The 1,153,433-nt window shown below is 38.5% G+C and overlaps 2 protein-coding genes and 1 long non-coding RNA gene across 16 annotated transcripts; 2 read left to right on the plus strand and 1 right to left on the minus strand.

Moving 5' to 3' along the window:
* The first annotated feature begins 31,024 nt into the window (after window positions 1-31,024).
* LOC120537069 (activating transcription factor 7 interacting protein) lies at window positions 31,025-209,131 on the plus strand. 14 transcript variants are annotated; one of them, XM_039765701.1, is made up of 15 exons: window positions 183,089-183,869; window positions 184,057-184,483; window positions 184,590-184,643; window positions 184,787-184,965; window positions 186,972-187,109; window positions 189,205-189,279; window positions 189,374-189,426; window positions 192,779-192,852; window positions 193,436-194,047; window positions 195,162-195,217; window positions 201,607-201,670; window positions 202,625-202,834; window positions 203,561-203,761; window positions 206,251-206,333; window positions 207,661-209,131. In XM_039765701.1, exons 1-15 carry the CDS (start codon window positions 183,096-183,098, stop codon window positions 208,075-208,077), a joined length of 3,417 nt encoding a protein of 1,138 aa, XP_039621635.1. In that variant the 5' UTR covers window positions 183,089-183,095; the 3' UTR covers window positions 208,078-209,131. The 14 variants fall into 14 exon arrangements, with proteins under 14 accessions (XP_039621633.1, XP_039621631.1, XP_039621632.1 ...); XM_039765703.1 differs by having other exon boundaries at window positions 192,782-192,852; XM_039765699.1 differs by lacking the exons at window positions 192,779-192,852; window positions 193,436-194,047; window positions 195,162-195,217; ... (3 more) ...; window positions 206,251-206,333; window positions 207,661-209,131 and adding exons at window positions 31,025-31,216; window positions 31,361-31,410; window positions 190,148-192,738.
* A 74,659-nt stretch (window positions 209,132-283,790) lies between these two features.
* Window positions 283,791-285,034, minus strand: LOC120536366. Its single transcript, XR_005635107.1, has 2 exons — window positions 284,828-285,034; window positions 283,791-283,998 (listed from the first exon to the last, which is right to left on the minus strand). It is a non-coding gene; the product is annotated as an uncharacterized LOC120536366 (long non-coding RNA).
* Window positions 285,035-404,319: 119,285 nt separating this feature from the next.
* Window positions 404,320-949,122, plus strand: LOC120537070 (glutamate receptor ionotropic, NMDA 2B-like). The gene is made up of 13 exons (XM_039765704.1): window positions 404,320-404,386; window positions 460,170-460,706; window positions 641,065-641,663; window positions 780,358-780,472; window positions 845,779-845,984; window positions 847,884-848,055; window positions 852,503-852,656; window positions 854,227-854,352; window positions 857,977-858,206; window positions 868,261-868,421; window positions 872,758-872,945; window positions 874,541-874,779; window positions 946,297-949,122. The coding sequence occupies exons 1-13, from the start codon at window positions 404,372-404,374 to the stop codon at window positions 948,490-948,492; spliced, it is 4,938 nt and encodes a 1,645-aa protein (XP_039621638.1). The 5' UTR covers window positions 404,320-404,371; the 3' UTR covers window positions 948,493-949,122.
* Window positions 949,123-1,153,433: the final 204,311 nt, after the last annotated feature.

Raw genomic sequence — 1,153,433 nt, forward strand, 5'->3', positions numbered from 1 at the left:
AATACTTTTAATTGAATAAAAAATATAATATGTATAAAAATTATATACATTTCCAATGTGTAATTTATGTATGTGTATAAAAATGATACAGATAAATATGATTTCAAATTGAAAGGAGTATTTACAAGTTACATACAACTTCAGGTCAAAAAAGATTAAGTTAATGTGAAGTATCAATCTGCTCACTGGCGACACAGTTCTGCTTCTTGGTTCTCCCTGTTCCAGGATGAAGGTTCTTGAACACTGACAACTTTGTCGTAAACAGAAGCTTTCCACTCTTTCCAATATTAATATTAGTAAGCACTAAAATGAAACGTTAGATACGTTTATTTTGTTATTAATAATTCACATTCATCTTTGTTCCTGATTGTACATTGTTCTGCATTTGTCCGACAAATTCTACAACTGTTTATAAAAATGATAGCACACTAAAAACATTTATCAAAGCCAAAAACACTTTAATGTTGGTGGATTGGACCTGAGTGAGAGACACATACAGTGTGCAAACGTCTTGTTCAGGAGTGGAGGGGGTGAGAAGGAGAGCACTTGCCTGTTAAGGTGCTCCTTTTCACGCACATTCCTCAGTTATGACCTATGGTTTCCGGGCTTTACCTCTTTATTCTAGCATGGATCAACTCAAAGAGTTGGGGTCACTGGACAGAGAAGAGGATAAGGAGTTGGGGTGGGCAAGATGGAAGTGATATTTTGCAGCAAGAACACTGTGAGAAAGAGGGGAGCGGTGAAATTGAAGCAAAACTGAGCACAGACACATTGTTTCAGCCATTATCTTTTTTTAAGGGCAACTTTTTTCCTTTTTTTTGTTAGTATTCCCTTGCACATCACCTGAGAGCTGCTAACGTATTGTACAGCTTTTGAACCTTCAGCTCCACTCAATAAGTACATTGACACAGGGGTACTTTAAAGTAACAATTGAAGAACATTTTGAGTTATACTTACGACAAACTACATGAGATCATTTCAAGACCGTCTTTAAAATATGGCTCAAAACCCCCTGCTCCAACTTATCAAGAGCAGATGGGATCAGTACTTTTCATGAGTGGTTCGGTAGTAGTCAGCACTAAAAATGGGTTTCTCCTGTGCAGGAGAAAAAGGGAGCCTTTAGAAAATAATAAAAAATAGTCCTGCGCAACATTCTAGAATAAGGTTGCTAAGATGGGTCACAAGCCTATAGCAGGGCACACATGCACAGGGTCATTTTACGGATGGCAACTAAATTAACCTGCTTATGTTTGGAATTGGTGAGGAAGATTCATACAGACGCAAAAACAAACTGCTCATAGATGATTGACTCTGCCAACCAGTCATTCCCTATTGTTAAGGCTTCAGTCTTTTTTGTATATAGTGCCTTGAATAGCATATTTCAAGTTAAAATAACATAATGCAACATTCAATTGACAAATTCACCAAACAAAGTTAAAATAAGCCTGTGGTTCAAACAGATGTGGGAATTTATTAATGACAAACACCAAGCAAAGCTTAGAAAGTCCTTGACATCATCATCATGTGCTTTGTCCTTGGAGAGTTCTCGCCTTCACTTTCTCTTTCCTCAGTTACACTATTTAAATGCCCCATGTTGTTTTGGGTAAATAACGGTTAACATTGTTATACTTTTCTTTCTTCCTCATCTTTTACCATATGATGTTCTCTTGATCATTTCCTTCATCAGACTATACGTGACATTGAGAACTGATAATGATACCCTGTAGAAATGAAATAATTTGAAGCAGTAGACATGACAGGACATGTAATATTACATTTCAGAGCATTAATTCCACAAGAACTATTTGAAAAAACGTCATAATTGGGATATTCAGCTGTCTTGTTTCAAATGTTACAAATGATGGAGAAAAACTACTTTTGTCAGAGCTGCTAAATAAGTAGCTGCGCTGCATCTATATCAGGGTGCTGGCATCGTCAGCTCTGTCAGTCAACACCACAGTTATGTACGGTAGATGATTCTGTTCCAGAGAGACGGTCTGTGCAGTTGTGCCTCCTGATAAAGGACATTGATGACTGTATTCTCATTATCACTATTAATGCCTTTTTCGTTCAGTTACTTAAAACAAGTACAGAATTATTACAATTTAAGTATTATTGTAAAATTCCTCTATTCTTTCCATAAACTATTATTTTTTGCTAAAAGTAATACTTGCCAAATTTACAATTTTTTTGCAAAAAAGTGTATTGTACTTGCAAAAGGTTCACAATAGAAAACAAGGGAATAATTTGAACAAAATGCTATAATTTGATGTTTTAAAAAGATTAAGGTTGTTAATGAAAATAAGTACCTCATTTAAGATATCTAAACTGTTAGCAATTTGCAAAATACTGTATATGGCAAATACCCAATGGCATTTCCTGGAGTTTTATTTTTGCAAAATGAGTAATGCCATTTCTTACATTAATTAATTAATTAGGCAGTTTTTTGTGATTTCACTGTTTAAGATGTGTTTGTGGCATATTGCTAATTTCATGAAGAAAATGATTTTTCAAGTCAAACAATGCAAGAATTGCATTACATCTTGCCTAAAGAAGAAGGGGCCTGAGTTGCCTCGAAAGCTTGCATATTGTAATCTTTTTAGTTAGCCAATAAAAGGTGTCATTTTGCTTGGCTTTTCTCTATTAGCATCTAAGAATAAATGCACCTTTAACAGCAGAAAGTGTCAGCACTTCAGGTTCCTTGAAAGTTCAACAGTGAGCCAAAGAGTAGAAAATATAGTGTAATGCAGTCACACTTAAATGTCTCAGTCGTGTTTAAAAGGAGTCACTTTTTCCACTGTAACCAAAGAGGGAAGTGGGGTGCAGTAACTGGCAGGATTTGAATGTGGGTCTCATCGCTTCTTTAAGTTCTCAGCACATTACATTTTTGGGAAAAGTACATGGTTATTTTTATTAAGTAAATTACTGAATAGTTGACATCTATACAATGAAATCAAAATCATATTAATGCAGACATTACAGTGGAGCAGTGGTTAGAACTGTCAATTCACAGATACAGCGATCTGTGTTTGATTCCTGGACTTGTCAGTGTCTGCATGAAGTTAGCTGGCTGGTTTCAGTATATTTCCTTCTGTAACTCTGGTCACTATAAATTGATTGGTTAAGAAAGAGTGTGGATGTATACGTCAATGAGGGTTGATCATTTTGAGGGTTGGTTTCCTCTTTTAGGAAGGGTCTAGCTCCCAATGACTCTAATGAACAAAGCACAGATTACTATATACTGTGTTGAATAAAATGTTCAAATGAAGTTAAAATTCCACACCCTTGCTTCGGTAAAGAAGAAAAAAATGCATATATACAGTACATTGTATATCTTATATAAATATTAATCTTACATAAATCCTGTAAATCTTTTCTTTAGCTGATTCTCTGTAATTACTTCATGAAAGATGTATACAATGAATCTCTAGTACACTACGTAGTTACTTAAAAGTGGTTTTATTAAATAACCATTTCAAGTGACTGTGCTAATTTATTCATTTGCTCACTATCAAAGCCACTTAATTCAGTTAAGGTTTCCAGCCTACTGAATACAAAACAGGAACCAGCACCAGACAGGGTGCCAGTCTCTTTCACAAGGTGCAGCAATGCACAAGCCCACACTCATTGCTCAGAGCCAGTTTAGATTTACCAATTGACCTTATACAGATGTCTTAGGGAGAGGAGAGGAAACCCCAGCCAGGTTTTCCTTAGAAGATCCATGCAGACATGTATGGTTTTAAACCAGCCCAGGTTTCTGGAGCTGTTAGTGTGCGGTACTAATCACTGTGCCATCTTTGTTATAATAAACACAAACCTAAATAGACAAGATGCTGACAACAGCATGTAATAAAACAGAAGAATATATTCAGCTGATGTCCTTAGAATTTACATGACAATTTCCCTGGGATGGGGACTTTTTATAGCCACTGACTGTAATATGCAATTTTTAAACTTTAGGTTATACTTCAGGTAAACTATAAAATAAATAACACAAAGATAAGTCTAATTTACAATCTCTTAATATGATTACCATTTTTTCCCTTGAGATTAATCAAATAGAGTTCCAGTAAATATGTTTATTAACTTCACAAGATATCAAGCAATTTGGTTAAACAGATAAGCCCATGTTCCTCCAAACTCGCCTGATTTGTCTTTACTTAAATTGCAGAAAATGTTACGGATGTAGTTGGTAAAGAAATTGCAAATCAACCCCAATTTACTATTCTAGGTTCAGTTGCTATTTTATTCTTTAATTATTTTGTTATATTGGCTGTTCCTAATACGTGCCTGCTGTAGACAGGATTAACTGTGTCTAGCATGTCACTACAAATAAGACTGAGCAGATAAGGAAAAACAAATTGATTTGCGTGCCATTTTGCTAATGCTAGTGTACCACAGTGTCAGCCCATGTTTTCCTTTGTTATTCTCTGATTTACAAAGTAGAATGTCATTTTAGTTTCTAGACATCTCAATATGTTTTTTTGAGGTAATTCTAAAGAAAGCTTTGTTATACACAATACTCAGAAATATGCCACCCACATGTATTTGCTTTTTGATAGCAGCAACTGCAATTACAAATTGCCTTTGTGATAATGAAAGGAAGAAATAGCCATGCTACATTACAAAAATTTGACCCAAATCTGTTTTTTTTTAATTTTATAGCAGCCTGAGCCTGATATTTAAAATACATCAACCATATTTTGAACACTGCACTATATTTCTGGATAAAGATTCAGTGGGCTGGCGCCCTGCCCAGGGTTTGTTTCCTGCCTTGCATCCTGTGTTGGCTGGGATTGGCTCCAGCAGACCTCCATGACCCTGTAGTTAGGATATAGCGGGTTGGATGGATAGATGGATTCATACAGCGCATTGAGGTGCACCAGAGTTCTGTCAATGATGTAAATGAAAATGAATTTATAAATGGTTCTTCACATGGAGATAAACAAAATTACATAATTTAAAAAAAAAAGAAAAGCAAGGGTAGTGTCAGGTGAGTTTTTTGTGTAGAGCACATTCCACTGGAGCAAACTGTCTCTGACAAACTGAAAACAATCATTGCATAGTTTCATCTATTGTTACAGTATCTACTCTCAAGGGTAGAAAGAATTACAGATTTGTATGGCTGATTTTGTGACAGCCATGTGATGAAAAAAGAAAAAAAAAAAAAAACAAAACAGGAAAATAATTTTATAAAAATAAAATCAATTAAAATACAATTCTACATTTTTGGAATAAACTGTGGATTACTCAATCATTTTTGCTATGTTTATTATGATCACAGAATACCAAACATGTTAATTAGTAAATATGAGGTTGTGATATTTTTTTCCACTTATTAATGAATATCAAGCTTCTATTGGGTCATGATTTTACTATTATAAGATGAAGTACCTCTTGTAAGCTGGAAGTGAAAATGCACATAGAATGAAATTGTTCTTCCAACGTGTTGTAGAAAAAAATAATTTCTTCTCCACGTGAAGTATAGCTTATCCATAAAGATTGAGACCCATTCTTCTCAATTCATTAGTACCACTTTCATTGGTGTCTTCTTTGGCTTCCTGTTTGACTCATCCCTCTCAATTATGAAATATTTTTAGCACTATATTTGCATACTAAGGAAGTTTTAAATGATTTTATGAAAAAAGGATAACTGTAAAATATCTAACTGTACAAACCAGTCAAATGAGGATATCATTTAAATCTAGTATCTCGTAAAGGCGGCTTGACCAGGAAAATTACATCGAAAGTGTTGACTTTTTTTTGCATAAAGGATATTACAACTAACAGTTAGGCCAACTGCAGTGGTGCAATTCAAATAATACTGTAAACGATAATACAGTGACTTGCTAATTAGTAAGATTGTGTTTCATTTATGATGGATTAAGTATATTTAAATTCTAGGTGGTTACGTATATTCCCAATTCCAAAAAGGTTGAGATGCTTGTAAAATGTAATATGTTTCCTATGTTCTATTGTGAATAAAATATCAGTTTATGAGATTTGCAAATCATTGCTTTCTGTTTTTATTTACATTTTACGCAGTGTCACAACTTTGGAAACAATGGCAATTGTTAAGAAGACTTTCATATTCTTAACCAAAAAAAAAATCTTCAGTATTATTTATTAAAATATTAATAATTAGTATTTTGTGCTTTTTAAGAATAAATTATTGAAAAATGTTGTGTAATGATAAAAACATGAATATGCAAATTGCAGTTAAAATGAACCTAAACTGAAAACCTGTGCAAAATTTACATTATAGTCTTTGAATCTATATATATAAAATGCTAATGTTCTGGATATTTAAAAAAATAAAATTAAGTAGGTGTAACCTTGGCAAAGTGGCCTGTCATCATGTATTTATGACAAAAGTGATTACAATACCAATGCTAACCACCATAATGGCTTAGAGAAAAAGAAGAGCTGCAACATCAAGTCAAGCAAACAGCAGAAGCTGATTACTTAGAATAAGAATAAGAACCCAGGATGGTGGAGCACACAGAGAAGCAAGAAGTAATCTTGAATATAGCTGGATATGTTCTGGAAATTCAAAAAAAATTAGATAGAGGAAACCTGGTGGCCACTTTACTAGTGGCCAGAAAAGTTTATTGTAATTACTCACAATAATGTAATATTCAATCATTTTCCTTAATAAATAAATGACCAAGTATAATATTTTTGTCTCTATTGCTTAACTGGTTTCTCTTTATCTACTTTTAGGACTTGACAGAAAATCTGATGATGTTTTAGGTCATATTTATGCAGAAATATAGAAAATTCTAAAGGGTTCACAAACATTCAAGCACAACTGTATTTTATTACTAGTGGTGATTCATATAGAGCACATTTCTATTTTGGCAACACATTCTTACACTTTTTATCACATTAAAAATAAAAGCTGACATTAATGACATTGCTGGTGTAACTTTGCTAAGTAGTGGTCTTTAAAGAAACATTAATTTGAGATTGCAAAAGCAATGCTTTCATTTGGTTAGAGGTTTTGACTATTTGACAATCTTCTGGATTGTCACTGAGCATTTCTGTCTTTTTTTTCTTGCATTCTGTATCCTGTGATTTGTCTTAGAAGCCTATGAGCCATCATACTTGTCTGCTACTCAATGCTTGGTATTCAAGGTTACTTCTTGCTTGACTGTGTCAACACTCTTTTGATTGTAACAGGATGCATGTACACTGTGTGCACAATTATTAGGCAAGTGAGTATTTTGACCATATCATCATTTTTATGCGTATATTCCAACTCCAAGCTGTATTAACTTGAATGCTTATTGGATTTAAGCACGTCAGGTGATGTGTATTTGTGTAATGAGGGAGAGTGTGGCCTAAGGAGATCAACACTCTATATCAAGGTGTGCAGAATTATTAGGCAGCTAGTTTTCCTCAGGCAAAATGGGCCAAAAAAGAGATTTAACTGACTCTGAAAAGTCAAAAATTGTAAAAAGTCTTTCAGAGGGATGCAGCACTTTTGGAATTGCTAAGATATTGGTGTGTGATCACAGAACCATCAAACATTTTGTTGCAAATAGTCAACAGGGTCGCAAGAAACGTGTTGAGAACAAAAGATACAAATTAGCTGCAAAAGATTTGAGAAGAATCAAACGTGAAGCTACCAGGAACCCATTATCCTCCAGTACTTTCATATTCCAGAGCTGCAACCTACCTGGAGTGCCCAGAAGTACAAGGTGTTCAGTGCTCAAAGACATGGCCAAGGTAAGGAGGGCTGAAACCCAACCACCACTGAACAAGAAACATAAGTTGAAACGTCAAAACTGGGCCAAGAAATATCTGAAGACAGATTTTTTTCAAAGGTTTTATGGACCGATGAGATGAGAGTGACTCTTGATGGACCAGATGGATGGACCTGTGGATCAGTAATGGCACAGAGCTCCACTCCAACGTGGAGGTGGGGTACTGGTATGAGCTGGTATTTTTAAAGATGAGCTAGTTGGACCTTTTGCATTGAAGATGAACTCAAAATCAACTCCCAAACCTACTGCCAGTTTTTCAAGACACTTTCTTCAAACAGTGATACAGGAAAAAGACCATGATTTTTATGCAGGCCAATGCTCCATCACTTGCATCGAAGTTCTCCACTGCGTGGCCAGCCAGTAAAGGCCTTAAAGATGAAGGAATAATGACATGGCCCCCCTTCCTCATCTGACCTAAACCCTATCGAGAACTTGTGGGCACTTCTTAAACGCTAGATTTATGGGGGAGAAAAACAATACACCTCTCTGAAGAGTGTCTGGGAGGCTGTAGTCACTGCTCCACAAAAAGCTGATCGTCAACAGATCAAGAAACTGACAGACTACATGAATGGAAAGGCTTATGACTGTTATTGGAAAGAAGGGTGGCTATATTGGTCATTGATTGATTGATTTATTTTTTTTGAAATGTCAGAGATGTTTATTTGTAAATTTTGAGGTGTTTGTTTATTATTCTCACTATAACAGATGAAAATAAACAAGTGAGATGGGAAAATTTTCATTTTTCCTTTAGTTGCATAATAAATCTGCACACTAATAGTTGCCTAATAATTGTGCGCACATATGTATTCCCCTGATGATGTTCACACTCACATTTCCGTTGTGAAACATTCAGGTTTCAGGTTTATTAACATTTTGGATTGACTGATAGCACTGTGTTTGTTCCATATTAAAATTAATCCTCAAAAATACAACTTGCCTAATAATTGTGCACACAGTGTATAGTTATGACTTACTATAAATGTTCTATGTTTATTTGTGAAATGATTTAATAAACTACATTGTGTATTGCATATGGAATGTCTGGGGATGCCATAAACATGATTTTATTAGATAAAATTTATGAAATCACTAGTGAAACATGCAGACCTAAAATAAATCATAAAAGTAAATCATAAATATACATGCATCCTGTTACAATCAATGGAGTGTTGACTAAATTTTTGTGTTGTTTCAACCAATTTATAAACATTTTTTGCTTTGTTTTATTAATATTTTGCCATTAATTATGTCATCTGAGATTGGCTTTGGTATGCTGTCCCATAGGCATCATTAGAAATACATGTGCAAGTTCACAAGTAATGTCATGGCCAGCATTTAAAAAATGTTGGTAGCAAGCAGCATTTTTGCCATTTTTTTATTTGATGAGGGCAGGAGAAAATGCAGCTCCTGCAAATATATATATTTGTTTTTGTTTCAAAAAAGTTTTAAGGAGTTTTGTTTGTTGGTTCACTTCCATCTTTTGTTTTTTATTTTGGGTTTCCATGTGGGGACCAAGGAATCAGAACTGAACATGATAATAAAAAATGTTAGTGCTGGTAACTTACGGTTTTTAAAGTTCATTTTGCCTCTTTTAACACTGGATTTCTTATCCGATTAAATCCACAATCTCATGCCAGTCAATTAATGTGGTTTGCTGCTGTTAAACTGACAGTCCACCATGGTGGCAGCTGTTTTTATTTTTGTTTGATTGCTCCTTAAATAAGGCTGTGACCTTCTTGTATGTTTTTCTAGCAAGTCAGTCCCAGACGGGTGTGCTTTTGTTTTTTCAGTTCAGCTACAGTAGCTGCCTTGTGTCTGTTTTGTCTCTACGTCTGCCTGCCCCCAACATGATCAACAGCTTCCTTATTTCAGTTTTTCTGTGCAGCTTCCTGTCCCACTGTTCATCAGAGATTGTCTTGCGTCTGACCCATCAATTCAGCTTGCAGATTTATTTAGCTGAACTGTAGCACCCCTTTTTGTTTGTTATTTGTTCTTGTCTGCCTGTTAACCCTCATGGGCAGCAACTTGTTTCATCTGTACAGCCTGCAACCTGATGTAAAAAACTTCAACAAAATAGTTGTGAATGTTTGATTTTGACCATTGTTTTTCTCACCTGAACTCTGAAATTCCCCAGTAAGATGCCCTTACTTTTAGTTTGCACCTCTAGTTTGTTTTAGGAATTCACTAGAAAATGTATTGTTTTATTTGCTTTATTGAATAGTATTGTTACTTTTGCTGTTAACACTTTCTATCATTATTTTGGTGATATCATCATGTTGCCGTTTTGTACTGTTATTTTTTCATGGCTGTTGCCATTTTGTGTGTCTGTTTGCTATGATGCTGCATGGTTACTAGGCATGTGACACCTTTATAGTTATTCCAAGGTATCTTGGAATATCTTTTTTGTGCAGTTATTAATATACACTTTTTTATTGCTATAAATTTTATTATGTTTCCGCAACTGCAATGTCATTTTTTTAGTGTGGGTGCCTTTGTTATGTTGTCATGGGCAATACCATATTGTTTACCTTTGCTATGCACAGTTCCTGACCAAGAAATTCTTGTCATGGGACCTCTGGTATCAAAAAAGTTGTCACTATAAAACATTATGGCTTGCTACATAAAGTCTCTAAAAATGACAATGTTTACTTTACAATCAGATTAGATTAGATACACTTTATTTGTCCACATGGGAAAATGTATAAAATTTACAGAAGCTCATGAAAAAAATAGACTTATACATACAAAATATACAGTAAATACACACACACACATATATATATATGTTTATTTACTGACTCCATATTTACAAAAGTGCCACACAACCCCCAAAGTCCCCCAAATTTCAGGCCTTACGATGCCTCTTTCACTCTTCAGGCCGCCTCCACTCCTCTCCACGAAGACCTTGTCCTCTGCACTCCCGACTCCAGTTATCAAATGGAGGGAGGCGGCCCATTTTATACACACCTGGATGTGCTCTGTGTGCCTCCCGACTATTTTCTGCCGGCACTCCCCAGTGTGGTGGAAGTACCGGCTGCGCACCCGGAAGCACTCCGGGTGTCCCTGGTCTTCTTCCCCCAACACTTCTGGGTGTTGCGGAAGTGCTGAGAGCCAGGGCTCCAAAGGCATTGGGGCACCCCCTGGCGGTGACCATGGGCCCCTATAGGGTTGAGCTTCTAAGCTCTGTTCCCGTGGTCCCCAAAGGCACCAGGGCAGTCGCCCACACGTGGTCTGGGGGAAGCGTAAGCCCTCCTCTGGTCTTTTGGGGCATCCTGGCTGGGCACCACCACCAGCCACCTGTGACAGGTGCTCAACAACCCTCCAACAGTGCCGTGTGCTGAAACTCTGTTAAAACATGCAGGAGTGGTTTTCCACTGCCTATTTAACTGAAAGATCTCAGACATACTGCGTAACGTGTTTGTTGCCTGATGGTTGATGCAGGAAACATTTAAAACCAGCTGCTGACCTGGCCATGTGCTCACTTTCTGTCTTTTCTTTTATGTAGGAAGACTATCTGTTCTTTTAATCTAAGAAGGGAGCTAATGCAGGATGGCTGTCACCACCACTGCTTGTGTGCTTAAGTGATAGCTATCGTTTGAATAAATGTTTCTGTCTTCACAACAACAAAGCTGGTTTTCATGGAAACCTGGACTGACCTCTTTCTCTGTTGTGTAAGTCTGTGACCTACACCTCATAATATATGTATAAATATAAATAATTAAACATATTTATATATACTGTATATACTGTATATTTATATATATATAACAGTAATGGTGCACTGCAGTGAATACTCTTGACTTGAGCATTCATAGTTTTCATCCTCTTTCTCTGTACATTTACCATTCGTTTTCTCAGAGGTTGATGTGTTTGCTGCTTCCTGAGAAGCTCTTCTTTTCCCCACCCTAGCGGCCTGCTTCTTCTCTTCTTCTGTCAGCATCTTTTCACGTTAAAACTGACTGTCAGTGTTTGTGTTGAAATTACTTAGTACGTTTTCCTTAACTTTTCACTTAAGCTGGCACATAAGTCTTCAATCTGCCTCAAGAATGATTTAAGATATGAAGAGGAAGGGAAAGCGATGGCAAATGTGGTAGGGATGAGAACGGCACCCATACACATGCGCCACACGGCTGCCCTGCTGGCTTCTGCCGAGAGCCAATTCTACAATAAAATAAAAAGTGGAATAACCTTGGAGGTCAATCATCACCCCGAAAGCGGACAGTAGACGTCACGTAGTGTATATGTACCAAATTTTAGCTCAATAGTTCAAACAGTTTGTGAGCTACAGGTTATTTAAAATCCTAGACAGACAAACAAACAGCCACGGAAGCGTATTATATAAGAAAATATATACACATATATATTGTGATGTGTGAGTTCCTGTCTTGCACCCCAAAACATGAGGCTGAGTCTCAGTACTTTAGCAAAACCTGCTGTATTCAGCTTGAACAGCACGTTATTTATTGTAACAGGATCTACCACTCTCCTAAACACAGACACAGCAATCAGGCAGGATCGTGGCCAGGTTAGAGGCCAAGTAATCCTGTTCCCTGCATTCATAATGTTCCATGCATTACCCGTTGACGGCAGGTGCTTATAGCACGACTGCGATCTTTTCCGATTTGCTTTCGCGTCGAGCTGCTACGGCACTGAAAGCCAGTGGTTGCCCCGGCAACTGATAGGCTGTTTTCCACAGACATGGCTTTGGGACGCTCTTCGTCATGTCATCCTGTTGGGGGGAGTCCCAACAGGGTTTAGAAAACTTACAACATATATATACAGTGATCCCTCGCTATATCACGCTTCGACTTTCGCGGCTTCACTCTATCACGATTTTTTTCTCATACATGCTTACATCACTACGCATGCGCTTACTGAGAACTTTTATCTAAGCCCTACGGTGGCTCCTAAACGTGCTGCTTTTTCTAAGCCTTCTGACAATAAAACTAAGTGCCGGAGGAAGATGCTTACTATCCAGGAGAAGGTGAAACTCTTGAATATGATTAAAGATGGCAATACCCTACAAAAGCCTCCTGCGCCAGCAACTGCCTATCAAGATGTTCTTCAGCCGCACACCCAGACACCCACTGCCTACTCCTAGTACTTTTTCACTGAAGACAACAACGCACCTGCTGAAGATACTGCACCACCTCTGAAGACTCTCCTACTGAGGTCGTGCCTTAATAGGTTAGTGGTTGTGTGCAATTAAATGTACAGTACAATAATCTACTATATAAAAGCGTTTGAGATTGTCCTTCTGTCCCGAGAGTGCAAAGCGTAGCGGTATTCCGCTTATCACAGACTTACTACTTGCGGCTTGAGGTACGAAGCGACGCGATGTGAGCAGAGTTCTGGTGCTCTCATCGTTCCCTTGCTTTTGTGCGCGATGCGCTGAAAAAATAGACAAAATTATGTCTCTGGAAATAATTAATGTTGATGGAGTACAAATGCCTCACCGCGTAGTAAATATCAGGGGAGATGGTGCTTGCTTATTCTCATCTATAGCTTATTTAGTGCATGAAACTCCATCTTTAGCGGTACAGATTCAGGCTGACATTGTACGACTTTGGACAGGCACTTGAGGGGATAAAAAAAAACTTAGGTTTTCGGGAGATGTTATGAATGGGCACTTTGATGTTCTTATTCCCTACACTTACATGCCTGATGTACACATGGAGCGCACAAAAATTGAGGATAAAAGTCGGTCGCCTTAAAAGGCGAGTGCGCGTAGTAATATGATATTTGTAACATCTAATATGCCTTATTTTCTCTTATTTTGTCTAATATATTGGGTAATACGAGTGTAATGGTGACTAAAGGGTGTTATTTCATGTCTAGAGGGCTCTAATAACGTTAAAAAACGTATTTAGAAGGTCGTAAACAGGTTTTCTATACTCTAACTGCGAAAATATTCGATTTATAAATAAAGAATCCTACTTCACGAAAATTCATTTATCACGGTAGAGTCTGGAACGGATTAACCGTGATAAACGAGGGTTCACTGTACAGTAGGACTTCGGTTCACGACCATATTCGTTCCAAAACTCTGGTCATAAAACCGATTTGGTCGTGAACCGAAGCAACTTCCCCCATAGGACTGTATGTAAATACAATTAATCCGTTCCAGACCATACAAACTGTATGTAAATATATATATTTTTTAAGTTTTTAAGCACAAATATAGTTAATTAAACCATAGAATGCACAGCATAATAGTAAACTAAATGTAAAACATTGAATAACACTGAGAAAACTTTGAACAACAGAGAACTAACACTGCAATAGTTTGCGCTATAGCGCTACTAACCACCGGCTAAAAGCACTTTTTAAATGAGTTTTAAGCACAGGGAAAAAAATTAAAATTAAAAAAAATCTGTAATTTAATAAACCACCAAGACAAATAACACTGCAACAATGCACACTACGAACAGATCGCTGGAAACAGAAGTGAAAACAAAATCAATCCCAGTGCATTCTTTAACTGCCTTTCTACCGCGTCCAGCTCTCTCTCGCACTGCCTGTGTGTCTGCATCTCAGGCTGCCTCTGTGTGTGTGTGTCGCAATCTCTTGCACGCTGCTCTCTCTGGCGCTGCCTCTGTGTGTGTGTGCGTCTCTCTCACACTGCCTGTGTGTGTGCGCGTGCCTCTCTGCGCTGCCTGTGTGTGCTCGTGCTTCTCTCTCGCTGCCTGTGTGTGCCTCTCTCGTGCTGCCTGTGTGTGTGCGTGCTGCCTGTGTGTGTGTGTCGCGCTCTCTCTCGCTGCACAGGAAATGCACAGGGAGAGACTGAACATATACAAACGGAAAGGGAAACTGGCTTGTTTGTATACCGAGTGTGTGGTCGTGAACCGAGGCAAAAGTTTGGTGAACTTTTTGGTCTTAAACCGAGTTGTATGTGTACCGGGACGTTCATGAACTGAGGTTCCACTATATATATATATATATATATATATATATATATATATGGCCCGCCGGGCTGGAGCCCGGCCGGGCGCAGGAGGGCGTGAGGAGGGCTTGTGCCTCCTCCAGACCGCGAGGCGTCCGTCCTGGTTCTGTTGGGGCCACGGGTTGAGGGCATGGAAGCCCTTCCTGTAGGGGCCCGTGGTCACCGCCAGGCGGCGCCCCGATGCCGGTTTATCCCGTGCAGTTGCCGGTCGGGGCAGGAGCCCGGCCGGGGCTCCCTGGAGGACCGGAGGGGGGCGAGTGCCTCCTCCAGACGGAGTGGGGCGTCCGTCCTGGTTAGGCAGGGGCCTCGGTACAGGGCTTTGAAGCCCAGCCCTGTAGGGACCGTGGCCACCGCCAGGCGGCGCCCGGTGCCTAATATCCGGGAGCCCGGCACTTCCGCCACACCAGGAAGTGCGGGGAAGACTTTGTGTGGCACCGGAGAGCTGCCAGGAAGACAGCCGACACTTCCGCCACGCTTGGCGTGGCTAGGCGGAAGCACCTGGGGCTCATCCGGGGCATTATTTAAGGGGGCCGCCTCCCTCCAGTGATTGGTGGAAGTCGGGAGGAAGAAGGACTGAGCTGGAGAGTGAGGACAGGAGGCGGCCAGGAAGGCACAAGAGACTGTGGGCCCTGGACTTTGGGGGAATCGGTGCAAGAAGGCACTGGGGTTGCGTGAGTGCACTGAACTGTAAATAATATTAGTGTAAATAAAAGTGTGTGGAGCAAAGTATGCTGTCCGTCTGTCTGTGCCGGGGCCAGCCTTCACAATATATATATATATATATATACACATACAGTGGTACCTCGGTATACGTCTGTTTTGGAATAAGTCCAACTTGGTATACGTCCTGTTTAGAGGCGAAATATTTTGCTTGGTATACGACCTTTGTTTGGAATACGACTCGTGTGCTAGAACAACACGTGTGGTATACCGGGCGCGCGCCTTCAAAAAAAAAGGGCCAAGTTTTAACCTGTACAGTAATCCCTCGCCATATCGCGCTTCGACTTTCGCAGCTTCACTCTATCGTGGATTTTATATGAAAGCATAACTATAGCATATATAACGCGGATTTTTCGCTGCTTCGCGGGTTCTGTGGACAATGTGTCTTTTTACTTCCTGTACATGCTTCCTCAGTTGGTTTGCCCAGCTGATTTCATACAAAGGACGCTATTGGCGGATGACTGAGAAGCTAACCAATCAGAGCACGCACTTAAGTTCTCCTGACTGAGAAGCTAACCAATCAGAGCATGCAGTTAAGTTCCTGCATGCTGAATGCAGTGTTAACCAGGAAGTCTTGTCTCGCTCATTCAGCATCAACGTGTTTCGCTGTGTAAAGAGTTAACTTTTGTGCTCTTTTGTGTTTATCTTTGTGCATAGTCAAGCCCTTCATTATGGCTCCAACACGATCTGCTACTGCTTCAGGGGCCGTCCCCAAGTGCAAACGGAAGATGTTAATGATGGCCGAAAAGGTAAACGTTTTGGATTTGTTGAAGGCTACGATTCTTTTTATTTAAAAAGTAGGAAAGGAATATAAGATCTACGGCTGCAGTGTCCTTTTAACCAGGGTGCAAAACGAGTTGTAAGTGGATGTAATAAGGAAGTAGTCTGGATGGAATCTGCTTTAGGGATTTGGATTGAAGACTGCCAGAAGAAGAACGGCAGTGCTTCACAATCGCCTGAAGAGGCTCCTTTGGAAGAGCTGTAACGCTCTCCTTTGTTGTGCAGTAAAAAATAAACTCATTGTTATCGGACAAGTCATTTTCATTTATTTCATCTAATTGCTTTTGTATTTATGTATTTTAGTATTAAGCAGTGTTTAAATTATTTTATACAACCCCATCAATGTATAATATGCCAATAACAATAGGATTTTTTTCATGGGAACGAATTAATCATTTTCCCATTATTTCTTATGGGAAAAATTTGTTTGGTATAAGTCCTGTTTGGTATAAGTCCAAGGATCGGGAACGGATTAAGGACGTATACCAAGGTACCACTGTATATATATATATATTATATATATATATATATCTGTCTATACTAATAAAAGGCAAAGCCCTCACTCACTCACTCACTCATCACTAATTCTCCAACTTCCCGTGTAGGTAGAAGGCTGAAATTTGGCAAGCTTATTCCTTACAGCTTACTTAGAAAAGTTAAGCAGGTTTCATTTTGAAATTCTACATGTAACGGTCGACAACGTCCGCCATGTTGAACTTTCTTATTTATGCCCCCATCTTCACGAAATTTGGTAGGTGGCTTCCCTGCGCTAACCAAAACTGATGTACGTACTTATTTCGGTGGTATGACGCCACTGTCGGCCGCCATATTGAACTTTCCAACGTCACTAATTCTCCAACTTCCCGTGTAGGTAGAAGGCTGAAATTTGGCAGGCTCATTCCTTACAGCTTACTTACAAAAGTTAAGCAGGTTTCATTTCAAAATTCTAGGCGTAACGGTCATAACGGTCAACAACTTCCGCCATGTTGAACTTTCTTATTCATGGCCCCATCTTCACGAAATTTAGTAGACGGCTTCCCTGCGCTAACTGAAACCAATGTACATACTTATTTCGTGGTATGACGCCACTGTCAGCCGCCATATTGAACTTTCCAACGTCACTAATTCTCCAACTTCCCGTGTAGGTAGAAGGCTGAAATTTGGTAGGCTCATTTCTTACAGCTTACTTACAAAAGTTAAGCAGGTTTCATTTCTAAATTCTATGCGTAACGGTCATAACTGTTGACAACGTTCAGCCATGTTGAACTTTCTTTTTTATGGCCCCATCTTCACGAAATTTGGTAGGTGGCTTCCCTGCGCTAACCAAAACCGATGTACGTACTTATTTCAGTGGTATGATGCCACTATCAGCCATATTGAACTTTCCAACGTCACTAATTCTCCAACTTCCCGTGTAGGTAGAAGGCTGAAATTTGGCAGGCTCATTCCTTACAGCTTACTTACAAAAGTTAAGCAGGTTTCATTTCGAAATTCTAGGCGTAACGGTCATAACGGTCAACAACTTCCGCCATGTTGAACTTTCTTATTCATGGCCCCATCTTCACGAAATTTAGTAGACGGCTTCCCTGCGCTAACTGAAACCAATGTACATACTTATTTCGGTGGTATGACGCCACTGTCAGCCGCCATATTGAACTTTCCAACGTCACTAATTCTCCAACTTCCCGTGTAGGTAGAAGGCTGAAATTTGGTAGGCTCATTTCTTACAGCTTACTTACAAAAGTTAAGCAGGTTTCATTTCTAAATTCTATGCGTAACGGTCATAACTGTTGACAACGTTCGCCATGTTGAACTTTCTTTTTTATGGCCCCATCTTCACGAAATTTGGTAGGTGGCTTCCCTGCGCTAACCAAAACCGATGTACGTACTTATTTCAGTGGTATGATGCCACTATCAGCCGCCATATTGAAGTTTCCAATGTCACTAATTTTCCAACTTCCCATGTAGGTAGAAGGCTGACCCCATTTTCACGAAATTTGGTAGGTGGCTTCCCTGCGCTAACCAAAACTGATGTACGTACTTATTTCGGTGGTATGACGCCACTGTCGGCCGCCATATTGAACTTTCCAACGTCACTAATTCTCCAACTTCCCGTGTAGGTAGAAGGCTGAAATTTGGCAGGCTCATTCCTTACAGCTTACTTACAAAAGTTAAGCAGGTTTCATTTCGAAATTCTAGGCGTAACGGTCATAACGGTCAACAACTTCCGCCATGTTGAACTTTCTTATTCATGGCCCCATCTTCACGAAATTTAGTAGACGGCTTCCCTGCGCTAACTGAAACCAATGTACATACTTATTTCGGTGGTATGACGCCACTGTCAGCCGCCATATTGAACTTTCCAACGTCACTAATTCTCCAACTTCCCGTGTAGGTAGAAGGCTGAAATTTGGTAGGCTCATTTCTTACAGCTTACTTACAAAAGTTAAGCAGGTTTCATTTCTAAATTCTATGCGTAACGGTCATAACTGTTGACAACGTTCGCCATGTTGAACTTTCTTTTTATGGCCCCATCTTCACGAAATTTGGTAGGCGGCTTCCCTGCGCTAACTGAAACCAATCTATGTACTTATTTCGGTGGTATGATGCCACTGTCAGCCGCCATATTGAACTTTTCAACGGTCTTTGTTACTTATGGGCCCATTTTCAAGAAATTTTGTATGCGGGTTCCCAACGCTAACTGAATCCTACTTACGTACATATATACGTCCATAGCCTACAGCTCGGTCACCATGTGAGGCAGCATTGGGTCCCCCATCCCAATGCCTCCCACGTTGTTGGCTGCCTGCCTATATAAGGCCGTTCATTGCTCCAGTCTCTACATTCCCTTCCTTGCTTGCTTCATCATGGGATTTACGTCTCCCTGCTGATAACTACAGCCTTTTTATTTAATTCTCCGCTGTTTTATTGTTCATTTATTACGATTATAGTTATTGTGTAGGTATTTTAGACTTACTTTACATTGTTCAGGTACCCATTTCCTTTATCATTCCAACTGTACCCCCATTAACATGTCTATCGAGGTGATCACCATCGATCAAAGAACTGTCACTTACCGAGTGGTTTCCATGCCCGGAGATGGCACCTACCTTTCCCGTTCTCTTTGTTACATATTGCACGCCCATATCAGGCTCACTCTTGATATCCGGAGGAACATTGTGTCTTATGTATTGAATGACTGGGACAGGTTCAAGGTGTGGACTGATGACGGTACAGGAGATAATTATACTACACAGGAGCAATATAAGAGTGAAATGCTTAAGCCCTTCACCTATGCATCTGCATGTGAGTTGATGGCTGCCGCTGAATTGTTCGGTTGTTGCTTTCAAGTGTACCGAAATGGCCAAATATTTTACATCTTTCGACAACTGCCAATGCCTCTTAAACATCTTAGATTGACAGGTGACGATTTCAGTAGTGGACACTTTGATGTTTATGAATGTTTAAACTCTGAAAAGCTTGATGTGAAGTTATCGATGAAACCGGTTGTATACTTACAACGCTTGACAGATGCCGAATGTCTCTTCAACACAAGTCCTACAAATACTGTCGTAATTGAAACAAACTATGAAACTCAAACCCATTATGACAGCAGCAATTCAAGTTGTGAGATTTGAAACAAGATTACTGTTCACATGGCCAACTGTACGTTGCATGCTCAAGAGTAAGCTCAGCGCACAGCTTGGTCATATTACAACCGGAGGGCCGAACTCACAATGTGGTATACAAAGAGATCCTTAAGAAATAATTATTGGTATATTTTCCCACTTTATAGGGTCAGATCGAATCACTCATTAGAGTATTAGTACAAAGTGAATCATTTCTGTTCCAGAGTTTTTAAACATTAATGAAGATGATGTAAATTATCTCCTAGGCAATAACATGGACAAATTCATACATTTCAATAACAGGATAATATATTTTAATTGTAATGTGCTCATTTTTTCACCATTGCTCATTTCCAGTTCCCCTCCTGCCTTTTCCACTCACGATTGTCTGATTGCATCTGATGAAAACAATCCAGCATTAAAACAGCATTGAAATTATATGTTTAAGGTGCCACAATACCATGACATGTAAAAGTTCACTCAACTTATTTAAAAGTAATTGAACATTCTATATTCATGGAGATAGGTCAGTTCTGAGTACTTTCCATTTCACTTTTACCCTTGTTCTGTATTCTTTTCTTCTTTGGACATAATTATCCTGTGGTAAGGTGCAACAGGCAGTGGTGATCACAGTACAGTACTACTAACTGAGTACAGGAACATTTAACCTATTCCACTTAACATTCTCAGAGTCTTTTACATTGTCAGATATAGACGTAGAAAGCCATCACATTTATACAATCTTCTTCACTTACACTATCACAACTTTCAAATTCCCTTCTTGTCAAAAAGGCAGTTGGGACGAGTCGACTACTTAGGTCTGTATCTGCAATGACAGCACCATATTTAAATATTCATTTAAGATTTATAGTAACAACCTAAAACCCAAATATTAACATTAATAATAATGAAATTAATTGGTTAATAATCATAAGAAAAGAAAGTTGCCGCAAAAATGGGACTGTGGGAATTTGGGAGGAAAATCGGAATAGCCAGTGGAAGATACACACAGACACATTGAAAACATAAAGAACTCCACACAGACACCTGCGGAGTACAGGATTTAAACCCAAAACAGCACATCTGAGCTAGTCACTGCACCACTATGCCACCGTAAGCCAAAACAATAACAGATAAGAAACACTAAACCCTAATCACTTGTGAAATCTAACAGCTACAGCTTTGGTATCCCAGACAGCAATATTCTTGGACACTGCCCAGAATTTTGTACTGTGATATATTTAGTAATGTCAGCTGACAGTTATATCCAGAGTTCAGAAATGGATTGCAATATTCTGTGAACATGTACTGCAATTAACTGGTTTCTACCTTGTTGATGATGAGACAGACAGGCTCTGGCACCTCCCTTGATCTTAAATTGGATTACCTCTTGAAAATGTTATGTTATGTTTATCTTCTAACTTTAAATAGAACAGCGATGTAATAAGTAATTTACTGAGTCAGAAAAGAACATCTGTCTAATTCCACATTGCAACATTTTCAGACTTAGTCACAAATATTTATTATAATTGATTCCTTAAGTCAAAATAAAATATCCAGCTGGCATTACCAAACATGTCAGAAAAGTCATCAAGTGTTAATCATGAGGTATTCATGCACGAAAGTTCATCTTTAAACCTAATATTAAAGTGTGAGGATCTGGCATGACTAATGTAGTCCATGAGTGCTGGAAAAATGGGGTTTTAGACATATTGCTAGAATAGCTCTTAAAACAATACTCTGCCCAAAAGAAGGTAGTTCAGGAGGTCCTTTTAATGATTCATCTGAGCAAAGACTGGAACGAACATGACAGTAAATTTGCTGCTTTGTTATTTTATATCATAATGTATTGTACGTAAATAAATAAGCCTAAGATATAAACATAAAACATGCATCAGACATAACAAAAACAATAAGGTTGTAAAACCAAATCATTATGACAAACTTATTTGTAGTGTGAATGCTTACATAAGAAGTAGATGACTATATGTGAGTTAACAGTTTAATGGTATGAGGTTAGATGGTGGTTGAGTGTTATGGTGGTATGGCACTGAATGCTATGATATCTCTGTTGGCAGAGAGATTGATAGTTTATGTGTACAATAAATTGGTTATCACAAAGTTAAATATGCAACTTTTAACAAGCTCAATAATGTCTCTCCTTCTCCATCCAAATACTTTTGGTAAGAACACAAAGAAGGCAAACTAGTGTTTTCTCAACTCTGTATTGATTCTGCAAAATAACAGCTCCCATCACTGAGGCAGATGTACCACACTTGAACAAGGTTAGAGTGAAACATAGCAGAACAGGGATATCAGCACGAATCTTGAGTCTGCAGAATGCCTTTTGACATTCTCATGATGGAAGCCCATATGCCTTAGTTTTAGAAGCTGATAACTGGAAGTTATTAGATTAAAAAGCACATTTTGTTTATGTTAATGGTCTAATATTGGAGATTAGATTAGAGATCTTTATTTATACTAGGACTGTGGTGAAATTCTTGTGCCAGGATTGTGGTGAGGAGGGTGGGGGCAGGGAAATATCAACAGGCTATAATATAAAGTAAAATAACAAGATGATGATGTAAAAATACGTCCGTTAAATAAAGTAGCACAAGAGATAAATAAATAAAAGTAAAATTAAATTAAAGACAGTATATTGCCAAACACATTTAATGTACTGTACAATTCCTTATAAACCAGCTGGGTACAGTATAGGGCATGTAAGAAGAGGTTACTGACATTAATATTACAGTAATATACAAGTAATGTAACACAAAATGATTCAACTTACTGTACAGTGATAATGCTCTATACATGTGTGTTGTCTGAGTGATAATTTGGTAATTATGGAGTGTTCTCTTGTCTGTGATATTTGTTTTTCCATTTAAAAGGAATATACTCTTTGAGAATACAATACCACATAGTCAAACATTTTTACAAAGATTTGACTGTATTTCTTGAATTAGCTAGAAAAAAGAAACTGGCAAATTGGCACACTGGCATATTTTAAATATACTGATATGAAAAAAACTGCCCTACATATGGTATCTGAAATCGAACCCTATGTTGATTGTAAATAAGCTGTACCACTATATATCCTAAAAATTAAAACATACCTAACATGATCAACACATTATTCTTTGTCCTCTTCATCTTTTCCCACTTCTTTGTGGGGTCGATGTTTTATAGGTTTCTGCATGATTTTTACAGCCAGATGCCATTCCTGTTGCCAGTCCTCCTCATTTAGGCTATGAAAGTAGAAAGAAAATCAAGCAATTACATTTCAGCAATGTAGCCCAATGACTAATGTTAATGCCTCATATCTCTATGGACCTTGGTTCAGTTCTCAGGCAGCCATGTGGATTTTGTATATCCATTCTTCATGTGTCTATGTAGGTTTTTTATGGGCACTTCATAATTTTCCCCAGATAACAAAGGTGTGGAAGTTTTGCTATTAAATTATATGGTACTGTCATGCACTGAGAAGGTTTACGGAATGGTTTTATTGGATGGAATGGATTTATGGATAACATGGATATGGCTGGATCAGATGCATAAGACATTTTTTTGACTTTACACAATACTAGGACCACAGTGAAGTAGGAAATAGCAGTTGCAGTTCTTCATGAATACTTTGTCCTGTGGGTCAATGCAACACTTGTGTGTCAGCTGGTTCACAAACTTTCACATAAAAAAAGAGCTACAATAAGGAAACTTGATTCAGAAAGGCTTCTAGAGACTTTTGAGGAAGACAGTGAAAACTAAATTAGTGATACAACTATAAGCAAAGTGCATTGCAGGCATCCTGACGAAAGCCACAGGATTATACTCACGTGCATCTTGGAAGTGACATTTACAAGCAAATGGCAGCAATACCTACTGAAGAAGGAAGAAATACAAATTGTTATTCATGTGTGGTACAAAGATGAAGTACAAAAGACAAACCCAGTCCTGCTAAAAATATAGCAGATATGCAGTGCTATAGATGTGAAAATACAGGTCACTTTGACTGAGTGTTTGGCTGCATGGTGGCTCTGAGGCTAGGGATCTGCACTGGCAATCGGAAGGTTGCCGATTCAAATCCCGTAAATGCCAAAAGGGACTCTGCTCTGTTAGGCCCTTGAGCAAGGCCCTTAACCTGCAATTGCTGAGCGCTTTGAGTAGTGAGAAAATCGCTACATAAATGCAAAGAATTATTATTATTAGAGACTAAATGTTTAGCACAAGGTCAGGTATGTCTCAAGTGGAGTGTGAATGATCATTTCTCAGAAAAGGACCAAAATATCCAGCTAGCAGACAAGAAGGAACTCTTACCTATGAGACCAAAGTAGGAGAACCGTACTGAATATTCTGGATTTAGAACTACTCTTATGCAAAGAGGTATCTGTGGAGCTTGGTTAGCTAAAAATAGGCACATACATCACAGGTGTAACAGGCTGCAGACTGTAACTCCAGCCACAGTACCCAGAAGCACTTCTGGATGGGGTAAACTGAAACCCAAGAAGATTAGTTTCTGTATTAATCATAAGGTTAAATACATAGCAAAACTTCTCAAGCAACTACTGTTTCATTTGGGAGAAACCATGGAGGAAACAAAATTAAAGAATTGGTAAATTTGGACATTACTCAACAAGTTACAGTACTAATCCATAGGTTAGACCAGGGGTACCCAACATTGGTCCTGGGGGCCCACTGTGGCTGCAGGTTTTTTGTTCCAACCAGCTTCTATTTTTAACTAGCAAAATACCTAAAATTCGCAGCAGAGAAGAAGTGTGTTAAAGAAGTTATGAAAAAGAAAAGGAAACATTTTAAAAATAACGTAACATTTGCTTTCTATTCGTTTGCATAAGCACAGTCCTTCACCAACAATTATTTAATGTTAGCTCAGATCCGGCACTTAAAAGTTTCTGTCACACTTTTGCTGAGTTTGTGCCAAACACTATTCTATCCCTGACCATCTCATTTTCGTTTGCATAAGCACAGTCCTTCACCAGCAATTTTAACTTATTTACAAAGTGATCAAAAGTCTCGTTTATATCCCGCGTCATCCAAAGTCTCGTTTATACCTCGTGTCTTCTCATTAAACTTGTATCTCGCGAATATCATATTCATCGTAGGCATGACAAACGTCAGCGGCAGCGTGTCTATAAACTTAATTTAAACTTAGGGTTTACACCGTGCTTTGTTTCCGCAGTAGCTGCACTTATGAATATGCTTGTATGCGTCACTCGCGTCATATTCTTTTGCTGCCTTCTCAATTGTGTAATGCGTTTTTTGTTCAGTGCTCTTTGGAGCTCTTCCTTGTTCTCTACGTATTGCATTCACAATCAGTTCACGTGAGCCGCTCTCTTGTGTGATCTTGTGATGTCCACCGCTTTATTTAATGTTAGCTAAGACCCAGCACTTAAAAGGCGTGATGATGCGGGACACAACTCCGCCTCACACGGCAACCGAGCTGCAAGCTATGGCCATATATATGGTCGAAAGTAGGTTCCAGTTATGATCATTAAGCATAGAATTTCGAAATGAAACCTGCCCAACTTTTGTAAGTAAGCTGTAAGGAATGAGCCTGCCAAATTTCAGCCTTCCACCTACACGGGAAGTTGAAGAATTAGTGATGAGTCAGTCAGTCAGTCAGTCAGTCAGTCAGACAGTGAGGGCTTTGCCTTTTATTAGTATAGATTGGACTCCTGGGCTGATTAAGTGAACTGCTATTTGCCATATGTATATATATCTACTCTGTATATATAAAATCCTAAGCCTAAAAGTACAACGATTTTGTGCAACGATTTTATGTCACATTTTTGTCACACTTTAACTCTGGCTTATTTTAAAACCTACATACAGTATATATGCTTGGCATCATTCTTTTCAGAATTTATTAAACTTTAATGTGATGTTGGCAGATTTTTTAGATTCTTATTCCGTTTTTAAATTATAAACTAAAAAACATCAAGAACTCACGTCCTGCAAGATGAGACTTTGTGCCAAAAGATTTAACCACGCCTGGGGCCAGAAATAAAAAGACAAAGAGTAGGACAGCTGCTGTACAAGCTTGTAAATGTTCAAAGTTCCGCACAAGATGCAGATCACACGCCTCGGCAGCAGCAGCAAGCCAGCAGCTAATCGATCAAAGAGGAGGTTAAAAAAAAACACTATTTGTTTCCCATTGTATCACCATTTAAGAGGGGGTTTTGGGGTGTATTCAGCCCCCCACTTCACAACGCGAGCGGAAGAGATGCAAAGTGGTTGGCACGTAGCACAGGCCGAGAGGGTTGAAGAAGTGAAGTGAGCAGGGGTGAACCCCCTAGTATATATGAAGTATATATATATACTGTGTGTATATATATATATATATATATATATATATATATATATATATATATATATACTGTATATTAAAATGTACCAAGCAGTTATATGGGAATAATTTTTTTTTTCTTTTTAACAATATTTTCATCTTGATTTTCATTCTATTTTTTGCCGGGTGTTCAAATTTGTTTCTGATTTTTTTCATTATTTTTTGATTAGTGGGTCTAACGCAAAAATAGCTGCAGCCTTTCATTATTCAGTGTTGTTTACCTGGTTGTCTGCTCTACTGGTTGTCATTATTAAGATACAATGAAGGGAGCAAACTGCACAGAGAAAAGGCAAAATATAATAAAATCAATAAAAGAGGGTTAATCATTTAAATTTCTAGGAAAAATGGAAATATTCCTGTCTTATAAATGTAAACATCATGCTGTGGTGATTTCTTAATGTAGAATAAGAGAAGAGAAAAAAATACCAGCTAATTAATTGAGATCAGTGTTATCAGATGATGTCACCGATTATGAATCTGGTGGGAAGAAAAATCTGAAGCCACTGTAGGCCCCCAGGACCGACTTTGAGAACCCCATGGTTAGACCAATCATTACAGTAAAGAAAAGCTACTTAAAATTCAAACTGGCAGTAGATGACCTCTTACAAAGTACTAATGGACATATAATGTTGAAAAAATTAGATCTGAAATGGAGCTATCACCAATTTGGTATTGAATAACATCAAATCACAAATTTTTCTGTTCATAATGGAGAATACAGATACAAAAGACAATTTGTGACATCGTCAGAACCATTGAGATACCTAAACACAAAAGACAAATTACATTACTTTATACAAATTACAGACAAAAAATCAATGCCCTGAAAGAAGCACTAGCCAAAGCTATTCTCACATGGATGCTCCAACTCTGATAGCTCATACAAACCATTTTAGTCCATGTCAGTCGTTGCTTATCAGATTGCAAAAAGACTTCACTCAAATGTGCATGACTAACAGTATGATTTCCATACACACTGAAAAAATATTCTTGACCATGAAAATGGATCTTCTCAAAAACACTTTCCAAAGTAAATATATCTGAAAATACCAGGTCTCGTGTAGCAGTGTGGGTAGTGAAAACAGGTTTTCAAAAATGCTGATATATTATTGTCATTCAATGAGGAACTGACTTCAGTTTATTTTCTCTCTGGTCTTATCTTTGCTGTGGAGACCATCAGCTGATGGGTCCTGTACCATGAAACGCACAAATGTTTCACTGTATATTTTTGGGAAGACTATATTTTCAAAGGCTTTGGCTGCCTTATACTTGTTTGTAACCTTTAAAAACAATTGTAGTTTGTTATTTATCCAGACAAAGTAAGCAGATTTGGTGTTATCTTAAGGTGCTCTTCATTTTTTCCTTGTTCTTTCTGCATTTTTATTTACTTTAGGTTTGCTGCCTGGCCAGATGTTGTGGTTGTAGTTGACATATTTGGGTCAGACTATTGTCCAAATGCTTATTTTTAGCAGTGATAGATTATTACAGCAGATAATATGAGCACTTAGATCTAAAACTACAGAAAATATAATCAACACCTTGTAGTCAATATTCAGAAAACATAACAAGGACTTCCAGTTATTGTAAAACATGACAATGGTAGGACAAAAGCTAATGGAAACAATTGCACATCAAAAGGAAGGATTTGTATTGTCTTCACTGGACAATTGAACTAAGAAAATATGATATCATTCCTGTGTTAGGATATAGCAGGTTGGATAATGGATGGATGGATGGATATCATTTATAAAAGTATTATCTATGCAAGAACAGGAAACAGCCCTACTGAATTTTATCTAGAAAATTGGAGGCATGTTGCCTGAATTTGCATCTTCACAGAAATATGGAAGCATGTGATTGAACTGCAGATTAGAAAGGAAGATTTAAAATATACTGTACATTGCTGATTGTTAGGGAAATAAATAATTCAACAATGCTATCAGAGATCACATTCTTGTGAGACAGGAGACTGTAGACAAATTCACTACACCGTTCAATGCAACACCACATTGAGTAGTGAACAAGACTCGGAACAAACTGGTAGTAGAATGACCAACATAACTGCAGAACAGTTGCAAAACAACCACTATTGACATAACTAATCGGTTTCAAGCAGAGGCAGGGGTTGATGAATACTTTAAACAGGGCACAAAAAAGTGAGAAGAGCTGAGCTGAACTTAGAAGATTCCAGCGCTAAGTCTCAACATCAAAGAAAGAACAGACTGAAGAAGTATTTGACCAATTTGTAAGAAAATCGAACAGAAGTGTTCAGTTAGCTTTGTTATACATTTTTTATGCATGGTAAATGTTGAAACAGAGATACAGAATTAGATGAAGTTTTGATCTAAAAAGAATACATGTCTGTGAATAATAGAAGTAGGAAAAGAAGAAGATGTAGAAGAAGAATAATTAGTAACAAGTTGGTGTAAAATAAATATGTTGATTGTTCACAGTTTGTAACTGAGGTAAGGGGGGATATCACTTAAACTAGTACACCTATTCAACTATTGTGAGAATCCAGTTTTGGGATGTGGAAGAGAGAATATAAAAAAGGTTTGTGCTGTAATGATCTGAGAGACCGTGTGTGTGTCACTTTAGAATATCTAATTTGTGTATCAATGTAATATGAAGGCATGAATGTCTGTGGATTTAAGTGCTTGCGGTGATGAAAAGGTGTCTTCCACGGTTTCTTCCTACCTCATGTTCCATGCTGCGGAGACACTTACAACTTTATAATATAATAAGATTGCTCAGAAAAGGCTTGGATGGATTTCACACAGTTGTGCTTTTTTATTAAAAAAAGAATATGAGAAACGTTACCCAGGTTTGTAAACAGAAAAAATTAATATGAGAAACGTTACCCAGGTTTGTAAACAGAAAAAATTAATCTGACCATCTGCTATACAATTATGATTACTGGTATGCAAGCCCTATGTATCCTGCAATCAGACCTTTGTCTCCCTCTCTTTATAAAGTTGCAAATTAAAGTCATCAACAGTGTGTGTGTCTAAATCAGGAAAAGATGTTTGCTGAAATGTATAATTTAATAATTACAGGATGTGCCTAGATAAATACTGTATTAAATAAATAGTCATATTTAAAAAAAAAGTGCTGCATGCAGTTATATGCAAGGATAAAAAGCACTCAGCTTATAAAGATTATTACTCATCTTATTGTTGAAGTAACGTTGACCTCATGCGCCTAGAGGTCAGTTTAGTTGTGCAATGAGACTGCTACTTGCAGTGCCTACTGAAAGCATTCGGACCTTTTTGCTTTCTTTTTACATTTCGTTAAGATGCAGTCTTCTGCAGGATGCAGGATCTGAATAGTTGTGTCAATGAGATATTTCAGTCAGTCAGTCATGTTCCATCCTGCTATATACTAACACAGGGTAACGGGGGTCTTCTGGAGCCAATCCCAGCTAGCACAGGGCGCAAGGTAGGAACAAATCCCTGGGCAGGGTGCCAGCCCATCGCAGATGAGATATTTCAAATTTTTTTATTTTTAATAAATTTGCAAAAATTTGTAAAACCCTGTCTTGTTTTTTTTTTCATTCTGAGATATAGAGTGTTGCTTGATGTATAAAAAATGAATGAAAATGATTTTAGCATAATGTTGCAAAAAAAAAAGTCAACGTGTAAAAAAAGTTAATCAATAACATAAATTGGTCACTGAGGAAAGAAAGTGTCAGGAAGGAAAACCTGCAGCCACGGTAGACCACCCAGGCCTGGAGATGGACACCCTGATATATGTACTGTATATGGCATCGAAGAGTGGTGTTTCAAGCATGCAGTGTAGATACACCAGTTGGGATGGGGGAATTAGAGTGTGAGGCGTCCATACAGATTTGACGAAGCATTTGAGAAACACCACAAAAATGCACTCTGCCAAATCGATGTTTTTACCTGCAGAATGGTTTTAAAACTAACCCAGCTTGGTGGAGCATCGGCACATCTGGCAACCCTGCCTGCACACACTTGTGTCTGTGTTTCATGTATGTGGCTTAATGACAGAAAAAGGTGAGAACAAAGATGATGCAACCGAAGGGAATAATGTCAGGTGATCTCTTTTGAACATATAATGGTGTGTTCAAGCACACAGGCAAGTAAACATCATGCTAACTCAAATTCAGGTCAACTCAAAAGACACCCTCACTGTTCACATCTGACATCTACTCAGCTCTTGCCGAGGCAGATGAGGACGAAAGCAACATTATATAATGGGAGAGTTGGCCAAAAATGGAAAGAAGGAAAGAACAGTGTTAAACGATCTCTAAAATGTAAAAAAAAAAAAACAAAACAAAAAAAACCGGAAATCTTTCATGCATATATTGTTTTTTTTTCTATAAACGTCTTTGTTTTTTTCTAGTGGGAGCAGCCGAAAGAAGAAGTTGCTTTTCACAGTTTTTATACAGTAGTATGGTAAAAGGAAAATATGCAATTTATTGGGCTGGTTTATAGCAGCTTTTGAGTTGGATTTAGGAGGGGGATTTTTGTATATCCTGACAAACTTGCATAAAATCCTTCTTACCTTTGAGGAGAAACATTTGACGCTTTTACGTACTACAGAAGGTACGTGATCAAAAGTTATGGAACACGGTAAACAGAAATGTCACGGAGTGTGGTTTACTTTTAGATATCAGTTACAGAGAAGTTTAGGTACGTACTCTTAATGGGAGGCAAGGCACCTTCTCTTTTCCTTTTGTCGTATTTCCATCACTGTTGTTAATCTGACAGTCACGTGTCCAATATGGCGCACGCGCGCCTAGTTTAGCGCATGCGTATTTTCGTTATTTGAACGCCCGTTTGAATTTTGGTTGTATGGTACGGTTAGACGCAATTGGAACAAGCTGACAAAATTCGTAGAAAATATTCACCACCGATACAGTTAATCTTTTTACGTTTCTGCTGGCTGGCGTCTGCGTGATTCTGAAGTCACGAAGTCGTCGTTTTAGATGGTCGAGTAGGAATCCGCCGACTGCCCAGGAACGGTGAGCAGAGCCCGAGGGAAGGTAAAATTGGCAAGTTAGCAGTTAACCCGCTTCTTGCAAGCGAATTGCAGTTAGCGTAGCGTTTTTTCCTCCCCACTGCGACAATAGTATTTTTCTAGGCATGCATAAAGAGTTTACATTGTCGATTTGTTTTCTTAATTACAGACAAAACGAAACGCAAATATTTTGTTTAAGAAGGAAGAAGCGGATTCCACGTAAGTGTAGATTACGTATATTATTTGATATTTGGGTTTAACAGGCCAAGATGGCAATTACAGTATACTGTATCTCCAAGTTGCTTTGATTCTCGTACAAATTAAAAAGGCACTTATGTAGTTATGTTAAAAAGTTGTCTTTGGCATATCTGGACACCTGTTTTGTTTCCGTACATATTTTCCTGCTTTATAAAGAATGATAGTGTTTGGGGCTGTCAAACTGTTCACAGACCATTTCGCCGTGAATCTTTTTCACAACTTACCCGTTGTTTTTGTCTTTGGGGTGGTTTTTGATAGAACCATAGCATTTTAATGTTGTTATACGAGATCAGTTCTTATTCTAATCCCTGATACGGGTTGGGTCTGACCATCTGGTTTCCCCATAATCGGTGTGGCGTTTGCACTTTTTCTACGTCTACGTGTGGGGTTTCTTCGCAACGCAATGCTTTTCTTAGCGAAATTCAAGTTAGGTTAGCAGGCCCAGCGAAGTTCTGTTTAATATGCATTTGCAATGGAGATGGGTAAGTTAGAGATGAAGTATTGGCATCAAACATTACAGAATATAATAATTCAATGCATTTTAAGTGTCTAAATTGTAATATCTTAAACCATTAGTTTAACTGTGTCATAAAATACAAGACGTGGCTTCTGTTGGTTGTTTACTTTCGTAAATATGCTAAATTTAAATACATGGTTGTGCCATAACCCACTTTGGCTGAGCAGGTTTTTACTTGATAGTGACATTCATCAAAGTGTTACTAAACTCAAATATGATGTGAAGTGATAACGGTGACAAGGTTTGTAAATTGACTTTTTAAATATTTAGAAGCAATTTTGAGAAAATAGGTGTTCCTGTAAAATTTGGCTTTTACAAAGGTCATTTTACAAATGAATATCCAGTATATTATTTTTCAGTTGAAATCTATAGCTGCAGCTGAGGAATTTCATTTTTTGTTGGAGAAGAAAAATATTAAAATGGCGGAGATAACAAAATAGGTAAACTGTTCTTCTTCTAGCTTTTACTGCCCAGAACCTTAGTAAATGTACTGTGGTGTATTGAATGACTGAGGGAATAATTTTGATACCCAGTGTCATTTTAGAAATAATACGCTTGGGCCACACAATGATGTACGTTTGAGCGTTATTTGCTTTAGGATAGATTTTTGTGATGAATTCAGGATTAATTGAGAGATGTCGTTTGGTTAACTTGTAACAAGTATTTCTCATTATGACAATGGTGAGGCAACTTTAGAGAAGAGTCTTCCGTGGTGGTGCTGTGACAGCTGTCTTGCCCTTAATGTAACCAAAACCATGGAGGTTGTCATAGACCCAATGAGGCAGGAGGTAGATCATACTCCTTTTTACATCAGATTGAATGCCGTGGACAGGGTCAGAAGTTTGCATCTTTATACAGCACCTGCTCATCTCAGGGCCACAAAACACTGTAGAAGGTTGCAGGGTGGGCTTGGAATGTCACTGGTGTACAGCTTCCTTCTGTTCTGGACATACGCAATACATGTTTTCTTAGAAGAGTAACAGGCTTCTGAAAGATGTCTGCCTTTGTGCAGTTGCTTTCCTCACTCCTGTATTCTGGAAAATGAGATAGTGCCATTAACGTTTTTATCTAAAGGTTTTAAGATTACTCAGCCTCCACATACATGGACAAATTGTATGCATTCTTATGCATTGTTGTTTGCATGTTCAGATACCATCTAATGTTGCTTTTAATGTATTATGCTATATTTAGTCTTTTGTGTTCTTAGTATTGTGGTCTCATTAGTCTCTTGGAGACGTGAGTAAGAACTTGTACATATAGCGGTACATTTTGATCTTGAACTTGTTAGAAGGGCATGCTTGTCAGTTCTATTTAAGGAGAAAGTTAAGTAGACTTTTCACCTGATGCATCTGCAGTCCTTCACAAATGTTTTTAAACATCTGTATTTGATATTTTTAACCAGGAGTATTGTTTATGTATCAGACATTAGACAAAATTATAACCCAAAGACTCTCCATTGTGTGTTGATGTCCATGTGAGGAGTTAAAACATTCACTTTAGTGAAACTTAATGAAGTGTCACAGTATGCTTTTTCCCTTTTTGTTAATACATATGCAATTTACAATATCTAAATTGCAACATAAATGTAATAAGTTTATTGTATTTTGAAAACAGTATGTTAACAGTATAATAAGCATTAGATAGGAATGTACATAGGCCATAGCATTTTTAATGAAATGGTACTAGGGCTATCAAATTATTTCAAAATTTGTGTTTGAATACTTGTATTAAAAATATGTAACTATTCAAATATATTCAAACATAGGTTAAAAGTTGTAAAAGCTACTGCCTGTACATTATTATTTAACTTTCCTTTGTTGTTTTCATTTTTGCTTGGTTTACATCACATGGAGCACTTACAACTTGTGAACTGACGCTTCATCACAAAAAAGCATGGTGCACTTATGACTCGTGAAGTGATGCTTCCCCCCAAAAAAAGTTTTTTTGTGCATGGAAAGTGACATGATCAATGAGAAAAGTAGAACCTAGACACTTCACATTCCCGTAGTGTGTTTTGAAACCCATTCAAAATTACTCATGATTATTTAAACTTGTTAAATGCATGCAGTTCTCTAGTCCCCACACCCCACCCCTCCTCCTGATCTTTGCTCTGCTTTTTGCCTTTCCACTGTTGCAAAAAGTGTGAAGTCAGTGTCCATCTGTATTTTATGTACGTTGTGGCATAGTGAGTATTCATGTTTCACAAAAGGAGCTACTGAAAGTACTAAATGTTGCATTGTAAAGATCTTAAAGTATCCATTATTTTTTATTTGGCATGCACTTTAACAGCAAATTAACATTGTGGCAGTGTAAAAAATGCAACGCAAAAATGTAAAACAAATTGTAAGATATATGTGTGAACTTGTTGAAGATAAATCAAGAGTGTGGAGCAGACCAATTTGATAAGTTTGCAGATGGGTACTGGTAGTCAAAGAGTTACATACAGGATTAAAATAAGTAGAATTATTTTCTCCTTTTGCAGATTCAGCAAAGTATAACATGTAACCTTCTTTCATTTTTCATTTCATGTTTGTTTTCAGAATATGTGTTAAGCCTGCTGCCTTGAAAAGTGTCATTTTCCGACAGTCAAAATGTTGTTTAAAATGAAGATTTTAAAGCTGTTAAAATAATAATAATAAAAGGCAATCAGAAAAATGGCCATTTTTTCCATTGTGTATAATAAAAAAGGAAGCCAGCTTTTGTTTGCTACAGTGTATGATGACAGCAGTAAATCATGGATCTCATGTTCAACAGGGTCAATGAAGAAAACAATACTTAAATGGTGCTGGAGAAGGCTTTAGAATTTGTGTTAGTATACCTGTTCACCAAAAAGAAATGTGGTGTGGTAGAAAAACCTGTTTTGGTTTTTTTTTTTTTTTTATAATGATGATACAAAGGAACAATTAACATTTGTAAAAATACTATGAAAGTGATGTGCAAAATACTCCAGACATGCTATGCTGCAATACTTTTGTATCAAAATGCAAAAATTAGTGGTAGGTTTAAGAAAGAAAAAAGGACTGTTCTTTTAAAATCAAATGTCAACATTTGCCTTTGAATAAGATTTTTTTTAATGTAGATTTGAATTATATTAAAATAGTGAATGATTGTTCTGACAGCCCTAAAAAGTACATATTTTAGGTACAGTATACAGTGTTCTAATCTTGGTTTCTAACTGAATGATCTGCTTCATACATTCATTCCTTCCATAAGGCTTCACTGAGCCCAGTGAAATACTTAATGCTATTCCATGCATGTCCTTTGGCATGTACCTCTTGTAAATCTGGAGGATTCCACCAGTTGGTAGTGCGTGATATCATCATGGCAAGAAAACACTGTCCTGTTTCACCGTGTTGTGAGTTGTGGAAGAACGATGTTAAAGGTACAAATTCTTTGCATTCTGATGCTGTTGTGAAGGTGCAAAAATTAAACAAAAAAGACAGCAACAGCGACACAGTAGATGGTATGCGAGACCTTTAAGTGTATCACTTCATTGCGACGGAGAATATGCAACGCCTGTATTGCCTGTGCAAGAAATGGATGAAGAAAAGCACCATGAATGTTTACGCATGTCAGAATTTAAGATTGATGGTTGGGTTCACTGCATCGAACTATTCATCAAACATCGAAGCATGCACATTGATCCTGTTGGAGCTACAATTCAACTTGGTATCACACTGCATTATCTTGCAATGGCCGAATCCCCCACTTCTTTTCTAGGACATTTTCCACTGTGCATGGATGTGTGTGTCTCAGATTTGCTTCCATTTCATCTTGCACATCTCTTTATTATATAAAAAAATCATGGGACGGGATGAGACTTTTTAACCTGAGGTAAGATGTGACTTTTCCAAAGAGATGCTTTCAAGTCCCATGAGATGAGACTCTGTGCTAAGAGATTTAACCACGACCGGGGCCGGAAATAAAAGACAAAGAGTAGATAACATAATAGAATGTCATAAAGAGGTTCAAAAACGTTGGCGCGATAAAACATGCAGAGCAGGTTAGAAATTATGAAAGTACTAAAATTCCAAAGTCTCCAAAAAATTATAGTAAAGATCGCATTAGCGCAAACAAATGGAAATTATTACATGGTGAAATAATGGAAAAGCAAAAAGAAATCGATTTATATTGTTTGGATTTAAACTTTGTCAGAGACTTGTAGATCGACTAATTTGTTTTGCCATCAGGGAAAAGTGGTGTTTCTTCCCAATGAAGAGGCATATCTGTGAGAATTAAAAAATTTGTTGTTTGGTGAAAGTGAAATCCATATATGTGAACAGCAGAGATGTGAAATGGCTGGCGTATAGTGTAGGCCGGGGTGTTGGCAAGCAAAGTGAGCAGGGGGCGAAGCCCCCTAGTTATCCATATAAACTTTCAAAACTCTGGTGATTTGATGCCAGCTGTTCTGTCAGGCATGTCTGTCACTATGGAGATGTTCATAGTAACAGACACGTACCAAGTTGAACACACTGCGCCCCCAAAATTTTTTGCTGGTACTGCAACTCGCATACATGTCCCGTTAATTTCTGAAGACGTGCTCAGAGGACGCGTCAACAGCATGCTGGGAATGCATGGCAGCCATGGTGTGTGTGCAAAAGCCTTTTGAACGTCAAGTGTAAACCTGGCTTAAGAGCTAAATTTAGATAATTTACCAAGTATTTCCAGTCTTACTGTGTAGACTGTTTAAATTCTTGAAATGTGTTTACTGTTAGAAAAAATGTATGTGGAATTAATGAATTGAAGGGGTTTATAATGATTTGATTTAAATTAAATTTTGTACATTGTAGAGATGTTTGAATCATTATTTGATATTGTAATCATTGTCCCTTTTTGTCTGGTATTATATTACTGTTATGAAGACATGCAACTGAGAATTTTACTGTTATATGTAAATGTGACAAATGTGAATAAGAAGGTAAGTTTATTAGTGTAACTGACAAATAGTATTTAAATTAGCTCCTGAATTTAATTTCTTGATGAAGTGGTACCCTCCTATGTAACAAGAATTATATTGTCTTCTATAGACTTGGGGGACAATGTCAGAATTTGATTTAGAGATAATGATATTTGATCATATTAACTAATGGGCTTTGCCCTCTGCTCGCTACGCTCGGCAAGATTACCCCCGTGTTGCGCTATACGCTGTTGTGAAGAGGGTGGCTGTCCTTTTGTCTCCCTGCCTTGTCTCTCTTCTGCCCCAGACCTCCTCAAACATCATTTGATTTTTTTTCGCTGTTCCGTTATTTCACCGAGTAATATTTTCCGTTTGTTTGCAGTAATGCAATCCTTACTATCATTTTTTGAGACTTTTGAATTTTCTTACTTCCATTCTCTCTAACCTGCTCTACACATGTATCACACCAACGTTTTTGAATTCTTTGATGTTCTACTTTGGCATCTCCTCTTTGTCTTTGTCCGGCCCCGGGTGTGGTTAAATCTCTTGGCATAAAGTCTAGTCTCACGGGACATGAAAGTGTCTTTCTGAGAAATTCACGTCCCATGTCTCTGAACAGGTCTCATCCCAAGTTTTTTTATATAATAGAGGGATTTGTCATTATTTTTAACTGAAAAGTAATACTCAGTTATTTGTATCAAAATTGCAATCCTTATGGAGTATTAATGGTGCTCAAACTAGTAAAAATGGATTATTTTTAGGGTACTTCCATTTACAGCCCTGTAAATTTTGTATTTGTACAGAAGACCATTCAAATCAAATTTGTCGATTAAACACTTAAGTTAAGTGACATACGCTGTTAAGACGATTTTTATTTTTATCTGTATGTTCAGGAATAAATGAGCTGATAAATAACAGTTAATGAAAAGTAATGTCTGGATTTCTGTCTTTTTTTTTCTTTTTTTCCTGTTTTCACAGTACATTTTGATATGTGTATATATGTATGTATATATGTGTATGTGTGTGTGTGTATAATATATAGATAATATAGAGATAATATAGAGATATAGATAGATATATCTCTCCTCGCGAGAGGGCGTCTGTCCTGGTTATGCTGGAGGCCTCGGGTAAAGGGCTTGGAAGCCCAGCCCTGTAGGGACCCGTGGCCATCGGCAGGCGACGCCCCAGTGCCTGATTATCCTGGGAGCCCGGCACTTCCGCCACACCGGGAAGATGACAGGGGACACCCGGATGGCTTCCAGGTGCGCAGCGGCACTTCCGCCACGGGGTGTGTCCGTGGGAGATTGCCGGGAAGCAGCTGGAGCCCATCCGGGTTCCTATAAAAGGGGCCGCCTCCCTCCAGTCATGGGTGGATGTCGGGTGGAAGTGGACAGAGCTGAAGAGAGGACGGGAGGCGGTCAAATAAAAGGCACAGAGACTGTAAGGCCTGGACTGTGGGGAATCTGTGCAAGAGGCACTGGGGTTTTGTACACCTGACTTTTGTTTGTATGTATTGTAAATAAACGGTGTGTTGGGGGAAACAAAGATGTCCATCTGCCTGTGTCCGGGCCAGCGTTTACACTCTCTCTCTCTCTCTCTCATTTATATATATATATATATATATATATATATATATATATATATATATACACACAGACAGTCAGTCCAGGCCAAATGTTTGGACACACCTCTTCATTCAATGTGTTTTCTTTATTGTCATGACCATTTAGATTGGTAGATTCTCACTGAAGGCATCAAAACTATGAATGAACACACGTGGAGTTATGTACTTAACAAAAAAAGGTGAAATAACTGAAAACATGTTTTATATTCTAGTTTCTTCAAAATAGCCACCCTTTGCTCTGATTACTGCTTTGCACACTCTTGGCATTCTCTCGGTGAGCTTCAACAGGTAGTCACCTGAAATGGTTTTCACTTCACAGGTGTGCCTTATCAGGGTTATTTAGTGGAATTTCTTGGTTTATCAATGGGGTTGGGACCAGCAGTTGTGTTGTGCAGAAGTCAGGTTAGTTGGACGATCATTTATTTTTCAACAGGACAATGACCCCAAACACACCTCCAGGCTGTGTAAGGGCTATTTGACCAAGAAGGAGTATGATGGAGTGCTGTAAATGGTCATGAAAATAAAGAAAACACATGCAATGAGGAGGTGTGTCCAAACCTTTGGCCTGTACTGTGTATAGATATATAGATATAGATAAATATAGATATATATTATATATATAGATAGATATATAGAGATCTCTCTCTTTCTCTCTCTCTCTCTCTCTCTCTCTCTCTCTCTCTCTCTCTCTCTCTCTGTGTCTCTCTCTCTCTTTCTCTGTGTATATAGATAGATATATATAGATAGAAAGATATCTAGATAGAGAGAGAGATATATTTAGATATAGATATATATAATAGAGAGAGATTATATACATACACACACACACGTTTGGTGATAGGGATACATCAATGCCATTTTTGTCAGACAGAGTACAGCTACTTATTTTTTAGTACAGTATTCTCCGATATCAGTACCATTGTTATGAGACTAAAGACTGGAATGTAGTATTTATTATTTCTTGTTAGTTTCACTGTTAACATCCGATATAAGATTCGCAACTTGGCATAAAATCATTCAAATTTGTAGGGTACATTCCATAGACCAGTCTTTGCTGTGCCAGAACAAACTCTGCCACTGCCAGCTAGGAGTGTATAGGCAACACAGGAAGGGCTTGGGACTCCAGCGTCATCAGTGTCCTTTATTTATTATTATGTCCTTTATTTCATTTTTGGCATTGTCACAAACCAGAACATGCACGCAGTGTTTCATGTTGGCCCAAGTGCCAAAATATTTTCTGAAATGCATTTACTGTGTCTTGACCTGTATGGGAGCATCGAAACTGCTTTGCATGCAGCGTAACTCTCTGGTGAGTGAATTTCTCATCTATCCACTGTACAGTTAAGCTGAGGATAGACACTGGAGAAACACTTCTGCTCCAAACGTCAGTGGTAAAGCTGAAGCTGTTATGTAATGCATTAAAATGCTGACATGTTTCTTAACAAACTTGTGTATCCTTGGTAAGAGAAACTCTGTGATGTGAGTAAAACTTAGAATATTGTATTTTGGTTTCAGCATATTCAGGAGGTATTGACATACTTCATTATCAACAACCGAGAGTGGTTGGTTATGAAGAGTAATATGTTGGGCAGAGGTTTTTCACTGACTTTGTTTAATTGTTTGACATTTTTAATGTCATTGCTTGAGGCTGCTGCAGTGTTGGTGGTTGTTTCTGCTAGAGACAAGTTTGTCAAGCTTATTCTTATGTTTCCTTTTGAGATGTGTAATTAGGTTACATGTGGTGTTTTCATACCTCCTCTTAAGGCTTCGGTTTTCATCGTTCATATGAAAGAACTTAGCACAGAAATTTTATGTTCAGTTTTTTACTCCCTAATGCTCATACAATCACTTTAATCATGCTAACGGTATCAGTTCTAGGTGTTTTTTACAAATACATAAGATCTGACCCAAACCTGATGCTAGTATTGTTACATCCCAGATTGATGAACCATAAGAAGACAATCAAGCTTATTTACTAATTGCTAAATGAAGTTTTCTCCATATCTCATGCTGACACACATTACATTGTGAAAGCTAAGAGAATGGCTTAGTCTATTGCTTAAGACTAAAAATTAATTCCCTGAGACTTTAAGAGTAGGGCATCCACTTTAGCATTGTAGTCCTAGGTTGCACCTGGTTGATGAGAATCTTGCAAAGTAAACCTTTCCATTATTTTGCTTCCAGTAACACAGTATCCCCATCTTGAATTTTTTAATTTAATATTTATTTTGCTTACAAGTAGCACTTTTCTACCTTAAACCATGTCTTTAAAGATTTTTTGTTTCACAACTTTTTTCTATCCTTCTGATGTTAGTACTATAATGATCCAAGCTCAGACTGCTGTAAAAACTGTGCTGTAAATTAAGATGGAAACACTTTCTCAGTTTTGCTTGCTATAACCTTTTCCAAAGTTCAGCAAGGTCACATTCTGATGCTCTCTGTTGGGAAACATTGAAAGAATAGTTGGTGCAATATTTTAGGTAGAGATTTCTGTAAAGAACTTGGCCTTTTATCTGCATGTGTACTCTTAATCACCCTATACATTTTTTTTAAACAACTGGTGAATATCTTGCTGTGCACTCACCGACCACTTTATTAGGCACACCTTGCAAGTACCGGGTTGGATCCCCCTTTGCCTTCGGAACTGCCGTAATTCTTCGTGGCACAGATTCAGCAAGGTGCTGGAAACATTCCTCAGGGATTTTGGTTCATATTGACATGATAGCATCATGCAGTTGCTGCAGATTTGTTAGCTGCATATCCATGATGCCAATCCCCCGTTCCACCACATCCCAAATGTGCTCAATTGGATTGAGATCTGACAACTGTGGAGGCCATTTGAGTCCAGTGAACTCCTTGTCATGTTCAAGAAACTAATCTAAGATGATTTGAGCTTTGTGACATGGTGCGTTATCCTCCTGGAAGTTGCCATCAGAAGATAGGTTCACTGTGGCCATAAAAGGATGGATATGGTCAGCAACAATACTCGGGTAGGCTATGGCAATTAAACGATGCTCGATTGGTACTAAGGTGCCCAAAGTGTGCCAAAAAAATATCCCCACACAATTACACCACCTACCTGAGCTGTTCATACAAAGCAGGTTGGATTCATGCTTTCATGTTGTTGACACCAAATTATGACCCTGCCATTCAAATGTTAAAGCAGAAATCAAACCAGGAGATGATTTTGTCAAATTTTGGGGAGCCTTTGTGAATTGTAGCCTCAGTTGCCTGTTCTTAGCTGACCGGTATGGCACCCGGTCTGGTCTCCTGCTGTTGTACCCCATCTGCTACAAGATGTGATGTGTTGTACATTCAGAGATGCTCTTCTGCATACCTTGGTTTTAACAAGTGGTTATTTCAGTTATTGATCCCTTTCTATGAGCTTGAACCATTCTGACTATTCTCCTCCGGCATCAATAAGGCATTTTTGTCCATAGATCTGCTGCTCACTGGATATGTTATCTTTTTCGGACCATTCTCTGTGAACCCTAGAGATGGTTGGGCGTGAAAATCCCAGTTGATCGGCAGGTTCTGAAATACTCAGACCAGCCCAACTGACATCCACAACCATGCCACATTCAAAGTCACTTAAATCACCTTTCCATCCCATTTTTATGCTCGGTCTGAACTTCAGCAGGTCATCTTGACATTGTCTGCATGCCTAAATACATTGAGTTGCTCCCATGTGATTGAGTTATTAGATAAAAAATTTATTTATGTAGTGCTTTTTCAAGGCACTTAGGTGTTTGCATTAACAAGCAGTTGAACAGGTATACCTAATAAAGTTGCCGGTGAGTGTATATCTTCAGTAGGACTCTCTGCTCTTTAAATTCCTGTGTTGTGAGTACTTTATAGTCCCACAGTATATTTTTAAGTAGTAAAAAGCTGACCTTAATATATTTATCAGCCTGTAATTCTGAAAGGAATAATTTTTAGATTAGTTTAAACTAAGAAATATTCAAAGCTGACTTGTAAAAACTTGTTAATGTGTTATAGAAAAAAATAAAGTCGCATTCTTAAATGCTATAATAGTATCTATCTGTATTTCATGTGGCACACATTTCCTCCATTTATTATATATATTTTGCCTTCCTCCAAAAGTATAGTTAACTATTGTTTTTTTTTTGTCTTTGGCTGAAAGTTAAGGTTTATTTTTTAGTCATTGTCCAAACTAGCTGTGGTGAAAATGTAACATTAAGTCAGTATTAGAAATTAACATTTTATTTCCAGTTATTTAATTTGTCTATATACTATTGAGCCCCTGAAATAAAGGGATTGTGTTAAAAAAATGCTTTAGTTGCCTCACATTTTTATGTAATCTTTTTGTTCAACCCACTGAATTAAAGCTGAATGTCTGCACTTCAACTGCATCTGAGTTGTTTAAAATGAATTGTGGTAATGTACAGAACCAAAATTAGAAAAATGTTTCTGTCCAAATATTTATGGACCTAACTGTATGTATGCATTAATCCCCTTTTTAATAGTATACAACCTTTTAGTGGTTCTAAAAATACACTTTGCAGGCAGTGATTAATTGGTAATTAATTTATAATGCTGTGTACATAAATGACAGACAGGGCATGTTCTCATAACACAGGGAAACTGTGAAAGACAAGGCAGTAAAGTCTTTTTCTTAGGAGACTGAGTTCCTTGAATGCTGGTAGTGGCAACTAGTGATGCTCTGATCAGATTTTTTTTTTTTAAGGCCGATACTCCACCGATTTTTGTTACCTGATTGGCCGATTCTGATTTTTGTGTGTTTGGTATATATATATATATATATATATATATATATATATATATATATATATATATATATAGATATACATCCCTTTAAAAAAACGTTTACACCAATCCCCTGCATGACCAGACAGAGGTTTTATGTCCTATAATAGTGTATTTTTATAATTAAAATATGGACCACTTGTTATCTTTTTGTTAATAGGGTGCAATTCTGTAGGCTTATTGTAAAGTGCTCATAAAATACTAAAATTAATAAAATCTGTACAGAAATCTTTATCCATATTACATGTGACATAAAAAAAATGCTAAAATTAGTATGAACTGAAGAGAAAAACAAACCATTCTGATTTTACCATTCATTCTATTTTGTTTTAGTTAGTTAAAAATTAATTAAAAAAAGACAATTCCAAACTATCATTTTTATTTCTTTTTCAATTAAAAATATTTTCTCTACTAGTTTTGGCTTTAGTCTTCGTTTTCTTGAATCCTAAAAACCCTGTATGTTTCACTGATCACTAACTGGTATTCAACATCATTTTAAGGAATTGTGGTTTTGATGTACACTTCAGATGTGTAGTGATATCTCGGCCCTTAAAAACCAAAGACCGCATTTTCTGGACATGTTCATTATATTATAAGATTGTTTTAGTAAAAAATTGACCAATTTTAAAATATAGACTTTATTTGCTATTCAGTTTGTAATCTAATCACTCATAAAATGGTCATTTTTCATTTTGAGGATAGCGTAGTATTAAGCAAAATTTAGAACTGGAAAAGACCTTTAAAACAATGTGAGAACCATTTCTGTGCAAGTTCTCTTTATGGAGATCTAGCCAGTGAAACTTGTAATCCCCCCTCCCCCAATAAGTTCAAAATTTGTTAGCTTAAATCACCATTAATATTGATCCAAGACACATGCAATTTCAGCTCCATTGCCTACTCGTATGACCAATCAAAATGCCAAGTTTTGTTAAAATCTATGATGAGTGGGTCCAAAAGTGTGGTGATTTGTCTTGTAATTACCTAGAACTTGCTGTATGACACTCAACCACAAATAATAAACACAGTACAAAACTTTAAAGAAAAGGCTATTGTTTACTAAGCAGCAATTTCGAATTCATCTTTCTTTTCTTTTCCCGATTAAAACTAGAAGCTGTAGCATTTTAAGCAAGCATGTCCATACTCCAGCAGTGTCTGTTTTAATTTATTATACTCAATAAAGGTCTGAATTCCTTAAAGAAGCTTTCCTTGCTGTTTATCTAGTTGCACAGGATGACTTTTCAGAGTTCTTTTTTTACAGTTTATTATGCCACTTTCCTTAATGTAAAGGGTAATTATACCAATCACCTCTTGTTCACTGATTCAATAAGCTTCCACTCACTGCTCTTTGTTTACACTGCAAGACGTTTGCTGGAAAAGAATAAAGATGCTGACACAGCTGCCTTAATACCTTGCATAAAGGAGTACTGCAAGTAATTACTACAAAGCTTAGAGAGCGGGGCTGAAAATATTGTTTTTTGTGATCAAACGATTACTGATTGAGTCTTTGTTTTTAGTGAAAATGAGCTGGTTTTGATTGGAGCATTCCTAGTGACATCCTTAACATATTCTACAACTCTGTGTTGACTATTGTGTTTCTGCGCTATGGTATGCTGGGCCAGTAACATCACACTTTTAAGGGTGACCCACTGAATTAGCAAGCTAACAATAAGGGCATGCTCAGTTACTGTATGTGATGCACTTTTTGGACTCCCTGGAGTTAGTAGCGAAAGAGAGAAGGAAAACAACCTGGTCACTACTAACAATACTACACTTTATCTCCTTGACACACTAATATTAAGTAGTTATAACCAATACATTATTTAGCAGAAATATGTCAAGAAACACTGCTGGGGTTCCTTTATACCAATCGCATTAAGCCAGCATAATGCCTCACTGTAACTGTGTTTGTCAAGTTGGACGTTTTCTTTCTTTTTGTTTTCAGGCCAAATTGTGTGTGTGTGTATGTGTGTGTCTCTGTATATATTATTTATTTATTTTATTGAGCATCCGTAAAAGGACAGATTTCCCTGTGAGAGCAATTAAGATCTATCTTGCTAGCATCTCAGTGAAAGTATGAAGATACAACCTTAGGCTGTATTTTCTCCATGCCATCTGTAGGTCTTTCTTGATTGTGCCAGGGAAGTAAATAGGGAAATAGCATAGTTAAACATGATTTTAGTGCTGCACACATTTTATCTGTGTAGATTTTGTCTTAAAAATGGTTTTTTCTAAACAAAAAAATTTTTTTTCTGTGTATTTTTTAGCAAGGCTTCTGTCCTAACTCTTGTATAAAACTAAACCTATGAATTGCATGCTTACATTAAATATACATACATATTCATCATCAGGTGAGGATGCGATTCTAGTTTAAGTAATAAAAGTGACAACAATTCAAATTGCCCTCGTGGAGAAAGATTTAACTTTTTTTTCTAGCAATTTTTTATTAAACAAAATAGTAGGAAACACCACCAAAATACCTACCTACGTTTGAGAAATGGTAAATGGTGAAAGAAATCAAAAACGGAAGGGGACAGAAGTCAAAGTTAGCCAGAAAATAGAGTCTGAATAAAATTAAAAAGAGTCGTACCATTTCCTGATTAAACAGCATAGTAAAGGACTACTCTTTTGATCTGACATTGTGGGATAAGAAATTGGGAGTCAGACTTTACATTTATCATTTCCATGTCATTATGTTTGTGTCAGTCAGTTATTTTTAGACACGCGTTATGTCATTACTTGCCACTGAGAATCTGATTTCTGAACAACATTGGTCATTCGGGTAGGTATCTCCTATGATATCTACTCTTGTTTGCTTATTGCCCACATGCACATCTGCAAACAAAATGATTGGGATTGGTGGTTCCAAGCAAAGATTTTATTTTATACTACCTGTGGGAGTGGGACAGCTGCATCTTGATAACTTTTACTTTAATATCAACATGTTGTTTTAACTTAAGCAGGCCCTATTATTGTTCCTTAGAAGGTAGTTTGTTTATTTCTGTAAGGAATTTATTAGTGACTGAGAAGGATTTTAAATTGAGATACCACCCATTTTTCATCACCCATGTTTGTGAACATTCCAGAGACTTTCACCATGAGACTTTTCACCAGGTTAAGATCATCATCTTCAGAATAACATGTAGGAAGTTAGGAATTCCTAACTTCAGTGCTGTTATTGTTTAAATAAATTCATGGTTTCAAAAGATTGTAGTTAAAGACTAAATCTAGTCTCGTTGAGCTTTCCAGTTTTTCATGGAGAAGTTATGTAGTATGTGAGGCATTTTTCACAGGAGGACATCTGTGTTTATTATACTGGCCTTTATTGTTGATCTTTTTCCTTTTTTTTACCTTTTTTAATACAGTTGGAGATTTTTGTCCGCTTGTATGTTTATAGAAAAAATAATTCCTAACCTTTTTCCAGACTATATAGAAAGGGGAATAAAATAGATTTTTGAAGAATGCATTTTATGAAATGTTTTTTAAACTCCTAGCTATAAGTGTTTTTAGCTGCATACAAGATATTTACAAAGTATTTCCCTGTTAATGTAATAACATTAGTGTTACGAGTAAATCTTCCACATGTTTATTGTGAACAATTTGATTTTTAAATAAAGTTATGTAGAAGTTCTGTACCTTAAATAATTCTTACAATACTGCTTTATGTGATGTTTTGAGATAATATACTTAATGTGGAAGCAAATTCTCTAATCTTGTAAGACAGAAAATGTTAACACTATTAAATTATTATTTAAATCTATTTTCTTGCACATGGCTGCTTTCAAGGATGTGAGAATTTCAAGAAGATTTTTGAAATAACCAGGTCTTTAACTAAACAAGCATGTGACCACAAAAATTATCCTAATTCATCCTCTGGTTTACCTCTTTACGTTTAATCTGTCTACTGGAGTGTGGGAAGGTGAAATGTAGGCAGCTTTTTTAATAAAACCAAAAGGGAAGTAAGCTTCCAGATTTGTCTGTGCTATTAAAATCAGAATGCAGTCTAATTCTTAGGTCGTGGTTTAGATCGGTTTATGGTTTAGTAAGGTATTGTAATCAACAAAAATTGTCTGGATAACCTTGAAAGAGCATAGCAGAGGTGATACACTTTTTTTATACTTTTAATTGAATTCTTGGTGCTGCTGGATTCTTAAGGGAAAGGTTTGGCTGTGAATCAAAACAGATTTATATTCTGTTCCCCATGTCACTTTGCTCTGTGCTTTTCATAATCTCTGGTGTGGACTTTTATAATTTGTGGAATTGATGTGGAAACTGCTGTTGGATCAGAGTGGTCATACTAGACATGTGCAGCTATCGGTTTGCAAGTGTACAAGAGATTGTAAAATTGACAACAGTATTCCCATATTCCTAAGGTTAAGGAAACAGTGGTATTTATGGCTCACCGGTGATACTTCATTTCCTCTGTATAACACAGATTTGCAGCTTTAGTGTTTGTTTATTTTTTATCTTAGTTAAGAAATTATGCACAGCTCATCTGAGGAGAGATTCTCTAATTTTCTTATTATAAACTGAAGATTTTTATTTACGTTACTCAGTACTGAAAGAATACTAATGCAATGTAAGACTGATTTGGTTTAAATAACTACTTACTTGGCCTTATGAAAGGCTTTTTGTGTGTTTGCTTATTATTGTGCCATGTATTGGTCTGGCATTCCATCTACGGTTGGTTCCTTTGTTGTGCCTATTAGTTTTGGGGTTGGCTTCCATTCCTCACGGCCCTTTGGTAAAATAGCAAGGTTCAAAAAATGGATGGATAGCCATCTTAAAGTAAGCACTTCTTTTGATTTTTTGAAAATGTTCATGGGGAGTGTTAGAAGTATTGCATTTGACTAGTCATCAGTGCAAAAAAGAAAAAAATACTTGATATGAACAGTCATGGTTAATGATTACGCTGAATACAGAAGTAGTTTCTAACTTGATTGTGACTGATTACATTTTTGTCATGTATTTTTTTTTTTTCTTCAGAAAATTGGGAAAGCATGCGAGTATCTGCTTCTTTCAGCAAGAAAAAATAATTACTTTAGTACACTCTGTTTTAGCTTTGCTAACCTGATCTGTTTGCTGGAGTGGCCAGAACAAGAAAAGGAGAGGATGGAGCAGTAACTTATTTAGCAGTAAACATTATGCTATCAATTTGCAAATTTGAATTATTTTAGAAATGTATATTTTAAGTTTAAATTCTATTTAAAAGTATTGGATGAGGAAAAGCAAAAAAGTATTAGATGAGGAAAAGAAAAGCGGGGATCTTTATCATTTATCTGGGAAAAATGATATTTAATGTTATTTTACTTGAATATATATTTTGATGGGAGTATTAAGGGCAGGCAACCTATAATTGCCTGTACTAGCTTAGTGATGTGTCTGGTGTAGCAGAATTGCTCCACTGTTAAGTGAGTGGATGGGAGGAGCTTGCTTCAGTGCTAACAACACTCACATGCTCCCTCATAATATCACAGTGCTCAGTTTTGGAGATACAGCCTACTTGCTTCATTTCATTCAGCAGCAGCCATATTCTGTTTATCTCTGTGTTACTTCCTTTTGAAGAATTTTGTGGACAGGCTGTGCAAAATGGCTGCCTGAATTCCCACAGGCAACATTAACCCTTTGCTCACTTATCAGAGTATAAGGTAAGGTAGTATGAATGGGCCTTCCTGTGCAGTATTTATAACAGAGAAATTTTTTGAGCATTATCAAATATTGAGTTTCCTGCTCTTCAAACTGTATCGGTTTTAGACAAAATCCTGATTAATGAGCATGTATATTTTTTTTTAATCTTCAAGGTCTTAAGATTAATTTTGTGTTTTTGCTTTTGTTTGTTTAAGTTAAAATATAGTACAAGTGACTCTTCATCCAAGTTGTCCAGGTGGCGCTATGGTGCATGCTCATATTAATGAGTGTGAGGTATGAATAAGAGGGGAAAAAACGCTTCATTGCTATGGGGCCCCTCAGTTTTTTATAATTTTTATAGAATTTATTTGGTCATGGAAGGTAAGCAGTTTTTTTTGTGATTCTTTAAATCCTTATATGGGACAGCATAATATTACAGAATTGTAAAAGAAAAGAATACAAGTGTAAGTACTCTAAGGTCTTGTAGTAGTTGTGCTTACCTTTTGAGTATATCATGATTTATCAGTTTGCATGTTGCCAAAAAGCAGAAATTGGTCAGTTGTTACTAGTTGTGATTAGCCAAATGAAAACTAGTTCAAGTTACTACATCAATGAAAAATTTATATTGTTCAGTATTTGAGTTGATCACATTAAAACATTTTTATTTCTAATCTGCTCATTATTTAATTATTGAGAATACTGGGCCATGTTTATAAGTATGTTTTAAATCTTTAATATACAAGTGTAGTCCTCAAGATGGCTGCCTTCAATGGCTACCTGGAAATGTGATTTTAAGGTTTGTGCAGTACTTGAAGAAACAGTAAAAGAGATGTAAATGATTTAAATCGTCTTTCATATTAGCACACCAACATGAGTTGTAATCCACACTTAAGTCTGGATTGTATAGTGTAAAATACCCTATATTGAAAATACACAGTGGTGCGGTTTAACCCAGGTAGGTAACGCTAGATGCAATTTTTACAGTTTTAGCACACTCAAATTGTAACTTTTATTTTACAATTTATTAATAACAATTTTTATGGCACCTACTGTATAATGCAAGTATACTGTATTTAGCATGAAGTACCTGACTTTTCATAGGAGTATCTAATTTTGTTTTTGGAAAAACATCTGTCTATTTTACATATAGTGTAGCAATGACACACATGTCCTTCTGAGGATAGATGACAGATTTTACTACCTTTCTAAGCCAGCACAGTAGCTATGTATTTTGTAGTTTTGTGAAATTTCTATGCAATTTTAGCTTTTCTTAAGCTGGGTTTATAAATAGCTATGAGACTTTGTTCATGTATTTTCAAATGTTTCATATTCATAGGGCAATGACTATAACATCATTTCATTACATTAACATCTCATTTATGGAACATATTGTTTGATCATGGGAGTAGAGATCTATGCTCCTGCACAAATTGTTTGCAGCAACTTTAATGATGCAGATAATCGCGGAACAAAATGTGTGAGTAAAATAATGTCATTAAAACTTTTTCCCCAGTTCCTGCCTTAATGTGATTAATTGTTTTTAAGCTTCATTTTTCTGTTTTAGGCAGTATGTGTAGCATCACAAAAGCCAACAAGGATGTAGACCATGGGATAATTTATTGTGAAACTACATGATCATGGAGGCTGATGGCATAGATTACCTTTCTGTACAAGCAATTAATTTCCTAAATAAGGCACACAAGCAATATAATCCCTGCCCTTGTATAATACTCTTATCTTTTTCTCTACCTCAATAGTCAAGCATTATAAAAGTTCAAGCCCTTGTTAGACACCATGTTATACGGTTGAATTTTCTGACAAATAAAATTCACATTTTATTTTTAGGCTTAATGCAGTGCTTGTGTTTGTAGTGAATGTCAGTTTGTTCTTTTTACATTAGTGCATGAAACCTGTTACAAATTGCCAGAGTTACTGTTGTTGCGTGCTAAATCATTTTAAACATTAATTTCCTTTCTCAACAGCATCAATGGAAAAGTACAATTGTGCTTGAAAGTATGTGAACCCTTTAGAATTTTCTATATTTCTGCATAAGTATGATCTAAAACATCATCTGATTTTCACTCGAGTCCTAAAAGTAGATAGAGAAACCAGGTAAACAAATGAGGAAAAAATATTATACTTGGTCATTTATTTATTAAGGAAAATGATTGAATATTACATATTTGTGAGTGGCAAAAGTATGTGAACCTTTGCTTTCAGTATCTGGCGTGACCCCCCTTTGCAGCAATAACTGCAACTAAGCGTTTCTGGTAACTTTTGATCATTCCTGTACACTGGCTTGGAGGAATTTTAGCCCATTCCTCCGTACAGGACAGCTTCAACTCTGGGATGTTGCTAGGTTTCCTCACATTAACTGCTCGCTTCAGGTCCTTCCACAACATTTCAATTGGATTAAGGTCAGGACTTTGACTTGGCCATTCCAAAACATTAACTTTATTCTTCTTTAACCATTTTTTGGTAGAACGACTTGTGTGCTTAGGGTCGTTGTCTTGCTGCATGGCCCACCTTCTCTTGAGATTGAGTTCATGGACAGATGTCCTGACATTTTTCGTTAGAATTCTCTGATATAATTCAGCATTCATTGTTCCATCAGTGAAAGCAAGCCATCCTGGCCCAGATGCAGCAAAACATGCCCAAACCATGATACTACCACCACCATGTTTCACAAATGCGATAGGGTTTCTTATGCTGGAATGCAGTGTTTTCCTTTTGTCCAAACATAACACTTTCATTTAAACCAAAAAGTTCTATTTTGGTCTCCTCCATCCTCAAAACATTCTTCCAATAGCCTTCCACGTGGTTTGTCCACGTGATCTTTACCAAACTGCAGACGGGCAGCAAATTTTTTTTGGAGAGCAGTGGTTTTCTCCTTGCAACCCTGCCATGCACACCATTGTTGTTCAGTGTTCTCCTGATGGTGGACTCATGAACATGAACATTAGCCAATGTGAGAGAGGCCTTCAGTTGCTTAGAAGTTACTCTGGGGTCCTTTTTCACCTCGCTGACTATTACACGCCTTGCTCTTGGAGTGATCTTTGTTGGTCGACTGCTCCTGGGGACAGTAACAGTGGTCTTGAATTTCCTCCATTTGTACACAATCTGTCTGTCTGTGGATTGGTGAAACTCTTTAGAGATGGTTTTGTAACCTTTTCCAGCCTGATGAACATCAACAGCTCTTTTTCTGAGGTCCTCAGAAATCTCCTTTCTTCGTGCCATGATACACTTCCACAAACATGTTGTGAAGAGCAGACTTTGATAGATCCCTGTTCTTTAAATAACACAGGGTGCCCACTCACATCTGATTGTCATCCCATTGATTGAAAACACCTGACTCTAATTTCACCTTCAGACTAACTGCTAATCCTAAAGGTTCACATACTTTTGCCACTCACAAATATATGTAATATTCGATCATTTTCCTCAATAAATAAATGACCAAGTATAATATTTTTGTCTCCTTTGTTTAACTGGTTTGTCTTTATCTACTTTTAGGACTTGAGTGAAAATCTGATGATGTTTTAGGTCATATTTATGCAGAAATATAGAAAATTCTAAAGGGTTCACAAACTTTAAAGCACAACTGTAACTCCTAAATCTGACTTTTATTATTATGCTAATTGTTTAAAATCCTCATTTAAACATAAATAGCAAATATGTGACCACTTTAGTCTAAAAATGTATTATGTAATCTAGATATGCAACAGTATGTTCAAAGATGTCTTTATGAACATTAGAGCAACAGCTAAATCATGAACAGGGCAAGTGTCTTGTGTGTTTTGTAGTCTGTCTGTCTGTTGTGTCAAAGTCACTAGCTGTTTAGTTGGACTTTAGTGGCACACTTTATTGGTTTATTTTGTGATTATCAAATTGTATGCAATTTGTGCAAAATTCTGTAGAAAGGGCTTCCTTATTTATATACAAAGATAGACATTAGTTATCGTGTAATATTAAGTGTTGCTTGGTGTAAAAGTTTTCTCCTATGTGTGTTCTGTTCGCCTCCTATGTCTTAAACAGAACATTTTTTAGTAAAAGATGTTCCAAGTGCATTTGTGTGTTGCATTCAACCTTCTGCACAATTTTTTATTAAATGCATAGTTATGTGGTAACCTACGGTCGCTCTGAAGGGCATAACACAAACAAAAAAAAAATTGCAAAATAAACATTAAAAATGGAGAGTCTGAAATTAACAATAAAAAGTGAGAACTTGAAATTAACTAAGTCACAGCATGAAATCAATATTACAGAGAGAGCGTGAAATCAGCATTATAAAGTGAGAGCGTAAAATCAACTAAAACTCAAAATGGAAATAAACTTTTTATATTGGAAATGGCATTTTGAAAACGGAAATGACGTACACCCTTTGGCTGCATTTTCCACAGCATGGTCTCCTCGGAATTTACCCATGAACTGCCCTTTCGAATATAAGTAAAAAAAGACGCATTCATGGATACAAAGAAAATCAATTTATCAGTGTGTTCATACTGTATCATCCCCATATGGGTCCAGGAGTGCCCGTTTCGCAGCTGTTGTTTTCTCCTCGCTTATAAAGGGAAGCAAGCGTTGGAGAGGACAGTCATGTAGGGCTGCTGGAATAGCTACTGCCTCACACACAGGTCCAGACTGCCTGGTTGAAATCCCAGCCCAGGATTTGCCTATACAAAGCTTGTTGAAATAAACACATTTATTGTGTTTTGTCGTCATTCTTTTTTGATCTATTAATTATGTTTAAGAAGTACAATAACGCACGATGTATTGGCCATCTTGCATCTCATGCCGACAGTGTGAATTCCAGCAGCAGTTTTGTCTTGGTGGGTTTGCCAAGTTCTTTCCACTATGGTGGAGGCAGTGTCTTACTGTAAGGATGTTCTTTAGTGACAGGGACTGAAAGAATAGAAGGGCTAGCACAAACCATTACAAATAAGCTATTAACTACTTTGTCGATTTTAATCTAACAGCTAATTTTGACCAAATGATTCAAGTGGACATATGAATGCGTGTTGTGTTTAAGTATTGAATATTTATATAGAATTTGAAAACATTGGGATATTAAATTAACTCCTACAAGGTGATGAACAAGGCAGCTCTGTTAACCATAAAATATTTAAGTCAAATAAAGTAAAATTATATTTTTGATCATTAATGGATTTAATAGTGTAACTAGATATCAGCAGTACAACTTGAAACAAGACCTGATAATTAGGCTTTTGGGTGGTTTTAGTCTTCAGTGGCACAATGTGTCCAGTCTAATACTACTATTTCACATGTATTTAAAAAAAAAAAAAAAATCCTTAGATTGAGAGAGATGCTATCCATAGACCTCATCAATATAGCTGCTAGGCATATTTGCCTTAAAGCAGCTTAATTTTTGTAAAGTATAAATCATACAAACTGAAATCCCGTTGCTGGAAACGGGCAATTCCGATCTCTTGAGAAGGTGTTTTTGCATTGTGATTTTTGGTACAGCTTCACACTTTGGTCTGAAAGTGAAATGTCTGTTTTTATTGCTATATGTTGCTTTTTTTGCCATCATTACGTTTAAACATTTATTTAAAAAATGTTGACAATTACTCTTTGTAATTGCTGCAGACATAGGAGGCAAAGTAAAGGGAGAAAAAACCTGTACACCAAAGAGCACTTCATAGGTGACATTCGGTATAACTTTTCAAGGTACTCCTTTCTGATGAGATGAGGGCAGTGTGGATGGTCATCAGGCTGTGCACCAATTCAAGAGAGGGTGTGGGATGAGCCCAGAACTATTTTTTGTATACCCCTTTTAAAATCAAAACCAGGCCTTTGTGAGATGCACGGCCTGCACATTTGGCAATTTAAGTTGCAGTGAAAATTGTTGGTTTCTTTCCTAAAAAATCCAACTTCCTAGCAGCAGTTACACTGTGGGCAGACCTCTAATTACGTGTTGCTATTTCACAAACTCTTCATTTGGATTAACTGATCTCTTATGAATGTGATTTATTTAAAATTGAATTATTGGAGAATACCCAAAAATTCTTTATAAAAATGACTTATGTTTATTTAGAATGTTGTTTCTGCTCGATTATTTCAATAGTTTTCCAGTTGCATATCCTCAATGTGACACTTTAAGAGTTACAAGTTGCCAGCCAAAGAAACTACTTCACAAACCAGTCTATCATCTTTAACTAGAATATATAATGAAACATTGTCTTAGTGCACTTGTGAGTAATAATGGCGATAAATGGCAAGTTGATTTAACAGTTTTTGCAGTTTTTGTCTGACCAAAGAAATACCATGGCTCTACTTTTCATCCCAGTGCTAGTCACTAGCATGAATTTCTCAAGTTAACCAGCTTCATAACACTAAAAGAACTATTGTTGAACAGAGAAGTTAAGTGCAAAAGGGTTACTTATGGCAGTGTTGGCTTGTCCTGCCCTATACTTCAAGTGTGCTGCCTCTTCAGGTGTATGTACTTGATGCTGTTGTGGACCACCATCTGTTTTGTTGCACAATGAGCAATCATTTTCCCAGATTTTCGGGTACAGATACCACACAAAATTCTTTTCCAAGTTCTGAGCATACTCAGAAACCATACATAGAGACTCCACATGCCAGTGCGAGATGTGGGGGAATGGCAGGGACAACTAGTCGATGAAGAGAATAATAATTTGATTCATATTTTTAATTGGTTAGTTGATTACATTGATTATTCTTCATAGACCTACAGACTAGTTAGAGTGGAAGGAAAGTTGAATGAAGCAAAATAAAGTACCTTAATGCAAACCACTTCCAGAGTGCTCAAGGGCAGGGGTTCTTAAACCTTTTTTTTGTGTTACCCAATTTAGCCTTTAGCATGTCTTTGCGACCCGCAGTCTCTGTGGAGCGTCATTCAGGGGATCTGTACTACTTGTGGAATTGCCTCACTTGCCCTGGATGGGTATGTGACAGATGTGTTTTCCCCTTTGGAGAATCGCTGCCGATTGTCATCTGGCTTCCCCCTTAGAGAGTTGCTGGAGATCATTGTGCAGATGTATTATTTTCCCCTTGCAGTCTGTGACTCATCACTAGGCGATCTGTTATCATTCAGTACTATTGTAGTTTTTGTCTTGGTGTGACCCAAGACCAGACATCATGTAACCCATAGTTTAAGAAAAACTACTTCGGGTCAACTTGGTGAATGTGCTTGAGTGTTCCAGCCAAAGCCCATACTTGAACCCAATGGAATATCTCTGGAAAGACCTGAAAATAGTTGTCCACCAACAGTCTAAATCCAGCCTGACTGAGCCTCAGAAGATCTTGACAGAAGAATGCCAGAAAAGGGACTTCACCTAAGTACTGTGTAAAGTGTCTGAATACTTGTGTAAGTGTGACATTTCAGTTTTCATGGGTGGACAAATTGTAAATGCATATGGTAGTCTGCTGGGCTTACCAGCTTTGCAAACTTGGTAATGCAAGTATGTGTTCTGATAGTCCAGCAGCTTATGCAGAGGGTGGAGGGATACCTGCAACTTTGTACATTAATGTTTATTTGTAAAATTTTACAGTACACAAGTGCATAGACCTCTTCTACTACAATATAAGCACAATTAGCATCTTGAAAGAGAATGTTTTAGCAAATGGATGTTTTTTAAAGGATTATGTCATGTTAGTGTGTTCTTTTACCAATGTACAAAAAATTGCATCATGAATTAACTCAATACTGTTGTATTCTTAAATTTTGGTTTTTGGTCATAATTAGGCTCCACCAATTAATTTCTCTTGTTGGAAACATCAGTTTTTTATTCTTAATGTTATTCTGAGGTGCAGTATGCCCGTTAAAGTGCCATATAACTTTAGTTAACCCTGCAAGTGATTAACAAAGTGCTTTTCAAAGATTTCTTTTGAGATGAACAAAAAATGAGAAGCTGCATTATTTTATTTTGAAAGAAAAATTAACAATCCTGGAAAAAGTTCATTCCACAATGATGTGTAAAAGCATTCGGAATCGCGCCTTCATCTTCATCTAACATCTCATTTTCATTCTGTATTCATACCTGTATTTCTATTGTGAGGTTTCTGAACTCTTTTGGGAACAACCCAAATGGGATAACATGCCAAAGCATGATTGCTGTTTTGTGGAGGGCTGCTTTTCCTTCACCGAGGAAACCGCAGGTTCACAGCGCCGTGGAAACTATGAGCTGATCGATATTGTGCTATAAGCACCTATCTCCAATGGGTGATGCAAGGAAAATTATAAATGCAGGAAACAGTACAACGTGGCCACTAAGCTTGCCTTGACCCTGCCCATTTGCTGTGTCTGTGTATAGGAGAGTTGTAGATCCCACTACAATAAACGTGCGGTTCCTGTTTCAAGTTGAGTAAAGCTGGTTTTGCGAAAGTGCTGAAACTCCACCTCTCTTTTGGGGTGTAAGACAACAACTCGCGCGTCACATGGTTCCTGGAGTGTCATGTTGCACCAGTGGAACCCCAAGAGGCGTATAATGTCCCCAATACCAGCGAAGCAAAATGAGGCTCCTGCGGGCGCTCTGGTCTTGGCTCTCCCTATGGATGTGCTGGTGAAGATGGCTCCTCGGATGAACCAGAAATTTTTCATTTTCTGCTTCGAGCACATGGCAGCATTGATGCGCTGGGACAGGGGAGCCTGGCCGGATATTGTGGCCCCGTTTTTAACTGGGGAGCCCCTGTAAGTCGTGCGAAACCTGTCTTCCGAAAGGCTCGATGGTTATGGCTTCCTGAAGCAACACACACTCCTCTGCACGGCTGTGCACTTGGTGGCCAAGAGTGCCAGTTTCGTCTGTGGCATATTGATCCCAACTGCCCTAACAAGGACAGATCCAGGTCTTAGTGGATCTGATTCAAAGCTTGGTCTGCTGAGACAATATCGAGCACATTGTGGAGAACCTCTCTATTTATGTATTATTTTCAGTGATAGACGAGAGCCTTTGTGATGAACTGCTATGGAATGATGTCCACTTGCTGCTAGACCTGACCCACAGACTGGAGCACGCACAAGCCACATGGAAGCAATGGGGCTATCCGGGCTTAACCCCGATTTTGATTCATCCGGCACAGACTTCAAGGGTCGCCAATGCCACAGGTGGAAGATGCCATCATAGGAACACCATAGTGCGAACTGAACACAAATGCTTTTGCTATGATCAGCCAGGATATCTGGCTCAACAGTGTCTCCTCCCACCTATGCAAATAATGGCCATCGGTCTGGCCCAGGTATGCAGCTTGCAAGCTCCCCCCAAGATGTTAAAAGGACGAGAGTTATAAGGGTTCTATTATGTTGGCTAGGTAGGAAGTCTCTGGTACCGACCTCTGTGTAGTCTGCCGTGGGTTGCTCCGGCAGACCCCTTATGAGACCACAGACGAAGTGAGCATCCTTGTTAGTCAATTATGCCACAAGATACCCAGAAGTAGCTGTGCTGCTGCGGGCGGAAGCTCTCTCAGATGTTCACGCATATTGGTATCCCTCGTGAGAATTTGACTGATTAAGGCACACCCTTTTTATCTTGCATAATTAGGCAACTATGCGAAAGTTTTGCAATTAAGCAGTTACACTCCATGGTTTATCATTTGCAAACGAATGACCTGACTGAAGTATTTAATAAAACCCTAAAACAGATGATTTGGCAGGTGTCCCATGACAACCTGACCTCCTGGGATACAGTAGTGCCTATCCTCCTGTTTGCTGTCTGAGAGCAAAGCTTTCACAAAGTTGAGTCCTTTTTGAACTATTGGGGTATTTTGAATTTTTTTGGGAAGAATGAATAGGGATTCTCGATACACAACGTGGGGGGTGATTTGTTGACAGAGTCGTTTCACTGCAAGAACAGATTGCCAAACTGTCCTCTATTGCGTTGGAGCATCGGCAGCGTGAGGCAGGAGGCACAAAAACGTAATTATGACAAAACGAGTAAACTTCAAGTTTAAAAAGGGGGATTGGGTGCTGGCGTTGATTCTGTTGGATTAGGTCCGGCAGTCATAGAAGAGCGTATATCCCCCGTGAATTATAAAGTTGGGATTGTAGGGTGGCGGAAGCCCCATACATGTTTTGCATATTAACCAGCAGAAGGTGTGGCATGAACCATGCAAGGTCATGGTCACGTCTGTAGTGGTCCCTCGCACGAAAGTCGCTATAGGCAAGGATTTAACTGACACTCGGAAAGCGGAATTGCTATCAGTGATTGAGAGGAACTCCAGATTAGGAGGAACTCCAACATCTTTTCGGCAGCGCCCGGCTGGACAGCAATTGCAGAGCACAAGAATGTATTCCTGCCCTTGCAGGTGCCCACATATCACCTGCCAGAGGCGACAAGGAAGGTGATACGTGAAGTACAGCAGATGCTCCAGTTAGGTGTGATTTGTCCGAGCAAAAGCGAGTGGCAGAGCCCAATTGTACTTGTCTTCAAGCCCGACGTTTTGGTTCTGTATTGATTTTAGGTGTTTGAATAAGATTCCCAATTTTGATGGATATCCGATGTTGCATGTGGACAAGTTGTTGGAGAAGCTTGGGCAGACCTTGTATATTTCCACCCTAAACCTCACAAAGGGATGTTACAAAGTACTGTTGGAGGAGTTCAATCGCGAGAAGACTGTTTGCCATTCTGGATGGGCTGTTTAAATTTATGGCGCTCCATTTTGGTCTTCGTTGTGCACCGTTGACCTTTCAGTGGATGATGGCCCAAATCCTGCATCCCCATTCTGTGTACGTGAGTGCCTAGCTTGATGATGTTGTCCTTTTCCGTAATGACTGTGAATCCCATCTCGTCCACATTTGGATGTTGCTTGACAGTTTCCGACTAGGTGGGTTGATGTCTAACCCTAAGAAGTGCAGGCTGGGTATGTCGTAATCCTATTATCTGGGATATTCCATGGGGAAGGGCTTGCTCAAGCCACAATGGACAAGGTGGGGGAGGTGCTTGCATATCCCCATCCTGAAACACAGAGGCAGGTTTGTGCCTTCCTTGGGCTTGCAGGGTATTACAGACAGTTCATTCCCAATTTTGCAGATTGGGCCACATACTAACTTCACAAAGGGCAGAACGAATCGTAGTGTTGTCTGGACCGATGCCTGTGACGGAGCTTCTGTGACCTAAAAGCCTCTTTATCATAACTGGTTCTGCGTAATCCTGACTTTTCAAAAGAATTTATTCTGCCCTTTCCACTTATGAGCAGTTCTCTTGCAGTGTTTTGAGTGTGAAGAGTACCTTAGCACGTTTCTCAGCAGAAAGCTGCTACCCATGGAGTGTAATTATTCAACTATGGAAAAAGAGTGCTTTGGTGTTTAAGTGGGCAGTGGAGGCCCTCTGTTACTACCTTTGGGGACGACGGTTTACCCTGGTGACTGACTGCAACCTGCTGCAATGGCTGTACAAACAGAAGAATATGAACGACCAGCTCACTCGGTGGTCTATTAGCTTGCAAGCTTTTGCTTTTGATGTTTGCCACTGTCTCTGAGACTGCACACAACAATGCGGATGTTCTCTTCCGCCTAGCCGAGCCCGGCTTGGATGGTCGCTTTGCCCACACAAGGTTTCTAAACTCTTTTGGGACTCTCCCAACGGGACAACACGCCGAAGAGCATCACAAAGCATGATCACCATGTCTGTGGAAGACAGCCTATCAGTTGCCGGGGCAACCGCAGGCTCCCAACGCTGGAGCCACTTGCCTGCAAAAGCAAATCTGAAAAGATTGCAGGTTCACAGCACTGCAGAAACAACTATGAGCCGATCGGGATCGTGCTTTAAGTGTCTGCCGTTGATGGGTGATGCAAAGAACATTATAAATGCAGGGAACAGTATTAATTGGCCACTAACCTGGCCACAAACCTGCTTGATTGATGTCTGTGTATAGGAGAGTGGTAGATCCCACTACAATAAATAACCGTGCTGTTCCTGTTTCAAGCTGAATAAAAGCTGGTTTTGCTAAAGTACTGAGGCTCAGCTTCATGTTTTGGGGTGCAAGACGGACTTGCACATCACAATATATGTATCTATACGTGTGTGGGTGTATGTGATGTGTGTGTGTGTGTGTGTGTATATTAGTTATAGTAAACTATTTTTAAAACTACTTTTTATCATGTTGTACTAAGACCAGATTTTTACACACTTCACAACACCTTAAGTTTTGTTCTGATTTTTTTCTGGGTTACTCTTGGACCTTGATTTAATACTGTTTTTTGCTGGAACCATTAAACATCCACAGTAGCAAGCAACAGTTGGTTTCCTTTCCTGTTCGTGTAACTGAAAATTGCTGCCATTCTGATTTTCCTTTTATGATTCTAATGCAAAGTCTGAATTTCATTTGTGGAGATGTAGATTTTGCATTATTAGAGACATATGCCGCCACCTTCACAGTATTATGAGTAATCACATGAATGTTTGGCCAATGTATATTAACTTTTAAACACTACATGTTTTTCTTTGGAATGAAAATGCGGAGCACCTAATTTTGTCACCTTCGTGGACTGTACAGATAAGACAGCTAGAAAATGAAAGAATAGTTGAACAGACAGCTGTACACATTTTCCACTACATTCACATAGCTGATTCATTTTTATTAAGATTAATTTTTAATCCTTTTTTTAAGGGTTGTCATTTTCTAACTCCATTATTCAAATATGAGACACTGCAAGTTGAAATGACTGCAACACATACCTGATTGGTCATGACATGTTCTCAAAAGCAAGCACATTGTTTTTTCATGTAGTTTTATTTCTGAAGTAAGAGGTTTAACAATGTTTGTTGTAAAATTGTGCTGTGTATTTGTTATTTGTTAACTTGTAAGTCTCTTGGTAAACGTTCACTTATTTTTACTGAATTTTCTAAACTACTGTAAATGTTGTACTTAAATAATTATAATTTTGAAGTACTTAAAGATCAATTGAACAGTTAACATTTTCAGAGACTTTCAGTGCCTCAATTTATGTGTTACTATTGCATTTTAAATTTATTATTGTTGTGTACATAGTACAATAAACGTTCTACTTGCATTTCTCCTCCATAGAGTTAACAAGAATACAATACAAATGATTAAGTGGCACCAAGTGCGCCTCGCACATTAGGGAAGTTAATAAGTGAATACCCTGGACTTGCAACCCCTCCCAAATATGCAGAAAGATGTTTCTTCCTGGAAAAATATAGTAACCATAATCTTTTGAATTATATACACTGCGTGCAAAGAAAGCCAGTAGTTCGTCATGGTATCCGAGCTCATGAACAGCCTGGGTTTTGCTTTCAGTGTGTATTACTTAGTGCCAACAAAACTGTGATACATAGGCCCCCTAACTAATTCTGCCCACCACAAAGCTTGAACACACAAAGTATTAGACACATTTATATGTGAAAACATACTTAACTCAGAATCCCAGATTAGGACCCGAGTGCAGCCAAGTTATTTAAAAAAATCACAGATATGGTCTTATTTTGAATCAAAAATGAGAAAAAACTAGCCATTGTCTTGGGCTCTAGGTCAGTGGTTCCCAAACATTGTTTTGCTATGGACTGGGTAGTGCAAGTATGCACAAAACTCTAAAGGGAAACTGGTTGATTAACAACTTGTTATATTTGAACAGCATTGTGACATGAAACAAGAAGCAGACAAAAACAGAGCACCCGCATTGATTTGTTTACACTTCGGGCACTGCATGGTTAGTATTTGTGAAAGTGTTTGTTGTCCCCTACCTAACAAATCCCAATGCCCTGATTCTAACTCTAATGTTAATAAGCTAATGCAGACATTAAAGAAATGAGAATGGACCTTATACACAGGTATACAGTGCATCCGGAAAGTATTCACAGCGTATTACTTTTTCCACATTTTGTTATGTTACAGCCTTATTCCAAAATGGATTAAATTCCTTTTTTTCCTCGGAATTCTACACACAACACCCCGTAATGATAACATGAAAAGAGTTTACTTGAGGTTTTTGCAAATTTATTAAAAATAAAAAAACTGAGAAAGCACATGTACATAAGTATTCACAGCCTTTAATCAATACTTTGTTGATGCACCTTTGGCAGCAATTAGAGCCTCAAGTCTTTTTGAATATGATGACACAAGCTTGGCACACCTATCCTTGGCCGGTTTTGCCCATTCCTCTTTGCAGCACCTCTCAAGCTCCATCAGGTTGGATGGGAAGCGTCGATGTATATATAAATATATATTTATTTTTTTAATAAATAAGCACATAATTCTACGCAAGTGACCTAAAAACGCCAGCCGAGTGAGTGGATAAGTCTCTCAGCCAAGCTAAAGAGAGACGGCAATTCCCAATGTTCCCTCACATTGTACATACATCATGGCTGCACTTGCTTCAGTTCAAAATGCTACACACTACTTCATCATCAGAAAGCAAATGTTAAAAGCTATTTTGACTACTTTCCTTTGCTGTTTGTATTTTCTTTTGAAATTTTGACACCCCTTTTTCAACTTGTCAAAAGAGACAAAGATATACTGACAGAGACTTCAAACAAGAAACTAGGAAGAGCCATAACTTTGCAGTTAAAGTATGAAATTATAAGATAACACCAAGCCTGGAATACCATTAAAAACATCTGTGATTGATATTTAGAGCTTTTTAACTGTCTCTACAATTTTGAAAGAGAAATATTTCACTGGAGTTTAGAATGCACACTCCATGCAATCTACGTGGCTATGAACAAAAGAAAATAGTATAATTCCCCAAATGTAAAAGCTATTGTATTAACAGCATGGGTTAGTGATCAGATACGAAGATTAAACATGCTTTGATTTGTGCAAAAGCATTGTCCATTTCTATGTTGCTCAATGACCAACAAAAAAAGACTCCAAAAAGATTTTGCTGCAGGTATTGGATGATTTGAGCAGAATTAGAAGAGAGCAGGATGGCATAATGTTAAGGTACATTAAGGTACAGCAGATAATGAAGCAGCAAAATATTTTCCACAAAAATTAGAACAGATTATCAAATAAGAAAATTTCATGCCCTTTCAAATCTTTAATGTGGATGAGACGGCATTATTTTGGAAAAAAATTCCATCAAGGAGCTATATTGCAAGAGCAGAATCTGCAATGTCTGGATTTAAAGCGGTAGTACTAGGCTGTTGTGCCGTATTAGCCATTATGGATGTAGGGAGAAGTCAATTGAAATGACACCTTTTACTGGCTAACTAAAAAGATTACAATATGCAAGCTTTCAAGGAAACTCTGGCACCTTCTTCAGGCAAGATGTAAAGATTTAAAGCCGCAAAAGATCACTTAACTTTAATACTTGGTGGCAATGCAAGTGGAGAGTGCAAACTCAAGCCACTGCTTGTTTATAGGTCAGAGAACCCAAGAACACTTAAAAGAAAAAACCTTCTTAAATGTAATCTTTCAGTCATATGGAAATCCAATAAAAAGGCTTGGGTCACTGCCTCACTTTTTTTAACAATTGTTTTTCTCATCATTTCATCCCCGAGGTGAAACAATATTGCGAGAACAAAAAGTTTCCCTTCCATGTTCTTTTAATTTTGAATAATGCACTGTCCACCCACCTCTTCTGCATAGCCACTATCCAAATGTTAAAATTATTTTTTTACCCCCAATACAACTTCACTCCTTCAGCCTTTGGACTAAAGTATTGCAACCTTTAAGGCATATTATTTGCGCAAAACATTTGAAACTCTCTTTAAAGCCAGGGATGCAGAAGGAGGTCCTACTCTTAAAGAATCTTGGGAAAACTTCAATTTTTTAGATGCAATCAACATAATGAAGCATGCTTGGAATAGAATTGTGGGGAAAATTATGGGCGGTGTTTGGCAAAAGCTTTTCTCCAGCTTAATTGCTGATTTTGAAGAATTTGAAGATCCTGAGGATATCATACAGCATGAAACTGAAGAAATTGTCCAAATTGCGGAAGAGTTGATTTTTGAAACTTAAACATGTGACATAACAGATCTGATTGAAACGCACAATGTCCAGCTTACGAATGAAGAGTTACTCAAAATGGTAGCTTATGAAAACGTCAAGCAAGAGGAAGAAAAAGAAATTTCCACACCAGTCTTTGTGCTCAGAGGACTCGAAGAGGCTTTTGAACGCATTGAAAAAGGCATTAAAATTTTTGCTTCACAAGATCCAAATGATGAGCGGAATAGAAAAGTAAAGGGAGATTTGATAAATTCCTTTGCTTGTTATCAGAAAACTTAGGAAGAAAAGAAAAGGCAGTGTCTCACACAGACAACTCTGATTTCCTGCAAATGGAGTGTTTTTGTTTTTTTTTTTTTTTCTTCAGTAAGGCTTTCAAAGTGAACAAAATTGAATGTTATAATTTTAGCAAAGAACTGTTTGTTTTTTTTCTAGGATTTTTTTTGTTTAAATGTGAGTTTAGTTTTAATTAAAAGCTAATTCTAGTAATAAGTTTGTATTCCCTTTGTTTATTTTTGGCTGAAATCAAATTCGTCATTTTTATAGCATTTCTATGAGAAAATACCTCTAGCTTTATGAGTTCTCAATTAATGAGTAATAATTTGGAATGAATTGGCTTGTAAAGTCGAATACTATCTGTATTGTTTTTTTGTTTTTTTATAAACATATTAGCGAATTTTAAAATTTCTGTTAATGAAAGTTTTGAGTTTAAAATATAGTGAGGAGGACTTTAGGACAATTTCAATGCAACATTTAGTCCATTCAGTGATTCCACTTGTGAAATGTGAATTGACCCAACGTGTCTCCGTTTACTTAAAATGTAGATGGGATCTGACTTCATGTCTTTTGCTCCCCGGGAACAAAAAGGCACATAAGGAAATGGAAGAGTTAGGCAGCATGTGTGGGAGAGACTAAAGTGATAAGTGCGGTTAACATGTTTGTAATCGTGAGCTGTTTTTCTGTAGGTTTAAAATATGTGATGTCCTGGTTTCACTTTTCTCTTTGGTCATGGTGCTTTCCATGCACTGAAAATCCCGTTATGACCAAAGAGAAAAGTGGAACCAGGACATCTCACATTTTTTAAACCTACACAAAAACAGCTCATGATTACTTAAACATATGACAAGTACACTGGTTTTCGTTTGGAAAATGTGTCCCTTTTTTTGTGAACACTTTTCACGATAAAAGTTCTCAGACTTTGTCCTTCTCTTTACTTTAGATTGCTAAAAAAATAAATAAATTAAAATATATATATATAATATAATATACTATAAAAGAAGGAGAAGAGGGGGGGAGATGTGTCCGGAGGCAGGAGGAGAGGAGGAAAGTAAAGAGAGTGGACCTGAGGGTAGGAACTTTAAATGTTGGCAGTATGAATGGTAAGGGGAGAGAGTTGGCAGATGTGATGAAAAGAAGGAAGGTTGATATATTGTGCATGCAAGAGACTAAATGGAAGGGGAGTAAGGCCAGGTGGATTGGAGGTGTATTCAAATTGTTCTGTCATGGTGTGGATGGGAGGAGAAATCGGTTAGGAGTTATTCTGAAGGAACAGTATGTCAAGAGTGTTTTGGAGGTGAAAAGAGTGTGATGATGAATGTTGTTAGTGCATATGCACCGCAAGTTGGGTGTGCAATGGGTGAGGGTGGATGAAGTGATGAACAGTGTACCCAAGGGACAGAAAGGTGGTGGTTGGAGCAGATTTCATTGGGCATGTTGGTGAAGGGAACAGTGGAGATGAGGAGTTGATGGGTAGGTATGGTATCAAGGAGAGGAATGAAGGAGGTCAGGAGAACCAAAAGAATGGACATGGCTGTGGTGAATACGTATTTTAAGAAGAGGGAGGAACATAGGGTTACGTACAAGAGTGGAGGAAGATGCACACAGGTAGATTACATCCTATGCAGAAGAGTTGATCTGAAGGAGATTGAAGACTGCAAAGTGGCAGGGGAAAGTGTAGTTAAGCAGCATAGGATGGTGGTCTGTAGGATGACGTTGGAGATCAAGAAGAGGAAGAGAGTGAGGGCAGAGCCAAGGATCAAATGGTGGAAGTTGAAAAAGACTGCAAGGTTGAGTTTAGGGAGGAGGTGAGAAAGGCACTGGATGGCAGTGAAGAGTTATCAGACAGCTGGGAAACTACAGCAGATGTAGTAAGGGTGACAGCAAGAAGGGTGCTTGGCGTGACATCTGGAAAGAGGAAAGAGGAAAAGGAAACCTGGTGGTGGAATGAGGAAATACAGGAAAGTATACAGAGGAAGAGGATGGCAAAGAAGAAGTGGGATGGTCGTAGAGATGCAGAAAGTAGACAAGAGTACAAGGAGATAAGGCAAAAGGTTGAAAGAGAGGCGGCGAAGGCTAAAGAAAAGGCTTATGAAGAGTTATTTGAGAGGTTGGACACTAAGGAGAGAGAAAAGGACCTGTACCGATTGGCTAGACAAAGGGACCAAGCTGGGAGAGATGTGCAGCAGGTGAGGGTGTTAAAGGATAAAGATGGAAACTTACTCGCAAGCGATGAGGGTGTGTTGAGCAGATGGAAAGAGAGGCTGATGAATGAAGGAAACGAGAGAGAGAAGAGGTTGGACGATGTGTAGATAGTGAATCGGGAAGTGCAACTGATTATGAAGGAGGAAGGACAGCTATGAAGAGGATGAAAAATGGAAAGGCCGTTGTTCCAAATAACATGACTATGGAAACATGGAGGTGTTTATGAGAGATGGCAGTGGAGTTTTTAACCAGAATGTTTAATGAAACCTTGGAAAGCGAGAGGATGCCTGAGGAGTTGAGAAGAGGTGTACTGGTGCTGATATTTAAGAACAAGGGGTTTGTACAGGACTGCAGTAACTATAGGGGAATAAAATTGATGAGCCACAGTATGAAGTTATGGGAAAGAGTAGTGGAAGCTAGGTTAAGAAGTGAGGTGATGATTAGTGAGCAGTAGTATGGTTTCATGCCAAGAAAGAGCACCACAGATGCAATGTTGCTCTGAGGTTGTTGATGAAGAAGTTTAGAGAAGGCCAGAAGGAGTTGCATTGCGTCTTTGTGGACCTGGAGAAAGCATATGACAGGCTGCCTCGAGAGTATCTGCGGTATTTGCAATTTGCAGAGGGGACTGGGCAGTCTAATGATCTGGAATCCCTACAGATTTTATTTTTTTTCTCCAGCCGTCTTGGTTTTTTTTTTCTGTCCACCCTGGCCATTGGACCTTACTCTTATTCTATTATTATTTTCTTATTGTGTCTCTTATTTTTCTATTCTTTATTATGTAAAGCACTTTGAGCTACTGTTTGTATGAAAATGTGCTATATAAATAAATGTTGTTGTATTGTATGAGGAAGTCGGGAGTGGCAGAGAAGTACGTAAGAATTGTACAGGATATGTACAAGGGAAGTATGACTGTGGTGAGGTCTGCAGTAGGAGTGACAGATGCATTCAAGTTGGAGGTCGGATTACATCAGGGATCGGCTCTGAACCCTTTATTTGCAGTGGTGATGGACAGGTTGACAGACGAAATTAAACAGGAGTCCCAGTAGACTATGGTATTTGCTGATGACGTTGTGATCTGTAGCGATAGTAGGGAGCAGGTTGAGGAGACCCTGGAGAGGTGGAGATATGCTATAGAGAGGAGAGGAATGAAAGTCAGTAGGAACAAGACAGAATACATGTGTGTAAATGAGAGAGAGGTCAGTGGAATGGTGAAGATGAACGGAGTAGAGTTGGCGAAGGTGGATGAGTTTAAATACTTGGGATCAACAGTACAGAGTAATAAGGATTGTGGAAGAGAGGTGAAAAAGAGAGTGCAGGCAGGGTGGAATGGGTGGAGAAAAGTGTCAGGAGTAATTTGTGACAGGCGGGTATCGGCAAGAATGAAAGGGAAGTTCTACAGGACGGTAGTGAGACCAGCTGTTATATGGGTTGAGGTGTTGGGTGTAACAGAACAGGATGCAGAGGACAAAAAGATACACAAGAAGATGATCCGCTGTGGCAACCCCTACCAGGAGCAGTCGAAAGAAGAAGAATAAAACTATGTCAATGATATGACATATTGCTGTAGTGGAGGACTGACAGTCAATACTCTTTTTAGTAGAAATTCTAAGAAGCCAGTAGATATACAAGTGGCACACTGTCATGGATTTCTGTTGTCAAAAATCTCATTGTTTTAGAATTTTTGAACATAATTTTGTTTGTTTTGAAGTGCTTTCACTCTACTGGTTATGAAAAGTAGATTGTCCAGCCTCTCTTTCTCATAGTGTGTGTGTGTGCGTTTGTTTTTATTTTGGATTATTTGTTTTATTTAGTGTGAGTTCTTCCCATCTATGTTGCAGAGGTTCCCCCAGATATGTTGCACATGTTTGAAAGCAAAGCAACCTACATTTGTCCAGCTTTTATGGAGTTTAAAACTGAACACTGTTGGAGTTTGTCTGTGATTTAAAGCCTACATTCTTGTTCTTTTCTTTTAAGATAATCATTAAAATAGTTTGGAGTTATGCTATGTATATTTACAGTGGCTTGCAAAAGTATTAGGCTTTTCCACATTTTGCCATATTACAGCCACAAACATCAAGGCTTTGGAAATCTTTTTGTAGCCTAAGCCTGCTTTAAATTTCTCAGTAACTTTATCCCTGACCTGCCTGGTGTGTTCTTTGGACTTCATGGTGTTGTTGTTCCCAATATTCTCTTAGACAACCTCTGAGGCCGTCACCGAGCAGCTGAGATTACACACAGGTGCACTCTATTTGGTGATTAGCACTTATCAGGCAATGTCTATGGGGAACTGACTGCACTCAGACCAAAGGGGGCTGAATAATTACGCACACCCCACTTTGCAGTTATTTATTTGTAAAAAATGTTTTGGAATCATGTGTGATTTTCATTCCACTTCTCAAGTGTACACCACTTTGTATTGGTCTTTCAAAGTCCAGATCTAAATCCAGTCGAGAATCAGTGGCAAGATCTGAAAACTGCTGTTCACAAACGCTGTCCATCTAATCTGACTGAGCTGGAGCTGTTTTGCAAAGAAGAATGGGCAAGGATTTCAGTCTCTAGATGCGCAAAGCTGGTAGAGACAGCTGTAATTGCAGCAAAAGGTGGTTCTACAAAGTATTGACTCAGGGGGCTGAATAATTACGCACACCCCACTTTTCAGTTATTTATTTGTTAAAATTGTTTGGAATCATGTATGATTTTCGTTCCACTTCTCACGTGTACACCACTTTGTATTGGTCTTTAACTTGGAATTCTAATAAAATTGATTCATGTTTGTGGCTGTAATGTGACAAAATGTGGAAAAGTTCAAGGGGGCCGAATACTTTTGCAAGCCACTGTATCTTGCTGTAGAATTAACCCCTGACAAACAAGGTGCAGACCAGAGGGCATTGCAAATACTGTGAGAGGTAGGCCTTTTGACTCATAATGCCAGGCACTCTGTGCATGCTGCCATTTCTGGATCCAGTAAAAAAGCCCCAGGCCATACTCTACAGTTGGTGTCACACACTGAGGATCTCCCCTTTTGATTATTCAATGACATAGAAAAATACCTTTCTGGTGATCCAAAGGTTTAAAGTTTTGATTAATCTTGGGCTGCAACAGCTAATCATCATAACTGATAGCCATCGATTATTAGAAATGTTGTTAATGATATCTTTCATCGATTAGTTGATTACATTTTTAGACTGAGAACGTTGTGCTGTGCACGTGGCTTATTTCATTGTGTTTTACATGCTGCTGCATTACACAATTGCAAACACATACAGTATAGCGTTAGCTGGTGTGCGTGTGTTTACACAGTGGTTGTGAAGAAATGTAAATCTCTGTCTAAGCAGATTGATTTTTTTTTCCCCCCCCTTCAGTCTTGAATGCAAAGGAAATCAAAAACTCCAAGAGTGCAACAGTGATTCACACAGCACATCATCCATTACTGAAAGGTGTATCGCTCATTCCAAGTCAAAAGATAGGAGCGTGGTGGAAAAGCAAAAGTTGCTGGTTATTGGACTTCAACTGGCTTTCTATTTAGAAGGTCCCAAATTAATTTGATTTCTGATCCAATTCATTATCAATTTTGTTGGAGGTATTTCATTTACAATTCCCATTTGGCTTGAATGGGAAATGATTCTCAGAGAACTAATTGTAAATTGTACAAGTAGCACTATAATCTGGTACATTTGTTAAAAATATTAACGTATGTTTTAAGAATTGACCCCAATGCTGCTGCATTAATGGAATGGGATACATACTAAATAAATAATACAGTGGAATGACAAAGATACAAACAACCATATATTAAAATGTAAACATCCATCAAAAACTGAAAACAATTTCACCTTTGAAAATAGTGCAAGATAAAATGTCTTGTAAAGCCTACGAAGTGGACACTGTATACTGTCAAGTCATGATGCTAAGCCCCATCATAGCTACTGTCTCACTTCTCTGAGTATGTAAGCTTTTTCTGCAAGGAAAGGCGCTGATTTACATGCTGTGGTGTGAAGCAGCTCCTTTGTGCATTAACAATATCACCAGCATTTCAGAAAATCGTCTCAAAATGACACTGGTTCCTGGGATACAAAAATACCGCTTTGCTTGACAAGCCAAAAGGGGATATTTACCTGCTCGCAACCCCCACCCCGGTCAGTGGTTTTTTAGAGAGTGAAACAGGTTGTACTTTCATGTATCTGTTCTGGAGTCAAGCGATGGAGTTTTCTGTGATATTGTAGCTTTTTGGTGTGTAAGATGGCCCAAAGAGAACCATCAATGCAGATGCTGAAGATTGTTTTTGACCTCTTTGAAGGAGTAGGGGCATTATACACTTCAAAAAGTCGAAGAGAATTTTCTTCCTTCTTATATATTCAGTTTCCTCTACTCCATCACAATCAGATTCTTGCTGCTGAAGATATTCAGGAATAAACTTATTTGGAAAATCAATTGGGATCTCAGTAAGGAATACAGTGGTTTAATATTGTTAACACAAAGGAAAAAAAATACTGTTAGAATTTATATTCAAATACTGTAATGTAAAGAAACCGTTATTTCTATTCTTATATTAGATGCCTCTAGATCAACACTTCAATCATCAGTCTAGAGAATATCTCATCACAGGCTTCATCGGACAAGAAAGGAAGGGTCTTGAAGCGAGGATATGATGCTGACACTACATATAGCTTGTCCTTCAGTGCCACATATTATCGATTTCACATACACATTTAAATCCCTTTAACTTATAAAACTATTATACTTTATTATACTATTATTACATAGCTTATAAAAAAAAATATACTATTATTCTATACAGGCTACAAATTCAAAGTTTGTGAAATCCATACTTTCTCTGCAAAGAATTATTTGTTTTGTTAAGTCCTTGAAATGATTTTGTGATCATGGCACTGATTTGTGGTTAAAATAGATCTTTTCGGCCGCCTTAAGGCACAGGCTGCTCGATTTCTTTCAACCCGTACTGCATTTGCGGCTGCTTGAGCTTAATCAGTCGCTTGTGCATGGCTGGCACAAAGTCTGTCAGCGTTAGTAGCATTCTGTAGCGCATGTTCTTCATCTGTCCTTTGTGATTTGCATGATTTCTTTCACCGTTAGTAGCATTTGTAGATGTACGCTGCTCATCAGTTTGTTGTGCTCATTGTGTACGTGTGGTCACATTAGCAAGTCCACGTTCCATGTCAGTCATGTGATTTTGTTTCCTACGCATCCTTCCCGCGGCCACTGCTCTTGTGGCTGCTCGAGGTATTGCTTCGGACACTATACGTACGGATAGTATTAAATTATATATAAGGATTATACTGTTATTACATATCTAAAAACTGTTATACTGTATTATACTATTAAAAAAAAACAAAAAAAAAAAAACAGCTGTATACACAATTAAATGCACACACACTCAACTTAAGTAAGCCTACCTTGAATTTAAGATGTTATATACATCAGTCTTGAAGTCCTTAATCACTGTGGAAGTGTGGGGGGACACTGATGATCTCCTCCAGCAGCTGTGCTTTCAGAGGTACAGTGATGGATAGAGTTGGGAACTTCTCTTCATACATTACCAGTGTAGTAGCCTTTAGTGGCTTAAGAGCTTTCACCACATCTTCTGCGACCTTTATGTCAGCCTGTGTCATAGTGCAGAGATCGCTTTCGTTCCTGCTGCACACTACACGGGACAGCAGAACTGCTGGTTGCTGCTCTAGGAAGATTTCTAGCATCTCCAGCGTGTTGTTCCATCGAGTCACTAAGTCAATTACCAGCTTATTTGCAAGTAGCTGCAGTATTCTCTGCTTCTCTTTCAGCTTGTTGCTTGCCATAGTGCTAATGATGAAAAAATAATGTAATGCGTTTCACTCAGCCAGGCAAGTGTGTAACGGCTGGTATTTTGAGAGCTGATTGTGAGACTAAATAGAGTGAGTGTGTGTGTGAGACTAAATAGAGTGAGTGTGTGTGTGAGACTAAATAGAGTGAGTGTGTGTGTGAAACATACAGTATGCAACCTCTCCATCAGTTCCACAGCATGGACCATATTCCCAGTGTTTTCCATTACAATGGCTGGGTCTTTGTTTGTTGCCTCCCATTCTTGTATTGCCTCAGACAACATGTCAGACAGATTACACACCGTGTGGCTGGTTTCAGCTAAACCTAGTCTATACATAGTGCTCTTCTTTTATCCAGCTCCTCACTATCTTTATTTTTTTGAAATCCAAAATGCACCCAGACATCAGCCTTTAGCCTTAAGGGCAAATTCAGTTTAGAAGCTTCCGCTATATTTTTTGACTGCCAGATCTCATTGTGCAAGTCTGGTTTTGCAGGACTAATGGGGTCAAAGCCTCACACATCTATGGGAAAAGGCAATACACTATAAATGGCATATATTTAAAAAAATCAATATCTAGATTTTAGGAATTGATATTGGATTATGCAAATGAAGATCAATTTGAATCAGAAAATTGATGGCCATCGGCTCCAGACTTTAGACAGTCATTGATTGTAAAGGATTTTCAACCAAGTATAGACATTATTATTGATTGTTAGTTTGTCCAAATACTTTTGAGCCCCTGTTAATGAGGGGAACCATGTATAAAAATGGCTATCTTTTTGTAAATGACTCAATGAGGTAGAAGTGTACACTTGCAGTTTTAATTTATGGAGTTTAACAAATACATCTTGACAGCTTCATTTCAAATCTATTGTAGTGGTGCAATGTTATGAAAATTGAATCACTGTCCAAATACTTAAGGACCTATTTGCATACATAATGTTTGATCTAAACTGACCATAAACTTAAAACATATTTTGATGTATTTAAGTGATTGACATGTTACTTTTGAATCAAAGGTTACCTGCTGAAATGCCAGAATTGGTGTCAGATTTCACATAAATACTTTCTGTTGACAGTACTAGATGCATTTTCAGTCTTCCTTTCTTGTATCTAAGAAATCTGAGCAAATGAATAACTTCTTTTTTTAAACTACATCCACATTATTTGAATGAAAAAAAGTATGATGAAAATCAATTCATTTTAAAAGGCTGAATTCCTCTTATCTTAATCAAGTATTTTTATATATATATATAATTCATAACTATGTTTTTTGCACAGATCGAATAAGCTACATAGTGAGCAAAAAAAGTACAGGTAATAATAACATTGCAATACTGTAGATTTAATTGGAAAATATTCTGATAGTTATCAGATATGATGTGTTACGCATATTGCATTTCAGTATTTTAACATTTTGTGAATGATTCACATGTTAGAGATGTGAGTAGTGGGCTTGTTTTTTTGAGAGGAAATTTTACTGCTTTCGTATGGTTTTACTGTTTGGAAAGTGTATGTAAAGTTGATGGATTTTGAAATGGTAGAGCTACTTTTCAACCAGGCCAAGGAAAATGCTTTACAGCATGGATTCTAACAGTTCCAGCAAAACAGTTGATCTTTGGAGAATAGTGCACATGTCTAGAGTAGCTAAAGGTTTCTGCAGATTTTTGAAATATTAAACATACTGTTCCATACCTTGTTTGAATCCTTTGATTCATATGTTTCTCATTTTCCCATCCACGGTGTTGTCTGTGCCTTGAATATTATTATAATTGAAATATGTCAATGGGACAAATACATCACGATTGCTGCTCAACAATGTAAACATCTGATACTTCAGAACTACTCAGTGACTATAATCAGGTGGATTAAATTAATTAAAAGCCCTAATAGAATTATTTATATAATATAGAGATGAGGTTCTAGTCGGCGAGCAAACAAACTCGAAAGAAGGCTTGCAACTGGAGTATGTAGTATGCAGTATGCACAAACTAACAAAATGAGTGTCAGAACATTGATGAATTCAGGACACAGCACTGTGAGTATAATAAACAATGTTTATGACCATGTATAGCAACTGTTGATACCAACTAGCTATTACTGCTTTATCAGTTATAACCATTGATTTGTGTGTGTTGCAGCCGAGTTGCTTTCTGTGCTTAGAGGTAGGTTTGTGTGTGCGCAGAACAGTTGATCTTCATTTTACTGCTTTTAAAATTAGATAGATAGATACTTAATCCCAAGGGGTAATTCACATACTCCAGCAGCTGATAAAAATAAACAATATTAAATTAAAGAGGGATAAAAATGCAGGTAAAACAGACAATAACTTTGTATAATGTTAACATTTACCCAACCCCCGGGTTAAATTATACTGAGAATTTTTAAATTTTGTGCCAAAAATAGGGCTGCAGCAATCAATTATTGAAGTAATTGAGTATTCTACCAATCATTCCATCGAGTAATTGGGTAAGAAATACTTTTGCTTTAAATAGCAATAGTAAATATACAAAAGAGAAAAAAGATGTCTCTTAAAATTAACAGCTAATTGATTTCCTTTTTAGGAAAATCAAAATTTTTATTGTCTAAATTGCATACAATAAAATTATTTTTCAAAACTAAACCCATTTAGTGCATTTAAGTGCCATATTACATTCTGAGTTTTAAAGAAAACATTGTCTGAAGCACAAAAACAAATAAATACACAAATGTATCAATTACAAATATTTTTATTAAAGTTAATACAGCCTAAAACTAAGGCATAAATCAGTAATAATAATAACACAACATAGCTTTTAGAACTACAAGTTTCATCCTAACTGCAGCTCTGGCATAACATGAGCCTGTACTTTCTTCTTGGAAGGCTTTCTGGCATTTGTAGGAAAGAGGAAAGAGTTCTGGCAGTGTTGTATCCCCTGGATGAGGATATGGTTTGTGTTTGTATTTATGTATGTGTGTGTGTAAGCCTTTAGTGGAGTATGTGGTGGATACACTGATGAAATGTGAACATATTAACGTGCTTAGAACTGAAGCTTGCTCTTTGCGTTGTGCGATACTAATAATCATTTGTATGAAATGCTGAGCTCGCTGTGGTGTAGTTGTTTGGTTTTTGGTCATTGTTGTTCTTGTTTACATCCCTCCTCGGGCGGACGTGGACATAGCGTGTGACGTCATCCACGCTGCTGTTACTAAACTACAAACATGGCACCCTGAGGTGCTTGTACTAATCCCTGGAGACTTTAGCCCTGTGACGCTGGACAAAACATTACCTGCCTTCTGCTAGTATGTGGATTGTAACCCCAAGGCAAATAGGACTATTGACCTACTGTATGCAAATGTTAAAGACGTATACAGTGCCACCCTGCTGCCTGCACTTGGGAAAGCAGATCATAATCTGGTTCTTCTTCGGCTTCATTACAAACCAAGAGTGAGGGAGCTACTTACAACCACACGTTCATTCAGGAAGTGGTTCCTTGAGGCAGAGCAGGCTTCTGCTGATACCAACATAGGAGAGAGTTTCCCCGCACCCACGATTACAGCAGCCCAGGTAAGCAGAGAGCTGAGGAAACTTCATGCCAGCAAAGCAGTGGGTCCAGATGGAGTATCTCCATGACTGCTGAAGGCCTGTGTGTTGGAGCTGGGGAGTCCTCTACCGTGCATCTTCAACCTGAGCCTGGAACAGGGGAGTGTCCCGAGGCTTTGGAAAACATCATGCACCACCCCAATCCCAATGGTATTGCGTCCTGCTGAGCTGAGTGACTTCCGGCCTGTCGCTCTGACGTCACATGTGATGAAGACCATGGAGCGGCTGCTGCTTCACCACCTGAAGCCACAGGTCAGCCATGCCCTTGACCCACTGCAGTTCACATACCAGGAGAAGGTGAGAGCGGATGATGCTATCATCTATATGCTACACCGATCCTTCTCCCACTTGGACAGAGGCAGTGGTGCTGTAAGAATTATGTTTCTGGACTACTCTAGCACCTTCAACACCATCCAACCTTGGCTCCTTGGGGACAAGCTGACAGAGATGGGAGTAGATTCATACGTCGTGGCCTGGATCGTGGACAGTCTTAGAGACAGACCCCAGTATGTGCATCTCGGGAACTGCAGGTCTGACATTGTGGTCAGCAGCACAGGAGTGCCGCAAGGGACTGTGCTTTCCCCGGTCCTGTTCAGCCTATATATATCGGACCTCCAATACAACTTGGAGTCCTGCCACGTGGAAAAGTTCTCTGACGACACTGCTATCGTAGGCTGCATCAGGAGGAAGTGTGTAGGAATCTAATCAAGGACTTTGTTAAATGCTGCGACTCAAACCACCTCCACCTGAATACCAGCAAAATAAAGGAGCTGGTGGTGGATTTTAAGAGGCTCAGGCCCCTCTGATGCAATTATCAGAGGTGACTGTGTGCAGAGTGTACAGACCTATAAATACCTGGGAGTGCAGCTGGATGATTAATTGCACTGGACTGCCATTACTGATGCTCTGTGCAAGAGAGGACAGAGCCGACTATTCTTCCTTAGAGGCTGGCGTCCTTCAACATCTGCAATAAGATGCTGCAGATGTTCTACCAGACGGCTGTGGTGAGCGCCCTCTTCTACATGGTGGTGTACTGGGGAGGCAGCATAAAGAAGAGAGACACCTCACATCTGGACAAACTGGTGAGGAAGGCAGGCTCTATTGTAGGCACGGAGCTGGACAGTTTGACATCTGTGGCAGAGCGATGGGTGCTGAGCAGGCTCCTGTTAATCATGGAGAATCCACTGAACAGTGTCCTCTCCAGACAGAGGAGCAGCTTCAGTGACAGACTGCTGTCACTGTCCTGCTCCACTGAAAGACTGAGGAGATCATTCCTCCTCCACACTATGCAATTGTTCAATCCTACCCGGGGGTGATAAACGTTAACACTGTACAAGATTATAAACTGTTATACCTGCCTAGCACTCTCCACCTTGCATTTTTTAACTTGCAGTGCGCTTTTATTGCTCTTTTAATTAATATTGTTTTTATCAGTATGCTGCTGCTTGGAGTATGTGAATTTCCCCTTGTGGATTAATAAAGTATCTATGCATCCATCCATCTATCTATGCATCTGTGCCTTTCATGTATGTCTGTCTGTCTGTCTGCCTAAATGAAGGTTCAATGATTTCTGGTAATAGAACTACTATGCTTCAGCCCTGTGTTAAAAACAAAGCATTTGTGGTGCTTTCTTTTACTTTTTTCCTGGTGGAGTTTGAAAAGAGCTCATGAATAATTTTCTATTGAGTGTTATTATTTAAATTCTTTTATCTTATAAAGTAACAAGATTGGAGAGGTTTTGCATGAAGCCCCATTAAACATTGATTTTTTAATATAATAAAATGGTCACTGGTGTTTTGTTTTGGATAGCATTTTAAGAAAAGTACATTAAGAGACATATTTGCATTAGTGTTATTATCTTGTGTTTTGGTGAATGGTTCCCCTTACTTATGGTTCACTAGTTTTGTGTACAGTATTTACTACTTTATGCAATTATGTGTTTTTGTGTAAATATTAAGCAAATTTTCCATTTGAGGGCTTTGTGTTTTTACTGCCTGTGGATTAGCCTTAGTGTAATAATTTGTAAGTGTCGCCTTCTGTTATACAGGTCTTTCACTACTTACCATTTGCTGTAATTAGAGATGAGTGAACATTTGTAAATTAAAAACTGAAGTACTCTATGTTGAATAAATACATCTTATCTAGATTAATAAAGATTACCACAAGACAGCCTTTCCATTTCCTTTTTACTTTTCTCTTTTTTTAAACAATTGAAATGAGGCTGAAGAGCTTGAAAATGAATAGAAAGTGACAGAATCCATAACAGAATCACAAGCTGTCCCATCATGTTTTCTGTGCTGCTGCCTTTTGGCATAGCGTGAGCATGAAAGAGAAAATGAAAATAAAGGAATCCTAATATCAAACATTTTTTAAGCACGGTGGACTGCTATTCATACTGGTTTTAGGACACTTCAGCCTTATTTCTTGAATTGCGTATTTAATATATGTATATCATGCCAATTTTATCTAATTGTTAATGGTTTATATTCCTCTGCCTAATATCTGTAGTAAACTGCCAGTTTTTTTTATTTGAGATAATTTATTAAAAATTAGGGGATTGGGCAGTACAGGGGGCATTTACAGCTTTAACTAACCTTACATGCAAAATTGCTAGTGCTGGCCCTGGAGGGGATGTGTTTTTTCCCTCCCTACACTTTATACTGATTTTTCAGATCAATGGCTGCTGGCATTTTTCTTAACCTGCTGCATTGTCCAAGAAAAGAAATGCTGATAAAAAGAGAAAAATGTTTCAAGACAGATGTAAGGCATAACATATAATTGAGACAAGCAGATAGGTATCTCTGTATCGTTTGCAAAGAAAATTTGGCAGAAGTTGTTTGTTTCATATATTCCAACCCAGGTTGGGTATTGTACATTGTTCTTTTTGTCATTCATTAAAATTTGAGTTTGACACCCTTGATCTAGAAGGAGAGCTTTGTGAACCAAACCTTTTCTAATATTTTGAAATTGATAGAACTAGATAGCAACACATTTTTGGAAAACAGAAATTCTTGTTACTTTTTATTATGCAAGTACTTATCTGTATTTATATTAGTGCTCTATTGTGTTGTTTTTTTTTGCAAGCAAATGAACATTTGCTGTGCAGTTAACTATTTTTTCAATAGTTTTCTTGGGTCACCTAAGACTTCTGCATAACATACTTGTGGCTTAAAATAGTACAACAGTACATCAGCAGTTCCTGGGCATCGTATGATGATTGTGTCATTCTTGAAAACTGAATTTCTGTACTTGAATACCTGACCTTGCATTTTGTGATTGGCCGAGTCAGGAACAATAGTGTACATTGCTCAGTGAATGTTCCTGTAGTTCCTGGGACTTTTCAGTCTTTATTGCCAGTGGTGCCTTAATACTCCTTGCAGAAAGCTTACTCCTTATCAATAGTACTAGGGTGTTGTACCGTGTTAGCCATTATGAATGTAGAGAAAAGCCAAATAAAGTGACACCTTTTATTGGCGGACTAAAAAGATTACAATATGCAAGCTTTCAAGGCAACTCGGGCCCCTTCTTTTTGGGGCCTGAGTTGCCTCGAAAGCTTGCATATTGTAATCTTTTTAGTCCGCCAATAAAAGGTGTCTTTTGCTTGGCTTTTCTCTTCTTACCAATAGAACAGCCACACATTTTCTTCAGTACTATACAAACCAAGGTTTTGCCAAGTGGCATCTGAATTCTTCTGTTCTTGCCAAGCTTTAAATCCTGATCGTGTATCTCTATTTCCCTATCCACCTCATGCCACAGATAGCCTTGGATGAACATAAAAAATAACTTCTTGGCACATATTTTCACTTCTAATGTTAGTACGTGTTCTAAGTTATTAAAAAAAAATACTTTCAAACTTTAAAGTCATACTCGTGTATATTTCTGTGGATATGTAAATATTTGTGAATGACAAGTGCCATGTAGGCTTATGACAGTCTGTTTCAGGTGTTAGCGCATATTCTTGGCATTTTTATGGTAACACTACAGTTTTTTTTTTGCTTTATTGCGTCTGCATTTTTTTACACTCTGTACTGATTTTTCTGCCTCTTCCAAGAGGGACACACAGGAAGGCTATAACATTAGAGGCTTCCAAATTTGCATCAGTATTTAATTGTGAAAAACAAAACATTTTTAAATTGTCTGGAGAAGAAATTAAAGAAATAAAAATGAACATTTTTCTTTAATAAAAATATAACATTTATAGTCTTGCTTAAATGTTTCATGGAATAGGTTGGTAAATGACAAGTGACATGATGAACTGATTATAAAACTGTCCACATCACCTAACATTAAACTATTGAAGTCTTGTGAGGAGCTACAACATTGAAAAACTGGGCAATTTGCTAACTTTTGCTTTTTTGCATGTCCTCACTTGGCTCTGCCACTTCTGTTTTTTCCTTGGCCATCTCTTGTGTTAACTTTTCACTGGGGGGTGGTAGCAACCATTTCATTTTGATTCCTACTCTGCATGAGCAGGCTTCTCTTTTAGGCTAGTATCTTATTTTCCATTGAAGGTGATGTAAGAACATTGTTACCAGTTGTATTTCTTCCATTGCCTATGGCAAGGCTCAGTGAGTTACATTTCCACTGTCGCAGATAGATTTTCTCTTGTATTAGAGTATACAATACTCCATCTCCAAATAGGGAAGACAGTAAAGAGAAAGTAATAAAAAGAAAGATACAGGTATGTGCTGCATGGATCGGAAAAAATAATCGGATTTAAAAAGCAATATGGGAAGAACAATAAGAAGCATTTATCATCATTTACATCAGTTCTTTATGCCTGTGAGTCAGCTGCAGCTTTATCCATTATAAGCATTGATGGTTCTACTCACAGCTGGGCTGGTTATTCTGAAATCAGTGTTGCCCAATATAGTGTGTATGGGGGTGACTTTCCCAGCAATGTCAAATGAAGGATTGGACACATCCCTTGACAGAGTGTTAGTGTGTTGTCTAGCATTCTCACACTGAACTAGTCTGACTCCCCAGTCAATCTAACCTGTATGTCTTTTGGATGTGATTAGCTCTTCCACCTCATTTCTTGAGATCCTTGGGTTCTTGACTCGCTTATGCATTCTCTGCGTACATAGTTTATATGTTCTCCCTTTGAATTTTCAGACCGAATCTGCCCACACTACCTCCACTAAGTAGTCTGAGCAGTTTGTTTGCATAGTTGTCGGCGCATTCATTCTTGCTGTTGCCCGATCATTACGGTATTTGTTGTATGGTAAGGCTTTTAAATATAATTTTATAACAAACACTTTGTTTGAACATACAGTAGTTGCATATCATTTAATATCTATTACATTTGTGTAGTTGGCTGTTATGGGAGATTATGAATGCAGGGCATGAAACAATTCTGAACAGCAAGAGCCCTTTATTTAAGGAGACCTGAAAACAATTACACATGTAATAACCACCTATTTGTGCATGTATGAAATTTTCCAGTGAACCTTTTAAAGGAAAGAAGGGATATTTAACTGTGGTCCCAATTCTCGTCTTGACTCAGATGCTAGATTGCAGGTACTTTCAGAAGTTAGCAGAATACAGAATAGAGCAGGGAAAAAAGCACCAGGCAGATTGCAATGCTTATGCAAGTTCAATAAACTTGCCCAGAGAGGAGATACCACCCTTGCCCCCCCCAACCTGACCACCCCCACCATGGGTGGGACGGTGTGGGACCATAACAAAATACTGAGGGAAATTCTTGATGAACAGATTAAAGGACAGGGTAAAGACGGTGTTCAGGCTATAATCTATCCCGGACTGACACATTTCAAAGAAACTGTTCTAACCATGTCATATTGGATGTTTTTCAAATCAAACTAGAATATAAAAAAAAACCATTCATACAGTCATCCCCACATTACTTTAATCTTCAAATGAAACAAATAAACCCTTATTAAGAAAATGTGTTTTTGAGCTCACACTGTCCCAGCTGTGGAGAAAGTTGGGAGGAGTACTGTACATACATACAGTACATCCAAACACACCAACTCAAATTTATTTATACAGATTTTATTTGTACACTGCATTAAATTTTAATTGTATACTAAATTACATTGCATTTTTTAGAACTCCCCAGTAATTTCTGTAGCATCTGACATAATACAAAGTACTGTAATCACTAACACACTGTTGCAAGTCAGGAATCCTCTTTGAAATGGCGTTAGTCTGGCAAAATATGAAAGCACTTTTTAACCTTATTTTTGTGACAGTACCTTGAATAGCAATAGCTCATTCTGCCTTAAATACATAGGTTTTTCTTTTCTTTTTTTTTCTGTAAACTTCTGCACTTTATAAACTGCTCTGACTTTCCCATTTTCATCCTTCTGGCCTTTGTTTGGGCTTAGTGTCCTCCACCTGTCTGTGATCTCCATTTTTTTTTTCTTTTTAAATAAATTAATAATTTAAAGGGCTTTTTACTTTCTCCCATGTCTACTGATTTAGGTGGGGGATGGGGACAATGTTTAAAAAGTAAACTAAGACCCAGTCCCACACTAACATATTTGGAAAAAAAATAATGTTTATTTTGTGTTTCGGACCACCAAAAACATACTGTTTTGAAATTTTTTTGCAAAGTTTGTAATTTGAAAACACGTCTGATGCATAAGTGTGGATAAGGAAGAGGAAGCTTGGTGATCTCATAATTGACAAGCTTGCACTCATTTATCATTTCTAAAAGCAGCTGTACTTTATCTTCTGTCAAGATAAATAATTTTTAGAAAATAATCTGAAAAAATATAACTATGTTAGCATAAACTTGTGTGATTTGCTAAGGGTCCATTAACTGTATGACCCCAGTTATTCCAATATAGCGTGTGTGTCTGTGTAATACTGAATGAAGGATAGTATCCAAGTCCAGTATCTAGCACACACTAATTTTATATCAATTTAGCGCTGCTAATCAACCTAACCTTCACGTCTTTAGTATGTGGTTAGCTTGCCTCTCCAGATTCCCAAGTTGTAATTTCTACTCACACATGTAGCCTGTGTTCAGCTTGTTCCCCAACCCGAGATATGTCGGCTAACCTGACTGCTGACTTTAAACTGGCTCCTTGTAAATATGTTAATGTGTTACTACACATCACAGTAAATTGGACAATGTGGACTAATTTAACACAGTATACTTCATGCTGATTTACTGAACAAAGGGCAGACAAGATGACTTTGCATGAAGTTAGAACTCAAACTGTGTATGTAACTACTGTATAACAAGGGCTCAACTTGTCTTTAACATTATAGGGGCAAAAATGATAGGCTACAACATAGATAATAAGCACTAATAATAACAGCAATATTAACAAAAATAGTAGCAATAATTCCCAAGCTTGCATAGTGTAGGAAACAGATATGGCAAAATGAAATGATTTACACTGCAACACTGGGCTTTCTCTCAAACAAACTTCTGTTAAAACTTGGGTGAAAACTATAGAAATATTGTCGTCCAATATTGCATTCTTTGCATGTATTAAACAAGCATACAGTAAACAGATCATGGGTAAATATTCAGAGATAATAATTACTTTGCTTTCATTGAATGTTGTGACTATAGTAGTTTAGTTTAGAATCGGGTTTAACCACAACAGTCCACTGCAAACATTTTAAAGAAATAATGATTATTAGTGTCTGTTAATTATAAAAATTCAGCCAAGAATTGGCTGGTCAGTTTGGCAAATAAGAATAAAACTGAGTACAAATTCATTTAGCAAGCCAAGTCAATTACCTGAATTTTGGTATTCATTTGCGCATAAAAGTATACTTCAGCCTGTTTTTAGCCTTTAGCAAAATTTAATCAAAGTGCAGTTTACATATGGTATTGTTCACTGGCCTCATCTTTGACTCATGCTTCACACTTGTGTTGGCTCCATTGACCAGATGATCTTCAAATTATGCAGCTGCATATTCCAGTTAAGGGCAACTTAACGCTATGCATGCAAGCTTAATTATTTGAAAATTAGGTTAAATTATAAAATAGTAATTTAATAAAGATGTTGAATACTAGGGAAACAGGTGGAACCACATTTGTACATTTAAATGTGGTTTTTATAGAGCAAGCTGACATTTTCCAGTTTGGTAACACATTCTTCCGTTTTCACCATTAAAAAATACACATTAGTGATGTAACTTTCCAAGGTATTGCTTGTTAATCAGGCATGCAGTTCTTTCTTCTTCTTGCATTATGTATCCTGAATTTTGTCCTGCATGCTTGTCAGTCTTCGTGTCTGCCTGCTGCTCAGTTGCGCTATCTTAAGTGATTTCTGTGATGTGCTTGACACTCGGCTGATGGTGCTGCTATAATTCTTCTGCCTTTTAAGGTGTTCTTATTTGCTTGATGCACAGCAGATGTCACTGCTCTTCTTTTTCTTTCTGCCATGTCACTTTCTCAATCTTTTCACCATAGGAAACACACATCCCATGGGCACTTTGCTGAGGTTGCCATTACCTGAAAGTTTTTGAAATTCCAGAATGTATTTGGTGATGAGCTTTCAATCAAGACCAAGATGAAGGTTCTAGCTCTAGTAGGTCATGAATAATTGTGTGGCAAATTGGCAGACCTTGGCCTAATATTTATTTATTTACTGACTAAATCTGCTCAGGATATCCGTAATTTCATCCCTGGGTGGTTTCACAACCACATATATTACCCTTTAATTTGGGAATCTATAAAAGTGTCAACAGAAAAAATGTTTGACAGGCACACAAGGTAACTGATTTTGCTGAAAAAAATCCCTAAAACTTGCATATGTACAGGTAATTAGACTTAACTGTACTACCATTTCTAGATTTATTTATTTTTTATAAATATACAAAGGAATTAAAAAACCATAGCCCTATAGTACGGTGAAATTGATAGGTTTGTTTTTGTGGAAGCATGTATACCTGCATATGTACTGTAATCCCTCTCACTTTTATCAGGTAGGATAAAATCACAGACACCTGTCGTTCGTTTCTGGTTCATGTTCACAGAAATGTTTAAAACTGATTATGCAGTAAATATGCTTTATTATCATATTTTTGCCCAGAATGTTCAAGAGATAAAGCTCCAAAGTTTGTAATGTTTCTTCAGTTACATCATTAGGTAACTGTTTTAGTGAGTAAAACGGCAAAAAAGTAATAATTACAGTATTTGTCTTTGTAATCTTGTAATGAGTCCATATTCTTAAGGAAGAGAGGCAATAATTGTACATTGCTAACTTGAAGACTAAATTTCTTAGGCTCAGTGTGCTTATATTTTTCAACAGTATATTTGTTGGTTTAAGCTTTAAATTGGTATGTTTTGCATCCTTCTTTTTCATGCTAGAAATAGGAACTTAAGACTGTTAATTTGTAGAATTGCGAAAAAGTAATTAAGTCATTTGTTTCAAACAGAATTGAATATAATATATAATATTTTTAAACATGGCAGCATGTTTTATATTAATTAATAAAATATAATGAATGATTCAACTCCAGCTCTTAAATGACTACATATGTATGCTGTTAGCTTTGCATCTGATTAAGTTCTTTTTTTAAAAAAGTGCTGTAAAATCGAGAGCTTTGTAATGCCTCAGAGTGATAGCAAGATGCAAGCTTGCTTAATTGTTAAGTATCTTTACAAGATACAAGAAGTTATTTTTATGTTTTTTTACCACAGGAGATTGTATAAAACATTTTAAATAAGGCATATTACTTTTCGAGACACAAATGAAATTGGAAATAATACATTTTAGCACAAAGTCTTGACTTTGACTGTCATGGGTGGAGTTTTCATGTTATTAAGGAAGTAAAAATAGCATGAAATCACATACATTTTTAAAATTGTTGTCTGTTGTCACAACATTGCCTTTTTACTCCTTCATAGTTAAACAAAATCCAGGTGTAAAATGACAGATTATTTGTCTAAATCCTGAGAAAAATGTTATCTTAATTATTCAATTGACTTTCAAATTAACAATAGGACTGTTGTACTTATGAAACAGGCTACAGGAAATCATTCCCTTGATGTTAAAGATTGTACTTGATCATTATTGGCTTGAAAATTAACAATAGCTTTTTGTGGCAAATTAATACATGCAATGATTTGTTAAAAAAAAAACCAAAGAACTGAAATTTAAAGTTTTGGAATTTTCAAGTTATCTACAATTTTAGGGGTTTTCTAGTGATCAGCTTTAACATATTATTGGTGTAATCACATTGACTTTTTTTTCTTAAGTATAGTTTAAAATATTTGTACTACTTGTTCTACTTGACAGTTGTGAGATTTCTCCCATCATCTTTTAATACTTGGCATCTTGTGGAGGCATGTGATGTGCCATGGAGTGTCTGTCAGTGATGTACTGGATGTAAAATACAAAAAAATCTGACAAACTGTGAGATACCTAAAAGTACAATGGTAAATGACTGAAATCTCACATGAAGGATGGAAAGTGTATGTAGTAATGAATGAACAAAAGAACTGTTTTTTCCTAGAGAAGCAAGGATCCTGGCAAAACAATTCCTGTTAAATACATTGCTTTTATGTACTGGACATATTTCCTTATGTGTATGATCTTTCGTCCAGGGTTATTCCAGGTAAATAGTTTATTTCCTATAAAATCATATGAATGAATTTTTACCCTTATTAAACAACATTCACTACCCTAGAATTACAAAGTGAAGATTTTAGAATTTTTTGCCTATTTAATATCAATGCAAAAACTGAAATATCACATGACATAAGTAGTTAAATTTGCCTTGGTGCATCCCATTCAATTTATCAAATTTGTACACCTTGTTTGGTGTTCACCTGTGTTACATTCAACTTATTGGGCATAATTTCGAAAAACAAACCATCTTTTTATAAATGGCCCCACAGTTGGCAATGTGTATATCAAAGAAAAAATCCAGCCATAAGGTTAAAGAAATTATCTAAATTAGAAGTTCAAAACATCTCATCCACATTTCGTCTGAGAGATGGCTGCGTCATCAAATTGAGTTTTCTGAGGAGAAGGGCTATGGTAAGAGAGGTGACAAAAAAAGCCGATGGTTACTCTGGTTGAGTACCAGAGAACCTGTGTGAAAATGGGAGAAACATCCATAAGGACAATCATCACTGTTGCAATCCACAAATCTGAGCTTTTATAGCAGAATTTTCTCTGTAGAAGAATCATGAAAACTCACTTGGAGTTTGCAAATAGGCAACCTTAAAAACTCTCTGACTGTGAGAAAAAGGATTTTGTGGTCTGGTGAAACCTTGTTTGAACTGTTTGGCCTCAGTTCCAAGCATCATAAAGAATCCAGGCATGTCTCATCATCTGTGTACTGCCATTCCAACAGTGGAGCACACTGGTGGCAAGCATTTTGTGTGGCTATTTTTTTAGTGGGATGGATTGGAAGACTAGTCAGGATTAAAGTAATGCTGCAAAGAACTAAGTATAGCGATATCCTTAATAAAAACCTGCACTAAAGTGTTTTAATCCAAAGGTTCACTTTCCAATATGATGTGTAAGTGGCTAAGGAACAACTTTGTGAATGTCTTTGAGTGCCCAATCCAGAGCCCAGACTTGAACTCAATCAACCTTCGCTGGAGAGACCTGAGAATTTCAGTCCATTGACGCTTTCTGTCCAACCTGATAGAGCTTTAGAGGATCTGCAGAAAAGAATGGCAAAAAATACCCAAATCCTAAACTTGTTTTGTCATAATAAAGAACACTCCATGCTAAAATCCCTACCAAAGATGCTTCAGCTAAATAAAAAAATATGAAAATGAGTAAAAAGTATTAATTCTAGTGAGGATATAGTGAGGATTCATCTGCCATTGGCAGTTGAGATCTTCTTTGACCTACTAGTCCCTTTGTGATTGCAAAGCTCTCTAGTGTATTCTTTCTTCAGTGATATTCCAGAGAGTTGATTTAGATAATCCTAAATTTTACTGCTGTCTCTTATGGTTTTACTCTTGTTTCTCAGCCTCACAATGGCTTGTTTCACTTTTATTGGCATAGCTTTTGTCCTCATGTTGAACAATGGCAACTACAGGTGATCTGTAAGCAAGCCTAGGTATGTTATGCCTGAAATAATAAAGCAATGTAAAACACACCTGAGGAATCAAACGCATGTGACACCAATTGTCTCAAGCATTATGGTGCCTTGAAATGGCCACATAGAAAAAGTGTTGTAATTTCTACATAGTGTGACTGAAATGTATGCAAAATCTGCAGTGTGCACTTTAATCGGGTCAGAATTATTTGATTTGTAATTTTAAACTGTGGAGTAGAGGGGAAAGTCAAGGAAAAATGTAAAGATTTGTAATACTGGAAAAAAACACAAATAGTTCAAATGTGCATATCTTTTGTTGGCACTGTATTACCGTCAATATTTTGAGGAGACGTGAAAGCAGGAATTTCATTCTGCTACATGCATATGATAATGAACTTGAACATGAAGTGCAGACATAACTGTCTGAACCTGATCTCTCAAGATCAGAAAGTAGTGCTTTCTGCTCCTGGGCAAGCAACACAGTCTGTTTCTTTTCCTTGGCTATTTTAGCATGAAAAATCTTGTCAGCACTATGTACCACTGTGGCTGTTTAGTGCACTTTCTATGAGTTATAGAGAAGAGAAGACTGATCTATGATAAAGCTGTTAGGCTGCATTGTTATAATTTAAAATAGCAACTGAAAAAAATATTATTGGCCGATCGTTAACATAAGCATAACTCTTGTAAATTTTCTTAACTTTACTGTTATTGAAAGTAGTCATTTTGCTTTCTTTAACAAAAAAACACACATTTTCCACATTATGGCTTATTAAATAAAATTTTATTGTTGTCATATTTGTTTTTAAAAATGCATCATCATTCTTTTTAATTCACTAGGGGGCTTCACCCCCGGCTCGCTTCGCTTGCCAACCCCTGTGTTTGGTTAATCAGATATACAATTTTTTTTTTCTTCTTTAGAATTGTCTCAATTTCATTATTTGCACTTTTACTTTAAAGCTTCATTAAAAACTATTTTTGGAGACACATTGTGACAATGCAGCGTATAACTGCCTGTGAGTGAATATTGTTTCTGTTTCTCTAATAAATAATCCGACTTTTTCTAATGTTTGTCTCTGTGATTTATTGATTGTCATGGCAAAAGCTATTCTCACTGTAAACATTTTAATACAAATGGCATATCACGATCTCCTTTGGTGTGTAATGTTATTCGCAGAATATATGCATTACCTTTCTTTTATCCTGTTAAAATTTGCATCACTTCTCCATGATCATAAATATACACCTGACCAAATTATGTATTCTTTGAAATTCAACTTGTCATTGCTTTAACTGTTGCGGGACCACAGATTCTCATAGCGTATGGTCTATTATTGTGTAAATCCACATTTTGTGCATAAGAATGATGCGAATGCGAGCAGACTCTACTGTTTGCCTTTTATTTCTGACCTTGATTTGTCCTGCTCTTTTTTCAATTACATCTAGTTCTGATGATTAATCCTTTTGTTTTGCGGTAATGCGATCTTTTCTATCTTTTCTTTGATACTGTAATGACTGATATGATAAAGTGTCACAAAAGTTTCACTTGAACAATTGCTGACTTCGTAACCCCAAACACAACTTTCTAGCACCCTCTCCAATCCCTCATCCCCTGTACCTTGCCCCCCCTTACCACATCAATCAATACCCCGCTATCAGTCTTCCATGCTGTACTCCACCGTCCCTCAATTGGACCAAACAGTCATCCATCCATCCATTTTCTAACCTGCTGAATCCGAACACAGGGTCACGGGGGGTCCGCTGGAGCCAATCCCAGCCAACACAAGGCAGGAACCAATCCCGGTGCAGGGTGCCAACCCACCGCAGGACACACACAAATATTCCCACACACCAAGCACACACTAGGGCCAATTTAGAATCGCCAATCCACCTAACCTGCATGTCTTTGGACTGTGGAAGGAAGCCGGAGCGCCCGGAGGAAACCCATACAGACACGGGGAGAACATGCAAACTCCACGCAGGGAGAACCTGGGAAGCGAACCCAGGTCTCCTAACTGTGAGGCAGCAGCGCTACCATTGCACCACCGTGCTGCCCACTGAACAGTCACTTAAAGCCAAAATGTCCGCAACCTGGCTGGGATGCTGCAATACTTTCAAATTTTACTGATTTCATAATCTCTTATCTGCTTTTTTTTCTCTCCAACGTCTTTGGGTGTCTATTCTCCGTATTGTCCTTATACGCTTTATATGTGTTGAACACAGGATCTGTGTTTTTTGATGGATGTGCTAATATATGATATCTTTTGTAAGTAAGGCGTGTCTTGCAAGAATCTAATGTTCCACGTCCCCGTGAGACGGCCCTGGGACAGTCTCTCAGCACCAGGTCTCATGTTTACGGTCCCCGCAAGACGCTCCGTGGCAAGTCTCTTTTGTCTCACGGGTCTTTTAAATGTCTTTCGAGAACTTCAGAGAAGATCACATATTGTCGCCTTGCTTTTGTTTTCCAGGATTTTTTTTTATAATAGAGAGAAGTACTCTGTATCATCCAACAGTAGATTAAGTACTTCGTCATCCTTTTTTGGCCTTTGTTTTCCATTGTCATAGTTGTACTGCTTACTTAATATCTGATTTTGAATTAAATGTAGGGCCATCTCCAGGTTCATTTGTTTCAGTTGTAGTAGTTTGGTAAAGGTGATTGATTGCTGTTAGCATTGGGTAGTTAGCATTCAAATAGTATGCAAGTGTTTCTTCGGATAAAAAGGAAACAATTACCAAATACTCCAAAAAGATGCAACTACTACACTTTTTATTATGTTTAAAAAGATAGTCAGCAGAAGACTGAAAAATATAGTTCTCAAGCCCATTACCTGCAACAGATGTTATATGTACTGTAGGGATGGGCGGTATCCAAATTTTGATACCGTCAAACCTCCTCCCTATTTTACCTCGGTATACGGTATTACCGTGAATAATAAAAAAAATTGTGACGTAAGGCTCAGACAGCATCACCAAACTGTTGGCTTGTGCCTAAACCGTTCAGAAACTGAATATCAAACACTAATACTGAAACAATAAAATAACATGCAGAACAATATTAACAACTTTTATTAGCAACAAATAGCAGTTTATAAAAAAGTGCAAATACAACAAACAGAATTAAATTAACATAAACATCCAGAACAGTTTTCCCGCGGAGACGCGCACACAAATCAATTAAATTAAATCACACCGCCTGAACAACTTTTAATAACAAATATGAGCAGCTTATAAAAAAGTGCAACTAGACCCACAACAGTCAACCAGAGTTGAATTAACATAAACATCATCCATATTATAAAAAGTATTGCCAAGCAATAGTCCTAAACAAAAACGTCTTCTTTCCAATATCGTTTTTAACGTAAACCAAATAAAAATACCTGAATCAATTAAATAAAAATAAACACAGTGCGAAAAGGAACGAATGGCAAGTGGCATCAATCTATTCAAGATTTCTCGCTAGAAAAACCAGCATGTTTACTTTGTCCGGCTTTAACAGGGCACGTTGGACCGACAACTTTACCTGCGGTGCTGAAAACCCGCTCCGATGGTGTGCTTGTGGCACAGACGCACAGGTACTTTCGTGCCACTCGCGACATTTGGGGAAAACGCCCGCAGCATTTTTCCACCAGATAAGTGGGTCCTCGGCTCCTTGAGTAACTGGCTCCAAACAGTAGGCTGTTATTTCAGCTCCGACTCGGTCCTCTACGGTGCCGACGGACCTGCCATTGCATCAGATTTTTTTTCAGCATACTCCCCAAAGTCATCTTTTTTCGTGAGGGTGCAGGTTGCTCCTCTCCCTCTTCCACTCTGATGGCCACTGGACCTGCTGCCTCTAAGCTCACGATCTCAGCCTGTAATTCAGCCTTGGTCTCAGCCAATGCGTTGTCATCCGTCTCATATCCTCCACGGTAACGAGGATCGAGGAAAGTGCATTTTCGCAATATTTTGCGCACTGAATTGGATTCATACTTGGCCTCCAGCTTTGTTAGAATTCCAGTTTTGATTGACTTTGTTAGCTGGGGGTCATTTTCGGACGCAGCCAACACATTGTCCCTGCAGAGCTGTAGTATGGGGAGGATACAGGAACTGGTCACATAATTTTCTCCTGACAAAATATCAGTGAAGTCACCGACTGGTTTCAGTGCTTCGTGAACAGCTTTCAAGACGTCCATGTCCTGCCAGGTCAGGGACAGGCTGCTCCTTCTGTCATCAGACAGGACGTGTCTGATCGCTTGGGCCTGCTCGAGGATTCGCTCCACCATTGCCAGTTTGGAGCCCCAGCGAGTTGCGCAGTCCTGCCGACGGATGGATGGATGAATTAATTAATGAATGATGAATAAATGATTAAATAGAGATACTTTATCTATCTATCTATCTATCTATCTATCTATCTATCTATCTATCTATCTATACGAATGAATGAATAAATAGAATGAATTTCGTTTATTTAGGCCAATTCATTCGTTAATAAACGAATGAATGAATAAATAGGCCTAAATAAACGAATGAATGCATAAATAAATATGTCCATTAACGTATATTATTCCACTTGGTGAAATTTGCATGCACATTTATTTCAGGCTAAATAAGTCCCTTATGCGCATCAAGCCTGCATTTACTTGATAAAAAAATACAGGAAAAAAATTACAATTTAAAAAATGGTTTTCCATTTTAATATAGCCTACTTTTCAATATAATTTATGTGATGCAAAGCATATATATATATATATATATATATATATATATATATATATATATATATATATATCCCTTTTTATATTTGAGCCCCTGCCCCTGAGGAAAACTCTGCACGTTTTATGCTTACCGTTATGAGACTATGTTTTGGGAGTCCCAAGTCCACTTGCTTCTTGTGGAGTTCATGCTTACGTTGCCAGCTGTGTGAAAAGGCCCCGACAATATTACGACATAGTCCGAGGGCGCGCTCGGTTTTTTGCCTCTGGTCATGCAATCCATTTGTGACAGCCAAGTTTAGATTGTGACCGAAGCAGCATAGCCACGGCCAATGCAGGGACCTGATTGCGGCATGAATGTTAGCAGCGTTGTCAGTGGTTATGGCTAAAAGTTTTTTCTCGTCAAGTTGCCATTCCTGAAGTGCAGCTCTGAGCGCAGCAGCAAGATTGTCTGCTGTATGACTCTCAGGAAAATACGTAGTTTGGAGGCATTTGGATTCAAGTTTCCAGTCAGGTGTAATAGTATGGACAGTCAGAGTCATATATGGTGTCATGTTAACTGACGATCACATGTCAGTTGTTAAGGAATAACTGTGTGACGCTGACAGCAGCACTTGAACATTGTCTCTAACTTTACTATATAAATGTGGGACGGCTGTTTGTGAGAAATATTTCCGTCCAGGCAGCTCGTACTGGGCATCTAGGACCTTTACCATGTCCGTAAAGGACTTTTTCCACTGTGTGAAAAGAGACCATTTCCTTCGCCAAGTATTTTGTCACTGCATCAGTACAGGTTTTCCAACGGACACTGTCCCTTTTGTACTTTGTTGCTTTCCCGAAGGCCCCATTATCGTCGGCTGCGTACTGGCGGTGGACCTAAATGTTGTTGGTCCTGCATCGGGAGGCGTTGAAACTGTTGCGCTGAGTGATCCCGGGTCCATCCTCGCAGCAGTGAGTGGATGGTGGTTTCGGTATATGCGACCTTAGGTTCGATGTATTTCCATCTCTCGCAGTCACCTTTTTGTTGCACAATTTGCAAATTGCCTCGTCCGTATTTACCGCCTCTCCCTTCTCGTTCGGCCGAAACCCGAAATACTGCCAAACTGCAGAAGTTGTGTTCTTTTTCGAGACCAGGTCACTTGGTGCGCGACTCGCCATCTTTCCCCACCTCTCTCTTTCTCCTCCACGCTGTCACGTGATGACAACCACGCATCGCATACGCATTTTTAGGCATTAAATAAATTATATTTAATATTTAATCCTTGTCTCCTATATAAGTGCATTGTTTTTATGACGGTATAACGGTATTGAAACTGACACCGTTGCTATTTTTAGATCCCGCGGGATACCATATTACCGTTTTACCGCCCAAGCCTAATGTACTGTTACCAAAGATTCAACTGAGTTGGACTACACATACAAAATAGTCATTTTAAGAAACCACTGCAGTGAGTGACATTGAAAACTTCATGTGACTAAAGACCTAGCCAGATTAATCAGCTGCCAATCAAAATCAGGCGATTTTCACTTAAATAAAAAAGAGACTATTGGTGATCAGTAAAAAGGGTGATCAAAAAAAACAATGTTTTCAGCGCATGCTTTTCTAAGATTTACAGTAATTTAGTTGCAGTGCTCCTTTATGCCAGGCATTGTGGTAGCTGAACCAGTGTGTCTTTTTTTCCTTTTGCAGACTTCCTAAAATGTAAACAAAGAGCAGCAAGTGAAAGATTGATTTATTAGTGAACGAGACGCAATTGGTATAATAGCCTTTACATTAAAGAAAGTGGAGTAAAATCATAAGTTGTCTTGTGCAACTTGACAAACAGCAAGAAAACCTATTTTAAGGAATTCAGATCTTTATTTTGTCATTTAAATTAAAAAATAGACACTGCTTGAGTTTGGACAGTGTGCTTGTTTAAAATTCAGCAACTTTCACTTTTAAATGGGAAAAGATAAAGATGAATTTGAAATTGCTGCTTAGTAAGCAATAGGCGTTTCTTTAAAGATTTGTGCTGTGTTTATTATTTGCTGCTATGTGTCATACAGTGTAAGTTATTGGATTGAATCATATGAGTGCTTGTATATTTATGTTTAAGCAGTGGTTAACTGCCAGCATCAATTGATTATGTGAGTATATTATATATAAATGGTAAAAACTTAGTTTTTTCTGTAATGTAATTTAAAAAAAAAAAAAAAAAAAGTAACAGCTTGTAATTATGAGAAGCATATTTTCTTATAATATATGTATTATGGATAAATATTTTTGTACTTGTTTTATTTGTTAAATTATCTCTTTTGGAGACATTTTATTTATTTTAGTATGTTATGGTCACTGAACAATAAGAATACAGAATTTCCTTCTGTTAATAAAAATGAACAGTAACACTTGTGGTCTATAGTTTAATGATAAAAATACACTTTAATATACGATATAAGACTTCTATTTGTCTGGTTATACAGGTAATGGAATTGGTTGAACAAGTAACATGAAATCGGTGATCAGTATCGGCCTTTATATATAAAAAAAAAAAACTTTGGTGCATCCCAAATGAAGACTATTTGGAGGTCAAATTTAGGCTTAGGTAGTCGAAGGAAAAAAAGGCAAGCATAATCCTAAAAGCAAAAAAAAAAAGTCAACTTTTTGCTTTGCTGCAAAAACTTGCAGACACCACACACTTTCCTAAATTATATAGAGGCAGAATCTTCATTCTTGGAGATTTTAATTTTTCCATCACAGCCATCCCCATATGCAGCAGAGACTGAGCAACATCAAACTTCTCACAAAAGAAAGTTTACCACTTAATTTAAACAATAGAGCAGCCGCTGGTTAAGCATGGGTGCAAACCCTCTGGTTGTAGTTTACGATCTAAAAAGTACCATTGAAAATACAAGTGCATATGCCTTAAAGGTAAAATCAGATCGAGCATACTCTGTTTAAATTCTGCACATGACTGTGTGGAGTTTGCATGTTCTCCCTGTGTCATTTTTTTTCCTGACTGTTCCAGTTTTCCTCCCTGTTTCTGAAAGCCTTGTACGGTTTGGATGAATATTCCCAGTGTGAGTGTGTCCATGATTGATGGATGGGGTATCTTATCCTGGCCCTTTTCCTTTATTGCGCCCAGTACTGCCAGAATAGGCTCTCACTTCCTGCTCCTGTTAATCAAAGTAAGCGTATTTGAAAATAGCTATGATTTTTATTAGTTTGCCAGTGAACATATTTGCTTTGTGATTACCATGATGAACTGTTGATAAAAGTACATTTCAAAGTACATTTCTAAAAGACCGTAACAGAATGTAAAAGTGAATTGTGGTATCACAAGAAAAGGCATCCTAGGAAGTCCGCATTTTTCTGATGGATTAATCTTCTTTTCAGAGTTAGAGGTTGACAGCCTTAGACGTGAAGTCAGGTCATCAGTTATATATTAAAAAAAAAAAACAAAAAACTGAATGTGAATTCAATTAACAATTCAAGTCAATTTCCAGAATGTTGGTATTGATTTTATCACAAGACTATATTTCAGCCTGTTTTTAGCATTTAAAGAAAGTTAAGTCAAATTTCTTAAGTGCATTTTAAGCAAAAAGGGCACTGCACAACCCTGTCTTATCTCCTGCTATGCACCTGTGCCGGTCCACAGAACAGGTGATTGGGAAACTCTGCAGGTCCATGCTGCAGTCAAGAGCAACTGCATCATGTAGTGTTATCCAAAGCATGCAAGCTTAAAAAAACATATGCAGTGAAGGAAAAAAGTAATTCTTAAGAAATAAATTAGCCACAATTGTAAAATAGTGATTGGAATGAAAAACGTTGAGTATTCTTGCAACAAGAACGTGACTGCTTACCAAATAAATATGTGCATGAAATTAACGCATTCAAATCTATATTTACAGGAATTACTATATTTGTTTGCAATACTTGCAGTCGAATGCTGAATTTCAACACCTGTAATGTTATTTAAAATGTACAACACCTTATCCAATCTGATCATTCTATTCCAATGTACAGTACACATCTAAAAATTTCGGGGGTTATGTTTCTAGAGCACCTGCGAATTGTGAAAACCACGAATTTTGGATGTGGTTTAAAAAATAAAAACCCTATTTTTATAGTTTAAACCTTAAATATGACCCCAAAACATTTTTTAATTAAATTTCAAACTCCGCTTAATACATTACCTAAAAAAAAGAATGTAAAGGTAAACCTGTATACTGTACTGCTATGTCTCCTGCAGTGCTAGAATGTAAAATACCGATGTTACCACTATATGTACTGTAATTCATGCAAGCGCATTTTCATTGCCAGAAGCCTTAGAAGGTGCAGAGCGTTTCGGAGGCATCTTAGGACTTTAACTCTTAAACTGCCACATACTTGGGGATTAATGCATCCCTTGACGCCAAATACTTTTTTGCTGCACTTTAAGTAAACGTCACAGTTCACAAAGAAAAAGTGAAATTTTAATGGAACACTTTTTTTTTTTTTTTATGCAAAGAGCATCTCAATTACCACAACAATTATCATTTTGCTCACTGCTAATGAACTGTAAAAACTACTTAAAAAACTACTGGAACAATATGTACAAGGTGCAACTGATGCCATGGATGAAATACAGTAAATCACTGAGCCAACTGTGCTTGAGTTGGCTGCATGCAAGCACACAGAGTTAAGCACTGATGCTTGCAGGCTAGTCTAGTGCAGCGGCTCAATCCCAGAGACAGTGAGGCTGCAGGGTGTCACGCTTGGGTCACAGAATTGCACAGAAACACAGGAGATTGTAGAGACAGAAACTTTATTCAAACACTTCAAACAAACTTGTCTCTTTCAGAAGTAAAACGGGCTCAGTATGCAGTTAGTTCTCAATTTAAAGAACAGACAAACATCATAGGGGAGCACAACCGGAGCGGGACCTCCAACAGGAGCAGAGGATGTCTGGGGGAGGAGAGAGAAACAAAGCAATCAGCCAAAAAGGACAGGTGCTGTTCAGACTTTTAAGTAAGCATAGCATTGTGTGAGAAGCATATCACGCGACGGAGCAGCTGTAAGTAAGGGAGCAATGTGAAGATAGCCTATCAGTGTTTTTTAAGAGGGTTTTTTTGAGGAGCATCCGTGTCTTCTAGAGGTGCGTTCAGCCCCCCCTGCTCACAAGGGCCTGGCAGTGGTCATGAGCTGGCTGCTCAACAAATGTACGGCACTGACTGATCAGCTACTGCATGCTCCCAAATGGCACTGGGAAATGACTATAGTCGTTTGTGGCAGTTTAAGGGTTAAGAGGAACAAAATGGAAAACGCAAGAACACTCAGCTGGAGATGCATTACAGTCAATCAGCAGCAAGGAGAAATGAATAACGCTGTAGCGGTCCGATGTCGCTAAGATTCACACCTTTGAGAAGATGGTGATTTATTTATTTTTATGGTGGAGATTCTAGGGATGCACCCAGCCTTGGCCCGACCCGCATGCACTCACAAACTGAGACAAAAACAAAGCAAACCGGTAATCAAACAGCAAATGAAGAATGTAATGAAAGAAATTAAAATGATACCACGCCTGTTACAGCGATTAGTGCGATTGCACATTAAATACAACAAAGCACAAACAAAACACACAGTAAATCATGAAAAACGGCAACAGATGAAATGTAATGATGAAAATAGATAGTCCAGAGATCCGCACATTGAATGGGAATGTAAAGGTAGTCCTACCGGTAGTTCCTGAAATGGTGAAGATGGATGGATGGGTTCAGGAGCGCTCCTTTCTTTGCAAGATAGCCATGAATCCACTTACAGTCCTCATGTATACATGTGGCCATCTTGCACAGGCAGACTGCAGACAATCCAGACCCCAGCCACAAAACGATCCATGACAAAACAAATAAGTACAGGTAACCCAACAGAAGGCAGACATACAGGAACTTGAAACACAAATTACAAAAACCTTTTTTTTTTATTTGCTTTTGGTCACCGGCCTCCTTTTTAAAAGCTGCGCTGACATCCTTTGACCCCAACAGCCCCAGCACCCTCAGCAGAAGACCAATCCGAGCCACTGCAGGGATTGCTGGGAGTTGCAGTTTCAAATTCTATTGGCTATTTTCACCATTCCAAGCCGCATTTTCCTCCACAGTTGCTTCCTGTTCTCTCTACATTACAGTATTGCCACGAAAAAAGCCATAAAAATTGTAAAAATTGTGGAGGATATTTGCGGGTTCCGCTAACAATTATTAGAGAGATTCTAAGGAAAAATCTGCAAATGACTGAGGCTGCTAACTCTGAACCGCGGGGGTCTACTGTATAGTAGGACTTTGGTTCACGATCATAATTCGTTCCAAAACTCTGATCGTAAACCGATTTGGTCGTGAACCGAAGCAACTTCCCCCATAGGACTGTATGTAAATACAATTAATCCGTTCCAGTCCATACGAACTGTATGTAAATATATATATTTTTTAAGTTTTTAAGCACAAATATAGTTAAACCATAGAATGCACAGCATAATAGTAAACTAAATGTAAAAACATTAAATAACACTGAGAAAACCTTGAATAACAGAGAAAACTATAACTGCAAGTTTGCGCTATAGCGCTTCCAACCTCCGGCTAAAAGCACTTTTTAAATGAGTTTTAAGCACAGGGAAAAAAAATGAAAATTTGAAAAAATCCGTAATTTAATAAACCACAAAGAAAAATAACATTGCAATAATGCACGCTACGAAGTTTCAGAAGATGAAAAGAGGTGACAATACGGTTTTCATGCGGGCAGAAAACTTGGTGGCAGTGGACTGGCACGATGGCTTAAGGGTGACTTGTCTCTCTACAGTACACACTAACAATATATGTGAGAAAGTGCAGCAACAGACAATTGAAAAGTTGGCACTAAAGCAACACGTATTGTAAGCAGTGCAATGTGGCAATGACTGAAATTGGCTGCTTTGAGCGAGATCAGACTTTGCAGGACTTTGCTGTGTAAAATGTATGTGATATGTATGTGAAATCATAGAGTATGCAGGCTCATACAACATGCAAGACAGTAACATTTGTCAAAAGTAAATATTTTTTGTTAATTTATGTTAAACAATTGCTTTGTGTTCTTTTTTTAAAAAATGTTAGTTTTTGGAAAACTATTCAGCCCTGGGAGATAAGAAACAAAAAAAAAATTAGCCCTAAAAGAGTTAAATAACAATTTTCACAGAGGAGAAAATTATTCACTTCATTGGCATTAACTCTGAGCGTGACTTGGGCTCTTAATTCTTTGCATATACGGTTAAACCCGAGTTGGCCGAGGGTGACAGGTACTCGTTACAGTTTTAGGCGTGAATAACTCTTGGGAGAGTATTCTACTGCCATCTAGTGGATAATGCTATCATGCTGCAAAAAAAAAATATCCCCCTAATTATTTGTGTGCTTTCTGACACTTCATGGTAAGTCTAACATGGCATTTTTAGAATGAACAGAAACTGAGCCATTGCTGGAATCGAGCAATAACAATGACAATGTGAATTGGTCTTCAACTGTTAACACGGAAAGTGAAACAGAGGAATAATATGGCACTGTTATGTCAAACTACTGTAGTAGTCTAGTGGATTTGGTCTTGGTTTGTCTATGTGTGTTATAAAAAGAAAAAAGCATTTCCTGGTATTTACATATTTGTTCACATTACTGTATAGCAAAGAGGTGTAGGTTCATAAAAAGACAATTTTTCTAAACCAATTCTGGAATAATAAACAAAAGCAGAGTACTTGACATAACATACTTAAACTCTCAAACAGCTTTTGATACTGTTCCATACCAAAGAGTAATCTTTAAACTAACATTGTTGTAGTGATTTTAAATTAATTAAAAGTGATTAGTATCTACCTGGAAATTTGTATCCTTGCTTTTTTATACTTAGGTTTGACAAACTCAAGAGATAAAGAAAACCTGCTACTACACAAAAGACAAAGATTTTATATATAAATAGCTAAATCCATATACAGTAGATGCTTAGAAGTTGAATGACAAATTGTTCACAGTTAAGATACTTACATTAGTTACAATTAAGACCCTCATAACCTTAAATGACTGGGGATATTAATTGCATATTAACTTCAATCCTCAGCAGCTATAACTATAACGTCTAAAACCACGATTGTAGTTAACTTTATTCATGATCAAAAGCCATCTCTAACTATTGGAATTTTTTTAAGCTTGAGAAAAAAACATTTCTTTTCACCAGTACACTAAAGTTACTCAAGAACTGTGTAAACTATATACAGTGCATCTGGAAAGTATTCACAGCACATCACTTTTTCCACATTTTGTTATGTTACAGCCTTATTCCGAAATGGATTAAATTCATTTTTTTCCTCAGAATTCTACACACAACACCCCATAATGACAGCATGAAAAAAATTTACTTGAGGTTTTTGCAAATTTATTTAAAATAAAAAAAACTGAGAAATCACATGTACATAAGTATTCACAGCCTTTGCTCAATACTTTGTCGATGCACCTTTGGCAGCAATTACAGCCTCAAGTCTTTTTGAATATGATGCCACAAGCTTGGCACACCTATCCTTGGCCAGTTTCACCCATTCCTCTTTTCAGCACCTCCCAAGCTCCATCAGGTTGGATGGGAAGCGTCGGTGCACAGCCATTTTAAGATCTCTCCAGAGATGTTCAATCGGATTCAAGTCTGGTCACTGGTGGGCCACTCAAGGACATTCACAAAGTTTTCCTGAACCCACTCCTTTGATATCTTGGCTGTGTGCTTAGGGTCGTTGTCCTGCTGAAAGATGAACCGTCGCCCCTGTCTGAGGTCAAGATCGCTCTGGAGCAGGTTTTCATCCAGGATGTCTCTGTACATTGCTGCAGTCATCTTTCCCTTTATCCTGACTAGTCTCCCAGTTCCTGCCATTGAAAAACATCCCCATAGCATGATGCTGCCTTCACCATGCTTCACTGTAGGGATGGTATTGGCCTGGTGATGAGCGGTGGCTGGTTTCCTCGAAACGCGACGCCTGGCATTCACACCAAAGAGTTCAATCTTTGTCTCATCAGACCAGATAATTTTGTTTCTCATGGTCTGAGAGTCCTTCAGGTGCCTTTTGGCAAACTGCAGGTAGGCTGCCATGTGCCTTTTACTAAGGGATGGCTTCCGTCTGGCCACTCTACCATACAGGCCTGATTGGTGGATTGCTGCAGAAATGGTTTTCCTTCTGGAAGGTTCTCCTCTCTCCACAGAGGATTTCTGGCGCTCTGACAGAGTGACAATCGGGTTCTTGGTGACCTCCCTGACTAAGGCCCTTCTCCCCCGATCGCTCAGTTTAGATGGCCGGCCAGCTCTGGGAAGAGTCCTGGTGGTTTCAAACTTCTTCTACTTACGGATGATGGAGGTCACTGTGCTCATTGGGACCTTTTTCTGTAATCTTCCCCAGATTTGTGCCATGAGACAATCCTGTCTTGGAGGTCTACAGACCATTCCTTTGACTTCATGCTTGGTTTGTGCTCTGACATGAACTGTTAACTGTGAGACCTTATATAGACAGGTGCGTGCCTTTCCAAATCATGTCCAATCAACTGAATTTACCACAGGTGGACTTCAATTAAGCTGCAGAAACATCTCAAGGATGATCAGGGGAAACAGGATGCACCTCAGCTCAATTTTGAGCTTCATGGCAAAGGCTGTGAATACTTACAGTATGTACATGTGCTTTCTCAATTTTTTTGCTTTTTAATAAATTTGCAAAAATCTCAAACTTTTTTCACATTGTCATTATGGGGTGTTGTGTGTAGAATTCTGAGTAAAAAAATTAATTTAATCCATTTTGGAATAAGGCTGTAACATAACAATGTGGAAAAAGTGATGCGCTGTGAATACTTTCCGGATGCACTGTACATCTTATAAGTGTGAGCTCTTTTTATATCTGACCATGCCTCTCCAATTTTGGAGGTGGTTATGCCCTATAAAACGATTTCTAACTGATGATTAAATCACTAATGCTACCTAATAAGGGCTTTATAAAATTAATTTCCATTTAATTTGATATTTTCTTAGAGGAAAACACTGTAGATAGTATTAAGGGAATACATTACCTTGTATATTTAATTTTTAAACAATTGCAGACAAAATGGGCACCCCAGCTGATTACTGAGATTTCAAGAAATGAACAAGAAATTTAGATCACTAAATGAGGCACACTGGTTGCTTCTGCAATTGAAACTTAAACTTTTGACTACAAAAGAAACAGAGCAGCTAATATTTAAGTCAAAACACTATCCTTATTAACATGCGGAAAAGGTGCAATAAAATTTTAGCACAATACAGGGTGGTCCAGATCTAATTAGGCAGAACCAAATCATCTGGATAAGTTTCATTTATGCAGGGACGATTCCAGTTTGGCGCGAAGACCATTCATCTTGTCATCAGTTTGCACACTTCTCGATGGTCTGGGATTTTTTGTGTGATATTTTTTTTTTTCGATGTAAAAAACGTAAGTTATAGCATAATGAAAATTGCATAATTAGACCTGGACCACCCTATAGATGCAAAAACAGGACGTTTGTAATGCAGTGACAATGACGAAAAATGCAACTGGAAAAAATAGAGCAGAAAGAAATGGCTAATGCATTTAAGAGATATAAGATTTTTGCAATGTAGCCAATCTGAAGTTTAGGCCAATGACTTAATTTGATAAAATACTCAGTTTGATTCTCTTCCTGCATAACAGCTTGATAAACCTCTGAGGTTCTTTGAAATTCATGATGTCAAACTTATCCAAAGGATTTTAAAATTTTTTTGCATGTCACCTACGGGGCTCCGTAGAATGTATTAAATTAGTGTTGAAATTATCATTAAAACATAATCTATAATGTCAATAGTAAATTTGTTGTCTGATATTTTTATTCATATTAACTTTCAAATAAATCTCCAACTAAAGGTTTGTGTGGAACTTGGCATATTTTTAAGCCTGTACTTTCCCACCTTTTTAAGGAGTAGTTGAAATGACAGTAAAAGTCGGTTGGGGTGTGTAAGTGATGAAGTGTGCAGTGTGGCGACAGGTTGTTTGGTACACTAAAATCGGCCGTATTACATGCTGTACATATTTAACATCAATAATGATTCTCAGAAGTTGATGTTACTCATTATTTTTATGAATAAGTCGGTAAGATACTGAATGCAAACTCTGTAGTATTTAGTGTTTTGAGTGCACAAGTCCACAATTAAAGATGAAGAATAAGAAAGCAGTGCCAGGTTTTTACTATTCTGTGCCATTCATTCCATCTTGTCCTCAGATTAACAGTATTCTGTGAACAGAACAACATTATTTAGTGTCATTAGTCAAGTGCTTTTTTTTTTCTTTCTCACATGAAGAATGTGTAAAGGAGAGAGAGAGAAAGATACTGATAGGAATTAAATTTCTGAAGTCATTATGTTTTAATAAATAGTGAGCTGTGACCAATTTTTCTTTTTTCAGAATTGTAACGGGACATTGAATGCAGTCAATATGAAGTAACCCATGCACACACAAATCATGTGCATATGTAACAGAAGTCCATCAATCTGCCATCTGCCAGGAGGGGCCAATACTGGGTGAAAAATGTAATGCTTCATAATACTTATTGAACACAAAGCAGGAAATAAACCCAGTGGGTTTAACAGTTTATTGCAGAACAGTTGGACACACATATAAGCACTCGCTTAGGCTGCAGACTCACAAATCAGAAATAGCCTTCTGATTTACAGGCTAACGTTATGTACAACCTTGATAAATGGAAATTAAGTAGGTGAGTTCAGTAAAGGATAGGTTTTTTGAGTAAAACGCAAGAAAAAAATCACTGCAAAGTTGCACATTTTCTTCTAGTTCACCACAAGAGTTAGGTTTTAACCTAGCCTACCATTATTTAAACACCATCTTCCAAAATAATGTATATGCCTTGCAAATTGTACTGTATGTGTTAACCCGAATCTTTAGGATTGTTGTCAAAAAACAGCTAAGAAACTTTACAAATGAGAAACAACTATGCAGTTCCTTCCATTATAGACAAGTGCTCTTAGTTGATTAAACACTTTTTGTAATATATAGATAAACTAGCAAAATACCCGCGCTTCGCAGCAGAGAAGTAGTGTGTTAAAGAAGCAATGAAAAGAAAAGGAAACATTTTGAAAATAACGTAACCTGATTGTCAATGTAATTGTTTTGTCACTGTTGTGAGTGATGAGTGTTGTTGTGTTATATATATATATATATATATATATATATATATATATATATATATATATATATATATATATATATATATATATATATATATATATATATATATATATATATACTGTTCTTCAAAGTCACCAAAGCGCCGTGCAAACTCAGTGCTAATAACTCTAGCCGCAATAACTTGCAGCATCATAAGGTAGACTTGATTAACGCGTAAGCGCTGCATTATGGGATCTGTAGTTTATTGTGTTACCAGCTTCATATACCCGGGCATTAATAACAATAATACATTATATAAAATGATCTCGGGCGGATATAATTACACGCCGGGCGGATGTGGCCCGCCCTTGAGTTTGACACATATGGACTAAATAGAACTTGAAAAGATATTTCAATTGTGATCGCACAATTCAGATAGAGTTGACGCAAGACTACAGCCTGCATGCCTCAATGAGTCATCCTCCCTCGCTCTTATTTTTTACCGTTCATCTAATGAATACACTGAGTATGGCTTTACCAAAACAATCATTGATGGCGAATAAAGTATCCATTATTCGAGTATGTAGAGCGGATATATATATATATATATATATATATATATATATATATATATACATATATATATATATATACATATATATATACATATATATACCAGCGTATCACATGAGAAGTAGTGTGTTAAAAAGGTAGAAAAGAAAAGGGAACATTTTAAAAATAACGTAACATGACTGTCAATATACAGTATTTGTTTTGTGAGTGTTACTGAGTGTTGCTGTCATCAAGGATTTGATTATCATTATTTCTTTCAATCAGGTTCGTATTTGTAGGATGTGTTGTGTTCAAGTTACATTCCGTGTTTGTCAATCGTTGTAAAGATGACAGGTTTCATTCATCGATTAGTTTCTTACTGCATCAATAAACAGCTCGTCTTCTTCTTTATCTGAGACCTGACACACTGCATGCACGGGTTTTTTACACTGTCTTCCTTTAGCGGGACATTGACTTTTTCCACCGTGTGCTTTGTTTCCACAGTCGCTGCATTTATGAATATGCTTATCAGGCGCTTCATATTTTTGCTGCCTTTTAATTGTGTAATTCGGTTTTGTTCAGCTCTTTGGAACTGTTGCTTTTATCTGTGCACTCGTCAGTTCACGTGAGCCACTCGGTGTACTTGCATCGAAGGTTCCCAGCTGTGCTGGTGCCATCTCGTGCTATGTCCATAGCTTTATTTAATGTTACCTTAGTCCTGGCACTTAAAACTTTCTCTCGCAGTTTCGCTGAGTTTGTGTCAAACACCACCCTGACCATCTCATCTTCCTCTCCATAAGCACAGTCCTTCACCCGTGAATATTTACCCGTGGCAGTTTGCTATTGGATTGCCGCTGACGGACGGCCTTATATGGGCAGGCACTAAATTACAAATGCCAGCGCAGCCTGTCTATGAACTTAATTTAAAGTGTAGGTTTACATCGTGCTTTGTTTCCGAAGTAGCAGAACTCATGAATATGGTTGTATATGTCACTCGCTCGCTTCTTATTGTTTCGCTGCCTTCTCAATTATATAATGCATGTTTTCTTGAGCGCTTTTTTGAGGTCTTCCTGGTTTTCTATGTACTGCGTGATTACGTGGGAGGCATGATGATGTCACACGAAACTCCGCCCCCACGGCGTTGAAGCTCATCTCCATTACAGTAAATGGAGAAAAACTGCTTCCAGTTATGACCATTACGCGTAGAATTTCGATATAAAACCTGCCCAACTTTTGTAAGGAAGCTGTAAGGAATGAACCTGCCAAATTTCAGCCTTCCACCCACACGGGAAGTTGGAGAATTAGTGAGTGAGTGAGTGAGGGAAGGCTTTGCCTTTTATTAGTATAGATTACAATGTTTATAACAAAAATCCATTATCCTCATGAATATCTGCTTTCCACACTTTCTCATTAAATTAAGCACTATCATTTAACACCAGTCTTAAACCATAAGTTAATTATTTATAATCATCTTTATAACACTGATGATTACAAATTTTGGTGGCAGTGCAAACTAGTGCTATTAGTACAACCTTACACAATCTACGTATGTTATAGGCAGAGCTCCTAGCATAATTTATAAGGTATGATTTCGGCTAAGCCGTCTAATCATTCCAATAATCGAATACTAAATTACTCTTTTGTTGTAGCCCTGATTAATTTATACTACCTCTGAAGCATTAGTCTATATTAATTATGTAACCTCAGATTATTTCAAACTAAAATGAAGAATCAGATAGCTATGTCTATTATCGCCAGTAATTTTTTGATTGTATCAGACTGTTAGCTTTCTCCCTCCTGGAACAGTCAAGGATGAAAGAAATCATAAGGGAAGGGCTTCAGCAGAAAATATGTGCGCATGGAGGATATAGTGCTTTATGCATCGGACCCACATTCATCTATGCCATTGGTTAGAATTTTTCTAGTTATTTGAGTAAAATTTGTTTTTTCTAGTGAATTCTTTTAGACACTAGAACAAGATAGATCAGTTTTCATTGATTTTACCAGAGCAACTTAAATGATTAATGAGTAGTTATTACAAGGAAACCAACATCTTTTTTTAAGGGAATACTCAGCCCATAAATATTTTTTTTATACATGTGTTAGCCATGTAGGTTGTACTGATGACTGAGAGAACAAAAGTCATGTTTTCATTCAAACTGGACGGAACAAAAATTGATATAATAGAAACCAATAGTGACCAATGTTGTACAACAGCAAATGTTGTGAAAATCCATTGTCCATTGAGAAAAGAAAAAAATTCTTACTTTATTCGTGATGCATAATCCATATGTTAGTTATCCACTCATAAGCTCAAAATGAGTGCGAGACTGCATGTTAACCACTGTGCAACTGTGCTTCAAAAAACAAGACGCAAACAGAATGATAACCATAGACTCATTCACAGACTGTGTCATTGTGCTAATATACTTACCAACTTGGAGGACACATTGAAGTGTTCCATTGTTTGAATTCCCATCACCAGGTGCCTCGTGTATAAAGGGTGCGTACGCACAAAAATGTTGCGTAAGAACTTTTCCACATTCAAATCGCAATGTATTAAACCTAAACTTGGCGTAAAGCTGCATTTCTCAACCTTTAAGTATTTGCGACCCGAGTTTTCATAAGTTTAAATCGCGCCCCCTTAACATTTTTTTGAAATGTAGATGCATATTTTATTATACCTACTTAACTTTTAACGACATTTATCTAACTCTATAATTATTGTTCTAATATCAGAATGTAGTTTAATTTGTTTTGGTTTCAACAGATTTTTTTTCATATTTTTGATTCTTGTTTTCTTTTTTTTCACATCTTCGCGCCCCTCTTTTTGTTACTTCACACCCCCCTAGGGGGGGGGCCCACAGGTTGAGAACCACTGGTGTAAAGCCATGCACATTTCCACGGTAGCTCATACCCTGATGTACACAAATTCTCTACTCGGTTTTGCAGAGTGGCGGCACCCAGCATCAAAGCAGTGCTACTGTTCCTGTGTGCTTATCCATTCTTTTTTAGATCCACATCCCTGACGCGGGTTTATAAATACACTGAAATTAACCGCATATTGTTTATTAGTTTAATGCATCTGATTGTAATTAACCTGTAACAATATAATGGTCCACAGAATGGTCAAACTATTCCAAATACCATAACTGCTTTAGCATTGTTACTCTCACTGCACCTCAGATCGAACATCGGATCATCTTTTTCCATATTACTCTCACTGCACCACTCAGAGTATTTATATCACTGTATCTGAGTGTGAATCACAGCTGTACAACAGCTGATCGGAAAAGAGAATTATCGGTATACAGCATCAAGCACATGCTGTCTCAGCCATGCTGTCTATTGAACTGCTGTCATATGACAAATGCTTCAGAGCCTTTACTGTACTGACCTCGCAGTTCAGAGACAGTTTCATCCCAAGAACTCTAAATGCAATCAGTCCATCGAAGTGCTCCATGTAGAACTGTTTGTACTTATTAGTACAATCACCTCAGTCTAAACTTGCACTACAGTTATAATATTGCACAACCTGAGCCACTTTATAAAGCGTGTATTTACATATGATGACGTTATCATTTTTAAGATGAAATGCAGCAAAATAAGTTTATTATACAGATAAAACTTTACACGGTGCCGCTGTGCTAGCGAGCCGCTCTCGATCCGTTCCCGGATTGTTCCTGCCTCGTGCTGTATTCTTGATGATGCTGATGCAACACTGGAAGGATAGATGGATAGAATAATTAAACACATACTATGAAGATATTTCGATGTTCCTTAAAAGTTTTGAAGAATCAGCGTTCTAAAGTTACAATGGCTTAACGTCTATTACAGATCTGATTGTGTGGCGATTGGGTATTTTGAGAAAGAAAAGTAAGGACAGGAATTGAAGGTTAGTACGTTTGAAAGAGACAGTACTGCTACAATAAAATATTTCAACAAAGGTAGCACATGGCGCAGCAAGCATCTTGTGTGAGACATGAACAATCACTGTGCCACCGTGTTCCCATTTTTAATAACGTGCTTTAACTCCTGTCATCATGAAAATGATATCACGTATAAATCTCAGTATTTTAATTATTCAGAGAGCTGTAATATCACGAATGTAATGGATTCTGTGTCCTGTCGGAGGAAGAGAAAGCCCGAAAGCACATAGTGATTCACACACACAGAGCACATAGAAGATCAAATACAAAACAAAGTATTTAATGTGCTACTTTAGTTACGATGGGATTGATAAACTAGTAAATTTAACGATTTTAAGGTTAAGTTTACAATGTTCTACTTTAGTATTAATTCTTAATGACAAAGTAAACTACGTGATTAAAGTGGAAATTTAGAGATTAAAGTTTCATGCTTTCCCCCCCCCCACTGTGTGCCTTTTTTTTTTTTCTCTGTACCCTAATGAGCTTTCATATGACACTCAGTAGTTGGGCTACGACTCTCCTTTTCACGGCAACTTTGATATGTGACAACTTCTTTTTTTTATTTTGGGTACTGTGTGACTTTGTGAAAATGAGCTTTCCAGTTTGTCTGACACGCTATGTCACTCAATCAACTTCGTTTTGTTGTTTATACCACTGTTTAAACCAACAAATAGTACATTTTTCTTTGCCTCCACTTGGTACTCGCTGAAATTCTTCTATTTTCCCTCTTGCTTTTGCCTTTTCACAAATGCTGAGCTTAAGGGCTATTTATATTGATTTTCATATTCAAAGAGGCATAATTCTGGGAGGAGTTGGGGCGGGACAGCAGGCACTTGCACGTGCGTTACTTTTCATGCCGCCTGGAATTTATGTAGCAGAAGAATGTGGAAGTTGGCATACGCACAGATTTATGCATCTGGATTTTTTTGTGCGTAAGCACATTTACACTTTAGTCTGTATGCCATGCTATAGTGTGACTTCTATGCACGGTAGTATACATGAGGCCACAGATGTTGCAAAATTGTATTTTGTTTTGTTCCATGAAGAAGATAGAAATACTTCGTAAACAACAGTAATTTTTTCTTTATTATTTCACAAATTAGCATGTGTTTTTCTTCTTGGGTAGGGGGAGGGCTCCTTTTAAGGTTTGTTTTGAGATCCTAGCTGGGCAACATGGCTAATTATGCATGTAAATTAGCCATATATCTGGGTGTAAGCCAAAGGGATCTGTGTCGTAAGTCTTTTGGCAGTATTAATAATGTTCTCATTATAGCCAGCTAATGTGCCCCCTAATGAAAATAATACAAGGTTTTCATTTTTGGAAGGCTGAAGTACTGATAGGGTGTTGACTTCACTAATGCTTAAAGTAGCTCAGCAGTGATCTTAAAAGTATAGATGCATGAAAGTTCTAAGCATTGCTGCTACAGTTATGTAATATATACCCAAATAGATTTATAGATTGCTAAAAGTTTGTCTATCCGTCACACAAAAAGGCAAACAACTGGTACTTAACCCCGACCTTAGTTTTAATTGACAGCTATTGATGTGACACACATAATGCGACCCCAGAAATGGAAGTGCAGGCTTCCTTGCCACATAATTGGACTTTGGATCCTTCTCATGGCACATGGAAGCACAGGCATGCACACTGCCTGACAGGAATGCATCCTTTGTGCTTGCACAAGGTGCTGACAGTCAAGCACATTGCATGGCCGACTTACTGGTTTCAGCATAAACACAGGTCCCCTGCAGGATACACAAAGCAGGTATGATTCCAATCGGGAAAACAACTGCTGCCTTTACATGATGCTGAAAGTGAAGAACAAGGAAGTGAAGAACAGGCTGAATGATAACCAAAAGGCATACACTCCAATTGCAAAACCAAGTGCACATACCAAAGTGAGTGGTCAACCCCACGACACAAGCATCGTAAACACAAAAACAAACAGTCCTACACAGCCTAAGAACTAGTGGTCTAAGTTTCCTCTGCAATGTTATTCCCAGGAAAGACTGGCCACGAAAGCAGCTGACATTTTAATTAAACAAAAAAAATGCAGCAACAACATGGCATGACCTAGGGTTCTGTTTTCCATGAGAGGTGCTGCTCTCTCTGTACCAGCTTGAACACAATTCATGTAACATTTATTTTTACAATTTTCTACATTTTAGAATAATAGTGTAAATAAAACTACAGCTCCCTCCACAATTATTGGCACCCTCGGTAAAGACAAGTAAAAACAATGAATTACCTTAATCTTGCACTGAAAAAAATGAGTTAATTTAACCTTAAGTTGAAGTAAATTCATTCTTTGTGGGAAATCCCCCTTTCCCCTTCAAGAAATATTTTTTAACTAAACCAAATCTTATAACGTTGGTGATCATATAGCAGGTAATTGAAGTACCCTGACGCAAAACCCCATTGAAAACCTGAGCTGAAGAGGAGAATGCACAAGAGAGATGATCTGCAGAGATTCTGTAAAGAGGAATGGTCTCGGATTGCCTGCTGTATCCTTATTATTCAGCCTTAAGATGTTATAGGAGAAGGCTCTACTGTTTTATTGGAATATGCAGGTGGTTTTAGATGCATTTATGCCAGTATTCATGGCACATTTGGTTAAAATAATTATTTCTTGATGAATTATTTTTCCTCAGAATAAATGTACTTCAGTTAAAAGTTGGATTTCTCATTTTTTTCAGTGTAAGATTATGGTATTTTTTTTTATAACCAGTTAATTATTAATCTTTACCAGGAGTACAAATAATTGTGAAGAGGGTTATGTAATTTTTTCCTTATGTACCCTTTATATTATAATCTGAGTATTTTTTCAGATTAATGGTCAATACTGTACTTGTCAAAAGTTTCACCCACAATAGTACTATACCTCACCGCTCCATACTCTTAACCAGTTCAGCAGCAGTCATGATTGATTGGCTAAACAATATATTATTAATTATGTAATAGTAATGAGACAGAAGAAATGACAATATATTTCCATTACGTTATAGGATGTGCAGGTATGGGCTTTTAGCCTGTGGCAAGATTGTAATAAACAAAGCTGGATCAGAAAATGGATTAATGGAAGTAATTTCAGCTTGGTTTAAATTAGCTATTATTTTATATGATATTTACTGTACCCCAACGTGAACAAGTGCTTCAATAGTTAAACCAACACAAACATACAGGTATTTGTAGTGTGTGCCTTGCATATCTGGCTCAGACAGGCTTCTGCTCTGATTTGAAGCCACTGTCAATTGCAAGAAATAAAATGTAGTCTTATTAAACCAAGAAAAAGATTTTTTTTATCCTTTTTAAAGGCTGTTTAACATATGCGTAGACAAAGCCATAACATTGTACAAAGTGAACTCATTGACATTACCATAATATGTAGGTTGAATACAGCCTGTGAATACTTTTTCTTTCATCTAGTAAAGGAGACTTCTGCCAAGGTAACCTGCCTTAAACCTATAATATTTCATAATTTTATTACTGCAAAATTAAAGGTATATAAAAAAAGTCTGTATTTAAACATCCAGAATGAATCTGCTTAAATGTATTATTATCATTATTCAAATACGTTTATAAGTAAGCAATTTATTTAATGTTTCATTTTTGTTTTAGTCCTAAAATATTTTTAATGGTGAGTATTCACATTTAATTAACATATGCACCCAAAACCATAAATGTACTGTGTGTAGTTGTTAGCCAATTAATGCTTCAAGTCAAATAAGGAGATAAAGCAACTCTATCAGGGTCAAGAAGAGTGATATAAACGAATGTAGCAGTTTTATGGTTTATTATCTCTTGTGATTGCCACCAGGCTACATTGTTAAATGTTTAAATAACGTTTAATGAATGAATAATATATTTGACGCATTGTATTTAAAAAAAACACTCACAGGCCTTGTTAATCCATCTCAGGATCGCAATGGAATTGGAGCTTTTCCCAGCCGCTTTGGCTACAATGTTGGAGAAAGTATTTAAATTGGAGACATTTCATTTATATGTTTGGTATGTTTTTAACATTGTCATAAAATTCTCTGTATATATAAGCGAATGCTATCTTTTTTGAGGAAATTAATTACAAAGGATAATATAGTGTTTATGGAACAAATTTTTATTCTTTATGTAGTAGAAGTTATCTGTCCATGAAGTGTTTACATTTTGGTCTAAGAAGCAACTTCTATAAAATAAATAGTAATTGGGTTAAATCAGAATGTTTTTTTGTTTTTTTTAACAATGGATATTTAAGCCTTCCTTTCACATTGATTGCTCAATATCCTGCTTCCAGGTAGTTGATGTCATTGCTTTCTATCTGTCCATTAGTCACTACGCCAGGCATTTTGTAGTCTTCAATGCAATAAATAATTTTGTGGCAGATTTATAGCACACATAAATAAAATGTAAGTAATTTTAAGACTACAAGTCAGATACATAGCGGATGGTGTACAATTGCTGCTTCCCTTTGCTCCTCCGATTACACTTTGTACAGATCAGTGCATTAGCATAGTTAAGTACTTTTAACTAGCTAAGTCAAATCAGTGTTCACACGGGTTTGCCAGCTCTGTTTTGCAAGGGTTCTCATTTCCATTCCTTATGGAACTTCTGTCTCATGAGCTCCCTCCCCCAACTGCTGTCTAAAATACATTGTCACATTCAAAACCTAGCAGGCTTTAGGCTCTGAGTGAAAGATAATCTCTGGCATGGATTTAATTCTGACTCCAGAGCAACCTGCTGTTCTTCTTAAATGTCTTTCTTTGTACTGTAACAATTTAACGCAATCTTCTTTCTGATGAGTTGACATTTGATTTTTTTTCTGCACATTTCAGAAATAGAAAAATGCATATGTGCAGTTGTTTTGCTGATGACCACCTTTCAGTTTCTTTAAGCATCATTAAAACTAAGGCCATTTAATTTAAGAATATGTCTTTTTCTCTTGATGAATTCGAGGCATGAGGTTATGCCTCTTTGTAGATATTTTAGTAGTCTTGGTACAAAATGTACTTTTGCATTTCTAAATTTTAACATTTTATTTCTTCTAACAGAAGTATCTAAACAAAATTAAAAGGGTAATCAGACATTGTAGACATTGATTGTTCTTCAGTCATTAAATAAAATGTGTGCTTATTTTAGCAAATTTTTAAAATTACTTCAACAAGAATGATTCAGAGGGATATTAGCAATGAGCCATTGCTTGACAGCATTTAGATTCAGCATGAAATTTTTAGATTTCTGCTTTTTCTTTGTAGGAAACAGTGTTTTGTCTTTTTGTGTTCTCTCTTCACACTCTGCTCTCCCTCTTTCTTGCTCTCTTTTTCTTTGTCTCAGTCTCTCTTTCTATGTTACACACAAAGCAGGCACACACACCCTTCCTGAGACAATCATTTTAAGGCACACCACGTGGCATTGGTTTGCTAGCTAAATGATTGTTGTACTGGCTGCCAAACGGCTGTGTCAGGCTGTAGTTAAGACTGACTACAGTGTCTGTGGGGTGGAGCTTGTGCACAAAGCCTTCCACTGCTGCTAAACCAAGCAGATGAAGCCTGCTGCTTATGTGCACATTGCTGTCGACATACACAAGAGTAACAGGCTAGGCCTGTGCTAACCAGCTAACCAGACTAAGTAAGTGAAGATCCACATTGTGTGAGTAATAGCGCTTGATTTCCTTTTTCTTTTTTGTTTTTCTTTTGTAAAAGCAATCCTCAAGTATATATTTTTTTTTCTGTTTAAAGCATTTTGTGAGTTGTGCGTGTTTGCTTTTTTATTTCTTTTTTTAGTGCTTTTTCTTTTTTTTTTTTTGGCTGTTTCTCTCTTAGATTTGTTTTTGAGGCCTGCTGCAAAGCAGAGTCCTCCCTTAAAGGTGGGTATAATTTTAAGTGGTAAGGCTAGGAAAAAGGTAACAACAATTGAAGTTTTTATTTTTCATATTGGTCTATTCTGTTGACTTGGAGAACATAAACATACCCTTTTTTGGATATCAAATAATGTATGAATTAAAATGGCTGCACAAAATGTAGTCTTACTGTCTGTACACAAAATGTCTGCCACTGTAAGATGTTGAGGTGTTACTTCCTCTTTGGGGTGGTAATGGTGTATTTGTGTGTTTCATGGTAGGTAGTAATACAAATTGTGATTACAACAGTACAAAGCAGTTTAATTCGATCAGTTTGCTTTAACAGTAAAATTAAGAGCCTGCTTTATAATGACTTCAAAACAACAGTTTATCAACTTAAGATTGTATGCACTTTACTCCTGTTCTGTACTATTAATGCTACAGTCCACAAATAAATTTTAATTTTTTTCTTTTACCTGCTTTTAAACTGACACCAGAAAGCTGTGGAAACAGAACGAAAAAAAAAACAAACTTTAACACAGTTTGGACAACATGGACTGGATAATGTGATTTCTTCTGCGGCTGTTGAATGACTGAAGCAAAGTGACTGCTTCACGGTTTTATCTGCTGGGATCTTCAAATAAATTATTTACACTGTGTATGCTTTAAAGTAGATGGCTTTATGGAGATAATACTTAATTCTCTTTTTTATTATTAAAGTATGTTTTTAAGCAACCATGATAAGAACCCATATAAGGAACAAATACAAATTGGTGCAGTCATGGTGTGAGTGTAGAAAGTGAGGGTGCTTTACTGCTCAGTCTTCTGTGACTACAAGAAAGTGTTCTGAAAATGGATTGAAATGAACCTATTGCAACATCTGTCATTTATAGAAGAAATCTCTCATGTCATAACAGCCTAAAGCATTGCAATATAAAATGAGTATTGCATTCCAAATCAAACTTTTTTTTTTGAGGGGGGACCATAAAAAATATCCACAGAAGCATTCTTATACTGTAGAATTTTGTACAGTTTAGATTTTTACTATTGTTATAACTGGTAGAAGACAACCTGTTTCTTCCAAGATAGAACAGAAGAGTTTATTACTATAAAGAGAGATAGAGAGATGCAAGTCTATTATATTTCTGATGTTGCATCTGGAGTCTAATTGTGAAGAAATGTCAGCTATCATTTTAACCCAAGTTAACTTGCTATTAAATACAGTTGAAAACAAACTTCCACTCTCCACCTAAAGACAAGAATTTTGACTTTGAATGAGTTGGATAACACAGTCTCTGTGTTCTTTACTAAATACAGCATTAGAAATATGTTTTTTGTGAAACATTCTGTTAGATTAATAAATGTGCACAAATTGAGTTTACATGCTGTTCCAGAAACCATGCCTGAACAAATGTTTGGCCATCAGCTGAAGCCTTTTAAAGCAGGAGTCCATTGAGAATCTTGTCTTCCTGCCCCGTCTGATTCACTGAGTGTACCAGTATTTCAAAAAATTGTGCAGACACTCCTTTAAAGTAGGTAGCTCAAAGTATTGTAAACACATTACTATAATCTTTGCCGTCTGCATAGGTCTCAATGTCATGGGTTCCTAAAAATAGACAATTTCCTCCTGCATTCAAATTCCAGAGCAAAATATGAGAAAATACCTTTTCATACCTGTGATGGTATTTTTCATCAGGTTTAAGAAGTTTATGCTCAACAGTTCTACTCTTATCCAAATAAACACAGATTTTGCTCATGAGTGGGGTTTGCTAGATTTCACTGTACAATGTAATAGTTCCTAATATACGTAACCTTACACAGTTATAAATACTACCTTAAGTGCTACAAGATTAGAAAAGATATGTTTACGCTGTAATCATACCCAAGTCCTTATATTTAGTTGTTTATTACCTCATTTGAAAAGAGCATGTGGTCAAAAAATAAAGCTGACCCAATCCAGCCTGTCTAAAATGACATCAGTTCTGGCCTTTGACTGCATCTGATAGTTTATAACAGGGTTGGAAGTAGAAGTGACATGATGTTATAGGTACAGTCCTTTTAGGTTCTTGATACAATACAATTTTAGTGCACAATTGGCTGCCATTTTTATAATTGTTGAGACTGTAGTGTTCCCAAATACAGTGGAACCTCGGTTCACGACCGTAATTCATTCCAAAACTCTGGTCGCAGCCCGATTTGGTCGTGACCTGAAGTAATTTCCTCAATGGGATTGTATGTAAATACAATTAATCCGTTCTGGACCATACGTGCTCTATGTAAATGCATTTTTTTTTAAAGATTTTTAATCACAAAAATAGTTACTTATACCATAGACACAGGGTAATAGTAAACTAAATGTAAAAACATTAAATAACACTGAGAAAACCTTGTACAGAGAAAACTAACATTGCAAGAGTTCCCTCTATAGACTTACGAACCGATTGGTATAAACACTTTTTTTTTTTTTTTTTATTTTAATGAGTTTTAAGCACAGGGAGAAAAATGAACATTTGAAAAATCCATCATTTATACAAAACTAACCATAAACAACCAAGAAAACTAACCTTGCATGAGTCGAGTTCTGGCATGAAGGAAGTGATGAGGAACTGGGTGGATAGGAGATTACAGTTTTGAGGTAAAGTCTGTGAAGATATGGGTTCACTGTATGCTCCCATCTCGCTTACAGGAGCCCTCAAACCCGTCACTGTTGGTAATGTTACCGATGAGCACGACAGTGAGGCACTACAATGGAGTAATCGGATGGCGCAAAAAGTGCCAAGTGCTTTTCTTAAAATCAACAAAACAACAATCAAAAACAAAGTCCAAATTAAAGTGGAGTGCTTTCAGAATCCTTCAATAAATGATCCCATAAAAACAGAAGTGAAGTGGAGGTTAAAATCCAATAGTAAAAAGTCTTCATTAAATACGAGATTAAAACAATGCTCAAAGCATCTCTTTAAAAACAAGCCAGGTGCAGTCTTTAACTGCCTTCTTGGCCTTACTGCCTTCTTTAACTGCGCGCTCTCTCTCTCACGCGCTTGCTTGCTTGCTCACTGCACAGGGAGAGACTGAACACGTGCGGAAATCATCGTCGTCTACAAACCGGAAGGGAAACTGGCTTGTTCGTCACCCAAGTGTGTGGTCGTGAACAGATGCAAAAGTTTGACAAACTTTTTGGTCATAACCTGATTTGTACGTGGCCCGAGACGTTCGTGACCCGAGGTTCCACTGTAGAATGATTTAGGTGTATTATATTGGGCTTAATCTCACCCCTTTTAATTTCTATAGCTACAGTATTCTAGCTTGTGCTGACTGCACTTTGCTAGAAAACGTTAAGACCACTTGTCATGTGAAGAAATATCCTCAGGTGTGTAAGGTGACCCTGAGCAGATTGTGACAAATAATTGTATAAAGAAAAGGCAAATACAAATGAAAAATGAAAAAAAAAACTGGATATTGGAGGGAATTTTCATTCACTTGTGAGTAGGTTTGTTAATGGTAATTGTATGCAGAGGTTAAACAAGCCAATTAGTCTTTATGCATTATGTGGCCTATGTAGTCAGTCACTTTTTAAATTTTTATTATAAATATCACAATGCTATCAACACAAAAAGCATTGATTCTATTGAAGACTATCCCTTTCAAAATTGTAGGGAATCCAACTTGTAAAATACACTGAAATACAATGAATATTCATGTTGCGCATTTTATAGCAAAATTTTTTTTAATATCTTGAAATTAAGAAATTAAATGATTATTTTTTCAATGTGTGTCATGCTTTGGAGCAGGTTGCATTTCTTTCCTTGACCATTTGTTAAATCTTAATATAGCATCAGAAGGTTGGGCATGGGGTGTCAATACAGGTAATAGATGTTCCAATACAAACATACTGTATTCTTAATTATTGTTAATAGATCTAAAATAAAAAAAAAAAATCTTGTAATGAGCACAAAGGCTGAAGAGACACAGACATGCACAGAATGAGTCATTTGAACCCTTATTCTAAGAAGTATGTTATTTTACACAAAATGGGCAAACCTGGGGGACCTCCTCATTCTGGCTCTCCTCCTCCTCATCTGCTGCTGGAAATGTTAGACCACCTGGCAATTGCAGCACTTCTGTTAAAATTACTTATTATGTGAGGTGTCCATCCTCAGGACAGTGATCTATAGATAGCTGTGTAATATAAGGAATACTTGTAGGGATTTTTTTTTCATTCAGGTGGGTGACTATACTTGTAAGTGTTTAAGTACTCAATAGTAAACGCTGCACATTGCTGGCTCCATGGCATCAATAAGTACTTGCCTCAGCTGGCTGTGCCAATATTCTTTCCTTTTACTGTACTAAATTATTTGCAAAAACTCCAGCTCTTCAAGACTTCAGACTCTACCACTAAATAAACCAGTGGTGGAGCTGCCACTAAAGAGTGATCTCATTAGCCTACTGGTACTCCAGAACATCAACAGCATATATAAGTAAGCCGTCAATGCCATTGTTGGATAATGGCCAGTATTTTTTCAGCAATGACATTTGTCAAATGTGCAGTAAAGCGCAGATGCAGAAGAAGATAGAGGTAATGATGCAATATGTGGCCTGTACTAAAGGATGAGAATAAATAAACATTTGAGGAACCCAAGCTTAGTGAAAAACGTAATTCTAATAAACCTGTGCCTATCTTAATTATTTTGATAATTAAAACTGATAACTATCCATAGAATTCAAAAGGAGTGATAATTAACAACAGATGGCAAGAGTAAATTGTTTTTAATGAAACCAGAATTATTACTGCTTTGTGAAATCACATTCCCTGTTGAGCATGTTTCGTAGTCGCGATCATGCCAGAATATACTTGTGATTGAAACCCCTTCTTGCCCTCACCTCTTAACGCCTTAATTGGCCATTTGATTTCATTTAGTTTTTGTACAGTTAATGTGTGGTGTTAATACATTAAATATGTTTCCTTTGCTTTTACTTGAGGGCAAATTCTGCACAGTTGAATTGGCATGAGTTAAAATACAATATGCCTTTGCATTGCATTTCAAATTGATTCCATTATTGCACAACATATTGAAAAGCAATGAAACATTTGATTTATTTCTTTTTAATTTTGAAAACAAAAAGGCTTACCAAAATTAAGATAATTTACACATTGGATCTTCCATTGAGTTCTAGCTACAATTGTAACTGAAATGTATAACTATTGGAAGCAATGCATATGTTGACATGGTAGCCTGTGGCTCATTATGGCTATTCACTGCCACTGAAGTATCAAATCGCATTAATTTGTTAATATTTTTTTTACATGTGTATGTTTTCTTTTTTTGGGGGGGAATGGGAGCAGCCAGAAAAGGCAGAACCTCTTTGACTTTTCTGCTGCTTGCACTTTGAGACTAGTTGCAAAAATAAACTAAAAGCATGCATTAAATAGGTATGTATATTACCTAATAAAAAAGTTAACTTTGTGACAAGTCCAGGTAATGTCCAGTTATTAAAAAATATTATATCATCACTTGACACAGTAATTTATCCCACAGCAGTTTGTGAGAAACTCTCCCGCAGGGAGGATCTATGCTGAGGCTCTCAGTTTTCAGGTCATACTGGGACATGACTTGCCAGAGTTTATTACATCATCTCGGAAAGATAAAATGTTACTGAATATTGTTAATGTCTTAAAAAAATGTTATACCCAAGGTTTACATACAGAGGTCAACTGATGAGTCTCCCTTTCCCAAGTAAATAGGAAGTAAAAGCTCCTTTATTTGCATTTATCTCCATTCAGAGAGCCTGCCCATATTAAACTGGATTGAAGCATCATGTGAAGCAGGACCTGATTAAATTCCCAGATCAAAGTGTAATGTTACGCCTGGGATTTTCGTTGGTCTGTTTATGTAGACAGTGCTGTAATATTGCAGGTTTAAACATACAAAATTGTATGCTTTGATGTTAATGCAGGTCAACCAGTTTATGAAAGGGTCAATAAGAGTGTTTTTGTTATGTTGCTCATGAAAATTGAGTAATTTCTACAGAATCTTGTATGTGCTTTGATACTGTATGATAGTTGGTTTCTTTAGTGCAATTTAATAATAAAAAAAAAAAAAAAACTTTCCACAGAAAACAATTAGGTCAGTGAAATGAATGATGCACATATAAAGTGGACTTTTTTGAAAATGTCTGAAAACTGGCTCAGTGTCTCAACTATTTTAAGTCATGTTTTCATATTAAAGTTTGTTGAAAGCTGTTTTGCAGATGAAAGGATAGCATCTGTTAAAGGATGTTTGGTGTTTTCAGTTCAGACTTTTTACAATAATGGTAACAACAACAACATTTATTTATATAGCACATTTTCATACAAAAAGTAGCTCAAAGTGCTTTACATAATGAAGAAAATAAAAATAAAAGCCAAAATAAGAAATTAAAATAAGACCATTAGTTAACATAGAAAATGAGGAAGGTCTGATGGCCAGGGTGGACAGAAAAAACAGGTGGCTGGAGAAAAAAAAAAAATTTGCAGGGGTTCCAGGCCACGGGACCGCCAAGATCCCCCTGGGCATTCTACCTAACATAAATGAAATAGTCCTCTTTGTAGTTACGGTTCTCACGGAGTCGCTTGATGTTGATGGTCATACAGACTTCTGGCTTTTAGTCCATCCATCATTGTTGGAACATCACGGTGCTTTAAGTAGATGGTGGTGGCACAAGCCACCAAGAGGATACCAGAAAAGGAAACGGAAGAGAGAGTAGAGGTTAGTACGGATTTTAGGGCCACCATGAATAGTTATTATAATGCGTTGGATATACAGAGTATCAGGATTTTGATTACAGTGAAGTTATGAGAAGGCCATGTTAAAATAATGTATTTTTAGCAGTTTTTTAAAGTATGTAGTAATTTGCTATGGGAAATTGTGTTAAGTGAAACATTTTAAATAAATTAACAAAAACCAGCAACTCTATTCTTGAGATTTGAAATGGTGTTAATTGTTGTTAACCAGTCATAGCTTGAAATCAGAAGCCTTAAAACTTACCAAATGTATACATTTTCAAGCAAAGACAGTTCAAGTATTTGTCCTTGTCTTGAGATTGCAAACATACGTAAAACGGCATTTTCATGGGGATAAAGTGTTTTTGTGGGGTTCTGCCATTTTAAAAGAAGTTGTACTGTGCTGTCCACCTCACTGTCTCCCTTATTTGCAAACCTTTCACCTCTTTGGACAGTAGTGGCTTCTGTAGGTTGTGTAGTGAATGTTGCAGTTGCTGCAGTTCTGAGTGAGCGATTGAAGTACTTGGGGAATGGTCGGCACCATATTTTCTCAACACAGATTATTTTACTGTTGGGCATAAAGCAGTTTTCTGGGGAGCAATTCACTGCAATTTTGATTACATGAATGCTGTAGATGTTGTTCCACAGTATTGTCCAGTTCAGCTCTTTTAACGATGAGATCTAAAGTTAAATATCTGCCTTGGTAATGATATTATTCATCAGCCTTGGTTCAGTTTTACTTTACCTGTGGCAAAGTGTTTTGCTAGTTAAAAATTAAAATGTAAAATGTACCCATTTCTACCCAGAAGCCCCACAAAGACCCAGTAATCACCCAGCACCTCCCAGCTAAATTTGTTCTAGAATCATTCCTTGCTTAAATAAATAAGCTGCCGTTTTACACACACGGACACCCTCCCACCAAATACCTATACCTATATGGATGTCTTTGGGAGAAAGCCCCACACTTGCTTGAAGAAAGTGTACACACTCCACCTAGACAATTACCAGACACAAGATTTAAACTTTTAACAGTAGATCCGCAAAGCAGCATGGTTAATCAGTGTTACCATCCATCTAGTATTCTGTTTCCTAGTAATTGACATTTTTATTTATAATAAGGTGGTGTGGTGGCTCAAAGGCTAAAGATCTGTGTTGGTATATGGAAGGCTGCCAGTTTAAATCCCATTACTGCCAGAAGGGATCCTACCCTGATGGGCCCTTGAGCAAGGCCCTTAACCTGAATGCTTCAGGGATGCTGTTGAATGGCTGCCCCTGTGCTCAGACTTCAAAAGGTCATGTGAAAAGACAATTTCCCATTGGGGATTAATAAAGTATATCAAATCAAATACTGTATGGCTTGGTTTTTTACACTCTTACAGTAGGCTTCCGATTCAGCTGGTCTATTGCAGCAAAAATTACAACTAACAGAGCAATTTTTGTTTTACAAATGCATTAAGGATTTTAAACCTGCTGCTAACTTGTATGCAGACTTGCATGTTTTCCTGTAAACTGGCAACTGATCTAACCAACCAGTTCACATATTTTTATAATATAAATGTGTATACAGTAATCCCTCGCTATATCGCGCTTAGACTTTCGCTGCTTCACTCTATCGCGGATTTTATATGTAAGCATATCTAAATATATAATGCAGATTTTTTGCTGCTTCGCAGGTTCTGCGGACAATGGGTCTTTTTACTTCCTGTACATGCTTCCTTAGTTGTTTTGCCCAGTTGATTTCATACAAGGGACGCTATTGGTGGATGGCTGAGAAGCTAACCAATCAGAGCACGTAGTTAAGTTCCTGTGTGCTGAATGGCTCAGCGACGGAGTGCTGAATTTGATTCCGCGGCGTTAACCAGGAAGTCTCGTCTCGCTCATTCAGCATCAACGTGTTTCGCTGTGTAAAGAGTTAACTTTTGTGCTCATTTGTGTTTATCTTTGTGCATAGTCAAGCCCTTCATAATGGCTCCAAAACGATCTGCTCCTGTTACTTCTTCAGGGGCCATGCCCAATCGCCAACGGAAGATGTTAATGATTGCCAAAAAGGTAAACGTTTTGGATGTGTTGAAGGAAGGGAAAAGCTACACCGCTGTAGGACGCCATTACGGCATCAATGAGGCTACGATTCTTTTTATTTAAAAGTAGGAAAGGAATATAAGATCTACGGCCGCAGTGTCCTTTTAACCAGGGTGCAAAATGAATTGCAATTCATTAAATAATACGTACAATAATACGTACAATGCAAGAAAAATTGTATACAGTAAATGTGTGTACAGTGACACTAAACATACATACATGTACTAAGTACTGTAAGTAGAAAATGTATTATAGTTACTCACCAACAATGACACGACGACTTGTCCAATAACAATGAGTTTAGTTTTACTGCACAGCAAAGGAGAGCGTTACAGCTCTTCTAAAAGAGCCTCTTCAGGCAACTGTATATCATCGCCGTTGTTCTTCTTCTGGCAGACATCAATCCAAATCCCTAAAGCAGATTCCATCCAGACTACTGCCTTATTACATCCACTTACAACTCATTTTGCACCCTGGTTAAAAGGACACTGCGGCGTAGATCTTTTATTCCTTTCCTACTTTTAAATAAAAAGAATCATAGCCTCATTGAAGTAGTAACAGGAGCAGATCGTTTTGAAGCCATAATGAAGGGCTTGACTATGCACAAAAGTTAACTCTTTACACAGCGAAACATGTTGATGCTGAATGAGCGTGACGAGACTTCCTGGTTAACACTGCATTCAGCACACAGGAACTTGACTTGGTTAGCTTCTTAGTTATCCGCCAATAGCGTCCCTTGTATGAAATCAACTGGGCAAACCAACTGAGGAAGCATGTACAGGAAGCAGCGAAAAATCCGCATTATATATTTAATGATGCTTACATATAAAATCTGTGATAGAGTGAAGCCGCAAAAGTTGAAGCGCGATATAGCGAGGGATTACTGTACTGTTTACTTGCTAGACAGTCCTACTAATACTTTTAGGTTTGAAAAAAGCTGAACATATGAGTGGTGTAAGATAATCAACTGCATGTTAAATTTAATTTTCATAAAATACCTTTAACTTAAGAAGTATGTAAGTGTATTTAAATTCTGGAAGACTTAAGCCCATGTCACATTAAATGACTTTTGCAGCGATTTTCATTCATAGCCTTCGTTCACATAATCTTAGCTGGTTGGAGGCAGTCGGTGGCATACTCTTGTGAAGCCTGTTGACTAATGTGACATTCCTAATGCCTGAGAACAACTGGTCTGCGACTGGCTAGGATAAAATCAAACATGTTTGATTTTCTCATTAGTCAGGGGTTGGGCTGTGTATGCAGGAGGACAGACAATTAAATGAGTCCATAAATACTCCTTGTGTGTTAAACCTCACAAACAGAAGATATGTTCATCTTTTGATATCTCTTCTTTTATATACCACAAAAGAAATGAAAAAAGAATTAAAGGACAGAAACTGCTGCAGAACTTACTGCAGTTGTTAACTTTTCATAGAGCACCACTCTGTCAGGCAACACGTTATTGGCTGTCAGCAAAAGGTGAAAGTATGTCTGCACTTGATCAGCGCTTAAGTTGGTTAATATGACATGACTTTGTTTCACTAGGGTATAACCATTTTTACTAGTCTTCACCAGAAGTGCCAGTAATTATGGAGTGGATTGATTGTGTTTGACGTTTCAGCAATTGAAGATATTGACAAAATAATATGTCTTTATTTTATGGTGTTGTAGCCATTAATGTTACATGGTCTGTGTTCTAAAAAAAATCTACCCCAACCTTTATATCTATTAAAAAAAGAAAATCTTGTGTTTCCACTGCATGCTTTGTCTCTTTCTTGTTTTCCAGATCATAGAATGGATAGATGCATGTCTTATACAGTGGGATGCAAAAGTTTGGGCAACCTTGTTAATAGTCATTATTTTCCTGTATAAATCGTTGGTTGTTACGATAAAAAATGTTAGTTAAATATATCATATAGGAGACACACACAGTGATATTTGAGAAGTGAAATGAAGTTTATTGGATTTACAGAAAGTGTGCAATAATTGTTCAAACAAAATCAGGCAGGTGCATAAATTTGGGCACCGTTGTCATTTTATTGATTCCAAAACTTTTAGAACTAATTATTGGAACTCAAATTGGCTTGGTAAGCTCAGTGACCCCTGACCTACATACACAGGTGAATCCTATAATGAGAAAGAGTATTTAAGGGGGTCAATTGTAAGTTTCCCTCCTCCTTTAATTTTCTCTGAAGAGTAGCAACATGGGGGTCACAAAACAACTCTCAAATGACCTGAAGACAAAGATTGTTCACCATCATGGTTTAGGGGAAGGATACAGAAAGCTGTCCCAGCGATTTAAGTTGTCTGTTTCCACAGTTAGGAACATATTGAGGAAATGAAAGACCACAGGCTCAGTTCAAGTTAAGGCTCGAAGTGGCAGACCAAGAAAGATTTCGGATAGACAGAAGCGACGAATGGTGAGAACAGTCAGAGTCAACCCACAGACCAGCACCAAAGACCTACAACATCATCTTGCAGCAGATGGAGTCACTGTGCATCGTTCAACCATTCGGCGCACTTTACACAAGGAGATGCTGTATGCGAGAGTGATGCAGAGGAAGCCTTTTCTCCCATAGCACAACAGAGCTGCTTGAGGTATGCTCAAGCACATTTGGACAAGCCAGCTTCATTTTGGAATAAGGTGCTGTGGACTGATGAAACTAAAATTGAGTTATTTGGGCATAACAAGGGGTTATGCATGGAGGAAAAAGAACACAGCATTCCAAGAAAAACACCTGCTACCTACAGTAAAATATGGTGGTGGTTCCATCATGCTGTGGGACTGTGTGGCCAGTGCAGGGACTGGGAATCTTGTCAAAGTTGAGGGACGCATGGATTCCACTCAGTATCCGCAAGACCAATGTCCAGGAATCAGTGACAAAGCTGAAGCTGCGCGGGGCTGGATCTTTCAACAAGACAACGACCTGAAACACTGCTCAAAATCCACTAAGGCATTCATGCAGAGGAACAACTACAGCATTCTGGAATGGCCATCTCAGTCCCCAGACCTGAATATAATTGAAAATCTGTGGTGTGAGTTAAAGAGAGCTGTCCATGCTCGGAAGCCATCAAACCTGAATGAACTAGAGATGTTTTGTAAAGAGGAATGGTCCAAAATACCTTCAACCACAATCCAGACTCTCATTGGAACCTACAGGAAGCATTTAGAGGCTGTAATTTCTGCAAAATGCGGATCTACTAAATATTGATTTCATTTCTTTTTTGTGGTGCCCAAATTTATGCACCTGCCCGATTTTGTTTGAACAATTATTGTACACTTTCTGTAAATCCAATAAAATACATTTCACTTCTCAAATATCACTGTGTGTGTCTCTCCTATATGATATATTTAACTGACATTTTTTATTGTAACAACCAACGATTTATACAGGAAAATAATGACTATTAACAAGGTTGCCCAAACTTTTGCATCCCACCGTATGTAGTGGGAATATACTCCAAAACACTCACATTTACTTCATAATGTTTCAGGATGTGGATTGCAACCTCCAAGCACTATTGCTTGTGCAGATCAGTAAGCTGTTTGGGTAATGAACTTTGTGGTACCCCAAGTCATCAAGCAGTATGGTATATTCAGTATATACTTTAAGTATAAAAGTGAAAAAGGCAAAAAAGTATTGTCAGCCACCAATTGTGCAAGTTCTCCCACTTAAAAAGATGAGAGGTCTGCAATTTTCATCATAGGTATACCTCAACTATGAGAGACAAAATGAGAAAAAAAAATTACAGAAAATCACATTGTCTGATTTTTGAAGAATTTATTTGCAAATTATGGTGGAAAATAAGTATTTGGTCAATAACAAAAGTTCATCTCAGTACTTTTGTTATATACCCGTTGTTGGCACTGACATAGGTCATTGTCACGTTTTCTGTAAGTCTTCACAAGGTTTTCCCACACTGTTGCTGGTATTTTGGCCCATTCCTCCATGCAGATCTCCTCTAGAGCAGTGATGTTTTGGGGCTGTCGCTGGGCAACACAGACTTTCAACTCCCTCCAAAGATTTTCTACGGGGTTGAGATTTGGAGACTGGCTAGGCCACTCCAGGACCTTGAAATGCTTTTTACGAAGCCACTCCTTTGTTACCCGGGCGGTGTGTTTTGGATCATTGTCATGCTGAAAGACCCAGCCACGTTTCATCTTCAATGCCCTTGCTGATGGAAGGAGGTTTTTACTCAAAATCTGACGATACATGGCCCCATTCATTCTTTCTTTTACACGGATCAGTTGTCCTGGTCCCTTTGCAGGAAAAACAGCCCCAAAGCATGATGTTTCCACCCCCATGCTTTACAGTAGGTATGGTGTTCTTTGGATGCAACTCAGCATTCTTTCTCTTCCAAACACGACGAGTAGAGTTTTTACCAAAAAGTTCTATTTTGGTTTCATCTGACCATATGACATTCTCCCAATCCTCTTCTGGATCATCCAAATGCTCTCTTACAAACTTCAGACGGACCTGCACATGTACTGGCTTAAGCAGGGGGACACGTCCGGCACTGCAGGATTTGAGTCCCTGGCGGCATAGTGTGTTACTGATGGTAGCCTTTGTTACTTTCGTCCCAGCTCTCATTCACTAAGTCCCCCCGTGTGGTTCTGGGATTTTTACTCACTGTTCTTGTGATCATTTTGAGCCCATGGGGTGAGATCTTGCGTGGAGTCCAAGATCGAGGGAGATTTTCAGTGGTCTTGTATGTCTTCCATTTTCTAATAATTGCTCCCACAGTTGATTTCTTCACACCAAGCTGCTTACCTATTGCAGATTCAGTCTTTCCAGCCTGGTGCAGGTCTACAATTTTGTTTCTGGTATCCTTTGGACGGCTCTATGGTCTTGGCCATAGTGGAGTTTGGAGTGTGACTGTTTTGAGGTTGTGGACAGGTGTCTTTTATATTGATAACGAGTTCAAACAGGTGCCATTAATACAGGTAATGAGTGGAGGACAGAGGAGCCTCTTACAGAAGTTACAGGTCTGTGAGAGCCAGAAATCTTGCTTGTTTGTAGGAGATCAAATACTTATTTTCCACCATAATTTGCAAATAAATTCTTTAAAAAGCAGACAATGTGATTTTCTGGATTTTTTTTTTCTCATTTTGTCTCTCATAGTTGAGGTATACCTATGATGAAAATTACAGGCGTCTCTCATCTTTTTAAGTGGGAGAACTTGCAGAATTGGTGGCTGACTAAATACTTTTTTGCCCCACTGTATATACAACAACAGTGGACAACTTAATCCTGCTGTCTTCTCTGATGAAGGTGTCGAAGTGGGCAAGTGTGTGTGATGTTGAAGGTTGACCAGATTGAGTTTCGCCAGTTATACTTGTTCTTCCTGCTTTAAACCTTTTCTAACTATTCATAAACTTTTTCTTGAATCATGTTGTTTTCACTTCCATACTGAGCCATCATCCTTTGGTGAATTTCAACAGGTTTCATTCTGTCTGCCCAAAGAAATCTCACTGCAGTGCATTGTTCAACAATGGTGCAGTAACACATTGGAGCGTCCATGTTCATTTTACTCTGACTTCAACTAGACTAATGGGAGACTGCTATGCTGTGGACGTTTGAACTACCCATAAACCCCCACAAATGTTCTGAATTGCGTCCGCTTCATTGCGGTTACCACATAATTTTTTAAATTGCCTTTATTTTTTGATTTAACCTTGTATATTTTTATATATAAATTAAACTTATCATGAAAGGGATATGCCATATATAATTATAATGTGTTGGAAGGCAGTGTAATAACTTACTATTTTGGGTATTACTCAGTTGTTTTCAGGCTCTAGTTTCTTGTAGACGTTTATCGCCACTTCAGAACTGTTTGGACGCAGATTAGTTTAATATACTAATACGTTTTCATTGGATTCTTGTCTAAAGTGTTATATAATTCAACCTCAGGGGATTCTTTACATAATAGTATTTTAAAACTGAAAAAGATTATATTAGGAATTTTCTTTGTGATCCACAAAGTTCTGTGCACCATAATTTCAAAAACTTATAAATAACACAGATTTAAACAGAAATGTTCAGATCAAAAAACATTTGCACTCTCTTGTAAGTACAAACTCCATTATTGCTCAGATGCAGTATTACATCACCAAGTCAGAAATCTTGTAGACAAGGAAAATGAGGGTAAAAAACATAAGCATCAGATATCACTAGAAGCTCAGGGAAGTCCCTTGTTCAGAACTAAAAAACATACATAACTATGGACATAACATCTAAACTTGTTAGACTAACTTCTCGAAGAAAGAGTTTTACAAAGTTTTGAGCCAGAGGGATCACATACTGTTAACTGATTATTTGGATTTCTTTGGTGAATATTGTAGTTAGAACTTAGCTTCTCAATTATGATGACAAGATTATGGTTTGAAGTTACCATTATAGTGCAGTATTTGACTGATAGTTTATTTCTTCACAGTTTACAAGGCCATGTTATATAGTACAATTAAACAGTTTTTCTCTATTGGAAACACCGGCAGAATAATTCAATTGCTTCATGTCAGATGATGAGGTAGAAGTGGGGATTGAGCCAGAAAACTTGTGGTTTAATGTGTAGTGCCTTAGCAATTAGACCATAGGGTCTGCTACTACAATACAACTTATCAGAGTATTCACATTTGTAAACCTGAGGGAAAGAAATTCAGGGGGAAAATGTTTGTTATTGGTTTCACTGAAATAATGAATTCATAGGGTTATTATGGATTTTTCTTGAACAATTTTGTGTGCCAACAAACTCTGAAATTACAAATATATGCACGCGTACATGCATAGAAACAGTGGTGTTCAAAAGTATTAAATCCTCTTGAAAGTCTTCATATTGTTCTGCATGGCAAAAGATTTGTACACTTATCCATTCAGTATTCTTAATGTGAACTCTTATTCTGTAAAAGTATGTTATCAAAGTCAAAATAGACCATTTTCTGCAGATATTTAACTGAAGAAGAAAAACACAAAAGTTAGTGTTTATGCAAGTATTTAAACCTCTGTGCTTTGGAAGCTCCAGCTTTACACAAATATTAAATTAATCACAAACACAACAGTAATTCGACTCTAATTATACACAATTAGGTACAACTCGTGAGTCTTATATGTTTCTAGATATTAAAGGCTCCTTTTGCAAGGGCCATTGTCTTTGGTGGACAATCACCACAAATATGAAGACAAAGGAGCATTTTGAGTATTTCAGAAATGCACCATGCAGGATATAGCTACAAAAAATATTGAAGTGTTTGAATGTCCTGTTTTTAAGAACTGTTGAATCCATCATCAGAAAGTGAAATGTTCGTCACAGCACCTAGACCCTACAACAGGCCGTTCCTCAAAACTAAATATCGGCGCAAGGTGTCAACTGGTGAGAAAGTTTACTAAAAGTCCAACTGTCACTCTCCGAAGTCTGCCGTGCTCTTTGGCTGAAACTGGAATAAAGGTTCATGTGTCCACAATTTCAAGAGCTCTCCATATAAAAAGGCCTCTACGGGAGGATAGCAAGAAAGGCGCCATTCCTTAACATCCACATTAAAGCACGTACAGCATTTTCTACAAAGCACAAGAAAGACCCAGTCAAGATTTTGGATAAGGTTTAATGGTCAGATCAGACCAAAATACACTCACCTAAAGGATTATTAGGAGCACCTGTTCAATTTCTCATTAATGCAATTATCTAATCAACCAATCACATGGCAGTTGCTTCAATGCATTTAGGGATGTGGTCCTGGTCAAGACAATCTCCTGAACTCCAAACTGAATGTTAGAATGGGAAAGAGAAGTGATTTAAGCAATTTTGAGCGTGGCATGGTTGTTGGTGCCAGACTGGCCGGTCTGAGTATTTCACAATCTGCTCAGTTGCTGGGATTTTCATGCACAACCATTTCTAGGGTTTACAAAGAATGGTGTGAAAAGGGAAAAACATCCAGTATGCGGCAGTCCTGTGGGCGAAAATGCCTTGTTGATGCTAGAGGTTAGAGGAGAATGGGCCGACTGATATAAGCTGATAGAAGAGCAACTTTGACTGAAATAACCACTCGTTACAACCGAGGTATGCAGCAAAGCATTTGTGAAGCCACAACACGCACAACCTTGAGGCGGATGGGCTACAACAGCAGAAGACCCCACCGGGTACCACTCATCTCCACTACAAATAGGAAAAAGAGGCTACAATTTGCACGAGCTCACCAATATTGGACAGTTGAAGACTGGAAAAATGTTGCCTGGTCTGATGAGTCTCGATTTCTGTTGAGACATTCAAATGGTAGAGTCAGAATTTGGCGTAAACAGAATAAGAACATGGATCCATCATGCCTTGTTACCACTGTGCAGGCTGGTGGTGGTGGTGTAATGGTGTGGGGATGTTTTCTTGGCACACTTTAGGCCCCTTAGTGCCAATTGGGCATCGTTTAAATGCCACGGGCTACCTGAGCATTGTTTCTGACCATGTCCATCCCTTCATGACCACCATGTACCCATCCTCTGATGGCTACTTCCAGCAGGATAATACACCATGTCACAAAGCTTGAATCATTTCAAATTGGTTTCTTGAACATGACAATGAGTTCACTGTACTAAAATGGCCCCCACAGTCACCAGATCTCAACCCAATAGAGCATCTTTGGGATGTGGTGGAACGGGAGCTTCGTGCCCTGGATGTGCCTCCCACAAATTTCCATCAACTGCAAGATGCTATCCTATCAATATGGGCCAACATTTCTAAAGAATGCTTTCAGCACCTTGTTGAATCAATGCCACGTAGAATTAAGGCAGTTCTGAAGGCGAAAGGGGGTCAAACACTGTATTAGTATGGTATTCCTAATAATCCTTTAGGTGAATGTATTTAAAATATATCTATATATATCTATATATATCTATATATATCTATATCTATATCTATATCTATATCTATATATATCTATATATCTATCTCTATATCTATATCTATATATATATATATCTCTATCTATCTATATCTATATATATATATCTATATCTATATCTCTCTCTCTCTATATATATATATATATATATATATATATATATATCATGCACTTATGAACAAAAATACTATTTCCTGTTGATCTGGCAAGATAGCTCATTTTGGTCAGTAGGTCTCTGCTAAGAAAGAACATTTTGCTATATCAATTCTTTGAGGTAACCCCCTCGAAGGTGGTCATGCAAATAGCACCACTAACCATTTGATTGACAACTGACCCTAGGCCGTGTCCTGGGCAGGAAAAAAGAGACATGAACATGCTGTGAATTGGAAAGAGAAAGGTCAATGAAACTCAAAGATATATGGGTCAATAGTTAACAAGTTTTTTTTGCTGTTGACAACTGTCACTCATTAATGCGTACTGTCTCATCTTGGTTACCTGTTCTGCTGCATCAACCTCCAGCCCTCTGTTGCAGGAGTAAAAACTGACCTCTGTCCCACCCCTGCTCTTCAATCACTCCACTTAAAATATTAAGGGAGAACCCCACCCTTGGTTTGTCCAAGGGATAAGTGTTGATCTTAGATAGTGGCACTTGAATATGTAATGGGAAAATAATGTTTCTTGCTCTTCAAATTAATACATCAGTGTAACACATAGGGTACCAGTTCTTATATATATCCACTTAAAACACTGCTTTGCATATACATTCACATATGTGGACTTAAATCAGAAATACACATAACTGAAAGGAAATACTGTACATGAGTAAACATTGTAAACAAATAAAAATCATAAGCATCTAATAATGATGATATATACACAAATTTAACATTATTTCTCTTGATTACCTGTCTCCATTCAAAAGAATGCAGTTTTTTGTTTGCTTTTGTTGTTGGTCATTGCAAAACACAATTTAAGTCATTAGGAAAAGCAGGGATTGATTTAATGCATGAAGCTTAACAGTAAAACTGCTCCTGTTACCTCATTTCAGATACAGTTGTTTCATCTCTTGTTTTTCCAGTTGCAGTTAAAGCAGGTGAAGTGATTTGCTCATGCTCACACAGTGTAAGATTTATGATTTGAACCCAGAATTTCCCACAACTTCAGGGTTTGAAGTCCGAGATGCAAGGCCTTAAACATAACACCACACTTACAGAACGTAATATTAGCCTTTGATAAAAACCCTACCAATACTGTATACAGAAATGATTTAGTTAAATAGTATTTCTGATTCATCCAATTAACTGACAGCACTATAAGTGAAGCCCATTGTAAAATTTAACACAGCTAGTATTTTCATATATGATAAATTTTGCAATGACATAATGCACCTCACTAAGATATCAAAAATGTACAGAATGTGAGTTGTTTTGATTCCTCTTACTTTCTAATACATATCTTTCTGGATAATACAGGTATAAAGAAAGTACAGTAGGATGATGCTTTGCAATTCACTACTAATGTTTCTTAAAAATTAGTAAGTCCAGTCAGGATGACACCGTAGGAATTATGATTATAGGATAAGAGCAATAAAATTTACTTTAAAAGTAGTGGAAATGGAAAGATTATTGAGAAATTAATCGGTTATCTCGGTCATTTCATTTACTTGCATGATACTCAGTAACTATTGTTTGTTTTTTTATTTTAAGTGTTGTTGCTCTCTAATGCAGTAGTAGTAGTAGGAGGAGGTGGAGGATGAATGTAGTAGGTAGTATTAAACCCCAGTATAGTTACTGTATAAAGGACATGAATGTAGTAGGTAGTATTAAACCCCAGTATAGTTACTGTATAAAGGACAAAGATATCCTTCAGGATCAGATTTCTGAGTTTTGTAAACACTTTGCTGACAAGTGTGTCCATATCAGTATTTATTATCTTTTGCTTAGTATACTGCCTTTTGTACAGCATTTGCGGCATCTGCTTATGTGCAGTTCTGCTAGATTTTCATGCTGCATTACTATTACAAGAACTACTTGGCTCTCTTTATCTTTAGCCTTCCATCTGAATTAATATCATAGTCAGTTTAGATAAATGTATTCCCACTTTTGTTTTTCAAAGTACATTACTTTACTCTTAGACATCATTAGTGTTTTTTTCTTCCCTTTTTTCTTAAGTTCACATCACACAGCCTTGATTTTTTTAGTAGGCAATCAATAAAATGGCTGTATGCTTAAGAAACATTTATTCACTTGAGTACAAAAAATGTTCAATAAAAATGGTAGGCCTTTAATACAGAGTCAGACTTAACAATAGTTTAGAGTAGTTAAAATAGAGTAGCACCATTGCTTTGCCACAAAATTAATTCATTATAAAATTCAGTCTGCTTAGATTGGGTAGAATTTTCCTTTCTGTTTTTAATAAGCGCACAATTAAGTTTGTCGCAATAAATTTGTAAACATGGTCCTAAAGATACCACAATTAGGTTTCCTCCATGTATATGAGATTAATCGAACAAACTATGTAGCCAGATTCTCTCCTCTTCCCCACATTTTTCTTTACAGATTCTTTTTATTTAAATACAATATCTTATAAAACGTCCTAGTTTCTGCTGAATCACACTATGTTGTCCTTGGCCTAACTGGAGTGTTTGTTTTTTGTTTCCCCTAGCCACACCCTCCAATAGGTCATCTGACTTTATCTTACTCTTTGTTACATACTGTATATTATTATTGCCTAATCTTGTTTGTTTATGCTTTAAATATTCCTTTTTATTTCATCTTGTAAAGCACTTTGAACAACATTGTTTGTATGAAAATGTGCTTTATAAATAAATGTTATTGTTGTTATTGAACCAAGCCTTATGCAAATTCAATCCATTATTGCTCATTATTCTTCAAGCTTCACATCTGATGATCATGGCTCTTGTGATAGTTATTGTGTTGTAGCTGGCTTTCATTTAAATACCCATAATTTTATAGAGCTATTACTAATGGAATGTTCCACTTTAAGTAACATTTGCCTCTATAGTTAATTGTAATGCTAAATATTTGTGTTATCATGTAATTTGCAATGATTAGAAAATAAAAAAAAGTAAAGTGTTAATATTAATACTTGCAGGAGCATTTTGTTCTGAATTTTGTTTGTTTATTTTTTGTATTTTTGGAAGGTACCTTTCATGAGCTCACTTTTAACAAGTCAATACAATACAAGCAATTCTTTGGAATTAGAAAATTGTCCTGTTTAGAATCCAGACCCATTTAAAAGTGTTATTTGTAATTGCTAATGAATGCTGTCTTGTTAGATTATTTTGTAATTTATCTCGACATTGTCATAAAGTTGAAGGACACTACCATCTTTTACCATAGTGAAATAATGCAGGCTACTTTTAAGTGTGCCACTTTCTCTTTTCAGTCTATCAGAAACATAACATTTATAGCATAACTGCATTGAAGAACTAAAATGTAGAAGAATGTGTAAATTCTTTTTGTTCAGATAACATGGCCAGTACATTTTCATTGGTAAATCCAGTTGCAGTGCAGCTCAGAAAATACATGCCAAGAGAGAAAAACAGTGTGAAAGTGTTTTACTTAAATAAACTGGACTGCTACATGTATTTGTCACGTTTGAACATGTACATTGTGCTCAATTGAGAATGGAATCTAATCATTAAAACACTGCAGTTTTAATTGTTAACAATGATTTCAGTATAATTTATAAAACTATCTAGGTTCCACAACCTTTTTGGATTATTTTTTTCTTGGGCCTTTGGTTTCAGGAAGAAACTGGCAAGCTTGTAACTTGAACCAACCACATATGCACCATAGTATAACATAAAACAGATATTGTGTTACTTTTGAAGAGCCATTATTTTTAAAGGTAAAGCTTATAATCCATAAGTCATAGTTGATTTTTTTGTTGTTGTTTTTCCTTTTTTAGCAATATGTTTGTTTTGTGACATTGCAAATGATTGTTACATGTTTCTTTTGACTGATATAACTATTTAAAATGTTAAAGGTATATTTTGTTCAAGAATAGCATTTGTTTATCCATGCTTACTTAATGCCTAGCTAAATGTAGTTTGAACTATGTGCCATCTGTAGACTGTTCTTAAATTGAGGTTTTCAGTGACAAATGTGGTCTTTTTTACTAAGACATTGTATCTTTCATTAAGGGCTTCTGTCTGGATTGTCTAGAGGGTACTGATTCATGTGGTTCGTTGTATCATTTTTCCAGCTATAACAATTTTTCTATGGGCTTTATTAGAGAATTCTCCGATGACCTATCTTGCCTTCTGCATTTGGAATATATGCATGCAACAGGGGTATGTTTATGTGTTAACATTTAAAAATAAATCTGAATTCATAGAACAGTTTTCTGGTTGTACAATGAGGAGTGACTGATTTTTCTATACCTGGTGATTTAATGAAATCCTAATATTCCTAAAACACGATTAAGCCCCCAAAATTGTCTTTGATCATGTCTAGCATTTCAGAGTGTTAACATCTATTGTACAAAGGTTTGTCCTCTGCTTTCTCATCTGTAATTGAGGTTTAGTTTTACTGAACCCTTTTAAATGATTCATAAAAAGGCATTTCCTGTTTATGATTAATGTGTATTCCTCACAGACTTCTTTTTTTCATAATTGCATGCCACTGCAGTGCATAAGCAGAGAGACAGATTGATGTGAATCCATGACAACAAGGTTTTTCCCTTGTTGTCAAGACACATTTTTGGAAAAGACGAAAGCACTGCAGCATGAGATGCATCCATACTTTTGCTGAAACTATGAATCTTTACATGCCCGTATTATGTATTATTATGACTTATAGTATTGAATGCTGCAACCTGAACCCTGTATGGAGAAAAATCTGCAATCGCATTTAATAAAAATTGTTATATTTAATTACCGGTAGGCTGCTTCTAGTTTTAAAATGTTTTCCCATAAATCAAAACTACCATCTCCAAACAACAATGCCTGGTGAATGAGCGTATTATTCAAGCAATATGATGTTTCACAACAGATCTTTTGATCGACCTGATGCTAAAACCAGATTAACAAAAATACATTGTTTGAAACTTGCAGTAGTTAATGACTTATATATTTTTGCTTATTCGTATTATTTTTTTTTTCTCTCTCTTTTGATGTACCTTCATTTTTCCCTTTTGTACCTGTAATTTTACTTATATTTTTAAAAACTTTAATAATGAACTTTAAAAATGTCCTTATTATGAAATTAACATAGGTATGATTGTTTTATCAATAACACGTTGTCTAGATCACAAGAACCTTTAAGAGTTAAACTATTGTTGATCTCAAATATGTGTAAACGTTATGTTGCCTATTTTAAATTTTTGCTGCTCATATGCAGGGTCATTTTAACTGTAATTGTTATGTGTGTGTATATATATATATATATATATATATATATATATATATATATATATATATATATATATATATATATATATATATATATATATATATATATACATTTCTTTTCTGCCAATAGAAAACTCAAGAATTTTAAAGTTGAATAGTGAACGAAAAAAATGAGTTTACCCATTTTATCCACAATGACACGTCAAATATTTAGGGTAAGAGTTAAACTTTTCAACTTTTGATGCACTCATGGTCTTCCAAGGATTTGGAAGAGGGGATTAAACTGGCAGCTTCATAGTTTACATGCAATTGTGTATATGTACTTATTTGTGTGTGTGTGTGTGTATGATTGTTTAAGTATATTATAAGAATACATTTACTGTACTGTTGTGATCATTATTTTAATTAAAAAGCAGCTGTTTTTAAAGGTATTTCTAATACAACCAGTTTTCAAGCTATCCTCTTAAATCTATATATAATGATCTCATCCAGAGGCTGCAGAAATGCGTATTTAATTTTGGTCGTGTATTCATATTGACTGACCTATATTTTTCTAACAATTACAAAAATAAAACTAAGTTTTACAATAATTCTGTATTTGCATGATAAATTTGGTATAGGAAAGTTTTAAAACAGATTTTAAAGTCATCTTATTTAAAATAATTTTGTTGGCAGAGTTTTCTGTAAGCACGACTTGTGTGGCATTAAGAAAAACAGTAGTTGCTGTTTACGAAAGCAAGGGCTTAAATTGTTCACGTACACTTTGTTTGATAATATCCCTTTTAAATGAGAGAGAAAAAAATTGGTATTGCTTAAAAACAACCTTAATACATACAGTACTAACATTTCTGAGTATTTTATTAGGTTCTCGGTATTCAAAGCTGGCTTTCACCCAGAGGACTGCTGTGAGGCCCACAGGGTTTTGTTTCAAAGGGTGTAATCAGCATTTCAGTGCACATTTATTTCACTGTAGTAAATATAGCAGTTTTCTGTCTTTGACCATATTTTTAGTTTCTTTTCATTAGGGGAAGGATGTTCATGGAAGGATATGGATTTTATTTTTGGCACCAGGATTGAGTGGCTGAGTGAGGGTCTTGCAGTCTTTACGTATATAGAAATAAAATGGAAGTTTAATGTTTAGTAGGAGTAAAACATTGTGCAAGGTCTGCTACCGTATAGTTGGATTTTTCTGATAGTAAAATAAGCACTTGGCAGGATTGTGTGAATCAGCATGGGATCTTGTTACCATGGTGCTGTGGCCATTTTGAAGAACACTTGTGTTATAATCCTGAGTAAAGCTTTATAGCTAGTTTCAAAATGGCTGAAAGAGGTTTTAGGTGCTTCACATTTTCAGTTACTCACATTGAAGTTACATGTGATTTGATCTGTGATTTTATTTTTGATAGATCTGGGTTTATGTTGTATTTTGTTTTGCTCTTTGTGTTCTTTTTGGTTGCATTTGTTTGAGAAATATTATAAAATAAAGAAACCTTTGACATTTTTAACAGGAGAAATGTCAGTTTAATGTTTAAAGCAAGTCAGTAATATTCAAATAAAAAGATAGAATTGTAGTTTTAGCTTTGCAACGTATTTTTTATAAGCAGTGCTACACTTTATTCGTCATCATGTACCCATTAAAAATATTTACTTTTTTTTTCCTCTATTGCTATAAAAAACTATGCATTAAGCACCTAAACTACCACTTTCACCTCTCAGTGGTTTAATTTGAGTTCACAAAGTTAAGTGAGGCAGTTATTTCTAACAAAGTGCCATATTGTTCTTAAAACAATAATATTAATAATTAGACAAACTGAAATAAAGGCCTTTCAAATGTATTTAGATAGTGATATGCCTTAGGCATATTTAAGTATTATGAGCAGTTACACTTAATTTTAACAGTGTTCTTAACAGTGTATAGTGTTAAATTCATTATAATACATCAAAGTAAAGTATCAAAACCAAAACAAAACAGTGGTCTCTTAATAGTAAGTCTGGGCCAAGCTGCAGCAAGCAGCATAGTCAGTAATGCCTCAAGGCTCAAGCTATTCTCTGTGTTTCTCTTTTCAGCCTTAGTCTGACTAGTTTTCTTAAAAGCCAGTATTGCTGCACTCTCTAGCTGTTAAACCAGGTCAAAATAGAAACACGACCCGAACAAGCCCAGCCAGAGCAAGTCGTTATGGAGAGGTAGGGCCTTCACTGGCACTGGGGTTTATCTCAGTGAAACAAAGATCTCATTATATCACATGCCCACGTGAGTTTGCCAGTTTCCACCCTCCCCCCCTTTCAGGAGCACCATCCCCCCATACAGTAGCCATAGCTACACATCCTGACTGCAGTTTCTGAGCCAAGGCAGCCGTGAAGTTATGGCACAGATTACTAGAGGATCAGACGATCCAGACTAGTTGCTACTTGTTTATATGTATGGCTAAATTAAGTTTTTCCCCTGATCTATGCACTTCCCTAGGATTATTTGTCATTTTTGTAGATAGTCATTCATACATATCTGAAAATAGCATGTTGTTTATACATATAAATGTTTGAAAAGAAAAGAGTTCTCTTTGTCTTCTTTGTCTTCCTTTTGTGTTAAGGCTAAAAAGAAGTTCACACTCTAGACTGCTATAATCATAACCTTTCTGTGTATGAAATTGGTGTAATTTTGTTTAAGCAGATTCCTGTTTGAAGTTTCAGTTCTGTGAAACATGCTATTTTTAAATCTTGGCCAGAGCTCACTTTAGTCACCTACAAGTATGATTTGTAGTGAGATTCTTTAAACTGATACATTTGTCACTTAAAACAGTCTGTCTTGTGATATTGTGCACATGTACACACCATTGAAATGTCACGATTGTTTGTGTGGTTGCAGTACCGTGTGCACAGCCGCAAAGTGGAAGGCGTGGGCAGATTGCAAAGGAGAGGGAGGGAGCATTTCAGTTGTGAAAAGGGGAGGTGCTTATGAAAACAGTGGCCTTCTGCATTCCTGCTCTGCTCAGTAAAGAACTGGCTGCTTAGAAAGAGGCCTGAAATTTCTCTATGCTTTCTCTGCATTAAATCCTTTAAAAAGCAAGCCTGCAGCGATTGGAGGTAAGTTTCAAGTTGTGGTCCTATATAAGGGTAATGTGCTGAATAATTTGTGTGTGTGCGCATATGGGTAAAGTTTCTAAACAGTTTCCGCCACCTTCTTCTACCTTTTTATCATTTTATTATTTTTGTAAATAGATGCTGCCTTTGTTTTTATTTCTAAAAGCATAATTTTAAGTTAGGTCAACTTGCCTTCTGATTTGCTTTGTGGCTGACCATCAGTTTTTCAAATTCAGAAATACAATAGCGCCCTCCTGTTGGTGACTTTGCGTTTTGACACTGCCCTTGTTGAAATGTTAAACAGGTCCCGGAAGTAGTGTGGTTGTTAGTGGGTGGATATGAGCAATCTCAAAGCAGGTATAAAATATCTTGGCTTCTCACAGTTCTTTTAAAGGAACATGCTTCACTGTTTGGTCATTAGCAGGGATCACATTTTTCTAAGGTAGCTAACTTGCGTTTAAATAATAGAATATCTTCAGATTTGAACACGCATACTTGTTTTTAACGATATCCTTAATAAAGCATGATGACTTTTGCAGACAGACATTTTTACTTGATGTAATATGAAGACGGTTTTAGTTGTTGTGGTGGCTCAGTGGAAGATGCACACATGATACACATTCAAGCATCATTTAAGGAAGGTCTTATTTATGAAGTATGGCACCTCCTACCTTTCTGGTTTTATCTTGCTGTGGGAGGAGCTACTTAAAGCTCTGATTGGCTTAAGTGGTTTCTACTAATCTGTATGTACTTTGCAGTTTGTTTTACTTTTTATATTGAATACTCTTTACTTTTTTACTGTAAAAAGATTAATTTTACTTTTGTTATTTTTTTGTTAGCTTACCATTCAGGATGGCTTAACACTTTTCCTTCATTAAAGCCAAAGGAAATATCAAAACAGCCACAGCACTTACGTGTGGTGATAGGTGGGAGGGTATATGAATGATTACAAAGCATTTTTGGCAGCTACAGAATATTTTTCTTTTCACATTTGTCATCAAAGTATATGCTCAATAAAAATTTCTTACTATTTTTTTTTTTTTTTATTTAACATTTGTCTTTGAAAAATGTAAGATCTATACAAATTTAAATACATTGAAAGTGTCTTTTGAATACCAGTAACCTTTTTAAGGTGACTTTTATTTATTTTTTTATTTCCTGCTTTATTTCAGTTTAAAGACTTTCTTACTGGGTGCTAGTGGCTCAGTGAAAGGCATGAATAAAGTGCATATCACAGCTGTAGATTTGAATTGCCCATTTAAGGAAGTTCATACTCATGCATTCTGACACCTCCTTCCTGTATTTCTTTTTATGTTGTTGTGGGAGGGGCAATTGAAAGTCAATGTTTTATGTAAGTAATATTTCTACCTTTAAATGTTAACTGTTTATTTGTTTTTTAAGAATGCTTTAATATTTTAACAATATTATACCAAGTTAAAGGAACTGCAAGAGACCTTCTGGATGGTACATATTTAACAAAGCTGAGAAAGGAGTACCACAGATAACCAAGCAAAGGTCAAAATAGTCTTAGTAATTTGGATGGAGAGAAATCATTTGGAATGGGCATATTGTTATAATGAACAAGAAATGACAGCATCATCTGGCAATTTATCACTATTGGTCTGTAATATTTTTTTCTAGTTTGCAAAGTGGTCTAACTCTAAAGGAGTATTTAATTATTTGGATGTTTTTGGTACTACCTACGGTGTATGCATACATACAAGTATTTACACATATATACATTTTTACCAGCACAAGTCTTTTTATTAAAAAAAACAAACTAAATGTTAAATTCATAAATGCTCAAGCTGTTCATAAATAAGGCCCATCTATCAATTTTTACCCAAATGTTACCGTTTGAAATTATAAAGGGAACACAAACTCCTTTATTTAAAATATTTTACAAGTACAAATCAAGACTAAATTGCAGTGGTGGTAATGTTGTAGAATTTTGTAAAAGCAAAGAAGGCTAATTCTTAGATCATTAAATTGATTCCATAACTTGTGACATGTACAGAAGTTACCAGCTTTTAAACTTGGTTTGTAGTCCTTAATCACTTTCCCATTAAATAAATATTTGAAAAAATACAAATGTGACAAAAGCTATAATCATTCTACTAAACCTTAGAATTAGCAGCATAACAGAACATTTTAATAACTATACAATACAATTTTTATTTTTGTATAGCCCAAAATCACACAAAAAGTGCCACAATGGGCTTTAACAGGCCCTGCCTCTTTATACAGCCCCCCAGCCTTGACTCTCTAAGAAGACCAGGAAAAACTCCCAAAAAACCCTTGTAGGGAAAAAATGGAAGAAACCTTGGGAAAGGCAGTTCAAAGAGAGACCCCTTTCCAGGTAGGTTGGGCGTGCAGTGGGTGTCAAAAAGAAAGGGTTCGATACAATATAATACACAGAACAGAACAAATCCTCAATATAGTATAAAAATACAAATTTTACAAATACGGAGCATAATTTAACAGTAGATCATATTACATAATATGATTTGGATTTGTTTATAGTCCTGGAGACCTTGGCCATCAAGCTGCCTCCCCCGTTTGACCATTCCAAAGCTGAACCAGCACTGGGCCAGCCAATCCGATGAAAGGACCCCCTCTACTCCATGATTCCTGCTATCCTACCATTACTAGCCATCCATTTTCTAAATTGATCATCTTGTTGGTTGATTTCCAACCTCAATCCCAAGATGGTGACCGTTCCAGCATGTGTGAAATGAAACTTCACTAAACATTAAGGAGACAGGATGGTATTAAATTTAAATTTTCTGCTTTACCTCAAGCAGAACGAAGTACTACGTTGTTGTGGCTGCATGGATCTAACCTCGGTGGTGTTCACACGTCTGTAATTTCCTTGCCACAAACAGTATATCATCCTCAAGTGAGGATGCTGCTGAAGTACATTTGATAAAATAAATTGTTTTAATTTTATCAAAATCTTGCACATCAAAATACTGTCTCAAAGTTCGCATAGAGCAGGATAAATAGTAAATTGCCATTTTGTGCATATTTTCATCTTTTGACATTAAATGTTTTTGTCATGACCAGATGCTGGTGGCTGTTTTTTTTTTTTTTTTTTGTTTTTGACCACATTTACAAAATTTGCTGTGGCAGAATGAGGGACTTTCCTAAGGTGGCTTTTTTTTTTTTTTTTTAAATGTACAACTGCATACAATAAAGTATCCCCTTGGATTGAATGAAAATGTTTTTTTTTTTTGCTTTCATATCAGGCTTTTCAAACCAAACATGTCCCTTTTACTTTTAATAAACATCATGGGCTTCAGTAGTCTTATTTCATTTCTTGGTTTTCCTTTTGTTTTGGGTACATTTTGGTGTTGTTTCATGTACGTTTTTGTATCAATGCCCACTATATTAGAAAACAAAATTGTGTTTGCTATGTACAGAATGGGATTTGCTGATCTGTTATAAGATTTTTAATGTGAACAGCAAACATTTTTATGTAAATACCTTTTTTTTTTTTTTCTTTTCTTTTGAAAGATTTGTTACGTAGGGTTCAGTAGAATTTATGATTCACAAAGAAAGTACAGCTGTTCCTCAGATTACCTTTCTTTTATTGCCTTTAACAGAACAGACAGAGCACTGATTACGTTGACCTTAAAGAGTGTTTAGCTCAGCAGAACTAGATGTGTTGCACTGTGATATTAAAGAAAAGGAATAATGGTGAGAACTTATTTTCATGTTTTGGATTTTATCCTAAAATATAACAAATATAATACAGCTAGAAAGAGTCTGTGGTCCGTTTCACACTTGAAAATAGATTTAACTCATGTTTCCTTGATCACTTTCTGATTGTTAAAAAGAAAAGAAAAAAAGAGCGTCATGGCTCTAATTAGTTTTGGTCACCATTATCATCATATTTCAAAATACAAGGTATTTTAAAGTTACCTGCTATATTTGAAACCATCTGCATTTCTGTATATTTAGCAGAAAAGAAATGTATCTATATTATAAAATGCTAACCTGGTTGGTTAGTTGGAATTTGATGTGATTTAGTCAGTTTGGCTTTTGTGATGCAATTGAAAGAGGTAGTTGAGAGTATATGATGCATGAGGAGGAGTTAAAGGTGTTGGTGGCACGCTGAGAGTCCTCTTCAAACACTGGGAGTATAAAAGTGGACAGGAGACGAGTAAGGTGCCTTGAAGTGACCAGAGTTTGACAAGCAGGCTTTACACAGGAACATTTTCAAGAGAGGTTCAGACACTCTGGAATTTATTTTTAGAGAAATAGTCATCAAAGTGTTTTCTGAGTTTGTCAATCCACCATAATCTCTTAGCAAGTGGGCCATGATAAAGCAGAATGATATTTTAGGGGATTGGAAACAAGTTCTAGTCAATAAAACATGATCTTGAGTGATAGTGTCATGCAAATGTTTGGGCGTTCTTGCTTAAAATGTCTGTTACTGTGAATAGTTAAGTGAGCAGAAGATGAAATGATCACCAAAAGGCGTGAACTTAAAGATGACACTTTTTTCTCTATTATAAAAGAAAATCTTAGAATGAGACAAGACATTTTCTCTGAGACACTCTTTCACATCCCATGAGACTTGGTGCCAGGAGATTTAATCACGCCTGGGACAGGAAATAAAAGACAAAGAGTAGATGACAAAGTAGAAAATCGTAAAGAATTCAAAAACGTTGGCGCGGTACACATGTAGAGCAGGTTAGAGATAATGGAAATACGAAAATTCGAAAGTCTCAAAGGATAGTAAAGATCGCGTTCGCACAAACAAATGGAAATTATTACTTGGTGAAATAACGGAACAGCGAAAAGAGATTGAATATATTGTTCAGACTTTAAGTCGGAGATTTGAAGATCATCTAATTCATGTTGCCAATAGGGAAAAAAAGTAGTGTTTCCAATGAAGAGGTGTATCTGCAAGAATTAAAAGATTTGTTGTTTGGTGAAAGTGTAATCCTACGAGAGAAAATTTCAAGCCCCACGAGAGAAGACTTTATGCAAAGGGATTTGGAAAAGTCCTGCCCACATAACCACACACATGGTTCACTCATTTCTCATTTGTATGAATGCTTTTGTCAGACACATTTCTTGTAGATGTTGTCACAATGTAATTCCAAACACGGAATCAAAATTCAGTGTGATATTGATGAAAAGGTAAAAGCAAAAAGAAATCAAATACATGGACATGGGTGATATGACAGAAGTATGTAGATATTGTTTGGCTTTAAACGTTTAAGTCGGAGACTTGTAGATCATCTGATTCATGTGGCCATCAGGGAGCCTATCCACGAGAATTCAAAGTTTTGTTGTTTGGTGAAAGTAAAATCCACATATGTCAGTAACAGAGACACGAAGTTGCTGGCGCGTAGTGCAGGCGAGGGGGGTTGGAGAATGAAGCGAGCAGAGGACAAAGCCCCCTAGTCTTTAATATTTTAAACAAGATTACATTTTTATTTCCATCATTCACAGATACAAACTACCAAAAATATGAAAAGAGTCTGAAGCAAAAGTTTGGGCATCCGACATGCTCATTAGTTAGTAACACCCTCTTTGGCAAGTATCATAGCTTATAATCGCTTTTTCTAGCCAGCTAAGTGTCTTTCAGTTCTATTTTGGGATGTTTTTGCTCATTTGTCCTTGGTCAAAGGTTTCTAATTCTGAAAGATTCCTTGGCATCTTGTATGCACTGCTCTCTTGTGATCTATCCACAGATTTTCAATGATGTTTAGGTTGGAGGACTGTGAGGGTCATGGCAAAACCGTCAGCTTGCACCTCTTGAGTTGTTCCATTGTAGATTTTGATGTGTGTTTCAGATCATTATCTTTTTGTGGGACCCATCGTCTTTATAACTTCACCTTTTGTTTTTTTTGTTTTTTTTTACAGATGGTCTGATGTTTGCTTCGAAAATGTGCTGGTATTTATGTAAATCCATTCTTCTCTCTACCAGTGACATATTGTTCCCTGTGCCACTGGCTGCAGCACAAGCCCAAAGCATGATTGGTTCACCCCATGCTTAATAGTTGGAGAGGTGTTCTTTTCCTGGAATTAGGCACCCTTTTTCCCCCAAACATGCCTTTGCACATTGTGGCTAAAAAGTTCTATTTGGACTTCATCAGTCCACAGGACTCTTTTCTAGAATGCATCAGGCTTGTTTAGATGTTAATTTGCAAACTTCAGATGCTGAATTTTGTGGCTTAGATGTAAAAATGGTTTTCTTCTGCTGACGCTACCATGAAGGTCATATTTTTTTTAGGTGTTGCTGCAGTGTAGAACAGTGGACCACCTCTCCAGCGTCTGCTAAATCTTCATGAAGGTCTTTTGCAGTCAAAAAGGGAGTTTTATTTGCCATTCTAGCAATCCAAAGAGCACTTCTTTCGGAAAGTTTTCTTGGTCTTCCAGACTTCAACTTGACCTTCACTGTTCCAGTTAATTGCCATTTCTTAGTAACATTACGAACTGGGGAAACGGCCACCTGAAAACACTTTTCTATCTTGTAGCCTTCCGCTGCTTTGTGCTCACCAATTATTATTATTATTATTATTTATTTTTTAGAGTGTGAGGCAGCTGCTTAGAGGAGCCCATGGCTGCTGATTGCTGGGGGAAAAAGTTTGAGGAGTCTGAGAATTTTATACAGCTATTTGCATCACCTGTGGTTTCCTAATGGAGACTGTGAACAAGCCAAAGCCCTAAAGAGCTAATAAAGGTCTGAGACTTTGGGAAAAGTTATCAGAGCCCTCAAACATCTTGGGATGCTCAAACTTTTGCTTGTTGCTCCTTTCATTATTTCACTGTACAATTTTACAAAGCAGAAACAATACCCTAATCTTGCATAAAATGGTGAAAAGAAATGTCATCTTTAACTTTATGCCTTTTGGTGATCAGTTCATCTCTTGCTTACTTAACTCTTCACAGTAACAAGTATTTTAAGCAAGGGGGCCCAAAATGTGCATGCCACAGTATACCATGAGAAAGTCAGCTTTTAAAGTGTTTTAAGTTTTTGTCAGAGAAAGGTTAGGTTTAATGGAAGATGTTTGTGCTTGTGCTATACCAACTAATAATAATTTGAAGCACCTCTACTGACCATAAGTATTTTTTTTTCTTCCATACAATATCACCCATCATAAAATTAAATAACTGTCTGTGGGTCAGAGTAAACTACTGCTCAAGGGACTCTATTCTGATGAGTAGAGTTGCATGACTTTTGCAAAACAAAAAAAAAATTACCTGACACCTTCAATGAAAATATCATCCTTACGTATGCTTTCAGGTATCTTACAGCTGTGTTGTACTGATAAACAGTAACCTAAGCATTGTTGAAATCTGGCACTGTGTTAAACTCTCCAGTTCTTCCCTTATGGTAATCTACTATCTAAATTTCTTTGAAAGCTTAGCTAACAGTTATTCTTATTGTCTTTGTTCATCAACTTCCAGACATTTTCATGAGAGGGAGGCAAAGCAATTTCTAACAGAAGTGTACCTTTATTAGGGAAAAAGTAATTTGCAACACCCTGGCAAATTGTTGCATGAATAAACTTTCAGATTCCCCAACCACCTGAAGACACAGTGTAAACTACCACAAAGAGTAATTTTTTCACATTCTTTTAATTTTTATCTAAACAAAATTCAGAAAATGTATGTTGCAAAACCATTGTCAATAGACCAATAAAAAAAAGTAATTTTCAAAATATTTAAAAAAGCCTGAGTACATTATTAGACCCTAGTTGGTTAAATCAGTTTGTTCCCATCAATGCTTTAAGATGACAATTACTGAAAAACCTCATAACTAGTGATTTGCATATTTCATGTATGAAACAATGGTAAAATAAAGTTCTAATTAATCCAGCTGTTGGAAATGGTTATATAGTAAGGATAAAATTCTAGCCCTCCTCTTGAAATATTTCCTAGACATGAACAAACCTAAGCTGCAACAGCTAGAAGATGAAAGAGAAAATACTTTTTGAAGAAGTTACTTCTCAGCACTTAGTTACTTCATTGAAGCACTGCCTGTTTAAGAGTTTTATAAACAATACTGAAATACTCCCTGGTGCTTATGGTGGCATTTTGTTTTATAAAATTCATATAACACAGCTTTATGAATTGCTTTGTAAATGTTTTGCATGGGTAAACAGCTTTTGCATTTAGCACACAGTGCTTCATTGCTTAGCCCTGGCACATCTCTGAGGAAAAATTGTTTTAATTTAGAAGACTTATAGTTGTAGACTTTTGAGATTCTATTCAGGATGGTTTTTTTCATTACTATTTTAGAATGACTAATCATATACAAGTGGACATCGGTAAATATCAAGCTTTCAAAAGCATTAATAAAAATATTTGTCTAATTTCTGTGTCAGTTCTCAACATTTGTAGACTTTACTCTGAAACATTGAATATGAGTTCAATTAACTGGTCATGCAGCTTTGCAAGAATCCATTTCTTAAAGAAAAGTATGTACAGTACAACTTAATTGTATCTAGTAATTAAAATCACTGACAGTATCAACAGGCATGTAAACCAACACTCCTCCTACCCTATGATTTACAGTGAGATTAACACCTAAAGATGATATTCCTTTATCTTTTCAGCAATTTGAATCAAAAATCTCAGATTTGTCCTTTTGGTCTGTATCCCAATTTTTCTTTGGTTTGATGTTCACTCCCTGTGTTTCTTGGCTGAAATACATCTGTTGTTTGTCTAATTCAGTATTGGTTTCTTGGCAGCATTTTTATGAAGGCCTCCTCCTCACGTAGTCTCCTCTGAACAATTGATGTTTAGATGCGCATGTTGCTTAAACTCTGAAGTATTTATTTGGACTGTAATCGGAGTTGCTGTTAATTTGTGATTCTTGAAACTGGAGACTCTAACAAACATACCGTCCACAGCAGAAATAACACTTAACATCAACAAGTTTTTAAGATTATAAAAAACATGCATTTAATCTGGAGTGTCCATGCTTTTGCCTAGTACTATAGCAAGTGCTAAAAGATGTAGAATTTTAGCTGCCTTTTTCAGTGTCCTTTAAGTTTTGTGGTATTTAAGTAGGGGGAAAATTCTGCATTACAAATATAAACTTGAAAGATGACAGGACTGGTTGCTTTTTGTTCTTAACCAAACTGGTTTTTCCTTGGATTATACACACAAGTCACTCAACCATTCCTTTTCATCTGACTTTCTGATGAACCAGCTGATTTATTAGATTGATCATGCTTTTGTACAGTTTTTTTTAATCCTACCCTTTAACAGTGCCCATCTTAGCCAGGTTACATTCCATAAACCATAAAATCTGTTTCTTAGAAAATTAATAATAAGTTCATGGTAATTTCAAATCACAAGAGCAACTTTTGCAATTGCCCATACCCCTGCCACACGTTTCTTAAATTTATATTTTTCTATTTTCTCCTTATAATTATTTGTCTGTTGGGGACTCAATAACTGTAAGCACTTTGTTCAAGTGTGAAGTGTTCACAATGTACAATACAGCCTTTTTCACAAAAAATATTATCAAATAATCAACATCTTGAAGCTTCCCTTCCTTTTAAGACTAAAAAAATGTCTGTATAGTAGCGCAATCATTTGTGTTTGGCAAAGTGTTCATTCAACTGATGTCATCAAAAGTACATGTGAGGATTTTTTTTAATCCATACCAGTTAAGTCTAAGACCTGTATGTTATATAGTTGATCAAAATAGTTTTCTTAGGATTAACTGAACTTCTTTGGTGTCCACTGATGCCCAGGATTTGTTTTGATTTGTTTCTTCTCAGGTAATTCCCAAGTACCAAAATACTTACTTTACTTGTTACATTTCACTTGTTTGTACAGTGCAGTATCCCTGTTACTCTGCAAGTATGGGGAGGTGCCTTCTTTTTTTCTAATGTTTTTTGATCCTTGGTTAGTTATCACACTTGCACTTAAAGCAGTCCTTAATGCTAACACAACTATTCAGACTCGGTTGCAAGTACAGTAAAACATATGATGTATATTAGTAATAGGGTAATTCCACTGAAGATCAAGGAAGCCATATTGCAAGTAAAGATTTGGGCAATAAATACCTCTCTTATTTCATTGGCTACCTTTGCTAATGTTCACAAATTACTGAATATTATCAAGTTATCACCTGATTTTAACTTGGGATCAGCATTACCTATAATGGATTCTAGAAATGGTCTTGATGGCTGACACTCCAATCTCTAGAACATTCCTGTAGTTTTTCTTTTTCTAATAACAAGGCTTGGGAGGGTGCATTGTGTGTGTTTTTTTTTTTGTTTTTTTTTTAATCTGACAATTAGTCACTTGTGGTTTTGGTTCTCTGAGTAAAAAAGTCAAAGTATTCACTGAAAGCAGTTCTAAAAAGTGACAGAATAAAAGGCAAGGCAGCATTCAGAAAAAAATTTGCAGGCACACTGTGTCCCTAGTGTGTGGTTGTGTGTGCATCCTGCGGTGGGCTGGCGCCCTGCCCAGGATTGGTTCCTGCCTTGCGCCCTGTGTTGGCTGGGATTGGCTCCAGCAGACCCCCATGACCCCGTAGTTAGGATATAGCAGGTTGGACACTGACTGACTGTTCATTTATGCCTAGGCAACATTCTGTACTACTGGTAGAAAATGTATGACTGCAGAAGTGACATTTGCATCAGTGTCTATAGACATAATGAATAGCATGTATTGATGCAAAAAAGTAATGCCTTCACATGAGGTTGAGATACAGTGGTGTGAAAAACTATTTGTCCCCTTCCTGATTTCTTATTCTTTTGCATGTTTGTCACACAAAATGTTTCTGATCATCAAACACATTTAACCATTAGTCAAATATAACACAAGTAAACACAAAATGCAGTTTTTAAATGATGGTTTTATTATTTAGGGAGAAAAAATCCAAACCTACATGGCCCTGTGTGAAAAAGTAATTGCCCCTGAACCTAATAACTGGTTGGGCCACCCTTAGCAGCAATAACTGCAATCAAGCGTTTGCGATAACTTGCAATGAGTCTCTTACAGCTCTGGAGGAATTTTGGCCCACTCATCTTTGCAGAATTGTTGTAATTCAGCTTTATTTGAGGGTTTTCTAGCATGAACCGCCTTTTTAAGGTCATACCATAGCATCTCAATTGGATTCAGGTCAGGACTTTGACTAGGCCACTCCAAAGTCTTCATTTTGTTTTTCTTCAGCCATTCAGAGGTGGATTTGCTGGTGTGTTTTGGGTCATTGTCCTGTTGCAGCACCCAAGATCGCTTCAGCTTGAGTTGACGAACAGATGGCGGACATTCTCCTTCAGGATTTTTTGGTAGACAGTAGAATTCATGGTTCCATCTATCACAGCAAGCCTTCCAGGTCCTGAAGCAGCAAAACAACCCCAGACCATCACACTACCACCACCATATTTTACTGTTGGTATGATGTTCTTTTTCTGAAATGCTGTGTTCCTTTAACGCCAGATGTAACGGGACATTTGCCTTCCAAAAAGTTCAACTTTTGTCTCATCAGTCCACAAGGTATTTTCCCAAAAGTCTTGGCAATCACTGAGATGTTTCTTAGCAAAATTGAGACGAGCCCTAATGTTCTTTTGCTTAACAGTGGTTTGCCTTGGAAATCTGCCATGCAGGCCGTTTTTGCCCAGTCTCTTTCTTATGGTGGAGTCGTGAACACTGACCTTAATTGAGGCAAGTGAGGCCTGCAGTTCTTTAGACGTTGTCCTGGGGTCTTTTGTGACCTCTCGGATGAGTCGTCTCTGCGCTCTTGGGGTAATTTTGGTCGGCCGGCCACTCCTGGGAAGGTTCACCACTGTTCCATGTTTTTGCCATTTGTGGATAATGGCTCTCACTGTGGTTCGCTGGAGTCCCAAAGCTTTAGAAATGGCTTTATAACCTTTACCAGACTGATAGATCTCAATGACTTCTGTTCTCATTTGTTCTTGAATTTCTTTGGATCTTGGCATGATGTCTAGCTTTTGAGGTGCTTTTGGTCTACTTCTCTGTGTCAGGCGGCTCCTATTGAAGTGATTTCTTGACTGAAACAGGTGTGGCAGTAATCAGGCCTGGGGGTGGCTACGGAAATTGAACTCAGGTGTGATACACCACAGTTAGGTGATTTTTTAACAAGGGGGCAATTACTTTTTCACACAAGGCCATGTCGGTTTGGATTTTTTTTCTCCCTAAATAATAAAAAACATCATTTAAAAACTGCATTTTGTGTTTACTTGTGTTATATTTGACTAATGGTTAAATGTGTTTGATGATCAGAAACATTTTGTGTGACAAACATGCAAAAGAATAAGAAATCAGGAAGGGGGCAAATAGTTTTTCACACCACTGTATATTCAAAATTGTGATTGGATGTAAACCTCCTCCAGAAAGAAAATTGATTTAAATATCCAGGAAACGTCTCTTAAAAACTACAGTTTCATATGTAAAAGGAATGCATAAGCCAATGCTGAAACTAGGAAAGGTAAAACACTAGTTTTTAAATAATTGGGATGCAATATAGCCAATGCTCTTCCTTTATACAAATAAATTTGTGCGAAATCCGGCAAAGCTAGGTTCAGCAGTGTTGATCTAAATACCAGTCAAACACATTTCGCTTTATATATTGGATTTAAAGAGCATAAAACTCTTTGCACTTGCTGCATACCAAGCCAATAAAATTCAGAATGCAATATTGAGTTCACTACAAAGGAAAACCATTCTCACATAAATGGAAAATAAGTCCAAATGCAGTTATGGCAATATTATAGTAATCGGGTGCACCATGAATAGATCAGATATCAGAGAGAGTCGAAAATGTCTCTCTTTGGCCAAAATATACCACACACTTCATGCATTCTTACTAATATTTTTGATTCATTTTGTGTTGCACAGTGAAGTGCATGGACATTATTACAATAGTGTCAATCTGGCCAGAATTATTCTGGTACCCAAATGCTAGAGGCAAAAGACATGCATTATACAAGAAACCTGCTTCCCTGAAACTGACATCATAGTAGCTAAATGCTGACATATGTTAGTTAACATACAAATTGACATCCAACTTTTTAAATATATTTTTGGCCTCTTTAAACTTTCCAGATGTATGCTACAAAAAGAAAAAGCAAAGTTGTAAAAGCTACAGCTTTTCAAATCAACTGTAAACACAGCCTTATTGACACATTTGAAGTATTTGTTTAGTTTTGGTAGGCTTTGTTAGTTTTCTTTATTTTGTAATATCCCTTCTCTTATAAAATGGAATAGGGGTTGAATGGGCACATATCTGATGCTGGAAAATCCAAAAATATGCCCGATGCTTGCTGAAACATTCCTGATATTTAGAACATAAGGGAGAAGTATATGAATTGCAGATGTATAATAATAGATCTATCAGACACCACAGTTCCTCAAGAATAAGTGTTTACTAGAGGTACAAACATTTATTCATCTTAATATAATGCCATATGAAACAGTAAACAATTAGATAGTTAAGGATACTTTTTGTTGACAACAGCTTTTTAGGGTGACTTTTCTACCAAGGTTTTTCAGATCAAGCTTGTCATGCCCCTTTCTTGGGTATTTAACACTTGTGCTATAACATTTGGACATTCAGGAAGCTTTAGTAAATTCTTACTGTTACTTATTTATGTGGACTCGGCCAGAATTTACAGTAAAAATGGATTGGTCTTAAGTGCAGTAATAGTCCTTTATCTTACGGTTAGACTGTGTCTCAGTCTTTTCCCCTATTAGTCAAACATGTACCATCAGTGCTTTTGTGCTTTTTTAATTGCTATATTTGTCAAAGTTCTGTTGTCTTCAAAACCCAGTGAGTTACACAAAGTAAGCAACCCTAATAACTGCAAATTGAGACTCGAGCACTACTAACCATTTGATACTATTTATCATTAGACTTAAATGCGTGGTACTTCAGTTTCAATTCAGAATCATAAAATTGTGTAGTGTAGGCCAGTATGCAAGAGTAATAGTTACTTTGTCTTTCTTGGAAGATGGATGGGTACCGGCATAATGGTTTTGGTTTGATATTTGTGCCACTATAACTAAGGAGATAAGATAAAGTATGTACCGTTGTTTTTCTCTGCCATGGAATCTACATAATAGACTTGCCCACATACTTCACTTTCCAAATTAAGTAAATGAAAGTTGAAAGTGATTGGATTCAAACTGTACACTGTACAACACTAGTAAAAATGCAGAAATAAATGTTTTATTTTTAAATGTTCAATATTGAATTTAAAGTAAAAACATAGAATAAAAAAATCAGATACTATTGTAAATCACTAAAAGTATTTGTTTGAGCTTGAAGTGAAAGATATTCAGAAACGAGAACAGTTATCGGTATTTATGAAAACATCATGCGTGTAATATAGTCCTTTGTTCTGGCTACATTTTCAAAGGAAAACTGACACCTTGTTCAATATGTTATTCACAACCAGTTTATTTGTAGCTTCTAGGCTTTGGGTTGCTGATGTTGTAAAGGTTTTGAGATCTTTTAGCAATTGTGGAGTACACATTGTGACTTTGGTCTTTTTGAAAAAAATGAGAAGGCATGGTATGGCTTACAGAGTTAGTACAGATGTAAAGATCACTGCATATTTTGTTCTTCATTATGTGGGCTTAAATAAATATACTGGTTTGCTTCTTAACCTGATAGTCCTTGCTTATTCATTAACTATCTTTTAAATCAGGAGCTTGCTCTTGTGATTTGTCTAGGTAAACACATGAAGAATTTATTTCAAGTATTAATATCCTGTTCCTAATAAAGAAGCCCTAGAAAAGCACTTTGATCTGAAGGGTATTAGAAGGCTTTGAAGGATATTTGACCTACCTTTCGTAATATACCTGCGTTTTCCTTTTTATACAAAAATAACTCTTCCAAACATCATAAACATATAATGCATTACATTTGTTTATTGAATATATTTGGAATAGTATGAAGATAATAGAACGTTTTACTTCTGAAATTAAAAAGCATGCTGATTTAATGCATCGATCCTTGTGTGCCATAAACTACAAGTGTGTAGTGTAGCTGGAACATGTAATAATGGATATTTATGTTGATTTCAACAGTACTTTCCTATGCTTGGGGGCTGCTCGTCTGTCTAGTGCTCTTGATTTTCTGCCAGCATTTCAGCCTGAATAATCATTGTCTCTTCTTGTTGCATGGCAACTCCCCATCTGCTGCCTAGAACTGGGTGTAATATTAAACCTGTTGACTGCTGATGTGCAAGGCACAGATTGATAAGAATGATTGAACAACTGGTTTTCAGTACTTAATGTAGTAGCCTAGACGCTAGATAACACATTCACGATATTGTGGGAGTTTTATTCTATTTCTTGGGTTAAAAATGCTTATGTTGCTAAACATTTTATGTAATTTCTGCAAGAATGCATAATCCTGAAAAATGACGGGTTGTGGAGTTTTGAAATGATATGCTGTGTCCAGCTGTCATCCTGTATCTTTAGTTCTATACATTGTGTATGATTGTGTAACATTTACAAGTAGAGTGCGAACACTATGTGAATGTTTTAATAGTAGAAGAACAAACATTTGGTTGCTGATAACTATCTATTTAACTAGGTAGTTAAAATACATTCTTACAGTGCAGCTTGAAAAGGCGTACGTGCTCAGATAAATTGTATGTGGTCTATGTGTATTATACATTTATTTATAGTAAAAACTACAAAACAAAAATAAACTTGCAACTGGTTTTTTTAACCTGATCTTTGAATTAAAGGTTAGCTGTATGACATTTAACTCAAGGCGGAATGAAGCACAAAAAATGATGATACTGATGGTGAATGTTTAATAGAAGGCAAGCTGACAGATGAAGCATTATGTGTGTGCACAGTGCAGAAGAAGCAGCCCAGTAACATGTCCCTGTAATTAACAAATTACTCAATAAGGGGACTAGTCATATTGATGCATAAATACTTCAACCTGGATTAGCTTCCTGTAAATATTCCACTTAACTCTTGATAACTACTGAAGAATGTAGATCAACTTTTCCATCAGCATGGCAGGCAACATCCTCTCTAGGGATAGTTCCCTCCTTGCAGAATTGTAAGTTTTCTCTATTCCCATGAAAACAATGGTAACTCGGAATTTTTCACACTTAAATTTAAAGTAAAACTTTACATTCATGGGAGATCTAGTGTAAACACATTCCATGGTGTCATCAGTGTTAATAGGAGTAATATATCAAAATGGTAGCTTAACTGGCTATTTTGCAGTATAGGTGGTGGTTTTGTTGTCACATTAACGCATTTTTATTAGGTGTTTGCTAAGTATGTGTGGTAGTCCTCAGTCTGATGTCTTGCATAAATAGAAATGAAAACCCTACTAGATTATGACAACCCATCTCTGTTTATCCATAAAATGTACTTGTGAAGTTCATTCGATTTATATTAATATTACATTCATTTTAATATGTTTTTTAAAGGAGGACTAAACTGTTTTTTTATATAAAGTATGTTGAAAGTTATTTATGATGCTTAGGTTGATATAAGTTGATATAAGTTGCCAACTTATTTGTTGTTGACCTTCAGCAATATTTCTTCTATGGAAATTCAGTTTGAGGTGAAATGTCCAGAGTCCCAGCATATTTCATAATTGCCATTATATGTAAATGCTGCCATTTATAATGGATATCATTTGAAGTGGCTGCTATTAAAATAAACAATAATCTGGTATTTTTGTATCAAGTGGTTGTCTGATTTGGCAACAAAGCTTGTTTCTTTAGGCATTCATATTTAAATTATTTTTTCAGAATTCCCTGTTTACTTTTCGGGAGAAATTTTAATTACTTTTCTATTGCTAGTACTTATTTTGTGTTACAATTCTTTCAATCGGGGTGATAAAATATTTTATTTAAATTTGTATGGAGTAATTTGCATATAAAATGTAAAAAAGCAGCAACAGTAGTTGGAATGACAAGCAGAGTGCTAATGTTACAAGACACAAGGAAACACTGAATTACAAATTAGATTAGATCTGATAAACTTTATAAATTCCATGGGGAAATTTGGAATGACGTATACGTTGATCTAAACAAAGCAAGTTAAAAAATGGATGGGTTTTTATAAATTTTTTTTTTTTGGAGAGGTAAATATATCCTTAAGGAGGAATGTTGCAGAAATATAACATAAAATGAAAGTTTAGTAATGTAATGGTTTATTTGCGTAACCACTTTTTCTGATTAGTACTTTCTTTAAACACAACCAAGGAGCAGTTGTTAAATTAAAAACCTACGTTTTCCCTTGCAGTTGAAATGCTGCAGTTTTAATAATGTGCCTACAAGAAATATTAACAGGTTTCAACAGTTTCAATATGCGGCTCCCAGAGTACAACCGAACCAACCATATTGCTTGTCTACATTAGTTTATGAAGTTTTCTTCAAATATTCAAAATAATTTGCTCACACTATATAAACATTTAATTTTCTGATGTTCACACTATATAATAAACGTTTGGTTTTTCTGATGCAGTCCACCTTGTTGGTCCAAAAGCTTCATGCGCAACTGTTAACAAGTACTGCTTGACTCTACTAAGTAGAACTCTACCCATATCAATCTGTAATGTTCAAATCAAGACTGAACACCCACCTTCTCTCACTAGTTTTTAGCCTTGACTTTTACTAATAATTTTAATGTTCCTTTTAATTTCAGCAAGTTAATAAGTCCAGTACATTACTGTACACTTGAAGGCTCTCCCTAATGTGTTCTGTAACACGCTTTGATGGTATTGTTAAAATGTATAGGGAACCCTCTCAAGCTATTCCTGGTTTAAGCCAACGCTGCAGTTTTGCTTTTTTTGTTTTTTTTAATATATATGTTCTGTTTTAATTTTTATTGCTCTGATCAGTTTTTAAATTTGTTTCTAAATTTTAATAGTATTTGTTCTGTAAAGAACTTTATGCCAGTTAACACAAAAAATATTGGTAAAGATTGAATTAGCCAAATTTTTTGCTTTTTTTTTTTTTTTAGAGGTTGATTTAGTTTTTCATTGTATAACAATCACATTACAGTACTTTGCTTAATGCTGTATGTAGTTGCAAACTACCTGACTACTCTTGTGAGTTTAATTAGCCTAGCTGTTCCATTTAATTATTTTTTCTAAACTTTTTCCCTTCCTCTCCGTAGCATAGTTCATAATTGAGATGAGTGTAATTTTTGTATGTTAACATTCTCAGACCCAGTTAATTGATTTAAGAGTCACAGGGGCAGACCCCGAATTGACAAAACTTGGGCAAAGCATGAAGCAGTCCTGAAAGAAGACCACTCCATTAGAAAGCCCACTCAAACACACACCCTCAAAAAGTCAATTTGGCATTCATAATTAAAATAAGTCTCATGTTTCCGGGGTTGTGGAAGGAAAACAATAATACCTGGAAGAAAGAAACTTGTGTGGACACATGAGAATATACAGACTCCAAACCAACAGTGTCTGGAAAAAGTTTCCATTTCCCATTGTCCCAATATTTTAATCTGTAAATCTAGTGTTGTGCCATCTGAAATGTTTGTTCAATGTAAAAAAAAAAAAAAATGAACAGGGTTTTAGAGAATTTGTCATTGCAATTTTAACAGCACAGAAAAAATACTGATATTACAGCTGCCTGCTGCTATTCATTTCTGCAGTCTTCCAAACAATAGGTGTGGCAGACATTTCTTTCTACAAGTATGATTTCCTGATTTATTTTTAATATTATATTCCAGACTACTTAATATACACTCCTGTGTGCTTAATATTCACATAGCTGTATGAAGTGTTCTGCTGCTAAATTAAGAATTTACAAGACAAGGTTTAACTCCTCATCAGTATCCCTAACTGCAGGTAACCTTTCTTTTAGAAGTTATTTGAAGATAATAAAGGAATAAGCAATTTCTTTTTTGGTGACCCTCAAGTTTTCCATACATACCACAAGTATACCTTCTGAATTGTTATTTAGGACTGTATGTTCACTTGACTAAAGAACTTTCTAAAGTTGCATGAAGCTAAAATACCAGTATTCTTTGCCATAAATGCATATATTGAAAATTATAATAAATGGTGTTTTAGTGCTGCCATTATGTTTGTTTTCCTAGCATGGATGTTGATCTAATCTGGTTTTAGTAAATTTGTGTTTGAATTTTTAGCTGTATACTTTACCGTGCTTGAGATTTTTTCCACTGACCTCGCACAAACTAGATTTATCTTTTTAAAATGTTGTTGTTTTCTACATAACTATAGAACAAACCTTTTATCATCTAATCTGACTGATTGTCACAGAGATAGTATGTTCTATGTGATCACCTTGATGTCCCACCAAAGTTAGTTATTTTTATATGTTTTAAAGATTGTAAGACTATGGATAATACGATCTGTTTTGTTTCAAAAACTATGCTGTCATCTTATTCTACTTAGAAATAAAGTGCCGTATCAATAAGTATTATTTTGATACCTGTTTAAAATAACTTGGATAGTACACTTAGTTCACTGTTGTAACACTATTGTGATGCAGAGAAAGAATAAATGGTGAAGGATGAGTAGATGTACAGAGAGTCATGGGAATTACTTAATTGAGTTGTCTGTTGCACCATTTTCAGGTCAGTGTATGCAAAACCAAGGAGATTATGGTACTCTCCATCCAGGTTACAAATGTTGAGATGGACTTGGTATTTTAGTACCTGGGGTTATACTTGGATAGGAATCTGGAATGTGCGGGAAATAGTGAGACATGTTAAAATCTTTGGCATCAACAGAACATTTTTGTCACACAGAGGTTACGAGTGTTGTCATGTGCACAATATTGTTACAAAAAAAGTAACATGAAAACAGTCCTTAGCAAATTTATATGTTTGGCTGATGGAGTATCCTGGATTCCAGGGCAGTCAAAGAGAGAAAGATGTTGGATAAGCTGGTGGTTTTTATGAACAATGTCTAGTGGATCGATGAACTTGCAGAGCACTTTCAGTATAGAACTTCAATTCAACCTTGCTCTTAAGTTTACTTTTGGAATTTTTTTTTCACTAAGTGCAGTAATACTTATATCTGTATATATAATATATATATATCTATATATATAGATATATATATATGTCATATCGTCTGCTTTGACTGATTTTTGCCATATTAACATATTACTGTTTGTCAAAATATTTCAGAGATGAGATGTATCCTTTTCTGTCCCCCTTTAAACACAAGTGAGTTGTTTAAAGACTGTAAAAAAAAGTCATCTGTATTTGAAAGGTTATTTTCATTAGGAAATATGTTTCTGAAGTAAGTGACATTGTTTCACAGGTAAATCAGTGGTTAAGAAAGGAATGGAACGGAAAATGGTGTGCTTTCAAGCTGTACTCTGCAGTTGTCTTTAGACAGTTTGCTCTTATTGATCTTGAAATATAAAAGCAGGGCCAGCACATAGAAGGTATAGGTAGAAAGCATGAGTATTCGTAAATATTTGTGAAATTGAGTAGTACTTGGAACAGTGTTTAGAGATTCTCACAGCACTGTTGTATTTTTAACCGTAACAATTATAATGACCTTTTCAGTTGTTTATTAAAAGTGAATGAACATCACTCATTCTGTTTACAGCTGACATCTTTTAACTTTAATTTTATTTTTTTAATTTGGCGGGATGTAATTTTCCCTTATACCCATTTTTCTTTTTCTATTGTCTTATTTTTTTTAATAAAATAAGGTTTGTCAAATACCTACCTTGTGTATATGGTGTATGTCTATGTTTTCCTTAATGTTTTCACTCTTTTAATAGTTTAAATTTCATAATGTTTGTATTCAACAATTCTCCTGTCTGAGCAGTAGAACACAATTCACGTACTCAGTCTAGAAAAGGAAATCAACCAAAATAAACCAGACCTGACAATGTGGTTAACAGACTATTTATGGACTGATTGCTTCAACTTTGCCCACTCTGGTTTTTCAGCCTGATGAAGGTCTGGATGTCTTTGAATTCATTCCTTATTAGTTAAGGCGCGAGTTATGCAGGGAACCCTTGCGGTGTATTGGTGAAGGGGGAGGGAGCATGTTTTGCAATTTCAAGACAGCTTCTTTCTAGATAGAATATACCAAATTGTGTGTAGATATTTTCTTGTTTAGTTTAATACTAATTTCAAAAAAACAAATTAACCTCTTCTGGAGTTGAAACAGGACACACAAATAAATATATGTACTATGTTTTTAGCCTGAAATTTAGAATGCTTGCTGTACAAATGGTAGTGTTTGTGCTCCCCTCTTGTTCACAAGCAGTAGTACAGTCTGGAATGAACTTGCATGCTGTATTTTTCCATTCCTCCTCGAAAGAAATTTGATCCTACAGATCTCTGCTTTTGTCTGCTAACAGGAGAAACACGTGAGACTGTTTCATAGGGTCTAGTAATTACTTGTGCCTCCTATAACAGGAGAAACACGTGAGACTGTTTCATAGGGTCTAGTAATTACTTGTGCCTCCTATTATTTTGGGCTGTTAGTCCGAAGCACATAACTTGTTTCAATAATAGGGTGTTTGTTTCTTTTGGGAGAAAGCCATTTCTAGATACAGCATATCTGTCCACAAGTTACACAAAATTGAGACACTGTTGGCAGTCTTTTTCCTTTTATTAAAATACTCTACAAATTTCTCATTTGGTATGCAAGTATCCTAAAGACCACATATAGAAATAGCTGTTCTATTAGCAACTAAGGGACAAATAAAGTTCTATCTATAAAACACATCTGGTAAATAAATTAAGCTATAAAATGGCCATTTGTAAATGTGTCTAGGCAAAAGTATAAATGGTGAACTAGACAGAATGATAAAGTAAATTCAGGATATATGGATTATGAAAAAGATCCTTAATAGAAGGTTCTGGTTTTTGAATGAAGAAAAAGTATTTTTGATATGTAGATACAGTAAAGTTTTATATTCTTTATGAAAGTGTTGAGACCATGCCAGAGGAGGTTCAAGTGAAGTTTTGACATTAAATGACAAGTGAAACTGCAGATCTCTGGAGAAGTGAAGAAAACAACATTTCAGTGCTTCCACCAAATAAATGGACAGATCTTAAACATCCATTTACAGGGAAACTAATGTATTTAAGAAATGAGCTGTTTACAACTGGATTTATTTAGACAGTATATTAGAATGCTTAGTCATGATTTGTACAGACTAAGATTCACTGTATTCAAAATGTCTCATATTCTGCCTAGGTTTTATTTTTACAATAATACTATTGTAATACTGCGGTGGGCTGGCACCCTGCCCAAGATTTGCTCCTGCCTTGCACCCTGTGCTGTCTGGGATTGGCTCCAGCAGACCCCCGTGACCCTGTTTTAGGATATAGCGAGTTGGACACTGACAGACTATTTTTATAGTCTACAGTATAACAAATCCTACAGTATGTACATTGAAATATTTGTAAATATAATCTGTTGATATTGTTAAGATTGTTAAAGCACCTAAAATGAAACATTACAATACTATGTAAAATATGAAACTGGGAACAACTGGAAATTTACACAAAATTTACAGAAAATAAACCTGTGAAGCCCACAGTTAATAAATGGAAAGCAGAACAAAATCTCTTTGGCCTCGGGGACCATGCAGACTGAAGTTATAGTTCTTTTTCTGATGTTTAATCTTTTTGTCTTTTTTTGCGACTCTTGTGTTAACGTGTTTTAGGAATTAAAGGTTATTAAAAGAAAACTATGCAACTTTTACAGTCTAAAATCTATTGAGAATATAGTAGTAATACTTCAAAAATATGTCCTGCGTGTGTTCCTTTCATAGGTTGTTTTAATTCCTTTGTCTCAGTCCACTTTGACCAACTGTGTGCATACAGTTACACTGTGTAGATTTATACAAATACAAAATAACATTCAGCAATATACATTTGTAAATATTATAAATGCCTGCATTTCACCCACGAATAGTTTTTACTTTTGTTTCAGTGATGCAAAGTAGAGGTTGGAAGCATTTCTTTAGGCAAGAGCCATGGCTATTGGTATCTTTTAAATTCTACACAATCCCACCAGCCCTTAAATAAGCTGCACTATCTGGTGCAGTAGCTGTGGCCAGATGGAAAAATATAATATGAAATTGTAAACGGAAACAAAAACGTTAACAAAAAATATATATGAAATTTATTGGTTTAAAATTGGTTCATGACATTATAATATAGGAGGATTAATTTTATTACAGGTAGTTTTTTTTATAGTTTTGCTACTTGAATAATCTATTGGTATAGTTTCCTAAAATAAACCATTGTTTCCCCTACCTAAATTGCCCCCTGGATTCTGTGGTGCACCATTGGTTAGCACTGCTGCCTCGCGAATTCAGAATTTTTAAGTGACTGGCCACAAGTGCACTCTGTGATGGATTGGCTTACAATTTTGGCTTAAATCTTGCCATGCCCCAATCTTGATTTAATAAGCTGCAGTTAAAAGTCCTGATGGTTCTACAGAATTATAAGTCAGGTGAGTTGAGTCTTTGGCAAGAAAATATTAGGCTTCTGAAGTATATAATACCTAGGAGTGGTGACAGATTCTTTTTGTATATTGTTTTTTGTACAGTCACTTTCCACGATTATTACTTCTTGCCACACCCTATGAACTTTAAAGCAAAAAATCAGGATTCAGCATAGCGTGCAAAACATGGAGCTGTTATCATCAGTTATTTGCCTTTATTGGCTTTAATCAAGAGGTGATGACTGTTTTTTGTTTCTTGTAAACATAGCTATCCTCTAAGACCCTGGACACTGCAATATAGTTAGGTGGTCTTCTGAATGAAATGGACTGAATAGTCATGTAAGAATACAGGAGGTGGCTTGAATTTGTGGTAAACAGATGCTCCAATGGATGTTAAAATTGTCCTACTTTCGACAGTCAGACCATCGCTCAGCTCAGTACTCCTGCTTCCAGTATGCAAACAGAAATTTGAGTAGATGTAGTGGGTCATGAAAGTAGTTAAATGGCAAACTGGAGATCCAGGTTTAAAACTGAGGATTGTTTTCATTCAAGACTGGGACATGTTTAGAGATTCCTCATGAAATTTGGATGAGTAAGCAACTGTCAAAACTAGATTCATCAAAAAATGTGTGGATGAGTCATGTCCAAGGAAGCAATCTACATATTTTATATTAAATTATAGATAACTCTTGACATCCAAATTTACTGTCACCTCACAGCAATTCAAGTCCATGAAGTGGAATGTCCAAGAATGAGCGTACAAGTTCAAGAAAGTAATTAAAGTTGCTTAACATTTGTACAGGGATAAGCTGTACAATAAGTATAGCAATAATCATGATTCCAATCTTGGCAGTATTTGCACATTTTTAAACATTTTAAACATTACAACATACCTACACATAAAAACACAAGGGCAGGGGTGCAGAAAAATGGCAGCAGGTGCTAGACTGAAAAGTCAAAATTTTAAATTTTTGGATGTAACAAGGCAGTTTGACTACCAAAAAACTAAAGATTTGTACATGGGTGAATATATCTGCAGGCAAAAGTGAAACACAGTGCAGGTTACCCTGCAGATTTGGAGCTGCATTTCCACAAAGAGAGTTGGTTAATATGATCAAACTTGATAGCCCCCTTATTACTTTCTCATATACAAAGTATAGGGAAAGTATTGTAATTGTCCACAAATCTGACCTCGAGATTTTGATTAATCTCAATGTTTTAGACCTCCCTAAGTCTGAAAATACCATTTTTGGAATTTTGTCTGTGTGTGAATTTAAACATGATAACTTCAGTACACTTTCAATTAGGTCAACCAAATTTTGCATGAAATGATTACATACAAAACATAGATTTCTATCAGCTTTTGAAGTATTTCTGCTAACCAGAAGTGGTACTTTTTTATTCATGCAGCTGCAGTGTCTGATTTATTCAACTTTAAAGTGAACGTGTAAAGAGAAAGTGTAGGGGAGACCATTCCCAATTTGTTTTTTTTTTTGGTTTTTTTTGAAGGGTCCAGCAGAAATTCTATAGCACATTGTGGTTTATATATACCCTTCTGTTGTTCAGCAGAATGCACAAAAAACACTGAAAATTACATTTCAATTTTGAGCTGCTGTAATTTGATTTTGGGTTTAGAATCCTATGGAAAATGCTTCTAATTCTTTTTTCGAAAACGTTTACCAAATCTGTTAGATTTTAACATTGATAATACATGGTATATGTATGATACATGTATGAATTTTGTGTGTAATGTATTCATTTTTAGTTTGTTTTAGTGTCTTAAGGGGAAGCTTGACTGTAAATGTGCAGTCCAGCTGTCCGTGACAAATGATTACCAGTTTGTAATGAAATTGTTCAGCTAATGATTTTCAACTGGAATAACTAATTGAAAGTTATTTAAACTTTCACAACAGTTACAAAAGGAGGTTATGCTTATGTTTGGTGTCTGATACTCTTTGAAACCCTGCTAACTTCTAAGAAGAATGTGCTCCAAAATGGTCCAATTTAAAAAAAAAAAAATAAATAAAAAATTAATCTAGGTTATGAAATTGACTATTTGAGCTGCCTTATTTGGGCTACACATTATTATGCCAAATCCCTGCCAATAAAGCTGTGAAGGATTAAATATTGCTGTCCATACACTGGTTCATATCGTGTGCTGCTGTTCTAGTTTTATACTTGCTGGTTTTTGTTTGGCCAGTTTTATAAAGGGAAGCAGGATGTTTTTGTTTGGCCATGTTATAGTGCCATGGGACTGATGCATTTCGGTACTTTAGGAATAGTTTATTGGTGCAGACTATCATTTTAATTTGATAAATGATTTTAACGTAATTTTAAAATAATATGTATAATTAATTAACATATTTTAGTGTGTCTGTCATGCTTTCTGATCTTATAAAACAACGATTGTAGTTGGTATAAGCCTTTGAACTTGAGAGACAGTCAAGGCTACAGCAAGCTTTACTCAGTTCTAAAATGGCTACTGTCTGGTAAGCACTGCAACACTTAACCCTTGAGCAATTTTAAAACCTCATATGAATTAGTTTCCATATAGAATAATAAGACCAGATTTTTTTTTTATCTGGTCCTCTATAAAAGGAAAAAGCTAAATGACAGAATTTTGGGTTGTGTGAATTTTGTGCTGATGGTCATAATTCTGAGTTTCTACTTGGAATATAAACGTACAATGGTATATCATTAGAAGACATATTTTTCAAAAATCTAACATTGTCGCATTTAAGGTATATATGTTCTTTTTAGCTTCAGTAGTGCTTGCACACTTGCAGACTATATAGCATTATGGTCAGTTACATATTTGCATTACACTGTATTTCATAAAACACATTTTCTGGGTAACACTGTTTGTGTGTGTGTGTGTGTTTATTTATGTATAGATATATAAAATGTTACTGTGTTCTATAAACTCCCTCCTGTTACTACTGCATTTATGTGTTATTACTATAAAATGTCAGTAGAAATGTGCTAATTAATATTTTGCAGTGTCTGTTCAAAGTACTAGGCAGTGTTTTTGAAAAGTTTGATTTAACATTTCACACTTAAACTTTAAATGCTTCAATAAATGTAGTATAAAATTTAAACAAGAAGCACTAAATTTATGTATTTTATAGAAGTTGGTTTATTTAGTGCCAATTATGATTATCAAAAAACTTGAATTTTCTAGAAAGGTTGAGGATTCTTAGCAAATTACTATTAAAGAAAAAATCCCTCTTAAGTTAAATGAATATTATCATAATTTGAGACATAATCTATTTTAAAAACCTTGATAACACACATACAGTTAGTATAGAACTGCGGTGGGCTGGCACCCTTCCCGGGGTTTGTTCCATTCCTGTTTATTTTTAGTAAATGCTGATAGGATTTTTGTATTTATTTTTTCTTGACTTGAAATTAATTGTGGCACATCAAAGTACCATTTATAACCTTGCAAAAAGAGATTACACTTAAATTTGTTGTACTTTTTTCTGTAAAATAGAAAATCTGAGTATCTTAAGTGGGAAAAATATTTCAGGTGTACATTCAAACTGACAGATGTTGGACAAATTACACTAAAAGTATACAGGTTACATGTTCAGTCAATTTTAAGGTAAGAGAAATATAGGGATGATGTTGGTAACTCTTTGCAAGAATTATAAGAACAAATACCTCTGACTAGGATTCTGTCAGAAAAGAAAAGAAAAAATGTAATTAATACAAATTATACTAATAAAAGGCCAAGCCCTCCCTCCCTCACTCCCTCACTCACTCACTCACTAATTCTCCAATTTCCCGTGTAGGTAGAAGGCTGAAATTTGGCAGGCTCATTCCTTACAGCCTACTTACAAAAGTTGAGCAGGTTTCATTTCGAAATTCTATGTGTAATGGTCATAACTGGAATGTATTTTCGTCCATATACTGTAATAGACTGCAGCTTGATAGCCATGGGAGGCGGAGTTTCGTATTAAAGCATTTAACCAATCACAATTTAGCCATCATTTGTTGCCAGGCAGAGAGGCTTTCACAATCTTTTGTGGAGGCACTCTAACACAGAATAAATGTCGATTAGCCTGTTGCTTCAACAAATCAGATTTTGAGTTGGTGTCAGTAGGGCCCTCTAGCAGGCGTACGGCAACGTCACCGTATTCAGACCCATTGATTGGATAGAAGCTGATATGAGGAACTCTACAAGGCCACTGAACGCACCGCAAACAATCCGAGCGAAAGATCGTTGCGTGCACTACGGCCAACTTCATGGCAGGATTCTGGACAATATTATTTGCCAGACACAGACCAGATTTCAAGACCATGAAAACCTGATGTTTGCCACGTTCCTCGAGCCCCAGAAGTTTCGGGAATACAAGAAAAATTTCACGCATGCAACCTTCTCCAGTTTAACACAAGAGCCACGGAGCGCTTTTTGATCTGTCTCGGCTAAAAACAAAACTAACTGTAATGTATGCCATGGATGATTTTGCAGGAGAATCTCCCACTGATCTCCTTGACTTCCTGCATCAGAAAAATCTGAATGAGAGCATGGGGCAGCTGTTCACATTGGTATATTTGGCGGTGAGCATTCCTGTGTACACTGCTTCTGTCGAGTGGACATTTTCAGCCCTAAAGCGAATTGAAACTTATGCCAGAAATACCATAGGGCGGGTTCGCCTTTCAGCATTAGCTTCGATGGCGATAGAAAGTGAGGTTTTGATGGAACTGAAGCGCACGGATAATCCGTACGACAGAGTAATTGAACTGTTTTTGAGGAAAGAGAGGACGATGGATTTTGTTTACAAATAATCCGAATTTTTGGTGAGTAAAATTTTGCGATTTTCCTAAATAATATTGCAGGTGACCTCCAAAAGTTATACAAAAAAACAATTTCACCTCGGGGATTAATATAGAATACCAAATATCAAAATTGTGCACCTGCCAGTGCAGTGTTCTTAAAAGCAAAATGTTAAGTTTAGAAATCAGCTTTACTATTTTGAGAGATGTATATATTCAAGTATTCTAAGATGCAGGATTTCTAAACACTTACTTTAATTTTTGACCAGATTCATTCTTTTTAACACATAATAGATACATTTAATTATTTCACTTTATATTTAAAAAAAAAAAAATCTAATTTAAAAAAAAAAATTAAATTATTGCATACTGACCAGTTGATTTTATATATATAAGACAAAGAAATGAAAAGTCTCAGAACAGTATCATTTCAATGGTAGGTTTATTTCAACAGTGGCAGATTGCACATCAAAAGGAAAATCGAAAAAATAACTTTAAATAAAAGATAGAAATTGATTTGCATTTCATTGAGGGAAATAAGTTTTTGAACCCTCTAACAAAAAAAGACTTAATACTTAGTGGAAAACCCTTGTTTGCAAGCACAGAGGTCAAACGTTTCTTGTAATTGATGACCAAGTTTGCGCACATTTTAGGAGGAATGTTGGTCCACTCTTCTTTGCAGATCATCTCTAAATCCCTAAGGTTTCGAGGCTGTCTCTGTGCTACTCTGAGCTTGAGCTCCCTCCATAGGTTTTCTATTGGATTAAGGTTCGGAGACTGACTAGGCCACTCCATGACCTTAATGTGCTTCTTCTTGAGCCACTCCTTTGTTGCCTTTGCTGTATGTTTTGGGTCATTGTCGTGCTGGAACACCCATCCACGACCCATTTTCAGTTTCCTGGCAGAGGGAAGGAGATTGTCGCTCAGGATTTCACGATACATGGCTCCATCCATTTTCCCGTTAATGCGATTAAGTTGTCCTGTGCCCTTAGCAGAAAAACACCCCCAAAGCAAAATGTTTCCACCCCCATGCTTGACGGTGTTTTGGGGGTCATAGGCAGCATTTTTCTTCCTCCAAACACAGCGAGTTGAGTTAATGCCAAAGAGCTCTATTTTGGTCTCATCAGACCACAGCACCTTCTCCCAGTCACTCTCTGAATCATTCAGGTGTTCATTGGCAAACTTCAGACGGCCTGCACATGTGCCTTCTTGAGCAGGGGACCTTGCGAGCCCTGCAGGATTTTAATCCATTGGGTGTAATGTGTTTCCAATGGTTTTCTTGGTGACTGTGGTCCCTGCTAATTTGAGGTCATTAACTAACTCCTCCCATGTAGTTCTAGGATTCTTTTTCACCTTTCTCAGAACCATTGACACCCCACGAGGTGAGATCTTGCGTGGAGCCCCAGAGCGAGGTCGATTGATGGTCATTTTGTGCTCCTTCCATTTTCGAACAATCGCACCAACAGTTGTCACCTTCTCTCCCAGCTTCTTGCTAATGGTTTTGTAGCCCATTCCAGCCTTGTGCAGGTCTACAATTTTGTCTCTGACATCCTTGGACAGCTCTTTGGTCTTTCCCATGTTGTAGAGTGTGGAGTCTGCTTGATTGATTGATTCTGTGGACAGGTGTCTTTTATACAGGTGACTAGTTAAGACAGGTGTCCTTAATGAGGGTGACTAATTGAGTAGAAGTGTCTAACCACTCTGTGGGAGCCAGAACTCTTAATGGTTGGTAGGGATTCAAAAACTTATTTCCCTCAATGAAATGCAAATCAATTTCTATCTTTTACTTAAAGTTATTTTTTCAATTTTCCTTTTGATGTGCAATCTGCCACTGTTGAAATAAACCTACCATTGAAATGATACTGTTTTGAGACTTTTCATTTCTTTGTCATTGGACAAACTTACAAAATCAGTGAGGGGTCAAATAATTATTTCCTCCACTGTATGTGATTTGTTCAGCAGCTTTAAAGGATGCACTTTAAATTTTAATTTGTTGTGTATCACTGTATTTCTTCATTTTTGTGATTACAGATTTGCAATTTTGAGTTGTGCAGCAAATACGTAATTTATGCAGTAGCCTGACTCACAGAATACCTGGGCTGCACTCTATTCCTGCATGAATGGCTAAGCATTACTGATTTTATGATGTTCAATGTATCATTATTTAGTGTGGTTTATTAATAACTGCGTTATACTGTATTAGAGGCAGACTTTCAGCACTGTACACTCTAATTCTCCACACCACTTTATGCCAAATGCAAGATGTTCAAATTTGGTAAATTAGCTTTCAAGATCTTGTCAGTTTCTGTGTCTTTGTGTCATTTCTGACTTGACTTGTTTTTTTGCTTTGTCTTTTTTATGATGTTTCTGTATTTGGATATCACTGACATTTTCCCACACCCCACAATGACAAAAGTATACAGAAAAAAGTTGTTTTCTCTGACTTAATTGATAGAAGTCTGGAAGCCGTATCATCTTCTGTTGCAAATCATTTTAAATAATCCTTGAAAATTTTTCAAAGCTTCATATTTCTGTTAGAGATGCTGATATGTGTCATTCTTATAAAATAACATCTGTTGTTTTTTTCATTACAAACAAAGACTATGAAAGTAGATATGTTTGCAGTATTTACATTATATGTAGGCAATAGATACTTGTATATACATGTAGACATAGACGTAGAGCCTGAATGTTTTTCTTCTTTTTTATCCAACAAGCCTCTGGAAACATTTTGAAAGTCAAGCTGTGAGAGCATAGTTGTTTAAATATGTTTGCATGTTTAACACATTTTACAGTTACTTTCCATTTTCATACTGCATAAAACGAAAAAAAAAAATGAATGACTTAACCAAAATTTAAATGCAGAGATCAATTTTTATTACTAGGGGGCTTCGCCCCATGCTGCGAACGTCAACCTCTGTGTTTGGTTTTCCAGATACACACTTTTAAGATTTTTTTTCTTTGAATTGTTGCTATTTCATTAGTTTCACTTTTATTTCAGATCTTCTGTAAAAACAGTATTCAGAATCTTTCGAGTCCCAATATGCTGAATCTTATAAATGAGGTCAGTGAGACATGTGCTTAATGACTTTGTACCATAATTCAGGATAGGTTTCTCTGTTTGGAATTTCAGCACAGACAAAGCGATCTTCATCATCAGCAGTTAATAATTTTTTTTTTTTGCGAAGTAACCAATAAATGCATGTGAGGTAAGCTCCATTTTTGAAATTCTCTGACTTAGACTTCAAAACCTTGCAATATTTACATACTTCTGACATATCACCTGTGTCCATATATTCAATCTCTATTTGCCTTTTTGTTATTTCTCCGAGTAATAATTTCTAATTTTCCTACTTCCATATTCTTTAACTTTCTTCACATGTGTATCATGCCATTTTTTTTTCTTTTGTTGAGGCTTTCGAATTCCACTGCTTTCATAATCTCTAACCTTCTCTGCATGTATATAGCGTTTGTGAACGTCTTTATGAAGTTCTACTTTGTCTTTTAATTCTGAGCCCAATTGGACGTGCTTTGTTTCAATTCCACTTGTTCCGGGCTGATAATTACTTTCCTTATTTTCTAAATTTGCACCTAGATTATTCTTTTTCTTTTTTGCTCTTTTTTCTCTCCTAACGCTTTTGAGTCTCTTTTCTCCACGCTTTCTTCTTTGCTAATTCATCTACGTTTCATTTATAACGTATTGTCCTTATATGCGCTGAGTCCCCAGATCTGTGTGTGCCCAAAGCCTTAGTTTACACGACTGAGTGTTTTGCTGCCTGTCTTATTTGATATTGATTGTAAGTAGGGCTGTCTTGCAAGAATCTCATGTTCTACGTCATCGTGAGACGGTCCTGGGTCAGTGTCTTGGCACAATGTCTCATGTTTAAGGTCCCTGCCATTCTCTTTCGTCTCGTGGGTCTTTTAAGTGTCTTCCGTGATCTTAACGTGAAGATCACGTCTCGTATCCCTAGTGTTTCTCCCCAGGATTTTTTTTATAATAGAGAGATATCTCTCCAACTACATTCAAACTGCGACTAAAACCAACTCAATTCAGTTTCGAGTTTTGGCTCGTGTAAGATAGAGATATCCGTCTTGGATGTGGCCCATGTCCGCAAATGAGTAAAATCAATATATCAAACAAATATGACCTAATAGCCTACAGTGAATTCCACCAACAGGGTTGCCGCACTAATTGGTACAATTGTTTTCCATGGAGACCATCTGCAAATTTGTCAGCTCATGATAGCAAGGGAGAGAAATCAAAAATTAGAGATTGTAGTTGTTGCATAAGTTATCAATGTCATCTCTTTTTGTAAAGACCTTTTACTTGAGAAATGAATCCCAGATTGGTGGGATGATGAAGTAGAGAGTTTTGACGTATTTAACTATTTAAGAATGTCAAGGTAAATGCTCAATGTCTGCATGAGTCTCTTTGTAAAACAGTCCTTGAGGCAAACCATCAAAAACTGTGAAGCAATTGATAGCCTTAAGGGAGTAATCTCATGGATGTCATATTGTACAATTGGTATTAACTTGAGTCATCTTCCTCTCAATATTATATCAATTGTTTTAATTTGGTAGGGAGGCTTTTTGTACTTGGCCACTGTTGAGCTCAATTTCTGCTAAAGACTGAGTTCTTAGTTAGGCCCTGTGTCTAGAATGTTCCTGCATTTTAGCTCCATATGCGCAAAGCATTCAACTATAATATATAATTATTCACTTAAAATCTTTTATTGAGCATATCTATCTCTCTATATATAAAAAAAAATCCTGGAAAGGAAATTTCCAGGGCGATGATACGTGATCTTCTCGGAAGTTCTAAGAAGACATTTAAAAGACACACAAGATAAAAAAGACTGGCCACGAAGCGTCTCGTGGGGACCGTAAACATGAGTCTTGGTGCCAAGAGATTGTCCCAGGGACTTCTCGTGGGGATGTAGAATATGAGCTTCTTGAAAGACATGCTCTTCTTATCAAATAAGAGCACAGCCAGCGGTACCACACACAGATCCTGTGCTCTCAGCAAAGAAGAAAGAGCAGCGTGCAGAAAAGAGACCTTTGGGAGAGAAAAAAGGCAGATAAAACAGTATGAAAGCAGTGGAATTATAAAGGCTCAAACAAACAATGGCGGGATAAACATGCAGAGAAAGGTACAGAATATGAAAGCAGTGAAATTCGAAAGTATTGTAACGTCCCAGCCAAGCTGAAGCCTTTATTTGTTTTAAGTCACTGTTAGGTCCAATTGATGGAGGGTGGAATACAGCACAGAAGACTGATAGTAGGGTACTGATTGATGCGGTGGGGGGCGGGTGCTAGATAGTTGTGTTTGTGGTTACGAAGACGGCGATTGTTCAAGTAGAACATTTGTGACACTTTATTATGTCAGTCGCTGCGGTATCAAAAAAACATAGTAGAGATCTCATCAGCTCAAAGGTAATTAATCATCAGAACCAGGTGTTATGGAAAAAATAGGAGGACAAATCAAGGTCAGAAATAAAAGGAAAAGAGTGGAAAGCAAAGTCTTTTCGCCTTTGCATCATTCAATGCATAAAACATGGATTTACACAATAATGGATCATATGCTATGAGAATATGTGCTCCCACACCAGTCAAAGCAACAACATGTTTCATTACAAAGAATACACAATTCGGTCAGGTGTATATTTATGATCACGGAGAAGCGATGTAAATTTTAACAGGTGACAAGAAAGGTAATGAATATATTCCACAAATAACAATATACACCAAGGGAGATCGTGATATGACATTCATATTAAAATGTTTACAGTTTACCATGAGAATAGCTTTTGCTATGACAATTAACAAATCACAGGAACAAACATTAGATAAAGTCAAGATTATTTATTAGAGAAACAGAAACAATATTCACTCACGGGCAGTTATACGTTGCGTTGTCACAATGTGTCTCCAAAGACGGAATCAAAATTCAATGCAATATGGAAGAAAAGGTAATTCCAAAGTATTGTTTTTAATGAAGCTTTAAAGTAAAAGCAGTAAAATTCGAAAGTATTATAGTGTCCCAGCCAAGTTCAAGCCTTATTTTGTTTTAAGTGACTGTTACGTCTGATTGAGGGAGGGCAGAGTACAGCACCGAAGACTGATAATGGGATATTGATTTATGTGGTAAGGGGGTGCAAGACCCGAGGGAGTTGGCGTTGAAGAGGGTGCTAGAAAGTTGTGTTTGGGGTTACAAAGTCGGCAATTGTTCACGTGGAACTTTTGTGACACTTTATTACGTCAGTCGCTACAGTATCAAAATAAAAGATAGTAAATATCGCATTAGCACAGACAAAAGGTAATTAATCATCAGAACCAGGTGTAATTGAAAAAATAGCAGGACAAAGCGACGTCAGAAATAAAAGGCAAAGAGCACAATACAAAGTCTTTTCGCCTTCGCATCATTCAGTGCACAAAACCTAGATTTACACAATTATGGACCATATGCTATGAGATTCTGCGGTCCCGCAACAGTTAAAGCAATGATTCCAAAGAAGGAAAAAAAAAAAAAAAAAAGCTTTTAAAATTGTATATCCGATTAAACAAACACAGGGCTTGGCGAGTGAAGCAAGCAGGGGGCGGAGCCCCCCTAGTCTTGTTTAAAATTGTCCAAAATGTTTCCAGGGCAAGATCCAACCTGCGAACATTGCAATCGAGCTCCAGCCTCACTAGGCCACATGGTTTGTGCGTGTACCAAATTAACATCATTCTGGACAAAACTTTTTAACTGCCATTCAGACAGCCATAGTTGCACAATCACTCCTAATCCATTAATAGCTATGTTTGGTGTACTCCTAGATAGTCTTGAAGTGGAGAAAGACGTACTGTAATTGCCTTTACTTCACTATTAGCACGTAGACGTACCTTGCTCAAGTAGAAGAATCCTAGCACACCCCTTTTAAGTCAGTGGGTAACTACTGTTGTATTTTGTTTGAAATAGGAAAAAATCAGATTCTCACTTAGAGGATCTGTTCAAAGCCTATCAGGATCTAATCAGTAACATTTTAGAATAAGTATTTATATTGAGGCAAATGACTCCTTTCCCTCTTTACTACTTGCAGAGTTTTACTTGGGCTGTTGGCCTTCCTCTCTTTCTCTTGGGTTGGGTTTTGAATTGAATTTTTTATTAAATTTGACTTGATTGTTTGGAATGTTACATGCTTCTAATAAATTCAGTTAAAGATTAAAAAAAATGTTTCTGTCAGTATTATGTAGGTTGGGAGCATGCACTGATTACAGCACATTGCTGCACCTACCTCATGACGAACCCCCTGGATTGGGATCTAAGGGCAGCAGGTGACACCTCAGCCTCACATTATGTTACTGATCCCTTTTTACTTGGTCACCATTAGAGAATGTAGTTAGAACCAACTTGTAGGAAGATGTAGGATTGTTTTTACAGAATTACTCTATTCTGTTTTTTGTTCACACCAGTCAAAGGATTATCAGTATGTTTAAAATTCTTTTTGTTTATTTGTAAGGTATACTATTTACTGTTTAAGAAAAATTTAAATTGTATAAATTTCTGCATGGCATGTGCTGTATGGTCTCTATTGATGAGAGACACACTGAGTAACTGTGATATCCATGTATTTTATTTATTCTGCTCTCTCTTGATTAAAATGTGTTGTTTTCTGTTTCTGGTTTACCTTTTCCCAGTTACTATATTAATTAAACAAGTTAACCAAACTTCTTCATTGTGGTATAAAGGGAATTAATTTAATTTCCCCTTCAAATTATACATAGGGTATGTCCAGTTTTTTTAATATTCACAAAAGATGTAAAATCATTTGGGACGTGTTGATTACCAGATTATTTCAGTGCAAGCTTTCAGATGTAGGTCACACACAAGTCACTACATCTGTATGAGATTTAGTACCACATATAAAGTGGTCTAAATCCAATCTGAAAAATTTTGGTTACATGTAGGGAGTGTTTTTTGTTATTCAGGCTTGAGTGTAGACATGAAATTGGAGACACTTTTAGCTGCTGTGTGCATGCTCACTATGAAGGAGATTCTTCTTGCTTCATTATTTTCGATGTGTAGTGCATCTACCTGAAGTTGTCTATGGACATTTATAAGCAAAGTGGTGTTCAGACTGTGGATTAAAAATATCTTTATCCTTTGATTGTATTTCCAACAATGATTTCATAATTATTAGCATTGTAAATTTGCTATAAATTTTTAATGATTAAGCATTTTAATTAGTTGTTTTTGTTGATCACCAGTAAATCTGAGTGAGATTTTGAGGTGCCTTATTTTTTAAGTCTTGTAATCAATTCTTTATAAATGAAAGACAAGGTTACTTTTAGCTGGCTCCCTTAAAATACTTCCTTTTTTGATTATGCACCTTGAATTTTTTGTATTTTAATTTTTATGTTTTTAATATGTAGATTGCGATGTAAAATTTGTTTTTTTTTTTCTGTTTTTTTTTTTTTACCTAAATAAAATTAAATAAAGGCGGTGGCTTTTCAAGAAGAATGTTCTCTAGTTTTGCACCTTATACTGTGCAATTTTTTTAAAATGGAGGGGTGTGTGTTGTGATTGTCTTAGTACCTCTTATTATGACAAGTTACACCAGCACTGCATCTAACTGTAAGTGAACCCACACTTTTGCTTAGTGTTATTTTGTCCCTCTGATATATGCATAAAGCATGCAAACTCCATCTGCTAGTGTTCATTTCAGAATACTACTTTAGATGTACCTCTCCCTCTTCTATCCCTTTCTGCCACACACTCTCTCACACACACACTCATATAGCACCCCCCACCCTCTTCTATACCCGCCTCCTCCTCATGCTTCACTGAATGCCTGTTGCCAGGGCAGCCCGTCAAACTAGTGCTTATATTGGCTGATTTTTAGAGCTGCTCAACTCTAGCTTCACATGACCCATCAAGTATTACCCAATGAAGAGAGTCTATGCAAATTTTTCCTACTTGAGTTAACAGCATGCATGTGGGCTTATTCTGTTTGCTATAAGAAAGAGCAGACAGGATGAGAGCATGGCTAAGAGGGACTCCATTTTAGGTATGTATACACTTTGGTGTCCCATCCGAATCATTTCAGTTCAAATCTGTTTGCTGCTTTTGTTTCCTGCTCTTCCCCTTCTGAATCATCTTCATTGGTAAAGATCCCAAAACAAAAAAGTTTGACATTTTAATATGGAGATAATTCAGCAGTTTAAATATGGGGATAATTTGCAGAACATTGCAGTACTGCACATTTTAAACTGAGTTGTGTGGCAGTAAAGCATTTGTGCTAACTCACTTCTGTCATCTTGCACCAAAGTGGACAAGCTACTGGTTGCGCCAATGTGTCTAACCTGGGCAACAGTTTTAGGCCCCTTGCGAGGCCCTGTATGACATTGCCAGAGAGTGTTTAACGAAAAAAAAAATTGGCATTGCATATTGTTTTAAAATTATCCAGGCTAAATAACAAAAAAAAAAAAAAAAATCTTATTTGATATAGTATATGTTGTAATTGTGCTGGTGCTTTACTCTAATTATTACTCTAATAAGTACAGCCTTTGCTTTTAACCTTTTGTTTAATATTTTGAAATTTTCACCATTTTCTTTCCAGCATTACTGAATGTGATTATGCCATACCTACATCACTGAGCAGAATGGCTTTCTACTGCAGTTTGCTAACCAGCTGGGAAGAGTGAGGACAGGATGTTACGGATGGGGAGCAGGAGCATGGGAGCGAGCTGACACATTGTTTTCTCCCATGCTCTTTTTGAAACTTAAAAAAAAAAAAGTCCAGTGTATATGTTTGTCTCAGGCTATTGCTCTGTAGTGCAACATTTGAGTGGTTATTTTATTTGGACGGGCCTAGGAAAAAAGGCATCAGAAATGTGATTTCACTTGTATCTTTCCCAAGTGTAATGCTCCCATATCTGCTCTTTTCTCATTCAAGGTTGTTTCTAAAGTAATTTAAAATCCCTTACAAAATTGTCCTAAAGAAACTGAGTAGAATGTTTTAAGGAAAAGTTAAGACTTAATTCATAGCTTTTATTGAAAGTAAAGACAGTTTGTGGTGCCCTCTTATGTTTGATTTTCTTTTCTGGGAACCATCTTGAACAACTACTGCAGCTTTAGCTGCTGAGAAATTGGAAGAAAGTTACGCTTTTAGAAAAGCAGAGAATGCCAGGTTTTTACATTTACTCATTTCACTAACATGCTTCTTGCATAATAGAGAAGGCTATAGACAGATTTTAATTATTTAATAAGTCATTTAATATAAGGGGGAAGAGTTAGATTTTCTGTGATATGCCACTTTAGAACTTATTGGAAGAAAGTTACTCTTTTAGAAAAGCAGAGAATGCCAGGTTTTTACATTTACTCATTTCACTAACATGCTTCTTGCATAATAGAGGAGGCTATAGACAGATTTTAATTATTTAATAAGTCATTTAAAATAAGGGGGAAGAGTTAGATTTTCTGTAATATGCCACTTTAGAACTTGTATTGTAAATTACAAAGTTTTAAAATATACATATAGATAGATATAGTATATATGTATGTGTGTACTTAAGGTACTTCTGTCATCTTATTAGTTTAATATACTGACATTTTTCCAGTTTCCCTTAAGAATTCTACTGATGCATCATTTATTATAAAAACACAATGTTAAAATGTGTATACATTTCGATACTAAAATATTTCGATTTTTTAAAAATTTGTTCTTATTTTGTGTATGAACATAGAATTTCATATTTCACTAATCATAATTATGTAAAGAAGTATTTGTAAATGTATGAAAAATATAGGAGAATAATCTGAAAGCAGGTATTGTTTGTTCCGGAACCTGTTCTAAGTAACTCTGCTTCCCAACATAGTTTCATGTAAAATTCGATTAAAAGGCATCTTGCTAGATATTACTGCTTGCCTTTCTCTGTAATAAACGTATTTTCTTTTCGTTATTTCCTTAATTTTACCAGTTCATTTTTCATTTAGTCAGTACTACACGTTCAAAAGGACTGAAGTAGTTAACTAAAAGAGTACACTATGTGTGTGATGTGATGATGATCCAAGAAAGTAAAAATTTTTGATTTGTTGAACTTAATCAATCTGTGAATTTGGATATTTGGTATGAGCCTTTCATTAAACGAATGAAAAAATGAAGAAAAAAACCAACTTTGTACTATTACACACCACTTCTTATAAAGTGCTTGTTCAGTACATCACAAATGCTTTGACCATATCAAAAGATATTCTGCATCATCACCAAACTGATAGAGTAAGCATTCACTTATCGTTACCGCCAGAGTTAAGAACGTCTTTCAAAAAATCTAATATTCAGTATAATCATTTGAGATTTGAAGAGTGTGACTCCATGTTCCTTATCATTAAGTTGTGTGATTCACAAATTGTTTAAATATTCTTTATAGGTGCCATTTTGAACAGGATCCTTAGCTACTGCTTGTGGCATTTTATGTCAGTACCTAGTCGCTGTAGAAAAGCGTCTCATGCTTATAACCTTGATGATTAGGCAACAGTATTACAAGCTGTTGTGCTATACTAATAATGTGTTTTACACTGTTTCTCTTTATTAAACAGATCACTAGATATATGTTGTAAATTAAAAAATAAATTGTTTAAGAATTGTATGGTGAATGACCGGTTTTATTTTAGTGCAGGTTGTTCCAAGGATGGATAGATTTAATTTTAAATTAAGGTATACTGAAGTTATTGTTTCCATAATGTTTATGCATGTATGTAAGCCACAATATATATGCACATTTAACAATGTTATTTTAGTAGTAATATACATTGTGAGCACCCCTTTCCTGTGACAAAAACCCTGTTACTTTTAAATTGATACATTCACAAAGATTGAAATTAAATAATTAATAAATGACACCTGTGTGTTCCATATTTTTATGATTCATTTCTTGTAAAAGGGAATAATGATATCTGACAACAAGATTTGTCATGGTCTACGTTTTTGTAATGATTACCCCAACAGTTAAGAAGGTGTCAGTACTAGTATATTTTAGTTATATGTAGTAAGTGAAGGTGACCATTATATCACTTTTTTCAGAGTTAAATATCTTTATTCTTTTCAAGTGATGCAATTAAATTTACAGCAGTGATAACATGGATATATATTTTAAGAAATAAAAAAGAGTAAATTATATGCAGTTGTCTTGTTTTGCTATTTTTAGAAGGATTTGGTGCCTCCTTGCTTTTATTTCATCAAAATAATGTATTCCCCCTTTAAGTTTGTTGCATATATATCAATAGACAGACAAACCTTTTTTTTTTTTTTAATAAAATCAACTACTAATGTGACACACAAATTGTTGGGGGAAAAAAAAAAAACATAACAGTTTATGACATGGACTAGATGTGATTATCTAATTCCTTGCATGCTCAACCTAGCTGTTATTATAGGGAACTTATTATTTGCTGCACCTTGACTAGCTTATATTTCTCTGCAAATCATATAGTGCTTGTTTAGTACTCTCTGTCCCGAGAACTCATCTTAGACACTGTTTTTTTTTATGAAACAGGGATACTGTATTCCTAAAAATAGCATTTATTATGCCATGTCAGCTTTGACTAAACTATCAACTGCTTGTGAATAGGTAGATTGAAAATTCATATTTGTATGTCCAGACTTCCAAAATATTGTTAAATTTAATTGGTTGTAAATGTTTTCAAACAGCAGTTATTTTAAAACATACTTTTTACTAAAGTATAGCAGGCTGATACTTTTAATGTTCTCTATTCTTGTCTAAATCTAGTTTGCTCAGACTTTTTGCAAAAATTGCAGGTGTTTAAAACACCACATTTTTAGGGATTAAAGTTCAAAATTATAATTTTTTTTTTTTTAACTCATTGTTTTTTTTTTTTTCTTGACATCCTTCCTTTACATTAGGTGAAAGATGGAAACAGTTGAAGAGCCCCAAAAGAAAATTTTCAAGGCTAGAAAAACTATGAGAACAAGTGATCGACAACAGCTGGAAGTTGTGCACAAGGCTAAGGAAGAATTTCTTCAAAAACAGGGACAGGGAGTGGTGGAGGAATCTGGTACTACAGGGGCTCCATCTCCTGCCCCCACACCACCCCCAACCCCTTCTACCCCACTTGTTAATGGCAAGCATAACTCAAATGAAAATGGAGACCTAGAGCAGCCAGACTCTCCTGTTGCCGATAAAGCCACCTCCTCCCCAAAATCACTTTCTGAAGATATCCAAGAGTCTGAAGAAATGGAGGAGTTAGAGCCAACATCCAGTGGTAACGTCAATCAAAAAGAGACAGTTGAATCTGAACTATATGAAGACATCTCTGAGCCAAGTCCTTATTCTGAAAGCCCACAAGATGCACGCGTTTCCCAGAGTCTTCCTGCCAAAGTGGTACAGGAGCAGCCTGAGGAGGAAAAGACTACAGAAAATGTGAGAGAGGTGGAGGATACAAATTCTACAACTATAAAGACCATAGAGGATAAAGGGAATGCTGGGAAGCTGGCAGATGATGGTTCACCTGCAGAGAACAAAGAGGCTTCTCTTGAATCAAAGGTTCCTGAGGTCAAGTCTGTCTCTCCTACCCCAGCTCCTTCACCCATTGTCCTTCTAATGCCTTTAGAAGTAGAGCACAGAGATAAGAGTCCTACGCAATTAGAAGATATTGGAGACCTTGCAATTTCAAGCAGCGTGGAAGTAAGAATTGGGGATATTGGGGAAGCTGGTTTGTTTAAAATATGGTATTGTTTTGTTTTACATGTTTAACATTTATTTATAATTTGTGAAGGAATCTGTTTGATTCTGTAAGTCACTGAAGAACATGTGGTAGTTAGCCACTTTGTGAGTCATAGTTTTTATTACTTTTTTCCCCTTTCACTCTCAGGGTAACGCAGAGGATATCTCTGATTCTCTAGTAAAGAATAAGCTGAATGAAAGGAATGTTGATGGTGAAACTGAAGAAAAGGCCTCTTCTGTTGAGAGATTAGAAGCTGGGAGCCCTGGCCCTTCTGTATCCACTACAGCAATGGAAACAGAAACTGGTGACAGTGAAGAAATTATTCCAATTCTAGAAAAGCTGGCCCCTTCTTCATCAGCCCCTTTGTCTCCATCGAGTCCCCCAAGTGAAGATGTACTGTCTCCTGCTCAATCTCCGTCACGACAAGATAGTAGTGACCTTGTACCTCGTGAAGGATTTCTTGTACTGAGTGATGAAGATGAGGGTGAAAAAGACAGAATGGATTGTGAAGAAGTACAAAAGGATACTGTACAGTCAACAGCCACACTTCCAGAAGAAACAGGCAGTGCTAATGGTCGGTGGCCTGTGTTCTTAAAGGTTTTTTCTTCTGCATTTGCTAACTTGTAAATTATGCAGAATGTCTTGGATGGCAACCCTTACGCTGTATTTTCCTTTTTTAGTTGCTGAGGTTGAGACTGTGGAAGAACCCAAAACCTCAAGTAACCTTGAACTTGGTAAATACACCCATTTAACCCCCACCCCCCCAATAAATTTTAATGTAATTTATTTAATTCATTATTGTACTTGTTTACTAGATTTTGTGTGCTATAAGACACTGTTACTTGGATTTAAAAGATACTTTTTCAACTCTCTCCAGAGGCAGAGCCAGAAACAGAAGTCCTAGAAATGTCGACACAAAGGAAACGCTCTTGTTCCGATGATGTTGAAGTAGTGTCTGAACCTAAACGTCGTCGTTTTCTAGAAGGAAATTATGAGGCTGAGCTGGAGCTGAAGATTACAGCTGCACGGGCTGATGTTCACCAAAAACTGGAGAAGGTCAGCACTTTTCAGCATCATTGTATTATATAAACTGTTAAGTGCTTAGTCAATTTGCTAATCTGCATGCACAGAATGCAAATTTTACTTATGTTTCTGGTGAACATTTCATATTAAAAGCAATTTTCAAAACCAGGTTTAAAAATTTTAACTTGTCAAGCTACCTTTGCTCACCATTGGTTTTAAATGAGAAAGACCTTGTCTGGATTTGTAGTATTATTTTCTGCTTGTTATGCATATCCTGTTTTCTCATTTTCTGATTAAGACAAATTTCACATGTACCTTTATATTTGGTTGTATTTTTAAAAGCCTTCTCTAATAGCATTATTCCATCGAGAAGTAAAGCGTAAGGACTTGTCAAAAGCAATTCTCAAGATAAAAATATCATATACATTCCAAATTGACTCCTTTACATACATATAATATATATATATATATATAGATATATAGATATGGAGATATAGATATAGATATAATATATATATATATATATATATATATATATATATATAAGCAAGCTTGCAGGACACACTTAAATATTACGCTCCTTTTTATCTTTGCTTATGGACATTTTCTTTACTGTTAATTATATCATATCAATTTTGATAGATTTAACTTAATTAGTCTAATTGAGAAAATGGTTTTTACATGCTTTGATCTTTGTATAAATGAGAAGTGGTTTCTAGATCAGAGAAGTGCTCTGGCATGATACACAAACTGCACAAAATTTGAATTATGTAGTTCCCCCTATTTTAATGAACTAAAAGTAATTGGACAATTAGCTGCTTAGCACCCCATGGCCTAGGGTGTTATTTCATCTTTTAAGACATGCTCAGTTAATCTGATAAAAGGCTTTCTAGGTAAATTGTAGTTGTGGAATGTGTTGCTGTAGTCACTCAACATGAGGCACAAAGAGATGCCAGTAATGCAGACTGAAAATCGGGGACCCGAGACCCGAGACCTGAGACCCAGCAAAAACCTTAGGTTTGCAAAAATCAATTGGTACTTTATTTTAAACAAATAATGATGTACTGGGTAGATGTGGAATAAAACCGCCTGGTAGACCATGGATTCCAACTTCAATAGATAACAGAAAAATACTTTCACTTGCAAAGAAAACAAAAAACCTTTTTAGATTTGGCCACATCTACATGGTTTCACAATCACACATTCTAAGGATTCGCCTCAAGGTGAAAATATTTGGTAAGTCTTAAGATCAGAAATTCCAGGTTAGAGTTTGCTAAGAACTGCACCAAAAATGATGTCTTCTGGACCGATGAGATGAGGATCACATATGCCAGTGATAGAATAAGAAAGGTGAAGAGAAAGAAAAGGACCACTCATGATTCTAGGAATCCAATCTCATATGTGAAAGGTTTTGTGGAAATTGTGTTTTGTTCTAGGCATGTATGGTTTCCACTGGAATCTGGTTCCCTTCCATTACTGATTAGGTTACTGCTGGTAAATTCAACAGGATGAGTTATGAAATGTATAGAGACATATCTGCTTATATTCAACATAATTCGTGAGAAGGCACTTTATACTGCAGCAAGAAAGTGTTCCAAAGCATGCCCCTAAAGCAACAAATGAGATTTTCAAGGATAAAAAAAAAAAAAAAAATGTTCTTGAATGGCTGAGACAGTCACCTGATCTAAGTGTGATTAAGTATGAATTTCACTTGCTGAAGACAAGCTCCAAAGTAAGTGTAAACCAAGGATGGCTGCTGTACAGCAGTTTTATTTAAGGTAATACTAATTTGTCCGGTTACTTTTGTTTTTTTAAAATGGGGAGAAACACTCATATGAGAAGTATTGCAATTCCTGTAAATGTGACTGTATGTAAATGCCCTCAATTTAATGCAGAAAGTCTACACTTAAAAGCTCATATTCTGTGTCTCATTTCAAAACTGGTATTCTTGCAGTGGACTGCACTATGTACTTTTTTTAACTCACATATAGATAAATATTTAATATAATTTTGAAACTCCTCTGGTTGTTTATTATCAGATTGTACAGAGAATTCTTGAAGAGAAAATCCGTGCTTTACAGTGGAGTGTATTTGACAAAACACTAGAGGAACTGAAAAGTCGTGTAGAAAAGATTGACTGTAGCAAAAGACATGAGGCAGTGCTCACTGGACTTCAGGTGAGGTTTTGGAAATTTAATGTGTATCATATAATGTACTACATAAAATATTCAAGCAAATTAATCCAGTTTTGGTTTAAAAGGTAATCATACAGACCAATTTCAATTTTTACTTTTAAAAGCATTTTAAGTGCATGTTGATCAGTTTTACTACATGCTGATGAATAAAATGTGTTACTTGGAACACTTGAGGCAGAAAAGAGTGAGATTTTGTTATCACTTTAAGAACATGCAAAATGCTTGATTCTGTCTCCATACCCTTAACTCATCTACTTCCTTTATCCATTTACATTATATATATATATATATATATATATATATATATATATATATATATATATATATATATATATATATATATATATATATATATATATATATATATATATATACACTCAACACACACACAGGGAAAGTTCTGTTACAACGAACTCCCAGGGACCTAAAAATATTTTGTTGTAATGAAATTCTGCATTTGTTACTATAGTGCTTTTTTAACTTGTGTCCAGGAATTTGCAATCATTTCAATAGCTTCTTTCGCATTAATTTTAATCTCCTCCTGCCTACAAGTGACGCTGATGAGAATTTTTCTCAGTATTTATTTGCCATAATACACTTTTAGGGTGTGAATGATGCCCACATCCAATGGCTGAAGCACTGCTGTGCAATTGGGTGGGAGAAATTCAACGCAACCATTACCTAAATATGGAAGCATGTTGTGTGGAGCACTGTTGTCAATCAGAAACCGAATCATCCTTTTTTTCTTCATTTTTTGGGATCCTCCCCACCCAACAGGAATGACACGCTGAAGTGCGTCCCGAAGTGCGATTGCAGCGTCTGTGGAAGATTGTTTGTCCGTTGCTGGGGCAGGGGAATAGCAGGCTCACAGCGGTGCAGTGAAGCACCACAGAAGCAAATCATAAAAGATCGGGTTTGCACTATAAGTCCCTGTCTTGTACCCCAAAACACGAGGCTTAGTCTCAGTACTATAGCAAAACCAATTTTATTTAGCTTGAAACAGGAACGGCACAGTTATTTATTGTAGCGTGATCTGCCAATCTGCTATACACAGACTCCGCAGTCAGGCAGGGTCGTGGCCAGGTCATTGACCAAGTAATCCTGTTATCTGCATTTACAATGCATCGCCCATCGAGCTCTTTTCTGTTTACTTTGGCAGAGAGACGCAGCATAGATGTGACCCTGCTGTTACTCTGTACAGACGCAGAGATCGCACTTCGGGACGCTCTTCGGCGTGCTGTCTAGTTGTTGGGGGAGGTCCCAAGAGAGTTTACAAACCTCACATTTTCTTGAATGAGTGCCACATTAATAGGAATGTTTCCTGATCGAGCATCACTGAACCACATAAAAACTGCTTTTTCGACATCTTCAAATACAGCAGTTCACATATGTTTCCAACCCAAGATTTTTCTTCTTTTTTTGCTCTGTCTTTCAAGAAAGTTGACGGTGTTGATGGCGAAATTCCAACAACATCTTTTTTCTTTTTGCCGCAATCGAGAGCTGCAAAAATTAAAGGGTTTTTTTTTTCTATTGACTGTTATCATTTTTTCGTATCTGCCGTTTCTATAGGAGGGTGACAATGAGTTAAATACTAATGAATGTTTTTCAAATGTTGACAAGCAATAAGCAAAAGATATCACTGAGAACCGCAGGAAACAAAAAAGGCAAAAAAAAAAAAAAAAACGGTTCAAAGAAAGAAAAACAAAATTACAGTGTTTGTTTGGGGATCGTTGTGCACAACTGAGCTGCAGCCACAGAACTAAATGCTCTGCGTATGATTCATTCAGGCATTTCAAGGTCTTTTGTGCACTTCGTTGTAATGAAAGTATCTGCTGAATGTACTTCATAGTAACAGATTTCTATAGACTCATGTCATATGGGGAAGCTGTCGGGACCATAAAAATACTTTGTTGTAATGAAAATTTTGTTGTAAAGATATTCGTTGTAATGGAATTTCACCTGTATATATATATTTTTTGCTCATTTTCATGTTTAAGTGTGGTTGGGTAAATTCAATTAAACTGCTTCTTTTAAAAGACATTTAAAATTTTTGATTAATATGTATCTATCTTTGTAGGCTAAAATATCTAGACTTTCCAAAAAATTTGGAGCTGCTAACCAAGCTCAGGATGAGGCAAGGAAACAGCAGGAGGTATTCTTTGACATTATATTAGTATTTATATATTGAATGCCTACTAGTCCATAATAAATTATAATTTGCCTGATATTTACTCTTTTCTTTACAGATCTCTGCTAGTCAGGCAGATTTATCTTCAGGTGCTGCTACCACAACATATCGGTAAGTACCATAAAGGAACACCACCAGACAGACTTTACTTTTATTCTGTTAAATTTGAAATTCATGTTTTTTGTCACATAGTTGTTGGTTCTTTATGCTGCTTATTGAGATATTATTATAGAATAATGTGCCACTTGGTGGTGGAAAATGGTCATTGCATGCTGGCTACGTTCAGTATACTTTTTCCCCAGTGTTCTCTCATTTGGTTTTCTAAATATGCATTGTACTCTGACACGTTTTCAGTCCATTCAAATACCTTAAAGTTGTAATCAAAATGAAAAACTTTAATTCTAACATTTTTTTGGAAAAGTGGCTTTACTTGACAAAACAAAATCAAAAATGCTCCTAAAATTATTAATAAAAAGTAAGAATGACATTGCTGATTGTGAAAGAGGTTGAAATGAAAAGTTGCAGTCATGGGGGTTATCCAGGACTGAACTTTGTGATATTGGTGTGTAATCTTTGCAGTGCTATTATGTAAAATAGTTGGAAAAGTTTTTATTTAGATTTCTAGAGCAGCATTCTATTACATCAGAATGTTTTGGACTCTTTCAACACCTTTGTCAACAAAACTAACATGAAGGGGTGGAAAGATGAAACAGTTGTTAAATGTCAACAGAAGTCACCTAAAGGGGATAGTTTGGTTTTATATGCTAGATGACAGCAAAGAATGTGAGATGAACCAAGTCTCTCACATTTTAAGCATCCGTTCTCCTTACAGAATGGCACCAAATAACAGCTGTCACTATCGTCAAAAGAAATACTTTGCTGAAGATGTTTTGCACATTATTGATGATGCGGGCTCTGCGCTGTCAGATGAGGATTTTGAGATGTCAGAAGGTACAGAAGAAAGCGACGATGACAATGCAGTTAGAATGTCCCCAAGATTGAGTGATAGCAATAGCAACATACACCAAGTTCCAGCAACTGTCATCTGGGAAGACTATCCTGAGTTTGATTCCTGGAAGCCCTCTTGGTTGCCAGATTTCAAGAAAACACATGGAGTTCTGGTGGACACTACTAACTATGAGCCAGTTGATTACTTTAAATTGTTTTTCCCAGAGAGTGTTTTCGAATTGATGAGTATGGAGACAAACAGGTATGCTGAACGTTTTTTTAATTCTCCTTGCAAGTTATCACCACATTCACGCTTCTCAAAATGGAAGCCCACAACAAAGGAAGAGATGAAGGGTTATGTGGCACTGCAAATTGAGATGGGACTTGACTGGCGTTATAACTACAGAGAACACTGGTCTACACGTAATGTTTCTCCAGGTGGATTTGGAAAGGTGATGCCACGAGATAGATATGTATTGTTGAACAGTTTTCTACATTTTTGTGACAATAAAAAGCAGCCCCAGAAGGGTGAACCAGGATATTACCCAATATGCAAGATCCAGCCTCTACTTGACCTGACAATGCCAACTTACATGCAAGTGTACCAACCTGATCGTGACCTATCAGTGGATGAGTCGATGGTAAAATATAAAGGCCGTCTCTTTTTTCGTCAGTGCATGCCAGATAAACCAACTAAGTATGGCATCAAAAATTTTGTACTGGCAGAGGCAAACACCGGGTACTGTCTTAAAATAATCACTTACATTGGCAAATATTCATTCCCAAGAAAAGACTGCTCCCTCACAACACAGATTGTTTTGGATTTGCTACAAGGTTGTGACAATAAGGGACACATTGCCTATATGGACAATTTCTACACATCGCCTGATTTATTTCTTGAGCTGCAGCGTAAAGGAATTGGTGCCTGTGGTACAGCAAAGGCTTCTAGAAAATATATGCCGCCAAAGCTGAAACCAAGCAACCTGAAACTAACAAGAATTGATAAGCCAATTTTTGTACGTGCAAATAATTTGGTGGCTCTTGTATGGCAGGATGTAAAAAGAGTAATATGTCTCACAACAGTTCACACAAACAATACATGTAAGAAAGTAATCCATCAAAAGGGAAAGCCAGAAAGAAGAGTGGTGAATAAACCTATAGCAATTGAAGAATACAGCGTAAAAGTATCTGGTGTTGATCGGCTGGATCAGATGTTAGGGGCATATGCTTTTGCCCACAAGTGCATGAAATGGTACCACGCAGTCTATCACCAAGTGCGTGAGGTTGCTCTGACAAATGGTTACATAATTTACAAGCAAGAGAAAAAGAGTGACTGTCTGAATGCTGCCAATTTCCGCAAAAAAGTTGTGGATGGTTTACTCTCTGAGTATGTGGCAGTTGAAACTGTGAGGCAAGGCAGGCCATCCCACAAATCTTTGCCAAATAGGCTAACCGAATGTCATTTTGCAGCCACCTATGAAAACAAGAAGTACAAACCAGATTGTATAGTTTGCAGCAACAGGCAGAAAAAACAGCGTCACCAGTGCAATACATATTGTAAACAGTGTGATTTACCAATGCATGCAATCGGTTGCTTTGAGCGGTACCATACAATTCAAAATTATTATATATAGAGTATTCATGCATTTTTCAGACATTTGTTAGTTTCTTGTTTTGCACAGTTACAAAAATATAAAGTAGCTTAGACATTTTTGTAAACACTGTTTTCTTAAAAAATGCAGAGTCCGGCTGTGATCTTAAAAAAAAAAAAAAAAAAAGTTTTGTTTGTCTATTGTCATTTAATTATTCGTAACATTGTGGGGCTGATATACTTCTTATTAAGCTAATGTAATAATGGCTCATCTAGCACAATAGAAAACATAAGCCATGTCCAAAGAGTAATGTATGTTTCTGTTGGAATACCTGCCAATGATTTCCAATTGTATATTATTACTTTTGTTAATTTTTTAGTCTGGGGAAGAAAAGGGGTGCCAGCTTCTATAGCTGGCAATTCTTGTTATTTTGTTGTATTTTATTTGATTATAAATAACCATCAACATTTGGCACATTTCTGGATCAGTATTGTTAAATAAAGAGTTATTGTTACTTTGGTGTCTATATGTTAATTGTTAATTGAAGTAATTGGTTATGGTTACCTTAATATATGTCACCAATGTATAATGTAGTCTAAGCAGCCTATTTCATACTCAAATAGCATTTACTAAGACAAAGATAAATATTGTATACTGTATTGTACTTTAGATCAGATGTTACCCAAATAAACTTTTCTCAGCACAAGGATGGATTTACATTTTCTTTTTCTTGAATGAAGTGCTGTTCTAATTTAATAGGGTAAATGGAGCAATATGGTTGCTGATTACAGAGTTGTTCTTGTCAAAACTTTTGTCAATATGCTGGTAACTTGTATTTATGAGGTTAAGGAATATGTTACCCAAAAAATTCTGTTACTGAAGGTTAACTGAAGAACAAGTTTGAGATTGCATTGCTTTTTTAGCAGAAACGTTCACACTGTGAGGAAGATGCTGGAAACAAAACGCAATGATACACCTGTGCAACAACCTGCTACAGGTTAGTTTCTTGTCTTTTGAGTTTTCTTCTCAATCACACTGAAATTCCTATGTTTATCACTCATGTAAACAAGAAATCTGTCATTACTTTTATCCAGATTGACCTTATTCATGTAAAGTGCTTTTGTGGTCGATTGTGATAACCTGATTCTTCTCTTGGTATTTGCACAAAAGAAGAGACATTATAGTTATACATTTTAAAATGACTATTTACATGTAAAGTTTATTTCAATATTACTAAGCATTTTCCAAACCAATTAAGATTACTGGCTCTTTCCAGTGTAATAAATAAAGATCCACTAGAGCGCAACTACCTCTTGGTTAGGCTAAGAATAATTAACAAAAGATTGTATTAGTTGAATATTATTTGGCATGTGAAGAATTACATTCTGCCCTATGTTTGAATACAGCAAATAAATTCTGTATATCTTTTGAAGGAAATTTAAATACATTTTATTGTCCGTTTACAATCTTAACAATTTACTTTGAGTGCAGTCATTTTGGCATGCAACAAACTATAAATTAAAGTTATGGAACCCAGGATGGTACTTGAGGCTAATGTTTTAGTTTTCTTTCTCTTCCAGTTATATCTGCAAGCCAAGGCGGTTCTCAGACAACAAATGTGCAGATTAAAGCAGTAGCTCCCAGCACTGTGGCAGTTACTGGAACAGCCTCTATTGTTGGCACAAGCCAACCAATAGTTGCCACTGCAGGCACAGCATCTAATGGTGGAGTTTCTACTACTGTTACCCAGAGTGGTGGGCAAGCCATTCCTTTGCAGTCGATGCCAGTTATATTTCATGTTCCTGTGGCAGTTACTTCGCAACCACAAATTGTACAAGCACCACAGGGGACCATTATGACCACCCAGGCCCAAGGAATGGAACTGGTGCCAGTCTCCTCATCAGCTACTTCCATATCCCTGCCAGGAGGATCAACTGCAAATAAATCTATGCTTTCTACACCACCAAGGGTCATGCAGACAGTGCCTGCATCATCTAACCCAACCGTGTCTTCTCCTGGAAGTCAAACTGTGTCCCAGGTTTCAGTTACTCGGACTCCTCTGTCAACTTCAGTTACTTATGGGACCACCACAACAACTAGGACTTTAGTTCAGCCAAAGTCACAGGCAAGCACAGCACCTGCAAGTCAGAGTTCCACTGAAACTGCAGCAGTAGGAGTTGCTTCTAAAACAGGTATGAACATTTTGAAGATGACTTGTTATTCAGAAGTAATCTGTTCTATTTGTCAAATTTGTTTTCATTTAGAAAATTGTCTAACCACTTTACCAGAATACTTACTAATATTTAGGTTTATCTACATATTGTACGGGACATCCAGTCTTTTTGAGTGACTTGGAAAAAGTTTAGCACAGTGCTTAGGTTTTGTACTTTATTAAATACTAAGAAATTTATAGTATTTAACCCCAATGGTGGAACATTATTTTTGAAGCAGTTAAACTAATGACATTTCTTTATGATTTTGAGTCACAAGACTCCATATTAAGTAATAAAGTAATTTAACCTAGTGAAATTTGTGAGCTTTGTTGTTAACACTAAAAACGTTTTCTATATGGTATTTAAAGACAACAAAGCATTACAAATAGAGTATCTGTATTTCCTTGTGTGCATGTCTACATTTTTAGTATCTCTTCACTTGTGTTAGTGTAAAGTCACATTTCTCTAAATGAACCTGTCAGGGTTGCTTATTCTTGGATCATGGGTGTGGCATCCTGTCTTCGCATGTGCTGTGCATTTTGGGATTAGGCATTATAATATATAGTGGTGTGTACTGTGGGAGTGAAAGCAATTTTGCTCAAGAGGATTTTGAATTAACTTCTCTTCATTCTCTGTATTTAATAAATTGCTATTAATTAGTGCCAGATTTGTGTGAATTATTTTTATGAAACATACTACAGAGGAGGTTTTATAAATGGATAGATATGTAGATAGGTAAAACATGTTTATTCTTTATTTTTATCAGCATTTTGTTCTACGAATAGAAATGGGCAGTATGCCCTAAGTAGTAGTGCCTTTTATGACCTTTTAAGGCTGAAAAGTGCTTGATTCATTTTTTTCTTCTTAATTTTTTTACCATTGTGATGTTAAAGCTAACTTAAAGCAAAAACAATTAAATGCAAATATAAACAGCGTTTACTACATTTGCTACACAGTTTAAGGCTACTCTTATCTGGCATAATCAACAGTGGTTACAGCATGTAGTCTGATTTAAATTCACCCTGATTATACTAAGAGTGTGATATATTGCCTTTTTAAGAGACATAACCCTTTTTTTTTTTTTTTGGGGAAGATAACCAAACTGCAAACCGATCAGCAGAGTCATCATCTGGCAAGAGTACAGCCCAGGTAGGCTTGACATGTTTCAGTTCTTTTACTGGTATTTATTGCAGTTTATAATACTTAGCAAAGGGTGCCAGAGTTTCTTAATTCATTTTACATCAATATAGGGTGCATTACATTATACAAATGTGTTTATCATTTTTCTTGCATTTTAAATTACAATAAACAAAGAAATTAAAAAATTAAAGACAAACAGACAACATGCAATTAGTATGGTTTAAGGATTAATATGATTGGTGATAAGAATTCAAGTAAATTTCTTGTCTTGCCAAAATGTCTTTGTTCTTCAATGTTATAAAAACAATCCTGTCACAGACTTTTTTACAAGCCAGGTGTTTTTAAAAAGGAGCCTAAATTTTAGACGTTTTCTTTAATTGTTATGGTTACTCCAAAGGTCATGCGAAAAGACAGTTTCCCCTCTGGGAATAATACAGTGTACCAAATATTGAAATTGTTTTGATCGTGATAGAACTACAGCTTATCCTAGATGCATTGTTGTTGAATTAAAACCCTTTATACAATTTATTTATAAATTGCTCTTATTTAAAGGTTAATCTTTGATTCAAAGATTAATATACTTGCAGAAAAAAATCATTGCTAGTTGATCTTTTATATTGGTCACATATCTCGTTTTTAGATTCTGTTAATGCAATTAGATGATGTTAAAGAATTGGTAAATCCTACCACAAAAAGCACTTTTAAATGCCTGTGCTTTTGTCTTCTATCAAATTATATTTCAAGTCATTTTAACTTATTATTTGTACATTTATATTTTGGATCTCTTGTCCTTTTTTTTCAGCCTTGGTTTGTTTTTCTTTTTAAGATCCTTCAGTTGTTCCCATAGTTTTAAAATTAAATTTAGAAAGAGGTGTTTTTTTTATATATAAGTATAAAAAGTACTTGATGTAAGGTTTTATAAAAGCATAAGAATTTTGCAGTCAGTTTTGTCATATATTAATATCTTTGCTTCTAATGACAGTAACATTTTAAGCCATTATTTCCACAAATTTAGTGGAGAAACCTAATCTATTATTTTCCTGCGGACCATAATACTAGATTTGCTGGGTGTTATGACGATTTCGTGTAAAGTGCTTTGCTCCTTAAGCTGCCTCCATGCAACCTGTCTCAACAGTTTCTGGCCAAGTGCATTCTGTATCAAATGTATTGACTGCAGTTACTGAATCTCGATACTAGTGTCAAACTATACAACTAGTAATCACAGGGGGTGTTTACGTGATTATTTCCTTACTTTTTATTATGGTTCCAGATTTCCTAATGTGTCATAAAAGTATCACAAGATCGCATTTTTTGTTAGCCAATCAACAATTTGCAGAATGCATCTCAGCTGTAATTTTGGCTCATCTTTTTTTATCTTTTTAAATTTGAGACATATTCACCGTTTCTTTTAGCCTCTCTTTCATTTACTCAGTCCATAACACCCACTTTCCTTCTTTTCTTCATCCACATTTCTACTTAATCATTTGTGGGACTTAAATGCATTGCACTTGCAGTTGAGTTGGCTTATTCATACACACGCAAACTCTGTGACTGATGACGTGCCTAAGATAAAAGTCCAACCAGTTTGATTGTAGTCAAAGAGGACTATGACAATGTCTCTGGGGGTGTTGCACTATGTGACGGATGGTCACTGGTGCACACAGATTATCCAAACTTGCTGTGTTTTTCTTAAAACTAAATGAAGGCTGTTAAAGCTAGTAATGTATTCTTCCTGTAAATAACCAAACATTTTGAACAGTGTTCCTGTTTAGGTCCCGTTTTATTTTCTATGTGAAAAAAAATATATTGTAGTGTCAAAGTTAAACTTAAAAGTTAAATGGTGGTTATATTCATGTATATGCTGATGACGTTGTGTTGTATTTCAGTGGATCCTGTTCAGCTGGCTATTCAGAGACTTGAGAATGTTTTACATAGTGTTCATAGGACAGCTTACCTTAATGTTAATCCATGTGTATATTTTCCATGTTTTTTTTTTTGTTTGTTTTTCTGCTTTAATATATTTTAAATACAAGGTGTATTTTTTGTTTTACCAAAAGCAGGTGGTTTATTATATTTATACAGTTTATTATTAAACTACAGTATTAATGATTGTGTTTTAATCAGCCATTTCAGTTTTGACTGTTCTTTTGGTTTAAACATGGTATATTATGCAGTAGCTTGCATAACATTATCAAGAAGTTTTTAGATATAATGCAGTCAAATGTATTTAATTTTAGACCATTAGATTTTATGGTTGAACATGTTCTAAATCAGAAACAGTGCTTGTTATTTGTTGACTACTGTTATGTAGTGTATTGTCCATGCCTTCAAGATTTCTTAAGATATTATTTACTGTTTCCAAACTAAGAGGAATAAAATGCTGTCATCATATTCTGTAGGGACTCTTTTTGCTGCTCACTATAGTTCTCATGTTACATATTAGTCTTAAAACAGATTTCTAAAGATCATACTTACACTTGCAGCTTACAGATTTACAGTTTACAGATTAGATGTGCCTGCAGTCATTTGCTTAATAAGATTTTTTTTTTTATCTGATTGCTTGCTTTATTATGGAATGTTATGATGTTGAGCTAAACTAAAGCCAGCTTTTATTAGATATTTACAGGTGTCTTCTCCCCAAATATTGGGAAAGATGAGTAAAAAGGGTTTTTAACCTTTTGGTGAATTACCTTAATCTCACACTAAAAAAATGAGAGAAATGCAGCCTTTGAATTAAGTAAATTCTGAGAAAATAAATTCTATTTAAACAATTAAGTTATTTTTGACAAAATCGCACATGCCACAATTATTGCCACCTCCTGCAATTAGTACCTTGTACAACCTCCCTTTGCCCATAAAACGGCTCTGTCTTCTATAATATCTTAGAACGTTGGAGAACATAGAACAGGCAATCTGACACTATTCCTTATTACACAATATCCAGATTATCCAGGGTCTTAGGCCCAGTCTTGTGCTCAATGGGATTTATGTCCAGGAATTTACATTTATAGTTACTTATTTGGCTGACATGTTTATCCAAGGCGACTTAACAACATTTTTGATCCAATTTGTTACATTTCTTTAGGTTTTTAGGTTTTCCACTTGGAGCACAAGCAGGTCAAGTGGGTCAGTAGCAGGTTCAAAGCCTTAACTAATACGGTCATGACAGAGGCTTGAGTGTGTGCTCCTTTAACCACTTTTGTTTTATTCGAGACATACATTTTGGATCATTGTCCTGTTGAAAGTTCAATAGCTTCCCAGTTTTTAGTTTCTTGCCGGAGGCAGCCAGATTTAAATTTAAACCTCGTGGTATTTCATGGAAACCGTGATGCCATGTTACATTAACAAGTAAGGCCTTTGGAGGATAAATGATCCCACAACATCATAGTACCTACCTTGCAATATGTGCTACTGGTGATTAGGTTCTTTTCAGTAAAGCCATTCTTGCTTTTACCTCAAACCCATCTTGAGTGCTTCATGAGAAAAAGCTCAATTTTCACTGACCATAAAAAATGTTTGCAGTCAAATTTCCAGCAGACTTGTAGGCATTACGTTTGTGGTTAAATGACAGGAAAGACTTTTTTTCTGGCATGCCATCCAAAAAATCTTGTCTGCATGGAGGCGGAATCCGATAGTAAAGACCTATTGACCCAAGATGTTACTTTCTTCTGTATATCTCCAGTAGTGATCCTTAGTCAGGAGGATGGCAAGCAGAAGTTTAAAAAAATACCTGTGTGTTCGGGCAAAATAAACTTGGATCCTCTTCAAGGCAAATTGGTAACGATTCCAGTTGATTTGAATTTTTAAATTTTTGCTGTAAATGTAGACATAGGCATTTCCAAGCGAGAATTTATTTTTTAAAGGAATTTCCTGACTTTTGAAGGCCAGTGTATTTTTCACAAATTTGTACTGCATATTATTTTATATTTCCCATGTTTAATGGATGAGTGAGGGAATCTGGCTTCTGTGCCACCTCATATTTGTACCACAGTTAAACAGAAAGTTATTGATTACTGCTTGAAAGTTCCTACACACTCTGATTAACTTTTAAAAAAAAGTTAGAAATGGAAAAATATTTCAGTTAGACTTCATGAGAATTTCTATGGATGAAAATAATTGTGGTACATTTGATTTTGTTAAAATTGTTCCATTGTGAGGGATTATTTTTTCTCAGAATAAATTTATTCTCTAAAAGGCTTGGGTTAAAATATCGATTTTCCGATTAATTGTTATTTTTCATTTAAGCAATTCAGTATCAATTATTAAAGTCACAAGATCAATCTTGTGAATCTCTGTCTTGCTCAATTATTATTTTTAGATTTTTGCTTATCTTTTGTTTTGGTGTCCAATCCAGTAGATGGTGCTACTGCACCTGTAAAGGCTTTTTACAGTAAAAACACTTTACTATCTTTCATAAAGTGGTGTGTTCTCCTTAACTGAAATCAGCGTCTTCGACACCTAATTCAGATGTGAGTGTAGCTGACCATTCAAGAAAGCAGATTCCTATGCAACATTCACACATTAAAAATGACTAGGCACCTGTGGTGGATTTGTTGCAGGCAAGCACACTGCATACCACTCACAATGGCAGCAAAGAGCTGCACCTTTCTGTCATTTCCAATGTAGTGTCCAATCGTGTGACCGCATCAATCACATCTTTGTGTGATGGCAAGTCCAATGAGCGTTGCTTCTCTTTAAGCATATGGCTAGCTAGCTGTACTGCTATGATTGAAAAAGTCTGCAACACTCCTCACCTGCCAAAGCAAGTGGACAGTTGTTGGAATTTTCAGAGTAGCATGCAATACAAAGTAAGTGAGTGCGCAAAGCAGGCCGACTTGAAGTAGCTCCATAATAGGAACATTATCAGTCACAATGGCCGGTCCTTTTTCTTTTATGTTCCATTCATTCAGTGCCGCTGTCAACAAGCATCAGCTCTAAATCTTCATTTTAAAATGTTTGCTTTTTGTTTGAGGACTATGAGGACACATTTTCGAGACTAATTAACATGACTGCTACAAGTAAGCAGCTGAAGAATTATAGAAAGACATGAGTCTTCCCACTTTATCTTCGGCTATTTCAAGATTATTGTAAATGTTCAATAGGGGAATAAATTCGGCTAACAGTTTAGTTGTAGTGTGACTGCATGGTGATTCATGACACACAAATAGGTTATTGAATAACAATATTTAAGAATCAATTGTTTGATTATTTTTTAATATTATTCGCAAAATGATATTGATGTTTTCTAAAGTAGATGCCATCACATTGTATATAAAACGAGGAGCTGCCCCATAATGTGTGAACTCTGATGTGGTACTACTTATAGTATGTTAGTTAAATTATGGTGAATTTTGAATGAGTGCAGTGCTGTGATTTTTTTTTTTTCTTTCACAAAGCAATGAAATTTAGTTTCACATCTTCCAAATACTGATGTTACTTGTTCATTACTAAGTATTTCTTTTTAAATCTTATGAAGTCACTATGTAGACACCCTTTAAATAAAGTATTACTGAAATTGTCACATTATATTAATGTTCTCTATGCATGATTAAGTAATTTCTAAAAAAGCCACCACTTCAAATATATCAGTGCACGCTATTTCAATCGATATGAAATCAAATCAGTGCTTATATCCAGCCCTAGTCTGTGATATTAAGGTAATTCACCAAATAGTGATTTTATTTTTAGTTAACTTTCCCAAAGGTGCCCATAATTGAGGAGGGAACTTTATATTAAATACCATTGTGCTGGTATTGTATTTTAAAATCTTGAGTTTTTTGCTTTTTACTGCTTTCTTTTCATGTAGTATTTGATCTGCAGTGCACAAGTAATATTCCTGTAATTATTTGTTTTCAATTGTGCATATAGTTTTACAAGTGTTAATTCAATGTATAAAACCTCATAGCTTCACTAGCCTTTAAGATGTTTTACTAAACCTCTTTAAAGAATTAACCATTTGTCACTGCGTGTATCTGCCTTCCATTGCCATCTGCTGGCTATTTTAATGATCACATTTTTCTGAAAAGTTTACTGTTCCTTTCAAAGTAAACATTTACCTTAATTTTATTGACCTTATTTTGTTCAAATAGCAACAGTGCTGATTGTTACTACTTCTCTAATATAGATATATACCCCCTTTTTTTGAGCAAGCTTAAATAATTCAAACACAAGATAACAAAAATCTATAGAAAATAAACATTTTAACTGATGTTAACAAAGATGCATTTAAATTGCTTTTTGCACTGCATTTAAATCCATGCAGTTTCAACTAAACCTGGCCCTGCACATCATTGTGTTCTTGAAGAAGCATACTGGTGTTATTTCTACACAAAGATGATGATGTTCCTAGCATTGGTAGAAAGTGACTTTAGTCAACAAATCTAATGTTTTTGTTTCAGGGTACAAGGGTTGTAGGCAATGGTCCAGTTATTGACTTAACAGAAGATGATGATGATGTTCAAGGTAAGACTATTTTTAATTTTGTAGTTTTTTTATATGGATTTCACATTATACTTAATAGTTTAATTCTGTAGATTTTTGTTTAGTTGTATTAGTTTTCCAGTTCCAAACACTAAATCAAAAATTACACTTTCATATGCTTCAGTTGATGACAAGAAAGAAATATTACAGTTTTGATAGGTTTGATTTTGATTTCTTTCAAGTAATTGCTTTAAAATCATCATTTAGTTGTAACATAACCTCAGCCTTTTTAGCTTACATGATATTGATTTAACCTTAAAATTTGCAATTGGCTGGTTTGATTTGTAAGAAAAATTAGCCACACATTTGAGACATTTGCCTAAACTGCTTTACCCCACTTTTTTCACAACAATTATACTTTTTTTTTTTTTTTTTGCAAAGGTGTTATGAACTAACAAAGTAGTCAATATGACACCTTCAGAATGAAAACTAAGAAAAGCACTCAGGTTCAGACTTACTAACGGTTTAATGGAGAGCATTGTTCAATGTATTGAATTACTGAATTTAAATAGGCATTGTGAGGTCTTTGTTGTGTTAATTTTTGCATAGCAGTTTGTGTTTTAACTGTATTTTATTTTTCCACAACATCTGTGAATAGGTGTGAACTTTGTGCTGTTTGGCTCACTGTTAGAATGGCTTTACAAATGTTGGTACCTAATGCTAAACTATGTGAAGAGTTTCTTTGTTTTATGGATGTCTGATTCATAGCTGTTATTATTCATATTTATTTATTATAAGACTCTGTCTGCCATTATGTAACATATCAATTGCGCAAAAGAGACTTGAATCCATAATGCACTTTTATTAACCTGTGTGATAAAAACTCCTAGTAATTAACTGAATAGATTTGTGTGCCCGTTCACTTTTTTAGTTTGACTTAGTATTTATTTTAATGTATGAATTACTATATGAATTAACTTGCTTTTTCTATAACAGTTACAGGTGTGAAGAGAGCTCCTGTGCAAGTCACACAACCAGCCCAGTCTAACGTTCACACTCCATCGGCTCGATCTGTCCAGTCTACTCAACTGCCTAATCCATCCCCCTCAACGCCAACAGTGGCTACCACTCCTACTACTGCACCTGCAGTTACAACACCACCTACTCCTGTGTTACAGACTACAACAATGCACGTGCTCCCCACAAGTAAGATCAATACAAAAATTTTTCACAATTCTGCAAGCTCCTGGTACTATCCAAAGTCAGGTGCTTAGATCCACACAACAAACAGCAAGTTCACTTTATTATCTAGCTATAGGAACAAACTTTACTGACTCATATTCCAAGTACATCTTTGAGAGTATATCGATAAGCACTTCTATTACAGTACTGGGCTTTTGGATAACAAGTCCATTTTAAAACCTAATAAATGCCTTAGCTTGGTTTTAATGCTGCTGTCCAGAAAGATAAATACTGTGTAACGAAAAGATAAGTACCCTAAAACAGTGTTAAAATGTGTGAGTGATGGTGCCATTTACAATACGTTACCTTTGGGTTTTATGAGTTAAAGCCAAGTTTGTTAAAATATTTAAATACTCTCTGGTGATTGTTCTGTTTATTAATTATAAATGACACCATATATCTTAAAAATGAGATAACTTTTAAACTTTGCATGAAAATACAATTTTTTCCATTTAATATTTTATGTGCATATAATCGTACTTAATTGCTAAGCAAACAGTATGAAACCATTTAATCTTAACTAATCAAGGACATTTCAAACTGGCTCCAAACAATATAAACTCCTTTTTATCCCAACAAAACATTATTTAGAATTGTATCAAGATATTTTTTATTTGTCTAATTGTGTATGTCTATTTACATTTTTTTAATTTGCATATAATCATTAATAAAGTATTTCTCAATTTGTAGCTCAGACTACAGTGAATGTCATGCAGCGTACCACACCTCAACAAGCTGTTGCTGTGACTACCAGGACTCCTACTCAAAGCCAGGTCCAAAGAACACCTGTAAGCTCACAAGTGGTGTATACCACTGCTCCAGGATCAAGCCGGGTTGTTGCCTCTCAACAGACATCAGCTGTTGCACGGCAGGGCAGCCCTCAGACTTCAGGTTAGACCTATATTTGAAAGAAATAACATATGCTGAAGGAAACTTTTAATAAACTACCATATGAATCTTGGATAGATTTAATTAGTAAAGCTAATATTTGATAGATTTAATTACTTTAGCAAAGTCTTCAAAGATTACATAGAGACTTTTCATGTAACATTCTCATTTTTTTTTTTAAACAATAAAGGCCATCCTGTGTAAAATTTTGCCAAATCAATATGCGGACAACAATTTTTTTAGATGATCCGCTGTGGCAACCCCTAACGGGAGCAGCCGAAAGAAGAATTTATTTCCAACCTCATTTTTTATGTCACAGTTCCTGCCCCTGAAAAGCAACCCCACAGCATGATGCTGCTTATACCATGCTGGTTTCCTCCTGACATGAAGCTTACTATTAAGTCCAACCAGTTTAGTCTTGGTTTTATTAGACCGGAGAATCAGAAAATCCTTCAAGTGCAATTTTGCAGAGTCCAGGCAGGCTATCAAATGTTTTCTGACCACTCTTGCTATAAAGCCTAGATTAGTGGAGTATTGTAGTGGTGGTTGCTCACCTGGACATTTCTCCCATCTCCACACAGGTTCTCTAAAGCTCAGCCAGCGTGACTCTTTTGGTTTAGATCACCTCCTTTACCAAATCCCTTCTCTCCTGATTGCCCATTTTAGCCAGACAGCCAGCCCTTTCATCCTTACCCGTTTAAGACTTATGGAGGACCACTGTGCTCTTGCAACCTCCAATGCTTCTGCATTTTTTGTAGCCTTCCCCAGATATGTGTTTTAAAACAATCCTGTTTCTTAGATCCTCATGAGATTCCTTTAACCTCATTGCTTGGTTTGTCTTCTGAAATACATTGTCAACTGTGGGACCTTGTATAGACAGGCATGTGAATTAAATTGACCACATGTGGATTCCAAACAAGGTATATAAACATTTCAATGAGGGACAACAGAATAGGACACTCCTGAGCCATATTTCATGAGCAATATTTCAAGTGTCCTAGCAGAGGTTGTGAATACTTGATATTTAAATTTTTTATTTTTAATAAATTTGCAGAAATTCATAATGTACTATTTTTCCTTTGTCATTCTGGGATATTGAGTTTTGTTTGATTGAGGGGGGTAATTTAAATACAAAATATTTTTAAAAATAATGGTTTTAGCTGCAGCCTAATAAAATGTGTAAAAAGTGGATCTGATGGCACTATATAAACATAAACTCCATTAACTTGTGCTCCACATATCGTGATATATAACTTAACATCCTATTAGTCTTTTTGATCGCTTCTGTACACTGTCCTGATGTAGATAATGATGAGTCGCATAAGGGGTACTTAGACGTTTCAGACTTCCTATTGTTTGTTTATTAAAAAGAGCAGTGCCCCAGTACTGAGACCTGAGAGACATCACTTCTAACATGACCTAATTCTGAAAAAGTTCCCCTTGACTTAACATTTTAATTCTTCTGTTGTTGGCAACTTAAACCCCATTTGCACACAACTCCTTAAATCCTCGCTTGTTTTTGTATGATCACCAACCTTTCATGTGGTTCCTTACTAAAATTATTCTGAAAATCAAGATAAATAATAACAAATGCACCTCTCTGATCATATACCTTTTTGATTATTCTTAGAATTCCAGCATATTAGTAAAACATTACCATCCTCATCTGACCCCATGTAGTCTATATGCTAATTATAGTTGTTTGTGACATGTGCTACTCATTCATTTCTTTTTAATTGCTCCCATTAATTTCCCTGTGATGCACATTAAACTTACTGGCTTATAGACTCTTGGATCAGCCCAGTCACCCTGTTTTATGCAGTGCAAGAATACTTGCTAACATTCAATCTTTAGGAATTTTCCTAGTTTGCAAATACATTTGAAAAATGCGTCAAGTGTTTATACATGTACCTGGTCATGATGATTTTATTAGAGTTTAGCCTATTTTTAAACAGCACCTTTCCCTCTACAATTTCCAAATCACTATGTACTTTTAGTAGTCCCTGATACTTTTGGGAAGTTAGTGACTTATTTGCATGTATAAATTTCAGTAATATGCAAGCTCAAATCATTTCCTATTTCATTATCTGTATTTTGTAGCTCACCTTTACCATTCCTAATTCTTTTTACCTCCTTTACTACTGACATTTGGAAAAAAAAAAAACAATATCATACTTAAGCATCTAGAAATTATTTCCTTAGAGCAATAGACACCAACTTTATTAAACATGACAGAAAGGGGGTTATGGACTACATTTGTGCCAGAGGAGGTTTCAGAAGTAAAAGACATACAAATATTCTTTAACAAAACATACTTACTCTGGTTTTCTTTTTTTTTTTTTAACTGCTAAAACAGAAACATGATCATGTATTTGTATTCCTCATTTTTAAGAAAATTAGAAACGTAAAGAAAACTATCAAATTAGTTTTACATTATTATAATATATATAATAATTTTCCGGTTAACCTTTTTTTTTCTTTTTGAATAACAGCAAATGCAACAAGATCCAATGCCCAGATGACCACATACACTGCAAATGGACCACAATTAACCATACACCACAGAGCTGGACAGGTAAACTTTTTTCTTTCATCTTTAAGAATGTTTTTTATTTAAAAAAATTTTACTTTCATTTTATTTTTTTTATCATTCATTCTGACAGTAAATGAAAAGTATGAAGTTACTACAGTTTGAAATAAGTACAAAATGTGGAAGAAGAATATAACCTGTTCTCATTATGTAAACTTTTTTTTAACTTTACTTTTAGTCACTTTGTGCATTCTGTGTACTTCTGTCTGCTCCAGAATTTCAAAAGACATGCAGATAATGTTGACTGTAAATGGGGCCAGTATTAGTCTGTACCAGGTTGTCTTTGAATGTGTTCTGTGATTTTACTGGTATCTCATCCAGTGTATGTTGCTGCCAAACAACCAGAAACACTGGTTGTTCTTTTGCTCACTCATAATCCTTTAGTAGAACGAGTAAATTAAAGAAGTTGGGGGAACATAAATAAAGACCACTGAATGAATAATCATTATCAAGATTAATCAGGTTTGGCCAATTGGGCCCATTTCCCTTCTTTCCAAAGTATGTTTCTCCAAATTCAGCTTTCATTCTGTGCATCTTCAGTAAAAATGCAAATGCTCTTAATTAAACTTTTCCATTCAATAAAATTCCAAATACATTCATCATATAATCCATGTTGTGGCACTTGAATATTTTTCAAGAAAATATTAACCATATTGGAGTTTGAACAAACTTTACAACAGTTTCTGCCAAGCATCTTTGTACAGTTTCCACAAATAATTGCTTTTGTTGCATGCAGAACCCTCACAACAGGACATCATTCATGTAAAGAAGATCCCCTGCTTCAGTCAGGCCATGAAAGAGTTCTTGCCAAAATCTATTTTCTACTTCTACTGCACAATAATAATCTAGTAAATGTCTCCTTCTCTTACATATCTCAATTTGATCATCTTCAGGCCATTTTCTAAAACCACTTATTTCTAACTTTCAATTCAAATGTAGTGTCTGCTTATATGAATCTTCCATGTTTTCCTTCAAGAATGCCAGCTGTTCTCTTGTGGTATAAAGGCCTTCATTTTAAGTAAATTTGAAACTGCAAGTTGGCCTAATAATGGAATGGTGTCCTTTCCAGGGATGATTCTTGACTTGTACCCAGTACTTTTTGGATGGGCTCTGGCTCCCCAGGAACTTTGAAATTGATTCAGTGGGGTTGAGAAAGTTAAAATGTTCCTTCTCCTGTATACTCTTCCAGTTGTACAAAAAGTACACATCCATTAGTTTAAAAAGCTTTGCCCCACTATTCCTTTATTTAGTTGGTGTTCAGTGGTTGAAACCTAAAATTCACAACTTTATTTCTCTCTTTTTTACTTTGCAGGAGACTTCACGCCCTGTTCATCCTGCACCACTGCCAGAAGCTCCTGTACCCCCTAGACTACCACCTGAAGCTGCCAGTACTTCTGCCCCTCAGAAACCCCAGCTGAAACTGGCACGAGTACAGAGCCAGAATGGAATTGTGCTGTCTTGGTGTGTTGCAGAAGTTGATCGTACATGTGCAGCTGTTGACAGTTACCATCTGTATGCTTATCATGAAGACCCCAATGCCAGCTCAGCCTCTCAATGGAAGAAGATAGGTGAAGTGAAAGCCCTACCTCTTCCAATGGCCTGCACTCTAACTCAGTTTGTTTCTGGAAGCAAGTACTACTTTGCTGTAAGAGCAAAGGATATTTATGGAAGATTTGGACCATTCTGTGACCCCCAGTCCACAGATGTCATTGCAACACAGAACAGCTAGAACTTGATAACTAAATATCTTTCAAGATACTTTTGTAGCCTTCTTGATTGAACGAATTAATAGCTAGAATATAGTCAAAAAGGTATCAAAAGGACAGTTGGATTTTACAGTTCACTATGGGATTCATTAGTTTACCTCTCATGCCAATATTCTAACGCCTTCAAAAAAGACATTTCCTTAAAGGGATACATTTTAATCTGTGTTTTGTTCCTTTGGCGTCAAGGGCCTTTACTTATGTCAAGGGAGTTAAATTCTTCATGCCAAGAAGCCTTGTGTCTCAAAAATTTATGTACATTTTCCCCTGCAGCCAGAGCCACCGGGAAAAAAAATCATCTGTGTTAACAGGTTGTGATTTGTGATTTATTTGGACTGTCAATTTTGACAAAGCTGAAAAACTCAAATAAAGCGTAGATCTGCATTTCCCTTAATATTTCATTTTTTGTTGGCAATCAAACATTTTTGGGTGAAAAAATAATGTAGGTATCTACTCATCCCTGCTACTTATATTACTTAATCACTTGAGCCTCTTGTGTCAGTATTCGACTTAGTTCTTATTCAAACATTTGGTTTTTGTTTTTTTTTTAATTCCAATTGCTGAATCTGGTTGTGGTGATTCCAGGTTTGGCACTTTCGTCTATACTGTACAAAGGGGGCTTTGGCTGTATTGTCATTCTGGATATGTAAGTAGTAAAGAGCTTAATATTTTTATTGAAAGAAGTAAGTTAAGTTTTCTGAGAAAAGCCTCTTTACCTGCATGGTGTTTGCTTTGTTTACCAAGCAAAAAATGAAAAAAAAAGGCTAACTTTAATCCTCTCTTGTTGTGGTTTTCCCTTGATGGAGTTCTAAACAATATTGATGTGAATCTGGTGTACACTACGTTGTTTATTTAAGAAAAAATAAGTTTCTTCACACATGTCTGGTAACCAGACAACTTGGAAGTTGTTAAATGCTTACAGCAGAGGAATACATGTTCATGGACCTTAGTTAGGAATCCTCTCCTTTTTTATTTTTTAAATTTTCTTCATTTCTTTCAATAAACAAGCTAAAAATTGTTTTTCCCTTTTTCCTGTGTATCTTTTACAGTTTGCAGTTTTCCTTTTTTTTTTTTTTTTTTACAGACAGGCTACATAATTTCTTAAAACTGCTTATTGCTGAAATTTCACGCATTATCACAGCTCATATTCACCTTTGACTTCTTTGTAACAACAGGAAATAGAAAATCCTAGCACTTCAGGTATGTTAACACTGTATTCTGCTCATTGTCACAGTATGTTCATGTTTCATGTTGACCTTTTAGGGTTGTCAAAGGATGCAGCATTAGTGTCCCCATCAGTCTAAAAGAGCATTTTAAGAAGAGTTTGCTATAGCACTACTAAACATTGAAGAAATAAACACAAATTAATCATTTTTGTTTTTGTTGCAAAGTTAAGTAATAGTGAAGACTGGATAAAGGGTGATTTGTCATGGAGTACTCAATAGTTGGGCAGTTGTCCTTTTATTTTTGCTGGTCAAAATTAGTAATATAATGTAGACTTAGTACCCCTAATCTAGTTATTATAGCTACTCATAGATGTTCAAGAGGTTAAATTTCAAGTTTAAAACAAAAAGTATTGTTTAGCTTTGTTCAGTCAGAGGTAGTGTTTTTGGAAGTTCTTCATAGTCCCTGTCTATTGTTTAAGATATCTTTTTTTGTAAAATTGTGCATCCATTTTCCCAAGGCAGGGCTTCAGTCTGTTACAGCTTATAAAAGAATGATGCTTTATATCTGTAAACAATGCTATATAATCATAAACCGATCCTAAGGAATGCTGTTTTTATTTTTTTTTAATTATTTTGCCTCACCAGGTATTTTTGTCAGCCATCTATGTTCTGTTTAACCTTCAAGACAATTGTCCAATTGTGATCCTACTGACCGTAAACTTGACATGATGCTTTAATTTCTGTTTTGGGCACTTAAAGGATTTTTGTGAGGATGACATGAGAGAACAGACTGAGCAAAATGAGACTGGAGAAACACCAGACTTGGAATCAACCCAACACCCCTGGATTTTTTGAAACAAATTAGTTACAAATAAGAAAACTGCTGGTTTTTCATTAACTTGCGTTGCTGCCGATGGCAGACAGATCATCATCTTTCAGAGGCGAAAACGAGGAAAATACACAAGTCGGTATAACCACACTCAAGGCAAAAAACTGAAACAGTTTGTGGTAAAGTGAGGTCCATGGACGATTGTCACCTTTTAAATAAATAATCATCTTCAGGTGGGGACGTGATAGCGAGGCAAGAGCAGTTCCAGTCCTGTACTTGACACTACCCTAATTGACACAGGGAGCTGCTGATTGCTGCATTGGTGCCACGTCCCATTATAAATAGGGAAGCATGAATGTGGGAGAATCAAAAAGAAGAGAATGGAGGAAAGGAAAAGACGGTGTGAAGGCAGGATGTGGAAGGAACCTGTTTGGGAAGCAGGTGTGCCCAGAAGCGTGAACGGCTCACTGCAGAAGACCTGCAGTGGTGGTCGAGGAGGCTTGGGAAGAGAGCACTAATGTGAGCACCATGGTTGTTGGGGACCTAAGCCTAGGTCCGGAGAAGGAGTCTTACTGTAGCCATAGGACAGCAGAGACCCGGACCTGGGGAAGTTCAGCTGTGCCTGTTGTGGTGACTCCTGTGCTGCAGGGCCCATGTGGGATAAGCAGAGGAGCCGCTGATTAAAAGAACAATGCACTGGGATTTTAGGAAGGACACTTTCCTGCCAGCTGGGTTTTAATCTCGTTTTTAATGGATTGTTTGAATGATTTTAACCTCCACCTCACCTTTGTTTTCCATTGGATTATTTATTTACTGAACTTCCTTGAAGCACTGCACTTTTTTTTTTTTTTGGACACTTTTTTTTTTTTTAATATAAATAAAAGCACTGAGCACTTTGGCAATTCACCTTGTTTCGTGTGGTGTCCTCATTTGCTTAGCTCATCCCTCAGAAATGTTATCAGTGGTGGCGACGGGCTCAAGATGCTCCTGGTGGCACCCAGTAGAGTGGAGCCAACACGCACCGTTGCACAATTAACTTGGAGCTGAAGTCGCACAGAATGTTTATTGACAAATTTTTGTAAAGATTGAGTGTGCCACATTTCACTAAACTTAAAACAGCTTGGGAGGCCAAGTTGTTTCATGCGGACAAATGGAGATGGCAACAAATGCTTCTCGTTGTATGCAAATGCTCCTAAAAAAGGCTTTCAAGTCCAGCATTCTAAACTCTGTGCCATATTAGCCAGGCGGAGGAAAATTAGATACAGTGTAAATTTTACATTCCAAAGTAGTTCTATACATAAAGATATTCTTGAATGTTCTTTGTTGCTTGAATCTTGCTCATGTCTTTTTTTTTAAAACCATATTACTGATGTCAGAAACCTTGTGTTCATAATATTGCTTGGTTTGAAAGAAGTCAAGATGTAATCAGCAAACTTTATATCTGCTGCATGTTTTTTGAAGGTTACAATTTTCATTTTTTTTTTTTATTTGGCACCAGTGAATGAATGAATCATCGACATGCAGCAAACAACACAAATCTGAAAATTATTTCAAGCAAAGAGCTCTTTTCAGATATTAGGACCACTATACTAATAGTGGGTAGGGTCTACTTTTGCCCTCAAAACAGCCTCAGTTCTTTGCAGTATGGATTCTAAAAGATGCTGGAAACATTCCTTAGGGGTTCTGGTCCATATCTAGTCTGAAGTTCAGAGAGATACTGTGCCATCTGATGACTGCATCACGGCACATAGAAGCCAAAAACTGAGATATTGTGTATGTCATGCTAGTGACCGTTAATATTATGGGTGTGCTGTCACAACTGATATTTGGACTGAAAACTTTGAGAAAACCTCTTTAATATCTGCTGCCATCCATTTTATTAATCAGAGCTACTGTCTGGTATCAAGGGTGATTTTTGTGACCCCAAGGTAGGCTTACAAGGTCACTTAAACAGGTCTGTGGAGACAAGATGGAACCCTAATTTCAATATTTTGGATTCAGTTTTACGGCAATTGGCCACATCAGCAAAGAGAAACAACTGTGGTCTCGTGTCTAAAACCGTTCAAAGATGTGACGACTGATTTAGAATTGGGTATTACGACGTCTCTAAAGAACATGTCAACAAACTGTTCTGCACCAACTCCTATTCACATGCTCTAGAATGTAGCAACGTTTCTCAGCTCAAAGCTTCTATTTCTGTATCTTTTTTATTTAAGAGGATCGCAAAGACGCAGGAACAAGAAGAGGTTCAGAATGATTTGTAATAATCACGTCATAATTCAATTGCACCAAATCAAAGACTGCAGTGTTCACTGGTCAGCTGTCGGAGCAGACGAAGAGATGTTACAGTGTGATGTACTGATCAGCAAAAAGTACTGTGAGCTGAAAAGGGGGAAAACAAAAACTCCAATACTTTTAGAAAGTAACACGCAGACCTGAAAAGCTTATAAGCCAAACTAACATACAGTGGAACCTCGGGTCACGAACGTCTCGAGAACACGTACAAATTGGGTTACGACCAAAACGTTCGTCAAACTTTTGCATCTGTTCACGACCACACACTCGGGTGACAAACAAGCCAGCTTCCCTTCCAGTTCGTATGCGCCGATGATTTCTGCACGTGTTCAGTCTCTCCTTGTGCAGCGAGAGAGAGACAGAGAAGGCAGTTAAAGAATGCACCGGGCTTGTTTTTAAAGAGACTGATTTGAACATTGTATTTACTGAAGAACCTCCACTTCACTTCTATTTACAGCAATCGGTTAGTAGCATGTTTTGTTGCAATGTTTCTTTTCTTGGTTGTTTATTAAATTACGGATTTTTCAAATGTTTATTTTTTTCCCCTGTGCTTAAAACTCATTAAAAAAAAAAAAAAAGTGTTTACAGCGAGCGGTTCGTAAGGCTATAGCGTGAATTCTTGCAATGCTAGTTTTCTCTGTTCAAGGTTTTCTCAGTGTTATTCAGTGTTTTTACATTTAGTTTACTATTACATTGTGCATTCTATGGTGTAATTAACTATTTTTGTGCTTAAAAGTCTTTAAAGAAAATATATTCACATACAGTTCGTATGGTCTGGAATGGATTAATTGTATTTACATACAATCCCATGAGGGAAATTACTTTGGGTTATGACCAGAGTTTTGGAACAAGTTACTGTCGTGACCCCAGGTTCCAAGCTTTAACAAGACACGTTGCTTACACTGCTGTTTTTGGTTCCTTTCTCAGATAAAGACATGCAGGCTTGTGCTGAGAAATAATTATTTAAGTCTCATCATAAAATGTGCATTAAATAGTGATGAAGCAGAATTGTCACAAAAAGTGAAGATGACAACTGAGTCAAAGAAGAGAAAGCTTCAGCCACCTTGTACAAAGACCATGTTAAACAGGCTGCTCAACATGACTTTTTTCCCTTAATGGTTATGGAAGTAATGTGTTTCTGCAGACAGGAGTGGAGCAAAACCATTAGGGTGCAGGACAAATGAGGCCAAGTTTATGTGGGAATGGACAGGTGGGGGTTTAATAATATTAGCCCCGCGCGGTCCTCTACTGTGCATCCTTCCTCAAATGAAGAGCCTCGGTGGAGAGGGGGCAAAACCATTAATGTTGCAATTCAAGGCTTTTGTTTTCAATGTAGTTAAAAAGCTTGTCAATGCTGAATGTTTACCTGACATAGTCATGAGCCTGTTCTAAAATAACAATCAAAGCTGAACAGGAAGATCCTTAGCTGGCTAATTATTGACTGTTTGAAGTTCTAATTTATCTTGGCACAGTGAAACTGTTTATGATACCAAGCCTATAAGGATGATGTACAATGGAGGTGTGTGTCGTTGCTCCAGGATCGAGGGAGAACTCTGCCTCTGTTGGAGTGTGTGCTTTTGTCTTTGCCATGTGCTCCTTTGCTGGAGGCACATGGCTGTCTTAATGTATGGGCACAATGGCCCCTGGCTGGGCGACCACAATGTTCCTGATGCCTGTGTATGTTTCTCTTTTGCACTATAAAAAGTTCCCAGTGTTCTATTTTAACGCTGGTAAGATGGCCCGGCGGAGGTCTGGTGTCCCCTTCCTCAGCTTGTGGTTCAGCTTGACAAAGAAGCACTCCTCTTTTATGCCCAACATTTTGGGCTCTGAAGTTCTCATCTTGAAGTGAGGCTTCTTCCCAAACTGGACTCGGTCACTGGCATATAACTTGGATTGGAAGATTGGATCTTAGTCCCCATGAAAGTTTGTGAATGTTTCTCTTCATAGAGAGTGGGGGGCATTCCTTATCCAAAGAGACAGAAGAGATGCGCCCACCTAGTTTGAAATGAAGCTGTAATGTTAGTGTCCTCCATAATGTTTAGAACAAAGACACATTTCTCTTCAATTTACACTTCTGCTCCACAGTTTAAGATTACAAATTGAACAATTCAGACCTGATGAAAGTGCACATTGTTGGCTTTCACTTAATGGTATTTACACACATGTTGGTCACACCACGTAGAAGTGACAACACTTTATCTACATGGTCCTCCCATTGCAGGGCACCATAATGTTTGGGACACAGCAATGTCAGGTCTGTTAAAGCCGTTATATTTAGGACTTTGTCACATATCTCTTATATGCAATACCTGCTTGAAGTCTGTGATTCATGGACATCACTGGTGATTCTCTGCCAAGCCTCTCATTCAGCCATCTTCAACTCCTGCTTGTTTGTCCCTATGTTTTCTCTTCAGCATATGGAAAGCCTGCTCAATTGAATTGAAATTGGGTGACCAGTTTGGCCATTCAAGAATTTTCCTTTTTTTTTTTTTTTTTTTACTTTGTGCCCTCCTCCACCATAACCTATCATCTTTGGGGGAGGAGTGAAAGCTTTTGATTCATCAAAAATTTCGATCTCCAGTTTTCAATGGATCTCGACGTTTTAGGGTCATCTTGATGATGGTTGTGTGTCTGTGTGTCACGTTTCTTGAGGATGGTCTAGAGCTAAAACTGCTGGACAGAAAAAATACCAAACTCAAAACTTAAGCCTGTCATGAGATGACGATGTGCTAATTTGTTTATGAGCCAAATCGTGCAAGAAAAAGAGACATTTTAGAGCAAGAGTTCCCAAAGTGGTCGATAGTTTCAATAAAAAAATCGACGACAGCAAAAATAGAGGCCCTTACTGCTGCAATTTGTTTGTTACTTCAAAATATCTATGATTCCAATAGGTACCTAATTAAGAAGTAAAATAATTCAAAAAAACACTTTTTTGATAAAAACACATTACATACCAAAGGTAAAATGTGTCATTAAAAGAGTCACACGTAAGAATGCATGAAAATACATGTAGCAAAAACATGTCTGTGCGTTGTCTTATCGAACGTATCAAAGCAAATGCAGACATGAAAAACCGTTGCATGTCCGCACTTGCTCGCGGTGGGACGAGATGACGGATATTCGATATTAGCAGAATCTATCAGTCTTGTACGGTCATGCTTTCATAAAACACTATAAATTGGTTTGTTTGATGTGACATGTACTTATTTATGATTTGAACTTTGAGAATAATTATTTATTGAGGAGCAGTACTACGAAAAAGAAAATCGAAGGACACAGTTTATTTATTCGAGTTTGAACAAAAATCTTCTGTTTCAATTAAGCACGTACTTTTTTTTTTTTTTTTATCACAGAGGCTGTCGAACTTGTTGTTAAAAGTTTTTATTTCTTCAAATAATAATATGACTGAACCAAAAAAGAAATGCAGACAGTACAGCTTGAACTATTTGTATTTATTTTGAATTTACATATTTATTTCATAAATGTCAAAAATGGGGAAAAAAAAACTCGACTCATATTTTTTGCTTTAATTTTCGTTAGTGCAGGTTTCGATATTAAATGTTGCACAAGATAATGCTATACTCCTTTTTATCTTTTTTAATCATTAATTACAAGTGGTTAAAATGAAAAGTTTGATATCTAGTGAAATATTTAATATCGAGTACTGTACAAATGTATTAATTTGAGTAAGTAAAGTAAATGACTAGGGGGTCAACGGTTTTAAAAGTTTTTGGTAAAGGGGTCTGCGGCTGAAAAAAGTTTGGGAACTCTTGCTCTAGAGGAACCCTCAAATACTGTAATTATGCAATTACAGGTGCCGGTCATAAAATTAGAATATCATGACAAAGTTGATTTATTTCAGTAATTCCATTCAAAAAGTGAAACTTGTATATTAGATTCATTCATGACACACAGACTGATGTATTTCAAATGTTTATCTCTTTTAATTTTGATTAAACTGACAACTAATGAAAGTCCCAAATTCAGTATCTCAGAAAATTAGAATATTGTGAAAAGGTTCAATATTGAAGACACCTGGTGCCACACTCTAATCAGCTAATTAACTCAAAACACTTATAAAGCCTTTAAATGGTCTCTCAGTCGAGTTCTGTAGGCTACACAATCATGGGGAAGACTGCTGACTTGACAGTTGTCCAAAAGACGACCATTGACACCTTGCACAAGGAGGGCAAGACACCAAAGGTCATTGCTAAAGAGGCTGGCTGTTCACAGAGCTCTGTGTCCAAGCACATTAATAGAGAGGCGAAGGGAAGGACAAGATGTGGTAGAAAAAAGTGTACAAGTAATAGGGATAACCGGACCCTGGAGAGGATTGTGAAACAAAACCCATTGAAAACTGTGGGGGAGATGCACAAAGAGTGGACTGCAGCAGGAGTCAGTGCTTCAAGAACCACCACACACAGACTTATGCAAGACATGGGTTTCAGCTGTCGTATTCCTTGTGTCAAGCCACTCTTGAACAAGAGACAGCGTCAGAAGTGTCTCGCCTGGGCTAAAGACAAAAAGGACTGGACTGCTGCTGAGTGGTCCAAAGTTCTGTTCTCTGATGAAAGTAAATTTTGTATTTCGTTTGGAAATCAAGGTCCCAGAGTCTGGAGGAAGAGAGGAGAGGCACAGAATCCACGTTACTTGAGGTCCAGTGTAAAGTTTCCACAGTCAGTGATGGTTTGGGGTGCCATGTCATCTGCTGGTGTTGGTCCATTGTGTTTTCTGAGGTCCAAGGTCAACGCAGCCATCTACCAGGAACTTTTAGAGCACTTCATGCTTCCTGCTGCTGACGAGAGATGCAGATTTAATTTTCCAACAGGACCTGCCATCTGCACACAGTGCCAAAGCTACCAGTACCTGGTTTAAGGACCATGGTATCCCTGTTCTTGATTGGCCAGCAAACTCGCCTGACCTTAACCGTATTGTGAAGAGGAAGATGCAATACTCCAGACCCCACAATTCAGAAGAGCTGAAGGCCACTATCAGAGCAACATGGGCTCTTATAACACCTGAGCAGTGCCACAGACTGATCGACTCCATGCCACGCCACATTGCTGCAGTAATCCTGGCCAAAGGAGCCCCAACTAAATATCGAGTGCTGTACATGCTCATACTTTTCATGTTCATACCTTTCAGTTGGCCAACATTTCTAAAACTCCTTTTTTTGCATTGGTCTTAATTGATATTCTAATTTTCTGAGATACTGAATTTGGGACTTTCATTAGTTGTCAGTTAGAATCATCAAAATTAAAAGAAACAAACATTTGAAATACATCAGTCTGTGTGTAATGAATGAATCGAATATACAAGTTTCAGTTTTTGAACGAAATTACTGAAATAAATCAACTTTGTCATGATATTCTAATTTTATGACTGGCACCTGTACTTATGAATTCTTCTTGTCAACTGCTACCATAATGACCTGTTTTATGATCAGAAAGATTAGCATCAGAGCAGTAAGTAATTACTGAAGTGCTATATAATAGTTTGGGTAACTTGGTCCCTACAGTCCAAAGCCCACTGACGCTCATGTCCAAATTTTCTAGCTTTGACAAACTCCTGTGTTGCCTGAGCAGGATGTTTGAATCAGTCTCAACATTGAGCAGTGAGTTTGCTGGAATGGGTACCCCCATCTAATTCACCCAAGGATCCAAATATACAGAGGCCTCAAATGAGCTCAGAAGATGCATTTAGGGATCTAAAGGGCTCTCTCAGTTAACATCCTTAACCTTAAGGTTCATGAGTCGACCATCACAAGATGGCTGAACAAATGCAGTTTCCATACAAAGGTAGCACCTTCTCTCAACAAGTGGTGACAGCACAACTTGTATCTGATTCTAAATAAATCAAAACAATCGGCCACAGTACTCTGTACAAACGAGATCAGAGTGGCGTTCCAGTTATTATCCATTCTGTCATGTCTGGAAAAAAATGGAGAAAGCGTCGGAACAACACTTAACATTTAGACAAGTGGCACATATAATCTAGCTGCAGACTTCATTTACGCAGTCGCAGTTCAATCCTCTGATCCCCAGTCATCTAATTTGACATCCCCAGCGCCGTCGTCAGACCGGTCTGTGACTCACTTTGATTTTTTTTTTCTTAAGTCATAAGGGTGGGCTCGTGTGAGTGTGTGAGCTCACAACCAACCAGTGCTCACCCTGAAAAGGATTGATTCAGACTCAAACGGAGGAGGACGGGTGCTTTGGACCATGCAAACAGAAGAGGCGGTCTGATGTCTTGTGTTTGTCATAACACCGCAGATTTGTAAAATTAACGCTAAAGGGCCTCGATATTGGATGGACTCGCCATACCTGGCAAACCTTTGTGCAAAATCTCACGATATTTTAGAAATGTGAAAGTGTGCTGAAAAGTCTGCATGGACTTGTGTATTTTGTCATCCCCTGCACCTGCTAGTCGTTGAGTCTGTCATCCTCAAGACAAGAAGATCCAGCAACTGCTATTGTTAAGTCTGATATGCCCACCAGACCAGAAGTCTTCTTCTGTGGCTTAACAAGCTAATAAGCACAACAGCAAATTTACAACTGAATGGCTGAGAAAGAAGAACTGACGACGTGGAAAGTCTTGGTAGCACAATGTGATGCTGGGGCAGGAGTTTCATGGAAGACTCTGCTTAAATGAATGTTCACGAACATCAACATCTGCTTCATCGTCCAAGTTGGAGGAAGTTCTGCAGATAATGAGGCACGAATAAGGACAAATTATAACATGAACTGTTGTTTTATCACAGTATATGTGGTTTAGGACTTGGTGAGGAGAGAATTGGTGTTAGTTATGTATAAACATCGAGCGGACAGATGGCGGAGATTGTAACAGCACTCTATAGTACCTTGCAGTCCCTTTATCAGCTTTCATGTGATGCTGGCTTACAAATCTCTCACATTGGTTTGATATGCTGTATTGCGTTATAATGCAGGAATCAGTAACCCGTCAATACTGTAAGAATTATTTCAAAACAGTTCCTCGTATCATGGCTTTGATATTTATATTTAAAAAGAACAGGACATCCTTCCCCATCTGTGTAGGTTGGTTAGGAGTCATCCATTTGAACAGTACAAGGTGATATGCTAGCTGGGAAAATTCATGTAATCGATTGATCATTTAGCCCCCCAAAATGCCCCTATTTTCCCCAAATAACTCCAAAGTGTTAACTTTTCTCAAGAATCGTTTCTTAGCTGCAGCAACCCATTTCTTTTAAGACTTTCTGCAGGACTCTGACAGATTCTAGCCAGCACTTCAGGGCTGGATGAAGACCTTTAGAGACCCTAAGCACTTAAAGGATTCTGGTGCCTCCATATACAGGTGCTGGTCATAAAATTAGAATATCATGACAAAGTTGATTTATTTCAGTAATTCCATTCAAAAAGTGAAACTTGTATATTAGATTAATTCATTACACACAGACTGATGTATTTCAGATGTTTATTTCTTTTAATTTTGATGATTATAACTGACAACTAATGAAAGTCCCAAATTCAGTATCTCGGAAAATTAGAATATCAATTAAGACCAATGCAAAGAAAGGATTTTTAGAAATGTTGGCCAACTGAAAGGTTAAAACATGAAAAGTATGAGCATGTACAGCACTCGATATTTAGTTGGGGCTCCTTTGGCCAGGATTACTGCAGCAATGCGGCGTGGCATGGAGTCGATCGGTCTGTGGCACTGCTCAGGTGTTATGAGAGCCCATGTTGCTCTGATAGTGGCCTTCAGCTCTTCTGATACCATGGTCCTTAAACCAGGTACTGGTAGCTTTGCCACTGTGTGCAGGTGCCAGGTCCTGTTGGAAAATGAAATCTGCATCTCCATAAAGTTCGTCAGCAGCAGGAAGCATGAAGTGCTCTAAAAGTTCCTGGTAGACGGCTGCGTTGACCTTGGACCTCAGAAAACACAATGGACCAACACCAGCAGATGACATGGCACCCCAAACCATCACTGACTGTGGAAACTTTACACTGGACCTCAAGCAGCGTGGATTCTGTGCCTCTCCTCTCTTCCTCCAGACTCTGGGACCTTGATTTCCAAACGAAATACAAAATTTACTTTCATCAGAGAACATAACTTTGGACTTTTGGTTCTTGAAGCACTGACTCTAGCTGCAGTCCACTCTTTGTGAATCTCCCCCACAGTTTTGAATGAGTTTTGTTTCACAATCCTCTCCAGGGTGCGGTTATCCCTATTGCTTGTACACTTTTTTCTACCACATCTTGTCCTTCCCTTCGCCTCTCTATTAATGTGCTTGGACACAGAGCTCTGTGAACAGCCAGCCTCTTTAGCAATGACCTTTGGTGTCTTGCCCTCCTTGTGCAAGGTGTCAATGGTCGTGTTTTGGACAACTGTCAAGTCAACAGTCTTCCCCATGATTGTGTAGCCTACAGAACTCGACTGAGAGACCATTTAAAGGCTTTATAGGTGTTTTGAGTTAATTAGCTGATTAGAGTGTGGCACCAGAGGGCTTTTCCACGAAGCGAGCTAACCTCAAAATCCAGGTTTATTTCGATAATCCCGGCTTAATTTCTCGAAATTCGGTTCCACGAACGAGGCTAACCTGAAGCTCCGCTTAATTACTATGTCAACATATGCTCTTGGACAAGCCTGCTCCGTGGCAGGTTAGTTGTGAAGCTTAGTTTAGCTTGATGAATATGATTGGACAAGCCATGTGATGTCACAGCACGACATTCTGCGGGGCTGGGATTATTCTGCTGCTGTTCTCTCCCTCTTTCACACACATCGACCCTCCAATATAAAATTATTACAGATTACATGCAAGCGATTCTAATTACTTAGAAAGTATAAAATGACAAGGAGTGCATTGAAGGCTTTTACATGAATAACCATGGCGTGCCCATTTATTCATAATCCAGTTGATGAGGGAGCGAGACTCATTCGTAGAGCTTTAAGGCAACAGGTTTCGCAATTACTTCGGCCCAGGATAGATCCGTTGCATTTTGCGGATGATTATTTATCTGAGCGCTATAGATTTAGTAGACACAGTATTGCATATTTGTGTCAGTTATTGGAACCTTACATTTCTAAAACACACGTCGCTCTAAAGCCCTTACGGTTGCACAGTCTTTGTGTATCGCTTTGCGTTATTTTGCCAGTGGTTCATTTCTGTACAGTGTGGGGGATGCTGAACATTTAAGCAAAGCTACAGTGTGCCGTGAAATCAGGAAGGTTTGCGTTGCATTAAAGTCCTTTTTAAATATATTCATTACCTTTCCTGGCCATCGAGGAATTCTTGCCATTAAGGAAACTTTCTTTGGAATTAATGGTGCTTAATCTTGAAACATCTACTCATTTACAGCACATAAATCATTACCTGATAAGTAACTGAATTTAATTTGTCAGGCTTTCCTAACGTCATTGGAGCCATTGACTGTACACACGTGAGGATAAAGGCTCCAGCAGGTCCAACAGAGCCTGATTACATAAACCGCAAATCATATCACAGTATTAATGTACAGGTAAGTACTGATAATATCTCACATTTATATACAAGAGGTGAAAGTGTAGTCGTCCAACATTAGCAATATATGTCATTACCATTTCCTAAAATGTTTCAGATGGTATGCACTGCTGAACATCTAATTTCAAACATTGTGGCAAAATGGCCAGGATCAGTACATCAGTACATGATGCCAGAATTTTTCGCGAGTCTTCACTGGCTCAAAGCCTCAGACAAGGCAAGTCAACTAAAATTCACAAATATACTATAGTTTATTATACTACAGTCTAATGTGTCTACTTTCCATTATAGGAATTTTTCCTGGTGTGCTGCTTGGTGACAGAGGATACCCATGTCTACCGTTTCTTCTCACACCATATACAGATCCTGCAACACAAGCAGAAAGACATTTCAACCATGCCCATTGTAAGACAAGGGCACGCATTGAAATGACATTTGGACAGTTAAAATCCAGGTTTAACTGCCTGCGGCATCTCCGAGTTACACCAGACAGAGCGTGTGACATTGTAGTAGCCTGTGCAGTTTTGCATAATGTGGCAATACTGCAGCAGGAGCGTATGCCAATAATGACGCATTCTTCACTTGCTGCCAGGACCTTTTCGTTCCACACATGTTGCTCCTGAAGCCAAGCATTATTAATAATTATATTAATAATTACAATTATATATCACTTTTTATCCAAGATGAACCCATATAATTAACATGCTGTCCTGTTTATCAATGTGCTTAAATAACCTTAAAGTACCTTACAACTGGTAACAAAATGCATATGTAAAAGGAAATTTTAATGACTATACATTTTGAAGGCTTGAAACTGTTCTCATTTAGTTGTTTGACATCCTTAACACAAAAGTTACTAAAATCATGTTCTTACGCATTTAACTTGTCAGCTATTTTCTGCCATGCAGCCACACGAGCTTTGATAATACAGCTCGTGTTCCCCTTTCTAGTTATTATGGCTTTGTAGTCCTCATAGGCTTGTAATAATAATTCTTGCTCCGCCTGCGGAAAAAAAATGCAGCTCTTTCCTTAGTTTCCATTCTTACTTATCCAGCATCAATTAACAAGGCTGCCTTTTATATCGCGTGGACGCCCACGAGCCTCGCTTATCAATCCTCGATTTTATAAGCTCGCTTCGTGGAACAGCCCTCAGGTGTCTTCAGTATTGAACCTTTTCACAATATTCTAATTTTCCCAGATATTGAATTTGGGACTTTCATTAGTTGTCAGTTAGAATCATCAAAATTAAAAGAAATAAACATTTGAAATACATCAGTCTGTGTGTAATGAATGAATCTAATATACAAGATTCACTTTTTGAATGGAATTACTGAAATAAGTCAACTTTGTCATGATATTCTAATTTTATGACCAGCACCTGTATATCTAATTCAGAATATAAACAATAATAAACTACGAGGGGGGACCCAAAAATAAGCGGAATTTTGCTGTTGTTAGGTTGGTACTTGTAGTACGTGATTGGACCGCTAGGGTGATCAAGTTACACTCCTCACAAGTCAGTCTGCCAAGTGCCATCAGTCTGGAAGGTTGTGCTTGTGTTCAGTGAATTTTGTAAAAGTAGTTTTGTGCAAGCGTCGTTTTTTTTATGATGGCCGATTATCGTGAGCAACGTGCAGCAGTGAAATTTTGTTTTCTTCTTGAGAAAAGTGTTGCAGAAACTATTGTTATTGAAACGGTATGACAACCCTGAACCACCCAGCCTACTCACCGGATTTAGCTCCGTGTGATTTCTTTTTGTTCCCTCGGATGAAAAAAAGACTTGAAAGGAAGGCGTTTTGCTGACGTCGAAAGGGTAAAACAAGAAACGACCAGAGCATTAATAGGCATTACTTCAGACAAATTTAAAAAATGTTTCGAACAATGGAACAAACGGTTAGATAAGTGTATTTCCGCCAATGGAGAGTACTTTGAAGGATACTAATTGTAGTTTGTACAGAAAATTAAACTAAACACGTTTTAAAAATATTTACGGTTATTTTTGGGTCCCCCCTCGTATATAATAAAATTGTATTTTTTGAAATGAAATTGTTTATACGCAACTCTATCCATCGATAGTATTGATAGCACCGCATGCGTCTACAGTAATAAGGGGAATCTATGTGTGTAAATTCAAAACACAAGGCATTAAAATATGTATTTTGTTTTCAGGTAACATTAACGTACAAAATTAACATGTTTTTCAAATTATCATTCAAAATGGTATGCTCTGTATTATCACATGTCTGTCACTGCTGCGCTGCACTCACTCCCAGTGGACGACCAGGACACGAATGATCGCGTGAGCCTCGTGTGGACCGTGTGCCACTTACCAGATTCTCGTTTTGTTGTATTCCTAAAGTTAATTTCTGACCTTAACCTTTATTATTACTATTTGTAAGAACCATTTGCTAGTTATTTAAGTTATATTAAATGTTTGCCTGCGGTGGGTTGGCACCCTGCCCAGGATTGGTTCTTGCCTTGTGCCCTGTGTTGGCTGGGATTGGCTCCAGCAGACTCCCGTGACCTGTATTCGGATTCAGCGGGTTACAGGATGGATAAATGTTTGCCTATATATTAGTGCATAGTCTATGGGAGGTTCTTGTAACCCTCACAAGCTGAATTGAATTGTTATTTTCTAACTGTTTCTCATCCCTCTGACCACTCATTAGTCTCAGTTAGTGACCTGTCTTGCCATAAGTAAGACATGGGGGGCACACGGATTCAAACCGAGCCTTAATGTGCCTAATAGTATGTAACACAGCGTGCTCTAGTGAATGTGCAGCGCCGTATGTTAAGGCGAAGTAAAACATCTTTAAGTAAAGAAAACAACTGAAGTTTAACAAGAACAGCTACGTTTAGAGAAGAGACAGTTTTTCCAATTTTTTGCCTTTTATTTTACATGTGTAACAACCTTTTTTTCTTTATTCTTGTGTGGACTGTTTTCTTTGAATTTTTCACTAAACCTTTTAAAATGAACTTTTGGACTGAAAGATTTCTTTTGGCATGCGTTTGACCCGTGCTTGATCGTGTCTTACTTACCTACCAGCAGCTACACTATTGTATGATTATTTTTATTATTGTATATGTGTATTGTCACACATGTGAGTAGACCAGAAGAAGGTAATTCCACGCCAGGCCAGGAGGTGGCGGGGTGCGCTAAACTTTCCTCTGTTCTCTCTCTGCAGACCAGATACGGGAAAACCCATAGACATATATAGGTAGACACCGCATTCACTGTGTCGCCCAGTCGACACGATACGTCAGCACGTCCGCCATATTGCGAGTGGCAAAAGTGCCATTTAAACTAATACAGGTAGACGTGGAAACCGAGTTTTCTGATGAAAAAACAATAACATTTAAAACAGTATCGTTTACATACAACAGATTTTGGCGAATCGTTTAAATGTAATTATTTATATCCATTTATACACTAATAATGGCAATTATTAAATAATGATAATAATAATTATTATTATATTTAAATAATTCCTCCCATATAAGTAACATTTCTCGGACTGCCTTCTTCCATCTCCGAAACATTTCTAGACTTCGTCCTGTTCTTACGCAACACAGTACTGAAGTATTGGTTAATGCCCGAGTCACCTCACGTATAGATTACTGTAATGCTATTCTACGTGGCATCCCACAAAAACGTATCCACCGCTTACAACTTCTTCAAAATTCTGCTGCCAGGATAATAACCTGCTGTTCTAAATCCACTGAACATATTCCACCGATTCTCTCTCAGCTTCACTGGCTCCCTGTTAACTACAGAATACAATAATTACTAAATACCGCTCTTAACATTTAAAGCTCTCCACAACCTCACTGATCTCCTACAGACTGACACTCCTCTCGCTCACTCACATCCTGTAATTTGAGAGCATTGAGTCTGACAATAAGGTGCAGCCTTAGTTTGTGGAAGACAGACACAACTAAAGACATGAGCATAAAATGGTGGTTGTCAGTTTCAAACTGTGTTTCCTCAATGTGCTCCTTGAGAAAAAACACATCATCTGAGCCAATCTCAGCCCGAACAAACTGATTGATCAAAGATACCCTGACAGCTTGCCGTAATGTCGGCTGTCGGATAACACGCTCAGCTACTTTGACCATCTTGACTGGACCCACAGAAGGAATCATCAAACCTCCTTTGTTTTTTAATGTGAGCAAGTGGTAGCTTTGATCATATGATGCAGGTACAGCAACTGTTACCAAACTAGCACGGCAGCCATCACAGGACAGCTTTCTCAAAATCCTGTCTAAGGGCTACCTGACCTCCCACTACTTCCTGAGGTGGATTTCTTTGGGAAACCTTCAAAGTTTGAGAAATGTTAACAGCTAACAAGAATCTACATAGTTAGTGAATAAATACGTTTAGCCAAAACGTTGTTTGGAGGCTCACTTGAGCACATGAATGCATAGCTTTGCTAGCTTAGCCTGGCACAACTAAAGTTAAGATTATAAAACAGGATTTTCTAATGGCCAAATATTACCAAAACAACTGTTCAGCTTTGTCTATGAAATGTAATACCCCAGGATCTGGTTTGGAGAGTACAGCGGTTTGTACAATCCCAGAACATGCATGAGACATCTGTATCCACTACTTCACTCCACAGCAGTGCCACTCGCAATATGGCGGCGACGTTGACGTACGATGCTGCTGGTCACGCGGCGTCTAGTAATTCTATGTCTATTGGAAAACCTTCCTGATTTCTCTTCAAGGACGTCACTTCCAGTTCTGGTGCCATCTTGAAACATCGCTTCCGGTCCCGGCATTCAAGATGACATCACTTCCAGCATCTGATCTATAAAGATGTCATTTTGTTTTAAAAAATTGGTTCAACTTGAGGACACGGCCTGTGCACTTCAGTGCTAATTTACAGTGGTGTGAAAAACTATTTGCCCCCTTCCTGATTTCTTATTCTTTTGCATGTTTGTCACACAAAATGTTTCTGATCATCAAACACATTTAACCATTAGTCAAATATAACACAAGTAAACACAAAATACAGTTTTAAATGATGGTTTTATTATTTAGGGAGAAAAAATCCAAACCTACATGGCCCTGTGTGAAAAAGTAATTGCCCCCTGAACCTAATAACTGGTTGGACCACCCTTAGCAGCAATAACTGCAATCAACCGTTTGTGATAACTTGCAATGAGTCTTTACAGCTCTGGAGGAATTTTGTCCCACTCATCTTTGCAGAATTGTTGTAATTCAGCTTTATTTGAGGGTTTTCTAGCATGAACCGCCTTTTTAAGGTCATGCCATAGCATCTCAACTGGATTCAGGTCAGGACTTTGACTAGGCCACTCCAAAGTCTTCACTTTGTTTTTCTTCAGCCATTCAGAGGTGGATTTGCTGGTGTGTTTTGGGTCATTGTTCTGTTGCAGCACCCAAGATCGCTTCAGCTTGAGTTGACGAACAGATGGCCGGACATTCTCCTTCAGGATTTTTTGGTAGACAGTAGAATTCATGGTTCCATCTATCACAGCAAGCCTTCCAGGTCCTGAAGCAGCAAAACAACCCCAGACCATCACACTACCACCACCATATTTTACTGTTGGTATGATGTTCTTTTTCTGAAATGCTGTGTTCCTTTTATGCCAGATGTAACGGGACATTTGCCTTCTAAAAAGTTCAACTTTTGTCTCATCAGTCCACAAGGTATTTTCCCAAAAGTCTTGGCAATCATTGAGATGTTTCTTAGTAAAATTGAGACGAGCCCTAATGTTCTTTTGCTTAACAGTGGTTTGCGTCTTGGAAATCTGCCATGCAGGCCATTTTTGCCCAGTCTCTTTCTTATGGTGGAGTCGTGAACACTGACCTTAATTTAGGCAAGTGAGGCCTGCAGTTCTTTAGACGTTGTCCTGGGGTCTTTTGTGACCTCTCAGATGAGTCGTCTCTGCGCCTTGGGGTAATTTTGGTCGGCCGGCCACTCCTGGGAAAGTTCAACACTGTTCCATGTTTTTGCCATTTGTGGGTAATGGCTCTCACTGTGGTTCGCTGGAGTCCCAAAGCTTTAGAAATGGCTTTATAACCTTTACCAGACTGATAGATCTCAATTACTTCTGTTCTCATTTGTTTCTGAATTTCTTTGGATCTTGGCATGATGTTTAGCTTTTGAGGTGCTTTTGGTCTACTTCTCTGTGTCAGGCAGCTCCTATTTAAGTGATTTCTTGATTGAAACAGGTGTGGCAGTAATCAGGCCTGGGGGTGGCTACAGAAAACTGAACTCAGGTGTGATACACCACAGTTAGGTTATTTTTTAACAAGGGGGCAATTACTTTTTCACACAGGGCCATGTAGATTTGGATTTTTTTTTCTCCCTAAATAATAAAAACCATCATTTAAAAACTGCATTTTGTGTTTACTTGTGTTATATTTGACTAATGGTTAATTGTGTTTGATGATCAGAAACATTTTGTGTGACAAACATGCAAAAGAATAAGAAATCAGGAAGGGGGCAAATAGTTTTTCATACCACTGTAAGCCTTTGCCAGCCAGGTATAATATATGGGTGGTTGGCCCAAAACGTTTTGTGTGTCTGAGGCTGAAAGTCTGTTTGCTGTGGTGTTGCTCACACGTGTTCGATCTGTCAAAGTGTGTTAGCTTAGCTGTTCCCAGCCACTCCTTGCGGCTCCCCCATGTTTGTGCTTGCTGCCTAACGCCCTCAAACTGCACAACAACAACAACAACATTTATTTATATAGCACATTTTCATACAAACAGTAGCTCAAAGTGCTTTACATATTAAAGAATAGAAAAATAAAAGACACAATAAGAAAACAAAATAAATCAACATTAATTAACATCGAATAAGAGTAAGGTTCAATGGCCAGGGGACAGAAAAAACAAAAACTCCAGACGGCTGGAGAAAAAAATAAAATCTGTATGGATTCCAGACCATGAGACCGCCCAGTCCCCTCTGGGCATTCTACCTAACATAAATGAAACAGTCCTCTTTGGATTTAGGGTTCTCACGGAAGGACTTGATGAAGATGGTCACGTAGACTTCTGCCTTTTAATCCATCCATCATTGTTGGAGCATCATGAAGCTTTGAGTAGGTGGAGGTGGCGCAGGCCACCACCACAAAGAAACCGGAAAAAGAAACAGAAAAGAGAGTAGGGATAAGTACGGATTTTAGAGCCACCCTGACTAGTTATTATGATGAATTGAACATACAGAGTATCAGGATTAAGTTAAATTGAAGTTATAGAAAGGCCATGTTAAAGTAGTGTGCACCTCTAGCACACCCCGGTCGGCTCTTCTCAATCTCATTATTAGAATTTCAATGTATTCTTGGTGGAATCCAAAGTCAAAAGGATACTAGTGAGACGTTTAAGAAGTCCAGTGGGCTCCTTTTGATGTCTTCAGCGCAGTTCAGGGGACAATTCCAGACTTCAAGTGCCATTTTCCTGTTTCTCTCCCTTCCGGCCAGGCCCACTCCGAGCTCTGCCCTGTAGCTGAGATCAGACCTGATTCTTACTGGTTAGGAAGATTGTGCCCTCTTGTGGTCAATAAGAGACATAAGGATAGCTTTGGGTTGGCACTGGGTTTCATTCCAAGTTTTCGATCTCGCTCGATTAACGTTCATTAATGGAAAAATTAGAACAATAATAAATAAAGCTTTGTTACTTATTTTGCAGAAAAATGTTTCTAATAATGTAACAGTGAAGCAATGCCACTGTACTGTTCTTTAAATCACTTAAACTAAAATGCTCCTCAAGTATTGTATGTCCAGCATTCCAGGGTTATGCTTAAACATCCTCCAGTTAAGCAAAATGATGGCATGACGAGCCACCACCGTCATAGCTGAGGGATCGTTTAGAGCAGGGGTGTCCAACTCCGGTCCTGGTGGGCCGCAGTGGCTGCAGGTTTTCATTCTAACCATCTTCTTAACTCTTTCAGGGCTGATGTTGACTTTTGTCGAAATTCAGGGGTAGAGGATGGCAATCGGCTGTAAACTGTAACAAAACTTGCCCTTATGTTTTAGTTAGACTCTCTTTGCTTGAAGGAAAGTTAAGTAGCTTTGCTGATTTGACCTCGATTCCTTGCGTGTGCATGAGTATTGAAGAGCAAACAGCCTCTAAAATGGCATCGACATCTGGTGAGACTAAAGCAAAATATGCAAAGCAAAATACGACATGGACGTTTTACGTATTATTTCTGAATCAGACTTTAACTTTTCAGACTCTGAGTTTGATGCAAGTGATCTGGAGATGGAAAACGAAAATGAGGTACCTGCATCAGCCTATTGGTCCCCAGCTAATTATGGTGCTGAACACATTTGTGTAGCGGATACGCCTACAGCAGTGTTCGCCTCGGAGGACCACCACTTATGATGACAAGACCTACAAACCGTATTGCATCACACTGCGACTGCTGTGCGAAGACAGACAGAGAGGTAGCCAGCCTGCCGTGCATTCCTGCTGGCCATTGAGCCGCCCCTGCACACCCACTGCTGCCAGAGATGCCAAACAGGTGCCAACAGCAACCACAGCCCGTAGCAACAGACATTTTATGTTGATTTCTGTGTGAAACCAGTGCTTTTCAGCGTTTTTTGGAAAAAATATTCAGCCCTCGAAGAGTTAATCAGTGAGCCGTTTCTGCTGCTGATGAACTCGTTTGGTCTTCATTTTAATTGACGTCACTCAGACACCTTAGTTGTTTCTTTTTCTTTAATGAGCTGCCAAAAAATAATGAGACACAAAACAAGTCGTCACATGACCATCCTGAAAATAAAGAAAGTTGAAGGTCTGGTCATGTTGGTCTGCTCAGGTCACCAGAACATCGTGATGGTGGTCTTAGAAAAAACAGAAAGTCTGCTGTGGAAGAATGAGAGCAACAACAAATCATGATATTCAAAAATGGCTTTAATAACAGCAAGAACTGGCTTCTCATTAACTGGTTGGAGTGAAATTGGCTGAAGTTTGACGTTCCAGTTTAGCTGGTCATCTGTCGGCTTGTTTCACGTCTCATTTCTGTTTGGCTACCATTTAATAAAGAAACGAATCATTTCAGAGGACTTAATTCTTAAAAACTGGGCTAATAAAATGAAGGGAATAGGAGTTAATTAGCAGTGAAAACTGGGCACTGATTAGGAAAAGGGTTATAATGAAAACCAGCAGCCATTGCGGCCCACCAGGACCAGAGCTGGACACCCCTGGTTTAGAGTGTCATCTACCTTCTCATCAGAGGCACACGCTTTGGGACCCTGGGATTTTCAAGCAGCCCTTTGTAGCACTCGGCTAAACTGCCAACTTCTGTCCCAACTGCTTAGCCGTCACTGAGCTCACTGCCCGGCTGGTTATATTCACTGACGCAGAACGACTGAAAATGGTGGCAAAGTTCATTCTGTGCAATGCAGTGACAGGAGCTACGTATTCAAACTGGACCTCGCTAGATGAATGTTGTGGTCGTGTGAGGTATGACACTGGATCCCAATAAGTGCTGGGGCTCCAACCGGCTTGCCGTGTTTAATTTAATGAAAACCGCACACAATGGCGGATGTGAACCACAATAAAGAGCCACTGTCACTATATTACAGCCTTTAGGGTCTCGTTTGGAACTCTGACTCTGTCCAGAATGAGACGCCACCTCCTTCTCAAGAACAACGCCATGTATGTGTGTGAGCGGATTGGTTTAAATGTAAATGATCTGAATACGTTCTATAAATGACCCTTCTGTATTTGAGACCTTTGTTGTGTTATTTTAGGCAGAAGACCACTGGCACAAGCTTGTTGTAATAAACGTGGCCATCTTTGGATGCATTTGTAGTGGACACACGACTCACGACTCTTCACTGCCTTTGTATCCCTGATGTGCGGTCATTTTCTATTGGCCACTTATTCTGTCCACTTGCTTTCCTGCCAACTCAACTGAACTTCTACTTTCCGTTGCAGCTATCCTATTCACAGTGTGTATTTATTTATTTAGTTAGTTAATTAAGTCACACACACCTTGATCGACTCTTTAACGACACAATTCTTTTTGTTAAATGTGTCAGAATGCATCTAATGGTTATCATCACATCATGTGATGCCTGTACTTGGACATATCATCAGTGATAGAACTTGGCGTTTTCCGGGCCTTTCGGACTGTCATGCGCCCTCTGCCAGGCGACCCAACTGAGGCGGATCAGACCACAGCCGGTGTCCGAGTGGCTCACTACAGCCCCAGGGTTGTCCTCTCTTCAGCCAGAGCCATCGGCAGGCTTTCTCTGCAACCTCCATGTTATTCCTGATGGCTCTTCTGCTTGCCCTGATGATGCCAAGGGTCTTCTAGGCCTTCCCTGCAAACCCCCTGAACTCCACCTCTACAGACAAGCACCTTCTTCTTCACCCCAAACAGCTCCTGATGTTTTGCCTTCTTCCTCTTTCGGGCCTCCACTGCTTTGGTGGGCACGCAGACACTTCTACTTGTGTCTGTCCCCTTGCTGATCTCTCCTGCCACTGACCTGAGCACTTGATCGTGTCGCCACCGATATCGGCCTGCCCCAGAGCCTTAGGGTAGCCGTTTAATATATGCTCAAAACGTTCGCTGCCCTGGCTTACCCCAAATGTATCATTTTGATTTGAATGATCTTGTTAACGGTTATCGTTTTCACGTTGAACCTTTGTGGCCAGTGAGACAGATGGCTGGTATTTCATCGGGTTAGAAAGGAAATGTATGTCTATGTAATGATGTTGTCATACAAAACTGGCAAAAAAAACACCAGAGAAAAACGGAAGCCGGACTGGCACCTCGTCTTCTCCTGTCCAGCATTAGCATCACCACTGGCAGCCTGGACCTCAACTCAAGCCCAAAGAGGATCTCGGGCTTTGAAGTTTCAAAAGTCCAATGGAGAGATGGGGAAAATAAAAACTCTACATCCTTTGTAAATTTGAAAATAAGATTCCTTAAATATCTGGAAAGGTTATTAATAAGAATTCAAAAAGGAGCAGCACTCTCAATGCAGGAACAAGAGAAGCAAAAAGGCAGAAAAACCCAATAGAATCCAAACTTGGCACCTTTAATGATGCAAAGGTCAAAAAGCATTGGAACTGAAGAATAAAACCCAAGAATCCAAATCCAACCCAAGTGAGAGCAGCAGCTTCTCTGTTTATAGTGCTGTGCAGGTGCGAGCGGGTGGTCCCACCTCCTCGGGCTCCACATACAGGAGGCAGGGCAGGAGAAAATGACAACGCCACTAATCCATACAATGTTAACATTCAACGATGATAAATAAGCACAAGATTAAACAAATAAAACAGAGAAAGGACAAGACCAAAAACCTAGTTAACAATTAATATGATATGGAAAACGACAACAGAAAAATGCTAAAACAAGCAAGACATACGCTTGAGCCAAGGCTGTGCCCTTAAAGCCAGAAGTGTTTGTTGCTCCGTTTATTTTGTAGCCTTTCCTGCCATCTGGTGGATAAAACTACACAATGCGCTTCAAAACTGTTGCAGCAGGTTACGCCTTAACACTGTCGACTTTTGTCGGCTTTGTTCTTTAAAGAGTTAAACAGACGGGATTGTGACTTAAAAACCAGCAGGCCACACCAGGCAAACGGTTGAAGGTTCATAATCTGTTCTTACAAAATCGGGGAGCTCGGGACTGTAAGTAGAAACAATGGAGTCGGAGGAGGTGTTCTTAAACAGGACTGTTTTTTGTTTTGGCCTTCTGATCAGTTAGCTTCATCTGGATTGGCACTGTATGTTCAACAATTAGGGTGGCACTGCCACTGTCTGCTTCTTTATGGCCCAGTTATACACACAAGGGGAAGGAAACCTGAAGCAACAGCCAGAGGAGCCAAGCTGGTCTTCGACGCTCACCCTACAGTTACTGTACAATACAATTTATTTTGGTATAGTAGCCCAAACTCACCCAAGAAGTGCCACAATGGGCTTTAACAGGCCCTGCCTCTTGACAGCCCCCCAGACTTGACTCTCTAAGAAGGCAAGAAAAAACTCCCAAAAAAACGGAAGAAACCTCGGGAAAGACAGTTCAAAGAGAGACCCTTTCCAGGTTGGTCGGGTGTGCAGTGGATATCAAAGAGAAGGGAGTCAACACAATATGATACAATACACAGAACAAAACACAAGTAATCCTCAATCAGTACAAAAATAAGAATTTTACAAGTACAGAGCAGAATTTAACAGATGATATCACATAATATGATTTTGATTTGTGTACAGTCCTGGAGACCTCAGCCATCCAGCTGCCTCCCTTATAGGCCCTTACACACCTCAGACAGCACTGGGCCAGCCAATCCGATGAAAGGACCCCTCTACCTGATGATTCCTGCGATCCTCCATCAGGGATGACTTTACCTTAGGCAGGCAAAGCCACTTGGCGGGTTGGCAGTGACACCAAATGCCACATTTGAGTACCGAGAAGAGAAACAGAATAGGTGAGGGTTAGTATCCAGTTATAACTATCCTGTTACTTATGTTTTAGTGCTAATGACTGACAACAGAGATGCAGTCTGTACAGTTAATCAGCAGCTCTAGTCGGGGTGTGCTAAACTGAAGTAGTGAGTCTTCAGCCGGGATCTGAACGCATTTGGACTCCCTGACCCACCACCGCCTGCTCAATGCCTGCTTGCCATCTTTCAAAATGTTGGGAGAGGGGTCAGAGGCGTGTCAGCTGATGAGATGGCCCTTACAGTTATTAACACTTCGGACGTGAGGTACAAGTTAAGTCGTATCTCATTGAGGCAGCCCCACCACCAGAAAATCTTGGGCCCCTGACAATTATGTTCTCAGCGCACCTGGGTCCCCCGGCTCCGTACTCTGATAATTTGGCCTCCCCAAGCAGTGACGTGCCTATGTTACACTCAAGCTTAACGTCAATCCCATTTAAATTTTGTGCAACTGTAATTCAATTTCTATAATATCGTATCGCATGCCATGTCTCATGATGCGTCCAGGGTCTGGAGGCTCTGAATTCAAATTACTAACAGAGTCAACGTATCTTTTTGCAGCGTTTTTATTTCTGTATGTGTAGCTCATGATACGAAATCAACAATCAGAGTGCCCACCTTAACATTTGTGTTACACACGTTCTTGATGTGAATCACTTCATCTTTCAAATGATGCAACATATCCTTTGAATACTTTGCATCTAAATTTGCACAAAAGGCTGAGATCTCCTCTGTGCTCACGCTCCTAAAATTTAAAATTGGACAAAAAAGGCGACATATGTTGTTTCAAAATTCTCGGACAATTTTGAATTTGAGGAATCCATCATAACATGACACGTGCCTCTTCTGAATTTTTACTTTTGGATCTTGGAATTCCTGATTATTTGCTTTTGCAATAGATCCATCAGACTCAATAAAACTTCTTGGTCTTTTGCGACCCCAACCTGCAGGAATTTCCATTTCATTTGCCGCAGCTTTAGCCTTGTGCGAGAGAGCCTCCCACTGCTTGGGACCCCTGACAGGTGTCATGGTTGCCCCCCCCTGACGGCGGCTCTGATTGAGGCTGTTTAGACGCGACAAATGCTGAAACTCTTATGTGAGTATGCAGCCGATAGAGACGGAGCTTTGCTACCGCGTCTCAGCCATCTATCTATCTATCTATCTGTCTATCTATCTATCTATCTATCTATCTATCTATCTATCTTATAGTCCCTTTCACATCCAGTTGGCTGAAATCTTCAGTGACATCTTTTATTATTTCACTGAGAAGCTCTGTAGTCACTGCCTGCTTCAAAAGGACATCAGTAAGTGACTGAGTGACGACAGGCCATCAGAACTCACTCCAGATGTGATGAAGTGCTTTGAGACCCCGGTGCTGGCACATATTAAACAGAATATTCCCGATAGTCGGAACCACCTGCAGTTTGCATATCAACACAACTGGTCCCCAGAGGATGCCTTATCCCTTGCATTTCATGCCATCCTGGGACATCCTGATCATATAAACTGCTCTGCCAATATTTAACAAAGCTGACCACCAAGCACTTCTATTTCGGACTCCGCTTCACCCTCTGCCACTGAAGTAGGCACTGAAGGACTTCCTAACCAACAGACCCCAGCATGAGCGGGCTGGCAGCATCTAGTCCTCCACAGTGGCACTCCACAGGGTATTGTACCGAGCCCCTTCCCTTCTCCTTGTCCATCTCTGACTGGGGGTCCAGACACAACTCTGCTGATGACAACAACAACGACGAGGCGGCTTACAAGAAAGAGTTTTACCACCAGTGCCAGAGCATTAGTATCACTCTTAATGTTTGCAAATCCAAGGAGCCAATCACAGACATCATTAAGCAGAAGGCAGACCGCTCTGGCATTTGTGGAGAGGGTGAGCAGCTTGAAATTTCCTGGAATGGACATAACATACTTCAGCTTTTGTTAAGAAAGCCTACCAATGCCTCTGCATTCTTAGACATCTGAGGGCATCTCGCATTTCCCCATCGGTTTCCAGGAACTTCTACAGGTGCACAGTAAGGTCCTTCAAGGACATAAAGCACTGCAGAGGGTGGTGAAGGTGGCGCATAACTGCCTTCTGATCAGGATGTGTATGCCACTCGCTGTCTTAGGAGGACACATAGGATAATTAAAGAGCTCTGCATCCCTGCAGAGCCGCGTGTCTCGCTCCAGGACAGGACCCTTACCGATAAGATAAGATCAATGAACAGTCAGTCTTACGAATTCAAATACATAACAAATGGCGTGTATAAATAAGTCATCTTGAACTGAATTATATATTTATATTGTCATACATGTGTGCCAGGGAGCCTTCTCAACTCGTCGTGGGATGGCGCTGCCTCCTGGCGGCCCTCCTCTCCTTCCCTCTACAGATCCACAGGCTCACAGGCTGAGCACACATGACGTCACGACCAGATATGGGGCACCTGAACCTTAACCCATTCCACCTCATCGACTTCACAGCCATCTTTCCCAAGTCTGGTCAGAGACTCCTGTTTGCAAAGACGTATTTTTACAATCATTTGTAATATTTTTTGCGCAATATATGAGAATCAACTTTTGGTGCCCCAGCCCTTCATCTTTGTTTCTGTTTTTTGCATTTCAATAGGTTTTGATGCTATGTATGTTTTTTATTTACAGTGGGGCCTCGGTTTGCGTATAATTCGTTCTGGAAACGTGCTTGTAATCCAAAGCACTCGTATATCAATGCGAATTTCCCCATAAGAAGTAATGGAAACTTGGATGATTTGTTCTACAACCCAAAAATATTCATATAAGATGATTAATACATCAGACAAATTACCCTGCACTTTACCTTTGAAAAGAATCGTGGCTGGTGTGAGGGAGGCGAGAGAGAGGAAGGTTATTGTGTAGGACGACCTTCGCTCTAACTAACGGAATCCCTGCTGTCTGTTGGCTCACTGGAATCGTTTTCTTTTTTTTGCGACTTTAACAAGGAAACCATCCAGTGACAGCTGCTTTTAACTGAAGAGTCACTACACTTGGACACAAAATAAAACAAAATACTTCACGCACCTTAAGGTTTCTAAATTTTTTTGGGGCCAACCACAATGGGACGACACACAGAAGAGCGTCCCGAAGCAACCACAGGCTCCCAGCGCTGTAGCAGTTCTCTGCAAAAGCGAATCTGAAATGATCACAGTCATGCTAAAAGCGCCTACCGTCGATGGGTGATGTAAGGAATACTAGAAATGCAAGGGCACAGAATTACTTGGCCATCAACCTGCCCCGTTCCTACCTGACTGCTGTGTCTCTGTATAGTTAATGGCAGATCCCGCTACAATAAATAACCGTGCTGTTCCAGTTTCACGCTGACTGTAAGCTGGTTTTGCGACTCTGCCTCGTGTTTTGGGGTGCAAGACAGGGACTCGCACATCACAGCACACACACACGTGGTCACCATGCTATAGTACACAATATACAGTAATCCCTCCTCGATCGCGGGGGTTGCGTTCCAGAACCCCCCGTGATAGGTGAAAATCGGTGAAGTAGAAACCATATGTTTGTATGGTTATTTTTATATATTTTAAGCCCTTATAAACTCTCCCACACTGTTAACATTATTAGAGCCCTCTAGACATGAAATAACACCCTTTAGTCAAAAGTTTAAACTGTGCTCCATGACAAGACAGAGATGACAGTTCTTTCTCACAATTAAAAGAATGCAAACATATCTTCTCTTCAAAGGAGCGCCGTCAGGAGCAGAGAATGTCAGAGAGAGAGCATGACAGAAAAGCAAACCATCAAAAAATCTATACGTGCTTTTAAGTATGCCGAAGCACCGCGATAAAGCGGCATTTTGTAGAGAAGCGTCCGTGTCCTCTGTGCAAACAGCCCCTCTGCTCACACCCCCTCCGTCAGGCAGAGAGATAGAGAGAGACAGAGAAAAGCAAACAATCAAGCACCGCGCGGGAAGCATGTCGTATATCATTGAGGAGTTTTAGTTAATATGTAATACATGCTCTGATTGGGTAGCTTCTAAGCCATCCACCAATAGTGTCCCTTGTATGAAATCAACTGGGCAAACAAACTCAGGAAGCATGTAGCATAAATTAAAAGACCCATTGTCTGCAGAAATCCGCGAACCAGCGAAAAATCTGTGATATATATTTAGATATGCTTACATTTAAAATCCGCGATAGAGTGAATTCGCGAAAGTCAAAGCGCGATATTGCGAGGGATTACTGTATGCTCGTACGAATGTTGACTATATGAGTGAGGCACGCCGACTGAGACCAAGCATGGGGGATGATTACCCACAATCCCCACAGAAAGAGAAGATCCATCGGCTCAGTTGTGATCACGTGACGCTCATATTGCAAGACCTCGCTCGTTTATCAAGTTAAAATTTACTAAAAAGTTTAGCTCGTCTTGCAAAACACTTGCAGACCAAATTACTTACAATCCAAGGGCTTACTGTATTTATTGACATGTTTTGATTGCATTTTTGTTAACTGTTTTCGAGGAAACGTGCAAATAGGAATTTCATTGGGCTGTGCATATGACAATAAAACCAAATTGGACCAGGCTTGTTCCGTTTTTATTTACACGCAATAAATCACATTAGCCTCATGGAGATAACATCTAAAGCATACTTCAGATTAATCGATATTAGATCAGATTATCTGATGGATGCAAAATACTGGAAAATTCTTGAAGAAACCAGCAGCCCTCAGCCAGGAAGTTAAAAATGAGAGGATAGTCAGGCCTTCAACGTGATAATGACACAGAAACATTGTGTGCTGCCATACTCCTGGGGCACCAGCCAGTGCGCATCACTGATAATTTCATAACGAAAATGAGAACTAGAACTAAAAATATTGTTTTTCATTTTACAACCACGAGAACTGAAATTAAGGCAAACAGAGAAACGAAAACTAAATAAAAATAAAAAATTTGTGTTATGTGAACGAACTAAAACGAGAACGAAAATCGAATACAAATGAAAAAAACCAGCAACAGAATTTTCGATCAATTCGGTCCAGTCGTGCAGAGGAGTTGTTTGTTGGTCGCCCTGAGCCTTCAGTTACGTTACGCTGTTTACTATGCGGTGATCTTGTGACTTGGGCTTACTAGTCACGTGGCGTAACTTCCATAAAGGACCGTTTGTCTGTTTGTTGAGCACATTTGGCTCGTCGGGTTGAAGCACTAAGCATGTGTGGCTGATGATGGCGAGTTTTGCACAAGTGTTTATGGGTAGAAAGCGAGAAAGTAATGTGTGGAAATACTTTAATTACAGCGCAGATGATAATAAAAGCAAATGTAGCGTACGTGATGAAGAAAAAGAGTGCAGGTTTTTAGTTAGTAGCAAGAATACTACGAATCCGAGGGCTCATTTAGCTTGACATCATCCAACGATTTTAAGTGAATTAGACGAGGAAGACAAGACTAAAGATGGGAGGAGAAACAGAGAAGGTAAGCATAGGTCTCGGAGTTTCAGTGCAGGACTAGTTGGATCAGAAGTTACTTAGTGGAAGTCCAGCACTTCTCTGGCACCAGGCCTGCACTTCAGTACTGGCAGCAGAAATCGTCAACCTACAGTCTGCTGGCGTCAGTGGTTGAGGACCTCGTCTGTGTACCTGCATTACAGGCGTACATCGAGCGAATGTTTTCACTGTGTGGCGATTTGTGCAATGGACGTCGTTGCAACAAGAACAGATCTCTCGAAATGCGTGCTTGTTTAAAGCTTAACAGCAACGTGTTTCCACTGACTGGTTTCTTGGGTTGAAACATTTGATCTTGCCGACTACACTCAATTAGGCCACTTAATCTATTCGATCATTGATAGTCATAGTGGCAGTAAGAACTGGGAGTGGGTTTTGTTGACAGAAACATAACTTGCATTGAAATATGTGAAGGCCAACATTTGTGGATAAAAAGAACTAAAATTGTACTAATATTTTGTACAAAAGACAGAACGGTAAAATTTGAAACGCAGAACTAAATAATAAGAATGGTTGACTCCACTGAAAACTAGAACGAAATAAAAATAAAAATCCATTTTATAAAATAAAATAAAAAGTAAAACTACAATTAATATCAGAACTGAAATTTCACTGGTGCCCATTGTGCCCATATGTTAAGACTGCCTTGCCCTCCCCAAAACACGCAGCCAGAGCCACCAGAGATGAAGATATGTGGCTAAATCATAAGGCCGGTCCTGTTGAAAATCCTTGGATTGGGTTGCCAGACGTCCCTTATATACGGGACATGTCCTATATTTGATAATTGTGCCCCCTGTCCCGTACTGACCTTTCAGGGACACCCAAATGTCCCTATTCAGTTCATTTTCAAATTTCGTAATAAAAATATATTTTTACTAACTTCTTACGGTACTTAGTTGTAACTTTATAAGTAATTATACTTTCTTTTCTCAGATTCTCTTGATGAAAATAACCAAATGTAACGAGGAAAGGACTGTTTGCAACTTGTTCAGTTGCTCTGGTTGGCAGAGGACGGCGACACTCTCACCGTTTTACTCTCCAGCTGCGCTGCTGTGCACTTCTGTATCAGCAACATACAGTGACTGTCAACAAAGGGTGTTGTTACTACTTGACACGGCCCACTTCTTTGTCCAACTGCCTGTATTAAATAATAATAATAATATTGCTCTGTTGTCTGTATTATATATATATATATATATATATATATATATATATATATATATATAACTGCTCAAAAAATTAAAGGAACACTTTGAAAACACATCAGATCTCAATGGGAAAAAGAAATCCTCCTGGATATCTATACTGATATAGACTGGGTAATGTGTTAGGAACGAAAGGATGCCACATTGTTTGATGGAAATGAAAATGATCAACCTACAGAGCCCTGAATTCAAAGACGCCCAAAAATCAGAGTGAAAAATTATGTGGCAGGCTAGTCCATTTTGCCAAAATTTAATTTCAGCAACTCAAAATTGTACGCAGCACTTTGTATGGCCCCTGTGTTCTTGTATACATGCCTGACAACATCGGTGAATGCTTCTAATGAGATGACAGATGGTGTTGTGGGGGATCTCCTCCCAGATCTGGACCAGAGCATCACTGAGCTCCTGGACAGTCTGAGGTGCAACCTGGTGGCATTGGATGGACCAAAACATAATGTCCCAGAGGTGTTCTATTGGATTTAGGTCAGGAAAGTGTGGTGGCCAGTCAATGGTATCAATTCCTTCATCCTCCAGGAACTGCCTGCATACTCTCACCACATGAGGCCAGGAATTGTCGTGCACCAGGAGCCACTGTACCAGCATAGGGTCTGACAATGGGTCCAAGGATTTCATCCTGATACCTAATGGCAGCCAAGGTGCCTTTGTCAAGCCTGTAGCGGTCTGTGTGACCCTCCATGGATATGCCTCCCCAGACAATCATTAACCCACCACCAAACTGCTCATGCTGAATGATGTTACAGGCAGCATAATGTTCTCCATGGCTTCTCCAGACCCTTTCACTTCTGTCACGTGCTCAGGGTGAACCTGCTCTCATCTGTAAAAAGCACAGGACACCAGTGGTGCATCTGCCAATTCTGGTATTCTATGGCGAATGCCAATTGAGCTGCATGCTGCTGGGCAGTGAGTTCAGGGCCCATTAGAGGACATGGGGCCCTTGGGTCACCCTCATGAAGTCTTTCTGGTTGTTTGGTCAGAGACATTCACACCAGTGGCCTGCTGGAGGTCATTTTGTAGGGCTCTGGCAGTGCTCATCCTGTTCCTCCTTGCCCAAAGGAGCAGATACTGGTCCTGCTGATGGGTTATGGACCTTCTATGGCCCTCTCCAGCTCTCCTAGAGTAACTGCTTGTCTCCTAGAATCTCCTCCATGCCCTTGAGACTGTGCAGGGAGACACAGCAAACCTTCTGGCAATGACACGTATTGATGTGCCATCCTGGAGAAGTTGGACTACCTGTGCAACCTCTGTAGGGTCCAGGTATCGCCTCATGCTACCAGTAGTGACACTGACTGTAGCCAAATGCAAAACTAGTGAAGAAACAGTCAGAAAAGATGAGGAGAGAAAAATGTCAGTGGCCTCCACCTGTTAAACCATTCCTGTTTTGGGGGACATCTCATTGTTGCCCCTCTAGTGCATCTGTTGTTAATTTCATTAACACCACAGCAGCTGAAACTGATTAACAACCCCCTCTGCTACTTAACTGACCAGATTAATATCCCATAAGTTTCACTGACTTTATGCTATACTCTGATTAAAAAGTGTTCCTTTAATTCTTTTGAGCAGTGTATATATATATATATAGTAATAAAGAGAGAGATTTTAAGAGTGTCCTGTATTTCTAATTTTCTAATCTGCAACCCTATCCTTGGAATGACTGGAGGAGTGTGGCCCACTGACGGTCACCACAATGTCTGACTGAGCTTGAACAAATCTGGAAGGAGGACTGGAGCTTCCACCAAGTGTTAACGCAGAGAGCTGCTCTTTTATCCATTTTTTTTTATTTATTTTGAGACATTTTGCTTTGTGTTTATTAATTGGATGCTGTAAGGAGCAATTTGTAAATATAATTACTGAAAAAGACTCATTTTATTTTCATTTGGACTTCAGGACAACAAAGGGTTGGTGGCTTTCTCTGCCCACATATAAAAAGTGCAATGTTTGTACCACAAGGGGGCAGCCAACACCCACTTTTGAATGAGAAACCCTTTAGAGAATGATGGTGCAGTTCCTATTCCTGAGCACAAGATGGAGACATAACACCAGCTCAAGCCCGGCTGACTCTCTGGTGTTTCTCATCCCCGCTTTATTAAATGGCTTACAGCAGTGGTTCTCAACCTGTGGGGTGCGCCCCCAAAGTAACAAAAAGGGGGGTACAAAGATGTGAAAAAAAGAAAACAAGAATCAAAAATATGAAAAAAACATCTGTTGAAACCAAAACAAATTAACTTAAACTACATACTACGGCTCATACAGGGCAGCAGTAGCTCAGTGGGTAGAGCGGGTGGTCCAGCAATCGGAGGGTCGCAGGTTCGATCCTGGCTCCTGTTGTGTCCTTGGGCAAGACACTTAACCTACCTTGCCTGCTGGTGGTGGTCGGAAGGATTGGTGGCGCCAGTGTTCGGCAGCCTCACTTCTGTCAGTGTGCCCCAGGGCAGCTGTGGCTACATAGTAGCTTATCATCACCAGCATCACCAGCGTATGAATGTGTGTGTGAATGGGTGAATGACTGTTGTGTTGTAAAGCGCCTAGGGGGGTTCTTGAACTCTAGTTAGGCGCTATATCAAATACAGGCCATTTACCATTTACATTCTGATACTAGAACAGTAAATATAGAGTTAGATAAATGTCGATAAAAATTAAGTAGGTATAATAAAATATACATCTACATTTCACAAACTATTATTAAAACTATTATGAAAACTCGGGTCACAAATACCTAAAGGTTGAGAAATGCAGATCTACAGTGCTGAGGAGGAGCAGCCGGGCTGAAACTTTTCTTTGACATTTGGTGCAGAAATGAATCCGTTTTTCTTGAACTCGTCTGAACAGTCCAAGGCCTTGCAGCAGCTTCACAGTGTTAATAATCTGGACCAGCGTGAGATGCACTTTGGCAGCTCATTTCATGAGTTTTAAGATTTTAAATGTACACATGCCGACAATCGGAGGCCCTGTTCATTATTTAATGCGTGTTAATTTCTTGCCTTCTGATAACCTGTGACTAACAGGACGCATGGTAAGTTTCTGCTGAGTCCTAATTATGCATTCTGCTCACCATTGTTCACCGCAGTTAGATCAGAAATTCAAAGCCAGTCAGTGCAGGAAGCTCCATCTCCCTTCCTCTCTCATTTTCAATCCAATTCACACATAAAAGTTAAAGGTGATTTTCATGCTGAAATTGGAGAAAAGGCAAGAGATGCAAGATTTCAGTGACACACCTGATGAAGGCTGCACATCTGAAACGTTGTGTTTCATACCTTTAACTTTTTTCTTTTGCACATACACACTGATGCAGTCCTTCACTGACTGTCTGTTAAGTTCTTTGGCTCTTGTAGTCATTTTTTTCCCCAAAAGTTTAACATTTTTTATTTTATAAACTTCACTCTGTAGATTGTGCTCACTATAAGACCTTAATCCTTTAGTGTGACTGCCTAGCCCCGCCTCCTCATTCAAATTAGGCACCAGCCATCCAATCTGAGGAGTGATTTTGCTGCTTGATTGTGATTCAGGTGATAATTCACTGGCTCGAAATGGACCATCCAATACCGGGCGGGACTGTGACTGTGATTGGGCTGTGACGTGTCGGTCAAAGGTGGCACACTCCACGGAGGAAAGGACAGGCCTGTCTGCTGAGAGCTCTCTCTTGGACCAACAAACAAGGTGGGGATTCATTGTAAATTAGCAAAGGGAAATTAACGTATCTGACCACATGTGCTCTAATCTGTGTAGATGGATGGACAAAAATGGCAAATATATCTATTTTGAAATTCAGTCTACAACATGATAAAATATGTAGGAAGTGAGGGGGTCTGACTACTTTGTGAATCCACTGTATGCCACAGCAGCCTTGATTAATGGTGTAGGGCCAAAGTGCCCACAGGTACGGACAAAGGGGGGCCTGACTGACAGTGAACTCTCCAGAAGCAGAGTGATGTCCAGGAGCCCCATGAGAGTCTGGAGGTTGGTACAAAGAGACTGTCCAGGTACGTGATGAGAGCCCTGGTGGAAGAGCCAAAATCTTCTGTGCAGCGCAGCAGAAAAGCAGCCGGGAGCCTTCATGATTCATGTGTGGGCCACAAGTCAGCAGATGCCTGGCGATCATCACGAATGTTCTTGCAGAATAGATGAGATGAGGTGAGGTGGGACTTGTCCTGATGTTTAGTGCTGCATTATTTTGGTGATGTGCCCCGTGGCCAGTAACAGCGAGTACGTTTATATAGGCATGCAATGTTGTGATATTAAACAATAAATACGCCTTCCTGTCTGAGATCTCAGAACTGCACATCCTGCATGGAGTAATGGGCGCTTCAATTTACTTTACTGGTCGAATTCTTTCAAGCTACCAATTTAGCCTCCTTCCTGGTTAATGATTCAGTTGGCAAATCAAATAAATGAAAATCATGTGACTTGTTCTTGGGCAGTGATTTGGTTCATGAATCAGATTAATGACGATTGTGCACCTTGTCCTTGAGTAATCAAGTTAACGAGAATCAGGCGACACGGTCTTTAGTAATCAATGACAATTGTGCATCTCTTTCCTGAGTAATGACTCAGTCCACAGATCACGTGAATGACAGTCATGTGACTCATTCTTTGGTAATGACTCAATTTAACTAGTTGTTGGGTAAAGATATGGCTCATAAATCAGATTAAAAAGAATTGTACACCTTGTTCTTGGGTAATGACTCAGTCCACAGAATACGTGAATAACAGTCATGTGACTCGTTCTTTGGTAATGACTCAGATTAACGAGAATCATGCAACTCGTTGTTGGGTAAAGATACGGCTCATAAATCAGATTAAAAAGAATTGTGCACCTTTTTCTTGGGTAACGACTCGGTCCAGAGATTACGTGAATGAGAATCATGCGACTCATTCTTGGGTAATGATTTGGTTTGTGAATTACGTTAACAAGAATTGTGCACGTCATTCCTGATTAAACGATTTAGTTGGCAAATCAAGAGAATGAAAGTCACGAGACTCGTTCTTGGGTAAGGACTCAGCTCCTAAATCAAATTAGTGAGAATCATGCGACTTGTTCTATGCCTTGTTCTTGTGAATGAGAATTACGTGACTCATTTGCAGGTAATGATTCTGTTTGAACGTGAAAGAATGAGTGACTGATATATGTCGGAGCAGTTAATGAGCCGTAGAAAAATGTACATTAAAGCTGAAACTAAATAATTGTTAGAAAAGTCAATATTTTTGATGTTCAATTTGTGTGACTAATTTGTTGAATGTGCAAAGGGACATAAGCATATTAGTTTAATATTATGTTTATATATTCTGTTTTAAACAATTACGTTATACTGTAAATGTGTTTTTACCGCATTCTGCTTGGATGATTAACAAGAGATTCGTCAGTGGCAGAGTTCTTCTTCGCTGCTAATGAGTCAGTGGAGTGAATGAGAATCGTACATCAGAGGGGCACTACTTACAGTGCAGCGCCCCTGTGCTTTAAACATCCGCCTGTGAAATGAAAGACGCTGACGTTCCAGTATAAAACCGATCATCACGTGACTTTTGAAGTTGTTTCCAGAATATTACACCCTAGGGGTTATTTGGCAACTGCAACCTCTGTTTCCTTTAGCTGCTGCCTCCCATGATTCCTTGCGTGAGGCTCCACGTGCTGTGTCCACCTTGTGCACTGGCTCTGCTTGTGTTGGGAGAGAGGTAGGTCCCATCTGCCTTCACTCTGCCTACCTCCTCTCTCCACACGAAGGTGTTTTCATTTAAAAACGCATACACCGGTTTCCGCATTCACTTTTTGCTCCACATTACTCTGTCATTTTCAACCTTTGAAAACTCTGCAGTGGTTTAGACCCTGTCCACACATACCCGGGTATCTTTGAAAGTCTAGCCTTTTGTATGTGTTTTGGCCCTTTGTCCACATGCGAACTACGTTTTAGGTCCCTGAAAACGGACCTTCCAGGGTGAAGATGTTTAGAAATTCCGTCTTCCCTGTTTACGAGTAGAAAGGGAAAACTACGTTTTTTGCTTGTAACGTCAGAGTGTGCGCCGGTATCTTCTTTGATTGACGTCAGTGTGTACGCCATCTTCCTTTTTGTTTACATGAAGCAATTTTATGCAAATGCAGTAGTGCTGGTGTTCACCTTGTTAATGGGACTTTTTACAGGTTTGCATTTAATCACTTTATCACTGTATTGAGCAACAGAGGCGTCAGAATGGGCTATCCGAACACCCCGGTGACACAGACCTCTAGTTAGTGGGGTAACTTTGAGAACCAAGTTGTTGTTGCTGATGAGAATTTTTGATTGTCAAAGACATCGCTGTTGTCTTTGCGTGAGGTTCTTTGCCTGCACATCGAAGGAAAGACAACTTTAATGAGATCAACCTGTCAGTGTTGTCAAAAAAACTGTCTGCACACTCCACTATTTAGTAGGCGAGAGTATGCAAGAGGGCACTCATCTTTGGGTGGTCACGACAGGTGGTTTCTAAAAGATGAAGGCAAGTGTGTGTGAAGCAACTACAGTCCACTTGGGCCCTGCGTACAGTAATCCCTCTCTAAATCTTGCTTCGACTTTCGCGGCTTCACTCTATCGTGGATTTTATACATAAGCATATCTAAATATATAACGTGGATTTTTCGCAGGTTCTGTGGACAATGGGTCTTTTTACTTCCTGCACATGCTTCCTCAGTTGGTTTTCCCAGTTGATTTCATACAAGGGACACTATTGGCAGATGGCTGAGAAGCTAACCAATCAGAGCACGCAGTTAAGTTCCTGTGTGCTAATTGGCTCAGCGACGGAACGCCGAATTCTATTCCGCGGCGTTAACCAGGAAGTCTTGTCTCGCTCATTCAGCATCAACGTGTTTCGCTGTGTAAAGAGTTAACTTTTGTGCTCTTTTGTGTTTATCTTTGTGCATAGTCAAGCCCTTCATTAAGGCTCCAAAACGAACTGCTCCTGCTACTGCTTCAGGGGCCGTGCCCAAGCGCCAATGGAAGATGTTAACGATTGCCGAAAAGGTAAACGTTTTGGATATGTTGAAGGAAGGGAAAAGCTACACCGCTGTAGGACGCCATTATGGCATCAATGAGTCCACGATTCTTATTTAAAAAGGAGGAAAAGAATATAAGATCTATGGCCGCAGTGTCCTTCGACCAGGGCGCAAAACGAGATGTAAGTGGACGTAATAAGGCAGTAGTCTGGATGGAATCTGCTTTAGGGATTTGGATTGAAAACTGCCGGTTAGAAGAACAACGGCGGTGCTGCACAGTCGACTGAAGTGGCTTGTTTAGAAGAGCTGTAACGCTCTCCTTTGTTGTGCAGTAAAATTAAACTCATCGTTATCGGACAAGTCGTCGTGTCATTGTTGGTGAGTAACCATAATTCATTTTCTACTTACAGTACTTAGTACATGTACGTACGTTTAGTGTCACTGTACACACATTTACTATAAACTATTTTTCTTGCATTGTACGTATTTATTGCTGGTGGCCTGTCTATCGTAATGGCTGTAACATATGTGATATCAGAGACGCTCGATATCTTTAAAATAATATTTAGGTTTTACTGTATATAAACAGTGTGTTTATATACATAATTTCAATGAATCTTACCTAATATCTAAGAGAATACAAAGGGATTATGCTATATAACTGTATTTTTAAACATTGTGGGAGAGTTTATAAGGGCTTAAAATATATAAAAATAACCATACAAACATATGGTTTCCACTTCGCAGATTTTCACCTATCGCGGGGGGGTCTGGAACGCAACCCCCGTGATCGAGGAGGGATTACTGTATATAACAGTGTTTATCAACCTTTAAGTATTTGCGACCCGAGTTTTCATAACAGTTTTAATCGTGCCCCCCCTAACGTTTTTTGTAAGGAGCCCCTAATTTGTTCTTTTTAAATTAATGATATATCATAGATGCATATTTTATTACACCCACTTAACTTTTATTGACATTTATCTAACTCTATATTTATTTTTCTAGTATCAGAATGTAGTTTAAGTTAATTTGTTTTGGTTTCAATGGATGTATTTTTCATATTTTTGATTCGTTTTCTTTTTTTCACATCTTCGCACCCCCCTTTTTGTTACTTAGCGCCCCCCTAGGGGGGTCCGCCCCATAGATTGAGAACCACTGGTATATACAATTAAGTCACTGAGTCGAAAGTACAGGAATTATAACAGGGTGTCACCGGGACTCGTGTAGAAATAAAGCAGCCATCCACAAATTCCATGGATTACTTGAAGAACGAGGGGAGGTTTCCTCTTAAACTACAAGCCACCTGTGATTGTGTTCATGTGTTCATTTCTTGATGTCATAGTGAAATGGCCCAGTAGCATTCATGACGGCCATATATTCGTAAATTTCATGTTGAACACACATTTGAAAAAATAAAGGGAGATGAACATTAGTCTAAGTGGCTTTCTCTTTGTTATCTATGCCTGTTTTGTGCTCTTGATGGTGGATTTTTGCATTTTCATGTGGATGGGATTTTTTCTAACAACAAAGGAGTAAAACTCCTGATTTAAAACATACCCGGGTATGTGTGGACGACGTGTTAGGATGGATGGGCACAAACAACACTTGGATTGTGCTCTGATTGGTTTGTGCTGATTTTGATGCTCTTCCCTGATTGGATCCTGCTTATTACAATGGCTAATTCCACAAAAGAAAGGAAAAAAAAAACAGTTTCCAAACATAGCAGGCATAAAAGAGTTGCTTTCCATGTTGCTTGTCCATCCATCCATTATCCAACCCGCTATATCCTTACTACAGGGTCACAAAGGTCTGCTGAAGCCAATTCCAGCAAGGCAGGAACAAACCCCGGGCAGGTTGCCAGCCCACCGCAGGGCACACATACCAAGCACACACCAGGGACAATTTAGAATCGCCAATGCACCTAACCTGCATGTCTGTGGACTGTGGGAGGAAACCGGAGTACCAGGAGGAAATCCACGCAGACACGGGGAGAACATGCAAACTCCACACAGGGAGGACCCGGTCTCCTAACTGTGAGGCAGCAGCGCTACCTACTGTGCCACCGTGCCGCCCCTGCTTATTTGTATGCATCTGAATTGTATTTTGTAAAGTCTTAATGCGGCATACGTTCAAACTGTAAAAAGCAAATTACTTACTGGTCATTAGAATTCTGCAATAAATCCGGCCTGATAGACCTTGTAACAAAATGACCATAAGACATTGCAAAGGTTTGGGGCAGCCACCCATATAATTTTTCCCAGCTGCAAAACTGATTAAAAATGACAGACATGTTCACACGATTGAATCCAGAACAGAACTGCCTTAGTATCAACAAGATGGTGGCTTTAAAGGCCATTCGGGGAAGTGATGTCATCGGGACCGGAACTGGAAGTGACGTCATTGGCTGCTCCAGAGCTGGGCGGGACTTCCCTAGAATGGTCTGCAAGAGATTGACAGAGAGAATTAGCACACTTTGCCTCCTCCTGGTCCGGTGTGGAATTACCTGTACTCAGGCCCTTTAGTTGCCTCCTAAACACGCGTGTGTGTGACAACCTAAAATCTGTTAAGACGACCTGCTTATACTCAAAAATCCTCAGTAATCGTCGAGTTGGAGCTTTCAGATGGGAATTGGGAGACATCACAAAGGTCGAAACAGTGAAGAACATGAAGGACATGAAGCAAAGATCAAAGTTGGGAATCAGTGCAGGATTTTTGGGGCCTAAAGGTGACACCCAATCAGAACAAATCGGGCAGACATTAAACAAAGACAAGGAACAAAAGAAACATTTGCAACCAGAATAAACTAAAAGTTTAACTGAATAAGAATGTAAAATCTCAGACGATCAGAGGATGCAAGTGCTGATCTTTATGGGGTCTCATTGCTGACGTCACGTGTCACACACTCCCACTCAGCCTGCCTGGTAACTGCATAGCAACCATCAATTCAAATGATGGCGATTATACAAATATAACATGGCACTGTGGGGGAATGTAATCTAATTTTAATAAAAAATTAGATATCACCAATGGATTGCTCTTCAAAACCCTGAAAATGATATTCAAAAAAATGTTAAAAACCAAAGAAGAGAAAAAAAAATAAAATAAAAGACATCATTCAATTGATGAAAGTACTGACAACTATGATCGTCACAAAATGTTAAATAATAAAATTCACCCGGCTTGAGTAATGGCTTTGAGAAATCCACAGATTACTTATTAAAACAAGTCGTATTTTATGATGTCAGCTTTTTTCTCAGTTGGCTGCCTCCCTGCTTAACAGGTCTTTGTACTCTACTGATGATGAAGTGTTAAGAGCTGCCAAGCTTCATTTCAATTTATTTCAGTTCATTTTCAGTTAATTTTAGTTCAATTTATTCTTATAAATAATTTTATTCAATTATTGTGTGAATTCACATAATCTGCTTCGGCCAACTCCACAGGCAGGCTTCAGGCCTGCCCAGGCCTCAGAAATGTGGAATGGAATTATAAAGCACAAATACATTTTAAGTTTCCCAAAATATATCAAAATACCTTTTAAGGAAGAGGAAAAGTATAAAAAAAAAACTTTAGCTTGAGAATTAAATCTACAAAGGATTTTTATAAAATGTGAATTTATTCTCTCTTTTAAATAAAAAAGTCCCGCCCTCCTCTTAGCCACGCCCACAGTCCTCTCACTTCTCATTCGTGTGAATTCTTTTGTCAGACACACTTCCTGCACTCTCAGCTCTTATAAATTTGAATGTTTTCCTCACTTTAAGTTCACAATTAAAGAAGGGTTATCAGCAGTAAAAATGAGTACACGGGCAATCCTAGCACCGAGAAATGATGAAGTCAAATGAAATAACGGCAAAAATGTCGATCAGTTGGTTAAATACGTATCAATAGACTCTGCTGAAACAGTTGGTGGTGATTGTGTGGAAGATGAAAACATCAACTTACCATATCACGAGGAATATCTACAAGCGTTAATAACGTCTGGTCTTCCACCGGCCGAATTACTGTTGAAGGAAGGATGTATCCAAGAAAGGTAATGTAGTACATCTTCTGTGGATAACATTAGACACCAAAGGAGATCTTGATATGCCATTCGTATTAAAATGTTTATAAAGTTTCCTGTTTTTGCAAAGACAATTAACAAATCTCAGAGCCAAACATTCGAAAAAGTCATTTTATTTAATAGAGAGAAAAACAAAATTCAATCACGGGCAGTTATACGTGGCATCGTCATGATGAAAGTCCAAACACGGAATTAAAATTCAATGCGATATTGACAAAATTTTAAATAAAAAAATTGTTTTTACTAAAGTTTTACAGTAAAAGTGTAAGTTTAAAAAGTTTTTGAGTGTTAATTTCAAAGCCAAAGAGAACCGTAATTGTATTACGCTACATGAAACATACCGTATATGCTCCAATTAACGGCGAGTCTCTAATAAGCGCCAGGCTTCACAGGGGACGTGGCCAAATAGTAGCCGGTCTCTAAGTAGCTGGGTCTTTGATATTTGCCTACTAGCGTACATTGTAGGTGTCTGTATCTTTGCGTGTGTAATACATGTGCATGTCAGCACGTTGCATATATAAGAAATACGGTTATACCGGTTTCTAAAACTGCTTCATTTTCGTGCCGGTTTGACCAAAATACGGACAAACCTGGAAGAAGAGGAAGACGATAGTGAACTGGACAACAACGAAGCCGTCATTGCGGATTCAGACGACGGATAGCAGCGAAAGGTACACAAAGACATTGCCATTTATCTTTAACAGTCTAATGCAGCTTGTGAAATTCAAATAAAGTTGCTGTTTGTAATATTAGCCAATATTTTTGTGTACCTACATGTACCGACACATTCTGAAGGGTTTTGTTTTTTTAATAATGGCCGGTCTCTATTAAGCGCTGGGAGCAGAGGCTAGTTTTGCAAATAAATGCTGGGAGCCACTATTAGAGCATATACGGTAATTTACTTTCAAATGATTATGTTTTGCTATTTTTTAATCCATCCATCCATTATCCAACCCACTATATCCTAACTACAGGGTCACGTTGGTCTACTGGAGGCAATCCCAGCCAACACAGGGCGCAAGGCAGGAAACAAACCCCGGGCAGGGTGCCAGCCCACCGCAGCTATTTTTTAATATGGTTAATTACTTGCTGTAATGTAAAATAGTTAGTAAATTGTACATCCGCATCCCCATACACGAGTGGCAGAACCTCAAAGAGGCTAGAGCGTAGCGCAGGTATGGGGGTTGGCGAGTGAAGCAAGCAGGGGGCAAAGACCCCCAGTAAACAAAAATGGGCAAAAAAGGCAGAAGGATTTACCTAAAAGACAATCAAAGGCAAATGAGTTCAATTCTGTTAAACCAGAACAGAAAAATCAGCACTCACAGTAAATGACGTCCACTCCAGGCGACATTGGACCAGTGGGCGACCTGCTCTCAGCTGAGGGCATAGAAAGAACAATATTAACACAAAATACATACAATAAACCTATGAAAAAATAACCATTTAAATTAAATAACAAGTGTACAAAAAAAAAGAAAAACCAACATAAGCCAAGGAACAAACCCAGCTTGACCATAACAAGCTGCAGGCATTTTGTGCAGTTTGAATATGTTATGTACGACGACTCCTAATGCAAGTAAGTCCCAGAAATGCCCACTAGAGGGGGATATACCGCCAAACCCTGGCTAGATAAAAGAACAAACACAAAATCTTTATAAAAATAAAAAGGTTAATTTTTCACAAAATGCTGTCACACAGTGAAGCTCAAGAAACCACAAAAGACATACAGGATTTGCCGTAAACACAAACACAGGCAATCTAAACGAACACGTCCTAAAATGAAATACCAAGTAAAGTCGAAATCCTGGGAGTGATAGGTCGGAAAATCCAAAAGACAAAGCAAAAAACAGAGAAATTCACTAAACATTCCCCAGTGCATTTAAAATAGACAGCCAGGAACTATGGGAGGCCATCTCCATTTTGAACCCGACACCGTTGGTAATGTCACCAGATGAGCTGGACAGTGAAGACACAATGAAGGAAGGGGATGGTGCAAAAAGGTGCAAGTGCTTTTGTTAAAAATAACAAAACCAAAAACCGTGTTCAAAACGTTATTGAATAAATAATTATCCATTAAAGCCAGACCTTTAAAAACAAGGCTGAAACGAGATTCAAATCCTGCAGATGACACTGGGGTCACACCAGCCAAGCCCAGCTCCTTCCCAGTCTCCCCAGCTCTTTCAAATTATGCTCAGCGGGTGAGACTTCAGCCACTGTGGTCCTCATACTACTGACCCCCATCTTGGCTGCCTGACTGCCCGGGGTCGGTTGGCCTCCCGTCTTCCTTCTCGCACTCAAAGTCGTCCCTCGGATCCCTAGGGTGGACTCTTCCCTGATCTTACCCACTCTTCTAAAAACCTCAGTGGGAGCGATCCTGTCCCATGAGCGCCGATCACTCGCTCTATCCGATACCCCTGACCGCACTGACCTTTCTCTTTCACAGCTGGCTCTTTCCCCCCCCAATGCTGCTCCCTCGCTCTCCAAGCCTCGTTTTTTTTTCTCATCTTCCATCGTATTTTTCCTTCCATCTCGTGCTTCTCCTATTTATCATGGGGACGTGGCTCAGGTGTGGCGATTAGCAGTTCCCGGCTTCAATTACGGATGCGGCCAATTCCTTACTTGTACACATAAGCGAGGAAACGCCCGCCGCACGTCACGTCCGAGAACCGCTCCGGCCACACTACCACACCCCCTCTATAAGCCGCAAGTGTGGTGATTATTTATTTAAAAACTGGGCTTTTATTCTGAGCCGTGGACCCGCTATATCCCAAGACCATCCACAAAACACATACATACAACATAACCCAGGCAAATAACATACTTAGGCCCAATCCGGAAGAAAGAATAATGCAAATAATCCAAAAAGCAAACATTAACATAAATAAAGGAGCCAAAAATGAACAAAACAGACAAGAATTTGAACAACAGCCAGAGTGGAGCCCATCCTGAAGCACCCCAGAATGCCACAGACAACCTGCACGCATTCACAAAAGGCAAACACTTCACCAGTCGCTACAGTTTTATGATAAATGTCAAGGATTTTTCCACCTGATGCGCGCATTCGCAGTGGAGGTGAACGTCTACGCCATATGCGTTCTTGGACGGAGATACTGTCATAAACTATGAAACTGCTGGAGTGGACGGAGATCATGTTCATTTTAAAACTGCAGAACACGGAATGGCCTTTTGGCTCAGCATGAAAACAAAACAGCTAGAAACAGAACTGAGATAACTACAAAGTCACACAATGACAAAAACAACCATTAGATGAGATAAGTTAACAAAAACAACAAGAAGGAATATTACAAAATAATTGATTAAAAAAGCTGAACCAGAAATAAATACCTGGAATGGAAACTTGGTAAGCCCGTGACACTGTCCTCCTCTCTGTGGGAGAATACTAAGTGGGGACAAAGTATGGTGACCCCTTTGCTCTGTCACGCGGACCCTGTTTTGGAGTCACTGGTCAAGCTGACGGGCAGAGCACTGTAGCGGGCACAGAGACTCTATGATTCACACTGACACAGGGTCGGTGATTTATTTATTTTTTTCAGGGGGAACCCTAGGAACGCACCCAGCCTTGGCCTGATTCGCGTCATTCACACACATGGACACAGTAAAAAAATGCTTAAATAATAATTAAACTGAATATATTAGACAAAAAATCTAACTAAACAATTAAAAAAAAAACAATCCCTCCCCAGCTCCTGATTGACGATCACAAAAATAAATCAAGACGAAGACAACAACAAGTGAGATCAACACAAAGTCCAATACGCTGTCCAAACGAATGGCAACTGATGATGAGGAATGAAGGGAGCAGCTCGCTGTATAAACTGTCCTCCCGGTATTCCTGATGGGTGAGAGGGGTGATGAGATTTGGGTAGCCGCCCACCGGTGAAGCACGATGACCAAATCTGACTCACTACTCACACGACAGGACGAGAAAACGAGAATCCAAAGACGGTGATGCTGAAGGCAAGACTGACAGATTAGCACAGATTAACACAGCCAGGGCCCAATACCAGACACCCCCCCACACAACAACTAGCCGGCTCCCCTTTAAAAGGCCTGCCAGCCAATCTTCTCCTCCAGCAGCCCCTGAACCCTGCACAGATGTCCAATTAGGGCCACCAGAGGGACCACCACAAGTTGTAGTTCTGAATTTATGCAGCACCGCTACAGCATTAGGAGAGTGAAAACCCACAAAAACATTTACAGCGAGAATGACCAAGGTCCAGACAGTGATCTCATCTTGAACTCGTATTGAAGGCAACACTTCTAAGTGTGGTGCTACCATAAGCACTAAGCCTTCTGTGCAGTGCCTCAAATTAAATTGGTTTACAGTGGAACAGAAATGAATAATCTGAAGCCATAGCCATTACTTGTACCATCCTTTATGTGTGATACAGTGGACCAGACCATACTGTGAAGACACAAATAGCCAACTAGGGCAGCTCAGTCCAACAAGAGCCTTCATTTATAGAAAGGCAGCCAGACCTAAATCAGTCGACTTCCAAGGACTGGTACCAGCAAGTCACAAGCAGTGCAACTCCGTCCCTCCCCAGGCGAGCCTCACCAGCATTATGCTCCAACTCGGGCTCCTCAGGGGGAGGCGATTGGCTCCTCTTTAAGCCACACCCAGAAAGCACTCCAGCTGGTTCATTAAGGAGGTCTGGTTACATGGCCTTCTCATAACTTCACTAACTCTGTATATCCAGTTCATTATAATAACTATTCATGGTGGCTCTAAAATCTGTACTAACCCCTACTCTGTCTTCTGTTTCTTTTTCCGGTGTCCTTTTGGTGGTGGCTTGTGCCACCACCATCTACTCAAAGCACTGTGATGTTCCAACAGTGATGGATTAAAAGCCAGAAGTCTGCATGACCATCATCATCAAGTTCGTCTGTGAGAAACATAAATACAAAGAGGACTGTTTCATTTATGTTAGGTAGAATGCCCAGAGTGGACTGGGTGGTCTCGTGGCCTGGAACCCCTGCAGATTTTATTTTTTTCTCCAGCCGTCTGGAGTTTTGTTTTTGTTTTTTCTGTCCTCCCTGGCCATCGGACCTTACTCTTTTTCTATGTTAACTAATCTTGTCTTATTTTAATTTCTTATTTTGTCTTTTATTTTTCTTCATTATGTAAAGCACTTTGAGCTACTTTTTTGTATGAAAATGTGATACATAAATAAATGTTGTTGTTGTTGTTGTTGAATGGCTCCCAGGTGCAGCTGAGGCACAAAGTAGGGCTCTGCAGTTCCTACAGCTCCCTACGGATCAAAACAGGGCTATGCTGGCAAATTGTAATTGCAGGAATCTGAGGCTGCATTGCAACCCATGGGGGATCTGCCAGATAAGAGTTCGTCACCCGGAAGTCCTCTCCGTCTCGGAGAATAATGGCGCCGGCTGCCATCTCTCACAATACATCCATTCTCAGTCCTTCTCAATCCAGTTCAAGGTCTTTGGGGTGCCAGAGCCAATCAGGTGGCAAGACCCCAGTCCATGGGAGGGCACACACACAAGGCGTCCAATTTTGAGCCTCCAGTCCACCTAACTTCTATGGGAACACGAGAAGAAGGGAGAATACGCAAACTCCACGCAGATAACAATCAGGCTTGGATTTTGAACCAAGGCAACTGAAGCCATTTGATGTCAGAGTTTTGAAGGAAGCAGTCATACTAGAGTAGTTTTTGATGTATTTACTCTTTTTATTGTACTGATTAATTGTTATATCACTAAGTGTTTGGCTAAAGTTTTAGAGCTGGATGCCCTCCTGACATCAGTCCTCTCTCTTTAGCTGGGCTTGGGTTGGTTTGTGTGGAGCTGAGACACGGGGAGCAAAGGCAGAAGGTAGATGTGGCAGAAATGAGAATGTTGAGATAGATGTGTGGAGTAACAAAAAGAGACAATGAATAGGTGGGCAGAAGAGTGACGGGAATGGAAGTTCAGGGGAAGAGAAAGGGAGGAAGGCCAAAGTGGAGGTGGACGGATAAAGTAAGAGAAGTTCTGAAGGAAAAAGGGCTTGACTGGAGAGGAGGTGCAGGACCGAGCTGTTTGGAGAAAGCTGATCAAGCACATATAGAAGAGGAGGAAGAAGAAGATTAAATGTTACACTGGTTAGAGCCCCGTAAACCAGCGTGATGGCATATGGTGTTAAATGCACTGCATGCAATACAGATTCAAAGATGAAAATAATTCATACTAAAATCAGCTCACAACATTACACAAATATACGTACAGATTTACAAATTGTGACCAATATGGGTGTAGCAGCGCCCCAAACCCCCAAACACAACAAAACAACACAGTCCTGGGTTCAAACAGAAAATATTTTGTTGTGTTTTTTTATTTTATTTTAAAGTACCTACTTTCATTAAAGGCGGCACAGTGGCGCAGTAGTAGCACTGCTGCCTCACAGTTAGGAGGCTCGGGTTCGCTTTCCGGGTTCTCCCTGCGTGAAGTTTGCATGTTCTCCCCGTGTCTGCGTGGGTTTCCTCCCACAGTACAAAGACATGCAGGTTAGGTGGATTGGCGATCCTAAATTGTCCCTAGAGTGTGCTTGGTGTGTGTGTGCCCTGTGGTGGGCTGGGATTGGCTCCAGCAGACCCCCCTGACCCTGTGTTAGGATATAGCGGGTTGGGCAATGACTGACTGACTGACTGACTGACTGCTTCCACTAATATTAAATCTTCTTGCCTCCTTTCCACACTCTGACTACTCATACAAGAAGCCCTCCTTCTGTTGTGCCGGACCCGGGGGTACTTCTAGTGCCACCACATCGCACTTCCTGGTCAGGCAGAAGTTCTTCAAAGTGAAGACGGTCCGTTCCTGCTGCTCTCCCTGGTGGCACCCATAGACCACACCAGGGTTGTCTCACGGGACTTCAATTCCCAGCCTGCCCTGCGGGTAGCCAATGCAGGCACCATAGTCCAGGAAGACTGCCACCTAGTGTATTGGAGGAGCAAATAGCCCATTTGATTAGTCTCATCCTATACTCCTGCCACCCCATCCTTGGTGCCCATGACAAAATGCATTAAAAATCAAAAACTGAAATCCCTCATTCATAAATGTTCAGGCTGAGTCAAAATGATGTTAACACTAATGGCACTGCTGTGTACATACAGTACTTATACACAATTTTTGTGGACAATTTATGTGCCACATATGATGGCAAACAGGTTGAGACATTCCTGTAAATCATCTTTCACATATGAAGTATGTTTTGTGAATACATTGTTTCTGCCATTCAAATGTTAACATAATTTGGACTCACCTTGTATTCAAGGCCTTTGTTGTGGCACTCCAAATTGTGGTCAGGTGGTCCTTTCTCCTTTAATTCCACTTGAGATGTTTCTAGACCTTGATTGGAGTCACCCGTGGCAAACTGAGCTGATTGGATGTCGTTCAGAAAGGGACACCCCCTGTGTGCATAAGGACCCACAATTCACGTTGCATTTCAGGACAAAAACCAAACCATGAAGTCCAAGGAACTCTCTGTAGACCTCTAAGATCAAAGTGTGGCAGGGCACAGATCAAGACAAGGGGACAACACCATTTATAAAGCTTTGAGAAGCTCAATAACTGTGAAATGGAAGATGTTTGGATCTCCAAGCACTGTGTCTGGGGGAGACCTGCTCATTACCTGCCTAATACACCACTACAGTGAATCATGGTGGGGGCTTCATCATGCATTGAGGACAGGGACAGTGCTCAGAATTGAGGGAAGGGTGAAGGCAGTCAAATACAGAGAGGCCCTTGAAGAAAACCTGCACACCAGAGTGCACACGACCTCAGACTGGGGCGATGGTTCACCTTTCAGCACCACAATGACCTGAAGAAGACAGCTAAGACAATGCTCGAGTGGCTTCAGGATGCGCCTCGGACTGTCCTTGAGTGGCCCAACAATCTGTGGAGAGACCTGAAGATGGCAGTCTGCAGACACTTCTCATCCAATCTAATGGACCTTGAGCAGATCTGTCAGAAAGAATGGGATAAGGTGGCCAAATCCAGGTGTGCAAAGCTTGTAGAAACTTAACAAAGAAGATTTGAAGCTGTAATTACTGCAAAGTACTGAATTAACGGTCTGAATATCTAACTGAAGGAGAGATTTCAGTTTCCATCCACTATCCAACCCGCTATATCCTAACTACAGGGTCACAGGGGTCTGCAAGAGCCAATCCCAGCCAACACAGGGAGCAAGGCAGGAACAAATCCCGGGCAGAGCGCCAGCCCACCGCAGGGCACACACATACCCACACACCAAGCACACACCAAGGACAATTTAGAATTGCCAATGCACCCAACCTGTATGTCTTTGGACTGTGGGAGGAAACCCGCGCAGACACGGGGAGAACATGCAAACTCCACGCAGGGAGGACCCGGGAAGCGAACCTGAGTCTCCTAACTGCGAGACAGCAGCGCTATCGCTACCCCACCGTGAGATTTTAGTTTCTGATTTTGAAAACATTTTGTAACCTTTCTGAGAACATGACATCACTTTGACACAAATAACACAATTATCCATTTAAAATGAAATCTACAACACTGTAAAGTGTGCAGAAAGAGAAGGCTTTTGAAGGCTCTAGGCTTTTCAAATGGTCTTACTCATTCATTCGATCACATCTGTCGACATGCATGATTATATTTATTTCGCCATTCGTAATCAGCTCATGACGAGGCGCACTAACTTTACTCAAAGATATGTCTATTGTACACACCCCACCCACATCTGAAGGCCTACCAAATCAATGGCTAGATGTGTGCCTGACTGTTCTCAAAGCATAGGATAAAAAACTGAGCTTTACACCATTACCGAGTTTATAGAAATGCAAAGGGTTAATGAACGAGGGGGTGGCAAGGCAGAGCTGGCGGGTGAGCTGCGGGTGCCAAGCTCTGAAGGCTCCTGAGAGACAATCTCAGCCTAATAGCTGATCACCAATTTCCTTTTTTTCCCTTAACCTCCACCTTCAGCAATTCAACTATTGTCATTTTCTTGGTGATTTAATGTATTTAAAATAATGTTACACTACTTGTCAACTGTACCCTTGAAACCCACCTTGAATAATGGCACCAGCAAAAATAAATAAATAAAAACATAACAACAGATAAATGAGCTTGATTATCATACAAACTGTGAACCTGACAAAGTCACCTGGGACGGGCAACCGTTTAGAAGCATGTGACACCGAGACGCTCGCTCTCAGCATACAAAGCAGGTGCAGCGAGACCATCTTCAGAATTAAAAGGCACGGCACACAGCGCTCAGAAATCCAGGAGGGGAACGAGCAGGGGAAGGTGGGAGAAGGGAGGAGAGACAAATGGCAGGGGTGACGGCACTTCAAGCCCGGGCTCGACAATTGACTTGTTTACCACCACTTGGCACTTGGATTTTCACTGCTGTTTAACATTGATGTCCAGCACAGTGACTACATTTACGTGGAGCCCATCGCACTAGCATAATGGAGGCTGAGAAAGTTACAGACGGCCTTTTGAACACATAAGCCCTTTTTTACCTCAATACATGCATATTATTTAAATTTAGATTGGAAAATGCACTGAATTTCCAGTAAAAGACAAACCAGACCACCATTCCCAATGGCACATTGACTAGACAGCATGGAGCCTCACCTGTAATCACCGATTTGCGAATAAACTGGTCTAAAAGCTATGGTTTGTTGTATTGCACACAAGCGAGATGTTGTACAAAAGTTAACATTTCATGCTTTGTTGTAACGCAGGCTAAAAAAAAAACACCCGAAACACAAATCCCTGACTGCACTGGCTTCTTGCTTTGTGGCGCTGCCAGCAGTAAAGTCCTCATAACATCCACCGATTGTTTAAGAAGAAAGTCAAGTGGCTCTGGGAGCTCCTCAGACTGAAAATACTGCAAAGACAGACACCGTCATGAGGGGCTGACAGTAGGGGGTCGGCACAGATATGGGCTAAGACAAATTCAGCAGTGGAAACCCAGAAATGATTATGAATTGGTGGGGGCGAGAGTCCTGGTTAATCGATAATAGACATAGGGATGGCAACATCACCAGCACTGAACGATTGGGGAGTCAATACTACTGGCCTGAGCTGTCTGAGGAAATCCAGTGTTCTCTCTCGTTTGACAATTTCAAGACATACTTCTTTGTAGACTACGGAAAATGGGTGCATGTAGCATAGAGAATGAAAATGATGAGGATTTGTTAAATGGTGCAACTCAAACCACTTACACCTTAACACCAGCAAGACCAAGGAGCTAGTGGTGGATTTTAGGAGGCCCAGGCCCCTCATGGGCCCTGTGATCATCAGAGGTGACTGTGCAGAGGGTGCAGACCTTTAAATATCTGGGAGTGCAGCTGGATGACAAATTGGACTGGACTGCCAATACTGATGCTCTATGTAAGAAAGGTCAGAGCAGACTATACTTTCTGAGAAGGTTGGCATCCTTCAACATCTGCAGTAAGATGCTGCAGATGTTCTACCAGACGGTTGTGGCGAGTGCCCTCTTCTACGTGGTGGTGTGCTGGGGTGGCAGCATAAAGATGAAAGACGCCTCACGCCTGGACAAACTTGTTAAGAAGGCAGGCTCTATTGTAGGATTAAAGTTGGACAGTTTAACATCTGTGGCAGAGCGACGGGCATTAAGCAAACTCCTGTCAATCATGAAGAATCTACTGCATCCACTGAACAGGATCATCTCCAGGCAGAGGAGTAGCTTCAGTGACAGACTTAGGAGATTGTTCCTCCCCCACACTATGCGACTCTTCAATTCCACCCGGGGGAGTAAATGCTAACATTAATTTTATTTTAATTTTTTTCATTTTATTACTATTTAATTTAATATTGTTTCTTTGTATCAGTATACTGCTGCTGGATTATGTGAATTTCCCCTTGGGATTAATAAAGTATCTATCTATCTATCTATCTATCTATCTATCTATCTATCTATCTATCTATCTATCTATCTATCTATCTATTTATCTATCTATCTATCTATCTATCTATCTATCTATCTATCTATCTATCTATCTATCTATCTATCTATCTATCTATCTATCTATCTATCTATCTATCTAGGAAGGAGGAAGAAACAGAATAAATAGGAAGGAGAAAGATACAGAATGCTCCCGGCTTCACTCCACAGTGAAAAAAGGTTGTAGCCCAAGATGGAATACCAGAAGCAGAGATAAAATCCATAGGGTGCCGGGTGGATGGAAGAACTGGAAGAAGCTACCAAGGGTGTTGTATGATCGGAAAATAGGGTGAAGGTTCCTAAGATGGTGGTAAGACCAGCAATGATGTATGGAGGTGAGACACGGGCAGTAAAAGGAGCGCAGAAGAACTAAGATGTGGCAGAAATGAGAAGGCTGAGATGAACGTGTGGTTTTACAGAAAAGAGACAGAATAAGAAATGAGACAATCAGAGGTACAACAAAAACTGGGAGAGATTTCTAAGGAAGTACAGGAAAGGAGGTTGAAGTGGTATGGACGTGTGATGAGGACAGAAAATAAATAGGTGGGCAGAAGAGTGATGGGAATGGAAGTGCAGGGGAAGAGAAAGTGATGGAGGACAAAGCGGAGGTGGATGGATAAACTAAAAGAAGATCTGAAGGAAAAGGGCTTGACTGGGGAAGAGGTGCAGGACCGAGCTGTGTGTGATCAAGCACATCAACACAATCAATCAATCAATCAATCAATCAATCAATCACATGGACCCCACACACACAAGTGGGAAAAGATGAAGAAGAAGAGTGCCACAGTTTAAATACAGGGTGGTCCAGATCTAATTATGCAGATCCAGATCGTCTGGATGACTTTGATTTATGCGGGGACGATTCCAGTTCGGTGCGAAGACGATTCTTCATGTCGTCAGTTCACACACTACTCGATGGTCTGGGATTTTTCGGGTGATTTTCTATGTAATAAACATTAAGTTATAGCGTAATGAAAATTGCATAATTAGATCTGGACCACCCTATACAGAAATTTGTTCCTGACACCAATGTATAATCAAAATGTTACTTTAAGAAAAGAATTAAATGTATTTTGTTAATGAACAAAACTCACAATAAAAATGCATATCTTCAAACTAAAACTACTTGGGCTACTTCATAGTTGGTGCACAGTGTCATGCACGTCCGAGCAGGAGAACCTTGTGTGGACCAAGTGAAAGTAATTCCACGCCAGGCCAGTGGGTGGCAGGGTGCACTAAACCTTCTCCTGTTATTCTCTAACAGACCAGCCACGGGAAAACCTGTCTGATTCAGAGCAGATGACGTCACTTCTGGTTCTGGCGCCTCAGATGACGTCACTTCCGGTCCCCGTGCTTAGGAGGACATCACGCCTGGTTCCGGGGCATAAGATGACGTCACTTCCAGTTCTGGCTCCTCGACTGACATCAGAAGAAGGCCACTTCCAGTTCTCCTACTTCACTTCCGGCCTGACTACTTAAAACCGCCATCTTTACAAACTCCAAACAAGACACTTCTTGTACAAAATGAACCCATTGCAGCCAGGGATAATATACGGGTGGCTGCCCCAAACCTTTTTAATTGTGTCGAGTCTGATCTTTTCACAATGGAAAAGAAAATTCTTTGTTTACGGCCGAGTCTAACAAATTCGATAATGCGCAATCCACCGCAATCGAGTTTCGCTGTTTCCATTCAAACTGCTGCCACGTTGAGATTGTAATCACTGAGAGATACTCAGATGCTTGGGATTCTACATACTGTATGGACATGATTTTTGTGAAAAATAAATGTTATTCAACATATGTCTAATAAAAACAAATGACTGAAAGTGACATATTCTGTTCTGTGACACCACACTGATTTTTTATTCCTATTTCTTTGCATGTCTTACCCATGAATGTGCCTGCATCCCCAGAGATGGTTTACAAGATAACTCGTAGGTGGCGTCAGCCTGTAGATCTCCTACTCTCAGTTTTCAGCAGTCAATGCAGTCACCTTGAGTAGAAGAGCTTTTCTAGCAACAAAAATGGAAACAAACCTTTATGTTAAAATGCTGATTTCTGTGTGTCCAGCTGCAGTTCATGGCAATTTGCCTATAGTTGAAATCAATTTGGAAGTCAATCGTAATTAGATGTAAACACTAGACCAATAAATCCAGAGTTTATTATGGACCAGGCCATCTGGTATTTTAATAGATAAATGGAAATAATGTCACACGGTCTAAACATTGAGCAAGTGTTTTCTGATGACATGAGAGATGGCTAATATTTATTAACATTTATTAAATTTTCAATCTAATGGCACATTTGGAACATCATGATATAAACACATATACATTTCATATAGAACAATGGCTGTGCCAAGATTTCAGAACATCCATCCATCCATTATAGCCTAACTACAGGGTCACGGGGGTCTGCTGGAGCCAATCCCAGCCAACACAGGGCACAAGGCAGGAAACAAACCCCAGGCAGGGTGCCAGCCCACTGCAGGGCACACACACCCACACACCAAGCACACACTAGGGACAATTTAGAATTGCCAATGCACCTAACCTGCAAATCATAGAACAGAAACTTCACTATTTAAAGTAGTAAATGATTTGCGCGCCTGATTTTGTTCCCTTAGACTTGAGTGCAGCATTTGACACAATAGACCACGCTATTCTTATAAATCACCTTAGACAATAGGCGGGCCCCTTTGACAGTGTCTTATATTGTTTTCAGTCTTTCTTAACAGGTACAAAATTCTTTGTTAGTTGTGGTGATTGTACTTCGGATTGTACTTCTATCCTAGGTCTGCTGCTCTTTTCGATATCCAAGCTTCCATGAGGTCAGATTATCTCAAGGCATAACGTGAGCTACCACAGCTATGCTGATGACACACAACTGTACTTATCGATAGCGCCTGATGACCCTGATGCTCTTGGCTGTCTGATCCAATGTCTTAACAGTATTTCCAATTGGATGAGTACAAACTTTATTAAACTAAATAAGGAAAAAACAGAAATCTTAGTGATCGGCAAACATGGAAAGAGTGAGGGTATTAGAAATAAACTTAATCACTTAGGTGGAGGTAAAGAATTTAGTGGTAATCATTGACTGAATTATACACTCTTTGCATTCATGTCCACATGTTGCACATCGCTTTCTGGATGTCGCTTAGCTTTGTTATTCGCTGCTTGGGGAAATACGAACAAGACACAAACTTGTGAAATCCAAAGTGTCATCCAGGAGCCCTATGAAGATATAAGGATTGCCATTTCATTTGTGGATTGTAGGCTTGGGTGCTACATCAGGCAGCCTTTTGTCTCACCTTTCACGTACATTTTAGCAGGTCTCTGTGTATTCTTGGGTGTGCTGTTTACATTTCAATCCTCGGTTATTTTTCACCATTATAGTAGATGCCGATGGTGCTACACGCTCTACCTACTCATTCTCACCATTGTTAATTACGTTTTATTGATTTTAAAGATGCTATACACAAGCAATTCAATTGCACTGGCAAAGAGCACATGCTGTCACTATCAAGAGCACTAACAATTATTTCTTAAGTGAATTGACCTCATAATTTACAATAGCATTACGGCTGCAAGACTGTCCCCATGACCTGAAACTGGATAAGTGAGTTAGAAAACTGAAGAATAGATGGTTATAATCAATATACTGTTTAATACAAAATATGTGCAATGTGAAATAAAAGGGTATTACATTCATTTCACAGAATCACTTGACTTCCCTTGGCTGGCAACACAGAAAATGTCTGTCGTTTCTGAAGCACCTGATGACTGAAAGAGCAGTCAGAAAATGAAATGAGAATTTGGGAAGATGAGAGCGTCCAGCCTCAATTCATTTGTGAGTTACTGTTCCAGCGCTTTCTCCATGTCTAGTGTGTTACAGGTTTTCACCCATTTATTGTCTGGAATAGGAAATTCAGATGCAAAACTACAAGAGGTGTGCTCTGAAAAGAATAAAATATGCACATATGGTGGATATTTGAATACATCCTTTTTGAGAAAAAGCATCTCATCTCTTGGTGGGATGGTGGCCCTTGTAGCAGGACAGCAGTTTCACTGTCCACACTAATTTTTCAAAGTAATCCCCCACCACAACTAACATTCAGGCTTTCAACGACAAAGAAGATGAGATGCTAAGCTAATTTTTCGACTTGGATCACACATTTCCTCAGCAATAAATGGCTGACTAACCTTTTAATCTCTTTCACCATCTGGTCTTTTCCTTCACTTTGGTTTTGTCTTTCCCTCTTTCCTCTGCTTTATATGTTAACATGTTCTATTTTATTTCTTTTTAGTCGCAACACTGTCACTGTCACGATTCCTAAATGACACTTTGAGGGGTTGTATTGTTCCTCATAGAACCTTTGCTTGACAAAGAACCATTTCATTCTGGGAAGGGGTCTTACATAATAAGTTGGTTCTTTGGGTTTTGAGAGATATGTGGGCAAAACTGGAATCTTTAATGTTATAGTAGGTGACTGAGCAGGATACAACAGATTAAGAAAACCCGATCTGAGCCTGTGTGAGTGTAGGCCGTGAAAGACCATTGTTAAATTTCATCAAATCTGTTATCATCTATTCATGGTAATTTATGGGGCCTGTTACTGATCTAAATAAACAAAGGGCTCCTTCTAGAACCTTCATGTGGATGGCTCTTTTGGGTGGTTCCCATATGGCAATGCTCTGAAGAACCTCACTGATACCTTTATTTTTAAGAGTGTAGCCTTTCTTTTTTTTTCATTGTGGGACTAAACTTAATCTAATTTGTAGATTAATGTTGTAGATCTAATGTTAACTTACTTTGCACCCTGGTGTAAAGTATATAAGAATACCATCTGTGTTGTATTCTCTTTTGTCTACTTACACGTAAGTGTATTTTCTGGAAATGAGGCTGCTAAGTTAACCAACTGTGCCGGCTATTTAGAGTTCGGGTTTGACATATTCAGGCAGAGCATGCGATTTGGACCAGCGATGTGTGGGAAATGGTGAGGGTCCGGGATCACAGAGCTTGAGTGCCACCACTCTGAGTGTGAGGTTAGTGTCTAAAATTAATAACTTTGTTCTAAAATGTTACAAGTCCTTTGATAGGAGCATCTGTCTAAGAAGCCTACAGTAGTTACTTACTAAGTGTTATGATTAGCATTTTTCTTTATTTTTTTATTTTATTTCATTTTTTTTTGTATTCCTTGAGGTATTTTTTTGGAATTATGCAGTATGTGTTTTTTCCCCCCAAGGAATTTGAATGTAATATTTGTTTTTTCCTCTAGCTGTGGTTTTAAAGAAGTTATGGGTGCCGTCATTTTAGAACAATTGCGTCAGCTGTTCCTAAGGAGAGCTTACCCAGAATCATGAAGTTCTGCATCACGTAAGTTTAAGGACAACTACAACTAACTGGCAGGAGGAAGAACACCAATATAGACAAACTATGCCAAGCTTTTAAAATGACGGACGGGTACCCTGATTACCAAATATTAATAACATACCAGAAAAATGTCCAAATAGATTAAATATATTCAGCAACAAATATACATATACACATATAATGTATCTTCTTATATATAAATGTCTTTGTGTGGAAGTGTGTGTGTCTGTCTGTCCATCTGAAGTGAGAGGTGGAGTCGGGGGTTAGGGCTTCACCTCCGAGGATGCACAAGCGAGGCCAGCATGTTGGCAAAATGAAACCTCCGAAGAGAGAGATGCCCAGAATAGTTCCTTTCAATTACAATTCTCTAAAAGACTCTGTCTATCTATCTGTTATATAGTGTCTTTCATATCTGTCTATCTATTTCAATAGTCTTATATAATATGCTACCGTGGATGTCCATTTGTCTGCCCAGGATTTTAAATCACCTGTAGCTGACAAACCATTTGAACTATTGACCTGAAATTTGGTACACATATACTATGTGACGCCTATTATCCACTTTCGGGGTGATGATTGACCTCCAAGGTCAAAGGTCAACCCAGGAAGGTCATGGTCAAAAATCAAATAACCTGTAGACTGAAATTTATATATAACTTTATACATAAATATATATATACAGTTAGGTCTATAAATATTTGGACAGAGACAACTTTTGTTTAATTTTGGTTCTGTACATTACCACAATGAATTTTAAATGAAACAACTCAGATGCAGTTGAAGTGCAGACTTTCAGCTTTAATTCAGTGGGTTGAACAAAAAGATTGCTTAAAAATATGAGGGAACTAAAGCATTTTCTAACACAATCGCTTCATTTCAGGTGCTCAAAAGTAATTGGACATTTGACTCAACGGCTATTTCATGGGCAGGTGTGTTGAAGTCCGTCGTTATGTCTTATCAATTAAGCAGATAAAAGGCCTGCCGTTGATTTGAGGTGTGGTGCTTGCATGTGGAAGATTTTGCTGTGAACAGACAACATGCGGTCAAAGGAGCTCTCCATGCAGGTGAAAGAAGCCGTCCTTAAGTGCAAAAACAGAAAAAACCCATCAGAGAAATTGCTACAATATTACGAGTGACAAAGTCTACAGTTTGGTACATCCTGAGAAAGAAAACAAGCAGCACTGGTGAACTCAGTAACGCAAAAAGACCTGGATGTCCACGGAAGACAACAGTGGTGGATGATCGCAGAATCATTTCCATGGTGAAGAGAAACCCCTTCACAACAGCCAACCAAGTGAACAACACTCTCCAGGGGGTCGACCTATCGATATCCAAGTCTGCCATAAAGAGAAGACTGCATGAAAGGAAATACAGAGGGTGCACTGCAAGGTTCAAGCCACTCATAAGCCTCAAGAATAGAAAGGCTAGATTGGACTTTGCTAAAGAACATCTAAAAAAGCCAGCACAGTTCTGGAGAAACATTCTTTGGAGAGATGAAACCAAGATCAAACTCTACCAGAATGATGACAAGAAAAAAGTATGGAGAAGGTGTGGAACAGCTCATTATCCAAAGCATAGCACATCATCTGTAAAACACGGTGGAGTCAGGCAGTGTGATGGCTTGGGCGTGCATGGCTGCCAGTGGCACTGGGACACTAGTGTTTATTGATGATGTGACACAGGACAGAAGCAGCTGAATGAATTCTGAGGTGTTCAGAGACATACTGTCTGCTCAAATCCAGCTAAATGACGTCAAATTGATTGGGCGGCGTTTCATGATACAGATGGACAATGACTCAGAATATACAGCCAAAGCAACCCAGGAGTTAATTAAAGCAAAGAAGTGGAAAATTCTTGAATGGCCAAGTCAGACACCTGATCTTCACCCAATTGAGCAGGCATTTCACTTGTTGAAGACGAAACTTCGGACAGAAAGGCCCACAAACAAACAGCAACTGAAAGCCGCTGCAGTAAAGGCCTGGCAGAGCATTAAAAAGGAGGAAACCCAGCATCTGGTGATGTCCATGAGTTCAAGACTTCAGGCTGTCATTGCCAGCAAAGGGTTTTCAACCAAGTATTAGAAATGCACATTTTATTTCCAGTTATTTAATTTGTCCAATTACTTTTGAGACCCTGAAATGAAGGGAATGTGTTAAAAATGCTTTAATTGCCACACATTTTTATGAAATCTTTTTGTTCAACTCACTGAATTAAAGCTGAAAGTCTGCACTTCAACTGCATCGGAGTTGTTTCATTTAAAATTCATTGTGGTAATGTACAGAACCAAAATTAGAAAAAGTTGTCTCTGTCCAAATATTTATGGACCTAACTGTGTATATATATATATATAGAGAGAGGTGCGCCTCTTCACAAAGAGCATCAATGGACTGGATTTGGTAAAAAGTAACCCACCGCCGTCTCAAAATCTGGAGGCTGTGTACAATCCTTCTCTGCCCCGAACGTCCAGTTGATAAAGGGGTTTAAGTGCTGTTGAACATTAAGTCAGTAGAAAAATGAACAAATCAAAAAGTCCTGCCACATACTTCTCTTCCAGTTTTATGCATACAGTGCCTACAAAGCCCAAACTACAAAACGCACAAGCCCTTCCACAACCATGCAAACCTGTTTAAGACACACACACAACATTTACAAACAGGAATCTGGGCGACCAATGTTGCTATTATCATTTAACAATCACCAAATAGGACATACCTATAAACAAATGAATCCGCTACAAGTCCTTAAAATGGAGTGAAAGTCAAACCTCACATGCTAACCCAAATTTATTGTCTAACTACAACAACAACAACAACAACATTTATTTATATAGCACATTTTCATACAAAAAAATGTAGCACAAAGTGCTTTACATAATGAAGAATAGAAAAATAAGAGACACAGTAAGAAAATAAAATAAGTCAACATTAATTAACATAGAATAAGAGTAAGGTCCAATGGCCAGGGGGGACAGAAAAAACAAAAAATAAAAAACTCCAGACTGCCGGAGAAAAAAAATAAAAAAAATAAAATAAATATAAACTATAAACTAGAGAACAGCAAGAAGTCAGAACCGAATACACATCTAGAATTCTCACTACCTTGTCGTGTTTATATTCACGATCTTGAATGCATAAGACATGTGACTCTAGCATTTTAAAGTGTCACACTGATGATGTCACAACGTAACAACCGTGCAGAGCGTTGTAGCAATGGTTGCATAAAATGGTGTGACCCAAAGAAAAAACGAAATGGTGTGGCGGTAATACAAAAATATAATAATACAAATGTACACGTAATTCCAGAAGTTTAATAGGAATGCTATAATCAAATTCACGCAATCTACAATGAACATCCAAAGCAGGAAAAAAATGACAAAGTACTACAAATCACAACATTGGGTGTTAGGAACTTAGATTTGGATGGTGCTGATGATAGACTGGTTTGACGTTTTTCAGTAGTCTTGCAGTCTCAGAGTTACTGCACTAAGGACTTGTTTGCAGATGCTGAGTGAAATTTTAGTAAAGAAAACAGCTAAGAAGATGATTGTTTGAAACATAAGTAATGGCAGACATGCCAAATCCTTTTCTCGGCCTGGTAAATCTGAGATGTTGTCAGTGCTTTGTTGAATTTGGAGACATTTTGCCTTACTTGTACAGATCCAAAGGTTTGCTTAGAGAAAGTTAGACGTTAGAATTTCCTTACTGGTGCACCCGTCTTATGTGTGAATGTAAATCCTGAATGACGCTTGCTGAAGCTGATGGTAAGAGCAGGAGCTGGTTTACGTACGACAACTGAACACGTTGGTTAGCTGATTTAAAGGCCCATTCGCATGAGCTGTTGAAGATACACAGGGCAGCATCTATAAGTAAATAGAAAGTGTGTTGCTTGTTTCAGTGGGGGATTCCATATATCTGCTGCGTAGGAGAGACGTTCATTCATGGGAATCCTGTTAGCATTTGTCTCTGGTGGTGACCCTGCCAACCAGGCAAAGCCGTAGCAACTTGTGTCACCTGTACGAGGAAACTACTGACATTTATTTCAAGTTAGACTAAAAACTGTTCTGAAGTAATTATTGCCTTACTAAATTAATCCATCCATCCATCTATTATCCAACCTGCTATATCCTAACGACACGGGGGTCTGCTGGAGCCATTTCGAGCCAACATAGGGCGCAAGGCTGGAAAGAAACCCCGGGTGGGGCGCCAGCCCACCGCAGTACTAAATTAATATTAGTGGTAATTTCTTGGAGTCAAGATTGGACATTTTTATATTTATCAGCTCCTTACTATTTTGTAGGAAGGTAAGGGGATTGGCAGGCTAAATTGGCAATGCCGTCATTTGATTCTTGGGGTTTGACTTCTTCCACCAGCAGCACAGTACTAGCCTAGTGACATGGAAGACTTGGAAGATGGCACCAACTGGTGTGGCTGGCCATCTTGCTACTCTATGTTTTATCTTTGTTTTTATGCATTAGTTTATCTCAATGAGCACTGTCCTACGATTGTGATTCTTTACTTAACATCTTTTCTTGCTTGCTTTCCTCTCAATTTTCATCTTCTGATGGGATATTATGTGAACCTCCACATTTGTTTTATTCATCTGCTGACTTCTTCACCTGGTCACTGGTGTTCACCTGTATCAGTGAGCTGAATGCCTCTCGGAGACACAAACACACCTGCCGCCGGTATTGCTGTTAAACAATGCCGACTGAAGTCCCAGAGCTTGGCTTCCCAATGCTTGTGAGTCGTCTATGACCCATCTCCTCCTGTAGAGGACTCCATGCCTGGTTCATGGGCGCTGGACACCGGATTTAATTTCTCCATTTCAAGGCGGCATCACTCTTCCTCCTCTGTGTTCTCTCGGGGAGTAAACGCTGCTAATCTTCGCACACTCACCCGTGCTCATCCCGCAGCGAGCACTTCTACTTCTATCAAGGCTGCTCTCTTGAACGTGAGATCAGTGTCTGATAAAACTTTTATTCTGCAGGACTTAATTATCTCAAATTAATTTCATCACTGAAACCTGGATTGTAAATGGTGACTCTTCATGTTTTACTGACTTGGTACCATCAGGTTATTCATTTTGAAACTCTCCTCGTCTGACTCGTCGTGGTGGGGGCATTGTCACTGTTTTTAAAAGTATGTTCTTGTGTTGGAGCCTTACAAAGGGTCCGTTTAGTACCTTCGAACTGCAGCTTTTTGAAGTGTGTAGCTCCCCTTCTTTGTTGTTTGCTGTGGTTTATAGACCTCCTGTAATTAATGATACTTTAATTTCTGAATTCTCTGATCTCCTGGCTGATATCACCCTCTCCCATGACAAAGTATTTATTGTTGGCGATTTTAACATTCGCATTTGCTGTCAATCGAAACCTTTGGTTAATGACTTTTTATCACTATTAGACTTATTTGATTTTATCCAGCATATTAATATGCCAACTCACTCTCTCGGTCACACCCTTGATCTCGTTCTTACTCGTGATATTTCAGTTAATAATATTGATTTATGCGATGTTTCTTTTACTGAACACTTTTCTATAATGATGGATTTGAATATTACTGTAGATGTCCCTACAGCTAATTGTGCTCCACACTGCTCTCGCTTTTGAAATTCTTCTATTATATCCGATTTTAAAACCATATTCTCTAGTCCTGATGTACATGTCCAATATGATGGTATCGATGATTCTGTCTTAGAAATTAATTCTTCTTATAAAACGGTTTTAGACTCAATTGCTCCGCTCAAGATACACTGTAATAAGGGAAGACCTGCTCCCTGGCTAAATGAAACGACGAGATCGATGTGACCGCGCATGTCGAACTGCAGAACGGCATTGGAAAAAAGATGGGACTGATTGTTTCTAAACAGATTTTTAGGACTTCTCTATTCAACTTCCAGGTTACAGTTAAGAAAGCTAAACATGATTTCTTTGCTGATTTAGTATCCCGTCATTCTAAGAATCCTAGGATGTTATTTAATTCAATTAATGCAGCCATTCACCCTCATTCTGTGATGGGATTAAATAGCACTGTTCATTCATGTGAGCAGTTTCTATCATTCTTTGTCAGTAAAATTGATAAAATTCACTGTGGTATTGTTCCAACTGGATATGAACTTCCTACTGTTAATCATGGTATTGTCTTGGAATCTTTTGATCTTGTCTCACTTTCACAGTTCAAAAGAACTATTGACACCCTTAAACCCTCTCAGTCCTCTTGATATTGTACCACCACGCCTCGTAGTGGAAGCCTTTGATGTTTTGGGTCCATCTTTACTAGCCATTATCAATGGTTCTATGAGGGAGGGAGTTGTGCCCTCATTTTTTTTTTAAACATGCTGCGGTACGTCCCTGTCTAAAAAAGGCTGAATTAGATCCTAGAGTTTTAGCCAATTTTCGCCCGATTTCCCAATTGACATTTCTGGCTAAAATATTAAAAAGAATTATTTATAATCAATCGGTTGATCACCTTAACTCCAATAATTTATTTGAGATCTACCAATCTGGCTTTAGGCATTATCATGGTGTTGAGATGACCCTCCATAAAGTATTCAATGACATCTCTATTATTACTGACTCATGTGGTGCTGCAGTCCTTGTCCTCCTTGACATGTCTGCTGCCTTTGACACTATTTACCATGGGCTATTGCTGATGTGGCTTGAACATCTTGTTGGGCTTAAAGGGGGTGTTCTTAACTGGTTCAAGTCATATCTAACTGGTAGACACTTTTCAGTGACTTTAAATTCCTCTTTTTCGTCTACTGCTCCTCTTAAATGTGGTGTTCCTCAGGGATCCATTTTGGGTCCTATCTTATTCTCTATATACCTTCACCCTATTGGAGCTATTTTTAGAAAATGTAACATTTCTTTTCACTGCTTATGCCGATGATACTCAGGTTTACATTCCCGTCTGCAATTCTGCAGTAAATCAACTCCACAACTGTCTTTCTGAACTAAGATCCTGGATGGCTAATAATTTTCTTAATCTGAATCAAAATAAAACTGAGGTACTTATAGTGGGTCCATCAGCTAAAGCCCAAATTGGTCTTGGACTTCTCGGCTCTTTCTCTGTCTTTTGCAAACCTCAAGTCCGCAATCACCTTATCGTGGTGGAGGGGTTTGCGTGTCCCAATGATCCTAGGAGCTATGTTGTCTGGGGCTTTATGCCCCTGGTAGAGCCACCCAAGGCAAACTGGTCCTATAGTAAGGGGTATGACAAAGAGCGGTTCAACAAACCTCCGATGATGAACAAAAACTTTGGATGACGTTTTCCCTTGCCCGGACGCTGGTCACTTGGGCCACCCTCTGGAGCCAGGCCTGGAGGTGGGGCTCATGGCGAGCCCTGGTGGCCGGGCCTGCACCCATGGGCTCGCCGGGCACAGCCCAAGAGGTAACGTGGGTTCTCCTTCCCATGGGCTCGCCACCTATGGGAGGGGCCAAGGAGGTTGTGTGCAGTGTGAGTTGGGTGGTGGCCGGGCGGGACCTTGGCGGTCTGATCCTCGCTACAGAAACTGGCTCTTGGGACGTGGAATGTCACCTCTGAAGGGAAGGAGCCTGAGCTAGTGCGCGAGGTTGAGAGGTTCCGGCTAGATATAGTCGGACTCACCTCGATGCACAGCTTGGACTCTGGAACCAATCTCCTTGAGAGGGGCTGGACTCTCTACCACTCTGGAGTTGCCCCTGGTGAGAGGCACCGAGCAGGTGTGGGCATACTTATTGCCCCCCGACTTGGAGCCTGTGCATTGGGGTTTACCCCGGTGGACGAGAGGGTGCCCTCCCTCCGCCTTGGGTGGGGAAGGGTCCTGACTGTTGTTTGTGCGTATGCCAACAGCAGTTTGGAGTATCCACCCTTTTGGAGTCTCTGAGGGGTGCTAGAGGGCATACCTTCTGGGATTCCCTCGCTTTGCTGGGAGACTTCAATGCTCACGGGCAATGACAGTGAGACCTGGAAGGGCGTGATTGGGAGGAATGGCCCCGATCTGAACCCGAGGTGTTTTGTTATTGGACTTCTGTGCTCATCACGGATTGTCCATAACGAACACCTTGTTCAAGCATAAGGGTGTTCATATGTGCACTTGGCACCAGGACACCCTAGGCCTCAGGTCGATGATCGACTTTGTGGTCGTGTCGCCGGACTTGCGCCATATGTCTTGGACACTCGGGTGAAGAGAGGGGCGGAGCTGTCAACTGATCACCACCTGGTGGTGAGTTGGCTTCGATGGTGGGGAAGATGCCGTCAGACCTGGTAGGCCCAAACGTGTTGTGAGGGTCTGCTGGGAACGGCTGGCAGAGTCCCCTGTCAGAAGTAGCTTCAACTCCCACCTCCGCAGAACTTCAACCACTCCCCGAGGGAGGTGGGGGACATTGAGTCCGAATGGGCCATGTTCCGTGCCTTTATTGTTGAGGCGGCTGACCGCAAGGTGGTCGGTGCCTGTCGTGGCGGCACTGGACACTGGCGGTGAGGGATGCCGCCAAGCTGAAGAAGGAGTCCTATAGGACTTTTTGTCCTGTGGGTCTCTGGAGGCAGCAGGCCAAGCGAACGCGCTTCGGGTTGTTGCTGAGGCAAAACTCGGGCATGGGAGGAGTTTGGAGAGGCCATGGAGAACACTTTCGACGGCTTCGAGGAGATTCTGGTCCACCGTCCGCGCCTCAGGAGGGGAAGCAGTGCAGTGTCAACACCGTATATGGTGGGATGGTGCGCTGCTGACCTCACTCGACGTTGGGTCGGTGGGAGGAGTACTTCAAGACCTCCTCAATCCCACTAACATGCCTTCCACGAGGAAGCAGAGCCTGGGGACTCTGAGGTGGGCTCTCCCATCTCTGGGACTGAAGTCACCGAGGTGGTCAAAAACTCCTTGGTGGCAGGGCCCCGGGTGGATGAGATACCGAGTTCCTTAAGGCTCTGGATGTTGTAGGACTGTCTTGGTTGACACGCCTCTGCAACATCGCATGGACATCGGGACAGTGCCTCTGGATTGGCAGACCGGGGTGGTGGTCCCCCTCTTTAAAAAGGGGACCGGAGGGTGTGTTCCAACTATAGAGGGATCACACTCCTCAGCCTCCCTGGAAAAGTCTATTCGGGGTTCTGGAGAGGAGGGTCCGCCGGATAGTCAACCTCGGATTCAGGAGGAACAGTGTGGTTTTGCCCTGGTCGCGAACAGTGGACCAGCTCTTCACCCTTAGCAGAGTCCTGAGGGTGCATGGGAGTTTGCCCAACCAGTCTACATGTGTTTTGTGGACTTGGAAAAGGCATTGACCGTGTCCCTCGGGAATCCTGTGGGGGTGCTCCGGGAGTATGGGGTACCGGACCCCTGATAAGAGCTGTTCGGTCTCTGTACAACCGTGTCAGAGCTTGGTCCGCATTGCCGCAGTAAGTCGAGCCCGCTTCCAGTGAGAGTTGGACTCGCCAGGGCTGCCCTTTGTCACCATTCTGTTCATAACTTTTATGGACAGAATTTCTAGGCGCAGCCAGGGTGTTGAAGGGGTCCGGTTTGGTGGACTCAGGATTGGGTCACTGCTTTTGCAGATGATGTTGTCCTGTTTGCTTCATCAGGCCGTGATCTTCAGCTCTCTGGATCGGTTCGCAGCTGAGTGTGAAGTGGCTGGGATGAGAATCAGCACCTCCAAATCCGAGAGCATGGTCCTCAGCCGAAAAGGGTGGAGTGCCCTCTCAGGGTTGGGGAGAGATCCTGCCCCAAGTGGAGGAGTTCAAGTATCTCGGGTCTTGTTCACGAGTGAGGGAAGAATGGAGTGTGAGATCGACAGGCGGATCGGTGCAGCATCCACAGTGATGCAGACTCTGCATCGGTCTGTCGTGGTTAAAAAGGAGCTGAGTCGTAAGGCAAAGCTCTCAATTTACCAGTCGATCTACGCCCTACCCTCACCTATGGTCATGAGCTATGGGTAGTGACCGAAAGAACGAGATCGCTAATACAAGCGCTGAAATGAGTTTCCTCCGCAGGGTGTCTGGGCTTTCCCTTAAAGATAGGGTGAGAAACTCAGTCATCTGGGAGGGGCTCAGAGTAGAGCCGCTGCTCCTCCGCATCGAGAGGAGTCAGATGGTCACTGGTGAGGTGTTCCGGGCATGTCCAACCGGGAGGAGGCCCCGGGGAAGACCCAGGACACGCTGGAGGGACTATGTCTCCCGGCTGGCCTGGGAACGCCTTTGGGATTCTCCGGAAGAGCTGGAAGAAGTGGCCGGGGAGAGGGAAGTCTGGGCCTCTCTGCTTAAGCTGCTACTCCCGCGACCCGACCCCGGATAAGCGGAAGAGGATGGATGGATGGATGGAAGTCCGCAATCTTGGTGTTATCTTTGACAGTAACCTCTCTTTTGAGAAACAAGTAAATTCTGTAGTCAAGAGTTGCTTTTTCCAGCTTCGTCTATTAGGTAAGATCAAGCCTTTTTATCTTCTAGAGATCTTGAGAAAGTTACTCATGCTTTTACCTTTTCTCACCTTGATTATTGCAACAGACTGTATTCTGGGATTAGCAAATCCCTGATACACACCTTACAGTCGGTCCAGAATGCTGTCGCTCGCTTTCTGGTTGGGGCAAGAAAGTCTGATTCTGTTTCTCCAATATTAGCTTCTTTACACTGGCTCTCTGTCAGTTTTTGAATTGATTTTAAAATCTTGTTACTAGTTTTTAAATCTTTACATGGGCTTGCTCCTGCCTATTTATCCGAACTGTGTGTTTTACACCAGCCATCCAGAGTGCTTAGATCTTCTGGTCAGTTGTCTCTTGTTGTCCCTCGTACCAAATGTAAAGGCTTTTACAGCTGCTGCTCCTCGCTTCTGAAACTCTTTACCTCATCACATCAAGGAGTCGTCTACAATTGAACTATTCAAACAAGATTAAAGACTCATTTCTATTTACTTGCATTCCGTGACCTTCAGTGAATCTTGATGGTTTCCTCATTGTGATTATGTAACATTACTTCTATTTATTATCTATTTTATCTATGTTAATTTATTTTATTTCTATTTATGTTATTCATGTTAATTGTATTTTTTTCTTTTATTCTATTATTATAAAGCACTTTGGCCACAGCATTCCTATGTTGTTTTAAATGTGCTATATAAATAAATTTCAACACTCCAATTTCTTCTGGTGATTTTTAGGAAAATGGCTTCCTTATTTCATATCATTTTCAAAACTCCAACATGTGTTTTCCCCTCTAAAGGTTGCCCACATTGAGGAGAGTCCAAGATCTGTGGAGAGAAGGTCAAAGACAGAGAAGCCTGTTGTAGTTTTGGGAGATGGAAAACCAGGCGTAATATCCCAGAAACTTCAGAAACTTCAGGCTATCAAGTGGGGGAGCAGAACTTTATTCACATTTGTTTTTTAGTCTACTGCTTTGTGCTCTCCATTTAGTTATCCCTTCTTTTTGTGTTGGTTTCATGAAGCCATTTTTTTTCATGCTTTGGACATTTCTTGGTCTTCTTGGGCAAGTGTATATAACCGATTGGAATCTGTCTTACTCTAAGTCGTGTCGGAAAGAAGTCTCCTCGGAGGCATGTAGAGGTGAAACAGATGTTTTTTTTTCTTTCCCTTTCCAGAAACAAACAAACAAAAAAATTAAAACCAAAAGAACAGGGCGTCATAAGAACAGCTTCTCCCCAAAGCTCCTACGGCATCCCCCATGCATCTCCCTTTTTTAATCTACTCTCTATATATAAAATCCTAAGCCTAGAAGTGCAACGATTTTATGTGGTCTTTTTATGTCACATTTTTTTTTTTCGGGCTTATTTTAAAACCTACATATATATGTTAGGTATCATTCTTTATAGAATTTGTCGAATTTTAATGTGATGTTGGTAGATTTTCAGATTTTTAATCCATTTTTAAATTATAAACTAAAATCAAGAACTCACGTCCTGTGAGAAGAGACTTTGTGCCAACAGAATGTAGCGGTGCCACATAGTTAGTGTTTAAATGTCAGTTCTGTGTGTGTCTCGTTTCATTGTCCCATTGACTGCGTGTATGTGTATCAGTTAATGTTGTCCCCGTAAAGGAGGACGGATGATGGGAGGAGTTCACAACCACTAATCTGGAAAACACCTGTGTGTCAAATCAATCAATTACTGCCGTCATGGATTATTTAAGAAAAAAGAAGGAGACGAAAAGAGAACTAGCACGAGAGAGAGAGAGAGAAAGAGGAGAACCAATATCGCATTCACAACTACAACCTGCCTGCCGATTCATTTCATTGCGCTTTGATCCAGTTTGTTTTTCATTCATCCGGACTGCCTTTCAACCTGCTTGGTGCTGAAGACCACGGGGTCGAATCATCATTCGCCACACGCCGAGGAATCACGGTGAGGTTGTTCCAACGCTGGGAAATACAAACATTACAATTGCCGCTAATCAGTATCCGTGATTCAGGACATTTATTCACGTTCGGACTCAAGTTCACGATCATTCTGTTTGCTAGTCATTTGTCGTTTGTGTGGTGTGTGTTATATGTAAGGGAGGGGATTTGTATATATATATTTTCAGTTTTGCTTTGGGATTGTTGAGGTGGAGGAATATTTGGGTGTGCCTTTGTCTTGTGGCGTGTCTTATCTCATTTAATACATTTATTCCTGTTTAATTTTACATTCTGCCTACTGTGTCTTTGCATTTCAAACCGTCGATTGTGGAGAAAGTTTATCTGTGTAGGAGTACGGCTTGACAGGAAAGGTTTCTCAGTAAATTATCCAGGCCACAGGTCTTGGAGGTGTAGCTGCCGACTGGGAATAAGGGGTCGGCCGTTACAAGATTTAACCACGCCCGGGACCGGAAATAAAAGACAAAGAGTAGATGACAAAGACAGCTGCTGTACAGGCTTTTAAATGTTCGAAGCGCCACATGAGATGGATGATCATGTGGCACAACAGCAGCAACAGCTGACTGAGCAAAGAGAAAGTAAAAAATAACTGTATTTGTTTCCCATTGTATTACCGTTTAAGAGGGGGTTTTGGAGGAGCAACCGCATCTCCTTAGCGTGCGTTCAGCCCCCCGCTTCACAACCTGAGAGGCAGAGACGCGAAGTGGCTGGCATGGAGCGCAGGTTGGGGGGGTTGGCGAGCTAAGTGAGCAGGGGGTAAGGCCCTTAGTAATATACTAAAAGTATTATGTATAGAACTATTTACATTATATCATTCACATTTCACCAGGGAAAACTACAATTTACATAGCCTTGCGCAATAAAAATATTCCAACTTCATACTCTTATATTCTTCACAAATAATAAAGTAGCATATCTTTCTAGAAACAAAAAAAAAAAGAAGAGAACAAGGCGTCTCACACACACAGCTTCTTCCCAATGCCTATTAAATAATCGATCAAACTGATTACTAATTACTACAAACAAAATAAATATAAGAATTAAAATATAAAAAATGAAGCCCAAATTGGCACCAGTGTGTGCTTGGGTGTTTGTGTGTGTCCTGCGGTGGGTTGGCACCCTGCCCAGGATTGGTTCCTGCCTTGTGCCCTGTGTTGGCTGGGATTGGCTACAGCGGACCCCCGTGACCCTGTGTTCGGATTCAGCGGGTTGGAAAATGGATGGATGAAAATGAAGCCTAAAATATACACATGACCATGTTGTACGCCACACTGAATTACAATTAATGCCGTGGCACCTCGCTAAGAGAATCAATGCTAACTTTTTCATTTTTAAAAATGAAACCTACAAAACTACATGTAAGAATTTGTTGGAGAAAAAATTATTACAAACGGGAGTGTTTCCAAATAATATACATGTCAAATAAAATAAATCAAAATTAGAAAATCCTTGGGAAGAGCTGAAAATACGACTCACCCCTACAGCATATCAGAGAAGCCTGGTGCAGGCGGTCTGCGGAGTGTCACATTAATTGGCGCCCATAACTATAACATATGATCGATATGCTACTAACTATTTACACAAACAACCAATAACTAAAAACTACACAGAGTGACAAAAGGCAGGTTACACTTTGCTACATATACAGATGCCAAAATGGAATTCAGCTCTGCAAAGCACTTCATGGCATTACTCCCATAAAAGACACTTCACCACTTGTGAATATTTTTGCTGATTTCATTAATACTTGGGACACAATATTTAGCTTTTGGCTGAGAGGCACCCCTTGCATATTATGCACGCACAATTATATGTAACTTTAAAAGGTGCTATAAAAATATAAAGCATGGCTGATGTACATTTTTCCACATTCCACATTTGAAGCACTGATAATAAATAATGAATGAGCCGCAGAGCCTTAAAACAAGCCATGGCATAAGCAGAGCTCTAGTGCTACACAGCCTACTGTTGAAATGACAAAGTGAGCCATCTTCTGGCATCTATTATCTCTGGAGCTGTCAATGCAGCACAAATGTTGATGGGGTGGGCAATGACAAGCGGGACTCTATTAGTAAGTGGTGATGAATGCTCTAAACAACTTATCTAGTAGGCTGAATTTTATTTAAGAGAGAGTGGCTCAGAGTGGCAAATGGTTCGGAGCCGGGGTCAGGTATCAGGTAGGCGCTTGCATATAGAACTTTCAGCTAGTGCTGTGTCTTCTTTGATAGAGTTTGCATTCAGAAGCGTGCCATTGTGTTAGCAGAATAGCAAGCAGCTTGATTTTGAAAGGTTTCCTTGGCCTGTAGAGATAACGAAATAAATTACAATAGAAGTTTTAAGTAAATCTCTGATTCAGGGGGGAATCCTCCATCTCCCAGCTTTAGGTGGGCAGTAGTCAGCCAGAAGGCAGTATTATGGTGACCATTTTTTTTTTTTTACAGTCAGAACAAAGTGTCGTCATTTTGCTCTTTACAGGGGCAAATTTAATCAGATGCTGAGATATGAACTTCAGAATTTGGAGACAACTGTGCTTCTCCGAGGCTAAAACCTTTGTGCAGGTTTCCATCACTGTTTGAGGGGGATATATCTAATGGGCTGGCAGCATGTTCAGACAAATGTGGTCATTTATTAACAAAGTGAAGCTTTTACCTCTCATTTTCTATATCTAGCAGTCGATGCTTCATTAAAAACTGAGACAGGGGCCACACATCTTTTTCATTATGAGATCAGAAAATGTTGGCTGGCTACCGCGAGGCACTGATGCTTGACTGGTTTGAGGCCAAGTTGGTTATAAATACTATGTCAGGTATTGAGGAGGCAGCCGAGGAGCACAGGCTCAGTGGGAAGCTGTCTACCATGCCCATGACAAAGCGGTGTCCTCTTCACGCAAGCCTGAGCTGCCAAGCCAGTAAATATCAGCTTTATTACTTGCCGAGGATCCATTGCTCAGCTGACATGCTTCTGTTCTGGCTGAGCAGTCCTCATTTTGGACAGCAAATCTTTTGCTCCCTCCTTCCTCAAAGAGCACATAGTGGTCTGGGTGATCCTCAAAACTGCTTTGAAAAAGTGTAAAAGATGAAAAGGACAATGTCAAAGATTTGGGGCACCTTTGTGGCCAACCCTGTGTAGCTGTATTAAAAGCAAAAGAAAGGCGTGTAAATGCACACAATGAGTCGTCCTCTGACTTTTGCCTTAAGATGGCGGCTCTTCTGAATTTCTGGCATTCTGGGAGGAAGAGGCAGGTACAGGTGAATGGACCCTGGAGGTTATGTCACAGGTGGAAAGGTGTCAGTCTTCTTTTCTGCAGAGGGAGAAGAAGAGAAATTGTTATTATACAGTGCCATCTCCTGTCTTGGTGGAGAATTAACATCACCCAAGCCTTTAAGTTGTTTCCTATGCACTCTTGTGACAAAAGATATGGTGACAGTGCTACCATGGGGTCACCAAGGCACTGGAATGCTAATAACATCTAAAATAAGTAAAACATATATGTTGTACTGTCGGATGGAGGATATCTGTGACAAAAGCTGAATCAAGAATTTCAGTAAACTTGATCCAATAGTTTCCATGCGTGGACCTAACAGGAATGTTCCATGTCTGTGTACGCGCAGAGAAAGAAAGAAAACTGGCCAGTTAATCTCACATGATGTCATCATGACCACATGTGTGATGGGCCTACATTGATGCCTGTGAACTAATCCTAGAAGACCTCTTCAATAATTACAGTGCTTGTAAAAAGTGTTACCTTTTATTGTTAAGCAACATCGAATCAATGTCACTTATATGTTGATGATGTGCTGAAGACAAACAGGGCAGCATCTATAAGTCAAAAGCATTACAAAAGGAAGTGCGTTGCTTGTTTCAGTGGGGGATTCCCTATATCTACTGCTTAGGAGAGACGTTCATTCATGGAAATCCTGTTAGCATTTGTCTCTGGTTGTGACCCTGCCAACCAGGCAACACCGTAGCAACTTGTGTCACCTGTACGAGGAAACCACCGACATTTGCTTCAATTTTAGACTAAAAAACTGTTCTGAAGTAAGTATTGACTTACTAAATAAATATTTTTGGTAATTTCCTTTATAAGCTGGAGTCAGGATTGAACAGTTTTGTATTTATCAGCTACTTACTGTTGTGTAGTTGACGGAAGTTAAGGGGATTGGCTGGCTAAACCGGCAATGCCGTCATTTGATTCCTGGGGTTTGACTTCTTCCACCAGCAGCACAGTACTAGACCAGTGACATCACCGGTCCAATTTCTTCTGGTGATTTTTACGGAAACAGCTGCCTTATTTCACATCGTTCTCAAAGCTCTAACATGAGTTTTCCTCTCTAAAGGTTGCCCACAACTGAAAAAAAAACAACAAGAGGTATAAATGATAAGAGGTGATTTGGGAAATGGCTCCCTTGGGTATGAAGGAGAGTCCAGGATCTATGGAGAGAAGGTTAAAGACAGAGAAGCCTGTTGTTGTTCTGGGAGATGGAAAACCATTGATGATCAATTGTACTTTCTGTATTGGCATGACCATAGCAGTTACATCTACAGACAGACAACTACAGGTGCCATTTAATGGGAGAAGGTCAAAGGGAAAGGCAGTGTTAAAAACAGTTAATTCATCTCTTCAGACACAAATCAACAGGACAAGACTCTTAAATAACTTTTAAATATAACATTTTTGATCACTGAGTGTTTCCCCGCTCTAATCAGACACCCCTAAATCATCACTGCTGCAGCCAGTCCTATAATTATTTCAATGGAGGTCATCTGTCTGAGGTTTCAGTTAATTGAGGTTTAAATGACCTTATCTGGAAGGGTCAACATGTAGTGAGTCAGTATGGTGGTCTAACCTTCATAGTAAAGACAAAGGAACAGTCCTAGAAACTCTCTGAAAAGGTGATTGAAAAATACAAGTCAGGAGACGGAGACAAGAAATTATCCAAGTCAAAAATATCCAGTTAAATCAGTTGGAAATCTGTAAATCTGATTAGAGCAGACCATCTGCAAAAATTGAGTGACCACGAAAAAAGAAGAAGACAAGTGATGGATGCCAACAAGAACCTATGAGAACTCTGAAGGAGATAAGAAGCCACGGAGGCTGAGATTGGGGAGACTGTGCAGACTGTGCCCATGTGTTTCACCAGTCACAGCTTTATGGGAGAGTGGCAAATAGAAAGCCACTGGTAAAAAAACACACATGTGATATCACAGAAGGAAAATGGCAGCCAGAAGAAGGTTCTAAGATTCTGTAAGGTTTTGGCCATCAGACTAAACACCATGCTTAGAGTAAGACAAAGACACACCATCCCCACCAGTAAGGTTGGTGGTGGTAGCATCTATGCTGTGCATAGATCCACAGAGCACAGGACATCCTTTTCAACCTACCAAGACCTGACAACAGGATGCAATTAGTTGTGCAGAAATACAGATGAAGTGATTTTCTAATATATTGAACTTACTAGGGGGCACTGCCCCCTGCTCACTTTGCTCACCAACCCTCGTGTGGGCCATCACTATAGTCATTTCCAGGATCTGCTGCTTGCGACAAATTGTGCTGTGCTTTTGGATAAAAGACTCTGTCTTTGATATCTCTGTCTTTCGAAACTGTTATCTCTGACAATTCGTCACAAGTTGGTTTATTATGTATGCGAGAGTGACCTTTCAGATTCATATAGAAATCCAAGAAAACTTCTTTGTCCTTGTGTAGTAAATTTCGTTTAAAGTGCGATACTTTTGGACGTATGGATTTGTACCCATTATTGGCTGTAGAATTTCTATTATGTCCGATCGTTTAACTCTTTTGATTCTATGATGCAGTGCTTCTCCGTGATCATAAATATAAACCTGACTGGACTGTGGTTTCTTTGAAATTAAACTTGTAGTAACTTTAATTGTTGCAGGACCACAAATTCTGGTAGCGTATGGTCCTGAATCATGTAAATCTACGTTTTGAGCATTGAATGATGCGAACGCAAACAGATTATAGTAGATTCTGATATTTTGCATGTAGTTTTTGTGGATTTCACTTTCACCAAATAACAAATCTTTTATTACTCCCGGATAAGCCTATTCATTGGGAAGAAACACTACTTTTGCCCTGATGGCAGCACAAATTAGATGATCTACAAGACTCCGACTTAAACTTTAAAGCTGAATAATATCTATGTACTTCTGCCATATCACCTATGTCCATATATTCGATCTCTTTCGCTGTTCCATTATTTCACCGAGTAGTAATTTCCGTTTGTTTGAGCTAGCTAATGCGATCTTTACTCTCAGTTTTTTAGACTTTCAAATTTTAGTACTTTCATAATCTCTAACCTGCTCTGCATGTGTATTGCACCAACAGTTTTAAACCTCTTTACGACGTTCTACTTTGTCTTCTACTCTTGTCTTTTATTTCCACCCCCGCTTGGCCCTGTTAGGTTTTCAATTCCACTTGGTCCAGGCTGATTATTCATTTTTTTATTTTCCGAATTTGCACTTAGATTATTATTGTTCTTTTTTGAATTCTTTTCTCTCCAATGCTTTTAGGCCTGTTTTCGACGAGCTCCTCTTTCTTCGTCACTTAGTAGTTATCTAGAACGTATCAAATTTTTGTCCATAAAAGGACTACATCGAAGGAAATAAATAGATTGTATGTCTTTTATTAAAATGAGGAACACGTAAAAATTTATAAGAGCTGAGAGCACAGGAACTGTGTCTGACAATAGCATTCACACGAATGAGAGGTGAGTGGACCGTGGGCATGATTAAATCTCTTGGCACAAAGTGTCGGCTCACGGGACTTGAAGTTATCTCTCTGGAAAAGTTATATCTCGTCCCAGGATTTTTTTTATATAATAGAGAGACACGGTTCCAACATCCAGAAACAGATGTTGGAACTGAAGTCTGCTTTTAGCCAGTAACACCCAACTCATCTTCACAGTCCACACTTCCGGCTCTCAGTCATAATTACGATAGCTAGAACAAAGAAAATGTCAGTGGGAGCATGAAGATCCCAAATCTGGGAATGTAATGGAACATACTCACATTTGCAAACCTTAGAGTCAACCTCACTGCCTCCAACCAAAACGGGTTCATTTTGCAAACATTTATCAATGAATTAGTTATTATATAGAATATAGTATTAGTTACTATATCCAGTTTTGCGAAGATGAGTATGTTCATTTAGATGTGTCTCATCCTTATTTGGTTTGCTTTCAGAATCTGATGATTACATTTATGGAAATTTGTAAATAATATGTCTCTTTGTGTCACTGTAGTACTAATGGATATTATCAGGGCTTTCCAAACTTCTTCCATGGTGATCAACCAAGTGCTTTCAAAATTTATAAATAAAATGCCTGTGCATTTACATACAATGTACAAGACAAACGTACATTTTAGAAGGGGAATATTAATAAAATAACAATTTTGTTCCATTTATATAGCTCTTTTGTCACTACAACCACCACTAATGTGTACCATCCACTTGGTCGATGAGACAGAAGCCATTTTTGCACCAGTATGCTCACCATACATTAGCTTTTAGGTGGTGAAGTGATGAGAGAGATACACAATTAGAGATGTGATTAGAGGACCAGAATGACAAGGCCGTGGTGGGCAATTTAGCCTGGACATTGGGACATACACTACTCTCTACGAAGGATGCCCAGGTATCTTTTATGACCACACAGTTAGGACCCCAGTTCTACGTCTCATCTGAATGATGGCACCATTTTCACAGTACATTGTCCCCGTCACTGTACTGGAGCATTGGGATCCACATTCACACAACAAAGTAAGCAGCCCCATTGGCCTCTCCAACACCTCTTCCAGCAGCAACCAAAGCTTTTTCTAGATGGCCTCCCATCCAAGTACTGGCTGGGCCCAAACATGCTTACCTTCTGGTGGAAAAAAATCCATGGTTACATTTACAAATGCATTTTTTGTGCTTAGTGAATTACATGTGAGTGGTGAGCTTTATAAATGTCCCTGATGTCAGGTCAAATGTGAAATAAGTTAACTCACTTTTCCTCATCAGGAATCTCTAAATGTCTATATTTTATTGTTTTCCTGTTTCACATAAAGGAAAAAAATTACACAGTTTTTTTCTCCACACATTAAACACAAAAGCATAGATCTGTCGTCAACATCACACCACATGCATTAAATTCCATTTTCAATACTGTATGACCATACTTGACCTGTCGTAAGCTTTCCAGTCCAAAGACAGTAAAAACTCCATGGTGTCTGACGTATGTATCGATTTGGCAATTGCTGTTGAATCACCTGCATAATGTTTTTCAGTGACATCGATATTCCTCTTTCTCACAACACTTTTATCCATAAGTGTGTTTGTTTAATTGTCACTTTGATACACCACTGATATTTAGTAAACAAAAAGTGTACAGAAACACACAACTAATAGTTAACAATTACAGTGAAAACAGCTGCTGCCATGTGCACTTACTAAGTAGCAGAGCGGCACCATGGCTGTCATAACCAACAAATTTAACTTAATTCATATGGTCACCTTTTACAGCAGTTTAAGGCTGAGGAAGTGACTGTGTTTGATGTGTTTGAACAGTAATGAACAATTTTGTCTGTGTTCTTTTATTGACATCACAGCAGGAACTCTGCCTCATTTCATGTTTACTTTGATCACATCACTTCAAGTGCATAGATAGAATCCCATTTTTATGAAGGGCTGTGTTTTCAAGTGTCACTTTCATTTGAAGTCCCTGGTCTCTGTTTTCTTTTATAAGTTGATTTTCTGATTTGTTTTGGATTTTTTGCTCTTGTTAAAGGTTTTGCCTTTGAATTTGGTTATTTTTCTAGGTTGCATCATGTTGACACAATCTTCTGCATTTTGATTTTTTTTTACTCCGGTACAAATAAACTTTATTTATATTAAGAAACTTTGTTTTTGTTTATTGGTTCCTTAGGTTTTGCGGTTCCTGTCTTAATTTGTAAGCTAAGCCTTCTTTAAGTGTTCAGGCCAAAGCCTGCTTAGGAGTTTCAGGGCAAGACCTACTATATATTTCTAGACTTTATAAGAATTGTAAAAAAACAGACTTCATAACAGAAGTGTATGTTCTTCCTGTGATTTTTTTAAGCAATTGTGCATGAATCATGAGTACGTCATGCTTTTTAATAATAATATGAAGAAAAAAAATGTTAAAAATGCATGATACATGTTGTAAAATGAATAGCCTTGACACACACAAAAAGGTTTGGGGCAGCCAACCATATATTGTTCCTGGCTGCAAAAGTTTTTTTTTTTTTACAACACTTCTGTGCATTATTGCAAGTTCTCCAATGAACTGACTAGTGGGGAAAAGATGGCAGCTTTATAAGCCGAAAGGCGGAAGTGATGTCATCTGGCTGGAACTGGAAGTGACTTCACTCTAGGGGTCGGAACCGGAAGTGATTTCAGTCTAGGGGCCGGAACCGGAAGTGTCGTTGCATCAGGCAGGTTTTCCCATTTTTGGCCTGTAAAGATAACAGAGGTAGGTTTAGTGCACCCTGCCACCCACTGGTCTGGCGGGTAATTACCTCCACTTGGTCCACTCAGCTCACTCCTAGTCAAATGTGTGTGACAAAGTGTATTTAAGCTTTGTTGGATTATATTCATCTACTGTAAATACTTATTTGAAATTTGAGTATCCAAATCTTATTTTTTGTCTAATTTGACAGTTCTTGCCTACTGGGGAAGCTGGTCCCAAGCCTAGACAAAAGAGGAGGGTTGGTTTCAATGGGCTAGAAACCCAGCAAACTATAAAAACAACAAATTGCTAAGAAAAAGAGAGATGTAAAGTGAAAAGGAGAGGGACAAAGTCTTAATGTACAAAGTGGTAAAAAGCAGATAAAACATGATAGTGAAAGCTTGCAAGAAAAGCCATCATGCCGGGAGAGCATTGTGTCTTGGGGTTTAGAGGTTCAGTGGTGCCTTCTACTGATCACAATGACTCTACTGAACAATGAATAGAGGCAGATAGAGTATTTACCCTGCTTTAGGGAATCAATTTGAGGCTTTAGGGGAAGAGGTGTGTGATACCAAGGATGAGTGAAATAAAGTAAAATGTTCATTTTATGAAAAAGTGCTCAAACACACTCATTGACATGCATTAGAGCACTAAACCAAAAACTGTAAGAGCTGAAATACTCCAAGGTTTATGCAAAGGATATGTTTAGAGGCAAAGAAGATAGAAACATACAATGGTAAGAGGACTTTGATCTGATTCAAAAGGTGAAAAGTGAGCCATCTGATGTTTATAATATGATGGTGGTGGTGCTGTCATAATGAGAATGAGGATGAAAACAGAAATGGCAGGGGCTCAAAAGAGATTAAAGAACCATAAGGTAGCTGTAGTTGACAACATCCAAATATCTTTGTGCCGGTCCAAAGCCCGGATAAATGGGGAGGGTTACGTCAGGAAGAGCATCCGGTGTAAAATTTTGCTAAATCAATATGCGGATGACAATACAAATTTCCATACCGGATTGGTCAAGCCCCGGGTTACCAGTATTGTTAGCCAACAGGGTGCTGGAGGAAATTGGGCTACTGTTGGCCGAAGAAGGAGAAGAACAGGTGGGAGACGTGTCCAGAGGAAGGTAAAAAGAGTGGAACTGAGGGTAGGAACTTTGAATGTTGGCTGATATGACTGAGAGAAGGAAGGTTGATATATTGTACGTGCAAGAGACTAAATGGAAGGGGAGTAAGGCCAGGTGGATTGGAGGTGGATTCAAATTGTGGATAGGAGGAGAAATGGGGTAGGGGGTATTCTGAAGGAACAGTATGTCAAGAGTGTTTTGGGCGTGAAAAGAGTATCAAACAGAGTAATGATTATAAAGCTGGAAAATGGAGGTGTAATGATGAATGTTGTTAGTGCATATGCCCTGCAAGATGGGTGTGCAATGGATGAGAAAGAAGATTTCTGGAGTGAGTTAGATGAAGTGATGGACAGTTTACCCAAGGGACAGAAAGTGGTGATTGGAGCTTTTCAATGAATATGTTGGTGAAGGGAACATAAGAGATTAGGAGGTGATGGGTAGGTATGGTGTCAAGGAGAGGAATGAAGAAGGCCAGATGATACTGGATTTTGCCAAAAGGATGAACATGGCTGTGGTGAATATGTATTTTAAGAAGAGGGAGGAACATAGAGTGACATACAAGAGTGGAGGAAGATGCGTACAGGTAGAGTATATCCTATGCAGAAGAGTCAATCTGAAGGAGATTAAAAACTGCAAAGTAGTGGCAGGGGAATGTGTAGTTAAGTAGCATAGGATGGTGGTCTGTAGGATGACGTTGGAGATCAAGAAGAGGCAGAGAGTGAGGGCAGAGCCAAGGATCAAATGGTGGAAGTTGAAAAAGGAAGACCGCAAGGCTGAGTTTAGGGAGAAGATGAGACAGGCACAGGGTGGTAGTGAAGAGTTACCAGACAGCTGGGCAACTACAGCAGAAGTAGTAAGATGTGACAACAAGAAGAGTGCTTGGGATGACATCTGGACAGAAGAAGGAGGAAAAGGAAACCTGGGGGTGGAATGCGGAAGTACAGGAGAGTATACAGAGGAAGAGGATGGCGAAGAAGTGGGATAGTCAGAGAGATGCAGAAAGCAGACAAGAGTACAAGGAGATAAGGCGCAGGGTGAAGAGAGAGGTGGTGAAGGCTAAAAAAAAGGCATATGATGATTTGTATGAGAGGTTTAACACTAAGGAGGGAGAAAAGCACCTGTACCGATTGGCTAGATAGTGGGACCAAGCTGGAAAACACGTGCAGCAGGTTAGGGTGATAAAGGATAAAGATGGAAACGTACTCACAAGTGAGGAGAGTGTGTTGAGCAGATGGAAATAGTACTTTGAGAGGCTGATGAATGAAGAGAACAAGAGAGAGAGAAGGTTGGATGATGTGGAGATTGTGAGTCAGGAAGTGCAAAGGATTAGCAAGGAGGAAGTAAGGACAGCTATGAAGAGGATGAAGAATGGAAAGGCCATTGGTCTAGATGACATACCTGTGAAAGCATGGAGGTGTTTAGGAGAGATGGCAGTGGAGTTTTTCACCAGATTATTTAATGGAATCTTGGGAAGTGAGAGGATGCCTGAGGCATGGAGATGAAGTGTACTGGCGCTGATTTTTAAGAAAAAATGGGATGTGCAGGACTGTAGTAACTACAGGGGAATAAAATTGATGAGCCACAGCATGAAGTTATGGGAAAGAGTAGTGGAAGTTAGGTTAAGAAGTGAGGTGATGATTAGCAAGCAGCAGTATGGTTTCATGCTAAGAAAGAGCACCACAGATACGATGTTTGCTCTGAGGGTGTTGATGGAGAAGTATAGAGAAGGCCAGGAGGAGTTGCATTGTGTCTTTGTGGACCTAGAGAAAGCACATGACAGGGTGCCTCGAGAGGAGCTGTGGTATTGTATGAGGAAGTCGGGAGTGGCAGAGAAGTACGTAAGAGTTGTACAGGATATGTAAGAGGGAAGTGTGACAGTGATGAGGTCTGTGGTAGGAGTGACGGATGCATTCAACTTGGAGGTGGGATTACATCAGGGATCGGCTCTGAGTCCTTTCTTTTTTTGCAATGGTGATGGACAGGTTGACAGATGAGAGTCAAAGAGGCAAAGGTGGATGAGTTTAAATACTTGGGATCAACAGTACAGAGTAACAGGGATTGTGGAAGAGAGGTGAAAAAGAGAGTGCAGGCACGATGGAATGGGTGGAAAAGAGTGTCAGGAGTAATTTGTGACAGACGGGTATCAGCAAGAGTGAAAGGGAAGGTCTACAGGACGGTAGTGAGACCAGCTATGTTATATGGGTTGGAGACGGTGGCACTGACAAGAAAGCAGGAGACAGAGCTGCAGGTGGCAGAGTTAAAGATGCTAAGATTGCATTGGGTGTGACGAGGATGGACAGGATTAGAAATGAGGACATTAGAGGGTCAGCTCAGGTTGGACGGTTGGGAGACAAAGTCAGAGGTGAGATTGCGTTGGTTCGGGCATGTGCAGAAGAGGGATGCTGGGTATATTGGGAGAAGGATGCTAAGGATAGAGCTGCCTGGCAAGAAGAAAAGAGGAAGGCCTGAGGAGGTTTATGGATGTGGTGAGAGAAGACATGAAGGTGATGAGTGTAACAGAACAACATGCAGAGGACAGAAAGATATGGAAAACAGATGATCCACTGTGGCATCCCCTAATGGGAGCAGCCAAAAGAAGAAGAGTATATATATTTGTTTTTCTTCCAACTGCTGTTGTCTTGCTCAGACAATACAGGGATATACAAAGGGCCTTGATGCAAAAAGAAAGCCACAGTAGAATTGCCCTCCAGTGCAATAAGCCAAACCACTTAATACTGGCAACACCCACGCACGCCTAAGTCTTCGAGCAATTACCACACAACACACAATTATTTACACAACATGGACACAAGTCAAGAACAGATGTTAGAACAGATGTTCAATTCCCAACTGGGATGCCCTTCTTTGGTAGTTTGCATGTCCTTGCGGGTTTTCTTCCATAAGTCAAAACAATACAGTTACAATTTTAAGGGCCCTGAACCATTTGCTGTGAACTTCATCTCCAAGACATCATCTCCAATAAAATATGTCTTTGAGAATAGATGGATAAATAATCTGGCCACGCCACTTGGGTAATAGGTGTCATAAAGCAGAGCAAAAGTAGGTTGATATAAACAGTAAATCATTGAAAATATGAAGTAAATTGCTTAAGTAACCCAGCAATATAGAAATGAATGGGCCTAGTAGCATACATGTAAACATGTCATTTTACAAGTTCACTTAACAATACACCAAACAACATTATAGGAAAAAAAATTTAAAAATAAGAATTACTGAAAATAAGGGAATTAACTTCATATCATGTTACACGGGAAACATCAGTATTTAAGGTTCAGCTTAACTTGTCTCTGAACATGTAAGAAAGCATCATGACTAAATAAATGAAAATCGGAATTCATGAAAGATTAATTTTTTAAATGGCAATACCAAGCTAATTTATATATAAACTGACAGATTCTAAGAGTCTAATACTGGTGTCAACTATTATTTGTGTGGATTTGTTTTTTCCTTCTATTTTTCCTATCCGTATACCTCGGTCAATCAAATAATGAACTTTGTGAATGAATGCATACTTATGGTTGCCACAGCATGCCAAAGACCTGTGACAAGTGGAATAACATCGGTTACAGTTACAACTTTATCAGCCTGGCATTGATCTGTTGCTTCGTCAAAAGGCTGTAGTGTATCCCAGAGGTCTTTGGTTAGCTTGATCTCATTTACTGTGAACTGAACAGGGGCTTGTGGCTCTGACAATACAAGTGAAGGTATCAGAAGGATCTTCTACTTCCGGACATTTCAGATGGTTTATCCATTTCCGGTTTATTAGGGATTTCAAGTCTTTATATAAATATTTCAGTCTACAGTTCATACACAAATCAGGTCTTGAAAACAGTCCATGGTCCTACATAAAAAGCAGTTTGATTCTATCAAATGAACACACACTAAATCACCAGTATCCCTTTTTCAACACAGTCTTAATTTAACTTCCTTTAAACTTAGATCATCAAATTTTAAAATCAAATTTAAAAATAGTAGGATTCTGGAAAGCTATTGTGAGGTGTGAATAATGCAAGTAAGACATCCACAATGTAGAAATGAGAATAAGTTAAAAACTGGATAACAATCTTGGATAGCAGGTAATACATACATTATGCTTGAATATATTTGATGTGTTTGTATTTTATAGGATTTATAACATTTGATTGATAATATTTAACAAATGAAGACAAATGATCTCAGAAGTAAAATTTTCTGGAATTTATCGGAATGATATTCTTTTTCCTTTTATTCCAATTCAATTCTAATTTGTTTCCCCTTGAGCTGGGAGCAGTTCCAATTCCCATTCCAGGAAGTGAACTGAAATTGACCACGTGTTCCCTATTTCCCCAAGTCTGGGGATCCTTCTGGAAGTTAAAAAAGCAAATCAACCTACCAACTCAACTCAATATCCGGATATTTGATGCCTCTTGTCTGAGCATTCTTCTGTATGGTAGCGAAACTTGGACTCTGAGCGAACAAATCAAGAAAACCTTAGATGGTTATGTAAAGAATTGCTACAGAATCATACTGAAAATAAAGCATACTGATCACATCTCAAACACTGAAATTTACAATCATCTAAACCTAAAATTGGTATCAGAAATCGTGATCAAAAGGCAACTCATATAGATAGGACACATGTTCTGATGAATCCCTGAGGAACCCATAAGAAAGTACATCCTATGCGACCCAATAACAACATATGTGCAGAACATTGCCAATATCATCAATCACAAAATTAAACCATCACTAAATGAAACAAGAAGCTCGGGGGTCACGGATGAAACTTGTTCTCACCTACATGAACTCTAACAGCCAAGTGATGATGATAATGATGATGATTCCCCATTCATTCTATGAATCATCCCAAGTTTGGTGGGGTTATAGTTAAATTCTGAATCAACTCAGGCCTGGAGGGGCGGGGAGGTGGGAGTCTTTGTTTTCCTGCCATTTCTTCTTCACACTCCAGGACAGTAAGTGGCAGTAATGCATCCAGTAGCAGAGTCAAGCTATGCAAAGAAAACAGAAATACAACAATATTAAGGATGAGTAAAAAAGCATACATGTAAAGACTTTCTTTCACCAAAGGTTTCTAAATAGAGCTTAAACAATTTTGCCTGTAAAAAAAAAAACAAAAAAAAAAACTTGAATAATGTATGATCCAGATGTTTAATATAAAGAGATGCTGTAAATTTCGTAATGTGAATGTGAAGAATGTTTTGAGAAGAGCGGACCATTTAGGTGAGTACAGTTGAATTCCCTGTGATCTAGTGCTCCCGAAATTACAGTGAAATGAAATCTGAAGGTTAGTGGGTGCTACTTGTATGTACATTGCTAGGCAACCGGTTCAGTTTATCTGTTTTCTAACAATCAAGTGATGTTTATTGTTAACCAGCTTCTGATTCCATTTGCTGCAACAAAATGCATTTAACTGTCTCTGTCTTTAGTCTTATTTCATATAATTCAAGACTAGATGAAATTTAGTAGCTTCGCTCTACAGATGTTATGCCATTCTTGTAACAGAGGAGCTGAAACTGTGCACTGAGTTTCAGATATGAGGCTAGAATTGCATTATCCATTTTAAATATAACCTCTCATAGCTTGAACTTCAGACAATGCTCGGAAAAATGCAAACTCAAACCCTCGAAGCTGCTCTCCACATCCTGTCTGGCATATTGGACACGATGACTTTGAAACATTGTCATGTTGAGCGACTTTTACCTACCTCAATATACAGTGTACATATATTAAAATTTTCTCCTACCTACATGAAAACTTTACATTATTAAAATAAACATGTAGATTGCAATGTACAGTATGTAAGGAGTACAGGATTATGAGTCTTGTATTCTACCATTTATGTAGGATCAATTACTCTTTTGAGGTAAACCGCACTGTTGATTTATTCAGTGTGTATTTTTATACAGCACAGTGCAGGCTGAGTACAGGCTTCTGTACACTGCAACAAGATAACAGGTAAAATGCAAATTTTGTAATTCATGCACAGAAATATGTACATTATGATAAAAAAGGAAAAGAGGATTGATTACCATTAATGGAACCAAAAAGTATATTTCCATGAATATTACAGTGGTTTCCATGAATATTACAGTGGTTGCAGTGGTAGCATCTTGCAACGAGGAGGCAGTATACAGTATATGTGTGTGTGTGTGTGTCTGTATACTCACCCGGTGATGGGCTAGCACCCTGTCCAGAGATTGTTCCTGCCTATTGTACCATACTTGCTAAGATTGGCTGCAGCTTCCCCCGACCCAACTCAGGACAGAAGCATGGATGGATTGTTCTTGGTATATGGAATGGAAATACAAAAACTCCTATCAGCAACATCCATGAAGAAAATAAATCTCTGGAGGACCCACAGTCAGTTATAACAGACAAAATGGGACAAAGTCACAGTCCTGGAGACCTAAGCCAACTGGCCATTCACTCCCTCCTAGGCATTCTATAGTATTATATAAAGTTTTGTTGGACAGTCTGATAAGATGACAAAATCCTTTCGTTCCTGAGTACATCCCTGTGATTCATGGAATGGCAAGCTGAAGCTTAGCAGTAGAGCAGTTGGACTAAGTGTCACAGAAGGAGACTGAGAAGGAAGACAGACAAGAGGAGGACAATCACAATTCATAAATATTAATAATGTGTAGTATTTAGTATTAAAATAAGTCATACAAAAATATGGGTATTGCACTATTTACAAAAAAACAAAATATATTTGTCCATCTGACAATGCCTTCCAGGAGCAGCATTGGGTGCAAAGTAGGATCCAGACCTAGATGAAGTGTCAGTCCATCAACCAGAAACATAGAACTTAGTCACTCACACAAGCCCAGTTCTGAGTTTTCACTCAACACAACCTTCTCATCATTGGGCTTTGAGAAGAATCCACGTCGAGAAGTGCAAAATAATCCGAACTGTACATGGACAGGGACTGGGTGGGGAATTGAATTCAAATTCCTGAAGCTATGTGGCATGGCCATGATGTAGTGCACCTCAGTGCAGTGTCTAAATTAATCCCTTCTGATACATCATTTATAACTTGATTTAACGTTGTAATGCAAATTATGCATGTTGTATGTAAGGGTTATATACCGAACTGTGAAAACATCTTGGGCACTTTAGATATTTCACTAAATATTTGTCTCAGTTCTTTTATGTCTCCTTGATTAGTATATCAATAAAAAATGACAGGAGGTTGGAGTTGCAAACATTCCTTTTACAAAATGTGAAGCGAAACAATATGATATTTGAATGTTCTGAAAGAAAGAAGGAAATTAACATAGTGATATACCACTTTTTAGTAAAAAACAAATTTGAGATCTTTGTTGGCATACAGGTCAGCTGTTGTTTAAGCAAACCTAGGAAATACTGTAAGTGCTGTGGCGGACGGCTGGAGCCCTTACCTGGCTGGGACACCCACAGTATGAAAAGACCAGGGAAGAATGTATTTTTAAGACAGTTTCTCCCCAGGACCAACAGAAGGCAGCCCCCTTGGTTTCCAGCGGAGTCATGGGTTGTGAGCATGGACTTTTAGAGGGCTCTGTTTGGCAACACTTCGGCCAAAGTGCTGCCAGAAGAAGCTCGTTGGGCACCTGGAGTCCTTCAGTGTGCCATATAAAAGGAGACAGTTACCAACACTTAATGGCCAGAGTCAGGAGGAAGAGGCCAAAGCCTGAAGAGTGGTGGATTGCAGAAGGACTGACAGCAAAGAAGGGACTGTGATGGGCTGTGGTGATTTGTGCACTGTGCTGTCTCTTAATAAACTGTGTATTGTGTGCTAAACCTGTCTCCTTCCTGTTTGTCTCGAGGTTACGGCGGCCGTACACGCCCTGGGCTTCACAGTGCTAATGATCAAGGACATGATGTGCAGGTTCAACCAAAGTGAATAACTGAAACGGACTCAGCTGCATAGTGGGAATAAAACTGGGCAAAGGACAATCAGTCTTAAAAAGTGAGGTGGTGGTAGATTTGATAGTTTACCCTGGAAACTTTACAGCAGGGCAAAAATGAGCATAACTGACAAGCCACATCCTGTATCATCAAGGTCTCTCCCAAGCAGAAATTTCACAAGAGACAGGTGTTCCCAGATGTGCTGTCCAAGCTCTTCTGCAGAAGCAGAAACACACAGGCAAGGCTGAATTCCAGAGGCACAGTGGTCGGCCACAGAGACTGAGTGCAGCAACCGAGGAATACATCGGCTCAGAACTGACAATGCAATGCCTCCTGCAACTTAATTACAGTCCAGAGAAGTCAGAAGTGGTCTTCATGGAAGAGTTGTGACCAAAAAGCCATTTCTCTGAGATGAGAAATAAAGCCAAATGACTCGAAAACACACTTAAACACAATGACTGAGCTGTAGAAAAATGGCAGGTGCCCTGGACTGATGAGTCCAAATTTGAAATATTGATCTCTGACAGAAGCTAGTTTGTCTGCTGAAAAACTGGTGAATGTCTGCATGCAACTGTGAAGCATGCCGTTGGTTCCCTGCAGGTTAGGAGCTGCATTTCCACAGATTGAATTGGTGATTTGATCAAAACTGTTGGCTCTCCTCAATGCTGTGAAGTACAGGCAGATTTTTATCCATTAAGCAATATCATCATGGAGGTGTCTGATCTGTCCCAACTTCATTCTACAGCATGTCAATAAAGAGCTACCTGCAGCAAAAAGAACAATGGGGAATTCTGCAGTAGATGGTATGGTCACCACAGAGCCCTGATCTCAGCATCATCCAGCTAGTTTGGTATTGCAAGCAAGACAGTCACAGTCTGCAGTGGAACTGGGACTGTTACTAACTTTCCACTATTCTGTTTCTCTTCTTGGTATCTCGATGTGGCACTTGGTGCCACTGTTCTACTGCTAATCTGTTCTCATGTTCATGGAAAAATCCTCTCAGATACTGGGAGCTTTGGAATCATCGGATGGAAATCTTCTGTCATCAGATTCTATTCTAATATAAAATGCTCAGGAGGGTGTGAGGCAGCCAGTTGGCCGATGTCTCCAGGACTCTCACTGTATCTGACTTCCTCAGCTATAACTAATGGTTGGAATCAGACATTTATTTTCTCCAGTGACGTTGCTGACTGAAGTTTTTATTTTCCTCTCCTCTGTTGTTAACTAGCTAGAGTTCAACAATTAATTAATGAGACATTATTGCTAGCCATGTGAGGATCTTTGGACATTGCATGGCAGTGGACCTAAGAGAAGGAAAAGGGTGCTCACATCAAATGTTCATTTCACTTTTTCTGTTTGCTGCACTTGCTAGGAAGCTTATTGATTATTATAAACTATTTTATGGCATTATATCTGAATGCATTCCCACTTTACAGCATCTTTCAAAGGCCCTAAGACTTTTGTACAGTATCTGATATAACCTCTGTGCTTAATGAGCATGACACTAAGAACACACAAATCCTTCCCTCAAGTTTTGAACCTTCAAACATGTAACAAACAAAACAGATCTCTGCCAAAGAGCTTGTGTGTGCACTGAGTGTGTGAAAAACCATAAAGCTGCTGTTCTGCCTGGGTGGTGTTCACATGGGCTTTGTGTTACTTTTTGGACAGTGTGAGCTGACTGACAAGTCTAAGTTGTCCTAGCATGATTGTGTGGGTATTGATTGGTTTAATTGGTATGGGTCAGTTTGTACCTTGTGGGACTGGCTGTATTTTTTTTCCCTTTGCTGTGCACTGGATTAACACATTTTGAAGATGAATATATGGATAGGTGCGGTGGGCTGGCGCCCTGCCCAAGGTTTGTTTCCTGCCCTGCGCCCTGTGTTGGCTGGGATTGGCTCCAGTAGACCCCCGTGACCTTGTAGTTAGGATATAACGGGTTGGATAATGGATGGATACGTGGATAGGTGGACATTCTCAGTCATTAAACAGATGAACTATGTCACTATGCCATTAGGATGACCACGAGATGAACCAATTTATTTAATCCAATACACTGTAAAAAGTTTAACAGCTTGTCTCTTTCGGTCTGGAGCGTTAGTGGAGTAATGACTAAATGCAGTTGCGGTTGCAAGTCCAGAATTACGGCGCCATATCCCCGACAAAGCATTTCCCCGTCTTGGTCGCCAGGTGGCAGCATTAGAACGCTGTTTCTTCCGCCAGTCAGCTCAGCTCAAGTCTGACACCGACGCGCGGCTCTGTCGGCATGGTAGATGTGAAGTGATGCTGTGTTAAAGAGGCCTACCTCTTCCGTAGGCAGATCGGCTGAGAGGGAGGGAAGAGGGAGGTGTTGGAGATATTCAGTGCATCTCACTTCCTTCGCTGTGCGCCCACTTTAGTTTCACTAAGAACATTTAGTAAGAAGGCATCTCAGCTGCTGCAGCACCCTGGGAAAATAGGGCACGGTTTTTACGCTTCTTTTCTGGTCTTCCCTCCATTTTTTCACATTTTCTTAATTTCTGTTTTCTTCAGTTATCATGTATATTTTTAAATAACACATATTCAGGCGGGGATTCTTTCATATGAATTCGTCTTCTTGGACTATGGGATTATACTTTCGTTGGCGGCTGTTTCCACCTGCCAGTCCGCAAGAGTCTGTGGGTGTTCATTTTTAACTAAATTTTCATCGTCTTAAAATCATTTATCATTTTATATCCTCCTCAATAAAAAAAAATACTCCAATTGCCTCTCTCTCTCACTCACTCACTCTCTCTCCCGCTTTCCCTCTCTCTTTTTACACCCCCGTGGACTTTTCTTACTGGTTCAGCCTCCACCTCCATTTCTTTTCCTTGATTTCTTTTTTCTTCCACAGTCAAGTCGGATCGTTGGATTTTAAGCCGAGAAGAACATTTTTAATACTGGAATAGAATCGCCAAAGCATCCGTCGCCAAAAACAAGGAAAAGAGTCGCAGCGAAAAGAAAGGACTGCGCCCGAGTGCGAGTCAAAGGAGAAGGGGAATCGCATGGAAGAGAGCGCACCGAACCGTCTATCCACTTGTCCAGCCGGCTCCACTGGTTTCTCACCTGTATGTATGTGGTGTAGCGTTTATGACAGCAGCGCAGCGCAGCGCTCTCCGTGCTCACCACTGGATTAGTGATTTTCACATCGGGCTCTCCTTTCGCTTTATTTCTTAATACGAGCACCCCCGCCCCTTATTTCTCTTCTGGGGATAGAAATTCCTCCAAGTGTGGCAATTGTGGATTGTAAAGTAACAAACTATGCCAATGTGATTCTGTTCGTCCATTGAACCAAATCCGGAGCAAAAAAGGAAAAGAGAACGTGACAGGGAAAGATAGAGAACATCGCCACCAACACCATCTCAGGTACGTGTGCTTCCCGATGTCTCTTTCTTTTTTTTTTTGCAAGGTGTAAGTCAAATGTCGTTTCTCTGAGCTATATATAGAAAAATCGTAGTTTTATGTGTAAAGACGACACTCAGCAGCGATCATTTACAGACCAACGACTTGCACACCTCTGTCCAGATGCGCGCCTGCCTCCATCCATCTATTGTAGTTTCATTCCTGTTGAGCAATGAATTTGAAGAGAACAAAACAATTATCACTGACCATGCTCAAATCTATCTATCTATCTATCTATCTATCTATCTATCTATCTATCTATCTATCTATCTATCTATCTATCTATCTATCTATCGCAGTTTAAGTCCTCTCAATGCACAGCCCCGCCAGCTCTATCCAAATGAGCTTATTTATAGAATACACATATATACGCACATCACTACGAATGTTGCGCTTGTTGTCAGCTGCTGTGCCTCGTTCTCTCGTCTTATTGTAATAAACAAGTTTCATTAATCTACAATACTGTATAAAAATATCGATCGATCCATCCGTCCGTCAGTCCGTATATCCTTTCAGTTCGCAGCACATTATAGTTATCACGCACAGCTCGTACATACATAAGATTGCTAAGCGTGGTGAATATACACTTTGAACACGACCAGTCAAATCACTCATTTTGTACCTGTTTGGCCACAAATGGCCCTATTTCTGTATTTATGATGTGCATTTGCTTTTGAAAGAACTGCTCCCATCTTGCATGCCTGTGCGTCTTTTCACGCAGGGTGGAGTATTGATCTTTTATTCGACAATAAATTAATTGGAAAAAAGGCTCTCTAAATGGTGAGGGGTCTCGTCAGTAAGAGAGCTATTGTGTTGCATTTTTGGGGTCGGAGCGACGGTGTCGAAAGTGTAGGAATAATAATAAAATAATAACAACAGACTGAAAAATCAGTACGTTGTCGAGTGTGGTTTCTATTTTAAACCTTGCCATTAATAATTTATAAATCTGTTGGTGTGATTAAAAATTCCTCGCGCATTCCTACGTCTTCTTCGGCACGGGAAACCTGTACATCCGACCAAGACAACTGAGTCTCACACCCTAGCATCAGAAACACTATATTTCAAAAAAATGTGTCTAAATTTGCCTTTAATGTCAGAAATTGTTGAGTCTGTTCTAAAGTATGTATTTTTCTAAGTATTTATTTTTATTTCTTTTTTTATCTGCCAGGAGATGAAGCTATGGGATATGGAAAGCAAGATTTGATAAAAAACTTATAATTCCATCATTCTTCTGAAAGCTGCAGAGTGCATGCCACTACTACATTTTGCATCAATATTATTTATTCCATTCAAATATTTCTTCAATATTCAGTTGGTGTTTTTATTTTTATTGACATTGTTGTCTCTCCATATTATATATTTTAGTAGATACATATCTGAAAGGGAGCAGAAGCAAAGGTGAAATCGATCAGTCAGCCAATCCAAAATCAGTTCATAAAAAGACCAAATAAAATGAACTATTTAAACTCAGCGCCAGAAAGACCAATAGATGCAAGAACAATCTGAACCGCCAATATAGTGAAGTTTTTACGTTTGAAAGTTAATTGATTGCAAGGTTGTTGTTCCCTTTTTCATAATCACTATCATTAAAGCCTAAACCATTATCATCCTTTTTAGCCAGGCTGAGCCTAGCCATCCGTTTTCCCGAGTTAAATCGAGGCGACTCCACGAACTTGCTAGTGATGTGTCCTGTTTTTGCTTTCGCTCCCTCGGGTGTTTCTTATTTGTAGAAACCCAAAGACCTGAAAAGCACTCGGGAGCTCTAGTTAAAAGGAAGGGAGAGAAATAATAATAATAAAAAAAGTTTTCCATTGTGTTGCTCATCTTCATTTTTAATTCCTTCATTCGCATCCTTCCACTCCCGTGACCACCCTTTCATTATTTTGTACATATTATATTAGTGTTGCTTTACTTCTCATCATTGTATGTGGCTATGCAAGCAAGGCAAGATCTGAAGCGGATTCAAACATGCTCTCACCTTTAACCTGGTCTGGACAGCCCACTCGTACAACTCAAGGTAAGAAAACAGGGCGGCATGGTTACTCCTGGACACACGCACGCACTCACGCACGCACGCGTACGCTGGCATGTGTGCGCGCGTGTGTGTGCGTTTAATGACGTAGCTGCTTGGTGCTGCTGTGGCAGATCGGTCCAAACCCAATGCAAAGAGATGACTCGCTTACTTATTCTGCACCTGTTCGCGCTGTTTTTTTTGCACGTACTTGTTATTATTTTATTAATAGCCACACGGCCTACCCACTCTGAGTGACAGATTTTGCGATGTGTTGGTTTTTCTAGGCCACTTTAAAACAATTCAAAATTAACGAGGAAGCAGCGAGGAGTTTTCACGCGGTTCTGTTCTCAGCCACCGCGCTCACTCCCGAATGTATCTGTGTACGGCGAAGTACTGAATTCAGTTTATTGTAAATGGTACAATTCTTGGCGACTTTTTTCAGACATAAGTCAAGCCCTCGATTACTTTGTAATATTTGAATTTGTATGTTCATTTCATTCACTGTTAAGATGTCATAGCGTTCGGCCCTGCGCAGGTTTAACGCGTTGCGCACGGTGTCGGCAGGTAAGACCCGAAAGCTGTTGGGCACATTTAGTCACGCGAGCAAAGGGAGGAATTGAAACTGAACATCAAGTGAAGCTTCCTTAATAAACAGAACCCGTTTTTAGGCACGATAGCACATAATTTATCGCTGATGATTATGGAGGTGCGGGGACCTGCTTTTGATTTATAGCCTCATCATTATCTAAATGCCGTTGGCATGTTCCCCCTGTGTTCATGTGGATTTTCAATAACGCTCATTATGAACGATCGTGCGAGTTTGGCCACTAATGGACTGGTACCTCTGCTGGTCCTTTAATTGGAAATAAGCGGGCTCTTGGGCGGCATTTCTCAAACACTTGCGGAGGCACGGAGCTTATACTGGGAGCACTGGGTACAGGGTAGAAAACGACAACGGAGTTTTAAAGTGCTAATCGAAAAACGGTCAATTCCAGCGATGTAACAGGTACACGTAACTGTACCGGCATCAGTTAATGCAATTCATATAAAATGGGTTTGAAGTGATATATTACGGAATCCTCAAAGGCAGTTTGCTACACTGCTAGGCTGAAATATTTCCACCCGTCCATCAAAACCGCTCAATCCATTTCAACGATTCAGAAACATTTCCGTCGGCATCGGGTGAAATTATGTCACGAAGCCACTGACGGGCAGACAGCCGGGTGGTGCAGCGGTTAGAGTCGCGGTCACTCAGCTCTTCACCCTTCTGGATTCTGTGTGGAGGAAGCAAGTTCTCCATGTGGCTACGATGATTTCCACCTCCTTAACAATGCAAAACACCAAATTGGAACTGGAACACCGATGCTGTTGCCGTGATCTTGGTGTAAAAACAAGTTTTGCGAAGCGCAATAGGTAATTATAGAAGGTAATGCAAACGAGTAAATTAATCTAAAAATAATACAATAACATGCACTATTTTATGTATACACCATGTGTTTGAGAAAATAAAACCAAATGTGGTATATATACCAATCGTACTATCTAAAAAATGAAAACTATTTTGAATCATACAACATACACGTGTAAATGCCTCATAATATTATTTTATTTTCATATTTCAAATACTACGATCAGTGTTACAAATTTTATTGCACCACTTTAAAAGAGACAAACAAATAAAAATATCCTATTGTGTAATTTTTAGGTCCAAAAAGTTTACTCAAATATCACGGTGGTATTTTTCTATATTTCATTATTTATAGTGACTGTAGCTTAAAATACAATGATATTTATATAGACATCGATAAACGTGCATAAAAATAAACACACCGGCGAGTATTATCTTTTAACGATAGTTATTCATTGATAAAAACTACACATAATGACATTGGACTTTTTTATACAAGGTGTCAAAACCAAAATTTTGGCAGGAATAAAGTTTCGAGGCGATCGTTTGCAGCAGAAACATCAGCGGCAATTGAACTCTGTCCGTGCCAAAGCAGCCCTCAAATGTGTCAACATTAAAAGAATGCTGATTTATATTTGCAGTTTTGCTGAACTACCGATGTACCTAACTTTCTGGAGTTAGCGAAACGTAATACGTAAATCTGTACAACGATTCTGCAAAAGAAAACGTAGAATTGGACGCTCTTTCATATCCGTTTAGAAAAATCTCTTTGTGTTTTCGCTTTGAAAAAACACGGTGATCATTATGTTTCTCAAAACAGAGAGACATAGAGCAGGTGCCATGTATAACAAGGCATGATTTTAAAATAAATCTCAGGGGAAAAAGGCACTTGTTTGATACATGTCAGCAAGCCGTACGCTCACCCGATGCAAAGAGTGCAGTGACATTTAAAGGAAAGTCCACAGAATGACATTTGCCTGGGTATTTTTAGCTACTGCAGTGCCATGACGAAAAAAAAAAAAAAACGAAGATCGGTAGATTTTCAGGCTATGATTAAAAACTTCTTGTCTTACTAAACACCGCCTCGAAATATCGGCAAGCTGTTGTAGTCGTGTTTGTGTCTGGGAAGTTAAAGGTAAAGCAGCCCGACGTCTGATTATCGAATTTTCATTAACGCTCTTGGACTGTCGGTGCTGCGCTCTCGTTTCGCGATCCCCGTTAGGTTCTTTTTTCCCCACAGTTTTAATCAACAGGCAGCAAGCCAAGTTGCTGCTAAGTTGCACAGCCCGGTGCAGCTCAGTTTTCCATGACTTTTTTCATCCGTGAGCGCCGTCAGGATTGGCTGCGGGGCTCGGCTACAGTGGATTCGTTTACGCGTCTTTGAGGATGTCAGGTTATCCAAGATGAAGGTACTGCAACAGAGACAATAACGAGGGCTCATGTGCAGAAATGTTTGTGCAGTTTAAAACTGTGCATAGAACTCCACTGCTTTTCCTAAACAGCTCTGAAAAGGGGGCAAAAAAAAACAAAAAAAAAAAAAAAAAAAAAATGAAGGACAGTTCCAGGTTAGTGCCGCGCTTGTTTTGCGTCAGCATGTCGATCCTGCTTTTTGTGAATGAAAACGTCATAACAATTTAACTACACACAAGAACCAGCATAATGGCAGGATGTAGTAAACGCATCAATGTAAAGACTCGGGCTGCTCCAGAGGAGAGTGCAGTAAAGTTCAGTAAAGTATAGAAGAGTGAAGCAGAAAACACACAGTGCAGTACAGTTTAACAGTGCGGGGGAGTGGTGGACATTAGTAGTGCAGTGGAGTGCGATAAAGCAGGATAGAATGGACAACGTGAATTAGTGCAGGAATGCTCAAAAGTGGACAAGATTATACCGTACATATTCAACAGTACAGGATAGGAGTGGGCACATTCAACTGTGCAGTGCAATATAATAGAGCTGGATAGTAGCAGACAACCTTATATTGTGCACTTATCTTCAAAAGTGTAGGGTAGTAGTGGACAACCTTATACAGTGCAGTACAATATGATAATAGCAGGATAGTGGTGGAGAAACTTATATAGTGCAGTACAGTTCAAAAGTGTGCGGTATTAGTGGACAACATATATAGTGCAGTTCAGTATATCAGAGATGGATAGTAGTGGACAACATTATATAGTGTGGTGCAGTATAATAATAACAGGATAGTAGTGGACATTATATAGTGCTGTACAGTATAATAATAGCAGCTGTACAGTATAACAGAGATAGATAGTAGCAGACAACATTATATAGTGCTGTACAGTATAATAATAGCTGGATAGTAGTTGACAACATTATATAGTGCTGTACAGTATAACAGCAGGATAGTAGCAGACAACATTATATAGTGCGGTGCAGTATAATAATAGCTGGATAGTAGTGGACAACATTATATAGTGCCGTACAGTATAATCCTACATTGACTGATTGAAGGCCAGAGGTCCACATGAACATCATCTTCAAATTCTTCCACGTGAAGCCTGAAAACCATGAGGACTGATTTAGATCATTTATGTAAGGTAGAATGGCGGCTGGGTGGTCTTGTGGCCTCAGAACCCGTGCAGATTTTCTTTTTTTTTCTCTTACCCTTTGGATTTTTTTGTTTTTTCCATCCTCTGAGCCATTGGACCATAGTTTATTCTTTGTTATTTAGTATTGCCTAATCTTATTTTTATATATTTATTTTTTTTATAAACTTTTCTTCCTTCATCCTGTGAAGCATTTTGAGGTACATCATTTGTATGAAAATGTGCAATATAAATAAATGTTGCTGTTGTTGACAGTGGCGGACAACATTGTATAGTGTAGTACAGTATAAAAGAGCAGGATAGCTTTGGACAACATAAACAGCTGTACAGTATAATAGAGCTGGATACTAATGGACAACATACTGTAAACAGTGCAGTATAGTATGACAGAGCTGGATGGTGGCAGACAGCCTTATAAAGTGCAGTACAATATAGAAGAGCAGTACTGTAGTGTGAAACATATAGGATAGTAGTAGACAACATTATATAGTGCACTAAAGTTAACAACTGTAAGGTATTAGTGGACAACATTACATATTACAGTACAGTTCAAAAGTGTAGCATAGTAGTGGACAAGCATATATAGTGCCATACAGTACAGTAGAGCAGGGGGGTGCTGTACTATAAAACTTTGCACAATACAGCAGATTAGAGTATGTAGGCATGTAGTGTGTGTTATGTGTGTTGCGTACAGAGACACACATTACATAATTTGATATGTCAGTGTGGCACAGTAGATAATATTCTGTCAACACCACGGACACTTGCTCCTTACATTTTAGTACATCATGATATTTCCAGTGAAAGGCTGGGCAGACAGATGGCTTTGCTGTCATGTAAAATGTAATTTGAAATGTGTACTTTATATATATATATATATAGGTAGCACATTCCTAATATTGCACCCTGTTTTATAGTATGGAGTGTTACAAAGCAGCTCACTACAGAGCAGTCGAGCGCTGCAATGCCTGTTACGTTTCAGCGCAGTGTGTATGCAGGTTACTGTTTAGCCTCTTCATGGCCACGGTCCACTGATTAAAGCTGTCTTGAAGGGGACAGTCCAGGGATTTGTTGCCAAGTACACCTCTGCCTGTTTAGCTGCTCCGGGAACAAGTGTAGCTTTGGCTGAATGGCAGGGATTGCAGGGGGTGTGTTAGAGACCCCGGAGAGTAGAAATGAATGGGGTGTTCGCACAGGACTGTTTCCATTTCTGATAATGTGTTTCCACCTTTTGGGGGTGTCCAATGCTGTTCCGTGTCTTTTACTTGTGTCAGTTCTGTCAGCGTCTCTCTCTCTCACCGATCATTAAGGTTACATTTTTCATCTTTCAAATGATTAGCTGCCTACCGTATTTCTTTTTTTTTTGTCTTTATCACAGCCAAGCAGTATAATGCTGGCACTTCTACAAGTGTGTCTGTGTTCTCTTGGTGCACTGACAGTTTTACTTAAAAGTGAACAGGACGGAGAGGAGTCCAGTAGACTTGTTTGCAGTGTGTTTCACTATGAGGCTGTAATAAATATTTTCTGTTATGTTTAAATCAGGCAGTTGCAATTCTAATAGATCAGAGAGCTTGAAGTGGGTCAAGATGGTGCAGACATGAAGGCTGTCAGAGTCCTCTCATCTCAGGAGGCTCAAACCTGTTCAATTAGACAATGACAAATTCCAAATGATTTAAAAACAAGGGGTTTTAAACATGTTCCCACCTTATTCCCCTTTAAAAGGAAACCTTGCTATCAACGAATAAGAGTTTTTTATATGATGCATGCTGTTTTTCCAGCTTGTTAATTTAAAAACTCTCTTAAAGAATGGATAAGAGGAAGGGAGGGAGGGAGCAAGCATGTCAGAAAATTAATAAACAACTTCTAGGGGTGCCAGTCGGAGAAAGCAGCTTGCTAATCAATTATACATTGCCATGGCTCAGATCATGAACCATATTCCTAATTCTGTTCCATCCCCCGGCCTGAGCTGAGTGCTGCCACCACCCCAGAAAATCCGGCTTTTCAATGTAATTTTCATGGGCCACCTGGCTTGCCTTTCGGCATTATTGGCTCCCAAAAACGTCCACCCAGTGAAAAGGGGATCCAGATTCCTTCCTTTCCCCTTGTTTTCAAGACACACATCTCAAACTCTCAGGATGCTGCACGGTTAAGAATCACCGAGCCACTGAGCGTCTATGATAGCAGCTTGTTTGCAGATACGTGGATTTCTTCTGTCGTCTTCATAGGTCTTCTTTCAAAATGCTTTGATTTCATGCAATAGGTAGATGCCACAGGATATTTACCCATTTGGCAAGAAAATGTTGAAAAATGAGTTCAACAAATGAAAGTCTGCTTAAAAGCAGGCCCATCTACATTAACGTAGACACATTTCTTGGTTTTGGGAACAGTCAGATGTCAGTTAGTCATTTTCCAACCCGCTAGATCCTAACATAGGGTCACGGGGGTCTGCTGGAGCCAATCCCAGCCAGCACAGGGTGCAAGGTGGGAACAAAAACTGGGCAGGGCGCCAGCCCACCACAGGACACACACACATACACACACCCCCACACCAAGCACACACTAGGGACAATTAGGATCGCCAATGCACCTAACCTGCATGTCTTTGGACTGTGGGAGGAAACTGGAGCAGCTGGAGGAAATCCACGCAGACACGGGGAGAACATGAAAACTCCACGCTGGGAGGACCCGGGAAGCAAACCCAGGTCTCCTAACTGCGAGGCAGCAGCCCTACCACTGTGGTAAAGACTTGGAAATGAGAATAGATAGATAGATAGACGGAAAAGGCACTATATAATAGATAGATAGATAGATAGATAGATAGATAGATAGATAGATAGATAGATAGATAGATAGAGAGATAGATAGAAAGAACTGGCTTTTTACAGAAGCTATTTAAATAAATACATAAATAGGTAGATAAGCAAGTAAATAAATACAATATACACACACACTTCAGTCTAAACAGACACTGGAATGACTATAAAGCAAGAACACATAAAAGAAAGAAAAAATTGGACTTGACTGTCACAGTCACAGAATGCCAACCAATTCAAAGATGAAGGTCAAAATGAAGAGTACGAGAAGTTCATAAATCTGTAACATTTGTCCCTAGAAAGAATCCCACAAAATGATTACAAGAAACCAAGACCAAAGTCAAAACACTAATTAGGCTAAAGTATCCAAATTTAAATGAATTTGAATAGGAAGTGAGTGAAGGTGAAAGGGGACAAAGGCAACACTGAGAAAAGATGAAGAGCTGAAACCACAGCAGAGGAAACAGAATGTGAAAGTGAAGAAAACCTCTGATTTTAGATTGTTTATCACTAAGAAGGAGATGGGACCAAAGTAGGAAGGCATGGAAAAGAGGTCCAAAGGATTAATTTAGTTTGCTTTGCTGTCTGTATGTTATACAGGCAGGGTGCAAATGAACCTATGATAATCGGCGGTCCCGTTAGCGCACCAGTGTTGGCTGAGCACTGAAATCTTACTTTGGTCGTATGAAACATACAATTAGATATGCAGAAGCCATTACCTAGGATATGCATATCCAATATAGACAAATCACACCAGACACATGTAATCCATCTGCAAATCAATGTCATGCCACTTTGTACTCCCCAAACACCCAATACACACAGGCTTGGACACAAGTGCTGCAAGCAAAGGTTTTTACTCAGTGTAAACCACTTCTCAGGAAGAGTTTCCCACACCACCAACACAGTACAATAAGCACACAACAATTCTTTGTGTTTTCTTTTTCTTTCTCCTCTGCTTCTCCCAGCAAGCTTCATTCTTCTCCTCCTGGAGTTGTGGCAAGCAGCTCCTTTTATGTTATCCCTGGACGTACTCTCGGCGTCCCAAAGGTTTGGCCTGGGAGCATTTCCGGGTGAGACAGGAGTTCCACAAAATAAGACTCACTAACCCCTGAAGCAACCCCTGGCAGCACCTACAGAACCCAACAGGGCTGAGCCAAAGAACTCCAGTTCCCATGATTCCTTGTGGGAATCCAGGGCACAGCTGCAACCCAGTGGGGCTGCCATCTAATCTTCCGGGGAAGACAATGCCCTGTGCCTGCTGTCCTCCCACACTGAGGGTGTCTCCGGCTGTCCCTCACAACTTGTAACCAGCATCATGCAAAGTAGAGCTGCTTTTCATGAAACATGTGCACGTTTGGGTGGGACAGTAGAAGCCACAATCTAACTTATCATAGCAATGCTTACGCAAGCTTTAACAGAAGTGAAAAAAATGTCTTGTTTGTGGACGCTTTCATTGATCTGTTTTGTTTAGAAGTAAATCCAGAGTTTAGGTTCAGAGAACTTTGTTTTCTTTGCTTTGTTTTGGAGCAGAGTTAGTAAAAATGCAACGTCAATGGCTAAAATGGTTATTTCATCATGGGGATGATGGTAATTGGTATGGCACAAGTTAATTTGCTACAACACCCCACCTGCCACGGATCAGCACCGCAAATGTAGGTAGTTTGGAGCATGGAAGGTAAAAGCAGGTAATTTTGATGGAAAAGCAGGATTAAATAATAGGAATTCCTGCTAACAACGCCCTGCTAAGATTCATATTTGAACGTATTTACTAGCAAACCCAGTAATAGACACTACAATTTTTAAAATGTATATTTAGGCAACCCTCACCATTTTGATTTTGAGGCTTTAAGAGGTCCAAAGGATTAATTGGGGCACCCTAGACCCCCGGGACCTTGCTTATGTTTTTTCATTGTAAGTATGCAGTGATCCCCATTTAGCAGACTAGCATCTAATTTACTGGGGGTTTCCACTTTGTGCTCACTGCTGCTCTGCTGTTAAAATTCAGGTTTCAAAAAAAAAAAAAACTGAACGTCACACTAATAACTTGTTAAACCTATTAGTGGAAACTCTTCCAATAAAGGGAACAGAAATGATAAAGGGTTAGGGACCTCCTGGGGTATCCTGTTAGAACTGAAAATGAAAGTAAAAGGGGCAAAGGAATGGACCTCTTGTGTCCTATGTGGTTTCTGTCTGCATTTGCTGAGTGAGTGTGGTCCAAGAGGTCACTGACTTCTGGTGCCTTCTCTGGGCCATACGGGAAGGGGCATCATGCCCCACCATGGGACTCGTCCTCTAATCTGTGAGAAGAGAGAAGAGGTTGTTAGTGATTACTTTCATCCAGACACTGCCGATGGTTTTCTTACCTTATTAGAGCCGTCCAGACTCTCTTCAAATGCACTTGTGTGCCAAAACCTATACACTGACTCCTTGTATTAGACAAATGCTTTGTTAAATGCATGGTTTGTCAGCGGATGAGTTGTCTAAGCAGGAAAGTCCTTTATGGAGGCATAGCACAAGATACAGGGCTGTATTTGAGAATGTGCCACAATATAATGATGGAATATGAATTGCCCACAATTCAATTTTTTGAACAATAGCCCCACCATACCCAGATTTTAAGGTTTAATGAAGTCTGTAATGGATGAAGTATGCTGCTAAGTTGGTTCTGCACCTTGTATACTTCAAGTTTAAGTTTCTTGTCATGTGGGCAATATGCAATGAATTTCTTACTTGCATGTCTCCCACAGACTAGTGACCAACACGTAAAACAAAGACCAGATCACAAATACAACAGCAGCTGATAGATACAAGAACACACGTCGCACATGCCAATGGAAATGTTAATGCGATTGACTGTTGAGTGTCCTCATAACTTGATGATACAAACTGTCCCCGAGTCCTGCACTGTGTACCAGAATGGAGTAGAGAGGAACGTGACTGTGCATGATGACTGAAGTCTTCAATAACACAGTTTGTGGTAATTAAGGCAGCATATGCTATATACTGTATGTACTGAGTGGAAGGGAGCTATGTGCCAATACATTTTGGTGCCAACGTGAGTTCTTTGTGGTCATGAACTGAACATTTTCTCTGCCAGGATACAGTACATCCATTGAAAATGGACTCCACTGTGCACATAGAAAATTGAAAAGCCTCCTTGATGATTAGCTGAGATGTTTTGTGCCCATGTTAGGTCAACAATGATGGTATCTCTATTAAATGTAAAGCTGATGACCCTCACCACAGTGTCCTTGTAGATGTACATAATGGTGGTAGCAGGGCGGGCATTCTCTTGCTTAGCATCTTAGCATTAAAAGGATCAAATGCCAGGTGTTTTAAGATATTTTAAGGGTCACACTTAGTCTTCTATATTGAAGGGTGCAATACAAAAGATCATATTGGTCCTGAAGGTATCTTTGTGGATATGCAGTATATGGGAATTCTTGGAGGCCGGTCTCTTTATGTGTAGTGCGCTCAGGTTTAATTATCAGATAGAGTGTCTTCTGTGTGAATAAACCAGTGATCAAATGGAATTGGCTCTGATTCTCTGATTCTCTTCTCAAGTTTGGTGATGGTAACTGATATGAATGAGTGTGGGTGGACGTGTGCACTGAGAGGAAGGCTGGGATTTCATGCTGTGTTCCATCTGAAGTGGCAAGTCGGAATTTCGGAGTTCCTAGTTGGACTTTTCAACTGGAAAATTGACAGGATTTCCAACTCAGGGTGGTCTGTCAAGTCCAAGTTTCACATCATGACGTCAGTCCAAAATGGCGATGTACACGGCAAGTGAAAGTTGTACTGTTGTACTGTTTATTAGCACTTCTCTCTATTTGTGTCTCATTAAAACAGTCGTGTTTGGATACACAAAATACAGCGTAGTGCATTGTTATCACCTGCTATTTATTCCAATGCAGCAAGCACAACAAAGGTTTTTCTGGACGCGTGATGTCATTCCCACCTCCAACATCCGACTGGAATGCAGCAATAGGCTCTGCACTGACCTAGAGTGAATGAGCTACTGTAGTGAGTGAGTGCGTGAGACCCTTTGATGAACAACTGTTCGATTCAGGGTCTGTGTCTGCCATACGTTCATTGCTATTGAGTTAGACTGCTAGCCACACTACATTGTGCCATCAGAAAATGGAGAGATAAATGGCTGTTGCACTTCTGTCATATTTCCTTTCCTGCATATGCGGGCATGAGCCCGTGCACAATGAAAACAGATCTTCAAATGAAATGTCTCTTATCATGGCAGTCTGTAAGATGGGTTGGTTTCTAGTACATTAGGATAGTTCAATGTGTCAACAGATAATTAAGTTTCTTCACCTCTATACAAATGTTTTTTTCCCTAACCAGTTTCATATATTTCCACATATAGGGGTGATGGTTAACCTCGATTACCATGAGAGTCTTCCTGGCTGAAGTCAAATGGCTTACTGTATCAGTCATACACATTTGTCCAGTTGTCAGGCCTTTTCTGAACACTTCAGAAGCTCTCTTTCTCCACTCTCTTCTTTTAGCTGCTTTTAGACTCTGAGCATAATGTATATTAGATAGAGGATGCTTTCAAGTGAGTCCTTTCGGGTCTTTTTGTCACACAGTGCGCAAAGGATGCACAAAGTAAATCAAGCTCTTATTTTCTGCCTCTTTGATGGTAGCAAATGTTGTGCTCTTGGCTTGGATATCCAGATCACAAACTATCAGCACCCCTTCACCTCAGGGTCAATAATATGAGAAAAGATATTATCTGCAACACTAAAATAAAGAGGAACAAAAATAAAGCTAATTTTTGACTTGCGAGGGGGACACATATATAGTACAGTACGGTGCAGTAGTGTTGACAAACACAGGATGATGGACTTGGAAAATAAAATTCTCCTGTCAGCAATGAAGGCAATCTGCACCTGACACAGCAAGTGACAGCGCTGGAAGTCAGTAAGGACGGCTATATCCATGTGTGCAACTTTAGTATATTGGCGTCTTTTCACCAGGGACTCTGTCTTACCTGAGACGTGCGTCAAGTGTGCTGCTGTTTGCCAAGTGCTTTGTATGTGGAGGGGGGTCTCCGACAGTCTGCTCATTTTTGCTTTTATATTTTTTAGCTTCCTTAAATAAACAAACTTCCCAAGTGTGTCGGACTTGTTAGTTAATCTTGTGATCCTAAGGTGAGCCAACGTGGAATGAATTGACGCTGATTGACTGCTGCTCTCGGTCCATTTTAGCTGATCCGATTAGATGCTGTGGATCGATATGTGTTTGAATTCTTAATATGTGATTATCTGAGCGCTGCTTATGATTCATTCTTCTGATGTTATAGGAGGTGATTGGAAGCGTTAGGAGGATTGAGGGGGAGATGCTATGGCATGCACTGAAGAAGCCAATGGAACTAAATGGAACAGTTGAATCTCTTTCTTTCTTTCTTTCTTTGTTTCTTTCTTTCGAACATATAATTTTTTATGCCCTATTCCTGGTGGACCCACACAAATTAATCATTATAAAATATCCTGGGTGAACAAGTGGGATAATCTCCAGAGAACTGTCTTTTAAAAAATGGAAAGTTGTTATTTTTAGGACCCTGGAGAGGCAATTTTTAATTTTTTTTTCTTTCTTTAGGATCTCTTGCATATTGAGTCTCTCATCTTGTCCATAGTGCATGCAATTATTGTGATTGGTTGTAAGTGGCTCCGGCTCATTCATTTTTCCTCACTGCTGTCGTCGACATGCTATTAGCTTAATTTGCTCTCTTGCATTTGACTGTGATCCAGCTGCCCTTTCAACTGATTAAGATGTTTTGTGAACTGACAGTGTATGATACTCTTACCTTTGGGTAGGTGAAAAAAGCAAAAGGGTGCTGGAGACTACTGGCTTGCTTGTTGTAATCAGAGAAACCTGCATTTTTGTTTGTAATAAACACTTTCCTTTCCAAATAAGTGATATGGTGATGCAGTTCTGCCATGGTCTCTGCTGAGTTCTTTACCTTTTTCCCTGAGTTTCCTTTGGGGAGTGTTTTTTATGCTGGCAGCTCTGGTGGGGTTGGTTTTCCTAGCTGCTCCAGGCTGGTTGAAATGAGCAGCTTCACCCTAAATTAATAACGATCGTCTTGAGCATCACAAACAGAAATCATATAGCTCTACAGAAAAGCACATTTGTAACATGGAGCAAATGAAACTTATGAGTATCCTGCTCAGGTATCACCATAGTGGAATGGTTTGAGCTACTGGTTTGGTGATTTGGTTTCCAATTTTCATGTTCTTCTTGTGTTAGTGTGTTAGTGTGTGTCCTCCAGTTTCCATACCAGATATTTGAATGTTAGGCTAACTAGCTGGCACCATGTGAGCTGGAGTTTGTCTGTCCTTCAATAGACAAGAACAGGTCATTAAGCCCACATCCAAGTTTAGTTCTAGAAGGATGTGCTCTGAATACTATTAGAGAAAAAGCAGTTCACAAATATGGATGTGTTCAGCCTAAAAGCTGTTAACACTTCCCTAGAAAACATTTGACTTGTGCACACAAATAAGATTCATCAGATAGAAGTCATTTCTTTGAGGAAGTGGAAGACCAGTTGACCGAGGTCTCCAGGACTCTGACTATGTCTGACTCTGTCTGTTATAAACTGACTGTGGACCCTCCAGCGGTTATTTTCTCCAGGTTTGCTGCTGATCGAAGTTTTTGTTTTCCTCTCCTTCATCGTCAGCTGGCCACTGCATAACGTTCTGCACTGCACTCTTGAGAGACATGAACTGGAAGGGCATGAGTATGGTTCCTACCCGGCTCGCCAAGATCTGTAGCGGTCGCGGGGATGCTAAGATTTAAACTGTCAGAAGAAGGTGATTTGTTTATTTTATTATGAGGACCCCAAGAATGCACTCATCCTTGACCCACTCACAATGTTAGTCGTCCAATGCATAGATAATTAACAATGAAATATATTAATCAAATAATGCAATACAACCAAAGTCACATACACAAAGGCCCTCCTCAGCTCCCCAATAATGCTAATAAATTACAACACTAACAGCAAACAATAAATGCTAACAACAATGTCCAAAACCGTCCAGCGTTGCAGTCGATGATGGATGTGTGCTTGAAAAACTCTGTCCACAGCTTTTTGAAATCAATGTAAAGTTTTATCCTACCTGGTACCTGAGGCGGTGTGGGGTTTAAACTGACTGGCAGTGCAGGACAGGCAGGCTGAGGATGGCACAAACATCCAGACAGAAACTGTAATCCAAGGTGGTCAAGTCATAATCCAGTTGTATGCTTGAGGCTGGCTGATTGCGATACCGGCATCTTTTAGGTTCCTTTTTAACAGGCCCACCTGATTAATCTTCTTCCCAGCAGCCCCTGCACCTCCCAAAGCTGTCCAATAGCATATACCACTGAGGCCGCTGGGTGATGTAGGAGATTTTAAGTAATACTGCTACGTGTTAATATATATTGTTAGGTTCCATTTACGTTAGTTTTAAACTGCTTTGTTTTATGGTGTATTTTAACAAATCTGTAACGTTACATCACAATGCCTTTTGGCCAGGTGCAGGAGCAAAAGGTATTGAAATAAAAGTTGAGGCACCATCTAGGTTATCCCATTTAATTCAACAAAAAGTTCAACCAAAAATAAACACTTTGTGGCATTTAGGCATCTTGCCCTCAAGCCTCCAAATAAACAAGAAAGGCCCGGCTTTAGCCGTACGTCCAAGATTGGGTTGCCAAGAAGATGCCACCTGCCAGGCAGGTAGGGTTCCTATAGCTGGGGAACTGGAAGGGGTGGGGCTAAGTGCCCTCACTGAGTGGTTTCTAGGTGCTGCGCCCCCTTTCGCCCTCATGGGTTATTACATACCTTGATGGAGCCTGTGAGGAGATCCTCCAACACACATGTGTGACAGTTTATGGATTATGCAATTAGTATTTTGTAAAGTTAACTTGTTACAGCGCTCTGAGTGTTCACTCAGAGAAGAATGCTATACAAAATTAAAGGGAACTGAACTAGAATGAATGAATCTGAAAAAAATTATTTTCTTCAAAGGCTTTATTAAAAATTCTTGTACAAAATATTTTAATTGATATTAAAGAGACTTGGTGTGTGCATTGTAAACTAGGACACAAACTATGACAAAGAGTTGGGGCACCACCTTGGTGACCCCGTATAGTTGCAAGGTGTAAATCAAACAAAAAACAGGCAACAAACGGAACTGACTCAAGATGCCTGATTTCTGTGTAATGAGTTCACAAGGCAGGAACTGGAGGGTCCAGGCAGACTGACATGGAAGTGACATCATAGACTGAGTGGCTGTCAATCGTCTGTTCTGCAGAGGGAGGAGAAGAGAAGGCATCAGTGTAGAGCGCCATCCCCTGGTCTGGAGGGTAATTTCCATCACCAAAGCCCTTAAGCTGTCTCCCAGGTGGACACATGTGGCTGCATGCATGTACTTTGCAGTGGACTGACTGATATCCTGTCTAGTGTTGGCCAGTATAGTGGCCAGCTTCCCCTTATTGCTGTAAATAAAAAAAAATAAAAATAAAAAATATTTAAATTGCTATTGTAGAAGAAAATTCAATGTTGTTCCTCTTTTTCCCCTCATGGGTCTGCATATTTATCATTATGACACTATTGGCAGTGATACTTTGAATTTCCAAACTGCAAGTCTTCTTACATAAGCCTGCTTTTAATTCTTACAACACAATACAGATTTACAAACGTGTACCCTTACCATGACTGTCGATGCGCATCCAACCTTTCGTATCTGTATCAATATTTAATACTAGCAGTGTAAGCCCGTGCTGTAAAAAGCCTGGGGTCCTAGAAACTATTGAAATCGTCAGAAAAAAAATTGAAATGTAGAGATTTCAGGTCATTGAAAGGAACTACTCTGGGCGTCTCTCTCCAAGGAGGTTTCATTTTGCCGATGTGCTCACCTTGCTTGTGTATTAGTGCTGGGAGGAAAAGTAAAAGGGATACTGTTTTGCCGATGTGCTCGCCTCGCTTCTGTATTAGCCGCTAAGCGAATAACTCTTTCTTTAGAGGTTTCGTTTTGCAAATGTTCTCGCCTCGCTTCTGTATTAGCCGCTAAGCGAGTGACTTTTTCTTTGGAAGTTTCGTTTTGCCGATCTGCTCGCCTCACTTCTGTATTAGCCGCTAAGCAAGTGACTCTTCGGAGGTTTCATTTTGCCGATGTGCTCGCCTTGCTTCTGTATTAACTGCTAAGCAAGTGACTCTTTCTTCTGAGGTTTCGTTTTGCAATCGTGTTCGCCTTGCTTCTGTATTAGCCGCTAAGCGAGTGACTCTTCGGAGGTTTTGTTTTGCTGATGTGCTTGTCTCGCTTGCATAAGAGTTTCTCTCTTTTCTCAGTGGTTTTACTTTGGCAACAGAGTCGCTTTCTTCTTCCGACTCGTTAACTTGGGGCCGCCTTGCCGGTTCTCTGAGCTTCATGCTGTTTGCCTCTCACTTCCGGGCTGGACAGACACCCACACTTCTACGTGTAGATGTTTAGTTTTCTGTTTCCTTGGAGGCGGAGCCCTTATCCCAACTCCACCTCTCACTTCCATGCGTAGACGTTTATATATAATATATATGACTTAGAATTGCTGATAATTCTTTAATAAAATGCTTGACGTTTAACAGGAACTAAATATATAGGGTAAAAATGTTAAATAAATGAACTCGTTTTGTGATGCTTTGATTAGGGTAGGCACTCCATTGAAAATGGACGGATGCTTTCAGTCCCAGCGGTGATGGCAGCTTGTGTTTGTGTAATGGCTGCTCTTATTTCAAAGGCACGCACCCTACTAAAAAAGGTACAAATCACCATCTGTCTTTGAATTCTTATAAATGTTGAAGGTAATTAAGCACTTTCAAGACTTACAGAGAGGGAGGCTTTTTATTTTCTTCATGCATATTTCTGATGCATTAATTCAGTTGAAAATGGCTGAATTTGCGTCAATTTCAAAGGAGTGAGTGGAGAGTAATTCTGTTGTGAAAACTGGAAAAGTGAAAAGAGCTTCTTGTATATTTTTATGTTTGCTGATAGTTGTTTCTCACTTGAGGTGAGTATGAATATGACTGGGGTTCCTTTTGTATTGGTATGATCTGCTTGTGTTCATATGAGCCTTCCCCAGGGTGGTCTTCAACGCTAAAGACATGCAGTCAGTTTATATTTTGTACTTCATATTTTTGGAGCTGGTGAGTAAAATAGTGAAGCAGTATTATCCAGCTGTCCGTCTGTCAGTCAAGTGTTTATTTGCTCCATTTTATAGTATCAGATAGAGTCAGAGCATTAAACTGTGCCGGAGATACAAAGATTATATGACACAATCAAGCTTGTTTTAATTAAGAGACTCTAATCAAGCAATCAAATAATCATGTAAAATCATGTTTATTCTTTTATGTATGCTTCCGGTGTGAAGATTATGATTACTTTCATACATATTCCTGCTCTGTGTGCATATCTTTTCTCTGCATACTTTTATAACCAGATGATATTTTGCAGCCTGCCAGCACAGAATCGTTCATCTTAGTTCAGAGTTGTGTATTAAACTGTTATTTAACACCAGACGTTAGTATACTGCAGGGTCATTTGGATGGACAATGGTGGAGTAGCTAGCGATGCTGCCTGAAGAGTCCGGGTCCTGCTTTTTACTGAGCGTGGGTGCTTTCTGAAAAAAAAAAGGTTTGCATGTCCTCCACTGCTCTGCTCTATTCCCATTTTCTAATGAAATGCTCTAAAGAGAAAGTTTTCTATTTATTCATTTTTGTGTTGGGCTTCAAACTGAAATATGGGTGAACAGCATATGCATAACACAAAACAACATTCACAAACCTGCTGAATTCAATTCAGGGTTATGGGGGGACAAAGCCTGCCCCAGTAGTTCTCGGCAGAAGGCAATGACCTACCTGGGTGGGCACTGGTCCACATCAGGGCTTAGTCATGTACCCACTCTCACTTATATGGGGCCAATCAGACTAAACTCTTTGTCTTTGGAAGTGTAGAAGGAAATCTCAGGAAGACACAGGGAGAATGCGCAAATTCTACAAAGATGATAACCAGGCACTGTAATCAAACCTGGGCTGCTTGATCCATGAGGCAGCAGCACTAACCGTTACACCATTATGATGCCTTTGATCGTGCTTGGCAAAATTATTATTTCAAATTAATGACATCCTGCAAACACTCAGTTCAGTCTGATTTATTAAGCTGAATACTGAACTGTGGCACTTAATGGGAATGTGCCGCCGACTGCCTCAGATTCAATAAGATTATGTAAATGAAGGCTGTGTGAGTGAAAAAATGCTGGAAAAGTCATCTAATGTGACATGCCTGCATTATTTAAAAAAGTAAGTGGGAAAAGTTATGTTTCAAGGTTTCATGACTAAACTGGTTAGCTTCTTCCTCCTTTCGGTAGGGTATAAATGGCTGTTGTGAAATTAAAGTTGGAGAAAGGCCTGAAGAGATGAAGGCAACTATTGCCAAAGGAAATTAGAGACAAACCGAGAATGAGAGGAAGACTTTTTGGATATGGAGAAAGCAGGCTGGCTGCCTCATAGGAAGGCAGAAACACAGCATTTGTGTATTTCTGCTGTGTACTTATAGCCTTTGTGTGTTTCTCCCCCCATAATATTAATCGTCTTTAGTTTGTATAATAAGACTCTAATTCTTTAACATGTTATGTTGATGCACTAATCTTTGATTTTTAGTTTTGAGAAGTGCAGTTGGTGACACATTATGGGAATTCTTTAACATTACCAAGATCTTCAAGCATGTTCTTCTCATAGGCAAAGCAAAATCAGTTGAAGAAAGCCAACATTTGCACATTCTTACATTTATTAACAGGCAGCTCCTTCTTTGGTGTCAATGTCCTGTGCAGCAGTAATGTTTGTTCTGATCTGTTAAAGCATTGCACATCTTGTAATGGTGATTAGTTTTTCTCCAAACCTGCACTACTTCCACGATCATCGACTGAACGAGACCATTACCTTTAAAAAGAGTTTTATAATCATTTTCAGACTGAATTGTTTAAACATTGTTTAGGGAATCAACACAGTGGAATCCATATGTTGCTTTAAAATGCAGTATTTTACCTTCAATAAGTATACACCGACATGGATGTAAATTTGTTAAGAGCAGATATCAGACAAACGTTAGAAAGTTTTTCTTCATGCTAAGAATCCTAGACACATGGAAGAAATTTCCAAGTACTGTAGCATGGTGGAGAGAAGGACTTTAGGGACCCTCAATTCTCGACTTGATGTTATTTTAGACAATTAGCTGAATATGATGGATGAGCTTGTTGGGTTGAATGGTCTGTTCTCATCACAATTGTTCTAATGTTCTAAAAAAAATATTTTTATCCAAATAATTAACTGTGGGAAAAATTGGGAAATCGGGAGTGGTCTCCCCTAGACTTTCTCATATACTCAGAATATGGGGATGGATATTTGAGGAGTAAACCGCAAGACAATAATTATATTATGTACATTAAGGAACCATCAACAACAAATCAAATCAAATGAATAATATATTGAACAACTATTATAAAAGTAAAGTTGAATAAATCGGACTCTGCAGCTGCATGAATAAAAGGTAAAGTACCACTTCCGGTTTGCGGAAAGAGCCCAAAAGTTGACAGAAATCTACCTTTCGTGCCTAATACTTGTATGCAAAATTAGGTTGACCTAAGTGAAAGCGTATTCAAGTTATTGTGTTTACACACACACACACACACACACACACACACACACACACACACACACACACACACACAGACACACACAGACATAATTCCAAAAATTCGGACTCAGGGAGTTCTAAAACTTCGAGATTCATCAAAATCTCGACATCAGATTTTTGGACAATTACAATACTTTCCTTATACTTCATATACGAGAAAGTAAAAAAAGGAAAAAGGCAAAAGATTAAATCCTGAGAGATGCTGTAAGTCTACCAAAGGATGAATAAATAAAGTCATCTCCTATCACTTTATTGTTTCTCCATGGGCTCCATTTGATTGTAGTTGTTTACCACCTGCATCAAAACAGTTAAATATATATTGTATAATAAATTACTAAAAACAGAAAAAATGACTGGGGTTGGAAGAGAGATCTCTTGTGACCACTAGGTTTGCCTCGGTGCCCTGACGTCAGACACAACTCACCCACAGACAGTTCAAGTTCTTTTAAATAAAGATTTATTAATGACAATACCTTTTCCAGTCTTCAAATCAAAAATACGGCACACACTAATTTGTTTGTCTTCTTCTGTCCTCCTCTACAAGTGTCGCCTTCAGGAGTGAGACAGCTTCTTTTACGCCGGACCCGGGAGTACTTCTGGTGCTACGGTTGTTGCGTAATGAAAGCACTTCTGGGTCACACAGAAGTCCTCTTAAGGCAAGGAGAGGTACACCTAATAGCGCCACCTGGAGGCACTCAAGGACCCTGACAAGGTTGTCCTTTAAATCGCCACCCTGCAGGTGTCCAGACTGGGGTCAAACCAGAGGAGCACTGCCTCCTTTTGAACTGGGGGATGAGTTTTCCATAATCCCAGGCTTCTTTTGGTCTACCTATTATTTGTTTACCCATACTGGGATAGGAGTCTACAGCCAACCCAGCACTCCAGCATCCAGCATGGCACATACTGGTTTTGGAATAAAATGCCAAGTAGTGTGGTAGAGATGAGTACTTCGGGGGCCTACAAAGCTTGGCTCAGTGTCATTATGGAGTAATTAGGTGGTAGGACTGGCAAGCGTTGTAGGCCTGAATGGTCCACTCTTGTCAAAATTGTTCTAATGTTCTGATGAACATGATAATCTCATGACACAACATGTGCTCTGATGATAGTGCCCACCAAAGTTTGTGTTTATCATTGTACATCCCTGAAATGCACGCTTCACTGTCATGTCATTGACCTTGTGGGCCTGATTAATCCATAACAGAGCTGATTATCCTTTGGCTTCACACACATTTTTCAAGATGCTGAACATTACAGAAGATCAATGCATTCAATGATAAAGGCCAATTTGTTATTTGTTTATCTCTAATGAGCACTTAAGATGAAGATGAGGTTACATTTTCAGCAGGAATGCTCCTGTAACACATTGTGGCAGGGCTCAGTGGTGTTGACACATGGCTCTATGGAACCTGACACAAGGATTGCTTGCTTGGTTCTCACTCATTTTCTCCCATAACTTTGATTTCACTTTATGTTCCAAAAATGTTAATTTTAGGTTAATGAAGACTCTGTATTGGCCCTGTAGCATTGACCGTTAGAGTGCATGTGAATATTTCCTGCCCTAATGCTTCTCCTCATTTCTAGTTTTTTTGTGCCCCTAGGCATTAACCTTTTTGGAGTCCTCACACATTCTCCTCTGTGGGGCTCCATGCATTTGTGAACACTTTTAAAAATAAAGGTGACAAAGTAGTTTTTCAGAGTGATGCCATGAGGGAGCCGTATTTGGTTCTCGAAAGAGCCATTTGAATAAAGGGTCTAGAAAGAACCTTAATTTATTTGGAGGTCACAGGTAAACAGTGATGAATAGATAGTCATAGTTTTGTAAAATAGCAATGGGTTCATGATTTTCTACATGAAATAACACAGGGTATATTCAGGGTTTGTTGCTGATATCCGACTAGCTGTCCTACATTAAACATTTCTGTTTGATACACATTTTGGAAACCTTTTCAAAGATGTCCAAAGATCCCTTCCCAGAATGACACAGTCATTTGTCAAGGATTTACGTTTATTTATTTGCCTGACATTTTTATCCAAAGCGACTGACAACATTTAAGTTACAATTGGTTACATTTCAGCTATCCAATTGGAGTAGAGGCAGGGGAAGTGACTTGCTCAGGGTCACACAGTGTCAGTGCCAGGAGTTGAACCCACAACCTCAGGGTTTGAGGTCCAAAGCCTTAACCACTGTGCCACACTTGTTCTATGAAGAACCACACAACCCAGTAAAGTGCCATTTTTGAACCGTTCTTTTTAAAAGTGTAGCTCACTTATGCCCGGTGACAGCCCAGTCCATCACTGTTTTCTCACTGCTGTGCCTATGTCTTTATTTGTTTGTTGGAATAGCTGCTTTCATTACAGGGATGTGCATATAAATACAGATTGCATTCATTTTGCATAAAATAGCAGAGAACCCAACAAATGCATCTCATTAATTTATAGAGGGATGTTTTGCTGAGCATATCTTATTTACTAAAATGCTTATCGTCAATTGTCTGATTTTACGACAGGACACCCTTTTCAATTACTATTGAACCTTTCCACACCATTACACTCTGCTCAAAAAATTCAATCAGTACTTTGAAAAAATGCATTTTGAAAGGAGATATAAATTACAAACTTAATTAAATCATACTTTGGAAAGTGTAAACTATATCCTGAGAGGCATAATGTAACTATTTCTTCTTAGCACAGGTCTTGGAGCATGGCATCTGCTCCAGTCCTCATTCTCAGGTTCTCGCACGCTTTGTCAACATTTGTCTTTTGTTTTATCACAGCTGCTGCGAAGTGGTACCTGGAGGCCAAGAGCCTGCAGTGGCCCAAAGCCGGATGAAGACTTGCATTAAGAGCCATGTTGGCACCTGCAAAAGTCCTGCACATGCCAGTGTGGAAACAGGGGGGGCAATATGCCAGGCATGGGAGATGGGTACTCTTTATAGAAACAGGTAGGGACACTAGCACAAGGAAAACAGAAGGGTGACCTACATGTCACTTGCCATGTTTTCCCAGGGCACTAAAGGACAGGTGACATCTCTTCTGGCAAGAGCACTCATACCCTCCAAGCCTACAGGTGGCAGCATGTGAACATTGGCTGGGTTACATTTACTTATTGGACTGACATCTTTATCCAAGGCGACTTACGACGTTTCCGATACAATTTGTTATATTTCTTTTGGTTTTCCAATTGGAACATAGGCAGGTTGTGTGACTTGCTGAGGGTCACACAGTGGTGTCAGTAGTGGGATTTAAACCCACAACCTCAGGGTCTGAAGTCCAAAGCCTGAACCACAACACCACACTTCCTGCTTAGCCTGGACAAGATGGCTGTTGGTGGGCTGGCCATTTACTCTAATTTACAGGGGTGCACAGTCCCAAGAGGCAATGTAAGGCACTTTGCTATCCGTCTAAAGGAACGGCCACCAAAACCTGGAGCTTAATTCATCACAGGAAACTCAGACATGCAGGAAGGAGCTGCTAAAGAAAGTTTTGATGTGGCATCCTTGGAGCAAAATTGGGCCATTGAGGAGGTCACTGCTTGATATTTTATGTAAGTGATGACACTTAAGATTAGGGTCTGGGGAGGGGTATCTGACTCAAGTCAAGTAAACCAAGTGACAATAAAATCTGCAATCCAATAGGCCATAGAGCTAAGCTACTGGAGCCGGACCCATCTTCATACTTGAGATTTTAAGTGACCAATGGCCAAAGTGAAGCTGACATTTGTGTCAAAAGGTGACAGCTGTCAGGAGAAAGACAAGGCAGGGCTGATCGAGAGAAGGGGATGTGAGAAGCGGCAGTGGCATAGCTGGCGTTCGTGCCACTCAGGGTGTGGTGGTGCTTCAGTTTGCCGCCATCCAACATATCTGAATTTGTTAACCTATTTAAATAGAAAATTAAAATGACGTGTAGAGACAAATTAAGATACATTTTGCATAGATTTATTCATATATAAAGAAACATCAATTATTTTTTCACATATAGTTATTTAAAAGCTTTAACTAGACAAGATATTTGTATAGACGTACTGATAAGACGTGTTCTAATTATTAGTTTAATATAATTACGATGCGAAAACCCAAACCAGTGTAGTGTACAAGTGATAGGTGGGGATGTTTTCTGCGCAGAGCAAGAACCCATTTGGATTGATAATGAAACAAAATTATAAATTGTAAATTAGTAGTTTATTCATCCATCCATCCAGTATCCAACCAGCTATATCCTAACACAGGGTCTCGGGGGTCTGCTGGAGCCAACCCCAGCCAACACAGGGCGCAAGGCAGGAAACAAACCCTGGGCAGGGCTAGTTGTTTATCTTCCCAGAAATTATTATCGGTGTAATGTTTGTGTTTATTTTTGTTATTGCCTCATACATTTCATCTGCTGTGTCTGATGCCGTCACAGAAGGACAGTCTGAAAATTAGTTTTGAAGCATTTGTGGATAAAAATCAGAGAATTTGACTTTTTTCATTCATGAGTGATATATTTCCGAACCCTGCTGCTTACACACAAATTGTACTGAGCCTTTTGGCCAATAATGCCGCCCCCAAAAATGTGCCGACCGGGGCTGACCACCCCTAGCTATGCCACTGAGAAGTGGAGAGAATTTTGTGTGCTACGTTGTGGGTGGGCAAGTTGGAAACAACACCAGGAGGCTGACAGGGGTCCAAACCCATTTAGTTTGTCTCAAAGTGGAGGTGGAATTTTGCCTCCGTCCTGTTAAATTTATTACTTTGTGTTGTCTTTGTGTTCATCCCTTCTGTGCGATTTCCTTTTAATAAGGGTGTAATGTTTATGGACTTTTCAATGTGAAGGGCTGCCATTAGTATGACAGTGGGCACACTTTGGAACGCAAAATCCAAAGAGGTAGCAGTTGCCTCCTTCCTTTAATTTGAAATTTCCAATTGATAGAACATCTGTAGCCCTTGGCGTCTTCTCTCTCCAGCTGCATTCTGTATTTGCAATCTGTGGATTTCTCTGCACTTTCTAGCTCTCCCCCCTAACTGGGCCATTGAGCAGTGTGCTTAACCTTTTCCACAGATGATGTTTTAGGTGCGCTTCTATTCAATCAGTAATACTCATTTCTACTCCTGTGAATCGCCGCCCTTGTCTTCTGCAGAAAGAAAGCTTGTTCCATTTATTTTGTCTATGCTTTTCAATTCTATTTGCAGAACAAGTTTTCATTCAATTTTAATGCTTAATAGTCATTGTGTCGTGTGGCGCTGTAGCAGTGCGAGTTACTGCTGTGATGTTTTTCAGCGCCCTGGGCTCGCATTGCAGCTCTGCCTGCAATCAACTCTTTTCAGACAGCTCGAGTTTTAAAGAAAGCACCCACGGAGATGAAAATAGAGCAGCTTTCCCTTCTGTTGCTCCCTAACTTTTACAGATCTCTCGTTTTCTTATTTGAGACGTATAATGCACTTTGTGTTAGTTGCGCAGATTAAGGGAGGTGAACAGTGAGCCTCTCTTCAGAGAATGGCAGCTCATTGAGGCATGAGAAGCCCTGTAAATTCTCAGGTGCAGCACTGGTGGTCAAGTGCTTGTCTTTGGGAAGCCTGGCAGGAACGTAAAGGCCTGCGGATAAGCAGACAACTTTGTGATATTCTGTGGTGCTCTCGGCTAAGACAAATCGCTTCTCAGTAGTTTTTACACTAATCAGAAAGCCAGGCTCAAAGTCCCGTAAAGGCATTTTTGTGGCAAAGAGCCTTCAATGGCATTGTTGTGCGCAGCATTTGCATAAGTTCCTAATCCACAAATGCGAGATAATATAGGGCAGATAAAAACAGATTAACAACAAGGGGATAATCAGATCTTTTCATTATTGCTATTACAGTATTTGGCTTTAATATAATCTTTCAGGTTTTTGTCTGTTAAAGATGAGTGCATTTGTTATGGGGCCTTGTATTGTAATTTTATCCACCTTGAAAATTGTCTTCTGTCTGTTATCTCTGAACAGGGTGTCATGGGGGAAAATTGATTTTTTTTGCATTAGTGAGAATGCAATGAGTGAGTGTTTAATTTTGAAGATTTTGGATTAGGTTGCAGAAGTCCTCTTGCTTCCCCAGCTGTCACTCTGAGGACAAAATGACAGTAGAGTGTGATAGAAGAAGGAGTCAAGAGACTTGATGGGTGGATTGGTGAAACAGTGCTTCTCACTGGAAGACTTGTTAGTTGGCCAGACAATAGACTGGAGAGCAACTGCAAAAACTGTACTGAATACCGCTTAGATCTTAAAAGAATGATGAGGGGAGGTATAGTGGTATAGAGCTTAGTATACCTGCCTCTGTTGACAGAAAATTCCAGCATTTCTCACTGTCAATCAGTATTATCGGATGGCTGGCAGGCAGGTAGTGTGGTGTAGTGGCTAAGGCTTTGGATTTCAAACCCTGAGGTGGTTTGTTCAAATACTACTACTGACAATTGTGTGAACATGAGCAAGCCACTTCACCTCCCTGTTCTCAAATTGGAAAAACAAAAGAGCTGTAGCCAATTGTACCTCAAATGTTGTTAGTTGTGTTGGGTATCAGCCAAATAATATAAAATACTAGTGATTGTCACCTTCATTGTCATAACATTTCTGACAGGGCATTTGGCATGATTGTTCCCCTTTTAGAATGGTAATGTATTTGGATGGTTACTAAGGTCAATTGGAACATGCTAATGAAAACTCCATATACGTCACATTTATTTAGCATGGTGGGTGCAAAAGTATACAGCTTTCCTTTCCTAACCCCTCAATAAATTCTCTTCTCTTTCACATTTTTTTAGTCCAAAGTCCATGATGACCAAAAGCAACGAGTCCATCCATCAATACTTGACACAATGACTTATTAGAACTTTTTAGAACATGGCACTCCTCGATTAACTAGTTCTGCTTTGGGTGGCTGACGTCTGTTGTGTTTGCTGGTGAAACAAGCACACTCTGTGGTCAGCCTAAGTAGTCAGTGCTTGGACCAGTTCTTCAGAAGACCAACGTGCTGCCACTGGGAGAGCTGAGGTTTCATTTGCTAGCTGACCTCATGTTCCACATTTATTAGGATGACAACTAGGTTTGGAATAAGGTAAGCTATGAACAGTGATCTGATATTCTGGCCTGGGTGCATGGAAGGAAAGAGCTCTGGGCAGAGTGCTGAATGAGGTGCTGTGAGAGCCGTTCCAGTTCCATTAGGGGAATTTGTTTTTGACAGTTATTTGTTTGTTCATTATGATCATTTTTTATCATGTAGTTTTTTTTTTTTTTTTCATCACCATTTTGTGTTTACCAGCTTTGGTCTCATCTTGTGGCTGCCATGATGCTTGATGCCATCGGGATTCCAATCTATACATATAAAAGGCACTCACTGACTCATCACTAATTCTCCCACTTTCCATATAGGTAAGAAGCTGACATTTTGCATGCTCATTCCTTGCAGTGTACTTACAAAAGTTAGGTATGTTTCCTGTCCTATTGCAACACCCAAGGGGGGGGAAACGAGTGTACCCCCTAAACTGTATATATAGATAGGGTAAACCCGTCCTCACTATTTCTGCGACTTCCAATATACGTAGGAAACCCAAATTTCCCATGCTCATCCTATACACTGTACTTACAAACGTTAAATATGTTTCATTTTGCATCGTGCCCTGTAATGAACTTTTGAAAATAACATCTTTTTTGGTGGTTCTCACCATTATGCCTTAAGGAACTTTCGTAACTGACCTCTCTTTTTGACGGTTTCATTCCTTATTTCCGTTAACAGAGGATTTATTTCATGGCAGAGATGCACAAGGGCCGCCCCCGGTCCCCCTTCCTCTTTCTGCACAGCCGCTGGCTTAGCACCTACCACATGGTTGGCTCCCTGCCTATATACATTAACGACATCCCACGCTCATGTGTCTCCTCACTCGCTTCCTTACTTTCCTCAGCTGTTTGTCATGCTCACTGCTCCCTTCTTCTTTACTCCACCGCTTCAAGCCTGTTATTGTTCGCCTTCGACGTGAACATCTTCCTGCTGGTGACTCCTGCCTTTTCATTATAATCATCAAATTCGCTCTCAATACTAAAATAAGCCTACGACAATCACATTGACAATCATGTTACGTTATTTTTAAAATTTTTCCTTTTCTTTTTCATAACATCTTTAACACACTACTTCTCTGGTGCGAAGAGCGGGTATTTTGCTAGTATTAATACATTATGGCCTGTATCTCTCAGTGGTTATTCTCTGTGTTCAAATCCTCTTAAGGACATTTCAAATTGCAAGACTTTCCCCCGAGATTTTCCATCGCAGACCTTATAGTTTGTAGTTTGACATTCCAAGCTACTTAGTCCAACCAGCCTGTGACTCAACCTGACTACATTAAGTTGTTTTGATTTTTTTCTTCAGTCGTAGGGGTGGGCTTGTGTGTGTGTGTGAGACCTAACAACCAATTAGCACTCACTCAGAACTACAAAGTATATATTGCAGCTACCAAGAATAATAAATACAGGTATTTTGGACCTGGCAAACAGAAGAAAGACTTCTCTGTCTGATGATGTCATGTGTTTTATGAACTATGACAGCATGAAAATAAAGAAAAAAAAAAGGGCAGAGACTGAGTCTGAATTCACCATACTTGCTGAACTATCACATGGACACAGGCAACCGGCTCCAGCAGGCAACACAATTGGCTGTGAGAAAAGTGAAACTATGCTAGGAAATTATTACACGACTTCTAATTTGTTAGGCCTTGTGATTTCTAGGCATACAAGTTGATATCGTCAGGCGTCAAGATCAGCCACTGCAGTCATCACGTTTGTCATCCTCTGAGAGAGGAAGCCGTGTAATGTGACATCGGCTTGAGCGTTAGCTTCTTTTCAAGTAGGTCTAGTTGTAAGGATTCTTTGTTCTTCTCCCCAAACTGTTTTCATGTCTTTGATTTTCACTTTTTGTTCTTTTGATTCAGTTCTCTGAACATCTTCAGCCTCCTGTTTCATCTGCCTGTTGCCACTTTTAGTCACAATAGATAGATAGATAGATAGATACTTTATTAATCCCAAGGGGAAATTCACAAATTCACAATAATTGGGAACCTTCGAGTTCCATAGCATTTGTAGGTCCCACTCGTGCACAAACAGCCTAGGCCAACAACAATGTCCAAAATCTAAATGGGGTCAATACCAAACTGTTGCTAATGGGAGCTCCTATTAAACTGAAAGAAGACTGACACCTTCTGTCAAGATCTCCACCTCAGACAGCCTGTCCCATTGTCCGCTATCGTGTATGCGTTATTTCTCCTTGTTAGCAGGTAGTAGACTAGTGTAGCAATTGGCAGAGGACTACTCCGTAAGTGTCATAATGGCAATTAAACACAGCATATGGAGCATGACTGTTCAGTGGGTTTGCACAGCCAACAAGTAAAATGTTATTTTTGGTTTCATTACAAAAGTTCTCCGCAAGCACAGCTGGAATTCATGTCATGGTAACTTTATGTTGCTCTTTCATGATAAGGACGTCCGGAAAACCTTCATATTTAAAATAATCAAATTACACCACAGGCTGTCACATTACATAAAGAAAGACAGTTTATGCCTAAAGAATTCATCACATTTTGACCTTCACTTTGATTCTTATCATCTGATAATAGAATTTAGATACACAACAGGGTAGAAAGCCATTAATTGTACAGTGCAAAGTAACCAACCAGAGTCTATCCTGGCAGCAACGGGTGTAAGGCCAGGACGCTCCTTGACAGGGGGTTAATATATAAGATATTCAGAAAAGCCAAATTACATTAGAAATGTAATTATTATTAAGCAATGCTGTCCGCTAGGCAAGACGTTGTGTGACTCCATGAATTCTCCTCCACTTGCCTGACTTGTCGCATGTTCCAGCAGCTCTGGTTTATATGCTCTTCACCTGCATTAAGAGTGGATGTGCTAACTCAGGGTGCCATTTTAAAATGCTTGGTACTGAGCTGCTGGTTTCAGGGTTTATTCTGCCTATAGGAGCCTCTTAACCATCAGTTGTTTACCATTTCATTAATAGAATTTTACTTTTGATTTCTGCTATCACCCCGTCCATTCATTGATTCATTCATCCGTCCTTTTTTGGTAGCTGCGTTATCCAGTTTAAAGTTGAAGAGTTGTTATTCTGTTTTTAACTGGCTTCACAAGAGGTGACATCAATGGCGTTGCTACTGCCACACATCTTTTTGGTCCCAATTCAGGGTCTGTTCTGTTTGTGCTGTCTGGGTGAATTTGCTCCGCGGACTTTAACTTTCCCCTGAATCTCCTATTAATCCAGTAAAGCGGGAGATGTCAAAATTGCTCTCAAGTGTCATTATTGTGGAGGTGTCTTCACTTTTATTGTTGTATGCAGAAATGAGAAATTGTTGTTGTTTTTGGGAAAGCTGTCCCTTAAACGTTCTTCCTTGAGTACTTTTGATTCATTTTACACCCTCTTAACTTTTGGTGTGAAGATGTTAACAGCACTTTCCCCAATTGTGAATGCCCATCTTTGCAGAAGTGTGCTCTGCCAGTTTCCTCGCCTATATATGTGCTTTCTTTATCTTGTACTGTGGAGAAATAATTTATTTACCTAAGATTGTCTGAGAGCTCTTGGCAAAAAGTTAGACCAAAACAGTCACAAGCTGTGGTTAAGTGGGAGAAAAGAGGTACAACGTCTGGTATTCCAGCTCCTTCTGCTAAATGGCGGTAGATACAGAGGGGGTTTTAGGCTGGACACCTGGGGATTTCCCCCTCACACTACTTTCCAGGAGACAGTTGCTGACTAACATGTGTGGCATTATAGTACTGAGAGAATGTGAGAAGTGCCTGTCTGGAGTTCTGAAAGAAAAAATGACCATAGGCTGAAGATTAAAAAAATAGAAGTACTGCATACTGGTAAGTACTGGCTGATTTCAAACAATGCCAGTAGTACTCTAAATAGCTGCTATGTCGTAACAGGGAGTACGAGCCCACTACAGTCACTGGTCAAAAGTGAATGAAGTAGCTGGTCTTGATGGGGAACCTGGATCTTAGTGCTCACACTTTAATAGCTGGCTTCATGTCTTTAGTTTTGACAAATGAATACATTAATAAACCATTCTTTATTTTATATAAGGCACACCGTCATAAACAGTGTTATAAACTAAACAAGGCACAGTGTAAAATATAAGGCAAGTTGTTAACACTTTAGAATAGAGAGTGTTTTAGGACTTGCTGTATTGCACTTGCTGCAATGTAATACTAAAAAAGCCTTTCCTAAGATTTCATTGGCTTAGAGGCCAATCACTTCAAATGATAAACTAATAAATTAATTCCTTTTTATTCAATTGATATCTTCTGGAAGAGCCAACATAAGCAATAAGCCACTGGACACAACTCAGAAGAAAATGTATAATCCTCTCTTTGTTTAATGCATGGCCATATACCTTAATATGCAGTCTATACTCATCCTCCATTTTTAAAATGGGGGAGTGTTTCTGTGTAGCAGTGCTCGGTTAAAGCCTCTTCAAAGGGCCTCTTTGAAAGCAATGGCAGCTGGAGGGGCCGCAAGTGACATTCATGATGTTAACGCAAGTCGATTTCTTCGTGATGCCCAGGATGGTACATCTGTGTCGTTATGTCACATCCAGGCATGTTACTAAGCTGTGATCAACCATGACAAAACCATTCTGTTTCTCTCCGAACAGCTGTGGGTCTGCTCCCATGCAGGCTGTCCACAGATATTTGTGTGTGTGGATTCCTATCTATCTATCTATCTATCTATCTATCTATCTATCTATCTATCTATCTATCTATCTATCTATCTATTGTAGCGAGTGGCAGGGGGTGGTACTCAGCCGGGATGCCCAGGAGGACCGGAGGAGGGCTTGTGCCTCCTCCAGACCACGAGGGGGCGACTGCCCTGGTGGCTTTGGGGACCACGGGAACGGTGCTTGGAAGCTCAACCCTATAGGGGCCTGTGGTCACCACCAGGGGGCGCCCCGAATGCCTGAGGAGCCCTGGCCCTCAGCACTTCGGCCACACCCGGAAGTGCTGGGGGGAAGAAGACAAGGGACACCCGGAGTGCTTCTGGGTGCGCAGCCGGTACTTCCCCCATACTGGGGAGTGCTGGCGGAAGATTATTGGGAGGCACCTGGAGCACGTCCGGGTAGGGATAAAAGGGGCCGCCTCCCTCCATTCATTGTCTTGAGTCAGGAGCGGAGAAGTACGGAGCTCGGGAAAAGAGGAAAGGAGGCGGCCTGAAGAGAGTCAAGCATTTTGTTGAGGCCTGGACTTTGGGGGAGTTTAGTTGTGTGTCACTTTATTTGTAAATATGTACAATAAACGTGCGTCGGTGTTTGAACCTTCGGTGTCAAAGTAATTTGATGGACAATCTACTCTCTATATATAAAATCCTAAGCCTAAAAGTGCAATGATTATATGTAACGTTTTTATGTCACTTTTTTGTCACACTTTAAAAAGGGCTTATTTTAAAACCTACATATACAGTATATGTTTGGTATCATCCTTTTCAGAATGTATCAAACTTTAATGTGATGTTTTTAGATTTTGAGATTCTTATTCGGTTTTTAAATTATAAACTAAAAAATATCAAGAACTCACATCCCACGAGATGAGACTTAACAAAGAGTGCCAAGAGATTTAACAATGCCCAGGGCCGGAAATAGAAGACAAAGAGTAATACAGCTGCTGTACAGGCTTTTAAATGTTCAAAGCTCTGCGTGAGATGCAGATCACATGGCAAGGCAGCTGTAGCAGTAATCCAGCAGCTGATCGAGCAAAGAGGAGATAAAAAAAAACCAAAAACCTGTATTTGTTTCCCATTGTATCACCGTTTAAGAGGGGGTTTTGGAGGAGCGACCGCCTCTCCATGGGGTGCGTTCAGCCCCCATCTTCACAATGTGAACGGCAGACTGGCTGCAACTGCGGGTTTGGTGCTGAAGATGCTTTCCCCCCTAGTATTGTATAAAAAGGAATTAAAAAAAAAAATCACAATTTGGTAAGTTTCAGAAGTTCGGTGTGTAGAATTATGCTGTTAATTTCACTGACAACTCCAAATTGACCCAATATGATTAAGAGTGAGCGTGTGTGTAAATGTGTTGTGTGACGGACCAACATTGGTTCCTAGTATGTGGTTGTCAGAAAAATGAGTGGCTGATGGCTCAAATGGGTCAGAGGGCTCAAGATGCTGTAGACAGCCTATATACTGTACATGTGTGTTCTAGAATATAGTCCTAAAATCTGGGCAAGAAGGATTGTGTTAGTAACTCCATGATTAAAGTTAGACCATTGCATAAATGAATGATAATTAATTTGACTACCATTACTAGGGAGCACAGTCATCAGATGTCTATAGAGTAATTAATCCATCCTTTTCTAGCCTGTTCAGTCAAATCTAGAAGGAGAGGCTAAACTGTTATAAACAGGGAGAAGACTGAAACCTGGTTAGGTTGATAAGTACATTGGATTAAGTATACAAAACAGTAGACGCAGACATGAATATACTTAACTCACTTGATCCATCGGAGAATCACAAAGGAGCTGGAGTGTCTCTTAGGGGGCACTGGGCAAAAGGCATGAGTCCGCTCTAGATGGGATGCCTGTCCATTGTAGGCCACACTCACAAATACAACCATACTCACTTCAGAGAGATCATTTCATTTAACTGATAAAGTACAGTATGTCCTTGGGGTGGGTGTAAAATCCCACTCAGACGTGGTGAAAACGTAGGTGTGTTAGGAGTCAAACAGCAGTAAAAAAAAAAGTAACTAACGCCAACAATAACTATTGTACCACTGTGCTGGTTGGGGGGATAATGTGGAAAGGCCAAGAAGGAAAAGATTACAGTCTATACACTGAAAATAAAAGACACAGAAGAGCATCATCAGGTATAATTTGAGTTCTAGGACCTCAGTAGGTTCATAAAATCACCTGCACTCTTAAAAATAAATATACCAAAGTGGTTCTCCAGAGGAAAAAAGACCCATCGGCATGAAGGTTGCAGAATGAATCTTTATTTATTTAGATCCCTATAAAGTCCCATAAATAACCATGAATCGATAATAAGCAATGTGAAATTCCAGTGGGTTCCTTTGGGGTGGGCTGGCACCCCGCCCGGGGTTTGTTTCCTGCCTTGCTCCCTGTGTTGGCTGGGATTGGCTCCAGCAGACCCCCGTGACCCTGTAGTTAGGATATAACAGGTTGGGTAATGGATGGGTGGATAGTGGGTTCCTGAGTATAAAAGGACTCTTGTTGCAGACTAAATTCAGGTGTTGTCGATCTGGTAGTATCCTGCTAGGTAGCTTAGACTATACTTTAAAGATTTTTGATTTTTCTTCATATGCAAAGATCCCTTCCCAAAATGAAGTAGCTCTTTGTCAAGCAAACACGCAACCCAATAAAGAGCCATTCATGAACCGCTTCTTTTAAGAACATAGAAATAGAGTGAGTAGATGTCACAGATCTAAAGAGGCATTGCAATGTTGGAAAAATCTCATTTGTCTCACAAGTACACACGAGGTAAGCTGACTGTTTTGACATCACTCAGATTTTTCAATTAAAGAATGAAAAATCAGTGCGTGCTTACTTGTTCTGACTCCAAATCAAAATGCAACCATACTAATAGGGAAGACTCTGTGATTTAAGCTTGACAGAGGACGTCTTGAAGAACCTACATGGCGTCTATCAGCACACCTATTGGAAGAGCCACAATCAGCCGGCTACCACTCTTCCATCCCAGTGTTGTCATGGTTACGGTAGACTGAATGGCAGCTTTTGTGGCTGTGGTAGCCCACAGCTCGGGTATAATTATCACTGCATATTTCCCGGCACATCTGGGCGCGATTGAAAATGGCATGTCATTACTGAAAATGAGTAAAATAACAATAAAAAACACAAGTAAAAGGAAAAAAAGAAACAAGATGAAATGAAATGAAAGTCACCACTGTGTATCTTCTCGTGCAGCTATTGCCAGCAGAAGCACACACGCATGACTTAAAAAAATTCTGTATTGCATGTAATGAACGTGGAAATGGAACTTTGGCAGTTCCAGTGAAGTTTTTGTGTTCTTTACGTTGTTATGCTTGAACAGCCTCCTCCTCTTAAGTAAACCACTTTGGCAGCAATTGACTCATCCATAATGATGTTAGCAGCAATTGTTTTAACGGGGGCTCAGCGATACAGCGGACGTGGCCATCGAGCTGCGTTTGAACCAGGTGCCCGTGGGTGATGCTGACTAATAACGCACAGACATGCAAGCCAGTGTGCAAATTAAAGTGGTCAGCTTGCTAATGTATGCATTCCAGGTGATCTGAAAGGATGCGTTGGAATGAAATAAAATGTTATGTTTCATTGAAGTATAAAGAGACCCCTTTTTAATTGTTGTCATGGAAACTAGGTAGAGGCTGAGCTGTCAGCTACTTCAGAACAGTTGAGTGGCAGACAGAAGAAGATGGATAATAATTTGCTCGTTTTTTTTAACCATTTTTCTTCTAGTAGTCTGGGGATTTGGGAAACAAAGATGTAGAAGGAGCATCCTGTTTACTTGTCGATGTCATAAAGGAAAATAGTTTCTATTGCTGTTGAGCAAAAATAACAAAACGTGTACTTTTTATGGCTGTTGTTAATCACTTACCAGAAATAAAAAACACGAAAAGTAGCACAAAGCAAAAAAGGGTTTAATTGCTAATTTACAATAAGCATAAACCAGTGGCGCACCCGGTCAAATGCAATCCAGGTAACAGGAGACAGTGCCACTTATTCCTACCATACTTATGGCTCCTGCCACACTTGCACCAAGCGTCAGGCTGGATGAAGATGCACTTTAACTGCTGCAGGTCACATAGCACTGCTCAATGGACTCCACCTGCCAAATGAAAAGTATGAAAGAGTTCCGTTTGTAAGGAGTGGGTGGAACATTTTTTTGGAAATGTTGGTTATTTTAGTTTCCACGAGACAAAAAAACAAGGTTTCAAATCGGTCCCAAATTATGGGCCCTCTTAAATGACCGTAAAATTCCTGCATGCTTTCTGGCACATAGGGATTGTGATAATTATTTTAAATGAGTTCTTTACCACAAAATTAGTCGTTATTTTTTTTTCCTGGCAAAATAAGCTAATATAGTTCTTTTGCTTTTCAACCTTTGCATTCACCAGTTCAGACTAGCCATCCTGGAGCTGAAGCTTCCTTTTAACAATAATAGCAATTTGAGATAGCAAAAAAGTAGAGAAGGAAAGAATGAAGACAAAACTGAGTGCCATTATAAACAATACTGCACATCCTCTCTCAGACGCACTAGTACTGAGGACTTTCAGCCAACACATGAATCAGCAGAAGTGCGTCAAGAAAGGATTTGGGGGCTTCTTTATACCAAGAGCAATACATCTGCCATAGTGCCTCACTGGGGCTGGGACTGCTCTTCTGATGTTTGGTCAATTCAGAAGTGTTCTTTCCTTCTCAGTTTTCTTTTTTAATGATACATTTGAGAGGGGGTTTGTTGTTTGGCATAATATAATAATATTTATATATTTACTGAGTTCATGTAAAAGGCCACATGAGAACAAATTGATGCAGTGAGAAGTTAAGCAATATGACACATTATATTGGCTAACTAAAAAGATCAATCAATCTATCTATCTAATAGTGCCATTCAGATCTATCTATCTATCTATCTATCTATCTATCTATCTATCTATCTATCTATCTATCTATCTATCTATCTATCTATCTATCTATCTATCTATCTATCTACAGCTGTAATTATTGGGTTTATCCATTAAGAAATATATAGTAAATATGGATCTAACTGCAAGTTACTATCTAAACAGGCTGACGTGAAAAAATGTTTGATTATATATTTGAAGACTAACGTTACTTACAGGTGACAGTTTGTCTAGCACTGCTACTTCTTGGATTCAGCTTCCACTGTGCACATTTATTTTTAAGCTCTCTTGGGTTTCTTCATAAACTGATTTCTTTCTTGGTACTGTTACACTCAGGCTCACAGCAAGCACATGCCAATCCTGTCAGTTTGTTCATCTCCATTACATAAGAACAAAATCACACAATGTTTCCTAGAAATGGACTGGCGCCCTGTCTACAGCTGTTCCCTGCCTTGCACCCAGGCCAGTCTCTGGCCCCTGTGACTCTGTTGGGTTATTTGGACTTGAGAATATTATTAGATTTCTAGAACAATTGTGACGAGAACGGGCCATTCAGCCCAACCAGCTCATCCATCCTGTTCATGTGGATCATCCAAAATAACATCAAGTCGAGATCTGAAGGTCCCTAAAGTCCTATGTCTCTACCCAACTACTTGGTAATTTATTCCCTGTGTCTCCAGATAATGCATCAGTAGTGAATTATATAACTTAAGCATACCCTCCCTCAACTTGTACTTCACACAGCATGCTACAATACCCAACTTTCTTTTAACCTTCTTAATTGGATCTTTATACTGCCTGGATGTAGAGAATGATGAGTCCACTATGACTCCTCATTAGGTGTACTTTCCAGTTTCAGACCTCCCATTGTGTATTCACATGTTGTGCTACATTAGCTTTATCTACAACCCTAGGAGACCAGGTCCTGATCCTCACCCTCATACGGTTTGTGTGAACTTTGTACCTTGCCTCTGTATCTACACGTATTCCCCAAAAATGCTTAGCTTTATCTGTGTATGCTAGGCAGAATGTTGATTCTAAATCACACCAGTGTGCATGAGTTTGCCTCGCCACAGTACACAGAGTTGGATCTTGTGTCTTAAAATTGTATCTTGTGTGTGGAAGTGTGCTATAGAAATAACGTTGTTGTGGTTGTTAATATTTTGTGAGGCCTGTGTGGTGGCACTATGTGCTTTGTTGCCAATTACTACACCTCAATTTGATTTTTGGCAGGGATGCTCTCTGTGTAGACTTTTTATGTTCTTCCTTTGCTCACATGGATTAACTTCCTTAACCCAAGCACATGTTGGCATATGAAATCAATGTGAGCTCTGTGATGTCAATAGGCACTGACTAAGGAATGGATTGGTAAACCCGACTCTCATGCAGGTCACTTAAAGTGCTTGTGCTCCAGTTTATTTTAATTAATGTGTAAACACCCTGTAGCTATACATTTGGCGATGACACCTTACAAGTTCAGGAGACCCAGGCCAGTCACTGTCTGTGGAGTCTGCACATTTATAACCCTGACTCACCTCCATGCACAGACCAATACATAAGGACCACCAGGCTCTATCTCCAGTGATGGCTTTTTGTTTTACCTGAAAACCTTCCCACTTCACCTGATTAAACTTGCTCAGACATTAACGGTTCTTAAAATGCAATGTTCTAAAAATATTTAAAAAAATTAAGTACATTCCATATTTACAGTACGTTATACCATACCAGTATTCCGCAGTCTATTTATATTTTTCATCTCACCAGCTTTCATCAAAAAAAAAAAAACAAAAGAAGAAGAAGAAGGCATTAATATACAACACGGAGGAAGTGCAAAGCCTTTTTGCAGCACCTCGTTCGCGTAGAGCAGATGTTCTGAAGTGGAGTCCTGAGGCCCTTACGGATGCACATTCTTGTTCCACTCAGTTTCACAATCAGTGAGTCACTTTTACCTTTAATTGATCTCATTGTTTCATTAGTCATCTGTTTTTCTCCTCTTATTCTGCATTTAGACAAGTGCAGCACTGTGAGATTTACTTTTGTAAGACTAGGGAGCTTTGCCCCCTACTCACTTTGCTTGCCAACCCCCTTACCTGTGCTACACACTATCCTGTTTGCAGTTCTGCCGCTGGGGATGCGTATGTACAATTTAAACAGATTTTTATTTTTATGGGAATTGTTACATATGTATCAACGCAATGTATAACTGCCCATGACTGAATTTCATTTCTTTATCTCTATTAAATAAAATGACTTTTTCTAATGTTTGGCTCTGAGATTTGTAAATTGTCTTTGCAAAAGCTATTATAACCGGAAACTGTTAATGTTTTAATATGAATGGCCTATCAAGATCTTCTTTGTGGTCTAAAGTTATCCGCAAAAGATGTACTACGTTACCTTTCTTGGATACATCCTTCGTTCTACAGTAATTTGTGTGTTTTAAGACCGGACGTTGTTAACGGTTGTAGAGGTTCTTCGGGATATTGTAATGTTGTTTTCATCTTTCACATGATCACCACCAACTGTTTCAGCATAGTCTATTGATACACATTTAACCAAGTTGCTGTGTAACCGATCAACATTTTCGGACACATTTAACCAATTTGATGTGTAACCAATCATCATTTTTGGCATTAATTCATTTGACTTCCTCATTTCTCAGTGCTAGGATTGCATGTGTACTCATTTCTTCTTTTGATAACCCTTTGTGATGAAATTCTTTAATAAGAATTGGACATAGTACGTTTTCTTTAATTAAGAACTTAAAGTGAGGGAAACATTAAAATGTATAAAAGCTGATAGCGCAGGAAGTGTTGTCTGACAAAAGCATTCACACGAATGAGAGTTGATAGGACCGTGGTCTTATTTGAAAATGCTTGAGAGGAGGGCGTGACTTGAAAAAATCTCAAGGTAAAAGTCTCGTCTTGCGGGACTTGAAAAAAATCGTTCTTCCAAAAAGCCTTGTTGCGTCGAAGGATTTTTTTATATAATAGTGAGAAATATTTGTATTTGTTACTATATCTTTTTAAATTTGACTCGGTTTTGTCGTTTTCTTTTTAATTTGTACTTTCTGCAGAGTTGGCTCTCTCTAATTGTATTCGACTACTGACAATCAATGACAAGCAGATGCCAGTGGAAACAATACAGAATGCTAAAGGACAGCTACTTCAGTGTAACCCATTAGTATTCTTATTAGTAAATAACAGCTTAAATAACCTGAACAGAAAAGAAGAACAAAATATTGAAAAGCCAAAAAAAAAATTTCCAGTTCTTGCATCATTTTGTAAAAATTTATCATAAACAGTTTTTAATTTCTGGATAGATGGCAAAAAATATGTAACCTGACAAATAGTAGCATATGAGGTGAGACACAAAAATAACTGGACTGGGCTTGGGGCTTTCCTGGAAAACTGTCTGAAGGTCGGCCGAATGTGAATCATAGAGCTATATCCCCTCCTATAAGTCCTCTCAAACTGCCAACCAGCTAGGTATATCCTGTGAACAGCCCGGTCAGTATTTACACGACAATCGCTACACGAGTTGTCGCTATAATGTCGGGTGAAAAAAAGCGAACAGCAAATTAACATCAAATTTCTCATGAAATTGAAAAAAAAACGCCACAGAAATTTATGAAATGATAATAACAGTGTACAGTGATAACAGTTTGTCTCGCACACAAGTTTTTGAGTGGCACAAACGTTTCAAAGAAGGACAAGAAAATGTGGAAGACGTTCAATGCCCAGGTCACCCACGCTCATCTCGGACGGATGAAAACATCAAAACAGTGAATCAGATTGTTCAAAATGATCGTACTGCTTTTTCCGTAAAACAGTTTTTGACAGACAAAAACATTCCTGTCCTCGGATCATCCTCCCTATTCGCCCGATTTAGCTCCCTGTGATTTTTACTCCTTCCCGAAAATCAAAAGTGACCTGAAGGGAACACATTTTTCTTCAATGGAGACACAGAGGTTTCTAGGATAATCCTATGTACTCATCACCCATTCAAAGGGTGGTTAAGTGTTTGGGCATTACTAAATTCTTGCATGCATTTTCCCAAACCAGGACTAGAACTACCTGTCGGTCTGTCTTCTGCTTGGTATTATCTTCTATTCCAAGGCTTAGAGAGTCATAATTTCTTATGTTGCCCTCAGTCTTGGTAAAAAATTTATAGGCAGGAAGACTCAACAGAAGGATCACAATTATGGCTTTGTAGGAAGGAACAGAACATCCTTTGGCACTCTCTGTGTGGCAGTTACACATTCTAGTGGGTGTGCATTCTGGGGTTTATGGTGGGAGGTGGTGAAGGGGTTGACTGGAGTGTACACATGCATTTTTGTGTGTGTTTTTATCCCTCCTTGAGACACACCCAACACTTTTGTGGTGACAATTATGCCTATATTTGAATCTTATTTGTCTCTTTTACATTTGCTACTGTTATCCATATGGACTGCCACAGATGCCTCATTGTTTTAAATCCACTATTCCTACTTTATCCTGGTTAACACTCACTTGGAGCCAAATCGTATCCCAACCAAATCAGGCTCAAGAGAAGTCCACCTTGGTATCCTTTGTACTTGTTCACTATGGGCCAGTTTAATATCACTATTGAATTTTATTCTGTGCTTTTGGACTGTGGAAGAAAGGGGGATATCCTGACAAAAAGCCCTGCAAAGCCCTTCACCCACAAGTACTAGCTCACTCCAGGATGCAGAGCCCTCCAAATATCAGTGAGGTTATTCCCCTAACACTAAGTCTTCGTCTTGGCATTGCAACACTACATCATTTAAGACTGAAAAGAAGTGGAGTCTCTGTCTACCTACTGTATACCGGGGGCATAAACATTCACGAAGACCCACCTCTTCTCCCCAAATACTGTCTCCATCTTTAATAACCTCCCCTTTATTATCTCACTAGCTGTACGCCGTGGCTTCGCCCACATAGTAATGAACCCTGCAGGACAAACTTTAAAAAGTTTGCACGATATCTGATCGCGTTCAGCTCTGACGGGAAAGCATTCCCCGCGTGGGGAGAAAAGCACATAGCCTTGAAATCTCTGGCAATCAGCAGCTAACCACTAAAACACACGGAGCTCTGATCTCTCTCTCAAAAACGTCAAAGGTTACTCCTTAACAATCTGTAGATGATAATGTCAGTTGAACAAACATGTATCGCTAGCTAAGCAGAGGCAAGGTGCACTTCAACACGTGGTGAGACGTAGACGAACTCGAACAGAGGCTGGCGAGGGAATGAGGAAGGCCCCGCCCCCTGCTCTCGGCCCACAGCCACTCTCTTGGATTTGCATAAATACATCGGTACCGCAAGCGAACTATGGTACTTAGCGCGATGAGAGAAGCCGCAAAATCAACTGGAAAGTTCAAGCAAACTCTAGAAAACAACCAGATCTAAATCCGTTAAGTAATGCTCTCGTGAAAAGCAGACAGACATATAGACAGAACTCGCATGGACCACGACATTTTTAAAACCGTTTCTTAGTGAGCACCTATGGACCAAGTGATAAGTGCGTCAGCGGTATTTGGCTTATATATATATATAGGTTAGCATTAATGAATCAGGAAGAACACTTTTTGAGAAGAGTACGGCTACCCCAGCACTGACGTTTAAGTCGTGACTTATTACAGCCTGCCCTCCCCACTCCCTGTGCCATTTCGGACTGGTTGGTTTCAATGTTCTGTGTTTCTTGCAAAAAAGAAATGTTGATATTTTTCGTTCAAAGGAACTCAAAAATTGAAGCTCTTTTCACGGTGTCTCTCCCCCCATTAATATATAAAGTACCAAAACAATTAAAAGGCATAAAAAAAGAGAAAGGCACCAAGTCGTTTACAGTAAAATTAAATTAAAAAAAAAAACATGGAAAGAAGGATCGGTCCCTCCATAATCATTGCTGTGCTTTAAGGGAGCGTTTCACCTTGCTAATGACATTTTTAGCCGCCCTCTCTCTGTCTTGTTCATACCCAACGCATTCGCATAATTCAGCACAAATGCCGCTGAGCTCAAAAACAGACTTGAGTCGGGAAAATGACCCTCGACATTAATGCCACTTTTGCCTACTAGGAAATCCAAAAACCGGAGAATGCTGTCAGTGCTGTAGCCGCCCCACAAGCGCACGTGAAATGGCAGAGCATCCCTGACCAAGAGATCCGAGTCACTGCCCTCTGCCTCCTCTTCATCACTGAATGCGTCTTTAGTCGCTCGGCTGTCTGTGCTCTGCAGATCAGTAAATGTAGGAGCGGACGTATTTGACTTGTTAATCTTTTTTTGCGACTTCGTTGCCACAGGGTTCACCTTTTCCTTTTCTCGTATTCGGCTACACACAGCCCTGATCGCTATCTTGCACGAACATCACCTCCCGATCACTCTGCTCTGTGGTAGAACTTTCAGCTTTGCACCGCTTGCCGAAGCTCTCAGAGGGCGTAGCCTCCGTCCCCGCTGGGCTCATCTCAGGAGCAGAAGCAGGACGTTTAATCTCAGGAGGCGCAGCCTCAGTAGCTTCTAAGACTGTGCCATTACAAGTCTCAGTCGCCGCCTGCTCCTCTTCATCGCGACTTTTTATTGCCCTATTTCCGTCTGTGCCGTCGGTCACACTTTCAGTTACAGCCGGTGCACGCGACTCTGGGTCAGCACCCTTCACTCGGAGCCCACCTCGGCCGGCATATCTGTTTTATGTCTCAGCGAACTGCGTCTGTCAACTTCAAACTCATCTTCATTTTGATTTGGTCCATCTGTGTTAATGTCTAGTTCTTCATCCATTTCATATTCACTAATCTCAGAATCATTTCTCTCGTTATCTGATGCTCGTTTAAAAGATTCTCTGAACTCGCCAGGCACACCTAACCCACCCGAATCGCCTGCAATCTCAACGCGGTTGCATAATTTTGATTTATGTCCCGTCTGACCACACTTAAAATATTTCATTGATTCTGTAGAAACAAACACCACATAATCACAGCCGTCTGCTTTGAACTTCAGGGCAACATCCAGCTCTGCATTCACGTTATTTAACAGCAGGTGCACATGTTTCAATTCAGGAGATCGGCATCCAAGTGGTATCATCAGAAAGAACTTCACCATACCACCTGAGTTCTTTTAGTAATGTGACATTTTTAAAAAAAGGAAGAACATTCGAGATAATAACACTTTTTGCAGGGGTTGATAACGGCAACACTGATACCAGTGTCCCGTTTAACACCAGCCCCTCCTGTACTAAATTATGAACTAACATTTCATCATTCAAAAAGACAACAGTTTTATTCATCCTGGACGTGGATCGTACATTCTTGCTACCTACTCTTTTTGCTACCTCCAACATGCAAGCTTCTACAGACACCATGGGATCAACGACTACTTTTATTCCACTTTCTTGAAAGATTTTCGAAATGTTGCCGCTTCAAGCTGCCCAACATTTCTCGGGTCACAACCATAATGGCTGCAGTAGTAAACAAACTAACCCAATAGTAATCTCAGTCAGACAATGAATCAATTATCAAAAACAGTAAACATTAGAAAAAGGAATTAAAAAGCAAGATAACCCGAGAGTACTCACAGAAACACCGTCCACACAGCAGGAACAACCCTAGGCATGCCCAAAACAGACCAACGCAATCGAAGTAAGAGCAGCTGCAAGACAGAAAGGATAGATAGATAGATAGATAGATAGATAGATAGATAGATAGATAGATAGATAGATAGATAGATAGATAGATAGATAGATGGATGTGAAAGACACTATGTGATAGACACTATGTAATTTATAGATAGATAGATAGATAGATAGATAGATAGATAGACAGATAGATGGATGTGATAGATGTGAAAGACACACTATGTGATAGATAGATAGATAGATAGATAGATAGATAGATAGATAGATAGATAGATAGATAGATAGATAGATAGATAGATAGATAGATAGATACTTTATTCATCCCCCTCAGGAAAATTCAAGTGCCTAGTAGCTCAAACACACCAGTAAAATCATTAAAAAATATTACGAAAGCAATGAGAACAGACAAAAAAATAAATAAAAAAAAATACAAATTTGTCAAGTGTTACAGTGTTGGAATGTTGAGTGGTGACCAGGTCAATAATCACTCATGTTGACAGCAGCATTATAAAATCTCATGGCATTAGGAATCTTCTAAAGCGTTCTGTTCTACAGCGCCGTGAGAGAAGACGACTGCTGTGTTTACTTCTCTGACCCTCCAGAATGTTGTGGAGAGGGTGACTGCTATTGTCAAGGATGGCCTAAACCTTCTTCCCCATACACCTTCCCACCACAACCCCCTTTGAGTCCACAGTTTGGCCCAGCACCAAGCCAGCTTTTTTCACCAGCTTGTCCAGCCTCTTAGTGTCCTTATCTGTCATACTACCTTTCCAGGAAATGACAGCAAAAAAGAGGACACTGACGACAACTCTCTGATAGAACTCAGACCACATTTTGCTACATACATTGAATGATCTATGTCTTCTGAGGAAAAAGAGCCTGCTGTGGCCCTTCTGACAGAGGACATACTGTATAGGTTTCTAGATCAGACCAGTCCGTCATCAAGGTGGGCACCTAGATATTTATAAGTCTGCACCACCCTGGTGTCCTCCCCTTGGATGTTGACAGGCTGAAGGGGGAGCTTTGACTGCAGAAATCCACATCATCTTCTTGGTCTTTGTTGTTTTCAAAGCCAGGAAGTTCTTATTGTTCCAGTCACTGAAAGCTCCAATCAGATCCCTGTATTCCCCTTCCTGCCCATTCCTTATATATGCCACAATAGCTGTATCATCAGAATACTTCCAAATTGTGGCAAAGGTCTGACTTCTATTTAAAGTCTGCTGTGTTTAAAGTGAACAGGAATGGGCCAGAACAGTCCCAAGTGGGGCTCACTACCATCTCGGAGACACAGCTCCCCAGTTTGACAAACTGCAGTCAGGTAGTTATGAATCCAGCAGGTGAAGGTAGAATTCACCCCCATCCTCTCCAGCTTACCCTTAAGAACATAGAAAATTTTAAAGCAAAAAAATAATAAAAAGTCTTAAAACTATTTCCTAGCAGAAACATCTAGATGGGGATAATAAACTCCACAATTAAAAGGGAGGCTGAAATAAGCAGCCACCGCTACCCGGTGCTGAATAAGTTAAACCTGACAAATAACAAGGGGATGAAAAAGAATGGCTCAGGGAAAAAAATAAAAGCTTTCAAGCTCAGGAATAAGAGATTAGGTTTGAATATCAGAGGAAATTTAAGATACAAGCTGAAAGAATGCACATTTCACATGAGCCCTGAGTGTGCAAGAGAGCAGGAAGAGCATTGGTGCCAGGCATAGCTTTAAAACGCATCTAACATTCAAAAGCTGGTGTTATTAGATTCCTTCTCCACCACCTCACTTTTCTTTTCAATAAAGGTTTGAAGATAATACTGAAACAAACTTTCTGATTACTGCATTTCTACATCGCCCTTCTTCAAACTCCAAAAAGCATGATGTGGCACTGTTTTGATAGCACTATGAATATAAAGTGTAAAAAGAAACCGCAACCTCAGTTTCATATAGCATCTTTGATACAGAAGCACATAAAGAAGCTCACTCAGAATCAGAAATGGGATTTGAACTGCCAATTTACTTACCAATCCATACTTCCCACAAGATGTCTACTTTCTCTGTAAAGTCATTGAGAGCTTTCTGAATAAGTGGATGAGAGGAGCAGACCGAACTAAAACACTCCACTAATGCTCTCTTACTTTATGTTTGGTATTTGGAATGGAGCGATGTGCATATTCTTGAAAGTACAGAAGGCTCATAATTGAGAAGTGATCGCGCGGCCATTTAGTTTATAATCGAGTGCATGCAGAACTCTGAACCGCTCTCTGCTGGCTCTGCAGGTGTTTGCTTTTGGGTCTCAGTAAGGAGATGATTATCAGAATTGTTAATGGTCCTTCATATTCAGCACTATATACTTCATTACTACTGATTGATTAAATGAACTGATTGTGTTAATCTTACAATTAAAATTAAATATGCCTCCTAGCTATAAAAATATTCTCAATTTGATTAACTTAAAGTTTAAATTACTGTATAATACTGATTCAGTGAGTTAAAGTACTTTTTAAAGTATCAGGTTTTTAAACTTTTTAAAACAAAGCATCCTTCCATTAATTTTTTATAATGTGCTTTATTGAATGTGAGGAGCCATCAACAGCTTGCATAGGGCAGGAAAAAGATATGGCAGGACAGCAAAAGAGTTTATGTTCTAGCACATCTCTACAGTGAACACTCACCCCTTGGATGCTTTACATGTACAGAGTTCTATTTATCTATCCATTTTCTAAAACCCATTAAGTCAATTCTAGAAGACAGGAACCACTCCTGGATTGGGCACCAGTCCACTGAAAGGCACAACTACTCACATGCCTACTTTCAAATGGGCAGAGTAGAGAGTTGCCAATTAATGTAATAATACCCCATCAGGGACGTCCAAGCAAAATAGGAGGACACAGTGAAAAAAACAACACTGATAGGGACTGAAAGTGTAACAAGTTTAATAAGACATTAATCTATTCTGTTTTCTTTTATTCTAAATTTTAATTGATGATCTCCTTTAATTTATTTTGGTGTGACTGCAGCATTACTGACTGAATTGATTAGAAAATGTGAAGCGTATCTCAAAGAGGGAACAAAAAAACTCACACAATCCAACAAACTCCTGCACCACGTCCCACCACAGGCCCAGTATGTCTCATAATACACAAACATAATCAAGCAACATCTTTGAGTGAAAAATCCGTCTGACTGCTTAATCTCCGATCAGATGTAGCTGATAGGTATTTAATTGGAAATCAGAACCATATGCAAAAGCAGCCTGTATTTAGTCTCAACAAATTGGATACCATGAGGCTTTGGTGTTTACACCTGTCCAATCTTTGTCAGAAATGTGGAAACATCTGGATTAGATCACATCAGGGTAGTAGTGTGAACATGGCATTTGATTCTCATTTAGTACCTTCTGAAAAATTAAATCTGGGACACTTTTAGTTATTTGTGAGCCTGCCTATCCCAGGAATGTCTTCTTTCCACAATGCTTGTGTGTATCAGATATATCTTATACATAAATGTCTAAGCGTGTCTGTCTGCCCAGCCCGGAAGTGCGAGGATACAGCATGAAGCTTAAAGAGCCGGCAAGTCGCCCCCAAGTTAACGAGTTGGAAAAAGAATGAAGTGCGAAGCTACAGTATGAAGCTGACAGAAAGCGACACCTTCGACAAACTGAAACATCCGAGGAAAGACAAAGTTGCTTAACCGCTGATACACAAGGGGTGCGAGCATGTCCGCAAAACGAAACCGCCAACTCTCCATTTCAGTTTTTTTTCTGATGATTTGAATAGTTTGTACTGTAGGACAGATGTTCTAGAAACTATTGAAATCGTCAGAAAAATAACTGAAATGTAGAGATGTCAGGCAATTGAAAGGAACTACTCTGAGCATCTCTCTCCTAGGAGGATTCATTTTGCTGATGTACTTGCCTCACTTGTGCATTAGCAGTCGGAGGAAAAGTAAAAGGGATACCATTTTACAGATGTTAGAGGCTAAGTGACTTTGTCTTTCTTCTGAGGTTTCGTTTTGCTGTCATGCTGGTCCTGCTTGTGTTATTAGCAGTTAAGCAAGTTTTCTGTTTCTTTGGAGGTGGAGCCCATACCCTGACTCTACCTCTCACTTCCGGGCCAGACAGATACACACACTTCCACACGTATGCGTTTATCTTCTTCTTCTTTCTGCTGCTCCTGTTAAGGGTTGCCACAGCGAATCATCTTCCATATTTGAATTGTTTTCTGCATATTGATTTGTCAAAATTTTACACTGGATGCCCTTCCTGACATAACCCTCCCCATTTATCCGGGCTAGGGACCAGCATGAAGATATATATATATATATATATATATATATATATATCCATCCATATACCTGTATATATATATATATATTTATATAGTATATTATACAGTATAGTATAGTATAGTATATATAATATATATATATATATATAGTAATAACAATAAACAATAAATATATATAGTAATAACAAGGTGGTGGCCCCAAAACACAGACAATATCACCTAACACTACTCCAGGATCTAATTAGAGGATTTGTATTTGTTACCAATGCGTTCCAACCAAGCACCAACCAAAATCAACAGTAGTATGTGACAATCAATTCATGTGACCATCCCCTGCTGACTTCCGATTCTGATTCTCCGAGGTCAGGCTGCAGGCTTCTTTTAAATTGGACCAAGGACTGCTTCTGGGGTAACAGCATAGGTCGCTGGAAGTGCTTCCAGGTTGTGTGGATACCAGTGGAGTCCTCATCCAAGGACCCAGACAGGGCTGGGTGTTTGGATTGGGTTCAGACCTGAGGAACACTGCCACCTGTGGAGGAATGAACTGCTCCTGGCACCCATGTTCACCAAGTCCATCCATTAATCTTCTGTCCCAGTCAGGATGAAGATTGTCAGGCATTACAGCCATCCTTCCTCAATGGCACTTAAAATGTAGATATTGTTGTCAGTCGAGGGTAAGACAGGAGTCAAGATGAAATGGTGGGGTGCCAACCCGTTTACTCCAAATAATAAAATTATTTATAGTACAAACACATCACGACATGGTAATGAAACAAAAGGAAAATATAGTCATTGGCTATATCTTGATGGCTCTGCAGAGCAGTCAGGCTTTATGGTTGTAGCACTGTAGCGTGGATGGCTCATCTCCAGAATGAAATGCCACTTCCTAGAGTGCCTTGCTTTTATAGTCCTGGATCAGAAGGGTGGGGTCAGTTACTCACAATAGACGTGTTCTCTGAGCGGTGGGTGACAAAAGAGTCAGAAGAGTCAGTGAGCGCACGCCCTTGGTGTCCCAGGGATAGTAGTGGGCCTGGATGGTGACCCACTGACACGCATATGTGACTATATATACAGTAGATATATATTCTGTATGTGCACTTGTGACAAACATACTGAGGATGAGCCGTGTCAGATCTTAATTAGCACTGTTGTTTCAGGAAGATAAGAAACTATTCAAAAATATTTACCCCAGTACTTTCTGAACTTGCTTTTAAACCATTGTGTATCTGATCGTTACACCTACATTAAAGTTACAGTTTTTGCTTTGTTATCTGTAGTTCCAGCTACTAAAGCCAACCTGCACTTCTGTCTGATATGTCTGATAGTTAATGTCTATTGTAGATATGGAAGGATGTCACTCTGAATTGCTAATTGCACAACAGACCTGGAGAGAAGATCCTTACACCATTGCTCCTAGCTAGTCACAGTACTGCCATGTCTTTCCTCTACCCTTATTTTTGCCAATATCTTTCTTGTTTCTTCACAGCAAATATCAAGTCATCGTTTTAGCTCCAGGAAAAACAATCTCCTGGTCAGCTTCCTGGACAGATTAATTGTGTTTCTTTGAACTGTCTGTGTGTTGGATGGCAATTTAAAAATAATGAATGCAATAATAAAGGTAACTTTGGAAAGCACAGTGATGTCTGTGTCCTTCCCTCACCACCCCCCTGACTTAAGTTCAATTACGGACAGAGTCATTGCTGGTGTGGTATTTGTATGTTCTACCTTTGTTCTTGTGGATTTTCACATTGTATTCCAGTTTTCTCCCATATTACAATGATAAATTATTTGGTAACTCTAAATTGTTGTTGTTAGCTAGTGAGTGTAAAAACCCCCTTCAATGGGTTAAGGTCCGATCTAGTATAGTTTCCTGAATTGAGGCCAGAATAAACCCTGGTGCCTTGCTACCCCATGGCTAAAAAAGAAAATGAATGGATACATTTTTTATATTGGTCTTTTTTTACATTTATATCTACTTTAATAAAATAAAAAGTATCCATTTGTGTGTCTGTGGATCTCTGTGCCCATCCAGTTACTATTTGGGAGTCATAAAAGCAGCACTAATGTTTCTGATATCTGACATCTGTTGGATTGAAAATTCAATGTTTTCTTTTTAAATAAATATATTACAGGGCGTCACTGTGGCGCAGTGGTAGCGCTGCTGCCTCGCAGTTAGGAGACCCGGATTCGCTTCCCGGGTCCTCCCTGCGTGGAGTTTGCATGTTCTCCCCGTGTCTGCGTGGGTTTCCGCCGGGCGCTCCAGTTTCCTCCCACAATCCAAAGACATGCAGGTTAGGTGGATTGGCGATTCTAAATTGGCCCTAGTGTGTGCTTGGTGTGTTTGTGTGTGTCCTGCGGTGGGTTGGCACCCTGCCCTGGATTGGTTCCTGCCCTGTGTTGGCTGGGATTGGCTCCAGCAGACCCCCGTGACCCTGTGTTTGGATTCAGCGGGTTAGAAAATGGATGGATGGATAAATATATTACAAAATACATTCCGATAGATGCTGTGTGCAAACATTAATGCTGAATATGTCCAGTAGAGAGTAACTGTTGGACAGACAGAAATCAGCTTATTAGCTAGGTAGCACATTTATTTGAGCTACAAAAGTATATTTTAGGATTTCTGATACTGCATGCAGTCTCATTATCTATAAGCATGTTTCACTGAGCACATACAGTATATCATGGTAACACGTTATAATAGGTGCTACCTGTATTAGTCACTTATTGCCATGTAACAAGAATTTAAATCATTATTTTGTTTGGTTCATGTGGCAATAAGAGTAACAGAGGTTTTGCCCATATAATTTTGTTGTGAATATTTGTATACTAAAATAATATTTTAGTAATTTTTAGACTCAAATGAACACATGAAATACATTATTCATAGTCTGAATAAACCCACATGATTTGAAATTAACTTCTCACTTTTTAAACATGGAGTAGACCCAGCATTGTCTTTTTTGTTGTAAAATAACAAGCAAGGACGATGAATTAATTATCCTTACTACCACTGTGTGTGAAGTCATTTAGCATTATTTTGCCCTTATGCAAATCTTTTCAGAAAAGATTTAGATCCAACATTAACAATGTATAACAAAACTCTACCAGGCCAGTTATTTAAAAACTGAACAAAAATAAAAACAGTCCTTTCTCCAACATATGCGATTCAAGCAGACCTGCCCAAAATACAACCTCAAGAGAGAACAACAACAACAACAACATTTATTTCTAAGTGCTTTACATAATGAAGAATCAAAAAATAAAAGTCACAGTAAGAAAATAAAATAAGTCAACATTAATTAACATAGAATAAGAGTAAGGTCCAATGGCCAGGGTGGACAGAAAAAAAAAACTCCAAGGGCTGGAGAAAAAAAATAAAATCTGTAGGGGTTCCAGACCACGAGACCGCCCAGTCCCCTCTGGGCAATCTACCTAACATAAATGAAACAGTCCTCTTGATGATGATGGTCACGTAGACTTCTGGCTTTCAGTCCATCAATGTTGGAGCATCATGATGCTTTGAGTGGGTGGTGGTGGCGCAGGCCGCCACCAATAAGAAACCGGAAAAAGAAACAGAAGAGACAGTTGGGGTCAGTATGGATTTTAGAGCCACTGTGAATAGTTATTATGAAGAATTGAACATACAGAGTATCAGGATTAAGTTAAAGTGAAGTTATAAAAAGGCCATGTTAAAGTAATGTGTTTTCAGTAGTGTTTTAAAGTGCTCTACTGTATTTGCCTGGCGAATTCCTATTGGCAGGCTATTCCAGATTTTAGGTGCATAACAGCAGAAGGCCGCCTCACCACTTCTTTTAAGTTTTGTTCTTGGAATTCTAAGGAGACACTCATTTGAGGATCTGAGGTTACGATTTGGAATATAAGGTGTTAGACATTCCGATATATAAGATGGGGCGAGATTATTTAAGGCTTTATAAACCATAAGCAGAATTTTAAAGTCAATCCTGAATGACACAGGCAACCAGTGTAGTGACATCAAAACTGGAGAGATGTGCTCAGATTTTCTTTTCCTAGTTAGGATTCTAGCAGCTGCATTCTGCACTCATTGCAAACGATTTATGTCTTTTTTGGGTAGTCCTGAGTGGAGTGCGTTACAGTAATCTAGTCGACTGAAAACAAACGCGTGAACTAATTTCTCAGCAAAAATGCTGTCCTAGTGATCTGATTAATATGCGATTTAAAATTCAGATTGCAGTCAACAATTACCCCTAAGCTTTTTACCTCCGTCTTGACTTTTAATCCTAGAACATAGGAGCAGGAGTGAATTCCCAAAATCCAAATGTATGACTGCATTTAAAATAAGGTTGTATAATGTCAAAATCTAAGGGACAATAACTTGTCATATTAAAATGAAATGGAATAATAGGCCCCCTTGACCCAGTAGTTAGGATATGGTGGGTTGGATAATGGATGGATGGATGGATGGATGGAATAATAGACAGCAGAGGTGAAGCGTCTACCTTGCACACTAAAGCCAAGTCCTGAATTAACTGCCAAAATATTGCAGTGCTCACTCACACACATAGCTACTCTGTCTTGTAATCCAAGGCTACAGCTTATGGCTAACCACCCTCCTTTACCTTGCACATACTGGCATCCATCAAACCCCATTCCTTCATTTTGTAATATCTATAATATTTTGTACTATCACAGGGGTGTCCATCTCTGATCCTGTGGGGCCGTAGTGGCTGCAGGTTTTCCTTCCTGCTATTTTCTTAACCACAGACCACTTTCTGCTGTTAGTTAATTTTTTCCCCTTCATGTTTTTTTAGACTGTAATTTAAATTGTGTTTTTTCCTTAAATGGCAGCCAAACAAAAATGAGATGTGAGCCAACTGATGACCAACTCTTTATAAGTCAGGGCCTCGAGCGCCAAGCAGTTTCACTCTAACAGGTTTCTTAATTAGGAGCCAATTCTTATTGTTAGTTGTTGGTGCTCTCATTCACGGAAAGCAGAAATTTCCAAAACGTTTGATTTTCTTAGAAACAACTAAGAGCACCGTCAACGTGTTTTGTGGAGCAGCGCAGATCAAGGTTCCTGAGAGCTTCATCTTCTTTATTGGTTAGCCTCTCGTGTGTATTGGTTTGTTTGGCACGTCATTATTGTTTGGCTACTAATTAAGGAAGTCTTAAGTAGCAAGTCACTTAAAATTAAGGCAAATGTAGCAAAAACTGGGCACTAATTTAGAAAATGGTTAGAAAGAAAACCTGGAGCCACTGCGGCCCTCCAGGATTGGCAGGAACCTTATTGGATGGAAGACTGAAATGTATAGGAATGAAAGAAATTAAATTGGCATCTATCAAATATTTATCATTAGCTATACAGAATATCCTGTATTTTATAATTTTGTAAAGGTAGGCATAATAATAGTACATTATTTATGCTTTCTTAATTTGCATGGCCTTTGGTCAAATAAGCTTGAAACTTTCTCTTTACTGGCTGATGAAATACTATGCTTATTGTGGGCAATGTATGTATGGTGTCTCCATGGCCATGCATATTATGGTGAATAAAGTTCATCTGATGGCAGTATATTATCTGTTCAGTGTCTTCTTTATAGTTTGCCATACGTGCTGTTAGCTTGTCTGATTCATGCTTTGTGCTGGTATGGCAGTTCTTGTATTGCCTCGTGGCAGGGTGGAAGATGTATCCCATACTTCACAGGCAATGCTTACTTATGATATATTTGAGCAAAATGAATTGTTTACTAGTATCTTATACTGTGCTCTTCTTAGTAACTGCAATGCTAAGATGTGTTTTCAGGTTTAGTCCTTAGCCATTATCATTATGTTTAAATAAGGCTCTCTCTGTTTCTTATGCCAGCTTTTTCTTATGTGCGTTTGGGTAGAACTACATGCCATTTCACAGAAGGAGTCAGTCATTTTAAAATGACTGCTCTGTACTTCTTACTTAATATTTCTCGTCTTCCGATAGTGAGTTGAGAGCGGTTTGCTCTGACAGATCAGAAGAAAGTGAAGGCTGAGGATTTAGAAACTTTACAGAAGAATGCAAATGTCTGATAAGCAGAAGCATATGAATTTGCATGAAAGCAGACAAAGACAAATCAAGAATGGCTTTCTGAAAAGCAAATATTTTCTTAAAATAACTTAGATGCTGTATTTTTATCTTAATACATCCACCCAAACTGTGCGGCTTAAGGCTTGTGGATATGGCTCTTGGGAAGGAAATATGAGAGCAGTATCATAGAGAGAAGACATATCCAGGATATTTTATACCATCTTTTAGAGTATTGTATTCTAAACACAAGTGCAGTTCTGTGAGGATTTATCATTGCTGCAGCATTTATTGAATAATTTACATTAGCTACAAAATGATTTTTTCCTTATAGTTCTTCATCATTAAAATCTACAGTTATTGGTTCCCTTATAAAGCCTTACCACAAAGTGTCTTTATAAACGTTCTTCTGGTCTTGTGGACAATCCACGTCACAGGAACTACATCGTAACTTTTTTAAGAGCTTTGTTCTTCTGAATGGTTATAAAGCTTTCCAAACTAACAAATGTACTTATCGCTTAACAACATACCAAACTCAGATTTCAAATATTTTTCTAGACTATGCTAAGTAAAGCAGACTACCTTATGTCAGTGGATTAAAGATAACTTAAATGTTAAGCAATATGTTTGGATACCTCCAAGCAAGAAGAGAACGAAAGGCAGATTTTGCACTTTTCTCATATATTTTCAGGGAAGCATCAACATTGCCTGGTTGGGACTTCTCTTGCACATACTTCTCACTTTAATTGCAGGTATATCTCAAAGAATACACCACCTAAAAATAAGCATTTTGGAAGGAGAGTAGAGGTGGGTCATCATTTCAAAAGTTCATTCTCATATGTGAGAGAGCGTGCCAGCCATTGATGGGACAATTGTCCAGAAGTGGTTTATTTAACAATAGTTAAGCCAAAATACAAGTGCCTGGGATAATATGAGCATACAACTGAATATCTGACATGTGGATTATACAACAACAGTAAAGTGACATTTTTTTGTATGTTTTGCTATTAGTTTGTTTAGCATTTGTCCTTATACATTATAACATTATAACCTCTGCTCTCCATAAAACTGTGAGATTAAGACTTTTTCTTAACCATTATGAAAAACAACATGGGTTAATAGATTAAAAAATGATTATTTTTAGGTGGGGTATTGCTTTAAAGTCACAAACATAATGGCACTCAAAGGATAGCATTACTTGTTACCAACAAAACAACCTGCTTATTAAATTGTTTTCAATCGATAGTAATAAGGTCTAAATTCATTTACAACCACATCAGCGTCTTCAGTTGAAATATGCAGAATTTCTTCTTATTCGGCATATGGAAGCAATCTAAAAAAGCCTAACAGAGCAATATAAAATTTACTAACAATTACATAAAAAGAAGAAAACATTCTCAAGCCCACTCAATGCAATTCACAGTCATGGATTGGCAAAACAAATCCAGATGGCATCAGGTGCAAGGAAGGCCTGGACAAAGGACCAGTCCATTGCAGGAGCCACGCACTCACCCACCCACTCTTATATTCACATTGAGCTGATTCAGAATTGCCATTGACAGATAAAACATATAAGAGTACTGAAGAAAAATCCATGCAGGCATGGAGATACAGTATAATGCCATCTCCAGTCAGACAGCATTTAGACATGTAAATCAGTCCCAGGATGCTGAATCCATGAGGCAGGATGGCTAACAACTGGAACATAATTACAGTAAAAAAAAAAAAAGTAATTATAATATGGAGGCCATGCAGAAGCAGTAATTAGCACTGATATATCATAGCGCTAGAAACCTGCGTTTCATTCCCACCTTGGTCAGGGCCTGACAGCTTCAACTTTCTCCTTAAGTCCAGATGGATTTTTTTCTGAAGACTCTGATTACCTAAGACGTTTGTGTTAGATTAAATGGTAACTACAAATTATTCTAGCGGGAACGTGTGTGAGTGTGTCTTGCAAGAGGCTGGCGTCCCATCCAAAACTAGTTCCTGCCTTGCTTCTAATATTATTAGGAAACACTTCCTCAAGAATGGATGAACTGATAGATTAATATGAATGACAGTGATTAATAGATAGATAGATAGACAGATAGAAGTGTAAGGCACTATATAATAGATAGATAGATAGAAGTGTAAAGCACTATATGATAGATAGATAGATAGATAGATAGATAGATAGATAGATAGATAGATAGATAGATAGATAGATAGATAGATACTTTATTAATCCCAAGGGGAAATTCACATTATCCAGCAGCAGTATACTGATACAAAAAACAATATTAAATTAAAGATTAATAAAAATGCATGTAAAAGCAGACAATAACTTTGAATAATGTTAACATTTACTCCCCTGGGTGGAACTGAAGAGTCGCATAGTGTGGAGGAGGAACAATCTCCTCAGTCTGTCAGTGGAGCAGGACGGTGACAGCAGTCTGTCACTGAAGCTGCTCCTCTGCCTGGAGATGTTCCTGTTCAGTGGATGAAGTGGATTCTCCATGATTGACAGGAGTTTGCTTAGCACCCGTCACTCTGCCACAGATGTCAAACTGTCCAGTTTCATTCATACAATAGAGTCTGCCTTCCTAACAAGTTTGTCCAGGTGTGAGACGTCCTTCTTCTTTATGCTGCCTCCCCAGCACACCACTGAGTAAGAGGGTACTCACCACAACCATCTGGTAGAACATCTGCAACATCTTATTGCAGATATTGAAGGACGCCAACCTTCTAAGGAGTATAGTTGGCTCTGACCTCTCTTACACAGAGCATCAGTATTGGCAGTCCAGTCCAATTTCTCATCCAGCTGCACTCCCAGGTATTTATAGGCCTGCACCCTCTGCACAGTCACCTCTGATGATCATGGGGTCCATGAGGTGCCTGGGCCTCCTAAAATCCACCACCAGTTCCTTGGTCTTGCTGGTGTTCAGGTGTAAGGGGTTTGAGTCACACCATTTAACAAAGTCTTTGATTAGCTTCCTATACTCCTCCAATAGATAGATAGATAGATAGATATTATGGACTAATAGATACTGTAGATAAATGCATGCATTGTATTGGTGATTACAAGAACTTAGATCATTTATTATATCCTCAATGTTTATTTTATGACTTTACTGAACAATAAAAAAGAAGTCAATAATGTTGATGATTTTGTTTGATTTTGCATGTCAGAAGCTCAGTGTAAAATATCCTGATGAAATTGTGCACATTTGTAAAGACATGGTCTTTGCAGTAACTAAAAATATTTCCTTTAGGCTGAAATTTTTTCTCCTTTGCCTTTATGTCAATTACTGTATTTAAAAAAAAAGTTGCTATTTCAAGTTAAAATAGTTACATCCTGCTGAAAACGTTTTTTTCAGTAAATCTACACCTTCAGGAGGAACAGGGTTCTTGGATGTTGACTGTTGTCTCAGTAAGTGTGAGAGCAGTTTTATTTGATGTGCTGGCATGATGTGTTATTCAGACCATTGCATTGAATACATCAATAAGAAAAGCTGAATCGCTAGGTAATTCATAGTAGAGTGTGGGCTGAAGAGACGCATCAAGTTTTACTTATTTTACCTAGTTAAAATGATTTTCTGCTCTTACCAAAAGAAATAAATATATACATGATGCATTTAAAGTGCATGGCTTTCTTTATAAAAGCAGTCTATAGCACAATTCTTCTTAAACAGGCTTTGAATGTGGTGAAGATTTATTAATATAATACACTTAAAATGAAACATTAACCACTATACACAATATAAAAGTCATTGTGTAAATACACACAGTATATACACGGAATTAATAAATCGGTACAATTTTTGCAGCCTTTAAAGTTCTTAAATCCCCTAAAGCTCATAATATAAGTACATTAAAATAAAGTAACATAAAATCTAAATCTGAAATGCTCCTTGAATAATTCTTTGCTGTTTGATTAGGCGCTCCTGCCTAATAGCAACCAGGCCCTCCATTTGTTCTCATAGGAATGTAAATTTTCCAGATCATACAAGTAGCCTAAACAAAGTATTAAGATGTGGCAGAGGGATGCTGACTCATGTTGACTTCAGTTTATCTTTGAAAGTAGATGGTGGTGGACCTCTAGTGCTCTTTCACTGTGGTCCCACAGATAGTGAATTGCGTCGACTTGTGGTGAATGACTCTGGTTTAAGATGAAAGCATTGCCATTTTTGTGTAACTACACTCTGTGCCAGGGTGGTTCTTCAGAGCGATGTAATTGGGAAACCATTTTTGGTTCCCAAAAGACCGATCCACATGAAGGTTCCAGAATGAACCTTCATGTTTAAAGCTCTGTAATAGACTCTACACAGTAAATAATGAACAGGTGGTAACCGATTTGTAAAATACCAATGGCTCATGATTTTAAAAGGACTCTTGCTTACCATGGGATGACTCCAGGTTTTCTTAAATGTTTACTGTCCACCTTGGTAGCATACCATACATTAAAGGTTTGTCTTTCTACATATTTGGATGTTTGTTCAAAGCACAAAGAACCAACTTCATGTGCAGAGAACCCTTCCTAGAATGAAATGGTTCTTTGTCAAGCAATAGTTGTATGAGGAACCACACAACCATTATTTTTTTCAGTCTTGTGGCATGGAGTGATATCCTGTTGGAAAAGTTCCTTTCCATGAATAGCAATTACTGCCACTACATTGGTATAACAAAATGGATCGAAGGACGACGGTTTGTGCTACGTAATCATTTTCACATCAGCATGACTTAGCAATGTTTTTCAGGTCTTCCGCCATTTACTTCTTCTGCACTGCACTCTGGGGCCAAATGTAAATGCAAGGTTTCTATTGGGAAATTTAATTGGAAGACAATTCAAAGCAGTAGACTTACAGTGGGACTATTGGGGAGAAAACAATGTTCCCTGAACTAGCCAATCTGGGGCATAACACAAGCCTCTCAATAATAAAAAATAAAATTTGAAGAACCGGTCTGTCAAAAAATATCCTTTTTTTGGTCATGTATTTGAAGTGATATAGTCAATGCTTAACGTGATTAGTTTGCTTTTAATTTTCATGAAAAAAGATAAGAGCTAATTCGTAATTGCTTTTTGAGTGGACTAAGTGAGACATCAACCCTGACCTTGTGTTTTCATCAACGTGCTTAGTATATGAACACAACGAAGTCGGAGAGAGAAGATGTAGCAAGTGATAACTCTAGAAATACCTGTAGCACATGAACCTAGCAATAATCCACTAAAAACCCACAACTTGTTGCTGACCATGATCTACAGGGTGAGTTAACATTAATGGTACTGCTATGTATATACTTATTTACAATTTTTGTGCACAATTTATGTGCCACATATGGTACACGTGTTGAACATGATGGCCGACAGGTTGAGACATTCCTGTAAATCATCTTGCACATATGATGTATGTTTTGTGAATAAATTGTTCAAATGTTAACATAATTTTGACTCACCCTGTATTTGCTCAGTTGACAATCATGAAATGTTTCATTATTCAGGTACTCCAGTGTTCGCCCTCTCGTCTAAAATGCGCAAGTGTGGTTGACCTTCTGAGAGGCTTAGAAGGAAGATGGGTATAGTTTAGCAGAAGTAATAATTATGCCAACAATTTCCCAGTATTAAATGAAATGAAAAGTACACACATCTAACAGCACTTGCCTTCTTTCCGATGCTGTTCTGACTCCTCATGGATCTATAACGTAATAAACCGATTTAGAAAATATAATAAATCAGGGAACATAAAGCTTAATGAAAGCACATCCACTACGTCAAACTCCATGGTGAATTTCAAATAGACACTCACCAGCCCATACTTAAAAACATTTGGTATGAATTATGCACAGAGGGGAGCCACTCATGAAGATTCTGAAAATCAGCTGTAGCCTTTGATCACTACAGGGCTTCAAACATTATCTAAGGCTTCCGTCTCTCACTTTACAGCAAATTCAGACCTTGCCAGTCATCTTTTCAACATTCAGCAGGTGGAAAGCACTGCTGTGTCTCACCGTTCAGAGACCTCAGTCTGTACGTGACCTTTTCAAAGCGAGAGACGAGCTCTCTCCAAAAGCAGAACGGTTATTTTGTCATTTCACACCATCTCCACCCTCAACACCATAGCCTCTTGGACATTTATTCTATTTCTTCACCAGCTTCCTTTCATTGCAATTGCATTTTCTCTTGAATCCTTAGCGCCCTACATTTTGTAGAAATTTCTGTACAAGAGTGTGCAAATGCTTGTATGTATGCACGCACACCTTCAGATCCTGTTTTGGAGACTCACACCTACACTGTATACATACACATACAATTGTAATGGATAAGTGCTGCATGAGCAATATACTGCATATCAAAAATATTTTTTACTTTATTACTCAATTTTAACCAGCAGAGCTCTCCAAAATACAAAGATAAGAAAGAAATATAATACTGTATTTGACACTTTTATTTAAAACAACATTGTAAATGCTGTATTCCAGGTGTTGCCAACTTTGTGTCAACAGTTTCTCACAAATTTTCTTTACATTTATCGCAAAATGCACCCACATACTATTCCAGCTCACAAAGACACACTTACGCACACTTATACACACACACACACACACTATCAACAATCTCTTTTTCGCTCCTGCACACCCACACACTTACGGCAGGTTCCCATTGTGCTGATTATAAGTCTGAAGAAGAAGCATCAAATAAGGCTGTGAGGGCTGAGATGGAAACAGAGAGGAGAGTGGGAGACTGGGAGCACTTGATATTTAACCGCAATAAATACTCCACAATGGTACTGCATGTAGCCACCTGTCAGAGCCGAGGGGCAGAATACATTAATTAGATAATCCTATATTTTACTTTCATGTTAAGTATTGCTGATGTGACCATTCTATAAGGAAATTTTCAATTTAACTTAAAATGGTGTAATAATTGTGATTCATACACTTTATTAATCCCCAAGGGGAAATTTTCTTTTTGCATGACCCTTTGGCAGTCCAAGCACAGGGTCAGCCATCATAGAGCATCTCTGGATCAATTTTCAAGTTAAGCGACTTGTTCAAGGGCCCAATGGAACAGGTATGGCATTAATGGGATTTGAACCTGCAACCTTCCAGATACCAGTGCAGATTTTTAGCCGCAGAACCACCATTTTATATTACTTTCACACACTAATATGATTTGTATGTACACAAATTCATTCTGTAGTAGACAGGAACTTTGCCACCTGTTGCCACTACAGTAGATTAGGCTCCAGCACCCCATGGCCATTACAAAGATGACTGGGCCTAAAAAAGAAATGGATATGTATATAACATACATAAATATATAAATACACAGTGGCGCAGGGGGTAGTGCTGCTGCCTCGCAGTTAGGAGACCTGGGTTCGCTTCCCGGGTCCTCCCTGCATGGAGTTTGCATGTTCTCCCTGTGTCTGCGTGGGTTTCCTCCCACAGTCCAAAGACATGCAGGTTAGGTGGATTGGCAATCCTAAATTGTCCCTAGTCTGTGCTTGGTGTGTGTGTGTGTGTGCCCTGCCTGGGGTTTGTTTCCTGCCTTGCACCCTGTGTTGGCTGGGATTGGCTCCAGCAGACCCCCCATGACCCTGTAGTTAGGATATAGTGGGTTGGATAATGGATGGATGGATATATAGATAGATAAAAGAGAAGAACACAGAAAAAAGTTTGGGGTAGCCAAACTGAAAAAGGAGAGCAAAAAATCATCAGTTGGTATTTACAGGGTTCAAACAGAACTGATTCATGGCTAAGGATGGAGGAAGTGATGTCATCAGGTCTGGAACTGGAAATGATGTCGACAGGCCCAAGTGGAATTTCCCTCACGTGGTCTGCAGGAGAAAGACTGAAAGTGCTGGTGCACACTGCCACCCCCTGGCCTGGAGTGGGATTACCATCATTCGAATCCTTTAGCTGCCTCCCATGCACACGTGTGACTATAGATAGATAGATAGATAGATAGATAGATAGATAGATAGATAGATAGATAGATAGATAGATTTTAGAGTGTGGAAGATGATAGATAGATAGATAGATAGATAGATAGATAGATAGATAGATAGATAGATTTTAGAGTGTGGAAGATGATAGATAGATAGATAGAAACATTTTAGAGTGTGGAAAATGATAGATAGATAGATAGATAGATAGATAGATAGATAGATTTTAGAGTGTGGAAAATGATAGATAGATAGATAGATAGATAGATAGATAGATAGATAGATAGATAGATAGATAGATACCATATTGACCCAAAGAAGAACCTGAAGTGTTACATAGCCATGTATATTACTGGCAGTTACAAATACATAAAAACTACATGGGATGCACTCAAGGTTAAAACAAAGAAGCAACTCACTAAATAAATAGCAAGACTCGTTCTAAAAAAATAAATCAATAACTGAAATTAGAGTTCATTCTTTTTCCAAAGCAAAACTTCCATACTTCTGAAATAGAGTTAAAAAAAGCTTGCCTAAAGGATAGTGAGGTAAAGATCTCCAGAAAGAACGAAGGCAAAGAAACTATGCAGATGTTTTTCAATTTACTGTGAAAGACAACTTCCAAAAGTACCCTTAACATAAAGGATGAAAAGAAAGAAGAAAGAGAGATAAAGAAATGTAAGAAGAGGTGCAGCAATGGAGAGATGGTATTTAACCAGATTATGATGAGACCATATGGCTCATTGAAATTAGCCGAATAAAAGAAACAAATAACCATCTCCCTCTTACCACAATTAATAAATCCAAAATCTTGCAATTGGTTTGTTTGATGTGCTTTTGCCTAATGTCCTTGAATTGTAAAAGGTCCAGGATATATTGCTTAAAAAGATTCAAAACTCCATGCTTAAAGCTTTTTGTATATATTAGAGTGAGCTGATATTTATTTAAAACTTATCTATTTTGATTTATTTACACTCTGCCTTTTACATCCTAAATCGTTTTACAGGAAAAGAGATTTTTATAAATGTAACAGCTGCAGCTCATATGTCTTGCTTAGGGTCAAAAAAGTGTGCCAAGGTTGCAGTCGCAGTCTGTAAATCTATTAATTGTAAAGAAGTGGAGAGATATGAAAGTCAAACAAAAACAGTCATGTTCGACAATATTGCAATATGTAGGTATGAATACATCTCCATTCTGTGCATATATGCTTAATCTTAATAAGGTTTCTTCTTAAAAAAAAAATCACATTTTTATATTTTAGGTCACAGCCATCACATGCCAGTCCAGTTTGTCAGGTCTTCACACAGTACCTCGGAAACAGCTAACCTACTGGTATAGTGGTTAATGCTGCTGCCTCGGAGATCAGTATCTTGGGTTTGAATCCTATGCCCAGTCATTGAGAGTGAAGAGTTTGCACATTCTCTGTGTCTGTTCCCGTGTCTGGTGAAGCTCCATATGCTTGTCAGTGATGTTTTTATCAAAGGACACAGTACAAAGTAAAATAAAGACTGATCTGAGAGGGTGAAGTCTCTTTTTGAGATGAATCCAGCTGAAGACCTCTGCATCTCTGCCATTCAGCAGCTCTGTTGGATAGCCAATTGGATTGCAGGTTTTTGTTACTTCGTTTATTTGACTTGTGTGAGATAACCCTCCCCCAACCCTAATCTTAACCATAGTGTAACTAGGCATTATAACTGATGTGTAATGTAAAGCGACAACCTCTTCAATGGAGTTTTTAGCACTTTTTAGTACTTACAACTTTTATAACATGACAGTGCAACAATATAGTTTAACCATCTCAGACCTTATTAATGCAATTCATGGTTGCCAAAGGAGAGGTACTGGGAGCAAGATGGCAAATGATCACAAGTACACACAGGTTAATTTGAAATGGCAAATTAACTTTACAGTCCCACTTTGGAGTAAGTGGGAGGTAAACCAGAATATCCACAAATATGACCGATAGATAGATAGATAGATAGATAGATAGATAGATAGATAGATAGATAGATAGATAGATAGATAGTAAACTACTTTATTTGTCCTAATGGATAATTTAGCAGGGCTCTTAACACAGAAAAAGCCAGTGATCTGTAACCAAAGAAAAAAAGCACAGCTACTCTGGTATTGGGGATTGGAAGTGAGTGTGGATGTTAGTATAGTAGGCAGGATAAGATAGATAGATAGATAGATAGATAGATAGATAGATAGATAGATAGATAGATAGATAGATAATAAAAGAGTGTTGGTGGCTGACAGAGAAAGAGAGTGAGAGAGATCATTAGTCAAATGAATCTAAGAGGACTGTGGATTGAGCTGAGTGAAGCAGACTCTGTCTGTGGTTTTTAGCACATCTTCTAATTAATCTATCACTCAAAATGAATGTGAACAATAAGTAAGTTGCACATGTACTGCAATAGGATTACATGCAATATAAAAACTATCCTTCCACATGACTCTAAGGAACTGGGTTGAACTTGGCCTGGTTAAGTTCCCATGTGATACTCCCCTGAAGTACATTTGAAAATGTTATGTTATGTTATTTTAGTTTTTGGTAACATTCGTGAAATGCTCTGGTGCGGTTCAGCTTGGGAGTCACTCAGTGAGAGTGCTAGCTATGGAAACGGCTTAGCTACTCAGGTACCTGGCCAATCAAAAGCTATTATTACAGCAACAGATAACAACTTTGTGGAAACAATGAAGTGAAAATTGTCATCATAGCGATTGAATGGGAAAACACATCATATTGGACCTTTGGGTGAGCAGTTTATTGACCAAAAGAAGTGATATAAGAGGAAAAGCAGTCAGGCCTAAGTTAAGAGGAAGACAGGCACAGCTTTAGTCAGTGAACAGCTGACACACCAACTAGGCCATCAGTTTGGGAGGATGGAGGAGTATGGAGGCAGTGCGCATTTGACAAAGTAATTACTGTGCAGATCATGAATATTGCAGCACCTGACATTTCTCAGTAATTCACAGCATCTGTTAAAATCTCCTGCTACATTAGGGGACACTTTCACTAAGTTATTTTTACATCAGGCTGAAGTGGGGTCTTTTTCCCATTCAAGCAAACCAAGGCATACAGCTGTTGAGATAAAGTACTTGAGTTTGACTGTTGGAGGTTTTTTACTTTTATATTTTTTCATTTCTTTTCACATTTATTTCATGTTGGCTGGTGGCTTTTTATCCTGTTCTTAGTGTTCACCATTTTACTTTTTCAGATTTTTTTTATTTTTTACATGTACTCTTCCACAGCTTATTTAGAAGCCCTCAGGAGAAGAGATTGTTAGTATCTTGCTGTGGCAAAAAAAAAAAAATCAGATATGTTTGAAATCGCCAACTCTTTAGATGTGCCTGACATTGGATACTAGACTTACAAACTCCCTGTGTTCTTATGTATATATTGTGTGATGTTTCTCTGTTACTTTTTAACATTATATTTTCCTCTTTATTTTTGGTGTTGTGTATAACTAGCTCAGTTACCTAGCATGAAATTTTGTTAGCCTCAAACATGTTTAATTTTATATACAGTATTACTATTCCTTGGACTGGAATGCTAATTTGTCTAGAATATTTTATTTTTGGAGGAAAGAAACTTAAATTGCAGTAGGCAACTCCCACCCAAGAGGGCTTGGGCCATGGCAACAATAGTGAGGGAAATGAGTACACAAAAAGATGGGTAAGCCTGACAGTTGTATGTCCAAAAATAATTAAATGTGTAAATTTAAGTACATGTGAACTAATAGAGAGATTGTGCTTTATAGGTGAATAGAATGTGCAACACAAAAATAGCAAAAGGGAGTTCAAGTGACTAAATTCTCAAAAAGGCCACACCAGAAACTAGTCTGCCCCAAAATAGGACTCACCCCAGGCAACCAGGCACCAAACTCTAGCTTTTCGGTCAGTGCAGGCCCAAAATGGGGCACTGGCGTTAAAAGGGTAAAAATATTTTCTCAAATTTACAAAAATGCTCTTTAAGGAATAGCATACTTCTGGCTTGAAAAAGACAAAGGCCAGCAAAATAATTTTATAAACAAAGAATATTTTTATATCAATACAAATAGCACAAAAAAGGCAAAGCAGCAAAAATAAAGCAAATGGGTATGTCAGAAAAAGGAAACTCAAAGCCACCAAGCCCAGCCCATAATCCAGAAATTAGAAACCAGAAACCAAAAAAAAAAGCTGCAATAAACCAGAAAATCAGAAAAGTACTCACGTCGATGATCTACACTCTACGACTCTCTATGATGCCGGAACCATCTCCTCAAACTTAACATAAAGGCAGAGGGCGGTGCCACAGAGTGACATCATTGTGGTCCCACCCACAAAATGTAAGGAATACATTCAGATGTCCTAAACACACAATGCACAAACACTAAAGAATTACTAAACAAACCAATACTAACAAAAATACATAAAAACAAACAAACAAAAAAATAATAAAAAAACAAAAATAACAATAAAATTGAAAATAACCACAAGCAAGTGAACATACACTTGCTACAACATAACGTATAGTGGTTGTCTCATAAGTACACTTAATAAAAATAAGTTGGGCAGAATTGAAACCGTTCTGCATTGCACTTTTGTACAATTGCTAGTTTTTAGCTGTGGATGGTCAATGGATTATTGTAGTTCATATTTCTTCAACATGAACCTCTTGAAAGAAGAGCTGCTGATATGACTGTGTGTTTCCAGCCACCCACATGACTACTGCTAACTACTAACTTATTTTTATGATCTGTTTGAGCCATCTTCAATGGCTATCACATAAGTAAAAAAGAAAATACACAAAATGTAATAACATCTCTTAGGTTAAAACTGAAACAGTAAATAATTCATTTTAAATGAATCTCCATTTAGCTCACTATAAATGTCAAAACCTTTCAAAGATTTACGGTATGAAATTTCAACAAATTTTCAGAGTGGAGTTTTTTCATACTGACAAATAGAGAGATATGATAATGAGAGTAGGTGAAATTCTTTATTATGCATTTAAAACAAATTCAATGATCACCAACGTTTGTGTAATGAAGGGGCATAAAATCAGTTGTTTTATAGCAAATCTCCTTAGGGTCACATAGGTAGCATATGGAGTCTAATGCTTTGTTATCCGGAAACTTCCCATTCCACACATTATAAACCTGGAATGTGTCTTCATCCCGAAGATCAAAGTACATGTACATTTTTGACCTACTTTATTCTTGGTGCAGTTCTGATTATTTTAAGCTCTTTAAGTATATCGGCATTATGTAATAGAGAACTAAAAATGTAAAATTACACAGCCATTTTAAAAATACAATTTCCAATAGAATCATACATGCTTATATTTTGAACTGGAGTTACAAAACACATACAGTAAGTCCCAAAAAGCTCTTCCAATATTGGAAACACCGTCAAAATCCCTGGCTAGATACAAAAAGGCCTTGAAGAATCTTTATAAAATGCACTTCGATATAATATATAAGGAGTTGTTTCAAAACTCTAAGGCAATGCAATGCATGCAAGTCCCGCACCTTTATATTTTCACTGGAAACGTTGAAGGCGGGAGTAGTAATTGGTCACGTCTGAGAGTGTCATGTGACAAGTTCTGTCTGGAAAGCCAGCTGCCCTTGCAGTTTAGTGTAAGAGTTGTCACCCTGTGGTGAAGATGGCTGCAAAACTTATACATTTTACCAAAATGGAACAGCGTTCTGTCATAACGCTGGGAGCACAAATTCATCTCCACATATGTGCTCAGAATGGGGATAAAGTTCTCTCTCTTAGAGTTGCCTATGAGTGCATTGAAATGTTCGAAAATGGTCATACTCGTGTGATGGATGCAGAGTTATCTGGACTTCCAGTCGCAGCCATGACCACGAGAAATGAGCGTCAGTGGCTACGTGCTCAGCCAAAAACATTTTTTGCTGATGGCAATAAAAAGTTGGTACAATGCTAGAAAAATTGCATCGTAAAGGAAGGTGGCTATGTAGAAAAGTGATGACATTTGTTTTTGAAATTCTTAATAGATAGAGTTAAAGTAAACTTTTTGAACATCCCTCATAAAAAACAGCGCAAGAAGGTAAAATCCCAAAAAACACTAAGGCACAGAAAAAGCACAAGAACTCCCCAAAACTCCCAGAGTGCATTTACAGTGAACTGCCAGGAAGTATGTGAGACATTCCAGATTTATAGGGTGGAGGGCAGTTCCTGGTGGTGACTGGCAGGTGGCCCCACCTCTTGGAGGACCTCCCACAAAAGACATGGAACATCACCAAGGCATAGTACACAAAGCACATAATATATGAAAATAACATTAACATAAAACAATGACCCAAAAGTAAACAAAAAAACACAAGAATATGAACTCCAGACAGTGGAGAAACCCTTAATGAAATGTCACAGTTAAATAAAAGATTAAAATTTTGATAATTTTTGTGATGAAGTGTTATTATTATGAAAACTCAGCATATTACTTCAAACATGCCTGAATAATATATTATAAAATATATCATAAAATGTAACCTATTGTATACGTTATATTAAAATAATATGCCTAAATAATGAAATGCATTTTATCAAAATATATGAAAATATGGTCTAGTAATAATGTTAAATTTACATAACAATTCACATTTTGTTGTAACTACTCAATGTCTGAAGTGTAATTACTCACATAATAAAAAGTACAGAAGAGCCACCTAATAACAGAGTCAGTATTCTATGGTGTCACCCATTATTTCATAGCATGGTGGAGCTAACTAAGAAAGACAGCTAATAAAAACAGAGTGAAATATTATATTAATAAGCTCTCTTTCCACTGAATATTTTCTCCTCTTTTCAATATTTATTTTTATCTAGAGATTGCCAAAACTGCACATCTCACAGAATTAATGTGATTTTCTTGTTAATAAGGTGTAGAAGGCTAACTAGTTAAACCTATCTGACATATTTGGCAGTCATCTGTTTCTATGTGTAATCTGACGTATATGTTTTGAATGCTCAATTCACATACTTACATATACATTTATCTGCTCTATAATAAAATGGTAAGGTCTGCATGGCCAAGACAAGGGGGGTACTTTGGGGGATCGTGTGAGTGCTGGGACTGGAAGTGGTGGCATCTGTAGGAGTGTTCTGGAAATCAGAAATTACTTCATTGGTGGGTGGATTTTGGGGTACCAGAAATAACATCATTGACTGGCTGGTTCTTCAGCTGGTTTGCAAAGGGACAAGAGGAGAAAACATCCGATTACAGCACCAACCCCCTGTCTGGCTGTGGCATAACATTATTTGAGCTTGTATATATATATATATATATATATATATATATATATATATATATATATATATATATATATATATATAGTGGAAAATAACGGAAGCCGTGCCACTCCCTGGACCTGGACACAGACAGGTAAACCACACAAGTGAAAACGCAGCACACTTTTTATTCCTCTTCTTGCCCTTTTTAGCACACAGTGCACAAAATCACCAACAAATAAGCTCAGTCCCTTCTCTCTCTTTTCTTCTTCTCCTCTCTTCTCTGCTGCCTCCATTCCTCTCATAGCAAGCGTTGTCCTCCACCTCCCGACTCCGGCTCCTTGAACGGAGAGAGGCGGCCTCTTTTATAGTGCAACCAGAGTTGCTCCATGTGCTCTCTGGTCTTCATCCTGTAGCACTTCCGTGTGCCCATGCAGTGCTTCAGCCACACCCAGAAGTGATACCGGATCCTTTTCTGCCCAGCATTTCAAAGTGCTGCAGTCCAAGGCTCTGGAACTGACCAGACGCCCCAAGGCGATGGGCATGGACCCCAGAGGGCTTGAGCTTCCAAGCTGCAAGCCCGTGGCCCTGATGCAATCAAAAGAGTTTGCCCTCTCGTTAGAAATTCTGACTTTTCTTTGAAACACTGGTTTATAGCCCATTACACTAAGCAACACACAGAAATGTCATTTTCTTTCGAATACTGAAAAAAGAGATTAACATTTTAAAAAATATCATTTTTAAGTGTAGTCTTCCCTTAATACTAATATGGAATAAAAATCATTTCCTGAGCACAGTGACAGAAAAGACTGGAACACAGAGGAAGAGAGACACCGCCCAGGATGTGCAGGTTTTGACCCACAGAGAGCTGATTGTATTTATTGTCTGAACATCACAAAGCAGGACAGCCAGAGTGTTTATTCTTAACATGACTGTGCAAACCTCCTCATTTTTAGGGGCCACAGGATATGCCACCGAAACACAAATATGACACTAAACTCTGGGAGTAGTTGCACCTTACCTCATGTCGTCCCCACTGCACGGGATGACTGCCAGCTAATCTCCTTCGAACTATTGACAACTTATGGCCAACTATTTACAATCCCTTTCCTATAATCACGGCTCCCGACTCCTACCTCCTCAGGTGTGCTGCCTCACATAATACTAGGGCTATTCTAGCCGATTCCTGTCACCCACTTAGGAGGCGTTTCTCACCATCACTTCCTGTCCCTGGAAATTGCCCCTCATCCATCACAACACACCCAGTAAAATAACCTGGAACAACAGGGCGCTCCTGGAGAGTTCCCTGCCAACCAGATGGCTCCCTCTGCAGTAGCATTGCAGGTACTTGGCCCCATATGATTGCTAAGTGTTTTAGTCTGCTACAATACAAATTATAGTAATGTTAAAGTGGTATAATATACAGTACATAGTAATAAATATGCAATTTTATGAAATACCAATGTTGTAAACTGAATGGCGACCATCTCATCAATTAAGCAGAAATCAACTGTTTTAGTATGTTTGTTCCTCATGCGGTGCAGTTAAATATTGTCAGGATTCATGAAAGGTACAAAAACAATCCTTCTAAAACTCCTGGTAATGGCAATGAACTGTGCTTACAAAATAAAGAAAGAAACTGAAAGAAAAATATATGAGTATATTCAGAATCTCCATTAACCAAACCTCAAAATAAGGATGGAAAATAAAAAAAAGAACTAACTGTCTGAAAAGGAAACAACACTGAAACAAAAGTAGGACTGCAAACATCTGAGGTAAAAAAGAAACTAGAACATTAGTATCAAGAGAGCCTCTGCCAGGTGGTATGCTGGGATTTAGAAGACCACTTGTGAAGGACTCATGTAGGTCATCAGATGACAAGACCAAACATTGCTATGAAACAAAAATAATGTTAAGCAAAATATGGCAGATAGTACTGCTGCCCAGTGTGTGGAGTTTGAATCCTATGCCCAGTCACTGACTGTGAAGAGTTTTCTCATTCCCTTTTTGTCTGTTCGGGTGTCTGGTAAAGCTCCAAATACTTTGAAATGGTGTTTTCTTTTTTTTTGGGTGGAATTTGTAAGTTTTATCCGTGTTTTGTCCAGGTATTTTGGTTTTCATTCCACATCCCAAGATCATTTGCGTTGGGTTAATCATCAGTTTGAAATCGGCTCCTTATGGATGTGGGCCCTTTTATGGGCTGACACCCTTTTGGTTTCTGTGTTGCAGCTAATGACATCAGGGTAAACCATGACCTTGAGAAGTTTTGACTGAGTTTGAGGATGTTATAATTATTAATTCACTTTTGTTTAATACATTTATCCAAGAAAACTTACTAAATCAATATACAGTAAATTACAGCATTACTTACTGTACCTTCTTTATGATTAGAGCACAGGAGGCCAGAATCACACACTAAGCCAGAGGCATCAGCTAAACAGGAAAACATGGCAATTGGCGTCCATTGCTTTCACCACCGCACCACACTGCCTGCCATGTTATGCATATGTATTAGGTGTGGAAACCATGGGCACTCCAGTTACCCCGACCCCAATACAACAGGCACAAACCCAAGTGCAGCACAACAACAGAGTTATATTGTTATTCCTCGTGGGAACTGCTCTCCCTTGTTTCCCACCGGTTCTAATGCACAGTCCCATACGCACAACAGTTCTGCCTCCACTTCCCTTCTGGCAAACTTCATCCTCTTCCTCCTGTCTCTGGCTCCTCGAATGGAGTGAAGTGGCTCCTTTTAAGCAGGTGCTGAGAGTGCTCCAGGTGGCTCATCAGCGTTACCAGGAATCCCTCCCAGGTGTGGTGGAAGTCCACTGTAGGGTTCTGCAGCTCCCCCTGGAACCCACCAGGACTGTACCATACTCCAACTCCCAGTGTGCCTTGCGGGAATCCGTGGTGCCACAACCGGCCAGGAGGGCAGCTGTCATGCCCTGTGGATACCCTGTGTAAGCACATCAATAAGCATTTTTATGTGAATGCCAAGAAATGAAACACAGTATTGCAAATTGTATGTTACATGTTATAAAATATACAACTCTCAGTCCATTCGTTTTTGGAACTTGCTACAATCATTATAGGGTCAAAGAGAGTGGAGTTTCTTCTGGCAGCATGGGGCACAAAACCAGATCCAGCACTGACGCTAGTCTATCAGATACATTTGTGTCTATCTGGTGTGTGCGAATGTTCAATTTTATAAAATGAGATTGGACTGAGAAAGACAAATCCTCACATTCACACAAGGACAGCCTAGAATCTCCAATTAGACTGACATGCTTGCCTTTCAAAAGTGGAAGAAAACTGGAGCATCAGCAGAATATGCTTGCTAATGAAAGGAGACCATGTCTACTATAAGCTGACTAGATTCTTGGAGCTGTGACCCAGCCAGGTCATCTACCCGTACGTATAAACAATGATAAAAAATGAATTTGCTGAACCAGTGAAATGTAAGTGAGTTCTGTAGCTTGTCATATCTACCATACCAACCCTTAAGGATTACATTTTTTTAAACGTATAGATAGAATGGGCCATTAACATATATGTGATTGAATGACAGGTAAAGATCACAGCTGAGCCTCTGTCTGTAAAAGTAAGACTCTGTTGGGAAAAAAAGAAGAAAAACAAGATCAGGAAGAGCACAATGATAAAATAAAAATTAAATGATGCTATGAGAATGACAGGATGCTTCAGTCTGAATAATCTTTGAAGGAGGCAGTTATCACAACAGGAAGATTGTTTTTAGTCGTACACCACGTTTAATTTTTAAGTTCTTCCGTTCGCTGTTTCCAAAGTAGAGCACATAGAATCACTTTGTGAATAAAAGAGTTTTGTCAAGTCCTCCGCGGAAATCCACGTCAAATTCAGTTTGTCTTTATTCTGTAGTGTTCTTGGAAAGTTGCAATTCTGTTACCTTTAAACTCAGGAGTTGATTGTGCACAATTGGAGCTGAAAATCATGAGCCTTTCTTTTATTACTTGGTTTTCGGGGGTCACTGACTTGGGAATGAAAAGTCTTATTCCCAGAGATGCCATATTGTTGCTATGAAATCAAGTTTTGTGCCTGTCCTGTAATGTGATCCATAGTCACAGCTTGAGGGAACAGTCTGTCAGCAGTGAATGGTGTGAAACATTGGAAGTGACTGGGGGAGATGCACTGCCTGATGGCTGCAGCTGCCTGGAAGATGAAGCTGGTTTCAAGATTCTGCTTCCTGCAAAAAGTACCTCTCCACTGAAGTAGAGATTCTTGTATTTCTCATTCTTCTGGCCTAGATATTGCATTTCAGATAAGTGCCTGGATTCACCATGTGCCGGCCACACAAGTGGCACACCTGCTTCAAAGCAAGCAAAGCACAGCTAATGATTCTCAGTTAAACTAACAATGGCTTCAGATGGAGGAACTGAGGAATATTAATGGCAACATTCACAAGGAACAAATACATGCATAATTCTTTCTGGATTCATGCACCCAAGTATTTTATATACTTGCCTTATTTCATTTGAGATGCAGGGTAGTAGAACCCATGCTGTGAACAGCAAGTACTCCTTGATCTAAATACAAGAAGCAGGCTTACTGCCTACAATGAACTTAAACTGGATAAAGGCAAAGAAAAACAAAATCACACTACTCTAAAGGGAAAGGAGGCCCATAGAAATCTCTGGTCAAAAAGACAAAAACAGTGTTCCTTCATATATAAAGATTTAATTAGATCTTTAAATAATGTGAGAAAAACAAGAGCAAAATGAAAAAAAAAAACAAAAACAGGTAGGCCTCAATGGCAAACCCAAAAAGAAACAAAGTCACCCCGTGACCCCAAAATCTCAGTTCTTAAACAAGGCCAAAATCCAACATACTAAAAATAAAGATCTTAGAAAATGAAATCGACAAAGCTAAGAAAGTGATGAACAACAGTGACAGCCACTAATGCTAAGACTATCTCAGACTTTTATAGATCTAGGGATGGTCCCACACCTACAGTGTTAGGTGGCCCTTAGGCTCAACATATAAATCACTAGAGGTTTGGAGCCTGTGCTGATACAGCGTGTTGCCGCACCCACCACACGACTAACCACCTGGATTAGAACCCGCACCTGCACCTAAGCAGTATACTGGAACAGGGTAAGTTTTTTTTTTATGGTGGCTAGAGTGCCAATCCTGCCTCCGATTCCCAAGTTTTCCCTCTAAGTTGGAGGGCTTGCTTGCAGAGCTGGATGTGGATTAACGTCATACTCAGGACGAAGCAATTGCAGGTTAAGGATCTTGCTATGTAAAAGACAAACACAATTAACAAAATACAATAAAGCAGTTCTAATTAATTAATAATATGATTCAAATGAAAAGAAAACAAATTCAATAACAACAAAAATGCACTAAAGTCAATAAACTAAAGTTCTCTATTATATAAAATAACTAGCAAAATACCCGCGCTTCGCAGTAGAGAAGTAGTCTGCTAAAGAAGTTATGAAAAAGAAAAGGAAACATTTTAAAAATAACGTAACGTGATAGTCAATGTAATTGTCTTGTGACTGTTATGAATGTTGCTGTCATCAAGGATTTGATTATCATAATTTCTTTCAATCAGGTTCGTATTTGGAGGACGTATTTGTGTTCGTTACATTCCGTGTTTGTCAACCGTTGTAAAGATAACAGGTTTCATTCATCGAAGTGTTCACTACCCAAATCACTACTCGTGAATCTAAGATGTTTAACAGGCATTCCCGGTATTAACTTGTGGATTTGCCTGCGAATATTTAGCGGCAGTGTCTCTGTGAACTTGTGGAATTGCCTGCGAGTATTTAGTGGCAGCGTCTCTATTAACTTGTGGATTTGCCTGCGAGTATTTAGCGACAGCGTCACTATGAGCTTGTGGATTTGCCTGCGAGTATCTATGGACAGCGTGTCTATTAACTTGTGGATTTTTCTGCGAGTATTTGGCGGCAACGTCACAAAGTTGTATCCATCTAGCTGCATCAGAAAATGTACCACGACGTCTGGCACGCCTCCTTATTACTGTTTTCTCATAGCTTGGATTGCTGCTGTCATAATCGGTTTGAGTTTCATGGTTTGTTTCAATGACGTTAGTATTTGCAGGACTTGTTGTGTTGAAGTGACATTTGGCATCTGTTAAGCGTTGTAAGCATACAACGGGTTTCATTGATAACTTCGCATTCAGCTTTTGAGAGTTGAAACATTCATAAACATCAAAGTGTCCACTACTCAAATCGTCACCTGTGAATCTAAGATGTTTAAGAGGCATTGGCGGTTCTCCAAAGGTGTAAAATATTTGGCCATTTCGGTACACTTGAAAGCGACAACCGAACAATTCAGCGGCAGCCATCAACTCACATGCAGAACCATAGGTGAAGGGCTTAAGCATTTCACTCTTTAAGTGCTCCTGTGTAGTATAATTATCTCCTGTACCGTCATCAGTCCACACCTTGAACCTGTCCCAGTCATTCAATACATAAGACACAATGTTCCTTCGGATATCAAGAGTGAGCCTGATATGGCCGTGCAATATGTAACACAGAGAATGGAAAAGGCAGGTAGCATCTCCGGGCATGGAAACCACTCGGTATGTGACAGTTCTTTGATCAATGGTGATCACCTCGATTGACATGTTAATGGGGGTACGTTTGGAATGATAAAGGAAATGGGTACCTGAACAATGTAAAGTAAGTCTAAATATCTACACAATAACTATAATCATAATAAATGAACAATAAAACAGCCGAGAAGCCGTGGATTAAATAAAAAGGCTGCAGTTATCAGCAGGGAGACATGAATACCGTGACGAAGCAAGGAAGGAAATGAAGAGACCGGATCGACGGACGGCCTTATATAGGCAGACAGCCAATTACGTGGGAGGCGTGGGGATGGGGGACGCAATGCCGCCTCACACAGCGACCGAGCTGCAGGCTATGGACGCATATATGTACGTAAGTAGGATTCAGTTATGACCGTTATGCGTAGAATTTCGAAATGAAACCTGCTTAACTTTTGTAAGTAACCTGTAAGGAATGAGCCTGTCAAATTTCAGCCTTCTACCTACATGGGAAGTTGGAGAATTAGTGATTAGTGAGTCAGTGAGGATTTTGCCTTTTATTAGTATAGATCTTGTGATGAGACAAGACTTTTCTGGAAGAGATTTTTTCAAGTCCCGCGAGTTGAGACTTTGGCCATGAGATTTTTTCAAGTCCAAGACACACAGTAATCTCACCTCTCATTCGTGTGAATGCTTTTGACAGACACAGTTTCTGCTCTCTCAGCTCTTATACATTTTTACATTTTACTCACTTTAAGTTCTCAATTAAAGAAAACGTATTATGTCCAAATATTCTTGAAGGATTTCATCGAGAAGGGTTATCAAGAGAAAAAATGAGTACATGGGCAATCCTAGCACAGAGAAACGATGAAGTCAAATGAATTAACAGCAAAAATGACATTGGTTACATGGCAAATTGGTTAAATGCTTATCAATAGACTATGCTGAAACAATTGGTGATGATCATGTGGAAGATGAAAAATATCCTGAAGAATAACTACAACCATTAACACTGTCCGGTGTTCGAACGCACAAATTACTATAGAAAGAAGGATGTATCCAAGAATGGTAATGTAGTACATCTTCCACGGATAACATTAGACAACAAAGGAGATCTTGATATGACATTTGTATTAAAACATTAACAGTTTCCCATTAGAATAGCTTTTGCAAAGACAATCTCAGAGCCAAACATTCGAAAAAAACATTTAATAGAGAAAAAGAAATAAAATTCAATCACAGACAATTATACTTTGCGTTGTTACGATGAAAGTCCAAACAAAGAATCAAAATTCAATGCGATATTGGAGAAAATTTCACTAAATTTTTTTTTTTTACTGAAGTTTTACGGTAAAAGTGTAAGTTTAAAAAGTATTTGCATGTTAGTTTCAAAGTCAAACAGAACAAAATCGTATTATGCTGCGAACAACTCTAACGAAACATGAAACATAATTTACTTTCAAATTGTTACGTTTTTAATATGGTCAATTACTCGCCGTAATGTAAAATAGGTATATTATGCATATGTAACAATTCCCATGAAAATAAAAATCTTTTTAAATTGTACATCCGCATCCCCATACTTGAGTGGAAGAACTGCAAAGAGGCTAGTGCGTAGCACAGGCAGGGGGTTTGGCGAGCAAAGCGAGCAGGGGGAAAAGCCCCCTAGTAAATAAATAAATAAATAAATAAAACACAAACCCTGGATAAATCCCCTTTTTTCTCATAATATGGCATTTACAGTAGATTTGCAATCAAAGATGCAAACACTTAGGATATGCAAATCTGAAGTAGACAGCCAATGAGCCAAGCCAACCTGTGCTACTGACCAGCATCACTCAGAACACTCACTTTCCATGACAGATGCATGCATAAATGCGAAACGCCAAAATGGCTATTTAATCATGCAGATTAAGGTAATTGGGTCTTGTGAACCATTTCACCATTTTGCCACAGACCAGTGCTGCAGCTCTAGTTAGTTAAGAGCACGGAAGGCAGAAGCATGTCATTTTGTAACAAGAATGCTAACTGTATGATGGTATCAGCAATCTCCATCATTTTCTGCTATCAAACACTTCAGCATCACTATGTGATACATAGATAGATAGATAGATAGATAGATAGATAGATAGATAGATAGATAGATAGATAGATAGATACTTTATTAATCCCCAAGGGGAAATCCACATACTCCAGCAGTATACTGATAAAAACAATATTAATTAAAGAGTGATAAAAATGCAGTGCATGTTAAAAAATGCAAGGTGGAGAGTGCGAGGCAGGTATAACAGTTTATAATCTTGTATAGTGTTAATGTTTATCCTCCGGGTGGAACTGAACAGTTAAATAGGGTGGGGGAGGAACAATCTCCTCACTCTGTCAGTGGAGCAGGACGGTGACAGCAGTCTGTCCCTGAAGCTGCTCCTCTGTCTGGAGATGATTTTGTTCAGTGGAAACAGTGGATTCTCCATGATTGACAGGAGCCTGCTCAGCGCCCGTCGCTCTGCCATGGATGTCAAACTGTCCAGCTCCATGCCTACAATAGAGACTGCCTTCCTCACCAGTTTGTCCAGGCATGAGGTGTCCCTCTTCCTTATGCTGCCTCCCCAGCACACCACCGCGTAGAAGAGGGCGCTTGCCACAACCATCTGATAGAACATCTGCAGCACCTTATTGCAGATGTTGAAGGATGCCAGTCTTCTAAGACAGTATAGTTGGCTCTGTCCTCTCTTGCACAGAGCATCAGTATTGGCAGTACAGTCCAGTTTATCATCCAGCTGCACTCCCAGGTATTTATTGGTCTGCACTCTCTGCACACAGTCACCTCTAATGATCACGTGGTCCATGAGGGGCCTGGGCCTCCTAAAATCCACTACCAGCTCTTTGGTTCTTCTGGTGCTCAGTTGTAGGTGGTTTGAGCTGCACCATTTAACAAATTTCTTGATTAGGTTCCTATACTCCTCCTCCTGCCAACTCCTGATGCAGCTCATGATAGCAGTGTCGTTTTGCACGTAGCAGGACTCTGAGTTGTATTGGAAGTCTGATGTATGTTGGCTGAACAGGACCGGAGAAAGCACAGTCCCCTGCGGCGCTCCTGTGCTGCTGACCACAATGTCAGACCTGCAGTTCCCGAGACGCACATACTGATGACATGGAGTCCGAGGATTATTGTGAGAACAGAGGTATTGACCAGTCGATGATTCTTGCGAAATGAAAGATGTAGTAAGAGAGAGAGAAAGAGAGAGAGAGAGGAGGTCAAAAGACAGAAATCGAAGGCAACCCAATTAGGAGGGAAAGGCAGAATCAAAAGTCGCAAGCAGGAAAAGGTTCAATAAACTGAAATGAAAACTAACACTTGGGACTACTTGATTTGAAACAAACTAGCGCTAATAAAACATTCACGTATTTTATCCAGTCAAGAGATAAAGTGCTGCAGGACTGTCGTCATATTTATATTCTCACACCCTTTAATGAAATTGACCAATAGCTGCGATCACGTGAAGCATCCTGTTGTGGTGTGTGAACAAAGAATGAGATGGGAATGAAAAATAATCATTCTTAAAATAATTCAGAACTACCCAAAAACCTTCAAAACCAAGTTTACAAAATAGAAAAGAATATAACTAAAAATAACTGTACTAGATGCCTCAATCATTGCACAATGAAACTAAGGCAAGCAGTAATGGCTGTGTGGGGCACCTTTTTTTCCTTTTTCTCTGAAAATCTAAGCCCTCTTTCTCAAATCCTTTTGAGGCCTGTCAAAGGATGTGCTTTCCATTCATGCCACTCAAGCATCTAACACCAGGACATTTGTGAAGCAACTGCAAAGGGCTACCTTCCTGCCCAGCCTATGAAAAGCTCTCTGCTGGCTGTTATAGGTTATAGGACATACACTGCAATGATTAGTGATTGATTATGGACACAAAAGCAGGTTTTTAAACTTAATTTTCAAGGAATCACTACAATTTAGTTTTTTTCTGGCTTTCAGTGAGTGCAGTGGGTTAATTAAACCCACCTTTAAACCCCTTGTATTTCACACTTTACCTACAGTCAACTAACAATTCGTATTATTAATGGCGCAAACTGAGGATTTAACAGATGTCACTCATTCTGACTGCACGGCTTGAAATTTTAGAGGTGTCTCCCCTGCCGAAGAAGGACCATTTCATTCAGATATCTTCTTCTTCTTGTCTTGCATACAGTGCTGAGCAGTCTGTCATGCCCAATTTTCTTCACTCAGCTGTTTCCAGGTAATAAGCAACTCTTTCTGCGTGTCTTTAGGTACATGCAGCTGGCTTTTGAGCTTTTTGACTGTTTGGCTACCCCTTCAATTGAGACACCTGCTAACCCGTCACCTGTTGAGCATATGAAGTAACCCAGTAAATGGAAATTTAGGAAGGCCGCAGAAGGAAATATAGGAAATGGAGAAATTGTAAGGAATGGAGGAAACCATTTCTAAATGTTATATATTTTTAAACAGTGAACACCACTCAAGTAACCTCTAAAATCGCTCAACATTGAATTTCAAAACTTTAAACCTCAGTGAGAGATTTTTGTTCTACAAGTAGTATTGAAGTAGTAGTGGAAGTGTGTGTGTTTGTCTGAAGTGAGAAGTGGAGTTGAGGTAAGGGTTCCACCTCCGAGGAAACAGAAACTCGCTTAGCCGCTGATAACACAAACGAGGCCAGCATGTCAACACAAAGAAACCTCAGAAGAAAGACAACGTTGTTAAACCGCTAACATTGACAAAATGGTATCCCTTTTCCTTTATTTACTTTTCCTCCCTCCGCTGACGCACAAGTGAGGCAAGCATGTCGGCAAAATGAAACCTAGGAGAGAGATACCCAGAGTAGTTCCTTTAAATTACCTGACATCTCTACATTTCTGTTTTTTTCTGATGATTTCAATAGTTTCCAGAATCCCGGGATTTTTTACAATACGGGTTTATACAGCTAGCTATTATATAATGTTCTGCCAAAATGTTGTCATCTAAACTTTACCTTCTGGTATAACAGAAATTCGTTGCACAAAAGGTTCTGCTGTATCCATTAGGGGTGCTCACTACCTGAAAATGTGCTCTGATTATAATTACTACTGCTAAAAATGACCTCTTCCACCCAACTCCAGGACAGCAAAAAGGAATTAAACACTAGATAAAAAACAATGCACTTAGCCTATTAAGTTAGTGATCAAAAATGCTTAAGGGGGCACAGGAAATCATCTCTTCACTTTTATGAAAAGAAGAAGAGGTTCATCTGTAGCACCGAAGCAGGGAAGTCTTGTTTGCACTGCGATTGTGTGAAGGCTTTTGATTCTTGTCTGCTCCCTAATGGTTCCAGGAAAGGCTCAATGCCTATGACAATCACGTAACAGAGAAATCAATTTTTATAAAACGAAGAGATGAAGGAATATTTAAATAACAAGGAATTTAATAAAAGGAATTTTTTCAGTTCATCAGACTTGTTTGGTTATTAAAGAAGTGGTCTCAATGTCTTATTCAGGAATGCTTTTTAAAGCTGTTCAAGTTATATCTTTCAACTGTAACACTGAGTAATTTGTTCTCTTTAGCATCCATCTTAAATGCACCTCTCCTTAAATTACTTCAGTGACCTTCATTATATACATGAAAAAGTTCTGGTGGATTATTTCAATTGATGCTATTCAGAATTCTTAAGGCCTCACACTGCCTTTTCTGAGACTAAACAGGTTTAATCCTTAATTCCCTCAGACTGTCAGAGTAGGACCTGTCCTTTCATGGCCGACATGCACTTGGTTGCTGTTCTGTGCACAACTTCTCTTGTTTGGATTTGGGTTGTTTATTTTTTATATTTGTTATTTTTTATTATTGTTTGTATTTTTAATCTCACTTTCATTTTGAGGTTAGGATTGTTTTTGTTTTACTTTTCTTTACAGACACTGACTTCTTAATAACTATGGCCATATCATTTATGGTTGCTTGTGTTCCAGTCACAATGTCATTAGAAGTTGTCATGGCATGATGTCATGGGCCATTTCTTATTTAATGTTGTGGTGTGCTGTCAGTGGCACCCAGGTTTCTGAATTGTGTTCAAAAGCTTCAAATGCTAGTAAGAAAAAAAAATATATTATTAAAGAGTTAGGACTTTTGCATGAACTTCGAGTTTAATTTTTGGTTAGAAATTAATTGTTTTAGTATTACTGATTTAATCTTTGCTCATTTATCTGACTTTGTGTACTACCTCATCTCCTGAGGTCTCATTCATAAAACTTTGTGTGGATTCAAGCATGAAAGTATGCTTACATCAAAAATAAAAACAGGAAAATATGTATGTCAAATAAAATTAGACTTATAAAACCTGCTGTAAGCTCATTTCTATGCAATATACCATTATAAATCACAATTATCTTGTAAATGTGCATATATGAATGCTCCACTAAATCTGTCCGGTTGCCACTTTGAAACAACCATACATGGACTATGCTAATGAATCTCATAAATATGCAATCACAATCCTGCAGACCTTTATTGGCTGGTAGAGCCGCCTCCCTCCTGTCACATCATGCGCAACTGAGGATGTCTTGAGCGTGAGCAGCATTGTAATGCCTCTCCTCTGAGCTCTGGATGTCAGAAAGGCGGCAGTCTCTGAGCTGGTATCCATTATCACTTGGCACATGTAATAAAGTAATTGCTGTTACAGTGAACAATATAGGCCATATGAAAATCTAAGGGTTCAGCCCTGGTGGCATGGATCATGAACTATCTTACAGACAGACCTCAGTATGTGAGTCTCGGGAACTGCAGGTCCGACATTGTGGTCAGCAACACAGGAGCACTGCAGGGGACTGTGTTTTCTCCGGTCCTGTTCTGCCTATATACATCGGACTTCCAATACAACTCGGAGTCCTGCCATGTGCAAAAGATTTCTGATGACACTGCTATCGTGGGCTGCATCAGGAGTGGGCAGGAGGAGGAGTATAGGAACTTAATCAAGGACTTTGTTAAATGGTGCGACTCAAACCACTTACACCTTAACACCAACAAAACCAAGGAGCTGGTGGTGGATTTTAGGAGGCCCAGGCCCCTCCTGGACCCCGTGATCATCAGAGGTGACTGTGTGCAGAGGGTGCAGACCTATAAATACCTGGGAGAGCAGCTGAATGATAAATTGGACTGGACTGCCAATACTGACGCTCTGTGCAAGAGAGGACAGAGCTGACTATACTTCCTTAGAAGTATTGTGGCCACCAAGTCACAATGTTTCTCAGCCTCATCTTGGCATCACAAATGACTTGTGTATTAATGGAATGTAACAGCTTATAGTAAACAAAAGCAGCTACGTTCTTGTTAGATACCCTTATCGCTACACGAGAGCAGTAAATTGCTCTGAGTATGTTAGCACAACTGGATGGTTGACAAAAACCTGTTCTGTTTTATGTACTGTATATACACTTACCACAAACGAAAACTGAATGTAGTACCTCGCTGGGTGGTAACGGCTTCTAGCACAGCAGGAATGATGGAGTGAAGCTTGGCTGAAATACTCCTGACCTATCAGCAAGTTCCCTGAAATGTGACAACAGTAATCAAAATAAATTGGTGAAAAAACAGAAAAGTTCTTTAGTGCAAGTACATGGGTTTGGAGCACATAAAACACATTATGTGCTTCATATTCATTGTTTTTGAGGTGTAATATGTTTGTAACATAACACACATTCTAATAATGGCTCATTAATATGGTTTATTGTACATGTGAGTGGTTATTTATCTGGTTTGGCTACATTTCCTACTTTATCAAGAGTGTCATCATTTCTCAGTTTCTCTGAGATGTTGTGTACGAATGGGTCAGAGTTGCCATAAATGTACGCACGCTCTCCCATTAAGTTTTTTTTTTATTAATTCCAGTGTTTGCATGGAAAGCTGTGTACGCACCAGCTAAGTCTCTTTTTTGTGTGTATGTAAGTTTTATAAATCTGACCCCTATTCCTTGTAGTTAAATCTTCACTCTGACTTTTTTAAATTTGTAGAAAAATAACAATGTCTTTATGCAACATATCAGCCAGAACTGCACATGAAGTCTCATTATTTCATAATAAAATTTGAAAGTAATGTCTCTTAATTTGCAATGAAAATGTTTGGGCTGTACCATAATATTTTATTTATATTTTTAGTTACTTTTGGTCACTGCAATATGTACACCATGACAATAAACTTGACTCGACATGGCATTTCCTGGAAACTTAAAATATAATCTTATATATAAATGTCTAGGCGTGGAAGTGTGTGTGTCTGCCTGTCCGGCACCGGAAGTGCGAGGCTACAGCATGATGCTCAAAGAAAGCAACTCTGTCGTCAAAGTGAAACCACCTCTGCTAATACAAAAGCGAGGCGAGCACATCGACAAAACGAAACCTCCGAGGAAAGAGAATCTTGCTTAGCCTGCCAATGAAAAACCTATGCGATTGTATGATTGAAGTGCCAGAATCCATGTTTTCTAGGAGCCCAGGTTTTTTACAGCACAGGCTTACACAGCTAGTGTCAATATAAAACTTTAAATTGTTGTCGTAATACACTCACTGTAGATCAACAACACTCATCATTAATTGATAATATTTTTATTATCATTTATAATCTTTAAATTGTCTATATAATCCAGGTTTTTCAAGTGTGTGCCCACTTTTATATATATCTTTGCCTCCTTGTTGCTTGCTAATTCTCCAGTTCTGGGGAGATGTGTGAATTGCACAACTTTTCTAACTATTCCTAAAACAATGTTATTAATTGAAATAAGAAAGAGACAGACCACCGAGGGACTCCCCTGTTGACCTCAGTCAATGTGGAACATCCTCTTCTTATTTCTGTGCTTAACTCTCTCCACATTTCTACATTTTCATTTAAGTGGTGGTCTCCATCCTCAGTAGAGTTTTCACATTGTTTATGAAAGTATCTCCGTTCGCACTAACACAACCAAAAATGAATATCATACATTTCATGTTTGTCTACACTGGTGGAAAAATCCTTGAAGGCATGATAACACCACAAGCAAGATGATTTACTGGCATATTAAAACTGTAGCATATGGCTTATTATTTGCCTGTGTTTACAATGTTTAACTGTAGAAAACACAATTTAAATGAATACTAGTAAGCAGAACAACAGGTTTCATGGAAAGCCCTCTATCAATGCATCCATTTTCCAAACCTGCTTAATCCTGAGAAAGGTGGCAGAGAAGCTGGAACCTATCCCATCAAGGATTGGATGCATGGCAAGAATAATCCCTGGAGAGGCCCCAGTCCATCACAGCGTGAACACACTGACACCCACACACACACACACACGCTAGGGCCAGTTTAACATCGTCAGTCCACCTAATCTGCATGTCCCAGGACCGTGGGACCCGAGCACCCAGAGGAAACCCACAAAGACAAAATGCAAACAAAAACAAGAAGGACATAGGAGATGAACCCCAGCACCTTTATTGTGTGTCAGCAGTGGTACCACTGAGCCACCATGGAATGAAACCCTTCTGTATTCACCATGTTGGAATATGGTTTTCTTCTGTCAAAGGTGACCAGTCAATAAATGAGATGATGTAATGAGCAGGATTCAATCAGGGAAGTGCTACATAATAAGCATGAACAAATCAGAGCGCAATTAGTGCCTACGATTTCACTCATGCACATCACAGTGCCAAGAGAGCATTTTCAAATTTCTCTTGCAATCTTCTTCTAAGAACACATAAACCTCTGTTGAAATACCAGAGTAACAGGACATGAAAGACTTGGAAATTTGAGGCAACAAAAAGCTCCAGATTTGTAATCATCGTTTACTGTAGATACCTTCATGTGACTTTTAATATTATATTTAAAAAGCCAGCAACTGTCACCAATGAGAAAAATCAACAAAATGCATGGCTTGCCTAAAGCTGTTGTCTTGCAGGAAAACTCTGTTTCACTCTTTGCTAAATGCTTAGTAATACCTTCATCTTATGCAAAAGCAAGCTAGACATCAGAGAGATGTGCAGGTGTTATGCATCATGGGTGGAGTGCCATGAATAGGCCAAGATACTTGCTTAATAGAACCATCGCTGGGAATACATCAGTTGCAATACAGTTGCAGTACCCCGCTGCTATGGTCCAGGCTCCTATGGCAAAAGCACATGGTAAATGTAGCTACTAGCGGAGAACAGCTTGTACCTTAGGTTATGGGTGACTTAGAAACAGGAAAATAGAAAAGGCACTGGTTGTACTCTTGAGTCCCTGTCCTCAGTCAGATGAGATCAGAGGGATGAGATGAGATGGATCAGCTGGTGGAGAGCCCAAGGTATTGGTAAAGAAAAGTTGTGAATTAATACTGTGCTTACAATTTATAAGTGGCTTAGCAACCTGCGGAGTGATAATTAGAGCAAAAAAGTATTAGGAAGGCCCAAAATGGTACAGACTTTTGTTACTTCTCTTGTGTGCTTTTTTCATTACAGCATCCCCTTCTATGTAGATCTTACTGTCATATTTTGAGCTTTATAAAAATGCCAATATAAATACTACTACAGGCTTTCTTGGTATCACCTGGGTATGGACACTACTTACTGGATAGTTTATCCAAGAGGTCACACTAGCTATAAATGCATTAAACCTTCTCATATTTGACTGACACTCAATATAATCTACCAAAGAGTATAAAATGACTTCTCACCTCATCGACCAGACACTGACAAGGACCATTTTCTTAAAAGCTATGCACAGAAAATTATGGCAGCATCACTTTGTGTCCTGCGTTTGTAGTTTATTTTGTTTCTACAAATCCTCTCAGTACTGTATCTGGATAAAGCATGTGTTCTTTTACTTTAATTAGATATCATGCTAGTGTGGAAAGGGAGGTCATTGCTGAAACACATTCAAGACTTGGTCAGTGCCCAGTATCAAGAAGACAAGCCAACTTGGCCCACTAGCAAAAGCACTGATTCAGGTCGAGAATGGGCATGGTGATAATGAAGGCCTAGAAAAACAAAATTAATAGATGAACATCTGGGAGTTCAGCAAAGGTTGAGACATCAAAGAAGCCTTTGCTGTGCCAGATTATTTTTGACAGTTGCCCTGGAAGAAAATGTAAAACAGGATGATATGCCCCTCTTCTGTGGGCTTTGGTTTAAGTAAACTTTTCACCTCACATGTACTGTATCATGACTTACCTCCCTTCTGCGTTATGTCACAGAACATTTAATTAATTCATTTTAGTATAATGAACAACAAAGCAATTAATAGTAACCTTGTGACTTTGTGCTAACTAAAACTATGAGAGAAAAACAAGAAATATAATTTATAAACAATGCAACATATTATATATGTATACAGTGGTGTGAAAAACTATTTGCCCCCTTCCTGATTTCTTATTCTTTTGCATGTTTGTCACACAAAATGTTTCTGATCATCAAACACATTTAACCATTAGTCAAATATAACACAAGTAAACACAAAATGCAGTTTTTAAATGATGGTTTTATTATTTAGGGAGAAAAAAAATCCAAACCTACATGGCCCTGTGTGAAAAAGTAATTGCCCCCTGAACCTAATAACTGGTTGGGCCACCCTTAGCAGCAATAACTGCAATCAAGCGTTTGTGATAACTTGCAATGAGTCTTTTACAGCGCTCTGGAGGAATTTTGGCCCACTCATCTTTGCAGAATTGTTGTAATTCAGCTTTATTTGAGGGTTTTCTAGCATGAACCGCCTTTTTAAAGTCATGCCATAGCATCTCAATTGGATTCAGGTCAGGACTTTGACTAGGCCACTCCAAAGTCTTCATTTTGTTTTTCTTCAGCAATTCAGAGATGGATTTGCTGGTGTGTTTTGGGTCATTGTCCTGTTGTAGCACCCAAGATCGCTTCAGCTTGAGTTGACGAACAGATGGCCGGACATTCTCCTTCTGGATTTTTGGTAGACAGTAGAATTCATGTTTCCATCTGTCACAGCAAGACTTCCAGGTCCTGAAGCAGCAAAACAACCCCAGACCATCACACTACCACCACCATATTTTACTGTTGGTATGATGTTCTTTTTCTGAAATGCTGTGTTCCTTTTACTCCAGATGTAACGGGACATTTGCCTTCAAAAAGTTCAACTTTTGTCTCATCAGTCCACAAGGTATTTTCCCAAAAGTCTTGGCAATCATTGAGATGTTTCTTAGCCAAATTGAGACGAGCCCTAATGTTCTTTTTGCTTAACAGTGGTTTGCGTCTTGGAAATCTGCCATGCAGGCCGTTTTGCCCAGTCTCTTTCTTATGGTGGAGTCGTGAACACTGACCTTAATTGAGGCAAGTGAAGGCCTGCAGTTCTTTAGACGTTGTCCTGGGGTCTTTTGTGACCTCTCGGATGAGTCGTCTCTGCACTCTTGGGGTAATTTTGGTCGGCCGGCCACTCCTGGGAAGGTTCACCACTGTTCCATGTTTTTGCCATTTGTGGATAATGGCTCTCACTGTGGTTCGCTGGAGTCCCAAAGCTTTAGAAATGGCTTTATAACCTTTACCAGACTGATAGATCTCAATGACTTCTGTTCCGATTTGTTCCTGAATTTCTTTGGATCTTGGCATGATGTCTAGCTTTTGAGGTGCTTTTGGTCTACTTCTCTGTGTCAGGCAGCTCCTATTTAAGTGATTTCTTGATTGAAACAGGTGTGGCAGTAATCAGGCCTGGGGTGGCTACGGAAATTGAACTCAGGTGTGATACACCACAGTTAGGTTATTTTTAACAAGGGGCAATTACTTTTCACACAGGGCCATGTAGGCTTGGATTTTATTTTCTCCCTAAATAATAAAAACCATCATTTAAAAACTGCATTTTGTGTTTACTTGTGTTATATTTGACTAATGGTTAAATGTGTTTGATGATCAGAAACATTTTGTGTGACAAACATGCAGAAGAATAAGAAATCAGGAAGGGGGCAAATAGTTTTTCACACCACTATATATGATTTCATTTTATATATTGTAATGGCCAAAGGAAGAAGGGACAACAAAAACTAGAATAGTTTGGGGTGCCAACACAGCACTCCCTGTTTACTAAAAAGTCCAAAAACAAAAACAATGCTCAACAAAACAATAAATAAATGCAAGTGCCATTTAGCCAAGTGGCTTCTAATTGGGTCCTTTAAACTTGGAGCTCCACTCAGGCCCGCTACCAGAAATATTTGGGCCCCAGACAACTGGGTACGTGTGGGCCCCTCTGCCTTCTTCCGGGTCCCCACATGCCAAAACCTTTAAATACGTATACAAAATGTTTGAAAAGTAGTTTATCCGACAGCGAAAATGCTGCATTTATGAATACCATACTTGATGAGTTAAGCCTTCTCGCACATCAAAGTTTGACTGCGAGAAGGAAAGCCAGTGCTAACGGAAGCTCGTAGCGTAATTGAAACAATACATTAATGAGATAGGCCTATGTATTATCTAACACAAGAGTTCCAAAGTGGTCGATATTGACCCCCTGGGGTCGATTAGAACTTTCTAGGCGTCGATAGTTTCAATAAAAAAATTTGGGGGTTGACGACAGCAAAAATAGACCCCCTTACTACTGCTACAGTATGTGTTTGTTACTTCAAAATATCTATGATTCCAAAAGGTACCTAATTAAGAAGTAAAATAATTAAAAAAACACTTTTTTGATAAAAATACATTACATACCAAACTTTCGAACGAAAAGGTAAAATGTGTCATTAGAAGAGTCACACGTAAGAATGTATGAAAATACATGTAGCACAAACATGTCTGTGCATTGTCTTATCGAATGTATCAAAGCAAGTGCGGACATGACAAACCGTTGCATGTCTGCACTTGTTCACGGTGCGACAAGACGACGGATATTCGATATTAGCAGAATCTATCAGTCTTGTACGGTCATGCTTTCATAAAACACTATAAATTGGTTCGTTTGATGTGACATGTACTTATTTGTGATTTGAACTTTGAATATAATTATTTATTGAGGAGCAGTACTACGAAAAAGAAAATCAGAGCACACAATTTATTTATTCGAGTTTGAACAAAAATCTTCTGTTTCAAGTAAGTACATACTTTATTGTTTTTTTTTTTTTATCACGGGGCTGTCAAAATTGTTTGTTATTAACTTTTTATTTCTTCAGATAATAATATGACTGAACCAAAAAAGAAATTCAGACAGTACAGCTTCGAATATTTGTACTTATTTTGAATTTACATATTTATTTCATAAATGTCAAAAATGTAAAAAAAACTTTTGCTTTAATTTTCATTAGTGCAGGTTTCGATATTAAATGTTGCACAAGATAATGTAGTCCTTTTATCTTTTTCAATCATTAATTACAAGGGATGAAAATGAAAATTTTGATATCTAGTGAAATATTTAATATATATCTAGCACTGTACAAATTTATAAATTCGAGTAAGTAAAGTAAATGACTAGGGGGTCGACGGTTTTAAAAGTTTTTGGTAAAGGGATCTGCAGCCGAAAAAAGTTTGGGAACTCTTGCTCTAAGGTGTAACGGTACAATTATACCAATGCAATTAATAGGAGTAACATCTGAATATTTTAATATATACTAACGGTTAGGGTTATCTACATGGTGTACAATCAGTATGGTAACTTGCTGATTCAAACTTCAAAGTTTTTAAAAAATCCGGGTGATCCAGAATCTTTAGTGATACACACAAAACCAACGCACACTCGTCACTGCTTTAAAAGCAACAACAAACACCCAAGCGAATGAATTATCAAACTACGGAAACGGACTTCTGCTACACCATACACGTCAACATCCACGATAGTGCACAACAATATCGCTGTTGTCTGAGACAGAACAGCGCCTGTGTGTGTGAAACAGAAGTATTCAATTACAGAAGCAAAGTCAATCCATTATCCACGTGCCCTGTACAACAAACATACTACTCAACGTCAAGCTCAAGGACGTCGGCGTCAGCTCTCCTTTGTCTTTGAGAAGCGTGCTGCTGCTGGCCCCCTTTGACAAGCGTGCTTCACACGACACGAGCACGATATCTACTTGTGTGGAGCGTGCGGCTATTAAAACACTCACTTGTGTTGTTGTAAGCTTAATGATTTAACTTTTCTATTACATGTAACTTGAATAATTGTCCGAATATATATCTACGCACACAACATCAGCATAAAAAAAATCAAGCGTGAAGGGGCCCCCTTCTGTTAGGGCCCCGGACCAGAGTCCCGTTTGTCCCCCCCGGTGGCGGGCCTGCTCCACTCAATAGGTTGTCTCTACGATTAATGAGCCTGCTTCTAGACGGTCATTTCTTAGAAACACTAAGACCAGAAGGGCCATGGTTAGTTGCCCTCACTGGGCGGTTTTTCAAGACTGTGGATGAAGAAAATGATAAGGCTGTTAGTGGCAGCACCCCCTATCGGCTCAGGGTGGTATTACATACCTGGGAAGAGCTTGGATGGTAATCCTCAGACGTGTATGCATGATGTGATATGAGAAGAAGTACCTACTATAGATGATTGTTAAAGCTGAAACTAAGAAGTTTTACGTCAAGGCTAAATGTGGATAAAACAAATAATAGATTTATTTAGGAATTAAGCATCCAAGTCAGAAGGTTCTTGGATTAACACATTCTTCCTCCTATGAAGACATAAAGGAAGGGCAGAACTGCTTTAAAAGTGCTACACGATTGTAATGTCTGTTTTCTTAATTATTTATTTTTTAACTGTCGTATAGGATGCTATGTATTAGTTATGAATCAAGTTAGCTTATTGAATTGTATATACAGTGTATACCCCCACATTCATATAATCCTATTGCTTTGCACTATGCTGCTTTACTTAACTAAATAAGTTAAAAACTTTTTAAAGACTATTTCTGCTTAGAATCTTAAGTTATCCTGGTCTCAGTGGTTCAGGTGGGTGGACAGAATGTCGATGAAGGGTTAAAGCTAGGTTAGGAATATGAACAACAGGAAGCCCTATTACCAGGTGCTAGGTCCCGAGATCTGGGGCTGCCCTAACTGCCTCTAAAACTCCCAGTTCTGTGCCTGGAAAGTTAGAGGGACAATCGGGATGTCCCCCAGGCCTAGCTCAAAAACATGTTTCAGTTTAACTCCGTCCCAAGAGCACGGCACTAATAAAACTAACACACAGAAAATCAAGTAAGCTGCTGAATAGAACTAAGATCGATAAAACATGAAAAAGATCAAGTGAATAGCTGAATTGAAATGAGATCAATAAAGAGCAGAGAAGATCAATTGAATTGTTGAATAGACCTGAGATGAGTATCAATGGCAATTGTCCATTGTGTCTTTCAATTAATTGTGCACTACAATGATCAAGTTAAGCTTTGTCTGTCTTGTCTTGCCCATAACTATGTACATGTATTGTTTCACCACCAGAGGACATGTGCCGAATGTGTTCAAGTGCCGTATGAACACATTAGAACTAAGTGACTTAATGTCAGCAACAGGTCACTGGCCTCAGGGATGCTTCTAAAAACAAGAATCATAAATAGAAATTGAAACACCACTTTAGATAACTCAGATTCACACAGCACAATGCAATGTTGAGAATAGGAAATATTTATTTAGTTAGAACTGTCATGAGCTTTTGAACATATTTCATGCATTCAAAACTCTTACACGCATAGGCAACCATCTTGACGATTTGGAAAATATTATAAGCAATTTGAAAAACTCCCACTTTCCTGTTCTGCTCAAAACTCTGCCTGGCAGTGTATTTAATTTCTTCTGTTAGTGCAGCAGCGGATGATCTCTGGATGACATCGTTGCAGACATGGATAACTGTCTGTTTGTAATGTTTCTTGAGAGCATACTGTAGGGGTTGTGCTCAAACTCCAGTAAGTGGAGCACTACTGCATGCATGAATGGTTGCCTCTTGTAAGTATGTCATGACAATGCAGCAGTGGCACTATGTGATGAATGGAGCTGAAGGATCCCTGGGTGGGACAGAGATGGGTAATCACTTGGAGCAGAATGTTGGCAGCTGCCAAACAGGACCGTGACTATGGCACACTGAAAGCTGTCTGTTGCTAGTGTGCTCTGATGCCACATAAGTATTAGATAGACAGCTCTATGACGAGCACATTATCTACATTGAATATACTCCTGTAAGTGCTGAACATTATTTCTACTTAAGGTTTTCCAAGCGAGGACATTTTTGACACACTTTAACTGTATAACATACAGTGCTATGTAAAAGTTTGGGCACCCCAGATAAAAATCACTGTCAATTTATAACTTGCTAAGCTACTTCATTTTAACACATTTTATACCTTATGGAAACAGCTACATTTCAGTAGTGAAACCATCAGCAGCCAGATGTTCTTGCAGCTCTCTGGAGGTGGTCAGTGGTTTGCCTGTGACCATTCTATTCAGCCTTTGCCTATGCCTTTCAGATATTTTTCTTGGTCTACCACATCCACTTTCCTTCACAAGGGACTGTTCCTGTGGCCTTCCATCTCCTAACTACATTTCTGACAGTGGAGACAGACAGTCCAAACCTTTGTGATAATTTCTTGTTCTCTTCTCCTAACAATGAATTATCTTAGTTTTTAGGTCAGTAGAGAATTCTTTAGAGGTTTCCATGTTGCCAATCTCTAAGAGAGAACCAAGGACAAGCACAACTAGCAATTGCTTCTGTTAAATAACCTTTTTCATGATTGGTTGTATCTGTCTTTGTAGTTTATGCTCTAATGAGCTAATCAAAGCAATTTTGGGCTGCACCCTGCCAGCATTACATGACTATACGTCTTCAAATTAATGCAATTAAAAGGGTGCCCAAACATTTGCACTCATTTTTTACATTCTATATTATTTCATACTGAGAATTCTGGTTGGATAAACATCCCATTGTCTACATTTCTCTTGTGAAAAAATGGCATATTGCTGTGATCTTTTCTTATGAAGACAGAGCAAATTATCATGCAGCCTCAGTGGGGGGCCCAAACCTTTACACTGCAATGTAATTTAGTCCTTTGGTGTCTACTGACAACAGAAAGTATTATATACCTTAGGGATTTCCCACTCCAAAAACTAGCTTGTGAATATAAATATTGTTAATTTTCTATATTTAAGCAAAATTTACTTTGTAATATGTATAACCAGTATTTCTAATATATCTAACTCAGCTTCTGGACTGAATGATCACAAAAAAAAAATCCACAAAGCACCACAAAACATAACACAGTTCAATCTTGTTAACTGTGTGTGAGAAATAGTAGTTGCCGTGGTCATGGCCATAAAAAATAAAACAACTTCTGCATTTCCAGAGCCCAGTACTGGTTCTTATGTTCATAAATTTAAACATATTTTTCATGATGTCATTTTGCCAGTATATATTGTGTCATTTTTGCGCTGGAACCTATCTCAGCTAGCATAGTGTGCAAGGCAGGAACAGACCCTGAACAAGGTGCCAGTCCATCGCAGGGCAAACAGACACACACACACACACTCACTCCACACACCTAACAGACACACACACAATCACTCCACAGACATAACACATACTAGGTCAGTTTAGTATTGACAATTCACCTAATCTGTATGTCTTTGGACAGTGGGAGGAAACCAGAGCCCCCCGATAAAAGCCATGCAGACACAGGGAGAACATGCAGACTTCACACAGGAGGGACCCGGGACGCAAACCCTGGTCTCCATACTGCAAGGCAGCAGGGCTACCACTGCACCACCACCCCACCTCATGCCTAATATATAATAATAATAATAATAATATATATATAATATTTCTACATATTTGGATGGTTGCTTGTCAAAGCATGCTATCCACTACCAAAATCAATTTTGTGAATTTTTTCCTTAACTAACTAGAATTAAAATTCATGCAATTCTACCATTATTAACATTAACATAGGGTCCTATGGCGACACTGTTCCCTTTTAGATTCTTTATTTTACAGGCCATTACAGAATGCCTCAAATCCCAAACTCTTACCAAACTGTCAGCCTTGCAACAATTCCCCCTTTCCTTTACCTCTGAAGAGGAAGGAGAAAAAGGTACACATATTTATTTATACCTGATAGATAACATGCCCAAAATATAATCAAGTAGTGCGAGTGTTGGCAAAATAATAACAATTTAATCTGGGCAATAATTAGTTCATCTTGGTTAGTTTACCAGATGGCTATCTTCATATGTTGATTGGCCTCTGATTCAATGTGGTCTGATATGGCCCCTTGATTGAGTGGCATAACTAGACAGTATGGCCAGTCTGAATATGGAAACAGAGAGAGACAGAGACAGAGAGATTGAGCTTCTTTTGTTACCATTGTCTTTATGTTAGGCAAGCTTCCTTGAGGTATCTCCTTGGCCAATGGGATATTATAGTGAACAAGGTGACTCCCTGCTTCATTCCAGTCCTGTTTCAGCCTGACGTAACCCCCATTACATCCATAGCCAGCTTGCTCTTTCATCTTAGCCGTCTGTATTCCCCCAGGCTAACTAGCCAGTCAGTTACATCCAGATAGATGCAAAGCCTTAAATCCCAGAATCCAGCTCTTGACAAAGGTCTTACCTGATCTAGTAAATCGTAAATGTCCATGGGGCAAGAACTGGCACATACAGGTTCCCCACATTTTAAAATTAGACATTAACTTTAGTGGCTGTTTAAACATTTTAAAATATTATATTGTTAGACATTAATTAAAAAAGCATTATTAACCTATATGCTCTACATTACACTATCTAACACAGCAATTTCATTTGCCTAGCCAAGATAAAGTACTGCTTGTTTTTATTGCTACCATCATCTCTCCCTAACAGCTTTCAGTAAATACGTTTTGTAGCATAGTACTAAGTCATTAAGTCTATTTTAAAATTCAAGGGTCCTCCTTCTGTTAAGTGTTTTACAGGATTTGAAAAAGTTCCCCCTTGTCTTAGGAAACGCCCTGGTCTAGAATTTACATAAAGCGCTGTCCTCAGTCGGGTTAGTTAATTGGAGTTGACATTTATGTCCCACAGCCTTGTAATTTTCTTACTTGCTGCTGTGGGATTCTATTTGTTTGTTTTCTTTTGTATTGTGCTTTATTTCAAAATAAATTCATTCAGTTTGGATTCATTTTCCTTCTGGCAGCTTTTCTTGTGGTTACTGCAATGCAGATTTTTTCTTGTCGTGTTGTCTGTTTTAACCAGAGACAACACAACTACCAAGCATTTTCCACCACTCCCCGTTTTTCTTGCTTTCATCTATTTTCTTACCTTTAGATTTCCCCTTACTTTTGAAGTTCTAAGAATTATTTTTCTCTCCTTGTGTTAGCCTCACAAAACACTGGTACTCCGGGAATATTCTACATAGATGTTAAATGCGCTTCTGTTGCTCTGCATTCTTAGTTTTTGCCTGTTTGTTTTTTCTGATTTATTTCCTTTTGTTTCTTTCAGTCAATTCTATTCCAGAATTCATAATTAATTGCTGAGTTGCTGTATTTGAGGGTTCCTCTAGAGAGCCTCTTTCTTTTGCACAATTTGGCTCAAAAACTAATCCGCATATCGTAAGTTTCGAGTTTGTTTTTTTTCGGTCCAGCCATTTCAGCTCTGAACTGTACTCAGGAAACTGTGACACACAGACGCACACACATTATTGAGCTATTAATGTATTCGCTATCAGTGAACCCTAAAATGTTGAGATCCGTTGAAAACTGGATATCGAAATTTTTGATAAATCTAAAGCATTCGCTCCTCTCCCATAGACGTTAGGTTATCATAGGGGTAGGGCGCAAAGCAAAAATGGAGAAAATGGTAAGTTGAAAATATGAAAATATTCTTCAGAAGAGGGAGAAACCATGAACAAAAGGCAACTACAAATCTTTAAAAATTAAGAATTTGTTTAAAAAAATTGAAAACCAAAGCTTAATGCTAAAAGAGAAAAAAAGAATTTGTCTGAAATGACCATCAAAGGCAAAGACGTCCCAATATATAATTTGAAAGCAAAGACAGAAGCAAAATAATCACAAACGCCAATACAACCTGAATGGCCCACCTGTGACGTCAGGGTGGACCCATAACCCTGGGGCTCCATTCCCAAGGTACATGAGACAAAAGAAAATTCAAAGGGACAGTAGCTAATCACAAACATAACAGAAATAAAATCACAAAATGGAAAAAAATTGAACAAAAAGACTGAGCAAAAACACCAAGGCAATCCAGTGCCAACATAGTTCCAATACAGTATGTAAAAGTCAAAACAAGGCAAAAAGCTTAAAAAATACAGAAATCTAATGAATAAAGTAAACACAAGTGGACTTTCCAAAAGGAACTGCCAGGAATTGTGGGAGACCCTTTGGGTGGAAGGCAGTTCCTGACAGTGATTGACAGGTGGCCCTGCCAATAGGGGACCACCCACAAAGCCCATGGCACGTAACACAGGTGTTATAAACACTAAATCAATGAAAGTAGCATTAACATAAGCAAAGTGATCAAAAACAGACATAAAACATGAAGTTGAACCCCAGGCCAGGCCGGAGAGGACCTCTGGCTTATAAATGACAGTTTGTAACTTTCAGCTTTTTACTTAGACGTCCTTCACTGGTCACACTCATTTCTGCTGAGATTCCTTTTAATTTTTCTCTAGTATAGGGGATGACTAGGGGGTCAGAATGACTAGGCCATGGTGGGCACGAGACACACTTCTCTTCAAATTGCATGCTTCAGTATAAGACATCCAAATCCTTTGTATTCACAAATAATTTTACCAGCATAGCAAATGCTCTTAACAGGCAACACTACACAGAGATGAATAACCGCTGTACTGAAGGTTTGCAAGTGTTGCTAAAACCACAACAAGCATTTGTTAAGGTCTTATTACATTGCAGTAGAAACCTAAAAGAAAGTGCTACCATTGTCTTTCACACTTGTGCATACTTGGACTTAAACTAAACCTTAATTTTTGTCCATGCCTTTACTCTGAAGGAGGAAGCTAAAATTTGGTGGAAGATAAATGCAAATTCCACGCAGGAAGACAACATCGAAACAGGACTCTAAATGCACGATTGAAATAAGGGATTACAAGTGATCTCAGCAATTTAGCAAAAACAGCCCTGCTCATTTCAATGTACATAGAAGGAAGTGAATCGCTTGTGCCAGGCGTCTATGCACAACCAGCCAAAGGCTTTCATTTTGTCCTTTACATTTCACAGTTTTGTCTACTGCAAGATTTGCAGCCATCAGATACCATACTGGAAATTAATTGAAAGTTAAAATGTGAAGACTTGTGCATGGTGGTTGTTGTCGTTGTTTCGTCACATGTACAGAGCACAGCAAAATTCTCCCTGAGGAACACAGTGTCACACTTCAGTGCTGTTAGGAATGCAATAAAATACAAACGACGTTTTGTCTTACAGAAAAAGTTACACCGACTTACCTGATGTGCTCCTTGGACACGTGCAGTTTTGCTCCCATTACTTGAGTCTGTAAGCACAGAGCCATTAACACTGCAGCTACTGTCTGTCACACTTTTGATTACTCTGAACTTTTTCATTTTTCCATTTCTCTCAACTGCACACAATTAGCATGTGAATATTAATATGCTATATTTATATATATGCTGGGTAGAATTCCACCATGTTCAAATGTTCGCACTCATCATCAATAAGTCATAAAAATAAAGGGAGCATCAATAGGAAAGACTTTTGTTCCCAGCACAATGGACATGCAAAGGTGAATGGGATAAATCAGTAAAAAATGTATAAGGTAGTGATGATAGTTGTGTGTAGTGATGTTAAAGAAAATGTAAAAAGACATTAGTGATATTAATGCAATGCTTCATCTTTATTTTAGAGTAAATGTGAATGATAAGAAAATCAGAATTCCATGATTTCTCTTGCTAGTTTCATTAGACTGTAGGTTCGTATTGTAGAGCATCAAAGTTGTTCCCCTTTATTATTTCATTAACTAGCTGAACTACCCTTCTAAGACAGTTTGAAATCTAAATAATTAATGTAGATCTTAGCGTTAACATTTACAGCGACCCATCTATTGGAATGTATTTTGTAATGCACGAAATAATGAAATGCATCGCATTTCTCTTTCCAACAGATGGCGCATTGCATATATTCACAGTAATAAAATACATTACTAGAAATGTTTCTGATGTGCCATTTGTTGGCATGGCAAAGGCAATGCATTCTTTTACTGCAAATGTTTGTAACGCATCACCTGTTGGAATTACAGATGCAAAGCAAATGTATGGACATAAAGATACACAGACATTTGTCCTCTAATTAATATGGATGTTAAGGAGTAGTAGCTTCTCAGTTGACTAAGACTACATTAGCTTATTGAATTTAGAGTCTATTTAAAGGCCTGAAATATAACCTCCTATATTGTTCAGCTCTTTTGTCTGACCTTTCTTTTATAGTGATGAAAATTTCTCCTGATGAGCTGGAGTTTTTCATAAAAAGGAAGCAGGCCCAGCCTTGATATTTTCGAGAATCTCAGACTTCACATGGTACTTGTGAATTCCCTCGTGTTTTCTCAAGACCAGTTGTTTGGTTTCCTTGTATTTTGTATTTCTTCATATGATTTATAGCTGTTTATGCAGTGCTGTCACCCGCCTCAGCAGGATTTATGAGATGAGTTTTGATACAGATTACATACTCTAAAAGCAGGCCAATTGAATGTTATAGTGCATAAAAAACCCACAATACCTGCGACATTTTGAAACAGCTGAGACCAGGCTGACAATACAACGATTTCTGCAACATCACTCATAATTTCTGTACTCTTAGTATTCTCACTTTCTTGGGGATGCATTGGTTTTTAGTTGCTGTGGCACTAAATGAAGCCAACGGGTAAATGGATCGAAATTGATAGATTTAACTGTAATGCTGTGCTTAATCTCAGTGTTGTTCATTTGTTTCAGATAAGGTGAAAGTTGAAGAAATAATGATGCAAGCATCACATACTGTAGGTCTATCATGCACTAGATATTGCAAATGGAGACTTCCGCTCTACATCAGAATAATGACACACTACACTGTAAGTGCTATAGGTTTATAAATCATACCTTACTGCTAATGCCTCCTTAAGTCTGTTGTGAGATGTTTGCTGTTTCATTATAAATGTGCATTTTTATGTGAGCCCACATAAAGGCATCAGCTGAACAAATAAATAATCTCACAAAACAAGCAATACATTACTGTACATAATTTCCTTCCATCAATGTTGAGAATGCCATTTTCTTGTGCAGGCCTTGTTTAAAAGCTGGACTCTTTCGTCCATGTAAATCTTGTTTGAGTATAATTATTCAGGGCTTCAAACTCTCTTAAGCTGATGCCTCTGCTATCGTAGCAATGGTCAGATACTTGTCCTGGATTGTTCTTAGTGACTATGCCTCCTTGTTCAAAGCCATCAAGCTAAGCCCATATAGCTATTTATTATTATTATTATTATTGTATATTTGGTTGACAACATAATCCAAGGTGGCTTTCAGGAATGGTTTGCAAGTTTCTCTTTACATTTGGAACACAACAGATGAAGAGACCTGCACAAAGTCACAGAGGAACTGACCTGTCAGTCTTGTGCCTTAAGGTGCCGTACATCAGTGCCCTTTTGTTGTGGATTTCAAATTCTATTTTGAAACTTCATTTCCAAACAGTCTTGTGAGGTTCAATAGAAAGACTTTTTAACTCTTCAAGCCTGTAGGATAACAAGACCTGTAGTAGAGCGGAAAGATTGATTTTTGTTGCCACCGTTCCCATGAACTCCAGTTGAATTCCGTCTTTTCATCCATTTCCACTCCCGCTTATCTAGTTCTGTGTCTTGCAAAGCTGGAGCCTGTGTTGGCACCAACAAGAGCAAAGTATAAAGCTGTGGCCTGACAGTTCAATGCAGAACACACACAGGAGCCCATACTCACTTACATCAGGCCATGCTAGAGGTCCCATACAACCTGACGTAACACAGGGCCAAAAAAGGCCTGCAAACTATATTTTCCAATTCAATTTTATCTACTTATGTTTTACTCCTTTGTGTGAAACCCCTGACTTAGTTAGCTAAACACTCAAATACTCTTGTTGCTCCTTTATTTCAACTACCAACTCATGCTAATGCGGTTCCTCTCAGTCTGCAACATTTTGGGTGAACGAGGCCATCACCTCAGGCAGCACTTTGGTCAGAGGCAGCTGTGAAATAAATAAAACGAAGGTTTGGGGCAGCCACTCATATAGCTTCCCTGGCTACAAAAGGGTTTAAGTTTTAGTACAATGTGTACGGATTCCAGTCCAAAGTAGAACTGCTTAAGTAAGGAGGATGAGGGGTTTTTATAGTCAGTTCCCAGGAAGTGACATCCTTCGGGCTGGGACAGGCAGGATTTGGTCTGCAGAAAGAAAAGACAGAGGATTAGTGCAACCTGCCGCCCCCCTGGCCTGGCGTAGAGTTGCCGTTTTCTAGTTCCTTTGGTTGACTCCCAAGCACATGTGTGTGACACAGAATTTCTGTGCAAGATTATTGTTTTTTTTAACATTGCAAGCATCCGAGCATTAAAACAGTGCATGCACATTTCAACTAATATTAAAGTGTATTTCCTTTATTTTTCACATATTTAAAATGACTATATATATTGATTGTCATTTTGTAAAAAGGTGTTAATTTCTAGAATTTTATTAAGGTGTTTGACACAGGACAACGTCTGTTAAATTCTTAAGTTTGCATTCAAGTCTTTTAGTTTGTATGACAGAGTTTGAAGCTCCCAACCGCGCAGGATATGTGAAACAACAGAGTTTCATATTGCATTCAGTTTTATCATTGCAAAGCAATATGGTATTTACAGTATATATATTTGGGTCAAATAGAAGCATTGAAGAATTTATACATTGGTGTTTTTTTAACTGGTCCTTTTGTGTTTTATTGACTTTCAGCTTATCCTTTTCATTTTTATTATCTTGCTTATCATTCCAAGGATGTACTGTACTATTCTACTACTCTACTGGGAGTATTTTCTTATAAACTCTGTATCCCAATATGTACTTTATGTGGATTAAGTGCTTCAACTCATGCCTACTGAAGATATATATGGGCATGGGGAAAGTGGCAAAAAATGTGCCTTGCCTTGACCAGCAATATTTAACACATCGGCCCACTATTGATTTTTCTGTAAAGGTTTGGCATGTATACTGATATACTTCACTTGACTCGGATGACGACTACAGAGTATCAGACACAAAGTAAGACAAAGACTTGGGGCACCTCATTGGTGAACCCTGTATAGTTGGATGGGTCAAAAATCAAAAACAACAAACAGCAATATGTCTGTTCAGACTCGAATCAAGGTAGCGACTGATTCAAAGATGGCAGCATCACCATTTACAGAGTGGCAAGATCAGATGGGTCAGGGCCAGGAGACCATGAAACACAAGTGACTTAATGTGGACTGCCTGTCCTGTAGGAGATTAAGGAGGAGAAACATTAGGCAACATCGCCAACCCTCGACTTGGGGAGGAATTACCGTTAGATAAGCCTTCAAGTTGTCTCCCATGCATACATGTGTGACACTATCTATCTATCTATCTATCTATCTATCTATCTATCTATCTATCTATCTATCTATCTATCTATCTATCTTTCTATCTATCTATCTATCTATCTATCTATCTATCTATCTATCTATCTATCTATCTATCTATCTATCTATCATATAGTGCCTTTTCTATCTATCTATCTATCTATCTATCTATCTATCTATCTATCTATCTATCTATCTATCTATCTATCTATCTATCGACCCTGCTCAGTTCACACAGCAGTTCTTCTCTTAATCCAAATGCACATCAGGAGGGTTTTTGTCTCTTTCTAGCGAACCAGGAGCAGCCTCTCATGTAAAGTTCTGTCCATTAGGGTGAATATTGCTTTTATTTCTTTCTTGAATGAACTCGTTTTGAATTCCCCAAGGTTCACAAGACTAGGAGCTTGAATATGTTTGTGCTTTTACTCATCCATATCAATTTATAAGTATGTTGAATAGCATCGAAATGATTTAAACTAAAAAAACGTAAACCAAAAAGACTGCTACCACTTTCATACAAAAACCTGTGGGTCAAAGAAGACATTTGGTGTTTTGATGCACAATTGAGCATTCACCTTCATGTGAATCCCTCTTTTTAAAAGTGATACGTGAACACATGAATTATAAACTTATTTTGGGACCTCAGTATTCAGTTTTAATATGGAAGAGGAAAAATGTTGGCTATGTAAAGGTCATTTAAAATATAAAGCAGGGCGATTAGTCTTTCAAAGTACATGGGGAAATGTGGGACAAAGTGTTGTAACCTTTTAAAGTCCCATTAATTCTTATTCATGTTCTGTTCTACCTAGAGAGCTGGAGAAGGACATATGACATATTTTCTGTTTAACTTGATTTAGTCTCCCATTTAGAATATGATCTTTTGCTTAAATTATAAACTGCAATAAAATGACAAAACCACTGACAGCCACCTTACACCTCTGTAAGAACAGGGTCTTCTTAAAACTCTACCCGTTAATTACGAAGGACGTTCAAAAAGTTTCCACACTTTTATATTTTCGTTGGAAACAGTGAAGGCAGGAGGAGTAGTAATTTGGGATTAAAAAGTTGGTATGACACTGGGAAAAAAGCATCACAAACGAAGGTGACTGTGTATGTAGAAAAGTGACGTAATTTGTTTTTGAAATTCTTAATAAATAGAGTGAAAAAAAATGCGGAAACCTTTTTGAACGTCCCTCATATGATGTACAGTACTCATGATAGAACTTTATATACACTACAGATGTTTTAACTTTACGTTTTATGTGCAGTTCAGGGATTCTGCAGTTGTCAAAATATACATAAAAAATATATAAAAAAACTCTTGAAGGTGTCATTTGTTTTATTCCACAGGAAATATATTTATAAATTCCCTTTGAATGCTAACAGTTCACCTACTGTGAATCAGCATCACCTACTCCAAACTTCATCCGCACAAGATTCATCCCCTAAGTCCTGAAACAAACAACAATGTTAAAAGAACATACCACCCAAATTTTCAAAGGCACAGTATTACATTTACTGTGAAGCATGGTGAGCAACAGCTGTTGTGCATTATCTGTGGTGTGGAACTACCAAACGAAAGATTGAAGCCTTCCGCTACAAAGGTATGAGAAAGCAAAGTGTGTTACTTACAGCAGTAATCTTTAAATCTGAAAAATGAAAAATACAATTCTTGACTCAAACATATTCTTATCTGCACTCTCTGTACTCTCTGCACTTACTCCTGATTTCAATAAACGTATAAAAATCAGACAAGCCCTGGTCACCAATTAAAAACACAAATGGACACTACATTTGACTCAGCGTTAAAAAACCATATTGAATTATTTTTGGATAAGTAAATAAACTCTCTATTACATGCACTGTATTTAAATGTTGAATATGTGTTTACTGCAATTTGTTAATGTGTGCCATGCAGGGAAAATGCTGGTTAGTTTACTTTAAAGTTACTGCTTATAAAAGGGACATCATTGGACAAAAATAGATAAAACTAGGCCTAAGGCCAAAAAGATTGAGAACTCCTGATCTGCAATATCTCCTGTCCCCAGGCAGTTCCCCTCACCTCCTTCCTCTTATGGTGCACTGACTTCTTGATGGCGCCTCTGTATTGTATACTGTAGGTTCTGATAGAGTTCTGTTGTTTATAGTGTCGCTTCTAGATCATTTTGTCAGTCAGGCAGCCTGTAGAACCATGCAAAACCCTGTAAATAAGAATTTTTTTGTAAAGCACTAGGGGCCTTTGCCCCCTGCTCACTTCGCTTGCCAACCACCCACGATAACATTCCCCACCCCCTGGCCTGCGCTACACGCCAGCCAGTTCACATCTCTGCTGCTTCAATTGTGAAGATGGGGGCTGAATGCACCCCAAGGAGATGCAGTCGCTCCTCCGAAACCCCCTCTTAAATGGTGATACAATGGGAAACAAATAGAGTGTTTTTTTTACCTCCTCTTTGCTCGTGCGGCACTTCAAACATTCAAAAGCCTGTATAGAAGCTGTCCTTTTGTCTCACTGCCCTGTCTCTCTTCTCCCCCAGACTTCCTCTGCTCCTGTTGGGGGGTCTGGCTCCCGAGGTGTGCCCCTATGAAGAAGAAGATTTTCTATTCTTTTAATTGAGAGACAGAACTGTCCCCTCCGACTACACACAGAGCTGGATTCACTCCTGAAAGAGACTTATGTTTGTTTGAAGTGTTTGAATGACGTTTCTGTTTCTAAAATCTCCTGTGTATCTGTGCAACTCTGTGACCCAAGCGTGACAGCATATGTGGATTTTACTTTTGCCAAACAACAAATTCTCGTGGATACGCCTCTTCACTGGGAAGAAACACTACTATTCCTTGATAGCAACACGAATTAGACGATCCACAAGTCTCCGACTTAAAGTTTAAATCCAAACAATATATTCAATCTCTTTTTGCTGTCACGTTATTTCACTGAGAAATAATTTCCGTTTGTTTGCACTACTGCACTAATTTTTATTATCATTTTTTGGCGACTTTTTTGTATCGCACCAACGTTTTTTTAATTCTTCACGATGTTCACTTTGTCATCTACTCTTTGTCTTACGGGACGTGAAAGTGTATCTCTGAAAAAGTCTCGTCTCGATTTTTTAATATAATAGAGAGATATCATAAGCAGTCATCATAATAACAAACTTTTTACATAAAATTCAGACTAAATATTATATTTTATCTAAGGCAAGTTACAAGATTAGGATCCAGCAGAGCTCTTCACAAACATTTTTTATAATTGGAGCACATATGGGTTTGAGTGACTTGCTAAGGGTCACACAGCGCAGCAGGATTAAACTAGAAGCATTGCAATGCCTTAGCCGCTACCTTGTACTATTTTGAATGTAACATATTTGATTCAAATACAGAATGTCCATAAAACAAAAGAAAACACACAATATCAGTTACTGTTGTGATAATAATACGCCAAAGACATCATAAAGGTTTGGGGCAGCCACCCGTATGTTGTTTTCCCCAGCTGCAAAAGTTTGTTTTTGAAGCACAATGTGCATAGAACAGAGTCCACAACAGAACTGGCTATAGTAGCTCAAGATGGAGACTTTAAAGGTCTGGAGAGGAACTGATGTCAGCAAAGGGGCCGGAACCACAAGTGACGTCATCAAAGGGGCCAGCTTCGGAAGTGACGTCATCAAAGGGGTTGGCTTTGGAAGTGATGTCTTCTGAGGCACCGGAACCTTACAGGATTTCCCGGGAAAGGCCTGTAGGGAATTGAGAAAGACAGTCAGCTCACTCCGCCGCCCCCTGGTCAGATGTTTCATTACACTTACTCAGACGTGTGTGACACTGTATACAAAGCATCTGCATGAATTCTTCAAAGAAAGCAGCTATTTCACTCAAAAACATTGGCAAGCTGCATTTGATTTTACTGAGTACAATATGGTATCCTGCAAACATATGCAACATATACTAAGCCCCGTGACCCTGTGTTAGGATATAGCAGGTTGGAAAATGACTGACTGACTAAGCTCAAGAGCATTTCTCTGATACTCACCGGCCAGGGCTGTCACCACGCTTAAACTGAACGTGTCCTACATTTTGAAGTATATAGTGGTCCACAGTCAATGACCCATTTTAATGTTCAAATAAAGTAATGCCAACCTGCTTTAATTGATGGTTATGTGATGAATTCACCACTCTTCTCTTTATGACTGGCATCAGTTGTTAAACTTTATAAATGTACAAAGCACTCTTCTCTCAATATTTACAATGAATTGAAAAAGAAAATAGTATCTGGAAAATAATGCAAGACACAACACCATTTTAAGAAAGTGGCTTTAGGAGTGGAAACCTACAGTGCAGCATATAAAGTAAACTTACTTGTACTGTGCTGTCATGCAGAAGTGTCCTCATTCTGCCACCGTGAGGCCTGGATTCCCAATGATCTCCATAGCATCACCCCATGAGGAAATGCAAACCCCGAAGCTGGTTTTGCATGGCAGCACATATGTTGTTGCCAAGTGAAAGAGTCTGTTCCATGTGTTCACTATTTTTAGTGCCCTGCAGAAAACAAAAAGAGGCAAAACTAAGGTCTGACCCACTGTAGAGTTATCACAGAATGTATCCGTTATTAAAATGTAAATTGTTGACTTTCAAATGCAGTGAGATCTCTTCCAATGTTTCATCAATGCTAATCTCACTTCCATTAATTCTTTGAAGCATTTTCTGAGGACATTCTGTGCAGACGTAAGGCAGAACACAGTTGTCTGTGGCAGTCCTCCATGTAGATGTTACTGCAGTACTCTGTGTACACTTTCAATAACTCATTCCCTCTTTTATAGCACCTCTCACATGGTGAACTCTACCGGACTACTATATGCTAGGAACACATTTGTATTGAATTCTGTGACAGACTTCACATTTTTGCTGCTCTAATGTGTAAAAAAAAGTATTATTGGAAGTGGTGTCTTTCAATTTAAACTTACAAATGCTCAAGATTCTACACACATTTACAAAGTACAAACTCCCAACTAGCCTGCTCTACCGAAAGAGGGCAAAGCTCATAAAACTCAAAAAGGGAGAGGGAAACTGCAAAAACTCTGGCTCTCTAATAATTTCCTATAATAATTAATAATTTCATTAACAAAAGGATCACAAAATAAGGAGGAGGAGGAGGAGGAGGTTAGTGCCATTATTGATACAGCGCATTGCCGCACCCACCACATGACAAATCAACTCAGATTGGGACCTGAGTGCAGCCAAGCAACAGGTGACACCTCAGCACCACACTAGTTTAGATGGAATGGAACAGTTTGAGGTCTTTTATGGTGGCTGGAATGACAATGCTGCCACCAACCCACAGGTTTTTCCCTGCTGGTTGGAGGACCTACATGCAGGGCTGGATGCAGATTAATGTCATACCCAGGTTAAGGGTCCATTTACAGGATTTGAGAAATAAGCAAAAAACAACAAAAAGGTTTTCCTACAGGAGACATACCTAAAGGGTGGCACGGTGCTGCAGTGGTAGCACTGCTGCCTCGTAGTAAGGAGACCTGGGTTCACTTCCCGGGTCCTCCCTGCGTGGAGTTTGCATGTTCTCCCCGTGTCTGTGTATGGTTTCCTCCGAGTACTTCAGTTTCCTCCCACAGTCCAAAGACATGCAGGTTAGTTGCATTGGCAATCCCAAATTGTCCCTAGTGTGTGCTTGCTGTGTGGGTGTGTGTGCTCTGCCCAGGATTTGTTCCTGCCCTGAGCCCTGGGATTGGCTCCAGCAGACCCCCGTGACCCTGTGTTAGGACATAGCAGGTTGGAAAATGACTGACTGAGATACCTAAATAGAATAACACCAAGAGTTTAATCTAAAATATGAAAACTAGAGATACAACTAAGAGTTTAAAATCAGGACAATCAAAAGATGAACACATATGAAAGGAAGGGAATCCTAAAATGAGCTGAGCAACAAGAGCAGGAAAAATAATGCCTCAGCATCTGGTCTTAAATAGAACTGAGTCACTGGGCTCTGCCCCCTTAGGCTCAATATTCAAAAGACAAGGAACATAAACATAAATAACAACACAATTTGACAACAAAAACACATAACAAGAAAATAACTGTAATACTCATGCTGTAAAACATTTCATGACTTAATTTTTTGTACTCTTTCTCTTGTATTTGCGTATTGTGTACACATTTTGGGTTTGTATAAAGGAAAATCCAAAGTGAATATCCAGGGGCGGATCATGTGGTCTGAACTCCAAAGTTCATGCAAAAAGACAATTTCCCTTTGGGATTAATAAGGTGTTCCCAATATGACTTTCTATTTTCCGTTTACATTTAAAATTGTCAAAATTATTTTATACCCTTAATGACATCATTTGTTTTGTTTTTTTACAAGTGCTATCATTTTATGAGGTTTTGTTTCCCCACTGTCATGGAAAGGAACAGATATTCACAGCACATGATGTCACAATTGTGATGGGAGAAAAGGTAAACACCAATGTCCCCTCTTTTTGGATTGTGGATATACTTAGAAAAACTATTGTTTGTGAACTTTGCATATCTTTATTCTTGTGGTTTCAAACAATATAGGCATGTTTCTTGGACTTTAATTCTCTATAGAGTATTGGGCTTTGGTGTGTTTCTTATCTAATTTCTGGTCTTGACTTTTGTTTTATTCACTGACAACGTCTATTCTCCTGATCCCTTTAACCTGCTGCTGCTATGTTCATTGCACTGGTACACTTCACACATCTTGAGACATGTATTTTTGTGATAATTTGGGGTTTTATACATGCAGAACCTAGTTCTGATTTATATTTTGCATTTTGAGTTGAATTATAAAAGTACCCCTTTATTACTGACTGGATAAACTTGTTTATGTAGAACTTCAGTTTTGATCACGTGACTGTAATCCTCGCACCTTCAATGTCGCTGTGTGTTATGTATAAATACGGTGGCAATCGCACTTTCGAGATATCCCTCAGTGGATGTAAAGTCTTGTTTAGTGTTAGTTATCTTCAGTTGTAAGCAGTTCCTAGCGTCTGCATATTATTTGACAATATTCATCAGAAAAATAACAAAATAAGTAAAGAAAAATGAAGACCGGGGAAAGGACCCTGGTAACACCAGAACAATTATCAAGTGGCATTTCTGCGCTGCTAAATCAATAATTAATTGGATCATTTGAAAAACTGATTAATTTATCAGAAGAGCTAAATAAAAGTAAAATGCAAATAATAAATAATTACAAAAAAAAAAAGAAAACGTAAAAAAACCTTATGTTTAAATCCTGTAATAACTAGTTCTGGTGCAGTTTTGGAGTTCCCATGTGTACTTTACCCTTTTAAAATTTTGTTTTCCTTTATACCTTAATATTTTTGTCAATTGATGGATAAAAAAATGCAAACCTGATTCTACAACTGTTTCTGTTACTAATTTTATGCTTCTCTTCTCTTTCTTGCCTGGGATTTGTCCCACTGTATATCATACTTCCAATCCGAGAGATTTTTAGGTGTTCCACTTCTGGGATTCCAAGTCATAAATTATGTTCTCTGTGTTTATTAATTGCAGTTTGGATCTCACAAGTTAATAAACTTAATTTCACTCATTGTGTTTACTTTCTAATAATAGCAAGAACAAATATAATACCTGAAAACAAACACAGACTAATTGTGCAAAGCCTTGTATTCATCTAAAAAGAACCAGAGTTTGGCAAAGAAAATAACAAAGTCATTAAACAATCAAAGGATCTAAACACATTTAATCTTTGGAATTGAATTCCTGGAGAGGGTGCATTGCTTTCACAAATTTTTCTTTTATTTTTTTTTAAACACAGCTTGTATACTAATAAGCAAGCAGATTGACCTTAAATACTGTAAGACAGAATCCAGGATATCGCATGCTACAGCATATGTTGTTATTCCTAGCAACATGAGGCATCATAATAGATAGATAGATAGATAGATAGATAGATAGATAGATAGATAGATAGATAGATAGATAGATAGAAAAATGTGAATTGAAATTGGATGTGGCTATCAAAAAACATTTAGCATCAAAAGGTTTACAGCTGTGTAGCACAACAAAAATTAGAAATGGTTTAGTGAATTTGTAAATTTGCATGAAAGATACTATAAAAAGAAAGATCATTTATTATGCCCACAATATGTCATATCATTTGAAAGGTATTACAGTTTTTCTCGATTGGTTTGGCTCATTTCTTGAAACAGAAATTACATTCTTAGAACTATAAGATCATTTGGCCAAACAGTCTTACAGTTCTGCGCAACATTACAGCTCACTAGCAAAAGGTCATATCTTTCCCAAAACTGTTCATACATGCTTCAAAATAGATTCCTTTCCCATATAAAGAGTCAGTACCATCAAAATGTCAAAGATCTTTCTCAATTGCGTTGGCTCATTTGCATTCACTTAGTGCGTTTTTCCAAAATAACCTGGATGGTTTAGCACAACACCATGGATCACCTGCAAAAGCTCGTATCTCTCCCAAAATAGTTTACCCATGTGTCAAAACTAAATTCCTTTCCCATTTAAATAGTTAGTGCCCCCAAAATGCATCGTCCCTTTGGCATCGTAAGCACTGCAAGTCAAAATGCCTAGATGTTTTGTCACTATGGCAGAGGTCTAGCCAACAGAATACAATTATGTATAGAACTGAAAAAAAAAGGATTTTACAGTAAGAGCAGCCTCCAAAGTTTGACATCAGACACACTGCACTCCTACTTCCAAGGAAATTGTAATCATTTTTATTGACACACATAAAGTAACTTCCATACATTAGAGTACATAAAAATGTATACAGTATTCTGTACATGTACGAAATATAAACACAAACAAAAAACAAGAAAAATTATATCTAGCCTACAGTAGGGCTTACAGTAAATAAAGTTTCACAACTAAGGTAACTTTCACTGGTTGTTGTCGCCACCGTCCCTCTCCTGGCCACCATCCTCATCCTCCTGGCCATCCACGCTGCTCTCTGTTTGGCCATAGATTCTCATCCACATCGCAGCGGATATTTTCCCTTGCGATGCAGCGAGGAAAAACGGCGCAATGTCTCAACCATCCCCTACACTGATCCCCTGTAATGTCCTCACATGCAGCATCCATTGCATGGAGCAGGGATCTCTGGTCTTGAGCCTGATGTTCATAGACTTTCCACCTCCAAGCGGAAAAAAATTCCTCAATGGGATTAAGGAAAGGAGAGTATGGTGGTAGTAGCTCCATGAGCATCCTTGGATGGGTGGTGAACCAGGCCCTGATGAGCGCCCACGGTGGAAATTTACATTGTCCCACACGATCACATAGTGTGGTAGGTGAGGCCCTTCGAGACCTCTCTCATTTTCTGGGACCAGATGTGTATAAAGACGGTCCAAGAAAATGAGGAGCTTTGAGTGTTATATGGGCCTAAACTGGGGATGTGTGTGGCCACACCATTCTCAGATATGGCAGCACACATTGTTAAATTGCCCCCTCGCTGGCCTGGGACATCCACCGTGGCCCGCTGACCAATGATGTTACGCCACGTCTGCGCCCTTGGGCCAGGTTGAAACCCAGCCTCATCGACAAATACAAGGATGTGAGATGTTTCATTCCCTTCCAATGCCATTATTCTCTACAATAGAGTAAAAAATCAAATCAGTCATATAGAGGAGTCATACACAACAGAAATAGAAAATTACATGGGATTGTTCTATGTTCTCCTCCACAAGTTCAATATAGCCTGCTACTGGCCACTACTCCAGTGGTTCCAAACCTGGGGTACAGGCCTATGCAGAGGCACTGCAGGGAGTATTTGACACAAAGAGGGAGAAACACTGTTGCAGTTTTAGGCAAAATGCTGTAGTCAGATAAAGCTGGATTCTAAAGGTAAAGAGGATACTGAAAACCAAACAAATTGGGAACCACTGCTTACTGTAATGTTACTATAATAGACAACCAATAACTGACTTACATGCACATACTGGTACCGCAGCTCTTTCACTCTGTCAGAATTCCTCTCAAATGGTACCCTGTAAATCTGCTTCATGGTCATCTGATGCTTCTTCAATACCCGGTCTATTGTGGAGATGCTGATAGAGTTGACATTTTGGAATATGGCATTGTCTTGAAGGATTGCATCACGGATCTGTCTCAAAGTGAGAGCATTATTTGCAATCACCATGTTACAGATCTCTTGTTCTTGTTGTTCATTGAGAAGTTTTCTTCTGCCACCCATGTGAGGTTGTCGTCCAATCCTAGACGTAGAAGTCAAAGGACAACACTGTATGACAATTCGTAATGTATGCCGTATTTGTTACAGAATGAGTTACTGTACTGTAACATCATATTGCAACATCACATTGAGGTAATATATTACAGTACTGTAGGCCTACACACACACACGGAATGAAGAGTTTATACATGTCTTGCTTTACAGTATGCACAGTACTGTATACTGTAATGACTCCATCATTGACTGAGTACATACCTGTTTTCCCTGCGAAAGGTTTGGATGATGGAGGAGACAGTAGAGCGAGGCACATTAGGCTGCACTCGCGCCAGCCTCTGCCATTGTCAGGCGATGGTTAACCACATGGTCTACAATTGTGGCCCGAATCTCATCCGGGACAGCATGGTGTCTTCGTGCTCCTCGGCCTCTTCCCCCTATTCCACCACCACGCATCCTCACTCCTCCTCCGCCTCTTCTTCTTCTTCCTCTTCCTCCTCCTCCTCCTCCTCTTCTTCCTCGAGCAGGAGGTTGCCCTTCTTGATTTACTTGGTGAGGTACCTCCATGTTCAAATGGTACTGGCCCTAGCCAAGCTCTATATATACACGTTTGGCAGCATTCACAACAATAGACAGCACCTGTCAGGTAACTAAACAAACTGTTTGGTTGGTCATCTGAGATGTGGGAAACTCCTCCTTCGTTGGTCAAGTTCTAATTTCACCTGATTGTCAATTACTGTCATGAATTTATCAAATGTTCCAAGAAATTCATATATGGTGTTCATGGTATTATGTTCTTGACTAATTTTGACAATTGAACAGACTATTGTGCATATGATGACTTACACGATGAAATCATGCTGACATGTTTTGGAGAGAACAACCATTAGACTGAGAATCAACTAATCAGTTTAGATCAGCAAGATCTATTTATTTGGAAAATGTGCTAAATGTGGGCTTATTGTGCTAACTGCAGGCTACTTGTACTTAACCATTTGCAAAGATGCACTGAGACACTTGAGACATGTACTAAGGCATTTGCAATTTGATGAAATCAATGAGAAATGCCATTCTGTTGTGAACATTTACAAGGTGGTTTGGAGATCTGTCCATGTTATTTTGAGAATGTCATCTCGGTTTCAAGAAATGAGCCAAACCAATCGAGAAAAACTGTAATATCTTTATTTGATTTGACATATGATTTAACATATCTTACCCCATATAAATCAGCAACACATATTACACCTTCTGACACCATCCTTCACAGTATTCTAAATCTCATTACACAACTGTCAGCAGATGCTAGTTTAACTTCATGATTACTCCTCACAAGAATGTCTGATCCGAGCAGCCAAACACTAATGCTCAGACTTGGCCTGAAAGTCCACCTTTATACTTTTCTAGTCAAGATCAGCCTTACCTGTGTTTAATTTCACTCTTGCATAGTCACAGAGAGAAAGATTCTTACTGTAAAGTAATTTCTGTTGGCATTTTGTTCATGGCGTTTATTCTTCAAATGTAATATGAGTCCTGAACTCTTGTATTTAGGTGTTATTCACTTCATATACCCATCAGAAGTTTTTGTTTTCATCCATTAATTTGAGAAATGAATAATTCACTGCAAAACACTCTATGCTCCAACTAGACTCAGGTAGATAGATAGATAGATAGATAGATAGATAGATAGATAGATAGATAGATAGATAGATAGATAGATATCAAGCACTATATGATAGATAGATAGATAGATAGATAGATAGATAGATAGATAGATAGATAGATAGATAGATAGATAGATAGATAGATAGATAGATAGATAGATAGATAGATAGAAAAGGCACTATATGATAAACAGATAGCTACTGTATATGGCACTATATGAGAGATATATAAATACACAGGAAAGGGGTGGAAGGAACCAAGGAGAAATTCACTTGCTTAGTGGCATCAAAGAGTCAATAAAAACAAAGTGAAGAAAGTAAAAACAATTACACAACTTCAGGGCCCAGAACTACACACATAATAAAAATGTGTAAATGTAAATTATATTGATTTATATTAATCTTAAATCAATATTGCCCTTTTGTACAAATCTCTGAACACATACAGTATATACAAAATGTATACATTTCATGTACATTGGTAGCACAGTGGTGCCTTGTCTGTGTATCTAATCCTCTCACATGTTAGAGTAATTAATGCCTTATCTCCTTGTACTCTTGTCTACTTTCTGCATCTCTCTGACTATCCCACTTCTTCTTTGCCATCCTCTTTCTCTGTATACTTTCCTGTATTTCCTCATTCCACCACCAGGTTTCCTTTTCCTCCTTCCTCTGTCCAGATGTCACACCAAGCACCCTTCTTGCTGTCACCCTTACTACATCTGCTGTAGTTTCCCAGCTGTCTGGTAATTCTTCACTGCCATCCAGTGCCTGTCTCACCTCCTCCCTAAACTCAACTTTGCATTCTTCCTTTTTTAACGTCTACCACTTGATCCTTGGCTCTGCCCTCATGCTCTTCCTCTTCTTGATCTCCAATGTCATCCTACAGACCAACATCCTATACTGCTTAACTACACTTTCCCCTGCCACCACTTTTCAGTCTTCAATCTCCTTCAGATTGACTCTTCTGCATAGGATGTAATCTACCTGTGTGCATCTTCCTCCACTCTTGTACATCACCCTATGGTCCTCCCTCTTCTTAAAATACGTATTCACCACAGCCATGTCCATCCTTTTGGCAAAATCTACTATCCTCTGACCTTCTTCATTCCTCTCCTTGACACCATACCTTCCCATCACCTCCTCGTCTCCTCTGTTTCCTTCACCAACATGTCATTAATATCCGCTCCAATCACCACTTTCTGTCCCTTGGGTACACTGTTCATCACTTCATACAACTCACTCCAAAAATCTTCTTTCTCATCCATTGCACACCCAACTTGCGGGGCATATGCACTAACAACATTCATCATCACGCCTCCAATTTCCAGCTTCATAATCATTACTCTGCCTGACACTCTTTTCACCTCCAAAACACTCTTGATATACTTTTCCTTCAGAATAACCCCTATTCCATTTCTCCTTCCATCCACACCATGATAGAACAAGTTGAATCCCCTTCCAGTCCACCTGGCCTTACTCCCCTTCCATTTAGTGTCTTGTATGCACAATTTATCAACCTTCCTTCTCCCCGTCATATCAGCTAACTCTCTCCCCTTACCTGTCATACTGTGAACATTCAAAGTTCCTATCCTCAGTTCCACTCTCCTTACCTTCCTCTTCTCCTCCTGCCTCTGGACATGACTCCCCCCTCTTTTTCTCCTTCATCTTCGGCCAACAGTATCCCCTGTGGTCGGGTTATTCATTTCAAAGTACTACTGTTTGTTTTAAACTTTTAAATAGCTTGACTCCATAATGTATTGCTGACTGACTTTTCCCCCAAACCACCAGATTGTCATGTCAGCTATTGTTAGATGCGCTTCGATCCCGATTAATACTTGAGGGGGATCATGAATTCGTAGTAGTGTAGCTGCACCAAAATTGTGGGACAGTGCTCCCCAAAAAGTGTTAGCGCTGCTCCTTTCATTATTAGTTTTAAATGTAGGCTTGAAACACACCTTTTATTTTTACTTGTTTTTGGAATCGTCTAGATGCATGTACTTGAGTTTTGCTTTATGTCTTAAGGCCTCTGTACTAATAATTTTATGGTTTGTGACTATGTTGTCCCTTTCTTTGTCTTTTCATTGTAATATGTACAGAACTTTAGTTAACACATTGTGGTTTGTAAATGTGCTTTATAAATCAAATATCCCTGCTTGCTTGCAAAAAACTTAAAGGGGAACAATCTTGTAAAGAATGACTGTGTCTCTCTAATCACTCCTGCCACCACTGCCTCCATCTTGAACAAGGAAAACAGTCGGGTGAATGGTCTGAAATACAAATGTTGGTAAAACTTTAAGTAAAAGATTTGTTTGTTGTTCAGCCCTTTTATAGTAAGACATCCCACAGATGGGTGTGTTGGGTTTATTGGTGACCCTAAACTGGCCCAGTCAGAATGTCTCTTTCTTGAAACCAACTGGTGCCTGGCCAGGGTTGGTTTCAACCTTCTGACCTGTGCCGTCAGGAGAGGGTAATGGATTCAGTAGGTTTGAACTTGAAGAAATGGATGGATTCAATGTGGAGATATTTTGTTAAAAGAAAACAAACACATAAATAAATAGAGAGCTTATCAAACTTATCAATTTAGGTATGTCTACAAGCCTTAAATTTTACTCCGTTGGCCTTGCTCTCTCTTTCAGGGGTGGGGGTCGACTTGTTCTCAATTCTACTTTTTGTAAAAATTGATTGATTTGTATGGAATGATTGTACGGAAGCGTATTAGGGCCACGGGTGAAAAAAAAATACGGACACAGTGAAGAAAAAAAAATCTAAATCTCGACATTTAGATTTTTTTTTTTTTTCACTGTGTCCGTATTTTTTTTGCACCCGTGGCCCTAATACGCTCGATAATACGCTTCCGTATGATTGCAATAAAATAATAAAATTAAAAAAAAAAAAAAATACATAAATAAATAGAGAAATATACGTGTTGCGTACTGGCTATTAATCATTTTGCCTATGTTAATTGCATCTTTGTTCTGAAACATTAACAGTAAAACAAAATTTCCTGCTTACATTTGTAAAATGTCTACTCTATAAATGTTAATATTATAAAATACTTTGAAAAGGTACTCCTAAGACAGCCATAAAAGAAATTATTTTTGTGCAGAGTATAGTGAACCCTGAATGGCTGTTCTGTACTATTACCCATAAACAAATATATACAATCCTAAATATGCTTAATCCATTTCAAGGCCATAGTGGAGGAGGCCAGAGTCTAAAAATAGTTACCATAAATACAGAGAAAAAAAAAAATTGGTAAATTGGACAAGAATAAATTCAGGAAAATAGAATTATGCAATAATAAAGGTTATATGCAGTTCAGATAGATAAAGAATATAGCAGACAATGTACATGTAGTTATATAAGATAAAATGGCTATAATGTTCTCCTTCAGTTTTGCAGCATCTTTTATTTCATATATTAATCTAATCTAATGTGAATGGCCAGCTTGCATGTTGTTATAAAAAATGTATTATCTTTGGCATTTTATTTTTATTTACCTTTTAAAACACTATTGTTAAGTTAACTGTTAAAAAGGTACAAAAAAAGCATTTTTGACAACCGTTGATGGGCAAACTTTCTATCAAGACCACCATCCCCAGCTTGGTATATATAAATACATTATATAAGAGTAGTTCAATAATCAATAACAAGTCTGTTTTAACATAGCAGAACTTAACATTATCAGAGAAAAAAAAAAAGTTTAATATCCAGATCAATCACATTATCTGTTGATGCACATGTAACGCTTTTAAAAAATTCTGGTCATAACTGATAGGCCATTAAATGGTGCTTTGGGACAGAGCAGCTCAGATTTCAATCAGATCAGACTCTGGTCCCTCACCACCTCTGTATTGAACAGATGAATGAATGAATGAAAATCAAATTACCAGCTAGATAATGTGATTGCTGAACACCAACGGGATGAGAAGAATAACAGATAACAAACAACGGAGTCATTCAAAGGTAATTTACTTTGAAATTAATTTAAGCTTGTTGTATCTCATCTTAAAATGAAACTGCCCATTTGGTCCTGGTCACTCAGTTGTTGCTTTATGTACAATAGACATAACTACTTATCTGATGATTTTAGGCTTCAATGAAAAAGCACATATTTAAACATGAAGGTGCACTCATCTACCTGTTCTCAGGGGGTGTCAAAAGAATGCAAAAGAGACAAAGACTAAGGGTTGGGGTCCCAATTCGCAAGTGGCCCATTTTATGACATTGGTAGTGCACCGAAACATCACTGGCGTCAATAAAATTGCAGGGCAGCTGTCCCACAAGGATTCATGCAGCCTGTGATGTTTATGAGTTGTTGTTGGTGGTCTTTTGAAGGCCCAGGCAGTGGGCGATTGCAGAGGAGCTCGAGGACTAAAGCAGGGGTCACAGGCCTTTTTTTGGGTCAGCGACTTCGGAGCAACAGACAGATGTCTCCTACCATTTCCAAGATTGCCCTCCTTTGAATCTCTTTGCTCATTCCCATGAGAACAATCGCCCACTGGACAGGAGGTAGAGGGTATCTCGTATCTCAGCAGCCTCATGTGCAATTCTTAGATACATGTACAAAATTGTATAATGTTTAAAAATACATAAATAACAATAACAACAGAAAACAACACATCTGACTTCAACATTCAGAGCTGTTTAATTAATACAACTATGGTGCATAACATTCAAAATTAAAGATTGAAGATATTAAAGCCTATAACTGATTTGATATACTGTACACAGACCTTATTTGCTTTGCCTAAACTTAGAAATTACAAAAATTAACGCACAGGATAAACAGATCAACAACTTATCACTTGATCACAGAAACGGGCATGAGTGTCATGACGACACAGAAAAGATATTCCTGGGCCTAAAGTATCTCCATCCTGGTACGACAAACAACAAAAATGGTTCAAAATTCACAACGTCATCATTGCACCAATGTATATCGTTTGAAATGGTAAGGAAAAAATAGTTGTGGCTGCTCTTAACTATAGGCTTACTTTATGTAATAATCTCAAGCCAACTTTACAGAGGTTAATGGAGGGGGTAAACAGCCATCCAGTGGAAAAATAATTATAGGATCATTTAAAAAAAAAAATCAATATTCTTAGAAATGTGATAAAAAGTAAAAGGTTTATGCAGTGTGCACAGAAAGCTGTAATAGAAATAGGAATGATTATTGATCATACCTAAAAAATATTGCCAGCTATTCCAACTTAAGTAAATAAATATCTAAGTAATAACTGGAAAAAAATGAGAAATAAAGATACCAAGCTAATGTTATTATTTTAATGAAACTGCAATAGCTTTAAATGAATACAAACAGGAGAGTTAAAGCCTATGAATATTCAATACACAAAAAGCATGAAACAGAAAATAAAACCAAAAGCAAAACTGACAGATTTTTGATGTCATTAGTCTAATGCAAATGCTTTGCTCCTTTGATTTTCTTCACTTTTTCTCAAAACTTAGGGTCTCCTGCAACAAGGCTATAAAGCACAAAAGCAACATTCTTCATAAACATAAAGACATCATAAAAGGTAACGCTCTGTACCGTTAGCTAATATTTATCTTTAAATTTCATATCTAAATTGTTTTTAACTTTGCGGTCACAAACCTTTTGAAGAGCGTTGTCAATGATTAATTTGGACAGCAAAGTGAACAACAATAAACTAAATTATGTGACAAAGTGAAATGTTTTGCAAAACATTTTTAAAGCTTTATTATAGAACCATTTGAACCTACTCATAAAATAACCAGATGAATTTTGTACTGTCCTCATTTTTTCTACATCATTATCAAGAACCTAAAGATGCATGTGTCTGTACTGCCTTCTTGGCCTAGTCTGAATCCTGCACTTGCAGCCACTCCCTCATACTATTGATAATCTCATCATCACTCTCAAACCTTTTCTGAAAGATGGTATCGTTTAGGGTAGCAGCGAGGGTGAAGTCTGAAGGATCAAAATATGGACTGTAGGGAGGATGAGGAGAACAGTCCACACGAGTTTTGTGATTGCTTCTTGCATTGAAAACACACATCACTGCACAACACTATATATAGGTTATATCTGTTATATCTGTATCCAGCAGGGGGTGTTAGCTCCCTTGTTGAAATGAGATCTTTCGTAATTGCGCTGTGTTACGTAACCCACATCTATATAGATATAATATAAAAAGGCAATACCCCTCCCTTAGTGATACAGCGGTAAGAAATCACATAGGAGAAATAACTTAGCTTTCTCTAATGATGGCTTACACTGCATAACAGATGAAAGAAGCCAATGGCAAAGGACCCAGTTCGGGAGTAGGGGCTCGATGTGTAGAGTCTGATATTTTCATCACTGCCTTGGAAGAATTTTCAGCATCGGATGACGTTATCTCCCATTCATCGATCGGCTTCAAAGGTGTGCCGGGCAATGTTCCAAGGCTTTATACACTTTCTTCATGTGCAGGCCCCAACTTAGGTGAATCATGCCATCCAAAACAAGGCAAGGAGGATACAATTTCATACTGAGTTTGACACACAAAAATAGCATACAATGGTCCTCAGTCTGACCACCCGTTTTGCAGTTCTCCCTAACTGTCTTGTCTTATAATGCTTTATAATGCTTGCCTAGCAGTTCTTATATGGTGAACCCCTGTGCTAAATCTGGCTGTGTGTTAACTGTGCATGTGAGTAGAAAAAGGCAGATTTATAAAATATATTTGCACAGAGCACTGTGACATATTAAACTTATACACTTATTGCAGTATCAAAGGAAATGGATTTCGATGCAGAACTCCTATAACAAGTACAATATTTTAAATTGATCACTGAACAAGTTGCAGATATTTCCTGTCAATTTTGACCCTTATACTAAGAATTATGCCAATATTTTTGTAAGGTTCCACTAATAACTACTTGCCTACTATGAATGATTTGTTGCATGGATGATGCACATTTTTAATCAGGCACTTATTATCCACACAACTACACACTACATGAGCTGTTAAAATTTTATATAACTGAATAATCCTTTAGCTGTTTCTTGAAGCTTTCTAGCAGACCATTTTGACTATGTGTTTCAGAAATAACCCAAGTTTCTATTGTGAAGACTAAATTGTACAACAATGGTGGCAATGTTCATGGCTGCAAAAGTGCAGTTAGCATTGCTCAGTCAATGAGTACCTTTATGTTACGAAGATGACCCATTACACACGGAGTATGTAGATTGCCTGCATGAATGGCACAAGCCCTTGGAGGAAGATTGTGTATCAAAAAACTACAATCCCTATCTAGGCAGACGTAATGTTGTAGAAAAATTAGCAGATCATCTTCCGAAGGAATGAAAAGATTGAGCAAGAATATTGAGCAGATGGCTGCTTTCATAATTACTGATGATTTCGTACAAGTCATTCTATTGTAACACCTTAAAGAGGCAAACACATTGTTCTGAGGAGGAGGAACATGGAAAATTAATTGACAAGGCAGATCAGGGCCCCAATGAGCCGAGAGTAGTTATCATCTGGTAAAGCATAAAATAGGTGTACTGCAATTGCCTCCTTACTTGCTTGATCACTCCTGCTGACTGTTTTTTACTCCTTAAAAGCAACAGTGCTTCTGAAATATCATAGGTTTTAATACACAGAAGCAGTAAAACAGAATCATAATGAATGTGCAAAGAATGGACTGATATGGAGTTTGGCAAAAGTGTATCAATGCTGGACGAGCGATCTGTGAAGGAAGGGATGAATTAGAAAAATGACAGAAGTGGTGTTAAAAGAATTCTGACTATACAGATTTATCAGATAGTTTTAAGAATGTACAAATGTCTATGCCTTCATTCTTGAAAACTGAACATTGTGCTGCAGTTCACTGTGAGTCATAAAATGTTTCCATAAAATTCATGCCGAATGAATCAGTCAATACATCTTTTATATAGCACCTTTTGTAATATGCACAGTCAAAAAGCACCCTACAAGTCATTTTTTTTTTCTTGCAGTTGACACAAGACATGCCCCATATATATACATATAAGAAAATAAAACAGAAGGCACAAATAGGGTTCCAGAAAGAAGAAACGGATATTAGTATAGGGCAGCACGGTGGCGCAGTGGTAGCGCTGCTGCCTCGCAGTTAGGAGACCCGGGTTTGCTTCCCGGGTCCTCCCTGCGTGGAGTTTGCATGTTCTCCCCGTGTCTGCGTGGGTTTCCTCCCACAATCCAAAGACATGCAGGTTAGGTGGATTGGCGATTCTAAATTGGCCGCTTGGTGTGTGGGTGTGTTTGTGTGTGTCCTGCGGTGGGTTGGCACCCTGCCCAGGATTGGTTCCTGCCTTGTGCCCTGTGTTGGCTGGGATTGGCTCCAGCAGACCCCCGTGACCCTATTCGGATTCAGCGGGTTAGAAAATGGATGGATATTAGTATAGCATATTTGTGGTGGGACAGCAGTATATTTATTATATGGGGCAGTGCATGTACAGTACATGAATCTGTGGCAAAATTCGGTAAACCTAGAATTATGCTATAAACATGGTTGTTCTGAGAAAAAATGAAAAATTCCACATTTTAAAAAGTTTAAGTGGGGGTAATGAAATTACCAGTTTATCTGTGTAATTCTTGATTTGTAAAATGTATCAGAACCAGTGGTGTGCCTCTAGGCAGTGCAAGAGGGACAGCTGAACTAAGGCCCAAGGCACTTGGGAGACCCACAGCGATTCCAAGGCTTTATTATTAACATGCTTGCCTACTTGATATCAGAATGAAATGGTTAATGGTGTTATCATTCCTACAACCCGATTGAGCTTTATTTTGAGTATTGACTTTTTAAGTAGCTTAATGTACTGTTTCTCACTGATGGTGGTCATTTACTAATTAGATTAAGCTTCATTTCATGTGAAGGGGGGCTTAATTTATTCTTTTACACTAGGGCCCATCGAATTCTGGTTACATCACTGATCATGATCTTAGCAGGAAATTGAAAACCATGGTCTTATAGCCAGAGCTATGTGAAGATCCTACTACAAGCCATGTCTTCCCAGCTAACAAATTATGTGGACCCGAGATGTTGAGTACACACATTGGCGTTGTACTGGTAATGATTACCCAGGGCCCACTGCTTGAAGCCTGGAATGAAAAGTTTGTTTTCAAGATGAAGGGACCCACAGAGTCTGCTTACGTATGGGGCCCAGAGTTCTGTACTACACCCCTGAGTACACACTCGACCAGACAATGTGGGTCATGGAGTGTGTAAAGGAGGCACTCAAAGTATTCTTTATGGACAGGCAGCTACTAAAAGGTGTTTAAGACAGTGGTAAGACCAACAATGATGCATGGAGCTGAGACATGGGCAGTAAAGGAAGTGCAGGAGAAGAGACGTTGGATGTGGTGGAAATGAGAAAGTTGAGATGGATGTGTGGAGTTACAGAAAAAGATATAAAAGAATAAAAAATGAGACAATCAGAGGTACAACAAAAGTGGGAGAGATATCTAAGGAAGTACAGGAAAGTAGATTTAAGTGATGATATGTGGGCAAAAGAGTGATGGGAATGGAAGTACAGAGGAAGAGAAAGTGAGAGATGTCAAAGTGGAGGTGGATGGATAAACTAAGAGAACATCTGAAGGCAAAGGACTTGACTGACGATGAAGTGTAGGGCCGATCTGTTTGGAGAAGGTTAGTTAAGCTCATCAACCCCACATCGAAGTGGAATAAGATGAAGAGGAATAATAAGAAGAAGTAGAGCAGACAAGATTACATTTAATTATCCATGCACTTGTGGGAAGCAGGCAGCTTTGTCAATGCAAAGGGCTTGGTATTCTGTTAATATGTAGGATGATTATCAGTGAAATTTCAAAACTTTGCTTTGAGTTAACTGTTTACAGTAAGTAAGTAGTTGTGGGTTGTGTGGTCTCAATGATGGATAGTGTTCCACCTTTTAACTGTCATTCTTTTGTGCCTTTTGGTACCAGAATCAGCTCCAGGTCCCATAAATGGGAATGCTCTAAAAATGTACAGGTGTACTTAAGATTGAGACACACATGAGAAATGTCAAAAGAAATGCAAGTTTGCTAGCTGCTTGGACGTTGTTGACTGAAGTGTGTCTTGGCTTGCAATTGATGCAGTTGTAGATGTTTAGTTGTCCCAGAAAATGAAGCTTCTGAAAACAGATTAAAATGATTGGGCCGGGGCCTCTAACGTCTTTCAGAGTTTTGCTCTACTAAAGTCACGGGAAATGATGAAACGTCACGTACTGAAGAAACAGTGGGGATGCAGTCAAGTATAGACATCCGTGTTGATCCACCTAGTAAATTTGAGGATATTTGGGCCGTTGTGACTAAATACAATTCACTGCAACCCTTAAAGAAGAAAACAAAGGGAATATTAGTGAGAAAATAGGAAAATATAAATACTTACAGAGTATCAATTGACATTTATTCTACAGTAGTTCTTTCTTTCTTTCTTTCTTTCTTTCTTTCTTTCTTTCTTTTTGTCTCATTAAAGGGTCATAGTCAGCCTGCATGTCTTGTCTGTCATTGTTCCACACCACTATTCCATAACTCAGAGTTTATCATTTTAAGCCTACATTTCATAGAAAATTAAGCAGGACTACAAATATTGGAAATGTGAGAAGAAATTAAGCAACATGCTTTATGTTACATTAAGTTCTGATCTTCATTTACCATTCTTGTCTTGAATGACAATGTTCATTTAAATGTATCTAGATTAAATCTGTTTCTTTAATTAAAAGAAAAAATAAATTCTACCTGTCATCACTCTCGTGGGATGCTTAACTCAATAAATTGATTTTTAAAGTTCTGCACTCTAGCAGTCACTCCATTCTTTTACATTCATAAAAAACAGATAAAAGACATTGCATATTATTTGTTTGATGTTTTTTTCTATTTACTGTGTAATTTCTTTTAACAATTTTATCAATAGTTTACAAAATACAAAGACTTTGACTAGAGAGCATGCAGTTCAACAAATCCAGCCTAACTCAATTATGTAAAATAAAAAATAAGGTGAAAAAGGTGTTCATGTAAATGAGTAATGCAACATTTACAACAGTCTCCATGTATAAGGAGATGTCTACATTATGTTAAGATTGACAAAAAAAGTCAAATGTTGAATTTCTGGTAGTATAATCCATCCATCCATTATCCAACCCACCCATCCATCCATCCATTTTCCAACCCGCTATATCATAACTACAGGGTCACGGGGGTGTGCTGGAGCCAATCCCAGCCAACACAGGGTGCAAAACAACCGCAGGGAGCGCACACACACCCCCACGGTTCACCGACAAAAGGCGATAGACATATGCGCCCGACAAAACTGCGACAGACAAATGAGCGGCGACAAACCCGCTAACTGGCTTTCGACAAATGCGTGCCAACAAAATCGCCACGACAAAATCGCGAGAGGCCAAGAGAGTGGGACGCCCTTGCTGCAATTCTTCCTACATATGCAGGGCGTGATCTTAAGGACTATCTGCATGCCGTGCTGATGGCATGCCGCGTCTCATAATATTGACTTCTAAAATAAACATTATTATATATGCTTTAACTTAGTAATTCATATTTAATGAAACTTTCGCGATTTTGTCGGCGCGTTTTAATCGCCGCTATTTTGTCGGCGCTCATATGTCTATCGTGCAAATGTCAGGTCACACACCCCCACACACCAATCACACACTAGGGAACATTTAGGATCACCAATGCACCTAACATGCATGTCTTTGGACTGTGGGAGGAAAGCGGAGCACCCGGAGGAAACGCATGCACGGGCCTCCTAACTGCAAGGCAGCCACGCTACCCACTGTGCCTCCATGCTGCCCGGTACTATAAGATGTCAAAAAAATTAAAGTCATTAGCAACACAGAAACAGGTTTGAAAGCATAATATGTTATTTGAATGGATATGGGAATGCTTTAAAATTCTTAAAAAATACTGGCAAAAAATTGTGAAGTGGTGATTTTTGTGCCTATAAATGGTTTTCACACCCTTGGAAATTAAATTTTTTTATTGTTATACATCTTTGACTCACTGTTTTTGAGACCAATCAACAGAAAGAAGACTATTTAATGTCAAAGTGAAAGTAAAGTGATCCAATTTAATTACAGATAAATTACAAATATAAAACTCATAATAGGCACATACGTATTTGCTCCCTTTAGTAGGATATACCTAAATCATTACTGGAGCCGCCAGTTCAGTGGAGGTCACCTGTCTACAGTTTCAAATGATTTTAGTATAAACGTACATTAGCTGGAAGGACCACCTTATGGGGAATGACTAACATGGAGAAACCCACACAGCAGAGACGGCCTTAGGGGTGTGCGGGGCCAAGGTCCAACCAACCCCATGCGGGGCTGGTTACGTCAAACGTTGTTACCGGTATGTGTGGAATGTATGAACTTGCGCACAAATTTAATAAAGATAATGTTAACATACACCGGATTTTCTCATTACAGTATTCAGCTACATTTTTACAAGATAACACGCAGGCTTTATTAAAATATAACTGGAGAATATAACCTGACAAATCCACTCGAACGGGACACGCGGACCTCAAAAGCGGGGACCCCTTAAACATGGGGCCTGAGGCGGTCTCCTCACTTGCCACCCCCAAATGCCGCTCTTGCTACACAGTGAAGACAAAAGAACATTCTAAGCAACTCTGTGAAATGAGGATTGAAAAGCACAAATCAGGGGATGGAGACAAGAAGTCACTGAATAATACTTGGAGTCCAGCTAATTAAATCATTATGGAATGGCACCGCTGTAAATCTGCTACATCAGGCCATCTGAAGAAAACCTGAGCGATCATACAAGAAGAAGGGGGCTTGTGAGGGAGGCTGCCAAGAGACTTACAACAACTCTGAAGGAGTTACAAGCTACGGAGGCTGAGATTGGAGAGGCTGTGCAGACAACTGTTGCCTGAATGCTTCACCAGTTAGAGCTTTATGAGAGAATGGCAAAAAGAAAGCCACAGTTAAAACACACACACACACACGCACACACAAATAACATTTATGACAGAGGGCCCATAGAAAACTCTGAAGTCAGCTGAGAATGGTTCTTTAGTCTGATTGAGATTTTAGTCCATCAGACTAAACACCATCTTTGAACACTGCACATTTTAAAAAATACACCAGCCCCACCATGAAGTTTGGTGTTGCAGGGATGCTTATCTGCAGCAGGCTTTGGAGGACTTATGAGGACACAGGGTGAAATGTAAATAGAGGGAAACCCTGGAGGAAAACCTGATGTAGTCTACAAGAAACAGGTGACTTGACAATATTTGTTTCCCAGCAAGACAATGGATTAAGGAAGATAATGTCCAATTTTTAATATTTACCTATAATCTCCATGCAACCTGACAGAGCTTGAGTAGCTTTGTAAAGAAGAATGGAGAGAAATGTCAGAGTCCAGGTATGCAAAGCTGACAGAGACCTGTGCAGACAGACTGAGGGCCATCATGGCTGCCATAAGTCCATCTGCTAAACACTGAGCTGAAGGGGGTGAATACTTATGAGATCAATTATTTCTCTCTATTATAATAAAAAAATCTTGGGAGACTTTTTATCCTACGACAAGACGTGATCTTTTGAAGAGAGACACTTTCACGTCCCACGAGACAAGACTTTGTGCCGAGAGATGTAACCACACCCGGGGCCGTAAATAAAAGACAACGAGTAGATGACAAAGTAGAACGTTGTAAAGAATTCAGAACGTTGGCGCGATACACATGCAGAGCAGGCTAGAGATAATGGAAGTATAAAAATTTTAAAGTCTCAAAAAAATGATAGTAAGGATCGCATTAGTGGTAACAAACGGAAATTATTACTCGGTAAAATAACATAGCAGCGAAAAGAGATTGAATATATTGTTCGGATTTAAACTTTAAGTCGGAGACTTGTGGATCGTCTAATTCTTGTTGCCATCAGGGAAAAATAATGTTTCTTCCCAATGAAGAGGCCTATCCGTAAGAATTAAAAGTTTTGTTGTTTGCGAGGGGTAGAGACGCGAAGTTGCTGGTGCATAGAGTAAGCAGGGGGGTTGGTGAGCAAAGTAAGCAGGGGGCAAAGCCCCCTAGTTTTGTTTTAAATTAATGTGAATCGCTTTGGAAAGGTCTGTTTTCACTTTACCATACAAGTCTTCTGTTGATCAGTGTCAAAAAAGCCTAATTGAAGTAACTATGATGGAGTGTTGTATAATAGTAAAATGTACAAACTTCCAAGGATGTGAATACTTTTCATAGGCACTGTAATAATTCCCTTGAAGACTTTGGAAAGGTACCGTAATATGAATGGCTTTTATAATTACAGGGCAGTTCTGGAGTTGAACACTGAGTGACATGCTATAGCAGCATGAAGCCTCAAGCAAACAACATCCCAAATGTAAAGGCATCTACTTTACTTTCATCCATCCATTCATTTTCTTAACCTTCTTATCAAGGGAATAATTGCAGGGTAACTGGAGTCTATCCCAGTAAGCATAGTGTGCAATTTTGAAAAACTACAGTTGCTCCAAAAGTACCACCATGAGTAAAGCAGCTGATACATGTTGGCTACGCATTTTTCAGCATTTGTGCATAAAGGTTTAAATGTAAGCACTGAATTTGTATATTTTTTATTTTTTAATAAAATGTAGAGTGTATTTTATGAACACTATGCACTTATTATGTTTTATTGTTTGGACTGCTAGCAGTCTGGGGTAGGATTTTTGACCTACATGACTTGGCTGCAACCCTGACTAGTGTTACTGTATCTTGCATAAACAGTATATTACTAAATTCATAGCATAATCTGCACTTATGTTGCAAACATAAAAAAATGTTATATGTTATGACCTTCGCAATTTTTATTTAACTACACGGCTACCCAATAATTCTGCCTCTATTTGTTTGGGTACTCAACTACATTTCTGAATGATTTTGACCACGTTCACTTCTGTCGCTTTGCGTTGCTTTTTTCAACTGATCTCTACTGAACTCATTTTGTATATTTTTATGACCATAACTCCTTGTCCTTTTGACAATTTTATGGACTGTTTCCCCTTATATTAATTAATAGACAAGTGACGTTTTGCCTTTTTTTGACCTTTATGGTTAACTTACCTCAAGTAGACGGAGGAGTGAATGGATGAGGTAGAGTTGTAACTTACCCGCATTCGCTTTTTCCAGCCTTTCACCGACTTGTATTGGGTTCATTTTGCCATTAGGAGTGGCTGTCAGATGAGTAAAAGAGACAAACTGAAGTGACTTTTCTCAAGGGAAATTTGAACCAGCATACTAATCTGTAATTGAAGTCACATAGAATGTTTTTTCTGTGTTACGATAAATGAGTTTGGAAATTCAGCAATCATTTTCAACTGATTTTTGACCACATTCCTTTCTGCTGCATTGCATACTTTTTTTATCTGATGTCTTCTGAACTCATCTTTTGATATTTTTTGGCTTCTGACAATAGCTTCTTGTCCCTTTGATAATTTTATATGCACTGGTTCTAAATTGTTATTTGGAATATTCTCTCATTCAGTTAATCCCGCCCTGCTGACATAGATCAACCTAACAGATAACAGTCGAAGAAGCATAATGTGGTTGGGGGGCTAAGGAAGATGAAACAAACAAAAAAGCATTGACCTGTCCTGACCTGCAAAACTGGTACTTCATTAGTTACTGTGTGATGTTTGCACGATCATCCTAGGAATGAGTTCAAATTATCAGTGGCTTGTACTTTGGATTCCAAAATGAAACCAACAAGTGAAAATAATCTTTTAAACTTTTGCAACGCTTTAATAGATAGTGGTTAATAGCACTTTTAACAAACATTTGATAATGGAGTTATTATTACCTGAACTAATGCATGATGGCAAGTCTCATTTTGAACTGAAATAACACTCGACGAAAGTGTTATTATTAATTGAATATGATGTCATTGTGATCTACAAGGCTTTTCTACTCCCGCCCTACCGTCTTTGACCCACAACTCATAGAATTACCTGTGGTAAGCCACTAAACACACTGTGTATACCGTATAGTGTACATAATGGCATATATAAAAGTCACAATGGGATTTTTAACTAAGTGTGTAATGAACCCAAAGCTGTTTATGAGAGTAATATATGTTTCATTACATTTGCATACTAAATATTACCATCTGTAATGCTGTATCAGTCCAAATCAAAAATGCTGAGCAACCACTTCTGGCTGGAACAAGTTTGAAAATGTACACGATGCATAACATTGAGGTGCATTCAGGGACTTAGCTGGCTGATTTGAAAGCTAGAGCATGTTACATTTTAGTTACTACATCCAAGAGGCAGTTATCACATTTCTGTTTATTAAAAACGTTTGTAACAATGATACATGTTTAAAAACAACATTGATAATATAATGAAATTACATACTTTCTTTAACAGCACTTTATAATATTATGTAGTTTAAAATGCAGCTCTAAATAAGATTTTGGTGGCTCAATAGCATTCATACACAGCAGATTTGAATTCAAGTGATGTAAGAAATGGAATTAATTGATGTCCAGTTTTTAGTCAAAGTGCGTCTGTGACTAGTTGTAGTTCAAATTTCTTAAACAATGTTTTTGCCTTGCGCCCTCCTCCACCATCACCTATTGCCCATGGGGGAGAAACGAAAGGTTTAGATTTGTCCAAAATTTCAGTCTCCGGGTTTCAAAGGATCTCAATGTTTAAGGGTCCTCTGATATCGAAAACATCAACATTTTGATGATGGATGTGTGTGTGTGTGTGTCACAGTTTCTTGAGGACGGTCTAGAGTTACAACAGCTGGATGGAAAAAAATACCAAACTCGAAACTTTAAGCCTGTTATAAGATGATTAGTTTTTGAGCTAAATCGTGCAAGAGAAAGAGGCACTATGGAGGAATCCTCAAATACTGTAATTCTGGAATTAATTATGAATTCTTTTGTCAATTGCTATCATAATGACCTATTTTATGATCAGAAAGATCAGCATCAGAGTGGTAAAAAACTACTGGAATGTTATACAATAGTGTAATAGTGTTGTAGTCTCAAAGATAAAAGACTTGCCTGCTTTAGACTATGATGGGGAGAAGATCAGGAGATTTGCCAATAAATTATTGTGTCAGAGAAATACTGAATGATTATAATGATATGTAGATACATATTTGTTCATTCAATTCTTCAAGAGTGACACATATTTTTTTATTTTTTTTTACCTTTATGGTTAACTTACTTCATGTAGAAGGAGAAGCAAATTTGTAATTGAAGTCGCACAGAATGTTTCCCTGTGTTAAGACAGACACGTTTGGAAATTCAGCAATGCTTTTAAATCAGAGCTTTTGAAATTTCAAAAATCTGTATAGCAATTTGAAAAGTGAATTTCCCCAAAAATGTCCTTGTAGAATAAGTGTACCAAATTTGAACAAAATTGGTTCACTAGAAGCCAAGTTGTATTATATGGACAGACAGACTAACAGATATGGCAACTGCAGTAGGTGCTTTCTGCATTACATGTGAATACTCCTAAAAACAAGTTTTCTCATCAAATAGACTATGAATGTATTTATATTTCCTCTAGATACTTTATTCAGCAGTAGTAGTATTATTAAGTGGTACAAAATAGTTTAATTTGAAGGCAATGTTGGCTTTTTTGTCAACATCTTGAAAGTGTGGATGCTGGTATTTGAAACATTTGAATTCTCCCCTGCCACTGTTGTCCCCTATGCCCATTTAAATGCTGAAGCAGATCACCAATCCCTTTTATGTTTGCATCCTTTGGATGTTACTTTACATTGCTATACATCATCGATTAGGGTAAACTCAACTGTAATATTTGTATTTCTGATTCAACATTTTTTTAAACTACAATAGCACTTAGCTAGCCGGGAATTCTTCATATCTTTTTGAGAACCTGGTTTAATTCCATAATTGGTAAACTTTGCATTTATTTTTCCATCTAAGAGAAAGTTGTGTCCCACAGCTATGAAATTAAAGCTGCACTTTGGAGATGTTCATCTTTTCTTCCAGAGTCATGTATGGCGTTTTGCTGAATTTTAGACAACACAAAGGACTTTTTCAGAAATGGAGAGTCCATTTAAAGGTCCTGTGAATTTAAAATGCAGGTGAAATTCACATTCAGCATTTGAATTTCTAAAAATTAAGTGATCAAAATGAAAGGAAAGCAAAAGACTCCTTGACAACATAAACAAACAAACAATTTGAGAGAATTTTAGATTTTTTTAAGCATTGTGAGAGATCAGTAAAAACTGTGCTGAACTGAGAGCATTGGGACAGTTGTGACAAAACCCTGAAATGGTGCCTTCAGGTAAATACAGAGTGTCCAACGTGGGAGAGAGAGCAGGCATTAACTGCTTTCACAATTCTTTACTTTTGTTTTATTGCTGAACAAATCTCAGAAGTAAAGGCAAACCGACTGGAAATAATTAGAACAGTAATATAATATACAGCAAGTTGTCAAGATTATGTTAAAAGAAAAACATTAAATATCATCTAAAGGATACTCCACCCTTCTTGTTTTTTGATCTTGTTTACAAGTAAATGCAACACGACTTGGATTCCCAGTGAACTTGTAACACTAATTGCTTGGTAAATAATCAAAAGGTTAATAATTCAACCCACCCAACCCATTGTGCAGCAGCGCTCCTTTTTATGTCTTTCATGTTTTTGTTGAGACTGTAGATGCCTATTTCTTCTGAAGACCATAATTTTGCACATTTTTAAAGAACAGACGTGATGGATCATTGCCTGTCCAGGGCTACTCGAACCGAATGGATTGGATCAAGTGCTCTTGAGGATGAGATGAGATATTTAAAGAAGAACAAGAAGGCAAAAGTGCCTTGCTTTAGTGACTTTTATGTTTTTTACACTGAATGTGCACTAAACATTACAAAAAATAATCAACTCATTCCCAAACTGCAGAAAAACTTTGTTTCTGAATGTCAATATTAAGCATTAAAATATTACATCTGATGAGTCTGAATACTGAACTGAAGTGTTGGAATATTTTGTTGAATGATTTACATACTAAGAAGACTGCTCATTTTCACCTATCTTGAGTATTATTCATATTACATTTTACAAAATTTATAAATAATATTTTGTATGCCCCCAAGCTGCTATTATTAATCAAAGTCCTCCGTGGTCTGAATAGCTGCAGTATGCACATTTACATTTTCAGACAAATAAATATGAAATAGAAAAGCCGCCTCTTAAATGTCTCTCTCACAGTGATTCCCAACTGAGCCAAAAATATTCTTATAATACTCCAGGTATGTAGTTATTTATGCAAACCCATCTCCCCCTTTTTTGGGAAAAATCATTTAAAGTAAGACTTTGTTTTGTCTTAGACTGGTCTTAGAAACTGCCAGAAATATAATTGTTTCAGTTACATTAATCAGTTTCTTCAAAATAGAAATTTAATCGCTGTGTAACATCTAGTAATTGTTAAAAATAATAACAATGTATATTAAAAAGCTGAACTTTGAAGGAAACAATTCCTGGTTGGAAAGGATATGCAGGCCAATTCCGCGGCTACCGAACAAGAATGTGTTTAATGTTAGGGTCATTTTGAAACAAATGAAGGCAGTGTATAGCTGTTTGAAAACAACAAAGCCACCATCATTGTTGCAACGTTTGTTTTAAACCAAACAAACTGTAGTTACCCTTGCAATGGCCATTTCCCAACAAACAAAGGCATGGTACTGACTTCAAACAGAGAAATTGTTTAAAGGAATATTTGGCTCAAAAATGATATATTTTCCCGGTGGTTTGTAGTAATGGCCAAGATGAATTTTTAATCTCTTGTTTTCATGGAGGATAAAGATAATAAATTAAATAAATAATCAGGACGTCCTATCATATGGTCACAAATGGGCATTTATGTCTAAACTATTGTTAAATAAATACTTCCAGGAAATCAGAACAGTACACACAGAGGAAACGCAAAATAGTGGGATTGTGATTTTGAATTGAAGCCTCGTCTCACCCCAGTTTTTCTATTGGTCAAGAGTCCTGTCTTCAATTCAAAATTCAAAACATTTGTTCAGGGATGCTTTTGAGATTGTTTGCACTGGTCCAGCGTTGGTGTCCATAGATGTCCATTCTATCAGAAGGTTCATTATCATTGTCATCCGTGAAAACATGAGGTTAAAAAGTTTGTTTCTCCATTATTTCTCGTACAAACAACATAAGGTAAGGAACCTATAAAAACAAATCATTTTTGGGTGGAGAATTCCTTTAAGGGCTAAACAAAAGAGCCATATGTGATCTGGCGGAAGTCAAAGCTGAAATTGTTGATGGACAATTCAAACTCGCCTGGAGCCTGACTGTACTTAAAGTTGAAAAAAGTTTGCATTTTATAACCTAATTAATCGATCACTTTTTAGTAAGCACTCTTGTAATGAACAAATTTGAATCTCCCTTTGTCTTTCATAAAGATCAGATGTAAAGAAAGGTCACCACTCTCTGTTATTGCAGTGATTCAAAGACATAACTCATCATATCTACTGTCCATGTAGATTTGAAAGTCCTTTTGCCTCTACTGTGCCACTGTTAATGAGACACATTGGACCAGGGTCTGGCCTGACAATTAAGGTTTAGTGCTGCATCTTGTCATAAATTAAAAGGAAATCTTAGCATCTTCATTTTATCTTCATTTGTTTTTTTTGTTTTTTTTTGCTACATCAGCTGCAACAGTTTGGAGGCTTGGTTGGTATGATGCCATGCTAGTGGGTGTAGCCTGTGAGGGTGTATGTCTGTGACATCATGGATTGCAGTCACGTATCTGCTAGGTTGAAGTCACACATCCTTAAGAAAAATCTCTGCCACTTGCTGCACAAGCCATTCTTTTACTCAGAATTGATTCAAACAACTACACAATTGCTCATGTGGTGAAGGGTCTCATAACACAACTGTAAAGTCAAATGGTGAAGAGTCCGAAGAAACAACTACATGTGAAGATGATTTTGACAGCTTTCAGTCTCTCAAAATGCCATCTCAGTCTTGGACAACTGCTTCACCAGCTCTAAATGTGCGTTACAGATAGTCTCCCTTCACTATTCTATTATAGAGAATATAGCCTGTATAACTTTAAATATGATTGTATAACTAAGCAGACAACATAAAGAACTTTAGAAGTTTTCAAATCTCTTGTTCTTTTTTTAAATTTTAAATTAACTAGACATTAAGCCTGTTACAATAACGGGCGCTTGAACAGTAGTGCATAAACATTAGTAGGAATAGTCTGTATTAAATGGCAAGGACCTTAAACTCATTCTGTTTCTTGTCATAATTTTTTTTTGTCAAAAATATTTTTGCAAGAAGCCTAAAGTAAAATAATAAAAAAATAAATAAAATAGAAACGTATGACAATACAGTAAATATAATTAATATTGCCTTAGTGTAAGCCTTTGTAACAATCTGTAATACACAATATTTGAAGAAGATATTGAGGAAATATTTCATTACAGACAACATTTCTTGTAAATATTCTGTCTGAGTTTGGCAAGAGTTTGCCTTGTTCAGGACCATCTACAATCTTGACAACAACATCTGGAAAACTTCTAACTCTTGATAATGCAACATATAACTGACCGTGGCTGAATACTGGTTCTGGCAAGTAAATGGCAACTTTTTGTAAGGTTTGCTCTTCTGAGTCTCTCTCTTTTAGCATTTTTCTGACGCCTGTTTTCTTTTTCTTCAATCGATCTATTTGTTTGTATTTTTTTTTGTCTTTCAGCCTTTCTTTTGTTGATGTTTACTTGTTGAGCTGACCGTTCTTCCAGGAGATGTTACTTATATAGGATTTGATTGTCTGTGTCTTTTGTCCTACTTGACGTGTCCTTTTTTTTTTTGGGTGGCATGTTGTTAGTAGATACGTCCGTAATATTTTCTCTTACAGTAATACTGGCTTGTATGTGGCTGTAATATGCGTCAGTGTATTGTGTGCCTTTAAATTTCTCTTGCAGTAATACTGGTTTGTATTTCCGTAAAATGCCTGTAATTTTCTCGGACAGTAATACTGGCTTTGATGTCCGTAATATGACTTTAATTTTCTGTCACAACAGTGGGCAATCAGCAGAGTGTCCCCAGCAACTGATGTAATGTGTGGCGTGCAGTTGATAATCATGACTGTGTCGTCTCCCCAGCAAGTATTTTAATCTGTGCTGGCGTGTAGCTGATTATTTTATGTGTGGCGTCTCCCCAGCAATGGATTTTATGTGCGCAGCCGCGACTACCTAATCAGCACTCTCCCAGCAATTATGTCTTTTATTTGCTTATCATGCGCTGCCGCGACAAGGCCATTCACTGTGTTCCCAGCTTCGAGTGTGTGTGCGACCAAGGTGCCGTGCGCATGGGTGTGGCATGGTGCGATGTGCCAGCCCCGCACATGCACACTTCACCAGAAGACACACACACATGGACACCTGGACGCACACAGGGCTTTCATTAAAGAGGATCACGCACTGCCGCGGATAGGCCATTCACTGTGTGCCCAGCTTCCAGTGTGTGTGCTTTATTTGCTTATTATGCGCTGCCACGGATAGGCCATTCACTGTGTTCCCAGCTTCGAGTGTGTGTGCGACCAAGGTGCCGTGTGCATGAGTGTGGCACGGTACGATGTGCCGGCCCTGCACATGCACACTACACCAGAAGACACACACACACGGACACCTGGACGCACACAGGGCTTTTATTAAAGAGGATAACTGAAAACAGTATAGCTCAGACTGGTCCTCATGCACAGGGAGGGTCCTACAAGAACTGGTTAATTCCCAGCAACATTTCACATAGATTTGGACTTTTTTTCTCTCTTTCATTGCTGGATGCATATTAATATTTTGACAGATGCTGTTATGTATCGGCTTTCTGTTTTACTGTTTGTGTTTTGCTGTGTCGATTCAGAAATCTGATAATAAAAAATAATACCATTGTGGCTTTATGCTTAAGAGTAACAAGATTCTTACATTTTCTTGAAGAAATAATTTACACATAATAAGCGAATAGGTTACTTGTCATATGTCTTTTAGCAAATGTTATTGTAGAATGCATTACATTTTCCATGTTTTAAATGATCAACATACAATCATTATCTCTTGAGACTGAAAGATCATCCTGTTAACGTTGTTATTGTTATACTAATGTGAAATTAAACAGTATTTTCTTCTCATGACAATATTATTTCTTGTGCAGTCCTAGACTAATAGACCATGTTCTCAGTATAAAAAATAAGATCCCATGGGTTCTTTATATCCAGTAAATTATTTAGTTAAGCATGTAACCAGCAATCTAATTTGTCCTAGAGGCAACTGCATCAAGGCAGATGCCAGAATTAGGAAAATATGAAATGAAGTTTAATATAAGCAAGGCTAACAAGGAGACAACATTAAATGAGGAATTTGGAGTAATAACAGTGGACCCAACCAACTCCATGTTTAGTGCAGTGTTTCTTAAACTATGGGTCGTGACCCATTTTGGGTTGAATGATATTTGAATTTGGGTCGCGCTGTCATGAATTACAACAGTACTGAATGAGAAAGGGTTGTGATGAGTTTGCAAAATGTCTTACAATGGGTCGCCACTTGCAAGGGGAAAACTGCTACTCGGTTCAACAATTATGGAAGCTACACTTCCATATAGTCCATGGAGATGAGATCCCTGATGCAATAATCCAAAATCTAACCCCCTAACACCAGCTGACAATTGGTGGCAGTTCCAGAAGGGGAATGGATCCCTTGGATGATGCTCATTGAAGACACACAAAAGGCAAATGTGGGTTATGAGAAAAAAAAACAACATTTAAGAAATACTAGGCCTACTCCATGACTAAAACATTGTAGATATGAAGAACATTTGAAGGCACTGACTCTCCTCAATAGAAGTAAAGAGTCACCATGAGGACACTTCAAATGTGCATTTAAAACTATGAAAGAAAGAAAGAAAGAAAGAAAGAAAGAAAGAAAGAAATTTCATATCAGCCATTTTAGCAAAGTTTTCTTAACAAAAATAGACACGATGCTCAAAGCAATAATGAGTACATTTCAGAAAACCTTTCTTTTCAGATACAGAATTTTAAATATGAAGTACAGAACCAGTCGCAAGCTATAATTTTTCAAACTGGTAGTTTGGAGACCTTAAATTTGTCATATTGTTTTGGACCTACAGAACCTGTTATAGTGACAGGAAAGTCTTGTTCTTGCATATTTTTACCACTTCAAATAATGGGGAAACAGAATTGGGAAATGATGACAGTTTAGTTCACAATTTATTTACAAGATGAACATTATTTTGAAGGCCCATCTGCCCACAAGTAAACACAGGTAGAAGTTTCGGAATGATTCCTACACATTATATTTAAGTTTTTCTTAAATCAATGGGAAAGATGCTATATAAATAAAATGCATTATTATTATTATTATTATTATTATTATTATTATTATTATTATTATTATTATTATTAAGCATTTCTCTCATTATTTTTGACATGGATCCAAGCTGGCCCAGATGGAACCATATTATCTTCTGAGTTATCTGTTGCAAATTGGGGTCCTTTACACCTAAAGAAAACTCAGGAATATTATATAAAACTTTTTAATATTGTCTCCACATCTACAAGAAATGTAATGTTGTACTTATTGATTAATCAGTCAGGTAGACCGACTTTTTACTAATAAATAGAAAGAAGATCATCTTAGCGGCCCTAAAATGGCCATATATAACAAACTTTGGGAGGACTTTGACTCTTGCCGTAGGGAACATTCTGTGCTCCTTTCTGTTTAGTTCAGGAAATTTAAAATGCCTATATCATTTATTGCCTGTTACAGAATTATATTTGTTTAGCTAATGCTTTTATTCAAAGGAACTAGCAATTCACAACTGTGAAGTAAAACTGAAACTTCATGGCACTGTGAAAGAAAATCAAACCTGACATTGGTGGTCTGTTCACAGCCTATGAAGCAAGTCTGGTTGCATTTTGTAACTCTTAATGTTATTAGGTTTAGTTAATCAGGTTATTTAGCTGTCCTTTTCAAAGACACGCCCTGTATATCTGTATACATGCCCTCCTTTTACTGATATGGGACATGTTTTGCAATTCAATTGATCAAAGTGATATTTTGTCATTTTGCCAGAGGGGTCTATGTGTTGGACGTGTCATTATTCCATGTTGTAAAAAGCATCCCATTCGTATATTCACAACTTCATTGGTTCATAGCAGGTGAATCCCCTCACAGTTTTTTTTATTGTTTTTAATAAACTGGCTGTGCATTCTCTCACCTAAACTAGGAGAGATGCTTGTTTCTTCCACAGCACCTTGGTTGACATTGCAGATTCATAGCTCTACGATTCAGTTCATGGCTATGTTAGTGTTTAGGCGTTGTTTATGTGGCATCTCTCTGTCTGTGTTGACTTTCTTTGGTTGTGTTGTCTTTTGTTCCATATTTGAGTCACTAGACCTGCTCGCTTTGCTCACCAACCCAGCCTGAGTTACGCACCAGCCACTTCGCGTCTCTGCACCCCAAGGAGACACAGTCGCTCCTCTGACACCCCCTGTTAAGCGGTGATACAATGGGAAACACATACAGTTTTTTTTTTATCTCCTCTTTGCTCAATCAGCTGCTGGCTTGCTGCTGCTGCCGTGCTGAGTGGTCTGCATCTCACGCAGCGCAGTTCTGTCATATCACCTATGTATATATATTCCATCTCTTTTCGCTTTTGCCTTTTCGTTAATATCACATTGAATTTTGATTCCGTGTTTGGAATTGCATCATGACAACGCAATGTATAACTGCCCATGAGTGAATATCTTTTCTTTCTCTTTACAAGAAATGTGTCTGACAATAGCATTCACACAACTGAGAAATGATTGAACAGTGTGCGCGGTTATGTGGGCAGGACTTTTCCAAATCTCTTTGCATAAGCTCTTGCCTTACATGGCTTACGGCCCCAGGCGTAGTTACATCTCTTGGCACGAAGACTCGTCTCGCGGGATTTGAAAGTGTCTCTCTGAGACAATCACATTTCGCCTCCTTCCAAGATTTTTTTTTATAATAGAGAGATATGCATTTTGAGTAACAGCATCTGCCAGACTATGGGTGGCACTTTAATGAATGTGACTTTATTTGCTGGATCATGAAGACTTGGTTCTTGCCTGATGAATGGATATTAGACTAGACCTATCTATCTATCTATCTATCTATCTATCTATCTATCTATCTATCTATCTATCTATCTATCTATCTATCTATCTATCTATCTATCTATCTATCTATCTATCTATCTATCTATCTTATATTGCCTTTCATATCTATCTATCTATCTATCTATCTATCTATCTATCTATCTATCTATCTATCTATCTATCTATCTATCTATCATGATCAACATTTTATTATGGAGTCATTTGAAATTTAGCACACATATTCTGTATTTCTCCCTATAAGTCAGATTTTTGACACATAACTTGCAATCTTTTAGACAATGCAAGATTGGAGAGAACACTATGAGTTGTAAGAAATCCTTACATGTGTTCGATTGACATAGAAATAGTGCCATGCAGATTGTAATGGTAATGTGATGGTCAGCATGCTTGACTTTCATCCAAGAAATCTGGGCTTGAGTCCTTCTGATTACATTCATAAGCAAGCATTTCCTTTTTTAATGACTCCAAAATGCCACGACTTAGGGTCATATTGGCATTGGAAATTCAGGTTACTTTTCATTAAGAGGATAAACCAAGAATTGAAAGAAGCTTTCCAGTTATAATAATGGTTAAGTACAAAACAAGTTTGAGGTTAATAAAGTTTGGTGATATGCAATTTATAATTTTTTTTTTACTCTTTCACCTTATCACTTCATCACTCCGACAATGCCGGGTAACTTAGAGAGTTTTATTACATACAATAACAGGAAAAAAAGGAAAAGAAACAAACCCACTGACCACCTTATCACCGCTAATGGACAAAAAATTGAAAGTAAAAAGAATATTTTTGTGTGCTTGTTCTGACTGTCCCAGTGGTACATTTCTCCTCCTTCCTTATACAGTGACTCTGTGATTTTCATCCTGCCCTATGTGTAGATCTAATATTGTTTAGCAGTAAGGACCATTAATAAAGTGAAAGGTTACAAAACAAAGTCTGTTTCCTACATTTAGCTGCATCTAAACATTAAATTATCATCAATGCTTTAGTGAGAATGAAAAATCCTTGCAGTGCTGAACTTGTAGAAGCAATAAAAAATAGCAAGTGCAGGTGATTGTCAGAATGGCTTTAGTGCAGTCTGGCAGTGGATTAATGATGCAGGACGTCTTTTGCTCTAAAACAACTTGCTGTTGCCTGTGGATTTTACAAGGGCAGGATGTGTAAAGCTTTAAAAAAGCTGGCATGATCAGCAACAAGGGGTGCTCTTCTGGGCGTTGTTCTCCAGGATCTGCCTCTTTGTACATGTATATGAGACCTGATGAATGGAGGTTTTCAGTTTACTCTTTTGTGTAGTCAACACTAGTTCATGAAATCAGCTTTCCAATACTTTCACCTCAAATAAGCATCACTTTGTTAACTACGATGAAGAAGATAGATTGTTGAGTTAGTAACGTGGCCTGAAAAATTAATACAGTTGTGGTTAAATTCACTTTAAAAACAGAAAGTGTAAACCTTATGTTCTGATCATAGGTGGGCTTTAAAACATTAAAGAACAAAAACAACAAGCGTAGTATATTTTATTGTTCTCTGTTTGACGCACTATAAGAAAATGCATTAATTTGCTGACACCGGTATTGCTGCGAGAAGGAATATATAAATAGCGCCTTGAGTATGGGAAAGGAACTATATAAATAAAATGTATTATTATTATTTATTATTACATGTGGCATGTCCTAGCTGCATTAGATGCAAAGCATTAATCACACTTATTCATCCTGGGCTGATATAAAGACATTACATATCCTATCATGCACAGCTTTGGGATTCTTATGGAGTTCTCCTATGTGGAGTCAGGAAAATAAGCACACACTGATTGGTGTGTGAAGAAAACTTGTCCCCAAAGCAGTAGAACTGAAGCATTAATCACAGCACCCATAATACAATTTGGAATCTAATGCTATTGGGATGAGTGACATGCGGTGAGGTTCATGGCTGGTGAGACACAGACTCCTTCAGAGTCAGAATTATAAATATATGAACCCAAAAGAGTAGCTTATTCACTATTCAACTGGCGCATTGACTACTGGTTATGTTTCATATCTCATCAGTGTTCTTTACACACACATAGGCAAGGTACATATTTGGCTTAGAAAGAACGTTACATTCATAGCGGCGAGAGAGAGCATAGACAGCGCAATTGCTCCACACCCTCCATGTGTTCTAAATTTGCCGTTGCAATTCCACAATTCATTCTCAATTAATACAAATGAAAGTATGGAGTGGTGTACAAAAAACACAGATTTCAATTTTGACCTTAATTGAAATATTTAGTTGTTTTTAAAAGCTTTAAATTCTGATGCTTTAATCAATTTTAATACAGACTATTCAACAAAAAGATAAGAAAACCAAAATAGTATTTTATTTTTGATCAAAATGTAGTTTTTTGAAAAAAACATTTCTTAGTCTGATCCCATTTTTGATAAAATTGAAAACCATTTATGGTCTTACCATTATTTGTAAATAAAGTCCACGTGTCTATCCTTCTCCACGAAAATCTCTATCACTTTCTTGTAAAAGTCCTCCTTATTTTCCTTTAGTTTTGTCTTAATCTTCCATTTTGGCAGTCAGCTAGAACAATAAATAAAAATAAATGGACCGCTGCAGTGAACTTGACTTTCTGATATCGCTAACTTATTGGCGCCTCTGTGTAGAGGAAGAGCAGCAACGAGCACCTGTTGGGCTCACACGTTCCCTCTTCGGTACTGTCTGCCTTACGTTGTGCCTTTTCACTGCACTTTTATGTCCAATCAGCAAGACTGAATATGTCCCACACAGTCATTAAAGATATTAGAAAGTAAGGGTGTATAATAAATGTGTCTGCAAACCTTATATCGGCGAAATACTGAGAGATGGCGACAGGCACGAGCCAATTGCAGACATCAACCCAGAATGTGAGGGAGAGCGCAATCCTAGGTGAGGTGAGATGAGGCTCGTCGCTGCTGCGCCTCATATTTCTCCTCTGTATTTGAACAAGAAATGCGCCAATTCAGAGATTTTGACTATAAAAATTATCAATATTTTTGGAATCAAACAGAAAACAAATTTATAGCACAGACCAGTTGATAAATTTATGTTTTGTTATCATTATTAGTTTTTTTACTTTTAATGATGCCTCATTATTAGTTTTTTACTTTTAATGATGTCTCACCTGCCTCCCCTGACCGCATTCCCCTGCTTGGGATTGAGCCTAAAAATAACATATTCAGCAGTTTTTCAGCAGTTTAGTGCTGTCATCTTCAGAAGGCATAAAGTATACAATTCACTACGTAAAAAAGAAGTCAGTTAAGGATTGTTTGGCTGAGTTAACATTGATCTTCATTGGGATGAGCTAAAAGACTTAACTCAAGTTTGGAATTCATCTGTAATTCAAACAGACCCCTTAACTCTAAGCTGTCAAACTAGTCAATGGAAAACGACATTGTTTATTTTAATGTTAATTTTCAATAAACCAATGACAAAAGAAGGGTCAGAAACAGAAGTGGACTTGATTTTATTAGTTTGCTATTGGTGAGAAATGGAGAGCGTGCAGTAATGTTTAGGAATGCTGAAGACAAGATTAGAGGAAATCTAGGTAATTTTTAAGTGATCAGCGCCTATCTATTGTAGATAGGCAGCTGATAGCACTGGGAAAGAGTCTAGGACAGGGATGTCCAACTCTGGTCCTGGAGGACTGCAGTGGCTGCAGGTTCTCATTCTAACCATCTTCTTTATTAGCGACCAGTTTCTGCTGCTAATTGAATTATTTACCTTAGTTTGAATTATCTTGACTCTGACCACTCGGTTGTTTCTTTTTCTTAGTTAGCAGCCAAACAATAATGAGACACAAAACAAGCCACCACATGACCGGTTCTGAGGCTGAGGATCTGTGCTTGCATCTGAAAGGTTGCTGGTTCAAATTTCCATTACTGCCAAAAGAGATCCTACTCTGCTGGGTCCTTCAGCAAGGCCCTTAACCTGAACTTGTTCCAGGGATGCTGTATAATAGCTGACCCTGCACTCTGACCCCAAGGGGTATGTGAAAATGAACAAATTCCTAACACAAGAAATTGTATTAGGCAAAATAAAAACCAACAACAAAAAAAAAACAAAAACCCTGTGTCCACTGCACAATATCTTGATCTGTTGATCTGTTCAGATGATCAAAACATTTTGACAGTGTTCATAGAAAATCAACTGTTTTGGACAGAATGAAAGCAGCAACAAACCACAGAATTAAATAACGGGTTTAATTAACAGCAAGAATTGGCTTATCATTAAGAATCTGGTTGGAGTGAAATTGGTTGGAGTTTGAAGCCCCAATTTAACTGGTCATCCGTTGGCTTGTTTCACATCACATTTCTGTTTGGCTGCCATTTAATGAAGAAAAGAATAAATTCAGAGGACTGAACCCTTAAAAACAGGGCTATATAATAATAATAATAAATTATAAAATAAGCTAATTAGCAGTGAAAACTGGTCACCGATTAGGAAGAGAGTTAGAATGAAAACCTGCAGCCACTGTGGCCCTCCAGGACCGGAGTTAGACATCCCTGGAGGTGGACAGCAGATGTTGAGCTGATAACTCCATCTCTAGTTTAGGTACTCTGCGAAATCATTCCAAATCTTGCTATCTTCTCTATACATTTTACCCTCACTTTCTTACTTCACTTTTGTGATATAATCAATCTTCTCTTTCTTCTAGTTCTTTGGATTTTGTCTTGTGGGAGTGCTTACCTCATCAATAATGAATCACATTATTCAGGTTGATCGCCCTTTTAATAAAATATTGATTTTTCTTTTGCATATAAACTACAGGCAGTTCCCTGTGCTCGTTCAGCGAGAAAAAAGAAACCCATTAGACTGCTTGTTTAATTATTTATTTAAATGTGTTCCATGTATATTTGTTGAGATCATTATTGGTATTATTATGTTATCACTACTTCAATTACAATTATTTCCACTGGAAAGCATATTATCTTTTTATAATGATAACATGAATATGCTGGGCATTTTTAGATCTTTTTTAATTATGAAACCTTGGAATCAGCAAAGTGAATTTCATTTATTTACTTCTTTTATAATTGGATGTTTCCCTCACTGCTGATGCATATTTCAGTCACTGAAAGTTTTCACCCTGTAATACGTCTTCTTTTAATTGTGAGCTTGGAAACACAGTACAAGCCGCTATAAATTAACATTAAATGTGCATGTAAAGAATTTCTGCAATTTTAGAAGGGACAAAAAGGAAAAATAGGAGTTTGTGACTGAAAGATTTAGAATAAATTAATACTTTGATTAATGTTATTCAGCACTTTATTACACTGATGAGATAAAGTGCAACAAGAAACTTGTAGCCAAGTGGAGGCCATGAATTTTAATGTTATAATTAAGCATTAATCCATGTTATAATATGCATTATGCAAATAATATTTTGTATCATGTGCATATAAGAGAATATATTAGAACAAAAATGTGTCTACTTAAATTTCACATTTCAATCACTTTAATTATTCTGAACGCAATAATATTATTTAAAAAAATCTATAGCACAAAGCAAAAAATACGATTAAGTTGATGATTTAAATGAAATAGAATACACAACAAAAAATGCAGATGACAAAGTGTTTTCCATGCTACTTTAAAAAAATGAGTTTGCATTTATTTAATGGTCAGAAAACATGAATCCATTCTTTCTACATGCTCACTTTACAGTTCAAAGTGTGCAGGTGTCAGAGCACTGGGTGGGTGCGTGAGCCAGTGGGGTGTCAGTCTCTCACAGGTCCCACTCGCGTCAGCCACAATCACTGACACAGGGCTCATTTAGAATCACCACTTAACTTAAAGGAATACTCCACCCAAAAATGATGTGTTTTATATGTTACTCACCCCATGTATTCTGTATTGGTGAGGGAGAAAAAGTTTTAATCTCATGTTTTCTTGGAGGAAGTCCAGAAGAGAGATTGTCATGAACGCGATTGAGAGACATTGAGAAAGACATTCATAGAAAAATGAAAAGCATCTCACGCTGCTCATGTCACATAATCCACATGTCTTTTATAGAGTTGCTGACTGTAAATGTACACAACAAATGCTTTTTTGCTGAGATGTTGTTAAGTAGATACTTCCTGAATTATCAACCTTTATGTTGTTTAGAAACTGAAGGACTCACAGAAAGGACTTTTTGACACAGAGACCTGCCTCTCCTCATCATTTGTTGGTCAAGAGTCCTGCCTTCAATTTAGGATGTTTTTCACAACATCTGCCACTGTTTAGCATTTGCCACCTATCAATCCCATTCATTAATATCTCTGTTATATCGTTTCTCCAGGAAAGCATAGGATTGATTTTTTTTTTTTTGGCCACCACTACAACGCACATGGGATATGTGATATTAAAAAACAATCATAATTTAAGGATGGAATTTACTTTAACCTGCATATCACTGAGATGTAGGAGAAAAATGGAAGCACCCTGGAGAAAACTCATGCAAACAGGGTTGGAACACGTCACCTTCACAGATACCGAGCCAGGGAGTGGGGTCCAAATACTAACAATGCAATACAATACAATTTATTTTTGTATAACCCAAAATCACACAAGGAGTGCCGCAATGGGCTTTAACAGGCCCTGCCTCTTGACAGCCCCCAGCCTTGACTCTCTAAAAAGACAAGGAACAACTCCAAAAAACCCAGCAGGGAAAAAATGGAAGAAACCTCAGGAAAGGCAGTTCAAAGAGAGACCCCTTTCCAGGTAGGTTGGGCATGCAGTGGGTGTCAAAAAGAAGGGGGTCAATACAATACAATACACAGAAAAGAACAATCCTCAATACAATATAAAAAGTTTAGAAGTATGTAGCAGAATTTAACAATGGATGACATCACATAATATGATTTGGATTTGTTTAGAGTCCTGGAGACCTCAGCCATCAAGCTGCCTCCCCCATTTGGCCATTCCACAGCTGAAACAATGCTGAGCCAGCCAATCCGATGAAAGGACCTCTCTACCCCATAATTCCTGCGATCCTCCATCAGGGATGATTTTACCATAAGCACACAACAACTTGGCAGGTGGGCCGTGGCACCAAGTGCAACATTTGAATACCGAGAAGAGAAACAGAGTAGGTGAGGGTTAGTATCAAATTATAACTATCATGTTACTTACGTTTTAGTGCTAATGACTGACAACAGAGATGCAGTCTGTACAGTAAATCAGCAGCTCTAGTCAGGGTGTGCTAAACTGAAGTAGTGAGTCTTCAGCCGGGATTTAAAAGCTGAGACCGAAGGGGCATCTCTTATAGTAGCAGGAAGACCATTCCACAGTTTAGGGGCCCTGTAACTAAAAGCTCGACCTCCCACTGTTATTTTATTAATCCTTGGAATCATAAGCAGACTGGCATCTTGAGATCTTAATGTGCGCTCAGGTTTGTAAGTCATGATAAGTTCAGACAAGTAAGCCGGATCTTGGCCATTTAATGCTTTATATGTTAAAAGGAGGTTTTTGAAATCTGCCCTAAACTTAAGCGGGAGCCAGTGTAAAGATTTAAGAACTGGGGTTATATGCTCGTATTTTCTTGTTCTTGTGATAATTCTTGCAGCAGCATTCTGGATTGCTAACAATGCTAACAACTACACTGCAGGTGTGAAAATCAACAAAGTGTCTGCAATTTACTTATACTAATAAAATTATAACTCATCAATGTCACATACTAATCCAGATGGAAATTACTTTTTTAAAACAACATAATTTGTAGTAACTTGAAATAAATAATAAAAAAAACATTTTCTGCCCCATCACAGCAGGGATTGCCTTTGTTCCCCAGGCCTCTAGATGGCAGCTTGCTGTTGTCTCACAAGGATTCTGGGAAGGATAGCCAGTATGGTCCTCTACAGCTCTGGTTCACAAAGTGTTTTATACTGAGGACCATTTTGTTAAGTTATGGAGGACCACTTTTATAGCTAATTGTTAATGTTAAGTCTGCCTTACAATTATCATTTTTTTTATTATTATAATGCATGTACTATGAAAATGTTGTAAAAACAAAAGGTGGAAAGATGAATAACTTTCAGGCCAGTAGCTGATTAGTTTAGGGCTATTTATAGGAAAACACCTTAGTAATTTAAATGCTTGTACTGCTTCTGCTGTAGTGGCCTCCCCAAAAAAACACCTGAAACCTCACTCGAGAAGGACCTGTCAGACTTTTGCTGCTCCTCAGTAGTACTTGATCAGCAAATATTGCCAAAGTGTTATTTGGAGCAAATTGGCTACATTTGCATTTGCCCTTGTTCACTGAATTATTTTTCCCCAACTCCCCATAATGTTTTCAAGGCCAGAGCGATATCCCCCGGTACTGTAACAGCCAACAATGGATGGGACCACCCCCGGATATATAATGCTGATCATTTGTATTACAGATTCTATGGGACTACAGGTTGTCAAAATTGTATTTTTCAGAAACATAAACATGCAGCATAAACATAACATACAGCATAAATAATGAGTAATCTCTGCTTGTCACCAAATGTGCAGGTTGACCTTCGAATTCCACATAAAGAGAAGGAAGGAGGTGTGTGCCTTATGCTTGCATAATTAGCCACATGGAAATTAAAAAACAAATCTTGAACAAGCATGACACCCCCCACCCTCCAAACACAGGAGACTCTATGAAATAATAATAATAATAACAAAAGATTTCTTACTATTTACAAGACGTTTCTATCTTTTTGATAGAAGAAAAAGTGGAATGCATCAGCACAGACAGTTTTGAGAGCCTTCAGCACAACCATCACCTTCAATCATGACACACCACTTTGAAGTTTCTACCTTTAAAAGACCTGCATATTTTTTTTTTCTGACTTTTGACTACGATTTCAGCATTTCCACTTTGTTTGAAAAAATCTATGATTGCGCGTCTCTGACTGCTTTCTTCTTTGATCTCAAGGTGTTGCACAATTAGGTCACCTTTTTGACCAAAATAATCAGTCCAGTATAGTTGGCACACACTTACTTAGCCCTCAGGGGCACTTTATAGATGATTGCATTATTATAATCAAGTTAAATGTACTTGAGTTAGTCTTTCCCCATTGAATACAATGCATTTCGCAGAGTTTGGCGATATTTGTGAACACTTTGGTGATTTCTCTGAACTCGATTACCATGGAGTTTGCTCATCACTACTCCTCATTCACATTCTGTGTTGCACATTTCTTACTGTAGTCATACTTTAAGTTGGCAAAAAAGCCCCAAGCTACCATGTGGACTCATTTTTATTTGGTTTAGCTCATACTGTTTCACCCCTTGCTTGCGGTTGTCTGACAGCTTCAGGTGGCATGCACCATCTCTACTGGCATTACATTAATACATCTCATTTTGAATCCCAGTTTCCATCAGATGTGGCACTGTGCAGTCCTGTTCACAGGTGCTTACACGCTGAGTATTTTTCATTAAGAGCTATGATACACTCAGACCCTTTCAAAAGTGGTCAAAATTGTCCACCAACAAGGAAACAGCAATTTACAATGCTATGAACATGTTAGATATTAACATTATTATCTTTTTCGTTTTCTGAATGTTATGAATTTTTATCATTTTTGAGATTGTGGCTCCATTTTGTTTTTTTTGCATATCGTGAACACCACCATTTTGTGTTTTTAAATTTATTAGTGCTACCATTTTGTGTATCAGGTTGTGTTAAATACAAAAATGATAAAGGTGGTGCCTTATAATGTATTAATTTAATATTAGGTTTACATAATATATTACATTCATAAGATTTACTTTAAAATACATTGAAATCACTTCATTTTTTGTCCAGCTTCTCCAGTATGAGAGAATCTTCAAATATGATATACTATTTGAGTCATCTTGATGTCTAATTATACAAAACGTTGAGCTTCTTGGAGTTCTGTTCTATTTTTGACCTTCTAGATCCTAAAAACACCTTTTTGTAGGGTTAGGGTTAGGGTTGGGTGGGTAGGTAATGTTTGGATCCTGGTAGGTGTCTAGAGCAGAAATGATCTGAAGTACTTAAAGTTGTGCATGTCATATCAACTGTCCACAGGGGTTCAACCCCCAATGGTATATGAGGGGTCAAAGTTAGGCATGTGGAGTGAAGTTTTATGCTCTTTCAAGGTTGCTGATCATGGATGTTCTTTTGATATTTGATTATTTACTGGTGGTCCTAGTCCTCTAGCAGCCATTCCCAGAAGGAAACGAATAAGCATATGGTGTGTCATTTTAGACTATTTTAAGGTGAGTGATTACAAATTAGATGTTATTTTCGATATTTTTTATTACAATTGAGAATATTTACAGTTTTAAATTGAAGGACACTTTTTACATTTCAGATATTTGCAGCAAGTGATCTTATCTTATATATAAACGTCTACGCGTGGAAGTGTGCGTGTCTGTCTGTCTGGCCTGGAATTGCAAGGTTACAGCATGAAGCTCAAAGAGTGGGCAAGGCAGTCCCAACTTAACGAGTCAGAAGAAGAAAGAAGTATGAGGCTACAGCATGAAGCTGAAAGAAAGCGACTCCATTATCAAAGTGAAACAGGCGACGAAATACAAACTCGCTTAGCCGCTAAAAGACAAGTGAGGCGAGCACATCGGCAAAACGAAATCTCTGATTCTGCATTTCAGTTTTTTTTCTGATGATTTTAATAGTTTCTAGGAGCCTGGGCTTTTTACAGCCCGGGCTTACACAGCTAGTTTACTATATACTTCTTTCTCCTGAAGTAAATCATTACATCCTGAATTAGGGCGGCTTTCACTAATTTAGTCTTTTTATGTTTAAAGCAATTCAAATAACAAATAGCACAAAAGAAGCAAATAATATTTGTAAATGTAATTGCGTTGTTACTGTATTGTATTTGTATGATGAGCGAGAGAATGAGCAATGACTGAGATCTCTTTCTCCGATAATGATTTAACTCACCTAGAAAGAATCGAAAGAAATGGCCGATACTTTCACATGCACTTTAAACATCTAAATGAAAGTGGCTGGCGGAATCATGCATGTGCTTTGCCACTCCTAAGCTCTACTCAATTGATTAGTCTGTGCTGGAGAATTGATTTCCATGATTAAAAAAAAAGAGTCCTTCAAAAAGAACAAATTATTTGCGAATATTGTATCACTGACTCTGTCATCATTCAAATAAAAAAAAAAATCAGCAATGTGACTGTAAATTGTAATGCCATGCCAGGTAGAAATGTAGTGGTGTAGAAGACGAGATATTTGCTCTAAGATGTAGTAGGGTAAAAGGCAGCTATAGCTACTTAAGTAAAGTTCAGGTCCATGACAAAAATGTACTTAAGTATATTACTTTCCAGCACTGTAGATAAGCAGGCATCCGAAATGTACAATATTGTGAAGACAAATGAGAGACCACTGCTTGAGCAACTTTAAAAACTGATTAATGGAAACTGTTTTAAGGTTTGAAATTTTGTTTTAACCTAAGATTTTCATTAGTGATTCAAGAAATGATTTAGCAATAGCAGACCCTGTCTTCAACTCAGACTCAGACATGCTCCTGAATAAATCACGTTTTAACATTCTGTCCAATTTGTAAATAGCAATCCATAGTAAAGCAGATGGCATGTGCCAATGGTTCTGGTGGAACTACTCATTCTGAAACAATGAAAGAGGTGGCAGGCCAGTACAGCTCTTCTGGCTCTTGCTACTTTATATCTTCCATTTCTCAATACTAGTTTATCCAATGTCTCACATTCCTTTTTATCTCCAAAATTCTCTTTAAACCTTTCCATCTCTATGCAGACAAGCACTGGTCTTTCTTAACTCTTGACTCCAGACTTGAAATACAGTATCTTCAAAGCCCATCCTAGAGTCTCTGGAATCACTTCAGGAATGACCTTTCACTTGCTCCAGGGGCACCTCTAGTGGCTGCTGGGACTGTAGCAGTTCTTTTCCCTTCAAGAATGGGTTTCCTAAAATTACAGGGCGTGCCACCCCTGATTCCTGATTGGCATGCGCAGGGCCTTCTCTGCTGCCAGTGTGACTCTTTCTCTCTGTCTCTTAGAGGCTGTTTGTGTAATAGGCACTGCTGCGTGTCAACCTGGTGGTGTCCTTGCCTGTAGGAACCCTTTGCCAGCCAGCAGCCCTCATATTGGTTACATATTCAGGCTAATAAGGATCACTAAAGAGTGATGATAATCATTTTATTGAGATCAGTGGAAAGCTAAACTAAACAGAGCTGAATTGTATTGGTTACAATTACTGCCATATGATTTTGTAATTATAGTAGATATAATTTTGTGGTCATTGATTAGGTTTTTCATTTTGTACGGCAGCTATATCAACATCTGAATTTGATACATGTTCCCTTCAGACCCTTTGCTTCAGATTGTTTAAGTAGGTCATTTGATTTTTTTCTGATTTGCCATATTTCTTTGCTCTCTGCTTTGCCTTTCCTATTAAAATTATCTTGTGACACAACCCCCATCTGTCATTTGATTTCAGGCTCTAGAATCTTGAATCTTCCTGTGCCCATAGTTTTTGGGTTAGCTGTTTTTTAGCTGTTGATAATAATACCTTATACTAGTTTTGGGGATTTTTGTTCCTGCAAAAACACCTGCCATCTTTTTAATAATATTAAAATGATTAGTATAGTTTTCTAGTGTAACCATCCATTATATTATATACCTGCTGTTCCTAACTCTGCAATTCACAGTTTAGTACAAAGAAATCTGTTAGATTCACTTTGTTAATACTATACCTTAAAGTATTTGAGAGTAAGTTTTATTATTTCTTCTCTGCTAATCAACTACAGTTTCTGCAACTTGCTGACAATAGGACATAACCTTTTGCTTACCTATTTGGGTCCCATTTCAGCTGTACATAATAAACCAAAACAGCAGAGAATATCATGGAGTCAGGGCACCAAGGTGGAAGCCTCAATCAACTGAGAAAAAAAATCAAAAGTGAAATAAGTGAAAAACAAGCTGTGAGACTACAGCTCTGAAAATATTCACACTGTCTGATATGCTGGTCTCTGTCCACTTCAGTATGAGGGTCCAAAATAAACGCTGACTTCCAGCAGAATGTTGATATAAAAAGGAAGGGGCAGAGCTGAATGCTGAAGGGATGAAGTAACTTTATGGGAAAAAAGCAGGTGTCATTGAAGATTGTGTTGCACCTTCATCCTTCTCTTCCTCAGCTTAAAATATATAGTTAGTATATTATCTATCTATCTATCTATCTATCTATCTATCTATCTATCTATCTATCTATCTATCTATCTATCTATCTATCTATCTATCTATCTATCTATCTATCTATCTATCTATCTATCTGTCTATCATATAGTGCCTTTCATATCTATCTATCTATCTATCTATCTATCTATCTATCTATCTATCTATCTATCTATCTATCTATCTATCTATCTATCTATCTATCTATCTGGTATATAGTACCTTTCAAATGTATTTCTGTAGATATGATGGTCTTAGACAGATGTTCAAAACAGACATAGTCTGCCTTTTATAAAAAGATAAAGATTCATGATGTTTACTAGAAGTGGGAAGAACAAGAGTGTGAAAACTATTCAGCCTAACAGCAGAAATGTGATTTAGGGACACAGTTAGTTCTAAATGCCAGATTCTAGTGTAAAATCCTACCTTCTGAAGTCACTGGCCGTTATTTCCTGTCTTCCCTTAAAGCAGCATCTTGGGCATTGGTATATCCCATTGGAATCAGAAGGAAAAATAAATAAACATCGCCTTGAACAACAGTAGCACCTGTTTTATTTCCAGCATTTCCTAGATGTTGCACCCCTAATAGGTGTAAGTTTTCTTGCTTTAATGTGAGCTCTTACTTTTCCTTACCATGCATTCTGGGTTTGTTGCTTTTGGTCTAAAAAGATGCCCTTCCACACACTGAAAAGATTCAAATACGCAAAGAGTTCCATGGCTGTTGAGGTTTAAATTAGACATTAATACCACTTTAACAAGTTATTGATCAAAGTGAATTAACTTGCCCTTGGAGTCCAAGTGGCAGAATGACAAGCCGAAGCTGTGTGAGAGCACCATTCCATTAACGTTTCAGTGACAGAACTTCACAGTATGTATACAAGCACTTAGAAACTTTTGTAAACTACTTGTAGGAAACTTCTTTATGTATTTCATTTTTAAGCTGGTTGAAGCACTGATTTTGCAAATTGATAAGGTATTTCATGTGAAGAATATATACTGTGTTTTTAAGGGGTACCAGTGTGTGACGTTTTCATCAGTTCAAGGTGTTCAAATTATATTAACAGCATAAACTGTGTGAATGTTAAATTCTATGTTACCCGTTGTCTGAAGGTTGTACAGAACTAAAAAGGCCTGAGCCTAACAGAATCATTATTAGAGGATGTGCGATGGGAGCTTGAGTTGCTACCACAAAATGAATAGATGTGGAAGAACTAGTTTTCAGCTGAGGTAATGGCATAGGCAAAGAATTAACCTTTGTAACAATAACTAGGGCGGCCATTTTGGCTTTAGAAATGTTTTACAGTGTATCCTCAGATCTATCTATCTATCTATCTATCTATCTATCTATCTATCTATCTATCTATCTATCTATCTATCTATCTGAACGTTGTACCTTGAATATGACTACATCACTGGAAAGAAAAGGAGCAGATACAAAAGGTTATTCTGGGCAGACAGTGAGTTCTGGATCAGCAGTGCTACCAGGATACTAATGACAAGAATGAGACGGGAGAGAAACTAAAATAGAAAACTCAAGGTGGACAAGTGGGCAAGCTAGTCTGCTGTGTTCAGGTAGCGTGGCAGCAGGCTACATTCTGCTTACATGTTAGACTTGCTACTTGAATTCTGTTTCCAATCATGCATTATGTTGTGAAAAATACATACACAGTGCCTGATTATCTGAGAGGAAAATAAATAATATTGTCACTTACATGCTGTCCTGACCAACATTATTCTGATGTGTCATATCTGCCAGTGAGCACCTGGTGACAACTGTCACTGGAAATGCATGCAAGGTTTGATAAAGGCAAATTATTCTATAGTTAGATACCTTATAGCCAATAGGGTCTTCAGGCTGGAGAAATAAAAGTTACAGCTGACAAAACAATTTTGTGTGATGGATGTCATCATGCCACCAGGATGCATTTCTTTGCTACCTCAGTGCTGCTCTTGTCTCTGTGTCCTTTGGATTTGTTCCTTAAATAATTGTCTGCACTTCTTTGTCTCCCCTGACAGGCATTGAAACTCTTCACCATGTCTCACCTGTCACACCGATGCTGCTTTTTCCTGTCCATGTCCCTGCTCCCTGTACCATGGATATCCACCTGTGCCACAACAGCATCCTCTGCCTTTCGCAGGACTCAACTTTCTCCTACCCTGCTTCTGCTGATCTCACTTCTGTTGACCTGTGCACTCTCAGGCAGCAGTGGGAGAGTAGTGACCTCTTCAAAGGGTTCGCCAGGGCTGGGCATTGCTGTGATACTGGTGGGCACCTCCAACGAAGTGGCCCTAAAAGATACATATGACAAAGACGATTTCCAGCACATGATTGTCACTCCCAGCGTGGAGCTGGTTACCATGAATGAGACAGATCCCAAAAGCATCATCACGCGCATTTGTGACCTCATGTCAGACAAGAAGATCCAAGGGGTTGTCTTCGGAGATGACACTGACCAGGAGGCCATTGCTCAGATACTGGATTTCATCTCGGCTCAGACTCACATCCCTATCCTTGGAATCCATGGTGGCTCTTCCATGATTATGGCAGCCAAGGTAAGGAGCAGAACCAATCAAGTCCAAAGGGTCTAAAATCTCCTTTCACCTTATTTGAAGCTAGATGCCTCCTATCCGACAAAAGTTTGAGACATACCACTGTTTTAATTTAAACTGAATTAGGCCAACTGTAGGCTTTGATGTTGATTTCCTTTATACTCTCGAAAGACATGTATTTTACATGAAGAATATGGACAGTGTCGTAGAACCTGGGGCCATCACTGCTAGCTCTTGTTAGTTATTGGTAATGGTTTATGGTGGAAGGGGCTATATTTGTGGGAAGTGTGGTGAAGTCCAAGCAACATGTCTAGAAAAAAATCACAGTAACCTGCTTCACAACCCCATCGCTCTCTGTACTTTTTCACTATCTGCTGGAGGCTGTCTGCATAAGAAGCTATAGATTAGCCTTGGCAGAGTTCTGAGCAGGTGGGGAAAAATAAAATGCTTCCCATCTGGCTCTGACTTGCCACATTTTGCTTGAGCAAATGGTAGTGGGCACCACTTTCCAGTGCCAGATGGAGACAGGCCAAGTTCAGCTCTCCTCTGTGTGATATGGTTCAGTCTCTTGGCAACACTTAACTCGGCCAGCTAACTGAAGGAAAATGCTATCTAGAAACTCAAAGCAGGTATTACTCAAAGAGTCCTGTGGATTCTCAGACCATTTCATTGGTGTTTATGGAGAAGTTAATTTCAAAATGCTCATATGAAAATGGGTTTTAGAGTAAGTATGAAAAATGTGTTTCTAGTGACAAACTCAGAACATGGCTTTGTTGTCCCATTAAAGGAAATGGTCCTCAAAGGGCAAAAAGAGGAATTCATGATAACCAGGGGAAGTACCTTAAGCATTTTCTCCATCAATCAGAGTCTTAGGTGGAATTAGAGTTCTTTTCCATTGTCTTTGTGATGGAGACAGCACTTGACAAATGGGTGGGAATACTTATGTAGGTGTTCCAGAAGTGGATGCATCTGTCAAAAGAAATGACAGCAATATTATCAATTGTTGTGTTCCCAGATGGAAAAATCTACGCTTATTGGTCTTTAGGTTTGGTAAGGTGTGAAGAAGCCTCCTGCTGCCAGTGAATATTGTACTTTTGATAGCAAGAGATATTAGTCTCATCAAAGTCAAGAGAAAATGTGTGGATGCTGCCTTTGGTGAGCAGAGTCAGGCAGGGATCACCGGTCTTCATCCATGCTTGTAACTTCCAGGCTGTGGAGGAAACACACAGATACATTGCTCTTTTCAACTGCACCTTTTAAATCCATTTCTGTAAACTGATCACACTGATCATTATGATCTATGACACTTTCTAACGCATTTGTTTCAGAAGACAACTTTACATCTTTACTCTTAGAAAAGAGTTGCCCCCACATTACAGTAATTTTCAGTCCTCATGTTTACTGAGGCTGTCCTGGGCTACTGGCAAGAATCAAATGAACAGTGATTGCCCATCTTTTGCCACGGACTTCACTTAATAATGACATGTTTCCTTTGAAACCTCTTTTTGCTTTTTGAAAACTTAATTGGGATCATCTGATATCCCTGGCTTATAATTTTAGGCTATATTCTTCTGAAGATAAGAAATCCATTCCTTGATTTCCCTCCATTGTGGAAAATATTTTAATATATTAGATTAGGTTGCAGTCCTGTTATATTTAAAGGATAAGTATCTAAGAATGCATGTAACATGGTTACATCTTTTCAGGTGTAACATCACTGTTATTCCAAATGGGTTTCTACAGTAAATGCTTTATGTCAGACGGAGTTCAAGAGATTCGCCGTTTTATAAAGTCAGATGGCGTTGTTGTAGGGAGTTTCTCTCTCTCTTTCCTTGTGATTTCTGGTAAAAGCAAAATTCTGTTTGATATCGTTCACAACTGTGGACAGATTAACAAAAGCAAAGCACTGCCTTACCATTGCTCAGATCCTTAATGTAGGAGAGGTGAAATATGCATGTAGAGTGAAACTCTGCTGTGTTGCTAAAAAGACATCTTACTTAACACTAGAATTACCACAGTCTACGAAAAAACTTGTAGATCCGGCCCACCTTAAAACCATTCTCACCTCTCCACCAGCATCCTTTGTCTTCTAAATGTGCCGATTAAGACGAGCAGCAAGCAGCCAGCAGCCGGCTATTCCATTCCCCGAAGCTGTGATAATGAATGCATGTCAAGGTTGCAGGTAAACACGGGTTGTTTTTCTGTAGTTATATTTTTCAGTAAAAGCGCATTTGTTCTGTTATATTTGTACCTTTTGTGAAAGTGTTTCTTTGATATATGGAATTCAGGCTTTACACATTATATACTTCATGTCTACATTTTGTCAATTATTACTAACACATGAAAAATGTTTCTATTTTAACGATGTGTTTACTGTACATAGATTGCTGTAGACACGGAACATACATGAAATGTAAGTGTTCCAAATAACGATATAGTATTTATAAAAGGTGTCATTTTGCTTGACTTCTCACTCTATACAACTCTAAGCAACTGACACTCAGGTAAACAGACTTGAGCTGAGAAAACTGTGCGGGACGGGGGGATGTGATAGTAGGCTGCTTGCTGTTTGCTGCTTATCAACACATTTAAAGGACAAAAGACGCTGCCGGAGAGGTGAGAAGCGTTTTAAGGTGGGACGGATCTATGAGTTTTTTTGTAGGCTCTGGTAATTCTAGTGTTAAAGCCAAGGTCTAATTTTATTCTCATTAAGACAAAGCATGCAAATTAAAATAAAAAATATAAGAATCTCTCAACTCAGTTTGAACTTTTTCCCAAAGTCCTTTGGATCATAAAGTACAGCAAAGCTAAAATGAGTTAAAGAAATATGCATATAAACTGACTTGCTGAGTGCTATATATTATTTAAAAAAGCATAAAAATACAATGAATAAAAACTATCATACAGCCATTAAACCTTCTGCATATTATATATACTAAAGTCTATTTATTTTTTTCCTCTGTGGATCTCTTTTTATATTAAGTTTAATTTATTTTTACAAAAATGCATATCCACTTAAGAGCACAGCACAGTTTGCAAAAGTTACAGATAAAGCATGTAAAGAAGAAATGTGGCATAAAAATAAAACATAACGTTGAAACAAATAGTCAGTCTGACCAGAAAGAGATAACCTCAAACCCAAAATAACACTAGTGGAGGCAAAATTGAAATATAAGGTGATTTTTTTGAATGAATTAACAGTTAATAGGGTGGCATGGTGACGCAGTAGGGAGACCCAGGTTCGCTTCCCGGGTCCTCCCTGCATGGAGTTTGCATGTTCTCCTTATGTCTGCTTGGGTTTCCTCCGGGTTGTCCGGTTTCCTCCCACAGTCCAAAGTCATACAGGTTAGGTGCATTGACAATCCTAAATTGTCCCTAGTGTGTGCTTGGTGTGTGTGTGTGTGTGTGCCCTGAGGTGGGCTAGTGTCCTACCCGGGATTTTTTCGCACTTTGCACCCTGTGTTGGCTGGGATTGGCTTCAGCACCATCCCAGACTTCCTTCCACAACATGAATACAGGCTGGCATTAAGTCTAAATTTCAACTGCTACACCTTGGCCAGTCTCTGAAAAGGGTCATATAATTAGCAAATTGATGACAATTTATTAGGTCAGAAGACGTCTAAAAACAGATGTATCATAAGTGATGACACATCCACACAAAGAACACACTAAGTTCCTTGACAACTACTGAATAGAAAAAGAAAATGGAACATAGAAAAGACTTAGTAATAGCAAAAAAGAAACATATCAAACATATGTTTTGTTAAAAAAATATATCTCAAAGGCTCTAAGAATTACACTTTGCTAAAATAAAAAATCATCAGGCTTAATTTAAGGGAGAGGCTGATGAGACTTCTCTAACTTTGGTAATCAGAATGCTCTACAACAGAGTTTCTCAAACTATGGGTCACAACCAAAAATATGTTGCAGATTGCCCTGTTTGGGTCGTGTAATGTTCTGAATTAACGTTGCATTATATGTGAATGGGTCGCATATGGTTTATGAAGTGTACCATGGTGGGTTTGTTTAAGCAATCTTCATTACTCCTCTCTGAAGATTTGAGTGAATTCTCCAGGGAGGTCCCCCCTACTCTGAACTTAGACATCAACTCACTGATGATCATCATGGCTTTCAAAGACACTATCAAGGGCAAGGCTGAGTCACCAGAAAAAAAAAATGTTTAAGAAACCCCTGTTCTAGACTCTGGTAGCCCTATAGATAATGGCTTTTAATATTTAGAAGGCTTTGCCATTGCAATGTACTCCAGGAGTGTAGTGATTAAAAAGTTCTGTTAGGTAAAGAAAAGCTTACATTTTTGGGTAAGTGAATTTTACCTTTAAGCTATGGTAGCCTTCATGTATTAAAAATGAATTTCAAAAGGCAAAACCAGCAAGTACACAAATACTAGACAGGTATAATTGCAAACAATAAAAAAAGTACATTTGTATTTAACAAATTAGCTACAAAGCAGTTGTGTAGGCCCTCTACTGTAAGTATATGAGTCTCAGCAGTGTCCCAGATCTTCTACAAAATAACATCAGCCTGCATTATAACAGTGCGATTGGTTGGTTTAAAGTTGGACTGAGCCTCTAGCCTCTTCTTTTGCCAGCATAAGCCCTGATCATTTCTGTCTGTGTCTGAATTGGGGCAACATTAATTATGTGACACTGTCATGTGGCACAAGGCTGTTTTTATAAAGATAATACATTTCTTATAAATACAATTACACTCAAAAACATAGTAACTCCCAGAAGGTATGGATGAGGGTTCTTTATGTCTCTAAAAGTGAATTTCCCCTTGGGATTAATAAAGTATCTATCTATCTATCTATCTATCTATCTATCTATCTATCTATCTATCTATCTATCTATCATATAGTGCCTTATCTATCTATCTATCTATCTATCTATCTATCTATCTATCTATCTATCTATCTATCTATCTATCTATCTATCTATCTATCTATCTAAAAGCTGAACCAGTTTTCCCCTGTTCTAAATTCTTTCTAATGTGACAAGGCAAGAACCTGTTGTTCATTACATGTTCTGTATTACTATCACACCTATACATGGAATAACATCAAAAGAGAAGGAAATCAATGCTAGAGCAAATATATACTGTAAATAAGAGTTTTTATTATGATAACATAATGTTAAACAGACAACAGAATAAAGGCCTTCCTGTTTTGTTTAGGCCTTACTAAGAGATGGTGTATTGCTGTATCAAATGGTTACAGCAGTCCTATACTACAAAACTGCTTGACGTCTCCAGAAAAGGATTTCCAAGAGATGTTTCCATAAAGAAATGCTTTCAAATACACTTTAATAAACCAGTTATTCACACAAACCTGTTTTCTACAATGTCACGTAAACCTTTATTCCTGTAAGAGGAACCAATTTATTACCAATTTATTGTTCTCTGAAAAACCAGGTTACCATATGAAGATTTCTCTGCAGGTAACCCATTTATTTGGCCATGTAAAGTCTTTACTGGGTTATGATTAAGGATTCTATAATGTGTGCATTTCCATTATACACTGCTCCTCTGTTTAGCTTCACATACACATTCAACAGCCATGGGTAGAAGCATCCTCAAGATAAATTTCCTGTGGCAAATGTTGTGGCAATTCCTTCTGCTGGTTGAAATAATCAATGTCAATATTTCAGAAATCGCTAAATGTACATTGCTAAGCTAAGCAGCACAATCTGAAGATTTGTTGTAACGTGTTACAAATAATGTGCATTAATTACATAGTTCATTTTTTTAAAATTTTCTAATGTAACACTTATTTTATTGAAGTAAAAGTACCTGCATTATTATTATCCCAGAAGAACTGGATTACAGGCAAGAAGCACACGTACCAGTATGGCAGACCTTTGCAAGTCTCAGTCGCACATCCAAGCAGAAAGTGTGTGCTGCATGCAATCCGTTAACAGAAACGTATTGCTGAAGTGTCAGTTCAGTTTTCAACCAGCTATGAGCCACTTTTATGTTGAAACAGTGTAATCGGCGCACCCAGCAGCCAATGTTCATACCACTCAAGTCAAGTATGTGTGAATGGAATGGATGCTATTTACTTTACGGCACATAAAGAACTCAACAAATTTATAAAACACAAGAAAGTTAATATGTGCTGTTATAATGGCCATTGATGACATTGAACTCTTTTTATTTTTCTTCAGTCACAACGCTTTGCTAGAGAACTCCAGAAGGATACTTGTGCATGTTAACAGAGTTTGTTAAGAAATCAGGTTTCTTGCATTATCTGGGTGATTCTCCTTACCTAGGTTTCGTGTGTGCATGTAAACGCAACTACTAACATGTCTTCCTTAAAATCCTGGGAGTCACTACACCACACTGCATCATCAGTTTTTGAGGACCTTTAGCATATTTTCAGCTCTCATTGCAATTATTCATAACCATTAACGGTGCACTGGACGATAACATACAGTGAATACACTTGACTTGAGCATTCCTAGTCTTCAGACTCTTTCTCTGTACGTTTAGCATTCATTTGCTCAGAGGTTGTTGCGCTTGCTGCTTCCTGAGCAGCTCTTCTTTTCTCCACCCTAGTAGCCTGCATCTTTTCGCGTTAAAACTGATTAAGTCAATTCTTGTGTTGCAATTACTTAGTACGTTTTCTTTAATTTTTCATTTAAGCTGGCACTTAGGTCTTTAATCTGCTTCAAGAATGATTTCAGATATGAAGAGGTAGGGGAAGTGAAAGCGAAGGTGGTAGGGAATGAGAACAGCGCCCATATGCATGCGCCGCACTGCTGCCCTGCTGGCCGCTGCTGAGAGTTGATTCTACAATAAAATTAAAATAAAAAGAGGTATAACTTTGGAGGCAATCATCAGCCCGAAAGTGAATAGTAGACGTCACATAGTATATGTGTACCAAATTTCAGGTCAATAGGTCAAACGGTTTGCGAGCTACAGGTGATTTAAAATCCTGGACAGACAAGCGAACAGCCACGGTAGTATATTACGGGGTGTCCCACTCGGGAGTACAACTTTAAAAATGCGAATTACTCTGCAATGCGTGCATGTATCATCATGCAACAAGGTTCAGAATATTCCTTATTTAATGAAGAATTGATTCTGTGTCAAAAAGAGGCGGGCATTATAGCGGGCGCAGCTACGGCAGCCAGGCGCGGACGGCCGTCTAGCCCCAGACACCAACCCTGCAGCGTGGCGAAAGCAAGCATGCAATACTTGTCCATATTTGACGAACTTGTGAAACAACTGGACGACTACGAACTTCAAGGAGGTTACTTCCAACAGGATGGGGCAACGTGCCGTACCTCTCATGCCAGTATGGAAGAGATCCGATCGTTTTTTGGAGACAGGGTGATCTCGAAAGGTTTGTGGCCACCTCGATCGCCCGATTTAACTCCCCCAGATTTTTTTCTATGGGGATATTTAAAGGGCAAGGTTTATGCAAGCAAACCCAGGACCATCGAACAACTGAAAGCAAACATCGAGCGTGAAATTGCTGCCATCGACAGTGACATGTTGCAGAGGACATTCTCAAATATGGAGCGTCGCGTTTCCTAGTGCGCACACGTTGGGGGAGGACATTTTCAGCACCTTTTGTAATGTGGACTTGTTTTCCACTAAATACAGGTATGTTCAGTTCTTACAGCTCGCCTTTACGTTCACGCGTTCACGAACGTAAAGTTGTACTCCCGAGTGAGACAAGTAGCAGCTTCTGCAGGTCACACGCTGAGGACCTCACTTTCTATAGGAAGACTTTATTTCCCACGATATTCAGCATGTTCTCTTTAGACTGTGGTTACAGTTCTCTGTCCTGATGGCTAGGTGTCTCCTATGAAGCACACTTTATCATATTTCCTGGTGCTTCATGACACTAAATCCTAAATGGCTCCAACACACCATCTCTTAGCACTGCTGCCTGCATATAACAGTTCCCAGCCCCTCACTCTTTTTCTCTTTTGTCAGGGAGTGACGCATACTGGATCTGGGATTCTGCAACACACAGCATAAGAATCATAAGAACTGAGTTTGTGGAACGACAGTGGGACAAATGTTTGACTATAATGCTCAATAAAACTAAATGTTGCTTTGGAGATAAACAAAAATCATTACATTATATAAATTCTGTCTACATTGATTATTAAAGAATCCAGTTATAATGAGGATACTGTACATTTATGCTGTCGTTTACAAATAACAATGCATTGAGAACATGGAACTGGCAAAGGTACAATGTGCAAGGAAAAATGACCAGTAAAGCACAGTAAAAAAGACAGACATTTTGGACAATGTTTTTACTGGTTATGACAAATGTGGGAAAGCTTTCTACGTTCAATGAACACAAATCAGGTACCAGTGTCTAACTGTGAAATGTTTATTTAATGCTCCCTGATATGCCCACATTGTGTTTGAGAAAGAAGCAAGATGGGCTCCCTGCTAGCATTCAGCAAGAAACAATAGTGAGTTGTATTGAACTTGTCTGTGTAGACATTCATCCCTGTGATTATGTGGCTGACAAAAACTTTGTGCAGCTTGAATAATACTCCCTTGATATGGATGTGAAATCCAATGTAAACCACATTGTCCATGAATATAGGGTCATTATTTTTACATTTACAAAGTATAATCAAATGTTTTTTTGCACAACTGCTATCATCCTGCTAACCAACATGCAACGTGTCACCACTCTCTGGTCAGTAATAATAATAATTCTTTACATTTATATAACACGTTTCTCACTACTCAAAGCTCTTTTCAAAGTGAGTGGGGTGCCACTTCAACAACCACTAATGTGTAGCATCTTCCTGGATGATGCGACGGCAGCCATTTTTGCACCAGTACTCTCACCACAGATGAACTGTTAGGTGGTGAAGTGGTGACATAGGTAGCCAGTTAGAGACAGAGAATGATTAGGGGGCCAGGATGACTAGGCCATGGTGGGCAATTTAGACAGAAACTCGGGATATACCCTACTCTTTACAAAGGATGCGCAGAAATCTTTGATGACCACAAAGAATCAGGACTTTGATTTTATGTCTCATTTAAAGGACAGGACAGTTTCCCTGTCACTGCAGTGGAGCATCGAGATCCACTTTCCGGCCATAGGGATGCACTCTGTGCTGGCTTCATCAACACCTCTTCCAACAGCAACCCAAGCTTTTCCTAGTTGATCTTCCATCGAAGTGCTGGCTGGGTCAGTACCTCAACTTGGAACTTTAGTCTCCCTTACTTGTAAAATCTCAGAACACATTTATCATAACTCAGCAGCAACAAATTATGCACAAAGTGTTATATAATAATGATCAATGGAAGGTATCTGTGGGAGCAGGCAGGGTATCTATGAGAATAAGCTGGACCAGTCAGAGATATCTGCGGAAACAGACAGGAGCAGCCAGAATTTGCACAATCTCATGTGCAGCTCTCCTTTAATCTGCTACAAAGGTTAATTGTTCCCAGACCTTTGCCATGAAATTGCACGTGACAATCACAGTAATTATCTAATATTTATATGCTGATGTAGTATTCTGGCAGCTGTGTCACAATATAATAATCTTTGTCATTTTGGGTGTTGAGCAGTCCGAAAGTAGCCAAAGGCAAGCTTAGATTTAATTGTTTGAATCAAAGTCAGAGCAGCAGAAACGCAAAACAGTTTCAAAGGGAATTCTGAAAAGAGTGGTTAGATTAGCAAGGTTCTGTAATTAGAGTTGAAAATATCAAGGCATTAATAAAAAAAATTACAAGAAATGGAAATTAGTTGAAATCACCCAGAATTCACTTTTATTTCACATTTTTTTTACTTTAGCAATAGTCTTTTATTTAGAAGATAAGTTCAGATGTTCAGTAAAAAAGCACTGCCATCTTAAATAGTGGTAACACAATGATGCCAAGGTATGCAACCATTAAGAACATCATGATGCCCATAAAAAGCAGCACACAAAATGGCAGTGTAAAGACATCACCAAAACTAAACTAAAATATTAAAACTTTCTCATCCCATTTCATTTTCTGAACCACTTTTCCTGGTGAGGGTCAAGGTGACAGCAGGCTAAGCAGGGTAGCCCAGACTTCACTGTCCCCAGCTACAGATTCGAGCTGTTTCTGAGGAATTCCCAGATGTTCTCAAGAACGGCGAGAGATATAATCCCTCCAGCATGATTCTTCTAAAGTGTCTCCACCCAGTAGAGCGTGCCCTGAGCATCCTTACAACATGTCCAAGCCACCTCAATTGGCTCTTCTAGATCCAGAGAAGCATTAATTATATTCTGAGGCTTTCTTGAATTGATGAGCTTCTTACCCTCTCAAGGAATTTCAGCCAAACCATCCTACAATGAAACTTAATTTCTGCAGCTTGTACTTGCCATCTCATTCTTTTGGTTATTGCCTAGAGCTTGTGCCCAGAGATGAAGACAGGAATGTAGATCGACTGGTTAAAATGAGTTTTATCTTTAGACTCCTGTCCTGCTTCACCACCACAGATTGGTACAGCACCCGCAAAACTTCTGCCACCACTCAATTCCACTTTTTGATCTTGTGTTCCCTTATTCCATCGCTCATGAACAAGATCCCTAGATACTTGAACTCCTTCACTAAGGGCAATTGCTGCGAGAGCAAACTACTCTTTTCAGAGAAAGAACCATGACCGCAGATGTGGAAGTGCAGATCCTCAACCCAATCATTTCACATTCAGTAGCGAATTGCTCAAGTGTGTCCCAAAGGTCACTGTCAGATGAGGAAAAGGAGGGCAACATCATCTGCTTTTCTTAGTCCACAACTGAACAACCTCACATCTTCAGCTGTGCCTTGTTATCCTGTGCATTAAAAGCACAAACAATAGTGGTGACAAGACACTTGAATGAATCCAAATCCCACCGTGATCAAATTCCACTTCATGGCAAGTGTTTTGGCGCAGTTCTCACTGCATTTATATATGGAATGACCAGCACGCAACAGATGCCCTCTTACCCCATATCCCTGCAGAATGTCCTGCACACATTCCTCAGCATATTAATATTTTGTGCATCAAACTTTTCAAGTGTCCTAATCAAGATCCTGAGATTAATAAAAATGCTACCCATGATGAATACACCCTGATGAAATACAACTTAGGAGGAAGCAAACCAATTCCTTTTGTGCTCACAATTTAAGCCATTCAAGTAGGGTGGCTCTGTGACAAGAGTTTAGGTGGCGGCTTTCTGCTGGCATTGAGGTAGGCTTCAGCAACATTTGTTTCCTTGTGGTTGGCTGGGTAGTTGAGAACTAAATGATTGTTCATAGCTTTTTGATCCTTGAAGGTAGAGATAGGACAAGAGTGCTTCACCTGTTTTGTGTGTATATATTTTTTAGCTGGTGTGAGAGTGTGAAGGCCATGCTAAGTGATTTGCATTTAGGTGGATTAGGCTGCAGCAATGTCTCAAATAAAACGTGGAGGAGGCAGTTTAATGCCTGTGTGTTCGTGTATGTGTGTTTTTTTTTCTCATATTTTAAAAAGGAAGCCATTTCCTTACTCTCTATAACCTGTTACAAGGCCACACAGCTAAATTGTTGCTATGGAGACTTTATAGCACTTCATTGTAAAGGTTTTTTTGCATTCAGTGATGCATTTTTTTTTAATCTTTAAGTTGCACAATCTAGTGAATTAACATTCACAGGGCTTAAAAAAAAAAGAAAAATAGCAAAGGGGAGGGAATCGGGTGCCAACTTGAAGTCCACAGAAATATATAATAAATGCAGATGGTGTGAAATCACATAGTAGCTGATAGCTTTTTTTTTTTCCTTTTCGAGGCTTGAAAATCTATGTTTCCACTGCCTTCTGAATGTTGCTGAATTTTAGATGTTAAAAACCTGCTGCCCTGCTGAGAGCTGTCAGGCGTCATGTTGCCTCTCGTCTCACATGATAATTACCTTTGAGTTTCAGCTATTACTGCCTAGCTGATTAAATGGAGCAGCTTTCAAGAATGGCTCATATACTGTAGCACACACTTTTGTGAGTTTCAATTTCAGTATTGCAAGACCATAGAGTGAATACCTGGTGATCTTACTCTTGAATGAGGGCATGGCTTGCATATTGATGAAATGGAGACGACACAGAAAGGCGGGCATAAATCGATCGCCCACAGGCTTTGATTGCCAACAGAGAGACCATGCACGCTCAGTGCTGTACATGTGTGCAACTCTTGCAGCGAAGAGTGACCTTTAGGAGGATGCAAAACTGCAGAGTGCCGTGGGATCACAGTTGTGATGCTTTTTCAACTTTTTTGTTTTAACTTAAAGAAATGTTTTTGCTCTTTGTACTGCTGTCAATGAGAGATGACAAACAAGTGGCAGATGAAAGACCAAATCATCTTGTAAAGTTTTGTTAGCAGTTTCTCCTGTTTGAAAAGGGGTGAGCACCTTGAGCTTCACGTGTGAAAGTTTGACCATCTACTAAGACCTACAAATGCCCCAGACAGTACTAGCATACAGTAAGCATATTTACAACATAAACATTTTTTCTTATACAGAACTGCTCATCTTCATCAGATTTCACAGGCAATCAGAAAGTGTTGGGTGAATCTCTCTTCTTAAATCGGACTCCTAGTTCCCACTTATCGAGGCACTGCAAGGTCTTTGGACTTCCTGAAGAAAACCGAAATGCTCAGAAATTCAGTGAAAGGCTCCATCTCTGTTCCTCTGTTATGCTATTTTAGGAAATTATACACCCATCCATTTTCTGAGCCCACTTTATTCATTGTAGTGTTTGAGAGAGTCACAGCTTTTACTGGCAGTGTCTGGTTCAAGGCAGGCACCTGACCCATGATGGGATGAGTGAGAGTCCTTCGTATGGCACCTCAGACATTACTTATTCTGGCAACCTAATATTTAAGTCATTGGGATGCATGAGGAACTCAGAGTACCTGAGCAGGCCAATAATCAAACCTGAGCTATAAAATAGTCCAGCAGAAGTAATAAATTGTAAAGAAAATAAATTATTTATTTTTATGACTGTACCATCAACCCATTCTTTTATTTATTTATTTTTTTATTGCTTGCATTTCCATAACAGTAAATAATGCAAAGAAAGAATCATCTCTGGACAGGACTTCAATTCATCTCAAGGTACACATACCACCTATCCTAAGTGACTCACTTCAAATTCAGTATCCTCCTAACTTTCATGTCCTTGGGAAGATTTGGGAAATTATTTCAGCTGGCAGTACAGTAGTCTTGGTGACAGCATTTTTGCCCAGAAATCAGCTTGTATTGCATGTGTCTGAGTAGCAGAAGGTTCAAGCTACTCTGCAAAGGGGTAACCTCAAGTGGATGAGCCTATGGTGTCCTGGATAATGGACTGTCTGTTGAGCAGACTGCAGTTTGAGAGAGTCAAGGATTGTGTCTCTGATATGAATATGAGCAAAAATGGAGCACCACAAGGAACTGGCCTGACTCCTTTAGTCTTCACTCTTTACATCTCAGACTACAAATATAACACTAGGTCATGTCACTTACAGGAGTTCTCAGATGATTCTGCACTTATGGGCTGTATTGATAAAGGGGATGAGACAGAGTATAGGAGTCAGGTAGAGAACTTTGTTCCTTGGTGGAAAGAAAATGGTCTGCAAGATAACATCAGTAAAACCAAGGAACTGATTATTGACCTTCACCGCACCAAAGAGCCTCCATGTCAGGTCACTATTCAATTAGTGGATATAGAGGCGGTCTGCTCTTACAAGTACTTGGGTCCACATCATTGACAGGTTGAACTGGTCTTAGAACACAGAGGAACTATACAAGAAAGGGCAAAGAAGGCTCTTTTCCTTTAGGAGACTGTGTTCCTTTAATGTGGGAAGTGACATCCATAGCATCTTCTATAACTCAGTGATGGCCAGTGTGATTTTCTATGTTGCGCCGTGCTGGGCTGGTAGCATCACTTGAAGAGAAGACCGCCTAATCAACAGACTAATTGAAAGGGCAGGCTCAGTTATACGACACACTTAACCCCTGGAGGTAGAAATGAAGGAGAGAATGAAGACAAAACTGAGTGCCATTATGAACAATGCTGCACATCCCCTCTCTGACACACTAACACTGAGGGCTTTCAGCCAACAAACCATTCAGCGGAAGTGTGTCAAGAAACACCACGGGGGCTCCTTTATACAAACAGCAATACGCCTGCATAATGCCTCACTGTGACTGGGACTGCTAAATCAGAACTTTTCTTTTTAATTTTCTTGCTTTATGATTATTCTGGTCTGCGTTCAGACTAAAGTGTGTATGTATTTATGTATGTATGTATGTATGTATGTATGTATGTATGTATATGAGCGTCTGTAAAATTCCAAATTTTACCCTGAGGACAAATAAAGTTCTGTCTATACTTTAGAAAGAGGTTAGTAGCTTGGACCAGAGGGAGCACTCTGTACCAAGGTTATTATAGTTTTGTCTTTTTATATTAGTTTTTATTTCTATATTTTTTTCTGTCCCTACTTGGAAATTCAGTTTAGTTTTAATTTTGCTTCAACGTGCATTTTAGTTTTAGTTTAGTTTTTATTTTACAAAGACATTTCTGTTTTATATATATATATATATATATATATATATATATATATATATATATATATATATATATATATATATATATATATCAGTTTTAGTTTTAGTAATTATGGTATGGTTAAAGAGCTACTATAGAGTTTAGTTTTTGTGTCACAATGAGACAGAACTGAACACTTAACAAGTTTGGATATAAGTTTAATGTTAGTGGAAGCTTACTACACTATACAACACACTTTACTATTTGGTTTTGTTTTTGTCTGATAAAAACAAGCATAATCAAAACCAGATACTGAATATTAACAATTTTACACAATTTTATAATTTAAAAAATATTTTCTACGTCATTTGTGCTGAACAAATCTGTGCTGACTGTTGGCACTTTACTTTTCCTTTTATTGCCCAGAATGGGCCAATTTCTAATGAAATTTAGGTGAATTTTAAGGTGTGAGGGTTTTTTACTCTAAATGTCTACAGCACACAACATACTGTATCCTGCTGTATCCTGCCCCAATGACAAAGTGCTTATAATGAATGCCTTCAATATGGCATTCAAAAATCTAAAATACTCGCCTTTTTTATTTCCTACCAGCCATATTAAGCTCTGATTCCATCTCAGACACAAACAATTTATGGGCAGAATTTTGCCACCTACAGGCCTGAAAAGATCAAAAATCAGAAAACAGAATCTACTGTGTTGTGACAGGTATGATCATGAAAATCACGGGGCCTTAGGAAGAACAAGGCTCTTAGGCTTGAATCAATGTGCAGACCCCACCTGGCTGTATTGAGGGAAACAAAGAAAAACAAGCATGTAGTGTCAAGGTTAGGTGCAGTGAGACGTGAATAGCCCATGTATTAGAACAGTAAACCCTTAATGAACAGCAAGAGTAGGTAATAGGAGTATGGACGGGCACAAAACAACAGAGACAGCATCTGAGGTTAGGAACAATATATACATTATCTAAACCTGTTTATTAGGGCAGGATCGCCGGAACCTGGAGCCTACTGCAGCAGGTTTGAAGGCAAGGCAGGAAAAATCCCTGGTAGGCAATATGTACGATAAGGCTGATTTTAAGAACAAAAAGAATATGATATTTCAACTATCTGTTTTGAGAGAGAGAGAGAAATGATATTTCAACTATCTGTTTTGAGAGAGAGAGAGAAACATTGAAAAAATGGGGACAAATATTTTAAAACATAATTCTGCTATTGGATTCTTTTCAAAATATCTGGTAATAATAATGGTGAATATTAACTAAAAAAGATAAATTAATAAATATAGCATAAATACAAAAACACATTAGCATGTTTAGCTTTTCATCACTTGGCAGACTCTCTTTGCCTACTTACCCGTAGTTCAGTAGACATTGCCAACTGAAGAATTTTAAAGGTTTGTCTCGTTTCATTGTTAAATGATGTTTTTAAAGCAAAAGAGATTGGCTAGCAACAATATGTTGATCTTGTATGACGACCTAGTCAGTCTCTCGATCAGTGCCGTTTTATTTTCAAAAATCGGGAGTGGTCGCCCCTCGACTTTCTCGTGTACTCAGATATGGGGATGGATATTTGAGGAGTAAACTGCAAGACAATGATTATATTATGTAAATTAAAGAACCATCAACAACAAATCAAATCAAATTAATAATATATTGTTCAATTATTCTTAAAGTAAAGTTGATTAAATCGGACTCTGCAGCTGCATCTATTAATAAAAAAATCGAGTACGTATTCAGGGAAAGTACCACTTCCGGTTGATGGATTTGGCCCAAAAGTTAATACAGATCTACAATTTTGGTATAACGACCACATGCCAAATTTCATCCATTTATCTAGATGCATTTTTGAGTTACCGTGTTTACACACACACACACACATACATAATTCCAAAAAACAGTATTTTCGGACTTGGGGAGGTCTAAACTATAGGTAAATCTTGACGCCAAATTTTTTTCATGATTATACTTTCTCATATACAGTGAATTACTGTCAACAAAAATCAGGCACCTGAGAAATAAACTGAAATGTTACTCACTTGTGATTTTTCTGTCCATACAGTAAAGTTATTGTTGGCCAACATATTCCAGTTTCAGGCATTTGAATTACATCTTGATATACAACAAGTGCAAAGAAAGGCAGTACGTAAATCACTTTCTAATCCACACACTTTACACGCGTATTCAGCTCGCTCTGTCACCGCAAATGCTGTGTGAACAGCCGCCCCCCTTCACCAGCCGCCGTTCATCCATCCATCCATTATCCAACCTTCTATATCCTAACGACAGGGTCACTGGATGAATATATATGGGTGGCTCGTGGTGGATGACTTTCAGTTTTAGAGTTAAAAGTTATACGGGTTAAAAATTAACAGCAAGAATATTCATTTAAAAACGAAAACTAAAATTATTTTAGTAAATTATTATTTTATTTCAGTTAGTCTTTCCAGCTACTTTAAGTTTTATTTAGTTTTAGTTTATCATTTTAGTTTTGTTAATTATTTTATTTCAGTTTATGAAAATGTTTTTTTAATAATAGTTTCAGTTTTGATTTTAGTTTTCGTTAACTATAGTAACCTTGCTCTGTACTGATCCCCATACCCATAACACACCTGGCCAGTCCAGCCTTTGTTTTAAAAAGGTGTTTTATTGTACAAAATCAAGCATACAATGAAGGTTTAAATGGAAGGATCCAAAATAAAACAAAAAACATGAACTTCTCTAGGTCTGTCTAAACACAATTCTACTGACTAAACAAGCCTCACCCGAAATGCATTTCTTCCTACCTCCCAGACTTCTCCTTCCTGAGTATACTGGCTTCTTTTTCTTCCTTGTCCTTGTCGGGTGAGCTCTTACCCTTGATTCTCTCTTGACTCTAAGTTCCTCTGACCGATTCCCTTAATGTCGTGCCATGAGAACAAAAGGAAGTACAAGGAGCTAAAAAGAAAACCAAGGACAAGACCCTAAACACAACCCTAATTCATAGAAATAAATCAGAAGTTATAATAAAAACCATAGGACCTGAATTACATGAACAAACTTTAATACTATTCTTTGAAAACTTCACAAACTTAGACAATCAGGTTACCCCAGGGATCAACGTTGTTACTCCATAACTGACAATATCATATTTGTGACCACTGATATTGCTGCTGGCAACCACATAGCAACAAGTACATGTATGCTGTGATTAGAAGTCCCAAACATAGCAAAATGGGTGTGAGGCCTCCATAAAGGACCATAACGGCAGGGCCACAAACTAAACAGCCTACCCATTGAGCCTGACTCACCACAAATGTAGCTAGCTTCAAAGCTCAAAATAACAGCATGAAAGAAACATTATGACACTTCATTACCTGGACTTGAACATACTTCTGGCTCTATTCCAGCCACTGGACTGGCTCTATTCCAGCCACTGGACTTCGTATCTCTCCCAAAATAGTTTACCCATGTGTCAAAACTAAATTCCTTTCCCATTTAAATAGTTAGTGCCCCAAAATGCATCGTCCCTTTGGCAGTCACTATGGCAGAGGTCTAGCCAACAGAATACAATTATGTATAAAACTGAAAAAAGGATTTTACAGTAAGAGCAGCCTCCAAAGTTTGACATCAGACACACTGCACTCCTACTTCCAAGGAAATTGTAATCATTTTTATTGACACACATAAAGTAACTTCCATACATTAGAGTACATAAAATGTACTGTGGTATAGCAGGTCCATGGCTCAGAAAAATGGCGGTCCAAGAAAATGAGGAGCTTTGAGTGTTATATGGGCCTAAACTGGGGATGTGTGTGGCCACACCATTCTCAGATATGGCAGCACACATTGTTAAATTGCCCCTCGCTGGCCTGGGACATCCACCGTGGCCGCTGACCAATGATGTTACGCCACGTCTGCGGCCCTTGGCCAGGTTGAAACCAGCCTCATCGACAAATACAAGGATGTGAGATGTTTCATTCCCTTCCAATGCCATTATTCTCTACAATAGAGTAAAAAATCATATTAATAAATAAATAATGGATGAGCTCTCTTCAATACCCGGTCTATTGTGGAGATGCTGATAGAGTTGACATGGGGCTGGAGCAATTGTCTGTGAGGACGGCTTGTCTCTGGTTTGGTGTGAGTTGCTTTGCCAGCATATGTGAGGGGTTTGATTGTCTCAATATCAGCCCGGGGCAGCAATAAGGTGATCACACCTGCAAAAGCTCCCCAGCCTATAAAAAGGGGAGCACAAGATCACAAAGAAACATAAAAAATGAACAAGTTGAAGAGAAAAAAAGAAAGGAAGTAAAGAGAGAGGAGGTTAAAAGATGGGAGAAGAAGTAAGCAGGTGAGAGAATGCAAACCGGTGTAATGAACAGAAGCAGATGGACAGGAGTGAAGCCCTAAGAGGAGCATGTGGCCATCATTCAGGAAGGGGGCTGAGGGTTGCTCCTGTTGAGCACATTTGGGAGTAGGAGTCACCATTACACTCTAGAGTTACTTTTGCAATGGCAGCAGTTTGGGCAGAGCAGAGCTCGGGGTTGCTTGCGGATGCCATGGGATTGGTGGTGGAGACACAGGCCATATGAAATGGGTGTCTGCACCTGTTGGTTGATGTTTCTCTGTGCTGCATAAATAGGATAAGCCAGAGAGGTGTCATTTTTAAAGGAAGGCACCAGGGCTTGTGGATTTTTATTTTCCTGCCAGATGGTTTTAACCTTGTTATTTAATGGATTTTTCTATTTATGGGATTTTAATCTCCACACATTCACCAACTTTTATGAATTATTTAATTTATGGAACACTTTTGATGCACTGCACCTTTCTGAACACTGTTTTGGTTTGTTTCACTTGAACACTTTCACCATCCCCTTGCTTCAGATAGATAGATAGATAGATAGATAGATAGATAGATAGATAGATAGATAGATAGATAGATAGATAGATAGATAGATAGATAGATAGATAGATAGATACTTTATTAATCCCAAGGGGAAATTCTCATGTGTGTTTTGCCCTCATTTGCTATGCTCATCCAGTTATGTTATTGTCAGCGTTGGGTTCAAGAGGCTCCCAAAAATTAAGTAGAAGGATGGAGTGAACTTGCACCGTCACAGTCATTCCTAAAATTAAAATTCCCAGGAGCCATTACTGTAACTTGGAATGCAAAGATATATCACCTTGGTCAGTTGGCCAGGTATATAATGGCATCCCATCCACAGTGTGTAGCTATGAAGTTATCTTCCTCATAGTTACAAAAATCCATACTAAGAAAAATGAAATAAAATACATAACAAAAGTGATTTTTACAAAAGCTGTTCAGGATTTGTCTAGCTACAATAATAACAACATTAGCCCAGGATCTTATTCAGTTACTGCCTTTCCAAAAAAAACCACAAACGACAAAATGCATTCACTCCCATGATCCTCTGCCCAGTGCAACAGAACGAGTGAGAAGACACAAGGTACACACGCATCGAATTTGTACTTTCTCAGACTTGCAAATCAGAAAAGTTTGATTATGTTAATCAGGGTGTTTATGCTTCTTGTTCACACAATCATTAATATAGCGAGAACTCGGAATACTCCTAAACACATCCATTCTAAGTGCAAAGAACAATTTAACCAAGGATATATTTAATAACCTACTGGTGTAAAAGAATTGCAAAGGACACAGAAAAAGGGTTGGGGTGCCTAAAGATATGTCCATCGTGCTATAATGAGAAAAAATGAAAATGTTAGTGAGTGTATACTCACAAATCTAAACCATGTAGGTTGTTACAACAACACAATAAAATCGCTCCAGGTGGAATGAGTCACTCAGCTGAGGATTCCAACACTGAACGCTTACTTCTAGAGTTGAGATTCTAAAAATCACCCCTGGGAATGAAGAGGCGAGACCTCTGGTTTGCTCAGGGAGGCAGTGACCTCAGCGTTCTTGAGAATCCATCTGTTCTGGAAGTAAAACAGGAAAAGATGTTACTGAGAGTGCCCTCTCCTGTCGGGAGGTGGTATTTCATAGCCCTGTGCTTCTGTCTGGTACTGGATAGTTCTTTTCATTATGCTCAATTATTTAACAGCAGAAGATTGTTGACAGTCTTAAAATCACAAAGTACGCTTAGCGGAGAAAATGGTTTAGTGGGTTTTATAAAAAAAAATGTGCAAACACTTGATTAGCAGAGTTTTAATGCACTGTAGAGAATCATTTTGTAATAGGCAATGGAAATATTTCCCCATATATGAGGAAACGCAGGTTTGTTAGTGCCGTTGTTAATTGATATATGCTGCTGCCATGGTGGAATTTGAAGCAAGTAGTAAGATTTTTTGCACCAGAAACACTCCCGAGAAGGGTTGGAGGAGATGAACCCAGAGGTTTTTCCTTAGAAATGAGCACTGAGCCGGCTGCTGTGCTGACAACTGAACTGGGACCAGCTGGATGGACGTTTTATAGCACAAGCTGCTATCGTATGCAGAGCCGGCTTTGAGAGTCTGACAGGATGGAGCTGAAAGGCTAAATTTAACAATGTAACTTGACAGATGAACAATCATACCTTTAACTGCCGCTTCTATTTCTAATTCCTTTTCCCCATTACGTGCAGTACAGCTTGTTTAAAGCAATGTAAAGTAGTCTACCAAATCTGAATTTATTTCATTACTTTCAACCGTCTTTTTCATCCCATTGATTTTTTTTGTCTGATGAATATTAGCAGCTCTTTCTTGGACCTCTGTATCCCCGCATTGCGCTCTGATACAAAATGCATGACCATCCGCTCTGTGGTAAAAACACAAGCTGCTATTCTTGTGTTATTATAATGATTAGATAGAAGAAAACAGGACTGAACTAAATAATGCTACAGAAAAAGACGGTGGTTAATCTATAAGAACACTGAGGTGGGGCCTCATCAATCCTACAGCCGGCTTGACCATGCAGCGATTCATTTGCTGTATTCAATATACAATTAAAATGGAATTCACGCTCCCCTGGTCTCAATTAAGAACCATCTTTCCTGACTAGTGTCGCAGAATTGTGCAGATGCAGCCTGCTGCCATCAGCACATTGACGTCACTGCTGTCACTGCCGAGGTGCATCTGTTTTCTTCAAAGATGGGGAGCTGGATTTATTTTTTCCCCCCTTGGCATCTTGTTTGCTTTTTCAGAGGCTCTTGTTAGAAGTGGAGGCAGAAAAAAAAAAACTTGAAAAGGCACATTAAGGAAGAGAATATACTCCAAATGGAACTGGCATAGTACAGACTGGCAACTCGAAAACCCAAAAAGTGTTGGAGGTGGTGAATAATCTCCTTGTGTGAATAAGAAACATGTGCATCAAGGAATCTGCCAAAAGAAAGTGTGAAGTTAGAAATAAGTCCTTTACACTAGAATGGCCCTAATTAATATTCTAATGGATTATGTGTGCTATAACATAATTTTGTAAGGCTTTAGAGCTCTGATATAAGATTTTTATTACATTAATGAGCATAACAAACCCATGAACCCATCCATGCATTCATTTATTCATTTGTGCATTTCTTTGGCCTTTGTCATGCCTGTCTTTGTTATCATCAATGCGCACACCCATTTTCAGAACAGTTTTAATTCTTCTTCAATAACCCTGTACTCACGTAAGGGGATAACATGCACACTTCATACAGAAAATACACGGCTAGGTAGCAAAAGCAAGGCCCAGGCATTACAAGGCTTTACCACACATCTGCCACGACCTTGTCTTACCTCTCAATCTGCTTCTTCTTCTTTTGGCTGCTCCTGTTAGGGGTCATCTTCTATATCTTCCTGTCCTCTGTATGTTGTTCTGTTACACCCATTATCTGCATGTCCTCTCTCACCACATCCATAAATCTTCTCTTAGGCCTTCATGGATGTATTCTTTTTTACTTAACAGATTTTTTATTTAGTTTTCCCCGATGTTATATGTCTTGATCCGACAGAAATATATAGCACAACAGGACTACTGCAAATAGATGGGTCACATTTTGTGTCCTCCAAATGGGCTTTTACTACATGAAATAAAAAGTGAATTGAATTGAAACTGGACAATTAAAACCACAAGATTGAACAGTGGCCAAGCACACCTGAACATTTTATGCCATGGAGCTTTCAGATTCTCCAGGGCAGTTGGGTTGGTGCACAGACCTTAAGGCACTTTGTCTTAGTGATCTCCAGCCTAATATCTCTATGGCTAAATCTGTGTACCATATAATATTTTGAAAAGCCTTTTTAATGAAACCTCATAATGGGACTCCTGATGGCCATAGAACACTGGATAAGCCAACCATGCCAAACGGCTTATCATATGCGCTGCACCCTGTAGCCTAACATATCTACAGCATGATACCTGTCATTTCTGAATGGATCGGTGACTTTACATTCAAGTATTGAAGCTTCAAATCAGTGCTAGTTTGACCCATTCTGCACTGAAGGATTACATTTTCTCATAATCATATTCTGTACAAGTGAATGTGAGCCGTGGGTGGTGTTACATTCAGGGCTGGTGATGTAACATGTTAGTTGTTTTTGCAACAGCAAGAAAATGGCTGAGAAGACTGCAGAATTTTATAGTAAGAAAAATGTACAATCACTGGAATCTGAGAAAACTGAAACAATCCTCACTCGGTGGAGTGAAAATGCTGCTGGCATCACTTCTCTTCCATTTCCTGAAAAGGAACTATATATGCACTATATGAAAGAAATTGTAATGAGTAAGAATGGAGAAGGATTATCATAAATAACTAATTTGAAGATTATATTGTAGTTTAATAGGGGGCTTTGCCCCCTGCTTGCTTCGTTCGCCCTGCCTATGTACTACGCGCCACACGTCTGCCGCTCACGTTATGAAGAGGGGGGCTGAATGCACCCCAAGGAGACACAGTTGCTCCTCCAACACCCCCTCTTAAATGGTGATACAATGGGAAACATATACAATTTTTTTTTACCTCCTCTTTGCTGAATCAGCTGCTGGCTTGCAGCTGCTGCTGCTGTGCCACATGATCTGCATCTCACACAGCGCACTTCTGTCATATCATCTATCCATCCATCCATTATCCAACCTGTTATATCCTAACTACAGGGTCACGAGGGTCTGCTGGAGCCAATCCCAGCCAACACAGGACGCAAGGCAGGAAACAAAGAAGACACCAAGCACACACTAGGGACATTTAGGATCGCCAATGCGCCTAAACTGCATGTCTTTGGAATGTGGGAGGAAACTGGATCACCCGGAGGAAACCCATGCAGACACTGGGAGAACATGCAAACTCCATGCAGGGAGGACCCAGGAAGCTACCCACTGCGCCACTGTACCGCCCATCATATCACCTATGTCCATATATTCAATCTCTTTTGCTTTTACCTTTTCATCAATATCGCATTGAATTAATTACACTGTGACAACGCAACGTATAACTGCCCATGAGGGAATATCATTTCTTTCTCTCCACAAGAAATGTGTCTGACATAACCATGCAGGACTTTTCCAAATCTCTTTGCATAAGCTCTTGTCTCATGGGGCTTCTGGTTACATCGCTTGGCACGAAGACTCGTCTCGAGTGACGTGAAAGGATCTCTGAGACAATCACGTCTCGTCTCCTTCCAGGATTTTTTTTATAATAGAGAGACAGTTTTTTCTTGAAGGGATACTCTGGCCAAAAATCACTTACTTCATGTTGCTTGTAATAATGGATGAGAAAATTTTTTAGATTCGTGTTTTCTTATGGAACACTGAGATAACAAAATTCCTGATGCAATAGGCTTCTATAGGGATCAATGAGGAGCAACAGCAAACAATATCAAAGAACACATGAAAAAATCTGCTTTTACTTGTGTTGAATAATTATTAGGTCAGATATCCACCTTAATAAAAGGACACGTGTCTGTTTGTCAGTTTGTGTGTCCGTCCTGTGTTGTGTGTTGATTTATCACTAGCTGCATTTCTGTTAACCTCCTTAATGTGCATTTTGAAATTACAAAAGAACAAAATGCTAATGGACATGAAAAAACTTTGAAAATTTGCAAAAATAGTTTATACGTTCGCTTGAGGCGGTTTTTCAGCCGATTCGACAAAGCAATAATTCGCAAAACTACAATGGAAACACTTTTCTCGCCTGCAGAACAATAGATGTTCAGCCTCCCCTGTTAACATAATCCCCATATCCATCACTTGGTGTACTAATAGGGATATGTGAGCCATCGATTGCACCAAAATCCTGAGGTATTTTGTTTATCTCGTAAATGCACTTCAAAATCTGCTGTGCCTCTTCCTCATCAGGTAAAGTAAGGTATTGCCTCATTACTTTGGAGCATATGGCCTGACACACCCCATATACAACTGAAAATGGTGGTTTTGCTCACACCAAAAGTCTTGGCAACAATCCTGTACTCTACACAGGTAGCCAGTTTATAAAGCACGATGGCTCTGTGCTTCTTGGTCGGGACTGGCTCCCTCGTGTAGGCGCCAGCAGGGGACACAAGAGGGGTCTATTGTGTTGCATAATTCCATGCATGTTGTGCTGCTCAACCTAAAATTTTGCATCCACAGCTCCTCAGTAAAATCACTGTAGACAATTTCACAGAAATCCCAGATACGTGACCTCAACCAAGTATAGGGAGTTTGCCTTCTCTTTATTGTAACCACTGGCTCTCTTTGCCTCTGATTAAACACGAACACAGCAACTGTAGATGCAGTCGAAGCAACAGAACCAGCACCCATCGTATCGGTCACCATTTCTAATATCAGGTGATAAAACAATCTTTCTTTTCATGAAATCACTCAGTGGGAACAGACAATTTGCATTTCTGTTTTGTCGACTTTTCAGAATTGTCACTTCTATTTTGCGCATAACTACAATGGAAACGCAGCTACTGTCACTCCAACAGGTGCCGCATCACAAACACTGACACTGCTTTTATGAATTCCATTCCAAATGACATTTAATAGAGAGGAATATACATTGCATGATGCACTAAAAATGTTAACGCAAAAGTCTATATTGACTACTCAGATTTCCGCCCGTCTTAGATGGGTAGCCCTCTACTCCAGTTAAAACTTACAACATCATTAACACTGGTATTCTGGCTGAAATATTATTTAATAAATTACTTGTGTGAAGGACATTCAAACAAGACTGAGTTTTTGAACTGAAGACCCACCTAACCCCTCATTGACTGGGCAGGAGTCCTGCTCAGGAGTTGCTCGTTCACTGGCTACCATGGATCTCCATATCATATCAACACTGCAGAGTGTGGTCTGAGAGAAGCAAAAAATTAGGAGTAAAAAAAAAAAAGATCAGGTGCAAGAGTGCCTCGTATTTGTGCAAATTCAAGGTGCTTCAACAAGCAGAAGGTCATTTTGAACATTGCAGTTTCATAAAAATCCAGAATTGCGGCATAAATGAGGAATGAGGTCATCAATAATGTTCAAAAGATTGGTCTTGTTTGAATATGTTCAAGAGAAGATTTTCAGGAAGGAGCTCATTTAGCAATATTTTAGCCAAAATATCTGTGTTTTGGACCTTGTGAGTATACTTGAATTTCAACTCTGACTTTCATTGCAAAGCCCTCATCGTTGATAGGAATTAATCTTAGTGATACATCCATACACATAACAAAGGTACAAAGAGGTAAACAGCACAATATACAATACCTGACACCATAAATATACAGTATTTGATACAGAAATAACGACCTCTGGATGTCTAACATTGCATTATGTGACACAAGTAAATGGAGATACTCTCATGAGTATTTTGACAGTTTGCTCTTTTTTCAGCATTGGTTCCCATGGAGGACTATTGTGTCAGTTATTTCTATTCTCCATAAAAACATGAAATTTAAAAGATTCCCAGACATTACTACAAAGAACATAGGGTGAGTAACACACAAAAGAAATTATCATCACTATTTCTGTAATATGCCATAAAACAAAACCACTTTGCACACAAAATTTACAAGGGATCATTCTCCAGCACAACAAAAAGATTAACAGTAGCTTGTAAACTTACCAGATACTGTATCCACAAATGTAGACATGTACATGTATGTCTATTGTAGTCATCCAATGAAATGACAGGCTCAAACATAAATACATTTTGGGACCCCAACCTGGCTGTCCCCTTTTACTTGACAGTATGAGCAAAACAATGCTTAATGGCATAAAAAGAGACAAGAACTGTGGCCTGCAGAATAATGGGGCTGATTTAATAATGGCTGGTTCATCTGCCATCAAAAGGTTGAGGAGCTCCTTTGTTCTGGAAAGAAGTGATGCCTCCTTCCAGACAGTTGTGTTTTTATGGTGCAGGGTCTGGAAGGGGTGGAATCTGTTACCCTAATTAGGAAAAAAAAGACAAGACAGTTAGCAACAGAGCCCCCCTCTCACATATCTGGGAAGAACTTGGAGGGTGACCCTCTGACGAGCTTGCATGACACTCTATATAAGCTCAAAAGCAAGTAGCAGTGCAGCACTGCTGAGGTTACAGCCATTGGCACAGGCCTGTTACAAACAATATGTAACAATGTTAATGTCAACATTATTTATATAGCACATTTAAAACAACATAGGAATGCTGTGGCCTTACAATAATAGAATAAAAGAAAAACATGCAATTAACATGAATAACATAAATAGAAATAAAATAAATGAACATAAATCAAAGTGAAAGTCAAAGTGAACTTTATTGTCATCTTAACCATATACAAGCATACAGATAGACGAAATTGTGAAGCTCAGGGTCCACAGTGTAAAAACATGATGTGCAAATAATAAATTAAAAATAGAATTAAAATTGAAAAATTTAAAAATTTAAAATTGGGCAGTGGTAGCGCTGCTGCCTCGCAGTTAGGAGACCTGGGTTCGCTTCCCGGGTCCTCCCTGCGTGGAGTTTGCATGTTCTCCCCGTGTCTGCGTGGGTTTCCTCTCACAGTCCAAAGACATGCAGGTTAGGTGGATTGGTGATTCTAAATTGGCCCTAGTGTGTGCTTGGTGTTTGTGTGTGTCCTGTGGTGGGTTGGCACCCTACCTGATATTGGTTCCTGTGTTGGCTGGGATTGGCTCCAGCAGACCCCTGTGACCCTGTGTTTGGATTCAACGGGTTGGAAAATGGATGGATAGATGGAAAAATTAAAACACAAATAAGACAAGACATTGTGCAAACATATGACAAAGAAGCAGCAGCAATATTGATGGGTAAGATATGTAATAGAATAAATAGATATAGATAATACAGAGATTTCTCAGTGTATGATAATAGTTATTTAAGACATGTACAAACAATGACAGGTCAGAATGTTTCACAGCAGAAGGATATCAGGAGTGTCAAAATACTTAAAGCTCGTCTTTGCAGGACAGTGGTTTTCGTGTATAAGAGTTCTGTTTTTAGAGGTGGTTGAGGCAGTGTCTAAGATCCCAGATGACAGCATGGTGTTAAGGAGTCTGACTGCTCAGGGGTAAAAACTCTCCTGCAGCCTGGCAGATTTGGCTTTGATGCTGCAGTATCTTCTCTTGGAGGGCAGAAGTGTGAAAAGTCCATGTGAGGGGTGTAAGGGGTCCTGCACAATGCTGCAGGCCTTGCGGACACTGCGTTTGTAAAATATGTCCTGTAGTGAAGGGAGATGCACCCCAATAATGTTCTCTGCTGTCTTCACTATCCTTTTCAGGCGCTTGCGGTCGGATAAAATAAATAATAAATAGAAGTATTGTTACACAATCACAATGAGGAAACCATCAGTATTAGTGAAGGTCACAGAATGCAAGTGAATAGAAATGAGTCTTTAATGTCATTTTGAACAGTTCAATTGTAGACGAATCCTTTATGTGACGAGGTAAAGAGTTCCAGAGGTGAGGAGCAGCAGCTGTAAAAGTCCTGTCTGTCCCCCTTAGTTTCACACTTGGTACGAGGGACAACAAGAGACAACTGACCAGAAGATCTAAGCACTCTGGATGGCTGGTGTAAATCATACAATTCAGATAAATAGGCAGGAGCAAGCCCATGTAAAGATTCAAAAACTAGCAACAAGATTTTAAAATCATTTTGAAAACTGACAGGCAGCCAGTGTAAAGAAGCTAATATTGGAGAAACAGAATCAGACTTTCTTGCCCCAACCAGAAAGCGAGCGGCAGCATTCTGGACCAACTGTAACCTGCACATCAGGGAGTTGCTAATCCCAGAATACAGCGAGTTGCAGTAATCAAGGCGAGAAAAGATAAAAGCATGAGTAGCTTTCTCAAGATCTTTAGAAGATAAAAAAGGCTTGATCTTACCTAATAGACAAAGCTGCAAAAAGCAACTCTTGACTACAGAATTAACTTGTTTCTCAAAAGAGAGGTTACTGTCAAAGATAACACCAAGGTTGTGGACTTGAGGTTTGCAAAAGACAGAGAAAGAGCCGAGAAGTCCAAGACCAATTTGGGCTTTAGCTGATGAACCCGCTATAAGCACCTCTGTTTTATTTTGATTCAGATCAAGAAAATTATTAGCCATCCAGGATCTTAGTTCAGAAAGACAGTTGTGCAGTTGATTTATTGCAGAGATGTAGACGGGAATATAAACCTGAGTATCAGCATAAGCAGTGAAAAGAAATGTTACATTTCCTAAAAATAGCTTCAATAGGGTGAAGGTATATAGAGAATAAGATAGGACCCAAAATGGATCCCTGAGGAACACCACATTTAAGAGGAGCAGTAGATGAAAAAGAGGAATTTAAAATCACTGAAAAGTGTCTACCAGTTAGATATGATCTGAAAACAGTTCTATCTCTAGTACCATGGTTACTTATTTGAACTCTGAAATGGTTAAGCGAGGTTAAAAGAAACATTTGTGTCTTCTTCTTTTGACCAAAGAGTCAGTAATGCATTTGGTCAGCTTCTTGGTAAATCAGCAACAGAAACACTACAGATGTTACAATAGGTATAGGGTGACTAAGCACATTTCTCATGGAAGCTGCCATTTTTATGACATGCCATTTTAACATACTGAGATCTCGTGTATATATATTTGTATTTACATATGTATGTATATTTGTATTCAAGCAGAACATGGTAATTTGTGCAGAACTGGGTATTTTTCTTCCAGGTTAGACCTATCAAAGCCTCTGTGTCGTGGGCATTGCTAGCTAGATCAGACCAGTACTTATGAATAAGGCAGAAAAAGAACATGTCAGCAATAACAGGTTAAAATTTATAAACACACATTTTCACATTATCTAAAAATCTCCTTTAAAATGATTCTAAATAGTAAAAATCAAGCGATTGTTGCGATGATGTAATTCTGATATACTAATTCATGTACCTTTACCAGGTAGACTCTTCTCAGTGTCATGCTGTGAAAATATTGCACATTTATTGCATGTTTTCAATGCAGTGGCATGAATTCTAACAAAAAGGGGCCCTGCATTACTCCTGTATTTTTCCACTATGTACTGACTTCTTATAAATTTTAGAATAAATGTTTAGGAACTGCTTATTAATTTCGATCACTAAATACTTGGGTACTTGAGTAAAACTCGGAAATGATTATAAAATATCAACCCATGATGCGTGTTTAGAAAGACTGACACAGTCCCGGTTTGGCTATCCCAGTAAATGTGAAGCCACATTGAGGGCAGACACCCTTCATTATCAAACTCAGCATGTCAAGAGGTGGAGAATTGACTGTGGGCTTTAGTGAAAGGTTCTATCTATCTATCTATCTATCTATCTATCTATCTATCTATCTATCTATCTATCTATCTATCTATCTATCTATCTATCTATCTATCTATCATATAGTGCCTTTCACATCTATCTATCTATCTATCTATCTATCTATCTATCTATCTATCTATCTATCTATCTATCTATCTATCTATCATATAGTGCCTTTCACATCTATCTATCTATCTATCTATCTATCTATCTATCTATCTATCTATCTATCTATCTATCTATCTATCTATCTATCCTTTCACATCTATCTATCTATCTATCTATCTATCTATCTATCTATCTATCTATCTATCTATCTATCTATCTATCTATCTATCTGTCTTTTCATTTCTATTTATATGAGTAAAGGAGGTGAGATGGTTGTTCAAAAACAGAAAAGTGCAGTGTAGTCTTCTCCATACTCACAGTATGTCCTGAAGTCTAATTTGTATTATTTCAGAGTTAAATAAGTACCAAGAGCTGCATTCTTCTCTTTAATTTTTCCCTGACAAACTTACATATTCACAATATTAGTCTTTTGAAATGGTAATTTTGATAATGGTGAGAATATAAAGAACTGAAAATTATAGCAGAGCCATACAAATAATTGAACTCTCCCCATTTCTGTGTGCTTGTTTCAGCTTTTCATTATTTCTTTTTATAAAAGGTATCATCTGTCAGTGTAATGCTGACCTGTGGTCTCCAGTCAGTAAATGTACCTGTCCAGTAGAAGAGTGTGTGTGATACCAGTGATGATATGCTTGTCCATCTGCCCATCTCTTGCAGTCTCATAATCCCAGTCAGTTTTAGAGGAAAATCAGATTTGAGTTGAAGAGAACAGTAGGCGATACACAGCAATGAATAAATAAGACAGTATAAAAATGTATTTTAGTTTAAGTTGAACCCTACTTTTTAAACGAAGTAAATCACTGACCACAGAATTCTGTGATTGTGAGGCTGAGTGATTGAATGCTACATTTTATATAATCTAAATATGTCACTCTTGAGGAAACATTTTAGCCAGTTTAGATCTTCCAAAGTGAGTACTAGGGTCTTGTACCGTGTTAGCCATTATGGATGTAATAAGAGGTCAAGCAAAATGACACCTTTTATTGGCTAACTAGAAAGATTATAATGTGCAAACTTTGGAGACAACTCAGGCCCCTTCTTAAGTTACCTCGAAAACTTGCACCTTGTAATCTTTCTAGTTAGCCAATTAAAGGAGTCATTTTGTTTGACTTCTCATTACAAGGTGGTTGAGTCTACTTTAGTCTTCATTTGACTGATTGTTCAAAAGAAATCAGAGAGAGGCAAGGCACAGGGAGCCAGTAAAGTCGTTATTTATGAAAAATATTGACCTACAGTATGACTGTTTAAGAAATTCTCAAACTAGCAAAGATTATTTGAACTTTAATGAATATTCATTAAAAATGCAACACCTGTTATCTTTCCTTTTTTCTTAATGAATGCTCAGCTTGTTAGAGACGCCGTAATTCAGACGTCAGTACTTAGAGTATCCTAAGTGTTTTTGAGTAGACATGTGCCTTTGATTATAGCGAAGTAGAACACTAAGCTTCTATCTTCCTGATAAATAAAAACAGATATCCCATAATCACATTGAATTGTATAGGTTCAGACTGATTTGCTTTTTTAAAATACTATATTCACTGTATTTAATGGATAATGCATCACTTGACTGTGTATTTAAGAGAAGCTGATTTTTATGAAATAGTTTCTTTGCAAAGTTCTGTAACCAGAGGGGACGTCCATGTTTCACTTAATCATCTGCTCTCAGCCTTGGGGGCCTTACTAGACAGTTTTGAAATTCACACTGTGGCTGCAGTGAAAAGTTCACCGATTGAATGTGAAACATTACCACGGTCTGACCTTATACTCCAGGTCTGAATGCATGTTGTCTTTCTACTGCAGGGAGAATCACTTTGCCTTCACCTTCGGCTCCATTGTTCGGCTAAGTGGTCACACTAGACAGAAACTTGAGTAGGTTGTTAGATAAGCAGATTATTGGTACTGATTTGTAAAAGACTGTATAACACTTACAAGAAGGAAATAATGAAGAAACAGAAAGATATCACGACTGATGTCAGCCACATACTGCATAAAGTCTTTAGTTTCAATACTGTAAATCAAACAGGAGTTTTTTCTAAAGACATTTGCTAAACAATGTAGGGGTAACATAGCTGTTTATTTCAAATAGGAAAGTATGAGGATTATGGAAATAATCATACTTTCTTAAACAGTTGGTGCATTTTGAAACATCTCGTAAGGCCACTTTAATATTGCTTTATGAATTTTATGTTAAATGTATAAAAATGTTATAAACATCAGAGATGGTTTTGGATAAAGTTTTGTAACATTTTGCTCACTGCATTCCAATGTTTTATGTTTTGCTGTGAGTGAGAAGGTAGCCATGCTGATTTTTAGTAAGCCATGATTAAATAGGTTGACGTTGAATCTTTAACAAGAGCAAGACACCAGCAAACTTCTTCAACTGAACTTCTTGCTGTTTCAAAGCACAGCTACACTCTTTTGCCTTTATGGTTCTGTTGATTATGCAATGCCTTTTCTTTCTGCTTGGTGCTCAAACTCAAAGTCCTACTACGAGTACCATAAGGCATCTGCACCTTGAGCTGTTATGTGACAGGTGTCTGGTCACACTTACAGGTAATTTAACTTAGACACCATTAAAATATCTGACTACGCCACCCAGTTTTATTAAGAGACTGGGAACTCTTGAAATTTACTGATAATAGCACACAGGTTCCTTTAAATTGGGCGGTGAGTAAACATACAATGAAAGACACAACAGTAATTTCAGGAAAAGCAACAGTAACTTCTTAAAGGCAATATAAAGTACATTAAAAAGATAACAAACATAAAAAAATCTAACTATATTAGGAATGAAATTCCTTTTTATAAAAGGAAAGCACTCAGTCCACACTCTAGAAGTCCGTTAAAAACAAGAATTGGAGGATCCAACCTTTAGTGGTGCAGAGTCCAGTTTGCGCACTGTGTTACCCCAACAGCTAATCGTCCAACTGTCCGCAGATGCACCCTGTTCACCCAATGCTCGTTTCCCAACAGAAGCTTTTGCAAATTGTTGAATCCCTGTCAGCGTCTCTTTGTCATTCTTTTTTCCCACTCTGGGCTCTTTGTGTTGCTCGCTTCTTGTCTGCCAGTTTTCCTCGGTCCTTTTATTGCAGCTTCCCTCTCTCGCTGGACCCACAACCGGCATCTTCTTGTGGAGCTGTCTCTTCCTCCCTGGAGGTAAGTCTTGCCGTCCTTGTGCCTCACGTCGTACCAGCCACGTACCCTAGACTGCCTGCGAGCCCCTGTGCTTTGTCCGAGTGTCTTGGCAGCGTTCTCAGTGAACCATCCCTCACACCTGCCTTCTCCTACTCAGAAGTTTAAATGTTCTTCAGTCTCTGCCTAGATCAGCAGGACAATGGACTAAACAGTGGCACATCCTAATTTCCTGGGTTTAACAAATAGTGTAAACACAGGTTAACAAAATGTATTGTTACCAACTATCAATGAGTACACATATACAATACAATACAATACAATACAATTTATTTTTGTATAGCCCAAAATCACACAAGCAGTGACTCAATGGGCTTTAACAGGCCCTGCCTTGTGACAGCCCCCCAGCCTTGACTCTCTAAAAAGACAAGGAAAACCTCCCAAAAAAAAAACCCTTGTAGGGAAAAAATGGAAGAAAACTCGGGAAAGGCAGTTCAAAGAGAGACCCCTTTCCAGGTAGATTGGGTGTGCAGTGGTTGTCAAAAAGAAGGGGGTCAATACAATACAATACAATACACAGAAGAGAACAAATCCTCAATACAGTATAAAAATAAAAATATTACAAGTATGGAACAGAATTTAACAGTAGATGATATCACATAAGGGTGGCACGGTGGCACAGTGGGTAGCACTGCTGCCTCGCAGTTAGGAGACCTGGGTTCGCTCTGGTCTCTTCCCACAGTCCAAATACATGCAGGTTAGGTGCATTGCTGATCCTAAACTGTCCCTAGTGTGTGTGTGCGTGTGTGTGCATGCCCTGTGGTGGACTGGCGCTCTGCCCTGGGCTTGTTTCCTGCCTTGCACCCAGTGTGGGCTGGGATTAGCTCCAGCAGACCCCTGTGACCCTGTAGTTAGGATATAGCAGGTTGAATAATGGATGGATGGATGATATCCCATAATATGATTTGGATTTGTTTAGAGTCCTGGAGACCTCAGCCATCATCTGCCTCCCCCTGTTGGCCATTCCACAGCTGAGACAGCACTAGGCCAACCAATCCGATGACAGGACCCATCTACCCCATGACTCCTGCGATCCTCCATCAGGGATGACTTTACCTTAGGCAACCAAAAAAACCTGGCAAGTGGGCCGTGGCACCAAGTGCCACATTTGAGTACCGAGAAGAGAAACAGAATAGGTGAGGGTTAGTAATAAACTATAACTATCATGTTATTTATGTTTTAGTGCAAATGACTAACAACAGAGATGCAGTCTGCACATCTAATCAGCAGCTCTAGTCAGGATATGCTAAACTGAAGTAGTGAGTCTTCAGCCGGGATTTGAAGGCTGAGACCGAAGGGGCATCTCTTATAGTAGTAGCCAGATCTCAGTTTAGGTGCCCTGTAACTAAAAGTTTGACCTCCCAGTGTTATTTTATTAATTTAAGAACTGGAGTTATTTGTTTGTATTTTCTTGTTCTTGTGATAATTTTTGCAGCAGCATTTTGGATTAACTGGAGGCTGTATAAAGAACAATTTGAACATCCAGTGAACACCGCATTGCAGTAGTCAATCCTACTAGAAATAAATGCATGAATGAATTTCTCAGAATCCTGTTTATTTAAAAAGCGCCTTAATTTCCCAACATTCCTAAGATGGAAGAAACGTGATTTGGACAACTTTGTAATGTGCTCTTTAAATGCTAGAGTCAAAGATAACTCCTAGATTGTGGGCTGATTCAGTAAAATTAATGGTGATTCCAACTGAGTTAAATGTGCTGATTAGAAACCAATATTCTCAGTTCATTTCGAAGTCAGGTAAATACAAACATTTTCCAAGTAAGGAGCAGTTCTTTTATCATAATTTTGTGTTGTTTGCATATTAAGCAGTTACAACTTCAAAGTGATGATTCTTTTGCAGGACAGCAAACACCTATATCCTGTAGACAGCCATCGCAATAATCAGTAACATGATTAGCCAGGAAATTTGCCTTTTAACTTCTCACCCCAGTCCCAACAATGGGTGCCTATTGCCTCTTCATCTACTGTGTTTTAAACGTAATATTTACCTGTTCCTTTGCCTAAGAGTGAAACAAAAACACCCAGTGTACAAAAAATGTCCCCTTCTGGCAGTTACTGTATGTCAGTGAACAGGCTTACTCAATGGGGGACATACATTAGGGACAAGAGGTGGTGGATGGCTTCCGCCATTCCCAGGGGCTCAAATCTGGTAACACCATAATCACACTCTGATTGGCTGAGAGCCCTGCTATAGTACACCACCACTACCACCTGCTTACCCTTTGTTCCCTCCTTGATTGGTATGCTTCTCTGTCGCTTGTGTCTGAGTCACCAATGAATGACTTCTCAGGATCTGAGAAAGCTAAAACTGGAACCTCTAAAACTGAAAAAAAATCTTAAATTCTGTAGCCCATTCAAAAGGCAGATCCTTCTTGGTAAGGTAACAGAGGGGCCTCGCATTGCTAAGAAAATCTACACAAAGCAGCAATAATATGAGGCTAATACTGGAAAAGCATGCAAAAAAAAGCCGGTCAGCGAGATTCTTGGAACTGCCTATTTAATTTCTTGGGCCATTTTTCATACATCTTCTCTGTCCTGGTATCCCCAGAATGTCTCTGTAAATCACCACAGGGTTACAGAAATGATTCATCTCAGTGCACTGAACATCATGGAACATATACTGGACCAGCCCTTTTAGTGCAAGAAGATGAGCCATCTTTACCTCTGCTGACCATACACTACCACCACTACTACTACATTAAGATGCCCAGCGTTCTCAAGTTGTCCCAAGTAAGGTTACCACGTCAACCTTCCAATACTGAGTAATAACGACAAAGTCACTGCTGCCAAGTGTAAGTGTAGCATGATACGTGTGCTATCTTCTCATACATTCAGATTCTCCCTTTTGTGATGGGTGTAAACCAAGGTTTCCATGTTCATTATATAACTGTCCACTTATTTAAGAGCATCAGCTTCTTCATACAGCATCTAACACTCTATACTGACACCGCTGTGATGATCCAAACAACAACTTTTGCATGAATGGAAGAAGAGACGAGACTGAGACAATCTTACCATTGCTCCTTGTTTCCATTAACAGTAAAATGGCCACCATAATGTTAAACGTCATCTCAATTGGCCAAGCCAATTCTGTTACATTGCCATACACCCTATAGCTGTGTAGTGCTGTGGCCATCTTGACCCTCTGAGAAAATTTAAGACTGCCTGCTGCATTATACAAAATGAAAAAACAAAGCGTTATGAACCCAAGTTTGACTTTCTGAAATTTCATTTGTGAGGTTCCATTTCTGGACCTGTTTCTTTGTTAAATGTAATTTTCACCCTTATATCTAGTGATGACATTTTATGCTTTTTTTATACTCTGCATCATTTAATGACTATGTGTGGCCATGTTCTATAAGGGTGCTATGCATGCTGCCTGCCGCGTGACATGAAGGTCACATGACACAGACTGTCAGGATCTGCTTATAGGAGAAGGTGATGCATTGTGCTTGTAGTGTCCAAACTTTTAGAACATTCAAAACTTTGCATTTGCATGACTGTTAGAAGTTGTGTTGGGCTCAGAATGCCTTGTTGTTAGTCCTTCAATTTTGATTTCCTTTCTACCTTTCGGATCAAAGAATTTTGCTCTGTGACATTTGTTAATTTTCCGTTTTTGGGAAAGACCTTTGCCTGTTCTTTTGACATTGAATGCACCCACTCTGTTAAGTCTTATTTTTTCTGCTGATCATTTCCTTCAGTTTTTTAATGGTGCTCAAATTATTCTCTCAAAGTGGGCGGAAAACAAAGAAACAATAAAATGCACAAAACAGCAAGAGATGCCCTTCAGCTGGCTGCAGAACCCAAGTCAGTAAGTGTATTTTGCAGGAGGCAAAATAAAGAGAAAAATATTTTCAAAAATTAAACAAATTCAAGGAATGAGCTAAACAGGATGTACTTAAAAGGCAGCCATGAAGGAATGGGAAACAGTTTCCTAAGATTGTAAACCATAAGACTATGCCAAAAGATTAAAGAAACAGCGGAAAAGTCCAGATATCATCATACATAATAATAAAGACATAAGGAGACCACCTGCATAAACGTCATGATGAGTGAAACTCTACATATACAAAAATAGGTATAATACATACACAGTAAATAATTCACAAATAAATCGATATTCAAAACATAAGACACGAAAGGATAAAAAGCATATGGAATAACCAAAAGACCACAGAAAATGAAACTACACCTAAACAAGGGTTGAGACCCTCGCTAAAACATAGCAATTTCTGTTCAGGGTTTGTATTCTACAGTATATATAAATGTGTGGGAACAACTTTGCCATCTTGATCTGTTCAGCAGTTGTAGCTAGACAAACTGGTTAGCTAGCTTTGCAGCCATTTGGGTGGAGCTCCAGTCATTGAGGCGGCTGTCGTGGAGTAAGACTTACTTTAATGTAGCACCTCCTCCCTTATAATCATTTGACACTTTTGCCTTGAATAAGACCTTGTTTAGCTTTTTTTTCTTTTCTTTGTTCTAAGCATGTGCTGTAGAAGGGTGAGTTCTACTATCGAAATAAGCTTGTTGGCTTCAATCCCAGCTTGCACAGTGCTGCCTTGCTCTGCCGGTAATTGATGTAAAATTGCTGTATTGGTCCTGGCACATTCGCATGCTAAAGGTAGAAAATCATTGAGCATTTATCCAAGTAAAAGCACTTCATGAAAAAAGGCCTGTCCTCCTACAAGAATGCTAAAAATACATCCAACAATAGTCATTTTCAACCCCCCCAAACAAATCACAGAAGATAAAACATGGATTTTGTCTTTAAAATATAATATCAGAAACTCTAATGAAAAGCAGGAAAAGTGTCTGTCATTAAAATATTTCACTGTTTTAAGTGAAGGTGCCACCAGAAGTGGAAGTATATATAAAAAATAAAATGCATGTCTCAATAACAGCCATTAGTATTTGTTTTATTATTGTAGGGCACCAGATAATATTCTAAACTGTAGGCTATAAATGTTAGTTCAGAGTGGCGTGGGGTACAGTGGCTGCAGTGGCCCTCCTTTGTGGAATGCTTGTACTCTCACTTCATTGCATGCTTGACATACCATTTAGAATTTTCATATTCTTGTAATTTAAGTGATCTTCTAGCAATCCAAAGACAATTTGCCAGTCTTATGGAAGTCCTAAAAGTTCCCAGTGTGAGCATGTGAATGAATGTGTGTTATAGTGTTTTGTTTCCAATTCTTTACTCATTTTTAAGCCTCAGTGATAGATAGATAGATAGATAGATAGATAGATAGATAGATAGATAGATAGATAGATAGATAGATAGATAGATAGATAGATAGATAGATGTAAAAGGCACTATATGATAGATAGATAGATAGATAGATAGATAGATAGATAGATAGATAGATAGATAGATAGATAGATAGATAGATCGATAGATCATTAAGTGCTTTGAGAGACTGGTTCTCCAGCATATCGAGGACTATCTCCCCCAAGACTTCGATCCCTACCAATTCGCATATCGCGCGAATAGATCCACAGAAGACTCCATTGCTGTATCTCTCTACTCTGTGCTGAGCCATCTAGAGCAGCAGCAGAGCTACATCTGGATGCTCTTTGTGGATTACAGCTCAGCTTTTAATACAATCATTCCTGACATTCTCATTACCAAACTGGTCACTCTTGGCCTCCCCTCCTCACATGTGTCTGGATAAAAGACTTTCTTACCAACCGGCTCCAGACTGTGAGACTCGGCCCCCACCACTCCTCCATTCGCACACTGAACACCGGTACCCCACAAGGCTGTGTGCTGAGCCCCCTTCTGTACTGTCTCTAAACCCATGACTGCAGTCTGGCCCACAACAACAACCTAATCGTTAAGTTTGCTGACGACACCACAGTGGTCGGACTCATCTCAAAGGGAGACGAGGCAGCTTACAGAGAGGAGGTCCTGAAGTTGGCAGCCTGGTGTTCAAAGAACAATCTGTCTCTAAACACCAGGAAAACCAAGGAGATCATTGTTGACTTCAGGAGGCACAGCACCGACTTAGCCCCCTATACATCAATGGCGAGTGTGTGGAGAGGGTCCATATCTTCCGGTTTCTCTGCGTCCTTATCTCCACTGATATCTCCAGGACAGACAACATCACAGCAGTCATCAAGCAGGCTCAGCAGTGGTTACACTTCCTGAGGTCCTCAGAAAGCACAACCTGGACTCCAACCTGCTATTGACTTTCTACCGCTTGTCCATCGATAGCCTGCTGACATACTGTATCACAGTATGGTATGGCAGCTGCACCATGGCAGACAGGGAGAGGCTTCAGAGAGTAGTAATGGCAGCACAGAAGATCATCGGCTGCCCTCTCCCCTCACTGATGGACACTTACACCTCCTGCTGCCTCAGCAGAACAGAAAAAACATCATCAAGGGCAGCTCCCACCCTGGCTCTGATCTGTTTGACCTGCTACCTTCAGGGAGGCGCTACAGGTGCATCACAACAAGGACAAACAAATTCAAGAACAGTTTTTTTCCCAAAAGCCATAATCATTCTCAACTCACACATGCACTGACTACACAGTCTAACCCCCCAGCCCCTGGACTTCCTCCTATCCATCAACTGTGCAATATCCAATATCTAAATGGTATTGATAATAACTGTGCAATATCTGTATACTGTACAATATCATTACTCTCAGGGTCCAACATCCACTACTCACTGCACATGATCATCATTATTGTGCAGTATTTAAATTATGTGCAATACCCAATAGTGCAAGAGTTATTTATTCTTTCCAGTATTTAAATAATGTGTAATAACCCAATAGTGCAATAGTTATTATTCTTTCGATATGTATATAGCGTCGCAGAACTTTTTTGCAACTTTGCACCATTTGTTTATTTGTTTTTTTACTTGTGTTCTACATATATGTCTGCACTGAAGCTGCTTTTAATCTCATTGTACATGTGTATAGTGACAATAAAAGGCATTCTATTATATATATATATATAAACAAAAAGGTTTGGGGTTTTCCGGCCCCTTATATTGTCGACACTCCAGACTTTTCCAACAAAATAATGCAGGGTCAAAACACAAGAAAACAACATTCATGCGCGACACTATACTAGGTGTCGGCGGCCATTTTTATATGGGAGGAGCCAGAAGTGCAGGAATGCTGGGAAGAAGGTGTGATGGATGATGGGACTGCTGACGTCAGGGAAGATGGCGGAGGAAGGGCGGAAGTGAACGTACTGCGGGCAAGGTCTTATGGCGGAACGTCTTTAGTCCTGGAAAACAAAGAAACAAGGTTAGTATCCCACCATTCCCCGGCGGCGAATGTCCTTCGATGTGTTTTAAGATCCATCCGCGGTCTCCTAGTCGCGCATGCGTGACAATATATACAGTATATATATATATATATATATATAGATCGATGACGATATGGGTTCTGCTCCATGCTCCCATCTGGCTTTTGGGAGCTCTTGAACCCGACACCATCGGTAATGTCACCAATGAGCTGGACAGTGAGACACAACGAAGCAAGGGGATGGTGCAAAAAAAGTGCAAAAGTGTTGTAATTAAAAACAAAAAAAATGTCCAAATAGTGCAGTGCTACAAACAGTTACTAAATAAAGAATCCATTAAAGCAAGTGAAATTGTGGAGGTTAAAATCCAATAAATAAATCTTTTTAGATTGGGGTTAAAAACAATGGCTGGAAGCAGTCCTTTTTTAAAGCAAAGCCTTCTTCCTACTGGTGACTCCCCTGCTTTCCCCATCCAGACTATGCACCAGGGGAGTCACCCTACCTGCAGCTGACCTTCTCTATTTGGCTGGTCTGTGTGGCCTCCCGATCCTTGGCTTCGTTCAGCACTTGCCAGACCGAGACTTGGCTTCCCACAACGGCCAGGACGCTCACATTAGGGTTCCACTCCAAATTTCCGACTCCCGCTGCCTTCGCTGCAGCAAGCCAACCTTCTCCCGGTCACTCCTGTTGCTTTCAAGCACACAGCAGGAGTGACCACTACCATAGCCCCGTTAGGGCTCGCCTCTCCCAGCTGCCTGCAAACAACCACAACTGTGCCTGCTCCCGCTCCATCTCTCGCTCCCTCTCTCTCTCTCTGTCACACACCAGCTCCCTCGCTTCCAGCTGCCTTCTTCCTTAACCTCTGCTCCCATTTTCTTTTCCTTTTTTTCCTCCACACTCGTGCTTCTATTATATATAACGGGGAGGTGGATCAGGTGTGGTGATTAGCAGCTCCCGGCATCAATTACAGATGTGGACGACTCCTCACCTGTGCACTTAAGCAAGGACCGCCCGTATCACGAAGCTCCTGGTCTGCTCTGGTCACACTACCTCGCCTCCTCTTTAAGCCTCGTGTGCAGCGATTATCTATTTAAGGCTGGGTTTTTCAAACAACCCACTACACCACAAGATGTCCCACGGGGGAAAATTAGCTCTTTAAATAGCTCAAGAAACATTATAGCAACAGAGCCCCATTCAAAAACACACAAGAAAACACACGAGAATTACTAAAAGAAGAAAACATCAAATGGGCCTCACAGTAAGGAGACCCGGGTTCGCTTTCTGGGTCCTCCCTGCATGGAGTTTGCATGTTCTCCCTGTGTCTGCGCGGGTTTCCTCCGGGTGCTCCGGTTTCCTCCCACAGTCCAAAGACATGCAGGTTAGGTGCATTGGTAATTCTCTTTTGTCCCTAGTGTGTGCTTGGTGTGTGTGTGTGTGTGTGTGTGTGCCCTGCCCGGGGTTTGTTTCCTGCCTTGTGCCCTGTGTTGGCTGGGATTGGCTCCAGCAGACCCCCGTGACCCTGTAGTTAGGATATAGCGGGTTGGATAATGGATGGATGGATGGAAAACATCAGATATGACTAAAGGTAAAAGAGCAATCTCAGTGAGTCCTTATGCAGACATGTTGCTGTTAGTACAAAGGAGTCCCAGTTGCATTTCCTGACACATGTTTGCTGAATAATTCATTGGTTGAAAGTCCTCAAAGTTAATGTGTCAGACAGAGGATATGCAGCATTGTTCATAATTGTCATCAGTTTTGTCACTTTGTCATCAGGGGTGGCTTTATGATGAACATTGGAGTTAAACAGGAACTCCCCTGGAAATAAGACATAGCAGATATTATAGATATCTGAGAACGCCGTTTCCACTACAAATGATATGAGGGTTTGTCCTTTTCTTAAAAATTAACCAGTAATATATTTTATATGGGTCACTAATGCAATATTGGTTTTGTGTTTTTTTTATTGATTAAGAATCAATATTGACATGACATATAAACCTCCCACAAAAAGTGTTTAAATACAGCATAATGTATGATCATTTATGGCCAACAGAAAGCATGGTTGATTTCTTTTTATTTTATGTGTGCTTAAGATCCACTTTCACCTAAAATAACCTGTCAGCAATTTCTAAGCAAAATGAAATATTAGGGATTGGCTTTCCAACTGTTTTTCATTTTTGCCATCTCCTAAATGTCACTAATGTGACAGGCAACATGCTGGTAACACATGGTGTAAAAAGCCACCTGTATGTATAGCCAGTAAAAAAAAAACAGTATGTGGGCTCTTTGCTTATGTTTGTAGAAAAGCTTCAGGGACAATAAGACTGATGCAGTTATTCATGGTCTTACTTAGGTATAGACACCAGCAACTCAATGTGACTTATATACCCCTATATTCATCAGGCTATGTGGGCATATGTGAGTAAACCCTGTAGAATTCTTAAGCACTACAGCATAAAGAGTCAAAGTTAGATCCCATGTCTGTTTGGTTGGGCTGTCTGTATTTCAGAGGTCAGCTCCCCTGCTGTTGATCCTTTGGGTCTTTGACACAGATCAAGCTAGTTCTGCAAGAATAAGCTTGAACATTGAGATCTTCTTAGCCATTCAGAAATGGTTACAGCCCAACTCTCCAAGAGACTTCGCTTAATTTGGAAAATTCTTAGGAAATGTCAGGTTTTCATTTGTTATAGGCACGTCTGACCACCTCCATGCTTTTAAATACTATGTATATCCTATTGATGTTGTGATGTTGCCCAAAGAACTAGAGTTAAAGAAATTGGCATTGCCAGCACATGAAGACAACAAGTATGACACAATTCTTAAACTAAATGATAAGGACATTAGTGGGACAAGTTTCCTATATTTGTCTCTCATGGATATCTCTTCCCATCTTTACAATGAGCTACTCAAAAACCAATGCTATAGAAGACTTTCCTGATAAGTCCAAAGTACATCTACAGATCTACTGAAAAACAGTCTGAAGTTCATTATTTTTCTGGTAAAAAATCTTTGCTGTTGCTATTTTTTTTATAATCCTGGTGAAGTGGGTAACTTTTAGTCCATGGTGTATTATTGTCTTGGAAGATCAAAAGGATTGGACTATCAGATGGGTAATAGTGAGGTTACTGGTCACTGCCCTTTGTCTTTTTGTCCACTCTTAAATGGAAAATTGATGATTTGTTAGAGCTCCCCCAGTCCCCTCCTCTGTTCCTTTACAACAGATAGTGCAAAACATTGTACAAGCTTGACAATATGCGATACACAGCCACACACACACACACACATACATACATTTCTCTCTCTCGATATATATATATATATATATATATATACACACTCACCTAAAGGATTATTAGGAACACCATACTAATACAGTGTTTGACCCCATTTCGCCTTCAGAACTGCCTTAATTCTATGTGGCATTGATTCAACAAGGTGCTGAAAGCATTCTTTAGAAATGTTGGCCCATATTGATAGGATAGCATCTTGCAGTTGATGGAGATTTGTGGGATGCACATCCAGGGCACGAAGCTCCCGTTCCACCACATCCCAAAGATGCTCTATTGGGTTGAGATCTGGTGACTGTGGGGCCATTTTAGTACAGTGAACTCATTGTCATGTTCAAGAAACCAATCTGAAATGATTCGAGCTTTGTGACATGGTGCATTATCCTGCTGGAAGTAGCCATCAGAGGATGGGTACGTGGTGGTCATGAAGGGATGGACATGGTCAGAAACAATGCTCAGGTAGCCCGTGGCATTTAAACAATGCCCAATTGGCACTAAGGGGCCTAAAGTGTGCCAAGAAAACATCCCCCACACCATTACACCACCACCACCAGCCTGCACAGTGGTAACAAGGCATGATGGATCCATGTTCTCATTTTGTTTATGCCAAATTTTGACTCTACCATTTGAATGTCTCAACAGAAATCGAGACTCATCAGACCAGGCAACATTTTTCCAGTCTTCAACTGTCCAATTTTGGTGAGCTCGTGCAAATTGTAGCCTCTTTTTCCTATTTGTAGTGGAGATGAGTGGTACCCGGTGGGGTCTTCTGCTGTTGTAGCCCATCTGCCTCAAAGTTGTGCGTGTTGTGGCTTCACAAATGCTTTGCTGCATACCTCGGTTGTAACGAGTGGTTATTTAAGTCAATGTTGCTCTTCTATCAGCTTGAATCAGTCGGCCCATTCTCCTCTGACCTCTAGCATCAACAAGGTATTTTCGCCCACAGGACTGCCGCATACTGGATGTTTTTCCCTCTTCACACCATTCGTTGTAAACCCTAGAAATGGTTGTGCGTGAAAATCCCAGAAACTGAGCAGATTGTGAAATACTCAGACCGGCCCGTCTGGCACCAACAACCATGCCACGCTCAAAATTGCTTAAATCACCTTTCTTTCCCATTCTAACATTCAGTTTGGAGTTCAGGAGATTGTCTTGACCAGGACCACACCCCTAAATGCATTGAAGCAAATGCCATGTGATTGGTTGATTAGATAATTGCATTAATGAGAAATTGAACAGGTGTTCTTAATAATCCTTTAGGTGAGTGTATATATATATATATATATATATATATATATATATATATACAGATATCTGATATATGCAGAATCTTAAACACACAAATCTGTTTAACAGTATAATCCTAAAGTATTTTAAGTAACTGTCATAAACTGTGAGTCCCTAACACTAAGGCACACAATCCTAAACTCTTACAATAAAGCCCATTAAATGAGGTTATTACTGTTAAACCCCAGCTAGTAATAAGGGCAAGCACCCAATCTTTTTTAAGTAAAATACTTATTCTACACGAAAAACAGTATTTCAATCACAATGAAGCTCTGTGGAGCACAAAGGCAAAATGGAATTGCCTGTAACAAGAAGGCAATCCAAATTTAAAAAGTCACAATGCAGATTCCGATAGAAAGGTCAAAACACAGACCAGAAGTTTGGAAAAATCCAGAAAAATCACAAAGCACATTGAATTAGACATACATTAATGAAAGACCTGTGTGTGTGTGTGTGTGTGTGTGTGTGTGTGTGTGTGTGTGTATGGAGCAGTCTGCTCTGCTCACGTTCAACCACAGCCACTAGATGGTGCATGCATGCATTTTTACATTTATTATTGCTTGTTTTAAAAGATCTGCATGCAGCAAATGGTGCCGCCCAACAAAAACGTCTTGCCAATGACACAGATGAAGAGGCACAACGTCGAAACGAGAAAACACCGCTGCTCAGCAACATGCAAGTGAAACACCTCAGCAATGGAAGGCAAGGCTTGAAGTTTTCATTAAAACATTGCCTATCTGGAGGTATTTTCTTGCGACAAAGATTAATAGGACTCATATACTAGTGATACAACACTAGTGATACTTTCTTACAAAAACCAGGAAGCAAATGTTGGGTCCATGTCCTCTGACTAAGAGTTAGCTGACACCTCTCCTAATTCACGAATATAGTAAAACTGCTAGAGAGTCTCCGGGTTATTAGTTTATAAAAAAGCACACAAACTCACCACTCCTAAATGCAATTGAATTGAACTGCCATGAACTGTGGTAGACCCTCCAGATTTATAGGGTAGAGGGCAGTTCCATGCAGTGATTGGCAAGTGGCACCTGCTATCGGGAGACCACCCACAAAACACGTAAGAAAAGTAAAAATAAACATAATGGCCATGAAATAAGGACATGAATCTGAACCTGGGGCGGAACCATGGCAGAGGTATAACAGTAACACATTTATTTTAGTACACTATTTTGTAGCTTTAGTTTTTATGAAAAATGTTACTGGACTTTTATTTGTTGTATTTATATCTGACAACTCTTCTAACTACAACCCCCTCAGACCTGCAGCCAGTACAATATTTTATGTTTGCTGAATGATTCAGGCACACTGCAGGTCATAACACATATTCAGTAATACTTGAACAATTTAACAAAAGGACTATTACACGTGTCACAGCACAGACAGATATATGTATGAGGTGTGACAATTTAATTTCCAGAATGGCCGTGTAGTGTCACCTGTGCTACAAATTGCTACTGAAATATTGGAGCTGTTGAAAGTGACGTGTGGTGAGGATGCTATGAAAAAGTCAAGTGTCTTTGAGTAGCATAAGAGGTTCAAGGAGGTGTGGAAAGATGTGAACACTGAGCCCGAAAGTGAAACATCCATCATAGCAATGCCCAGAGCCATGCTGCACTCAGTGACCTCCTGGCTAAGAAATCAATTACCGTATTTACTTGAGGATAAGTTCTCCCGTGGATAAGTCGGGACTTGATTTTACCGTATAATTTCTGGTATTTTATAATGTCGGTCGTATAAGTGAAATGTGGAAAACTCACGCTATTGGTCCAAGGGATTATGATATGCTAATGGTCACCTGAGAAAGTAACGGCGGAGCGCAGTGCCTTTTTTTTCATGTAGTGTGCCTCCGTGACCACACGGTAATACCTGAACTATCCGAAGTGATGTTTGCACCTTTATCGTAATAGCATTTATTATCTACGATGGAATATTCGATCAGAAGAAAATATGAAGTTGGTTTTAAATTAAAAATTGTTGAAGTAGCGAAAGAAGTTGGCACCTGTTCTGCTGCAACAAAATTCAATGTGTCTGAGAAACTGATATGAGATTGGAGGAGACAAGAAGATGTAAAAAAAAATAAATAAGTGTAGCATTTTTGAATGGATGCATAAGTTGAGGTCTGATTTTATGATCGATTTTTTGGGTTTCAAGACCTGACTTATACGTGAGTATGTATGGTACCTGCTTTATTCACCTGATTTAGACATTTGTGATTTCAGGCTCTTCCTAAAAATAAAATCTGTCATGAATGGATGAAGATTTTTAAATATTTCTGACATCTAGCGTCACATTACAACCTAACTCAAGGTCACTTTTCCAGCAATGGAAATGTTATTTAACTAAATGCATAGCCGTGGGAGGAGATTACTATGAAGGTAACAGTAGCCACTAGTGCACAGATAAACACACACATTTTTTTCTACAGGTTCATTCCAGGAATTAAATTGTCACACCTTGTATGTTCAAGATCAAAGAATAGCTCCTTGAAAATCTTGGATATGGTCTGAAAGTGTGTAGAAATGGTGGACAAAAATGTAGCTTTGTTCTGAATGTAATGACACAGCAAAATGAAGCTTCAACAACAGACAGCACTACCGCATGCTCATAAAGATTGCTTCTGTCTTACACTTGATGGTGCCAAGATAAGTTCTGGCCTCCCGTGTTTCTGAATTAGAAAACCAATGTGACGATGCGGGTTCTACTCCAGGCTCCCGTCTCCAGTTTGGGAGCTCTTGAACCTGACGCCATCGGTATTGTAACCGTATGAGCTGGACAGTGAAGACATCATCAACAAAGCAAGGGGATAGTGCAAAATGTGCAAAGTTCCTTTATTTAAAAACAACAAAATCAACAGTGTCCAAATAAAAAGTGTAGTGTTGCAGTCATTAAATAAATAATCCATTTAAACAGTCCTGTCCCACTAGCGCCAATCACTCGCTCCATCTGGGACCCCTGACTGCACTGACCTTTCTCTTTCTCAGCTGGCTGGCTCATCCACTTTTTTCCCCCCAATGCTGCTCTCTTGCTCTCTGCCTCTTCCATTCTTTTCCTCTTACCGTACTCTCTGCCCTTCAGCTTCGCGCTTCTCCTATATATTCCTAATTGAAAAGAACCCTATAACAATGCGACTTCTAATTTAACAAACTTCTAACAGACATCAAACATTATTTCACGTAGTATTTTTTTAGAGCACACAATCACAGTATAATTAAAAACCAGACAAGTGAAGTCAGACTTTACAGGGAATGCTAATAAATATTGCAGTACTCATGAAATCACCGTATAAAAATTTAACTGGTGGCTTTTGTGGCTTGAGTCCAACTTGATGGCTGGTTCATTCCGAACAAGGATTCAGAGTGTGCCACCCATCGAGTGATTCTTCTAGTAGAAACATGGGCTCTTTGTTTATGGACCTTTCCTGTTTTTGAGAATGAGGCTAACACAGGAGAGTTGAGTTTGAACTTAAAACCACCTGATTTATATTTTAAGTATATTTTTGTAAATTTTCCATAATGTTTATCTATTTATGATTTACAAATTATGGGCTTGTGTTTATGTTACATTTCATTTTCTTTATCATACAGTAATTATTATATAGTTTACTCATTTAATAAGAACACATTGAACATGTAAAGAAACAGGAATTAATTTTAAATGACAAGAAGTGGAATAGTTTTATGAACAAGGGCCTTCATACATCGAGAGAAATAATACTAGAACTGTTTATCTGTGTCTGCTTTGGCAAAGAGACAACTAAAGCAACCAACAAAATGGCCATCATAGGCAGAAACCATTGAATGACAAAGGAAAACTTAACTCAAAATGACAACGAGAGATTGTTGTAATTAAAATAAGCCAAAAAGTAAGAAACATTTAAGAGTAGAAACAGATGAGTGTGATGCTCTAGCTTGGCCTTTGCTAAATGCCTGAGATCTGGCTAATGTTACGTTCACATACATTCTGAGGTTTTAGAGCTCCTGCTTCTGACGTTTCACCTCCCCACTTTGGTATGTTCATGTGAATTTCTGGTTGGACTTTTCATAAATCAGCGAGGTGGCCATTGATTTGTTACTTTATCTATTTTTTGTGCATCACTTTGATCTGAATGCAATTTGACCACAAAAAATGGCACTTCTGGCTGTTGTTTTTTTTTTTTTTATACAAAACTGACTCAACGTCTCTGTTACATCACAACTTGGAGAATACAGGCAGCTTTGTGTTCTGCAAATTGTCCAACTCAGAGGTCCAACTTCATAGGGCATTCACATGGAAACTTTCAATTTCCATTTATTTCGATTATGCAATGTCATGCATGCACGTCTGGGGACACCCTACCTGGCTCTGGTGAGGTCAGAAGTTCCACCCTAGAAAGAGAGGGGGGTCACTGACGCTAACATTGTCTCCTTCTTCCTTCTCTGCAGCCAAAATAAAACAAAAAAACGTCCAAGAAGGACGAATGACCCCGCCCCATCACATAGAGAAAACTCCGCCCCTTCCAGTCCCAGCCCTAAAAAGCCCGGAAGGCTCCATCAGGTAGTGAACTGACAATAGTGAAGGACAGAACTCCTGAATGCTTACCCCTCTGATACAAATCCTTAATTGCTTTTCTTTTCAAGTCATTTGTTGGCTGCCCTTTTTGTTAAAATTAAAGGTGTTTCCACAGAGGTACCCCAACCTTTCTTTGTCTCCTCGAGTTGTGTGCTTACCCAGCCACCCTTACCACTGTAATACACAAGACAAAAACACGTTGCAAGATTTGGGGTTTCAGCCCCGTATACTGTAACCAAAATTGAGACCAGTCAGTCATTCACAAACGTTAGAAAGCAAAAGACAATGAGGGGAGAAAGGAGGGACTTTTTATGGAGGCGGACCGGAGATTGATGTGAAGGATGCTGGGTATTCGTGATGGATTCTGGGAAATGATGTCATCAAGGGTCGTCAGAGGGGATAAACAGACCCGGAAGTGCGTGCTTCCTGTAGCCGTCATGGCGTTTGTTTATATCTGTGAGGCCTCGGGCTTTCTGAAGGAGGAAGGAAAGACAAGTTAGTACCCTGTCGTTGACCCCTCGCGGTACGTTTTCCATAGCAACCCGGGTCAGTCGTGCGTGACACCACAGAAATGCAGCATATGACCTGCAGTTTTTTTTACTATTACAAAGCATTCCTGTGCATCACTTTGCAAATGTTCATTGTGCACTATGGGATTCTTAGTAGCTGCATCAGTGAGGGTCCGTTTAAATGACATTGCATGTCTTCTTTTTTCTATTTCTTTCTTTGAAAAGTTACTTTTTTGTCCTTGATGTCATCATCCTTTCTCTGAGGTGCTATCATTTCCTACTAACAAGTGGGTTCCTTGGTTTATTCTATTTTTCATTATTTATTTTGCTATATGCATATGCATTATATGTCCAGTTCATATTTTATTTGCATTTTGGGGCATCTAAAAATCAATTTCCTTTGCTTTCTTGTTACTAGAATGCAATCAAATAATGGCCCTTCGTTGAAATGTTGAATATTGATAAATTTGTATGACTATTGTCAAATTCTGAGGTAACTAAGCTTTTGTAGAGGGGCAACTGCAGTACCTTTGGAGCTAAGAAAGTCTCACTAAATCCAGGTTTGTCTGTGTAAACCAGAAGAAAGTGTGTCTTCTTTGACTTTATACACCTTCGTTAGATGGTCGATACTCCTGTGGCACATGTTCAATGAAACTAGCAAAACCTGGGAGAACCTGCATAGGGAAAAAATGGTCTCCTGTCTCTTTTATCTTTTCCAAACCATTAACAATTCTCTTTTTAAACAGAGCCTGTAAAGCTCGTTTACATTATTCTTTGGCTCAGATGTGTCTTTTGTGAAATGTCAGAGTGGCTTTGAGTGGCTTTAACTGCCATTGATCTTACCAGAGCTCTGTCAGTAAGTGGAGCTACTGACTAAGATCTTCTGTGTCAATAAGGAGAAGCTGCTGTTTTTTTCTTTTCTTTTTTTTTTTTTTTACCTCAGTTTTATTTTTGGCTAACATTGAACAGAAGACAAAGACAACCAGAATCTTTTCTGGCCATACCAAGTTTCATGTTCGTTGACTCTAGTAATCCTGCCATTCGGGAGAATCACACTTTTGTAACGTTAAAGAGATATAGATCATACTAAAAGGACAGTAGTAGCACTTAGCTGCAGTTATAAACAGTGAACGTACATTTTAATGTCTCAGGAAATAACACAGCTGTCATAGCCTACCTTGATTTCCCCAAATTTCCTCATATTAACTAATCTTTAGATAGTACATTAACTTTTTATAGTTCTGCTCAATGTTTAAGGTTCAATAACTATAACAACAGAAGCAATAAATCACAGCGTAATAGCACTTAAAAAAACTAAAACAACTCTGACAAATTTGCTAAAACATCTGTGTAATAAAATACTAGAATGAAAAGCAACTGTCATCTTCACTGAAACAAAATTTAAGGGATCTTTTCAAGCCTAACATTCTTCTCTTGAGACCAAACACCATATCATGACCTTTTTTTGACTTCTGATAAAATACTGCCGACCTGAAAAGGAGAAAATTGAAATTATAGGAGAGCAGTGATTTACATAAATCAGCTGAAAATACAGAGGCAAACCAGAGACAATTAAAAAAGTAATAAAATAATTCTAAATGGCTTCATCAGCAAAAACGCATTAGATAACTTAGAACACAGACATGTTTTATTATCTCATGTATCAAAAAATGACTGCTTTCCAATTGAAACTATAGCGGCATTAAAAAAAATTGAATTGACCTCTGAAGTATTACAAAGATAAGGAAATGTTTTGCAGTATTGGACACAGATTTTCGCTTGATTTTCACTTGCATTTAAAATGATTTTCTAACACAATCAGGTAAAGAGACAGAGCACATATGCTGCAGAGAAAGTGAGGTAACAGGGCTACAGTGATGCATCAGGAAATTCAATTTTGAAAAGATAAAATATTATTTCTGACTGGTATGATTTGAGCAGAAATGCGGAAACGCGTGTAATATTATATGATATTAAAGTAAAAATGTTGTCATTAAATGAGTTTATCCAGTCATACAGTACATTCTACACTAAATTATACCAATAAAGTCTGACTTTGTACATAATGGAGAGCATTTGGAGGTGCCAAAATAAATAAACAGTTAAACAAAACCCTGCATCAGTGGGCACCAATCCTGTATCTGATTGGTGGTTGGCTTTCCTACTTGCCCACCTCAGATATAAGATAAGATAAAATAAGATAAGATAAGAACTTTATTCATCACGAGGGAAATTCTTATGTCATTGGCATGTTCAGTGCAACAAGAGAAATAAAGATAGTACAATAAAGATTTAAAAAGAGAAAAATAGTAATTATGCAAATATACAAAAATATAACAGTTGTGCAAATGTACAAAATACGACAGCATATAACAAGAATATGACAATTGTTCAAATATACAAAATATAAATATAACAGATTATTATTAAATACAGATTATTAGTGTAGGTTATGAAAAGTGACTTAGTACTTGTGCCTCAGTAAAATGAGCCAGCCGCTTGTGATGACATAATGGGACTAACATACCGCCACAAAGGCTGAAAAGATCACTTACAGAACGAAGAGGAGTTATAAAGCCTCATTGCCACAGGTAGAAAAGATCTCCTGTGGTGTTCACTTCTGCATTTGGGGGCAATGAGTCTTTTGCTGTGTGTGCTCTGATGGTTCCTCAAGGAGGCGTGCATGGGGTGAGATGGGTTGTCCAAGATACTGAGGAGCTTTTTCAGCATTCTCCTCTTGGACACCTCCGTCAGATCCTCTAGTTTGATGCCTAGGACAAAACCAGCCTTTTTAATCAGCTTGTTCAGACTGTTGTGATCAGCTGTCTTCACCGCACTGCCCCAGCTCACAGCTGCAAAAAGCACCAAACTTTCCATCACAGAGCGATAAAACATTGTCAGCATTTTCCTGCATACATTAAACAACCTAAGCTTCCTCATTTGATAGTGCCGGCTATTCCCTTTATTGATCACAGTGTCTGTGTTCTTGGACCAGTCAGGTTTACTGTCAATGTGTACTCCCAGGTACCTATAGGCTTAAACTACTTCAACTTCCATTCCCTCTGATAGTGACAGGGGTGGGAGGAGCAGCCCGCTTCCTAAAGTCCACCACCAGTTCTTTTGTCTTTGTGATGTTTAACTGTAAATGATTCTGCTCACACCACCCAACAAAGCTTTCCACCACACCCCTATATTCCTCCTCCTGACCATCCCTGATACAGGCCACAACGGCAGAGTCATCAGAAAATTTCTGCAGGTGACATGACTGAGACCTGTACCTGAAGTTAGACATGTAGATGGTGAAGAGGAAAGGTGATAGGACAGTTCCCTGCGGGGCCCCCGTGTTGCTCATGATGCTTTCAGAGCGGCAGCTCTTCAGTTGGACATGCTGTGGTCGATTGTTTAGATAGCCAGTAATCCAGGTTACAAGTGTGGCGTCTACCTGTATTTCTGTGAGCTTATTCCCAAGCAGTGATGGTCTGATTGTGTTAAAAGCACTGGAGAAGTCAAAAAACATGACCACCAATCACGCCCCTTCTTACCTACCACTTGTAATGTAATGTATGAGTCAACTATCATTTAAAAATGTTTGTATACAACGTAGTATCTATCTATCTATCTATCTATCTATCTATCTATCTATCTATCTATCTATCTATCTATCTATCTATCTATCTATCTATCTATCTATCTATCTATCTATCTATCTATCAATCTATCTATCTAATGTTTTACATTAGATTCACATCAGACACTATTAATTAGCTATTCTGTTTTAAATGTTATACTACCTTTGGACTCCGTCAGTACTGTGTCTCTTCGGAGAATCCTTGGTTTGACTTTGTGTTGAATGAGGCATTGTTCACGGTGTCCCAAATGAGGCACATTACTTGTATTGTCAGTTACAGCACTTACAGCCATGTGGCGTGATTCCCTGAGGGTGATCCGGCTTGCAGGATCTTCATTGTTGAGGACCTGAGAGGCTGGAGCAGGCCAAGGGGACGCCCACGTAACACCTGGCTACGGTAGATAGATGGCAGGTTCCTGCTTCTGTTAGAGAAGGGAACCCAGGAAGGCTTATCACCTCAGGACCTGGTTCAATTACAGCGAGTGTTTCAGGGTGGTTGGAGCACATCCTTAAACCCCCTGGCACACAATACAACCAGCTACATCCAAGACACCACTGATTTCTGCAAGAGGCTCTTTACCTGAGGGAACTTTATTGGCCACAATGGACGTTGAGGCACTTTACACAAACTTCCCCTATGATGATGGCATGTGAAAAGTACCTGCAACAACATAATTTACCCATGGAGTCAGTTATACAAATGATAAAATTCACTCTGACACATAATTTATTCTCATTTGGATAGGGCATCTACTTGCAACAAGTGAAGGCTGCAATGGGCTGTTGGTTTGCACCTCACTAAACAAACCTATGTATGGCAAACATTGGCGGAGGACTTTATGTTAAAGTGCATCTTAAAACCAATGTCATAGCTCTGTTACATAGATGATATCTTTATATAATCTGGACTATGAGTGAGAATAACCTCCTCCATTTTTATAATGAATATAATTCTTTTCACAACAACACAAAGCTGAAGCTAAATTGCTCAAAAACAGAAGTCATCTTCCTTGACATAACCATTCACCTGAAAGACCACACCCTTGTGACCCATGTTTTTTACAAACAAACAAATGGATGGACCTACCTGAGAAGTGATAGCTTCCACCCCAAACATATAAGGCGCTCTATTATTTTCAGCAAAGCGATATGTTACAATCATATCTAATTGTTACAATTGGATCCAACAGCCTGGATAAACAATTGCAGGAGCTTAGACAAGATTTCATTAGCCAAGGATATACTCCCAAAAACAATGAACACTCAAATAAGAGGAGCTACTGCCATAACCAGAGACAACCTCTGGCATGTATAAACAAGGACAACAAGAACCGCGCCCCCCTTGTTGTCACTTATAAATCACATCATGAAGGAAAATTTTAAAAACTTCAGCTGCTACTAAATAATGATGACATGCTGAGAGATGTATTCCCAGAACCTCCCCTCCAGGCATAGAGATAACCACCAGACCTGCAGCAACAAATTGTCTGAAGCTCCCTGAGTGAACCAACAGAAACTAGTACATCTCCCTGCCTACAGAAAAGATGTAAAATGTGTGCTCACCTTTGTAATACAAATTGTGTAGTTATACCACACTGCCAACTAGAACATCCCATACAGGGATCATTTTCCTGCAGATCATCTAATGTGGTCTCCCTATTTCTGTGAATGAAATGTCCCAACACTGCACTCTATGTGGGAGAAACTGGACAAACACGCCACCTAAGAATGAATTTACATAGGTAATTGAGATGTTCCTATAGGAGCTCACTTCAGCAGCAATGGACACTGTGAGAAGGACATTAAAGTTACAGTGCTAATGAATGACTTCAATACACAGCAGGAGAGAAAGGAAGTTAAATTGATGTGAAAGTGTGACACATTACAACATGGTTTAAGTAAAGACAAGAGTTTTATGACCAAATATGATTGACTATTTCCATCTCTCTGACTGATCCAGAAGATTTGATTACAGATCCACATTGTAAGGAAAACTTACCAAAAAATTCAAAAGACTTTGTTGGACAGTTATCTTATCAAAAGATCTTGACGATAAATTGTTCTCCTGTACTGCTAAATGAATCTTAGACTGGAGAGGTCTGTTAATTTTTGACATTGAAGATGACCCGCTTAAAGGTTTTGTTTCTTTCCTAGTGTATATACTGTATAAACACAGAGAACTCCAGTTTCTGTACTACAACTTGTCTGCAGAAGGGACCTGAGCTGAGCTGCCTCGAAAGCTTCCATATCCTCTGTTCAGTTAGCCCATAGAAAGGTGTCATTTTGTTTCACTTATTGCATCCATAATGGCTAACACGATACAACACCCTACTACTACCACCAATCTAACACTGAAATTTTATCTAGCACAGAGAATGTAAAATAATATTTTTAGGCAATCTGTCTGCCTACTTTGAATTACAAAACATTTTTCAAATATTTAATACTCTTTGTATTTGCAAAGAAGTTAAAATGCAGAATAACTCAGAAGTAATTTGCAAGGACAGAACTGAAAAGCGGAGTCCTGCTAGTGTGTTGCAGACAACTCTGATGTAAATGACTTTAATAAATATGCCTCTCTCTAGTAGTAGCTGATCACCAGGTAGAACAAACTGTACAGTGAAATCACCAAAGGGCCAAGACTGATATACAGGTACAGGTAGGAGACAACATATCACAAGCAGAAAACGATGAGAAAAAGGTGAAGAGAATGCAAATATTATGAAAGAAATCTATTTTTTAAGAAAGTTAGTCTCGCAAATATATTCAGGTTTAATACCGATCATGAAATAGTTAAGAGTTTCAAGGACCATATTTTGTGTGACTTTCACATGCAGTTTATAGCCCCTGTTGAAGACACAATTAATCAGTTATTAGAGCTGCTATCTACTTTATGGTACTTTGCCATCTGCTGTTTTCCCAGGGCTAACCAACTCACTGGGCTCTACTGAGTGGGCTGAATGTCGCAGTAGTTAGCATTGCTGCTTCATGGATGCAAGATCTTGGGTTCAAATCCCACACATGTGTTGTCCTTCATAGGTCAATTTGTTATCCTAGTGTCTGTGTGGGGGTTTCCTACACATTATCCCAGGAGATGTGAAGAAGAGGGTAGTTGGATAGTCCAAAACAGTTGTGAATGGGCTCTATTTTGGACAGTCTCCCCTACCTGATCTGTTTCCTGCTTTATACACAGTGCTACCAGACCTGTCTCCAGCTCCCTGTAACTCTGAACTGGATTAAGCATCTTTGAAAATATTATGTTATAAACTTCTTACGATATGAAAAAATAAGTTAGCAAAGAACACGGAAGACTTGGCCTGCTTTCTCAATTGTGGGTTCTTATGGGTAGCAAGGTTAAAAAATTATTTTGGCACTGCAATGTCTTTTAAATTGTTCATTTATAGATCTACAAGGGGGTTTACCCCCTGCTTGCATCACTCGCCAACCCCGGCCTGCGCTATGTGCCAGCCACTTTGCATCTCTGCCACTCATGTTGTGAAGAGGGGGCTGAACGCACCCCAAGGAGATGCGGTTGCTCCTCTGAAACCCCCTCTTAAACCGTGATACAATGGGAAACAATTACAGGTTTTTTTTTACCTTTTTTTATCCAATCAGCTGCTGGCTTGCTGCTGCTGCCGTACCACGTGATCTGCATCTCACGTGGTGCTTCAAAAATTTAAAAGCCTGTACAGCTGCTGTCCTTCCCTTTGTCTTTTATTTTTGGCCCCGGGTGTGGTTAAATGTCTTGGCACAAAGTATCGTCTCGCGGGACTTGAGTTTTTGATATTTTAGTGTATAATTTCAACACAGAATAAGAATCTGAAAATCTAACAACATTATATTAAAGTTTGATAAATTCTGAAAAGAATGATACCAAACATATAGCACGATTTAAAGTGTGACAAAAAACATCACATAAAAACGTCACATAAAATCGTTGCACAAAATCGTTGCACTTTTAGGCTTAGGATTTAATATATATAGAGAAGGTTTCAGAAATACAGGCAATACAACATTGTCCCTATTAAAGAGGCAGTATCTGATTCTTGCAGAAAAAAATGTGAGCGGTCCAGTTGTTGTGCTACTGTCTTGCAGTAAGCAGGCCATGGATCTCCTCTGTGGATCTTGTTTGTTCTCCATGTTTCTGCGTGGGATTCCTCCCACTGGCAAAAAAACATGCAGGTCATGTGGATTGGTGATGCTAAATTAGCTCCAGTGTCTGTGTGTGAGTGTACTGCCCTACCCCGTGATTGTTGTTGCCTTCCGTCCAACACTTGCTGGGTTAGGCTCTCAACCTTGCACAGGATCAAGTGGGCTTGGGAGATGGTATGGTATAGAAAAGCATCTCAGAATGCACAACACATCAAACCTTGAGGCAGATAGACTACAACAGCAGGAGACCACATTGCATTCCACTCCTGTGAGTCAAGAATGAAAAGCTGAGGCCACAGTGGCCACAGGCTAACCAAAACTGGACAGCTGAATACTGGAAAAGCATACTCTGGTCTGATAAATTTCAAGTTCTGCAGAAGCACACATATGGTAGGGTTAGAATTTGACTCCAGCAGTGTAAATCCACGCACCCAACCTGTCTTGTGTCAACAGTCCAGGCCAGTGGTAGTGTAATGGTATGGGAAATGTTTTCTTGGCACATCATTGGGCCCATTAATAGCAATCAATTTTTAATTGAATGCCACGGCCTATGTGAATATTGTGGCTGACCGTGTGCATCTCTTCATGGCCACCGTGTACCCATCTTCTAATGGCTCTAATAATGCACCCTGTCACAAACCAAAAATCATCTCAGATTGGTTTCATGAACATGGCAGTGAGTTCAGTGATCTTCAGTGGACTTCCTAGTTGTCTGAACATTGAACAGAACACCATTGGGATGTGCTAGAACGAGAGGTTTGCAGCTTGACGAATCTGCAGAAACTACAATTATGTCAACATGGACCAGAATCTTAAAGGAATGTTTCCAACATCTGAGGCTGTTTTGAGAGCTAAAGAAGGCCGCACCCATTCTTATTAGAAGGTTCCTAACAATTTGCTGAATGAGCCTATACAGTATATTTATCATTTGTTAGAATATTTCTACTTTTTCATTTGTACCAGGAACCAAGCAAACACCTCGTCTAAGTCTGATTCCAGTTTACTTCACCCATGAAATTCAACAGCTGACTTTGTTCCTGTTCTCAATATGGAACATGGGCTGATATCACTGAGGTGTTCACCAGTTACTTTCAGATTGCCTGGCTAATGAAATGACAACAGTCAAAGAGCTTTAGCTCCGCATGTTGTTGTTAATCTTTTGCTTTATTTATTTGTATTGGTTTGTTTTGTGGACCACTTGCTTGTGTTTGTGTCTAAAGATGAAATGCAAGCATTAATTGCAGGTTAGGCAGGTGACAGGGTTCAGTAACTTAACTGTGGAATAAGAACATATGGATAGGACAGACTATACTGTAAAAGAGTGTAGTTGAAAATTAAAAACTAAAGCAAGATTAAGAAATGCAATAAGAAGAGCAAATAGAACTGTGATTCCCTTTATTTCTGCTATATAGTAAAATGTATAGATATCAGTCTACATGTATTATGTCCGATCTAATGAATATGAAAGTCATGGCTCCTTTAGCTTTCTTGCATTTAAGGGAAAGACTCTTTGAGCCAGGCCCTGACACTTGTTCTGGCTCTTGGAACATTCTGGCGTCCACAGAATAGTGGCCTGAATTAGTGGCACAGACTCATATAGTGAGTTAGAGATGTAAATCAGACCAACAGGCTGTGGAGGATGGCCGGCAGCCTTACCTGGCCCGGACGCCTTTGTGATGGAAGGATAGGGTGAGAAAGTGTGCTCAGGGAGTTTTCTCCCCCAGATCCCTAGATGGTAGCCCACCTGAGTTGCTACAGCATGCTGGATTCCCAAAGGACACACTGGGACTTGGAGTTTGTGGTTCAGCCCTGTTGAGATCCAGGGGTGCTGCAGGGACTGTAGAGCCCTGCTTTATCGGGCTCCCACCATACCTAGAAGGGGCTTCTGTTCCACGCCTACATGACGCCAGGAATACTCCTGGGTATTACATTAAAGGTGGCAGCTGCCACTGCTCCAAGAGCCAGGCTCGGGAAGGAGAAGATGAAGCTTGCTGGAGGAGAAGTGGAGGTAGAGAGAAAGAGAGAGACAAAGGGAATGATGGGAGGAAAAAGAAGACAAAGTGCTGTGTGCTTTGTACTGTACATTACCGTGTTGGGACACTTCTGGAAGTTTCCCGCGATTAAAAGCCTGTGTGCGTTGCTGAACTTGTGCCTGTGTCTGTCTGTGTCAGGTTTGGAGAGCCGGAGCACCTCCTGCAGGCCACAAGCCTTATGATTTAAAGTCCAGTGTGTTAGCCAGTATGTCACAATGGCAGCTTGAACAGCACGAGAAGTCTTGGAAAATAAGGTGGATTTTCATTTCTTATACTGAATTATTTTAAAACATGTTTGATCAATTAAGTGTGAAACTGACGTTTGGTAAATATTATTTTACACTAAGATGATGCATTTTTCCTCTAATCATCCTTAAAATTTTAGTTGATCATCACTACCAGTATTTATTTTGGATACTAAATACCAGATTGTTTATGTAAAGAGTTTATAATCTGCGGACTTTGTGCATAATGGCCAATGGAGAGAAGAGTGCCGTAAAGTGGAGAATACTCTGCAGGGAGTGAGGTCATCAGTCCTTTAGGGGTTACTCTTTTTAATGTATAAGTAATGACATTGGTTTTGTTATAGCTAAGAGAGTTGTGAAATCTGCAGAGGACATTTAAAGTGAAGTTACAACAGATACTGGGGAGACAGTTAAAACCATTCAAAAAGACCCTCAAAACTGGGCAAATACTTGCAAATGCAGCATAATGTGGAAAAGTGCTGCATGCAGGCAGAGAGAATCTCAATTATAATACAAGGTGGACAAGCAATCTATAAAATATATTTAAGAGTTTATGTCGGCACATCATTCTCACCTTCTAGGCAATGTGCAGATGAAATTAGAAAGGCAAATAAAATGTTATGTGATATTGTAAAAGCTTGTGAATATTAATGAAAGGGACATAATGTTTGTTCTCTGTAGTGTGCAAGTGAGACCTTATCTGTACTACAGCGTGCACTTTTAGTCAACAGGCTGTAGAAAAAGACATAACAGCATTTGAAGCTCCGCACAGACGAGCCACCAGGTGCCTCTTAAGATTCAAGGACATATTCTGTGCTCTGTCAGGTTAAGGCAGTTAGACTTCTCTAATCCTGAGCCAAGAAGGCTGTGTGAAGACCTAATCCAGTTCTTCAACATTCTGGAAGGTATCAATAAAGTTGATCAATCAGAGCTCCTTTGATTAGTAAGTCAAGTAAACCAGTGGAAATTAAGCAAATGTGTGTTTAAGAATCCAGAATGCACTTCTTTAGGTGGGAAATCCAGAATAAATGAATGATGTGCTGTATGTAGTTTAGGCAGAATCCTTGAGAAATTGTATGAAATGAGATGTTGGATAACTTTCACTGTATAGTGTGGCTATAAAAAACATTCACCCTTTGGAAGTTTCCATATTTTATTGTTATCCAACATTGAATCCCGATGGATTTAGTTTGACATTTTTAGAGATTGATCAACAAAAACTCTATTTAATTTTCAAGTGAAAACAGATCTCTGCAAAGTAGTCTACATTAACTCTTTGAGGGCTGAATAGTTTTTCCGGAAAACATAGTTTCTGAAAAACAACGGTTTCACACAGAAATCAACGTAAAACGTCTGTTGCTGCATGCTGCGGCTGTCAGTTTGCCAAGAATGTACAATCTGGTTTCTACCTCTTACCATTGTTAAGTGGCAGCTACACGATGAACTGGGGACCAGTCCGCTCAAGCTGGAACCTCACATGCATTTTTATCACTTGTATCAAAATTGGAGTCTGGTAAGTCATAGTCCAGTTCAGAGATAATAGGCAAAACGTCGTCCCCAGAGTATTTTGCTTTACCCATTCGCTTTGATCTCTTGCCATTATGTCAGTGCCATTTTTGTTCTTGTTTGCACCTTACTACTCACACAAGTGCAGAAAATCTCGGTCAAACCAATGAAGCTAACTTTCCTTCTAGCTGCAAGAGTCCATCTAAAACATAACGGTTTGTTTTCGCACAGTTTTAAGTTGATTACCATCGTCAACTACTCCTTTTGAGAAAAGTCGACATCAGCCCTGAAAGAGTTAATTACAAATATAAAACACAGAATAATTAATTGCATATGTATTTACCTACGTCAAGTCAGTACTTTTCAGGCTAAAAAGTCACGTCTCGTCCCAGGATATTTTTATTATAATAGAGAGAAATACAGGAAAATGTTATTACCCAGAACGACTCCTTCTTTTTCATTTATTAGAATGAAATTCTAATTTTGCTACCGTTTTGCACAATACACATACAGCAGTTAGGTTATCTTTCATCCAAAAATAAAATGTTGCCCCCAAAGTGAGTACTCTTTTTTCTCTTTTTTTACTTCTTTATGCAACTAAACAGAAAACTATTATCTTTCAACAACCCAGCCAACCTTTTTCTGAACCAACTTAATCCACCACACAGACGCAGGAAGCTGCAGGCTATTTCTAGTTTTATATAAAGATAGTTTATAAATAATAAATATTTAAAAAAATTCCAACTTTGAAGTACTAGTTAATGAGGGGCATGTGCCTGCCTTTGTAGGGATCATTGAGCCGCGGTCAAAAGTGCAAAGAAGAACAGCGTGAGAAGGCCTGAGTTTACATTATTCACATCAGAGAGGAGAGGAGACGGGACGCAGCTGATGACAGCTTGTCTTACGTCAGGAATCCCCTGTCATATTAATAAGCTGCTCCTCGATTGTTACTTTATCATCACGTCTCATGTTTGACTGACTATGCCTAATAAAAAGACATTAATTTAAACAGAAATTCTTGCCAGAAAGAGCGTCAGATTAACATATAATGTATGTCTGCATTGTGAAACAAAAGACAAAGCACCTGAATCTCATTTATGGTAAAAGGAATATGCTTAATTCAACAACATTTAATTGAATTCAAGTCAATTGGAAAACATTTTAATGATCTAGTAGTATGAATATTTTTTTCCCTGAGAGGGCTCTTAATTACTGGATGTGTCCAGGTTATTTTTCCGCGTTGCCTCTCTGTACAGCTTATTTATTTTCTTCTTTATGATATGCAAACCCCCAAGATATAGCTAAAACAAATCCAATTGCTGTAGTCAGAAAATCGAATTAAAAAGGCCTAACTTATTTAAACGCACAAGTCCAGTTGTTATTAAAAAGCTGGCAGCTTGCAAAAAAATGTTCTCAAAAGGCCAATAAATGTCAGTCAGCGTTATATAAAAGTGTCACTTAATGTTATGTAAAAGCCAGCAGTGCTTATTGCAACAGGATGAAAAGGAGTAGTAGGTTCTAAAAATCTGTGGTTCTCCCTCTGCTCCGATCTGCTGTTCAATGTAAGCACCCTCCCACACAAAGCAGCAGGCAGCAAAGAATGGAATGGCCATTTTATTCAAAAGCATTCACATACCGGATTTCTGTAAAAGAGAGTGGTGACTAAAAAAAAAAATCCTTCACTTGATTATTTATTAATTTATGAATCATTTTCACTGACTGCTCACAGTCCCTTTGCTGACCTCTTCGCCGGCTCACTAGCCAAGCCCATGTTTGCAGAATTAAGGTAGGCTTTTACTACAAGCAGCACTTGTTTCTACCTTCTCCTTCAACCTTTGCAACGCCAAGCCATGGCTTCCGGCAATACTTTGCTAGCAATCAGGCTCTGTACTACTGATAAAGTACACTTGAGTGTAATATCCCTGATTATGGGAAACTGGAGTACATCTGCACTTCCTGCCTCTTCCTTCCTGCCCTTTTTTGGGATGGCTCAGATGTTTGCTGCTTAGCTTTGATCTTCCTTAAATAATTGATGACATTTTCTCAAGGTAATTGCCTTTGCAATTAATGCTCTACAGTTTCGTTGCCATCAATGAAAAGAGGTTGAATTCTTAGAATAGCTGAAGAGCAACTATAATGGAATTTCAGGCTGCTTTTTTAGGGCACAGAGCATTAAAGTGTAGGTTACCTATACTTGCTACTCACGCAGTCAATGGGAGATGGCAGCAGCAGCTAAGTTTGATCCTGGCAGAGTTCAGCTAACACTTGTGTTACTTTCAGGTGTTGGTGAAATTTACTTTGAAATTGTAATCATTTGGGGGGAAATATCACCAGCCGGAAAGATCAATGATTCAATAAAATCACACGATGTGCTGTAGTTAAGTAAACTTGTCAAATTCATAAGCGACACTAAAATTGAAGAAATTGAAAATACTGAAGAGGTAGAAAAAATAATTCAAAATGACTTGAACACTTGGAAAAAGCAGTTTAATGTACGTGGACAAAAAGAGCATCGATTATAAATACAAGATGGGGGACACTGCCCTATAGGAAGTAACCTCTGGAAAGGTATTAGGGCAGTGGTTCTCAACCTGTGGGGCGGGCGCGAAGTAAAAAAAAAGGGGGGCGCGAAGATGTGAAAAAAGAAAACAAGAATCAAAAATATGAAAAAAAACATCTGTTGAAACCAAAACAAATTAACTTAAACTACATTCTGATACTAGAACAATAAATATAGAGCTAGATAAATGTCGATAAAAGTTAAGTAGGTATAATAAAATATGCATCTATATTTCAAAAAAATGTTGGGGGGGGGGCGATTAAAACTGTTATGAAAACTCGGGTCACAAATACCAAAGTTTGAGAAATGCGGTATTAGGGGTTTATGTTGCAACCCAGTACTTAAAGACATGTCATACTCTTAATAATAATTCACTGCATTTATATAGCACTTTTCTCACTACTCAAAGCGCTCAGCAATTGCAGGCCTTGCTCAAGGGCCCAACAGAGCAGAGTCCCTATTGGCATTTACGGGATTCGAACCGGCAACCTTCCAATTACCAGTGCAGATCCCTAGCCTCACAGCCACCTCTCTTGACACTCTCAGAGAGTTAAACCTGCGTAGTCTTGAGCAGATGAAACTGTGTGGGGACCTGATCCAAGTCTTTAAAATTCTCAAAGCAATAGATAAAGTAGATTCTGCTGAATTCTTTCAACTAATTGGTGAACCATTTACACCACTGGAAATCAAGATGAAGTATGTTTGGGACTGAAGCCAAGCTGTTATTTTTCTAATTATTATCTTTGAACATTAAGACATTTGTTATAATATTACTCAAGCTTTTCTATGGCTCTCAAATAAAATGCATTGTGTTGCTTAAGCAACCTCTCTTTTGTAGGTGGCTTGTACTCTTTATGATTGAGCATCCTGTTGTCTAACCTGCTTAGTCCTGAACAGGGTCATGGGGGTCTACTGGTGCCTGTCCCAGTTAGCATAGGTTGCAAGACAGGAACAAACCCTGGACAGGGCACCACACACATACACACACACACACAGACCGCAACCACACACTATGGCCAGTTTAGAATTGCCAATTTACTTAACTTGCGTGTCTTTGGAGTGTGGGAGGAAGCCTGTGCAGACACGGGGAGAACATGCAAACTCCATGCAGGGAGGACTCAGGGCACAAACCCTTGTCTCCTTACTGCAACTGTGCCACCTTACAGAATAAGTACCTGAACATAATAAAAAGAAATGCATTTGATCTTGCTGGCACTGACTTTCAATTTTAATTTCTTTAGTGTTGGAGAATCACCATGCTTGCATTGTTTTTGTTTGGACTTTGGGCCACATTGGTGCTTCATCCCCAGTTATGAAATATTTAATAAATGTCTCCCTTTCTGAATTCATTAGCTCTAGATTCTCCTTAGAATATTGCTTAATTTCAGGGGTCACTGTTTTACACTCTTAATGTGCTCAGTCATTGCTCATGTTTAATTGTTCATGTTCGTGAAGGATGGATTCAGCTGACCCCTAACTAATCCTTACAAGTGTCTGCTACCTAACATATTGTCACTCTTTGATTCTTCATTCCATTTCTCTTCATGGTGGCAGAATTTTCTTCTGTCAAAGACTGGTAAATCCGTGGGTCGACTTAAAAAATTGTACTGCCACAAAAAGAATTCTGGAATCCACTTCTTGACTGTGACATATGAAGGCAACCAGTTCTTATACACATAAACTAGACAAGAATGAATCTCTAAAGACATACAGGGGGTCCTCGGGTTATGACACAGTTCCGTTTCTACAACAGTGATGTAACCTGAATTTTACCTGAACCCAATACAAAACATGCATAAGCAAAAATTAGACAAAAAATGCTCATATTTAGCAAAAAAATCTGCCAAAGGCGTAAGCAAAATTTACTTAAAGTAAGCTAAATGACCGTTGTGGAATATCAGCCTGACTCAGACAGACACACAGACTCACAAGTCCATGAACACACACATTTATTATTCTTTTTCCTGCACAGCACACACAGCGCCCAAATCTCCAACAAGGGGATGAACAGACACCCCCTTGTCCTTGGCCACGTCTCTGATGCAACCCAGGGGGGCTGCCCTCTCGTGTCCCGAGGGAGGTACTGCTGTTGACATGTCCTCTACCCCAGTCCTCTCCTCAAAAGAGTGAGGACCCCAGCCATCTGTCACACCATAAATACAAATTTTTGGATAAATCAATAATTCTTAAAATAAGGAAAACCAGACTTAATGTCATGACTTAAATACTTTTCACCTGGCTTAGATTTCATTTTTTGCAGTGTAATGTTAGAAAATCAGTGATACAAAACACAAGCTATAAAATGCAAACGCTCAAAACTTGTCATTCACATATATACAGTATATATATATAAATCCTAAGCCTAAAAGTGCAACGACCTTGTGCAACGATTTTATGTCACGTTTTAACTCGGGCTTATTTGAAAAAATAAATATATATATTTGGTATCATTCTTTTCAGAATTTATCGGTCTGTAATGTGATGTTGTTATATTTTCAGATTCTTATTTTGTTTTTAAATTATAAACTAAAATATCAAGAAAGTCGTGGTTTTTAATACCAAGAAAGTTGTGCTTTTTATTTTTGATCGAGTAAACTTTCTTTCACAGGAACAAACTATTAAAAAAAAATATCTATTCATAACACCATTGTTTGTAATTTGGTGATTTAGTCAGCTGAAGGTTGAGTTACGATGATCCATTGCATACCACTTTAGTTTTCACGTGATTTTTCCTGTTATTTAAATGAGTCATTTTTTGAGAAAAGATTTTTTTATCTATAAGAATGTCAATTAAAATGAATGGATCGTTTATTTAGTCTCTTATAAATACTCATCGAGCATAGTGGACCTCAGTTTAACAGGAATACTCCAATCGATAAGAGAGTAAATATTTTATTCTCATTTCATGATTTTTACTCCGTTAAATAATAATTTTACATATATATAGAATTTTGTGATTGTGACTGCAAAAAATAATACATTTTCTTTTGTACATTTACAGATTTTACTAATATTCTGGCCACGACTGGGGGTTTGGCACCGAAGGTGGCAGGGGACTTGGCCCCCCTAGTCTTAGTATATCCTATATGGCCAATTACAAAATTAGCACTGTAGAAAACACCTTTCATGTTCACGCTTAAATCATTTTGATCACTCCTCGTAGTGAAAGGATTTCTATTTAATAATACATTTACTGTGAAGATCTTCAAGCTTTGACTAATTTTCACATTTACAGTACTTCCACATTTCTCAGTTGTATACTTTTTGGTTTGCATGAAAGAAACTATTCTGAAGGACCCCAAAAGTCTATCTAAGTCTGTGTTAGCATTGTCTTTAATTTATTCACATTCCATAAGGGGTATGCATTCTGTAACTGACTTGGCGGCCTGCGCCACCACCACCTACTCAAAGCATCATGATGCTCTAACATTGATGGACTAAAAGCCAGAAGTCTACATGACCATCATCATCAAGTCCTTCCGTGAGAACCCTAAATCCAAAGAGAACTGTTTCATTTATGTTAGGTCTCATGGTCTGAAATCCCTACAGAATTTATTTTTTCTCCAGCCATCTGGATTTTTTTTTGTTTTATCTGTTCACCCTGGCCATCGGACCTTACTCTTATTCTATGTTAATTAATGTTGACTTATTTTATTTTCTTACTGTGTCTTTTATTTTCTGTTCTTCATTATGTAAAGCACTTTGAGCTACATTTTTTGTATGAAAATGTGCTATATAAATAAATGTTATTGTTGTTGGTGAGAGAAAACTGCTGTACAACCCCTATTACAGTACTCTGTCTGAGTTTTTATATGAAGTAATCTAACAACTTCCAAATTAAATGGTATGGTTGGATGGTGTTGCTTCTGATGTGACTTTTACCCACGTAGACTGAATGTGCACATCAGATGCATACAGAAGAAAAGCAATGTTCCTTCTAAGGAGTGTCAGGGTGTGTTCACATTTTAGCTTTCAGGCGTAACATGACGAATCAATGAAGAGACGCCACTCTTCCGGGTTGTGATCACAACCCAAGGCCGAGAACAATCCTTCAATGTCACAACAGAAACAGAGACTATTGACTTGTGCAAAAAATGTGGTTATATCATGATTTCAGCCTTGACACACAGAAATTTTCGTAACTGGTGACAGCTAACACCATTCCTGCAGTCTCAAACCCAGCAGCTTGGCTTTTGCTTTTGACAGACACAAATCTCTGACCAAATCATTCAATTCGGACTGTGTTATCAGATGCGGATCGCATGATGAACATGGTTCAAAATCCGGGTCAATGTCACTGTCAGTACCCTGCATTGCAGGTTCATCTGGTTCGTCTAAGGTCCAATCCTCTGATGGTTTTGGAATTGGAAGACTGTCGTCATGTTGCACGGGTCTCATTTCTGAAGGCAGATTAGGATATTCAATTGACTTTTTGTTTTTGGCAAAGAAACCAGACACATTAGTCAAACAGAAGTAACAGTCCGTCACATGGTCTTTCTGTTCTCGCCATATCATCGGAACAGCAAACGGCATCGTCTTTCGAGTGCCTCTGAGCCAGGCTCACAGAATGACAGCACACGTCACACAGCAAATGTGAGTCACCCATTCTTTGTCTTGATCACCAACTTTGCAGGCGAAATACAGATGATAAGCTTTCTTCACAAGAGCAGTCATCCAACGTCTCTGAGGCGCAAGTGTATATTCACCACAGATATAGCAGAATGTATCGCGGCTGTTACGACAGTGACGAGACATATCACCCGACACTAAAAAGTCTATAGCATCAAGCTTATTTACTGTTATATTGCTACAGATACTTTACTATACTGAAGCTATACATACACACTGACTATCTATATAAACCAAATGAGCAGGATCGGTGTATACAAGCCACCTTTATAGCATGCTGAAACAGCATCAAGCTTGTTTCGACCTTCCCAGGCATGCCCAGGATGGTATCTTCCACAGAACAGTTTCCAGCCTGGCCTGATTCCATGCCTGGACATACCCAGGCCGCACAAACCGTTGCTGATAAGCCACTTACGGGAGCGAAAATGTTTGGATACAAATATAAGAACAAATCATGACAAAACTGAAATGGTACGTGATGGGTACATTTTGATGTGATATTCGTGATCAGCACCCAAAAATCTATAAGAAACACCCAACAGTGTTCAAGAAGCAAAAACTTTGTTGTGCAGTGTAATCACACTTATGATTATTTACTGTATTGCATATGTAATGTTAAAGTATCAAAAAATTAACTGAACTCAACATTTTTCTTATAAAAAGTTTACTTATTGTCGCTCAATATTTCAACATTTTCTCTTCTGACCTTTTCTGTCTTTTTTTAAGTTATCACCTCTAACAACATTAACAGCCTGTCCAGAATTTAAGGACAGTTTAATTCTCACAAAGTTTTCCAAATGCTCAGCATCTAAGTGATTCATGGTTTTGTTTTCATATTCTTCATTATGCAAAATCCTCTTTCACAGTCAGCACTTCAGGCTTGGAATGTGCCACAAAGATCCAAAAGTGAAAACAACTCCTAGACGTGATTCTGTTCTTTAATACACCTAAACAATATCTAAAATGGCTTTACAGTTCCTTAATCAGTATCTGGGAGCTTGAATGCTGGCTACAAAGATGCAGATAGCAACATGGTGTTCTTAGTTTAGTAATTTATAAATCTGTGAATGGGATCATCGTCTTCTTCAACAGTTCTTTGGCAGTATTCCACTAATACATCATCGTTCCTAATCACAGCATTTAGCCAGCTGAATTTGTTTAGTGCTTTAAACATCTGCCTTTGCAGCTTTGACAGGTTTTTCAAATTTTGCCTTCTTAAGAGATGACCTGCAGATAATTGTCTAAAATAGTCCTTAGCAGTGTCTCCATGTCACTCATCATCTACACCCAGGTCCTCACAATGTGCCACACGATGTTATTCTGATAAGTATGGAGAAGACTGGCACAAACCAGCAGCTACACGTTTTCATTTGCCCTCCATGACTGATGTGCTATTCTAGGTACACGTTACCATCTGGATTAAATTACATAAAACTTGCAAATGGCCCCTAGAATAGATAAACTGGCTCATGATGTTAATATTATTATGATTATGCCAGCAAAAACATTTATACGAGGGATGTTCAAAAAGTTTCCGCACTTTTATACTTTCATTGGAAACGGTGAAGGCAGGAGGACTAATAATTGGGCATAAAAAAGCCGGTATGACGGCGGGAAAATTGCATCGCAAACAAAGGTGACTATGTACGTAGAAAAGTGATGTCATTTGTCTTTGAAATTCTTAATAAATAGATTAAAAAAAAAAGTGCGGAAACATTTTAAACGTCCCTCATACAAATTTATTTGCTCCGATTCCTAAATTTAATGTATAAAATTAACATTTTTGAAACTATCATATCAGTTGATTCATTAACTCTCAAAGTGTGGTAGACTGATTTTGTAACTTCATTTTAAACATGGGTATTGATTGTTGAATTTATGCACTCAAAGGTGTAATTCTTACTTCGCCAGTTATTTGGTATTTTCATGCATTTCGGAAAATGATCATGCATATACTGATCTACCAACACAGCCATCAGCCTGTCCTCTCTACCCTTTGTGGGCTAAAAATTGATGTTGATGGGGTCCTGGTTAAACCCTCAGCATCAGTTCCATAATTTGGGTGTCATCTTTGATTCTTACTTTTCAATCACACATCAGCTCAATAGTACAGATAGCCTTTTTTCATCTTCTTAACATTGTTCATCTGCATTCTTTCCTCAGTGTGAAAGACATTCATGCTTTCATCACTACCCGTCTGGACTATTGCAATGCAGTGTTTTATGGCCTCCCGACTAAATATATCAACAGATTACAATATGTTCAGAATTCTGCTGCTCGTTTACTTACACACACTAAAAATTCTGCTCACATCACTCATGTCCTCTATGATTTGCACTGGTTACCAGTTTCTTCAAGAATCAAATATAAAATTTATTCTACTCACCTTTAAAGCCCTTCATGGTTTAGCCCCTCATTATCTGTCTGAGCTGCTGCTTCCTTACACTCCTGCCCGTGCATTAAGATCATCGGATGCTAACTTACTCACTCTATCTAAATACAGGTTAGTAACTATGGCTGGCAGAGCTTCTCAGTGTGATGGCCCCTAAAATTTGGAATGCCTTTGCAAGGAAAAATCTATTATTAATTTCAAACTCCTGTTAAAAATTATTCATGTTCTTGTATGTAATTTCTACTGTCTTGTTAATGTGTTTATTGAATTGTAAAGTGTCCTTGAGTGTATGAAAGGCACTTCATAAATAAAACTTATTATTATTATTATTTTCTGCTTCATCAGGTGTTGCTTGTTTCCACTGTGTAAGTTCTTATCTGTCTCCATGTTCTTCTTTATATTTATGTTGATATTTTTTCAACAGGCCATTCAATTGATTGTTAAGCTTTGTGACTGAATTGATAGAAGATTGCAAATGGAAATGCAAATGCAGGTGCAAATGTCATTTGAGATGGTCCATTTTCCCAGCCACTCCATGCTTTCCCTGAGGTCCATTTGTTCAAAGATCCTGCTCTCAAGCATATTTTGCAAATAGTACCATCCAGTCCTGAGTAGTAGAAATTTTTCCCAGAAGCACAAGCTGTCCAGTGTTAAATCTGCTTTAACAAAATGTTCTGTCAACCATTCTGTCTTAAACCCCAAACACCATTTCTTTGATGTACTACTTAAAATCTCTTCAGCTTAGACATGGTTAATGTGACAAAGGAACAACAGCAGAGGTGACAAAACAATTTGATAGCACAATTTTGTTAAATTGGGTTGGTAATTGGTTTAGTTTAATTATTCAATTGTAATAATTTAATTTAATTTGAAAGTTGGGTCTTTATGTGGGTGACCATGTAATGTTTGTGAGCGACGCTCCCAAAATGTATGCGCAATCACTCACACGCTCAGCTTAGCAGGAACACCGAGGAGACGCTCAATGAACCTCTTTGTAGACAAGGCCCTGTTCTGAAATTCTGCCAACAGTAACGTTACTTAGCTATTAATATTTTTCAACCCACTTCAGCTAATACAGGGTTACTGAAAGGCTGGAAGCTATCTCAGCAGGATGGCCCTCTCGCACACACACCCACAGGGACAATTTCTAATTATTACTTAACCTAGCCTGCATGTGTTTGGGATGTGGGAGTAAAACTGGATTACAAGCTGAGAAACCTGAGCAGAAACTCCACACAGACGGTGAACAAGCACGCCATTCAAACAAGAAAGCTGGATGCATGAGGCGGCAATGTCTCTCCATCCAGAGAAAAGGCATTTTACTTGAGAATAGAGGAAACCTATCACTGGGTATTTTGATTCATTTATTTAAAGCTCAGAATCAACTGCATTGTAATTTAAATGATAGAACTCTTGTGGAACTTTAGTGCAATGGAACACCAGCAGACATAAAAAAATCTCAAGCAAAAGAGCTGTGAAACACTGCTTTAGTCTACTAGCAATGGAAGTGAGATTTAGATCATAACATTGCACTTGCACTTTACCATCGTTTCCAGAAATTGAGGGCTCATAAGTTGAGCTTGAACTAAGAACAATGGCAATGAAACTAATCATTAACAAACAAAGGTGGTTTACTAATTAAATTAATTGGAGTGGGACAGGAGGAACAAAGTAAAACAAATAAAGAAAATAAGACTGGTCTGCCCTCAGGCATAACTAAACAACAGGCAATTCCCCTCTAAGGAGCCGGGTGACTCCAGCAATATTAAAAATTGCTTCCTTCATATGTTTTTCATGTCTTCCATCTGGCCACATTACCTCCCATAAACTGTATGTTTACCAAACCCTTCCATCCACTATTGTTATACTGACCAATAGTTACTTTGAAGCCCTGACCAACAACTATTGCTTCCTGGAAACCACTTTCCAAAAACTGGAGCCTTCTATAATCAACTTTCTTGGTTGTGAAAAGCTACACTAGCAAGAGAAGGACTGTGAGACAAATAGGAGTGATAACCAAAGTGAAGGTAGAAACCAGGAGATACTTAGCAACTAAGCCCAATGTGAAACTAAACTCAAGGTCAAAAAAGAGGAAGAAGGGTCAGAGAATCTTATAATGTAATCATGGATAAGGAAGTGATCCCAAGGTCCAGCCTTGATACCACATGCCTGGTGATGCTCTGACTTTGCCACTAGCAACTGTATGGCAACCCTCCGACAAAGATGCACAGAATAGTGACTCTGTGCTGAAACAAAATGACACAGAGGGAGAACATGAATACATATTTCCAAAGATCCATCTGAAAAGAAAGAATCATCAGAATAGGCTTAAGTAGTGCCAAAGAACTCATGCTATAATAATAACACAAACTACCCAGTCATGACCAGTCTAGCAGCTCAAGGTGCTTCTGCACTCCTGTACCATAACGATACCATGGTGATCTCCAGACAGGTTTAGCAACCTCTATACCAGGGGTCTCCAACCTTTTTTCCCCTGAGATCTACTTATACAAAATGAAAATGGCCGAGAGCTGATCATGCTTTCTAACATTTATTCTCATAACTTGTTTCAACCCAAACAAACTGAATAAGCTTGTTTTGCCTGAACATTTACAAAATGTTGGTGTCCACAACTCACATTTTACAATAAAACATCACAAAAAATATTTAGTTCACCTTAAGTGCATTTTCTATGTCTGTATGCATTCTCTAGCGTATCTCACACTATTGAAGTAAAACATGAATGCTGTCAAAACCAAACAATACAATTCCAAATACACAGATATTCCTTATTCATGTGTCATTCTGTTCCATGTCACTGTGTCACTTTATTCACATGTCCAGTTGCATGTGTGATGTGTTTTTTAGTTAGTCAGATGACTGGCACTGCATGGAGTCAACAGGAGAGGTGTCTGGTGGAGTGGAGCCACTTAGGTTCACCCTTATGGAGTCATTTAGATGTTTGTCTGTCAGTCTTGTTCTGAACTTTGATTTCATGACATTCATGTCAGACTCACAGAGGTATGGAGACCCAATAAAGCAGACATTTTCAGAGCTGCTTGGTGAAGAATCGTATAGTTACTGAGCTCCAGAAATGCTAAAAATGCTGTTGAGACTTTAACTGCACATTATTTTGAAGGTTTACTAATATATAATATATAAAAATCCAATGTCTGTCTTTCTGTATGTCTGTCCGCTTTTCACGAGAGAACTACTTAGAACTACTAGATCGGGTTTTTTCTATAATTTGCTTGAACATTTTGGTTGATTTTGTAACTTCTCTCACTTCGCTATGTATCATAGTTCACTTGCAGTACTGATTTATTTGTGCAAATCCAAGACACCCAGTGGGTCAAGGGAAGAGCCTTACTCACTCACTCGCCAGCTTTGGCCCGTGTTCCTTAACTCCGCTTAGCTAGCGAACGAGAGAACAATTGAATTCAACTTTGCTTGATATTTAAAATAAAGTGTTACTTAGGTCTTGATGAGTTTGAGTCCGGATGTTTTCTTAAGTGTATGCCACATTAAAAAGATAGATTGAAATTCAGATTGTGGATTTTGATTTTGTGTTAAAAGGATCATGATATGATTATTTGGAAAGACCGCCCACCCCTAATTTGACTAATCAAGTTTTCAAATTTATGTGGGATTCATTAACCCTTTGGCGGACCACTTGGAAAGGGGTTGCGAGCTACCTGTAGCTCACAAGGGACGTGTTGGAGACCCCAGCTCTATACTGAAAAGGGGGAACTACGGCCCCCTCTAACAACTTGGGGGACTCCCAGCATACTTATTATAGCTTCCCGCTGTCTAATGTAACACAAAAGTTACCAGAATGAATTCTGCATCCGTTCATTTTCTTAAGTTGACTGGCCCACTACGCATCGCACAGCAGCTTTCTGTGAAAGGCAGAAATCAACCCTAGGTGGGAGATTAGCTCCTCTAAAAACACACTTATTCACATCGCATCTAGTTTAGAGTTGTCATGCATAATAACAGGAAGCTCTCAAGGATATGGGAAGAAAACATACTAGCATGAGAAAAATAATAACATACAAAACAAATATTTCATAACAGGCCATAATCTGAACATTTTGTGTTGAAGCAGAGTCCTAGTTTCAGATTCCGCAGTGACCACAGTTTGAGTGGGATTTGCATTTGTTCCCAGGTTTTCCTCAACAGAATATGTTATGGATTAATTGATGCTTTAAATTTGCTGTTCATATGTGAGGGTTTTGGTTTCTGCCCTGCACCCATTGCTACAGGCCCTATACCCGTGATCCCAAAATGAATAAGTGGTTTAGATAATGACGGATGCAGAGGTTAAGGCTTGGGTAAAATAATGTACAGGAAAAAAGTCTGAAAACAGACAAAATACAGAGTCATTGAATGGTGGGCCTAGGCCAACCAGACCTGCAGCCCTTCCTTGGCAAGCTGTCCAAGTGGGTTTCTCACATTATATTGATGTTTTTTGAAGGGTTGCCATGAGGCAGTCAGCCCAAAATTGGCATCAGTCTGTGTTTCTGACTTTTCCAATCTGCTTTGGCCGATGGCTGACCCGGGTCAATTATCTGAAGGTGGAATGGATACCCAGGGCATCTATAAGAGAAAGAAAATTATAAAGGTTTATTAGCAGCTAGTGGATACGGTATAATAGCCACATTGATTATCTACGCAGTTTCCTGGTTAATTGTAACTGAACTTTTAACCTTGTGATGGATTGGCCTCCTGTCTAGAGAGGGCTGCCGCTTGGACTGACTGTGGCTTCTCATAATCTGATAATGCAGATACAGAAATTGTACAGGTGAATAGTCTAGTAACAAGTTCTTAAATTAAACACAGATTAATTTGATGGTATCTGTGAGTTTTGCTTGTCTCAGAAGTGTAGATAGCATGTTTCATTGTTTTAGAAAGCAGGACTTTCAGCCACTTCATAAAGCTTCCATGGAGGGTGTAGTAGGCCATTGATTCTTTACAATGCTGAGACGCTGGGTTCATTTTTGTTGCTGTGTTTTTGTGTAAAGTTTTCATGCTTGTTAATGGCCTCCCATGGCAATGCTAATTTTGTTCTGCAGTCCAAAGACAAGCTGAAAGCTTGATAGGCATTTGTTTAGGGGCAATTCCTGTCTTGTGTCTGATGTTGCAATGACAGGGTGCAGCTCCCAATGATCCTGTTCTGTAGAAGCAGTTTATCGTCCCATCTTTTAAGTAATGTTTTACGTCAATTTACATTATTTTTTATTCACAGTTCTCAAACGGTTTCTGGAAATATGTTTTATAGTTTTACCACATACTTCATACTTCTAGGAAAAGTGTCCCACATGATCCCTCATTCACAGTGTTGCTGGGAGCTTATAGCATCGGTTTGCTTGCTTGTGCAGTCTTTATGAAGGTGTCACCTGGGGTTTCTATTTCTACAAACATTTTGTTAGGTCATTTGAGGTTGACTCTAAGTGGGCTGATGTGTCATTTTGTGATGAGCAAAAGCTGGTTGTTGCTTAGTGGAGTTGCAAAGGCAGAAGGCAGAAACCAACCCTAGACAGGATGCCATTTGTTTGATGTGAAGAATGCTACAAAATTGGTACAGGAAGTAAGAAGTTATGATGAGGAGAACTTTTCCAGAATTAGGTGATTTTAAAGGGGTCGGTGCTGAGGCCATCACTCCTTTTAATACACAAGAATATAGTCAGTAAGCTGGTTAAGCTTGTGGACAAAACCAAACTAAGTGGATGGGCAGATGGGAAGGTGCAGTCACCTAAATCATTACCCAGGAAGCATACGGGCTTGGGCATATTTATGGCAGATGAAATTTAATTGAACAAAATCTTACATATTGCATGAAAGAAGTAGAAATGTTAGATTTGAATGCACAATGTGAGGTCTTAAACTTCAAAGTGCAGCTAATGAAAAGGACCTGGCAATCATAGTGGACTCATCACTATGTCCATCCAGACAGTGGACGGAAGCAATCAAGAGGGCTGCTAATAAGATATTCGGTTTTATGTCACAATGTGTGCAGTACAAGTTATAGAACACACTAGTGAGGGCTCACCTGGAGTTAGGTTATTATAGTTAACAAAAACTAAAATCAAAACTGAAACTATTATTAAAAAAACATTTTCGTAAACTGAAATAAAATAATTAACAAAGCCGAAATGAAAAACTAAAACTAAACAAAACTATTAAAGTAGCTAGAAAGACTAACTGAAATAAAATAATAATTTACTAAAAATAATTTTAGTTTTCGTTTTTGAATGAATACTCTTGCTGTTAGATTTCAACCCTTATAACTTTTAATTCTAAAACTGAAAGTCATCCACCACGAGCCGCCCACATATATTCATCCAATGAACGGCAGCTGGTGATGGAGGGCGGGTGCTCACACAGCATTTACGGTGTCAGAGCGAGCTGAATACACGAGTAAAGCATGTAGGATAGAAAACGATGTATACGCCACCTCTATTTGCACTTGTATGTCAAGATGTAATTCAAACGCCTGAAATCGGAATGTGCTGGTTAACCAAAACTTTACTGTACGAACAGAAAAATCACGAGTGAATAATGTTTCAGTTTATTTTTTCAAATGCCTGCTTTTTGTTGACAGCAATTAAGCTGCCACTTTGCACACAAAGTATAAAGTATAATAATCATGAAAAAAATTCGACCTCGAGATTTTGATGAATCTTAACGTTTTAGACCTCCCCAAGTCAGAAAATATCGTTTTTTGGAATTATGTGTGTGTGTGTGTATAAACACGATAACTGAAAAACACAACTAGATAAATAATGTGGTTGTTACACCAGAATTGTAGATCTTTTCTTAACTTTTGGGCTAAATCCATCAACCGGAAGGGGTACTTTACCTGAACACATACTCAATTTTTTTTATTCATGCAGCTGCAGAGTCTGATTTATTCAACTTTACTTTTATAATACTTGTTCGATATATTATTAATTTGATTTGATTTGTTGTTGATGGTTCTTTAATGTGCATAATATAATCATTGTCTTGCGGTTTACTCCTCAAATATCCATCCCCATATCTGAGTACACGAGAAAGTCTAGAGGAGACCACTCCTGATTTTGGAAAATAAAACGGCACTGATCGAGAAACTGATGGTCATCATACAAGATCAGCATATTGTTGCTGACCAATCACTTTTGCTTTAAAAACGTCGTTTAACAACGAAGCGATACAAACCTTGTAAAATTCCTGAGTTGGCAATGTCTCTACTGAATTACATGTAGGTAGGCGAAGAGTCTGCCAAGTGATGAAAAGCTAAACATACTAATGTGTTTTTGTATGTATGCTATATTTATTAATTTATCTTTTTTAGTTAATATTAACAGCTTAAAATGCCTGATATTGTGAGAATAATCCAGTAGAAGAATTATGTTTTAAAATATCTGTCCCCATTTTTCAATATCTCTCTCTCTCTCTCTAAATAGATAGTTAAAATTATCATATTCTTTTTGTTGTTAACATCAGCCATACAATACATATTGCATACCAGGCTTTTTTCCTGCCTTGCATCCAAACCTGCTTGGGTAGGCTCCAGGTTTCCTATGATCATGCTCTGGATAAAAAGGTTTAGATAATGTATATATTGTTCTTAATCTCAGATGCTGTCTCTGTCATTTTGTGCCTGTCCAAACTCTTATTAGCTGCTCTTGCTCTGCTCATTATGTATTTACTTTCTTTAAAGTTGACTATTCACGTCTCACTGCCCCTAACCTTGACACTACATGCTTGTTTGTCTTTTTTTCCCTCAATACAGCTAGGTGGGGTCTGCTCATTGATTCAAGCCTAAGAGCCTTGTTCTTCCTAAGCCCCTGTGATTTTCATGGTCACACCTGTCAGAACACAGCAGATTCTGTTTTCTAATATTGGATATCTTTTCAGGCCTGTGGGTGTCTGTCTATAAATTGTTTGTGCCTGAGATGGAATCAGAGATCAATATGGCTGGTAGAAAATACAAAGCACAGTATGGGAGATTTTTAAATGCAATATTGAAGGCATTCATTATAAGCACATTGTGTTGTGCAGGATATGTTGTGTGCTGTGGACATTAAGAGTAAAAAACCCTCACACCTTAAAATTCACCCAAATTTCATTACAAATTGACCCATTCTGGGCAATAAAAGGAAAACAAAAAAGTGCAGTGCAGATTTTTTCAGCATAAATGACATAGAAAATATTTTACAAATTATGAAATTGTGTTAAATTTTTCTTATTCAGTACCTGGTTTTGATTTGCCTGTTTTTATCAAACAAAAACAAAACCAAATAGTAAACTGTGTTGTGTAGTGTAGTTTAGTTTAGTAAACTTCCACCAACATAAAACTCATATTCAAACTCATTAAGTGTACAGTTCTGTTTCATTGTGACACAAAAACTAAACTCAATAAATTAAAGGCAATAAAAAAGAGTGTGTGATGGACATAAGATACAGTGCATGCAGTAACCTAACACCACACATTGCAAAATAACACTACAACATAACATACAACAGCAAGAATAAGCAGCTTTTAACAGTTCTTTTGAATGTTGTACAGTATGCCTATATACATAATATTGATCACTAACACAAATATATTTAATTTGGGCCTCACTATATATGCATTACCTTAAGAGAATACATTTTTGAAGACATCTTTTCTCACATAAATGTGAAATGTGGGCTCTTCTGTGATATTTTGAAGCTTTGAGGTCAGAGATCATCTAACCAGGGTCTCCAAAGCAGACAGTCTTTGGTGCTGATGAGAATCATAGAAAAAGATTAAGTTAAGGCATTCATTTTAAATCAAAAACCACACATTCACAGGTAGTACTGACAAAGACAGAGACAGGCAGACACTCACTACAGGTGGGTAACTGAAGTAGAACATTGCCATATGTCCATCATCAGAGCAGCATATTGTATCAACCTTCCTGCCAAGGAAGGGAGACTGCAGCTACTTCTGAGCTAACTAAGCAAATCTTACCTGATCCAGCTAGAAGCTTCCATTGATGCTAGGGCACCATTCTTAGGAGTCTGAAGAAAGCAACTATCTTCACGGAATCTCTCTTTTCTGGAATCCACATTAATCTCTTCATTTGATAATGCTCAAAGCCAGGCTGAACGAAAAAGCATTATCTGTGGAGACTTTCCCTGTTAGATCAAAGCACCTAAATGCCCAGTTTCCCCATAACAGTAATAAAGGCTAAGTGACCACAGTTATTGCTTCCCATTCTAAAAGTTCTCCACTGATACAAGACATTATTTTTCACAATCAACCATTTCAACTAACACAAGAGTACCTACCATACTATTTTATAAATCCACTTAATACAGAACAGGATTACAGGGGTGGGGTTTGGCTAGAACCTATCAAAGCAATAATAGAGTGCAAAGCAGGAACGATCCATGGGCAGTGTGTCATGCCATTATAGAATGAACACGCACGGTCTCCTTACTGAGAGGCAGCAGCACTGCCACTTCACCACTATACCACCCAGAAATAGTAACAGTTCATGAAGCTTGGAAAACAGCGGGACTAAGCCTTACAAATTAAATGTGGAATAAATGAACATTACAAGAATATTAAATAAAACTAAATTAAAAAATAATAATAAGACAAACAAATAACAATCAAAAATATAAAATGCCTAATGTTAGAAGGCCACAATGGCAGCACTTTAGCCTAAAAATGTAAATACTGCTAGCAGGAAATATCTAGCCAATTAAAAAGGCCAGCTCAGTTATGGGATGCACTGCCAACCTCCTGGAGGTAGTAGCAAAGAGAGAAAGAAGACCAACTGAGTGCCATTATGAAAAATGTCACACATCACTTCTCTGGCACACTAACATTGAGGATTTTCAGCCAATACATTCCATCAGCACAACTGTGTCAAGAAATACTGCTGGGACTCCTTCATTGTAATGGTGATACGCCTACATAATGTCTCACTGTAACTGTGACTGCTCTGTCTGTCTTTAGCCAAGTCAGATGTTTTCTTTCTTTTTAGCCAATCAGGTGTCTATTTGGGTGGGAGGGTTGAGGAGCGCTTGTCATAATATAATATTCATTTATTTATTGAGAATCTGTAAAAAGCCAGATTTTCCCCTGGAATCAAATAAAGTGTTATCTATCTATCTATCTATCTATCTATCTATCTATCTATCTATCTATCTATCTATCTATCTATCTATCTATCTATCTATCTATCTATCTATCTATCTATCTACTTTATATAAGCTGTATACAATAATGCCAATCAGCACAAAATATATGATAATGCAATTTTATATTACAAGAAGAAAACAACCATAATTCCACAAATGCAAATGCTGGAAATGTAAAGTGATAAGTAGCAGGTGCACAAAAGGTATCAAATTGAATATTCTCATGAGTCCTTATAATTTTTGAAATGTATTCCACCAACCCAGGAGGCCAAAGTAAATGTCACAGTGACATTTCTTATGCTTCTTGAAATACTGCCACCCAGAAACTCAGCATTCTGCACTTGTCCTTCCTCTTTATTTTGCTGTGCCCATAAAAAGTATCCTCCACACCCCCAGGAGGTTTTCACATGTTATTAATATGGAACATTGAATCAAAATGGATTAAATGTGGCTTTGTTGATGCTGATCAGCTGAACACCATGCAGTGGAGATGCTTCTCTGCAGCATGTCCTAGAATACTTGTGAGGGTCAAATGAATGAATATAAATGCTGGGAAACCAAAGAGGTTAACCTGATGCAGTCTGCAAGAAACCCACAACTTGGAAGGAGATTTGTTTTCAATCAAGACAGCAACACCAAAGCTACACAGGAATGGCTTAAAAACAACAATGTGAATGTCCTGGAGTGGCTATGTCAGAGTCCACATCTCAATCCAAGTGAGAATTTGTGACTGCACTTGAAAAAGGCTGACAACCTCCACAACGGAGCAGAACTCTTAAGGTCTGCACCTATACACTATTGGGAAAATGCATCTTGGGGTTGGCTTAAATGAATATTTTTTCCCAGTGCCCCATGATAATTTACGAAACCACCATGACATGACAGAGCAGTAGCAGCCATGCACAGCATTCACGCAATTGTACTGTAAGATCGTTGTCAATGTGTTTCAGGCATGCATGATGTCACAAACTGACCAGTACTCATCCTTCTACACTGCCTGCATTAAAAAAAATACAATTTATTATATTATAAAAATATTAGATTTTTATTTTCACTTGAAGGGTATATCAGCTGACTACAATAAGAATATTATGAGTACTGCCACCAGATATATAACATTAATCCTTGTGGGTGACAGCGCAGCACTGCATGACTAATTTATATGCAGAATTAGCCATGTGCTGCACTATGATTCAAAACAAGCCTTAAAGGATAAAAAAACAAAATCACATGTGACCCTGTTAAATAAAAATAATAAAAAATATAAAACTGTTTACAAAGCGCTTTTATCTTCTTCACAGAAGACAAAAGTGCAAAACATCTGCACAGATACAAGGGAAACAAAAAGACACGCTAGTTGAGCCCAGAGTTGCAACTTCAAAAAATGGAACAAGCCAGTCACACACCACTGGATCGTCACACAGCTAATGTGTACCCCAAGATTAGATCTCTGTACATATATCATTTTCAAAATAGAGTCCTTCACGTTGAATACATTTTTTACATTTCAAAAATGATTCAAATGCAAGTAGCAGATGTTGCTTTTAGTAATGCAGTATTTTTCACTTCTTCATCTGAGGAAAACCTCTTTGCGCATAGTTGTTTTTCCAGTTGTTGTTCTTCCTGAGCTTGATACAAAATTCAGTCACACAACTCTGCCATACTATCACAGGAACGCCTTCTTCATCCACCATGACAATATGTATGAGGTGCTTCCACTTGATGTGACGGAAAGCTGAGAAATAACGTTCACACACGTTGATGTGTGAACATTCACAAAAACGTACACAGCATGGCCATGTCTACCTCCATGAAAGATAAACAGTGACAGTCTCATTACTTTTGAATCAGCTCTCGAGTATAAATATATTGTGACACACGTGTGATTGGGAGGCAGCAAAAGGGCCTGAATAATAGTAGTACCACGACAGACTGGGGGTGGCAAGCTGCGCTGACTTTCTCTCTCAATCATCTACAGACCATCCATGAGAAATCCCACACTTCCGGTACCAGTGATATTGATGACGTCATTGTCTGGTCACTTCTGGTTCTGTGTTATTGAAGATATCACTTCCGGTCCTGATGACATCACTTCGGGTTCTGGTCCCGATGACATCATTTCCTGCCTTTAAAGCCTCCATATTTGCACTTTTAAATTAGTTCTGTTTTGGACTCCAACCTGTGAACAACTTAACCAAAAATACCCATTTACAGACAAGGCATACAGTATATGGGTGGCTGCCCCAAACCTTTTTGATGTCTGTGGTCTGTTATTGTAACAATATATATATGGCCAGTCGGCAAACATCCACCACGTCCTCTCAGTTGCGAGAAGCAGCTCACTCAAATCTAGTTCTGTTCCATCTTCCCCATTGAATTCAATGCATTTAGCAAAGTTCAGCAACACTTCTGTGATTTCACCAATTTTTCCACTGTGTTTGCTCATCACTAGTTGTGGTGTCACACTATACGGAAGCTAATGGGCACACACTGGGCATGCACTGTGATTGTCTGCAACTTGCTGTGATCGTCTTAAGATTATGTAAATGAAGACTACAACTAAAATTGTAGTTGTGTAGTGCAAAACCCACTGCAGATGTGTTTAGTCTGCATAGCCATAACATTGTGACTCTTATTTTCTTTATACTTTTTAGCTTGCAAGTAACTTTAACCCGTACATTCCTTTTGGACAGATACGTCGACAGAGAATCTCTCTCACTTCATTTGTAGAGCATAAAGCTGTTGAAACATTCTGAAATTCCTCTTGGGATTAATAAAGTTTGTCTACTCTAATCTAATTTAATCTAATCAAATGTAATCTAATCAATTGATGCTGCATTCATATTAACCAATGTAGCTCATGCCTTCTGGACAGATCAAGAGCACATAGGAACTCCCTGAAACTGCACAGACCTGCTATACACTGCTGACAAAAGCACTCCAAGTTACTGCCCATGTCTTTTTACTTTAGAGCCGAACAGAACTCACAGTCGGCCATATGTCATTGCCACATTAGGCAGTGTGCTCTCATGCAGAGCTACTCTGTTTTTTTTTCTTCTTCTTCACAGGAACACTCTTTTATGTGCTAAAGCACCCTTTTGCAATCAAAACCATGCTCTGCAGTCTCATGTCAATCTTAATTCAGCTGAAAAGCCTATTGCCATCTTGTTTGTTATTTTATGCATGCAAGATTACTTACATTAATGCCACTTTAAAAATCACACTCAGTCAATTTGTTATTTTCTTTGATTTATTCTGTGTTTTAAAAAAAGAAAGAGTCGGCGTTCATGTTCCATGTCTCTTTTAGTGTGTTGATCATCTAGAAGAAGAAGGTGACATTAGTTGCTATACAGTTTATCTTTACTCTAACCTGCACAGGTTTTGTTGCACCATAAAAAAGCACATCATTTAGAGCTATGCTGGCATGACACTGAGTAGCCTGTGTTACCATGACAGTGCCAAGCAGGTACAGATGACAAGCATTAGTGTTATATAATTGCATGAATTAGTGAATTCATTCTTACATCTTATTCCCATCAGCTGCATGATCTGTACAATTAAAAATCATCATTTCAGTTACACTTAATTGTGGTGAAAAATTGCTGGCTTCAGATATTGAGTCTGAATGCAACACATGCTGTTTGGAGTTACATGCTTCGGTGCTATTGTGGAAAACGAGATTTTTCCCTTTTTATTTAGAAATACAAATTACTTTAGTGATCCAGCTTCCCCTGTCCAGTAAGTGCTCATCACTGGCTGTGTGTGACTTGTATGTTCTTATTGTGTTTTGTTCAAGTGTAGGCATCACCTTCTGCAGCAGGGCAATATGAAAAATTATAAAGTTAAGCCCGCTTAGTAAATGGAGTTTTGCTTTGGCTCTAATGCTTAGATGGTTGCATCTGCCTCCTTCGTGGGGCTCAGACCTGAGTTGGTATCCCAGTAGTACAGTGGGAATGTGCTCCATAGGAGATGCTGTCTGAATGAAAAAAAACCTGATTATATTCCCACCTTCTAAACCCATGCATGATTGCTTAAATTGGCATTCTGAGGCTGGAAGTAAGTGTGAAACTGTCCAGTGACGGGCAATAGTTCTGTCCAAGGTTGCTTACTGGCTTGATTGACTGTGGCTTCCACTGATCCTGAATGAAAGGTTAAGCTTGACTGAGGTTAGCTCCAAACAGAACATAAATCAAGCAGAGGTAGAATGATGGTGAAGGTGTTGATAACTCAGATTCATGGCTGTGAAGTTTCTAATCAATCAGATTTTTAATAACTTCAGGCAGAAAATATCTTTTTGAATTGAAGTATTTTCAAAGTAGAGCAATGCATTTCAGGGGTGTGTATTTCAGAGCAGATTGGCAGAATCATTCAAAAGTGACATAACATTCTTGATTCATGCTTTTTCTCTTCCCACTTTGTAGGACTGAGCAGGCTGGATTCAACTATGTGAGCATTTAGGTAGCACACTCAACACCATCCACCAAAGTAAATGATAAGGTTGCCATTTTGTTTGGATTGGCATATGTTGTCATTTGTAAATATACCTTTAAGACCTGTCTTCCTACAGAAAACAATACTTACCCAGAAAAAATAAATCTATAACAGTAAATATTTCTGTAATCTAAATGTATGTCTAGTAAAACACCTCCCAAAGAAAATGATCAAAGCATGGAGTTCTGTCACAGAAAGAAGTACTCCGCCATTTATTCCTCTCAGTTTCATTTTCGTTTATTACTTGATGTACGTTTGGTCATCTGTGTTCCTTTCTTGTGCTCTGGCCATCAATGAGCTGATGATATGATCAGAGAAAATCAGCTAAGGATGCTGTTGCTATGATGTGTGTGTAGGCGTGTGACATCACACTGGCAGCTTTGTTTAAATGCAAACAACTTAACTGAATATTGCTTATCAGAGGGTGGGCTCATATCTGTGCTGCAATTGACAAGAAATTCAAGAAAGAAATATTAAAGATCCTAGGAAAAAAAGTTAGGAACATTGTGTTACTATAAGCTTGGCTTAGCCCCATTTTCACTTGACACATTTTTAGCAGTTCTGGGAAAACAACCTTGCTTCAACCCAATACTGATTTATTTAGAGCTATGAACATATTTTTTTAAATCTAAAACATAAATATTGATATAACATCCATCCAGCCATTATCCAACCTGCTATATCCTAACTACAGGGTCACGGGGGTCTGGTGGAGCCAATCCCAGGGCGCAAGGCAGGAAACAAACCCCGGGCAGGGTGCCAGCCCACCGCAGGGTGCGCACACACACACACACAGACACACCAAGCACACACTAGGGACAATTTAGGATCGTCAATGCACCTAACTAACCTGCATGTCTTTGGACTGTGGGAGGAAACAGGAGTATCCGGAGGAAACCCACGCAGGGAGGACCCACGAAGCAAACCCGGGTCTCCTAACTGCGAGGCAGCAGCACTACCACTGCGCCACTGTGCCACCCTATTGATATAACAGTCTAGCCTATATTTCCATTAACTAGATCAAGACAATATCTGGTTGCAGACTGGTGCTTCCATGTTTTTGATCTCCAATGTTTCTGTATTGCGCCATCCATCTTAAGGGCATGGCACTGTTCAGTTAGGGGACAGGCTCATGTTCTGGGACGCTAAATGCATTTCACTCCATTAATGGTAATACGCTTTTTATTTTAATTTTAGTGATGTATCTGAGTTGAGAAAGAGGTTAATACATGTGAGTCACAGCCATAATAAAAAAGATCATCTATTGTTATAGTTTTGATTCTCCATTAAAGTGAATTGAATACATGCCAGACACATTAGCATTTCACATACTGTAATTATGACTGCTGACAAATTAAGTTATTAAAATGCTTTGTCTCTTACAAAACGGAGAACCAGAAAGGGTCATGCCAAGCAAACTTGTTTTGCCAAGGTGCTTGCCTACAGGACCAAGGACAGCAAAAAAAAAGTTCGAAAAAGAAGTATAAGGAGCTATCAGGTTGGCTCTTCCATCTCACCTTGGCGCCCTCATATCGTCTTGGCTGCCTGCTGTGCAGTGCTTCTCTCTTTTTTCAGAGGTGCAGGCAGCTGCAGGCAGACCTTCATTCCTCTACCCTCACCCTGTCTTACATGAGAAAGTGTTGTCTGACATGAATTATCAATGCTGTTTCCACCTTTGACATGCGGCCTGTCTTTGTCTGACAGTTGACATGGTATTGTTACTTTACGAAGCGAGCCCGACAGCAAACCTTTCTCCAAGTCAGACACATCTGCTTCTCCTCAGTTTATGACAGGATGTGAACCTCTGTACAGCTGGGGCCTACATTGCTTTTCTTTTAGCTGCCTGGTTGCGTACATTAATACTATCGGTGCTGGCCATAATCTAGGCGTTTAGTAAAGATAATCATCAATCTCTAGAGGAGATCATTATTTATACTCATATATGCCTCTAGAAGGCTTCAATAGTAATTTTTTGTAATGTCCATTATCCCTACAGAGAAGGTTTATCTGAGTGACAGAATCCTTAATGACCTGCCATATTCTTGATTCTCTTTCAGTAAGTACTCCTTTTCCTTGTTCTTAAGATATCTGAATTTTGTACACCCTAGTCTTGTAGGTCTTTAAATATACAGTGAACTACTCTCATAGACAATATCATTACATGGACCAGAGTTCCCAAAGAGGTTTTGAACCTCCATGTGACAGACGGTAAGCTGGGAACAAAAAGAAAAATTAAAAATAGGGGACCCAAATAAATCCTCAGCCTTGAAATTAATATTACTTGTGTAGTACTAGGGTGTTGTGCCGTGTTAGACATTATGAATGTAGTGATAAGTCAATAAAAATGACACCTTTTATTGGCTAACTAAAAAGATTACAATATGCAAGCTTTCAAGGCAACTCAGACCCCTTCCTTAGGAAAGATTAGAAGAGGCCTGTGTTGCCTTGAAAGCTTGCATATTGTAATCTTTTTAGTTAGCCAATAAAAGGTGTCATTTTACTTGACTTATCACTTGTGTAGATAATGATTAAGTAGTGGCAGAAGAGAAACTAGTCTTTGACAGACCCTCATGGTGTAGGAATATTTTAGCCCATATAATCTTTATAAAGCTAGAGCTCAAAATTTAAGTAACACTGATTTATAGTTGGAAGACGCCTTTAGGAATTTACATGTAAAACACTTGCTATTGTAGTGTATTGAAAAGCTGTCTGAACTCTCAAGAGTTATGTAGTGATAGTGAATTATGGATATTATGCAACTAAAATAGCCAGCAGTAACAGGGACTACTAAGGAGGTACTGAGTGATTTGGAGATTTTAGAAGAAGTACTGTGTAGATTAAATTGGCTGAAATGAAACAAATCACCAGGACCAGATAATATTTATCCTCAAGTGCTTAAGAAGGTTAGCAAGTACATCTATAAACCCTTGATGCATATTTCTTGAAAGTCACTACATATTGGGGAAATTGCTAAGGACTGGAAAATAGCAAATACTATAAAGTGATATAAAAATGTTATCTAGGCAGATCCAAGTAACTATAGTCTCATAAGCTTGATGTGCAGCAGAGGTACATTAATAGAAGGAATTAGTAAGTCATGTTATTGAATAGTCAGCATGGGTTTCCGACTGAAATTCTATGAGGAAGCAAGAAAAAGATATGATCGGAGAACTATATATGATATTATTTATCTTGATTTTCAGAAATTATTTGATAAGCTCTCACACGAGAGGTTGCGTATAAAACTAAAAGAAGTGTATTGTGTACAGGGTGAAGAATTGGCTAAAACTCAGGAAGCAAGGGTGATGGTATGAGGATCCACGTCAGAACTGAATGATGTTAAGAGTGGTGTTCCTCAAAGTTCAGAGCTAGAATGATTTGGATAGGAATATAAGTAACAAGCTGGTTATGTTTGTAGATGATACCAAGCTAGGTGATTTGACTGATAATCCTGAATTTATTGAATCATCTCAGTTGGACTTGGCTAGCATACAAGCTTGGGCAGATTTATGGCAGATGAAATTTAATGCAAGCAAATTATAACATGTAGGAAGCAAAAATGATCTGTATACACAAAGGGTGGTCTGAAACTTGAAAGTCCACCTTATGAGAAGGACCTAAGAGTCATAGTACACTTGTCACTATCAACCTCCAGGCCATGTTTAGAAGCCATTAAGGAAGCTAACAGACTGTTGAGCTATATAGTACAATGTGTGCAGTACAAATCCAAGGAGGTTATGCCACACATTCAGTATTTTATGCAGTTTTTGGTCTCTGGGCAACATAGCAGTACTAGAAAAAGTGCAGAGAAGATTGACTAGGCTAATTCCAGGGATTTATGGTGAAAGATTAAATAATGTGAACTGTTTCAATTTAAGCAAACAGAGATTAAGAGGTGACATAATTGAAGTGTTTAAAATTATGAAAGAAATTAGCAGAGTGGATCAAAACTATTAGTTTTAAATGAGTTCAACAAGAACACGGGGGCACATTTGGTACATTTCTCACAAATCTTCGGACGTTTTTCCTCACACAAAGAACTATAGACACATGGAGTAAGTGGTGTGGAGTACAGTAGGACTCTTGGAGCATTCAAGGTTGGACTTGATGTTGTTTTGGAGAAATTAGGTGGAAATGGTTGGTGACCTTTGATGGACTGAATATCCTGTTGTCATCAAATTACTTTTCATGTTCCAATTTTCTAAAGGAAAAGTAGACCATGATACATACTGCAGAGTGGAAATGTACTCTCAATAGACAGCATCAGTAAAAAGGATGTTTCAACTTATGACATTAAATCTGCCTCCCTTTCATTCCTTGTGTGAGTGTAACATTATCTACCTTCATATACAACATGTTGTATGATTACAAATTGTTTTCAATAGCATGTTTTCAGGCATTCAGTTATCAACTCTTTGTGGGCTGTAGAAAAGTAATTAAAAGGCAAGCTATGCTAATTAATCCTGAGTGGTCAGTTTCTCAAAATGAATTTACTACAGCACATGTATGGGTTATGGTTCCAACTTATTCATTTATAAACTCTGTCTGGTCAAAAGGCTGAAGAAGACCAAAGGCAAGGGTTTAAATCGCACTAAATCTTTGAGTGAATGGGTCCATTTTCCTGTGACACCCTAGACAGCATATCCATACTTTATTTATACAATCAGATTTGTTTCCCAAATGCAAAAAGACTGCAACATTGATAGTGCAGCTATACCCATTACTGTAAGACATCAACATATTTACAAGTCAAAAATCCAAACAAGACATGAATTTGTAGTAGGGTATTTAATTCCAGAATTAAAAGAATTCAGTTTTATTGCTCTAGGCAATGCTAGAAAAGTACGAGTATGCAGAGGTGCTGACTTGGGGGGAATGGGAACACTTGTTCCAGACCCCTAAGCATGTATGGGGCTCAGGATGGTCTGTGCAGAAATTCATTGTTTTTGTAATGGAGCCATCAGTAGCAATATCAGCCAGAGCAGTGGCATCAGCTGCATGCCTAAATGCCTAATGATTTGAACCAAGTGGGCCATTATCCAAATCTACTCCCTGCTTCTAGTGTCTGACTGCCTGCCACAGGACAAAAGTAGCTTCCCACCTTTAGCCAGATTATATTTTTTCTACAGTGGTTGATCAAGCAATACTTTTAAAGATGGCATGATAAATGACTTTCTTACACACAACGATGAATCGAGAAAGACTGAACAGTCTTACAATCGTATCGAAATGGGAGCTTGCACATCAAGTGAATTTTGTGGATGTCATTAAAAACTTTAAAATTGCAAAAGCTTGAGGTGGATTCTGTAAAAATTAACACAGTAAACTAGGGCCTGTTATTACTGTGTTTCCCTGAAAATAAGACTGTCTTATATTAATTTTAGATCCAAATAATGCACTAGGGCTTATTTTCGGGTAGGTCTTGTTTTTATTGAAGTTCAAAAAAGTACATTTATTCCTGTTCAACATTTATCAGGTGCAAACTACTGGTACGTTAACGCCTGTTCAACAATCAAATCAATATGTATGGTATTCATGTTTTACAAACTATTGTACGAGGGGGTACCCAAAAGAATCCGCAATAGCGCTGCGCTGGACGGAGCCCCCCGGAGCACACACCTCCCCCGCCATGGCAGGCAAGCACAGAACAACTTACTCCGAGGAAGTGCCCCAAGTTTCAACCCCGTCTCCTGCCGTTCTCGATCCCTACGGCCAGCGTGTGGCCGAGAACCCCCGCCTCCCGCTGGGGAAAAACACCACACCTCACCCCTTCCCAAACGAGAAAAGATTTTTCTCGACTTAAAAAAGGTGAAATGCAGCACCCTCTCCAGCAGGAAAAAAAGCCCATAGCCACACGCCAACCACAAAGAACGAGAAGAAGCAAAAAACGAGGTTGAAAGCTCTTCCACAGTCACCCATCGCAACTACTTGTTACCTTGTAACCAGGGCAGTTTCTAGGCTAAATATGGCAGCTCTCAGAACAGATGCAAAAACGGCAGATTAGCAGTAGGTCTTACTTTCGGGGTCAGTCTTACTTTCGAGAAAACGGCGCTTCTGCAAGTAAGTCTCATTAGCTTGTGTCAATTCGATAAATTGTAATAAACATCATTTAGCTCAATATGGAAGTAAGATGAGACCTTAACCTGTATCCAGCTCTGCAAGCAGGTCCTCCAACTTGTAGGGAAAACTTGGGACTTGGCGGCAGGAGTGGCACTTCAGCCAATGTAATAAAACCTCACACTGTTCCACTCCATTGCACGGCTGCGCTCGAGCCCTAATTTGGCATCCGGAGATGGTTCGTCATGTGGCAGGTACATCAACGTGCTGTATCAGTGCCTGCCGACAACCTCTACCTCTCCCTTCTCTCCTAAATCGCGCTGATTGAATAATTAGAGCTCACTAACTTTGAAATACAAACCTGAACAAATCAAAATAGACCAAAAAATCAGTTTGTATTTTTCATTGCAACTTATTCTGTTACATGACATATAATTATAAAAGCACCAAATTATAGTCATGTGGTGGCAGGAGCCTGTCCCAAAAGCACTTGGGTGAATGACAGGACACCAGTCCAACGAATGGCCCAGTCATACACACACACACAGGACCAGTTTGGAATTACTAATTAATGCAACCTGCAAGTCCTTTGTAATGAAGGAGGAAAACACATTCTGAGATGGAGGGAACATGTAGACATCTCATTAACAACGACTAGGCAGGGGATGTTGGATCTGTAAGGCAATAGTTGTTCATTAATTAATTGTTCTTAACTAGTCCCTGTTGTAACGGAAGATAGGAAAACAAAAACTCCAGTCAGCAGTAATTCTAGAGAAAATAAACTTCTGGAGGGTGCTCATTCAACTCTAATAGGGAAAATCAAAAGTCAAACCCAGTTACAGTCCTTAAGACTTTGGCCAGTTAGCCATCCACTCCACCCTGGGCATTCTATAGTAGAATCAAATCTAATGAATCAGTCTTTCCATCCATTTATTCCAAAGCTCCTAATACCTCAAAGTTTACATGGTCATGGCAGTAGTACAGTGGCACCAAGTGTCACAGCAAGATACTGTACATAGAAGAAACACAGAATCAAGGAGTTCAAATCTAAGATTATTATGATGTGTGCATATTACAATGAGGCAGTTACCTGCATGTGTCCCTCTCGAACTAAGTACCACACCAAAACACACAGCAAATAAACACTATGTACATTAAGTGCAGTAGCAGGTAGTAGACAGACACATCAGGAACATTCAAGCAATAGGTAATACAGTCAGCACTAGAGTTGCCTTATGACATTAGGGTTAAAACTATCCCTGAATCTCAAGGGTCCTGTACGTTTTACTGAATTGGAGGAATGACAAGTGCCTGGATAGGACAGCTGAGGTCTTTAATATTGCGGTGCGCCTTTCTAGGACAGCATATTTTATATTTATCTCCTTAATAGGTGGTTGATGTATACCCATTATATTCTGAGCTGGCTTCACCTTGCTCTATGGTAAGAAGTTATCCTCGGTGGTATCACCATATCTTAAGGCCAGTAGTTTACTAGATGTTTACAGTATGCTGTATTGGTGTCCCCGAACCCTGGTGAAATAAAAGCAAACCATGATATTTGGCTGATATGCTAGTTGAGAAGAAAAGAATCGGCTAATTCTAAATTCTTTTTGCGAAGTTTAGGCTTATGTATGCTATAAATATACAATTAAATATTGTGGATGCTAGTTTAGTGAAACTTAAGAAAACAGCTCCATATAATTTTAAAGAAACAAAATATAAAAGGTATAATTTTTACGATATACACAGTGCTGCACATGTATTAGTCTGGAGATGTATGCTTTTTCACTACTTGCCACTCAGCAAGGAGAGGGCAGCTGAGATTCTAAGGTATGTTTGAAAGAGTTTGCTGGCCACCAGGCCTAGTGCTCCTTTTCTCAATGGCCTCATTTTGCCTGAGTCCTTTTTTCATTTTCCAGCTTTTAGTAACTCATTAGTTGCATCATGTCAAGGCCTATTCATCAATTTAAGAGCGAACAAGATTCTAATTCAATTAGGTTACAGGATGTCTAATGCAAATGAGGGATGTGTGATTTAATCATTAATTACAAGAACATATGAGACACTGTGTACCTTACATTTTTATGAAACTCATCCTTAGTTAGATAGATAGATAGATAGATAGATAGATAGATAGATAGATAGATAGATAGATAGATAGATAGATAGATAGATAGATAGATAGATAGATAGATAGATAGATAGATAGATAGATAGATAGATAGATAGATAGATAGATAGTGATGAGCGAGCACCAAAGTGTTCGGGTGTTCGGTCTGAACACATTGCGATGTTCATAATGTAAGTCAATGGGAGACAACCAGGCATCCCCTGCTCTGAAGAGGGGAGGGTGCCTGGTCCATTGGAAAAGGTGAGAAAGTGACAGAAACACCACCCAAATGGACTGGGAACAGCATGGGGACGATGTCTGGATGCATCTTGGCTTCGCAAATCGTTGCTGGGAACCAGTTTGTCCGAGTTATACCCCACTTTTACAGACTGACAAAAACACACCCAAAACCCCCCACAAAATCAATTTTACAGGAAAAATGACGCTCTAAAACATTATATGCCAGTGCCTGCAGGTGAGCTGATGCTCTAAAACATTGTCGGGCAACCGGTGCGCCTTTATTAATAAAATGTCTTTCAAACTTGTAAAATTAACTGCTTTTATTGGCGATTGTCCATAGATTGTGTCGTCATGACTTTATTTATGTCCCAGTCCCTCAGGTGCGCCGCGAAAGAAAATTTTTGGACTTAGTGAGCCACAACTCGAAAAAGGTTGCCTTTCACTGCTCTAAAACATGATATGGGAGTGCCTGCAGGTGAGCTGACACTCTAAAACATTATATGCAAGTGCATGCTGTTTAGCACCCGATGGTTATTGGCATTACAGTAAGAGCAGTACTTACCTGCCCCTTGATTGGCTGTCTCCAACCTGCGAAACGTGCGGGGAAGAGACTTGAGCATGGCGCACGAACACATGTGGTGCTTATTCGAGTTGCGCCATGCTCTGAGCATAGTGATGCTCGAGCCGAACACATGTTCGACCGAGCATGCTCACTAATCACTATAGATAGATAGATAGATAGATAGATAGATAGATAGATAGATAAGAGTGTCACTATATGATAGATAGATAGTCTGGCCATCAGGGGGCGCTCCTGCTGCCCAAACAACAGATCTAGGCAGGCTTTAGACACAAGTGCAGCAAGCACAAGGTTTTTATATTGAGAAACCTTTCCAAAGGCAAGCATTTCCCACACTTCATTTACAATATAACAGATAAGTAAAAACAAAAAATACTGTTGTGTCTGTGTCACTCTGGCTCCTCCGCTTCTCATGCAAGCGTTGTCTCCTTCCTCTTGACTTTGGCTCCTTGAGCTATGGCAGGCAGCTACTTTTATATTATTCCCAGAAATAGGCTTGGCCTGAAAGCACTTCCGGGTAAGGCTGGAGGCTCACGAAGGGCTTCTAAGTCCCTGCAGCACTCCCTGGTGGTAACCACGGAATCCAAAAGGGTTGAGCTGACAAACATGATGCCCTGTGGAAATCAGTAGTGATGCAACAATCTTAGGGAGCTGCCATCTGGTGCCCTGGGGGAGACTAAACCATGTGCAAGCCCCTGTCCTTCCATGCTTTGAGCAATCCCAGCCACATAAGGTTCCCAGGCGGGGCCCTTCACACTAGATAGATAGATAGATAGATAGATAGATAGATAGATAGATAGATAGATAGATAGATAGATAGATAGATAGATAGATAAACATTTTGTTTTTGAGTAATGAATGTCTCTTGCAGGACTGGCTTTCCAACATACTGCTTCACACTTTTCTTTCATATACTGTAGATAGTTAAATTTGACAGCTCCTAGAAAATTTTCAGTGGAGGGATACATTCAGATTCTGAGATTCTGTGACCAGTCCAGCAGTAACAATAGGAAAACACATTACATGTCAATTAATAGGTTTGAAATAAAACATGATAGAGAGCAACAAAAAATGAAACCTCATTTAGGAGGGCACTTCGTAATTGTGGATTCCCAAGTAAGCTCATGTTCATAGATAATTTTATTCAATTTTATTAAACTATTTGCAGGTTAAATACACTTGGTCTCATTGGTGGTTTAAAATAATAGAGCATGGCAGTAAGGGATTTAAATGAGGCTGTTTCTTAAATCCCTGGTGCGTAAGGATTTGGAGTCAAGAGGTTCCCTTTTCTTAATTATTACTGCTGTTAGAGGCACTTTTCCCAGTAGGCAGTGCAGAGTACTCTATAGAAATGTCAGTTACTTAGTACCTGTCTGATACAGGGCGCCTTCCTTGAGGTCACACTATCATATAAATAGCCAGAGATCAATATATGAATATTCCAGGTAAATGATAGCTTGTGACATTTTGGACTGCAGATGTTTTGGAAATCCTTTTCTGTAGGCCAGAGTCAGGGAATACATGATGTAAATGAATATTTTCCTGACCTTCTGTGTGGTATCCTTGCTAGCAGTTTCTTTTGCCTTTTTTTTGCATGTTTCTTTTGATAACAGACACATTATACAGACTTTACCACATTGAGTAAAGTGTGGAAATTTATAATGCTAAATTTGCTTTTTAGGGGCCTTTGTTCACAAAATCACACAGCAGGATTCTACAGCAAGGGGAGGAATGACTGCTGCCATCTGCAACTAGCTGATGAACAGTTTGGGTTATCAGGTTACAATATTTGGAGAAAACAAGAAAGGAGTAAATCAGAGATATTAAAGTGGGTCATAGCTACAGATGTTAGGAAACTGTAGAAAGATGTTAAGTGAAACGTGTTAGTTAGCACTTCTGCAGCTCAAATGTGTTGGCCTTGAATCTGTGACTAAAGGCTCTTCTGCACAGAATGTGTATGTTTTCCACATGTCAAGAAGATATGTGCATCTTAAGTGAATTGGTTACTCTAAACAGGCCATGTTTGAGTGTTCATGTGTGACTGTCCCCTAAGATGGTGTCCCACTTAGAGTTTCTTCTTTCTTTGGATCTAATAATGCTGGACTAGAGTTAGGTGTTGCAGGTTTTCCATATCTAAGCCTAGCAGAATGTTTAGATATTCACTAACAAAGGTAGCTGTCTTCAGGGTTCTGTTGATGGCCAACTCAACCAATGGATGCTTTTCACTTTTGTTCAGAAAATCTTAAGTCAGCTATCCACGTCTGATCTATTCACAGATAGACATAGTTAAAACCACTGTCTTTTCCATAAATTTTGTAAAAGGCCTGACATTTAAGCAAAATGCCTTCTCTAGAGGATTGCTGTTTATGAAAATGTTTTTTTTTCCTCATCCATCCATTCATCTTCCAAACCCGCTTATCCAGAGCAGCTGGAGCCATTCCAATCATGCAACACGTACAATTTGCATTTTTAACTCTCTCAGTTAACAGGCGATGGCATTCTATGGAAATGGGATATATGGGCCTTGTTGCTATGGAAACATATATCAATGCTGCCAGATACTGTATCTGTAAAGACGTAGGGGAGTTTAACTCTTACAGCTCATATGTTCTACCAACAGACAGCGTTTTAGTTCCTGTATTCAGCCGTTCTTTGCCCAACACAAAATGGTATCATAAAATTGAAATGTGCCTGAAGAATCCAGCTCTTCATTTTTTGAAAATCCTTTTGGGAGACAGGTTCACGTGCAGTCAGAGCCTATCCCAGCAGCATTGTATACAGACCACGAACCCACCCTGGAGGTGATGGCAATGCATTGCATGGCCCTCTCAAAAATACAAGGCCAGTTTAGACTCTACAGTTAGCCTAAGATGCAAATCTTTGAGACAGGATACAAACTAAAAAAATGTAGGAAGTGACCACATGAAAAGAGGGAGTGCCAGAACCTGAAATCTCATCATGGAAGGAAATTGGGATTGAATCCAGGGCACAGACTGTGTAAGGTGACAGCATCACCATTTAATCAATCAGCTATCTAATAAGCCAATGAGTTAGTCAGATAGACAGGTGGATAGACACATAGATATACAGGTACACCACTCAGATCGATTTTCTCAAGCTTTTGAAGATTAATTCTAATAGCTCTGTTGGGTAAACAGGGCAGCACAGGGGTGCAGTGGTAGTGCTTCTACCATGCAGTAAAGAGACCAGGATTCGTGTCATGGGTCCTCCTCTCTCCGGTTGTTTCCTCTGGGTAACCCAGTTGTCCAGGGACATGCACGTTCAGTAAAATGGCAACGTTAAAATGGCCCTAGTGTGTGTTTGGTGTATGTGTTTGTTTGCCCTGTGATGGACTGGTGCCCTGTCCAAGGTTTGTCCCTGCCTTGTGCAATATGCTGGCTGGGATAGGCTCCAGTGTGAGACCCTGGTCTAGATTAAGTGGGTTAGAAAATGACATGACAGTTGTAATGTTCAATTGAACACTAATTGTGCTGCTAATTTAATACTTAAAAACCGCAGCTATTTACCGTATATAATCGTGTTTAAGTTCTCCCACGGATAAGTTGGTGCTTGATTTTACCGTATTTTATAACATCAGGTGTATAAGTCGAATGTGGAAAATTCATGCTATTGGTCCAAGAGATTATGATATGCTAACGGCGACCTGAGAGAGTAACCACGGAGCGCACTGCCTTTGTTTCTATGTATTGTGCCTACGTGACCACACAGTAATACCCAAACTATTCCGAAGCAACGTTTGCACTGTTTTGTGTTTTATGTATCTCACACCCTCATGCACCTTTATCATAAGAGTATCCCTTATCTACGATGGAGCATTCGATCAGAAGAAAATATAAAGCTGGTTATAAATTAAATGTCATTGAAATGGCAAAAGATGTTGGTAACTGCGCTGCTGCAACAAAATTTGATGTGTCTAAGAAACTGGTGCGAGATTGGAGGAGGCAAGAAAATGTAAAAAAAAAAATTAAGTGTTGTATTTTTGAACAGGTGCATAAGTCAGGGTCTGATTTTATGATCGATTTTTTGGGTTACAAGAACAGACTTATATGTGAGTGTAAAACAAGGTATTACAGTGCAACTGGGCTCAGTATGTCTGTATGGTGTCTGCACATTCTCTTTTTGCTGGTGCCTGGTATTTAATTCAGATTTGATATTTTTTTTCCCACATTCCCATCCAAAAGCGGTTCCCCTATGGCATCACTCTAAAGAACCCCTCTGGTGCCTTTCTTTTGAAGAGTTTATGTGGAGGATGTTCGAAGTGTGGGGGTCTGTGGGAGTCTTGCAATGGACTGGTGCTCTGGCTCCTCCTGATGCTGAAGTGGATTAGACTGGTTTGAGAATGAATGTATATATGTATGTATGTATGTTAAACTAAGGCACCCCATTAATGGCACTTTCCTGTATGGTGCCTGATGCTCCTTTGATGGGCTTTGACTTCCATCAGCCTGCACTGGGTTAAGTGAGTTCTATAATGGGTGAATGAAGTATTGCTCTGTCTGTGATGGCAGTAAAATAAATATCTAAATATTATAATGCCAACACTGTTAACTAATGACAGATCTAATTGGACAGCAGGATTATGTTTGGCCTTCTTTTCTGTCTTGTGTAACAACCATCCAATGTGACATACAGTAGTTTAGGGACTTTGGCTTTTTGGTTTAGGTTATTGTGGTACAACATGATCCTCCTTTATATATACAGGTATCTACTGTGACAACAAAGGGATACCACTGAGCCACAATATCACCTAACACAGTTCGGGGTTCAAATAAAGGATTTTATTGCACACATAAATCACCAAATATGCAAAAGCAGCCAAACCACTTTTTCATCTCCTTCTGCTCCTCTTGTTGTTGTATGCTGCCCCCTGACTCAGACTCACCTAGGTGAGGCTTTTAAGCTGGCCCTGAGAATGCATCCGGTGCTATACTGTGTCCTCTTATAAGCACTTCTGGGTCATATGGAAACCAGGTAGGTCCTTCCACGACAGCACCCAGGGACCCAGACATGGTTGCAATGTCAGACACCCACTCTGATGTGCCTTCTATGTACTCTCAAACTGGGAGGACCTCTGCCACCTGTCGTATGGGGGATTGAACTACTCAAGACCTCTGGCTTCTGCTGGTCTATCTTTTATAGAGTTCCATCCAGGTAACAAGTCATTTTGCCTTCCAGCCAACATACCCATGTGTCCTTCATGGGACTTACACTACTTTTTCCATTTGCATATTGTGTGAGATAAGTAGCATCTAAGCTGTGATTTTAACTACAAGACTGACCAGGTGAACCTTGAATTGCCTGTCACAGTTCAGTCATTTAGAACATATGCCTTATAAAGCTGTTTTTAGTAACTTCAACCAAAAACAGCCATTCTGTCTGCAAAGTGGGTCAGTCAATAGGAGTTGCGTTCCCTGACAGTATATAACTTTAAATTGTGTATGGTCAGGTCTCTGCAGTAGAAGAATTCTGAGACTTTTTTGCTATGGAAACACAGTTGCCTTGGAAACCTGGTCTGTCTCCTTGAATTAGGATTTTTTTTTTTTTTTTTATTCCACATGCGGTGCCGTGCGATATTTTAAATGGCTTGGATATGTTGCTGTCCTCTGTACAGTGGCTGACACGACAGCTGATCGAGGTCAAGCAGCATAGCCGTCACAGGCTGTCACCCTAGCAGAAATCTTGGTAGGGAGAGGAAAGTGATAGGCAGGGGCATAGCCCTGTCAAACAAGGAGCAGAGAGAGAGAAGGATTGAATTGGGGAAGTGGGAGAGAGGAAAAGAGTGAGAGAGAGAGAGAGAGAGAGGGGCGTAAGAGTGAGAACTCGGAGAAAAGACAGACTGTGGGCGAGAGAGAGCTAGTAATGAATGAGTAATTATAGTGATTTTAAAAGGATGTGGAACATTGTGTCTCCTTTTTTTGTTCAAACTTTCTTCAGCGATCTGCCTTATTTGTGAATCTGGCCTCTGAACGCAGATATCGTAAGTACGGTAAGATGACTGCATCCCCCCGTAGACTGGTCCTGTTGGCCTAAATACACATTTATCGCCTTAAAAGTCAGGACTTTTTCATTTTTTCCTCTTTTAAACAATCATCCATTTCTTAAAAGTTTATGTAACATTTCCCTTCATCAGTATGAAGCCATTTGAAGAGCTGAGCTGCTCTGTGGAAGCAAGTCATCCTTTCCTCTACACGGCAGTGTGGGCTTCATTCATTCACTGCTAATTTTCTGCATCTTATGTATTTAAGAGCTTCTGTCAAAAGCCAAATTCTATCTATCTATCTATCTATCTATCTATCTATCTATCTATCTATCTATCTATCTATCTATCTATCTATCTATCTATCTATCTATCTATCTATCTATCTATCTATCTATCTAGTGTGAAGGGCGCTGCCTTAGAAACGTATGTGGCTGGGATGCCCAAAGCGTGGAAGGACAGGGGGAGACAACTTGCACACAGTTTAGTCTCCCCCAGGGCACCAGATGGCAGCCCTCTAAGATTGTTGCATTACTACTATTTTCCACAGGGCATCATGTTTGTCGGCTCAGCCCTGTTGGATTCCGAGGTTGCCGCCAGAGAGTGCTGCAGGGACTGAGAAGCCCTTCATGGGCCTTGCGCCTTACCCGGAAGTGCTTCCAGGCCAAGCCTATTTCTGGGAATAATATAAAAGTAGCTGCCTGCCATAGCTCCAGGAGCCAAAGTCAAGAGGAAGGAGACAAAGCTTGCATGAGAAGCAGAGGAGCCAGAGTGACACAGACACAACAGTATTTTTTGTGTTTACTTATCTGTTATATTGTGGTTGAAGTGTGGGAAATGCTTGCCCTTGGAAGGGTTTATCGATATAAAAACCTTGTGCTTGCTGCACGTGTCCAAAGCCTGCCTAGATCTGTTGTTTGGGGAGCAGGAGCTCCCCCTGGTGGCCAGACTATCTATCTATCATATAGTGACACTCTTATCTATCTATCTATCTATCTATCTATCTATCTATCTATCTATCTATCTATCTATCTATCTATCTATCTATCTATCTATCTATCTATCTATGTCCAGACTTTAAAATCTCTTTATTTACCAATCTCATACATTCTCACACTGTATGAATTTAATTAGGATACATGAGATCTGGTTATGCAGAATGCTTTAAAATGCCTTTAGCATAAAGTAGCTGGGGATGAAGAGAAAAAGAGATAATACCAAAGACAGACCACTCACAGTTCTCCACCACTGTGCTTCGTTCTGCTGAATTGAGATTTTTTTTTTTGTTTAAATTTTGCTTCTGCAATATGATCAAGCCCATAGCAAGCAGATTTTTCTTGTCATATTCCAGTGAAGACAGCGGATACTAAGTGGACATATAAAGATGAAAGTTGTCAAATAAAGCTCTGTGAGATATTTCTGAAAAAAGGCAAAAATGGCAGTGGCTCTTATTTTCTAAATGATGGTATCAGAGTATCAATGGTGTTACATCACTGTATGTAGTTCGTCTATTTTAGGTATTTTTTTATCCTAGGCTGATTTTGAATAGCAGGCTCTATATTTTTGGACAGAACTTTTCAGATATTTAGTGTTGGCAAAAAGGTTTTACAACAACAACAACATTTATTTATATAGCACATTTTCATACATTTACAGTTGACTTTTGAAAAGTAGCATCTTCAATGTGTCTTTATTGGTGCAGCCTTCAAAGCCTTCTGTTGGATTTCTTTTGACTAGCTGAGCTCCAAAAGCTGTGTTTTTGATGTCTCTCCACTTGGGGGGCTCTTAAAACCACATTCCTGGGTCTATTTGAAGAAAAGAACTGGTGAAAGGCGACGGTTTAATTTCATTTGGCTTAGAGGGCCTCTTGACAATTAAGGCTATTTCAGCTGAAGTTGTGGGCGTCATTTAACCTATAGGCAAACTGAGAATGCAGCTTTTCCTCTTGGCCAGAAATTAGCCACAATGCTTCTTAGAATACGTCTTTACACCCACTAAAATCTGTACATTAGAGTCCACTGAATCAAGCCAGTGAAACTGAATTAATAAATGCAAATTATACAAAGCAGGTGTTAAAACTGAATGTGCAGTGGTTGTTCTCTGACTGGGTTGCTGGAACTGTCAGAGGGTAATTCAAACTAGAGGTCCTTAAAGACTAACAGTTCTACTAAAACCAAAACTTTTGATGACTAAGGAAGTCGATATTGAGATCATAGATGATATTTTAGCTTTACATAGATATTAGGTACAATTGTGGTCCACTGTAACTGATGGTCATGTCCATGGCAGCTTGTCCATAGCGAATCTATGTAGACCAGAAAGACAACAGCACTTTTGTTTGCTTTCACTTATGTATGTCCACCTATGCTGGCCTGACTACAGAAACAAGAAACTATAAAAGTAACTAATGTAAGAGAAATCCCAAAGTAAAAATTTTACCCTTCTGCTATTAGAATCACTCAATCCATGTGATGCTGAAGTGACGGTTGTTGGTACTAAGTGGACAAATAACGCTGAAAGCTGTCATGTAGTGAGTCTTAAGAAAACACCTAAAGAAAGAGGAATTTAATGAAGCCAACCCTCAGTTTATGTAAAATGCTAAATACATTACCTTAACCCTAACTGAGAGAAAGCAAATACCTTGACATGTTGGATTAATCTATCCATCCATCCATCCATCCATTATCCAACCTGCTATATCCTAACTACAGGGTCACGGGGGTCTGCTGGTGCCAATCCCAGCCAACACAGGGTGCAAGGCAGGAAACAAACCCTGGGCAGAGTGCCAGCTCTCCGCAGTGGATTAATCTATATAAATAAAATTAAGAATGTCTGTCTGGGCATCACTTGAGAAAAGCTCAACTGGTTTATAGGAATTTTGGTAAGTTCAGTATATTTGGTCCTTGTCACAGTATAGGTTTTTTTTCTGTCCCCAGTCTGCTATTATTCAGTGGTGGCTTCTTTGAGAAATCTCATATTATTATTTTTTTTAATTTTCAGACCCAAATCAATGCTAATCATGACAGTTTAAGGATGAATTAAAAGTAGACCCACTTATAAAGCAGTGCATGTGTTGCGGTGTGAAATTTTGCATATAAGCTGATAAATATTTTGTATGTCTTTAGTGGTAACTTGTAACCCTAATGTCTATCATTAATAAGAACAGCAATGGTTTGATGGTAAAGAACCCTTTCCCCCCTTTTAAGGACCAGTCCTTTGTAATTTTATGGCAGGGTTGGGGGAAGTGCCTCAAACAAGTATGGAAAATGTCTCTCTGCAGGGCTCTCTCAATCAACCCCCACAGGAAAGCCGGACTGCCTAGCTGGCAAACTTCAGCTTAACAAATGGTTTTGGGGCAGGTGTGAAGGTATTCTGTCCCTCCATTGGTCTGAAGTACGGCTGTTTGGTATTGGCTTGTATCAGAAGCCTTTAAGTACTATGACGCCCTATTGGCTGTAGGGGTTGGACAGAAAACCTATAAATTTGCTTGCTTTACCTCACTCTCTCTCTTACCAAACTGATGAAAGACCATCACACGCACCATGAACTGAAAAGGACAACACAATGAAAAGCACAGCTCGACAGCCATATTAAGACAGGCATGCAGGTTGTTCAGAAGAAAGCTGACCACAAATGATGCCTTAACAAGAGAGATTTTAAGTAACAAGTTTGTGTCAGGTTGTATGGTTGCCAATATTCAAATGTACTTTGCATATTGCTTTATTTATGAATATTATCAATAATACATTATTTAAATTGGAACTTAACTCCTACTTGTCTTTTACTACACCTAATTGCCTGAGTTTATAGATACAGAAGGGAAGGTGGGGAGAAGTTAGATGGTACAATACCTTATAAACAGTGGTAGGTCTGGGAGATTTGAGGCATTCTGACAAAGGCTACATATTAATAATACAAAAGGGAAAGTAAAGTAATATAATACTCTACCAAGACAAAACAGCATGAATTACCCCAGTATTGCCCCTGAAATTAAATTCAATTTTTGTCGAGGGTACACCCTGGGGAATAAAGTCATAATGTTTTGCTATTTCTATTTCTTCTTTTAATTTATCTTCAAATAACATGCTTTTGAGAAAGAAAACCAGTTTAAATTCAAAGTCTACCAGTACCAGAAGAAATTGTCTGTAGTTGGATTCTGAAACCCAAGAACAATGAAACAACCATTTGAGGCCATACATTGACCGTTATAGCTCTTCTCAGGCACATAATAGTAGCTGAAAAATTGGCAGAAGATGGAACTGTCCAAATCATTTTCATCCCAAGAGTACCTTAGATTCCCCATAATTTTCTGTTCTCTTTAAAACATCTGCACTTTCCTATTTGTGTCTGCTTTACTCTGACCAAAAGCAAATCACAAAGTCCGACACTGAAATCAGCGGGCATGGATTTAAGAACAGATTGTTTCCCTATTGTTGCTTGCTCACGAGTAACGTTTTTGTTTATATAATTACATGTTTGTTTATATATTTTTCATTTCAATTTAAATAAAATATTTTGGTAAATATAATACTGATGTGCATTATAAAATAGAATAAGCATTTATTTATTTAAGAAATTAAATCAAATGATACCTATTCTTTTACAGTTTTTGAAGTAGTAATCTATCCGTCAAAGATGAGTAACTCGTTTATCTTATATATAAATGACTACATGTGGAAGTATGTGTGTCTGTCTGAAGTGAGAAGTGGAGTCGGGGTAAGCGCTCCACCTCCGAGGAAACAGAAAAGTCGCTTAGCCGCTAATAACACAAGTGAGGCCAGCACGTCAGTAAAACAAAACCTCAGAAGAAAGACGTCGTTAAGCCACTAACACTGGCAAAATGGTATCCCATTTACTTTTCCTCCCGCTGCTAATGCACAAGCGATGTGAGCACGTCGGCAAATCGAATCCTCCTAGGAGAGAGATGCACAGAGTAGTTCCTTTCAATTACCTGACATCTCCACATTTCAGTTTTTTTTCTGGCGATTTCAATAGTTTCTAGGACCGCAGGCTTTTTACAGCACAGGCTTACAAGGCTAGTTATTTAATAAATATTCATTTAGAAATTAGGCAGCATTAAAACAATGATTTTATATAATTACAAACACAATTTTCCTTAATTAACCAGAATAAATCAGCAGCCCAGTGCATAACTGAAAAACCAAATGAAACTAAGGAAATACAAATCATTCTTGTAACTGACAACTTTAACAACACAAAGAACCGAAAACTAAAAACTAAATGACAACAAAAAGAAAGAGCTGTAGAAAACAAAATAGACACCAAGACAACTAAATATCAAAGAGAGCAAAGCTAAAGCAGACTTTGCGGAAGAAACCTGAGGCAGTGATGTAAACTGGGAAGAATGCTAGGCATTGATCAAATTTTACTATCAAAGCCCCACCAAATCTTAATTAATGCAAATAAGGAGGACTATTATAATTAGTAACATTGTGGGTGGGGAGCAAAACAAGTGTTCGCTTAAAATAGCCAATGTGATGCCTAAAATGAATAAGGATGGAAAAGAGATGGGAGAGCTCAGGCCAAAGGCAAGGAAAGTTTGCTCTTTGTTGGAGAAACTGGGCTATTAAAGCTGCTGGCAATTATCGATGCTTCACACTTTATTTATATTTCAAACCCACCTATTCTAAAACACATGAGTTTTAGTTTATAAAAGAAACATCAAGCGCAAAGCAGCTGCCAACCTCAGGTGAGATACCAATCCATTGCAAGGCACAGCCTTGTAGACATTTATAGTGAGACACTTTAAAGCTTCCAGTTATTAAACTCTGAAACTGATGCTTTGTTTTGGCTCTATCACTGCTCCAAGGACCTGGGATCAGTTCTTAAGTGGATTCTGTACATTGTCCAAGTTCTCATGTGGGTTTGCTCCAGAATATTGAGGACGTGGTAACGTGTCCAAGTGTATCATGTTACAGACTAGTGACTGCTCCATCTTTTGTTACTGCCTAGATGATTATGGTGATACGATAGTCCATGGCTCATTGCAACCATGTAAAGGGAAACGTGTATATGGATAACGGATGAATGCATAATTTAAATGACACGTTCTATATAGAAATACTTCTGTCATAGTTATTCACAGACAAATTTTGGATACCCCTTAGACATGCTAACAGCTAACACTAGACTCAAATCATTCTTAGGTCCTTAGAGCTATGAGACAACATGTTCATTCACTGTGCCACTGTGCCACCTGCCTTGTTGACAAAAAAAGTAGAAGACCTTTTCCATTATAGGCTCATACAATGAAGTAGGGGCAGGGGCCTATCCAAGTAGCACTTGGTACAATTACTGGGGCAGGAACCTCAATCTTGGTATCAAAAGCGTATGACATGCTATATTTTGCAAATTCCAAAAGCGTTAAGTTGTAGAAACATAGTAGCCATGACCTGTGCGCATATGTTAACAGCAAAGTGATTGAAAAATGATAACCATCATGATGAAGGAAAGAAAAAGAGCAGCAATGACATCAGCTGAGCATCAAGCACATTGTAGAAGGCAATTAAGTGATGAGGAAGCAGAAAGAGAAATAAGACATGATGCTGACACACATTAATAAGTAAGACAAAATTTTAAATAAGAAATTTTAGGTGGCGGCAATCTGGTGGCCATTAAGGATGGCAAAGTAACCTGTGGGCATGTATTTATGGCAGACTGAATGGGGAACTATGTGATAACCATCGAAGTGGAAAAATGACAATAAAGATCAGTGATATCTGCTGAGCGTCAGACAAAAGTGATGAAGAATAAAAAGGAATAAGCAGAAAAGACACTGAAGCTAATATACAAGAACATAGCTTCATATGTTCTAGAAATTAAAAAAAAAAAAAGTTGCAGCAACCTGGTGGACGCTTTACTGATGGGCAGAAAAATGCATTATAATAAAACCAAAGTCCCTGTGTTCAGAATACATTATTAAGTGTATTGGGTTTATTGATCACTGTGCATCAAACTTTATTAAACTAGGGGGCTCTGACTGCCCCCTGCTCGCTTCGCTTGCCAACCCCCGGGCAGGCAAAACGCAATAGCCACTTGCTGCTCTGCTGCTCGCATATGGGGAGCAGATGTACAATTTAAACAGATTGTTATTTTCATGGGAATTGCTACATATCTACATAATAGACCTAACTATTTTACATTACAGCGAGTAATTAACCAGTATAAAGTATATAAAATTTAGTAAAAAAATAATAAAACGTAATAAATTGAAAGAAAATTATGTTTCATGTTGTGTTAGATCTATTTGTTGCATTATATGTTTTTGTTCTGTTTGGCTTTGAAATTAACATGCAAATACTTTTTAAACTTACACTAAAAACCATATTTGGAATTAACTTTTTGTCAATATCACATTGAATTTTGATTCCGTGTTTGGAGTTACATCGTGACAGTACAACGTACAACTGCCTGTAAGTGAATGTCGTTTCTTTCTCTCTAATAAATAAACTGACTTTTTTGAATAATTGCCTCTGTGATTTGTTAATTGTCATAGCAAAAGCTATTCTAATGGGAAACTGTAAATGTTTTAATACGAATGGCATATCAAGACCTCCTTTGGTGTCTAATGTCCACATTACCTTTCTTGTCGCCTGTTAAAATTTTACATGTCAGAATTGTTCAACAAATTTTGAATACTAACTAATCTTATCCTATTGCATAGCCCATCACTAATGCATAAATTATGCAGTAACATTATGATACATGTAATTCGGCCGATGGAAGACCAGATGGTGTTAACCGTTGTAAATATCGACAATTTTTTGCGCTAATTCATTTGATTTCATCGTTTCTCTGTGCTAGGATTGTCTGTGTACTCATTTCTTCTGTTGATAACCCTTCGGGATGAAATTCTTCATTAAGATTTGGACATAATAAGTCGTCTTTTGTTGGGAACTTAAAGTGTGGAAAAGGTAAAAATTTATAAGAGCTGAGAGTTCAGGAACTGTGTCTGACAAAAACATTGACACGAATGAGAGGTGAGAGGACGGTGGGTGTGAGCTTTTAATCGTAAATGGTTGAAAGGAGAGCTGGACTTGAAAAAATCTCTTGGGAATAGTCTTGTCTCGTCTCAAGATTTTCTTTTATAATAGAGAGACATAAAAAAGATGACAAAGTGACCTATGGTTGTGTGTTTATGATGAAGTGATTGCAAAACTAAGTGTTAATTGCCATAATGGCAAAAAGAAAACGAAGAGCAACGACATGCACTGAGATGTAGCAAATCATGATCAATGTCAAGCTGTAGTTTTTAATGTTGAAAACAAAAGAATGTGTGGCCAATGTGGAAAAGTTCTTCTTGTTCTAAATAAGCTACCAGAAGAAATAAAATGCATTATAAGAAGTAACTATTAGTATCAATCGATCTTTATCTGTAACTTTTGCTTTATTTGCATTTTATTTTAGGACCATGTGTCCACGTGTTTCACTAGTTTAAATTACTGTTCCACTTAGATTATTGAGGTATATATTTTGGATTTCATTTGACTCACAGTCCTCGGAAAATTCATAGCTTTGATGCCATGTGACTGTGAGTGCTGCTGAATATTGCATCATGGATGCCATTTAAATATGAAGGTGTTTAATTATATCTTACAACTCAGCTTACATGATTTTAAAACTTACATCTTGCAGAGTAGTTCAGTGTAGATAGTTATTATGCCATAACTTGGATGCGGGGTGAATAAAAAAGTGGATGTCTTTTATGTCACTTGACAAACATGAAGTGCTCAAACTAGGACACCCTATAGCTGATGAGGGGGCTAGGCTAATTAGATCCCTGTAATAATGTAGCAGCTCAGGGGCAGCTTCTCCTTTTTATAGGAATATTCAACATTCTCTTACGAGATGTGCACCCATGCCTTTATGTTGTGCGAGTTTCATTTTATTAAGTAAGGGCTGATGCTGGGTTGAAAAGTTTTAAGATTATTGGCATTCTTGTTTGTCATTTTTAGGTGAATAGTCATGGATGGATGGATGTTTAAATAGCTCAGTTGGTTGTTGTTGAGGGAAGTATCCAGCCCTTGAAGCCATTCTTCTGTCAAAACTGCTGCCCCCTTATCAGCGTCCAGTGAAAGAAGTCTTCAATTTATTATAGTAAACCAGGCAGGTGGCACAGTGGTGCAGTGGTCGACCTTGCTGGCTTGAAGTACCCAGGATCTGAGTTTGAATTTGCTCTGAGTGGAGTCTGCATGCTCCATGTAGCATCTGTGTGGTTTTTCAGTGGTTATCTGGATTCCTCTACCATCAAAGTAAAGCAATGCATTGTATATGTAGACATTTTAGGCAAGTGAGTATAATGTAGCCCTGAATGACTGAGTACAGGTGTCTTCCTGCGTGTACTTAGCAATGGACAAGTACGCTGCCCAGGGTTGGTTCTTGCCATGCAGCTAATGCAGCCAGGTTAGAAAATGAATAAAGTAGCTGGAATTTTTGCATCACTGCAATCATAATGAGTGAAATAAAATTAAACTTTTAGTTTGAGTTGTAGTCTTAGGTGATGAATATCAAGAGACATTGTGGCTGAGTGCAGTAATGACAGACTCAAATAAAGTGAAATTTTGGGACACCAACTGGGTCATCCTTTTGTTTGTCCGAGGATGACTGCAAAATAATTAAAAAAAAATGAAAAAGGCATGTCTTTGTGTTTCTCCCTTGGTCTGGTGCTTTAAGTAATTTAGGTCGAGTCTGGCTTCTCTGAGCTCCATCTCGTGGCTTGCATGGGCCAAAAGTGACACGTTCCTTCTGGGGTTTAACCTGAAGGAGCGGGGCTAAGTGCCCTCATTGGGCAGTTTCTCTGTGCTGCAAGAGAGAAAAGAGAACACAAAGTTAGCGGCAGTGCCCCCTATTATTCTGACGGGTTATTGCATACCTCTACTGAGCCGGTGAAGGTGTCCTCCGATGCACATGTAAGACAACATATATTTGGTTCAAAAGTAGCTTACTGTGAAATAGGAAGATTACAAGGTTTCACAATCCAACACACCCAAAATCAAGAAGGTCATGTTTTTCAGATATGATGCATTTATTTATTTAGAAAACAAATCAGGAATCTGTGAAAGTGGGAATTCAAAGAACTGAATTTATAGAAGAAAACAAATCTTGCTGCTAATTTAGGCCTGGTACCCCTTGTCTCTTCAATGGAGCTGTATGCATATTTCTCCATCTTTCAAATACCATAAAGTACTCCACATGTCTCTCCTTACTGTTGTCCCACTAGTTGAGTCTGTATTGATATGCCATGTCACAGATGGGAAAAACTGCATAGGGATACTCGCATGAATAACCTTCAAAATGGTAGCTCCCAGTCAGACGACTGGGAGAAAATGATGGTACCTGAATTAGCTGATGAAACATTGACCTCTTTCTTCATTCAATTATGTTGTATTTGGAATGATGTGATGGATGTGTTTAATTTGATTTTTATCTTCATGATGAAAAACAACTCCCATACTTAGCAGAGGCAAGTTTGTACCTTCCTCGGGCTCGCAGGGTATTACAGGCTGTTCGTTCCCAATTTTGCGCATTGGGCCGGCCCTCTCACTGACTTGTCAAAGGGCAGAAAGAATTGTAGTGTCTGGACCGACGCCTGTGAGAGAGCTTTTGTGGACCTAAAAGCCTCTTTATCATTCTCCGTAATCCTGCGTAATCCTAACTAAGGAATTTATACTGCAAACAGATACTAGCACTTTCGGTTTAGGAGCAGTGCTCTCGCAATGTTTTGAGGGTGAAGAGCACCTCCTCATGTTTCTCAGCAGAAAGCTGCTACCCAGGGAGCGTAATTATTCGACTATTGAAAAGTGTTTAGCGATTAAGTGGGCGGTGGAAGCCCCCGGTTACTATCTCTGGGGACGACAGTTTACCCTGGTGACTGACCACGCCCTGCTACAATGGCTATACAAACAGATGGATACAAACGCCCGGCTCACTTGGTGGTCTATCAATTTGCAGACTTTTGCTTTTGATGATTGCGACTGTCCCGGAACTACACACACCAATGCTGATGTTCTCTCCCACCTAGCCAAGCCTGGCTTTGGACAGTTGCTTTGCTCACACTGGTGTGCACAAAGCTGAGGTGGGAGATGTAAGGTTTCTGAACTCTTTTGGGACTCCCTCAATGGGACGACATGCTGAAGAGCATTCTGAAGCATGATTGCCGCGTCTGTGGAAGACAGGTTATCCATTGCCAGGGCAACTGCAGGCTCCCAACACTGGAGCAGCTCACCACAAAAGCAAATCCGAAAACATTGTGGTCAAAGTATAAGCACCATCGTCAATGGGTGATGTCAGGAACATTATAAATGCAGGGAACAAGTATTACTTCCCCACGACCCTGCCCGATTGCTGTGTCTGTGTATAGCAGAGTGGTAGATCCCGCTACAATAAATAACTGTGCTGTTCCTGTTAATCTTCAATTACTTTTCTTAATGGAAATCAACAGTGATTTTCAATTTACCCAAAATGCAGATTGAAAGTTCACCTGAACACAACAAAGTGGGAAGGTAAAAACACCACAAATAGCAACTGGAATATTCACATAGCACATGTATGCCGTATTTGGCCCAACTATACTACCAACTCTGGATTAAAGCAGCTTAAAAACCACTGATGGGAATCGCTTACATCAAATGCCAGAAATATTGTTTTAAGTGACAGAGATATCGGGCTGGTATTGTAGCATCCTCTGGTGTCCTTGTACCCTTGAGCACTCAGTGGTTCTTAAAAGTTGGTCTTTGAGACTCTCTGTCACCTGTACATTCCCTAAATGCAGCAACATGGTTCTTCTCTTCCCATCAAAAAGTATTCTTTCCTCTGCTGGATAAGCTGGTGAATACTGGTCCCCGCTATGAAGTGGCAACCTGCTGTCATTGTCCCCAGTTAATGTCTATGTGTGGTTGGTCTGAGGGATTTGTTGCTTCTTGCCTACCATCACACCTCACTTTCTCTTCTGTCTTTCTGGGTAGAGATGCTCAAGGGCCAGCTTTGTCCTACCATTCAGTATCTTTGACAAACTTACATGTTTCTTCAAGGCCATAACACTATTTCAAACCCACTGGTGCTAATGTCTGTTGTCCTTAAAAGCAACCCATATTTGCCATCTCCTAGAGGCCAAAGACATCCCACATGGACATGTCTAGTGGTTCCACTAATCCTAATATTGTGTACTCTCTATTCTACGGGGTTAACCATAAAAAATAAACCTTCCTTGTGCCAGTATTGTGGTGTTCTTTCCCCTGACATCATTTTTGCAGCATGGTTCCTCTTCATTTTTGTGACCAAAACATGAAATGCAGAGAAAATCAAAGAAAGGTGAAGAATAATGGAAAGAGCAATATGTCTAAAAAACGACACTATTTTAAACAGAGTTCATTCAAGAAGAAAAGAAAGGAGTTTTAGATGTAATAAACTTGGTCCATTTTTAGAAAACATGGGGATTGAATGACTGTTAAGTAAAAACACAGTATTCTTGGGAGCCTGTAGTTTAATTACCTGGTGTTGCACGGAGGTGAAATGATCTGGAACTGTCTCTTATGTGGACTTCCAACACATTCTGTTAATGTTGTGCTACCAAAACTATCTGGCAGGTACTTTATTAGCTGGCAGTACCTGGGATTTCCCTTTTTAGGCACTGAGGCCTGAAAGCCCACTGTTCCATACAGCTAATGCTGCCTCAGTCTTACAACAATGATCGTATAAATGTATTTTTATGCCATGTGGAGTGGATAAACAAATAATACGGAATATTACAGAAAAAAATAATGCTCAATTCACAATTGCTTCCAGCTGCAAAATACTCCAGGAACTTTATCTGAGCTTTATCTTTTTTAAGATGTCTGTCAGTGGACTCTTGCTTTAGCAGAACAGGAGAAATAGAAGACCATGTCCCAGTGCAGAGGTCCAGCTGCTGCAAGCATTCATGCATACAAAGTGCTCTGTTGCAGCAAAATGAGCTTGTCTTTATAATAGCAGGGCAGCAAGAAAATAGCGCTTAAATAGCACACTTAACAAGGGCATGTGCTCTGCAGAGTTCCCTTTTACCAAGAGTTCATGGCTTTGACACCAGGCGACAAGTAATGCCAATGACCTGGGAAATGCTGCGGGTCAACAGTGACTGTTGTTTGCACGAAAATTGTTTGCCAGAATGATTCTATGGACTTCTGTCCATGGAGGGCACAGCGTGACAGCTGGAGGAATCCATATACTCTGTATTTACAAAGAAATCATTTGATTATATTGTAATCTGTTATTTTGCACATGAGACAGAATGATAGCAATGACAACAGATTTGCATAGTGCTGAAAGTACTTAATTTCTTAAAGGCCTTCCAAGGCTGTCTGTGGTGCTCCAGCTGTGATTCATAGACTTTAGCTCAACCTCGACTTTATGTCGCCATGAGCGTCTTTTGTGTCTCCCAGTTATGAGAAGTTTTGATGATAGAACTTTGTCTACTTCTGAAGACATCGCCAATCCATCTCCTCTGTCTTTTCATCACAACGGTGGCTATGTTCTCCAGACTGCATCGGTGAAGCAGATCTTCATTAGAAATGGACAGGATTTGGCTCAGATGTTCAGTGTGGAATGTAGCCAGCATGTTCAAGTCATCCTCTGTCACCCTCAAGCACACAGATAAATATAGAAGGGTTGACAAAACACAGCTCTGGTATAGCCTTAGCTTTGTGTGGATACAGTACTGCGAGAACTTTCTACACGTTATTGAGCATCCAGAAAGCAGTGAACACTTTGCACAGTCTGGACTGGATGTTGCTGCCTGTTCTTTTATTGGACCTCACTATGCCACCTACATAGGTCAGAGTGTAATGGTTACTACATATTGTATTCACTTTGTTAAAGGCAGTGCTGACCACGCAGATGTCCTCCACCAGTCAGCCAGCACTTGTTTTTGTGTGCGCTTGAACCAGTCCACACAATGAGTTTTGTTACCTTTCGAATCGCTCCCTTTAACTCTCTCCCCCAGGTCCTTCTCCTTTCCTTTTCAGATGTTGAATAGTTCATCCCTGTACATCCTACACCAGTGCATTTATGCAAGGACCCACAGGTGTGGTTTGGCCACTTTCACCCCTTAAAGTGATATCCTGAAAATACATTTCTTGGACATATTTCAAAGGGAACAAGGTGGCAGAAACATACAAAGTGAATACAGTATGTAGCAACCGTTACAAGAGTTTCAGTCATCGATAGGTCTTCTCTCCATTCATCTTAAAGGGTGTTGGTCTGTCTATGTTAAGCTTCATAAACTTCATCTTACACCGGATGCTCTGTAATCTCAGCAAGTATCAGGTGCAAGACAGGAACAATACTTGAATTAGGATGCCAACTCATTGCAAGGTGTAGTAGTAATGTTCACTCTTTCGGTTAGTTTTCCAAAAACACATTATTTATATTGTGATAATGATGACGAGGAAATTATATACTAATAAACATATCTTCACATTTGTTTCTGAAATTTCAGTGTCCATTTTGAGGTTGCAAATAAAAATACATGCAGTTTCAGTAGCAGAAAATTAGAGTGTAGACACAGTGACTGTGTGTGCTGCCTCATAGCTTTGGGAAACTGGATTCATTCGTTTGCCTTATCACTGTCTGTGTGATGTTTGTATGGTCTCTCTGCATCTTTTTTGGGTTTCTCCAAGTCCTCCAGTTAAAATCTGCACATTATTTTATTTTGTGGCACTGCACTGAACTGGTCTAAGAGGGTGTGACACCTTGTGACGCTAACAGAATATAGGAATTAGGCTCTTGGTAAGAGGTGTCTATTCTGGCAACAAGAAAGCATCGTCCCTGGATAGAACTCGGACCAATTTCAGGGCACATGCAGAATCAACATAAATAACCACATCAATTTAGAATCCAAAATTAACCACACAGTATTTCATTGAAGAGTGGGAGGTAATCTTAGCAAACTGAATATACAACTTCCACTCAAAAGACAAGAAAAGGAGAAATCAAGCACTGAACCCAAATAATGCCCAAACAATGTTCATTCACTAATTAATTTTCTGATTCAATAATATCTCAAACATCAGGGATAATAATAATAATAATAATAATAATAATATTGTCATCTCTCATTTCTATTTGCATGTCCTTGTGATTTTCACAGTATAATAATCTCACTTTTCATATTATGCATAGTAATAATTCCATAATAATTACAGTTATATTATTATGCTTACCGCATTGTTCTACATGGTATTTTGTGCTTTTCACGTAATGTAGGCTGAATTTTGAAAACTCCTTTTACACAATCCCTTTGGGGTTTGCTGAATTGCACTCTGCCAAAACTAAGGCAACAATAATGTCGGATACAATTTTCAGTCTGAACCTTTTGTTTCCCTAAGCCTTAGAGATGTTATGCACACACCAAAAATTACTTTGGATCAGGAGCTGAGACTAGAAGCACAGGACATTATACTCCATTTTGCGGCTATGCCAAAGGAACTGGGCTGCTATCACCAGGTGTATTAAGTCACATAATTCTGTCGGGAGCCCCAAAGTTAGGTGATTCTGGAGGCAGCACTATTGAATGTTGGAGGACAGCAGGAAGCCTATAGTTCTATCCTAGGTGTCCATCAGTCCAACAGATAGCAGTAATATTGCTCTCTGGATTGTACTGTACATAACTCACACAGAAGAACTGGGTAACTGGGGTTTGCCTTTATTTTTGATTGGTAGTTGGAGTGAAGCACTGCTGAGACTCCTGAGGCCAATAGGGTGAACGCTAGGAACACAGCTTTGGAAGTTCCAAAGACTGTTTTAGTCCTTGGAAGTTATTCACAAAATATTTACAGAAGTAGTTCCAAAATGGGGCTTAAGGTAAGGGGTGAGGTATCTTGTGTCTAGGGTGACTCAGAGTGGCTGTGGGGTTTCACCTATCTATCTATCTATCTATCTATCTATCTATCTATCTATCTATCTATCTATCTATCTATCTATCTATCTATCTATCTATCTATCTATCTATCTATCTATCTATCTATCTATCTATACCACCCTCCACTATTATTACTCTTGCTTTGTAGTTACTTTTGCAATTAAACGTTTCTGTCTTTTTGATGTTTTGTCCTCCTCTACATTATTTTTGTGTTTGGGGAGAGTATCCTCTTTTGATTGAAGGGATTAAAGCAGGATATGGATCTATTTTCTGCATCCTTAGCTCTATGTCTATCTTTTCCCTGTTTGGCATTCTCTAAGCAGGTAAAAGTAACGAAGGTTCTAAGTTTGGATGTGATGAACTGAAACTTGTTAGCCAACTACAAGTCCAAATACTGTTGTGTTTCTTCAGTTTGTTGTTCAAAAAATAAAACTTTGTGAACACAATTAAGCTATCAACAATTGATCATCTTGTTTTTAATGGTACTTTATATAATGCTGATCAATTGACTATGGTGCTCAATTAAAATATACTGTATAAATAAATTTGGGAATAATTTCTTAATTAACTCCTTGCAGGCTATTCACAGTATAAAATAAAGGGCATTGAAGCTAACTGCATGATCGAACAGTAAAATAGGCTGAGATGCATTGTAGAGTAGTGAATATATTTTAGCAATTTTGTGCTCTGACATGCTAAAAACAAAAAAAGCGTAAGGTGAATCTTCATTTTCCTTCTGGTTATTAACAGTTGTAGACTTCTCAGTGTCATACAAATACAAAAACACCTTTTCTTGGAATGGTTCAGCTAAAGTGCACGATTCATTTCAGTTCATAAATGATTCAATAAAGACTGTAGAACCTACGGGGCATTACAAAGCTGCCCCCACATCCAGAAGAAGCTTAAATTGGCAGTGAGAGAGTCAAAGAAGGATTTTTGATTAAGGAAATAAAAAATATGGATGGGTGAGGGAAAGTACAAAGTGACAGCAAAAGACAAAAAACAATACCTCCAGGCCCACACTAATGCCCCTTTCTTATTGGTCTATATATTGGTGGCCTCTTTGTGTACTGCTAGGGTCACAATGCCAATAATGCAAGTGCAGAATGTGTGGTCACATTACTGATGTTGTTCTCTTATTATATGCTGCTGGAACAGTCATTGCCAGGACATTGTCCTCTTTTGGCCTCTCTATCTGTTCAAGAAGTGATCATCCATAACACTGCAAAGTTTACTATCACTTTTTATTTATGCTTTTTTCCTTTAATGTTGAAAAGTTTATGGTTTTCAAAGATAGGTAAATATATTATGTACTTCTTCAGATTGACCATTTCAAATCAAATTTCTTCTTTCATTTCATTTTTGTATAACATTGCTCACTTTTAGTACTCTAGTGATTATTAATATGCTAAATAATATTTAGTTCTGACTTCACAAGCACATACTGATTATTCAAACAAATACTAATAAACAAGTATACAGAATATGTAATTTGCTACTCTACAAAGAAGTGTAACCTCCTTCTACCTTTGTAGCTATTACTTATAAACACCATTCCCACATGACTTTAGTTCTCCTTGTGCGGCTCTTGAATATGTTATATAGGGAATTTGGGATACTCTAAATTTGGTAACAGCCCAAGAACTGCACTCCTCCATGACTCAGAGGTAAAAGGAGCTCTCCCGTGTGTAAGAACATATCACTGATAAACTTGGGATGAAACTCTACTGCCTCTTTATGTTTTTTTTTTGTATCTTACAGTTACAGTTTATTTTTGTATAGCCCAAAATCACACAGGAAGTGCCGCAATGGGCTTTAACAGGCCCTGCCTTTTGATAGCCCCCCAGCCTTGACTTTCTGAGAAGACAAGGAAAAACTCCCAATAAAAACCTTGTAGGGAAAAATGGAAGAAACCTCGGGAAAGGCAGTTCTAAGAGAGACCCCTTTCCAGGTAGGTTGGGCGTGCAGTGGGTGTCAAAAGTAGGAGGTCAATACAATACAATATACAGAACAGAACAATTTCTTAATACAGCATAATAATAAAAATTTTAGAAGTACGGTTTAACAGTAGATGATATGACATAATTAGGTTTGGATATTTTTAGAGTCCTGGAGACCTCATCCATCAAGCTGCCTCCCCATTTGGCCATGCCACGGCTGAAACGTTGCTCCGATGAAAGGACCCTTCTTTCCCATGATTCCTGTGATCCTCCGTCAGGGATGACTTTACCATAGGCAGGCAAACAACTTGGCAGGTTGGCCGTGGCACCAAGTGCCACATTTGGGTACCGAGAAAAGAAACAGAATAGGTGAGGGTTAGTATTCAAATATAATTATCATGTTACTTATGTTATAGTGCTAATGACTAACAACAGAGATGCAGTCTGTACAGTTAATCAGCAGCTCTAGTCAGGATATGCTAAACTGAAGTAGTGAGTCTTCAGCCGGGATTTAAAGGCTGAGACTGAAGGGGCATCTCTTATGGAAGCAGGAAGACCATTCCACAGTTTAGGGGTCTTGTAACTAAAACCTCGACCTCCCACTGTTATTTTATTAATCCTTAGAATCCTAAGCAGGCCGGCATCTTGAGATCTTAATGTGCGCTCAGGTTTGTAAGTCATGATAAGTTCAGACAAGTAAGCTGGACCTTGGCCATTTAATGCTTTATATGTTAAAAGGAGGATTTTGAAATCTGCCCTGAACTTAACTGGGAGCCAGTGTAAGGATTTAAGAACTGGAGTGATGTGTTCATATTTTCTTGTTCTTGTAATAATTCTTGCAGCGGCATTTTGGATTAACTGGAGGCTGTATAGAGAACAGTTTGAACAGCCAGTGAACACCGCATTACAGTAGTCAATCCTACTAGAGATAAATGCATGAATTAATTTCTCACAATCCTGTTTATTTAGAAAGCGCCTTAATTTCCTAACATTTTTAAGATGGAAAAACATGTTTTGGACGACTTTGTAATAAACTTCTTTCTGTGTGTACAGTTTTCTTCACTCTTTCAACACTATGTTTCCATGACATATACCTTATTGTGCTGAAGATCTTAAACAAATCATTTATGGTGATGTGAGGAGTAGTTTTATTAGAAATATCAATTTATGCTAAGGGTGTGTAACCACCCTTATAATATACTTCACCATGGAGTGTGCATGGTCTATCCATGTTTGCCTCGGCTTCCTTCTACTGACTAAAGACATGCTGCCAAGTAGTTTGCCATACTGATTTGATCCCATATAGTTGAATGTATCAGTGTATGCACCCCATCTAGGATTGATTCTTTTTTGTGCCCGTGGATTTTGGACTAGATTTTGTTCTTTCACTTATATTTCAACATTCCGCAGTTTGATTATTTAACTGTAAAAGTATTACAATTTCCACTGCTGCAAAAACATTAAAAGCGTGGCCACAGTATGATACAAGGTACAGTAATGACATAATCACAATAGAGACAAATCATTAAGCAATCTTTATTTTACATTGGACCATTCCTAAAATAATCTATTATATAAAAATCAAGGTTGGGGAGCATGCACTGGTACAATGCGTTGTTGCACCTGACTCATGATGAAACAACTCAGGATCCTGGTTGGGATGCCCACAGGCTGACACAAGTTCCAGTCCCATTGTCCAGAAATGATCTGCTGCAGACAGGTGTTATGTGGGCAACCCCTTGGTCTGGTCCAGATGCTCAGGCCTTCAACAATGAGGATTCTGTGAGCTGGATCAGGGAATTAGGGTTAGGCTTAGGTTAGGGTTTGTAGAGATGATAGTGTGCCCCCGCAGAGGCACACTGCACTAGTAGGCTTAGGGTTAGGGTCACATGGCTGTAGTGACTTAACTGACTCTCCCTCACAATGCAGGTAATGTTCCTCATTCAGGACACAAAGTTTAAGCAGTGGTACCCAAATGGTCAAATAAATATTAGATACAGATATGTCACAGACAGAACACGTAAGAACTATAAAATACGTGTATCTGTTCTGTAACATTGAAGCTGTAGCAGAAACTGATTGCTAACTCTGGTTTTAAGATAACAGAGTGTCTGTCAAGCAGCTGATTTCATGTGAGTTGACAAATAAATTGCTTTGAGTTAAAATTATAGCTCTTGCTAAATGGTAGGAGAACAAACAGTTTATTGGTGGGATGTGAAAAGAAAAATGAGGGTGCTTTCTTCAGGCATCTCTTTTAATAAATGAGCCTTATGGGTAGATATAATGCCCCAGTATGGTCCTGTGGTCTGCTACAGTTCAATTTCCTCATCAGATTGAGATGCAGCTAGACAATGCGCTCTTCAGTAGTCACCTGTTGAAGTTGGTGAGGATCCATGGAGGTGGGCTGACTTTACTCAGCCTGCTCAAAGTGAAGGTGATGCAGAGGACTTTCATCAAGATAGGAAGCTTTCCAGAGCAGCCCCATGAATGTCAAAAGGCAGAAGACCTCCTCCAGGTTTGTTTAAGTCCACAATCAGCCCTTTTTTATATTTTTGCTGACACTGAAGAACCAACCTCTGTTGTTACATCATTCAATAAGAAGGCTATCCTTTACTCTTTAGGCTGCCAATGTTCATCATTGGTGCCAGTAATTTAGGGCCATCAACAAAACTGATGGCAGCGTTTGTGTCACGCTGAACAACACAACAGCAGTGGGCTGAGCAACCAGTCCTGGGCCTTGACTCAGATGGTAAAGCAAAGAGAAAGATGGGCAGAACAGAGAGAGCATGGTTTAGATACAAATTTGATACATTTTCTTAATGATTTATAATTTATGTGTAAAATATTTATGCCCTCTTTTTTCCCCTGTTATTTACATGGTTATTGATATAGTGGTCATATTACAATTTGTATTTGACTTTTAACAAACATAATTCAGTGTGTAGGAGCTTTATTTTAATGTAAAGAAAGACTGCAGTTTAGGCTCTGCTGATCCACAGGCCACCCATCCATTGCCACCTAAAATAGTTCTGCTTCTGACTAACACAAAGCAGTGGCTGAAACATATTTTTCTTTATTTAAATTCTTATGGTCCTCATGATGTACTCATTATTTTAAGAGCTGTTGACTCTCTTGTCTCTCTATTATTCTGTGTTAGACTGCAACTTCTCCAAATCATGGTAGAAGACAGGCTTGCAAAACAAAAAAAATACCGTCAAGGTATAGTAGGAGGGATAATTATATTACATTATAGTGAAGAAACAAACAGATACTTAAGTCACATAAAGAGAATTAGATTCAGCGTTTTGCACTCAAACAGTGTGGTTATTCATTTAGTGAGGCAAATATTGAAAAAAAGTGTTTTCCAGAAAAACAGAATTCATCAAGAATCAAAATGATCAACTCTAGGACTGATATATTGTAGATCTGGGGTACATGATTTTTGAGATAATGTATGCTGCAGTCACACGATGTGTTCAGTAGGATGTACTGAGAGTCCTAGTGAGCAAAGATTTAACAACTGGAAGAAATGTAAGCCTTTCTAAGGGGATTAGCAGAAGAGTAGTCGGTAGTTACACTGAGAAATCTTCCTTAATCTTTCAACCCATTACAGGCCACTACTAAACTCTTTTGTTACCAAATGAAGCAGTATTTAATACGAGCAGATCTTTTCCAATTAGTTTGTTGCCTTTTAATTTGGTGTCAGGTTTTTTGCTTGAGCATTGCTGAGTATCTTTAATGAAGGGCTTCTAATTGATTGGTTAAAGTCCAGACACATTGCTGTGTGCACAACATGCCATGTGCTGGATGCAAATGAAATGCAGTCATTCCTTTAAAGGAAAATGGCACAAAATGGCGATATAATAACATTACTGGGAAGAAGACAAAAATTCTAAACATTAAGAAATAAAAATACATTTTCTCAAAATAAAACACAAAACCAGAAAGTTATTACAAGTGCTTTCCTGACAAACACATACTTTATGTGCGCTCAAAGTGGCAGAAGTGCTCCAGTCCAGGGCTCCGGGATTGTCCAGGCACCCCCTGGCTTAGACCACGGGCACCCACAGTGTTGAGCTTCTAACTAATATTCCTGTGGCCCCAACACCCACCAGGGTGACAGCGTAGTAGTGAAACAGGACAGTGAGGAGGGCCCTGCCCGGCTCCCTACTCCTGACGTCACGCTTACCCCCTCCCCTCGGCCTGTAGACGCTGTCTCGGATTAGCGCGAATATATCGCTCCTGCAAGTGAACTATGATTCTTATCGCGATGACAGAAGTCACAAAATCAACCGGAACGTTCAAGCAAATTATATAAAAAACCCTGATCTAAATCCGTTAAATTGTTCTCTCGTTCCCTAGGTAAGCAGAGGTAAGGAATACCCCAAGGCAGGCGCGTGGTTGAGGAGGGCCCTGCCCCATCCCCTTGGCCTGCTGTGTCTCTCTTGGATTTGCACAAATAAATCGGCACCGCAAGCGAACTATGGTACTGAGAGAAGTCGCAAAATCAACCATAATGTTCAAGCAAATGATAGAAAAAAACCCAATCTAAAACAGACAGACATGCAGACATGCAGACATGCAGACAGACAGACAGATAGATGTTGGATTTTATATATATATATATTTTTTTTTTTCGTCAGTATTACAGTTATATGAATTTAAAAAAGATCTGACCTCTCAACATGCTGATGCTCACTGCTTATCTAAACTGCCATTTTCTACATGCTTTCTCCAACAGTTTTCCTCAGAATGTATTCATTTAATTTCAATCTTTATTTAAACAAATACATTGAAAGAAACTCTCATCTGCAATGCAGATGAATAACAAATCTAGAAATCAGAAATCAAAAATAAAATAATAAAGTAAATTAGTCTGAAGTAGCGTAAGCCGGCCTAATTTGGGGTGTTCATAAGAAATGCGATAATTTACTTCATGAGAAAGAAGTACATAATAAACAAAAACAGTTGCATCAGATATTTTGAATATTAAATTTTGTGCTTTAATTTAAATATTTAAAGTCTAAATATTCTCAAATGAGAACTGAAGCATTGGACAAAAAAAGTAATTCTTATGAACACAACAAAATCAGTTAGGAGCAAAACAATCAGCTAAAATGATTACAGACTAAAGAAAAGTGATTTGAAAATAAAAATGAAAATTGTTCAAGTAATACAAAGGAGCAGAGCTTTAAGGTATGTTGCAAATTATTCCAAGTTACTGGGGCATAATAACTAAAAGGAGACATTCCAAGTGCAGAAAAAACTTGCAAGACGTAAAGCATAATTTGGTCATTGGAGTGAGTTTGATAAGGTCCATTGGTCACAATCAGCACAGGTGTAATATAATGTAGCAAACCACCAATAAGAGCTTTTTAAATAAAGAAAGGCAATGCATAGTTCATTAGATTTAGAAAGGTCCATCTGACTCTTCAGCATGCAGTGATGCCCACTGTAACTGTCGCCAGTGATACATCTCAGTACCGAATGACAGACAGAATCAAGAGGCCTACACAATACATTACCATAATGTAAAAATCAGAGGAATGTTTAATTAACAGTATTCTTCCTACAATAATAGGGAATCGAGTTCTGTTTCTATAGAGGAAACCAATTTTTTACCTTAACTTGCTCACCACATTTCTTTCAAAGGTTTTTAAAGTTTTTGCTTGCTGCCCTGTTTAAATACAAATTAGTTGAGTTACTTCTGTACATGCCTAGTCAACATCTGGCACTGTGGGTGCTGATTTTGTACAGTGGACAAACATTATATTTTACAAAAGCTTATCTTTCTGTTATTCATCTGACCATATCTGCTCCCCCTTACCCTCCCCTTAATAAATATGAATAAAAATCAAATAGTCAAAACTAGAATCCGAGCGCATTGGGCAGCCAGTATTAGCATGTCACTTCTTCTAGCTTACGTTAATCTGAGCCCTAATACTTATTGTGAACCTTTCACTTTATGCATTACATGGTTGTTACAGAAGCACAAAATAAAAATGGACAATCAAACCTAACCTTGAGAGCTAAAGCTTTTGCTGCATTATTTCAACTGCTTACGCTGGTAGATTCAGAGACTGATCCATCACACCCCACATTATTAAACAGGAGCGCTGACCAAAGCCTGCAAATTGCCATTCCAATTCATGCAGCGGAATGCCGGTTGATGGTAATGGCTACATTCAGACGGTAATATGATACTAAAAATGAAAATCAGGAATCTGTCATCTGAAAGGCTGATCCATTAGCACAGAGGTGATAACGTAAATGGACTTCTTCACCAAATGATAGGAAGGAAAAAACTGCACTCTGGTACTTTCTACTGTCTCTGCTGACACTGAGTTCAATGTCCTGAGAGAAATACATTTGGAAAGGCAAATTTCAGTGTCTTATTCCTTTTTTTGCCTGAGATGCTCAGGGATCGAAAATAAACAAATATCTACAAAGTGTCAGTTTCTAAGTTTTATGTGAGAGTTGATGGTTATAAATTAAAGGGAGTCAAAATTAGCTTCACAGCCACTGCACTTGCTCAGCAGAATAAAGTGTCTATAAAAAGTATTCACACCCTTAGTAGTTTTAATACTTTATTATTACACAACATTGAATAATGGTGGATTTCATTTGACTTTTTTGACACTTATTACCTGAAAAAAGACTCTTTAATGTCTAAGTGAAGACGGATCTCTGCAGAGTGGTCTAAATGAATTAAAAAAATAACACACAAAATAGTTGATAACATAAGTTTTCATCCCCTTTAATATTCCTTTATTCCGGCAGTTCTCAACTTGTGGGGCGTGCCAATGGGGGCACGAAGATGTAAAAAAAAGAAAGCAAGAATCGAAAATATGAGAAATACATCTATTGAAACCAAAACAAATTAACTTAAACTACATTCTGATACTAGAAAAATAAATATAGAGTTAGATAAATGTCGACAAAAGTTAAGTAGGTATAATAAAACTTGTAGCGGTGTATCGGCAGCAAAAAATATAGGAATAAATTTTATTAGGGTTTCAAAAAAACATTAGGGGGGCGCGATTAAAAGTGTTCTGAAAACTCAGGCTGCAAATACTTAAAGGTTCAGAAATGCAGCTTTATTCGTTTTCCACCACTTATCTGTCACGGGGGCTACAGTCTTAGCAGTGAGGCCCATACGTCATTTTCCCGACCCACATTTACCAACTTAAACTGTTGGATCCAAAAGCATTCTCAGGTCATCTGGGACATATTATAATCCCAGCAAGCCCTATCCTCCCAGCTGGTTGAGCCCATAACACCTCCACAGGGAGGCGACCAGGAGGCCCGAATCACCTCAAATAGCTTCTCTCGATGTGGAGGATCAGCAGTTCTGCTCCGATCTTCCCTCACATGTCTCCATGTCTCACCCTATCTTTAAGGGAGAGCCCAGCCACCACTGCAGAAAAAGCTCATTTCGGCTGCTTGTACCCACAATCGCATTCTTTCGGTTATTACCCAAAGCTTATGACCATAGTCAAAAGTAGGGACATATGATGACTGGTTGATTGAGAGCTTCACCTTCTGGATCAGCTCCTTTTTCACTAATATGGATCAGATATAGCGACCACATAACTGTGCTCACCACCCCTATCTGTCTGTCAATCTTACCATCCCTGTTCCCCTCATTTGCAAACAAGACCCTGAGGTTTTTAAACTCCTTCACTTGAGGCAGTAACTCACGCCCCACTCAGACAGGACAATCCACCTTTTTTCCCACTGAGGACCATGGTATCAGATTTGGAAGTGCTGATCCTCATCAATGGCGCTTCACATTCATTCACAAACCGTCCCTTTGCGTGCTCAAGTAAGCAGCCTGATGAAGCCAACAGGACCACTTCATCTGCAAAAAGTAGTGATGCAATTCTAAGGCCACTGAATTGGACACCATCCCTCCCCAGCCGTGCCTTGATATCCTGCTCATGAAAATCACAAACAGGACAGGAGTAAAAGCACAGCCCTAGCAGAGTCTCAGTCTCATGCTCACTGACAACAGAGCTGATGTTTTTCTAAGTAGGTGGATACAGCTCTCACAGAGATTATACTGGGACTGAATAGTCTTTATTAAGGAGCCCCAAGACCCCATATTCTCCCTGCACCATGTACAGAATCCCTCGAGAAACATGGTCATACACCTCCTCTAAGTCCACGAAATACTTGTAGACTGATTGGGTGTAGTCTCTTGCCCCCAGAATCCTCATGAGCGTAAAGAGCTGGTCCACCATTCCACAGATCTAAATCATCACTGGTGCAGCTAATTTGTTTTTAGAAGTGACAGAATTAATGCAATGGAGAACACCTGTCTGGATTTTCAGTATAGTATAAGTGCTCTTGTAAATGGAAGGGCCAACTTGTGTTGAGTCAGTATGGTGGCCTCTCTAAACTCTTCAGACTATTATATTGGATTTGAATGTGAACAGCATTTTTTCAGGGTCATTTAAAATGGTGGGTATTCAAGAACTGTTGTTTAATATCCTCAAAAATCCAGATGTAAGGTGTACCTTGGTGTACCCTTTTATAGAGCCACTCCCTGCCTTATTTGCTGAAACTGCTTCACTCTTATGTGTAAAGGATTTATTGAAGACATCTCCTGAAAGTTAGACTTCTGGGGGATTTGTTATTTGTTCATTTTTTAAACTCATTTTCTGTTTTAATTTTTATTTTGAAATCTGTTTTGCTTTTTATCATTATTTTATTGATATGTTTGTGCTGCCATTCAGTTTCATTTAAGGGTGCCGCAATTTTGAGTATTTTTGTTGATAGCTTCCCATTTCTAAAGTGTCCCATGGCAGCTAGAAGACGCCATGCTTGTGGTTAGTGCCCAAGTTTATGAACATAATAAAAAATCTTCTCATGCATTAGCTAGTGACAATTTTTCTAGGAAGCCAGGAAATTCTGTGTGTTGATTAATATACTGGAGTTAGATTAAGTGATCTTCTGCTTTTGACTTCAGCTTGTTCTTGGTTAATAATTATCCTCCTTCATCTCCTCTCTTCAACTGGCCATATTTCAACCTTTAATTAATGGGCAGTTATTATTGGTTTCCATTTATGTTAATCAGTTTAAATGAATTTGCTTTCCTGTGTGTTTAAACAAATCTGTGTCTTTATATGAACTAATTCTGTATTTAGTAATTAGTAAAAATGTATACTTTAATTTTACCTGAGAACTTGTCACAGCGCTGCATCTGCACACACTGAAGAGTGCTACACAGAAATAAATGGAATTGCATTGAATTAAATGTTTCTTGTACCCTCCAAATCTGCCTTTTCTATCTACCTTAGCATAACATTCAGTAAGAGGTTTCTACTGCCCTGCTACACTTGGACATGGCTTCATCATATGTGCAACCAACACATGGTCACTAAATTTACACAATTAGTATTTACATGTCTCTGGTAACTCTTCATATGAACTTAGTAGATGGATTTGGAGAGCATGGGGGGTCATGAGGTTGCATATCTCTGCAAAAGGACAAAGGTCTAAGTCTTTAGAGTCCTGGTACGTTGTTTTTTGCTATTACTCTATCCAGTGACCTGAGATGAAGGCAGGGCTCCTTTGGTACTGTGTCTCTTTGGAGAATCCTTGGGTACTGCTGGTTTGACTTTGTGTCGAATGAACAGTTGCTCATGAATTCCCGAATGAGGCACATTACCAGCATTGTGAGGGAGCGTCAATTAGGGGAATATGGCCATGTGTTGTGATTAACTGACGGTGATCCAGCTTGCAGGATCCTCATTGTTGTTCAGGCCAAGGGGACGGCCATTTAACACCTGGCTGCAGCAGATTGATGATCATTTCTGGAAGGTCGGACTGGACCACATGTCTTCCTGGGGTTTTGCCAACTGGGATCCCAAGCTCTTTCATCGTGTAGTGGGTGCATCAACGTACTGAACCAGTGCATGCTCCCCATCCTGACTTGACCAGACCAGTACTTAGAGATTGAGCTCTGTTCATTAGTGAAGACATACTGAGATTCTCAATTCTTTTGCAGACCATCTGAACTGGTACTAATATCAGGCTGCTCGTAGTTCATTCAGTATTTCTGTAGTATTCCAGGTGAACAAAAGGACAATCACCATAATGTTGCACTGGTAGATGTTACAAATTTTTCATTTAACTTATGGTTATGTGTTCAGAAGTCATTATAATGCAAAAGGATCATCATTATGACCATTGATTTCTATGACATACCCCAGCCTCCACTGCTATGTTTATAGCTCCATGTCCTTATCATTGGTTGAATCAATGAGACATTGTGACCTTCCTCAACCTCATTAACAAGCACAAAAACTATTTATGATTGTCCCCAAGAAAACTGAGCCCTAGCAGTCTTCTCATTTATTTACCAGTCAATTTAAATATTCTGTTTTTCTGACAGTTTCAAAAATAAAATATAGTGTTTATTTAGTACAGTCTTTTGAAAAATACATGTAAAAAACAGTCATTCTAGAATGCAGATATTCACCTTTAAGGAATCTGTGGAGGAAATTCACAAAAATCTGCTCTGGCTGCACATTCACACAAGGTGGGTGATGCTGCAATCACAGCACGACAACCAGCAAAATAATTCTTGGCAGCCAATCATCATAGCTTATCTAATGGGTGGCTTTTGCTGTTTTTTGTGTTCTGAAGAGGAAAACATTTCTATACAAAGAATTATACTCTATACTCCCTCCAACCTATTCCCTGCAAATTCTTAGGAGAGTTTTTTTTTGTTTGTTTTTTGTAAGTGTATTCTTGTTTGCTTTCAGCCCGTGTGCGTGAGTACGCGTGACATAATAAAGCATTTAATTAGTCCTTAAGAATCTGAATTATACATCTTAGTGTGTGAGAGAGAAACAGAGAGAGAGAGAGAGAGAGAGAGAGAGAGAAAGAAAAGCACACACACACATAAGGAAAATGGGGAGGGAGCTTCACTGAAATATTCAGGCTGTCATTGCCAGCCTGTCACTGACTGAACAACTGAACAGGCCTCCTGTTGCCTGGGAAACCAACCTGGTATCACTCTTAGCCAATGAGGAAGTCCGTGGGTGTTCTGTTGTGACAAGCGAATATGCGTGGGGGGATAGTTTGATACAAGGCAACCCCTCATCCACTGAGATCAGCTGGGCCTGCCTCCTTATCCAAGCACCTCTTCCCTGAGAGTAACTGGGCTTTCTGTTAAATTTCATCATTCATTTTTCCAAAAACAGCTGGGTCCACTCCTGAATCTTTAGTAACAATTATTTCAGATACTTGCTGGACTATTTCTGAATCCCATAATTCAGTTCTTTCTGTTTTTTTTTTTTTGCTACAACATTGTGTTTATGCAACATTTCATTTTTCATACTGTATTTGTGATCATAATCTACTGGAATGGCCTCAAAAGTGGAACTGTGCTTAATTGTTAATGGATTCGAATGGAATCTTTGGACAGCTGCTGGTTGTTTGCAAGTCTCATTACTCTTTTTCTTGCAGTTGTTTCTAAATCTTAGTATCCACTTCTTGAGAGCTCCTATACCCATTTCTAATCTCAGAACCCAGATAGCAGCCAAATCCTAGTATCCAATTGCCAAGAGCTTCTGGCTTGCTTCTTAATCGCAGTACCCACTGCCTTTTCTATTTCTAAATCTTGATGCCCAATTCCCAAGAGCTGCTGGCTTCTCCCTAAATCTTAATACCCACTTGCCAAGGACTGCTGAGCACTTTTTAAATTTCACTCCTCTGTTTCTGCACTTCAGCGCTCAGTTCCTGATAGCTGATGGTGTGTACTCGAATCACAAAGACACATCTGAGACATAAATAACACTATGGAAAGGAGATTGAAAAACATCACAGCCATCGGAAAACATATGCTACTGCACAAGCCCCAAAAGTAGACAGCTCGCAGCTGTGTCTAGTGGTAGCTGAGTCAACCAGTTTCCTTCTTGTTTTAGATAGACAGTATCCCACTTATTTCCAAGCAATTTACACACACTTTGCAAACAGCTAATCTTGGAAAAAAACTAAGTTTTGAAACAATCAACCTTAATGTTGTATGATTAATTCACTTGCATAAATGCCACTGCATATAGGTGAGGTGGTATTTTTCCTGGCAGTTTCCTGACTTTGTTCACACATACAGTATATTGATGCTGGAATTGTATTTAGGAAAATGGCAAGCAGATACTTCCAAAGATTTATAACTTCATTTGATTCCTTCAACCTGGCAATCTAGTGTTGTAACAAAGAAGAGAGATAAAAAGAAGAAGGGTTGGGGGCCATCAAAGTAACCCTGCCTAAAGGAGGCAAGAAGAAAGTCCATAAAAAATGAAAAATAAAAAAAAGATTCAAATTATAGGACATCCAGTCCTCACAATTCCCAGATCAGGAGGTGCTTCTGAAGGCAAAATTCATCTTCCACAGAATCCAGTTCAAGAATGAACACCACCTACCCATCTGGTGTTTCCTTGAATAATTACTGGGGCAGAAGAGGCAAGATGTCAGAGCTCCTCCTGGGAGTCACCACCTGGTCAATGGATAGAGAGGAAGAAGCAATCAAAAGGTGTGTCCCCTAATCTCTGATATTGGGGTTCTTACCTTAACAGGGCCTTGAAAAGGCCCCCCATTCACATGTGTGTAACAATGGTACATTTCTGTGTTATTCTAAATTTGGTAAAGGGACTTAGAAATGAGGTCATAAGATCCTGACTGAAAGTTAAGAAAATTCCCAAGACAGAGAACTGAATTAACAATTAAGTCAAAAATCCTAAATATAAAGCTATGAGTTGAAAGCTATAAAATCCAAAAGCTAAAATGGTCACAAACCTTGAACATAAAAGTTGAAGCAGACAAAGGATGTCAAAGAACACAGCTGCTAATGCAAACTAATGCCATGGTGATTTGCTGTGGCACCAGGAGTCTTTTATAGGACTTTCAGGTAACTGCATATTTAAGGAATATGGCACCAGAAAATTCAAATTGACACAAAGAAAAGTAAGTGAGCAGAATAACCACAAAATAAAATGAACACAAACAAGAAGGGAATGAGGGAAATTATAAAACATGTCAAAAATACAAAGCTAAAATCCTAATAGGACTGAAAGCTGCAAATTTTAAACACACAGATTAAACCAAAATTTGTGGTAAAAAATCTGAAGAATAAATCATTAAACTAGCAATTACTGAAACCAACATTTAGGCTTTTTATTTATCAAGTCTTGCCCAAGAGAATCTCAAAGATGTGACAATGAAAGAAATATGCCACCATATTTAATTCATGGCTACCATAATGTCATATGTCACATGACCCATGTGTCACATGTCTAACAACTGTCATGGCAACCATAAATAACATGGTGACATCCATGAGAAAAATCCACAAAATGGTGGAAGATGTGAGAAACAAAATGGCAGCACATTAAAACATAACATAAGAATACAATATTAATAATAATAAAAAACAATAACAATGGTCAGAAACTGATAATAGTACAAAATGAATATGTTCTCAAGAGATATCAAGGACAGTTTCAAATAAACAGCCTGCTTGAATGACCCCTTTATTTGCAACCACTTTCCCAAAGTTGCAAGTTTTGGGGGACACTGGAAGCACAGGAGGGGCCACACAAGAGGTTTGCCTGTCTGTGTCCTCAGATGTGAAGAACGAGAGTCTCTGGCTTTACTGAGAGTGGACAAAAGGACCAGGAGATATTAACATGAACCAGAACCATAGTTTATGCCAGACAAGGTCAAAGCCAGGAGATCAAAAATATTTTGGCCAAAAGCAAAGAACAGATTGAAATCAAAATGAAGCAACACTTTGCCTACTTAGAATTGAGAGAGATTATTATCCATCCATCCATTATCCAACCTGCTATATCCTAACTACAGGGTCAAAGGGGTCTGCTGGAGCGAATCCCAGCCAACACAGAGCGCAAGGCAGGAAACAAACCCCGGGCAGGGCGCCAGCTCACCGCAGGGCATACACACACACACCCTCACACAAAGCACACACTAGAGACAATTTTATAATCGCCAATGCACCAAACCTGCATGTCTTTGGACTGTGGGAGGAAACCGGATCACCTGGAGGAAACCCACACAGACACAGGGAGAACATGCAAACTCCACGTAGGGAGGACCCGATAAGCGAACCCAGGTCCCCTAACTGCGAGGCAGCAGCGCTACCCACTGCGCCACTGTGCCGAGAGATTATTATTTATTTTTTAATCAGATGAAAGATAATCTCGACTCATCTTACAGCCATATTCATACTGGAGGTTTCAGTAAGTAACAGATGCGACAATCACAGTCATGTGACTCGTGATTCATGTCATGTAAATAATAAATGGAAAAAATAAAACAAGTACACATCATTCCCAAACGAGTTTCAAACACTACAGGAATTAAAGGATTACTCTATCCAAAAACAATATTTTATTTAAATGTTACTTTCCCCATGTGCTTTGTAGTTTGACAGCTAAGAAAAAATTTAAATTCATTGTTTTCTTACAGAATAAGAAAAACTATTTATCGCATAATAGAATAGCAATGAGGATCAGTTCTGTTCAACAACAAATCATGTGAAAACGTCCATGGACAAAATGTAAAAAATTCTCATGAAACCTGTGTCACATAATCCATATGTCTGTTATTAATTCGTGTGGTCAAAATGTGCAAATGATGTACTTTTGCTGCTCAAATGTTATAAACAGTTACTTCCTAAAAACTCAGTATTGAATGGCAATAGGAAAGACTTAATATCCACTACAAAGAACACAGAGTAAGGAACATATACAGTGGTGTGAAAAACTATTTGCCCCCTTCCTGATTTCTTATTCTTTTGCATGTTCGTCACACAAAATGTTTCTGATCATCAAACACATTTAACCATTAGTCAAATATAACACAAGTAAACACAAAATGCAGTTTTTAAATGATGGTTTTAATTATTTAGGGAGAAAAAAAATCCAAACCTACATGGCCCCGTGTGAAAAAATAATTGCCCCCTGAACCTAATAACTGGTTCACCACTGTTCCATGTTTTTGCCATTTGTGGATAATGGCTCTCATTGTGGTTCGCTGGAGTCCCAAAGTTTTAGAAATGGCTTTATAACCTTTACCAGACTGATAGATCTCAATTACTTCTGTTCTCATTTGTTCCTGAATTTCTTTGAATCTTGGCATGATGTCTAGCTTTTGAGGTGCTTTTGGTCTACTTCTCTGTGTCAGGCAGCTCCTATTTAAGTGATTTCTTGATTGAAACAGGTGTAGCAGTAATCAGGCCTGGGGGTGGCTACGGAAATTGAACTCAGGTGCGATACACCACAGTTAGGTTATTTTTTAACAAGGGGGCAATTACTTTTTCACACAGGGCCATGTAGGTTTGGATTTTTTTTCTCCCTAAATAATAAAAACCATCATTTAAAAAATTCCTGCATTTTGTGTTTACTTGTGTTATATTTGACTAATGGGTAAATGTGTTTGATGATCAGAAACATTTTGTGTGACAAACATGCAAAAGAATAAGAAATCAGGAAGGGGGCAAATAGTTTTTCACACCACTGTAAATAAAACATCATTTTTGGGTGGAATATTCCTCTAATACTGTATGTACTATGACACCAGAGCCATACAGGTCAGCAGGGCTGTCTGGCAGGAAAGGTTTGGGGCCTTCTCTCTTTAAACAAGGTAAGGTGACTTGAACTTTTAGGTGTAAATTGGGGCACAAAAGTGAAATTTGTTAGCACACTGCAGTCTGGTGGCTTCCCAGCTTTATAGGGCCGTAATGGAATGTTGGGCATGGCCAGGGAGTGAACCCAGTGGGGAATACAACAAATGTGAAGTCAGGCAACAAAACTCAACAAGGTGTTTGCGGTTTTAGTTAGTTTTTTTTTTTTTTGTAATTTTTGGCTTTGCTACTATTTGGTTAAACTAAACGTGGCTCTGATATTTCTCAGCTTTCTGCTGTTTCTGGTGTCATATGATGTTGTCTTTCCAGGTCAGCCATTCATCTTCACCCAATCAGCTCTAAAGTTAGCCTCTGACATCATAAAGCAGGCACTGCATATGTTAAGGCACACAATTTCACATGCTTTTTAAAATCAGCACATTTTAGGAATCTCAACGATTATAATAAATAGTTAAACAAGATGAAGACCTGGGGACCAATTTAGTAATCTCATTTAATAACTGAAAAAAAATAATGGAAAATTGGGATGTCACATTTCATTTTTGTACTTGCTCCTTTTTAAGGTACTTCTGTGGAAGGAACTTCACCCTCAGCAGTCACAGTGAATGCCAACTTCAGTCTGATGTCTTCTTAAATAGCCTACAGTGCAGAAGGGGCGGGACTTCTGGGCAGTTAAATTAATTCTTCCTCCATTCTATGAACATAAAGGGATGGAGGAATCAGCAACTGTGCCACTCTACCCTCATTCATTGTTCCCCTGCTCATACCTTATCAGAGCCCTGAAGATGCTCCCTAAATGCGCGTGTCAGACAGATGAAAGGTTTTTTTTAATCCACAAAGCTCAGAGGTTTTTGAAGGATTTTCACACGTCATGAAGGGATGGTCTTTTATTTTCTTTCTAGGGAATTTTCCTACCTTTTTCATGCTATGCCTGCTTTATCATATCAGAGGTTTTATTTGAAATCTGATGGGTGAAAATGAAGGAGTGTGGAACTGGGAAAGATAACTTTAATTTGGATCCAGGAGCAGCAGAAATTTGATGATATCATAGCACCACAAATTAGCAGGTCTTCTGTCTTGGAATAAGTGGTGAACATTTTGTGTGTCCATTAGGAAGCACTTTGATTGCTTTTATGAAAAAAGGCAGTGTACTATATTAGTACAGGTGGAACTTTTTTTTCATAAAAATGCTTCAGTCTTTATGAGATGCAGCCTATAATGTAACTACACTGACTTCTTTAGCACAGCTGCATAACATGAACTACTCCTTAAAATCTCTCAGACTTGGCCTTGGCTGGTAGTTTTCTTTCTGCACAGTTGCTTAATCAGAGGCGAGATCGTGTTGTTATGAACTTATTGTTTGCTTATTTAACTAAATAGTTTTTTAACTACTGTATTTGTCATCAGTCCCAGTCCACATTTTGAGAAATCCTCAACAGATGTATTAAATTCAATTTTTTCGGTCATCCAGCCTTGGGTTTCAACAAACTAAACAAATAAAAGATTTAAATCTCCCAATTGCCTATTAAAAAGAGCCCTTATGAAGATGACTTTGTGCAGCTGTTTTTCACAAAGTGCTTTGGCTATCGATGCCCCCCATTCAAACCCCCCCTCGCTCGCCAGTGCTAGCAGTTTCATTGATTTTAGTTCCAAACGAGCAGGGAAATGAAGGTGGAAGGATTTATTTATCCTCTCACGTTCTTCTATTTAGCTCTCCATTTGTTATTTTTAGTAACTCGTCAGATTGATCTTTTTAAATTATAGTTCAGACTTTAAGCACCAATAGAGCAGTACCTTGGGAGGGGGAGGGAAAAGTAAAGAAAGCAGCACTCTAAAAAGGGAATAGACTTTTAAGAGGAATTACAAAGAGGACTCATAGAGACAGCTGGTTAACTCTAAAGACGTTAGTTAAGATTAACAGTTAACTCCCACCCGACTCATTCGCTTTGATGTATAGATTTCACAATACTCTTCAAGTCAGGCCAAATATTGTAAGACGTGTAACAACACCATTGTTTCCATTTTAAGGCTGTTAAAAAGGCATCCATCTTTTTCCACACTGCAGTGCATGCTAACGTTTTCTAATGATGTGTAATTCCTAAATAATAATCATAAAACAATAATTACAAAGGAACCAGAATTGGATGAAATATGCTTGAAAATGGAAGTTTGAATACATCCCTTTGCAGTTATAAAAATTCATCCCCCATCTGTCCATCCATTTTTGAGCCCAGACAATCCAATCAGGATGGGTACATTTATTTGCTCATATTGGACAAATTTAGAGTTGCAAAATAATCTTGCATGTTTATCTTTGGGATAGGTGAAGAAAACCAGTATATGCGGAAAAGAATCCATGTAGATGCTGGAAGAATATGCTCACACCACACAAACAGTGACTGGTTAGATCTTTAATTCCAGTGCCCAGGAGAAATAGGAGACTGCAACACTAGCTACTGTGCTATCTCGATCATAAATTTACTAAAATAGTCCTCTCAGTATATCCTAATCTCTTTTTAGATTTTGCAGTTGCAGGGAATTTAGCAGCACTCAACTTATTTGAGAAGCGTGTGGTGTTAAGGGTCCACAGCTCACTGAGCACAGGCCATTTTTAATAAATAATCGATGTGCTCGCGGCTTAGCGAGGGACGCTATAGTGGGCCTCGGGACGATCCGTAGGGTGTGGGCGTTTCTCACCTAGTGCACAGGTGAGGAACTGCCCACATTCATGATTGTCCCGTGGCTAATGCTGCAGCTGCTGTGGCCCTCGTCATTTTAAAAAGAAGCGCGAGTCGGTTTTAGGGGAAAAAAGTGGAGAGAGAAAGGAAAAGAGAGGACGGAGGTTACCGGGAGCAGGAGAGGAAGCAGGTCGGTGAAAGAGAGAGAGAGCCGTGAAGAGCGAGCGGACGGGCGAGCGAATGAGCGTTCGTGGACAGCTGCATGGAAGCTGGGTGTTAGGCCGACACCCACGTGTTTGTGTTGATGTCGCTCCCGCTGAGCGAGCAGGTAGCGGGAGTGACCAGGGAAGGCGACTGGCCGCATGAAGGCCATGGAAAGGCAGCGGAAGTTGGGAGACTTGGTGGTGGGAATCCCCAACGTGAGCGACCTGGCCGTTGTGGGAAACCAAGTTCTCCGGGACTGGGATGAGTGCCATACCGGAGCCAGGGATCGGGAGGTCTCCAGTCTCGAGCAGGAGATGTAGGAGGGCAGCTGCAGAGAGCGTCTTGCCTGCTGCTAAGCCCATACGGGATAAGCAGGTGAGACGCATACAGAAAATAGGCACCGGATTTGTTATTGTTTTAAAGACTGCTTCCATAAGAAGATTTAACCTCATGTTTTAAAGGATTGTTTTTTTTATTGATTTTTAACCTTCATGTGTTCTTTTTATGGATTATTTATTTAATGAATTATGAAGATCTGCACTATTTATTTGGACACCGTTTTTGTTTTATTGATTTTTAATAAAAGCACTGTTTTACTTTTTGCACCACCCCTTGCTCAATTGTTTATTTGCCTCCATTGACTAGCTCACTCGGTAACATTATCGACGGTGTTGGGTTCATGTGCTTCCAACAGCAAAGGGAGTGTGGAGCCAGAACCCACATCGTCACAAAGCGGTGTTTTGTCGTGGAAGGGTTCAATGGTGACCCAATCTTCACATGTAGACCTGAGTACCCAAACCTTTGACTCTGTTATGTCACACATAACACCTACAGCAGCCTACAGCTCCACTATGCTAAGTCTATGCTTAAAGTATTTCTTCTCCTCTCTTATCTCTAGACCCCAGGCCGTTGATTAGAAAGAGTTCTATAATCGAAGCAAGACAGTGAAGTCAAAAGTTGATTCTTTTATTTAATAATTGTAGAATAACATGTTTCTAAACCAAGAATCTTAATGTGCCAAAAAGAAAAACAAAGCAATTTGTGACAATTTATAACCATACAACCTTGCAAATTTCTAGGCACCCAATGTTCATAGATATTGTGTGGTTCTTTCAATCATGCAGTGTGCTTCTGAACAGATAGGTCTTTGAACCAACATGGTTTCTGAATGGATGTTGACGTAAGGGCAGAGAGACGATCACCTACTGGCGTGTCCAATGTTCATACTTGCTGTACTTTACTGGAACTTGTGGATCAATAGGGACATCATTGTTAAAGGGCCCACTTCCATCCCATGCTCTCCCCATATTCCTCTTGGCCAATCCTGGGTAGGCAACACCTGTGTTCTTGAACCTTCTACTACTCATGGTCAAACTCTATGGTAAAATATTTCAGTTTGTCTGGCATCCTAGCTTCTTTGTGGATGCCTCACCTTAATGCTCTTTGAAGGTAACTCCAAATCATAACACAAAGCACAGAAGACAAAATAGCACCAAAGGCACAGCACAAGTCTTAGCGAATAAGCAGGGAAACATTTACTATTTCTGAGTGCAGGGCATATAAATCTCTTCACCATCAATTTGATTGCTTTGTCTAATCCTGCAGTGCAGGCTCAACTTGCAAACTGGGCTGAATTCCTATGGTATACATAATACTGAAGTAAACAAGAGAAGAGATGGTACTAAGATAATAGCCTCTTATTTTAATGTTAACCACACACTTGCAACCTTTGTGTTTTTATGGGCATTGGTTGGGTAATTATACTACTGACCTATAATCTACCAACAGTCTCAAGCTGGCATGGTGTCCATTGCTTCTGAGTGCAGGCCCTACGATGACAGAAAATCTCTTACACTGAGCTGTCATTAAAATAGATTGATATGGCATGCAGTGTCTAGTATATGTCAACCTCGTATAGTTCAACCTGCCCAATGCAATCTGCCATTGGATCACAGCCTTTCCTACAGATAGAAAACAATATGTGTGTCTGGGCATACACGTGTCTGACCCATTGACCCTCAGTACTGGGGGAACCACAGGGATGTCTCCTTTCCCCCACTACTGTTCTCACTTTATACAAATGACTGTACGTCTGGTGAATCGCCTGTCAAACTTCTTATATCTGCAGAAGACATCACACTGATTGGCCTTATTTCAAACAACGATGAGTCCATACACATACAAAAGGTGGAAAATCTCACATTGTGGTGCAGTCATAATTTTTTGGACCTTAACTTCCAAAAAACTCAAGAGATGATCATAGATTTCAGGACACAGTCACCTGTTCACCTATCACTTGCTCTAAATGGCTCAGCTATTAGGATGATGGGATCATTTAAATTTTCGGGCACCGTACTGTCACAAAACCTTAAGTGGGACAATAACAACACATGCATTATTAAGAAAGCCCATCGGAGAATGTTCTTTATGTGTCAGATGAAGGAATTCAATCTCCCTTAAGCAATAATTGTCAAATTCTACACAACCATCATCGAGCCCATTCTGACCTTATCTATTACTGTCTGGTTTGGTGCTGCCTCCATTTAGGCAAAGGCCAATCTGCAGTGCATCATCAAAGCATGTGAAAGGATCATAGGTTGTAACTTACCACACACTGAAGTCCTATACGAGACTAGGGTAAGGATGCAAAGGATGGCAATAATCATTGCTGGTCCACCTCACGCATGGCAACTTCCCTCTGGCAAATATCTTCATACAGTGAAAGTTAAAACAACACGTCACCTAAACATTTTTTATCCATGTGCAGTTATTCTGACTTATCAAGTCTGAGCTTCTACTCAGTATCAGTGGGCTATATACCTGCACACTGGTCTGCCTGGACATTTGAATCCTACCATCTCTTCATGTTTGAGTATGGCCCTTGCATGCTGCATCATATTTTAGCATTTTATATTGTATGTTTTACCTTCTTATATATATCATTATGTATTCTGTGTTGTCCTTGTATGTTGCACCAATAGACAATTTCCTAGTGTACCTGGCCAATAAAGTGAATTCTGATTCTGATATTTAATCTGATATTTAATCTCATAAACTCATATTTTGGATTTTACAACATATTGTAGTTTGTCAGGAGTATATTATAATTATAACAAATATGACTAACTGAGCCAAACCATACCATATTATCACAGTGAACCAATCAATAATGTATTATTAGTATGTGCAGTCAGAAAAACAAAAACATCATAGAATCTTTGATGACCCATATTATCTGACAGAGAATGTGACTGTAGGATGACTTCCCATTTGCAGTGGTGTTTAACGCAAGTTTTGTGTCCTGTTTGTACCTGCAACCAACATGTAATATTAAATTCTTAATATCTATATATATAATTCACTAAGGCAAGACACCCATGGAAAGCATGCCAGAAGGGGTGTGGATTCACTAAGCCGCCGACAAGTAAGCCGCCTATGGCGCACGCAGGAAGGAGCCAAGCCAACCAACTCCAAGACCATTGGATACGACGACAACTCGCAGAGCCACGCCCACCAATTCGGACGCGACGACACAGAAAAAACGAAAATCATTTATATTCGTCTGTTGGAGAGGCCTCATGTACCTCCGAGCCACCTTGACTGTTCATAGAGGCATGTTTCTCGCAGTGGTAAGTCGCCATATGCAGCGTGTAAAACGGTTTGCGAGGGTTATCCCATGGGATCCTTAACACAATCCTTTACAACTGAGGTTAAAACACAATGAAGTACGCAGTCTTTAAAAACGAGTTTTCGGTTACGACGCACGACCGCGTGCACCATGGCAAAATGTTTAACACGCTACATACAGCAATTTGCATCCGCGACAAACATGCGTCTTCTTCACTCACGGACAATTATATGTTGCTCTCTCCAGAGTTCCATCTTTTCATTCACTTTCTGTTGTATCCTCAAACCCTCCCTTTTTTAGACAACTGTGTCTTTCCAGAAGTGTTCAAACATCAATAAATATTTATGCGGTGTTTGTTATGCCGCGGGTTCACTATTGTGTTGTATTTTGCTCTCTCCAGAGTTCCATCTTTTCATTCACATACTGTTGTATTCTCACACCAACCCGTTTTAGACAACTGTGTCTTTCCAGAAGTGTTTAGCATTCAATAAATAATTATGCATGACATTGAGCGTGTGTCTACCAGGCGCAGAGAGGCATGTGTAGGCCGTTGAACCCCATTCGGGCTGCAAACCGTAGAATTCCCACTAAGTGCGACTCATACGCTCCCACTGGTTACGTCCATACCCTTTGTGCACACCCCCCTCCCACTGGGTCGGGTGTCTTGGTGGATTATATATAGAAAAGCAGCCAAAACCGCACAGAGCAATAAAACGTCTACGTGAGTCACAGGTGCATCTGGACTGTATAAAGACAACAACGACTCAAGTGACGAGTTGGAAGTGGGCACATGAGCGGTCAGTGCATACTTAACGAGAAATCAGCAGACTAGCATGACGGAGGGAGCTGAATGGATGTCCTTCTCCTCTCCTCCCATTCCACACTCCGCACCTGAGCACTGTGCACCCTCATCCCTCCGTCTGGCAGGAGAAGGCGCAATGGCGGTTCGCCAGTTTTCAGTCACGGGCGATTGTGTGTTGGTTCATTCCGTGCATTGTTACAATGTTGCTTTTCTTGCTGATTTATTACATTACCGATTTTTCAAATGTTAATTTTCTCCCTGTGCTTAAAAATCATTAAAAAACCGCCCTGATTATGCAGCGTATGGTACGCTGCAGGTTGGCTAGTGGAATGATATTTACAGTACTGAAGAGTTTCCAGTGACTAATGAGACATACCAGTACATGGTGCACATCGTTGTGTATCTAGCTTTGCATTTTTAAGCATTGTACAAGTAAAACGGTGCAAGTTGGGATTTCCACTGTGGAGCAGGCACATGCTGTAGAGCAAAGAGTCCATCTCACGTCCTTATATTCGGACAGGTTGTCTATTTACAGCATGAGGAAAGTGAAGCAACTGTAATAAGCTGTGAATGTAAAACCCCTGCTCTCTGAGTTTATGTCAGCATTGAAGATGCTTTGATGCACCTGTACTAAATCAGCCAAATAATCCATTACTAAAATTTGGCTCATGTGTCTTAGTTCTTCTTGCCCCTACGTGTGTTTATTAAACCTTACGTTCCATCTTTTGTAAGAAAGTCTCGCTGTCTTGTCACTTGTACAATCTCATTCTCTGACAAAGTTTTTCATTTTGTTTTGCACCATAATAGCTCCTAAATTAATAATTTTCCCTACCAAATGTAAACATTGAGAATGCTCATTATTTACCAACACAACAGTTCTGTTTCAGGACTCAACTTTGCACGCTTTAAAAAGTAAGCCCACGCACAATTCATATTGATACTTGTCTTCACAGAGGTTTGAACCACTGTTTGCTAGACAGAGTTGATCACAACTTACTCGCCCATCTATTGCTATATGCCACAACTCCCATCTTTCTTTTTTCGCACCAACTATTATGACCCTCGACTCATTGAATCCCTTACCTGAGGCGACTTTAAAAGGTGAATCCAATAAGCCTAGTTTGGGCTTAAAGGATAATATGTTTAAAACTGTCCAGACTTGGACCCATGTGTCATAAGTTTCTCAGTTGTTTCTGATAAGATGTAGAGAGAGAGAGAGAGGAGAAGTTGAGAGCCTGCGCTGATAGCTCGTTGCCACACCCACCACACGAAGAACCACCTTGACTGTGACCCGAGTACAGCGAGTGACACCTCAGCACCACACTGAACAGTGTGAGGTTGTTTATGGTGGCCAATTCTTCCACCAACCCCCAAGTTTTACCTGTAAATTGCAGGGCTGGATGCAGATTAACGTCATATCCAGGACAATACAATTGCAGGTTAAGGGCCTTGCTCAAGGGCCCAATGGAGTAGAGTCATTTCTGGCGTTTATGGGATTTGAAATGGCAACCTTCCAATTGCAGTTCAGATCCCTAGTCTCAGAGCCACCACTCCGCCCTATTTAATAAGCAAACTAATAAAAATCAATATCAAATGAAAGGTGTATAGAGATAAAATGTAGACAAAGTCATAATTTATAACACACTTCCTGCTGGTCCTCCCATTCAACTCTAACTTGCTATCACTCCCACACACAATTCATCAAATTACATTTCCCAGTTTGGGAGACTGATCATTCCAAAGAGTACCTTTTTTCATAACCCTTCCACGATCTCCTTTCGTTAATCAACTAGTCTATGGCACTAGATGACTTTGAAAGACATAAAACCAGGACCATCGCTGCCTGCCATTGACTACTCTCAGCAGATAATATTTGGGAGTGCAAGCTTTTCTATGCTAACAACCTACACAGTGTCCTTTGGTGTCTGTCGAGGTGGGTGTAGAGGAAAGGTACCACAAGCATATATCTCATCTCAGCAAAGTAACCCAGAATTCACCAGGTGGAAGAAGATGGAATAGGTGATTGCTGTGCTAATGTTTGCTTGAATATGTGGCTAAACTAACTCTTTCAGATTATATTAACATTAAAATAAGTTACCAGTAAAGAACTCTGGTTTTATAAATTATGAAACATGGTTCATTATTCAGAAGTTTCATTACATAGTCTGCTAGATCTTTTCCTCCAGGTGGTCTTGTGTTTTGTTACCAACCCATCTTGACCTCTGTTTTTCTCCTCTGGGTCACCTGCTCTATAGCATCTCGAGGCACCTCACCTCACCTCAGATCTTCTCCAGTTACTTCTGTCTCTGTCATTGTCTTGTCCTGGCAATCTTTATTGAAATTGAAACATCATTGTTAGCATGATAAAATCAGATGAATGTTCATAACATAGCCATGTGTAAAATGCAACTTATTTTAACTTTAAGTAGTGACTGAGCACCACTCATTAAATGTCAATGAACCGCTGAGCGTAATGCTTCATTTGTTTCATTCCTTACAGTAAAAATGATTTGAAAATCTTGATTGCGCAACTGATGTATGGTGTGTAGGAGATGGACCCCATTTACATGAATGTTATTTGACTAACCATAACTGATGATGTACTATTCAGCATATTCTTTTCATGTCATGTGGTTTGCTGATATGTAGTAGTGCTTTTCTATATTACGAATCACTTAATCTTTAATGTTTTCTTAAAGTTCCTGTATTATTCTTTACACTGCTTTTCAATGTGTGCAGAGTATTTACAGTTTCTTACTGGCACGTATAGTGTTTTGTCTTGTAGGGTCCTATGGTGACTCTATGTTCCCCTTTATATTCTAAATTAACCAAAATGCCTCAAATCCCATACACTTATCTCTCTGTGGTCAGATACACTACTTCATTTCGGCACCTCCTGCCCCCTTCCCTTCTTTATTTATAGCCTCAAGCAATAAGACAGAGTGAAAGAGTGAGCAAACAAAGAGCTACACTTCTAACAATGTATTATAGGTAATACATTTTATTATAACACGTGCCATACAAGCAAATAGTAAGTGGCTTTGTAAACCAACACCATACATTTTGATGATGCTAGACGTGCAATTTCTGGTGGCGAAATAAGTTGCATTGGATTCTTTGTGGTCAGCTCATCGTTTGCAAAGTCCCAAACAGCCTGCTTTCTTCAGATCGTCATCTGGTCTGCACTCGTCAGGATGCAACATGGCAGACACAGCATGCTTTTGCAAGCCTCTCTCTTTATTAACCCTGGAAACTTCCTGGGCCATTCACCAATAGAATAGCTCTAACGCAGCCCACCACTTCAAGTAATTTTATTTCCTGTCAGTATCCTCCAAACAAACAACTAACAAAGTATATGCAAATCATTAAGCAACAAAACTGGTCCTCTCTGTCACAGATGGCCAGCACATCAGTCATAAAAAACAGCATTCCTAAAGTTTTGGGGGTAGAGAAAAAAACGGTTTGTCCATTTTCCTTGCTCCTTAAACATTATAACAAGTAAAATGCTAATTCTACAAATAAAGGCATACAAAATATTTATCAACTTATATGCAGCATATCACACCATATTGACATTGCTACAGAAAATGAAAAAACTTTTGTCTCAGTTTGGCATTGGGTTATGAATGGTTCATCCTCAAAAAAGGTGTGGATTGGATTGGGAATTTATCCAAAGTATAACTACATAATCACTTTTTTCTTTGTTTTACATAAACACAACATACAATATAACAAACAGTTCAGAGTCTAATATTGAGGGTTCCTCAGAAATGTAATGTCCTACACCACACTACCAACTTGTAGACTTGTTTTGCTCAGCTAAATGAATCCCAATCCACCCCTCCAACTCATTGGCAAAGTCATATTCTATATTATCTGAAATAAAAAAATCATAATCTTTATGAGGATCTATTCTGAATTTTCTCACAACTTGACAATGCAATGTAAGCCTAAACCTAAATTCTCAAATAGTGGCTCCGTCAAGGGGGGTGCGTTTGACCTCGGGGAACATGCTTTTTTATTTTTCTTTTAAATTTTTTTTGAATTTAGAATGCACTTTAAATCTTTTCTGTTACATTTAATAAAGCTATTCTTTGTTGTAAATTGGTCCATATTTCTTTCTTTTTTTATTCTCTTATACGTTAATAAGGATACAGTGTTATGCAGAGGTGTACTTATAACAATTTTATAGACAAATGATACTATTTATAGTCGCTGCGGGGCGAGATGTTTTCTTCTTCCTAGGGGGGGCATGACAGAAAATAATTGAGAAGCACTGGCCTAAACTAACAGACTTACAATATGCTTAACCTTTTAATTTAACTAATTTTTTTTTTTACTTTATATTTTTTACTTTTATTAAACTATTTCATCTTAAAGAACAATTTTCATCAGGAATGTCAAATCAAGAAGCTCTGTTATTGGGATTTATTTATAACGCCATTTTGGGGCCTGCTGAATTCTAAATTTCATTAATTGTTTTTCACGCGTATTATTGTATAGGGTGGTCCAGATCCGGATCTAATTATGTAATTTTCATTACACTATAACTTATTAAATTTATTACATAGAAAATCACCCGAAAAATCCCGGACCATCAAGAATTATGCGAACTGACGACATGAAGAATCGTCTTTGCGCTGAACTGGAATCGTCCCCGCATAAATCAAAGTCATCCAGACGATCTGGATCTGCATAATTAGATCTGGACCACCCTGTACTTGTTATTTTTATGTTTTGGTTGATTTGTGTTTTGTTATAATGATTCGTTTGAAATAAATTATTAAAAAAGGAATGGCATAAATCACAGAAATACTGTGGAAAGAAGACAGAGGCATAGAAACCAGTGGTTGTACCTACTCAAATCAGGAGACAGAAAGATATAAACCAGAAATTGTGACACAGTCAAAAATATCTGCAGAGGTCGGAAACCTAAAACCTTTGCTAGACCAAATACAAAAACAGGAAATTGTCAAAAATGTTTCCAAAAAGTCATAAGCCTGAGAGCATAAAAAAGAAAGAATAGCACCAAGACATTTAGGAAAATATCTGCAGACTCAGATGTGAACATGGACTCCAGTGCTGACCTTTAAATCTGTCACATTAGCAACATTTTGGAAATGGTCTTAGGGCAGAGCGGTGGCTCTGAGGCTAAGGATCTGTGCTGGTATCCCTAAGGTTGCCAGTTCGAATCCCTGTCACTGCCAAAAGAGATCTTACTCTGCTGGGCCCTTGAGCAAGGCCCTTAAACTTTAATTGCTCCAGAGGCGCTGTACAATGTCTGACCCCAAAGGGTATGTGAAAAAAAAAAGTAATTTCCTTTGGGATTAGTAAAGTTAAAAAAAAATAAATACAAGGGATGTTCAAAAAGTTTCTATTTATTAAGAATTTCAAAAACAAATTACACCACTTTTCTACGTACATAGTCACGTTAATTTTCCCAGTGTCGTACCAACGTTTTAATACCCAATTACTACTCTTCCTGCCTTTACCGTTTCCAACGAACATACGAAAGTGCGGAAACTTTTTGAATGTCCCTCGTATCAAAATTAGAAAGACATCAAAAATGATGCAAAACAATTTTTAATATATCAAAATTACATGTTTGTACTTAAATAAATGTGACATTTGGAATCTTCATAGTTCAAAAACCCTAAAAGACTCAAAGATCAAATAAAGCTCTAAATGCAGGCTAAGAAAATTTTAAAACAAAACAGAATCATAACAGTGGCACTTTAATCAGTTGGTACTGAAAAACAATCTAAAATCCCAGTTCAAGGAACAAACCAAAAGAAATAATAACAACTCAAAAATAATCACTCAAGATCAGTGAAATTTTGGTATGAAAATTGTGGGGGAGCCATTTGAAAAGAAGATGCTACAATGGTGTCTGCAGATTGTCAGAAGAGGCAGCACCATCATGAGAAGATGGTCCTAAATGGAGTTTGTGCAAAGTATGTGTGTGTGAGAAGGAGAGAAAGAGAAAGAGAGAGAGAAGAAAGAGAAAGAGAGAGAGTGAGAGAGAAGGGGGGAGAGATGATCAAGCACTTAAGGATAAATACTATAAGACCTTCTCTACCTAAATCTACTGGCCTTTGTATGTGGCTGCTGGTGAGTCCGGGGGAAAATCCTGGCTTAGATTGCTTCATGCATCTTATGAAAGTGAGTGCCAAGGGTCCTACCTCTTACCCCAAGGGAACAGCATGAGGTGGAACCAGCAGTATAAATATAAAGGTAGTTAATGAGGCAGAGGAAAGATCTTTGGAGATACAGTACCTGGAAGGAGTTATGGCAGTAACATTGGAGGGTAGCTGAGGAAGGAGGCAGCCTTGAGTAGACCTCATGTGAAGGAACAAACGAGGGCACCAGTGATGATGCAACCTGTTTATCTGGAGGATGAACTGCTCCCTGGTTCCAGTTCTCACCAGCCAATTCTTCATTCCAGCATGCCAGACAAGATGTGAATTTTAAGACACCTTGGCAAGGTATTGTCCGCAATCTGGACATCCTTCCATTATGTCTTGCCAGCCATACAAGTAATCCTCCTCCATCCTGGCCGGGATGCCATTCTGTTCCCCTAGGCACTTACACTAAGTTGAACATTTTAGCAATTCATTAAATTACTGAGGCAAGTTTACTACTTATTACATTTTTGCACAAAAGCACCATCTGCTGTGGAATGAGAAGCAGTTGCCCACCTGACCTTAATACAGCTGCTCAAGAAGAGAAAGAAGAAAGCAAGGCACTTGTCGAAGAGATGGCTCCTACATTTCATGCTGTACTGACCCTGAAAACATACAACAAAAAAAGCATTGCCTTGTGAAAAAAATAAAAGAAAGGCTACAATTTAACATTTCCTCATATTGTGTGTAAATGGAACTGTTAGTGGTATAGAAGTCCCTGGCATGAAAAGCCACGTGTTCTTCAGTGTTCCAGTAGATCAACATACAAAGCACAGCTGATGAATAAAATGCTACTTGAGTTGGGCAGACAGATTATGAAGATCAACCAGTCGGAAAAATCAAACTCTTCTTGACATGTATCAGTCCTTTCTTTCTTAACAAACTTAATTGGGGCAGTAAACGTAATCCCATAAACAATTATCCCTCATATTAACCCAGCTAAACAACGCATTATTCAAAATTAGTATCAACTTATATTATTATAAGAGACAAATAATGCCTTTTTTTAATCGCACACTTGTCTTTATTTACTGAATGGAGCAGAAAGTCTAACAGAAGCAAAGACTGCAGTTGTTTAAGGTTTATTTCCTCACGATTTTTACTTTTCCTTACTTCAGCTTTTATCATGAGCCGGGCGTCTAAACAGATAACAAGTAAAAAATGACAAGCTTTTGACATGTCGGTAAACGAATCTCGTTTTAATGGGCTCCTGTCGGATGCAGGTAGCCGCCTGCCACTGAGACGCCTTTTGTTGTTTGTCTGTGTGTGTGTGTTTTCTCAATTGACACCTTCAGTATTTAAATCCAGCTTTTGAGGGAATAGTCCATACTGAAAATACGCTTTGATGCTTCCAAAAATACCAGGCCATTTCTAATTAAATGCTTGAAACTTGCAAGGAAACTTGACTGTTGGTTGTGCAGTTTACAATACCGTGAATCATTAAAGCATAAAAATAAATGCAGTAACAATTTAACAATGGGGGCTTTAAGGACTTTCTGTGGTGCATCTATCAGCCACTTATTGCAATGTAACACAAAGTGCTTGCTGTGGTCTTATTACACAGAGGTAAGTGATAATACAATAGATGCACTACAGCTAACTGCTGTTTTGAAGTTTTCACTGGACTTTTCTAAGTACTAAAAACCAAATAGATTCTTTCAGCATTTTAGTAGTAAAAGAACAGTCTAAGAGGACATGAAGTGCATTCAGAAATAGTAAAGCAAAATTAAAATACACATGTGGTGAAATTGCAAATACGCTAAACATGCAATGTTTCTGAAGTCTTCACAATTTGAGAATGTGAATAACCTCCCAGTGGTAGCAGGGGCAACTATGGAGGTACTGAATGATCTGGAAATTCTTGAGGGAGAAGTACTGCTTGGATTAAATAGACAGAAATCAAACATGTCACCAGGACCAGATAACATTTATCCTCAAGTGTTAAGGATGTTAGTAAGTACATCTACAGCATATAAATGATGTATGTGTTAAGAGTCACAGCACCCTGGGAAAATTCTTAAAGGGCTGCTAAATAGTCAAAATTATCCCATTATATTAAAAAGGTGACTGTGCAGGTACAAGTATCTGTAGGCTGGTTATCTTATCATGCATCATTGGGAAATGAATGGATGCAATTATAAAGGAAAAGAATGAGCAACACATGGCAACAGCAGTCACCATGGGTTCAAATGTGGGAGGTTGTGTTTCTCTAACATGCTGGAATTCCATGAGGAAGCAACAAAACGACACGATCAAAGTGGAGCATATGACATTATTTATTTTGACTTTCAGAAAGCATCTGATAAGGTGCCACATGAGAGGTTGGACATCAAACTAAAAGAAGTTGGAGTTCATGTGTGTTGTGTAATTGGGTGCAGAATTGGCTAAAACACAGGAAGCAGAGGGTTATGGTGCGAGGAACCTAATCAGAATTGGGTGATATTTAAGAGTGGTGACCCCCAGGGGTCAGTGCTATGGTCGCCGCTATTTTTAATATATATAAATGATTTAGATAGGAATATATATAACAAGCTGGTCAAGTTTGCAGATGATACCAAGATAGGTGGATTGGCAGATAATCTGGAATCTGTTGAATGATTACAGAGGGACTTGGAGAGCATACAGGCTTGAGCAGATTTGTGGCAGAAGAAATTTAATGTAAGTAAATGTAAAGTGTTATGCATTGTAATTAAAAATGTTAAACTAGAATACACCATTTAAGATCTGAAAATTAAAACTACTCTTTATGAGAAGGATATAGGCGTTGTAGTGGAGTTGTCCTATCAACTTCCAGACAGTGTTCAGAAGAGATCTAGAAGGCTAACATAATTTTAGACTATGTAGCACAATGTGTGGAGTACAAGTTAAGGAAAGCTATACTTAAGCTTTATAACACACTAGTTAGGTCGCATCTGGAGTACTGTGTGCAGTTCTGGGGTTCAGGCTACAAAAAAGGCATAGAAGTGCGAGGAGTCCATTAGTAGAGCAACTAGGCTGTTTCCAGGACTGCAAAGGATGAGTTATGAGGGAGGATTAAAGGAGTTTAAGTTTAAACAAACGGAGATTAAGAGAAGACATGATCGAAGTGTTCAAAATTATGAAAGGAAATAGTCTGGTGGATCAAGACTTCTACTTTAAAATGAAATTAAGAAGAACACAGGCAAACAACTGAAACTTGTTAAGGTCTAAACTTCACACAAATGTTAGGAAGTTTTTCTTCACACAGATAACCACAGACACATGGAAGCAGTGTGGTAGACAGTAGGATTTTGGATGCTTCAGAACTTGACTTGATGTTATTTTGAAAGGAAATAAGTGGATAGGATTGGTGAAATTTGTTACATTGAAAGCACTATTCTCATCCAAATTTGTCTTTTGTTCTAAATAAAGCATTTGTTAAAGTCTTATTACAGGAAGTTGCTAATGCAAGCACAATGTGTACTGACTAAAGTGACTGGTCCATTACAAACCTTTTTAAACACACACAAAGAAGTATCAAGGTCGTAAAATAACTAATAACTATTAAGCGGAGGCAAGCTAGTAGCTGATCAAGCAAAGAGGTGGTAAAAAAAAAACTATTTATTTCCCTTCTATCTCCATTTAAAAGAGGGTTTCGGAGGAGTGACCTCATCTTCTTGGGGTGCATTCAGCCCCCTCTTTACAATGCATAGCGCAGGCCCTAACCCTAACCCTAGTACAAGCTGTAAATTCACTAAGCAAAAGTCTGTTATATTGCAAGTTCGAGAAGTCATATTTCATGACAGGGGGAACTTTGTGCACTCTTTAAAATAAAGGTGCTGGAGTGGTTCTTCAGAGTGATGCCATAGGGAAACAAATTTTGATTCCCAAAACACCCATCCACATGAAGGTTCCCGAAAAACTTTTGGATTTGGATCTGTAAATATACAATAAATAACCATGAACAGATGGGAACAGATTTGTAAAGTACCAATAGGTCATATTTTTATTGCCTACCCTACAATGTGTGACAGATAGGGGTTGCTGTCATCCACTTAAACCTTTAGACCAGACACCAGATAAAAGTCCAAATAGTAATTTTATTTTTATAATAATGTGCACAAAGCACCTCCACCTCCACTATACTATAATCAATAATAACTCAATAATCAAATACACACAATAATAATCCTCCACACCTCCCTGCAGCTCAGTCACCCTTCCTCCCAACTCTCAACCCTGGGATCTCCCACAGTCCTTTTTAAAGTCCTTGACCTGGAAGTGTTTCTCTCTCTCTCTCTCTGTCCACGTGACTTTGCAACACTTCTGGGTCGGATGAAAACTCGTTTTTCTTCAATCCAGAAGTACGTAATTTCTTCTGTCCCCGTGACTGGGACGTACTTTCAGGCTGTAGGGAATAATATTCCTTGAGCCTCCCTGTGGCGTCCTCTGGCGGCCCCCATGGTATCCAGCAGGGCTGTGAATAAAGACTCCATTGTCCATGATTCCCTGCTGGCTTTCAGGGCACCTCCATGCTGCAGGGAGGGCTCCATCTGGCGGCCTGGGGGTATTGGCTGGGATGAACTGCCAGCCATATCCCACAAATGGCACAGATTAAGTCCAGGTTTTCTTAATCTGTTAATATCAGCTAGGCAGCCTATCATACATTAAAGATGATGGGTTTTTGTTTTCTACATATTAGGAAGTTTTGAAGTTTTTCAAAGCATAAAGAACCAACTTCATATGCTAAGAACCCTTCCCAGAATTAAATGGTGATTTGTTAAGCAGTGGTTCTACAAGTAACCACACAACCCAGTAAAAAAGCATAGAATGCTGCCATTAAAGAGCCAGTATTTTTAAGATTGTGCTCCCTGCTTGAAAGTAATTTGATCACAAAAATATTATTTTGGCTTATTCTATGGATTTGTTCACTTGCTTGATACTCACAAGCATCCAACTAACACTATAAAGAAAGCTGATTTTTATCGTCAACTGGATTGGTAGATCAAGAGCTGCAACTGTCCAGCCAGGATGTGGTAAATACATGTTCCAGTTAATCAACAAAAATAGTCTAAGTTATGATGTGTTTTCAAAATAGTATGGTCAAGTTTTGTACATAGTAGTAAAATTGCTCTAAAACGAGGGAAAGAATGGCCATTAATAACAATATCTATCAATCTTTTTATGTGTAGGTTCTTTCCATTTAGCAATCTGGTATACAGGGAAGCCACAGAGAGACTTCTGATGGTCCAGGCACACATTAGACAAGGACTGGGGTCCCAAAGGTCACATTTTAAATGCTATGTTTAGTTATGAAAAAGCTGTGAGCTAAACAGGAAAATCTTAATGACAACAATGAGGTAGTATCGGGAGCTGCAATTTAGCAAATACATGTTCCAGGAATATCACCACAAATCTCGTAAATTATACAGCTCAACGTTGGAGTGCATTTGTGAAGTGCCCCCTCCTGCTGTAATGACAGCCTGGCATACTGGAGCTAGTCAACGCACTGCTGTTTCTAGGTAACTTAACCAGCGTTAGAAAAGGGATGCAACGCATACATTTCTTTCTTTCTATCTTTCTTTCTTTCTTTCTTTCTTTCTTGCGGATATTGATATAAACGGTCCAATGCAGTCAGCTCTGTCCTACATTAATTCTATTATGTATTGAATACAATGCATGTAACTTGCCATTGAAGTGTCATAGGTATTCTGCACACATCTGTAAATCTTGGCAGTTCTACATTAAGGTAAAGGAAATTCTCAGGTGACTTTTCACTGTTGTAGTTCCTGCATTTGGCTGGAGGCAGTGTAAATGGCAAGGCTTCATGGTAACTGCTGAGTGTTGTACTATAATTATAAGTGAGCTAAAATACTAGTTGTGCAAAACTGTACTCTGATTGTGTCAACTGTCAAGAGCCTGCAGTCACATCATCCAGGACTCCGGTGTATGATCTTGTGTGTTTTGTTCTGCCTCATGGCTTATTAAGCCAGTAGGCTTTTTTTCACATGTGGGTTGCAGTTTCAGCTAAAAATAAAGCCATTTTCTCACCTACTATTTAGAATATTAAATGTTTTGTGCTCTTGTTAAGTCTATGTTTTCGAGCATCATGGTGTTATAGGGAGTACACCTTGAAATCTTGCAGAGGTGCAAAATAACAGCTTCCTGTCTGCTTCTGACCGTGTCTATTGTGATGACATTGCAAACAATCAAGAAGCAAAGTACAGTGCAAGAATAAATTTGGCGGCACAACTGTTTAAGTGGCTCAGCTTAATGTGGACTGGTGTTGAATACGGGTTGCGCCAATGTCTCCATGATATATGCGCATCTTTATGTTCTTTTGGGTATTTTTGATTCTTCATATATCCTTCAGACACGCAGCTTAAAGTTGAGTGATTCTAACTGTGTATGTAAGTGTGCCCTGCGATGTACTGGCATCCCATTCATGGCTGATTTCCATCTTACTGCCAATGCTATTTCTTACAATCCTAGACTGGATTAAGTGCCTTTTGAAAAAGGATGGAAGGAAACCGCAGTTTTGCACAAGTGGATACCTGTCAAGCCAACTTTGTATTTGTCATATGTAGAAGTTTGAATGAAATTTAGAAAGGTGCTTATTGAGTTTATTCTTTTAGTTTATTAATTTGTCCGCTTCATTTTATTTATTTTTATATTTATTCAGCATCCAAAAAAATGAAGAACATATTATACAAGTAATGAACTGACAATCACGCCATTTTGCATCTGTAACATACAGTCAATGCCATTTCCTACAATCTTTTTACCATTAATGAACATCTCAACCAATTGGTAGACTCCCAAAATTCAATATTTTGTGGTGAGTAAAAAAAATATAATATTTTATTGTTGTTATAATGCCAAAGAACCAAAAACTGCAAACAGATCATTTTTTTTTTTTTTTTGGTGTGCCAATTAAAGTGTTAAGTATACGGCTTTGGTTCCACTGCTGCTTAATAAACTCCAACCATTGTTTTTCGTATCAACCAAATATTAGTGTCCCTCGGTCCTCACCATTTTATATTTCTGCATTAATTGAACTTCAGAAATTTGTTGTTGACTCGCTTGCTCTTCCACATTTTTTTTTCTTCCAAAATGGATTGGGATGCACTGCATTGCAGCTGGCTGAAGGCTTAAGCAGTCATGATATTAGGTAGATGTCAGCACTCTGCAGGCAGCATCCAGTACAAGCTGCAATCTGTTAATGGCTTAGGAAGGAAGCTAATGAAGGCATTGGAAAGATGTCCGGCATTGCAGACAGAGCTAAGCACAGGCGCTGAAAATGTTTCATATGTGGAACAAGTGGAGAGCATTTAGCCCACGTTTGAAGTACTTTTACTTTCTGCACCTCTCGCCGTACAACTGGCATTATAAGTGCTCTATTTGTCTGTATAACATGCTTCCATTCTTAGAATTGAAGTGGTGTCACCAAGGTGGAGGTGCTTTTGTAACAAGTCCTTTCATAAAAAGAGTGAGCAGACAGGTATGCCAGGCAGTGACATGTGAAAAGTAAATAATGGCAAGCAGATGGGATAGGCATAAACATTAAGTTGGCAGATGGCAGCAACCAAACAGCAGTGCTTTGGGCTTTTGGGTTTCTATAAATCTCTGTTGGAGACTCTAGCATAAACACACACATCCATACACGCAAAATAAAACTAACATGCCAAAGAAATACAAACATAACATATATTTGCATAAAAAGGATACCTAATAAGATTGCTTGGGAAAGATAATGAAAGGCAGATTTAAAGACTACAAGAGATAGCGTGTTTCTCAATACCTCTACTCCTGTGACATAATTTTAATCAAATTATTAGCCAAATCATTGTATACTGGTACTTATCTTTCATTTCACTTCTAATTGAGATTTCCATCAGGTGAGTTTGCCTCCTCCCCTTAAATGCAAGTAATTAAGTCTGCTCTTTAAGTAGTCAAGCTTCTGAATATTGGATAAAATCCAAAGAAATAAAGTGACAGTAAAATCACTCATTGGAACCTGTCATGGAAATGCTTAAGAAAAGAAACGCAGCTCTGACATGCACTTACTCTTACCCAAATTTATTTCCAAAACGTTAAAGGTCAACATCTGTCATGTTCTCATCCTAATTTGAGCAGTCTAACTAAGGCAGGTTTAAATGATTGATCAATTGATTGATTAATTCATCACATACCTGGCCCCTCTTTTGATAAGTGGCCTTGTTCTGAGGCAGCCTGAAAGCTAAACATAGTATGTTTCCATTTAGTATGCCATTTTGCTGTTGTGCTCGGTCTTTTGGATTGTTTGTTTCAGGTTTTGAATTGTTTGTACTGTTTTATTTCCTTTGTATATTTTTTTTATTATTTTTAAAATGGTTGTCATCATTTTGTACATTGTGTTTTATGTTTCTGCTATACTTTTTAGAGCAATGGTACCTGTCTCTAGTCACATGGCATGGAAATCATGTGACGTGTGATGCCATCAAGCTGCTGCTATAAAACATGGAAGTGTGAAAACTTTGCATTAAGCCCCAGACTTCTCTTTCTCTGACCCCCCCACTCAAACCCCCCAGCTGTTTTAGTTTCTGAGGATGAGTTTGGCTGTCATTAAGGTTTTGGTGCTGAGGCTTTCCTTTCGCTTGCGTTGACCACTGCTGTCTCCTTTTAGATGTCTGTTCAAAAACACCTCACATATCTCTGCCAGTCTACTATAAATTTGGTCCATTTTAGTTATTTATTTTTTTTTGTTTAACGCAGTTATAGATTAGCTACTTTTATATGTGTTTTGATGTCAAATTATTTGATTTTTGATAATTATTTCACAATTAAAATTCAATTTAGAAAGTTGTTCTTTTTTTTGTTAATGTCCTATTTTTCTTTATTGACGTGACACCATCCTAAATCTCATCATGTGACCACCGTTCTATCTCAGTGAGATAGGAAGAGATTTTATGAAAAGGACCGGGAGATAGAGATGTAGTCAAAATAATGAGCCAGGTACAAAAACATCTAGTCAATCTTTAGCCAGTCCTAATCACTAACTAAAAATAAAAGTTCAAAAAACACAAAGCAGAGAATCAAAAAACCAATAATAATAAACACAAAATAGCACAAAAAAGGTTTAGGTTATCGAATTAAATCATCTGTCAAGATTTAAACACCATTACATATTACGACACCAGAGGTTGCATTCTCAGAGGCTCATGGGAGAATTGCTTTAGCAATGTGAAGTATCAAACTCAGAAAATAGAGGTGCCCATGCAAAAACAAGATGGTGTCACAATTAAACAGAAAACAGCTTTAAATGAAAGAGATATAAAAATAGAATGAACTCAGAAGTCTATTTTTTCCTTGGAAGAGATATAATATGTCTCTAAATACTCCAGGAAAGGAATAACTAAATTAAAAAAAAAATCATAAACCATGACAATTGCACTGATGACATCATGGAAAGTAATGTTATAAATATGGTGGGGTCAGACAATATTTTTCCCTTTGTTATGCTTCAGCAAGGGATTTTGCCTTGGCTTACTTTTTTTCTTGTTTATCAATGTATTTTTTAGTTATTATTTCTCATATGTTCTTTGATATGTTCATTTTCTTAACACTGTTACATTTATTTATTATTTAGTGTTGTATACATACTGTATTCTGTTCTCCTACATTCTTTATGTTTTGTGAATGGAAACCCTGGAGCAGGGGTCACCCTGACGTGACTGTTGAAGGTCTGCCCTTGGCCTTTATATTTCATGCGTGGCATTGAAATTGGAATTGCAGTTCTTAATTATATTGTTGAATTTATTTAGATTTTTGGAATTTTTCTTCTGTTTTTGTGGATACTAATATCCATCCATCCATTGTCCAACCCGCTATAACCTAACTACAGGGTCACAGGGGTCTGCTGGAGCCAATCCCAGTCAACAAAGGGCGCAAGGCAGGAAAAAAAACCCGGGGCAGGGCACACACACACACCCACACACCAAGCACACACTAGGGACAATTTAGAATCGCCAATGCACCTAACCTGCATGTCTTTGGACTGTGGGAGGAAACCGGAGTACCCGGAGGAAACCCACTCAGACACGGGGAGAACATGCAAACTCCACGTAGGGAGGACCCGGGAAGCAAACCCGGGTCTCCTAACTGCGAGGCAGGATACTAAAATTTGGATTTCTATTTGGACTTGCCACATTTTTTTATGAAAATCCCCCTTTCCTTATCTTTGCCATTTTTGCCTTGTTTGATATTTTTGTTCTGCCTTTATTTCATATAAATAAATCCTTTATTTTTAAATATTCTTCATTAGCATTGTATTTAAACCAGAGGTTTTCATGGTTTACTTTCTTGATTGAAGGGCATTTGTGTGCATTTTGAACATTTACATTTTTTTAAAACCTTAAAAGCCAGTCCCACATTTTGAGCCTTTGCAGGCTGAAGTCTGTCAGTGCAGTTTGTGATAAGGTTGCCTGGGGTGAGGCCTATATTTAGGAAGGTTAGTGAAGGTCCTAGCCTTGTCTGTGGTCCTTTTGAAGGTCTATCACCCCTTTTTTAACCATTTAACCAAGACCTTTGGTGGATAAAACTCTCTTTGCAACTTTCATCTGTAGTTAGCTTTAAGTGCAAGTAGGTTCTAGAGGCAGGGTTTGGTGTTTGTGGAAAAGTTGTTCCTCTGTCATTAATTTATCATTTTATCTTGTTCTTTCAACTTCTGATTTTGTTTTGATCTCCCATTGTTCTGACCTTGGCTTGTCATGACCTATTTGTTACTTAATCATCTTCTTGTTTTCTTGTGATCACAATAATCCTCGGGTGTCGTGTGTGTTCTTAACAGTAACACGCCCAGGTTAACCTTGGAGCATGAAAATCTGTAGAGGACTACGCAGGGCATAATCTTATTTTGTTTTAGATTTTCTTTCTTTGGGGAAAGGTGGACTGTATGCAGAGGTAGATAGATATTACTAGAAGGATTGTGGGTGCATTACTTAGAGGAGACTGAAACTACAGTCCTGAACCGAGGGGACACACCAGTCCAAAAATGAAAAGTTGAAATGCCAACCTGGCTTCCCCCTTTTAATCTCTGTGGCAGCAATTCAAAATAAACAGTCACACGTGGGTGCAAACAAGAACAAAAAAGAACACTAAGTAAGTTGTAGTGTCTCAGAAATAGGTTAGTGTTGCTCTGTGGAGAGGTCAGGCTAGGCAGGAGCTTCATCCGGTGGTCTGCTCTTTCCAATTGCAACCCCACCTTGCAGGAGTTCCTTGGTCTTTTAGTCCTCAGACCAGAAGGGGTGAGACAGTTGCCCTCATTTTGCAAATACTCAGAGCTGTGGGTGGAAAAAAAAGATAAAGTCATCAGCAACAGTGCCCCTTGTGTCCTGGAGTTGTAGTGCTTACCCCTAATGAGCCAGAAAGGTGGGCCTCTGGCGTGCATGCGTGACAGAAAGTAACACCAGAAAAAAAAATAGAGAATCATATGACTTTCCTTACATAAAGCTGTAATTTTAAAAATGTGCAATGCTATTACGATACTTTCACTATATATGATGTATATGTAGTTATCTCTGTAGAACATGTAGAACAAAATCTACAAATGTAGTTTTACTCAAAGTTAATAGGATTCCAGCATTTCAAGAATGCAAATAACTGTGCAAAGTTTCGAAGCTGTGCTGTTGTGCCCACAGACACAAATTCTGACACACAAACACATGCTGAAAACTCAAAAAGTAGTCAGCTTGTGTTCAGAGGTTCATGAAAGTTTTGATTCTGCCAGAATACTCTCTCTAGACTGTATATATATACAGTACATAGTGTGTATGTAGGAAAAGTAAAAATGAGTTTGCTGCAGGGCAATTAAGAGAATGCAAAAGCAGTCTGAGACTGGATAAACTCTCCCACCTCTCATATTGTGAGCCATGTCTTCTCAGCCAGTGTCTTTGGCATGCCAGTTTTACTTCAGTCTTGAAAATTAGTCAGTAAGCCATAGATAGTGATGAAAAAAGTTGCTCAGTCAAGATCTGAAATAGCATTACGATTGCACATGCAATGTGGTGTCCTCTAATGAGACTTCCAAATGAGGAGACAGAGAGCAAACTCAGCAATTTCAGTCTGAGACTTGAGCCAACCTAGGTAACCAATTTGTTTAATTCTGCAGTGATTTATCACAGAAATCTACATATCTGTCAATATAATTCCTGACTATTACAAGTGGTTCAGAGGCAGACACTTACTGACTTTCGCATTACAAAGATTAGAGGTGGCAGCTCTCATTCTGCCAAACACTTAAAGAATATCAGTCGTGTGACCAAGTTTAAATTCCAAAATGATTGAAAAGAAAATGTGATCCCTGTGTCAATAGAGCATGGCACCTGTAATTAAGGGGAGATGCTTTGTAAGGTTCAGTCTGCTTTGAGAAGAAATGTGTGAGTTCTTCTTATCTTCAGGAGTCAGTGTAAATAAAGAACACACTTTATTTGTTTACTTGCAAGCAGGAAACATGGGTAAATAAAATAAGTTGCATATGCAACCCTCCAACTATCCATCCATTTTCAAACTTGATCATCCAGTTCAAAATGTTCAACCCTGCAGTACATAAAGCCTATGAATGAAAATTTACAGAAACTTGAAAAACTACTGTTGCAGGGTTACCGGTGCTTAAAAGCTAGTATTGTTGAGTTTTTGCTGACTTCTTCCTCCCTAAGATCACTTTGACCAGTGTGAGCACCGGGAGATGGTCACATAATGAATCAGATGTCGAAATTTAACTGGCAACCTTGTGTTCCAACAGCAATGTGTTTTCCACTACACCACATTTCTGGCTGTGGTAAAATTAAAACCTCTTCATTTACTGTAAATCACAGTAGGTTCATGAAATATGATTTTTCCTGATTTGATGTTGTAGAAAGAAGGTTTAGACTAGTTAGCCCGAACAGCTAACTAAACGGTAACTCACTTTCCAATTATCTTGTGTCTTTTTCCTGTAAATTTTATTGAAATGAAGCCGTTCAGTAAACTGCCACGGACGCTGATAGCACAGCAAGTTGGCATGGCAGTCAGATTTTTCTAATTCTTGACCACTATCTGTCTTGACCAGTCTTTCCTGTCATTTATTTAATGCTGTTTATATCATGACAGCATTGTTGGGACAGTGTTATGCCTTGCCTGCTTTGTTGATCTGACAAGCATAGAAGGCTGTTGTTCTTGTTGTTTTATTTTTTGACAGCTAAAGATACATTCTTCCTTCCTCTTGCCAAATGTGTACATGAGACTTGTGAATCACAAAATCCCATATTGTTTCCAAGAAAAAATTCACTGGCATGTCAAATGTCTGTCAAAATGGCAGGTTTAATATTGATTTTGAGCTAAGCCATTCAAACTTGCTAGTTCAATAGTAATATTCCTTCCTCGAATATTCATGGCCATTTACTTAATAAATTTAACATTTGTTCTTCCATCCACAAGGCAGTGTGAATGACAAAAATATCCTTTGTTTCCAGGAAAAAAAAGAAATATTTGTCTTTCTAAACATGACAGAAAGTGGATGTCAGTAAACATTTAGGTAGCACTGCTGCCACACAGTAAGGAGATCATGGGTTCGCGTCCTGGCCGTGAGAAAAGTGCTATATAAATGTAAAGAATTATTATTATTTTTAAACAGTGATAGTTTGCAAAATGGAATAGAGCTCTTTAGGGGGCCACTGCTGTTTTTGTAGAGTGCCGGTCTTTAGCACTGCTGCTGGCCTCAGATTTGTGTAACCGCTCTATAGGTTTATAGAGTTATTATTGTCACATGTACCAGTGAGTCCAGTGAAGTTTTTCTTTCATGTGCTAATCAACATGCAAAATGTCACCACTTTCTGCCACCATAATTAGGGAGTATAATAACCTTAATTCAAAATGTCTGTCATCGTCCTCTGAGATTTGTGTCCTAACACACAGACATTCCTATTGGGGTTCTGTTAATATGAATGGTCCTGTATAGAGAACCTTGAAATACTTTAATAAAACAAAGTGAAGCAGGTTTCCTTATGTTAACAGACAGGAATCCAAAACAGAACTGAGCTATAATGACAAACGTGGCTGTTATGTAACTGACTGACAGGAAGATGAGGGACTGGAAATGGAAATGTTGTCATTAGGAGGCGGCTTCTGAAAGGCCGGAAGTGGAAATGATGTTTTTAGGAGGTGGGTTCTTCTGATGGTTTGCACAGGGAAAGATGAAAAAGAGCTAGATTACTGGGCCAATTCCTGGTCCGGTGGAGAAATACATTTATTTGAGCCTGCAAACTGTTTCCCATGCACACGAGTGTGACAGGGGCTAAACATATTTAGGTGCATTATCATACAGTATACATTTATTTACTAAAATAAAGTAGCATAATAGTGAAAAAGCATGAAGTTTAATAGTCACCAGTAGGGTTTAATGGACAGTTGAAAGGGTACATATTGAAGAAATCATGAAAAATCTAATATTCTCAAACGTTTCTTACAAACATCTAAAGGATAAGCTCATTGGCTTTTTTCTAAATAAATATGCTGTGGACGCTAGGGGTCGCTGTTGCACAGTTGAACCGACCAGAAAGACGTCCAGGACACACGTTTAAAACACCAAGAATAATTTATTTAATATTTTCTTGCAATAATGTGCACAAAGCACCGCACACTCCATAATTCTCCAATAAATCAGTAATCACAGTAATAATAAGCAATAACCAATCCTCCACTCCCAGCAGCTCAGTTCTTCTACCACCCAACTCCGGCTCAATCTGCTGGGTTTCCCACAGTCCTTTTAAAGTCCATGACTCGGAAGTATTACTTTTCCGGGTCAAACGCCTTCTTCAAGAATCCCGGAAATACTGTAGGTTTCCATCTTCGTGACTACGAAGTACTTGCAGGTTAGCGTCACGGTAATATTCCCTGGGTCCTTGGTGAGCTCCCCCTGGCGCCACTCACGGTACCCAACAGGGCTGAAGAGACGGACTCCATGTCCCATACTGACCTGCGGGAATCCGAGGAACCATTTCCATCCAGGGGAGCTGCCATCTAGCGTCCCGAGGGATGTAGTGCCCTGAAAAGGCTGCTTTCTTCTGTTGAGGGCCGTCCATCACAATGTCCAGTAACATTTTAAACCAACCATTTACTCCTGTCTTCATCTCACCAACACCATTGCTGTTCAGCTTTCATCAGAATTTTGAAGTAAAAAAATGGCAGAGCAGCATTTTTGTTTATTATGTTTTGGTACGGTGCCCATTTAAGTTTTATTTTTCATTCTTTACATTTGTGAATTTAGACACAGATTTCTTGCATCCTGATTGCTAAGATTCTGCACGGTTGCTTATGTCATTCATGACATTGCGGCTGCCATAAGAATAAGCAAACGTCACGACCACTTATTGTGATGACCCTTGACCATCAAAAATGAGGGAATCTTCTTGTTAAGACCTTTGGTTTTTTTAATTTGAGTTCTGGTTAGTGTTTTCATTTCTTGTGTAGAAGCTCCTTTCCAGACTAGTCTTTTACATCTTGCTATAAGTTTTCCTTCATTTTTCACTTAAGCTGGCACTTAAGTCTTCAATCTGCCACAAGAATAACTTAAGATATGAAGAGGTAGGGGAAGAGACAGCAAAGGTGGCAGGGAAAGAGAACGGTGCCCGTACACATGCACCGCACGACCGTCCTGCTGGCCACTGCCAAGAGTTGATTCTACAATAAAATAAAATAAAAACAGGAATAATCTTGGAGGTCAATCGTCACCCCGAAAGCGAATAGTAGACGTTATGTAGTGTATGTGTACCAATTTTCAGGTCAATAGTTCAAACAGTTTGCAAGCTACAGGTGATTTGAAATCCTGGACAGACAAACGAACAGCCATGGTAGCGTATTATATACAGTATAAAGATTACATGGCTCACATGTCTCTTTGAACCACCACTGCGACATGGCATCTAATGCTGAATGCAGTTTAGTATACAGACACATCATGTACTCTTGATGCTGGTGTTAAAAGCCCTCGGGAAGTGACTGATTTTTGGCTGAGAGTTAGTATCTGATGCTTACGAGATTAGCAATTTTGACAAGTTAATGTCTATTGCTGCCAAATTTCCCATAGACGAAATATACACTGTATGGTTGAAACTGCCCACATAACCCCAACATCTTTTCAACATTAATCATGTTATATTTTGTTTACTACATTCGATATGGTTTATTTTGTCTCAGCCTTTTGCCCTGTCACTTGCATTATTTCTACTTGAGAAAATTAACTTCTCCCATCACTTTTCTGTTTCCATATGGTCATAAGTAAATTTCTTCCATCTCCTTTGATTGCCTGTTTCAAGAACTGTCCTATGCTCTGTTTTCATACTCATAATTTATGAGTACTTTCTGAAACTTGCTGTCCTGTCTCCTCTTGTCTTTGCATACCATTGCCTACATAATCGTAAGATAATAGAGACAGTCAAGCAAATTATAGAAAAAAAACCCAATCTGAATCTTTTAAGTAGTCCTGTCATGCAAAGCGAACAAACAGAGAGACAGACGTTGGATTTTATATACACTGGTGTGAAAAACTATTTGCCCCCTTCCTGATTTCTTATTCTTTTGCATGTTTGTCACACAAAATGTTTCTGATCATCAAACACATTTAACCATTAGTCAAATATAACACAAGTAAACACAAAATGCAGTTTTTAAATGATGGTTTTTATTATTTAGCAAGAAAAAAAATCCAAACCTACATGGCCCTGTGTGAAAAAGTAATTGCCCCCTTGTTAAAAAATCACCTAACTGTGGTGTATCACACCTGAGTTCAATTTCCATAGCCACCCCCAGGCCTGATTACTGCCACACCTGTTTCAATCAAGAAATCACTTAAATAGGAGCTGCCTGACACAGAGAAGTAGACCAAAAGCACCTCAAAAGCTAGACATCATGCCAAGATCCAAAGAAATTCAGGAACAAATGAGAACACAAGTAATTGAGATCTATCAGTCTGGTAAAGGTTATAAAGCCATTTCTAAAGCTTTGGGACTCCAGCGAACCACAGTGAGAGCCATTATCCACAAATGACAAAAACATGGAACAGTGGTGAACCTTCCCAGGAGTAGCCGGCTGACCAAAATTATCCCAAGAGCGCAGAGACGACTCATCCGAGAGGTCACAAAAGACCCCAGGACAACGACTAAAGAACTGCAGGCCTCACTTGCCTCAATTAAGGTCAGTGTTCACGACTCCACCATAAGAAAGAGACTGGGCAAAACGGCCTGCATGGCAGATTTCCAAGACGCAAACCACTGTTAAGCAAAAAGAACATTAGGGCTCGTCTCAATTTTGCTAAGAAACATCTCAATGCTTACCAAGACTTTTGGGAAAATACCTTGTGGACTGATGAGACAACAGTTGAACTTTTTGGAAGGCAAATGTCCCGTTCCATCTGGAGTAAAAGGAACACAGCATTTCAGAAAAAGAACATCATACCAACAGTAAAATATGGTGGTGGTAGTGTGATGGTCTGGGGTTGTTTTGCTGCTTCAGGACCTGGAAGGCTTGCTGTGATAGATGGAACCATGAATTCTACTGTCTACCAAAAAATCCTGAAGGACAATGTCCGGCCATCTGTTCGTCAACTCAAGCTGAAGCGATCTTGGTTGCTGCAACAGGACAATGACCCAAAACACACCAGCAAATCCACCTCTGAATGGCTGAAGAAAAACAAAATGAAGACTTTGGAGTGGCCTAGTCAAAGTCCTGACCTAAATCCAATTGAAATGATATGGCATGACCTTAAAAAGGCGGTTCATGCTAGAAAACCCTCAAATAAAGCTGAATTACAACAATTCTACAAAGATGAGTGGGCCAAAATTCCTCCAGAGCGCTGTAAAAGACTCATTGCAAGTTATCGCAAACGCTTGATTGCAGTTATTGCTGCTAAGGGTGGCCCAACCAGTTATTAGGTTCAGGGGGCAATTACTTTTTCACACAGGGCCATGTAGGTTTGGATTTTTTTTCTCCCTAAATAATAAAAACCATCATTTAAAAATTGCATTTTGTGTTTACTTGTGTTATATTTGACTAATGGTTAAATGTGTTTGATGATCAGAAACATTTTGTGTGACAAACATGCAAAAGAATAAGAAATCAGGAAGGGGGCAAATAGTTGTTCACACCACTGTTTATATAGAGTTAATGAAACTAATTTAATGAAAATCTGACTAATTTTTTAATTGTTACATTTTTTGTTACTTCACTCTTTACTTTATACTTTATTCTCTTTAAAAGTATTTTACCCACTGGGAAGTTTTCACACTTTATTCAACATGGAATCACAATGGATTTAATTTGGCTGTTTTGACTTTAATCGACAGAAAAAAACTCTTTAATGTCTAAGGTTAGAACAGATCTCTGCAAAGTGATCTAATTTAATTCAAATATAAATATAAAACACGAAGAACTGATTAACTTCCAAGAGGTTGAATACCTTTTATAGGCAGTGTATCACCGGCCCAATCAGAATTTCAGATGCCGCCTACAGTTTTTTTCCTGGTGCCCCCTTGGGCTGGTTGATCCTACTGTATGGTTGCAATACATACGTTTAGCTATCCAGTGATGTGCAGAATGCATTTCTATCTTATACAGTTTGTTTGAAATACATTTTTGAAATCTGCTCTTTCATTTTGAATAGCCCTGTAGATACACCTACAGACCTAATCTTCTCTGGATTTTTGCTAATTGTAAGTGGTCACAAATTAATGATACTGATCTAAACAAAGGTGGCTGGAAGAAAATATTGTATGTCATGTAGCTAGTGAGATGTCCACCAGAAACATGGCCATTAGTAGCAGAAATTAGTGAGAGGCATGGAAGAGATCCCTAATGAAGGTCACTAATGAAGTCTGTCAGTTTTTATTGCATCACACTGAGAAATCAGTCAAGATGGAAGAATTAGGCATGTCTGCTTATGGTAAGAAGGGGGCATATTTGCGTAAATTGCTATACCAGATTTCTCTTGGTTTTTTCTTTTTCTTCATGCTTTTATTAAGTGAATAATCTGCCAGTCACGTATGCACTGCTTGTTATTCAATGTTCATTCTAGAACATTTGCTTCTCTCTATCTGGCTTTAGATGGACTGACATCATGTTATATAATAAAAACATAGTGTACTCTACTTTTAAAAGGTACTAGAATGAATGAAGTGCAAGATGGGTGATGCGTTTGAGAGTGTTTGGAATGTTAAAACTATTATGCCAAATGCATTCTCACTCCCCCACTGCCTGGCTGCCATTACCCGTGAAATGAGCGGATGTATCAGTTCATCTCACTCTTGTGGGGGTCGGAAACTTTGATCTTGAAGACAGTTGAACAATAATGTAGTCGATAATTAGCATGGGAGGCAGAACAGCCTAATCCTCTTGGTGCATGGTGCAGAACTGAAATCAGAAACTTTTTAGAGCTCATTAAGGGCTGAACCTTCATAGACCACAAGGCATATGATAAGGGGCAAAGAGTGCAGATTTGGCATTCGTCCTGGTTCAGGCCATGATATGCCAAAAAAGTGACTTTGAATGCCAGGCAACAAACTTTAGTGTTATTTCTTCTGGAATTATGACCTTGCAATATCACTTCATGTTTCTGCCAGTTTGTCCTACATGCTTCGTTTGGCTCTGAACTTGGATTTTTTGCATTTTGCTCTTTCATGTCTTTGTACAGAAGGTTAGTTGGAATAGACAACTGCACAGTGTTCAGTCCATTAGTTAAAAAGTACATGCTTTCATAATGCAAAGATAGATAACAAAATCTAAATTAATTGGTATCATAAATTTAACTGAGAAATTGTACTTTGCTTTTACCGAGATTCCTCTCGATTTTGACTGTAGGAGGAAATGTTAAAGAAACTTGTTATTAAATTCCTCCATCCATCCATTATCCAACCCGCTGAATCTGAACACAGGGTCATGGGGGTCTGCTGGAGCCAATCCCAGCCAACACAGGGCACAAGGCAGGAACCAATCCCGGGCAGGGTGCCAACCCACCTCAGGACACACACAAACACATCCACACACCAAGCACACACTAGGGCCAATTTAGAATCACCAATCCACCTAACCTTCATGTCTTTGGACTGTGGGAGGAAACTGGAGCGCCCGGAGGAAACCCACGTAGACAGGGGGAGAACATGCAAATTCCATGCAGGGAGGACCCGGGAAGCGAACCCAGGTCTCCTAACTGCGAGGCTATTAAATTCCTTCATTTATGATATTCATATATTGAAGGCTGAACTTAAAATGAAGGTGTTTGTAGTGACGGTGATGCTCTGTGCAATTTACTTTGAGGAAGATAACAAAGTGGTGCAGTAGTTAGTACCACAATGACCCAACACGTTGGGTTTGAATCACTGTACCTGGCCATTATTTGGGTGGAATTTTCATATGCCCCCCCAAGCGTGTGTGTTTGCCTGTTTTCTTTCCACATCCCCTACAATGTGTGGTAATTCTAAAGTTGAGCTTTTAGTACTGCACCTCCTAGGTGGTGGGTTCTTCAATTGCGACTTTCAAAACTAATTTAAAGACAATCTTTTTAAACTGGCTTTAAGGTGTTGATGGTATGCTATTTATCTGTTTACTTGTTTGCTTGTTTTATTTTTTATATGTTTTTCAATTTAACTTACTTATGTACAGTGTCCCTGAATGTCATGAAAGGCATTCAGAAAAATAAACTGTATTTTTATTATAATTATTAAATTGACCCTGTGGGGTGCATTCATGAGTGGGCCCTCCTGGTTCCTCCTATGCACCTGCTGCTGTTGGCACAGGATCTGACAATGGGTTCCTCCATGGATGTGCCTCTGCAGACCATCACTGACCCACCACCAAACCGGTCATGCTGAATGATGTTACAGGTAGCGTAACGTTCTCCATGTCTTCTCCAGAACCTTTCACGTCTGTCACATGTGCTCAGGGTGAACCTGCTCTCATCCGTGAAAAGCACAGGGCTAAAGTGGTGAACCTGCTAATTCTGGTATCATGGCAAATGCCAATCAAGCTCCACAGTGCTGGACAGTGAGCACAGGGCCCACTATAGGACGTCAGGCCCTCAGGCCACCCTCATGAAGTTTGTTTCTGGTTGTTTGGTCAGAGACATTAACACCACTGGAGCTACTGGAGGTCATTTTGTAGGGCTCTGGCAGTGCTCATCCTGTTCCTCCTTGCCCAAAGGAGCAGATAGCGGTCCTGCTGATGGGTTAATGACCTTCTACGGCCCTGTCCAGATCTCCTAGTGTAACTGTTTCTCTCCTAGAATCACCTCTGTGCCCTTGAGACTGTGTTGAGAGACACAGCAAACCTTGTGGCAATGGCATGTATTGATGTGCCATCCTGGAGAAGTTGGACTACCTGTGCAACCTCTGTAGGGTCCACGTATTGCCTCATGCTACCAGTAGTGACACTGACTGTAGCCAAATGCAAAACAAGTGAAAAAACAGATGAGGAGGGAAAAATGTTAGTGGCCTCCACCATTTATTCCTGTTTTGGGGGTCGTCTCATTGTTGCCCCTTCAGTGCACCAAAGCATCTGAAACTGATTAACAAGCCCCTCTGCTACTTCACTGACCAGATTTAATAGGCCAGAGGTTTCAGTAACTTGATGTGATACTCGGATTAAAAAGGTTTCCTTTCATTTTTTTGATCAGTTTATTTTGGCTGGTTCATTGAGTAGCACTGAAGACAGCATCCTGGGTTCAAATTCTACACAGGGTTTGCAACACTAATGTGGGCCCTGTAGTGGGCAGGTTCTTTGCCTAGACCTGTTTCTTGTTTTGTGCCCAGTACTACCTGGATTGGCTGCATCTCCATAAAAAGCTGGATTGGATTAAGTGTGTTTTGTTTGGAGATCTCTAATATCTTTTAAGATATCTCAAAATCACTTCCTGTCCATTTCAACTTGTCATAAATGTGTTTTTTTTCTGATATTTCACCCTTTATTCGCATTGAACTTGTTGTCTGTTTTAAAATATCTCCAATTTTATTTTAATACAACTGAAGTATGTTATTTAAAAATGAATTAGATGTGGAAAGAAAATAGTTATTTTTAAAAATCTTGATATTAATTTCAACCCAATTTGAGGATGTTCATTTAAGTAGAATTTTCCTCATGCAGGTAACTGTAGATTGGCCCCTTGAGCCTGTGTGTGTGAGTGGGCCCTGTCCAGGGCTGGTTCCTGCCTATTACGCTATGTTTCCAGGATATTCTGATCTCTCCAAACCATAAATTGGATTAAGTGTGTGTGAAAATGCAATTTTTTTAAATTAATTTTGCAATATATCCACATGCGGCTTAAGCTTCCAATTACATAACCATTGTAAGAATTTTCTTATGAAGAAACCATACAGGTTTCTGTAGCATTTTACATTTTACAGGAAGCCGACAAAATCAAAACAGTATACTGCTTCTAGAAGGCCTGGTCCAATCAGCATTCAGCTAGCAAAGCAGACTGCCAGCAGCCAATAGATTTGATGTCAAGTGTGTTAGTAATGCTGTGTCCTTTGGCAATGGGGGAAATACAAGTATTAAAAGCATTTTAGTAAGGCACCATGTTATCCACTTAATGCACGCAAGCATCGCATGCTGATACAATTTGTGATGTTGCACTTTCAAACTGATCACTTTGCATGCTCGTGTTGCACTTAATGCATTTTTGCACGGTTTTATACTTGCGTAGTACATGGGCACTTCCTAAAAAGTTGAACTAACTAAACGTAAGAAAAAACTCCACCAACACAAAGCGCTCAAATAAATGTATTTATTTATTTATATTTTTGTTTTATTGAATTTTTTACAATCAAATAACACTCCATACACATAACTCGAGTTTTACAAAAAGGAAAAAAAAAAGAAAAAGGTTTAAAATAAATCAACCCGCACCCCTGAGAAAGAAAGCCAGGCCAGCAGAGTAAAACTTAAAGCTAGTAAAGACAAATGAATAGATAAAATAATAAATGAATAGAGATTAATGGAGTAAAAGATGGGAGAGAACCTGCTTCCACAATTTAAATGCTTATTCTAAAATGTTATTGATTAGATCCTGCCAGGTTTTGAAAAATTTCTGCACAGATCCTCTAAGTGTGAATTAGATTTTTTCCAGTTTCAGATAGTATATAACATCAGTTACCCCCTGACTTAGAATAGGTGAGTTAGGATTCTTCCAGTTGAGCAAGATAAGTCTGCGTGCCAATAGTGTAGTAAAGGCAATTACAGTTTGTTTGTCCTTCTCCACTTTAGGCCCATCTGGAAGAACACCAAACACAGCTGTTAGTGGATTAGGAAGGATTGTGACCCCAAGGCTGTCTGATAGGCATTTAAAGATTTTGGTCCAGAATGATGTTAATTTGGTGCAGGCCCAAAACATGTGACCCAGTGAGGCTGGAACTTGATTGCAGCGTTTGCAGGTTGGATCTTGCCCTGGAAACATTTTGGACAATTTCAAGCGAGACAGATGTGCTCGATATATAATTTTAAGTTGAATGCTTTGCACATATGCAGCTCGAGTGAATTCTGTGCATTACTACTTTCCACTCCTTTTCTAAAATGTTGAGAAAAGCCAAGAAAAATGACACCTTTTATTGCCTAACTAAAAAGATTTTTAGTTAGCCAATAAAAAGATTTTTAGTTAGCCAATAAAAAGTGTCATTTTGCTTGGGTTTTCTCTACATTCATAATGGCTAACACAGTACAACACACTAGTACTACTGAAATATTGAGATCCTATTCCCAGTGCTCTCTTAGATCTTTGAAAGGGAGGGACTGTTAAATGGTTTTATATATTGTAGAAATGCTGTCTGAGTCCTCAAGACTGATCAATATTTCTTCCGGTATAGAGGGAGGTGGTAGGTGAGGAAAATTGGGTAGGTTCTGTTTAACAAAGCTTCTGATTTGAAGGTAGTGAAAGAAATGTGTTACTGGTAAGTTAAATTTGTCCGTAGGATGCAAAGACGTTGTCTATGTATAGATCTCTAAGTGATTTAATCTAAAATATTTTCCAGATATTAAAAACTGCATATGTTTGAGAGGGTTGAAAAAGGTGGTGCCACAGATAAAAGCTTCTTTATCTTAAAATACTTCTTGCATTGGTTCCATATTCTGAGTGAGTGAAGCACAGTTGGGTTCTTATTATATTGGCATTAACTTGTATATATTGGGGCACAAAGCAAGGGATATAAAGAATATAAAGAAGTACTGCAGGATTTTATTTCTATTGCGGACAAAGCCCATCTATTTGTGTCCAGGTTTTTATAGCTTGTATGTTTGCTGCCCAGTAATAAAATTGGTAGAGCCATGACTCCTTCAAAGTGCTAAAATTTAAACATGAAATTTTACGTACAATGAGATTAGAGTCTGCAGTGTTGTGGTTTTTGTTAAGGTGTTTCTTTGTACACTGCAAATATCGAACACATTCACAGGCATACTGCATAAATGTAATTCCTTGAACTGGTAAACAGATAAATGGGAAAAAGGTTGGGGTTGCAAGACAGGGAAAGACCCCATTTTTTGTCGTCATGATGGAAATAGGTGAGTTGAAAGTGCATCATGACTGGTGCCAGTACAGCTTTCACCAATAATCTGGGCAGTGATCCTTTCAGTCATACAAAGTGCAGGAAAATTATTTTTATGGTATGATTTCATATTATATTTTTTGTCATCCTTCTATTTTCGAGGTACTTTTTTGTTTCACAAAATGTGAAGACTTTAAATTTCTTAACCAATCCTTTCAGAAAAATTAATTTACCATTGTTAGATTATTTTTCCATTATTTCAATGCCATGTTTATTATGGGCACTGATACCTTGTTTAGCGGTTGCTACTGCGTTGCTAAGCCAATGACCTGGAAGGTCTTAATCAATGATGTTACTGTCCAGAAAATATTAAGGTTCCGCCATGCACTTCCTAACCATTTGAGTTTGTAGAGACACAAATTAATTTCTCTGTAAGTTTTTTATAGAATCCATGCTAAGAAATTGAAAATTATATTATTAAAAATGATTGAAATGAGTCCGGTAGCATTCCAGCAAATTACAACACCAATGGCTGAGGCTTATGCTGCCTTTTAAAGTGTACTTGGTTACCCTGCTGCTGCGTGACCACCTTGTTATGTTGTCTATCCAAAGCTCTGGCAATTAAGTCTGGAATTGGTGAAGATAATCTGTTAGTAAAAGGCAGGCATGTGTGTTTGAGATCTCAGTAGATCATGATATATCAGATCATTAGTTAAGCTTTAACATTGTGCTCTATGAACTACTGTAAAAAAATGATTAACTAGACAATTGTCTGTCTGAGCTTGTAGCTGCCTTTGTATAAGGCGAAGTCAGGCACGGGTAAGACGCGTGTCAAAGAAATCTCTCAGTCCAAAAGTTCGTTTTAAAAATATTTAGTGAAAGTTAAAGGCAAACAATCCATACAAGAATAAAAAGAAAAATAGTTACACACAAAGAATAAAGGCAAAAAAGGAAAAATGTATCTTCTATAAACTTAGTTTGTCTTATGAAGCTTTGGTTATTTCTTTACTTAAAGGTTATTTATTTCTTCTACTGTATGCTTCAAACATACGGTTCAAAACTCTTTTATTTTACAAGTTACTTCACACTCAAAAGGCCCTTAGGCCGTTGGCACATAGACATGCGCCCAGGCACGGTCACGTGCATAAGCACAAACGTGAGCTCAAACAAGAACACGTACAAGGACACGGTTAAAAAACCGTATGCCTCTGTACCTTACACAAGGCAAGGCTAAACACTTACTAAAGAACATTGTTTACTCATAACTGTTAAGAAATGACAGGAAAATACCAACTCAATTCTATTCACGGGGGTTTTAGGAACCTCCCATATTTTATGCATTATCATCTAGTAAATATTCATACATTTTATAGAACTAGGAGAATGGCTCTTACAGACAGAGCTTATATGCTGCTAGTGCTGATTATCGGCAGGAAATGTCTTTAACATTTAAATACATTTTTATTGTTTTACAAGCAAATGACAATAGATAAAATAAAATATTTCTCCACAATGATGTGTGGTGGTTATGGTGGTACTGACCAGAAAGCAGGAGACCGAGCTGGAGGTCGCAGAGTTAAAGATGCTAAGATTTGGGTGTGACGAGGATGGATAGGATTAGAAATGAGGACATTAGAGGGTCAGCTCAAGTTGGACGGTAGGAAGACAAAGTCAGAGAAGTGAGATTGCGTTGGTTTGGACATGTGCAGAGGAGAGATGCTGAGTATATTGGGAGAAGGATGCTAAGGATAGAGCTGCCAGGGAAGAGGAACAGAGGAAGGCCTAAGAGAAGGTTTATGGATGTGGTGAGAGAGGACATGCAGGTGATGGGGGCAGCAGAACAAGATGCAAAGGACAGAAGGATATTGAAGAAGATGATCCGCTGTGGCAACCCCTAACGGGAGCAGCTGAAAGAAGAAGAAGAAGAAGATTTATAGTGGTTCCTTTCACTAGCCTAACAGGCTTAAATAAACAGTAGACAGTTCTGTGTCTTTTATCCAAACTATGTCTATTCTGTTCCACACTTTTGGATATTTGACAGCATAACTAATAAAAAGCTGCCATGAATAATAATCAACCTCGATGACCTTTTCTTGTAACACGTCTTTTCCATGAATTTATTTTCCATATCATAAAAAGGCAACGTAAACTAGACTAGAAATGTAATATAAAAAACAATACAAATAATCCTCTCCCTCTGTATAATACTGCATAAAAGTGTATGTTTTGCATAATAATAAACAGAAATCTTCACTTTGTCACTATATTGAGCATGGAGGTTTGTAGAATTGAAAAGATTTTGAAATTCAGTAAAGGAGATCTGAACGTAATACAATGTCAAATGTGAAGCCAATACACTGGAGCCAGTAGAGGGGTGATGGGTTCATTAGTTTTGATCCTTGCCACAAATCTGGCAATGTCATTTTAAACTGTTAATATTTTTCTTCAGGATTACCATGATGAGATTTTAATTGCAGTAATCCAGTCAAGATACAATGGAAGTATGGTAGAATAGTTCTATACAGGAAATGTTGTATGAAATTTAAAGTGTTTATCAGGATATCGAGGACACAGAGAATCAAGTCCAAGATTCATTGTAGACACCTCAGATGCAGTAATCAAAAATGTGTAATTATTGCAAACAAGTCAGTGTTCAATAAAAACAATTACAAAAAATGCAAAAAATACTTTAATGAAGAAAATAATAAACTGTGTGAAAGACGCTATATAGCGCCCGATCCAGCACAGACTTACGCAGAGGCACGTGTAAAACTCATACAGGCTTTTATTTTTCTTCACCCGTGGGCGCACGTCTTCCCCGTGACCCACAGGCAATACACAGTCCCAAAAGCACTTTACACAATTCCACAAACAACTCTCCACCTTGCACCACCACTCCTCCCAGGCAGCCTCGTCCTCTTCCTCCTGATTCTGGCCCCTTAGTGATGGAGGCTGGCCCGTTTCATAGCCCACCCGGAAGTGTTCCAGGTGCTTGACCACCTGGTCCCAATTGCACCTCCGAGTGGGGCTGATGACTCGTCCAGCCAGGTTGTTGAGTCTTGGCAGCACCCCCTAGCGGCCACCCCAGCTCCCACCCAGGTTGTGGAGGACTCCATGTCCCATGGAGCCATGCAGGAGACTGGGGAATCAACTGCCCCCAAGCATCCCGGGGGAAGTACTGAGCTGTCCATGGTGGCTCCACCGGAACATATGCAGCAGGGGCGTCCCGGCCGGGCATGGGACCTGGCTGTCCATCACAACTGTAATAACAATTTTCCAACCACTATAAGGCACACATCCCTAAAAAAGAAACCCCATCCCAAAAAAGAAAAGAAATCCCTTCTTAAAGGGTTAAAAGTGATCAGCCCTTGAAATTAAAGGAACAAAAAAAAAATCTCTCTCACCCTGGCAAACCAGGAGGGACTAATGGCTCTTTCCCTGCATGTAAATCTTCCTGCAGCAGCTTAAGTCCTGCCCTGACTGAAGTGAGGGTACCTGACCTCCTCTTGATCTAGCAAATAAACTGGCTTTATCCGAATCGAAATATCACCTAACCAGAGTCTAACACCCTTCTCTTTACACCCTTTATGCGCGTCGCGCTTCACGTTCACGCACCTAGCCGACTCTCTGCAGCACCCGGCACTTGCCCTGCTCACCTACCAGTGAAGCACTGCAATTCGTAAATGCGATGGGTCTACCAGTCAAACATCGGGATGAAGCTGTCGGACTACAAGCAAGCATCTCAACTCGAGAACACAAACTCATTACACCATCAACTGCAAACCGACAACAGTTGGACGCTTTCTGTATGCACTTTAATAAAGTGACTGTGCCTTCAAACACATATAAATAAGGGGCAAAGTTCTTTTAAAATGTTATATAATGAGTGGTATCCTTACATTATCAAATAGTGCTTTTACGCTTTCAGTGAGTTACCAGCCTGGTGGGATAATTTTCAGAAGAGTATAAAAGACACAAGTGAAGATCTTGTAGTCAAAGTGAAAAATAAATCTGTAGCAATTATTAGTGAAACAAACATCCTTTCGGTAGGATTTTAGCAAATTGTCTGCAATTAAAGCAGCATCACTAGTTAACAGATTCCTTTTGTATTGCTATAAGGGCTGAAGGTTCTTTTCACTTTCCTTTTCCCCAAATATTCTCTTAAGGAAACCTGCATTAGCAAAACTAATTTTCCTTAAGAGTAAAGTGTTAAATAATCAAAGTCTTCATGTATGCTTTTTACACGCTGGTATTGTATAGGTCATGAAATAATGCATTTAAATGTCACATAAAAAGACGTGCATTGCAGATAATAGAGGCTACAGTATATTTTTTATGGAAATGACACCAGCAGATATTCTAGATATACTACAGACATTTTAATGTTTATTGCTTAATGTAAAATGTCATCCAAAGTGTATGGCCAAGTATGTGAAAATGCACAAATGTCTGCAGATTTTAAAATGTATTTTTTTTTTGGGTCTGTGGAATATTCATCTTGATTTCTTTATTTTTTTTTTTACTGTTAACGAAGATACAAATAATGTTTGTGAGCAATTATTTACGAGCTTGTAACAGAACAGGGACAAGAAAGCAAAAGGGAACACTGACTAACTAAAATTGTTTTCAAACAGTCATATATCTGCATTACGTTAGAGTCACCAGTTAACCTAACAGAATGTCCATGGACATTGAGAAGAAACTGATTTTAGCTCAAAGAGCTTATGCACACTGCATATACAGCAAATCAGCCTTTCGCAGCCACCATCGTTGTGTTACAAGTTACCATTGTGACCCTTCCCCACTGGTCCAATGAAGCGATTGACAACACTGCATGATTTTTTCCCCCTTTTCTAACTGTGCTCGCTTAATTAAGGGGACGTCCTTCCCACCTTGAACCCCCAACCCCACTCTTCACATGCTTTTTGTGGGTCATCAGTAAATTTAGAAAGGTAAAACGGAGTCCCGGGACCAGTAGACATCCCTTTGATAAATTAACCACAAACCAGTGCTACCTTCTCCATCAACCCAGCAAGCCATCAATCAGCTTTAACGATGGGCCTTCTATCACAAAGCTCTTTGCAGAACAAATAACTGTGTTTCATAATGATACCAAAAGAAACACTTATTTTGGTTAGCCTGTTAGGTAGAATCTAAATCTAAATAAAAATAATATTTTGAGTGGTCAACGTGATTTGGCATGAGTTGGATCAGGTCTGCAACACAGAGAAAAAAAACTTCCTCACTTAGCTTTCCTATTATCCAAAGAAGAAAAATTCTTAACCTTTATAGAAATTGAATTGCATTTTCCTGATGTCCAGGTGGTAGTAGTGACAGTTTCCAATATTACTGTGTGTTTTAAATAGTTTGAGAATTCATGTATATTAATGTTGTAAGGTTCGGCAATTCACTGTAAGTGCTTGGTAGTTGTAAATTTGTGCAGACATGCAAAGCATGTGCTTAGTGAAGAGTGCTGTACAAAAATAAATTAAACTTAACTGAAAAAATATCAAATTGGATTATGTTGTATGTATTTTATACTACATATACATTATATATACAGTATATATATCATTATATATATTTTTTTTCTGTGAACTCTTTTTTACTTAATGAATACAGACACACACACATACACACATCAATGGCTCTTTTTACAATAGGCTACACCCTTTGTATTGTACTGTTTTTCTCTACCCTGGTGGAGTTTTATCTTAAGCAGCCTTGTGGCGACTTTGGACAAATAAGGCGCTATGTAAATAAAATTGATTCATTGATATTTATCCTCTACCTCTGACCTCCCTGTCATGGCAGAGCAAATTCAGACAGCTGTTGATAGAGACCTCTGCAGCTACACGACTCATTCTTTTTTTATGTTGTGAAGTTTTTTGGCATCTCAGACTCCTTAACCAGTAATAAATATGTGCTACTTCTAAAGGGTCAGTGCCCTACTTTGTGTGAGCGTTTCTACTGATTTAAAAGCAAAACATGAACATGTCTGTATATAAATATCTTTATTTTGAATGGAGGCACCAAAATGATTTTATTGGTTTTTTTTTTCAGGTTAGAAAAAATTATGTGAACTGTAAAAGCATTTCTCTCTGTTATAAAATAAAAATCTTGTAAGGAGGCAAAACGTGATTTTCTTGGAGAGACATTTATACGTCCTGCGAGACGAGTCCATGCCCGGGGTTGGAAATAAAGGACAAAGAGTAGATGACAAAGTGGAACGTCGTAAAGAATTCAAAAATGTTGGCGCGGTACACATGCAGAGCATGTCAGGGATAACGGAAGTACGAAAATTCTAAAGTTTCAAAAAAAGGATGGGAAAGATCACATTAGGGCAAACAAATGGAAATTACTACTTGGTGAAATAATGGAACAGCGACAAGAGATTGAGTATATTGTTCGGATTTAAACTTTAAGTCGGAGACTTGTAGATCGTCTAATTCGTGTTGCCAACGAGAATTAAAAGATTCCAAATAAGTTGGTGCGGTATGAAGTCCCGTGAGACGGAGACTTCTAACATGAGATTCTTTCAAGTCACGACCTACTTACAACTATTTTCAAACAAGACCACAGTCATCTAACCTCTCAGTCGTGTGAATGCTTTTGTCAGACACTTTCTGCACTCTCAGCTCTTATAAATTTTATCAGGACAATAATTTTATATGTTCTAGATGACACAACAACAACCAAGCGAAGAAGAAAGAACATGGACAAACATTCGAAAAAAGTCATTTTATTTATTAGAGAGAAAGAAACGATATTCACTCACAGGCAGTTATACGTTGCATTGTCACGATGAAAATCCAAACAAAATTCAACACAATCTTTAAGAAAACTTAATTCCAAATATTGTTTTTACTAAAGATTTAAAGTAAATGTGAAAATAATGCATATGTAACAATTCCCATGAAAATAACAACCTCTTAAAATTGGATATCCGGTTAACCAAATCTGGGGGTGGGCGAGCGAAGTGAGCAGGGGGCGGAGCCACCTAGTTAAATTAGAGAAGTAACATCACAATTGCAAAGTAACTGACTAGTGTATTACTGCAGATTCAGTTTGGAATTATTCAGAGAAAGTCTATGTTGGCCTGTATTTAGGTTTGTTTTCTTAGTTTACACTTTAGTTTAATGTTTTTCATTTATTTAATTATTTATTTATTAACTGATATCCTGTATGTCTTTTCTCTATACTATAACTAGTTACCTTAGTAACATATAGCATATAACAGAAAATAACATTTTATCATCTCATCTTCATATCAGTTTTCCCTGGTGAGGGTCACTGTGAAGAACATTTTTTGTTCTGTGCATTGTGTGTCTGCACACTTATAAAATAATTTTGCCAGTTTTCAGATTGTGGCTTCATTTGACAAAAGAAACCTATCATTTGAAAATTATCAGTTAAATAATGCTTTTTATCATGCATTTACTTATCTTGAGTATATCTGGTTGGCAGTGCAATTTTATATTTCAGGAGGGTGGAGTGTAAAATATTGTTCTTTTTATTTTTGACATAATAGGTATTGCTTGTGAAGGAAAATTTGTGGATTTTTCAATGGCGATTGATTCATCATTTTGAGCAGTTTTCTTTTTTTTTTTTCCTTCACAGGATGATCATTCCATGTTTTTTCAGTTTGGTCCTTCAATCGAACAACAGGCTTCAGTTATGCTAAATATAATGGAGGAATATGATTGGTACATCTTTTCTATTGTCACCACATACTTCCCTGGGTACCAAGACTTTGTCAACAAGGTACGCAGCACAATTGAAAACAGCTTTGTGGGTTGGGAGCTTGAAGAGGTCATTCTGTTAGACATGTCCATGGATGATGGAGATTCAAAGATTCAAAATCAGTTGAAGAAACTTCAGAGTCCTGTGATTCTTCTCTACTGCACAAAGGAGGAGTCCACCTACATTTTTGAAGTGGCCCATTCAGTGGGTTTGACTGGCTATGGGTACACCTGGATTGTGCCTAGTTTAGTGACTGGGGATTCCGATAACGTTCCTTCTGAATTCCCAACTGGACTAATCTCTGTGTCCTACGATGAATGGGATTACAGCCTGCATGACCGAGTTCGAGATGGAATTGCAGTCATCACCACAGCAGCGTCCACCATGCGGATTGACCATGGCTTTATTCCAGAACCCATTACAAGCTGTTATAATGCCCAGGATAAGATGGCTTACCAGTCAAGTATGCTCAACAGGTAAGACAAACAGATAAGCAAGTTGCTGATATAAACAATTTAAAGTTAAACCTTAATGCTTTCAATTTTTGTTTTGTTTTTGTTTGATTTTGCACAAAAACATGCAAAATTCTCAGAGTTTGCATATCGCGTTGTTGTCATTTAAGGTTTAAAGGAAACTAATTTTTTTAACACAATTTATTACAGAGCTTGAAATGATGTACCTTAGAGCATAAAGTCTCTTCCTTATGATGTCCAAAACTGTGATTGTTAAATTAGTAAAGTAGGTTCTGTGCACTTGTGAAAAGGCTGGTGCAAGCTCTGGCTCCCTCTGTACCTATGATAGAAAATGGAAGCTATGAAAATGGAAGCATTTTATAGCATATGCCATTATTTTTGAACAATTATTGCCAACGTTTCCTGTGTCTCTAAAGTGGAATTTCCGCCCTTCCACTCGTGGTTGTTTCAATAATAAATAAATAAAAAACTTGCAGTATTTTCATCTGAGGGGTACATTTGTTGACCATAATAAGAAAAGTAGGGGTACTGTCACTGGATTTATAGCATTGAGCCAAACAAATTAACCTAGCTGTCCTAAAAACAAGCCTTAAAGGAGCACTCCCTACTGCCTCCTCTCATCAGATAACAAAGAACACACACTATGAAATAATAAAAACAAAAAATGCATTACTATTTACAAGACATTTCCTCTTCATGAATGTATCTGCACAGATAAATCAGAAACCAAGCAGATCTTCTAGCTGTGCCCAGAGCTGCATCTTAATAATGGACAGAGCCAGTGCCACACTGGAACTCTGTGAGCATAGTGAGCTATATTTTATTTACTTATTGCTAGTTTGTGGCTGTTGTATTTTTGTTTTTGTGGTATTTGTTTCATTTGCGTCTTTTGTGGTTTAAAGCATGATGACGCGCACTCCTGCCTCAAAGCTCAGAGCACATATTTCAGGGCCATAATCCGTCCATCATAGTTGGCAGACTTTTCCTAGCCCTCTGGGACACTTAAAACTTCATTGAACCACTCAACGCGTGTTCAGTTCCCCCTTCCCCATGAACTTCAATGCATTTTACAGAGTTTGGAAAAGTTCTCAGACATTTCTGTGATTTTGCCAAACTCACATCGACGCAAACTCTGAAGGGTCTGCTCATCACTATAATTAAACTTTACATTGTTTACATGGATGCATAAACGCATATAGTGAACCTGAGTAAATTGTAGTTAGATTAACATACAATTATAAAAATATAACAAAAGCATAATTACGGACAGCCAGTTGACAGCAGAGGAGAGGAAAGCAAAAAAATCCATTGAACAGCATAACAGTTAGTAAACCTCTGCGAGGTCTGTAATTGGTTTTACTAGACGAAGTCACAGTGAAAGTCACTGTTCTAAAAATATGAAGGACTGGCCATACACTCCATGTGTGTTATTATATAAAATATAAGGACATGCTAGGCATTTTGTTTAAAAGACTAAATATTTTTATCCTGGTGTCACTTACTATTAGCAGGAGTAATAGTTTGGCAATGTAGCAGTAGTATCATGTGCCATAGCAGGCAACCACGATAAAAAAAAACATAACGGAGTGTGATAGTGCAGGTCAGCTCCATGCTACCTGGTCCTTTTGGGGAGCCTCTTGAACCTGCTACCACCGATAACATACCTGAGGGACAAGCCCGACAAATAAGTACACTCGCATATAGCAAGAGGTAGGTCGAAAGTGACCAGTGCTTTTACAAAAACAAAGTCAATCAAAACAGTTTTCAAAAATAAATAATCCATAAAAACCTGTGATGGTCCGTCTATTTAAAATCCAGATTAAAACCAACTGCCATTGAGTCCTTCATATTCTGTCAGACGAGTCCAGCACCACTCCATTTTTGTCTCGCCAGCTCACCCACTGCTTGCTCGGCTGGCGAAGACATAATCAGCCACGGTCCTCACTACCCGACCCCTGTGTTAGCTGCCTTCAAGTGGTGCTGGCAGAGGCATGGCTAGCTTGCTGAAGGTCCCTGTGCAGCGCCCTGAGGTGTGCCCCTCCTGTTTAGTATAACTGTTAGTAATTTATTCATAACTATATCGTAGGGGCCGGCTGGACAGTATTGTCCGTGACACTATCAGATCACACGCTGGTGACAAACAAACTGGCTCTCTAAATGGAATTTGTAATAACTTTATTAATCGCTTTATTACAGCAGCTGTAAGTTAGAAAAAATAAAGTAAATTGTGGGAATGGAATGTGGGAGGTGTGGGTAATAGTAGTACGTTAAAATATGTAAGATGTGGACCCACTTACTTATTCAAGACAACTTTGCGAAGGAAGATGATTAAAATGTAACGTAAGCTAGAAAGTAGAAACTGTTATGTGCTATAAAATAAAGCAATTTCAATTTGTAACAAATTTAAACGACAACACCGGCTGACAGTATACTACTACACAATCAACCTGTTTTACACAAGTTCTGAGAAAATGGACATCATAAAGTGAGGTGTTAATGGTTCCATGGAATTTACCTTGTTGGTAGGAGATTGATTTGTCTTATATATTGCTTGTTTTTCTTTAGTAGTTTCTCCATTTTTAACAGTTTTAGCAGATAGCAACTGATCTGAAGCCATTGTATCGCTACTTCTAGACTCGGTACAGTTGCAACCATTTCAATTACTGCACTGTTTGCATAACCTTCTTGCGACCATTGCGATTATTCATCAGCATCAGCATTCTCAGTTACCACCTCTGGCTTGTGCTCAGTTTTGGGAAAGGTAGAAATCTTGGTAAGCTTAGCGCTTTTCAATTCCTGTTGCAGGCTTGCCTTACGTTTAGCAGCATGACTTTAATAATGTTTGCCGGATCTGCTGCTACTGGCCGACATGGCGTCATATGATGAGAGTATAAAAAGAGTCAAATTGTTCAAATATTTGGTGTTTGCCGACTAATGGGGACCATAAGTTAACAACAGAATTGCTATGATTTATTGTTTACGAGTTTGAATTTCGATAATAATCTATATTTACACTATTAATGTGACGTCCTTCAAAACTTCTTTCATTCACATCTGCTACGGGACGCCAAAGGTTGCCAAATTTGGGAATGTACACATCTCTGTAAGGCAGACTAGGACGTGTTGTGCCTTTGATTAGGCTCCGAGCCTCCTAACTCCCAAAATCTAAAGTAGTGTAAATTGTAGGTCTGCCGAATACGTAATATCATCATGGATTGAACTGGACTTGCCTGGTGATGGTGCAAACATGTCACTGAAACTGTGAATTATTAACACAACGAACTGTGCAAGTGATTTAAGTTATTCATTTTGTTTTTAATTTATATGATCTCAAGTGAGGCCCTCAAGCTTGTAGGCCCTTGTGCTTTGCACAATCTGCACAATCCATTGCTACGCTACAGGGTGCCAGCCAGACTGCTCAGGGTCGACTGTCCTCCTTCGTTCTCACACCTCTGGCAAATCTCGGATTCCTGGTGTAGGATGCCACCTCGATCATTCCCAGTCCTTAATAATTAATCAGTGGGGATGATCCGACCCTAGTTTTCTGATCCTTCACCACCTACGAATGAGCTGCCTCGTACCCACACTGCCTCTCTCTGTCTATCTGTCTGTCTGTCTCGGTATCCTGTTTCGTTGTTTTTCCTCCATCTTTACTAGTGTAGACTACTTTTAAACTGACCATTCTAATGGGGCACAGGTGTCAGTAATAGTTCATAATACTTGTAGTTTTGCAAAAATGACCAAGTAATTAATGTCCACATAGGGTATGAGAAAAAATCCTTACTTGCCAAACTTGATCAATTCCAGTAGTTGTGATCTAAAATGAATTTTCCCAGGCTGCCCTTCTCCCTAAAATGGAGCTTTACCTAAATGAACGCTTCACAAAGACACTGACTTGCCATTTCTGCCTGCCCTGTATGGAGATCTTGTAACCAATTTGCTATGACATTGGCTGCTTTGACCATTTCCAGGTCTAACGTATCTGTTTGATAGGACATTATAAATTTCAGGTTCCACTTTCGCATCCTGCTAGCACGGAATATCTCTGTTTGGAACCCTGTATCAAGTTGAAAGTCCTGTAAGGCCATTGACCATAAAATCAAAGAGCATGGTAATTCCTGCTGGTTTTTTTTTAATGACTGCACAAACTGTTTAATTGATGTTGTTATTTTCAGGGTCACCATAAGCAATAAACAATGAGGTTTGCAGGTAAAAACATTAAAAATGTGCAAAGTTTTAGAGATTTTGGGTTAGATATCTAAAACATGTAGAAACCATAATGAAGAAAACAAAGAAAGTGAGTTTAAATTAATGCTAAACTGGACACGGGCAACCTGTTTGGTATCTTTTAATCAGTTTTATCAGAGTCAAACTCGCTACATGCACATTTTCAACCATTAATATTAATCTTTTTCTTTTGGCTACTCCCGTTAGGGGTCGCCACAGCGGATTATCTTCTTCCATATCTTTCTGTCCTCTGCTTCTTGTTCTGTTACACCCATCACCTGCATGTCCTCTCTCACCACATCCATAAACCTTCTCTTAGGCCTTCCTCTTTTTCTCTTACCTGGCAGCTCTATCCTTAGCATCCTTCTCCCAATATACTCAGCATTTCTCCTCTGCACATGTCCTAACCAGCACAATCTGGCCTTCCTGACTTTGTCTCCCAACTTGAGCTGACTCTCTGATGTCCTCATTTCTAATCCTATCCATCCTCGTCACACCCAATGCAAATATTAACATCTTTAACTCTGCCACCTCCCACATTTACTGTATGTTTCATGCACATTTAGATATGGCCTTACTTAAAGAGTTTGCACAAAAGACAAAACTAGCAGGAATGCAGTGAGAAGTAACAAAATATTTAAAGTTGCAAACAACATCACACTGCATTTCATATCTTAATGCACATTTACAGCAAAATACAATTAGCAAGGTGGCATGGTGGCACAGGGTTAGTGCTGTTGCCTCACAAAAAGGAGACTGGGGTTTATATATTCCAGGTGTGTAGAGCTTGCATAGTCTCCCTGTGTCTTCATGGTCGTCCTCTCAAAGTCTAAAGGCATACAGCTTAGGTGAACTGGTGCTGCTAAATTGGCCCCAGTTTGTGTTTGCATGTATATGGTCCCTCTGTGGTGGACTGGTGACCTGTTCAGGGATTATTCCTAGTGCCTGATGATTGGCCGATGATTGCTGGAAAAGGCTCCCGGGACCCTGCCCTGGATGGCTGGGTTTCAAAGATGGAGGAAACAATTCTTTGTGAAAAAAAAGACCAAAAATATAAGCACACTAACTGAGAGGACTTTTTATCCGTAGCCATTATTTTAAAGTAATTTCTGCCTTTTTACTGTAGACGTAATAACCAACCAACCATACCCATGTACAAGTTAACATCATTTGCTACGTTCATTTGCTGTATGATAGAGATAAGAGCTTACCAGTGGGACATTTCATGTGAGCACTTCTTCAAAGGTAGCCAGCAGTCAAAAAATTCTGAGCTAATTGCGTTACCTGGTTTTCCCAAGTTGTGATGTCAGCCTTAAACCTCACTGCATTTTTGCATATAAAATTAAAAAGAATCAGAAGCTAATTTCAAGCAATATGCAGCTTGTCTAATGCATTTATTTTGTTTTCTATTGTCCAAAAAAATTAGCCAAATCTAATCTTATTGCTGACCCCATCAACCTAGCAGCAAATCAGCTATGACAACCTGCTATTTATCAGAATCGTCCACCTGGAAGACATGACAGAGTGAAGTTAGAAAGTGTGGCATCACAATTTATACCTAGGCATTAAAGGGAGACTTGAGTCTTGTACTGTAAACCATCTTTGCCCAAAATATTTCTAAATCAAAGGGTTTGTCCAGTATTGTATTATGAACTTATTACAATCTGTTTTTTGATAGTGTCTTCTTTGAAAAAACACAAAAACAGAAAGGTTGAATCTTCAGATAAGTGATTTTGGAAACGATTCTCTCCACTCGTTGGGTTGAGCAAGAGCATAAGAACGCTGCTCATTTAAAATGTTGCAGTGAGAAGTTGTCCGCATTTTTAGAAAAGACTGGATGAGGCACAGAGTCATTTTAAAACTGGACCGTGCAAGTTACTGAGACAGGGTCTGCTATCCTTTGAAATCTTTCTAACCAGATACACTCGTGTCCCCAAAAGACTGACGCATTTTCATTGGTAGGAATCTTCAAATTTGTGTCAGAAGCACTGGTGCTTATTACATTTGTAATGTTTTATCTATTTATCTTCTTCATCTTCTTTTGGCTGCTCCCTTATAGGTGGTGACATAGCGGATCATCTTCTTCCATATCTTTCTGTCCTCGTCATCTTGCTCTGTCACACCCATCACCTGCATGTCCTCTCTCACCACATCCATAAACCTTCTCTAAGGCCTTCCTCTTTTCCTCTTCCCTGGCAGCTCTATCCTTAGCATCCTTCTCCAAATATACTCAGCATCTCTCCGCTGCACATGTCCAAACCAACGCAATCTCGCCTCTCTGACTATCTGAAGTCTGAAAATTGACAGATATTGAAATGTGCAATTTTGTAATATGCAGATATTGAAGTATGCAGTCACAATGACCACTTCTTTGAATGTATAATGTCATTTTCAGTTTACACTTAACTGCTTTACAGTAAGGACAGTATGATGTTGCAGGGACTTTATTGTTCCTGGAATAACATTTGTTGTTGTTCTGGTTCTGTCATTTGCCTTCAACCAATTAGCTTTAAACTTAAGCAAATGCACATAGACGCATGCAAAATATCTGGATTTAAAAAAAAGACTTTCCTTAGACACAAAAATGTGCAAAATCCTCAGAGCGTGCACATTATGTTGTCATTTAAGGTTTAAATGAAACAATTTTTTTAATACAGTTTATTACAGAGTTTGAAATTATGTACCTTAAAGCATAAAGTCTCTCCCTTATGAGGTCCAAAACTGTGATTATTAAATTACTAAAGTGATTCCATTGTTACTAAAGTAGGATCTGTGCACTTGTGAAAAGGCTGGTGCAAGCTCTGGCTCCCTCTGTACATCCATCCATCCATCCATTATCCTAACTACAGGGTCACCTGGAGCTAATCCCAGCCAACACAGGGCACGGCAGGAAACAAACCCCGGGCAGGGTGCCAGCCCACCACAGGGCACAATTTAGGATCGCCAATGCACCTAACCTGCATGTCTTTGGACTGTGGGAGGAAACCACGGGGAGAACATGCAAACTCCACGCAGGCAGGACCCAGAAAGTGAACCCGGGTCTCCTAACTGCGAGGCAGCAGCGCTACCCACTGCGCCACTGTGCCTCTGTACCTCTGTACATATGATAGAAAATGGAAGCCTTTTATTAGCATATGCCATTATTTTTGTACAAATATTATCATATGTAAATATTTTGTATAGTTTCTCATACACTGAGTCTCCCCAGTCCAATTTTGAGTGTTCAGAATTTTTAAGTAACTACTACATAACAGAGCCATGTTTGCTTTAGGAACCAAGGTTAAGGTTGTCAAAAAGACCGGGAATTCACAATTATTTTTATCTGCCGTCTTTCCCATTCCTGAATGATGCTCATTTGTTTTCAAAAGCTGCAGAAGCAGCAAATCTGTGGTCTGAAATTAGCTGTCAGCTTTCCTAACAGTCTGTATGCAGGTGAAACAAATCTCTCCCTATTTGCCAGTTATACTTTGTAACCTTTATATTCCTGGGAGCAGAACATATTTTCTGTTTATTTTAAGCAATTGTTTTCCCTAGATTATTAATGAGCAATTTCTATGTCTTTTGAAGATGATTTTCAGCATGTCCTGTATAAACTGTTTTTATTTGAGATGGCCCATAGAAGCTCACCAGTTAAATTATGTGGGACACAGGACCACTGATATAGTAGATATTGTGTCAACTGCTGGTGGCAGGTAGCTGTAACAGGGAGGCATCTGCCTGCTGAAATAAACTGGATATTGACTTAATATGACTCTGTAAGTTACAATATTTTCTTTATCAAATGCAGGCTGCTTTTTCATTTAGGGGAAATGAAATGACATATACATAGATGATAGCCTGTAATCTGCTTTTACTCACAATCTTTCAACCCATATCAGATCCAAAATCCAAACTGACCTACTACCTGACAGGCATCTATCTATCTATCTATCTATCTATCTATCTATCTATCTATCTATCTATCTATCTATCTATCTATCTATCTATCTATCTATCTATCTATCTATCTATCTATCTATCTATCTAATGTGTTTTCCTGAGTTTCTGCTCTGTCTTTTTCCACCTTATGATTTATCTAGCACTCATTATAAGGTTCGGTCAAACAGATGAGCTCCATCTCAGCCTATTAATGCGCCTCAAGCATGCTTCTGACAATGATCAGACAGGTTAGGGTCATATTGAACAATATACCAATAGGCCTCCATAATTATTTGTGACTGAGGTCAAGCGAAAGATTTTGATGTGTTAACATCATCTTAATAGGACTTGAAAAACGTCATTGTCAATGTGTTTTTTACTTGATGAACAATTTTCAGTTGCCGACTGGAGTCAGATAATAGGATGGTGTGTTTTTTCTTTTATACTGCACTGAAGTTAAATGTTCAAAGTTGGATTGGCGTTTGAGTTTGGAAGTGAGAAAGAGTGAAATTTGAAATCTTGTGTTGAGGGGAGGATAGAAATGTAGATGTGGGTGCTGTGATTGAGGACTTTGTAACTGTGGATTCTCATGGATCTGGATTAGGAGAAAGAACTGAAGGATTGATTTTAGGATGTGGGTGCATTAAGAAAAGCAATTTCAGTTTTTTTTTTGCTTTGACGTGACTTTTTCTCTTTTTCTAATAGTCCTGAATCACTAGTCCAAGTGCCCTGTCCCTTTCAATTAAACTGCTAGATGCCGGGTTGCTATGACTGTATTTGCATTTTTTATGCTCTGTTAATAATATGGAGTTAGATTTGGTGCAATATAATGTTTGAGAAGCAGCATGCATGGATTGTTATTAAAATCCCAGGATTTGGCATTTACCAGAGGTCTGGTTATCGCTACTCTTCTTATGAAGAATATCTGTATTTTAATCAATCACTGGACTGTAGTGGCTGTTTAATTCAGGGATTGGTTAACTTGTGCAAGAAACATTTTCACTTTCATCTCCTAGGCAAAGTATATAAATAAAAGGTTTTGCTACTCTTGTTCCTTAACCGACAGAATGAAGTTTCAATTCTGTATTTATTTATTTTATTTTATTGAAGCCTAATTAGCCACATTGATTTACAGTTTTTATTGAATATTGAACTGTCAAGTGAATTAGTGCAATCTTAATTAAATATATTGTAGGGTTTGATTAAAATTCTGCTGTTTTATTCCTGTTTTTACACACTGAGGGTTTAATAAGGCATTGCAACCCTAATAAGATTTGCCTTACAGAGCTCTGAGTGCCTGACTTGTGCTTTTATTCATTGCCTGTTATGGAGGACCGTTGACATCAATTCAGGGAAATTCCTACTGATGCTTCTCAGTTAAGGTCACCAGTGACTGCTGTAAACTCGACTCCTGTTTCACATTTCAACCATAGGGTTACATCTGCAAAGAAACACTTTAATATGGTTCAACACTTTACCAGGTGCACTATCAATGCTATAAGAGAATTTAAATTAGAATTGGTTAATCTCATAAATAAGTTAGGTTGCCTTTAGACCTATAAAAGGACTAAGTAGTAGTGAATGTCATTATATATTTCAGAAAGATTTTGTTGCTTGTGTTGTTTACTATCAAAGATGCAGGGTACTAAGACGTTCAAAGACACCTTATTTTTGTGCTGTGCTTTTTGAGTAAAGTGCTCTATTATTGTAAAAGGTCTCCAAGGATCATGGACAAATGAGCCAGTAACTCCAAGGAATAAAGCAAACAAACAAACAAAACACTTTTGGATTACAAGGAAGGTGAATCAACAATCAACCTTTACTTTATGCCATGATTTTCCGTAATGGACACCATTCTAAAGTGCTTCAAAAATACAGAGCTATACTATAACTGTTTGAACTAAGATTTGAAGTACAGGCAGTTTAAGCAACTTGCTTGGGATCCACAATGAATTAAACGCAGAGACTGAACTGGCAGCTTTGTACTTTACAGTCCAGTGCCTTAGACATTAACCACACTGCCTACTAATAGGAGGAAAGGATGAGGGACAGATGTGATAACTGAGCACTTCAAACCTTAATAATGCAGTACTTACTCTAAAGACACGTTACTGAAACAACGGGTGTAGCCATGTTGGACAAAAAAGCAAGTCCAAAGAAATGATTTGTTATTATAAAAACATTTTGCGGACTTGAAGATGATAGGGTTTATTAGCAGAAGGCAAAAGAATGATTGATAAACAGGCTGACTTTTGCTAACTGGTAACATTTCATAATAACTTTCAATATTTACGTTATTGAACCTTTGAAAACGTTTACAGTTTCATCTTTAGAATGAATACTGCAAATGATTTACAAAAATGTTCAAGCTATACATGCATTATTCTAGTTATTCTAAAGTTTTACCAATGTCTTGCTATTTGAATATACATGAACTAAGAAAGTTATTTTAAGGTGTTACCACATTATTTTTTGTGATCAAAATTTTAGTAAAGTTTGGCAAGAGAAGATGCACAATTCACAGAAATGAAGAATCAATCTATTACCAAATTCATTTCTGTAGCTAGAACAAATTTTCTAATATAGTGCTCCATTACTGTCATGAACTTGGGTTTCTAAATCTCAAAAATACTCCAAAATGCCCACTAAAGCGGGGGGAATCATCACACCCTGACTAGTAATGAGAGAGTGAAAGTAGAATCTTTATAAAGAAAAATATACTCAGCAAAAAAAGAAACGTCCTCTGACTTTCAACTGTTTTTACTTTCAGTAAACTTAATGTGTAAATATTTGTATGAACACTAAAAGAGTCAACACCATAAGACATAAACTAAAAATGTTTCACAATGTGTCCCTGAATGAAGGGAGGCTCAAAATCCAAAGTACCAGTCAGTATGTGGTGTGGCCACCAGCTGCTTGAAGTACTGCAGTGCATCTCCTCCTCATGGACTGGACCAGATTTGTCAGTTCTTGCTGTGAGATGTTACCCCACTCTTCCACCAAGGCACCTGCAAGTTCCTGGACATTTCTGTGGGGAATGGCCCTAGCCCTCACCCTGCGATCCAACAGGTCCCAGACGTGCTCAATTCCTTCGACGATAAACACAAATCCGTCCATCACCCCTGGTGAGACAAAACCGTGACTCATCAGTGAAGAGCACTTTTTGCCACTCCTGTCTGGTCCAGCGAAGGTGGGTTTGTGCCCATAGGCGGCGTTGTTGCTGGTGATGTCTGGTAAGGACCTGCCTTACAACAGGCCTACAAGCCCTCAGTCCAGCCTCTCTCAGCCTATTACGGACAGTCTGAGCACTGATGGAGGGATTGTGTGTTCCTGGTGTGACTCGGGCAGTTGTTGTGTCCATCCTGTACCTGTCACGCAGGTGTGATATTCGGATGTACCAATCCTGTGCAGGTGTTGTTACACGTGGTCTTCCACTGCAAGGATGATCAGCTGTCCTTCCTGTCTCCCTGTAGCGCTGTCTTAGGCGTCTCACAGTGCGGACATGGCAATTTATTGCCCTAGCCACATCAGCAGTCCTCATGCCTCCCTGCAGCATGCCTAATGCACGTTCACGCAGATGAGCAGGGACCCTGGGCATCTTTCTTTGGGGTTTTTCACAGTTGGTAGACAAGTCTCTTTAGTGTCCTGCGTTTTTAGAACTGTGACCTTAAATGCCTACTTTCTGTGAGCTGTTAAGGTCTTAACAACCATTCCACAGGTGCATGTTAATTAATTGATTATGGTTAATTGAACATGCATGGAAAACATTGTTTAAACCCTTTACAATGAAGATCTGTAAAGTTATTTGGATTTTTCAAACATTATTGTTGAAATACACAGTCCTGAAAAAGGGACGTTTCTTTTACTGCTGAGTATATTATACAAAAATCAACTGTAAACAGTGAAGCTCTGAAGAGCATAAAAAGAACAGTAGGGGTTGCCTGAAAAGGAAAAGGCAATCCCAGTCAAACAAGTCCCAATGCAGAAATCTAAAGGACAGTCAGAAAAACGGTGCAAAATGTTAAAAATCCAATAAACACAAAGAGCACGGAAATAACACCAGAGACACTCACTCACGGCAGCACATTCAATGAACTGCAAGGGACTGTGGGTTTTCCTCGGCTTTAATAGTGCTGAGAGCAGTCCCTTAATGGTGCAGGTTTCATACCAAAAAATGCAAGAAAATGAGGTGTAGATATAAAGAAACTAAATAATCAAGAATGTTAACATAAAAACAGACATAAAAGAGTCATTTGATCAGCAGTCAGTGGGGGTCTGAATTAAACAGGCTTTATTACAAAATTTTTCATTAGTACATGTTTGTGTATTCCATGTTTTTTTTCCACTCAGAGATACACTTTCTGTGCTTTATTTGCTATTTCGATTTGTGTTGGCAAAGATTAATTTTATTACTGCCTTGTCTCTGTTGTTATGTCATGTGATTGCTTCTGTTACATTGCTAACAGTATTGGCTGTGACTGTTGAGAAATAACAGCACAAAATGGCTGAAGTGCTGTAAGACCTCCAACATATAATCACCAAGCAGGCACAAATCCTAATCAGACACCCCAGATAAGGATACTCTAGGGCAGCCTCAGTTCCTACTTTACTGGCTGGCTTCAGTCTACACCAGGACAAATGGATTTTGGTTTCAAAAGTTCCAACATATATAGGTAATGTTTAAAGAATATAGTTGAAGCCCCACCAGAGCAAGAATAACAATAAACCTCTGGCTTGTGGATGAAAGGGCAAACAAAGAATCTGTGGAAAAAGGAGACGTATTTACAAAAATAGCAAAAAACAACGAAAATCCCAAAAGGCAATCCTAAGCAAAGTTGCAAAACATAATCCAGCAGAGTAAATCAATAAACAGAAGCAAAAAGATTAAATAATTAGCAAAGAGCAAAAAACAGCACTATTCACAAAACTCACCTCCAAAGCAAATTCAAACTAACTGCAAGACACTCACTCTTCCAGCACACTCTACTAGCATGCATAAGGGCCACAACCCACGTTACTACTGGGTGCATAAATCCGTGTCTCGTAATTATCAGTATAGCAAGTCAGCCCCAGCATTAAGTGTTTTTCTGGCTCTCTGAACTTAGCTTTGTCTTCGACTACTACATTTTATCTGGCCCTTTCTTTTTAGTTGCCAGGTTATTTTGCACTTTTGGTTTTGAGCCCTGCCAGTTCATGACCACGTCTTTTGCATTTGTTTACCATCTTCTGTTCTTTTGTCTTTCTCACAAATATCTTTACTCATTTGGTATTTCATTACAGGGGCAGGTTGATAACATTACAGGTCAAGAACCATGTGACTAGCGGCAGGGTTGTTATTATGAACAATATATAGCATTGCCCATAAAACAATACACTGCCAAAAGACAGCTACAACAAGCTATTCAAACAATGAAAATAGATAAAATAAATAAACAAACAACCCTATTAACAAGATGCATCGTGCAATAGGCTTTAAAATACTGTTTAAAACAGAAACTATCAGATACAGTGATCACAGGGAACATAGCCAGTATGATAATTCTTTACCAATACTGTCATATTTTTAAGGAAAAAATGTGAAATCAGTCAAGAGACAATAAAGTAGCCAAAGTACAATGAAGTGTCCAAGTCAGTGCTGAAGGTCACCAGTACTCTAACCAGAAGTGTGAGGTGATTTATGTCGGAGAGTGGACTGACAGAATTTCAGAAGGAGCTGAATTCCTGTCATAACCGCAAGAGCACAACCTGAATCGGCAAGAAATGGAGAGGATTTTTAATGCTTGGGGTAGTGGGGGAATTCAAGCAAAAAGTTTGGAAAGAGTTATAAGTGTTTAACAAAGACTACTTAACGTATGCTAGAAATGTGTACTACATATATTGCTTTTATGCTTCTTTTTCAGTAACTGCAAAATAGATCATTTTAAATCAGAACAATCAAAATCATAATTAAAACTCAAAATACCAATGAACCCACTATGATCATTCAGAACAATTTCACTTACAACATTTAGAATGAAACACTTTTTATGTGTATGTTGTGGTTTTCTGACATGTAGAGTGCATTCCATTTATGAGGTCTATTTTTTTCTAGATGGTTTCATTTTATTCCTCTCTTGATTTTCTTGTTTACGTGACATAGTTGGGACATCACAGAAATGACATTTCTCATTTGCGATGGCTTTACTATGGGCTGTTCCTCGGTGATTATGCTACATGTTGATTCTCTTGGTGTAGGGAGCTTTTTATTCAAGTAGGCCGGTTTGTTTTCTGACTTCTGACTCCCTTTTTCTTTCCAATTCATAGTAACATCCTACTCTTTGATTCTTGATTGTCTTTTTAGATTTGATTGTGTGATTTGACACTTCGCTGTTCCTGACTACTACTCTAGTTTGTCTAATCCAGCATTGCTTCTCACAATAATCTTTCAACACTCCAAGTGTTGCTTTACTTAACAGATTTTTAAAGTGACTTTTGTCACATTTTTCAACAAGTCATTGTGTCGGGCATGCAACATTTGCTGTTCTGAGATTATGTTTGCATTTGTACATTCAAGAAATAATCGCTTCTTTTGTTAATAATACTTCATTAGGATGATCCATGCCTTCCCATCCATAATTTTAGAGTACCTACAAAAGCAGTGTATTTTTGTTTTGCTTTAAAGGTATCTCACATAAGCGATCAAACGTTTGCTATAATTTATGCTGACAGAGTCATTTAAGACTGGCCCTAGAACAAGACTGGGCTTAAATGTCATAAGATCAATTGTTAGTAAGTGAAGACTGCTTCTGTGTAGTTTCTACATTATTTAAAAATGTGCTAAACATACTTTTTACTGTTTGGTTTTTCGCTGTGAAATAGGAAACTTTAAGATTTGTTTTTTACTCTGGTATGATTTTTTGGAGGTTATTTATTCTAGAGAATTTAATGGAAAATTAAAGTGGCTGTTATCTTTTTTCTATAATGATTGTGATATTTTGTTTCTACCATGTCACCATTTTGGAGTTCAGTTGCTAATCCCTGGAAGTCGGCTGCTGTGATGCTCTAAAAGCTGCCACTGCATGTGAAGCAGCATCCAAGATTAAGGATGGTTAATATCAAATGTTCATGTCTCAAAAACTATAGATTTCCCAACTCTTCAACTTTTGCTTCTGCCCTTTTGGTTTTGATTTTTGTTTGACTATTTGATCAAAATGTGAAGCTTTCCGATTGTTTTGGCTCTTGTTTGTTGTACAGTTTGTTCTTAATTTCCAGTGCTCTGTTCTTATGGCTTGCCACACTGTTTTTAGCCGTGACAGAAAACGTACATCTGAATCCAGTTTGGTAAAACACTATAAATCAATATGATTAGGGTAGTGTTGGTAAGAAAGAGGCAAAAGACACACTCAGAAGTTCATTTCTTATGTTTTTATTTACTAACCTCATTCAACTAACAAGATGTGTTGTGCTCGATATTCCCACTACTTCCTGCAGACGTCATACACCCAAAAACACGTAGACCAAAATAATTAATAACTGAATGTAAAGTAATTGACGGGCGGCATGGTGGCGCAGTGGTAATGCTACTGCCTCGCAGTTAGGAGACCTGGGTTTTCTTCCCGGGTCCTCCCTGCGTGGAGTTTGCATGTTCTCCCCGTGTCTGCGTGGGTTTCCTCCCACAGTCCAAAGACATTCAGGTTAGGTGGATTGGTGATCCTAAATTGTACCCAGTGTGTGTGGGTGTGTGTGGGCTGGTGCCCTGGCCAGGGTTTGTTTTCTGCCTTGTGCCCTGTGTGGGCTGGGATTGGCTCCAGCAGACCCCCATGACCCTGTAGTTAGGATATCGCGGGTTGTATAATGGATGGATGGTAGTAATTGACAAAGCATACATAACATATCAAATACAATGTTAAGCACACACAACTGACTGATGGGTCACATACTTGCACTCTGAAAGCATGTGCAAAATGCATATTTTTCTTTCTAAACTCACACTATTATTAAATAAAATTTCTGTTTTCTGTTTTGAAAAAGCTAAATGTAGATAGAGGGTTAGGAAGTAATTTGTGAAAATTCTAGTAATGAGAAAAGACAAGTATTTGGGACTGTTGCATGGAAAAGCAGATTGTAAAAATAATACATCCAAGCCATCCATTTCCATTTTAACCATGTGTTATAAAAAGAAGGTTCCGAATAAAATGGACGGAGGTGTGAATACGCGTCTCATGCACTTCTGCGCACTTTATAATGCTTCTGTACGGGTGCATTGCAGGATAATTAAAAGGAACAAAGATGTTAAACTGAGAAAGCTTTTTAGGTTGAAACGCAGCATCTTCTGAAGTAGCACATTTTCAGTGTTTTCAAGTGGAAAGCACCCACACAGAATTTATGGTGAGGAAAATGAACTGCAGTGAAGTCACTCTCAGCTTCTGTAGGGTAAGATAAATGTCCTTTAATCAAAACAATTTACGTTACCATTTGTGCCTTATTGGGATTTTTTAGAAAACATTTGATTCCAAATTAATTTTTTTTTTCTTCGTTTCGGAGAAAAGCAGTTTTGCTGTTTTTGCACCATATAAAAATGAACAATTGCTCAAAAAGCCTTCAATTAAGCCCCCAATTTGTGTTTTGTGGTTTACCACAGTGAATTTATTAAAGCTCAATTAGAAAAATGTTTTGAAGCACTTAAGCTGAGGAAATCCAATTATTTCAGCTTCAGCCTTTTAAGTCCTTTTGTTAACATCATCTGAAATGTTGCAAAAAGCATCTTAAAAGTCTTTCATTTGACTGGTATGTATGTGACCAAGTAGTATGGCGCAAACAGGGCCACGCGGTAACCTTAATCTGCTCAGTGCTGATCTTGGGTTAAGTAAACAGTCAAGCTCACTTTCTTCTTACATGATACGCTAGCGTGGCTGTCCGTTTGTCTGTCCAGGACTTTAAATCACCTGTAGCTCGCAAACCGTTTGACCTATTGACCTGAAATTTGGCACACATATACTACGTGACGTCTACTATCTGCTTTTGGGGTGATGATTGACCTCCAAGGTTATTCCTCTTTTATTTTATTTTATTATAGAATCAACTCTCGGCAGCGGCCAGCAGGGCGGCCATACGGTGCATGCGTACGGGTACAGTTCTCCAACCTACCACCCTTGCCGTCACTTCCCCTACCTCTTCATATCTTAAATCATTCTTGAGGCAGATTGAAGACTTAAGTGCCAGCTTAAGTGAAAAATTAAAGAAAAAGTACTAAGTAATTGCAACACAAACACTGACTTAATCCATTTTAACGTGAAATGATGCTGACGAAAGAAGAGAAGAAGCGGGCCGCTAGGGTGGAGAAAAGAAGAGCTGCTCAGGACTGAGAGAACAAAAGTGAAAAAAAAAAAAAACCCTACAAGTACCAGTGGTGGTTGCGGCATTGATTGGTTTGGGGATTGGGGTTGTATCGTGATTGTGACTGAGAGAATAAAAGTGAAAAAAAAAAACGCTAACTTTTAAATGTACTGTACTATACATTTACACCAGCTGTTACAGACGCAATTCAAATGTATGTTACCGCTGCACCACGGAAGCTGTCACAAAGCATTTGCACCTTTTGTGAAAGTGTTTATTTGATATTTGGACTTTAGCCTTCACACATTATACAGTTCATATCGACACTTTGTCATTTATTACTAAAACATGAAAAATGCTTCTTTTTTAACAATGTGTTTACACAGATTATTGTAGACATGGAACACACATGAAATGCATGTGTTCCAAATAACAATCTATTGTTTCCCCTGCAAAACTCCAGCACTTCTCTCCGAGATAATCAAGGCTTGAGCTGGGAGAACTTTTTACCCTTTCTGCGGCAGTGGGAGAGATGGTATAGGTGTGTGCTTGCTGCTTATGGTGGTGGACACATTTACAAGACAAAAGATGCTGATGGAGAGGTGCAAAGGGATTTAAGGTGGGCTGGGTTTAAAGTTTTTTCGTAGGCTTTGGTAATTCTATTGCTAAGCCACATTGCCTGCTTATTTTCTGCCATGATTCTAGTGAACATCCATCCATCCATCCATTGTCTAACCCGCTGAATCTGAATAGGGTCACGGGGGTCTGCTGGAGCCAATCCCAGCCAACACAGGGCACAAGGCAGGAACCAATCCTGGGCAGGGTGCCAACCCACCACAGAACACATACAAACACACCCACACACCAAGCACACACTAGGGCCAATTTAGAATCACCAATCCACCTAACCTGCATGTCTTTGGATTGTGGGAGGAAACCCACGCAGACACGGGAGAACATGCAAACTCCACGCAGGGAGGACCCGGGAAGCGAACCCGGGTCTCCTAACTGCGAGGCAGCAGCGCTACCACTGCGCCACCGTGCCGCCCTCTAGTGAACATTGATGTATCTTATTCCAAAAGATACAAAGCATTTTCTTACAGAGTGAGTATGAGAGTATGAACACACGGTGCAGTTAGTCTAATAATACACTTCAACCAGCAGCAGATTTCAATTATATTTAGTTGAAGCTTTAAGGCAGCCTATCCACTTATCAAGAGAAGAAATCTGAGAACATCAAGCATGTAAACGCTGCTTACCTATCCAAAATGTCCTGGGTTACAGTTAATATAGCCTGAATCCAAAAGAGTTCTTAGCCAGTTGTATCTGTCTGAAGCAGGTGCTACAATGTCTGTATGCTTCATTGGCACATCCAGTTGCAAGCATAATATTTATTCTGCTTGAAAGGCTGCCTCTGGAGACCAGATACAGTATACTAATATCTTAAACGTGTAAAATGTACTGCTAAGGAGAATATTTGGGTATAATAACAGTGCATTTGTGATAATAGTTCAAGAAATAATAACAATAAAGTTGTGAAAATATACAGTTGCAAATTATAAAGCTGTAAATATGTACAGCAAACAGTATGGCAAGCTGAAGTAACCACATGGTGACTGGCATGGAATTGGTAAAATGCAAATTGTCACTGGGGTTTTATTATTTGGGGTTTGCCAAACAAACACTCCCAAGTTGTATCCAGCTTAATGGCCTGGGAAGGAAAGCCAGCAATAAATGCTGGTGATGATGGTTCTGTGAGTGGATTGCCAGTCCTGCATTAAGAAAGCACAGAAGTTGATTGTGAAGTCACATTCTCTGTATGGTAGCCAGTCAGCATGCCATTTAACAGACTATATGTGTGTTCAGTAAGTTGTACTCACTCTAGCAAGCTCCTGGACCACTCCAACTCTATGGCTCATTGTGATCTCTGTGCCATATGCTTGTCCGTCTCAGTGAGGTGACCCGGAATGATTGAATTATTGCTCTCTGCAGTTTAGCAGCTCTTGGCATTGCTGATTGTTAAAGCTGGGGCTTGAACTGCAGTAGTTTGCTAAAAGATTAATTGTCACCAGAATGTACAGTATGTGAAATATAGTACTGGCACACACACACACACACACGTACACACACATGCACTTTCTCTCACTATCTCTCTCTTTAACTATCTCTGTCCCTTGTGCAGGTTTTTTTTTTCTGACTGCAGCAAAATAATTGATTAGCATTTCACCATAGTCGGCCCTTTGAACTTCATCTCCAAGTGCTTCTCAATGTCACCTCAGTCCACATAGTTCTTCTTACAAGGTAACTGGCTTTGATTACACTCCCGTATTAAAGCAGGCTTTTTGGAGTTGCTACACTCTTTCCTCATAGATTGAAATGTGCACCTTTTAGATTAAGGTCCTGCTGTAAGCTAGAATGCTTATAGGTATGTAAAGGGTTGGGGGAAAGGTTAGTAAGTTATAGTAATTTATCTTGTGCAAATGATGTGTCTAATAATAAGTCATAAACACCTGGAAATTTCGGCCCGTAAGTGGCTTAAAACAGGATCCCCAAGCTTTTAGTACATCCCTAGGGCTCCATCCTATTCACACAGTATAAAAATGGAGGCTTTATAGAGAAGCTCTCCTTTCGTGTTAGTATTATTATTTTCATAAACTTTATTGATTTTTAGAATTTAATTTCAATGAGTTGATTGCAAATCAGTTGGGCATACAGCACTGATTCCTATTCAGATCAGAACAGATTTTCCCTCCTGTACCCTATCTAGAGAGCAGTGAAAGAAAAAGATTGAAAATAAAGTAATCATTGAAAGAAAAAAAAACTGAAAAGGTTAGCAATGGTTCAGCATGCTCATTTCATTGAGAACAAAACTAATACATGTTTGCCAGCTTCGAAAGAATTTTGGAAATGCTCCTTGCAAAAGTGAACTTAATTTTTACCGTCTCTTTACCATATTATTATTATAAGTAGTGGTAGTAGTATTAGCAGCATTAAATTTACCCAAGGAAATCAAATCATCTTTATTTTACTGAATACTCAAAATAAGATGATTCTTTATTGGCATTTTTTTTTTTTTACTGGGATGTGTGGTTCCTTATAGAACTATTGCTTGACAAAGCAAGGTTTTTAGTGCTTTGAAAATCATCCTGATATATAGAAGAAAGTCCTGAAATCCATGTATGCTAGGCTACCTAGCAGAACACTAACAGATTAAGAAAGCCTGGATTTAGCCAGTATTACATACAGTATGTATGCAGCAAGAGTCATTTTACAATTTTGAGCTACTGATATTTTACAGATCTGTTACCATCTATTCGTGGTTATTTACTGTATGGAGCTAATTAAAGATCTAAATAAATAAAGGCCCTATCTGGAACCTTCATGTGGATGGGTCTTTGGGAGCCAAAAATGGTTCTCATATGGCATCGCTCAAAAGCACCATTCTGGCACAGGTATTTTTAAGAGTTTACAATAATAGTCATTAACATTTACACATTTACAATAGATCGTACTTAACCATCTCTACTAAAATAGATAATAAGTACAAGATAAATTAAAAACAAATATATTAAAATCAAATATTTCTGTGCATTCATTTATATAAAAATATCTTAATCCATCCAACTTCACAGAGGGCTGTGATGAGAACAAGGAAGGCATCAAACCTGGAAAAGGTGCCACTTCATCATAGGGCTCCCTCAGATGTGCTACTACAGGGTCAGTTATGCCCTGTTGACATCTGTTTTTTTGGGTTTAGTTCGTATCTGGATGTAATTTATACAGATTATATCTACACCTGGTATTAAAGCTTGCCTCATGCGTCTGTTCATGTCTGGATAGAGATCCGATGTTCCCTCACTCATGCAAAATTCAATTCAATGTTTTGCTGATATGCTTATTGTATGTTAAAAGATAATGCATTTGCAATTCGACGTAAGTTAAGTGTAGTCCATATTCATTTTTGGCCACATCCCAATGCGGTGTGAGTGATCCGATCACAATCCGGTTACAGGTGCTCTTATGCCTCTTTTTTAGTGTGGTCAAGCGCTATCCAACACGGATGGAATCAACAAAATGTTTATTAATGTCAGATGAGAAGGAGGCATCTATTAATTTAATACACAGACAAACCAAGAAAAATGTGGGGGGAATGTGCAAAAGAGAAATATCTTTCAATCCTAATTTGAACATTATGGTCAATCAAGAATTATGCAGTTGCACAGAATGGGAATCACACAAGTAAATGAGTTTTGTCTGAGAACAGGATAGGAGATCATGACAATACCAGTTGATCTCAGCAATATAAATGCTCAAATAATTACCTTGTTAGTAAACGTGACTTATGCAGTTCTTTTCTTGCTTTACGTTATTCTATCTATTTACTGTGAGTACCAAGTGTGAAAAAGGCGCTATATAGCGCCCTTGAACCCTCAGGGATGACTCCAAACAACGGGTAAAAGTCCAATACTTTTTTATTTTGACTCACAGTGCACCAAGCACCTTCCACACTACTCATCCAATACTCGACTATAAACACTCCTCCTCGCCCAGACACTTGCTCCTCTACCTCCCAGCTCAGCTCAGTGTCTGGACTGAGGCACCGTCCTTTTATAGCCCCTGACCCGGAGGTATTCCTGTCCCGACAGTCCATAGTTCCTTACTCCTTCCGGGTCAGGGCAATCAGTCCTTTTCTTTAACCCGGGAGCACGTTGTTAGTTCCTGTCACGTGACCATGACGTACTCCCGGGTCATAGGGCATGAAAGAGCCCATAAGCCCCCCCACAGCGACTCCTGATGGCCCTCAAGGTATCCAGCAGGGTTGTGTAAAAATACTACAAGGTCCATAATGCCCTGCTGGACCTCGGGGCATGATCCTGCTGTCGGGAGAGCTCCTCCTGGCGGCCTGGGGGTGCGGACCGGCATGGAAAGCCGGCAATCCTCCACACAAGATAGTATTACAAATTTTTAGAATGGAGTAAAAACTGTTGAACATTGTATAATAGGTTAATAAGGATGAGAAGAGGCAGAATAAAAGATTGGAAAGGAAAGTGTCTAGAAATATTTTGTTTAAAGGCCTGGATAAAACGCACTGATAAAATACCAATTTGGAAGCCCAAGGAAGGTCCTCTGGGGGAAATAAGATTTTAAATGAGTAATTATTTGGCATTGTTTTTTCTTTATGATGAACATCACGTTGGATATATAGCTTTAAGCTGTAGTGCTATTAGAATTTGAAGTCAACTTTCACCATATGTTGTCTGCCATTTGCAGACAACAAGTGCTCTAGCATATACTGAATAGTATTATGTTATTTACAATATACATGCAGGGAATGTGGCATAGTGACTTTTATCATAAAATACATGGTCAATCACCACTGACCTACTATTAGACTGTTAGCCTTCTATTTAGCCTGTCAGTGTAAGAATATGCAAAAATAATCCAAATGATTATATTATATTATGTTATGTTATATTTGATGAGTTACTGCAATTGGCCTGTCAAGTATATGGTCATGTTCCTCTGTAATTTCTTGGGGTTAAAACCTGAGGTTCTGGAACTGATATTTCATCTCTGTATTTGTGGAACAGGTGTTTGTACCTGCATATTTGCCTTTAAGTTTCTTCCGTTTGGATGATGAACTCTGCCAGGATTACATCTTGTCTCCACTCATGCTCATGTTTTTCAGAAAATATCAAGATGCAGCCAAGATTAGAGAGTATCCAATATAAGAATCCAAAGATGATAGCTCTGCTGTTGGTGGATGATGATGTTATCCTTTTGGTCTTACTGTATTGTGATCTCCAATGAGAAATGGAGTGGCTTGCAACTGTGAGGAATGGGATTGTGATCAGAATGAATAATTCTTTGCATTCATATAGCGCTTTTCTTACTACTCAAAGCACTCAGCTATTGTAGGGTAAGGGCTTTGCCCAAGGGCCCAACAGAGCAGAGTCACTTTTGGCATTTACAGGATTTGAACCGGCAACCTTCCGATTGCCAATGCAGATCCCTAGCCTCAGAGCCACCAGCAACCTGAAAACCTGAGGTCACAATCCTCTTGTGGAAAAGAGGCTGAAGTAGGAGTTAAGGCCTGGAATGAATCTTTCACTACTTTGCCTCCTGTAGTGGTGCATATTACATTTAAATCTTTGTAGCCTGCCTAAACAGTAGCCAGTGGCTCTGCACTTTTATATATGGAGACAATTGTATGGTCCTATGTTCCTTCTCGACCACACCAATCTGCTAATGAATGTTGTCTGGTGATGCCACCTCAGCGTGGCATCAAATCTTAGTGTGAAATGAGCTACCCACCTCCATTCAAAGCTCTGACTCCCTCAATGTGTTAAAGATGCGTTTGAAGTCTGTCTTGTTTGGTGAATTTCTGTCTAAGTGATAGCTGTTAGGTTTTTTAAATCTGGGAATTGTAACTCACTCATATCTTGTTTTGAACTCCACTTGTGGATATCAATTTTGTATCCTTGTCCAGTAATACGTCTCCGAAACAGTCCCCAGACTGATGGTACTCAATTATTTTGACTTCTTTTGTAATTCGCTTTGGATGAAAGCTTCTGTTAAGCAAATACATCTAATTGTAAATTTATTGCTCAGTCTACATCCCGATCCTTGTTTATGGTTACAACTGACAAGCTCTAGTTATTGACAGATTTAATCAGATTGAGAAAACAAGTGGACGAAATGAGGTTGCTGCATAGGTTCTTAGTGATAGGGTGAGGAGGCGTATCAGGCAGGGCTTAAATTTTTATGAGTGACAGGGAGGATGATTTTCCCTCCACTGTAACAACAAACTGAGAGGTAGGTTAAATAGGTTGGGTGGATTTCAGCTGGGGGCGTATAAAGAATGATACCATAATCATGGGCTACCTGTTTTATCTTAACTTGTGTACATACTAAATTTATTCACTGACATCTTCACACCTGTAACTGAAATATAAATTGTGACTAAAATCAAAATTACAAGTAAAACTTCAACCATTATGATATTGCTATTATAAGATTTTCTGAATATGAAGATAATTCAGGATGTTTTCATTTACACAAAGACCTTTGTAACAAAGTGTATTTACATACCATGCTTGTCATTAAACTAACTTTGTCAGGTTAGTGACAGTTGCACTTGTTCCAGTCAGATCATTAGAACATTAGAACAATCTAGATGAGAACAGGCCATTCAGCCCAACAAAGCTCGCCAGTCCTATCTACTTGTTTCCTCCAAGAAAACATCAAGTCGAGTTTTGATAGTCCCTAACGTCTTACTGTCTACCACACTACTTGGTAGCTTATTCCAAGTGTCTATTGTTCTTTGTGTAAAGAAAAACTTCCTAATGTTTGTGCGAAATTTACCCTTAACAAGTTTCCAACTGTGTCCCCTTGATGAACTCATTTTAAAATACAAGTCTCGATCCACTGTACTAATTCCCTTCATAATTTTAAACACTTCAATCCTGTCACCTCTTAATCTTCTTTTGCTTAAACTGTAAAGGCTCAGCTCTTTTAATCTTTTCTCATAATTCAACCCCTGTAGACCTGGAATCAGCCTAGTCGCTCTTCTCTGGACCTTTTCTAGTGCTGCTATGTCCCTTTTGTAGCCTGGAGACCAAAACTGCACACAGTACTCAAGATGAGGCCTCACCAGTGCATTATAAAGGTTGAGCAGAACCTCCTGTGACTTGTACTCCACAGATCGTGCTATATAACCTGACATTCTGTTAGCCTTCTTAATGGCTTCTGAACACTGTTGGAAAGTTGATACCTTAGAGTCCACTATGACTCCTAAATCCTTCCCATCTCAGATATTTGTTTTATGTGCTTTACTCACATTTTAGTTCTTATACTGATCAGCTAGCAAACATTTTATCCATCCATCCATTTTCTAACCCGCTGAATCCGAACACAGGGTCACGGGGGTCTGCCGGAGCCAATCCCAGCTAACACAGGGCACAAGGCAGGAACCAATCCTGGGCAGGGTGCCAACCCACCGCAGGAGCAAACATTTTACTCATTTAAAAAAACACAGCAAGCAGTACAATTTAAGTATTTACTGATTTGTTTTCAGGAGTTAAGTATGCAGTTTCAGTAGTTTAACTGTTTTCGCACCTCTGAGATTATGCGCTTTCATTAACACACTGCACATCATATGCCTGAAGAGATCTGCCTTGAAACATTGTAAGTTAAACAAGGTGAATATCTGGCCGTTGTGAAAACACTAACTAAAAATTTTCTCTTTTGGAATGATGCATAGACAGATGTGTATGAGGTTGACAAGGTTTGATCTTGTCTTGTGTCCAGGAAGTAGGCACTGGGTTGCAGTGACCCTGAACTCGATACGAATGGTTTGAAGGACAACTGTAGTCATGTTCATAACAATCTACTGATAAATGTGAAGTATAGTGCATAATAAAAAAAAGTGAATAATCTCCTCTATCACTCAACTGAGACTTTAGGTTATTTACATCATCAGGCTCTCAAAGAAGGCATGAATTATGTGTTTTTATTTCTGTACTGTTTCTATAATGATATTAAATCTGTCAATAAAGAAAACCTTTTTTGCCATGAAGAGAATGCAAGATTTCCCTGCTTTATTAAAATAAACTGTGCAAGAAAGGAAACTTTCAATTCTTTCTAAAGTGCAATGGCTTAGTGGGACAAGACTAAGGACAGCCAGAGAGATTATGTCTCTCAACTGGGAGATTCAGAAAATTCTTCAGGAGGAGACAGAAGATGGTGTTGAGGATATGGTGGCAGGTCTCCTCATGTGTACGTTCAGCTCAGCGTATTGCCACAAATCTCTCACCAGTATAAGTGGTGTGAAAGTCAGGTTCCATTAGGACAAGGGTGTTAGTTATTAAAAGCCTGCTGTCTAACTCCCAAACCAGGAAACGTGTGTACGGTCATGTTGTTCCTCCATCCAGTGTTTCATTTTTCACACTACAGTAAATTGATTTGGAAAGTACATCTATCCATTCTATAGTCATGGTTACCATCAAAGGGAGCTTAGAATCTACCCCTTGTAAAGGACATTTATTGACTGGTATCCAAACTCATGTAGTCTGCTTCTTAATTCCAGTTAAATTCAAATAGTTAAGTAGGGAACAATGAAAAAAACCCAACCCAATATACCAAAACAATGTACTGTAATTACTTAAAATCTATCTGCCAAAATATCAAAGTCTTATTTTAATGTGTCTCTCTTTATATTGCCATGGGGATGTATAATTAGAGGAACATACATAAATGTAAAAATTGTTTGTTTATTTTAAAAAGTTAAGGTGTGTAAATTAAATATTTGATATAACATCTTTTTTTTAGTGAACACAGCAACAAAAGTGTATTATCACGTGTACTTTTACAAAAGAAGTAAAACAATACATAGAACTGAAACCGAAATGGAGCTTCGTTTCATAATGACACCGGCGCAGCCTGACACATCCTGTACAAATTGTTGCCTTCAACAACTTCCTGCTGCTCTTCCTAATATTTTTCACCACAGTCTTCTGTTGAAATAACAACTGTAGCATTCAAGTCGTTTAGCCCTCCCAGGTTTTTCTCTGTGTTATTTAACAATTACTTTGACGCATTCTGCGTCTCATGCACTAGCATCCTCTGATATTTAATTCGCAGCGATGACAAATTGACTGTATTTTTCTGCATCATTTAATGAACAAAGAAAAATTGTTTTGGCATTGGCATCTTGGGTACCCTTGTAGGTTACACTAACTCCTGTCTTTATTTATAAATGATATACAGGCACACAATGTGATAATTTCTTCCCTAATTTTCTGTTATCGTAATGCCGTGCCTATTGCCAGCATTAACTGTTTTTAGGCTATATTTCTGTTGCTTCATTTTACAATAGTGTCCTTGATTGTTATGGCAAGAATTTTGTCATGAAAAAATAAATTAATTTTAATTGGAAGTCATTTTAACACAACTGTTTAAGCAAATAAATGAGTTTGCATCAGCAATCTTTAATCAAGTCATATTGAAAGATAATTTTAAACGCTGGTGTTGTTAACCTGTCTGCAGCACACATCAGCAGAATTATTTGAATGTGAGCATGAAAGTTTATAAGCACCAAGTGGGATGGAGTCCAATTTTGGGAAGAGCAGACAGCATTTGCAAGTCCATCAGCTGCATTTTGAATATAAAGGACCAGCACAGAGGACATTGCAGCAATCAAGATGATAGAGGAGCATAAATCTGCATTTGCCAAGATGATATAATGAAGCGGGCTTATTGAGGAGCTGCAGAGGGCGTTGCGAATCATTGCACACACCAGCCGCCTCTGCAGACGGGCCTGTGGTGTGACTATGAGGCCCAGCTTTAAGACCTGTTTAAGACACTCAAGCACTGTGACCCACATTGCCCTTGTGGATGCGCATTGTGTCACGGAGGTCAACTTTGGATAGGCAACTAAAAAAAGAGCTGAATCAGGCCCAGACAGAATTGATAAAGAGCTTGGCAGGCAGTTTTCAAGTTTGAGTCACTCATCAGCTTGCAGAAACATCGGTGCTGGCTTGACAGCTTCAGACGATTAGTGGACAGCCTTTGGAAATATTAATGTCTCCTCTAAAAGTTTGAAATTCTGAACAAAATCGACCATTGGCACCCCGTCTGAAAAAAAAATCTTCTTCTAGACCTACAAAGTTGAGATCAGGTTTATTTTTTTTTTTGCCATAAAACCTTGCATCTGCAACTGCTTGTGAAGTTACAGTTAATCAAAGCCTTCAATTCAACATAAAAGCAGAATTCCTGCTCAGAAATGCTGGCCTCTGAAACAGAACAATAAAATGGGTTTGTATTTTCATTGCATATACTGTTTATTTTTGTTGTTATAACTCCTTTGAAGAAATGCATTGATGCAGGGCTTGAACGGCACTGCCATGCCATTTGGCGGCTCTCTTTCACCTTAGCCCGTGGGACTCTGTACTGTGCCATTCTGATTACTTTACTATCTTTGTTTATGAAATAAGCCAACGTGTCAAAGATTAGTGACTCACTTGATGCATGACAGATTTATAGGCAGTCAATTTACAACATTTTTTATGCCATTTGGTTGAAACAAAATAAAGAGGACACACTATAACATGGAACACAATCGAGGCTGAAATATAAGCAAAACACTCCACAAATGCCTTGTCGTCTACTTGGAGGACTTTCAGTACTCTGGCATTTAATTTGTTTTGCATTTTAATAATGCAGGACGGATAATTAAAGGCATACGAGGTCACCTTTGACTCAAAACATAAACATAAATATAATAATTTATATTTCCAGGAAAGTTGCAATAAAAACCTCAGCTTACCTTTACTAAATGACATTTTCACTGTCTGAATACAAATCTCATTTATTCTAGGTGCTGTAAATGTTTGAGTGACAGAGAACCTCCTTAAGCCTACACCCTACATGATGGCGGTGTCTCTTTTTTTGAATGGAATGGCCCTGCTTTCTTACTACTCCTTGGGCAACATCAAATCCAACTGTAGGAAGGGAAGAATCAAAGTGAATATTTAAAAAAGAAAAATCAGGGAAACGTGAATATTTCACTAGGCAGCAGGGAATTGCGTGAGTGATATTAATGCTTATGCGACTCAGTGGCCAAAGTATTTTAATCAATGGGGAAATGTGTGAGTGAGCATTTGGCATTTGGTGAGTAATTTCATAAAAAAGCACATCAGTAAAGCATCCTGTTACTGTTTGGCATTGATGAATAAAACAAACATTGCTTTATTACTGAGGTTATCTTCATAAGAGTTTTATTTTGCATGCTGGTAATACTTTGTGTTCTGTGCTTTAGAATTTCACCGCTACTTCCAGTTCCACACTACACATATTTTTGCAAATTTAGCAGTCTTCTGATTTATCTCATCCATTTAGCCTTAGTCTAATTAACTAAAAAAAAAAAAGACTTTCCTGAAACATTCCACATATATCGATGCAACACAAGATATTCTGTTGCTTTTTGCAATGGAAGATATAGGGAATGAAGGTGGAGGGATGAACGCCTTCTTTAATGTTTGTAGCATGTAACCTGTCAGCTGTGAAGTACCAGACACGCTGCAAAGATCATTGATTAATGTAACATTTTTACATAATTTGTTTCAAGAATTCAATATACTCATAGAAAGTTGGCAAATGCCTTGGTTCTTTCACTTCGATGGAGTGAAAACGGATGATAAATGAAAGCAAAGAATTTGTTTGTAGGTTTTTGTGCAGGTACTTCTAAAGAAATATTCAGTCCATTTTCTCACTGTCCTGTAGTAAGACGCTAAGGGGGTCGCTGTTGCCCCTTTAACCCCAACAGACACACGCTCAGGACACAAAGTAAATGCACTAAGAAGATATTTAATTATTTTCTTCGCAAGTAATAGTGCCCTCAAAGCACCACATCCACAATAACACAGGCAAGTAATTCACTAGTCACCACAATACTCTCAATTCTCTCCTCCACACCTCCCAGCAAGCTTTGTCCACCTCCACCCAACTGGTGGTCTTCAGCCATCCTTTATATAGTCCTTGACCCGGAAGTGCTTCTGCAGTTCCTCCCATGTGATTTCCCAGCACTTCCGGGTCAGATGGAGAATTCAGGTTTTAATCAGCCCGGAAGTACTTCAGGGCTTCCATCGTTGTAATCCATTAGTACTTCAGGGCTACAAGGGAAGCATGACTCCCCGGGTCCTTTCACAGCTACCCCTGGCAGCACCCACGGCACCCAACAGACCTGAGAAACCAAACTCCAAGTCCCAGGATGCCCTGCGGAAATTCGGAGCACTGCTGCATTCCAGGGAAGCTGCCATCTGGTGTTTTGGGGGAGGCAGTGTCCACAAATAGCTGCCTTCCCCAATTCTTCCATCTCTGGGGTGTCCTTGCCAGGCTGAGCCACCGGCTGTCTCTCACACTGTCCACTTTGGGGTCATGGGAAGCCAGATCCTATTTCATCAGCTTTGTCCTGAATGAAGCATCAATGCATTGCAGGACACACTCACACGGGTCCGCTCAGGATCAGTTTAGGATCTCCAATTAAGCTAACGCTGGGAAACTTGAGGAACATAACACGTACATACAGACTTTCTGCGAGCTGTCATCTAAACTCATGCCTTTGTAGCTTTTGAGGCTGCTAAGCGCTGCCTTGTAAAGTCATAATGGATACCCACATTCAGCATAGGACAAGAACTGGATTAAATGTTTTTTATTTATTTTGTCTATTACATAATTCATTTTGCTGATTCAACATAATTATTTCAAACATATGTTTGAGTTCTTATTACGTGGGGTGTTGATTTATATAGTAAGGTTGAAAATTATATTTTGTCAAGAATTATAAGACCCAAAATTTATGAAATCAGTTAGCGATATCCAAAAGTTATCATAAATTACTTGCTTGCTAGAGTTTCCTGTCTGAAACAACATTGTTAGTCTTGTAGTGTGTTCTCCCCTCTCTTACAGCATGATATTTTACCAGTATAATAAAAAGATTCTGCTTGCATTCTTGACAACAATAACATTTTTTCCAGCATTTTTAAAATCCTCATATGTTCCCGCAAGCACTTGATGGTGTACCAATATGATATATATGGATTAAAATTTATTTTAGTATCATAAGGCTTTTATTTGCACTACAGTTGAACCATGCATTATCTTGAATCTTTTATAACATAACTAATGTATTTGAGATATCTTGAAATGTGCAGGAAGTCATTTTAAGATATCTTGAAATGTATTTGAGATATCTGAAAATGGACAGGAAGCTGTTTTAAGATATCTGGAAATGTATTTCAGATATCTTAAATTGTATTGTAGATATCTGAAAATGCTATTGAGATATCTTGAAATAATTGAGTGTCCTTTTAAAGATATCTTAAAATGCATTTTAGATATCTTGAAATACAATTTGAGATATCTTGAAATACATTGTTAGATATCTGAAATGGAGCAGAGACCCATTTTAAGATATCAGGAAATTAATTTTAGATATCTAAAAATGTATTTCAGATATCTGAAAAAAAAATGAATTTCAAGATATCTTGAATGCTTTTAAGATATCTAAATTATATTTCAAGATATCTCAAAATAACTTCCTTCTCATTTTAAGATATCCCAAATTCATTTTGAGATATCTGAAATGCATTTTCAGATATCTTAAAATGACTTCCTGCACATTTCAAGACATAACAAATATGTTAAATGCAGTACGTATTTAATGATATAACAGCCCTCCTCTAGGGTGCAGATTTTGAACACAAAAATCATAAAATCTCAGGAATGGTCCTGACTTTTCACTATGACCTCTCACCTTTTCAATTGCCACCCCCCTAACCTCAACACATCTAGGTTTGTTGCCTGGCAACAATTACTATGCATCCGTTACTTTCTCTGACTAATGTTTTTGTATTTCAGTAGTACTTGATTTCTCAGCATGGCACAGCACAGGTGACTTGGGCTAGCTGGCTGGCTATATCTTAAATGTGGGCTGCCTGCATGCTGCCCTCCTTGTAAGTTTGACTGATTGCACAATTAGTAATGAACGGACAGATTCCAATGAGTGCCTTGGGGAAACACTTAAACATGAGCCAGGCATGCACAGTTAATTACTGTGTTCACTGTCAGAATTCAAAGTCAGGAATAATCAGGCAAAACCCAGGCAGCAGTAGCGAAAAACTTAATCCAAAAGATAGCAAATTCAAAACAAAACTTAACTGAATAATCCAGTATAATACAAAAGGTGATTTTTATTGGATATTAGGCATGATTTTAACACTCCTTTCTTTGTTGTTTTCCTTCCTGTCAAGAGACTGTGTGATGCCACATGCACCTGCGGCCTGGCAGTTTCAATCTTAAACATGTGAACTCACTACTTAAACAGTTGCTTAGCAGTTCCTTAACTGTTTTCCAGACTAGATTGCACTTCTCTCTATCCTTCTCCTCTACAATAACCCACACAAAGCTCACTCTATTCCTGTTCTTGTTCTCATCTCTCTCTCATCTTGTTCTCACTTTCTTCTTCAATTCTGCTTTTTTAACTCCCTTTACTTGCCCCTCTCCTTTAAATGTATAGCCAACCTCAACTGAAGTCATGCAGGCTGGCACTGACTAATCAGCAGGGTAAGTAAAACCTAAAATACTAATAAATTACCCACAAAAAATATTCCCCTGCTGCCACTATGTCTGTGGAAGTGCGTCAATGGTCCCTGGTGGTGCAAAGTTCTTATAATAACAGTGTAGCTTAGACATTGTGGGTGTAGGTACATGCTGATGGAGTGTTTATTGGGGAAATTGGCTTAATGCTCATTTATGTGCAAGTGTACATAATGGTTGTAATCAATGCAACCATTGATACTCCGTGGATTGTGTGTGAAAGCACCTGCACCCAAAGGGTGTCTGAGAGTAGAGACTTAGAGAAGGGAAACAAGAAACAAGAAAGAAGTGCAGAATTGTCTGATCATCTCAGTTTAGAGGAAAATTAAGCAGGGCTGTTGAGTGGTCCTGCAAAGGAGCGCAAGGAATTGCACTCTAGGAGCAGGTTGCTCTTGCTGAGAGATTGAATGAGCAGAGTCAGGGGTCCTGCCAGACTGCAGGCAGTGGCAGGATGATGGATACTGACTCCGAGTATCATAGTGGTGACGGGCAGAGGTTACTGGGACAAGAACCAGAGAGGGCACTGCATTCTCCAGTGCCTTAGCTTTGATGAGAACATCAAGTGGAGTTAGTAGAGGAGATGGGAGATTGAAGCACTGGACATGAGAGGCAAGTGAAGGGGAATACTGGTTCTGACTTTGATTTTTACACCTGGCTTTCAATGGATTTATTGGACTAATTTATTGTTTTTTATCTGCATAAATGCACTGTTTTTATGAATTATTTATGGAAAAATAACTTTAAATTGCTCTTTTTGCACCTGTAACTTGTTGTTTGTGTCCTCATTGTTCTAGTCCATCATTGGTTCATGACTTTTGATGCCTTGGGAGACAGAAGATCCCAAGGCTGGGACATCGTAGACTGCTGCAAAGCAATAGGTTCTTGTAATACAATCAAGTTTGGATAAGCAGCACATGAATAAAGGAATCTTGGCCAGATGCAAGTTCCATACCAGATCTAAATAAATCGCATACTGAGTGCTGTAACATGCTCTTTAATGTTGACGTGGCTCGTAAACTTTAATAGTGATGATACTTACAATAACAAAGTTAAAAAGCGTCAGAAATGAATTTTGTTGAGATTAATGTTGGACACACTCTTCCTTAAGGGATGTTATAGTCAAACAGTGGTATGGGAGTGTAAATGGTTGCATATTTTTGTCCAACCAAGTTATTAAATTAAGGTAAAAGTCTACAAAAAATTAAACAATTGTCCCTTAATATTTCTGGAAATGTCTTCTTTCAGCTTCACAAGCAAGCACCCTTTAATTTTTGCCAACTATTTTTTGTACAGAGTTGGACAAGATCTTTAAAGTTGAATGGACATTGGGACAAGCATTTTTTCATCCCATGTCATGTATTTTTGATTGGACAGTGACTGGACCAATCAAAGAACATAATTTTTTTTTCTTGTTTTGTATTGACCAAAAGTGTTATGGTTGGTCATCATCTCACTACAATATTTATCTTCCATTTTCCAAGTCCAAGTTCACTTGTGGCCTTAAACAGATTTTTATTCTGGAGTACTCTTAACTCTTACTGTATATATAGTAATATGTAGTGATCCTGCTTATTAAATGTCACAAATAAGTGGAGTCAGGTAAACAAAAGCCAGTCCTACACTCTTAACAGTCTGTATCCACTGAGTAGGCCTCACCCCTGACAGCTTATCCCCATACTCAAAAGGCAGACATTTTCTAGACACTCTTGATATAGGTTTTTGATATCCTAAAAGAACAATTTTGTCCTTATGTACATCTCCCAATATCTTTAAAGAAATTATTCCCATGCTTTTTTCCTGTAATTCTTTATCTTCTCATTTAGTTTACGAAGTATTATGGTGCCAGCACCTAATGTTGTATTCTCCCATATTTTGGTCACATTTCCTCTCTGCCACCAAGGTGTGGTTCATTACAAAAATATAATTGTGTTTGAAGTTGTTCAGTGAGTCAGGTTTGCATGTCCAGTGCCCCGACAGAGTCAATGTGTTGTTTGACTCTCCTGGAGTCTCCTTCAAAGACTGAAGAATCTCGACAAATATATTAAGTACTGATATCAGGGAGTGAGAGTGAAAAGAAAGATCGATGACAAGGGTTCCCGTTACTGGATACAATCTCTTTCATCGAAGTTCAAAAGTTAAGGCCTTTCTCTACATTCCCTTTGAGTGTCTTGTCACTCAAACTGTATCAGTCCTGTACAGATGTGACATGTTTTCATCAGTGGGTCAGTGGGCCTTGAATCTTGCAGATAGCAGCAATACATTGAATTTTAAAGTATGACAAACTGCTCTGAGTTCATTAAAAAGGTGGTTAAAGTAGGGGTGGGTTAAGTTGTTAGATGTTTCTTGAATCTTCTCTTATTAGAGTGCCCTCCTACGGGGTCAGTGAATGGGGGCATCCCTGTGAAAGTTCAGTTATTTGCATTTGGTTTGTAAATGCTTTTATGAACTAGAGAATAACAACATCAACCTCTGGGGAAACCACTCACTTAGTGACCCAATTCTCCTATGGATTTACAGTTTGGTATATAGTTTGTCTGTGTTGATATAAACTGTTCATATTTTAAAGTTAGTAGTTAAGAAGAAATCTTCTAGATTCATCCCTCTTTGTTATATTTCACTCTTCCTTGACTGAAAGTAGTTGGTGCAGTGGAGTGATTGATGCTGAATACTAGAGACACGTCCAGCTGCTGAGAAACCGCTGTGTTTTTCTGTAAACCTAAACTGAGAATGAACTCAGTAATGGAAAAGAGGGCAATTTTACTAAAGGCACTTGGCAATCTTAGCATTCAATATTTTGAAGTCTAATTCCTAATGTTTTGCTTAAACACACACACTTGTGTATTTGATTTAGCTTACTAGCACATACTTGTATACAGTATATGTTAATGTAGGGCTTATATGAATATTACACTGTGTTCCTATTATATGTGTATATCTCTACAAGCATTACACAGCATCAGCTTGTGTTTTGACTATTTATTTACATTCCTATTTAACACCAACATTTCTATGGGACTAACAGCGGAAATACTAAATGGCACGGGTTCAAGATCACATCATACAGTCTGCCTGCTGCGTCCTCCATCCGATACCGGTGAGCTACATCTACAATCTATTTAGCAAGTCCAGAAAACTGTCGAAAGCTCCTCTATGAAATATAGAGAACGACATACAAAGCCTTTAGCCTAAAGAAGAATTCCATTTTGTAGTGCATACTTTAATGTTTATGCATTCATTTTAATATTTTACAGTTGACTTTTTAACTTTATCAAAACATTTTTTGTAAGTAAACTCTTCAGGTTAACATTTAAATTTTGCAAATCGAATCTGAGAAATATAATTGTATGACAGATAAATAAGCTCCTGATTTTTCAGGTACAGGGCAAAACAGATCTTTATCATTTGCCCCTTCAAACACATTGCGAACAAGTGAAAGTGACTACCCTGAAAAGTAGGACAAGAATAGATAAAAAAAGAAAACTGGTTCAGGAGCAAATGGTGGGGTGTTTTTTATTTCTCACATGCTAATGCTCTGTCCAAAATAAACGCAGCATGGAGTGTAGATATTTTTCTAAACAATCCCCTAGACACAGATTGTTGTGCACAGAAAAAAAAACCACATTAAAAACTAAAACTAGTGAAGGCTTTATATCAACAAAGAAAACATAAAGGGAAAAGGACGAATAAGACCATGCAATTGAATTGAAGAGAACAAAAAATATACTTTAGTGGTCTATTTATATAGGTCAGTGTTCACAAGCCTTAATATTTTATACTTTTTCATAAATCTGAATGCTTTAGCCATCTTTTTTATTACTAAAATAAAGGGTAGGAGTAACTACAGTATATCTCCAACATTTACCATGGCTCCAGATATTGTATTATTAATAAATGAACAAGAGGTAGAAAAATGTGAATATTTCGTCATCATCATTTTCATTCTCCTTATCCTGATGAAGGTTGCAGGCCATCCAAGTACAGTACTTTAAACACCTCCTTAGAAATTATCAATGAAAAAAATTGCAACCCATCTCATATTCCAGGAGAGAAGCAGGTCTTTGCCAAGGACATTGAACAGTTAACACCTGATGTACTTTTTTCTCAAGAAATACATCAAAATTCACTTTTTTTAAGTTATATTGCACCATCTTCTGATACTTAAGCTGGCGATATGTTTATTTTTAAACTAGTGACTCAAGCCTGGCTAGTAGTGATCAATGATTCACAAGCAATTCGTTCTGTGTGAATTAACCTGTTCAGTGAATCATACAAATCATTTTGTGAGCATGAATTAATCCATTCGGGGATGTTGTTATGCATGTGTGATGTCTCCACTATCTTTTATTTTGCAGGAAAAAATTTTAAACGCATGTACAAGTACAACAAGTCTGATTCAAGATTTGCATTCACAAATGAGAACTCTGTCAGTGATGTCATACAGGCACATGTCCCTTTGTAAATTCAACAAGTTATTCATACAAAATTGAACCTTACAAAAATATTCTAATTTCTAACTATTTGCTTTCAGGTTTTTAATGCACACTTTATTACAACTTTTTTGCCATAATTTTTTTTATGATTGCACTAAGTAAGTGCCATTCACAGATTCTTTTGAGCTCGAGCTGAATCATTACCCGAGAATGTGGCACGTGACTCTCGGTTACAATTCTGCAGATACTATCTTATTTTAATAATAAATTTTAACTATGTTGTCATGCTTTGCGCATTCAAAGACGGAAATGTCATATGATATAAATTATCAACTTGTGAAATATATAATGTATTATATCTGTGTATGACTTATATGATTATACTGTATAGTTGCAATGTGATTCATTCAGGATGGAGAGACGCTTTTTTTTAATTCTGCTGACCACAGATCCTATTGATGAATCAAATGAATCAATTCACTTAAATGGGTAGTTCAAGAGACTTAAATCAGTAAGGTGAATCAAGACGCCCATCACTACTAGCTAGAAGCTCCAGGTGCAACCTTGTTAATTATGGCAGACTTTAATCTCTACACTCTGAAAAGCCATCTGCCAGGATTACTGAGGTATTTTAGAACTGGGTTCTGAGTGTACCGATTAGTATATGCTTAATTATAGAAAGGAGAACATCATTATGTCAGTGGCATCTATTTCTAGATGCATATTTTCCTTCATTCTTAAAGAATACAGTAGATCAAATTTCAACCAAACTACAGAGTGGTCCAGATCTAATTATGCAGATCCAGATCGTCTAGATGACTTTGATTTATGCGGGGACGATTCCAGTTCAGTGTGAAGATGATTCTCAATGTTGTCAGTTCACACACTGCCCAGGATTTGTTCCTGCCTTGCACCCTGTGTTGGCTGGGATTGGCTCCAGCAGACCTCCGTGTCCCTGTGTTAGGATATAACGGGTTGGACAATGACTGACTGATTAACTCTGGTTAGAGAAAGGCTAGAAGAGTTTAGGATTTGACTTGTATTGTTTTCTGAACTATGATGTTTAGGTTTTGGTGCTTTTGATTTATGCTTTGGTTTAAATGACTATTCTTTTAGCTTGTCCCTGTGAAAATCTGTCATTTTCCAGTTATAAAATATGTAAATACTTAAAAGTTTTGGACTCACCTTGTTCCAAACATATTGGGCCTTGGTAACTCAATATAAAGATCCTGCGTTTTCTGACATTTGCTTGTTTCACAATTTCACAACTTAACTTCTTGCCATAATGTTAATTTTTTGTGACATATTTTTCATGCAATTTGTAAATACTGTTATCACACTATTTTTGGAAGGTACAGTATCAGTTTGGATAGTTGGTTGATAGTGGTACTCCCTGAGCTTTAGAAAAAATCATTAATTGTACCAGTTCCCAAGATCAGTACATCAAAACAAATTAACATAGAGTTGTTCCAATTGCAATTCCAATTAAGAGTTTTGGGCAGATTATAATAAAACAACTTCTGCCAGAGGTAAAAAAAACCTCCTAGACCCAAACAGTATGCACCCAGTTAGAAGAGAACGTGGAGGATACCCTGTTAAACATGCTAATCAAAATCTTTCAACCTCTGCAGCAAACTTAAACTACTTAGTATTTTAAAGATATCTGAAATACTTTCAGAAACTTGGGATTAATTCAAAAATTATTCCAGAGTTGTATTACTTTTGAATCACAGCATGCAAGGGCTGTTTAACTTTAGTCTTCTCTCTTTAAAAATATTACCACAGGCATCCTACAATATCCACTTCTCTCTTTATGTATTTTTTCTAGTGAGGATTGTGGCTTAGATATGACTATCAGAACATGGCAGGCCACCCTATCAGCAGCTCTTTCCAGGTCCTCCTAGGAAATTACCAGTCTCTTTTAGGCTACTCTCTAGATATAATCCATTCAGTGCACTCAGGGCTCGCCCCAGGGTTTTCTAACAGTGAAATTAAATTTTACTAAGGTGGGCTCTGCTGCTAGTTTTTTCCTTTAATTTGTGTTTTAGTCCAGCCCCACCTCTGATTCTTGGTTTTTGAATTTCATTTTCTCCTAGGCCCTCCTATCTAAGGCTGTTGCTAAGCAACATTTGCTATGTAACAGTCACATGATAGGAACAGTGGAAACCGGCTCAAAGGAGGGCTTCACCCTAGCACTGTGCACCTTTGTGTCTCTTTAACACCATTACTATGAGGATGTTATTTTAAAATGTCTGTAGATAGATATATGTGTACGTAGACTGCACTTGGAGCTGTACAGTGGTTACTGCTCGTACTACACCTTCAAAGTCCTGAATCCCTACTTTCTCACATTATTTGTGAGTTTAGTCCAGACTTCAAAAATGGGCAGGCTCATCTTATTATGGTATGTGAAAATGGCCCTGGTTGGTTACGCTCTTATTTTTATACTGTTCCATCCATGGGCAGCACATTGGTTTACTGGTTAGTGCTGATGTCTCATTGCTCCAGAGCCCTGGCATTGAATTGTGGCCTGGTTTGCGTGTGTTCTTCTTCCTAACGAAATGCCTATTAGGTTAAATGGTGATCGTAAGTTGGCCGTTGAGTGTGCCTTCCAATTCACTTGTGTCCTGTCCAGTGCCGGTTCTTGTCTTACATCCTGTGCTTCGGGGATAGACTTGGGCTCCATACTCCTGAACTGGATTAAACAGATTAAATGATAGATAGATTAATAAGTGTATTTTATGTGTGTACCGTATTTTATAATATTTATATTAGATTAGATAATGTCTTTAGCGGGCGGCACGGTGGCGCAGTGGTAGTGCTGCTGCCTCGCAGTTAGGAGACCCGGGTCCTCCTTGCGTGGAGTTTGCATGTTGTCTGCGTGGGTTTCCTCCGGCCGCTCCGGTTTCCTCCCACAATCCAAAGACATGGTAGATTGGTGATTCTAAATTGGCCCTAGTGTGGGTGTGTGTGTCCTGCAGTGGGTTGGCACCCTGCCCAGGATTGATTCCTGCCTTGTGCCCTGTGTTGGCTTGGATTGGCTCCAGCAGACCCCCGTGACCCTGTGTTTGGATTCAGCGGGTTAGAAAATGGATGGATGGATGTCTTTAGCATTCTGAGCCATAAATAAGAAATGAACTAAATGAAAACTAATATAATCATTCAAAAAGGCTTAAACATTTTATATGATCAAAAATATTTGAAACATAGATGCAAGAAAAGATGACGAGAGCTACTGTATCTTCTTCATCACCAGGTTAACAGCAATTTTTTGGGTTTATTAAGGTTATGTGGTTGGCCCTAAAATTTTATTTTTCCTCCAAACACTGTGGTTTTGGCCATCAATTCGAATAAATGTCATTTTCTTTTCACATTTTCTGACACCAGTTACATCCACATCTTCTTTGGCTTCCCTCTGGTTCTCATCCGTATCACCTCCATCTTGATACAATTCTTTGCCAAACCATGCTCTACCCTTTGTTCCACATTGTGCCCTGTGGTTAAAGTAACGTTACCATTTGTCTTGTGTGTCCTAAGGCAAATAAAGTAGACTGGCATCAGGAAGAACACCCTGCCTTAAAAATTCTGCTCAAACACACACTTGATTAAGGATAAAGGAAGAAAACTTTGCCAAAAGGTGTTTTTGAACCTGTTCTCTCTTGGGTAGTGAGGGGTGTAATTGCTATGGGATTTTTTTTTGACATTTTGTTTAATTAATCTTCCATGATTCAGCGTTCCACATGACAGTGGATGCAAAAATTGGGGAATTTTATTATCTCATCTTCAGCACTCACAATTATGTGTTTAGTTTCCTGTTTCTGCTTGACTAGAGGCAGCTCCTTTTGTTCTGTCGAATGTAGAGTATAAGCTAAAACTTATCAGAATGTCTTGTCTTGGGCATATTTGGCAAAGTATCAGAATTTGGATCTTTTCTAATAATCTATAGTATGTGAATACGCAGCAGTCCTCATAGCACACACATTTAAGTGACAGAATACAATTACATGTATTAAAATTAATGACAGTGAAACTTCTTTGATAAGAAAGACAATTTTATATCTACATGCCATAAATCAGGGTCACAAGAAGCCTGGTTAAGCAATGATTTTACTTAAGAAGAAATAATTAGTCTCTAATTAAAAGCTTCGTTGGAACAAAATGCATCTTTCATTATACTTCTGCAGTAAATGGGTCTGACATTCCTGATTTAAGTACTTACGCCAAAAGAACCTTCAAATGCCAAAGACAATCTGTAGGAGCAATCTAAAAAATTAATGTTGAAAAGATGGCTGTGATCAAACTCTGCAACTTACTGCAGTGTTGAGAACATTTCTGGGTTATCTTGCTAGAAGAATGGCAGTTGCTTTAGAATTGGTACAGAAAGCCAGATACCAGTGACCTTTCATTTCTTTCGATTATATGTATGCATAGAGGTTAACCTACAACAAAGTTTATTTACCAAGGCTCAACTAGTAAGTGGCCAATGCTTTAGTTAACTCGATTTTTCACTCTTTTCTTTCTTTTTGTAGCTGAAAAACTGCCCACAAGATTGCAATTTGAATAATTTGCAATATGACATTTCAGGAAACATGCTATAGCGGATACATCAAAGTAAAATACATAATGACAAAATAAGTGTGTCTAAATAAAGAGCAAGAAGAGAAATGACAATGCAGGCCTGAAGAAAGCCACCTGCACTGGCATCTTAGGGAGATGTAGATGAATATTCTGTACTGACACATGAAGATTTTTAGAGAAGACAAGTTCAGTATAATGAATAATTGCAACTGTTGAGATTCCTCATGAAGTGAACGAACCGTATGTAGTAACATTAAAATCATTAGTTTAAATAGTTATTAGCTTATATAATACATTTCTGGGCGTTTCACATAAACCATGGGGAGCCATTTCAACCACTACCAATGTGTACCATCCACCTGGATGATGTGACAGCAGTCATTCTTGTGCCTGTATGCTTTGAGCACATTAACTATTAGGTGGTGAAAAGGGTGAGAAAGACCAGTAATTTCAGTAAGGGACTGGGAATGATCAAGGGGACAGAATGGATGAGGTCATAATGGGTAATTTAGCCAGAATATTGGGGTACTCCCAACTTTTTTCAAATGATATCCCGGGATCTTTTATGAGCAGAGAGGGTCAGAACCTTGGTTTTACATCTCAACCAAGGGATGACACAATTTTTACTGCACCCACAGACCACAGTGTAGGTGCCCCCTGCTGGCCTCACCAATACCTCTTCAGACAGTAACCTAAGCTGTTTCTTGATGGTCTCCCATCCAAGTACTGGCTATCCTAGAGCATGTTTACCTTCGGGTGGATTACCTGTCCTGAAGAACAGGTGGCATGGCTGGTTAACTCTATAGAGTTATGATTTAATACCTCTGGTAGGTACTTTTAAAGAACAGAAAAATGAGTGAGAGAGAAGAAGAAGAAGAAGATGATGATGATGTCAAGTGCTTGAATATTTACATAAGCCTGCCAGGACAAAGCCAAGATGATTATATGACATAGTTGTAAAAATGGTTAGAGAGCTAACATGTTTGTCTGATTTTACTTTCTTAGTTCCACAGCTTAGGAAGATTCATGATGTCTGGCCAAACTTCATTTAAATGAGGCTCCTAGTGAGATACTGGGCTGCCTAATAACCACATGTAAAAGAAGACTTGTTTGTTGCATTGAGTGTGGGTTTGGGCAATAACAAGTGGTATCTTCTACTCCCTCCATAATCATCATTAAATATTTTGAATAATTGATTCTCAGACAAGACAAATGGAGTGTGAGGCCTCAAACATGCTGCACAAAGTAAGCCAGGAGTCTCACCAGCTTGTCCAGCCTGTCAACCCCAGCCATTTCCCAACTCCTACCTGCAGACTTTGCCCTACAAAGGAGTGGAGAGCTGTCTTTTATAAGTTCAGTATACAACACATTTCCAAGAAATATACTAACATGCACTACAAAAGGAAGGATGACAGTAAACCACTGGCAGGTTAAGAAAAGGGCAATGTTAAATCTTTATAAATGAAAAAATTAATAAAATAGAGCAAAAAGCGATTTTTCAAGAAAGGCAATCCAAGGTGAACAAGCTCCAATGAATGATCTAAAGGCCCAAATCCAGAAAATAGAACAAATAAATCACAAAAAAACACAATGTCCTCCTGGAAATCCAATGCTTGTTTAGCCTTTTGTCCATTCTTTTTCACAAAACACTTAGTATTATTTCTTTATTATTTTTATTTGAGAAGTCAAAAAGACAACTTAAAAAACAGCAATTTCAAATCTAATCCTGAAATCAAGTCAGAAGTTATTAAACAGCCAAATAGTTATAAACAACTATTACTGCATGCAAAGATTTAAAAAAGTATTAAACCAAACACAAAAATGAGTTGTTCAAAAAGCAAGTAAATAGTGATTAAATCTGGCGGTGTGGCATAGTGGGTAAAGATTTGGACTTCAGCCCTTGAGGTTATGGGCTTCAATCCTACTACTGACACTGTGATCATGAGCATGTCACTTCACGGGCTTGTACTGTAATTGCAAAACATATAAATAAATGTATGTCTCTGATTTTGCAAGTGACCTTGGATAAAGGTTTAATCAAATTAATACATGTAAATGAAGCAAGTCTTAATTTCAGTCATCAAATAGCGGATAACAACTTATTTAGAACTGGTCATTTTTCACATTGCTGTTGATGTTACATGCTATGTTGCCATTGTAATAGGTAGCACTGAAATGATGGTTACATAATATGATACAGATGGTAAAAATGAAAAAATAAATAAAAAACAATAAGAAGAAGTGAAAATTACTTCAACCTTGAGAAAATACTTGTCTGGCACAACATTGCATTTGCAAAAATTCAACACTTTAATAACAGTCTTTGCAATTTTTTGTTAAAAAACACACATTGCATTCTATTTAGGATACTGTACTTACTGTGATTATTTACAGTTAGGTCCATAAATATTTGGACAGAGACAACTTTTTTCTAATTTTGGTTCTGTACATTACCACAATGAATTTTAAATGAAACACCTCAGATGCAGTTGAAGTGCAGACTTTCAGCTTTAATTCAGTGGGGTGAACAAAACGATTGCATAAAATTGTGAGGCAACTAAAGCATTTTTAACACAATCCCTTCATTTCAGGTGCTCAAAAGTAATTGGACAATTGACTCAAAGGCTATTTCATGGGCAGGTGTGTTCAAGTCCGTCGTTATGTCTTATCAATTAAAAAGATAAAAGGCCTGCAGTTGATTTGAGGTGTGGTGCTTGCATGTGGAAGATTTTGCTATGAACAGACAACATGCGGTCAAAGGAGCTCTCCATGCAGGTGAAAGAAGCCGTCCTTAAGTGCAAAAACAGAAAAACCCATTCGAGAAATTGCTGCAATATTACGAGTGGCAAAATCTACAGTTTGGTACATCCTGAGAAAGAAAACAAGCAGCACTGGTGAACTCAGCAACGCAAAAACACCTGGACATCCACGGAAGACAACAGTGGTGGACGATGATCGCAGAATCATTTCCATGGTGAAGAGAAACCCCTTCACAACAGCCAACCAAGTGAACAACACTCTCCAGGGGGTCGGTGTATCGATATCCAAGTCTACCATAAAGAGAAGACTGCATGAAAGTAAATACAGAGGGTGCACTGCAAGGTGCAAGCCACTCATAAGCCTCAAGAATAGAAAGGCTAGATTGGACTTTGCTAAAGAACATCTAAAAAAGCCAGCACAGTTCTGGAAAAACATTCTTTGGACAGATGAAACCAAGATCAACCTCTACCAGAATGATGGGGAGAAAAAAGTATGGAGAAGGCGTGGAACAGCTCATTACCCAAAGCATACCACATCATCTGTAAAACACGGTGGAGTCAGGCAGTGTGATGGCTTGGGCGTGCATGGCTGCCAGTGGCACTGGTACACTAGTGTTTATTGATGATGTGACACAGGACAGAAGCAGCCGAATGAATTCTGAGGTGTTCAGAGACATACTGTCTGCTCAAATCCAGCTAAATGCAGTCAAATTGATTGGGTGGCGTTTCATGATACAGATGGACAATGACCCAAAACATACAGCCAAAGCAACCCAGGAGTTTATTAAAGCAAAGAAGTGGAAAATTCTTGAATGGCCAAGTCAGTCACCTGATCTTAACCCAATTGAGCAGGCATTTCACTTGTTGAAGACTAAACTTCGGACAGAAAGGCCCACAAACAAACAGCAACTGAAAGCCGCTGCAGTAAAGGCCTGGCAGAGCATTAAAAAGGAGGAAACCCAGCATCTGGTGATGTCCATGAGTTCAAGACTTCAGGCTGTCATTGGCAGCAAAGGGGTTTTCAACCAAGTATTAGAAATGAACATTTTATTTCCAGTTATTTAATTTGTCCAATTACTTTTGAGCCCCTGAAATGAAGGGATTGTGTTAAAAAAATACTTTAGTTGCCTCACATTTTTATGCAATCTTTTTGTTCAACCCACTGAATTAAAGCTGAAAGTCTGTACTTCAACTGCATCTGAGTTGTTTCATTTAAAATTCATTGTGGTAATGTACAGAACCAAAATTAGGAAAAAGTTGTCTCTGTCCAAATATTTATGGACCTAACTGTAACTATCTTTATTACATAAATGCCCATTTATGTAGAGTCTGCCTTTTTTGTTTAAACAGGATAATGAGTATTGTCCGCTAATGGCCCAGCACTCTACAGAGTCTCAGCTTAACAAGTGACAACTATGGACAAGTTGGTTACAACTTAAGTTCTGGCAACCTGTACTTTATTATTGTTTTCCTACTCTTTAAAGTAAATGATATGCTTGCTGTCAAGGCAAATTAAGAAAATGTTTACATTGTTTTTATGTTTCAATTATACTCAACTGGATAAACTAATATCATTGCGCACACATTTTAATCCCAAAGAAATGCACGGCCCATAGCTTACTATACATCAAGCTCTGTGGAAGAGGGTTGAAGAGACGAGAACTGATGGTTTTGTTTACAAAGTAATGTAATTAATGAAGGACTATGTGAAAGCAAACCAAACATGCCTTAGATCAGTAGTTTCTAAATGTGTCTTAACTAAGTACCCCTTTCAGCTCTTCACATGTTTTGAGGATCCACTAGAAGAATCTTTCCAATTGTAAACTATTGAACTGAATAAATCTGTGTGAATTGTTATGGTTTGAAAACAACTTTTTAAGGAACTTATAACTTTAAACTAAATTGTATAATGATTACTTCCTCTCTCAATTATAGTATGTGATGAGTGGATTTGACAAGGCAAATGACTCGGCCTGACTTTCAAGACTTTCCATAGTGGGTGTCATGCTTTATAATGAATGCAATAATTACTAAACTGCTGAATTTTAGAAATGAAAGGCCCCAAAATTAAGAAAGTGGCTCTTAAAAGGAAGCTTTAGAAAAGAAAAATTGCCTTTCATGTGTCATCTTCAACAGAATTTAAACTTGTATCCTAGACTGTGTGCAGTGAGCGAAGAAATGGCCTTTTATCCACTCAGGCTCAGGAAAATCTCATTTTGCTGGAGTGGATATTTCAGCTTTTGATTGTGAGTACTTATTTTAAAACAGGTTTTCTTCATTTGAGCTTTTTCACACCATGAAAGACAAGAGTCGGATTTGTTAAAACAATTTAGTAAGGTGACATATTTTAACATAGCACTCGATTGTAAGCTTACAATGTCTCACAGAGAGACATCTGTAGATGACATTTATAAAAAATATTTGTCACAGTTCTTGACTGCAAACTTGAGGCTTACAAAAGACTGAAATAATGCATAATAATTTTTGGAATGTTTCCGGAATATGTGGTTCTATTTAGTGTAGTCATTTTTTTGTTTGTAATTCATTTTCAGTGTTAATTTGTTTCCAAGTATTGTATTACAATTCAAATCTTCCTGTTAAAATTATAACTACTCCTCATTCTTTTGGCATAATCAGGTACAAATAATTCATTTATGCAATATTAATAAGTTTAACAGTGTTTTTCTTTATTTTTTTTTTAATAACGAAATAATACCAATATACAAAAAAAAAGCAAAAATAAAAATTAAATTGCGGATTTTTTAAATAAAATAATAAATCAAAGGAACTTTTTTACATTGGCTCTCTTATTAGTCTTTAGGAGACATTGTAATATTATGTTGATTAGATTTTTATTTTTGCTACCTAAAAAACAGTAAAAAAAGTCACATAATTCCAAAAAATAATCTAATCTTAAGCCAGTGTGCACACTGCATAACTTGTAGTAGGACAGGGTTTGACAGATTTGACAACTGAGATTGCTGAGCTTGTCGCCTGAGGATGTCAGTTTATATGATGTGGTAGACGCCCGGGACGCCCACAGAGTGGAAGGATTGGGGAAGGCAACCTCTTTGGAACACTACTAAGACTTTAGATAGCAGCTTCCCTGCAGTGTAGCGGTGCCCCAGATTCCCGCAGGGCACTATGGGTCATGAAGTACTTCCGGGCTGAAGAAAATTCAAGTTCTCCATCTGACATGGAAGTGCCGGCAAGTCACGTGGACGGAAGGACAGAAGCTCTTCTGGGTCAAGGACTATATAAAGGACTACTGTGAATCCAGCAAGTGAGCCAGAGTTGGGAGGTAGAAGACAATGCATGCTGGGAGGTGTGGAGGAGATAGAGAGAGAATTGTGTGTGATTATTATTGTATTTACTTGCCTGTGTATGGTAGCTGTGGTGCGTAGGGGCACTATTTATAAAAGAAGAAAAGAATTAAAATACTTCTTAGTACTTTTACCTGGTGTCCTGAGCGTCTGTCTGTCGGGTTAGAGGAGCGAGAGTGCCCCCCTAGTGTCACAATTAGAAATAACTCGGCATGATAATTTTGATAACTTTTTTTTCGATCACAATTTCACATTTCCAAAGTATGGTGAGCACCCCCCTTTATCTGACAGCCAATAACGTGCTGCCTGACAAACCCAGTGCTGTATAAATGCTTTCCAGGTTTGGCGAGTTCTGCTGTTTTTCTGGCCCTTTTTTTTTCTTTTTACCTTTATATCATGTTACATAAAACGTGAGGCATCAGACAGATGAGCCTCGATTCTATTTGTGAGGTCCAAAACATCTCCCTTATTCCTCCTAGCTGCATTATTTGCATGGTACTTCCAGCCAAACGTACAGAGCCTGTCCCTGTGACTTCACAGGAGCATGCCACAACTGCCTCCAGCTTGGTAACATTATGTCAATGAAACCGAAAAATCATGGGAAAGTCATGTAATGTGATACACTCAGACATTGTAATGTTTTTGGTAGAAATTGAAACATTTTATCAAGATAAAATTAAATTGACTAGTGTTTTATTAGCTATTATTGCTTCAAATGACTAATTTTTAATTTATTATTCACTTACGACAGCAAAGCTCCATTTCCAGCAGCATTTCCTTCAGTGTCCTAATGTTACACTCATGTAGCCGTATTGGGGACTGCAGGTACATTCTGTTGTACGTATGTTCAGACAGCACACACTGTGCACTGCACATGTAAACAGACAGCACACACTGTGCACTGCACATGTAAACAGGGTGACCTCTCCAATATAATCATAGAACAGGGGTCCTCAATGGCATACCGTGATGTTGTTCACCTGCTTTACGTTAGTGATTTTGAGCATGCTTAATTTTGTCTAGCTAATTTACAACACCATCCCTATAAATAACAGTGCCACTACTACAGAAATGCAGTGAAGACCCAACCAACATAGTGCTGAGGTGACCTCTCCAATATAATCATAGAACAGGGGTCCTCAATCACGGTCCTGGTGGGTTGGCAGAGGATTGGTTCCTGCCTTGTGCCCTGTGTTGGCTGGGAGTGGCTGCATATGCCACAACAGAATTTTTTAATACAATAGAGAGATACCGTATATACCTCAAAACAATTTATTGTAGAGTAAGATTCATCACCACATTAAGTCTGCACACAGCCTTCCCTGCTCATGTCTGAAGAGGTTTAAGTCCCTAAGCCTATTAGAGCAGGTTATGTCCTTTGTACTTTAATTTTCTTGGGTATAAAGAAGCCCCAGTAGTGTAATTGTATGGGATGTCAATCCTTCGCAGGGCAACACTCGCTCACCCACCCAATTTAAGGTCATTAGTCAAGCTGACATCCACGTCTGGTATGTGGGAGGAAATCTGGGTTCCAAAAGGAAGACCAATATAGAAACGGGCAGAATATACAGACATAAGTCTTTTGTACTAAACTTGTGATACAATGATATTGAATAGAATACAAAGCCTTTATTGTCATTCTAAAAATTACAACAAAATTACAAGCTGGGTTCAAAAAGCAAAGGACACTACTTTGTGAAAAATAAAAACTACAACACATAATACAAAGAAGAAGAAGAACATAAAAATAATAAAATATAAAAAGTGTTATTGCATTAAAGGATATTGCACATTTAGCCCAGTTCATAGATAACCATATATTATTTGTAAAATATACACTTAAAAATAAATGCTTCAGAGCCAGTGATTTTTATTGTGCTGAGTTTATATTTAAAAATGTAAATGCACTTGTGTATTGTTGTTATGCTTGGGTAATTATTCTTTGCAGTGGCTCCTTTTTCATCCTGTGCTCTTCTTTCCTTTTCTTTCAAGTTTCATTCTCTGACTTCTTATCAGGCAAGTACAAAGACAGCAATACTCAAGGTCAAACTTGCAGCCGCGTGCACACAAGCTTTCAGCACATAAATAGTGTTACATGTGTAGGTTACGTACACCGTTCCTTTAATTTTTGCTTCTTCTTTGACAAGCTTTACATGTTTCAATCTTCTTGTGCATTTGATTTGTGGCATGGTAGTGCAAGGGTTAACACTGCTGCCTCATGGATCCAACAGCCTGAGTTCAATCTTGAGCTAGGTCATCTTGTCTGTAAAGTTTGTACATTCCACTTGTCTAAGTGTGCAATACACCAGTTTTCCTCTCACATAGATAGATAGATAGATAGATAGATAGATAGATAGATAGATAGATAGATAGATAGATAGATAGATAGATAGATAGATAGATAGATAGATAGAAATAATTTTGTTTGTCCCCTGGGGGAAATATATACACATACAGTATGATCTGAAAACAAATCTGACAAAAAAGAAAGAACATTTAAAAAGTAAGAAAACTTCTGACTTGCCAGTTACATTCACAGTGAAGTATTATGCAGGCATATCGCTGTTGGTATGAAGGAGCCCCACTTGCATTTCTTGACACACTACTGCTGAATGTTTTGTTGGCTGAAAGTCCTGTGTTACTGCATCAGAGAGAGAATGTGCAGCATTGATCATAATGGCACTCAATTTTATTTTAATCTTCTCTTCTGCTACAACTAGCATGGGGTCCAGAGTGTGTCCCATAACTGAACCTGTGCTTTTAATTAACTTGTTGATTCAATGGCCTCTCTTGAAGTGATGTTACCAGCCCAGCACACCGCAGCACAGAAAATTGAACTGGCAATCATACAGTTATAGAAAACGTGAAGTATGTCATTACTTACAGTACATTAAAGGTATGCAGTATCCCAAGAAAAAACAGCCGGTTCTGCCCTTTCTGACTCTGTGCTATAAGACAAGTCTAACCTGTCATTGATGTGGACCCCCAAGTACTTGTAAGAGTGCACCACCTGAATATTCACTTCCTGAAAATACTCGCCGGACATAGACGTTCTTCAATGTGTTAAAAGTCAATAACCAGTTCCTTGGTTTTGCTAATGTTAAGTAGCAGGCAATTCTTTCTGCACCAAAATACAAAGTTCTCCACCTGACTCTTATACTCTGTCTCATCCCCATTATAGATACATCTCATAAGTGCAGAATTATCTCAGATTTTCTGCCAGTGACTTGTATTGAAACTGAAGACTAAAGGAGACAGGCCTGTTCCTTGTGGTGCTCCAGTGTTGCTCACATCCAGATCAGCAACACAGTCCTTGAGTCTCATAAACTGCAGTCTGCCAAACTGATAGTCCATTATCCAGGACATCATAGGCTCCTCCACCTTCTTAACAGGGATGGCTGGATGGTATTGAAGGCACTGGAAAACTCAAAAAACATAAACCTCACAGTGCTGCCACTGAGAATAAGCCTTGTGGAGCAGATACATAGATAACTGCATCCTCCACTCCATTCTTTGTCCGATACCCAAACTGCAGCCATTAAAGATTCCCACAGAGTGCAGATTATCTTAAATGCAGTCTCTAAGATGGTTTGATTGTGGATGTGAGTATCTTGCAATGGGCTGGAGGCTTGTCCAGGGTTGTCTTCTGCCTAGCTTTGGGGATACGTTTCTGGCCCCTGTGACCCGGAACTAGATGAAGTAAGTTTCAGAATGTATGTATGTGTGGTATATTTTTTAAGTCAGCTGTTTGGTTAAGTTACTCAACAAACACATGCAGATAGAATGAGAACTTTAAGTAAGCTTAACATGCATCACAGGAAAATTAATGGAAGGAATTACTAAGGATAATATTGAGCAACACCTGGCAAGGACAGGAGTTATTCTGAACAGTCAGCATGTGTTCAGAAGAGGGAGGTTGTGTTTTACTAACATGTTGGAATTCTATGAGGATCCAACAAAAGGATACAATAAAAGTGGAGCTTATGGTATTATTTATCTTGACTTTCAAAAAGTATTTGATAAGGTGCCACATGAGAGGTTGGACATCAAACTAAAAGAAGTGGGTGTTCAGGGTGATGTTTTTAGATGGGTTCTGAATTGGCTCAGACACAGGAAGCAGAGGGTGATGGTGCGAGGAACCTCATCAGAACTGGCCTATGTTAAGAGTGGTGTTCCACAGGGGTCAGTGCTAGGGCCGCAGCTATTTTTAATATATATAAATGATTTAGATAGGAATATAAGTAACAAGCTGGTTAAGTTTGCAGATGATACCAAGATAGGTGGATTAGCAGATAATTTGGAATCCATTAAATCATTACAGAAGGACTTGGATAGCATACAGGCTTGGGCAGATTTGTGGCAGATGAAATTTAATGTCAGTAAATGTAAAGTATTACACATAGGAAGTAAAAATGTTAGGTTTGAATACACAAAGGGCGGTCGGAAAATCAAGAGTACACCTTATGAGAAGGTTTAGGAGTCATGGTGGACTCTAAGGTATCAACTTCTCGACAGTGTTCAGAAGCCATTAAGAAGGCTAACAGAATGTTAGGTTATATAGCATGATCTGTGGAGTACAAGTCACAGGGGGTTCTGCTCAACCTTAATGCACTGGTGAGGCCTCATCTTGAGTACTGTGTGCAGTTTTGGTGTCCAGGCTACAAAAAGGACATAGCAGCGCTAGAAAAGGTCCAGAGAAGAGCGACTAGGCTGATTCCAGGGCTACAGGGTTTGAATTATGAGGAAAGATTAAAAGAGCTGAGCCTTTACAGCTTAAGCAAAAGAAGATTAAGAGGTGACATGACTGACATGTTTTAAATTATGACGGGAATTAGTACAGTGGATCAAATCTGTTATTTTAAAATGAGTTCATCAAGAACACAGAGACACAGTTGGAAACTTGTTAAGGGTAAATTTCACAGAAACATTAGGAAGTTTTTCTTTACTCAAAAAACGATAGACACTTGGAACAAGCTACCAAGTAGTGTGGTAGACAGTAAGTCTTTAGGGACTTTCAAAACTCGCCAATGTTTTTTTGGGAGAAATAAGTGGATAGGACTGCCGAGCTTTGTTGGGCTGAATGGCCTTTTCTAGTCTAGAGTGTTCTAGTGATCTAATGTTTAAATTGTCAGAGACAGATAGCAGTCAACTTTTTTCATCATCAAATTGACAGATATTCACAGTACAGATGGGTCTTCAAATGCTTTTTAAATACATTGAGGAAGTTAGCAGTAAGGATGGAGTTGGGCAGCCCATTCCACCAACTAGGAACTACACTGGAAAAGAGTTTGGATTGAGACTTGACACTATGCAGAGGTGAACTTAATGTGTGCTGCTGCAGGGAGCCAATGTAGCAACCTGAAGAGAGGAGGGCCATTGCATTCTGGACCATATGCAGCGGTTTGATAGCACATGTGGGTACTTCTGCCAGGAATGAGTTGCAGTAGTCCAGACACAACAAGACCAAAGCATGGACCAGAAGTTGTGCTGCCTACTCTGTCAGATAAGGTCTGATCTTGCAGATGTTGTACAGCATGAACCTGCATGAAAGAGAAACAGTAGAAATTTGGTCAGAAAAAGATAGCTGCTAATTAATTATCACCCCAAGGTTGCGTACTGACTTGGCAGGTGTTAGCAACAGTGAGCCAAGCTGTACAGAGATGGGGGATGAGCAGACTGGATGGCCAGGATCACAAGAAGCTTGGTTTTTGCCAGTTTGAGCTGTAGATGGTGGTTCTTGATCCAGGTTGAGATATCAGTAAGACATGCAGAGACCCTGATACTGTATCATTCTCCAGAGGAAACAACAGGTATAGCTGTGTACCATTGGCATAGCACTGATAAGAGAACCCATGGGATTGGATGATGGAGCCCAGCGAGGTGCTGTACAGAGAGAAGAATAGAGCACCCAACACCAATCATTGGGGTACCCCAGTGCATGTCTGGTGTGCCTTTGACAACTCCTCTCACCAGGACACGGTGTAGGATCTTCCCGAGATGTAGTTCTCAAACCATCTGAGATCAGTCCCAGCAATGCCAAGGTGATGCAAAAAGAGCCAATTTAAAATCAATGCTTACACTAACATGCAAGTGTTTGGAATAGACCAATAGAGAATGTACAAACTCCATAGAGATAGTTACCACAACTAGACTCAAACCCAAACCCAGTCTATTGGAGCTGTGGGGCAGTAGCATTAACCACTGTACCACCATACTGATCAACCAAAGAAAAGAGCTTGAAAAGATACTGTATTCCAATCAGTCAGCCTTCTGTTCACATATCAACTAACACTATTCATTTCCCAAAAGCATCAGAAACCATATTAATTTTCAGAAGACAACTAATTGAACGGCATCTGATGTGAAGAATGCCTTTACTGTGGCAGCCCTGCTGAGAGCTTACTTTCAAGCAGGCCAGCTCAGAAAATTTTGTGCTTTCTTTTCCATCAAGTTAGTTGAGCTGATGCTATTAAAAAAGAAGAAAGCAGCTGAGAGATAAAAGGCTGATTTAGCTCATCAAGGCCAAACAGTAAAGAATGTTAATTCTAACCTTGAGATCATTACTGCTTGCAGCTAGAGTGCCACGTTCTTTGATCTTCTGAGAACTCGCATTCAGAAAAGAGGCTGGGTGTGGTCAGAATGTGATGTGTGAACCTGAGGCTGGGTGAAGAGTTGATGCTGTCAAATCAGTTGTTAAAAAAATGTATAAAGCTTACATGTGAAACTTAGCAAATCATCACAGACTAAGAGCAATTTAACAGCTATTTGCAAGCAAAATAATAAAGAAACACCAAGTATAAAAACACAATGCTTGAATTAATTTATTGCGTTTATGACTATTCAGAAATGTAATGGACAAGCACCATATCAAAATTTGGTTTCTGTCTTTGCCCAGTTTTGCAGGAGTAGCCTCCAGGAACCAATTGTGATGAGAAGTCAGTGGTGCAGTGCAGTTTTTAATTAAGTAATTGCGTTCCGTGAAGTGCAGGCTCCAATCGGGTGTGGGTGTGTGCGAGCGCATTTCATTCCGCGGTTGATTGGGATGCTTGGCTGATCAGTCAGGTGCCTTGTTCAGTGACCAAAGCACCACACCTGCACCCAATCAGGGAAGATCAAGAAGGAGCCTGCATGGCAAAGAGAAGGGAGAAAGAAAGAAAGATTGAGAAAAGGAAGACATGAATGTTAAAGGATTGAAGAGGAATGGACAGAAGGGCAGTAACAGACAAAAGCTGGTGTGATATAGAGGGGAAACAGGCAAACGGGAAAGAGAACTCTGGGTAAGGAGCATGTGGCCGATGCTTGACGGAGCCGAAGGTTGCCGCTGCTTAGCAGCCTGGAAACAGAAGTGACCAAACTACTCCAGGAGGACTCCCCCGTAAGGCTAGGAAATGGCTGTGAAAGTCGGAGGGAGTAAAGTTTGGTGTGCTGCCCTGTACATGCTGAAGGACTGGCAACAGGGGCCAGAGTAGGATCAAAAGAATGTCTGTTCCTGCTGGTGGACGTCTCCTCGTGCTGTGGAATCCAAAGAGGATAAGCCAGGGATCCATCCAATTTTTAAAAGTAGACCTGTGGCTTGTGGCTTTAAAAAGAATATGTCAGAACTTGGATCTTAACCTCGTTGTATGGATATATTTATTTCAACTTAGGGTTAGGGTTAGGGTTGGGCTTAGGTTTAGGGTTACTGTTTATCATTGATTTCATGGATTATTTACTTTTGGGACGATTTATGCACTGCACTTTTGAACACTGTTTTTTGATTAGTTTTAATAAAAGCAATGACACTTTTTGCACCAACTGCTTTCTAAACATGTGTGTATCCTCATTTGCCCAGCTAATGAATATTGACGCTGACAAGTTGAGGGAACGTGGAGCCAAACCAGACCATTACACCCATCAACTGAACTAAGCAAATTCAAGAATGCTGGGATGTTATGTTATCCTCTCCTAAAATCACATGACTCCATGGCAAAACACTCTATGTCATGTTTTTCTTACACAGATTTGTTTTACAAAGCAAGATTACCTTCTATCTGTACTGTAATTCACTTGACTTTTCCAGATATTTGATTACCACCTCAGTAATGACAAACACAGTCATTAAATGGAAGGCATCGTGGTGGTACAAAGGTTAGTACCGCTCCTCATAGCTTTACAGTTGTAGGTTTGAATCACAGCTTGTAGTTTGCATGTTCTCTCTGTGACTGCATGGGTTTTCTCATCTTTTCCCAAAGATACTGTATATACACACTGTGTGTGTGTCAGGTAAATCAGTGACTTTACATTGGCACAGTGTTATTAAATGAGTCCTTCTTCAGACATTTACCCAGTCTGGGGATCGGCAGACAAATATCCTGACTTGGATTAAGCAAGTGAAGTATTAGATGAATGGATCAGAAGACATCTTCAGATGGACATCTTTCATAATATATTAGGCCGTATGTAATATTTTCGTATATAAATAGATATATTTTTCAGTAGTATCAAATAGTGCATCCTCACCAAGATTTGTTTCTTCTTCGCCAAACAGAACAAGGTAGTTTTTAAAGAAATATTTAAAATGACTAATAACAAAAGCCTGCCTAGCTAAAAAGGAATAAAAAATCATCAAGCATGCAGAGAAATAATTTAATTATCCTACTACATAAATAGCACAGATAAGCTGTGCAGAGCCACAGAATATTATATTTTATTTTAATTTGAATTTAAAACGAATATAAATGAATATGTCAATGAAAATAGAATTTTCTATTCTTCTGGCAATTAAATATTAACATAAAGCCATTAGTGGTAATTACATTGTGAGTTCTGGCCTAGACTAGTTATATTGACATCCTCAATGAACATTGCCCAACCAGATTTTCTGGATGATTTCTCTCACAATATTTACTGAGTCAATGGGAGTTCTTTATCTGCCATCCTGAGACATGATCAAGAGGTGCTTAGACAACAGAAGAATGAAAATTCGTTTGACTTCTTTTAGGATTTTATCATCAGAAATACCATTTAGCTGAAGAGTTCCCTATGTTCACTTTTTTCATTGCCCAGAAAATCTTTACTTACATTTTATACATTCGCTTACATTAGATTTGTACCTTGCAGCTGATGAGCCCAGGATGAGCTTCAGCTTTCTGTGACTACAACTACAAATCTAATGCATATTGGATAATTTCCTCAATTGTGCAGGACACTTTGGACACATATCCTTCGAATTTGTTTGAATTTATTTTTATGTTATTTGTGAAATGATCCTAATGTGTAAAAAGCAAAGCTTTCTTTCTTTCTTTCATTGCTCCAAGTTCTATTTAAAGGAACACTACCCCCAAAAATTTAATATTTACATTTTTTAATATGTTACTTACCCCATGTACTTTGTAAAGATGGCCAAGAAAAATGTTTAGCATCATGTTTTCTTGCAGAATGGAGATAATAAAGTGTCAAATTTGATAAAAGTTTATGGTAACCAGCAGTTGGCGATTCTAAAATTGGCCCTAGTGTGTGCTTGGTGTGTTTGTGTGTGTCCTGCGGTGGGTTGGCACCCTGCCCAGGATTGGTTCCTGCCTTGTGCCCTGTGTTGGCTGGGATTGGCTCCGGCAGACCCCCGTGACCCTGTGTTTGGATTCAGCGGGTTAGAAAATGGATGGATGGATGGGTAACCAGCAGTGAACAACAGCAAACAGTATCAAAAGTGTTGTTGAAAAAGTCTCACGATACTTATGCCCCATAATCCACATGTCAAGTTGTCCAGTCGTATGCTCACAATATCCCAAACAGATGTATTTTTATAAAAATACTGTTAAATAAACCAGGTATGAACAAACATTTGAATTGTAGACCTGCCTCCTATTGTTACATTTAAATTCATATCCACTGCTGGAGTGCTTCAGGATTATTACGCAGAAACCGAAAAGTAAGTTGATCAAACAAACAAACATTCTTTAAGGAGGAAAAACAAACATCATCATCATGAGAGTAATAGTTGGCAACCAGAAATTCTTAAACAGATTTGTTAAATTCTTTTGAAAGACCAAGTCATTTGTTTATTTGTATTTAAGGTTTAGATGAGAAATATGGCTAACCCCCATCTTTATATAGGATGGCGTCAGCTAAGTAATCATGTGGCACAAGTGTTAAATTCACTAGGCAACAGTAACTGTGTACCCCATAGCTGAGAAATATAAGACAAAAAAGTCAGTACGTGGGAAAAATGAAAAAGCAAAAATCATATAAAATTATGAGATAAATACTGATTATATATAAAATAATTTCAAAAGCGACTTAAACATGGTAAACCTGTTAAAGACCTGTATAGGTAGGGCCAGAAGGTGGTTTTGTTCTGTTTATTTCATACTTGGTGTTCACTATGTTGTTCCTCTTATTCTGTTGTGTTCTGTACTTATGCCACTAGGTGGGGATAGAGAAGGTGTGGGAAAAAGAAAAAGAAAAGAAAGAGAAAAGAGACATAGAAATGTGAAGTATTGGTATTACTATTTGCTTCCAATTGTTCGATTAATACTTTAATATTTGGGCACTGAGTCTTTTCATTTTACATCCTGTCAACTGGCAACGAGTTACTTACTTGTTTCTGTTGGTCTACAATGGCTATTGCTACTACTCCTTTTCCTTCACCATTTTGCTATGTCTGGGTGAACCCGCTATACCGTTCAAAACACGACTGAAAATGTTCAATAACTACTTACTGGTTGTTGGTGCATCAGGAGATGAATAGCCAGAAGCATGCAAAAAAGCACATCTCCTTCATTGTCTTTAAACAGAAGGTCAGAGACTTTCACACGCTTCCGAATCAAGGTATGTTGCCGCACTGCGAGACTTAGCAGTTGAATGTGAGTTTGACATTAAATTGGATGAAATGTTACGAGATCAGTTGGTGGAACATATGGCTAGTCATCAGATACTTGAACGATTACTTTTAGAAGCTGACTTGGCTTTGGATAAAGCTATTACGATTGCTACGCAAATTGAAGGGGCTGGTGACCAAGCAGTTTATTTTCAGGAGATAGATCAGTGCTGGAACAAACTTTACAAACCAAACCTGCGTCTGCTGCTCATTTCTGCCTCCACCCCAAACCTCCTTCCAATCCTCCACCTGTTTCACATCCTAAAGAGGCTGCAGGAGGCAGTTATACTGTAGCTGCAGATTAGATAAGTATCTTGGAAATGATAAAAATTGACCTGCTGCTTCTGCTAAATGGAAAAAATGCCAAAAGACTGGTCATATTGCACGGGTTTGCTGTTCTTTGCAAACATGCTCTGTGCAGGAAGTTGGCTTACCTGAGCTTTAAGTGACCATTTAGCGTCTGAGACAATCTGTTGCAGTGTCATAATGAAAAATTCAACTGTTACTGCACTCGTGGATCTAACTGTGGATTCTGGATCATCAATATCCATTTTTCCTAAATGTATATACAGTATGATGTAAAGTTTCAAGGAGAACCTTTACAGCCACCTTCAGTTAGGTCAGTGACTTATTCACATTCTCCCAGTCCTTGTGTTTGGCTGCTTACAACTTACTGTGTCCATAGATGATGTGACATGCTCTTCATCAGTCTTCATAGTGGAGTCTGGGACTGCTTTGCAGGGCATGGATATAATAAAAGGTCTACATTTGTGCTTTGACAGCAGTACTGTCTTACCATATGCTACCAATGAGAGGCCAAGCAAAACGACACCTTATACTGGCTAACTGAGCAGATTACAATGTACAGGCTTCAAGGCTTCTCAGGCCCATTCTTTAGGACTAGAACTTATCTGAAGAAGGGGCCTCAGCTGCCTTGAAAACCTGTATATTGTGATCTGCTCAGGTGTCAGTTTGCTTGACTTCTCATTGCATCCATAATGGCTAACGTGGTACAACACCACACTACTACATGTGTTGCCACAAATTCTGTTCCTGTGGTATTCCTTTCTACAGCTTCATCACCTCCTCTTACCTTATGTTGTGCAAAAGGCTTCAAACAGAAAATTTAAGTATAAGACTCCAGTACAACAAAAATTACGCCGTTACTTCTGTCAATTCAGCATGATGTCAGTGCAGAGCTAAATTGCCTTCTTCAAGCAGAGATTATTGAAAGCGTTCATGCCTGTCCCTGGGTCTTGCCCATTGTGGTGGGCCAGAAGAGTTCCAGTGGTATTCATATGAGCATTGACTTGGCAAAGCCTAATAAAGCTATCATTCGGACAGCTTTCCTCTTGCTCACATTGATGAAATGCTGTCATTGCTGAGAGGAGCAACAGTGTTCTCTACTGTTGATTTAGAAAGTGCATACTTTCAGCTTTTGCTTCATGAAGACAGCCATAATCCGATTGCCTTTATTACTCATGAAGGCTTGTTCAGGTTCTGCTGAGTCCCATATATGTTAGCATCCACTCCATCTGCTTTTCAAAAGATGCTTACTACGGTGTTGCAACGGTTGCCAAATATTGGTTAACTACTTAAAAGGTATAATTTTATGGGGATGAACACAAGTTGACCATAATCAGAAACTACAAGCAGATCTTAAGTGCGCAAAATATGCAGGATTACAGTTAAACAAATCAAGATGTAAGTTCAGTCAGGCCAGTCTGTGTTTTCTGGGTCCTACTGTTATAGCAGAACGGATACAGCCTGATCAGGAGCATCTTGCTGCTCTTCTGTGTGCCAACTGATGCTTCCAAGTTGCGTTCATTCCTTGGACTTGCATCTTGGTATAATAAGTTTATCCCAAATTTTGCCACCATTGTAGAACCCCTACGCGCCTTAGCACAGCTTTATTTTCAGTGAAACAGTTGCTGATTGGCAGTCCAGCCTTGGTTTTATTTGACCCTGATTTACCTACTATAGTTTCTACTGATGCATTTGATTCAGGGCTAGAAGCTGTCCTTGCTCAAGCCCACCCTGACCATACAGAATGGACTGTTGCTTTTGCGTCTAGGACTCTTACTGCTGCTGAAAGGAAATAGTCTACAGTCAAAAAAGAGGCCCTTGAATATGTGTGGGGTGTGAAAAATGGAGAACTTTACTCTTACTTTCTGCACTGATCATCATGCGTTGACCACTCTAATGTCCTCAAAAGGGTCTGATCGTGCAGGCATGCACACTGGGCAGCGCAGCTGCTTTGTTTTAACTATAATGTTGCTTATCGTTCTCGGTTACAGAATTACATTGATTGTCTTTCTCACTCTTGCCGTTCCCTGCTGCTGAAGACATTTCTGAAACTGAACCTGAGTTTGTGGCAATATTGTCTCCTGCTTTATCTGACCTGTCACCTGGTGAGTTTGCCTCTGCCTCTGCCATTTGCAAAATCGGATTACCCATGGTGGGCCTTCTTCTCTTAATGCAGTAGACACAGTTATGCATCCACATTTCTGATTACGAGATGAAATCACTGTTCAAGATGAATTTGTGTTCTGTGGCACTCGTCTCATTGCTCCTGTTTCTCTGTGACACACCTAGTAGCTATCAATGAAAAAACAGCACACGTTTACGCTTTCTATCAGTATAAACCTCAGCATTACATTTGTCACTAGTATTTGTCTTTAGTGATGTTTCTTTGGTGTTGTAGTTAGCAATCATTAATAAAAGTAATGTGAGGGTCAACGTGAAACCCTCATTGTTGCAGAAGACTGCACACATGAGGTTGTCTATGTATTTATTGTGTATGTTACACTAACAACCACAGACAGAAAGAAATGGGAATTATATGATGGGACTTAGAAAATAAGTTACTCATTCATTTATATAAGTCAAAAGCGCAGTGAATAAAGTGCATGTTCATTTATATAAGTCAAAAATGCAACAAACCTTTCCTTGTCTCAGTGTATCTTTCTTTGTACTAAAAATAAGCTGAGCTTTGTATCCTGAGCTAAAATATACCAGCTGTAACAAAGAGTACAGTTATGTGATGTTATGGTCATGTCAAGATTTACATACACAAGGACAGCATATCTGTCTTGAATATGACATGCAACTTCATTTAGCAGAGAACTATGAGTATGTGCTATCGTCTGTGCTTGAATGATGTATTGGAAGTGCACAGTAAGTATGAGTAGTAAAGTGGTAATGTCCGCATGCTTTGGCTCCAAGACAATGAATATCTAGGCAAAGGACAAGACACCAGAGCATTTATAGCATCTCTCCTCTACAGATCGTGCAATGGCTAATAGACTTTCTGTTCCCAAAAATGAAAACATTAGTAAACGGCTGCAGAAGAAAGGGTGTAGAATGGGGCTATGATGCATGTATATTAAATAGGAGATCATGAAGAATAAATTTCAGGACATTGTTGATAACTGAGATGAGCTTTTAAAGTGTTTTTGTGCAACACATGTGTTTTAAAATTTGAAGAAACTTTGGTTTTAAAGATTTACCATACCTCTTTGATTGTTGGTCCCTTCAACAGGAGGACTATACACAGAGGCATGGGAAGGAAGGAAGTGAAATAAGGGTTTGATTGGTCAAAGTAAAATTGAGGCTAGTGAATAGAGAGGGATCAGTTCTACATCAGCGAGCAACTGCATGAGCCACCTTACCTGATGGAAAAGAGATTAAAACCTGTGGAGTTATGCCCAGAGTGGCAGCTGGTTTATTGTTTCACCTTTTCTTATGTGCTAGAATATTTATTTTCTCTCTTTATTCATTCCTCACTAGAGTTTACTTTATTTTACTTATTTTATTTGACTTTATTTTTGTGTATCTTGGCTTTTTTTTAATTCTAGGTCCAAAGACCAAACGATAGCATCCCTATCTGTTTCACCTCATATATCTTTAAGACTGTTTACATAACCATTTTATTACAGCACTGTGTATACCATTCCTCTCCCCAAGGGAACACAACCCACATTTATCTGAAATACTTTCAATTTGTATTAATTCAGTCAGTTATCAAAAGCTGTATTCCTTTATTCAGTTATTCATGAAAACCACAAAAAAGTTTTGAGTTTGACGCCTGTAACACATGTGAGAAATCTGCAGAAATGCCAAGATCTGAGACTCCTGTGGTGAGGAGATGTGTTCTGTTTATATAAACTGCAGAAGAATCTATAGTTCAAACTGAGGCATTATTGACTATTAAAGGTCAATTTTAAAGGCAACAGGAGAAAGCAAGCTTTGGTAACCTTGATAAAATGAATATCATTTTAACCCTGTATGTACATCCAAACTATAAGGATAGAGCAGGAGCTACCATAGGTACAAGGAGGACATTAGCTGAGGAAACAGAAACATGGTGACTTATGGGAATGACTTTGACAAACCAGTATCTCCATTGTTGTGGACGAAATGGTCCTAGCAAAGCATGTTAGCAAAATCAATGTAGCTACTTCCACTATATACAATGAAACAGTTCTTCATGGAACAAATTTATGGGGAGATCTATGGACTGTGACACATAGTACAGTACATCCTAATTCTAAAGCTAAAGTAAGCATGCAAATAAATGAATAAAATGGGCAATAAAGTAATTTCTATATTCACTTCTGTACACAAAATGGGGAGCATATAAAATAAACCGTGAAGTCAGACAGTGTACAGAAGCCTTTAAGAATGTTATGATGTATAAGGAGGTTTATAATGCTCTGGTGAGGTCTCATCTCGAGTACTGCTTGCATTTTTGGTCCTCGGGTCACAAAAAAGACACAGCAGCACTAGAAAATGTCCAAAGAATATTGTCTAGGCTGATTCCAAGGCTGAGAGGTATGAGTTAAGAGGAGAGACTTAGGGTGGTTGAACCTTTTTTGTTTAAGTAAACAGCTATTAAGACGTGACATGATTGAAGTGTGTAAAATTATGAAGGGAATTCCTATAGTGGATCAAGATTGGTACTTTAAAATGAGTTCAGAAACAACACAGGGACACAGTTGGAAACTTGTTAAGAGTAAATGTTGGACAAATGTTACAACGTTTTTATTTAAGCATAGAACCATAGACCAGCATTTCTCAACCTTCTAAGTATTTGCGACGTGAATTTTCATAACAGTTTTAATTGCTCCCCACCCTAACATTTTTTTGAAACCCTAATAAAATTTATTCCTTTGTTTTTTGCTGCCGATACCCCGCCACAAGTTTTATTATACCTACTTAACTTTTATCAACATTTATCGACTCTATATTTATTTTTCTAGTATCAGAATGTAGTTTAAGTTAATTTGTTTTGGTTTCAATATTTTTCATATTTTTGATTCTTGTTTTCTTATTTTCACATCTTCGCGCCCCACAGGTTGGGAACCGCCACCATAGACACATGGAATACATTACTAAGTAGTGCAGTAGAGATTAATAATTAATAACTCGACTTGATGTTATTTTGGAGACATTAGGTAGATAGGTTTGGTGAGGTTTGTTGGAATGAATGGTCTGTTCTTGTCAAACATTTTCTAATCTTCTAAAATCAGATGCCAAAAAAGTGCAAGGATTTTTCTTGTATTTTTTAGGTTTTGTTTGCTTTTTGTAAACTCTGTGATTTTGCCACATTACCGAATGTAGAATTAATTCTGACAGGTAAGTAAAACGTTCACTGTATTCTGTATTTATGACATTATTAATAATACTGGTACTACTAGACTAAAATCGGTGCAATCTGATGCATAGTATATACAGTAGTAGACACAGATATAAAACAGGGAAAGAAAAGTTGTGAACTTCACCATTTTTTTGGGGTAATAAAAATAATATACCATGACTGGTAGTAGTTTAGGTATGAACAGATCTTACTGTGTGTTTGAGTTAGAAACGATGAATGTAAAATCACAACGCTTTTAAGAAATTAACAGTGTTCGGGTATGGAAACCTCAGTCTGTCTAAGAAGATGGACGTCTTATAGTGCTTTACATATTCTCAAGAAATAACGTCAATCTACATTAGCGATCAAAATTCGAGAACAATTTATGAAAATCGTTTCTTTCAAATACTAGCGATTGTCACCACTCAGAATTTAAAGTCATAATAGCTGTAGGTATGATTATCATTCTACTAGAATATTTTAAAAAATAACTTTGGCAAAAAAGGTCATTGAACAAAAAATATTTAATCTTGGAAAACTATAGTGATTAAAATTAGAGAACTCTTTAACTGTACTGCATAGAAGCCTGCAAATAAATGTCAACACTTTTTGACAATTACAGGTTTCATAATTTAGTAGGACGTGTACAGGCCTTTGCTTTCAATGACTTTCGCAACATCTGCACTCACAGGACATGACCACTTTCTTGCACTACTCTGGCATGATCTTGGTCCACTTTTCTTCCAGTCTCTTCCACAGTTCGGTAACTCTAGTGGGTATCTTTGCCATAACTTTTTTTGCCAGTTATCTTCCAGAGACTCTCAAACAGGTTCAGGTCAGGACTCTGAGATGTCTATTTCATCACTTCTATATGCTCCACTTCTAAGAATTGTTTCACCCATTTTGTATTGTGACAAGGGGCATTGCCATGCATAAAAATGGCTGGGTGATTGCTGATGCTCACTGGGAAGAAGCTAAACTTTCCTGAAGGAGGTTCTAATACACATTAGCATTCACCTTGCCGTGCAGCTGTGTGAGAGGCACAACTCCTGTTGCAGAGAACATCCCCCTCCAAGATGCTTTCTCCTCTAATCTTTACCGACTTCTTCACACACTTTAGGTTCAGACTTTCTCCAATTCGATGCAGAACACAATGTTTCCCACTTCAACCAACTTCCTTTCATCACTGAACTGAACTTTGGACCAGTTCTACTCAGTCTTCAGAACATGCTCCTCAGCAAAGGATAGTCTAGTTTTTTAATTCTTCTTCCTGATGAGAGGCTTGGTCATTACAGAGTTGACCTTCATTCCCAATTCTCTCAGAAGAATGTAATTAGAGACAAATTCTTAACCTGTTCAGCACTGAATTGGCGAGCAATTCCAGCTGTGGTATTGAACTGATCTCCCGCTGAGAGTCTTTGTATCATCCTGCTTTGTCGTGCACTCATCTTATGTGGGCGACCAACCTTTTTTTTGAGACTTGAATGACTTTGTTTCTCTGTACAGCTTGACGTTGCAATGTTTCAGTTACCCTAGAGTGGCTCTCCATCGTGCAAAATGCCTACCAGTCTTGACTAATTGGTTGGCAATGCCCGGTAGTTCAAGACATTGCCAGATTTGAATCAGCAGTTAACTAGTAAAACTCGTTCTCTAATTTTGATCGCTGACCTTCTTCAATGCTCTGTTTAACTCTTTTTTGTGATGCTGGATAGTTTCCACTGATGAAATATGACTACAACATACTTCTTCTATTCATGTTGACATACAGTGCATCCGGAAAGTATTCACAGTGCATCACTTTTTCCACATTTTGTTATGTTTCTTGTTATGGTTCATAAAACCTCAAGTAAACTTTTTTCACATTGTCATTATGGGGTGTTGTGTGTAGAATTCTGAGGAAAAAAATTAATTTAATCCATTTTGGAATAAGGCTGTAACATAACAAAATGTGGAAAAAGTGATGTGCCGTGAATACTTTCCGGATGCACTGTAATATTTGAAGCTGTGACTTTGTAAATTAAAAAGATGTAATTTGTTCTCTTATAATGAGCGCTAGAGTATATCAGTAAAATTGTAAGCTGGATGTCTGTTTATTTGCCTATTACATCACCAAACATGCAAAACTGGCTGAACCAAATTTTGTTAAATTTTTCATGTTTTTCAAGTTTTTCATACTGAATATCTGTTTTATCAGGAAGAGAGATCGTAATGGGGAGGGGGAAACCTAAAACCCAGCACAGATGTAAGAACTACAATTCCCTTCAGGCAGCCATAGTACACTGGTGCTGATGTTTGGATGTCTTCAGCATTCAGAAAGTTCTGCAGCGGCCAAAACGCAATCTCATTAAACACCACAAGTACAGACAATGCCATTGACTTTCTGGATTACAGCTATGGCCCAAGAGTGTTCTTTTTGTTTCATTGAGTTGGGTTTGACCATGTTGAAATTCTATAAGATAGTTTATTTCCTGTTTATTTATACACAGAGAATGTTGTTAGTCTAGAATAACAATATAGAATATTCATTTATAATTTCACAAACCATGAGATGTGGGTATGAAAATTGGGTAATTTTTGTTGGGCAGATGCCTATATTAACCATGTAGAAATTAAACATTTTTCCCTTATTCAGTTTTTGGAGGGATGATGACATAATGCTTAAAGCATTTGGCTCTCAGCTCCAGTACACTGAGTTTACATCCTGGCCTGGATGCTGTCTATGTGGAGTTTGCTTATTTTCCTCAAGCTTCTGTGGATTTTCTCTGGGTACTAGACATTCAAAAAGACATGAATGAATTGGATTGTGCATGCACATGAGCTTACTGTAGTGATGGGCGGACACCATGTCTGAGCAGGCTGCAGCCTTGTACACAATGTTACCAGACTGGAATAGTCTTCATCTCCTGTGACCCTACAGTGAAGAAATGATTTTCAGAAAATGAATGACTGGAAGATTTCTATTACTACTAATCTTTACTTCCAAACACTAATATGCTTTTGGTTCTTAGTCACAAAGTGTCTGTACTGATTAGTAAAGAAAGGCTGATACCTGGAGACCTGCCACACTGGCTTCAAGGGAGTTGGATATGAGATAAAATATCATGGTTTTGATTGGTTACATTACATGATGTATAAATCAAACCTCCTTCCTATTACCTCAGCTCTCCAAAAGTGCCTCAACATTCCCAAAGTATCTTCAGGCTTTTTATTGTTATAATGATAATTACACTACTCACAAAAATTAAAGGAACACTTTAAAGAAACACATTAGATACATCAGATCTCAATATGAAGTTGGATATCTATACAAATAACGACAGGGCAATGTCTTAGGAACAAAAGGATGCCAAGTCTTTTAATGGAAATAAACGTTTTCTGCCTACAGAGGGCTCAATTGTGTAGACACCCTAAAATCAGAGTGAAATGAAGATGTGGCAGGCTAGTCCATTTTTTCAAAAACTTAATTTCTGCTACTCAAAATGCTTTTCAGTATCTTGTGTGGCCCCCACGAGCTTGTATGCATGCTTGACAACGTCGGGGCATGCTCCTAATGAGACGACGGATGGTGTCTTGTGGCATTTCCTCCCAGATCTGTATGAGGGCATCCCTGAGCTGTTGTACAGTCTGAGGAGCAACCTGGCGGCGCCTAATGGACCGAAACATAATGTCCCACAGATGTTCTATTGGGTTTAAGTCAGGGGATCGTGAAGGCCATTCAATTGTTTCAATTCCTTCATCCTCCAGGTACTGCCTGCATACTCTTGCCACATGAGGCCGGGCATTGTCGTGCATTAGGAGGAAACCAGGACCTACTGCACCAGCGTAGGGTCTGACAATGGGTCCAAGGATTTCATCCTGATACCTAATGGCAGTCAAGATGCCGTTGTCTAGCCTGTAGAGGTCTGTGAGTCGCTCCATGGATATGCCTCCAAGATCATCACTGACCCACCACCAAACCAGTCATGCTAAACGATGTTACAGGCAGCATAATATTCTCCACGGCTTCTCCTGACCCTTTCACGTCTTTCACATATACTCAGGGTGAACCTGCTCTCATCTGTAAAAAGCACAGGACGCCAGTGGTGGACCTGCCAATTCTGGTATTCTATGGCAAATGCCAATTGAGCTCCCGGTGCTGTGCAGTGAGCACAGGGCGCAGTAGACATTTGGGCCCTCAGGCAACCCTCATGAAGTCTGTTTCTGATTGTTTGGTCAGAGACATTCACACCAGTGGCCTGCTGGAGGTCATTTTGTAGGGCTCTGGCAGTGCTCATCCTGTTCCTCCTTGCCCAAAGGAGCAGATACTGGTCCTGCTGATGGGTTATGGACCTTCTATGGCCCTCTCCAGCTCTCCTAGAGTAACTGCTTGTCTCCTAGAATCTCCTCCATGCCCTTGAGACTGTGCAGGGAGACACAGCAAACCTTCTGGCAATGACACGTATTGATGTGCCATCCTGGAGAAGTTGGACTACCTGTGCAACCTCTGTAGGGTCCAGGTATCGCCTCGTGCTACCAGTAGTGACACTGACTGTAGCCAAATGCAAAACTAGTGAAGAAACAGTCAAAAAAGATGAGGAGGGAAAAATGTCAGTGGCTTGCACCTGTTAAACCATTCCTGTTTTGGGGGTCATCTCTTTGTTGCCCCTCTAGTGCATCTGTTGTTAATTTCATTAACACCACAGCAGCTGAAACTGATTAACAACCCCCTCTGCTACTTAACTGACCAGATTAATATCCCATAAGTTTCACTGACTTTATGCTATACTCTGATTAAAAAGTGTTCCTTTAATTCTTTTGAGCAGTATATTATTATTCCTTATTTAGCAAATACCTTCATGCAGGGTAGCAAGATGCATCTTTAACCAAGGGGCTTGGTGAATCAGCTACCTGCTGAGTATGCAATATTAATTCTGAATACATTACAGATTTTTTTATATATTTAAAATAAACAAATGATAAAATATCAAATCACATAAAATCAGCCGCAAAAGGTGGTTTGAGTTGATCAAAATGAACATACAGTATGTGTTCATATATTAAGTAATTTATCCTGAGCCATTCGTATTATCACTATCATTATTACAACTGATAATTATTAATATGATAATATTGCAAAACACAGATAAAGGGCTCAGCAGCTCCCTGTCATGAATCTGGAGCGTGACTTGAATAAATTATTCTAATGGTTAGATTAGTGTTTTATATATAATTTTGATGTTATGGAGATTAATAATTTACTTAGTTTTTCTTAGTGTGTAACATTTAATTGTTCATCATTCTGCCTTAGTACCATTTTTGTTTTTAGATACGTCCTGCATGATTGTGTTGCTAAGCAATGCTACAGGAAGTTGCAACCATCTGAGGTCATTGAATGAAACAGTATTTAAACTAACAAGTCCTAAACAAAATATTAGCAATCTATATTGACATTTCAACAACAGACTTTGCACATGTTCTTTGACTTTGGGTTATGAGTGGTGATCAGGCTTTGGTACATGTAACCTTTGCACATCTTTGTCTTTGTTTCTGATTTTATTTATTTCCTCGTCCAGTCTTCCCCATTACTGTATCTGTACATGCACCAAAGCAGTCATTTGGGGTGTAACATAACAAAATGTGGAAAAAGTGATGTGCAATACTTTCGGATGCACTGTAATATTTGGGGGTGGCCTCCATTACAATTTGCATTGCCAGTTTTACCTAAAAAACTTACATTTAAAAGTATATAAAGTATATAAAAAATAAAATGTCTGTCGGTTCCCTATAGAATCCTACACTCTTTCACCAATCTGGGCCAAATTTGGTATAGTTGCTCTCTAGGACCATACAAACAAGACGGTCTAATTTGGAACCCACAATTTTGACCCTGGGAATCCCAGTGGATTATTATTTTTTCTGTGTGCTGCTGTTTGCACACCCATGTCATGTGCTGGACTCGGAGCAAGTATTACAATCCTACACACCTTGGGCCGGTGTGTACATGCAAAAATGTTGTGTACGCCTGTTTCCACACTCACTTCAAGATGTATAAAAACTAAACTTGGCATGAAGTTATGCACATTTTCATGGCAGCCTGACACCGTGCATACACACGTTTCTGCTTGGTTTTGTAAATGGGTGGCACCCAGCGTCAAGGCAGTGCTACTGTTTCTGTGTGCTTTCCCTTTCTTTTTTACATTCCCATTCAAGACATTGGCTTTACCAAATGCTGCAAAATTAATTGCATATCATTTACAAATGTAAGGCACTTGATTGTAATCATTCTGTAACAATATAATGGTGCACAGAATGACCAAACTATACTAACTACAATGGATGCTTCAGCATTGTTAGAAGACATCGCAAATGGAAGAATTAAAAAAGAGTGTGTATTTAGAGATGATGATGAAGACTGGCTTCTAAGTCGATTTCGATTTCCAAGAGCTATCCTCTTGGAGCTGTGTGTTGTTAGAATACTAGGATGTATACATGATATCATTTTTATGATGGAATACATTAAAGTATGTATATTACATTTTACTGACCAATTGTTAAATTAATTTAAATTATGTACTCCTAATAGATAAACATGTGGGGGCACAGTGGTGCAACGAAAGCACTGCTGCCTCTCAGTAAGGGGGTTAAGTCCTGAGTGTACCCTGCCTGGAGTTTGTATGTTTGATTTCCTTCTAATGGTAAGGAGATTAGCAGATTTGATGATGCTAAATTGATGCTACTTGTGTATGTGTGTGCTTCTATTCACACTGCAATGAGCAGGCACCCCATCCTGTGATTGTTCCTACCTTGTGCACTATGCTTGCCTGGACTAGAATAATTAAACACGTTGTGGGGAACAGCCCGGACACAGACAGGTAGACATGGTTCTTAAAACACCACACATGTTTATTTACAGTATTTACAAAGGTGAAACACACACAAACCCAGTGCCGCAGCACCAATCACCCCCAAAGTCCAGGCCTCTTCACAATGCCTCTCTCTGTCTCCTGACCACCCCGATTCCTCTCCTCCGAGCTCCTTACACTTCCACCCGACTCCAGCCATCAAATTGAGGGAGGCGGCCCCTTTTATACACACCCGGACGTGCTCCAGGTGCCTCTCGATTAGCTTCTGCCGGCACTCCCCAGTGTGGCGGAAATACCGGCTGTGCACCCGGAAGCACTCCAGGTGTCCCTGGTCGTCTTCCCCCTAGCACTTCCGGGTGTGGCAGAAGTGCTGAGGACTAGGGCTTTCCAGGATCGGGGCTCCCCCTGGCAGTGACTACGGGCCCCTATAGGGTTGAGCTTCCAAGCTCAGTTCCCGTGGTCCCCAAAGCAACCAGGGCGATTGCCCCTTCGTGGTCTTGAGGAGGTGTAAGCCCTCCTCCGGTCCTCCTGGGTGTCCTGGCTGGGTACCACCCCCAGCCATACGCCAAAACGTATAATGAAGATTTTTCAATGTTCCTTAAAAGTGTTGAAGATTTGGCATCCTAAGCTTACAGTTGATTTTACATTTATTACAGACACTTATTGTAATACGAAACAGCAACACTACTGCTGTGCCACTGTGCCCCCACATGTTTAATATATGCTTTAATGTATTTCATCATGAAAGTGATATCAAGTATACATCTTAGTATTTAAAAATGCTCAAAGAACTGTAATATCATGAATGTAATGCATTCTGTGTGGGGATCGCTGCCTGCGTGCTCCTGTTAGCATAAGAGAAAGCCCATTTAAGAAGCATATGGCGATTAACGACTGGGTCAGGGTACACTTAGAATACTCAGCATTTAATGTGCTACTTTAGTTACAATGAAGTTTGACAAAACTGTAGTAAATTAAACATCGACTTTAAAGTGAAGTTTACGAGATTCTACTTTAGTGACAAATTATACAACAAGATTAAATTTCAAATTTCGAGATTAAAGTCCACATTTCAACTTCATCTCAACATAGACCTTTTTTTCTTCACTGTGACTTAATTTTATTTTTTCTCTGTGGCCCTAATACTCTTCCTTTTGGCCCTCAGATGATGGTCTGCAACTCGCCTTTTCATGTTGACTTTGATATCTGACCAATTCTTTTTTTTATTTCGGACACTGTGCGACTTTCTGAACTTTAACTTTTGAGTTCCTCTGCCATGCTGTGCCACTCCATTAATTTCCTTTTGCTGCCTTCCAAACGGTATGTTTTTCTTTGCTTCCACTTCATTGAGCAAGTCCTCACTGAAATTCTTCTTTTTTTCACATGCTTTTGCCATTTTCTTTTAACAAAATGCTAAATATATATGTATATATTATATTGATTATATTGCATATTCAAATAAGCGAGGAGTTGGTGTGGAGCTGTGGGCACGTGCATGTGCATTAAAATTCATGTTGACTGGGATTTATAAAGGGAAAGAGTGTAGAACTTTGCTTACACAGTTTTATACATGTGATTATTTTTTGTGTATACTCTAGTTTTGCCCGTATGCCATGTTTTAGTGGGAATTCTGCACACAGCTTTAAACATAAGGCCCCTTGACTGATCTAGACCATGTACGTAAAGTGCCTTCTGCTCTCTGAAAAGGGCAAAGATTTAACTCAGGAGCAGAAAAATTCAAAAATAAATAGCCACACAGTGAAAACACTGCATAATATTAAACATCTGTAAAGCACCACAATAATAAATCATATAAAATCACATAAAAAAAGGTATGTGAGATCTCATAGATATTCCTCCAACAAAGGAACTTGAAATTTATGCCAATTTACCTAAAGAAATAAATGGCTTCTTTTACATCTACATGAGCCTTACCAGTCTGCCCTTTTTTTGTAACCCCCCTGCTCTTCTGAGAGTGGTCTGTCTATCTATCTATCTATCTATCTATCTATCTATCTATCTATCTATCTATCTATCTATCTATCTATCTATCTATTTAAGGAATGGTTCCTGCTCTGTACCCAGTGCTGACAGGGTTAACCCTGACACTTTCTTGAATTGGATTTAGTAAAACTGATAATGATTGGATACATAGGATAATCAGTAACATAAATAGCATAATTAATGTCATTCTAAAAATTACATAATACATTTCAGGTTTTTGGGGCTCCAGCATTTATCCTAGGGGTGCAAGGCACATGCACCCATCCATCACAGGGCCCCATCCTACACACATCCACACAGTAGCCAATTTGGAATTGCCGATTAACAAAATCTACATGTTTCTGATGATATAGAAAGAAAACTAGAGGTAGCAAAAGGAAGCCTATGCTAACACGGAGAATGTGTAAAATCCACATGGACACCATCATGGGAAGAGATCTGATACTGTATATGGACAAGGGATTTCATGAAGAATACTTCATGCTACATGTAATTGTAATTAAAGTAGTGAAACTATATTACACCCAACATTCAAACAGTTAGTATTATTACTGAACAACACTGAGCTCAGGTTCAATTTCTGGAGGGCATGCTTTCCGAATTTGTATGTTTTTGGTGGGTTTCCTGAAGGAGTGCTGGTAGTAAACTGCATGGTTGTCTGTTTGGTTGCAGCCACATCAGGCAACTAAATGAAGAAATAAAGGTAAGAGAGTGTGAAATTTCAATTTATCCATATTTAACTGTACTTAGCTGCACAAAAATTACTCCGAGCAGAATCATAAGCTGTATAATTATATTTAATTCAGGTGATGAATTAAATGATTTGGCTTCGCTTTGCTGAGCGTGCTATTCTGTGAAAGGTGCTGCACGTACAGTTTATTGGCATAAAATAATTGATATATGTGACATTTTGCAGTTTTGGAGCCACAATCAAACATTTGAATAATGATTTTTGGGTGAGGTAATTTAGTATTCAGTCTTCTCCATTTTCATTCATCAAACTTAAGCACAGAAGTGACAGACATTCATTAAAGCACAATTGGAGAGAACAAAGAATATAAATGTAAATGGCCACAAATACACGCCATTCACACTAGCTTTATGGAACTCGTACTGGAGATTACAGACCAGAATCTGTTAGGGACCAGAATGGAGTTGCAGATGTGGACTGGAGACTAAAGGGGGTGGCTTGTTTGTTTGTCTTAATTGATTGCTTTCCTGTCCAATGTTAATTGTCTGACAGCCTTAGGGTATTGATTGCAGTTTGCGTCTTAATGCTATTCTCACTGTGTTTGTGATCTGTTTCATCTTACATGATCACTCAAATACACAAAGACAGATGTAAGTTGGTGGAGCAGGTGAGCCAAAATAGTCTCTATAGTCAGTTTTTTTTTTTAAATAAAGAATGTTTAAGTGGAGGGGACTAATATAAATCAATCACAAAATAAAAATGCATGGTTCTTTCTAATATAGTGCTAGAGATTGTGAGTAGCTGTATAGAAGTGTTTTGGTGCTTGCATACATCTAGTTGTTGATGGTGTGTCAAGATGAAGTGTTTTGTGAGTGTAAACTAACATATTCATCATATACATATCTATACACACACACACACACACACACATATATATATATATATATATATATATATATATATATATATATCCTTTTAATAAAACCCCTGTGTGCGTCCAGGTGTCCGTGTGTGTGTGTCTTCTGGTGAAGTGTGCATGTGCGGGCAACGCCGTGCATCGCGCCGTGCCCCGCCCATGCACAACGGCACCGTGGACGCACACACACATTGGAAGCTGGGCACACAGTGAATGGCCTAGCTACTGCCGTGCATAATAAGTAAATAAAGCACACACACTGGAAGATGGGCACACAGTGAATGGCCTTGCCACGGCCGCGCATGATAAGAAATAAAGGACAACATTGCTGGGGAGAGTGCTGATTGGGTTGTCGCGGCCGCGCACATAAGATCCATTGCTGGGGAGACGCCAGCACAGATTAAAATACTTGCTGGGGAACTGCACAGTACTTGCTGGGGAGACGCCACGGGCATGATTATCAACTGCACGCCACACATTAAATCAGTTGCTGGTGACACTCTGCTGATTGCCCAATGTTGTGACAGAAAATTAAAGTCATATTACAGACAACAAAGCCAGTATTACTGTCAGAGAAAATTATAGGCATTTTACGGAAATACAAACCAGTATTTCTGCGAGAGAAAATTAAAGACACACAATACAGTGATGTATATTACAGCCACATACAAGCCAGTATTACTGTAAGAGAAAATATTACGGACGTATCTACTAACAACATGCCACCCAAAAAAAAGGACACGTCAAGTAGGACAAAAGACACGGACAATCAAATCCTATATAAGCAACATCTCCAGCTCAACAAGTAAACATCAACAAAAGAAAGGCTGAAAGACAAAGAAAAATACAAGCAAATAGATCGATTGAAGAAAAAGAAAATGACCGTCAGAAAAACTCTAAAAGAGAGAGACTCAGAAGAGCAAACCTTACAAAAAGTTGGCATTTACTTGCCAGAACCAGTATTCAGCCACGGTCAGTTATAAATCGCATTATCAAGAGTTACAAGTTTTCCAGATGTTGTTGTCAACGTTGTAGATGGTCCTGATCAAGGCAAACTGTTGCCAAACTCAGACAGAATATTTACAAGAAATGTTGTCTGTAATGAAATTTTATAGAAACATTTCATGAGGTAAAAAAATAGAAAATTTTTCCTAAATATCTTCTTCAGATATTGTGTCTTACAGATTGTTACAAAGTTTTACACTAAGGCAATATTAATTATACTTACTGTGTTGTCATATACGTTTCTATTTTATTTTTATTAATATTTTACTTTAGGCTTCTTGGAAAAATATTTTTGACAAAAAAAAATTAAGACAAGAAACAGAATGAGGTCAAGGTCCCTTGCCATTTAATATAGACTGTTCCTACTAATGTTTCTGCACAACTGTTCTATGCCCGTTATTGTAACGGGCTTAATGTCTAGTATATATATATATTTATATATATTGTCACACTTGGGTCACAGATTTGCACGGAGATACAGGTTGTAGAAAACAGGAATTTTATTCAAACACTGCCAACAAACATTTGTTTCTTTTTCAAAAGCTTAAACGTGCTCCATGACAAGTCGGAGATGACAGTTCCGCTAGGAGCAGAGAATGTCAGAGAGATGAGAGAGAGATAAAAGAAAAAAAATCAATTCCAAAACTGACAGGCGCTGCACAAGGTTTTTAAGTAAGCGTAGTACCGCGCAATGGCTTTATCATGCGTTATAGCGCAAGTGAGAAGAATAAGGAGCAATGTGAAGGTAGACTGTGTAGTATGTGTTTCAGGGTCATTCCCAGGGGCGTCTGTGTCCTCTTGGGATGCGATCACCCTTCCAGCTTACAATATACACACATGAATGTGCCAAGGTAAGTACTGCTGCCTTATAACCAAAAGGTGGCCAGTTTGAGTCCTGGCTCTTCATGTTTTGAATAGTGAGCTTCTAATATTATTACTATCATAATATAATAAAAACATACATTTGATTTGAGTCTGTAACACCCGGTGTAAATTGTGGCTACTTGTAAAAGATAGCACTTTTTTTTATTCAGTTTTATTCTGTCAGTGACGTTCACGTGGTACCATGACCTTGAATCTCCCTCTCTGAGTTGATGCTGTTTATCTTCATTCTTTTCTAGAGCAGCGATGACCACAGTTGGTGCTGATGTTGATGCCTGCTCAGAATTATTTGTTATATCGGCAACCAAAGATACACACTGGACAAAGGCAGAACCGTAACAACAAACTGCTTCTTTACAGCACTTTTGCAGGCTATTAGACTGTTACACTGCAATGCAACTCTGCTTGGCACCATGAACAACAACAACATTTATTTATATAGCACATTTTCATACAAAAAAATGTAGCTCAAAGTGTTTTACATAATGAAGAATAGAAGAATAAAAGACACAGTAAGAAAAGAAAATAAGTCAACATTAATTAACATAGAATAAAAGTAAGGCCCAATGGCCAGGGTGGACAGAAAAAAACAAAAAAAATCTCCAGACGGCTGGAGAAAAAAATAAAATCTGTAGGGATTCCAGACCTTGAGACCGCCCAGTCCCTTCTGGGCAATCTACCTAACATAAATGAAACAGTCCTCTTTGGATTTAGGGTTTTCACGAAGGACTTGATGATGATGGTCACGTAGACTTCTAGATGAAGTGCGACAGGAACTTCCACCTGCAGCTATAGTCACTTTAGCAGTTCACAATGCTAGTGTTTAGATCTGGCAGTGTCATCTGATGGTGTGGACGCCCAAAAAGACGCCTGTCTGCTTTTTCAGTAGTATATACCACAATGTGGAGTGCAGGCAAGATTAAAAAAAAATGTTCAAACAACAACTCATATTCAAAAAGCATAGCATTTTCAAATAGTAACGTTTTCATGTATGAATGTGTGTGTGCATGCGTGAGAGAGGCAGAGACAGATTTGATCTCATTCAAGTGGTTACTGGAATATAAAATAAACACTTTTGCAAAGGTATAACGAAACAAGTGTGCTTTTATTCCAGAATAAAACTGAATAAGAAAAAAGTCAAGTGGCAATAAAATACTAAGAACACATGATTCACCAGAGTTTGTGTGTCTGCTTATATCCTTACAGCGATACCTTTTTCAGGTAGCAAAACTTTACACTGTTACAGACTGAAATCAAAGGTTTATTCTTTTTGGGCGCATACACCGTCAGCATTTTTTACTTTGGTTAAATTCTTGAATAAAAGCGCACATGTTAATTTGATATTTGGAACAACAGGCTGTTTGCTGCTTGTACTGATTAATACATTTACAAAACAAAAGATGCTGATGGAGAGGGGCAAAGGAATTTAAGGTGGGCCGGGATTACAAGTTTTTTCGTAGGCTTTAAGGATTCTAGTGTTAATAAGAGTAAAAAAAACTTGTCTTTAACTGAATAGAATTTCATTTACTTATTAAAATACCCTTTAACTCCATTGATATAATAAACAGTTTTTCTGTGCACACTAAATTAAGCTCTATTTTATGATGAATTGTTTATCGGTCCTGCAAAGCAATTACAGAAAAGCCAACAGATTCTAAACTAACAAATGTACAAATGTACTGTGACCTGTGGAGTAACAGCTAATTCAGCGTTTATTAACAGCTACATATTAGAAAAGGAAACTATCAAAAAGTTAGAGATGCTGAGCACTCTATTATAGTGAAAGCTGTGGCAGGAACACATCTGCAAATAAATTGTGTTTCTACTACATACAGTAAGAGTGGGAGCAAAGAGTTTGAATGGATCCCACCGGTGTATAATCAGAAGTACGTCACTCTTTGTTTTAAATGAGCTTTTAGTCAGCACTTACATGAGAGTCTCAAATTGCATGAGAAAGAATAAACAGTAGTTAACGTCAGCATAGGTGAGCATATTTAATGACACCCTCTTAAGAGGCAGTGCACAGTGGTTATATAGTAGTTTTAGGCATCCTCCTCAAGAGATGCTCTCCTTCTCACAATGGCACTTTCTAAGCACACAGATAATTGTATAGTAAGTCAGGGATCTTCAGTCTTCTGCCATCATTAATGAGCAATTCACTTACTCCCTATAGGGACATTGGACTATAGATGCATCTGCAAAAATTGTCACCTGCTATCCTCATGGAAAACTAAAGAGTTTAGCTCATCACTTGATAGACCACCTAAGGAGCAGTGAATGTAATCCAGTTTGTTCCCTCTGAGTAAGTATCTTAGCCAGAGCTCACCGTGGAGCTGAGCACCTGAAAAAATTACAGAGTGATTTTTACATCGGGCTCCACGGAATCCATCTGGGTCTACTTTTTGTTTCTGCTGCCTCGTTGGCAAATTCTATCTGAAAACATTAAAAAATGTGTATTTTCTGAAAGTGAGAGCTTAAATATCAGTCACTCCATCTAAATCTAGAATGGCATGTTGTGAACACCTTAAACGATATGAAAATGAATCATAAAAAAATGTGTGAAAAAAAATCCAGTCACCTTTAAACATTTTGTTGAGCTGTCAGCCTTGTATGGTGGTTGTTCTGCTGCAATCTTGGTGATCGCAGTCCTGTGGATGCATCAAAGTCTGAAAAGAAACTAGAAGCTCCACCATGCATAAAGCATTCATTCCATCAGGATCAAGCTCATCTGCAGGAATGAGGAAAGAGCAGCTGCTAGGTGGCTAGATGGGGACAACTGGCCTTTAGTTTAGTTAGTTTTCCTGTTGAGAAAACACAGTCATGTACACAATGTTGCATTTTGGTGTGTCTGTGTGGAAAATATACAGCATGTCACACTTATAACGAAAAAAAAAAAAAACACACACATGCATACTTTGCAGTAATTTAAACAAGAGAGAAAACAGAATTGATTTTACTGGTATGCAGCTAATTACCTGCAATATGAAGCTGTTTAAAAGAACAAAGGTAATTGAAAGTGTGGAAAAAGCTTTAGAGAGCAATATTCCCAATTTTCAAACACACAAATCTAACATTTAAAAAAAAAAACTATTTTTTTTAGTATGTTTGGCATTTCCCAATTGCAAAATCACTTGCAAAACTAATTATACTGTCAGTTTCTCAAAACAGCATGCAAATCAAAACTCAGCCGTTTTGTTCATCACTACTTACTAACGTAACAGAAAGCAGAAATGATAGATCTGTATGCCCCTTTTCTAAAATATTTCAATTCTATTTATACTAAAGCTAGTGATGATTCTGGTAAGAACTAAACGTGAATAGGGTACAAGTTCAGCACTAGAAGTTTCTCACCCACACATCGAAACTCACTGACAATAATTTAGAGTCTGCAAGTTCACATCTGTTTGAGAGGTGGGAACAAATCTGGAATAGATAGATAGATAGATAGATAGATAGATAGATAGATAGATAGATAGATAGATAGATAGATAGATAGATAGATAGATAGATAGATAGATACTTTATTAATCCCAAGGGGAAATTCACATAATCCAGCAGCAGTATACTGATACAAAGAAACAATATTAAATTAAATAGTAATAAAAATGAAAAGAATTAAAATAAAATTAATGTTCGCATTTACTCCCCCGGGTGGAATTGAAGAGTCGCATAGTGTGGGGAGGAACGATCTCTCAGTCTGTCAGTGGAACAGGACAGTGACAAAAGTCTGTCACTGAAGCTACTCCTCTGCCTGGAGATGACACTGTTAAGTGGATGCAGTGGATTCTTCATGATTGACAGGAGTTTGCTTAGTGCCAGTCGCTCTGCCACAGATGTTAAACTGTCCAACTTTAATCCTACAATGGATTAAATACACAGGGATATACTGGCTAAGGTAATTGGGATTTAACATAGGCAGAATCCAGGCTGGGATTAAAAACCTGGTCTCATTCATGGAGAGATGAAGCAGCAGAGCTAAGCGCTGTGGCACCATGTTGTCGCTAAAAAAATAATCCAGCCATTTTTAAGCCTGTTTAATTCATGTATAGCCTTATAATGTACTGTAGATTAAGGAAATCTTTCCTACTTTGAGGAAAATTCATTCATTCTAAAAGTGCTTTTACAGCGATTTGACAACATATAGTGCTTGTAAAAAGTATTCACCCGCTTGGATGTTTGCACATTTTACTGTTTTATAACTTATGAATCACAGTGGCTTTTTGACAATAACCAACAGAAAAATCCTCTTTAATGTCAAAATGAAAACAGATCTCTGCAAAGTTAGCTAAATTAATGACGTATATAAAACACAAAATAATTGATCACATAAATATTCACCCCCTTCAAGTCAGTGTTTAGTAGTTACACTTTGGGCTGCCATGACAGCCTTGAATCTGTGTGCACAGGTCTTTATCAGCTTTGCACACCTGGATTCTTCTTTGCAAAAACTGCTCAAGCTCTGCCAGGTTGTGTGGCGACAGCAAGTGAACAGCCTATTTTTAAATCCAACCACAAATTGCGTATTGGCTTTAGATCTGGATTCTGACTCAACCACTCCAAGACATTCACATTATTGTTTTCTGCCATACCTGTGCTGTGGCTTTATCCTTGGGGTTGTTGCCTTATTAGATAATATATCTTCTCTCAGGATGTAGGTTTCTATTCATCAATGATTTCCATGTATTTTCCTGCATTTACTTTACTCTCTGAATATCCCTAAATCGTACAGGGTCTGCTGCAGAGAAGCATCCCCACAGCATGATGTTGTCACCACCATGCTTCATGTTGGCGAGTGTGTATTTTTCATATTTTAAACATGATGTTTATTGAGATGACCAAAAAGGTAAGTTTTGCTATCATAAGATGACAAAACCTTCTTCCAGCTGACTTCAGAGTCTCTCGTGTCCTACTGGCAAACTCTGGTCAAGATGTTCTGTGCATTTGTTTTTTAACAGTGTTTACTCTTTGCCACTCTCCCTTAAAGCGGTGAAGCATTTGGGTAGTTTTGTTGTCTGTACAGTCTTCTTCAGAGTTCTTTTGTGGCCTACTTCATTAATCTTCTTGTACAATCATTTTCTGCAGATCAGTGTCAAAATAAATAATTAAAAATAAATTCACTGTGACTCAATTTGGTATAACAACAAAATATGAAAACCTCAAAGGGTATAAGTTTTCATAAGTTTTGCCGACTACTGAAGCCACAAGTGAAAGTGGTTCTGTCTGACATAAGAGGCACTAAAAGAAAATAATAGCACCAAATTTTTAAGTTGAAACATTGTAACTTAAATTAAGTCATTGTACTGCCACGGGCTTTGTCTGCCTGGGATTCTGCATTAGAACAAGTAAGTTCAGAAATGGGCAGACTGATGGATGCAGACATTAGGTTCCCAATATTTTTGCAATGTACAGAAGCAACTGATAGGCTACTTTAATATGTTAGGCAAATATTCACACTTTAGTTTAATTATGGTCTGTAAAACCCTATTCTGCCTTTGAGGCACAGAAGTCCATTCCAGCACCACTGGGTACAAACAAGGAACCAACCTTGTCTGAGATACCTGTTGATTGCAGGCTCACACTCCTAAATACACTCAGACGGGCCAGTTCTGTCTAGATAGATAGATAGATAGATAGATAGATAGATAGATAGATAGATAGATAGATAGATAGATAGATACTTTATTAATCCCAAAGGGAAATTCACATAATCCAGCAGCAGTATACTGATACAATAAAAATTTTCATTCCTGGGTGGAATTGAAGAGTCGCATAGTGTGTGGGAGGAACGATCTCCTCAGTCTGTCAGTGGAGCAGGATGGTGACGAAAGTCTGTCACTGAAGCTACTCCTCTGCCTGGAGATGACACTGTTCAGTGGATGCAGTGGATTCTTCATGATTGACAGGAGTTTGCTTAATGCCCGTCGCTCTGCCACAGATGTTAAACTGTCCAACTTTAGTTGTCCAGGCGTGAGACGTCCTTCTTCTTTATGCTGCCTCCCCAGCACACCACCGTGTAGAAGAAGGCATGGCAATCCACCTATCCTGCTTTGAAATGCAGGAGGAAAACTGTTAAGACACATGGTGTCACGAACAGAACAATAAATGGATGACATTTGTGGGCAAAGGTTGAACATGAATATCTACCAGAGATATTTCTAAACATGATACAAGTCTCTCATTAATCTGTATTTGAAAGTTGCAATCAATGGGTGTCTTATCCAGATTGTAGAATGCGTTGCATACATTTCTAGTCAGCAAAGTACAAAATATGTAATAACATTAACAAAGGACTTACCCAACTGCAGCAGGTAAAACAAGGTCAATTTCTTCTATTCTGATCACAGAAAACAACACGTTTATTTCAAAAACCCCAAAGGCATTTTAAAATCAAATCCATTTGAATTCTTATAAGCTGTCAAATGTGTACTTCAGTGCTCTGGTGTAAAATGAGTGAAAGTGCATTGAAGACATTAAGTTGGAAGCAATTAATCAAACAATTAGATAGTAGGAAAATGAAACAATCTGCCCAGTGAATTGAAGACCAACTAAATGAGACAGTGGGACAAATTAATTTTTGATAAAACCTTAATATGGTGAACACTTTTGCAAACCTCAAATGGTTTAGTACAATTTAGTACCTAAGCAGCAACATTTGATTTCTATTATTTGAACTTACACAAAGTTGCTTTGCTCAATATGTGTAGAGAGAAGAGAATCAAGCAGGTTGATTCAATATTGCTATTTATTCTGCATCTCCACTTCACACATTATTAAGGTTTGCAGATGAGAAACAGCACTTAATGCTTAATGCAAAAAAAAAAAAAAACCTCTTGTCCTGAATTTTGTTCTTGATGGAGCTCTCTAATACTGGATCAAGCTTATATGTTAACCACACTTATCTGTGCCCATTAACAGCTTCCTGTCTCACATTTTCTCTCACAAAAGAACAACCAGCTTTGTCTAATTTAAAAATATTTAAGAGTGCTAAAATTAGCTTCAATACCCCCAAAACTACACTATAATTGAACTGAGAGAATAAGAAACAATATTTATTTACTTTAAAGAGCATATACCAAACAATAACTCACACAACAACATTAAGTATAATAAACTGAGTGTATCACGTACATATATTGTGATAAATGGGCTTTCTCTCCTAGAGCGCAAATGGACCCCAATTCCTACCTGTATGCATTGCTCTGTGCATTAGTTACCATTAAATATCATTAACTACCAATAAATCCAGGGGTTCATTAACTTAGAATATGGATCTGTGAAGGAGACACTATAAGGGTGAAATGTTACTGTCAACTGAATCCCTACAAGACAACTATTTATTCCCACCATCCTTAGCACACATAATATTTAATATATACAACTACAACATTTATTTATATAGCACATTTTCATACAAAAAATGTAGCTCAAAGTGCTTTACATAATGAAGAATAGAAAAATAAAACATAAAGTAAGAAATTAAAATAAGTCAACATTAAATAACATAGAGGAAGAGTAAGAGTAAGAGCCAGGGAAGACAGAAAAAAACAAACAAAAAAAAACTCCAGATGGCTGGAGAAAAAAATAAAATCTACAGGGATATAGAAAGTACTTATTTATTGGTACTTTTGGAGAACTGTACGGTGAAGACATGTTTCTATCTTTCACCAAAAATCTTCCCTTACCACAATTCCTTTACTACATGTTAAGGATGCAAAACATGCCAAGGATTATTCTGAGCACAAAGTAGCAAGAAATAATCAACAAGCAGAAAATCGAAAAGGAATAGTGACTGTCATCATACGAGGAAATTAAATAACAATGACTAGCCAGAACAAGAGGTCAAAATTGTGCAGGAGTCGAAACCAAAAAATAAACCTGACACCATAGCCTACTTGATATAAAGCTAAGTTGCACTAGAGACAATGAGAAATTTGTCATTTGCCAAGGGATAGCAAAAAGTGAGAATGTTTTAATACTTAAATGTGACGTTCTGTGACATCACAGGAGCAGCTCAATCCCTAAGACGTGTTGCGTAAATAATGCAAATCAAGATGGTAATGAAGGTTAACTTTTTAATTTCAACTCAAATTGCAAAACTACTGACAGAATTAAGTTCTCTGTATATGAAACTAAAAATAACTCATATAAAAGATACACATACAGAAACATATGAATACTATTGCAAGTTAGAGATTTACTTAAAGGAACTTTGCATCCTAACATTAAATTAATATTTTATGTTCTGTAGAAATGACTCTTGATAGCTGTGAGAAGATACAAGTAGGATTACCAGTCTGTATCAGTGCTTTTAGTACTAGGGTGTTGTACCGTGTTAGCCATTATGAATGTAGTGAGAAGTCAAGCAAAATAACGACTTTTATCATCTAACTAAAAAGATAACAATATGCATGGTTCTGAGGCAACGCAGGCCCCTTCTTCAGGCAAGATGTTACATTGAGTTGCCTTAAAAGCTTGCATACTGTAATCTTTTTAGTTAACCCATGTCAGTGTTTTCAAAAGAGTACACCTTTGATACCTTTCGTTTAAATTTTCATATAATCAGTGGAAGTCAGTCTTCAATAAAACACCCTCTTCATCTGGTAGTGCAAAACATGGTCTCGTTCAGCTCAAAACAGAACACCATGCACATCATTCTCGACTGCTAATTCAAGATCCTAGTTGTAAGCAGTGCCATGGAGAAATTGCTTCACTACGTCAAATGTTTTGAGTCCTTTCTTAAACGTTTATAGTCAAAATGAGTAAATCAGCTGTCAGAGGTTCTCTTTCATGTTACAGAAGGGAAGCTCACCTAGGTCAAACCAGGAGAAGTCAAAACATCGATTGTCAGATTTCATAAATTGCTACACTAGAAGATTGCTCAAATTGTAATTTTTTTTTTCTGAGAACTTTTTCATCTCCTTTCAACAAAGTTCACACACTTTTAACTGTACACATTCTTTGTATGTGCATCACATGCCTAGAAACCACATAGCTTTATAGTGACAAGACACAGAAAGTGTGGCAGTTATGAAAGCTCGAAGCATAAAATGGTGGCACTCAAGAAAATGAACACGCTAAATGGAGATGATGCGCTGCCACAAAAAACATGGCAAAAATAATAAACAAATATTAAACCAAAAACAGAACAATATTTGCATAATCCTCACATTGGAACTTTCTGGAATAATGTCATTGTGCATTTACCCAACAGTTTTAGAACGATAATTATCCATAATTCACTCAGGGCATTCTTTGGAGTAATTTCCAATTGAACATTGCCACAAATAATCTGTTGTGACAACATACACTGCACTACTGCTACATGGTTTTATCTCATTCAACAGGAAGAATATTAATCCACCTATCATGACATTCATTTGAAAATAAAACAAAACTCAAATTCAAACTCAATTTATGAGGAAAAGTCCAAAAGATTTTTTTTTTAGATCATTTATGTCTTTATTCATTTTGTTCTCAGTTTATTTGAGTATTCTGAGCCTTTGTTAGCTTTCTGGATGCTTTGATATCCTTTAGAAATTACTTTAAAGTTTGTCTTCTTTCTTCACTTCTTTCTCTGTACTATGTAAGTAGGATTAGAATTGTTTGATCAGATTTTTATAATATATATAAATAGTATTATTTGCCATACTGACATGTAATTTACTCATTTTAATGCAATTCATAACATCAATAAAATATATTTAAAAAGTTTTCTTCCTGCAGTTATTTCCTACCTGTTGCTGCAGGAATAGCTGACGTAGGTTGAGTCTCCCTGTAATCCTGTACTGGAAAAAGCAATTTAAGAAAAATTTGAAGTATAATTGGCAAATAGGCAGACTGTCACACTGAGTCCATAAGTGATATATACTGACTGGATATTACACATCACTTTCACATGATTAGCTGAACAGTTATGGAAATGAAACATTCCATCTGTGTGAAATAATCATTGAATTATTGTTTGCTGTCAAGCTTCATTTATCAACACAAAAACAGCAGATGACTTGAGCATCATTGAGTCCCATGAACTTTAATCTCATGCAATGAAACCATTTGAATAATAGCAACAAATAAGAAAACTCAAAAGAGTAACGTCTAAAGGTAATATTTCAGCTACAAACTGCAGATTCATATTGCTGTGATATTTGCTTTTGTCTTGTTGGACTGTATTAGCTAAATCACAGGTCATTCTTAGAAGAAGGCAAAACCTTTTAACAAATGCACCTCTCAGAAAATGGTAATTGGTTGAAAACGTGCCGCCAGGGAATTGCCTCATGTCCAGTTATCAGATTTTTGAGTCCAGCTGCCAATATATAAGATTGCCTTACTTATAAGTCTCAAGACATAATGATCTGTAGTAGTTGTGAGTTAGTTCCTGACATGCCACTCCTATACATTTGCAGAGATGCACATGTCTGAATGCTATGGCCACATTTAACTGTTGCTTGCTCTTTCCAGTGTAGATAAAGCCCCCAGAGATAATTTACAAGGAAGTATTTTGATGAGACAATTATTCTTTTTTGTTACATATTATGTTTAAGTGTAGAACTTTGTAAACTGGGTCATGTCTCATTTTGTTGGCAGATCACCTGCTGAAGCACAGACTTTGCTGTCTTGTTCTATTAACATAAGGTAGCCAAGCCATCTATTCTGTGAGACTTTTCCAGGCCTTATTCATGACTTCTAATTTCTTGTATCCTTCAGCTCTAGCTTTCCCCTCAGAGCTCTTACTGTTTGATTCTGCTAATATATTTGTTGAATACAAGTGTTTTATAGTAGTGCATAACCGACAGACACATTAAGTTTTTAGATATGTCTAGGCAACAATGTGTGTTTTTATCTTAAATTAATAAAACAAAATAAAGTGCACTCAGAAACCTTAGTTTCACTTTCTTTATTTCCTAGAATATTTATCACTAATCCTTGTAAAAAAAAAACATGTATTGGAAAACAAATAACCAAATGCCAAGTAAGAGTATATTTCAATTTCATATTACTCTACATTTACATTGTTGCATTCTAGTTTTCAAAAATACCTTATTTAAAATATTGTATAAATAAGCAATGATGTTCTTCATCATTACTTTCCTTTATATTGTTAGGTATTGTAGGTATTATATTGTTAATGTTTCATGTATGTCTTTAGTTTGAATTCTCTCTTACTTACCATAGCATATTACGAGTATGTTTAAGACATCTTTCTATCACCTCAAGCATAAATACAAAACAGATCATCTGTTAACTGTTAAGGAGCAGATTCAACATAAGATTATGTAAATGTCTTGCTGTTTCTGAATCCACTGCCTCCACATATGTTCAGGATTTACTTACTCCATCCACTTTGGTCTGCATCCTCTAATTTGCTGTCTACAATGCGTGATTGAGCCCTTTTACTCCATTGGTAGAACAAATGTCTCAGTCTGTTTTAGCTTCGCCATCACTGGCTGGTTTTACACAGAGATTGAAGACTTCTCTCTTTCAATATATTTTTGATGTGACTTCTAATGGTTATTTATTTATTCTTCTTGTACAATTCTTATGTTACTGTATTTTATATTATCTGTGTTAATGCAGAGCATCAGACATAAAATTGTTTATATACAGTATGTCTGTCCGCCTAGGAAGTGACAGGAAGTGAGAGGTGGAGTCAGGGTAAGGATGCACAAGCAAGGCCTGCACGTTGGCAAAACAAAACCTCTGAAGAAACTCACTCATTTAGATGGTAATAGAGAAGCGAGGCGAGCACATTGGAAAAATGGAATCCCTTTTACTTTTCCTCCAGCCGCTAGTAAACAAACGATGCGGTCACATTGGTAAAACGAATCCTCCTAGGAGAGAGATGCCCAGAGTAGTTCCTTTCAATCACCTGATATCTCTACATTTCATTTTTTTTTTTGATGATTTCAATAGTTTCTAGGACCCCCAACCTTTTTACAGCAAGTGCTTACACAGCTAGTATATATATATATATATATATATATATATATATAGTGGTATCGAGCCGGGGCTGGAGCACGGGCCGGGACGCCCAGGAGGACCGGAGGAGGGCTTGTGCCTCCTCCAGACCATGAGGGGGCGTCCGCCCTGGTTATGTTGGGGGCCTCGGGTAAAGGGCTTGGAAGCCCAGCCCTGTAGGGACCCGTGGCCACCGCCAGGCGGCACCTCGGTGCCTAAATATCCCTGGAGCCCAGCACTTCCGCCACACCAGGAAGTGTTGGGGGGGAAGACGACAGAGGACACCCGGATGGCTTCCGGGTGCGCAGCCGGCACTTCCACCACACTGGGGTGAGTCCATCCGGGTTCCTATTTAAGGGGCCGCCTCCCTTCAGTCGATAGCGGAAGTCGGGTGGAAGAGAGAGACGGAGCTGGAGAGAGGACTGGAGGCGGCCAGGAGAGAGAGACATTGGAACTGAGAGGCCTGGACATTGGGGAAACAGTGCTGGAGGCACTGGGGTTTGAGGTGCACGTGATTATAAATAATTGCAAAATAAACAGTGTGTGGTGAAATTAAGATGTCCGTCTGTCTATGTCCGGGTTCAAGTCCACAATATATATATATAATATTGTTTATTATTATTTAAAGGAATATTTACTTTATACTGTGTTAACCTGGAAGCTATTCACTTTTGTACTAATTGATTTATTTAGAAGTTTCAGTGTTAAAGTAGACTATGCTTTAATGAAATCATCTTGTTACTGTATATTTATGCTTCTATAAAATAAAATGCCTTGTTACTTTGTAAAATCTCAATAATATAACAATTGTAGCATATGTCATAACAGGAAATTCCACTAGACAAAGAATCTTTATTCCAAGGATACATACATCACAGAAGGTCTTGGACAGCACACAGGCTTGGGCAGATACATAGCAGATGGTATTTTATGTAGATAAATGTACAGCATTACATGTATGACATGAAAATGTGAGATTAGATTACACAATGGGTGTTCTGAAAATAGAAAGTACACTATGAATATGATTTAGGAGTCATAGTGGATTTGTCACTATATCAACCACCAGACTGTGTTCAGAAGCCATTAAGACGGCTAACAGAATGTTAAGTTATATAGCACAATGTGTGAAGAGTACAAGTCCAAGGAGGGTATGCTTAAGGTTTATGACACACCAGTTAGACCTCATCTGGAGTTCGGTGTGTAGTTTTGATGTCCAGGCTACAAAAAAAATATAGCAGCACCAGAAAAAGTCCAGAGAAAAGCTTTCCAGGCTACAAGGGGGAGAGTTATGAGGAAAGATTTATGAATTTCCAGTTTAAGCAAAGGAGATTAAGAGGTGACATGAATGAGATGTTTAAAGGCATTAAGGGAATTAATCCAGTGGATCCAGGCTGTCACTTTAAAATGAGTTCAACAAGAACAGTGCGGACACAGATGGAGACTTGCTAAGGGTACATTTTGCATAAATGTCAACAGTTTTTTCTTCACAAAGAGATCCGTAGATACATTTAATAAGTTACCAAGTGTTGTGGTACTTTACTGGGACTTTATGGACAATCAAAATTGACTTGATGTCATTTTGGAAGAGCTTAGTGAATTGGGCTAGCTTTGTAGGACTGAATTGCCTGTCCTCATCAAACTTTTTTCTAATGATCTAAACTGTCACAGAATGCATAAAGTCATTCCATTTGAGTTTAAAAGGCTGTTGATCCACATTTAAATTAATCTTTGCGATGAGTATAAATAAAAACCCCAGCCAGACTTACTTGGGGAATCCATGTTTTCCTTGTGGATGAATGTTTGTGGGGAAATAAAAGTAATTAATGTATTTAATGTTTGAATGGACACATAATAAAAATCTTTTTGGAAGAAATTTAATTAACACAGCTTATTTTAATAAATAAAAGAGTTCATAATTATATGGCATGCTTAATTTATATTTTTCTCCACAGCTGGCAGCAATATTAAACTCCCATATGCACCTAAGCAATCTTGGTTATTTTGGATAGTTTATTAATCAATTGGATGCACAAACTGTTGAGGCATTGCCATGTCTTTGTTTTGTGAGAGATGGTGTTTTCATCATATATCCTTTATGAAACATTTTGTGTGATCACTCACTGAGAAAGGTGCTACAAAAAATAACAACTGATTAACTTTTGTCACCTAGTTTCACACCCAGAGCATACTATTCTAGATTTTAGTGACGCTGTTTAAGCAGTTATCTCATTCCAATTGCTTTGCTCATAATATTGCCTTTATACTCTTAATGCACAAACTACCCATCTCTTCAAATTGAACAAAAGCAATTTTTTCACAACTGCAATTTCAGCTTCTTTTCTTCACTTCGCTTCAGAGCAATTTACAATGGCTGGTTATACAGTGCCATGTGTATCTTCAGTCAAACGTTTCATCCCAAATGTGTGGTACTATAGCCAGATAATGCAATTTCCCATCTGTAAATGAAAGAATCACACAGAATGCATATTTTATTTTTCTTTGACATGCAAAAACTGAAACTATAACAAATGCAAAAATGTGTCGCGTACAGACAATGTGAACCAGTACCAGCACTATGAATTAGAATTGTCCTGAATTAGATGTAGGAATAAAACAGCATGGGATAGGCAGGTAGAGTTATTTTCATTTGGTGTCTGCGATATAACACATTGCTGAGTCTTTTTCCTATAATTACTTAGTAATGAAACCATCACATTAAAACAGAAATCAATAGGGAAGACTGCCTATTGATTACTTCTGTTCACATTAAGTGTTTTGGCGACCAAAGTGTATTCTTTGGTTCTAGATTTTTTTTAACAAAGCTTAGACTCCATTTTCTGATTCTGATTTACTTTTTCTCACCTTTACCATTTTCATTCCATATTGTAGTTTCAAATGGAAAGAAAGAAATTCAAACAGTCATTTGGTTAGCTTCAAAAAGAGGCCTACATTGTCATAATATAAATAAATAAATACAAATTAGCAAGTTATTTTGACCAGAGGATAGGCAAATTAAGAAGTACTTAGAATAAATTATTTTCCAGTAATTAAAAAATAAATAAAGCTTTAAGATTAAAAAAAATAATAATAATAATCACATGGTCCAACATATTTTATATATGAAAATTTATATAATGGGACAAGAGTACATTATGAAAGATCATGCAATTTAAATAGTAAATGCATTGTGTGAAGAGAAAAAGAATTAAAATGAATAAAGGTGATACCTGTTTAATCATTGGTAGAATTTTACAAGCTTTTTAAGTTTGTGGAGTTAAGTGATAAATACTTTCAAAGCTGAAGCACCTTAAGACATGATGAGGATTAATATTGAAATGTTCATCAGTATACAAGAAAAATGGAAGCATGTAGCTTGGTACCATTTTATAGCAATTTTATTATTTTTTTAATACTTTAATGTGTGACCACCCCAGGGATGTACACCAGAACACATCTGCCAAAGGCACAAGTGTTGCACCAGGCAACACTTTCATTTCTGTCCTCTGTGGGACACCTTTCCAAATAACCGTTCCCCACAGCACCAAGCACAGTTCCAAGCACAATACAGCACACAGCCTATTGGCTTTCACTTTTCTCTTGTCTTTCCACCTCCACTCCTCCACTGGCAAGCTTAGTCCCTCTTCATCCTGACTCTGGCTCCCCGAGTAGTGGCAGCTGGCACTTTTTATAGGGCACCTATGTATAGGGAGTTTGGTGATCTTCAACTGGCAGCACTTCCACCACAGGCCTCAGGCATTCTTGCAACGCTCCCTGGCAGCGGACACAGAACCCAACAGAGCTGTGCCAAACTCCAGCTTCAAAGAAGCCATTTAAGAATCCAAGGCACTGCTGCCATTTAGCATTCTTGGGGAGGAAGTTCACTAAAAAGGTTACCTACTTCCATCTTTCCATTCCTTGGATGTCCTGGCTGGGTTGGGCTGCTGGCCGTCCCTTACAAAGTGTGGCACACGGCTGGATGCCCAGGAGGACTGGAGGAGGGCTTGCACCTCCTCCAGTCCATGAAGGGGCAACCGACCTGGTGGCTTTGGGGACCAAAAGCTCAGCCCTGTAGGGTCCCATGGTCATCACCAGGGGGCGCCCCAATGCCTTTGGAGCTCTCGAACTCAGAACTTCCGCCACACCCAGGAGTGCTGGGGGGAAGAGGAGCAGGGACATCCAGAGTGCTTCCGGGTGCAGAGCTGGTACTTCGGCCACAATGGGGAGTGCCGGTGGAAGCTCATTAGAAGACACCTGGAGCACATCCGGGTGTGTATAAAAGGGGCCGCCTCCCTCCATTCGATGGCTGGAGTCGGGTGGAAGAGGACGAAGTCTTGGTGGAGAGCAGAGATTGCGGCCTGAAGAGAGAGAAAGGCATTGTGTTGAGGGCCTGGAGTTGAGGGTGATTGGAGCTGCAGCACTGGGCTCTGTGTGTTCATTGTAAATTGCACTTGTAAATAAACATGTGTGGTGATATAAAATCATGTCTACCTATCTGTGCCCGGGCTTTTTCCCCACAAAAGGTTAATTTAATTGTGGTGAAATGCTTGTGAAAAAAATCTGTGATGAAATTCATAAAGCTTAATTTATATTTCAAGCATCTAGAAAGTCTCATCGTAACCTGATTGTGTCATTATGTGCTGGTCAGAACTGCAGTACAGTAATATTAATTAAAAGTAATATTACTATAACAATAAAACAAAAAATAACAAGCATTCTGTAAACAATGCACAGTACATCTCGAAAATTGACTGCAGGGCCGTTTTAATCATTAGAAAGCTTTTTAAAAGAATCACAACTGTGTGTGAACTGGTCTATAGCGAAAGTAAAAAATTTGATATTAAAGGGACAGTTTGTGTCCATTTTGAATAAAAGAGTGACTGGCTCCTTTATGCAGTAGTTCCTGGATGACAAAAGCAACAGAGAGACATAGAGGCTTCCTACTGCTGTTTAATGAGACATATTTAAGCAAGGTATTGATAAAATAAATAAATAAAAAACACAAGGCGCTTATAGCAGAAAAAATACTTCTAGGCACATGCAGTTTGCATCATTTTCTAGAAGTGAATATTAAATGGGCTTTTGCATCACCTGTGGTGCAGCATATTAAAGGATGATGAGCAATACCATCTTTAGTTTTTAAGAAAGTAAGCATAAAGTGGTAAATATTTAGCAGACTGCTTGTAGATGTAATGTTTGGGTAGTAAATACTGAGTAAATATAACGGGGATGGACTAGCAGATGGTGCAAATGCGAACATTTAATACCATAATTAGCATAAATAGATAAACTAGGCATGCATTCTGTGGACATTATATGGTTTTCAGGCTTTGTTCAGTTCAAATTTACCTGATAAATAGACTAAAACGGCAACATTATGTGTCTGCACAAACTAAAAATGTTATAATCACTATATTTTAATAAACAGATACAGCATAAATTAACTGTTGAGATCAATAGGGCATAGTGTAGATCACAAGATCCGGATACTGTTAATGTCGACAGAAAGCAGTAGAAACCAAAATCAGAAACTCGTGGACAAATTGGTCTGGCATCACACATCTTAACAAAACATGAATAATTTATTACCTTTACCTTTCAGCTCATGTAATTACAAAACTATAAAATGTAACAAGTAACAAATGAATGGAGGGTATTTTACAATAATATAATGTTTACAACTTTAGAAATGTTATTTTCTTTACGTTTTAAGTTAGCAAAGGGTTACTCTAAATAAAATCTGTTGTTCAGATGGTTGATATTCACTAGTGATTTCTGTATACATCCTGTGCCCTTTGTTTTAGCCAGTTTTCCCTTTAATTCAGATTAATGGAGTGTTCTATAGTGGCACGGTGGCACAGTGGGTATTGCTGCTGCCCTGCAGTTAGGAAACCCGGGTTCGCTTCCAAACTCCTTGCGTGGAGTTTGCATGTTCTCCCCGTGTCTGCGTGGGTTTCCTCCCACAGTCCAAAGACATGCAGGTTAGGTGCATTGGCGATCCTACATTGTGCTTGGTGTGTGGGCTGGTGCCCAGCCTAGGGTTTGTTTCCTGCCTTGCGCCCTATTTTGGCTGGGATTGGCTCTGGCAGACCCCCGTGACCCTGTAGTTAGGATATAGCGGGATGGATGGAGTATTATATATTTTGGCTGGTAAAGCTTTTCTTAACATGTTGACATTTTTGCAAAAATCCTAACACTGAATTATGAATAATAATAAATGTATTTTCCATTCTTATCTCTCTATTATAAAAAAAATCTTGTGATGATACGAGACTTTTTTTCTACGACTAGATGTGATCTTTTGAAGAAAGATCTCATGAAGAGAGACAGAGAGACACTTTCACTTCCTGCGAGACGGACAAGTCACGTCATATTTACAACCTTTGGAAGCAAGTCCCGTGATACACATGCAGAGTAGGTCAGAGATAATGGAAGTAGGAAAATTCGAAAGTCTCAAAAAATGAGAGTAAAGATCGCATTAGCGCAAACAAACTGAAAATATTACTCAGTAAAATAACGGAACAGCGAAAAGAGATTGAATATTCAGGTGCCATACAGGCTTTTAAATGTTTGAAGCGCCGCAGAAAATGCAGATCATGCGGCACGGCAGCAGCAAGCCAGCAGCTGATTGAGCAAAGAGGAGGTAAAAAAACAGTTACTTGTTTCCCAATGTATCACCATTTAAGAGGGGTTTCGGAGGAGCGACCGCGTCTCCTTGGTATGCATTAAGCCCACCTCTTCACAACGGCACGTACCACTGGTGGGGGGTGGGGGTTGTCGAGCAAAGTGAGCAGTGGGCGAAACCCCCTAGTTTGACATGAAAATAAAAAATCCAATGCTGGATGTAGTTTACATGTATAAATTGAAAGCTAAATTATGAACTTCATAACAATAAATTCATTTTATGAAAGGACTAAATCCAATTCAAGGTTATGGGGAGCTGGAGCTTATCTTGGAAGCAACAAGTGCAAGGCGATAACGACTTTGAACAGGTACCTGTATATCTGAGGGTACACCTTTGTGTTCATTTATATTATGAACTTTCTGTTAAAATTCATTTGACATAATCATTCAAATTCGGCTACTCATGAGTACAATATTTGAGGTGCTCATGTCCTCATTTAAGTGTCCAGTGGAGCAATATGTTTACAGTACACCATAATATTATCTGAGCAACTGAAGTAACATTTTAAGTTATGGGGAACATATTTTGAATGATTTTATGCACACAATAGCTATATAAATATGCACCAAAATATTGAGAATCAATGTTACAATTTACCCACTAGAAATAAAGTGCATCTTCCTTTATGCATTTTCTGTTTGCCTCTGACTAACCTGTTTTGTTTTCTTGCACAGTGTGAGGAATAAAGATAGGCATAAGTCTAAGGTAAATGATCCAAAGAAATCCAGTTCTGTAAGAATAAAAATAAGTGATGCAAGACTATACAGACAGTTCAGACAAATGCTGTACATCTGCCCAGGTTGCTGGATATGAGAAATCTTTCCTGGAAGCAATGAACAAATTTAACATTCATCCAGAAGAAGTAAAATCCAGAGGACAGGAGAGGATGGCAGCACTTCCATTATCCTATGTGCAGGGCAAACAGACTCATTTTTTTCTGTCTTGGCCTTTTGTCCAAAGCAGGTTGGAGGAATTATTGCCAAGTAATAATTCACAATGACATTATTTAATAAGCTACATTAGATAAAGATCAGGCCAAAGTTACATGTCAAACAGAATCATTGAAGAAATGCATGAGAGCTGTAATATCTCAAACTATTGTCAGAAAACAGAAGGAAATGTAACTAAATGGCAGTTTTACCCATCTAGGAAAATATTATTAACAAACAAAGGACAAGATTGTGAAATCAGATACATCCTCCAGCTCCAGTTAATGATTTATTACAGACATGGTACAAAAGATTTAAAAGATATATGGGCAATGCCCTGGCTGCAGTAAATGTAAGTAGGCTCCTGATGAAAAAGCTAAGCACACAGCTTCAATACTTTCTTTGAGAGTGTTGCTAACTCCAAAACTTAAACAAACCTAAGTTAGAGTAGAAATAAATGTTTTTCACACCAAACACAACGACACAAACACCATGAAAACATACTCAAGAGTCTTCAGAACCTGAGACCAACTTATGATCAAGCCAAAGACCCCTTAAACACTGCATCAGGCTTGGGCACAGTGTCCTGTATGAGAATGTTTCAAAATTTAACTCAGGCGTTGTGTTATGTACTAACTCATAGTAATAATTACATTTCTTAACCTTATGAATTTCATTATATCCTTCATTGGACACGAAAAACACCACAAATTTACAAAATACTTTAGTAAATATGTATCTAATGATTCATCAGCCTATTGTATTTCCTAACATGATATTGTGTGGTGGGTGCGGCAATGCATTGTACCAGGGAATGCTCCCCCAATCTGACCTGGCCTGACGCTAATTGGAAGCCTGTGCCAATTCCCAGAGGGTGATAGGCAGGAAACAAGTCTGGATGGACTTCTACTCCATCGTTGGGCACACTCATGAACCTGTGTTAAGTCGTACAGAGCTGATTTACAGGCAACAATTAATTTAACATTTGGGGATGTGGAAGGAAAACCAAAGTACCCACACCAAATCCAGTGCAGACAATGTGCTGCCCTGACACAATAATACAATCCATAAAGCCAAACAATGGTTGTATTGTGAATATTTAAGTCTTTTATTGTGTAATTAAGATCACAAAATGCAATTTATACCATGCAGCTTATATGGCCCTTTGGTTAAAACCAAACTAAATGCAAAGCACAGGGTCAGAAACTCACCAGGATGCTAAAACACTGTCAAGTGAACCTTTATGTTTCCATCCCACTCCCGAGAGGTAGCATCTCACTTGGTCAGCAAAATCTGTTCATCTGAGGCAATGTTGTTGTCATCCATGCCGATTTTCACAAATTCAGAATATGCCAACTGCAGAATAAACACAGAGTTGCTGCAACACCTGAGGCCTATGCTGCGGGCTGACATTAGCTGAGCAGAAATACCTCAAAAGGCAGTGTTTTTATTCATGCACAAATAGAGTAATAACCACTAAAAATAGGAATTTGTTATAGACGTTAAATAAATTGCAAATTAAGGTTTTATTTTTTTTTTCTCTTCCTGTGGAGTAGTAAGGAAAGGGCAAGGGTGACAAACAAGACCTTTGAACTGTGGTGACAAATCCATAGTAAACAAAGGAAGGAAGGAAACCTTGACATGCCTGGCACAGGTGCCATGTTGTCCCTACTGATACTGGCGAACCACTGAGAGACCATAATGCCCCTTCTTCATTTCTTTCCACTTATGGCCATTGAAGGCAAAAACACTAATATGGGAACTCATCAGGTATAGCCTTTAAGGCAACAGAACTGTAATTAATAGTTGCCATCACAAATCACCATGTGGCCCACAAAATCAGCTCTAATATTGAACACGAATCTGAATCTGTTTTGTATTCAGTAGCTGATCTCATTTTTTTGAGCCACAAGCAATTACATTGAGGTACAAAAAATAGGATTTTTTTTTCACCTTATACAATTTCTTACATTAGGAATTTGTTAGTTTTTGCATACCCTCTAGGGTCAGAACGCAGGGTCAACCATTATGCATCAGCCCTGGAGCAATAACAGCTTAAGGTCCTTGATCAAGAGTAGGATCCCCTTTGGCCATAAGGGAAATCCTAAGTCTCAGAGCCACCACTCCATTTTTAAAGGATTCTGTCTTTCATCCTTCAGGGTTTTTTTTTTTTTTAAGCACACTAGTTCATTGCAAGCCACTGCTTTGGTTAGTTGTTATTTTTAAGATACAAATCACACTGGTAGCATGTTTTTCTACTGCATGATAGTAACTAAGCCATTGAAGGAATCCCATGTAAACCCAGAAGTAAAAGAGAAAGAACAGTCAATCCAAAGTCTTACCTTAGGGGACAGATTAAAAACATGTTAGCTACTCTGTTTAAATAATGTTTTTCATTAAAAAAAAACAGTTATACTAATGTATTTTTTCTTTCAATTTACCCAATATTTTTATTCACATCTTCCCCATTTTGTTTCTGTTCATTAAGGCTGGGGGGTCCTATACAATACCACTTGAAAAGTGCACACTTTAGCTGTTAGGGGGTCTTCTGCTCTGTTGCCAGAGCTGTAGAGTTCATGGGTAGCTTTAGTTTATTCTACGTATTCCTGAACTCCTATGACGATTAGTGACAGTGTCCACTGCCTTTTTCAGGGTACCACACTCTTATAGATTTCTGCCAGTACCTGGTGTCATCTGACTGCCCAGACTGACATTCCAAAATGCTTTCTTTTCATCTAGAGCTCTTACAATGGATTTTTTTCCAATGCAATGCCAAGCTCTTGACTGCCACACATAATAAACTTGAGAGTTTAAGTTCAACTTTCAATCCATGCAACACATCACATCTTCAATAATGAATTAATGTGGTATGAATCAGACAATATACAGTAAATCAAAATCATAGAAAGGACAGGTATTGATCATGCAGAATGCACAAGCAACGCAACTTAAGTGACTCGGAAAATTTGAAAACAGTGGGAGCCAGGCATGCTTTTACGGGGAACTCAGACATGGACAATCATTTGGGTTTTTCACAAACAAGAGTCTAATGTGAATAAAGAAATGCTTTACCAAATAAATACATAAATACCAGTTCATCAAATGGCAATGCTGCAGCCAGAAATCATAACATGTAAGGATTTGACTTAATAGGTTTAACCCCTAGATTCGTACCTACAGGCAATATTGCAGTTGGACCTGTTTCTCTGTGAAGGTTGAATTACAGTATAAGTGCCCTGATCAATTACTTTTGTCTAGAGAGTTTTAGGTTGACCCCTCTTGAACACTTTACAGGGAGCATTGGTTTTGCTTTGAGATCATTTTCAGCATGGCATGGATTTTTGTTATCTTTCAGGGAGAGGCATGGAGACGAGAACTGCGGCTCAAGACTGTTCAACAACAGCAACGTCACTGAATGAGGCACAATTCTTACACACTATTTTCACATCATATCTTAAATATTTATAGCATATACACATATCCAAGTACTGTATATAAATATGTACACCAAATATCTCATCTGTGTGTGTGTATGTGTATTCACTAACTCCATATTATTTACACACACACACACACATATATATATATATATATATATATATATATATATATATATATATATAGTAACAGAAGCCCGGACCACAGACAGACACCATGACTTTGCCACACAACACACCTTTTATTTACAATTGGGGAGTGTTTCACTCTGCTCCTCACAGCACAGTACATAAGCACCAGCACACAATACTCAGTCCTTTCTTCCTCTTTCTTAGCTGCCTCCATTCCTCTTCCAGCAAGCTCGGTCTTCTTTCCTGCCTACTCTGGCAGCTCGGAGTTGTGGTAGCTGTCTCCTTTTATAGATGACCTGGAAGTGTTCCAGTTGTTCCATGATCACCTTCTGGCTGCCCTTTTGGTTGTAATGGCAGCCCCGCATAGGAGGGCTCAGCTGTTCTCCACACACCCCCTGGTGGTGTCCATGGGCCACAGCAGGGTTGTGCTTCTCTGCTCCATGGCAGTGTATCAAACCAGGAGGGGCTGCCCTCTGTCATCCCAGGGGAAGTATTGCCCCGTGCAAGCTCCTTCACCCGGTCCTTCCCTTATGGAGGTGACCCGGCTGGGTACACATCCTGCCTGCCCATTACACTATATTTATATTTATATTTATATATATATATATATATATATATATATATATATATATATATATATATATATATATATATATATATATATATATATATATATATACAAATAGACAAATATATATGTGTGCTTCTACTAATCAATTAGTATCAATCTTTCTTAAAATGGGTATGGATTTTCTGTATATGTCACTTCTTTTCCATGGATAGCAAGCTTCTGAATTTTAGTAGCTGCTTTTAATAAGCTTTTATCTAGTACGCTAGGACAAAAATGGAAACAGTGAGCTGTGGATAAAAAGTACATAAATTAGTGTACTAACAGCACAAAACATGTAATAGTTAATCCAGATTTCTGAATACATGTATTAGTCACATCCGGTAGACTTTGTGCACAATACAAGGTGTGAATCATTTAATTTTAGCCCTTTTGTTAATAGTAGACTTGTCAGATGATTTTTTATAACACTTTACCCTCCCAAATTTCAACGATGAGCTATTTTGGCAGATTGCAGCATATGTAATGCGTTTCCATGGCAGCATTAACCCAATGAGTACTTGTGGCCTTTGAGAGATCGGCACCGTTTCCACAGCAACCCTAATCTAGCCTGGGTTGAAAATCATGCAAGATTCTTTTTTTCCTTTTTTTGTAATTTTTCTGTTAAATCCTTTAGGCAAATGCTTCTCTTATCCACGACTGAAGTTTCCACGTTTGTCTTGTTGCATGCATTCGTGTCTGTCTGTTACACCACATATACAGCTATGAGCAAAGAGATATAAATTCATATAAATAAATTTGTGGAGTACGTATACTGTATATACTATATGCTAAACCTATCAACTAGACCCATTTGGATTCCTGACTACGATATCTTCTATACCATCTTTGTAGTTCGCACATGTAGTATTTATGGTTCCTCCTACTGTCCAAGACTTTTATTACAATGATTAGCAATGTTTTATGTGCTGAGTTTTTGCTGAAATTAACTGTTGAGATGTCATTTAAGACACTTTTCTGGATTCTGTTGTTGGGCTGAGATAGATTCTAGCTTTACCTGACACTTGAACTCTGAATGCAGACATAGACTAGAAAGTAGACAGTTCTAACCTGCTTTGACCAAGGATCTTGAATAAAAACATCAACATCTGATTATCATTATAGTACAGCTCACAAGATTATTTATTATTTTCAGTCTTACAACAGTACCTGCATATTTATGATTTGCGCTAAACTCCTCTGATATGTTACGGGGGCATTAAGGGTTGCTCCCTGTAATAGTTTGATGAAAGGTCTACATTAACTGGCAATAAAGTTATGGAAAAGTATGTATTTAAACATAGAGCTTTAGCAGTGTTATTGGAGCAACTAAGAGCAATGCATTTGCAATTTTCACTCGACATTCACTCTGAAATGCTAGCAAAATAATTAAGATGCTGTATCAAATATCATTTACATTTTACATTTAATTGTTTAGCAGATATTTTCATCCAGAATAGCTAGAAAAGAGTTCATTATAATTGAGTAAGGAACCAATCTGGTGAATTGTTTAGGATCAAGTGTTGTGAGACTAAGGAAGAAAATTGATCACTTCAAGTGAAGAGCTCAGAACAAACTACAAGTGAGTTACAATTCATAGGATACGAAAACCTAACAAGTAATATCAGTTAGACAAAACTTCACATAACAAGAGAGTCTTGAAATGCTTCTTTAACACATTGAGGATGTATCAAAACATCAAGCTTGCAAAGATCAGTCTGTCTGGGTGCCAACTTTACTCCATTGTAAGTACAGCGGCGGTGCTCAAAAATGCATTTGGACCTCATCTACTCGTCAAACACTGGTGCTCACATGTGGCCAAAGCATTCTATAGGCAGACATACTGCATAATCCACGTGTGATATCACGTCATACAGTAACAGAATGAAACATTCATAGAAAGCAAAGTATAGAATGCGACAAAATCCTGAAAAACTGCATATAAGATGACCTGTGTGCCATGCAACACTAGTAAAAAAAATACATCATATTAAAAGATTTTGAAATGCACATTAGCTCTGCTTAGATTCTTATCTTTTGTGCAAATAGAGATCTTTGTAGAAGAGGGCTACTGGAAGCTAAGCACATTTGGTGCATGACAAATATACATAATGAACAATTTCAAATAACTTACTCTCTAACAAAAAGAAGAACTCAGTAGTCATAGCTCCATGATGTTAACCATAGTAATGGTTTTACTTTTTCACATAATGCTGATTATAGTTTCCAAAAACAAAAAAATCCATCAGCAATTTTGAGTATCTCATCATTTTCAAATGACAATATACATTCCACTTCCGTCAACGTGACTCTAAAAGCAATATTCTGTCTTTAATGGAAATAATTAAACACGTTAGCCTTGAAAAGGATTATCAGCCCCTTGTATATGGTCAAATCATATGCTCATTAAATAATTTTTATTGTTACCACATACAGCAGGTATCCCACTTAAAGACTGACACAAAATTTTGGTTTTTGATTCAGTTTAGAGCCAGAAAAAAATAACATTTTCCATTCTATTTCTCTTTTGAAAAAAATAGATTAGTAAATGTATTTATTTCCTGTCAGAAATTGGTAGTTTTTCTGCTCAAAGCCAAAAATATTATTATACAAAGAAGCTATAAATGATTTCACTGGCAGTACAAACCTCTGCATTTATGTGGACAAAGCTATAATTGTATGACTTTTTTTATTTGAGTCATCTAAAATATGTTAATGTTCTTCATTACAAAATACGTGATGCAATTAGGCATTCTTAAAATATTTATCTACTGTATATATTCAATAAAGGGTACACTTTAGCTGTGTGAAGCATCACCATTGCTTGGAGAAAACCCTTCCGGATTTTGATGTGACTTTTTATTAGCCCCTAACTGAGTAACGATAAACGAGTAACGAATGTTGATTTACAGAAATGCAGCATTTGTAAAGTGGCCAGCTTAAGTTTTTCTTTGACAGAGTGTGCCATGGAAAATCTTGTGTGACACAAAGTTTGTTTGACTTGGTGTGTTAGAAGACACTTATAAAAAAGGATTTTACATTATAATGGTGCATGTGTAATAAAAAAATCCTCATTAAAGAAAACAATCACATGGGTTTTATGCACACACCCCATTTCTAGGTCTAAAGTCCAATGGCGTGATTAAGACTAGATGAACAACGTGGATGAAATAGTGTTTTATAAGAAACTGGAAAAGAGTCTTTCACTGAAAATCAAATACTACAAAATAAGTCAAACTCAAAACAAATTGAGTATTTTTCTGTAATTAACGTAAAATGCAAAAATAAAATTTGTTCTGAATATCTTATTTAAAGACTTTCTATTACATACTGCCTACATAAATATAACATATCTTCTATGTCACATAATTGACATTGGGGCTCATTGCTGTATGTGTGTATATATATATATATATATATATATATATATATATATATATATATATATATGGCTGGGTGGGGGGAGACCCAGTTGGGACACCTCGGAGGACCGGAGGAGGGCTTGTGCCTCCCTCAAACCACGAGAGGGCGACCGCCCTGGCTGCTTTGGTTGCCACGGGTGCAGGGCTTTGAAGCTCAACCTTGTAGGAGCCCGTGGTCTCCGCCGAGGGCGCCCCAATGCCTTGAGGACCCTGGACCTCAGCACTTCCGCCACACCAAAGTGCTGGGGGGAAGAAGAGCAGGGGCACCTGGAGTGCTTCCAAGGATGCAGTTGCCACTTCCGTCACACTGGGGCATGTTGGTGGAAGATTGCCGGGAAACACCTGGAGCACATCTGGGTGATGATAAAAGGGGCCACCTCCCTTCAGACAATGGCTGGAGTCGGGTGAGGAGAGGACTAAGCAGGAGAAGAGAGTGGAGGCGGTCTGAAGAGTGAGGCAAAGAGTGAGAGAGGCCTGGACTTGGGGTAAAGTGGGTTGTGTGTGCACTGCGGACTTTGTAAATAATATTGTAAATAAACGTGTGGCGGTGCTTAACATCATGTCTGTCTGTCTGTGTCCGAGGCTCTTCCACAATAGATATATATAAATTATATTAAAAAATCCTGCGATGAGACGAGACTTTTTGGAAGATTTTTTCAAGTTCCGCAAGATGAGACTTTGGCCATGCGATTTTTTCAAGTCATGCCCTCCTCTCAACCATATTCAACCATACACATGGCCCTCTCACCGTAATTTGTGTGAATGCTTTTGACAGACACAGTTCCTGCTTTCTTTTTAACTTTTTCCACACTTTAAGTTCCCAATTAAAGAAGACATATTATGTCCAAATCTTATTGAAGAATTTCATCACAAGGGGTTATCAATAGAAAAAATGAGTACACGGGCAATCCTAGCACTGAGAAACAATGAAATCAAACAAATTAATGCCAAAAATGTTGATCGGTTACATTGGTTAAATGCATATCAACTATGCTGAAACAGTTGGTGGCGATTGTGCGGAAGATGAAAACATCAACTTACAATATCTCAAAGAATATGTGCAACTGTTAATACCATCCACCGCACGCATTACAGTAGAAAGAAGGATGTATCCAAGAAAGGTAATGTAATACATCTTCTGCGGATAACGTTACACAACAAAGGAGATCTTGATATGCCATTCGTAATAAAACGTTAACAGTTTCCCATTAGAAGAGCTTTTGCTATGACAATTAACAAATCACATAGCCAAACATTCAAAAAAGTCATTTTATTTAATAGACATAAAGAAATAAAATTCAATCACAGGCGTAAGTGTAAGTTTAAAAAGTATTTGCGTGTAAATGTCAAAGCCAAACTGAATGAAATCACATTATGCAACGAATAACTCTAACGCAACATGAAACAATTTACTTTCTAATGATTATGTTTTACTCTTTTTAAATATGGTTAATTACTTGCTGTAATGTAAAATAGTCCTATTATGCATATGTAAAAATTCCCATGAAAATAAAAATCTGCATCCCCATACGTGAGCGACAGAACTGCAAAGTGGCTTATGCGTAGCCCAGGCACAGGGGTTGGCAAGCAAAGTGAGCAGGGGGCAAAGCCACCTAGTGTGTATGTAAAAACATAGCTATTACCATGAAAAACAAGCATTTGAATTGTGTTAATCATTCTTCAAAACGCATACTGCGACAATGTCACAGAATAATGTAATTTCAGTAAACATTAAGGAAAACTAACCCATTACTAAAAAAAAAACAGATCAATAATAATTCAGGGGGTGACAAAAACAGAATTTATAAAACCTTGCAAACAATGATTCTGGAATAATGTCCAGCTCAGCATCGAGTCTGTAATGGATAAAGCAGAGTTTGAACACAGGCTTAGAAATGTCTAATAGATGACCCACTGATATAAACATTTCAGAATTAAAAGCACCAGAATGTACCAGAGTACTATCATGATGTAAGTGGTAGTTCAGTCAATTCTGGTAAAATGGTGGCATTTAAATGTGAGGAATCACATTAGAAACCTTCGGCCCACTGTACTGAAAATTCATGGTATTAGCTGTAGACAAACAAAAGATAGTGCAGGTGAGTCAGTATTACAAGCTACAAACCACAATTGAACTACATTTTTTAAATGTTCTTAGCTATCTGGGAAAAAGTGCTATAAAATGGTTCTTTATCCTGTAATACTTGCTATTTGGATTAATTACTGATTCAGAGAGTTTTTCTCAGTGAGTAAATTACACTTTCCAGCAATTTAACATTTGGCTGTATACGGTACTGTTGATTTGGTGGTGATGGCAAGTGATGACATGAGAGTGGTGCTGGCAAGTGTCTTCTTACTAAACACATATAGTGATCAACTGCGAGCACACAGGCAAATTATACACAGTAACTGCATCCGATCTGTACGAGTACTTTCATCCTCTGTGGCAGAAATGACTGTTCACGTCGGTAATAAAATTACTTTAATCTTTATGAACAAGTTGTTACATTTTCACCTGTATTTTATTTATTTATTTAGATTTTAAGCAGACCTTTGTGTTGTGTTAAATAGGTTGCTTGTATGAAGAGGGCAGAATTTGAATGGTCATTAGACATATAGAAAAAGCTTTATAAAAACATTGGTTATAATATGTGGCATATCTGCTTTAAGGCCCAATGGTGCACATTCCCAGCAGATGTGCAAAATCTTTCTTCAGGTGTTGAAGTTTTTATTAAAATGTTTATAACAAACTTAAACTTTATCCTCTTTACCACTATTTTTTCCAATTTTCCATTATACAGTAGTCTCAATGTAACTTCTTACCTAGAAAAAGTTTTCTTTTTTAGCAGGTGAAATTGTCTTCGTGCCTTGAGCTACAACCCTAATTCTGGCTGAGGAGCTAGCACTGACTCTGTAGTATTCTCAGTTTTTCTGCATGTTCAAGGGTATGTTTCACCTGAACATTTCAGTCTAGTGACGGGACTTGAAGACTACAGCCCCCTTAGTCTCTACATAAAAATAAGGAGCACGTTTTGTTTTTTTAATTGCTTGTCAAGACTATGCAGTACAAACCAGCAAAGGGAATTGAAAATTCCTGTACCATTTGCTCCTATAAAGGTGGCCATAATAATGTGAAAATAAGAAAGCAGATTATTATCAGGAAGACATAGAGCACAAGCCATTACGTGACCAGAATAGGACCTAGTTTAACTTTTAAGTTCACCCACCACTCAATTTGATAAAGCAACCAAGGAACCCTAATGTGTGCTCTTTCCACTTCATGGAAAGGAAGCCAGCAGTATGATGCTGCTCTTTCGAAGAAGCACAGACTCCTGATGCAGAAGAACAGCAATTCAGAAAATGCTTATTTTTCAAACATCAGGCCTCACAAAGGTTACAACCTCCCATTGTTTGGCAGATTTTTTGTAATGTGAAATGCGAGTGAACTTGAATATTTCACAAGACATTAACTAAAGAAGGACAGATATTATGAGTTAACTAATCCAATTTAAACATTAGGAAAGTCTGCACTCATAAAGAAGAATTCTGATATGACCACCCCAGAATTTTCAAACCAAAATCACTATAAAAAATAAATAAAATTTACCCTCTGTTTATATTAAATGACACAATAATATGATCAAGCTGTAGGAGAAGAGGAAAGAATGAAGTCCGGTCAATCAACTCAATCATGACAATTATTAAAAAGCAATATGAACAGTCTCAATAGCATCTCTAAAAATAGAATATGTCATCTTCATATCTATGACTTAAATGCGACCTTCACTTCATAATATTTCTAAACTGGAGTAAGCAAGTTTTAGGAAAACCAGCAAATTGGATACGTGTCAAAGATGATTCTTGTAATTCAGGTGAATGACTGTTGTGTTGTGAAGCGCCTAGGGGGGTTCTTGAACTCTAGTAGGCGCTATATCAAATACAGGCCATTTACCATTTATCATTCAGGTGGAAAAAGTACAATTCAAGCCCACCTGTTTTAGAGTCATTAGTATTGTCTTGCTATCTGCAGAATGACAAATAAACTTCCGTTTCTGAGGTAAGTGCGAATACATCTTGTAACTCAGTTACTATTTCACATCACTAAAACAGTTCATTTGTGTTAATTGATAAATACAATTGAAGGTACTGTATGCCATTAGCATATTTATATAAGTTATTATTTGAACTACAAATTACATCTTACAATGTGAAACTAGCAAATATCGAGGGAGGCAAGAAAAGAGTATATAGTCATCAGACTTTGATGTATCAAAAAGAGCTGATAATTGTAAAACAAGCCAACTGAAAAATAGCACCTGGCCAGGGAACTAAATTCTCACGCCAATGTAGCAGAATGCACAAAACTCAACAGTTCACCATCTAAACAAAATTAAATAAATGATAAAAAAATGGGTAACAGTGCCAAAAACATTGTCAGTCAGCTGATAAACCTAACACTAGTAAAAAGACATTTGATAAAACTGAAACATAAAAAGAATAACTCAGTCTAAGTCTAGGTTTTTCTTAACTAAAACATTATAATATACTAGATTATAATTATTATATAATATGTTATAATACATTTTATAACAAATGTATTTATTTTGTGTTACAAAATGTTGGAAATGACCTAGTTGAATACAATTTGTTGCATATGTTTCAATTCATTCTCCCCTCATACTGTATACCGATCCCATTCAGCCCTCACTTCCTCTTACCTACAGTATGTGAGTAAGAGGAATATTTACTTTTCAGTCCACTCACTAATTTTTTTCATTATTTTAATGGTAGACATCAAGGGATTAATGATGTTTCTTGGTAGTTTGTAGCAGGATGCCCTGAACAGAATAGCACAAGAATGCAGAGCCAAATCATTCAAAAATGTAAACTCAAGTTGCGAGGGATAATAAATTACTAATGCATTAATCTTTATGTAACTAAGAAATTTTTGAAGTAAATCTATTTTTTTTTTCTTGAGCAAAGTCACAGCTTCTATTATGTGAGGAGGAGAAGGGCATGCAGTTTGCTATAAGCATAGTTTTGAATAGACCTTATATGCAGTGATGCCATTTAAGAAATCTCTCTGTTATAAAAAAAAAATATCTTGGAAGGAGACGAGATGTGATTTTCTCAGAGAGACACTTTCACATCCCGTGAGATATTGTCAGACACATCTCTTGTAGAGAGAAAGAAACGATATTCACTCAGGGGCAGTTATACGTTGCGTTGTCATGATGTAATTCCAAACACTGAATCAAAATTCAATGCGATATTGATAAAAAGGTGAAAGCAAAAAGAGATTGAATATATAGACATAGATGATATGACAGAAGTGCACTGCGCGAGATGTAGATCATGCGGCAGAGCAGCAGCAGCAAGCCAGCAGTTGATCGAGCAAAGAGGAGGTAAAAAAAAAAACTATGCATTTCCCATTGTATCACCATTTAAGATGGGGTTTCGGAGGAGTGACCGTGTCTCCCCTGGGTGCGTTCAGACCCCCTCTTCAAAACGTGAGCGGTAGAGATGTGAAGTAGCTGGCGCGTAGCACATTCTGGGAGCAAAGCCCCCTAGTTTAATAAAATAACAGAAAAAAGGCAATAGTCTTCCATTTATATCCATAGATGTTATCACCAACACATTTATGTGGACTGTAAATTGGTGATCAGCTAAAGCAAGTGTAGGTTTTACTGTAATAAATTAGTGCAGACAGAGATGACAGGTTTTTCCCTTACCCATCTGGGAGGCCATGAAGAAGAATGATTGTAAAGTATGGAAGTATGTCTTGAGAACAGTGATTCTGTATTTTGCTCTCAGACTTGTGGCTTGTAAAGAAGACAAAATAATAATTTGACAGGCATCCCATCTGGATTGCATGATGCCTTCTTACCTGTCCAGGTAGTCATATTGGAGGAGGCTCAGCAACAGCAACAAATGGACATCTCATCCAGGATAGGCACTGCTCCCTGCCTCATTTGAGGGGCAGGAATGCTGGATGGACAATAGGAGACTGGCTTCCAAGGACAGATGTGCCTCTCTAATGATAGGTGGCAGTGTGCATCTGGTGTAGCTCAACTTGAAAACCACAGTGCTGCATGGGACCAGTAGCTCTGCAGGGCAGCCTTGTTAGGTTCCTTAGGTGCAGCAAGGGAGCAATATCTGTGAGAGGCCTCCCTTGTTGTATCACAGTTCTTTCTGACCTGGAGTTGCTTCCTAAATGCAGTGCCCCTCATACCAAAAGTACTCGGGGGCCTAGAATAAATACAGCCACTCCATACTACTCGGGTAAGTTGGATTTGGAAGAGGCAAAGGACAATGCTCACTCAGGAAAGAGTGGAGGTCTGAAGGAAGGAAGGAATGAAGCAGAAGAGAATTTGTATTTGTGACCTGCAATAAGATATTTTGTTAAAAATAAACAAGCCTTTTGATCCTAGTAACTATAAACTTCAGAATCTGTCTTTTAATTTTTTTACTGTTGTACAATCAACACTTAGGGCAGCAGTAGCTCAGTCGGTAGAGCGGGTGGTCCAGCAATCGGAGGGTCGCAGGTTCGATCCTGGCTCCCGGCATGAGAATGCAGCTGTTGTGTCCTTGGGCAAGACACTTAACTTACCTTGCCTGCTGGTGGTGGTTGGAAGGATTGGTGGCGCCAGTGTTCGGCAGCCTCACTTCTGTCAGTGTGCCCCAGGGCAGCTGTGGCTACATAGTAGCTTATCATCACCAGCGAATGAATGGGTGAATGACTGTTGTGTTGTAAAGCGCCTAGGGGGGTTCTTGAACTCTAGTTAGGCGCTATATCAAATACAGGCCATTTACCATTTATTTTTACTTCATTGCCTTCCTTTTTCTTCCATAAAGTAGCTGTGTCTATTGAATTATTTTTAACCTGATTAGGAATGTTGTAGCTTTTAAGCAAAAGCCATGTTTAAGCAGCAGCAGCATCGTATTGGCATCTCGCTGTTTTCATTCTACTTGATAAAGCATTGTTAACCATATCAAAAAAACCCTATCTATGGCTAACTTACTGATCATTTTTATGATGTCCATTATCATAATTATAATGGCAGTCCCATTTGTAGGAATGAACTAGTGGCATGTACAGTAGTACCTTTTGTGCGAGTATGTGAATTATTGAGTTGATAATTTTTCATGATTTTATTTGTTTGAATTTGTGCCCTCCCTCATACAATTTGGCAAAAAAATATTTCTGCTTCTATAATTTCACTAACTAATGTAAGCTGTCTACAGAATTTTAATTTAATTTACAGGAGTATTTATGTAAATCAGATTTGCTTAATTTAAACTTTAAATAACACAAGGACACCTATACTGATGTTTCAATTTGGGCATTTTTTATTTAGCATTCCAGTAACAACTGTGTAAGGAATCTATTAAATTAGCTGACCACTGCAGGGTGCAATTACAGATCCGTTAATTATATTTTCAAAGCAAAATGGCATATTTAAAATTGAAAGAAGTTGTGTATTCCTGCAACATTACCTTTATCTTTCCATTCCACCCAATGCGTTAATCAGAAGCTTTTAATGTTTTATTTTGTTCAACCAACCAAAGAATATCCAGTCGAGTGCAGAAGACTGGAACCAGCACAAGTCCACATTCACTGACACACCAATATCCTGCCTTGTGCCCAGTGCTGTTAGGATAGGCTCCAGTTCTATGTGATGGTGTAATGGATAAAGTCAAGTCAAGGTCACTGTCGTATGGATGGTCCAATGAAATGCATATTTGTATATTTCCTCAGAAAAGTTGATAAAAATACAATACAACAAATAAATATATTAGGGACAGAAAATAAACGTATGGGTGGCTTTTTCTGCTTCTCTCATTTTAGGTAGCACTCTAATCCATTTTATGGTTTTCTGCAACTTTCATATACTTTTTGTTCCTTTTGGATATTTTTCTGTGTTTAGTTTCCTTGACAATTAATTTCATCCATCCATCCATCCATTATGCAACCCAATATATCCTAACAACAACATTTATTTATATAGCACATTTTCATACAAAAAATGTAGCTCAAAGTACATAATGAAAAATAGAAAAATAAAAGACACAGTAAGAAAATAAAATGTCAACATTAATAAACATAGAATAAAAGTAACATCCAATGGCCAGGGAGGGCAGAAAAAACAAAAGAAAAACTCCAGACAGCTGGAGAAAAAAATAAAATCTGCAGGGAGTCCAGACCATGAGACCACTCAGTCCCCTCTGGGCATTCTACAAAACATAAATGAAACAGTCCTCTTTGTAGTTAGGGTTCTCACGGAAAGACTTGATGGTGATAACACAGGGTCAAGGGGGTCCCAGCCAACACAGGGCGCAAGGCAGGAACAAACCCCAGGCAGGGTGCCAGCCCACCACAGCAATTAATTTCATTCATTGTTTTTCTTTTTGTTTACGTGTCTCTTTTTGTTTCTATGATTTTTTTTTTCCATTTCCATGTAGTTGCTGTACAAGCATTAGCTGATGGAGTATCAGCCACCATTTTAATTAAGAGTGGTGGCTTTATGAATTAACTGTCTGTACTAGAGACAAAAACAGGGGAAAGACATTCACAAATGATTCAAAACATGAATCAAAATAAATTGATTTGTTTAGGCTTTCTGGTACCAGTTCTTGGCTTCCTCACTTATGATTTCTAGCTTTGTCCCCTATTTGAAGGATGCCTGATTATTTTGACAATTGCCTATCTCACAGTTGCAATTTTGGGGTTCATTACCCCTACCACGCAAAACTCAAAAATAAACACACTCCTGACATGTTGTTTTTCAATGGGAAGAGAATTAGGCTGTTCTTCACTGTTTCTTTAGTTTCGTCTGTAAACTTTAGCACATTCATTCCATTTTCACACTTAATTTTTGGTTTGTCCATTTAATTTGCATATTATTTGCCTGATGATTTTCCATTATTCTAGGGATCCATCATGGTCATAACATAACATCATGGCAATATACGTTGATGACCCGGTAAATTGGTGTTTGACATTGTATATGTTATTTTCCCACTTACATGTCTGGAAGTATGGAAAATGAATCAGTGTTTCTGTTTTGGATTAGAAAGCAAGACTTCAGTTTGTTCTTATTCATGTTTGCTTTGTGGTTTTGCACATTGTGCTGTGCATATTTTTTAGCATGCATAGTTTTTTTTTATTACTTTTTAATCCAAGTTTGAGTGGACTCTGAAGTTTTTTTCAGTGTGTGTGTATGTTGTACTTTTCGTTTTCTTGCTCTTTAGGAGCTAGTTTTTGGGTACACAGTTTGTGTATGGGAAGGTAAGACAATCAAATCCTTCAAGATTCAGCTGTAGATTCTTTGGTTGTAATACTTTTTTCAAGGTTTTGGTCTACTTATTGTTGATGGCACCTCAGCAATCCCTTTTTTCCTTCAGAAAAAAGTATCGAAAAGACATTTTATCAGGAGGCTTGAGGGAAATTAAATGTAAAGAACTGAATAGGTTCATGTTCTTATTTCAGGTTCTTAGAATAAGATTAAGTCATTTTTTCACTTTTGAGTCGATTCTCTGAAATCAAGACTTTTCTTATTGATAATATGTAATATATCTCTCTTTCGTTAAAAAAAAAAAAACTTGGGATGAGACAAAACTTTTTTCCGGCTACGAAATGTGATCTTTTGAAGAGAGACAGAGAGACACTTTCACGTCCTGCGAGACAGTCAAGTCACGTCATACTTACAACCTTTGGAAGCAAGTCTTGTGATACACATGCAGAGCAGGTTAGAGATAATGGAATTAGGAAAATTCGAAAGTCTCAAAAAAATTATAGTGAAGATCGCATTAGGACAAACAAAAGGAAAATATTACTTGGAGAAATAATGGAACAGCGAAAAGAGATCAAATAGTGTTTGAGGATGTCTGGGGGAGAAGAAAGACAAGGCAGTGAGACAAAAGGACAGCTGCTGTACAGGCTTTTAAACATTCAAAGTGCTGCAAGAAATACAGATCACATGGCAGGACAGCAGCAGCAATCCAGCAGCTGATCGAGCAAAGAGGAGGTTAAAAAAAAACAACTGTATTTGTTTCCCATTGTATCACCATTAAAGAGGGGTTCTGGAGGAACGACCACATCTCCTTGGGGTGCGTTCAGCCTCCAACGGCACGTAGTGCTGGCGGGGGGGAAGGGGGTTGCTTGCCCCCCGAGTAAAAAAATTAGAAAATGTAGATACAGATACTGTACAGACCTACAAATACTTGAATGAGATTGTGGCAGAGTGGGTAGGCCTGCTGCCTCACAGATCCATAATCTTCAGCTTGACTCCACACCCAATTTCTCTCTTTCACGTTTTCATTATGCCTGGGTGAGTTGTTTTTTTCACTGTACCCCATTTTACTTCCCAAAGACGTACATAACTGTTAGATTCCCAATTACAATGGATTCATTATACACTGGTATAGTTGCTATCTTTCTTGGAATGGACTCTGGCCCTCAGTTGCCCTCAACTGATTTAGGGTGAATTAAGAATGTGATTATGTTATATTTTATGAGTTATGCAGAATCATAGTGCAGTGCATTTGAAGTAATTGCATTTCTAAATGCTGGTATCTTCTAAAAGATCAGCAGTTATACTGAGTCTTTGTCACTATTAAAGACAAAATTATTATGCAGCATAGCCCATATAAGATTGTAGAATTTTGTCTAAGATATGTGTTGATCATTTAGTTATTAAATTATTACAATTATTATATAAAGAGAAAAATCGCAGTCCACAAGTCACAGGATAAAAATGCTACAGTTAACAAGTAACACATAACACTTTGCTTTGGCAGATACAGCAAAGTCCATTCTATTCTTTAAAAGTTCCAGAGTCTTTCTTCTCACAATTTGATCAGGCCAATAATTCTAAAGGTTAATAACCTTTAATGTGAAGCTTATTGATCTGTCTCTATTGAATCTTTTTTTTTTTTTTTTACTTCTTTTCCGCCATTCAGGACATAGCTGAATGTTTCCTGGAAGGAGAACTTTGAAATGTTTACCATGCATATACCCTTCAGGAATTTAAAGACCTTCACCTATTTAATGACAGGATCAGAGTGACAGAGAAAAAGCATCATGACAGAAAGGTTTCAAGGTAGCCAACAAAGGAAGGTCACCCTGCCAAACAGAATAATTGTCTGAAATATCAAAAGAGAGAATTAAACTGATGAGATATCAACTAAAGCCTTTATTTCACCGATGCAGTACATTCTGTAATGGATTGCTTATATCAAAATGCATTTTAAAATTTAGTTTACTGAAACATTGCTAACCATATTTGACTAATTGTAAATTTGGTATTGTCAGTGTGCATTTGCTGCCATTAGGACACTTTAAAAGAACAGAGCTGTAGAACATGAAAGCATCTTATGATAAAGGTTAATATACATGCAAACACTGCACAAAAGCTAAAATTGTCTCTGTCTTTACTTCTTGTCCACCATAAACATAAAGAACAGACTTGACAATGAAATAAAAATGGAGATAAAAAGAAGTCCACACTATATGTTCTTCAGTAAAGTTTAAGGGCAATATGGAATTTTGAATGGTATTTTAGAAGTTGAAAATGATGGTAGCGGCAGCTTGGTCATATAGTACTCAGCACTGCTGCCTTACAACTTCTGTCTGCAGTTCTGAGCCCAGCCATTGTCTATGAGGACTTTATTCCCTCTATGTACATCTCCGTGGGCTTCCTCCTACCTCCCAAAAAACATCCATGTTTGGTTAATGGCCAGCTAATATGACTAATCATTCATTGACTAGTGTCCTGGTAAGAGTTCTTTCTTCCCTTGAGCTTTTGGTTCTGTGCTAAGCTCAGTCTTTTAGCCACACTGCCAATGTTGTGTAGATGAGCAGAAAAAATAGGTGGATGAATGAAGAAGATTCACACACAGAATAATATTTAACAGTCCAAACAAGCACTGAAAGTAGACTAACACCCGACTGATCTCTGATATGATTGACACTATACTGTATATTATATATTATATCTGGAAATTGCAATAATACTGTTACTGTCTTGTCCTCCAGGACACAATTAAACTAAGTAGCATCCAGCAGCAGCTGATAAATACCCCTAAATTTAAGCAGGTCCTTTCACTGGGGGCTATTTCCAAATAAAGGACACATTAGTTTAATTTAGAAATCTGGTTGAATGCCAATGCAATTTATTGTGGTAGTATTAGATATTATTTAGCCAATACTTGGTTGCTTTCTTCATTGGTTCCCTTTCATCAGTGAGCGGAAACAATATTTTCCCATATAGGTTCTGGTCTGTGAAGGGGTGCCCAGGCTAGTGTGAGGTTTCCAAGGTTAGGGGTACCACAGGTCAGCTTATAATCCTACCTAAAGTCTCCATGAGAGATAAGGTCACACTGGGAAAAGGAAAGGGTCTGCTCATTCCAGAGCTGAAACTAAAGGGATGTTAGGGGCAGTGTGCCCTATATGTGAACTGGTTACCTGAAATGGGCAATAGGCATGGGCACTAGTGCAAGTGAAAGACAGATGCAGCCTGGGCTGAAGCATGCTGTGTATCCCCAAGATGATAAAGGACACGTTATGGGTATGCCATTACTAAGGAGATAGTGAGATCATGGAGTGCTCAGAAGGGGTTGCAGCTCTTCTGGCTGGCAGGATATGGCTGTCAGCTGAAAAAGCTGAGACCAGCATGGGCTGCAAAGTTCCTTTCTGTAGAGAATGTGCAGCTAAGAGGTTGACTTGGAGACCCACCCTTATAAAGGCATCAGGGACACGGGATGGAAAATTAGGAGTTCCTTGACAACAGAGGAAGGTTTTAAAACACAGGCTAGAGCACTATTGACAGAATTGGAGATGCTGTATGAAGAAAGAGTTTAGGACAAATGTGAAAACTAGTGAAATACAGGGGTCAGATTTGAAAGGTAATGAGGTGAGGTGAGGAAGAACCCTATTTAAAAAAAAATACAACTTTTTATGTGCCTGGCCTACTTTGGCACTTGGCTACTATGGCTGTCAAGAAAATCCCCTTTTTCCACAGTCTACTTCTTTTGAGATTTTTCCACTCTTAACTGTATATCTTCTTGTATTGCCTCCAGATCTCATCAGCAAATTAAAGACAAAGTGCTATACTCTACCTAATGAACTCTGTAGTCCCACTGGGGGATTTTACTAATTATATGAGGAATAGTTGTACTAATAGCAGTGGTAGTATTGTCATGTGTACAGCGTACTAGAGCAAGGTAGCAAGAACAGTCTTCATGTCTGAAACACCAGTGGTGAAGTTTTTTAATTAGGTAATAGGTATTGGAAATCCTACATGAATGCCCTGTCTGAACCTAAAGAGAGGTAGAGTGCAGGAATTGATGATGTAACTGGGGACACTGAAGTTATTAGATAGTCTTGATGCTTTGTGGCCTTTGAGTTCAGTGTTACATGAAAGTCAGTTATACTAAGTATGGATTGAAAGTATGATGTCACCATCTTTCTTACTGTAAAGCTGAAGGCCGACATTGTGTTCTTTCAATGGATATCACATTTTTCCTCCTCTCTTAGAGGAGATACTTTACAATGCTGTTGAAATAGGAGCAAACAGATTCTGTCCTAGCTTTGGAATTGTGAATGAGCTCTTTGTCCCTGCCCATATATTGTATTAGATGGGCTATGGGAGTTTCACTTGTTTTATGGATTTGGAAAATACATGATATATCACCTATGAACATAGGTTATAAGGATCTTACTTGCATTCATGGTCTAATGTTTATTCACTTTTTTAGCTGGATTCGACAAATGAATTTACAGATGAGGTTTGAAGAGTGTTAAGTTTGGGGATTTGAGAGAAAATAAACTTTTAGTTTGTTAATTTTGTTAAAATTTTAGTCTCACTCACATGTAATCTGTAGGATTTGCTTATGTGACTTTAACAGAATAGAAATGTGAATCTTAAGATGTGAGACCACTGTGCTTTAAGAGTTGTTTGGGATTGTGACCTAAATGATATGAGCACCAGTTTGAGGGAGCTAAACCCAGATTGGTCTTAAGAGTACCTGAGAGGCCAAGAAGACTTGCTATCTGGTGCTGAGAGGAATCATTTTCTTATGTGGACCAAAGCTATTTCTGGTCTTTATGTTTTTTTTCAACTATATTTATATTCTGGAGCCCCCCACTTCTCTTCTTTGTATGGATTGGCCAAAATATTTTGGCGCTAGATGATTGCTTAGCTTGTATATGCCAAGCATTGGCCCTAATTTGGGTATCTGATAAGCTGCCTTCTGAGCTATTACTGCTGCAAGTGTACTAGAAGGAGACCATGGGGAATATCTACATCAAGCTAAAGGGATTGTATTTCACAGTTTGCATGGAAACTCTGGGGAATCCCCTAAGAATAACAAAGGAAGGGAACTTTGGGATATCCCACTTTGCTTATTATAGCTACAACGTAAAGAGAACAAGAACATAAATATATGGTGTGACAAGTAGGGGGCACTATCGCTCGCTTGAACCCTCGGATCAAACATCAGGCACCAGGTAAAAGTCCAAATGTTGAATTTATTATAATAATAAAGTGCACAAAGCACCCTCCTCTCCACTATATTCATAAACAATACAATAATTACTCCAATACAAAATCCTCCACTCTCCCAGACACGTTGCCACCCTGCCACCCAGCTCAGCTCAACGTCTGGAATCTCCCACAGTCCTTTTATAGTCCATGACCCAGAAGTGCTTCTGAACCCGCAGTCCATGTGACTTCCTAGCACTTCTGGGTCAGATGAAAACTCCTCTTCTCCAACCCAGAAGCACGTCATTCCCTTTGTCCATGTGACTAGGATGAACTTCCAGGTTGTAGGAAAAATACTCATTGCTCCTCCCTGCAGCGCCTTCCAGTGGCCCCTGTGGTATCCAGCAGGGCTGTGGATGAAAACTCCATTGTCCATAATTCCCTGCTGGTATTCGGGGCACCTCCATGCTGCAGGGACGGCTCCACCTGGCGGCCTGGGGGTATTGGTCGGGATGACTGGCTGGCCATAGACCACAATGGCTAAGGGTATAATTACACAAATATATGAATATTACCTTTAACACTATCCACATTGTTTCATATCCACTAAACCTCTAGATATGTACTCCAATGAAATTCATTCCTTGTCACCTTCTAAATAGCCATTTTTATTTCTCATTTATCGGCAGTTGTCATTAACTTCTTGATGCATGCCCCTTTACCTTTATGTCCTGCTGCAACAGAGAATAGGAGTAGATGAGTGGCATCAGCCTTTATTATCCCTGATTGTAGCCATCCGCATTTTCTGCTCAACAACTGACTAGTCACTTCAATTCTTAACAAGTGCAAGAACCAGAGCTACCAAAGCACTAAAATCACATTTCCTCTTTTTTGTTCCTATTTCCAGTTCCATCACAGGGGCGTACAGTTGGGTTTTTCAAACCAGATTTTTACTGAGTCACCAGATCATATGTGTTTTAGTCACCAGTAAAGCTAAACATTGTGTTATTTACAAAAGAATAGTATTTTTTGAGTGGAAAATAGAGACAAGCAAAGAGTGTTAATATGCTTGTATTTAACATAGATAGATAGATAGATAGATAGATAGATAGATAGATAGATAGATAGATAGATAGATAGATAGATAGATAGATAGATAGATAGATGTGAAATGCAATGGTTGATCTTTTGGCCTTGGAACCCCTGCAGATTTTGCTTTTTCTCCAGCCTAACTTTAGCTTTTTTGCATTTACATTCCTCCCGGCCATCTGACCTTACCTATTTTTGCTGCTTATTCTTTAATACTATTGCCTAATATTATTTGTTTTTCATGTAACATTCTCTTTGACATCTTGCAAAGCACTTTGAGCTATATAACAGTTGTGACTGTAAAGGTCTGAGGGCTTAGAAGTCATAATGGGAGATAGTGTGGCTGGAGAAACACACAAAAGCTGCAGTTAGAGACAGAAATGATAGAATATTACTTGTCTCTGGTTTATTATCATAAAAAGGTGATGGGTGTAATAATAATCTATTGCATAGAAAAAAACTAAAGAAAGCCTGATAATGGCCCATTACTGTTCAGATTCTGAAACACACCAAAAGCCTTTAATTGATCTTTTAGGCAATTTTTACTTTACAATGCTGTTTCCACAATGCAAGCTCCTTCAGGTACCATATAGAAGTCAACCAATTTTTTAAATCTGTTTTCCTCTGGTTTGAGTCAAATAATACATGAGCCAAACCCAGGAGCCATAAATGAAGGTACAAATTCACCTCAGTCTTTTGCTCGGTCTACATAGCCACAACCGTATACACTAAAACAGTGGTTCATTTGGACTTTATAGTTGTGGGAGAAATCTAAAGACCATGAGAGAAATCAATCTGGGCACTTGAAGAACCCATATATACCATGTAGATGGTGGTACCTCAGCCTGGAATATATGTCACTGGCAATGTGTGAAAAGCAGCTGTTGTATAAAACACCTAGGCATTCTATAGAATGTGTCACGTTATTAGGCAAAGCATGACATGTCTGTGTTAGTTTAATATGCTGTATACTTTCCCTAGTCATTGTATATAATACCTAGGCATTATACAGAATGTCTTGCGGTTTGCCTTTTGGCATTGCATAGAATGCCTAGGAAATGTTTGAACTTTTAATCGTTTTACACTCGTTTACACACCCCATTTTCAGCATTCTACACAATGCCTAATTTCACACATTGACAGTAACATACACTGAATAGAAATTAAAAACTGGATCATATGATATTATTTTATTGACCTTAGAAAGCATTTGATAAGGTGCCACATGAGAGGTCGGGCATCAAACTATAACTATAGATGGGTGCAGAATTGACTCAAAGACAGAAAGTAGAAGGTTATGATGTGAGGAAGCCTATCAGAACTGGGTGATGTTAAGGGTCAGTGCTAGGGCTGCTGCTATTTTAATAAATGATTTTGATAGGAATATAAATAACAAGCTGGTGAAGTTTGCAGATGATACCAAGCTAGGTGGATTGGCAGATAGAATCTGTTATCACTTACCATTACAGAGGGACTTGGACAGCATACAGGCTTGGGCAGATTTGTGGCAGATGAAATTTAATGTAAGCAAATGTAAAGTATTACGTGTAGGAGGTAAAAATGTTAGCCTTGAATATATTATGTTTCTTTATGTTGCTACATATTAGTAGTGCATTACTGTTTTTTTTTATTATGACATCACTATGAATTGTTACTTCACATTACATTTAGAAAATGATGTGCCTATATGTGTTGCCACTCACAAAGCAAAGAAAAATAAAACTTATTTTTACCACTACATTATAATTATAGAAAAGACTGCAGAGATATTTACATGTTAGCTTGTAGGTCATAAAATAGATCCTTCCTCTACACGGGTAGCTATGTAAAGCTAAACATTTTATCACATGTGAATTTATGCTACTGTGAAATGTTGCTGCCACCACTTTAACCAGAACACCAACAAGGAAAAGAAATTAAAAAAACTGAAAATTTATTTAAAGTGTTAAATACATTGGAGCTGACAACAAAACAGAAAATATCAAATACATAGACAATGTCTGTAAGCCTCTCTGGACCTAATTATACATGTTGTTGATCCCATCTTTCTTGTGGTGTGGCATGACCACTCACTCTCCCCAAAAGTACCAGACACCCCATTGCTCACCAGTTTCTTCTCTTTGTCTCTTTTTCTGCCCTTGGGGAGCTTTGCTGGTTTCTCCCTTGGTCAACAATGTCTCTGTTCATTTGAAAGCCCCCATCTCTAATCCTTTGTGGTACTAGGGTGTTGTACCGTGTTAGCCATTATGAATGTAGAGAAAAGCCAAGCAAAATGACACCTTTTATTGGCTAACTAAAAAGATTACAATATGCAAACTTTCAAGGCAACTCAGGCCCCTTCTTCCCTTGCCTGAAGAAGGGGCCTGAGTTGCCTCGAAAGCTTGCATATTGTAATCTTTTTAGTTAGCCAATAAAAGGTGTCATTTTGCTTGGCTTTTCTCTATAATCCTTCGTGGGCAACCAGAGCATACTACTTTCAGGCATCACCCTTCCTTCTTTACGAGCACAGTCTTGAGCTTCTGTAAAATCTTATGTTTATTTTTAAGGATAAATAAAGTATTACCTATCACTCTAGCCTGTATTTGCTTTTCTCCATTCCTCCTAAGGCCTTGCTGTCTCCTGGCCATGCCTTGTGCCACCCTTTTTAGCCTTCAGTCTTCCGATTCAACCTCCACTGATCTCAATAGTATTGCACACACCCAAGGTGACTACAGCATTTTATAAAACTAGGAGGTTCTGCCCCCTGCTCGCTTCTATCGCCAACCCTCGGGCGGGCGCCATGCGCTAGCCAGTTTGCAGCTCTGCCGCTCACAAATGGGGAAGCAGATGTACAATTTAAACAGATTGTTATTTTCATGGGAATTGTTACATAAGCATAATAGAACTATTTTACATTACAGTAAGTAATTAACAATAGTAAAACGTAATAAGTTGAAAAAAAATTATGCTTCATGTTGCGTTAGAGGTATTCGTTACGTTATACGTTTTCATTGTGTTTGGCTTCGAAATTAACACGCAAATACTTTTTAAATGTACACTTTTACTGTAAAACCAGTAAAAACAATTTTTTTAATTAATTTTTCATTGATATATTTGATTCCGTTTTTGTACTTACATCATGACAACACAACATATAACTGCCTGTAAGTGAATATCATTTCTTTCTCTCTAATAAATAAACCGACTTTTTCAAAAGTTTGTCCCTGTGATTTGTTAATTGCCTTTGCAAAAACTATTCTAATGGATGACTGTAAATGTTTTAATACAAATGGCATATCAAAATCTCCTTTGGTGTCTAATGTTATTCGCGGAAGACGCACATTACCTTTCTTGTCGCCTGTTAAAATTTTAGATTTGTCAGAATTGCTCGACAGCATAGTCTATTGATATGCATTTAACAAATTTGCCATGTAACCAATCGACATTTTTGGCATTAATTCGTTTAACTTTATCTTTTCTTGGTGCTAGGATTGCCGATGTACTCATTTCTTCTGTTGACAACTCTTGGGGATGAAATTCTTCAATAAGATTTGAGAATAATAATTCTTCTTTTATTGCAAACTTAAAGTGAGGAAAACATAAAAATTTATAAGAGCTGAGAGTGCAGGAACTGTGTCTGACAAAAGCATTCACACGAATGAGAGGTGAGAGGACTGTGGGCATGAGCCGTTAACCGTAAATGGTTGAGAGGAGGGCGGGACTTGAAAAAATCTCTTGGCAAAAGTCTTGTCTCAAGATTTTCTTTTATAATAGAGAGATTTAATATAATAACAATGTTCTCAGTCCTGTTCAGGATATAAACTACAACTGTTCAGTTTATTTGTGACTTGATATGCAGGTAAGACCTCCATTAGTTCAAAGTACTCTAATATTTTTGTACACTGAGCTGTACCATTTACAGTGCAGGTCTCTGCACAATTTATAAATATTCTGTCTACATTTAATCTCTTTTTGGCATAATGCTTTCTGTTGCTTTTCAATTTTGCAAGGAGAAAAATCACACACTTAGGCCAATTATGTGAAATGTAAGTGTTGAATGCTGTACATACATTTGTGGATAGGGCCTATGTTTTTTTTTTTTTTTGAAAGAGCAAAATCGTGTAAGATATTGCAATCTGTGAACAGCTTTTGAAGCCAGAATTCTTCAGGGATCCACTTTTCAAGGAGTTTGCTGGAAAGTCTATTACTTTCGATGAGGTGGAGCAGAGTGTAACACAGTAAATAGGGTGTAGTAGAGGAATAAAGCCTCTAAAGGATACACATCCTAATATCTCTACATCCAAACATGTGCGTTTTTGATGTGCTACTAATGGCTGAATACATTTTTTAAAAGACATTAATTCATATTTGTACAGTGTCAAAAAAGGTTGAAAAATAGGTAGTGAAAGTCAGAAATATCCAGAAGCTGCTGAACTAACTTCATATTCATAGCATGGTATAGTTATAATGAATCTGAGATTTGAGAATCAGTTTGTAGTCATTCTGGAAATTGTAGTTGATTAAAACATTCAGCAGGAATCCGTTGTAACACATTTTCTTCCCTTATGCTTTACGAAAGGTAATTACTCGTCACTGTTGTCATTCACAGATTAATTGAAAGGAAAACAAAGGGCAATTCAGGTAATCTTTGCAGATAATGGCATTTTTCAGAGATCTCATATATAGTGCAAGATCTACATAAGGTATCAGAGTAAAATCTAAGGTATCAACTAAAGTGCAGAAAGTATGAGAAATTAGGAGATGGTAAATTTAAAAGGTTGTCTGTCTTTTCAGTCTTTACATAGTAAAAGTAAATTAAGGTCAAGGTTGTGATTTTAACCTTCTGTAAAATGAAGTGGGGCAGTGATCCTGGTACAGGCCTTTTCAACAGAACATGAGCACATGTCCTAAAAATGTTCAGAGAAAACAGCAACACACAGTTGTTTCTGTCAGGTCCTTAATTTGTCTTTTTGAGTATTATGGGACAAAGAAGGGCATGGGTGTCTTTTCAAATTATGACTGTGGAGTGAAGGGTCTTGCTTGCTTTTTATTTTTGCCCCTTAACATGTGCTGTAGGAATTTACTTGTGAAGTAATACATCTGGTTAGAAAGTAGATGGATGAATCAATATTTTTAAATTACTGGGTCAATGCTTAGAGCCTAATTTTCTATCCACTCAGAGGTGTGTCCATTGTCTAGTCCATTTATTGAGAGACAAAAGAGTATTGTGGGTAGAAGTTTTAATATCTTAAATATCTGCTTGTCTCTCTCCTGAGCTTCTGAAAAGTTTTAATTTCCCATGGGGACAAGTAAAGTATCTATCTATCTATCTAATATAGTGCCTTTCACATCTATCTATCTATCATGGCTTCAGGCGGTGGAAACTAATCTGGTTGCACAGGGCTCAAGGAAATGAAAAAAAAAAGTGGACAGGGTTACAGTCTATCATTACACACAACCAAACTAAGGCCAATTTTGAGTCGCTGTTTCACCTGCCACGTACATCTTTAGAAAATGTGGGCCTAAAACAGGAGTAATTAAAGGAGTACCTAAGAAAACATGGGGTGAAAATACACACTCAACTCAGACGACAACAGGAGCAGAGTCCAAAGCCAGGATGCTGGGTTTGTGAGGCAGCTGTGCTAACTCCTTGATCCACCATGCCATGCTATACGAAGGCAAGACAGCTGTCAGTGTTTTTTTTTATTTAAAAAAGTGAAATAAATGTGTTATTTTAAGTTATGTGTACCCTGGTTAGATCAATAAGAATGAGTCAGAGCCTTTAATGGTCAAAATAGAAGCAGAATGAGATAAAGAAGAATCTCAGTTATAAACATTGTGATGGATGGCCGAGGCCCATTCACCAAATCTGTCAGGGGGACAAGGGTGGGAAGCCCAGTGTCTCCCCCTGGATGCTAGATGGCAGCCTCCCTGGGTTGCAGCTGTACCTTGGACTCCCCCAAGGCTTCATGGGGGTTGGAGTTCTGTGCAACTCTGTTGGGTTCGCAGGCGCCGCCAGGGGGTGCTGCAGCAAGAGCTGCTGGCCCCTTTTGGGCACTGGTTTCACCTTACCGGGTACCCAATTAAAGGGAGCCAGCGATCACCACTGAGCGGCCAGAGTCAGGTGGAGGAGGACAAAGGTTGTCTGGGAGGAGTGGTGGTGCAAGAAAGAAGCGTTAGTGCTTGTGTTGGTACTTTGGGACTATGTTGTGGCTGGGGGATTACGGAGAAGACATGCCCTCCAGCTGAAGAAAAATAAATATTTGTTTTATTTTTATATGTGCCTCCGTGTGAATGTGTGTCGAGTCGGTGCTATATAGTGTCTTTCTTACAACATGTAGCATATACCTGCTTTTTTATTTGGGTCATGTTGTCGAACTACAGTATGGTTAAAAACCTAGCTAGCTTATTGGTGTGTGGATGGGGTCAGATCTGAGAGAAATATAGTCAACAATATCATGCTGGGTCAGCAATCCACTTTCATTCTGATCAAAAGGTATGCAAATGACACCTGAAAGAGCAAAGGTGATTAGCCAAGAGAGCGATGACTTGTGTCCATGCTGAGTTTGTGCATGTATACTTCCTAGATTGCTTCTGTGCCATGTTTCTGTTTTTAACTATCCCTCAGGTAGAAAATAAAGAGTTAAGGCCATGAGTTCAGAGTGAATAATACTTCTGGAACAGTATTGCCATGGAAACTACAGCCCACAGGGAACAAGCAGAGATGAGTTATCTTGACAGTTAATATCCCTGACACGTGCCGTGTTGGAGAGAGAAAGAAGAGGCCAAAGGAGCATAAACTCTCACCTAGTGTCCCTAACAGCTCTCCAGACATGTAACCACCTCACCAATGTGAACCTTCAAAGGAAAAAGAAAAAAAAACAAAACAAAACACCTCAGTGTCTCGATGCATGCTCAATAATCCAGGTAAGGAAATTCTAGAAAGTTGATTCTGTTCATCTGGACATAGTTTTTTTTCTGATATGTTTCATCACTCATCCAAGTGACTTCCTCAGTCTCAGTTGACTGCAGGTTTCTCCAGCCTTATAAACAGTATACCTTGGCCTAATGACCAAACTAGTACTATTGACTAACAATGGACCGTGTGATCAATGATATGCAAATTGTCCATTGATCAATGGCCATGAGTACCATTCACAGAGACTTGGGGAATGGCTGCAATCATCGCATTGTAAGATGGTGAAAGATGTAAGGACAACAACATCATCATCCTTCCGGCAGACAAGGGAAGGTGCCCAATGTTTGTTAAGACCCATTGTCTGCATGATCAATTCGGTTACATATAACATCTCAAAGTTCCTGGCCGCTGTCCTCAACCCGTTGGTAGGCAGCTCAAAATACCATACGTGAACGTGAGAGATCTCATTATGGAGGCAGATGACACTATGGTCGATAATGATGTTACATCTCTATTCACTTGCGTTCCAGTTACAAGAGATTACAGGATGACCCCACACTCAGAAAAAGGAGCACCCTTCGCACTGACCAAGTGTGTCTGCTCTTGGAACTGTGTCTTCAATCCACATATTTCATATACAAAGGCCAGTGCTACAGGCAGAAACATGGGTGCGCCATGGGTTCCTCGGTTTCACCCATTGTGGCCAATCTGTATATGGAAGAAGTGGAAAAGAGGGCGCTATTATCCTATCCTGGAACACCGCCGGGCCATTAGTTCAGGTATGTGGACGACTCCTGGGTGAAAATCAAATCTCAGGAGGTACCACAATTCACTGACCACATCATCTCAGTGGACAAACACATCCGGTTCACCAGGGAGGACATGAAACGTGAGAGGCTAGCTTTCTTAGATTTTGAAATTTCCATCAGCAATGGGGGACATTTGAAAGTTGATGTGTACCATAAACCAAGGCATACGGATCAGTATTTAAGGTTTGACTCTCACCATCCACTAGAGCACAAAATAAATGTTATCAGGACTCTACAACACAGAGCAAAAACCATACCCACAGACACAGCAGCCAGGTAAGCAGAAGGACATCATATCAAAAAAGGTCCTGAGTAAATGTGGTTATCCCAGCTGAATTTTTGTCAAAGCAGGGAAGACAACTAAAGAATGCTCTAAGCAATCCAGGAAGGAGAGAGGAAGGACAACCGCTGCCTAAGCGAAAAACCATTCGTGATCCCTTATGTGTCAGGAGTATCGGAACAGCTGAGACGCATTTTTTCAAAACACCAGGGGCCTCATGTATGAAGAGTGCGTACGCACAAAAATGTTGCATAAGAACGGTTCCGCGTTCAAATCACGATGTATAAAACCTAAACTTGGCGTAAAGCCACGCACATTTCCATGGTACCTCATACCCTTCGCGTACGCAAGTTCTCTGCATGGTTTTGCAGACTGGCGGCACCCAACATCAAAGCATTGCTACTGTTCCTGTGTGGTTATCCTTTCTTTTTTAGATCCACATCCCTGACGTGGCTGTATAAATACACTGAAATTAACCGCATATTGTTTATTAGTTTAATGCATCTGATTGTCATCAACCTGTAACAATATAATGTTCCACGGAATGGTCAAACTATTCTAAATAAAATAACTGCTTTTGCGTTGTTACTCTCACTGCACCTCCTTCTTCTTCTTCTTTCAGCTGCTCCCGTTAGGGGTTGCCACAGCAGATCATCTTTTTCCATATTACTCTCACTGCACCACTCAGAGTATTTATATCACTGTATCTGAGTGGGGAATCAAAGATCTGCAGAATCTGAGAAAGAGAATTATCGGTATGCAGCATCAAGCATGCGCTGCCTCAGCCATGCTGTCTATTGAATTGCTTTCACACAGCAAATGTTTCAAAGCCTTTCCTGTACGGACCTCAAGGTTCAGAAACAGTTTTATCCCAAGAACTATAAACACACTAAATCAAGTGCTCCTTGTAGAATTGTTTGTACTTTTAAGTAGAATTACCTCACTGTAAACTTGCACTACAGTTATAATATTGCACAACCTGAGCCACTTTATAAAGCGCGTATTTACATATGGTAACGATATCATTTTTAAGATGAGGTGCAGCAAAACATGTTTATTATATTATACAGATAAAACTTTAACTTTATTTAAATAATCTATATTGGAGCCAATCCCAGTCAACACAGGGCGCAAGGCAGGGCACCAGCCCACCGCAGTAATCTATATTGTTAATAATTAAACATGCGAGGACACAGTGCCGCAGCGCTAGCTAGGAGCTTGCGCTCCGTTCACTGATTGTTCTTGCTTCGCGCTGTATTCTTGTTTGTGCTGATGTCACATTGGAAGGATAGATGGATAGAATAAAGATATTTCAATGTTCCTTAAAAGTTTTGAAGAATCAGTGTTCTAAGCTTACAGATGGCTTAACATCTATTACAGATCTGATTGTGTGGCGATTGGGTATTTGGAGAAAGAAAAGTAAGGACAGGAATTAGGGGTTAGTACGTTTGAAAGAGACAGTACTGCAACAATAAAGTATTTCATTGAAGGTTGTGCACGGCGCAGCAAGCATCTTGTGTGAGACATGAACAATCACTGTGCCTCCATGTTCCCATGTTTAATAACATGATTTAACTCCTATCATCATGAAAATGATATCACGTATACATCTCAGTATTTTAATTATTCAGAGAGCTGTAATATTACGAATGTAATGGATTCTGTGTCCTTTACAAAAATCAATTAGAGTTAGACAAACGAATCTTAAGTTATGTTTATGTCTTTTATTTTTCATTATTTTGAACTTGATTTGTTTAGGTTTTGTCAATTGGTTTCTAATAAAACTTTACTTGTTTCAACACACAGTTTCTCTCGAGATTGTTATGAGCGAAGGACCTGGAGATGAAGAATGTGAATCAAAAATCATAGTCAAGGACAGGCAACGGTCATAACTGAGAAAAATATGAGATTATGTGAGCAAAACCAAAGTGCAAAACCAGAAACAAAGCTGAAGAGCAAAAAGAGTTCAACAGCCTAGCACTAGGGCCTACTAGTTCAAAAACTACTGTGAAGGATTTAGAAGAACAGAATGTGGGATAGCAAGGGTTGTGACTGTCACCATATTTAGAGAATCACCTCTTGATGTAGGCAAACCAACCATAATGGTTATGTGACATTAAAAAAAAAATAATAATCTTTGTCAAAACAATTTGAAATAAAAAACACTACAAAAATGTAACCCTTTACCTAAAAAGCCATGAACTAAGTCAAAATGCACGTATGATGTGCACATACTATCATATTACTGGCCTGAGGCCTCTGTCTGACTAGCTACTGTTTTTATAAGAGTGTTTCTTAAAGTTGAATATAAATTCTGTTTGTTTTTTTCCATCTGGCCACTACCTTATTGATTCAGTTTTGAGAACAGGTGACCATTTTACTCTTCATTAGGATATTGTCAAAAAAGGCACTGGGCTCTGCCGTAGCTCTTTCTCTCTGTATGCTATACTAATAGCGTTACAGTAACATGGTGGGAGAAGCAAAGAAAATGAAAGGAGTGTATTGTGACCTCTGTGAAAACCTGTTTGAGTTTGCATTCCATAGTTAATCATCTTCTGCCTTTGTTTAAAGGCACTGTTGGAATGGTTTGCTTAGCAAACCTTTTTGTTTCCTTTATTCTGTACTTCTTCTTGTGTTCTCCATTGTATAATTTTTGAATAAATCACTAAATATTAAAGGAGCTTTGTTTTACTTTTATAGGCCAGAGATTTTTATGTGTTTCCACACTCCCATTGTGTGTTTTTTATTTTAAAACAGGCCATGATCCTGTAAGTTGAGTTTCACGCTAGGCTGTTTGGGTGTATTGAGACCTTTGCTCATCTTTGGCAGGAGATATACTATAAGTAAATTATGAAATGGACAAATTAAGTGTGTTTTTAGCAGTTTACAAGCAGATTCTAATAGCTTTTCCACTCTTAGCCGCAGCCCTGAATCTTTATGGTGCATTGTCTGGTACACTTTTTTGAAGTCTGAAGGATTTCTAATTAAGTTCAGTGTTGTAGGCAGAAATCAACTCATGACAGAGCCAGGACTAGTCCTGTAAATAAATGAACGTATTCAGACTCAAAGGGAACATTTCATACCTACAAAGTTTTACAGATTAGGTTAGTCGATGATTCCAAAGTGGATGAGCGTGAGTGTACGTGTGGGTGTGTATTACTAAATCTTGCAATGGACTGGTGCCATGTCTGGGGATGTTTCCTGCCTTATGCCCAGTACTGACACAATAAACTTTAGCCTGGAATAAGCTGGTTTGAGAATATTATGTTATGAATGATCACACAATAGAGAAAGACGAGTAAATATATTGCTTAGATACAAGTAAGCACTTGATAACTTGAGAACTGTAAGAAAATATGTTAAGCCAAAAATAATTTTTTTCAATTAAATGTAGTTTATTTTTCTGTAGCGCTCTTCATTGAGTGCAGGCACAGAGAATGGATATAACAGTATGAAGTTAAATGACATTTCCCACCCTCACTCTCTCGATGACCAGTTTTTCAGAATTTTTGTTCTCTCCAGGTAAGGCACTAATTATGAACTTCTTGCACCTACAGTGCCTGTTGGCTGATCCATGCCTCCTCTGAATAGTATTGGCTTAATGTCAAATCGGCTCCGTCTCATATTTAAATTTAAAACCATTACTCACATGAATGTATAGAGGACAGCCTGCAAGCCCATATTGTCAATACTGTAGATTGCTGTCCTTTATCATTTTGTATTTGCATGTCACTCTATGTGGAGTTGAGGGAATCTATGGGCCTGGGAAGCAGTGCTCATTGAAACTTCTTCAGAATGTTAACAATGCACTTTATCTGTCCTTCATGAGCAATAAAACTGCATGTTCAACTATCCAACAGTGAATCATTAATAGGCCATGAAGTTTCCTTATCTGATGAAATGTATCGCAAAGGTTGAATTGTAGTAGTATACTCCACAAAAAAGACAAATCTGAGAAAAAAAAAAATCTGAAAAGTTGATATTTCTGTCAACTAATACAAGAATATACCGCACTGTTCTATATGCCCTTCACTGAACATAATCATTCAGGGCTCGTTCATGCTCTAGGCTGCAGCATTGTTTAATGCAACAACGTGACTTTAACAATTAATATTGGCTCTGTTTGATAAGGGGAAAATGTAATCGAGGCATTACTAGGAGCAACTGTCATGTGAAGGTGTTCGGAAAGGAGAATGAAGAAGGCAACATATTATAATCTGCAATTCAACCTAAATGTTTAAGCAATCATAGTTTATTTAAATATGTTCTTCAGGAGACTTCTTCATCTCAAGTGGCACTTCAAGTCATTTATATGGTGCACACGAAAGGAAAGACAAAAGCAATTAACTGAATGTGAAAAGCAGATATAAACCATCTCACTGTCCTCTACCTTTTAGATACCCAAATATATCTACAATAACAATATAGTGCTAGAAAGATGCTAGCACTTATGAATAATGGGGGCCATTCACCTTGAGCAAATATGAATAAACAATTGTCACTACACTACGCGTCACAAGAATACATAATGCATGGTATAGAAGAATAAACATCTAGTTTAGAATAGAGACTTTAAGGGCTTGCAATAATGAATCTATTTGTCACACACTGCTAGAGCATGTAACACAAAGTCTGTTAGAGAAATACTCTATTCTAACGCCATTACTTACCCACACACATAAGAATTTTCAAAAACGAGAGGAGACTATTCAGTTGATCAGGTTCATTTGTTTAGCTAATAAATATGCTGTCCTAAAACCTTATCCAGACACATTTTAAAGGTTGTCAAGGTTTCTGCTTTAACTGCACGTATTGGTGGTTCCTTCCATATTCCAACAAATCTTTGCATAAAGAAGTGCTTCCTGTCTTCAGCCCTTATTCATGTTTCCCCTTCATTTTCACTGGTGTCTTCGACTATGCAATTCACCATTAAGTTGAAAGAATTCTACACAATCTTTTCTATCAATGTCTTTGAGAATTTTGGAGACCTAGATCAGGACTTCTCACATTCTCCTCTGCTTAAGACTAAACATGTCCTTAAATATAGGGTTGCACTCTTAAAGCTTCAAGTGCTCCATTGATGCTATATATGTTTAATTAATATGAAGCAAATAATTTTTTTTAAAGATTTTGTAACATAGCCTAACTGACCTAATGTGCTAAAATACCCATCTAGTCCCCACTGTAGGGTGGAAAGTAGGAATTATTTTCCCTAATGAATGATTTGTGCTAGACACTTCTGTACTATTAGGGATACATTGTGCAGTATTCCTTGCAATGATTTTGTAAGGGTCTTACCTTAGGCAAATGCATATCCTTCTCAATTAACTTAAACACTGCTAATTTACTTTCTTTGTAAATAAATTCCTTTATCCTTCACAGATTTAGAATTGTTTTGCTCCAGATAACTTAAAAGATGAGCAACTGATTGGAGAAGCGAATGTAGAAATTGCAGGTTAGCTGGCACAAGTAACAAAGACACAACTTCGTCTAAGAATATACACTAAACAGGTCAATCTGGATAGATTCTCTTTACACCGTACATTATCAAGTATTGTAAATGAGGCCAAATGCTTCTGAACAAATGAAGACAATTCCCTGGGCCCCAATAAAATGTGCTTTAAAGGTACCCGAAGAGTCCTTTGCTCTGAATTGAACTACTTTCATTTTTAAAATGACAAAAAGAATGAAAACTAAACATTTGTGCAACAGAGGTAACATGGGCAAGATTGACATTTCAACCAGAAATCAGATGTTAAATTTATTTTTATTAAACTATGCAGGTTTATTTCTTTTTAATTTAAGATTTAGCCCAGTTGGGTATGACAGGGGGCCCTGTGTTAAGATTTATGGTGAACAAACCCCTGTTGATTTGCAGTGACAGCGGGTTTCATTAGGAGAAGCTGTTACTTGGGGTCCCTTACCCATAAACACTCTTGCCCCTCACCTACAAGGTTTTCCCTTTGGGGACTTAGAGTGACCCCAGAATACTGAGTCTTAAAGGGGCTCCTTGTGAAGGAGGCTAGAGTATTTGGGAGGTGGTTTTATAGAAGAGTGCAGACAAGGATTAGATTGTGTTAGATTAGATTAGGTTGGATTAGATTAGGGTTAGATTAGTTTAGATTACATTTGTAGAAACTTTATTAAAACCCATAGGTAAATGAACCTCACTCCATTAGTAAAGGACTCTTTTGATGTTTACGCAGGCCTGTAGAAATATTAAAATTGTTATTTGTTGCTATTTTAGTTTATAAGTCTCCTTCTGTCATCTTTGAGTCCTTTAGTTTATATTAATACAGTGGGTTGTTCTTGTGCGTGTGCTTCCTTCAGTCTACACTAATTATTTAAAAAAATAAACATTGATACTGTTATGTGTATGAACTTACTTTGACACAGAGAGGACAAGGAAAGATTGATTGAAGAGTAAATGAGCAAGCACATGCACCAGTTTAACTCATACCATTTATTTCTATTATGTATCACAATAATGCAACTTCTTTGTTTAGCGCTCTTCGGTGAGTGCAGGCACAGAACGCTGTAAATAATTCTCAGTTAAAATGCAAGTATAGACGATACTAATTACAAATTACAGAATTGGTACACATATAAATGCAGATTTGTTAAAACACACAAATAACTGGTAGAAACTAAACATAAATCAAAACAAACAATATCTGTCCATTAATTAATTGATGAATTATGGCCAATTGATAACGGTGGAGATTAAAATAAAAGACTGTTTTGTTTTATGTTAATTTAAAATCAGTTAGGCTTTTTGTAAGTCATATATTGGATTAGAAAATGAGTTCTAAAGGCATTTACCTCAGTGAAAAGTAGCCCATTGATTTCAAAGGGAAAGAACAACAGACTAAATTATCAAAGTGAACGGCTTAATTAATCTTTTGCTAAATATTGACAGAAAAGTATTTTAGTCCCCAGAACCTGGAACTGGGTAAGTGGGACTGAAACACACATGGAAGAATGAATGCTTTCATAGCTTTCCACATGCTTGGGTTAACTTAACTTCAAATGTTAATCTCCAAAATATTTAGCAAATCTTGTGATTTAAAAAAATGAAAATCTGTGGGACTTGTGGATTTCCTTATTGTTTGCTTTTGATTTTCTTTATTATTAAGTTTTGGACCATTTGAATTAAAAATTGTACAGTTAATTTGAGCCAGTAATATGCATTAAAGATGATCAGTGTTGAACCTTTCAATTAACTGGGTTACCTCATATAGGTCTTGATATCTTCCATGTACATGTATAGCCTATATTTCTATTGAGCCTTATCAACTTAAATCTAATTTAATTTTTTTGGAACTACTAGAGTCCTTTCTTGACATATATGTGTCTATTTTAGAGGTTTTCTACTCAGATAATTAATTTTTGATTTTCACGTTTTCCTAGAAGGATATTGGAAAATATATTTGAATAATTATTTTACAATGCTATTTTGTGTCATTTTTGACACCATCATTTTTTTGCAATCAGCATCATGGTCTCCAAGATGAAGACGTGTGATGTCACAGGAGTGACCATATAAAGGTCGGCATGCACATTCCTTAAGCATTCAGGTATAAAATATATTGGTGTGTAATTCTATTTTTGATTAAATCTTTCCTGGCATATGAAATAGCCTTGATTCTTACACCTTTGATTTCTGACTTGTATTTTGATCTTGATGACAGATTAGTTAAATATTTAGTAATGACCTTGGCTAAATTTCTTGACTACTTCTCACCTTTTGACCTTTTTTATTAAAAAAATAAATTCTCATTTTAAGTCAGCACACAATGTGCTGTGTTAGTGCATGTTCCCAACCTAGCTACCTACCTACATACACTATACTGGGTTTGTCATTTTGTTTTTTCAAAATACAGTACATATTTTATATGTTTTAATAAATCACCCCATTGAGCTCAAGCATACTGATCTACACTTGGTCCAATAGATTCTGACTAAAATGGGGAGGTGGGTGCAATTTGCCCATCCATCACTTAATTTCTGGCCATGGAGCCTACCAGGTGAACAAATCACAGCTTCATTTACTAAAAAAAGAATAGCTTGTGTATTGCAAACAACAACAAGTAATAAAACATCAGCAGACATACTGATTGTTAAAGTGGTGGACTGAGCTGAAATAACAACCGGAAAATGAATGGGTTATGTTACTGTGCAGTCAAGAATGTACAAGGTAGGAATAATCAGTATTGTTTGTTTCCTCAAGTTTATTATAATCAGAGGCACATGGCAACAGTTTACTGTATCTCTGGATAAGTTTGGATATCTTGTTTCCTTATGCAACTAGCCCATTCAACTTTGTGTATTATTTGTGTTTATTTTATTTATTTTGGCATTACACGTGAGTTATCATTTGTTACGTAAATGTCAAAAATTCCCCTAGTCAAATATTTTAGAATTTATATGGTGTGATGTAAAAAATAATATGACCTCTTGTCATCTCTCAGCACACAGGACAATTTCAAAGAGTTCCAGATACCAAATAATTGTGCTTTTAAAAATAAACATACAAGAGAAAAAACAAAGGAAGAACATAACATAAGTCTTATAATGCTGTCAGGTTTCAGTCAGCACAAGAAAGAGAAACAATACATTAGCCTGTAGAACCTTTATATTGTAGATGTTAATGGTTCTAATTGAAAAAAAAAAATAGGGCACCACACCAACTGCCTTTCTAGGAACTACTTAAAGCACCAAATGTGGCCTCCTCCAGTGCCTCTCTTTCTTTGATTCTCTCTTTTTACTCACAGCCGTCTTTTTCCAGATGTTCATTAAAAAAAATTTCTTCTACGACGGAGTCCCTAATTAGTTTTGACTGCCCGTATGTTTTTAGTATGTAACAGTTTACACCATTTAATTAAGGGCATCTGTGCACATGTGCTAGTATAGATTTGTCAAATGGCAGCTTCTTTTGTCCCCTTTTTTTATCTATGTATCTATCTTATCATATTGCCTCACATCAGTCATTTAGTTCCTTTAACTTCTAGCTAGCTATCTAAAAAGCAGGAAAATATACAGTATATTGTTTCAGTTGCATGCTTTAAAATATTATTATAACTAACAATCATGTCATGCTCATCCAATCTTAAATTTGATAAATCCAAGAACCCATACTGTAATAGGTTGAGGCGGCACAGTGGCACAATGGTAGCGGTGCTGTCTTGTCTTGAGGAGACCAAGGTTCACATTCTGCGTCTTCCCAGTGTGAAGTTTGCGTATTCTCCCCATGTCTCCATGGGTTTCCTCCCACATTGCAAAGAGATGCAGGTTAGGCAAATTGTCCATTCAAAACTGATCCAATTGCATGGTTATAGTGTGTTTGTGTGTTTGCCCTGTGATGGATTGATGCCCAATCCAAGGTTTCTTCCTGCCTTGTGCCCTATGCTAGCTGGGTTAGGCTTCAAAAGACCCCCTGGACCCTGTTTAGGACTAAGCAGGTTGGAAAATGACTGACTGACATAACAGATTTTACTTTATCATTATTTAATAAATAAATAATTGCTTTCGGTATGACAGCAGATGATTTTCATTACTTTCTTTTGTATTATTTAACAAACCAGAGTCTGAATAATGGTATGCCTGCATAATGCACGTTTCTTGCTCTAGAAGCTGTCCCCTTTACATGAGTACAATTGAGTAATGAGAGCGACTTGCATAATGAATGCTTAAAGATACTTGAATCTTCAATAAATTTAGAAAAGTCCACCTGCAATTCCAGGGTCCCGTGACAAGAACTTTGCAGTACTGGACCTCATGTATTGGGCTCCTTAGACTTCATGTATAATTGGTTACTACATGTGATAAAATATAACAACAATAGAAATATATAAAGAATGTACAAGCTTAAGAGGACTTCCTGATCAATTCTGATTTTTTTAAATCCCCCTTTTCTGTTTTACTTTTGATTTTCAGTGCAGTCAGAATTCACTATATGTTGTGACAAAACGAGACTCCAGACATGATAAAGGTTTGGGGCAGCCACCCATATAATATGTTCCTGGCTGCAAAAGTAAGAATTGTAAGACCAGAGTAGTTTACAAGACTGAGTCCAAAACAGAACTGAAATGCAGAGGAAGGGAAAGAGGCTTTATAGGGAGTCTGGGGGAAGTGATGTCATCCTTGGGACTGGGCCCGGAAGTGATGTCATCCTCAGGCCCAAGGCCGGAAGTGACGTGCTCTGAGCTGAGGCACTGGCTACTGGTGGGATTTCCCGGGAAAGGTCTGCAGGAGACTTTAAAAAAGTGTCAGTGCACCCGGCTGCCCCCATGGCGGACGTTTTAACAGTATTCTGTAAGCCGTTCCGCTGCCTTCTATTCGCATATGTGTGACAATATATATTCAAATTTATCATTAAGGTTAGAATAATACTGCAGTTGTTAGATGTTGGTTACTTGCACTACCTAAAAACAAGAGAGTCAGATATATTACCAAAGCTAAATTTGCCTTGCATGACTATTCCCAATTTTTGCCTTACTCCTGGTATAAGCTCAGTGTGACAGAATAACGGAAGTAAGATGCTAAAATGTATAAATGATATGAAACATTAAAGTATGTTATGTGTGTATTTACCACTGATGTAGTATTTGTGTTCCAGTTTTTAAATCTGCTTTTCTAGAAATCATTTTAAAAGTACCAAAGAGTACAGTATTTTGGAGAAACAGTCGAAGTATGAGTTAAGTATGTTATGTGTGACTTTACTCTTTACCATTGTTTTGAAATATACATTTTCAGTTGTTTTTTTTTTAACCTGCCATTCTAGGAATAATTTGAAAAATATCAAACTGTATGGTATTTTGGAGAAACACTCGAAGTGTGAGGTGAAGCAATTGTTCACTTATATTGTTGAAACTGATTGTTTCCCATGAAATACAGATCCTCAATCTGCCATTAACAAACCTGCTTAGCACAGCTAAAGGTAGCATATTCTGGAACCTTGGGCACAAACCAAGGGCAGACCTATAAACATGGTGACCATCTATTGCAGGGTGCAGTCAATCATACACTCACACATGTAGGAAAAAAATAAGAATCACTGATTATCACAGTGCTAGAAAGTGATGATGCGTTGCAAGTTGGTAAACGCATGCAAGTAGAAATTTTACTGTACTCTGTACACATGGCAAAAAAAACCCCATAAATCTAAGAAAACCAGAGCTGGTGAGACAAACCATACAGAAATGACAAGGACATAACACAGAAAATAACAGACCTCAGGATTTTAACCCAGGTCTTAGTAGCTGCGAGGTCATGAAAAAATGATCATGTGTACATTTGTCAAAGTTTAAAAATATGTGATGAGAAAAAATCAAGTAAACTAAAAAAAGACTGGAATGTAGTGATCAAAGAAAAATCTTTTTTTATTGTTTATTTGAAATCTTATTCTGAAGATGTGGACTCTTTCTTTGCAGGTTTCTGATGAATGTGACATTTGAAGGTAGAAACCTGTCCTTTAGTGAAGATGGCTACCAGATGCACCCCAAATTGGTGATCCTCTTACTGGGAAAAGAGCGGCGATGGGAAAGGGTGAGTGAGATGCATCAATTTCAGATCTGAAGTGAATGTACAAGGGGTGTTCAACAATTTATCTCCCTGTGTATGAAAAAAGGCAGCAAGCATGTTGAATGAAGTCTGGGTATGCTGTGACATATCTCAAGGTTACTCCTGCACAGTTGTGGCTCAGTGTGAGTCTAACATTTTAAGAGACAGGATGTCAGGAGAGTCCTCGTGTGAATCAAGTAAACTTCTTCACGACAATGCGCCGGTTCACATGTCACGTCATTCACAGGCTGCCATTAGAGAAGGTGGGTTCTAGCCACTGAACCATCCACCCTACAGCCCTGATCTGGCTCCCACAGATTATTTCCTGTTCAGAGTTTTGAAGAAATCTCTCCATTGGTAGCGGTTTTCAAGTGATGAAGACACCAAGGCAGCTGTGATATTTTTTTTTCAAAGGGGTTAAAGACATTGCAAGAAAGTGGATGAAGTTTATGGAGCTATCAGGAGACTTTACTGAAAAATAAAACAAAACATTTTTTGAAAACTCTTTTCTTTCCTACTGAGGTAGATAAATTATTGAATGCACCTCATATCATAAAGTAATGTTCAATTTGCTAAAGACAATTTCAATTTACAGTATGTTTCTTTTAGATTATTTGTGCCAAGCAGCATTTTAAATTCTTATCATATTATATATATATATATATATATATATATATATATATATATATATATATATATATATAATCATATTATAACACAGCTGTTTTTTTAGATTTTGTTTTCCACTTTTTATTCTCTTTATTTAATGACATTTCAAAAAATAACATTTACAGTATATTAGTGGTATTATGACAGTAGTGCTGAGTGTTTTGTCAAAATTCCCCTTTATGACAATGTGTTTAATAATCTTTTTGCTCATGGAAAATAAAAATCATATGTCCATTTTCACTGAAAACTTGAATATAGAATCCTGTTTCACTGTAAAAGCTGTTTAAGCAGAGCAATTGAGCCAACAAAACAGATAATAGTGGAATGGCAAAAACATGAGTAGTTGTGTATTTTTCTGAAAACAGACATGATAACAAAGTAAAATGTGATCAATCTGTGAACTTGGGGTGACAATTACAATGTCTGAAAGAAACCTAACAAAACCCCTGATATTCCAGTCATGTTTTACAATTATCACAATCATTTGCCACTTTATTCTTCCAGAATGGTGTGTCTTACCAATCAACAACCTTCTATGTAAACCAAATTAGCCTTAATCATGATTGTCACAATGTAAAAATCAGACATTCATTTCAGAGGTGGCACAGCCAAGCCACATCAGTAAAAAGATATTCAGTTCAACTCAATTTGGTTATCGTTAAATGCACTTCCCAGGACACTGTCCAATAATTATAGAACTTTTAGCAGTAAAAAAGTAATAATAACAAAACAATATGTTGAAGAGCTGATAAAAACAAAATGTAGTGTATTAAAATAAATATACATAGAAATACTGTATATACATATTGTATACTCTATATGGCCAAAAGTATGTAGACACCCCTCCAAATTATTAAGTTCAAGTGCTTTAGTCACTTGCATCGTTAACAAGAGCATAGACTCAAACACATAGCCATCTCACCTCCTTTGACAAACATTGGCAGTAAGTTGAGTTGTAGAGTTCGGTGACTTTAAACATGGCACTGTCATAGAATGTCACCTTTGCCACAAGTCAGTATGTGATATTTCAGCACTGCTAGATTTTCCTCAGTCAACTGTAAGTGCAATTAATTTGAAGTGGAGGCATCCAGGAGCAACAACAGCTCAGCCATGAAGAAGTGGACCATGCAATTCACAGAGCAGGACCACATATGGCTGAAGCACAATGCACATAAAACTCACCAAACTGTGTCTGGAAGCAACATCAGCACAAGGTCTGTGTGTTAGGAACTTCATAAATGAGTTTCCATGCCAAAACAGCTACACGAAAGACTAAGATCGCTACACTCAAAAAAAAGTGTTGTGTGGAGTGGTGTAAAGCACACCAATGTTGGACTCTGCAGTAGTAGACACATGTTCTATGGAGTGATGAAACATACTCCACCATCTGGCAGTCTGCTAAATTAATCTGGGTTGGACGGAATCCAGGAGAAAACTAACTTCCAGACTAATAGTTGAGAGCATGTGCTGATAGCATGTTTCCGTGTTGCCTGAGTGTTGCGAGTGACACCTCATCACCACACTGGAACAGTGGCCAATGTAAAATTTGATGGAGGAGGGATAATGGTCTGGAGGTGTTTTTTAAAGGGTTTGGTCTAGGCTGTGAAGGGTACTGTTAACCCTTTGAACCCTACGCTCCCCAGCAATTTTGTCTCCTCAGCAATTTTCCATAATTTTGAAAAAGTTAAATTTTGATTTATAAAAGTAAAATTTTATTATATGATGATAAGCCACAACGTTATAACAGATTGATACTATAGAACAAGCTGGATCACTTTCAGTCATTTTCTACCATCCATTGTAAGGATCTACTGTACCTTTGAGTAATACGCTGCAAAACATTTTTAGTGCCAGAAGCAATGCACAAGAACAATTCACATGATTTTCACCATCTTCCGATCAATCATCATGTGTCTCCTCTTCCCCACACTGCTCTTGCTTCTGGTGTCAAGCACCTAAATTCCCCTGGGTGTGGTGCAAGCCCCTCCAGGGACAGTGGCAGGTGTCCTAAGGTGAGCTCAGGGAGGAAAGAAACCTCCCATGGGACAGAAGGGAAAAAGCTCTCTTTGTCGACTTGTTCTTCTCTGCACACACTAAGCATCTGTTGTGTTGAGTTGCTCCCATACTAAAGTACAACTGAAATTCCTTTCCGTTTTCTTCTTGAGTTCTACAAGAAAAAACAAAACTGATGCTGCTGCTTAAAAAAAAACAGCATCATAACTTGCATAAGTAGCATAACAACATAATTAGACAGCTGTATATTTACAGTACATGTGTAATCTTGTAGTCTAATATAGCAAAGGCCAGTATTCCAGCCAGCTAGGATAGGTCAACAGATAAGTGTAGAAGCCTTTTGGGAATATGCCTCTATGGCACTGGACTGCAAGATTTAGAGAGTAGTGTAGTGTAACAGATATGCGTAGGCTATTATTCAGTCCAGCCGGGTTATGATGATAGATAGGTGGGCTGTTATACCAGCCTTTCATATATATACCGCTTTATGGCTGGTCCAAAAAAACAGGCTCAGAGGGTTAATGCTTCAAGATACAAAGACATTTTAGTCAATTTTGTGCTTCTAACTTTGTGGCAACAGTTTGGGTAAGATGCCTTTCTGTTCCATCAAGACTGTACCCCTGTACAAACACCAGGGGCCTCATGCATAATGCCATGTGTAGAATTCATACTTAAACTTGGTGTACAGACAAAAGTGAAAATATGCGTATGCACAAAAAATTCCAGATGTATAAATCTTTGTGTTTGCAAACTTCCATGTTCTTCCACTCCATAAATCCTGATCAGTGTGAAAAGTAACACTCGTGCACGTGCCTGCTGCCCCACCCCGACTCCTCCTAGAATTTAAATCAATATAAATAGCTCCTTATGTTTTGCGTTCTGTGAAAAGATAATGGCAAAAGCACAGGGAAACAAAATGAAGTTGATCAAGTGACAGAGTGGTGGAGAAACTTGAAAGTCCAAGTTCAGAAAGTCGCACAGTGCCGGAAATAAATAAGAAGTGGACAAATATCAAAGTCGCCCTGAAAAGGTGAGTCGTAGCCCACCATCTGAGTGTCATATAGAAGCGTATTAGGGTATGGAGAAAAAAAAAACAAAAAACTGGGATACAGTGTGAAAAAAAAGAAATTTCCACCTTAATCATGTAGTTTATTTTGTCATTAAAGTAGAATGTCATAAACTTCATCTTAAAATCATTTAATTTAATAGTTTCTCAAATCCCATTGTAACTAAAGTGGCACATTAAATGCTTTATATTCTATGTGTTCTTCTATGTATTCTATGTGTGTGAATCACTACATGCTTCTTAAACAGACTTTCTCTTACAATGACAGGACACAGAATACATTATATTCATGATGTCACAGCTCTTTGAACAATTTAAATACAAAAATGTATACTTGATATTATTTTCATGATTATAGAAATTAAAGCATGTATAAAACATTAAGGCACGTTGGAGAAGTGGGAGCTGGCGCCCCTTCCAGAGATTGTTCCTGCCTCCTTCAAAATGCTTGCTGAGTTGTGAGCGACCCTCAATGAAATAATTTATTGCAGCAGTACTGTCTCTTTCAAACGAACTAACCCCCGATTCCTGTCCTTCCTTTTCTTTCTCCAAATAACCATTTGCCACACTCTTTAATAAATGTCAAGCCATCTGTAAGCTTAGAATTCTTCAGACCTTTTAAGGAACATTGAAATATCTTAGTAGTACATGTTTAATTATTCCATTATTATTAATTATACCAGTGTCGCGCCAATCCCTGCAAGCATACAGCGCAAGGCTGGAACAATCCCTGAACTGGGCACCAATTCATCCTCCATAAACGTATTTTCCTACAAAATGGTAAAATAACAACAGCAATAATAATAATAATAATAGGCTAAAAACAGTGAAAATACACAATATGAAAGCATAGGTAGCTCAGGTTGTGCAATATGCAAGTTTACAGTGAGGCAGTTGTACTTATAAGTACAAACAGTTCTACCAGCATACAAACTGTTCTACCAGGAGCACTTGATGGACTGATTGAGTGCGTTTATAACTCTTGGGATGAAACTGTTTCTGAACCACGAGGTCTGTACAGGAAAGGGTCTGAAGCCTTTGCCAATTGGGAGAGGTTCAAATAGACTGTGCATGGCTTAAGCATTGTGTGCTAGAAGCTGTATCCTGATATTTCTTTCCGCTCTTGATGCAATCTGCTGTTGAGCTTTCCAATCAGCTGCTGCACAGCTGTGATTCCACACTCAGATACAGTGGGTTAAAATACTCCAAGTGGTGCACCAAGAGTATATTTGATAAAGCCGTGTCAGGGATTGGAATCTAAAAAATAAAGGGACACCACGGAGGAACAGTAGCACTGCTTTGACACTGGGTGCCACCAATTTGCAAAACTGAGCAAAGAACTTGCGTGCGTAATGGATTGAACTGGCGTTAAAATGTGCGTGGCTTTACGCCAAGTTTAGTTTTTATACATCACGATGTGAGTGTGGAAACAGGCATACACAACATTTTTGTGTGTATGCACTTTTTTTATACATAGATAGATAGATAGATAGATAGATAGATAGATAGATAGATAGATAGATAGATAGATAGATAGTGTGGGAAACAGCCCGGACACAGACAGACGGACATCATTTTAAAGTCCAACACACGTTTATTTACAATAATAAAGTGCACAACCCAGTGGCGCAGCACCAATCACCCCCAAAGTCCTGGCCTCTTTCCACACTGCCTTTCCTCTCTTCAGGCCACCTCTTTCCTCTCCCAGACCTCGTCCTCTTCCACCCGACTCCAGCCCTGAATGAAGGGAGGTGGCCCCTTTTATGTCCCCCCGGATGTGCTCCAGGTGTGCTCTGACAACCGACACGCCCCAGTGTGGCGGAAGTGCCGGCTGTATCCCCAGAAGCACTCCGGGTGTCACTGCTCCTCTTCCTCCCAGCACGTCCTGGTGTGGCAGACGTGCTGAGGTCCAGGACTCCCGCAGGCATTGGGGCGCCCCAAAGCTCTGCACCCGTGGCCCCCAAAGCAACCAGGGCGGTCGCCCACTCATGGTCTGGAGGAGGTGCAAGCCCTCCTCTGGTCCTCCTGGGCGTCCCGGCTGGGTACCACCCCCAGCCGCGTGCCACAATAGATACATAAATCTTTATTATCATTGTCACTTTTACAAAAGAACAACGAAACTGAAGGTGCTTTTGACTCAGTGTAAGGCATAAGAGTTAAAAAACAAGAAAAGGAATAGTAATAAAAATACATTACAAATATATACAAATTACACTTGTCATATATACAAATTGCACTGGTTGACTTAAGGTCTATATTGCTCATTTAGATAATGATATGGAGCAGTTTTATTTGAGTTCAGGGCCATGATTGCTTTTGGATAAAAACTGTTTTTAAGGCGGTTTGTCCTGGTTTTCATTGCTCTGTATCTTTTGCCCGATTGCAAAAGTTGGAAGATGCAATGACTGGGATGTGATGAATCCTGTGAAATGTCTATTGGTTTTTTGTGGCATTGAGAGGAGTAGATTTGTTGCAGAGTGGGCAGGGTACATCCAATTGTACAGCCAACATGAGGCCCCAGGTCCATATTCACATGGTTTGACAGGTTTGGTGTGGAGGAACCCGGGTGGCTTGAACTCAGCTTTACTGAAAACCTTTGGAAAAGATTAAGTGCTCTTAAACCAGATCTTCTCATCCAACATCACTAACTGACTTCACAAATGCTTTAAGGGCACACATTCCAACAGAAACACTCAAAAATGTTGTTGAAATCCTCTCTGGAAGAGTGGAGACTGTGGGACGTCCAACAAACTCATGTAAGAATGATGGTCAGGTGTTCAGAATGTTTGGCCATATAGTGTATATAAGAGAGTGTTGTTTTAAAAGCCCAGATTCCAGTTGTCCTATGTTAGCGACATTCTAAAATGAATCACAGGAAGACAAGTACAGTCAATTACCTTTACAATTACCTTACAATTAGCATAAAAAGTAATATAAACAGAAAGTACATTGCCCCAAACAAGTGTATACAGTATAATGCTAACATAATGAGTTTTCAGCATTTATTTAAAAGCTAATATTGGTTGCTATATTACTCCAAAGTTATCTGTCTTGTTATTTGGTGTCCCAGATGTAATTGCATATATAACACCATGCAGTCAATCATGTCTGAAAAATATCCAGCATATAGGAGTTACAGATATGTGGCAGGGTCCTCATTTACATCCATATTAAATAAGGTATATTCACATATTAAATTCTAACTTCCTATTATACTCCTCAAACCATGACCATGTTTTAAATTTAAGGTGTTTTGAACTATTTCCTGTGATTTAAGGACTTTTGCCCCATTGAAGTCTGGGTCCTGCTTTTTACCCACTACTGTTAGGATAGGTTCTGTTCCCCAGTGAAACTGAATTGCATTGTGTTTGAGAAAGGTACTCTGTGATGTGTTATGTTCCTTTGGAGAAAGACATTTACTGATTATACCTTGCAGTCAAGTTATGTTGGTCGTTGCTATGATCATTAATCATTGTAGATAGATAGATAGATAGATAGATAGATAGATAGATAGATAGATAGATAGATAGATAGATAGATAGATAGATACTTTATTAATCCCAAGGGGAAATTCACATAATCCAGCAGCAGTATACTGATACAAATAACAATATTAAATTAAATAGTAATAAAAATGCATGTAAAAGCAAACAATAACTTTGAGTAAGGTTAGCATTTACTCCCCCGGGTGGAATTGAAGAGTCGCATAGTGTGGGTGAGGAACGATCTCCTCAGTCTGTCAGTGGAACAGGACAGTGACAGCAGTCTGTCACTGAAGCTACTCCTCTGCCTGGAGATGATCCTGTTCAGTGGATGCAGTGGATTCTTCATGATTGACAGAAGTTTGCTTAGTGCCCGTCGCTCTGCCACAGATGTTAAACTGTCCAACTTTACTCCTACAATAGAGCCTGCCTTCTTAACAAGTTTGTCCAGGCGTGAGGCGTCGTTGTAAACACAGTACTGGAATTAAATCATACTCAGTTAGTTGTATTTTCATATTACATCAATCAAACATTTATTGTTTATTGTAAAACATGCACAATGGGCTGTTTTATGCCAGGAAAACAGCAGTTAGGACTGTTAAGGTAGTTCTGTGCTCGGGTGGACATGCCATATTTTAATAAAAATATCATCAAGTTAGGATAGCTTTGCAAATTGTGAGCAGAGCTTACGTAAAGAAAGCCTTGTCAATGTAGATAAGATCTTGAGTTACAGTTTCTAAAAGCAATATTTCCTAGGAATATATTTTCACTGTTATATCAATTAGATTCTTATCATATCAAAAGTTGCTCATCTGAAATTAAAATACAGTAAAATACCCAGTGTTTTACTGTTTCTGTTCGTCTTTCTAGATCAGGTGTATAAATTCAAAATCTACTGAAATTGAAAGTGACCATGGTAGCCTGAGATGGCTGTCATAAGTGTCCTTGCAATGAGTAAGCTGGACTCAAAAGAACATTAGCCATTTCTGTTACTGTTTCCTCATTTTTTTATCTTTCTACTTTTTCGGTGTTATTCACTTTTTAAATAATCAGCTTCAGTCCAGTTTTTAGACAGCTGGATCCTACTGTACGATGGAAACAATTGGTAAACTTTCATCAGCTGGGTGCAGACTACTGAACTGTAACTCTTAATGAATTTTGACAAAGAATAGGGAAGTTTTTTTTTTCTTATGAAGTCACATAAAGTGGCACCACTTTATTGGAGCTCCTGGAACTCTTGCATGCAGTATATCTGTATTGCTATACCCCTGGAGATATTACTATGATTTAAACTACAGAATATTGTTAATATTGATTTATCATTTCTAAAAAATAACAGAGATTCACCACAGAAGAAACCTGCAAAAGCACAAAACGTTCACTTTATCTTACTGCATGTGATGTGGTGGACGGCCGGGGCCCTTACCCGGCCAGGACGCCCTGAATATGGAAGGACCTGGGCAGAGAATATTTTCAGGATAGTTTCTCCCCCCGACTGACAGAGGACAGCCCCTTTGGTTTCCAGTGGGGACATGGCACAGAAGTTCAACTCTCCTGAGCCTGTGGCCACTGCCAGGGGGCGCATGGATGTTTGCGGGGCCCTATTTGGCAGCACTTGCACCACACCCAGAAGTGCTATTGGGAATAAGCTCATTGGGCACCTGGAGTGCTTATGGGTGACCCATAAAAAGGTGCCAGTCAGCAGCAGAGTTGGGAGGAAGAGGACAAAGCTTGTGCGGAGGACTGACAACGCCAAAGGGACTGTCTTGGTGCTTTATGTACTGTGTTGTGCTGTGGCGAGCAGAGAGAAATGCTCCCTGGCTGTGAATAAAATGTGTGTGCTGGACATTTGTGTCGGCCTGTCTGTGTCGGAGTTAATGGGGCTGTACACACCCCAGGTTCCACAGTGGTGTTTTCTCAGAGTCACAATATAAATATGATTTTATGAATTTATTATATTTTAGCCAGAGAATATCCTACAATATAAAAAAAAACAAACCTAAAACTAGTGAGCTGGGAAGACACCCAAAGTCACTCATACTGGGCAAATTCAGAGATCTAGTTAAACTTTTGAAAAACACAGCAACTTGGAGGAAATCACTGTGAACACAGATCCCAACAGCTCTCTCCTTCTTCTATTCTATTCTATTCTATTCTTATTTTCTTTTAACTCTTAAATTAATATAGAATCATGGGGATCCAGACCCTATCCTGGCAGCATTGGGCTCAAAGCAAAAATCAGCCCAGGATAGGGTACTGGTTCCTCAGAAAGCCCACTCACTCACACACACACCTACTATACAGTCACACTCATATGGAGCCAGTTTGGATTGACAAATTAACCTGATGTTTGTGCCATTGGAATTTGAGAAATAAAACAAGAGACAAGTAGGAGGCAAAAACTTTTTGAATTTTAGAGTAAAACACTTCATGAAGACAGCATCAGGCAGTTATCCCAAAAAGGCAGAGTAAAGCTTATGAGGTGCCCTTTAGGGCATAAATGATTCTTAATATTGAGACATTGTACTGTGAAGTGAAGCTCTGAGAAACATTGCAGTACAGTACATGCAAATTCATAGCCACTTCAATTTCCAATAAGAATGAGAAATCAAAAAAAAGACATTGCATTAATGTATTTTTAGTTTCTCCTAGACGGCAATGAGATCAGAAAGAAATAAAATGGAGACATGTTCGTTTGTGTCATGCTTCTCAGATTTTTATCCTGAGGAAAACATCACAAATGTCTCCTCCTGAATTTCAGCAGAGATCTCTGCAAAGTCACACAATGAGCTCAGATTTCCCAAGTAGTGTCATTACATTATTAAGTTTTGAAGATCAATAATATATTGTGAAACATCATGACAATTGTTTATGGTAATAAAACACTTTACAAGGTGTGAGAGATAGGGGGCGCTGTCGTCCCCTTGAACCCTCGGACCAGACGCCAGACACCAGGTAAAAGTCCAATAATAACTTTTATTTGGACACAACAGTGCACAAAGCACCCTCCACTCCACTATACTCATACAATAAACAAGCACAATACTACAATAATTAACCCTCCTACTCCCTAACGTTGCCACCCTTCCTCCCGACTCAACTCAACCCTGGGATCTCCCACAGTCCTTTAAATAGTCCTTGACCCGAAAATGTTTCTGATCCCTCAGTCCTTGTGATTCTTAACACTTCCGGGTCTGGTGAAAACTCCTCTTCTTCATCCCGGAAGTACGTAATTTCCTCTGTTGCTGTGACTAAGACATACTTCCGAGTTATAGGGCAAATAGCAGTTCCTGGGCCACCCTGCAGCGACCCCTGTCGGCCCCCATGGTATCTAGCAGGGCTGTGCATTAAAACTCCAATGTCCATGAGGCCCTGCTGGAATTCGGGGCATCTCCATGTTGCAGGGAGGGCTCCATCTGGCCGCCTGGGGGTATTGGCCGGCCATATCCCACAAAGGATAACAGCAGTCCTTGCTTCTGAATAATACTATTCTGTTGTTCTAGTTTATATTGCTCTGCTGATATCATACCCACGGTGGATGAAAAAGCAGGCAGTGAGTTGTAGTGGTTAAGGCTTTGGACTTCAAATGATGAAGTTGTGGGTTCAAATCCAGCTGCTGACACTGTGTGACTATGAACAAGTCACTTCATGAATTGTTAAAACAAAAGAAATATAACCAATCATCTCAAATATTTTAAAAGGCACGTGTCCAATTATAAGTAAAAAAAATACAAAGTACTGAAAGAGATTTAAACAAGAGCTCACAAAATATTTCGTGCTTTTCAAACCACATTCTCAAGTGTGACTTCTCTTCCTCAGTTGTCTCTCATGTCTCCGTTTTTGTTTAAAATGATTTTTCCTAAGGAATTTTAGGAGAAACATCTGTGATGAAGTTGATTCTTAAATTAAACATAAACGGCATAAATCTCTTAAGTCTCATGAGCCATCAAAGATTAACCTTTGAGAAGTAAATTTTTCCCATGGGTTTTAATCTTTCACTTAACTGCAGATACAGTTCCGTGTAAATGAACTAATATTGAGCTTACTGGGTGACAAGTCTTTTACAGTCGGTGCAGTGAATGTTCACCACTAAAGGTATGTGTACACAATTTATAAGACAAAATTTTGGCGTACAGTATATGTGCTTCGATGCACAGTGTAACCTTTTCAGTATATAGCATGTTTCAGTATACAGTATATGTTTTGTTAAGAATAAATTCAATCCCAAACAGCACCTCATAAAAGCTGACAAATCACAAGACCTGTGTATGTGCTGCTACTTCACAACAAATAAATAAATAACAAAAATAAATGAAGCTTTAAGCTAACACTGTCACAGTAAAACCTCACACTCATGTTAGCTGAAACGTATATATAGTTATTTATGCCAAAAAGAAAGTGGCGTTTATCGCATTCTGAATTGAAAACATACAATTTAACATGCTGGTCAGTGTGATATGTCTTTTGGCTTGGGATCTTTGTACACCAGTAATTCTAAAAATTAGAATATGCCAATTATCGCATTTTGTGATGAAAGTCAACTTTCATTCTCATACAGGGCCAACTTAGAATTGTAAGATTAGTGATGTGGGAGGAAAATTGGAGTATTCAGAGTAAAACCCACATAGACACAGGGAGAACATGCAAGATATTATATTTTAAAGAGTGTGAGTAGTTTTCTGGTCACTCTGAATTGACATTGTGAGATTGTGACCATTCATAGACGGGCACCCTATATAAAGCTGGTCCCTGCCTTGTACCAGTGCTGCCTGGGGAATGTTTGGCCTTCTGTGATTTGGATGAATCAAGTCTGAGAATATTATGGTATATTGTTATTTTTCCTGAATTTATTTATTCCAGTAGAGACAGGAGCAGAGTCTTACATCCCTAAATTCCTGTCCAAGGTTAGCTTCTACCTCATGGCTGATTTAGTAGAGATAAGCTTCAACTCCTCAAGACTCTAAATTAGAATAAGCAAATTTAGATAATGAAGGAATTGATGAATATCACATCATATCCAAATAGGATTAGCAGGTTCAGTAAATGAATGAATTTTATACTGTATTAGCTTTGAGATTTAGGAAGCCTCAATATTTTGATGATGTAAGCAGGGCCAGGACCAACGTTAAGGCATTCAGATCATAAGGGGTACAGGGACCCGCATGGTTTAACTACCAAACAGTGAGCTGGCACACTAATAAGCTTGGCCTGGAGTGTAAAATAACCTAACACAGCCATTGGATGTAAGTGTCATTTTCAATTTAGATCAATACCACATGACAGCACCTATAGTCTGTACTTGCCACACCTCATTCCATGGTCATTTCATATTTTTCTCTTTTTAGGAATCAGAGTGCATTATGGAATAATAAACATCAAATCATAAGCAAAACAAAAAATTAGCTAATGCGAGAAATTACACCACATATGAAGGGCAAATTTCCAAAAGTCATTCAGCATATTTATGGTCATTGAGATACTAGCTTTCACTTTTTCAAGTATGTACTATGTGTAGAAAAAGAAAACCGTTTTATATGAGATACTGCACATGAGATGTTGCAAACTTTATTCAACAATTAATATTTTTGACTGAGTTTTATGTATGGCCTGTATATTTGTGGGTGTCTTCTATTGTGATAAAATTGCCATTTAGAGGTAATAAAGAAAGTACTTTACATTGTCTACACTGCTCTCCACCATACTAGCCAAGTGTCTGCAACAGCAAGTAAGCAGGCCTTTGTCCCCCTTGACTTAGGACAGGTACATTCATATAGCACATTTCTTGATCCTCAAAGTGCTTTACATAGACAGTAGTGGAGAGGTTTCATCCATCACCAATGTGCAGAATCCACCTGGATGATGTGACAGTGGCAATTTTTGCGCCAGTACACTCAGTACACAGTAGATATTAGGTGGTGAAGGGCTGAGAGACAGAGGTGCCAAGAGGCAACGCCAGGCCTGAGGAGAAGGTTTTTACCCCTTTATTATTCTGTTTCAGTCAAAGAGAGGGGAAGTGTGTTTATCTAAACAAGGAAAAATATTTTGTGGCCCTATTTGGACAGTTAGGAATTACAAGCTCTGGGAATCTTCAATAATACTGACAATTCCAATTAGAGTCAGGGGGTGACTGGGGGTACAGAATTGTCAGGACTCTGGGGTACAGCCTACTTTATTTGAACAATGCCAAGGGATCTATTATGACTGTAAAGAGTGGCACCATTTTTACAGCACAGTGCACTTGGGCATTGAGATGCACACACAGACGGCAGCTGGGAGATTGTTACTTAAACACGCCTCATATTTAAAACTCGATCCTGGACCATACTAAATGATCAGTCCAGCACTGTAGTACAAACTAATGCTGAATTTTAATTTAATTCTATAAAGCAGTCAGTACCAAGCAACCATTTAAATAATTGAGACATTTTGAATGAAGCATTGAGAGCAACATCTTTAGAAACAAGGTCAGAAAAATGTACTTGTCCTTGTAAAATTCATTTAAAGAGTGAATAAAAATGCATTGTGAATTTATGGACTGACTCAATAAAAGCAGAAACTGAGGGAAAAAAAATTTTGTTTACAGTCATTCAATTTAAAGCAGCAAATGGTGGCATTGAAAGCCTGCATCTGGTGCAGCCAATTAACAATAATGAATTATGGACAATATTAACTATTCAAACCTTAAACTTGATATCCGAATGGCCCTCTGACTTACAAAAATATACATATACAAAAAACAAAAACTAGATTCCAAAACATTCCTCAGAAGAGCAGCCTTGATTTGACCACACAGTCTTAAATACCCCTTTACTCCAAAGCAGACCACTTAGGTTAGGTTTAGGTTAGGTTTATTTTAGTTGTCCTATATAGGTTACCACAGGGTCAACATTACAATGAAATGTGTATGACGAGAACAAGTCATTCAGCCTAGTTCCAATAAAGCTAAAAATAATTTAAAAAAATTACAAGTTAAAAATAGACTAGCAATATAAAATAAAATGTGTACATTTCAAAAGAAGTTATACAGCAATATGAGTTGAATGAGCAGCAAGTACAAATGACAGTTATTGCACAGATAATGTTTTATAAAGTACAGATGCATGTTCCAGTCAGTATTCCGAGTGTGTGCAGGTACAGTTTGTGTGTGAGTAGTGCAATGCAGGTGTGATGTAAGTGTTGTGGGTGTTCAGGTGTTGCTGTTGAGGAGTCGAATGACCTCATGGTATAAACTGTTCTTAAGTCTTGTAGTCCGAGCAGCCAGACTCCTGTATCGTCTGCCAGACGGTAACAAGGAGAACAGCTGGCGTGCTGGATGGCTGTGGTCCTTTATGATGCTGCTTGTCTTACGCAAGCACCGATGGAGGTAAATGTCTTCAATGGCAGGGAGACTCTTGCCCGTGATGTGCTCTGCTGCCTTCACCACTCTCTGTAGTGATTTCCGGCTGCTGGCAGAGCAGCTCCCATACCAGACGGTAATGCAGCCCGTCAGCAGACTCTCGACCACACTCCTGTAAAAATTTGAGGTGATGTTGGCATTCATGCCAAACTTCTTCAGCCTCTTCAGGAAGTAGAGCGCTGGCGAGCTTTCGTGACCACAGTGTCTATGTGAAGGGTCCACGAGAGATCCTCAGTGATGTTTACTCCGAGGAACTTGAAGCTGTTAACCCTTTCAACTTCTACGCCGCTGATGTAGATGGCCTGGTATTCTCGGCCTTGCTGTTTCCAATAGTCCACGATCATCTCCTTGGTTTTGCTGACGTTAAGAGACAAGTTGTTATCCAGGCACCAATTACTCAGTGCCAGCACCTCCTCTCTGTAGGCCATCTCATCGTTGTCAGTGATAAGGCCTATGATGGTTGTGTCATCCGCAAACATAAATAACTAAACAGCTGAACCTTTTCTGTATTATACACCTCTTTAAACCAATGTAAAACAGATAGCTTTCATTTGTGTAAAATGTCATTAATTAGTATACAAAACGCTTACTTTTTGTTCTCTTTTAATTTTCTTTAGCAGCATTTTGTTTAACTCAAAAATGTTCATGATTGTGCTCTGTAAATATTTCCAATTTCAGTGTTCTATTAATTAACATTTAACTTCTGTTATAGTCAGCAGCTAACTATAACATTTTTATTCTTCACACTGATCTACATTGTGTGATTTCTGCTCATTTTTGCAGACAATAAGGTTTCATATGTAATTATCTTTTATGTTAGGTGTAACAAGACTTTCTATTTTATAGCTTTGACTATTAGGCAAACATAATAGCAACAACATGCTACATGAACTCTGTTGTGCATTTTTATAGATGGGCGATATGCAGAACATACTGCAGTACCTAAAAGTCACATTGTGCTTTCTCAGTTCAGATGGGAACATAGCCTGTGGTGATCAGCACCGTCCACATAATTAAAAATTTGAAAGTTCTTCTAGCTCAGCTACAGAAAGTTATCAGCTTCATAAAATTTATAAATGGACTGAGGAAATGGCTGAAGCATCAGGAATATTTCTGAGATATTACTACACAGGAATCCAATTAAGAGTATTTACAGTAAGTGTATTTTAAGAAATGACAATAAACGTGGAGGATGCAATGCTCCATCTGTTCCACAATATGTATGCTCACCTGGAAAAAGCTGGCAGTACTGTGAGGATTATATTTTGGATTTCTCCAGCGCTTTCAAAACCATCCAGCAATCCCTGTTAAGGGGCAAGCTCAGTGATATGCAAGTGGGTGACCCTATGGGGTCCTGGATAAAGAACTATCTAGAGAATACTGCAGTTTGTGAGACTCAAGGACTGTGTTTCTAATATGGATGTGACCAACATTGGAGCACCTATCTAATTTTCTCTTCACTTTGTACACCTACAACTATAAATATGACACCAAGTCATGTCAACTGCAGAAGTTCTTAGAAGATTCTGCACTTATGAGGTGTATTGATAAGGAGGATGGACAAAGTATAGGAGTCAGATACAGAGAAAGAAAATAGGTGCAAAGAGAATTGTCTGGACCTTAATATCAGGTGGAACTGTTTAGGGAGTTAAAGCAGAGGTAAGTCCACTCCTACAAATACTTGGCGGTCCACGTTAATGACGCATTAAGGGCAGGCTCAGTTATGGGACACACGTTTGACCCCCTAGAGGTCGTAGCAAAGGAGAGAATTATAATAAAACTAAGTGCCATTATGAACAATGCTGCACATCCTCTCTCTGATACGCTAACACTGAGGACTTTCAGCCAATAATTTATTCAGCAAAAGTGTGTTTCCCCAGGCGGACAAATAAAGTTCAATCCATCTAAGGGAGATCCCTAATGTCCTAGGTGAATCGACACAAATTTCAATGAGACAACATTTCAACACATTGCAAAACAAAACATAAAAAGAACTACTACTAACACATGAGACATTCCAAAAAAAAAGAAAAGAGCAACAAATTTTAAATTTTGAAAAACACTGTGCACTGCAATAGTAGATGTCTTCTGTATCTCATTCTCCATATACTCCACTGATTGATATGATTCCCATGATATGGTATGATTTGGCAAGAAAAAATATGGGCTGCAGGCTGGTAATTCATTTTTTTTTTTTTTTTGCTGTGTACCTTAAATAATCAAATCTAATTTCTTTTCCCATTATGACTGATTGCAATAGTGGTTAGAAGGCAGGAGATCACATGTCTAATTGAAAAGATGATGTTTGAACAGGCAACAGTGGAAAGTGAAGAGAAAAATGTAGAGTTTCTGAGCTAATTACTTTAGTTGTTTCTGAGTCAGAAATTGGTATTTGTGAGCTGCTATAGTTATTCTACACAAGTAGCTATGCAGTTAATTTTTTTCCTATGGTTGGTCCTTCTGCTATTCTGGATTTTTGTATGTGTGTATTTCATCTTAATGGAAGGCATACTCTATTAAACCTTCGAACCTGAAGTACATTTGTACTTATAATAACTAAAAGACTCATGCACACTGTAGAGTAAACACAAATACATTATATACACAGAGAAAAAGTAGGTCTTTGGGAGATGACGCATGGATACAACTGGGACATGTTTGTTGGTTTAATATAGCAGATGCACTGGGGGCTGAAGCTGTGTCATGGTGTCTGATTTATGTGTGAAATGACAGTTCTTCCGGTTACTGAAGCTCAGTTCAATTCTACTCACTTAGTGAGTTATATAGTACAAGAGATAACATCTTAAATTAATCATTTATTCTGACTTTGTTTGATAAAGCGTCTTTCATTCTAAAGTTATTACAAAAACATTATACACAGTATTTCACAGATTACACAGTAATCTGTGCTTTCAATTCAAAAAGTATGACATGTGCCTTCACTGAAGCTCAGGCTCCAGGCAAGGCTTAGGCTTCTGGAAGAAAACCTGCTAAAAGGAGCCAGCTGCTCATTCTGTGATCTCAGTTTCTAAAATTTAAGACAAGAAGTTCAAAGTAATAGATTCGTTTTAAAAGGAAAACTACAGCATGGCAATTTAGGCATCCAGAAAGTTGAAAGCTTTATTTTTGTAGAGATGAGTGCAGTAAAAAACAAAATCAGTTCCACATAGTTTTCCATTACAAGCAAGAACACAAGAAGAGATGTTACCTATGCATTGAGTACATGAGACATAAGTATACTTAACCTACATGGATGATATATGGGACATTACTAAAATGCCAGTTGTTTTTGCTTCATTAAAATGTACTTGTCAACAACAACAAAACAAAACCCAAATCCTATATAGTATTTTTGTGCTGAATCCAAAATATGTTTTTAGAATTTGTCTCTCAGGTAAGGTTTTGAGTGATGTTTTGAAAATATTGTATATTAACATTCTTCTTAAAATGACATACACACTGTATAATGTAAATCTTAGCCATTTCTGATTTTCTGCTATACTCAGGAACATCTCTCTTAAGAGTTCAGCAGAGGTCAGCCAACATGCTGGGCCTCCACTTGTCCTGGTAACATTTTTCCAAGATGGAAATGTACCAATGAAATTGCTTGCTGTGTTCATCACTGACTGCAGCAATGTTTTCAGGGAAAACGTCCAAGTTAGAGTACAGGAAATGAGTCTTCAGTGACATAACGCACCTCTTTGAGAAGGTCAGTCACTGATCCAGCTCTTCTTCTATTATGTATATCCTGTTTGAGACCCACATTAGGTGTCTTATCTTCAATGAGTTTTAGATCAGAAATCTATTATTCAGTGGCCATGCCTCTTGAATACCTCTTAATTTACACAATACTCTATAAAAATATTATGGAGTTCTATCCATGATTGCTTACTGCCTTGAGCCTGGCAGTGATAGAACAGGCCCTGACCCTGTAACCCTGAATCAGATTTAGTGATTTGATAAGGTTACACTGTTATAATTTTATAATATAAAGTATTCTGCTTTGTGTCTTTTGTTCCTTCAGGACAGTGTCCTGGAGAATGTTTAGGACATTTTTATCATTTTGGTATGAGTAATTCCATCCGTCCATCCATTATCCAACCCGCTATATCCTAACCACAGGGTCACGGGGGTCTGCTGGAACCAATCCAAGCCAACACAGGGCACAAGGCAGGAAACAAACCCCGGGCAGGGTGCCAGCCCACCGCAGGGCACACACCCACACACTGTGCCAATGCACCTAACCTGTATGTCCAAAAGAACACAACTGCAAGTGTATTTATTCTTTCATGGAAAAGTATTTGACAGCTAATTGATGCTACCAAATGAGCCACAAAACAGCACGTAGTGGATAACAGTGGCTTTAAACATGCCCGATCGGTGGAATAAAGCTGAGAGAGAAAAACTGCATGCAAGTAGTATTAGCAGTGTGTTCATGATGACTTCTCTTGTGAAAGTTGGTAGAACCAAGGAAATAAAGCTTTTAATCAATAATCAATCAGTCTTTCTAAAAAAGGGGGATATAGTTGCACATGATAAAGCCGATAAGGATGTGCTAGTTATAATTTCCCTTTGAATTCAGAAAGAGGCTTAAAATATTTTGCAGTATTCACTAAACACTAAAGTTTTGTTCAAGTTAAAATTTGCTTTTCTCAGCATTATTACTCAAATATTTTGTTACAGTCCAGGTTGATCCCACCTACCGGGTCCATCCAGGTTACCTCTTGAACGCTCTCACCACACTAACATGACCCCACCCAAAGACATTACAGTGGCAAATATCTTTTTAAAATATGCCCACCAGCCACAGACCTCACTTTGCCACACACTTCCTGTAGATATGCAGAGGTACGGTAGTGTGACAAATCAGATAATAAGTAGGTCACACGGTACAGAGAGAATAAAACATCTAATTGTAAACACATTTTTTTATTGAATTTATTAAAAACTTATAACATTCCATACAATCAAGTCAAACTTCACAAAACTAAAATCAAATCAATCCCCATCCATGAGAGGAAGGCCAACAACCAGAGCAAAACTGTCCACCCTAATATAAATGCTTACTCTGAAATGTTATTGATTAGGTCCTGCCAGGTTTTAAAAAAGTTTTGAACAGATCCTTTCAGTCAGAATTTGATTTTTTCCAATTTCAAATAGTATATAACATCAGTTACCTACTGACTTAAAAGAGATGAATTAGGATTCTTCCAGTTGAGCAAAATCAGTCTACGTGCCAATAGTGTAGTAACAGTAATCACAGTTTGTTTGTCCCATCAGGGAGTCCACCAAACACAACTGTTAATGGATTAGGAGAGATTGTGACACCAAGGCTGTCTGATAGGAATTTACAAATTTTTGTCCAGAATGATGTTAATTTGGTGTACGCCCGGAACGCAGCCTAGGGAAGCTGGGGCTCGACTGCAATGTTCACAGGCTGGATCTTGCCCTGGAAACATCTTGGACAATTTCAAACGAGGCAGATGTGCTCAATAAAAAAATTCAAGTTGAATAATCGAATGTTTTGCACATATGGAGTTTGAGTGAATTCTGTGCATGGCTGTCTTCCACTCCATTTCTGAAATGTTGAGTAAGAGATCCTTTTCTCACTGTACTCTGGGATCTTTAAAAGGAAGGAACTTAAAAATGTTTTATATATTATAGAAATGCTGTCTGAGTCCCCAAGACTGATCAGTATCTCTTCTGGAATAGAAATAGGTGGGAGGTGAGGAAAACTGGACTGATCTCTTTTATCAAATTTTCTAATTTGGAGATAGTGGAAAGATTGTGTTGATGGGAGACTAAATTTGGAGTCTAATTGTTCATTGGATGCAAAGACATTATTTATATACAAATCTATAAATGATTCAATCACATATGTTTTCCAAACATTAAAAATTGTGTGGGTTTGAGAGGGTGGAAAAAGGTGGTTATCATGTAGAGGTGCCACAGATAAAATAATCTCTGACTTGAAGTTCTTCCTGCATTGTTTCCATATTCTGAGTGAATGAAGCACAATTGGGTCGTTGGTATATTGATGATACCTTGTACTTACTGGTGTAGAAAGCAAGGAGTTTAAAGAAGTACTGCAGGATTTCATGTCTGCTAAAGACCAAGCTAGTGTGTGTTCATCTATTTGTGTCAATGTCCAGGTTTTTATAGCTTGTATGTTTGCCACCCAGTAAAAAAATGCAAAATTACATAGAGCCAGGCCACCTTCAGATTTAGGTCATTGTAGGGTCGCGTTTTGAGTGCATGGTTTTTTTGAATTCCAAATAAATGAGGTTATGATTGAATCTAATTTCTTAAAAAAAACAATTTGTTAATGTATATTGGGATGCTTTGAAATAGGAACAGAAGCTTAGGGAGGATATTCATCTTCACAATGTTAATTTGTCTTGCTAAAGAAAGATGGAGGGCAGACCATCTATGCACATCTTGTTTAATTTTATCCATGAAAACAGCAAAAGTTTGTTTAAAAAGAGCTTAATATTTACTTGTGATGTTGACCCCTAGGTATTTAAACTGATCTGCAATGATAAAAGGGAAGATGTCCAACCTAATGTTGTTTGCTAGAGAATTCACTGGAAAGAGTACACTTTTGTTCAAATTAATTTCAGATATGCTGTAAATACAATTTTTTTTATTAAAAAAAATCTAATGAAATGAATGTATACAATTAGTTGCCTGATAATAGGTGGAAGGATGCTAATGGTTTTTTACTTTTTGTCAAAACTGAAAAGGGTGCCTGGATGTCTAAAGTCCTTAATAGTGGTGTTTTCCATTCTGAGTCAGCGTGTGTTATGTTTGACCTGATCAGAAAGTGGTTGTGTGCCTGTAATATACTAAGTCAGCTTTACAACCTTCTTTAGGTCTTTGTGGCCCTAAGCAGAGCAGGTGCTGCACCTGGGCAAAATACAGCATAAAGTAGCATAATGATACACATTAGGTCTCTGTTTAAAAGTTTATTCTATCATCTCTGTAACATTGCCCGCTTCCGTCTGTTTCTGTCCTTTAACGGTACACAAACTTTGGTTCATAGTTTCATAATGTCTCGTATTGATTACTGTGATTCCCTCTTCATTGGCCTCCCTGTAAAATCTATACAGAGGCTACAGTACATTCACAAAGCATTCTGCTCACATCACCCCTGTTCTCTCCCAACTTCACTGGTTACCGGTTCCATCAAGGATTACATTCAAGATTCTGCTTCTCACCTTCAAAGCCCTACATAACCTTTGGCCCCCTCTACCTCACTCAGCTCCATACACTCCTTGTTGTTCTCTCAGGTCCTCGAGCAGTAATCTCCTTACCGTCCCACACACCAGACTATCCACCCTGGGAGGCAGGTCCTTCAGTGTTATGGCCCGTCAACTCTGGAACTCTCTTCCTCCTTCTCCAAGATTGCTCCTCTTTCTCCACCTTTAAATCTCAACTCAAAACGTTCCACTTTGACAAACTTTTGTCTACTGTATGATTTTTTCCTCTGTATGTAAAGTGACCTTGGGTTTGTGAAAGGCACTCTATAAATGCAATTTATTATTATTATTTTATTTATTACCTAAAGTGGTTGGTTAATATAGGAGAAAGCTGTCCTTTTAGTAGTCTTCTTAGGAACAACAGGCATTGCTGTTTCACTGTGGTGTTGTAGACTGGAATATGCTCTGTATTCTTCTTCTTGAAGTGTATGACTAGCTTCCTGGTTTTGTCCTTTCTTGATAAATGAAAAAATGTTATCCTAGAATACACCAGTCAGAAGATAAACCTCTTCTCTGCAATCAGTATTTTTAATATAGGATATCAGGTTTCTGATGGCGGTGTCATAAGACAATGTGTCTAGTCTACTTTTTATTTGGTACTGAAATGTTGACTTCAGTATCAATAAAAGCTTTTGGACCTCAGTACTGGTACAAAAATAGTTCTGAAGCAAATAATGGATAACTCCCCCATCCCCTGTCTTACAGCTGCTTTATTCCCCCAGCCTGCACATGCATGCCTTCCTGCTATGCTTCACTCTACAAACATAAATAGGAATGAGGTGGGACTTGGAGGAGGGTCACTCCTTGCGTTGTTCGGTGCATTTATATGAATTTATACATTCACAGTGAGGTGGGGAGAGTTTCTCCCTTTGTGGTTTCAACAAGCTGTAATACATTTATTCATTTTAACAATCAAAATAGCGCTAATGAACAAATGCGTTGCTTGAAAACTAATATTTACATCCAGTACCAAAATTAAAGAAAAGCTAGTAATGTACTGTTTAAAAAATTGTTTTGTTCATACTTTTTCAGTACTGATATATTGCGTAACCCTAGTCTGGCTCCGCAGTCATATGTGAGCAAAGGGTATAGCAGGAGCCTCGGGAGATTATCTTATTAGGTGTCAGTGCCGAAAATTAAAATGAAGGAAAGGATGCTACCAACCAACATGTATAGAGAATGGCACTAAATCTCAGGTCTATGAGCTTGGTCTTGATGGAACAGCAGTGTAATGTGGTGAGCAATAGTATTACACTGGCTTAGCCATTTTTATTATATATGTGCATTAGGAAAGTAAGACAAGTAAGGAACATGGTAGTTCTTATGGACATTTGTGGAGCTCATTGATGGAATAGTGACCTAGCCCTGTGGTAATTTACAACACTAGGCATTACCAGTTTGAGTTAAAAGTAACACTTATTTGTAATAATTATTGTTTACAAGTGTAAGGCCAGGTTTATACTTTACGCGACGTGTGCTCCCGAACCCCTACTGCTACGCAAGCGGTATACTGTTTATACTTGTGCACGTACTTTATGTAAAATTCTTAGATTCCACCAGGTGGCAGTGCGAGATACCATCACGGTGAGAAAATGGTCAGTTTCGCTGTATTGTGAATTGCCTGAAACACATGCGTGACCGACAGGGGTTTGATTTTAAGTAGGAAAATGCTCGGGATATGTTGTGGCGCATGGTGTGAACATGCCAGCGTCTACCTGGATAGATGCGTTGTGTATGCAGATTGGCTGGATAATCTTGCCAGTTATATTTAAGGAGTTGCCAGCCAACAGGAGTCGCCAGTGCACCTAAAGGCTGAGCTATTGAAGGAGCAGTTGTGGTACTTGATGGATTTGTAAGAATTTGTTTTTGTACATATATACAGTACAGGCCAAAAGTTTGGACACACCTCCTCATTCAATGTGCTTTCTTTATTTCCATGACCATTTACATTGGTAGATTCTCACTGAAGGCATCAAAACTATGAATGAACACATGTGGAGTTATGTACTTAACAAAAAAAGGTGAAATAACTGAAAACACGTTTTATATTCTAGTTTCTTCAAAATAGCCACCCTTTGCTCTAATTACTGCTTTGCACACTCTTGGCATTCTCTCGATGAGCGTCAACAGGTAGTCACCTGAAATGGTTTTCACTTCACAGGTGTGCCTTATCAGGGTTATTTAGTGGAATTTCTTGCTTTATCAATGGGGTTGGGACCAGCAGTTGTGTTGTGCAGAAGTCAGGTTAGTTGGACGATCATTTATTTTTCAACAGGACAATGACCCCAAACACACCTCCAGGCTGTGTAAGGGCTATTTGACCAAGAAGGAGAGTAATGGAGTGCTGTAAATAAAGAAAACACATTGAATGAGGAGGTATGTTCAAACGTTTGGCCTGTACTGTATGTCTGAGTTATAATTTTCGTGGAGGCATATATACTTATTTGGTGTTGGGATAGATTTTGTTTTGGTATTGATGTAATTGTGTTTTTCTTTTTGTATGTATTGGAGTGTGTGTGTGTGTGTAGTGTTTGTAGGAGTGCACTGTTTTTGTTGTAAAAACACCAATTTTTCTTACATTTTTTTTGTCCTTTTGGTTTTTATTTACTTTTTGAAGGACTGTGAAACAAAGCCTGCCTGACACTACTGTGTTTTTGTTCTACAGCACTCTTGTAAATGAACTTGGCATCTTTCACCCTTCAGTTTTGGTCTGTGCCTGTTCGGCTCATGAACTATCAGATGTCCAGAGTGTGGCTGGGGCTTCTTTCCCACTACACGGGATATCACAGGCTGACAGGGGTGGTGATACCTTTCTCTGTCAGGAGACGAATACAATGGATGAGAGTAGAGGACTGCCTGTTGGGGTAATATGTTCTCTCAGTACACTGAGTGGCAGCATGTCTCTGGTGATATTCCCGTCTGGATTCTCACAGGGCTGCATGAGAATTGTAGTGGGAGCATATAACCCTGTCAGGGACCTCTGGGGTCACTGGAGGGAGCTCTTGGGGTGCAGCTTTGCCTTCATCTGTTTGACCTGGAAGTGCTTTCAAGATCCTCCTCAGCCAGATAAGTCAATGTTAGGAGTGGAGTGAGATGAAGTTCACCTTGAGTGGAGGCAAAGCAAGAAAAGCACAAAATAGGAAAACAAAAAGGTAGTGAATTAATTCTTATTATATTGTGGTAAAGAAAGCTGTTTTAAAAAAGGAACAAGATGAATAAAAGGATGATTTGAATCTGGGGCTATGTATACTATAGCAACGTCTGGGGTTGGGGGAAACTCCCTACAGGCCAAAAGTTGTTCTCCTAAAGGTAGGAATTTACTTTCCCAAATCATTTATGGAGAATTTGTTTTTATTTTACTTTATGAAAAAGGTGTGAAGGTTTCTAAAACTAGAAACACAGACCAAGATTGCTGTTATGTGTTTTCCATCATTATGTTATTTATTATCATCATTATTATTAATACTTGTTGACAAACATTACGTGTTGTTTGGCAGTCTCTGAAGTACCTGGCTATGGCCCCAAGCCTCAGATATGGATGTGATCAACTTGTAAGCACGTAATTTAGTCTGGCTGCTAACTCATTCTCAAATCCCGTCGTCTCCTTATCCAGTCTAGTCATGAATATCATTAAGTGAAGACATTATCGTGGACATTGAGAGTGATGGATCATGAGATTAGGATAGATGAAGTAAGCTGGCTGCTTTGGATTCTCAACATTGGTGGAGACAGCCTGCATTAGATGTGAAAAAGTGTATTGCATGCTGGGTAGTTTTGTCACCTTAATAACACTTATCTACAACACAAGCCTGTGACTTAGATGACAATAAGCATGATTGCATTTATTGCTTTGTGTTCCTTACGTCACTCTAATGACCACAAATCAGGACACTGAAGGATTTCTGAGGAACACATACATAGGCAGGGTGGCACGGTGGCGCAGTGGTAGCGCTGGTGCCTTGCAGTTAGGAGACCCGTGTTCACTTCCTGGGTCCTCCCTGCGTGGAGTCTGCATATTCTCCCTGTGTCTGCATGAGTTTCCTCCCACAGTCCAAAGACATGCAGGCTAGGTGGATTGGCGATTCTTCTTGGCCCTAGTGTGTGCTTGTTGTGTGTGTTTGTGTCCTGCGGTGGGTTGGCGCCCTGCCCGGGATTGGTTCCTGTCTTGTGCCCTGTGTTGGCTGGGATTGGCTCCAGCAGACCCCCGTGACCCTGTACATTACATAGGCTCCCAAAATAATTTGAAGCACCTACTATACTTCAGTGACAAATTAACAGGAAATGTCAAAAACTTGTTCTGTCCCAGTTCCTTTAGTATATTTAAAAGTATGTGCACTGAGTTCCAAAAATCGTCAATCACGTTAACTAAGGGGTGTGTTCAGATTTATTTGCCTATTACCAGGCTATACACAAACAACACCATTGTGCTTGTCCTTGCCCCTGTCGTAGTTCTTTGCTGTGTAAAAAATATTCATAGCTTCATAAAATTTTTAAATATATTGACAAATAAAGAGGGAGGTACAAAGAGCTTCTGTCCTGAATGGCAAAGAAGCTTGAAACAGAACACAAACTATTGCATGTAATGATTCCATTATTGCGTGTATGGACTGTCAAATAAAGCATGAATTTCTTTTCAGTCTGCTGGTTTTCAAAATGTTTCTGTGACAAAAACTAGGAGCCATTCATGTTCACATCAAAGCTTGCCAAACCACTAACTTGAATGATAATTTACACAAGCTATAAAGAAACGGTTCAAAAATCATAAGCTGCTGGCAGAAATGTATCAATTTATCAGCTAAATCCAAATGGATATATAATGAAAGACAGAGGAAATATTTCAACACTATAACCATATGGATAGGTGATGTGATCAAAAAGTCTGTTATGTTAACACATATGTTTGCTAATTAAGGGGCATTAATGATTAATGCAGCACTGTGTCAGTTTCTTTTAGAATATTCTTGAAGAACACTAAACAGTAAATGTAAAATTATTACTAAAAAACAAATACAATCACAGCAATATGGAAATGAGTGAAGTGACCCGCATTGATGCTTGAGCTGATATAAGACTTATTTTATATGGTGATTTGACCAGTTTGTTTTCAATCTAGCTTCAAATTTCCCTGTTTCCTTTTGACTTATTGAAGACACAGAAAGTTCAGGGGTCTCAATTACTCTTTCTCTTTCTCATTTTCTACCTTCACTCATTTGTGTCTTATACTATATTCTGCCACTTTAGCAGAAAATGCCAGGTGACGTCCTGAATTTCTTTATATTTTAATTCGCTGCTTGGTGTATTGCTTAGTTTCGGCAAAGAGCCTATGGCTTTTAATGAAGCTCACTAGTGAGATTTTAGTGGCACCCAGAAAGGAATTTTTCTTTTCCCTAAAAAATGCATTTTCTTTTCCACACTTGAGTAGGTTTGACGGAAAGTTTTCTAAAAATATAATTGCTGAACAGCAGAATATCTGGGTGTGACTGTTTTAATTGCATACAAGAACTTTATAAAGGATTTTGCTTCCTGTCTTTCTTTGTCTGATTCTCATCATATTGCTTTCCTTTATTGCATTGACTCATATTGCTTTTGGGGAGTTTTTCCTTTGCATCAGTTTTCATTTCTAAATATTTCACTACTTTTTGATGAATCTTTTCATGTTCTCACTTTCATCTGCAAGCACATGTTCTCATATCTGCGTTGCTTACTTTTCATATTATACTTTTTTCTCGATTTATTAAGACATATGTTCAAAGGTCTTCCACATGTCAAATGATTCATTTTTCTAAAAAAACACAAAAAAAAAACAACAATGAAATGAAATAAAAATCAGGTTTAAATGCAGAAAAGTCAGTAAAAAAAAGTACAGCATCTAGTGTGTTTCTACAGCAAACGTATACATTAATCTTTCACCTCACATATCTTAAAATATTGGTTGTTTCACCAAGCATTTGGTCAGTCACTCAGCTCCTTAACTTGCTGATGAAAATACAAACAGACAGCTCTTCATTGCTCCTTTTACCTCAGGCAGAGCTCTTACCCTTCTTGGGCATACTAAAGTATGACCAATCGAAGTTAAGAGAGGAGATTGCTGCATATTGTAGGCAATTACATGGATTTCAACCTAAAATGGACAAGGACTTCTCAAGCAAATTTGATGGTGAAGCTGGAATAAACAAATTAGTAAATATAACCTGCGTACGTAATGCAATTCTGACCATATTTTCCAACATTAGTTACAAATTAAACATGACACTTAAAATTCAATTTGTATTTTAAATGCCAATGAGCCACAATTTACGACTAAACTCGTTTCTTTGGATTGTCCTATGCAGTACTATGTGTACACTTTTAATAACATTTTCTTTAACATCAAAAGAACACAAGCCTTAGGAGAAATAAGGTAGACTTTATTTTGCTGGTGTCCTTCAATAAGGGCGCATAAATAAAGGCGAGCTTCAAAAGGGTGACCTCAATTGGGCGCAGCGAATAAAGGCAAACGCAACAAAATTAGTACAGAAAATTTATTAGATAAAGGCAATGACTGAACGTATAAAAAGGCGAAAGCAAGAATATTAAAACATCCAATTAATTAATACATGAACTTCTAACAAACTATTTCTGGAACACATTTTCCAATCCTATATTCGTTTATTTCCAGATGTGTTTCCTGTTGATAGTTTTCTCCTTTCTGAATGTGTAGCCTTTGACTACGAGTAGATCTGCACCCTTGTTGCTTTTCGCATATTCCAGAGCTATTTGAACTAAATTATCTACGAACGCCTTTATTCGCCGCACTCAACTGAGGTCGCCCTTTTCAAGCTCGCCTTTATTTACGCGGGCCTTTATTCGCCGCGCCCAATTGAGGTTGCCCTTTTGAAGCTCGCCTTTTTGTGCGCGCTCTTATTGAACAGAGCCCATTTTACCTATCGGTTGTAAGATTCAGTTGGATTAGAAATTGCTACCCCTGCACTCACATATAAAGAGTGGACTCAAGTAACATTTGTTTGTGAGAAACATCCATCCAGACATTTTATAAATCACCAGTTCTCCATTACAGATGTGCGGGTAGTTTCAAGTGCCATCACACAGGACACCACACAGCACTTCTGAAATAATCGATAACAGATTACTTTGCAAAGGTACGTTCCACATCAGCAAATTCCATAATATTCTTACTAAACCAGCATATTTCTCCAGTAATCTTACAGAATACATAAATAAAAGGAACAATACTTTAATTATGAGATAAACTTTGTGACTTAAAGGGAGTGCTTTCAAGCAAACACTAAACTTGGAATAACTTGGAATACAAAAATGTGTTAACAAAACAGTAAACACACAAAAAAGTAGGTATCAATAAATGTGTTCATGGACACAATAAAAATAAAGAAAGCCTATGCCTCCCTGGGCTCATCTAATAGAAATTATGGTCTTAACTCCCCATGGAGTGGCTATTCCACTTAGCCATGGAGTTAAGCACAAGCACACACTACACTCCTTCTTACCTACTGTACGTTTCTCTTAAGCCACACTGGCCTCCCCTACACAGTGCCAAGTGAGCACTTACCTCTATTCTGCATCTGACTCTGAGGAGGTCCTTTTAAGTCAAAGACATGAAGTTCTTCATGGTTAACCAAAGCAGTTCTTTTGGGCTAGGCCATGTAAAACTTCTGGGATGCTCCCAGAACCTCCCTCTTCTCTGCAAAGCTATTGGCCCATTGATCATTAAAGAGCCAGATTACCCCCACAGGAAAGTTGAATAACACAGACAACTATATCTTGTTGCCACTATATATTTGGTTTGTGGATGAAAATTACATTATAATACATTCTCCATTCTTCCTCCATTTACTTGGCATGTTAATATTTGTTTACAAGATGCCACCCAAATGCGCATATTGTGCATTGATGACCAACCTTTGACAACTGTTGCAAGGTGAAATTCACGCTACAGATTAACATAGCTGTTGATCTTCAAAGTTTATTTTGCATGGTCCAGTTTGTTAAGTTGAAATTTTGGTGTCAAGGCAGGTATTCATAATTAGATTTCCAGTTGATTAAAAAGACAAGTACATACCTCCAACCGAATGACAATTCACTCACTAATACGCACTCCCACATGCCGGTCCTAGTAATTAAGCCAACAAGCAAGCCATTGGGATTTGCGTAGAAAAGCGAGTAAATGGAGAAAATCACATAGACTCAAAGTGAAAATGTGAATTCCAGATACGTTCAGGGAATATTTCTATTCCTTTTAGTATGGCATTACTTTGTTTATTCTTGACCATACTAATAAAACTGTGGCTAGAAAGAAAATAATAATGCCCTAGCCTGGTACCAAACTATTAACCTTAAGTTCTAATGCAGCAAGTGGCACTACTGTTCGAATGGGCCACTAACTTTGAAGAAGGTAATCGCCATTAAAGATCCCTTAAAAGCAGGTCAGAGAATAAATGCAAGTCAACCTAGTTAATCCAATTCAGGATTGCAGGGGAACAAAAACAATCCTGCCTGTTCATCACTTACATACTCACTCACTTACTCACTTACCCACATTAACACAGTGCCAGGTGATTTATAAACACCTATAGGAATATCAAAGAGAAACTAGAGTACTTGGAGTAAAAAATGAAAATAAACAGGCAAGATATTCATTTCAGTTTGGTTCAATTAAATTCTATTCAATTCAGTCCAATTTCTGTTTATTTTTGCATGTGTATAGTACACTTCACAAACCAAAGTCTCAGAATACTTGCTTCCACCTATAATGCAATAACAGAGATAATTAAACCAGCAATGGACTGGCGCCCTGTACAGGGGCAGTTCCTGCTTTGCAGCCGAAAGCTCCAGTTGCCCTTTGACCCCAACCTGGAAAAGACGATTAGGAAGATGGAGTGGCTGGACGGATTCATTGGCTACTTCTAATTGGGCTGGTTTGACTAAGTCTGGAAGTGCGCATGATTGATTAGGGTTGGCATCTGCTTCATGCCTAATACTGCCACCGTAGGCTCTCACACACCTTGACCAACATGTGGTTTCCAAGAGTGAATGGGTGGGATGCACTGACTGATGAAATAGAAGATGAGACTAGATGAGAATAGAAGTTTGATAAATAAAAAAGAGAAACACAGCACCATTTCAGTGTCCAACCAAAAGTCAATCCTGCATTGCTGCATTTCATGGGAAAAAAGTTAAAGATTAGAGTTTCCCAATCAACTGTGCATATCCTTGTGATGCACACAGTAAAACTGAATTTATAGAAAATGCAAAAAAAAAAAAGCAGGATTTAAGTGTATATAATAAAATAAAAACCTCAGAATGACAAGTCAGTTATAGAAGGGAGCACACTGACTGTTACACCTTTCAGAATCAGAAAATTACAGCATTAAGCTTTTAATAAAGTAAAATAAAAAATTAGAATACTTTAACTATTACAGAATCCAGTTTGTATAAAGTGCTGTAAAATTGTCAAGTTTAAGAATTATTCAATAAGTCAATATGTGCATTTGATTTTTTTAAAGTCTAAAAAAGTAGTTATGTATTGTGACACAAAAAGTTTTTTTCTCTCTGACATATTATTACTAAATAGGAACTCATACACCGAACCCAATCTCATAACCCAAGTCTTCTAGGTGCAAATTTTAAATTCCTCCTTTCTTTGCCCTTTCCACTCATAAGTTTTAGTTATGCTGAATCTGCTTTCAGCAGTGATGAATGTTGACTTCCTGGAAAGGCTTCATGAGCTTCAGTAGCAGTGACAGTGAACTGTTTGTTGTACAGTTTAAGTCTGGAGGAACTGGCGATTTAGAAAATACTAAATGTTCACAGGAAGGAAAAGAAACAGTTTGTGCTTTGCTTTGCCTCTGTACTGTTGACAAAGTTCTTCTCAAAAATATGGTATGTTTCCACCTAGCTTAAATTACGTTTCTTCTTCTTGAGAGTATCACATTTTATAGAAGTTATTTTATTTTGAAATTTATTCAATAAAAAATGTTAAGCATTTTTATTCTAATAAAATCAATCAAGAGCTGGTTGAATTAAACATTATTGTGATATACTACAGGGTGGCCCACGAAAAAGTAGCCCGCCTCCCTGGCGAAAAAAGGAGCCCTTCCATAAAGAAAGAAAGAACTTGAAATGCAAAAATCTTTACTCACTCTTTACAGAAAGTGTTGAAAATGATCTCCTTGTGCGTCAATGTATTTTTGGGCGCACCTTAATATGTCATATACGCGACGCAACTCTGGGGCGCCAATGCTCCGAATTGCATTACGAATATTGTCTTTCAATTGGTGTAAAGTTCTCGGGTTATTAGCGTACACTTTTCCCTTCAAATTGCCCCACAGATAAAAGTCACAAGTGCTTAAGTCCGGCGATCTCGGCGGCCACGATCCTTTGGAGACAATCCTGTCTTCTGTAAATGTCTCCCGAATTCGTGACAGTGACACGTGTGACAAGTCGCGCCGTCCTGTTGGAAGAAGGCGTACTCGCGTTCTTCCAGCATCAACTGTCCGTAAAATTCCTCAAAAATTCCCATATACACGTTCATGTTCACTGTTCTCTCAAAAAATATGGGACCCACAATCCGAGTTGCAGACACAGCACACCAGACTCCGACTTTCTGATCGTTCGTGAAGAGGTTGCTCATGAATCACATGCAGATTGGCTACTGACCAATATCTGCTATTCTGCGAGTTCACATATCCTGACAGATGGAACCAGGCTTTGTCACTCATGAAATACAGCAGCGGATCCATCAACTCACTCACAATTGTTTCAAATAGCCACGTGCAGTAATGCACACGTTTTTCCTTGTCAGGTTGCTTCAGTTCTTGCACACATGACACTTTGTACGGTTTCATCCGTCGGTCGTGTAAAATGCGTTGGCAAGAAGTGCGCGAAATGTCCGCCTGCTGAGACAACTTACGTGTAGACTTCCTAGGGCTTCTCTCAATCCGTGTGAAAACATCAGCGATCGCATCAGGTGTGCAAATGGGCGGGGCCCGATTCTTTTTGGCGTTTGCAACTGACCCTGTCGTACGCCACTTTCTCACCAACTGCTGTATTGTGCGCTTTGCTGGGACACCAGCGGCCGGAAACTTTGTTGCAAAAATGTCCCGCGTTTCCTTAATGGAACCCGTGAGAACATACGCCTCCACTATTGCGATTCTTTGTGGAATGGAATACATGTCACTCAGCTCGTACTCACACGTTTGCACTACGTCTGTTTTAAGCTTAGTTCACTCCGGTAATCAATTATCCCTCCTAAACAAAGAGTCTCAGAAACGCAGGTTTTCTTGTGCTTATTTCTTTACTTCACTCGCGCATCTCGATGATGTCACACACTCAAATTACAATTCAACCATATATGATCTGTCACATCCTGCTGACCATGTATAACATATTGTAACATCTTTCCTTTTTTTTTTATATATATACTGTATACAAGAAACAACATAACATTACAACTTGTACACCACAACAGAACAGTGTATGCTCAAAATTATACTTCAGTGTCTTAAGATCAGTCAAACATATTTAAACAAAATCTCTCAAGTGTGTTGGTCTCTTAACTATTCTGCCACTTCTAGTTATCACAACACTGTTGCTGGTGTCTGAATGGTGTGCGCGTGTTATGCATGACTCTGGTACTGCCTTTGAATGTACGTCATCTAGATGATCAGTCTGCTCCTGCTTGACAGTTGTTTTCCGTGTGTCTGCTCTCTGTGGTCCTCCCGGCACAGTCCTGAGATGTTTCCGATTTCTCCGTACAACAGTTCCATTTTCCAACTTGACAGTATATGATCGGTTATTGGTCATTCTTTCCACCTTTGCCGGTGTCCAGTGTGCTCTACGCTTCGTGTCCAACTGAACTCTTACTTGTTCTCCCTCCTTCAGAGGTCTAAGATCTTTTGCTCCTCTGTCGTAGTAGTAGGCTTGTTTGTGTTGGTTGACTTCTACCGCATGCTCTGTGTTCACAACACCTGGCTGCAGAAGGCTGTCCCGTGTCGGCAGTAATGTCTTAGTTCTTCTGCTCATGAGTCTTTGGGCAGGACTGGCATTGAATCCCTGAGATGGAGTGTTACTGTGCTCTAGTATAGCCAGGTATGGATCCGCTTTTGCTCTCTTAGCTTTTCCCATGAGCTGTTTGGCCGTCTTAACCGCAGACTCGGCTTTGCCATTGCTTTGCGGATAGGCAGGAGACGATATCACATGCCTGAATTCCCAAGCTATGCGAAACTGTTTGAATTCCTGAGAGCTGTATTGTGGCCCGTTATCAGAGATTACTGTATCTGGGATCCCGTGTCGTGCAAAATGGGCCTTCAGCTTGTGTATCACTGTGCTTGAGCTGGTATCAGGGAGATAATCAATTTCCCAAAAGTTGGAGAAATAGTCAACTGTGATGAGATATGCTTTGTTGTTGAATGAAAATAAATCTGTCCCGACTTTTGCCCATGGCCTTATCGGAATGTCAGGTGCGCACATTGTCTCTTTCTGCTGTCGCACATCCACAGTTCTGCAAACAGCACACTTCCCTATGTATTCTCTAATAGCAGCACTCATCCCAGGCCAGCATACACAGTCTCTTGCTCTTCGTAAGCAGCTTTCCATACCTAGATTTGACACATGAATTTTCTCCATGATCTCTGTTCTCAGCTTCGCTGGTATTAGAGCTCTCTCTCCTCTAAAAATCACTCCATCTTGTTCACTAAGCTCTTCTCTTATGGAAAAGAATTGTCTTACCTCTTCTTTCAGCTGACTTTTCTCCTCTGGCCATCCCTGAGCTATCACTTGCTGTAACATCTGAAATGTCTCATCCTTAGCAGTTTCTCTCTGTATCTTTTGTAGAATCCCCTCTGATATGGGTAGGTACTGCAACATGTTGATTGTTTCTATTTCTGTCTCTACTGATCCTTCTGCAGCACACTCTGGTAGGTACACTCTGCTGAGAGTATCTGCTAGGTGCATCAGTCGACCTGGCACATAGACAACATTAATGTCATATCATTGCAGTCTCAAAAGCATTCTCTGTAATCTCTTGGGTGCATTAAGCAATGGCTTCTGATGGTTTCCAAGGGTTTGTGGTCTGAATGTACTTCTACTTTCCTGCCATAGGTGTACTGATGAAATTTCTCAATTCCAAAAAGAATTGCCAGGCATTCTTTTTCAATTTGTGCATATCCTTTTTCTGTGGCTGTAAGGGCTCTGCTGCTATAAGCAACTGGTTGTCCTGCCTGCAAAAGTGCTTCACCCAGGCCTGTCTCAGAGGAGTCACATTGAAGAACCAGGTCATCTTCTGGATTGTAGTACTTCAAAACAGGTGCTGAGGCAATCATTTGTTTCAATTTGTTGAATGCGTCCTCCTGTACATCAGTCCACTCCAAAATCACGTCTTTGTGTGTCAGTTGCCTCAATGTGTCACAGCTGTCTGATAAGTGTGCGCAAAATTTGGACAAATAGTTCACCATACCTAATAATCTCTGGAGTCCCTTTACATCTGATGGTCTGGGCATCACCCATATATGGCTCTCACCTTCTCTGGGTCAATCTTTAGTCCTTCGGAAGTTAGTCTGTGTCCAATGTATGGCATCTCTTTCTGTCTTAGCTTGAGTTTGTTAAAGTTTAGTTTGATGTTTCTGTCTCTACAACGGTCCAGAAGTAGTCTTAGTTTTGTGTCATGGTCTATCTCAGCTGCCTCATCGTTGTCGCCCTCCCCACAGACAAGGATGTCATCCGCTATTATCTGAATTCCTGGAAGTCAACCTGTGCTGGAACACTTCTGGAGCCGGGCTGATTCCCATGGGCATTCTAATCCATCTATACCTGCCACATGGCGTTGCGAAGGTAGTGAGGTAGCTTGACTCTTCTGAAAGCCTTATGTGCCAGAACCCGTCCTTCACGTCACACACTGTAAAAACTCTCGCTTTGGTCAGATCGGGGAGAACATCATCTATGGTGGGCAAGGGAAAATGTTGATGTCTCAGAGCTTTGTTTAGTGGTCTTGGGTCAATACAAATTCTGAGTTTTCCAGATGATTTCTTCACCACCACCATGCTGCTAATCCAACCTGTGCTCTTTTCCACCTGAGCTATAATGCCTCTCTCTATAAGACTTCCCAGCTCATCTTTTAGATGTTTCATTAGTGCCACAGGAACTCTTCGCTTTGGAAGCCTCACCGATTTCACTGCAGGATCCACCTCTAGGTTATATAGGTCCAAGCATCCATCCCCTTCAAATACATCAGCATACTCCCTATGCATGTCGCTCTTGTCCCATGGTTCCTTTTCTCTGCGTCTTTCTGTGGTAACAATATCATCAATTGCCATAATATTTTCATGCTGTATTCTTACCAGATCCATTGCTTGCACGGCCTTGTTTCCCAGCAGGGGCACTGACGAGGTGTCCTCCACTACAATAAACTCCAGCCGGTACAGTTTTCTGTTTCTCGGGTTTCTTATTTTTATTCTGCATTTTCCGACTGGTTTCAGGGTGCTCTTATTATACATGACCATAATCTGTTCAGTCTTTTCCATCACTGTGTCAGGGTTTAGCAGCTGAATGGGGATTACGTTACAACTGGCTCCGCAATCTAGTTGAAATTTTACTAGTCTTTCTCCTATCAACATGGTTGCAAACAGTTGTTTTTCCTGTTTGTCCTCCCTCATTTGCGAACTAAGGCTTAGGATTTCCTGAAACGGTTCCTCTTCTATTTCTGCTACACTGTGTATTCCTTTTCTCTTAACCTCTTTTGTTTTGCATGTGGCAGCAAAATGGTTCAGTTTGCCACATTTTCTGCATTGCTTTCCATAAGTTGGGCAGCTCAGTTTTTTCCACTCATGCTGTTTTCCACAGAATTTACACTTAGATGTTGGTGTTTGTTTGACACCCTGACCTTGTTGGAGTCTCTGTACTGTGTGCACTTCTTCAACTTTCTGTCCCTCGATGGTCATCACATTCTCTTTTGACAGTTCTGATGCTCTACAAATCCTTACGCATTTCTCAAGCGTCAGGACTGACTCTCTTAACACTAGAATTACCAGAGCCTACGAAAAAACTCGTAATTCCGTCCCACCTTAAATCGCTTCTTAAATCCCTTCACACCTCTCCGCCAGTGTCCTTTGTCCTCTAAATGTGCCGATAAAGAGAAGCTAGGAGCAGCCGGCTATTCCATCCCCCCACCAATTTAGAACGTGCACGAACTTCTCTCAGCTCATGCCTTGATTGAGTATCTGGGAGTGAAGTGGAGTTTTAGAGTGGAAATAATAGATCGTTATTTGGAACACACGCATTTCATGTTCAGATGGGGAGTGTCTGCTGATTGCATATAGCGCCGAACTTACTGCTCTTTACTATTCTCTCCTCTGCATGCCCTGGAGTACAAAAGAAACAGAATACAGACGCGCTATAGCTCTGCGTTGTACCACAATGCATACTAACGCACCCCACCCGGTTCTGACACACAGGCGCTGGCGAAGCTGCCTTCTTCGTATCTCACCGTCACTTGATTTTCTTTTTATTCAGTTTTATTGAGTGTTCCTGCCAGTCCCCGCATGTTGCTGTATGCTGGATATTTTCACATGTATTGTCTCTTTCTTTCAGGTGTGTAATAGAAACCACAGCATAGAGAGAAGTGTGTACATTGCTTCTTACAGGAAAAGGCGATGGAAAAAGTGCACTTGAATAAAAGTGCACTTTTGTTATACTTTTACACCAATATATGTTCCTGTGTTTGAACGACACGGGCAGATGGGGAGTGTCTGATGATTGCATATAGCGCCGAAGTTACTGGTCTTTACCATTCTTTCCTCTGCATGTCCTGGAGTACAAAAGAAACAGCATACAGCAACATGCGGGGACTGGCAGGAACACTCAATAAAACTGAATAAAAAGAAAAGCAAGTGACGGTGAGATACGAAGAAGGCAGCTTTGCCAGCGTTTGTGTTTCAGAACCCCCTGTTGTTAGTATGTTAGTATGCATCGTGGTACACTGCAGAGCTATAGCGCGTCTTTAGTGAAAACAGCCGTGTCAGATGGGGTTGTATGGATTGATTCTGAACGCGACTGAGAGAATGAAAAGTGAATTAAAAAAAAAAAAAGCTAAACTTTACAAAGATCAAAAATTGCACCGGCTGTTACAGACTGAAATCAAATGTATGCTTTTATTCTAAAACAGTAAGACTAAGAGCAGTTTACTTATCAAAACGGAAGGGCGCAGGATCGAACTTGTGACCTTTTGATTCCCAAGTGGGGGCTGAGTCTATTGAACCACGGAGGCAATTACAATAAACTACTGTCAATGTCGCATGTTAAGGCGGCTTTTTGTTTCTGCAGTTATATTTTTGAATAAAAGCGCAATTGTGTTATTCTTGTGAAAAGTGCTATTTGCACTTCAGGCTTCATACACTATATAGTTTATGCCTACATTTTGTCATCTACTACTAGAATATAAAAAACGTTTCTGTTTTAACAATGTGTTGACACAGATTACTTTAGAAACAGAACAGACATGAAATGCGTGTGTTCCAAATAACAATCTATTATTTCCACTCTGAAACTCCACTTCACTCCCAGATACTCAATCAAGCTGAAGTTCGTGCACGTTCTAAATTGGTGGGGGGATGGAATATCCGGCTGCTCCAAGCTTCTCTTTATCAGCACATTTAGAAGACAAAGGGCGCTGGCGGAGAGGTGTGAAGGGATTTAAGAAGCAGTTTAAGGTGGGACGGAATTACGAGTTTTTTCGTAGGCTCTGGTAATTCTAGTGTTAATAGACGTTCTCTCACTTGTGAGTTTAGTATGCCGTACACAATTCGGTCTCTAATCAGTGAATCTTTAGCCGAACCAAAATTGCACGTGTCTGCCAGCACTCTCAAATCAGTAATATACTTGTCAATCATTTCGCCTGAGTTCTGATTTCTGGAGAAAAATTTGTACCTTTCTACTGTTTCGTTCGGTGCCGGATTGCAGTGGTTTCTGAACGCGGTTAACAGCCAATCCAATGTCAGTTCACCGGCAGCTGGGCGGGCAGCGCCTAGCGTCGTACTCAGTTCCCTCCCGGTTTCTCCGATTAGATATTGGAAAACTTTTACCTTCGTCTTGTCATCCGCATCTGTAAGCGATAAATCAATGTACAGGGAAAACTCCTCTTCCCATGCTTTCCAAGCTTTTGGTATGTTTGTTGCATTCCAGTCAAAATTCGCTGGATGCTTCAATCCGAAAGCACCCTCCATGATCGGCACGCATTTCTCTTAATCGCTTTTTTTTTTTTTTTTCGTAGCAATTTACCTCAGTCTTTCACTTTTCTTGTTGGTAATTTACCGCTGCCACCATGTTTTAAGCTTAGTTCACTCCGGTAATCAATTATCCCTCCTAAACAAGGAGTTTCAGAAACGCAGGTTTTCTTGTGCTTATTTCTTTACTTTACTCGCGCGTCTCGATGATGTCACACACTCAAATTACAATTCAACCATATATGGTCTGTCACATCCTGCTGACCATGTATAACATATTGTAACAACGTCTACACAGCTTTCGTGATAATATATGAGAATGTTTGCTAGCCAAAATTTTCTAAAAAGAAAAAGACAACTATAACCATTCCAAGGGGCAGCACGGTGGCGCAGTGGTAGCGCTCCTGCCTCGTAGTTAGGAGACCCAAGTTCGCTTCCCGGGTCCTCCCTTCATGGAGTTTGCATGTTCTCCCCGTGTCTGCATGGGTTTCCTTCCACAGTCCAAAGACATGTAGGTTAGGTGCATTGACAATCCTAAATTGTGCTTGGTGTGTGTGTGTGTGCCCTTTGTTTGTTTCCTGCCTTGAGCCCTGTGTTGGCTGGGATTGGCTCCAGCAGACCCCCATGACCCTGCAGTTAGGATATAGCGGGTTGGATAATGGATGGATGGATAACCATTCCAACATAAATAATGTTGGAATGTTAATGTTAATGCAAGAAGCATACACCAATATCAAACATGAAACATTCAGTAAGTGGCTAAGGAGAAAAATAAAGAGTCAACATGCAAATCTGCCTTTCAAATACATACCAATAGTGGAAGAAGCTGATCTGAATGTATTGGCTTGTGTGCTAATACTAGGACATCATCTACTGAAAGGTTAAGAAGAGCTGGTGATTGGAATGGCTGAAACCTTCATAATACAGAACTCTGCCTATCTGTTGAACTTAATGTGGCCTCTTATTTGAAACAGATTTTTAAAAATGTCAACTTGAGGAAAGCATAAAGCAATTTCTTTTCATATGGGATGACACCGAACATGTGTTAAATAAATTACAGGTTTTCGGTAAATGCATTACAGAGTTAGTTGGCTATAAGGAATATTGTTTACTTTTTAATAAATTATTGATCTTCTATGTTATAAGTCTTTTACCATTTCGATCAATATTGTTTATCCCAATTTTTCCTAAAGTTTTTGATGTTTCTCATGAGTGGCCAGTGATGAAACTACATGAGGCAAAAATCAGGGCAGAGAGTTCAGATGGCAGCAGAATTAGTTTATGACAAAAAAGCATAAGTCGCAGAGAACTTTTCCTACTTGGATAATAATAAATGGGACTCCTCAGTAATCAGTTCTGGGAGTGGTGTTATTTTTTCAATTATGAAAATAACTTAAATAAAAATGTCACTAATAACCTTGGTAAGTTTGCGAATGACGGTAACACAGTAAACTGTGTGAGATGATGGATATTCTGTAGCAAGCATAATATTACAGATGGACCTTCAGACTTGGCAAAATGTGTGGCAAATTTGCTGCGAATAAATGTAACGTTATACACGTGGGATGTAAAACTGTTAGGCATAATTATACAATATATTTTCTGAAACGTATACTGTAAGTATATCTTATGACTACCTTGAGAGGCCTAGTGCACTCATCACTTGGCACATCCAGACAGCATACAGGTACGATTAAGACAAGTGTAATGTTGTATTTTAAAGAATGTGGTGTTAAGCACAAGTCAGGTCAATGGTGTGTACCTTTGGATTTATTCCAGAATTGTAGGAAACAAACTACAATAAAAGACTGAGCAATTTGAATGTTCTCCTGTTATGCCAGGGCTCCTCAGGTTCTGTCCTGGTGGGCAGCAGTGCCTTTAGATTGATTTTTCAACCTAATTACTTAATTAGAAGCAGTCATTATTGCTCAAGTAAAAAATTTGTCACTCGTTTTAATGAACATGCTTGTTAAGATTTTTCGTCCTAACCAGCTAACAATGAGATATAACTGACAATGGAATCAGTATGCCTCGATCTAACGCTGTCCCATGCACACATGTGAATTTTTCATTGTTGTAATAATATATTTGGAAAGACATGGAAGGGAAAAGAGTGAAGGACTGAGATTACTCACCTGCTGTGGGCCACAGATCAATTTGATCACTGTAAAGAAAATATCTACAGTAAAAAGCATGACTTGGCATTGCACAATAAAACCTAGCAAGTTATAAAATTAAATAACAAGTTGCTGTGTGTTGGCAGCAAAGACTTAGGAAATGCAGTATGACGTTCAAGGACCGAACTTGAGATCTCAAAGGAGTATTCCATCCAAAAAATGTTTTATCTGTTACTTGCCCAGTAATTGTTTGTACTTGAGGCTGAGAAAAACCACTAATCTCATGGTCTTGCGGCAAAAGAAGGTAACAAAGTTACTGATACAATAGGCATCAATTGGGACCAATGCTGAACAACAGCAAATGATATCAAAACATTCATGAAAAAAATCTCACATTACTTGTGTTGCATATCCGCCTGTCTGATAACTAGATGTATGATCCAAAATGTGTATCTAGGCTAAAATATTGCTAAATAAACAACTTTTGGAATATTTGTCTCATACACAACTGTAGTTGGTTAAAGTGGAATCGAGCTTTTGTGTAGTGACCCATCTCTCTCCTCATTTGTTAGCCGATAGGCCACCAATTCAGTGGGTTTGTGAAACTGGTGAATTGATGTCATATTTGTTGAGGTATCATTGACAAGCACAGACATGAATTATATTTTTTACCTGATAGTTTTCACTAACTTTTTAACTTTTAATTTCAAGATGTGCCGCATATACTCACATATAAGTTAAGTTTTGAAACCCAAAAAATCAATCATAAAATCAGACCCAGACTTATGCGGCCATTCAAAAATGCGACGTTTACATTTATTTTTTTTACATCTTCTTGCCTCCTCCAATCTCGCATCAGTTTCTCAGGTGCATCAAAGGTTGTTGCAACAGCGCAGTTACCAATTTCTTTCGCTACTTCAATGACGTTTAATTTAAAACCAGCTTCCTATTTTCTTCTGATCGAATGCTCCATTGTAGATAAGGGATGCTCTTACGATAAAGGTGTATGAGGGTGTGAGATACAAAAAACAGAAATCAGTGCAAACGTTTCAGTATAGTTCAGGTATTACCGTGTGGTCACGTGGGCACAATACATAGAAGAAAAAGGCAGTGTGCTCTGTGGTTACTCTCTCACGTGGGCATGAGTATATCATAATCTCTTGGACCAATAGCGTGAGTTTTCCACATTCGACTTATATGGCCAATATTATAAAATACCAGAAATTATATGTTAAAATCAACTCCCGACTTATTCGCAGGAGAACTTATCTGCGAGTATATGTGGTACATGTCTCTCAGACCACGCTCTACAATATTTATATTACATAAACTGAATGGCAACCAATTAATAAACTATTAATAGGCAGGATTTCTGACCAATGAGAGGTGGGAAATTCAAAAGATGTGATTTTCCAGAAATAGTTTAACAGCACTTTATCAGACATGTATGTTTTTTGGATATTATGACTGGATAACTGGCAGGTTGATTATGAGACACAAGTAATCTGACTTTTAATTCATACACATTATAATATTGTCTGTTGTTGTTCAGTTCTGGTCCCCATTCACACTTATTACATCAGATTATTTTGTCTCAATGTAATTTTAGGATTAACAACTTTTCTCCCCCAAAACTGCAAACAACATAGGGTAAGTAGCAGATTAAAAAATGGAAACTATTTTAAACAATACCAAATTTCTTTCCACAGAGGTACAAACTAGTTAATAGTAGGACTTGTGATCTCATACCATTTTATGATATTTTTAATCGGATAGGGGAGAATGAATTGATAAGCTCTGATGTGCTGAAGCGGCTTCTCTTGCCAAAAATGATTCTTATATTTTGGAGTTTATTACACAGAATCGGTGTTAGATTTACTTTCTGCAACTACTCATAAGGTTAGATCAACAATATCAAGGGCTGACCTTGTAAATGGTAACAATAAAACGCTTTTGAAACTACTGTAACTGGTCAAAGTTCTGGTTTAAAGTAGTCTGTAGGTGCTGTTTTCTGTTTTGCTATGTAATATCTCCACAATGATCTGAAATTGATTATGCTTTGGTGTACTGTTTTGTTCAGGTAAGAAGAATTCAAAGGTAGTTTAATTGGATAATAATATAAAAAAACACTCAACTTATTTTTGTAACATTTTGTACAGTTCTCCGGCTTTTTTTATCAGTGCTGCTTCCTTCAAATAATCCATTTCAATATATATCAGAGGAGAAAATATTTTGATACTTGAAATTAGTCAATAATGTAACAGCTTGTCTCTTCTGTGGTGACTGGATGAAGAAGAAACCTGGTATCCCAGCATAAAACCTAAGTGTACATAAAAATGACATGCAAACTCCATATGGAAATTGACTAAACCAGGATGTGAACCCGGGACTCTTGAGTTGTTGAGGCAGGTACAAAAAAGTGCATCAACATGTGTTAAAAGTAGTGTTTAGTATAGTTATTTATAGCTTATCATGTCCAGATCAATAGTTACAGAAGAAAAAGTTACATGCCTGTTTTAACTTTCCAGGGAATGGGAATGTGGTGATGAGGCCATGTTGCACCGATGCTTGGTGTCCCCTCGCGAGTCACTGCACTGATTTGAAGGCTAACAAGACAAAGCGCTTCTCAGGGCTTGAACAGGCAATATGCACAGTGGTGTGTCAGATGCTGCTGTATTATCTCCAGATGCACCTTCGAACTGAAGCACGTGCCCTAAGCTGCTCCATAAAGGAAAATAAGAGTGCTGAGCTTAGGAGGTTGTCAGCAGAGAGCATACATGCATAGACAAAGAAAAGATGGAGTGAAGTACGTGAAAGTTCACTGTGTAACTTACCTGCATAGGTGAATATGCAGCCAGTGCAACGTGGTTGCAAACATGTAGATGTGTGCAGGGCAAGGTGGAGGTTTTAAAATGGAGACATTGCACCTGAACAAAAGATGACTCAACATTGTATGGTACTGGGGGACCCCGGAAAATGAGAGTAATGATTGACTGTGCAAGACCACAAGTAATATAAAACCATAGTTCAGACCGCCAGAGGGTGTCTTTTGATCAATCTTGGGACTTACTGTTGAAGTAGTGGAGCAGTGAGAAGAGAGCTTAAGATTGTAAATATTAGAAAGGACAGTTTACCGGTACTTGTGATTGGTATATATTTTTGGGTGGAAATAATCTGTGTTTGTGGATGCTCATTTTTTTCACTAATTGCTTTCTGCATAATTTTTTACTTTTTGTTTTTTAATTATTTTTCTTCCTGTCTTTCATGAACTGTCAATGGAAGAAGAAAGAGGAAGAAATGTCTTTTTGTTTTTCTTTTTATTGGATTTTGTCTCGTCACTCTTTGCTTTACAATCACTTTAATTACTGTATATAGCACCTGCACTTATTTTTCTCATTTTTGTTATAGTTCTTGCATTGAACGGGGTAAATGTTTGAAACACATTGCTGTAAGTAATTATTGGCATCTCTGGAATAAACCAGAATTCGATTTTTTAAAACTGTCATCATTGTCTGTGTCTCCATTCTCCCATCCTCTGGTTATACAGTTATGGCTGCAGGTGCCCGGAGTTTGAAGCTGTGCAATGGTGCCATCACACAGCGCTGCTAAAATAAGCGATAACAGATTACTTTGCAAAGGCACATTCCACATCAGCAAATTCCATAATATTCTTACTAAACCAGCATATTTCTGCTTTTGAGCACCAAGGTATCAAAAATGTATTAACTAAACAGTAAACATAAAAAGTTAGGTAACAATAAATCTGCTTATGGAAACAATAAAAATAAAGAAAGCCTATGCCTCCCTGGGCTCATCAAATAGAAATTATTGTCCTAACTCCCCATGGAGTGGCTATTCTACTTAGCCACTGAGTTAAGCACAAGCACACACTACACTCCTTCTTACTTTCTGGAAATTTCTTTTAAGCCATACTGGCCTACCCTACACCGTGCCAAGTGAGCACTTACCTCTATTCTGCATCTGACTCTCCTGGCGTGTATTGAGGAGGTTATTTTAAGTCAAAGACATGAAGTTCTTCATGGTTAACCAAAGCAGTTCTTTTGGGCTAGGCCATGTAAAACTCCAGGGATGCTCCCAGAACCTCCCTCTCCTCTGTAAAACTATTGGCCCATTGATCATTAAAGGGCCAGATTACCCCCACAGGAAAGTTGAATAACACAGACAGCTATATCTTGTTGCCACTATATATTTGGTTTGTGGATGAAAATTACATTGTAATACATTCTCCATTCTTTCTCCATGCACGAGGCATGTTAATATTTCCTTACAAGATGCCACCCAAATGAACATATTGTGCATGCTGGCCAACCTTTGACAGCTATTGCAAGGTGAAATTCGCACTAGAGATTTACGTAGCTGTTGGTCTTCAAAGTTTACTTTGTATGGTCCAGTTTGTTAAGTTGAGCTTTGGTGTTAAGGCAGGTATTCATAATTAGATTTCCAGTTGTTTAAAAAAGCCAGGAGTTGGAAATGTAGAAATGGCATAGTATGGAGTCTTCACAGGACTGATTGACCTTAGAGTGCAGTACTGTCACAAATATAGTGCATGTACACAAAAAAAAGACATAAATGGTGTTGTCAGTCTTAGCAGATGTTCGCAGTTTGTCCAAGAAAATGTCTAGAATGCAAAGCATTATTATTTTTTAAGTAAAAATAATTAAAAGTGCAATGATTCATTTAGTAAAGGTAAAGGAAGTCTCATTTCAGAAACTTAACTATTTCACCAACCTTTCCCTTTCCTTCTAAAAAATACAAATGATCTTCCATTTATATTTTCAATCTACTCTGTATATATATAAAATTCTAAGCCTAAAAGTGCAATGATTTTGTGCAATGATTTTATGTCACGTTTTTGTCACACTTTAAATCGGGCTTATTTTAAAACCTACATATACTGTATATGTTTGGTATCATTCTTTTCAGAATTTATTGAACTTTAATGTAATGTTGTTAGATTTTCAGATTCTTATTCTGTTTTTAAATTATAAACTAAAAAATATCAAGAACTCATGTCCTACAAGATGAGACTTAACCACACCCGGGGCCAGAAATAAAAGACAAAGAGTAAGACAACTGCTGAACAGGCTTTTAAATGTTTGAAGCACCGCACAAGATGCAGATCACATGGCACGGCAGCAGCAGCAGCAGCAAGCCAGCAGCTGATCAAGCAAACAGGACGTAAAAAAATCTGTATTAGTTTCCCACTGTATCACCATTTAAGAGGGGGTTTCGGAGGAGCGACTGCATCTCCTTGGGGTGCGTTCAGCCCCCCTCTTCACAGCATGAGCGGCAGACTGGCCGCAACTTTGGGTTGGGTGCCAAAGGCACCAGGGAGGCTTGCCCACTCAGCAAACTATAAATCATTGTTTAATACATAGGTGACTTCCTTCCATTTAGTCAATGAACACACATATTTCAGTTCAAATTTAATAGGAGATCATGTCTATTTTGAAATCATCAGGCATTAAGGAAGAATCAGTCCTGGACATATTGATTAACCTGTATCCCATGCATGTAAACTTTTAGACACACTATCGCAATAAACGTCAGCTGACTCTGAAATTAAATTGTACTGTATGCTATGACAGTTAAAGGATCTGACAAAAACTAAGGCAGTAAAGCTTATATAAACGATCTATAAATCTAATTAGTCTAATTCTGCTTCTCCATGGCTCTCTGGCACAATTCTTTGGCTCCTTGTCCTATGATGCAAGCAGAGCACTTGAGGATGGACTTGTGGACTTGTGGACGTGTGTTTTGGCTTATCATTGGTCCCTGCTTGTAGCCCTCATGTTTTTCTGTCGAGGAGCTGACTAAAGGGGAATAAGGAAGACACGGAATGTCAAACAGGGATTATACATGACAGTAGGGCATCACAGTCAAGTTTCTACAACTTTAGTATATAACATGCATAGGAAGCAAAACAAATAGAAGGACATAGATAGAACAAAAGCAGCTAAGACATGGCCTATGAGCATCTCACAAACCCAGCTTCTCTCTTCTATTAGAAACATGCCAGAGCTGTCTTTTAGTAATTGTTTTTTATTCTCTTGGACTGCCTGGAAAATGAATATCATTCCACTCTATTTTTATATCTCTCATAAATTCAATATAGAAGCACTAAAACATTGATTCAATTGTTTTAGTGCCTTCTTGCATACAGTATAGTAATCATAGTTCTATAGCATAGGTGACTGATAAGCACTGTTGCACTCATTTGCTTGAATGCATGCTACAGAAAATGGCCACTGAATGTTTTTATGCGCATACTAACGGAGTTATTCGGAGTACTCAGGTGAGTGCATGGTAAGGTATAAAGTACACTATTTACATATTATATAGTACCAAACACTTTACCCATAAACTTAATGCATTTTGTATGTAGGTGGAGTGGAGGCTCTGTGGATAAAGTGTAAAGACAGGCAATTTGAAGGTTACCAGTTCGAATAATGGCTGTGACAGAAGGAATGCTACTCTGTTGGGCTCTTGAGCAAAGCCCTTAACCTGCAATTGCTCCAGAGGTGCTGTACAAATAGCTGACCCTCCACTCTGACCCCAAAACTCTCTGGAGAGTAAGTTGGGGTATGTGGAAACTCACAAATTCCTAATGCAAGAAATTGTGTATGGCGATTAAAAAAGAAATATACTGTATATTGTTTGCTTTGCGCCCTCCCCTACCATAACCTATCATCTATGGGGGAAAAGCGAAAGCTTTAGATTCGTCAAAAATTTCGATCTCTGGTTTCTGACAGATCTCGATGTTTTAGGGTCCCATGATACCGAATACATTGATATCTCGATGATGGGTGTGTGTCTGTCTGTGTTTGTGAGTCACAGTTTATTGAGGACAATCTAGAGTTAAAACAGCTGGATGGAAAAACACCAAACTCGAAACTTAAGCCTGTTATGAGATGACGATATGCTGTTTAGTTTTTCAGCCGAATCGTGCAAAAGAAACAGGCACTCTAGAGGAACACACAAATACCGTAATTCTGTAATTATTTAGGAATTCTTCTCGTCAATTGCTACTCTAATGACCTATTTCATGATCAGAAAGTTCAGCATTAGAGCAGTAAATAATTACTGAAATGTTATAGAATACTTCTGGTAACTTGGCTCCTACAGGTTCCTACTGACGCTCACATCCAAACTTTTTAGTATTAGTAAATTGTTACTTTAATTTCATCTCATGCAAAACACACCAAACTGCAATAAATAATGCTGGAGACAATATGGTCCTACCCTAAGCCATGACAAAAATAACAGGAAGGAAATGATTATTAAAAAAAAAAGTTAAACACAATGGGTAGGAATTAAAATTGGATTTCTTGGCTGAAAGGGAAGCATGCTAACCATCACACACTGTGTGGCACAGTTTTTCTACTATTTCATGCTATTTACTATTTACAACAACCTATGTTTCCCAGCTTTGCCCGGGCGTCATTTTCAATTTACATTTATTAGACTAAATGCAATCTGTAAGCTCTTTATGAGATTTGAGTCAGCTGTGAGGTTATGACCACTTGCTCTGACCCTGTGAGCCACACAAGTGCCCCCCAACTGACAAAGTCAAAAGTTAAATGTCAAAAAGCTGACTAATGAAGCTTCAAATATGCCAGGCACTGGTAGTGTAATGGTAAGAGATTATGACTTCGGCCCCAAATTGTTCTTCAGTCAGATGTGATCTGTAGACAACCATGAATGCCAGCTACAGGCAGATAGCACATTAATTACAGTGCAGGATGTCTGCAAGCTTGTCAGCTCACAATGGTAAGTACTCAACACTGCTTTGAGTGGACTCATCAGTGCCATATCTGTATGTAGAAACCTGTGGATGCAAGAAAGAAGCCATTCGCGAAGGCTGTCTCAGATAAATATGTGCATTCCAGAAAACACTTAGCAACTGAGCTGGATTGGCAGGCTTTCTTTCATTTTTCCAAAAAAAAAGATTGAATCTTTGCCACCTGAGTGAAAAACAAGCTACTATTAACATCAGGTTAAACCAATATATATATATATAACATTAGCTTTCTATTTAACATGCCAGCAGAACAGCTAGTCTACAACGACAGGGACACCAAAATCTTACCATGCAGCTCCTAAACATATAAATTAAATTTAGGTCCCTGAAATAAAATGAGTAGCCTAATATAATCACAAAAGTCAATGAAATCAAAGTATGATTTTCTTTAAACATTTATCCGTAATTCCTGCTTGCCATATCCTACATGCTGTATGTAAAGAATGCAAAACCATCATCCATCCATCCAACCCGCTATATCCTAACTACTGGGTCACAGGCCAATCCCAGCCAACACAGGGTGCAAGGCAGGAAACAAACCCCGGGCAGGGCACCAGCCCACCGCAGGGGACACACACACACCCGGGACAATTTAGAATCACAAATGCACCTAAACCTGCATGTCTTTGGACTGTGGGAGGAAACTGAAGTACCCGGAGGACCCCATGCAGGCACGAGGAGAACATGCCAACTCCACGCAGGGAGGACCTGGAAACCAAACCCGGGTCTCCTTATTGCGAGGCAGCGGCACTACCCACTGTGCCACTGTGCTGCCCAACCATCATCCAGTGAATGCAAAATGCCAGTTTTTCCAGAGAGAGACCAACTATGGAGAGGTTTTTAGCATGACAGAAGTCACAGGTGTTGGTGAACAACGAAATACGATATTTGCAGAATTTTAATGCAAGTTTTAATCTGAGAGATTCTTGCACTTTGAATTAAATCAGTCTCTAATAAGGAATTCAAAGCCTAGAGTGGCAGTTCTGTTGCTGTGTTGATCATTTAGTGTTATTTTTCCATGTTTGTGTCTTCTATACTGTGCCTGTTTAAGAATTATGATGACATTGTGATCTGTAGCGATAGTAGGGAGCAAGTTGAGGAGACCCTGGAGAGGTGGAGATATACTCTAGAGGGAAGAGGAATGAAAGTCAGTAGGAACAACACAGAATACATGTGTGTGAATGAGAGGGAGGTCAGAGGAATGATGAGGATGCAGGGAGTAGAGTTGGCGAAGGTGGATGAGTTTAAATACTTGGGATCAACAGTACAGAGTAATGGAGATTGTGGAAGAGAAGTGAAAAAGAGAGTACAGGCAGGGTGGAATGGGTGGAGAAAAGTGTCAGGAGTGATTTGTGACTGACGGGTATCAGCATGAGTGAAAGGGGAGATCTACAGGACGGTAGTGAGACCAGCTATGTTATATGGGTTGGAGACAGTGACAATGGCCAGAAAACAGGAGACAGAGTTGGAGGTGGAAGAGTTAAAGATGTTAAGATTTGCACTGGGTGTGACGAGGATTGACAGGATTAGAAATTAGTACATTAGAGGATCAGCACAGGGTGGACGGTTGGGAGACAAAGTCAGAGAGGCGAGATTGCACTGGATTGGACATTTGCAGAGGAGAGATGCTGGGTATATTGGGAGAAGGATGTTAAAGATAGAGCTGCCAGGAAAGAGGAAAAGAGGAAGGCCTAAGCGAACGTTTATGGATGTGGTGAGAGAGGACATGCAGGTGATGGGAGTGACAGAACAAGATGCAGAGGACAGAAAGATAGGGAAGAAGATAATCCACTGTGGCAACCCCTAACAGGAGCAGCCGAAAGAAGAAAAGGAAGATTATTATTATTTGTTTTTGTTGTTATTGTTGGATATATCATTTTTGCCTCCAAATATTTATGATAAATCCTTTGGTAGGCCTTAGAATGAGCCCATATGCCATAAACAGAGAACTTCCCCCTTAAGTCAATTTTCATTCTAATTATACTCTGCAGTTGAGAGCAAATTCAGTATATACAGTAAATATATTTTTTCTATTTTAATATGTTGACATTCCTATGAGTTTAACACATAATGTACTTATCACACAACAGGATATTAAAAGTTCAAAACATGTTGTCAGGGATCTTCAGTCTGCAGTCCACAGGCAGTTTAGCACTTTGGCAGTATAAAATCTTTCTTCATTTGGAGTTGAGCAAATCTCTCTTACTCTCCAAAGCTGAACAAGACAAACACGATGAGGGTTTTCACAATATATACACAATTTATATCTTCTTACCATTAAAAAAAAATGAATGTCTCCCAAGCTGTCTGTGGGGGTGGCAAATCCATTTACCCAATTCAATATCCTCTTATCCAACAAAAAAACGATCTTCCATCTCATAAATTCTCTGCCTGTCCTGTTTGCTTTTTCCTGTTTGCACTTGCAGCTTCTGGCAAGTCACATTGCCCTGCCCTCCAGTTACAGGGCAGTAGGCTAGTGTGGGTTCTTGCACTGCCTCCCTAAGAGCAATGGGAAACTGAGGCTGCATTTAAGATGCGACAGATTCTTTTTTATAAATTGCAAAGATTATGTTCTGACCCACTTTATGGCCTTTGTTCTACACTAGCACCATGTAGTTTTTTTTACAATGTTCACTATGTAATGTACTATTCATTAACAGGTGCAATAACAATTTATGCTGCTGTACTTTGAGCAATAATAATTTGCTCTGGTTACTTGATCACTTAAAGCTGTATACAACATATGTGGAATGATTTGACTTTTCTTTAAATGCACCTTGGGGCTGTCACAAACAGTAATTTTGTTGTGTTACACAATGACAATAAAGTGCTTGAACTACTTCTTTTATCCTTATTCTATGGAATTGCAATGCATTTTGCTTTTTTTTTTTTTGTCAGTTCGGCCTAAAATTGAAAGCACGATTACGAAATTATCCAGATGTGAAATGCTCTATTCTGTGTTTTTATTATGAGGCATTGCCCTGGTTTGTGCAGAAATGATTACTGGTGTGTCTTTGAAGATTATTTTATATGGCTGCAGTGTAGGCTGTTACTACATGTTAGCACCTACATTGGTAAAGCAAACCATTTCCAAAATTAATCTTAAACAATGACAAATGAGTTTTCTGGCACTCATTCACAATTACAAAATTGAAAGTGATGGCTTGTGCCAACTGCAGAGAGAAGAGCACTTCTTGCTGGTTTGGCTCGGAGTCTTTTACTTGTGACTTTCTGGCTCAGAGAGCCATGCCTTACACATTTCCCTTTCGTAAGCTCGTTTTCATTTGACCTCCTCTTTGAAGCCTGCTTCGCTGATCTTGCTTAAATCTTTAGTCTCCCTTTTGTCTCTGTAGACTCGCTTGACTTTTAAATAAGCATAACGGTTACCTCCTTGCTGCTGGCTCCCTCGGATCAGCCGTCAACAGGAGATTCATTCCACAGCAGAGACACTTGCAATTGGGCATCTCCCGGGAAAAACCTTTTGGTGAATGTTGAAAACATGAAGCCAAACGAAGGAATTAATGAAACAGATGATTTGGTGTATAAATATTGCAGTCAAGCACACTATATTGATATTTGCAGTTTTTTTCAGCAATCCTTCAGCATGCAAAAAAAGTTAATTTCTTAAATGTGAATTTTAAGATTTTAACCACATAAGATTTCAAAGACTGTTCAGTACATCTTGCTAAAGGCTAAGTCATTTAATTCACTTACTTCTTACATGACCAGATATTTGCTGATACTGCATAACTGAAATCATTTGAGAATAATTTTTCTTAACTCCCAATACACTCAGTGTGAAGAAATGCACCCTGATACCCATCTTGAATGTCTTTTAGGGTAGGCATTGCTACTTATCTAAAGTAGTTTTGTCAAAGTATTTAAAGAATTTGAAATCCTGGAATTGTTCTTCCAAATGTGGCATTCTGTGTTTCAAGTCAGAACAGATGCAATTCCCATTGTCTGTCAGAGTAGGATATGCCCTTCACTTTGTCGATGTGTGATTTCTCACAGGCACCACCATGTTTTTTATGGTAACAGCCCTATGGACTATATGTTGTGACACATGTAGAGGGCGTGCCGGACACCCAACCCTACACAGACAGACGCTAGAGGCACAGTTATAAAAGCACATGTTATTTATTTTTCTTTTTCCTTTGTCGGAAATGCCTTCCCCTTTCCTCACAAGTCTAACACACTGTCCCAAAGCATAACACACTTCTCCTTTTCTTTCTTTTTCTCCTTTGCTCTCCTCCAGCAAGTATCGTCCTCCTCCTCCCGACTCCCAGAGTAGTGGCTGCTGGCTCCTTTTATGAAACACCCGGAACTGTTCCAGGTGCTTGGTGACTTATTTCTAGCAGCACTTCTGGGTGTATGGGAAGAGCTGATCCGTAGGGCTCAGCAGCAGCTACAGCACCCTCTGGTGGCGCTTACAGGATCCCAACAGGGCTGCACCAGACTCCAACTTCCATGAAGCCCTGCAGGAGTCCTAGGCACCGCTGCAACCCAGGGGGGCTGCCATCTAGCACTCCAGGTGAAGTAACGCTCTGGATAGGCTGGCTCCCTCAGTACTCCCAGCGTGAAAGGCATCCCAGCCAGGCAAAGGCCCCGTCCGTCCCCCACAATGTTTAAATATTTTGACCTATTCCCTCAAACATAACTATAGTAAAAAAATACATTTTTATATAGTAATTCATACTTTTGTTTTGATTTTGGTTACTGTTTTGTTTTCGTCAAAAGATCATCCAGTTCTTCCATATATCACATCCCTTTGAACCTAAAGACTAAACCTTGCCTCATCTCCAGAAGAAAGACATGAAATAGTTTGTTTTCTCTGCTTTGTTTGTCCATAATCATATGGCATACAGAGAGAGAGGGAGTGAGGGAGAGACATAGAGGGAGGTCACCCCAATCCACAATCATCATTAACGTAAACTAATTGACATTGAGCTGATGGGTCATATTCTTTTTAACACTCAGAGCAGGATGGAATGCTCTGACTTTGCAGGACACACACACTTCTTTCTATCCATTCAATCATTTCAGACCCATGGATACTCTGTAGGCCAGTCCTCGCCATGCTTCCCTGTTTTCCACAGCTTCTTTCAGTTGCTTGATGTTCATTTCGGTCTCATTCTTGATGGTATCCAGCGAACGGACCCATGGTCTCCTTTGCTTCTTTTTACCACTGACCGTTTTGAGTAGCACCTCCTTTTCTAGTGAATGCACCATCATCATATGTCCAAAATAGATCAGTTTCTGTCTGGTGAACTTGCCTTCCAGGGTCAACTCTGGGTTTATATGATCAAGAACATCTTTGTTGGTGATTCTAGCTGTCCATGGGATTCATAGAAGTCTGGGGATTCATAGAAGTCTTCATAGACTGCAGGAAAATGGATGGATGTATTTATGGGGCAATTAAACTTGTCATTATTGTATAGCATATGGAAACTGCTATAAAACTTTAGAGAGGACCTGGACCACCATTTAAACTTGGGATGACTTGGTTGCAAAATTGTGCATGTCATTGACACACCTGTTTGCTTAATTCGCTATCAACTTAGCACACATGTTTTTATTTTACCAATTTTACCCCAAATTGTTTTGCACAAAAAAATTCAAGTTTAGTCAAACCATTGACCGTGCAACCCTCTTTAAATGAGTCCACAGATTGATTTCTGGACCTTCACTGGTCTTCCTGTTTTTTTTTGCTTTTTTTTGTCATCCCTTGGTTGAGTTGGCCATGTGCTATAGATCATTGACATGTTGAAAAGTGAAATTACCTTAAGTTTTCTGGCTGTGAGAAAAAGTTGGAGCTATTCATGTTCACCTGTATCCTGACTGCATGAGCCCAAAAACTGAATGTTTCCACTACCAAGGTTATAGGTAGTGTTCTTTTTGCAATGAGCTGTGTCAGCCTTTTTCTACATACCTGTACATCTTTGGAAATGAAGGCCAAAATATTCTGCTTTTATGTGTAAAGCATTTCCACAATTTAGCTTGGTATTGTGCTTTAATTGTAAAATGTATACTGGCTAAGATATTCATTTTTTGAGAAATACCTTTCATCTTTCCACCTCACCATACACTGCAGATCAGATATATGCAGAATACATTAAATAGCTGTAATATGCAGGGAGTAGTCAGTTACTGCCATTAATTCTTACAGCTTCTGTAATGCAGTCATTGGTCTCTTAGCAGACAACCTGTTGAGCTTTTCTCTTATTATCCATTTTGCCTTGTCTTATATATTCACGTTATACATGTACATTTATTTGCATAGCAGACAGTTTTATCCAAAGTGCCTTCAAAAGAAGTCAATATAATCTAGTAAACATTTAGCCTGGGGGACTGGGGGAGTGTTACAGGACAAGGGATCAAAACTGATCGCCACAAACAAAGGCTACAACTTCCAGGTGATAAAACTTAACAGCTACTATCAATTAGGAACTCAGTTACCAAGAGATTCTTCAAATACTTTGTAAATACAATCAGGAAGTCAGAATTTTGAGTGTAGGTGGGCAGCTCATTACACCAGCTAGGAGCTTGTATCTAGTAGGGGGCGCTAACTCCTTTATTGGAATAAGTTCTTTTGTAATTGTGGCATGTTACATTACCCGAAACTATATAGATATAAATAGGCGATATCCCTCCCTTAGTGATACAGCGGTAAGAAATCACATAGGAGAAATAACTTAGCTTTTTGCATAACAGATGAGGAAGCCATGACAAGACTGTCACCGAAGTGTGTAGAGTATGCCATTTTCGTAGCTGTGTTGGAAGGATTTTCCGGATCCGATGACAGTATCTCCCATTCGCCCGTCGGCTTCCTCGTCTGTTATGCAGCGTAAACTGTCATAAAAGAAAGCAAAGTTTTTTCTCCTATGTGATTTCTTAACACTATATCACTAAGGGAGGGGTATCGCTTTTTATATTATAACTATACTAGGGGGCTCCGCCCCCTGCCTGCTTTGCTCGCCCAACTTTCGTGTTTGGTTTACCGAATATACAATTTAAAGAGATTGTTATTTTCATGGGAATTGTTACATATGCATTATTTTCACTTTTACTTGTAATAACAATACTTGTCCTTTATTTCCGGCCCCGGGCGTGGATACATCTCTTTGTAGCAGGACGGATAACACTGCTCGTGTTGTGAAGGGAGGGCGGCTGAACGCACACTAAGGAGATGCCGTCGGATCATCTGCTGTCTTTCTGCTGCTGGCGAGCTGCCTGTTCTGCTTGACGCATGTCGTTGTTTTAATAGCTGGGAGCACATAATGCGTGTCTGCCAAAAGCAATCCAACAACTGCTAGGTTAGATGTCCGTGGCTTGTTTTAAATGATGGCTCACTGCTTTGTCTCGCGTGTAGTTGTAAAAACAATACTTGTCCTTTATTTCTGGCCCCAGTTAAATCTCTTTCTCGCAGGACGTATAACGCTGCTCACATTGTGAAGGGGGAGCAGCTACCCGTCGATCATTTTAAAGCCTGTACAGCCGCTGTCCTTTTCACCACTTAATGTCTCTGCTGCTCGCGTTCTTGTCTAGGGTGGCTGAACGCACGCAAGGACAAGTGGTCAGATCATCTTCTGCAAGCTGCGTGTTTTGCTTGTCGCTTGTCATTGTTTTAAGAGCTGGGAGCAAGTTAAAGTGTCTCTTGCGGGACTTCAGATTATCTTCTGAGAAGATCACGTCTCGTCTCCCTAGTCTGCCTCCCCAAGATTTTTTTTATAATAGAGAGATAGTTTCGGGGTTATGTAACATGCCGCAATTACAAAAGAACTTATTCCAACTAGGGAGATAGCGCCCCCTACTGGATACAGAGCGACACATGAAAAGAGTCTGGATTCAGGTGCCTTTCATTAGCAGACCTGAGTGGTCGAGAAGGAGGCATAGGATCTCAGATGTGTCTCCAGATATACAGCATAGGTGCTGACCAACCGACTACTCGGTAGGCCAGCATCATGGATTTGAAGATAAAACATGCCATTACAAGAGGCCAGTATAGTGATCTGAAAAGAGGAGAGACATGTGCCCAGCTGAACTGGTTAAACATCAGACGTGCTGCTGCTTAGGAATCATCTGCCTCAGCTTATAGCCCTCTTCTGCTATGTACCTTTCTACAATAATATACATACTGTAGATTGTTTGGTAGCTCCTTTTGAATCGTGGTTACCTCTGCAGTGTGCAAAAAGCAACATTTAAGGGAAATCCTACAGGGAGAGGTGCTTTAGGTCTGATCAGCTTCTTTTCATTTAATGTAAGATGAAGGTAAATGACTTTAGTAAATAATCTGGGGCCTGGTTGATTAAATCTGAACAATTGTATAAATGGAGTGCATGCTTTTACAAATAAGGTGTGACAATAAATTTGAACTGGATTTGAACTTGAAAGTTTTGTTTTTACCTAAAATTATTCATGTATTTTTCATTGGTAGTCTTACCAGTCTACTTACTCAGTAAGTCACAGTCTTATTGAGGGGATTAAAGTCTGACACAATTTGGAGTTCAGCTTTTACATTACCAAAAGATGAAATTTCAGTAAGATGTTTTCTATTTAATGTATAGACTTTTGCTTTGTTCTGTGAACAATTCCAGACAGGCTCAGTTGTGGTGTTACTGGGCCGAAGAACCTCGGCTTACTCTGCTCTACTTCAGCCAATAAAAATGCGTAGTCAAATGACTGTTGTGTTTATGTATTTCAGGACCTATCTTGTGCCTGCCTAAGGGGTCTTCTGTATTTTACAGCTAAAATAATTGCAGGTTAGCAGGTACCTTGGTTTGAGCAAGAAAGTGCTGTGTGTGGTTTGGTCAGCTGTACTGTATAAATATGTATTATGCAAACCGGCAGTTTTTGCTTTCTGTCACTGTGAAGCTATTCTTAATTTGAGAGAGAGTAAGAGAGACAAGGAAACAACACCTCCAGCAATAAAAAGCCTCTCTGTCCTTAATCTTAGAGTCAGTGTGTTATTAATATTTGTTCCTGTATGCAGCTACTGGTCAGAGGAAAGACAAGTGCTCCCAGAAGTGTATGTAGCAGAGAGCTATTTAGGTAAATTGGCAGACGAGAGAAGGTTTATGCAAATGAAAACCCAGTATTTTTTTCTCTCCAGGGTCCTCTACTCTGGAAAGTACCTTTCAATAACAGAGTGCTTAACCACCAGTGAGGCACATCAATCCTGTACATCAATAAACAAAAAAGTGGAGCCGGGGTGGGAGGAGGAATTTGGCAACTTTGACGTAGAAAGAAGGGGAGAGAATGACAAATAACAGGAAGAGAACAGAGTTGTTCCAGGGCAAATTGAATGGTCACTTTTACTTCTGAGGTATTTCTTTTTTTTTTTTGCTTATTTCTCTTTCTAATCATGAAGAGTTTGCATTCAATCAGCTTAGTATCAAACCTCAAAGCAGTCGATCACAAATAGCCCTCACAAAAAGATGGCAGGGTCCAAAGCAGGATGGAATGCTCTGACTTTGCAGGACACACACACTTCCTCCTATCCATTCAGTCATGTCAGACCCATGGATACTCCGTAGGCCAGTTCTCACCATGTTTCCCTGTTTTCCACAGCTTCTTTCAGTTGCTTGATATTAATTTCTGTGTCATTCTTTATGGTATCTAGCGAACGGACACTTGGTCTCCCTTGCCTCCTTTTACCACTGACCATTCTGAGTAGCACCTCCTTTTCTAGTGAATTCACCATCATCATATGTCCAAAATAGGTCAGTTTCTGTCTGGTGATCTTTCCTTCCAGGGACAACTCGGGGTTTATATGATCAAGAACATCTTTGCTGGTGATTCTAGCTGTCCATGGGATTTGTAGAAGTTTTCATAGACTGCAGGAAAAAGGATGGATGTATTTATGGGGCAATTAAATTTGTCTTTATTGTATAGCATATGGAAACTGCTATAAACATTTAGACTGGACCTGGACCATCAGCATTATTTTATTTTACTCTTTATTTCACTCTATCAACATGTAATTGAATGTCTTATGTGACAAGAACACTGTTCTCATATGTTGCTTAATGTCTTGTGGTAATCAAGGGATTCTGTTAGTTCTCCTTTGATGGCTGAACATTGAAACCTCCGGCACGGTGGCACAGTGGGTAGCGCTGCTGCCACGCTTCCGAGGTCCTCCCTGCATGGAGTTTGCATGTTCTCCCCGTGTCTGCGTGGGTTTCCTCCGGGTGCTCCGGTTTCCTCCTACAGTCCAAAGACATGCAGGTTAGGTGCATTGGCGATTCTGAATTGTCCCTAGTGTGTGCTTGGTGTGTGTGTGTGTGTGAGCCCTGCGGTGGGCTGGTGCCCTGCCCAGGGTTTGTTTCTTGTCTTGCGCCCTGTGTTGGCTAGGATTCAATCAATCAATCAACATTTATTTATATAGCACATATTCATACAAAAAAATGTAGCTCAAAGTGCTTTACAAAATGAATAGAAAAATAGAAGACACAATAAAAAATAAACATAAGTCAACATTAATTAACATAGAATAAGAGTAAGGTCCGATGGCCAGGGTGGACAGAAAAACAAAAAACTCCAAAGGCTGGAGAAAAAATAAAATCTGTAGGGGTTCCAGACCAAGAGACCGCCCAGTCCCCTCTGGGCAATCTACTTAACATAAATCAAACAGTCCTCTTTGTATTTAGGGTTTTCATGGAAGGACCTGATGATGATGGTCACGTAGACTTCTGGCTTTCAGTCCATCAATGTTGGTGCATCATGAAGCTTTGAGTAGGTGGACGCCACCAGAAAGAAACCGGAAAAAGAAACAGAAGAGAGAGTAGGGGTCAGTATGGATTTTGGAGCCACTGTGAATAGTTATTATGAAGAAGTGAACATACAGAGTATCAGTATTAAGTTAAAGTGAAGTTATAAAAAGGCCATGTTAAAGTAATGTGTTTTCAGCAGTGTTTTAAAGTGCTCCACTGTATTTGCCTGGCGAATTCCTATTGGCAGGCTATTCCAGATTTTAGGTGCATAACAGCAGAAGGCCGCCTCACCACTTCTTTTAAGTTAAGGATTGGCTCCAGCAGACCCCCGTGACTCTGTAGTTAGGATATAGCGGGTTGGGCAATGACTGACTGACATTGAAACCTCCCTCTAGTACTATGGAATATGCAATAAATGAACTACTGAGAATTCTTCCAGTTAGGATATGCATATCTTAAGAAGACAAATTGCATCACTCACAGATGCACAGTCTGCAAACAAAGGCAATGTCTTATACCTTTGACCAGTATCACCACTCAGAAGAGCCAGTTTTATGAGACATAAGCACACATATGCCATGTGTGTGCAATGCTAAAATTGCATGCAGATTAAGGTAATTGCATTCTGTGAGCTAATTCTCAACAGTCACAACCAGCACTGCAGCTCTAGTCAGTTAAGAACATGGAGAGCAGGCACATGTCATTTCAAGTGTAAAGCAATCTATCCCTTTAACGTGAATACTGTCAGTATCATGGTATTAACAGTTTTCATCACTTGCTATCCATGCCATGTCTTTATTATTGCTGACACCAAGACAAGCACTACACAGATGTGAGGGGCTCCTATTTATTCCTGAGGCTTGTCAATGAACATTCTTCCTTTACCTGATGAACGGGCTGTCCAGTCCATGAAAAGCTGTCTGCCAGCTGCTTCAACAGTTTCTCGCAACCCAGTAATGGGCACTAAGTGATTTATAACCCCATAACATATGTTTCAAATTTTTTGTCAGGGACCCCACAAAATTTTGGTTTTTCAGGCATTAAAGAGGACCAAATGGTAAATTATCCATATTTTTGGACCTTGCTCATGGGACGCAAGTCCAGCTTTTGCCAAATGGTCTGTTTGCCTTAAATGATCCAGGTCTCAGCTGCAGAAGCACAACCTTAACCTAGAATGCTTATAAAATTGTTTTGTAACATCTTGCTTTTTTCTGGATGTCTAGTATTCTAAAATGCATACTTTTGTTTTTTAGTAACATGACACTAAAGATAGTACTTTCTAAGTAATAGCATTTGAGTGCTTTCACTGCTTACTTATTATGATTCTAAAGATCAGATCTTATTTAATGCTTTATTACAGAGAGCAATAAAGAGTTTTCGGGGAAACAGGGTTCCAGATGTGGGTTAGCTAACAAATGTGATTTTAATCAGTGAAAAATATACTTTTCTGTCTCTAGGAACACACTGATATATAAAATTGAGGTAACATTGAATACAAACTGGTTAAAGTATCCTATATTAAAGAAACTAAATTTAAGGTGGCCTATTCAGAGACACGTCATGTTTAATTTCTGTAGCCTGCTCCTTGCATATAACAGGTTTTCTCTTTTTTTTTTTTTTAATGTGAGGATCTGAAGGTTAAATTTGGAAAGTGGATGTCTAAGGGTTCTCAGAATGTCTAAGGGTGCATTGTTTTAAAAGCATTGATACAGTTACGGGATATGTGGCTATGTTGCAGTTAGAAACTAAGACTTTCACAGAAGATAGTGCAGATATATTAGGAAAAGTAGCTTCAAAATCACTGGCTTGTTAATAAGTGTGGCTAAAAGGTTATATCCATCCATTTATTATCCAAACCGCTATATCCTAACTACAGGGTCACCGGAAGATTATATTTAAGGCAAAAGTTACTCAAACAATGAAAATATGCAGATCTCTGAATGTTTCAATACCAGTTATGTTTCCACATAATACAGTATGTTAAGTATACTGTAGTATAATTCAGGGATGATGAAAATATAATTGAGAATAACATCTTAGCCTTCAACTATATATATAAAAGGCAAATACCACTATAATATAATAATATCACGAAATCTCCCGAACCATGAGGACTTTAGACTTGAAATTTGGAATGTAGGTTACCCTTGGCCCACAGGTGCTCGCTAAGAAACGGTTTTAAAAATTTTGTGGTCCAAGTGCATTCTGTCTGTATATCTGTCCGCTATATGTCTGTCTGCTTTTTACGAGAGAATTCCTTACCAGATTTAGATCTGGTTGTTTTCTATAATTTGCTTGAACTTTCCGGTTGATTTTGTGAATTCTCTCATCGCGCTAAGTAGCATCGTTCGCTTGCAGTATCGATGTATTTATGCAAATCCAACAGAGTGGCAGCCTCTGTTCGAGTTAATCTATGACTCTCCACGTGTTGGAGTGCACCTTGCCTCCGCTTAGCTAGCAATACCTGTTTATTCAACAGACATTATCATCTACAGATTGTAAAGGAGTAACGTTTGACGTTTTTGAGGGAGAGATCAGAGCTCCGTGTGTTTTTGAGGGTAGCTGCTGATTGCCGGAGACATCACGGCCATGTGCTCTTCTCCCCACACAGAGAACACTTTCCCGTCAGAGCTGTGCATGATCAGATATAGTGCCAACGTCTATTGATTTTTAAAGTTTGTCCTGTTTCATTACTATGTGGGCAAAGCCACAGGGTACAGCTCGTCATATTATAAGTGAGAGTTGAATCACTGGATTTCATCTATGTTGACTTACGCTCATTGTAGTTGTTTCATGCATATGGAGGAAGTGATGCAGGATTTCTTTTCTATAGTCATCCATAAGTTCATAAACTCACCGAAAAATTATTAGGCACTATATATTAATACTGGGTTTGGCTTCCTGTTGCTCTGAAAAACAACCTCAATTCCACATAGCATGAATTCTATAAGATGTTGGAAACATTCCTTTGAGAGTCCGGTACATGCTGACATAATTGCATCACACGTTTTCTACAGATTTGTCAGTGCCACACTAATGCTGCAAATCTGCTGTTCTGTCACATCCCAAAGGTGTTTGGTTGGATTCAGATCCAGTGACTTGGGAAGGCTTCTGAAGAATATTGAACTCATTGTTATGTTCATGAAACCAGTTTGAGGTGACTTTTGCTATGTGACATGATGTATTATCATGCTGGAAGTAGCTTTTGGACGATGGATAAGAGAAACACATGGTCTGTAACAATACTAAAATAGACTTTGACCTTCAAGTAATGATCAATTGCTACTAAAATGCCCAAAGTGTACCAAGAAAGCATTCTCCACACTATTACACCACCAGCAGCCTGGATTGTTGACATAATGCATGGATTCATGCCAATGCTGCCAAATTCTGACCCTACTATCTGAATGCCACAGCAGACCAGTCTCCAGCTGTCCAGTTCTGATGAGTCTATGTCTCAGGCTTCTGTTCTTGGCTTGCAGCAGTTGAACCCATTGTGGTCGTCTCCTCTTCTGAGATGCTTTTCTGCTTGCCACAGTTGTGATTTGAGTTACTGTAGCCTTTCTTTCACCTCAAACCAGTCTGACCATTCTCCTCTGAGCTCTCTTATAATTTTCATCTGCAGAACTGCTGTTCACTGGATGTTTTATTTTTGTGTTTTTGGGTAAACCTTAGAGATTGTTGTAGATGAAAATCAGAGGAAATAAGCAGTTACAGAAATATTCAAACCAGCCCGTCTAGCAACAACAATCATGTCCTGTCAAGATCATCAAGACCACCTTTATTTCCGATTCAGGTGTCTGAATTGGACATTATTTGAAGCTCCTGACCTATATCTGCATGACTTTATGCATTGTTCGGCTGCCACATGATTGGCCAATTCGATAATCGCAGTGAGTGAACATTCACAACTCAGTAGTAGAACTTAAAATCGGTTAGTGTAGCTCTTCTCTTTGGTTTGTATCGTTAACATTTTTTTTTGTTTTTTTTCTATTCCAAGATAAAAAAAAGAAAAAGATAAAAATGAAGATATTAATTTTAATAACAGAAATTCTCCTGGGCAAAGGTTATATTAAGTTAGTTAGTGAGGTCTTGTTTAATAAATTTGATATGGTCATTAAGGTTGACTTTTAATAGATCGTTAAGCATAGTATAATTAAAACTCATGAATATGTGAATTATCATGAGACAGTTAAAGAGAAGAAATCAAATTTAAGCTTATATGCAGGGTCCTTAATAGAAATAATGTACATTTACACTGATTAACCTTAAACACTACAGTTTAATAAAATGAATTCAATACATGTAACACATGTGAACGTAACATTGAATTAATTTCATCAGCAGAAAGACATTGTTTATTTAGGTAAATGTGGAGAGGTTCAAGTTCAATGGAAAATAAAGTTAAGAATAACTCTTGCCTGCTTCTCCTCCTATTGCACTACACCCTATTCCCCACCTTTCCACCATCATGCCTCCCCTAACAAGACATTGGCTCAGCACAAAAGTTTCTCTGTTTTTTAACACACCCCATTATGAAATTCCAGAAGAAGCATAATCTCAAAGCATATTCACGTGTGTCTTTTATTGTCCCCTCTTATCTGTGCCTCTGGGGCTAAGCAATTGGTAGGTTGCTGGTTCGAATCCCATAAATGCTGAAAGTGATTCCACTCTGTTGAGCCCTTGAGCAAGGCCCTTACCCAGCATTTGCTCGGTTCTGGGTATGACGTTAACCTGTTTCCAGTCCTGAAAGCAGGTCCTCCAACTTGGAGTGAAAACTCAGGGGTTGCTGGCAGGATTGGCACTCCAGCCAATGTAAAAACAAAAAACTCACACTGTTCCATTCCATTCAAACTAGTGAGGTGCTGAGGTGTCACTCACCTGTTGCCCTGGCTGTTCTGGGGTCCTAATTTGGGCTCCTGATGTGGTTTGTCATGTGGTGGGTGCAGCAACACCCTGTAGCAGTGCCTGCTCCTAACCTCTCTCATCTAATGAGTCAAATCAGACTCTGTCACAGCTTGGCAGTCCTTATCTCTGCTGTATGTGAAGCAGTTGAAAACTAATTTATTTGTATTATAGCAGTGTGCACTTTAGTTCCAGTGTTTGTATGGCTATCTTAATTATTTATGTTATGCTGATTTAGCTTAATGCCCAATCTTTAAAGTAAGTAGATATTTTATTGCCATATCTATGTTAGTTACATGGAATTTACTAGCAAATAAAACCTCAATTCTAACATGCAACATAAGGATAATAGTAACGGCCATGTGTATTTAGTTACTAAATGGGCATTGTTTTCTTTTTATAGTGAAAGGAGTACACACTGACTTCATTCCCAGATCATTTTATGTGGATGAAAGCTAATTAGCGATTTGTTTCAGTTACAAATGGAAAGAAACTTCCTTGGAATTGACAACACTTTTAATTTAGCTGATGCCTGTTTTCATTCAAATATTGTTTTTTCCTCCCATCCTCTAGATTACTATTGAAGGTAACCACTGAACCCTTCTGTTTTTATGAGCAGGTTGGAAAATGGGAAAACCGCACCCTTTCCATGAAATACCATGTTTGGCCACGGTTTGACCTGTTTTCTGATGCAGAAGAGAGGGAAGATGACCACCTGAGCATCGCCACCTTGGAAGAAGCTCCCTTTGTTATTGTTGAAAACGTGGATCCCCTCAGTGGGACATGTATGCGCAATACTGTGCCCTGCAGAAAACAGAGGAAATCGTGAGTCTGGCTGTTTGAAAGTGTGTGTTGTTTGAATTCTTTGTGCCTTAAAACAAGAGATAATACAGGAGTTAGGGAGAAATAACCTGTAGACAAAACCTTATGGGTCAGAGCTTAGGTAAAACGTACATTTATATATTATTATACATTTATATTATATTTGTTATCAGCATTCTCTCACTAAATGTGTATTTCTACATTCAATCTTACACTTAAGTAAGTCTCAATATAGCCATGTATTAAAACCTTTGAGTGATATCTTCCTCCACTCAAAGTATGACAGAGTTGAGGCAATTTGCTACTAAAACGTTTTTTTCAGGGAATATATGAAGGTAAGTCAATAATTATCTGCACTTTTGTGATAACTTTGTTGTAGTTGGTTGTGCATGAACATGAAGAACATGGTGGGTCTGTGCTCACAGTGGTGAAATTTCTCTTGTTGTTTTCTAGGAGTAAACATTGCAGTTCTGTTCTCTATTTTCACAAAACAAGAGAAGCAAGCAGTAATCCACATTTTATGAACTGAAGGTGCACCAGGGGCCAAAATCCATAGAAAGCTTTCTACACAATATGAAGGCAGAGTTTTACCACTCTGGAGTGTTTACAGATGAGCTGAAAAGTTCAAAAACGGTCAGACAAGTGTTAAGCATGAAGAAGGAGCGGGACATCCCGAAGGCAACATTGAGCAAGTCTGTAACATAATTCTGATAAACCAACAAGGATTTCAGCTCCTGGTATACCTTCGTCCCATAAAAAGCCAATCGCTGCTTGCTGCTCTTGTTTGGTGTAAATGCAGAGCAGAAACGCCATATTTACTTCTAGAAAACAACAAGAGGAAATGAATGATCAAGGTTGAAACTTTATCACTGTGACCAGAAACACTGCCTGCCAACCCAAGTACTGGTAATTATTGACTTCTGCTGCATATTTTTATTTGCATGTGATTTGCCTTTATTTGTACGCAACTTTTCCTGTCAAAAGATTAAAAGACGACAACACAACTTGCCTTCTTTGCTTCCTGCTCAGTGGATTGACGGCCATTCAGAGAAGAGGGTGCTATTTCACTTCAGTCTAGCAACACTATTTGTTGAGCTAGAATAATTTCCCATATCAAAACTTTATAAGGTATTACGTGAAATTTTGAAGTTTAATTTAAATAAGTATAAGATTAAATTTTGAGTTTTATTTCCCTATTATGTTAAAATTAAGCTTTATACAACAGAGGTAAGAAAGGCGATAGTTGTTCATCATTCAAATGATCCAAAGAATATCTACAAGAGGACACTGTGGCCTGGTGATCATGGCATGTCCTCGATACTAGAAGTGATTTCAGTGCCACTTTACTGCAGAAATGGCTAATCTTGGCTATAGATCCTTCACCTCAATTTTGGAAGGTGGGCAAAGCTAAAACAAATGATCATTTAGTGCACTATTTAATTTAGAGAATAAGTAGAGGAGCTAAAGTTGTTTCTCACGCTTTTGGGACAGATAACGGACAAACAACCTTAGCTGCAGACATGTAAAAAATGGTCAGACAGTTGAACCAAATGAAGCAGAAGGGATTTTTTTTTGTGTACTTTGTTTATTCTGTACTTTCTGTTTAGTCCTTGTCATTGTCCTACCTTTCTGTTCTTTTCCAAAGAGAGCTGTTTATTTATTATTTATTTCAGATTAATTCAGATCCTTTCTTCTAGCTTAGTGTACAAATATGCAGACAGATAAATTCCTGTCATATTATGTTTCAGAGTTTGATTTTTGGCCATTTAAATTATAAACACCTTATATGCTGCCCACTGAATTACACATTTTGCCTTCAGACTTTACTTTTTGTTCATCTCTCAAAGTGTGCCTTAATTCCGATACTCTCTGCTTTGTCTACACTTTCATTTTTTTCTACAGAAATGGAACAGATGAGACACCTGTTTACACCAAACTGTGCTGCAAAGGTTTCTGCATTGACATCCTCAAAAAGATCGCCAAGCAAGTCAAGTTCACGTATGACCTCTATTTGGTGACTAATGGCAAGCATGGCAAAAAAATCAATGGCACATGGAATGGAATGGTTGGAGAGGTACACCTTTTCTTTTGTTGTTTTTCTTAGTATTTTGGTTGTTTTTTAATGTGCCTTAAGACACTGAAGTACATATGTAATTGTGGTATATGCATTGTTGTCTGACTTAATAATTACTAAACTTCTCAGATTTTTCAGACATTGCATTATGTAGTAAATGTACAGTAAATATAAAATGGTAAGGGCTGCGTTTCATTCTGTCATATGATTTCAGTGGACCACTGAGGTTACAACTTTGATCTTCATCTTTACGGAAAGCTTATAACATGCTACATGTTGGTGAAGCAAAACAAAATGTGGATAACAGAAACCTCTGTTGAGTTATTGAGGTGGAAAATTTTATTGCGAAACTGAAAGAGAAGGTGATACGGCAGAAAGAAAAAGAAGAGCAGTAACATCTTCTCAGTGTGAGGCAGATTGCAGAAGCCAGTTACGTGGCAGAAAGAAAAAGAATGGCATCTCCGATATCTACTAAGTGTCAAGAACATGCAGCATGCCAACCTCGCTGATATTCAGAATAGGAACTACTGGGGTTGATCTTAGGAGAACCAAAATCTTTGTGCTTGTAGTATTAAAATTTTTTTTTTTTGAAAGTTGAATTACAACATTTACTTTATATATATATATATATATATTTATATATATATATATATATATATATATAGTGACAGATACGGGGCACTGTCATCCCCTTGAACCCTCAGACCAGATGCCAGACACCAGATAAAAGTCCAAAAGTTGACTTTATTATAATTAATAAGTGCACAAAGCACCCTGTACTCCACAATACTTATACAATAATCAGTACAATAAATCAATAACTAATCCTCCTCTCCCAGACGCGTTGTCCCTCTGCCACCCAACTCAGCTCAACCATGGGATCTCCCACAGTCGTTTTTAAAGTCTTTGACCCGGAAGTGTTTCTCTCTCTGTCCATGTGACTGGTAACACTTCCGGGTCAGATACAAAACTCCTTTTCTTCAACCTGGAACCCGTTGTAGGGAAAACAATCGTTGTTCCTCCCTGCAACACCTTCTAGCGGCCCCCTTGATATCCAGCAGGGCTGTGGATAAAAACTCCATTGTCCATGATTCCCTGCTGGCATTCGGGGCACCTCCATGCTGCAGGGAGGGCTCCATCTGGTGGCCTGGAGGTATTGGCCGGGATGACTGGCCGGCCATATATCACTATATATACACACAATGTGTTATTTTACATTTTACAATTTTAAACATTTTCAGTTTCAAAGTTATATTTCCTGTTGTGCTTCAATATTTATAAGCATTCCATAATACCATTTATTCCTTCTACAAGGAGTTCTCCATATGTTTTATATATTTTATTTGAAATAAGAGTTATCTGGACCGACTGCACAGAGCAGCCGTCATTTTGAATGGGGATGGAATCAGAAGATGGATTGTAAAAAGTAACTAGCCAAGGACAAATCTGTAAGACAAGATTTAGTAAACACAGTCTAATAAATTAAACAAAAAGCATAAGTACTGAATTGTAGCAAGAAAGTTAGAAACCAAAAATAGTGACTAGAGCTAAAACCAAAACAGTAGATGTCAATCTTTGTTGAGGAGCAGGAGCAGACTGGGTCTCAAAACCAGCCCAGCATCCTTCAACGGGTGAGGTGACAAGGTCGACCCACTCTGCCCATTGTTCATTGTAATTTTCTTAAAATTTGTGATGAGTATGCGGCTCGCTACTTGCTATGAGCCTATGATATGAACTCTATCTAAACTGTTGCCAAACGTAATCTGTACACTGTTGTTTAGACACAACCTAAAATTTGAGGACATGCTTAAAAATAAAATTTAATGAAAAATAAAAATTTAGTAACACGGCTTACACGTTATTAGAGTTCACGTCAAATGTCAATGTCATGTGACTTCATCCCCTTGTTCGCTGACTTCATCAGGCCTGTCTGGCCAGGTGCCGGTACTAGTACCTTTGAACAGATCCACAAGTGTTTCAGCACTTTGAAGCACTTTCTGGCAGTTTCATTTTCTTTCGATCACGTTCTTTCTGAGCCCCACCTTTTCTCCTTGTCTTTTTTGCTTCATTCATATTTGACAATAGATGCTGAATGGCTGAAATGAACGACAATGATACGAGGTCAAACAAGGACGAGGTCATGAGTGGGTGTTAATTGAACTTTACTTAATTCAATGTCAAATAATTACCCATATAGGTGGTTAGGTGGCCTAAAGCAAAGTAAGTGATTACAGGTATGAAACAATTATTTTCAACTCGATAATCAAACTGCTCATTTACAATGGAATAAATTATAGTCAAGGTTATAATGAAAACCTCAAATGTTTGAAATGTTCCATTAACTTAACGATAAACTATAAATGTTCCGTCCTAATATGAAAAATTCCTATCCTGTGCTTTATAACTTTATTTCATCATACTAATAATCACAGCTGAAAACCACTAATTATCACTCATGCCAACGACCAGAGAACAATAAAATGCATAATATATAATCTAAACTAATTATTAGTACTGAAGAATTTAAATATTAGACATAAGATAAAATAAATTGCAATAAAGTATATGCTAACTGAGACGTATTAAAACAGAAATCGGCAAAAGGCAGTTTTGACCAAATTTTTCGCTGCAACGTTGTGTACTGACAGCTAAAACAACTTGATGACATTTAATGTTTAGTAGTTTAGAAAATAAATTTTAATGTCAAACAGTAACCAGTACATAAAATTTATTTCATGAAACGGCCGGCTCATGACCAGACCAGAGTCCACGGCCCACCGGGCATTGCCCAAGTGCTCTAATGGCCAGTGAGCCTCTGTTGAGGAGCAAAAAAGAGTTCAAAACCAAGAGATTATTTTAAATGCTTAAACAGAATTGCTAAGCATTAGGTTTTAGCCACAAACTTGGATGAAATCTTCATGCTGTTGGTTTATAAGGAGAAATCACCTGGCATCCAATGTACGTGCATCTAACAGAAATCTATCAGTCTGGTAAAGGTTATAAAACCATTTCTAAAGCTTTGGGACTCCAGCGAACCACAGTGAGAGCCATTATCCACAAATGGCAAAAACATGGAACAGTGGTGAACTTTCCCAGGAGTGGCCGGCCGACCAAAATTACCCCAAGAGCACAGAGACGACTCATCCGAGAGGTCACAAAAGACCCCAGGACAACGTCTAAAGAACTGCAGGCCTCACTTGCCTCAATTAAGGTCAGTGTTCACGACTCCACCATAAGAAAGAGACTGGGCAAAAACGGCCTACATGGCAGATTTCCAAGACGCAAACCACTGTTAAGCAAAAAGAACATTAGGGCTTGTCTCAATTTTGCTAAGAAACATCTCAATGATTGCCAAGACTTTTGGGAAAATACCTTGTGGACTGATGAGACAAAAGTGGAGCTTTTTGGAAGGCAAATGTCCCGTTCCATCTGGAGTAAAAGGAACACAGCATTTCAGAAAAAGAACATCATACCAACAGTAAAATATGGTGGTGGTAGTGTGATGGTCTGGGGTTGTTTTGCTGCTTCAGGACCTGGAAGGCTTGCTGTGATAGATGGAACCATGAATTCTACTGTCTACCAAAAAATCCAGAAGGAGAATATCCAGCCATCTGTCCGTCAACTCAAGCTGAAGCGATCTTGGGTGCTGCAACAGGACAATGACCCAAAACACACCAGCAAATCCACCTCTGAATGGCTGAAGAAAAACAAAATGAAGACTTTGGAGTGGCCTAGTCAAAGTCCTGACCTGAATCCAATTGAGATGCTATGGCATGACCTTAAAAAGGCGGTTCATGCTAGAAAACCCTCAAATAAAGCTGAAGTACAACAATTCTGCAAAGCTGAGTGGGCCAAAATTCCTCCAGAGCGCTGTAAAAGACTCATTGCAAGTTATCGCAAATGCTTGATTGCAGTTATTGCTGCTAAGGGTGGACCAACCAGTTATTAGGTTCAGGGGGCAATTACTTACAGGGCCATGTAGGTTTGGATTTTTTTTCTCCCTAAATAATAAAAACCATCATTTAAAAACTGTATTTTGTGTTTACTTGTGTTAAACAACCATTTGACTAATGGTTAAATGTGTTTGATGATCAGAAACATTTTGTGTGACAAACATGCAAAAGAATAAGAAATCAGGAAGGGGGCAAATAGTTTTTCACACCACTGTATATTAAAATGTTACACCAGACCAAGACTGAATTGAGGGGTCAAGCTGAGCAGGATTCTAGCTTGGTTACTTACAGCATATAAATAGCCAATTCACTTTTGTGCCCTTCATCTTAAATTGAAGCTTTTCTTTTAAGGTATCTCATAAGAAAAAACAACTTATAGCCCTTCCTCACAGTAGGGGTTAATTTAAGTATTTAGATGATTCTGTAAACTCCTACAAAATTAATTTGGAATTAATACTTCTGTGAGATTGTAGAAATTTCTTTTTTGTACACAGGTGGTATTTAAGCGAGCACAGATGGCAGTAGGCTCTTTGACAATCAATGAGGAAAGATCGGAGGTCATCGATTTTTCTGTTCCCTTCATTGAGACCGGGATCAGTGTGATGGTGTCACGGAGCAACGGAACAGTTTCTCCGTCTGCTTTTTTGGGTAACATTGTTTTCTATAAAATGATTTGCAGATCTGTAAATGTTCAAGACTGAAATGATTGGGTTCTGTGTATCCTATTAATAATGAGTCAGACCAAATGTCATGATGATAAACTATTTTAGAGCTACTATATATATTAATGTAGAAGGTGTGAATTAAATTTTATTTTTATGTCAGTGAAAGGTCACATTAATTTAAATAAACAAAGAATAGCTGCACTGTCACATTTATACTGCTTAAACAGAGACTCAGGTTCCATTGTGTAAAGCCTAAACGCATACTCATAACTTTAAAAGCATCACCAATGACTTTTGTCCTGTTATACTCTTCTTTAACTCAATGATGCACTTAGTATTACATTTTAACATTAATAACTGAAAGCCCTTTGTCATATGCATATGCATAAGTCTTCTCAATATACCACTTTCTTATTGCTTTTAAAAATTGTAAAAATGCCAGGATAATCATGATTTACTGATGTCTGAATAACTACTCCTTTGAGTGTTACTGCTGAAAAAAGGAGCAGAGTGTAATATTTAGAGAACAAGAAGGACCACTTACAGATTGTCCCATTTTCATTATATACAAATAAGTGTGCTAGCAGTACTTCATATGTTCTGTGAAATTATTAGACAACACACTCAAAAAGATTTGGGGCAGCCACCTGTACAATTTCCCTGGCTACAAAAAGGGTTTGAAAATAGCACTGATGTGCATGGATTGGAATCCGTAGCTATGGTTGGAGAAGATGGCGGTTTTAATTGTCAAGACAGGAAGTGGCATAGTAAACCCGGAAGAGACATGCTTCTGGGGTCGGAACTGAAAGTGACATGTTTCTAAGTGCCGGGACTAGAAGTGACATCTTCAGAATTGGATCAGACAGATTTTCCCGTTTTTTGTCTGCAGAGACAACAGAAGAAAGTTTTGCGCACCCCACCACCATCTGGCCTAGCATGGAATTACCCTCACTTGGTCCATACACCATCCTCCTATTCACATGTGTGTGACAGTTCACACGGAGAACATTCCTTGTTCTTAAAAATGTATTATCTTAGGGAAGGTTGATGTTTAATAAACATTCTGCCATGGCTTTACAATATCAGTCAGTCAGACAGTCAGTCATTGTCCATCCCGAATGTTCTTCATAATAATACACACTTACAGCTTTACTCTCAGGTCTTTAAATTTTACTAATTGCCTCTATGATGACTGGTTAAAAATGACCCTTTTGAGTGAACAAAGATATTATACATATTTATACATACAGACTTTTTTTCAACACAAAGTGCAGATACATTTTAACTAAAGAAAGAGTTTATAGTAAAAATGACACATGAATTACCTATATTGTGTTGGGAGTTTATAAACTCTCAAAGAGCACTAGTTAAATAGAATCAAATGCAATTACAGTAGCAAATGGCTGACGTCAGATGCAAAACAGCCCAACATTTTATCCTGCAGGGAACTTGATATGAGCAACACTGACCTCCTTCTTGACAACTAATTGAAATAACTGATTTTGAATCTTTTATTAAGAGTCCATTATGTGTTTTTCTCTGTTTGAATCCAGAACCTTTCAGCGCAGATGTATGGGTCATGATGTTTGTGATGTTACTCATCGTCTCAGCAGTGGCCGTCTTCGTTTTTGAGTATTTCAGCCCTGTGGGCTACAACCGATGCCTTGCTGATGGACGTGGTAAGAGCAACACTCACATTCACTGTGCCTGTTAAACTTTCAAATTAAATACCTGTAGAAGATAATGATGTAGTCATGCAGAAATTCTCTTTTTCATATGTAATGTGGTGCAGGGTTTAAGGTGTTTAACTTTAAACTGTTATGTTGCTGGTGCAGTCACTGCCTTCAGCTTACTTCACTCTATGTCAGCCATTTAATCTGCCCTGCTCCAGAAGGAAACTGTTTGCAATTAATCCTGAACTTGTGAATTTCTATAAATACATATAGAGTAAAAAGAAGTTGTTTTATTTTACCTCATCCATTGTTATTTGAATTAAAAGAAACAAGGCCTGCAAACCGATCACATGTGTAATTTAGAAAAACTGACATTAAACATTTGTGATTTTATTATTGTATACACAAAATATAATGCAATACATTATGTTTTAATATCCTGCTCAAAATATTAAAGGAACCCTTTTTAATCAGAGTATAGCATGAAGTCAATGAAACTTCTGGGCTATTGATCTGGTCAGTTAAGTAGCAGAGAGGTTTGTTAATCAGTTTCAGCTGCTTTGGTGCACTAGAGGGGCAACAATGAGATGACCCCAAAACAGGAATGGTTTAACAGGTGGAGGCCACTAGCATTTTTCCCTCCTCATCTGTTTTTTCACTAGTTTTTCATTTGGCTACAGTCAGGGTCACTACTGGTAGCATGAGGCCACCTGGACCTTACAGAGGTTGCACAGGTAGTCCAACTTCTCCAGGATGGCTCATCAATACATGCCATTGCCAGAAGGTGTGCTGTATCTCCTAGCACAGTCTCAAGGGCATGGAGGAGATTCCAGGAGAGAGGCAGTTACTCTAGGAGAGCTGGACAGGGCCATAGAAGGTCCTTAACCCATCAGCAGGACTGACTGTTATCTGCTCCTTTGGGCAAGGAGGAACATGATGAGCAATGCCAAAGCCTACAAATGACCTCCAGCAGGCCACTGGTGTGAATGTCTCTGACCAAACAATCTGAAACAGACTTCATGAGGGTGGCCTAAGGGCTTGACATCCTCTAGTGGGCCTTATGCTCACTGCCTGGCACAGTGGTGCTCGATTGGCATTTGCCATGATACCAGAATTGGCAGGTCCACCACTGGCGCCCTGTGCTTTTCATAGATGAGAGCAGGCTCACACTGAGCACATCTGACAGAAGTGAAAGGGTCTGGAGAAGCCGTGGAGAATGTTATGCTACCTGTACTATCACTCAGCATGACCGGTTTGGTGGTGGGTCAGTGATGGTCTGGAGAGGCATATCCATGGAGGGACACACAGACCTCTACAGGTTAGACAATGGCACCTTGACTGCCATTAGGTATCAGGATGAAATCCTTGGAACCATTGTCAGACCCTAAGCTGGTGCAGAGGGTCCTGGGTTCTTCCTGGTGCATGACAATGCCCGGCCTCATGTAGCGAGAGTATGCAGGCAGTTCCTGGAGGATGAAGGAATTGATACCATCAACTGCCTCCCACGCTAACCTGACCTAAATCCGATAGAACACCTCTGCAACATTATGTTTCGGTCCATCCGACGCCGACAGGTTGCTCCTCAGACTGTTCAGGAGCTCATTGATGCTCTGGTCCAGATCTGGGAAGAGATCCCCCAGGACACCATCTGTCGTCTTATTAGGAGCGTGCCCCGATGTTGTCAGGCATGCATAGAAGCACGTGTTGGGGCATACAAACTACTGAGTACGATTTGGAGTTGCTGCTTGGCAAAATGGACTAGCCTGCCTGCCACATCATTTTTTCACTTTGATTTTCAGGGTGTCTGAATTCACACCTCTGTGGATTGATAATTTTCATTTCCATCAAACGATGTGGCATCCTTTCATTCCTAACACTTTACTCATTCCATATCAGTAGAAATATCCAGCAGGATTTTTTTTTCCCTTTGAGATCTGATGTGTTTTCAAAATGTTCCGCTGATTTTTTGAGCAGTTTATATGTTTAAACATTTACTATGTTAAATGTATATGCCTACTGTATTAAATGTATATATTTACTACATTGAATGTCTAGAGTATATTCCTTCTGTTAGTTTGTGTATATATGATTTTAGAATTAGAAATTAAAACTTTGAGATACTGTATATAAAAGATCAATTCATTCCCTTTTAAGTTAAATTAAGCAATGTTTTAATTAAACAAAAATAATAATTTTTCCTGTTGTAAAAATCAATATTTTTTCTCATTTTCATGGTTCTATTTATTGTTATATTGTTTAGTAATGGATAATAGTAAGAGATTTTACAAGGCCAACCACAACAATATCTTCATGCTGAGACAAATAGCTTTGGTAGTCGTCCCGAGAGCTTGCAAATCCACATAAGCAAGGGAGGACATGCAAAATCCAAATAAAATGCACTCCACCCCAGTTTCCTTAATGAGTCCCAAATGAAATGTGCTAGGGACATTATTTGTTGAATCAGTTTGCTCCCCACATCCTTAAATGTGCACTATAAAAGTAGTTTTTACCAAAATGTAGGATCAAATATTTCTGGGTTACGTTCTATGTCATTTTGATTTTGTAATAAAATAAGCAGGTTCACAAAATATGTGAATACATAATCATCTTAAATGAAAATTATTAAGCTATATATATAATAAATAAACCAAAAGCACTGTATAAAAATTCAGTCTACGTGCAAAAATCGTCATGGATGCAGTAGTGTTTCTGCATAAGAAAACCTGGATATCTCTTATATGCATATCCATATGCTGTGTGTGTTCACAAAAGACAAATAAACTGCTAAATGAGGCCTTTTTGAGGTTAAGTCATATCATATTGTAACAGTATCTACTTATAGCTAATTATTTCTTTCATTCAAAGCACTGCATTTTTTTTTTTTTTTGGTCAGCAAATTGCTTAGTAGCTCTAAAAAATGTCTAGACCTGTGTAGTGCCATGCCTGCCGAATATCACATTTTCAAACCTAATCCAGTTCAGCGTTATGTGGGCCAAAGGCTATCCTGCCAACATAGGGCAGTGGGCAGAAAACAACACTGCACAGAGTGCCAGTCCATTGCAGTACCCACTCAAGCACAGACCCACAGTCATGCATACTGAGGCCGATTTACAGTAGCCAGTTAAGTTGCCCTACTTGCCCTTGGACAAAAGAAACAGAATAACACAAGGAAACACGTGCAGTGACTGAATAAACATTGCTTTGCATAGATAATGGGTATATTATTACCTCAAGTAAATTTTAAATTTGAACCCAGGATGCTGACAACTGGATCACCTTCACATTAACATGAAAATTTCAAAATTAACTTTTATTTTTTTTCATTCCCATAACCTAACTGCAGCTTAGAAGACTTTTATAAAATCTGTGTTTGATATTTATGCAAAAAATAACAAATCAAAAACCACTGATGCAAAAATTCAATTTATTTTGCTATACTGATAAGCTGATATTGCTCATGCATATTGTTAACAGTTTTGAATGCCTCATTAATATTTTCCTTTAGTAGTTAGACACCTCAAAGTGGATGTCTTTCAGCCAGATAGCCGTCATTAGTTAATTGCATCACTGGAATGGTTGTAGCATTACATGTGGCCTTGTTTGATGGAGTTTACTTTTCCTCTTTTGCAGAGCCTGGCGGCCCCTCATTCACCATCGGCAAAGCAATTTGGCTCTTGTGGGGCCTGGTGTTCAATAACTCTGTGCCTGTGCAGAATCCCAAAGGCACCACCAGCAAGATCATGGTCTCAGTGTGGGCCTTCTTCGCTGTCATCTTCTTGGCCAGCTACACTGCCAATCTGGCTGCCTTCATGATCCAGGAGGAATATGTAGATCAGGTTTCAGGTCTCAGTGACAAAAAGGTAGTTCAACCTTTGTTATTACTCTTCAAAATGATCCATTCCAGGATTTCACCCTGTAAATTCTATGAAAAACTTCAAGTTGTTAAAAAGATCTACAAGTCCTTTGCATCTTACAACATAAAAAAATAAAACTTTTGAACATTATTATATTTTATAAGATAAAATAATATTGACACCATACCTCACATTACACTTTTATATCATCCACTGTTGGACATTTACATTTTTAGCACAACCTTAACAAAAGCCCCCATTTTAGTCCCTCTCTTCCTTGTGGCAGGGATTTTCCGAGTTTTCTTCTTTTTATGATATCATCACTAACGATAATTATAAGACAGATACAAAAAAAAGAAAGAAAAAAAAAAACAAATTGGTTTAACAAATAAAAAAAAAAAAAGAAACCAAAGAAAGCTGGAAGTCAAAACTAGAAGATCTACAAATCAAGATTGAAAACAGATTGCAAGGGATAAGAACAACTTCAATGCAGAAGTAGCCGTATTAAAATGCTGCTTCTCCATAAATACTGCTGGGGTGGTTCTCCAGCTGCATTATTTGATGGCCCTGACCCCTATGGTACCAGAACAAAGAGACAGTGCTTGAAAAAGAAAACTAACAATGACATTTACATAATAAAAAATTAATAAACAACAAGGTTTTAAATAAATAAAACACAAAAATAACAAAACCATAAATATAATTACCGGTAAAAACATAATATGCTGTATAAAATAATATATAGGAATTAAACCATATCTGAGCTATAACATTTTGGAAGTGGTTTCTTGGTTGAATTTTGTTAGTTAGTTGCCTAACTTGTTTGACTACTTTTTTGAATATCCTGTTAAAAACCTCTTACTTTTAAATAATTATCTGCTACAAGCTTTTACATAACTATGACATATAATAATTTTCTCAAAGTCAAACACTTTGTTACCATGACACTGAGATTTTTATGAATTGTTTTTCTTTTATTTGTATGGTGTTTTTGAAGACCATATTTAGGATTTTATATGTACAATTGTACGATTTTTCGGTTGCTGAATCCATTCCTGACATTTACTCTCTTAGTTTTGAACTCATTTTATGAGAGTTGAAAATATTGTGTTTTCCAGGGGAGCCACATTTTGCATGTTCTTTGAATAGAGTTGCTAGGATGGTTACGCCAAAAGAAAGACCCAAGGTTGTGTCCTATTATGTCACTGGTATAAAGGTCAGGACCACTCACTTCCTGGTTATATGAGATTGTGGATTAAAACCTGACTTGTTTGTGCATGGTTGGCTTCTTTCATGACCTTAAATAACAGACTGTGCAGCTTTGTTTTTCTTGGTTTTGGTAAAAGTTAGTACTGATATTGAATTTGGACTTTAGATTCGTGTAATGAATCCATCTTATTTACTAATCCTTTCATAAAAATTCCCTTACATTTACCATTAGGCATAAAGTAGTGAAGGGAACAACATCAATTATGTCCTCCATTTTTAAGCATCAATAAAGAAAAACTTTCATGCCAATTTGTTTAGACCCATGGGTGTTAAACCTTGTTTAGATTCCATACTAAACTTTTGCTTATGCAAGGAAGGTAAAAGCAGCATACACATGAAAAAATATTGTATTTTTAAAACCATACACAAATCAGGTCTTACACCAAGTTCCTTTGTAAATCTCAGATGAACTTAAAACTTTGCATTTGTGCACACACTTTTAGCCAGTCCTCGTCACATCTTACCAGTGCCCTTTTTGAATATTCATGACCTGATCATATAAATCTGACAATGTTCCAGAGTTATCTCTTTACCCATGGTAGAACAGTAGACACAAAAGTTTACTGAAAGTGAACTTGAAGTATTACTGAGTTTAAGGAATGGCTGTGGGGCTTGCTTCCTCCACTCAGATGCAGCATGCTACTAAAATATGTCTCAAAAAAGGGTCTCTCTCCTCAACGTTTAAGGCCATGTTTAATGAATATATGCTAATCAACAGTAGCACTGCTGTCTCGTAATGAAGAGTCTGGGGGTTGCATCAAAGGTGGTCCCTGTGTGAAGTTTGCACGTGGGTCTGGGTGGGTTTGCTCCACATTCTTCTCACAGTCCAAACGCAGGTTAGGTGTGATGGTAAATCGTTTCCTCATGTATGTGTGTAAGTGTACGTGTTTACCCTGTGATGGGCTGGCACCCAGTCCAGAAATTGTTCCTGCCTGCACCCCTAACTTTCACTTCTATGTTGCCAATCCATACAGAAATACGCTTCAAGTGCATGTTAGTTCACTTCTTCAGAACTAGCTCCAGAGAGGTTACTTCTACTTGAATATGTTGTATACAGCGCTTTCCTCTTTTACACAGCAAAAGGTGCAGTTGGAAAAACATATCGGCAGTATCAAGGAGCGACTGAATTGGCTGCGGCTTATGCTTGCGATTTCAAAGAGCCGCTTGAGCAGATCTGCATCACACATCAAACATAGCCCTTTTGTTAAATATTTAAACAACAAAAATATGATATCTTTCTCTTTAACAAAGCAAATAAATAATAAAAAACACTTCAACTTTCATCACGGTTAACTAAGTCGCACCTGAATGTTCCATAATGGATACATTTTCTAATTTCTTAAAATAAAAAGGTGCTTATTTTGCCACAATTAAAATGCACAAACAGATTTAAAACATATTTTCTGTCATTTAAATATTACTAATGGTATTTGTGTCCTTTCCTGTGAAAGCCGGTAATATTAGCTGATTTAGACATCCTAGAGCTGTTCTTTTGGAACTGTGTGCTGAATTTGAGTCTACATCATTCAGAAATCACGCAATCCCTGCCAATTGATACAGAAATACCCTTTAATTGCCATTTAGTTCACTTCTTCAGATTTACGTTCAGAGAGGTTACTTCTACTTCTACACATTTAGAACAATCAGATGTAGAAAATGGATGGCTGGATGATCAGATATCAGAATGTGACTGACACGCCATTGAAATATGTAATATATAAATTCCAATGTCTCTATATCTGTCTGTCTGCTTTTCACGAGACACCTACAGTTCTGTCCATAAATATTTGGACAGAGACAACTTTTTTCTAATTTTGGTTCTGTACATGACCATAATGAATTTTAAATGAAACAACTCAGATGCAGTTGAAGTGCAGACTTTCAGCTTTAATTCAGTAAGTTGAACAAAAAGATTGCATAAAAATGTGAGGGAGCTAAAGTATTTTTTTAACACAATCCCTTTATTTCAGGGGCTCAAAATTAATTGAACAAATTAAATAAATAAAATGTTTATTTCTAATACTTGGTTGAAAACCCTTTGCTGGCAATGACAGCCTGAAGTCTTGAACTCATGGACATCACCAGATGCTGGGTTTCCACATTTTTAATGCTCTGCCAGGCCTTTACTGCAGCGGCTTTCAGTTGCTGTTTGTTTGTGGGCCTTTCTGTCAGAAGTTTAGTCTTCAACAAGTGAAATGCCTGCTCAATTGGGTTAAGATCAGGTGACCGACTTGGCCATTCAAGAATTTTCCACTTCTTTGCTTTAATAAACTCCTGGGTTGCTTGGCGCTGTATATTCTGAGTCATTGTTCATCTGTATCATGAAACGCCGCCCAATCAATTTGACTGCATTTAGCTGGATTTGAGCAGACAGTATGTCTCTGAACACCTCAGAATTCATTCGGCTGCTTCTGTCCTGTGTCACATCATCAATAAACACTAGTGTCCCAGTGCCACTGGCAGCCATGCACGCCCAAGCCATCACACTGCCTCCACCATGTTTTACAAATGATGTGGTATGCTTTGGATAATGAGCTGTTCCACGCCTTCTCCATACTTTTTTCTTGCCATCATTCTGGTAGAGTTTGATCTTGGTTTCATCTGTTCAAAGAATGTTTTTCCAGAACTGTGCTGGATTTTTTAGATGTTCTTTAGCAAATTCAAATCTAGTCTTTCTATTATTGAGGCTTATGAGTGGCTTGCACCTTGCAGTGCACCCTCTGTATTTACTTTCATGCAGTCTTCTCTTTATAGTAGACTTGGATATCGATATGCCGACCCCTTGGAGAGTGTTGTTCACTTGACTGGCTGTTGTGAAGGGGTTTCTCTTTACCATTGAAATGATTCTGCGATCATCCACCACTGTTGTCTTCTGTTGACATCCAGGTCTTTTTGCGTTGCTGAGTTCACCAGTGCTTGCTTTCTTTCTCAGGATGTACCAAACTGCAGATTTTGCCACTCGTAATATTGTAGCAATTTCTCAGGTCGTTTTTTTCTGTTTTCACAACTTAAGGACGGCTTCTTTCACCTGCATGGAGAGCTCATTTGACCGCATGTTGTCTGTTCACAGCAAAATCTTCCACATGCAAGGACCACACCTCAAATCAACTCCAGGCCTTTTATTTGCTTAATTCACAATGACATAACAATGGACTTGCCCACACCTGCCCATGAAATAGCCTTTGAGTCAATTGTCCAATTACTTTTGAGCCCCTGAAATGAAGGGATTGTGTTAATGCAATCATTTTGTTCACCTCACTGAATTAAACCTGCACTTCAACTGCATCTGAATTGTTTCATTTAAAATTCATTGTGGTAATGTACAGAACCAAAAATTAGAAAAATTTTGTCTCTGTCCAAATATTTATGGACCTAACTGTACTTAACAGATTTAGATTGGGTTTTTTTCTGGTTGATTTTGCGACTTCTCTCATTGCGCTATGTATCACAGTTCGCTTATGGTACTGATTTATTTGAGCGACTCTGAGAGACACACAGCAGGTCGAGGGGAAGGGGACGGGGCCCTCCTTACTCACGCACCAGCCTCAAGGTGTATCTTATATCCGCTTAAATAGCAAACGAGAAAACTCCTTAACAGATTTAGATCTTTTTTTTTTCTAGAATTTGCTTGAAAATTCTGGTTGATTTTGCAATTTCTCTCATCGCTCTAAGACTCATAGTTCGCTTGCAAGAGCAATATATTCACGCTAATCCGAGACAGAGGTTGCAGACCAAGGGGAGAAGGAAGCATGACATCAGGAGTGGGGAGCCGGGCAGGGCCCTCCTCACTGTCCTTTTTCATTAATACTTGGGTCGAGCCACAGGGGATGGCTAGTATGGAATAAAAAATGTTTTCTGTTCACTTCACGGTCTTGTTGCTTGGAGTCACTAAAATGCCAACACTAAAACAGTTTGTGTATTACTTAAAGAAGCTTGAATCTTTCCATAACGTTAAGTCAGTTTTTTACACCAAGTTCTTGTTTAGTAAATCCTGACTTTTGTGTAAGAAATGGCTTTCACACTTTTCTCAGCCTAAGCAAGTCTTATACGTAAGGGCCCTGGACTTTCAAGCTGAGCTGTATTGCATTCCTCAGCTTATCCCACCTTTATCCTCTGATATTTTTCTATGAGCAGAAAATTAGTGGAATTTTTAATTTTTCAGTTGTCTGACGTCCTTTATATGGTATGTTTCAGATACATGTATGTTATATATCGTATTTTTCAGACTGAAAATTAATAAAATGAATAATTTTTAGCAAACATTTTGCAAAATGGACTGTCATGGTTGCCCAAACTGAATTCCATCTCTTAAGAAACATAAAGGCAAAAAAAAGCAACTGAAATGTAGTTTCACTGTCTACTAAAGGACTGCTTACAGTATGTCTGTCTCTTTAATAGTGACAAATTCCTTCCTTAAGTGCAAGTATAATGACAAACTCTGCAACCACATGGCTTATTTATTTAAGATAAGTGATTTTATTTTCTACTGAAAATGTAACAGAAATCTGTGCCATGTAATTTGGATACTATTTAGTACATGATGTTCAGTTTTAAAATGCTATGTTCACTGATAATGGATCCCATTATTATTTATGAAGGCTGTACAGTGTGAATGCTACTTAGCATATGATTATCAATCCCAACAGGGTTTATTGAAGCAATCTCAGTTGTAATGATGAATAGCCATTGATTATCAATTTCCATGGATCTATAGCCCATGATCTTTAGTCCCATTCCTGACTGACCTTTGATGTCCTTTCATGTTTGGCCTATAATGTTTGTTTCTTATGATGAATGACTCTTCCACATCCAGTACAGTCTAGCCTAAGCTGGGCTGATTTGCTCCTGTCAATTGAGTGCAAAATAGTTACACGTCACCTTATTGGTTCAATTGTTTTCTTTATTTAAACATGGAGTTAAACTTCTGTGTTTTATTGTTTTGACATTTTTGTCTTTCTTTTTCCATATCTTTCTGTCCTTTGCATCTTGCTCTGTGACACCCATCACCATCATGTTCTTTCTCGCCACATCCATAAACCTTCTCTTAGGCCTTCCTCTTTTCCTCTTGCCTGGCAGCTCTATTATTAGCAGTCTTTTCCCAATATACCCAGCATCTCTCCTCTGCACATGTCCAAACCAACGCAATCTCGCCTCTCTTTGTTTGTCTACAAACCGTCCAACCTGAGCCGACCCTCTAATGTCCTCATTTCTAATCCTGTCCATCCTCGTCACAACCAATGCAAATCTTAGCATCTTTAACTCTGCCACCTCCAGCTCTGTCTCCTGCTTTCTGGTCAGTGCCACTGTTTCCAACCCAAATAAAAAAGCTGGCCTGACTACCGTCCTGTAGACCTTCCCTTTCACTCTTGCCGATACCCGTCTCTCACAAATCACTCCTGACACTCTTCTCTACCCACTCCACCCTGCCTGCACTCTCTTTTTCACCTCTCTTCCACAATCCCCATTACTCTGTACTGTTGATCCCAAGTATTTACACTCATTAACCTTCACCAGCTCTACTCCCTGCACCCTCACAATTCCACTAACCTCTCTCTCATTCACACACATGTATTATGTCTTGTTCCTACTGACCTTCATTCCTCTCCTCTCTAGTTCATATCTCCACCTTTCCAAGGTCACCTCGACCTGCTCCCTCCTCTCACTACAGATCATATTGTCATCAGCAAAACATCATAGTCCATAGGAAAGGGGGCATAGTCCATAGACTGTCCAATCTCCTCTGTCAACCTGTCCATCACCATTGCAAATAAGAAAGGGCTCAGATTTTGACAAAGTATTAAAATCAGACATGTTTGTTTTATTTCTACAGTATATACTGTATATACTGTATATAGTTAAGGTTAAGTTAAGGAGTATGCACTGATACAGTGCATTGCTGCAACCATGATAAGATGAACCACCTTAGAATCCCAAATTAGAATCCGAGCCGTGGTATACACAATATGTTATATAGATATTAGATTAGCTTTGGGACTGTACCAAATGGGAGCACGTAGAGAAACATCTGGAATAACTACAATGAAATGCACTCATATATGGTCAAGTTCAAACAAAGAAACGTGAATGATGCATTGCACAGCCTCAAAACCGGGTAGGAAATCCAACTCAACATTTCTTTCAGCTCCGTGTTAAATTCAAATCATTTACCGCTGTTTTATTGATACAACAACAACATTTATTTATATATTACATTTTCATACAAAAAGTAGCTCAAAGTGCTTTACATAATGAAGAATAGAAAAATAAAAGACACAGTAAGAAAATAAAATAAGTCAACATTAATTAACATAGAATAAGAGTAAGGTCCAATGGCCAGGGTGGACAGAAAAACAAAAAAAAAAAACTCCAGACGGCTGGAGAAAAAAATAAAATCTGTAGGGATTCCAGACCATTAGACTGCCCAGTCCCCTCTGGGATACACACAGCTTGCTATACACATCTGATTTTCAAAGTCATGAGAATGAAGGGCACTTATGGAATATATAAATATTTTTTGTATTATCTTTTATTGAATTTATTAAAGGCATGTAACATTCCATACAATCAAGTCAAACTTAACAAAACTAATTCAACTCCCACCCATGAGAAAGAGAGGAAGGCCAACAGCCAGAGTAAAACTGTTGAGAGTAGCAAATAGAGAAAGCAGTCTTTCTCCCCAATGTGAATGCTTATTCTAAAATGTTATTGATTCGATCCTACCAGGTTTTTTAAAAAGTTCTGAACAGATCCTCCAAATGAGAAGTTGACTTTTTCCATTTTCAAATAATATATAAAACCAGTTACCCACTGACTTAAATGAGGTTGAAGCTCTAGGATTCTTCCAGTTATGGAAAATAAAGATGGGCCAGGGACTTGTGGGCTCAAGTGCTATTTACAATTTTATTTGTAGCAACAGTAAATTATTTACTGTTTGTCTGCTTTATTGTTTACAAAATTTTAAATTTAAAATATACATTGTTTGACATGATGTTGTTTTGTGATATTAGGTTTTAGATTCTGGTAGGTAATGCATTATAGCATAATGCAGGTATCTGATGCCTGAAACGGGTTTTAAAATTCCTAAGATGAAGCTCACTTGTAGCTTGTATCTGTGCAGGAAATGAAAGAACAGATCATCAATTTTATGAGATAAGATTTTTTTTTCAAAATGTTGGAAAAGTAAGCAAATAGTAATTAAAATGAGTTTACATTTACAGGCAAGCAGTGTAAGCAGTTGTCACATCAGATACATGCAAAAACTAACTAGCTAATTATATTTCCCTTATGTAAGCAGTGTAAGGAAAATGACTGAATGAAGTGTGCCTAATGTGTCTGTTAAAAAAGAAAGAAAGCTCAGATTGCATGAAGCAAAAGAAAGAAAGAAAGATAGCCATTGACATACATAATAATAATTAATTTATTATTAATCAAGAAATGGGGACCTGCCAGGAACTGATCCCTGATGAAATTCCTGTCCAAAGCATTAAGACAATATATTTAAAATCCAAGCTAAGTTAAAACAAACTATTTATTATATTAGGAAATATTTGAAAAAAAGGGATACTCCCACTATTATGAATTCCACCATTACCCATTTTCATTAGTTGAGATGCTTCAATGTATGTCAGGTTACACTCCATTGAGGGTTATCAAAAATGCAGATGAATTTTATGTGAAAATGGTATAAATCCTATGAAGAGAACTCTTCATTCCAAAAGTTATTAGAAATTTATTTGACCTCATCTAATTTTTAAACCAGATTTATTCACTTCAGAGTCATGGGGGCAACCACCATTCCACAGAAAAAGAGCTTGTTCTACAAAGTTCATAGCAAGGCCAATTTACACACACATACCCACACAAGGACTGTCAGAATTGACAGTTAGCCTACCGTGTGTGTTTGTAGGAGGGAATGTGGGAGGAAAAGTGGAGTACCTGGTGGAAAACCCATGTAGGCATGGGGAGAACATTAGAATATTAGAACAAGTTTGACAAAAATGGACCATTCAGCTCAACAAGCTCGCCAATCCTATTTGCTTAGATTCCCCAAAATAACATGGAGTCAAAAGTTGGAGGTCCTTTAAGTTCCACTCCCTATCACACTGCTAGGTGATTTATTCCATGTGTCTCCACATGATTAACCTGCTGGACATGAGATTTAAACCTAGGACACCAGATCCATAAGGTGAAAGCATTATCCTCCACACCACCATGCTGGCCATTGGAAATTATTATTGTGAGAAAAGTATATTGAACAAGCAGTACAAGAGCAGGAAAGTACAAGTTGCCTTTCCCCTCCTATTTCCTTGTTATTTATTAAGATTTCAGCAGACTTAGTTAAGTCAATGCAGGGGGTCGGTGGGGCCAGCAGTATGTCTAGTGCTGCACAAAGGCAAAACAGGGCTTAGTAATAAATGTTGCAGCACTTCCATGGACTCGAGCACTCAGATCACAGTAGTGTTGCTGTGAGTTTGCCGTGATGCTTCGGTGAGCACACAATGAGTAATGCTGGGGTGAACCGTTATTTTTGTAATCAAAAGCAAAACACTGCATTATGGCCTCATGTTTTCTGTAGCCTGAAACCCTGCTGAGCACACAGAGAAAGCAGAGCTTTAAAAGAGAAATGCTCTATAAAGACGACAGCAACTGAAAGGTGAACTTCAATCTAACACTTGGTATTGACAATTTCACAGAGCTTTATTTTACTAAATAAATGGTATATTATTGACTTGTTTCTTTTGATGTGCCTAGTTCATGTAGTGATGCCTGCTTCATCTGATTTACTTTACAGTTTCAGAGACCTAATGACTTCTCTCCTCCTTTTCGCTTCGGGACTGTACCAAATGGGAGCACAGAGAGAAACATCCGGAATAACTACAATGAGATGCACTCATATATGGTCAAGTTCAACCAAAGAAATGTGAATGATGCATTGCACAGCCTCAAAACCGGGTAGGAAATCCAACTGAACTTTTCTTTCAGTGCAGTGTTAAATTCAAATCATGCATTGCTGTTTTATTGATACACACAGCTTGCTATACACATCTGATCTTCAAAGTCGTGAGAATGAGGGGCACTTATCGAAATCAAATTTGAGCCAGGGACTTGTGGGCTCTCATGTTACTTACTGCTATTTTGTAGCAACAATAAATTATTTTCTGTTTGTCTGCTTTATTGCTTACCAATTTTAAATTTAAAATATGCATTTATTAACATAAAGTTATTTTTTGATATTAATTATTAGATTCTGGGAGGTAGTGCACTATATTATCGTATACATGTAGTCCTTGTGTTCAAGAAATGAAACAAAAGAAAATCAATTTTATGAGATAAGATTTTTTTTTTTTTGTTATTGTGGGAGAAGTTAAAGCAATTGTGCCCCTAAATTTAATGAATGTTACAATACCTCCTTGCTAGAAGGTTGAAAAGAAAGAAAGAAAGAAAGAAAAAAAGATAGCCATTGACATACATAATAATAATTAATTTATTATTATTCAAGAAATGGGGACCTGCCAGGAACTGATCCCTGATGAAATTCCTGTCCAAAGCATTAAGATAATATATTTAAAATCCAAGCTAAGTTAAAACAAACTATTTATTATATTAGGAAATATTTGAAAAAAATGGATACTCCCACTATTATGAATTCCACCATTAACCATTTTCATTGGTAAAATATGCATTTACTAACATAAAGTTATTTTTTGATATTAATTATTAGATTCTGGGAGGTAGTGAGCATTGTGCGAGGTCCATGGTAAGGTTGCTGAAGGGGGGCTACTGGGAGGCCAGAGAAGGTTCACACACAGGTTTACTTGCTCGTGCCATGACGTTGACAATCTGACTCATAGGTGGAGTATTAATACTGTTTGCGTTCTGTCTTTAACGTGTGTCCTACATGAAAACACCTTAGACTTTATTATTTGCAGTTACAAATTTTAATAGACAATATTGAGAATATTGATTGGTGGGCAATTTAAAATTGTTCTGTAACAGTGCTGTTTTATAAATACTATATACTTCATGTAAAATTCAAAGTTAAATTTAATTTAAAAAAAAAAATGTTGAACGCCATGCAATATGTGCAAACTGAGTTGTGGGAAGATGGAGCTATGGGGACAGGACAGGAAACCAACTCTTGGCAGGAGTTAGTCAGTCCACCATTAAATGCACATGTTTACACACTGAGACAACTAAGTTTTGTTGATCGACTTGGCAGCACATCTTTGCATCATGGGAGCAGGAAAGGAATCCTCGTGAAAGACCTATCCATTGGGGAGAATATTTTAGATTTGCAAAGAGAGAAAATGAGAATCAATCCTTTATAAGAAAATCGGGAGAGGTCTCCCTTAGACGTTCTGTATACTCAGATATGGGGATGGATATTTGAAGACAATGATTATATTTTTAGATTATGCACATTAAAGAACCATTAGCAACAAATCAAATCAAATTAATAATATATTGAACACCTATTATAAAAGTAAAGTTGAATAAATAGGATTCTGCAGCTGCATGAATAAAAGGTAAAGTACCACTTCCAGCTAATGGAAATAGCCCAAAAGATGTATGCCAAATTGGTTGACCTACTGTAAGTGAACGTGTACTCAAGTTATCGTTTTTGCATACACACAAACAGACACACAGATATAATTCCAGAAATGGTATTTTCGGATTCATGGAGGTCTATAACATCAAGATTCATCATAATCTCGAAATGAAATTTTTGGAGGATTGCAATACTTTACCTATACTTTGTGTATGAGAAAGTCAGGGAGGTCTGAAATGTTGAGATTCATCAAAATCTCAACATTGAATCTTTGGATGATTACAATACTTTCTCTGTATTTTGTATCCAAGAAAGTAAAAAAGAGGCCCTATGCTATACATGTCTAGTGTTAATTTACAGCAAATTTTAGTAGACTTCAAAAAATCAGAAAAACATCTGAAACCTCTAAACATAAGTCTGTTTCAGTATATCTTGTACATTCTGCCTCAAGCTACCTTCAAATATCTGACTGTATATTTTGAGGTATCAGAAATATGTTACAGTATGTATGTCTTTCTGGCATCATTATGGCGTCCTGTCAGAATGTTTAAAATTATGTATCCAAAAAACAATATGTAGCTTTTAAAAAGCTGGAGGCAGTTCATCCCATCTGGTTTACTTGGACTGCCAATAGCTATCAGAATCAGTCAATTAAGAAATGACAATGTGTTTTTTTTTTAACAATATGACTGGGTTGTTTCTTTGAAACACTGACCACCATCTGTGTGAAGAGGTGCCCTGTTTTACTGTGCCATTTTTCACATGTTTTATTCTGGAGTGATTCAAGAGCACTACCTACAGTATGATGATTTGGAAAAATGAAAAGTAGAGGATCAGCGCAATGTGTTCCTTGCTCTAGGCTAATATGGTGTTTTCTTCAGCCTGTTTGAGCAAAATAGTTCAAGCACCTCTCTTGGCCCATGTTGGTGATAGTAGAAGCTTTATGACACCATTGAATCATTCCATCTGCAAAGTATGGTGAACCCCAACTTCTGGAATGGTGCTGATTTGTGTAGCGATGAAGCTGCTACATCTGTAAAATGATGGATGATTGGAATCAGGCCAACACCTAAGCCCTACAATATTTTCCATCCCAACTCCCAATTATTAACAACAAGCACCAGAAAAATGTCTAAATAAATTAAATATATTAAGCAACAAATGTGCTATTTAAAAATACAGCAAAGAAAGGTAATGACAAAAATATAAAATGAATGTCACAAACAAACCCCCTGATGATATTTACAGTCCTGAAAAATTCTTTACTGTAAGCAATGAGTATAGATCCTGAAATGTATACAACAGTTAACAGAAGGAAAGATGTGGTGGAATAATCCCCCTTTGTAAACTGTGTGCTGGAAAATGGATAATGAACACAGTCCTACCGCCAGAGTCCAGAAGGTGAATGATCTTCTGAGGCACACCTCTTCACAAAGTGTAATTGGCAACAGGAATGGGAAAAAAAGTACACACCACTGTCCCTATATACGATGACCATGCAAAATCCTCATCTGCTTCGAACATCCAGTTCATAAAGGGTTTTTGAGTGCATCTGAAGATGAAGTTGGTGGAAAAGGGAAAGGTCAAAAAGTCCCCCCTCATCCTTTTCTTTTGGTTTTATATGTACAATGCCTAAAACTATGAACCTCACAAATCCCTCGCATTCATGAAAACCTGTTTAAAGACACAGACCCCATATTTACAAACTAGGTATCTGAGCTACCAGTGTTGTTACTAACATTTAACAATCACCAAACAGGACATCTTATATATAAACGTCTACGCATGGAAGTGTGTGTGTCTGTCTGTCTGGCCTGGAAGTGCGAGGCTACAGCATGAAGCTGAAAGAGCCGGCAAGGCGTTAACAAGTTGGAAGAAGAAAGAAGGCCAAGGGTACATCATGAAGGTGAAAGAAAGTGATTCCGTTGCCAAAGTGAAACCGCCGAAGAAAGACAAACAAGAGAGAAACTCATTTAGCCGCCTATAGACAAGGGGGGCGAGCATGTCCATAAATGAAACCACCGACTCTGCATTTCAGTTTTTTTTCTGACGATTTCAATAGTTTCTAGGAGCCTGGGCTTTTTACAGAACGGGCTTACACAACTAGCTAGTACTACACAACAATGCAAACCCCCTATGTGGCAACACTACAAGTAAATGCAACGTGTGCTTACATCATACAAAAAACATATATCAGTTGAAACTGAAATCATCTTTGACTTTGAACCTTCATTTCTGTTATGGATAGAGTCATGTCAGCCTGAGATGGAAATAAACAAATTGTCGCACGCAAAATTTTAATCTAATGTGACCTTCAGGGACGAATGTTATTAAATTACAAATAAGGAGAGAGAGGCATTCAAATATTGGCCAAAAAAAAAAACCAAACCAAACAATGATCTGCTTTCACAATCCTGCAGTTTCTTGTAGGAATAATCACTGTTGCTGCTCAAAATATTCACGTTTTAGGATAGAGATATTCAGTAAATCCATCTCTTCTGAGCTCATCAAATGATTCACAACTTAGCTTGCAGATGTAGATTTATCTATTTTCTAATCCATCTGTCCAGTTAAGAGTCTTAAGGTGCTGGTGCCTCTCCCACCAGAATTTGTCACAAGGCCGCAGACAACCCAGGATGCAAGTATTTGTTGGTTTTAAGATAAAATGTATCTATATCAGTATTAATGTCACTGTCTCACTCCATTTACTTGTGTTTCTTTATGTCTTTTTTAATGCAGGAAACTGGATGCCTTTATCTATGATGCTGCTGTGCTTAATTACATGGCAGGAAGAGATGAGGGTTGCAAACTAGTGACTATTGGGAGTGGGAAAGTGTTTGCGTCTACTGGTTATGGCATTGCCATTCAAAAGGACTCTGGCTGGAAGCGACCAGTGGACCTCGCTATACTACAGCTGTTTGGTGATGGTAAGAATGGGGAAATTGTTCCAGTTGTTCTTGAAACAATATCAAATACTGTACAACTAAAAAACAGGTGTCATGCTATATCAGAAGCCCCTCAGTTTCATTGTACAATACACAGCATACAAACTTTGCTACACTTAATCAATATACTTTTACATCCCAAGAAGAATTACATTTAATGAAGTCTCTGCATACCTCTGAACTTGCTCACCACCTCCAGCCCCTGTTTGGATTATGCAAGTGCACTAGGCTAACGCTACAACATGTTACTCTCAATGTTCCTCTCATCTAAACACTAACATGAGGTTTTGTTTTAATTAAATACAAATATATAAAGCAATAAGTCACCTGAAATTCAACCTGGAATTGAATAATTACAAGCCAAAGGAGTCAACAAAGAACTTTTTGGGTCAGTCATCTTCAGGTATGGTTTAGACGTACTGTATCAATTTATGGGGGTCCATCTGAACAGTAGACTGGATTACATGAATAACACACACCCACTATCCGGAAAGACTCTGGGTCTTTAGTGTGTGAGAAGCTGCTGAGGATGGTCTGCTAGTCCATAGCAACCAGTTTACTCTTCTACAGTATGATTTGCTGGGAATGACAGAATCCTGAATAAACTGAGCAGGAAAGCCAACTGCATTACAACATTGACTCTGTACTCTGATGGGAAGCAGAAGCCGAAAACACAACGATGGTGAAATCAGAGGCTATTATGACTAGTGATCTGTATCCTTGCCTTGATTAGTAGCCCTGGAACACTTTCGACTGTCTCATTCCACCACGATGTGTCATGAGGCAGTGCTGGGGCATTTTTTTGGCCACAAACATCAAGCTATTTAATTACTCTTCTTACAGAACCCATCTTCTCAATAGCCAATGACTATGCAAAAACACACTGACATACTGTAGGGGCCATGTCTCTATTTATAAAGAAGTAAGACATCTGTCCATCCGGCCCAGGTGTAATGTCGTCTGGCATCCACAAGAGGGTGGGAATATCTGATGAACAAAGGCAACTGATTGGCAGTGTATGTCCCAGGCTGGAATGTTCAAGAAAGAAAGGCAACAGGAAGCGCAAAGGAAAAGGGAAGTAAGGCATATCTAGTAAATAGAGGTTTGTAAATGCATGCATGACATGATCGAAACAATAACATTTGAATAACTTATAACCTGGTGACCTGGAAGAAGACATCAATTATATGTTTCTGAAAAGGTCATCTTTACGTTTCTTTTTCCTAACAAATTTGACTTAAATAAACTTCCTTTGTCCACATTACTTGAAACAGAAATGTACACACAGCATACACATACAGTATGGTCAAATACCTGACTACATATTTATGCATATAGGTTTGCACACCTATACCAGCAGTTCCTTTTGACTAATTTTAAAAAAGATCAATGTTCTTAATGATTTTCAAAATTTTTACAGTATAATACAATATCATGCCACAGTTTGTCAGGGTGCATTCAGTTACTTTAGGCTGATTAAATGAGCCACAGCCATTTAGCAAGAAGAAGGAATGTTGCGGATGTGAGTGTACAATATTTTGAAATTTACCCTTCTTCATTTGTTCTGTCTATCTCAGGGGAAATGGAGGAATTGGAATCTCTCTGGCTGACAGGAATCTGCCACAATGAGAAAAATGAGGTGATGAGCAGCCAGCTGGACATTGACAATATGGCGGGAGTTTTCTACATGCTGGGAGCAGCCATGGCACTCAGTCTCATCACTTTCATCTGCGAGCATCTCTTCTACTGGCAGTTCCGCCACTGCTTCATGGGAGTCTGCTCTGGGAAGCCCGGCATTGTCTTCTCAATCAGCAGGGTAGGATACTTTGTAACAGTACTACTGTCATGATTTTGCAGCAGATTTCTTCTGGTTGGCTTGATGGCAGGAGTTTATGCTGCCTTATCCTACTAACACAATGAGATTACACACAAAAACATAAATTCTGCCATTAGACATTGATGAACTGCTCAATAAAAAAAGACTTCTGATTTCCACTGTTGGGTTAGACCTCTATGCATAATCACTTATGTGCTGCTTTTTACCTGACTGTTACATACATTCACTGGCCTGATTTTAAACTTAAGTTACTTATATTCACTCTACATTCTCTTCTATACTCATAATATTAATTTAAGATTAAGATTTATTCTGTAAGATAATATTAAGTTAATATGAATTTTATAGCATAAGAACTTACCACCAACATTCTTTTCTACATTGTTCACAAAGTCATAAGGTAACAAGAACAGTGAATAAAATACTCTTAACCGTATGCTGGGGTTCTGTGCCATCGGGCCACAACAGCAGAGATTTGAACCCTGGTTGCCAGGTTCGGAGGCAGCAAGTCTACTGGTGTCCTATTTGTACTGATGCTTCTGTATGTATAATGTAAGATCTACATAGGACATTCTGAAGAATGACTATACATAAATTATATAACACCATCCCCATATCAATAGGATGTAAAAAAAGAAACGGGACAAAGGGTCAGCTTCTAGATTAAAGTCTGGTTTAATAATGGTCTTAATAATTTGCTTCTGTAAAGCTATAAGAAACAAAATGACTCTAATATATCCATGGTCAGCAGACAGCACCCCTTCCTTGCTGAACTGTTTAGAAAAGGCAGCCATTGTGATGCCTGATAAGCAGGTAGGCAGAGACAACTGGGTTTCCGGGATGCTCTTCTAGGTTGTCAGTTTCAGAGCTTCAGAGCAAATGGACACAAATGCGAGTCACCTCTCTTACAACTAATTCTCATAATCACATTTGCTTAGTCCATGTTTCTTTAAATTAGGGTGCTGTTTACAAAAATTACACTTAACGTTTGATTCAATGGAGATATTTCCATTAATATCTGCAAAAACAGAGATATTGAATGAAAAAGGATTTGTATTTGTATTTACAAGATCAGTGAATAGAGCACATATCATTCAATGAACACCAAAAACTAAAATGCACAATATCACTCGGAAATTAACAAAAGCAAAATCGAGAAAATGTTTTTGTGGAGTCAATGTATATTTAAAAATGTGACAGGTTTAATAAAGTCCAGAGTTAATTTGAAAATGAGGTAACGAGCAAGACAAACTCAAGTAAAGAAAGGATACAACTCACCAAGACATCTTCTAACCTTAGATAGAAAGTCTTTCAGTAGTATTTTCCAAGTATCTCCAAATCAAGAATTATACAGGCCTGCTAGAAACACAAATCCATATTAGAATTGTAAATTTCCACAAGCTGTAGCTTTGCAATCAAATTTGTTAATCCATACAATGTCCAAATTGCAAAACTTCCAAACTCAAAATGCAAGCCTCTCTGGTGTTGTAGGCCTGTGTTTTTTTGTTTTTTTTTCAGATAAGTCCAGTTAACAGGATGCAGCTATGGGGGACCCATAGGGCAAAATTTCAGAGAAAATCGTTGTGGATTATTTCCACTAAAAAGGGAACAAATACTGTAATACATTATAACATAGGGTAATTTATTAAGGAATTAAATCAATAATTTATTGTTCAATAATTCATTTGCAAATCTAATCATTAAACTAAATAACAATTACCAATAATTAGTTCAGAGGAAAATTTCAAAGAACTAACATTTTTAATGATGTTGATTAATTATCATAATATTAGCAAATATAACTAAATAATATATTTATAGCTCAACAATTAAAAAGCAGAAAACAGGTGCAGGGAAAGACCTAAGGGCATGAAAAGACAAAGCAATTACCTGAAAGTCATAACTGACACCAATGAGAAAATGGGAAAATAGATAGAAATAAAGAAGGAAATTCTACTCAAAAAATCTGTAATGAGAAACAACACTAAAGTCAAGAATCTGAAAGAAAAGATCAAAGTCCAACTATAATCAAATAACAATGTGCTGAAAGGAGGTTAATTATGAATACAAAAGCAAAACAGAAGAAACATTAAAAATCGGAAATTACTATAAAACACATACAGTCTCAGGGAGACAAGCTCTTTAAGAAGAGCCATGAGCAAAATAAAGTCAAGCTCAAAAATGCCTGTGCAAAGTGCAGTAATAGATAAGGGTTTTAGATTTCTCTTAGGTGACTGCATCTCTAAAAGCTGCAGCACTTGAGGGCTATGATTCAGTATGGAACTAGGTCCTTCCTCCTCGATTACATGTCCGCCACTGCTTGTGGGCATTTGAAGGCCATGGTGTATCAGGAAAAGATACAAAACATAAATCATCTTAGGGAACCAACGCCATTACAAGCATCACTCCAGCTGTGCTAATACAGGTTCATCAGCAGTGGCAGACATGTATTGAAATGTGCTTTCAAAACAATGGCAGTCATATAGGGCATATTATATAAATAAAAATGGTTTTTCATAAAAAAATGTTTATTTTCCTATGTATAGAAACTTATGGCCCACCCTGTATAATTAACAAATAAAAAAGGGTGGAATGGTTGGGTTGAGGCAACAAAAGAAAAAGGGCGAGCCAAGAGTGAGACACCAAAAAGAAATACATGCAGTTATTATTACTAAAACCTACTGTATACAGCATGTTAAAAATACTTGTAAAATTATATTTAAAAGTTTAGGTAAATCATGACTCTTCATGTTTCACTGTAATCCTTTTACAGCTTAGCTGGTTCTTACTACAAGAACACGGATTTTGTAATTCCTGCCACAAGAACATAATGGAAGCAGGGGAGGCCTCAAGAAGTACTACAACAGGCTTGACTAGCTCTCATCTCTTGTTTAGGCCTATTAGATAGCCCTCCATCCCAGACAGCCTAGCCCCAAACTTAAAAGGCAGACTTTCTGGCCTGCATAAGCCCAAAATCTCTGGCCCACTGTCACCAAAAATTATATTTAAATAGTCAGGGCATAAAATTAACAATAAATAAAGAGAAAAGGTGTTTGCCTGAAAAGACAACCCAAATCATTCTGCAAAACAGCACAAATACAGTAACCCCTCCTCGATCGCGGAGGTTGCATTCCAGAACCCCCCGCAATAGGTGAAAATCCGCAAAGTAGAAACCATATGTTTGTATGGTTATTTTTATATATTTTAAGCCCTTATAAACTCTCCCACACTGTTTATAAATATTCCCCGCACAGTTATACAGCATAAACCCTTTGTATTCTCTTAGATATTAGGTCAGATTCATTGAAATTATGTATGTAAAGACACTGTTTATATACAATAAAACCTAAATATTATTTTAAAGATATCAAGCATCTCTGATATCACATATGTTACAGCCATTACGATAGACAGGCTACCAGCAATAAATACGTACAATGCAAGAAAAATTGTACACAGTAAATGTGTGTACAGTCACACTAAACGTACGTACATGTACTAAGAACTGTAAGTAGAAAATGAATTATAGTTACTCACCAACAATGACACGACGACTTGTCCGATAACGATGAGTTTAATATTACTGCACAACAAAGGAGAGCGTTACAGCTGTTCTAAAGGAGCCTCTTCAGGCGACTGTGTAGCACCGCCGTTGTTCTTCTTCCGGCAGTCTTCAATCCAAATCCCTAAAGCAGATTCAATCCAGACTACTGCCTTATTACATCCACTTACAACTCATTTTGCACCCTGGTTAAAAAGATACTGCGGCCGTAGATCTTATATTCTTTTCCTACTTTTTAAATAAAAAGAATCGTAGCCTCATTGATGCCGTAATGGCTTCCTACAGCGGTGTAGCTTTTCCCTTCCTTCAACATATCCAAAACGTTTACCTTTTCGGGAATCGTTAACATCTTCCGTTGGCGCTTGGGCACGGCCCCTGAAGCAGTAGCAGGAGCAGATCGTTTCGGAGACATAATGAAGGGCTTGATTATACACAAAGATAAACACAAAAGTTAACTCTTTACACAGTGAAACACCTTGATGCTGAATGAGCGAGACAAGACTTCCCGGTTAACGCCACGGAATCGAATACGGAACTCCGTTGCTGAGCCAATCAGCACACAGGAACTTAACTGTGCGCTTTGATTGGTTAGCTTCTCAGCCATCCGCCAATAGCGTCCCTTGTATGAAATCAACTGGGCAAACCAACTGAGGGAGCATGTACAGGTAGTAAAAATACCCATTGTCCGCAGAACCCGCAAAGCAGCGAAAAATACACGTTATATATTTAGATAGGCTTACTTACTTAATTCTTGCATTTTGATATAGTTTCAGCGAGAGATCAGCTTGACTTCCTGTGTGTCTTGTTTTCACATGTTGTTTCCTGGTCATTCTCTTCAAAATCTCTCTCTCTCCCCTTTGAGATAGTATAATGATGACCCTGAGCCAGATAATACAGACTAAGTGTGGGCCTTCAACCTCGGGGGTGGTGAGAGAGAACCACTTAAGACTCTATCCACTGAACACAAGGCACATAACAAAAAGTACATTAATATTAAATAATTAATAAACAATACAATATTAACAAAATGCTGTTTGTTATCATCAAAGAGAAAGTGGGAAAATGGCACAGTTGGCTCAAAAATTGTGATTGCTCAAACATAGCAAATACAAAAAAAACTACAAATGCAGCAGATGGATCACAGATTAGGAGTGGGATCCATCCTGACTAGATACTTCTCGTTACAGGACCCAGATGAGTTCTGTAGACAGAATCCAGCTGTCAATTAATAACATACAGAACTAAACTCAGTTTCACTTTTCCTCCTTTTTTTCAGTTACAGTCCCCAAAAAAGTAATCCAGGTTATCTTAACATTTACATTACTTTTCAGTAGGCATTGTTTTAGGCATTGTGTTTCCTGCCAGCAGCCACCCAAAACACAGACTGCATGTTAATCCAACCTCATCTGAGTTAAATAATAACAAATTTTGGTGAGTTATTACACTTTTTTGTTTAGAATTCTCTAGTTTAAGATTCTTGGTACATATTTTATGACTTTGGTTTCTCTTTTTTGGGTTCAGATGAAAGATGAGATGGATTCTATGGTGACTAAAATTCACCTTCTGGTTGCTCCATGATAATTACTCTGTCAGTTGTAGCACTACAACACTGTGTAGGCCTCAGGAGTTACTTTCAATTTCTCCGTGTGTAGAAATCCAGGTGACCATTTATAAGGAACTCCCTCCAGTGGATCCAGGTGCTCCTGCACTTCTATGTCACAGATGTAAACTGGCGAGCTCAATACAGGTTGAGTGGCCCAGAAGTTGTGCACTGTCTGCAGCATGTCAATGAGATTTCTTCATTATTTTAGTTTATCTAGTTCAGTGTCTGTTCTACCCAGAAGCAGTCTCTGTGTTGGTCAAAAGTACTGGCACTCTTTGGGTGCATTTCATTAAAATAATACTTAATTTTAGATACTTAACTACAGATTTCTTTTCTCTCTGTATACTCATGTTAGGCTGGAAAATTAGTGCTGCTTTACATAAGAAATGTCGTGTTTATGAGCCAAAATACAGGGCATAGGAAAGTTTCTCTTTTATACATCCATACCTTCTCAAAGCCTATACCATCAGCATGGAGTGCAAGATGAAAAACAAACCTGGACAGGGTTCGCCTCAGAGTGAGACAGTAATGTTTTAAATCAAGAGGACCAGGAGATACATGTAGTCAAAAGGAAAACAAAGGTTGGAGCTGAAAGTGAATCGTGACTTTCAAAGAAACTTGAAATGTAAACAAAAAACAGTAGTCAGAATCAAGGGCAAGTGATCCAAAAGAACAAAAAGGTTTTGAAGACTTGTATGCAAGGTCTCTCTGTAAAACTCATATACTCTGGAGACGTTTGGGGCAATCAGTGAGGTCACAGGTGGTGCACATCCCATGAATTGTGGGAGCATTCTATAACAACGAGAGACAGCAAAAATCTCCAAATGGCGGCATCCATAGAAAACAAAGGTGACATCCTGACATAACAGGATAAAATATGGAACTTTCTTAATTTACACTAAAATCAAAAACCAATTTGAAAATTGTATTCCTTGAAGTCTAAAACCTTTAGATCAATTGTGTAAATCAATCCAAAAAAACTCCATTATAATGGACTTACAGTTAAACAAATACCCTGGGGAAACGTTTTGCTCACAACTTTACCTACTTTGCACATCTTCGGTGATAAGGAAGCAAAATTGGAGTAGCAAATTGAATCCCACCCAGATATAGGAAGAATATGTAACCTCTGCGAAAGACAACGACCAGGCACACTTTCAAATCTAGGACTCTGGATCTTTGAGGCAACCACACTAATTATTGTGCAACCATGTCACCTGTCTTCACCATTACTTTAATTCATAAAATCTTGATAGCTATATTTAGCAAAATAATGTTTGGAAGCACAAAAGGTGAGATGTGGCTTATGCCAAATCCTGACTTTTTGTGTTTGCAATTCTGATATTTCTGGGTTTTTTTTCTTTACACTGTTGCATACAAAGGTTAATTGCTTGTGTGTCTCTCATGACTTGCTCGGCTTCCCTCTGGGTTTAGTGCTAAGTTAGCTGACACAAGCTTTAGCGCAAGGAGCCTTATCTGTAGATTAACTTGAACCAATATGTGCTTGAAAGCAGATTTAATTACCTCTATTTCCTAAGCCTAAAAATGTAAAAATACTTGTTACTGGCTTTTTATATAGAGTAGTTAGGGACTTAATAAAGGTGAATAATTCACAGAAGATATCAAAAGTGTACACACTTTTGTCAGGGTGAATAAGAATCTTTTCAGTTGATGTGCAGAGTTGCAATTTGAAAATGCCTGTAACAATGAGTGTGCTCACCTATTCTACTACATCACTGAATTTTTTTATTTATATTTCCTAAAAATTAGACATCTGTAATTAGCCAAATGTTATTAAAGGTGAGAAAAGATCTAACCTAATACATCTTAATTTTTTTTTTATTTTATTGATTTTATTAAAATCTAATAACATTCCATACAAATAAGTCAAGTTTTACAAAACTAGGTTCACAACAACTCAACAAATCAATAGATAAATTAATAAGTGAATAAAAAGGAATACGGTTAAAAAAAAAAAAGTGGGGGGGGACCTGCTTCCTCAATTAAAATGCTTATTCTAAAATGTTATTGATCAGATCCTTCCAGGTTTAGAAAAAGTTTTGTACAGACCCTCTAAGTGATTTTTCCCACTTCAGATAATATAAAACATCAGTTACCCACTGACTTAAAATAGGTGAGTTAGGATTCTTCTAGTTGAGCAAGATAAGTCTACGTGCCAATAATGTAGTGTTTGTCCTTCTCCACTTTAAGCCCATCTGGATGTACACCAAACACAGCTGTTAGTGGATTAGGAGAGATTGTGACACTACGGCTTTCTGATAGGCATTTAAAGATTTTGATCCAGAATGATGTTAATTTGGTGCAGGCCCAAAACATATGGCCCAGTGACGCATACGTCTTGATTTCAGTCTTTACATTACATTATCAAAATCTGAAATTTCAAGAATATTGTGTTGCCCTTTGATGTCTGCTGCATATGTGAGTGTATACTGTATGTATTACACAATATTTCTGACCTCTAAATTAGTGGTTTGAGATTGTTATATTATGCTATGAAACACTGAATAGGTTTCCATGGGGGTGTCGTGTTTACCACTGCTACCTGACACATAGGGACTCAGCGTGTGTGTGAAATGTTCAGGTTTTCACAGTATTTGCATGGGTTTTGTTCTCAAGTTTAGGGGAGAATAGCTGTTTCCAAATCATCCCTGAATGACTGTGGTCATGTATGTGATTGTGTCCATTGTGTCCATTCGCAAACTTCCAGAATATTAAAAAGGTGACAGTACTAGTGGTCAGTACTTTAGTGTCCTTCTGTCCTAACATTAATAAGAGATTGTAGATGGCTGAGGTCATCATGGTTAATAATAATAATAATATATTTTATTTATATAGCGCCTTTCCCATGCTCAAGGCACTTACAGACTATAAGAAAGAACGGCAGGGTATACAGTATATAGCATATGTGAACTGGGACCCGGACACAGGCAGACGGACAACATAGTTCACCCGACACACGTTTATTTTCACAATATTTACAATGCACGAACCCCAGTGCCTCTTGCACCGATTCCCCAAAGTCCAGGCCTCTCCGTCACTGTGCCTTTCTCTTGGCCCCTTAAATGGGAACCCGGATGGGCTCCAGCTGCTTCCCGGCACTCTCCTTTGGACACACCCCTGTGTGGCGGAAGTGCTGGCTGTGCACCCGGAAGCCCTCTGGGTGTCTCCTGTTCTCTTCCCCCCAGCACTTCCTGGTGTGGCGGAAGTGCTAGGCTCCAGGGTTCCTCAGGCACCTGGGCACCGCCTGGCGGTGGCCACAGGCCCCTACAGGGCTGGGCTTCCAAGCCCTGTACCCGAGGCCTCCAACATAACCAGGACGGACGCCCCCTCGTGGTCTGGAGGAGGCACAAGCCCTCCTGGGACCACACATAGTACAAACCAAATAAATAAATAAAGAAGATTAAGACAGTAAATTCAGCCTAACAAACAACAGAATTGATGGTCTAGCACACACACATACAGGTTACATGAACATCTTGACATAGAGGTAAACTGAAAGAAGGGTAATGAAGTCAGGTAGATCCTGATAGCTAAAATCCTTCCTGAACAGATGAGTTTTAAGTTGTTTTTTAAAAGAATTCATGGAGTCAGCTGACCTGATTAATTTCAGTAGGTCATTCCAGAGTCTGGATGCTATACAGCTGAAGGCCCTGTCACCCATGGAGTGTAGATTAGTGAGGGGCCTGGGCCTCCTAAAATCCACCACCAGCTCCTTGGTCTTGCTGGTGTTAAGGTGTAAGTGGTTTGAGTCGCACCATTTAACAAAGTCCTTGATTAACTTTCTGTACTCCTCCTCCTGCCCACTCCTGATGCAGCCCACAATAGCAGTGTCATCAGCGAACTTTTGCACGTGGCAGGACTCCGAGTCATATTGGAAGTCTGATGTATATAGATTGAACAGGACTGGAGAAAGTACAGTCCCCTGTGGTGCCCCTGTATTGCTGACCACAATGTCAGACCTGCAGTTCCCAAGACGCACATATTGAATGAATGTCAGATATTGTGATGATTATTTTTTGAGCTAAGGTCCTGGATTGTGCAATACAATTCTTTTACCACACCAAAGCATCCAGTCAAGATGCATTTTATGGCACAAAGATAACATTTCAATGATATCATCACCTACTTCTAGATTCCAGCTGACAAACTTAGTGACGCCTAATTCTTTAGTGATCCCGTATCTGTAATGCACTCAAACGTTGCACAGGTGTACATTGATGCCATGTTACAACACACTGCCTGGCGCATATACTCTGGATGACGACTTTCTTTCCAGTTTACGTTAAGCTAAATGGCAACATTGCATATTGGGGTATTTTTACTCAAAATTACAAATAGCTTTGTTTCCTTCCTTACTTCAGATGCTGACAGACTGGGTGGATGCTAATGCTCAAGTTATGATTTACTTTTATTGTTTTTTGTTTTCATTTGCTTAGATTTTTGTGTGGACTAGTAAAACAAATTAGTTCAGCTTTTAAGTTTAACATTGTTCGGGATTTATCAAAATATTGAAATGACAACTTTCAAAAGCAAGAAATGAAAAGGAAAACCATACCTAAGAAATACATCTCAAGTGTTGGCAAATACAGTAAAACAAAAAGAGTGGATTTCTCAGTGGTGAGACATCACAGAGCTGCTAAAGTAGCCTAATGAGGCATAGTGCGAAAAGGGATTTGGCTTTGAGCCCAGGTCCCCATCTGATACTCGATGCCATCTGGGCACTAGAATTCATTACAAGACAGTGGACACAGCTACTTGCTAGTGATACTGCCTCACAGCCTGGCATGAATTTTATCTGGAATGTCTCCAGTCGTTCTGATTGGACCTGGCACCAGAATGTACCTTGTAGCACCCAGAATCTTCAGGAAAGAGATGTCCATTGCTTCCAGCTGCACTTAGCATTCGGAGCCCCCCCCCCCAAGAGATACAAATGTTGTAAGATCCTACAAGAAAAGCAGAGAGATGTATTGTAACTGAAATTAAATTTGAAGCATAACTCATTGTTAGCATCACATAAGCAAGGCACAACGTTAAAGTTAAACTCAGCTTTGATGGTTGCTATTGAGATGGTTTTGTTTGTATAACTATGATGTTCACAACTGAATTAAACTGTGCTTGTGTTTTTAAAAATAAGCGAAGCCTGTGGATCTTTGACCATCTGGACATCATTGCTGCCGGCTCTCCTTTTTGACCTTCAGTCAGATTTGTTACATTTTTCTTAATTTGGAACTACAATCTTAGGTCTTTAACACCAGAGGCATTCGATTTCTTCAAATTGTAATGTTGTCATGCTATTTGTACAGGCTTTGCATTTTCCCAATATTAGGGTTAATCAGTCACTTCTTCTCTTTGGTCTCTTTGTGGTTGGGATGTGAAGGCTGCTGGAGTTTGTTTCTCTTGTTTAGTTTTTGTTGCTGATCCTTTGTCTCACAAATATGACCGGTTGGGTAGACGTTCAGTTGGAATCCTTTGTTTTTGTCCTACAGTTAAAACAGAATAACGAATGGGAAGCATTCCATATTTTACTCGTTTGGCTGATGTGTAAAAGAACAGTATCTCTTTGCTTAAAATAAAGCTGACATTCCTATTAGGAGTGTATTGATTCCAAACTCAACTCTCTGGTGTCCCCTTGTTACTTAGCTGGACAATTTCGATTCAAGATTGTTGGAGACTTTTCTTTGCTTCTGCCCTCTATGAGATGTTGTTTCCACTTCTGTTTTCACTTATCAGTGAGCTAGGTGGCTTATCTTTAATAGTTCTGTAGTACTCTACATATGCCGTACATTTTGTTTTTTTTTTGTTGAAAGAATGAAGACACACAGAGCAAAACCCACACTTTAAAGGATCACTCACTGTAAACAGCAATAATCCCCCCTTCCATTTTATGAATCTGTGTGTTTTCTTACTGAGTGGCAGGTAGTTTGAGCTTATTCTGGCAGCACTAGACATTGAATATGAATGTATGAATGTCTATGCAAATTTCCACACATGTTTATAACCCTTCCTTTTTGAGATCATTGCCATGTAAACTTGGCCAGCTCTAGGCAAAGCTGTTTTGCCAGCATCAGCATTTCTGAATGCCAGCAGTTGTCAGGGTAAAGCTGCTTTTGATCACAACCAAAGAGTTCCATGTATCAGTGATTAACAATAAAACAGACAGAGAAGGAGAAAGTGAATTTAAAAGCCCCCATATTGAAGTGTGCCATCCCATTAATTCCAACATAAGGTGCAGATTTTTTAAATAGCTTTAGAACAGTCTTTGAGTGCCCCAAGCTTTGTGTGGTTTTTGATCTTTTTGTGGCATCAAGAAGAGAATTTTGATGACTAAACACTAACAAACATTCGGCCTGAAGAGAAATGAGAGATTGAAAGAACATCTACTTAGCTACAGGCTCTATGTATTGTAAGACTATAGAAGTGCCAGTTTAATCTCACAATTATGAAACAATGGTTCACATTTTAGATATCTGTAATATAAAGTTTTCCTGACAGCCACCATACAGCAGTAGGTCATTTAACAAAATATAATATGTGTGATTCACTCCTTTATCATGTACCTGCCTGATTATTACTGTGCTGTAATCCTATAAATGTGAATCTTTGATTGTCTTTAGTATATTTTAATTATCAGGTTGCATGGTGTTAGCAAATGACTGCTTCCTATACCCAAGAAAGCGATCCCAATTCCAAAATCCTTTTTTCCTTTTAATTATTAATTAAGCTGGTATCAAAAAACAGATAGAATGAAACACAGATAGAGGATTACTTCAAAATGTACGTGTCAGCCTTTATATACTACTAGACATTAAGCCCGTTACAATAACGGGTGCTAGAACAGTATTGCATAAACATTAGTAGGAACAGTCTATATTAAAAGGCAAGGGTCCTCGACCTCATTCTGCTTCTTGTCATAATTTTTTCTTTCAAAAATATTTTTGCAGGAAGCCTAAAGTAAAATAATAATAAAAATAAAATAGAAACATATATGATAATACAGTAAGTATAATTAATATTGCCTTAGTGTAAAACTTTGTAACAATATGTAATACACAATATCTGAAGAAGATATTTAGGAAAAAGTTTTTATTTTTTTACCTCATGAAATCTTTCTATAAAATTTCATTATAGACAACATTCTTTGTAAATACTCTGTCTGAGTTTGGCAACAGTTTGCCTTGTTCAGGACCATCTACAACGTTGACAACAACATCTGAAAAACTTCTAACTCTTGATAATGCCACATATAACTGACTGTGGTTGAATACTGGTTGTGGTAAGTAAATGGCAACTTTTTCTAAGGTTTGCCCTTGAGCTTTATTAATTGTTATGGCAAAGGCCAATGTAACTGAAAATTGTCGCCTTTTTAAGTTTTAGGGTAAATTAGCAGAGGATGGAGCCAAATCAATACGGGGAATAAAGGCGATGTCCCCTTCAGCTGAACCTGTTATTACTTGAGCAATGATGAGGTTTCTAAACACTCTTTTAGTGTTTATATTCCTAATGAACATAATTATTGCTCCCTTTTTAAGGTTCAGTTTATGTCTCGGCATTCCTGTTGGAGCTAGCTGATTAAGAAACTCAGTAGGATAGTTCTGCATATCTTGCTCAGTTGATAATTTTTTTTTACGCTCATTTTCCCGCTCTTCTGAGTCTTTCTCTTGTAGCGTTTTTATGATGCTCATTTTCTTTGTCTTTAATCGATCTGTGTGCTCGTATTTTTCTTTGTCTTTCAGCCTTTCGTTTGTTGATGTTTACTTGTTGAGCTGACCGTTCTTCCAGGAGATGTTGCTTAAAAAGGGTTTGAGTGTCTTTTTTCCCACTTGACGTGTCCTTCTTTTTGGGTGGCATGTTGTTAGTAGATAGTTAGTAAAAATGCGCGGGGCACTATGTGTGGCGTCTCTCTAGCAATGGATTTTATGTGCGCGGCCGTGAGTACCCAATCAGCACTCTCCCCAGCAAATGCGCGGGGCACTATGTGTGGCGTCTCTCTAGCAATGGATTTAATGTGTGTGGTTTCCACCTTTATTTGCTTATCATGTGCGGCCGAGGCTACGCCATTCACTGTGTGCCCAGGTTCCACCTTTATTTGCTTATCATGCGCGGCCGAGGCTACGCCAATAACTGTGTTGCTTATCATGCGCGGCCGAGGCTACGCCATTCACTGTGTGCCCAGGTTCCACCTTTATTTGCTTATCATGCGCGGCCGAGGCTACGCCAATAACTGTGTTGCTTATCATGCGCGGCCGAGGCTACGCCATTCACTGTGTGCCCAGGTTCCACCTTTATTTGCTTATCATGCGCGGCCGAGGCTACGCCATTCACTGTAGTGCAAATGGGCGGGGCACGGTGCAACCCCGCACATGCGCACTTCGCCAGAAGACACACACACACGGACACCTGGACGCACACAGGGGTTTTATTAAAGAGGATAGACTAAAATAAGAGAGTCACAATGGTTAGATCTACAGTTTCATACATTGAATTTAATTTTATGGTTTAGAAAACTGATTTTTTCATCCTCTTCATCTTTGTACCAGCTCCTGAGTAAAGGTGAATCCGGGTTATTATTTATTTTCAATTACAATGTCCATCTACGGTGTTTTATTCACACACATATTTTTATTAAACATTTCCATTTCAATTATTCAGAAAAATTCACAGATTTAAATGTTCTATATTGGTCTAGTTTTAGACATAATTTCATTTATAATGATTCATAATCTATTTCCAATGGTTTTGCCAATGTCATGTGTGTTTGGACTGACAGGATTTTATTAAAATGGCCAAAGTTGTGAAGCAATGGTTCTTAGGCTACCCCCGTAGATGTATTAATGTAGCATATAACCAATGATTTTATTTCAAAAGCAACCTTTTACTTACACAGCTGGAGGAAAACAGAAAAGCTTATTTACTTTTACCTACTCGGAACATCGCCATATTTTTAAATATGCCATCTTGAAGCATTGGCATATTTTATAATACAATTCTTCTATGAAGATGTCTCTCTGTTTGCTTTTTCTCATATGCCTAATGGTTAAGGATTAATGTCTTATTCATTGGTACTAAATCACAACCTTTTTTAGGGGCTTTGCATTACATGCTTTGTATTACTTTTTGAAAGGACGTGTCCTTATTGTTTGTATGCATATCTCTGTAGGATGTGACTTATTAAATAATGTTTTAAGATTAAATATTAGTTAAGTCCCTGTTTAAATTATCATTTTTAACACAAGACATATTGCAGTGTGCCAGGTCTTCCAACATTTAGGCTCTGGGGGTTTTGCTTTGCCACACTCTGTTTCTCTTTTAGAGAATCTAGTTTAGAAGAATGTTTATACCCTTATTAGGTGTCTCGTTTGGCCTAATCATTTTTGCAAAATGGCTTTGTATGCCACAGGCCTTAATCATGTTGGGCAGGCCTTGTTATGGGTTGGTGAGCATTACCAACTTCTATATGCTGCCTGTGTGTAAGTCTTCTGCTTGTGCTTTCCTTTTTGTCTTTTTTCTCACTTTTAAATGTTTTTCCATTTGATTTGTTGCATGTCTCTCTGAGGCCTTCTAGTATGAGTTGACAGTTTCCGAACCTCTGAAATATGTCAGTTGTTTTCATTAGGGTGAGGTCTGTTTCACACACTAGCCTTCTTTACTCACATATCATATTTGCTAAAGGCAATCTTGTCTCAAATGTTGTTTTCTGAGTTGCCTAACTAAATGCTCCTGCTATTTTGTGAAAATTCTGTTATGTCCCTGTCAACACTGATTGTTTATTTCATGTTTGTCTCAAAATGTGATGTCTTTCAAAAAAACAACAACTTTTTGTGTGGAATCTAGTAATTTTACCATACCAACATCGTCTCTATGATATTTTTATTTTTATTCAAGATTGTTGAATATTTCAAAATGGGTCTTTCAAGTGGTATATAATAAAATAGAAATCTTAATTTCCCCAACTAGTTCTGTTGCTCCTGTAATGGTCATGAATAAGCGTTCGCTCATCTCCATATTGCTGTTTAGAAACAATAGCTGATGATGTTAAGGCTGATGAAGATGTCGCTTTGTCCTTCCTCCTTTGACTTTTTCTGTTTATTTACAGGCTACTATTCTGCACAAGTCGTTGTCATTAGCTCTTAGTGTTTGGACTCTTACTGGGTCAGCTCAGTCACATTCAGGTGATATCTTCCGATACCATGTTGTGTTTTCCATTTAATGGCTTTTTTTACCCTTTTTCTATTATGCTAAAAAGCTGTAGGCAAATGACAATGCAATTTCTACCTGTTAAAATGGTATTGCCTTTACATGCATTTTCTTCCTATACTTTAGAAAAAAAGAAAACGGTATTACCTAACTGCCATGTATTGTTAAACTGAACTAAATTTCCCTTCATTCTGTAGCTGGAGTAACATACTATAGTGCCATGGGTACTTGGAAGGAGAAGAAATTGAAAACCTGTGGGCTCCACCATTAAAAACAAATAAACCTTTATGCAGTTTATACTTTTTGTATTAAATAACATGCCAGTAATTTGCAGAATTGATCCTCTACACAGAGATCTATCAGTCATTCCGCTTATATTTTAATACGTTTCCTCGTAAGCACTATTACAAAAAAAAAGCTTTATAAAAGCATTTCATATCATCATCACAATTTTTAAATGGTTATTTTCGGAATTCAGCAAACACTGACATATACATTTTGGCAAGGGGTTTGAGGAAGATCCTTACTGTTAGATATGTGTCTTTTGATTTATTAAGTAACAAGAAGCAGCTAGGGAGTGTTACGGCTCCCTTGTGTTGAATTTCAGTCCTAAGTGTTTAAAAACACATATTGATTACAGGATCAGTGGCCTCACAGGCAGTCTGATATCTCTGCAATCTGATCTTTTACACTTATAGCCAGAATGCATCCAGAAAACCGTGTTAGCCATGTGGTTTTTAAAATGAGTCCCTACAAGAGTATCATATTAATGAACACAGTTTTACCAGATAAAAAAAAAGATTAGTCATACTGCCATAATCCCATCTAATAGGATGCACATTTCCACAAAATGCGATTTGCTCATCAGATATACAGCAGTAGTGAGTTTTAATAGATTCTGTTTTCTGTTAGGAGTAGTTACTGTAATTGTACAATTGTCAGAGAAACAGACAGTAGACTCAAAAGAGGCTAAATACAAAACTTACTTTACCATTACTCTAGGAGTAAGCACTAGAGTTAACAATTTATGAAATTTAGTCTTCAAACTATGAAACGCAATTAGATTTTTAGCTTGCAATTTGATAATACAATCATTTTTTTTTACTTCTGATACATAATGAGTTTACTATGAAATTATATCAACCGACTGACATGAATAACAAAAACAAAAGATTATTTTCATATATTACCTTGGCATAGTTTCGTTAGTAACTTATCAGTTAGCTGTAAATACTCTTTTGCAGATCATACAATAAGAAAAAAGATTTTCCAGCCTTATTATGCTTTTCCTGTATTTCTTTCTTATAAATTTTCCTAAGCTGCCCCTTGATAATGAAAGTATAAGTGGACATGACACTGTGTGGTCATTTCCCTGTAAATTCAGTTATTGGGGATCCTTTTTTGCAGGTTCACTGTCATCGTTACAATAGAAGCAAACATCTAAGAAACATTCTTTAGGAAAATCATCTAAAAATGAAAATGATCACTGATACAAATCCTTCAATGGGCCCAGTCATACACATGCCTACACAAAACCAATTTTAGAGTTGTGTATTCACCTGACAGAATGCTTCAGACTATACAAGAAAACCCCTAATTATTATGTTATGTATCCATTCATAATGCAATGTAAAGTAACAGAAGGCTCACAATTAGCTGATGTGCACAATTTGAGAACGCTATCAAAAAGAACTTTAAAACATGTGAAAATAATATTCTGAATTTAAAAATATTTCTGAATAAATATCAATTATTTTAAAAGTATTATATGTATCACACCTTGCCTTGCCTTTCATTTGAGACAAAGTATTTTGCCAGATTTCTTATTATTGATGAAGCAATGGAGACCTCCCAATGTCTGGCACATGAGCACCATGGCATTTAGTTTGGAGTCCTCATACTGGGTCTTCAAGTCATTTATACCATCAAATAAATTCAAATTCAATTGTGAGGCTCTTAAGGCTTCTTTAAGTGATATGGAGAGCTTTTCTTCTAACACTTGTAAGTTTTGTGACCTTATGATACTTGTCATCTATTTACTGTCTGCAAACTTTGGTATATATGGTCTACTTGACCCGAACTGGATTAAACAGGATTCATAATAAATAGATTAATGGAACTTGCATATAGACAATAGGCGTAATTTAATAACAATTTTTAGAAATACCTACAATGCTTATTTATTTGTGGCAGTAGATAATCCATTGGTATCTGAGAAATATTTTCATTTCATTTATTTATTTTAAATGATTATTCCAAATTCGAATTCCAGAAAATGGATTATGCACTTTGATTTTTTTCAACTCGGTGATTCTTTACTAATGCCTTATATAATGTTTGTCAGACTCACAGATGAATGCCAAAATACACTGTGTGCACAATTATTAGGCAAGTGAGTATTTTGACCATATCATCATTTTTATGCATATATTCCAACTCCAAGCTGTATTAACTTGAATGCTTATTGGATTTAAGCACGTCAGGTGATGTGTATTTGTGTAATGAGGGAGGGTGTGGCCTAAGGAGATCAACACCCTATATCAAGGTGTGCAGAATTATTAGGCAGCTAGTTTTCCTCAGGCAAAATGGGCCAAAAAAGAGATTTAACTGACTCTGAAAAGTCAAAAATTGTAAAAAGTCTTTCAGAGGGATGCAGCACTTTTGGAATTGCTAAGATATTGGTGTGTGATCACAGAACCATCAAACATTTTGTTGCAAATAGTCAACAGGGTCACAAGAAACGTGTTGAGAACAAAAGACGCAAATTAGCTGCCAAAGATTTGAGAAGAATCAAACGTGAAGCTACCAGGAACCCATTATCCTCCAGTACTTTCATATTCCAGAGCTGCAACCTACCTGGAGTGCCCAGAAGTACAAGGTGTTCAGTGCTCAAAGACATGGCCAAGGTAAGGAGGGCTGAAACCCAACCAACACTGAACAAGAAACATAAGTTGAAACGTCAAAACTGGGCCAAGAAATATCTGAAGACAGATTTTTTTCAAAGGTTTTATGGACCGATGAGATGAGAGTGACTCTTGATGGACCAGATGGGTGGACCTGTGGATCAGTAATGGGCACAGAGCTCCACTCCAACGTGGAGGTGGGGTACTGGTATGAGCTGGTATTTTTAAAGATGAGCTAGTTGGACCCTTTTGCATTGAAGATGAACTCAAAATCAACTCCCAAACCTACTGCCAGTTTTTCAAGACACTTTCTTCAAACAGTGATACAGGAAAAGACCATGATTTTTATGCAGGCCAATGCTCCATCACTTGCATCGAAGTTCTCCACTGCGTGGCCAGCCAGTAAAGGCCTTAAAGATGAAGGAATAATGACATGGCCCCCTTCCTCATCTGACCTAAACCCTATCGAGAACTTGTGGGCACTTCTTAAACGCTAGATTTACGGGGGAGAAAAACAATACACCTCTCTGAAGAGTGTCTGGGAGGCTGTAGTCACTGCTCCACAAAAAGCTGATCGTCAACAGATCAAGAAACTGACAGACTCCATGAATGGAAAGGCTTATGACTGTTATTGGAAAGAAGGGTGGCTATATTGGTCATTGATTGATTAATGGATTTTTTTTGAAATGTCAGAGATGTTTATTTGTAAATTTTGAGGTGTTTGTTTATTATTCTCACTATAACAGATGAAAATAAACAAGTGAGATGGGAAAATTTTCATTTTTCCTTTAGTTGCATAATAAATCTGCACACTAATAGTTGCCTAATAATTGTGCGCACATATGTATTCCCCTGATGATGTTCACACTCACATTTCCGTTGTGAAACATTCAGGTTTCAGGTTTATTAACATTTTGGATTGACTGATAGCACTGTGTTTGTTCCATATTAAAATTAATCCTCAAAAATACAACTTGCCTAATAATTGTGCACACAGTGTATGTACCATGTGAAAAATTAAACAGCTTTTGGACACAACTCATTATAAAAAGAGACAGGGAAGCACTCTGTCACTGGTAAAATTTAATAAAATGAGAAAAGTGAAATTTATATATACCAGAATGCTTTCCTCTTACAAATACTGTATCATTTCTCTGCTTGTTGCTCTTATAAGCAAGAGAACAGCAATTACCGCCCTGGCCATCTTTTTTAGCTCTCTTTAGTTAGTATTTGAATATCAATGTTAAGATCCTGAAATTATTCATTAGTATGCACATTTTGCCAATTTTATAGTACACATAATACATTAATTCCACTGTATTTTCAAAAGCAGGGTGTGAGCATCTCCTTACTTCTACAAATTAAACTGTGGCCATATTCTTACCTATACACATGGGTGTTACCCAAGAACACATCCATGCAAAACTCACTCCTGAGTGTCTTTTTGGCGTATGAATTGCCAAGGACATCATGATACAATTTTCACACAATACTTCTAACCAGCATACACTTATACTGTACAGTATTTGTTAATGTTAACAATAGGGGGCTTTGCTCCCTCCTCGCTTCGCTCAACAACTAACTTCACGTCTCTGCTGCTCGCGTATGTGGATTTCACTTTCACCAAACAACAAATCTTTTAATTCTCGCGGATACGCCTCTTCATTGGGAAGAAACACTACTTTTCCATGATGGCAACACAAATTAGGCGATCTACAAGTCTCCGACTTAAAGTTTAAATCCAAACAATATATTCAATCTTTTTTCGCTGTTCCATTATTTCACCAAGTAATAATTTCTGTTTGTTTACGCTAATGCAATCTTTACTATCATTTTTTTGAGACTTTCGAATTTTAGTACTTTCATTATCTCTAACCTGCTCTGCATGTGTATCGCGCCAACATTTTTGAATTCTTTACGACGTTTTACTTTGTCAATCTACTCTTTGTCTTTTATTTCCGGCCCCGCTCGTGGTTAAATCTCTTGGCATAAAGTCTTGTCTTGTGAGACTTGAAAGAATCTCTCTCAAAAAGTTACATCTCGTACCAGGCTAAAAAGTCTCATCTTGTCCTAGGATTTTTTTTTTTTATAATAGAGAGATTAGGTATTTGATCCAACTCTACAAAATTCTACAATTTTTGTTGGAATTCTGTTATCTTTTTATTTAACTTAAGTTATAGTTGAAATTATTACACTATAACTATTCTATCACTAGCAAAACATTTATCAATCTGTTATATCTTGTAAAAACAATCCTTGACTCAGTTCACTCCAGATAAATCTTTCAAATTGTGGGATTTCAGTCTTCATAGTAAGTCTTAGTAGTAGGGGTGACATTTAATAATTAAGTGTTTTATATATCAAATGTGTATATATGAATTGTGATATTTAAACTTCACTTGGCAATATTTGCATTGTTCCAATTGATCAGACATGTCACTTTAACTTTAACACATTTTTTTTGCCATAAGGTTTTTATTCAGGATGCACCTTTGAACAACAGCACAATTTGATGAGCAATTTCAGCTGAGATTTCATATAAAAACTATGTTTAAAATTTTATACACTAATATTCAGTTTAACTAATCTACTGAGAAAAAACTCTTTTAACTGGAGTCAGTATAAAATGTATTGAAGTGCATGTACAAGTTAAGACACTGAACAAAGTAGTCTTTCTCATTAACATTGTGTGTACTGTTAAATTGAAAGTTATTATACTTGAATGCTTAGATATTTCAAACATACTGTAGTTATTTTGTTTAAATAGTAAAAACTGGAGAAGGGATATGCCACATAGCAGAATATTTGCAGTTAACACCTAGCTGTAGAAATGGAGCCAGTGCTGAGTATGTTTCCTCTGCTAAAATCCAATTGCTTGGCCACTGGCAGGTCTCTTAATGGATCCAGGATTAATTGGCCCATGGAGTTGGGCAAAGTGGGTGCAGATGCTGACCTCTGACACCAATAGAGGTGTGAATGTGCAGGAAGTGGACAAGGCAAATGAAAGTGCCTGCAGCCAAACAGAGACAGCTGCTGCCGATTGAGGTCATTGCAATAACAACAACAACAACAATATTTATTTCTATAGCACATTTTCACACAAATGATGTAGCTCAAAGTGCTTTAGAGGGTGGAGAAAGAGAAAAAAGACAAAATATAAAAATGAAATTAGGCAATACAAATTAACATAGAATAAAAGTAAGGTCTGATGGGCAGGGAGGACAGAAAAAACAAACAAACAAAAAAACTCCAGACAGCTGGAGAAAAAAGCAAAATCTGCAGGAGTTCTGAGGCCACAAGACCACCCAGCTCCTACTAGGCATTCTGCCTAATATAATTGATCTCAATCAGTCCTCATGGTTTTCAGGCTTCACGTCGAAGAATTAGACGAAAATGGTCATGTGGACCTCTGGCCTTCAATTCATCAATGTAGGGGCAGCACGGTGCTTTGATCAGGTGGTGGTGGCGCAGATCACCACCACAGTAAACCAGAAAGAGAACAGCAGAGAAAGTAGGGTTAGTACAGATTTCGGAGCCACCATGAATGATAATGATAATTAAATTCATATACAGAATATCAGGGTTAAACTAAAATGAAGCTATGAGAAAGCCATGTTAAAATAGTAGGTTTTAGCAGTTTTTTTAAAGTGCTCCACCATATTAGCCTGACGAATTTCTATAAGTAAGCTATTCCAGATTTTAGGTGCAAAACAGCAGAAGGCCGCCTCACCACTTCTTTTAAGTTTAGCTCTCGGAATAATAAGCAGACACTCATTTGAAGATCTAAGGTTATGATTTGGAATGTAAGGCGAAAGACATTACGAGATATAGGATGAAGTGAGATTATTTAAGATTTTATAAACTATAAGCAATATTTTAAAAATCAATTCTAAATGTCACAGGTAACCAGTGTAGTGATATCAAAACTGGAGAGATTTACGCGGATCTTCTTTTCTTAGTTAAGATTCTAGCAGCTGCATTCTGCACTAGCGTCAATCGATTGAAATGTTTTTTGGGTCGTCCTGAGAGGAGTGCATTACAGTAATCTAGCTGACTGAAAACAAAAGTGCAAACTAATTTCTCAGCATCTTGCAAAGTTATAAGAGATCTAACGTTTGCTATATTTCTTAAGTGAAAAAATGCTGTCCTAGTAATCTGATTAATATGTGATTTGAAATTTAGGTCAAAGTCAATAATAACCCCTAAATGTTTTACCTCTGTCTTGACTTTTAATCCTAATGGATCAAGTTTATTTCTAATACCCTCATTATATCAATTTTTGCCAATCACTAAAATTTCTGTTTTCTCCTCATTTAGTTTGAGATAATTACCATTGATCCACATAGAAACACAAGTAAGACATTGTGTCAGTGAATCAAGGGAGTTACATATCCATATTCTTCCTGTGGTAAATCTAAGTCCAATAACAAGTTTTTTTTTTCTTCTTTATTTTAATAAACTAAAGTCCTGGAATTCATCACCTTCATTAACTCTTTGCATTAGGAAGAAGAAAACCTGAAAGGGAAATGAAGCTCGAATTTGATGTGTACTAAAGTACTGAATTTTAATGTTTCTTTTTAAGCTCTTCTCTTTACTGCAAAAATGTGAAAGCTAAAATGAGCCCAAAAGGATATAGTTATTTGTGTGAGAATCTCTGCTGCATTGCTAACATTAGCAGCATCCCATCCCATCCGATCAAGGGGAAAATAGAAATAATATATTTTGTTATGTGAGTATCAATAAAATGTTTTGACTTTATAGTCTCATAGATGGAAGTAAAAAGAATTCTGATACTCGTCTTAAATGTATTTTAGTGTTGAATAGAATAGCATAATAAAAAAATAAAAAAAACTTGAACACCATGCATCACAATGTTCCTATATATTTAGATTCTATTACTGCTAGCATGAACCATCCCAGAGACTTGTAGATTAGATTTCAGTATAAGAAACCTGAACGTGCACATGCAAAGATATAGGAGATCATTACCTGGCTAACGAAGCCACTTGTAGATAGCCATTTACCCAGTTTTAAGACTGCTGTATCCACTTAAGGGTGGCGGGGAATCTGATATCTATCTTGGCAGCACTGGATATAAGGGAGGAACCGTCCTGAAGCCAGATGCCAGCTCATCACAAGACGCACTCACTTACACACCCACACTCACTCACTCTGCAGCAAGTCACTGTCTCCAATTAGCCTAAAATGCACGTCATAGAGATTTTTTTGTTTTGAGGGGGACTGGAATACCCATAGAAGCTTTTACAAAGACACTAAGATAAGGTCAAAACTCCATAGAAGCAGCATCCAGACTGGCTTCAAACCTAGGGACAATAAGGCAACAGTGCCTAAAAATGAAGTGCCACTGTATTGCCATGCCATCCACCATATGGAGATACTTAGAAATAAAACAGTTGAATATACTGCCTCTTTATAGAACTGAATTTACAAGTCAGGTAATGCAAATCTTAAATCTTCCATTTTGTAGCTGGTAGAATTTTCTAAAATGAATATTAAACCATTTTAAAGTGTGAAATAAAAAGGGGAATTTACTGTTTCCCAGCTTGTGGCTATAAATCTGATGTGTCAGTGAAATACACCGTCTTCTTAAAGTTCACCAAAATCATTTAGCTGCTGACTTGTTTGTTGTATTTTATAGATGACACATAGCCTGACTACCATATTTCTAGCATATATTCTGTAAACACATTAAATAATTTATTCTTAATGCTGCAGTCAATCTACTGCTGTCACCATTTTAGAATCACCAAATGCAATTGCAATTCAACTTTTTCAGTAAAATCAGTCTTTTTAAAATATAAGGGATGCACAAAACAGAGCTAATTTAGGTGAAGATAATTAAATTAATCTTTAATAGTTGCATTGATCTTTAGTCAGAAGTTATTGAAACATCCAAGCATGAGTTGGAGTTAGCTATCTTTTCCGTATTTTTTTAAAATTAATCATAGTGAGACAGAATGATAGCTCACAAGTCACAGATATTTTCTGCAGCACAGAACATGTAATGTTGGTTAGTTAAAACATTACATTGTACTTGTCTTTATTTATTGTCTTTATATCTTTATTACTCAATATTGTCTTTACATTGTTTAACAAATGTTTTTGTTTTATTTACTTCTGTCTTCTAGGTGTTTATTATTTGTCATTTGAGGGCAATTCTATTTTGTTACCTATGGTTGTTTTTTTGTTTTTCTTCATGTGTTTGCATTTATTTTCCTTATGTCTTAGTATTGTGTTGTTTCATTTGGTCTCACTAGGAGCTAGTTAAACAGGCCTGTGCCTGCACTAACCTCAGAGATTTAGGCAAATACATCTGGGCAGCTGATAAGTTTTTTGTTCTTTCTTGTCAGGTTAGATTCAACTCCACTGAAGGATTTCACAATGGTTCTTGGGTTGTCATTCCAACCAGTAGAACTTAAGTGAGCTGTTCTTTTTTATATGCCTACTGTAGTTTGTCAGTGGACAAATGACCCGAAGCAATTATGCAAAATCAGAAGAAGCAAAAATACAGTGATTCCTCGCTATATCGCGCTTCGACTTTCGCAGCTTCACTCCATCGCAGATTTTAAATGTAAGCATATCTAAATATATATCACAGATTTTTCGCTGGTTTGCGGATTTCTGCGGACAATGGGTCTTTTAATTTATGGTACATGCTTCCTCAGTTTGTTTGCCCAGTTGATTTTATACAAGGGACACTATTGGCGGATGGCCGAGAAGCTACCCAATCAGAGCACGTATTACGTATTAAATAAAACTCCTCAATGATATACGATATGCTTCCCGTGCGGTGCTTTGCACACTTAAAAGCTCTAGCAGCACGTATTGATTTTTGATTGTTTACTTTTCTCTGTCTCTCTCACTCTCTCTGACATTCTCTGCTCCTGACGGAGGGGGTGTGAGCAGAGGGGCTGTTTGCACAGAGGCTGTTTGTTTAGAAGATACGGATGCTCCTCTCAAAAATGCTGAAAGACTACCTTCACATTAATCCCTTTTTCTTGCAGCCGCTTTATTGCGGTGCTTCGCATTCTTAAAAGCCCAACAACTCGTATTGATTTTTGATTGTTTGCTTTTCTCTGTCTCTCTCTCTCTCTCTCTGATATTCTCTGCTCCTGACGCGCACTCCTTTGAAGAGGCAGATATGTTTGCTTTGTTTTAATTGTGAGAAAGAACTGTCATCTCTGTCTTGTCATGGAGCACAGTTTAAACTTTTGACTAAATTGTGTTATTTCATGTCAAGAGGGCTCCAATAATGTTAAAAAACATATTTAGAAGGTAAACAGGTTTTCTGCTCTAACTACGAAAATATTAGATTTATAAATAAAGAATCCTACTTCGTGGAAATTCATTTATCGCGGTAGAGTCTTTAACGGATTAACCGCGATAAACGAGGGTTTACTGTATAACTGTGTGGAGAATATTTATAAACAGTGTGGGGGAGTTTCTAAGAGATTAAAATATATGAAAATAACCAGACAAACATATGGTTTCTACTTCCGGAATTTCACCTATCGCGGGGGGTTCTGAAACGCAACCCCCGCGATCGAGGAGGGTTACTGTACAGCAATCATTAAAAAGAAGGCTGGAAGAAATCCATGTAATACCTTGTATATTTTAGTTTATTAGACACCTTCAAATATCCTATTACCATCCCATTTTATTTTAAAGAAAGATTTTTATATATGAAGGAAGCAGTAATAAAAAAGTCAATACATATTAATAATAATCCATTTATTAATATAGCACACACTGAATGCAGCTTATTATCAGAATATAATATACGCCATGAACAATTTACAACAGATAACAGTAAAATATGCTCCTGCAGTGGATTAATAATAAGAACAAAATAAAGAGGAAAAGCAAACATCCAAAAAAGGTTGTTGTAACCATCAAATAATTATTGTTTAAACGATGATGCAATATGATAATCATATTTTACCACACTTGTGACTAGATAGTAACAGAGGAGAGGAAAACAAAAACCCATAATGCAGAAAATAAATCTTAGGGATGCCTTAGCCTTCAGTGGTTGAAGAACAACGGGTTAAGAACAAATTGGCTTCACAATTATATTATGAAAATCATGATCTGTCATGATATTATGTTGAAGTTTTCCTTTTCTATACAGAATAAAAGCACAAGTCAGTTTCAATTTAGTTTGTATCTGGATTATACATTGTAGACATTTCTTTGTCTAATGCAGTTACAGTATAAAAAACTTTGATAAAGTATATAAAGTGCATGGTATTTTGGATCGGTTATCATTAGCTTTCCATTCATACTTAATACTCTGATCATTTAAACTATTTGATTAAATAAGTAGGCAAAGAATGTAATATTATCATAAGAATCTTAACCTAGTTATGTGTACACTTTAACAGCTGATCAAATATCCTACAGAATATTTAACACTTTCTATATATTTTGCTTCTTTGCATAATAAACATCAGAAAGTATTTGGATAAAGCACAAGTGTTGTCACAAGAACTGCAAGTTTACCTTTACTTCCAGTATTATGTTTTGAAGTAACCTTTGAAATCACCATTTAATCTCTCTAAATGAGGAGCATTAGTCTCAGCAGAAAGTGGCAGTGGGCACATTTTTTGCTCAGAGAAACAAAAGGTTCCTGTAAATTAGTAAACTAATGAGCTAGCATAATGGAGAAGGCGAACAAAATTTAAGACAGGTTCAATAAAGATGCTCAGTTATTTCCCTCAATAGACACAATGAGATTTTCTGTTTTTGAAACATTTCAGTTTAATACATATTAAAGATCGATGACAAATTGTTACACTAAGCTTCCACTTTATTATGTGCAATTATCCTTTCCAGCCAATTGACATTTAGTCTTTTGACAGCATTACAGTACACAGGATGTGAGGACAATGCTATTTAAATCAGTAAGGAAAGTAACAAAAGATAGTATACTACAGTATGTGCTCAACCCAGGAGAAGAATGTGTTAGTGTAAAGGTTTAAGGGCTCAGAACAGTACAGAAGAGTGGTTGTACCAGGGACACAGCCATTTTGCTTAGCTTCTCAACACAATATTATACTGTAGGTGTTTTAAACATTTTAGCTGGTAAAAAAATATCTCCTGCTACTTACAGTCCAATGCTTTGAATTAAATTGTGGATTACCCTGACACAAGTTATTTAGAGTAGCAGGCTGCAGGTAATCAAATAATAGCAAAGCACAATAATACAAGCACATTGAAATACAAAATTCATCATACTTTGTCACGGATGTTTTTTGTCAGTTGATTTTCTCTCCTGTCAGTGAAAAGTGTAGTTACTGTGTAGAAAGGAAAACAACTATTGGTTAGTTGTTGTGATACGGTGATACAAGAGTGAAGAGGAGTGAAAGGACTCAAAAAAGAACCACAAACTAGACTAGGACCTTCACTGGCCTGCTTAGATATAGCCCTCATCCCAGCACCCTGACCCCAAACTCCACAGGCAGGTTTCAGTCTACACGCACCCAAAATGGTGAACTGGCTTATCAACATTAAAAATGTGCTTTACATGTTCCAAATGTACAAAAGTACCTTTCAAGAGAGAAATATAATTTGCTGACTTAATAAGACAAAGATGAGATTGATATAACAAAAAACAGAGAATTTACTTAAATAAACAAAAGAAGCACAAAAATGGCGAAAGAGGCAACCCAAAACTAACCATTCCAAATTGTAATCCAGTATTAACAATCCAAGAACCATAAACAAAAATCCAAAAAATAATGCTTACTATAAATGCATTCCGCAATCATCAATGAACCGCTGAGTGACTACTCCCCAGCCAAAATTATAGCAGTAACATGATGGTGGCCACTCACAGAACACAATAAGCATACAGTATAAACTGCATAAATACTTAATCACAAACAAACATCAATTTTAAGAATAATTACATATTAATAAAAACTACATTACAAATAATAATTCAAAAACACAAAAAAATTATATTTAAGCCAAGGAACAAACCCTGGCTGAAACAAAGCAACAGTGAAGAACTGGAAAAGCATTGCATACCCTGGCACTTGCTCATTGATGATAATGGGAGAAATCAGAATATGGCAGGAATGCATGCTGCTAGGTACCACAAAGAACACTGTTGGTCAAGTAGTAATAGTGTGAGGTATTTGTTTGAGTTACTTTATATAACAATAGGTTTGTGATCCCAAAGGATGCCTAAACATTGTTAACTGATTGTGTGCTTCCTTTTGTCACACATGTATACCCAGGCTAAAGTGTAACTCCCAATAAGTTCCTGATGTACAAGTATTTTGAGTTTGCCAAGTGACTGATTCAGGTTTTATGAAGTGTAAATGAAAGATCATTTAAATTAAATAGAACCATTTTCTAAAGTTCCCATCTAATGTACTGTAATTTCCATTTGTAAATGTCATTTGTAGGTTTTATATAAAAAACTGATAAGGATAGTAATCAATCTGAAACACTCTACTCAGATACTTTATTCTACAGGTCTATGACATTAATAGTGGATGTGTACCGGAAAAAGAGTGTTCATCCATAGATGAAGCGAGTCCAAGGTGTCATATATGGAAGAGCCTCTGAAAGACTGAAAATTAAAATTGTTGGGTCCCTGGAAATGCATTTGTAAAACATCTTATAAATCACTCATTTCCCATTGGTAGGTTTGCAAGAAAATATAGGAGTCGGCAAACAGCCCTTCATGAGCAAGACGGGACTTGGCACTTGAGTGGCAAGAGCCCAACAAAAGGAAGGGAAATGCACTTTCTGACAAGTCTTGGTAGGAATTGAGAAGGTGGGCAGAAACCTTAATAGGAAAGAAATACACAGGAGCCCCCCACGGCCGTTAGTGCTTGCTTTGGCCTCAGTGATACTCAGGGGTGCGACAGTGATTGCTGATATCATGATACTGACAGTGCTCAGGCTGCAAAGGAACTCGATGAAGTCAGTTGTTTCTTGCTCTTGGTGTGCATTTCATTTGTTGGCATTTACTATGGCCCAAAATGGAAGGTGAGGTTAGGCTCACAAAGTACTGTATATAGTGTTATTATTGTTCAATAATATGCCATTTATTGGGATAAACTGTTATTCAGTGTGTACTCCAGTCCTTCCATGTCAGTGCTCACCTCAATATAGTCAAATGTGAATTTAGAAAAAGGTCATTGTTTTGGCATTTACATTTATTTTAACCTGCTTAAAGATTAATTTTATCTTAAATCATGCAGCCTTCACTCAAAGGTAGTTTGCTTATATTTGAAAAAAGTGTTATTCCCTTGTTGTTGGAATCAAGAAAATCTTTGATTTTTGTCAGAGCTTATGTTTCAAATGTACAGTATTTATTGGCCCCTGATCTACTGTGAACAACAAATATTCATCCTAGGCCATTTAATGAGTAATATTTTTGTCATTCTGTATAACCCAGAAACATCACTGTTACCGGCCTTGGAAACCTAAATGTAGTGTGTGCTATTTTAATTTAATTACCAAAGCCTATGACTTTACAGTGTCTAACTGGTTTGAGGTTTGTGGTTTTCCTTGTTTCTTTATATACAGTACATTGCATTTATTTTTACCATTTTTTAGTATGAGCTATTAATTATTTCAGCTGTATTTTACTTCCTCTTTAAGTAAAAATACATTTTGTATATTCTACAGACGTTAAATTAAATAATAAGGTAAAATATGAAAAATCGGGAAAAACAATAATTCTTTACTCTTCAAGGGGCCACGCAAATTGGATATTTTTCAAAGTTAGACTCAAAACTAAAACTAGGAGTAAACCTCATTCTTATTTCAGCACATCTAGGTTTGAGAATATAAAATGCTTTGATAAAGTTTTCATTTCAAGTTTAATATTTTTTTAGGGTTTATGGCATACTAGGGGGTTTCCGCTATGCTCGCTTCACTCGCCAACCCCCCTGTGGTATGCGCCAGCCACTTCACATCTCTGCCGTTTCCATTGAGAAGTGGGCGGCTGAACGCACCCCAAGGAGACACGGTCGCTCCTCCGAAACCCCCCCTTAAACAGTGTTACAATGGTGAAACAAATAGTTTTTTTTTACCTCCTCCTTGCTCAATCAGTTGCTGGCTTGCTGCTGCTGCCGTGCTGTGTGATCATTTAAAAACCTGTACAGCAGCTGTCCTACTCTTTGTCTTTTTTTTTCTGGCCCCGGGTGTGGTTAAATGATTTGGCACAAAGTCTCGTCTCGCAGGACGTGAGTTCTTGATATTTTTTAGTTTATTATTTAAAAACAGAATAAGAATCTGAAAATCTAACAACATCACATTAATGTTCGATAAATTCTGTACATAATGATACCAAACATATATATGTAGGTTTTAAAATAAGCTTGATTTAAAGTGTGACAAAAAATGTGACATAAAACATCACATCAATCAATCAAAATCATTGCACTTTTAAGCTTAGGATTTTATATATATATAGAGAGAGAGTAGATTAAAAAAATATGTATATATTTTGATTCTGGAATTCAGTTGCACTATTCATTTCTATGCATTGCAGTTGTTCATACTGTAAGTACTCCACATTGTTTTACAACTTGAATATTAACAGTTAAAATGCTATTACATTATATATTGACACATGTACATCCATGATAGTAATAACAAATGTGCAGTTTAAAATTAAAATAATATATCATTTTGGCTAAGCCTAATTATGTGAAAAGTTTTAGTTAAGCTAATGCCTAGCAAATGATTATTGTACATTTGGGTTACCGGGAGTGAGAAAGAATACAAAGTAAATAAACTAATGAAACCAAATCTATCCTATAATATTAGGCATAAATATACAGTATGTAGGTTTATGCAGTTTAGTGACACTTCTTAAGTATTATGACAGTGAAATCCAAACTGCTGTTTTGCAGCAAGCATTTTAAACAAGAGATGAATTTTAAAATACAGAAAGTCACTTTTTACTTCTGTGTATTTCTGCACATACTGTATATGCCTCAATACTCCTGAATAATTGGCTTTTAGCGCCGCATCCCCCTAAATACTGGTTTGGTGTTTCTTTTTGATTAAAAGTGCACCTTTTGGCAAAAGAGGGTTCTATAAGGTACTAACACCTCTAGACTAGGTCTATTAATTGCTTTCGACCACACATTTTATTCTTTAAGACTCAGCACAGGGTTAGGAGAAACAGAAGGAAGACACAGAATTCAGCTTGTTACATCAAACACAGAGGCAGCTTTTCTGAAGAGTGAGCTCCGTCACTTGGGCAGCTCATTCCAGTAGCATCGAGCGTAATGCACAAATCAGTCCTGGACAGACTGACAGTAGACCAAAGCGCATACTCATGTACACATCATACTCATCCTAGCCTGATAATAGTAACAAGCATATTTGGAATGTTAGAGAAAAGCCACAAAAGAAAAATCATGCACACACACATGGACATGAGGAAAATGAGCAAACACAGAGTGACTGGCCCATCATTTGAACCCAAACTAACCACAGTATCGCTGTGCTATTTTATTTATGAATGCAATGTTAAACATTGTTTTGCTTTCTAAAGATACTGTGCCTATAAAAAGTATTTATCCCCTTTGAAGTTTTCAGGAGTTACACTACTGTCTCACAACACGGATGCTATATCCAGCAGGGGGCGCTAGTTCCCTTGTTGGAATAAGTTCTTTTGTAATTGTGGCATGTTACATAACCCGAAACTATATAGATATAATATAAAAAGGCGATACCCCTCTCTTAGTGATACAGCGGTAAGAAATCACATAGGAGAAATAACTTAGCTTTCTTTAATGATGGTTTATGCAGCATAATAGACACAGGAAGCCATGACAAGACCTTCGGGAGTGGGGGTCCGACGTGTAGAGTCTGATATTTTCATTGCTGCGTTGGAAGGATTTTCTGGATCAGATGATGTTATCTCCCATCTGTCCGTCAGCTTCAAAGGTGTGCTGGGCAATGTTCCAAGGCTTTATACTCTTTGTTCATGTGTAGGCCCCTACTTAGGTGAATCATGCCATTCCAAACATGGCAAAGAGAGAATACAATTTCATGCTAAGTTTGACAGACAGAATTAGTATACAATGCCTATTTTGCAGTTGTCCTTATCTTGTCTTCTAATGCTTGCATAGCAGTTCTAAATGAAGAGCCCCTGTGCTAAATCTAGAAAGTAGAAAGCTCATAAAGCATAGAGAATTTATTAATTTAGGTATGTTTACAAGCCTTAAATTTCACGCCGTTTGCCTTGCTCCCTCTCTCAGGGGTGGGGATCGATTTGTCCTTAACTCAATTTTTTCTTTTTGTAAAAACTTGATTGATTTGTATGGATTGCAATTAAATTAATAAAAAATATAATAATAATAAAAAAGAAAGAAAGTAGAAAGTAAACTTATGTTACAGATGCTTGCTGCCAGGAGTTTACATGTTCTCCCCGTGTCTGTATGGGTTTCACTTGGTGTCCCAGTTTCCTCCCGCAGTCCAAAGACATGCATGTTACATGAACTGACAATGCTAAATTGGCCCGTGTGTGCGTGTGTGTTTGTTAACCCTATGGTGGACTGTTCGTCCTGTTTATGGGTGTTTTTCCTTCCTTATGCTTTATCCATGCTGGGTTAGGTTCCAGCTGTCTCTTGGCAATGCCCTGGATAAGAGTGATGTACTGATTATTTATACCTGGTTATAGTGGCCCGATTCCAAAAAAACACAAGGTTTGAAAACATCAGTTTTTAGATTTAGTAATAAGGAGAGCGTTGATGTTACATTTAAACAGTTCTAAAACAGGTACTGTATTAAAGGAGGCAAATTCTTGACACAAAACAGTGTTTGTTTTGGAATGAACATAGGTGCAGCAATTGTTATGTCAATGTACACAATTTGAGAAATTTGCTGTTAACAACCTTGCTAATTATTATCTAGTAAATCTTGATGAATGCAAATTGTACTTTATGTTCAGACATTTAGGCAATGTACAGATACACAAAAACAATTTAATACCACTGATCAATCTACTGTATTTTTTGGATTGAAAGTGGAAAGCAGGAGCACATGGCTGCAATGCACTCTCTGTGGGGATTCACACTCACAAACAATGCACTGAAGCACATTATATCCATACACAAGCATTCACCTTTAATTTTGCTCTCTGCAAGCATGTAGCGGTATGCCTTTGACAGATAAATGAGTCACAGAGTTGGAGCGTTGAACTTCAAGTGATGCTCTGTCTGACTAGAGTTGATAAGAGTCTCAAGTTTATATTTAACTGTCCTGCTGTCTAAGGTTATGGCTGAAGAAAAAAAAATCTCTACCAATTCAAAGCTGAATAAAATGTGAGCTATAAAAAGAAGAAAAAAAAATACTGGACTATTACATCAAAGAAACTATAATGTATTTTACATGTATGTGAAGTTAAGCGGAAACGGAAACTGTGTGGTGCTGGTGCTTTCTCCCTACCAGCTCACTGTTAGGCACAGCATTGTACGCTTTGGTTTGATGCTTTATAAATTGGATTTAAATGATCTGGACAGCCAGCTTTAGTTTCACAAGGTGTCTTGGACCATACATATACAGTATTTTCTCCAATCTATATGTGTCTTTATTTTCATGTTCTTGGTCTCTGTTGTCTTTTGGCATGAAAGTCATTTTCTGCTGGTGTTTTGGTCATTTTTTTGGCTTATGTCTGTAGTTTTTTAGACCTTGATCTCTTGTGTTACTTACTAAATTTACAAATATCAGACTGTTACATTTGATGTTATCATACTAGAAGGAACATTCTCTTTAGAATTCTTGATAAAGTGCAAATATCTGTAAACGGGCAGCCAACCTTCTTCTTGTCCATGGTTTTGGTACTTTGTTTTAGTGAAAATGAAGCATGAACATAACTAACACAGCATGTAGTCCAGTAGAAATGAACATGAAGAACTTGTGGCGGTCCAGTGCCGCTAAGATTCACACCGTTGAAGAGACAGTGATTTATTTATTTTTTTAATGGAGATTCCAGGGACGCTCCCAGCCTTAGCCCAACCATCACACACTCAAAAACAGAGACAAAAAGCCAACAGAAATAAAACAGCAAATAAAGAATGTATTAACACTAATAATTAAACACGATACCACCCAGCAATTGTACATTAAATACAACAAATCACAAACAAAACACACACAGTTAAGCCAATGAAAAACGGCAACAGATGAAATGTAACTTTGAAGGTAAAAGTCCAGAGATCCGCACGTTGAATGGAAATGTAAAGATAGTCCTACTGCTAGTTCCTGAAATGGTGAAGACGGGTGGACGGGTTCAGCAGCGCTCTTTTCTTCGCAGGATGGCCATAAATCTCTAGACAGTCCTCAAGTAACAAACAGATGTCACACAATCCAGACCCCAACCAAGAAACAATCCAGGACAAAAATGAATAAACACAGGAAACCCAACAGAAGGTAGACATGACAGGAACTTGAAACACAAAATATTTTTTTTTTTCCATTTGATCACCGGCCCCTTTTTAAAAGCCGTGCTGACCTCCTTTGATCCCAACAGCCCCTGCACCCTCAGCAGAAGACCAATCAGAGGCACTGCAGGGACTGCTGGGAGTTGCAGTTTCAAACTCCAGTTGCGCCGCCACAAACTTGAGAAGGTGTTTGGGGTCCCAGCAGAAATTCATTGAAATAAGTAAACTAAGTGGTAGCACAACAATCTAGCCTCAACAATTACTGCTACTCTGGTGGAGCTGTGACCTTGGTGTCAGTCAACTGACATCAACTTACTGATGCCATCTTCCTTTGTTCTGCTTGCAGATGAAAGGGGTCAAGCATAAGTGTGATGTCAGGCATCCTTAGACTTTTCTATGGTCCTGGGAAAAGGAATGGAAGGATTTTTTTACACAGTTTAACCCTCTCTAGTATGCCCCCAGTGTACAGTTGAAATAGTCCTCATTAGAAAAGTGTTTGATAGTACATAAAAGTAAACCTTGTTGAATATTCAGATTACAGCGTAAATATTATTTGGAAATTTTATATGTGAACAGATAAGACAGATGTGAACAGGTGCTTCAGTTTCATTGAGGTCAATTAAATTCTCTAATAGCATGTAATACTAATTGAAAGTGCTGACTAATTACTATCGATTTCACTCTTATTCACTGTGTTGCTTGCATGTTAAATAAGGAAAACATGCCAACAGATTTATAAATTTATAATTGTTCTTTATTTTACTTCACTACTGTGAGTCAGTTTGTATACTCATTTATACCAGTTTTCAAAAAACTCTCAGTTCATTGGATAAATTGGATAAATCTATACTGTAATCTGATAAACATGTATGGTGACTTTATTTCCATTGTAATAGTAACATCAAAGAAAATGAATGTGTTTTTGCAGAAAAAATACCGCATTCCATTACATGGCATTTTTTAAGTTTATATGCCATATGGTTTAAACAAGATCCACTTATTTGTTGTGAGCAGTATGGCATGTAGTGCCTTATATTTTATTCAATTAGAATGCTTCTCTCTTCGCCAGGGGAAATTATTTCAGAAAAGCACCACCACAATTAGTAACCATAACTGATATGGATATTTTTGGAAACATAGAAACTAATGTTTAAATCAAATGCAAAAATAGATTTTGGCAGATCCTGGTCAGCTCATAAAAATAAATCTGACAATATCAGTCAGCAAGACATAGTTAATCTTCCTTCTGTGTAGATGGATTGAAAATTAGTAACGCCTTGCAGCAGTGGATGTCCCAGTTCCCTATAATGTTAACAGAGCATTCTTTATGCGACATCTTTCGGTCTTTTGCTGTTTCCCTCATGAGCATGTGATCCCTCCTTTGTAAAGACCAAGTAATTTTGCTGCGCCTCCTTTAGCCAAGATTGATGGCAACTGACCTGACAGGCTTTCAGTGGAGCAGAGTAGCTATGGCTGCATGAATCACATTGCCACATCAAACTGTTCCAGTCACAAGTGCCTGCACTTTCTAATTTTCTACCCAGACCATTTTTTAATTTGGTATTTACAGTATATAAATTATCTCATGAACAAAAGAGGCTAATAAGTCAGTGGCACAGAAGGTGGAAGGGAGAAACTAGAGGGAAGTGTAGCGAATTAAGCACAAAAGAATGAAAAAGAACCCTCAGTGAAATATCATGTCAAAAGTAATTATTTTTAAGTCTTTCTATATGTGTACCGGGTTTGTTTCATCAACTTTAAACAGAAATGTCTTATTTATTGTGATGTGCTTGTTTCGATAACCCACTTTTGGGTAGTCATTACCTGAAACATTATATTAAAATTAAGTTATTTTTACTTACTTGCATAGACAGTTAAGCAATTACACAAAGTCATAATAAGTGCTAGGGATTTATATTGCTGTTTTTGTTACATGCAGACCTATTCATTGGTATTGGTATTTTTCAGGTAACAATAAAAAATTAAGTGAAATTAATATAATGCAAGAATGGAGAGATGGACAACAAACATCAGTAATTTAGAAAATTGCACAAGATACAGTATAATGATATTTCACTCTCTAAACGTATGAACATTTTGAGACTGGAGGGGCCAGAACCCTTTTTTCTGCACTTGTTTGAATTGATTTCTGCAACTGATTATAGTCACATGATTTGACTCTTGTACACATGCCTTACAACACTCAGAAAAATGTTCTGCTTATTGGGTGGAGGTTTTATGTAATGCAATGGCAAAATTTTAATATTATCCTCTTCTTCATTCCTGCATTTGTTCATATACTTTAAAGCTTTACATTTTTTTCTGAATGACTTCAGTGTAAAGTGTGCAACTCATGCCATTGGATATCTATACTTTTAAGCAGAATTTGAAGCAACCCATAGAGTTTGTTGCTAAGGATATTTTCTAGAATGCGGCTCACTTTTTGTCCCTTATGCTCCATAATGAATTGCTTTGTCCTTTTGACTTTCAGTGCCAAGTTGTTGTCTTTAGACCATTTTGTCCAATCTGACATCTCATTGGCAAATGCCACCCTTAACGTTATTGGTGATCAACTCCATTCCTGTGATGAAGGATGAGTCCGGTTTCAGGTTAAGACAGCAGCCTTAAGGAGCTACAGTCCTTAAAATCTGTATAGAGGTGCCTCATCAAGAGATTAGCTATCTCTCTATTATAAAAAAAAAATCTTGGTGGAAGGGACACCAGGGAGACGAGACGTGATGTTCTCGGAAGACACCGCGAGATGAAAGAGATTGGCCAAGGAGTGTCTTGCAGGAACTTTAAACAATGAGACTTGATGCCAAGAGATTGCAATTTGACGTCCCGAGAGAGTCACTTTAACATCACGCAAGACAAGGCAGTGAGACATTTAAAACAAGTTCACTGACATCTAAGCTAGCAGTTGTTGGAATGCTTTTGGCAGGCAGACATCACGTGCTCCCAGCTCTTAAAACAACGACAAGCAACAAGCAGAATACACCAGCAGCAGCAGGAAGCCAGCAGATGCCTTAGCGTGTGTGCAGTCCCTCCACCACAACCCCTTCACAATGCGAATGGCAGAGACGCAAAGTGGAAAAAGGACGGCTGCTGTACAGGCTTTTAAATGATTGACGTGCAGCGCGAGAAGCTGAAGATGCAGCGAGCCAGCAGCAACAAGCCAGCAGATGATCCAAACACTTCTCCTTAGCGTGCATTCAGCTGCCACCTCTTCACAACACGAGCAGCGTTATACGTCCTGTGAGAAAGAGATTTAACCACACCTGGGGCCAGAAGAAAAGGACAAGTATTATTTTTGCAAAAGTTTTAAAGTCAAAGTGAAAATAATGCAAATGTATGTAACAATTCCCATGAAAATAATTTCTTTAAACTGTATATCTGGTAAACCAAACCTGGGGGTGGGCGAGCGAAGCGAGCAGGGTGCGGAGCCCCTTAGTGCTCTTAAAATCAAAAAATTTGGATAGGACAATATGTACATACATTATTACCAAATGTAAAAGTGTGCAATGCTTATTTAGTTTTAAGAACATTATGGAAACAATTTTTACACAAAAGCATTATTTGTATTTTGAATAGTTTATTTTCTCATCTTTCTGACATAATTACAGCATTGTTATGACATTTAATGTTCCAAATAATGAAAGGGGTATGAGGCCACCAAAAGGCTCCAGTGGCTATGCCAGGAAACAACATGGCCTGCCTAGAAAAGGCCTCACCCCATAGGCATAATTCCCAACACGAGTGGCCTACCTCAGATTTCACAGGCCCAAATGGGATTTCCAAAAATATTATAAACCATACGCCGCATAATCAGGCCAGTTTTTTAATGAATTTTAAGCACGGGGAGAAAATTAACATTTGCAAAATCGGTAATGTAATAAATCAGCAAGAAAAGCAACATTATAACAATGCACGGAATGAACCAACACACAATTGTCCGTGACTGAAAACTGGTGGACAGCCATTGCTCATGTGCCCACCTCCAACTCGTCACTTGAGTTGTTGTCGTCTTTGCACAGTCCAGATGCACCTGTGACTGATGTAGACTTTCCGTGTTCCTGCAGGAGCATCTAAGAAGACGCATGTTTGTCGCGGATGCGAATTGCTGTATGTAGCGTGTAAAACAGTTTGCTATGGTGCACGCGGTCGTGCGTCGTAACCGAAAACTCGTTTTTTAAAGACCGCTTACTTCACTGTGTTTTAACCTCAGTTGTAAAAGATTGTTTTAAGGATCCCATGGGATACCCCTCACAAACCATTTTACACGCTGCATATGGCGATTCACCTCCGCCGTGGCTCCTTCCTGCGTGCGCCATAGGTGTCTTACTTGTCGGCGGCTTAGGGAATCCACTCTTTCCATGGGTTTCTTGCCTTAGTGAATTATATATATAGATACCCTACAAGAGGAGGTATGACTATAAACATTTGTCTTCTATAAAAATGACAAACTATGAATCTTTATAAATGGAAGATTTATTTAACCAAAGTAGAAGAAATATAAAGAAAAGCTAAAAAGGGCAAAAAGTGACGAATTGGACTAAAAAGGCAGTCCACTTCAAATAAGTCCTTATTACACAAGCCAAAAAAATAAACCAAGAACAGAGCAGCAAAATAATAATAATAATACTAATAATAATACAAACTCCATAATACATGAATAATCTCCAGGCCCTGAGCCTTCCCAGTTCACTTAAATAGACAGGAGGTGGCCTGGGCAGTGCTGACGTCAGAATGGCCCCACTCACAAAGAACAAGGAATATGAGAACATTTAAGGAGCCATTACATAATTACAGAATCACAAATAAAACCAACACAAAGTCATCCAAATTAATATTTTAAATGTATTTTTATTATCATAAATTCTCACATAACAAGCACCTGGTCATTGCCATTTATTTAGACAGATAGATAGATAGATAGATAGATAGATAGATAGATAGATAGATAGATAGATAGATAGATAGATAGATAGATAGATAGATAGATAGATAGATAGATAGATAACTTTGTATAATGTTAATGTTTACCCGGGGTAGAATTGAAGAGTTGTATAGTGTGGGGGAGGAACGATCTCCTCAGTCTGTCAGTGGAGCAGGACGGTGATAAGTAGTCACTGAAGATGCTCCTCTGTCTTTAGATAAGGCTGTCCAGTGGATGCAGTGGATTCTTCATGATTGACAGGAGTCTGCTCAGTTCTCGTCGCTCCACCATGGATGTCAAACTGTCCAGCTCCGTGCCTACAATAGATCCTGCCTTCCTCACTAGATTGTCCAGGCGTGAGGCGACCCTCTTCTTTATGCTACCTCCCCAGCACACCACCGCGTAGAAGAGGGCGCTTGTCACAACCGTCTGATAAAACATCTGCGGCATCTTATTGCAGATTTGTTTATTATTTGTTGATTTTTTGGGAACAGCCATGTTGCTTTTGGCAACACTATCTACTGCTGGTCACGTGTATTTCATATAACATCATGTTGTTGCTGTTCTTGTACAGTATGTCTTTTGTTTTTCATTATTCTAAATGGTTTCTTTCAAACATCTTAATAGGAGCTTTGAGGCAAAAGAATTAAATGCTTAAGTTTATTTCTTGTCTCAAAAATTTTCTAACAATGCAGCATGTGAAATGACCATGTCAAATGTATAAAGGTTAGTGTCCAAGTTTTTGGATACAACTCAAAGTCTTTGCTTGATTTTTCAAGTTTTTATACTGAATTCTGATTAAAAACCTTTTATGTTTATAGATAGATAGAACTTTATTTGTCTCCAAGGGGAATTTTGGCTACACCTTTCATTTTGTTTATTGACTCAGTTCACAAAGTACTTTACTGATTTTAATTCAATTGCTACTCCCCTTAGCTATGATTTCATTTTCTAATTCTGAGCTTGTTTTTTTGACGTTGTATATCCTGTTTTTTATCTTTACTAGTTTATATTATAAGCTCTTGTCTCTTAATTCCATTCTCACTTCATACTGCTACCATTTAGTGCAGAGTCGCTATTCAAGATGGTGGCATACTTAAGTCATAAAGTAAAGGCTTTCTAAAAGATAAAGTATAGTATTTAAGGATAAATACATTTGATTTCATTTTTCCATTGATTTCTTATGGTTGTTTTGGTTTTGGCATTTTTGTTATTCTTAATTTTGTCCTGAAGCACAATACCTGGCCAGAGGGTGGTAAATTTATAGGATTTAAGATATTTTGTTGAGATCTACTGTACATACTAAAGGGGATAAAGGGGAAAATATGGTTACATAGGACACTATCAAGACAAAACATAGTTTCCTCTGCATCTCTGCTTCTCTCAAATAAAATCCTGACACAATACAGTCTGCTTGCTACAAAAGAACTTATCATTTTGTTGTCTGGGTAGTGTGCTCAAGAAACCTCTTAAATTAAACACAAAATACTACAAACTATATCATCAAGCTGTCTTCAAATAACTGACCAAAAGTAATATTGGAATGAATCTTACAACTAAAAGAATGACTGATACTTGGATTTGACTGCTGCAGTAGTTTGGTTTTAATAAATTAACATCTCTAAAAGGTAGCTTTCATTTCATTTTATAGCAGGTCTTGAAGTGGGTTAATACAGGTAGTTAATGGTTACGCAATGTTGCACACCTTTACTTCCCAATCGGACTTTCAATGGATATCTCTTCCATGCTCTTTGTTGCTATCTATATATGTCATTAAGTTATGCCGGAGTGGATGCCCCTTCACTATATATTCAGGGAGAGCATCCCTGGACAGTGCAATACCTCCCCCTGGACACTGGGTGACCACCCCTCTGGGTTGGAGCGGTGCCTCAGCCTCCCACAGGGCTCCATGGGGTACGGAGTTCTCCACAGTCCTGTTGGGTTTTGCAGGCGCCGCCAGGGGGTGCTGCAGCATTAGCTGCTGGCCCCTTTTGGGCGCTGGTTTTGCCTTACCTGGAAGTGCAGCTGGATGTCGGCAATCAACCACCTGGAGCACTTCTGGGTACCCAATAAAAGGAGTCAGCGATCACTGCTCAGGAGCCAGAGTCGGGTGAAGGAGGACAAGGTTGCCTAGGAGGAGGAGTGGTGGTGCAGGAGAAGAAAGTGCGGTTTAATTTGTGAGTTTGTGCTTGGGACTGTGTTGTGGCTGGGGGACACGAGGAAGATGTGCCCTCCAGCTGAAGAAAATAAAAGTTTATTTATTTTTATACGTGCCTCCCGTGTCCAATCTGTGTCGGGTCAGGCGCAATATAGTGCCTTTGTTACAGTGTATATTATTATACTAGCAATAGTCCACACTAAATCACACTGTCCCACCTAAAAACTTCATAAATCAGGGGTCTCAAACTCAAATTGGCTTCAGGCCACTGCTGGTATTGTCATGCCATACAGAGGCCACATGAATGTTCAAGTACAACAAGAGATAGCAATATTCTTTAAATCTATTTTTATTTCCATTGCTAACATATGTTTTCAAAAAGAAAACTGTACTCTAAATACATTACTTTTAAATGTGCAATTCTTTTTTCATTAAATTCACTTAAATAAATTAACAAAACTTTGCATTAACTTAACACATGCAATACCTGAATACATTTGAACTTATATTCTATTTTTGCCCAGAAACCTAGCAGCCTTTCTGCTCACTCAGCCTTGCCACATTTGCCCAAATGGAGTTTACAGTAGAAACTCTGAGTACAGCTTCAAGATTAGCATCAGTAAACCTTCACCTGTACTTGCATTTATTAAAGTTCAAAGTTGAGAAAAGTTTCTCACACAGATATGTGCTTCCAAAAAGGCACATTATGAACACTTTGGTCAGCTCTGGAAAGATGGAGGTAATTCTCTCAGAAAGTGTCCAGTGAAGTCTGCTTTTTCCTGTGCTTCTCTAAACTTAGATTTTATCTCACTATTGCACTGCAAGTCAATAAGTTCTATTTGGAACAAACTTAGAACACTCCCTACATCAGCTGAAAAGGGGTCTGCAAAAAGCTGGAAGGGGTTGCGGTGTGACCTAAAGTCAGCAAAACGGTGATCAATTCCCTGCAGTAGGTTTTCAAAAGCAAATGTATATGTATCACTCCTGAATGATGTACCATCCTCTATAAAAGATCTTCATGTTGGGAAATAAGTTAGATTTTTGGCAGAAAGCTGTGGTTTCCATAATTTCAATTTTGTGGTGAAGGCTTTCACACTTTCATAAGCTGCTGTGATGAGCTGATCAGGGCACTGGAGCTTCAAGTTAAGTATATTCAGCTCCTGTGTAATGTCCACTAAGAAAGCAAGGTCCATGACTCATTGTGGATCTTCCAACTCAGGAACATCCATTCTGCCATCTGCCATAAAGTTTTAGACCTCTTCAGGATATTTTCCCTACTGAGCCAGCGCACCTCAGTAAAGTACATCACCATAAGTTGACTCAATTTCTTCTACAAAGGCTCTGAACTGGCAATGCTGTAAACTTCTTGACCTGATGTAATTAATACATTTCAGGACAACAGACAGGACATATTCAAATTTTGAGCATTTGCTGCACAGTGCTTGTTGATGAATAATGCACTGTAGAAATACTGCTGGATCAGCTTTTTCCTCTTCTAATTTATTTTTTAACCAACACTACCAGTCCATTTTGTTTGCCTGTCATAGACAGGGCTCCATTTGTGGTGATGCCTACCAGTTTGTTCCATGGCAAACCAGCATGCTCAGTCGTGTTACACAGAAGCTGATATATTATTGCCTGTGGTACGGCCGTGCATTGGACATACACTTAATTCTTCAGTCACATCAAAGTGGGAACTAAAACCCCTAATGAAAATCGCTAGTTTAATAGTGTCGGTTTTGTCGGTGCTTTCGTAATGTGCCGTGGAGTAAGCAGTAAAAACTTTGCTGTGCTTTCTCGCTTAACTGATCATAAATGTCATAACTCACCTATTCACTCTGCGACGGTGTTTGCTGATAAGGAGATATTTTTGAACAAGCCCGTATTTTCTTGACCCAATATTTCAGCGACTTTTAACATACAGTCCTTAAGAAACTGCCCTTTGGTGAATGGCTTTCCTGCGTTAGCGATTAACTTACTTACTACACAATTTGCTTCCACCACACCATCCTCATCCTTATTTGCATTGCGAAAAAGACTTTGCTGTAATTTCAGACCTTTGTGTAACTGCGTAGCTAGTTTTTCCCTCTCTTCTCCCTGATACTTATCATACTGTTCTCTGTGTTTGGTCGAGTAATGACATTTGAGATTATATTCCTTCAAAACAGTGACTTTTGCTTTGCATATACATGTGACATTTCCACTGAATTCCACAAAAAATACTGTAACGTCCATCTTTCTTGAAATTTTCTGTGTTCCGCATCCACCTTCCTTTTTGGTTTGGAAAGAGACATCTTTTTTATTGACAACCATGGAAATGAATTCCAAAAAAAAACTGCACATCTGCACCAAATGACAGAAGTGAAAGATTTACGTTAATTTAAAATATCCATCCATCCATCCATTTTCTAACCCGCTGAATCCGAATACAGGGTCACGGGGGTCTGCTGGAGCCAACCCCAGCCAACACAGGGCACAAGGCAGGAACCAATCCTGGGCAGGGTGCCAACCCACCGCAGTTAATTTAAAATAATTTTTTTAATTTAAAATTATTATTTTTAAACTTGTTTGGACTTAAACGAGTAAAAATAGGAAGTTGGTGAAAATAGTTAAATAAATTTACTGTTCTGGGCCAGATTACATTATTTTGTTGACGTCATATATGGGCCGGTGGAAAGAAGATGGGGGGCTGGAAATGGCCCACAGGCCGGGTGTTTGAGACCCCTCTCACAAAAACTAAACTTAATTTCTCCTAAATTTCTTACTTTGTCTATAATTAACAATGTGTCTTGTTACATTGCAAAATTATTGTTCTAATCCATCAGAGCAGATGTTGCAAGACCACTTGAGTATATAATGAAAAAATGGTTCATGGAAGTTGTTTTGTTATAGTATGGGAGTGGCAGGACCTGGAGCCATTATCTCATTAATTCAGAACCAAAACACTATTTGGGTCAGACAATTGTATGAAGTAATTAGGACCTACCACTGCATCACTATAGTTAAGTGTCCATAGTGACCAATGAGACACACCATCGTGAAACCTTGACCCAAAGTGTGAAATATAAATAAAATTACAATTGAAAAAAAAAAAGATGAATACAAAAGTTTACAAACACACCAAACTAGTAGAGAATATATGCTTGTGAGAAAAAAAAGAAACATAATTGAGAATAATTTTACTTAAAGATGACCACTTTTCAGAAAGAAAATACAATACCTGTCTGCTTCACCTCTTCATACACTTACTGTATGCCACTTATCTGTGAAATGTATGGTTCTGTTTACATATTCATACTTTGGTAGAATGATCTTAAAAATGAAAAGTAAAGTGTTCACTTCTTCAGTTTCTACAAGCTTTTAGTTGCATTATTAAGTTTGACTGTTCATATATAAAAATGTCAAGAAAACATGTACTGACCTGGCTGGTGAACATGTTACTAATTTTCTTTTGCTACTGTACTCTGAGCACTTACCTAAAATAGAAAAAAGATATTTGTTTATTAAATCTATCCACATTATTTACTTGCTGTCATATTATATTAATAAACAATAATTCCTTGAACTTTAACATACAATTTTTAGCGGCTAACCTACTGTTCATTGCATTACTTTAAATAGACTTTAGATATGAAATAGGTCTGTGCAATCTTTCAAAGATTGCATGGACTAGAAAAATCTCTGAGAAAACATCAAATGTTAAAAATGATTGACTTTTTTAAACATCTTCAGCCGTGTGACAATTTTTGTGTCACTCTGACTTATATTAGCTCATTTATTATCATAGATGGGTTTTGGTTGCTTAAAAAATAACTGGCCATATTATATAGGAGTAAAAATAACCTCTAGATTTTCAATGAAGTTACTTAACAAAAGTCTTTCTATGACAGAAAGATTCATTTTTCCTTTCCTCGTTTGAAAATTTTAAAGTCTGGTTGAATAATTGAAACACTGCTCAACCATTCCTATAGTTTCATTATTGAAGAATTTATCAGTGAATCAGCTGCTTAATCTTAACGATGACATATCATAATTAATGGAATTATGAAAGACTCCTTTCCTTTGATTAAAGAGTACAACATGGTCTACATTCTTTGTTGGTGTCTTCAGAGATTTTTATTGGTATATACTTTCAAATAAGAAAAAGACCACTTTCCTCAGTACTCCCTTTAGATTCAAGCAGTATTTTACAGAAAAGTATGTACAGTATAAAACAATCTCAAATTAGTTTTATACCTATGTGTATAGTAACCTTTGTTAAGCTGAAAATCTTCACCACTGACATATATCAAAGAATTTTTTTTTTATTTTATTTTTATATATATGTATTATAATAACAGAATTGTAATACAACAATCCAGCAAACATCACCATACAATAAATAAATAAATAAAACATCAACCCATCAATTCCATCAAATTGCAGAAAGGTTTAAAATTCATCAATTTTAAATAACACTTAAAACTCCACCCTTACCCAATGCAGAGAGCTAATTAATAACAAAAAGCCTATAATATGTTGCTTCCTCATTTTGATTAAAACTACAGGAGTTAAACAGAAATGTTGGCAGGAGCCTGACAATCTTTTTTTTTTAAATAACATTAATGAATTCTTGCCAGATTCTAAACACACCTGCACAGTTTCTCAGGAAAAATAAAAATCCGGTTTTAAATAATATAAAATATTGCTTTCTTATTGAATTATGGAGGGTGCATTAGGCTTCTTCCAACTGAGCGGAATTAGTGGATGCACTAACAATATAGAGGGTGGTCCTGTTGATTAAAACAACAGGAGTTAAACAGGAGCTTTGCAGACTTATTTTAGAATGACATTAATGAATTCTTGCTGAATTATAAAGATGCTTGGCACAGTACAAAACAAGTTTTTCTTTTATAGTTTTTATAGTTTTATAGTTTTAGGTAATATATAAGGTATCATTTTACTGTTCACTTATGGAGCGTACATTAGAATTCTTCCAGTTGATCAAAATCAGATGATGTGCTAACAGTTAGTGTTGGAAATGGTACTGAATTTATCACTGGATAATTTATTCACATCTTGTACTACTCTAAGCAATGCTGGAAAATGATTCAGAGTAATTTTAAATATATGACACTGTCTGAGAGATGAGCAAATATCATCAGACAAAGGCCTTCATCTAAGACAGTCCCAAAACATATGACCTAGCAAAGCTGGAGCTTCATGACATTGTTCACAATTAAAGTCTTCTTCTTCTTCTTTCGGCTGCTCCTGTTAGGGGTCGCCACAGTGGATCATCTTCTTCCATATCTTTCTGTCCTCTGCATCTTGTTCTGTTACACCCATCACCTGCATGTCCTCTCTCACCACATCCATAAACCTTCTCTTAGGCCTTCCTCTTTTCCTCTTCCCTGGCAGCTCTATTCTTAACATCCTTCTCCCAATATACCCAGCATCTCTCCTCTGCACATGTCCAAACTAACGCAATCTCGTCTCTCTGACTTTGTCTCCCAACTGTCCAACTTGAGCTGACCCTCTAATGTACTGATTTCTAATCCTATCCATCCTCATCACACCCAACGCAATCTTTACATCTTTAACTCTGCCACCTCCAGCTCTGTCTCCTGCTTTCTGGTCAGTGCCACCGTCTCCAACCCATATAACATAGCTGGTCTCACTACCTTCCTGTAGACCTTCCCTTTCACTCTTGCTGTTAACCGTCTCTCACAAATTACTCCTGACACTCTTCTCCTCTCATTCCACCCTGCCTGCACTCTCTTCTTCACCTCTCTTCCACAATCCCCATTACTCTGTACTATTGATCCCAACTTTTTAAACTCATCCACCTTTGCCAACTGTACTCCCTGATGATATTAGCTTTATTTAATCTGGAAAGATGTAACTGATGTACGATTGTAAGATGAATTGCAATGTGTTTTGCAAAGACTGATGGCAAATATGGGTTTTCATTTTATTTTATCCATCAGCATCACAATTCGGGAGAAGCTATAGATAGTTCAGAGGCTGAGACTTTACCTTAGCCCCAGGGTCCTCCCATCGAGGCAGGGTAATAATTTTAATACTACGTGTAACAAACACTTGCAGACTCCAACGTTTAGGGGAAACATTACAATTTGGGATGGAGCCATTGGGAGTGCAGAGCTGTCTCTTCCCTTCATTCATTGGTCAGTAGTCCTGTCTTCAATTCGAAAAGTCATTTCCATAAGGCTATAGGTTTCCTGTTTATGATGTGCACTGATACAGTAATTGTGGAAGCACTTATTTAACAATATTTTAGCAAAAAAAGCTTGTGTTTTACACATTCTGAGCAAACGAATAGATAACTTCAAAGTAGACTGGGTAAGTAACATATTTAAAAAAATATTTTTTGTGTGGAGATATTCCTTTAAAATAACATCCAGGACCTCATCAAAATAGGACAGAGTGATAATCTAAACATTATACATAACAAATGATGACAGGCTCTTAAATATAGGTTATACTGCAGTCATATTGTTCATTACTTACAGTATATTAAAATAATTTATAGAAAATACAGAATGCATTCATAATCAAATTTCCAATATACAAGTAGAGATTGAATATAGGGGCCCTGTGAGCTATATGTTTTGATTTCCATTAAGATAATTCTAATTATCCTCAAATAAATGTGCCATCTGTGTGAATGAACCACTTAAAGTTGCAAAACAGTATAACAGCATTGTATTTCAGTGAGGGTTCCTCCTCTGGCTTGGGTTCAGGTTCTTGTTTTATGATTTATTTTTGTTCATTTTTCAGTCTGTTATTTAAACTACTGTTATTTTTGTTAATTATTTCTGTTATTCCCTATACTTTTGTTATGTGCCTTATGTTTTGTGGGTGGCTCAACAAGAGGGACTGTCCTTAGCCCTTTATAGGCGTTGACATCCCACAGCCCCTTGCGATTCATTCAAAAGCACTTGGCAGTTAGTGAGTTATTCTTGTGATTATTCTTGTGATTTTTCTTGTGCTTTGTGATTACTGACTTTTTCACCTTATTTTTCTGTTTCTGAATTATGGATTATGTATTGGGACTTTTGTCACTTGGAGTGTCTTGTGTTTCAGACAACTCCATTTTGCCCTTTGTGCTCCACAGAGCTTAGTTTTTATTTACAGAGCATCTCTGGAAGATTAAAATCTTTCATTTTAGAAAGATCCAGTGTTTTGCCCTTGTTACTAGCTGAATTTAATGATTTTCCCCTCTGGTGGGCATTTTGGAACTTTTGCTTCATGAAATATTGTTTCATAAAAAAATATGAGCTTTCTGCTGACACTCTTGATACATATTGTGATGTATGGCCGGCTGTTCATCCCAGCCAATACTCCCACGCCGCCAGGTGGAGCCCTCCCTGCAGTATGGAGGTGCCCCAAAGCCCAGCAGGGCATTATGGACATTGGAGTCTTTATTCACAGCCCTGCTGGATACCATGGGGGCTGCCAGGAGTCGCTGCAGGGAGACCCAGAGACTATTTGCCTTACGCCCAGGAAGTACATCATAGTCACATGGACAAAGAGAACGATGTGCTTCCTGGGTGAAGAAAAAAGGATTTTTATCTGACCTGGAAGTGTTCCAGGTCACATGGACAGAGGGTGAAACGCTTCCGGGTCAAGGAATATAAAGGACTGTGAGAAATCCTAGATGGACGAGCTGAGTAGGAAGGCAGGGTGGCAAAGCGTCTGGGAGTTTGGAGGATTGTTATTGTGATTGATTATTGCTTATTTGATTATTAGAGAATTGTGGAGAGGAGCGTGCTTTGTGCACATTATTATTATAATAAATAATAATTGGACTTTTTATCTGGTGTCTGACGTGGTGTCTGAGGGTACAAGGGTGCGAGAAAGCCCTTTATCTGTCACAATATCTATGCATTAGTTTAGCAAAAACACTGTCAGACTTACTTTGTACCCTCATTATTTGCATATTCAACTTTAATTTTGATAGGTGCCTTTCTTTGAACCAATCAGTATGTTTTTTTGTTGGAGATCTACTGATTGTTTTTAAATTTCAAGAGCTTACTGGTATATAAGGTCTTGATGGTAGCGCTAGATTCAGTCTCTGATTGTGTAGTGGATCTCCTTTCAGCACACCAGCCATTTGTAAAAATCTTGTCTGCCAAATGCTTCAGTATTGAATGACATATGGGTAATGACAGAATCTAAATTTTTATGACCATTCTGTTGTCTGCAAGAAGATTTCACTATATATTTTCATTCAGCACTGAAGGGCACTATACTCCTGGATTATTTTTATAATTTTATGGAGCCATGCTTTGACCTGAAAATCAGTTAAATGTCTGTGCTGTCAGAAAGGTAGTAGTGATCCTTGTGGAAGCCACACAATCTTTTTTGATACAACCAATGACAGGTAGTGTTAAAAGTCTATTTTTCTGAACCCATGTACATCATTTCACGGTTGATAAGCCAAAATTCATCTAAACAGTTTATATAGTACCAATGAAGCATAAGGGTTGTGTGTTTATTGTTCTTGATTAAACCTGAACTACAAAATTAAATTGCTAATCATATATATACAGTCCTATGAAAAAGTTTGGGAGCCCCTCTTAATTCTTTGGATTTTTGTTTATCATTGGCTGAGCTTTCAAAGTAGCAACTTCCTTTTAATATATGACATGCCTTATGGAAACAGTAATATTTCAGCAGTGACATTAAGTTTATTGGATTAACAGAAAATATGCAATATGCATTATAACAAAATTAGACAGGTGCATGAATTTGGGCACTATTATCTGTTTTGTTGAAAGTAGAGTAAATTATTATGCAGGCTGAGAGGGGTTCCCAAACTTTTTCAAAAGACTGTATATATTGTTGCGTGCGTCGCTGTCTTGCACCCCAAAAACAAGGATGGCTCTCAGTACTTTAGCAAAACAAGCTTTATTCTGCTTGAAACAGGAACAGTAGGGTTATTTATTGCAGCAGGACCTATCAGTCTCCAATATGCAGACACAGCAAACAGGCAGGGTAGGGGCCTGGTCAGTGGTCAAATTATACTGTTTTCTTCATTTATAATGTTCCTTGCATCACCCAATCGCCGACAGGCGCTTAAAGCTCGATCTTTATCGGCTCGGAGTTGTTTCCGCAGTGCTATGATGCAACGCTGCGAACCTGCAATTGCCTCGGCAACAGACAAGCAGCTCCCCACAGACGCAGCAATTGCAATTTGACTTGTCATCCTGTTGGGGTGGGGGTCGCAAAAGAGTTCAGAAACCTCATAATATAAATAGGGTGGTCCAGATCTAATTATGCAATTTTTATTACGCTATAACTTATTAAGTTTATTACATAGAGAATTCACAAAAAAATTTTTGTTGCCGATAGATGGCAGCACCTGCCCTGCATTCCAAAATGGGAGACGGTTGTCAGTCAAACAGCGGGTGCGATGTGTTCGCCTTTTCATAATTGCATAATTAGATCTGGACCACCCTGTACAGTATATATTGTGACTACTGGGGGTACACCAGCTCCCCAAACACCTGATACAGACAGACTGCAGGCACAAGTGTGTTCTTTCAGTTCTTCCACCTCCACTCTGGCTCCCACAATGGAGTGAGGCCGCTCCTTTTATAGAGCACCTGGAAATGCTCCAGGTGTCCCATGAACTCGTGTCACTGTACCAAGCCAGAGAGGCTGCCCTCTGAGGTAATGTCCAGTACAAGCCCCCTCCCCTAGTCCTTCCATCAGTTAGGTGTCCTGGCCGCGTAAGAATCCCATCACAAAATATATTTACTTTTTTTCCCACTCTTATATAATTTGGATTATTTTCATTGTGGCTTCCGGAGTGCTCAAATCAAACAAAACAAAACAAGTCAAAATAGTTAAGTTGGTAGTTCTTAGAGCTGATACCTCAGTTCCTGGAGACTGCATTGGAATCCAGGGCCTTGTCACTGTCTGCACAGAACTGTGCATTCTGCCTTATGGTTTTCATGCCATAACCTCAAAGATGTGTATGTTAGGTTAAATGGTGACTCTACATTTGTCTGTTGTGAATAACTGTAAATGTGTACATGTTCATGGTTTGTGATGAACAATGTTTTTTCATACATCGCATTTTTATACGTGAAATTAGCTCAAAGTCAGTCAGTCAGTCAGTCATTCTCCAACCCGCTATATCCTAACACAGGGTCACGGGGGTCTGCTGGAACCAATCATGTCCCATATATAAGGGCTGTCTGGCAACCCTACTAAAATTAAAATCCCGAATGTAGGTGGATAAGCACTGTTAAACACAACAAGCTGCTAGATTGTATAGGGCCTTAAATACAATTTATAGTATTTTAAAGTCTTTCCTAAAGGTCACAGGAAGCCAATATCATGATGCTAAAACTGGTGACATATGCTCAGATTTTCTCTTTTAAAATTTTCGCTGCTGCATTTTGGAGTTACTGCCACTGATTTTGTTTGCTAATCCTGATTGGAGTGCACAGCAATAATCTAAATGGCTAAATACAAAAGCACGCATTGGCTTTTCAGCACTTCGCAGTGATATAAAAGATCAAAGTCGTGCAATTTTTCTTAAATGAGAGAATGCAGTTTTAGTAATATGCTTACTGTGTAGTTTGAAGTTTAGTGCTGAATTGAAAATGACATTGAGATTCTTTACTTCTGTCCTTATGTGTAAAGACAGATGGGCTAGTTTACTTCTAGGGTCCTTGCTTTTTTTGTTTGCTGCCAATAATTAAAATTTCCCTTTTTTCCTTGTCAGGTTTAATGAAATTCAAGTTTAATTAAATTATTTCTTATCCATTCTATGATGGTGGTAAGACACTGGGTCAGAGGAGTTACAGCCTAAGAGTCATTTGGTGCTATTGATAAATACATCTGTATATTGTCTGAATAACTGTGATAATTCACTTTATGTTTTAAAATGATCAATCCTAATGTAAGTGTGTAGATTGAGAATAATAAAAGGCCCAATATTTGTAGATTGAGAATAATAAAAGGCCCAATATTTATCCCTGTTCCACCTCATTCATAATATCACAGATCTCTGACATATAATCACCACAACTGGCAAAGAATTTTCTTCCTGTAATATAAGAGTGCAATCAACTCAAGGCACTGCCACAAAATCCAACCCATTGTCTAAGGTGGTCAGTATGAAGGCTATTGTCAGTGGTGTCAGATGCTGCCCTCTATTCAAGAACTGAGATATTATTTGAATCAGCATTAAGGTGCAAGTCATTGACTACTATAACCAGTGTAGTTTCCATTCTATGATTAGGTCTGAGGCCTGACTGATATTGACTGAGGATTACCACCTAAAGGCCTGATTTGTGCCTTCTGCAAAGTGGGCTTGGAAAATAGAGTTACAGTTAGGTTAGGTTGGTCTGACTGTAAACTAGTCCACATTTTAAGTGCTCATGATGAGATCTGTGGAATATCATATTTTGTCTTAGTTGTCATTTTACACTGAAAACATTTGTAGTTTCCATTTTTATAGCTTTTGATTTGCTTACCTGAAGCATTCATTGACATACCTTTCAGCCTTCAGAATAATTTGAGTATACCGAGTAAAAATGACTTTCAGTATCTGGCACCCTATCCTGGGATTGTTCCTGTGTCGCACCCAATAATTGCTAAGATAAATGCCAGCATCCCTGTGACCCTGCTCAGGATAAGCAGATTTGGAAATGGACAGATGAATGACTTTCCTTATAAAAATTAAAATGGATCACATAGAATGAAATAAATAATCAAAATTAACTGCTCAATCGGTTATTATTTTCTGCCCTCAACTTTATCCAGTTCAGAATAATGTGAATCCTGAACAAATCTCAGTAATAACATATGTAAGGCAAGAACAAGTCCTGAACAGCACTCTTGCTTATAGGAGAGCACATACTGTACACCAAGTAGAGCCTTTAGCCATAATACTACAGCCCACCACAAGAGCGACAAGACAGCTATAGTTTACAATCTACCTAACGTCGAGGCTTCATTAAACAGCCCAAATATTGAGTCTACTTAAGTAGATGAAATGACAGGCGTCTGATAGGTGATTACATTTTTGGTATGATTTGAGGACACAAATAGGGAAGGAGATTTTCAGTGTTGCACCATTAAGGGACATACACGTAATATTTATACCCACACCCTACGAGTGCTTGTTCCAACACTGATCATAATACAACTCACAAAGCAGCCCGAGTTTAAAATACAAGGTAAATCAAGCAATTTACCAAATGTAAATAGAAAAACTGGCCGTTATAAAGTCGCTCTGCAAAAGAACAATATTCTAATATATCAAGCTGCATGGAAGGCCCAGTGGTGGAACTCCTGCCCTACAACAAAGAAACTGGGGTTCACGTCCTGGTTCTCCCTGTGTAGAGTTTGCATGTTTGCCCTGTGACTGGATGGAATTCCTTGGGGTGCTCCGTGTTCTTCCCACAGTCCAAAGACGTGCGGTTTGGGTGAATTGGGATTGCTAAAATGGCACTAGCGTATATGTATTTGCGCGTCTGTGTGTTGATTCTGTAATGAATTGGAGCCCTCCCTAGGGACTGTGCCAGCCTTATCCTTGCTTAGAGTAAAGTGGGTTTAGGAAATGAATGGATGGATCATGCTGTACCTCCATTTGCCTACATTTTAACACTCATGGTCAGAAAAAAAGGCTGAAAATCTGAAACAAACCTGAGAAAAATCACTACTTTAGATGTAGAAACTCAGAGTCAGTTGACAAATGAGTGAGGGCCTGGAGTTTGCTTGATAGTAGGCATGAGTTCAAGAAACCAAATATCCATTTAAATAAAATGGACTCGAGTAAAAAAAAAAAAAAAAAGAATATTTTAGTATCTAAATCAAAGCTCCATTAAGAGTGTGTAGCTGCGCAAAGGTAAATGCAGGTGATATTTTAATAAAAGGTGACCAGCAAATATCTGCGCTATGTTCATTTTGACTGAAAAGCCGAGGACATGCCTACCAACAGTGGAGAAGTGACAGCTGCGTTATGCCTGTTTACAGTGAAACTGATTATTCCTCAATTGCAATTTAGAAATCATTTGATTTTAAAAATGTTAAAGGATCTTGACATTTATTTACCAGATTCTGGGTAATTTACAAAGGAAATCTAAATAGCATTAGTATAACTTTGCTTTTGTTATCGATTAGTTAAAATATTAAAAGAATAGTTTCATAAAACTACAGCTTCAAACAAAAATATTTCTGCATAACTTGCCTTTAAGACATTTCACCATTGAACTGGTTATGAGCAATTCAGATTATATTTCAAGTAATGCTTCTTTCTTGTGTATAAGGACAAGTTCTGTGGCAGAATTATAGTCTACTTCTTTATTGGCAATTCAAGTCCAGTATGCAGCAGATTACAGGCTTAACGTGCATCACAGAGGTCGAAATTCTAAGTCTTAAGGCATAAGAATCAGTGCCGACTGCTTATCACTTCATCTGATCCTGCTGCAGCAGTTATTTCTTGCACACTTCAGGAGATGCTCATGTCTTTGGATGCTGTGCAAAAGACAGGGTACATTTTAATGGCAAGGATTTTAATGATGTTCTTTTCTGGATTGCTGTGTTTTTGGCTTTGGCTAATTGTTTCCTTTTGTTAGATTTTGTGGCCAGTTCTGCAGTTTTTAATCTCACTGCGACTGTAGCTGGCTGTACTTGGTGCTAATTTCCTAATTCTCTGAAAAATTCAGAAAATGTGTGTTAACTGCAAAAGCAGTTCAAAGCTCCTGCTCTGCTGCCTGATATGATTCTTCTTGTGTAGACACCTGCAAGAGACCAATTGTGTTCGATAAAATGTTTTGTTTTCAAAGAGCAGTTTGTATTTTTGTGGGCTATTAGTAAGCTATTAGTGATGATGCACAAATTAAGAATGCCTGATCTGTCTGTAGCATTACGACATAAGACCTTTTCTTCTTTTTGTTGCAATTCTGCTAATGTCCACGAAGCAAGCAAGTTACCCACTTCATGGTATGACTTCATCATTATAGCTTTGTATTTCTTTTTGGCCGGGTGCCGTTCATGGTGATTTTAGAACATAAAAAAGAAAGATACTTCCTTTCATCCATTGAACTTCAAGATCTGTTCAACTGCATTAGATCCCAGCAGCATTGGTAGCAAAGCTAAAGTCATTAAATAGGCAAATTGTCAAAAGTATAGGGAAGGTTGGGATCAATTTCGAAAATGTTATTGGTAATGCACAATTAAAGTAGATTGACCACCAAGGTTATTCCTCTTTTTATTTTTAATTTATTTTATTGTAGAATCATCTCTCAGCAGTGGCCAGCAAGGGGGCCGTGTGGCACATGCGTATGGGCGCCGTTCTCATCCCTACCACCTTCGCCGTCACTTCCCCTACCTCTTCATACCTTAAATCATTCTTGAAGACTTAAGTGCCAGTTTAAGTAAAAAAAAATGAAGGAAAACGTACTAAGTAATTGTAACACAAACACTGACTTATTCAGCTTTAATGCGAAAAGATGGCAACGAAAGAAGAGAAGAAGTGGGCTGCTAGGGTGGAGAAAAGAAGAGCTGCTCAGGCAGCAGCAAGCGCATCAGCCTCTGAGCAAATGAATGCTAAACATACATAGAAAGAGGATGAAAACTATAAGTCAATTGTATTTACTGTAAGTTATCTTGCAGTGCGCCGTAACTGGTATGTCAATAAAACAAGAAAAAAAATGCAAAATTTTATTTGTAAAAATAGGGGCTTATAGTGTCACAGGTGATTCAAGCCTAGATAGTATACTGTGAAAGGAGGGTTTACACGACTGCTCTCTGAAGAAGCAATGATCAAGTAAAATGTGGATTTGATGTGCTGTAATGGAGATCATACCGTACTTAAACTTATTTTTTTGGCTCTATCTGAAGTACTGTGTGCAGATTTGGTTTATATTATTACTTATATGTCATGGCAGTGCTAGCAATGTCTATAGAAGAAGCACTAGATGTATTCATCAGCTGTAAACTTTTAGCTATTATTAAAAGACCTAAATCCATTCTTTTATTTAACTAAGATGACAAGACCATAATAAAGGCTCTCAAAGCTGTAAAAGAAAATTAATAAAAGCAGAACTTTGCCATGGGCATTAGCACTCTTAATGAAACTATGTAGAACTAATTGAGAAGTTATTAACCACATGATATATACTTGGTCTGGGTACTGAATAATTAAAAAGTGACACCGGGTAAGATGAACTTAATGTTGATCTTTAAATATCATAGAACTCTTGTCAGGGAATTGGTAAGTGAGTTGAACATTTTAAGAGCCTTCTGGGTTGGTTTCAACAAATGTAGCCTCCAGAACATAAAGTTAAAGGATTTAAGTCATCTATGTACTATAGTAGAAAAAACACAGGAATTAGGCTAATTTAAAATCCTTAAAAGTATTCCAGTCAAAACGGATCACCAATTTCAGCATGTATATTATAAAGAGAGCAGTAAAGAACAAGAACTTGAACCTTTATACTAAGACACATCATTATACCCTGTACCTATGCATAACTGCATTAACAGTGGAACGACCAAATTGTCATTATCATTTCATTCAATTTATTATACTTATTCTTACTTTTACACATATCATAATTACCAAAATAGTATTACTAAAACACATACAAACATAACATTGAAACAGCATGCAATATATGCAAATAAATGCGGATGGGCATGATATTTTCCCAATTCCACACTCCAACCGTTCTAGTTCTGGCACATTCTGCATGGTTCACTCTGCAGGGAAACAATGACAGTTTCAGGTAAATGCAAAATGCCTGAAAAGAAGTTCATCATTTGTGACAATGCAGGCACTATAAGGCAGGCCAAGTGTCACTACTGACTTATTAATGGACAATCAAAACAATTATTACAGTTAATTTGAAGGTAACAGAGAAAGTAGTGTAAGCAGCAGCTCTAACAAGAGTTAGCTGAGTTAAAACAGCTTATTAATACTGAAACTTTTGTGGCTTCTCTCAGATTTCAGAGTTTGGATGCAAAATATCTTAAAAGCTCTGCTTTCTACACTGGTTTTATTTACCCTTGAAATTTTGAAAAAGATACATGTCACATGAGCTGGAGTATAGGCATAAATGGGTCTCTAAAGAAAAGAGGAGCTAAGCCATTTAGGAATGTATATGAGAGAAGTAGCATTTAAAATCAGCTATAAGCTTAATTAGGAACTAGTGAAATAATTTAAGAACTTTAGGTGTATGGATATACATCACAGCTCTTGTAAGACTTGTTTCTGTTTTTAGAATTATCTGTAAGGTAAGGTTTGAATGACCTGACAATAACACATTACAATAATCAATCCTTATTGAAGTAAATTAATTCACTTTTTAAGATTTTTCAGCTTTAGAAACTGCCATATGTATCAGCTGAAATAAAATTTGAAAAGAAGACACCTACATTTTGGATTGGTATATCCAAATTTCAAATCTGGCCTTTTGAATTAAATTTTCTTTTATTTTCTTGACAGAATAAATCACTTTTATCCAAAGTGATTTACAAAAAAAGGTAAACATAATTGAGTAACATTAGGCTAAGGCCTGTGTATTTAGCAAGTGCAGAAGGGCAGGTAACAAAAAGATCATTGCCACAAGTGAAAAAGATGTAATAACTAATAAATATACAATCAAGGATCACAATCAATAAAGCAATTAAACTTAGTCTATCAACAAATTGACCAGCAATATAAGTTTTTCCCCCTATCATTTAGACCGGTATTCACAGACCAGCTGGGTTTTCAGTTGCTTTGAGGGAGTCAACAGTGCGGATGGAGGTGGGAAGCCCGTTCCACCAACAAGGAACTACAGAGGAAAAGAGTCTGGATTGAAACTTGATGCCATGCAGATGCGGCATCATCAGACACTGTTCCCTGGTATACCTGAGTAGGCGAGAAGGAGTATAGGATTTCACCAGTATCTCCATTATACTCAGGTGCTGACCCATTGACTATTCTGTAGGCAAGAATCAGGGATTTGAACTTAGTGAGTGCTGCTACAGGGAGCCAATGTAGCAACCTGAAGAGAGAAGTGACATGTGCCCACCTTAACTGGTTAAATACAAGACAGACCAGTGCATTCTGGACCATCTGCAGTGACCAAAGCCTGGACCAGAAGTTTTGCTGCATATTCTGCAAGATAAGGTCTGATCTTGCAATTGTTGTACAGCATGAACCTGCAGCAGAAATGTGGTCAGAAAAATATAGCTGTTCATCAGTCACCAGCTTATGAAATAAACCGACGCATCAGCTTCCTGGACATCTCCATTGAAAGAAGTAACAATGCCACCCTGATCACAAGTGTTTACCGTAAGGAATGCTATGCAGACAAGATATTACACTTCGCCAGCAATCACCCAGCATCTCATAAATGGAGCTGTATTAAAACTCTATTCAGAAGAGTCCAGACCCATTGTAATATGAAGGAGACAAAAACAAACGAAAGACGCTATCTCTTCCATCATTTCACTTCAAACGGATATTCAAAGACATTCATTAAACAAAGCCTACACAGGAGACGCCAGAGAACTCAGCATACAATCAACTCGAACCAGACCCCACATCTCACCTGGCACACACTTCCTTATCATCACAGGGTGTCAGAAGGCGCAGCATGCATCCTGTCCAAATCAGGTATCAGAATAGCACACAAGCCTTCAAGCAATCTACGCACTGTCCTTTTCAATGCCAAAAACAAGAAATCGATAGCAGAAACACGAAACGCAGTTTATAGCATTCCATGCAGTTCTTGCCCAGCGGTATACACAGGATAAACATCAAAAAGAATCGCAGCATGTATACAGGAACATCGCAACGCCATCAGAAGGAAGGACTCACGATCACTGATCTATACGCATACAAAATCAACTGGACATGCATTCAACTGGGACAATGTACGAATAAGATTTAAGGCCAATACTAAAAGTGCCAGAGAGCTGGCTGAATCTTGGCTATCAAACGAAAACGCCATTAGAAGATATTTGGACATAAACCCAGCATATGCAAACTTAACAAGAACATGTCCATAATAATTAAACGTTATGACCAATACTCCTCCCAACCCCCACCTCATTACCCCCCCATACACTGACCTACCCCCACCCGTCCCATTCCCCCCACACCACCACCTAATTTTGCTGTTTACTGCCTTTGATTCTTATACGATTAAGCATTATCATCTGATGACGGCTCCTGGCATGGGCTAAAAACTCAGGAATAAAAACCACTTTATGAGACGTGATTCGTTTTTTCCATTTGTGGATCTCCAGCTGCAAATATATATGTATATATATATATATATATATATATATATACATATACTGTATATATACAGTCATGGCCGAAATTATCGACACCCCTGGAATTTTCCCAGAAAATGCACCATTTCTCCCAGAAAATTTTTGCAATTATAAATGTTTTGGTATACGCATGTTTATTTCCTTTATGTGCATTGGAACAACACTAAAAAACAGAGAAAAAAAGACAAATCTGATATCATGTTACACAGAACAAAAATGGGCCATACAAAATTATTGGCACCTTTTCAAAATTGTGGGTAAATCGTTTTATTTCAAGCATATGATGCTCATTTGAACTCACCTGTGGCAAAAAACAAGTGCTGGCAATATAGTAATCACACCTGAAGCCAGTTAAAATGGAAAAAGGTTGACTCAATCTTTCTGTTGTGTGTCTGAGTGTGCCACACTAAGCATGGAGAACAGAAAGAAGAGCAGAGAATTGTCTGAGGACTTGTGAAGAAAAATTGTGGAAAAATATCAACAATCTCAAGGCTACAAGTCCATCTCCAGAGATCTTCGTATTCCTTTGTCCACATAATCAAGAAGTTCACAACACATGGCACTGTAACTAATCTCCCTGGACGTGGACGGAAGAGAAAAATTGAGAAAAGACTGCAATGAATGGTGGATAAACAGCCCCAATCAACTTCAAAACATCATTCAAGCTGTTCTACAGACTCAGGGTGCAACAGTGTCAGCTCGAACTATCCATCGACATCTGAACGAAATGAAGCGCTATGGCAGGAGAGCCATGAGGACCCCACTGCTGACACAGAAACATAAAAAAGCCAGACTGGAGTTTGCCAAAATGTACTTGAGGAAGCCAAAATCCTTCAGGTCTGAATCACAATCTGATTATTTGGATAGTTACGTACCAGGTAACACTTGTGGTTGGTAAACCAACATCTGCCACGTCCTCTCAGATCATAGACAAGCCCAAATAAGGGTGAAACATGTTCTGTACTCTTTGTATTATTATCACATATTTATGAACTGGTTCTTGCAACCACAAGAGTTACCTGGTAGGTAACCACCTAAATAATTAGATTGCGATTCGGAACTAAGAATGTAATAAAATATATATATAAAAGACAATTTGCCGTAGTCCTGAACTCTTAGGCACACCATGCAGAAGAAGTCAAAATGCATTATAAAGATGGTATATCTTGTTTTAGAAGAGATTATAATATTCTGCATAAAATAAGCTAAAATTCTTCCTCTGCTGTGGTTGGGGACACATTCTGAGTGAATTTTTTTAAGGTAATTACAATTGCCTGATTGTAAAAACTTTAGAAAAAAAGGTAAGTAGCAAACTGAATGAGGATTGTTAAGAAATGCTGGACGTCAATCTGATTTTTATATAGAGGTTTAATAACCAGTTGTCTCATTTTTGCATCTGTATTAAACACAGAAGCATTTTTCCCTAGGATTGTTTTGCATATTCAGAGATACTTTTCAATTTCTTGGGTAGATGGAGTCCAAGAATTGATCTGTTACATATGAGCCTGTACCTCACTTTTTCACTTTATCTGACAGAAACATCCAAACTAAAACTGATAGAGTGCAGAATGACACTGTATATAATTATTTATATTCTAAAGATGGGTAGTAGGTGTCATTTTATGAATAAAATGTAAAAATTCTTGGTATCTCATCAGTTAAAATTTAGTAGCACAATAGGCGCAAAAGGCAACATAATGTGATATAGTGCTATTAGATCTGGATCATGTAATGTATTAGAAGCCATACTATCAACGTTGCTAATATCAAGTGAAATTATTTTCAGATATTTTAGATTTCATATTTATCAGGTTATCTTTTTACAATCAAGGGTTATTAATATTTTCATCTCCTAATCTGAAATAGTAATTTGAATGTGCTTGTAGATGACTTTCCTATTATTTTTGATAGTTTCTGTTCATGTAGATTGGTAATCTCTCAGCTTTGTTGGTCTTAATTTAAACTCTTATTTACAGCATTATAATTTAAGACAGAGTGTGTTCCCTATAAACCATGGTGAATCATTTTTAATGTTATAAGCTTGGCTTTTAGAAAAGCAATCTTAGCAAAAGCTTGATTAATAAATGAGTAATAGGCGTTTAACGGGTAATTTATATTAGTAGTTTTCAGGCAAGGTTTTTTTTTTTATAATAATGTCATATGTCTTAAAATACTAATGTTTGAATGTGCATAAATATTTGGTTTTATACTAGGTATTCATTGGGAAAGGAAGGGAGAAATCAAAGGGCATCAAATAATGATCTGAAATGATTTCAGTAATGGAAGAAATGATTACTGTACATTGAAATCACCATGAATACCTCTAAAGTATGAATAAGAGAGTGTGCTGGACCATTCACAAATGAATGCAATCCTACAGAGTCAATCAGGGTGAGAAATGTCCATTTTCACATTTATGTGAATGTTAAAGTCAGCCAGTAAGATTATCATAATTAATAGCTAATATGGGTTAAAGGTTACGAACCTTAACTAAGAATACAGGAACACAACTAAGATGAACTGGCATCTTTGCTAAAGGGATTAGAAAGACAATAGCCAATAATCAGGTAGGATCCATTTCTTAAATGTGAAATTATGTTTTGCAAACCAGTCAAAACACAAAGCAAAATCCAAACTTAAAAAGTTTTATTTAGACTAGTTTGAAAGACATTTCTAATGGTTGACTTAATGGTATTGCCTGAACAGAATGTGAATGATATGCCATGAATAACAAAAAACACAATTTTGACAAAAAGCAATACAATATTTTCAAATATTTAAATAAAAATTAAAACATACCAAAAATGAATTAAACAAGTGCCTAATGTGTCCCTGACAATAATCACCAGGAGGACTGTAATTCATAATATAATTATACTTACTACCTAGTTTTTGGACTTTAAAGAATGCCATATTATCTACACATTTTGTGGTATTTAAAATAAATCATTAAACATTTTTAAAACTCAAGTCAGACTCCACAGCCTCTGCTGCTTCCTGAACCTGAAGCATTACAAGAAGCTTCAATTAATGGAATGGTATTTGTTTGTTTGTCTGAGGTTTTTAATATGTACAAAATAATTTGAACAGGAACTTCTACTGGAAAAATTTACTTTAATTCAAATTAACATTTCTGTGCATTATTTATAATTTTACTTGTACAGTATATGATTATGAATTTGTAGCAAAAAGTTGTTTTTTAAATGTCATTATATAGCAACTATGGGTATAAACAAAACAGAAAATAAATATGTGATATTAATGTCTGTAATCAACAGTGGGAGATTATATCTTTCTTATATAATCTTGGATAACGGATTAGACATAATTCATATCCAACTTTTTCTGTAAGCATATATGTCTAAGTGATATGAAATACATCTTAAAAACCTCTGACTGCAGAAAGCAAACATCATTAGCACCGATGTACCATCGAGATAGTGACCTTACTAGGTCAGCAATATCTTTAATGTACGAAACCCTGGCTCCTTGATTATTTAACATATCATTACTGGATATTCTAAGTTCTAAATTCTACAATCTGAACTGTAATTGTTTATTATCACACAGTACAGTAAGAGTCTTATGTGTATGTGTTATGATTTGATGGGCATTTTCATAATTTTGTCTATTTTGCAATAATTATTGCTGATTATTTTCTTGATATTATTATACTGTTGATTATTTATTGTTTCATTATTTTGTTTATATTTTTGGCCATCATTTCATTTCACAAAATTGCAAACCATTTCATGGATGAAATGCCAAATTGTTGATAGTAACGCCCAGAAGTGACACATTGTGATACCATCAACCAGGACAGTTAAAGGAGTGCTACACCTTACATCCATGTTTCTGGATTTCTTAAACAAATCTTTCATGGTGTTAGGAGGGGGATTAAAAGTGATTTACGGGCTTAGAATCTTGCCGTATGTTTGAAATTGACTTCTGGGTAATGCTCAGGGCTTTGGTGATTTTATTCTTCTGATTTTCCCAATTTTAACATCAGCCCATTTAAGATTAATTTTTTCCTGTAGACCTACCAGTCTTTGCCATTTCCCTAATTAATTTATCCTTGTTTTTCTTTCTTTCATCTTCTGTCTTGTCCTTACTGATAGTACAGCAAGTCTCCTAAGGACTTGTGACAGTTGCATGTCAGGTCACAATATACCTAAGTTCAATATCAGACACTAATTACAACACCTAACAGTAAATATGGCATCAGGTAATTCAAAAAGTCAGAGTCATTAGCTGCTTTTCAGTCGCCTTATATCCTGGGGGGTACAATTTTTTCTTGAACTTAGCAATGCGAAAGGTAATGGTCCCATACAATTTGCCAGAGTATTAAAGGAAGAAAAGTATCTGTGCAGGAAAACAAAAAAGTTTAATAGTATGTTTAGTCTTTCTACCGTATTGTGATAGAGTCACCAACTATGAGTGCTTTATTTTCAGCATTGCCAGTCATGATGCAGAGTGTTAAATATCCATTTTAGGACTGAAATGGCGACCTGGATGGCAAATGTTTCATTTTTGAGGATTTATAACTCCATCTAACAACAACCCACCCATTCAGTGGTTGACGTTTTGGTGTTGCTGTTTTTGATAGATAGATAGATAGATAGATAGATAGATGTGAAGGGCACTATATGATGGATAGATAGATAGATAGATAGATAGATAGATAGATAGATAGATAGATAGATAGATAGATAGATAGATAGATAGATAGATAGATAGAGTAATGTCAGTAAGAGTGGGAGTAATCTGAACATACCATATAAAATACATAACACATGTGAACTAAGGGAAAGTGAAGCGAAACATGGATCTGCATTAACTTTTAAACTTGCCTCCTTCCTTGACTGTGTAGTGGATACACAAACCATTTTATAAAGTGTCGACACTGCAAACTGAATTTCTAGTAGGAAAATTATTCATATTACAAGTTTATAAGTAAAGATTTACAGAATTTACTGTACATATTGAAGTACATTGAAAGGCCACCATAATAAAGTCTTAATTCTGTGAACTTGGAAAGTAGAAAAGACTACCATAAATGCAGCTAGGTAATTCCACAGATGCCTTTTGACGTGATGAGTGGCACTGGATCCTGCAGCCATTCAGTTAAATGTATTAAAGTCACAATAGAAACATGAGTAATTCCTCACAATAATTATCCTTTTTTGACCACATCTAAATGAATATAAATAATCCAAGGAACTATATCCTAAAAATTAATGGCAAAGGACTCTAAAAGTAGACCTTCTGGAAGACTGCAACACTTTAAAATGGAAACATGTAATGTAGCTATTTTTAAAAAAGGTTCTTTATAAAAGTTACAGCAGTACATTTGGAAATTGGTTGCCAGCAGATCTGATGTGGGAATTAGCAAAGTGCCTTTTTTCTTTTGTTTTGAACACTTAGTTAATACAATGTATTGGAGCAATTACTTTGCAAAGCTGTCCGTTTTATCTCTCTGTGAAGTTTTAACATCTTGTTTTAATTCTCTTTTTTTATAACAAATGTAAATGGGTAAGATCTGATAGACTGAATAGTATGAGTTATTGTTGCTTTTCCCTAATCAGTGACATTAATTGTAATGCTAAATAAAGAAATGTTAAACAAAAGCCTACTTCAGTAAGTGGGATACAGAAGGTGGCACCACGCTATGGGCTGAAATACTGGATGATTCAGTCTGTGTCACCATTTCTAACTCTCTCACAATAGAAGCTACCATGTTTCATCACATCTAATCTTCAGATATTCAGACACTGATCCTCTACTGTGGGTGCTTGTTGCTCAGATCTTATAAGTGCAGCAAGTACTTTCAGAACCTTTATGTTAGTATATTTTATGCTTTTTGAATGTTATGGAGTGTGTGGGCCAGTGTTTTGGGCTCTGTCCGAAGGGATCAGCTGTGGCATGGTGTGGTGTAAGTCGAGAGTCTTGAAATGGGTTCAAAAATAGAGTTAGTAGGAGTACACAGTTCACTTGTCAATATGGCAGCCCTCGCCTAATGTTGTGTCTGTTGACAAAATTAAGTATTTGTTGAGGGACCAAAAGGAAAGGGGCTCGAACATAGAGAGAGGAAGAAACGCAGGGCCTTAGTGAAAAGCATAACTTATGATTGTACTGGCCACATTGATGTAATGTTTTGACATCAAGTCAACTTTTAATTGTTGTACAATGTTTTTGGAGTAAAGTCAACTTTGACATAACAAATGTTAATATAAAAGCAGAATGGTATTCATTATGTTGTTTTATAGACTAACCAGTAATGGCGCACTGCACGATAACATGTAGTGAAAACACTTGACTTGTAGTTTTCATCCTTTCTCTGTACATTTAGCATTCATTTCTTTCTGAGCAGCTCTTCTTTTCTCCACCCTAGCGGCCCGCTTCTTCTCTTCTTTCGTCTGCGTCAGTGTATGTGTTGCAATTACTTAGTACGTTTTCTTTCATTTTTCACTTAAGCTGGCACTTACGTCCTCAAGAATGATTTAAGATATGAAGAGGTAGGGGAAGTGATGACGAAGGTAGTAGGGATGTGAACGTCGCCCGTATGAATGTGCTGCACGGCCGAGAGTTGATTCTTCAATAAAATAAAATAAAAATAAAAAGAGGAATAACCTTGGAGGTCAATCATCACCCCGAAAGTGGATAGTAGACGTCATGTAGTATATGTGTACCAAATTTTAGGTCAAAAGGTCAAACGGTTTGCGAGCTACAGGTGATTTAAAATCCTGGACGGACAAATGGACAGCCATGGTAGCGTATTATATAAGAAGACTATATATTGTGATATAAGTGATATAGCTGCTTTTAAAATATTGTTTTTAAATATTATTTCAAACTTAAACTATAATTAGGCTTGCTCTCATATTGTTTTAAGGTTTTCCTTTAATGTAGCAGACACCTTTTGTAAAGAGAAACGCTGACCTATTTTAATCCTACTTAATTGCCCTGCCATTTTGCTTTAACAAGGTCTTCCTATTTTCTTGGCAGTATGCTGTATACAGTTGATACATTACATGGTTGCGTGGGTTTTATACAGCTCTTTTAAAGAAACCATAGACTGCTGGGGAATATTTGAGCATGAATTACTTTTTCATTGAGGTTTGATTGTGAATGACACATTTGTCTTTTCAGTGCAATTGAGTGTATACAATCCTATCGAAGAGGCCATCATCTGTACAAGGCCACAATGGTGAATGTGGGGGAAATAAGTAAACTCAGAAACTGGACAATGCTTTAATCACACAATCTGTAGTGACAACACATCTCAATTTTCAGTCATACAGCTAAGATACCAACAATCAGCACAGTCCTACAGCTAAAAGGGGGACTGTTAAAGAAGTTTACCCAAAGGTCTACAAGTAATTTTATTCTGCTGCCACCTATAAAAAATCATCATAGCTGCCTCACAGTCCACCTAGAGTATGTCAGGAATTAAGCATTATTTGTCATGCTTTTATTTATTTCTTTATTGTTTTCCTTTTTTTTGTATGTCATGGCTTAAACTAAAATTATAAAGTGTTACTACTTTAATTTTTTTCCAAGTTGCTTGATAATGATATAATTTTGTCTTCTTGGATTCTGATCATTATAAGGCCTTACAAAGGTGTGTATGTCACTTCATTTGTGTTTATTGACTCAGAGTATGACAGTATATATTTAATGAATAGAATCAGGAGATAAACATAGGCAAAACAAGCTAAGGTCAAAGCCAGAGATCAAACCGATCAGAAGAAGTACACTGAAATCGTAAACCAAAAATCTAAGACAAAATAACAAAGGAAAAGAATCTAAATACCAGGAGGACTAGGATCTTACAAGCATGTGTTTTAAGGTTTATATTTGTCAGTCTCAGATGCGGAATAAATGTCCATGCTGATCTAAATATGGTTGCCCTGAAGATGTCACAATCGTTCTGAGAGTGCCATGAGAACACCTGACGGTGAAGCTTCAGAAGTACAGTGCCCAAAACAAATTAAATATGGTGTTGTGGTATAACAGTAATAATTTTCAATTATTTTACATCACCCTCAAATGGGAAAGTAACATTATTTTTAGAATTTTTGAACATAAAACCCCCAGATAAACACATACGTTGTCTGTAATTGTTCAAGGGAACCCACAAAATATTAATAAAATAACCTGGCGCAGTGGTAGCGCTGCTGCCTCGCAGTAAGGAGACCTGGGTTCGCTTCTTGAGTCCTCCCTGCATGGAGTTTGCATGTTCTCCCCGTGTCTACATGGTTTTCCTACGGGTGCTCCAGTTTCCTCCCACAGTCGAAAGACATGCAGGTTATGTTCATTGGCTATCATAAATTGTCCCTAGTGTGTGTTTGGTGTGTGTGTGTGCCTGCCTTGATCCCTGTGTTGGCTAGGATTGGCTGCAGCAGACCCCATGACCCTGTGTTATGATATAGCCGGTTGGGTAATGACTGACTGACCCACCATAACAGCATGCATATAGCATAATGAACACCAGTCCTACTCAGATCTTTGTTTACACGTAAAATAAAGGTTTCGTGAATTTTTTTTTTTACTGTATGTTGATGAAACTGTTTCCTGTGTGTCTACTTCAAAATAGGAACACAATACCAATAGACAAAAATGATAATGAATACAACAAAACACATGTAATGTGACATCCATACACAATATATGCAATTTATCTGTAAGAACAAGTATTTGTCACTATGAATAACTTTAGTAATCCTATGTCATGTGGATAAAACTCCCTTGAATCCACTGGTGCAAGCGCTAATGGTTCTGTACCATTTCCCAGAAGGTAGAAGGGAGAAAAGTGACTGTGCAGGATGGCTAAGGTCTTTAATAATGCAGCGTGTGTTATATACAGCAGTGTTAGAAAATGTATTTATTCATTAGTGTTCTGAAAATTCTATAGAAATGTGGCCTAAGATCAGCTCTTCCTCTGGTTCACAAACTTTCTAGCACCACTGTATGTTTCGTGCCATATTCACCACCCTCTGCAGTGCAGTCCTGAGCTGAGCAGGTGCCATACCAGAATATTATGCAACCAGTGAATATGCAGCTGTAGCTGCTGTTGAGCACAGATGGAGACATCCAGGCTTTGCTCGGATGTCTAAAGAACTAAACGCATTGGTAAGCCTTCCTGACTATAGCCAGTGTGTGTTGTGTTCATTTCAGGTGATGCTTAAGTCTAGCGTTAACTACTAAACTGTAATCTAAAAACAGAACTCTGGCATTGCAGTTTTATTTTCCAGGTGAGCTAGAATGGCATGAAGTGGAAGGGACATGGCATTCTCTGTGTACTGGTTGTGGCAAAAAGCTAACTAGAGGTGATTTGAACTATCTGGGATATTCGGTTCAATGTATCCTAGTACCAGACTCTCAGAAATGATAATAGGAGTGAGTGCCACCAGTCGGTGGTCATTAGAACTGTCCATTCAATTGCAACCGGGATAACTGCTGCCATTTTGAAACAGGTGGTAACCGAAGATTCTCTTTGTAAGATATTACAGTTGTCATTAAAAATGTCACTTTATTCTCTCAAATTTATAAATTCTGCTCTGAGATTTTATCCAGATATTTGATAAATGTAGACTTCATTGAAAATCCTCCTTACATATAATAGATATGGATCATAACATTGCATTTCAGGTAGTCCCGTGGAAGAACATATATTATTGTAGTAAAAACTGGAATAAAAGCATTCAGTTTAATAAAAGGTGAACGAGATTGGATTGGACTTCAGTTTGTAATCTGTAAGAACCTCTGAACTCAGGGACATTAATTGCTGCTATGTTCATCTTCCAGTGTATTCCCATAGTGATGTTTTGCAACTTTAATTGCTTTCCTGTTTCTATATCTCCATCCTGAAATGTATTTCTGTGAGCCTTCAGTAAATTTTGAATGTCACTGGTGATCCATTGTTTTATGTTAGGAATTATGCAGATTGTATTCATAGGCACATAGTCATTCACACATTTTTAATGAATCTGATTAGAACAGCATAGTGTATCCTGAATCTCTAAGCATTTCCTAGTTTACTGAATCAAAACAATTCTGCAGTCATTCCTATGCCTGTTTAGTCCATCACTGTGCCATTTTTCTAACTGTATATTCCCACTTCAGTTTCTGCTTTTGTTCTGGTTTGATCCTCGCAAATCTAGTGGTTTATTTGAGTTTTTTTTTGTACTGCTTGGTTATGACTCCCTTAGTATATAATAGGTTGAGAATTCTTATGCCGTATATACTTGCGTATAAGTCGGGTCTTGAAACCTGAAAAATCAATCATAAAATCAGACCCCGACTAAAACACCCATTCAAAAATGCAACATTTAATTTTTTTTTTCACATCTTCTTGCTTCCTCCAATCTCGCATTAGTTTCTCAGACACATCAAATTTTGTTGCAGCAGCGCAGTTACCAATTTCTTTCGCTACTTCAAAGACGTTTCATTTAAAACCAGCTTCATATTTTCTTCTGATCGAATGCTCCGTCATAGATAAGCGATGCTCTTATGATAAAGGTGTACACACAAAACAGTGCAAACGTCGGAATAGTTCAGGTATTACTGTGTGGTCACGTAGGCACAATACATAGGAAAAAAAGCTGTGTGCTCCATGGTTACTTTCTCAGGTCGGCGTTAGCATATCATAATCTTTGGACAATAGCGTGAGATTTCCTTCATTTGACTTATACGACCTTAATTATAAAATACTAGAAACTATACTGTAAAATGAAGCCCCGACTTATCCACGGGAGAACTTATCCACAAGTATATACGGTACTTATATTGGTTGAGGGTAATTGTACTCCATTAAAATAATTGGTTCTTTCTTAGTTATGACTTCCTTAGTATAATGAACCAACTTACCTACTTATTGACCGAATCTATCTGCACCACTCAAATAACACAAAAGCTGTGTTGTTTAAAAATTATAAAAGATTCAAAAAGACATGATGGCCTACATAATTATACTCAAATATGAACACTCCTTGTTTCTAAGAAAAAGGAGCCAGTAACCTCTTTACACCAACATTTGATTGCCACCACTTTTACATTACTGGTATTGTTGGAAATCACGCTTCCATGCCAACTACATACCAAATATTTGTGAGTACATATTTATGTATACACACTTTCCCAATTCATCTCTGACCACCTAATGTAATAACTTGGTAAAAATATTAATTGAACATTGGGTGAAGCAGAATAATTTTGGCACACCAACTCTTAGATTCTTCTTGAATTTGTGTTGTCTTTAATATTTTTTACACTTCCTAACAAATCCTATTTTGCTATGTGCAACCTTAACATGTTTGTGTTAATTTTTTCTGCCATTTTTTATAACTTTCATATTTCTTTTTTCTGTCTTTATTTACAGGGTATCTACAGTTGCATTCATGGAGTTCAGATTGAAGATAACAAATCGGTGATGAATTCACCATCAGCTACTATGAACAATGCCCACTCCAACATTCTTCGCCTCCTGCGTACAGCAAAGAACATGGCAAGTCTCTCAGGGGTCAATGGGTCTCCACATAGTGCCCTTGACTTTATTCGTCGTGAATCCTCAGTCTATGACATTTCTGAACATCGCAGGAGCTTTGCAGGCCACTCTGACTGCAAACCCCCATATCTACCAGAGGAAAACATGTTCAGTGATTATATTAGTGAGGTGGAGAGGACTTTTGGAAACCTTCACTTAAAGGATAGTAACCTGTACCAGGACCACTACCTGCATCACCATGGTCCTTCACAATCAGGGGGTCTGATTCCTCAACAGCAGGTTCCACCTAGGCCTCGTAGCCTAGGAAGTGCAAGCTCTTTAGAAGGCCCTTTATATGACTGTGATAGTATTGGAGGTGGCCCACCAGCTTTCACCACACAGCCCAGGGCTTCACTGCCTCTGCATCGAAGTAAGTTTGACTTAGTTGGGTCTTCACAACAGGGATTTAAACATGGCTTATCAGACTTATATGGCAAATTTTCTTTTAAAGGCGGTGGTGGGTTCTTGGGTGGAGGAAGTGTTCATGACCGTTATTGCCATGAAGACAACAATATCCGTTCTGATGTATCTGACATATCCACCCACACTGTAACCTATGGCAATTTGGAAGGCAATGCCAAGCGCCGAAAACAGTACCGTGACAGCCTGAAGAAAAGGCCAGCCTCTGCTAAGTCAAGGAGGGAGTTAGATGAAATTGAACTGGCTTTCCGCAGACGTCCTCATGCATTTCACCGATCTGCCTCACCTCCACCACATCCACAGGACAGGAAGAGAGGAGGGGGGACTGCCTGCTCGTATTTAATGCGAGATAAGGAGGGCCTGCGTGATTTCTACTTGGATCAATTCAGACCCAAGGAAAACACACCCCACTGGGAGCATGTAGATCTTACTGATGTCTACAAGGACTCTTCATCTGGAGGTGGGCTAGGAGTCAGTAATGGTGGGGGCCTAGTGGTAGAGGATTTCCTCAAAAGCAAAAAAACAGGGGCTGGAGGCACCAATTCTGATTGCAAGTCTGGGAGTCAACAGCAATCAAGTTCTGGGTGCTGGGAGAAGAATATTGGCCTTTCAGGTGATTGGGAATGCCGTAATTGCCCTGGAGGAGGAAAGATATCCCACATCGGTGGAGGAGGTTATAGTGGCAGTGGAAGTGGTTGTTCAAATCCTGGCCCAGGAAGCGTGCGCCCATCTTCCGCTACATGCATCCGATGTGAAGCATGCAAGAAAACAGGCAATCTATATGATATCAGTGAAGACAATTCCCTCCAAGAGCTAACAGGTCCTACACTTGCATCCAAGTATGGCCAGATGTCATCAGAAGCTAGCAAAACACAAGGCCCTCAACAGCGTAGAAAATGCAGTGGTGGTAGTGGGAAGCAGCTACGACGCCAGCACTCATACGATACCTTTGTGGAGCTGCAAAAAGAAGATTCAATCAGTATGCTTCCTCCTCCCAGGAGTGTCAGTCTGAAAGATAAAGACCGCTTTCTGGAAGGGGCCAGCCCTTACGCTCATATTTTTGAACGACATGCACCCTCAGCATCTTCTAATACAGATCCATTTTTCAGTGGCGGGGGAATTGGAGGAGGGAAGACCTCTTCCTCATTCTGTAGTGGGATGGGCGGCCTCTTTCGTGGATCAGATCATCATAGGCCTGGCACTGGGGGGTACTCTCTCAGCAAATCACTCTACCCTGATCGAGTCAATCAAAACCCTTTTATCCCTACTTTTGGGGACGATCAGTGCTTGCTGCATGGGGCCAAGTCCTACTACTTCAAGAAACAGCAACAACAACAGCAATCAGCGCTGAAGGGTAGGTCTGATTTTCGGGTGTCTGGCCCTCTGGGAGCCACATCCTTTCTCCCTGCCACTGCAACAGCAGGAGTAGTTTCTAATGTGGCATCTGGGCGCTTTTCCAAGGACTTGTGTTTGAGTGGAATGGGTAATCACCACAGTGGAATGGTGCCAAATAATAAAAACATGATGGTAGGGGCAAATCAGCGACCATTCAATGGATCGAGCAATGGGCATGTTTATGAGAAACTATCCAGCATAGAGTCAGATGTCTAGAAATACAAATTATGAATGAAAGGATAGAAAATGAGAGTCGGAGAAAGACAGCACACAACAACCATAAGGATGTACAGACTTTAAAGGAAATGAAATGTAGTGGCAGATAACAGAACGAATCCTTTCTCTTACTCCCAATGTTTTCTTCAGAAGTTGCTTTGCACCTGTAGGACATTTAAGGCTCAGATGAAATCACAGGGTATTAAAGCTAATAAAATAAGATTGTGTCATTTCGGCATAACTGTTCTACCTATTACCACTAGCACATTGCTAATAAGTGTGAACTGAAAAAAGTTTTTACAAAATGTACATGAAATTTAAACTTGCTTCTTTATGATTCTAGTGCCACAGTGAAAAAAAAAAAAAACAGGATGGAAAAAATGGAAAACTGTGACACGCTGAATTTTGATGGGGAGGACCAGGGGGCTGGAAGGGCATTGTGTTATAGCCGGACCTGTTTGAAAATTCCAGCCACAGCAATCCATAATGATGACTTTGAAAGAGACGCAGTCAGTAAAGCTGCCAGAGTTTGATTAAATGTCAGTGCTTAGGAGACTGCACTGTTTGTATCACCAGCCCAGGAACAGAATAAATATGCATATCTCAAGGCATTAAATTTAATTTTAGGAGAGGGAAAAAAAGATGTGTGTATACCATGTATTTTATATATATATATATCTACATATATATATATATATATATATATATATATATATATATATATATACTATATAGTATCGTATATACTGTATATAATATATATTATGTATGTATATACAGTACAGGCCAAAAGTTTGGACACATTTCCTCATTCAATGTGTTTTCTTTATTTTCATGACCATTTACATTGGTAGATTCTCACTGAAGGCATCAAAACTATGAATGAACACACGTGGAGTTATGTACTTAACAAAAAGGTGAAATAACTGAAAACATGTTTTATATTCTAGTTTCTTCAAAATAGCCACCCTTTGCTCTGATTACTGCTTTGCACACTCTTGGCATTCTCTCGATGAGCTTCAACAGGTAGTCATCTGAAATGGTTTTCACTTCACAGGTGTGCCTTATCCGGTTATTTAGTGGAATTTCTTGCTTTATCAATGGGGTTGGGACCAGCAGTTGTGTTGTGCAGAAGTCAGGTTAGTTGGACGATCATTTATTTTTAAACAGGACAATGACCCCAAACACACCTCCAGGCTGTGTAAGGGCTATTTGACCAAGAAGGAGAGTGATGGAGTGCTGTAAATGGTCATGAAAATAAAGAAAACACATTGAATGAGGAGGCGTGTCCAAACTTTTGGCCTGTAATGTATATGTAATGTATATACAGTATATATATTATGTACGTGTATATATATATATATATATATATATATATATATATATATATATATACACACACTTTTTAAGTGTCAAGATTGGATGAAAAAAGTGGAAATGAAAGTCTAACAATTGCTAATAAAAAATTCAGCTGTACTTGTGATCACTTTGATTACCATCTAAACCAGTGACTACTTCCGTGTATTTGCAGCTGAGGGTCTCCACAGACCCGAATGTATTGTGAGGAACTATTAAATGTCACCAGGCAACATCATATCTGTGCCAAATACGTTTTTTGAAACCAGGACCTTTTTGTCTATCGGTGACACAGCCAGCAGTTCTGTTAAAAGATTGCTGTTTTGAGCAAAGTGAACTGTGTTCTTCATAAATTCTTTATAAATTCCTTATTATAGTGGCTGGCTTGTGGGACCAGAATTTTTTTTTATGTCTAGAAATATTCCTGTTTCGAGAAAATTCATTATTATTTGAACAGCCTTTGCCATGAAAGTAAAAAAAAAAAAAAATGTAATCAGGATAACAATAAAATTGCAGGAAAATTAAATCATTCCATAACTAATCACAGTAATTCAAACTTTTGAAAACACAGAGGAAAGAAATGCAGTTCATGGATACCTGCTGCAACCAAAGCAAACATCGGTCACTGTAAACCACCATACTTTTATATCCTTGTAATATGGCAGCATTTTTTAGTTGAAGTCAATCCTGCCTTTGTTAATCTAACACAGCATTTTCACCACAAAGTGCACATCACTATTTAAATATTTTTCCATATTATTTCCTTACATCAAAATTTGCACATACCTCTTGGCGCCTTAATAAGATACACTGTCTTTTAAATAATAAAGCTGCAGCAATCAGTGAGTAACCAACTAATTCACGAAAAATTATAAAGGCGACTATTTTTACTTTTAACCTTATAGAGTGCACCACACCGTTAGGTTTTTGAGTGCCTTATAAAGTGCAAACTGTATTTTGTGTTCATAAATATTCTGAAAATTAATAGAATTATATAGTATGTCATTAGGAAGTTACAATATTTAATGATAGCAAGCAAAAAATAAAACGATTTAATACTGTGGACCAATCATATACATTTACAAGGTGTGCAGACAAAAAATAAATGTAATTACTTAATAAGTAAAATGCTTCAAAAAAATTAAAACAGGATTAGATTGAAATGATTGTAGAAAACTTATACTTGGCATCACTTTACATAAGGTCTCCTATTACCGAGTACACTGTAATTACATAGTAGTTATCTGTTTAATGATCTGTATGGTACAGATAAGAGCACATTTCCCAGCTCTTTCACTCCTGATTTTGTGCATTCCTATAATATTATTCTAATTATACAGTATGCCATTGGTAGTAAAGCCTAACTACTCTGTAGTAAAGCAGGTAGCTACTCAGTAATTACAGCATACATATTCTGTACAAAGAGCTCTTAATGTAAAGGATGGCCCAATATGACTTAGTTTGTTCGAATAAACTCATACGGTTTGGTGTCTAACTGTAAAATACTTTCTAAGAGAGAACTGACCTGGCTGATGGGTAAAGCTCATGGGTCACATTGTAAGTTAATAATATATAGCAGAAGCTATGTAAAGGGGCTTGCCATGTTTCCTAGTTCACATTTCTTCAAAAGCCATTTTTTAAAAAAAGAAATAGCTTTGTGTGTAAAGGGAATGACATTAGAAATTTGCAGGAACACTGAGTTTTAAGAGAAATTTCAAATATCAGTGTCTGGAAAAGGGTACATAAGGTACATAAGGATGATAAAGCCATATTTCTGATTTACTACAATTACTGGGATTCCAATTGGAGATATCGTGTGACATCATAAACTACTATATCTATTTACATTGTTTTCTCACGTTATAACTCCAAAGAAGAGCTGTTTTTTGGGCCATATAATTGGACAATGCAGTCTTTATATTCGTTTGACTCACACATATACATGAGCATACATTATATAGTATGTTTGTGTATGTGTGTGAATTAACATATGCATATTTAAAAGATGTGCACGTATGCACACAGAAAAAATAAACTTATGATGTCTGTAGCTGGGATTTCAAACAGACCTGTGTGGCTTGTGATCTGACCAACTGAAGCCCTTACAGATACTGAGAGAGAGAGAGATTTAGCACAGACTGGGACAGTGATGCCTAATATACACTATCTAGCGAAGTGAACATCAAATCTCTTGTAGAAAAAATGGCTAAGGTGGGAAAAGGACATCTGTTCTTTTAAAGATACCTTTAGGTAAGAGGATCTCTAAACTAAGAAAAGGGAGTTGAAGATTCCACAGAGACGTGGAAACTGAGACGATATCTTACATAGGCAGGGGGGCAGAGGTTGGGCTGTTTTTGGTCCAGCAGATGTTTCCTTCACACTTACATAACATGCAAGTTATTAGCCAGCCGTGCACCTTCAAGGCTCTCTAGCTAGGAGGAGAGTGGTCCCTAGTTTGTTCTGTCTTGTGCTTGTGAAAGATCCCATAACTCTGCCCTTGGAAAAATGTAAAGGAAATTAGAAATCTTCTTGGGGTTATTTTCGATAGAAGAAGGATCATTTCAGGTCAGGGTGTTTTTCTCTCTCCCTTTTGTTTTGGTATTAAACCAAAGGTACCCAGTTATGGTCTGATCAGTTTTTTTCCCACCTACTGGCCCCCCTTCCAACCCATTACTGGTAAATAACTGTTGAATTGAGTTTTTATGTTCATTTTTGCAGTATCTAATTATGTGCGCTGAATCGAGCGGATGTGTATGTGTGTGATTTGAGGTCCTGGGGTTGGAATGTGTGTATTTTCTTTGGTGGGTGGGTTTAGGAGATGGTGAAATGTTTGCCATCTCTTTAAATTTTGGTGACAGGCCATTTACTTCAAACAGTCCCAAGATGCTTTGTAAAAATTTAGGCCTAGTGTACACTGAGTAAAACAAAATAGATACCTTTGTATAGTTTTCTTGTACAGTACCTGACAATATGGATGTATTCCACTGATGTTTAAAAAACATAAAAGGGTTTTGTTTATCTCCTGTGTTTAATTAAATCTTACTTTTTTCGTAAAAAGGTTTAAAAAAAGAAAAAAAAAACAAAAGAAAAAAAAAAACAAATAAACACGTGTTGTGTTTTAACTTGATATACATTATGAGGGTTTGAATTCTAATTATTGTTATTATTATTATGATTATCAGCTGTGTTACTTTTCTCTGTATCAAAAATCTTTTAGCTTTGTATTTTATTTTATTCTTCTTTTTTATCAAGTACAAAGCTTGTTCTGATTGGCTCTGTTGAACCCTAGAAAATGTTTTTTTCCTCTCTCTTTGGCTCTGGGGTTATGTTGAAGCTGGGAACTGTGAATTAACTCTGAAAGCGAATGTTCCTGTGTGTTACCTACTTTGGTTTTTTTCTGTTTTCTGGTTTGCTAAAATAGCTTTTAGCGCTTTTATGAAAGAAAAAAAAAAAACAAGCTCTCTTTGCTAAATAGTATATGACTCATTTTTTAATAGAAGAATATCTAGTAATTCTTTTTTTAGTCCTTTCACGTGTGGACCCTTTTACTGTCAGTTTATAAACTTCGGATGGGCCAGTGTTGCACCATTAGAGCCGTTCCTGTGTGCTAAGCTAAGTAGTGTGCGGCCCAAATTTTTTTTACTCTTATCTTTCATGGGGTATTTTGGTGTTGAATTGCTCTCTGACAATTAATCTGTGGGGATCTGGCTCTCAAGGAGAAGCAACTCGTCTATGGGCATTACATTCGGTCCTGCTTAGCTAATAAAGCCCAGTATTCCATGTCTGAATATTAGGCGTCCATCTATTTCCTGAATCTGTTTTTTTCCATTACAGGGTGTCTAAGTATCAGTTAGCTTTATATTTCTGATGCCTTTCATAATGAAAAATGCACTAAAATGCATTGAGAGTTTTGAAAGCAATATGAAAGAGTGAATAACGATATACAATAAAATGCTTGACTCAAACTACGGTATGTTTGGCCAAAAAACTAAATGACACAAAACAAATCTGTACTCTGCTTCAGAGAGCAGGATGTAGATGGAGAAATATACATACAGATTTGTTTTTTAAAGGCGTGACAGGCATTAGAACTTCTTTTCATTTAGTAACCATTATTAGTGTTTTACACGATTATATCTTCTTCCGGTGATGTATACATAGAGACAGTCGCTTGAATGTCGGGGTGTCATGCCCATTTCCTTCATCAGATTTTGCTGGGCTGCAGTAAGTAAAGGACATGTACAGTGTATTACGTGTATTCTGTTTTCAGAGGTCTGCTGCTTTTGAAGGTGTTTGTGCTGGTGATTTCATGGCATCTTTATCCCCTGAATTAAATAGTTAGAGGTTATAAAACGAATGCTGCTAAAATCTACCAAGTGGTTACCTCCATTGCGTTCATGCTCTTCGGTGCTGCAAGACCCCAGGTAGTGTTTATGGCCACTTTTGAAAGAGAGGTAAAATATTTAATTAGTGAATGGTGGACACAGCTTCATCAGCTATCAGTACAGCCTCTCATTGCCTTCTATCAAACAGGCCATTTATAGCCCTCTGTTAACCTCCATTATCCTTTGGCAAGTTGCCCCTCACTAACTTGAGTTAATACCTTAACCTATAAACTTTGCTATTTGTTACAATCATTGTGTAATGGGATAGAAATACTTGAAAGGGGCTCAAGAAGAAAATATTAAATATATTACTTTGCCCTGTTGTCTAAAATTTAATTATGGTTGTGAGGATAGCATTAGTGAAATTGCTGTATTTGATTATTGCTTTATAAATCAGTTGTATTACGTATGACCGATGAATACTGACAACTATCCATGTCTGGGCACAAGCTCGTTTTTTGCTAATTACTGTACTAAATAACATAGGTTGTAGTGCAACAAGCCAATTGCTGAAATAGGTCAAATCATTGCTGCTTTTCGATAAAAAACACAGGCAGGGCTAGGAAGGTTTATGTTTGGCACAAAGTGGTCATCTTTAAGCGTGACATATTTGGTCCATTTATTTCTCCCACTTAGATCCAAAAACCTGACATCCAAGCTGGTTGAGATATTGTCGTGTTAATAGTGCATCTGTGGCTAAAAAATAAATATAATTTTCAGCTATTGATGCAGCTTCTCACACAACCTAAACATTCTACTGCAAGTATGTTGCAAGCGTCATCTTTCGCAAAATGTGTTGATTCAGACAGAAGAGAAATGCATTTTCCTTAATGTGTAAGCTTATCTCAGTTTGCATTTGACTTGATAGAAACAGCTTATTTTTTAGCATCTATTTGTGAATGTAAATATGTGAAAAATGTGATCAGTGGGAGGAAAAAGTTGAAGCTAAATGAATCCACCCACACATGGAGACTGATGCTGGTGGGGGTCCAGCTCTCTTGTGCCTAGTCATTGACAAACCTTCAGGCAATACGAATCCTGCTTAGGATCAACGTGGGGTTGTGGTGTCCTTGGGTTTCTGTGTACACACAATAGCTCAGTTACGGTGAGGCAGATAGATGAAACCTTTTAACAAATGCTGAATAACTGAGGACCATCAAATTGAGGAAATTCTATTAAAGGCATCTTTCACCTCTCCAGCCATATCCATTTCTTAAAAAACACATAACATACGGGCGAGTGCTAAGGGAGTTGATACTGGCGGACAGTGAGATCTCAGTAAGCCATTTACAAGCATGAAGGTTGACAGATGACCTAAGGCAGAGATATTGCACAACTGTACGGTTTCATTAGCCCACTAACATTTATTGTATACTTGCGTGAGTTTGAGGACTCTCAGGCCCTGTACTCCATTTATACAGTACATGATCTATGGCTATAATAAAATATAAAAGAAAAAGGAAAAATACAAGAGAGTACCCCACAAGCAGGCAGCCCATGAAGAAGTGTTACATTTGTGTGATTATCCCATTCTGGATGTGGTCGTGTGTTGTTTTTGTCATTTTAATGCCAGGAATGATATTTTGTAGAACTCATGCTGTGCAATTTTAATATTCTGTGCCTCTTCAGGTTAACTGTTTGCCAGATTCTGATTTATTTGCTTTTCAAAGTAGTATTTTTCTTAGATAACAGTGTGGAATGTCTCCATACTAAGTAAAATGAAATGGGGCTAGTGGCCTGGACACCCAGAGCCTTGTCTCTGTTTCCTGTTGGGTATTTACAGTTCATATTACTGTATGGGCATGTCTACAGCTTACACATATCAAACAATACTGTATATCTACACAAAGGTACTGTTAAAAGGGAGAAAAGGGTATGTGCCGAAGGACTTTTTATAAGATTTACAGTGTGTTTTCTGATTCTTTATTTCATTGCCATTAGCAAATTGAAGAAAGTCCAACTGCCATTCATCAGATTTGGAAACAAATTCTTTTTTTTGACTAATTTTCCTCTGTCAAATCTGTGCTTAAACAACTCAATATATATATATATATATATATATATATATATATATATATATATATATATATATATATATATATATATATATATATATATATATATATATATAGAACTAAAATGCCCAGCATTGCTCATCACACTCTAACAAAACAAATTATATTTCTTTTTGAAAATGCCAATTACTCACCATGAAACAGTGCTATTCAAAAATGACAATGCATTATTTGGCCTGACATCACATCTTAATATGGCAGTTTTTGTTTTGTTCTTCATTGAAAGCCCCTTGAGTGTAATGCAAGTAATCTTGGGCCCTGCACTGTTTTAGATATCAGAATCCTTACATTGGATTGGTTGCATTTGGTTGCTGGGGCAACACATTTACAATAAAAGTAAGCCACAAGTAGTTCATTAAAACAGTCTGTACCTTTAACATGCTGTGCATGCCACATGGTTAGATCTGTTTCTGGATAATTATCCATTGCTACATTTACTGTGACATGCAAGGCTTTCAACAAAGCTCGCAAAAAGAAAAAAAAAAAAAACAGTATGCCTCAAATAAGTATCTTGCCTAAGCAGCAACCACTCCAGCATATTAAATGTGTTTGAATAATACACGGCTGGATGGGTTTAGCATTCAATAGTGCCAATAATTTGCTATATTCTATTGCAGTTATATAATGGACGACTATAAAAAATTCTTAACAGATTCTATGTTTCAATTCAGTTTGACATGAGTCTACTTGATCTTTATATTTTTGGGAGCAAATGAATTGTTATGTAAATATAATTCCATTTCTTTTATGAGTATTAGAAAAAAAAAATGATGGGGGGCTGTTGGCAAGAAAAAGAAACTCATGAATAAAGCTTACCAAAGTGGGCACCTTATCCATGTACGGTCATTGAAAAGGGGAACACATTAAACCAGTGCTTCCCAAACTCGATTCTGGGGACCCCCTGCGGCTGCAGGTTTGTTTTTGTTCCAACCAACTTCTGTTTCAACTTGGACTCCTAGTCCAATTCAGTGAGCTGTTATTTCCCAGTTTCTGTGTTTTGGAATCAATGGAGAAATAACAAAACTAAGTTTGGTCAAATTTCCCTACAGTGTACTTAGCACTTATAAGGGGATAGTTTTTTTTTTTTTTTTACTTTTTAACAATTTTCAGCCTGATTTGCATTCTGTTTTTCCAGGTGTTCTGATTGTTTAATGTATTATCTACTAATGAGTGGGTCTGACGCTAAAGTTATTGCAGCCTCTCATCATTCAGGGTTGTTTACCTGGCTGTCAGTTCTGTTTATTTTAATAATCATGATTAGGATACAATGAAGGGTGCAAACTGAGTTCTGTTTATTTTAATACTCATGATTAGGATAGAATGAAGGGTGCAAACTGCACAAACAAAATAACAAAACAATAGGACAACAACAAAAGAGAGGAAAGTGTTTAAAGCAAAAGTAGAGATATTTCTAAATGCCTTATAAATGTAAAAATCATACTGCTATGCTTTTCTAAAGGCAGAATAAGAGAAGGGAAAAAAAGACCATTAAAATAAATGAGATCAATTATTATCACTAATTGTGAATTTGGCTGGAATAAAAACCTGCAGCCACAGTGGGTCCTCAGGACCGAGTTCAGGACCCACTTCTTTAAACGATACCAGCCAGGAAATTCTATATATCTTTAAAGATGAGCATAATATATACACTTATGTGGCCAAGTATATTTTATTGAATGACTTGTATGTATGTAGTTTTAAAAAAAAAATGATAGCATTCATAAATCATACCTTGTGGACTTTTTTTCCGTATGAATAAAACAGGTCTATAATTAGTTGTACAGATGATAAACCTATAATATATATTTGATATGTAGTCTTTTCAGGTCCCCTCAAGAGGTTGCACAAACCTGAAATAAAGTGCCAAAAGATTAGGAATTATCAAAATAGATGGTTTATGTAAACAAGAGAGGTGGGCACACAGGCAGAATATTGTGCAAAACTGCAGTTTGAATCTGGCTCTTCGGCTGGGGTGGCCGTCTCACTTTCACAATGGCTGACACCATAAACAAGCACTCTGCCTGTCACCTGAGTTTTCTTTCATTTTTGGCCCTCTTTTCATTCCTGCCATTGAATTTTCTCGCCACTTATTTTCAGCAGGAAGCAGCCTTTAAACGTTAAATATTTATTTCTAAGAATGTTTTTAAAATAATTTCCAGTGTAATGGCAAAGTTTATAAAGTCTTGGTGCCCAAACTCCATTGGTGGGCCCATTGCACTCTGTTAGCCTCCCACCAGTTTCCCGTAATCAAATTCTTGCTACCATCTACCACAGCCCACCTGTCCGTAGTGAGATCCGTTTAATCCAGCATGCTGGCCAAGATGACATTCACTACCTTTCTAACATATCTTAGACTAATGGCTACCGTGTGCCCACATCGGCATGAAAAGGTTCTCTCCAATAGAGGTGGTTTGGGTGGAGAGGCTCTTCTTTTTCAGTTGTCTCTCAGCCCCTGGCAACCATTTAGGTGATGAAACATTGACAGTTTCATTGGACATGTCTCTGTTTTCAACCTAAAAATTTAAAGCTGTGCTTATTTTCTACTGTAGGGTGCACTAAAAATGTATATAGACCACACATATTTAGCAAATATCTCTGAAGTGAAGTCACTCCCCTATCATTTCATAAATGGTGTCAAGACTTCAGCAAATACAGTATTTATGTGATGTTGGAACATTTTAACAGGGCTATGTGATCATCAATCAATTCAGTCTCGACCTGTCACAAAGCAGTGTGTGTCACTAACCTACCGGTGAAATACCCTCAGATTAAAGCAACTTTCATTTTATTGTGTGTAACAAGTTTAAGTTTAAGCACTGTTTTTTTAAATAGGATACATTACAAACCTCAGCTTTCGCTGAACTCTTTGTCACCTGTACATATATATTTGGAATTTTAGATAGTTAGGAATGTTTAAAGAAAAAAAAAAAAAAGAAAAACTTTCATTATTTAAATCCAGGTACCTTCATTTTGTGGTGTGTTCAGTTTAAAATCAATCTGATAAGTTTAAAAATGTTTTTTGGGGAAAAAAAAAGTATGAGAATGGAGTTTAACAAATCTTAAGAAAAATGAACTTGTTGAGTTTTTGTATTTTTCATATTGTTTAATCTGATTTATTTATTTATTAATTTATTTTTTGAATTACTTTTTTCCTTTGTTTCCTCTGTAAATATCCAAAGTTTGAGTCTGTTCAAATTTAATCAGACAAGCTGTACAAAATGTGTATATATATATTGAAGGAATCTCTTTTCTATTGAAAATTATTTCTGTCACTTTATATTAAAAAATGCTGAAAAAAAAAATAAAACAATCCAACACTGACAATACCGAATGATGCAGGTCTGCATTCTTGTGTCTCATGTCATTCATGCAGTTCAGCCGCATCCTTGTGGAATGAAAATGAACCTGCAAATGCTGAGCAGTCAGCTGAAGTCTCCTTGAATAATGCTAAGGTATAAAAGGAGCCGTAGAATTATTCAGATCTGTGTTTCTCATTCCTTGTACAGGGAGAAGAAGGTGGATGTTGATTATCGATCCCATCGATTTTTTAATTTGATGACATCTTAATATATTATCCACAAAAACATGCAGAAACCACTTGGGCAATATGGCCCTATGGGAATTATACAATGTGGCTGCATGCTGTCCCACAATTCAAAATGGTGCCAAGGAGACCAAAGTATGCAAACATGAATACAGTATGCATTATTTAACAAGGGCGGCACGGTGGCGCAGTGGTAGCGCTGCTGCCTCGCAGTTAGGAGACCCGGGTTCGCTTCCCGGGTCCTCCCTGCGTGGAGTTTGTATGTTCTCCCCGTGTCTGCGTGGGTTTCCTCCGGGCGCTCTGGTTTCCTCCTACATTCCAAAGACATGCCAGTTAGGTGGATTGGCGATTCTAAATTGGCCCTAAGGTGTGTGTGGGTGTGTTTGTGTGTTTCCTGCGGTGGGTTGGCACCCTGCCCAGGATTGGTTCCTGCCTTGTGCCCTGTGTTGGCTGGGATTCAGCGGGTTAGCAAATGGATGGATGGATTATTTAACAAATATACAAAAAGCTGAAAACAAAACACAAAATAAAGTACAAACCTAAGTGCCTCTCTGGGTTTTGCTGATTGAAGTCCATCATGCTGTTGATAAGGTGATGTGGTCAGCCCACCTCCCATCCACCATAATGATTCCAACAGGCCTTGTTTATAACTTTTTAATCACTCTTATACTCTGTAAAGTGTGCCATTTATTCCTTTTGTCAGTTTATCTCTTGTCCAATTAGTTTTCTAATCAATAAGCTCACCAGTTGTGTTAAGCTGTAGTCATAAGGCACTTCTGGAAATAGTCTGCTTATCACCTGTGGGGTAAGAAAGACCACTGCAATCCTTGGACCATCCTTGCAGTCACCCTTGCAGTCCCAGCTCTTGAAGGGCTAAATAAATCCCAAGCAACTTTCCTACTATGAATGATTTGCCGTTGCACGTTAGGCAGGCTCCTTCGCTAGCTGCCTTTAAATCCTTTTTAAGAACAAATTTTTACTCTCTGGCTTTTAACCCAGTATGATATGTTGGCTAACTGTATACGTTTTATTAAGAATCTCTTCAGTTCTTATGTGTTTAGGTGTTTCTGTTTCATTTATCCTTTGGTTTTGTGTGTCTGATATGTTGGGTTTATATTGTACAGCACTTTGGTCAGCCTTGATGTTGTTTTTAAAGTGCTTCATAAATAAATAAATAAACAAATACTATAATAATTAAATGAGAACAACATTTGAGATGATGGGCCTGTACTAGAAGACTGCTAAGGCATTACCCATCACCCCCACAATAGTCTTCCTCCATTAATGCCAAGGCATTGTCCACTGCACCCTGGTAGCACAGTTTCATCTGACAGCGAGGCAGCCACACACTGGATTGACTCCCTCTAGTATCCTTTTGGTTACCTGTATGGAACCCAATATAAAAAGATGAGAACCCTAACCCTAACCCACTCCAGAGTCGTATAGCCCCATTACCCAAACTGACCACACTAGTGGATCAGCACTAGTTATTCTTCTACTTTACAAAGAAATTGTTAAATAAATGACATTTCACTTTCTGTGAAATTATTGCCACTCACACAAGAATTGAAAGCTGATTATATCCCATCGGGAAGCTTTTTCATGAATTCCACATGTGTTTGTCTACCATTTACTATTTAAGGCAATTGAATAAAAAAAAATCACCAGGCTCATTTCCTGTCAAGTGCAGGCATTTTGTTGAGCCATCAGATGTGTGTTTTGCTTGTACTGGCAAGAGGACACCTACTTTGCCAACTGTGATAACTGTCTTGGCATTTGCAGTCCAACAGATTTATCAGGGACAGAAATGACAGAAATGAAACTGGAAGCTTTGCAGCATGGAAGCCCTCGTTTGCAGGAATCTGGAATTAGAAAGGGCGGGTAACTAAGTGGCTTTCCTTTTGGTAAGATTTTACTGAAGAGAAAACACTGGAATGTTCACAATTTGTTATGTCTTCCTGTGAAAAATGTACAGCATGTGACACTTTTAAATGACACACTGAATCGTGGTGATGTGGATGAGAGGCATATATAGAAGTGATTGTATGGGTGTGCAAGTAATTTACCTGCATTATGCAGTTAAGAAGAAAGGCACAGTTTAACACTGACGTCTGACAAGACCTTAGGGAGCAATTTACCTTGATTTCTAACCCCAAGAAAACTTTAAACCACCTACAAAAACCACTTTGTAGCGAATTTCGCAACTGCTAAATTACAAACACCAGTTTTGTGAAACTATGCAAATCAAAACTTGCTGTTTCACTCCTCACTAATCACTAATGTAGGTCACCTGGTGTTGTATGTTCATGGATGACATGTGAAGAGTGTGAGGTAACATTATAAGTCAGTAAGGGATTGTAGAGACCTCCTCTAAAGAGCTCAGAAGCCTGAGTAGTTTCCTCTTCCACTAAGCACCAAACCTTTTCTTCCTACAGGTAAATTTAGGGTGATAGTATACTCTAAACTGGCCTGGCATGTGTGATTTGAATTGAATGAGCCGTGACTCATTTATAGATGGCTGCTGCCCAACACCTAAATGTTCATGAATGAAAGTTAATGTACCCCACACCACACAGGGCTACTCACCACATATAATCACAGCTACCTCAGGAAGAAGATTCAGAAATTTCACACCATTTATTTTTTTACATCTCTCTATTATAAAAGGAAATCCTTGGACAAGACTTTCTCGCACTCCTCTCAATCATTTACAACCACACCCACGGTCCAATCACTTCTCATTTGTGTGAATACTATTGTCAGACACAGTTCCTGCGCTCTCAGCTCCAAGTGGGGTCGGAAATAAAAGACAAAGAGTAGAAGACAAAGTAGAACATTGTAAAGAGGTTCATAAACGTTGTCGCAATACACAGGCAGAGTGGGTTAGAGATTATGAAAGTACTAAAATTCGAAAGTCTCAAAAAACTGATAGTATAGATCGCATTAGCGCTAACAAATGGAAATTATTACTCGGTGAAATAACGGGACAGAGAAAACAGATTGAATATATGGACATAGGTGATATGACAGAAGTATGTGGATATTGTTTGGCTTTAAAGTTTAAGTCAAAGACTTGTAGATCCTCTAATTCGTGCTGTCATCAGGGAAAAGTAGTGTTTCTTCCCAATGAAGAGGCGTACCAACGAGATTTGTTGTTTGGTGAAAGTGAAATCCGCATACATGAGTGGCAGAGACGCAAAGTGGCTGCCGCATTGTGCAGACCAGGTGGTTCGCGAGCGAAGCCCCCCAGTGTTTCAAAAGCTTATATTCAATATTTCAACCACAACTGTTAACACCAAGTTATTGCTGTTTAACCTTCTTTGCTTTTCAGCTTAATTAAATATCTTACTTATTTGAAAGTTAATGAAGCTTAAATCCAGGTGCCCAAACTATTTGATTTTATAATTCTACAAATTTCTCTGAATGTGAGCTCATCACCAAAATATAATTATAAAAAAAACTGGATCTATTTCTTCAATAGTGATGAACAAAACAAGCAAGTTTTGAATTTTCAGTTTTGAGAAGCAAACACAAAACTTTGATTCTCAGGTTTTTTCGCAATTGTAAAAATCCAGACTTACTGAAGAGTTTTTGGGAGGTTGTAAAGGTTTTTTGGAGGGTGGAAGCCATGAATTGTGTGCCCTAAAAACTCATACTTTTGTGTTTACCTGTTTTCCCTTCCACTGCTGTGTAATGTGATTAATTGCCTATATAAGAGTAAAATTAATTCTAATTATGTCTCTCGCTCACTTCATCACGGTGGAGTGCAGTGCATATTTTCCAGTTTTCCACACAAAGACCCACTGAAATGCATTGTTGTGAACAATACTGTGTTTTCTTCATGGGAAAATCTGACTAACTGAGAAGTTGCAACCACCCCCCCATTAACTATAAACCACCCTTTCTCGTTTCTTATTTCCTGCTGAAGAGACTGAAGATGTACACTTCTCAAGCGCCATTGATCTACTTTCATTTCTATCTGTAATTCATCTTTAGGGTTAGGATTGTCTTCATATGTTGTAAAGACAGTGATTGTACTACTAGAACACATTTAGTGCCTTGATAAGATGTCTACATGAATGGAAATTAATCTGGTGATTATTTTTCTTTAGAGATCTTTATGTAAATATTGAATGACAGACACTTGCAGAATTAATTAAAGCATGTAAATACTTCCGGACAGGACTAAAACATATTTCTTCTTGTTTCAATGGTGCAAATTTCACTGGAACCAAAACCCACTTTGTTTCACAAATTTTTTTTTACAAAACGAAACACTGGGTTTTCATGCAAAGTCAATTTCATGAAAATTGTTTCACTCATCACTGTTCTTCATCGGTAGCTCTAAGTGAGTGAATAGAATTTAAAACCCCCATCTGTTGTAAATTTCATAAAATTAACCCTTGACTGGTGTTGTTCCTTATGGTGTTTTTTGTAAATGATACCAACCCTGAATCTGGTTTAAGATATTCAGGCATTGCGGATTAAAAGACAAGGTAGTGTTGGTTTTTCCCAGTTGATTCTGGGGTTTGTCAGGATTGTGTTCTTGCTCCTATTCTGTTTATGCATGTATGGACTGGGTGTTGGGCAAGGTCGTGGGGTCCAGCGGTTGTGAGGGCAGTTGTTGGTGAAGAAAGATTCACCGATCTTGACTTTGCTGACGATGCTGTGATCTTCGTGGAGTCAATGGAGGCTCTGATCAGGACTCTCGAGAGACTGAGTGAGGATTCTGAGTATCTGGACTTGTGAGGGTCCTGATAAAAACCAAGATCCAGGCCTTTAATGTCCTCTTAGTCAGAACCATCAGCAATGTGTTCTGTCTACGGTGAGAGTGTTGAGCTTGTCGAGAGCTTTACATACCTTGGTAATGACATTCATTCATGTCTCTGGTGACTTTTCCTATGAAGTCAGTAGACAGATTGGGAGAGCATCGGGGGTCAAGAAAGGGGTGTGTGGCGCTCCCAATATCTATGCAAAAGGACGAAGGTGAAGTCTTTAGAGTCCTGGTGCTTCCTGTCTTGCTATATGATTGCGAGACATGAATGCTATCTGGTGACCTGAGATGGAGACTGAACTCCTTTGGTACAGCGCCTCTTCAGAGTATCCTTGGGTACCACTGGGTTGACTTTGTTTTGAATGAGTGGTTGCTCATGGAGTCCTGAATGAGGCATATTACCTGCATTGTAAGGAAGCGTCAGTTATGGCACTACGGCCATGTGGCGCGTTTCCCTAAGGGTGATCCAGCTTGCAGGATCCTCATTGTTTGGGGCCAAGGGGACGCCCACTTAACACCTGGCTGCAGCAAGGTAAAGGCCATTTCCAGAGAGTGGGACTGGACCGGATGTCTGCCTGGGGGCTTGCCAACTAGGATCCCGAGCTGATTCGGCATATGGTAGGTGCAGCAACGCGCTGTACCAGTGCATGTCGCCCAACCTGACCTGACCTGTAGTGTTGGTACACTTTTGTACAATAGGCTTGACTTTAAATCAGCCACTACTGATCTACTTTTAATGTACCATTTTTCAACTTGAACACCAACCCAAAGCACTTCACAAGTATTTTACATCAGCAGTATCTAAAAATACAATGTGTATTTAAATGAGGAGAGAATCCACATATTACTGAATAAAGCTTCCTGTGACAGTACTAACAGTAGGTTTTAACAACCACCTTTTTTGTGTTCTTGTAGCTCCTTCCCTGCTTCACCTTATGACATCCAAACTAAATGTCTCCTCTTGTTTTCATTTTGGCATTTGAAGGCTAAGCCAATGTCTGTTATGTTTTACTGTATATGGCCTGGTGTTCTGGCTCTAGATGTCACCGATGCAAAGAATAAAATTTGATGCTTGGAGTATAAAGGGAGAGTGGAAGACAAGCTGACTTATGCCACCTGGCCTCACTTTAAACATGTAACTGTATGCTGTTGTCCTGGGTAGCGGATATGATTTTGGTTGACTCAACCAATAGTATGTATTACAATCATCATTCTATATTTAAAATTTACCTTTGAGATTCTTCTGTTGCTCATAATTTTTGTATTGTTTGAATAAAAAGTTACTGTGTCTTTTGTATGCTATCCTATACCTTATGTATTTCACTTTTAATCTGCATACTGTTCCTTGATGATTTTTAACAGTTTATCCATATGCAAACAACTCAGGACTGCAGGGAGTCACAGCCCGATCTCAGCAACCATGCGTAAAAGGCAGGAACCCACCAAAGATGGGGTCCAATTCACACACCCACACAAATGAGCCAATTAGGAGTCCCTAATTCACATAACACACATGTCTTTGGCAAGCTTAGAAAACATACCTTGAATCCAGCTCTGTTATACATCAGTTCCTATCAAACCTGAAATAAAGACGCAGGTTAGAAGACAGATGGATAGTGATGTTTTTCCTAATTTATTTTTAAGACTTCTCTGAATACCATAAACTGTACCTTTTTGAAGTTAAACATAACACCTTTGGGTTTTGTACTGCTAAAATACTGTGAAATTAATCAGATGTAATGGTTCGATAACTTCTGTATTATAAATTCTCTCTAGACAGGTTTCACGATCTAGTAGAAAGCAATGAAATAAATGAAAATGAATGGTTACTTTCTAGATTATTATATTTCTTAAGTGGCAGAGGTCAGGTTTTCTAAACACTGCACAAACACTTTCCAAAACATCACAGCTTGTAAGATTTTAAAACAAGCGTAAATTTAAATTAAATGTGAAGATCAAAGATACACTAACAAAGTATGACTTTAAATGAATCTCTAGGACATTAGTATAAAATAGCCTTTTGTTTTAGTCTGCTCTAACTTGTTGTCAATTTATAAAGATCATCGATTTCTTTTATTCTGTAATTCTGTTTATTCTTATTCTGCTATTCTGTTTCTTGCCTGTTTGACTTCTGAACTCTACAGCTTTTCTTGTTTTTTTAAACACTAGGGATTTTCCTTCTATTTTAGTTCTCCTAAATGATACTTGTTTCTGCTTTAACACCTTGACCTTACAAGTCATCTGAAGTCATTGCATGTCTAAGTGTATTGAGTTCAATTGGTTATTTGTGGGCAGCTGGGACTAATAAATTCTGTCATCCTTTAGCTTGGATTTTGTATTAATTTTTTATTTGTATGTCTTAACCAAATCACATTTTATGCAACAAGTATGGTTATGTCAAAAATGTATTTTGAAATTCATATTTTAGCTCAGTTTTCCTCTGTTTATTAGTTATTTTTTATTTGAGCGACAAACAGGAATAACACTGTCCCGGTAAAATCCAACAAACTTCTAACAAGGGAGCTGTGATCTCCAGGTCGAGCTCATTATGTAACAGGCTGGTAAGTGTGTGGGTACACAAGTGTGTATAATAAGGGACTATATACAGAGATGCTATTTTCAGATTAGCCCTTGATCTGTTTTATTATACATATTGAAACAAGGTGGGAAAACAAGGGACAGCCTATTTAGATGGGGCCTCACAACAAGCACTGAATGTCCCTGTGGTGAGCCCACCCAAAGAATGGACCACATTCTCCAGGAATGTTCCTGAGGCCCTACGTGTACTGATGAAGATCTTAAGGATGCTAATGACGCCGCTTTTATTTAGATGGGGCAGTGGTGTGACAAGATATGATGGTGATTTGTAAATATTGTGTAATCCCTGTGATCCCTGCGTCCAGGGATTGTTCCTGCCTTCTGTCCGATGCTTGCCAGGATAGGCTGCAACTTTCACATGACGCTACACTGGGCAAACAGATTTGGAAAAGGGATGGATAGATTATTGTGTGTAGTTGTCTGGATGAGAGAAGAAGAAGACAGCAATTCACATTTGGGTAGCAACATGCAAAAACCTCAATAACGGCAGCAAGGTTGGATTTTTTTTTTTTGACGTAAAAAGTATATGCAAATACGGACAAATGCATCTCGAAGGAGAGAGACAGAGATTCATGCCTGAATACCAACGTTCAATAGCATTGCTTGTTGCGGTAATATGAGGTGTGTGGTTTATAAAAAATATAAAGAAAATCTAATCAGTCACATTATTGGAATTTAAAGTTACAATTACAGGAACATTTGCAGTGCAGCTATTTACGATATGTCAGGTAAGGATATAAGCAAGACACACCGACACCGATAAAATAATGAAAGATTCAAATGCATTGCCCATGGTGCTTCTAGTGTTAAAAATGATTCTCCCATAAAGCCGTCTTGTTTTCCTCATGGAATCTGCCACTTTGGATACCGGTTGTTAAGATGCAGATAATGGAGATCGCACGTCACTAGCATGCCATTTTGAAAGCTGGTGCTGCACATTCCTGGCTGTCCAAGATTTATTTCATGAAAGAAAAATCCTTTGCATCATTTTACATTTTTATTTTTTAATTTACTGGTTATAACAATATTTTGTTCCTTCTGTTTACTATTCACCTTTTTTGTTTCTTGGCTGTGACTTTGTGTACCATTCTTGGATCACAGTTTACCCCTCTGGTCTTTGACTACAATTCGATCTACACATTCTGAGCTTTGTTTTTTTTTTATTATAGTCTTCCCAATTAAGACACCAGCTTGAAGTTTGATTTCTCTGTGCCATCTTGCATTCTATTCTCCCTCAAAACTACTGTTGCCTTATGCAAACAGTGTAATCTGGGAGTCTATAATGCATTCCCAGTGTCATAAATCTCTGCAGCTGTCTATTCAAGGACAAATATCCTCCCAAAGATGTGCCCATATTACAAGGAAATTTAAATCTATAGCTCAGCCAAAATTCAAACTATACTGCCATCGTCTTACCTTGATAAATGCCTCTGAAGATGTAGAATAAGGATTTTCAGCCCCAGTCCCAAGCAAACGTTACTGAGTGGCTTGGTATTGAAAATCCTGAATGTAGATTTGATATTCAATTTACAGTCCAGTTTTATAGACCACATTGATTTGGCCATTTTACTATGAACATTTAAAGTGACTATGTTGTGATTAGAGCCCAAACCAAAACTGGCTAATGAATCAAGTCATTCATTGAAGTAGTCAAAAAGAAAGGGAGCATGGATAATTATAAAACAGACTAAAAACAGGTAAGAAAAATGATGGAGAAATTTTGAATTTTTTAAAATAATTTTTAAATTTTTTTCTTACACTCACCTTTCTATTCTGTTTTTATTGCCTGTTGCTACACGTGTGCAATAGGAAACAGATGAAGGACTCTATTCCCCGGGGTTGGCGTTGTGTCCTAATGTTTTTTTTTTCTCCTCTCTTTGCGGACCACATGATTGACAACTATAAAACTTCTGACAATATTTCCGTTGTCTGTCGATCTGGACCCACCTCTTCCTTCTGTAAGGACTAAAAACCAGAAACTCCACCATCTTTGTAAGTTCTATCCTGAACTTGCATCTGAAAAGACGCCTCAACGATTATTGTGCATTTTTCGCTTTTGCTTTGCAATTTAATTATTCAGAGTTACCAGGTTGGTATTCTAACTTTTTCTCATTGTCATTTTGTTTCTCTTACACTTATGTTTCATAGATTACGTGTATCCATTGTTGTTATTTTTGTTCCTTATCTTCTAAATTTGCACACATTTTTAATACTTGCGTATATTACTTATTTTTATTACTTACTAGCAGAATACCCGCGCTTCGCAGCGGAGAAGTAGTGTGTTAAAGAAGGTACGAAAAGAAAAGGAAAAATTTTAAAAATAACGTAACATGGTTGTTAATGTAATTGTTTTGTCATTGATATAAGTGTTGTTCTCATATCTATCTATATATATATATATATATATATATATATATATATATATATATATATATATATATATCTATGTATCTATATATATATATATATTGTTCTCATATCTATATATATATATATATATGTATCTATCTATCTATCTATCTATCTATCTATCTATCTATCTATCTATCTATCTATCTATCTATCTATATGTTGTTCTCATATCTATCTATATATATATATATATCTATCTATCTATATATATATATATATACCCGCGCTTGGCAGCGGAGAAGTAGTGTGTTAAAGAAGGAAAGAGAAAGAAAAGGAAACATTTTGACAATAACGTAACATGATTGTCAATGTAATTGTTTTGTCACTATTATGAGTGTCGCTGTGATATATATATATATATATAGCAAAATACCCGCGCTTCACAGCGATGTCATGTGTTAAAGAAGTTATGAAAAAGAAAAGGAAACATTTTAAAAATAATGTAACATGATTGTCAAAGTAATTGTTTTGTGTATTTGGCGGCAGTGTCACAAAGTTGTTTTCTTCTAGCTGCATCAGAAAATGTACCACAACGTCTGACACGCCTCCTTTTTACTGCTTTCTCACAGCTTGGATTGCTGCTGTCATATATATACACACACACACACACACACACACACATACATACATACATACATATCTTCATATCTACATATCTATATACATATCTACATATACACACACATATATATATATATATATATATATATATAAATATATATATATACATACATACCTATCTACATCATATATACACACATACATACATACACACACACAAATTATATATATGTGTGTATGTATGTATGTATGTATGTGTGTGTGTGTGTGTATATATATACACATACATATACTTGTGTGTATGTTGGTATGTGTCTATATGTGTGTGTATAGGTTTGGTCACTGAGTGCAAGGGAAAAATAATAAAATATAGTCTATAAGTTATTAAACAGTAAAACATTAACGTTTTAAGAAGTACAGGTACATTGAGCCCTACTGGAGTGGTTGCGGGTAAACTACATTTTAAAGACTGTGTAACACAACAGGTAAGTTACTAACAGCAGCTAAAATCTCGGTAGTAGATCCCTTTTGAAAGGCGCTACACGACGGCTGTGGTATAGAAATTACATTTTCTATGTGAACGTTCAAATTTGTGCCTCTGGTAATGTGCCTTACCGGCATTTAAAGAAAATTAGTTTTGTGTCCTCTGCAGTGTTAAGAGAGAAAGGCTTTGGTTTGGCATAAAAGGAAAAAAGGTGTAAAGAAAGGAAAGTTGCCTTTTTCTTTTATATAGTATAGAGAGATGTGTTCGCTGACGTTATGATCGCCTTTTGGGGACAGTCGCGGTGGGTCTTGTGTAGACTGGTGAGACGTCCCCGCCATTAATCGGCTGTGATGGCACTGTCAGTCCTCCACTCGTGTGCGTGTCTTCATAATCCGAGCTGAGGATCTCATAATCGTATACGTGCAAAAGAAAGTGTGAATCGCCTTAATATTATTTTGCCGTGGTGTAGAAAAGGGGTCCCGTGTTTGCACTTGTCTGGGCTACAGCGCAGGGGGAGGATGAAAAAAATTAAAAGTGTTCACTTTGACTTAAGACAGAAGCGCAGTCAGCGTCTCAAAGGCCGGCACAGCTATGCACGCGCTGGCTGCTCGACTTTGCTGGGCAGGAGACCCCATTTTTGCAGACACGTTCATGATATCAAAAGTCTCAGCGCTCTTTGGAGGTCATTCATATATTATATATATATCAAAATACCCGCGCCTCGCAGCGGAGAAGTAGTGTGTTAAAGAAGTAATGAAAAAGAAAAGGAAACATTTTAATAATAACGTAACATGATTGACATTGTCATGAGTGTTGCTGTCATATATATGCCTGCCTAAATAAGTCACCCTCGCTTTGCTCTTACTTTTTACCGTTCATTTAATCATGGCTAGTGGCGGAAAAATTATAAAATGGAAGGAGGATGGCTTTACCAAAACAATTATTGATGGCGAATCGATTATTCATAAAGCTTGAATTGGTGATCTGTTTTTCTGTGTTAACCTCATATTTTTCATACTTCTTCTCAAACTAAGGTGCTGCGAGGGTAAAATGAATCGGGATGCTGATCAATGTAATCGTGTACAGTACCAGGAAATCATGCATTGACAAAAGCTCCCCTTTGCTTGTAATGCAAAGTGTGATTAAATGCATTATTTTTTAAAGCGTTATGGAGCACATGCATCGAAGCTTCTCAGCTGTGCTTGTGCTAAGAAAAGGAAAGATTTTAAAAATAATGTAACACGATTGTCAATGTGACCTTTTGTAAGTAGTGCCTGGAGGATTCAGTGTGTAGAAACTCTAGAGACAGTGTGTGGATTTTTCTGTGAGTATTTGGTGGCATCTGACGAAGTTGCTTCGGAAGACGGCGTTAGCCGCGGAGCTCAGCTCAGAGCGAAATGAGATGAATGGGAGGGGAGATGATGACGTGACTCCCCCACCCGCCTTAAATGTCAATCCCCCACAAACACAGTCTCTCGGAATTTGCATAAGCACACCCCTTCACCTACAATTTTAACTTAGTTACAAAGTGATCAAAACTCGTTTATATCCTGCGTCCTCTCATTAACTTGTATCCTGCATTACCTGTGGGCATGTGAAACGCCAGCGGTAGCCTGTCTATGAACTTAATTTAAAGTTTAGGTTTACACCTTGCTTTCTTTCCGAGGTAGCAGCACTCATGAATATGGTAGTATATGCCACTCGCTCGCTTCTTATTGTTTCGCTGCCTTCTCAATTATATAATGCATGTTTTCTTAAGCGCTTTTTGGAGGTCTTCCTGGTTTTCTACGCACTGAGTTAACAGTCAGTTCACGTGATTACGTGGGAGGCGTGATGATGTCACACAAAACTCCGCCCCCCCCACGTCGTTCCAGCTCAACTCCATTACAGTTAATGGAGAAAAATACCTTCCAGTTATGACCATTAGGCGTAGAATTTCGAAATGAAACCTGCCCAACTTTTGTAAGTAAGCTGTAAGGAATAAGCCTGCCAAATTTCAGCCTTCTACCTACACGGGAAGTTGGAGAATTAGTGATGAGTGAGTGAGTGAGTGAGTGAGTGAGTGAGTGAGTGAGTGAGTGAGTGAGTGAGTGAGGGTTTGCCTTTTATTAGTATAGATAACAATGTTTAGACCACAGTATTGTTCTTAGTGTTCACTTTTTAATCTTTGTTAGCAGCCAGTTGCTGCTGTTAGAGGAACATATTGACGTAATGGGGGCATAGAGACATTAGTAAGGGGTACAGTGAATTCAGTTAGTCTTCAGATCCCTTCATTTTCTGCACACTTTATTGTGCTGTAGATGTAATTTCAAATAGATTGTGGACTATGGCCGGCCATTCATCCCGGCCAATACCTCCAGGCCACCAGAGGGAGCCCTCCCTGCGACATGGAATGCCCTGAATTCCAGCAGGGCATCATGGACTATGGAGTTTTCCTGTACAGCCCTGCTGGATAAAGCCAGGGCCACCAGGGGTCGCTGCAGGGAGGCCTAGGGACTGTTATTTGCCCTATAACCCAGAAATACGTCTTAGTCACAGCGACAGGAGAAATGACGTATTTCCGGGATGAAGAAGAAGAGGAGTTTTTTCCTGATCCGGAAATGCAGGATATCACGTGGACTGAGGGCTCAGAAGCACTTCCGGGTCAAGAACTATAAAAGCCTGTGAGAGATACCAAACGGGATCTCCAACGCATCTGGGAGTAGGAGGATTGATTTATTATTGTGTTTATTGGATTTATGAGTATTGTGGAGTAGAGGGTGCTTTGTGCACATTATTGCTTTAATAAAGTCAATTATTGGACTTTTACTTGGTATCTGGCATCTGGTCTGAGGGTTCAAGGGGACGACAATGCCCCCTATCTGTCACAAGATACATTTTCAATTTTTGCATATCAATCTACACTCAATAACCCATAATAACAAATTGAAAACATGTTTTCAGAAAGGGTTGCAAATTTATTAAAAATCAAAAATGTAAATCTCTTACTCCTGTAGATAGATAGATAGATAGATAGATAGATAGATAGATAGATAGATAGATAGATAGATAGATAGATATATACTTTATTAATCCCAAGGGGAAATTCACATAATCCAGCAGCAGTATACTGATACAAAAAAACAATATTAAATTAAATGGTAATAAAAATACATGTAAAAGCAGACAATAACTTTGAGTAATGTTAGTTCAGTCCAGTCACATACTGAGAAATCCTTGATGAAAATCTGCTCCAGAGAGCATCAGACCTCAGTCTGGAGTGATAGTTCTCTTTTCAGTATGGCAATTAGCTGAAGCATACAGCCAAGACAATGCTTGAGTGACTCTGGGACAAATCTCCGACTGTCCTTGAGTGATCCTGCCAAAGCTCAGGCCTTAACCTTGTAGAACATCTATGGAGAGACTGGAAGGTGGCAGTTTACAAATGTTTCCCATCCAATCCAGTAGAACTTGAGAGGATATGCCAGGAATAGTAGGATGAACTGCCAACTTTAAATTAGCAACGCTTGTAGAGACTTCCCCAACAAGACTCAAAGCTGCAATTTCTGCCAAAGGGGCTTCTACAAAGTACTAGATTAAGGATCTGAATACCTACATAAATGAAAGATTTCACTTTTTGAGTTTTAATAAATTTTGCTAACTTTTTTGAAAACATATTTTCAGTTTGTCAAAATGGGTTACTTAGTGTACAAATGTAATGTACCCAATTTAAAATTAAACCTATTAAACAAGATACAGTGTGCAGATAGTGAAAATGCCTGAATACTTTCTGAATCTGCTGTAGATCAGGTAAGCTTATTTGTATTTTTTCCTAATTAAAATAAAGCTCTGTATTTTAATACCTTTGCATTTTATCAGGGCGGCACGGTGGCGCAGTGGTAATGCTGCTGCTTCGCAGTTAGGAGACCCGAGTTTGCTTCCTGGGTCCTCCCTGCGTGGAGTTTGCATGTTCTCCCCGTGTCTGGACTCCGGTTTCCTCCCACAGTCCAAAGACATGCAGGTTAGGTGCATTGGCGATTCTAAATTGTCCCTAGTGTGTGCCCTGTGGTGGGCTGGTGCCCTGCCTGGGGTTTGTTTCCTGACTTGCACCCCGGGATTGGCTCCAGCAGAGCCCCGTGACCCTGTAGTTAGGATATAGCTGGATGGAAGTATTTGATTTTAGCGAAGAAGGGAGGTGATATGTTTCATATTGGTAGGACATGCAACTAAAAATGTAACCGTACTCTGTACACATTACAATACAACTTCCACTACCACTCTACTACTAGCACTACTACCTGTTGAATGGTACATTATCAGCATTAGTATTTTTTATTATGGGTTTGAATTCTGGCCTTACATTACTGTCCTCCACACGCAACACACTTACTCTACCTTGTAACCCACATATCTTTAATCTTTTAGAAATTGTACACCATTTTGTCACACTCTCACTCTAATCCATGCATCTTTTTTCTTTCAATGGGGCACTCTTTCATTGTGGTTTTATCAGGTCCACATCCGAAAACTAGATCTGTAACCGCATTGAAATAGCTTTTGAGAGAACATGTTAGTTGGCCAAACATCACTTTTTTCCTGAATTCTTTTTAATGTTGTATGCCACACTTTTCCAGAGTGGGTTTAAACTTTAGGAAATATAATTAAAATAAAACACAAAATGTACCCCTCAAATGCTTCATTTGTACCAGCGCAGTATTAAAGCAATAGGCGGGATGCAAATAAACTCTCACTTTCACCTTAACCACATCACATGAAGAAAGAAAAAAGTAGTAACAATCGTAAAACTCCAATGCCATCATAAGGTAGGCACACAGAAGTGGTATTTTAGCCTGACGAGCCAGTGAGACTCTTGAGAGGATAATCAAATTTAGGACCCAAGAGCTATGTCATACCACTTAGCCACTCCTGTAATATGCTACATGAATGAAATTCACAAGGTTGTGTTAAGTAGATCTTGAACAGCTAATCAATTACTGCCTATGTTGCAGACTATCACTTACAGTTTTTTAACAGATGGCTGTTACATAAGAAGTAACCCAAAGCCGTCATTTCTGCTGTTATGCATCAATAAGTCCTGCTACACGTGGCATAGAGTCACACATTTTACTGGCAATTCTCACAGACGCAGCAGGTCATCGAGGGCCAGAGTGACTGATGATTAAAGAACGATGCTCCTGCTTCAGATCCTGAATCCATTCCATATGTGTCCTTGAGCAAGTTGTCCTCACCTTCATTTTGAATGATTTAGGTGAACCTGGCAGGTACTGGTGCAGAGCTCACACTCTTCATTTCAGTAAAATGCTCTTGGCAATGAGAGTGACTGCATTTGCAATTCAAGCAATGTAATCCAAATAAATTCACATTTTAAAGATGCAGTAAGGATTGAAGTTGTGACGCCCACATAGAAGATACAGCAAAAAAAAGAAAGAAAAAAAAAAAAAGACATTTGAGAGTGTGCTCTTGCTGCAAGCAGGTATAGAAGTAAGAGTGTGAGCCCCAATGGTGTTGCATCCTGACAGATGTAAATGGTAACTGTCTCAAACGTCCAGGTGGAATAGATGGGTAAATCAGTGGAGCGCTGAGCAATCTTTATGACAGGAATACAGAAAACTAACCCAAAGTGAACATTCAGAAGACTTTAGGGAGAAGAAGCTTCTGAAAATGTTTCTTTCATTCATGCATTTTTTTAACTTGTTTTCTCCAGTATAGGGTCTATAGAGAGCTGCATTATAACCAAGCAGCACTGCATACAATGGGATGCCAGTTTTTCTGCAGGGCATACACCTACAATCAATTAACCAGAAAGAAGAAAAATAACTAATGATGCACAATGTGCACCCTTTTTTGTTGCAAGTAACCATGTAGACCCAGGAAGAACCTGGAAAGAACTGTGACCAGACCTTCTGGAGATGTGTTGTCAGTGTTATTGTGCTACCCTACTGAAATATACACATTTGAATAGAAACTTTTATTGGGTCAAATTATAAATCTGATATATACTGATAATATGCCTTTAATTCTGCTATGGCTCCATAACTTCTATTTGCATACTGACTTTAAAATAGAAAAAATGGAAAATGAAATTCTAGAAGGCAAACTAGGTTAATGGAGTTGACCAGGAGGAGAAAAGTTACAAATAACAGAAAATGTGCAAAATCTTTCATAAAACCTGAAGGCTATATAAGGAATCAATGTCAAAGCTCATAAAATGGTCTGTAACTCTAAAGAAGATCACAAAAATCCACACAGATGTTTCTTTTGAATTATCCACAAACTCGGTTGACTGTTAAGCTACATGGTGGCAACAATTTATCCTATCAGCTCCGTGCATCTCTGAGGGTTGTTACTTAGCAATGCTATAACAATTGATGCTCAAAATGGTAACACCCAGAAAAACAAATCTGCTTCTGGAAAAGACACAGGAAGTAGAAGGTTACGGTACGAGGAACCCTATCAGAATTGGCTGATGTTAAGAGTGGTGTTCCACTAGTGTCAGTGCTATGGCCGCGTCTATTTTTAACACATATGAATGATTAGGATAGGAAACTAAGTATCAAGTTGGTTAAGTCTGCAGATGATACCAACCTGGATGGATTGGCATATAATCTGAAATCTGTTAAATCCTTACAGGGGGACTTGGACAGCATATAGGATTGAGCAGATTTGTGGAAGATAAAGTTTAATGTAAGTAAGGTTAAAGTTCTATACATAGGAAGTAAAAATGATCTGAATATACAATGGGGTGTCTGAAAATCGAGAGTACGCCTTATGAGAAAGATGTAGGAGTCACAGTGAACTCTACAAGTTTAGACACACCTCCTCATTCAATGTGTTTTCTTTATTTTCATGACCATTTACATTGGTAGATTCCCACTGAAGGCATCAAAACTATGAATGAACACATGTGGAGTTATGTACTTAACAAAAAAAAGTGAAATAACTGAAAACATGTTTTATATTCTAGTTTCTTCAAAATAGCCACCCTTTGCTCTAATTACTGCTTTGCACACTCTTGGCATTCTCTCGATGAGCGTCAACAGGTAGTCACCTGAAATGGTTTTCACTTCACAGGTGTGCCTTATCCGGGTTATTTAGTGGAATTTCTTGCTTTATCAATGGGGTTGGGACCAGCAGTTGTGTTGTGCAGAAGTCAGGTTAGTTGGACGATCATTTATTTTTCAACAGGACAATGACCCCAAACACACCTCCAGGCTGTGTAAGGGCTATTTGACCAAGAAGGAGAGTGATGGAGTGCTGTAAATGGTCATGAAAATAAAGAAAACACATTGAATGAGGAGGTGTGTCCAAACTTTTGGCCTGTACTGTACGTTATCAACATCCAGACAGGGTTCAGAAGCTATTAAGAAGGTGTCACACACATGAGGAGCGAGTTGAGTGGACAAAATGGAGGTGATTAAGTGCTCTAAACCTATTTCTGTTATCACTGTAGACCAAATACGGGAAAACCTGCCTGATTTAACGTCACTTCCTGTTCTGGCGCTCAGAATGATGTCATTTCCTATTCCGGTCAAATGACATCACTTCTGGTTTGCAGCATATAAAACCTCCATCTTTCCAAACCAATTCAGTTCAATCTGGCAACTCAACCAAAGAGCATCCTTTTGTTTTCTTTAAAGCTTTTGCAGCCAGGGACAACATACAGGTGGCTGCCCCCAAACCTTTTCATTGTGTTAAGACTCATTCTTTCACAAAGGCTAACAGAATGTTAGGTTATATGTGTACAGTACAAGTCCAAGGACGTTATTCTCAAACTTTATAACTCACTGGTGAGGCCACACCTGGAGTTTTCTGTACAGTTTTGCTCTCCAGGCTACAAAAAGGACAAAGCAGTGATAGAAAAGTCCACAGAAGAGTAGGTAGACTCATTTCAGAGCAACAGGGGATGAATTATGAAGAAATATTAAAAGAGCTGAGACTTTTCAGTATAAGCTGTGGACTATGACCCGGACACAGACAGGCAGACACGTTTGAATCACCCCACACACGTTTATTATACATTCTATTACTTATAATTCAGTGCTCACAAACCCCTAGAATCCCCAAAGTCCTGGCCAACACCACACAATGCCTTCACTCTTCAGGCCGCCTCCACGTCTCCTTCCAGACCTTGTCCTTCCTTCTCTCCCGACTCCAGCCATCGAATGAAGGGAGACGACCCCTTTTATCCACACCCGGATGTGCTCCAGGTGCTTCCCGGCAATCTCCCACTGACACGCCCCCATGTGGTGGAAGTGCCGGCTGTATCCCTGGAAGCACTCCGGGTGTCCCTGCTCCTCTTCCCCCCAGCACTTCCTTGAAGTGCTGAGGTCCAGGGCTCTCCAAGGCATCCCGGCCGAGTCGTCCCCCAATCATCTGCAACACTGCAAATGAAGGTAAAGTTAAGACATGGTTGAATAGACTAAAATTATGAAGGGAAATAGTCCAGTGGGTCAAAACTGCTATTTTAGGTGAATTCAGCAACACAGTTGGAAACTTCTTAAGTGTAAATATCACACAAACATTAGGAAGTTGTTTTCTTTACACAGAGAACCATAGACACATGGAAAGAGATTCCAAGTAGTGTGGTAGACAGTAAACTTTAGGGAAATTCAAACCTCAACTTGATATTATTTTGGAGGAATTAAGTAGAAAAGAAGAACGAGATTTGCTGCACAAAATGGCTTGCTCTCGTCTAGATTGTTCTAATGTTTTAATGAAACAGATGTAAAAAATTACCTCTAATCAAAGACACTGATGCCAAAATTATAACCACCCAAAAAGCACAAGGAAAATAGGGGAACACATGTCATACATAGAAAATAACTGCACAATAATGAAGTAATATAAATTGAACATACATAATGATGATATACAGTACATGTTCAACATACTTCAAATTACACAAAGAGGACATAAAAAGTAACATAAACTGAGAATAAAGAACAAATCAGACTGAACCAGGATGTGTTCCTGATTATGCGCTGGCCTCCTTCTAAACACAAATACAGTTGTGCACTCACATGTGTCCAAATCACACCACACACGCCAATGAAACTATTTGGCTACTATTAGATACAAACATTGTTCACATGGTAGACAATAGACGCATATCCACGGTGACTTTCTTATTTTCCAGGGATGTTTATGAACTTTTGAAATTTGTTGCTTCAGTTTCATTGCCTGTACCCAAGTCACCCGTGGGTCTCCATGTAAAGTACATTAACTTTCCATTTCAAGTGTGAGTGTTTTCTCTTTTTACTTATTTCTTCATGCAGGGATCCAATAAATAAAGTGTGAGTTCCCTGGGGACAAATTAGGAAATCTGTGCTCCACAAATCAAGAGTAAAAATGCAGAGTCATGTTTATCACAGCATGATGTGCTCTTTTTACCAGCACCAAGCCAGGGGTTTGATGACTTCTCAAAATCCTCTCCTGGTCCTCCAGAAACACTGTCCGTTTAGAAGACTTGTCATATCTGATGGCTTTCTGTCTTTTCCTCTCTTTCTCACTCTCCATTGCTGTAGTCCTGGACTGCTCGATCAGGCAGCCGTTCATGATATCACCTATTGTTGGCATAAGTTTAATATGTCACGGTGATCTGTGCAAATATATCTTATACAACCTGATTTCTTTTCTCACATGCAGTAGAGCAAACACATAGCCAGATTAAGCACACACAAAGAACTGCCATGGAAGCATTATAACAAAAGATGGACTAGGACAAATGGAAACCGTGCAGTCAGACTGTGCGATGCTATAACCATGTGCTATTTCTATATGTTAAATCAGTACAAACTTGTGTCCTTGTTTGGAGAGCATTGTGGCCTTGTAAAGACTTGCATGCTCATCTAAGGGGGGCCTGGACTTGGAGAAACAGTATGAAGCCTTGTAAAATTGTCGGCCACACCTTGAAGTCAATGGGCAGATGGATGCTACCTGTTCTTGAGAATGCCTTCTGCGGCTGCATTGACGACACCAAGAGACTCCAATCCTCAGGCCCCCAATCCAGGACTGGGTTTTGTCACTGGCTTCATTCGTCTTTATATTATCTGCAGTGTAAGCCGACACTAAACTCAAGCTGAGTGTATTCTGCCTAAGTGATTATTAGTTAACATTACTGCTGTATCACTGGGGAGGGTTATTGCCATTTAATTAATAGCCATATAGATTTAGGTTAATATTACACTGGGAGCGTGTGCTCTCTGCTGGATATACCTTGACAACCAAAAATCTGTCAATATAAGCATAGAGTTTAATATACAAAATTAGGAAGCGACAGAGCTCACAGTGACTGGGAGTGGAATGCAGGTGTGCCAACAATTTGGGCACTGGAGAACAGAGCTGTAACATTAAATCACAACATCAGCCTAAAAATGACAGTACTATGCATGCATAAATTAATATTTCACTTAGATATATTGCAATTTTAAATTGTTTTGCTGTTCAAACTCATTCTATTGGAGTTTTTGCTCTCCTCTTCCTTGTCAGATGAGTCTTCCTCCCCATTGCCACATCGCATTTCCTTTCATCTCTCAACCTCCATGTCAGCATCTACACTTATGGTGTAAGAAACCATTTTAAAATTATTTTTACTATACTGATTATTTATTTTGATTTGATTTGCCATATTTTCTCATTTTCACATTTTAGCCAATCAAAAACAGACAGGCATAACGTTAGCAAGGCTACTTTTAGGAGGTTTAAAAAAAGTCTGTTTAAACGTTATAAATAATTGAAAATGCATATTTTATGCAGAATTTAAGGTCATGGAATGCATCTGTGGGTTTCAGAGCACAGAGGCCAAAATAAACCAGAGATACCTGTCAGTCCTGGCACAACTTAAGTACTGTATATACAGTGCCTTTCATAATGCTTGGGACAGAGACACATTTTTTCCTTAATTTACCCTTTTGCTCCATAGTTTAAAATTACAAATAAAACAATTCAGACGTGATTAAAATACAAATTAGATAGATAGATAGATAGATAGATAGATAGATAGATAGATAGATAGATAGATAGATAGATAGATAGATAGATAGATAGATAGATAGATAGAATTTTTAATAATCCCAAGGGCAAATTCACATAATCCAGCAGCGGTATACTGATACAAAAAACAATATTAAATTAAAGAGTAATAAAAATGCATGTAAAAACAAACAATAACTTTGAGTAATGTTAGCATTTACTTCCCTGGGTGGAATTGAAGAGTCGCATAGTATGGGGGAGGAACGATCTCCTCAGTCTGTCAGTGGAGCAGGACGGTGACAAAAGTCTGTCACTGAAGCTACTCCTCTGTCTGGAGATGACACTGTTAAGTGGATGCAGTGGATTCTTCATGATTGACAGGAGTTTGCTTAATGCCCGATGCTCTGCTACAGATGTTAAACTGTCCAGCTTTATTCCTACAATACAGCCTGCCTTTTTAACAAGTTTTTCCAGGCGTGAGACGTCCTTCTTCTTTATACTGCCTCCCCAACACACAACCGAGTAGAAGAGGGCACTTGCCACAACCGTCTGATAGAACATCTGCAGCATCTTATTGCAGATGTTGAAGGACGCTAACCTTCTATAGTCGGCTCTGACCTTTCTTACAAATTGCAAAAAAATTGCAAAAAATTGCAGTCTTTCATTGGAGGAGATTTGCATACTTTTAGGTTACGGCACGTAGAAATGGCAACACTTTTTCTACATGGTCTCTCCATTTTAGAACACCATAATGTTTGGGTCAATTGGAATCACAGGTGTTTGTGAACCCTCAGGTGGGTTGTATTGCTTCATGAGTTTCCTCAGCTTACTTCAACCCTTTGGAGTCTGTAGTTGCCATTGTTGAACATGAGGACAAGAGAGTGGTATTAATAAAAGTCAAAGAAGCCATTATGAGGCTGAAGAACAAGAATTAAACCATAAGAGACATTGATAAAACCTTAGGATGACCTAAATCAACTGTCTGGAATAACTTTAAGAAGAAAGAAGACACTGTTGAGTTTAGTAATCACAAAGGGACTGGCAGGTCGAGGAAGACCTTCACTGATAACTATGGTAAAGTAAAAGCCCCAAACATCAGTCTGACAGATCAGAAAAAGTCTTCAGGAGGCAGATGTGTGTGTCAGAGACAACTATCAGCAGAAGACTTCATGTAAGATGCACAACACTAGTTAGTCACAAAAACAGGATGGACAGATTACAGTTTGTGAAAAAGGACTTAAAAAAGCCCTCAGAATTCTGGAAAAAGGTCTTGTAGACAGATGAGACAAAGATGAAACTCATCAGAGTGATACAAAGTCTAGAGATGAAAAGGAACTGCCCAAAATCTAAATCAGACCACCTCATCTACTAAACATGGTGCTGATGGTGTTACGGCCTGGGCATGTATGGCTGCCATAGGTACTGACACTTCTCTTTATTGATGACAGAACTACTGATGGCAGCTGCACAACGAATTGTGGGATGTATAGAAACATCTGATCTGCTGAAGTTCAGGTAAATGCCTCCAAACTCATTAAAAGGCGCTTCATCCTACAACAAGATTATGAACAAAACATACTGCAGAGGAAACACAGGAGTTTTTCAAAGCTAAAAAATGGAACATTCTTGAATGGCATAACCAGTCACCCAATTTCAGTCCAATTGAGCAGGCCTTCCATAAGCCGAAGAGAACACTTAAGAGGGCAAGCCCCCAAAATAAGCAGGAGCTGAAGAGCTGTAGATCGCTGCATTAAAGCCTTGGCAGAGCATCACCAGAGAAGTGCCTCAGCACCTGGTGATGTCTATGAATCTCAGACTTCAAGTAGACATTTCATGTAAGGGAAATGCGACAAAGATGATGGCTTTAACAGACCTGCCATTGCTGTGTCCAAACATCATGGAGTCCTGAAATGGTGGGTGGATTGGTGTTATGTAGAAAAAGTGTTGTCACTTCTATATAGTGTGAGCGAAATCTAAAATACCCCCAAATACCCTTAAATGAAAGTCTGCAAAGTGCAATTTAATTGCGTCTGAATTGTTTCATTTGTAATTTTAATCTGTAGAGCAGAGGGGTAAATCAAGAAATAAATTAGTCCCAAACATTATACAGGGCACTGTATATATAAATATTTTTAAAAAGTACTAGTGAAATTATGAATCAAACACAAAATCAGTTTTTGAACACTCATGTGTATTAATAATCACTAATATTTATTACTTGAATACTGTTCCTGCTCCCATGCGAAATTCTGAGTTTCGTTCACGTGGTGATTGAAGAATTAAAGCCCATTGTTCCCTGAAATGTACTCTGTGAGCACTGAAGCCAAAGCATGCTGTCTATCTATTGTCAGTATGATTTCAATGTACTTTGTACCTGGCGTCTGTACTATGCCGGGTGATGCCATACAAACATGACAGGTATTACACGCCAAGTGTATTTTGATAAAAAATATTAAATGTGTGATGTATCCTAACCCAGAGCAGAATTCATTTGAAGTGCTCTGCGGAAAAATGGCACATCTGAGAAAACCACTGAGTGAGCCTTTACTGGATATTCACGAAGAAGCCTTCAAGAAGCCTGTCTAGAGGTGGTGCTAAGGCTTGCTTAACTTATAGCTTTTGCTTTTATGGTAGTAAGCAGATGGCATATGCCTACAGGTGGCACATCCTGTTTCCTGTCACTTTCATTTTCATCACTACTGAGTAAAGGCTTACAAAAGGCATATTGCTTCAAATCAATAGTTAATGAGGTCTGTTGGACTGATTCCCCGATTTTTAAAAGGCTAACCAAGCATTACTAAACACACAATACATTTTGTGACAGACTACTGGCCTGGCCATCTAATTCACTGAGCCAAGGTCATAGGTCAAAAACAGTGCCATAGACAAAAACTGTAACAGGTGCAGGTACCCTAGGAAGGGGACACTCGTAGCACAACAGGCAGCACAGAAGATTCATGAAGTTCTTGGCCTTCTACCCAGAAAGGCCATAGAGGACAAACACAAAACCAGAGAACCCCTTTAATAGCTATCTGAGCTTATTACTATTAGAGCAATCTTGACCCTGAGGAATGATTCCAATGTTTAACCTAGAATTGCCTACAAAATGAGTTTAAAGACACTTTAATACAAAGAATGAATGGCCTAAGAATCATTAAGTAAGCTTGAACAAATATTTATTGATGGAAGGAAGACAATCAAGAATTTTATGACAGTAAGAGAGAGCTAGGATGTATGGAAGTGCTTTGTTTCTATCCTATTTTATTCAGTTTCTCTTTTCTGTTTTTTTACTTGCACTTGGTGGTACTGCTCTATTTCCAAACTGTTTTTCTGTCCATCAAAAAGCAATGTTGGATCCTGGGAGCCTTGGAATCATTGGATGGAAAGATCCTGTCATTACATTAAATGACTGAGAAGAGACTCTACTGCTGAATGTCCAATATAGTGTGGGAAGCTAGTTGATCAAGGTCCCCAGGACTGTGACTGGATCTGGTTGTCTGTTATATTTAACCATGGACCCCAATTAGGTTTATTTCTCTAGTGATTCTGCTGAGTTTTTTGTTTTCCTTTTCTCCGTTGTCAATAGGCAATGCAATTAATGAAAGGACTGATGTTGTTGATTTCCATTTATGTTAATCAATTGAGTGTACTAAATGTACGTGTTTGTGTGTGTTTGTCCTGCGATGGACTGGCATCTTGTGCAGGGTTTTTTCCTACCTTGTGTCCTTTGCCAGCTGGGACAGACATCAGCACCCCCATGACCCTAGTCTGGATTAAGCGGGTTAGAAAATGATAGTTCATTTCTATTTTTTAAGTGTGTTTTAACAAATCAGTGTGTTTAAGTGGCCTAATTCTGTATTTAATAATTTGTAAAATTAATTCTTGCAGTTTACCTGAGAACTTGTCACAGAATTCTGCACCTGCACTCAATGAAGAGTGCCATACAAAAACAAACTGATTTGAATTGTTCTTAGAATGTGAGCAAACTTGTGTGCCGAGCTCCAGTGCAGCAGAAGGTTCCTGTTGTCGTGTTGTGTGGATCCTGTCTTGGCTATTGAGTTGTCGTCCAGTTCTTCCTTCATGTAAAGATATTTTAGAATTAATAGAAGTCTGCCGATCCAATGTACATGTGCTTTATGGATTTGGGAAAAGCTTACGGCTATGTGCCTTGTTGAATATTGTGGAAGGTGCTACAAGAGTATGGGGTACTGAGGCTGCTATACACCATTTGTGTTTGAGGAGTGAGAATAGTTTTAGTGAAAAAGCTAATGTTGTCTTGTTTAATCACTATAAATAGTGGACACAGCAAAGTGTGCATAATAACTTATCTTCTATTTACAAATTTCATAGACAGACCTGAAGGCGCAGCCAAGGCTTAGTGACTATGAAGTTTTGGTGAACCTAAGGGTTGTATCCCTGCTATTTTCAGATAATGTTGTCATCTTGACTTGATCATCACCTGGGGCCTCATGTATAACGCCGTGCGTAGAACTCACACTATAACATGGCGTAAGCACAAAAGCCGAAATGTGTTTACGCACAGAAAAATCCAGATGCAGGAATCTGTGCGTACTCCAACTTCCACGTTCTTCCGCTACATAAATCCCGATCAGCGTGAAAACTAACGCCGTGCATACATTATGTAACGCCCCAAATCCTCCCAGAATTACGCCTCTTTGAATATGCAAATCAATATAAATCGCCCTTAAGCGCAGCCTTCTGTGAAAAGACAATGGGAAAAGCACGGGGAAAATATAAGAATTTAAGCGAATATCAAGTGGAGGCAAAGGAAAAACATACTATTTGTTCAAATAAACCGTGATATAATCAACAAAATGAAGTTGATCGAGTGACATAGCGTGTTGGAGAAACTTGAAAGCTCACATTCACAAAATCGCACAGTGCCGGAAATAAAAAAGAAGTCACATATCAAAGTTGCCGTGAAAAGAAGAATTGTAAGCCCACTGTCTGAGTGTCATATGAAAGTTTATTAGGGTACAGAGAAAAAAGGCACACGGTGGGGAAAAAGCACGAAATGTCAACTTCAATCTCGACATTTCCACTTTAATCACGTACTTTATTTTGTCATTTAGTAGAACATTATAAACTTCATCTTAAAATCGTTTAATTAACCAGTTTCTCAAATCACATCGTAATTAAAGTAGCACGTTAAATGCTTTGTTTTGTATTTGATCTTCTACGTGCTCTATGTGTGTGAATCACTACTTGCTTCTTAAACCGGCTCTCTTCCTCCAACTGGAAACAGAGTCCATTACATTTGTGATATTACAGCTCTCTGAATAACTAAAATACTGAGATGTATACGTGATGTCATTTTCATGATGATAGGGGTTAAAGCACGTTATTAAACATGTGTTTCACTTCGCTGAAATAATTTATTGCAGCAGTACTCAGGGGCGGCTCTAGGCTTGTGGTGGCACTGGGCAGAGGAAGAATCGGTGGCTCCTTCGTCAGCCAATGTCAGTAAGGTAGCTTATCACGGTGGATGGCCACGTCCGTTGCGGACACTGCATAACAGCCTCGTGCTCATGACACAAGCATTTATCTTTTGTCGAAATTTGTCGCTGCGTGGTAGTGGTAGTGAAGTGGAAGTCAGTGATGAGTGAAACTACAGAGTTTTGTTTTGCATAGACATTTGTGAAATTGCCCTTCAACATGGCTCCTTGTGCTCTTTTATGCCAGCTTCATACCAATTGGCATAGCTAAAAGAGTGGCTGGGGGACTGGTCCACTCTAACAGATGCAATATGATACTAAAATTAATCTTTTTTTTTTAAGGCCACATCTCATATAAAAATGTAAAAAATTAACAAATAAGATCGTTAAATCCATTCTGCCATAAGTAAGTCTCTTTTACACTGTGCCACTAATTAATACAGCAAATAAACATTTTGTATGACTTCAATTACACCTTAGTTTAATGTTTCAAATTTTCTTGCGAGAGGTTATTGCAGCTTGTGTAGCATATGTTGCAAATGTCATTTTCCTTTTTTACTCGCTTCGCTTGCCAACCAACCACAGCCCTACAGATCTCTATGCGCCAGCCACTTCGCATCTCTGCCGCTTGCATTGCGAAGAGGGGGGATGAACGCACCCCAAGGAGACGAGGTCGCTCCTCTGAAACCCCCTGTTAAACGGTGATACAATGAGGAAGAAATACAGTTTTTTTTACCTTCTCTTTGCTCGTTCAGCTTCTGGCTTGTTGCTGGTGCCATGCCGTGAGATCTGCATCCTGAGTGGCACATCAAACATTTAAAAGCCTGTACAGCAGCTGTCCTTTTGTCTCACGGCCTTGTGTCTCTTTTCCCCCAGACATCCTCTGCTCCTGTTGGTGGTCCCGCTCCCGAGGCGCGCCCCTATGAAGAGGAAAATTTTCTATTCTTTTAATTGAGAGACGGAACTATCCCCTCCGACTACACACAGAGCTCAATTCACACCTGAAAGAGACTTATGTTTGTTTGAAGTGTCTGAATAACATTTCTGTCTCTAACATCTCCTGTGTATCTGTGCAACTCTGTGACCCAAGTGTGACAGCATATGTGGATTTCACTTTCACCAAACAACAAATCTTTTAATTCTCGTGGATACGCCTCTTCATTTGGAAGAAACACTAGTTTTCCCTGATGGTAACGTGAATTAGACGATCTACAAGTCTCCAACTTAAAGTTTAAATCCGACCAATAGATAGATAGATATGTTCATTATTTCACCAAGTAATAATTTCTGTTTGCGCTGATACGATCTTTACTATCATTTTTTGGAGACTTTTGAATTTTTGTACTTCCATTATCTCTAACCTGCTCCGCATATGTATCACGCCAGCGTTTTTGAATTCTTTATGACGTTCTACTTTGTCATCTACTCTTTGTCTCGTGGGACATGAAAGAGTCTTCCCTCTGAGAAAGTCACATCTCGTCTCACTGAAAAGTGTCATCTCGTCCCAAGATTCTTTTATATAATAGAGAGACATGTCTGATAGCCGCTCCTGTGTGCAATCAGAACAATTTTGATCTCATCTACAGCATGCAGTAATGTGAAACAGTTTATTGTGGTGCTCAACAGAGCTGGGTTGAGAATGAATCCATGTTAGAACTTCGCCCAGGTGCCTGGGTATGTGGCCACCAGCTTACAAACTTGGGGAAACTGAGTCAAGAAGATGGTACCCATGATGTTACCTGCCCCAAAAAAACTGCTGTGAAACTGAACTTGCAGTGTGAATGTGCAGGCAGGCAGTGCGGTGGCACAGCTTAGAGCCACATGGAAGTAACCCAAATACCCATGAAAACCCTACACATGCTCATTTTTTTTGGCAGTTTCTTATTTTGCAATTGTGAAATCACAAGAAAAGTGAATTTTAGGGGAACTTTTCAAAACCGTTTGCTAAATGAAACTTACTATATATTATATCCTTTATATCGGTGAATCTCTTAAACCTTCCGCTACTAACTCTATCAAATATATTTAATTTAAGGTCATGTACACATATAAACTATTTTTTATTTAGATATACTTTGTTAATCCCAGAGGTGTAATTGTTTATTTACATGACTTTGAGGGCCAGAGCACAGGGTCTTAAGGGCTTTGCTCAAGGGCCAAATTGAGTAGGATTCCTTGAACCAATACCCTTCCACATACCGGCACAGATCCTTAGCCACAGAGCCATCATTCTGCCATTTGTACCAGCTCTGGGGCTTTCTGCTAGCCCTGTCAGGGCTTCAGCCCATCCTGGCTTCAGATGGGTCACGAGGATGTCAAAGGTAAAAGGTCATTTTGCCTATTCTAAGGACATCAGGTAACAATTACTGTATATTACAGTGCAGAATGTATATGAAAGAATTTGCATAGCTAATTTTCTAAGATGTTTAATGTATTAGAGTTTAATATGAATCAAATGTGTTAATAATGATCTGCTTGATTAGTGCACCATTGTTTTTGTCCTGTACTGCCCATCACAGCCCAAGTGGTATTTAATATCATTCTCACTTTCAATCTTTATATTTGAGAAACTAAGTTGTTCGATTTAGGACAAACGGGGTAATATTAGCTCTTACGACAAATGTCAGTAGATGATGAGCCGTCCTGATTTAAATGCTTTATTGGGAGTCAATAGGCTCAATCATTAAAATTTATAGGATGTCAGCTGGAATGATCTTAGGGATAAATGGGTGTTCAATACAGCTGATTTTTAAGATTTATAGGGGTCAGCAAGGCTCATCTGCCTAATTTATAGGGTGAAGCAGACATAAAAGTGTACAAGCAGCCTTCTGATCTCTGATATTTAACAACTGGACTGAGGAATAAAACAAGTTGGCATTCAGTTGTGTGGCACATGGGAAGCTGTATATTTCAACACATGCAATCAGTGCTCACTAAATAGCCATCGAAACATACTGAGCGCCAACGTAACAGGGTCAAATAAAGAAGTAAGTGGCACATAGTTTTGCAAGTTCAGGTAGGTGAAAATGTACTTCCCTCTGCTCCCGCCACTCTCCCTTGGCTGTATTTTTTTTTTTTTTGCTTTAGCTGAATGCATATTTTTATTTGTTTAACACTTATATGGTTGCCACAGAGGAACAAGCTGCTATTGTTATTTAATATTTTCAGCCGCTGCAGTGAATAGGAGCCCATAAGCGCCTAATAGAATTGGGCCTTTGTCTAATTGCACCATTTCCTCTTGCAACCCCATCCACAGGAGATATCACACCACAGACCAAAATTCAGGCCAACTCAATTCGTCTACTTCAAATTGACAATGCTTCTTATCTATGGCAATGTCTGTTCCATGGAGATACCATTTCATATTACTTTTACTAATTTGAGTCAATCCTTTACTTCCCAAATAACTACCCCCCCTTGTTTCTGGTTTAACCATTCCTTTACATGAACTTCATCCCTGAACACTAATTTTTATTTAATGAATCCCTATAAACGTAAAATTAGACTGATATGATCCATATTTCATGGATATTGTCGCAGATGGCTGAGGGGGCGACCCAGCCGGGTCGCCTCTGAGGACCGGAGGAGGGCTTACGCCTCTCTGAGACCATGTGGGGGCGACCACCCTGGTGCCTTTGGTGGCCATGGGTACAGGGCTTTGAAGCTCAGCCATGTAGGGGCCCATGGTCACTGCCAGGGGGTGCCCCAATGCCTTGAGGACCCTGGACCTCAGCACTTCCGCCACACCCGGAAGTGCTAAGGAGAGGAAGAGCAGGGACACCCGGAGTACTTCCGGGGATGCAGCCGGCACTTCCGCCACACTGGGGTGTGTCGGTGGAAGATTGCCGGGAAACACCTGAAGCACATCCAGGTGATTATAAAAGGGGCCGCCTCCCTTCATTCAGGGCTGGAGTCGGGTGGAAGAGGACAAGGTCTGGAGGAGAGAGAAGGGGCGGCCTGAAGAAGAAGCATAGTGTGGTGTTGGCCTGGACTTTGGGGACTTCGGGGTTTGTGTGGCACTTTACTTGTAAATAGACTGTAAATAAATGTGTGGTGGAGATCTACAACATGTCTGCCTGTCTGTGTCCGATATCTAAAGGTTAAAATGTTTAAAAATATATAGTTCTTTAGTGTGATATATTTATTATATGTTCAAATGAAAAGATTTTTCTCATTACAGGGAGGAATGAGTGCAAAGATCAAGCAAACTACAGCTACTTGGGGCTGCATAAACATCCCATGTTCTGTACATCTGGTCAAGTGGTTTGCTCACTTGCTCACCACAAACTAGCACATCAGATAATTTTTTCTGGTCTATTAGCTTTCCTTTTTTACTCTCCAGATGCCAGCCCCTCTTCCTCTCACAACTTGAACCTTCACCATCAACTTCCCATCAGCCTCACTCATTCTCTGGCTGCAAGCAGGGTTGCACATGTTGTCCTGAAATTCCTTTGGGGGGTCAGAGTTGGCCCTGGAATTTCTTTTGGGACATATGTCAAGAATTGTCTTGATGGCTCCAAGTGTTACTGAACTCCTGAACCCTCAATAGCTTGGAAGGTTGCCCACTGTCTTAGAAGGTGTCCCTTGTGGCCCTGTGTGCTCTCAAGTGTGCAGAATGTATTGTCATTTGATTTCACTCTTTAGCATCCCTGCTAACTGCTGGTTTATCTATCCTCTACCACCCTGGGCAGCATTGCCTGTCTCTACCCAGGCAGCACCTCTCTCTCTCTTTCTCTCATGTTGGTGCCTGTTAAATACCATTCTGGAGTACTGCATATACTCATGATTTAAGTTCTCCCAAGGATAAGTCGGGAGTTGATTTTAATGTACTGTATAATTTCTGGTATTTTATAATGTTGGCTGTTTAAGTCGAATGCGGAAAACTCACGCTATTGGTCTAAGAGATTATGATATGCTAATGACCATGTGAGAGAGTAACCATGGAGCACACTGCCTTTTTTTCTATGTATTTCTATGTATTGCGTAACTACATGGTAATACCCGAACTATTCTGAAGCGTCGTTTGCACTGTTTTGTGTTTTTTGTATCTCACACCCTCATACCTCTTTATCATAAGAGCATCCCTTATCTACGATGGAGCATTTGATAAGTAGAAAATATGAAGCTGGTTTTAAATTAAGAAAGTGGCGAAAGAAATTGGTAATTGAGTTGCTGCAACAAAATTCAATGCACCTGAGAAACTGGTGTGAGATTGGAGGAGACAAGAAGATGTAAACAAAAAATGTAAGCATCGCATTTTTGAACAGGGTCTATTTTTATGATTGATTTTTCGGATTTCAAGACCCAACTTATACGCAAGTATATACAGTACTTGAATTACATGTATGGCTTACAACTCATATGAGTATGAATGTTCTAAAGCTTTCATGCTGCCATGATGGTTTTCCCTCTTTCTTGTCTTAGTGCTTCTTCCGGGACTTGCCACTCTCCTGTGCCATTCTCCTGCAAGCAGGGCACCCAAAATACTGTATTCCACATCTGTCTGTGATGTGCTTCTTAAGATAGAATTCTCTTTAACAATGGCTAGCAAAGGTACTTCACAGCTCCAGAGTACTGGGTTCAAGTCCAACTTCGGTCACTGCCTGTGTCCGTCCGCAAAAGGCCAATGCACAGGACAATTTAGCTAGAACCTGCATCAGTTTTTCAATTACAATAGCAAAGACTTAAAGGGTGTGTATATAATTCAAACAGCATGTGAATAAAGCAGTAAAAAGACCGATTACATCATCCCACTGCTGCTGCTGCTCTCATCACATTGGCTTCCCATCTGACTGTCTTTCAGCCTTTGGGTGTCTTTCTCCAAACCACTTCACCAGAAGGCAGCTAAAGAAACATGAGTACAGTGATAGACGTGAGGCTCAGCTTTATTTAGGCATTCACTCATACATACTAACAAGAGATTTGTATGTTAATGATAATGATTGGTTATGTGTAAAGATTTGAGTGTCTTCTCCTTCAGTCACTACAGTGCCTGTTAAAAGTGTCCACCTCATTGGATGTTTTCACAACATTAAATCACAGGGTTTTAATTTGGCCTTTTTGATGTTGTCAGCAGAAAAAGACTCCTTAATGTCAACGTGAAAACAGATCTCTGCAAAGTGGTCTTAATTAATTACATATAGAACATATACTAACTTAATTACATATACAGTAATCCCTCCTCGATCGCGGGGGATGCGTTCCAGACCCCCCCGCGATAGGTGAAAATCCGCGAAGTAAAAACCATATGTTTGTATGGTTATTTTTATATATTTTAAGCCCTTATAAACTCTCCCACCCTGTTAACATTATTAGAGCCCTCCAGACATGAAATAACACCCTTTAGTCAAACGTTTAAACTGTGCTCCATGACAAGACAGAGATGACAGTTCTTTCTCGCAATTAAAAGAAAGCAAACATATCTTATCTTCAAAGGAGCGCCGTCATAAAAGAGCGGCGTCAGGAGCAGAGAATGTCAGAGAGAGCGTTCGCAAAGAAAAGCAAACAATCAAAAAATCAATACGTGCTTTTAACTATACAGAAGCACCGCGATAAAGCGGCATTTTGTAGAGGAGCGTCCGTGTCCTCTGTGCAAACAGCCCCTCTGCTCACACCTCCTCCGTCAGGCAGAGAGAGTGAGAAAGATAGAGAGAAGCAAACAAGGCGCACCGCGCGGGAAGCATATCTTATAGAATTGAGGAGTTTTAGTTAATATGTAATACATGCTCTGATTGGGTAGCTTCTAAGCCAACCGCCAATAGCATCCCTTGTATGAAATCAACTGGGCAATCAAACTGAGGAAGCATGTAACCTAAATTAAAAGACCCATTGTCCGCAGAAAGCGGTGAACCAGCGAAAAATCTGTGATATATATTTAGATGTGCTTACATTTAAAATCCGCGATAGAGTGAAGCCGCGAAAGTCGAAGCGCGATATAGAGAGGGATTACTGTACTGTAATACGACACATCTAAATCATCGCTGGTTTTAGAAGTCACATACGTAGTTCAATGAAGATCACCTGTCTAGGGTTTCAATTGACTACAGGATAAATGCTTCTGTATCTGAAAGGCCCCACTTGGGTGAGTCAGTAACCTACACAATGCAAACCGAACAACACTCTAAGCAACACCGTGAAAAAGTGATTGAAAAACACAAGTCTAGGGCCTCAGAGACAAGAAAATATGCAATTTTCTGAATATCCAGTTAAATTAATCATTAAGAAATGGAAAGAGTATGGCACTACTGTAAATCTGTTAGAGCAGTCCGTCCACAGAAACTGAGTGATCATGCAAGAAGGAGACTAATGAATTTGATCACCAAGAAACCAATGACATCTCTGAAGGAGATACAAGCAACAGAGGCTGCGATTGGAGAGACTGTACAGACTACAAATGTTGCTTGGGTACTTTGTCCTTCACGTCTTTATGGGAAAGAGACAAGCAAACAGCCACAAAGAACAAAATTAAAAAAAAAAAAACATATTGGATATGGTCCACTAAAGACACTGAAGTCAGCAGGAAGAAGTTTTTATGGTCTGATGAGGATAAAATGTTGCTTTTTGGCCATCAGACTAAATACCACAATACACTTCACATTATCAGAAACACATCACCCCCGCCATGAAGCATGGCATTGGCATCATAATACTGCATGGATGATTCTTTGCAGCAGGTCTTGGAAGGCTTTTGAAGGTATAGGGAAAATAAATGCAACAAGTAAACAACAGGTAAAACATGAAGGAAATCCTGATGCAGTCTGCACAAAACCAGCTCTTTGGAGAAGATTTGTCTTCCAGCAAGACAATGATCCCAAGCATAGAGCAAAAGGTACACAGGAATTTCTTAAAAACAGCAATGTTGATGTCCTGGAGTGGCCAATTCAGAGTCCAGGTCTCAGTCCAATTGACAATATATGGCTGTGCTTAACAAAGGCTGCTCACTCACAATCCCCCATACAATTTGTTCTTCTTTCAGCTGCTCCTGTTAGTGGTTGCCACAGCAGATCACCCTTTTCTGTAACGTCATTTCTTCTGCATCTTGCTCTGTTGCATCCACCACCTGCATGTCCTCTCTCACCATATCCATAAACCTTCTCTTAGGCCTTCCTCTTTCCCTCTTGCCTGGCAGCTCTATCCTTAACATCGTTTTCCCAATATACTCATATATCTATCGACCTTCCCATTCACTCTTGCTAATACACAAATCACTCCTGACACTCTTCTCCACCCTGCCTGTACTCACTTTTTCACTTCTCTTCCACAATCCCCATTACTTTGATTTGTTGATTCCAAGTATTTAAACTCATCCACCTTCACTAACTCTACTCCTTGCACCCTCACCATTCCACTGACCTCCCTTTCATTTACACACATGTATTCTGTTTTGTTCCTACTGACCTTCATTCCTCTCCTCTCTAGAGCATATCTCCACCTCTCCAGGGACTCCTCAACCTGCTCCCTACTATCGCTACAGATCACAATGTCATCAGCAAACATCATAGTCCATGGGAACTACTGTCTAATCTCATCTGTCAACCTGTCTATCACCACTGCAAATAAGAAATCCCTGATGTAATCCCACCTCTCGTTGAATGCATCCGTCACTCCTACTGCAGTTCTCAACCTCAACCTATCCAGTATGGAAATTTGTATCATTGTCCACATATTGATCTGGCAAAATTTTACACCGGATGCCCTTTCTGACGTAACCCTCCCCATTTATCTGGGCTTGGAACCAGCACAAAGAAACACACTGGTTTGTGCATCCCCTGTGGCTGGGTTTCAATCCCCTTGCAACATGACAGAGTTTTTGCTGTTTTGCAAAGAAGAATGAGGAAAATACAAGTGTCTAGATGTGCAAAGTCTGATCCAGAGAAACTTTCCTCACAGAATCAAGGCCTTTATGACTGGCAAACTTAACTTGAATACTTGTGCTGTTTATTTGTAATTAATTTAGGCCACTTTGCAGAGATCTGTTTTCACTTTTCTGATGATCAGTGTCAAAAAAGCCAAATTAAAGCCACTGAGATTCAATGCTCTATAACAATAAAATTGAAAACTGTGTTTGTTTGGTGGAAGGATGAGAGTGTTTATGTAAAAGAATTTAGCTTTTAGTTCCAGGTACAAGTAAAAGAAAGAATTTTCCATGACTGTGTGCCCACTTCATAATTCACTGGAATTTGAGATATGCTGCACATTCAAACACATTTTTCAATACATTTCAATGCAGACAATTTGAAACTGCAAAATAACTATGACTCATGGCAAAACTAAATGTCATGTTTTGGTTGTTTTTTTGGAACAAGCAATGAGCAATCTTTTCATTGAAGACGGCAGGGTGGATAGAGCCCAAGAGTGATACTTTTGGATCTAATGGAAAATAAAAAATAGGATGTCATTAATCAAATGTAATATTTATTGTGATAACAGCAGACATTGAGCTAAAAGGAGTGTTGGGTAACCAGCGGGCCCCCATTTAATCCAATGAAAATGTGGGAAAAATTGACCAAAATAAATGGCATGCAAGGGTGCAAAAACAAGAAAAGAAAGCTAAGCTTCTGAGCGTTCCATCTGAGTTGATGGTATACAACAAACTAACTGCCTCCTTCTGGTCCCAGCTGGTTTTCTGGTGCTGATTTCCCCAAAAGGAAGGGTCCTAATGATATGTACCCAGAATTGACATCACTCACTTTCCCTTTGAGGTTCCCCAGAACTGCAGATGGAAAGAGAAATTGTGCTAACAGTAGAACTCCCTCTTGGATTGAAGTGTTAATGATTACTTGTGTAGAGCCTTTCAGATGCCTCTTAATCGCACATGCCTGACAATGGGTTTGTATGAGATTTGAGATGTACCAAAAGATGCAAGCCATATAAAAGATGGTTTTACCCTCACCTAGAAAATCAGCAGGTGACACAAGAGTTTACAAGAGTTTACTGCTCTCTGCAAACCTGTCAATTCTACTGTCAAGTCCAACAAGAATCTCCATCTCTACTGACATGAGCATAATCACCTCATGGTGCTCCTGAGTAAATGAGGTCCTCCGGCTGTTCTTCATAAGCTCCAGTGTGGAGAAGGTTAATTTGCAGAACGTTTGCGTCATAGACAAGGTGAGCAGGAAATTGTAGACAATGACATGGTAGGCATCAGTCAAAAGTGAGACAGGTGGAAATAGCAGCATATGGCAAAGTTTTTACAAGCTGAACAACTTCTACTTATCCACGGTCCCATCACAATCCCAAGGATGAATTGTCTGATCCCGAGAGATTCTTCACTATGCTCTCAGAATGACTTTTTTTTAAATCTAACAAATGGATAGCCATGCTAAAACCCATTTTGTCAGATAGATAGCCCTGTTAGAGATCTAGTAACAACAGTAATAATTTTATTCATATACTACTTATCACTTGTTGTGATGTGAGATTTTGCATATAAATTGATAAATGTTTTGTATGTCTTTATTTGTAATTTTATTTTATTTGTAATCTAGGCAAAGCAATAGAAATTGCGACTAATTTTATGACAGGATTTGGGGGATGTTTCTTAGACCAGTTTGATGAGTATTTATTTGATAAAGTCTTTTCTCTCATCCGCCACACAAAGCCAGGTTAGCTTAACATATGGTCTTGGGGGTTGCAGGTGTTACGATGTACTATTTCCCCCCATTGGTCTGAGATATGGCTGTTTGGAATTGGCTTGTCTCAGAGGCCTTTAAGTACCATGATATGCTATTGGCTGTAGGGGGTTGGACAGGAAACCTATAAATTTGCTTGCTCAACCACATTCTCTCTCTCTAACCAACGTATGATGAAGAAGCATCTCTCTTGCTAACCTGTGATGATGCAGAAGTATCTTTCTCTTGCTAACAACTGAAATAGACCATCACACCATGAACTGAAGACAACACAATGAAGAGCACAGCTTCAGCCATTTTGAGCAGACATGTGGCTGAAAGCTGAGCACCAATGATGCCTTAACTAGAGACATTTGAAGTAACTGTGTGCCACCCAAGTTACACATCACCATTTTATCAGATTGTATGGTTGCCAATATTCAAATGTACTTTGCATTTTGTTATTATTTTTGAATATTATCAGTAATACATTATTTTATGTGTAACTTAACTCCTGCTTGTCTTTTTACTACATCTAATTGCCTGAGGTTATAGATATAGAAGGGAAGGAGGGGATAAGTTATATACAGTGGTAAGTCTGTGAGATTAGGCATTCTAAGGCTACATATTAATAATACAATAGGGGAAAGTAGAGCAATATATATATATATATATATTACTCTACCAAGATAAAACATCACTACTACTAAATATATGGCTGACTTCTTTGTCCATAGCAACTTACAACATTTGAGATACAGTCGGTTATATTCCTTTTGTTTTTGTCCAGTTGGAGCAGTGACTGGTCATGGTCACACACAGTGTCAATTGGTGGTTTTGCCACACTGCCTGCCTAATATGGTACATTTCAAGAACAAAGTGATTTTGAGATAACAAATAACTACAAGATAATAAAATCAGATATCCATACTGTCTGTGGTAAGATGAGGTCTGTGGCTTATTGCCTTTTAAAATAAATAATCGCAGCGCTCACGGCTTAAGAAGGGGGAGTGGTAGTGTGGCTGGAGCGGTTCCCAGGCATGATGTGGAGAGGGCATTTCCTCACTTAAGTGCACGGGTGAAGAATGTCCATAATTGATGCCAGGAGCTGCTAATTGCCACACCTGTGCCACATCCCCACATATAAAATGAGACACGAAAGTGTGAGGGGTGAAAGGAAAAAAAAGAGGAATATGAAAAGGAACAAGAAAAGGGAACGGAAGTTAAAAGGCAGCTGAAGAGCAGTCTCGGCAGGACAATCCGGCTGCCTAGAGGATAAAGGCAGCATGAACATGGGCCCCACAAAGGAGCATTGGTTGTAGCGCTCTAGGGGCTGGTTCACCCCACTGAACAATGCCGTGGAGTGGGGTGAGCATGGTGGATGACCTCCCCAGGGATCCGAGGTACGATCTGCGGATGATGGGAAAAGTGCCGACCTCAGATGGTCTGGCTATGCTGTGAGGAGGCAGCCAAGACTGGGGTCAAGGGATGAAGTTTGTGGCTGCTGAGTCTCCTCTGTCTGGCTGTGTGAGTTATGGGTGAGCCGGGGAGAAGAAGAAGAAGGTGGGCTAAGATCAGAAGTAGCTTGTGACTGCATTTTTAACCTCTGCTTATAATGGATTTATTTATTGTTTTTATCCCCCACTCTTCACTTGTTTTTATGGAAAATGTATTTATGAATGTTTTTGAGCACTGCACTATTTATTTTGACACAGTTTTGTTTTGATTCTTTTTAATAAAAGCACAGAACACTTTTTTTACACCATCCCCTTGCTCCATGTGTGATTTATCCCCATCAGCCAGCACATTCGGTCATAACTATCGATGGTGTTGGGTTCGATAGGTTCTCAAATGTAAAGAGGGATTGTGGAGTGGACTCTCACCATCACACTGTTGTGAATTGGGAGGCCTAAAAGCATTTAGGTCCCCTAAATACTCCCAAAATTGCCCACTAGGAGATTGTCATCAAAACCCCAACTCAGAAAGAAAGACCTTAAAGAATCTTAAAAAAAAACTAAAAGATTTATTTAAAAGAAAGTAGTAGTAGTCCAAGATGCTCTGTAGAGCACAAAAGGAATTGCCTAAAGGCAAAGCAATCCAAGGCAAACAAAGTCTTAATACTGCATGCAAAACAAAGTCAAAAGCAGGACATAGGTTCATAAATCCAGTTATCAAAAGGTACAAAGCACATCAAAACACATCAAAACACAAGTAAGCACATTTAAAAAGAACCGCCAGGAACTGTGGGAGACCCTCCAGATTTATAGGATAGAGGGCAGTTCCTGGCTGTGATTGGCAGGTGCCCCCGCCTTTTGGGGGCCCTCCCACAAAACATATGGGACATAACCAAAGCATTTTATAGTCATTGACAATTACAAAGAATAATGCACATAATAAATACAAGTAATGTTAATTTAAACAAAAGAATCCAAACTGAATAAATAAAACAAAAAATAAAACAAAAACCTGAACCCCAGTCAGAGGAGGACACCCTATCTGAAACATGACACATTCAATCCCCTGCAAGGCATTTCATTGTATGACATGAACTAAAACGTTGGAGCATTAATTTTACAGGGATGAACCCAAAACTAATCAGATAAAGTGTAAATATATAGCAGCACTGTGCCCATACATAAAAAACTGAGAAAACCCATGAGTTAATGTAAAAGCTGTAAAACATTCTTAGGTGTAAGCCATCTTCTAAAAGTGAGCTTTGGTGAAGCACTATAAAGCTGCAACGAGTCTGCCACCTGAAATTGTGACAACAGTTAAGCTCGGCCTTCTACTGCTTATGAAAATGGTCTAAGCCCTTGTTCACACGGGCGTTAGGTTTTTGGATAAACGAACTTGCTCTGAACGTCCTAGATGTTTATGTTGCATTTTGTGGTGGCGATCGATTGACTTCTACACCGGCGTTCGTTTGTCTCTGTCTAACGCCAGCCTGCAGCCCAAATTGTAGTTTGTGTGTTAACCTGTGGAGGCAGTGTCGGGAAATAGATATGAAAGCCCTTGTCGTTTTATTTGAGGTGCCACCTTTCAATATGGACCATTTTGCTATGTTAGATATTAATCTTCTTGTTTTAAAAATACTCGAAATCTGGCGCGTAGGGAGAGAAAAATCGCCGCCGCTACTGGGTTCATCCTCTGACTGCACAACGTCGGGTTAAAGCAGTGCTTCTCAATTATTTTCTGTCATGCCCCCCCTAGGAAGAAGAAAACATCTCGCCCCCATCGACTATAAATAGTATCATTTGTCTATAAAATTGTTATAAGTACACCTCTGCATAACATTGTATCCTTATTAACGTATAAGAGAATAAAAAAGAAAGAAATATGGACCAATTTACAACAAAGAATAGCTTTATTAAATGTAACAGAAAAGATTTAAAGTGCATTCTAAATTCAAAAAAAATTTAAAAGAAAAATAAAAAGCATGTTCCCGAGGTCAAACGCGACCTCCTTGACGGAGCCACGGGGCCCCACTATTTGAGAAACACTGGGTTAAAGGAAGTTTTTTTGTGCTTTATGAAGAAATGCGGAAATTTCCGCAAGTTTTTTAATTACTGTTGGATGTCGGTTTCCACTTTTGATTGTCTGCTGCAGCTGGTGCAATGCCACATTGCACGCCGATCAACCAATATGCGACTTGGTGTTAGCCCCGAAGAGAGACTACTTGTCACTTTGAGTTAAGGAAACAGCAGTCGAGTGTGCGCTTACACCGGTGTTATGCACTGAAATGCCCCTCAGCCCCCTAACCCCACCCCGCCCCGGCCATGGATTGCCCCTACATAATCATTATCAAATATTATATTAGAACATAAATTAATAGGTTCATGGTTTACAAATTACATGAGACAATAAAATAAAATAAGCAATATGAAAATATATATGTTGTACATGAAAACATAAAAATATTAATATTTTTTCATATACAACATGTAAACTTATATATATCCGGTCCTCCGAAGCGTAAAATAAACGCGCAGAAAACGAACTAGAAGCGGTTTCCTTGCGTTCGTTGGGTTTTGAACGCCAAGAAAAATATGTTTCACTAGCACTTCCGGCTTGGTTGAAGATTCATATTTTTCTTCAGTACTTCTGTTCTTCCGTCCCCTTGACTTGGGAGTACTTCCGGGCTATAGGGAAAATAGAAATCCCGGTGTCTCCCTGCAGCGTCCTCCGATGGCACCCACAGCACCCAGCAGGGCTGTGAAGTCACACTCCATCCCCCATGATGCCCTGTGGGAATCTGGTGCACCCCCATGCTGCTGGGTTAGGACTCCATCTAGTGGCCTGGATGTATTGGCCGGGATAAGCTGCCAGCAATGTCACACAATATATATATTGTGAGCTAGAGGGCTGATCGCACCCCAAGAAGATACAATCATTAATGATTATGTCCAGACGATTGGAGGGTTCACAGTCCGCTTGGAGAAAGAGCGGTGGATTTGTTGCTGCTTCGCAACCTGTACACGAATGTCCAGGACATACTCCTCACTTCGATCGACAGCTACAACATCAACAAGCAGCAGGACCTGAAAATCGAATGGGGTCAGGTAGGACCCCGGGGAATCCAGTTGTAGAAGAGATACCTATTTCTGAGGAAACGGCAACAGCGGGCCGAGGAAACCGTGGACGTCGCAGAGGATATTTCGGAAGCGGTGTGATCAATTCAGCCATTTGGCAAGAGAATGTCGCTTGTCTCCAGCTCAATCAATGGAAGTTGGACTGACCGAGGTTTGTAGCACAAATATTACATATTCTTCGGATAGAAAAGATGGCTTGTTGATCCCAGTGAAACTGGGGGACAGAGAAATCTCAGCATTATTAAACTCGGGAAGTGACCTTTGTATCGTGAGACGAGAGTGTCTTGATGAACGATGCCTTAGAGACTGTGAGACTGTAAAAATACGCCTTTACCTAAGACTAAGAATGGGTACCAATATTTGCTGGTGTTGGTTGACTATGCAGCACGATATCCAGAAGTGACTGCCCTAAAAAAGGCCAACTCCTCGGCTGTAGCCACAGCTCTGTGTGATACTTTTACTCGTATTGGTATCCCTAGAGAAATCTTAACTGATCAAGGCACACCTTTTACTTCTCGCGTGATGAGAATATTTGTGTGACAGCTTTGCTATTAAGAAATTGAGTACCACTGTTTACCATCCACAAGTGAATGGTTTGACTAAACGATTTAACAAAACTTTGAAATAGATGATCAGGCGAGTCGCTCATAAAGATCCCACAACATGGGACGCTGTCCAGCCTTTTGTTTTGTACGCGGTGCGAGAATCACCACAGGCATCCACTGGCTTGAGTCCATTTGAGTTGTTATTCGGCAGGCGGCCGCGAGGCATCCTGGATGTTGTACAAGAGGAATGGATAGGAAACGAGAGAGCAGCTCAAGGACCAAGCTTTGCAGATCGGCTAATTTCATTGCAAGACAGAATTTCCATGCTTTCCTTTATTGCTGTGGAGCATCAACAATGAGAACAGGAAACTCAGAAGCGTCTTTACGATAGACGCAGTAAGCTCCGTGAATTCAAACCTTGTGATCGTGTTTTGGTACTGGTTCCGTCCGACCCACACAAATTCTTAGCTAAATGGCAGGGCCCCGCCATTATTGAGGAGCGTATGAGTCTGGTAAATTACAAGGTTAGAATACCAGGCCGGCGCAAACCATTCCAGATTTTACACATTAACCTCTTGAAGGAATGGCATGACTGGCAAGAGGTTAACACTTCCTTGGCTGCTGTTTCTCAGACCGATGTTACCATTGGTAATGATCTTACTGACACGCAAAAGACAGAACTGTTATCTTTGATAGAACGGAACACTGATGTCTTTTCAGATTTACCAGGCAAGACTAACATTACAAAACATAAAATCACTACTGAACCTGATGTTCGTGTACAGATGCAGCCGTTCCGGATACCGGAAGCTCGGCGAAATATTGTGCGCGAAGAGGTAAAAAAGATGCTGACATTGGGTGTAATTCGTGAAAGTAAAAGTGACTGGTGTAGCCCAGTCGTATTAGTCCCAAAGCAAGATGGTTCGGTATCTCTGTATCTGTATCGATTTCAGACGCTTGAATAAGGTCTCTAAATTCGATGCTTATCCTATGCCCCGTGTCGATGAACTGTTGGGTCAGGCGAGCTATATCTCCACGCTAGATCTCACGAAAGGCTATTGGCAGGTGCCTTTAGAGCTAGCAGTTGTGAGAAAACTGCATTCGTGACTCCTGACGGACTTTATGAAGACTCCTGTTTGGTCTTCACGGGGCACCTATAACTTTTCAACGTATGATGGATCAGATCCTGCGTCCTCATTCTGAATATTCCGGGGCATACCTTGACGATGTTGTGATTTTTAGCAATGATTGGAAAACACACTTAGAGCGGCTTCAAGCTGTTCTTGAAAGCTTGAGACAGGCTGGCCTTACTGCTAACCCTAAGAAATGTAAACTGGGCATGTCCGAGACTCATTACTTAGGCTATTCTATGGGCAAGGGTTTACTTAGGCCACAGTTAAGGAAAATAAAAAAAATGCTTGTTTACCCAAGACCTGAGACACAGAAACAAGTACGCACTTTTCTGGGGCTTGCTGGTTACTACAGAAGATTCATTCCAAATTTTGCACATAGAGCTGCTCCTCTTACAGAACTTACTAGAGGCAGAAAAAACGACCTATCTTGTGGACAGAAAATTGTGAATGTTCTTTCAGCGATTTAAAAAAAGCATTGTCTTCTTACCTGGTTCTAAGGAACCCGGATTTCACATAAGATTTTATCTTGCAAACAGACGCAAGTGCATTTGGTGTGGGCGCAGTCCTGTCACAGATTTTTGATGGAGAAGAACATCCAATCACATATTTGAGTAGGAAGTTACTTCCTAGGGAACGTAATTATTCTACAATTGAGAAAGAATGCTTGGCAATTAGGTGGGCTGCTGGAAGCGCTTCACTATTACTTGTGGGGACGAAACTTCACTTTGGTAACTGATCATGCTCCACTTTAATGGTTATACCGACAGAAAGATACAAACTCTCGCCTCATGAGATGGTTTCTGGGCTTACAACCTTACAGTTTCACAGTAAAACATCAAAGCTGAGGGGGAGGGTGTGACCTGGAGGGCTGATCGCACCCCAAGAAGATACAGACGCTCCTGGGAAAACCACAACCCCTGAAACACAGACTACTCTCACATTGCTCCTTACTTTCTCACTTGCGCTATAACGCGTAATAAAAACCTTGCGCGATACTCCGCTAACTTAAAAGTCTTGTACAGCGCCTGTCAGTTTTCGAATTGATTGCTTTTATCTCTCTCTCTCTCTGACATTCTCTGATCCTGGGGGAACTGTCATCTAACTTATCATGGAGCATGTTTAAGCTTTTGAAAAAGAAACAAATGTTAGTTTGTAGTGTTTGAATAAAATTCCTGTTTTCTACAACCATCTGTGTCTCTGCAAATCTGTGACCCAAGCGTGACAATATATATATATATATATATATATATATATATATATATATATATATATACAGTGGAACCTTGAGATACTAGTTTAATTCGTTCCAGCACTGAGCTTGTATAGCGAATTTCTCATATCTAGAACAAACTTCCCCATTGAAAATAATGGAAATCCAGTTAATCCGTTCTGCACCCCCAAAAATATCAACATAAAAATCAATTTTCCTAACAAATAACACTGATAAATAATATATACAAGTGGAACCTCAGTTTGCAAGTAACTTGGTTTACGAGTGTTTTGCAAGACAAGCTAAATTTTTAAATTAATCTTGAGTTGATAAAATGAGCGATGTCTTTTAATATAAGTAGTATGGATACACTTTGTCTGCTGAGCGTCATGTGATCATAACTGAGCTGATGGTTCTTCTCTCTCGTGCGCATCTCTCTCTCCTTATCTCTCTCGCTCGCAGCACGCCTCTCTCTCTCTCTCTCCTTATCTCTCTCTCTCACTCACGCCTCTCTCTCTCTCCTCTTGAGGGCAATTGTCTCCTATTCTCCATCTGCATGTCCGCGATATTTTTGGATACGCTTATATGGCGAACTGCTACAGGGAAACAATGAAATCACAAGCGCACAAACGCATAGATCCTCACGCTACGGGAGAACAAGGAACACTGAGTGAGCTGACGGGCTGGCAGCGTCAGCTTGGGTGAATCCCCGAGTCGAGGCGGTTTGGGAAACACGTCACGCATACCCATAGCCTGGCTCGGGGCTCTTTATGCGAGCCAATGCTCATATTTACATCCGAATTTTCCGCTCATACTTTCATCTTATTTTGAATTTCTTGTATACAGAGGTGATCGTATCTCGAGGTTCCACTGTACTGGCAAAATACCCGCGCTTTGCAGCAGCGAAGTACTGCCTTAAGATTTTTATTAAGAAGAAAATTAAACCTTTTTAAACTGTAAAAATATACCAATAATCATTTGTTAAGGATCTCTTTGTATACCACATTGTCAGTTCGGCCCTCCGGTTGTAATATGACCAAGCTGTGCGCTGAGCTTACTCTTAAGCATGTAATGTACAGTTGGCCATGTGAACAGTAATCTTGTTTCAAGTCTCACAGCTTGGATTGCTACTGTCATAATCGGTTTGAGTTTCATGGTATGTTTCAATTACGACAGTATTTGCAGGACTTGTGTTGAAGTGACATTCGGCATCTGTCAAGCGTTGTAAGCATACAACCAGTTTCATCAATAACTTCACATCCAGCTTTTGACAGTTTAAACATTCATAAACATCAAAGTGTCCACAACTGAAATCGTCACCTGTGAATCTAAGATGTTTAAGAGGCATTGGCGGTTGTCGAAAAGTGTAAAATATTTGGCCATTTTGGTAAACTTGAAAGCGACAACTGAACAATTCAGCGGCAGCCATCAACTCACATGCAGAACCATAGGTGAAGGGCTTAAGCATTTTACTCTTCTAGTGCTCCTGTGTAGTATAATTATCTCCTGTACTGTCATCAGTCCACACCTTGAACCTGTCCCAGTCATTCAATACATAAGATACAATGTTCCTCCGGATATCAAGAGTGAGCCTGATATGGCCGTGCAATATGTAATAAAGTGAATGAAAAAGGCAGGTGCCATCTCCGTGCATGGAAACCACTCGATATGTGACAGTTCTTTGATCTATGGTGATCACCTCGATAGACATGTTAATGGGGGTACGGTTGGAACGATAAAGGAAATGGGTACCTGAACAATGTAAAGTAAGTCTAAAATACCTACACAATAACTATAATCATAATAAACGTACAATAAAACAGTGGAGAAGCCTTGGATTAAATATAAAGGCTGTAGTTATCAGCAGGGAGACGTGATTCCCGTGGCGAAGCAAGGAAGGGAATGTAGAGACCGGAGCAACGGACGGCCTTATATAGGCAGGCAGCCAACAACATGGGAGGCGTTGGGATGGGGGACCCAATGCCGCCTCACACGGTGACCGAGCTGCAGGCTATGGACGTACATATGTACGTAAGTAGGATTCAGTTAGCGTTGGGTACCCGCGTACCAAATTTCTTGAAGATGGGCCCATAAGTAACAAAGACCATTGGAAAGTTCAATATGGCAGCTGACAGTGGCATCATACCACTGAAATAAGTACACACATTGGTTTCGGTGAGTGCAGGGAAGCCGCCTGCCAAATTTCAGCCTTCTACCTACACGGGAAGTTGGAGAATTAGTGATGATTGAGTCAGTGAGTGAGTGAGTCAGTCAGTCAGTGAGGGCTTTGCCTTTTATTAGTATACTAGCAAAATACCCGCGCTTTGCAGCGGAGAAGTAGTGTGTTAAAGAAGTAATGAAAAAGAAAAGGAAACATTTTGAAAATAACGTAACATGATTGTCAATGTAATTGTTTTGTCACTGTTGTGAGTGATGAGTGTTGCTGTCATATATATATATATATATATATATATACACACACACATATATACATATATATATATATATATATACATACATATATACACATACATCCACATATATTTATATATCTACATATACACACATACATATACATACACACACATATATATACATACATATCTACATATATACATACGCACACACACACACACATATATATATATATATACACATATATACAGTCTTTGGGGTGCGAGCAACTGTTGCTGGGGGTGCCAGAATCCATGAAGGAAGAAAAATGAAAACATTATTTGTACAAAATCTTAATTTATTTATCCATTCCTAAATAATTAAATGGGCAGGCTATTTGTATCAGTGCAATACGCTGCTTGTTAAAACGGATGACTCCCGCTCTTACGTGCAAGTCTGCGTGGATATTATAAACTATCGTATCTGTTCAAGTTCTATTTAAATTTTAAATAGAAGGAATTTTTATTTAGTCGACAGAATATTATTCCGGAATAAATCAACTCAAACCTTAAATAACTTATAATATTTTGCTCTCCATAAAAATATATCCTATCTAAATTATACAAGTTAGAAATAAAGTAAACGTTAAAAGAACAAACATTCAAATTTCTTTACTCTTATGTAATTTTATATAAAAAATAAACTTAAATTTTAAATATCCCAAAAGATTTTGCTCTCCATAAAAATATATCCTGTCAAAATTATACAAATTCAAATATGAACATGGTGCATAACAAAACCTGGAAATATAAATAAAATTTGTTCTTTTCAGCAATAACAAATCAAATCATTCAGTTGTCTTTGCTCTTATGTCATTTTATCAGAGCTGGACGCCTGGCATCTTTTTTTGGCAACAAGTTCGTTTCTGTTTGGTGTGAGGTTCTGTGTTGTGGAGATTCTCAGGATGGACTGCAGGTGCTCATCAGTGAGGCGACTCCTGTGTGCTGTTTTGTTAGTCTTCATGACTGAGAAGAGCTTCTCACACAGATATGTGCTACCAAACATGCACAAGGTTCGAGCCGCATGTAGACGGACTGGAGCATTTTGGGAATGGAGTGAATAAACTGTGCGGGCCGCAGTATCGTACTTTGCCTTCAGTGTGCCATTACACTGCAGCTCAATCACCTCCATCTGAATCTGCACAGGTGCAGTTTCCACATCGACGGCAAATGGGTTGCGAAACAACTCAAAATTCTTTTTTTGTTCTTCAAAGTCACCAAAGCGCCGTGCGAACTCTGCGCTCAGTTTATCAGCAAAGTACATATTTGGGAACACCGTTGTGCCGATTTGGTTCAACATTACTTGGCAACAGGGAAAGTGGGGCAAGTTGCACTGGTGCATTTGTGTCTCTCATAAAAGTAGCTTCACTTGAAATCACTTTGTGATTGTGCACGGGTTAAAACGTCTGCTGAAGTGTCAGATTCTTCTTTAACTCTTCTGCTTTCTGTATCTTGTGCATTGCATTCAGGTCTTTCAGGTTATCTTGATGTTTTGTCTCATAGTGCCGTCTTAGATTAAATTCTGTAATTACAGCCACATTAGCTCCACAAATGAGACACACGGGTTTACCGGCAATGTCAGTAAACATATACTCAGCCTCCCGTCGGTTTTTAAAGGCTCTATGTTCAGAATCACCTTTTCTCTTCGGCATTGTGTGAGCTAGCTTCACAATAACTTGCAGCATCATAAGCTAGACTTGATTAACGGTAAGTGTTCGCAAGGCAGCTGAAGTGCTGCATTATGGGATCTGTAGTTTATTGTGTTACCAGCGCTTCATATCCCCGGGCCATTAATCACAATAATACAGTATATAAAATGATCTCGGGCGGATATATTTACACGCCGGGCCGGATGTGGCCCGTGGGCCTTGAGTTTGACACATATGGACTAAATAGAACTTGAAAAGATATATTTTTTCGAATGTGATCGTGCAATTCAGATTGAGTTGACGCGCACTACATCGAGCCCGCGTGCTATTGTGGTTTTGCCTGTGTGCCTCAATAAGTTACCCTCCCCTCACTCTTACTTTTTTACCGTTCATCTAATGAATACACTGAGTATGGCTTTACCAAAACAATAATTGATCGCGAATAAAGTATCCATTATTCATAAAGCTTCAATTGGTGATCTGTCTTTCTGCGTTAACCACATATTTTTTCATACGTCTCAAACCAAGGGGATGCGAGGCTAAAATGAATCGAGAAGCGCGCATACATTCTTAGTGCATCCCCTCTCGGGAATCGACCCTCGGAAGTCAGCGCTAGAGGCGAAGCTTCTACTATTGCGCCACGGTGTGCGGTTTGAGCGTAGCAGTGTAATTCGGTTTTTGTTCAGCACTGTTTGAAACAGTTGCTTTTTGTCTGTGCACTGTGTCAGTTCACGTGAGCCACTGAATATGGTTTTATATGTCACTCGCTCGCTTCTAATTGTTTCGCTGCCTTCTCAATTATATAATGTATGTTTTCTTCAGCGCTTTTTGTAGCTGTTCCTGGTTTTCTACGTAATGCGTGATTACGTGAGAGGCGTGATGATGTCACATGAAACTTCACCCCCCATGGCTTTCGAGCTCAACTCCATTACAGTAAATGGAGAAAAATAGCTTCTAGTTATGACCATTATGCATAGAATTTCGAAATGAAACCTGCCCAACTTTTGTAAGGAAGCTGTAAGGAATGAGCCTGCTAAATTTCAGCCTTCTATCTACACGGGAAGTTGGAGAATTAGTGATGAGTCAGTGAGTTAGTCAGTCAGTCAGTCAGTGAGTCAGTCAGTCAGTCAGTGAGGGCTTTGCCTTTTATTAGTATAGATGGACAAAAAAATAGGTTCCAGTTATGACCATTACGCATAGAATTTCGAAATGAAACCTGCCCAACTTTTGTAAGTAAGCTGTAAGGAATGAGCCTGCCAAATTTCAGCCTTCTACCTACATGGGAAGTTGGAGAATTAGTGATGAGTCAGTGAGTGAGTCAGTGAGTGAGTGAGTGAGGGCTTTGCCTTTTAGGAGTATAGATATATATATATATGTATATATATATATGCAGTGTAAAACATGGCAAACTCAATTTTAGGACTAGGCCAAACCAGTTTGCCAAAGTGGACAGGATGAACCTAGTCCAAACTAGGTTATCATGAAATCAATGTAGATCTCCCAGGACAAACTCACTTGTCCTAGTCTAAACTAGCTTGGCCTGCAACTGCACTTTCCTAGACCAGACCAATTCATATGCCTACTGTGGGTACAGCGCCTCAGTCGTGAACTGGAGAAAGCCAATGAAGCAATTAAGGCAGAACACACCTTCACATGCAGGCATGCTCCATCTCAATCACCAACCTCCTGTAGCTGCAAGAGCATGTACTCCCATGGAGATGGAGCTGGCTATTTCATTATTTATTTATTTAAAAACTGGACACTAATTTCCTAGCCAAAGACCCACTATTCCACATCATCCGTTCTGCAGAAAGAGCGTTAAAACACAGCGCAACCCCTGAGCCCTTAAGCTATCCCTTATTTGTATATGCGTGTCACCATACTGTATATTGACCATCACCAAACAGGGGCCACATCAGCACTTTTTAATAGCCTGCCTGAGTTGCCTCCGCTTGTCTCTTTCCATCTCCCTGTCATTTTGCTTACATGGCACTAATATGTCTCCCTGTTACCTAGTTTGAATACTTTAGATATTTTCAGCTGTGTGTATTCATGGCCTTAGTTACCCATTTTGATTAAAATAATGTACTGTGGAATAAAACACACAGATCACAGTGCCCACTTCAAACATTTGACTACAATGGGGTGTTGAGAAAAAATTGAGAGGAAGAAGGGATTTCCAGAAGATTTGTAATCACTTGCATGAATCCAGGAGTTTTTCATGAGACTCGGGGTGTCTGATAACCTGCACTTAACACCATATCAGGTTTAAATAAATCGGTGAATTTGCTGCATTTTGCAGTATCGGCATGCCAGGCTTTCTTCTTTTCTTCTCCTTCTCTGTCAGCACCTCCTGCCCATTTTCTCTCCATTACCTGTCATTTCAATTCATTAGCTAACTCTCCTCTCACATCCAGTTAATGTTCTGTATTGTGATCAGGTTGGACAAGAAAAAAAATATGACTCGGGTCACAAGCCAAATCACTTAAATGATAGGCCAGGCCACTAGCATTTCTTCAGAGCCTCCCGATGGCCAGTCTACGCCTGGTTTGTGTTGTCTACTCTGTGTTTGTGTGTGCATGTGTGCTCACATCCTCAGTAATGCAGCATGAACTGCGTGATAATCTGAAATTCAGGAGAAAAGATAGTCATCAAAAGTGATCACCCAGCATGCTTTGCTAATTTTACCCTGAATCACATATAGTCGCAAGGATAAGAGGCAGAATGTGAATCCATGTCACTTTAATAAAAATGTCAAGTTCATCTAACTGGGTGAACATTTTTTTCACATAGTATGATTATATTTATAGCATATGTCTCATGTACATGCAAGGCCACCATGAAGAAACATAATATTCCAAAACACTATGAGGCAAACAATGACAACTAATATAACAACAAAACCTCTGAAGAATCTTTGAAGTCACAGAGCTGATAACAGCTCTCAAAAATCAGCCGGCATTCTTTAGATATAGTCACAAAACAAGGGAAAGCTGGCAAATATCATTGCTCAAAGAAATGCAATGGCAAAGTAATAGCCAGAGGAAAAGTTTGAATAAAAATGCACGCAGAATTGCTCTGAGCAGACAAGTGATAGGCTTTCTGAATAATAGTCTGGTAAGACATACACTAGTGGAACAGAATAAACAAGCAGGGCAGCCAAAGAGTACAATTGTTTGTGTAATAGTCTGTTGAACTGAATGTGAGCTGCCGAGTTGACTCCAAAGCCAAAATAGTGCTAGTGAAAACAAAATGAAACAAAACCAGTGATTTATTAAGTAGACCAATAAGATTTACCATAAATGTTAACCTTTTTTTGTTTTACATTAAAAGCCTAGGACACATTAAGTAAATGACAAAGTATTGTTGTAGAGATTAGAACTTTATTCCCCATCAAATCTTGTCACACTGTTGCTTCAGATAATCTTGAAGAATAGGATGGACAAGCTTGTTGGAATGAATGGCCTGTTCTTGTCGAACTTGTTCAAATGGTCTGCAAATAGGCTTCTCTCACTGAGGAAATTATTAGGAACACCATAATAATTTGAGATAGAGTCTTCATTCCTCATTGTATGGATTCTACAAGGTTTTGAAAACATTTCTTTGAGATTCCAGTCCACGTTGACATGATTGCATCATGAATTTTTTTGCAGATTTGTCACCTGCACGTTCATGCATGTTCTACCACATCCCAAAGGTGTTCTATTGAATTCAAATCTGGTGACTGGGATGGCCACCGAAGAACAATGTCATGTTCATGAAACCAGTTTGTAATGACATTTGCTCTGTGACCTGGTGCATTATCATACTAGATGTAGCCATTAGACGATGGATAAATTGTAGCACATGGTCAGCAACAATACTAAAATAGGTTTTGGCATTTAAGCAATGATTGGTTGGCATTAACAGTCCTAATGTGTGCCAAGAAAGCATCCTCCAAACCATTACATCACCACCAGCATTGGACTGTTAACACAAGGCAGGTTAGATGCCTGGATTCATGCTTTTGACACAAAATTCTGATGCACCTTTCTCTATGTGTCAGCACAAATTGAATTCATCAGACCAGACTGGTCTTGAGCTGAGAAGTTTTAGTGAGCCTATGCCCACTGCAGCCTCAGCTTTCTGTTATTGGCTGACAGGCAAGGAACCCGTCATGGTCATCTGCTCTTGTAGCCCATCTTCCTCAAGTTTTGATGTGTTGTGCATTCTGCAGTGTTTTTCTGCTCACCACGGTTGAACAGAGTAGTTACTTGAGTTACTACGCTTTCTGTCAGCTCAAACAAGTCTGTCAATTCTCCTCTGACCTTTCTCATCAACTGCAGAACTGCCACTCACTGGATGTTTTTGAGTAAACTCTAGAGACTGTTGTGCATGAAAACCTCAGGAGTTCAGTAGTTACAGGAATACTCAAAGCTGGCACCAATAATCATGCCACAGTGGAAATCACTGAGATCATTTTTTTCCCAATCTGGTGTTAAACAAAAACTTTAACTTAAGTTCCTGGCCTGTATCTGCATAATTTTATGTATTGTGTTGCTGCCACGTGATTGGCTGATTAAAAAAATATATCGAGGTGTTCAGGTTTTCCTAATAATTTTCTCAGTAAGTGTATATAGAAGAGAGTGAAATAGGAGGAACAATATAACAGATAAAATAAAGAAAAATTTAAACACCACTCTGCCCCTAGGAGATAAGTAATCAAACAAGAAATCTCTTCTCAGCAAGGTACATGGCTGATCCACTTATCTACTCAATCAGTGTGGTGGACGGCCAGGACAACCAGAGTATGGAAGGACAGGGGGAGAGAGTTTTTACAGAACAGTTACTCCCCCCGACAGAGGGAAGCCCCCTAGGTTTCCAGCATGGGAGCTTCACCCTACTGGAGCCCGTGGCCACCACCAGGGGGCGCATGGCTTTTTACACGGCCCTATCTGGCAGCACTTCCACCACACCCAGACGTGCTACTGGAAGAAGCTCGTTGGGCACCTGGAGTCCTTCCGGGTGCCCTATAAAAGTGCCAGTGACCACCACTCGATGGCCAGAGTCAGGAGGAAGAGGACAAAGCCTGAGGAGAAGTGGAGGCAGATGTAATGGCGGCAGAGAAGGGACTGGATTGTGGGGTGTGTTAGTGATTTGTGCGCTGTAAATAAACTGTTTGCTGGGTGTAAACCTGTCTCCTGCCTGTCTGTGTCAGGATTGGCTTCACACCAGCTTTCTATAATTCTTCCTCCTCAGCCTGTTTACTTCTGCCATCCTGCCTACCTACCTACCATTATTACAGACCAATCTTTTCATTTTTTTCTCCCCTTCTTTGCCTAATGGCCTGAAAGGCTTTTATGTCCAGACCAGGAACTATATTACTGGATGAAGCCCCAGAAATCACTTCTGGGGTTAGTGTTGGCTGGAAACATCTGCATACCTACAGCTTCTCAATTAATGCCAAATGTTTCTGCAAGAATGCAGCTCAATACATTCTTTAAGGGCCAGGCAGAGAGGAAGTCTTCTGTTTCCTATCATGGGCAACATGGTGCCATGAACAGTATAATGGGCCTACTGCACTGGGAACTCCTGTTTAATTCTTGTCAGCTCCTCTGTTCGTCCATTATGAAATACCCCTTGAGTGGTACTTATTTTTCTTGCTGATGCAAATGTCTTAAACTTCATTCGTTCCTCTAACCAAATGACCTTCCACAAGTCATTTACAATTGCAATTAATGAAAGAACCAATATGATTGTGACAGAGAAGCTGGTGAAACTGAGACCAAGAAAAGGAGAATGACATTTTCATTAGCCTGGCTTTTGCAAGTGTCTTGTGAATTTCCCCTTGGGATTAATAAAGTATCTATCTATCTATCTATCTATCTATCTATCTATCTATCTATCTATCTATCTATCTATCTTGGAATGAATGGAAGCACACCTCACTCATACTATCAACTTGGTCAGTGGTTGACCAGAAAGATGACATTGGGGTTAAATTTAAAAGCTACAGACAGTTAGGCCAAAGCAGAAAGCCCGAAGATCTCAAAGCTTTATATTGGATATACAATGTTGAAATTAATATAAGGAAGTACATTTTGATGGATGGTATTAAAATTAAAATTAAACTGTGCTTCCCCCAGAAAAATGGCTTTACGGGTTATTATGGCAAAATTGAACAGAACAATGGTCAATCTCACTCAAAAGTCAAGAGCTAGCAGGCCAAAAGTTGAATAATCAGAGGAGACCAAAAGAGTAGTCATTTACCAATCCTTGGTTAAGGGCATGAGATCAAAAAGTCCAGTGACCAAAACCAAAACATCAGAAAAAAGCCAAAGAAGAGAAAACAGAGCTTAAGGGGTCAAAATCAGAAATTACATGAGGCTTTCCCAAAAAATAAGTGAAGTAGTTTTAAAATTCCCAAATACCCGGACACTCTGTCCTGCACACCTCCATCTTAATTAACGTGGAGATGATGAAGGGAATTAGTACAAGGGATCAATACTGTTCTTTTTAAAAGAGTTCAACAAGAATAAGGGGACTCGGTTGGCAACTTAATAGGGGTAAATTTTGCACAAACATTAAAAGTTTTTCTTTACACTCAAAACCGTGAAATAAGCTACCAAGTAGAGTGGTAGAAAGTAGGACTTTAGGGACTTTCAAAACTCAACTTGATGTTATTTTAGATGAATTAGGTGGATAGCACTGGAGAGCTTTGTTGGGCTGAACGGCCTGTTATTGTCTAGACTGTTCTAATAATGTCCAAAACTATGCATGGCAAAGGTGCCATTGCTAACAACAAGAATTGTGGCACTAAAATGAGGACACTGCAACAGCCACGAGATTACAAAATGTCACAACATTGACATCATCATAACGATGTGGAATTTTCACAAAAGTATTAACACTTAAAAATGGTATACCTTTAATATATTATTTATGCATATTTTCAAACAAATTTTAATGGGACGTTCTAATCAGTTCTTGGGGGATTGCTATGAAATTGGGTTAACTGAGTTTTCATGTTCAGTAAACAACATTTCTGATATTTCACCTTCCACATCATTTCATTCAAACGTCTTGTGGTCAGAGATTTACTGTTGTGGTTGCTGCTGATTTGAAGAAAAGATTCACCCTATGTGAAATTAAAAAGCAATGAAGGGAGGCATATTGGTCGCCTCAAAGATTTAGTGTCTTGTGTTCAAATCCGGGCACACTTTCTGTCTATGTGGAGTTTACTTGAGTTTTTCTCCCACATCCCAAAAGGCATACATGTTAGAGAATTAGTTTTAAATTGTCATCGAGTGCGTATAATTGAACCCTTTCTTGGACTGATATCCGTTCCTTGCATTGGTTTTTCCATGTGCAGATGTTGTTGGCAGACTTGGATTAAGTGAGCTTAAGAATGTTATGTTATATCACTCGTTGCTTCAGATACAACAAACTGCAAAACATCATTTCTTCCTGAGCTGATTATATGTTTTTTAATTTATGCTTAAAATTCTGAGGGAGATCAGCATTACATCAACTGCAAATTCAGCAAACAATGTTATCTCAGAAACCTCCTGCTTGGAAAATCATTCAAATTAAATTTCCCACTAGGAAGCTAATTTTTTCCTCACATTGTCCACAGAATGTGACCACAGCAACAGACCACTACTAATCAAGATATTTATAGAAATATATTTAAATGAGTATTTCAGTAAATGGAGGTATATATAAATATATAACTGAAGCCTGCTTTGAACCAGAAGATTGGGAGATATTACAAATATGTCTAAGCAATGAGCTTTGCATTTTGTCAGAATTAGCTTTAAGCTTTATTGTTCCTCAATATTGGTAGGAGTGGTGAACAATCTACTGACCTTTTAAAATTAAGCAAAGTCCTAACAAAAACAAACAAACAAAAATGATATCACAACCTATGTTCTGATTTTAATTTTTTTGATTTCTTAAACTGTCAGTAGAAATCGGGTTTCATATATTATCATTTTTTTGCTTCAGAAAAATGTCATTCAATGCGAAAACAAATCCACTCACAATATGCACAAAATGTTGTGTGTGCTGGAGCAGTAATCAGGGCATGTCACTCCACTACCGCTTGCCTTGGACTTATTATAACAATGTTGTCTTGTCAATCTTTTGGATTGATGGATGTTGCATCTTGTAGATGTCATTGAAGCCTGACTTGTCCTTGCATGTAATAAAATGGCCTCCACATCTGCAACACTCACTGCCTGTGTGGTAAAAGTCTAAGTCTTAGATCTGTCATCTGAACCAAATGAGATTTAAATATGTCTATTTGAAATTTGTATGAGTTTGTATGTACAGTATATGAATATAGGTGGCTTGGTGGTGCAGATTTTAATCGCTGCTGAGTACCATAAGACAATTTAGGCATTTCAGTTGGGAAATACTGGGAGTGTATTAAAGAGCAGACTAAACATTGTTAGTGTCAGACTCTAAATAAAATTTAAAAAGCCATTAAAGTCAACAACCAGTGCCAAAGCACTAAGCATGAATCAATGAAAAAAAAGCAAAATTTTACTTGGATTTATTTCCCCCTAACCAATACTACAAAGTTTAAATTTTTTTCTATAATTTAATACTGAGATGACACACTGCTAAGTCCCACCATCTTAAATAGATGAAGCATGATAACATAACAGAGGGGTCACATGACTGCCAAAGCCCTAGCAACTGTAAATGGTGGCAACCATACAAAAAGTAAAACACAAAAAGGTGTCACTAGAGGAATTATAGACAATTAAAGCAGGAATAAACATAAAGATACTCCAAAAATAAAATTACATGGCTAGGGAAGGTCAAAACATATTCATTACACAGCCTCATAGATCTAAGTTTGGATTCTGAGCTTGGTTTCTACCTTTGTAGGATCTGAACATTCTCACTGTGTCTTTGTAGGTTTTCTTGAATAACCCAGTTTTATTCCCATCAGATGTGTGTATTAGATTCAATATAAATTTTATTTAGGCCCCATAGTCGATTCAGAAAGTATTCAGACCCTTTCATTTTCTGTACACTTTATTATGTTAATGATTTAATTTCAAATTGATAAATTTGTCATATTTGCCTATCAATCTACTCTCAATAGCCCGTTATGGCATACACCTGTGTACTGTATACACTCACCTAAAGGATTATTAGGAACACCTGTTCAATTTCTCATTAATGCAATTATCTAATCAACCAATCACATGGCAGTTGCTTCAATGCATTAGGGGTGTGGTCCTGGTCAAGACAATCTCCTGAACTCCAAACTGAATGTCAGAATGGGAAAGAAAGGTGATTTAAGCAATTTTGAGCATGGCATTGTTGTTGGTGCCAGACGGGCCGGTCTGAGTATTTCACAATCTGCTCAGTTACTGGGATTTTCACGCACAACCATTTCTAGGGTTTACAAAGAATGGTGTGAAAAGGGAAAAACATCCAGTATGCGGCAGTCCTGTGGGCGAAAATGCCTTGTTGATGCTAGAGGTCAGAGGAGAATGGGCCAACTGATTCAAGCTGATAGAAGAGCAACTTTGACTGAAATAACCACTCGTTACAACCGAGGTATGCAGCAAAGCATTTGTGAAGCCACAACACGCACAACCTTGAGGCGGATGGGCTACAACAGCAGAAGACCCCACCGGGTACCACTCATCTCCACTACAAATAGGAAAAAGAGGCTACAATTTGCACGAGCTCACCAATATTGGACAGTTGAAGACTGGAAAAATGTTGCCTGGTCTGATGAGTCTCGATTTCTGTTGAGACATTCAAATGGTAAAGTCAGAATTTGGCGTAAACAGAATGAGAACATGGATCCATCATGCCTTGTTACCACTGTGCAGGCTGGTGGTGGTGGTGTAATGGTGTGGGGGATGTTTTCTTGGCACACTTTAGGCCCCTTAGTGCCAATTGGGCATCATTTAAATGCCACGGGCTACCTGAGTTTTGTTTCTGACCATGTCCATCCCTTCATGACCACCATGTACCCATCCTCTGATGGCTACTTCCAGCAGGATAATGCACCATGTCACAAAGCTCGAATCATTTCAAATTGGTTTCTTGAACATGACAATGAGTTCACTGTACTAAAATGGCCCCCACAGTCACCAGATCTCAACCCAATAGAGCATCTTTGGGATGTGGTGGAACGGGAGCTTCGTGCCCTGGATGTGCATCCCACAAATCTCCATCAACTGCAAGATGCTATCCTATCAATATGGGCCAATATTTCTAAAGAATGCTTTCAGCACCTTGTTAAATTAATGCCACGTAGAATTAAGGCAGTTCTGAAGGCAAAAGGGGGTCAAACACTGTATTAGTATGGTGTTCCTAATAATCCTTTAGGTGAGTGTATAAGGTCCCACAATTCAAGGGGCAGAGTGGCTTCGATAATTTTGAAATGGAAAAAGTTTTGAACCACTTGGACTAGTAACCAGGTAAGACTGGTCTTGGTAAGGGAGATGACGAACAACACAATTGTCATTTTAACACAGCTTTAGAAGTCTTTGCTGAGATAATAGAGCCTATTGAAAGGACAACCATCTCAGCAGCAATCCATCTTTAAAGTGTTTATGATTGGGTGGCTAGATAGGAGCCATTCTTGAGTAAAAAATATATGGAAGTCCACTTGGAGTTTGCCAAACAGCATCTAAACGACTATGGTCTGGTAAGACAAAAATTGAACTCGGGCAGAACTCCAAGCATTAGGCCTGGTACAGACCAAACACTGCTCATCAGCTGCCAAATACTGTCTTTACAGTGAAGCATGGCGATGGTAGCATAATAATATAGGGGTGCTACTAAGCAGTAGGGCCAAGGAGACTGTTCAGAATTGAGTAAGGGATAAATATACTGTAGGCAGTTCAGACTGAAGCAACGGTTCACCTTTCAGCATGTCAATGACCAGAAGCATACAGCCAAGGCATCCCTGGAGTGGCTTCAGGGCAAGTCCATGTCTGCTCTTGAGTGGTTCAGCCAAAGACAGAATTAATCCCCATTGAACATCTGTGGAGAGACCTGAAGATGGCAGTTTATAGATATTTTCCATCCAATATAACAATAGTTTGAGAGGATCTTCCTGAAGGTCTTTGATCAGGTGGTGGTGTCGTAGAATGCCATCACAGAGAAAACAGACAAGAAAAAAGGACAAAAGTAAACATGAATAATGGTAGCTGATTAACTGAAGAGAATGATAATTCTATACACATCTAGGTTATTAAGAGCAGAACTAAACTGAAGCTACAAAAAAGCAAAATTAAAAAGTGGGATTTTAGGAGTTTCTTAAAAATGTTTCACAGTATTAGCCTGGTGTTTCTGTGTTGGCAAAGTATTCCAAATTTTTGGTGCAAAAGTGTGGCTCTTAGCAGATCTAAGGTTGCAAAATGGAATGTGGGGTGACAGGCACTCCAAGATATATGAAGGAGCAAGATTATTTAAAGCTATACACTATTAGTAGTATTTTAAAGTCAGCTCTAAATGACACGGGTAGCCAACGTAACAACATTAAAACTGGTGAGATGTGTTCAGATGTTCTTTTTCTGGTTAGATTTTCTTTTTCTAGTTAAGATTCTTGCTGCTGCATTCTGGACTAACTGCAACCAATTGATGTCTTTCTTAGGTAGTCCTGTTAGGAGTTCATTACAGTAATCTAATCGGCCAAAAATAAAGCCATGCATTCATTTCCCAGCATCTTGCAATGTTACAAGACATCTAACTTTTGCCATATTCCTTAAATATAAAAATGCAGTAACATGTGTCACGTGTGTGCACATGGGAGACAGCTTAATGGCGTTGGTGATGGTAATTACCTGCCAGACCAGGGGCTGGTGCTGCATACTAATGCCTTCTCTTCTTCTTCCTCTGCGGAATAGAAGATTGAGAGCCAGTTCATCTTTGATGTTACGTCTGTATCCGTCCTCCTGGACCCTCTCCATCCTGCTACTTAAACTCCTACCCCGGTAACAAAGAAATCAGCCATCTTGTTCCGGTTACTATTCAGGACTCTAGTTTGAAAAGACTACTCAACATTTACTGCATGTTTTCTTTGCTTTTCCTTATTCAATTGAAAGTGGTCACCAAGGTGGTGCCCAGACTCTTTGTCTTTGTTTGTGTGCTGTTTTACACATGGTTATTATGTGATTTAAATCTTAGGTCAGAGTCCAAGATAATACCTAAATTCTTGACTTTTAATGCTAAGGGGACAAGTTTATTTCTATAACCCTCACTAATTTCCATTTTTATTAAAGACTAATATTTCAGTTTTGTTCCTTATTTAGCTTGAGGAAATACTAGTCATCCATTCCAAAATACGAGACAGACATTGGATCAGAGAATTCAAAGAGTCAGTCATCTGGTGCTATAGATTAATAAAGCTGCGGGTCATCAGCATAGCTGTGGTAGTTCACCTCATGTTTTGACATAAGCTGGCCTAATGGGAGCTGTAGATTGAAAATTACAGCAGACCAGAATAAATCCTTGTAGTATGCCATCTACAATATCATGAATCCATGAACTACATTCACCACAACTAAGAAAGTGTTTTCTACCTGTTAAATATGATTGAAAACAATTTAAGACAGTGCCAGAGAGGCCCACCCATTGTCTAAGACAATAGATAAGGATACTGTGTGGTTTGTGGTGTCAACTTCTGCACTCAGGTCTAATAGAAGCAGTGATTGCTACTAAAGGGGCCTCTACAAAGTACTGAATTAAGAATCTAACCACTTACATGATTGAGAGATTCAGTTTTTGAATTTTAATAAGCATGCAAACTTTCTAAAACAATGAAAGAAGAAAATTATAGTTCAGGACTAGGTCAACACCAAGCCTTCCAACTTCCTACCATACACCCACAAGATGGTAAACAATAAACAAAAACAGCTTATATTAAATGAAATGATATTGCAAGTGAAAGCAAAGCAACGGCTGTGAACATCAAGTGTTTACAAGCAATTTTAATGAGTAGCAAGGTTCTCTTTTATTTATTTTTAGGGCGTGTCATACTGATTATCATTCATAGTAGAGCAACATTATTAGCAGCGTCTGAAAAACACTGAATAATGAAGGTTCTTGGCTGAACCCTAAACTATGTCATTAAATAAATCTAAGTCAATATTAAATTCTGAACTAATCTTGTTTTGTTCAAAAATTAAGTTTTTCACAAAGTCTCTCTGTTTTGCGCAAAGTTTGGACTCTTTCATTGCTTTAATTGCACAGCCGTCCTTTGCTGTGCTCATGAGCTAAGGAAGTTTTCAGAATCCCCATTTATGATGTCTCATCTTACCACTTAATTGTGTTCATATAAATTTAGAATGGAATTTATGGGAAAAAAATGTGAAATCCCTGTTGATTTGTTACTTGGTATGCACAAAAAGAATTTAAAGGTAAGCATAATTTTCATGGGAATATTAAGAAGAAAGTGAACACTGTGACAGATAGGGGGCACTGTCGTCCCCTTGAACCCTCGGATCAGATGCCAGACACCAAGTAAAAGTCCAATAGCTATATTTATTCGGACAATATAGTGCACAAAGCACCCTCCACAATACTCATAAATTTACATTAATAATCAATACAATAATCAATCCTCCTCTCCCAGACGTGTTGTTCCCTTCCTCCCAACTCAGCTCGCCTGTCTGGGATCTCCCGCAGTCTCTTATAGTGCTTGACCCGAAAGTGTTTCTCTCTCTCTGTCCATTTGACTGGCAACACTTAAACTAAAAACTCCTTTTCTTTCAACCCGGAAGTACGTCATTTCTTCTGTCTACGTGACTGGAACGTACTTCCGGGCTGTAGGGAAAATAATCCTTGTTCCTCCCTGCAACATCCTCTAGCGGCCCTCATGGTATCCAGCAGGGCTATGGATAAAGACTCCATTGTCCAGGCTTCCCTGCTGGTATTCGGGGTACTTCCATGCTGTAGGGAGGGCTCCATCTGACGGCCTTGGAGTATTGGCCGAGATGAATGGCCGGCCATATACCACAACACATTAAAAGTGTACTGTGTCACTCCAAATACAATTTCGCCACAAAACAGACATTTCTAGCTAACCATATTTTTTTTCATTTTATATTATTGGCTTGGAAGCTAGAGATCTGCGCTGACAATTGGAACGTTGTTGGTTCGAATCCCGTAAATGCCACAAGTGGCTCTACTCCATAGGGCCCTTGAGCAAGGCCCTTAACCTAAAATTGCTTTGTCCTGGGTTTGACGTTAATCTGCATCCATTCCTGCAAGCAGGTCCTCCAATTTACAGGGAAAACAGGGGTTGGTGGCAGGATTGGCACTCCAGCCACCATAAATGTACACTGTTGAGGTGTGGTGCTGACTTGTCACCCATTGCACAGCTGCACTCGGATCCCAATCCTGGTGGTTCATCATGTGGTGGATGTGGCTTCAATCAGCGCCCTTTGGGTGTCCTTTAACAATTTCAAGAACAGTGAATTTTAGTTCTGTAAGAAAATGGTTTATTTGGATAAAGTGTTGAGCTACAGAACATATTTCAGAATTACATCAGCAACTCTGTGCCTAACAATTTTAAATATTTCACAAAATATAGCAAAGATCAAGGGCATGTTAACATGTAAATGGCACCTTTAGTATTTTGATAAATGGTAAAACTATCAACAGGAAGGTTAATGGTATCACCTTGAATCATGTTATTACAGATATAATAGAGTAAGCAAGGATAATGACATGATTTTTAAAGACTAGTGGGGTTTACGTGTTGTAGGCAGTTTTGGGATCTGCAGACCTGTAGTAACAGCTGGAGCTGTGGGAAAAAGTAAAAATGAAAAGTAGGTGATACTTAAAAGGGGAAATGAGAGTAAGTATATGCCAAAATTTCAAATTACATTGACCAAAATGTGCATCATGTGCTGTTGTGTCAGCAATCTAATGAGAGTTTGACAGTAGATTGAAATAAGAGTGAAGTACAGAAAGCCAAAACAAGAGAAAAATGTTATGATCAAACATTCATAACTAGAAGGTCAGAATCAGAGTAATTAAACAAAGCGATAATAGCAATACGACAGGGATTTCTTAAAGGGTTTCCAATGCTGTCTCTGTTCTTGTGTCTATTTAAGCACAGGGAACTCCAGTTTCTGTATTATATCTTGCCTGAAGAAGGGGCCCGAGTTGCCTCAAAAGTTTGCATATTGCAATCTTTTTAGTTAGCCAATAAAAGGTGTCATTTTGCTTGACATTTCACTATGTGCAACTCATAAGGAAATGCGCCTTCTGCCAATTTAGCCCATTGTGTTGATAATTGTCATGTCGCAACCTCTGAAGGGACACCCCATCAATGCAGGCCACAAAATGGTGGTTGAAATGGCACAGAAAATTAAACAACTAATAAAGTATGAAGAAAAGTGAAAAATACTTGTTATAATCAAATCTTGGACTTCAAAAAAAAAAGTGCTTGATCATTAAAAATGGTTGAGAATAATGCATACAAAAAATACCCTAGGATTTCAAATCACAATATGTGCCTAGAAACTACAGCATTATAACATTATATAATTTTTTTGTATACCCCAAAATCACACAAAGAATGCATCAATAGGCTTTAACAAGCCCTGTTTTTTGACAGCCCCACACTAACTCTGTAAGAAGACAAGACAAAAACTCGCAAAAAAGCACACCCTTAAACAGAAAATATTGAAGAAATCTTGAGAAAGGCAATTCAGAGAGAGACCCCCTTCCAGGAAGACTGGGCATGCAATGGTGTAAAAAACTGTGGTAAATTCAACCCATAAAACAGAACACAGGTAATCGTCTTCACGGCGCTAGATTGCAAATCTCTCATGGCCACCTCAGAAATGCAATACTATAGTACAAACTACTTTTTTCTTGCACAATGCTCCTCACCAAGTACAGGTGTAGAGTGCTACCACAAAACTCTGGGCAAGATGCAAGAAAAGATTATATCACTCATTAAATGGAACTATCACATCTGAGGATACAGATTTGTTAAAATACATAGAAAATAAAGGAGAAACTGCTTAAAATAAATGAAAAAAAAATATATATGTCCATCAGAGCAAAATCACGACAAGATTATAGAAAAGGTGTCAGAAAAGCCAGACCCAGTCAGAGTCCTGGACACCTCGGCCAACTAGCTGCCTCCTTCCTATTGGCTATTCAGCAGCTGAGTCAGTGCTGGGCCGGCCAATCTCAGAAAAGGACCTTCTACCTAATGATTCACAAAATGGAGGTGCCCAATAAAAACTAGAAATGCAAAATAGTAGCACCCAAACTAAAAAAAAAACCAAAATGGTGTACATGCAGATGTCATTGTCATCATAGTAAAATTATAAATGCAATAAAATTAAGTAAAGGACTATTTGCATATCACTGAATGCAGTGATCTAAACAACATAGAAATCAACCCCAGGTAAAAGAGCAAACAAAACTCAGAAGTATAGAGAAAAAATCAAAAGTCTAGAAATTCTAGAAAGTAAAAGGTCTAGAAATTATGAAAATGATGAATGTGAAGACCATCATAAAAGTCATTAAACTTTCTTGATGATCAGGCAATAGTCATTCAAACAGCTCTTAGTTGTTTCAGATGAAAGGTTCAATCTATGGCCTGGCTAGTTGAAGAAATGCAGATCTTCAGAAACTAGCCTCCCTTTTTCTTGCATTTGGCTGTCTTTATCCTGAGTAGCCTCATCTGAAGATAGATAGATAGATAGATAGATAGATAGATAGATAGATAGATAGATAGATAGATAGATAGATAGATAGATAGATAGATAGATAGATAGATAGATAGATAGATACTTTATTAATCCCAAGGGGAAATTCACATACTCCAGCAGCAGCATACTGATAAAAAACAATATTAAATTAAAGAGTGATAAAAATGCAGGTAAAACAGACAATAACTTTGTATCTAATCCCCCCGATGGAATTAAACAGTCGCACAGTGTGGAGGAGGAACGATCTCCTCAGTCTGTCAGTGGAGCAGGATGGAGGCAGTAGTCTGTCGCTAAAGCTGCTCCTCTATCTGGAGATGATACTGTTCAGTGGATGCAGTGGATGCAGTCGATTCTCCATGACTGACAGGAGTCTGCTCAGCACCCGTCACTCTGCCACGGCTGTCAAACTGTCCAGCTCCGTGCCTATAATAGAGCCTGCCTTCCTCACCAGTTTGTCCAGGTGTGAGGCGTCCCTCTTCTGTATGCTGCCTTTCCAGCACACCACCACATAGAAGAGGGCATTCGCCACAACCGTATGATAGAACATCTGTAGCATCTTATTGCAGATGTTGAAAGACGCCAGCCTTCTAAAAAAGTATAGTCGGCTCTGTCCTCTCTTGCACAGAGCATCAGTATTGGCAGTCCAGTCCAATTTATCATCCAGATGCTCTCCCAGGTATTTATAGGTCTGTACCCTCTGCACACAGTCACCTCTGATGATCACAGGGTCCATGAGGAGCCTGGGTCTCCTAAAATCCACCACCAGCTCCATGGTTTTGCTGGTGTTCAGTTGTAGGTGGTTTGAGTCGCACCATTTAACAAAGTCCTTGATTAGGTTCCTATACTCCTCCTCCTGCCCACTCCTGATGCTGCTCACGATAGCAGTGTCGTCGGCGAACTTTTGCACGTGGTAGGACTCTGAGTTCTATTGAAAGTCTGATGTATATAGGCTGAACAGGACTGGAGAAAATACAGTCCCCTGCGGCGCTCCTGTGTTGCTGACCACAATGTCAGATCTGCAGTTCCTGAGACACACATACTGAGATCTGTCTGTAAGATAGTCCATGATCCATGCCACCAAGTATGAATCTACTCCCATCTCTGTCAGCTTGTCCCTAAGGAGCAAAGGTTGGATGGTGTTGAAGGTGCTAGAGAAGTCCAGAAACATAATTATTACAGCACCACTGCCTCTGTCCAAGAGGGAGAGGGATCGGTGTAGCATATAGATGATGGCATCCTCCGCTCCCACCTTCTCCTGGTATACGAACTGCAGAGGGTCGAGGGCGTGGCGGACCTGTGGCCTCATGTGGTGAAGCACCAGCCGCTCTATTGTCTTCATCACATGTGACGTAAGAGCAACAGGTCGGAAGTCATTCAGCTCACTCGGACGTGATACCTTTGGGACTGGGGTGATGCAAGATGTTTTCCAAAGCCTCGGAACTATCCCCTGTTCCAGGCTCAGGTTGAAGATGCGCTGTAGAGGACTCCCCAGCTCCAGCACACAGGCCGCACTTCAGCAGTCGTGGCGATATTCCATCTGGACCCACTGCTTTGCTGACATGAAGTCTCCTCAGCTCTCTGCTTACCTGGGCTGCTGTAATTGTGGGTGGGGGGAAACTTTGTCTTATGCTGGTATCAGCAGAAGGATGGGTGGAGGGTGCAGTACTCCGAGGTGAGAGTGGGTTAGGGTGTTCAAACCTGTTGAAGAAGTTGTTCATCTGGTTTGCTCTCTCCACCTCTCTCTCGATGGTGGCACACTGCTTCGAAGTGCAGCCAGTGATGATCTTCATCCCATCCCACACTTCCTTCATGCTGTTATTCTGCAATTTCTGCTCCAGCTTTCTCCTGTACTGCTCTTTTGCTGCCCTAAGCTGGACTGAAATGCATCTTGTATTGCAATCCTTTTCAAACACAATTGCTGGATTCTTTTGAATAGTGAAATCAAACACTTCAGGGGGGCCAGGTACTCTTCTGAGGGTCTCTCATCACTTTTGTGTGCAGCGTCTCTACCCAAAGGTATTGTGCTTCATTAACCATGTACTGAAGTGCTGCCTTGTTATTAGTATTAAAAGCAGCCTGCATTAAACAGGTCATACTTCCTCCTAACATGTGGTGTGACTACATGACTCCATACATGTCTGGTCTCTGTATGCACAGTGGATTTTTATGAAATAAGTAGCAGAAATATTAATGTGCTATGAAGTTGTTAAGAAATGGTAGTTCTCAGTACCAAAACAATTCTGAAAAATAAGGAAGGTTTAATGATTTTTTTTTACTTTTCTTCTGCTGGTTGTAACAATTTTCTTACAGCATAGGCTCTCCTTTTCCTGTCTGCTGGACAAGTGTAATGAGAAAACCAAATTCTCCCATCTAAAAGGTGATTCACAGAAACATTTTTGACATCATCTAAGCAAAAAGGAAAGATGCACAAAGTCCACATGGTATGTTGTTTTTTACTTTAAATACAAACTTGTTAGATAAAGAACTCGGACATTTTCAGTGGTAGATTTTTAATAATGTTACATGCAATGAATACATTTTTGTAACTTTTAGCTACAGTAAGAGACTCAAACACAATATGTTGTCATCACATGGCAAAGAGACATGCAAAATGGAAAGACTTTGCAAATGGACACTGTGGTATTGGTAGTAATGCCAAGGTAACTGGATAGATTTTAATTCCATACCATACCATTTTCTAAGCCTGCTTAATCCTGAGCAAAGTCACAGTGGGTTGGAGCCCATCTCAGAAAGCATAGGGCACAAGGCATGCATGGACAGGATTGCATCTATCACTGGGAACATTTCATTCAAATTTTTAAATAAACTACAATATACACTCACCTAAAGGATTATTAGGAACACCATACTAATACGGTGTTTGACCCCCTTTCGCCTTCAGAACTGCCTTAATTCTACGTGGCATTGATTTAACAAGGTGCTGAAAGCATTCTTTAGAAATGTTGGCCCATATTGATAGGATAGCATCTTACAGTTGATGGAGATTTGTGGGATGCATATCCAGGGCACGAAGCTCCCGTTCCACCACATCCCAAAGATGCTCTATTGGGTTGAGATCTGGTGACTGTGGGGGCCATTTTAGTACAGTGAACTCATTGTCATGTTCAAGAAACCAATTTGAAATGATTCGAGCTTTGTGACATGGTGTATTATCCTGCTGGAAGTAGCCATCAGAGGATGGGTACATGGTGGTCATGAAGGGATGGACATGGTCAGAAACAATGCTCAGGTAGCCTGTGGCATTTAAATGATGCCCAATTGGCACTAAGGGGCCTAAAGTGGGCCAAGAAAACATCCCCCACACAATTACACCACCACCACCAGCCTGCACAGTGGTAACAAGGCATGATGGATCCATGTTCTCATTCTGTTTACGCCAAATTCTGACTTTACCATTTGAATGTCTCAACAGAAATCGAGACTCATCAGACCAGGCAACATTTTTCCAGTCTTCAACTGTCCAATATTGGTGAGCTCGTGCAAATTGTAGCCTCTTTTTCCTATTTGTAGTGGAGATGAGTGGTACCCGGTGGGGTCTTCTGCTGTTGTAGCCCATCCGCCTCAAGGTTGTGCGTGTTGTGGCTTCACAAATGCTTTGCTGCATACCTCGGTTGTAACGAGTGGTTATTTCAGTCAAAGTTGCTCTTCTATCAGCTTGAATCAGTTGGCCCATTCTCCTCTGACCTCTAGCATCAACAAGGCATTTTCGCCCACAGGACTGCCGCATACTGGATGTTTTTCCCTTTTCACACCATTCTTTGTAAACCCTAGAAATGGTTGTGCGTGAAAATCCCAGTAACTGAGCAGATTGTGAAATACTCAGACCGGCCCGTCTGGCACCAACAACAATGCCACGCTCAAAATTGCTTAAATCACCTTTCTTTCCCATTCTGACATTCAGTTTGGAGTTCAGGAGATTGTCTTGACCAGGACCACACCCCTAAATGCATTGAAGCAACTGCCATGTGATTGGTTGATTAGATAATTGCATTAATGAGAAATTGAACAGGTGTTCCTAATAATCCTTTAGGTGAGTGTATATGACAATTGAAAATAAATGTCACAACTCTGCTGAGCAGCAGTTCCCTGCTCCCTTTTAGGTATCGCTGACACAATGTTTCCAGGTTTGGAGTTATCAACAATATAGGAAATTTTAAAAGGGCCGCTGATTTTATGTAACAATAATCAAAATCAGGTGAGGGCAAACTTCTTTTTAAATAATGTGAAATGTATTTGGATAAATAAAAAAATCTAGTTGTCACCGCCATTAAAATAGGGTTGCTGCAAATACACAACCAGGGTACAGATAGTTTTTATTTCTGTTTGTCCACCTAAATATTGTTGCTGCAAGATAAAAAAGATCAAGCATAATTTGTCTTGATCAAAGCAGAATTTTTATTAAAGTGTAAAAATATATACTGCTGTGCTTATTTTGTTCAATAAACTTTGTTTTTTATTTAACAAATTCTAACCTGCTTTGCACCTTTCAAAGGTTTGGAGGACTGAAGTAATGGGCTAGTGGCTGGAAGTTATTTATTCTGCATACAACTGTAATACAATCTTATTTGTCATTTGCCAATTTCAGACTTGCTACGGCCAAGCCGTATATTTTTGCCTGCCAGTCAATCAGGACTAATCCTTAAATAGAGTTTCAAAGAGCACCAGATTGCAGGCTAATTGTGGATGGTGATGGTATCCAATAGAACTTGTGTAATTAAAAAACATTACAATAGTGTAGCTTTCTTCCTGAATTTCTTATTTGAGTAGGCCACCTTTTAATATTAGCGCACATCGTTCACTTCATCCTTCAGTGTGATATGCCTAGATGTGACATCAGTCAGCTGTGCTCCAAATGTTTTTATATATTGAAACGACACTGCATCATTCCTCATGGAGTAATCTCAACAATAATGTATGCAATTAAATAAATTAGACCCATGTTTATGATTTCAATTGATCTTTTGATGTGACATTTTGTAACAAGTATCAGTGTCATTCCAGGGACGGCGATTAAGCTTAGCAGGGCGGAACACCTGTCTGTTACAAGGGTAGGGAGGACATTAGTCTCTTAAGTGACAGGAACATCGAGTACAGCTCTGCCAAATCAATTGTTGGCTCAGCTAAGGAGCCTGCTGTTTTCAACTGTGGGAGGAAATCTGAAAATTTATGAAGAATTTATGACGAAGAAAAGGATCCCGAAGCTTTACTTAAAGCTCCCAGCTCGGTTTTAAAATCTTTCCTTTAGGTTGAACATCATTCTGCACTGAAATTTCCTTAGTGCAAACACACAAGGCCTCATTAAGCCAGTAAATGAATACTAAAACGACATTTTACATCAAAAAAGATTTTTTGAAATCTGTACTATTACGGAGTTCAGATTATCCAAACATTATTGATGACAGTCATTTGAATTTAAAATAAAAGAAGTCAGCTATTGTTTTGTTAAAAGTCATGTGCCTTCATATAATGTTGAAAAGGAAATTTTCTAAGAAGCACTGATGTTCAGTTTATTAGTGTAACGACTCTGGGCAAAGAAAACAAGTCAATTACTACAAATTATTATTGAAATCATTACTGGCCTGTATGGTGTAAATTAGGAGGCAAGATAAGATGAAGTGTTGGGACACCTTGAAGGCAAACCCTGTATAACTGATGTAAAAAACAGCACAAAACAGAACATTTATATTAGGTTTTTTCAGACACCACACTGGTGCCAGGAAACTGTGACCTGGAAATGACGTCACTGGAATTCCTGGTCGTCTGACCTGGACGGGAGTGGGGAGGAGAAGCATTAGGCAACAGCACTAACCCTCGACTCGGTGTGGAATTACCTTTAGATAAGCCTTTAACTCTTTGAGGGCTGAATATTTATTTCAAAAAACATAGTTTCTGAAAAGCAATGGTTTCACAAAGAAATCAACATAAAACGTCTGTTGCTGCATGCTGTGGCTGCCAGTTTGCCAAGAATGTGCGGAAGGCTTGCTGCCAGGCTGTCTTTGTGTGGCTGGGACAAAGTTGCAGTGCACTGCAATCTGGTTTCTTCCTCTCATCATTGTTAAGTGGCAGTCCTCCCTAGCGAACTGTCAGTACAACAATTAGCTGGGGACCAATCAGCTGAAGCTGGAACCTCACACTCGTTTTAAGTCACTTGTATCAAAATCTGAGTCCGACAAGTCATAGTCCAGTTCAGAGATAATAGGCAAAACATCGTCCAAGGAGTATTTTGCTTTACGCATTCGCTTTGATCTCTCGCCAAATGTCAGTGCCAATTTTGCCGTTGTTTGCACCTTGCTACTCACCCGAAGGCAGGAAATCTTGGTCAAACCAATGAATCTCACTTTCCTTCTAGCAACACAAGAGTTAACAAGTAAAACATAACGGTTGGTTTTGTCACAGTTTACAGTCCTCCTTTTGACAAAAGTCGACATCAGCCCTGAAAGAGTTAAGCTGTCTGCCAAGTGCATGTGTGTGACAATGGTGGCTATGAATTGTCAGCTTAGTAAGCCACTCATCTGTTTTCTGAACATGCTGTTACACACGTGCGCTTAGGGGGCAGCCAAAGGATCCAAGTGAGGGTGAAATAATAAAAGATAAGGGATTGGAACGGAGCTCTAATGACTTTCTCCCTCCCTATTTTAACAGAACAACAGAAGATTAACCATTCTTTTCCGTCCCATTCCCACTTGGCACCATCTTTTCCGACCCACCCCTGATGACGGCACTTCCGGCCAGCCGTGATGAAAACACTTCAGGGCTATCTTTGATGATATCACTTCTGGCCAGCCATGATGACATCACATCCTTTCTGCTCTCAACTTCCTTCCTGCCACCATTATTTAAATAACACCAACTTTTTCTTTTTTTTACTCTGTTGAATGTTTTTTAAATTTTTGACCACAATTCAGTCCTTTTTGACTAGTCGGAATGCCGGACATTATACAGGATGTTTTTCTTGGTTTTTGCCTCTTTATTTCATCACCATGCTTATTTAAAAAGGAAGCTGGAATCTAAGGGAGAAATCACCTATAGATATCCCATCGCAAGCTGTATTCAATGTATTGTTTGTGAGTTAATTTGACAAGCAGATTTAGGATCTAGAAGTCAGCAGGAGTACTTGGGAAAACTGATGGGGTAATGGAGAGAATACCATACAAAGAGTTACTAACCAAGGAATCAAGGCCAGAGCCGTGGATTGTGAGACCATTATGGTAATTTCTGCACCACCATGCCATTACCCTATTAACAAAATACAATGCAAATTAATACACCTAGTCTGGTCACGCTCACACACCCACCAAACAGAAACAACGATTAATTTGAGTAAACAAATTTTTTTGAGGCCAAAAATATATTAAGAAATTATTACCTAAAGACATCACTTACAAATATGCAACAATGCCAACAATAAAGAGGGCAAACAAAAAACTATAATTCCCAGTCTCCAACAAAATCTTGACAACACAGATAAGGAAAAGGCAATGTGGAATAGCTGCCAAGGTGAATAGCTCTCCTGGAAATGCAATCATCATGCCCTACTGCTACTGATAAAATGTCTGGTGTGATACCTGTTATGTGTAATTTCACCTTGTGACAAGATTTCCCAACAGACATCAAGATGAATGCTCTAAATGGTGAACAAGGTCTCAAATCCAGGAAAGCGGAAGTTGTGACGATGTGGCTCCACTAAAATCTGACCCTTTGCTATTACTGTTGCCCATTTTAAATATGGCCCTCACAATGTCAAGGGCCTGTGCACTGTGCTCAGTGACAGACTATGGTGCTTTGGTCCCACTATTATCATTCATGTTGGAAGTTCAGAGTCAGAGTTCATACTTTTTTATTATTTGCATCATATGAATGAACACATATGTTTCATAATGTATGTTAAAAGCCACTTTTGAACACATTAAAAAAAAACATTTAATATACCCTGCTGTGGGCTGGAGCCCTGCCTGGGGTTTGTTTCCTGCCTTGCGCCTTGTGCTGGCTGGGATTGGCTCCAGCAGACCCCCGTGACCCTGTGTTATGATATAGCAGGTTGGACACTGACTGACTGACTGACATTATATGCCGTGTGCAGTAAAAATACCATGGGTAAATCCCTGCCTGTTGTCTTATTTTTATGCATTTTGTAATTGTACTTTTCTAAATATTTGTGAAGAATTTATATTCTTTGCAATACCTCATCCTCGTGCACCTCATTAATCTGCATTGAGGCATTCTCAGTTAAAGGCCATTAACAGCACACATTTGGAAACGCAATATTAATTTTCATTGGTATGCTGATGACACTCAGCTGTATTTATCAATAAAACCAAATGATACTTTACTTATGCCATTAATTAACTGCTTTAATGAAATAAAACGATGCATAAGAAAAGATTACCTGTCCTAAAACAATTTAGATAAAATATAAAATTGTCATAGCCAATGGTGTAAATAATCAATAGTAATCAATATGTCACTTTGATTCCTATATAAATATCTTTACAGATACTTGCTGTGCTACATAAACAGCTTATTTAGCTTTCATTTATGCTGTGTGTGTATATGTGTGTGTATATATGTGTTGTCACACATATGTGCATGGGAAATGGTTTACGGGCTCAAATATAATTATTTATCAGCCGAGCCAGGGGTTGGCACTGTACTCTGATGCTTTCTACTTTTTACCTTCTACAGATCTTCAGAAGAACCCAACTCCTAATGATGTCATTTCCACTTTCTAAGACCTCGCAGCCTGATGATGTCACTTCCAGTTAAGGTCCCATAAGATCCCTCCCCTTCCTGTTTTCTCAACTATAAATCAGCCATCTTTCCCATTGTATTTAGTTCTATCTTGAACTCAAGTCTGTAAAGACCTTTATTATTTTGCCTCTGTTTTCAATTATAGGGGGTAAACATTCCCCAAACCTTTATGCTCATTTTTGAATCCTATTACAGTGTCAGCAGGATTAATTGTTCGAGATGTCTGAAGAACAGGACCTCAACACCATCCTCAGCAATATGGCCACAGAACTGCACAGGCTCAAGCTCCAGGTGGGTGAGTACCAGACACAGCTTGCTGAGTCTGAGGCGTACACACAAGCATGTGTCGCTGTCCAGCTGGATTGATCCCGGGCACTGTCTCAGATACTGATGACACTTCAGGATAACGATGAAATTGAGTTGTACTTCTGAGCGCACAGCTACCCGCCACCATATACATGAAAAAAATTCCCCAAACCTTTGCTCGTTTCTGAGTCTTATTACAGTGTGTATTGTAAAAGGAAGACATAAACAAGAAATTAGAGTTGGGATCCCAAGGGAATCCCTGTTTAATTGCAAAGAAAAGATATACCGCATGCACAATGGTGCTGAAATGGTTTTTGTTGCTTCACCATGAATTAAAAAACTGTTTTACTCCAAAGCTGGTACTTGTGTGAACTATAAGTTCTAGTGGAACTCACTGTAATATACCAGACTATTCGGACCGCAGTGCGTGGGGTTTCGGCCAGCAGGGAAATGATGTCAGTTGTCCTCTGGACTTTTCTATTCTTCTAATCTAAAGAGATAGAAGGAGCACAGGCTAGTGGTTGTGTCTCACTGAATTGCTTCCCTGTAATTGTCAAGCATAAGCCTGTAAAATATTCCCTTTGCCCAGTACTGTATAAAAGTCTTAGGCATGTTAAATAGTCCACAAAAGTATTTGTCAAATTTATTTTATGTCTCCTGGACATCTGATTGCATTTCAGACCTAATAATGTAATCTTCACCCTGTCAAATAAGTGAACCAGCTGCCATGGTACAACATCAGAGTAATGCTGGCGGTATGACCAAAATTCTATATCACAGTATTTTTCTAAATTATACCGGTTTCATGGTATTAGATGATATTTTTTTTCCCCACGCATGAGTGGATGTTAACCACATTTCCACTGCAATTACTGGCTAAGAATAACCCTATTCCACTGTCATGAGATTTGTACATTGTACAAAAAAACATTTGAATGTATGCACAAATATTAATACAGGTTTGCATGGCCCCATAAAGTGATAGTTTTCAAGGGGGTGGCACTAATGATGAGAAGGAATCACATTGCATGACCGATGCAGTCAAAATATAGAACCTTTTTAATGAACAATATTTGCAAACAACTTAAACTGAAATTTTGACAACATATTTTCAACCATCCAAAGAGGCATTTAGACTTAAAAATATCCAGAGGTGCTTGTCAAAAGTTGTATTGCACTGAACATATCTTAGAAAAGGAATAAATAGTAAATATTTTTTGTAAACCAACTACACTTTGTTAATGTTAACAATCTCTGTCCACTGACATGTTAAAGTGACTTTTTAAACAACTTTACCATCATTAACGTGCATAATATTTAAACTAATAAATAATAACAATAAAATAAATAACAGTGTAACTTCCAGTAATAATACTATTACTTCCAAGACTTCAAGCCCAGGTGCATTACACATTATTCACCAAATAAAAATAAAATAAAATAAAACAATTGCAACTTGGTGATGACATCTTTACCAACTGAACCATCATTAAGGCAAACTGCATTAATATGGACCTTGCTTCAAGCTAAGCTATATACATAAATAATAAAACTGCAACTTGCATTTATAATGAATCGTATTAGGGCCACGGTGAAGAAGAAAAAATAAGGATACAGTGAAGAAAAAAAAACTATATGTCGAGATTAAAGTCGACATTTCCACTTTATTTTCATAGTTTATTTTGTCATTAAAGTAGAATGTCGTAACCCAAACTTCATCCTAAAATCAGTGTTTAATTCACTAGATCTTCTCAAATGACATCATAAGTTATGTAGCACATTAAATACTTTGTTAAGTGTTCCCCGACCCAGTTGTTAATCGCTACGCTCTTCTTAAACTGACTTCCTTTTGCACTGAGGAGGTGCAGGCAGTGATTGCCGCACAGAATACATTCACTTCATGATATTCCTGCTCTCTGAAAATGTAGAATGCGAAGATAATGATGAAATGCATTAAAACAGGTATTAAACATGCACGGTAGTGTGGCGATAGTGCTGCTCCCTCGTAGTAAGAGGTCCCCAGGTGTACGTTCAGTGAAGAGAACTTTATGGCAGATGTGACGAGGTTCCAAAAAACTGGGTGTATGAATGGGAATCGCACAGGTTTAACTTAAATATTGTGTAAATGTTGGGTTCGTGATCTGGTGGTCGAAGACACGTACACAGAATTCAATGGATGTTCATCCGAGTGGGCTTTCTTTATTGCATGCGTGCGGTCTTTCTGACGTATTAAACCCCCATTTCTTTCTCCACATAACCAATTGCATCACGATAAACGTCCTTGTGAAATTAAAACAAGTTATAAACTTAGACCTTCGAACTTAGTGTTCAGAACTTTAAAAATTAATCTTTGTTATACATGTTTAATTATACCTTCCATTCAGGGTTGAGCCCATCCTAGCAAGCATTGTGTGCAAGGCAGGAGGAAATCCTGAAAGTGGCGCCAGCACATAGCCGGGTGAATACGAGCAATACATACACTAGCAGGGTTAATATAGCATAACAAAACCAGCCATCCTACATGACTTTGAAAGGAAACTGAAGCACGCCGAGTAAACCCACCAGAAAAGCATGCAAATTCAAAGCAGGGACAGGCAGCTGTGCAACCTCCACGCCACCGTGCCCCAACATGATTAATACATGCTTTAATGCATTTTATCATGAAAATTATATGAAGTATTTATCTTAGCATTCTAAATGTTCAGGGAGCAGGAATATCATGAAATTAGTGCAAGAGGAAGTCAGTTTAAGAAGCACATAGCGATTAACATGGCTCCGGGAACACAACACAAAGCAGTTAATGTGCTACATAACTTATGATGGGGTATGAAAAAATCTAGTAAATTAAATATTCTTTTTAAGATGAAGTTTAGTTTACAATGTTCTACTTTAATAACAAATTACGAGAATAAACTCAACATGTCGACTTTAATCTCAACAAACGGCAAGAATAAAGTAGAAATGTGGACTTTATTCTCGTCATAAGCGTCGAGATTAGAAATGTCGAGAATAAAGTCAACATGTTGTCACACTATTACACAGTACCCAGGTACATTACACAGTATTGAAAAAAATACAACTTGGCTTGCAGTATTATCCAGTAGTACAGAAACAGTATAGTATTGAAACAGTATTCACACATTTGAATATAATGGTTCACATCCGACCTTTTAAATCCAAAGTATCTCCAGACAACAGACGTGACTCCTTTTTCCAACAAAAGTTCTTCTGTGTCATCATGTTCAACTTTATCGTCTGCTACTGCTTCAGTTTCAGAATGTTCTCTGTCCATTTTCACTGCGCAATACCTCTACTAATGCATGTACTCAGTAGTATGCTTGTTTAGCGGTGTAGCAGTGAAAAAGAGCCCCTGCGCAACACCTCTGTGGCATGTATTTAGCGGTGTAGCAGTGAAAAAGGTCCCCCTTAAACAGGTTCCCACTGCACCATGTTCCGAACGTTGTTTAGGCAATTTAAACCGGTGTTGCAGTATAAGAAAATCCATACCATAACAAAAATAAAAAATGGTTTTCGGTTTGAAACGGTATACCGCCCAGCACTACGTCAGAGGCTTTGCCTAAGTTACTGACGTTTGAGATTTGATCCTCGTAAGGAGATGCAAAAGTGCGTACACCTGACAAGCCCCAATAAGATTGAAACACGTGTTGTGTATTATTTGGCAGATACTGTATAATACACACTTACAAGCCCAGTTTCAAAAAAGATGGGATGCTGTGTAAAATGTAAATAAAAACACAATGCAATGATTCACAATCATTATACTGAGAAAATGTACCATTTTCAGAAGAGAATAAGGTCATTTTGAATTTGATGGCAGCAACACATCTCAAAAATGTTGGGACAGGGCTCTGTTTACCACAGTGTAACATCCCCTCTTCTTTTAACAACAATCTGTAAATGTCAGGGGAATTGAGAAGACCAGTTGCTGAGCTTTTGGGAGAGGAATGCTGTCACATTCTTGTTGGATAGGGGATTCTAGCTGCTGAACAGTCCTGGATCTTCTTTGCTGTATTTTTCATTTAATGATGTGCTGAATATTTTCAATTGGTGAAAGGTATGGACTGCAGACTCTTCTACTAGGAAACCATGCTGTTGTAATAGATTGCAGTATGCAGTTTAGCATCATCTTACTGGAATATGTAAAACTTTCTTTGAAAAAGACGTTATCTGGATGGTAGCATATGTTGCTCTAAAACATGTATATACCTTTCAGCATTGATGGTTCCTTTCCAGATGTGTAATCTACCCGTTCCATAAGCACTAATGCACCCATACCATCAGAGATGCAGGCTTTTGAACGAGTGCTGATAACAAGTCGGATGGTCTTCACTCCTATTTAGTCTGGAGGACATGCGTCCATATTTTCCAAAAAGAATTTCAAATTTCATTCATCTGACCACAGGACAGCTTTACACTTTGCCTCAGTCCATTTTAAATGAGCTTTGACCCAGAGAAGACGGCAGCAATTCTGGATCATGTTCACATATGGCTTCTTTTTTGCATGATAGAGCTTTAACTTGCTTTTGTGGATGGCAAGGAAAACTGTGTTCACAGATAATAATGTTCTTAAGCACATGCAGTGACTTCCATGACAGAATCAGGCCTGTTTTAATACAGCACCACTAGAGGGCTTGAAGATCACGGGCATCCAATATTGATTATTTGGCCTTGTCCCTTGTACACAGAGATTTAATCAGATTCTCAGAATGTTTTGATGATATTATTGTTATTATTTTAAATCGTCACAATTGTATGTTGAGAATATATATATATATATATATATATATATATATATATATATATATATATATATATATATTCTGTAAAATAAAAAAACAAGATATAAATCAAAAAGAGTTTGTGACCAAATGAGTACTCTATTTAATAAAATGGAAATTATGAATATCCATGGAGCTTCCTTTTCCTTGGATTTGGGTTCCCTGTTAAACAATGGCTTCCGACAACAGTGTTCCTTGAATGGCCTTTGAGGCACAACAAGTAGGACCTCTGGGAAAAAATTGAAATGATGTCAGAATTCTTCTCAAGTTTGTGGATGAGAAAAAAGGAAGTGTTTCCACTTCCACTAGCTATGTCTCATTCATTTGAGTCAGTGAGTTTACATTTACAGAGCACTGCATATACTAAATATTGGGGCACCAGCTGGCATATATTATTGATGAAAAACAACAAAGCAGTTTTACAAGGAAAATACACGATAATGTCTTTTAAGACATAAGTCAGGAGCCCATCTGTCTAAAGATGGTGGTGGAAACGCTTAAAAGCCCGGTGAGTCAGGTGGGCTCAGAGGATTGAAACCTGAAAGTGATATTACTTGTCATCCCATCCTCAATCTTTGGATCTTCAAGAGAGATGAGAGGAGAATTATTAGGTGGCAACCCTCAACTCATGGGGGAATTACCATTAGATATAAAGGTAAGCCCTAGAGTTGTCTCCCAAGTGCACGTGTGACATTGTATCTCCCACATCCCAGACCTGACAGATTGGGAGGCCTGAACTGAGAGGTCATATACCCAAGATAGAGCATTGGTGTTGCCATGGAGGGAATCATGGCAATTTTGAGCTTTGAACTTTAACAGCTGGAGGTCCATAAACTAGGGTTCGACTAGTTATGCAAAGTCATCTACTAGATTGAGGCATGGTCAGTGACAAGGGTGAACTCCCATCCGAGAAGACAGTACTTTCACTGTTGAATGGTCCATTTAATCGCTGGGGCTTCCTGCTCTATGGCCGCATTCTTGTCATGAGCACTGCTGTCGAAAAAGGTGGAAATAATGTCAGTCATCATCCCATCATCAAGCATCAGATCTGCAGGAGAGGTGAGAGGAGTATTAGATGACAGCATCAACCCTCTTGCTCGACTGGGGGTGGAATTAACTCCCAAGCACTTATGTTGGACACTTTAATGTCCCGTGAGACAAGGAAGTGAGACAAAAGGACAGCTGCTGTACAGGCTTTTAAATGATCGTCACGCAGCGCGACATGCAGATCACACAGTGTGGTACCAGCAGCTGATTTGTCCGCATCCCCTTAGTGTGCATTCAGCCCCACCATTCACAGCGTGAGCGGCAGAGACGCGAAGTGGAGAGCGTGAAGCGCACCCCCAGAGAGAGGGGTTGATGGGTAGGTGAGCGAAGCAAGTAGGGGGTAAGCCCCCTATAATGGAAATATCTAGCCCCGACACACACAGGCACAGTGAACACACAAGTCTATAAACACATTTTATTTTCTTTTCCTTGCCCTTTTCACATCATCGTGCCCAAATCCCCAACAGCACTATTGCTCAGTCCCTTCTTTCTTCCATCTCTATTTCTTCTCTACATTTTCTCTCCTTCTGCCTTCACTCCTCCACACAATCTCTGTCCTCTGACTCCAGCTCCACAAATGGAGTGAGTCAGCCCCTTTAATATTGCACCCAAATGTACTCCAGGTGCCCCTTGACGATCTTCCGGCAGCACTTCCTGGTGTTGCGGAAATGCTGCATGGGCAACCAGAAGTACTCCAAGGTTGCCTGGATTCTCTTCCGACAGCACTTCCTGGTGTGGTGGAAGTGCTGCAGTCCAGGGCCTAGTTTGAACATCCAGTGAACACCAAATTGCAGTAGTCAATCCTACTTGAAATAAAAGCAGGAATTAATTTCTCAGAATCCCGCTTACTTAGAAAACACCTTAATTTCCCACAATTTTTAAGATGTAAGAAACATAATTTAGACAACTTAGTAATGTGCGCTCTAAATGACATGCTAGAGTCAAAGATAACTCCTAGATTGCAGGCTGATTCAGTAAAATTAATGGTGATTCCAACTGAGTTAAATGATGACAGAATATTGTTGTGATCAGCATCATTCCCTCCAATAATTAACATCTCTGTTTTATTTGTGTTAAAAGACAAGCAGTTCTCATCCATCCTCTCCTTTAATTCACTAACACAGCTAATTAAAGACAACATCGGAGAAACTTAATTTGGTCTAAAAGAAAGGTATAACTGGATGTCATCTGCATACGAATGAAAATTAACATTGTTTTCTAATGAAAGATCCCAATGGAAGCATGTAAAGTGAAAACAGTAAAGGTCCCAGTACTGAGCCCTGTGAGGCAGACACCATATCTCACTTCTGTGTATAATAATGGAGAACTGTCAGCACATTTCTGTACATACTGGAATCAATTTGATAAATAAGAGCTAAGCCAGGCAAGGACAGTGCCTGTAAACCCAACATTATTTTCCAGCCAGTGCAGTAAAATAGAATGGTCAGTGGTGTCAAATGCTCCACTTAAGTCTAACAACATAATTACAGTGGAGTTTCCTTCATCAGAGGATATAAGAATGTTGTTTACAACACATGTGAGGGTTTATGACTATGACCAGTGCCGAAGCCAGACTGGAATTTCTCAAATAAATTTTGATGCATAAGATGTAATTGAAGCTGATTGGAGACTACTTTTTCAAGTTTTAATGACAAATCCAATGTTAGACGTTTGGTGCATTCCACCAAACCCGTGGCAACTGTTCACTTTATGAGTATACTGTAAAATGTCCAGCAAGATGCTAGGTGGACAGGAATTAGATACTTATAGTACATATTAGAGTTTACAGTGTTTTATTTTCTCAGTAATCTGCCTAACCCAGAGTTTCACTGTCATTTTTTGTGTTGTCACCTGGTCTTAATTTATCATTTACACATTTTCATCTGTTAGCTACAGTGGATTCATAAAATATTCAGACCCCTTTGTTTTGTTTTTTTTTCACATTTTGCTATGTTTCAGCTTTGTGCTAAACCATTTAAATTCATATTTTTGCCATCTTCAAGCAACACTGAATACCCCAAAATGACAAGGGTGAAACAAGAATTTAGACATTTTTGCAAATTTATTAAAAATAAACACATGAAATATTGATACAAACATTTAGACCCTTTGCTTTGACTTTTGAAATCTGGCTCGAATGCACCCCATTTTATTCATCATCACTAAGATGTTTGTACACCTTGCTTGGAGTCCACCTGTAGTCAGTTGACATGATTAGAAAAGGCACACAACTGCCTAAATAAGGTCCCACAGCTGACAATGTGACAGAGCAAAGGCCAAGCCATGTGGTTGCAGAAATTGCCTGTACAGCTTAGAGACAGAATTGTGTCAATGTAAAGATCTAGTAAAGGCTACAAAAAAATGTCATGTGCATTGAAGGTTTTCAAATGCACGTTGGCCTACATAATTCTTAAATGGAAAAAGTTTGGAAGCCACTAGACCTAGCCACCTGGCCAAACTGAGCAAATGTGGTAGAGAGGCCTTGGTAAGAGAAGTTATCAAGAAACCAATGGTCACTTTGGCTGAGCACCAAAGAACCTGTGCAGAGATGAGAGAAATTTCCCAAAGGACAAACACCACTGAAACACTGCACTGATCTGTCTTTATGACAGAGTGGCCAGACAGAAATCTCTACTAAGTAAAAGACAAATGGAAGTCAACTTGGAATTTGCAAAAAGGCACCCAAAGGACTCTCAGACTTTAAGACCTGTGCAATACCATTTGAAAAATGAAGCATGATGATAACAATATCATGCTGTTTGATTTGTTTTTTAGTGAGGGAAACCTGAACTAGCAAAGTACAGAAATATCCTTAATGAAAACCTGCCTTTGATCACTCTGGACTTCAGACCAGCTGAAGGTTTACTTTCCAGCTGGACAATGACACAAGGCACAAAGCAAAGACAACACAGGAGTGCTTAAGGGACAACTCTGGGAATGTCATTGAGTTGTTTAGCCAGATCCAAAACTTGAGCTCAATTAAACATCTCTGGTAAGACCTGAAAATAGCTGAAAACCAGTGGTCTCCATCCAACCTGACAGGGTTTGAGAGAATCTGCAGAGGCAGAAATTTCCCAAATCCAGGTGTGTGAAGCTTTTCGCATAACACCCAAGAAGACTCTAGGCTGTAATCGCCAAAGGAGCTTCAAATAAATATTGACTATTGATTTTTAATACATTTACAAAAAATTCTAAAATATTGTTTTTGCTTTGACATTCTTAGGTATTGAGTGTTGATTGATATTGGGGAAAATGATTAGAAGTAATTTAAACACAAATCCACTGTTTGTCTACTTCAGAAGAATATACTGTATACTATGGTGTTTTATGTTATTTTAACTTTCACTGTTATAACTGTAAATATACACAGTTAATGGGAAGAGTATAATAAAAGAGTAGAACTAGGGTTTTATCTTTATCTTTCCACCCTCAGACTTTTGAGGACCTGATCCTAATGTAACATCAGTGATAAACAGCTGACCCAGCCAATCAAAGATAAGGGAATTTTATGGTTTGGACTTAAAAGGTAGAGAAAAGTCAAGCAAAATGACACCTTTTACTGGCTAACTAAAAAGATTACAATATGCAAGCTTTCGAGGCATTTCAGGCCCCTTCTTCAGGCAAGATAGCAAAAGAAAGAATTGAACTGAAAATAAACAAAACATGCTTTATAAAAATGTGTTTTCACTGAATGTAATCAGAAATACTCTCATATTATTGGTTAGGTTCCTCAAAAGCTATTGTTACTTGGCTCTTTTCACCCCTTTCCAGTTAATTTTATCCCATGGTTCAGGTAACATTACCAAGCTGAATCAGATGTGCTTATGGTTGAGTTGTACTCTTTAATTAGCTGCTTTAAAAAAAATCAAAGACAAAGGACCAGAAGAAATTCGTGCTTCACTACTCCATCACAATACAAGCCCAAATCGTAGCTCTTAAACTCAGCAACACCAGGACACACCTGCCTCAGGATGTCCAACAACCTCCGTGAAATAGTACAAGCCTGCCTACTAATTTATTATGACTTGATAATCCTCTTTCACAGCCCAAACTGAACATGTTTCCTCATAGCACAAAGAATGAGAAACCAGGCAGCACAAATGGCTTCCTTCCTTAGAATTCATTACTGTCGACCCCCAAAATACGTGGGGTTTATGTTCCTAGAGCACCCGTGAATTTTGGATGTGGTCAAAAAATGCCTATAAATGCCTATTTTTATAGTTTAAACCCTAAATATGCCCCCAAAACACTTTAATTTCATTTCAAACTCAACTTAATACATTACCCAAAAAAAGACTGTAAAGGTAAATCCGTATACTGTACAGTACTGTAATGCTATGTCTGCTAGAATGTAAAATACCAATGTTACCCCTATATGTACTGTAATTTAATGCTAGCGCATTTTCTTTGGTATGCGCTGTTGTTTTCTTTGGTAGGATAAATACAGTAATAATTTACTAAATTCAATTTAATAAAAAAAACAGTAAAATGTACGGGTACTCACCAATAATGAATGATATTGATTGAAGATGATGATGAATTATCTATGCAGTACGATGAAGGTTTGTAATGGAGATGATGACTGCCCAGAAAAGCAGAGGATTTACAGCTCCTTCAGGAGGCTCTTCTTCTTCAGGCACTTCAGGAGGAGTCATAACTTCTGACGGGTCTTCTGGTGGGGTTTTGTGCTGGCTTTTCTTGATAGGGTTTGAGGAACATTGTGATGGGAAGTTGCTGTCGTTGTTTCTTCATGGTGATGAGGAGGGTTTTATATGTCTGAATGGCAGCATCAATGCCATTATTAACTTTGAGAGGCCAAACCATACAGGGATCCCATGCTTAGGTTCATTGCCAAAAGCCTTAGAAGGTGCAGGGCATTTGAGTGGCATCTTAGGGCTTTAAGAAGAACAAAAGCACGAGAACACTCAGCGAAACACTCGAGATAGCTACATGCAGTAAATTGTTATGACGCAGGAATGCTGGGCTGTATCCAGCCAGTGAGCAGCAAGGAGAAATGAATAACACTCTCGGATTGGCTACTTTCAAACATCCTGCCTCTGAGTACAGGGGTACAGTATTTCACCATCCCAAGCCGAATTTTCCTCTACAGTTGCTTTGTGTTCTCTCTACAGTACTAAAAAATTTATACAGTATTATATTTTATATGGAAATTTATCTGAATTTATATTAATATTTATGTTTTCTCAAAAGCAACCTCATTTTAGATTTCGGGTCTTGATGCTTGTTCCTAGAGAAAAGATCACTAGTACCTGGGCTGGGAATTAAATCCAAACTCCTCAAGCAGAAAGACAGCAGCACTAATACTGAGCTTTAACTTAGTCCTGGTGTTTCCACTTAAATCTTACTCAAAGGAATGACAAATATTTGTTGCTGCAGGAAAATGTTAAGCAGATCTGACATTAAACTTCCATAGAAGGTTAAGGCGAGTTTTTTCTTTACTCATAAATTGGGTTTTGGTTTTACACATTTTTTTGAAGCCATTTTAGGCATATTGCCATTCATCAATCTATCAAAACGTTTGAGTTTATTTGATAACTTTTGCATCTAGGCTGGAATGCACTTAGGCACTGTTTAAATTATATAATATTTGGACTCTTTTCAAAGTCAGACAGTAGGCAGTCTCATTACAGAGGCTGGATGGAGTTTGTCAAAGTCCAGGAGTTTATGTCTATTCAGTAGATTAAAAATTGGCACAACCACAGCCTATTACATGAGTTAAACAACTCACTGCACTCTTGCATTTAAAGAGATCTTGAACACCAAGGGTCTGAACGACTTGGCACCATCTGAAGTTCTCATAAATTTTTTATTTGCATCTTCAGAAGTGAAACTGTGTGAAATATTGATGGGCCCAAAGGTTAATCGCTGTAATTCCTTTGAATGTTCAATATTAATACATTAAACTTGCTAGTTGGGGGACAGAAAAATCCTGCAAAGATAATCAAGCCATTGAAGGCTTCTAATGTACTAAGCATTTTTTTTTTCTTGGTTGATCAATGTGGCTTCAACCCTCTAACGCTAAAAATTTTATTCACGGTCATGTTACAACAGCCGAGTAAGAAAACTTGCTTTATGGAAATGATTTTTGTAGATTTATCAAAAGGATAACAAAATCTTTCTCTACCATTTTGTGGCTGTTGTATGCTATTCAATTCATCTTAAATGATACACATAAAATAATGAACAAATGTCGCTTTGTAAATATGGTGTCTGACAAAGGTGAGGTACAAATTATACTGCTATCAAAGAATATAGATGCTGCTGGGTAAAGAAACATTTTATTGACCATCAAGATTAAATGAAGTCTGCTTACTCCATGTAAGGTCCTGTTCCCTTCATTTCTTGTACACTTAAGTTCATTCGGTCCCAGGGTTTTCAGGGTTTGTCAAACTAATAGGTTTTGTAGTGACAAAAGATCAAGGTTTATGGATGTGACAGTTTTGCAGTATAAATAAATTTCAATGAAACGCCAAGGACAGAAAGGTTAACAAGCAGTTTTTCTTTGAATTTTTTTTTTTTACCTTACCTGAGCTACAATCAAATTCAATTATTCCAATTTTTATACAGTGACCTTCCATTTATAAACCCAGCATACTATATACCAAATACAAATATCATTCAACAAGAGCCCAACAAAAAAATGATAGAAAAACAAAACACAACAAACACAAATCTGAATTAAAGAAAAAAAAAACAGTCTCAAGTATTCAAATAAACACACGTAACACTTTCGAATGGGGGCTACCAACAGCATGTGTGTCTGTTAGTCTGTTACTGCTTCATAAGAAGAACTTAACACAGATGCACTGTAACAAGCTCTAAAAGGTCCTATTCTATTTTGACCTAATACCAAAATATAAACTTTTCTTTCTTTAATAATAATGAAAGTTATGTAAGGTTCGGTGACATTTTGCATTGTGCAAAGACAACTACGCTCTGTCATAGATCTTTGCACTGACAGATGATGATGATGATGATGATGAGTAAAGCAGAATAGCACAAAGGTCTGACAATGGCTTCATCACCAACAGGGGAGATATCCACTCTAAGATACACAAATGATGCTGAATAGTGGAAGAAAGCTTCAAGTTACTCTTTCATTCGGTCAAGCATGCTCCTGAAGCAAACAGTGATGGACAACCTTTTTCTAGTATCCTCTCCTTATTAGCATTCATGGGAGCTTTTTACTTTAAGTAGATTGTAGATAACTGGGCTTCCACTTCATTGTGATTTATTGATTTTTCCTTAACTGAAACCATCTGCTTTACAATTTACAGACAAGTAAACTGCCATGTCCCATTCGGCTGTTGCCTTGGTTGAAGCTTATATAGGACTTGCTGTCACTGATCTTAAAGCCTTACACTATCCTCTATGGTATATTTATATTTTGATAGAGCTAATATTTTTTAGGATTTATCTATTATTAATGCTTATGTTTGATACATTGGGAATGTGGCACCAAACTACACTTTGGATATCTTGTAGTTTATTGACCAAAAACAGCATCCATGGAGAGATTCAACACAGAACAAAATGTTGGGTAAAAAAAAGGTGCAAATTTAAGAATTCTGTACAACAAAAATAAACTGATATCAGGTGGACTTTGTAACACAGTCCTTCTGCACTAACATGCAAACAAAGAAATGGAAAAAGGTCAAAAACTAAAATAGTAAATATTTTAAAAAATGTACAGAGAACTCAAATACATAATAAAAACAATACACACACAAAATAAAGGCAGTGTGTGTATTTACAGAAAAAAAAAAAAAAAAAAATATATATATATATATATATCCACCAGAAACTAAACACTTGGAAATATATTTATATAGGAAAAATATTTACAAAGAAAATTATTTACACAAACCAAGATACACATCTCCTCAAACCATCAGCAGCACCTTACAACACCTGGGGCCTCATGCATAATGGCGTGCATGTAATTCACACTAAAACATATCACATGGACAAAAGTGGAAATGTTTGTACACACAAAAAATCCAGATGCATAAATCTGTGCAAATGCCAACTTCCACATTCTTCTGCTCCATAAATCCCGGTCAGCGTGAAAAGTAACGCATGTGCACGTGCCTACTGCCACTCCCAAATTCCTCCCAAAATTACGCCTCTTTGAATATGCAAATCAATATAAATAGCCCTTAAGCTCAGCATTCTGTGAAAAGGCAATTGCAAAAGCACGGGGAAGTTGATCGAGTGACACAGAGTGTTGAAGAAACTTGAAAGCTCAATTTCACAAAGTCGCACAGTGCCTGAAATAAAGAAGCTGTGAGATATCAAAGTCACTGTGAAAAGGCGAGTCGTAGCCCACCGTCTGAGTGTCATATGAAAGCTTATTAGGTTACAGAGAAAAGAAAAAAAATAGGTACACAGTGGGAAAAAAGCTTGATATGTCAACTTTAACCTTGAAATATCCACTTTAATCACGTAGTTTATTTTGTCATTAAAGTAGAACATCATAAACTTCATCTTAAAATCACTTCATTTACTAGTTTCTGAAATCCTGTCATAACTAAAGTAGCACGTTAAATGCTTTGTTTTGTATGTGTTCCATGTGCTCTTTTTGTGTGAATCACTACGTACTTCTTAAATGGGTTTTCTCTTCCTCCAACAGGACACAGAATCCATTACATTCATGATATTACAGTTCTCTGAATAATTTAAATATTGAGATGTATACTTGATATCATTTTTAGTTTTCATATCTTATAAATTAAAGCATGTATTAATCATGGGAACACGGTGGAGCAGTGATAGTGATGAACTGGCACCCCATCCAGTGATTGTTCCTACCTCACGCAAGATGTGCCATGCGCGACCTTCAATGAAATAATTTATTGTAGCAGTACTGTCTCTTTCAAACGTACTAACCTCCAATTCCTGTCCTTCCTTTTCTTTCTCCAAATACCCAATCGCCACACAATCAGCTCTGTTATAGACGTTAAGCCTATAAGCTTAGAACTCCGATTCTTCAAAACTTTTAAGGAACATAGAAATATCTTCGTAGTACATGTTTGATTATTCTGTCCATCTATCCTTCCAGTGTTGCGCCAGCCCCAGCAAGAATACAGTGCGAGGCAGGAACAATAACTGAACCGGGCGCTATCTCCTTGCTGGCGCTGTGACACTGTGTCCTCACATGTTTAATTATTAGCAATATAGATTATTTAAATTATGTTAACATTTCATCTGTATAATGTAATAAACATATTTTGCTGCATTTCATCTTAAAAATGATATCATCATCATATGTAAATACGCGCTTTAAAAAGTGGTGCAGGTTGTGCAATATTATAACTGTATCGCAAGTTTACAGTGAGGTAATTGTACTTATAAGTACAAACAGTTCTACAAGGAGCACTTGATGGACTGATTGATTGTGTTTATAGTTCTTGGGATGAAACTGATTCTTAACCGCGAGGTCCGTACAGGAAAAGCTCTGAAGCATTTGCCGTATGGAAGCAGTTCAATAGACAGCATGGCTGAGGCAGCGTGTGCTTGATAATGCATACCGATAATTCTCTTTCCAATCAGCTGCTGTAGAGCTATGATTTCACATTCAGATACAGTGATATAAATACTCTGAGTGGTACAGTGAGAGTAATATAGAAAAAGTTGATTCAGTGTGGCAACCCCTAATGGGAGCAGCTGAAAAAAGAACAAGAAGGTGCAGTAAGAGTAACAACGCTAAAGCAGCATAGTTTGGCCATTCCGTGGACCATTATATTGTTACAGATTAATTACAATCAGATGCCTTAAACTAATAAACAATATGCGGTTAATTTCAATATATGTGATAAAGCCGCGTCATGGATATGGATCTAAAAAAAGAAAGGGAAACAACACTGGAACAAAAGCACTGTTTTGACGATGGGATCCACTAGTTTGCAAAACTGAGCAGAGAACTTGCGTATGCCAGGGTTTCAGCTATCATGAAAATGTGTGTGGCTTTATGGCAAGTTTAGGTTTTATACATCATGTTTTGAGTGTGGAAACAGGAGTACGCAACATTTTTACGCATACTAAACTTTTATACATGAGGCCCCTGGTGCATTTGATGAACAACAAGTCCTAGTGGTGGGCGATTAATGAATGAGTTGTTCTTTTTGAATGACTCTTTTCAGTGAATCATATGCATCAATTCGTAACGAAGAACAAATTGGTTCAATAGGGTTTGATGGGACTAGTGCTAAAGCCCATGTGTGTTCTGTGTAACTCTGTCATTGTCTTCTGTTTCACTGTCTGATGGTGGCTGTGTAAAGGCATGTGTAAGAACTGACTGACTCATGTGCCTTCAGCTCATTTGGTTCATGAACAAGGCACTATCTGCAGGATTCAATTCTAGCTCATTTTATTCATGAACTATAGTCACTGCCATCAAGGGCATTATGAGCGTGTGCCCAGGGGCCCTTAAAGTCAAGGGGCCTTTTTACCAATCCACTCCCATGGGCACAATGAAATAATCAAGTATCCCCGCACTGAACGCAAGAGTGGGATATAGCAATAAACTACCACTTTGATTTGTGAAGTAATCATTAAGAGTTGCACATTCTCATTCACTTTTAATTCTTAAATGAAACATCTTATTTTAAATTATGCATCTTAAATGTGTTATTATGCTTTGTATACCGAAGCAAGAAAATAGCATATGAATTATCGTGTTAAATAAATACATGCGAAGGAACTGTTTTCTTTATATATGCATAATTTACATAATACCCAAAAAAGTGCATGTTATTAAATCATATATTTGTGATGCGATCAGAAATCCTCCTCCGACTTCCCATATACGCCAGACTCGAAATGAATCAAATGATTTAATTGAATCAAAGGAATTGATTCACTTAAATGGGTAATTTGAAAGAATCAATTCAGTAAAGTGAATCTAAATGTCCATTACTAATTACGACCCCTTAAATATAAGCTTCACGATCAGAGAGGCAATCTTCAACCTCCTCTATCCACCCATATTTATCTATTAAGGTGGACGCAGGCGCCACTACAAGCACCAGAAGACTTTTTATTTAAATCCTAAATCCCTTCAAGCTGCTGTGCTGAGCTCATGCATGTTGACACATACCCAATGGTAAGTTAAACTTTCTAACTTTAAGTTACTTGACCCCCTACTTAAACAGCAATGATTAATGACATCACCTTTCCTTCTCTAGGAGTGCCACACCTTTTTCCGTACATGGCGGTCAGGCAATAAGGACATCAACGTTTGGATCTGAGGAGCCTGTAATGGCTTTCACGCACTCTGTGCCTCACAGTGCAAATCCCACCTTTGCAGCACTTCTGTGCACTCCAATCATTTTAAAAGGAATGTGCATTTCTATTGAACTGTTTCCTTTAATACTTCAATTACACTCTCAAACTTAATGGTAATGCCTGTGGGTGTGCCTTACCACATTATACTTGTTATAATGAGTTTTCCAGGAAATTATGCGACCTTTCATTTAATGATAGGTTGTCTATACGTCTTTTAATAGGCTATATGCAAATGGTAGTGCTGAGGTACTTCCAATGAAATCTGTCAGTGCTGTCACTTCCATTGTCCATATGTACTTAGTGGCAAGACTGTCCTAGAAAAAGAAGTTTAAGTTTCAGAGCACAGATAGCTCTACAGCTGAATATTGTTGTGTACCCATATGTCGAGCTTCCAGTAAGTACAACAATTTACTTAGTTTTCATACATTTCCCTCTGATGAGGAAACCTGATCTAAATGGATCATTGCTATCCACAGAGTCAGCCTTACGCTTAGTCCACATAGCCATGTTTGTAGCCAGCATTTTAAAATAAAAGGATTTTCATGAGCCAGGGTCTGAGATATTGCAGTAACTGTTGAAGAAGGGAGCAGTCCCTGTGTTGTTTCAGTGGATCATTTTCTATATTCCACTATCAAGACGGGGGGTTTGGGAGAGGTGAAAGCGACTGCCGGATTATGATACACCAGGGGCCTCATGTATAAACGGTGCGTATGCACAAAAATGTTGTGTATAAACGTTTCCATGCTCAAATCGCAATGTATAAAACCCAAACGACGTAAAGCCATGCACATTTTCACGGTAGCTCCAACCCTGGCATTCGCAAGTTTTCTGCTCGGTTTTGCAAACTGGTGGCACCCAGCGTTAAAGCAGTGCTACTATTCCTGTATGGTTTCCCTTTCTTTTTAGATCCACATCCCTTATGCGATTTTATAAATACAATGAAATTAACTGCATATTGTTTATTAGTTTAATGCATCTGATTGCAATTAACCCGTAACAATATAATGGTCCATGGAATGGTCTAACTATTCCAAATACCATATCTGCTTTAGCATTGCTACACTCACTGCACCTTCTTCTTCTTCTTTCAGCTGCTCCCATTAGGGGTTGCCACAGCGAATCATCTTTTTCCATATTACACTCACTGCACCACTCGAAGTATTTATATCACTGTATCTGAGTGGGGAATCACAGCAGCTGATTGGAAAGAGAATTATCGGTATACAGCATCAAGCACACACTGCCTCAGCCATGCTGTCTATTGAACTGCTCTCCTACGGCAAACGCTTCACAGTCTTTCCTTGCAGTTCAGAAACATTTTCATCCCAAGAACTATAAACACACTCAATCAGGCCATCAAGTGCTCCTTGTAGAACGCTTTGTACTTATAAGTACCTCACTGTAAACTTGCGATTCATTTATAATATTGCAAAACCTGAGCCACTTTATAAAGCACGTATTTACATATGATGATGATATCATTTTTAAGATGAAATGCAGCAAAATATGTTTATTATATTATACAGATAAAACTTTAACTTCATTTAAATAATCTATATTGCTAATAATTAAACATGGCGCTCCATTTCACGGATCATTCCTGCCTCGAGCTGTATTCTTGCTGGGGCTGGTGCGACACTGGAAGGATAGATGGATAGAATAATGAAACATTTACTATGAAGATATTTCAATCACGCAAGCATCTTGCGTGAGGCATGAACAATCACTGCACCACCGTGTTCCCATGTTTAATAACATGCTTTAAATCCTATCATCATGAAAATGATATCACGTATACATCTCAGTATTTTAATTATTCAGAGAACTGTAACATTACGAATGTAATGGATTCTGTGTCCTGTCGGAGGAAGAGAAAGCCTGTTTAAGAAGCAAGGAGTGATTCACACACATAGAGCGCATAGAAGATCAAATACAAATCAAAGCATTTAATGTGCTACTTTAGTTATGATAGGATTTGAGAAACTGGTGAATTAAACGATTTTAAGATGAAGTTTATGATGTTCTACTTTAAAATGGAAAGTTCGAGATTAAAGTTGACATTTCGAACTTTTTCCCCACTGTGTCCCTATTTTTTTTTTCTTTCCTCTGTACCATAATAAGCTTTCATATGAAACTCAGACGGTGGGTTACGACTCGCCTTTTCTCGGCAACTTTGATATCTGACAACTTCTTTTTTATTTTGGGCACTGTGCGGCTTTGTGAACTTGAGCTTTCGAGTTTCTCTGACACTCTATGTCACTCGATCAGCTTCTTTTTGTTGTTTATACCACTGTTTAAACCAACAAATAGTACGTTTTTTCCAGGGTGTCCTCTGTCTTCTTCCCCCCAGCACTTCCTGGTGTGGCGGAAGTGCTGGGCTCCAGGTTTCTTCAGGCACCGGGGCACCGCCTGGCAGTGGCCATGGGCCCCTACAGGGTTGGGCTTCCAAGCCCCTTACCCGAGGCCACCAACAAAACCAAGGCGGTCGCCCCCTCATGGTCGGGAGGAGGCACCAGCCCTCCTCCGATCCGCTCGGGCGTCCCGGCTGGGCTCCACCCCTAGTCGCCTGTGACATGACTAATTATTTAAATTCAGTTTTTTTTAAAGAAGCCAAATGTAATCACACATTTGTCTCATGCACATTCATAGCAGACACACGTTTTTTAATATGTCTGGATCTTACCTGTGGATATAGCTTGAAACATATAACTTGAAGCTCTATTCCTGTATAGCTGCCGATGTTTGGTATAATGTATGAATAATATGACTTACATCTTTTACTGTAAGTATGGGCACATCTTGAAGCGATCAGGTAAAAAATGCCATAGCTAGTCCATTTTGATAATAGTGCTAAAAGTGCAGCAGCTGACTTACATGGAATTCAGAGGAGAGCGTGCATATAGCCTTTTGTAATATCACTAAATCTTTACTTTATTGTTCTCTTTAGTATTCCTGCCCCTTCCATAAAGACATATTTTCCATTTAACAAATTATTTTTAATTCCACTTGCTTCCCTATTTAATGTGTGCAGGTGGGGGAACATGGTATTCAGGAGGATCATTCATATGTACCCAAAAGGAATTCATAAACAATGAGTTTAAATGTTAAGACCTTAAAGAACCTAACCTGCCTTTTTTGTGTAAACAACTTTCATGAGCAATGATTTCAAGCATAATTATAATGAAAACCTCTGGAAGTACATAAGATATGAGCTGCAGACATTTCTAATTTTTACTTTTTCAATATTTAATTAACTTTCATTTACTGATATTAAGTACATTTCTACTTATGAGTCCAGCACACTATATAAAATGTACAAAAAGTGCAGTATATAAATGTAAAACAATGCTGAAACACATAGACAAACGGGATAGTGGAAAACGTTCTACCTGGGTGGGAGGCAGTAATAGAAGCAGTGCAAGAATGGAGGCGCAACCCAGTCAGGAAAATTCTGCATTTTTATCCCAGTTGAGAGTAATGAATGAGCAATTCACCCTCAGAATGAAAGGCAGCAGTGTCCCTCTGCCTGGGATTTTTATTACACAAGGACAACCCCATTGAGGTTCTTGGATGATAGATAGATAGACAGATAGATAGATAGATAGATAGATAGATAGATAGATAGATAGATAGATAGATAGATAGATAGATAGATAGATACTTTATTAATCCCAAGGGGAAATTCACATAATCCAGCAGCAGTATACTGATACAAAAAAAAACAAAACAAAAAAAACAAACAATATTAAATTAAATAGAAATAAAAATGCATGTAAAAGCAGACAATAACTTTGAGTAATGTTAGCATTTACTCCCCCGGGTGGAATTGAAGAGTCGCATAGTGTGGGGGAGGAACGATCTCCTCAGTCTGTCAGTGGAGCAGGACGGTGACAAAAGTCTGTCACTGAAGCTACTCCTCTGCCTGGAGATGACACTGTTAAGTGGATGCAGTGGATTCTTCATGATTGACAGGAGTTTGCTTAATGCCCATCATGTCACTAATGTCACTAGGGAATGCTGCTGGGAGAGAACCTCACTATTATGAGCAACTTCTCACTTCCCTGGGTCCATCATAAAAGGAGGCCTCACTCAGGGAGTTAGAGTTAGGAGGTTGGGAAAAACACTTGGAATGGGAGGGTGATCATTGTAGTTGTGTTTTGGAATTGTACTTGTGATGATTGGTGTCTGGAAGAAGAATCTCTGAAAGTTACTTTTGTTTGATCCTTGTCACACAAAAGACAGGGGATTTGAACAGAGTGCTAATGCCTTTTCTCAACGGAACAACAGAAGAATCATAAACTAATCTTACCTCAATCCCATGCACTAATACTGCTTCTGGCTCCTCTTTTTTAAGAAGCCACTTCATTACCCATACTGAAGACTCCACTTCCAGTCCCGTATTGATGACTTCATTTCCAACTCCCCTATATGACTTCACTTCCTGCTCACAATGAAGACATCGATTCCATCTCCCACTACCGACATTGCATCCTAACAACTAATTTCCGCTTCCTTTCCATGTATCATTTCCTGCCGTCTGTGCATAAAAAAACTCACAAAGAAATCTCTCTTTGTCAAATGTCTGTTTTTTGCAAACCGTTCACCTTAGTTTCAGTCCTACAAGATTACTCAAGTCCGACGACATTATACATGGAATTCCCCCAACTCTTGATCTTTTGTTTCTGTGTTTATTTCTTCACAGCCTCTATGGAGCTCTATGAGAGGGTGAAAAATGACAAATTTCTATTACAATGAAGAATATTTAGACTTAAAACATTTAAATTGAACCACACATTTTAATATTTCACGTGGATGACATAACTTTGCTTTATGCATTTCTACCTCAGGAAGTAAATCATTACTTCTTATGAACAATCCATATTAGGGCTTACACTAATTCACCCTTTCCATTCTCCAAAGTAGGGCTGAACCACAAACTATCTTAGTATATTTATAAATAATATTATTTTTATAATGATAAGCTTAGCATATATAATTCGATGTCACATTTTTCACTTGTCTTATTTATACAGAAATAGACAAGGCATATAGCTTAATTACATAATCTATGGGCTTAGCGTAATGCCAGAACAATTGTGCTGCACTTTGCAGTATTGCACATCATCATGAAATAGACTTGTGGTGATTATTAACAACATGGTGTGGTATAGCAGGTCCACAGCGTTCTCAGCAAAGGCCAGCTTTAAATAAATAATCGCCGCTCTCGTGGCGGCTTAGCGAGGGGGTGTTGGGCCATAGCAAGCCACGGGGCGATCTGTGGTGTGGGCGTTTCTCACCGAGTGCACAGGTGAGGGACTGCCCACATCCGTGATTTTTCCCGTGGCTAATATGCTATGGCTGCTATGGCCCCTCGCATTATAAAAAAAGCGCGAGTTCAGGGATGGAAAGTAAAGAGAAAGAAAAGGAAACGGAGGTGGACAGCAGGATGCAGTAAGGAAAGGAAAGAGAGAACGGAGGTTACAGGGAGAGAGGAAACAGGTCAGTGCAAGAGAGAGAGACACGCAGTGCGTGTGTGTGGAGAGCGAGCGAACGAGCGCTCGTGGGCAGCTGCGAGGACCTGGGTGTTAGGCCTACACCCAGGGGTTGGAGTTGTTGTTGCTCCAGCCCCAGTTGTAGCGACCAGGTAGCAGGAGTAACCAGAGAAAGATGGCTGGCCACGTAAGGCCGAGAAGGCTGCGGGAGTCGGGAGGCTTGGGCGGTAAACTCCCTGGCATGAGCGTCCTGGTTGTCAGGAAAGCCAAGTCTCTGAGGCTGGGATGAGTGCCAGACCGAAGCCAGGGATCGGGAGGTCTCCAGTCTCGTGCATGTGTTGAAGAGGGCAGCTGCAGAGAGCATCTCGACTGCTGCAAAGCTTAACTGGGAGAAGCAGGTGAGACGCTAACAGAAAAGATGCACCAGGCTTGTCATTGTTGTGTTTTTTAAAGACTGCTTCCTGTAGGACATTTTAACCTCGTTTTTAAAGGATTGTTCTATTTATTGATTTTAGCCTCCACATTTCTTATATGGATTATTTATTTATTGAAGATTTGGACATTGAATCACTGCACTTTATTTATTTGAACACAGTTTTTGTTGACTGTTTTAATAAAAGCTCTATGCACTTTTTACCATCCCCTTGCTCAAATGTTGTCTCACTGTTTAGCTCTTCGGTGACATTACCGACGGTGTTGGGTTCAAGAGCTCCCAAACAGAGATGGGAGCAAGGAACCAGAACCCACATCGTCACACATGGTCATGAGTTTATGGAAAGATGGCGTGCTAAGATGATGACATGGAGAGTGAAGAAAAAAATGTGTTAACTGCTTATGAAGAGAATACTAAAGAAAGGGCACACACCATAAGAAATCTGGAAGTAGTTCACTTATTGCAAATGAAACCAAACTCTGATAAACCTAATATATATGATATGCCACCATCAAGTACCTACAAAGATTGGTACAACAACAAATCTGTTCCACTACCTCAAAAGATACCATATTATCCAATATGAAGACCACTCAACTGATGTTTCTAGCAAGTATTCAACCAATGGTGCTGCACTTAGTCAGCAGTTTATTGTGTCGATGTATGCAACCATGACCCCATATAACAGAGAATTAAAAGAAGCACCAGAACATCATGAGTGCAGTCACATATTTAATGGCGAAAAAGATGACGGTAATGAGTATTGAGAGTACAAAAAAAAGACTTCATTAAACTTTTGAAGGCCCTCAACTCAAGGTATAAACTTCTAAACTAAAAAATTGGATCCCTTATAACTTTGCAAGATGCTTTGTTTTTAGTCAACTAGATTACTGTATGGTCAAGTTTATACTTCACGCGACGTATGCTCCAGTGGACCCTCCTACTGTTTATACTTGCTTGCGTACTTTACGTAAATCTGGAAGAATCCACCAGGTGGCAGTGCGTGATATCATCACGGTGAGAACAGGTTCGGCATCGCTGTGTTGTGAATTTCCTGGAACACTCATTAAATTCCGATGAAACTTTATTGCAAAATCTCTGAAAAGGATGTTTAATGATTAAATCCATCAATCCAGGGAAACAATCCCTACACAGGGCATCAGCTCATCGCATGGTGAATACAAGCACTCACATACACTAGCAAAATTTTAGTGTCACCAAATCTGCATATCTTTGGAAGGAAACTGAAGCACACAGTGGAAACCCAGCAGGAAAACCTGCAAACTCCAGGCAGGGAATTCCAGAGATGTGACTCCCTGAGAGACAGCAGTGCTACTGCTCCGCCAACATGTCACCCCCATGTGTGTAATTATTAACAGTATTCATTATTTGAACAAAATTAACCATTTATCTGTAAAATGCAATTTTCATACTTTAATGCACTTCATCATGAAAGTGAGATCAAGTATAAATCTAAGGACTGTAAATGGGCAGAGAGTTGGAATATCATACATTTAATGTGTTCTGTGTGGTGATCTATTGCTGTTTGCCGCTGCTGTCAGGTCAGGAGGAAGCCCCAGAAAAAAAAAAGACGGTACAAAGGATGGTATGTGAGACTTTTAAAATGAATTGTGTCATTACAATCGGGAATACGTGACACTTGAATATAAAAGCACCATGATTGCATCTGTATGTCGGCATTTTTTTTTCTCCAGCCCTTTTTATTTGTTTGTTATTTCTGTCCTCCTGGCTATCAAAACTTACTTTATTATTTGTTACTTTTTCTTTTTATATTTTTTTTTATTTTTTATTAATTTTATTACAATCCATACAAAGCAATCAAGATTTTACAAAAAGAAAAATTGAGTTAAGAACAGATCGATCCCCACCCCTGAGAGAAAGAGCAAGCCAAATGACGTTAAATTTAAGGCTTGTAAACATACCTAATTTTAAAAAAATTCTCTGTGCTTTATGAACTTATTTTAAAATATTACTGATTAGATCCTGCCATGTTTTGAAAAAAGTCTGTACAGATCCTCTAACTGAGTATTTGATTTTTTCCAACTTCAAATAATATAACACATCGGTTTCCCACTGACTTAAAAGAGGAGAGTTTGGATTCTTCCAGTTTATCAGAATAAGTCTGCGTGCCAACAGTGTAGTGAATGCAATCAAAATTTGTTTGTCCATCTCCACTTTAAGACCCTCTGGAAGAACCCCAAACACAGCTGTTAATGGGTTAGGAGGGATTGTGAGTCCAAGGCTGTCTGACAGGTGATTAAAAATGTTTGTCCAGAATAATGTTAATTTGGTGCAGGCCCAGAACATGTGACCCAGTGAGGCTGGGACTCGATTACAGCGTTCGCAGGTTGGATCATGCCCTGGAAACATTTTGGAGAGTTTTAGGTGAGACAGATGTGCTTGATATATAATTTTGAGTTGTATAATTGTATGCTTTGCGCATATGGAGCTCGAGTGAATTCTCTGCATTGCTACTTTCCACTCCTTTTCTGATATATTAATTGAGAGATCTTTTCCCAGTGTACTCTTGGATCTTTGAAAGGGAGGGATTGTAAAAGGATTTTATATATTGTAGAGATGGAGTCTAACTCCTTGAAATTGAGCAATAATTTTTCCAGCATGGTTGAGGGTGCAAGATGAGGAAAATCTGGAAGGTTCTGTTTAACAAAGTTCCTGATTTGAAGATAGTGAAAGAAATGTGTAGCTGAAATGTTAAATTTGGAATGTAATTGTTCATAGGAAGCAAATACGTTGTCTATATAAAGATCTCTAAGCAAGTTAATTCCAAATTTTTTCCAGATATTAAAACTGCATATGTTTGTGAAGGTTGAAAGAGGTGGTTCTCTTGCAGGGGTGCCACAGATAGAAGCTTCTCCGTCTTAAAATGCTTTCTACATTGGTTCCAGATTCTAAGTAAGTGGAGCACAATTGGGTTATTTGTATATTGCTGATAACGTGCGTTTATTAGAGCACAGAGCAAGGAATACAAAGAAGTACTGCAGGATTTTACTTCTATTGCGGTCCATGCCTGTGTATGTTCTTCTATTTGTGTCCAGGTTCTTATCGCCTGTATATTTGCTGCCCAGTAATAAAACTGGAAGTTAGGTAGAGCCATGCCGCCTTCTGCCTTTTGTCTTTGTAGGGTCGCTCTTTTGATGCGTGGATGTTTTGAATTCCAAATAAATGAGGTTATTGTTGAATCTAATTGCTTAAAGAATGATTTATTAATGTATATTGGGATGTTTTGAAATAAAAAAGGAGCTTAGGAAGAATATTCATCTTAACAATGTTAATTCTTTCTTCATTTTGTAAAGCACTTTGAGTTACATCATTTGTATGAAAACATGCTATATAAATTTAAAAAAAAAATTCTCACACTGCGCTGCCGTAGCTTTGTGGTAAGTGTTGGGCAAAGTTGAGGTCAGTGTTCAAAGACACAAGATAGTTTGTCATTACCACAGATTTATGATTGAGTCGGACATTGGAGCCATGCATAACTCTTACTATTCACTACACTAACACATAATGGAATTTACATAGCAAATGCTTTCAAACTGCATATTTTCCATGGGAATCACATGACAGAAACAATCTCATTGTTGCTCAGGGACATCCTGTGATCGTGTGGGCTTTGAGAGGACCACCAGGTCTGTATATAGACAGCAAACTTGTTTGCAGTGCTTCAGACACTGGCTGCACCTAGCAATCGGTATGTGAATAAACATATTTTAAAACGTGTGTCAATTCGTTTACGTCTACATGATGGAGGGAGTACATCTGTAAATGACTCTGATAATGGTCATTTTAATTTGTTATATACTGAAAAAGAAGACAAAGACAGATAAAGGTTTGGAGTGACACCATTACGCTGTATATTATAAGTTAAAAAAAATAATAATAAAATGCTTTTTAACAAAATTAATGTCTTGAGACTTGAGTCTAAAATTAGACTATCAAAGATGATGACACTTCCAGTTAAATACAAGCCGGCAGAAAGAGACAGGTCGAGGTGAATCGACACCAGAAGTGATGCCAGAGATAGTAAGATTGTAAATCATCCGGTGTATAGTGGGAGAAAAAGAAGACATATTAGTGTACAGCGCCACCCTGTGGATTGGCCGGGATTACTACCAAAAGAGAAGTAAGCTATTCCCCAAAGCGCACAAGTATGACAATACCGCATAGAATTTTTTAAAAATTATGTAGTTATGTTTTTAAGTAACATGCTCAGGGACACACAGTATGAGAATTGGGGTTTGACCCCACTATCTGAGGGTCTGATCTCCAAAGACTCCCATGACACTACACAGACTCTAAACTGCCTGTAAGCTGTCTACTGCTGTCCAGTACTTGCTACTATAATTATTACTGCTGCCAACCACCTCTGCTTTTTCCAAGAGTAAGAAAAAGCTCTGAGCAATTTGTTACACAAACCTATGGCTGTCAGTTGCACACCCTCTTCCAGCTCTCACTGTAGAGATAACAAAACAAAAAAACACAGTGTATTCATGCATTTGCAGTGTTACATGTGCATTGTTACATACCTTGTTAACTAGAGCTACTGTAAGTAAGTAATTATTTCATTGTTTTTTTCAGTTTTTGTTAAGGAAATTTTGTAAATATATAGTGTGCATTTGTGTCTTACTTGTTAATGATAAATCGTTTCAAACTGTAATGTTTATTCAGTCTGTATTATTGGAACAGATACTTCATAAAAATTAAAACAGTAATATGAAATTATATATCATGATAAATATTGAGATGAATGCAGTAACAAATACTGTGATTTTTTTTTTCTTTTTGGCCATTTTGGGTAGCTCTGCTGCAAAACTTCTTGAGTGTGTGTATTTAAGCAACTGACTACATTTAAACTTAGCACTCACAAGTGCAGAATTATTGTCGGAAGTGCTCACAGGGATTGGTTTATGGAAGATGGCTTTACAGTGTGTCTGTTTGACATGCAGGCTTTGGTTTGGTTATTGTTTAGATTTGGTGTATGTAGTTTTTGGATTTTACATGTGCCATTTTTTATTGTGAAGAGAGCCATCATACAGATCAAGGATGGGAGAATGAAAGCTTCACTCCGACTTTGCAGAGAATGGTTGCACTCGAGCTCACAGGGAGGATAGGCAGTGGGTAAAGTGCTGTCTTTATAAAGGCAGCGATTATCACGGTATAAGGTCGATCGACTGGAGAAGTGAATGTGCATTGAATGAAGTGTTTGCCACTAAAAGGCTTATTGAGGGGCCGTGAAGTTGGGGTGTTGTATCACCTCTGTGATCAAAGTTAGGTTCCTGGTTTTCCTAGTTTGTAAGAGTCTTATTTTTCTGATGTAAACTTATTCCTCTTTATAGCAGGGCTATTTTACCTGCTCTTTATTTGGTAATTTAGCTAGATAAGAGCCCTACAAGTAGGAACATTTTTTTGTTTGCTGTGGTATTTCTTGACAAAGTGGTGGTTATATTTCTTTTGTGTTTTTCTTTAGAATTTATTCCCCGTGCTTTTTGGACTGAACTTTTTTTTTATATATATATTTCCCACTGTAAATTTTTTAATTTCAAAAACTATGACTATATTTTAATTGAACCGTTTTTTTTTTTTATACAGGATTTTTTTTTAGCATCTGACATTTTTTTATTGGCTTTAACTTATACCTTTTGGTCCTGGTTGGTTCTAACCACTAGCAGCCCACATTTGAAAGGCACGGCGACAAGACATAGCCTTGTGGTGCACCTGCACTCGAACCCAGAAGGTTAAACGTCATGCGAGACACCTTGATGGTTTGTTGGTTTTGTGTTTAAAAAGTTCAAAATCCAACAACACATTGAGGGGCTGGTTTTCAGTTTGTTGAATAATTCATGTGGGTTAATAGTATTAAATACTGAACTGAAATACAATGAAAGGATGTACGCTTAGGAATTTGGCTTTTTCAAATTTCAAATTTTTATACACTGGTGAGCCAGGTTGGCAGCATCTTCAACAGACCAATTGGGCTTGTAAATGAATGGTGAAGATCCAGCAGCTCAGATATCCAGTTCTTGGGAAGTTTAGGCACTGGATACTCAAAGGATTTCATAGCCACCAGTGTCTGGGCAGCTGGTCTGTACTCATTAAATCAAGCTATTTTATGAATTTAAAATGGGTAATACAGGGTGGCGCAGGGAAATGGGAAATTTTCAATTGAGGTTCAATGCATGAATAAACATATTACAAAATACATTGAATGATGGAATGTATTGTACAGGATATGCAATTCATGATGGTAATCAGTATTCATTCAATATTCATTTTATGTTTTGAAGAAAACATCGTGAATGTGTTGTCCATGTCTCCATACACGTTCTGACTGCCTGTTGTGGAAATTCTGCATTGCTCGACATATCATGTCAAGAGGAATGCCAGCGATTTCCTCTTCAGTCCTCCTTTTTAGTTCAGCAGTGGTTGCAGGACGTGTGTGGTACACTTAGCTTTTATGATATCCTCACAGAAAAAAATCACAGTGAGATCTGGTGATCTCAGAGGCCATGGAATGTCATTGTTGCATGAAATGACGCACCTTCCAAACAATCGTCAAATAGCTGCCATTGATTGTCGGGCAGTATGTCAAGTGGCTCATCCTGGGGACTTCTTTGTTTAAGGCTGAACCCATTGCTTCGAAATTTCACACCCATGTTGTAATCGCATGAGCAGACAGGACACAATCATGACGTTCTTTCTGTTAATGACACCGAAATCCCTTTTGGCAGCAGTCACACTATCACCATTCTTATAAAAGGCTTTCATAGCGAATGGTTGTTGTGCACCAGTTTACTGCTCCATTACAACTAATGGCAAGGTGTTTGAAACGAGGTTGCATTGGTCCCAAACAACTGCCAACACCTACTTCCAAAATTTCCCAATTCCCTGTGCCACCCTGCATATTGTAGATTTTAAAAATGTGAGTGACCTTTAGCTGAAGTATTACAAATGCTGATAAACACATAAGACAGTTGATCAGAGCAATGGTTAAGGACTGCAGCTGACAAATTGTCTGGGCCTGTGGCTTTCCTTTCATTCTATCTTTTGAAGAATGCTCTGTGGAATGGGGAAGGCAGAGGAGTAGATGAAAGTGAAGGTAATGAGGAATCCTTCACATCAGATTTTTCAAAGCAAGTGTAAAACTAGTTAAGCTTACCTGGGAAACTGGGGTCATCATCCAGTAAGGTGTTAGATTTTTTTTCTTTGTACTTAGTAATTTCCTGAATTTTCCTCCAAACGGTTCTTGGGCTTTTATCAATTTTATTATTTGTATCACTGTGGTTGCTCTTAGCTTTTCATAATGCACAGTGCAGTTCATATTGCAGCAGAAATATAACAATTCCAATCACCCTTAATCTAGGCACAACTAGATTATGTTGTGTTCTTTAAATTATGGTTGGCTTGTGTCAATTTGTCTTGAAAGTATTAATAGGCAGGGGAGGATTGGTTATTGGCAGAGGAAGTATTTTCCTGGGTGGGCTGTGGGCCATTGCACTGTATCAGACAAATATCAAATTAAAAATAGCCATTAAAAAAAAAAAACAAATCTTATCTTTATTAAAAATATATATGTGTAATAAACATTCCAGTCTCATATCAAGGCTACTGCCAAGACAGCATTTTTTCATCTTAGTAATACTGCAGGAATTCAATCTGTTGTACTGTAATTTTGGTGATTCTGAGACATTAATACATGCATTTGTTTCTTGTAGACTGGATTATTGTAATGCCCCTTTCTAACAGCTTTCCTAGTTGTACAACCAGATGTCTTCAGCTTGTACAAAATGTTGCAGCTAGAATCTTCATGACAAAAAAAAAAATTGAGCATATAACACCCATTCTAGCTTCTCTTTACTGGTTACCAGTACAGGCCAGAGATGATTTTAAAGTACTTCTTTTAACATATAAACTCTTGCATGGACTTGCACCATCTTGCTTAGCTGAGCTAATTACACATACACTCCTGTATGTCCTCTTTACTCTCTTAATGCGGAGCTTTTGGTCATTACCCCACTTGAGTTGGTCAAACAGCATTTGCATGTCTTGCACATTATCTTAAGAGAAGCACACATTTAGATGATATTTATTAATCAAGACTAAAAAGCTCTCTTTACTCCCTTCATTACAACCTGCCTTAGAATTCAGTCAGGCCTATCATCTGTGAAATATTTCTTACATGCTTAAGCTATTATTTTTTTATTAATTGTTGATATACCTTAACTTTTAATGTTTTAATGTCATTTTAAATTTTATTATTTATTTATCCTTCACTATTGATGTTGTTGTTTATGGTAATTTCAATTTTTATTTGTTTACCTTACTTTTCCCATGTATTCTTCATTTTTGTACAATGTATTGGGACAATGCTGCATGGTGATTCTGCACTTAAAATAGAGTTGACTGATTGATGGACTATTACATCACCACGATCTTTCCAACTTAAAACTTAAGACGGCTGACAGAGAAATGTGGGCCAGCAGAAAGGGAGTGGTGTGAAAAATTACAGATAAAGAGATTGTAAAATCTGTTGTTAAATGCATCCAAATGTACATTAAAAACTGACCTATTCACTCCAACACCTTCATGTGCTTATATGTCGGCTAGTGCTAAAGAGATGGAGTGGGAGCAGAATGTGTGATGGCGGCAGGTGCAAGTGCTTAAATGTGGATCACCTCTGTAAAAACTGTTATTCAGAGCAAGGTAATAAAAAAAGAAGAAGGTTCAGAATTTTCTTACATTTCACACCCTTGTCCTGTTGAGTTAGCCTTTTTTCCCCACCACCTTTCACATCAGACACCTTCAAGTGCATAAATAAAGTCTACTTTTTTGGGAAAAAAAAGGGAAAACAGAAAATGGTTGTCTAACTTTGAGGAACTGTACGTTTTGTTTGCTCTATGTGTTTAGAATTTTCAATTTGTGATAATGTAGTTGTCAATGGAATTAGGCACAAACACCCTAGGATATATGAGTTTGAGAGAAGCAATGTCTATGGAGTTTGTTTGGATGATTGTTGATCAAGTCATAGGTCTGTGATGCTTAATTGGTATTATTGAAGGTTTTTGGGTAAGGGAGTGTGAATAGCGAGTTCACACCTCAGCAATTAGTGGCCAATTTTAAATAAATAACTAATTAAATAGCCGGCTCCATCTCCAGGAGTGTGTGTGCTTATACAGCTGCGGGAGGTTGCTGTGGTGATTGAGATGGAGCACGTCTGCACATGATGGTGTATTCTATCTTAATTGTTTCATGGCTTTCCGCAGATCGTGACTGATGCGCTGTGCCCATGGAGGAATATAAAGGAGAGCTGGCACAAGGAATGGGAAAAATCGGATAGAAAGAAAAGACAGATGAATGTAAGAACAGAAAGAGAGCTGTGAGAAAAGCATTGTGGAAAGTGAGAGGACGAGCCAACCAGCCAGTGTGGGAAAAGGCAGTGCAGTTGTTGACTCCACAAATTTGCAAGGTTTGCTCTAGGGGTCAATCATCCCCACAGATTATTCTAGAGGAGTGGGTACAATCAAGGTGGTGTCCTTCCCCAAGGATACGAAGTACGCCAGGGATGCGAGAAGGATGACGGGACGACAATCGATCCTGAATAGTCTGATCAACACCACTCAAGGCTGCCAAAACAAGATTGGTTTAGAAAGGACTGCAGCTGCTAGTGTCTCGGCTGGCTGAGCAAGCAATTGGAGAGATGTGGAGATGAAATTGAAGTTGGGCTGGGCTCATGTGATAGACCATGAAGGACCCGATGGTTGTTGGTTTTACTCTCGTTTTTAATTCTGATGTTTGTTAACTCATGGACAATGACCATACGTATTGAATTTTTGCACTGCGCTTCGAACACTGTTTTCTTGGATCGTTTAAATAAAAGCACTTTCGCACTTTATGCACCTACCCCTTGCTTTGTGAGCGTTCTCATTTGCTAGGCTCATCCCATGGTTACTTTATAGACGGTGGGTTCAAGAGGCTCCCAGGACCCGTAGTGTGGAGCTAACCTGTACTGCCACAGGGAGGGCATGGTTATGAACATGTCTGATGAACACCTGATCTTTTAAGAGAAATGTGATCAGCCAAAAAAATAATAATAACTTTACAGTTGGGACCACTTTTCAACACAGTATTAAATACAATCGCAGACATGTGTCTTGAATGTGATTTGCACTTGAACAATCAAATTGGAATTGTCTGGAAATGTATTCTGCACACCTCAACTAATATTACTTATCTCTTAATATGACCTTATATCATATCATCTGTCCTGATTTTCAACACATAGATCAGCGGTTCTCAAACTGTGGGGCGCGCTCCCCTGGGGAGGCGCAGAAGCTGTATAAGGGGTGCATCGAATAAATGAACAAGACATCAAAATTAATTTTTTACATTTTTATTTCAAATTTAAATTTGCAAGCATATAATCACAACGAATGCATTGTAACTAAAATTAAAATAAAACATTTTTAAGGCATAGATCTAACTGGCCAATATGTGCCTGCTTTAAAGTACACAGCCTGTCCAGGTTTGGTTTGATATTCGAGAAAGACACTCTGAGCTCCTTTTCTATTTGAAGTTTGTTTCTATGATGAGCGACACCGCTGCTGCTGCTTTTATAGTCACGTATTTTCAATCCAGAAAGTTCGAGACGTATCGGTATCTGTCGCAAATATTTGGGTAACAGTAGATCAAGTGATAATGCAGCGCGACTGAACCACATTGGCAGCGTAGCCAAAATTGCCAAATTGAGTTAAATAATTTACTGCGTATTGGGTTATTTTCATGATACAACTAACAGCGGTATAATATTTTTTTAAAAATGAAAACATATTTAATGGTTTCTTTACATAAAAAATAACGAAATAAGAATAAATAATTTATTCTTTGTTTTTTGGGATTAGAATTACTACCAAAAACCACACAAGGCATTTTAAGAGTTATTAAAGCGCTTAAAAAAAATAAATTGCAAATATTTCATCAAAGTTAGCCAAACACATGCAAATGTTATGGAAGTAAAAATGATAGGATACCGCGACACCGCACAAGTATCATACCTTTGTTAGTTGTATCATGGGTTATTCTCATCTAAATCTCATCTCATCGCGAAATACGAAAGTTTGAGAACCGCTGACATAAATATTACCAGGTAAAGAAAGGCAAGGAAGTTAGCATAATAAGCTTCTGTAGCAAGTGTCACTTTCCAAAACAGCTCATTTGCTTTGTATTTTATTTCCAGAAATAGCATTGGTCAACATTGATATTCTTAAATTGTCAGATTACTATATTGTATCCTAACCCTCCATCTCACGCCACCAATCCTAGTTCCTTTCTTAAGACCATGGGTTTGTACTTACCAATACAGCAGAGGTAGATGCACTCTAAGCCATGATCTTTTTTTATTTGTTTTCCTAGCCATCATAAGCTGATGATTTTGTAGATGTCCTACACTAATAAAAGCAAAGTGGTACAGAAGTCACCATGTTGTTTTCTGTGTAAATGGTTTATGAGGCTGCATCTGTCGGACAGTCATTTTAATTTTGCAAATGGAAGACACATTCAGGACAGATGTGGGCAGATTTGGATAGTTCACAAAATTAATTTGAACAATGAAACAAAATCAGAATTAAACACAAATCAAAACTTGGTCACTTTCAGGTGCAGTGCAAATTTGTTTGGTTGTGTATACCTTTGAGGACAATACAGTAGACTATGGTAGCTTTCTAGAGTTAATTTGTTAAATTTAGTAAAAAATTAATGATGAGAGAATCCTGTGCAGCATGTATCACCCTGATTTTAACAAAATCATGGCAATCTTTAGAAACTTTGAACTCCATGAAAAACATTGAAGTCAATGAATATGAGCACTAGTTTTGAGTGGCTTATAAAACTGCAATTGTGCTGATTATTGTGGCCCAAAATGTGACCTGAGCTGTAAGTCAGCAGTGTGAGCTGCTGTGCCTCAAACAACCAAAAATGCAGATGGAATGATAGCCACAAACAAAATACAACAAGCAGCCACAATCTAGCAATAAGTATGGGAAAAAAATCTATTGTTACAATCAGACTTCCATTCTTGGAGCACACATCTGCCCTGCAACAATGCGGCTGCAGGAAATTGGCTCATTCCATTGTCTGAAGTCTGGCACTGGGTGCAGCTGGGACATCTTCTTTTTGATCTCTGTGAATATGCTTTGCACTTTTTTTCTTCTATTAAGAAGATAGATATGCCTTGTAAACAGTAAAAAAATCATGTTATTTCACAGGTTCACAAGCCATCCACAAGATAAATTTACAGGAAAACATTCGGAAAATAAGGTAAAACACAGAATGTATGCTGTGAAAAACACTTTGGTGAATTTTGTCGATTAGCTCTAGTAAATATGGCAGATGTTTAAAGGATTTTACTCCAATGAAACACAGGCAAGCTAAATACATTCAAATTTTAAATTCAAAGCAATTTCTTAGACTTTTGATGGCTTTTTTGGATCAGACCATGATTTATTTAATGCTTAATTTCTTAACCAATAGATGGGGGAATTTGAAGAAGGGAAATCAATCAGCTGGAGAATACTCAGTGTTACATTCAAGATGCTTTCTTTTTCATGCTCTTTAAGACCCAGTCGATGATGACTGTCATATTGGGGAGCGGAATCGCTGCTGACAGTCATAGTTGAACAATGTTGATTGCTTGGACTGCAGCACATCACAAGACACTATGCAAAACTGTGTGCAACCCTGTTTCACTGAATTCAGTGGTGAATCATGAAGCTACGCAACCCAAAATACAGCAACCCATTTAAGAAATTATGCTGTAAGTGATAGTTAGCCTAGTGCCTAGTACTTAGATTAAAACCATTAAACTCACGTTATCTAAGGAAAAAAAATGGAAGGTCCAATGGCATTAGGAACATCTGTCAGTCTGTAGAAACATAGTAGATATGTCCTCTGTGGAGAGAATTTGGAGAGGAGTTACAGTTTTCTTGTGGTGGTCATCTTTGTGTTTTCAATTCAAATTATACAATTAATAAACTGTTTTCCTCCAATGTATAATGAGCAAAATGGTACTTTTATTTTAGTACAATATTGTTAATGAAACCCTAATTGATTCAGATGCTGCAAAGTTCTACCACATTAGTCTGCACGTGTAGTATTTAAATAAACTATTAAAATTCAAACAGTTGAAGGAAGACCTAATGGATTTGGATAAATTATTATACCTTTAAACAAGTATTTTTGGAGCATCCATGCTTGTATATTGACTGATTATTTGCCCAGTGCCATATTAGGTGATTTATGGTTGAATCTCATCTTTAACTGGAAGAGGAGAGAATTTCATTCTTGGACATTTCATGTATACAAAGAATAGAGAATCCACATTCATATTTTAATTTTTGTGTCTGGCTGAACAATATCAAAGCATACTTAGATATTTATTTCCAAAGAGGAGTCTAGGTGCTCAATACAAATATTCAATTTGTAGCACAGAATGCAGAGCAGTGTAGGCTCACATTTATGAAAATCTGGCTAATGTTTTTTATCAGGCCTTCTCATAATTCAGTTGGTTTCTTTTATTTTGTAGAATGATGTATAAAGCCATTTCCATTCGTTTGGGGCTTCATGTATAAATGTTATGTGTAGAATTCACACTAAAGCATGGTGTACGGACAAAAACAAATATGTTTTTAAAAATGTATAAAAAATACTTCACATTAGAACACAATTTCATGTAGCAAATTAATATATATCATTAAAGCCTTGCACGGTCTCACTCAAAAATATATCTGTGACCTCCTTCACTCCTATGTGCCACCAAGAGCACTGAGGTCATCTGGATGACTTCTCCTTGTAGTGCCTAGATCTCGGCTGAAGTCAAGGGGAGACCGAGCTTTTTCAGTTGTTGCTCCTAGGCTTTGGAATGACTTGCCTCTGCACATCAGGTCTTCATCCTCTATCAAGGTTTTTAAAAGTCGGCTTAAGACCTACTTGTTTTCTTCTGTCTTTCAATGTGTATGTTATAATTGGTTGTTTCATTAATCTGCTTTTGCATGATTGTTTGTATTGTGTTTATTTTGAATGCTTTTTTGTACAGCACTTTGTTGCAACCTCTGTTGTTTTAAATGTGCTTTTATAAATAAATAAAATAATGATTGTGAATCACTGACTTCAAATGAAAAAAAAAATGTATTCTTTAACAACATTAAAATATTCAATCTGACCAAATAAAGGAGTTTTACTTTCTTATTATGAATAACCAGTTAGTTCCTATATGGTAGAGCAAAGACTTTTTAAATTAAAAGGATAAAAGGCTGGATTTCAATGGGTAATTCGATTTTGTAAGATATGCATCATAAACTGACCAGAAAAACAGAAAAGACAAGCCATTTACAACTGTCCTTACTTATTTCATCTTTATCTCACATCTAAGATTACCTAATTGAACTGTAAAAGAAGACTTTTGACTATTGCTGAATATGACAGTATGTTAATAGCAATTATCAGAAAATTGTTAACTTGTTTTGAAATGTGCACACATCTGTTTCTGGACACAATTAATAGAGAAGCACATACACCAGGGTCACTTACATATAGTCCTGGAAGTCTGCAGTAACTGTAGGTTTTCGCTTTACCCAACCTTTGCACCCGTCCTTCTCAGTTCCTGGTACAGACCGGAGTTGCCATCAAGCTGAGAGCTGTGACTCCTCTCGATGATATTAAGGGAGTCCTGTGAGATGAAACACCTCTTTCTGGTAACACCAACACAACCCTCAGCAACCTTCAGGTTCTTGTCACATAAGATCTCCCACATCGGATTAGGATAAGGATTAGGATCGGTAGTCACTCCCAAGTTTGTAAGTTCCTCACATAAACTGTGTGCAGACTCATTAGAAACAGCCTGATCTTGGAGACTGACCAGGTTTGGCCTCAGTTTCCTAGTAGATGGTAGCCTACTGGACCTAAGCTGGATCTTTAGAGTAACAACAACAATGTTTGTGATCACAATTAAAAAACTGGGCACTTTTGTAGACCCTGCAGTTTTGTAAGAATTTTTCCACGAGGATGTGGTTGATCTTCTTCACCACACCACCAGCATTGTAGTAACGATGCAGCTCAGGGATATGGAACCAGGATCCAATGATCCACAGGACTTGACCTTTTGCAAAGTCAAGGAACATGAAGCCACTTTCACCACGGTCTCCAGACCCATGGTGACCGACACAATCCTCATAGCCACCCCTATCAGTGCCCGTGGTCACATTGAAATGACCCATTACTTTAGGAGTGTCACCTCGTGGGCACCAATCAACCACTGAGCGAAGATGCAAATAAAATGTCCCCCTCCCTGAGATATCACTCACCGCAGTCGGAGCATACACTGAGACAACAGAAAAGGCATCCAAAAAGTGCCTTAATCTGAGTCTCATAATACGCCCGTTGAAAGGAGTGACATCGGATACCATGAGAAGGAGCCGATCCGCCACAGCAACTGCTACTCCCAGGGTATGACAGCCATCAGAGCGACAAGACCAATAAAAAGCATACCTGGATGGACTGCCTCAAACTGGGACCCGGGTGCTGCCATACAGTGAGCAACGCCTCAGCACCACACCAGTTCCGATCCCCAACAGGCCTGACCCTACTTGTCCTCTGGTGGTTTTGACTTTTCTGAGGATGAGGCTCCCAAGGGCTTTCTCCCATCCTCTTCATAATGCAAGCAGTTTTCCTATGGGCAGCTGCAGCAGAGTTACTCCCGTAGAGAGCAGAAAGGAGTCCACGTACTGATGTTTTGGAGTTGCATGACATTTTTTTACGGTGGCTGAAGAACCAATTCTGCCTCCAACCCCAAAAGTTTTCCCTGCAAGATGGAGGATCATTTGCAGGGCGGATGCAGTGTAACGTCATACCCAGGACTAATAGGCAAGTGATTATTAAAAATGCTTTTTTAATTATAAATTAATCATTAATCATTGATTTAATTCTGTTAAATAGAAAAATATGAAAATACTTGAAGTATGATAAATTGCAATTAATATGCAGTTAATTTCAATAAAAAAATGTAATTGTTTGATTAATCGTAATTAAATTTTTATGTGAATAGCAACCCTAATTTAAACCGCTGTACATGCATCACAAAGCATCTGTGAAAATGTTTTGAAATAATTGAGAGAAAGAAGGGAAGGACCAAGAAATGTATGGATGAAGATCTCAGAAATCAAAAAATGTACAGTTGTTGTCTTGGAAGAATGAAAGTACTAATAACCCATATAATTAAATATCAACTTTTATTATCTGTTAAGCTTGGCATCAAAATTACAAAACTGGTAGACAGGAAAACGTGCAGCCACTGGGGGCCTATAGGACTATAACTAAGTTTCCCTGACATACACATATAGTGGAAAGCAAAGAAGGTGGCTTCCTACCTAATATGTAACATTCAGAGAGGGGGTCCCTAAGCCTAAATCTTTACCCACTACTGTTCCAGAAAGTAGAATATCAAACAATTACTAATTCAAATCGCAGCTGTTGATTTAATCTATTTTATTAGTGGGTGAAGTTTTTATTACACCTTTCTCCACACAAATTGATATCTTTAATGAAACTAACCTATCTCCAGAGATGTCTACCAGAACTCTCTCTGAAACACTTAAAGCATGTCGGAGATTACAAATGAATTCCTGTGTTTCACATAAAAGCAAATTTAAAGTCAAGAAGGGCAACAAAATTAATTAGTCAAATCTTTAAAATCAGCCATGAATATTCAACATGGCCCACCACTGATTTCCACAAAAAAAAAGTATTGCATTTAGAATGCCATTTATTGCTTTCAAGAGTAATAAAGCAACAATTCCTGGTGTAGTATCTTAGGAATTGGACATAAAGTCCAAGGTGGTCCGGTCAGTTCCTGCCACTAAACCTGTCTGTGGTCCAGTTGTAATGTCAATTAATCAGCAAATCATTTGTCCACTGCTTACACCATATATGGTATCACTGTAGCAAGCATACTTTCAAACAGGGAAAAAACGCCCATATTGTTGTGGTTCAACCAGGATTTTATCCATGGCTCAAGTTTGTGTTCTTTGTATCTAATTTTTTTGTTATAATGTCAGATATTTAAAAGATATGTTATTGATTTCTGTTTTCATTATTTGTGCTTTATTTATTGAATATTTTGTTTGCAATGTTTTGTTCCTCTATCTTATTATGCTAATGTACTGCCAATAGGTGAGAAATGACAGGCCACAAGGGCAGATAAGAAGATTAATCGATAGTCATATCTTTCTTTGGTCAATACCTGGACATCAATCGTGTCTTTTGTCAGAATCAGTATGTAAACCAAACTCATTGTCAGAAGCACAGTTGCTAGTTCCTTAGGCATAATTCAATAACATGAACACATGCTAAAAATACAGAGAGGATTTGAATATCTTACACTGCCAGCTTAGATATCTTTACATTTACAATGTCACTTTATGCAACTTCCAAGTGACATGACCAGGCAATCTGCAAATGTGTTTTTAACTAATTATACTCAACATGGTGGTGTCCATAACAAAAACAAAGTGGCATCACAATAATTGCAAAATAAATAATTTTATAGGCAATGTGACTGTAATAAATAACAAACAATAAATAAGCAGAATCCTCAATTTCAAAAGCTTAGAAATTATACCCGACTGTACGCTAGAAAAATTCCTGAAGCAAGTAAAACTTTTACGAAGTCCATAATCCACAACTGTAAATGTTTGCATTAATTTACTTTGTTTTCTGCCTTATCTTCTTCATATGGAGCTTAAGGGGGCTGGCCCACCAAATGCTGTTGCTGGTTAACCTTGCACAGCAGTATTTAAGAAGAAGCAGCCATTAATGTGGCTTCTTCAGCAGTAAGCTTGTTCCCTGTCTTGTGATTTATGCTTTTCATTTTTGATTTGGTATTTACTGGTATTGACCACTGCTTATAACCCCAAGTACTTTTTCTGGTGTTTATTTTGGATTTGTGTAGTTTTATTTTGTTTTTCCTTATTTTTTGCTTCTGCCATGTGTTATTTTTCTTTAATTAAATCCTTTTTGAAATAGGTACTATTTCTATTTCAGATGAGGCACAGAATTCAGCAATCTATAAGTCACTCTTTTTGTATCTGTACAGGTCAGTCAACAATTATATAGTATAAAAAACATATTTTGTTTATAACTATGAAATGTACCTAGGACAAGACCCAAATTGTGAACCATATTAGCAGGTGTCTGCGTCACTAGGTCAAATGTTGTGAAAATGCTGTATTTGTCATTCATGTAGCCTTGGATCTAACACCACTCCTGTAGAAATGATTACTGAAGAGTGTTACATAATAAAAAGGCTTTTATTACGGACATCACACAGCAACATACACATGTCAAAGTTTCAAGTATATAACAAATCCACATGACTTGCTCATAAGCAAGAGATACGTATCTACGTATGTATGGTAGCCCAGAAAGGTCAAATTGGCACTGTGTTCTATGTTCCCTTTCTCTAACTAACCCATATTAACAAGAGACAGAATGGCAAAATAACACTCAATTAGCTATCTAAACAAGGTTTTAGACCTGTAACATCATGTTGTTTAATAAAGTACCAGCACATAAGCATTGGCAAAACTGCAAAACTAATTTTTTTTTTACAATTATATTGTGAGGTAACATGATCAGTCTGTAATGCATACTCAGTCCAAGTAGGATTTAGTTTTACAATCTGCCCAGAGTGTGTGGTATAGGGATCGTCATTAGTGGGAGTGGGAGTGGGTGACTGTATTTGAGCTGGTGATGATGTTGCTAGTTCTGGTTCATTATTCTTAAATAGGACAGGATAACTTGGCTTCACAGGGGTGCTGAAGAGTTGTTCATCAGCGTTGTCGAGTTGCTCTGGAGGAGGTATGGCCAAGTGGGACAAGTGGCTGTGGTTTCTCCTGTATACATTTTCTTCTGATTCAATAAGGTAAGATCTTGGTTCTGTACTTATGTTTTTCACTGTGCCAATGCGATCATGTCTGTGAGGGTTCTGCATTTGCACCACTTCACCATGACGGAGGGATATAATGGGCTGCTTATTTTATCACAGCTGCATTTTTGAGATTGTCTGTTTTACCATAATTGATATCTCACACGCTATGTGTTTTAACAGTTTGTTTGTGACTGGGAATGTGGTTCGTGTCTGCCTGGAAAGTAGTCTCTGTGCAGGTGAGCCAAGCTTTTTTTTTTTTGACCTTTTATTGAATTTATTAAAAACATATAACATTTCACACAATCAAGTCAAATTGGAGAGAGAGAGAGAGGTTAGGAGCATGTGCTGATACAGTGCATTGCCGCACCCACCACACGACAAACCAACTCAGGATCCAGATTAGGACCCGAGTGCAGCCATTCAACGGGTGATACCTCAGCACCACACTAGTTCAGATGGAGTGGAACAGTGTGAGGTTTTTTAACAAAACTAAATTCAAAACCACCCACCTATGAGAAAGAGAGGAAGGCCAACAGCCAGAATAAAACTGTTGAGAGTAGTAAAGAAAGAAAGGAGTCTTTTCCCCCAGTATAAATGCTTATTCTAAAAAATTATTGATTAGATCCTGAATTTGATTTGTTCCAATTTCAAATAGTATATAACATCAGTTACCCACTGCCTGAAAAGAGGTGGGTTAGGATTCTTACAAGACAATTCTACGTGCTAATAGTGAAGTAAAGGCAGTTTGTTTCAACAACAACAACAACATTTATTTATATAGCACATTTTCAAACAAACAGTAGCTCAAAGTGCTTTACATAATAAAAATAATATGTTTGTCCTTCTTCACTTTGAGCTCATCTTGAGGTACACCAAATACAGCTGTTAGTAGGTTAGGAGGGATTGTCACACCTAGGCTGTCTGATAGGCATTTAAAGATTTTGGTCCAGAATGATGTTAATTTATTACACGCACAAAACATGTGGCCTAGTAAAGCTGGAGCTCAATTGCAACGTTTGCAGGTTGGATCTTGACCATTTTGGACAATTTTAAGCGAGATAGATGTGCTCGATAAAAGATTTTAAGTTTAATAATTGAATGTTTTGCACATACGGAGCTGGAGTGAATTCTGTGCATGGCTGCCTTCCACTCCGTTTCTGAAATGTTGAGTAAGAGTGAGGTGAGGTGAGCCAAGTTTTCAATCGCGAGGGATATTCCTGAGGTTTAAGAGGTTAAGATAAATGTCGGTTCCATCACATTTTGACATTTCCTATAGTTTCTTAGCACTAGGGACTGCTCTTTCAGCTAATCCTTTAGATTGCGGGTACTCAGGACTGCTAATGAGGTGTAAGAAGTCTCATGTCTTGGCGAAATCTTTAAGCTGTTGGCTTTTGAATAATCTGAGTTTAGAATATATGATGATCCATGAACTGAAAAATTTCTTTTCAATTTGGTGATACTATACCATATAATACTGATAGTTCCATTCAAAGATGTCAGTTGCTACTATTGACCATGGCAGGTCTGGTATTGGATATAACTGTAGGAATGTAGTTTTGTACTATTGCAGGTTTAGCAAGTGTCAATTTCATACTCAATGTCTTTGGAAATAGTGGGTTAGAATACTATATGCCTGGCCCAGTGCTTTGTAGATTCTGCAGGATGTTTATGTGTTCCTTCTACAAAGACTTTGGGATAATTGCCTTTAAGTCTTTCATGATTACTCTATTATTGATTGTTAATTCGCCTCTGAAAGTAATGAATGTTTGAATGGCAGGTGGGACACTACAGAATCTTGTAGACCAGCCTTGCTTGATGAAAGTGCCAAGTGCCTTTAGTGTCGTGTCTGCTACTGTGTTTTTTTTTTAATTCTTCTAGGTGGGTGGATGAGATGTGACTGACAGCCATAACTTTGAAACTGTTCTCTTCATTTTTGTGCTTTGCTGTGCTGTGGAAGTCTCGGGGGCTCTTGACAGTGAATCCGTCAGATACACTTGAGCCCTTTTTTGAATGTGAGGTTGGTGTAGTACTTTTGTAATTGGAGCATCATGTGTTGAAGCCGTGCAGGTGCCATGTGGAAAATGGTGATTATGGTGACTAAAGGCTAATGGTCTGTTTCGATGCGTGACTGGTCTTCAGTTGATGTAATCATTAAATTTGGAGAAACACTACTGCTAATGGGTCCTTTTCAATTTGTGCAAATTGCATCTCATTCTGTGTCAAAGCCTGTGATGCATAGACAACTGGTTTGCCTTCCTGTAAGCACGCTGCTCCAAGCCCTTAACGTCAAGCATCACATGTAAGTATGACTATCAACACTATAGTAAGCTAGAACTGGGGGATCGGACAAACACTTCTTCAAGCTGTCAAATGGTGTTTGTTGCTGTTTTTACCAAGACCACTTGATGTCTTTGTGCATGAGATGTCTAAGTGGAGTTGAGCTTTAACTTAAGTTTGGTATAAACCTTCCAAGGTAGTTGACCATGCCAAGAAATCTATTAGAAGTGTTGGGTTATTTGGTACTGGCATTTGAGTAATTGCTCTGGTTTTTGCTTAAAACCTGTGCTGGTGAACTGATGCCCAATATAGCTTACTTCTTTAAGCCTATATCTGTACTTAAGAGGTTTAAGTCTAAGTCTGTCAATATTTGCAAATGGTTGTTGTGATGCAGTTAGAGGTTTGGTGTTCTGTTCTGTCCACTTCTGAATTTGGCATGTAGATATAGCATTTTCTAGGGTGAGTTTGCTGTTATGTAGCCAATTTTTTCTTAACTTATCATTATTTATAGCACATACAAATCTATCTCATATTGGTTCTTCATTTAAAATTCCAAAGTTTCATCTTTTTGCCTGGATCCTCAGATCACTCATGTAAGATTTGACTATTTCACGTTGCCTTGGATTCTCTCCAATTTCCTCTTTTAAACAGTCAAGATCCTCCCTTGATTCAGCTGCTACAATAACGTGTCCTCCTTTGCCCACCTCTTGTACCTTGTTTGCATATACAGTACAAATGAACGCTTTTGCTCAATGGCTCCTGGTCCTGCCAAGTTAAGGAGGATGTATGCTTAACTGTTCGCAGAAGTTTGCACGTGGGCACTGCTACAATAAAAATGGTGAGTTCCTGCTTGAAGACTTGTCAGTTTTCTGCAATGTTTTCAGTAAAGTTGAGGGGGTTCGGTTTGTGGAAGACTTCTGCCACAACACTGTGGTTGCTTGTGAACCACCGCTGTATGTTACTTAATGCTTTCTGCCTAAGTTAAGACAATATCTTGTTCGCTTTTGACACCATGTAGACATGAATACTGAAGAGTGTTATATAAAAAACAAGTTTTTATTACGCACAGCACACAGTAACATACACCTGTCGAATTATTAAGAATATTACCAACCCACATGGCTTATATCTAAGTTATTTGTAGAAAGAGAGAGACACAGCCGAACTTTTCAGTAATGCTGCAGTGGCTAATTTGTGCTGCTAGCCCCTTAAATAGGGCTGGTGTAGTCCCACATTGTCAGGGGGGCCTACCTCCTTTGGCTCAACATACAAGACAGAAAACGTAAGACACATGTACAACAAACTATTTTTACTACATGCAATAAAATGATTATTAAACAAAATATTCATTAAAAAGAAGGCAAAATATATTCAATAACAAAACCCTGTTCATTAAATAGTAATAAGGAGATTAGCAACATGTTTAAGATATACAATAAGCCGCTATGCTCATCAGAATATAATGAAAAAGATGCTCTAATTAACAACATCCTATACAAAGAAGGTATTTAAGCCTTTAGCGCTTTCTGAAATTTTGGGTTTTGCTCCATTTCAACAAAGTGGAATGTGGCGGACTCACTCAGGTATCCACAGAATTTTATTAATAAAAAAAAAAATTAAATGCCATTTGTATTCACTGAAGCCCAAGAGGAAAACACCTGTCCAAAGCCATAAAGCAGGGTCTCAGTTTCCACTCTTTATTCCCAAAAAGCTTTATTAGTATGCACAAATTCTTCAGACCAATTTACTGTACCTACTAAGCACTGGGCTTACAATTCTGGCCAAAGTCCTTATACACACTGAATTGAGAAAGTGTTTCCTAGTAAAAATTAGTATTGAATCTTTGATGTATGATTAACAAAATACATAACTCAGCAGTAAAAGAGTTCTTGAGGTCTTGCTATCTTTCGATTCATGAAGAAAGCTTTGATAGAGCCAAGTGAAGTAAATGGATTTAGGGTTGTGCCCAAGATACTTATCTGGATCAAACAATTATACTTCAGCCCTGAACCTTCAATTCATATAAACAATATACTGTACATTCTTATTTCATTGCTTTAGAACATAATCAATAGAATCAAATATGGTTGGTTTTTTATAACTGATACCACTGGACCTCATGCCATCTACTTGTTCAAATAATAGAGATTCTAGGAATCATAAATGAACAAAATGTATCTCTTTATTTATATTACTCATCCATACTTATCACTTATATGTACTACACTTATTGGAGGGCTCTCAGATAATTTCAGGGGTTATGATTAATTTGAATAAGAGCATTTTGTGCATAGCCAAGCATCTCCGCTTAATGTGATCAGTTTTATTTAACTGTTTCACAGCAATTCACATACCTAGAAATCAGAATTACACAATGATTTAAAGACCTATTCAAATTTAATTTTGGCAGCCTAATTGAATGTGTTAAATAAGACCTTCACAACAGGTCATGTACTCCTCTTACATTAACTGCGAGAATAAATATTGTTAAAATGAATACCTTTTGACTACTTTTATATCTATCAATGCATTCCGGTGCATATTAACAAAGCCTTGTTTAAAAAACAGAACACAGTATTAATTTCACTTATTGAGATCACACAGATTCCAACGGGGAAAGAAAATGTGCTTAACTTTCCGTTTTACTATTAGTTTGCTAATACACACTTTGTTAGAATGTGGTAGAACTAGGAAAAAGTGATGTAAAAGTTACAATACTATGTCAGTGCAGGAGACATTTAACTGTTGATAATTTAATGTCAGTTGCATTCTTTCAAAACAATTATATGTTCCTAACATCCTTAAATTAGATATGTAATATATGACTGCGGTGGGCTGGCGCCCTGCCTGGGGTTTATCTCCTGCCTTGCGCCCTGTGTTGGGCATAGTTAGGATATAGCGGGTTGGATAATGGATGGATGGATGTAATATATGAAAGGCACTCATTAAGATACGAGTATATTGATAATACTTCTATCCTTTGAAAAACTGTGCTTCATAATTATCCTTTAGTCCAGACACATGTAAGTTGGAGAATTTTGCACAAGTAGAGGTTTACTACTTTCGTAGCCTGCCCTCACTGTCAACGATACAAAACGGACTTTCAACTTGTGATGAAAATGCCCTGAAAGTCAGGGCCAGCATATTAAATATTGTATCATAAACCAAGATATATTTTTGATGCTGAAACTCCACAACCCATATACTATACAGTATATCGTTACTACGCATGAGTCATTACACTTAATCCACATACACTACACATTGCAATGCAAGGTTCATAATAAATGTGGCTGTTAGCTTAAATTGTTTGTTTTTTTTTTTAATTAAGCAATATATGGGACATGAGAATAAATTTAGTTTATACAGTACATATTTTTCTTACCAAGATCTGATGGAGGATCTAAACTTTTAAACTAAATACTTTTTTCTGTCTTCCTGTCAAGGTCTGTTTATGATCTGAAACTTTAAGAACTAAGGTGGTTTTATGTCAAAATCTGCTTAAAAGATATGAATCTCTGGACTTAGCAGTTTTTCTGTCAAGGTTAACACCACGTTTTAAAGTGTCTTATTCAAGTATTATTCTTTGGAATGCCCGTGAGAAAATGTTCTTCAACAGGTAACCAAACCTGTTAAAGTCTCAACACCCGGTGCTAAGACCAAAGATCTGGGACTGCGGAGTGAAGTTTAAGGTCCCTAATGTCACAGTTACCTCTATATCTCTCACTGCTTAGCCCAGAAAGAGAGATGGATAACCTGGGTGCTTATCCAGGTCCAGACTTAGACACATGATGCAGTACATTCCCAGAACAAAGTGGAAAATAATACATTTAAATAAATGAAAAGCATCAACTTACAATTAATAAAACATACAAAATAGACACTAAAACAAAAATCTTCAATAGGCAGTTCCTGTCTGACCCAAGTATATCTTTTTATTGAGTTTTGGCAAAATTGAAAAAAACAAAAACCTGGCTGTTTCTCTCATCCAACATGCTTCACTAAATACCCTGGGGGTTTCAAACTCTGTTCTGCAAGCTAAAGGTCTCTTACCATTTCTAACAAAATGTGCATGTTTCAAACTTAACAAAATTACAGAAACTAGCAAAACTTAGAATATGATATTGTATATAATACGATATATGAAAAATCGGGGACATGAACGTCAGTATCAGTTACTGACATATGGCTTTGAAATACGCATGTGCCTTTTTAATGCTCGGACATAGTACATAAAAATAAATAAGAAATAAAATATTTTTGACAGTTTTTAAAGGCAGTATATAAAGTAGACATTGATATGTATGTAACCCTTACAGTTCATACTTTCATTCTTTTGTATTTTGTATATAATATTAAAAAAACACTCTATTATGAAAATGTCACCCAAACCACCTGAGGCAATCACCTCGTCACCTCATACTATGTGCCATCTCTGCTGTAGGTAGTATGTTCAAATTATAACGGTGCTCGTTTAGAAATTCTGTGAAATAGTTGGGAACAGGACCAATTTAGATTTTCAGAAAAAGAATGGAACACATTCTTCTAAAATGCACTCTTCCTAAATCTGTGTGAAACACAGTCTAACTCCACTCAAAATATTACATCACACATATCTGTTTCTTACCTCAAACCACTGTAAAGAGGAGGCAAAACAGCTTTAAAGTGTTGGGGCACTACTTTGGTGATCCCATATAATGTAAATAAGGCAATAATGAAAAAATGTAACAAGTTGCAGATATCGTCTTTTCAGATGGGCATTGACTCAGAATGACCAGACTTCAAGAAGGGCAAGTTCAGGAGGCCGGATAACTGAAGTGATATCAGTGATGGAACGGCCATCAATCTTCCGTTCTGCAGAGGGAAGGAGAGAAAAGGCATTACACCACAGTGCCAAACCTTGCTTCGGTGGGTAATTATACCATCACTAGAACCCTTACATTGCCTCCCATGTGCATGCATGTGACACCACCCAAAATGTATATAGGTCAAGACCCTACCTCTGAGTGATATTGTGTGGAATAATCATGCTCAGACCTTATAAAAAAATGATGGTTTATTTAACACTAGAATCCCTGAAGCCTACGAAAAACTTGTAATCCAGGGCCACCTTAAATTCCTTTGCACCTCTCCATTAGCATCTTTTGCTTTGCAAATGTATTCATCTGCACAAGCAGCAAGCAGCCTGCTTTCACATCACGACACCTCTGCAGCTCAACTGGGTCAAAAGGTTCTCCCAGCTCATGTCTGTTTATCTAGGTGTGAGGTGCCTGGAGTTGTATAGGGTAAATAATATAGCGTTCTTTGGAACACATGCATTTCATGTGTGTTCTGTGTCTACAATGATCTGTGTAAATGTAGGATGACACGAAATCTGAGGCAAGAAATGTTGAACACATACTGTACCTAAAACAGAAACTTTTTTCATGTTATAGTACTAATGACAAAATTTTAACATGGTGTATAATGTGACAAGACTGAAGCTCAGATATCAAATAAACACTTTCACAAAAGGTACACATATAACAAAACAAGTGCGCTTTTATTCAATAATATATATATAAGAAAAAGAAATAGGGTTACGGTACACCACTGACTCTACTGCTTGGGTGCGTGTGGTGGTAGGAACTGCTGACTCATAATCAAGAGGTTGCCGGTTTGATTCTGGGCGCTTCCCAAAATTACTATTTTGAGTAGTGAGCTGCACTTATTCTTACTATTATAGAATAAAAACATACATTTGATTTGAGTCTGTAACAGCCGGTCTATAATTATGGTACAGTGGAACCTCGGTTCACGTTTACGACCAAAAAGTTTGCCAAACTTGGTTCACGACCACACACTCGGTATACGAACAAGCCAGTTTCCCTTTCGGTTTGTACATGTTCAGTCTCTCCCTGTGCAGAGAGCGAGCGTGACACACACACACAGGCGCGCGAGAGAGACACATACACACAGGTGCGCGAGAGAGTCACACACACACACACACAGGCGCGCGAGAGAGAGGCGCACACACACAGGAGTGCGCTAGAGAGAGAAACACACAGGCGCTACAGGCTCGTGAAAGACACACACACACACGAAAGAGAGAGCCAGCGAGCGAGAGAGGGAAGGCTGGATGCATAAGGTAGAAAAAGCTTGTTTTTGTTTTCAGTTCTGTTTACAGCGATCGGTTTATAGCGTGCATTGTGGCAATGTTACTTTTCTTGGTGGTTTATTAAATTACAGATTTTTCAAATGTTAATTTTTTTCCCCTGTGCTTAAAACTCATTCAAAAAAGTGTTTTTAGCTAGCGGTTCCTAGCACTATAGCGTGAACTATTGCAGTGTTAGTTTTCTCTGTTGTTCAAGGTTTTCTCAGTGTTATGTTTTTACATTTAGTTTACTATTACGCTGTGCATTCTATGGTATAATTAACTATATTTGTGCTTAAAAACTAAAATATATATATATATATATATTTACATTCAGTTCGTATGGTCTGGAACGGATTAATTGTATTTACATACAATCCTATGGTGGAAATTGCTTTGGTTCACGACCAAATCGGTTTACGACCAGAGTTTTGGAATGAATTATGGTCGTGAACCGAGGTTCCACTGTACTTGTAAGGGTTTTTTTTATTTCAGTTTTTTTCTCTCAGTCACATTCACGCACCCCCTGATCTGACACTGCTGTTTTCAAATAAAGACGTGCTTTAATAGAGTAGAGTTGTGGCTCTGAGGCTACGAATTTTAACTGGCAATTGGAAGGTTGCTGGTTCGAATCCCGTAAATGCCAAAAGTGACTCCACTTTGTTGGGCTCTTGAGCATGGCCCTTAACCTGCAATTGCTCCGTCCTGGGTATGATGTAAATCTGCATCCAGCCCTGCATGTAGGCCCTCCAGCTTACAGTGAAAAACTCCAGCCACCATAAAAAAACCTCACACTGGTTCCATTCCATCTGAACTAGTGTGGTGTTGAGGTGTCACCCACTGCATTACTGCACTCAGTTCCTAATCTGGGTTCCTTAGTTGGTTTATCATGTGGTGGATGCAATGCAATGCTGTATTAGTGAGTGCTCCTAACCTTTCTCTCTCTCCTCTATAACAGAGGTGAACTCAGATGAGCATGAGGGTTCAAAATTGAAGAAAGAGAACAGAAGCTCTACCCGCAAGAAATGTAAAGTCACACATAAGAACAATGCAGCTGCACCAGCCATAAATGGCGAAAGATGGCAGTGTTTGAATGCAGCAAAAGGTTGGATGTCATCCTGCCGATCAATGTGCCACATGCATGTCCTTCAATGAAACAGCAGGGCTTACAGAGCTCGCCAAGGTATCGTGCAAAGTTCGGTTTGTGATTATGTTTTGTGATGGTCTTTATATGAAAAACATTTATATGTTACTTACATAAAAGCCACAATAAATGTTGTTACCTGTATTTATTTACTTATCTTCCTACAGTGTAAAGTCAAAGTAGACTGCAGAACTTCCACTGTCAACCCCTCCTTTTAACAAAAGTCGACATCTGCCCTGAAAGAGTTAAAGAACAATCTTGCCAAAATGTATGCTACACTTTCAGCACACTTCCTTATCTTGCTCAACTGGAAGAATCTTAACTTCTCTACCATTATACAATGGAAAAAGGATGTCCTACATCATTTTGCATAGAAATATAAGTTTACAGTTTGATGAACACTTTGAAAATGCAATCAAAAAAATCCATTTTTCCTTGAGTAACTGAGTATGGCTGAACTATCACTAATCTTTTGGTTCTTTCTTATCGAGATGGGTTGGTGCAGGCTTCTCTGATATGAATAATATACACCATCACAATTTTGTTGCTGCTACAATTTACCTGACTGTTCAACATGCTGGGAATTGTAGTCCAGTGGGACAGCCCTGCTGCATGTCATAGGAGCTACAGGGATGAACTGTCCCTACTCTGTAGAAACTCCCACCTGACCTGGAAGTGCCTCCCCCAGACCTTGTTCAAACACAGGAAGTACCTCCAGCATCCTTTTCCAGGGCTTACAAAGTGTCTCTCTGCTTCACCTCATTGAGTCAGAGTTGGGAAGCAGAGGGCAACACTTGTATGGAGGAGGAGGAGCAGGGAAGAAGAAGTGTAAAAGAAAAGATTTACTGTCCTGATGTTAATTGTGCTGTAGCAAAAATTCTAGAGGATTTGTATTGGTATTTAAAAGAAGTATTGTATTTGAACATATGACTGTGTTTGTGTCAGTTGAGTCCAGGGTTTGGCGCTCAGTTACACCCCCTATCATCCACAAATGGTATAATCTGGAATTTCAATAAGTGCGTATTTTTGATATCCACTATATGCAAAAAAGTAAATTCTTCTAGATACGTTACAATAATAGTTTGAAAGGTTATCTAGCTGTAACCTTTGTGATATTAGTTCTCTGAACAATGTTTTGAGTTTAGATTAATCAATGGTGCCTAACATAAAAATCTGTTAATTGCATTATAAGTAATTTTGAAATATACCACTGTATGCACTATTGCAGCTTTGTAACAAACTAAGAGTTTATTTAGAAAGATGACGTAAACTGAAATACAGTAAGATGGTAGATAGCCATAAAACAATATGTATATTAGACACCAAGCTGTTTCCACTATTTCTGAACCTTAGCTCTTTGCATAGAACTGGTGATTCATCCTGTTGCTGTGTAGAGGAAAGTAAATGCAGTAAACTGTTGTTTTGTTGACAATAGTACAAGAAGCTAATTGACTTTGTCATTATGTGGTCATACGTGTTTTGTATGGGGATTAAATATCAAGATGGCAACTAATGTGTATGTAACCTTTGCAGCTACAATAGATTAAGTAATTAGCACACTTTCCCTTCCTACAATTTGCTTAATGTCAAATTACCATTTACTTGCAAGGTATTAAGAGCCCAAAAGACAACAAGAAATTCCAAAGTGAAAAAATGGTCTATGTCTATAGGCATGTAAACGATTGTAATTATTCTGTTCAGTGGAAAAAGGAATGTCGTGAAATTTCCTGTAAACATAAAAAGTGGTCAATGTTAAATTGTAACTTAAAGGGTGTGCTGTTTACATACAGTATAAACACGTTTAAATGTTACTTTAACATTATAAGAGTACAACATTTGTGAAACATGTCAAAAACAATAAAAGATCATGACAACATGGAATGAATGAACTACAGAGAGCATACCAGCCCATATCTGAGCTCGTTCATGCACATCTCTTAATACGCAGGACCAGCTTAGATTCACCACTGAACCTGAACTGCACGTCTTTGTGATGTTAAAGGCCTGAGTGCTGAGAGGAAAACATGAACACAAAGAGAATACGTACAGGGATTTGAAACTAGTAAATAAATATGTACTCCTGTGGCTCTCTCTCATCCATGTTTTTTGCATTTACATTCCATTTTAATGTTAAAGTAATTCTGTGTTTGATGTTGTTCTGCTTATTAGTTGTTTGTTAAGACAGTAAAGTGTACATTGGCACCTTCTTTATGAAAGACATTATACTAAGAATATTTTTACTGACATTTATTAAATGGAATACTTACTGTGCTGTGTGAACGAATCTACACTTAACCACATTACACTTCACTGTGTCCCATCACATAGAAAACAGATGAAAGCTTTTGAGGATTTCACATTAGAAAAACACAAAGGTGTGAATGTGGTAGGCATTCTAATTATGTCATTTTTTTTATTTATTTTTAAGTTTATCATAGTAGCATATGTGATAGCTAAGATGATATGTCCTTATTTTTGTATTCTGTAAAGTGTAATACAATAGCCAGTTGTACGTAATAATTTAAACTACAACCTTCCTCATTTGGAGAACAAATTCAGTATTGGTATTTAGTAGTATTTCTGTTACTTTATGTACTTTGATTTTATTTAATTTTTATCATTTTGTTTACTTTATTTGTGTTATTACTATTATTATTATTATTTTCAGTAGCATTTAATAGTATCTATTTTATCTTTATCATATTAATAGTAAGTGATATTGTAGTTGTGTAAAAGCACATTGAGCTGCATTCATATGTATGAAATATGTATTATAAATTTATTATTACCTTTTACTAGCTGGCCCAGTGCACAATAAATCGAGGACTATTGGTCTAGCACTTTAATGTAAGTGCAGAAGTGTCATTTAATTGAAATAAATTCAACCAAGAGGAACCGCAGTCCGCAGTATCTACGACATCACTTGCGACACACTCACTCAAGGGCTCCATTCTCAACACGCCCATTCCAAGGTGTTATTTTGCATGTAGGAATAAAATGTATTGCATAATTTATTCAAACAGATGGTGTATGCAATGGACACAGTTGTCCAATAAAGGAATTTTCTTATTAAATAGAATAAAATGATAGAAAATTTAAAAAAAGAATGATACTGGAAGTGCCTATTGAGTGCCATATAGCGGGAAGTGGCTGATGGTCTGGCCATGTGAGTCTCATGTGAGTCTTCAGCTCGGGTTGTGGGAGGCCAGCATATCCTCTTTATAGCTGTTAATTAAATTTGTTTATTATTTATATAATTTATTCCTCCTCTCATTTTACTTAATTAATGATTGTGGGTCACCAGAATGTTTAATGGACTTGAATACGATTAGTAGTCAGTAGCCTCTATCATTCTTTTTAATTTTCTATATTTTTTCATTTAAATTTTTCTTTATTAAGTTATACATTATTTAGTATATATTTCTCAAACACAGTGTTAATGCATGTGATGCACCATCTTAAATGGAAAATGCATTACAAAATATTATTACACGCTTTACCAAATATATTCCATGGGACATTGCATATGCCATATGTTAACACTTAATATAGCCCACAGAATGAAACCGCAGGATAAACAGAAATTGGCTTATACATTAGCAAACAAGAAAATGGAAAGATTAACTAGAAGGTTGTGAAACATTGTAGGCTACTTTAGCAGCAACTGACCCTTGATATAACCCTGGTCCATTACAGAATACACTTATATAATAATCCAAGTGCATTTTTATTTATAATGTTTTTTATTTTTGGTCTGTGGTACACTGTCAAATATGTGTATCCAAAAACTAGGGAAAAAGCCTCACTGATGTTTTGCTTTTACCTAGGTAAAGAATCTTAAAATTCCTAAAATAATCTAGATAATCTTAAATACAAATGTATCAAATTCCCAACTTTTGAGTTATGTTCAGATCACAACCAGATATGGGTAGCTTGTACTACTATACCCTTTGTAAATAATGGACGGTTAAATCAGACCAACACCTAAGCCTTACCATATTTTGCCACCCTACCATCTGAGTATTGAAGTGACACAGCAGAAAAATGTTGAGATAAATGGCATATGTTTCATACCAAATATTTATAACTATTTACAAACACAAGAACAAAAACTAATAATAAAAAAGTAACACGTACACCCTGTATAACTCCCCCAAATCTATATGGTCCCAAATGTCCTCACTATAATAGGAAATTACGAGTACCAAACTACAATGAACTTTTAGTTGGTATACTACTTTCCAAAAAAGGGATAATGCTATACATTCCTACAACCAGCATCCAGAACACAATCTTCTAAGGAGTGCCTCTACCAAGAAAAGCATCAAGGACAGGAAAGACAGAAATGCTTCACTGCCATCTCTATACCTGATGGCAGTGCAAATCCCCCTCTGCTGCATTAAGTACTAGCTACTAATGAAGATGATTAAGTAAGTAGAACAGTCAAAAGTCCTGCGATATCCTACCCTTGTAGTATTTATATGTTCAGTGTTACAAACTACAATGCCCATAAGCTCTCCTTATCTTTGTAAACCCTGTTTAAAGCAACAGACCCCCATATTTACAACTCTATAAGTGGCAACACAACACACATTTCTTGATAAGTCAAAAACTGCTTCAATATGAAATATAAGATTTAATAGCTTGATATAAAAAATTTTAACTTGATTAGGTTTAATTTATTTACAATGTAGATCACTGAAACAAACTTAGAGTCATCAGTTAACCTACCAATGCATTTCTTGGTAACAAGTACTAAGTACACAGAGAAAACTTCAAGGGAAGAATGTACAGCTCTTGCGTACACAGTGACCAGAGATTTGAACACAGGACTCTGGATTGGTGAGGAAACAGTGCTAACCATTGTGCGTACCTTCCAGTGGCTTAGCTTTAGAACATTAATTACAACATTAGAACACTCTAGACGAGAACAGGCCATTCAGCCCAACAAAGCTCGCCAGTCCTAGCCACTTACGTCTTCCAAAAAAACATTGAGTTTTGAAAGTCCCTACTTACTTCAGACCACACTACCACACTACTTGGTAGTTTATTCCAAGTGTCTATTGTTCTTTGTGTAAAGAAAAACTTCCTAATGTTTGTTTGAAATTTACCCTTAACAAGTTGTCAGCTGTGTCCCCGTGTTCTTGATGAACTCATTTTAAAATAACTATCTCGATCCACTGGACTAATACCCTTCATAATTTTAAACACTTCAATCGTGTCACCTCTTAGTCTTTTTTTGCTTAAATTGTATAGGCTCAGCTCTTTTAATCTTTCCTCATAATTCAACCCCTGTAGACCTGGAAGCAGCCTAGTCGCTCTTCTCTGGACCTTTTCCAGCACCACTATGTCCTTTTTGTAGCCTGGAGACCAAAACTGCACACAGTACTCAAGATGAGGCCTCACCAGTGTGTTATAATGGTTGAGCAGAACCTCCTTGGACTTGTATTCCACACATCAGGGTGCTATATAACCTAACATTCTGTTTGCCTTTTTAATGGCATCTGAACACTTTCGGGAAGTTGATAGCGTAGAGTCCACTGTGACTCCTAAATTCTTCTCATAAGGCGTACTCTCGATTTTTCAACATCCCATTGTGTATTCAAACCTAAATTTTTACTACCTGCTGCCCTTCCACCCTAAACTGCCATGCGCACATTTTCCCTGAAGCACTTGTACTTGTTTATTTAGTGTCAATGAATCAAATTATAAAAACTAGCAGTGAGTCTATCCATAATTTTTAGAGTCTGTAGTCATACTCAAGAATAATAGTAATAATAATAATGAAATAATATGATATTTTCCAGCACATTCTAGGTTGTTTTTATTTTCTCTTCATTATCAATTATCCCTCATCTAGGATATCTGCCTTTGTCATGACCCTTGTCTTATTTGACTCAATTAACTGTGACCTTCAGCATGCACTCGAGAGAAGGCAGGGAAGAGGATTAGCACCTCCTGGTCTAAAGTCATGCTTTTCTTTCAGGGAAGAGTATATTGCTCTCTTCAGATAAGGGAGGGTCAACTGCCTTTAGTAAAGGAGTACAAGTTTCTTGGGATCTTGTTTAAAAGAAGAGCATGTCAGATCAACAAGAAGACTGAAATGAAGGCAGCTGTTCTGTGGTTGCTGTACCAGTCCATGATGGTGAAGCAGGAGCCAAGTCTTAAGACAAAACTTTCAGTTTACCAGTCAATTTACATCCATGTCCTTAACTGTGATCCAGAGTTGTGGGTAATGACAGAAAGAATGAGTTTGCAAACACTAGAAGCAGAAATTAGTTGTTTTTTTTTGTGGGATTGATGAGCTGACCTTCTGTGATAGTCAGCAATTCAGGAGAGCCTCAGAGTAGAGTTGCTACTCCTCCAGATTGCGAGGAGCATGTTGAGATGGTTTAGGTTTGTTGTAAGGATGCCCCCAGACAGCTCTTTGCAGAAATCCTCTGTACACATCCCACTGGGCAGAGGTTTTGTGATAGAACCAAGACACGCTGGAGAGATTACAGTTTAGGTCATAATTATTAGCCCCCTCTCCAAAATTGAACAAAACCATATTTTTTTTAAGAAAATTTATTTGTATTTAAAGAGTTTATAAGAATTTCTTCCAAGTTTGATGAAAACATTTTACCAATGCACTTAATTGAACAAGGAAAACACAAAAATAACATGGCCAAAATGACTAGCCCTCTGAGAGTTAATCGTCAATAGTGTATCACTTCTCAATTACAACTGATAGCAACCTCTTACTGTAGTTTCTCACAAGGTTTGCACACGTCTCCTGAGGGATCTTAGAACATTCCTCCATTGCAAATTGCTCCTACTCATGAAAATTAGATGGTTTTCAAGCTTAATCTTGAGGTCTCACCAAAGATTCTTAATGACTCGGAGTCCTGCCACATGCAAAAGTTCGCTGATGACACTGCTATTGGGGGCTGCATCAGGAGTGGGCAGGAGGAGGAGTACAGGAAGTTGATCAAAGACTTTGTTAAATGGTGCGACTCAAACCACTTACACCTTAACACCACCAAGACCAAGGAGATTACTGAGATGAGATGACCAAGGAGGTGGTGACTGTGTGCAGAGGGTGCAAATCTATAAATATCTGGGAGTGCAGCTAGATGACAAATTGGACTGGACTGCCAATACTGATGCTCTATGTAAGAAAGGTCAGAGCAGACTATACTTTCTGAGAAGGTTGGCATCCTTCAACATCTGCAATAAGATGCTGAAGATGTTCTACCAGACGGTTGTTGCAAGTGCCCTCTTCTAAGCGGTGGTGTGCTGGGGAGGCAGCATAAAGATGAAAGACGCCTCACGCCTGGACAAACTTGTTAAGAAGGTAGGCTCCATTGTAGGATTAAAGTTGGACAGTTTAACATCTGTGGCAGAGCGACGGGCATTAAGCAAACTCCTGTCAATCATGAATAATCCACTGCATCCACTGAACAGTGTCATTTCCAGACAGAGGAGTAGCTTCAGTGACAGACTTTTGTCACTGTCCTGCTCCACTGACAGACTGAGGAGATCGTTCCTCCCCCACACTATGCGACTCTTCAATTCCACCCGGGGGAGTAAATTGCTAACATTACTCAAAGTTATTGTCTGCTTTTACATGCATTTTTATTATTATTTAATATAATATGGGTTTTTGTATCAGTATACTGCTGCTGGATTTTGTGAATTTCCCCTTGCGATTAATGAAGTATCTATCTATCTATCTATCTATCTATCTATCTATCTATCTATCTATCTATCTATCTATCTATCTATCTAATGGTATTGAAATCTGGCCTTTGAGATGGCCATTCCAAGAAATGGATGTTGGTGTTCCTCAAAAAGTTCTGGACCATCTGTGATGTGTGCTTTGGCTCAATATCTTGCAGAAAGACCCAGCAACAACCCCAAGCCAGACTAGCAGCAGATTTCTTCATATCATTCTGTGTCTAAATATAATCTTCTTTCTTCATTATGTCATGTACCCGAAAAAGGTTTCCTGTGCTAAAAGCATCAAAACAGCCCCACAGCATTATGCTCCCATCACCATGTTTAACTGCAGGAACTGTGATTTTAGAGTTGAAGGCCTCTCGTTTTTTTTTTGGCCAACCAATAGTGATATCTATGTGCCTAAACAGCTCCAGTTTTATCACATCAGACCAAAGGACAGACTTCCTAAATGCATGCCCATGTTTTAAGTGACGCTTGGTAAACATCAGTCTAGCTTTGATTTGACACTATATGAGCAATGGAGTTTTCCTTGGCCACTGGCCTTAAAGCTTCCCATGATGAAGAGCCCTCACAACAATTTTTCTTTGAGACTTCAACTTCAGAACAAGAGAGTTTGGTGACAGTGGCCTTTGCAGTGATCTGGGGGTTCTTCTTGGCGTCTCTGGTTATTTTCCTCTCCAAAGTCTTGTGCTTGTGACCATCCCCAGGTTTATTTCTGACAGAATGGGTCACTTTGTATTTTGCAATTAGGCAATGTACAGCTGTTCTGGATATAGTGAAACTTTTTGAAATGGCTGTATAGCCATCCCCCTTAAGAAGAGCATTCACTGCCTTTTCTCTGAGGTCCATACTTATTTCATATTTCATATTTCATTTTGGTATCATGAAATTACTTTTTACCAAGAACGTAAGTGTGATGCTTCTCAATCTTGCTTTTAAGTGTCACTAGCTGTGGTCATTTCAGTCAATTTATTAGGGTGTGGTGCTAATTGATTGAGACAATCAAGTCATATGGGGTTCAGATATTGTTTGACACCAGAACATTTAACTTACAATGCTTCCTGACAAATTCACATATGGCTAATGATTTTAATCACCTCATTTATCAATAAAATTTGAAAATTTATGTTAAAATTGGACATACTGTAAATGTAGGAAAATGTCCCATTTCTCACAAGGAGTTAATAATTATGATCTTAACTGTATATCTCTTGACTGCCTGTGAATTCTCCAGGAAGAGCTAGAATCTGGGGCTCGGGACAGGGAAGTCTGGGCTGAGATGATGTGATGATAAAGATATAATATTCCTTTGCAGATTTAACCATATGGGACTGCAATACATATTTTTTCTATATGTTTTTTCTTTATCCTGATATGTATAATTATAAATATGCCTACTCACGTATTGACATTACAGAATGAAGGAATTTCTTTAGCCTCACCTAAAAGCTGTCATACGTTGGTCCATGTGGTAAGCTATCTATTTTTATATTTCTGTCTTTCCTAGTGACGTTCCACAGTCTGTATGATGATTTACTACATTTTTGCTGATTTTCTGATCTTTGTCTATTTAAGATTAGGAATGTCTTTGCCTAGACCCAGGTTCGCTTCCCGAGTCCTCCCTGCGTGGAGTTTGCATGTTCTCCCCGTGTCTGCGTGGGTTTCCTCCGGGCGCTCTGGTTTCCTCCCACAATCCAAAGACATGCAGGTTAGGTGGGTTGGCGATTCTAAATTGGCCCTAGTGTGTGCTTGGTGTGTGGGTGTGTTTGTGTGTGTCCTGCGGTGGGTTGGCACCCTGCCCAGGATTGGTTCCTGCCTTGTGCCCTGTGTTGGCTGGGATTGGCTCCAGCAGACCCCCGTGACCCTATTCGCATTCAGCGGGTTAGACAATGGATGGATGGATGGATGTCTTTGCCTAGACAGATCTGCTCAAATAGAATGGAGATTCCACATGCCACTATCCAAAAGATTTAATGATTTAAAATAAATACTGTATATATAATATATATACACACTATACTGTATGCTTTGCAGAGTGACTTTGGAACATTTATTTAAACAAAAAAAAAAATGACAAGGACTTTGTACAGGAATGGGTGCTTAAGAGTACTGCATGTTTTGAAATTTATAAAGAGGTGTTTAGGGAATTGTCCATAATAATAATAATGGCCCTAATTCTACAATTACTGATGATTAAAGTATAAATCAAGATCCAACCAGGGTCCAGAAAGATGCTCTATTTCTAAATAGGAGAAATCAAACATAAAAAATAATCATTGAAAGAAGAAAAAAAGGTAAACCACAGATTCATGGAATGCAGCAGCATACAGCTTAGTGTGGATTCACACTTCCCTTCTTTTGATAGCATAGTATATGAAAAGAAATATTCTGGTATCAAAATTTCAGAAGCCCTTGGTGGGTTCATACCATTTCTGGGCTTTGTCACTTTAACTATGAAAAGCAACATTTCCTCTAATCAATATTATTAATAATATTTAACAGTATCTTAAAAACAATTTTACGTACAATTTGAATGATAAAGTGCACATTTATGAAGCATGCCACCAAATCCATTTAGTGTAGCTTGAGAAGAGTCAAGCTGGACAACAGAATATAATTGTTAGCACGGTCTGTAAAACTCCCAAACACTTCCTTATGTGAACTGCAGGGGTCCAAGCCTGCTCTTCCCCAGTGCATTATGACTCTCTTCAGCTCCTGCAGTGGTATACCATTGCCGAGGAGTTTGCAAGCTAAAGGCGGGAGCTGCGAAAGACAGCAAGGGAGAGTGTTAAGGAATGAATCATTCTAATCCCTTCTGTGCTGACGGAGCTTCTGCCCCCCTCCAGGGACCTGCTTCCTTTCAGGAAGATAAAAGCTCCATTATGGATTGCTGTTGGTTGGCCCTCAATATACAGACCACCCTCCCCCAACCCCCACCATCTTCATATTTTCCAGCTGCAGACTTCCCTCTTAACTGGAACCATTTTCAAATCTGTCTTTATGACAAATGGAGGGTTTTAAGGTGGGCTCACAACTGGGGCATTTCAAATCCCCAACAGGGAGGACCCTGTCCAATTCCAAGCACATCAAGATGATGCAGTGCATCCCTGCTGCTGTCAGTCAAAGAAAAACATTTCACTACCACAAGTATGGCAGTAGGGGTCCTGTGTGCCTGGATTGTGAGGGATCATGCCAATTTCCCAGGGGCATAGTAACCAAGAAGATTCTAATATCCAAAGAGTTGCCCAGCGGCAAAGGGGTTGGAAGAGATTACAGGGAGAAATGAAAGTACAACAGGAATATGATCAGGCACGCTTTGTAAACTGAATTTCTTTAAAAATGGCATTAAAGCTTGTTGGAATTCTATTAGCAGCATCAAACAGTTAGGCTGCAATGCCAGATAAGCGAGGATAATTAATGCAGCTAATTAACACAGATCTTGTCAGTATGTGTGAAGCACTTCAACTGTAAACAAATATATATCATCCTGAAAATATTATTGCAGTCTCTCATTGCCCACTTTAATTCAATATAAGCACACAAGCCTACTCATAAACATAGTCAGTATAGTAGAGATTTGAAGACATCTATGCACCCTGGATGCCGCGTAGCCACTGTACGTATTTAGCACAATATGAGACCAGTAGCTGCCTTTAAGCTGTATGGTGCTTCTGAGTAAGTGCCTTACCATTTGAGAAAAGAGAGAGTGTTTCATAACTCTTGTCGTTCCTAGTGATTAAATTCTCAGCTGGTTGCCTCTCTCTCCTATTTATATATAAAACACACACTGTGAGGGGGAGTTCCCAGCTGGCAAGAGGTTGCCAGGGGCAAGGGCATTACCAAGATGGCAGAGAGCAAGATAGAATCTAGCAGACAGCCTTCAGTAAAAATGGGGGGGGGTCACATTGGTAGCATTCAAGGCCCTAAGTATGCCAGTTTAGGACAACAGGGGATGCTAAATGGTGGTAAGGCCTCTTCATGTTCTGAATATCCTGGAAGTAAAACATTCAGGGGCAAAGGAATTCATAAAAGAGAAACCTGGGTAGATCTGCATGCCATTTCCCTGAATTCTAATGGCAAGGTAAACCAGAAGTTGCAATGGTGGCCCGTCTGTCAGAAAGAAAGACTGAGACAAGGGAAGGGAGTGTGATACCCCACGTAGTTGAAATGGCACCTGCTATACTTGGGGTACTTGCAGTTCATGGACTGAACTTACCAATGGTGAGAGCACCAAGACACAGATAAATAATGTTAACGTGAATAAACAAGTGTTCTTCATTTACAGGTGCTCTAAACAAAAGTAATAAGCAATATCGAAATACCAAAACCAAATTAGTGTGGTGTCATTAATAAAAACACTGTTCCTAATGACACCCCCACAAAAAATGCAAAAACAACAAAACAATAAATATTTACAAAAAAAAATTAATCTCCTCCTCCCTTTCACCTGCTCAAAACAAAAAACTAAAAGGTAAAAAACACCTGTACAAAAAATATGATTTACAAAATTACATTTTCATTTTCCTTCTTAAAAGAAAAATGGTCAGGGAAAAAGAAAAATATTTTTTCCTTCAAAGAAAAAAAAAACTATTTACAAAAAACATACAGAAATAAAACCTGCTGTTACATTCCTCTCTCCAACACTTTGAACTCCTGCTCACCACCCTACCTTTTCTCTCTATATCAGGGGTGGGCAAAGTCATTCCTGGAGGGCCGCAGTGGCTGCAGGTTTAAGTTTCAACCCAGTTGCTTAATAAGAAGCACTTATTGCTAAAGTAACACTTCTGCTTCACTTTAGTTGTCTCGCTCGTTAAGATTTCGAACCCTTATTGCTTATTTTGGACTTAAACAGCTGTAGTGCTGTTTTTTTAATTGCTCCCTATTAGCAATAAGATACAAATGACAAAAGAGAGCAGCATTTCTCCATTTAGCTCATTTCCATTTACACCTGTGTGTGTTCACCGTGCACTATTGGGTTTTTATTAAATACTTGGAAGGAAAGTGAAGAGAAAAAGGTGAAGCACTGAGAATTACACATCTGTTTTAGACTTCAAATCATTCGGATGATATCCTTAGAAAGGGGAAGAAAATCTAGGACATGAGAATGACTGGACATGGCAGAGTTAAAACAATAACAAGCCATGAAATTAAATTATTGGCAAGGATTGTTATTTAATTAAGCAACTGGGTTGGAACAAAAACCCTACAGCCACTGCGGCCCTTCAGGACTGACTTTGCCCACATGTGCTCTATATGCTTCGTTCAAAAGGATTGCTAGACACCCAATGCAGTCAAAAAGATGATGCATAGTGTTTGTCTGCTGGTTTTAAATGCTGGGTGAGATTGTGCCACCCAATCCCCACCGCTGCATCCTTTGTCCACCTATCACATGGTGGCAAATGCTAATACTGCTGCAAAAATCTCAGAGTAACAAAAATGTTTTTTTCCATATTTCCTAATTTTGAAAACTAATTATAACTTCATTAGGATTTAGGAGAGCTGTCCTGTCTCTCAGAAACTGTCAGAAGATGGTATTCAGGTAGAGATTATCATGTACTTTCCAGGTAAAGCATATTGGTTTGACAGAGATGAAATAATATTTGTAACAAATCTTGTAATTCCTCAATCTATGTGAAGAAGCCATGTGCTGTCAACCGAAATGAAAGTGTTTGCAGCAGTATGCTTTTGGCCACAGCATTTTGCAATAGTGATGATTTCAGTATGTTACAACCAATCATTTCTCAAATTTTTCACCAAACTTCATCAAAACCTTTAGAACTCGCGAGGTAATACACAGATGTATGCATTTCCCCACAACTCCACCTGAGTTAATATTAAAGGAAGCGGCATTCACTCAAATCAACAAACACATGACGATCATTAGTGATCACTAGTGAGTGAGCATGCATATGTGAACTGCAAATGATATCACAGTCTCAACATACAGGTGGTCATGGTTGTAAACTGTACTGTAGTAGCCAAAATGGTACCCTGACTATAAGTGGGACTGGATGGGTGATTGACAGCTAAATGTCACACAGGTACACAGAGCTTTGCATTCCAAAAATCCTGGCACATTCGTTTACAAGCCCAGGACAGTTCAAAAAGGCAGGCTGAGACTCCTGGGGCATTACATTAACCCTTACATAGTGTTCATATTTCATGCCTTCACAGTATGGACCAGGGGCCTCATGTATAACGGCGTGCGTAGAACTCGCACTATAACATGGCGTAAGCACAAAAGCCGAAATGTGCTTACGCACAGAAAAATCCAGATGCAGGCATCTGTGCGTACTCCAACTTCCACGTTCTTCCGCTATATAAATCCCGATCAGCGTGAAAACTAACGCTCGTGCACGCGCTTTATGTAATGCCCCAACTCCTAACAGAATTACGCCTCTTTGAATATGCAAATCAATATAAATCACCCTTAAGCTCAGCCTTCTGTGAAAAGACAATGGGAAAAGCACGGGGGAAAATATAACGATTTCAGCGAATACCAAGTGGAGGCAAAGGAAAAATATACTATTTGTTTAATTAAACCATGGTATAATCAACAAAAGGAAGTTGATCGAGTGACATAGCGTGTTGGAGAAACTTGAAAGCTCAGATATCAGTTGCCGTGAAAAGGCGAGTCGTAGCCTACCGTCTGAGTGTCATAGGAAAGCTTTTTAGGGTACAGAGAAAAAAAAGGCACAGTGGGGAAAAAAAGCACGAAATGTCAACTTCAATCTCGAAATTTCCACTTTAATCACGTAGTTTATTTTGTCATTAAAGTAGAACATCATAAACGTCATCTTAAAATCATTTACTTAACCAGTTTCTCAAATCACATCGTAATTAAAGTAGCACGTTAAATGCTTTGTTTTGTATTTGATCTTCTATGTGATCTATGTGTGTGAATCACTACTTGCTTCCTAAACCGGCTCTCTTCCTCCGACTGTACACATAATCCATTACATTCGTGATATTACAGCTCTCTGAATAACTAAAATACTGAGATGTATACGTGATATCATTAAGAGTTAAAGCACGTTATTAAACATTGGTTTTACAGCGCAGCGATTGTGCACGACCATCGATGAAATTATTTATTGCAGCAGTATCAGGCGCGGCTCTAGGTTTGTGGTGGCACTGGGCAGAAAAAAAAATCGGTGGCTCCTTCGCCCGCCAATGTCAGTGAGGTAGCTTATGCACGGCGGATGGCCACGTCCGTTGCAGACAATAGCCGCCTCGTGCTCATGACACAAGCATTTTGTCGAAATTTGCCGCTGCATTTTTAGCTGTGTCGTTATTTTCTCTTTCTGTTTTATATTCAATATGTATTGACGTGGCCGCCCATGCAGTTCTTGCTTTTCTTTCTCCAAGTAACCGATTGCCACACAATCAGCTCTGTAATAGATGTTAAGCCATCTGTAAACTTAAGAGCACTGATTCTTTAAAAAGTTTAAGGAACATTGAAATATCTTCGTAGTACATGTTTAATTATTCTATCCTTCATGCCAGTCCCAGTGAAGAATATAGATTATTTAAATGAAGTTAAAGTTTTATCTGTATAATATAATAAACATATTTTGCTGCATTTCATCTTAAAAATGATATTGTCATCATATGTAAATACGCACTTTATAAAGTGGCTCAGGTTGTGCAATATTATAACTGTAGTACAAGTTTACAGTGAGGTAATTGTACTTATAAGTACAAACAGTTCCACAAGGAGCAGTGATTGAGTGCGTTTATAGTTCCTGGGATGAAACTGTTTCTGAACCGTGAGGTCCGTACAGGAAAGGCTTTAAAACGTTTTGCCGTGGCTGAGGTAGCGTGTGCCTGATTCTGTATACCGATAATTCTCTTTCCGAACAGCTGCTGCTGTGATTCACACTCAGATACAGTGATATAAATACTCCGAGTGCTGCAGTGAGAGTAATATGGAAAAAGATGATCCGCTGTGGCAACTCCTAACGGGAGCAGCTGAAAGAAGAAGGTGCAGTGAGAGTAACAACGCTAAAGCAGTTATGGTATTTGGAATACTATGGCTGTTCCCTCTACCATTATATTGTTACAAGTTAATTACAATCAGATGCGTTACAATAATATACAATATGCGGTTAGTTTCAATGTATTTATAAAGCCGCGTCAGGAAAATAATGAGTAACCACACAGGAACAGTAGCACTGCTTTGACGCTGGGTGCCGCCAGTCTGCAAAACCGAGGTACTGTGGAAAAGTGCGTGGCTTTACGCCAAGTGTAGGTTTTATACATCGCGATTTGAACGTGGAAAAGTTCTTACGCAACATTTCTGTGCGTACGCACCGTTTATACATGAGGCCCCAGGTCAGTTTTGACTTGGGCCAAGAGTTCCCTTATAATATGTGAATATACCGAATTTTGATGTACATATCTATTTAGAATGTATAAATAGTTTATCTGACATTGATAAATAGATGATTAATCCTTAATTAAAGTTTCAGAGAGCAGAGAGAGTGTATTTTTTAAGTTTTACAGCACTTATTTTTGGAGTAAAACACCTACTCTCTAACAATATCATGTCATGTTTTACCTATGATATGAAAACAAAACAACCATAATGATTCAATAACCCTGTATAACAATTACAACCATCAAACACTGTCCTCACAGCTATATCATAATAAAATCGTCATAACTACCATTTACAATTATCAGCTGTAGCTGCGTTTATCCAAAACTACCAAAGTTCTTCAGCTCCAGCTTGTAAATGGGATTCAGCAAAAGCCTGACGCATTTCTCTAAATAAAGCAGAGAACAAGCAATTACTGCCTGCTGCCCACTATTGCCCTGGAGGATATAACCAGTCCTATTCCGTTCTATGAAGGAAGTCAGAGTGGTCTCCTGTTCTGTAATGCCCTTCTACACTGCAGCTACTGGCCCTAGAAACCACTTGGTGCTGTTTTAAAGGTAAAATATTACACTTTTTGAACGAGACCTTTGTTTACTCAAACTGTCTATATCTGTAAAAGAGACAGTTTAATTGAAATTTCTGCAGGTAGTAAAAAAAAAAAAGCCATTGTTTACTTAACATATTATTGGATGTATAAGTGAAGCTTAAAAAAATCACTCACTTCATAATTGTACTTTATGCCAAGCAGGGTAGATGCAATGCATCTGGTTACATTTACATTAACATTTATTTGCTTAGCAGATGTTTTTAACCAAAGAGACTTACTGAAGAAGTAAACAATCAAGTAACATTAGGCGGGGACCTTTTTTGTTCTGCAAATGTAATGGGATGGGTAAACAAAAGTGGAAAGATGTAATAACTCATCCATGTACAATCATAGATTGCAATCAATACAGCAATTAAACTCATACAAATTAACCAAGAATATAAAGTATTGCAGTGCAAAGTTTTGTTTTCTTTCCTTCATCAATTTGACAGATATTCCTATTACAGATGGGTCTTCAATTGCTTCTTTAATAACATTTAGGGAGTCATCAGTACGAAAGGAGGTGGGCAGCCCATTCCACCAACTAGAAACTATACAGGAAAAGAGTCTGGATTGAGACTTGATGCCTTGTAGAGGTTGCATCACCAGAAGCTTATCATCAGCATACCTGAGTGGGCGAGAAGGAGTACAGTATAGCACTTCATCAGTGTCTCCATACACTCAGGTGCTGACCCATTGACTACTCTGTAGGCCAGCATCAGGGATTTGAACTTAATGTGTGCTGCTACAGGGAGCCAATGTTGCGCCCTAAAGAGAGAACTGACATGTGCCCGTCATGGCTGGTTAAATGTAAGATTTGTGGCTGCATTCTGGACCATATGCAGTTGCTTGATAGCACATGTGGGTACTTCTGCCAGAAGTGAGTTGCGGTAGTCCAGACACAACAAGACCAAAGCCTGGACCAGAAGTTGTGCTGCCAGCTCTGTCAGATAAGGTACGATCTTGTGGATGTTGTACAGTGTGAACCTGCATGAATGAGAAACAGTAGAAATGTGGTCATAAAAAGATAGCTGCTCATTAATTGTCACCCCAAGGTTGCATACTTACTTGGCAGGCGTTAGCAACAGTGAGCTAAGATGTACAGAGATGGGGATGAGCAGACTGGCTGGGATCACAAAAAAACTTGGTTTTTGACAGGTTGAGCTGTAGATGGTGGTCCTTCATCCAGGTTGAAATATCAGTAAGACAGGCAAAGACTAGCAGATACCGTATTGTCCTCTGGAGGGAAAGACAAGTATAGCTGTGCATCATCAGCATTTTTGGATGACGGAGCCCAGGGAGGTGGCACAGAGATTAGAGTAGAGAAACCAACACTGATCCTTGGAGTACATCAATGCAAGTCTGGTGTGCCTTTAACAACTCCCCTCGCCAGGACACACAGTCGGATCTGCCTGAGATGCAGGACTCAAACCATCTGAGAGCAGTTCCAGTGATGCCAATGTCAGAGAGGGTGGCAAGAAGGATGTCATTGTTGACCGTGTCAAAGGCAGAAGTGAGATCTAGCAGAATTAGGACAGATGACATGTTGGTAGCTCTATCACGGTGTAACTGGTCAAACACAGTTAGTAGAGCTGTCTCAGTCGAGTGGTTTCTCTTGAAACCAGGCTGGTTGGTTGCAAGCAACTCATTCTGTACAAGGAAGGAAGAGATCTGGTTAAAAACAGCATGTTCTAGTGTTTAAGAAAGAAAGGTAAAGAGAGAGACAGGCATGTAGTTGTTTACTTGGTATGGATCGAGCATTAAGATCACAAGGTGACAGTTACTGGAGCAATAGATTATAATTCAAGTTTTAAGGACAATACTGCCTTCAATAGTGTGCTGACATACATGTGTTCTGGGGATGTATACCCCATTTTCATTTCCTAATCTTGCTTTCTGTTTTAATCTGTTATCCATCTACTGTTTCTCAAATTTAGAGTTTTTTCTTCTTTTTAAGGAAAAAAATTGATTTTTTTTGTTTCCATGGTAACAAATAAGAAAAAAAGCACAATCAAGTCAATGCAAACGTATTATTCTGTACTACACAATACATATTAACAGTATACAATGAGATGTATGAGTCACATGGTGCAGTGAAAAGCATAATATTCAATGGTAGCCAGTTTAGCAGGATTCATGACAATCACCATAAGAGGTTCTGAACCTTGTGGTCAGAGCTTAGAAGCTGCAGCACCACCTTGGCGGACAATAAGGATGAAAGCAGTTTGTGATCATGGTTGTTGAAACCTTGTTAGAGTATATTTTGTGGCCCATAAGGGGTGAATCTGAACCTCAAACACAGTCTCAGGCTCAAAAGGCTTACTTATTTAAAGAAATTATTTTTCACTGAGGGCAGCACTGTGGTAGAGCTAAGGAGACCAAGGTCTGTGTTCTAGGACATAGCTGTGTGAAGATTCCATGTTCTCCCAGTCTCTGTGCTAGCTTCCTCCTACTGTCTAAAGACAGGGTGAAGTGGTGATGCTAAATTGGCCCTGGTGTATATGTGTTCACCCTGAGATGGACTGGCACCCTGTCCAGGATTTGTTCTTGCCCTGTGCCCCATGCTAGCTGGGATAGACTTCTGCAACCATGGTCAGGATTAAGTGGGTTATAAAATGACATGACATTTTTTGTTGACTTTTACCTTTAATACAATCACAAGCACAAATGTAATACTTTCTCCTTTCACTTCCTGATCCACTCCTCCCAGGAGATCTTTGCCCTAACGACTCTGACTCACCTATGTAAGATGGGCTTCTGTTTTACCTGGACCTTTGGCACATCAGCACTATAACCAGGAATGATTACAGATCAGGTGTAACAGCCTTATAACAGTTGGGTCTGCTCCCAGCAGCTCCCTGTACATTAGATATTTAGAAAAAATGTGACAAATTCAGTTCAACAAGTGCATCCATCTTTTTCACCTATGGTTTCCAAAACAGCATCAATTTGTGATTTGAAGGTCCATAAAGTTCGGCTCTCCACCGCACTACTTGGTAGTTTATTCCAAGTGTCTGTGGTTCTTTGAAAAATGTTGTAATATTTGAACTAAATCTCCACTTAACATGTTTCAGACCTTTTCCCTGTGTCCTTTTTACATAATTTATTTTAAAGTAACAACTAGGATCTACTGTACTAATTTCGTTTATAATTTTAAACACTTCAGTCATGTCTTCTCTTAATCTTTCATTTACTTAAACTAAAAAGGTTAAACTGTTATAATATCTCCTCATACCCCTTCCTCATAGTCCCGATCAGCCTAGTCTGTCTAGTTTGGATTTTCTTTAGTGCTGCTATGTCTTTTTTTGTAGAATGGAGACCAAAACTGAACAGAGTACTGCACCCAAGGACCCCAACATTGCTTCCACCTAGAACTACAAATCCCAGGCAGCACTTGGGGTATCCAAACTGGAATCTTACCAGAGGGATGCTACCACCCAGCATACTGAGGAAACACATGGCCCCAGTAGGTGGTCTCCCTCTGCATTTCCACTATAAATGACCACCTGACCAGGATTCCCAATCCATCCACAAATTCATTAGAGGTAAGCACTACCATGCCAGGATATAAGGGGGTGCTGTTTTTGATGGTACTGTGTTTTTTTCCAACTATACCTCTGAAAAGATGTTCAATGATAGCAGCTGACTCTGCCCCTTCTGGTCCCAAGACTGCAAGACTAATGATGCTCTCACCTTAGTAACCTGTTGTTAACTGTTCGTAGTTTGTTCCAATGCAATAAATGGGCTATTGATCATCTTCATTTACCCAACTTTAGTGGTCCATTACAATAATTTCTATGTAAGAGAAAATTATAATAAAAATAGGACATTAATCTCCATGGCTTCATAATAGATTTCAAGCAGTTCATGAAGAAATTACAAGTTGAGATTTGACGCTTTCCAAGAGTCTGCTACTTTTTGATTTTGAGGATTGTATTACAATTAATAAATTACATTTTAGTAAGATATAAAATAGTATATCTTATTCAGATCTCATACAGTAACCCTTCCCCTACTCACCTAGATAACTAAGAAGGAAAGAAAGCCTAATTTGAAGTTATTACTACAAAAACCTGTGGTTTCTGCAGTAACTTATTTTTGCTGAACTGAATTAAATTAAATTAAAATAATCAGATCTTTTTGAAAAAAAAAAAATTCCCTTCCCAGTTGAAGCATGATGTAATTAATATTTTGAAATCAACATATATCTCTTGAAATGCATGTAGATATTGAAGCTGCCATGCAAGATGCTAAATCTTCCATGAGAGAAGAATCTCAACAACAACAACAACAACATTTATTTATATAGCACATTTTCATACAAATAATGCAGCTCAAAGTGCTTAAAGTGCTTAAAGTGCACTCAAGGTGGTGAACCTCTCTTTTTTGCCTAATGTGCAGCTGTATTTTCATATTAGGTTGAGACTGGGAATAGATTGTGGCTTGTTACTGCACACATGGCTTTTTTGCTACCATGTTAACCATGCACACTATAGCTGCTATATAAACAATATTTTCCCAGGCATTAGCCTCTTCTATCATGCAGAGAAATTATAATCTTGGCTCTATCACTTCTTCTGCTTTCGGCTGCTCCCGTTAGGGGTTGCCACAGCATTTCATCTTTTTCCATATCTTTCTGTCCTCTGTTGTTCTGCTATCCCCATCAGCTGCATGTCCTCTCTCACCACATCCATAAACCTTCTCTTAGGCCTTCCTCTTTTCCTCTTACCTGGCAGCTCTATCCTTAGCATCCTTCTCCCAATATACCCCTCATCTCTCCTCTGCACATATCCAAACCAACGCAATGTAAAAATCAAATAATTCAAAGTAAGTTCAAAGGGGTTACTCTAACAGTGGAAAGATTTAGGTGAAAGTAATGTATGAGTATGTAGTTACTCAAACAGATTTAACTGTGAATGTTAATTTTTTTGTTAAACTAAATTGTTGAATGCTAACTATATTAAAGTAGCTTGATCGGCCTACATTTCAGTAGAACTATTGCTCATCTAAGGAAACTTTTGCTTATGAAAACATTACTTTTATATTTTAATTAAACTGGCAAGTCATCTGATTACTAGCCACAACCACATCATTATAAAATAATATTGCCATAAGACAGTTACACCAGCATAATTAACAGTTGTTATAAAGAGGAGAAAAGCCTGCTCATATGATGTAAGGTGTTTAAAAAGTTTGCCAGATTATGAAAGACAAACACATCTAAACCAACCTTAATAACTACTCGATTTTTTTTCACTTAAGTACTATTATGTCCACTTTTTCTCTCTCTTTAACATTAGATAAATGACTGAAGACTACTAAAACTCTGCAGTATCTTTACAAAAAGGGTACTGTCTTAATGCACATTAATTAAACTTATGTTAACATGGTTGTTTTGCCTCCAAAAATAACTTCTCAATCATTCTTGAAAATATTCACAAAAGTAGAAGTTTATTCAATCCTTTTTCCCTCACTAGAACATTTTTTAAAAAGCCTGATTTGGAAACATTACTATATGGCATTCTGGCATGTATAGTGATTCCATGACAGATGTCTACAAATTCAGTCCTGGAAGGCTGCAGTGGCTGCAGATTTTTCTTCTAACCTAGTTATTTTTTTTAATCAGAAGCCAGTTATTTCTGTTGAAGCACTTATCGGTCACACATTTTGATGCTTCATTTTAGTTTTCTAACTTTCCCCACCCTTAATTGCTTAGTGCAGCCTTGAACAGCTGCATTCACTGTTTTGAATTGCTCCTTATTAGCACTAAAGATGCAAATGACATTTTTTTGTGATGAAATTACAAAACAAATGCTTAAAGTGGAACTTAAACCATTCTGACTGGAATTGCAATAAGGTAAAATCTCCTGCTCGGTGTCCGTCCGCTACCACCCCATAATTCAACTCAACCCAACCCAACCCAAGAAAAGACTAAATGAACCCATGAGGACCAGCAAGTAAGGGAACAGTGCAGCACTAACCTCATTAAGAAGTAGAAGAGCTAAGGATTAGGGTTGTAGCCAGAACCTGGATGCATCCGTGCTTGGACCAGCGATACCATGTCCATCCATTCATCAGTATAAGACCAAGTTCCACATTGATACTCACCATTGACACCAATTAAAAAGGACCACATTAAGAAAGGATGACTCCCAAACAGAAAGGGAAAATGAATCAATAGATTTCCAGTGAGAGGCAAGACCAATTTTATCAGAAATGTTCCCTAGTGCAAATAGTCTCTGCCGCATAATAGATGAGCAAAGTGAGGAAAAGCCAAGAAGTAGGAAAATGTGGGAAGGCATAAGAATGCTAATAGAGAGTATGAAAGTAGAGAAAACCAGACACCCCAGACCAAAAGTTAAACACAGAAGGACAGTCCCAAAACATTTGTATAAATATACCTGGAGTGTTCAGAGAACAAAAGTGACAATTTGGGCCACAAATGACAATACCCAAGTAGAATCATTATGGGGTGGGGTAATGTATATTTAAATGGACAACTTTAAATTAAGTTTGTTGATGATTAGGATTCCTTGATACAAATGAGATACAGTATTTTTAAGAACTAAATTCCAACCCACAGTTTGTTTTTTAAGAGTATATTTTATTTATGGCAATTATGTAAATATAAAGAAGAAATAAAAAGTTTGTATACACAATCTTTGAACTGCCTTCTTCTCTCTATAATATTTAAAACGTTTTCTGTTCTGTCCACGATATTCAGCCTTGACCACTCCCCTCCACACCGCATGCCTAATCATTACTCCTACTGCACACATCCTCTCTCCATACCACCCATGACACTCTCGGTGCTAACTCACCTTTCAATGCAGTCGATTATAATGGCAAGGGAGAAAAGCAAATTATCTATTCAAGAACATCGAATTTTAGATCATGATAGTGTGGTCCTTGTGCCTCCTCCAGACCGTGAGGGGGCGTCCGTCCTGGTTCTGTTGGGAGCCACGGGTCGAGGGCATGGAAGCCCTACCCTGTAGGGGCCCGTGGTCACCGCCAGGCGGCGCCCCGATGCCGGTTCATCCCGTGTGGCCCTCGGCCGGGGATGGAGCCCGGCCGGGACGCCTTAGAGGACCAGAGGAGGGCGTGTGCCTCCTCCAGACTGAGTGGAGGCGTCCGTCCTGGTTATACAGGGGGCCTCGGGTACAGGGCTTGGAAGCCCAGGTGGCGCCCCAGTGCCTGTTTATCCCAGGAGCCCGGCACTTCCGCCACACCAGGAAGTGCCGGGGGGAAGACGACCGGGGAGACACAGACGGCTTCCGGGTGCACGGCCGGCACTTCCGCCACACAGGGGTGTGGCCGCCGTTAAGTGCCGGGAAGCTGCTGGAGCCCATCCGGCTCCCCATAAAAGGAGCCGCCTCCCTCCAGTCAGCGGTGGAAGTCGGGAGGCAGAAAGACTGAACTGGAGAGAGAGGACGGGAGGCAGCCAGAAAGGCACAAGGACTGTGGGCCCTGGACTTGGGGGAATCAGTGCTGGAGGCACTGGGGTTCGTGAGTGCACGAGACTTTTATAGTTGTGTAAATAGTATTGTAAATAAACAGTGTGTGGGTGCAAAATATGTCGTCGGTCTGTCTGTGCCAGGGCCAGCGTTCACAATAGAAAAAGAGTGGCAAGAGCTAAAAATGAACGTTGAAAAAAAAGAACCAAACACAGCTGCATATAAAAAAAAACAACAACAAAAAGAATTGTCCAATAAACGAAATAGACGAAAATATCCCGAACAATGTCTGAAAAGAAATACAAAAAAGCAACATTTCTAAAATTTAAGTTAGAGAATAAAGTAATTCATCATATTGTTTTTGACGAAGCATTAATGTAATTTAATCTTTATTTACTTCTTATTATGTTTTATTACATTTTACTTTTTAACTTCTACTTTTTTACTTTTTACTACATTTTATTATTCATTGGTATTTAAAATAGATAGTTATATTGAGATATTCATCCATCCATCCATTATCTAACCCGCTCATCCTAACTACAGGATCACGGGGTTCTGCTGGAGCCAATCCCAGCCAACACAGGTGACAGCCCACCGCAGGTAATTGATTTTCTATCTATAATAACTAAGGACCAAAGTGTCTTCCTTTCACGCCCTGCATACTCTTCTATATATCATCTCTGTAAACAGAATCTTATTCACTAATGGAGGAGCTCCCCAATGCCCTTTGAGTGGCTCAGCCATGCGATAGTAAGTGCCGGTGAATGAAGCGAGCAGGGGGCACAGCCCCTAGTCTTCAAAACCAGAACATCAATGAAAACAAGCACTGTAGCTCTTTCATACTCCAAAAAAGTTCATAGTAACGCATGCTTCTACTGTAGTGTTCCCTGGCACATCTAAACCCAAAGCCATGTCACCAGTACCTCCAGCTGCAGGAAATTACTGAAAAGAAATGAACACATTAAACACATTAAAGATAGCATTCTCAAACACAAGTAAAACGGCAAGTTGAACAAAGCCACTCATTGGTAATCTATAAAACAGATTGCTCATTTTGTTTAAAAGATGCAGTCATAACTCAGCCAAGCAAGCTAAAGAAAAAATGTTTTGTGTTGCTTTGTGAAGGAGACGTAAAAAACATTTAAGATATTTGAAGGGTTTTACACTGTTTAGGCCTACAGAAAGACTGTTCTAGCTTTTAAAGAGGATTTAGTAGCCAATTAGAGGAGATGCATGGAAAGATTAAGTTAAAACATTGGTAAAGTGACCGAGTAGTAAGTGTTGTGGAAATAATGAGGGCAAGAAAATAGAAAAAGGTTTGGGGTAGCCACCCTGTATTCTTGAAATAAGTAGTTTGAAGAAATTACGTCTTTACACACTGAAGCCCAAAACAGAACTGAGTAACAAAATGAAAATGGCACTTATATAGGCGAATGGGAGGAAGTGATGTAGAAGGGGCCGGAATCAGAAGTGATGTCAGCATCACTAGAACCGGAAGTGACATCCTTAGACTCAAGCAAGATTTCCCTCTGCTGGTCTGTACAGGAAATAGAGAAAGGATCAGTGAACACTGCCATCGCCTGGTCTGGAATTCAATTATATCCATTCAAGCCCTTTAGCTGCCTTCCATGCGCACATGTATGACAGTGTATATTTAGAGTAGTTTAAATAAAAACTGTAAAAGAGAATGAAGGCTTGAGTAAAAGAGCATAGACAGAAATGAGTGAGTGTTATGAAAGACAATAAGTGGCAAATTTAACTCTTCAAAAATTGAGCAACCTGCTTATTACACCACAGATTCAATTAGGTTCAGTTTATTATTGTATGGCGCTCTTTAGAGTGTGCAGACTCAGAACATACTAACGTTTTGAATTACTATTAACATATAAAGTAAGACAAAGCAGTTCCAAAATGATTAGTATAAGTGGAACCTAACGATATCTGTTCGTTAATATTATTGTTGAAGTATAGTCAATTGGCAAGGGAGAAGAGGAAAACAAAAATTATAGTCAATAGGATCTCTAGGGAAATTCAAACCTTTCTCTATTGTCAGTTATGAAAGAGAAAATGAAAAACAAAATAAACACAGAGTCCTGGAGACTTCAACCTACTGGTCAGTCATTTCCTCCTGTGCTTTGTACAGTAAAGTCTATGCAGAGTCTTTCCATCTGCTGATTCCAAAGCTTCCAGGATTACAAAGGAAAGGAAAATGGCTTGGAAGTAAAGCTGTGGCACCAAGAAGAGAAACAGAATAGAAGAGGGTTAGTAACAGTTCATAAATATTGCATTACTTATATATTTATACAAATGATGAACAGAGATGCACTATACACATCAGGATGGATTTCAAAACCAAGACCAAACAGACATCTCCCAAATCAGGCAGCAGATCGATCCACAGCCTAAAAGTTCAACAGTCCCTTGTTATTTTGTTAATCCTTGGAATCTTTAATAGGCCGACATCTTGAGATTGTAAAGCCCCCTCTGGTCTGTAAGTAACGATAAGTTCAGATAGATAAACAAAGTCTTGCTTCTTTAAGGCTGTAAATGTAAGAAGAAGGATTTTGAGATCTGCTCTGAACATACCTGGAAGCCAGTGCAAGGACTTAAGCACTGTGGTTATGTGGACATACTTTGTACTTCCCATAATGATTCTTTCGGAAGCATTTGGAACTAACTGGAAGTCACATATGCAATGGTTTGAACAGCCTTAGAATAATGCATAAATTAATTCCATGTACTGTATCCTCTATAGTCAAAAACCATCATAATTTTCCATTATTGTTAGTCTGAGAAAAACAGGTTTTCGATAGTTTTGTGTGTTTTAAAAAGCATACTGATGTTAGAGAAACTTTACTTCCACAACTGTAAAGGTCAGAGTAGTGAGCTCTATGGGACACCATACTTCTGAACAGAATGATGGAGTACAGTTAGAATATTTAAGTCCATACTGAAACTGATTTGATAAATATGAACTAAACCACAAAAGCACTCTGCCTGAGAGCCAAACATAATTCTCCAGCCTATGTAATAAATTAGAGTTGTCAAAAAATTCAATAGGTGATCGTAAATTTAACAACATAATTACTGTGAAATTATCTTCGATGGAAGATATTACAATTTAGGTTTCTAGAACTGGGCCTGGAGGGATACTCAGGTTATCTTGCTCTATTTCCCAGGCTAAGGGGTGAGAGATGTGGAGGCAATGGTGACCTTAGCACCCTTTAAGGTTAACCCTGCGGTTTCAGATCTCTGGTCCTTGAAATATTAACAAGTCTGGTTACCTGTTGCAGGCCATTGTCCCACAGTTAACATTCCTAACCCTGCTTAGCCCTTCAATTAAAACCCTAAGGTGACTCCTTCCAGCCCCCTGAACCTATGAGACCAGAAAGATATAAGAATCTAGACCAAATTAATATTAAAAGTGTTTATTTATTAAAGCACAAGAATGAAATACAAAATTAGAAGATTAAATGCAAATAAATAAATAAATAATATATTCCTAAGGCATTTTAGCAGTGATGACACAGATTTACAGTTTCTTCTCTGTCTTCAAGATGATTCTGCCCTATTACAAATCTTATTCTACTTATAAGAGGTGAGACACAAAAATAACCGGATTGGTAAAAAAGTATATATTTATTGATGAATTACATCATAAATATTGTCACCTTTTATATACTACCCTTCCCGATCTCTACACCGCTCCATACATATGAAACATTGCTGGAAGTCTTCTTGCTTGAGGCTCTTCAGCATGCTTGCCTTTTTTGTCTTCACTTAATCCATTGAAGAAAAATGTGTTCACTTCAAGTGAAAAATCACATGGAGCTAAATCAGGTGAATAAGGAGGATGATCGAGGACAGGAATGTTTTTATCAGTCAAAAACTGCTTTACGGAAAAAGCAGTACAATCCTTTCAAACAATCTGATTCACTGTTTTGATGTATTCATCCGTCCAAGATGAGCGTGGGTGACCTGGGTTTTGAATGTTTTCCACATTTTCTTGTCCTTCCTTGAAACGTTTGTGCCACTCAAAAACTTGTGTGTGAGACAAACTGTTAACACCATACATTGTTTTTATGATTTCATAAGTTTCTGTGACTGTTTTGTTCAATTTCATTTTGATCTGAATTTTTTCACCTGACATTACAGTGGCAACTCGTGTAGCGATTGTCGTGCAAATACTGACTGGGCTATTCACAAAATATACCTAGCTGGTTGTCAGTTTGAGAGGATTTGTAGGAGGGGATTTAGTTCTATGATTCACGTTCTGCCAACTTCCAGACGTTTTTCCTGGAAAGCCCCAAGCCCAGTCCGGTTATTTCTGTGTCTCACCTCGTATGAGAAATATTTTTTGCCATAGTGCCCAGATCTTCCCATTCATTGATTAATTTTTTTCCCACCCTGGTATTTTCATTCTGTGGTCATGTACCACCTTCCTTTGGCTTGTTACCCAAAAATATAATGGATCATCAGTTGAGTTCCTTGTGCCTTTGTTCACAAGGAGAAGTGGTCTTTGACTGACACTGAAACCCTTATATTCAGAAAATTACATTTGTAAATTTCCCAAATTGACAGTGTTGCCTGAAGGGTGTATACAGCTTCCCATACCCAATACAAGCAGTTGCAGAATACAAGTTCAGCACACACCTTTTAATTTTTTTTCATGTGGGAAACACTTTCCCTCATTTCCCACCTGCTCAGCAAAGTACAGCAAGCACAATAAACAAAGCACACAACACACTTCTATTCTTTTTCTTTCTTTTCTTCTCTTTCCGCTTCCACTCCCCTCAGGCAAGCTTTATGTTATTCCACCCGACTCAGGCTCCTTGAATGGAGTGAAGCGACTCTTTTTATAGAGCACCTGGAAGTGCTCCAGGTGTCTTACGATGTTCTTCCAGCAGTACTTCTGGCCAAAGTGGCCTCCAAAAATAGTTGGAGAAGCAAGATAGAATTCTCACATACCTGCCCAGACAGAGTGCACGCTCAATGGACTTAGACAAGTGGCATTTATTTTTGAGGAACCATCCATAAAACACAAGGAATACGGCAGAGCAAGTATCCTCAAATAAAAAATGAACAATTAACAAAACTGAAGACCAATATGTTTCTGCAAATATTAAACATGTGACCCAAAGGCAATGATACTTACTTTATAAATGTAAAAGAAATTTATTTATTAACAAAACTCAAAAGAACATGCTTTTGTTTTTAATTGTTGTACATATCTTGGCATTCCATTTTTCATGCCCACACACTAATACTGGCAAACCATTAGCTTTTTATGCCATTGAGACTTTTGTTATCCATAGAATCTTTGAATTTTTTTTTTACCATGTTGGCTTATTGTTTTCCTAGAAAGAGCCCTCTCTGTTGACCCCAGGAGTAGAGTGAAAATGCCCTGACCTAACAATACCTGATTCACCCAGAAAACTCTCTTACTGGTAACTAAAAGAAAGAACTGCAGTACTTTGTACATAAATAGTTTCTTTTTCACTGCAGTCAATTTAGATTAATCTCTGACTCGGTCTCTTCCCAATCTTCCCATCCCAACCAAATATTTTTTCCTTTATAATGATTTAGGACTTGTCTGTCAAGTGCCATTGTGCTAAGCTGATGAAGATGCTTATTTCTGAAATTTACTTTACAATCGCTGTAGTAACTTAAGCGAGTTTTTTGTAAAAAGCACATCGGATCATATGAAACATCGAACCAATGATGATCATGTTTTTTGACATTAACGGACTTGTAAATAAAGATTTTGCCTTTGGACAGAGTGGTCTGTTAATCAGCAGCATTAAACTCAATCACTGAGGCGTCTGCAGGAAAGCAGGAAAAAAATAAATTCCTGACAAGAGGCGAAGCAAAGTTGCATTTTGCACAAGGACAGCACATCTGAACACTATGAAGGGCCAAACAAACCATAAATCATTTATTTCTATGTGTAATCTATTAGTTTTCATGTGAACACTATTAGTTTAAGAGTATTTACTAACTGTTTGGCCCCTCTTGGCACACAACACATTGTTAGTCGAAGTGCTTGTGACCAAAAACAATGCAGTTTTTGCTGTACACCTCCTGCATTCGCCAGATCTCATTCCCTGTGCCTTTATTTTGTTTTCAAAATTAAAATTGAATGGAAGACAATTTGCTACCATGTTAAAAGTCCAGAAGAAAAATCGCAGAAGGTGCTTGATACAGAAACAAAAGATGAGAACAGAAAATGTTTCTAGGAATGGTAGAATCACTGGGACAAATGTATTACATCTCAAGGGGAGTATTTTGACGGTGACTAAAGAGGATTTGCTGTAAGTTGTATAATGAAGGGATTTTGTTTAACAGTTCTGGGAAAATTTGTGTCCCACCAGAATATTTAGTTCCTCTAAAGAAGAGAGACCAAATAATAAATGAGGAATGCATTTAGTCAGTAGCAAAGCTAAAGATAAGAATCACATTCTGTTTTCAATTGATTGCAGAAAAAAACTGTAGCCCCTGTGATATATCTGAAATACAAGCAACTCAACAGAACAGCAGTGTTGCCATTCAGTACGTTTTTACTGAGTGCGTGCATAACAATCCCCATTATGTCTTGGGGCAGAATTTTCTATTTTGTTATATCATAACATAAAATATAACATCCAAAATTTCTTATCTTAATTAAATGTTCATTTGATTTTCCATCAACTTCTGTTTACATCTTTGGTGAGTCAAAGATTGGGTTAAGGATCTCCAGGAAAAAAATATATATTACAGTTCTTTCTACACTCTTAAGAATAACGATGCCAGAGTGGTCCTTTATGGCGATACCTAAAAGAACCTTTATTCAATAAGACCTGTGACAGGCTCCATACAGTGAATAACCACAAATAGATTGTTAGAAATTTATAAAATACCAATGTCTCATAATTTCAAAAGGACTCTTGCTGCATACAGTAATGCAGGAAAGTCCAGGCTTTCTTAATCTGTTATTGTCCTGCTATGTACCCTACCATGCATTAAATATTTTTAGGGTTTTTTTCTACGTTTTAGGAAGTTTTTCAAAGCATGAAGAACCATCTCCATATGCAAAGAACCACCAGCCAGAATGAAATGGTGCTTTGTCAAGACATAGTTCTATGATGACCCACACAACCCAGTAAAGAACTTGAAAGTGTCATTAAAGATCCAGTGTTTTAAGAGTGTAGCTAAAAATGAAAAAAATTATAACAAATAATAAGTTAAGACCCGAATGTGTCTGTAGACATTTCTCATTGCCGATTTTCCTCAAAATTTGGGAAAAACACTATGACCAAAAATATTAATCATTCCTAAAAGAAACCCGATGCACAGAACAATGAAAAAAAAATCCTGTTTGTCATATTATAATGTAACTCGAAGGGTGTGCCCCCTTAGCTGCCTATGGTGGCCCAAACAGCTCACTTTGCTCACTTTCTGGTCCTGAGATTTATTTATAGTTATAACAAATGCTAAAACTATTGGAAATTGTTGTCTATGCATGCTCCAAACCTCCTTCAAGATAAATGGTAATCTACTTGCTGAGGTATCACCAGTATATAACTTAATATATGGAAGGAATCAGACATCTCCTGCATGATCCCCAGTCATGATTTTGACACAATTGAATGTTTATGAAGTTTTACAGTTTGTAAGCGTGTGCCATTACATAGGCTTTATTTGTCGACCACTAACACAGCTGAACTACTACTGTTCTTGGAGGAGCGGATGTATGTAAGGTATTGTATTTGACGTATGAAAGCTAAATAAATTTTATTGACATGAGAGTATTGTTGTATTCTCTTAATAAAGATGAAAAAAATGATATATAGATGCATACTATATAACATATGGTGTCGAAGAAAAATGAGCATTGCATGAAAAGATCAAATGAAAACGTTGCATGATTTTGCTGATCTTTTCACATATATAGAATAGATATTCTCAAGATTGGCTAATCCAATTCAGGGTCAGAGCAGCATCAAATGCAAGAAGGATCCAACCCTGAACATGCCGTCAGCCCATCACACACTCAAATCACACATGCCAATGCAAGACCAATTTGGAAATCTAACCTAAATGTTTTTAGGGATCTGAGGGGAAAGCAAGGATACTTGAAGGAATAATGACGGGGCAAGTGATTAAAAGCTAAGATGTTGGATCCATGAATCAGTAGCCTGAGCTGCTATACACTACATGCATTTATTATCTCAATTTGTAAAGTCATTTGTAAAAATTACTTACTTACTTAACTCGTATTTGTTAATAAATAACTTCTGGCACACCTAAAGCTAAGCCATTAATGCTATTCTCATCTACATCACTGTCATTGTCAGTCATTACTCTGCCCTCTTAGCTACTGCACATCATACAACAGAAAAGGAAGATGTTGCATTCAGGTACCATATGAGTCTTTTGATTTTTTTTTTTCATAAAAAGACACATTTTCAGTATTTTTTTGATATTCAAGCTTTAGCTGTCTCACACAATGTTTGGATGTATCCTTTTACGAGTTGTGTGCATAAAGATGCACTCAGGGCACTTGGGCTTTAAAGATTTATTGGACTACTGTCCCATGAGAGAGTTAGACTGTACATCTACATCAGATAAATATATTACAATTCTGCTTGACTATTTATTTTTGTATGATATATTTGTATAATGCATTAAAGTAAGAATGCAAATATTTACATATTTTTACATGGCTCCCTTTTGTCAATGCTGGCAAAATGTAAGTGTCTCATCTGTCATCTATACTACCTTTGTATCAATTTTTCTGCTCTAATGAGTCAAGAATTGTCCGTTTTGTCTAAGATTGGATTCCATAATTGCCATCAATCCTTGCTGGGTTAGAACCACAAATTATTCTTTTTTGCATTTCCTGGTTTAGTATGGTTTGACAAATAGATGTTTAATCCAATGTTAATAAACTGATGTCTTATTGGATAATTGAATCTATATTATTACGGGAGGCAGCACCAGTGGTAGTATGTCATAATACAAAGGTGAACTGAATTTTATTAATTTAACATTGATTTAAAATTGCTACAAATCATGATGCTATATTGACATCAAAGCCTAATACTAAAGGTGCCTCATCATGAATTGCACTTGAATAAATGTCTGCCATCAAAAACAGTAATAGATACTAATACCTTTCTCAGTCATTTTCTTTCAGTCATATTCTATGCAGTGCACTCACATGGGCTAAGAAAGTACATTACATTGTTTCATCATGGCCTTTCTCTATAGTACTTAGTAGCAATATGCAGGTGTATGATAGCAATGTCTTTTTAAAAAATGTAACATTTTGCTTTGATAAAACCTGTAGAGTCATAAATTTATTTTAGAGTTATTGACACATGACAACAAAGCATTAAAACTCCAGTTTGCATGTTTGACCAACATGGAGCAAGCCACTATTGCCCCTGTGCAGCAGCCCAATTTTTACTTTGTTGATTATATAAAATATGTCACAACAAAATAGGTAGTGGTGAGCAAAACAGCCTGTGTGACTGGTGGACAGACTGTGAAAGAAAGCTAGTAGTAAAAGTTGTAGCACAAGCTGGACTACCCACTGTGGAATATGACCCGGATACAGACAGGCGGATGTCATTGGTTCACCCACAACATGTTTATTATACTGTACATTTAAGCTATTTACAAAAGTGCACACAAACCCCACAAGTCCAGGCTACCCAAATGCCTTTTCTTCTTCGGGCCGCCTCCTTGCCTCCTCCAAGACATCGTCTCCTTCTCTCCCGACTCAAGCCAACAAATGGGGGGAGGCGGCCCCTTTTATAATCACCCGGAGGTGCCTCCAGACAATCTTCCACCGGCACTCCCCAGTGTGGCGGAAGTGCCGGCTGCGCACCTGGAAGCACTTCAGGTGTTCCTGCTCCTCTTCCCCAAGCACTTCCAGGTGTGGCAGAAGTGCTGAGGTCCAGGGCTCCCAAGGCATTGGGGCACCCCCGGCAGTGATCGCGGGCCCCTACAGGGTTGAGCTTCAAAGCTCTGTACCCATGGCCCCCAAAGCCACCAGTGCAGTCGCGCCCTCATGGTCTGGAGGAGGCGCAAGCCCACCTCCAGTCCTCCTAGGCATCACAGCTGAGTAGCATCCCACCATTTAATTGCTGGCATTGCCAAAAAGAAAAAAATAAAATAAAAGTGTTCCAGCGCTTCTGTGCTCACAATGGCCCATATTGAAATGATTCAATCCAAATACACTCAAGCTGTGTTATAGGGAGTTCTTTCTCCTTCACCATTTGGTCCCAGTATGAGATACCATCTTTCAGGGCGGCCCATTTTTATTGTGCTTTGACCTGGAAGGGGCGGAGCCATATAGGAGCTGAAGGTGAGCGCTAGGCCTCATCCTGGGGCTTTCTATCTGAACTGCACAAGGGAAATAAGACAGAATTCCCTCTCATTGTGGGGTGGTATTGCTTGCCTTGTCAGAGCCTTTAGAATGAGCCCCTGGCACACATGTCGGGTTTCCTTTAGCATGCAAGTTTGTGAAACTGATGTTAAATATCATTTTGCATGCAATGTTGCAATTGTGAAACTCACTAAAAAGGGTGTTTTAAAGTTTGAAAAGGTTTTAGGGGAGTCGAAAGGAAGAAATTTCACTCCTTAAGGGTGTGGCAACAGCGCACACTTCTTTTGGGTCCAAACATTTCTCAAAAAAGGGTGTAGATAAAAATAAATGTAATAAAACTTTTTTTGAAAATTCAACATGGCTAAATACAGCTCAATGATAAGATAAGTGACATACTCGTCAGAAAGATACAGAATTTGTTGTCCAGATTAGCTGAAAAGGTCTTAGATAAGATCCCGCATTGGCCCATACAAAACTTTGCGTACTGTACTGTCTTCCCATCAGCCCCAGTGCTCTTCTGCTGTCAGTTGCACTAGATTTTGGGTTACCACCCTCCATTATAACCCTTCTTTCTGATATTCCTGTATTCTAAGTTGGATCAATGATAATGCACATGCAAAATTTTGTGAAAATCGGTTCAGCCATTTTTACGGAATTGATGAAGAAACAGACAAACAAACAAACTGTGAACAAACAGATTACAATTTTATGAAAACAAGTGTATATATGTGCTTATTTTTCATGCATATTTTTATCTTTAAATTTAACTTGCTCATTCGGCTCCTTTGCCCAGTCAGCATTTGTCTGTTCTATTGAACAAACAAGGAGCCAAGCATTAACCTTCAATCTCATGGTGCTGCAAAGAACATTCTGATATGAAGGACTAAGGGGCCATCACAAGTATGAATCGGTGGGAACTGGCTGGAGATGAAACATTAATATAACTGGGTAGAAGCCCACAGTAGATCTTGGACTTGGTGGAATAGTCAGAGGCTTCTGCTTGGCATTACCTCTTTAATTTAATTCTGTGCTGATCCCATGAAAATCTGAGTGCATTATTTAATGTTTTTTAAAAACCCAATTACTCTTTGTTCAATACATGGATGGATAATTACACAAAGAACAAGTAATACAACCATACAGCATATGTTTCTGCTCAAATCAACCGAAAATACAAAACACTTTCTAGCTTTATTTATACACGTCACCTTACACAATAAGCATAATAATTTACTTTGATGGAAAATACAACATATCACTCTGACAATTGCTATTGAGACATAACTTCAAAGCCAGATCTCATCTGTGCTACATCAGAATAAAAAGAAACATAATGTGGCTTCATAGGGAGAACATTGTTGATCCAGTGGCTGTGCTTAACAGTAATGTCTCTGGCTATTGTTGACAAGATGTGTAGCGCTCCTTTTTAAATTTATAATAGACTTTGAATAGTGTTGCATTTTTCAATCAAATTACTGGACACAAAATTGTTCCATTTCATGTCTGGGTATAAAACCTCCAGAGAAAGAACCAAAAAAGGTACAATAGTAAACTAACTATACTATATCTCACTATGTTTCTTTCCTTTCTTTGCAGTGAATCAATGAAACATTGATAGCAAAGTAAGTGAAACAGTAGGATGTCTATCTATCTATCTATCCATTTTCTGATACTCTATATATTTTTTAAACAAAAATACTGAGATCAGCACCTGTCACTGGTAAATTTATGTATGCTGGAATTCTGAAAGGCCTTCAGGGCATATCAAGAGATGGCTGTAGTCAATGGTGCCTAAAGCATAATAGGTAATGATATTCGACCATCCCCACATCAAAGGGTTTACTGCTTTTACCTGTGATATTATTTCTAACATTTTCAGCTTTTAGGTGAAATGAAAGCTGGATGGGTAGTGGAATTAGCACATGTCATAAGACTCTCCAAGGCTATTGAGTAGGAGTAGACTGTATGCACTCAACCTCATCATGAAAATTATGTTACTGGTATCACTGCATATTTGGCATATACCTTTTCCCAACGTGGCTTACAAGAAGAGCATACATTAAAGTTGCTTGTCTACAGCGTATATTTTTTACAACTGGGGCACTGGCTGATTGAATGACTTTCTCCGAGTTACACAATGATTTTGATTAAGTCATTAAATGGTAGCCTGCAAACATGATTTGTTTTTATTGGCCTGTTAAAATGCTGAAAACTGTGGCGATTCAATGATACTGACAGACTCAGAATTCTCATGTCGACAATCTGGTATAAAATTTAGGAAATTGTATTTGTGCATTAAATTATTGGGCTGTACCCATAACAAAACTAGCTTCATGAGAACATTTGGACAAATGAGAGGACATCACTCTGTCTTTCAAACTTGTTTAGGTAGCATAATAGTCAAGTTGTCCAAACATCTCATCCAGGAACTTTATAAAAGTCACCGGAGTACTTGACTTGGTAGGTTGATTAAGATTTCCATGACCCTTTGTGTGAAGAAAAACTTACTGGCTTCTTCTTCTTCCTCTTCATCTTTTCAAACATCTATGTGGGGTCAATCAACCTTCGCCATACAAATCAGTCCTACACCTCCTCTCCAGTCAAGCCATTTTACTTCATATCTTCTATTACTTTATCCATCCTCCTCCATTTTGTCCTCCCTCACTTTCTCTTCCCCTGTACTTCCATTTCCATCACTCTTTTGCCCACATATTCATAGTCTCTCCTCGGCACATGTCCATACATCTTCAGCCTAGTTTCCTGTACTTTCTTACATATCTGCCCCACCTTGGTTGTACCTCTGATTGTCTCATTTTTTATTGTAACTCCACACATTTATCTCAACATTCTCGTTTCTGCCACATCCAGCTTCTTCTCCTACTCTTCCTTTACTGCCTATGTCTCAGCTCCATACATCATTGCTGGTCTTACGACTGTCTTAAAAACCTTACCTTTAACCTTCACTCTAATTCTTCAATCACACAATACTCCTAATAACTGAATGAATTATGATAACTTTGTGCTAATGATGTGATTGATGCCTCTGAACATTGTGAAGAACTGGATTATGTCTCCACATAGGCCTTTCTGCACAAGGGTTTTAAACCTTCTAGCCTGACAGAGTGAGATGTGTTCTTTAGAACAAGCATACACATCTCTGCATAGTCTATAAAGCTGTCAAGTCTTATTTGTAGTGTGATTAAAAGAACTACACACAGTACACTCAATGCAATCTCACTAGTGCCTAATACTGTCTCAGGATAACATTCCTTAATTCATATTCAGTAGTTTTTATTATATAATGTAACATTTTATTTGCCTTTTTAATTGCTTCTGTATATTGCTCAGACAGTGAGATTTTTGTTAACATAAAACCCTTAAGCGCTACTCACCTTGTATTTATAATACAGGTCCCTTTAGCCTGCATGTATTATTTTGTGCTTCTCTACATTAAACTCCTGTTTCCAATTGCCTGCCATTTTGGAATCTTGTTCATATCTAAGATTGTTTTTGCTACCTCCTCAGGAGTTGCTGATTCGCTGAAAAAAAGTGTACTACTTCAGAATCAATGTTATTAATATAAACTGGAAAGGGTAGTGGTCCAAAGATGGATCCCTGAAAGATTCCACTGACCACCTCACTCCTTAGTACTCTTTATTAAAAATCTTAAAATGCAATTTTATAAAGAACCTCTAATATCAATGACTTCCAGGTTTATAATTAATTCTTGGTGGGGATCTGTATAACAATTTTACTTAAATTATGTCCATCTGCTTTTCTTTTGTCTTCTACTCAAGTTGCCTGTTCAAAAATGCCTAAAATATTAATGGGCAGAACGCTCTCCTCTCCTGTGAACGTATTCACTTTTAGTTTGGTCTATTATGTGAAGTAAACTATCCAATCTTTTATTTTTATGCTTTCTAATCTTTCATTATTTATTGAGTATGCAGTTTTTAACAAATTACTTTAGGGTTATATTTAAAAAGGTTAATTCATTTCATGTTGTAATTTAAGAATAATACATTCTGAAACATGGTCATTTATCTAATGCACATGCCATGTTCTGTTATTCTCCTTCATTCTTAGTTTCTGCATTGAAATTCAGTGTTTTCACTCAAAACATAACTTTAAAACATTTTTAAAGACTTGCTTGTTGCCTGTATATATATTCAAACAGCAAGTAATAAAGTACTTTTATTTAAACATGATCTGCCATTATTCTCAGCTTCTGAATGGCAATATGTACTGTAGTACAGCAGAAAATCAGGCATAGTGGCCGCAATTAACTTTTTGCGAGTGTATTTTTAATTTCTCCCTTTTAGAATATGACAGTGTTCAACATAATCTTATATTTAAATGTCTACACATAGAAGTGTGTGCGTCTGTCTGGCCTGAAAGTGAGAGGCGGAGTTGGGGTAAGGGCTCCACCTCCTGAGGAACAGAAACAGAAACTCGCTTAGCTACTAATACACAAGCAAGGCAAGCGCATTGGCAAAACGGTATCCCTTTTAATTTTCCTCCCGCCGCTAATAAACAAGTGAGGTGAGCACGTCGGCAAAACGAAACCTCCGAAGAAAGACATAGTCGCTTAGCTGCAAATGCAAAAAATGATGCGAGCACGTCAGCAAAACGAAACTTTCTAGGAGAGAGTTGCCCAGAGTAGTTCCTTTCAATTACCTGATATCTCTAAATTAAATTTTTTTTTATGACGATTTCAATAGTTTCTAGGACCCCAGGCTTTTTACAGCACAGGCTTACCCAGCCAGTCTTATATAAACGTCAATGCATAGAAGTGAGTGTGTCTGTCTGGCCCGGAAGTGAGAGGTAGAGTCGGACTAAGGGCTCCAGCTGCGAGGATACGCAAGTGAGGTCAGCACGTCAAAAAAACGAAACATCCGAAGAGTCAGTCACTCACTTATTAGCTATTACAGAAGTGTAGCAAGCACATTGGCAAAACGGTATCACCAAACCCCACACACAACCTCATATACACGTCCTGGTGTAAATACAAGGTTTAAACCTAATAATTACCTTTGCAAAGGCTTCTTAATAAACACAATCACAATTCCAATTTCCTATTCTTTTCCTCCACGCCTCCCAGGTGACTGTTGTCTTCTTCCACCTGATTCCAATTCACCTGGATGAGATCGAGTGACTTTTTTTTATCTTAGACCGCAAAGTACTTCTGGTGCTAGGGTATAGCCCATTGGAAGCACTTTTGGGTCAAATGGAAGTTCCACAAAGTAGGGATCACATGTCCCTACAGCACTCCAGAACCCAACAAGGTTGACCTATAAGACTACAGTTCCCAGCATACCTTGCAGGAGTCTGCACAGGTTGCATCACTCAGGGAGGCTGCAACCTATTGTGTTGTTGGAGTATGTAGCTCTGCCAGGTTGTCTCCCCCTCTCCTTCCATCTTAAAAGTAAAAGTCTTTAGTCTATCTCTGCTGGGAAGCCAATGTGTCCACCAGCATTTTGGCATCTTTTATCTGTCTCCTGGAATGGCATAGAACACCTTGCCCTTCTTTGTACCCATTTACTGTCATGGTTTCCCAATTAGGTAAGGCACTGGACCCCATATATACTGCATACACATACACACACACACACAGTACTCTGCAAAAGTCTTTAAAAAATGCTGTAAAGTGGAAATGTGTCAAAAATAATGTTATGAACAGATTTTATCAATCAATAAACCTCCTAGAAAGTGCAGTAAACAGAAGAAAATAAATTAATGAAATGAATATGTGGTGCGACCATCCTTTGGTTTCTCCACTTTCATGCAGTTTCTGAAAGTCCTTGTGTTGTCGGTTGTTCTAAGCCTCATGGAGAACTTGTCGCAGATCCACTGCAGACTTTGGCTGTCCTACTTGCATCTGCAACTTAATTAATCCCAGACTGGCCAGATGATGTTGAGATCTGAGCTCTGTGGTGGCCATACAATTTGTTGTAAGATTCCAATATTCTTTTCACTATAGATTATTTTTTTATGATTATGGCTGGATATTTTGAATCATCCTCAAAGTGCAGAATGAAGCTAGAATGAAGCTGGGATCGATCAAGTGCCTCCATCATACTACTGCATAATTGATAAGAATCTGCTTGTACTTTCAGTAATGAATGGGTCATCAATTTTGAAGAAAGCACCAATTATATTTGCAGAAATGCAGCTCCAAACCTACAGGAAACCTTCACTGTGCTTCATTGTTGCCTACAGATATTTATGCATGTACCATTCTCCAGCCCTCGTGTGGGCAAACTGCCTCCTGTTTGAGCCAAAATTTTCCAGTTTTAACACTTCTGTCTAGAGTACCAGCTGACATTTTAGTCTTTTGCTTAGCTTTATTTTGGCTTAGAAGAATAGCTTTTGGTGGCATCTTCCATGTCTGATAAAACATCTCCTGACTGTAGATGGGTGTACCAGGGTCCTTGTGGTTTCTGCCAGTTCTGAACTGAAAGCTGTGATAAACATTTTCCAAACTCAAAGAGAAGTAACCTTGATGTATTTTTTATTTGCTACTCTCCATGGCATACTACTGTGTTTCTTGTGTTCAATTTTGTTCTTTTATTTCTGCTTCTGCAGAAGTGCTTGGACAGTACATCTGGAAACACCTGTCTACCATGAAATTTCTGCTTAGGAGAGACCTTTTTTCTTGTTGGTATGCTCACAAGTGTTTCAGGTTAAGCATTTATGAGGGTGGACCCAAAAATAACCGGAAATATTTTTAAAACGTGTTTAATTTAATTTTCTGTACAAACTACAATTAGTCTCCTTCAAAGGACTCTCCATTGGCAGAAATACACTTATCTAACCGTTTGTTCCATTGTTCGAAACATTTTTTAAATTCGTCAGAAGTAATGCCCATTAATGCTCTGGTCGTTTCTTGTTTTATCTCTTCGAAGTCAGCAAAACGTCTTCCTTTCAAGTCTTTTTTCATCCGAGGGAACAAAAAGAAATCACACGGAGCTAAATCCGGTGAGTAGGGTGGGTGGTTCAGGGTTGTCATACCATTTCAATAACTATAGTTTCTGCAACACTTTTCTCAAGAAGAAAACAAAATTTCACTGTCGCGCGTTGCTCACGATAATCGGCCATCGTAAAAAAAACGACGCTTGCACAAAACTACTTTTGCAAAAAAATTCACTGAACACAAGCACAACCTTCCAGACTGAAGCCACTTGGTAGACTGACTTGTGAGGAGTGTAACTAGATCGCCCTAGTGGCCCAACCATGTAATACAAGTACCAACCTAACAACAACAAAATTCCAGTTATTTTTGGGTCCCCCCACGTGTTTCTATCACATCCTCACCTTTTTAGCAAGGATGTCCTTTGTCCAGTTAAGTTTATTCCCTTTGCACAGCTGTTACTGTTTCAGGTGTATCGATCTGCTTCAACCTTCACATTATGTCATTGATCATTGATCATTAGTACCCAATTGTTATATTTTCCTAGTCAAGTACTGAGCTTTACATGTACATGTTTTTTTTTTTTTTTATCTGGAAAGGGCTCTATTACGATGTTTATTTCCTTCTTTAAGGACATTTAAATATCTAATTGTATTACTTCGCTTTCGGGAAAAGGAATGTATGGAACTCTAAAATTCACTATTTCTATTGACACATTAATCAAGAAGACATAAAATAATAATCTAAGACAAATATTTTTTTGAATTACTTAAAGCTACTAAGACTTTTCCATAGTTTATATTTACAGTATATACTTGCGTCTTGAAACCTGAAAAAACGATCATAAAATCAGACCCCGACTTATATGCCCATTCCAAAATGCGACTCTTAATTTATTTATTTTTTTACATCTTCTTGCTTCCTCCAATCTCACACCAGTTTCTCAGACACATCAAATTTTGTTGCAGCAGCAAAGTTACCAATTTCTTTCGCCACTTCATTGACTTTTAATTTAAAACCAGCTGCATATTTTCTTCGGATTGAACACTTCATCATAGATAAGGGATGCTCTCACAATAAAGGTGTATGAGGGTGTGAGATACAAAAAACACAAAACAGTGCAAACATCACTTCGGAATAGTTTGGGTATTACCATGTGGTCACGTAGGCACAATATATAGAAAAAAAGGCAGAGTGCTCCGTGACTACCCTTTTAGGTGGGCATTAACATATCATAACCTTTTGGACCAATAGCGTGAGTTTTCCACATTCGACTTATACGACCGACATTATAAACTACCAGAAATTATACGGTAAAATCAAGCTCCGACTTATCCACAAGAGAACTTAAACACGAGTATATACGGTATATATAAACAAAACAAAAACAGAAATAAAACAGGAAAAAGCCAATGCAGCTGAAGTTATATTTAGAGACCACATTTTAAAAATACAGAAAGCTTTTGTTTAGGTGTCTGTCATTAACCTATTCAGAAAAGCACTAATTAGGGAGAGTTGTAATTTCATTTTTCAAAAATTGAATGTAACCATGACTGCTTGGTGGCACTGTTCCAAGTCAAAACTTGCAATGAGATTGACCGGTAGAATGACTGTGACTTTATTTTGGCAGTGTCCCTATAATCCAGACAATAGACTGTTGTAAGGAACTGTTTGCAAATCAGTTATGAAAATTAACTTGGAATTGACCTCTAAAAAAAAGTTTCTGGCATGGGTTAATTCCTCAGACTAATTCCCATCAGTTTTCAGAAGTGGTACTGGGCTTTTAAATTTTCTGGAGTGAAGTCACAGCAAAACACACTGGAAGTGACAGGAAAGATGTACAAGGCTAAGATGTGTGTAAATGGCCAATCAAATCACATACCACTGATGTCAGTGGAGTGACTTTCTTGATTTAAGATCATAGGTACCCAAGTATTTTGTTGATTCTTGAAAAAAACAACAACACAACACAAAAGACAGGCAGCATTGTAGACAATGAGCATCATAGATGCTGATGAATGCATAGTACAAATAGCCATTTAAAGAGAATTGGAAGAGGATGGCCTAAGAGGAAGTTTATGTGATGTGGTGAGAGAGGACATACAGGTGATGGATTTGACAGAGCAAGATGATGAGGATAGGAAGATATGGAAAAAGATGATCTGCTGTGGTGACCCCTAATGAGAGCAGGCAAAGTAAAGAGAAGACGGAGAAGAAGAAAAGACAGTGTATCTGGCTGGACTTGTGGCTTCTCCTTTAGACGGTGGCTATACATACATGTATAGACAAGCATAGACTGGACCACCTACTTTTAAATATAAGCAGCAGGGTTATGGGTGTGCTGGTAAGAGCATTACTGGATTTCAGCTGCAATGTTTGGAGTTCATCTAGCTCTTTATATTGGAGTTGAAGCACAAGACACAGTATACTTAGGCAAGAAATGAGGCTATGATTGAAATGGGCCGCAGTCTCAGACAATGACTTTTAGACTATGCAAGACATCAGCTACATTTATAACAAATAAGGTGATGTTGAGTATTTGCAACATCAGTCCTTTGAAGATGTCTGACTCTAAAGCTACCTAGACCGTACAAGTGGCTCCTGAATCTAGGTGAGAGAGGGCTTTCAAATTGAATATTGTAAGTATATTCTAGTGATGGCATGATCTATAATTCTAGTTTGTCAGGACAGGATGGAATGTGTCCATAAATATGAACATTTTTATATGAATGGTGGAAGATATACTGAAATGCTAGGAGATTTCTGTAGTCAACCAGTCTAACAAAGGTAAGGGAAACTATTCAATATATTTTAATTTGAAGGTTAGAAAATCAATAATAATTATTCCTGTCCAGTTCCTTTCATCTGAAGGACTGCAGATGATGCTTTATCCAAACATGTTCTATTCCCATGGAGTGACTTTAATGGTAAATGGAGAAGGAGAGTGCACCTTCAGTTCTGTTATTCACGTCTACCAGTTTTCATTGCAACTTCTGGTGTTCAGCTGTAGTGCAGTTAGACTTTTAGGGTCTGACAAAGTTAATCTTCACTTGTTAGCGTAAAATATGTCTAGAGTGGGTTACTAATCAGTAACATCTTTTTTTTTTTTTACAAGACACAAACATTTGCTTTATACAGGTGGAATCTCTTTATAACAATACTCATGGGACCATAAAAATATGTTTCGTTATCACAGAAATTTCATTATGACGAATATGGGGAAAAAACGTATAGTATTGTGATTTGGGCCACCGGCGATTCTCCATGTCTAATGGTAGCAGCGCAAGGACAGCTCCATAGCTGCTCTGCTGCATCTGGTAAACAGTAAACCACAGGCAAAGCAATTGGTTGTCCTTTGCAGGATAAGGGTTATTGAGTACCGGACCTGTCGCACAGAGTTTAACATTTAACACCAGGCTTTGATCTGCTCTTTTTCACACTCTCCTGATCTCTCTTCTCCAGACCACGTCTGATTCAACGGTGATTCCAAGTTCCTGATGTTCTTGTAATCTGAAGATGGGAGATGAAGCTGGACCATCGCCCATGTTGGGGCTCCTAACAGCTCCTATTCTGAATCTGAAGCCTTCTCGGTACAGCAATAATGTATCTGTATTTTCTTTGAAAACTTCAACTGATCTTCCTGTCTCTCATGCAACTCTGTGGCCCAAGCTTGACAATACCTGAATAAAAAAACAGAGCTTCTTAAACTGCAAAAAATATTTATTTGAAATTTTTTTTAAAAAAGAAATACAGATATGATGAAGGTGCAATTCCAACATGCTTTTTCTTCATTCTGGAATCATCTTTTTCCAGTAATTTTTATTTTTCTTTTAGTGGAAACTGACGCTGTTTCTTAATTTTTTGGTTCATCTCAAAGAAAACTTTGAGAAGTGCTATGGAATTCGAACAGCACAGCATCTGTACACGACACAAATACTCGTGTGGACACTCGGTGGAGCACTGACTCAGAATTCGACTATGTGTATTTCGCGTCAACACGCTCTCCAAGTGTCACAGAGACCGTACATTTCAGAATAGACTGTCTCTCTCTTTGAGACAACCTGTTGCAGGGCTCCCGAGTCTCAGCACGGAAAGTGTATAGGCAGCATGAAGTATTTTTTGCATCATATTATTTTATTTGGTGGTCATATTTGATCGAAAAAATGTTTGTTATACTGATATGTACATTTTGATAAAACAAGATTGATTTAATATGATGCGTGTTCTATGAATGCTTGTCCAAACCCACAAAAATTATTCGTTATTCTGAAAATGCAGTTACTTCGTTATTCACCATAATAGCATTTAACCTGGGTCTAACATTGTATGGGCAGCACGGTGGCACAGTGGGTAGCACTGCTGCCTCGCAGTAAGGAGACCTGGGATCGCTTCCCAGGTCCTCCCTGCATGTACTTTGCATGTTCTCCCTGTGTCTGCGTGGGTTTTCTCCGGGTGCTCTGGTTTCCTCCCACAGTCCAAAGACATGCAAGTTAGGTGCACTGGTGATCCTAAATTGTCCCGTGTGTGTGCCCTGTGGTGGGCTGGTGCCCTGCCCGGGGTTTGTTTCCTGTGTTGACTGGGATTGGCTCCAGCAGACCCCCATGACCCTGTAGTTAGGGTATAGTGGATTGGACACTGACTGACAAACATTAGTTGTATCAGTTCCTTAATAGAGGTTGCTACTTTAAAGACTTTTTTAAGTACTGCCTGATCAACAGACACTAGAATTCTAGTTTGAAGTAGAGTTTTGTGAGCTTTTTTGGTAGCCATATTCTGAAAGCAAACATAGAGAACTGGGTAACTAGATAATATACCCAATTATAAAGGGGTAGAGATAGGATTTCTTATTGTGTTCTTAGGTGCACAAAATCCAGTCTTTTTCAGGATAATTGTTGCATAAATGTGTCCATTAATGATTGCAAAGGAGGATTTATGATCACTGCCCAGAGCCACAACAGCCACCTGTGAATCTGTGGGATACTAGCAAGACTAGTAAAGACCCAAGAATGCATTAAGTGCGCTAATTCTACTATCATATATTGTGGAGGCTTCAGCTCATTCCAAAGAATTATGCAGGGCAGGGGACATGGACCCAAGCTAATGAAGGTGTTATTTTGGAAAAATGACTGCTTCTTACAGACTTTGTTGGTGTGTTGTGATTACTACTGACTGCTGACTGGATGACTAATGTGTGTTGTAATCTGTGCTCATTGCTGGCAGCAGCCAATTTGACTTGATGCAATGATTTCTTTCATGCTAACATTCACTTTGGTGGACAAATATATGTATAAATGTATTCACTTGTACAGAGGTCACTGTACATGGATACATGTTGAAGTATGTACATGTAAGATGTAAGATGCATTATGAATAATGTACACCAAACAGTTAGTAAGCTGTAGCAGGCAGAACCTATTTAGTATTTGATTGATATGGAGATACCTACCCCCCTGGTAAAACTGCTACATAAAGAAACAGGTGTCATTTGATGTTTACAGATGGAGACACAAAAATCTCATATATTTTGTGTCTGCTGATACATATCCTAAGAGTAGTTGCTACTCTTAGGATCTAGCTTAGGTCCAGTAGGTTACCACCTACTAGGATAATGAGCCTGGACTTGGCCAAACTCCAAGATCAGGCTGTTTCTAATGAGTCTGCACAAAGTTTGTGTGAGGAACTTGCAGATTTGGGTGCAACTGCCGATCCCAATGTGATGTGGGAGACCTTCAGTGACAAGGCCCTGAAGGTTGCTGAGGGTTGTGTTGATGTTAGGAGGCACCCTGGATATCATCGAGAGGAGTTGCAGCACATGGCTCAATGGCAACTCTGGTCTGTACCGGGAACTGAGAAGGACAGCTGCGAGGACTCTGAGGGAAGATAAAGAGGTGTTTGTTAAAGGAATCTGTGGGCAAGTGACACACCATCTGTGGTCTAGCGACCCATGTCCTACTTACAGAGGAATCGAAGTATTATGCACATCTGAATCTGTTCCTCGGAGAGTAGCAGTCAGGGCAGCTGATGGAACGGTCCTTACGGATGACACTGCAGTTGTGACCTGCTGGGCTTACTACTTTGAGCGGTTGTTCAAAGCTGATCCTCCGGCTAGGACGTTGTATATCTCTGGGTCCACAGTCCTTGATCCTCCAATTAGCTGTGAACCACCAAGTCTCACTGAGATTGCACAGAAGGTGAATCAGCTGAGGAGAGGAAAGACTGCAGGGATCTGTGGTGAACTTCTCCAGGCTGGAGGTAAGGCTGTCCTTCTGGCATTGCATGCAATCTTTGCTTACATTTGGGAGACTGGCATCATCCCAGCTGACTGGAAAATGGGACTTGTCATCCCTATCTGGAAAGGGTTGGGTTATCGCCTGGATTGCAGCAACTACAGGGGGATAACACTGCTCTTAGTGCCGGGTAAGGTCTTTGCTAGGGTCATCCTCAATAGGATCCGTGATCACTTGCTCACCTAACAGTCTGGTTTTATGCCCAAGAAGTCTACTATCAACTGCATCCTGGCACTGAGGGTTCTCATGGAGCGCAAACGCAAATATCGGCAGAGTTTCTTTGCAGCCTTTGTTGATTTTCATAAAGCATTTGACTCAGTTTATCGAGGTACCCTGTGGGACATCCTGAGGTTTCGCGGGATCGCCTCGAGGTTCCTGGATATCATGGCTGGCCTGTACACTGGTACTGTGAGTGCTGTGCAGAGTGGGGGCAGAACCTCTGTGTTTTTCCCAGTTGATTCTGGGGTTCGTAAAGGGTGTGTTCTTGCTCCTACTCTGTTCAATGCTTGTATGGACTGGGTGTTGGACAAGGTCGTGGGGTCCAGTGGCTGTGGGGCATCTGTTGGTGAAGAAAGGTTCATAGATCTTGACTTTGCTGACGATGCTGTGATCTTCGCGGAGTCAATGGAGCCTCTGACAGACTGAGCAAGGAGTCTAAGTGTCTGGGCTTGCAACTGTCCTGGATACAAACCAAGAACCAGGCCTTTAATGACCTCTTGGGCACAGCCATCAGCAGTGTTTCTGTTTGCGGAAAGAATGTTGACTTTGTTGAGAGGTTTAGTTACCTTGAAAAGTGACATTCAATTCTCTAGTGACTCTATGAATGAAGTCAGTAGATGGATTGGGAGAGCATGGGAGGTCACGAGGTTGCTGGAAATATGCAAAAGGACAAAGGTCCAAGTCTTTAGAGTTCTGGTGCTTCCTGTCTTTCTATATGGTTGCGAGACATGGACGCTATCCAGTGACCTGAGACGAAGACTGGACTCCATTGGTACTGTGACTCTCCGGAAAACCCTTGGGTACCGTTGGTTTGACTTTGTGTTGAATGAGCGGTTGCTCATGGAGTCCCGAATGAGGCACATTATCTGCATCGTGAGGGAGCGTCAGTTGCAGCATATAGAGGGTCATTTCCGGAGGGTGGGACTGGACCGGTTATTTATTGGTGGGGTTGCCAACCGGGATCCGAAGTACTTTCGTCGTGTAGTGGGTGTGGCAACGCACTGTACCAGTGCATGCTCCTCAACTTGACTTGACTTGCTGATACATATAGAGAGAGATCCATTTTGCTTACCACATGCAAAGTCACATTTGTAGTTCCTTAAGGAATTTGATTTGGGGGAATTTCTGTTAGATGTGTATCAGAGATTTCAGTTGGTCTGACTTTACTAAAATGAAATTCTGAGATCCTATGCAAAACAAAGTGAGCAATGCCATCTACACCCTATATGTACACCTTGTTTAGATTATGCCTAAATAGAAATATGCTGTCTGAACAAAAAATCTTGAAATATTTCTTAGGAAAATTTGACTAGGAGATGAACGAAATGAAAGGAATAACCAAAAGAGCAGTCAAATAACCTAGAGAATTGTGCGACTAGGAAGGCACAAAGAACAAAACAAAAACACTAACTAAAATCTTTAGTCAAAAACAGTAAGGCAGAAATTAATACACAGACTAGAAGAGATTTCCTATAAAAAGAAGATTTTTCACATACAAATTCATGGTGTTGTGCGCTATTGAAAAGTTTTCTTTCTGAATACTGCATGCCATCAACGTTTATAATGGTAGTGTGGTGGTGTCATATGTGACCCCCACATAAACTACAATGGTGTTGTTTAATTTGTTCTATCAATAGTGATGGGTTAATTTCTCAAATAAAGTAATCCAATAAAAATTACTGTATTTCTCCAATTTGAACAGGATCACTTTGCTCATCACATCCTGAAAAAAGTGAATCCGTTATTATTTATTTTACTTTAGTTACTCTGTAAACAGATTGCAAAAATCTAAAAGTTCTTTCAGTATTTTATTAGTTTTGAAATGAAATACAGTGGAACCTTGGATTGCGAGTAACTTGGTTTGCGAGTGTTTTGCAAGACGAGTTAAAATTTTTAATAAATTTTGACTTGATAAACGAGCGATGTCTTGCAGTACGAGTAGTACGTATACGCTTTGCCAAGCGCCACGTGATCATAACTGAGCTGATGGTTCTCTCTCTCATTGCAGGATTGTGGATAATCGTCTCCCATTCTCCATCTGAGTCAGCATGCCTCACTCATATAGTCAACATCCGTACGAGCATAAACTGTATACTAAAGCATGGTGACCACGTGTGTGTGTTGTAACATGTGAGTCCCTGTCTTGCACCCCAAAACATGAAGCTGAGTCTCAGTACGTTAGTGACACCAACTTTATTCAGCTTGAAACAGGAACAGCACGGTTATTTATTGTAGCAGGATCTGCCATTAACTATACACAGACACAGCAGTCAGGCAGGGTCGGGGCCAATTAAAACTGTGCCCTGCGCATTTATAATGTTCCTGTATTTTCTATCAATGGCAGGAGCTTATAGCATGTCTGCGATCTTTTTGGATTCGCTTTTACGGCGAACTGCTACACCGCTTGGAGCCTGCAGTTGCTTCTGGACGCTCTTCCACCTGTCGTCCCGTTGGGTGGAATCCCAAAAGAGTTTAGAAACTCACTCACACCAGCCATGATTCTTTTCAAAGGTTAAGTGCAGGTTAATTTGTTTTATGTATTTTTACTTTATATTTTGTATTAATCATTTTTATATGAATAATTTTGGGTTGTGGAACAAATCATTTGAGTTTCAGTTATTTCTTATGGGGAAATTCACTTTGACATACGAGTGCTTTGGATTGCGAGGACGTTTCTGGAACAAATTATGCTCGCAAACCGAGGTTCCACTGTAAATGTAAACATAAATTTCAGTGTTAAATTAGTAAACTGAAATACTTCCAGTACATTAACACTATGTCCTTTCAAACATCTGAACCAGAAAGTAAAGGTCTTTAGTTTCCAAAGAGAAATAAATAAATCCTAATAATAAAGTTGGCATAAGGGTAAAATTATTGGTAGTCTAGCGGCCAGCAGAAGAACAAAAGATAGTAAGTATCCCTATGTCTTGGTGCCTTTCCCATCTCAGTGATTTTTATACCATCAAAAAGTTACATGGCAATAAAAATGGCATGTCAGGCTAAAGCACAACATTTGATGACACATGATGTCAGGTCAGGTCAGGTTAGGTCAGGTTGGGGAGCATGCACTGGTACAGCGTTTTGCCACACCCACCACACAGCAAAACAGCTTAGGATCCTGGTTGGCAACCCCCAGGCCCGTGGTCCAGTCCCACACTCCGTCCATCAATCTGCTGCAGCCAGGTGTTATGGGGATGTCCTCTTGGCCTGGTCCAGTTGCTCAGGTCCTCGACAATAAAAATCCTGCAAGCCAGATCACCCTCAGGGAATCGCACCACATGGCCGTAGTGCTGTAACTGACGCTCCCTCACAATGCAGGTAATGTGCCTCATTCAGAACTCGATATTGAGGACTGTTAAGCCTCTGTAACTCTAATAACTTATGAATTGCCTGGGTTATATGCAAGTAGTCCCAGAGTTACGGACATCCGACATACAACTAAAGAACAGGGCCGCAGCTGCTCCTTTATCTGTCTGGGGAACGCGACGCAGGCGCCTCAGTAACTGCCGCTCCATCATCTTTGGCCTGGGGACGCTGCAAGCGGTGGCTGGATGGAGGCTGAAGGGGTGCGGTTTCGCTGCTTGCGCAGTGTAGTGTCCCTCAGGCGGCTCCGGTTGATGAATGAGGCGGTGGGGACCACACCCCATTCATTCTCAGTGGGCAGCAAGCGGTGACCCAGGGTCAATAGTCATGTGTGCAGGACAGATGCTTGATGGGACGGTTCACTGCCCACCATGCCGCCACAGCTACTGCTCCTGACTGGATGAAGGCTGGATGGGGCGGAGGGGGGCGTTTCACTGCCCGCCCACCACACAGCCTTGCAGTGTCTGTCGAATAGCTGCCCCATTCGTTCTCAGTGGGCGGCTGGTGATGCTGCAAGCGGTGACTCGGTTGTGGTGGAACGGAGGCCATTGAGGGTGAATGGGGCAGCGGGGGGGCTGCATTGTAGTGGCTGCCTGTTGAAAGGGGCGGTGGTGGGTGATTCACTACCCGCCTTTGGTCGCACCCTGTTCGTCATCGGTGGGCGGACACTGCAGGCAGTACACTGTATGCAAGTAGAGGTGACTGTGTGGTGGGCAGGTGGTGAACCACCCCTCGCTGCCCCCATTCATTCCCAATAGCAAGCCTGCTTGTACTGTTACGTACATAGCAGGAAGTTGTCTCTCGTCAGTACACCAAACGTGCTGATAAGGGGTACCTTTCTGCTGTGATAGCATATACAGTGCTCTGCAGAAGAGCTCATCTTACCTTTTTGTCTTAACCCCTTCAACAATGTCCCTGAACCACAAATCTGATGCAAGTGCTGGTGATACAGTAAAGAGGAGAAAAAACATCACCATGGAAAATAAAGTAGAAATAATAAAAAGGTCAGAGAGAGGTGAAACTCCATCATGCATTGGCAGAGCATTAGGTTACAGTTAGTCAACGACAGCACTTATTAAAATAATGTACCTGTTCCGACTTAGGGCTTGTTTATACTTCACGTTCAGAACGCAAATGCGCCCGCATCATGGCTGCCATGCATTCCCAGCCTTCATTTGATGCATTCTCTGAGCAGGAGCTCAGAAATTAATGCGACGCGTGCGCAAGTTGCAGTACCAGCAAAAAGTAGGAGGGCGCAGTGCGCTAAAAGTTGGAATGTGACGTCAGAGTCTCCGGTTACTATCTGCATGTGACAGAAAGCTGCTTTGTGGATCCTACGAGATCAGTGTGCGCGCTTCGATGTTTGATGAATGGTTCGATGTATTGAAGCAAAATGCTGACATACAAATACATTCGTGGTGCTTTTATATAAGCGTTGCATATTCCCGATCGTAATGACACAATACATTTTAAAAGTCTCACATACCGTCTTTTGTGCCGTCTTTTTTTCTATGGCTTCCTCCGGTCCTGACAGCAGTGGCAAACAGCAATAGATCGCCATACTGTGCACATTAAATGTATGATATTCCAACTCTCTGCACTTTTAGAACCCTTAGATATATACTTGATATCACTTTCATGATGAAATGCATTAAAGTATGCATGTTACATTTTACAGATAAATCGGTAATTTCGTTTAAATAATGAATACTGTTAAAAATTACACACATGGGGGTGACATGGTGGCGGAGCGGTAGCACTGCTGTCTCGCAGGGAGTCACGTCACTGATATTCCCTGCCTGGAGTTTACGTTTTCCTGCTGGGTTTCCTCAGTGTGCTACGGTTTCCTTCTAAAGACATTTAGATTTGGTTACACTAAAATGACGCTAGTGTATGTGAGTGCTTGTAGTCACCTTACGACGGGGTGATGGCTCGTCCAGGGATTGCATCTGCCTTGTGCCCAATGCTAGCTGAAATGGACACATCCCTGGATTATTGGATTTAATCATTAAACATCCTTTCCAGAGATATTGCGGTAAGGTGACATCGGAATTTAATGGATGTTCCAAGCAATTCACAACACAGCGAAGCCGAACCTCTTCTCACCGTGATGATATCTCGCACTCCTGCCTGGTGGATTCCTCCAGATTTACGTAAAGTACACACACAAGTATAAACAGTACAACACTTGTTTAGCAAGAGCATCCGCTGCAGCATGAGTCGCGTTACGTGAAGTATAACTCCGGCCTTACATATAAATACAACTTAAGAACAAACCTACAGTCCCTATCTTGTACTTAACCAGGGGACTGCCTGTACCTCAAAATGTGACATTGAATGCCTGCATGAAAATACAACATTTATTTATATAACACATTTTCATACAAACAATGTAGCTCGAAGTGCTTTACATGATGAAGAAAGAGAAAAAAAGACTAAATAAATAATTAATATTAAGGAATACTAATTAACATAGAATAAAAGTAAGGTCCGATGGCCAGGGAGGACAGAAAGAACAAAAAAAAAAAAACTCCAGACGGTTGGAGAAAAAAATAAAATCTGCAGGAGTTCCAGGCCACGAGCCCGCCCACCCCCCTCTAGGCATTCTACCTAACATAAATGATCAGTCCTTATTGTATTCAGGGTTCTCATGGAAGAATTTGATGATAATGGTCATGTGGACTTCTGGCCTTTAATCCATCAAGATAGGGACATAATTGTGCTTTGATTAGGTGGTGGTGGCGCAGATCGCCACCACAGAAAACCGGACAAAGAACCAAAGAGAAAGTAGGAGTTAGTACGGATTTAGGAGCCACCATGAATAATAAAGATAATTGATTGAATATACAGAGCATCAGGATTAAACTAAGATGAAGCTATGAGAAAGCCATGTTAAAGTAATGTGTTTTCAGAAGTGTTTTAAAGTGCTCCACTGTATTAGCCTGGCGAATTCCTAAAAGCAAGCTATTTTAGATTTTAGGTGCATAACCGCAGAAGGCCACCTCACCATTTCTTTTAAGTTTAGCTCTTGGAATTCTAAGCAGACACCCATTTGAAGATCTAAGGTTATGATTTGGAGTGTAAGGTGTAAGACATTCTGAAATCTAAGATGCAGCAAATTTATTTAAAGCTTTGTAAACTATAAGCAGGATTTTAAAGTCAATTCTAAATGACACAGGTGACCAGTGTAATGACATCAAAACTGCTGTGATGTGCTCGGATTTTCTTTTCCTAGTTAAGATTCTAGTAGCTTCATTCTGCACTTGTTCCAATTGATTGCTGTCTTTTTTTGGTAGTCCTGAGAGGAGAGCGTTACATTAATCTAGCCGATTGAAAACAAAAGCGTGAAAAATAGTGTGCATGCCATTACTGTAATTACAAAAATAAGCAAAAGATAAAAGAGAATATACACAAAATGTTATTGAAATCATATTTTATTTTTTAATCATTTTTTATTTTATTTGAAGAAAATAACATTCCATACAATCAATTAACAAAACAGAATTCCAACCCCACATGAGAAAAGAGAGGACAGCCAACAGCATGGGTGAAAACTAAAAAAAAAAAAGAAAACAAAGAATAGAGAATGGCCTTTTCCCTGATATGAATGCCTATTAAAAATATAATTATTTAGATCTTGCCATATTTAAAAAAAAGTTTTAAACAGATCCTCAAGGTGAGAATTAGATTTTTTCTAGTTTCAAATAGTATAAAACATAAGTTACCCACTAGCTTATAAAAGGTGGTTTGGGATTCTTCCACTTCTGTGTATTCTGTGCAGGGCTGCCTTCCACTCCTTTTCTGAGATTTTAAGTGAAAGATCCTTTCCAACCGTCTTTGAAAGGAAAATTGTTTTATATATTTTTGAGATGCTGCCCGAGTCTTTAAGAATGATTAGCATTTCTTCTGGACTAGAAATGGGTGGGAGGTGTAGAAAATTGGGTAGGTTCCTCTCAGCAAAATTTCTGATTTTAAAGTAGTGGAAAAATGGTGTTGTTGGGAAGTTAAATTTAAAGCATAATTGATATGTTTATACCAGACTCCAAATCCCAGTATGCTCTGTGGGAATGGGTGATGCCACAGACGCCCTCTAGTTTCCCATGGAGGTAGTGCAATATAAATGATGGGAAGTCAAGCTAAACTTTACATAACTGATAATGTCATTTCTCAATGTAGTCTCCACCCTTCTCAATGCACTTGTGCCACCTGCCTGGAAATGCCTGGATTCTAGAAGAATAAAAGGTTTTGTCTTGTCCTTGTAACCACTCGTGCACCACTTTCTTCACGTCATCATCTGTCTTGAATTGATTACCACCCAGATGTTTTTTAGGGGTCCAAAAATGTGGAAATCACACAGTGCCATATCTGGCGAATAAGGAGGATGAGGCAATACCTCAAACTTCAGTTTCTCCAGATAAGCCTTTGTGTTTTTAGCAGTGTGTGGGTGGGCATTGTCTTGCAGTAAAAGGACTCCTTCAGACAGCAGTCCCTGCTGCTTGGGTTGAAAAGTAGACTTCACATTGGTCTCTAGCAAGTCACATAACTTGCACTAGTGACTGTAGTACCCCGCGGCATGTAGTGTTCGACAATAATGGGTGCACGAGAGGCTGGCGAGGACAAGACAAAACCTTTTATTCTGCTGGAATCCAGGCACTCCCAGGCAGGTGGCGCAAGTGCTTAGAGTAGGGTGGAGACTACATTGAGAAATGATATTATCAGTTTTGTTAAGGTTCGTTTCATTTTCTAATAAATCCTATTTTCTAACTTTAGATTGAATCCTCTCTTGTATATATATATATAAAATATATATATATATATATATATATATATATATATATATATATATATATATATATATATATATATATAGTGGAAGATCAGCCCGACTACAGACAGACACAGTACACCCAATGTCCAGAAACACATATGTTTATTTTTAACAGTCTTCCGCACAACACACAGTGCCCAAACCAACCACAATATTGCTCACAGTCCTGGTGTGGCAGAAGTGGTGCATGGGCACCCAGAAGTACTCCGGGTGTACCTAGTTCCTATTCCGGCAGCACTTCCTGCTGTGGAGGAAGTGCTGCAGTCCATGGCTCCGTAAAGATCCAGGCACCCCCTGGCAGTGGCCATGGGTGCCAACAGGGTTGAGCTTATAAGCTCTGATCCCGTGGCCCCGATGCAAACCAGGGCGGCTACCCTCTTGTGTCAAGGGGGAGGTATTGTCCTTCCATCCTCCAGGGTATATACATGTACCTGTGGACAAACATTCTGTTCTTTTTTTTAATCAGTAACACATTAAGAACAAAGTACAAATATACAGGTAACTAACAGCTAAATAAACTGTACACGTGCTTCCCATAAAGTAGCCATTTAAGAAACATTACAAAGAAAATAAAAGAAAAAGTCTAGGAGTTAAGATGTATTCATCTATTTTATAGCTGCCAAAAAAGAATTTTGCTTATTTTTTTTCTTCAGTCCAAAAAAGCAATATATACATTCATATGAATTTCCAATGTGGCTAAAGGAGAGCAGGATCAAAGCACACTAATTAAATTACATCTTTAATAAAAAAGACTAGACTTGCTTCTAACTAAGAAATTGATTGGGATTAAAATATACAGACACAACAGATGACCAAGAATTGAATTTGAAACATCTGTCTTAATTTCAGCTATTCATTTTGTCAATTTCAAACAAGCCTAATCTAATTCTGGGTCATGGAAGACTAGAGCAATCCCTACAGTATGAGAAACATCATCTCTGGACAAGGCACTAGTCCAGCATAAGGCACCTTCAGTCAACTGGGGCTACTTAAAGTCACCAGGTAATCTAACACACATTTATAGTACATGGGAGGAACACCTTTGGAGAAACATCTAACCTCAATGCTCCCATTAGACCAACTTATTTTGATTAACTACCACAGGTATGCAGACAACATACAGCTTTATTTATCTATAGTATCAGTAACCTAGAGGCTCTGGGCTTTTTGATCCAGTGTCTTACTAGCATTACAGGATGAAAGTATTATGTGTTAAATAAATAAGGACAATATCAAATTTTAATTATTGGTGGCAATAACAAAATGAGGGTCTTTACTTACAAATCAAGTAAAAATCTAGAAATTATAACCAAAACTAAAGTTCAAATCACATATTAGCCATATTAATGTTAAGAAACTAGGGGGCTTTGCCCCCTGCTCACTTTACTCACCAACCCCTCCCCAAAGCCTATGCTATGCGCCAGCCACTTCACGTCTTTGCTACTTGCGTTGTGAAGAGGGGGGCTGAATGCACCCCAAGAAGACCCAGTCGCTCCTCTGAAACCCCCTCTTAAACGGTAATACAATAGGAAACAAATAGTTTTTTTTACCTCCTCTTTGCTCGATCAGCTGCTGAGTTGCTGCTGCTGCCGTGCGATCTGCATCTTGTGCGGCGCACTTCTATCATATCGCCTATGTCCATATATTTAATCTCTTTTCGCTTTTAACTTTTCATCAATATCGCACTGAATTTTGATTCCATGTTTGGAATTACATCGTGACAACTGTGAGTAAATATCATTTATTTCTCTCTTCAAGAAATGTGTCTGACAATAGCATTCACACAAATGAGAAATGATTTCTCTCGTGGGATTTCACTTTCATTAAACATCAAATCTTTTAATTCTCGTGGATACGCCTCTTCATTGGGAAGAAACACTTTTTTTCCCTGATGGCAACACAAATTATACGATCTACAAGTCTCCGACTTATCTAAATCCTAACAATACAGTAGACCCCCTCGAAGTTGCGGTTCAGGGTTCACAGACTCAGTCGTTCGCGGATTTTTCCTTAGAACCTAACTATTAATTGTCAGTGGAAAGCGCAAATATACTCTGCAATTTTTTATGAATGTTGTTGTGGCAGTACTGTGCTGTAGAGAGAACAGGAAGCAACCGCTGAGGGAAACGTGGTTTGGGATGGTGAAAGTAGCCAATCCGAGGGTGTTATTCATTTCTCCTTGTTGCTGATTGATTCCTGCCCTGTGACGCGACTCCAGCTGAGTGTTCTCATGTTTTCCATTTTGTTATTGTATTCATTTTGTTATTCTTAAATGCACAAGATGCCGCCGAATCACCCTGCACCTTCTAAGGCTTCTGGCACTGAGCCTAAGTGCCAGAAGAAGTTTAAAACACTTCAGGAGAAGGCTGAACTACTGGATTTTCTCTGGGAACTTAAAAGTTATGCTACAATAGCGCACCATTATGGCACTAATGATAGCACAGTACATTACATAAACAAGAACGAAGCAGCGATCTGGAGTACCGTATCTGTAAGTTTCTGTGATAGTGCCAAAAAGGTAACGACCGTAAGGAATAAAAATATCGTCAGGATGGGATCTGCCTTGGCATTGTGGATCACCGACTGCAGGAAGAAGAACATTCCCTTGGACGGTAACATAATCCATGAGAAAGCACGGAAATTGTACCAGCAGTTCACTACAGGAGACAATGTAGCAACTTCTCATCACAATGTTCCTGAAACCTATAAAGAATAGCCAGCAAGAAACCCCACCAGAAGAAAACCCGTCCGAAGATAAGACTCCTCCTGAAGTGCCTGAAGAAAAGACACCACCAGGAGTTTTAAATCCTCTGCATCGTACTGCACAGCTACTTCATCATCAATATCATTCATCATTGGTGAGTACCCGTAGATTTTGCTGTATTTTAATTAAATGAAATTATTATATATGTACTGTACTTATAACAAAGAAAACAACAGCACATACCAAAGAAAACGCGCTTGCATGAATTACAGTACATATAACGGTAACATCTGCATTTTACATTCTAGCACTGCAGGAGACATAGCAGTACAGTACTATACAGTAGACAGGTTTATCTTTACATTCTGTTTTTAGGTAATGTATTAAGGTAATTTTTTAGGTAATATATTAATGTATTAAGCTGTGTTTGCAACGAAATTAAAGTGCTTAGGGGGTATACTGTATTTAGGGTTTAAACTATAAAAATAGGCATTTAAATGGCATTTTTTAACCACATCCAAAAGTCGCAGTTTTTCACAATTCGAGGGTGCTCTAGGATCGTAACCCCTGTGAATTTTGGGGGTGTACTGTATATTCAATCTCTTTTCGCTGTGCTGTTATTTTACTGAGTAATAATTTCTGTTTGTTTGCACTAATGCGATCTTCACTATCCTTTTTTTTGAGACTTTCGAATTTTCGTAATTCCATTATCTCTAAACTGCTCTGCATGTGTATCATGCCAGTGTTTTGGAATCTTTTAATTTTCACGGATACACCTCTTCATTGGGAAGAAACACTCCTTTTTTTCCCTGATGGCAACATGAATTAGATGATCTGCAAGTCTCCGACTTAAGGTTTAAATCCGAACAATATATTCCATCTCTTTTCGCGGTTTTGTTATTTCACCAAGTGTTTGTGGAAAATGCAATCTTTACTTATCCTTTTTTTGAGACTTTCACATTTTTGTACTTCCATTATCTCTAACCTGCTCTGCATGTGTACCGCAGCAACGTTTTTGAATTCTTTGTCATCTACTCTTTGCCCTTTATTTCCGGCCCCGGGCATGGTTAAATCTCTTGGCTCAAAAACTCGTATCGCGGGACGTGAAAGTGTCTGAGAAAATCACGCCTCATCTCCTTTCAACCTTCCAAGATTTTTTTTTATAATACAGAGACATTAGAAGAGTTAAATCTCGTATAGTCTCAAAGAGCCTGATGTAGAACGTACACATAAACAGAGGGTTGTGTTTAGGCTTCAAATGCTATTTTAATGTTAATTTTGTTCATTTTTGCTTGTTAATGGTATTGATTATCCATCCATCCATTTTCCAACCCACTGAATCCGAACACAGGGTCACGGGAGTCTGCTGGAGCCAATCCCAGCCAAAACAGGGCACAAGGCAGGAACCAATCCCGGGCAGGGTGCCAACGGTATTGATTATTTTATTTCTTTATCTCCATGTGTATTCTGCTGTGTTTCGTGTGTGTTGTGGGTGGTCCCCCAAGATGTCACTTGCTCATCACCATCAAGGGTCTGCCCTCAGACAACATTTAAAAGCAATGTTAGTGTAGTGAGTTTTCTGGTGATTTTTCTTGTGCTTTACAGATTAGTATATTTTTGACCTAATGCTCTGTTTTTTATTTTCTATTCTGGATATGTAATTGTGACTTGTTGCCTTGGATGCCTTTTCTGGCATTCTGAGGTGTGCCTTTGGTGCTCTTTCCAGCTTCCTTGCTTAAGAGAGCTTTTTCTGAAAATAAATGTTTTATGTTATAAAAGATTCTTTGTTGCCCTTTTTGTTACTAGTTGGGGTGGGTTTTGATGGTATTTCCCCCTCTGTTGGGCATTTTGATTCATTGTTTGGGACTTTTGTGCTTTGGGACTCTCGAGTTCAAAACAGGGACAACCACAAGTGAATGTGGCTTAAAGGTGGGTGGGAACAATTAGATGGTTCACTGAGGCAACATTTCTAAACTAATACAATCCCTCATGAAGGTGAAGCTCAAAGTAGGGATGGTGATTTTAACCAGCAAAGGTACTCCAGGTTTCCTCCCACAGTCCAAAGACATGCAGGTTAGGTGGATTGGGGATTCTACATTTTCTCTAGTGTGTGCTTGATGTGTGGGTGTGGGTGGGTTGGAAAATGGATGGATGGATGGATGGATGGATAAAAATAAACAACTTGTTACAGGGGAAAAGCCTGTCTCTAAAACCAGATTATAGTTTGCATACCAAGACATTACTGAGCTAGACATGAAGGTGAACAATACACTGCTGCTGGCTGTACTGTATGTGGTGTCTGTCATTCACTTTTATGATGATACAGTTGGAGTCAATGTGAGGCTCAAAGAATTGGCAGATTCTGTTTATGAAAAGATGAACGGTAAAATATGCATTTGAACTAAACATTATTCAGTTACACGAAGTTTACAGAAGTCCACTTAAGAGCACTGATAACAAAGAGCAATAGGAGATGAGGATTTCAGAACTCATAACACCCGAAACAATAAATGTACCTCATGACACTGACACAACTCCAGCAGTACCACGGATGAGGCTGCCCAGCATTCACCTTCTGACTACATGTCTAAACAAATAACTAAAATTAGTTAAATACCAAACTTGCCTAAACAGAATACACAGCTTATTAACATATAGTACCTATATATTGTGACATGTCTTGCCACTGCAAGATCTGTAGGAAGTAGTGTTGGGGTGGAGTCTTGGGGGAACACTTATTGTAAGGGCTTGGGACTCCTCCATAGAGAGAGACAGCTGAGTGACAGGGATCAGGGTTAATTAACAGTGCGTGGAGAAAAGGGGAGGGGGGTGGTCGGAAGTGGTAGTTGTTGCTGAAGCGAAAGGAAGGAAGCATCAGATTGAGAAGGGAGCGAACAGTTAAAGACTAGGCAAGAGGTAGATAGGATGAAAGCGGAATATATTTGTTCTTTTGGAGGTGTCCCCGTGACCCAGACAATGGGTGGCGGTAGGGCACCAATTATATCGTGGCATATACAATAAAAATGCAGTCGGCATTTGGAAGAATATATTTGACGGGACATTACAATATAGACCACAATGTCGATTTGGGCTATTTTTGGAACATTATATTATGCAGGAACTCATGATTAATGAGTAAAGCAATAAGTGTCTTCAGCAAAAATTATGATAAGGATCTGCAACCTCAACTGATCATAGGGGTTCAACTCATAATGGGAAATGAGGGGCCAAAGTTACGCCTTTTCACAAAACTTGGCAAAAATGTGGATAAAGAATATAGGCATTTGGAGTGTCATTTTCTATTTTGAGGCTGCTGATCATGAATATGTTTGATATGTGAAACTTTTCTGGTGGTCCAGGCCCACTAAGAGACATTCCCAGAAGTTTAATGATGACAAATGCCATAGATAAGCATGCTGGGTGTCATTTTAGACCATTTCATGGTCATTTGTTACGAATATGTTGTTACTTTTGTTTTTTGATCCTTTACTAAGGATCTGGCCCTCGATTGACCTCTTTTAGAGGATTAAAATTGAGAAATTTCTATTAAAACTGAGGATATCTATACTTTAAACATTTAAATTGAAGCACACATTTTAATATTTCAAATATCTGATACAACTGTTCTTGTTTATTATGTACTTTCCGCCTCATGAAGTAAATGAATGTGTGCCCTATTAATACCCAAAATTAGGATGGTTTATGCTAATAATCACTTTTTGTATATAAAACTCTGAACAATGTTGATCCTTCTTACATTACATTATGTCAGTCCCCAGTATTACTAATCATAATTTTACACCCTCGTACATTGGTCTACTTATAATTCTTAAAGCCAAGTATTAAAGTACTGGCCAGGTGCTATGCAACAAACCATAGGCATGCTTTACTTATAGAAATACTTGAGGGACATTAGAAAATATTTTAAACACACTTTTTCAAATTGGCCAAGATAAGCTGCAGGTCGTCTGCCATACTATCTATCTATCTATCTATCTATCTATCTATCTATCTATCTATCTATCTATCTATCTATCTATCTATCTATCTATCTATCTATCTATCTATCTATCTATTATATAGTACCATTCACAACTATCTATCTATCTATCTATCATATAGTCCCTTTTGCATCTATCTATCTATCTATCTATCTATCTATCTATCTATCTATCTATCTATCTATCTATCATATAGTCCCTTTTGCATCTATCTATCTATCTATCTATCTATCTATCTATCTATCTATCTATCTTATATTGCCTTTCATATCTATCTATCTATCTTATATTGCCTTTCATATCTATCTATCTATCTATCTATTATATAGTGCCTCTCCTATCTATCTATCTATCTATCTCTCTGTCCATTTGCCTCTTGATTGGTGTGGTCTGGGGTGGGCGTGTCTGTGTTTTCGGTCGTCGATGGCGGTGCGTGTTGTGAGTATCTCTCTCTTTCTTTTTTGTTTGTTTGTTTTAGTTTTATGAATACTTTTTCAGTTTTTAAAGAGGACGCGATAGCGGCTTTGCCGCTATGGCGGCGTCTAAAGTGGTACGAGATGGCTTATCTCCAGATAGTTTTTCAGGTCTTTCCAGAAGGCACGCCGTAAGGTTGCTTGTTGATCCGGCGGTCTTGGTGGAGGCCTGCGTTATGGAGGTCAGTAGGGTGGTGGGGTGTAAGAATGTACGGTCAGCCTCCCGTATGAATAGCTGTGGTAATTTTTGTGGACGATGAAGCGCTGGTGCCCGACTGGTCGAGCAGGGTGTTGTGCTTAATGGCGCGCTGATCTCCATGTTGCCGCTGTCGACTCCTGCTCGTAAGGTTATCATTTCCAATGTACCTCCTTTCTTGAGTAATGAAATCTTGCAGCGCGAACTGCGCAGATATGGTGAAGTGATGTCTGCCATTACTATGATTCCACTGGGCTGCAGATCCCCTGATTTAAAGCATGTCGTGTCTTTTCGGCGACAGCTTTATATGATTTTAAAAAACGCAAATGATGAACTTAACGTGGCCTTAAAGTTCCGAGTGGAGGGTGTGGATTACGTGGTGTTTGTGAGTTCAGAATCAATGAAATGTTTCAGTTGTGGTAGAGCAGGCCATAAAGCGATTGACTGCAAAAGAGAGAATGTTTATTTAAGTGATGAAGAAAGTGGAGAGAGTGAGCCAGAGTCTGAAGAGGAGGAGGAGGAGGAGGAGTTTGAAGAAGGTGAGCTGACTGATAGTGTGAGTGAATTAGATGAGAAGGAAACTGAGGAGCAACTGGAGCCTGCTGACAAAGGTGATGCTGCAATAGACACTAAAAAAGAGCAAGACAAAAATAACAAAGGTGTGCTGGCTGAGGCTGGTGATACACCTGTAGATGAGCCCAGTGTCCCAGGTGAAGGAGCCTCCGTCCTTATAGAAGGGCGCACAGCTGAGACTGAGGAGGCCCTCGCTGGTCAGGCTGCAGAAGTCTGCAGTAATGAGAATGTCACCCTGCTTCAGGATGAAGGGGGCTGTAATGATACAGCAAGAGATGATCCGTCTCCAAGTGGTGCAACACTGCCCACTAATAATGAGACAAATGTAGTCATGCCTAATGTAGTTACTACTGAGGGCAATCTTGAGTTGGACCTGGGCACTGAACAAAATGCAAGCAGCAGCAGCAGTAGGAAGGAAGTCAAAGGTGTAAGGAGAACAGCAGTGAGTGAGGCAGACAAGATGGAGGTGAGTGTGGAGTCGAGTGAGTGTAAGGAGACCTCACAAATCACCACTAGGAAAAGAAAGGAAGCAGTGGAGTCCACCACAGGCGCAAAAAAGATTTTAATGTCAGACAATCGGTCCAAAAAACAAATGGTATCAGTTAAAAAGAAGGATATTGCAGATAGTGGTGAAGGTGTGGAGGGTGAAGAAGAGAATACCTCCGACATTTCTGATAACACCTTCTCAGTGTTTGGTTTGGAGCCTAAAGGGGGTTACAGCACTAAGAGCATCAGAAAGTTCTTGGAATATTTAGAGGGAAAGAGGGGTGTTCAAGTGCAGGATTATTTTCCAGACCTTGAACTCTTTTTGAGCTCAGCAAAAAATATAAAGCGCAATGCAGCTAATTTAGGGTTGGACCAAAAGGAGACCACCAGGTTAAAAAATGTAATGAGCAGAGTGCGCAAGATCCTTCAAAATAAGTCCTGATGGATACTGCAGTCATGAAAGTGAATCTCTTGGTCTTCTGGTGTGTTTTGTGTTTCTTTTGTGTTGTACCTATGGCTGAGTTACACGTGGGTACCCTAAATGTCAATGGCTGTCGAGATAATTTAAAGAGGACCTTGGTCTGTGATTTTTTAAAACAAAAGCACTTGGATGTGAGTTTTCTACAAGAGACCCACTCAGATCCACAGAGTCAGGCTGCCTGGTTGCAGGACTGGGGAGGGACGGGCTTTTTCAGTCATGGCACCAGTGTGAGCGCAGGGGTGGCGGTGCTGATTAGTAAGACCTCCTTGTTAAAAATCACAAAGGTGACTGAGGTTATGGCTGGCAGACTTTTAGTTGTGAAGGCAGAGGAGGGCCCCACTCGTTGGTTTTTATTAATGTTTATGCCCCCAATAACGGCACTGCCAGGGTGGATTTTTTTGAATTATTAAGGAAGGTTTTGGATGAATTTACAAATAATGAGATCGTCGTGCTGGGGGGGGATTTTAATTGTACAGAGGACTGGTTTATGGATAGAAATGGGGCCGAGCCGCACTTGGGGTCAGTTAAGAAACTCAAGGAAATCGTCGAGACCTATGACTTGGTCGATGTGTGGCGCTCTCACTTTCCAGCTGACAGACAGTTCATATGGCTCAAAGGGAGCAGAGGGCACCTCTCGTTTGCTCGCTTAGATCGCTTTACAGTTCAAAACGGCACCTCAATTTATTAACTAACACTCTCATCACTCCTGTCGCTTTTTCCGATCACTCTCTGGTTTCTGTTACTTTTCTCCTCCCATCTCCACAAAAATATAAATCTTACTGGCACTTCAACACAACTCTCCTTCAGGACAATCACTTTGTGGAATGTTTTAATTTCTTCTGGAAGCAGTGGAGTTCCACCAAACTGCAGTTCGAATCCCTGAGACAGTGGTGGGACGTGTCCAAGGTGCAGATTCGTCAGTTCTGTCAACAGTACACTGAACACGTCACCAAGGCCTGTATTTTAAAAATGAAGAAACTCGAGGAGGAGATCACCGAGATCCATCAGACTCTGCTAAATGGCTACTCTGAAGATCTGCTGAACAACCTGAGCACAAAGAAAACAACACTACGGGATTTATTGGAACTTCGAGCTCACGGAGCTTTAATACGTTCTCGATTTCAAAAATTTAACCACCTCGATGCACCTACAAAATTTTTCTTTGCTTTGGAAAAGAAGGAAGCCCAAGGAAAAGTTATTCATGTCCTCCAAAAAGACACTGGAGAAGAGCTGAGAGAGCCTGAGGACATCCGGGACTTTGCTGTGTCTTTTTACGAGACTTTGTTTTCAAAAGAGCCGCTCAGTTTCTCTTCTTCAGCCACTTTGCTACAAGGACTGCCTCACATTTCTGATGATTTAGCCGAGTTTATGGACAATGACCTCACTTTTCAAGAACTCACAATTGCACTCGAGGGTCTAAATACTGGGAAGACGCCGGGAATTGACGGCTTACCGGTTGAATTTTATAAACATTTTTGGACGTTATTAGGTTTAGACTTCTTCGAGGTGGTACAGGACAGTTTGCAAGCAGGGGAGCTTCCGGTCAGCTGTCGCCGAGCTGTAGTCACGTTGCTACCTAAGAAAGGCAACCTTTGCCTTCTGAAGAACTGGCGGCCCGTGAGCTTACTCTGCTCAGATTATAAAATCATCTCGAAGGGATTAGCGACGAGGCTGAGAAAAGTGAT

This window comes from Polypterus senegalus, chromosome 10, assembly GCF_016835505.1.
Source record: "Polypterus senegalus isolate Bchr_013 chromosome 10, ASM1683550v1, whole genome shotgun sequence".
Classification (NCBI taxonomy): Eukaryota; Metazoa; Chordata; class Cladistia; order Polypteriformes; family Polypteridae; genus Polypterus; species Polypterus senegalus.

Excerpts from the sequence above, each read along its gene's own strand:
- LOC120537069 (XM_039765699.1), top strand. The coding sequence starts at position 183,096 with ATGGAAACAGTTGAAGAGCCCCAAAAGAAAATTTTCAAGGCTAGAAAA. Across the intron at positions 184,484-184,589 it reads AGAAACAGGCAGTGCTAATG|TTGCTGAGGTTGAGACTGTG; the intron begins GTCGGTGGCCTG and ends TTCCTTTTTTAG. Across the intron at positions 184,966-186,971 it reads TTCACCAAAAACTGGAGAAG|ATTGTACAGAGAATTCTTGA; the intron begins GTCAGCACTTTT and ends GTTTATTATCAG.
- LOC120537070 (XM_039765704.1), top strand. Across the intron at positions 780,473-845,778 it reads AAGAGCGGCGATGGGAAAGG|GTTGGAAAATGGGAAAACCG; the intron begins GTGAGTGAGATG and ends TTTTATGAGCAG. Across the intron at positions 872,946-874,540 it reads ACTACAGCTGTTTGGTGATG|GGGAAATGGAGGAATTGGAA; the intron begins GTAAGAATGGGG and ends TGTCTATCTCAG.